The sequence below is a fragment of the Ovis canadensis genome, chromosome 8 (genome assembly GCF_042477335.2).
Source record: "Ovis canadensis isolate MfBH-ARS-UI-01 breed Bighorn chromosome 8, ARS-UI_OviCan_v2, whole genome shotgun sequence".
Taxonomy (NCBI): domain Eukaryota; kingdom Metazoa; phylum Chordata; class Mammalia; order Artiodactyla; family Bovidae; genus Ovis; species Ovis canadensis.
In genome coordinates, this window is record NC_091252.1 from 90,545,009 (window position 1) to 91,698,441 (window position 1,153,433).

The 1,153,433-nt window shown below is 41.1% G+C and overlaps 6 protein-coding genes, 1 long non-coding RNA gene, 2 other non-coding genes and 4 pseudogenes across 15 annotated transcripts; 7 read left to right on the plus strand and 6 right to left on the minus strand.

Moving 5' to 3' along the window:
- Positions 1-564: 564 nt before the first annotated feature.
- LOC138445010 (uncharacterized) lies at positions 565-55,878 on the minus strand. Of its 2 annotated transcripts, XM_069598771.1 has the most exons (4): positions 55,711-55,878; positions 29,925-30,048; positions 5,934-6,296; positions 565-2,235 (listed from the first exon to the last, which is right to left on the minus strand). In XM_069598771.1, the coding sequence occupies exons 1-4, from the start codon at positions 55,826-55,828 to the stop codon at positions 2,214-2,216; spliced, it is 627 nt and encodes a 208-aa protein (XP_069454872.1). In that variant the 5' UTR covers positions 55,829-55,878; the 3' UTR covers positions 565-2,213. The 2 variants fall into 2 exon arrangements, 1 of the variants encoding a protein (XP_069454872.1); XR_011258706.1 differs by lacking the exon at positions 5,934-6,296 and having other exon boundaries at positions 55,711-55,842.
- LOC138445127 (nucleophosmin pseudogene) lies at positions 43,394-44,416 on the plus strand (annotated as a pseudogene).
- Positions 51,917-52,720, minus strand: LOC138445128 (small ribosomal subunit protein eS6 pseudogene; annotated as a pseudogene).
- A 22,297-nt stretch (positions 55,879-78,175) lies between the features above and the next one.
- On the plus strand, positions 78,176-78,340 carry LOC138931582 (mitochondrial import receptor subunit TOM5 homolog; annotated as a pseudogene).
- Positions 78,341-88,478: 10,138 nt separating this feature from the next.
- LOC138445011 (uncharacterized) lies at positions 88,479-102,256 on the minus strand. The gene is made up of 3 exons (XR_011258707.1): positions 101,929-102,256; positions 99,207-99,337; positions 88,479-89,601 (listed from the first exon to the last, which is right to left on the minus strand). It is a non-coding gene; the product is annotated as an uncharacterized lncRNA (long non-coding RNA).
- Positions 102,257-115,905: 13,649 nt separating this feature from the next.
- Positions 115,906-121,385, plus strand: LOC138444693 (BRCA2 and CDKN1A-interacting protein pseudogene; annotated as a pseudogene).
- A 10,598-nt stretch (positions 121,386-131,983) lies between these two features.
- On the plus strand, positions 131,984-352,799 carry SCAF8 (SR-related CTD associated factor 8). 5 transcript variants are annotated; one of them, XM_069598778.1, is made up of 24 exons: positions 131,984-134,036; positions 134,338-134,471; positions 175,796-175,879; positions 181,554-181,598; positions 185,184-185,345; positions 186,570-186,723; positions 187,610-187,740; positions 190,618-190,794; positions 192,407-192,486; positions 194,113-194,230; positions 201,101-201,232; positions 201,494-201,606; positions 202,964-203,157; positions 205,236-205,336; positions 208,077-208,190; positions 209,849-210,005; positions 211,866-211,999; positions 213,789-213,933; positions 215,901-215,969; positions 219,046-219,264; positions 220,487-221,945; positions 327,571-327,652; positions 345,914-346,106; positions 349,520-352,799. In XM_069598778.1, the coding sequence occupies exons 1-21, from the start codon at positions 133,904-133,906 to the stop codon at positions 221,929-221,931; spliced, it is 4,041 nt and encodes a 1,346-aa protein (XP_069454879.1). In that variant the 5' UTR covers positions 131,984-133,903; the 3' UTR covers positions 221,932-221,945; positions 327,571-327,652; positions 345,914-346,106; positions 349,520-352,799. The 5 variants fall into 5 exon arrangements, with proteins under 5 accessions (XP_069454879.1, XP_069454876.1, XP_069454875.1 ...); XM_069598775.1 differs by adding an exon at positions 140,012-140,075 and having other exon boundaries at positions 133,876-134,471; XM_069598774.1 differs by lacking the exons at positions 327,571-327,652; positions 345,914-346,106; positions 349,520-352,799 and adding exons at positions 140,012-140,075; positions 285,114-286,238 and having other exon boundaries at positions 133,876-134,471.
- A 1,689-nt stretch (positions 352,800-354,488) lies between these two features.
- Positions 354,489-595,786, plus strand: TIAM2 (TIAM Rac1 associated GEF 2). The gene is made up of 30 exons (XM_069598772.1): positions 354,489-354,575; positions 446,236-446,329; positions 474,146-474,256; positions 475,588-476,733; positions 482,286-482,721; positions 485,789-485,961; positions 486,960-487,184; positions 500,648-500,833; positions 501,922-502,068; positions 511,361-511,432; positions 520,490-520,651; positions 522,074-522,178; positions 522,382-522,460; positions 525,138-525,230; positions 525,793-526,056; positions 546,769-546,872; positions 574,845-575,024; positions 576,920-576,988; positions 577,920-578,045; positions 579,072-579,180; positions 582,502-582,681; positions 584,572-584,690; positions 585,635-585,743; positions 586,337-586,395; positions 586,958-587,063; positions 588,005-588,092; positions 588,451-588,605; positions 589,867-591,484; positions 591,846-591,962; positions 595,408-595,786. Exons 4-28 carry the CDS (start codon positions 475,594-475,596, stop codon positions 590,460-590,462), a joined length of 5,082 nt encoding a protein of 1,693 aa, XP_069454873.1. The 5' UTR covers positions 354,489-354,575; positions 446,236-446,329; positions 474,146-474,256; positions 475,588-475,593; the 3' UTR covers positions 590,463-591,484; positions 591,846-591,962; positions 595,408-595,786.
- On the minus strand, positions 506,648-506,719 carry TRNAS-GGA (transfer RNA serine (anticodon GGA)). Its single transcript has one exon. It is a non-coding gene; the product is annotated as a tRNA-Ser (tRNA).
- TFB1M (transcription factor B1, mitochondrial) lies at positions 589,326-650,910 on the minus strand. Of its 2 annotated transcripts, none has more exons than XM_069598779.1 (7): positions 650,707-650,910; positions 647,400-647,551; positions 632,045-632,153; positions 630,625-630,776; positions 622,559-622,678; positions 594,214-594,341; positions 589,326-591,306 (listed from the first exon to the last, which is right to left on the minus strand). In XM_069598779.1, exons 1-7 carry the CDS (start codon positions 650,837-650,839, stop codon positions 591,096-591,098), a joined length of 1,005 nt encoding a protein of 334 aa, XP_069454880.1. In that variant the 5' UTR covers positions 650,840-650,910; the 3' UTR covers positions 589,326-591,095. The 2 variants fall into 2 exon arrangements, with proteins under 2 accessions (XP_069454880.1, XP_069454881.1); XM_069598780.1 differs by having other exon boundaries at positions 647,400-648,214; positions 650,707-650,902.
- On the plus strand, positions 602,050-609,600 carry CLDN20 (claudin 20). Its single transcript, XM_069598782.1, has 2 exons — positions 602,050-604,175; positions 607,328-609,600. The coding sequence occupies exon 2, from the start codon at positions 607,424-607,426 to the stop codon at positions 608,081-608,083; it is 660 nt and encodes a 219-aa protein (XP_069454883.1). The 5' UTR covers positions 602,050-604,175; positions 607,328-607,423; the 3' UTR covers positions 608,084-609,600.
- Positions 650,911-717,043: 66,133 nt separating the features above from the next.
- On the minus strand, positions 717,044-782,917 carry NOX3 (NADPH oxidase 3). The gene is made up of 13 exons (XM_069598918.1): positions 782,870-782,917; positions 782,141-782,236; positions 781,914-782,024; positions 780,817-780,901; positions 771,710-771,855; positions 769,034-769,215; positions 763,591-763,714; positions 758,065-758,157; positions 755,490-755,743; positions 748,728-748,890; positions 733,866-734,012; positions 728,721-728,845; positions 717,044-717,170 (listed from the first exon to the last, which is right to left on the minus strand). Exons 1-13 carry the CDS (start codon positions 782,915-782,917, stop codon positions 717,044-717,046), a joined length of 1,701 nt encoding a protein of 566 aa, XP_069455019.1.
- Positions 782,918-793,345: 10,428 nt separating this feature from the next.
- Positions 793,346-793,418, plus strand: TRNAE-UUC (transfer RNA glutamic acid (anticodon UUC)). The gene has a single exon. It is a non-coding gene; the product is annotated as a tRNA-Glu (tRNA).
- The last annotated feature ends 360,015 nt before the right edge of the window (positions 793,419-1,153,433 follow it).

Consider the following 1,153,433-nt stretch of genomic DNA (forward strand, 5'->3'; position numbering starts at 1 on the left):
GCTGCCATCTACCACCCCTGGCAGGTACTTAGAGTTCAACGTTCTCTGGTCTGAGTCATTTACAACTTGTCCATTTGCAGTTCAGTTTCCAAAACCAGTTAGAATCATTTACTGTTACCTCTTTTCGTCTTTCTATTTGGTTTTACACTTTAAATTTTTTTTCTTTACTATTATTTTAGTGGGGTTTTGAAAAAAAGCAGAGATGAAAACATGTATTCATCTTCTATGTTGAAGCAGAATTCACAGGGTTATAATCACATACAGAAGATTGTCCATGCACTGCTAAATGAGTATGGGGTTTCTTCTGGGGGGGATGAAATATTCTCAGATTGATTGTGGTTATGGTTGCACAACTCTGTAAACATACTAAAAACCACTGAATTTTATACTGTAAACAAGTGAATTGTATGGTATTTAAATTATATATCTATAAAGTCATTACAGTTAAAAAAAAAAAAAAAAGAAGGAAAGACTTCCTGTGTAGCTAACGTCCTCAGTAACGACAAGAAGCAAAGCTGCATACACCACGTTCAAACATGGCTCATGGACGAGCGAACGGATTAGTGAATCTATAAGAAAAGTTTAATGCTAAACCTTTTCTAAAATCCATTGTAATTCCTAAGGAAAGCACAATAAGGCATCTCTATATTTTGTGACTGTAATACAAGACGAAAACCTGGGTTTGAAAATACGAGCTCAAACAACAAATGAAATCAGGTGATTCAACAATAAATTCAATTCATCGATTTAAAAGATATCAAACTGAGGGTGCTTGAGTGGGTTCACTTTAGCTGCCTGTGTCTTAAACAGCTGTCAAAATAGCATTTGGGAGTGGGTACTTTTTCTGATAAACGTTATTGAATGATATTTTTAGAACTTTCTATATATGCCAGCAGTTAGGTTTGTGAGGGGAAGCATCTTGTAATCTGAGGACATGTCAAAACCAGAAGGCAAGTTCATTTCATATTTCTGCATCAGTTAAATTGTTGCCAGGAAGTAGATGAGCGTCCAGGAAAATTTCAATCAGGTACCAGAAACCTACAGGGATAGCTTTGGGTTTCAGTAACCATTTTGTGGATACAATGAAGGGAAATGGCCCAATAGAAGAATAACATCTGGAGTGGTCTGAATGCATGACTCTAGACCTGGTCAGTTTAAATGTCACCAGAAGGATGATAGTATCATTTTAAAATACGTTTCTATTGAAGTGCCAAATGGGGTTGGACACAGTATTATTCTATGTGGCATGGAACATTTGCTCTCCTAACATCCTGGAAAGTGATATTTACTTTTTGGTTTGTGTTTTTATGACTGGCTGATACTATGTTCTTTGTGGGCCAAACCTCATCTCCCAAGAAACAAAACAGGATCCCCCAAACCCAGCACTAAACAGGCCAGCTGGCCCTGAGTCTAGTGGAAATGAACTGAGAGAGGCTCACAAGACCTGGCTTCCAGCCGGTGGCATATTCACCACAGATGTGAGCTTACCGTGGTCATAAGGTCTCTGACCTTGAGTCTCCTCCTTTGTTAAACATGTTGGAATCCAGGGTAAGGTCAAGGAGCCACAGAATAAGGTCTGCACATGTGATCTGTCAACAACACAGTGTTAGAAGTGTGAGTTATCATTTTAGGTGGACAGGAATATGGTATGTAGGAGAAAAAAAGATGGGGTGAGAAACAGTGGGACCTGCCCAATAAGAAAAATCTCACCTCTAATCCAAACAATTTTAAGGTAAAAGGGATACTTGGACATATTTCTTGGGAAAATTCTTGATGCCTGATTGCTTTTAAATGTCTATTGGCCCTGATTCTCTCACACCACTTCAGACACACACATACAGAGGTTCCCCAAATGCAGGGGCCTCATGTTGTTGTTCAGCTGCCAAGTCTTATCCAACTCATTGTGACCCATGGACTGCAGCACACCAGGCTTCCCTGTCCATCACCAGCTCCCGGAGTCTGCCCAAGTTCATGTCCATTGAATCAGAGATACCATCCAACCATCTCATCCTCTGTCGCCCCCTTCTCCTCCTGCCCTCAATCTTTCCCAGCATTAGCGGCTTTTCCAATGAGTCAGCTCTTCGCCATCAGGTGGCCAAAGTTTTGGAGCTTCAGCTTCAGCATCAGTCCTTCCAATGAGTATTCAAGGTTGATTTCCTTTAAGATTGACTGGTTTGATCTCCTTGCTGAGAGAAGGTTCTCAAGATTCTTCTTTAAAAGATGGTAACAATGACCCTATATGCGAGACAGCAAAAGAGATACAGATGTAAAAAACAGACTTTTGGACTCCATGGGAGAAGGCAAGGGTGGGATGATTTGAGAGAATAGCATTGAAACATATATATTATCATATGTGAAATAGATCACCAGTCCAGGTTCGATGCATGAGACAGGGTGCTCGGGGCTGGTGTACTGGGATGACCCTAAGGGATGGGATACGGAGGGAGGTGGGAGGGGGGTTCAGAATGGGGAACATATGTACACCCATGGCTGATTCATGTGAATGTATGGCAAAAACCACCACAATATTGTAAAGTAATTAGCCTCCAATTAAATTAAATTTTTTAAAAAAGAGTCTTCTTTAGCACCACAGTTTGAAGTTTGCCAGATAGTCCACACAAAAACCCTAATCTTTACAGATGATTTGATGATGGCTGCAACAAGCAAGTCAACTTACAGAAAATGCTGTAGGATGTTATTTTATTTGCCAAGTTCTGAACAGCCTGACACTATCCACACTGTATATCCTCTGAGGAACTAAGGGGATTCTTGTTTGCTGAGAGTTTAGGTACCTCAGTCATGTGAGAAAGGGCTTCTTGAGTCAACAGGTGTGGTGGGCAGGATATCAAGGGAGGGGGCTTCCCAAGCCTAGGGCTCATGGTTACTGAGTTTTGGATTAGGCTCATGGTGACTGATTTTGAAGTCTGCAGAAACACAGAAAATGTTTGCTCTATTGATTATAATCATAGTCAACCAAGAACCATATTTAATTTGTATTTAATAACTAAAACCTAATACCTTCAACAGTAGGAGAACTGTTTCATTGATTGAACTGGCCCCTTGATAATATCCATTAGGAAATAGGAGAAATAATGGCATCATTGTATTCTGTATTTGGTGCAGGAGTCATGGATGAGTCAGTCACACTATAGATGGTTCATGGAATACAGGTGATCAGGGGGACCCCCCCCCCAGAGGCCCCTTGATTTAGAGCACCGGTGCCCTCCTGGGAGAATCAGGCAGCCTGAGTGCAATGTTGGTGCAGGGGGGATGGGAGAGAAGGCGATCAGAAGAAGGAGACAAAATCGCATCATAAAATATTAATAATAATATTAGAGATATTAACAATTTTTATTGATAAATGTCATAATAATATTAATAACATATACTGATTTGTTATTAACAACAAGTAGAAGTTGACTTAGTGGCTAAGACTCCACACTCCCAGTGCAGGGAGCCTGGGTTCAATCCCTGGTCGGGGAATGAGATCCCATAGGCTGCAACTGAGACCCAGAGCAGCCAAATAAATAAACATGTGTGTGTTCTTCAAAGAGTTTAGAAAGGAATTACATTTTAAAAAAATTAAAGATAACAAATGAGCTGTCTGGATACTGACTCTAGTCCTTCACTATTAAAGCTCAGTCTCCCACTGCCTTCTTTGCCACCTTCCCACGATTGCTACCTTTAACTTGAACAAGACTTCTACAAGATAAAAATGTCAGGAACAGGGACATGGGATTTCTCACCCGGTGTTATTTGGGAGGTTCCTTTAACCCTCTTTGGAATATTATAGGACTGTCTAGAAAAAGACCGTGTGGACTCACATCCCATCTTCCTCATTTCCACTTATTCTTCAGATACTCATGAGCAAGTCACTTAACTCACTCAAGCTTCATTTTCTTCATCTATAAACAGGAGTCTGCACATTATAATGCTCATCTTAGAGGGGTGTGTGTGTGTGTGTGTGTGTGTGTACATTAAATGACATATAACCTATTAGACAAGTACTCAGTACATGTTAAGAGTTATTATTGTCCTTTTTTTTTTTGAGTTATTATTGTTCTTGCCTTTACTAATGGGCTTTGTATTAAGGGATTATTTTTTCAGGAAAAAAAAAATCAGAGTGTTCAGGGAGAGTTATGGTTTTCAAATTTAAAGACAAGTATCTTATTTGAGGGCTTATTAGCCTATTTAGAGCCTCCCCGGTGGCTCAGATGGTAAAGAATCTGCCTGCAATACTGGAAACTCAGGTTCGATCCCTGTGTCAGGAAGATACCCTGGGGGAAGACATAGCAACCCACTCCAGTATTTTTGCATGGAGAATCCCATGGACAGAGGAGTCTGGTGCGCTACAGTCCATGGGGTTGAAAAGAGTTGGACATGACGGAGAGAGATCTAATACTTTCACTTTCATCCTATTTAAAAAGGCGGGGAATTCAACATGAGCTTTGTCAAGAGAGCTCTGTATCTCAGACAATCAGCTTCTTGTTCACTGTTAAGTTCAGTAAAAGTACGCAAAGTCCTTAGAGACCTGATAATAATTAAGAATTTTCACAGGCTTCTTCCTAAAGCTCCCTTTAATGACTGACTCAATATTTGGGTGGTCTTTCAACTGGCTGCTTTTGTTGTTTTAAATCTTCTCTAGTTCTCAGTCTGGAATAAATGGGGGAAATTTCTAAATCAGAACATTCCTTACACCAGTTGTCCTTCTTTCCTATTCTGATTTCAATAGTGAGATGTTATTAATCTAGACAAACCTTCTAGCAACTGAATGCTGTTTCAAAATCTGCTTATTTATATTTTTCCTGGAACCTTCTGCAGCACGCTGCGTTTCGTAGGAAACATCTGTCTTCAGGGCTTTTATCACCAAGAGGCAGTTTAGCACAGGGCATGGTGGACCTGGGTGCAGGCAGATAACTCCCCCGCAGGGACCAACCCGCACACGTGTCCAGGGGCATCCACAGCCGTACCCTCAAGGCAGCACTGGTGCTCAGTGAGCACTGGTGCTCATGGGCTGAGAACACACCAGGGTGTGGTCCAAGGGGAAATGACCCCAGAGACTCCAGAAAAGTGTCTCTTAGTGATAAGAGACCAGCCTGTTGCTAGGAAGGAGTCCTCAGTATTTCCACGATGTGGTAACATTGGGTACTCTTCTTGAAATGAGCTTGGGTCCTTTGAGGGATGTGTGCTTTGGAAAATTCTGACTAATCAGACTATTGACTTTCCACTGAGATTTCTCATTTTGGTGGGACTCCTGTGTAAGAAATATGATTAAAATCTTGTCTTGTTCTGAGCTTTGTTTGCTTAGACCTGACCTTCACATATTGGACCAACAAATGAAATCCACAATTTTTTAAGACCTTTAGTACCTTACAGAGGCCAAGGATTCAAGAGAAAAGGAAGAGTACAAAGACTACTCTTCCTATATTCAGAAGGCTGCTGCTGCTGCTAAGTCACTTCAGTCGTGTCCGACTCTGTGTGACCCCATAGACGGCAGCCCACCAGGCTCCCCAGTCCCTGAGATTCTCCAGGCAAGAACACTGGAGTGGGTTGCCATTTCCTTCTCCAGTGCATGAAGGTGAAGAGTGAAAGTGAAGTCGCTCCGTCATCTCCGACTCTTCGCGACCCCATGGACTGCAGCCTACCAGGCTCCTCCGTCCATGGGATTTTCCAGGCAAGAGTACTGGAGTGGGGTGCCATCGCCTTCTCTGTATTCAGAAGGCAAACCTTCTCAAATGGAGACCGATACTCATCAGATATTTTTTTATGTCTATAGATGTTGTTAGTTTTTAATTGAATTGACTGATTAAAATTTCGCACTGTGATTGCCCTACACCCCTGAGAATCTGGAGCAGTATTTGATAAAATAAAAAAATTAAATGAGCCTCTGCAGTTCTTTTTTTTTTTTTGACACACCACGTGGTACACCGTACCTTAGTCCCCTGACTCGAACCCGCAGTGCCTGCAGCAGAAGCAGAGTCCAAACCAATGAACCTCCAGGGAAGTCCTCGAGCCTCTTCACTTCCAAAATGCTGTTACCAGCAGCGGCCTGTTGGAGCTGGCCCCACCACTGTCTCTTCCCCACGCCACATTCTATGCATCCCATCAGAAGCTTGAAATCAACCTTGGCGGAAGTAGTTCTGCCATGGAAATATGTATTATGCTGCAAATCAAGGCTTCCTGTTTCTCCAGACAGCTGGCTATTAACATTTAGAGGCACATCCCTGGTTGTAGGCCTTCTCTGTAAAGCTGATGCCACGGGAAGCATGTCAACCGCAGTGAGGCTGTGGAAACAGCTGAAACAAAGTTGTGTAAGATGTCAAGGATCACTTAGGACGTGGGAATCACCCTCTGCAATATCCAAGCTGCCTACTGAACAACAACCACCAGAGTGAGGGTTGGGTTATTTCTTCCCGTTCTATGTATGTGTGTATAAGGGTTTGTTTTGTTTTGTTTTTAAAAGCCTAAGCCTTGTCTTTTTTTTTTTAATACAGAGAATCTGGCAGGAATTTTATTTTTTTACTTATTTACTTATTTATTTGGCTGCATCAGGTCTTAGCTGTGGCACCTGGGATCTTTCCTTGTTGTGCTCATATTCTCTAGTTGCAGCCCACAGGCTCAGAGCATGCAGGCTTAATTAGTTGTAGCACACGGGCTTAGTTGCTCCATGACATGTGGATCTTGGTTCCCTGAACAAGGATTAAACCCACCTCCCGTGCATTGCAGGGCAGATTCTTAACCACTGAACCACTGGAGAAGTCCCAATCCTTGTCCTTTTACAGTTTTTCTTATTTGATTTCACATCTTGAATTTAGCTCATTTTTCAAGATACTTCAGTATTTTATTTGGCTCGTTATTCTGTGAGGCAACTTGTTAATCAGCCTAAGTTGAAGCATTTGGTACCTATAAAACCCAGTGTAAACAAACAAGATTGCTAATATTCATGCAAATTTGACAGAGTCACTTCTGAATCACTGACACAAGTATTGAAGAGGACCGTGCCTTGGTTTGGGTTTTCCTGATGCAAAGATTTGAGGGCAAATAGTTTAAAAGATGACCCAAGGATGCTCCATGGGGTCACAAAGCATCAGACATGATTGAGAGACTGAGCAACAAGGACGCCAGAGTAAGGAAGGCAGAGGGAACGCCGTGAAGAGGGCTTCCTGAGCTCCTCCCCGCTGTGGACGCAGCCCTGCTGGAGACTCGGAGCAGCTCTGGAGAAGGTATTAGCTGTCCCTCTCAAGAAGGGCACCCTGGCACTTACCCCTGACTCCCTTCCTGGGGCTGGAGGGTTGCCTCTGGGCCATAACTCTCCAGTACTTCCAGGCTGTGAGGCAACTCCCCACAGTTTCTGAGAAAGCCTGATGCAGAGAAACAGGGGACTCAGCCTGCAGGTGAAGTGAACCAGAGTCCACGTGCACAGGAATTCCGCTCCCCCCACCCCACCCCCACCACAGCTATAGGCGGAGCTGGGCAGAAGGCTTGTGGCACAGCATACCAGCAGTGTCTGCTGCTGATGGGATTGAAGGAGGCGTTGGTGAATTCAGTAAATCTTAATTAAAAAATTAATTAATTCAATAAATCTTAATTTAATGAATTTAGTTAAATTATTTATTCATTGATTAGTGATGGTTTTGTCACTCAGCTGTGTCCAACTCTCTGTGACCCCGTAGACTGTAGCCTACCAGACTCCTCTGTTCATGGGATTTCCTAGGCAAGAATACTGGAGTGTGTTGCCGTTTCTTTTTCCAGTCTTTCTTTCCCAACCCAGGGATTGAACCCAGGCCTCCTGCATTGCAGTTGTATTAATTGATTAGATCATCAAATATTTACTCAGCACCTACTATCTCCAGCACCGTTTTAAGGACTACAGATGCAGCAGGAAATAAAATAAGTCCCTCCCAGTGGTAAGCGTAGCAACTGAGTGAAGGAAGACAGACTTTTTTTGTAAGTAATAATATAACATTATATCAGTCAGGGATTTGTGCTAGGAAAAACAATTTTTAATTAAAAAAAGCAAAGGATTCAGAGCTGATGGACTTGGGGTAGGGGCAGGGAGTGTCATTTTAGAAAGAGTGGTCAGGGAGGGCTCTTGAATAAGGGACATTTGAGCCGAATCTTGCATGAGATGAGAGGGGTATGCAAGCCCAGTGTGGTGGAAGGTGGCTTTCCAGGCAGAAGGAACAGTCGGCACAAATGCCTGGAGTCAGGACTGGTGTGTTAAAGAACCAGCGACCATTAAGTACAAGATTCAGGGCCAAACAAAAGAAAGATGCTCCCTGCTCATATAGAGCCTAGAGTCTATTGGGGGAAAGTGAAAGTCACTCAGTCCTGTCCAACTCTTTGTGACCCCCATGGACTATACAGTCCGTGGAATTCTCCAGGCCAGAATATTGAAGTGGGTAGCTGTTTCCTTCTTTGGGGGATCTTCCCAACCCAGGGATCGAACCCAGGTCTCCCACATTGCAGGTGAATTTTTTACCAGCTAAGCCATATTGGGGGAGGCTGCCATTAACTTAAGAACAATGACACAGATGAAATCAAATTTATACATTGTGGTCAAGACATAATCAGACTTGTGTTTTTGAATGATTACTCTGGCTACTGAAAGGAGGTCTGAAGGGAGTCAGAACATGGAGTCCGTCTACCATTTGATACTGTTCATGGTATTTGTGTTTCCTTCTCACTATCAATATTATCTGGACTAACTCTGGGTGTTTAGTGAAATTCATGACAATCTGCTTCATAGTATGCTTTCTAGAAACAGGTTGGTTTGGAAAATTTAAAACCACCTGTATCCTATCGTCCAGCCCTGCACAGAGAAACTGAAAGGAATCTGAGCTTAAACTCAAAGATAGTAATGATTTCCAATGCCATGCCAAAGAGTAACTAAAGATTCAAGATCCAGGATGATATAGTGAAAAGAATGTACTCTTGGATTTAAACCTACCTAGATTTCAATTCCAGGTCTAATAATTACTATGTAGATTTAAACAAATTGTTGTACCCTCTAAGCCTCATGGGTAAAAGGGAGATAGTAATGCCTACTCTGGAACATTATGGGCATTAAATCAGATCATGTGTATAAAACATCTGATTGACAATAGAGTCTGGAAATGGATTATTATTATTGTATTGATGGAAGCATTGCGATTTGTATACTTTTTTTAATCTAAATCAAAAAAAAGTATTAACATAGCACACACAGAATTGAAGTTTAGCAAACAAATAAACTAAAAGGAGCTTGTAAGTAGATCTGACAAACCAGTTTAGTCCAATTAGCCTAAGACACATATTTACTATTCATGGGAAACCGCTGGGGGGTAGTGAGGAAGGGCTAACAGTAGGAAGTAAAAGTCAATAGCATGTTTATGACTTCTGGAAAAGCGCTTCTTTCCAGATCTCTTGTTTGAGGACAGCTCGACTGACGATGAAACCCAGATGTTGAAGCCCCAGACCTAGGAGTAAGATTCTACAAGGTCCAGTCCCCAAAAGGGAAATAAATGCCTTTTGATGATCCAGCAAGAAATTCTTGTTAGCACAGGAACACATGCCTGCCATCTGTTAAGGGAGGCTGTCATCACGTCCCTGCCTCCCACACAGCGAGCAGGGCCATAATCATCTTTTACTGGCCAGCTGAGATCACAGGAGTAAGCATGCCCTCTTAGCCCCAGGACTGGCACCACCCTGCAAGGTAAGGAATTCACAGGGGTGTCTGGATCTCCTTTAGGTTGACCAGTTTGCGGTAGCTACAAGGGACTGCCTCCAACCCAGAGATGGAGGTCAGTCCTGGGCAGAAGCTCCCACAGTAATGAAGGAAGCTGGGTACCACATGCACCTACTTCTCTGTCTCTTGGGCATTGCTTAATCACATTTAGATTAGACCATAAGCAATGACTATAGATCCAAAAGGGACATGAAAACTGTGTTTTTTCAGTTTCAATACTCTGAAAATATTGAGAGCAAAAGTTTATGGTTGTTTGATCAGAAACAGCAGCAAAACATTACATTCAGATGTACTGGCCAGCAGGCTACAGATTCTTTCAGACCCTGGAGTCTTTCAAGAGGCCCCCTACCCTACTCATCATCACTGACCACAACAGCAATGCATACATGTATGGTGTGTGTAGGCACATGTGCTTACACACACTGTGGCTTACAACTCATTCTGACATACATTTCATTATAATCCTTATATCAACTCATGAGCAAAGTTGTTATTGTCCTCATTTTAGGGTTGGAGTCATTGCGCCTCAGAAAACAATTAATTGGTTTTCCCCCAGGACCCATATGAAATAGATCTTGGGTCAGGCATTTGAACCTTGGGCTTCTAACAACAAGTTTCCTTTTTGTAGCTATACATTCCATAGAGTTGCAGATCCCATATTTCCCATCAACAGCCCCACGGTGGTATTGCAGCTACTTCACTGCCTGGAACATTGGATCTATAATCATTGCTTACTGTCTAGTCTAAGTGTGATTAAGTACGATGCCCAAGAGACAGTGAAGTAGGTGCGTGTGGTACCCAGTTTTCCTTAGGGTGGGGGAGGGGGACAACGTGCATTTTACACAAGACCACATCAGAGAGTAAACCAGAGAATCAGTTCAAACAAGCCAAGCAGTCATCAATCCACAATTCAAGTTTGCCAGATCTAAGAAACTGTGTTCTGAAAGTGGGATCCCAGCCAAACCAGTAATTCTTCAAAAACCAAGGTGATCCGGGGCAACTGGGTTCTGTGAGAGAGGAGGCTTCTTCCTCTTTCAGGAAAGCATCTTGTGGGTTGAGCAAGATTATTTGATAATCTCTTTGAATCTATTAATATATTTGAAGCAAACATCAAAACTGGATTGGACGCTCTGGTCTTCGGCTTTGGTTATGCACTTCTTCGGAGCCGTGATTTTTTAAACATGGAATCTTTTTCAAAGATTTGGAAAGAAGCTTTTACTTCCATTTTGTAAACTCTAAAATCCTCATAACCTGTTTTACTAGTTAATAGGAAGCATGTGATGTAGAAATTCTGTCTTTAAATTTGAGGAATATGTGGGACTTCTTTGGGGGTCCATTGGTTAAGAATTTACCTTGCCATGCAGGAGATTCAGGTTTGATCCCTGGTTGGGGAACTAAGATCCCACATGCCACAGGGCAACTAAGCCTGCACAGTGCAACTAGAGAAGAAACCAGCATGCCACAATGAAGAGCTCTTGAGCCGCAATGAAGACCCAGCACAGGCAAAAAACAAAAGCAAAAAAAGACACAGATTGTTGATTAAAAATAGCAAGACCTAACTACAGTGCTGTCTATGAGAAAAGCACTTTAAATGCTAAAAAAAAAAAAAAAAAAAAAAAACCTGCCAATGCAGGGGACACTGGTTTGATTCCTGGTCTGATAAGATCCCACATACACCCAGGAGCAACTAAACCCATGTGCCTCAGGTGGCTCAGTGGTAAAGAATCTGCCTGCTAATGCAGGAGACATAAGAGACACCGGTGCAATCCCTGGGTCAGGAGGATCCCCTGGAGAAGAAAACGGCAACCCTTTCTGGTATTCTTGCCTGGGAAATCTCTTGGGCAGAGGAACCTGGTGGGCTACAGTCCATGGGGTGACAGAGTTGGACATGACTTAGCGACTGAACAACATAAAGGTGGAATTATACAGTATTTGTGACTGGTTTATTTCACTTAGCATAATGTTCTCCAGGTTGATCCTTGCTGTCTCATATGTCAGGATTTCTTCCTTCTTTCCTTTTAGATTTTCTTGCAGTGACTTATAAATCATAGTTCCGGTCTACTGTGGAATTGTTGCTTAGTTGCCAACTTAACACTGTTTCAACTCCCTTGTTTTCTACACTTGTTCTAATGTGAACTCATTGAAAGTTTTCTTGAAGTTCATTAGAAAACTTACTAAGATATATTCATTTGTACTCATGTACACATCATTGGGAGAGCTTTCTTTCTATAAAGAAAGATTTCTATTTATCCTACCAAAATGTCCCATATTTGTACAGTAAGTTCAGTGTTTCTAGATTGTATCTATTATAGGTGCTAGACAAATTAATGATGAAACTTTTAACAATCATAGCCTGCAATTTGTCATCTGATATTTATTTGAATGGGATGATTTTAGTATGGGTACATTTGAAGATGAAGAATAGACATTTTCTTTTTCTGCTTACAAAACTCAAAGATTAAGAAACAATTGAAAGTGTAATGGTAATAGCATAAAAGAAGCATTATTTGAACTACAGTACTTTTTAGAATGAGGAAGATTTTTCATCAGGATATAAATTCTCTAAAGGCAGGAACCCCATTCATTCAACAGAGATTTCTTGAGAGCCATTTCATGACAGACCCATTTAATTGCTTGGAGTAAAATAATTTAATTCTAAAACTATAACTTTCATTTTTATCTAGTCTAATGGTTTGCCTTTTTTTTTTTTATGACCTTACACCTCTTTCCTCAAAGGAAAGCTCACATAGAACTCCAATAAATCCAGTAGGTGTAAGTAAAACTGCTTCATTTGAGCAGGTACTATAGGATCCCAGAGCCCCAGATCCTTGTGCCTACTGCCCCCATCCCATGCAGAGGTCTCTAATAAGAGTACCCACAGTCACATCAAGGCTTTATAGTGCACAATTTGAAAACCATTGATCTACTTATCCCCTAGTTTACAGATAAGGAACTGAGAACTAAAGAGACAGAGGCCAAGAGAGTCAGCTAGCCAAGGCCAAACAGCAGATGAGTAATGAACACACCTGGAAAACAGTCTCTGATGACAGAGACTCATGGGATCACAGATGTAGCAGATCCCGGGTCTAAAGGGTTTACAGCTTCAAACCTGACCAAAAGGAATCTAAGTTATATATAAGAAAGCAAGAATTTTTTTAATTAAAAAAATGAGCTATTTTATATTTTGTATGGAATATCTGGTTACTCACTCTCATTTACAGATTTTTGTCATATTCATCAATTAGAACATCTAATAAAAATGTGTCCAGCAAAGAGGTTTGTAAGAACTGAGTTTTAAAAAAACAAAGCTGGTATTTCATCTTGAAATATGACTTATTGGTAGTTAAATGTAACATTTCTGTTTGGTTTCAGAGAAAATATACCAGATTTGTGGATTATAAGGATAGTTGGACATGTTTCCTATTTGGAGGTGTATAAAATTTTATCAAAATGTAAAAGTAATGAAAAAATTTTTTTGTAGGATATAATTAGAAATTTACTTTAAAATCATTACCATGTGCTGAAACTTGCTCTGCGTAGTAAACTTTTAGTAAAATTTATATTATGCAGGCACGTGAGCTAGAATTGCAATTATATGTAATCGACTTTGCCAATGTAACTGAAATGCGTAGCCTTACTGTATAATTTACAAATCTGTACACAATTAGTTCTGTGTGATCTTTTTGATCTCTTTTTACAATGCTATACTACTCTAAGTTATGTGAAATCCAAGTGCCTATTACTAAGGTCATTTGTAGCTTAGTACATGTCTCTGCCACCCTTAATAAATCCATCTCTTTGCCATTCTGGCTCTTGGTTCGACTGATTACACAATAGCTCTAAGAGAGCCAAACTGGTTCTCTGTTTAGAAGAAATTATGTTCATCATAATTATCTGCACTTTTATGTAATCCTCAACAACCACCACTATCAAACAAAGCATTGATTAAATATTTCTCTGTATGTTTCCTAAAGAAAAGCTTTACAAGTGCATATTTACTGCCTTCCAGAAAGTAATACCTTAAATGGAATATATGTTAATAATCTGCCTGAACTTGTCGATACTAGCCAAAACTTTAATGCCTCTAATTTACACTCAGACTACTTGAAATTTTAAACAACAATTCCAGAAAACCAAAAGCTTTTTGGTCATGTGTGTATATCACAGGGAAGGGACTTCCAACTCTCCTGTAAAAGTTGATGTTATAACAATGTAAAAGGATTAAATGATTAGAACTTCAATTTCTTTACCTTAGCCATACCCTGTTCAGTGGTTTCAGTTCCTCTGAGTATGGCCATTTTTGCATGGAGCCATTTAGGACTGGCCGGCTTGTTGTTCTTGTTCAGTCACTAGGTCACGTCCTACTGTTTTTGACCCCATAGACTGTAGCATGCCAGACTTCCCTGTCCTTCACTATCTCCTGAAGTTTACTCAAACTCATGTCCATTGAGCCAGTGATGCCATCCAACCATCTCATCCTCTGTCGCCCACTTCTCCTCCTACCCTCAATTTTCCCCAGGATCAGGGGCTTTTCCAATGAGTTGGCTCCTTGGATCAGATGGCCAAAGTATTGGAACTTCAGTTTTAGCATCAGTCTTTCCAATGAATATTCAGGACTAATTTCCTTTAGGATTGACTGATTTGATCTCCTTGAAGTCCAAGGGACTCTCAAGAGTCTTCTCCAGCACCACAATTTAAAAGCATCAATTCTTCAAAACTCAGTCTTCTTTATGGTCCAACTCTCACATCCATACACAACTACTGGAAAAACCATAACTTTAACTAGACAGAACTTTGTTGGCAAAGTGATGTCTCTGCTTTTTAATATGCTGTTATAGCTTTTCTTCCAAGGAGCAAGCGTCTTTTAATTTCATGACTGCAGTCACTGTTCAGTGATTTTAGAGTGCAAGAAAATAGTCTGTCACTGTTTCCATTTTTTCCGCATCTATTTGCCATGAGGTGATGGGACTGGATGCCATGACCTTAGTTTTTTGAATGTTGAGCTTTAAGCCAGCTTTTTCACTCTTGTCTTTCACCTTCATCAAGAGACTCTTTAGTCCCTCTTTGCTTTCTGCCATTAGGATGGCCCTGCAATAAACCTTTCCCTGCTTCAAACTCCCACGTTTCAGTGTGTCCTCACTGTATGTCAGGCACATGAACTTGGGTTTGGTAACAATCAGACTGCTTAACCTTGTCCTCTGCAATCAGAAGTCAGGTTAGACTACCCTGCTGCTGCTGCTGCTGCTAAGTCGCTTCAGTCGTGTCCGACTCTGTGAGACCCCATAGATGGCAGCCCACCAGGCTCCCCCATCCATGGGATTTTCCAGGCAAGAGTACTGGAGTGGGGTGTCATTGCCTGCTTTCTGCTAACCTTCTAGTATCATTAATTTAGGAAACATATTATACAAACTTCAAGTCCTGATTCTCACCTTTTGGAATAATTTTTTTTTAACCTTACCATTTGAACACATAATAACCGCTAAGATTTTGGAAAGTTTAAAAACTAAATATATTTGAACTAATGATTAGTTTCTAATCATTTCTCCTCCAGTCTTTTCAAACCCCTGCTACTTGGGGTAACGTACTTCTTCAAAAATAAAGATGCTGTCCAACAATGTTCAGTGGTTTCTCAGACAAAAAGCATACTGGAAAAATAAACCTTGCACTCTCATTAATAGCAGTTTGGAAGTAACACTTCCTATTCATTATATTACCACCATGTTCCTTTAAAATGTGCAGTTAAATATGTGTTATTTCTCAGTTCCAAGAAAAAATGGAAACTGACATGAAATAAACTAATAGCTAAAAATGAATCCAATATTGTGGGGTCAACAAAGCCTGTGTTATTTTGATCTGATGATAGCACCACTGCACTTAAATTCTATGCATCTGCTTCTATCAAATATGTTCACATATTTACTCGGAGGAAATGAGAAAGCAAAGCTGGCTCAAGAGCAGTTAAAGTAAACAGCATTGCACCTACTCTCGGCGGGAATCGTTTGCACACCTGTCTTTCCTGGAAATGTTTCAACTGGTTGTTTTCTCAGGTTCATGTACAATTTTATTAGGTTTTGGAAACACCTACTCGGGGTCAACTGTGCCAGCCATTAGAAAGACAGACAGACAGAAAACATTCTATACTAGATTCAGTTTTCTAGAGGCTTGTTCAGTATACATCAGACACAAATATAAAACCTTATAACTGTTACTGAATCCAAGCTCATACTGCTCCCCACATGATCAACACACCAGTAGATCAAGAGACAAGTTGTTGGGGCAAGAAACAGTTCCTTTATTCCGAAAGCCAGCAGACAGAGAAGATGATGAACTAGTGTCCCAAAGAACCATATTCCCTGAGTTAGAATTTAGGCTTGTTTTTCACTAAAAGGGTAGGAGGTGTGGACAGTTGCTGCAAGCATCTTGGTGCTGGTATTCTTTGCTCTTGCAGCTGTCCGCATTGGTCTGGTCACAATGTTTGTATAAACCTCCAGCAAGGTGGAGTTATTCCCTGTTCTGCAACTTAATCTCTGTATAAATGGGAAAGTGTTATACCTTTAAAAGTCAGAACCTTGAGAATGGGCTTTCCTGGATATTTCAGGCTATAGACCACATTCTTAACCTGTAGGAAAAACAATAGAATATAAAGGTCAGAGTAAAAAGAAACAGATTCAATATGGAGTCAGATTTGTTTTTCTCTATATAGAACTATAAGATAAGACAACACATAGGAATAGAGAGTTGCATGCATGTTAAGGAAGCAGAGAAAAGGAATCCTAAAGTAACTAAGGGAGAATTAAGGAGAAGAATTAGGAAGGGCTTCCTGGAAACAGTGACCACTGAATGTTTAAAGAGGAGGAATGAAGTAGAAGAAAAGACATTCTCTAAAAAAGAACATAGCAACAAAAAGGACTGAGAGATGTTCAAAGTCTCTAAAGAGCTGTTCAAAGTCTCTAAAATCTTCTATGTGGAACACAGGGTACTACAAGATGTTTAACATTGCTAGAATTTGAAGTGTGAGTCAAGCAAGGATTGAGAGATGAAGCTAGCGAGATAAGCAAGACTAAAGTCATACACAGCCTTGCGCACCACCTTGTTTGGAAAAGGCTACATGTTAGGAAAAGCTGTTCAATACAATGTAATAAAAACTAATTATCATGGACTCATGAAAGCTTATCCAAGACACAGTCTGTCATTTTAATACCCAGGCAGGATATTAAATATATTTTCATATTGAAAATCTTTGTAACTCTCATCTCTGTGATGTTGCCATCTACTCTTTCATTTCCAAATTCTAGCTACTTAGAGCAGCTGGCATTAGGCAATGGCAACTTTAAGAGTGTAGGGAAAGGAAGTACAAGCTATTTTAAAAGAAAATTGTAATTAAAAAATCAATAAAAGAAATAACCAAAAGAGTCCACTTAAATTTTGCTTTCTGAATTGCAAAGATCATGGTAGATTTAGGAAGCTTAATTGAAGGAAAGTCCTATTTGTCCTAACCAATTTTTTCTTCAAATATGGGAGGCTGAATATGTTGCCTTTGTGCAAGGATTTGCTTATATATAGCTGTGATGTTTCTCAGGTCAAAGGAATAAGGAAAGATTCACCCTAAGCTCTTACAAGGAGTAATCAATCCCTGTCACCAGTAGCTGACTTGGTCCTTGAAATCTCTAAGTAATCCCTGCCTTCCTTTCCTCACCTCCACTGCCCACTTCTTTCTCCAGCTCCAAGTAAAGCAAGTCCACCAGATGGACTGAGATCTAGCCGCCTTGGTCTGTATGCACATTGCTTTACTCCCCAGCACACAGAAAGGATGACCTGGGCTCATCAATTTCTACTTTTAGAAAGTCAAAGAGTCTTCTAGGAGGGTGACCAGGAACAGTCCTAGTTTATTTCTCTGCGGTCAGCATAGATACCAATCAATAGTGGCTTTTTTAACTCTCAATATTGTCTCTGGATAATAAATTACATGGTTACCCTGCTTCAATCAATTTCTGTAGGCGCTCAGCCTCTGCTTCTGAGCTTCTCTCTCATTTATTCCACACAACAGCTGATAGGATGAAATTCCACGAATTCTTGTGAAACATAATTTGAGCAGTGCCTTTTCTGGAGAAGGAAATGGCAACCCACTCCAGTACTCTTGCCTAGAAAATTCCATGGACGGAGAAGCCTGGTGTCTATGGAGTCACAAAGAGTCAGACACGACTGAGCGACTTCACTTTCACTTTAGATTTATGGTCAAAAGCTTGATCTATAATTCACACATTCCAAGAACCTTCAGATCAATTGATAGAATTATGTTTAATAAACATAAATCCTTGCTGCAGTTCACTGAAAAATAAATGGGTAATTTTTTTCAAACATAAGGAAGGCCTATCTCCTGTGTTAGGCAGAGATGATCAAGAAAGCCTAAGCAAAGAGTTTAGAGAAAGCAGACCCAAGAGGAGGCCTTTCGAAGCGCCGCTCATAAGGAAATGGCATTTGGTCGTAGTGTAGGTCTTCTGATCTGGTGATCACCTGTGAGCTGAGTGGGCAGCTTTTTCAAAATAATGTTTTCCATATGCTCTCTGGTCATTTGGAAGAGCTTCGTCAGCAGAGTTTCTGATCCTTTGGCTTCCTCTCCCTAACTTTTTACACAATCTTTTCATAAACTGGTGTTTCATTCGTTTCATTTTTTATAAACAACCTTGTTGAGCTATAATTGAGATAGAACAGACTGCATGTGCTTAAATCATATGATTTAATTAGTTTTGAGGTATGTTTGCTCCTATCAGGATGATGAACATCCTCATTGCCCCCCCAAAGTATCCTCCCACTCCTCGGTAATTCCTCCCACCACCCCTCCCACACCCCAACTTGCATCCCCAGGCATCGCTTAAAAACTAAAAGCAATAAGCCAGACTTCACCATTTTTCCTGTAACTATGGGAGCCTGGGAGCCCTTTCAATTTGGCTTCTTAGGACTGAACTACAAGAATCTTCAAAGTCTCCTTAAGAGACTTTGGCTTGAAAACAAAACAAAAGAAACAAACAAAAAATTTTTTAAAACTGATTCTTCACAAATACTCTTTTAATTGCTTTATCTAAACCTTCTGACGTTCTAAGGCTTTTTGCTAATCCATGTTCAATTTACACAACAATCTGCTTAGTTGTCTGGCATGCTTCACCTTCAAAAACAAATAAAATACAAGAAAATTCCAAGGAAGCGAAAAACGAAAAACGTATCTGGCCCGTTTAGCAAGCGTCAGTGGGGGAAAAGTATTTGCTTTAGCTTAAAGCCATTAAAAGCATTCTTTCCTATGGAAAAGGGAATGCCAGGAACAGCTAGACACTCAAACGGTCCAAGTTTTTGTTAAAAAGTGAGAGATGGCACTGGTAAAGGAAATACCCACTCAGACAATAGCAATAAGCCAGACTTCGCCATTTTTCCAGTAACTATGGGAGCCTGGGAGCCCTTTCACTTTGGCTTCTTAGGACTGAACTACAACTGTCTTTACAGTCTCCTCAAGCTCCAAATTTTAGTGTGTGTGGCCTATTCAGGAGTATTTTTGTCCCAAAAGGGCTCAGTTGGCTCAGATTTACCCTGAATGGGAAGAAGTATCCAGTGCTCTCCTACCCGGTTCCCCCTCATAGAGTCTCTGTCTTCTGTTACAGTACAGCTCTTCCAGAATGCTGACTGATTGAAACAGAAAATGAATCTATTAAAAATTTTTAAGTATTAGCTGAAGGGATGGAGAACTATGTTATAGAAGTGATCCCAGGAGAAAACATTCCGCCCAGGGCAGCGCATGACACGGTCTCTTGCAGCAACCACTGAGTCACAGAGAGAACCTCGGATCCCAAGGTCTCCGTAACTGTGCCACCAGATCCTGGTTCAGTTTCCTAGTCCGGTGTCTCACAGCTTTTTCATGCCACGGCCCTACAGAAAATTGTATTTTTACGGTGCCTGGGGTACAACGAGGATGCTGTAGCCAGAGGTGACATGTCCAGGAGCTTTGACACTTCCAAGGACTGAGGAACTACCTCAGGCTTCCTATGACCTCTTCACAATCTATCGCTTTGCCACAGCATGGTGGTTGAGAAGCTCTGCTCTAGGTAGATGCGTCTGCTTGGTTGAGCATAGGTCATATTCCCTAGGTGAAAAGGAGTCTGGGAAAGTGAGTGTCAACTGTCGTCTTTTACTTCTGTAATAAAGGGCAGTTTCTCACAAACTGAGGAATTCCTCTAATAGATGCAAGCGGTGAAGGGGTGGTCAGGGATGGGACATGTTGCCCAAAACCTATTCGTGTACACATAGCTATTTCAGTGGACCCTGCCTTGACCAATGGTGCCATTTGGCAGGGGGCACCCTACTTGGGCTTAGAGACATGACTTCAAGAGGGTTTAATACCTCATGATCACGAGATCTGGCTGCCTCCCTGGAGCTACTCAAAATAGCCACCCTGGATTTAGTGAGCCCTTTCCTTCAAGGTTATAATGCCAAGCGGCAGACTATAAAGGAAATGCCCCCATGGACCCAGGTTCTGGAGCCCTTGCTTTAGAGAGTCCTGTTCTGGCCTGTCTCTAGCCACACCCCTTCTGTTCAGACACAGGAGTGCACACACACACACACAAGACAAAGACAAACAAAAACATTTGATTTCACCTGAGCACCCTTGAATATGTCCAACACGAAGCCCAGAGAAACTTAACTGGAAGTCTCTGCGGTTCAAAGTTGCCTTTCAAGATTCCATTCATACAAAGCAATGTTCCCAATGTCTGCCATCCAAGTTCCACATTCATTCCACATGGAATGCACCCTGAGGACATTTGGCCCAGTGACCTTCGCTCATAGGATGATGGGTCACCACCTTCCAACCCTGACTTTCCTTGAAACACCATCTATTTCCTCTACACTGAGATCCTGGCACAGAACACCCCCTGTCACCCAGACGAGATCCCACCCCCACACATGCCACGGAAAAGAATGGAGTCCGGTCTTAGTATGGTTCCTCGAAGAATGGCTGCATCACACACCAGGCATCGTGCCATCAGCTCCTTCTCGAAGAACTGCCTGCTACACCCATTCCTCACACTGCACTCTGTCCTGCTTTAAGTACTCTAACTATATTTCTTTCGGCCACACTGCGCAACTTGTGGGATCTTACTTACCTGACCAGAGATTGAACCGGGACCCTCAGCAGTGAGAGCATACAGTCCTAACCACTGGACCACCAGGGAATTCCCACAGTCCTCAACTTTCAACTTTTCAAATGTATCCTATTTCCACCCTTTGATTTAACACCGAGTGCTGCCCTTCTGGGCTTCCCAGCTGGCACAGTTGGTAAAGAATCCCCTTGCAGGAGATGCAAGAGACACAGGTTTGATCCCTGGATCAGGAGATCCTTGGAGTAGGAAATGGCAATCTACTCCAGTATTCTTGCCTCAGTCCTCAGGGTCACAGCGACTACACACACACACTATCCTTCTGGATACATCATTGGCATCTCAATATTTAAAATCAGAGTTCATACCAGCTACTCTTCTCTGACCACCCTCTACAGACCCCCTGATCAATAGCAACGCTCTTCCATCCCTCCCCGGTGGAAGCGTATTTCTCCAGTGTAACCCAGACCAGGAGGCAGGTACCAACCACCAGCCTTCACTCTTCCCTAGGCACAAAACTGATCATTTGTCTAAAACAGGAAAATCATTCCTGCAAAACTATAGAGAATCAAAACCCTCTGAGTCACAGCTGTGCTGAACACTTTTCATACCAAACTTTAAAAAATCCCATTAGACACATAGCTTACACAAATTCACCTTTCAAATATAAGCTGTCACAATGAAGTTCACAGAAACAACAGTCCAGGGAAAATGTCATTATCTGCAGCTGAAGGTCTTAATCTGACTGGCGATGAGTGAAATTATCCACAAAGAGTAATTCTCCAGAGAAGGCCTCTAGTGACCTGAGTTAAGCAGCCAAAGAGTCATTTTTCCCCCCCTGGTAGAGAAGCTAAACCTAAAAAGTCCAATCATTGATGATGAAGGGCATGGCTCTTCTGAGCGATACCCAAAGGGATTCAAGGTTTATAGAGTTAAACAAACTGCCCCCCAGGATCATCATTTCTCTGCTTTTCAACTGAAGTCTTCTGAAAGCTGCCAGTCATTCTTATCTAGGAACTCAAATTCTCCTGTAACACAAAGGCCACCTGAAAGCCATGGAGGCTTTGGCCAGATCGATAAAACTGAAGCTCTTTGATGTTATCCAGAGGCGGGCACCTCCTCGCCCTTCCGGCTTTGTTCGCACCACCAACCTTGCTTGCGGTTTCGCCCCTCCTCTCCTCCTGTTGAAACCCCAGCTCTTCTTCAAGGCCCAGCTCAGATTCCACACTATTCGGCAGTGATTTTCTCACAGCTGTGGGTTCTGATAGGGCTCGCCGTCCCCTGCCGCTAATTTGGTATCTTTCCTGGATCATGTTATGTTGCTGACTTTCAATGAAGTCAAATTTCTCCTTCCATTTCATTTCTTTCGAACTCTGGTATCTCTTGGCAGTCAGCCCTCTTTGTTCAGTGATATCAAGATAATTAGTGCTTCATAAACTAATTTTGCTGTATATATCATGTATATGTGGAACTTAAAACATGATACAAATGAACTTATCTGTGAAACAGAAAGAGACTCACAGGCATGGAGAATTGACTTGTGGTTGCCAGGGGGAAGGGGTTGCAGGAGAGGGGTGGATGGGGAGTTTGAGATTAGCAGGTGCAAACCGTTATATGTAGGATAGATAAACTACAAGGTCCTATTATATAGCACAGGGGACTATATTCAATATCTTGTTATATATCCTGATAGAAAAGAATATGAAAAAGAATACGTACATATACAACTGAATCACTTTGCTGTACACCAGAAACTGACAGTACATTGTAAATCAGCTCTATTTCAGTTTTTAAAAATTCATTTTGATTGATTGGAATAGAGTATTAACAACCTATAGGCTGATTTCTAAATATATCAAATTTTTATCAGGATTATTATAAAGTTTCGGGACAAGGATATAAGCTGATGAGCTTCAAAGCAGTACAAGAGCCTCAAGCATCAAAGAAAGATTTAATTCTCTACGATCAATAGAGCGTATAGACATAAAGCAGAAATGGATACAGGCATTTGAGAAAGATTTTGAGAAATAAGATTTGAAATAAATTGGTTTGTTCAAATCTTACCCTTGGGTTTGGAAGGGCCTCATAATATGTTGGTCAGTTAGAACATCCTCAATCCTGGGTCTGGCTGAACTGGGACAGGAATTAAGCCAAAGCAGTCTGAGCAGGTGTAGACGGACGAAAGCTCTAACTGTGGTCCACAAGAACCCAGGGTCTGAACACCAAGTTCAAGTTTCAAGATTAATCCAGAGAATGGAAAAGCAGGAGGAGGAAAGAATGTCATGTATTAAATAGTTTAAGGCAACTGTTTCAAAATTATAGCTGTTAACCAGCTGTAAAATTCTGCTGAACCTCTCTATTATGGTGCCTGGCGCCATGTCTTGGCAATAGAAGTGGACAATTGGTGTAACTGTACAAGACTGGGCCATGATTCTTAAGTGTTAACACTCAAAGAAGCAGAAAACTGTCTTTACTGGTCCTCTTTTCTCCCCATCTGTGAGTATATTCCATCATTCATGTATTTCCTATGCAGCCAGAACTCTCTTTTTCCTTGGTGTATCTCCAGAGTACAGTTTAGTGCCTAGAACGTAGGAGACCCTCAGTTATAATATATTTAGCTCCAACCCTAAACTTAGCTGCTTTGTTCACAGTTGTATGTTCAGCACCTGAAACAGTGCCTGACTCATAGTAGACTTGATAAATATTCCTTGAATGAATGAGAATGAATGAATTGGTGAATGAATGCTTGCCCGTGTGCCAGACCTCCTCTAGGATGGGGAACACATGATTTTTCTCTAGTAGGTTAAAGGAATTCAATAATTGTCATATATCTTATGGATTAGATGGATATATCATTAAATAGAGGTGAATGTGAAATAACCACTGAGTCATCTAAGACCAAATGCCCCCAGATGATCTAGGTCTAGTGTTATAAACAATTAAAGAAAAGACTATGCAGTCATCAGCTCACAGCAGACATTCACAGTCAACAATACTCTTTAATATACCGGACAATCAAATTTTAGTCACAGAAAGGCTGGGCTAGTCGTCACAGCTCACTCTCACAATATTAATGAGAACCAAACACTTCTCAGTAACAAACAGATGCCATGAGTCAGGTTGATAACCAGCCCCCACCCAAGGACCTCCAGATTAACTCTAAAAACACTTACACTTCTCTTCACATCTGTATCACTGGTGAAAATTAACTTCCAATCCAGTTTATCCCTTGACATAGACAACAGCCATTAACCTCACCTTCAGCACACGTGTGTGCACATATGCTCATGCACACATTCACACATGTGTGCACACACACACACCAGTGTATCCCCTGAAGGCAGTCAAGTAGTGCTTCTCTGAAAAAACAGCAGCTTAAGGGCTACTGAATTAAGATCTACCAGTTACTTACTTACTTATTAACTCATTCCCTTTTCTTTCTTCATTCATTAAACCATTATTGAGTCCCTTCTCTTGTCAAGTATATTTCTAGATAGTGGAGCATATTCTAAGATAAAATTAAGATACATTCCTTCTCTTCAAGGAGACTGCAATCAATTGGGAGAAAGAGACAATCAAAAACTCACTGTGGAGTGGGATCTGTGATCACACAGAGGACAGGAACCCACTTTTCCGGAGGGCATGCGCTGTGGGAGGCGCTTTTCTGAGGGTATATCATTCATTCTTACAACAATCTAATGAGGCAGGTATTATTACATTCATTTTCCAAGTTTCAAAAAGGAAACTTTGAAGAGTATTTGTTCATAGTCACACAGACACCAGGATTCAGAACCAGGATAATAGAACCAGGATTCTAATTTAGTTGTATTTGACTCAAAATCTGATACCTGGAGTACTGGGGCATGGCCTCACTGAGCAGATGAAGCTTTAATCAAACATTGAAAGATGAAAATTCATTCACCGGGAAGGACTTGTGATTTGGCGAGGGGACAGTCCAATGTAGAAACTGCATGTCTGGGACCTCCAAGGAGGAGGACTAGTTACGGTCCAGCAAATAGACAAAGGATCAGGTAAAAGATTGCACTTCATCTGGGTCACCTCCATACAGGAGGAAGGAACCTTCCTGGTTCCTTATGGAGGTTATTATTCTGGACCAAATATACCATCTCATCCTGCATAACGAATCTGAATTTGCAAGCTCATGAGCATGGCTAGCCCAAGGAATTCTGTTACCCTCCCTTCGCTGTCAGCTTAGATATGTTTATTTTTCATCACTACCTCTAACTCATTAACCTCACTGGGAGGAATTCAAGCTCATCAAAGGAGCATTACCAATATTTACGTCAGTTTTGAAACTTAATTTCTCAGCGTGAAGGAGGAAACAATACTGCTGTGGAATGTTTTCATTTCATGAGCACAGAATTTCTAAAATTGTTTCTCATTTGGGCTGTGGTTATAGAGATCGCCCTGTTTTCCCAAACAATAAACACTTCCTCGGACTTCTTGAATAAGAAGATAAACAATAATGAGTCTAACAAATTTCATTGTAATGATCCATATTTTAAAACTCATTGTAGACAGTATGTAATACATCCTAGGTGAAATAAGATCGATGAGGAACAGTCCAGTTCCACCCTATCCCCATCCCAGAGGCTGGTCCATCTCCAGCTACTTTCCACTTACAGTTTGGGTGTTGATGGAGCCTGCAATGGCCTGTATCATTCCTGCACTTTTATTCAGCCATCTCTCTTCACAGACTGTAAGCCCCCTGAGGGCAGGGTCTTCCCCCTGTTACCACCAGCATCTGTCATAATGCCTGATACACAGTAGGATCCTGGAATTTTTTAATATTTATTTACTTGGCAGGACCAGCTCTTAGTTGTGGCATCATCGATCTTTGTTGTGGCATGCAGGATCTTTCAATCGCTGCATACAGAATCTTGAGTTATAGCATGCAAACTCGAGTTGTGCCGTGTGGGCTCTCGTTCCCTGACCAAGCATCGAACCTGGGTCCCCTGTTCTGACAGTATGGAGTCAGCCACTGGACTACCAGGGAAGTGAGTCCCAGATCCTGTAATTTTTTTTGTTAAATGATTCAGTAACTTATCCCCAAGTATCTCTTCTACCATTTGCTGGTGTTTGACAAAAAGTTATGTTAGTAACACATCGGAAGAATCCTATATAGTAATTAATTTAGGTCAACCTCCGAGAGGAAAAAGTCAGTTTTGATTAAGGGAGAATGAAAGAGAAACATTCTTGAACAAACTGTTAAGACATGACTACGCCTGATTTCCATCTCCCTCTGCTTTTTACCACATCATGAATAACACAGTCCTTTGTCTCTGACCCTGGAGTTTCATGTCTTCTGCCGTTTACCTACAAAACTGTGACAGGCTAACTTACTAACTTGTGGGAGGGATAACACCTCAGACCCATCATAGTTCTTAACGCTAGTTGGGAGCAGAGGCAGAAGGAGATGGCCGATACTCAATGAAGTGAATGATCGTACTGATTGCCTTAGTGACCTTTGTATTTAATTTTTTTGTAAATTAATTTATTGATTTTAATCGAAGGTTAATTACTTTACAATATTGTGGTGGTTTTTGCCATACATTGACATGAATCAACCATGGGCGTACATGTGTCCCACATTCTGAAGCCCCTCCTACTTCCCTCCCCATCCCATCCCTCAGGGTCGTCCCAGTGCACCAGCCCTGAACAGCCTGTCTCATGCATCGAACCTGGACTGGTGATCTATTTCACATATGGTAATATACATGTTTCAACAGTATTCTCTCAAATCATCCTACTCTCGCCTTCTCCCACAGAGTCCGAAAGTCTGTTCTTTACATCTGTGTCTCTTTTGCTGTCTCACATATAGGGTCATCATTACCATCTTTCTAAATTCCATATATATGCGTTAATATACTATATTGGTGTTTTTCTTTCTGGCTTACTTCACTCTGTATAATATGGCCTTGGCATTTTAAACAGGGGCTAGCTGAAGAGAGATCATTCTTATTAACCTTAAAAAAAAAAAAGTCAAATAATGAAATTGCTATCGGGCTTCCCTGGTGGCTCAGCGGTAAAGAACCTACCTGCCAATGCAGGAGAATGTGGGTTCAATCCCTGGGTCCAAAAGATCCCCTGGAAAAGGAAATGGCAACCCACTCCAGTATTGTGCCTGGGAAATCCTGCGGACAGAGGAGTATGGTGGGGTACAGACCATGGAATTGCAAAAGTGTTGGCACAACTTAGCAACTAAAGAACAAGTGTACATTAGGTAGGTAGATGGCAGAAACTCTCCAGTGGCCTCCTCCTTTCTGGAGGAAGAGGGTTGTTTGAGCATCCCTCGGGTGTAGGCATAACCTCATGCAGACTGAATAGACTAGTTGTCATATAAGTCACCTAACCCTGAGCTGGATGTCTACCCACTGCTCACCTACCCTATCTGGAGAGAATCCACGCCCTGCCTCGAAGGCGAGGCCCTTAGCTTCAGTCTTCCTCCTGCAGCTGCCTGGCTCAGAGCCTAGAGGCTGCAGGACAGAAAAACAAAGCCGAGGAAGTCCTGTGCTTTCTGCGTCGCCTTTCTGGGTCCCACAGCCACTGCTAAACGGCAAAATAGTGCTCCTTCCAGCCTCTCTCCCTTCCCCACACGTGTCCCTCCCTGCTTCAGCCAGAGCCGGGCAGGTAGGGCTGCAGAGTGGTGCTCCCTCCCCCAGCCCCTGCCTCCTGCTAAATCCCTCATCTGGGCCAGTTTGAATTGCAGTTGCTTTCCCATCTCTGTTTCCTTACCAAGTTGTTAGCTCTTAAGGACTCCATTTTACTTACTTCTTCCAAGTAAAGCTTAGTACAGCATTTCGCTTGGGCAAGGCACTCTGTGACATGGACTGCATCACCTCAGATCTGGTCTTTACTGCTTTGGATCTGTGGCCATGCTGCACAGCTTGTGGGATTTTAGTTCCCCGACTGGGGATCGAACCGTGCTCCCTCCCCCCTGCCCCGCCCCGCTCCTACAACACACACACACACCCAGTAGCGAAAACACAGGAGTCCTAACCACTGGACCACCAGGGAATTCCCAAGCTAGTTTACCATGACAACTACTGAGTTTACAGGAATAAACCTTCCGAGAAAACACTGGAAAGAACATCCATAATAGCATTTGCAAGAAATGCATTAGCAGACATTCATCAGAGAAAAGAGAGGCTACAGCTGTCCGGAAAAGCCTGAAGAAGTCTGTGAAGGGCTGGATTGGAAGAAAGTTACTTTGCCTTTTCCCTAAAATGAAGCCAAGAGCCAACTGGCACTTGACAGTGAGACCTCCCAGACGCCTCCTTCCTTTCGGCTGAAGAGGAGCCGTCTAAGAAGCCAGTCTTAAATGTTTGTGTTTATTTTTCTCGCAGATCTAAACTCTGCTTTTTGTCCTCTAGTTTTATCAGCTTTTCTCACTTCTGTCTTGTGTTTCTTTTTGCCAACAGAGGTAATGGTGAGGAAGCGTCCACATGAATCTTGCCTTGACTTCCCAATACCATCTTAATCTGGTATTGCAATAGCTTCCAAATTCCTTTGCTTCATTTTTATTCCATGCTACTTCTTCCATAGGTAGTGGTTTCTATTACAGCCATAAATCAGTCATTTGCAGATGGTCTGGCACCTTTTTCTTCATCATAAAATACCTTACACTAACAAGGTTAACATCATCCACTTGCTATTTTCACTGGGTGTATATATTTTAGCTCTGAGTCATAAGACAATAATATAGCCAGCAAAAGACACATTCCCTATAGCAGATGACAAAGAAGATTTTCAATGCAGATTTCATTGGGTTGAGCCAGCCCACTGCAGATACTAACAATCCCCTTTGGTAGACTATTTGAAGCCTATTTCTATGATTTTGAACCTGGAAAAAAATGGTAGAGTTAATCATTTTCTACCATTGAATTTTCCAAAAGAGGACACTGGGACTTGAATGTAAAATTTCCTGCCTGATGCTCGCAGCAAGGAAATGTCAGGAAAAAAAAAAAAAAAATATATATATATATATATATATATATATATATATATATATATATATATTTGGCTGCATTGGGTCTTGTTTGCAGCACATGGGATCTCTAGTTGTAACACACAGGCTTAATTGCCCCACAGCAAGTGGGATCTTAGTTCCCAGACCAGGGATGGAAATTGCGTCCCCTGCATTGGAAGGCAGATTCTTGACCACTGGACCACCAGGGAAGTCCTCTCTCCATTTATAAACAAGTTGTTTCTGAGAAAACCAAAATGTTTTTCAACAAAAATGTGTTATGAATGCTTTGCATTTAACAGGACTTCAATAAATATCATTTTACTGAGTGCATGTTTCATGATTAACATTTTAAAAAAATCACTGGTGATAAATCACTAAATGGAGAAGAGAAAAACCTTTTGCAGAAAAATTCCAAGTAATTTATATAGAAATTCTGTCCCCAAAGAGGTGGAGCATAACTTCCTATTGCTTGAGTATGGGCTGCTCAAAAGTGACTTCCCTCCAAAGAGGACAACGGGGAAAGGCAGAGAGGAAACTAACAAATATGACCTCAGCCAGGATATCAAGGTCAACACTGACCACAGTGAGAAGTCAGGTTGGTAGCAGGTACCTTGGATTTGATGTCATGAAAAGGATACTTCCTGTCTGTGCACTTCCTTCCCAAAAAACAACCCCCCGTCTAACCATGAGAAAAACATTAGATAAATCCCGATTGAAATCCCTTCTACAAAGCACCACCCTAATACTTCTCCAAACTCTCTCAAACTGGGAAAATCCGAGAAACTGTCACAGCCAAGAAGAGTCTAAGAGGCATGACGAATCAGCGCCATGTGTTCTTCGGATAGAGTCCTGGGACAGAACAAAGGCATTAGGTAGGGAGCTCCTTGGTGGTCTGGTGGTTTGGATTTGGTGCCTTTGCTGCCAGGGTCTGGGTTCCATCCCCTAGCATCACATCACCACCACCTCAACAGAATTAACATTGTTTGGTCTTGCCTCTGCCCCCTATTATCTCCCTGATCACGACGAGTTGTATTTTTCACGTGTTTATCTTTGTTTTCTGTATTACCCTGTGAGCTGCTCTTGAAGGCGGGAGCTTGGTATCACCCATCTCCGTCTCCCCTCCACTGTCATCTCTAGCTCCATCTTCATCTCTTCCACCTCCTGCAGAGCTGCTAAGGCCCAGTAAGTGCCTGTTGAATGGAATGGAACCAAACTGTAATTAATCCCAGGTCAGATGACATGTTTTTCTAATAGCCCCAGTTTTAGCAAATTTTAATGTTCTGAGGATGGACATATGATGAGAAAAAGACTAAAGACATTTAGCTCCTAGCTTGATGAACAAAGTGGGTAATCGGGCTGAACAATGCTATTTAATACAAACCTCAAAATATCTACAAATAATGAGATTAATGCCTTTATATATTTCATAAGGTAAATAGATGCAAAAGTCAGTCTTAATATTTTATAAATGACTAAATCTGTACCTACTACAAACATGCTTATGTGTGAATATAATAGAGCCTAGTTATTGCAAGAATTCATTCATTCATTCAACAGAGTATTTTTTTTAATGTAATAAGAAAAGCATTGTCTAGGTCTGAGGTACTGCAAGAATGCCTTAAGACCTGCCTGGTCTCTGGTCTAAGGAACTCACATTCAAGGGTAGGTGAATCCAAACATCTACCTGGTTATCACTCAAGTCAGACTGTGATCAGTAACAAATAAAGATGTGATAACAATATACTCTGGAAACTCAGATTCTGGAGTAGGTCTTTTTTAAAATCTTGGTAATAATTGAAGATTCTTATCTGGTTTGATTTTTTTTTATTGAGGAGAACACTTAACATACAATCTACCCTCTTAACCAGGTTTTATGTGTACAATACAATCTTATTGACCAGAGGTACAATGTTCTTTAGAAGTTGTTCATCTTGCTTAACTGAAAAGTTCTGCCTATTGATTAGTAATCCCCCTTGCCCCCTCTCTGATCAGTCCCTGGTAACCACCATTCCATTGTTTGATTCTATAAATATGACTGTTTTAGTTAACTCATGGAAGTGAAATCATACAGTGTTTATCTTTCTGTGATTGGCCTATTTCATTTAGCAAATGTTCTCAAGATTTATTCATGTTGTCACATATTACAAAATTTTCTTTTTTAAAGCTGAATAAGATTCCATTGTATTTATAACACATTTTCTTTTTTAATATAAATTTATTTATTTTAATTGGAGGCTAATTACTTTACAATATTGTAGTGCTTTTGCCATACATTGACATAATCTGCCACTGGTATACATGTGTTCCCCATCCAGAACCCCCCTCCCACCTCCCTCCTCATCCCATCCCTCAGGGTCATCCCAGTGCACCAGCCCCAAGCACCCTGTCTCATGCATCGAACCTGGACTGGCGATCCATTTCACATATGATAATATACATGTTTCAATGCCATTCTCCCAAATCATCCCACCCTCGCCCTCTCCCACAGAGTCCAAAGGACTGTTCTATATATCTGTCTCTTTTGCTGTCTCACATACAGGGTTATCATTACCATCTTTCTAAATTCCATGGATATGTGTTAGTATACTGTATTGGTGTTTTTCTTTCTGGCTTACTTCACTCCGTATAATAGACTCCAGTTTCATCCACCTCATTAGAACTGATTCAAATGTATTCTTTTAATGGCTGAGTAATACTCCATTGTGTATATGTACCACAGCTTTCTTATCCATTCATCTGCTGAATGACATCTAGGTTGCTTCCATGTCCTGGCCATTATAAACAGTGCTGTGATGAACATTGGGGTACACATATAACACATTTTCTTTATCCATTCATCTGTCAATGGACGTTTAGGTTGTGTCCACATCTTGGCTATTGTGAATAGTGCTGCAATGAACTTGAGAGCTGTTCGTTTTTAGGAGGACTAGAAGAGCTTTCATTTTTATGAAAATAGTTCATTGACTAGGAGGATATTAAGAAAATATACCCAGTGAATTGTCATCATCAGCCATCTTTGGCTCTGGATGCTTCAGGTGTAGGTGGTGTGGTGTACAGTAGGAGATGGAACTAGAAAGGAAGGTTTGGTCCAGATTGTGGCAATATTTCAATGCTACTATACGGTATCATTCTGTTAATAAGTAAATAAATAAAGCCATTGTAACTTTCTAAGTTCAAGTCAACTAGCAAGCCTGTGTCTCAGAAAGAAGACTGCTGTTTGTACGGAGGATGATCAGGGTAGGGACAAGTCTAGAGAAGCATGAGAAGTAAAGACATTCTTTGAGGCCAGTAATTCTCACACTAATGACCTCAAGACCCCTGTACTGTCTTAAAAACTATTGGAGACCCCAAAGAGCTTTCCTTTATGAGAGTTGTATGTATCTAAATACTATTGTGCTATAAATTTAAGAGAATTCTTAAATGCAAGAATACAAGCACTCATTCTGTTAGCCATCATAAACATGATATCATCATAGTTCCTGTAACTTCTGAAAAGCTCCACTTTCTACTCCTCAAAAAAGGAGAGTGAAAGAAGATATTAATATTTCGTAATTGCAATGAAAGTATTTTGATCTCACAGCTCTTACGCAGGAGTTTTGGGGACCCCAGGGATCTTGAGAACCTACTTTGAGAACCCAAGGCACAGAGAGCATGGATGAATAGAGCACAGACAGATAACATTTCAGAGGTGGACCCAGTGGGACTTGGGGACAGGTTGAATTTGTGGTGGGGTTGAGTAAGGTGGGTTTGGGAGCAAATGAAGGAGAGAAAAAACCCTAGAACTTTTACTTGGAATATTGCATCGAAGTTGAGTCTCCCCATCCCCTTCACATTTAACAATTAATGGATAAACTACAATAAATAAAATTTTTTAATGCACACATGCTTACATAATACTTTAATTTTTAAAAATCTTTCTCTTGAGATTCTTAAGCAAGCTTGTGACATAGACCCATGAGAGTCTATTAATTTCTTCCTCCTACTGATGACATAGTACCAAGTACAGTAAAGACTAACAAGTAAGATGAATGAATGGGTGTTGACTAAACTAACTGAGTCTATTAAATAATTTTCTTAGTCCTCAGATGAAAAGCATAAAAGTGCAAATGTTCAATCTTAAACAATGACTCACTTTTTAAAAATTTATTGAAGTTATTTTCATAAGGGGACAGCCTTCAACACTGCCAGTCCAAGAACAATAGTAATAAACCAACTTAAAGAAACACCCATCACTTAACTGTGCTTTTCTTTAAGTAGGGCATGTTCATTTAATTAGCTTTAATTTAAAGCCCAATTAATGAAGTTTCAACATAGAACAACAGGATAAAAATCAACTTTTTATTTCCCAAATTACTGAGTCAGTCTCTGACGATTCTGACTGAACCTGAACTCATGTTTTAAAATATAATATTTTAAATTGAAGTACAGTTGATTACAATGTGGCATTGGTTTCAAGTATACAGCAAAATGATTTGGTTATACATATATCCATATATGGGCTTCCCTGGTGGCTCAGATGGTGAAGAATCTACCTGCAATGCAGGTTCGATCCCTGGGTTGTGAAGATCCCCAGGAAGAGACATGGCAACCCACTCCAGTATTCTTGCCTGGGGAACCCCATGGACAGAGGAACCTGGCAGACTATAGTCCATGAGGTTGAAACGAGTCAGGCACGACTGAGCGACTAACCACAGCACAGCATATGCATGTATATATCTATATTTTTTTGTCTATTCTTTTTCCATTACAGTTTATCACAGTTTATCACAGTTCCCTGTACTATTACAATAAATTTAAAATAAAATTTTTACCAGAATTTTTACGAAGCCCATTTTCAGCTAATCCTCCCCATATTCAGTTCCCCACCCCTCTTTTAGCCTATTAGCCTCAATAAGTGTGTTTGGTTTGGTATTTGACTCAATCAGCCACTTTAATCCATTTCTTTCTGTCCTCCAACTATAGTGTTCCAACAAACCCAGATATACTCCCAGAATCCCGTGCTGTCTTGTGATGTGGTATAGTAATTAACATGTTTTTAAAATTCGGAAAATTTTTTGCTCAGAACGTGTAGAGCCATTATGAGACCTTAGGTCACATACATCTGAGTCCTCCTCCAGCTGTCCATGGACCCTGCCATGGACACAGACCCCCGTGTCCTGGGGGTCTCGTCACCCTGTGACCAGCTTGTTCGAAGCACGCTTCCGTGCCTTTCCTCGTGCTGCTTCCTTCCTCTCGTTGGCTTTTCCCTCCCCCTTATTCCTTTCCTTCAAGGCACAGTTCAATTGCTCCTTCCTCTGGAAAGCCTTTTCCAGTCCTGCTGGCCTGGTCTAATCACTCACTTCCCCACAGTCCTTCTCTGGCAGTTTCACTGTCCTTTACCACATGACTCATTGGGCTGTGGGCTGCTTTTATCCATAACATCCTCTGTATAATCAGCTCTTCCAAACTGTTGTTTGGATGGCATTGGACACCCAGCAAGGATAAGAGGAGATAAACGCAAACCTCGTGACTCAGCACATGCGTGGGAGTTTCCCCAAGCCCCTAGTCTGTATTTGATCTCTTTCCTTGTCTATAAGTAAAAGCATTCGCTGGGAGTCCCCTGTATGTTATTATAGACATATACATGTATCTTTGACTACAAGGCATGCAGGATTTTAGCTCCCCTCCCCGGGATCCAACCCATGTCCCCTGCAGTGGAAGCACACAGTCCTAACTTCTGGACTGCCAGGGAATTCTCATGTCATTATATGGTAAGAATTCTCGTCATTAAATGATTAAATTTCCAATTCTCCTTCTCAGAGAGAAGATAAGATACTTTTAACTGGAGGGAAAACAGATTAGATGAGATCCAGAACGAATGGGCTAAACATTGCCCTCCAAAACCTGGTTTGGCATTGCTCTCACCTTCTGTCTAAACTGTCCTGTACTTTGTTCTGTGAATGAACTTAGGAGGTCTATTACTGACCCCCAAAAACACAGCTCGTCTGAACTCATCGCGGAGCTTAAATTACTCCCCTAATCTGAACTGCTGTTTCATCATTCCTTCACTTCTCCCTTCAAGATCAAGTTCATATGATTTTCCCTCCAAACTTCCTTGATTAGAATCAGAAAATGTTAACAATTCTACTTCTATTGCTCACACTCTTATTTTTTTGGCCACTCAGCACAGCAAGTAGGATCTTAGTTCCCCAGCAGGGATGAAATCTGAGCCCTTTGCAGTGGGAGCTGGGAGTCTTAACCACTGGACTGAAGTCCAAATTACTCACACTCTTTATTATTATTATTATTTATTTTCAAATTGAAGGATAACTGCTTTACAGAATTGTGTTGGTTTCTGCCAAACATTAACATGAATAAGCCATAGGTATACATATGTCCCCTCCTTCATGAACCTCCCTCCCCATCCCACTCCTCTAGGTTGTTATAGAGCCCCTATAAATACAGAATTGTATAATTCTGACAGCAAATTCCCATTGGCTATTTTACATGTGGTAATGTATGTTTCCATGTTACTCTCCCAGCTCACACTCTTGACTGACGAATGGGAGACTGAGTCCAATTAGGTGACGTGACTCACCTAATAGTACACAACTGCCTTGGAATCGAAGTCTCTGGATTTATAATCCTCTTCACCATTCCCACCTCAATCATTTCTCACCTTGTTCTTTTCTCAGCAGCTCTATCTGGTAGTTTCTTTTTATGTGGGATAAATACTTGCATTTCCCGCAAGCTGGTACAATTCTGGATTGGGGGGGGGGGTCAATGTGATGCCAGCTCTATCAGGCTCTATCAGACTCTAAGTATCAAACCTTGGGCAATTTCCTCATCAGTAAAGTATAACTAAACGTGAGTGGGGCCCAGTATGGTGTCAGGACATTGGAGCAGCCATCCAAAGATCAACACCTACCAGAACCTGCAGTGGAAATGAGGGCCAGTCCCTCATGATGGAGGTCCTGGAGGTGCAGACCATAACCCTGTGGTCCCCTTTTGGTTCTAAACAGTTCCTTAACTCTGAGACCCAGGGTAATGTCTACTAATGCAAAATCCCAGCTTGTTTTCAAGAAGGGAAGTGTTTATGCTGCCTCTGCATAAGTCATCAGGAAAAACAACAGATAGCCTTCCAAGGATGTAGTCCAGAACATAAAAATAAAAAACTTTAGCTCTCTGCCAAAGTGACTTTGAAATATTCTTGAAGAGTCCAAAACGCTAAAGCCTGACCTCATGGTCAAGGGTGTCAACCTCCCAACACAGCTCTTTTGGTTCTTTTACCCTGACCAAGGGCCACACTTCCTTCTTTTTTTTTTTTTTTTTTGGAGGAATTCCATTTATTGTGGATGCATTTTCACAATATATATTTATTGCAGCGATCAATTATCAGTGAAAAATATTGTGTTTATAAAATTTTTAGGAATGGCAGATTCACAGAACATGCTAGTCACCTTGCAGGTTTATCTCTTAAAAAGATAACAAAGAGAATTGTAATCAAACAAGTAAACAAGGAATTTCTTTCACGCTTCCTTCTTGACCGGATATGACATCCTGTAACCCTCGCCTCTCGGTCCCCGTGTGTGGAATTCAACTTTTTATGATTTTCAAGCAGAGCTAAGCACAAATGGTGCTTGCTGAACCCTGTGCTGCAGTATGTCATATGTCTACTTTTTTTAAAAAAAGTTAATCCTTTTTATTAAAAAAGTAGAAAAAGAAACTTTAAGTGCTTCATGTTTTATGTGTTCAGGCTGGTTCAGAGAAGGAAGAGACGAAATGACAGTCTCTTTGTTTAAATACCTTGCATACTCCAAATTGTACCATTAAGTGTGTATTTTATTTTGGCATTTAATGAAATAAATTATTTTTTTAAAGGCATTCCTTTTAGTTTTTAATAAAATGGTGTCAAATGTTGTTTTTAATTCCAGCTATTGGTCACTTCCCTAAAGAGTTACAAAAGCAGTTTAGGAGATGGTGGACAATTTGATCAGGGCTTACCAGGTGGTTCAGTGGTAAAGAATCTGCCTGCTTGTGAAGGAGACACAGGAGACACGGGTTCAATCCCTGGATAGGGAAGATCCCCTGGAGAAGGAAATGACAACCCACTCCAGTATGCTTGCCTGGAGAAATCTCATGGATAGAGGAGCCTGGTAGACAACAGTCCATGGGGTCACAAAGAATCAGACATGACTAAGCGACTAACACAATGAGGGACATTGATATAATTATATATGCCTTTATCCTAGAGGAGGAAATGGCAACATAGTCCAGTATTCTTGCCTAAAGAAACCCTATGGACAGAGGAGCCTGACCGGTTACAATCCATGGGGTCACAAAGACTGAGCATGCATATACAAGCACTTACGCTGCTGCTGCTGCTAAGTCGCTTCAGTCGTGTCCGACTCTGTGCTACCCCATAGACGGCAGCCCACCAGGCTCCCCCGTCCCTGGGATTCTCAAGGCAGGAACACAGGAGCGGGTTGCCATTTCCTTCTCCAATGCGTGAAAGTGAAGTCGCTCCGTCGTGGCCAACCCTCAGCGACCCCATGGACTGCAGCCTTCCAGACTCCTCTGTCCATGGGATTTTCCAGGCAAGAGTACTGGAGTGGGGTGCCATTGCCTTCTCTGACATGCACTTATAGTTCACATGTAAATTTATGTAATTCAGTTAAAGGATTTCATAAAAATTTTATAAAACTGATAGTTGATTGAATCCTAAATTTTTAAAAAATTTACAATGATCATAAAAAGCAATTAACTTACTAACCCACTTAGGCAGGTATGACAAAATCCAAAATGTTGTTTAGATTCACAGCAAGAACCAATGCTCCAAAGCAAAGAATTGAGGACCAAATGCAACTCTAATACCTGGCTCACACGGTGGATGTTTCATATACACTTAACAACTGAAGACTTTTCTTTGCCTAAATTTACTTGATTGAAAGTTATGCCCAATTCAAGAATGAAAGTGACTGAAAACTGAATGTTTTTTAAAAATATTCTTGAGACTTATGAAATTTTTTGGATCCCAGAACACACACTTAACATGTAAGGGTAACTGTATCCCTCAGGCAATAGAAGAAAGGGAGTTGGGGCCACACTCTGATGTTCAGCTAGCCATTGCAGATTCCAATGTGATCCCAACTCCAGTTCCTGCCCAGAGGAAAGGATGGACCCTGTCTGGTCCCAGGAGAATCCTTTGTATGTCTAACAGCACATTGAGAACAGGGCTAACCACTATACAAAATCATTTTTGAAATCCACAAAAATGTATCACCTTTTTTTAAGAGAAAATTTTGGTTTTGTTTTTAATTTATTTTCATGTATTTATTTATTTGGCTGCACTAGGTCTTATTGCAGCATGGGGGATCCTTAGTTGTGGCATGTAAACTCTTCATTGTGGCATGTGGGTCTAGTTCCCTGACCCGGGAGTGAACTCTGGCCCCTTGCATTGGGAGCTTGGAGTCTTAGCCACTGGACCACCAGGGAAGTCCCAAAAGTGTATCAACATTTTATAACTGAACTCTTTGAAATCTTAGTTGATAGATTAATAAAATGAAACAAGGAAGAGAAAGAAAATGCTGACATGCTGGTCAATTATTCAAATAGAAACTATGTTTTATTCATAGGTAAGTTGGAATTTCCCCTTTTTTCAGGAGAATTATTTTATAGCATGATCTTGATCCAAAATAATTGCATATAAATAGGAGTTTAGGATAGAAAAACAAATTATATCCTTACCCACTGTAGATTTAGAGTCATAATGCTAAAAACCAAAGGAAAATCTATTATGTAATTTTCCATGAAGAATGCAAGCAAATGACAGAAATTTCATTTACTCCAAGGAAATGCCAACCCACTCCAGTATTCTTGCCTAGGAAATCCTGTGAACAGAGGGGTTGGCAGACTACAGTCCATAGAGTCACAAGAGGCAGACATGACTTAGTGACTAAACCACCACCACCACCACGAGTTCTAAAGATAAAACAAGCGATATTTTAAAATATGTAGTTATAACTTAAACATCTGAAGAGACTGTGTATGCTTGCAGGAGTCAATCCAGGAAAATATATCCTTTTTCCCAGTGAGGTTGCCATTATTTAAGCAATTTAGACAGCTTCTTTTAGAATTACCTCTGCAGACTACAGCATATTCTCCGAAAAGTTTTCAGTGATGATAAATCTTTGCCTTTGGAGGTTGGATTTGACCTTCAAAAGCAAGCAGCACCTATTTTCAGACAACCCTGAGGAAAACTGAGTAACAGGCAATCACAGATGTGTGGTAATTTACAAGAACATTCAATGCAGAGGAGAAGTTAAAAGAAAGGTGCTCACTATACTCTTACCTTCTAGATCCTGGCCCTGCTGTCTATCTCTGCATGTCTCCATGGTATTTTTTTCCCAGATGGATGTTAAAATCTGTTGAGTTTTCTGTATAGCCCTAAAGTTCACATCTCAGGACATAAATCAAACCATAGAATATGCTAATACCATGCTCAGCAGAAATCTTTCCATGATACTAGCTGGGAGTTTGACTCCTTGAAGCCAATGTGCTAGTCAATTCCATCACTGTAAATCTTTATGGGACCAGGATGTGTGCTAAAAGTACAGACCCAAGGTTGAAATCCCTGTTCCAATACTTGATATAAAGGCCAATTGCTTAACCTCTCTGGGCTTCCACTTCAGTTAGTCCAGTTGCTCAGTTGGGTCCAATTCTTTGCAACCCCATGGACTACAGTGCTTGGACAGGCTTCCCTGTCCATCACCATGGACAGGAATTTGCTCCTGGAATTTGCTCAAACTCATGTCCATCGAATCAGTGATGCCATCCAACCATCTTATCCTCTGTTGCCCCCTTCTCCTCCTGCCTTTAATCTTTCCCAGTATCAGGATCTTTTCACATGAGTCAGTTCTTTGCATCTGGTAGCCAAAGTATTGGAGCTTCAGCTTCAGCATCAGTCCTTCCAATGAATATTCAGGACTGATTTCCTTTAAGATTGACTGGTTTGACCTCCTTGCGGTCCACTTAATCCTCTGTTAAATGGAGTTAATAATTGTACTTCCCCTATGTTTTTCTTCTACCGTGAAAGCCATAGCTTTTCTTGTGAAGATTAAGTGACTTAATATTGCTCAAATGCATACAACAGTGCCTGCTGCAAAGTCAACTCTAAATATTTGTTGTTGTTTAGTTGTGTCCGACTCTTTTGCGACCCCATGGATTGTAGCCTGCCAGGCTCCTCTGTCCATGAGATTTCCCAAGCAAGAATACCAAAGTGGGGTGCCATTTAAATATTAGTTATCATTATTTATGTGATGGCTGTAATAGGCAAAGAATGAGAAGCTAGCCTTCAAAAACAAAACAGAAAAACCAACCCTTTTTTGACTCAAACACTATATACTCTTAGTCCAAGTCAGAGGACCTTAAGAGGATCAGAAGTATATAGGGAATGACAGGCCTCTGAATATACAGGACACAGACAGCTGTTGAGAGGGAGGAACATTAGATGCCATGAAACTAGCTTGCAGTGTAATTTTCAATTCAGTTCAGTTGCTCAGTCGTGACCGACTCTTTGCGACCCCATGGATTGCAGCACACCAGGCTTCACTGTCCATCACCAACACCCAGAGTTTACTCAACCTCATGTCCATTGAGTTGGTGATGCCATCCAACCATCTCATCCTCTGCTATCCCCTTCTCCTCCTGCTTTCAGTCTTTCCCAGCATCAGGGTCTTTTCAAATGAGTCAGCTCTTTGCTCAGGTGGCCAAAGTATTGGAGTTTCGGCTCAACATCAGTCCTTCCAATCAACATTCAGGACTGATTTCCTTTAGGAGGGACTGGTTGGATCTCCTTGCAATCCAAGGGACTCTCAAGAGTCTTCTCCAACACCACAGTTCAAAAACATCAATTCTTTGGAGCTCAAGCTTTCTTTATAGTCCAACTCTCACATCCAGACATGACCACTGGAAAAACCATAACCCTGACTAGACAAGAGAAGACTCTACACATGGACGTCACCAGATGGTCAACACAGAAATCAGATTGATTATATTCTTTGCAGCCAAAGATGGAGAAGCTCTATACAGTCAGCAAAAACAAGACTGGGAGCCGACTGTGGCTCAGATCATGAACTCCTTATTGCCAAATTCAGACTTAAATTTAAGAAAGTGGGGAAAACCGCTAGACCATTCAGGTATGACCTAAATCAAATCCCTAACAATTATACAGTGGAAGTGAGAAACAGATTTAAGGAACTAGATCTGATAGACAGAGTGCCTGATGAACTATGGATGGAGGTTCATGACATTGTACAGGAGACAGGAATCAAGACCATCCCCAAGGAAAAGAAATGCAAAAAGACAAAAAAGCTGTCTGAGGAGGCCTTACAAATAGCTGTGAAAAGAAGAGAAGCCAAAAGTAAAGGAGAAAAGGAAAGATATACCCATTTGAATGCAGAGTTCCAAATAATAGCAAGGAGAGATAAGAAAGCCTTCCTCAGTGATCAGTGCAAAGAAATAGAGGAAAACAATAGAATGGGAAAGACTAGAGATCTCTTAAAGAAAATTAGAGATACCAAGGGAACATTTCATGCAAAGATGGGCTCAATAAAGGACAGAAATTGTATGGACCTAACAGAAGCAGAAGATATTAAGAAGAGGTTGCAAGAAAACACAGAAGAACTGTACAAAAAAGATCTTCACGACCCAGATAATCACAATGGTATGATCACTCACCTAGAGCCAAATATCCTGAAATGTGAAGTCCAGAGGGCCTTAGGAAGCATTACTACAAACAAAGCTAGTGGAGGTGATGGAACTCCAGTTGAGCTATTTCAAATACTAAAAGATGATGCTGTGAAAGTACTGCACTCAGTATGCCAGCAAATTTGGAAAACTCATCAGTGGCCACAGGACTGGAAAAGGTCAGTTTTCATTCCAATCCCAAAGAAAGGAAATGCCAAGGAATGCTCAAACTACTGCACAAGTGTAATTTTAGTAACCTCTAAAGATACATCATTACCACCATTATCAGAAAGTGTGGGTCATGGGACTTTCCTGGTGGTCCAGTGGCTAAGAATCTGCCTGGCAATGCAGGGAACTCTGGTTCAATCCCTAGTCAGGGAACTAAGATCTCACATGCTGCCAAGCAACTAAGCCCAATGACTGCAACTCAAGAGTCCATGTTCACAACAGAAAGATCCCCCAAGTTGCAGTGAAGATCCTGTGTGCTGCAACTAAGACTCGAAGCAGCCAAATAAACAAATAAAAATAAATGGGTAAACATTTTCACTTTTAAAAAAAGGAAGCATTGGTCATTACACTGTATTTTACTGAATATAAGATGCCACAGATGGAAATAAGCATCTCTGTGTCAGAAATACTAATATGAAAAACTGTGTACCTCAGAATCAGTGAAGAAATAACCAAGGTTCAGAAGAGGATATTCTGCCTGCCAGCTTCACAGATTCTTCCCCATTCTAGGTGGAACCCCAGCCCCGCAAAGGGAACCTTTCTGTGGGTACAGTTGCAAAAGTCAGGACTGAGCTCTGACTTCAGCGGTGGGAAGGGGGAGGCCCTCAAGGGAAGGCTATGTTTTACACGAGGTGAAAAAAATTGCAGAAGAAAGTGGAAATTTTTGAATGAGCATAAATGGTTCCTACTTCCGGTGTTAAAATCTACGCAAGTAGATTCTGAAATTCAGATCTAAATTTCCACCTGTGGAAAGAGTACGTTGTTCCAGTCAGACGTGACACAGCCAGCTGAGAGGGAAACTGTTTCAAACTTCTCAAGCTTCTCTTCCATGTTGCCCTTCGGGTTTCTGGTAGCTCCAGGTTTCACGGCAACCAGGATTACTCTTCCCCGGGCGGGCTGGTCTTCATCTAACAGCACCACAGCCCAGAGACCTGGTCAGTAGCATTAAATGAATGCAAATGTGTCAGGAGTCCCAAAGACTCAGATCCCCTTTGTAACCAACTCTTTCTATTCTGATTCAACAAATATTAATCAAAGTGTCTGGACCACATGCAGGGTATTGTTTTAAAGATGGAGCCAGGTGCACAGTATTTGATCCTAAGGGACAAGAAAGTGATTTAAATTTGGCATCCACCTGGAACTTCACTCTGTGCATGAATGAAGGGAATGTGAACAGGGAGGGGAGGTATTGAGGGGAGGGGGGGGCGGGAGAGGTTGACATCTGTAAACCGTCCAATTTTCCTAGTGTCTTACCCCTAAAAAGAACTTCACAGAAGTGTAAGGAAGCTTGCCTTCTGGTAATCCTTTGTGAAAGTGTTGGTCACTCAGCCGTTTTCTACCCTTTTTGACCCCACGAACTGTAGCCCTCCAGGCTCCTTTGTCCATGAAATTCTCCATGCAAGAATAGTGGAGTGGGTAGCCATTCCCTTCCTTGTAATCCATCACAAATTTGTAAAAAACTGAAAAAATGGTTCCAAATTTCTTTGCATCTCATTCTCCACTACCGTCACAAGCCTATGACTGTCTCATTTTAAAATACATACCACATTCCCTATATAAGAATGTGACTTTTGGCTTTCCCTGGTGTGATTCCGTCCTGCGCGGCTGCTGGTTCGAATAGTAGTCGTTTAATTCCGTCCGGCTTCTCTCCCACATAAGTGCGTGCCGCCAACCCATGGAGGATTCAATGGACATGGACATGAGCACCTTGAGGCCCCAGAACTATCTTGTTGGTTGTGAACTAAAGGCTGACAGAGATTATCACTTCAAGGTGGATAATGATGAAAATGAGCACCAGTTATCTTTAAGAACGGTCAGTTTAGGGGCTGGAGCAAAGGATGAGTTACACATTGTTGAAGCAGAGGCGATGAATTATGAAGGCAGTCCAGTTAAAGTAACACTGGCGACTTTGAAGATGTCTGTACAGCCAACGGTTTCTCTTGGGGGCTTTGAAATTACACCACCTGTGGTCTTACGGTTGAAGTGTGGTTCAGGGCCTGTGCATATCAGTGGACAGCACTTAGTAGCTGTGGAGAAAGATGCAGAGACAGAAGAAGAGGAGGAGGAGGAGGTGAAACTCCTAAGTATATCTGGAAAGCGTTCTGCCCCTGGAAGTGGTAGCAAGTTTCCCCAGAAAAAAGTAAAGCTTGCTGCTGATGAAGATGAAGATGATGGCGACGATGACGATGACAATGATGATGAAGAAGATGATGATGATGACGATTTTGATGAGGAAGTTGAAGAAAAAGCTCCAGTAAAGAAAGTAAGTAAGTCTGTACGAGATACTCCAGCCAAAAATGCACAAAAATCAAACCAAAATGGAAAAGACTCAAAACCGTCAACACCAAGATCAAAAGGTCAAGAATCCTTCAAGAAACAGGAAAAAACACCTAAAACACCAAAAGGATCTAGCTCTGTAGAAGACATTAAAGCAAAAATGCAAGCAAGTATAGAAAAAGGTGGTTCCCTTCCCAAAGTGGAAGCCAAGTTTATCAATTATGTGAAGAACTGTTTCCGGATGACTGACCAGGAGGCTATTCAAGATCTCTGGCAGTGGAGGAAGTCTCTTTAAAAAAATAGTTTAAACAGTTTGTTAAAAATTTTCCATCTTAATTCATTTCTGTAACAGTTGATATCTGGCTGTCCTTTTTATAATGCAGAGTGAGAACTTTCCCTACCGTGTCTGATAAACGTTGTCCACATTCCATTGCCAAGACTGTGTTGTCCAAAATGCCTGTTTAGTTTTTAAAGATGGAACCCCACCCTTTGCTTGGTTTTTAAGTATGTATGGAATGTTATGATAGGAATAGTAGTAGTGGTGGTCAGACAGATGGGAATGGTGGGGAGACAAATATACATGTGAAATAAACTCAGTATTTTAATAAATAAATAAAAAAAAGAATGTGACTTTTGAATCCATTTCCCCAGCTGGTTTGGAGGCATTTTGGGCATACAGTTTAATCTTCTGAGCAAGTCTCTGAGTGAACCTACTGCTATTTTGTAGACAAATGGAGTATCATTCAAGGTTGATTCATTTCTTAGTATGACAACTAGAAGACGATCAGCAGCATAATTTATCATCATTATGGTAGAATGATAATTTATCATCATTATAAAATTAGGGTAGAAAAAAGGTAACTTATTTTACCCATTGAAAAATACTTCTTTGTAAACTCCATACATACATACAATGGAATATTACTCAGCCATGAAAAAGAACACTTTTGAATCAGTTCTAATGAAGTGGATGAACCTAGAGCCTACTATTCAGAGTGAAGTAAGTCAGAAAGAGAAAAACAAATATCATATATTAGCACATATATATGGAATCTAGAAAGATGGTACTGACAAAATTATTTTCAGGGCAGCAATGGAGACATAGACATAGAGAACAGACTTATGGACATGGGGGCTGGGGGAAGAAGGAGAGGGCGGGATGCATGGAGAAAGTAAGGAAATATATATCACCATATGTAATTAGATAGCCAATGGGAATTTGCTGTAGGACTCAAACCAGGGCTCAGGAACAACCTGGGGGGGAAGGTGGGGAGGGAGGGGGAACAGAGGTTTAAGAGGAAGGAGACATATGTATACCTATGGTTGATTCATGTTGATGTTTGGCAGAGACCAACACAATACTGTAAAGAAATTATCCTTCAATTAAAAATAAAAAAATTTAAAAACAGAAAAATAGCTTCTTTATAAAACTGTGAATTCTTTGAATTAACAGTTATGTTTCCGTACTTACGTAGTTATTAAATAATAGTATTTCTCGTTCAGTTCAGTTCAGTTGCTCAGTTGTGTCAGACTCTTTTTGACCCCATGGACTGCAGCACACCAGGCTTTCCTGTCCATCACCAACTCCCAAAGCTTACTCAGACTCATGTCCATTGAGTCAGCGATGCCACCCAACTATCTCATCCTCTGTCATCTCCTTCTCCTCCTGCCTTCAATCTTTTCCAGCATCAGGGGCTTTTCCAGGGAGTCAATTCTTCACATCAGGTGGCCAAAGTATTGGAGTTTCACTTTCAGCATCAGTCCTTTCAATGAATATTCAGGACTGATCTCCTTTAGGATGGACTGGTTGGATCTCCTTGCAGTACAAGGGACCCTCAAGAGTCTCCTCCAACACTTCAGTTCAAAAGCATCAATTCTTCGGCGCTCAGCCTTCTTCACAGTTCAACTCTCACATCCATACACGACCACTGGAAAAACCATAGCCTGGACTGCTGCTGCTGCTTCGTTGCTTCAGTCGTGTCTGACTCTGTGGGACCCCATAGACGGCAGCCCACTAGGCTCCTCTGTCCCCGGGATTCTCCAGGCAAGAATACTGGAGTGTGTTGCCATTTCCTTCTCTAATGCATACATGCATGCTAAGTCACTTCAGTTGTGTCCAACTCTGCGTGTCCGTAGGAACAGCAGCCCACCAGGCTCCTCTGTCCACAGGATTCTCTAGGCAAGATTACTGAAGTGGGTTGCCATCTCCTTCTCCAGTAGCCTTGACTAGATGGACCTTTGTTGACAAAGTAATGTCTCTGCTTTTTAATATGCTGTCTAGGTTGGCCATAGCTTTTCTTGCAAGGAGTAAGCGTCTTTTAATTTCATGGCTGCTGTCACCATCTGCAGTGATTTTGGAGCCCAAAAAAATAAACTCTCTCACTGTTTCCATTGCTTCCCCATCTATTTGCCATGAAGTGATGGGAACGGATGCCATGATCATCATTTTATGAATGTTGAGTTTTAAACCAGCTTTTTCACTGTCCTCTTTCACTTTCATCAAAAGGCTCTTTAGTTCTTCTTCACTTTCTGTCATAAGGGTGGTGTCATCTGAATACCTGAGGTTATTGATATTTCTCCTGGAAATCTTAATTCCAGCTTGTGCTTCATCCAGCCCAGCATTTTGCATGAGGTACTCTGTATATAAGTTAAATAAGCAGGGTGAAAGCACACAGTCTTGCTCTTACCCTATTACAAATAATTTTAAATTGTTTAATGTCTTCCATTTATGAACTGGATCTAATGTTACTTCAATTAGATCACTGAACATCTGGGACTTGGAGATCTGATATTTATACAGAAATTTTTAGAAAGTAAGATTGGTGTTTATTGCATCAGGAATTGGCAGGCGTCTATCAGGAGACTGTCTCAGATAGTCATTACCCAACTCAAATTTTCCTTGATTTTTTCCCCATCTTATGTATTTTTAAAAGACAACTGTACAAAAAAATAGAAATGAATATGCTTGGTTAAATTGTCTCTAGTCTCTTTTTTTTCTATAACTAACCCGTCGATGTCATTGTTAAAAGTTTTTGTTTCACGTTTTCCTCATTGGCAAACTGAGTAGTAACATATTCAGAGCCTGCCAGCTCTAATTTTTTTATTATCTCTCAAGTTTACTGACCTCATGGCAAAGAATTTGAAGTCTTCTCTACCACCCCCACACTTCCTGGGGGTGTTTTTCTGGTATTTTTCTGATATGCTGAGTGCTAGGGTTTATGCCATTATGGCTATGTATCTAAAAGATGGAAATGATAAAACGCATGACATCATGTAAACTATGTAATTTTGACTTTTAAGTTTTCCTTCAGTATAAATCCTGGCCCAGGCTGCCAAGAGGTCTGACAAAGGTCAGCCTGGTTTTACTCTAAGTGGGTGAAACCGGAATTCCTTGGCCTTATAAATTCCTTTGGTCTCCACAAACATCTCCTCTTTTCTAACATCAAGTTCATATTCCATGTTTACTCAAATGTGTTTGGCCCACTAATACCTCTTTTAATGAGAATGCAGTTCTCTGCCAGAAGTCCCATTTGGATCATTTACTTTTCCTTTGTTGATCATATCAAGCATCATTACAAATAATAATACTGTAATCACATAGTTCTTTCCAGGAAATGTCATCTTGCTGATGGCATCTAAGACTGGATATTATTAAAATCTGCTTTGTTTTTTCATCCTGACTGCACTGCACTTTAACACCCTTTGAAGAGAGACGACGTGGAGAGATTTTTCTGGCTTGCGATCAGCGTTTCAGGTTGGTGGTCAGATGAAAGCTCTGTTAGAGTTCTTTCCAAGGATTTGTCGTGCACACTCAGATTTCTTGTTCTATGTTGACTCAACCTTTTTTACAAAATACCTCTATAAAAACAGGTCACAGAAGCAGTTCAGAATTAAACAGAATTTTTTCATTCTTTTAAAAAATTTTGGAACATGCATAATCCAAATAAGTTTATTATCTCTTAATGACAAATTAAAGCAAAATATGCCAAACTTCATGCAAAAATCTCCATTCTGAAATAAAAGCACTTGCCTCAATCTTATGTTTGAAGAGTCTCCTGAATGAAAGAGTGAAACAGAGCCAGTTTCGATGAACCATACAAAATCTGTCCAAAGCAGTATTTGTTTCCAACAGAACTTTGTGGAGCACCCTTGTAAATCACTTCTCCAAAAAATGGCAAGAAGTGCTTCTTTGGCAGTAGGTAGACAGCAAGAAAAAAAGAGTCTTGGGGGATAAAAAGCACGTATAATCTTAATGTCAGAATCTATTTGGCTATAATCACAGAATAATCAATCAAAAATGACAAACAATATAAGAATTTCTGTTTCATTTAAACAGAAGTCTGTTAAAGGATTGCTAGCACTGCTTAACCACATCAGAGCCCTGAGTCAACAACATCTGTTGAGTTCATTCATTCTTTCATCCAACATGCCTTTCGGTATTCTCTTGGCCTTCTAGGCACCAGATCATGGGCCAAGAAAAGGTGACACCTGGTGCCCTGGACCAGTACCTTGCAGGACTCTGGGGCTGATACAAACAGAAAGCAAGGTAAGTTCTTCACAGTTTCAAAGATAACTCCCTCTTCATCAGGAAAAGGCTCATATAAATGAAACCAAAGTAAAACAGTTTGACATAGTACTCAGACATTCATCCGATTGTCACAGACAATATCCATCTAGGTATGGGTTCTAACAAACTCAAGGCAGAAGGATTTTCCAGAAGATTATTGAGTGGCTCACAAAACTGACTGGAGGTTTGGAGGACTACATTTGGAAAACAGGACAAAACCAAAGGAATCCACAACTGAGGTCAAGTGAAAAGAACTGCTTGGTTGCCAAGCCACCAGAGGACTCCAGGTACAAGACACAACCACTGTCAGATGAATTCTAAGTTGTCTGTTTGGTTGCCTTGTTGGCCCCTTCACAGTAAGAGTTCACGTCTACTGTGAGTTTACATTCTGTGAAGTCTGTTCTAAGCAAGTTAACACTATCTCATTTAATTGTCCTGATAACACCTGGAAGAAAATAATTGTCCCATTTTATAGGTGAAAACTAAGATCATGGCATCCAGTTCCATCACATCATGACAATGGAAACAGTGAGAAACTTTATTTTCTTGGGCTCCAAAATTACAGCAGATGGTGACTGTAGCCACCAAATTAAAAGATGGTTGCTTGCCGGGGGCCAGCGTGAGGAACTCCGCCCATGGCAAAGTTCACGAGGAAGGAGGCTTGGCATACGCAAAGGTGTGATCAAGCCTCAGGAAACCCCCTGTTCCTGAGCATCTACCCCAAAACCAGAGTCTGTTTTATGCTCTCACCTACACCTCTGACTTTACAGGGGGCTCTCCCCCACAACCGTTTCTTTCGGAGAAAGAGTAAACGTGCAGCTCCAAGGCAATAAAAATTCCTGGGCGTGACAAGAGTGTTTCAGCTTATGGACTCCTCTGAAGGTTATCTACCCGCCTGTATAGGTTCGTCCCGCCACATGTGATTGTTTACAGCCTCCCAACCTGAGAGGCAGGAGATGTTTTAGACTTACTAAAGGCAAATTCTTTTGGGGAGTTGGAAATTATTAGTATAGTGGGTTGGTTAGGAATTATATTGGTGAAGGGTTTTTCATTTGTTGTGTCAATAATTGCTTCTAATTCCCTGCTCTGGGTGGAACAAGGATGTCTCAGGTCAAACCTCTCTGCTTACAGACTAGCTTGTGTGACAGGATTATCCATACTCCAGCCACTAGCACATGATTGTTTACTACCCATTAACCATAAACAGCACAGAGAGTTTTGGAGTATTTTGAGAGTCTTAATTAGCATAGGGCTTTTTCTTCTTCTTGAGTCAATGATTGCCACCAGGCCTCCATATCCTTAGGCACCTGGGAATATATTAATCAATGTATTTGGAATATAGAAAAGGAAATATCGTAGTTTTTTGATGTTAGCAATACTAGACTTTTTGAGTTAATGAATTTTCTCTTTTGTTATAGATCACTGTACTTTGTCATGAATCACTGTGTCCTTGCTATGTGAAAATGTAACTTTATCACTGTCTTAAGACTAAATAGATCTTAAGGGGAACATTGGTGAAAGGATTTTCATTTGTTGGGCTGATGTTTGCTGCTAAATCTCCATGCTCCCTGCCCTTACAATGAATATAACTAGCATATAGGAGAAATAAGCATTAACCTTTAAGCATATAGGAGAAATAAGTATTAACCTTTAAGATTAATCATGTTAACCTTGGGTTAAATAGATTCCTTTCTTGATTGTAACTCACTACACCCTCACCCTATAGGAATGTAACTTTATTTGGAGTGTGGTGCCTGGTTTAAGAAAAAACACCCTTGGAAAAATAAGTTTTTTGGTTATCAGAAAGAAAGGATCATAAAATGTCAGCGGGTCTCATGGCCAGAAGATGATGTAATATTCCTAAGACCTTTCTTTTACATTTATGTGAAGCACCTGATTTTGATAAAGATCAGGACTGCTGGCCCCCACGTAACTCTGTATTCATCCCTATATGTAACAAAAGGTATATAAGCAAACCCAAAAATAAAGAAATCAGATCAGTTTCCGGAAAGACTGATTCCCCCATGTCGTTCTTTCTTGCTCCCTGTTTTTCTGGCTGAATTCCCATCTGGAGCATGGATGCTATTTCACATAATCCAAGTTATTCAGCCCCTTTTCTCCACTAATCTTCCTACTACACTATCCGTTTCTAATCTCTCTATATATCTGTGATTAAATATGTATTTTTCCAAGGACGCTGATGCCGTCCCCACCTTCGAATCACCCTGGATCCACCGGGGCTGGACCCCGGCAGCTCCTTGGAAGAAAAGCTATGACCAACCTAGACAGCATACTAAAAAGCAGAGACATTACCAACAAACGTCTGTCTAGTTAAAGCTATGGTTTTTCCAGTAGTCACATATGGATGTGAGAGTTAGACCATAAAGAAAGCTGAGTGCTGAAGAATTGATGCTTTTGAACTGTGGTGTTGGAGAAGACTCTTGAGAGACTCTTGGACTGCAAGGAGATCAAACCAGTCAATCCAAGGAAATGAGTCCTGAATATTCATTGGAAGGACTGATGACGAAGTTGAAACTCCAATCCTTTGGCCACCTGATGCCAAGAGCTGACTCATTGGAAAAGACCCTGATGCTGGGCAAGATTGAAAGCAGGAGGAGAAGGGGACGACAGAAGATGAGAAGGTTGGGTGGCATCACTGACTCAATGGACATGAGTTTGAGCAAGCTCCTGGAGTTGGTGATATACTGAGAAACCTGGTCTGCTACAGTCCACAGGGTCATGAAGAGCCTGACACAACTGAGTGACTGAGCTGACTGACTGCCAGGTGAAGCTACTGAGACTCACAGAGGCTGGGCACCTTGCCTAAGATCCTCAAACCCAGGCAGGCCAACTATACCACTTCATCTGTCTCTCAAAGTCTAAACAGCAACCTCCAAATTCCTGAGCCAGCGGCCTCTATCCTAACTGCCAGAAGTCAGGAGAAGCACATACATGAACTTTTTGGCTTCCTAAACTTACACATGGCTGATTGTTGATTTTCCAACATGTGGAGGGAGGTCAAATGCTGACAGGGAAAGTTTTACAAACACCACTCCAAAGACTACAGAGAGAAACATAAAAAGCAAAATAAGTGAAACATCCAAACTTGGGAAGAAATGTCCTGATTATTCTCAGATTGTAATTTTCTATGTTTAGCTATATTCTGCATGCTTCTTTCTGCCTAAGAATACCTCAATATTTTGTTATGTTTATGGAAAAACAAATTGAAGTCATGTATGACACTCTTCCTTTTGGCTCTCTTTTTTTTTTTTTTTGGTGTCTGGTCTGCTTTATTTGTCACTCTCAGAACACCTCATTTTTGACTGGACTCAGACTTGGAAGTAGAAGCTCTCAGGGAGGACAGCCTCCGTCTCTTGGCGATCTGCTCCTGCCGTTTTTCTTCGGCCTCCTTCATTCTCTTGGCCAAAAGTTTAGCATATTCTGCAGCCTCTTATTTATTTTTCTTAGTACACTGTTTCTTCAGAGCAATACACCGGCATTTGTGTTGCAGAACTCGTGGAGTCACGAGACGCTGAATCTTGGGTGCTTTAGTCCTAGGTTTCTTACCGTCTTTGTTTAGGGGCTTTCGCACAACATATTGGAGGACATCATCTTCTTTAGAGAGACTGAAAAGTTTGTGGATTCTGCTAGCTCTTTTGGAACCCAGGCAACGAGGCACTGTAGTATCAGTGAGTCCAGGAATATCCTTCTCCCCTTTTTTCACGATGACCAAATTGAGAACACTCAGATTGACATCCACAATGCAACCCCGCACAGATTTGCACTTTCTCTCTCCAGTCCTCCTTGGTCTGTAACAGGAACGCCCCTTACTCAGAAGCAGGTGAACTCGGCCATGGGTCAAGACACCCTGCTTCATGGGGAAACCCTGCTTATCATTCCCGCCACTGATTTGGACCACATAACCCTTCCATTCTTCACCCAGAGCATCAGCAGCAACTTCTGTGGCCATACGCTTCTCGTAGAAGGTACGAAGTTTTCGTTCATCGTCCACTTCAATGAGCTTCTGGCAGCCAGTGGCCAGGAAAGAGATGTTCAGCTTCATTCTGAAGTGACCAACAGCCTCCGAGGAGCCACGAAAAAGAGCTTGGCTCTCTTTAAATTATGCCAAGATAATTCTGGTAAAAATAGCTATCTAATTTGACTATTCAAATCAATGGAGATAAAAGTGTCCTTATTCCATCTTACTTCTCAAATATCTGAATGATTTTCAAGAAATCATATATGCAAGCATGAGCTCAGAGATGATCTTATTAAACACAAAAGAAAGAACAATGACCAAAACCAAAGAAGCTTATACGTTTATTCTCCTGTATATGTTTGGCTCTGGAGTGGAAGGAAAGAATGACCATTTTATGGAGGCAAAGTTAAACCAGCCAAGTTAAAGTCATATTTTCTAAGAGACAGAGTTAAATAGCTGTGACCAGAACTTGCTTTTGTCTCTCTGCTTAGAATTTTCCCCTGAATCTATGGACTGTTTCAGTTTATATTCTAATACTAGCACAGAAATGACCCAAACTGTCAGTGTTCACACAGATCAACCCTATTTGTTCCCAAATATAGAGAAAAAGAAATTGTGTTATTCCCAAATTACTGGTTGAATTTTTGTAACCAACATACAACATATAGGATATTGATGTGTTTTGATAGAAGAGATAGGGAATGCAAGAGATATCAAGGGAAATTTTAAACTCTTTAGAAAAACGGAGCCCTATTCCAAATCACAAGGACAGAATTTCAAAGAAAATGTTGTCTTCTTGGACAAAATTATATACATAGGTATCCAAAGTATATGTGTGCTAAGTCACTTCAGTCGTGTTCAGCTCTTTGCGACTCCATTGACTGTAGCCAACCAGGCTCCTCTGTCCATGGGATTCTCCAGGTAAGAATACTGGAGTGGGTTGTTATGTCCTCCTCCAGGGGATCTTCCTGACCCAGGGATCAAACCCAAGTCTCCTGTTGCTCCTGCACTGCTGCTGGATTCTTTACCACTGAGGCACAAGGGAAGCTCCATCCTAAGTATATAAGTACTCAGTATTCTGCTTACAAAAGAAAGTCTGCTTGGCAAAAATTCCAAATGTAAACTTACAAGGACATGTGCCACAGAAGCTGGCTTAGCTAAGTTAGGAACACAATTCAGAAAGAATTCTGCTTCATATTTTCCTTTTCCACATTTTGCAGACAATGTATCCTCAATTTCCTGAAATGTCATTACTCTCCACTTCATTAATAACAGATAAAGAACAAGTTTGAAATCAGTGACAAATAGTCTTCATTTGATTTTTTTTAAAAACCCATAGTTACCTTTAAAGGTTGTTTTGATTTTAAGCTGAGAGCCAGTGACTTTTTCGAGAAGTTTCCTGTTTTCTTTTTAGAAGAAAAACAGCCAGCATGAATGATAAGAATTTGTGGCAAATTCTAAACATCAAGCCTTTTGCATTTAAATATTTCCACAGATTTTAGTTCTCACCACAGGACTCTTGGCCTTCAAAACTTCAATTCTTTTTATAATTCCACAAATATGAATTTCCCTGAATCTGCTTCTTGAGAGATTTCCAATAGCCAAAATGGGCAATTGACTTTATTGTTTTTCTAATCACATGGACAGTTAGGACAAAGGAATTTCATTCATATCTGACTGTTCCTAGTATTTATTTTTCATTTAGAAGGATAGGTATTCTGGAAGGAAGTTTTTAGTGACTGGGAGAGACACAATGTTATTTCTATTTAAACTGACGTTCACTAAGAAAATTCCTACCGAGTTTAACCTGACAAGGATGTATTCTGAAAAGCCATGGTTACCTTCCATGAAGTAAAACTCAAAAGGTCAAAAATGTACTCAGAAAAACTCTAGTTTTTTTAAATAATTATAATCATTCATAAACGTAATCTCTTTGTAATTTAACAGGAAGCACTTTCTGAGGAAATACGTTCCATGAACTTATTCACATAGAAAAATCATTTTTGTTTGTCCTAAAATGACACAGTTGAGCTTTTCAAACAGCCCCTAAATCTTTCTAATATTTGAAAACTTATTTCAAGTAATTTATTCACAAGGCAATACATTTTACCCTCTCTTAGGAATATTGATGAATTAAATGATTTTTATCTTCTCTCCCTATTTTCTGTATTTTTACACATTCCTATAAACCAATGGGCTGCTCTGGTGTCTCAGTGGTAAAGAATCCATGTGCCAACAAGGATGACGCGGGTTCAATCCCTGGGTTGGGAAGATCCCCTGGAGGAGGAAATGCCAACCTACTCCAGTATTCTTGCCTGGAGAATTCCATGGACAGAGGAGCCTAGTGGGCTACAGTCCATGGGATCACAAAAGAGTCAGACATGACTTAGCAACTAAAAAAATACCAAATAAATCCATCCATACTTTGTTTTAAGCCTAAAAGCTAGTAATATGAAGTCTGTAGACCTGTTATCTGATCTGATTGATCCTTGATTTCTTTCTTTCTTTTTTTATTTTTAATTTGACTGTGCCACTTGGAATCTTATTTCCCTGACCAGGGATCAAACCCACAGCTACTGCATTTGAAGCACAGAGTCCAGGGAAGTCCCCATCCTTGATTTCTTAATCAGTGAAATGAAAAGATTGGCTAGAGCCATTTCCTTCTCCAGGGGATCTTCCCAACTCAGGGATCGAACCCGGGTCTCCTGCATTCCAGGCAGACACTTTAACCTCTAAGCCACCAGGGAAGCCCTCTAAAGTAACTTACAATGGCTAAACTAAAGTTTCAGTGAAAGCTCAAACTTATTCACAATGAGATCTATTTCAGTCCTACATTGACTTGAAAAACCAACCAACCAACAAACAAAAAAACCGCACAATGTTAAGAGCTATAAGTTGAGTCTATTCAGTGTCTTACGGAGGACTACAGCCCAGGAGACAGCCTCTCAGAGAGCTTGGAGAAACTGTTCCAAAGAGGTAAGTGTAAGAGTCAGCATATGTGTGATTTTGGAGAAGCGGGTACATGCAATCAAGCACACATCTAACAGGTTCCTGCCAGTCACAAGTGACAGATACCTTTGTTCTTGCTGTTCAGTCGCTCAGTCGTGTCGACTCTGTGCAGCCCCATAGACTGCAGCACACCAGGCCTCCCTGTCTTTCCTGGGTATGGGAAGATGCAAGAAACCAGGTTCATGAACCATGTCTCACGAAAATATGTAACTTTTTGAAGGCCTGTTCTGCCGGTTTTCCCAGAGTACAGAGTGCCTCATTCCTGATCTCTGTCCTGAATTCCTTTCAGGGTGTGTTGAAGGTCAGCGACTGCTCTAGCTAATGACTTAATTCTTGTAGAACTAGGTGGCAGCAGTGACCTTCTTTAGCTAGCACACTGGCACAAAACCAGCAAACCCCAATCAAGGTCACTTGGGTAGACACAAATCCAAAATGTTTTACTTAATTGAATTATCCATTTTTACTTCAAATTCATTAATTTTGTTCAGTGAAACTTAGCAAAATGATAGAGAACGTTAACAATTTTTCTTCTGTCTTTGGCCCTGAAATCTGTATATTGAAATTTACTATCTTTCCATGGTGGTATCCTTTCAATGCCCCCATTTAGTCAAAGCTGAAAGTTGCTGAAACTTTCTGATGATCTGGCTTACAAAATGACCTCTTTCATATGGAAAACATCCTAAATACATGAATTAGAATTACTTTATCCAATATGTTAAACACTGAGTCTTTTGCAAGAAATATTTATTTTGAGAAGTGCAGTTAAGTTCAACCTCAAATGATGCAAATTACATTTTTCCCACCATAATATTAAGATATTTTTAAGGATATAATGGAAAACAATGTTTATATGGTTTGCAGTCTACTAGGTAGTGCTTTCAATATTTCATAACCTTCAAGGGCACACTGATCTAGTTCTTACTAGATTCAAGATTTTTCCTTCTAAAAGACATTGTTGGTTCTATAAACATCACTTATATGATAACTAAATTCATGACAGTGCGCATATCAACAGCAAAGTAATCATCTGATACGGCAGCAAATTTAAGTTAAGATCTCACAAATTATACCAAAATAAATTTCATGTGGATCAAAGAATTAAATGTAACTGAAGAGAGAAAAAATCTTAAAACACAGCAAAGGTCTTTTAAAATATGACTCAAATATAGAAACCAGTGAAGAGTTGCTAATTTTGGCTACATGAAAGTAATATTAATCTGGAAAATAATTGCAATTCTTGTCACTGACAAAGAGCTCATTTTCCTAATATATAAAGATATCCCAGAATCAATAAGAAAAAAACAAAACAATAGAAAAATAGGTTAAAAACGTTCCCAGATAGATCACAGAAAGAAAAATATAAATAGCTTTTCAGCATAGGGAAAGGTAGGCTATCTCACTTGAAATAAAGGAAATGCTAATTCAGCTTTTGCTGTTGTTCACTCGCTAAGCCATGTCCAACTCCTCTCAACCCCAAGGTCTGCAGCACACCAGGCTCCGCTGTCCTTCCCTATCTCCCAGAGTCTGCTCAAACTCATGTCCATTGAGTTGGTGATGCTATCCAACCATCCCATCTTCTGTCGCCCCCTTCTCCTACTGCCCTCAATCTTTCCCAGCATCAAGGTCTTTTCCAAGGAGTCAGCTCTTTGCATGAGGTGGCCAAAGTATTGGAGCTTCAGCTTCACCATCAGTCCTTCCAACGAATATTCAGGGTTGATTCCCTTTAGGATTGACTTTTTTGATCTCCTGTCTGTTGGGAGCCAGCATGAGGAACTCCGCCCATGGCAAAGGTCATGAGGAAGGAGGCTTGGCATATGCAAAGGCGTGATCAAGCCTCAGGAAACCCCCTGTTCCAGAGCATCTACCTCCAAAACCAGAGTACTTTACAGGCAGCTCTCCCCCATAACCATTTCTCACAGAGAAGGAGTTAACTTGCAGCTCCAGTTAACAAAAATTCCTGAGCGTGACAAGAATGTTTCAACTTAAGAACTCTGAAGGTTCTCTGGCCTGCCTGATCAGGTTCATCAGGCCACATGTGATTGTTTACAGCCTCCCAACCTTGAGAGGCAGAGATGTTTTAAAACTTTCTAAATACAGACTCTTTTGAGAAGATTAGAAGATCATTAGTATAGTATTAGTGGGTTGATTAGGAAGGTTGGTGAAGGGTTTTTTCATTTGTCCTGCCAATAATCACTGCTAACTCCCTGCCCTGGGTGTGACAAGGATGTCTCAGGTCAAACCTCTCTGCTGACAGACTAGCTTGTGTGACAACCTCTCAATCATAAACAGCACAAAGAGTTTGGAGTATTAGCGTAGGGCTTTTTTCATTGATGAGTCAATGATTGCCATCAGGCCTCCATATCCTTAGGCACCTGGGAATATATTAATCAATGTATTTGGAATATAGAAAAGGAAATATCGTAGTTTTTTGATGTTAGCAATACTAGACTTTTTGAGTTAATGAATTTTCTCTTTTGTTATAGATCACTGTACTTTGTTATAAATCACTATAAATCACTATGCTATGTAACAATGTAACTTTATCACTATCTTAAAACAAAATAGATCTTAAGGGGAACATTGGTGAGCGGTTTACATTTGTTGAGCCAATATTTGCTGCTAAATCTCCATATTCCTGCCCTTATAATGAATATAACTAGCATATAAGAGAAATAAGTATTAACCTTTAAGATCAATCATGTTAAACCTTAGGTTAAGTAAATTCCTTTCTTGATTGTAATTCACTACACTCTCACCCTATAGGAATGCAACTTTATTTGGAGGGTGGCGCCTGATTTAAGAAAATATCACCCCTGGAAAAATAAGTTTTCTCGTTAACTGACTGGTATCAGAATGGGCCATAAAATGTCAGCAGACCTCATGGCCAGGAGATGATGAAACTCATAAGATCTTTGTATAATTTTATATGAAGCACCTGATTGTGACAAGGGTCAGGTCTGCTGACCCCCGCGTGACTCTGTATTCATCCCTATGTATAACAAAAAGGTATATAAACAAACCTGAAAAATAAAGAAATCGGATCAGTTTCTGGAAAGACTGATTCCCCCATGTCTTTTCTTTCTTGCTCCCCGCTTTCCTGGCTGAATTCCCATCTGAAATGTGGGTACTCACCAAGCCTGCTAATTCTGCCTGGGCTTCTGAGATCAGACCGGGGAGGCCTCAGTGCCTCCTCTCCTTCAGGAGAATGGAAAACGCCTGTGGCCTACGTAGGTGGTGATTAGTATTCCACGTAAACCAGTTATTCAGTCTCTTTTCTCCATTAATTCTCCTACTACACTATCTGTTTCTAATCTCCCTCTATATCTGTAATTAAATAAGTTTTTTCCAGGACGCCAATTCCGTCCCCACCTTCGAATTACCCTGGATCCACCAGGGCTGGACCCCAGCACCTGTCCAAGGGACTCTCAAGGTCTTCTCCAGCACCACAGTTCGAAAATATCAATTCTCTGGCAGTCAACCTTCTTTATGGTCCAAATCTCACATCCATACATGACTACTGGAAAAACCATAGTTTTGACTATATGGACCTTTCTTGTGAAAGTGATGTCTGCTTTTTAATATGCTGCCTAGGTTTATTATAGTTTTCCTTCCAAAGAACAAGCATCTTCCAATTTCATGCTTGCAGAAATCATCCACAGTGATTTTGGACCCCAAGAAAACAAAATCTGCCACTATTTCTCCACTTTCTCCCCTTCTATTGGCCATGAAGTGATAGGACTGGATGCTATGATATTAGTGTTTTGTGTTTTTGTTTTTGTTTTTTAGTAAAAAAGGATTTTTATTTATTTTATTTATTTATTTACTTATTTTATTTATTTATTTATTGGAGGCTAATTACTTTACAATATTGTATTGGTTTTGCCATACATTGACATGAATCTGCCACCAGTGCACATGTGTTCCCCATCCTGAATCCCCCTCCATGTTGAGTTTCAAGCCAGCTTTTTCACTCTCCTCTTTCACCTTCATCAAGAGGCTCTCTAGTTCCTCTTCATTTTCTGCCATAAAAGTGATGTCATCTCATGACCCTCTACATAGAAAACCCTAAAGACACCACCAGAAAATTACTAGAGCTAATCAATGAATACAGTAAAGTTGCAGGATATAAAATTAATACACAGAAATCTCTTGCATCCCTATACACTAACAATGAGAAAACAGAGAAATTAAGGAAGCAATTCCATTCACCATTACAAGGAAAAGAATAAAATACTTAGGAATAAATCTACCTAAAGAAACAACGAGTCAGACACTACTGAGCAAATTCACTCATTCACTCACTCAAAGAAACAGAAGACTCATATATAAAAAACTATAAAACACTGGTGAAAGAAATCAAAGATGACACAAATAGATGGAGAAATATACCATGTTCATGGATCAGAAGAATCAATATAGTGAAAATGAGTATACTACTTAAAGCAATCTATAGATTCAATACAATCCCTATCAAGCTACCAAAGGTATTTTTCACAGAACTAGAACAAATTAATTCACAATACGTATGGAAATACAAAAAACCTTGAATAGCCAAAGCAATCTTGAGAAAGAAGAATGGAACTGGAGGAATCAACCCGCCTGACTTCAGACTATACTACAAAGCTACAGTCATCAAGAGAATATGGTACTAGTTCAAAGACAGAAATATAGATCAATGGAACAAAACAGAAAGCCCAGAGATAAACCCATGCACCTATGGACACCTTATCTTTGACAAAGGAGGCAAAAATATACAATGGAGGAAAGGCAATCTCTTTAACAAGTGGTGCTGGGGAAACTGGTCAACCACCTGTAAAAGAATGAAACTAGAACACTTTCTAACACCATACACAAAAATAAACTCTAAATGGATTAAAGCTCTAAATGTAAGACCAGAAACTATAAAACTCCTAGAGGAAAACATAGGCAAAATACTCTCTGACATAAATCACAGCAGGATCCTCTATGACCCACCTTCCAGAGTAATGGAAATAAAAGCAAAAATAAATAAATGGGACCTAATTAAACTTAAAAGCTTTTGCACAACATGGGAAACTAAAAACAAGGTGAAAAGACAGCCTTCAGAATGGGAGGAAATAATAGCAAATGAAGCAACTGACAAAGAATTAATCTCAAAAATATATAAGCAGCTCATGCAGCTCAATACCAGAAAAATAGAAGACCCAATCAAAAAATGGGCCAAAGAACTAAACAGACATTTGTCCAAAGAAGACATACAGATGGCTAACAAACAGGAGAAAAGATGCTCAATATTATCAGAGCAATGCAAATCAAAACCACAATGAGGTACCATCTCATGCTGGTCAGAAAGACTGCTATCAAAAATTCTACAAACAATAAATTCTGGAGAGGGTGTGGAGAAAAGGGAATACTCTCACACTGTTGGTGGGAGTGCAAACTAGTACAACCACTATGGAGATCAGTGTGAAGATTCCTTTAAAAACTGGAAATAGAACTGCCATAAGACCCAGCAATACCACTGCTGGGCATACACCAAGGAAACCAGTATTGAAAGAGATACATGTACCCCAATTTTCATTGTAGCACTGTTTACAATAGCCAGGACGTGGAAAGCAACCTAGATGTCCATCGGCAGACAAATGGATAAGAAATGCTATGCTATGCTAAGTCACTTCAGTCATGTCCGACTCTGTGTGACCCCATAGACGGCAGCCCATCAGGTTCCCCCGTCCCTGGGACTCTCCAGGGAAGAACACTGGAGTGGGTTGCCATTTCCTTCTCCAGTGCATGAAAGTGAAAAGTGAAAGTGAATTCGCTCAGTCATGTCTGACCCTCAGCGACCCCATGGACTGCAGCCTACCAGGCTCCTCCATCCATGGGATTTTCCAGGCAAGAGTACTGGAGTGGGGTGCCATTGCCTTCTCCAATAGCTATGGTACATATACACAATGGAATATTACTCAGCTGTTAAAAAGAATCAGTTCTAACAAGGTGGATGAAACTGGAGCCTATTATACAGAGTGAAATAAGTCAGAAAGAAAAACACCAATACAGTATATTAACACATATATATGGAATTTAGAAAAATGGTAACGATGACCTTATATGTGAGACAGCAAAAGAGACACAAAGAACAGACTTTCAGACTCTATGGGATGATTTGAGAGAATAGCCTTGAAACATGTATATTACCATATGTGAAATAGATCACCAGTCCAAGTTCGATGCATGAAACAGGGCACTCAAAGCCAGTGCACTGGGACCACCCTGAGGGATGGGATGGGGAGGCAGGTGGGAGGGGATTCAGGATGGGGGGCACATGTACACCCGTGGCTGATTCACGTCAATGTTGGCAAAAATCACTACAATGTTGTAAAGAAATTAGCCTCCAATTAAAATAAATTAATTTTTTTCAAGTGATGTCATCTGCATAAATAAGGGTGTCAATATTTCTCCCAGCCAACTTGATCCCAGCCTGTGATTCATTCAGCACAGCATTTCTCATGATGTACTCTGCATATAAGTTAAATAAGCAGAGTGAAAATATACAACCCTGTTGTACTCCTTTCCTAATTTTTACCTGTCCATTGTTCCATGTCCAATTTGACTTATTGCCTCTTGACCCAAATACAGGTTTCTCGGGAGGCATGTAAGGTGATCTGGTACTCCCATATCTTTAAGAATTTTCCACAGTTTGTTGTGATCCACACAGTCAAAGGCTTTAGTGTAGTCAATGAAGCAGAAGTAGATGTTTTTCTGGAATTCCTTTGCTCTCTCCATGAGCCAATGAATATTGGCAGCTTGATCTCTGGTTCCTTTGCCTCTTCAAAACTCAGTTTGTACATCTGAAAGTTCTCAGTTCATGTACTGCTGAAGTCTAGCTTGAAGGATTTTGAGCATTATCTTGCTAGCATGTGAAATGAAAGCAGTTGTACAGTAGTTTGAACATTGTTTAGCATTGCCCTTCTTTGGATTGAATTTGAAAAAAAAACTGACTTTTTTTCCAGTCCTGCGGTTACTACTGAGTTTTCCAAATTTGCTGACATATTGAGTGTAGCTATTTAAGCATCATTTTTAGGGTTTTAAGTAGCTCAGCTGGAATTCCATCACCTCTACTAGTTTTGTTTATAGTAATGCTTCCTAAGGCCCACTTGACTTCACATCCCAGGATGTCTGGCTCTAAGTGAGCGATTATACCATTGTGGTAATCTCAGTCATTAAGACCTTTCCTACATAGCTCTGTATATTCTTGTGACCTCTTCTTAATATCTTCTGCTTCTATTAGGTCTTTCCCTTTCTGTCCCTTATTGTGCCCATGCTTGCTTGAAATGTTCCCTTGATATCTCAGTTTTTCTGGAAAGATCTCTAGTTTTTCCCATTCTATTGTTTTCCTCTATTTCTTTTTTTTTATGAGTATCATTGATTTCTTTAATGCATGTCAATAATGATGAAGAACCATTTTACTTTTCCCTGTTTAGACTTCCAACCTTTCATTTTCTTAATTTTTTTTTTTTTTTGAAGTAAGCCAGAAGGAAAAACACCTCTATTTCTTTGCATTGTTCATTTAAGAAAGCTTTCTAATCTCTCCTTGCTATTCTCTGGAACTCTGCATTCAGTTGGGTATATTGTTCCCTTTCTCCTTTGTCTTTCACTTCTCTTCTTCACTCAGCGATTTGTAAAGCCTCCTCAGATAACCACTTTGCCTTCTTGCTATTCCATTTCTTGGAGGGGGTTTTTGCCCACAGTAGTAAATAAAATGGTCATCAGAATTAAATTCTCCCATTCCCATCCATTTTTAGTTCAGTGATTCCTAAGATATGGATGTTCATTCTTGCTGTCTTCTCTTTGACCATGTCCAGTTTACCTTGATTCATGGACCTAACATTCCAAGTTCCTTTGCAACATTGTCCGTTACAGAACTGGACTTTACTTTCACACCAGACACATTCATAACTGAGCGTCATGTCTGTTGTGGCCCAGGTGCTTCTTTCTTTCTGGAAAGTGAAAGTGTTAATCGCTCAGTCGAGTCTGACTCTTTGTAACCCTATGGACTATAGCCCGCCAGGCTCCTCTGCCATGTAATTCTCCAGACAGGAATACTGGAGTGGGGTACCATTCCCTTCTCCAGGGGATCTTCCCAACACAGGGATCGAACCCATGTCTCCTGCATTGCAGGTGGACTCTTTACTGTCTGGAGTTATTTGTTATTACCTTCCATCCTTCCCCAGTAGCGTCGGAGAAGGCAATGGCAACCCACTCCAGTACTCTTGCCTGGAAAATCCCATGGACAGGGGAGGCCTGGTGGACTGCAGTCCATGGGGTCGCGGAGTCAGACATGACTGAGTGACTTCCCTTTCACTTTTCACTTTCATGCATTGGAGAAGGAAATGGCAACCCACTCCAGTGTTCTTGCCTGGAGAATCCCAGGGACAGAGAAGCCTGGTGGGCTGCCATCTATGGGGTCACACAGAGTCGGACACGACTGAAGTGACTTAGCAGCAGCAGCTTCCCCAGTAGCATATTGGAAACTTTCTGACCTGGGGGAGTTCATCTTCTGGTATCAAGTCTTTTTGCCTTCTCATATTCTTCACAGGGTTCTCCCAGGAAGAACACTGGAGTGGGTTGCCAATTCCTGCTCCAATGGATCGAGTTGTGTCAGAACTTTTCACTATGACCTGTCCATCTTGGGTGACCCTGCCTGCCATGACTCATAGCTTCATTGCATGACTCAAAATGAGTTATGCAAGCTCCTTCACCACAACAAGGCTGTGATCCATGAAGGGCAATTCTAATTTTAGTGAGATATTTTTTCCAATCTTGTCAGATTTGTCAAGATGAAAATTTTAATGATTTGGTGTGTTAGTGCATACTTGGACAATAGTGACTTAGTTGTACTTGATGTTTCCATGGAAGGAATTTAGTAGTGACTACTAATATTTAAAATATGCATACTCTTTAACCTAGCCAGTTAGACACACACACTCTACATATATATTCACACCTCTGTAAGATGATATATTTTAGGCTATTTATTAATTACAGAAAGATATTAAGGCAGGCATGCCATAAAAGTCAATCAAGGGTTGGTTGATTTTAGGGAATTTCTTGGCTGTCCAGTGGTTAGCACTCTGCACTCTCACTGCTGAGGGCTTGGATTCAATCCCAGGGGACTAAAGTCCCTCAAGCATGTGGGATCTTAGTTTACTGACCAGGGATTGAACTCATGCCCCCTGCAGTGGAATGGTCAAGTCTTAACCACTAGATCACCAGGGAAGTCCTGAGAGTTGGCTGATTCAAAAAATTTGACACTCCCTGTGTTAGAATGGAATGCTTAAAGAGTTATTTAGAGGAAGGATGAGGAAGCTCCTTATATTCTGATGTGAGCAAAAAATCAAGATGTATTTTCAGATTAAAAAAAGCAAAGTGCAGAATATCTTTTGGGTGAAAATGAAGATGGGGGAACCGTACATGTAATTATTTGAATATGCAGTTTATCATTGGAAGGACATCCAAGAAAATGCTAATATACTCCTCTGAAGAAGGGAACTGCGTGGGTGGGGAACAACGTAAGGTGAAACTTTCCCAAAGTTGGAGACCAGCTGAGTACTTATTGCTTGTATGGTAGTGAAACCACACAACTCAAATGGGACTTGAATCCATGACCCAGGACTCCAACCCTGCCAGAACCCAGGTTGGGACTTGAACTGTCTTCTAATTGAGATCACACACCTGGTGTCAGGATGTAATGAAGCTTGGGTTCTTTATGTCTCATCATAGAGAGAATTCAGTCAGAGATTGAAATAGATAGATTAAAAAAATGATAGATAAAAAGTAGATTTGTTTAGAGGGAAACACTCTCCACAGACTGACTGTGTGCCATCTCAGAACATAAGAGGCCTCAAAATATGGCATGGTTAGTTTTTATGGGCTGAGTAATTTCATAGGCTAATGAAATTAACCTTCCACATATGAAAGTGAAAATGAAAGTTGCTCAGTCATGTCCAAATCTTTGTGACCCCATGGACTATACAGTCCATGGAATTCTCCAGGCCAGAATATTGGAGTGGATAGCCTTTCCCTTCTCCAGGAGATTTTCCCAACCCAGGGATCGAACCCAGGTCTCCCACATTGCAGGCAGATTCTTTACCAGCTGAGCTATCAGGGAAGACATGTATGTATCTATGTGGGTTACAACAACTACTAATACTTAAAATAGTGGGAATTGGTGATTTATTTCTTTTCTTCTTTCTTTCCTTTTCTTCCTTCTTTCCTTTTTTTCCTGGCCTACTTCTGCTGCTTTCTCCTCCTGCTCTTGTTCTCCCTTCTCATCCTCCATCTCCTTTTTCTCTTCCCTTCCCCCAAATGGGGCTTTTCCCATTCATATTTCATGACCATGGGATTTTCAAGCACTTTATGAGAGGCAAGTACATCCCAGCCTCCAGTGATCTTGCCAGCACTTTCCAGGGAATAGAATGAGGTCTTTATTTTTCCTATGTTTTGAGTACATACTTATCCAATGGTCATGAGATCATTCTTATGTACCTAAAACATTGGATATGGCCAACTGCTATACATACACACACACACACACACACACACACACACACATACACATATATATATGTGGGCTTCCCAGGTGGCTCAGGGGTAAAGAATCCAACTGCCAATGCAAGAGATATCAGTTTGATCCCTGAGCTGGGAAGGTCCCCTGGAGGAGGAAATGTCAATCTACTCCAGTGTCCTTGCCTGGAAAATCCCATGGACAGAGGAGCTTGGCAGGCTACAGTCTCTGGAATCACACAACTGAGTGACTGAGCCTGCACACACATACAAATACACAGTGAAAACAAATTCATTAAACAGCAAGTATTAGGAAGTGTTCATATTTAATAACATCAAAATTATATCCACAGCAAACAAAAGTACAAGAGAAGTTTCTGTCTCTCCCACCCTTGTTCTCTCTCTCTCTCCTTCTGATAAGCTATCGTGAGTGAGAAATTTAATTAAAACAAGTGTATTTTGTACATGGAAGAGAAAGTAACACATTTAAAACTTCACCACTGGCTCTGACTCAGCAGGTTAGAAGAACCAAACTTCTGGGTTGTAGTCACTTTTCTCATCATAATATTTCTTCCATCTTCCCACATCAATTCTGAATTGAAAATTCCTAATAACTGTCCAAGTCTCTCCAACAGACACACACACACATACACAGCTTGCTTCCTACTCTGGAAGTCTTTCTGTGCCCTTGGCTGGAAAGAAGGCAATCAAAGCGTTTCCTTGAATAGTGGAAGCCAAGATAAATCTACTTATTCTGAGAAACAATAGAATTTCCACTGGGACCAAACTCCACAGAGCTGATTAGCATTTCTTTCATGCTAATGAAAGTATTTGGCTTAGATGTCAGGTCAGGGGTTAGTAGAGGTGAGTCCATTAGCCATTATATCAAATAAGAACATTCACATTCAGCTTCCCTGGTGGCTCAGATGGTGAAGAATCCATCTGCAATATGGGAGACTCAGGTTCGATCCCTGGGTTGGGAAGATCCCCTGTAGGAGGGCATGGCAACCCACTCCAGTATTCTTGCCTGGAGAATCCCCATGGACAGAGGAGCCTCACAGGCTACATGCAGTCCACGGGGCCACAAAGAGTCAGGCATGACTGAGCGACTAAGCACACACATAATTCACATTCAACTAACTTGTGTTTTATTTCTTCAAATGCCCTTTCTCATTCTTAATGATCAGTATTATCTTATCTTGGGCCATATTTTTTGTTTAGTTCTTTCATTTTTCCAGTTTGACACTAAGAGGCTTAATCTAGGACAATCAAGAAACCAGACCACCCACCAACAGCCAACTGGTAATAGTTTGTTGTATTTTATGTTGTGTGCTTTAATCCATCTTTAGGAGAATTTATATTCTGTTAATGAAAAGACTGAAGTTTCTTGCTGTCTTTTCTATTCAACATGTAATCTAAGTGGACTGGAATAGGAATCTAAGAAAATACCAGAAGATGTAATCTGTTCTTGGGGGTGGGGGGAGAGGAGGTTAGATAACTAACTTTGTTTATGCATCCTGTACCAGGTAATTAAAGCTTTTATCTTCTTTCCCATGAAGATGGTACTTCAAACAGAACCAAGCGAAGTTTATCTGGGTTTGCTGTTCTTGTGGGTTCTGTGAGTTTCAGAATTATATCACATTTTCTGCATTTATATTTTTTCATCTTGAGTGTCTGTTCATTATTGCTCCCCTGGCCATCTAACCACAAGTACTCAACCTTAATATCAAACCTCTGATGCCAGCAGTTACCAGTGCTTCATTTGATCCTTCTTCATTCTCTTTTAAGACATTTATTTCCCATCCCCTTCTACCCTGGATTCATCTCTTGCCCAGGTCTCACATTCCTGACTTCAAAACCTGACCTCCTTATCTTCTGCTGACTTGCTTCACCTTTTTAACCAACCTCCAAATTCCTGTCTGGGTTTATAGACCTGTGCTTTCCTTTGATCTTTTGAACTCTACACATTTCCTTCATTTTTGGCATCCATCGTTACCTCCTGTGAGATTCCCCTCGGGCAACTCTCATCCTTGGGCAATCAGGGAATCAGGAAATACCCATCTCAGGAACTTGTTTTGAAAGGGGCAGTCTATACTCACCTTTACACTGAAGTCTGTGTTCACTGAGACCCAGTATAAACATCATGTTCATTATTGTATCTCCAGCATCCTATACAATGTTGCACCTATTAGATTCTCAACCAAAAATTTATCCACTGAATGAATTTCAGACATAACAACGAAAGCTCTTTCTGCCATTTGCTCACAGAGTTAAGCCTATGATTCTAATTTGTTAAGATTCAGGTTACTGTCCCTGACATTTATTTTTCTGTTTTGTGAACATTGGGTGGCACAAAATCAAACACAGTGGATTCCATGGATTCAACTAGACCTCATTAAATGAAATTCCATCAAGAAAACTGTCTGATGGAAATCATGACACTCCTCTGAGGCTGCAATAAACTTCTAAGATTCTCAAACTAAGAGCAAGTAAGAAAATAAGAAAAGGCTCAGAATATTGGCTTAAAGATAATCAAAAATATTTAAAATAAGATTCATAATTTATCTGGGATGCTGTGAGAAGGCCTATTATTTTCTTTCCCTAAAGGCTCTATTTTCTTAAACCAGCTTTCATAAGTTTCTAAACTATGGCACCAAACATTCCTTGTCTGAGACAAGGATGTATAAGAAAATATATTGCTATGGAAAGAATTTTTATGATCCTTTCAGGAATGACTTGTCAAAGCAGCATCAGTTCAGTACAGTTCGGTCGCTCAGTCATGTCCGTCTCTTTGCGACCCCATGAATCACAGCACGCCAGGCCTCCCTGTCCATCACCAACTCCCCGAGTTTACTCAAACTCATGTCCATCAAGTCAGTGATGCCATCCAGCCATCTCATCCTGGGTCATCCCCTTCTCCTCCTGCCCACAATCCCTCCCAGCATCAGAGTCTTTTCCAATGAGTCAACTCTTCTCATGAGGTGGCCAAAGCTTTAGCATCATTCCCTCCAAAGAAATCCCAGGGTTGATCTCCTTCAGAATGGACTAGTTGGATCTCCTTGCAGTCCAAGGGACTCTCAAGAGTCTTCTCCAACACCACAGTTCAAAAGCATCAATTCTTTGGTGCTCAGCTTTCTTCACAGTCCAACTCTCACATCCATACATGACCACAGGAAAAACTATAGCCTTGACCTTTGTTGGCAAAGTAATGTCTCTGCTTTTGAATATACTATCTAGGTTGGTCATAACTTTCCTTCCAAGGAGTAAGTGTCTTTTAATTTCATGGCTGCAATCACCATCTGCAGCAATTTTGGAGCCCAAAAAAATAAATTCTGACACTATTTCCACCGTTTCCCCATCTATTTCCCATGAAGTGATGGGACCAGATGCCACAATCTTAGTTTCCTGAATGTTGAGCTTTAGGCCAACTTTTTCACTCTCCTCTTTCACTTTCATCAAGAGGCTCTTTAGTTCTTCTTCACTTTCTGACATAAGGGTGGTGTTGTCTGCATATCTGAGGTTATTGATATTTCTCCCGGCAATCTTGATTCCAGCTTGTGCTTCTTCCAGCCCAGTGTTTCTCATGATGTACTCTGCATAGAAGTTAAAAAAGCAGGGTGGCAATATACAGCCTTGACATACTCCTTTTCCCATCTGGAACCAGTCTGTTGTTCCATGTCCAGTTCTAACTGTTGCTTCCTGACCTGCATATAGGTTTCTCAAGAGGCTGGTCAGGTGGTCTGGTATTCCCATCTCCTTCAGAATTTTCCACAGTTTATTGTGATCCACACAGTCAAATGCTTTGGCATAATCAATAAAGCAGAAATAGACGTTTTTCTGGAACTCTCTTGCTTTTTCAATAATCCAGTGGATGCTGGCAATTTGATCTCTGGTTCCCCTGCCTTTCCTAAAACTGGCTTGAACATCAGGAAGTTCACGATTCACGTATTGCTGAAGCCTGGCTTAGAGAGTTTTGAGCATTACTTTACTAGCGTGTGAGATGAGTGCAATTGTGCGGTAGTTTGAGCATTCTTTGGTATTGCTTTTCTTTGGGATTGGAATGAAAACTGACCTTTTCCAGTCCTGTGGCCACTGATGAGTTTTAGAGAGATGAGTGCAATTGTGCGGTAGTTTGAGCATTCTTTGGTATTGCTTTTCTTTGGGATTGGAATGAAAACTGACCTTTTCCAGTCCTGTGGCCACTGATGAGTTTTCCAATTTGCTGGCATATTGAGTGCAGCACTTTCACAGTATCAACTTTTAGGATTTGAAATAGCTCAACTGGAATTCCATCACCTCCACTAGCTTTGTTCGTAGTGATGCTTTCTAAGGCCCACTTTACTTCACATTCCAGGATGTCTGGTTCTAGGTGAGTGATCACCTAGATCACCTAGTTCTTCTGTGTATTCTTGCCACCTCTTCTTAATATCTTCTGCTTCTGTTAGGTCCATACCATTTCTGTCCTTTATCGAGCCCATCTTTGCATGAAATGTTCCCTGGATATCTCTAATTTTCTTGAAGAGATCTCGTCTTTCCCATTCTGTTGTTTTCCTCTATTTCTTTGCATTGATCGCTGAGGAAGGCTTTCTTATCTCTCCTTGCTATTCTTTGGAACTCTGCATTCAGATGCTTATCTTTCCTTTTCTCCTTTACCTTTGGCTTCTCTTCTTTTCACAGCTATTTGTAAGACCTCCCCAGACAGCCATTTTGCTTTTTTGCATTTCTTTTTCTTGGAGATGGTCTTGATCCCTGTCTCCTGTACAATGTCATGAAGAACCTCCGTCCATAGTTCATCAGGCACTCTGCCTATCAGATCTAGTCCCTTAAATTTATTTCTCACTTCCACTGTATAATCATAAGGGATTTGATTTAGGTCATACCTGAATGGTCTAGTGGTTTTCCCTACTTTCTTCAATTTAAGTCTGAATTTGGCAATAAGGAGCTCATGATCTGAGCCACAGTCAGCTCCCAGTCTTGTTTTTGCTGACTATATGGAGCTTCTCCATCTTTGGCTGCAAAGAATATAATCAATCTGATTTCAGTGTTGACCATCTGGCAATGTCCATATGTAGAGTCTCCTCTTGTGTTGTTGGAAGAGAATGTTTGCTATGACCAGTGCGTTCTCTTGGCAAAACTCTATTAGTCTTTGCCCTGCTTCATTCCGTACTCCAAGGCCAAATTTGCCTGTTACTCCAGGTGTTTCTTGACTTTCTGCTTCTACAAAATTTACAGAGAAAAATATGTGGAAAAGTTTAAAATTGATATGTAAAATATATATACAGTTAAGTGCACATATATCATACAGGTTGATGAATTTTTAATTTGTATACACCCATGTGACTACATCAACCACAGAAAATTCTAGGGCATTCCCGCGACTGCAAAAGACTCCCTCGGGCCCTTTCTCTGAAGCGTCTGTGTGCTCAGTTGTGCCCGACTCTTAGCAACCCCATGTACTATAGCCCACCAGGTTCCTCTGTCCATGGAATTCTCCAGGCAAGAATACTGGAGAGGGTGGCTATTTCCTTCTCCAAGGGATCTTCCTGACCCAGGGATCGAACCCATGTCTCTTGCATTGCAGGCAGATTCTTTAGCACTGGTGCCTCCTGGGAAGCCCCGTTCTCTGAGGAATGTTTCTCAAGACATTGAGTGGGCATTCTACTGAATGAACTTTAGGCGATTTTCAACTTTCTTCTCTACACCGTTCTGTTGCTAGGGTTTTCTGTATTAGTATTACCTATATAATCAGAAAAATAACAACATCATTTTCCTTGTTGACTTTGGAGCAGCAGAACTACTAAGGAACCAATCTCAAGGAAAGAGAATTGAGGCAGCCCGGTTCCTGATACTGGCATTTACCTATCTTTCATTATTTAACTATTATTTTTGTGCTTTTTTTATATGTTTTTATTTTAATTTTTTGCAATCTGAAACATTACGCTTCATTTACAGTTATTACAAATCATTGGCTTTAGTCCCTATGTTGTATGATACATCCTTATAACCTTATACTCAGTAGTTTGTACCTTCCACCCCTCAACTCCTTTATTGTCCCCACTGATAACCATAGTCTGTTTTCTATATCTGTGAGTCTGCTTCTTCTTTCAGTATTCACTAATTTGTTTTATTTTTAGATTATACGTATAAGTGACATCAGCTTTCCAGGTGGCACTAATGGTAAAGAGTCCACTTGTCAATGCAGGAGACGCAAGATTTGTGGATTCAATCCCTGGGTCAGGAAGACTCCCTGGAGTAGGAAATGGCACCCCACTACAGAATTCTTGCTTGGAAAATCCCATGGACAGAGGAGCCTGGTGAGCTACAGTCCACAGGGTCACAAAGAATCAGATATGACCAAGCAACAGAGCACAAGATCACAAAAATAAGTGATATCATACAGTATTTCTTTGCATACTTCTTGCATTCCTTTTCTGATCTCTCCTTAAAACTTAGCAAAGCTTTCTTTTTATTCTAACAATCTAATCTGTTCAGCTGTTCAGGGCCATAGTGCCCTGGTTTCTGAGCCTCACAGGAAGAACAACACACTCCTGGACCCTGTGTGATGCTACAGACTGAATGTTTGTGTTTTCCAAAATTCATGTGTTAACTTCTAGCTCCCGATGTGATGGTTAGGGTTAGGTATTTGGAAGGGGGAGCTTTGGAAGGTTGATTAGGTCCTGTGGGCAGAGCCCCCATGAGGGGGATTAGTGCCCTTTAACAGAGAACCCCAAAAATTGTCTTGCCCTTTGCACCATGTGACAGGACAGCCCTTACCAGACATCAAATCTACTGGACACTTGACCTTGGACTTCCCAGCCTCCAAAACTGTAAAAAATAAATTCATGTTCTTTATAAGCTACCCAGTTTGCTATTTCATTATAACAGCCTGAACACACCAAGAAAGTGACCATTTGAAATCAAGGTAGAATGAGCCCAGTCAAGAAAGAGACAGAGTCAGAGAAAAACGATCAAATTATAAGATCAATTACTGTGTGTGTGTTAACAGCTCAGTCATGTCTGACTCTTTGTGACCCCATGGACTGTAGCCCGCCAGGTTCCAGGGTCCATGGGATTCTCCAGGCAAGAATACTGAAGTGTGTAGCCATGCCCTTCCAGGGGATCTTCCCAACCCAGGGATCAAACTCTGGTCTCATGCATTGCAGGTGGATTCTTTACCATCTGAGCCACCAGGGAAGCCAGATTTATTACTGACAAAAGCATATTGAAGGAGACAGCCTGGACCCATAATCACAATCAACTTCCTGGTGCCTATGGCCATGAGTTCAGCTTATACTCCCACAAGCCCACCCTCTGCAGAGCCAGCACCATCTTAAGGAAGGGCTCCATCAGAAGAGAGATAATGCCAACAGCTTCAGGACCCACGGCTCTGAGAGAGACAGGGAACCAAGGCACTGAGGACTCAGAGTTCTCTTCCAGTCTCATCAAGCAGATAAGTCGTCAAGTGCAGGTGGATGATGGAAGAGCAGGTTCCTTCTAAGAAACTAGAGGAGAAGTTCTCCTTTATGGAAACAAAGATTTGGCCATATGGTCCCCTCAGCTCTCTGAATAAGTGATTGACTGAATGATCCTTAAGGATGCCATCAGTTGAGATTCTGTGATTCCCAAGGAGAGAAACGTAGTCTTCCTTTTCTATCTTTCACCACATACATGCTCAGCCACTCAGTTGTGTCTGACTCTTTGTAACTCTGGGGACTGGAACCGCCCCCCTCCCGCCCCCGTCTCCTATGTCCATGGGATTCTCCAGACAAGAATGCTGGAGTGGGTTGCCATTTCCTCATCCAGGGGAACTTCCCAATCCAGGGATCTAACCAGCATCTCCTGCATTGGCAGGCAGATTCTTTACCGGCAAGCCACTGAGGAAGCCATCTTTCACTACAGGCTTTCTAGAGCAAGTTTTTCTGTTTACTTGGCTGTGTTGGGTCTTAGTTGCAGCCTGTTGGATTTCCGTTGTGTCATGCAGTGTCTTTTCCTGCAGCACACAGACTCTAGTTGTGACATGGGGGTTCCAGAGCACATGGCTTCAGTAGCTGGGATGTGCGGGCTTATTTGTTCCAAGGTACATGGCATCTTCATTTCCTGACCAGGGATCAAACCCACATCCCCTGCATTGCAAGGTGGATTCTTGACTACTGGACCACAGGGAAGTTCCTTAAGCAAGTGTATAAACAAGCAAACAAGCAGTTTCAGGGAGTTAAAAAGAAACATTCAAGAACTTGTGGAGTCTTGTATTCGGAGCACATCTTCAGTCATGCACATGGTTGAAAGCCATCTGCATCTGAGAATACCTACATTATTGAAAAGACAAAACAGAGAGCAACTGGTTTACCACGAACTGACCCTCTCTGTGTCTGAACTTCCAAACTCACCTTAATCTCATCGTCACAGCCTGAAATGACGAGTCCCTGGAGTGTCTCTGTCAAGTGCAGTTGGCAGTAGATTAAATGCTGAGGCTGAAAATCCCACCAAGCCTGTTTTTGTAACCCAGGAAACACATTCAAACAATTCCGGACCCATTTCCGGAAAGGATTTTCTCAACTTTCCAGCTACTCTGCTAACTTAAAATTGGAACCAGCCTTCATCTGGAGAGTGTGAGGACCCTGAAAAGGAAACAATTCTTTTCTTCAAGTAAAAAACTACAGGGTAGGGTGAGAAAGGGAAAAGGTCACAAGATAATGACTTGCTTCCCCTTCAAAGATTCCTCAAAAAGACTCCAAAGTCGAAGTGTTAGTTGCTCAGTTGTGTCTGACTCTTTTCGACCCCAAGAACAGTAGACCACCAAGCTCCTCTGTCCATGAGGTTTCCCAGGCAAGAATACTGGAGTGGGTTGCCATTTCCTTTTCCACGGAATTTTCCCCACCCAGGGATCGAACCCAGGTCTCTTGCATTGCAGACTGATTCTTTACCACCTGAGCCACCAGGGAAGCCTCCCCCAAAACACTCCATGCATTTACTTATTTTGTAAGTTCACTTCATTTCACTGAAGTGTAGCATGCCTGTAAGAAATTTCATAAGCCATGAGAGGTTGTTGCATGTTTTAGAATGAACGCCTGTGTATAACCAGCCCCAGATCAAGATCTAGAGCATCATCAACACTGCCAAAACTTCCCATGCCCTCTCCTGTCCATTACCATCCCCAAAAGGACCGCTACTCTGGCTTCTAACGCCATACAGTAATTTTGCCTAATTCTGAGCTTTGTGTAGTGGAATCAGACAGTATGTACTCCGCATTGCTCTATGTTACATTTGAGAGATTCAGTCATGTAGTTACCTGGAGTAATAATAGTAGTTCCTTCATCCTCATTGCTGTAGTTATAAATAAATAATATTTACTTTATTATTACAGCTTATTTATTTATTCTACTGCTGCTGGACATTTGGATGGCTCCAGTTTGGAGCTATTCTGAATAGTGCTACTCTGTGGATTCTAGCATATGTCTCTTGATGAGTATTGGTACACATTTCTGTTGGATTTATTCCAAGGAGTCAGGCATAGATTTCTCAGAAAGACTCCATACCTGTTTCTATACTTATTTAATAAGTTAACTTTATTTCACTGAAGTATAGCATACATGTAGGAAAGTTCACAAGCCTTGAGAGTTTGTTGCATGTTTTAGAATGAATGCTCACTAAGCTTGTGGCAGCTTGTTACAGCAACAATTGGAAGCTCATGTAATAACCTTTTCATGTATTTACTGTGTGAGTGAAAGTCTCACAGTCGTGTCCAACCCTTTGCAATCCCATGGACTGTAGGCCAACAGGTTCCTCTGTCCTTGTAATTCTCCAGGCAAGAATCTGGAGTGGGTAGCCATTTCCTTCTCCTGGGGATCTTCCCAACCCAGGGATCAAAACTGGGTCTCCTGTATTGCAGGCAGATTCTTTTGTGCCACTAGGGAAGCCCCATATGTATACCTTTTTTGGCCATGTGGATACGCTTTTTTATGAAATGGCTATCTGGTTAAGTCCTTTGTCTATTTTTTAAAATTGTTTGTTCTGATTTGTGGGAATTCCTTATATATTCTGCATTCAAGACCTTTGTAAACTACAATATTTATCATGCTTTCTCTCACTTCATGGCTTATGTCTTTTATTTGTTGCTAGGTTTTGGTGAAACAAAATTTCCAATTTTAATCATGTCCAACGTATCTATCCTTTTCTTTTTGGTTACTGCTTTGGGGGAATTTTCAAGAACACTTTGCCTCTAAGCTCCTGATGACATTTTTCAAGTTGTCTTCTATAAGCGTTATCATTTTGACCTGTCTGGAATTGATATTTGGATATCACATAAAGAAGGGGTCCAAATCTACTTTTTTCCATTTGGATAACCAAATGATCCAGCATCATTTACTAAAAATTCCTTCTTTTCCTCACTGTATCATGGTGACACCTTTGTCATATATCAGGTGTGTGTGTAGATCTATTTCTGAACTTATTTTCCCATTCTATTGTTCTATTTACTCATCTTTGCACCTGTTCAGGAAAGATTTAACAAAGCAGGCCTGAGGATGCTATTCTTTGAGAGGCCAGCATATAAGGCTGGTCGTTGGCTGGAGTGTGGGAACTTAGATTTGGGGAGAGTTCCTATCACTCCCAGAACAAAGGAGTGCCTCACTGTGTCAAAAATGTTTGTATGAACAATATGGTTTTTGTTATCTCTGTTTGTTTGTTTGGCTCCTTCTGATCCTGCATGTGGCTCACAGGATCTTTCGCTGTGGTTCACGGGCCTCTCTCTAGTTGTGGAGCATGAGCTCAGTAGCTCCAGCACACAGGCTTAGTTACCCCACTGTATGTGGGATCTTAGTCCCCCGATCAGGAATCGAACCCCCCATGCCCTGCATTGGAAGGTAGGTTGTAAGCCACTGGACCACCAGGGAAGTCTTCAAACAATATGGCTTATACTGAACCGTTCTAGGTGTTTGGAACTTGGGTGTACACTTGGCAGAATATGCATACATGACAAGCCCCCAATAAAACCCTGGGCAGTGGATCTTTGAAGGCTTCTGTGCAAGACGACATCTCACACGTGTTGTCATCCTTTGCTGGGGGACTTAAATGTGACTCCACTGGGAGAAGACTTCTGGAAGCTTGCCCTGACTTCCTCTAGATTTCATCTCATGTGCCTTTTCCCACATCTGATTTTGTTTATATCCTTTCACTGTAATAAACCATACCCATGGGTCCAACTCTCTGCTGAGTTGTGTGTATGTCCCCTATAAATCTTCAAACCTCAGGATGGTCTTGGGGACCCTTGATGCAGTGCTAACAACTACAGCTTTACAGTCATGATATCTAGTAACATAAGTTTGTCAAATTTGTTTTTCCCTATGGTCTTGGCTATCTTTCACCCTTTGAATTTTTATATAAATTTAAAGATCAACTCAAAGTCCACAAAATTAAATGTGCAGTGATTTTTTAAATTGGGATTTTATTTGACCTACAAATCTACTAGGGAGAATTGATATTTCTGCCATATTGAGTCATTTATGTGATACAGTTACATCTTCTTTCATTTCCTCCAATTTTCTAAACAGCATTTTGTAGTTACATTTTTTTTTTTTAGGTAAAAAGGTTTTGTGCATCATTTATCAGATTTGTTATTATGAATTTGGTGGTCTTGATGCTAATAAATCATATTTTTAATGTCTATGCTTTTTTGCTTGTATTATAGAAATACATTGTATTACAGAATACATTGTATTATTATACATTGTATTTATAGAAATACAATGATTTTTATAATTGACTTTATATCCAGCAGCTTAAATAAATTCATGCATTAATTCTAATAGTTTAACCATAGAGCCTTTATCTGCTGTGTAAATATCCATGCCACCCATGGATAACAGGAGTTGTGTTTCTTCCTTTCCAATCATTGTTATGGACTGAATTATGTCCTTCCAAAATTCACATGCTGAGGAGGCCACTGAGAAGAATAGAGGGGGTCTGCTGGAAGCCGTGTGGCAGAACTGGGATGTTCTGGACGGAGGGCCTTTCACCCAAGCTGGACCCCGAGGAGATGAAATGAAAGATGCGCAAGGATGTGATCTCGTCCAGATGCAAATTCCTCACCTGTGTGGCCCTGCTGCAAGTCACTCCTGTTATTGGACAGCGTGTGAAGAGTGGGCATCACGGGTAAATGCATGATGCAAAGAGCCTGGCTACAGTCTCTGCTCCTATCTGTGAATGAATGGGCCCAGAAGGAGGTAAGAGACTATTTGAACGGATATAAAACTTCTATTTGTTAAGAACAAGTTTGGCTCTGGTAACTGAACTTTACAACTAAAAGATAAAACAATTTGGGAAGTGTCAAGAGTCATTTTATGGTCAAGGTACTCCATCATGGCTGTGATACTCAGCCTCTGTGGAAGCTGGTGCAATCATACATGATGTCAAACTCCATTTTCTAGCAAGTATTAATCATAACGGAGTGATATCTGCAATGGCACTGTCTTGTGAGTCACTTCTGTGTGCTTTTTCACTTCTGTCTGGAGCATATTTGTTGAAGAGTTCCTTTCCATTAGTTATGTTTTATGGCAGCCAGTGCCCAACCATGTCATTTAAGCACAAAATCATTTGTCTATATTTAATAAATGTACCAACTAAGAAAAATAGGGCTTTTGTTTTTCTTAACCCACTTTTTGCTGCAAACCAACCATCACTGGTGAGACTACTATAATCTTGTGATTATTACAAACTGCAGTAAATTGAGTTTGTCTTGTTTTGGACTGGAAAAAAAATTTTTTTATAAGCTGAAATCCTAACCACAAATACCTCAGAATGTGACTATATTTGGAGACAGGGCCTTTCAAGAGATAATTAAGTTAAAATGAGTAGTGCTGGAGAAGATTCTTGATAGTCCCTTGGACAGCAAGGAGATCAACCAGCCAATCCAAATGAAATCAACTCTGAATATTCACTGGAAGGACTGATGCTAGAAGCTGAAGCTCCAATACTTTGGCCACCTGATGCGAAGAGCCAACTTGTTGGAAAAGACCCTGATGCTGGGAAAGACTGAGGGCAGGAGGAGAAGCGGGTGACAGAGGATGAGATGGTTGAATGGCATCACTGACCCAAGGGACATGAGTTTGAACAAACTCAGGGAGACAGTGAAGGACAGAGAAGCCTGGCATGTTGCAGTCCATAGGGTGACAAAGAGTTGGACACAAGTTAGCTATTGAACAACAACAAAAGGGTGGACCCTTATTCTGAATGACTACTTATTAGAAGAGCTTAGAATACATGTAGAGAGGAAAAATTATGTGGAGACAGGGAGAAGATGGATGTCTACAAGCCAACTCTGCAAACACCTTGATCTTAGACTTCTAACCTCCATAAAAGCCACCCATGGAAAGCAAATAAGCACATTGTGCTGTAATACAATAGTTTTAAGTGAATGTATTAGGTTGTGAAATCATCACCACAATCTAGTTTTAGAACATTTCCATCACCCTAACAAGTTCCCTGGTGCCTGTTGACAGTCAAACCCCACTCCCACACCCAGTCTCAGGTAACCGCTAATTGTCAAACCTATAGATTCTCCTCTTTTGAACATTTTATATAAGTGGAATCATGCAATACATAGCCTTTGGCATCTTACCTTTTTAACTTAGCATAACGTTTTTTGATATAATGTTCCTCAGTGCTATATGTGTTGTTTTCTAGTCACCAGGTCATGTCCGGCTCTTTGTTACCCCATGGACTGTAGCCCGCCAGGCTCCTCTGTCCATGGGATTTCCCAGATAAGAATACTGAAGTGGATTGCCATTTCCTTCTCCAGGGGATCTTCCCGAGCCAGGGATCAAACCCAAGTTTCCTGCATTGGCAGTCAAATTTTTTACCACTGAGTCATCAAGGAAGTCCCCCTATACCAGGTAACAGTAGTTTATTCCTTTTTATTACTGAATTGCCTTTCATTGTATGGATATATTAAATTTCCAGCAGGCACATGGAAAGATGCTTCACATCACTAATCATCAAAGAAATTAAAATCAAACGAGTTATCACTTCACATTTGTCAGAATGACTATCATCAAAAAGACCACAAATAACAAATGTTAGAGAGGATGTGGAGAAAAGGAACCCTTATATACTGTTGGTAAGAATGTAAATTGGTATAGTCACTGCGGAAAACAGTATGGTGATTCCTCAAAAAACTGAAAGTAGAATTACCATCAGTTCAGTTCAGTTCATTTCAGTCACTCAGTCGTGTCCGATCTCTGCGACCCCATGAATCGCAGCATGCCAGACCTCCCTGTCCATCACCAACTCCCGGAGTTCACCCAAACTCACATCCATCGAGTCAGTGATGCCATCCAGCCATCTCATCCTCGGTAGTCCCCTTCTCCTCCTGCCCTCAATCCCTCCCAGCATCAGAATCTTTTCCAATTTGAGTCAACTCTTTGCATGAGGTGGCCAAAGTATTGGAGTTTCAGCTTTACCATCAGTCCTTCCAAAGAACACCCAGGACTGATCTCCTTTAGAATGGACTGGTTGGATCTCCTTGCAGCCCAAGGGACTCTCAAGAGTCTTCTCCAACACCATAGTTCAAAAGCATCAATTCTTTGGCGCTCAGCCTTCTTCACAGTCCAACTCTCACATCCATAAACAACCACTGGAAAAACCATAGCCTTGACTAGACGGACCTTAGTCGGCAAAGTAAAGTCTCTGGCTTTTCAATATGCTATCTGTGTTGGTCATAACTTTCCCTCCAAGGAGTAAGCGTCTTTTAATTTCATGGCTGCAATCACCATCTGCAGTGATTTTGGAGCTCCAAAAAATAAAGTCTGACACTGTTTCCACTGTTTCCCCATCTATTTCCCATGAAGTGAATTACCATATGATCCAGCAATTCCACTCCAGGTTATATATCCAGAGAAAATGGAAACATGAATTCTAAAAGATACATGCGTCCCAGTGTGTATGGCAGCACTATTTACAATAGCCAAGAAATGGAAGCCGCCTAAGTGTCCACCAGCAGGTGAATGGATAAAGATTTGATATATAGATATAGACGTACTGGAATACTATTCAGCCCTAAGAAAGAATGAAATTTTGCCATTTGCAACATGGATGGACTTGGAGGGTGTTAAGTGTAATCAGATGGAGAAAGACAAACACTACGTGATATCAGTTATATGCGGAATCTTTAAAAAAAAATCTAATGAATATAACAAAAAAGAAATAGACTCAGAGATATAGAGAACAAACCAATGGTTATCAGCAGGGCAAGAGAAGGGTGAGGGACAACACAGGGATGGGGATTCAGAGGCACAAACACTATGCATAAAATAAACAAGCCACAAGGATATATTATATACAGCACAGGGATCATAGCCAATATTGTATGATAACCGTAAATGAAATATAACTTTAAAAACTATGACTCAGTATTATTATATACCTGAAACCCTTATATAATATTGTGCATCAGCTAATACCTCAACTGAAAAAACACTATATTACCATTCAGTGTAAGTGCACATTTGCTTACAGTGGGTGACTTTATACCTCAATAATACTGTAAGAAGAATAATACAATAATACTGAAGAAGGCTGAGCACCGAAGAATTGATGCTTTTGAACTGTGGTGTTGGAGAAGACTCTTGAGAGTCGCTTGGACTGCAAGGAGATCCAACCAGTCCATTCTGAAGGAGATCAACCCTGGGATTTCTTTGGAAGGAATGATGATAAAACTGAAGCTCCAGTACTTTGGCCACCTCATGCGAAGAGTTGACTCATTGGAAAAGACTCTGATGCTGGGAGGGATTGGGGGCAGGAGAAGAAGGGGACGACCGAGGATGAGATGGCTGGATGGCATCACAGACTCGATGGATGTGGGTCTGAGTGAACTCCGGGAGATGGTGATGGACAGGGAGGCCTGGCGTGCTGCGATTCATGGGATCACAAAGAGTCGGACACGACTGAGCGACTGAACTGAACTGAATACTGTAAGAAAAATAACCAACACAGGATTAGAGGTAGGGACATACAGTTAAAATAAGGTAGATGATGGGTAATGGTGTTTCATTATGCTATTCCTTCTACTTTTAAGTATGTCTGAAATTTTTATAAGTTAAAGCATTAATAAGGGTAATGAGAGATTAAACTAAAATTTCTTTATAAAGACATACTTTATTAAATACTTAATATAGCTCAATTGTTATACCTATATTTACTTTTCAAGCCATTCCATTAAATGTGGGAATATTTAAGAGAAACTTGGCCAAGGAGATGCAAATGACCAACATGTTAGCCAGATCTGTATTTATACGTTGCATCCAACATCCTTAACTGACTTCATAGAACTCAAAAATCATGTCAAGAAACCATGAAGCTTAAAAAGACTTAGAGAAGTCACCATATGGCCTCTGTTTCTTAGAAAGTTTCACACAATAACGTTATCTTTTTAAGTATTCAGAGATGCACATAGAAGAGCTATTCAAGATCCTTTTGGTATTTTATTAATTGTTGTTATTGTTGTTTAGTCACTAAATCACATCAGACTCTTTGTGACCCCATGGCCTGTAGCCCACCAGGCTCCTCTGTCCATGGAATTCTCCAGGCAAGAATACTGAAGTGGGTTGCCCTTTCCTCCTCTAGGGGATCTTCCCAACCCAGGGATTGAATCTGTGTCTCCTCCATTGGCAGGCGGATTCTTTACCACTGAGCCACCAAGGAAGCATTTTATTAGTAGGTCAACACCATCCAGCCGTGTTAATAAATACCTTGCTTTAATCTACTGACAGCCAAGTCAACAGGACTAAGTTGTGCACCCATTATATGCCTGGCTTTCAACAAAGAGAAGAGGCTCATACAGGAAAATTACTGAGAAATTAAACACATGTATTATTAGAGAGTTTTTTAGAGACTTTTTTCTGAAGGTATTATGATACTGGATTGGCTCATGGGGCGAATGTACCTGAACCAGTGGTTGATAAGTGGAGAAAGGGATTTATTTTATTTATCTGAAGGGTTTGTCCTGGAATAGTTGGCAGTAAGATAGCACCATCTGTTGGAAAGATGCTATGTCAATCATCAGTTAAGCATTTTTGATACATGAAAAAAATGTTTGTCTTTCCAAAGTGCTTGATAAAGAACTATATTAGGATTAGAAGCCACAAGTTCAGTGGAACAAGAAATAAATTGCGTTTATATATCACATCCCCCATGGAAACAGTCTACTTGTGTAAGCTGGGCTGTTAAACATACACAAAATATAAATACATATTAATTTTATACATAAATAATTATATATAATTCATGTATTGTTTATATATAATATACAAAGTCTTCATTAATTGTTGTAGCCTTGTAGATCTCTTTGAAAGTTACCACCTTTACTTCCTCCCACTTCTTTAAACTCTTAAACAATTCCACTTGTCACACAGAATCTGTTCCCCTGACTTCTCAGAAATTTCTGATTTAGATAATTCCTACAAACCATGACCAGATTTGAAGGGACTCAATATTATTTTGCACAGTATATTAAAACCCTCTTTGCAAAACAAACAAATTAAAACATAAATAGACACTTCCATTGCAATACCAGTTGTTAGGAAAGATGATATATTTATTTTGTATTTTGAACAAAATTCCTGGGCTATTACAATGCATCAACATCTAAATACCAGAGTACCTGATCTTCCCACTTGAGTTCCGTAAGTAAAAGAAGGAAAGAAAATGCATTATCACTAGTCACAATGATCTAGAAGTCCATCTTCTAGATCCAAATTCTCTCCTCAATCTTTCAAGGTCCCTGAAAACTCAGTGCTTCTAAACTCACTTTCTATGATAAAGATAGATAAATCTTGGGTAGTTCCAACCGGAAAGTTCTCCAGTCATTTTCTGAATGATATTAACTATTATGCAAAAAAAACCTAGTAGCTTCTGTCCTTCAAATTCATGATTCCTAAGCTTATAATTAGTTTTTATAGGAAATGTTGTAGATGAGTCAAAGTACATTTTCTACAAAAAGTTCAGGCATCTTTCATATCGTAGAAACACTGTATGAAATCTTACAGAGACTATTTATAGTTTCTGGATCCAATTTGCTAACCATTCTCTAACTGCTTGCAGTTGTGAGCTTTCAGATGCTTGTAGATTCCTCTGCGCACTTATCCACTTGATCCAGCTTAGGAAAAACCAGCTTGAAAGGGTCAAGGAAGAGTTGTCACGGGGTGTAATTTAGCATGATCTAAAAATGGAGAGCTGGGGTGGGGTGTCTTGTGATAATAGGAAAGACACAAAAATGAATGTAGAGTAACCAACTCTTGCAAGAAAATCCTAACTCTAATCAGCGATGCCAACGATCTAGAGCATAGAGCGTTCTCCCTTTGCTTGACAGATATTCCTACTCAGTAAGAACTGAGCCTTAATCTGACCTGAGAATCCAGTTCAACAAGTGCTAAAGAACTGGTGTGTCCAAAGTGGACAGACAAGGTGGTTTTTAATGGGGGAGGAAGAAAATATCAGATTGCTTATTTCTAGTTTTAATTTCTATTTTGCAAATGATTTTCAGTTTATGCAATAGGTAGTGTATGTGTTTAGTTGCTCAGTTGTGTCTGATTCTTTGCCCACCAGGGTCCTCTGTCCATGGAATTCTCCAGGCAAGAATATTGGAGTGGGTTGCCATTCCCCTCTCCCAGAGCTCTTCCCAACCCAAGGATCAAACCCCTCTACATTGCAGGCAGATTCTTTACCATCTGAGTAACCACGGAATAATTAAATATATATTGCCATTTCTTACTCCAGGGGATCTTCCTGACTCAGGGATTGAACCCATGTCTCTTGAGTCTCCTGCATTGACAGGCAGATTCTTTCCAACTGCACCGCCTGGGAAGCCTATAGGGATGTGAAAGTAAGTAAGTTATATGTTTTACCAATAGAAGTAAGAAATCAAAGAAGTTTCGAGTCTGCTATTTTCAGGTGCCATAACCAATAAATTGAAATATTTATAGAAGAAAAATCTAGTTGCCATCACTACTCTAGAATCTCCCTAATATACTACCGTATGTTCTACACACAAAACAAACAAACAAACAAAAAATATGGCTTACTACTTTACTTCCTGATTTATAAAGAGCTTCCTTTCCCCTAAGCTCATGACCAACATGTAACAGCTATGTTAAAATTCCGTTTTTCTCCCAACCTTGAACCACACTTCTCATTTAGTTCCTATAGCTATGAACAAGCATCTTGGAATAGTTCATTTTTCAGATAGTTGTATCCTCAACATCACTAGGAAAACAGATGTGATTTACCAGGGTCACATCTGTTTATCTGTGGAGTGTGATAGCCATTGGCGCTATTTACCAGTATTTCCAGTTCTCTGCCTTCTGGGCACAGGGCAGGACTGGACTTTCTGTTCTCGGCAAGGGTGGAGCCACACCACTGATCTGGCCAGTGGACTATGAGCAATGTCACTTTTCTAGAGCACTTGACTTTCAGTGTGAGATTTCCTGCGTTCTCTCTTTACCCTTCCCCCGCCCGCCCCCACTGTCACAGTGAGCTTCTCCATCAGCGTGAATATTTAAAGGACCACTGGAAGCAAAGTCCCTCCGCCAACCTACTAGAACATGAAACATGGGTGAGAAAGAAACCTTTGCTGTTTTCAGCCACTGAGATTCAGGGGTTGATTGTTACCAGAGCATGAGCTGGTCTGCCCCCATGACAGCCTCAGAGATACCTGAAATTCCACTCAAAACCCAACAAGCCATAACTCAAAGTTTTGGTTAATAAGCTATTGTATATTACAAGAGATCTAGTCTTAATGTAAAAACTACAGGAGGTTCTTTATCAATAAATCCCCAAAGAGACAAGTGGGTCCTACCTCTTCCTGTGGTTTGAAGGGAATGTCTCCCTTTCAAATTGCAAACGGGAGTCTTTGGTAGCAGGTGCCAGGTTGGTCAGCTCAGAGAGCAGAAAAGCAGGAAACTGTCCTGTTTGACCCCAACTTGGAATTTTCAACCTTGAGACCTCATGTCTCAAGGTGAGAGCAGATAAAATTTGCAGAATTTGCAGAACTGGTTTTTCTTCCTCATTTTTCCTTGATGATTAAAAGAGAATTAATCTGATGAAATCAATTCCTCCCCCCAAAGCCCATCTCTATTTCACAGGGGATTAATGTCTAAACACACTCTTGGAAGTCCCTTGGACGGCAAGGAGGTCAAATCAGTCAATCCTGAAGGAAATCAGTCCTGAATAATTGAAAGGACTGATGCTGAAGCTGAAGCTCCAGTATTTTGGCCACCTGATGCAAAGAGCTGACTCACTGGAAAAGACCCTGATGCTGGGAAAGATTAAAGGCAGGAGGAGAAGGGGCTGACAGAGGATGAGACGGTTAGATGGCATCACTGACTCAATGGGCATGAGTTTGAGCAAACTCCAGGAGATAGTGAAGGACAGGGAAGTCTGTTGTGCTGCAGTCCATGGGGTTGCAAAGAGTTGGACATGACTGAGTAAGTGAACAACAGATATTGTTATGTGGACTTTTCTGGTGGCTCAGCAGTAAAGAATCCACCAGCCAATGCAGGGACATGAGTTTGGTCTCTGGGTCAGGAAGTTCTCCTGGAGAAGGAAATGGCAACCCACTCCAGTACTCTTGCCTGGAGAATTCCATGGACAGAGGAGCCTGGTGGGTTGCAAAGCCACAAGGTTGCAAAGAGTCAGACATGGCTTAGAGACTAAACAACAATGCATATTCTCACAGTCTTTTATTTTCATCCTAGGTCACTATGGTTTTTTTTCACCCCAGGAGAAGAGGAAAGAAGAGATCTGTGCTAGGCTTTTCCCCAGTCTCACTTAGACATAGGCGGTAGAACGGCACGGTGGGTGAGGACTGAGGTCAGCGCCTACATGTTCGGGTCATAGCTCTGTCACTAAACAGCTGTGTGGGCTCAGAAGCTCACATGTGTCCGACTCTTTGCGACCCCAGGGACTACACCCTGCCAGGCCCTTCTGTCCATAGGATTCTCCAGGCAAGAACACTGGAGTGGGTTGTCATTTCCTTCTCCAGGAGATCTTCCCAACCCAGAGATCAAACCCACATCACTTATGCCTCCAGCATTGGCAGGTGTATTTTTTACTACAAGCACCACCTGGGAAGCCCAACCAGCTATATGACTGCTGAAGTTTCTCAACCTCTATCAGACCATCAAAAGCCACTCTTAAAAATATCTTTGCCTCGCTTTGAGACTTGTCAGTTTCTAAAGAGACTTTATATCTGAAAACAAACAGTTGAGCTACATTATTGAAAGGATCATTTGTTTGTGTATATTTACTTTGTATCAACACAGATTTACCATCTTCTCTTAACATTTTAAGTGAAACTGTTTCTGACACTGCCCTATGGTTGCTAATGCTGTATTTCTCCTTTCTAACTCTTCTCATTTCTGTCTACAGGGCCAGACACTCTCCTAAGCAGGAGAGGTCAGGTCAAGGCAAAATGGAAAGCTTCAAGCTCTCGGCTCCCACCATCTCCCTCTTCTTCTGGGCGCCTTCCTCTGTGCTCTGCTGTGCTTAGTCACTTCAGTTTGTCTGACTCTTTGAGACCCCATGGACTGAAGCCCACCAGGCTCCTCCGTCCATGGAATTCTCCAGGGAAGAATACTGGACTGGGTTGCCATGCCCTCCTCCAGGGAATCTTCCCATCCCAGGGATCGAACCCAGGTCTCCCACATTGCAGATGGATTCTTTATTGTCTGAGCCACTGGGGAAGCCAAAGAATACTGGAGTGGGTAGCCTACCCCTTCTCCAGGGGATCTTCCTGACCCAGGAATCAAACCAGGGTCTCCCAGTTTGATTCATTGCACACTGATTCTTTACCAGCTGAGCTACTAGGGAAGCCTTCCTTTGCTTTGGTTGTTTCAGGTGCATACAGTCATCTGAAGTTTTTCCTGTCTGTCCATTGTCCTTACACCTTGGGATGTGACTTTCTGTATTTACCCACCTGCCGGTCAGTTGACCTGACAGAATCATGTGTGTTAATGAAGGCTCTCCTGCCTCCAGGGTGGCATTCTGCCCCCATCTGCCTCACTAACAAGAAAAGCAATTCTGTGGTTCAGGTTTGGGAGCAGATGGAAGGGCAGAACAGTATTTGGAAAAAGGAGAATTTGAATCACATTCTTCAAATCACTGTGTTCACAGCCCATAAACAGGGGACACTGGCTAAGCCAGTTTGAGACATGAGCTGGAAGCCTGGGCCAGACCCAGGAAACAGGCAGGCATCAAGCTCTGTACCAGTCACTCCTGGAAACAGAAAGAATAACCCCAGCGACTCCGAGAAAGCAAAGGAAAATAGTGTTTCTTGTTTCTTTCTGTAAGGGATGGAAAATGTATCTTCAGTGTCTGCCTGCCAAAGGAAACTTCTGGAGTTTACGCTGCTGGCCTTGAGCAGCAAAATGTCAAAGGAGTTGAAGGGGATGTGCTTGTTTGATCTTTAAATGATCACCGCGGGCTGGTTAAGAATTCCTGGTTTTGTGATTCGGTGTCCTGTTATCATCTGTTTTGCTTTTAACGACGTGGAAAACGTGCCATTTTCAGGGAGGAGGGTCTGGATAATAGGGAGGTTCATGGAAAAGAAATCAAAACAAGATTGGAAACTCCCCGAATGTTCAAGCATCTCAAAGCACATGACTGCAGACGCAGCAGCAGCTGAGGAATCAAGGCAGCCTTTCCCATGAATCATGTATTTCTTTGTGATCACAACAGCGCTTCCTGTCCGAGTCAACAGTGCATTCAGGGTGGAGTTCACAAGAAAATCTGTCTTAGTCACGAAATATCAATCTTCAACTCTTTAATACAGCCAGGCAACATCCCTGGAAGAATATTGTGTCCAGAGTTTGCCAAAAAGGTTTTTGAAGAAGTCTTGAATCTTATGTCCAGTACAGAAGGAGTTACAAAGTTATTAATAATTCAAGGCACGTCCCCTGCCCGGAAAGAGCTGTTGGAGGCCTTCTGGGAAGGGTGGCCCTACTGAGAACTGCGACGGGAGGATGAAGCTGAGAACCACAGCGGAAGGCATTGGACCTGACGCGGTTTCAATAGCCCCCATTGAACCATCAGTCTCTCCGGAGCCAGACCCGCTGAGCGCATCCACTCTGCCTGCCGGTCCTCTGGTTTGCTTTCTCAGCAGACAAGGGCAGGACAGTTCAGCTGTCACTACAAAGGGCCGGTCTCACAAGCATTTGCCTGCCTGGATGACAAAGCAGAAGCTGGAGGGCTCCCTGCCCAAAACACCGCCCCCTCACCTATTACAGCATCTGAGATGCTATGGAGAGTTCTTCCGGTGGGCAGTGTGATGAAACAGAAAGAGCTTGGACTCCAATTTCAAGCAGACTTGAGCTCAAGCCTCAGCGCTCCTGCACACTGTAGACGTTTAGCAGGCCACTTCTGTGAACCCTGAGGATAATGTATGCGAGAACGGTGAGACAAGAGGGACTTAAAATATGCTATTTCCCTTCCTATCTTTTCTGAAGCTAGTAGGGTAAACACGCCAGAGCTGAGTGACATCCTAAGCTCTTATGCTGTGGCAAATTGGAAGTTCCTATAGGGAAATTAATTACTACCTTCAGCTGTTATCCACATATTGGTACTCTAACCACTCAAGGATGTAATACCTTTGGCAAAGATTTCTCTCTTGCGGCTTTTTCCCCCTTATTGTCATAATCTTCTCACTTCATTAGACCATCCTAGAGACCAAAGATTATCTCTTCTTCATTTTTGTATTCCTGACACATGGCATAGAAGGTGCTCAATACGTCTGCTGGATGAATGAATACATGTATGGAAAGGATTTCTAGGGAAAAGAGTCAAAGGGAGGCAGTATTAGTTAAAGGAGAAAGGAACCCAAGACTCAGAAGAGGAAGGTAAGAAAGTCCCCAAATAAAACCTTTTTTTTTTTCTTGCCTAATCTAAACTTTTATCCAGAATAAGAACTGTTGCTGCTCACCATGTAAAACAGCCAGGACATGGAAGCAACCTAGATGTCCATTGCCAGATGAATGGATAAGGAAGTTGTGGTGCATATACACAGGGGAATGTTACTCAGCTCTAAGAAGGAAGGCATTTGAGTCTGTTCTAATGAGCTGGAGGAACCTAGAGCCTGTTATCCAGAGCAAAGTAGGCAGAAAGAAAAAGACAAATACTGTATATTAACACATATATATGGAATTTAGAAAGATGGTACTGACGATCCTACATGCAGGGCAGTGAAGGAGACACCGGCATAAAGAACAGACTTGGACTCTGGGAGAAGGAAAGGGTGGGATGATTTGAGAGAATAGCATTGTAACATATACATTACCATATGTAAAATAGATAGCCAGTGCGAGTTCGATATATGACGCAGGGCACCCAAAGCTGGTGCTCTGTGACAACCTGAAGGGATGGGGGGGTGGGGTTCAGGATGGAGAGACACATGTATGCCTATGTCAGAGTCATGTTGATGTATGGCAAAACCATCACACTATTGTAAAGTAGTTATCCTCCAATTAAAAATGTTTAAAAATTGCTGCTGCTGCTTTAGAGAGTAGCTACATCACTCCTCCAACTCCCCTCCCGCTACTAACCCCAACAAACCCCTGCAGGGTCACAGGTGCTGCTAAGGGTGATGATGATACTGTGGAACTGGGCTAGGAAACCACCTTTTCTTAAAATGACTTTGGCAATTTTTGCAACTATTTTGCTGCTGATTTTAGGAAGGCTTTTAAGCCACACCTGCTTTCAATTATCTTGACTACACCAAGTACAGAACAGGTAGGACTTATAATACAAATCCAGGCTTCTGGGATGAGTGCCTGAAGGGGGCATGCAGCCTATCTCTCAGGCTTCATGAGCTTTCCCACTGCCCCAATGCATCAGTGCAGGCTGACCTGTGCCCTATGTTGAGTGCCAAGGCCTCGTTTTATTTCTGATGGTACCTGCCGCAGTCAGACATTACATCCCAAAACAAAATTTAAAACAAAGCTTCCCACCCATCATCAGAATGATCTTTATCTCCACCTGAGTCACAGATCAATGTGGTCATATTTTAAACATGGCTACCTCGTGGACATGCCCTGCATGCAGGAACTGGAACTCTGACTGCCCTCTCTGACCACCACTTCACTTTAAAACTCAAGTGCTGGGAGGCAGGATGGAATAGACTATGCGATGGAATCAGTACCCCTAAAGTCCAGGGACTTGAAAGCCCCAGAAGTTTATTTCTTACTCACGACATACTCTGATGCAGGTTGCATGGCTCTCTCTCAAAGGGTGAATCAAGAACATACATATTCTATGGGACTTCCCATGTGGTCCAGTGGTTAAGAATCCATCTGCCAAATCAGGGGCTGCAGGTTCAGTCCCTGGTCCAGGAAGATTCCACATGCCGAGGGGCAACTAAGTCCAGCACCACAACTACTGAAGCCCAGGTGCCTACAGCCTGTGAGCCTAGCTCCCGCTTGCTGCAACTAGAGAAAGCCTGAACAACAAACACCCAGTGCAGCCAAAAGTAAATACATAAATATTTTAAGAAGAACATGTATATTCTCTACAAATTAGTGGTTTCAAGCTATCTCTTATTGATGCTTTTACAAACAATCCTGCATTTTCCAGAAGGGGAAGGGGGCAATAGGGAGGAAGAAGAGAATGGAAGCCAGATATCTCTGGGTAATTTTTATAAGTGGCCTTTACTAAAAGTCTATGAAGAAAAAAAATCCTATAAAAATGACCAGTCTCAACGATGGAGTTAGGTTTGCTAACTAGGAAGAAGGCAGATGAACAATGGGTGAGTGAATATATTTGTGATTCAATGTTTAAAGTCTTCATGGGAAGTTCGTCTAGCGATGACACTAGGCAGCAGTTTGGACCTAGCAATGCAGTGAATGAAAAATTCAGCGCACCTTCCATCCTCAAGCTTCAGTGAAGAGTGAGCAAGACTTCATGGAGGTCCACGCCCTACCTCGTGTGGCTCAGTGGCCGTTAGCAATAAAGGGTTTTATTTATAATGAGAAAGAGTTGAAATATGGAAGGAAATGATAGAATGACAGGATTTCCTGTCAAGTGTATGCACAAAGCAATAATACACAAGGTGCCTTTACAAACAGCTCCAGTAAGTTTTACATAAACGCCTGACATGACCTTCCGTGCGTCTGAGTTACTTCAGTTACAGTAACATCAGAGACAGAGGCCAAAGCATTTACTCTAAATTTAAATTTACCGTAGATTCAAATGATGTCCTAGTAATGGGAATCAGTATATGAAAATCAATGCATACTTCATGTTTAGACACACACAGGGGGGAAAGAATACCAATGCCCTGATCTCATTTTCTTTTAAAATGTTACACTCAAGGAGCACCAGCAGACTGGTGCTCAGCAAACTGTGGACTTCATTAAGCAATTAAGAAATGCAAGTTGACAAATCAGCATTCCTAAATCGTCTGGGAATGACTTCACTGAGGTTTCCCAAATAATTAACAAGTCCAACACTTTTTCCTTAAGAGCCAAGAACTTTGCAGTATTAAAGAATCATTTCATTAGTTGATTTTAAGATTCTCGGACGTCTCATTTATAAACATTTGTCTGTACAACTTTTTTTGGTTCAGCTGCTAAGTCATGTCCGACTCTTTTTTCACGTGTAAAGCATTTTACATTTAAATTATTTAACTTTTAGAAATAAAGGGGAGACAATCTCATTCCAGTTTCTTCCTTTATATTACTTTAGTCAACTGATCGCTATCAAAGAAAGCAATTTCCTAAAACATTTTATTCTACTTCCAGATGACTTTCCAGTACTTTATCTGGAATAGATATCTTGATGTTGCCTCAGCACCCACATAGGAGTGACTGGAAGGCAAGACATTGATGAAAGGGGACAGGTGAGAGTAAGGAGAAGGGTAAGGCTTAGGGTCTTGCTGTATCAGAATAACATGAATCGCTATTCAAAATGCATGTCCGGGGCTCACTCTCCGAGGTTCTAGTTCACTACAAAGAGCGTGATGGGCACACATTTCTTTGCCACACGGACTGTCCGAGCACTCGTGCCGCGTCTGGGGGTCACCTCCTTCCGGTGTGCAGAAGTAGCCAGCATTGCGCATGCCTCCGCCAACGTCACTCCTGGCCCCGCCTCTTTCCTCCCCACGTTTTCTATGCACCTACATTTTCTTATTTATTTTCAGTTGATCTTGATAAATGATGTGCATCTTTATAAGGAGACTTGAATTCCTTTCATTATGTGGATAATTTTAAAGTAAGTGAATAAATAATAATGCTGCCGGGCACGCTTTTCCCTAGGCAGAGTTTCTATTCGGTATTACAATTGTCTTTTCCATGACCGTTTGGCTCACTACAGAATTCCACCCTTGTGGTTGCCTCCTCACACCCTCAACCCTGTTCCCCGCAGAGCACCGCAGAGCACCTCAGACTCTTCATTTATACTCAGAATAAACTTAAATCAGCATACCACCCCTCCCACGGGTATTTGCTTTTTCTCCAATTGCAAACTAAGATGTACTACCCCGAATGGATTTTAGATATTGAGGCAATGGGAGAAAATAGAGAAAACCAAAAGGTGTCTTCTCAAGATTGCAAAATAATTTCACCCACACAGGATTATTTTTGCTTGTGACTTTTTAAAAAGATCTTTCTGATGTGGACCCTTTGTAAAGTATTTGTTGAATTTGTTACAATGTTGCTTCAGTTGATATTCTAGCTTTTGGGCCCAAAGGCATATGGGATCTTAGTTCCCCAACCAGGGATTAAACTCTCAACCCCTGCACTGGAAGGTGAAGTCTTAGCCACTGGACCACCAGGAAAGTCCCACTTGTGATAGTTTAAAGAAAAATGCATTGTCAGGTGGGTTCTGTACCACTTAAGCCATATACCCCCTGTGTAATTCCAGCTGGACACCTCGGGAACATAATGACAATATCTGAGGACCTACAGGGCAGGCGTCCAGTCCTAGCCCTCTCCAATGACTAATCACTTCGTGGCGTTTTATCACTGCCCACCCAATCACCATAGGCATTAATCCAAGCCATCCTTGTGACTGCACATTCACTCACAACAACTGGACTTCCTGTGATAGCCAGAACCACCCGATTCATAGCGCTAGGATATCTCCGTCTCCATGGAGTCTCCGTCTAGATGGTATGAGGTGACAAGCACAGGTGTGAATCCCCCCTTTTGTAGAATGGCTCCCCCATTCTTGTGATGAGTCATCTGTCCTCCACTTATTCCTGCCAAAGAGATTGCTAAGAGATTATTTTACCACAGAATGATAGAAACTACAGGGACTGTTGTGTTGAAGAAGACTCTTGAGAGTCCCTTGGATTGCAAGGCGATCCAACCAGACCATCCTAAAGATCAGTCCTGAGTGTTCATTGGAAGGACTCATGTTGAAGCTGTAACTCCAATACTTTGGCCACCTGATGCTGACTCATTTGAAAAGACCCTGATGCAGGGAGGGATTGGGGGCAGGAAGAGAAGGGGATGACAGAGGATGAGATGGTTGGATGGCATCACTGACTCAATGGACATGAGTTTGGGTGAACTCCTGGAGATGGTGATGGACAGGGAGGCCTGGCGTGCTGCGGTCCATGGGGTCGCAAAGAGTTGGACATGACTGAGCAACTAAACTGAACAGGGATTGTATTTATTCTTGTAATAAAAATGCTGACAGTTGTTGAGATTTTTACTTCCTATCAGGCAATTTTCTCATCTCTGTGATGTAGGTACAATTGTTCACATTTTAAGCCTGGGAAACTAAGTCACAGGAAAGTTAAATAACCTGCTCCTCAGGGCAAAAAATTTAGGAAGTGACAAATCCTGTGTTTTAACCCTGGCTCTGACTCCAGAGCCTTTGCTCCAAACGACTAAATTATGTAATTTTCAGTATAAAACAACACATGAACGCAAAACAGTAAATCCGTAAAACAGGCTACAGTCATTAAAATTTAATTCTGGTACATCTCTTCACAGGGAAAATAACTGAACATCACTGATGAATTTGAATATGCTCAGTACTTACACTCTCACCTTTCTTCCTTCTAATTGCACGTTGTCCTAATGGTATTCTGAACCTTTACACATTCAATTGCAAAGAACATTTCCAAGGCTTTTTCGCTAGAGGTCACTCTCCTGTGGAGTATGGTTGTCTTATTCAGTGTATCCAGCAGGTGTCACCAGAGTCCCACAGATCCTGAGGTTGCTTTTTTTCCACCAACTACACTGATACTAAAGCATCTCACTTCTGTCCAGAGACGTTATGCTGTTTATGCTTTCAATAAAGTTTGAAATAGAACACAGTACTTGGTTGCCAAGATGTCTGTCTGTGTTAGTTGTTCAGTCCTGTCCGACTCTGAAATCCCACAGACTGTAGCCCACCAGGCTCCTCTGTCCATTTGATTCTCCAGGAAAGAATACTGGAGTGGGTTGCCATTTCCTTCTCCAGGGGATCTTCCTAACCCAGGGATAGAACCCAGGTCTCTTGCATTGCAGGCAGATTCTTTACCATCTGAGCAATAGTCTACCCCAAACTCAAACACAACTCATTTATCTTCTGGCAACACAAAACAAAATAGGATATCTTGTTTGCAATCACAAGGTAATGGAGGGAAAGATAAGAAGGTTAATGGATAGGAATGACAGCTCAGACTGGGTTCAAGGTTGTTTTCTCAATAGTTTTCACCAAAAACTACACTACACTTCAGATCACAGACACAAATGAGCGCTTCCAACATTTTCATTGTTCTCTCAATAAGATGCTCCCAAGTGTCAGCTTGGGCTGCTGTAACCAAACACCATAGGCTTAACAACAGAATTTATTTCTCAGGGTTCTGGATACCAGGAAATTCAAGATCAAGTTGCCAGCCAATTTAGTTCCTGGTAAGGACTTGTCCTGGCTTGTACACAGCTGCCTTCTTGATGCATTCTCACCCAGGAGAGAGAGGAAGCAAGCCCTCTGAAAGCTCTTCTTACTAGGGCACCAATCCTGTCCTGAGGGTCCTGCCCTCATCTTTGTTGTTCAGTCACCCAGTCATGTCTGACTCTTTGCAACCCCATGGACTGCAGCACGCCAGGCTTCCCTATCCATCACCATCTCCCAGAGTTTACTCAAACTCACATCCATCGAGTCGGTGATGCCATCTAACCATCTCATCCTCTGTCGTCCCCTTCTCTTCCTGCCTTCAATCTTTCCCAGCATCAGGGTCTTTTCCAATGAGTCGGCTCTTCACATCAGGTGGCCAAAGGACTGGAACTTCAGCTTCAGCATCAGTCCTTGCAATGAATATTCAGGGTTGAATTCCTTTAGGATTGACTGGTTTGATCTTGCTGTGCAAGGGACTCTCAGTAGCCTTAGATATGTCATTAAACTTTGTCCTGATTTGTTTGATCATTCATAAATGGAAGTTACAGTATATTCATCCTATTAGGTTATTGGAAGAATAAAATGATATAAAATATGAAAAAAGAATAATGCCTGGCATAAAGCAGCCCTCAATAAATGTTAAGTTGTATTAGCTCACCTATTAGGTTAATTGGCCTTCACCATATATTATTAATAGAATCACCTGGGGAACTTTCGAAAAAAAAATACTGATGCCCAGACTCCACTCAAGACATATTTTTTTAAAAAGATTTTAAACGTAGCAGCTCAGGTATTGATATGCTTTGGCCTCTCCAAGTAAGCAGCATGCCCTAGGTCTGGGAATCATTGCATTATATTGTTACCATTGACAACAGAAAGTACTCATCTTTGCATCTCCATCACTTGGGTTAACATTGCACATATGAAAGAAATCAATAATGTTTGTTGAACTGAACTAATATGAGAAGATCCAGAAGGACATCATGTCAAAATATATCCTCAAGGCACCTCCCAAGACCTAGAAATGGTTTTAGATGTCACTATTTCCCAAGGCCACACCTATGTACCCAGGAGTGGAAGGTTTACCAGAGTACATTTAAGGACATTCAGGGAATAACGAAGGGAGGGAAACACTGATCAGGTGCAAAGTTTTCCATACCAAAAATTTCACACCAAACCCAGAATTCACACTGATGGAACGCTAACAATTGTAAGGCTAAGTTAAACCCTCATTTGGAGGGCTTCAGCATAGTAAAGATACTGTCCAGTCTCCAGAACTATTCACTAGTCGTTTCCTGATTCTTCCAGCAGGATTGGCTGTACTCCGAACAAGCAAAACGTACTATACTTGGGTGCAGGATGGCTGATAAAACTTACTAGCTCAACAGAAAAATGCTGAACTATCGAAGATTAAGGAAAGATAAAGGACATGGATTTTAGGAGCTGAAAACAAAATAACCCAGAGTTTTCCCTCAAGAATTTAAATGCTGTTAAGTCTATTGAGGGAATAACAGAATTTTTATACTACTTCACAAAGGGTAGATGCTGGGAATCATGCAAACTGGAAAGATAAAGGCTCAGACTGCTGAAATCAGGAGCTATTATGAGGTCCTCTTCTTTCTTGTGTGTCTGCTTTGCAATGGTTATTGTAACCACAAAGGAGACAGCATTTTGAATCACTTTGTTGTTTTTGAGTGTTCTTTCACCTGACTATCCCCAATTCAATAGAGCTCAGTTTTAGTATTACAGAATTTTGCTAAAGATTTTCTTGGAGTCAATCAAAAAGCATTTATTAAGTACCTATATACTCGAAGCACTGTACTAGATACTTCAGAGATTGGATTACATACATGATACAAGCTCTCAAGTGTTTCATAATATCAATAATTCAACTACAAAATGGTTCAACTAACGACTCAGAGCTTGAACAGACTGTGATAATACATTTAGCACTTTGTGCTTACATGGCAATTTCTTTGCCTTTACGCTGAGGGAATTTCAGAGTGTCTCAAACCAAGTACCACTTATTATAAGCCTGAAAATGTATCTCAGTGGGAACACCAAAGACCATACACTTTTTTCCCCTCACCTGAAAGCTCTATTAACAGCTGGCCATGGATATGCCAACCGAGTGAGTAAATCAGATGACTACACATGAACTGAGTGAAAGATTATTCCTAATAAACTGATGGAGAGCTATCACATTATCGTCTGCAGTGAAATAAACATCCAAGCTCTTTCACTCCTAACTCTGAGGCCTGTACCACCTTCTTGCCCCGCTGCAAACCTCTTCATTATCTTTATATGATCACCAGCCAGAGGCAGAAATCCAGTCTTCCCTTCTAGAAAGTGAAAAGTATCAAGTGAAACTCTGGATGCTGTCACTGTTTGGCATCTTTTTGTTTTCCTCCTAAGTCTCTAAATGTAAGAGGCTGGAATCTGGGGACCTCAGATGGCACGATTTCTGTTTTGTCATTACGGGGAAGAATTTCAGAGTAAGGAAGAGGGAACGAACAATACAATTACTTGGCAATGAATCATTTTATTGAAATCTAAATCACGCTCATTGGGCGTTGCTGTCCTAACTTCCTTCACTAATTTAAAGCGTGCAGGAATCCCACGTCTACTATCTCCTAGCAACCTGTGGGTTCTTTGCTCTGCCTCAGGTTTAAATTGTAACTTAAATCATGGCTAATCAGCTCACCAATCTGGGGATGTGGGTGTATTCAAACTTGGTCGGGTTGATCCTTCCTGTGGCCATGACCTAGACTTTAATATAAACCATATATTCTCCTTTTAATCATCTGAGAGCACATCAAGTGGGCTCAGATCCACCTCCTCATTGTTGGAATCCCTTACATAATTGTTTTTGCCTTCTCCCGTTTCTAACCTAAATCGTATCTGCCTCTCCTTTTTCCTCTGATTTTCTTATGAGCTATGAATCAATTGTAATTTACAAATGAAACTTTAAATACATTTGCATCTACTTGTGACTACATATAATAATCAAGTCACAGAAGATAGCAAAAAAAAAAAAAAGCACGTTTAGGCAAAACCAATACAATATTGTAAAGTAATTAACCTGCAATTAAAATAAATAAATTTATTAAAAAATAAAAGTTCACTCCTAAAAAACAAAAAGCACATTTACTTACAAGAGTAATCTTTAAACATACACAGGGACTTTCCTGGCAGTCCAATAGTTAAGACTCTGCACTGCTGGTTCACAAGGCACAGGTTAGATCCTAGTAGGGGAATTAAGATGCCACAATCCACCCTGCTCCATCTAAAAAAATAAGTAAATTTTAAAAATTTAAATACATACACACACACACACACACACACACACATGCAGTAGTGGGGAAAAGAATCTGTCTTTTCAATAAATTATGCTGGGTCAGTTAGGCAACTAACAATAAAAGTTTTCCATACCTCACACCATTCACAAAAATTAATTCCAGGTGGATTATAGATCTAACTATGGAATATAAAGCAATAAAGTTACTAGAAGATAGCAGAGGAAAAGATTCATTACCTTGGGAGAGAAAAATCTTTCTTAAACAGGATACAGAAAACACTTTCAACTGAAAAAAGTGATAGAAAAATTATACTGCATTAACTTTCTGCTTTTCTTTCGTTAAAACTTTTTAAGAAACTTTTTAAAAGATTTTTTTCATGTGGATCATTTTTTAAAGTCTTTATTGACTTTGCTACAATATTGCTTCTGATTTATGTTTGGGTTTTTTGGCCATGAGGTATGTAGGATCTTAGCTCCTTCACCTTGAACCCATGCCCCCTGAATTGGAAGCACAGTCTTCTCTGGACCAACAGGCAAGGCCCAATAGAATTCTGTATTTGCGATGCAAAATACACTAGCTGCATAATAGAAATGAAAATAATCTCTTTAGTCTCAATGCTCTGAAAGTTCACAGCGCTGCGTTTGCATGTTGGTTTTCAAATTCGTTTTGCTGGGCGCTCCAACGACCCCTTTAAGTCTGAAGACGTACACTTTCACTCTGGGAAGCTCTCCTTCTCTCGTCCCTGTTGTTTCTATCTCTCATTTCAGGTCCATCTTGAACGTCCCGTACAAGTTGTGGACCACAAGCTGCACAATGACAGACAACTCGCCTGTTGTTGGACCTGCTGCAATGGTTCTCTCACCCTTACCTCATTTTTTCCATATGGTTTTACTCAACTTCCTGAGATTTCTCTTCAGCTTCACCCACCCCCAAACTCACCCTCAGGTATTCCATAGCATTTTTGTTAAGAAAATCTTTCTTCTTATCTGATTTTCCCTTTTTTAGGGTATCTTTCCCTTGTGTTACAAACCTAGAATTTTAAAGAGATTAGTCATTAGAGAAAAATAAAATCATGTTCTCTTATGTTTCCTGTGTCATTGGTTTCGTCTCAGATCAATTTTCCTGCTTGCTATCTTGTTCTTCTTAATTCATTTTCATGATCTTCAGTCATCGTATTTAAGACTGGAGAATCAGAAAAGCTGATGGGATGTTCTGAATCTATGGCTGAGTCTGTCAACTGGCAGGTGTTGCTTTAAGAAGATGGACAGGAAGGAAGCCCATGTTCCAGAATGCCAAAGGTGCCCTGATTTTGCCCAGACATTTCTTCTCCTACAGATTGTGTCCACTTTATTTAATGTCTTCAGAAAAAAAAAAAAGAAGAAGAAGAAGACCCTCCATTATTCCTCACGTTACTTTCGCTGCTTTTAGCATCCCCTACCGTGCATGGTGGGGTTTCCCTGGTGGCTCAGTTGGTAAAGAGTCTGCCTGCAATGCAGGATATCCAGGTTTGATTCCTGGGTTGGGAAAATCCCCTGGAGAAAGGAACGGCAACCCACTCCAGTATTTTTGCCTGGAGAATCCCATGGACAGAGGAGCCTGGTGGGCTACAGTCCATGTGGTCGCAAAGAGTCAGACACAACTAAGTGACTAACACACACACACACTGTGCGTGGTGTCTGCAAATTTTGAGCGTCTGCAACATTCAGCATGGCCAGCAGGCCCTCTTTTGACAGCAATGTACATTGTTTCTAGGCAATGGGCCACCTATTCTATATTATCAGCTGTTGTTTCACCTGTTTTTCATCTTACCTAATAGGTTAAAATCCTTGTCATCTTTCCTCTCCTTTGCTGTGATGATTTTACACATTTTTTTCATTATTACAAGTTTTCATTGGGATGTAAGAAAGAAAAGTTAAAAGGCATGAGCTCAGCTCATCTACTTGAAACCAGAAATCTTAAAATTAATTTGACTATTAAAAGGAAATTTGTACCCCAAACTATACTACATTATTTGCACATAATTAAGGTAACATGTTGGAACTTCCTAATTTATAACCCATCATGGAATGAGCACAAACAAATAGAATCTAAGCTTTTTCTGATTTTAGAGAAGATGTAGAGAAGAATACCAGGAAATGAAAGTAGTGCCTGAAGAAGAGGAATCCACGAAGACACTGGGGAACTGCTCAGAAAATCAGGGCTGGAAAGACAGGCAAACTGTCAAACAGCTCTCCTTAGGTTTGGCCTCACTGGTTTTCAATCCTATAATGACACCACACCCAGGAAAAATATTTTTATATGATTTTGGAAGTTTCTTTTTTTAATATGGAAAATATTATAGAGGTTCTTGGTTACAAGGCCACTTATGGATCACCATTGGTTTCTAATTTCCATTCGTTCACAATCTATTTATTGATGACCTCTTACTGTTGGACAAGTGCAACTAACTGCTCTAGATACCAAAAAGAGCAAGGCCATTAAAAACCAAAAAACAAACAAATTCCCCCCTCACATTCTAGACCTACAACTGTTTTACAGTCTTATGGTAAAATGGAGAGATTAAAATAGACACATTTACCTCAAGACACGCCATGAGACCATGGAAGAGGAAGCTCCGAAGTTTATCTTGAGATAAGGAAATAATTGTGGGCAACCCAGGTGGCTCCAAAGAAGCCAGTGGCACCCCACTCCAGTGCTCTTGCCTGGAAAATCCCACGGACGGAGGAGCCTGGTGGGCTGCAGTCCATGGGGTGGCTAAGAGTCGGACACGACTGAGCGACTTCACTTTCACTTTTCACTTTCATGCATTGGAGAAGAAAATGACAACCCACTCCAGTGTTCTTGCCTGGAGAATCCCAGGGACGGGGGAGCCTGGCGCACTGCCGTCTATGGGGTCGCACAGAGTCAGACACGACTGAAGCGACTTAGCAGCAGCAGCAGCAGGTGGCTCAGTAATAAAGAATCCACCTGCTTATGCTGAAACTGCAAGAGACACGGATTCAATCCCTGGGTTGGAAAGATCCCCTTAGAGAAGGAAATGGCAACCCACTGCAGTATTCTTCCCTGGAAAATTCCATGGACAGAGAAGCCTGGCGGGCGAGAGTCCATGTGGCTGCGAAGAGTTGGACACGACTGGGTGACTGAGCACACACATGCACACACAAGGAAATAATTGTAGAGGCCATAATATTCCAGCCTAGACTCGGAAGAGCAGGAATCTGCAACTTGTGAGCTGGGACGGGCATACCAAACAGCGCTGGAGAAACACGATGTGTTGGTGAGCATGTTACGCTTGCAGACTTATAAGCGGTTTGCTATTTCTGGAGCATGCAGTGTAACGAGAATAATTCTATTTGGCACTACATATAGCAAATGCAAATTAGTGGGATATGGACCGTTGCTATCACAAAAGTGTTTATAAAGTAGGTTGTTATCAAGTGTATAAAAATACTTTGCAAATAGTACAGAAACCCTGGCATTTCCTCCTAAGCCAAACTCATATTTCAGCTTCTTTAAAATCTCCTTAGGTTATCTCTTAGTTTCCTCTATTAATAGCAAATCATCTGGCACAAAAACAGAAATACAGACCAATGGAACAAGATAGAAAGTCTGAAGATACATCCACTCACCTATGGACACCTTATCTTTGACAAAGGAGACAAAAATATACAATGGAGAAAAGACAGTCTCTCAACAAGCTGTGCTGGGTCAACTGGTCAACTATGTGTAAAAGAATGAAATTCGAAACTTCCTAACACCATACACAAAAATAAACTCAAAATGGATTAAAGACCTAAACGTAAGACCAGAAACTATTAAACTCTTAGAGGAAAACATAGCAGGACACTCTCTGACATAAATCACAGCAAGATCTTCTATAGCCCACCTACTAGAATAAAGGAAATAAAAACAAAAATAAACAAATGGGATCTAATTAAACTTAAAAACTTCACACAACGAAGGAAATCATAAGCAAGGTGAAAAGACAATCCTCAGAATGGGAGAAAATAATAGCAAATCAAACAACTGACAAAGAATTAATCTCCAAAATATACAAGGAGCTCATGTAGCTCCATACCAGAAAAACAACCAATCAAAAAGTGGACAGAAGGCCTAAACAGACATTTATGCAAAGAAGACATAATAAACACATGAAAAGATGCTTAAAATTGCTCATTACTAGAGAAATGCAAAGAAAAACTACAGTGAGGTATCATCTTACACCAGTAGAATGGGCATCATTAAAAAAATCTACAAACGTCATGTGCGGAGAAAAGGGTCCCATCTTACACTCTGGGTGGGAATGCAAGATACATGTACCCCAATGTTCATCGCAGCACTATTTATGATAGCTAGGACATGGAAGCAACCTAGATGCCCACCAGCAGATGAATGGATAAAGAAATGGTGGTACATATGCAAAATGGAATATTACTCAGCTATAAAAAGGAACACACTTGAGTCGCTTCTAATGAGGTGGATGAGCCCAGAATCTATCATACAGAGTGAAGTAAATCAGAAAGAGAAAGACAAATATCGTATATTAACACATATGCATAGAATCTAAAAGGATAGAACTGATGACCCTATGTGCAGGGCAGCAAAAAAGATAGAGACATAAAGAATAGACTTTTGGACACAGTGGGAGACGGAGAGGGTGGGATGACTTGAGAGAACAGCATTGAAACATAGACATTACCATATGTGAAATAGATAGCCAGTGGGAGTTAGACGTATGACTCAGGGAGCCCAAAGCTGATGCTCTGTTACAATCTGGAAGGATGGGGTGGGGAGGGAGGTGGGAGGGGGGTTCAGGAGGGAGGCGTCACATGTATGCCTGTGGCCAATTCATGTTTACATACGGCAAAGACCATCACAATATTGTAAAATAATTATCCTCCAGTTAATATAAATAAATAAAGGTTTTTTTTAAATAGCAAATCATATTGGTCAGGTTTTCTTCTCTCCTAGAAATGCAGTTTTCTCCTTAAGAAATTCATTGAAGCTAAAACTAACTTCTTATACACCCATCCTTTATCACACAGTCAGGGATGTGCACCCATAAAACTTTGTAAACAGCTATTTACTGTGTCATTTTCATCAGATCAAAGGCACATAGAGTAGTTGAACACTTAATTCTATTTCAAGCTGGCAAATAGGAGTTATATGTACCTTTCACATCTTACGAAAGCAGAGGCAACTTCTATTTTCTCGTTTTATACAGGGAACACATGAATTATGAGGATCAACAAATTCACAAAAAGACACCCGATAGTAAAGACTTTCAAAATAAAATGAAGTAACGGTACAACTCAAACTGAAGAAGACGCTTAAACCAAGGTTCCAGTCACTAAACTTTTTCTTTAAATATCAAAACTGATAATGTATTTTAAGACGTTTGACTCCAGTTTCAAAGGCCTCACTTTTCCATTTCACATTTCTGGCTTACTCAAGTACTCATGGAGGATTTTTTTTAAATTTATTCTTGAATTTGTTCTAACATCGTGTTTAAATATAGAATCTCTGGTGAGTAAGCATTTCACCACAGTTTACTCCTAAATAAGCCCATATGCCCTTTTGCATTTTTAACATTGACTCTGTATATATTTCGATTCTTTTCTTATCTAAATAAAAAGGAATGGTTTAAGCTAGAAAGTGTTCTTCACAATACTTTTATTAGTGACCAATGTTGCAAATCACATTAAAAATTTTTTTTTGTTTTGTATTGGGGTACAGCTGATTAACAAACAATGTTATGACAGTTTCAGGTGAATAGCAAAGGGACTCAGCCATACAAAGACAGGTATTCATTCTCCCCCAAACTCCCCTCCCATCCAGGCTGCCATGTAATATTGAGCAGAGTTCCATATGCTGTACAGTAGGTCTTTGTTGGTTATCCATTTTAAATGTAGCAGTGTGTACATGTCCATCCCAAACTTCCTAACTATCCCTTCCCCCCTTCCCACCCCCACCCCTTTCCCAACTATATATTCGTTCTCTAAATCCATGAGTCTCTTCCTACCTTGTAAGTAAGTCCAGAAAATCACAATTTAAAAAAACACTTGCCTTGGCAAAATTTTTACCAGATGATGCATTCAAATAACAGGAACTGGTAAATCATCTATTATCAGCATAATGTTCAGCATGGAAGAGTAAAAAGAATGAACATAAATATAATCCCTATGCATTAAGAGTGGGCTTCCCGGGTAGTTCAGCTGATAAAGAATTCGCCTGCAATGCTGGAGACCTGGGTTCGATTCCTGGGTCAGGAAGTTCCCCTGGAGAAGGGATAGGCTACCCACTCCAGTGGATATTCTTGGGCTTCCCTGGTGGCTCAGACGGTAAAGAATCAGCCTGAAATGTGGGAGACCTGGGTTCGATCCCTGGATTGGGAAAATCCCCTGGAGGAGGGCATGGCAACCCACTCCAGTATTCTTGCCTGGAGAATTCCATGGACAGAGGAGCCTGGCGGGCTGCAGCCCACGGGGTTGCTAAGAGTGAGACCCGACTGAGGAACTAAGCATGCACGTACATCTTCCCGAGGAGACAGACAGGTCACAATAAAAGGCTATCAATGATTCCATGACAAAGGAAAGTGTGATATGTAGGTTTCCTAAACTTTCCAGTCAAAGTATCTCCCAGAGGAAATTTCCAGACTCCTCCTCTGGAGAGCTTATTGATTAGGTCTCGGGAAGAGTCAAGGCGTCTGCATTTACAAGAGCCAGATATTGATGATTATTAGGATAAAAGCAAAAGCAAAGCAAGCTGCTATGCCCAGAGAGTATTTCATGAAGACAATAAGCACCCCACAGAAGCTAACAGGATGGAGAAGCTTTAACTAGGTTTGAGAGGTGGGACAGGGTGTGTATGTTTGCACGCACGTGTATTTTAAGAAGTGTGCTAAATAACATGGTTGGCTGGGGCAAGAGAGCTCATTTATTTTAGAAGTAACAATAATTAAAACCGGATTTTATTCAGGCCTAGAAAATTTTTACTTTGAGTCAATAGATAATGCAAGGGTATTTGAGCAGAGGAATGACATGATGAAATCAGCTTTTTAGCGATATTAATGCAACAGGGGCATTTAGGATAGGTTCCTGGTGACAGCCATGAGACCTAGCCATTCATTTCCGCAGTAAGTATACATCGAACAACCAAATGATGTGAAATGCCCTGGGCTTAGGGGGGAGAGTGCACAGCTGTAGGCCCCAACGGCCAGAACTACAGCACCAATTCTGTGAATTCTCTACGTTTAATCTTTTTTTGTTACTAAAATTTCCTCTTGTCGCCTAACCATCCTAACGGCTTTCACTTCTGTATTTATGCTAATTTGCCTAGCTATTTGGAGTGGCTGCATTTGCAATTAAAATGTTTTATGTGGTTGTTAGAAAACTACTCTGGAAGTGAGATGAAAAACAATGTTGTCCTATCCAAAATACACTTCAAAGACTCTGAGGAAAAAAATAATTAAATCCCTATTGATAGGTAGCCAGATCTTGAAATACAGAGAATAGGTAAGGAAACTGGTTTAATGCTAATGCATTTATCAGAGCAAAGAGGAATCAATCAGTATTTATAATCATGACTACTGAAAAAGATTTAAGTTTATAAGCCTGGTGAATCTCCTGGTGATTGGAGACTTAGTCTCTGGGATGGAGCTTAGTAAACATCAGGTATCTCACGCAGAACTTTTGAACTCAGTAAGAAGAGGCACCGTCAGATACCAAAGTATTATTTGTGTAATGAGTTACTGTATCACACATGCCAACCTGTAAGAAATAGCAAATTTCTTCATTTTCTTTCAGTCAACTTAAATCTCATCCTGAAAATCCCATCCCCACCCCATTAAATGATGGGAAATTTAATCTGAATTATCTTGCCTGGTCAGACTCAGAAGGTATTTATTTTCATTGGAGTATAACTGCTTTACGATGTTGGATTAGATTCTTCTGTACAGTGAAAAGAATCAGCTATATGTGTACCCATATGCCCTCCCTCCTGGACCTCCCTCTCACCTCACCCCTCCATCCCGCCCACCTGGGTCGTCACGGAGCACAGGATTGAGCCCCCTGTGCTACTGAGCAGCTTCCCACTAGGTATCAGTTTTAGACACGGTAGTTTATTTATGTCAAACCTAATCTCCCAATTTATCCCACCCTATCCTTCCTTCTCTGTCCACAGGTCCATACTTTATGTCCGCCTATCTATTCACGCCCTGAAACTAGGTTCATCTGCACCATTTTTCTAGATTTCCACACATATGCATTAATATGTGACGTGCGTTTGTGCTCACTCAGTTGTGTCCAGCTCTTTGCAACCCCATGAACTATATACCCCGCCAGGCTCCTCTATCTAGGGGATTATCCAGGGCAAGAATATTGGAGTGGGTTGCCATTTCTTCCTCCAAGGGACCTTCCTGACCCAGGGATCAAACCCACGTCTCCTGCATCTCTTGCGTTGGCAGGCAGATTCTTTACCACTGAGCCATCTGGGAGGCCTAAGCTGTGGTACATATGTGCAATAGAATATTTCTCAACCATAAAAAGGAACAAAATTGGGTCATTTGTACAGATGGACCTAGAATTTGTCATACAGACTGAAGTCAGAAAGAAAACAAAGATGGTGTATTAACAATTGTATGTCAGAAGGTATTAAAATCATGTATATATATGCAACAGAGGTCGCAAATTGGTACCCACTGGCTTGGATTTAGTTCACTGGTGTGTTCTGTTGGCCTTTGAAGCATATATAAATAAATAAATAAAATTTGTAGATACTAAAATGTTTCTAAGTATCAATAGTTGCAACAATTAATACAGGAAGTACTCATGTAAAATTTGTGTTTGGGGCTTCTCTTACAGAATCATAAGATCTGGCAATATTTACAAACAGTTTTTAGCCACAACTGCCCAGAGGTGGAAAAACCCTCTCTCTCTTACAAAGGGTATTTTTTTTTTAATCGCCACAAACCCAGCCTTCATTAGCTCATCCACAGTGCCTCAGTCATTTTGTTTTACCTCCTGACCCTTATAGGCATTAGATTTTTGCCACTGTGGCCTAGTGGGATTTGGGGGAGAAATGTGACCTGTGTTCCTTGACTATGTAAGCCAACTACACACATGTTTAAGGTGCTCTGAAAACAGGACCCTAATACATGAGAATTGTTTTTGAAATCTTTATGTTGTTAAACCACTGAGGCCAGCATGAGAAATGCCAGAATTGTATTGGGTCTTCCAATGTCCATTCTACAGTTTAGGATTTTTTTTTAATTAAATAGAGAAGGGACATATCAATGGTTTTTCAGCACTAGGACAGTAAAAAATCATGACAAGGACCCTAAGTTGGGATTCAGGAAATTTTCTTGCCCCAAGATTCTAAGCTATGTTGAATCAGAAATTATAGCCTAAAAAAAAAAAAAAAAAGAAAAGAAATTATAGCCTATATAGTTGAAATCACTTGGAGTCCTTTGCCAGAGATCACAGGTAAAATTAGTCCTGTGCCATTAACTCCCATATTCAGTGGTACGGGTATAAGAATACCCAAGGGTTGGTGGGGAGAAGCTCTTAATTTTGTTCTTCATTAATTGGGGTCAACATGAAATATATATGAAACACCAAAAGCTATGCCTGATCCCTTTGATCTTAGTCTGTAGTCATATCTTCCCTCATATACTAGTAAGATTTAAAGTTGCTTTTTGCTTCATGCCCAGACAAAGCACACTTCAGGGCACAATAATGAGTGGTAAGAACTGAAACAAGCTAAAATATGCAAAAATAGAAAACTTAAATTCACTATAAAACAAAACACATATTAAAGATTGCTCTCAAAATGAGATTAGCTAATATTAAAAGTAATTTTTTATTACTTTTATTTATTTTATTATTAAATGTATCTGAATTAATTTAGGATTGTATTAAAACAAGAAGAAAAGAAGGAAAGAGGGAGGAAGAGAAGACTGAACAACTTATCCTGAAACTGCTTGCCAAAAACTGAAAGGGATTCAAAAGATTTTTGTTTCATGATTGATGTTGACCATTATAGAAGTATTGATTAAGGATGGCTTTTGAAAAAAAAAAAAGGGTCAATAATGGTCAGAGAAGGCGGGAGGACTAGGGGATGAAGAGGATGAGATGGTTGGATGGCATCACTGACGTGATGGACATGAGTTTGAGTAAGCTCTGAAGTTGGTGGTGGACAGGGAAGCCTGGTGTGCTGTAGTTCACGGGGTCACAAAGAGTCGGACACGACTGAGCAACTGAACTGAGCTGAACTGAATGGTCAGAGACCTAAAAAAAGTATTATGGATACATTTAAAAGAGCAAGTAACCTTCATCAGTAAGTTTTAAGTATCTTTGGAAAATTTATAAAATGTTCTATCTTAAACCATGAAGAGCCCCTATGGTATAGGCCAATCTCCCAGTTCCAGAAATGATGGCAAACTCACTCAGCTCTAAAGGCAAATGGAGCATTAAGGTTAATGGTATAACCAAGAAGCAATTTCTAATGTCCTAAGAGATATGTAGCAATAATTGGTTGGAGAAGGAAATGGCAACCCGCTCCAGTATTCTTGCCTAGAGAATCCTGGGGACGGAGGAGCCTGGAGGGCTGCTGTCCATAGGGTTGCACAGAGTCGGACACGACTGAAGCGACTTAGCATGCATGCATGCATTGGAGAAGGAAATGGCAACCCACTCCAGTATGCTTGCCTGGAGAATCCCAGGGAGAGAGGAGCCTGGTGGGCTGCTGTCCATGGAGTCGCACAGAGTCAGACACGACTGAAGTGACTTAGCAGCAGCAATAGTAGCAGCAATAACTGGTAAAATTACAGGGGAAGATTGATAAATTGATAAATGTAGCTGAGATTTTAACAGATCTCAGAAATTTAATAATAAAGCATAAGAAAAGTAAGTGAAGACACAGATTCTTTAACATGATTAATAATATCACATAAATAGTTATATAACCAACCAGCAAACAAAACTTCTTTTGGAGCACACAGGAAACTTGGACCAAGTTCTGCAGAACTATCTTCAGCAGATCTTTACCTACATCTCACTGACAGACAGGTGTCCGATGGCCACTCCTTAGCTGTACAAAGCTTAAAAGCAGGCACTGGGATTTACCAGCCTCTATTTGATGCAGTGGTGAGGAATCCACCTGCCAGTGCAGGAGATGCAAGAGATGAAGGTTTGATCCCTGGGTTGAGAAGATCCCCAGGAGCAGGAAATGACAACACACTCCACTATTCTGGAAAATTCCATGGACCGAGGTGGTTGCTGGGCTAGAGACCATGGGGTAGCAGAGTCAGACACGACTTAGCATACATGTGCGCACACACACACACACATTGGAAAGGCAGGTGGGAATGGAAACGTATCAGCCAAACTTCAATGTCTGTCCTACCCTGACTTGAATGATCAAGAGTAACTGGATCTAAAAACTCACGTCCTAAGTGTTCACACGCAGAATTTCGAAGGCATTGCCTGCTAGCATCCAATCCATCTGATAGAAATTTTATATACGTCTCTTTCAAACTCCTTAGTAGTTGTCCTACTTTTTACTCTCTGGAAGCTTTTAGGATCTTTATAGTTACTTATTTTCTAGCATTCTGAAATTGCGTGTGAATGTGTCTAGAAGTGAGCCTTTTAAAAATTCATCCTACTCAGTAATGAACCCTTTTAATCTGATGACTTGAATGCCTTTCCAATCCTAGAAGGTTTCTTCTATTATTTCTTTGACACATATTATCCATTTTCTCTTCCTGCCACTTTAATTAGTAGCATATGTTGGCTCTCCCAGATTGTCTTTCTGTCCTCTCTTTTTAATTCTTCATTCATTTGGCTGCATTAGGTCTTAGCTGCACACACGGGATCTTTCCTTGCAGCACAGTGGCTTTCCAGCTGTGGCGCTCGGGTTCCAGAGCACACCGGCTTTAGTAGTTGCGGCTCGTGGGCTCAGTTGCTCCACAGCATGTAGGACCGTAGTTGCCTGACCAGGGATCAGACCTGCGTCCCTTGCAAAGTGGATTCTTAACCACTGGATCACCAGGGAAGTCCCTCTCTTTCTTGTTTCATAATTTTGGACTCTCTCTCATTTTTTAAAACTTCTGAATCTATGGCCTTTCTACTCAAAGTGTGTTCATGGCCCAGCAGCGTCGGCTTCACCTGGGAGCTTGTTAGAAATGTAGAGCTTCGTGTCTCACCTCAAAACTACCGAATTAGACTCTGCTAATAAGATCCCCGGGTGATTCTTATGCACATTAGTCCTTGAGAGGTACATGGGATAATTTTCAACTTTTATCTTCTAGTTCTGTTGAAATATTTTTATTGTCACATTCCTATTATTAGTTAATAGTAGCCCTTTCCTATAGTGTTTCTTTTTCAAAGCCTTCAGTTTTGTTTTATCTATATAATATTTTCTGAGACTAATTATTTTATTTCAAGCCCTTTTTTGTTTCTTGAATTATCTATTTCCTCTGGGATTAATTTTTTCTTGTGTATCTTGATCTAGCTCATTCATGTTTTTTCCCCCTGATAAATCTGTTGATCTTTGTTAGTTCCTTTATTGTTATTGTCATTTACAATGTCAGTAAGTCGTATCCAACTCTTTGCGACCTCATGGACAGTAGCCCACCAGGCTCCTCTGTCCATGGGATTTTCTAGGCAAGAATACTGGAGCGGGTTGCCATTTATTCTCCAGAGTATCTTCCTGACCCAGAGATCAAACCTGCGTCTCCTGCATTGGCAGGTAGATTCTTGACCACTGAGCCACCAGGGAAGCCCTAGTTCCCTTATATTTAAGGATAAAAGAGGTGATGGATTATTTCATCTCACGGTGTGAATTTCTCCTTCTACTGCCTCCTGTTAAGCCTCTTTCCCTAAATGGGAACCTGTTATGTGTTGGGGAGACATTTAGCGTGGATGCTGTACTTCTTCTTTAGGGAGTCCAACCCAGTACTCATAGTGGAAAACATAGCCTTCAAACAGTTTAACATCCTTAGGCATCAGGATTTTTTTTTCTTTTAGTGATGCAGCCTCCCCACTCTGCTTTCCTATTCTCTGATTCACAGATTCTGACTGGTCTCCTAACTACACAGCTACCCCACCTGAGAGGCTTCCCTGGTGGCTCAGCGGTAAAGAATCCCCCTTATGATGCAGGAGCTGCAGTTTCGATTCCTGGGTTGGGAAGATCCCCTGGAGGAGGGCATGGCAACCCACTCCAGTATTCTTGCCTGGAGAATCCCACAGACAGAGGAGCCTGGGGCTACAGTCCATAGGGTCACAAAGAGTCGGAATCGACTGAAACAACTGAAACAACTCAGCTCACACCCCAAAACTGAACTGCAGTTTGAGCTTCAGCTCCCCCATTACATTAAGACGCTTCCGTCTCCTTTGGCCTTCCAGATTTGTTTGAAATTTCTTATCTGCTGATAAATCCCCTCACCATTTCCCCTCTTACAGTGTTTACATGACTTTTTACAATTTCATAGCGAAATATCAGTGGAGTCTCTGAAGGAACACGAGGCGATTGCTTGTGCTCAGTCCATTATCTTGAGGCAGAGGTCTTCAGAGCACTTTGTGGTACTGTGCAGTATTGCAGTCATAAAAGGGAGGGCTTTAGCTGTAGGCTTAAAGCCATGGTACCCACCATGGAGTTGTACTTAAAGATGATTTCTGAAAAGAGTACTACAGCATTTAGAAGGAATGTCAAGCATCCCACGATGCTTTTGTAGACAAGATGATGTGACGTGGGTGGATCTGTATTCAGTGAAGTAATCAGAAAAGGCTGAAACAAGGGCTGAGAGAGGGCTTTAAAGCTAAAGAGCAGACTGCTTAGTAATCAGACTTTTTTATATCATTATTGACATAATGACATTGAGAATGCACTGATTACATCCTTAGATAAGGTAAATGTAGAAGGCTAATAGATTTGACAGAATGACAGTCAAAAAGGTAGTAGGTTGAAATGATGGGCTTAATCCAGGAGAAAAAAGTTTAATATAGACAAATGTAATGGCTGGAACTTGGCCCAGGAAACCAACCGCACAGGAGTACAGTTTAAGAGCAACAAATGCAATGTTATACAGAGGCTATAAATAGCAAATGGGATTTTAAGTCCGAAAGGAAGTATAATAGAGGCCTTCATAGGTCTGGTCTTCTCTGAGGCAGGCCATCCTTAATTGTAGTACTGTGTTGGGAGCCACTGTTGAGGAGGAAAACCACCCTCTGGAGCTGATCTGAGGACAAGGGTTTGGCTGGCGAGATGATCATATGAAGAACGAGTGAAAAAGTGTGGCCGTTTTTTTTTTTAAAAAAAAAACATTCTTTGAAGGATTATATTGTGGGAGAGGAATAAAATCTATGTAGTGTGACTTTGGATACAAGCCTGAGACAAATGGGTGAAAGCTTTTATGGCAGCATATTTGGGCTCAGTTTGAGATAGAATTTATAGTAAACAGAGCTGAAATCAACTGGACAATGAATCGGACTTCTCTATCACTGGCACTGTATGATCCTTGTCAAAAATTCACGTAGAGGCCAAGCATTGGTGTATGCTTATTCTTTTCAACTCTGAGATTTTACGAAGAATGAAAGGAAATACAGGAGGAGGAGGAGGAGGAGGAAAGGAAATACAGGTTTGATGCTTTATTGAGTTAGAAATGAAAAAAAGTCAGCTTAACTATATCTGGACAATGAATCAGTACTTTACAAATTACGGCCTTGTTTTCAGAGAGGCCTAGGATTTCTCAGATCCCTTGGAAGGAAAGAAGGAATATAAAATGGTGATTAATCAGATTTGCTATTCTGGTATACCAAAAATGAAAAAGGCTTGGGCTTCCAATGGAGCAGTTATCTTAACTGTTCTCTAAAATTTCCCCACTTTATGTGAATTAAAATTTTTTTTTATTATTTCATTTTTCTTTGTCTGTGTCCCACAGCATGTGGGACCCTAGTTCCCCAAGCAGAGATCAAAGCCATGACCCTCACATGGGAAGCATGGAGTCTTAACCACTGGACTGCTAGGGAAATCCCCACCTTCTGTCAATTTTAATTACTCGCTCCAGGCATGTATTTAACATCATAAATTACCAAGAATTATATGAGTATTACAAAGGTCAAGTTCCTTTTATGATTGATGTTGAAGTTTAATAAGAGAATCTTTAACCATTGTTATATTCTTGGTTATATGATAACTTCTAGGGATAGAAAAATGTTCAGGTTTGTAAGAGTATTAATAACTAAGTTCTTTAATTCATTCAAATAATTAATGACCTCTTCACAGATTTATAGTGTGAAGGATAATCTCTAAAAAGCTAGTTTTACAGTACATTTTACAAAATAACTCTAATGGGCTGGTTTAAAAGACTCGAGAAAGGTCACAGTCCCTCGCCCCCTTCTGTCCTTACTTCTCTCCTTATCTGGCGGGGATTGCATGGTCACTGTTACCATATTCGCAAACACTTCATCCTCTGTTTTCTTGTCCTTCTGTTGCCTTGTGATTCTTTCTTGGTTAAATCACAACCCTGAATAAGTCCACCTCTTGCCTCCTCTGAGCCTCTGCCCACGTGGTTGAATGTGGCTGAGAACTGAGCACAATTCTTACTGTGAATTCACAGTCACTAGTTTAGTCAAGGCTATGGTTTTTTCAGTGCATGGATGTGAGAGTTGGACTGTGAAGAAGGCTGAGCACCGAAGAATTGATGCTTTTGAACTGTGGTGTTGGAGAAGACTCTTGAGAGTCCCTTAGACTGCAAGGAGATCCAACCAGTCCATTCTGAAGGAGATCAGTCCTGGGATTTCTTTGGAAGGAATGATGCTAAAGCTGAAACTCCAGTACTTTGGCCACCTCGTGCGAAGAGCTGACTCATTGGAAAAGACTTTGATGCTGGGAGAGATTGGGGGCAGGAGGAGAAGGGGACGACCGAGGATGAGATGGCTGGATGGCATCACTGACTCGATGGACATGAATCTGAGTGAACTCCAGGAGATGGTGATGGACAGGGAGGCCTGCGATTCATGGGGTCGCAAAGAGCTGGACACAACTGAGTGACTGACCTGAACTGAGTCTTGAATAGGCCCTTCATGCCACCTGCTAGAAATACCACGGTCCCCTTCTCCTCTTTGTATTCATTCATTTTTGGCTGTGCTGGGTCTCTGTTGCTACAAGTGGACTTGTCTCTAGTTGCAGAGACCAGGGGCTCCTCTTGAGTTGCGGTGCAAGGGCTACTGTTTGTGGTGGCTTCTCTTGTTGTGGAGCCCAGACTCTAGAGCTAAGGGCTTCAGTTGTGGTGCACAGTATAAGTTGCTCCTCAGCATGTGGGATCTTCCTGGACCAGGGATCGAACCTGTGTCCCCTGCATTTGCAAGGCAGATTCTTAACCACTGGACCACCAGCGACATCCTTCCCTTTTCCTCTTAACACTGCCTTCCAGATCCTCATTCTGCACAGCTTTCTATTTCACTAAGAAAACAGGAGACTGTCTACCCCAGGCTACCGCTCCATCTACCCATCAAACCTCATCTCGGCAGGACACTCTGCCTTGTCTCCTGTGACTATGGGTGAGCTGTTTGTGCTCCTAGCTGAGACCAATCCCTGAGGGCCTTTGAACTTGCCACTCCCTCTATCTGGAACATGAACTCCTGTCCTCACTTTATTAGAGTCTATACTAAAATATCATCAGGAGGCTTGCCTGGTGGCCCAGTGGCTAAGACTTCACGTTCCCAATGTAGGCAGCCTGGTTCTGACCCCTGGTCAGGGAACTAGATCCCACATGCTGCAATTAAGAGTTCACATACCGCAACTAAAGATCCCGCATGCGGCAATGAAGAGTGAAGGTCCCATGTCCCATGTAACTAAGACCCCGCATGGCCAAATTAATTAATTAATTAGAAAAATATCAGTAAGTCTCTCCTATTTAGAATAGCAGCCTCCATCCCCACCTTCTGGTCTCCTTCTCTGACTTATTTAGCGCTTATCATCAAAAAATATATGTCTATCTTATTTTGATTATTATCTATCTCTACACAGAAGACTAAATTTCAAAAGGATGTCAATTCATTTTGAACTTATTTGTGAATTTAATCAGATCCCAATAAAAACATCTATGGATATGCATGAGAGTAGGTAAATGATTTCCAGTTTCATATATAAAAAGAATCAAGAAATAAGACAGTAAATCTTTTCAACAGAAGAGCAATAAGGTGGAACCAACATACCATATAATGATATATAAAAGCCTAAAATATTAGAATAGTATTATGCTGTTCAGTAGCCAAGTCGTGTCCAACTCTTTGCTATCCCATGGACTGTAGCCGGCCAGGCTCTTCTGTCCATGGGATTCTCTGGGCAAGAATACTGAAGTGGGTTGCCAGTCCCTTCTCCAGGGGATCTTCCCAACCCAGGGATCAAACCCAGGTCTCCAGCATTGCAGGCAGATTCTTTACCATCTGAGCCACCAGAGAAGTCCATAGGCACACATACATATGTAATAAATCTGTAGGGGGGAAATAGCAAGGACACAGTCAATACTCATTAACTGAGTGGTTACTCGATGGATGTAGGGTGAGTGTTTGGGATGGAGGTTTCGGGATTTGGAATGGGCATAAACAGAAAGTGCATACCAGAATAAATAGCAGGCCTGAGATGCTATCCTTAGAAAGACCTGCCTGCAAGTTTGACCTTGGCTGGTGTCTGGGATGTTAGATTTCATCTTGAGGGGAGGGGTTCCCACCATTGCCTGATAAGAGTGGCTCACTGTGCCTAGACAATATGGTTTATCCCAGACACTTGCTTTCCATCCAGAAGTCTTGAATTTTGGTTTTCAATATATGCCAGGCAGAGGGAGCCTGCATGTCCAGTTCCCAGGGAACACTCTTGGCGCCGAGTCTCTAATGAGCTTCCCTGGCAGGCAACATTTTATGTGTGTTGCCACAACTCATTGTTGGAAGAGTTAATCACATCTGTAAGACTCCCCTGCGAGTGGACTCTTAGAAGCTTGCAACTGGCTTCCTTGTGCCTTTTCCCTTTGCTGATTTTGTTTTGTATCCTTGCTCAATCACTCAGTCATGTCCAATCCTTTGTGACCCCATGGACTGCAGCCTACCAAGCTCCTCTGTCCATGGGAATTCCCAGGCAAGAATACTGGAGCAGATTGCCATTTCCTCCTCCAGAGGATCTTCCTGACCCAGAGATCAAACCCACGTCTGTTGCATCTCCTGCAGTTGCACGTGGGTTCTTTACTCTCACTTTACCACTAGCGTTACCTGGGAAGCCCCTTACACTGTAATAAATCATACTGTGAAAATGACCACATTCTGAGTGTGAGTTCTCCTAGCTAATACCAAAGCTAGGGTTGATTTTAGAAATCTCTTTCAGTGAGGGTTACACAGGTGTTCTTTCAGAAAACTCTTTAATATATTATAAATATTGTAATGTGAAAGGGTTAGTCGATTAGTTGTGTCTTGACTCTTTGCAACTTCATGACCTGTAGCCCATCAGGCTCTTCTGTCCATGGAATTCTCCAGGCAAGAATACTGGAGTGGGTAGCGATTCCCTTCTCCAGGAGATCTTCCCAACCCAGGGATCGCACCCTGGTCCCCTGGGTGTCAGGCAGATTCTTTACCATCTGAGCCCCCAGAGAAGCCATAAGTAATGTATGTATTTGCCGATTAATCAAAAGAAAACTAAAAGAAGACATATAGGAGTTATCCAAATAAGGAATAAATGTAATTGTGCAGAAAGCATTTCAGTAAAATGAAATAGCATGGCATTATCTAGAATCAAACCATAGAATATCTCATTCAAGGAGCTGAAATTATAGACAGAGTAATCAGAGGAAATGGTAAAACTGGAGAAGTAACCAGAAGTAGCCGTCGCTGTGACTTCCATGAAATGATCTTCCCGGTTCTCCCCAATCCCATCCTCCCTCCATGTACTGTTCCATCTCCTCCTAATTTTTATCTATTTTTAATATTGAGGTATGTTTCCTCTCATATGGATCCCCCTTTTTTCCACTGCTATTTCTTGGAAAGACGATAAATTACCTTGGTATCTTTGTTGAAAATGAATGAACTGGACTTCCCTGGTAGCACAGTGAATATGAATCTGCCTGCCAATGCAGGAGACACAGGTTCAATCCCTGATCCAGGGAGATCCCACATGCTGCAGAGCAACTGAGGCCCAGCACCATAACTACTAAGCCCGAGCTCTAGAACCCACAGGCCGCAACTACTGAAGCCCTGGTGCCCTGGAGCGTGTGCCCCGCAGCAAGAGAAGCCACCTCAATGAGAAGCCCTGGTCACCGCAACTAGAAAAAAGCCCACGCAGCAATGAAGACCTGGAACAGCCAAAAATAAATAAAGAAATAATTCTAAAAAAAAGAATAAACTGTATATGTATGGGAATATGTATATATGACATCTATTTCCAAATTTTCTAATCCCTTCTAGTGAAATATTGATATATAGATTCATACCACACTACCACATTGCCTTGAAGCTGTAGCTTTATAATAATAATTATTTATTTATTTATTTTGGCCACACCAGATGACTTGTGGGATCTTAGTTCCCCAAGCAGGGATTGAACCTGGCCACAGCAGTGAAAGTTCCAAGGCCTAACCACTCTCAGGGAAATACCCTTCCTCTTTTTTTTAGATCATGTAGTAGCAATCTTTCCAATTTTCCTTAAAATTGTTGTAGTATTCTAAATCCTTTTCATCTCCATATAATATTTGGAATCAGCCTGTCTATTTCTAGGGAAAAAAGACCCTGCTTTTTTTTAGAGAAGTGCATTGAACATTTAAAACATTTTGAGAACTGATATCTTAACAATACTGCCTTCACTCCTTGAATGTGGTTATCACTCTTGGATTATAATTCAATAGTATTTTATTTTGTGTAAACTGTTCCTGCTTTGGTATTGGGAACTCTCTCAGTTGGTTCCTGTTTCTTTGATACCATCATCGTGTGTACATGTGGGTGTGTATTTGTGTGTCTATAGTTCTTCCCAACTTTTCAGTAAGGTTTCTCTGCTCTAGTTGATGAGAATTCAGTATCTCCTAGTTCTGTGAATTATTCAGCTTTGAGCTCCCAAGTGCTTTGCTTTGCCTGACCTTGCAGTGTTTTCTCTAGACACATGTTGCTTTGCATTCAGCCAAAACTCAAGGTGATCTTTATGATGAATTTCTGGAGCCCTTTCTGCACATAGCTCTCTCCTCTCGAGTATCCCGCCCTCCAAACTCCAGCCGCCTTTTGAAAATCTGAACTCCGTCTCAACTCAGTAAGACTCTCATGCTGTTGGGGCTCCTCATCCCCGCATTGTGGTTCAGAAAGAGCCACCAGGAAGAAACTAGAGGTATCATTGGGATAACTATTTAAAAAAGATTTTTAAAATATATTTATTTATTTGGCTGTGCCGGGTCTTAGATGCAGCAGTTGGGATTTTATCTCTGTTGCAGCATGCAGGACCTAGTTCCCTGACCAAGGATTGAACCCAGGACCCCTGCCTTGGGAGCAGTGTCTTACGCACTGGACCATCAGGGAAGTCCAGGATAACATTTTTATTATCCTTCTCTATTGCCCAATGTCTGAAAACAAGTGTTGCTTATATTTTGTATATCCTTTAGTTGTTCCTATAAAAAGCCAAGTGTGGTCCCAATATTCCATTACAGCAGGAAGCACAACCCTCTACTGTTTGGGTTGCTATTTTACATGGTATATATTTCTGTAACTTATTAGTTGCTAATATAATCCACATATGCACATATAGAAATGCAATTGACTTAAACTATTATTAATTCTATAACTTATCTGGAGATGTTTTTAAAGTTTTCCATTCAGATAGTTATGTTAAAAAAAAAACTTTTTGTTTTTCTTTTCAGTTCTTAGAATTCTTATGTCTTTATCTTGCTGTGTTGGTTTGGGCTCCTGGGATAATACAGGACAACTGGTAATAACGGGCATCCATTCCTATTCCTGGTTTTAAAAGGAATGATTAATATTAGCTTTAGCTACTGTTTTTAGATCCTGATTAAAATACAAGTTAAGGGTCCCAGCCGAAGTGTCGTGCTGTGAGCCGCATGCCCCCGGCTCTAGGCAAGGAGGAACAGGAGGATAGAGTGGAGGAAGAGGACGAAGACGACAATGACGAAGAAGAGGATGAAGAGGACGAGGTGGTCAATGAGGAAGTGAAAATTGAATTTGAAGCTTATTCTATCTCAGATAACGATTACGATGGAATTAAGAAGTTACTACAGCAGCTTTTTCTAAAAGCCCCTGTGGACACTGCAGAACTCACAGATCTCTTGATTCAACAGAACCACATCGGGAGTGTGATCAAGCAAACGGATGTTTCAGAAGACAGTGATGATGATGTGGATGAAGATGAGATTTTTGGTTTCATAAGTCTTTTAAATTTAACTGAAAGAAAGGGTACCCCTTGCGCTGAGCAAATTAAGGAGTTGATTCTGCGCCTCTGTGAGAAGGATTGTGAGAAGAGCATGGTTGAGGAGCTGGACAGGCTTTTCAATGACACCGCCAGGCCTGCGGGCTTTCTGCCGAGTGAGAGGTTCATTAACGTTCCTCCACAGATCGCTCTGCCCATGCACCAGCAGCTTCAGAAAGAACGAGCAGAGGCACACAGAACTAACAAGCCGTGTGGGAAGTGTCACTTCTGCCTTCTGAGTAGCAGGACGTTTGTGGAAGCAGGAAAAAGCAATTCCAGAAAGAAACGGAGCAACCAAAAGAGAGAGGAGTTAATGTTTGCAAACGCGGAAGAATAATTTTTCTACGAGAAGGCAATCCTGAAGTTCAACTACTCAGTGCAGGAGGAGAGCGACACGTGTCTGGGAGGCCGATGGTCCTTTGATGATGTACCAACGAAGCCCCTGCGAACTGTGATGTTAATTCCAGGCGACAAAATGAATGAAATCATGGAAAAACTGAAAGAACATCTGTCTGTCTAACCCATCTCCCATGGACCGTGGTGGGCTGGCTTCTGCACAGTTGCCAGAAGACTTGCTGGAGGCTTATTGAAAAACTCATGACTTTATTCAGATGGAGGCCCTCTACAAAAAGTAGGGTTCTGTCACCCGTGTCTGTGACACATTTACAAAATATCTTTGCTTTTTTAAAATTTTGGTCAAATTAAGAATGGTTGATTAAGAACTTTTCCAGTAAGAAGAAAAACCATGGGGTAGTAATTTAAAGAACTCAGTAAAAACTTCTATTTTTAGTTTTTAAATAAAAAAATAAAAATAAAATAAAATACAAGTTAAGGAAGTTGTCTTTTATAATTCCTTTGTGGTTTGTTTTGCGGTATGCTGAAAAAAGTGTCCCCTCCCCCCCAAGTTATATTTACTTCCTAATTGCTGGACCATGTGAATATCATCTGACACAGCAAGAGTGAAAATTAATTTATATGGCAAAAGATGTGATTAAGGATCTTGACTGGAATTTATCTTGAATTATCAGTGTTGGCCCTAAAAGCGATCACATGTATCCTTAAAAGAAAGAGGGAGAGGGCAATTTTACATACAGACACAGGTCCATGTGAAGACACATGCTGAGGTCAGAATGATGTCACCATCAGTGAAAAAACACCATCAATGACAAAAGTTGTGAGGCAAGAACCAACCCTCCTCAAGAACCTGAGTGGAGCCTGACCCTACTGATGCTTAGGTCTTTTATTTACAGCCTTCAGAACTGTGAGAGAATTATTGCTTTAAGCCATGAAATTCAGGGTAATTTGTTATAGGAGCCATTGGAATCTAATCCTGCTTTTATTTAATTGTGATATTGAGTCACGGGCTTCCTAGGTGGCACTAGTGGTATAGAATCTGCCTGCCAGGAGATGTAAGAGACGTGGGTTGGGAAGATTCCCCTGGGGTAGGAAATGGCAACTCACTCCATTATTTTTGCCTGGAGGATCCCATGGACAGAGGAGCCTGGTGGGCTACAGTCCATAGGGTTGCAAAGAACGGGATATGACTGAAGCAACAGCACATTCAACTACCTTAAAGGTATTTTTTTTTCAAATCCACTGAAACAAGCATATAGCTTTTCTCTTTTAATCTCTTAAAATGTGAATTACACTAATGAGATTCTCTGATGTTAAACCAACCCTCCATTTCTACAATAAACCCAACTGGTTCATGATATATCAATATATGTGCATGCATGCATGTTTCATTTGTCTTTTCTGCTGATTCTCATTCATGGTCTATAATTTTCAAATGTTGCCCCTAGAGTCTCTAGCTAGAAGAAACATAGCCTTGTTCAGTTCAGTCACTTAGTTGTATCGGACTTTGCGACTCCATGGACTGTAGCACCCAGGTTTCCCTGTCCATCACCAACTCCTGAAGCTTGCTCAAACTCATGTCCATCGAGTTAATAACACTCGCTGTAGACCCATCGACTCCTGACCTCTGGAACCACAAGACAATAAATTTGTGTTGTTAGAGCCTCGACCAAGTTTGCAGTAACTTGTCACAGCAGCAACGGGAAACAATACACTCATTTGCCTTATGAATTCATTTGACGGATTTCCTTGAGGCCTTAGAGGAAGGACCAGCCTTTCAGAGAGGACTTGTGTTTAATTCTCCTAGTTGTTTCGGGGCACTACTAGCCTGGGAATGCTTCAAACTACATTAAGGGCTTAAGGTAATGTGTTTTGAGCAGCAAGTCCATGTAAAGGCTAGGCTATGTTATACTTTTCACTGTTTTTTCTCTCTTTTTTTTGGCTGCACCATATGGCACTCAGGATCTTAGTTCCCCAACCAGGGATGGAACCCGTGCCCACTGTATGGAAAGCGTGGAGTCTCAACCACTGGACCACCAGGGAAGTCTCTCCCCTCTCTTTTCGCTGTTAGACAAGGAAAAATTTCTCAGAGTCCCTGGGTGGAGAGAGAGATGTGAGTTTACTTCTGATTCACCCTAACCTGAGTTATCCCAGGTGGCTCAGATAGTAAAGCATCTGCCTGCAATGCGGGAGACCCGGGTTCAATCCCTGGGTTGGGATGATCCCGTGGAGAAGGAAATGGCTAACCCACTCCAGTACTCATGCCTGGAAAATTCCATGGATGGAGAAGACTGGTGGGCTACAGTCCATGGGGTCCACAAAGAGTCGGATCGACTGAGCAACTTCACTTTCACTTTCTTTTCACCCTAATTCTGAGTTGTCACTCTCTGTGGGTCCAGCTCAGTGTAGTGAGACCCTCCTAAGACTCAACTTGGGGGCCACCAGGCTTTGATTTCTGTCCCTTGTACCCCAGAAGGCTGTCAAAATCCAAAGTTCAAGTTTGCCCAGAATAGAAAATGCACCCAAGGCAAAAGCAATTTTAAGGTTCTCTCTGGTTCTCACTTTCTTTAAGCCTTGTCCTGTTTTCAGTGCTTTCAGAGTTTTTCTTACTTATCTTTCTTTTAACCAGCATTCACTGTGGTTTTTAGTAATGAGGCTGATCTGAATAACCTAGTCCAAAATATTCCTGGACACCTGTTACAACTTTGTTTCTTCTGAGTCTGTCAATTCCAACATGTACACTTTTGGCTGGTCTGATTTTGCTGTCTTGTATTTCTGTTGGCTCCCACTCCTGATGTTTTGTTTTCCCGTTCATTTGTTTGTTCATTTAATTATAATCTCATTTTAAAAGACTTTATTAAATTTGTTACAATATTGCTTCTATTTTATATTTTGGTTTTATTTTTTTGGCGACAAGTTATGTGGGATCTTAGCTTCCCAACCAGGGATCAAAGCTGCAATCCCTGCACTGGAAGGCGAAATCTGGGCCACTGGACCATCAGAGAAGTCCCTGTACTATTATCCTCAGTAAACCTTTATTTGTCAAACTTCTTTGAAGGTTACATTGATGTCACTTTCCCCCAGAAAAAAAAGGATTGCCCTTGTGTTTTCAGTTGCCTGGAGGCAGGCCAACACAGTTCCAATTTAAAACAATTCCTTTGCTTGAGGTTTTTCACATTACCCAGGTATTATGAGTTAGACCACAAACATGCAAGAAGTTTGACTTGTGGTTATACATTCTCAGGGGAATTTTTTTCCTCTCTTCACTCAGTTCCTGTTGATACAGATACAGGAATGTCTGTGCTTTTCCCTCTTCCCTATAACTTTGTACAGTTATCAAAAGCAAAGCTTAGTGACAATAGAGACTGGCAGAGTCCTACCATTACAGTGCTCATTTGTTTTCTAACTACAATGGTGTGAAACTAGAAATTAATTACATAAAGAAAACTGGAAAATTCATAAGTATGTGGAGATTAAACAACATGCTACTGAACAACCAATGGGTCACTATGTTTTATGTCTGAAACATATAATATTGTACATCAACTATTTCACAATTTATATATATATACATGCAAAGAATACCTAAAAAATAAAAAGAAGGAAATCCTGCTATTTCCAACAACATGGATGAACTTGGGGGGACACTATGAAGTGAAATAACCTAGACATAGAAACAGATATTATGCAATCTTACTTATCTGTGGAATTTTAAGTTAAACTCACAGTAACAGAGAGTATGGTTATTACCAAAGGCTGAGGGTTGGGGGATAGGGGAGATAGTGATCAAAGGATACAAACTTTTAGTTACAAAAATGAATAGGTTCTGGAGATAGCATGATGACTGTAGTTAATAATAGTGTAATGTATACTTGAAATTTGCTGAGAGTAAATCTCAGGTGTTTCCATTTCCCCAAAAACGTGGTTACCGTGGGAAGTGATGGATATGTTAATTAGCTTGATTGTGGTATGCATTTCACAATGTACATCTAAACCACCTTGAAACTTTCAGTTCAGTTCAGTTCAGTTCAGTTGCTCAGTCGTGTCCGACTCTTTCCGACCCCATGAATCGCAGCACGCCAAGCCTCCCTGTCCATCACCATCTCCAGGAGTTCACTCAGACTCACGTCCATCGAGTCAGTGATGCCATCCAGCCATCTCATCCTCGGTCGTCCCCTTCTCCTCCTGCCCTCAATCCCTCCCAGCATCAGAGTCTTTTCCAATGAGTCAACTCTTTGCATGAGGTGGCCAAAGTACTGGAGTTTCAGCTTTAGCATCATTCCTTCCAAAGAAATCCCAGGGCTCATCTCCTTCAGAATGGACTGGTTGGATCTCCTTGCAGTCCAAGGGACTCTCAACAGTCTTCTCCAACACCACAGTTCAAAAGCATCAATTCTTTGGCGCTCAGCCTTCTTCACAATCCAACTCTCACATCCATACATGACCACAGGAAAAACCATAGCCTTGACTAGACGGACCTTAGTTGACAAAGTAATGTCTCTGCTTTTGAATATACTATGTAGGTTGGTCATAACTTTTCTTCCAAGGAGTAAGCATCTTTTAATTTCATGGCTGCAGTCACCATCTGCAGTGATTTTGGAGCCCCAAAAAATAAAAGTCTGCCACTGTTTCCCCATCTATTTCCCATGAAGTGATGGGACCAGATGCCATGGTCTTCATTTTCTGAATGTTGAGCTTTAAGCCAACTTTTTCGCTTTCCTCTTTCACTTTCATCAAGAGGCTTTTTAGCTCCTCTTCACTTTCTGCCATAAGGGTGGTGTCATCTGCATTTAAATATATATAATTTTGTCAATCATGTCTCAAGCTGGGGTGCAGGAGAGACCTTATTTCCACATACAGCCACACTCTGAAGTACTGGGGGTTAGGTCTTCACATATGGATTTTGGGGAAACATAATGTAGTGTATACCACCACCCAAAATTGATTTTTAAAAACTGTCTTGAAGGGCTTCCCCTGTGGCTCTGCCTGCCAATGCAGGAGACATGGGTTTAATCTTTGATCCTTGAAGATCCTACATGCTTGCTGAACAACTAAGTCCACGTGCTACAACTACTGAGTCTGCTCGCCTGGGAACCTCAACTACTGAACATCCACACTGCAGCTATTGACGCCTGCTCACCTGGAGCCCATGCTCTGCAGCAAGAGAAGCTGCCACAGTGAGAAGCCCACAGACTGCAACCAGAGGAGCCCCACCGCTTGCGGCTGCAGAAAAGCCCGAGCGGCAGTGAAGACTCAGCACAGCCAAGAGAAACTGAAAACATTTTAAGTGTCTTGAAATTTTTGGATTTAGATTAAAATCTATACAAATTAATATATAAGGAATTAAGTCAAATCTTCAGAAAGCCATGGTTTTGCTTATTATAGGCTTTGAATTTAGCCAAAAGATATTAGCATAAAAACAAGAGGTTTATCAGAGAGATGTTTGCAGTGTTTATTCAATACGGTGTAGGAAAAAGGAAAACTGACGCTGGGGTATAAATCAGGGGGAAGGATATAAAAGTTCTAGTCACTAAAATTTTCTTTTTTACAACTTAATAATTCAAAGCAACTGTCAGATTATTAGTTTTCTAGGTACCTTGGTGTAGAAGACTTTGCCCTGAATAGCTGACATGAGAATTCTAGTCACTTGAATGAGATAAATGATACAGCAAATTTACACACTTGCATTCTGGGGGGCATATGTCAGTGTCTTGTGTTTGGTTGTTGTTGGTTTGTCCATGAGGCTCTGATCTAATCTGGATGAATTAAATTGGGTTACTAATCCATCAACATATGAGGAATACAATGGTCACAAGATATTGTCACCATGTGAAGCATTATTTGGACAGCCACTTGTCATAATGCCTTCAATTTATAACAGCTATTTGTACTAGGAAGTTAAACTGAGTCTAGGAATGTAAGGAAATGCCTTCTGGGTGATATAACCTCTTTCATTACACTCTGAGTCTTCTCTCATTCTATTGCAACAAAATAATTTGGTCTCCTTTTCACTGATCTGAAATGAATGAAAATTCCTATAGTCAGAAAATTCCTGTCATTTCACAATAGCTGCATAAATTAAGGCATGCAAAACAGCTTCTTCTCACCAGCAAATTGAAGTAGTGTCCATTTGGAAAGTCTGGGGAAACACTGAAGGTTGTGTATGTGGCTTGGGCAAATATATTGGGTCAGGAGTGTGTGTAAGAAGTAAGAAAAGATTCATCGTGAATGAGGAAAAGACATGGATCTGTTGGTTTACTCATTGAGGAGCAAATGTTATACTTAAATCAATACTCAAACTACAAAGCCTGAAAATCTAAAGGTTTTTTTTTTTTTTTAATCGTTGACCACTATTACTGACAATCTGTGATGCTTTACCTTTAGCTGTTTGAAGAACCACTTCTTTAACGGACAATAAAACACACCTGCCAAAATCAAAGTTTCTAAAAGTAAAACTGGTAGAAGTAAAATAGTTACTGTGTATTTCCTTTAACATGTTGTGGTTCTTTCAGGAAATATACTTGGTTTCAGTATCGAGTTTGGTGAGTTATTTTGGGTCCATTTAAAATAATAAGATTGGGAATTCCCGGTGGTCCAGTGGTTAGGACTTCATGCTTTCACTGTGTGGGTCTGGGTTCAATCCCTGGTTGGGAATTCGATTCCACAAAATGCATGGCACGGCCAAAAAGAATAAAATAAAAATAAAATGTATGTGTGTGTTAGTCTCTCAGTCATTTCTGGCTCTTTGTGACCCCATGGACTGTAGCCCACCAGGGTCCTCTGTCCACGGGATTTCCATTTCCTTCTCCAGAGGATCGTCCAAACCCAGGGATCGAACCCAGCTCTCCTGCATTGCAGACAGATTCTTTACTGTCTGAGCCACCAAGGAAGCCCAAAAGATACAAATTACTGAATTACTGAAACCGGGCAAAAATATTTTTTAAAAAACCTTTGCAAACTCAGCACCCTAATATAACTATTTTTGTATCATTTTCAATCTTTGCATATATATTCTTAAAACTAAATTAGCGATTTGATTCACACTCCTTTGTATTTAATAACATATGTATTTAATATATGCATTTACCCTTTCCTATATTTCTAATCTTTTTCTAACCATTAAAATATTTTAAAAATTGTAATTAAATATCAATAACCTCAGATATGCAGATGACACCACCCTAATAGCAGAAAGTGAAGAGGAACTAAAGAGCCTCTTGATGAAAGTGAAAGAGGAGAGTGAAAAAGCTGGCTTAAAGCTCAACATTCAGAAAACTAAGATCATGGCATCTGGTCCCATCACTTCATGGGAAATAGATGGGGAAACAGTGGCAGACTTTATTTTGGGGGGCTCCAAAATCACTGCAGATGGTGGCTGCAGCCATGAAATTAAAAGACGCTTACTCCTTGGAACCTAGGAGTCCTTGACCAATCTAGATAGCATATTCAAAAGCAGAGACATTACTTTGCCAACAAAGGTCCGTCTAGTCAAGGCTATGTGAGAGTTGGACTGTGAAGAAAGCTGAGCGCCATAGAATTGATGCTTTTGAACTGTGGTGTTGGAGAAGACTCTCGAGAGTCTCTTGGACTGCAGGGAGATCCAACCAGTCTATTCTAAAGGAGGTCAGTCTTGGGTGTTCATTGCAAGGACTGATGCTGAAGCTGAAGCTCCAATACTGTGGCCACCTCATGCGAAGAGTTGACTCATTGGAAAAGACTCTGATGCTGGGAGGGATTGGGGACAGGAAGAGAAGGGGATGACAGAGGATGAGATGGCTGGATGGCATCACTGACTCAATGGACATGAGTTTGGGTGAACTCCAGGAGTTGGTGATGGACAGGGAGGCCTGGCGTGCTGCGATTCATGGGGTCGCAAAGAGTTGGACGTGACTGAGCAACTGAACTGAGCTGAACACAGTATTTACCATTTTAACTATTTTTAAGTGTACGGTCCTGTAAAACTAAATATAAATACTACATACTCTTGTGCAACCATCATCACCATTCATTTACAGAACTTTATCATCTTCCCGAAATGAATTCTATGCCCATCAAACACTAACTCCCCATCTCTCCTCCCCCGGCAACCACCGTTCTATTTTCTGCCTTCATGAATGTGACTATTCTAGGCACCCCATGTAAATGGAATCATACAATATTCACCTTTAAGTGAAATAAGCCAGAGGCAAATATTGTATGATTGCAACTTATATGGGGTACCGAGAATAGTCTTCAAGTTTCATTCGTGTTGTAGTATACATCAATATTCATTCCATGTTAAGGCTTAGTGATGTAGTATTGTATGCATATACCCTAGTCTGCTTTGTTTGTATAAATGCATATACTTACATAAATGTATCTGTCAGTAATGGCTTTCCTGGTGGCTCAGTGGTAAAGAATCCACCTGCCAATGCAGGAGACTTGGGTTTGATCCCTGGGTTGGGAAGATCCCCTGGAGATGGAAATGCCAACACACTCCAGTATTCTTGCTTGACAAATCCCATGAAGAGAGGAGACTGGTGGGCTATAGTCATGGTGTTGCAGAAGAGTCAGACACGACTTAGCAACTAAACAATATCTGTCAATGGACACTTGGGCGTTGCCACCTTTTTCAGTTCTTTTTGGATGAATACCATTAGCGGAATAGCTGGAGCATAGGCCAATTCTATTAAAATTTTGAGGAACCATCCTATTGTTTCTCATAGTCTAATCATTTTATTGGCTGTATAATATTCCATTTTGTTTCTATGCCCTAATACTAAACCACTCCAGAAGTGCTTCCTGAGGAATCTCAAGTTTTCATTTTCTCTGTTGGATGGAAATTAGTTCTGGCTTAGACAATGCTGCAGATTTTTTTGCCCCAGTTTAAAAATAACTCATATACATACATTATTACTGAAACAGAGCAGGACCCTATGGTTCTTGCCCCCACCCCCCAGTGTCCTCTGCTTGTCTTTCGTCTGTGGAAACTTTAGTCAAAGAATATGTTTGATCAGAGAAATGAGAACATGCAAAACAAAACCAAAAAACAGAATAACTGTCAAAGACCAAGTAATAATAACAGTCATTTTTCAGTCGCTCAGTCATGTCCAACTCTTTGCGACTCCATGGACTGCAACACGCCAGGCCTCCCTGTCCATCACCAACTCCCAGAGTTCACTCAGACTCACTTCCCTTGAGTTGGTGATGCCATCCAACCATCTCATCCTCTGTCGTCCCCTTCTCCTCCCACCTTCAATCTTTCCCAGCATCAGGGTCTTTTAGCATAGTCAAAGACCTTTAGTTCCTTCTCAAGGGCTATCAATAATATTCTGAGCCATATCCAGTGAGCTCTCTTAAAAGCGATCCCCGTCCCCACCCTGCAGGGGTGAAGAAGTTAACTACATGATGATGATCAGACTGTACCTGAGACATAAGCTGCCACAGTTTCAAGAACTGGCCTCAAAGACGTGGAAACAAACTGACCCTTGAACTGAAGAATTAACTGTACAATCAAGATGAGGCTGTTCAGACCATCAGTGATCAACGTTAAGATGACTGTCAGAGCTGACTGTGCTGTTTCTGCATGTAGCCCACCCCAACCCCGGCCTGAAAAGCTCTTGCGCAACTGATCGTCAGTGGAGAGAGCTGGCCTTTGAACAAATGTCTGCCCTCCCTACTGGTTCGGTATCTGAAATAAAGTGAATCTTTCTTTCTACCAGCCTGGCCTGCTTATTGGCTTTTCAGTAGCAGGCAGCTGCCCCCCACCTTCTGGTAACATCACCTCTGATAGCTGATAACTGTTTTTGCTTACTGCCACCTCAAAATGACTCCCCTTCTCAAGGACATGCCCCATTGATGGGAGTAAATCTTGTCTAGCTTGATTTCTGCTTTCCCATGTGGGGGCCGCTAGCATATATTTAAACTTGAGTCAATTAGAGTGAAATAAAATTAAAAACTCATTTTCTCAGTTGTGCCTGACGTCTTTCAAGTGCGTAACAGTCTCAAGGAGCTTGTGCTACTGAATTGGGCATCACAGATACAGAGCATTTCCACAGTCTCAGAAAGCTCTATGGTGAGTGCTGCTCCAGACTGTTTTTGACTCTGACCACTTTGTTACAGCTGAATTAGAGCCTATGAGTTACTCCCCCAAATGATTAAATCCTAGGAGAAAGGCCAATAATAAACATATTCAGAAGAGAGCACCACAAACTCTGGAATGTGAGTTTCAAAATTCACCATTGGGAATATCTCTTCCAGTGGCTGGACTACCCCTGCCGGCTGTTTCCCACGTCAAGTCTTCATAATATGAATTCTTGGTCTTAAATTTGTTACTGATGGTCACCTAATCCAGGCTGGGTCAATCCAGTTCCTTACTTTTCCCCTAAGATAATTTGGAACTGGGAGAGATTGTCAGCCAGGTGGTCCTGTAGCTGTTTATAACTATAAATTTAGGAGAAACAGTCATATCTCACTATGTAAAACTGAGCTGGATATAGCAATGGAAAGAAAGCTCAAGCAGGTAGGCGGAGATTAAATCGCTTTGGGCTTTCTAAATTCTGGGTTCAGGTTCCTTCCTTACGCCCATCAGCATCCATAACTTTGCATTACAGGAGAAAAGTCTGCATCCTAACAGTAAATTCTTTAATGCTTAAGCTAGCTCCAATTAGCTTATTATCTGGGACTCAAGAGTCCTAATGTACATGCATACATAAACCACACATACAACACAGAGGTGTGCATAGTTGTACACAAACTTTGCATTAAGTCATCACACCGGGCTCCCAGACTAATTTTCCTTTTCCTTTTAACCTCCTTCCCACTAAAAATGTGCTTAGGTTGTCCTCTGCTTTCTTTTTTAATTCTTTTCCTTCCCTTGATCAAAATATGCCTTCTACAATTCTAGCTATGGAAGCTTTAGGAAATCAAGTCCTGTACTACTGTTAACAATGGATTTAAATCTTTTTTTTTTTTAATGTAATTTTTCAGCTTGTATAGTACCTTAATCTCTCAGGCCTAAGTAATTCAGTCAACATTCATCAATCGATAATCAACTGAATTGATAATCCCACATAGGCCAGAGCAGCAAATGGTGAGTGTTAGGATCCCACAGGACCAGAACTGAGTGGGTACCTCCCCAAGTCCCAGCATGCTACTGCAGATTAACTGATGGAGGAAAGAGGATGAGGAGTCAGCTGGGAAAGAACAGAGCAACAAAACCCCAGAGGGCAAAGGCACACCCCGAGTCCTCCATAGGAAAGCACTCAGTGTGGTCAGGGAACAAACAAGACCAGAGTGGCCGGAGTAAAGCGCAGAGGGGGAAAAGCAGTGTGAGCTGATAGGTGGGGCCTTTAGGCCAAGGTAACCGGATAAGATAAAACCTGAAGTGCAATGGGAAAGTCTTAAAAAAGATTTGAAAAAGGAAGTGAACTGATCTGTGTCTTAAAAAAGAATTACCCATTCTGGCTAGTCCGGAGAAGGAGGGATAGGGACCAGTTTAGGAGGCTACTGCAATTGTTGGCAAGAGATCACAACGGCTTAGCCTATGAGGATGGGAGGCAAAAAGATCTGAGATTTTTCAAGATGGAATATAAGCTCTTCTGGTTTTCCATTTTACCTTCTAAGTAGCCAGCGGCCATATTAAAGTTGTCAGTGGAGAAGACTCATAAAAACTACTAGGCCCTACCACGTCAAGAAGGGTCTGTCTTCCTGTTTCACAGGGCTCTGGGCTGAGCTCTTACCTTGGTTCCAATAATCCTATAGAGAAAAATCCCGCAGTCATCTATCTCCCTTTCCTTTGAAGAGCAGCAACTGCTGAAAAACGACTCCCAGCAAAACGACAGTGGTGTTTGGGGTTCACTGATAACACACCTAACTTTCCACTTAAATGCTCGCTTTTAATTTGGTATCGGTTATCTCACATTGCACATTGCATCAAGTGACAGAGGAGGCATTTTGCTAGCAGCATCTCCTACTTCATCTAGAAAAAACTGTATTCACCATCTGATTCTCTGCAACCTCGGGCAAAATTCCTTTAGAATAATCAATCGTTTATAGAGGACGGGTGCCCTTTCGCCTATGCAGATCTCGTGCGTTCTGGGCACCGCTTCCCGCCGCGCAAATGAACTCATTGTCTGCACCACGCCAGTCCCCCCCGGATTTTATGCAGCGTGCATTTCCTGCACCGAGAAGCTGGCTGCAGGCGTGCTTCCCTCGTTCCCCTGCCCCCGCCCGAATCTCAAGCTTTTGTTTCTAAAGGTTTTCTCCCGACGCTATTAAAAATGCTTGCGCACATCGTTCCCAAATAAGTGACCAACTAGGAAGTTTTCTGGCTGTTAACCTCGAGGCCAACGTCCAGTAAAGTTTTGAAAAAAAATCAACTAAACCTCGTGTAAAGAGGCCAGTCCCTATGGAAACAACGGAAACGCGGATATTATAGCCTAAACTTGCCGGGAGGGGGGTGGGGGCGGGATTTGGGTTTTTCTTAAGATCAACGCTTTGCAGTGGCCCCCTCCCCCCGCAGGGCTCTCCAAGGGGCTGCAGCCCGGATTCCCGCAGCGGCGAGGAGGTGGTGTGTGGAGGGGACCGGGCGGGGGTTGGGGTGGGTAGAGCTGAGCCCGGCCTCCCGGCGGCGACGCTCTGGCCCGCCCGCGCGCGCGCACGCTCGATGGTTCCGCGCGACGGCCCGGACTCGCGCGGTCCCGACGCCAGGGGGCGCGCTGGCCGGCGCCGCGGATCCCCGAGCTGCGCGGCCCGACTCGCGTCCGCCATATTGGATGCCGCAGCCGCCGCTGCCAGCGCTTCCTCCTCCGTCTTCGCGGCGCGCCGCTGGTTCCTACGGGCCCCGAGCGGCGGGGAGGCGAAACAGGAGCCCGCCGGAGGAAAGAGGAAGGAGGGGGTGGAGAGAAGTCGGGGACCGGGGCTGGAGGGTGGAAGCCCGAGACCGAGCGGGGCGGAGAAGAGAAGGCGCCGCGGCCCGGCCCCTCCCCCCCGCCCGCCGCCGCCGACCCGCCCCGGCAGCGCCTCTGTTCCCCTGCCCGGCGCTCCGCCCGCCCTAGCGGCCATGCCGGGGCCTCGCCGCCCCTAAGGGAGAGCCCTTCCCCTCCAGTGCTTGCCTCGCCTTTCCCCTCGGCCCGGGGGGTCGCAGCGGCCCGGCCCCCCACCCCCAGTCCCCGCCGCCGTCGGCGCGCCCGCCCCCTCACGCCCCCCCCACCCTCCTCGCGGCGCCGCCGCCGCCCCCGTCTCGCTCTCCCCACCCAGTGCGGTGGCCGCCGCCTCTTCCGCCGCCGGGCTCCGGGCCTCCGCACCGACAACATGGAGGCTGTGAAAACCTTCAATAGCGAGGTTGGTATTGCAGTCTTCGCCTCTCCTCCCCCCGACCCGCTCCTGCCCACGCTCCCCACCCCGACCTCCGACCCCCGACCCGGGACAAGGCCCGCCGCGGGAGGGCTGGGCACGGGCCCGCAGGGCTTTCTCCAGGGTGGGGCGAGCGGCGGCCTGGCCGTGCCCGTGGGGGAGGGGTGTTGCTCCGTCCCGGCGCCCCTCCCCCGATCCCGGGGTGGTGGTGGGGGCGGGGGAGGTTCCGGTGTCTCCAGCACCTACTCCCGAGTGGCTGCGGGGGTGGAGGGGGAGGCTACCGGTTGGGCCCTCCCCCGGAGGCTCCCGACAGGTCTCTCTGCGGGTCAGTTCCGCCGAGGCCTGGCCCGCCCACCTCTTTTCCTGGGCCTGCGGGATTTTTAACTTGGAGGCCAGGCATCCCCGCTTCAGGCCTTCCCCCGGTCCTTAACGAGGCAGGCATTGATAGGGGTGGTAGGGTTTGGAAGTGCTGGAAAAGCACCTCCTGGGATGATCATCTGTGGTCACATTGCAAGCAGTGTTTGTTTATAACCGAGATATCGTTGGCTAGGTAACCTGCCAACCGGGGACTTAAGCTTAAGGGGGATGGTTGGTTGGGAAGCGAGGTTATTCTGCAAATTTTTCCTGTCCTTACCTCCCCCCCAACCCTCCTCACCGCCAACTCTTCTCACCATCACGACATAAAGCAGGAGAGCTGTGCATGCCGAGAGGAAAGATGCGGGAGAGGCATTTCCCATGGGCTCCTTCACGTGTCATACATAAGGCTAGATTTTAAATAAGCAGCTGTTTGGTGTTCACTATTTGATTGAGCTTACTAGTCTGAAGGGAGACACGTTTCGATAAAAATAGTCGTGTCCGACTCTGATCCCATGGGCTGCCAGGCTCCTCTGTCCAGTTAAGATTACTGGAATAGATAGTTACTTCCTTTTCCAGGGATCTCCCCCCCCACGCCCCCCCCCCCCCCCCCCCCCACGCCCAGGGATCAAACCCGGGTCTCCTGCATTGCAGGCAGCTTCTTTACTGTCTAGCCACCAGGGAAGCCCTAAAATATTTTAAAACCTTTTAAACACTCTAATATGAATAGGCTTAATTATATTAAACAAACATTTAACAAGTAGATGTCTGCACAGCTTATCCGTACTTGTATGCCTTAGATACAAATATTTTAATATGATGTTAATTAGATTTGCATCAATTTTAAGAACTTTTCATGTGGAGGCACTGATAACTCTGTTCAATATAGTCTAATAGTGATAGCCTAAACAATTTTTCTTTTCTTCTTCCCTGCTCCCTCCCTCCCTTCTATCCATCCCTCCTTCTTTGGAGAATTAGCATTTGAGAAACTTAGAAGAGGCTAAAAGTTAGATCTAACAGTCATGTGAATTAGACTTTCCGTATTAAAGCAGATAGCGGTGACAGTTATATGAAAAAAAGCCTTTTTTTGGGAAAGGATTTTCATTTGAATACAAGGCTTTTTTTACTGCTTTTTGATACAGATTTGAGTGTAAACTTCAGAATCTTTTCCATTTTATTTATGAATTTATAGCTGATAATTTGTGTCAGATTATAAAATCTGCTTTCACTCCTTGTCCTTAAAATCTGAAATAAAAAATAAGGATACTATATGTTCCAATTCATTGTTGATAATTTCACAACTCTGCAGGGGAGGGGGAAAAAGTCTGTGTAGCTTTTCTGTTTGCTACATGTAGTGTTACAGCACTAAGTAGTGGTCTTCATTTAAATTATGTATAAAAAAGGTTTCTCCTATTTCCTTCCAATTATTTGATTTACCCTAGACCTTTTTGATGGGTATCTCCTGTTTATTTTGGGGGTTCCTAATACGTACCCTGCATTCCCAGCCCTCCCTGCCATGTGATAGATACGAACAAGTGGTCAGTACACTGTGGTTGATCACAATGGAGCAAGGAGGAGTAGAAATGTTACAGTTGGTTTTTTAAATTTCACTATTGACATTAAGGATAAGGAGCCTAATATTTACATGGCTAGCTTGATGTTTCAGCTCTTTTCTCATCTCATCTACACAAGAACTTGAGATTTGTAGTGGTATTCCCACTGTAGTTTATGTAACACTGTCTCCTTTCCCTTTATTTTTTTTTTCCCCTTATATATTTTCAAAGAACTTAAACCATCTTTTACTCCCTTGTTTACTAGTATTATGCTTACACTTCTGGAAATGGGGTTGGTGCACAGCATAGTTATAGAATTGAGGAAGAGAAATACATTTTGAACAAGATTGAGAAGAATGTACTTTTTAAGAGGGTTTAAACTCAAAAATCTGTTTTGAAAAAACAGATAAAAATTATCTAATTTTTTTTCCTGATTTTTGAAAAAAAGTTTCTGTGAATATCTGTGCTTGCTAGTATAGTAAAAATTTGTTGTTGAAAGTTAAGTATATAGTGGGAAATAGTTCAATAATATTTTTCCATTAAATCATATGTTATGAAGTGCAAAAATAAAAAAGGAATCTGAATTACAGGATTAGGAGTCAAGGATGTTTTAAGAATGTTTCCTTAAAATTAATTTGGCTTTTAAAGGCATTTATCCTTGGGCTGAGCCCAACAAAACTTTCTCTGGCAAATTTAAAGTTATCTTTGAAGCATTGAATTGTCAAATGCCACGTACTTTATAAGGCAACACAATTTAGCTGTAAGCATAATGTTCAAAATATGAAATGCTTAGCTTTTATGACTTGCTTAAAAAACAAGCGAACATTGGCTTAAAAACAGAAATGTGCCAGGGATTTTTAAAGTTAAGAACATAGGTCTTTACTCTGAAAATTGTGGATAAGGTTCGGTCTGAAAATCTGACCTTCTGCATAAGGCTAGGAAGCAGTCATGATTGGCGTGTCCTCCTGCCTGCCAGCCTTCCCTCCCTTTTTGTCAGAGGGGCTTTATGGCCTCCTCACTGCACTTTCACATTCACTGTCGGAGGATCTTTCTTTGTGTGTGGTAAATTCCTCTTAATTATCATCAGGTAAATGAGATTGAGGCTCAGGAATTGATATTTAAGTGCCCTCTGTGCTGGTTTTGTGGGAAAACTTTAATTTCCAGTTAAGCATCATCATGATGAAAGTTTAATCCCATGACCACTAATGTCAGTTCTGAAATGATGAAAGAATATTGTCCAGGTTGATATATAGGATTCCCTAAGGGTCAGTGCTTGACCGGAGCAGTTAATTCCAGAAGATTTTACAAGGTATTGTAGTTGCTGCTGCTCAGAGATGGTGGCATTTACTTGTTATGATCTTTTAGAGCCCTCACCTCCGTTGGAAGGGTCTCCTGTTCCTCTGTTTAAATCTGTATATTCACGTTAGGACCACAGTTGATTACCGGAATGCAGCAATTTTACGTGAGTTGCATATCTGTACTCAGCCCTTAAGAATGCTTCTATATGGAGGTCATTATGGTAGTTTTTTTTTTTTTTTTTAAGAAGGAAAATACAAACGCAGTTCATAACCCTTTTCTTAGAAAATTATAACTTATTGGCAAAGGCACTTTAGTAATATAGGAACTCTTAATATGTGGAAAATATAAGAATTCTTATATTAAGAATGTAAGAATCTGTTACGCTTGTGCCTGTAAAATTATTGCAGATTTATTTTTGGCTTTACCTTCGTTCTTAAATTCTTTACTCATCTGTAGGATATCTGAATTATTAGTGTCTTTTGTTCTTAGGGTCCTTTAGTTAGTCGGATAGCTCACCCTTTTAAACTGTTTAAGAATGTAGACTTCTCCAGAGTCACTTTCACACCCAGTGTATTTTCCTCTTCTCTGCCTTGTCTTTGCACCAGTAGCGAAATCCCTTCTTTGTTTTATTCCATTTCCAAGTTTGTTATCGAGGGTGTTCATTTGCCTTTCTAGAGGACTGATAATCTTAGCACCAATATCTAGTAGTAGGCATGGGATGGTAGAGGACAGTGGGAAAGGTAGTGGGAATAATAAAAGCATGTGAAATTTGATTTTATATTTTCCCCTTGCAGTTCAGGAAGCTATAGAAGATTGCCTTTTTCTTTGATTTTCGTGTATCAGGGAATGTCTCTGTCTCTTGTGTTTTAACTTTCCAGGGGGAGTTTTGGTTAATTGTTTAACAATTAGGAGATTTTTTTTGGTTTCTACTTTGTGAAAATCTCTTAAAGATGTAGCAGTCCTAGTGTTAGAAAGAAAGGAAGACTTCACTGCCCTCTCCCTGCCCCAGGGTTTAGGTTAGGGATTCTCAGCCTGGGTTTTGTTCATGTTTTCGGCTGGATAATTGTTTGCTGTGAGGAGCTGCCTAGTGCATTGCAGGATGTTTAGCAGCAGCCCTGGTCTCTACCCACTAGATTCCCTTGTTGTAACAACCAGAAATGTCTCCAGATATTACCAGATGTCCCTTGGGGGCCAAAATCGACCATGGTTGAGAATCACTGATTTAGATCCCCTGTTAAACTGTCTTGAAACGTGTTTTTCCTTCTAATGATGACTGCGGTTTTAAGTAATTAGAAGTAATTTTCCCCACCAGATTATAAATTCTATGAGGACAATGACCACATAACTTCATTACTTCATATCCTTGGTACATAGCATAATGCCTTGGTATATGCCTAAATAAAGATTTCTCAAATGCATGGATTGATGATATAGTAGGTAGCTGAATGACTTGGACCAAGGCAGTTAACATTTTTGAACATTTGGTTTTCTCCGGTGTAAAATAAATGATTTGAGATTTTTAGGTTTCCTATTAGTTGCAAGATTTACTGACTATGAAATTAATACTTTAGAGGACTTAGTAGGTATAAGCATTGTTTTGAGGGTCATTTTATGGAATTGTAGGTTTATAGTAGTTTAGATGGAAAATTTAAAATAAAAACTCTGCTTATGATTCTTCTTACTAAGGGGAGCACAGGGAGGGGACTATTTCATTGTAAGTTCCAGTTAGGCTGAATCAGTCCTGAGTTTTATATTGTAATTATGCTATTTTCAAGCCCTTTATGCTTTGTTTTTTCATTTTAAAACAACATATGTTAAAAGTTTTTTTAATGAATAAAGTTAGAGTACAAGCATAACTGAGGTTGATAATGATTTGGGGGACTGTATGATTTAAGAGCGTTTTAGTCCTTTTCAGGATTAAGTATAAAATTTTTTGGCAACGTTGAAATTCATGAGATATATAGTTCAGTCATTTTTATTTTAGGCTAGCATCGAGTTTGTTACAGTTATTTTGATTGGCATTTAGGGGACATTAGTATTCCCCAGTCTTCTAAATAGTCATATTTTATGATCAGTTGCTCCTCTTTATTTAGAATTATAGTTGGCATAGAATTAGTGCTGATACTGCTGCTTGTACATGAAATTTTAGATATTTCTTTCTAGGGCCAGTTTTCCTGTTACTGGACAACTGCTAACTCGTAATGGTATGAGAGAATGTAATCAACCTTGACCTTGAACACTGGCTGGGCTCCTGAACTCTTCAGTGAGCTCATGTTATCTGGTTTTGTTTTCTCAACATCTTTCTCTACTCCTTTCTCTCAGGATTGTGCCTCTCTACTCCTGCTTGTACAGACTGCTTTCCAGCAGCATGGACACAAGAAGCATAGTAAGATGATTATAACCCACATAAGGCAGGCCCTTTGGAAAATAATTAGGTTTAAATTGGTAGTGAAATGATGTCTTGATTGTATGGGAAGTGCTTGGGAAGCAGAATGAAGTTGTCACTTAGAATATATTGGTAAGCTTAAAGCAAACATGTAGGGAGCGAGTTGAATTTCTTCACAAAAAATAGGTGAAGTGAAAAAAAAGTTGTACTTGCTAGTGAGCATCAATCATATCTAAACTCTTGTGCATTTACTTGCATTCTGCTCCACGTAATTTTTTGTAAAAGAAATATTACTTATGTGAGATGGGTAAATTGCTAATTTCTGAATTTGATGGTTGGAAATGAAGTACATCTTATATTTTGAGGAAGTTCTTCAAACTATAAGATGGTTACAGATCACTGGCAGATACTCTATAGTATTGCAGACACAAGACTAAGTCAAATTTTGGATTTTCTAATTATAGAGGAGCAGATTTTGTTAGAGATACTATTATAAGACATAAATGCCCGTGAGAAATGTTACTTACCATGGCTTCTGATTCCTTGTCTGAATTAGTTCTCTTAAGGTTGGTGGTAAACACGATGCGTTTGGTCTCTCTGATTTTGATTTTATGCATTTATTTCATCTTTCTATTTCTGCTGTACCAGTTTCTGATACACCTTGTTTTAAACTCAAGGAAGAGTATGTAAATATGCTGTCTACTGTAGGTCAGGAGATACATTAGGAACTTTGACATTGCTGTATTTAGTCAGAATGGGGAATAGAGATGATTTGTTCATGTTTTTAAAAAGAGTTTATGGCTTTTAATTCAATGTATGTTAAGTTCATTAACATTCTGCAGTTTAGTATAATTTGTAGAGGCTGACTTGAAAGACCTAGGATTTGATTCATTTTTTTATTCATTTAACCAGTACTTAATACTTACTGTTTACCAGGCACTTTTCTATCTGCTAGGGTACAGTTGTAAACAAGACAGGCAAAAAGCCCACGTCTTGGACCTTATGCACTTATAATCCTTTCTCCTTCACCTCATCAGCTTTGAGCGCAGTGCCCTTGCTGCAGAGCTAGTGCGGCTGCGCAGGCGTTACTGACTCCGGGCTTGCTGCTTTGCTAGGGCCTGGGTGGCTGCAGCACTTCTCTCTAAGCTCAGTTCTGCCTGGTCCACTCTCAACATTCACTTTTACAGAGTCCAGGTTGCTTGTCTACTGTTCAAAATAATGATTGAGGGAGTAGACTTCTTAAACATGAATGTGATCTGACCTTTGCAACAGTGGGGAAGTAAGATAAGCGACAGTGTTTCATTTTGTACTAATTTGCCTATCCTATTAGATCTCCACTTGGTATTTTGGAATCATAACTGTTTTTAGAAAATATTGCTTTAGGGATATTTTCTTTTGTCATGATGTATTAGTCTCTGTGCAAATATTAAATAATTTTAAGTGGTGATCAAACCCTTATGAATTTGGAAGGATTGATTATTATTTCTAAAACAAACTTTTCCTTGATTTAATTAAGTACATGAAAAAAATTTGGTGTCTCTTTCTCTTATGAACACTGTTTTCTGAATTTGATTTGATTCCTTGGGGCTCATTTGAGTAGCTTGTGAGTGCAGGGTGACAGTTTGGATTATGTATTTTATGATTTTGGAAACTTGGGAAATGATATAATGGTCTTTTTATTTTGGGTCACAGTATCTAAAAGATTGACCAGTACCCTTGAAACTAATACAAGTTTTATGTCAACTGTATCTTATTTTTTTTTTTAAAGGTTGATGCCTTGGTTAATTACTTTCTTTAGTAATGTCTTGATACTGTAAAGTTTTATGGTTTAAAAAAGGTAAAGTTATTTGAATTTATTGAAATGGTAAAAAAAAAAAAATTTTGGATAAGTTAAAATTTTTCCAAACCAAAACACATAGCAAATGCCTAGTTTCTAAAACAGCTGCTTGCTGTGATTAAAAAAAAAATGTCTGGCTTGGGTAATTTTAAAGTACTTTTTATTCACCAAACATTTAAAAAAGTGAACCACTTTATAATATATGGTGTTTTATATGTACTTGTTTTCCCCAGCCATTATTATGTTTCAGTGGATCTTAGGATAAACTTGTGAGAAAGGTAGGATAGTTGCTGTCCTCATTTCCCAAACAGGGAATCTGAGGCCTGCCAGTGTGACTTTACCAAGGAAGTGCTGCTTGTGTTAGAGCTGAGACTGGAAGGACTGGGTCTCACTCAGCTCTTGGTTGAGATGTAAAGGACAGCCAGCTGTGTACAGGGGAGCCATCACTCAATTTTTCACAATTCTTTTTGCTGGTATGATGTCCAAATATAAATTAACAGTTCTTCCCCGCTTTTTAAACTTTATTTGTACAACTTCAGATTTACAGAAGAGTTGCAAGAATGATAAAGAATTTTTATATACACTTGGTCCTGATTTCACCAGCTAGTACATGTAATCATATTTGCTTTCTTATTCTCTTTGCAGTGCACATAAATGACTTGTAAATCTTGTTTCTGAACGTTTGGAGAGTAAATTGCAATTAATGCCTTTTATTTCTAAATATTAACTATTTTCTGAAAACAATCACAGTACAGGTATCAAAATCAGGAAGCTGATGCAGTTGTCTGCAGACCTCCTTCAGATTTCACTAATTGTATTAGTTAAGTCTTGAGTAGAAAGGAAATCTAAATCACATCACACTTGTCTCTCTGGTGTCCTTTAATCTGGAGCAGTTGGTTATTACTTTGTCTTTTATGACCTTTGATGATTGATGAGAATAGAATAGGCCAGTTATTTTTAGAATTCCCTCAATATGGAATTGTCTTCTGATGCTTCGTGATTAGTTTCAGGTTAGGCATTTTTGGCAGGAGTAATCCAAAAAATACTGTCCTCAAGAAGCACACGATGTGTATCCCATTAATAAGGATGTTAACTTTTTTCTGGAAGGTTTTTCTGTTGTAAAATGTCTTTTTTCCTTTTGTAACAAATACTTCTTTTAAAAATGGATTTATTTATTTTTGGCCATGCTGCACAGCTTACAGGATCTTATTTCCCTGACCAGGGATTGAACCTGTGCTCCCTGCAGTGGAAATGTGGAGTCCTAACCACTGAACTGTTAGGGAATTACCTGCAACAAATATCTTATGGGAAGTCATTTTTGAAACTATACAAATAGCTTGTTACTCATCAAACTTTCACCCTTTATTTTTTTAAGCATCCAGTTCTTGCGTGAATCGGTACTCAGATGGTCATTTTCTGAGTCTATTAATAGTTTTATCGGCCTCCCACAACAGCTTTTCCTTCTCCCCATTTGTGTATATATATGCATGTATGATACATGTATGTATGCATATGCATGTATATATGAATTCAAAGATTATTTTTTATTCATTGGGGCCTTTTGATGTCAGAGCTCCTTCAAGCTGGCTCCTGCGTCTTCAACATGTGCTCATCAGGTTTTGGGTGTTCACTTTCTTGTGTAATAAAATATTCCCACCCCAACTCTAGAACCAGCCATTTCTCTGAGGAACCTTAGTTTCTTTTGGTGGTTATTGAGCTAGAAATTGTGTATTTGTCTGGACATGCTTTTATATATACATTATATCAATATACAAGCAAATTTTTTTGTCCATCTGCCTCTTTAAAGTGCCGTGAATTCATCCTGTCTCCAGTAACAGTCCAACACTGTTCACTGGTTCATTCTAGTCTTCCTCCTTTGCAAATTTGTAGTTCCTTTCTCTGTAGTAAGAAAACACTAGTTTCTGTTGTCCACAATATATCTATGTATTTGATCAATCCTAAAATACACAGAAAGTAGTTTCAGAGTTGCTAACCCATGTATCTCAAAACAAGCCTATTAAGTAGAATTGAGTATTTGTTTGTTCATCTTTTTTAGCCCGAGGGTATAGAGTCAAAATGCTGCGTTCAAAGTTGCTTGGTTAGTTTTTTCCCTCCTAATGTAGTCTTGCTATTCCTTTGAAATATAATTTAGCTTCTTTTTTTTTCTTTTTCTGTTTGTATTCCATTTTGTTTTTTTCTCCATCCATTTTTATGTTTTAGTATGTAAAATATTAAATGTAAATCAACTATAATCCTTCTTTACTTATTAGCTTTGGCATTATAACCATTTATGCTCTGGTTAAAAAAAAAACAGCCATTTCCTTGGTATTCTTCAAATAAGCTAAAATTTAGAGATTTAGACAGTGGAGGTCTTAAGTAAAAGATGTTTCTAGTAACACAGATTTTCAGTTCATAGGTGAAAGTAAGTTAAAGCTTTCATTCTCTCTCTCTCTTTTTTTTTTTTTTTTTTTAAATTTTTGGCTGTACTGCCTGACCTGCAGAATCTTAGCTCCCTAACCAGGGTTTGAACCCTTGCTCCCTGCAGGGGAAGCATAGAATCTTAATCACTGGACTGTCAGGAAAGTCCCAACTTTGGTTTTCTTTTGAATGAAATCTCAATTCACAGGGTCAGTAGACTTTCTGTAGAGGGTCAGATGGTAAAAATTAGGTTTAATGGGCTACTTAAGGTCTCTTTTTCATAATCTTGGTTTTTTCACAATTCTTTTAAAATGTAAACCAATCTTGGCCTGAGGGCCTACAGAAATGGGCCATGGGCCATACTTTTTATGACCCTGCTTTAATCTGAAACCTGAGAACTTGGTTAATAGTGTGCTATTTGCAAATCAGAATTATAATTGAGCTTTATAAGCCTTATTTTAACATCAAAAACAGAAACAAAATATTTTTAAAAGCTGCCTTAGTGAAAATATTTATTCAACATGGTTTATTGAATATCTGCCACCATGTACACATGTGCAGACACTTACTCTAGGCTTTAGAGATCTAAGTGTACAAAACAGACCCCCCAAAAAAAAAGCCTCCGCCCTCGTGGAATTTGTACTAAGTTTTTATGTGTGGGTGTGTACTGGAAATGCATGTTTCTTATTTTTCTGCACGTAGTGACATTGAGCAACTAAATTTTTTTTCATATTAACTGCAGAGTGAGCATTCTTTCTTGAAAACGTGACAAAAAATGCAGCCAGGGGGGCAAACTTGAAAAGCTTCGTTTGTTTCTTCCGATCTCCCATTTATGCCACTTTTCATTTTGTAGCTACACTGACTCATTAAAGAAAGAGAAGAGAAACCTCATTAACTGGGCACAGACCACAGGCCTCATTTAGCGATAAGGACACATGTATTCTCCTTGGCTCAGTGGTAAAGAATCTGTCTGCCAGTGCAGGAGATGCAGGTTCAGTCCCTGGGTCAGGAAGATCCCCTGGAGGAAGAAATGGCAACCCACTCCAGTGTTCTTGCCTGGGAAATGCTATGGACGGAGGAGCCTCGTGGACTACAGTCCTTGGGACTGCAGAGTTGGACGTGACTGAGCATTCATGCAAACATGTGCGATGGACTCTTAAGGAAACACTGTTTAAAAGTATTACCCACAGTTGAGGGACTCTATGAAAGTAGTGGGCTTGTGTAGTTTTCTTGAAATAGGGAGGAAGTTTCCTGTTAATGCTAATGTGCATTTACCTAATAAAATCTTAAAAACTATATGCAGGTTATTTATCTTGTGCCTGGCTAAATGTCAACCCCTTTGAATAAAAATCACCAAAGTGAGTTTTTCTCCATATTGCATGTTAGTTGCTGAAATGACTTCTTTCTCTGAGTAGTTTTTCTATAAGCATTTAACAAGCCAGCAAGTGCCCTCCACCTTTTAAATGCTTTATTGAGGTTTTTTGCGTTAGTCACTCAGTCATGTCCAACTCTTTGCAACAACATGCATTGGGGCCCTGCCAGGCTCCTCGGTCTGTGGGATTTTCCAGGCAAGAATACTGGAGTGGGTTGCCATTTCCTTCTCCAGGGGATCTTTCAGACTTCAGGACCTAATCTGGGTCTCCCACATTGCAGGCAGGCTCTTTACTCTCTGAGCCACTAGGGAAGATTATTGAGCTATGGTAGTGACTGCTTTTGTAAGGATCCTTAGCATATTTGGCTTTTTTTTTTTTTAATATGCCAAGAAAAGTGATTTATATTTATATTTTTATAACAGTTCCTCTTATTGGGCAGGGGTTTCCCAATTCATGTTCTTGTTCTTGTTCTCTCAGAGCACTCAGAACCTCTCATAGAGATCTATCTCTGCTTTGGTAGTTCAGATAGTTCAGTCGCTGAGTCGTGTCCGACTCCTTGTGACTCCATGGACTGCAGCACGCAAGGCCTCTCTGTCTATCACCAACTCCTGGAGTTTACTCATACTCATGCCCATCTCATCCTCTGTCGTCCCCTTCTCTCGCCTTCAATCTTTCCCAGCATCAGGGTCTTTTCAAGTGAGTCAGCTCTTCACATCAGGTGGACAAAGTATTGGAACTTCAGCTTCAATGTCAGTCCTTTCAATGAACAATCAGGACTGATTTCCTTTAGGATGGACTCGTTGGATCTCCTTGCAGTCCAAGGGACTCTCAAGAGTCTTCTCCAACACCACAGTTCAGAAGCATCAATTCTTCGGCACTCAGCTTTCTCTATAGTCCATCTCTCACATCCATACATGACTGCTGGAAAAACCATAGCCTTAGCTAGATGGACCTTTGTTGGTAAAGTAATGTCTCTGCTTTTTAATATGCTATCTAGGTTGGTCATAACTTTCCTTTCTAGGAGTAAGCATCTTTTAATTTCATGGCTGCAGTCACCATCTGCAGTGATTTTGGAGCCCCCCAAAATAGTCTGGCACTGTTTCCACTGTTTCTCCATCTATTTCCCATGAAGTGATGGGAACGGATTCCGTGATCTTTGTTTCAGCCAACTTTTTCACTCTCCTCTTTCACATTCATCAAGAGGCTCTTTAGTTCTTCTTCACTTTCTGCCATAACGGTGGTGTCATCTGCATATCTGAGGTTATTGTTATTTCTCCTGGCAATCTTGATTCCAGCTTGTGCTTCATCCAGCCCAGCATTTCTTGTGATGTACTCTACATGTGAGTTGAATAAGCATGATGACAATATACAGCCTTGATGTAGTCCTTTTCCCATTTGGAACCAGACTGTTGTTCCATGTCCAGTTCTAACTGTTGCTTCCTGGCCTGCATACAGATTTCTCAAGAGGCAGGTCAGGTGGTCTGGTATTCACATCTCTTTCAGAATTTCCACAGTTTATTGTGATCCACACAGTCAAAGGCTTTGGCATAGTCAATAAAGCAGAAATAGATGTTTTTCTGGAACTCTTGCTTTTTCCATGATCCAGTGGATGTTGGCAATTTGATCTCTGGTTCCTCTGCCTTTTCTAAAATCAGCTTGAACATCAGGGAGTTCATGGTACGTATTGCTGAAGCCTGGCTTAGAGAGTTTTGAGCATTACTTTACGAGCGTGTGAGATGAGTACAATTGTCCGGTAGTTTGAACATTCTTTGACATTGCCTTTCTTTGGGATTGGAATGAAAACTGCCCTTTTCCAGTCCTGTGGCCACTGATGAGTTTTCGAAATTTGCTGGCATATTGAGTGCAGCACTTTCACAGCATCATCTTTCAGGATTTGAAATAGCTCAACTGGAATTCCATCACCTCCACTAGTTTTGTTCATAGTGATGCTTCTTAAGGCCCACTTGACTTCACATTCCAGGATATGTGGCTCTAGATGAGTGATCACACCATCGTGATTATCTGGGTCATGAAGATCTTTTTTGTACAGTTCTTCTGTGTATTCTTGCCACCTCTTCTTAATATCTTCTGCTTCTGCTTCTGTTAGGTCCATACCATTTCTGTCCTTTAATGATCCCGTCTTTGCATGAGATGTTCCCTTGGTATCTCTGATTTTCTTGAAGAGATCTCCAGTCATTCCCATTCTGTTGTTTTCTTCTATTTCTTTGCACTGATCACTGAGGAATACTTCAGTATTCCTGCCTTGAGAACCCCATGAACAGTACGAAAAGGCTGTGGTAGTGATTACAAGAAAAAGGGTTGTGACCAACTTAGCTGAAGAGAATTAATATCCTAAAGAAGTTGCCCTAGAGGAGGCTATCACTACCACAATTTTGTTGCTAGTATAAAATTTCCCAATCAGTACTTCCGTTGATTTGATCCTTTGCAAAATCAAAGGATTAGCTGTCTCAGACCTCTTAGAGCTGTTAAGCAGGAAGTAATTCCAAATAATTCTGTGAGTGGTTACTTTGTTTTGCTAGACTGGAGGAGAAAGGGGCGACAGTATGAGATGGTTGGATGGCATCATCGATTGAATGGCCATGAGTTTGAGTAAACTCCAGGAGATCATGAAGGACAGGGAATCGTGGCATGCTGCAGTCCATGGGGTTGCAGAGAGTTGGACATGACTGAGCGACAGAACAACAGGATTATCGGACTATTTTTTCATTCTATTTTAATTATAATGCAGTTTTCAAATTGCTAGAATACAGTAATAACCCATGAAGGTTCTAATGTAACAGCAACTAGTGGTTGGAAGGAATACTAGAAAGTAGTTGCTGGTCCTTTGAGCTTTGTTATTTATGCGTATTTGCCATCTATCAGGCACTGGAGAGTGGTTACCAGGTTAATTACATCTTTTTTCTCAGCTCATATTTTAAAAGGGTTGGGGTTGTGAATCGATTATCACAAAGAGTAAAGATAATATGATATGAATCCTATGATGCAAAGAGTAGTGGTGTAGGCATTTGTAGTATGTGTTTACTATTCTCTGTATATAATCTTGTACAGAGTATGAGACATGTATAAGGCAAAGGCAGAAGATCTTTTTCAGGGAAATGGATAAGGATCTTCAAATGAAGGGTCTTTGTATATACGATGCCCAAGATTTCCTTTTTAATCAAGAGAATGGAGATTCTAAAGTGTTTTAAGGAAGAGTGTGGTGCCAGGGCTTTGAGTTATAGGGTAGATAAGATGATGTGGTCCAGTTACAATTATGGTAAATCAGGAGGAGCACATCATTTGAGGAGGAAGGTAGTTTGGCAGGATGGGTCAGATGAGGGGGCCTTTTTCTACCTAGAATAAAAGAGTTGGTGGGGGGAGAATTGAAATCACCCATATATCTCAACCACCCAAAGACCACTGGTTTGTTGAATACAATAGTAGTTCCATGCATCTGGACAATTTTATGTCATCAGGATGGAGATGGATATAGGTCAAGTACTTAAAGAAGAGGCTAGAGGTGGAGATTAGGGGGAGATAATGAAGAGAAAAAGGCTTAAGGCAAAAAGTTGGAGAATCTTTTAGTCAGTTTTTGTTTGTTTTTTAGGCTTGACCTTTTATATCATCTTGTGTTTGTGAATATAAGGACATCTTAAAGCAACTCTGCTTGGAATTTGCTTGATTTTAAATTCTGTTTATCCAAGCATCTGGTTCTTATATATAATTAAAAGTTAAGTAGTGAATTGTATGAATTAGAAGTAAAGATTTAAATTCTGTTCAGTGAAATTTTATTAGACTTCCTTAACATTGAGCCTGCTTATATCATCTAGTATTTCATTAGCTCCTCTTGGTTATGTAGTTTTAAAATTTTAACCGTGTCTACAATAGCCAATTTATTGTGAGCATGGAATTGTGAATTTAAATGCTATATTATTAGAAATAGAACCTAGTAAACTGAAGTTATTTTTCTATTTGTATGTGTGTGTGTATACATTTTGTTTTCTCCCATGGAGAATCATTTCTGTTCTCTTTGATTTTTAAAAATTAATTATATTTATTTTTGGCTGTGCTGGGTCTTCGTTGCTATGCACAGGCTTTCTCTAGTTGAAGCGAGTGGAGGCTACTACTCTTCCTTTCACTGCACAGGCTTCTCATTGTGGTGACTTCTCCTTTTGTGGAGTGTGGGCTCTAGGGCACATGAGCTTCAGTATTTGCAGTGTGGGCTCTTTCCGGGCTCGGTAATTGTGTTGCGTGGATTTGGTTGCTCGACAACATGTGGAATCTTCCTGGGTCAGGGATAGAGCCCACATCCCCTGCACTGGTAGGTCTTATCAGCTGCACCACTGGAAAAGTCCTGTTGTCTTTGATTTTAGAATGATGTAGCTAGAGACCCTTGGCTTCCCAGGTGGCAAAGTGGTAAAGAATTTGCCTGCCAATGCAGGAGACAGGTTCGATCCCTGGATCGGGAAGATCCCCTGGAGGAGGAAATGACAATCCCCTCCAGTATTCTTGTCTGGAAAATTCCATGGATCGAGAAGCTTGGTGGGATACAGTCCACGGGGCTGCAGAGAGTCAGACGGGACTGAACACAGTGCCCAGCAGAGACCCTGACACTCATGTTACACATTTGTAGTTATCAGTTCTATGATTGGGTTCCTGGTTTACTTCCTTGTTAGTGCTTCAACTTGATTTCCAGAAATTACAAGTTTTAGACCGGAAACACTTGTGATAGTTTATCATTTAATAGATGGGTGAAGAATCAAGACCCAAAGATGATGAAATTTGTTGAGTCACAGCTTATGAGAGGCATATAGTTAGCAACCAAATTAGAAGTTTCTGCTCTCTGTCTTGGTTCATTGTTTTCACTTTTTTAGTATAACTGTTTGAGTGAGATTTTTCTGTATGTTGTAGGTGGAGGCGGAATGGGAATTGGTGATTTGTAGTAAATTATTATCACATTATGCTGAACTTGGATCAGAATGAGAAACAAACTCCTGGGCTGCTGCTTTCCTGCTCATAGAACAAGATGCCATAGGAAACCTGCATTCCTTGGCAAAGACGTATTATACAACAACACACAGTACGCCCTCTGCAGAAAAGTGAAGGAAAAAAAACCCTTTGAGTAACATACCTTGTACCTTTCTTGTAGGAGAAGGATACAGTTATTCTGTAAGCCTGTATTGGTAGCATGTTTATGATTTTAATAATGGTGACTACTCTGTAACTTCTTTCTTTAATTTTTCACAGACTACTGTTTAGAAAACTCCTAGTACAGGTATTTTAAAGCACGACAACGCTACAAAATTAATAATAGCTGTTTTCAAAGTAGAGTCAGACAGGACTGAAGCAACTCAGCCTAGCAAGAAAACTGCCTTTTTTTTTTTTTTTTTTTTTAAAGAAACTCATCTGGGAACATTTAGTGTCATTGTGGATGTCTTTGCGGCCCTGGAAAGTATTTTAATATTGTAATACTTTGATAGTGGATAAAAGTTTTGGAAAATATGAGCTATAAAGAGCTAGATTATATTCAACATATTTTCCAAGTTGGAGAAATACTTGAACAAAACTTTTGAATGTCAGACGCTAACAAAATACAGACATGATGTATTTTGGACCAGTGTTGTTATTGGTCTTCTTTTATAAGGATTTCAGTGTTGTACTAAATCCAGCAAGACTTTTAAGAGAATCAATTTTTAAGTAGTTAATAGTATAATTTTGCACCAGATTGTATTTGAAGTATGTATGTCACATATATACATGTATACATTTACCTTTATACACACACACACATACATACATAGATGCCTGTAGGAAATTCTGATAAGTAGCCTGTCAGCCTTTAGCAGTGTTTATTTCTTAGGAGAGAAGTAGGTGGATAGGGTGCAGTGAATGAGAGTTTTCAGTGTTTGGAATTTTTCACATTCCACATTTATTGCCATTTAGTTTTGTAATATTGCCTTCAAACCCCAAATATCATGTGTCTTAGCTTTGGTGAGAAAGATGGAGTTGGTCTGTGATAATGTTAATTGAATTAAATCTTTTAGAGAAAGTGAGCTTCCTTGTTAAGCATTGGAAGAGTTAAAACTTAGCTGTTATTTGATCAGTAGACATATAAGCTTCATAATGTGTTGTCTTCAAATCTTCTTGGTTATCAGTTAGGTTGATATTGTTACGTGGTTGTCTCCACAGTTGTCGACCATCAACTCCGTGACTCAGTTGTGTATATGTAGTTGGTTGCTACCTGGTGGACTTTGCTTTATTTTGGAAACTGAAGGTTCGGTTAGCCAGAATAATTGGGTTTGAGACATGCTTTTGAAGCTTAATACCGGTTTGAATTTAGTTAGGTCAGTTACCATAAGTTTATATATCTATAAAGTGACAAAATGAGAATAATAAATACTAATCTTACTGGGCCATTCTGAAGCTAAAAGTGATACAGTACATATGATCGTGCCTAAGAGTTGACAGCATGCCATAGAAGTGAAAAGTAATTATCCTCCTCTTTATTACGCTCCTGCCTGTCTCTGTCTCTCTTTTTTAGTCTTTGTATTTGTTGCTCATATTTCTGAAATGATTTTATTCTAAGGCCTAGTATGCTTTTGATCTACTTATTCTTTTCTGATATTTAGTTTTCACTATTTATTCTTCATCGCTTCAACTCATAGCTCTTTAGGAAAGACTGTTTTTTGCTTTTCTCTGAATTCTTATGGAATTCAGTCCCATATCTTCTGAGTACTCTGTGTACATAAAATGATATTTTTATCCCCCAATCTAAACTTGTCTTTCTTCTAAAACTTACTTTTAGATCTCCTCTTTATGTTAGTAGTAAAATGTGTTCCTGACACTCAGACCTGAAAACTTGGATTTTTCATAGATGCCTCTCTTTGATTTGTATCTTTTCAGTTGTGAAATTCTATGACTTATTTTTAAAAATACATTTTCTATCCTTCCCTTCCTTTTTATTCTTAGTACGAATACTTCAGTCCGGGTTCTCATTGCTCTCTGCTTGGTTTAATTGGTTTTTAATGTATTATTCTTTGTTCTCTTCAGTTCATACAGTAGAAGTACATTTTTTTAGATTACTAAATTAATCTTATCAAACAACTTTCAATCACCTTGTATGCTGAGAAACCTTCCAGGTTCCTTTGCTTTCAAGTGTGCAGATTTTGTTTTCTTAATATGTATATTTTACTGAAGTCTAGTTGATTTAGTGTTTCAAGTGCACAGCAAGGTGATTCAGTTATTCAAATACACATACATTATTTTTAAAATTATTTTCCATCATAGGTTATTATAAGATATTGACTATATTTCCCTGTTTTACACAGTAAACCTTTGTTGCTTGTTGCATATCTGTTTTTTAATTTAAAAATCTAGCATTCTACTCAGTCAAATAAGAAGAAGCAAAATGTCATAATTTTTTTAGTTAGGCAAAAATTCATGTTTTCTAAAATACATATATTACACAGATTTATATGCCCGTATCGGAGAAGGCGATGGCACCCCACTCCGGTACTCTTGCCTGAAAATCCCACAGACGGAGGAGCCTGGTAGGCTGCAGTCCATGGGGTCACGAAGAGTCGGACACGACTGAGTGACTTCACTTTCACTTTTTGCTTTCACGCGTTGGAGAAGGAAATGGCAACCCACTGCAGTGTTCTTGCCTGGAGAATCCCAGGGATGGTGAAGCCTGGTGGGCTGCCGTCTATGGGGTCGCACAGAGTTGGACACGACTGAAGCACCTTAGCAGCAGCAGCATATATCCGTATACAAAAGCTTTTCTACTACACTTGATAAAGGCTTGAGAAAGAACATCAAAAAAGGAGGAGTTGGAAAAATTGGAAAACTTAATGAAATGGGAACACTGAGTATGAAATAGAAAAAGTGAAACAAAATAGTAAAAGTAAAAGATCATCATACAGTCTAGTTGTTTTTAAACATGGCTGCGCATTGGAAACGTCTGGAGCTCCGGAGAAAGCAATACCCGGGCATTTGTATTTTTCAACACGTTTCAAGATAATTCTGGTGTGCATCTGGATTTTAAAAAGTGATTTACAGGTTTTTCTAGTAAATCATATTTTTTGTGATAATAGAGTTCTATAATTTTTCTATTGACCAGTCATGATAGAATAGTTTTAAGTAATAGTTACATAATCACAATAGTAAAAGATTTATCAGTTTTAAAAGTTTATCAGTTTTCACAATCAAGAGCCAGACAAAAAAGAAAAGATAATTACAATTACAAGCCATAATGGGAACATGATTAACAGTGTAAAATAATTACATACAGTTTGAGGGGGGGTCAAGCAGAGTGATGTGATAAGTGGAAGAGCTTGTGCTGTGCTTAGATGCTCAGTGATGTCTTACTCTTTGCGACTCCACGGACTGTAGCTCGCCAGGCTCCTCCTCCAGGCAAAAATACTGGGGTGGGTTGCCATGCCTTCCTCCAGGGGATCTTCCCAACCCAGGGATCAAACCTAGATCTCCCACATTGCAGTCAGATTCTTTCTACCGTCTGAGCCACCAGGGAAGCCTGTGGAAAGCGCATACGTGCATATTTTTCATCCACCCAGCCAGTCTACATCTGCTGGTTGGTGCATTTAATCCATTTACCTGTAATTATCGATTTGTTGCTGTTGTTGTTCAGTCACTCAGTCATGTTCTTCTCTTTGCGACCCCATGGACTGCAGCATGCCAGCCTTCCCTGTTCTTTACCATCTCCCAGAACTTGCTAAAACTCATATGCTTTGAGTTGGTGATGCCATCCAACCATCTCATCCTGTCGTCCCCTTCTCCTCCTACCTTTACTCTTTCCTGGTGTCAGGATCTTTTCCAGTGAATTGGCTCTTGGCATCAGGTGGCCAAAGTATTGGAGCTTCGGCCTCAGCCTCAACATCCGTTCTTTCAATGAATATTCAGGACTGATTTCATTTAGGATTGACTGGTTTGATCTCCTTTCAGTCCAATGAACTCTCAAGAGTCTTCTCCAACACCACAATTCAAAAGCATCAATCTCAACTTTCTTTATGGTCCAACTCTCACATCCATACATAGTTACAGGAAGAACCACAGGTTTGACTAGATGGATTTTGTCTGCAAAGTAATGTCCCTGCTTCTTAATATGCTGTCTAGGTTGGCCATAGCTTTTCTTTCAAGAAGCAAGCGTCTTTCATTTCGTGGCTGGAGTCGCCATCTGTAATGATGTTGGAGCCCAAGAAAATAAAAGTCTGTCACTGTTTCCTTTTTTTCCCATCTCTTTGTCATGAAGTGATGGGACCGATGCCATGATCTTAGTGTTTTGAATGTTGAGTTTTGAGCCAGCTTTTTCACTTTCACCATAATTAAGAGGCTTTTTAGTTCCTCTTGGTTTTCTGCCAGAAGGGTGGTGCCATCTGCATATCTGAGATTATTGATATTTCTCCCAGCAAGCTTGATTCCAGCTTGTGCTTCATCCAGCATAATAAGGATGCTGGATGAATCTTCATTCCAGCCTCTGCATATAAGTTAAATAAGCAGTGTGACAATATACAATCTTGATGTATTCCTTTCCCAATTTTGAACTGTATTATTAACATATATCCTATTTTCTTAATTGTTTTGGGTTTGTTTAGGTAGGTCTTTTCCTTCTCTTGGTTTTCTACCTAGAGAAGTTGAAGTTCCTTCAGCTTTGTTGTAAATCTGGTTTGGTGGTGCTGAATTCTCTTAAATTTTCCTTGTCTGGAAAGCTTTTGATTTTTCCATCAAATCTGAAGGAAAGTTGATGGGTAGAGTATTCTTGGTTTTAGGTTATTTCCTTCCATCACTTTAAGTATTTTATGTCATTCCCTTCTGGCAAAGAAATCAGCTGATAGCCTGAGTGAAGTTTCCTTGTGAAACCATTTACCAGGGATTGGGACTTGAACCCATGTGCTGGAACTCGAACCCAGCCCAAACCCAGTTTGGGACTCAAACCCACGTGGCTGGGACTTGAACCCAGCCAAAACCCACAGTACTTGGTTTCAGGACCTAATGAAGCTCAGGTTCTTAATGTCTCACCACAGAAACAATTAAGTGAGAGAAAGTGAAAGGTGAGAACTGGATTTTTTCAGATTAAGAGAGAAGCTCACTCTACAGACAGTGTGGGCCATCTCAGAGGGTGGCCACAAAATGTGGCCTGGTTAGTTTTTATAGGGTGAATAATTTCATACTAATGAGTGGGAGGATTATTCCAACTGTTTTTGGGAAGGGGTGGAGATTTCCAGGATTTGGGCCACTGCCCACTCCTTGGTCTTTTAACAGCGCCTTGGAACTGTCATGGTACCTCTGGGTGTGTCATTTCACTTGCTGAATTGAGGATCAAGGTCTGGTTTTGTCTGCTGTCTTCAGCTAAGTCACGTCTGACTCTTTGTGATCCCATGGACTGCAACGCCCCATGCTTCCCTGTCCTTCACTATCTCCCAGAGCTTGCTCAAACTCATGTCCATCGAGTCAGTGATGCCATCCAGCCATCGCATCCTCTGTTGCCCCCTTCTCCTCCTGCCTTCAGTCTTTCCCAGCATCAGGGTCTTTTCCAGTGAGGCAGTTCTTTGCATCAGGAGGCCGAAGGCTTGGAGCTTCAGTCTGCCGCCTTGGGCCCATTTGATGCTCACAGTCAGTTTCTGTTGTGTCCTTGGACTGTGTCATTCTTTGAAAAGTTGTGCTCTGCCCCTTTCCCTTTTGTTACACTTGCACGTTATTTGTCATTTTCCCCTTGTTGCTTTTAATATTTTATCTCTGTCTTTAATTTTTGTCAGTTTGATTACTGTGTATCTTGGTGTGTTCCTCTTTTGGTTTATCCTTCTCTGGAGACTCTGCTTCCTGGATTTGGTTCACTATTTCCTTTCCCATATTAGGAAAGTTTTCAGCTGTTAGTTTTTCAAATGTTTTCTCAGGTCCTTTCTCTCTTTTCTTTCGCTACTGCCAAGTCGCTTCAGTCATGTCCGACTCTGTGCGACCCCATAGATGACAGCCCACCAGGCTCCCCCGTCCCTGGGATTCTCCAGGCAAGAACACTGGAGTGGGTTGCCATTTCCTTCTCCAGTGCATCAAAGTGAAAAGTGAAAGTGAAGTTGCTCAGTCATGTCCAACTCTTAGCGACCCCATGGACTGTAGCCCACCAGGCTCCTCCATCCATGGGATTTTCCAGGCAAGAGTACTGGAGTGGGGTGCCATTGCCTTCTCTTTCTGGGACCCCTATAATGCAAATATTGGTGTGTTTAATGTTATCCTACATGTCTCTTAGGCTGTCTTCATTTCTTTTCACTCTTTTTTCTATATTCTGTTCTGTGGCAATGATTTCTACCATTCTGTCCTCCAGGTCATTTATCTGTTCTTCTGCCTCAGTTATTCTGCTATTGATTCCTTCTAGTGTATTATTTGTCTTTATTATTCATCTCTATTTGGTTCTTTAATTCTCGTAGGTCTTTGGCGAACATTTCTTGCATCTTCTCAATCTTTGCCTCCATTCTTTTTCTGAGACCCAGAATTATCTTCACTATCATTATCCTGAATTCTTTTTCTGGAAGTTTGCCTGTCTCCATTTCATTTTGTTGTTTTTTTCCGGGGTTTTATCTTGTTCCTTCATCTGGAACATAACTTTCTGCTTTTTCATCGTGATTAACTTTCTGTAATACAGTTTTTGTTTTAGCATCTGTGAGGCTGTGCAGATTCTTCTGTCTGCCTTCTGATGGATGAGGCTAAGAAGCTTGTGTAAGCTTGTTGACTGGAGGGACTGGCAATGGGAAAAACTATTTTTTGCTCTGGTGGGCAGGGCCTTGCTCAGTAAAACTTAAATCCAGTTATCTGCTGATGGGTTGGGCTGCACTCCCTCCCTGGTAGTTGTTTGGCCCAAGGTGACCCAGACTGTGTGGCAGCTGCTGCTGACCCATGTCTCCACAGGAGGCCCTCCAGCACCGCAGGTAGTTTTGGTTCAGTCTCCTGTGGGTACACTGCTCCTTTCCTCTGGGTCTTGGTGCAGGCACAGTTTTGTTTGTGGCCTTCAAGACTGGAGTTTGTTTTCTCCAGTCCTCTGCAAGTCCTATAATCAAGTCCCGCTGGCCTTCAAGGTCAGATTCCCTGGGGATTCCCAGTCCCTTTTTTGAATCCCCAGGCCTGGGAGACTGGGATTCAGAAGCTTCAGAACAATGCCGGAACTTCTATATTATTGTTCTCCAGTTGGTGGGGGACCCACCCAGCAGGTATGGGGTCTGATTTTATCGTGGTGTGCTCCTCCTACCATCTCACTGCTGTTTCTTCTTTGTCTTTGGACCTGGGGTATCTTTGGTGGTTTCCCATGTCGTCCTGTTGGTGGTCGTTCAGCAGCTGATTGGAATTCTGGTGCTCGGAGGAGATGAGCGCACGTCCTTCTACTCCGCCATCTCGAATCAGAACTTGTACAGATCTTTAACTGTGGATTCAAGGTGTCCACTGAAAAGAGCACAATTTGAGAGTTGTGAGTTAAGTTTATTTGGGGCAAAATGATTGATTGCAGCCAGGGAGGCAGCGCATCAGATAGCTCTGAGAGACTGCTCCAAAGAGGCAGTGGGAGGAAGGTCAATACATGAGGTTTTGGTGAAGGTGGAGTTCAGTACCATTAAGCACTCATTTGACAAAAGGTTTTCTGCTAGTTCCAGAGGATCCGATGTTACTGTGAAGGGGTTTAGTGCTTTTCTAGGTATGAGGGGCCGAAAGGATTGAGATTATAATGTTCCTAGAAACTACAGACACAGTCATCACTCTGCCCTGAACTCCCTCGGGGTGTTGAAGGTCAGCAGCTGCAGCAGCACAGGGTTCAGTCTCTGCAGAGGCAGACGGCAAGTACCCTTGCTTAGTTGTTGGCAGTGTAATTGGTAAGTGCCGATTTGTAGCCGACAAAGGCTTTTTATAAGACCCTTATAAGTAAGTTATTTACATGTAAATATACTTATCATATTGGAGAAGGCAATGGCACCCCGCTCCAGTACTCTTGCCTGGAAAATCCCATGGACGGACGAGCCCGGCGGGCTACAGCCCATGGGGTCCCACAGAGTCAGACACGACTGAGCGACTTCACTTTCACTTTTCACTTTCATGCATTGGAGAAGGAAATGGCAACCCACTCCAGTGTTCTTGCCTAGAGAATCCCAGGGACAGAGGAGCCTGGTAGGCTGCCATCTGTGGGGTCTCAGAGTTGGACATGACTGAAGCGACTTAGTAGCAGTAGCAGCAGCAGCATACTTATCAATTCAGTTCAGTCGCTCAGTCGTGTCCGACTCTTTGCAACCCCATGAATCGCAGCATGCCAGGCCTCCCTGTCCATCATCAACTCCTGGAGTTCACTCAGACTCATGTCCATATTTGCAAATGCTGTGAAATGGGAAGATTTACTATATGCAAAGCTATGAGGTATATATTCCCATCCTTGTGTCTTATTTTTGGCACTTAGTGATCCTCCAGTAGGAAAGCACGCAGTCTGTTTAGATTTTAATGCATTCCCATTAGAAAATAGCCACTGCTTTAGTCCTTTGTGAACATTACTGCTTGTCAGGAGAGGTTTGTTGATGAATATGCTGTACATATTCGTCAGACCATGTAGAAGCAGAATCATTGCTGTCACAGGCATGTGCTCTTTTCCAGTCAGTCCATTTCACTTCCATTTTCTTTATCAAACCTTTTGTTGTTTCTAACTACATTTCATTTGTCTGAATGCCCTTCCCAGTAGCATTTTTTTTTTTTGGCACTGAATTATATTCCCGGTGTTCTTGTTTTCATGAGGCAAAGTCTTAAGGTTCTCATGGTTCCCCCAGTTTCTAAACACTATTTCGGTAAGTTACTCTTTTTAAAAATGCCTGTGGGAACATGAGAGGGGAGAAGACAAAGGTGCTCAGGCACTCATTGTTGACCTTACACAACTTTTTAATATACACATTTCAAATTAGTGTCTCCAAAAAATTACCTGTGAGTGAGACACGACTGAGCAGCTGAACATCACCACCACATTTCAGAGACCTTTGAAGTCATTAGTTAATCATCAGAGTTGACAGTGGTAAATCTCAGATACCGAGAGTCTATTTGTTGTTGTTCAGTCACTCAGTCGTGTCCGACTCTTTGAGGCCCCATGGATTGCAGCACGCCAGGCTTCCCTGTCTTTTCACTGTCTTCTGGAGTCTGTTCAAACTCATGCCTGTTGAGTCGATGATGCCATCCAACCATCTCATCCTCTGTCGCCCCCTTCTCCTCCTGCCCTCAATCTTTCCCAGCATCAGGGTCTTTTCCATTGAGTCAGCTCTTGGCACAAGGTCGCCAGAGTATTGGAGTTTCAGCTTCAGCATCAGCCCTTCCAGTGAATATTCAGGACTGATTTCCTTCAGGATTGACTGGTTTGATCTCCCTGCTGTCCAGCTGTCCGAGAGACCCTTCTAGAGTCTTCTCCAGCCACCAGTTTGAAACCACAAGTTCTTCAGTTCAGTGTACAGCCTTTTTTATTGTCCAGCTTATTCATCCATACATGAATACTGGAAAAACCATAGCTTTGACTAGACGGACATTTGTAGGTGAAGTAATGTCTCTACTTTTTAATATGCTGTCTAGGTTTGTCGTAGCTTTTCTTCCAAGGAGGAAGCGTCTTTTAATTTCATGGCTGCAGTCACCATCTACAGTTATTTTGGAGCCCAAGGAAATAAAGTCTGTTACTGTTTCCATTGTTTCTTCATCTACTTGCCAAGAAGTGATGGGACCGGATGCTATAATCTTAGTTTTTTAAATGTTGAGTTTTAAGCCAGCTTTTTCACTCTTCTCTTTCACCTTCATCAAGAAGCTCTTTAATTCCTCTTTGCTTTCTGCCATAAGGATGGTGCTGTATAATACTACAGCAATTTTGTGTATATTACCCTCCCTTTCCACTTCAGTAAATTACATAGTTGGGGTGAAGGTCTTCATGTTACCTTTTATCCCCTGAAGAGCTTAATGTATTGTGCATATCTACAGTAGCTTATCAGTGGATATTGATTTAAGTAACTGATTAGCTTTGACCTGTTAATTGGTTCAGTTTGGCTTCGTATTTCTCAGTTCTTTGTTTTAGTTGGTTTTACCTGGAAAATAAAACTTAGTGATCTGAGAAAGGTTATTTTGTGAGTGCTTATGATTAACTCTCAAAGTAAATTTGAAAATAAGTATACAAGGGTGATTATGATACATCAGTCATAAATTATGTTGGAGATTGTTTCAGAGACATTCTGCTTCTTTGAAATAATTATTTCCATGGATACTGGCATAGGGTTGTAGATACAGGGTTGCAAAGATTATTAAAAGTAAAGTTTGGGGGCATGGCAAGTTAAGAAACGTACATCATCAGTCTGGCCTTGGCATTCTGCTCCTTTGAGCAAAATAGGTCTATTGCATTCAGGTGCATTTAGATATGAAGAAGCTGGATAAATTTATTTTTCTAGCTGGAATTTGTTTACATGATTATCTTTAGAACCTAGTAAGCTAATTTATCATTTAAATCAGTTTGTATTTGATGTGTGCAAGGAACTATTTCAGACATTGCAGAGGATATAAAGAAAGACTGATGTTGGTAACTGTTTATTGAGAATTTGTAGTATGTAATGTCATTGTTTTCTGAAGTGGATGGATGAATGGAGATATTGGGAAGTGGACCAAACAGGAAACAGATTATGGGCAAAACAATTTTACATTGTGATTAAGCTGCCATGAAGAGCGTAAGCAGGGTGTATAGCAGTTACAGGAGGAGAAGGATCTGTGTCACATATATACATACATACACTGGTGGCAGGGTATGGTTTTATTTTATTTACTTTTTAGGGTATGATTTTAGATACGAAAATTTCTCCCATCCCCATTCTTCTGATTACAACTAAAAAAAACAACAGTGAATTTTATACTTAAGTCTTTTGCATCTTTAGATCCTTGCTAATCTTTTAAAAAGGAAACAAAACAAAGATTGCCCTTTAAGCCTATCTTTTGGCAAGCTGAATTATCCAGAGGGAAGTTAATCATGTTTTATTTTCTGTATAATTAATTTTAGTATTACTTTCTACCTACAAGTGTGAGCTAGAGCAGTGCTTCTCAAAAATTTTTTTTACTGCAGCCCAGTGTAAGAGATATAGTTTGTATCATGAGCCAGTAGTTACATATGTAAATATATAACAGGGGAAAAAATCTCATCAGGGATTAGTCATTGTGCTTTATTATTTTCCATTTTGTTCTGTTTTGTTTGAATTGGGCTAGAATTACCTTGAGAAGCTTTTCATTTAGTAGGTTAAATTATAATTTGAAGGAAAGTAAAAGATGAAGAAAGATTTATTCTATGGTGGAAGGAATGGTGTGAAATGGAAAAAGAAATGTGTGATCAGACTTTAATTTAAAAAATTGTCTTTGCCTAGTAAATGATATTCAGTTTTTAGACATTTTTCTGAACATTTTTCCTGGTCTTGTTTTTGTACTTCTTTTATTTATGAAGTTGCAATTATAGAAAGTCACTAGTAAAATTTTATAGCTCTTGGATACAGTGATATGCTATCATTTTCCTCAAGATATTGTGTTTTTCAGTTCTGGCATTTTCATTTGGTTCTTTTTTGTAGTTTCTCATTCTGTGCTGAAAATATTGCATTTATAGGAAGAGTTTTCTCCTTTACCTTATTTATAATGATTATAACTTCTTTAAAGTTCTTAGTGATAACTGCAACAGAAGCATTATCTTGTTGTTAGCATCTGTTGGTTATTTTTTTCTCTTGATCAGTGTGGACAGATTTTCTGGGAGAGCAGGTGAGTGAGTGAGTGAGTGAGAGCGAGACAGAGAGTGTGTGTGTGTTTTGCTGTGTCAAATAAATTTGGCTAATATACTGGATATTTTCAATATTGTGGTACTTTATTCTCTGAAAAATGTTGATTTTTATTTAGCAGACATTTAGTTTGGTTTGATTCAGGACGCAAGTTCTGTCTTGCCTTTTTCAGTTCAGTTCAGTTCAGTCCCTCAGTCATATCCGACTCTGCGACCCCATGGACTGCAGCACACCAGGCCTCCCTGTCCATCACCAACTCCCGGAGTTCACTCAAACTCATGTCCATTGAGTCGGTGATGCCATCCAACCATCTCATCCTGTCGTCCCCTTCTCTCACCTTCAATCTTTCCCAACATCAGGGTCTTTTCAGATGAGTCAGCTCTTTGCATCAGGTGGCCAAAGTATTGGAGTTTCAGCTTTAACATCAGTCCTTCCAATGAGCATTCAGGACTGATTTCCTTTAGGACGGACTGGTTGCATCTCCTTGCAGTCCCAAAGAACTCGCAAGAGTCTTCTCCAACACCACAGTTCAGAAGCATCAATTCTTCTGTGCTCAGCTTTCTTTATAGTCCAGCTCTCACATCCATACATGACTACTGGAAAATCCATAGCCTTGACTAGACGGACCTTTTTTTGGCAAAGTAATGTCTCTGCTTTTTATATGCTGTCTAGGTTGGTCATAACTTTCCTTCTCAAGGAGTAAGTGTCTTTTAATTTCATGGCTGAAATCACCATCTGCAGTGATTTTGGAGCCCCCCAAAATAAAGTCAGCCATTGTTTTCCCCATCTATTTGCCATGAAGTGATGGGACCGGATGCCATCATCTTAGTTTTCTGAATGTTGAGCTTTAAGCAAACTTCTTCACTTTCCTGTTCCACTTTCTCCTCTTTCACTTTCATCAAGAGGTTCTTTAGTTCTTCTTCACTTTTTGCCATAAGGCTGATGTCATCTGCATATCTGAGGTTATTGATATTTCTCCCGGCAATCTTGATTCCAGCTTGTGCTTCATCCAGCCCAGCATTTCTCATGATGTACTCTGCATATAAGTTAAATAAGCAGGGTGACAATATACAGCCTTGACGTATTCCTTTCCTGATTTGGAACCAGTCTGTTGTTCCCCGTCCGGTTCTAACTGTTGCTTCCTGACTTGCGTACAGGTTTCTCAAGAGGCAGGTCAGGTGGTCTGGTATTCCCATCTCTTTCAGAATTTTCTACAGTTTATTGTGATCCACACAATCAAAGGCTTTGACATAGCCAATAAAGCAGAAATAGATGTTTTTCTGGAACTTTGTTGCTTTTTCAGTGATCTAATGTCAGTTCAGTTTTCACAGCATTTCTTTTGCTGTTTGGATGTGCTCAGCATTTGTGCCACTCAGTTGTCTAGGTCCTGGGTAATGGTTTACATAGGTATTAGTTCTCTGCATTTCGGATGAGTCCAGGACTTCAGTTGGCACACATATTCAGGGGCTCCCCTTCTCTAGTTCTCTCTGGGATTCCCATCTCTCTCCAGACCCCAGTGTATCCTTTTCCCTGTTCTCTGGCCAGAAAGTTAGCCTTCAGAGAGAAGTGGCAAGAAAAATAAAATGGTGTTTTTTGGGTAGTAGGGGCCTTTTTTCTTATCTGGAGATGGCTTTTCTCTTGGGTTTTTGGTGCTGAAGTGGCAAAACAGTGGCTGACCTTTAACCCCTAGCAGGGCCTGGGAAGATCAGGGGGAGCATGAGTTTTTCTTCCCTCACCCCAGCCTCCCCCCTAGTAGCAGGGAAGATTCCTTTTACCTCGTCTTGTGGGTGGCTGAAGGGGGTTTTCCCTTGTGCCTTTGATTGTAGTATGGGCTTCCCTGATGGCTCAGAGGGTAAAGCGTCTGCCTACAGTGCGGGAGACCTGGGTTTGATCCCTGGATTGGGAAGATCCTGTGGAGAAGCAATGGCAGTCCACTCCAGTACTTTTGCCTGGAACATCCCATGGATGGAGGAGCCTGGTAGGCTACAGTCCACGGGGTCGCAAAGAGTCGGACATGACTGAGCGACTTCACTTTTTGATTGAAGTATTGGCTGCACCATTTGATAACGCCAGCTCTGGGATCAAAGCCAGAGACAACAGAGGAACAGTAAACACTGAAATTTACTTCCGCATCGACACGCAGCTCCCTGCTCGCTGTAACTGGTCACTATTCAGGTTAACTCCGGTCGGTCTGGTGTTCCCTTTTTCAGAGTTCTCAAGTAGCTAGTTACTTTTTTATATTAGTCTATAGGGTTTACTTGTGACAGCGAGGGAGAGACGCCACAGTTGCTTCCTCCGCTTTGATTAACTCCTGTGCACTTTTTTAACTTAAATTTTTTGTTTTGTATTGGAGTATAGCCAATTGACAGGATTGTGATAGTTTCAGGTAACAGTGGAGGACTCAGCCATACATATACATGTACCCATGCTCCCCCAAACTCCCCTCCCATCCAGGCTGCCACAGAACATTGAGCAGAGTTCCGTGCACTATACGGTAGGTCCTTGTTGGTTATCCATTTTAAACATAGGAGTGTATATATATGTTCAGTGGGCTTCCCTGGTGGCTCAGTGGTAAAGAATCCACCTGCAATGCAAGAGACCTGGGTTCGATTCCTGGGTCAGGAAGATCCCCTGGAGGAGGAAATGGCAACCCACTCTAGTATTCTTGCCTGGGAAATCCCACGGACAGAGAGGAGTCTGGAGGAGCCTACAGTTCTTGGGGTCGCAAAAGAGTCAGAGGTGGCTTAGCAACTAAATAACATGTCCATTATAAACTCCCTAACCATCCCTTCCTCACCCCCCACCCCGCCACTGCAAACCATAAGTTCCTTCTCTAAGTCTGTGAGTCTTTTTCTGTTTGTAAGTTCGTTTGTATCATTTCTTTTTAGATTCCACATAAAAGGGATGTCATAGGTTATTTCTCCTTCTCTTTTTTTTTAAGAGTATTTTTTAACCCCATTTATTCCAGGCACTGGGAAAGGTTGTATAGATTTGAATGTTGAATGAAAGGACCATGCAAATAAGTTCTTGTAGCCTGTATTTAGTTTTTTAAAGGATAACCTTTTGGGGGAGAGTTGATAGTTTTTCTTTGTTACTAATGCAGTGTTAAGTGTTCCTTTTGGACAGTATTCAGAACTGTAATATTAACCTTAGATGTCTGTCACGCTTGAGAAATAGGATATTCTGCTTAATAATAAGCTAATTATGTATGTGAAACTGCTTGTAGCTGATAGTTAAAGATAATTATTATGAAGGATATAAACATTTGTGTTTGTTACAGTACTCTTGTTGGCACCTTGAGATATATATATATATATATAAATAAATCAAATTCTGCCCCCGCCCGCCTGCCACCGTTTTTTAAACTAGAGGATTTCTCCTTCTCTGTCCAAAAGCTTGGTATATAGATTTGATCTTATTGGACAGATTTTTGCATAATTCAGATTTAAAATTTTTTAAATAGATGTTTCCTTTTTAAAATATCTTATAATTTAAAAGGATTCTGGTTTTGATATTCTAAGATGTACAATACTCTTCACCATATCGCATTGTTACCTTCATTTTTTACTTAACTGTACTCTACAAGGTGTGTCTGTCTGTTTATTATAACATTGTCCATCTCCAGAAGCAGCCCATCAGTTCGTGAGAAGGGACTATATACTTGCTCTATTGGACCCATAGTGCCAGGCATTAATTGAGTATCTTTGGAATGAGTAATGAATTGTTGGATCATGGGTGATTTGCATATTTTGCCGTCTACATGCTTTTTTTGCATTTTTCAGTTTTTCCATACTAAAATATTTTTATAACCAGAAAAAAAGTTATAAGACTTTTTTTTTTTAAAGATTATTTTTTATGTTCTCTCACTGGTTTTTAGATGTCACATTTCAGGTTTTGTGCTTTGGTGTTTACAATTATTTAGTGCCCTTTTTTTGTTTTTGTTTTTGTCCCTTTAAGATGCATTTGAAACTCTGTTCTGAAGTTGTTATAGCGTGTTAATGTTAGTCGCTCAGTCTTGTCCGACTCTTTGCAACCCCATGGACTGTAGCCCAACAGTCTTCTCTGTCTATGGACTTATCCAGCCAGGAATACTGGGGTGGGTAACCATTCCCTTCTCCAGGGGACCTTCTGTACTCTGGGATCAAACCTGGGTCTCCTATACTGCAGGAGGATTCTTTATCATTTGAACCACCAGGGAAGTTTTCATACTGTCACAGTATTCAGTATAAAATTAGGAGTGCTGCCTTGGTTAAAAGCCTGATGTGATGGTCCTCACAGAATCTCTGTGATATGTCTTTTACTTAGCCTTTGCTCTTGAAAATGTTCTGATTGCTCAAGAATATTGCTACTCCAGTAGAAATTAACCCAAGTTTTGGAGAGTTTTGTTTTGCTTTTTACAGAGATATGCTTCCAGAACCTCAGGAAAAAATCAGTATTGTTCATGTTATTCTTTCAGAATATGATTTTCTTAATGTTGAATCTGCTACTGTTAGTCTAATGCTAGTGTTCCCTCGTCACATGTTGTTACGTCCTGTGTGTCTGATTTCATGTGTCACTTTCTTACATGCTTCTAGTATCAAACATTTTTATGTTGTGTTCCAAACCAAAATTAATATGGAAGATTGTGCCATATAAAGAAAGGAGACCTTATGTATTAGGGAGTGAGAAATTTTGGATATAGAGAATATATAATTTTTGATTTGTTGAGGCAGAATTTGTAATGAAGTGTATTTGTTTTCAAGTATTAAAGTTGGTGAATATTATGCTCTTTAAAATGACTATCAGTGAAACTAGACTGTTAACTCAGCTTTTTATTCCTATATGCAGAATACTGAGTTTCTATTTTTTTAAGTTATTTAGGAAAAGGCAGAGAAGTTTTTTATTTTGAAGCTATAGTTTCTACTTTGAATTATAAAAATGATTTTTTTTGCAAAAATATTTATGTAAAGTAAAAAGTCTGTGCAGTTAAGTTAGAAAAATAAAGATAAATCATTCACAGCTTTCTTCTGCTTTCTTCATTTTCTTTTGCTGTGTAACACATGGCCACAAATTTAGCTTGAGGCTTAAAGCACCATGTGTTTATTTCACAATTTCCATGGATCAGAACCAGGTTAGCTGGATCCTCTGCTTATGGTCTCAGCAGGTGAGGTCAATGCGTCAGCAAGGTTGTGCTCTCATTTAAGATTTGTGATCTCCTCTCCCCTGGTTCATTCATATTGTTCGCTGAATATGGTTTCTTACCGTTGTAAACGGGTTGAGGCCTCATTTTATTTGCTGGGTGGGGATAGGGGAATCTCTCTGAGTTCCTGGCAGGCACCCTTGGGTCCTGGGTGTCATGTAGCCTTCTCATGTGTGTATTCACATGGCCGTAACAGGGGGCTAGTTCTCTGCTGTCTGTTGTGTGCATGTGCTAAGTCGCTTCAGTTGTGCCGGACTGTGTGTGACTCTGTAGCCTGTCAGGCTTCTCTGTCCACGGGATTCTCCAGGCAAGAATACTGGAGTGGGTTGCCATGCCCTCCTCCAGGGGATCTGCCTGACCCAGGGATTAAACGTGTGTCCCTTATGTCTCCCGGAGCGGCAGGTGGGTTCCTTACCTCCAGTGCCGCCTAGGACGCCCAGGAGGCTCCTCTTGGGAGGACAGTAGCTCTGCTGGATGAGGCTTCACTCTCAAGGCCACGTGCACGTGTGCTTGCGCGCTCGCTGAGTCGTGTTTGACTCTCTGCGACCCCGTGGACCGTACCCCACCAGGCTCCTCTGTCCACGGGATTCCCAGAGAAGGAGACGGGAGTGAGTTGCTGTTTCCTTCTCCAGGAGTTCTTCCCAACCCAGGGATCGAACCTGCATCTCCTGCACTGGCAGGCGAATTCTGTACCACTGCATTGCCTGGGAAGCCCACATCTCCATCAAGGCTGTTTCCAGATACAGTTGACTTTAACAACATAGGTTTGAACTGTGAGGGTTCACTTACATGTGGAAATTTTTCAGTAGTAAATAGTACAGTACTACGCACCCTGTGCTTGATTGAACCCATAGATGTAGGACCTTAGGTAGGAAGGACTGACTGTAAGTTGTGTGTGGATGTTTGACCATGTGGAAGGTCATCATCCGTAACTCTTGCATTGTTCAGTGGTCACTACACAGTCACATTAGGGGTTGGGACTTCAACATACGAGTTTTGGGGGACAGATACACTGTGGAAGGCCAGGATTGGCAAGTGGAATTAGAACAGGATTGTATTAAAATATAATTGTTATATTTTTTTCAGAATAATGTATGCATGTAAGTTTTTTTTAAGTACAAAAGAGATTTTATTGGAATCTCTTCCTTCTCACCCTATGCTGGATCTCCAAACAACTTCAGTTCTTCTGATAATGTTCATATCACTAAACAATAATTTTGTATGTGTTTCTTTAATGTTCAGTTTTAGACATTATTTATTGACCTTTTGCAACAGTGGATGAGGTGTTGGTTGATTGTGCTGCTCGTGCTCTCTGAGTACCTTGATTTTGATGGATGAGACTCTGGATTTTTGCAGGGCAAGCTATTTCCTTCTTTGGCTGTATCTTGTGTGTATTGTGGCTTGTGGTTTTCCCATCAGTCCTCTTATCACATTCCATTTTCTGGAAGTAGATGACATCTTAACCTTTTCCCCTTCCCATTTTACTTTTTATATAGTTTTAAACACGTGTAATAAATTATTCCTTTTTTGCCCTGCCAGTAAGGGGAAGAAAAGGAAAAAGTGGTCACCATGCTATCTTGGATCGAAAGTACCAGAATTGCGTCGGTTCCAGGAACTTTTGTGATTTCTGATTTCTAAGGCCATTTGAAGGATCCTGACTAGTACCCTCAAGGCCTAACAGACTGTTGTTGGGAAGAATGAATTGGGTTGACTAATATCTTAGGTTCACACTTAAGTTTAATTCCTATTAGACCTAGAATCAGCAGTCTTGAAGCATAAGAGTAACCTGTAAATGAGGAAGATTTCACTGTAATTTGCTGGTTCTCTTGTATTTTTTATGTCATAAGTTTTTTGTTGCACTCTTTTCAGGGTCATAGTAGAATTCATTTACAATTGCTTAAATTGGAAAGGCACTAAACTTTTTGTAGTGAAGCGTTTGCTTGAAATAGCAAGCACTAAGTACAACTTTTTGTTGAATTTTGGGTAGTGAGCATTACTCAGTACATAGATGAGGGAGTGCCTGAATACACTTTGCAGGACATGAGATTGTTGTGTTTATTCAAAGGTAAACAAGCGAACGAAATTGTGTTTGTAAGATTAAGAAATAAAATTGCCCCAAATTGGTGTTGACTTGCTTTTGTAAAAAAGTTACATTGGAAAACACCCTGCCCATTCATATACAAATTGTTGGGGACACTTTCTGACTTGTAGGGCTGAGAGAAAGTGTTTGGGTTTGGTTGTAGACCACCGCAATAAAGCGAATATCACAATAAAGCGAGTCACGTGAATTTTCTGCTTTCCCAGTGCAGATAAAAGTTATATTTACACTACACTGTAGTCTAGTAAGTGTGCAGTAGCATTCAGTCTAAAATGTGGACACACCTTAATTTTACAACTTCATTGCCTGAAAATGCTAACCATCATCTTGTAATCTTTTTGCTGGTGGAGGGTCTTGGCTCAGTGCTCATGGCTTCAGACTGATCAGGGTGGTGGTTGCTGAAGGTTGGGGTGGCTGTGGCAGTTTCCTAAAATAAGAAAACAGTGAAGTTTGGTGCATAGGTCGATTCTTCCTTTTACAAACAATTTCTCTGTAGCATGCAATACTGTTTGGTAGCATTTTTCCATAGTAGAAATTCTTTCAGAATCAGAGTTAGTCTTCTCAAATCCTGTCTTATCAACTACATTTATGTAATATTCTGTTTGTTGTCATTTCAACAATCTTCACAGCATCTTCACCAGGATAGAATTCTGTTTGAGAAATTCTGTCCTCTTTTTGCTTATCCGAAAGGGGCAACTCCTCATCCATTAAAATTTATCATGAGGTGCAGCAGTGTAGTCACATCTTCGTGCCTCACTTCTAATTCTAGCTCTCTTGCCATTTCCACCACATCTACAGTTAGCTTCCTCCATGAAGTCTTGAACCCCTCAAAGTCAGATACCATGAGGGTTGAAATCAACTTCTTTCAGACCCCTGATAACATTGCTATGTTGACCCCTCCTGTGAATCATGAGTGTTCTCAGTGGCACCAAGAACAGTGAATCCTTTCCAGTAGCTGTTCAGTTTACTTTGCCTAGAACCACTAGAGGAATCACTATCTGTTGCAGCTATAACCTTACTAAATATATTTCTTGTTAAGACCTGAAAGTTGAAATGAATCCTTGATCTGTGAGCTACAGGATGGATGTTGCCTTAGCAGTCATGCAAACACTAATCTCCATCAGAGCTCTGGCTTGATCAGGTGTGTTGTTGATGAGCAATAATGTCTTGAAAGGATTTTTTTCCTGAGCAGTAGATCTCAACAATGGATTTAAAATATTTTCAGTCAGCCATGTTGTAAATAGATGTCCTTTCATCCAAGTTTGTTGTTCCAGTGAGAGAGCCCGGGCATAGCAGATTGAGCGTGACCCTTCAAGGCGGTAGACTTTTCACATGGGAGACGAGGACTGGCTTCTGCTAGTCATTGGCTGCATTGGCCCCTTACAAGAGTGTCAGCCTGTCTTTTGAAACTTTGAAGGCAGGCATTGATTTCTCCTCGTTAGCTGTGAAAGTCTACTGACTTCTTCCAGCTTAAGGCTGTTTTGTTCACGATGAAAATCTATTGTGTGTGGAGGTGCCTGCATTAATTACTGGCGCTAGATCGTCTGTGTAAGTTGCAGCATCTTCCCCATCAGCATTCGGTGTGTCGCTTGCACTTCTGTGTTGCCGAGATGACTTCTTTCGTTAAATCTCATGAATCAGCTCTGCCAGTTTCACACTTCTGCAGCCTCCTCACCTCGCAGCCTTCAGAGAATTGAGCGGAGTAGAAACTTGCTCTGTCTTTGGCTTTCCGGAACGTGGCAGCTGGTTTACTCTTCTCTCCAGACACTAAGACTTTCTCTGTATCCGCAGTAAGGTCTCTTTGCTGGCTCATCATTTGTGTGTTCATTGGAATCGCACTTAATGTCCTTCAAGAACTTTTCCTTTGCATTTACAGCTTAACTGGTGCAGGAGGCTTATCAGCATGCCTTCTTCACTAACTCACCCAGAGTTGCTGCAACCTTCAGTGTGTCTGCAAAACACAGTGAAGTGAAAGATGCCTGTTGTGTGATAGCAGCTGTGTAGCCTTCAAAGCCTAAAATGCATGCTGTGCTGAACCCTGGCCTAATCAGTAGTGGACAACTTTAAAAGTCTTTGTTAGAAATAAGCTTTTTGGTGGGGTAGCCAGCCAGCAGCTAAGAAACTGTTTAGGTTAAAGATTCCTCAGGCCTTGATTAAAGTCATTAGAAACTGATTTGATTTGAAGTTATTTTCAGATCTAAAAATACTCATTTCATATGGTGCCTACAAGTGATAAAGTAGAAAATTTAAGTGTTACTGATTCTTCAGTGTACCTGAAGGGAGTTGGAAAAACAAAAGAATGCCTGAATTGGACTGAAAACCCAGGCTGCTGTTTAATATCTTTCCTGTGAATCAATAAGTCTTAAGTAGCCAAAGGAAGGGCAATACTGGGATGTTGTTAAATTTGAGTAAAGGCATTCTGTGAAGAATTAGATGACATGATCGATGCCTCTTCTCTGGTGATTAGATTTTAAGAAGTGAGATTTTAGACAATCTTGTTGGATAGTTAGTTGAAAGCATATGTATTAAGTGAACCTTTGAAAAGTACTTTCTAATTGCTTAGTATTTCTCTAAGTAGTACTTTAAGTTTCTGCAGTAGGTACATTTTTTAAAAGAGCTTCTCTGATAAGAGCTGACTTTTGACACTGTTGAAATGTTTTGTAAGTCTAAATTACATTTCCCCTACCTCGTTCTTCCCACCACCACCCCCACCAGTGCCTCCCTCCCCCCAAAAAAGAAGAAAGAAGCTTTTGATCTGCTAGAATATGGGCTAGTGCTTGATCAAAACTTTAGGGTGATTGAAACCACACAAAATGAAGTGAATTGTCAGCTCTGGGAAGACACTGAGGTGTCTTCATTCTCCTAGTGATATAAATTAGTATGGAATGTCCCTTCAGGAACCTGAGTGAGTTTGATGCACACTTGAATATTGTTCATTTAAATGGAAAATGCCTACCAAAGAGAATTTGAATAATGTCTAACCCTGTTGAGTGATTTACGTGTGTTTTAAAGCTTTATATGCAATGTTTCTGTGAAATGAATATTACTTCTATTTTGTAAATGGGAAAAGTAAGGTTCAGAGGTTTGGCAGCTTGTAACAGAGTTGGAATTCAAATTCAGGTGTTTCTGTGCAAAGCTTGTACAATCCTATGTCTTATATGTATTTGTCCACTTAAATTTATTAACAAATTCTTCTTCTCTATCAGACACTGAGGATAAAGAGTGGATAAAGGGAAACAAAGATGCAAGCAAAAAAGGCAGAGTTTCTGTTCTTAGAGCTTTTTTTCTAGTAGAGTAGTAGTAACAGGAGTGTTAGTTGCTCAGTCGTGTCTTGACTCTTTGCGACCCCATGGATTGCAAACTGCCAGGCTCCTGACTGTCCATGGAATTCTCCAGGCAAGAATACTGGAGTGGGTTGCCATTTCCTTCTCCAGGGGATCTTCCCAACCCAGGGATTCAATAAACCCAGGTCTCCTGCATTGCAGGTGGATTCTTTACCCCTTAGGAGAGGGCGGGTCTGGATCTCAGATGGGCTACAGTCTGTACCTGCCAACAACTTCTGGGAAATTGAACTTTGCTTTACAAAGCTTGCTGTAGATACTGCAGAATGGGTTCATGTTATTTTGCTCCTGGTGAGTTGACTTGCATGCAGTTAGATTTTATAAAACAGACAAGTAGAAATTGAGGCCACGAGCATATTAAAATTTGGTGTGAGTTTAACAGAGGAGGTTTCTTAAAGGATCTGATGAGATTGTGACCCTGGTTAGGGTTACATCAACAAGTGGAGACCTCTGTGGGAACTTAAAGGGAAAGATGTTTATATTTCTACCAGGGTTCATTTCAGCTTGGACAGTTGTTGGGGTACAGTTCACCTCTTACTGCTTAAACTGCTTTAAAGGAACTTACATCCTTTGTCTCATGATTGTCAGTCTTTGTCATCCTTTGAAACAGTACTTTTAAAAATCAGATATTTGTTACATAATCATACAAGTGTCACATTACTGTGATGAATGTTTCAAAGGTGAATGACAGTACAGTGAGGGTATAAAGGAGTTCTGATTGGGCACATGGAGGGAAGGCTTTCCTCAGTAGGAAAACGAGTGGGGAGAGCCTGGTGCTATACCAAATAGAGGAAGGCTCTGCGGTTTAGGGAACTGAAAAAAGACCATTGTGCCTAGTGCAGAGAGCTGGGGAAGGGCACACGGCAGGAGATGAGACAGAAATTAGACCAGGCACAGGCGTTGTTTTTGTAGATTTTTGTTTCTGTAGTGAGTGGAAAATCGTTGAACTTTTTAAGGTGGTAGAGGAAATGGGTGGGTATCAGTCACCTGATCAGATCAGTTTTTGAGAAGATAGGCATGCCATCTCCATGTGAGAGCCGAAGGCAATTTGGACTTTGGTCATGGTGGTGCTTGGAGGAAGAAGAGACAAATATGGGGAAGACTGGGTAAAAATCAGTAGAATTCAATGATAAATAGGTTATAAGGGGTGCTGGAGCAAATACATCAGAGGACTACCTCGTTGGTTAACCAGCTAAAGCTGTTTTGAGTTGCTTTCATAGTCTGTTCCGTTTTTTTTTGTTGTTTTTTTTTTTTTTGCCTGCACTGGGTCTTTATGGCGAGGGCTTTTCTCTTGCTTGGCGAGGGGGGCTGCTCTGGTTGCAGTGTGCAGGCTGCTCATTGCTGTGGCTTCTCTTGTTGGGGAGCACAAGGGCTTCTGCAGCCTGGGCTCATGGGCTCCGTCGTTGTGGGTCCTGGGCTTCTAGAACTCAGGCTCAGTGGCTGTGGCAGACGGATTTAGTTGCTGGGCGGCATGTCAGATCTTCCAGACCAGGGATTGAACCTGCGTCTCCTGCTTTGGCAGGCAGATTGTCTACCACTGAGCCACCAGGGAAGCCCTGTTCAAGTTGTTTATTCAGGATCATGATGGCCAAAGCTTGGTCTCTCGACTTCTAGGTAATTGTGGTTAAATTCCTAGCATTACCTAGGACCCACTTTTCATCCGGATTTGTTTAAGCCTAGTTGTCTTCTGCTTAATTCCCCTACCTTGTCTTTTCTCTCTAAGCAGTATTATCCTTTGTTGATATGAGAAACTTTAAAACAAATTTTGGGGGGAACGGTGGGATTGTTGCTAAACATTAGGTCCCGACTTCTGAAAGCAGTTATATGGAGACATCCTTCACATACCACACAGTTAACCAATTGAAAGTGTGTAATTCAGTGGTTTTTGGTATGGTGGTGCAGTCTTCACCTCAGTCCATTTTCGAATATTTTCATCACCTGAAAAAGAAATGGTATACTTGTAATTATCACTCCTCATTTCTCCCCAACTGGCCCAGCTGTGGACAGTCCCCAGTAGATTTCTTTTTCTGGACATTTCATATAAATGCGTTTCTATAACGTGCTCTTTTAAATGTGACTTGCTTGTTTTCGAGGTTCATCTGTGCTCTAGCATGCATCAGTACCTCATTCCATTTTCATGGTTAATATTTCATTAATTCGGTAGAACACATTTTGTTTATTCATTCCTCATCTGATGGACATTTAGCTGGTTTCCAATTTTAATGAATTTTTTTATGAGTAATGCTGCCGTGACTGTGTATAACTTTTTATGGTAACATACATTTTCACATCTGTTGGGTATATACCTGGGAGTGGAATTGTTGGCTCATACTGCATATTATTATGTTTAATTTTTTGAAGAACTGTCAAACTGTTTTCCAAAGCTGCTATACCATTTTGCAATCCATTAGGGATATGTCAGGGTTCCAATTTCTCTACATTCTTGCTAACACTTGTCTGTCTTCTTTGATTATAAGCAAGTAAGTGTAAAGTGATAATCTCATAGTGGTTTTGATTTGATTTACTTGATGGCTAATGATGCTGAACTTGACTTTTAAAAGAAAAGCGGAACTTTAATTTCACTGAGGATGTAAAAATAGAAATGTTTTGTATTTCATGTAATTGCATAGAGACCATTAGTTTTACTGTGTTTAAAATTTGTTCTTTTTCATCAGTTGTATTCCCTGAATGACTACAAGCCACCCATTTCTAAAGCGAAAATGACCCAAATTACTAAGGCAGCCATCAAAGCTATAAAGGTGAGTAACACTTTTTACTCTTCTGTTTTCAAAAGGAAATACTCCACTAATATTTCAGAGGAGGGATAATTTTTACAGATTATATATTTTCTTCATCTTTACAAAGTTAGTACATGTTCCAAAATTTGAAAACCCAAAAATTAAAATCTGTCACCTACAAACCCTCCCAACTAGAGATAAACACTTAATATTTTCATAAATATTCTTACATAAACTTTGAAGCAGTCATTTTCTCTTTTCATAGGTAAGAATTTGGATACAGGCATATTGTGGAGAATGTGTTTAACACTGTTATTTGTCACACTGACTTTATAGAATCTTGAAATACTAGTTAAGAAAAGTTTTCTAAGTAAAAATTAATGTGTTGGTTTTTTTTATCTTATTGATTATACTATAGATTTGAAAATAGACCTTTATGGAAAATAATTGGATTACACTGTACACAGGACATTTAAACTCTGGGAAGAGGCCACAGGTATTTAGCTGTTACTCTGACACAGTGGTTTTGAACCTGTGTTGACATATGGATACTGCTACTGCTTTGTCACTTCAGTCATGTCAGACTGTGCAACCCCATAGACGGCAGCCCACCAGGCTCTACCGTCCCTGGGGTTCTCCAGGCAAGAACACTGGAGTGGGTTGCGATTTACTTCTCCAGTGCATGAAAGTGAAAAGTGAAAATGAAGTTGCTCAGTCGTGTCTTAGCGACCCCATGGACCGCAGCCTACCAGGCTTCTCCCTCCATGGGATTTTCCAGGCAAGAGTACTGGAGTGGGTTGGCTTGCCTTCTCCATGACTTATGGATACTTGTGAAAATCTCAGAAGATTGGACTGTCCAGAGAAATACACACATGTACAAAATTTTGCCTCAGAAGGTTGAACTGTTTCTAGAGAAATACACATATGTACAAAATTATCAATAAAATTTCTTGGCTTTGGGGACCTTCTGAAGCTCAGCCATAGACCCTTCTCCAAAATGTCCTTATCCCCAAAGCTAAGACTCCCTGTTCTAGTCCAGTTGTTAAAATTGAGTATGAGTGAGTGGTTATTTTTAATTAAGTAGATCTGCTGTAGGTTCTCAGTGATACGTTTTTCTGCTCGGAGTAAGAACATCAGCCATAACCAGAGGCACCATTATTTAAATAAGTTATCTTTATTTTTTTGTTTCTGTTTGTGTTTTTGGCCTCACTGAGGAGCCTTTGGAATTTTAGTTCCTCAACCAGGGATCCAGCCCTGGGCTCCCAGCAGTGAAAGCGCTAAGTCCTACCCACTGAACTGCCAGGGAATTCCCTGGATAACTTATCTTTGAATAATAGCATTATCTGTTAGATTTAACAGATGATTCTTCATAGAGAGTCTCTATTGGGAGAAAACTTAGATAGTTGATTTTGCAGCATTCTAACGGCCAAATACCTGAACGGTCTAGTGGTTTTCCCTACTTTCTTCAATTTAAGTCTGAGTTTGGCAATAAGGAGCTCATGATCTGAGCCACAGTCAGCTCCTAGTCTTGTTTTTGCTGACTGTATAGAGCTTCTGCATCTTTGGCTGCAAAGAATATAATCAATCTGATTTCGGTGTTGACTATCTGGTGATGTCCATGTGTAGAGTCTTCTCTTGTGCTGTTGGATGAGGGTGTTTGCTATGACCAGTGCCTTCTCTTGGCAAAACTCTATTAGCCTTTGCCCTGGTTCATTCCGTATTCCAAGGCCAAGTTTGCCTGTTACTCCAGGTGTTTCTTGACTTCCTACTTTCAAATCCCTTATGATTATACAGTGGAAGTGAGAAATAGATTTAAGGGACTAGATCTGATAGATAGAGTGCCTGATGAACTGTCGACTGAGGTTTGTGACATTGTACAGGAGACAGGGATCAAGACCATCCCTGTGGAAAAGAAATGTAAAAAAGCAAAATGGCTGCCTGGGGAGGCCTTACAAATAGCTGTGAAAAGAAGAGAAGCGAAAAGGAAAGATATAAGCATCTGAATGCAGAGTTCCAAAGAATAGCAAGAAAGCCTTCCTCAGTGATCAATGCAAAGAAATAGAGGAAAACAACAGAATGGGAAAGACTAGAGATCTCTTCAAGAAAATCAGAGATCCCAAGGGAACAGTTCATGCAAAGATGGGCTCGATAAAGGACGGAAATGGTATGGACCTAACAGAAGCAGAAGATATTAAGAAGAGGTGGCAAGAATACACAGAAAAACTATACAAAAAAGATCCTCACAACCAAGATAATCATGATGGTGTGATCACTCATCTAGAGCCAGACATCCTGGAATGTGAAGTCAAGTGGGCCCTAGAAAGCATCACTACGAACAAAGCTAGTGGAGGTAATGAAATTCCAGCTGAGCTATTTCAAATCCTGAAAGATGATGCTGTGAAAGTGCTGCAGTCAGTATGCCAGCAAATTTGGAAAACTCAGCAGTGGCCACAGGACTGGAAAAGGTCCTTTTTCATTCCAATCCCAAAGAAAGGCAATGCCAAAGAATGCTCAAACTACCGTACAATTGCACTCATCTCACACACTAGTAAAAGTAATGCTCAAAATTCTCCAAGCCAGGCTTCAGCAGTACGTGAACTGTAAACTTCCAGATGTTCAAGCTGGTTTTAGAAAAGGGAACCAGAGATCAAATTGCCAACATCCGCTGGATCATGGAAAGAGCAAGCAAGTTCCAGAAAAACATCTATTTCTGCTTTCTTGACTATGCCAAAGCCTTTGACTGTGTGGATCACAATAAACTGTGGAAAATTCTGAAAGAGATGGGAATACTAGACCACCTGACCACCTGAAGAAAGCTGAGCGCCGAAGAATTGATGCTTTTGAACTGTGGTGTTGGAGAAGACTCTTGAGAGTCCCTTGGACTGCAAGGAGGTCCTGCTAGTCCATTCTAAAGGAGATCAGCCCTGGGATTTCTTTGGACGGAATGATGCTAAAGCTGAAACTCCAGTACTTTGGCCACCTCATGTGAAGAGCTGACTCTTTGGAAAAGAGTGATGCTGGAAGGGATTGGGGGCAGGAGGAGAAGGGGATGGCAGAGGATGAGATGGCTGGATGGCATCACTAACTCGATGGATGTGAGTTTGAGTGAACTCCAGGAGATGGTGATGAACAGGGAGGCCTGGCATGCTGCGATTCATGGGGTCGCAAAGAGTCGGACACGACTGAGTGACTGATTTGATCTGAACGGCCAAATCTTAGTTTTCATACTTATAATCAATGTCTAAATAGCATTAGAGTTCAAATCTCTGTATTTACGTGTAGAATATGAAAGAGAAGGACATGAGCAGTGAACACATTTAACCTAGAGAATTTTCTTCAAAGAAGTGATTTTTCAGTGACTCTGATGAATAATAGCTTCTTGTGCTTTCTTTTTGTTCTCCATCATTGTGGTCTGATTTCTATGATCGTGATCCTGAGATTGTGCAGCATACATATTATCATTTTTGTTCTATGGAATGGTTGATGCATTTTAATAAAAGCTTTTGCTGGACAGAATAGTTTTTAATTGAAGACCTTTAAGGAATAGGTATTAACATTGTTTACATTTTTCAGATGTTGGAATGGTCTATGAAAATTAATTTGCAACAGAATGAAAATAGCTAGATTTAAATTTTTCTCTCAGTCAAGAGAGAAAACATAGTTTACAGTTGAAGCATGGTTTACTGTACTATTTTGATTTACTGGTACTTGGTTTTTTAATTTTGAAAAAATAAAAGCATGTTGCAAAATACAGTGAGCAAATACAAAGCCGCTTAGAATTTCCAGGTATTAGCATCTTGGCCAGTACGTTTGGTTAGTTCTCTACATGTACACACAGACACACATACACACTTTGTCAGGTTTTTTTGACTGAGTCATTTGAGAATTCATTTCAGAATTCATTTAGAATAGCACATAATCCCTAAATACTAGAATTTTAATGTCCTAAAGCAAAGAGATTTCATAGATCAGCAAAATACATCCCATGCAAGAAATTTTACTTTGATGCAACATTATTATCTAATATAATCTACACTTTGATTTATCACTTGTCTGAATGCTAACTTTAGTAGCTAATCCCTGCATTTGTTCATTTTCGGGATCCAGTCAAGGTCCTGTCATATATTTGTCCTCTTACCCAGCCTTTTGCTTTGTTTCCGTTTTGTTTCTCATTGACATTTTTGAAGAGTTTAGATCAGCTGTTTTGCAGTGCTGTGTTACTTTAAACTGCATTTGATGCATATATACGGTTGATATTTGAACTGCTTTTTCAGTCAAATGATACTGTGTTTCATATTAAGGTAAGTCATCGGCTTTTTGTCAGTGTTAAGAGATGATTATTGTGATGGGTGTTTGTTACCATTGCGCACTGTCAACGAAACCTCTGATAACCTGTTATGGAAAAAGGCCTCTGTGAATTGAAAATCTTTGAATTAACATTTAGTAAGCTAACATTTAGTTTTGATCTGAATTACAAATCATACGTAAAGTAACTAGAAGTAAGAAGCTCTGGCAAGATGTTTTCTAGAATAATTATTATTTAATAAAAACCACTCAGTGTGTAAATGGTATTTTATATATTGATTTAAAATATTTAGTTATTTATAAAGTGCCTGATAACTTTTAAGTAGTTGTTTCAGCGAGGTTTTTTTTTTTTTTTTTTTTTCTTAAATAACTTAAACTGTTGAGTAGACTATTACTTTGCAGTAAGGAAACTTTATTGTAGATTTTGATTTGGTGAATATGATTAATGAAGGTTTCCTATATTTTTTACTTTATAAATGTTGGATTTCATGCTGCAGTTGAATGGTCTTGTGTCCCAGTGTCCCTTAAAAGAATAAATTATGGGATCACAAATATAAAACAAAGCACAATTGAGGCTAGTTTTTTAAACAGAAATATGTTGATTATGCAATTGCCATTGAGCTATTAGGTACAAATTCCAGGTAGTTTTTGTTTAACCTATCATTTTTATTTTATTCATTTTTAAGTTTATTCATAGTGTTGTTTTATAAAACTTAAATGTAGAGGGTTTTCTCATAATTGATAAAAGCTCATTTCTGATTTTTAATCCATGTGCTCCCTTCTCTTCTGCTGAATTCATTTTGGCTGATCCATTCGAACATTGTACATCTCTATATTTTGTTCTATATACATGCTAGTTTCATTTTCTAGGAGAAGCAGAAGATAATGAAGTTGAAAACAACTCCCTTGCATACATTTGTTAATGTTCTTTATTTTCAGTTATTTGCTTTTTTCGTGGCAACCCACTCCAGTATTCTTGCCTGGAGGATCCCAGGGATGGGGGAGCCTGCTGGGCTGCCTCAGTGGGGTCGCATAGAGTCAGATACGACTGACTCTACTTAGCAGCAACAGCAGTACTAACTTAATTTAGCCAATAAAATGTTACTGTTGGAGATCTTTACTTTTCCTTCCAGGAAGGAAGAATGTACATCTACCAGTGGCCTACCACCATATTTGGCATGTAACACACTGGATATATTGACCATATACCTACTTCAGGAACCTTTACTGACTTTAGCTAGTGCTCATGTTTATGTTTGTTTATGTTGCATTTGTCTCGGAATTCATGATTAAAATTCATTGCTTTGTTGATAAACCTTTGAAGCTTTGTTAAACTGTATATTTAGCAAGAAAGTTCTAATCAAACATTTAAAACCTTTTTTCCTTTTAGTTCTATAAACATGTGGTACAGAGTGTTGAGAAATTCATTCAGAAAGTAAGTATATAGTTTTCCCTGTATATGCTAAACGTTCTGTAACTGTAGACTAACACCCCGTGCTATTCTCTTTTCAAATACCCAATTTTAAATTGTTTTGATGACTGTTTAAAAGTGATTCCATTTGTTTTAATTTCTAATTAAGAAATAAAATGAAACTGCCTTTCAAATAATTCTAAAAACGAAAGCTTTCAGGTAGATGTGTTTGTTAATTTGCATTTCCATAGTGAGCATCTGTTCTGTGAAGAAAATATTTCAGTATGATTTTTTTAATGAAATTTTAGATTCATTTCTTTTTATATAGCCTTTAAAGAAATCCTCCTTATTCATTTCAAGCTTAATGCCTAGAGAGCAGTCCTCCTTGTAGATAAGATGTAGTAAAATGTAGTAAAAATGCTAGCCACTTTTTTTCTGCTGATTCATTTTGTCTCATCCATTAGGGCAGTTACGCATCTCTACATCTTATTATTAGACCTAAAGTTCCATTTTCCAGGGTAAGCAGAGGGAGACGAAGTTGAAAACAGCTGTTTTTGCATACATTTAGTAATTTTTTTGGTAACCAGAGCCCAAGGTGACTAGGTTATATTTCTTTGCTCCTTTGTGATCAGTGCCTTATCTGTGCTGCTCTTTTTGGGCAGGAGTACCATGACACTTACAATTTGTAAAATGATACTGTAGGACTCTGTCATTGAATTGAGGTTTGGTATTCTGCCCTTTGTTCACTTGCCTAGATGTGAGCAGAACCAGTTTGAGAATCAGAGGTAAATAATCAAAGGTAAATCAAAGGACATAAATTGCAGTATGTTTCTTGAGTGAAAATAGTTGACTGGAGGGGAGGGTGCGTGGATTAAAATAGTATTACTGCATCTCCAAACTATCTGGATAATCTTGAATAAATCAGTTAACTTTTATTTGATTCAGCTTTTTTCTCCTCTTAACATCTTGTTTTCTCAAAACTTAAAGTATTAGTAAAACATATTTTGAGATGAACAGCTAGTAAATTGAAGCTTAAGGTATGGGTTAAAATAACAGGTATGCTGTATGTTTAAGGTAAATCTAACTGTAAGATAGAAATGTTGGTGGTTAGAAAATTTCATTGTTATAAAACTTCAAAAAGGTTCAAATGTCTAAACAGTGTGTCTTGAACTTTCTTTTGTGCATAAGAAACTTGCACAAATTACCTAGGGATCTTGTTGAAATGCAGGTTCTGATTTCCTGAAGGTGGGTCATTTAGACTCTGGTAAAACCAAAGCAGATCAGGCTCTGGTTAAGTTTCTCCTGAGAGTTGTTCAGTCTCTCATTGGTATCTGACTCTTTGCAACCCTATGTGACTGCAGCACGCCAGGCTTCTCTGAGAGTAGACCTTGTTAAGCCGTGAATTCTCTGGCTCTCTTGGAAAGGTTCCTTTTCCTCTCCTTCTGTTGGAAGCAAGCAGTATTCACTTTCAGAATTCGTTTGGTATCAGATATAACTGTGTCCTGAGATAGCCCTCTTTTCTTACACGCTACTGTCAGCATCATTTAGTGCTTTGTAAGTACAGCCACAGTTAATGCAAAGTATAAAAAAAAAGATTGCTCATGATATTGGAGGCTTAGGAATTCTTGTGTTTTTGCTACTGATAGAACTTGAAGAAACAGTTGAAAGACATTTCAGATTTTTTTAGTCTTAATTCTTCTTTCAAGTTTTTAGTTGGTAATGTAACCAAGTTTACCAAATACTGTTATTTTAAAGCTTTTCTACAACATTTAAATCATACATAACTTTTTTTTTTTTGCCATTTTATGTGGCAGGCACATAAAAATACCTAGTGTGATCAGTGAAGGAAATTCCATAGTGTAACATCATAATATGGTGTTTCTAAAGGTTATTGTGAAAGAAGTGTTCATCTTTATAGCTTAATACTAAAACCCCTAACACTTTTGAAGCTTTGGAATCTTCACAGTAGGGAAGAAAGGCCCATTTGTTGTGGTGTGTAGTCATGATTCTTATGTACTGTGCGTTTATAATCAAGAATTTTTGTTATAAATCAAAGAAGAAGGTGTATTTTTTTTAACTCACTACACTAATTGCTTTTATTATTCACCACTCAGTATTTAAAAACTCTTACCAGCAACTTAGCAATTTTATTTAGCCTTACTCTCAAGATAATCATTTCTATAAAATAATACATTAAATATGAGACTACTTTGTCTATTTTTCCAGCATTGAGGAATAGATGACTTTTAACAAAGAAATGTCTTGGCTTTTCATTAAATTTAAACAATTTTTTAAATGGATGTATTATTTGCCTGGCTAGGTAGATAATTATTTGCATGTACGGTAGTCAAAGGAAAATAAGTCATATATGAACTGAGGAACAAATATGCTAGATTGGGGGGGGAACATCAGTGAAAACTATTTCAGACTTCTAAAACAATAACTTTCAACAGAGCAGACAGTGTTGAAACCTAAAACTTTAATGTCCACACATCAGCATTACTGCCCTTTTATTAAATATTTCAAGTACTAAACAGCCAGAACTTTGCAATACTTATAAATTGGTGCTGTCGGTCTCTTCATTTTCTTAATAATGACCTTAAGAAGAAGGGGTTTGAAGGAACAAATTATGGATCATCTAGTCTTTTTGCAGAATGAAGTCACTCATTGTCTTGACTGAAAATACTGTTTAGAAACATGTATCTGTGTGTTGGAGGTGGATTGAAGATCCTTTACTCACTGGTCCTTGGGTCTGAGACATTTCCCAAGAAGGCAGTTTTGATTTAGTGCTCTATAGGATTTCTGTGAAATGGCTCTGGTGAAATGCTTACCTAATTACACTTAAAATTTGAACCTGCTTCTAGCAGCCATAATTTCATTTTAATTAGTATGTATTTGGGAGGCAGGTTTTCTCATGCTTCTGGATATGGGAAAATTGAAGCAGTAAACTTGCTGGTGAAGGGTTCTTCATTGTGCTTAGGAAGGTCCCAGGAGACTCATATTCTTCAGATTAGAAGAAGGATAAGAAACACTGATCAGCGAAGCAGCTAAAACATGTTTTCATAGGACAGATTTTTAGAATCATAATGGTAGTGTCTTACCTTTCATATAGATTTGCATTTGAGAAAAGTTTTAAAACTTCAGGCTCACTGTGTTTAGAATGTTGTAATTTGCTGTTTGATTCCTTCTTTCGTTAGTATAGAGATCCCTTTGCTGTGTGTTTTTTGGATGAAGTCTAAGGCTTGTTGGCAGTACTTTTTTACCAGAGCTTTTCTTTCTTGAATTCACTGCTTGAATTAAAAAATCATTAAACTATATATATATATATATATATATATCCACACCTTTTGTTTTTTGTTGTTCAAGCCAGTTACACAGGGCTATTTTGAAACTTAGGTGATTGGCAGTTGAACTAAATATGTAGAGTAACCAAAGTAGATTCTTTCAAATGCCATTCCAGAGACATGGTATGGAATGGTCAACCTCTGCATGTTCATCACCTCAGCGTGAGCAGTGTGTTTGTGTTTTTATAGATTTCTGGTGACATTTGTCTGTTGAGAATTTTAACCTTCTCATTTGCTTCCTTTCCCACTCTTCTTTTTTCATCAGTGTAAACCAGAATATAAGGTACCTGGACTTTATGTTATTGACTCTATTGTACGACAATCTCGACATCAGTTTGGTCAAGAAAAGGATGTGTTTGCACCCAGATTTAGTAATAACATCATTAGCACTTTCCAGAATTTATACCGTTGCCCTGGAGATGACAAGGTATGCTGCCTTTTTTTTAAGTTGGGGTAGTCATTACCTTTTTGGTCTTAATAAGACTTTCCATTATCGTAATTTATCATTTTATATTATCCTTTATTTGTTATCCTTTGCGCTGTCCATGTTTCTTTTTGTTATTAGACTTTTCTTAAACAGAATGAAAGATATAGTTGGTTTTGCTACTTTTTAATTTATTAAAGCCATTGGTGTTAAAGAAACTGGCTCTAATAAGCATTTGTAATTATTCTAAAATCTTATTTATTTATATGTACAACCAATTCATAATTTTGGTCATTTGACATGAGCTGATACTTACCTATTTAGTTGTCTGTGGAAAATGAATTTACCAAGTAATTAGTAGACAATAACTGCATATCAGAATTCCTTTGTTATGGAAGTGTTTTCTTAGTGCTGGAAACTGGGATAGTAGAAGGTTACATTTCTTGGATGCTGACTTCGAAATTTAGTGTCCTTATTCTGACAGACTTGATTGCAGTGTTGATTTTGTAGGAAAAGTAAGAACAGGTGAAGACTTACTCTAAAGAAGAGGAACCAGACTTAAAAGCTTACCACAAATCTTTTACCTCCTCTCAAGTACAACAAGATTAGGTAGTTTTTATTTTTCATAACTGTTATACAGTCTAGAATCAGGAAAAAGTCTTGTTATACTGGATAGATATGGAGAGAATGTATTATTGTGTCATTAGTTGTAAACTGTTCTTGGGTCTGCCTCTAGAGTCAGATTTTTTTTTCTTCTAACTAATCTTGGTACGTTGATGATTCTTTGCAGGCAGAAAGAATGCTTCCAGTTTTAATGTGATCCATCGTAATTGAGTCTTAAATACCTTAGAACTCCACCTAAAATAACTCATTTGAGATTTTATATAAACATTTTTGATGTAACTTAGACACTTTGATTTAGGAATTTCACTAGTTTGGACTTGGATTTATGTCCATTACAATGAATAAGTCAGTCTTGAATTTGTAGACTTCATAATAAGAATATTTGTCATTTATAATAAAGATTAGTATATAGGGATTTTTTGATAATCACAGTCAGAAAGATTATACTGATACAGTAATCTCAGTGCCTGAACTCCATTAAGTGTCCAAGAAGTATTTTAATCCATCCTTCCTGTCCATGGCCTGAGGAGCCTCTATGATATGACTGTTCTAAAGTTTTGAAAGCAAAAAAATAAAAATAATCATTTTTCTTTTTTCCTCTAGAGTAAAATAGTGAGAGTGTTAAACTTATGGCAGAAGAATAATGTATTTAAGAGTGAGATTATTCAGCCTCTTCTGGATATGGCAGCAGGGATTCCGCCTCCAGTTGTCACACCTGTTCTGGCCAGTACTACTGCTGCTATGAGCAATACTCCAGGTATGTTGCTTTGAGAGAGACTTTCTGAGTGTTCTACTCATGCATTTCAGGTGATTATTCATATATGAAATAATAATTTGACAGTGCAGGAGAATTTGTTTTGCTTTAGGTGAATGAAAGGAACTCTTAATTTGAAGGAACAATAAAATTAGAAATTATATGTGTTTCATTCTTTTCAAAAAAATTTAAAAGCTAAGCGTTTAATGTTCCTAGAAACATACATAATCAGCTTGGGAAGTTGGTATGTCAGTTAAATTTTTCCTGATTTAGACTGTAATCTTTTAAACTTGCATATATATCAACTTGATATTCATAGTGAGCTAAGTGTACTTAATATATAAAGAGAACCCTGTAAAAATTTATTTAATGGATCCAAGAATGAGTAATAATCTGAAAATCATGGAGGTTTTTTTGAGTTATTTAAATGAGATTTGAATTTTTTTTTTAACCATAGTCTAAGAATTACATTTGTTATCATTTTGATATATGTTTATTTTGGGGTATGTACATAGACATTTTGGAACAATAATAATTTTATGTATACTTTTATAATATTTTGTCATCAGAGATTGAATATTTCTTTATATCATTGAATTTTCTTCTTTAGTAAGGTATTTAATGATTTCCGAGTATTGTAGGCTCCTTTAAATGGTAGCTTAGTTAATTGAGAATAAGTATGAAAAGCTCTTTCTGGTCATTTTTGTTGTTGCCATTTTGTTTTGTTTAATGAACCTAATTATGTAATGGTTTTTAAAGATGAAGACAGTAAAATTATGTAAATTAGTACATATTTTATAAAAGTGACAGAACAAATCTCTCTAATTTTCCACATCTTATTTATTCACTTACATATTTATTGGGGATGGGTTTGATGTCTTTCTAAAAGGAACTCCTGTGACACCTGTTACTCCAGCCAACGTGGTTCAAGGTTTACCTGATCCGTGGGTGTCTCAGATAACAAATACAGATACACTTGCAGCAGTAGCTCAGATCTTACAGAGTCCTCAAGGCCAGCAGGTGAGCAGCCTTTTTTGTTACATCAACATGATTTAGAACTCATTGTTTTCCTAATGAATGCATTGTTTCATTATGTACCACCTAAAGAGTGTTTTTTTTTAATGTTTTTTTTTTAAATGACCACACTACATACAATACTTTGTAACTTGCTTTTTTAAATTTAATAATGTATTATGTCTGTTTTTATCATTGAAGATTATTTTACAAATAATTCATTCTACACCAAAATAATTGATTTAGCACATAGTTTTGCCAAGCATTATTAGGTGCTATTGTTAATCCAGTAATGAGACTGGGAAGCCTTCTGCCTTGGGGAAGATATCTTTCTGTCTTAGGGGAGACAGACAATAAAGAAGTACCAAACATTATTTAGATAGATATATATGACTTAAAGGGACTTCCCAGGTGGTGCTAGCAGTAAGGAACCTGCCTGCCTGCAATGCAGGAGATGTAATGAGATATGGGTTCAATCCCCGGGTTGGGAAGATCCCCTGGAATAGGAAATGCAGCCCACTCCAGTGTTCTTGCCTGGAGAATCACATGGACAGAGGAGCCTGGCAGGCTACAGTCCATAGGGTTGCACAGAGTTGGACACTGCTGAAGCAACTTAGCGCATATGACTTAAAACAGGGCAGATCTTTAGAGTGACTAGGTTTGGAAGAAGGGGTCAGAGTTAGGGTAGCCAAGAGAAAGCATCTTTGACAAAGTGACATTTGAAGAACCTGTTAGGGCAGATATGAGATTGTCTTTCCTTAGCATCTCTGTGGTTTTTGTTTGTTTGTTTTTAAGTTTATCCTTTAAAACCAGATTAATTGTGATCTATACAGTAAAACTCCCCGAGCTGTCCTTCCCACAGGTTCACACATTTCAGCCTCCTGTCTTTGTTTAAATGCCAGCTCAGTAAGGCCTTCAGACAGCTATTTAAAACCGGAATTGCTGCCTTTCATCTGCTCTGCTCCCTTTCTTTGTCACCTGCCTTCTTTTCTTCCTTAGCACCTAATATCTCATGTAACTTCCTCATTTGCTTCATTCACTGTCTCTTTCCATTGTAATGTATACTGTATAAGGACAAGGAGTTTCTGTTTTGCTCACTGCTGTATTTTCAGTGTCTAGGTTATAGCAGATATTCAGTATATTTTGTGAAACGAATGACTGATGTATAGAGGCATAACAATGTTGGGGTATAGAGAAGATATCTTAGAATTGAGTTTTCTAGAAGATAAGATAGTCTACGTATGTTACGAGTCATGACATTGAAGTGGTAAACCTAAGTGTGGGACCTGGGCTGAGAAGTGAAGGATTCATGTACTAAGCAGTGAGGAGTTGCCAGAGACTTTTATGTTGAAGTCACATGATCTGAAGAGTAGTTGAATGGATGGGAAAAAAGAGAATCTAGAGATAAGGAGTATATTTGTTGGTAACAGTGATAATAGAAAGACAGTAATATGTGAAAAATAGTACAGTTGTGGACTCTTTAAAATGACAACCTTTAAAAAAATGGAACCAGTTCATTTATTTAGCCTTAGATTGGATCACGTTTCTACATTTTTGGGACAGTTGTGAAATCAAATTGAGTATTAGATTAAATTATAGAATTTACTAGCTTTCTGTGATTATGATATTTTGAAAAGAACTCATAAAAGCAAATCTAATTTTTTAAAAGGTATTTGTTGAAAAGTACTTTTGGCAGGAGAGTCAGTATTCCAGAAGAATAGTGCAAAGAGTCTAGGAGACACAGTAATCTGAGATGTGAAGTCAGAGTAGAGAAGAAGTAGAACGCTGCAGCCTTTGAACCTGGGTGACGGAAAGGCTAACACTGCTGTGGGGCGTGGTGGGGGGGAGATGCAGGTGTCAGAAGGAGCGTTTAGAAGGTGTGAAGATGTTTCCTTCCTTCCTTCTTTCCTCCCTATAAGACTCCCTTCTTTTAGTCATCCATCCTGTCTGGTGTGGAGCTTCTTCACTGCAGAAGTTCAGCTATCATATATTTTTGTACTTTGTTTCCTGTCACATTAGTGGTTTGCAGTAAATGTTCATTGATAGGTGAAGATTGGTTTGTTTTCCAGTGTTCCTTTTTGGGGATAGGCATGGAATTGTTTCACTTACTGTCATCATGCATATTTTTATCTTCTCTCACTGTAAATTTAACTTTACTTAAAGAATACAAATGTCTTGTTTAGCAGTAGCTTTGCTATTTTTCTATTCCAAACTGATAATTTTCAGATTTAACTTCGGTTTACATCTAAAGTAGAAAAGTAATTACTTCTGGGATGTATGTAGGGCTTACTTAACTGAAATATCTTTAGGATTTCATTATTATTTCTATTTTTTAAGAGAGAAGGTGAATACGGGGGGACAGGGGTTGCTTGCAACTCTTGATGACACTATTCATCTTTAATTTCCTTAGTTTCAGATTGCTTCAAGGGAAAGATTCCTTATTTTCTTTCCTCCTTTCAGGAATGTGTTGTCAGATGGTAAATTTAAATGATAGCAAAAGCAGTTGTTGTAGGTACTTGCCCTTCTGCATCAATTGAGCTCGTTGAAGAAGGGAATAGAAAGCTTAGTGAGAGAAGTTAGTTTGCTTGTGATGGGTTTTTATTTTGTTGTTTGTCATGGTATGGTCATTTTATTTTGTTTAAAGTTCCTTGACTTCCCAGAAGTAAAGACAAACCTATTTAGAACTGTTACATATGGCACACACACGCAAATCTTATTTTAAAAATGAATTGTTCTTTTTTGAGTCAATACGTATTTTTTCTTGGTCTCTAGACTGTAGAATGATAAATTTTATTGACTAAAAGTTTAGATGAGCGCTCTTATGGGTAAAACCCAACACCTGTTTGTAACAATTTTCTTTTCTCTCCCCGCACACCCCTGCAGCTTCAGCAGTTAATACAGACTTTACAGATACAGCAGCAGAAGCCTCAGCCCTCCATCCTGCAAGCCCTGGATGCTGGTCTTGTCGTCCAGCTGCAGGCTCTTACAGCACAGCTTACAGCAGCAGCTGCAGCAGCCAACACCCTCAATCCCCTAGAACAGGGGGTGTCTTTTAACAAGGTAGAAATTAGGATAACAGATCTGTTCTGTATGAAGAACTGAATTTTCTGTACTATCATGTAGATTGCAATTATGTAAATTACATTTTACTGTAGAACTGTTTTATGTTTTAACATCCATTGTAGTCTATAAGGGTTTTCCTGGTGGCTTAGACGGTAAAGAACCCACCTGAAATGTGAGAGCCCTAGGTTCCATCCCTGGGGGTTGAGAAAATCTCCTGGAGAAGGAAATAGCAACCCTCTCCAGTATTCTTACCTGGAGAATCCCCATGGGCAGAGGAGCCTGGCAGGGTACAGTCCATGGGGTTTTAAGAGTCAGTCAGACACGACTGAGCAACTAAACACAGCACTGTGTAAGGGGCTTCCCAGATGGCGGTAGTGGTAAAGAACCTGCCTGCCAGTGCAGGTGACATACAAGATGCGGGTTCATTCCCTGAATTGGGAAGATCCCTGGAGGAGGGCATGGCAACCACTCTCAACCATTCTTGCCTGGAGGAGGGCATGGCAACCACTCTCAACCATTCTTGCCTGGAGAATCCCATGGATAGAGGAGCCTGGCGGGCTACAGTCCATAGGGTTGCAAAGAGTCAGACGTGACTTCAGCGACTTAGCACACGCAGATGTACTGTTATTGAGTAAATATTACTTAATAACTTAACAGTTACTAAGTAAATATTACTGTTTATTAAATACATTTTACAAAAGATTCAAATTTCTGAAAGAAATTTTAAGTAATTTTATAAATCCACTTGAAGCCAGTAAAATTGTATATTCACTATTGAGACAAATGATTTTTGAGCTCATTTTTATGCAGTTACAAATAAATTAATTATAGTGTCTAGCCTGTAATTTTAACCTGCTAAAATTGTAAAGTATGTGAAAGTTCGAAGGAAAGCTTCCTTACAAGTTGTTACAATACTATAATATGATAAATTGAGATATAACTGTATTTTCAAAGTTGAAAATCTTGGATGTTTAACTTGTGTGACATCCTCAGTATTCTTGGTGATTATCAGAATATTATCCCTTGGAAATGTTATCTATATTCTTTTTATTTCTGCTGTTATTTTCATAGAAATATAAATATTGATTTATTAGATTATATTACTTAGATTTGTTTAGCCTACAACTTTCAAAAAGCCTTTAAATTGATCATTTAAAAGACGGTGGAACATTCTGAGAGAACTGTACTGGTAATAGATCTGTTGATTATAGTTCTATAGATTATAGTTCTAGATTTTTTTTTTAAATAAAACTTTTTGACTCTTGACAAGCCACTCAAATATTTAAATCCTAATCTTCTCTTCTATAAAGTATTGGTAATTATCCTATGTGTCATGATTGTTCTGCTTCATAAGACAACGTCTGTCAGAATTCTTTGAAGAGAAGTAAAGGTCCACGCAAAATGTTTTTTATAGTATAACAATAAACAATAAAATTACATGAAATAAATAGTATGTAACAAATTATATGAAAGAAATTACATTTTAAATGATAGAGATAATTTAATGGAATGTCATTGATCTTCAGAATAGCATTTGTAACTTGTATTTGTGTAAAGTGCTTTTAAATTTGTCTCTTTCTCTCCCTCTTTTTTTTTTCCCTCCACTTAGAAGTTGATGGATAGGTTTGATTTTGGGGAAGATTCTGAGCATAGTGAAGAACCCAAAAAGGAAATTCCAGCTTCTCAACTGTAAGAGTTGTTATGTTTTTCTTCATAAACCATAAATTTTTTCTGTTATCTTTATAAACATGGCCATCTGAACTACTCAGTATACTTTGAGCATAGTTTCTGGCTCTTGGGCTCTCACATAAGAAGACGGAGGAGTTGCTGCTTGTTGCCTCCCTATATTGTTTTGACTCTATGAACTTTGCAGATAGTTTGGATATATAAAAATTCTTTACTGGAAAATTGATAGGTGTTGATAAATTTGGTTGCAATATTTGCTGTTGATATATTAAGCTTTAGGTTATTTAGCTCAGTTGAAATAGTAGGAGAAAGAAGTTTGCTTATAGTGTCCATGGCTGCTTCTGGGAAGTATATAGTAAATTCTGGGAATGTATCAGATTAATTAGAAGTAAGGAACAGGTTGTAGGGATTTTGTTTGTTAAAGAAATAGATTGTGAGTTTTTATTTAAATCAGTGATTCCCCTTCTTCCTTACCCCAAACAGTTGTGCAGAGCCTTGGATTCTGTGAGGGTTCAGGAGAGGACCAGTGGGAAAGAGGATGTTGGAGAGGAAGGTGGAAGGTGGGAGAATAGGAAAGGGATGATGAGTGGGGAAAGCCTCTGGATGTCTTATTTCAGCAGTTACTAGTTTTCTATATTGTGATAATATATTAAAATATATAATATATAAAAATGTATTTATATGCTTATGATAAAGAGATTCTATTTGAAAAATTAAGAACTAGTGTTTTAGACTACAAAGCATTTGAGATCATGTAGATCAGTGTCCTGAGCAATGTAAGAATCTCCTGTAACAGTCCTGATAGGTTTTTTATCTGTTGTTTTAATGCCTCCTATGACATAGAGTTAAGTAGTTGTTAATATGGTTTGATCTTTTGTTACTGAATCCTATGGGATTTGCTTTCTACACACCAATCCATTTTGCTTTCTGAAGCAAGGAAGCAAATTTGCTCCATAATCTATTGAGACATAGCCATTCAGTATTTGAAGATAGGTATCATTCTTCCCCTTAGGTTTATTTGCTCCAGATGAAGTATACTTTTTTCCAACTGTTTCAAGACTTCTCACCATCCTGATTGCCCCTTTGGGGATGCCCTCTTTTTTGTTCATGTCTTACCTTGTGGCACCCAGAATTCCAGGTGTATTCATTCCAGGTGTGAATTTCCCAGAATACAGTTAAATTATTATTTCCTCTTATCTAAACATTCTTTCTGTTAACGTGCCTAATAATGTGAAAGTAGATTATTTTTTTTAAGTGTATGATCAGTTTTGATTATAGATTGTACATATACTGATTGATGGAACATTTTTCCCATTATGTCACAGTTTATAAGTGTTTCATTAAGATTTTCTTAAAATGCTCTAATGTAAAAAACTACTACTTTATACACAGTAATAGCAGAGTATGTCTAACATATAATCCCATCTGTTGAAACTATTGAAGTATATTTCTTATTTCAACATATTAAAGTTCTGAGTTACTCTATTTTCTGTATTAATATTAAAAGTAAACACTGTAATAGAGTATATTCCATTTGTTGACATTTTGGGGGTGTTTTTGAATATTCTTTTACTTTCATATTATCTTTATTGGATTTTAAAATATATTTACACTTGGTTTTCCTTGTAGTTCTCATGTTTCGGAATCTGTGAACAATTCCATCTTTCATCAGATAGCAGAACAACTGCAGCAGCAAAATCTTGAACATCTCAGACAGCAGCTCCTGGAACAGCAACAGCCTCAAAAGGTTTATAACCCCATCTTGTGGTCTTTATTGTTACGGCTGTCTACAGTCTGTCACTTGGTGATTTTTCTTCAGCTGGTTGTTACTCGGAAGATGAGTCTTTTCAGGACCTTTACAGTTTTTGTTTGTTCTGGTTTTTTTTTTTTTTTTTTTTTTTGGTAATCTCAAAATGTGTTAGGGCAGCTTATGTATCTGTTGAGAAATTATAAAAACTATTTTCAGTATCCTGGAAGGAATTAGAGGACAGAAGACATGGTGTTTCAGTATTACAGTGTGAAACTTTTCTTTCCTCTCACTTCCCTGTTAAGCATGGTGATTTTGCTATTGTTGATGACGATGATGACAAAGTAGGTTGCTATCTTTAATTAGACTTTTGGTAGGTGGCAAGAGCTTCATTAGCCATGATTACAACTAATGCTTTTCAGGTAGTTTTTTTACAGTTCAGTTCTATCTTTCATTTGATCCTTTTCTTTAAAAAGGTATAGTTTCTTTGACCACATCTTTTATATGCTGAGATATAGGTATTTTGAGTCTCATTTACACTGTAGGAAATTGAAGCTTAGTGAAATGAAGCATCCACTGTTAAAGTGCACTGCCAGTATGAAATACCTTCCATCTTAAGACTCACCATTATTTTATATATACCCAAGAATTTTTAAATACTTCTAAAGTATATGTAGGCTTCCCAGGTTGCACAGTGGTAAAGAGTCCACCTGCCAATGCAGGAGACACAAGAAATGGAGGTTCAATCTCTGAGTCAGAAAGATTCATTGCTCCGGAATTCTTGCCTGGAAAATTCCATGGACAGAGAATCCTGGCAAGCTACAGTCCATGGGGTTGCAGAGAGTCGAACGGAACTGAGCAAATGGACACGCACACACAAATTACATTCTGTGTAGTTTAAAGAATCTTCTAAATTTCAGGCATGATGAAATGTAAAGTTGTACCGTAGAATGGATACAATATGTCAAATTATTGTGAAGCTAAGGTTAAATCCATTGCAAAGCGTGATTTTGCTCTGTTTGAGAAATAGTTATGGATGTAAAACTGTTTACATTATGAGTTTCTGAGAATCTCACACTTCTTCTAGTCAAATCTTTTGGCGATAATGAATTTAATACAATACCACAAATGTTAAAGTATGAGCGTTGTCAGACGGATGATACATGCAGAGAAGAACAGAGAAGCATTTTGCCTCAAGTAAGCTCTTCTCTAGTAGAGTATGTATATCTGTATGATTACAAGGCAGAATACTGGTTTTTGTAACAGACGTATAAGTGAAGGACTATGGGAATATGGAAGAGGGAAGATTACTTTAGTTTCGATAGCAAACCTTAGACACTGTTAGGGTCTGACATTGTCCTTTCAGTGCAAATGGTAATGGATTTTGTTGATATCTGTATGTTGGAACTTGTACCTGGAATCATGAGAATGAAATTCCATACCTTGTTTTGAAGAAATAATTCTGATAGAAGTAGGTACATTATTTTATGTCAGGAAAATAAAATTTATCTGCTTGAGAATTTAGGAACTTGAGGACAAAGGAGAGTAAAAAACATTTGAATATTATTTTAAAACACAAGTTGTGATTCAAGAAAAGGAAACAGATTGTCAGTGATACAAGAAACTTCAGAGCTGTTACAGAGCCAAGAGGTGGTAGTAATGGAAGTTTATCTAAGCAGATTTACTCACCTATAAATGTGACACTTTTGAATTTCCTTAGTTCTAACTTCATTTCAGAAGTTTTAACAGAAACAATAAAATGAAAGTTTAACAGAAAAAGAAAAAAAAAGAATTCTGGTCTTAGTTGATTGCTTTATATATCATCTCCACAATTTTAGAAGGTATAGTAATAGAATCTCTTTGAAAGGAGTAAATGTCCTTAAAAGCTTCCTAGTTCAAAAATGGCAGTGAAGAAAAAAAGCAACTTTTCTTAGGCATAAGATGAATAGTGTTTAAAACCTATCACAAATTTAAAATTGAAGAGTAAACATCAACAGAGTAACAGTTAAATTCAATCAGTTGTGTAATTGGCTCTACCAAACCAGTTACGTTTTTAAGATGCGGTGTTTTTATTTAAATATGTTTCTATTTAAGATGGGGTGGGATATGCAGGAAAACTAAGTGTTTGTATTTGCCGCTAAGCTCAGTGTGGCGACCTAACGTTATCACAGTCTTGGAGTGAAGAGGATACTGGGGTAGCTAGTGGCGCTCTGTTTCTCACAGCCCTGACCACACTTGTAAGGGTTTGAGGCCTTTTGTCTAATGATGGAAAGCTGGTGGAAAACGGGAGAACTTTCTGAAAATGGTTGAATCATGAGGAACTAACAATCATGTCATAAAAGGAATGATTTCTCTTGTCTTGAGTAAGTTGGAGTTGTGCTTTTGATAACTGTTTTATCAGATATCCAAGAGTCAGATAACTCAGAATGAAATGCTCATGATGAAAGTGATGACTGATAAAAGAACTTTAACCAAAGTGTTAGAAATAAAAAGATTAGAAAATATTCAGCCAATTAATAAGAAAGAGCTATCAGTGGGATATCAGCAAGATGTAACTTACTTTGCTTCAGTAGTTTTTTATTATTATTTGGTCGTTAAGTTGTCCAACACTTTGCGACCCCATGGTCTGCAGCACACCAGGCTTCCCTATCCTTCACTGTCTCCTGGAGTTTGCTCAGATTCATGTCAGTTGAGTCACTGATGTTATCTAACCATCTTATCCTCTGTCGCCTGCTTCTCCTCTTGCCCTCAGTCTTTCCCAGCATCAGGGTCTTTTCCAATGAGTTGAGTGTTTGCATCAGGTGGCCATAGTATTGGAGCTTTAGCTTCAGCATCAGTCCTTCCAGTTAATATTCAGGGTTGATTTCCTTTAGGATTGACTATCCAAGGGACTTTCAAGAGTCTTCTCCAGCACCACAGTTGGAAAGCATCCATTCTTCGGCTCTCTGCTTTCTTTATGGTCCAGCTGTCACATCCATACATGACTACTGGAAAAAGCACAGCTTTAATTACGCGGACCTTTGCCAGCCAAGTGATGTGTCTGTCCTTTAATACGCTACCTAGGTTTGTCATAGTGTTTCCTCCAGGGAGCAAGTGTCTTAATTTTGTGGCTACAGTCACCATCTGCACTGATTTTGGAGCCCTGGAAAATAAAAATCTGTCACTGTTTCTACTTTTTCTCCCATCTATTTGCCATAGTGATGGGACCAGATACTATGATCTTAGTTTTTTGAATGTTGAATTTTAATCCAGCTTTTTCACTCTGTTCTTTGACCCTCATCAAGAACCTCTTTAGCTCCTCTTCACTTTCTGTCATAAGTGTGGTATCATCTATCTGCATATCTGAGGTTATTGATATTTCTCCCAGAAATCTTGATTCCAGTTTGTGCTTCATCCAGCATTTTGCATGATGTACTCTGCATATAAGTTAAATAAGCAGGGTGACAATATACCGCCTTGATGTACTCCTTGTTCAATTTTGAAGAAGTTCGGTGTTCCATGTCTGGTTCTAAGTTGTTGCTTTTTGACCTGCGTACAGGCTTCCCAGGAGACAGATAAGGTGGTCTAGTAGTCCCATCTCTCTAAGAATTTTCCACAGTTTCTTGTGATCTACATAGTCAAAAGCTTTAGCATAGTCAGTGAGGAAGACGTAAATGTTTGTTTGCTTTTTCTGTGATCCAATTCTTATTTATACCTGCTTGAAGTATAATGCAGTACTCTTGGTGATGCAGTAAAACTGAAGGAAGGTCTATTTCACGGTTGAATCCCGCTTCTCAACAATTCCTTACTTTTTAAATTATTATTTTAGGGTTTTTTTCACAGTTGGGAATAATTGATGAGTAATAGTGGAATAATTCTTTAGGATGATGAAATAGCAAAATGTTTCAATATATAGGAGAAAAACACCTCTAAGGTCCCATGACATAGCTTAGACCTTAGATGTAGTTAAGGGTCCAGTTGACCTAATGCTAATTGTAAGATCATAAAATAAATGGTGGTTGAATTTTATTGTAATTTTAAAATATAGTTTTATTTTTTGGCTGTCCTGGGGCTTCCTTGCTGCTTGGACTTTTCTCTAGTTGGGATGAGCCAGCTTCTCATTGCAGCGGCTTCCCTTGTTGTGGAGCAGAGGCTCTAGGACACGTGAGCTTCAGTAGTTGCAGCACATGGGCTCAGAAGTTGCGACTCCCCCGGCTCTAGAAGACAGGCTAAATAGCTGTGGCGCACGGGCTTAGTTGCTCTGTGGCGTGTGGAATCTTCTAGATCAGGGATCTAACCTGTGTCTCCTGCATTGGCAGGTGGATTCTTACCACTGAGCCACCTCGGAAGCCCTTGTAGTTGAATTTTAAAAGTAAATTTTCTCTTTGTCTTCATAAGATTTCGAAGAAAAAATAGAGTCATGAACCGCAGCTTTTTCAAATAGGTAAAACTGCCCACAGAGAACCTCAGAATCTAACATTGGTTGCAGTGGATTCTGCTGGTTATATCAAGCAGATTATTACACAGATAATCAGAGGTGAAAGACAGAGGTGGGGTGGATGGTGGATGGGATGCTCCAGGTGGGTGGTGAGCTAAGAAATACATGATGTGAAGGGTGTAGCCGTACCGAATTAAGGCCAAACAGCAAGGCTCAGGGTAAAATGGAATATTATCTTGCTGTGTTGTTAAGAATTTTATTTTTGTTGTACCACTTTGAAGGCTGGGACTGTGCTTAAAGCACACTTTGATTTGTTCTCCAAAGTATACTAATTTACCAACTTTTGGTCAATTGTGTGGAATAAAGCAGGCATTTAATTAACAAGTTTTTTAGCTTTAATTTATTTCTAAACCTTGAAAATGTTACTTGTCTTTGGGGAGCCTGTTCCTTCATAAATTAATACATTGGAATGGTTCTTTTATGCTTTTTTTGACTCAGTTTTTCTACTGCTTACTTTTCTTTCAGTTTAAATGTTGTTAGAATAAGAGTAATAAAAAAATTTTTTTATTGAGATATAATTGATATAACATTGTATGAGTTTAAGGTGTACAGCATACTGATTTGATATGATTATATATTGAGATACAATTACCTCTATTGTTAGCTAACACCTCTCTCATGTCAAATAATTCTTTTTTGTGGTGAGAACAATTAAGATTTAGTCTCTTAGCAACTTTGAAATTTATAATATTGTATTCTCTATAATCACTGTACTGTATTCCTTTTACACACAGAGACAAATTCATAGCGAGAGTAGCTTTGTTCTTAGTAATAGGTTTGTAGGAAGGAAACAGAAGTTTGAGTTACCCTTTTCTGTTAATTATTATGATATTCAATAGTTCTAGTTCTTGTGTACTACCAGGGACTCTTTTTATTTATCTTGAACACCTGTGAGATCATGTTTTAGGATGTTTAATTAAGGAGTCTTTTTTTCATAATAATCAATTTCTCAGTTTTAGTTAACATCATCAGTCAGTTCAGGTCAGTCGCTCAGTTGTGTCTGACTCTTTGCAGCCCCATGAATTGCAGCTCACCAGGCCTCCCTGTCCATCACCAACTCCTGGAGTTCACTCAAACTCATGTCCATCGAGGCGGTGATGCCATCCAGCCATCTCATCCTCTGTCGTCCCCTTTTCCTCCTGCCTCCAATCCCTCCTAGCATCAGAGTCTTTTCCAGTGAGTCAGCTCTTCGCATGAGGTGTCCAAAGTATTGGAGTTTCAGCTTTAGCATCAGTCCTTCCAAAGAACACCCAGGACTGGTCTCCTTTAGGATAGACTGGTTGGATCTCCTTGCAGTCCAAGGGACTCTCAAGAGTCTTCTCCAACACCACAGTTCAAAAGCATCAATTCTTCGGCACTCAGCCTTTTTCACAGTCCAACTCTCACATCCATACATGACTACTGGAAAAACCATAGCCTTGATTAGACGGACCTTTGTTGCCAAAGTAAATGTCTCTGCTTTTTAATATGCTGTCTAGGTTGGTCATAGCTTTCCTTCCAAGGAGTAAGCGTCTTTTAATTTCATGGCTGCAGTCACCATGTGCAGTGATTTGGGAGCCCCCCAAAATAAAGTCTGACACTGTTTCCCCATCTATTCCCCATGAAGTGATGGGACCAGATGCCATGATCTTAGTTTTCTGAATGTTGAGCTTTAAGCCAACCTTTTCACTCTCCTCTTTCACTTTCATCAAGGGGCTCTTTAGCTCTTCTTCACTTTCTGCCATATATAATTTATTTTATGATCATAGTATTATGCAGTTGCTAAGCAAATTCACACTGATTAGCAGCATATAAGCAGAGTCCCTGTATCCAGTTGCTGTAATTGTCGCAGGTTTGGGGGGAGATTTAAATTTGGTTTTTTCCTATAGTTAGGCTTCATTGCCTAACTTTGTTTAGTCTTTCTGAAATGTTTTACATATCTGAGTACCTCCTAATACTGTTTTGTGAATTCATAGAGGTGGAGGTTGAAAAAGATCCAAGTTCTAAACTGATTTTACTGGATCAGTGATTTTGATATTCAGGTTTGAGCTTTGCTTTTGCTTGTGTATATATAGTGGGTGACTTAGTTCTTTATATATCATTCATGATACGGTCCCTTTATCCGTGATAGTTTGTCTTTCCCACAATGAAAAATTTTGTTTGGAGACTTTGTTAATCTTATCAGTCTCTTCTAGTGTTACCGTATCCCCCTTTATGGAGGTATTCTCTGCTTTCAAGTAAACTTGGATTTATAAAAAAGTGCCATTTTAGATTGATCATTAAAGATGTAACAGAATTCTTTTGGTATTGGGTTTCTTTTTAAAAATTTGATTGTGATGTTTGCATGTAAATTTTCATTTATAATATTATTCATTACTTCCCAATGCTTGGGTGTTTGTGTACATTCTCAACAGGCAACTCCTCAGGATAGTCAAGAAGGAACATTTGGGTCAGAACATTCTGCATCACCGTCACAAGGGAGCAGTCAGCAGCATTTCCTTGAACCTGAAGCAAATTTGGATGATTCCATAGATATTCAGCAACAGGTAAAAAGTAAATGTTTTCCTGGGTGATAAAGTTCTAAAATTGATTTCAGAAAAAAGTCTTAAAATATGGTAATATTGTTTATTTTATGTAAAATAATATAAACGTAAATGTTTTTTCCTCCACGTTAAGCTGTGCATTGTAACCGTTTTACTAGTAGGCATTAATGTTACTATGGTGAATATTGTGGAATGCAGAAATAGTCAGTAAACACTGAATCTCAACCAGGCCTTTTGTTTGCTTGTGTTCTTTTGACTTTCAAGGATATGGATATAGATGAAGTGCAAGATGCAGTGGAAGAGGAGATCTTTGAACAGGAAGCAAAGAAAGTGGCTGTTCGTTCAAGATCAAGAACACACTCCCGATCTCGTTCAAGGTTCTGTAGTAGTATTTAAAAATAGCCGTGTGCAGACTTTTAAAATGTTGGCTTTTTATTTATTTTTTTTGCATCCTTTGTTTCTTTGCGTTAAGGTAAAAGAAACTTTCTCTCAATATGTTTGAGAGAAAAGGAAATGTTACTCTCAGTATGTTTGAGAATAACATCTTGTCTCATGAGAAAGTAACTCAGAACTTCAAAAACAGAAAATATTTGTTTTGTTTTTAGTTGGACATGTCTGTGGCATTTTATTTGAATTATTTACATGAGTCACAGCAATATCGTGAGACTTGGATTTGGGGTTATATATGGTTTCAGTTAATAATATTATGATGATAGTCAGCTTAGGACACAATTGTCCCTGAACAACAGTTAAATCACCTAATAGAGGAATAGTATTAGAAATGCCATTGTGTTTTTTTGCATTCTGTTTCATCTCATAATACCAAAAATGATTATGAAAATCAAACTATAAAAATTGTTTTTATTAACAGTAAGCATATCGGACTCTCAAAAACATATCCTAGAAATGGTTTTCTCTGTGGGCTTAGCCATGTTAAGGCTCATTAATGTACATGCTCAATCAAGTTTGAGTTAAAGTACATTATTCTTAACCTGGTCAATTTTCTTGTTTTTGTTTTGAACTGTCTTAAATATATGTTGTCTTTGCTATAAACTGTCTTAAAACTTAATCTGTAACATTTTTATGCTGTGTTTTCGGCACACGAATGCCCCAGGAAGTCTGAACAGTAAATGCTGGAAGAGGGACAGTATCTTTGATGGTTTTTTCAGTCATTTCTTGGGTGTTTTAAGAATTTCCTTGCAAGTGAGAGCTTGTCAGTTCATCTTTCTCTAAACTGACTTCTCTCCAGGAAATTACAGTGCTAGTCCTGAAAACATCTTTGTCTTAGCAAATTCTTTGTCTTTTCAACACATGAGTATTTTGAATAGAGTTCAGTGGCATATGATTAATAGGAAAAATAACACAGTATTTTAGTATCACATTATATTGTAAAGTCAAGGTGAAAACCTATAAACAGAATTGTTTAGTGGTCTGCTGTTGAAAACACCGTTTCCTAATTTTAAGAATGCACATGTTTGTCACCTAAAGAATCTGTTTTCTTTCATCCCTGTTCTTGACTCTTGTTTGTAAATTAGACACTATGAGAAAGTGAGACCCTAACTAGACTCTCTTTCTCTTCTTCCTTGTATCACCCAGACTCAATAAGAATCGTTGCAGACAAACATCTGTGTCTAATGTAGACCTAAGCAGTATAGCAGTATAGAGATTTAAGTGCGTGTTTGATACTTTAACATTGTCATTAGTAAAATAAGGGTGTTTTGTTGTTGTTGTTAGATCACCAAGAAAACGAAGGTCTAGGTCACGATCTGGTTCTCGAAAGCGTAAGCACAGAAAGCGATCACGCTCCCGCTCTAGAGAAAGAAAAAGGAAATCATCACGTTCATACTCGAGTGAAAGGAGAGCTAGAGAAAGGGAGAAAGAGCGACAGAAGAAGGGATTACCTCCAATCAGGTCTAAAACACTGAGTGGTAAGTGATGTACTTTATAAGCTTTGGTTTCAGTAACGTTGAGAAAATAGTTACCGGTATTAATACACAATCTCTCAACCTGATTTTTCAGACTGAGAAGTTGAAAACTGGTTTGGTTTTTATAATGTAATAGAGGAGAAAGATAAGTAATAGGTTTCTATTCAAATACTAATGTCATTGAGAGTTGATTTTTTTTTGATACTAGTTAAAAAATATGACTTGACTAATGATTTACATAGTAGAATAGACCTTGTATCTCTAATATTTCACTGACACCGTGATTTCCATGTGTAGTATCCTAACCAGTTTTGAACACCAGGTGTATAGGAATAATTATTATGGGAAGCATGCCAATTTAAAGCTAATTATAAACTTGATCAGTACGGAAAGAGAGAGTTCTGTTGTGAAAACTTTCCCTCCTTTATAGTTAATCTATAATGTGTGATTAGACCAAATTTGGTAGTAGTAGGGGTTTGTTTGGGGAGAAACCTCCAGGAGAATTGACTTGACAGGCATGTGAAGTATAGGAAAATAAGTCATACTTAGTGTGGGATTCTTCATAAACGGTTCTTAGTACCCACTATGACTTTTAGGGTGAACGAACAGGTTGCAGATGGGTGAAGTACATAAAATGGAGCAAATTATCATTCTTTGCCAAGAGCTGAACGCTGATCAGGTTATCTAATTTCTGAAGATCTCCAAATAAATTCTTTCTGCCATGGAGATAGATGGGTAACTGGTACAGCTTATATTGCTGAAGCACCCTGGAAACCCAGGCATGTAATTAAAGGTGACAGCATCTTCTTACTATATTTTAGCAATCTGAACCAGCCTTGGCTGTCTTTCCAGAATCTTACCTGATTGTGAGAACCAGTAGTAAATGATTAATAATGTTGGTGCTCCTAACCCTGATTCAGACACGGGGGTTGGGATCAGGAGCTGAGGAATGAGATAACTGTAGAAGCTAGCCAGCAAAGGTAGGAAACAGATTTGCTCTGAGGGCCTCCAGAAGGAGTGTAACTTGCTGACTGATTTTAGACCACCAGAGATGTAGAAGACTACCTTTCTGCGTTTTAAGGTACTAATTTTGTGGTGTTTTGTTACAGTGCAAAAGAAAACTAATGCATTGCCCTTTGAGACTTTGGTTGAATGAACAGGTGAACTGAATGAGACCCAGAACAAACAGCAGGGAGAGAACAGTCTCCAGGGATCTGTTAACTGAATGATTCCCGAAGCTCTCATAGGTCTGGAAGACATTCACGTTCTGACCAGCCAGAGTAGAGAGGCCTGATTGAAATCCACATTTGGTAGATATCTTGCAATGGTCATATTTTAATGTAGGGCTGAATTAGCTGTAGAGTAAAACAGTAACCCAAAAGCTGGAGACTTTTTTTTTAAATAACATTGACACGAATCCAAATATAATAAAACTCTGCAAATATATCAGCTGTAGGTATTTTTAAAGTAAGTGTTTTCAGGGAAAGGAGCTGTTTCTGAAGGCATAAACAGTGCAGCCAAAAATAGGCCAGATGTGTCTCTGGTGCTTCCGGCTTTTAGTATCCCTGAGGCTTTCATGGTAACAAGTTGAGTTCTGCATCAGCCTTTTCCCTTTTTTTTAATCTAATTATTCTTTTCTTAAGGGTAAGATACTGCTTTCAGATTTAACTGTTCATTCCATCACAGAAAGATACTTAAAAGGTTCCCAAATAGGATTGCAGTGAACAGTGATTTTGAAACTTTGTTGCACATTAGAATCACCTACAGAATTTTTAAACTACCCCAGTTCCCGATTTTCTGTACCACGTATCTTGGATTGTCTTTAGTGCGTCTCAGATATCCACCAGTGTGTGCTGTCAAGCTTGAGAATATGTGATAATAATGCAAGATGTTGTCTTGGCATAGATGTGAGTGGGTACCTGGCATTTTAGTTGATTTTAAACATAACAAATAAAAATATCAGTTAATAAGTATTTATGCTATCTTATTTTAATTTATTACTGTTACTAGTGCTTTTCCTTAGCTACTTGAAGAAGGTAACTTACCTGTGATTTAGGTCGTTGTCTCTTGTGTCTTGGCAGTATGCAGTACTACTCTGTGGGTTGGTCAGGTGGACAAGAAGGCAACACAGCAAGATTTAACCAACCTGTTTGAAGAGTTTGGACAGATTGAGTCCATTAATGTAAGTATCAATTCTTAAATATAATAGTGTAAGGTTTGGAAAAAATACAGGGAGTTTTCAGTCCCTTTGTATCTGCCCTTAATCACATTTTTGTGAGGATTATTTGACTCTGATCATTTTTGTGTTTATTCTCCTGATATCTTCTTAATTAATTTTTCTTTTTTTAATGGAATTCTTACAAAATATTTTTAGGGGGCTTACTGCAGTATGGCAGTACTTGATTGCTAAAAACATCAAATGAGTTAGCAGGAACCATATGTATGCTGTTGCTGTTAAGTCGCTTCAGTCATGTCTGAGTCTGCAACCCCATAGACGGCAGCCCACCAGGCTCTGCCATCCCTCGGATTCTCCAGGCAAGAACACTGGAGTGAGGTGCCATTGCCTTCTCCAGTGCATGAAAGTGAAAAGTGAAAGTGAAGTCGCTCAGTCATGTCTGACTCTAGCGTCCCCATGGACTGCAGCCTTCCAAGGCTCCTCCGTCCATGGGATTTTCCAAGCAAGAGTACTGGAGTGGGGTGCCACTGCCTTCTCTGAACCATATGTATAATCTGGTTTAATTCTTTTTTTCCCCTTTTTAATGAAAATGGAGAAACTGAGTTAGAATTCACCTGAGCATGTCGGTGATGGTGGAGACACAGCTGGACGGGAGGTCCCAGTCTTCTGCCAGCCTCCTTCCTCCCCTTCCCCACCTCGCCCTCTCAGAGCAAACCCCGAGGCAAGAAAACCTGTGCGGCCTGAGCACAGTTCCCTCACGCCTCAGTGTGATTCTTTCCCTGCACCCAGTCCCCTTCTTGGAATATTTTCTTCTTCCTGAGGGGCCAGTGTTTCTCCTTGGAGCTAAAACTAAGCCATGATATGTTTTGTAGTCATTTGTTTGAGGAGTCTTTAACCCTGGTTTTATTCACTGTTACTATCCTTTAATGTCTTTTGGACATTTTTCATCATTATTTACCAGGAAATTGACTGGTTTTTCCTTTCTAGTCTTAGAGTCCTTATAGTCTCAACATTCTTTATATGGCCAAATTTGACTTTTTGGTATTAGTGACAGCAGTGTTTATTTAAATTGAATTTGACCATTTTGTATTTTACTTTCAATGGAGTGTGACCTCATTGGAGCCTCACAGGAAGCTGGTTAATAAGTAATTCGTATAGTGTTACTTTACCAGGGAGGAACCTAAATGATTTGACTGAGTTACATGGATAGTAAATAACTGATTAATTAATAAATAATAGATAATTGGTTGAGTGTTTCAACTTAGGTGTTTCAGATTCCTCTTTTTATACCATAAAAGTGTTGAAGGCTTTTCTTTTTGTCTTTTTAAATTTCACCTGTCAGAATTTAAGTAATCTTTCAGAGTTTGTAATCATGTAACCTCTGAAATTTTTTTCTGATTTTGCACTATATTTAAACTAATGGTTCTCAGCTCTAGCTGCATATCAGACATGGGCTGACATTTGAAAAAACATGGATGCCCATGATCATTATCTTTAGATTCTTATCAAAGTGCCATAATTACACAGGTGAATTTGATGCAAAACCAGGAATCACTGCTCTGAACAGATCTTGTATCCAAGTAGCGTCTTGTATTTCACACTGCGTATGCCATGTCTAGTCTTTCTTGTACAACAGTCATTTGGACATCAGTGTGTCTCCCTCTTTTTCTGTCTTACCTTATAATAGTGTATTATTTACAAGTAATGGGCATTAAGTTATTTTGTGAAGTGAAGTGTACTAAATAGCTAGTGATAAAATCCAGGATTTGAAAAACTGATGGAAGACTTAATAAACCTTTCAGTTAGTTGGGGGGGAATTTGAAGACTGAGAAGAGTCCATTCGATTTAGAATTTAGTAGGTCATTGGCTCGAAGAAAATATTTTTGGTGGTTTGGGGAGGGTTTGGATCTACATTGCGAAAGATGAATTATGTAAGGGGTTAGATAAGCTTCTCTTTTGAGAAGTTTGGAATTAAGAGTTGATAGCTTGAGATATTAGCAAGACTGGGGGAAAGATTATTTTCACAGCTAAAGCTTATGTAATGACTACTAAGAAAGTGGTAGAAGACCTTGTAAGTTCTTCATGAAGTGAAATACTCCGTGTATTTTTCTGAATTAATACATTAAAGATAATTTTATGATTTGGTAGTTTATAGAGTAGTTAAATGCTACAAAAATTGAGATCCTTATGCTGAGGCTATCTTCCTATTCATACTAAAACCTTTGTCTGGAAGTAGTTGGGCAAAGTTAAGTTTTATAAAATTGAAAAGCTTTCATTTTATTATTTGTTGTAGATTTTGGACTTTATATTAAGGATAAAATATTTCAGCCAAACAAAAATCCTTCTCACAATACCCACATAACATTTGGAAAATTATAAATACTACTGTAAATAAATTCCATGCTTCAAATATGTTGGCCATCCAGTACTACATTCTGTTTATCTGGTGGTATTATATACATGTCTTGCATTATTTTAATAGTTCATCATTGTGTAGTGAAACGGATTGACATGTGATATATTTAAGATTTCATGTATATCAGGCTTAGAATGAGTCCCAGCTAACTTCTGAACTTTTTCTTTAAGTAATTGTATATGAATTGTATCAATAAACAGCCAGAGGAAGAAAGGGGGAAAATGATTCAGTATTATCAGTAATCAATGTCCTGTTCTATTCAAACCATAAAATGCTAGAAATGACTTGCCCTCCTTATACCATTTCTAAAGGAAAAAATTTTTTTAACAGATGATTCCTCCCAGAGGCTGTGCTTATGTCTGCATGGTTCATCGACAAGATGCATTTCGAGCTCTTCAGAAACTTAGTTCCGGGTCATATAAAATTGGATCCAAGGTCATTAAGGTGAGATTGGGGGATGCATGCTCTTGTTTTATTGGATCCTTAGAATCTTGTTTCCTGTATTGAATCCTTTTTTAGCGTTATGGGTAAACCTTGACAGAAATTTATTATTTCAGTATTATTAAAGTATTGAATTAGCTTGAGGTTAAACAATAACCAAACAAAACCTTATTCAAGCAGTTCTTTGAAATCGTACCCGCACAGTACTCTTCAGTCAACCAGGACCCCATTTTATGAGCAGAACATTATCAAGCTTGTCTTTTATTCATTTCTTCCCAGTGCCTCCTAATCCTAACCCATAATTATACTATTGATGTCTCCTTTTTAATATCTTGTAATTCACATTTTATTTCTACTATTTTGAAGATAATTTATTTTATCAATTTCTGTAACTGAATTAATAAATTTAAAATTACTTTCAAAGGAGTTAATAACACCCATGCTTTGTCCTTTTATGGCAGAGAGTTTCTCTATGTAAGCTGAAGTGTCAGTGGTCTCTTCTCTCATGGAGTACCAAGATTTTGTTTAGCTAATTATCTAAGTATCTAATTGCTTGATTATAAGATTTTATCTAAATAATTATATCTAATTAAGTTGAGGTTTTTATGGTGAAAAGTAGATTTGGATTATATTGAGGAATGTATTGTTTTAAGATCATACTAAGAAGTGGCAGAAAGTGAAGAGGAACTAAAAAGCCTCTTGGTGAAAGTGGAAGAGGAGAGTGAAAAAGTTGGCTTAAAGCTCAACATTCAGAAAACTAAGATCATGGCGTCTGGTCCCATCACTTCATGGGAAATAGATGGGGAAACAGTGTCAGACTTTATTTTGGGGGGCTCCCAAATCACTGCACATGGTGACTGCAGCCATGAAATTAAAAGACGCTTCCTCCTTGGAAGGAAAGTTATGACCAACCTAGATAGCATATTAAAAAGCAGAGATACTACTTTGCCAACAAAGGTCCGTCTAGCCAAGGCTATGGTTTTTCCAGTAGTTATGTATGGATGTGAGAGTTGGACTGTGAAAAAGGCTGAGTGCCGAAGAATTGATGGTTTTGAACTGTGGTGTTGGAGAAGACTCTTGAGAGTCCCTTGGCCTGCAAGGAGATCCAACCAGTCCATTCTGAAGGAGATCAGTCCTGGGTGTTCATTGTAAGGACTGATGCTGAAGCTGAAACTCCAGTACTTTGGCCACCTCATGCGAAGAGTTGACTCATTGGCAAAGACTCTGATGCTGGGAGGGACTGGGGGCAGGAGGAGAAGGGGATGACAGAGGATGAGATGGCTGGATGGCATCACTGACTCGATGGACATGAGTTTGAGTAAATTCCAGGAGTTGGTGATGGACAGGGAAGCCTGGTGTGCTGTGGTTTGTGGGGTCGCAAAGAGTTGGACACGACTGAGCAACTGAAGTAAAGTAGTGGAAATAGACCCCATATTACAGACACCATCGCTGTCTAATGCAGGTTTCATTTTACAGACAAAATCAGGAAATACATGGGAAAAAATTCCTTGATTATTGTTATTCCAGCAGTGATTTTTGTCCAGCTGATTTTTGAAACTAATTTTATTTGTATTTACATCATTAGTTTATAATTTTGTATGTTTTAGCTTTTTTAATTTTTAAATAGTATAAATGAACCCTTTTTTTTCCTTCTCTTACAGATTGCTTGGGCTTTAAACAAAGGTGTGAAAACAGAATACAAACAATTCTGGGATGTGGATCTTGGAGTTACGTATATACCGTGGGAAAAAGTTAAAGTGGATGACTTGGAAGGTTTTGCAGAAGGAGGCATGATTGATCAGGAAACTGTAAATACTGGTAAGAACCCTACAGGGAGTTTTACTGTTTAAAAAGTATGCTGAAAGGGTTGTAACTGCTAAACATTTTGCATGATGGGGTGAATTGTGTTTCCTGGATTTTTTCCCCCTTGCACACAAGAGGGGAAAAAAATGAACCATTACCCTGTTCAATATATATGCTTACTGGGATCTATTCATAAGTGTCAGAGTGTAGTGTTCTACAACTCTGAAGGTAGCATTTCTTATATATGCCTTTTTCTAAAGTTTCAGTCTTTGAGAGAATTGTCAATATGGAGGGATCTTTAGACTATTTTATTTACTTAAGTTTAAATGAGAACTGAGGATTTAGGATGGTGTTTCTCTAAAAAAAAACTTCCTAGATTATAATATTTTGATTAGTATCTGTGTTGAGAATGGCGGGAATAGAACCTTGGTTTAGAGAGCTGTAGTTGAGATTCATGGAGCTCTAGGAAACTTTTAACCAAGTGATAATCTGACCTGTTCTTTTAAAAATCTGTCTGTTTGTTTTAAAAAATTCACAGGATAATGGATACTTGGGAAAGAATTGGAATATGACAGACCTCATTTCTTGGCATCTTAGCTCCTTTACTAAAGTTAGCTTAATTTTCAGAGTGGTTTTGTTCTCTGGCCAGTGCACATGTTTTCAAACACTTTTTTCAGTTGTTGTATTTTTGCCATTTCCTTCTCTCTCTGACTTGGATGGCTGTTCTTCGAGAACATTTACTCATTCAAAGCATATTTCAGTTCCTGCTGTGTGCCAGGCATAATTTTAGGAACTGTGACTATAGCAGTGAGATAGACATAAACCCTTCCTCTCAGAGTGCACACTGAAGTACAGGGATGGACAGCGGGCCTTGGGCCAAGTCTTACTGCTGCCTGTTCTGTAGATGAAGTTTTATTGGAACATAGCCATGGTCAGTTGTGTTTACCTATTGTATATGACTTTAAAATTCGACAACAGTTGAGTCATTGTAATGGAGAACACAGGCCCACGCTGTCTAGAATACTTACAGTAAGAAGTGTTTGCCAACCCATGTTCTAGTGGGGGGGAAATGGATAATAAACAAAGTAATCAAACTTAATAGTATTTCACTGTTGGTAAGGCCTAAGAAAAAACAGAGCAAGGGGATAGGCAGCATGATTATGGTGCTTCTGCAGTTTTAAGTGGTTGAAGAGGGTCTAGTGGAGCAAGTGATTTTCAGAGGGCTGAGATGTGCAGCTTTCTGGGATAGAGTGGTTCGTGCAGAGAGAATGCAAAGTCTATTAAATGGTCACAAGAGCAGAATGGCTTGAGTATAGTGAGAAGTGAGTAGTAGGAAATGAAGTCAGAGAGGCAGAGTGGAAAGGTCATGTGCAGTCTTACTAGTCATTTTGGTAACTTTGATGGGTGTACTCTAAGGGAGATGAAGAACCTTTAGAGGACCCGTTGGACCTTCTTTGTTCTGCTTTTGAATTTTTCAGTATTTTCAGGGAGATTTTTCTATATTGAGTTAAGGCTTTCCTTGTTGGGCTCCCCTTGTACCTTGTGACAAAATGTAGAATAAAGTTAGCTCCTCTTATATCAGGCAGCCTTGGAGATAAGTCTCTTATGTCCCTTTTATGTGTTTTCTCTAGACTGAATATTTTAGTATCTTTGGTTTGCGCCTCATGTTGTTTTGAACTCCTTAGTATCCTAATCAGAATTATCTCAGCATAACCAAATAGAGTTTGTCCACAACACCTAGAGTTGTGGACACTTCTGGAAAATGAGCCGTGGTACAGGAAGAACCATTCGGACCTGGAGTAAATGTATTCATAGTAATAGAAAATGAAAAATTGCATCCACTCAGAGGAAGTCAATTTCAAATATTTTGTTTAGAATGGGAAACGGTGAAAAGCTCAGAACCTGTTAAAGAGACGGTCCAGACAACTCAGAGCCCACCTCCAGCTGAAAAGGAGACAGTGGTCACAACCCAGGCAGAGGTTTTCCCTCCACCTGTTGCTATGTTACAGGTTAGTGCTGGGTGTTTTTTTTTTTTTTAAACTGTTCGATGTGTCATTTTACATTTCTGTTTTCACTCATTTTTATTTTATAAAACTTGGGGAGAAATTGTGCAAAATAGATTAACATTAAATATAAGTATTTTGAAAATTTTCATTTAGGTAAGATGTAATTCATATTTAAATGTTTATTTACTGAACAAATGTGTTGAAGGCCTGCTCTGTGACATTCACTGTTCTCGTCACCTGGGATGGGGAGACCTCAGGGGAAGAGAACACGCCTAAATCCCTGCCCTTCTGGAGCAGTTCTCATCATGAGAGACAGAAACTAGGAAATCAGTGAGTTTCTAAGATGCTGTGCAAGGGAGAAGGGAGTACACAGCTGCGACGCCAGGAGCGCCTCAGTAGGAGTTTACAATGTAAAACAGGGTAGACTTTATTCAGGATGACATTTGAGCACCACTTAAAGTTGCTGAGGCAGTTAATCATGTGGCTGTCTCAAGAAAGCTTTGGAGGCAGAGGGAACAACCAGTGCAAAGGCCACAGCTGGGGACATTATGGGTGTGTTCCAGGAAAAACAAATGAGCAAGAACAGTGAGTGAGAGGCAGCTTAGTGAAAGTGAGACTTCTTGGAGGACTTTGGTTTCACTCTCAGATGGGGGACCCCTTATTTTGAAGAAAGAAGTGGCTTCATCTGGCTTTAAAGGATTGCACTGGCAACTGCTTTGAGAATAGAATAGTAGGCACTGATAAAAGCAGAGACAAGTTAAAAGACAACTGCAGCAATTCAGACAAGATGATGGTGGCTTGGACGAGACTGATGGCAGTGAAGTCAACAAGCAGCTGACAGGTACTAGGTGTATTGTCATGGAATGACCAGTGCACATGATTGGATTTGAGGTGTGAGAAAGAACAGAGGCAAGGTTTTTGGTCTGAGAAATTGGAAAGATGGAGTTACCATTACCTGAGAATGTGAGACTGTGGAAGTGTGGTTTTGGGAAGGACAGAGGGAGTTCAGTTTTGTGCATGTGAAAGTTTGAACTCTTTCTGGACAACAAAATTGAGGTGTTGAATAGACCGTTTATATAATGTGAACTTCAGAAGAAAGGTGAGCTTCCCTGATGGCTCAGCTGGTAAAGAATCAATGCGGGAGACCTGGGTTTGATCCCTGGGTTGGGATGATCCCCTGGAGAAGGGAATGGCAACCCACTCCAGTATTCTGGCCTGGAGAATTCCATGGACTGTATAGTCCATGGGGTCGCAAAGGGTCAGACATGACTGAGAGACTCACTTTTCTTCAGGAGAGAAATACAGCCAGCCATGCCAAAATGCAGATAAATATTTGGGAATTATTGTACCTACTATGAGTAAAAGAATTTATGATTAGGAGTAGAAAGCAAGTTAATGAGAAATGCAGCCATTTTAAAGCTGGTAGTAAGTGACGTGCTTCCTAATGGTGATTAGATTGCATAACATAGTTAGGTGTTACAAACTTAGTGGGAGATGGCAGTTTAAAATTGAGCATGATATTCACTGTTGAAGGAGGTGCCCATATTTTTGCATCACCTGAATATAAGATAGATTTCACAATCTCCACATACACTCTGTTGAAAAATACTGTCTTCTACTTCAGGTAGGTTCACTTGTAAGAATACAGAAAGGAAGAAAATAAAGCAACTTAATACGATAATGTTCGTTACCTTCCTGTGAAACAGAAATCATTTACCTTTGGTTGTCCTAAGATGTAATTGTTGCAGATGGATAACATGGTGCATGGACTTTTCTATTTTCTACCCCCAAGATTCCAGTAGCTCCAGCAGTGCCTGCGGTTAATTTAGTACCACCAACATTTCCTGTGTCAATGCCAGTTCCTCCTCCCGGCTTCAGTCCAATCCCTCCACCTCCTTTTCTCCGAGCAAGTTTCAACCCTTCACAACCACCGCCTGGTAAGAATTCATCTTGTATTTGAACTCTGTTGAGAATTCTGTCATTTAAATTGTTCTCTTTCGAAGTTTAAATGCTATAAGAGCAGTGAGTCTCAAACCAGAGCTTACATCCAAATCACCTGTAGGGTGTGTTGAAGCACAGATTGCTGGGCCCAGCCACCTTCTGAATCAGTGGAACTGAAATGGGGCAGGACAGTTGCATTTCTAACAAGTTCCCAGCTGATGCTTGTTGTTCACAGACCACACTTTTAAGAAGCATTTGACAGAGAAAAGAAATGAATCTTTTAAAATCAAATACTTAAAAATAATTTAACATTTATGTTGAAGTTTTTTATATAGAAGTCTACAGTTATCACCCATTTATCAGAAAGTGTGCATCAAATATATATAGATTGAAAAAAGTGAAAGTGTTAGTTGCTCAGTCGTGGCAACTGCGACCCCGTGGATTCTAGCCTGCCAGGCTCCTCAGTCCATGGAATTCTCCAGGCAAGTATACTGGAGTGGGTTGCCATTCCCTTCTCCAGGGGATCTTCCCTACCCAGATATTGAACCTAGGTCTCCTGCATTGCAGGCAGATTCTTTACCATCTGAGCCACTCTGGATCTAATAATATGTAGATTAGCCATCCTAAAAATTATTAGATTTCCAGTTTGACATTAGAAATCAAAGTATGTCTTAAAGTGCTAATTGAATTTATAGTAATTCTTTTGACCTAATTAATTATTGGTAAACATAAAGGCCCTTAAATCATTGTTTCCATGTAAAAAACTATGGATTACTTAACCTATATCAATTAAATGTAATGAATTGCTTATATGTAAGAGATATAGAGAGCTTAGAGCTTTTTATTATTAGATCATGGGAGGTTTAGAAGAATAAGGGATCAAATGATACATGTTGTTTTTCAAAATTGTTTTTTTTAACTTTATGAATTCTTTGTGTTTTATGAAAAGAATGACTGAATTGATTTCTGTAATTTAAACCCTTAGCCATTGTTGAATACGGTTCCTAAAAACTGGAAACAAAACCAAAAATTAAACTCATTGTCTGTTGTAATTTGTCATGTAATGTAAAATTTTTAAATTATAGTTTAATGTATAATTTGAAGTTGATGATTTTAGTAAGAACTGTAACTTTTTATATTTTAAATATTAGAGAATTACTCATAAAATATCTTCTGTGTTTGTCATTGAAAATTAAACTTTTCTCAGAAGATTTCTTTTCTCAGAAGAAATACATGGTATTTCAAAAACCATACACACGTTTGCATTCGTTTGTTGAAAATCATGTTTTTTCCCCATTATTTTTAGCCACTTTTTCTAATGGAATTTAATGGTAGCTCTGTATTTTAAAAATACAGAGAAGCAGGTTTATAGTTGGATCATGTGATACTTAAAATCATGAAACTGCCAATAGTAAATCTATTTATTTTTTATCTATCTTATTTTTATTAAGGTTTGTTTCAGTGTTCAAAACAAACTATAGTAAGGCAAAATTAATGCAAATATTGTGGTCTGGTGGATAAACAGAATATATATATATATCAGAAATAGAGTAGCATATTTTATAGGTGACATTATTGCATATAATATTACCAGCAGCTTGAATACAATGCTTAACTCCCCATGCAGTCATCAAACTAACATGGAAACAGGCTGCCTGGCTTGAATTAATGTTTGATTTTTCAGTATCATAGAGCGTGCCACAGGATTTAGACGAATGAGTAAATAAATAGTATGTGTTTATGACAGGGATCTCTGTGCTTTTATTTTTTAGCCTACTAAGTGTCAAATAAGGTTATATATATATAAATAATTATTTAAATGGAAAATATATTCATAAATATGAGGTTGTGGTAATGATTATATAATGAATGTAGAATCTCATTTATAGCTGTTTAAATCTTTGATTTAAAAGAAAGTAACTTTCTTGTTCTTTTATTGTTGGTCTTTTTTTTCCCCACGCAGGTTTCATGCCTCCTCCAGTTCCACCCCCTGTTGTACCACCACCTACTATCCCGCCAGTAGTACCAACATGTGAGTTTCTACATTAAAAATTGTGTTGATTCTCATTCCTGTGAATTATTGTTAATTTTTTTATTCTGAAAGTTGTCAGACAGTTGCATTTTTTTGGTATTTTGGGTTAAATGATTTCTGACAAATCAGCAGTATTGTATGACAGTCCATATTCAGATTTGCTCTATTGGATCAAAATTTTTTTATAATTGTTTATTTTAATCAAAACTTCTCATATCTTTGTTTTGTTTTGTTTTATGTATAAAATGTCTTAATCTGGAGCAGCTCCACCCACATTCCCTTTTTAAAAAATCCTTCATGTCTTTGACTTTTTGCAAAGTAAGTTCATTTCTGTGTGCGTGTGTGTTAGGTTGCTTTAGTCGTGTCCGACTCTGTTCAACCCTGTGAACGGTAGCCCACCAGGCTCCTCTGTCCAAGGGGTTCTCCAGGCAACAGCACTGGAGCAGGTGCCCTGCCCTGTTCCGGGGCCCTTCCTGACCCAGGGGTTGAGCCCCACCTCTTACATCTCCACACTGGCAGGCAGATTGTTTACCGCCAGCCGCACCTCGGAATCCCTCACTTCACTATATAGGATCCCAAATGATGGGTTTGGGTTTTTTGCTTCTTCGTGGCATCGAATTTGTTTTTTTGTCTTCTTGAACCTCCTGCAGATAGAAAGTTTTTAGCACCATAGGCTTGTTTAGAACATGCTTCAGCTTTTTTGGTAAGAAAACCTAGCAAGTGGGGTTCTGTGGACTGATATTACCTCACATCAAGAGCCATGCACGCAGTGCCTTCTTGTTCACTTTTAATGATATCAGAATGGGTCAGTGCGTTCAGATGGTGGGACCTGGTCATTAACAGTCCCTTCCACATTGTCGTCTGATGCTTTCATCCTTTATTATTATTGCCAGCATCTACCTTTTACTAGTTGCAAAGTGATCTTCCAAGTTTTATGATCCCTTCCACATTTCTTAGCAAAAATTTGTTCTGTAAATTATATTTCATTACCTTGAAGGACAGGAGACCCAGGGTAGATGTTAAATTCTTTACTACAAGTGCCATCTTTCAGAGTAATGAATTCTATTATCCGTGATACCCAGTGGCTGAAGGTAGAGGAGAATTTCTCTTATTTCTTCTCTACTCCCTTCCCTCTACATTTTTCCCCTTCGTTTTTAGTAATGTGTATGGATTAATGGATTTATGCTTTCAAATAGTTAAATTCACTTTTCTTTTTGAAGTTCAATTTGTTCATCTTTGTACAGTGAGACCTTTCATGTTACTGCTCTGTCCTTTTGGGATGACTGTTATCAGTTTTTGAGAGCTTCTTAGCTTTTTGCCATAATATTGGACCAAAGGACTTTATTGTAAAGAGAATATATGTGATACAGAGCCTACCTTTTGATTTTGTAACTCATTTTTCTTATATTTTTAAACTCCTTTTTCTCCTGGTGCTGTTAGACAACATGAGGATCCTTTTTATGTTACTGTTGGTTAATTAGGAAGAACTGTTCATTTTTTTCTGAAAATTAGAAAAATGTTCAGAAGCCATTTCTGAATTCACTGTTTACAGTATCCTACTTACTTAAGAGCCCATCTCCCAATTTTACTTCTCCTTATTTTAATTATTTTGGAAAATCTGGGATCAATTAAAGGAAAAAATAGAAATACCATTGTATGCCAGATATTCACTTGATTGTTCACACTGTCTCATTTAGTTCTCACAATTCCCATATGGGATCTCAGGTCATTTTATTCCTGTTTTACAGCTTTGTTCTGTGTTAACGGTTTGTCTAGGTAGTCTGGAGTTAAATGTGAGGATAAAACACTTTTTAGAATCCCAGAGTACATGACTAGATAGTGTTGTGACATAAATTTGACTAGAATTTCTAATTGTTCAATTGTGGTTTTAATATTCCTCTAGCTTAGTTTTTAACATACGTGACATAGACAGGGCATGTCTACCCATTCTTTAAAACAAAATCTTTGCACCTTTTTATTTGTAGTTCTAATCTGATGAGTTTCTAACCTCATTTGACAAAAAGTAGTGAATGTAAAAGATCCTGGTACTTAGAATTTCTAGAGAATTGGGCAGGTTTTCACTCTCATTTGTTGGTCTTTGTGTTTACACCAATCATTTCTGTACATTTAGATAGTCGTGTACTGGCATCCTTGAAAAGTTACTCGGTTTTGTTTTCATTGATTCACTTTTGGCTGTGCTGGGTCTTCTTCATTACTGAATGAGCTTTTCTCTAGTTGTGGCAATACTCTCTGGTTACGGTAGGTGGACTTCTCATTGAAGCGGCATCTCTTGTTGCAGAGCACAGGCTCAAATAGCTGTGGTGCACAGACTCAGTTGCTCCATGACATGTGGGGTCTTCCTGGATCAGGGATTGAACCAGCGTCTTCTACGTTGGCGGGTGGATTCTTTACCATTGAGCCATGAGGGAAGCCCCATCTTTGAAAAATTATGATTTTAAGTGTGGGTCCTTATTTTACTATACTTGTCTCTACTAAATATTTCTAAAAATTGTTTCACCCTATTTTTTTAAAAGAGGTTTCTAAGTATAATTTAGCCTCTTCATGATATCTCATTTATCATTTTGAGTATCAGTTGCTATATTTATAATGTGCTGGGTAATACAGTTCAGTTCAGTCACTTAGTCATGTCCAACTCTTTGCAGTCCCACGGACTGCAGTGCGCCAGGTTTCCCTGTCCATCGCCAGCTCCCACAGCTTCCTCAAACTCCTGTCCATCGAGTTGGTGATGCCATCCAACCATCTCATCCTCTGTTGTCCCCTTCTCCTGCCTTCAATCTTTCCCGGCATCAGGGTCGTTTCCAATGATACAGAGATGCCATTAAATGAAACACTCAGGCTCCCAGAGGTTAGTTTTCATCATAAATGAAATAAAGGGACCAGAAGAGAATTCACTTATGACATGTCAACTGAGCAGTCTCACCAGATAATTGGGAGAAGAGGCAAGGAGGTGATTTAAAACTTCAAGACCAGTGTTGGTCATGCTTAATATTTTAACTTGGCACGTTAATTGATTAGCTAATTAAATCTGAACTGTATATTCTCCTTCTTTAAACAGCTTTAGTGCAGCCGCCATTATCTATGACTCCAGAAACTGTGAAAGATGTTGGATTTGGTAGCCTTGTTTTACCAGGTGGTTCTATTGCCAGCAGTCTTGCTACTGCCACTCTGCCAGCTGGAAATGTTTTTAATCCTCCAACAAAACAAGCAGAGCCTGAAGAAAAAGTACCTCATCTTATTGATCACCAGATTTCTTCTGCAGAAAACACCAGATCAGGTAAAAAAAAAAAAAAAAAGTAAAAAGAAATTCCCAGAAAGACATAGTTAAATCATAAGTACTAGTTCTCTGTATTCGTGTTTAATTCTGAGGTGTCATGCATATGTAACCAGTGCATGGATATTGCAGCTTTTAAAAAAAGATCACTGTCTCCTAAAATTTACATTAAAAACAAATTTGGCATTCTATTCAGGATAGTATATACTTTGACACCTTTTCTTTAAGACTTCTCCCTTTTTTTGGCCTATTGGGACTTTTTAAATGTGTTGTTATTAGAATAAGATTGCACAAAATATGTATACCAACAGAAAGATTAAAACAAACCAATATAAGGTAGAGCTTCTACCAGATATTCAGCTAGGTCTAGAAGATAAGTGTGTTGTTTGAAAGCGGCAAGTGTTTTTTTTTGTTTTTTGTTTTTGTTTTTTTTAATTGACACTACTGTTGGAAATGCTTTTGTTAAATAAAGGTGGAGGATCGGTATAAAACCTGACATTTTAGTTTAACTTAAAAAGATTTCATGTAAAGATTTTAGGTAAGAGCTCCACTTTGTTTTCATATTTAAATTTTACTATGTGTGATATTTATAATTTTAGCTTTAATTTTTATTTAATAGCTGGTGTACCTTGGTTCTTGGGGAGATACAAGTAGCTGACTACTGGAAATTATAGCTTAATAATTATAAATAAAGTAAGTCCTCTGTATACAAATGAGTTCTGTTCTGAGAGCACATTCATAAGTCCAACAAAAGTTAGCCTAGGTACCCAACCAATACCATTGGCTATATAGTACTGTACTGTAATAGGTTTATAATACTTTGCACACAAATAATACATAAAAAATAAACACTGAAAATGTTTTTAATCTTACAGTACAGTACCGTGAAAAGTACAGTAGTGCAGCATAACAGCTGGCCTACAGGGGCTGGCTTGAGTGAACAGGCAAGAAGTGTTACTACCTAGAGGAGGGAGAAGAGATGGGGGAGAGTGGGCTAGTGCTGCCCTCTGTATGCAGCACTGGGAGGTGAAGTACACAGAGGGGGCACATGCAGGTGACCGTGCTAGACACGTGAATGAGCTTAGTGACTGGGCACGCGAACACACGTTGACAGCTTTGAAAGTTCACAGCTTGAAGGTTCGTATGTAGGGCACTGAACTGTATGGTGTGTTTCTTTTTCACACCAGGGTGATTGATTATGTTGTTTTTTTCCTTTCCATTTTAGTGATTCCAAATGATATTTCGAGTGGCCCTGCTATTTTAGGACAGCCGCCAAATGTGACAAGCAATTCTGGAATTCTGGGAGTCCAAAGACCAAACGTATCCAGTAATAATGAAATTCTTGGAGTCCGGCCATCTAACGTTTCCAGTAGTTCTGGGATGATTGGACCCCAGCCACCGAATATTCTAAATAACTCTGGAATTTTGGGATTACAGCCACCAAATGTGTCAAATAGTTCTGGACTTCTGGGAGTGCTCCCCCCAAATATGCCTAATAATTCCGGACTTCTCGGAGTACAGCCACCTGGTGTCCCAAGTACTTCTGGGCTTTTGGGAACACAGCCACCAGCTGGGCCTCAAAACTTACCCCCTTTAAATCTTCCTAATCAAAGGATGCCTGCAATGCCAATGTTAGACATTCGTCCAGGACTGATACCACAGACACCTGGACCACGATTCCCGTTAATACAGCCTGGAATTCCACCCCAGCGGGGACTCCCGCCCCCAGCAGTACTTGATTCAGCTCTGCATCCACCACCCCGTGGTCCTTTTCCTCCAGGAGATATTTTTAGTCCACCTGAAAGACCTTTTCTAGTTCCTGGAAGACAAAATGTAGACAATGTTCCTAACCCAGAAAAAAGGATACCACTTGGGAATGAGAACATTCAGCAGGAAGGGGACAGAGATTACCGGTTTCCTCCCATCGAACCCAGGGAAGCCATCAGACCTCCCCCGGTGGATGTTAGGGATGTGGTTGGACGACCTGTTGATCCACGAGAAGGTCCTGGAAGGCCTCCGTTAGACGCTAGAGATCATTTTGGAAGACCTCCCGTAGATATCAGGGAGAATCTCGTGAGGCCAGGCATAGATCATCTTGGCCGAAGAGACCACTTTGGCTTTAATCCAGAGAAGCCCTGGGGGCACAGAGATTTTGATGAGCGAGAGCATCGAGTTCTACCTGTCTATGGCGGTCCGAAAGGCTTACATGAGGAAAGAGGTAGATTTCGGTCTGGAAACTACCGGTTTGATCCTCGAAGTGGTCCTTGGAACAGAGGATTCGGACAAGAAGTTCACAGAGATTTTGATGACCGCAGAAGACCCTGGGAGAGGCAGAGGGACAGGGATGACAGAGATTTTGATTTCTGCAGAGAAATGAATGGGAGTCGTCTTGGACGAGATAGAATTCAAAACACCTGGATCCCCCCTCCTCATGCTCGGGTTTTTGAGATTTTTGAAGGGGCCACTCCTCAACGAAAAGGTGATAACGTGCCTCAGGTTAATGGTGAAAATACTGAGAGACATGCCCAGCCACCGCCTTTACCAGCGCAGAGTGATCCTGAACTGTATGAAAAACTGGCATCCTCAAGTGAAATAAACAAGAAGAGTGACACAGTTGCTGATATAGAGAGTGAACCAGTGGTAGAAAGCACAGAAACTGAGGGGACATAATCATCACTCAGTAGGTAAAAGATACATTTTGTAAAGTTGTCATCTCTCTGTAATAGATTAATGGCTGACTGGACCATAGTTGTTCACTTTTGTCTGCCAGAATTAAGTTAATCTGATGTTCATGTTCACCTTTCTCTTAAAATAATTGTACAACTGACTTGTATAGACATTGTTCTTAATATGAACATGGTAGGTAAACATTTTTTTATTTTTCTGATAAAATATAAATGTTGCCCCCTGATTCTTTTAACTTCAAGGAAACGAATAACAGCTTGTCAGAGACTTCCTATGGAAGAAAGAATTTTTTTTAGATACTACCATTAGGTTGGATATGGTAATAGATATATTTCAGAATAGCAAGTGATGGTATATCTTATCCATATCTTTAGGCTGCTGCAGAATTTTAAGGTAATAGACAAAGCTGTGATATTTTATGCAAAGACTGGCTCTAAATATTTGAGGAGCACAATACAGAGATTTTAAAAAGTGATTTTGTAAAATCTACACTCTGGTCTCTGTTTCTCCAAAGTAAGTGTTTGTGATTTGTTCCTCATACTGCAGTGAGTTCAAAAGAAAAAAAGAAAACAACATCAATATTAAAGTACGTTTCAATGTTGGGTGAACTTTGTTTTTAGATGCCAATAAAACTTCTTTGTTTGATAACAGTGTTCTAGGAATTGTATTTTTTTAACCTACAAATTCTTAAAACCATGGATCATTGGCAGCATGTGCTTAGTTGTTGCAGAAGTTTTCTATTACTCTTAGTAACAAAAAGAACCATGTGTGGAAAAAGCATGTACTTTGATCTGAAAAATCATGCAGTCTCATTAGTATATGTGTAATACCTGTGCATATTTATTGTGTAAGTCATATGTAGATTTTTCTGTTTCTCTGTATGTCTGTCTCACGCACATACAGAGAAAAATAGAAAGTTGATAGTTCAGATAATAAAATATTCTTTAAAACTAGGTAGAAAACTAGAGAAACTTGGCTAATTGACATTGCTCATAGTTACAGCTCCTAGCCTCTATGATGGTAAAATAAGAAATATTGTAAAGAGATACACTGACAGTATGGCAGTTCTTTTTTAGTACAGTTAAGCATGAAGTCAGATTTAGCGTGGAGCCAAATTTCACGTAAATGCTTGCATTGCTTTCTTTCACATTATATTTGGTATTCTGCATAGATAGTGCTTGTACTTACTGATACTTACTAGTCAGTTGCCTAAAGTGAATTCCTTAATTGCACAAAATGTAGAGTTGTGGGTGTTGATGGATTTAAAAACATTAATTTGTATTCCAGAACCAGTGTGTCCATCATGGGTTTTGTAGGCTCTGGGTGACACTGTTGCAGATTAGCCTCCAAGGTAAACCCGAGTAGCAGAAAAATTGGGGATTAGTTTCCTGTTATATTTATTATTATTTGCTTTTGCATTTCATTTATTTGCTGATTGTTTCTCCTTTGGGTTTTACATATATACACACATATATAAAACCATTGGTGTTTTATTTTTTTGTTTCTAATGAAGGCTTTCCTTTGGTCCCGTGAATAGTCATTTGTTTCCTCTTCTGATAATTCATCATTGGTTCCATTTAAAATTCTTCAGTTATGCTTGTCAAGCTTCCCCCAGAAATGATAGCCATACACCAGCCATTTAAAATTGGGTGGTTTTGCTTACCTCTTGTGATCTAGAGATCTTTAAGGTTCCTTGCCAGAAATATTCTTTATTCTTACATGTTCTGAAATAGAAATAGTATGTTATTTATTTGGGTTTTTTTTTTTTTTTGAAAAGTAGATGAGAATGGAAATCTGATGTTTATTTCTAAGGTCATTGAATTCAGTCCAGTAATTTGAGTTGGTTGCATATCATTTCCTTGGGGTAATGGGGAAAACTGTGACACTGGTACAAAGTTTTAATGTTCTGGAAAGATTTGTCTTGCCCTTAAGGAAATTATACTAACTGGAATTTCTTTCAAACTATTCAGTACTTTAGTTGCATTTTTCATTATTAAAATTGACATTCACTTGTATTAAGTAGCCACAAAAAAAGTGAGACTTTGCAGTGAATTTTGATCTCAAGCTTTTTATCACCCTTGGGCTTTCATGTGCAAACTTGAAAACAGAATGTGTATAAGTATTGCCCTAGCTTGAGATTCTGATGGTGGAAGTTTGCTGATCGGCTGTCAGTACTATATCCTCGAGACCCATCTTCAAAGTGTGCGACACTCTTAAAACAGCTGAAAAACATTAATGTGTAGTTATGCTCACTTTATCTTTTATTGTTGTGCAATGTTTGAGTGAAAGGATATTATTCATCCTGATACCAAATTTCCAAAACTGATACTTTGATTATTTTTTTTTTTTTAGATGATGGAGAAAAAAGTTAATTGTCCTACTTTGCTAAGTTTGACTTAAGACCTATCACATTTCTGACCTTTTTGGTCACAGTACTGCTGTCACTAGAATGCTAGCAATTCAGAATGTGCAAGGAGTAACCTAAATATTCCAGTAAAATAGTTTGAACTGCTGCAGGCAGTAATTACATCAGACATGAGATCACAGTTTTTATTTGTGATAGAGAATGATAACGGCTTCCTGTGGTGTTAGTAGATTGCAACATTAATAGATATTCATCTTTAAATTTTTTTTTGTCTTTAAACATTTCATTGAACATTGGCTTCTGTTAGCATGAATGCATATACTGCACTGTGATCATCTCTATTGTAGATAGAAACTACTTTTAAAGCAGGGTAGTCTTTATAGCATATCATCAGTGAAATGTTACTTTAATTTTATTTCATTGTATAGGGAGGACAGAATACTAGGAAAGCATTGTAAGATGGAATAGTATAAAATTGCTTGCTTAAAACTCTGGAAATCACTTCCTATAATATTTAATTAATACAGTTATTATTTAAGCTATACGTTCTTACCAGGACAGTTTCCTTTGTTCTGATAATTTAGTTGCTTCCACAGATTTGTTGGCCATTTTTCACTCAAACAAAATACAGCTTTATGGAGTGACACATTTGGGATTGTTTTGGCAATGGGGCAGTTTTGTTACATTTAAAAAGAATAAGTTGCCTCTTTTAGTTTGAAAAAGTGTTTTTTAAGTAAACGTTAGTTCATCAGATCTAAGGTGCCATTAATTGTAAGATGTACCATTCAAAAATTTAAAAATGCTTCCAGTATGACATGTCAGTGACTATAAGATGCATTCGTAATTCAGGAATGTCAAAATGTAAAACGGGTCTTAGAATCAAAGAAATATGGTATTTCTTTGGTATGTGTATATATGGAATATATAAGTGTGTATATATATATCTATTCCATATATATATATTCCCTTATTAATGATTTAGGAAAATTTTTGACTTTTTGTCATTGTATATATTTTAGATGGGCACAACATTTAGTGAAGAAAAATTAACATTCAATTAAAAATAACTGTTATACCTTATGTGCCTTCATCATTATTATTGGGTGCTATGTTTATAAAATGTTTTAAGGGCTTTTAACTCTTTCAAAGAAAAGCATTAACATATTACTCTTTAAATGTAGGAGAGGAGAGCAAGTGTATGTTCATTTTTAAGATAGGCAAATTAAAATTATGTAAGCAATCTTAAATACTACAGTGTGGCAGAGAATTATAAATGTTTCCTTAATTGATGATGCTGTGGTTTTATAGGAAACATTTTAAACCATAAGTAGGCTCTAAATAATTTAGAAAAAGTCAGGTTACTCCATTTTTTAATGGGAGATTTAAAAATAAGATACCTTGATGCAAACTTTCTGAAACTAGAATTTAAAATTAATGGCCCAGATTGTTTTCTTTGGGGGCATACTTTAAAGAGAGGGCATGGGTATTGAAAGCTATTTGAAATGCACTTTCTCTCAGGTTTCTTAGGAAATGTGTGACAAATTCACCTGTGGAGCTCTTTGAAAATATGGGGTTGAGGGGTGGTCACTGCAGACTTATTAATGCAGAATCTCCTGGGGAGATAGATATTTATACACATACACAAAGACACACACACACCTTCCATGTATTACCACTTTAGATATGTTAAAATCTGTAAATATTTAATGTACCATACACTTGAGATTTTTAAGGTTTTTTTTTTAATAAAATAGTGATACAGAGTTTTTACTATTTCAATAAAGTAATGTATCACTTAATGTATCACTTAAAGTATCACTTAATTGTGGTAATTGGTATTGGCGGATGAATAAAAAAGTCCATCATCACAGATGTTTTACGTTCAAGTTAATCTAAAAATGAATTATTATAGCAAGAAAGGGATGGAAGGAAGTACATAGGAGATGGTTTCATAAAAGTATTTTGACTCAACTGAAACCTTGTTATAGGATACCTCTATATACCATGTAATTAAATGCTTTGATTATAGAAAGTGCCCCTTTGGAACAAAACTGCAAGTCTTACCAGGGATTAGGAGAAAGGTTTCTAGTAGGACTACTTAGATGTGGGTTGCACATCAGAAGCTAATGTGATCAGTGCTTTGTTTCGGCATGAGCTTTGCTCATTTTTCTTCCTTCTGCTTCATTCTCTTTGACCAGGAGGCTCCTTGCCTCATATGGACACTTAGAATCACTCTGCCTTGTTCTGGTCAAAATGCAGAACAAATATTCCAAGTAATTTATAAAAAATACATGTAGGGTGTCAAAGAGGGTGAAATGGTGCTAATGGGCTAACTTTATTTTTTTTTAGGGGGGCTAACTGTAGATTGTATGAGAACCATTAGATGCTTCAGGCAGTAGGATGACCTACTGTCTGAGAAGCTGAGAACCCAGTAGGTGGTAGAGTGCGCACTTGGAACTTGTGACCTTGGGCCCTTAGTTTAGTGAGAATAGAGGAGTTCGTTTCATGAGCATATTGAACTTACACAGCAGTGGCAGCATGTAGAACTTGGTTGGCCTGTGATGTCTGTCCTTGCTATCACTCTTTCGTCTTATTTTTTCTGCCTTTCTCAGAATTCGCATCCTTCTCATAGCACCTCCCATCCTCCTTTTTAACCCATCATTCCAAGCAGAGACCATCAGTTTGGATTTGTCTGTTGAAAGCAGTTTGCTGCTCCTTTGCTTAGTGATTTCTAAGGTCGTTTCCAGCATTTAAATACCTTGAGTCATTAAGTTTTGTCTTCTGTAAAAGACCAGCTGAGGAAGCAGGCTGGACAGAGAGAAAGGCTAATAATATTGGAATACTTTGAAGAGAACACAATTCTTACTACCTTTGGGTTTTTGTAACTGGCTTTAACATTTCTAGATGTCTGTCTTTGGCCAAGTGATTGCATCTCTCTCTCAGCATCATTTCTTAACAGCTAGCCTGCAGGCTGTCTTGGGTTTTTTTTTTTTTTTTCCCAGTTGATAGTATTAGCTAATATTTAATAGACATACACCATGTGAGAAGAACCGGGGTGATTTTATTAGCGTCATAATGTAATCCTCAGTGACAGTCCTATGAGGTATATAAAGTGCCAGACACATGCGGCAGAGGCTCACCAACTATTAGTTCCTCTTCTCTTTAGAAAAGGCAAATAAATTTGGTGCAGAAGAATGTTAACTTGAACAGCCCTACCAGGCTTATCCTTCAATACGGAAAGGCTGCAGGGAAACACTCAGCTGGTGTTTTCATTGTTCCAGTGTCTGTGGCACTTTATTCTCTTCCAGTGGCTGAATGTCCACTTCAGCTTCGTTTGCTTAGATTCTGCTTTCAGGATTTGTTTTTTTCCTGAAGTGGCACCACAGCATAATATTGTTAACTTTTAAGTAACTTGCTACTCCAGAGGCAGGTTTGTATTGCATTGATATTTAAGATTTCTTTTTGAAAGGACCTTTTCCCGCAAATTAAATAAAATTTCAGAACTCTTTTATTCTTGAAAATGTTTTAATACATGTAAAGCAGAACCAGTGATAGGTTGCAAATTTATATTTTAGGTTGTGGCTTTGGCAGCTTCTTTCTGAACTGTGCCAGTTATACACTGTGTATTTAGCCAAAACTTAGTACTCAGTTTTCTTGTGTATAAAACTCCTATATTAGGAATATTTTGTGACTTGAAATAAATGAAATAGGTAAAGTTAGCATTACACATATATAGTAAGCATTCAGTGTTAGTCTTTTATTCACTTGAATTCACGTAGTCTAGAGGTTAGCTGTTGTCTTTGGTAGCAGTGGATAATTTGCAGTTATTTTACTTTCTTAGAATATATAACCTGATTCTAGGTTTTCTTCAAGTCACTAAATCATTTAGATTCTTTTGAGGTTTAACCCACAGCATGTCATGGTGCTGGTCTTTGGTGACTTTTCCACAGTCTTGGCACATATGATTCTAAACATTGCAACCATATTACTGCCTGATGCACACATCAGGGGAACGTGCTTACCATATCTGTGAATTAGTCTTCTGTTTCTACTAATCTTGCCAAAGTTAATTACCATTTTGCTTATGTTATTATTTGAAATAAAAAGTTCTTGCTTTTGAACAATTGATTTTTAGTGACATGAGTCTTGTGTTTATTCCTGAAGTCGAGTCAGTTTGCACATTAGTAAGGATATTAGTAAAATCAGAAGACTTGTACTAAAAAATAAAATAATCTTTGAAAGTATGAAAGATAACTTATGTAAGAATTGTTCTTTCCTTCTCTGGTGATTGAAACTGCTTTGAGTTTTTTAGATAGGCGAGGATAGCATTTACCATCTTATAAAACTCTGAGATAATCACATCACATAGCACTGGTCATACCCACAGTAAAGATTTAGAGATTTCTAAGTAGTGAAGGAGAAGGGGACGACAGAGGATGAGATGGCTGGATGGCATCGCTGACTCGATGGACGTGAGTCTGAGTGAACTCTGGGAGTTGGTGATGGACAGGGAGGCCTGGCATGCTGTGATTCATGGGGTCGCAAAGAGTCTGACACGACTGAGCGACTGAACTGAACTGAAGTAGTGAAGCTATTGGGGCTTCATGTAGGAAAGTGTTTTTTTTGTAGAATGTATTTAACAATATATGAATTAAAGCCTTTTTTATTTTTTTTAAATCATATTACTTTATGCATTGTTAGCCAAATAGTCTGTTGACCATATGTTAAAACTCCTTCTCATTACAGGGAGAAGGGTTTGAGAGTGGAGAGAGAAAAATTTTAGCCTCTGTGTCATGGACATTCTGAATCATTTATCTTCAGAAACATACCATTCTGTAGGAGCCATTTCCCTTCTTTACAAATAAGCAAACTGAAGTCCACAGTCACACAGCTTTTGATTTGTACAGGTATTTGAACTCAGGTTTTTGCTGACCAGGCAAAGCTGTGCTTTACTTTAAAAGATACTCTTGGACGTGTGCTGAGTCACTTTAGTTGTGTCCAACTCTTCACGATGCTATGGACTGTAGCCCCCCAGGCTCCTCTGTCCATGAGATTCTCCAGGCAAGAATACTGGAGTGGGTTGCCATGCCCTCCTCCGGAGGACCTTACCGACCCAGGGATCAAACCAACGTTACGTCAGCTGCATTGCAGGTGGATTCTTTAGCACTAGCGCCACAGATTTTAATTTTAACACATGGTCTGTATAATTCATAGAGCTGCTGTAACAACATACCAAAAAGTAAGTGACTTAGAACAACAGAAATGAAATCTCTTACAGTTCTAGAGGCTAAAGTCTGAAATCTAGCTGTTGGCAGCGCCGTGCTTTCTCTGAACACTCTAGAGGAGAGCCTCTCTTGTCTCTTCCAAATTGCGGAAGTTCTCAGCAGTCCTCGTTATTCTCAGCTTGCAGACGCATCACTTCAGTCTCTGCCTCTGTCGTCAAGTTGCTGTCTTCGATCACGTGTCTTCATATCACCTTGCTGTTATGTCTGTCTGTAAATTTTCTTCTTAAATTAGATACTGGTTATATTGGATTAGGGGCCCACCCTACTGCAGCATGACCTCTTCTTAACTAATGATATATATAATGACTCTGTTTCCAAATGAGGTCCCATTCTGAGGTACTGGAAGTTGGAACTTATACATTTTTGGAGGACACATTTCGTTAACAGCCTATGACTGAATTCTGTAACTATTTAAGATCTAAGTAAATAGATGTTGGTGGCTCAGACGGTAAAGTATCTTCCTGCAACGCAGGAAACCCAGGTTCGACCCCTGGGTTGGGAAGATCCCCTGGAGAAGGGAATGCTACCCACTCCAGTTTTCTTGCCTGGAGAATTCCATGGACAGAGGAGCCTGGCAGGCTATAGTCCTTGACGTCCCAAAGAGTTGGGAAATGACTGAGCGACTGACACATCCACTTTCAAATAGACATTGAATACTTTAAAACATACTTACGGAAAATGGTCATATTTTAGAGTGATGAAACACATCTTTATGGAATTTCATTGTTAATATGATAGACACATTGTTAAATATGATAGCCTAGCTTTTTAGGTGAATTTGTAATACCCATAATTTTATGTTTTTTAGTCATATTTGAACTAACAAAGAAAATCCAATAATATTAACATTATATAGCAAAGCATCTCCTGCAATTTTTTCTTGCACTTAAAATGATTCATGGCTGACTTTTAAATATGAAGTTTCTTTAGACTTTATTAAATATAGCTCACTGAAAATATGCAGTGTGTTTTCTTTTTTATAGTATGTTAGCATTTTTTGTTTTGTCCAGATTTTCTGTTAAGTAATAATGACTGTCATTTTGCTATTTCAGTGGCTTGTTAGAAATAGCTTTCTCATTTACCAAATAAGTTAACAATTTGATATTTTCATTTAGTAGTATAACCTTAATATATTTCTCTTTTTTTTTTCATACAGTTATTCAGCAAAATCTTTGAAAAACAGCTTTGTAGCTGACTGAATCCAAGTTGTCTGAATATATAGGTCTTTACTAAATAGGTCTTTTAACAGTGTTCCCTGTGACTTGTGGAAACTTGAATGGGCAATTCTCCTGATTTTCATTTGAAGAGCCCCAAAGCACTTAGAACAAACACTGCCTGGCTTGTAGAGTACATTGGTGTTGGCTGTTGTTATAATTGTTCAAAATGGCTGAGACTTTGTGCATGTTAAGTTGCTTCAGTCATGTCTGACTCTGCAGCCCTATGGACTGTAGCCTGCCAGGCTCCTCTGTCCGTGGGATTCTTCATTACAAGAATACTGGAGTGGGTTGCCATTTCCTCCTCCAGGGGATCCGCTCAACCCAGGGAATCAAATCTGTCTCTTACCTCTCCTGCTTTGGAAAGCAGGATCTTTACCACTAGCGCCACCTGAGAAGCCCAGTAGAGACTCTGGGGGCATGCAAATCAGTGGTGTATATTAATTGCAGATAATTAAGGGATAATTTATGCAGATTTTATATTACAACCCCATATCAGGGAGGGTATGGATGAAGTTACAAGTTCTTGTAGTTTTAACGCTCCAGAGTTTTCCTGCCTCTAAAGCTTACTTAGTTATTCGAGCTGTATTTGTATTTCTGGGCCAGTCTTGAAACACAGAAAGTCTGATTCGCTAGGCCAGTGGCAAGCCTGCTGGCCCACCTGACTTACCAGTCAGGAAGGGATGGCAGTGATCTAAGAACAGTTAGAAAGCTTCCTTTCTTTGGTTGTTCGGTTGCTAAGTTCATGTGTGGCTCTGTGACCCCACAGACTGCAGTACACTAGGCCTCTCCGCCCTTCCCTATCTCCCAGAGTTTGCCCAAATTCATGTCCGTTGAGTAGGTGATGCTGTCTAACCATCTCATCCTCTGCTGCCCTCTTCTTTTGCCTTGAGTCTTTCCCAGCATCAAAGTCTGTTCCAGTGAGTCAACTCTTTGCATCAGGTGGCCAAAGTAATGGAGCTTCATTTTCAGCATCTTTTGTTGATTGTCTAAATATGGGAAGGAATGCAGAGACCAGTGAGAAACAAATAGGCTAGAGTAGCTTGGGGTAAGGTCCTCTTTGCCCATCAATACACACAACAGTATCTTCGAGCTATTCAGCAGATACTGAAACCCCTTCCAGGTGGGAGAAGTTAACAATGGTATGCTACCCACAAGCATGTAGAGCCCAGGCCAGTTGGACCTATGTCCAGATAATAACAATTCAGTGGCTAAAAAGTGTTCCTAATTTTCTTACTCAATGAAGTAGAAACTCAAGTTTTAAGAGTAGATATTTCTTCATGAGACTTGAAAAAGGCTGATTAAGGTGAAAAAAAAATTTACACTTTTCCCATGAATGTATTCATACTAAAAAAAGTGTTGAGAATTCCTTGGCTGTCCAGTGGTTAAGACTGTGCTTTCACTGCTGAGGGCAAGGGTTCAATCCCTGGTTGGACAAGTAAGATCCCACAAGCCACACCATTCAGCCATTCGACCAAAAAAAAAAGTTGTTAATTGCAGAAATAAACGAGTTAACTTTTTAAAAATTGTGTCTGACTCAATCCATTATACAGGGAAACCACATTTAGAAAAATGATTTGAAAACATTTCTATTAGACCTCTGTATAATACTGAGAATTTGAAAAACATGTTTAGAGTTATTTTATCCCAAATGAAGTCTGTCAAATAAAATTTGAGATCTCAGATTATCTATTTGAGAGAAAGAAGTGAGGTTATTTTGTGCATTCATAGCAACCAGTTTAGGAAGACACAGTAGGGATCTTGGTTTCATTGGAAATCATGAAATGCCACCATAGCCATAGTTACCTGTACTTCCAAATGTAAAGCAGTAATTTAATTTCTCATCAGAGCTTTTAAAAAAAAAAAAGCTAGACTCTTAAGAGGATAATGTAAAATTTAATTGTTACCTTGATATAGAAAGCTTAACTTGGAATGCAGCAACCCCTTCATCTGCGTTACAGCTGCACTCTTTCTTTGCCACACGCTACACACATACAGATCTAGGGCTCAAAGAGGTGTAAGGACAAAGTGTAATGGTCACCAGGTTCACAGGTCAAAGCCTTGTAATTTGAGCTGTGTGTTAAATGCTCTTCAGAACATGACGTTTATACTCTGAGCAAATAGAATCAGTAGTGTACGTTTTAATTAATGGTAGATGAAGAGTGATTTCTAAACTAGTATCAATGTTCAAAGGGCCAGAGAAGGGCTTCCTTCACACCAGTATTTTTCATTTAACTGATAGTAAAAGTAGGGTATGTGGGAATGTTTATGGATGAAGCAAGAATTCTGATTGATGGGGGATTCGGCTGAGAAGCTATGGGAATAAAGGCACTGACTAGCCTTTGGATCTCATGAACCTCCAGGTGTGATTATTCTAACTCTCCAAGGACTGTAGAGTAGGGTATGGCCTTGACTGTTTCTAAAGCACTAAATATCAGATGGAAATGATTTTAAGAGTATATGGTGGTGGTTTAGTCGCCAAGTCCTGTCTGACTCTTGTGATCCCGTGGACTGTAGCCTGTCAGCCTCCTCTTGTCTATGGGATTCTCCAGATAAGAATACTGGAGTGGGTTGCCATTTACTTCTCCAATTAAGAGTATGCTGCTGCTACTGCTAAGTCACTTCAGTCGTGTCCGACCCTGTGCGACCCCATAGACGGCAGCCCACCAGGCTCCCCCATCCCTGGGATTCTCCAGGCAAGAACACTGGAGTGGCTTGCCATTGCCTTCTCCAATGCGTGAAAGTGAAGTTGCTCAGTTGTGTCCCACCCTCCGCAACCCCATGGACTGCAGCCTACCAGGCTCCTCCGTCCATTGGATTTTCCAGGCAAGAGTACTGGAGTGGGGTGCCATTGGAAGTAGTATAACCAGGTCTTGAAAACAGTCAGGACATCTAAGTCGAGAGAGTTGAATAAGGCTGACATTTTGTGATGAGTTATTAAACCCTTTCAAGCTGTGAGTTTCTAAATTTCTACAAAGGAATACTTTGCTACTTTTCCCTTTGTTCCTAAAAGTTTAGGTAGCTCTGTATTCCTTTTTGTAGCTCTAGTGGTTGGTGGTCTGGTGGAAAAAGAAAGTGAGTTATTGACTTCTTACTCCTTGTTGGGATTGTTGTCAGATACCTACTTTGGCACCTTAAACAAAGCACGTCTTCTGGCTGGACGTGGTGGAGCCAAGTTGATTTTTAACAGTCATTTTTTTTTCCACTGCTGAATGAATAGTCTTACTTTGCTTTTGTTTCTGTCTTGACTGTTTACAGTTTTAACATTGGGAAATGGTTTCTAATAATCTAATACAGCTTACAGTCTTAACACACATAAATATATGCACATGCATATGTGTATGTATCAGACACCTTCTCAAAGAACCTTTTTTAGCAAGCCTCCTTGTAGATTTTCTTTCCTTTCAGGAATCAAAACCAGTCTCTCTCTTTCTGCTTTGAGTCTCACATCTGCTTATCAAACTTATAGTTCCTAGGAATTAGATCTTTAAAGCTGGATACATCCTCATCAGCTTTAACCCAGTCTTGAAAAAAAAAGACTCCTTTAATTGCCCCAAGAAGAGGAAATTAATACGTGTGTGTGTGTGTGTGTGTGTGTGTGTGTGTGCGCGCGCGCATGCGTGCTTAGTCGCTCAGTCGTGTCCAACCCTTTGGGATCCGGTGGACTGTAGCCCATCAGGCTCCTCTGTCCATAGGATTTTACTCAATACTACATGTATTCTCAGAACAAGAGTGAACAAGAGAACTACCTTTAATTTTTAAAGCAGTAATATTTCTGATAGCTGGCTTAAGAACAAAAAGCAATAACTTTAAATGATTTTTGAGTTAATGATTCATCTTCTGGTTTATTATAACTTAATCAGTTCAGTTCAGTCGCTCGGTTGTGTCCGACTCTGCGACCCCATGAACTGCAGCACGTCAGGCCTCCCTGTCCATCACCAACTCCTGGAGTTCACTGAAACTCAAGTCCATCGAGTTGGTGATGCCATCCAGCCATCTCATCCATCCTCTGTCCCCTTCTCCTCCTGCCCCCAATCCCTCCTCGCATCAGAGTCTTTTCCAGTGAGTCAGCTCTTTGCACAAGGTGGCCAAAGTATTGGAGTTTCCACTTTAGCATCAGTCCTTCCAAAGAACACCCAGGACTGATCTCCTTTAGAATGGACTGGTTGGATCTCCTTGCAGTCCAAGGGACTCTCTGAGTGAGTGAGTGAAGTCGCTCAGTCGTGTCCAACTCTTTGCGGACACGACTAAAATTATCAGCACTGTCCACCGCTCTCTGTACCATCAGTACTGTGGTTCACTTTGTGGATTTTCTCCAGCTTCTTTGGATTCGCTGGTTCCAAATAATGCCAAAAGTTAATTGAGACCAAACGACTTCAGAGAGAAGACAGAGGAGTGAGAGGAATACAGCAGTGGGCACGCACGTGCCCCTTCTTGGCCTTCTGATTTGTTTGGTATTCATTGTTCTGCCAAAAAGAAACCTTTTATTTTTCTTCTTTGTGCATTTTTTGAAGGCTATTCTATGGCTGTTCTTTAGGATGTTGTAACTTGGGAACCACCATTCTGAACTCTTTTTTATCAACCTGATAAATTCAAAGTAAAATACATGATTTCATTGAGCCATTGGTGCATAGCATGGATTGATAGGAATAAGGACAGTATGTTTGACTCATCATGTATTCAGAGTTAGCATTTGAAACCCAAGCAGTAGACCTCTTGGGGTGATGATAAACATGCAAAAACCCCAGACATGTATGTGGTTTTAGAATCTAGCCCAGGAAAGAGAACTTTACAGGTGCTCCTGCACACAGACTGATGTACACCCTTTGCATGCTGAGTCGCTTCAGTTGTCTGTGACTCTGCAACCATGGGGACTGTAGCCCGCCAGGCTCCGCTGTCCATGGGATTCTCCAGGCAAGAATACTGGAGTGGGGTGCCATGCCCTCCTCCAGGGGATCTTCCCCACCCAGGGATTGAAGACGCATCTCTTGTGTCTCCTGCGTTGGCAGGCGGGTTCTTTACCACCACCACGCCCTGGGACCCTCTTTAACATTACAACTTATCCTAGTAGATGAGAATTGGTAGTGTTTTCAGTGGTTCTTTCCACACCCCTCTGCTGTAAGCATTTTACAATCTGGAATTCACTTCTGTTAATTTTGATTGATTGCTGAGGACTTAGCAGCCTTCTTGCTTCTTGCTTTCTTGTATTCTTCTGATCTTAAAGCTTTCATTGTTAATTAAAAATCTGTGAGGCCCGCAGGAGCAGGACTTGACGTATTTTAGGGTGCCTTTTTCCTATAACTTGCACAATAGAAAGAACTCTGAGTCTGGGGAAAGTTAGTGTTGTAATCCTCATCAGTGACAGAACTTGGTACCCTGCCCTGTATTGGTGCTCTGATCTAATCTAGAGCAAGGTTAAAAAGTATGGAAGGTGTACCAGCATTTTCTTTCTTTCCTCAAAAGACACACATTTTTTACAGGTACGACTATGACAGATACCGTTAATCTATCCAGGGAGTCTTTCCTGCTAAGCCATGAGTTTTCCAGCTCTCTCAGCAGCCACTACTAGTCATGGTTATTAGCGTTAGAACTGAAACCACTTCGCTGTGGCACTGAAATATTTTAACTTTGAAAACTATGTGCCTAACTGGAATAGTTACCCCAGGGTCCTCTCAGTTTGCCGTGTGCAATTTTTAGTTCTTAAGGTGACATTGCATGATGTTATTTTCTATTGATTAACACTGTTCAGATATTACTCTGTTTGGTGCCTCATTTGAGATACAGTCACATCTTGTATCATTTAGTCAATTAGCTGTTCTGTTCCTGAATTTTAAGTAGCTTACAACAAAAATAATACTTAGATAAGATTATTGACTCTCTTGAATCTTAAAGTGTATAGTGAAGTTTTATCTGCTTAATGTTCCTCCTGAAATAATTATTGATACAGTAGCTTGCAGCAATAAATAGATGATAAGGGTTGTTGTTTCATCAATAGCTGAGTTGTGAGCCAGGTATTGAAACCCTTAGATTTGTTAAATATAATTGAATTATTTATATCTAGGCTTTTTTTTTAACTGTACTTACATTGCCGTTCTCAATTCTTAACACCTCTCAGCATGTTTCCAGATGATGTGCACTTTTCATTTGTATTTGGAGAAATAAAAATATAATCTGACAGCTTTAGAGATAACCCTGATTGCTGTATGAACATGTTTGCCTCCAGTAAATTTTTTTGCTCACTTGGCTGTAGGCTTATGTACCATTTGTAGTCAGGTTTTGGGTGAAGTGCATGGGCTTTTCCATATGTTAACGCCCATTATCAGAGCTTATCATACAGAGACCTCAGATGTGCAGAAGGTGAAAGTGTTGGTCGCTCAGTCGTGTCCAGCTCTTTGCAATCCCATGGGCTGTAGCCCGCCAGGCTTCTCTGTCCATGGAATCTCCAGGCAAGAGCACTGAAGTGGGTTGCCATGCTGGGCTCCCTGATCTGTTTACCTTTCCCTGGCCCCCTATCTGATGTCTGCCATAAACACCATGTGTTTTAGCAATTTGATGTAATCTACAGTTCCTCGAGAGCGCTTTACAGCTTGTCTTGCTGTTCCTTCTGCCTGAGTAGGAATGCTCATCTTCTCCACTCTGCAGACTCCTTTTTATCTCCAAGTCTCTGTACAAGGGCCACAGCTTCAGTCTTTTCTGCTTCCCCTGGGAAAGTAGCCCTTCTCTTCCGTAAGAGCTGAGATCAGATCTTATTTATCCTCCTAGTGAATTGCCGCCTCATAATACACATTCAGTAAAAACTTTGTTGAAAGAATAAGTGAACATTGAAAAGAAGTTAGAGTCAAAAAAAAAAAAATCATCACTGAAATCTGTAGTGAAATCAGTTCTCAGCTATACAAAGCCTTAGACCTGCAACTGCAGTAACACTCTTGGAAGCTTGATAGAAACTCAGAATCCCTACTGACCAGCAGGTTCCCTCCCAGACCTGCTTACTCATCACTTCCTCAGGTGATCTGTAGTAATTGTAAAATTTAAGAAATAGGATTCTAGGTCATTTTTTCCCCAACATATGTGAGATTTCCTATGTTCAAATGGAATATATATATATACATATACATACACATATATGTATGTGTGTGCACGCTCAATCATGTCCGACTCTTTGGGATACCATGGGCTGTATCCCACCAGGCTCCTTTGTCCATGGAATTCTCCAGGCAAGAATACTGGAATGAATTGCCATTCCCATCTCCAGGGGATCTTCCTGACCCAGGATTCCCGGATCTCCTGCATTGGAGGCAGATTCTTTACCATCTGAGCCACCAGGAAAGACTATATATATATAAATCTTGGGATGAGGGTGGGCCTATGGATCTATGGATTTGGATCAATTCCTGGATTACTTTCGGCCCTTTCTGATTGGGGAGGGGTAGGTCCCAAAGTTTATCTTGGCCTCACTTTACCTTGTAGATACTGGCAATGTGCCCCATAAGGAATGGATGTAATAAACTATGAAAGGCTTAAAAAAGAAAAGTCATTGGTAAATGAGATGAAAAGATTGAAAACTATCAAGGCTTTATTATTTAAATGTTACTATAAGCAGTGTGACTCTGTTCTAAGATAAGCATACAAAGGTGAATGGTGTTAAATAACACAGTTTTTGTGTAATAGGATTTCAGTTGTATTAAATTTTTTATAGCATGATTTCCAAAAGTTTGGGGAAATCTGATAGTTTTGAATAATGGTTCTAAAAAGAAACACCATGAAGTCTCAAAGCTAGATGTCTTGACCAGACATCTAAATTTCCGAGTTTCTTTGCCAGATTCTTTGAAACTGTTTTCAAAACTTTACATGCTGAGATTTAAATTTGATTCTATTCAGAGCCCTCATCTGTGGATTTGAAGGAGGCTGTCTAAAATTTTTAGAAGTCAAGTGTAGATTTCTTTGGAAGTTCATTTTCCCTCATTGTCCTCCTCCTTCATTATAAATAACCCCAGTCTGTCTCACTTTTTTAAAGTTTCCAGAATATTAGTGATGTGGCCCCCTTTTATGGCATGTTGCCTCTCGTTCAACATCTGCACTGTCCAGCAAGGGAGTGCTTAGTCATATGTGGCTATTTAAATTACTAAAAATTTTTAAATTCTGGCCAGTCACACCACCTACACTTAAAAATGTCCAGTAACCACATGTGGTTGTGGCTCCCAATTGGACAGCCAGAAAGTTCTGTTTTGTAGCACTATTCTAAAAAATGGTGATTGCTGATCATAGTGGACCCAAAAAGTTGGCTCTTTACCTGAGCAATTTTTTTTTATTCAAAATACTCTTCTCTCTACTGTATTATTTAAAAAAAAAGAAGAATAACACCTATTACCTTTGGTTATTTTCCATTAAAGAGTTATATGCTTGAACAATTTTAAGGTTTTATTTCCTTGAAGTTTTAAAAGAAAATTTTTAGACATCTTTCAAATGCTATTTCTGATAACAGACAACAACGTTGCATTAAATTAAATATATGCAGTATTCATTTAGAGTTTTCATACTGCAACTAGGGCTTTCCAGGTGGTGCTAGTGGTAGAGAATCTGCCTGCCAGTGTAGGAGGTGCTGCAGACGTGAGTTCGATTCCTGGGTCTGGAATATCCTCTGGAGAAGGAAATGGCAACCCACTCTAGTATTCTTGTCTGGGGAATCCCATGGACAGAGGAGCCTGGCAGGCTGCAGTCCATGGCGTCGCAAAGATTTGGACACAACTGAGCATGCACACATGTACCCTTTCCTTTATTATTATGGCGGACACATCAACAGATCTGCTGTGATTTTGAATAAACCAGCCAAAATAACAAAAAGGGCTAAAAAGCTTCTCACTGACTGCTTCTGGCAAATTTACAGTGAATAGAAGTAGTCAGTTAAACAAACATTCCAGATTGATCTGCCAAGAATCAACCCATAAATCATCCCAGAAATTTCCACATGAGTGCTTATAAGGCTCTTCCCTTTTTTAAAAAAGTTCTGGAGCCCCCAAAATGATATTTGCTGACTTGTTTCTAAAAAAACAAATTGGATTTATAGATATGTAAATAAATGCCGAGTTCATGTTCATAGTATGAAATCGATTATTACTATCGTTGCCCCATTCTGTCTACTGTATAATTCCTGATATGAAGCCATATTCTCTAGAATATGGAGAGAGAGCAACTGTAAGTAGTAAATGTAGTTGTAGGACTTATTCTGAGAGATTGGGAATCAGATAAGAATTGAAGAGAAAGTAAATAATCCCCTGTCCCCTGTTGTTTAGTCGATAAGTCATGTCCAACTTCTTTGTGACCCCATGGACTGTAGCCCGCCAGGCTTCTCTGTCCATGGGATTTTCCAGGCAAAAATACTGAAGTGGGTTTGCTGTTTTCCTTCTCCAGGGGATCTTCCCCAACCCAGGGATGGAACCCTTGTCTCCTGCATTGGCAGGCAGATTCTTTACTGTCTGAGCCACCAGGGAAGCCCCTTAATGCTTTTGAAAACAGCTTGAATGAAGATCATTGGCTGTATTTTTAAAACATGGCAAAATTTAGAAGGTTATGACTTTTACCCATGATAGCGGACAGAGGTGGCAGTTTTTTTAAAAAAATACATGTGTAGCTGACCCTTGAACAAAAAAAAGGGGTTTCCATACAGTCAAAGGTTTGTGTGTAACCTGTAATAGGCTCCCCGTGTTTGCAGTTCCACACTGGTGGATTCAACCAACTTCAGATCACATAGTACTGTAGTTATCTATTATTGCAAGAAATCTGTGTATAAATAGACCCGCGCCGTTCAAGGGTCAACTCTAGTTGCTTCCATATAAAAAATTTGTATATAATTCTCATAGTGTTTATACTTTCTACATCTCCACAGAAGTGCAGTAAACTAGAGTTCAAAGAGAGTCAAGAAGGGCAAGTTATTTCATCTCTCAATCTAAGTTCTTTTATGTAAAACAGCCAATTAGTTGAATGCCAATTGAATCTGCCGTGGGTGTTTACTTTGAGGTCCTAAAACGTAATGCTTGGTACTAATACAGGCTACAATATGGTTGAATCTGGAAAATACCCCATGAGTGCTCAATTGCTCAGTTGTGTCTGACTCTCTGTGACCCCACGGACTATAGCCCACCGGGCTCCTCTCCATGGGATTTTCCCAGGCAAGAATACTGGAGTGGGTTGCCATTTCCTCCTCCAGGGGATCTTCCCAGCCCAGGGATATTACTGTGTCTCTTGCATTTCCTGCATTGGCAGGCGATTCTTTACCACCGAGCCAGCTGGGAAACCCCTTAGAAAATATTATGCTTAAGTAAAAGAAGTCAGATGCAAAAGACCACACAGTGTATTATTTATTCATGTGAAGTGGCCAGAGCAGGCTAATCAGTAGAAACAGAAAGTGGATTAGTAGTTACTGGTGGCTGAGGGGGAATGGAGGGTGACTACAGGTGGGTTCTAGTTTATTTTTGGAATGATGAAAATGTTCTAAAATTAGATAATGGTGATGGTTGCACAGCTTTGTGAATATGCTTCAGAGTACTGAATTGCCCACTTAAAAGGGTGAGCTTTATAGTCTGTGAATTATACCTCAGTAAGAAAACAAAAATCTGAAATGCATGTAAAGCTCATTAGCAGGACCTGAAACAGTAAACTCTCTAAAGAGTACCTGCTACTGTTACTAGGAACCATTTGTGAATTTGAAGAAAATGCAGGAAATCTAGCAGGTATAACACTTAGCATTTTATTTTACTCCTGAAACATTTATAGGTGACTTAACCATTCAGTGGTGTATTTTAATTTTTTTGGTCAGCAGTAATAGTATGTATAATGTGAAGAAGGTTTTTGCTAACACTAGATTCCAATTTCAGATGTTGTAACAATAGGAAAAAATTCCACATTTTACTATTATTATTTCAATAGTTTTCTTAGTATAAAAATAAATGTCATTAAAATGGTAAAATTTAATATTCTGTGTATTTTACCACAATTCAAAAGATGATAAATACCAAGCCTAATAATGATTTTTTATCCTTAGATAGTCTCCACTTGCCATGTTTATAGACCTATTCTTTTTATTAATTCAAAAAAAGATAATCATAGAGATAAAAATCTTTAATGATGACAGATGGTATGTATCCTCAGTTTTGAAACTGTAAAACCAAAATCATTAACAGCTAACATCTCATGATTATGTGTGCCAGGTACTGAATAGGGTACACAGGAAGTAAACTCCTTACTTAAATTCATCTCAAAATATTAGTATGATTAAAAAGAGCCAGTGCTTTTGGTTTTGGGTGGGGTGAGGAGGGCGCGCATAATGCCTTAACTTCTCATATTAGTTGTAGTGTCAGCGTCAGTAACTTTTACAAGTAGAAAACTCTGACTTTCAGAGGAGAAGTATAAAACTTCATGAAATGCCAGAAATGGGGAAAAATCATTTTTGTTTTACAACTCACCTAAGAGGGAATTGAGGACAAAGACAGTTGACTGAGTGAAGCTGTAGTGCCTACAAATAGTGCTTGAAATAGTTACTCAGATATTTGTGTGATGATTTGCAGGTATTCCTTTAGGTATAATTTTATCATAAATAAAAACATGAAGTTGTGGTAGCTATTATCCTTTCGATTATATTACTAGCATTTTGTTTGAGTGGGAGTTGAGCAAGTTGGGTTGGAGATAGTGAGAAATTCTTTCCGGGTTACTGCATTGAAGGGACTTGGAAAGTTATTAGGGGACGGAAGGGTGTGGAACTCTACAGAGCAGCTGTAGTAGGTGCTTCACTATTTGGTGAAGGTGTTTGACATGCTGCAGCTTCAGAAAAGGGAAGCGGTGGAGGCTGAAGTCACGGTAGTCAACTGTTCAGAGGTTGATAAGACGTAGGATCACCCCATGAGTCAGGTGACTTATGGTTGGGTTGCTTAAGTGAGACTAGGTTACATAGAATCTTTAGCTTCAGCAGCTGAGAGGTTCATATTTCATCACTTAGGTTGTGGGGAACCACTTAGCATAGGTTCTCAAACTGAAAAATGTTTTGATGAAGTGTTTCAGGAGAGGTTGATTTCGGTAGTTGCGTAGCGAAGGTGAATGGTAGTGGACAGACCTGAAGAGTCACTCTGCAGCGCCTAGTGTGGGTGGTGGTCACTTCTTTGTGACACAGAAATCTGGTCCCAGCAGAATTTTAAGTGGGTTGTCACCTTTCTTTGTTTCACTTTTTCCTTTCATGACAATTTGCTATTATTCATTAAGTTGGTAATTAAAAAATTTACTTTTGTTAAGTGAATGTTTTAAACAGAGCTTTCTTTGTCAAATTTTCATTGGACAAGGCTAATAAAATGGTAGGGAATTCATACATTTGGACAGGGCTCACTGCTCAATGGAGTCACAGTAAAGAAGGGACCACATGTCACTTTTTAAGGTCAGTGTTTCTCAAAATGTGGACCAAGGGTAACCTGAATTAGAATACCACAAGGCTTATTCAAAATGCAAACCAGCTCCTCCCAAGACCTAGAGGAGCTAAAAGCTTTGGGAACAGGTAGAGGGAACCTGCCTTTTTAACCAGCAATCCAGGTATACTAAAGGCATAACTAAATTTTGAGAACCACAGATTAAAGAATTGTTACTTTTTATGGAATTATTCTAGCAGGTAGTCATCTTAGATTTCATTTCCTTCAGATCAGTTTCTGTCTTACTTGAACACTTCTCAGTAGACCAGGTTATGTGTGGCATGTTTCTCTCAGCTGGAAGCTAAAGGAACATTAAATAATCTAATCTGGGGGACACAGTTTTGCAGTTTTTCCTAGAGTATAAGCAAGTTTTTGTTGCGTAGTAAAGCTAACAGTTCCCCCTTGGAAGGAGTGACTGCTAGCGACGTAAGCAGCCTGTCTGGTGTTGCTGGTGTCTGGTTTGTCAAAGCTCGTTAAATCAAATTCCTTTTCTATAATAATGTCAGTGTTACCAGTGTTTGGAGTTGAATGATTCCTATTCTACCTGTTAGACTGTTTATTTCAAAAGTGAAAAAGCAAAAGTGTTAGTGTCTTAGTTGGGTCCAACTCTTTGTGATCCCATGGACTGTAGCCCACCAGGGTCCTCTGTCCATGAGATTCTCCTGGCAAAAATACTAGAGTGGGTACTATTCCCTTCTCCAGGGTATCTTCCCTACCCAGAGATTGAACTCATTCTCTGTAATTATTAGGTTCCAACTTAGAGTGTGTTACAGTAACCACTGAATATGTATTCTTCAGTTCAGTTGCTCAGTTGTGTCCAACTCTTTGCGACCCCATGAATCGCAGCACGCCAGGCCTCTCTGTCCATCACCAAGTCCTGGAGTTCACCCAAACTCATGTGCATCGAGTCGGTGATGCCATCCAGCCATCTCATCCTCAGTCGTCCCCTTCTCCTCCTGCCCCCAATCCCTCCCAGCATCAGAGTCTTTTCCAATGAGTCAACTCTTCGCATGAGGTGGCCAAAGTATTGGAGTTTCAGCTTTAGCATTAGTCCTTCCAATGAACATCCAAGACTGGTCTCCTTTAGGATGGACTGGTTGGATCTCCTTGCAGTCCAAGGGACCCTCAAGAGTCTTCTCCAGCACCATAGTTCAAAAGCATCAATTCTTTGGCACTAAGCTTTCTTCACAGTCCAACTCTCACATCCATACGTGACCACTGGAAAAACCATAGCCTTGACTAGACAGACCTTTGTTGGCAAAGTAATATCTCTGCTCTTTAATATACTGTCTAGGTTGGTCATAACTTTCCTTCCAAGGAGTAAGTGTCTTTTAATTTCATGGCTGCAATCACCATCTGCAGTGATTTTGGAGCCCCCAAATATAAAGTCTGACACTGTTTCCACTGTTTCCCCATCTATTTCCCATGAAGTGATGGGACCAGATGCCATGATCTTCGTTTTCTGAATGTTGAGCTTTAAGCCAAGTTTTTCAGTCTCCTCTTTCACTTTCATCAAGAGGCTTTTTAGTTCCTCTTCACTTTCTGCCATAAGGGTGGTGTCATCTGCATATCTGAGGTTATTGATATTTCTCCCGGTAACCTTGATTCCAGCTTGGGCTTCCTCCAGCCCAGCGTTTCTCATGATGTACTCTGCAGAGAAGTTAAATAAGCAGGGTGACAGTATACAGCCTTGACATACTCCTTGTCCTATTTGGAACCAGTCTGTTGTCCCATGTCCAGTTCTAATTGTTGCTTCTTGACCTGCATATAAGTTTCTCAAGAGGCAGGTCAGGTAGTCTGGTATTCCTCTCTCTTTCAGAATTTTCCACAGTTTCTTGTGATCCACACAGTCAAAGGCTCTGGCATAGTCAATATGTATTCTTAAATTCTAGTAATTTAAATTGCCAGAGTTGGGAAGAAAAAAAAAGGTTAAAGCAGGAATTCCAAAACATTGCCTCAGAAGTTACAGGAGTAACTGAAATTAGCTTGCTGTTTGCTGGTAAAAATTTCAACAGTTGACCTTTTTTATTGCACCTGGCTCCTCTTTACCCTTATTGAGCTCCGTTTACTATAAGTATGAATAAATCTAAACTATTATCATTTTATTACTTGACTGGAAAGCAAATTAAACACTACTTAAGAAATACTACTAAGATAAATGGATTTCTTTATGTTCATTTTTAGGTGGGTTTAGGTTTGGAACCAGAAATGTTTGTTTGTTCCCCATGAATGTAACACATAGCATGTTATTTTCCATTTTGGTTTCTGATAACATTGAAACTAAAAGATCTCTTTCTAATGTGTCCAGGCTGATAGTTATCCTTGTACTGGAACCTCTTATTTATAGTGTGAGAAGGAAGGAAGCAATTTATTTACTTATATTCTAATTAACCTGCGAAGTCTGAGAGCAGTATTTTAAGAAGATAGGTATATCTTCTTAAATATAGCAATCATGTGCTTTGCATTTTGGGTGGATCAGTTGTCATCTAAGATGCAAGCGTGCGTCCTGTCTTGTTTCCTGAGGGAAGCATCTTCACAAGGCAGATTTGTCCCGGACTGCCCCCACCCCCACCCAAACACACACCTTTCTTCTCTGTGTCTCCTATAATAATTTTTAATTTGGATTGTTTTCTGCTAGCTAAAAATATGTTCTTAAAAGTAGGAAAAGGGGTTTTGTAGTTAAGTGTTTTGGAAGTCTGTCATAATGCCCATTCATTCAAACTTGATAGTAGAGACTTACACTGTTGTAGTTTGCAGCTTAGTTGTGTATTTAAATGAAGAGTAGGAAGCTAACCAGGTCCATGAAGGTGAGTGTGAGAGCTTCCGCATTAAAGGGCTAATCAGTCAGTTTCCCTCGAGAAGGGAATGGCAACCCAGTCCAGTAGTCTTGCCTGGAGAGTCCCATGGACAGAGGAGCCTGGCGGGCTACACCCCATGGGATCGCAAATTGTTGAACACAACTGAGCAACTGACACACACAGTCAGTTTCAACCAGAAGGAAGGCTTTTGAAATTCCAATCAGTTGTCAAAAAAAAAGTGCTCAAGACACAGTGTTGCTGCTGCTAAGTCGCTTCAGTTGTGTCTGCCTCTGTGCGATCCCATAGATGGCAGCCCACCAGGCTCCCCCGTCCCTGGGATTCTCCAGGCAAGAATACTGCAGTGGGTTGCATGTCCTTCTCCAATGCATGAAAGTGAAAAGGGAAAGTGAAGTCACCTAGTTGTGTCCGACTCTTAGCAACCCCATGGACTGCAGCCTACACAGGGTTACTATACAGTTTAAAAAAAAAAAAAAAATATATATATATATAAAATCGCTATAGCAAAAATTAATTTTCAGTTTTTCCAAAGATCTTTTGATTTTTAAATCTGCTGTGAGGTTACGTTGTACTATTAGTTATTAAGATAGAGGAACTATTCCCTGCTCAGAAATGAAGATGTCTCCATTTCAATTTGGTGCTAGAGCAAGAGAGCTCTTAGCTGAATATAAAATATTTTAAACTCTTTAAAAGATAAATCTTCATTTCTTCAGGACTGTCAGGTCATTTGACTGTTTATATGGCGCTGGTATACCCCTTTGGGTCATACCATCGTTTCTAATTTAAAGTTGTTTTTTTTTTTAATTTGAGAGGACTTAGTTTGGAGAGTTATTAACATTCCTCTCATTTTGTAAGCTTCAGCAGAATTTTGTCATTGCCAGATGAACTGATGTTGAATTTTGACTCTAATAAATACTCATGAGGAGCAGATTTTTTAATCATTCGGTGATAAGCTTTGCCAGAAGTTGAAGAATGTTACTGCTTTAGTCTCCAGAAATGATAAATCTAAAGTGGGCAAGTGAACTGACTGTCAAAATCAGAGCCACAAAAACACCTGCACTGTAAACTTACTCTCATGCTGACAGAATTGACTGTTTTTTAAGGTCAGTAAGGACTCAGTGGCAGGTTTGCTTTTGCTTCCATTGCGCGCGTGATTTTCGTACAGCTTCTAAGGGGCATGCACGCACATACACAGGGACACTGAGAATTTACTGTTAAATACATAGTTAGCCTCAGGTGATGTAAAATCAGTGAAGTTTGCCTTTTCCTAGCTTTCTCTTTTTTTTGCTTTCCTCTATTGATTTTTAAATTAATCTAACCCTGAACCTTTCAAGAATTAAAAAAAAAGAAGTTACTCTTCACGCCCCCCCTCCCCCCCAGTGACTTGTCAGTGTCGCAAGCACATCTTTATACAGAGCAAGTCTCCCTTGGCTAAGATGAATGACTAATGAATGATCAGCAGCTCACAAGTTCAGACTGCAGTTGCTGGTGATCAACAGACCTGCTTCATTCTCTCTCCGTGCACAGACAAGGGAGCATAAAGTATCCTGTAGCCACAAGTCTACCCAAGTTTTGTTTTCTTCCTCCTGGTTGCTTTCTCCGTTTAATCTCTACCTATTGTGTGTGTGCGCTAAGTCGTGTCTGACTCTTTGCGACCCCATGGATGGTAGCCCACCAGGCTCCTCTATCCACTTTGTTTTCTTCCTCCTGGTTGCTTTCTCCGTTTAATCTCTACCTATTGTGTGTGTGCGCTAAGTCGTGTCTGACTCTTTGTGTCCCCATGGACGGTAGCCCACCAGGCTCCTCTATCCATGGGATTTTCCAGGCAAGAATACTGGAGTGAGTTGCATTTCCTCCTCAGAGGGATCTTGCTGACCCAGGAATCAAACCTGCGTTTCCTGTATCTGCTGCATTGAAGGCAGATTCTCTACATGTTGAGCCATCAGGGAAGCTCAAATCTCTACCTGTACTTAGTTAGTAAATTAAAAATTTATATTGTGAAATTTCATACTAGGTAACATTGTTGCTTTTGTTGTTGCTTGTTTGTTTTGTTTTGTTTTGTTTTTTTTTCCTTCCTACAGTATTTTCAAAAAGCAAAGGAGGAAATGATCTCTCAGTTATGGCATCTTGGAGCCTTCAAATTTGACATACATTTAAAAGCAGTGTTTGGTGTTTCTGAATTGTGGTCGTTTTCAAAACCATTTTTACTGCCTTCTTAGTCCCCGTAGAGAATTCTGTCCCAGAGGTAGAATTTGTCACGGAATTTATCGCAAGGAATTATGCAAATTCTTCATGCTGTGTTGTTGTGTTGTTTACGGTTCTGAAGTGTTTGCAGCAAAAGCTTCCTCAGGGTGAGGAGTATGGAGCACTGCTCACAACTAATTCTTGGAGTGTTAACATTTGGAGCAAGATGTTGAATAAAGCAAACAAACAAGAAAAACTTGTGAGGATAACTGTGGAAATAGGAAATATTTTATAAACCATTATAACCAGGTGGCTCAGAGGTCAAAGTGTCTGCCTGCAATGTGGGAGACCTGGGTTCGATCCCTGAGTAAGGAAGATCCCCTGGAGAAGGAAATGGCAACCCATTCCAGTACTCTTGCCTGGACAATTCCATGGACGGAGGAGGCTGGTGGGCTACAGTCCACGGGGTCGCAAAGAGTCGGACATAACACTCCCACACTCAGTAACTCTCATGTAAAGGTTTATTTCCTTTTAGGAATACTGGTACATTACCCAATTGGGTTATTGGATTTTTTTGTTTTTGGTTTTGGTTTTTAATTTGACATTAGTTTACATAGATGAATGAATTTATCAGAATATTCATTTGACAAAAAAGTTATGTATTATATGTCGTTTTTTTTTTTATTGTTGTGAAGATCTCTCACACTCCTGTTTTCACACAGTTCCTCACAGAACTGTGGTTGGGCTTTTGTCATTCAAAATAGTATTTATTTTATTATTTTTTTCTATTTTTTGAATACTGCATCTTTATCATGAAAAATTCAACAAGTACTAAAGCATGTGAAATGGAAAATGCAAAATTAGTCAGCTAGCCAGTTGTACGTATCTTTCCAGACACTTCAGGGCAGGAAAGCATATCATTCTCTTGAACACATCCTTAATACTCCAGTTTAGCTACCTGCAATTTAATTAACCAGTCTTCTGAGGAACGCTGCAGCCATCTCCTGTTTTCCTGTTAGTCTCAGCAGAGTTTTAAATGACCTTTCAGTCCTTTACTGAGGAATATTTCAGTCGTTTCCTGTATCTCTCTTTTACACACGGTTTTGGTAGAGTTTTAAATGACTGTATTGCTTTTGGGGACATACTATTTTAGAGTACTGTAAAGACTGGAGTATTTACACAGAATTTTGTGACGTAGTGTTTACGATTTTGAAAACCATGAATTCTTTCCGTGAATTAGAGCTACCTTTTAGGAAACTGCTTTCTGTAGTGTCATTTGCTATCCTGATATGAGTTAGCATTGTCCTGTAGGCGGAGAGCGGAGACTCTGACAGACTCACGATGGGTTTTCACTTCCCGCTTAGTCTTTCTCTACTAAAAATGACGTGTCTGTTCAGTCTGTAATTTCAGGCGTCCATTCAGTATTTGATTCCAGGGCATATTTTCTGGGTATGATTGGTTGAATAGGAGGAGAATTACATGGTAGGAATTGCTTGAACAACTGTGTATGTGGACAGATGTTGGTCCAGAAGCGTAATTTCCCCAATCTAATCTCCCCAAAAAGAGAGGCTGCAGCAGCAGCCTTTTCAAGTGGCTGCAGGTACTGCTGTATGTGGTGGGGCTGTGGAGTTCCACAAAAGTCTTAGATAGCTTTTGAGGGTAAACTTCATATTTAAAGACCAAATTATTTAAAATATGTCTTTATAATTGTAAGTAGCAATGCTGTTTTCCTACTGACTGCTAGTTCCTTAAAGCAAGAATAGTGCCGTGAGTGCGTTAGTCCCCCAGTTGTGTCCGACTGTTTGTAACCCCATGGACTATAGCCCACCAAGCCCCTCTGTCCATGGAATTCTCCAGGAAAGAATACTGGAGTGGGTTGTTGTTCCTTTCTCCAGTGGATCTTCCCGACCCAGGGATCAAACCAGGGTCTCCTGCATTGCAGGCAGAGTCTTGACCATCTGAGCCACCAGGAAGCCCAAATAGCGCCATATTCACCTTGTTATTCTTGATTGTGCCTTACATGGGGCACAACAAATACTGCTGATCAGTTAATAGGTTCAGTTCAGTTCAGTTGCTCAGTCGTGTCCGACTCTGCAACCCCATGAATCGCAGCATGCCAGGCCTCCCTGTCCATCATCACCATCTCCCGAAGTTCACTCAGACTCACGTCTATCGAGTCGGTGATGCCATCCAGCCATCTCATCCTCTGTCGTCCCCTTTTCCTCCTGCCCCCAATCCCTCCCAGCTTCAGAGTCTTTTCCAACGAGTCAGCTCTTCGCATGAGGTGGCTAAAGTACTGGAGTTTCAGCCTTAGCATCATTCCTTCCAAAGAACACCCAGGGCTGATCTTTAGAATGGACTGGTTGGATCTCCTTGCAGTCCAAGGGACTCTCAAGAGTCTTCTCCAACACCACAAGTAGAAATAATGAAAAGGAAGTATAGTATAGAAATATTTAAATCCTAGTTATCCAAGTTAAATAGAAATGTCTTCATTTTTCCTAACCCATTCATTACTCTTATTTAAGCAATAAATAACATTTCTTGAAAAACAACTCTCCATTTAATCTGTGTATATGTTTTGTGTAAAACCCAACTTACTCACCAGCTCTCAACTGTTTTTATTATGCTTGGTTAAAAAGAAAGAATATGAGCAAGATTAGAAAAATTGTATTTCCCTGTCATTGGAATAAAATTTGGTTTGCAAATTCATCACTGAAAAGTAGCATTTTGAATTTTTTCCTGCTTCATTTCCTGCATTGGAAATTTATGGAAATGAAGTTTCAAGGAAATTGTGTCAGCCTACAAGAATTAAAAGTATTCATATTGGTTTTTTTTTTAAGTCGTACTTTTCTACGAAGTTGTGTACAGTATTTCCATCATAATTGCATATGTGTGCCTGTTACATAACAAAGCATATTAAGGCTGCCTTTAAGGAAATGGCAACCCACTCCAGTGTTCTTGCCTGGAGAATCCCAGAGACAGGGGAGCCTGGTGGGCTGCCGTCTCTGGGGTCGCACAGAGTCGGACACGACTGCAGTGACTTAGCAGCTAAGGTCAAGTACAATTGACCCTGGAACAACATGGAGCTTAGGATTGCCTATCTTCCCCATGTGTAACTTTCAGTTGCTTCTAGTTGGCCGAGGCTCCGTATCTAAGATTCAGTCAACCTTAGATTGTGCAGTTCTATAGTATTTACTCTTGAAAAGAATGTGTGCAGATTCCATGTATTAACTGAACCTGTCCAGTTCAAACCCGTATCGTTCAAGGATCAACTGTATTATTTGACATTTTTTTCACATGTAGTAAAATTTTATCATTGGAAGTTTTTATAAACTTAATAAGCCTGATCTATAACTAATTTTATTTCTGATAATCCTTGAGGCTTAAAAGAAAAAAAAAAAGCTTTAAGTTTTATTTCGGAAACAACAAAGCAAAATAGTCATGGGAATGTGAGCCACATAATATTTGACAGCTGAAAGTTTCAATTTCTTATCCTATAATTGGTGCCTTTGATAACTTTTGGGTTTATTAGCGGTATTTCAAAGAAGTTTTGGTTTTTTTTTAAGAGCTTTGATATCATGACACTTAGTTGTATTGCTATCACCAGCAGGGTTAATTTTTTAATGAAAATACTGTTTAGTTCTTTCCATTCTGTGATATTGTATATGTGGTCTGTTTTAATTGGAATGTTTAATACTAATAGAGGAGGAGATTTCTTTTTTTAATTAAAAATTTAAAAGGTTCCCAAAGAATAAGTATTCTTAATTGTGCCTCTGAAAATTTACGCAGAAAATTGCCTTTCAAGATTCCACGCAGAAAATTGCCTTTCAAGATTCCACGTTCATACCAGTAGAGGCCGCTGTGCACCCATGAAAGGAGACCCAGGGCTCCGTTCTGGTGATGAGCTGGTCGTCTTAGAACTAGGATTTATCAGTTGGTATTTCTGGGAACCTAAGCACATTCGTCCTTTCCCTTTAAAGTCACTTGCCTGTTATCTACGAGATGGTCCCTCGTCTTCCCCATAAAGGGAGCATATCCTCATGGTGTTAGCGGAGTCCTGACACACCTTCCTATCAGGTGCTTAGGTACAGCGTCCACTAAAGCACTGGAAAGTATGATTTCACAAAATCATGAAACCTCTGAGTTTAAAGGAACTTTAGTATTCATCAGATGCAGCATCTATTTTAACATTGAATTTGCCAGTTGAAGATAGTCTCAAAAAACAGTTATTTTCGGCTACAGTCATCTGCTAGTTAGTAGTATGGAATTTTACTTATTAAAACTGCTTGTACCTTTACACCATTATGATGTTCTTATTACATAGTGTTTCATTCCCTGTAAATAATATAAACAGACTATTTCATAGGGGAATATTATTCTTAATGTTACCTCCACAGGTGTGTCTGCTCATTGTAACAGAGGAGAATTAAAGATTTTAAAACAACAACAACAAAAAAAAACCAGTTATCAGACAGAGAACACCTTTAACCTGTATACTGATCCAAGTCACTGTGAAGGTGGTCATAGCAGGTGGTACGGAGTCTTGTGAAAGGAGCAAGTGGGTGGGAATCAAGGATCACTTTGTAGACCTGTGTGACGAGGCCTCAGTTTATAGGATGTGAGAATACTGCTCTAGATGCTTTTACAGGTTCCTTTAGCGCTAACATTCTAGTCGTTTGTGGTCAGTCTCTATTGCAGAGCATCCTGGAGGGTGATCACCTTTCCTGACTTTGCCACTTGCCAGTTCTTAGGTTATCGTGTAGTTACCTTCGCCGCCCCTCAGCTTCCTCATCTGTAAAGTGGGCTTCTTTTGACAGCACTTGTAGTATGTAGTTATTAGGTTAATCAGTGTAAAGTACTTGGAATAGTAAGGACCTCGAGCATAGTAAATGCTAAAGCGCTCAGTTTTTCTTCCGAGAACCCATGCTGTAATATGATAACTGAATTCTTGGACCTTACTCTGTTCTTAACTGCTCCCTGAGAATCAAAATAAGAATTTATTCTGTTTTCTCTAATTGAAAGTGACAGTCACTCCGTCATGTCCAACACTTTGGGACCCCATGTACTAAACAGCCCATGGAATTCTCCAGGCAAGAATACTGGAGTGAGTAGCCTTTCCCTTCTCCAGGGGATCTTCCCAACCCAGGTTGACCCGCACTGTAGGCAGATTCTTTACCAGCTGAGCCACAAGGGAAACCCAAGTATACAGGAGTGGGTAGCCTGTCCCTTCTCCAGGGGATCTTCCGAACCCAGGTCAACCCGCATTGTAGGCAGATTCTTTACCAGCTGAGCCACAAGGGAGACCCAAGTATACAGGAGTGGGTAGCCTGTCCCTTCTCCAGGGGATCTTCCGAACCCAGGGTTAGGGTCGAACCAGGGTCTCCTGCATTGTAGGTGGATTCTTTACCAACTGAGCTTTAACCCTCAGTTAATGGCATCTATATCAAGGAACTAGCCATCTATATAATTTTTAATGATTTAAGCTTTCTCCTTTTTTTTTTTCCTTTGAAGTTGTTCTCATTAATTCAATGATTTTCTTTCTTTTGATCCAGTATTTTGCTCTGGAATTTTTCTTGTGGTGTATGTAGTCACATTTCAGTTGCTGTTTTAATGATTCAGAGCTTCACTTTTTAAATATTTAAATGTCCTTATTTCCTGAAAATCATAAGACACAAGTTTCCTTTAAACAGAATTTCTCTGTAACATTCAAATGTTTACAGAATGTTTTTGTCAAAATCCATTATGTTGTTTATGAAGCATTTGTATTCAATCAATTTATTAAAAATTGTAGAACTGTGATCTGACCATTCATCTGTTCAGATAAATCTCTCTATTAACTTTCCAGTTCTTATATAATAAAAATATATACCCATACATCAGTTCTGAGTGAGGAAACCAGTGCCTGGCACATAAATAAATAGATTTTTACAGGTATAGATTTTTGATCTTGAAAGGTGAGACCAGTAAATCTGGCACTACTGTAGGGGAGGAGCGGAAGGAATTCCCTCGGGTGGATAGAAGGTCATAACTAGACTTTCCCCATTGACCCAAGAACCATCTATGTTTCTGAGCTTCCCAGGTGGCTTAATGGTAAAGAATTCTCCTGTCAGTACAGGAGATGCAGGAGACAGGGATTCAGACCCTAAATCGGAAAGATCCCCTGGAGAAAGAAATGGCAACCCACTCCAGTATGCCTGCCTGGAGAATTCCATGGACGGAGAAGCTAGAGGGCTACAGTCCACAGGGTTGCAACGACTTGGACACCACTGAATACGCGCACACACACACAAATCAGCCGCTGGAGAAGGAGGCAGCCTTCTCTCCTTACGTTTCTCCCAGTGATATTGGCATCTGTTATGTGTGATGAACCCAGCATGTTGAATTAATTTAATGGTAGGAGACAGAGGGAACTTTTACCTGAAGATAATATGCTCTATTTTGTTCAGTGAGTTACAAGCCTTTTCTTTTTTTAAGTAAAAATAATCATTCTTTTTTTTTTTAACATTTTCATGCATGAGTTTACTCCATAAGACTATTATAGATAAAATTTCAGTTTCCTAATTTCTGTTAGTATTCCAGAATGACATGGTGTCAAGGTTTGTTTTGTCAACTGTTCTTTTGTGGAAACTCAAGAAATAGCCAAGAATACTATTTAGGTCACTTTTCATTATTATTATTTTTTTCCTCACCATACTCTTTTCCTTCTATCCAGACCTTCTAGTCATGTAAAAGTTCAGCTCAGGAATTTTAAATTAGGGCATCAAGACGATGCACAGGTGAAGAACATAATTCTGGAGCCAACTTCTCCTTTTCCTCAGGTTATGTGACACTGAGCAGATTACTCAGTTGCTCCCCTTCCTCATCTGTGTCAGGGTTAAGGACGGCACTTCACAGGGCGCGTGGCTTTTAGGGTGGGACTGGCACCTGGTGCCTCCGTGCAGCTCTTATTTTCATTGTTGTCCAGATCCTAGAGAAAAGGATTTTTTTATTTTTCTTTTTTTGAGAAAAACATTTTAAGACTGCAGACATTAGGAGTACCAAGCCCTCTTCGCTCATATTCATTCTTAAGAGAAAGTTTCCTGTAAAATATATGGAAATGAAATGGGGCAGGGGTATGTTTAAGTCTCCCTCGCTTTGTCACAGGGTTTTGCTTTCAGACCATATATTTTTACAAGACGTGTGTGTGATAACGTGCTGGATATGAGATAAGGCCAGTAAAAGCTCTAGCCTCTGCCATTTTGTCTTATTTATTCAAAAGTGGATAGCATGATTGTTCATAAAGATGTAGGAAAGAAGGGAGGTTAAAAGGCAGTCATTCAAGAAATAACTCAGCACCCAGAGCTCAGTGGGCCTAGCGGTAAGAATACTCCTTGAGAGTATTACTGGAAGTTCATGCACTTATTTTTACTCTGCCTGCAAAGGCAGAGGTGGAGACCCGTGTCTGCAGAGGGAAGGGAGGGTGCTGTGTGCAGAGGGAAGCCACATGGCCTTCAGAGAACTGGCTCTAGGGAGACAGGTGATGGGGAAGGAAATGATGAGCCAGAGCGTCCCCTGCACCCACAGGGAACCTGGAGTCTGAAGCTGCCTGCAGGTGACACGCCGCTCGGCTGCAGTGAAAGGTTCCGACAGGCTCCGTGGGAACCTGGCTTTCCTTTAGTGCAGTGGAGCTTGTCTTGCAGGCTGTGACGATGCAGCGTGTGGAGGGACAAATTCCGTTTGAGATTCCTAAAACAAACGGACCTTGGGACCTAGCAATTTCACGGGTCATAGATCAGAGAAAATTAGAGACCATCTAGTCTGTGAATGAGCATTTGGGTATGTGAAATTGAAGAGAACAGGAGGGAGTTGGGAAAGCATGTTTAACCTGCTTTGTGTCCTAATGCAAAAGTCTTCAAATACTCTCGACTGAGGGAAGGTCTGTAGAATCTGATCATGTGCCAAGGATTGGGGTGGGCTTGGGATGACAGCTGTGTCTCTGCCGTGGTTTCTCATCCACAAAGGAGAGTGCAGGCACCAGGTGTTTAGAATGAGCATCCAATGACATCCCACTCAGAATTCCTTGGAAGCTTGGGGAAACTTAGAAAAACTTTCGTATATGAACGATGCTGTTTGTTGCCCTGCTAGAAACCATCTTCTCAAGTCTCTGGGAATTGAAGATAAAGGCTCCCCTTAGTTGAATTAAGAGAAAAGAGGCAGTAGAAATAGAGTTGCCAGGTTTTGCAAATAAAAATACAGGAAGCTCTATTGAAATTTGAAATTCAGGTAAACAGTGAATGATTTTTTTTTAGTATAGGTGTGGTATGTCTAAAATTCAAACTTAACTGGGCATCCTGTGTTTTTTGTTGCATCCCTAATTAATTAGGTATGTAGAATCACAGCAGAGCCAAGAGCCTGACTGCAAGCTTGATGTCCTAGTATATGTGGGGATTTCACTGGTAGTCTTGGTCTCCTTGGATTTTTCAAGATTCCTAGAAATAATGTCTTACTTCCTTTCTTCTTCCTCCTTCCTCCTCGTCCCCAGATGGGGAGTGTTGGGATGAGCGCCTTCATCGCATTATTAAGCCATGTGTGCTTGTGAGTGTTACAATAGAACGTGCTGTGTGCTAAGTCACTTCAGTTGTGTCCACCTGTTTGTGACCCCATGGACTGTAGCCCTCCAGGTTCCTCTGTCCATGAGATTCCCCAGGCAAGAATACTGGAGTGGGTTGCCCTGCCCTCCTCCAGGGCATCTTCCTGACCCAGGGATCGAACCCGCATCTCTTATGTCTCCTGTGTTGGCAGGCAGGTTATTTATCACTAATAGGAATGATTTTCCTATAGTGAAAACCTGCTATTCTAGACCTTTTACATAAACGATTTATTCTGTGAGAATATTATTTCACTTTGCAGACCAAACAAGCAATTCAGCCCAAGTTACGCAACTAATTTGGGCAGAAGTTGGGTTCTAAACCCAGCGGCGTGTGAGGATAAATCCTGCGTCCTTCACATCCTCTCTGTGTCCTTTGGGTCAGAATGATTCATAGCCAGATCTGGGCCAGAAAATCGCCAAGAGCTCTTTCTGGTTTCCTCCGCTGTCTGTCGTGTGAGTTCCTCTTCAGAACCTCGTCCTGTGTGCTCAGAGTCCACGCTCTGTCATCTGTGTTTCCACGTTTAGACTTGGTTCACTCCGTCTGCCTAAAATAGCATTTTATCTTGCTAATTAAAAGAGCACACTTTGATCCCCGCAGGGAATGTTTGGGTTCTGTCCTCACATGTGTAGAGACCAGCGTGAGATAAATGAATTCATAGCAGGTATCGTATGTGAAAACCTGGAGAGAGGCATACAGGGGCCTGCAGTGTCCCGGGGGTCTGTGGTCAGCATTTTATCCATTTTTTCGCTCTACACAGCTGCTAAATGAGTTCCATCCAGTTAAAGAATGGAAATCCACTGTTGAAAAATATTTTATCAGTCAAATTCCGTTTTAAGTTATTTTTATTTTCTTTCAGCTCTCACACACAGCCCCCCTTCTCCGTCTGATTTCACTTCTGCCATGTTCTGGGCGACAGAGATTTTAGAAGCACGACAGTTGGTCGACTATGAAATGTAGTCTATTTGTATCCATTATCGTTGATTTAAGTGAGACAAACTAATGTTCTATTCATTTACGTGATCAGTACCTGCCCAGTGAGTTGTTCTAATCTAGCAAAGTTTCCATTTTTCCAGTGAATAAAGATTACGTTTTGACCTAAGTGAATGTACAGGAGATTTTAGTTACAGGAATAAAACTCACTTGCAGCCTGACCAGCTTCCACTTTGTGGGCCCACTTTTCCCTGAATAGCTTGAATCTTACGTGTGTGCTGTGTCCTGTAAAGACTTGTCTTTGTCATCATTCGCAATTTTTAACCCACTTTTGACTGCTGAGTGTGACGTTTGGGGAATTGCTTTCATAATTGCTTTTGGGTTTTTTATAAGCCTGTTAACCACATCTTTTATATATTTTAAGTTGAAGGCATTTGCATTCAAATTTTTTAAACTAAGAAATGGAGTGAATAAACATTGATAAAAAGGATCCAGTTTTGTTAAGTATATTTCAGTAACACTTTAGGCTAAGGGACATGGAAAGTACTCAAATTCACTGAATTCATACAGTACTCCAGTAGAAACTCAAAATGTAACCATCAATAGCTGTAAATTGGAATTCGTTTTAGTTTTGAAATCTAGTTAAAACATTTAAGTTAGGATATATGTTCGATATCACTTTTGCAGAACCCTTTTTTTTTTAAAACGGAGAGAAGGAAAGAGTGGCTTGATTACTTTGCCAGGCAAAGGGGAAACACACAATAGGCTAGCAGAACCTATTTATATGTGGATTCTTAAGTAGAATTATGTGAAGTAATGATCATTCATGTGACAGAAATGATAAGGAGAGAGATTTTGCAAAATATTGACAGTGGAACAAGGTAGGAATCCCACCACACGAGTATGTTGGTAATTGTTGGTCACAGTGTTTGTCACAGTCAGAGGTGTTTGCCCATAATCACTTTGCTGGGTCATGTCTGTCTACTGATTATTTGTTAGATAATTTCCACTGATTACTGTGTTATCAATCTGGGAAATTATGGAGCCAGCTTTTTTGAGTTTGGTGTTATTGATACCCTTGAGCTGATTTTATTTAATCATATGATACTACTGGTATGCAGCTTTTTATCTCTGGTACTTAGCAAAATGCCAGGCCATGCCTAGCACTCGGTAAATATTTGTTGAGTTGAAATTAAGTTGCCTGGCTGGGGTGTTCATGTTTATTATTTTTAACAGGGAAATAGAAAATATCCTTTATTTGTTTCACTTTTCATCTTCCCCTTATTGTTAAGGAATATCGAAACGGAAAATTTGAGGTTCTAAAATGTTTTAGTGAACAACCAAGACAGGTAACATTTTTCAAAATAGTACAAATAACAATTATTTGTATTTTTAAAATGAAATATTATTTTATTTTTCTCAAAAAGCATTTAAATATACTCACCTCTTCGTATGTGTTGTTGCTTAGTTGCTAAGTCAAGTCCAATTCTTCTGCGACCCCATGGATTGTAGGGGTCCCCACTAGGCTTCTATGTCTATGGGATTTTCTGGGCAAGAATACTAGAGTGGGTTGCCATTTCCTCCTCCAGGGGATCTTCCAGACCCAGGAATCGAACCCAAGTCTCCTGCATTGACAGGTGGATTCTTTACCACTGAGCCACCAGGGAAGCCCAATGAACATATATATACACTGCTATGTTTAAATGGATAACCAACAAGGACCTACCGTATAGTGCACGGAACTCTGCCCAATGTTCTGTGGCAGCCTGGATGGGAGGGGAGTTTGGGGGAATGTGGGTACATGCATATGTATGGCTGAGTCCCTCCGCTGTTCACCTGAAACTATCACAATACTGTCAATTGGCTATACTCCAATACAAAATAAAAAGTTTAAGTTAAAAAAGTGCACAGGAGTTAGTCAAAACGGAGTAAGCAACTGTGGCGTCTCTCCCCCACTGTCACAAGTAAACCCTACGGACTAATATAAAAAACCCTACGGACTACTAGCTACATGAGAACTCTGAAAAAGGGAACACCAGACCAACTGGAGTTAACCTGAATAGTGATCAGTTGGAGAAGGCAATGGCACCCCACTCTAGTACTCTTGCCTGGAAAATCCCATGGATGGAGGAGCCCGGTGGGCTGCAGTCCACGGGGTCGCAGAGTGGGACACGACTGAGTGACTTTACTTTCACTTTTCACTTTGATGCATTGGAGAAGGAAATGGCAACCCACTCCAGTGTTCTTGCCTGGAGAATCCCAGGGGCGGGGGAGCCTGGTGGGTTGCCGTCTACAGGGTCGCGCAGAGTCGGACACGACTGAAGTGACTTAGCAGCAGCAGCAGCAGCAGCAGTGAACAGTTCCAGCGGGGCAGGGAGCTGCGTGTGGATGTTACAGTAAATTTCACAGTGTTGAGTGTTCCTCTGTTGTCTCTGGACTTTGATCCTCTGGAGGAGAAAATGGCAGATGGATTCTTACCACTGAGCCAGTAGGGGAGCCCCTCTTCATATATATATATACACGTTTGTTTTCATCAGTATCTTTTGCATTGTTTACCCATTTTTTTTTTCTGGTTTCCCAAAACACATACGTTAAATTGCTCTAGGTAGTTTTATATAGTATAATGATAAATATTATGCTCAGAAGGCAAAACTTCTGTCATTAAAAGTTTGCTCTTGTATATAAACTATATCTCAGATTTTAAAAACTTGCTCTTTAAAGCAAGAATCATAGAATAGCATTAGCTTCATATTTGAACATTCCTTCAAGTGGAATTTTTGGACCCTGTAACGGTTAACATCTCTATTCTGTCACTGGGCCCCTAAGTCACACCCTGTGACCAGTGACATAACAGTAAAAGTTTATGACTAACAATTGGCTTCGTTCATCCAAATATTAGCTAAAAGTCATCTCACAGACTTGCCTACTGTATTCCACTTGTTTCACTGTATGTTTTAAATAGGAGAAATCCCATTTTTAAAAAATGTAAATAAATGAGTAAAAAAATAAGTAAAAATTTGAGGCATAACGAGTTTTTGCTAGAATTTTTTTTTCTCCTAAGAGTTATGCCTGTAAAACAAAAGTGAAAGTGAAGTCGCTCAGTCGTGTCCGACTCTTTGTGACCCCATAGACTGTAGTCTACCAGGCTCCTCCATCCATGGAATTTTCCAGGCAAGAATACTGGAGTGGGTTGCCATTTTCTTCTCCAAGAGATCTTCCCAACCCAGGGATTGAACCCCGGTCTCTAGCATTGTAAAACAAAGTAACTGACTAAAAGAATAGGCCCACTGAGTATAAGCAGAAAAGCATTTTAGAAAATGTGTTTCTGCTCAGAAGTTTTACATAGTAACTAACTATGTTGAGTCCAGTTCTCCTGACTTGGCTGTTAATCTTCCTAATAATTTAACTTCAATGAGGGGATTGTAGAGGGAAGTTTTGGGCTAAAAGGTTCTGGCATAGGTATCTTACCTGATTACTGAGAAAAGTATAAGGTTCTGTGGGGAAAATGTTGTAACTGAATTCTCTAAAAAATATTCTATACTTGCAGTCAAATGCATTGTTTCTTCTTATGCCGTCTTGTAGCAATTGCCTTAGAATCTGCCAGTCTTCCCATCTTGTAACAGTTTTGCTCTGATGGAATCCTTGTCACCTTTTACTTTGCGTCAAAATTGCTCTAGCCCAAGATCCACAGTTGGGATTCGTTTGGCCAAGCAGAGATTCTCTGCCCCCTTACTTAGTGTGACTGTATGCCTGGTTTGCCCCAGAGAACCTCAGTTCGTGCCTGCTGTCCCAGTGTATTACTGATGCTACTTTTCACTTTTCCTTGGACAATAAATTCTAAATTCATCATGCTTCTAACTGTGATCTTGAGTGAATACAATGCATTCATCACAAGTCACACAGCAGCACGTGAATTCTGAAAGATTTACAAAGGGGAGTGGGACTTGTCAGAATCTGGCCCTTTAATCTTCCATGTCTGAAATGGAAGGAATAGCCACTTTGAGATGTGTTTGAGGAGGATTGATGCTAGATGGCTGAGGCCCCAGACTGGCTTCTAATCTTGAGTTAAATGTTGCTGTCGCCAAATGGTTGAGTCCCTGCTGTGTGCCCAGTGCCACGGGGAGTCTTGGGAATATGACAGAGACCTGGCTTATCCTCAAGGAACTGCCAGGAATTGCCCTCTTAGGTCCTGTCCAGCTCATGTAAACAGGTCACTACAGAACTCCACTTTCCTTTTGTAAACCACAGATGTAGGCTGTATGTGTGTAGTCTGCAGACTTTGTGATATTCCAGCCTCGTGGCCTCAGCATGCTCTTTTATTGGCTCAGACATGCAGTGTGGAGCTTCTGTGTGAAGAAACCGCTGTAGGAACTCGGGATCCCTGGGTCAGTTCTGCACCTGCAGCGCCTGAACTTGGGGTACTAATATAGCAGTTCCTTCAGAGAGACGGTCAGAACGTCCCTGGTGAGAAACCCTGAGAATGAAACCAACTGATGATTTTACTTCCAGAACCATTTAAATCGAGTTCAGTTCAGTTCAGTTGCTCAGTCAGGTCCGACTCTTTGTGACCCCATGAACTGCAGCACTCCAGGCCTCTGTGTCCAACTTCCGGAGTCCACCCAAACCCATGTCCATCAAGTCGATGATGCCATCCAACCATCTCATCCTCTGTCGTCCCCTTCTCCTCCTGCCCTCAATCTTTCCCAGCATCAGGGTCTTTTCCAGTGAGTCAGCTGTTTGCATCAGGTGGCCAAGGTATTGGAGTTTCAGCCTCAACATCAGTCCTTCCAATGAACACCCAGGATTGATCTCCTTTTGGATGGACTAGTTGAATTTCCTTGCAGTCCAAGGGACCCTCAAGAGTCTTCTCCAACACCGCAGTTCAAAAGCATCAATTCTTCGGCGCTCAGCTTTCTTTATAGTCCAACTCTCACATCCATACATGACCACCGGAAAAACCATAGCCTTGACTAGACGGACCTTTGTTGGCAAAGTAATGTCTCTGCTTTTTAATATGCTGTCTAGCTTGGTCATAACTTTCCTTCCAAGGATTAAGCGTCTTTTAATTTCATGGCTGCAGTCACCATCTACAGTGATTTTGGAGCTCAGAAAAATAAAGTCAGCCACTGTTTCCACTGTTTCCCCATCTATCTGCCATGAAGTGATGGGACCAGATGCCATGATCTTCATTTTCTGAATGTTGAGCTTTAAGCCAACTTTTTCACTCTTCTCTTTCACTTTCATCAAGAGGCTTTTGAGTTCCTCTTCACTTTCTGACGTAAGGGTGGTGTCATCTGCATATCTGAGGTTATGGATATTTCTCCCAGCAATCTTGATTCCAGCTTATGCTTCTTCCAGCCCAGCATTTCTCATGATGTTCTCTGCATATAAGTTAAATAAGCAGGGTGACAATATACAGCCTCGACAGACTCCTTTTCCTATTTGGAACCAGTCCATGTCCAGTTCCAACTGTTGCTTCCTGACCTGCATACAGGTTTCTCAAGAGGCAGGTCAGGTGGTCTGGTATTCCCATCTCTTTCAGATTTTTCCACAGTTTATTGTGATCCACACAGTCAAAAGGCTTTGGCATAGTCAATAAAGCAGAAATAGATGTTTTTCTGGAACTCTCTCTTTTTGATGATCCATCAGATGTTGGCAATTTGATCTCTGGTTCCTCTGCCTTTTCTTAAATCGAGTACTTCTAAAAAAGTCCTGAATAAGTCTCTTATGCAGTACCTTCCACTGTTCCTAAACCCAACCACTGAAAACCAGGAAGTGAGGCATAGGGGCCCCTGAGTGGCCCAGGCTCTTGTGACGAGGTCTGTTTTGGAGGATTACATAGACCTCGAAGGGCTAGGCTGGCACGTGTGGTTTGGGCAGGCAGTCAAGGTGGGTGTGGTCAGCCAAGTCTTCGTTTAGGGGGCATCAGGCCTCCTACAAGTTGGGTGTGTGTTTGTAGGCAGATTGAAGGGAAGGGCCCGCAGGTCTAGACCAGCTGTGGTCTGCTTGAGTGCAGACAGCTTGCCTATGAAGCCCTTGTGTGGCGTCAGGGAGTAAATTCAGGTTCATATCTCATTCACGGCTATAAGAATCTCCATCCTCTGGATCTCTGGTCCACAGTGATTACAGAGGTGAGGCTGACAGGTGTCCTGGTAGATGAGGAAATTCCGCCCTAGTCCAGCAATGAGACCAGCCTCTGGTGTAGAGCTGACAGCAGCAGGCAGTGGCAGCTGGTAGCTCTACATCATGAGATAAGGCAGAAAACACTGAGTGAAGAGCAAAAACCAGCCAAAGGTCATGCCCTGTATCCAAATATGCCACTGCAGACTGAGTCGAATTTATGTTCCATGTGCAATTATAGTTCTGGAAAAATACCTTGTGTGAAATATCTCATTTCTCAACACTGTAGATAACAGATTTAGTGTTTATTGTAGGCAAGTCATCTGTTTTCCCTCTAAGTTCTTATGTCTGAACACAACCATAAATTCACATTTAATCTGAAGTCTGGGGTTCGGGGGTATTGTTTTTGGTTGTTATTTCAGTTTTTTCTGGTTGATTTTCAAGGGACCAGCTCTCGTTTTTTTTTTTTTTTTCTTCTTTTTTTAGCCATATGAGGGGTGCAGCTATGGCCTTGAATTTTTCTTGCGTATTGCTGCTGCTAAGTCGCTTCAGTCATGTCCGACTCTGTGTGACCCCAGAGACAGCAGCCCACCAGGCTCCTCTGTCCCTGGGATTCTCCAGGCAATAACACTGGAGTGGGTTGCCATTTCCTTCTCCAATGCATCAAAGTGAAAAGTGAAAGTGAAGTCGCTCAGTCGTGCCCAACTCTTAGCGACCCCATGGACTGCAGCCTACCAGGCTCCTCCGTCCATGGGATTTTCCAGGCACGAGTACTGGAGTGGGTTGCCATTGCCTTCTCCATAGAACACTGAGGATCATTCTTTTTCCTCTCATCCCCAAATGGCTTTCTGAATGTACGCTGCTTTGTCGTTTTCATTTAAAAACACATTGAAGTTCTTCCAGTGTAATGAAGAAAGTTTTCATTGTTGAATAAAAACAGTAGCAAGCCTGCTTTTACTTGAAACTAAGTGCAAAGGTTGCCCTGTGTAAAACTTGCAGGATATGTCATTTTAAAAGCAAGGCAGATTTTGAGTATTGATCTGATTTGAAGCCAGTATCTCGCATAAGCAGCGCTGAGACAACGGGGAAGACTCGTGGCTTCTCCAAGCCCAGTTCCCATGTGTGGAACAGTTGTGCTGGTGATGGTGCCTTCCTCGGGGAGCCCTTTGGGAATTGTAGGACATAATATATGCCAAGTCTTAGCGCAGTGCCTGGCATGTTCTTGAGTGCTCATGACTTAGTCTTGTATTTAGATGTTTCTTTCGAAGGCTCCTATAAGCTTTGTTGTGGTTCGGTTGCTAAGCCCGTGACTGACTCTTGGACCGCCCTGTCGACTGCAGCACGCCAGGCTTCTCTGTCCTCCAGTATCTCCCAGAGTTTGCTCAAATTCAAATATAGACTTTAAAAATCCCTTTAAATAGCAGGCAGTGTGTGCCTGCAGGAATCCACCGCTGTTGCCAAGTCACGAGCTGACTCTGACTTGAGGAAGGACAGGAAGTAGAGCATCACTGTGATGCCTTTGGACATGGGGATCTGGGCCACAGGGAAAGCCGTGAGATATTCGGGAGAGTTCAGTGGATGACAAGGAAAATGTACATTTGATTACCTGCTCAAGGAAGAGCTTGGTTTTTCCTCTGAAGGATGAAAAACACTGAAGCAAACTTGAGTTTTCCCTAGAAAAATAACTTCTGACCTTCAGCAATTCTGTCTGGACGCAATCGTTACCCACCCCCAACCCGACTCCCGCCTCCGCCATACACACACTTAGGTCTTACATAGCTCTCTAACAGTTATTTGGGTGGATATTTCATTTTTCATTTTATGGCAGCCTTAGAGTGTGTATGCGTACGTTGTACGTATTTCTGTCTGAGGCGCCAACAGAAGGCATCTTGTATTTATTGGATTTGATGGTTCTTCAAGAATCTAAATGGGAAATGGGTGTGGGTTGCATGCTGACTTGTTTCCAAAGTCCACATAGCTCTGGTCCCTGGAGCAGGCTCTTAGGGATCAGCACCGCCCACCCTTAGTGGGGAGAGCCCTGGGCAGAAAGCAGTTTATTAAAGACACGTTTTTGGAAAGCCCTGAACATTCCTTATATTCCCCAAGGAAATTCTATTCAGAATGGCCACTCTTCATTACACTTAGTTGAAAATATTCATCGCCTATCATCATAAGTGCTCAATTAGGTTGAATATTTATGTGCATTAAAACTTAGCCTTGACTCTATTTATCCGGTGTAAAGGGAGCACTGAGTAAACATCCCTCGCTTCCACTCGACTGTGGAAAGGAAACACTGGTAGCACTGTGCACGTTAGTGTTTGGGGGTGGGAAAGTCTGTCTCTTCTGCTCACGTGGTGTTGCACTTCCCTTGTGGAGTGCAAACACGGGGCCGGGTGGAGCAGGGAGCAAGGTCCCCCTGGAGGTAGGAACCCAGGGCAGGTGATGTGGGTGGAGCCGGGAGAGTATCGGGGAGGACTGCCGCTGGAAGGCGGTCCCCCTCACAGGAAAGGCGGGAACCGTGGGGTGAGGACCGACCGGAAGTGGATACAGGTGTCCATCAGGAGGTTATTGGGAGCCCGCGGGACAGTAAGCCTTGAGGGCAGGGCTGGAAGAGTCAGTGGAATACAGGCTATGGATGTGTTCAGCGTCAGCCAAGAGACTTAGATGTGGCAGTGTCGGCTTTCTGTTCTAGCGGGAAGGAGCCATTCCGCGAAAGGTTGGTGGTGAACTGACAGAATTGTCATTACTCCACCTGCTTGTCAAGTGGTAGTACTTTTTAGCCGTATGCCTCTAGTTTGGGGAAAGGAGTTAGTGTATAATTCTAATTAGTAGTTTCCTGCCGGGCAGAGGTGGGAAGGTGGTCCGGTAACGGGGATAGAGGGGAAAGGCATCGGAAGGTCAGGGTTTGAATCCTGGCTCTGACAACCTGCCTTACGCTGGATCCACACCCGAGACTGTTCTCCACGAGCCCGCCTTCACACCTGCCTCATGCTGCATCCGCACCCGAGACTGTTCTCCTCCACGGGGCCGCCTTCACACCTGCCTTGGAAAAGCATGAGGCTCACAGGAGGCCTTGTGCTGGAGACCGCCGGCCTCCGCTCTGCTGGTGTTCCATCAGTGATGTCGCCTGTGGTGAGACCATCATCACCCAGGTTCTTCCATGTGGCCAGCATGTCAGCATTAACCCTGTGCTTTGTCTGATTGGTGTCACAAGGACAGAGCGAGTGTCTGTGGCTGTAGAGCTTAGGGAGGCTTCCGTCATGGCCAGCTGAAGCAGGCAGAGAGCATCCTCAGTGTTAAGGACTTTGTCCGACACCATTCACTCAGCACATAGACACTGAGTAGCCACCTCACACTGCAGCGTTTCAGCAGACACGTGTGCTCCTGTAATGGTAAAAAGGCACATCCGCACTTGGAGTTCAGAAACAGTGAAGGAGACCTCACATCTGTTCTGTGCTGCTGTGGGTGGTGTTAGAGAGCAGCTTCACCTGCAGCAAAACTGACCAAAATGGTTAACGGTTTTTAGCTGCCTATGTATATCTGGGCTCCTACAATACCAGTGTCACGCTGAGAGCTGCAGGCATGTGACTGTCCCGAAGACCACCTGGCCGGCCAGTGACCTACCAAATCTGCCCTCCCCACCTCTCCCTGAAGCCACAGTGCTGTCCACCGTGGCCTGGATCAGCATGTAAGAGATACTGTTCACTTCCTGCTTTTTCTTTCCAAGAGGCTAATAACACACGCCGTGCTTCCCATTTCCTCCGTCTTTCACTGCTGGAACTTGTGCTGATTGTAGTCGTAGGCTCTTGTGTATACGCACATTCTCTTTATCTTCCTCTCTGTGTTCTCTTTCCCATCCAAGGAAAGCAAAGAACATCCTGCTCAGACTTCTAGGCATTCCCCCAAATAATTATTGAGACCTCATGCATGGCAATATACTGGCTTCAAAGTTGATACGAGGTTGAGTAAGACCTTAGTCCCATATCCGCAAAATGGATAGCCCCATGGAGCTGATGATTTCTAACCCAGAAGCTCTAGGGCAAGGTAGAAAGCCAGTGCCAGAGTGTGAGACTTTTTTCCCTCATATTTTCAGTTTTCAAATGAAAAAACAAAACGGCATTAGTACAAACTTTCAGATGTTCTATGTTATTGTAGGAAAAGGAAAAGTTGTTAACTATAAAGAATGAGTACGTGTTAGTCATCAGTTTGGCTTTAGGCTTTGTTTACTTACTTATTCACCCAACAGATATCTGGGCAGCCAGGCCCTGTCGTCCTTTTAGAAGCTCTGAATGTAGTAGTGACAGGAGGCAGGAAAGGACAGAAACCAAATATGTACCCTGTGCGTCTCATGTGACTTCACGGGATCCGGGTCTGATGGCTAAGAGGGGTTTATCTGAAAGGGGTCGTGAGGACCGTTCACCTCAGGAGTTTTGACGAGGGTAGGGGCTGCGATTTTACAGACAGATGGGTGGCTGGGGACAAGGAAACCAGCCTCTGAAAACCATGTGAGCCGCTTTAGGAGGGTGAATGTTTGTAAAGTCTGATTCCAAGTTTGCCATGGGCAGAACGCAAGGGAAATTGCGTAATTCTGAAAAAGGGAATGATGTAAATATAATGTGATGTGGTTTTAAGTGTTTTTATGACTTTATCCAGTAGGTTAGGAAAGATTAAAGGCAGGTTTACCTATTATAGAGTCTCAGTTAAGCTTTTTTAGAAATGCAGATGAAACATTTTACAAGACATTCTGCTTATTAACCTTTTAGATATGAAAGATTTATAAAAGGCAAAAACTACAGTGATGCTTCGTATAACCAAATCCCAGAAAAATCTTGGCTCTGGTTCTAAAAATCTTGAAATAAAAATGTTTTCTGGAACATTAATTGGAAGACAGCTTGCTATCACCAAATTGTTAGTCTGCGGTAGAAACTCAAAACCGCGAACAGATGCCCCCCACAGATTTTTTAAATATGGAATTATTTCAGCCAGCTGCCAAACCATTGATCTATATAGCTTTCTTAAGCTATGAAATATGCGTCTAAATCTCCATAACTGTTCAACTGAGAAAAAGGCTTCCTCTTTATACTGTAAACATCTGATTCCCAAACGGCCTCGCCTTCACTAGAATTAAGCTGTTGAAATTAACTCAGAAGTTTATCTAAAAATAACTTAGATTAAATTCAAGTTTTAAAAACTAGAACTTAGGTTCTAGTCCTTGACTCTGTCAGTAACTGTGTATGTCCCCTTGTATAGATTTCTCAGCACATCTACAAAATTTCCAGATTCCTCTAAGTCCTTGTTTCTGGTTTGTGTACTTGTGATCAGTATAATGCGCCTATAATCAATATATGTTGTGGACTGCTGCTGCTGCTAAGCCGCTTCAGTCATGTCCGACTCTGTGTGACCCCAGAGACAGCAGCCCACGTGGCTCCCCCGTCCCTGGGATTCTCCAGGCAAGAACCCTGGAGTGGGTTCCCATGTCCTTCTCCAGTGCATCAAAGTGAAAAGTGAAAGGGAAGTCGCTCAGTTGTGTCTGACTCTTAGCAACTCCATGGACTGCAGCCTACCAGGCTCCTGTGTCCATGGGATTTTCCAGGCAAGAGTACTGGAGTGGGGTAACTCCCACGAATTTGCAATAGTTAGTTAATGAAGTTACTAGGGCGGGGGAGCTCAGGTCCACTCTCTACCCATCTGGGTTAGTCCTCCTTGCTCCCATGTAGACATTGAAAAGGGTGGGGGAAGTAAACAGAAGGCTTTTGCGAGTTAGACTCCACTTCTCGACACACTTGCCAGTGAGCTCAGAGTGGGAGCTCCAAGGAAGCCAGCAACAGAGCCTCACTGGACCAGGGGTGGTGGAGAGCGAAGCCCTGGCCTCTGCAGCAGGAGAATGTGGTTCAGGCTGAGATATGTGATCACCCTGGGCGGAGTCTTCCTGCCCCACACAAATCTCACCGCGTCTGAAGTTTTAAATTCAGTTCTGGTTTCCACGCATTGAGGGACACATTTTGAATGTGTCCCTTGCAGAATGACCCAGATTCGAGGGGCAGGGTTTATGTCAGATGAGAGTTAATGGGCTTGTCCTGGAGAACATTTCGTTGGTTGTATGGCCACTGGCTTATGCGAAGCACAGTTTGAGGGTTGACTACCCCTTGGCACAAACCTGGGTTTCCTGCCCTTGGAGATGTCCAAGAAGAAGCAGAAACGTCAGGAGATAGGCCCAGCCACTGGGGAGGCTGCTGGACACAGGCCACTTTCAGAGACTTTACACAATTTGGGGGTCCAAGTGGATGTCCGTCTGATGACATGTAAGACCCTCATAGGCTTGAGAGTCTGTGCTTCTGGTTCTTTCATACTTTGCTATAGTTGTGTGTGCCCATTTCGAATTGTTGCTGTCAAACCTGTGCTGTTTGAGATTGTCTCCTCCTTGTTAGGAGTATGGCTCAAAGCTGAAAAGTCTGGGTTGTCTTGTATGAAAAGGACATCAGTTTCAACCTGGTGCATTTCACGAGACCTCTTATTATCCTTCAGGGCAGTGGAACTCGACTGAAAGTCAGAGGGAGGCGCAGTGACCCTGCAGGGCCTCATTATCTGTGCTTCTCAGCGCCAGAGAGCGGAGCAGTGCTTACAGCGTAAAGGGAGCTGCGGTTCTCCCTTGATTCTTAAGCAAGTTGTTAAGAAGAGATGTGTTCATATATTTTGAATTTTTTTTTAAATGATTTATTGTAAATGTAAAAGGAAGACCTTCCTTAGAACTTTGGGTGCAAGCCAGAAGCCCAGTGTCGTTAACTCTGATGGCCAGGTTCCTAGTTCTGGACTCTGCTATGTGTCCCTGTCATTTTGAACAGGGGAGGGATTCCAAAGCCATGGGAGCCTTGTCTCCAGCGTGTTCCCAGGTGGAGACAGCAACCCGCCAGTTGCTCCGATGCAGAGTGTTGGTCCCCTTAGCGACCTTCTTCCTGGTTACACATTCTTCCCCACCCAAAATGGTTTTCCTGGTCGCAGATGCATTTTTAAAATTTTTATTTTCAGTACATTAAATTTACTCATAAAAACATTCTAAAACTGTACAAGTTTTCCTTTTTAACAAAGTGTAATAAAACATAAAAACCCAAAGTGTAAGAAGACATAAACCAGCAGGGCATAAAACTATCACCTTGCTAGTTTTACACACTGATAACAGATGTACTTTCTTAACGCAGTCTGTCATCAAGGTTAACTGTTGACTTCCCCCAAATACTCTGTAGATGCTCAGTTCAGTTCAGTTGCTCAGTCGTGTCCGACTCTTTGCGACTCCGTGAATCGCAGCACACCAGGCCTCCCTGTCCATCACCAACTCCCGGAGTTCCTTAAACAGGGGAGGCGCTGTCTCCATAACGTGGGGTGCTGGGTTCAGATGCTGTAGATTTGCCCCAAAGGCTCTTGCTTTTCTGCACCAAGTGGCTGCAGAGTGCTTTGCTCTGGGAATGTCAGGTGATCATGTCTCTGTCTTCCTCCCCTGCTGCTGCCACACACCCTCTCTCTCACTTTTCCACACTCCACATCCTCTCTAAAACACACATTCCTCTCTGTCCTGATTTAGAGATGGCCAGAGGAGCATCCTGTATGAAACAATGCCCATCCCTAGGCTCCGCGACGCTTTCTTCTTATCCCGCTTGCTTTAACAGCACGCGTCTGTTCACTTGTCCCTTCAGTTCTTCTTGGGGACTTCCCTGGTGGTCCAGTGGCTAAAACTCCCCGCTCCCAGTGCAGGGGGCCTAGGTCCGATCCCTGGTCCGGGAACTGGATCCTACACGCTGCAACTAAAGATCCAGAGTGCAGCAGATAAGATCTGGTGCAGCCAAATAAATATAAGTGTTTCTTTTTTTTTTTTTATCACCCTCTGGATATGCAAGCTCCCTGAAGAGAGAGGCTGTGCTTTATTCACCGCCTCATCTCCAGTTCCTAGAGCATCCAAGGCACGTGGGACACTCGCAGTAATTCTCTGAGGGAGACAAAGGAGAGAACTTTTAAGGGGATTATTCTCACCATCCTCACAGACATGCAGCGATAGGGAGCCCACCTTGCTGTGGGCCTGAAACAACCTGTTATGTCAGCTCAGTGTCTCTGAGGTCCCCACCCTCACTTCAGTCCCTGGTAGGATGCTAGATAAGACACAGGATGCCCAGTGAAACTGAATTTGGGGTATACACGAGATTTTAGTATGAATACATCCTGTGAAATATTGCGGATGTACGTATACTGAACACTACTTCTTGTGTATTTTCATTTGCTCCGTTTAACAACCCTACCCCCTCACTCCCTGATATGTATTGATTTGCCATAAGTCAGGCTGTTTCCGTATTCTTTACAGTTTTCCTAAAAGGAATCGTCTCTAGTGTCAGCTTGCCCCTGGTGATGGAGCACCGATGACGGAGCTGTGATTCATTCAGAACCCTTCTTTGACTGAAATATGCATGAAGAGTGATACTCATGTATGCAACCCACTCCCACCTTCTCTCCGCCCCCCACTCTAAAAATCTTACTGAATATAAATGATAAGGACTGTTAGTAGGCATAACTTTGAGTCCTTTCTGATTTATTGTTTAAAACAAGTAACTTGCAGATTTGGACTTAATTATTGTAACTCCAGCTAAGAAATGACATAGATACCTCTCTTAGTTGACTACAGATTTACTGTGAGGTTAAGGATGAGTGGGCTAGAATTTCATGTTAAAAAAGAAGATTGAGGAGTTTATTTTCTTTGAAAGGAAAAAAAAAATCTTGGACTCAAAGAGGACCTTTCTGAAGAGTGAGAGATGGCTCAGTAAAAGCCCTTCTAAGTGCTAGGATGGATGTCCTTGATACTGAGTTGACAGCTTACTTTTTACATGTAACAAGACAAAATAGAGGACTCCATCAAACCCCACTGGCAGGGCCATTGAAGTAGCTGAATGAAAAGCTTTTTGAAAACACAGAGGGCCACATAAATGAGAAACAATAATATCTTTTCTCAGTTTATAGTTTCCACCAAATGTTCACTTGTTACTTAGCTGTAAAATTTGCCTGAGTAATTTAAGAAACAGCAGAGATTTATCAGCGGCCTGAGGCACAGTTGAAATAAACCAAAAACAAAGAATATGCCTTAGTGCCCATTGGGATAGTTTTTAAATGTAATTTAAAGTAGTTTTTCAGAATGTAATTGAGTATTGATGTGAATTTAAAAAAAAAATAAGAAAAACCTCTAATATACTACCACAAACTATCAAAATGTCGCTCAGCTTCATTTCTTCTTCTAAAGAGATAAGTGGACAGACATATTTATTTGGGTCCTTTAAGTATCTATCATTAGCACTGTTTTTGTAATTCATTTATCTTTGGCTATGCTGGGTCTCCATTGCTACATGGGGCTTTCTCTAGTTGCAGCAAGCAGGGGGTACTCTTTGTTGCGGTGACTTCTGTTGTTGCAGAGCACAGACTAGGGCTCACCGGCTTCAGTAGTTGCGGTGCATGGGCTCGGTTGCTCCGAGGCATGTGGGGTCTTCCCAGATGCGGAATCAAACCTGTGTCTCCTGCCCTGGCAAGCGGATTCTTCACCACTGAGCCACCAGGGAAGCCCCTATCGTTAGCAATGTTGAGATCCCTGAAGCGTGGTTACTTTGAGTATAAGGCAAATGAAATTGGCATTGTGAACGCCCGTTGTGTTACCTGGGACGTCCTGGTTTTACGTCCTTGTCCCGTGTCATGACCCTGTTCTGATGTGTTGGTGTAAGTCTAGCTACTTAGAGTGACATCCTGTTAAGCATCCTCAGAGACGTTCCAAGGAGTGAATTACAGAAATTTTTTTTTAAAAAATCGAAATTTGTCCTAGTTCCAGAAAGAAGGAAAGCCAGTAATTTTGACAAAATTTTTGGCAAGCAAATCTTCTCCAAATGATTGGCTCACATGTGCTTCACTGGCATCACAAACCCAACCGTGGGTCATCAGTGCAGAGAAAGGCTTTATCAGGCTGGGATCATCTGACAGCCCGGCAGAAGTTCCTGGCACTTGACCTGTACTTAAAGCATTAGCTACCACACAGTCCCTTGTTGGGTTGAAATGCAGTTCCCTATGGAGGAAACATCCCAGGGAAGAGACTGGACTCATTAAGGGTGGGCTCCACCTCACCGTAGCAACATGAGCTGAGGAGCTGATGGTCTTTAGGAGCTGACGGTCTCTAGGAGCTGATCGTTAGGTCCATGGCAGCTGCTGGAGGTCAAGAGAAGGACCACGGTCCAGCCCCCACCTGACACCTGACATATGCCTGTGTGCTCAGCGTATCTGACTTTTGCGACCCCATGGACTGTAGCCCTTGAGGCTCCTCTGTCCGTGGGATCTCCCAGGCAAAGCGGGTTGCCCTTTCCTTCTCCAGGGGATCCTCCCAACCTAGGGATCGAACCTGTGTCTCTTGTGTCTCCTGCGTTGGCAGGTGGGTTCTTTACCACCAAGCCACCTGGGAAGCCTGGGCCCTGGGCGCAGGTGACACAGACCCGCATTTCCTCCCCTCCTCACTGCCGTGGGAAGGGTTTCCAAACCCAGCTTGGCTCCCTTGCCAGGGTTTACGAAGGCTTGCCAAGTTCAAGCAGTCATTGAAGGAAAAGAATAACTAATTCGGGCAAGGTTGTTCCAAAGAGGCAGGAATATTTTCTCAGAAATTGCCAGAGAGGATGCAGGTGTTTAGATGTGTGTGTTTTGTGGCAAGTCGTTTGAAAATAAGTAGTAATTTCTTTTGAAGATGTAACGAGACAACTGAATTGCAATCTCATGAAATTGGCCGTCTCAAAATGGACATCATTTTCTTGTTGTGTAATACTTTCTTATAAATAGTCAATAGTCAGGACTCTGCTCAGATTGTCCTGGGACCCGTTAGAGTTTGGTTTTTAGTTCTCCTGTCTCCCAGCCGAGCCACTTAGGCGAAGAACACTGAGCCCTATCCTAACTTTCAATCAGGTTTACTCTGCTTTGTATCCATCATTGTCAACAGGGCTGGCTAAGTGCCGTTGTTCCTTGGGGGCCACAAGAGTTCATTTACTTTCATAGTTCCTTTACCCATCGCATACAAATGATAAATGTACCTACAACTTGGAAGTTTTCAGTGACTGCTTTCTCAGTGTATGTGTGATTGGGGGAAAGGAGGGTGATGCTTAAAGAGAAAGAGGTGATTTAGGATCAGCTTGTGTAAACCCTGATATTTGTATTATGACTAACACTGGATGGAAGAGGTTATTTCATCTTGAATTATTATTTGTAGTGCAGATCAAGCTTTCCTTCAACACCCATTATAATTGCAGGGAGGGATCCGTTCCCAGGGCAACATTTCAGTTTCCCAAAATGTGATACTTGATGTTGACAAGAATCTGGCTCTTCAAAGATCTTAAGAAATCTCGAAGGGCCTTAGACATCAATCAGGAAGATGGCCCCTGAGTTGATAGGAAGTGGGGTTCACTGTAGGGAGTTTCTTTCCAGGGAGTTCTCATGTGGATCCAGAAGAGGTGGTATCTGGAGCACCCCTCATTTAGCTTGACTCATTGGTAGTGCTTAAAATCATTTCAGCACAAGGCTTTCCACACAAAAGCTGTATACGTTAGGTCTGTGTCTTTGCAGACTCTGTCCATGGGGCAGAGGTCTGCAGGGTCCCCCTCGGGGATGGGGAAAATCTGAGTTCTCTTCAGTTTTCTACTGGTACTGGTTCCCACTAGTCCATCTCACTCGACGGACTCTCATGGAGATGAGTTACAGGCTAAACGTGTCTGGTTTTGACTGTTCCAGGCAGACTTATAGCCTGTTATAATCTGTTGTTTTGCTAAGACACAGGTGTGAGCAGCCTTGACCGCAAGGCAGGTGGGTGGCCATGTGCCTCAGGTGGTGAGTAGGCTCTGGGGACTGCAGTCACTGTTTCCCCGTTCAGCGTTTATCTACTTGTCACTGTATACCTGCCTTAGGGGTAAATTATATACGATCATGAGACTTGTAATTTGGGGGCTTTGCCGAAATGGGCCATCACCAATGTCTGAGGTCTTCTGTGAAAAGGCCCAGGACTCTGGACAACTGGATGGAGTGTAGATGCCATGGGTCCCATATTGTGAGACGTGTCCTGAGAGTGTCCATGTCACACCCCCTGATGAGCACACGAGGGGTCTCTGGTGGGGTACACGTCAGCTCTCAAGCACTGCAGGCCAAGGGATGTCCTTATCCCAGATCTTGGACTCCTGAGTATGATTATGGAAAGCCGTGCAGCTTTCAAAAACAATCACGTCCCTTCTCGTGTGCTTTCAGATCTGCCCAGGCCAACACAAACGCTCCTGAGACCATGCTGTGTTTGTAGACAAAGAATGTTTATTAGTGGCTCATTATCTTGGGTCATGTTTGAAAATCTCTGTGAGCTTGTTAAAATAAGACACTGTGCCTTCCTGAAAACTGCTATTCTGTTACAAACAAACCAAAAAAACCGACATGCAGTTCAAGTGTCGTGTTTCTCCCTAGCCTCAGAATCATGACTTGAGACACTGAGGGGACCCCAGGCCCAGGATGGTGTGGATTGGGTGTGGACTAGCTGGTGGGGGTCTCAGTGGGTCCTCTCTGCTCTGGGGGTTGAAGTGTAATGTGACCCACTTGGTTGCCTTTCCTGCCTCCTCTGTGGAGCTGGCTGTGGAGCCCCACTTCCTGTCTTAATCATTTTAAGAGCTCGTGAGAGAGATTGAAATGAAAACAGACGGATGTAACTGAGATAACCTATCAAAATAGGCATGAAAGCAGTTTCTAGTTGTTGTTTAGTTGTGTCCGACTCCTTGTGACCCCAAGGACTGTAGCCCACCAAGCACCTCTGTCCATGGGATTCTCCAGGCAAGAATACTGGAGTGGGTAGCTATTTCCTTCTCCAGGAGGATTTCCCAACCCAGGGATCAAACCCCTTATCTCCTGCATTGGCAGGTGAATTCTTCACTGCTGAGCCACCAGGGAAGCCCCAGTTTCTAGTTGCGTGCGTGCATGCTAAGTCGCTTCAGTCATGTCTGACTCATTGCAACCCTGTGGACTACAGCCCACCAGGTTCTTCCATCCATCGGATTCTCCAGGCAAGAATACTGGAGTGGGTTGCCATGCCCTCCTGCAGGCGAGTTTCTAGTTATGCCCCTCCAAATGCACATGAGGAGTAAAATCTTTTCTTCTTTCTTTAATTTTATTTCACTTTTCCTGGTGATGCTTTGAAACAGCCAGTTCCTGATTTTAAATGTTGATTCTGGGTAAGGAGATAAAGCATATAGAAAGTGAAGTGAAGTCACTCAGTCATGTCTGACTCTGTGCAACCCCATGGACTGCAGCCTATCAGGCTCCTCCGTCCGTGGGATTTTCCAGGCAAGAGTGCTGGAGTGGGTAGCCATTGCCTTCTCCAGATAAAGCATATGCATGCATGCAAAGTAAAGACCTCAAGGAGGGCAGCTGAGCCCACTCAGAGGGTCAGCCTGTGTAGGAGGCCAGGTGGGGTCCCGGGCGTGCTTTTTTCAGCTGCCTCTCTCCTTCAGCCTTGGGGCTGGGAGTTGGGTGTTCCTGTCCTGAAATCTCCATGGCCACCTTTCCTGGGTTCGTATGTTCTGGCATCCAAGGAAAGTGAGGGGCTCATCATGTCGTTGACTAAGTCACGTCAATTCGCTTCCACTAATCCAGTTTGCAAATTAAAACAAAGAAGAAAAGCATCTGCTCAACTGGGTGGCCATCTAGTCTGTCCAATTGTCAGACAGCTGAGGGCACCAGATTGAATTTACCTCAAGCAAACTGGATATGTGAAACTTGAAAATTTCTACAATGGATGATTGTTCACTTTTCAAAAGTTCCTTTGCCCTATAAAAGATGAACAGGAGGATTTCTTTGAACAGCAGCTTCTTCCGGTACTCTAAAAATAAGATGTAATTAAGGTCCCATCTTTCTGGAGCATACGTTATACATAAAGCTGGCATATTGGTTAAAAAATGTTGAAAGTCTTTTAAAATTAACTTTTTCAATTAGTAAAATTTTTTATCTGATGGGTTCAATTTTACTATTAGATATATACATGTCAATAGTTTTTGCTCTGGACTGGGGGAAGGGAAGAATACATCCTACTAGTTTGACGATGAAAAAGTTAACAATGAGGGCGGTTGCATCATGTGACCTGCCGCTCATTAATCTCACAGTATCTCTTCTTGGGGGAAAAAATGTCAAAACCTTTTAACCTTTAAGCCAGCAGGAGCGATGTGTTGAGCAAGCTGTTGTGTAAAATTCATAAGCATTTAGCATCAGCCCCCAGCCTACGGGCTTCCAAGCAGTTGAGCTGATTCCACTGGCAACGGAATGAATGTCATAGGATGGTTTTATATAAGTTGTCTAGAATGATTAAAGGTTTAGCTGGTAGACATTATGCTTCCAGGATGACTGTGTGGACTTCTTTCCCTTATGTTCATGCAGCCCTTCATTCAGTGTTGAACGTCCATTGAGAAGCCCCGAGCCGAGGAGTCGAGATTTAACAGCAGCAAAGATAGGCCTTGGCCCCGCTCACCCGGAGCCCACACACCCTGCAGTGCATGAGTACCTTTGATGGACCTCTCTTTTCCTCTTTCTCCTTCCTCTGCTTGTTGTCTTTCCTACCCGCTGTCCCAAAGCTCAGGGGGTCAAAGCACAGACTTGTCACATGTGAGTTGTTAACAGAATTTGTTTTTCTTTTTCTTGTAGCTCAGCAAGGGCATCAGCTTTGACTTGAAATGTATAGAAGTCTTGATTCCTTGTTGCTTTTAATTAATTTTTACTGGAGTATAGTAGCTTTACAGTGTTGTATTCGTTTTTGCCGGACAGCTAAGTGAAGTAGTATACGTGCCGATTCCTTGTTGGCTTGTGGTGATTCTCTGGGTAGGAGTGGCCCACGGAGAGAGAAAGGTGTGGTGGGGAGAACATTGGGAGGTGGAGGAAAAAGGAGGCTAATTAACAGTTTGGCTGATGGGAGCAGGTGGAGAAGGGAAAGGTCCTGACTTTGTCATGGCCAGAGTAGCGCAGAGCATGTGCTAGAACCACTGCTGCCTCCACGAGCAAGGCGAAAGGGAGCAGGCCTCTTTCATTCACTTTTTCATTCAATCACAGAGGTGCTCATAGTGCAGACAAGGAGGGAGAAGACGATGATTAGACCAAGGCTCTGCCAGGGTTGTGGACCTGAGGGCCTCGGCCGATGGAGAACCTTCCAGGGAGGCAGCCGTCAGGTAGAGTGTTTGCGATGGCTGCCTAAGCACCATCAGGTGGAGAAGAGTGAAGAGCATGCCACACAGAGGGGATGGCAGACGGCAGCCTGGTTCCCAGCGCCTGAGCATCGGCGAACATCTCTGCTCTCTACTTGTGTCCCCGCGGTTCCCTGAGAACGTGGCTGGCAGAAGGGAGACTCCCTGCCCTTCCTGCCTCCTCTGCGATGGACATTTCCAATGCAGTCCCACATGCCCTCCCCACGGTTAGCCTGGCTGGTGGGCAGGCATCTCCATTTTACAGTTGAAACTCTCAGTAGCTAAGGAACTTGCCCAAGGATTGCATATTCAGTGGAGAGCAGCTTCAGAGCTTCCAGGCCAAGTGTCAGGTTCCAAAGGGCACACTTTACACCAGAATTCTGAGCCGCCTTGCCATAAATGAGCTCCCTGGAGGGTTCTGCCAGACCCTGGGCCTGGGGACCCTGTGCCTCCCACCCGCCAGCTCCCAGGAAGTTGGATCTCAGCACTGTTTACAACAGCTCAGTCCATCTGTAATGGTGCAGAAGTCTCTGTTATATTTGGATCATTCAAAAGTCTGTGTTATATTTGAGTCATCCATGCCAAGTGGCCCAGTTTTTCAGGATTTAGAATCTGAGAGACTTGATTTAAATGAATGACAGACATTGTGGGGTACACAGGGTATGGAAGGACAGGAAATCTGAGCATTGTCTGGATTCCCAGCCTTTGTGTGCCCATGGGCCAGTGTGAAACCCCTGCACTTCAGATTTCTAATGTTCAAGAATGTTGTGCCCTGCCTTTCCCAGGGTCTGTTTTAGCGCTAATATATGATCCTTCTTTCCATCACATTGGAATTAAGAAGCTTCTTTGGGGAATCCAAAAAATTTGTATGCATGGAACATGTGTGGGCATGACACATGAAGCAAAACGTGATCTCAGTTTAAGAGAGGAGCCCTGCATATCCCCCGCCGTAGGAATGAACTTCTCTAATAGGAAGTCGTTTTATTTATCTTTTATTTTAATTATTCTTATGCTTGGTTCTTGGGAAGCCCCGACTTCATACTGTTCTAACCGAGTAGAACATGTGCAGCTCCACACATTTTTAGTAGGTTTTTAACTACAGAACAATAAAACATTTAGCAAATTATGTTAGAACATGTCTGCACACACTGCTCCTTTTAGATCTGTGCCAGCCATCCTGCTCCCATATGGGCTGACCAAGTGGATCAGCTGGACGAGGCAGATGGGGGCCTGGCATCCCTGAATAACTCTGGCACCTTCCCTTCGGCGTGGCAGGGCAGGCTAGCTGAGGCCTGGATCTGAGAGTCTTTTCAAAGGGCCTGGTTTTCTTGGTATTGCTCCATCGCCTCCTTATTTAGCCCACTGGTGGTTAAGCCATGAGCATCAGTGCCAGGACAGCACTTCCTGGGTAGGTTTTCTGTCCCCTGGTTTCACAATCACGTGCCTCCTCCTCTTGGGGAGAACAGCAGACAGGACGGTGGATTCCAGTGCGCCAGCTTGGCTGATCACTGAGCTGCTCTGATGAGAGCTTTACTGGGGGAAGAAATGAAGGTCTCAGAGCCTCTGTTATAGATGCTGTTTCTCAACTATAGTTTATGGAGAAGTGACTTGTTGCTGTTAATAGGTCATTTGGAATCCTGTGTGCTAAGTCACTTCAGTCGTGTCCAATTCTTGTAATCCTATAGGCTGCAGCCCGCCAGGCTCCTCTGTCCATGAGATTCTCTAGGCAAGAACACTGGATTGGGTTGCCATTTCCTTCTCCAGGGGATCTTCCCGACCCGGGGATCCAACTGGCATCTCTTAAAGTCTCCCTCATTGGCAGGTGGGTTCTTCACCACTAGCAGCACAGATCACATTTACTTAAGGAGGGAAAAATGGGAAATAGAACAGAAGCCTCGACACTAAAGTTGACCTAATTCCTGTTTCTCTGTGCCATTGGCCCACCTGTGGTCATTCCTGCTTGTCCTTCCCCCCACCCGACCATCATTCTGCGGCCCTGCATTCATGGAAGCTTGGCCCCTAGTTCCAGAGCCGGGGTTCCATGAGTAAGAAAGGGCGTGGCTGCTTTGGGAGCCCTGGGCCTCCCTGCAGGGCTGGTCCCTTGGCAGCCTCATGACCCACGGGCCCTGGTACCGGGTGGCCATTCACTGTGTGGAGCTCAGGTATGTGGGGGATGCAGCCTGAGGTATGAGTGGAAAGGCAGGTAATTGGGGGCAGCGCCCACGTAACTTGAAAGTCAGTCTCAGCCACTATGTAGCTGTGTCATCTTTGCGAGGTTATTTTACCTCCTTGAACCTCATTTACTAGTATGCATCATGGCATTAATGAGTTTGCCAAGCTGTTTGCACAGATTGAGACCTGGACTCACATAGGCAAGACCTCATTTGCCTCTGTGAGTGACCTGGAACCCATGGACCCCCAGTGAGTTCCTGCTGGGTGAGGGTGGCCTCCCAGTCAGCTCATCTTCATTGTGCCCGGTTTATAAAAGACTGCATTTCAAAATTAAGGACAGTTGCAGCAAATACGTCATTTATGCCAGCTTGAGCTACAGAAGCTCAGATGGTAAAGAATCTGCCTGCAGTGAAGGAGACCCTGGTTCGATCCCTGGATTGGGAAGATCCCCTGGAGGAGGAAATGGCAACCCACTCCAGTACTCTTGCCTGGAGAATCCCATGGACAGAGGACCCTGATGGGCTACAGTCCGTGGAGTCACAAAGAGTTGGACACGACTGAGTGGCTAACACCACTAGGACTTTTACAGTGACTTTCCAGGTATAACTTACACCTCCAGGTACTGCTGTCTCTCAGTTTACTAAAAAATAAAAAATCTTTGCACCATATTCTCATTGAAAACTATGGTGCTTAGCCTCCTACTCTATGAAGTTATAGCCAAGTGTTAAGGGCGATCATGCAGCCCACTGATAACTGTAAAGAGTGATCCCCGAACGAGCAAGAATGCACTTCACAGAAACTCTCTATTTAAGGAGTTTGGAGTAAGCCCTCCTGCCCACAGTGTCTCTTGGTGGTTGGTCTCTGGAGTGGCCGTTGTCTGTCGATGTGACTAGGTTTTAGATGCAGGAGCTCGTTTTGGATTCAACACGTAAAGATGGGGCTGCATCACATGCGTAGACACTTCTGCCCAGTGGTCCAGCGGGCACTGCAGCGGTGTGGCCGGGAAATGAGCGGGAACTGGGGAACACAGATGCCAAGGCTCTGAGTTCTGGCTCTGCTGTTTGCTGGCTGCTTTGTAAACACTAGGCAATGCACTTCTCCCAACCAGCTGCTTTGTGGAGGCGCTTAGATCTAGTTTGTAGGGTGTTGTTTATGAGACAGTCTATGAGGCGTAATTGTAGGAGCAGAAGAGATGAATGATAGTAAGTAGTGCATCCATCGATATCAGCGTTACCAGCCAGAGGCGGCACGGGGAGGAGAAAGGGCTGGTCCTCCTTCTACCCAGTGACTTGGTGACTCACATACCCATGTTAAGCCAAGCAGGTCCCTGGACCTCAAACCGTAGCCACCTCTTGTGTCCGCAGGGCTCCCCACCATGTGGAGCGGCTTTGAAAGCTACAGCGCTCTCCAGACGTGAGCTCCGTGGCCATCGTCTGGTCTCTGTACTCTTCGTTGATGTTTCCCTTTTCATCTCCACCTTCACCAGCGGATGGATCAGGTTACAGGCTCTTGCAGTGATTCTATCAGACTCTTAGGATCTATGCTAACATATCCCAGAAATCCACCATCGTGAAAATACTTGCCAGAACACTATAATAAATTTCACTCACTGTTTGTTTACTTCAAGTTCGTTTGTTAAGACAGAAATATTTATTTATCTTACTTGGCAACAAAGAAACCCAGAAATTTAGTCTGTGTAGATGTATGTGTGTGTGTTAGTAGGTCATTCTCATGGGTCCACACTGGACGATGTGAGGAATTTTGTGTCTTTTTCCCTTTTGCTCCCCATTGTGGGCCTCTGTGCCTTTTATTCTCCAAATGCTGATTTGCTCCGGACAACAACCCTATGTGTTACAATCTGGCAAATCTTACCCAGATTTAAGAACATGGCGCTGTCCCTTTAGAACTTGTAGCTTATTTTCATTGTCATTTTTCTTTCTTGAGTAGCTTTTAAGTCAATGTTTGAAGGATAAACTCATTAGCAAAATACTTGGAATAATCCAATAGATGATATCTCGATGCCAGTTTTGTGTGAATCATTCACACATTTCACAAAGTTGTATCTCCCTTTATGCCAAAGCCACAGTAGAAAGATGAAAAAAAAATTATTGAGCTATTTTTTGTCATGCATATAATGCCATGATACTGTAATATATTTATATACGTATGTATGTATAATGTAATAATGACATACTATAATAGTATAAAATGATATAAACAGTTGTTTCAGCATCATCTAAGTTTTATCAGCCACAGAGACACAAAGATCAAGTCAAAATCGCTAAATACAGTTTTTCAATTACTGAAGCTTTTCATTTTGTTACTAATAGTCCTAAATTTCCAAATATTGAACCTAATTTCTGGTTGAACCTAGGACAGCTATGAAACTTTCCACACAGTAAACTTTCCAGCCCCAATTCACTGTTGTTTTAACAAGGAGTGGTAAGGTGATTTGCATGGTGGTTAAACGCATCAGTTTTAGGGTCAGACTTTCTGTGTTGGGGTCCCATGTCTGCTCACTAGTGTGGATATCTTTGCAAACTTATTTGGCATATTTACTTAACGAGTCCAATTAGTTGGATTTTAGGTTAGGTACTATGCTTCTGAGCTTCCCCGGTGGCTCAGTGTAAAGAACCTGCCTGCCAATGTAGGAGACACAGGAGAAAATCCCTGGGTTGGAAAGATCCCAGTCCAGTATTGTATTCTTTTTTTTCTTTTTAATATTTATTTATTTAGCTGCTTCAAGTCTTAGAGATGGCACTTAGGCTTAATTGCCCTGCAGCATGTGGAACCTTCCTAGAACAGGGATTGAAACTGCATTCCCCACATTGCAAGGATTCCCCACCACTGGGCCACCAGGGGAGTCCCTCTCCAGTATTCTTGCTGGGAAATCCCATGGACAGAGGAGCCTGGCAGGTTACAGTCCATGGGGCCACCGAGAGTCAGACAAGACTGAGCAACTGCAACAATAACAACTGTGCTCTTACAGAATGCATCCATGTTGTTATATTTATTAATGTGTTTTTCAGCTTTTACATAGCTGTTTCTTAATTTAAGAAAACCAATAGGTACACACACACACACACACACAAAGATACTTCTTAGATTTTAAGACACTAAAAGATGTGGAAATGTATATTTCCAGAATTTTACATCCCTCACATCACCATTTAGGAAGATTTTAATTGACTGCAGATGTTAACATATATGTTGAAAAATTCCCTGGTAGTTCATTGGGTTCTCATCAGCAATCTAAACCAAGATGGTAGGTACCCCAGGCATAGATATTTTGAAGCCTACCCATTGCCCAAAGACTGAAATGGTTCTACCTGGTTCTGCTGTTTAAGGACCTGTGAGGGCAAGACTACATGGACCCACTAAAAGTTAGGTGGTGGCTTTCTTCTTAGACTTCATCCACTGAAGTCCTCTTAGTCTACGTGTGATGAAACTAAGGCCCGGCAAGTTCAGGTGACATTGTTAGTTACTGGCAGAATCACGTCTGGAGCTTGGGCATACTGACCTCCGAGACAGGGGTCTCTCCTAAACCATTCCCCCACGTGGAGAGAGCTGAACACCCTGGTTCTTCTTGCTCCACTGGAGAAAGACGTGGCATTTTAGAGCACAGAAATTCATCAAACATTGAAACATTTGCTGTTTTATTCACTCCATCTCTTCTTTAGGAATTATCTTGGAAAAAAAATAGAAAAAGTTATTCCATTGACCAGTGATGACCAGTTATTGTTCCTTTTGTCAACAGGCAAGATGATGAATGAAGTCCTGGCAGCTTCCAGTGTCCCAGGCCTTGTAGACATAAATGAGACGTGCTTCAAAGTTCCAATGTGCACCACATCGGATCTTGTTTAAGGAAGCGTTAAAAGGAACCCACCGTTACCTATTGAAGGCTCTGTGCTCTCAGACATTGTTTCTGATTGAATCCAGAGGTTGCAAGCATGCCTCCCTGTATTACCTGTTGGAGCAGGTTTAATTTTATAAATTTTAAACACAAACTCTATGAGTTTCTAGTCCATAATTGTTCTTTTTGAGGATCCACTCAGATGAACAGTATTGCATCTGTAAGAAATATGCACTTCCACAGGACCAGAATTTTTTTTGTTTTTCGGAATATAAATGGCAACAAACTCCAGCTGTAGCATCATCCTGAACCAGTGATGAGAAGGACAGATTGCAAGGAAACTGTTCAGGGAGAAAATGTCATGTTGTGTTGGAACTACAGATTACTGGAACCATAGCTGTAGTAAACTAAGGCTTTTTTGCTTAAACACAACGTGCAAAAACTGTGGTTCTTGACTGGTGGCTTTCATCCATCGTTATTAGTCATCTCCTTGGACACGCAAACGTTGAACGTCTTCAGTTTTTATTAAAAAGGAAAAGAGATGCAGCTTTGAGAAAATCCAGGTTCAATGTAGTCTTCCGGGTATCTCAGCCCAACTTTTGTGTCCTGATCTTACGAACAGCAGGTACCTGTTGGTAGGGGAGAAGCCTAGGGAGAGAGGAAGGAAGGGCATCATCCCATTGTATCGTAAACATACTTTATAAGTACGTTTTTTAATCACTTCTTATTCAGGCAGAGATTATAAAAGTTTGTTGCAAATATTCAGATCAGGTTCTGGGTTTTGGAAATTATCAGAGTTCACAATACCTGCAAGGGGTGGGGGGTTGAAAAAAACCCACAAACTTGAAATATGAACACTCTTTACACTTAAAAGAATATTTTTATCATTCTTTTATTTGTTTTGGCTCTGTCACAAATTAAAGTGCTTGGAATGCTGTATCTGTGGTCTCTTGACATTTAATCAATGAGAACCTAACACTTTCACAGTATGCTGTCACTTTGGACATTCATAATAAAAATTGAAACGGATTTTGGTTGGTAGTCGTTTATTTTGCTTTGTAGCTTAGCGCATCTTTCATGGTTCGTCTCTGCCTATCGTCCAAGCGCTTTGTGTGGCCGTATACCTTGACATAGATATACACATAGTTAAGGCCTTTCAGTCTTCATCAAATCACTGTTGTTTTCTGTATGTTAACAATCACTCTCTCTTTGTTGAAAGGCTGGGATATTTTTGAATGCTAAGGGCTTTCAGATTATTATGCTTTCTACAATACAGAGTAAAAATAATTCTTGAGGACTCTTAGCTTTCTGCAGTTTCTGATTATACCACATTTTCTATTAAATGCATTATAATATATTTTGATATTTTCTGTTAAATACGTAGATAACTGGAGAAGGCTGTGGGCAATCCAGCTATGGGCTTTTCAGTCACATCTTTTTGGTTTGGCTCTACCCCATGTGTTGTGTGCTAGAGTATATTTTTATGTATTCCATAATATTATAGTAAGAAATTAAGAAACTCCAATGAAACCCAAACACGTGAGCCTGTGTAGAAGACTTAGACCTTGCTTGGCACTTTTACGGCATTTGATATGGAAATAAGAAGAAAAGATCCCTTTCCTTTTTTTCTTTTGTAACTAAACTTGCAATTGGCAGATACGCCATTCATCTATCTCCCGCCTACTATCATTCCCCCAAAAAGGAACAGCATGGATTGGGAGATAAACGTGGACATTCTAGTGCATAATTGAGCGAATGATGTTGGAACTCTTCAATTAGGGGAAGGGAAACCTAACAGGAGATTCTGGGTTCTTTTCAGTGGGTGGGTGGCAGGAGAAAGAGTGGAATAGTGAACCAACTTAAAAATAGGATCATTCCTTTAGACTGAGTTTTGTACAGTGTTCACATTTAGCTGGAGGTGATTTCTGTGATCAGGCGTCCATCCAGGACCCAGCTGTTAGACGAGTCATCTTTTCTAAAGTCCCAAGGCACCGTAATAAGGTCAGAGGTTGATGCTTTTGTTCCATAGATGAATTCCTTTTCCGAAGCCTCTACTACCCTCTCTCTCTTCTGAGCATCTGGACCTGCATCTCTCTTTGTGAATCAGCGTGAATATTTACCAGTCCACACTGCATCCCTACCTTCAGTCAGCGGCAAAGGGAAGCTTTCAAAAGTCACTATTCTCTAGGGACCGAAGACATTTTGAGCTGATTTTAAAGACACTATTAGGTGACTTTGACAAACTGAAGCTATTCTGTATTTACAGTTAGAAAGAATCCTTGATGTGGGTTGTTTTATCAGTAGATGGTGGCTTGTCATATGAATTCTAATACTGAGATCTCATTCAAATGAGACGGGTGGTCTTAAGCAATGTCTTTGTGGTTAATAAATTCTTCAGAAAGGGGGGAAAAAAACCTAAGCGTCTGTTTCAGAATGGTTCCCTGCATAGGAATTACACATAGATGATTATTTATTTTCAAACCAATCTGTGTTTTAAATGATTGAAGAACACAAGTAGTTAAGAAAGCAGTTGAGTTTGATGCTTTAGAAGAAAGCCTCTTTCTGGTCATTTTCAGTGATTTTTCCTAAATCTGCTATTTCTGCATCTATTTGTTAAAATTGGGGAATATTCCACCCTATTGTGGATGGCATCAAATCACATCATTTTCACGGCTGGAGTTTCTCTCGGGGGACTGCTTCTCTATGACCAGGAGAGGACCCTGGTGCAGTCCTGGGCATATTTATTGTTTCATAGATTCTCACTGCACCTTCTAGTGTCTAGAAATGTTATGTTTACTTCCTTTATTTCTTCTGAGGTATACATCTCTTTCAAACATTTTTAAAAATACTATAGCAAATGAGTCTACCCGTGGGCTATCAGGAAGTAAAATGAGGGACTTCCCTAAAGGTCCAGTGATTAGGACTCTGAGCTTTCACTTCAAGGGCTCAGGTTCAATCCCTGGTTAGAGAACTAGACCCTCCAAACTGCACAGGGCACTCAAAGAAAAGAAAATGAAGTTCATTTTCACATTCCGGTGTTACTGCAAAAACAAATTATGTATTTTTTAATCCAAACAGATACAAATCAAATATAAACAGTTTAGGAAAGAAACTTGTAAACTAGAAAATATATATCCATTTAATTATCTAAACTCTTCACATACAGGCCTAAGTATAATAGTATATTTTCTAAAAAGATAATATGAATACAAATTTTTAAATCCACTGTACGATCCACAATCTAGAAGTAAATGTGGCTGAGTCTAACAGCTTGTGTGGCTGGGAAAGAAACTGATACGCCTTTTAGAATTTTGCTTGGATAATCATGGGTGGGAAGATTATTACTGAGTAGAAGCAATTGCCATTCCAAAGATTTTTTAAAAATTGTGTGAAGACTGAGCCGAATTCTTATTTTATATCATCTTAAAGGATCCTTCCTAAAGAGTTGCATTAATATTTAAATTCCCCCACAAAACATCAAGCAAATGAAAAACCACAGCAAACAAGACAGTCCGTGGTGGGCACCTCCCTCCTTCCCACCACATCATTCCTGTCCTTCCATCACAGACAGGAAAAAGAAACAGGCTAAGAAGGAAGAGGAAGTCATTTTACCAGAATATGTCTATGTTACCAAGTTTCGCGGTGCCTGTGTAGGCGTAAGCATGTGTGCACACTTCATGGGCCTGGAGGCCAGTGCAGAGAGAACTAGATTCACGTAGACCACAGAGAAGCTAAACTTGCCAAGAGGAGGCCTGGCCGGGCAAGTTCAGGAGGCCCTGGGCAATGAGGAGACAAGCTAATGTCCTGCCACGAGAGCTGGTGGGGAAATGTCTCCCCGGAAAGTGACCAGCAGCTCCAGAGATGGAGGCCCTCACTTGTGTGCTTCGGCCAGACTGCAGCTGAAGCCCTACCTCCTGTACGCTGTCTGACTCCAACTAAGTTGGCTTTTTACTAGAATGTTATATGTGTGTGCGTGCTTAGTTGCTCAGTCATGCTCAACTCTTTTGCAACCCATGAACGGTAGCCCACCACGTTCTTTTGTCCCAGGGATTTCCCAGGCAAGAATACTGGAGCGGGTTGCTATTCCCTTCTCCAGGGGATCTTCCTGACCCAGAGATCGAACCTGCATCTCCTGTGTTGGCAGGCAGATAGATTCGTTACCACTGAGCCACCTGGGAAGCCCAGAATGTTATACACTTGTCTCCAAATACAAATACTCCTTTGTGATCCAATGTGTATTTTTTCAGTGCTCACAGAACCGGTTAGTGATCAGAGGTGAAGAGATGAATGAAAATGACGCTTCTGTCCATCACTCAGATCTGCCAGTTAGCCAGGCAGGCAGCTGTGCATTGTCTATTAAACAGAAGCTGAATGAAAAAGAGGCCCATGTGGGTGGGTTTTAGCCAAGAGTTTCCCTAAAAATGATCACTTTTTTTTTTGTCAGCTCAACTTTGCACTGAAGAAGAAAGAAAACAGTTCTTACAATTTATCTTTTGCTGTTTTCTAGCCAGTGATAAGCTTATTGTTTATTTGGCTTTGAGAATTTGGGGTTTATATTTGCATATAACAGTGAGCCATGCCTAGTCAGAAATATAGTGTTTCTAAGGGCTTACCTGATTTCTGTGGCCTGGCAGCAAAGTTTGAGGTTTTGGTTTGAGATTGAGATTTCACAAATAGGTTCTCCAGCCGGAGACTCCTCACAACAGATCCTAAACACGATCATTGTTTTTCAAAATCCCTAAACTTTAGCAAAGAAAAGTGCCACCATCCACGGATGCGGTCATTAAATCTGACCCATGAAGTGGCAAGTTTCAGCTGTCAGTAGACGGAGTGAAAAACGACTCTCAGTGACTTTGGCTTTACAAAGTGACAGAACTGACTATACAAAATGACCTTGAGAAACTATAAATAGAACACAAGAAGCTATTTCTACATGCAAATTCAGAGTTTCTTGAGAGATCTCTCTTATTTCCAAAATATGTATATTTAATTAAAGGAGGACAGACTATAATGAGAGGGTTAGGAATACGTGGAGTTATTCTTCACCCACATCTTCCCTGGAGGGGGTTTGATTTCCCTGGGCCATCTGAGCGGTACACAAACAACACGCCTGGCTTTCCCGGGTCCTTGTCACAGTCAACAGACACATGGAAGTAAGTTGACTCAAAGTTCTGTCTAGTGAGAGCATGCTTACGAAGATGTTATTATTAAATACAAAAGAGGAAAACAAAACCAATAGAAAATCAGTGAATTGTGGATGCCATCCATCATTAGCTCACGTCCTTATCCGAGGCGGAAAAGTGAAAGTGTTAGTCACTCAGTCATTTCCGACTCTATGCGACCCCAGGGACTATAGCCCACCAGGCGCTCTCTGCCCACCCCTTCTCTATTTGCAGTCCGACTAAAATTCCTCAGGATGCTTAACTGGGCCATCAAAATTTTCAAACTGAGGTTCTGCAAGATGATATCACAATAAGCTCTCATTTCCTAGCATAGTAGGGGTATTGATGCTTTTCCAATGAACTTCCTGTTTTTAAGGAATTTGAATGTATTTCTTAAGTGTGCTGTGCTTAGCTGCTCAGTCATGTCCAACTCTTTGTGACCCCACAGACTATAGCCTGCCAGGCCTCTCTGTCCTTGGGGATTCTCCATCCAAGAATACTGGAGTGGGTTGCCATGCCCTCCTCCAGGGGATCTTACTGACTCAGGGATGGAACTCAGGTCTCCTTCACACAAATGCCCTACTGGCTATAACCCTACTGTCTTTGCTGTTGCAAATGGCCAGCAGAGGGCTCACCTTACCAGTGCTGCAAGCCACAGAGCCTGGTATACAGCCTCTAACATAAATAGAAAATACCAAGCAATCACTCTCCTAAAAGCAAAAAGGAACCCCCCTTTAAAAGAAGAGTTTTACTTAGTGCATTTTTGTTCAACCCTTACACATGGAGTCACTAAACACCAGCATCCCATAGGAGTTAGCTGTGCTTGCATTAAGAAAGCTTCTCCTCACATCGAATCTCTTCCTTTGCCTGCAGAGAAGATTGTGTGTGTCCTTATTTTGTGTCTCCTCAGCTACCTTCAGTTCAGTCTTCAGTTTGCTCCGTCTTAGTCATTGCTTGATTTTCACATAGCTTATTTGGCACCTGTACTGGCAGCCGAAGGTGCCCCCAGGTGCTAACACGGCGGTTCCCAAACGTGTCTGCACTTTACAATCACCTGGGGAGCTTAAAAAAATTAGCTGAGCATTCCCGAGCCATTCCCGAGGTCTGATTTGTAGGGTGTGCCCTGGGCACTGGGAGTTTTAAGAAAGATCCCCAGGGGTTCCTACTGTGCATACACGTTTGGGAACTGCTGGGCTACAGGGAAGGAAGGAAAGGATTGGTGAGCCAGAGCCTGAATCCGAGCCCTGACTCCTGTCTGTTGTGCGAGTTGGGGTAAGTTACCTAACCTCACCCAGCCCTGACTTCCTTGTCTGCAGAGTGGAGATAATCATGCTGGTGATTTTCTCATCTGTGTAGTGAAAATATCATGTACATTACACAATCAGTGACAACGAGTGTGATGTGTTTGGCACAGGAAATAGTAGCTGGCGTCATCTCTCCCATGGGTAAAATAACGTTTAGTCCATTTCAAAGACAATGACACGCCCTGTGGATGATTAAGTGAGGTTGGCTTAATGAAAGTGAAATTAGGTAGGGTGACAGGCTCGCTGCCCTCACACTTGCCTTTGTTTTTTAACCCCCCACCCCCAATTGAATTGTTCATCTGTTGCTAGCTTGTTGGAAAGAATGATACAACGTTATACTCGGAGATAAGGCCATTGTGTTCGTCTGTTTTCCCAGGATGGGGTGAGTCTCCCTAGAGTTTTGTGACTAGGATCTGCGCAGCAGATCAATCCGAGAAAAACTGGGAAGTGAATGTGTTTGGAAAGGCCAGCTGGACTCCCTGGGTTGGGTGGGCACATTCACTGATTAGAGCCGGCCCCGACGTGGTGGGACGTAAGGGGGTGGGTCTGTCATTATGTGCCCACACCGTGCCTGTCAGCTCCTTGGTCCTCAGCGAGTTAGATTCTAACCCCTGATTGTAATTTTTAATCTAAGAACTCTCTCTTCCACTCCTTCAATATTTATTCACTTCTTTTTTGTTTTGCCTTCATCTCAAGAAAACAAAAATTCACTAAGAAAAGATCATGTGAATGTATGGCAAAAACCAATATAATATTGTAAACTAATTAGCCTCCAATTAAAACAAATAAATTAATTTACACAAAAAAGAAAAGAACCACAAACACAATGCCTATTGAGATGAACTGGTTCCTGCACGCAGACCCCTAGGGCCGGGATGGGGGTGGGGAGAGAAAGTCTGTCTTATTTTGCCAGGTGGCCCTTGGGAGGTGGTCTTTGTGGAGGGAAGGGGAGATGAGTGGTGTGCATTCCCCCGAGATAAAAATCAGAGGAAGATAGAATGTCAGAGCCCAAAGGAGCCTGAACAGCCATCTGAACCCCAGGGGTCCCTAACTGGGAGCAGTCTGAAAGTATACACGGCATCATAGGCAGATAGAAATGTGTCTTTGATGGGGGCCATGGCTTTTCAGCAGATTTGCAAAGAGCTTGGTAACCCTCCAGTGTGAACCAATTTTACTAATAGGGGAACGGAAACAAAGGAAGCTGTTCAAAGCCCCCAGGCTGTCTCAGTGGGCACAGAACGCAGGTGGCCACGCTTCTCCCCCAGCTCTGCTCCCAGGTTTCACAGCAGGTTTTAAGCATCATCGGGCAGGTGTGCATGTGAGGAGGGGAATGTTTTAGCCACAGGTTCTGCTTGCTCCCCATTTAGTACAGCCCGAGCCAGTGCCAACGTGATACACAATGGGGTTCCCACTTTCTTGTAACCAGGGACGTTGTGTCCCAAAGGCACTTAAGAAGTCAGGGCTGTTGGAGCTGCTGAAAACCCCTGTTGTTTTAACCTGCTGGGGAGATTCGGTCTGGCTCAGAGTTTTAGCAGGAATCAGGCCTAAAGGAATTCAGCCCACAAATTGGGGGAAGTAGGTGTCTTAGTCTGTCCGGCTCCTATGGATAAAATAATACCATCAACTAGGGGATTCTAAACAACAGAAATGTATTTCTAACCGTTCAGGAGGCTGGGGAGTCCAAGATCAAGGTGGTGGCAAGTTTGATGTCTGATCAGGGTCGTCATCTCGCTGAGCCCTCATGTGGGAAAAGGGAGAAGGCAGCTCTCTGGGGTTTCTTGTTCATTTGTAAGGGCCCCACGCTCACAACCCCATCACCTCCCAAAGGGCCTCCATCACAATGGGGGTTAGGTTTGATTGCTTAAATGCCAGTATCATTTTAATAGACATAAAGGTGAATTTATTTTTTAAATTATTTTTAATTGGAAGATGTGTGTGAGTCACTCAGTCGTGTCCAGCTCTTTGCAACCCCATGGACTGTAGTCCGTCTGGCTCTCCTGTCCATGGAATTCTCCAGGCAAGAATACTGGAGGGGGTTGCCATTCCCTTCTCCAGGGGATTTTTCTGACCCAGGGATCAAACCTGCGTCTTCTTTATTGCAGGCAGATTCTTTACCGCCTGAGCTACCAGGGAAGCCCCAGTTGGAAGATCATTGCTTTATAGTATTATGTTGGTTTCTGCCATACATCAGCATGGCTCAACCATAGGTATACATATGTCTCCTCCCTCTAAAACCTCCCTCCTGCCTCCCACCCCATCCCACCCCTCCAGGTTGTCACAGAGCACCGGGTTTGAGCTCCCTGCGTCATACAGCAAATTCCCACCAGCTATTAATATATTAACATATAATTGATGTAATATAAAAGTATATATGATAATATCTGTTTTGCATATGGTAATGTATATGTTTCAGTGCTACTCTCTCAATTCGTCCCACCCTCTCCTTCCCCCACTCATATATTAATGCATTTATATGATATCTAGAAAGATGGCACTGATGAGCCTGTCTGCAGGGGGTTAGGTCTTTAATTTATGAATTTGGGGGGGATCCAAACAAGTGGTCAATCACAATAGGCAAAGGCCTACAAGAAAAGGGTGTTTTGGGTTTCCCTTTTCTTTCTTTCGTGTAGTTTCACTTTCACGAGGGCTCCTTAGTCACATAGGTTTGGCAGGATAGAGTAGTCTGACAACTCTGTGGGGTTCTGTTAGACCAGATACCAGCAGGACCACCCGATTATAGTAAGACTGTGGTTAGAGAGAAAATGTGAGCACACAGTCAGTGCTCCCTTCTTGTGGTTGGAGCTGTAGGTGGGAGGATTTCATGGGATCCAGAGAGTGCCTTGTGGGAAAGGCTTTGAGGGGACCCTGTGCCCCCAGGGGAGAGTACAGCCTGCTGCTGCTGCTGCTGCTGCTGCTAAGTTGCTTCAGTCGTGTCCGACTGTGTGCGACCCCACAGACAGCAGCCCACCAGGCTCCTCTGTCCCTGGGATTCTCCAGGCAAGAACACTGGAGTGGGTTGCCATTTCCTTCTCCAATGCATGAAAGTGAAAGTGAAGTCGCTTAGTTGTGTCCGACTCTTAACAACCCCATGGACTGCGGCCCACCAGGCTCCTCCGTCCATGATGTTTTCCAGGAGTACAGCCTAGTGGTCAGCCATGCAGGCTCCAAAGTCGATTTTGCGCAGGTTGTGAATCCCAGCTCTAACATGCACTCGTGTTTAACCTCATCTTCCTGTGGGCCTTCGCCTCCCGCCTGTCAGATGGGGACAACTGTGCCTCCTGAACAGGACTATTTAGAGGACAAAATGGGAAAATGATTGAAAGTGGATTCTCGGTCTGACAGATCCCATCTGTTCTGTTGAATGTATTCTGCATTGTAAGATTATATTGTCACTTTCAAATTATCTTGAAAATGAATACTTCTAACTACACTAGGAAGGAATCAGGTCTGATCATTCAAGTTCTAAGTTGATGATGAAAATAGGAGAGTCTTGAATGACCGCCTCCTATCTACCTCTTATATCAGCTGCTGTGTCATATGATTGACCTCAAGCTTCTTTTTCTTTCTTTTTCATATATTTATTTATTTGGCTACACTGGTTCTTAGAGGCAGCATGTGGGATCTAGTTCCCCAATCAGGGATCAAACCCAAGGCCCCTGCATTGGGAGCATGGAGTCTTAGCCGCTGGACCACCAGGGAGGTCCCTCAAACTTTTCCTGATTTGTTTTTTATTTTCTCAAGTCAGGAAGGAATACGTGCTCGATATAAATGATTCTAGCCAGCGTAGTTTATAGAGACAAAGATGACTAGTCCATAGTTTTCTAAAACAGCTACTCATAAACTTTCTAGGTAGACTGGTCTGGCCCAGCCCTCCTTGTGGAAAAGCCTAGAAAATATCCTTGATGTGCATGGTTTTTACACTTGCCTCCTGACCTAGCCGCATATCATGGTTTCCTTGTGACACGTGTTTGAGGAGTTTTGCACTCCAGGAAATAGTATATCGACAGGATTACTTCCTGCTTTAGTACGTGTCCTAGCCGCTCCAGCTGTGTTGAGCACAGGAAGTGGACTTTGATGGGAAAGGAAGACCCGTGCCCCGGTCGAGATGTGGAAGGAAGGAGCAGGGAGATGCAGAAAGCTCTGGGGCACAGAGAGTCCTCATGGAGGCAGAGAAGTTGGTGTTAGGTCATTGGAGATAGTAGGAGCCGACTGGGAGTGTGGTGATGAGGACCGAGGCCAGGCTGCCCCCAGAGAGGGCTGGGCTGCTCCTATCATGACCTGAGTTTTGTGCAGATACAGAAGGGAGCCCCACTGCCTTGAAGATACACAGCACAGTGAGAGGAAACAGAGCTGGATTTCAGTCCTTGCTCACCCTGGCACAGGTGCTCTTGTGCAGTGTGCAACGTGAGCAGCTGTGCTCAGCAGCCCCAGGAGAGATGCAAGAGTTCAATCATTTCTGCCCCCCCACTGCCCTGAGCCAGGAAGAACAAGGGTAACCCTGAGGATCAGGATCCTGTTCGCCTAGGCCGAGGTTGTGGAGGGGATGTGGGAGGGTGGAGAAGGTGCTGGAAAGACGGAGAGGTTGTGGATCTTCCTGTCCAGAATCCGGAGAGCATCCCCTTCAAGCTTCTCCAGGGCTCTGTGGACATTCACAGCCTCTGTCCCCACCTTCTCAGCTGCCCTCGCACATTCTTCGTGCGTCCAGGCCCTCCCCCTCTCCTCATTCGAAATCCCCTCACTCCCTGCGCCCTGGGATCTTGACCTTGGCTGTGAACAGCCACAGAGTGACCTACCACGGGTGAGGGTGGGAGAGGCTTGTCTAGAGCCCAGCAGAGGGGAACACCGGTCTCAGCTTCCTGGTGCCCAGCCTCGTGCTGGGGGCCCTCTGGGATGTGACGAGTAAATGAAGACAAGGAGCAGAGTTTGGGTCCCCACCCCACCCAGAGCAGCCTTCTCAGCATCTTGTTTGGGGTACACCAGCTGTCAGCTTCCCGGGCTGCGTCTGTCTTTGATGCCTGCCTCCTCTTTTGTCTGTGTCATCTCCCGTCTCTTATGAGGACACTAGTCTTTAGATTTAAAGCCCACCCAGATAATCCAGGATGATCCTATCTAGAAACCCTTAGCTTCCCTACAGCTGCAAAAACCCTTTCTGAAAATAAGGTCCCATTCAAGGGTTTCAGAGATTAGGACGTGGATGTGTCTTTGGGGAGCTACCATTCAACCCACAGCAACCATGATCCCAAGCCTGCCTTTGGTCCTAATGTATTTCTTGCATTTTCCTTAGGTCGGCCACTGCCTTGACCCCTGCACTGGGTAGAATATGAAATATTCTAGAATATCACTTGAACAGTGCTAGGACACATTGACTGTGGAATAGGATTCCATAGAAGGGGAGGGTCTAAGCTCAGGCCCAAGAAGTTGGTTTAAGGAAAACCTTAAATCTGTTGTTTTCCACACTGGTTCCTAATCCAGACAACCTTTGTCTCTTACCTGAGTTACTACAGTACCTTCCTAACAGGCTTCCTGCCTCCAGATTCACCTTCTTCAATTTCCTTCCACACCACCATCAAAGTAGTGATCCTTCCAAAATGTATGTCTGACTGTGCAAACCCACACACATCACACACGAAGACAACCTGCATGCCCGTTCCCATTGCTCTTAAGAATAAAGCCCAGATCCCTGACCTGCCCTGCACTGGCCTCCTTCTGTCCCCCGACCCCAACCCTGAGCTTAAGCTGCACTGATGTTCCCCGGCCTGCGAAGGTTCTGTACCCCGGGCACCGTGTTGAGGCTTGGAGGCTCATATTTTTGTTTTGAAGGCTCTCAGCTTGTTTCCTATCAAACATTAAAATACACCCACGTGCCACATTGAAAATTTTAGAGTGCAAAAAAAAATATTTTAAAGGTTTTCATATTTCAAGTAATTTTGGAATGATTGGATTCTGAGTGACTCCTTCGAGTGCATCGAATTTCTCAGTCGTCTTCCAGCTGCTAGGGGAGTCTGATCAAGTGAGAGCATCTAAACCTGCACGTCGTTTTCCAGATACAATTGAAGATTTATGACTACTAGGCCCTAAGGCAGTTGACAGAGTGCTTTGTTTCATTTGCATTTTATTAAACAGAAACGTCAACTGTGCAGTTTTCCTCGCATATTTGGGGGGACAGTATATTTTTTCAGGCCTCACCCCTTTCTCTAACCCTGGCCTGGCCAACTTCTGCTCCATCTTCAGATCTCGCCTTAAATGTTACTCCTCCACAGGGAGCCTTCCTGACCCTCCTTCTGGGTCAGTTCCCCTGTCCCATCATCTCATAGCATGGAGTCACTTTCCTGCAGAGCACACCTCAGACTTTAATTTCAGGACTATCTGTGTGATCTGCTCTTCAGAGTGTCTTTCTAGCACCAGACAGACGGTGAGTGCCATGGGTCAAAGGTCATGGCTGGCCTGTCCCCATCCCACCTGGCACCTACTTCGAATGGTGGCGACTCAAAAAAATTGTTAGCAGTCTGCTCCTTACGTGCCCAAATTGTCTGACCACACTCTGAGCATTCCTCTCGCCCTTTTGTTACATTAGAAGAGAATCTGACGTTATTCATTACCCTCTGGGGTGACTTAAAATTCATTACCCTCTGGGGTGACTGTGTGTGTGCGCTCAGTCGCTCAGTCGACTCTGTGACCCCATGGACTGTGGCCCTCCAGGCTCCTCTGTCCATGGGATTCTCCAGGCAAGAATAGTGGAGCAGGTTGCCATGCTCTCCTCCAGGGGATCTTCCTGCGTGTCTTAACAAGGGATCAAATCCACACTGGCAAGCAGGTTCTTCACCCCTAGCGCCACCTGGGAAGCCCCTAAAGGCACGCAGCTTGAAAGTTCAAACCAGGGAGATGTGTGATCTAGAGATTTATTCAGTCTCAACTGTCAGAACATGGACACTTCCGCAGAGATAGCACACGTCCCTGGCCATGGCAGATTTGTCACCATCAGCCTGTACCCCAAGCTCGGGGCTGGCTGTCTTACAGAATTCTCCTTCATCCCCATCAGTCGTCTCCTGTGAGCAGTCCCGAGAGGCAGGGCATGGAAGGGACGTGCCCTCTACATAGTGACTTGTGAGGCATGAGCTGTGTGCTGTCTAGGGAGGACTTAGCTCTGGACCTGGAGCACAGTGAGCCTGTAGACCTTTGCGGCTGTCGGTGCCCTGGGGCAGTCCATACTGAGCGCGCGTGAATGTCGGTTTAGTCAGGGAGTGCCTGATACTTAGTCCCAAACACACTGACATCACTTGGTACCTTGGCCTCTGTGTGGCCCAAATACATACCAAGAGCCTTGGAAAGCCAGTAGAACTTTCCATTTGTAATCTGGAATCTAACCCTGTAAGACATGGTTCAATCATCAGCCAAACTGACTGCTCATTTTGACTGTTTCTAGAAAAAAAGCCAGGCTGTAAGTGATATTATGTAACCATGTCATCTCACTGAACGTTGAGAGTTCCACTGAGCGCATCTTCCTGGGGTCCTTCCAGGCCCAGCATGCTGGTCCGCCCCTTACAGCAACTGCTTCCACACGTTCTCTGCCTCTCACTTATCAAGTTCCTACTAAGAGCTCCACTTGCCGTGTAAGAGAATAAAACACTGAAAGAAGCAAATGATTGCTTGTTTAGTCAGGGTTTGTAAGTTTAGATAGTCAAATTTATATAGCCTGGTGATGGAAAGTTCTTTTTTGTTTTTTAGTATTAAAAAGGCTCTATATTATGGTGGGGCTATGTAAATAGTCTTTAAAACTACGGCCCGATTAATCTTACAAGTGTTAGTTACAGATCAAGCAGTGGAAACTGTATAAATGGAAAAATAAACAAACAAAAATCTCCCCGCATGTTCCCCTGGAGAGAGTGATCTTGTTTTGGAGATGTTGGGAAGAGCAGCAGAGAGCTTCTGAAGGCAGGATGAGGTCAGTGATTGAATGTTGTTGCGCAGTCCCTCAGTTGCGTCCAACTCTTTGCGACCCCATGGACTGCAGCACACCAGGCCTCCCTGTCCATCACCAACTCCTGGAGTTTACTCAAACTCATGTCCATTGAGTCGGTGATGCCATCCAACCCATCTCATCCTCTGTTGTCCCTTTCTCCTCCTGCCTTCAATCTTTCCCAGCATCAGGGTCTTTACCAATGAGTCAGTTCTTCCCATCAGGTGGCCAAAGTATATGAGTTTCAGCACCAGTCCTTCCAGTGAATGTTCAGTGATTGGACAGAGGAAAAAGAAGCATTGTGCTGCAGAGGAGAGTGATTATCCTGAAGGCAGAGGACAGGGTAGAGGTGGGGTTAGGGACGAGCTGGCCTCTAAGCTGAGCTTTGGCTTGCAGGTAGGGGTGGAATGGGATTATGAGGTAAGGAAACCCAACAGTAAAGACAGTGAGTAGCTCTTGGGTGGAGGGTGGAGTCTGTGCACGGATGTGTTTAATGAGAGCCGATGGTCTGAACCTGGAGGGTTGGGAACGCTGCACCAGGCAACCCCACATCTGCTATCTTTGCCTGTAGGGCACATTTTGTTCATCTTAAGGTTCCAACAAATGTATTCCCTTGTTTAATAAGTCACATCTGATATAGACCAGGCGCTGTCTAGACAATGTCCAGAACAAAGTCCCTGATTTCATAGCTCTTTTAATCTAGTAAAAGGAGATGGGCGACATTAATATAACGTCTTGGGTGGTTACACAGAGATGAATTGGGGTAAGGAGGGCAGAACAGAAAGTGGGGGGCATGGCCAACACTTTGCGTGTAGTGGTCAAAAGGACGTAGGAAGCAAGCTATGGTTGACTAGCTGAAAAAAATTAATGAGAAAATTGGTTAAGTCAGATATTTGACACAATTGAGTCAGTTTCCATGGCTTACGGGTTTCTTTTCCCATTGCCGCAAGAATATCTTAACTACATCACTGAGAGTTCAGCTTTGGAAGAAGGGGAATAGTTATGGCTTATGTGCATTTCTGGGAAGTCTGTTGCTGTCCTGGGTGTTTGTCTGTAAGTTGTAAGAGTTCTAGCTTTGGAGTCACCCAGACCCCCTGGAGGAGGAAATAGCAACCCACTCCAGTATTCTTGCCTGGAGAATCCCATGGACAGAGGAGCCTAGAGGGCCACAGTCCATAGGGTCACAAAGAGTCGGACATGACTGAAGGGACGAATGCAGACATGGTCTCAATTCCGTCTCTGCCACTGACTAGCTCTGCGACCAGGGACATGTGATTTAACCTTCATGAGCCTGTTTCTCTAACATGGAGATAAACAAGATCCATACATACAAAGCACTCAGCTATGATAAAAGCTGTTTCCAATAAATGTTGGTCAGTAACCACAGCAGCAGCTGTCCAGTGAGGGTAGTGCCCAAAGCAGGGGTCGCCCTGGATGTGTTTGTGTCCAGCAGTTACTTATATCCCCGTGGTTGATCTCTGGCCCCTTTCCTTGAGCAGCCGGGGGTCCTGATGAGGATAAAATATGAGCCTGACCTTTGTATTCCAACAATGCTCTTGACACACAGTCAAAGCTAAATAGCTATTTGATGGAGAAGTGAATTATTGACTATAATTTAACCAAGCTGCTGCTGCTGCTAAGTCACTTCAGTCATGTCCGACTCTGTGCAACCCTATGGACAGCAGCCCTCTAGGCCCCTCTGTCCACAGGATTCTCTAGGCAAGGATGCTGGAGTGGGTTGCCATTTCCTTCTCCAAGAAAGGTCCACACTGGAAAAAGTTATCTAGTAGGGAAAAATGTCTTATCAAAATCTCAGTAAATGAATTTCTTTTTTATCAACTCTGTTTCCCTAAATTTTTCATCATTGCTTCTAAATGGTTTTTCATCATTGCTTTCAAATGATTTTTTATCATTGCTTTCAAATGAGTAGCATTTTTGAATGTTACTCTCTTAATGTAATGAGAGTAACATTAAAAAGAAATAAGAATTAAGGATAACCAATTTTTTGCTGGGAATGATTGAAAGGCAGGAGGAGAAGGGGATGACAGAGGATGAGATGGGCAGATGGCATCACTGACTCAGTGATGAGTTTGAGTAAGCTCTGGGAGTTGGTCATGGACAGGGAGGCCTGGTGTGCTGCAGTCCATGGGGCTGCAAAGAGTCGGACACAACTGAGTGACTGAACTGAACTGAGCTCTGGATTTTACTGGTAAGAAAAAGAGCTGACATTTCATCTAAGCATTCTGGTGGCTGGTTCACAAGCAGGCACTGTTTCTCCCACTGCATGTCAGAGTCTTGTCACAGCCCTGGTAACACATGGTTGAGAGTTGTATCCGACTCTTTGAGACGCTATGGACTTGCACTGTAGCTTGCCAGGCTCCTCTGTCCATGGGATTCTCCAGGCAAGGATACCGTGGGTTGCCATTCCCTTCACCCAGGGGATCTTTCTGACCCAGGGATCGAACCTGGGTCAGACCCTGCAATGCAGGAGACCTGCAGATTCTTTATAGTCTGCGCTATCTTAAGGGGAGAGTGAAAACCTTGCTTTTAGTCAACATCAAAAAAATTTTTTTTCTAATTTTTTTTTGATTTCACGTTTTCATCCACTCATCCCAGTGCATAGAGAAATGTTTAGGAAGTAGCAGGTGGGCAGACCGAGGAGGATGGATATAAGCGGCCCTCGCTCAGAATCTTGGAGCGGTCGGGGCTGGTTGTGTGAGCCGCAGCCAGGCTGGGTGGAGTTTTCTTTTCACAGTCACTGGACTGTCATGCATTGGCCTCCTGTCAACTTTGATTTAGGAAGTTCCACCATCTTTAGAGAATCAGCATGTTACATTCCAGTAACAGAATGTAGATAAAGACGCATAGCGATTCAGTGTTAGTATTTTATGAAGCCAAAGCGCTGGAGAGGTCACCAAAGCAAAATCCACCCTCCTCCATCCTCATCCATATCATCCCCAGTGTTCCGGGGACACTGAGTAAGGCACGCTCGTCAGATTCATGAGGACCTTGACTCAGCGAGACCCTTCAGAAGACCTCAATAAAAATCCAGATGACCTCTACTAGCTTATGAAATGTTCACCCGGAATGAAATTCTGCAGCATAAATGCCAGGTGGTTGATCACATTGAAACCATTCCCCACCCTCTCCACCATGCCCCGAAGGAAAGGACGGGCAAGTGGCCGGCCAGAGGGGACTGTGGGACCCCTTGGGGTGGCTGACCCTGATAGAGATCAGCCTCCTGCAATCATAGGCTCAGGATGGAGGTCCCCAGGGTCGGGGTCTTCCAGTGAAAGAATGCATCCACCTCCCCTCCCACCCCTCACACATACCCAGCTAGTGACACACACAAGGAACAGCTCTTGTTTGTGGAGTAACTTCTGTGTGCCAGGCTCCACCCCAAGCCCTTTAGATACGTTTTCTCCCTTAATTCACACAGCTCATCTAGCAAATATTCTCTCTTGTGTGTGACAGCATTTAGAAAGATAAGGTAACTCACCCATGTTTGCCTCCCTACCTATCTACCTGCTCCCCCCACCCACCAGGATCGCCCAGACAGACCGAGAAAACTAAGCGGAGGTGTCATTTCCCTGCTCAAAGCCCCAGTAGACCAGGATCCGGGTGGAGGGGAGCAGGGCTTTCATGCACTCGGGCGAGTTCCCAGCCAGGATTAACCTACTTCCTCTCCTGAGATTCTTCAGCCATATATTTCAGCAACCTGGTAAAGAAAATGAAGAATGTGCTATTGGTTAAAAAAAATAAGAAAGTTCAAGCCCCATGAATCATAGGAAGCTCTTTATCATTCTGGGGCCTCCTATTTCAGGATTGCTGGTAACTCATCTCTTGAAGCGGCCTTGAGCAGACAGAAACGTAGCCCAGGAATTCCACCTTCAGCTTTAGACACAGCAGTTCTTGAGGGCATTGCTCAGGGAGGTGGGAACAGGAAGCCAAGGTCTCCAGTGGGATGTCTGATCTCCTTCCTCTGGCAGGAAGGCTACCGGGGGAATGTTTCACTAACACCAAGCGAGCTGAAAAGTGGAGAGTTAAATGAGTTACTGGGGGGAGCAGGGAAGGGGCAGGACAAAATTCAAGTACCCAACAGGTGGATTATTCACCCTTTGTGTGTGTGTGTGTGTGTGTGTGTGTGAGTGTGTTAGTTGCTCAGTCGTGTCCGACTCTTTGTGACCCCATGGAGTGTAGCCCGCCAGGGTCCTCTGTTCATGGAATTCTCCAGGCTCTTGCACTGGAGTGGATTGTCATTTCCTCTTCCAGGGGATTATCCGGATCCAGGAATCGATCCCTGGTCTCCTGTATTGGCAGGTAGATTCTTCACTGTCTGAACCATCAGGGAACTCCGTTCAACCTTTAACAAATACTTATCAAGGCCCTGGGATACAGTCGTGAACAAACAAGCACGCTTCTCGCATAGGACGTAGGTTCTGATGCATGAGCGATGTGCGTGGTCTGCACGTTCTAAGACAGAAAGCCATGAACAAGTGGCTAAGATCATTTCAGTTGTACAAGTGCAATGTTGAAAGTCAGAGTTGAGGGAGAGAGTTCAGGGGGCAGGGTGAGAGGGAGGATAAAGTACTGACAATCACTTCAGCTGCCCTTCGAGGAAAAGATGGAAGAGTGCCCAGCGTGTTGGCTGGGAGACCAGCCCCAAGGCTCTCCCTGAGGTCAGGGAGACTGCAGGAAGATGAGAAAAGGAGAAATGAGAGAAGGGGGTAGTCTGTATTTTTAGAGACAGCCTCAGTAGTACTTCTTAGTGGGCGGGGGATGACAGTGTGTGGTGGGGGTAGGGGGGCAGACGTCTATCTGTCTGCATAGACATGGTGCCCTTTTTCTAGATGGGAAAAGCAGCCATCTAAGCAAAGGGGCCCTGGGGTGGCCGTATGGGGTCTTGGAGAGCCAGGGGGATGAAAAGCTGGGGAGCACTGAGGGGCCACTGGTCAGGGGTGATGTTCATGAAAAGCAGGGGTGGGAGTTCGTGGGAGGGTTATTCAAATGTGGTAAGTTAGATAAGGCCATCAGCATAGTGCTGGGAGCATCGTGATGACTTATTTCACTAGGAACAGGCCGGGTCCCTTGCAGAAGCCAGGAGAGGACAGGGGCGAGGCGGCAGGGTCGTGTGTACCAAGGGTTGATATTAGGGCTCAGCAGTGCTTGTCTTCTTAACCAGAAATTGAGGGTAATTCTATTTACTGGTTTCACAGGAGCTGAGCTGCAATCATGGAAAGCTAATGTTTTAAAAAACAGAACTTGAGGTTTCCTGAGGGATGCTTTTAAACTCAGTCCGTTTGAACACATGCTCATGTGTCGGCTCAGATGGTAAAGGGTCTGCCTGCAGTGCAGGAGACCTGGGTTCGATCCCCGGGTTGGGAAGATCTCCTGGAGGAGGAAATGGCAACCCACTCCAGTATTCTTGCCTGGAAAAATCCCATGGCCGGAAGGGCCTGGCAGGCTACAGTCCCTGGAGTCGCAAAGAGTCGAACACAACTGAGCACCTTCACTTTCACGTGTCCACACACACTCTCTCACCCCTTCTCATGAGACCACGCACATCTCCACGAGGTTCACTAACCATCCTAATGAAAACGGCTCAAAGCGGCCGTGACCTCGCAGAAACAAGAGCCAGAGCCACCAGCTTTAAGGTGTGTGTCCCTGATTTTAAAAGCTGCCCGCTTATCACCTTCCTGTCTCAGTTTTCCCTCGAGGACCAATCAAGGCCTGAAAAGATGTCACAGCGGGGAAGTTGGGAAATGCGATGCGTGGCTTCTGTTGTCGCTTAGGGGGAACTTCCCAGACCTTCCTGGGTCCCAGGAGGCAGGTGGGAAAGTGCACAGCCTGCCCCCAGTCCCAGCCCATCCTTCACCAGGCAGGAAGCCCAGTCTGCCCCTGGTCCCTGCTCCCCAGGACCCCTCGAGCCAGGGTAGGGTAGAGGCATTGGTGCCTGCTCTGTAGAGAGGGATACCAGGGGAGTCAGGGTGCCCACATGGGCCCCATCTGGTGCTGCCGGAAGGTTCTGAGCATCTTCCTTGTACACCTGGTCCCCAAGTGAAGACTGCCACTTGGAGGCACTTTGCAAGGCCAGCCGGGCGGCTTAAAAAGAGGTTTCACAAAACCCAACCGGCGAGGAGGGTTTTCCAGATGTTCTTAGGATAGGACGTCATGTTCTTTCCCATCCAGTTAATGGCAAAGGGGAAAAAGTAAATCCACATCCCCCGGGGGCCAAGGACACGGCAGTGATCATCACAGGCATTGAAACAGGTTGTTTTATCACAGAACTCCTGGGTTACCATAGAAACGTGCCAACTCGGTACCATATTCTGTCATGTAGCTTTGATTAATTACACAAATCATGGTTTGTACTGTGTCAAACCACCTGACTCTCCGACTGCCCCTGCCCTTGGTCTTGAAATAAAATCGAGGTTCTACTTGAGTGTTCCGTGCTTGTCCTAGGGCTCACGGTGCCCTGACTGCCCCTGTCTGCACTGCTGAGCTGTGGCCCTGAGCCCCCCAATGAGGGGGTCTGTCCTGTGGGGACAAGGAGGCCAGGCTGCTTACAGATTTGTGTCTGTACTGTCCCCTGGACCTCCCTGACTCCTAACTCAGGGATCTTGTTTTCTCCCTCAGGCTTTCTCCAGCAATAATGTTTCCCCCACGTGCTCTGTTTACTCTGTTGGAAATGGAGATCATTACCTCCAGATCTTTTCCTTCTCGTTTTCCTGAGACTGTTCAGATCTTATGGACGTTCTTGCCAGCTTCCCAGCTTTGTTTGCTTTTGGAATATATATGGGCAGAGGAGGAGACCAAAAACAGAAAAATAAACAAAAATAAATAGGAAACCGATGAGTAAGTTCCCAGGAGTATTTCATTGGCGGCTACATTTGCAGAAGAGTATGCATGACCTCTGTTCTGATGCCAGGTTGGGAGGTGGAGGGAGTGAGAGGAGCTTCAGAGATTGCAGATAGAGTCTGCTCCTTCTCCATCTCCAGCATCATGTCAGGAAGTTCCCTGCAGCCTCAGGAGGAGATACAGCGCAATGCCCTTGTCAATCAATAGGTTTAGTTGAACCATGAAAATCAGGCAAGTGACTTAACTGACTCTTCCACTGAACTGACTGTCTAAGAATCTTATGTATACTGCCTTAAAGAAATTCAGTCATTATTGTTTGAATTCAGCAGATCATGCCCCAAATGATTAAAAAAACCTAGGAAAAATACTTTTTTTCTTAGCTAAAATAGGAAAGGCACAATAACCAGGAATGCAAGAAGCATCCTGGTGAGTTTTTAATGGTATCCTGCCCTTCATCTGAGGGTCTTATAAACATGGATAACAGGGATGCTCAGCACCCATGCCTTTCCTGTGCACTGCGCCCTGTGCTAAGGGCCCTCCTGCTGCCCCCTGCTTCATTCCCTTCACACCTCCCGGGGTAGATTCTTTCCTCACCCTCATTTTGCAGATGGCTTGTTGTTGCTGTTCAGTCACCAAGTCCTGTCCGACTCTTTGTGATCCTGTGAGCTGCAGCACTCGCAGACCCTTCACTATCTCCCAGAGTTCACTCAAACTCATGTCCGTTGAGTCAGTGATGCCATCCAACCATCCTGTCCTCTGTCGCCCCCTTCTCCTTTTGCCCACAGTCTTTCCCAGCATCAGGGTCTTTTCTAATGATTCTGCTCTTCGCATCAGAAGGCCAAAGTATTGGAGCTTCAGTTTCAGCATCAATCCTTCCAATTCAGGGTTGATTTCCTTTAGGACTGACTGGTTTGATCTCCTTGCCTCTCAAGAGTCTTCTCCAGTACCACACAGATGGCTTTAAAAACTTCCCCCAGACTCACAGCTGCTGAGTAGCCGAGTCAGTCTCTGTACCCTGGTCTCTCTGACTCAGCAGACGCACCCAAATCCACACCCAGCACCCCTCTCTCTGGAGAAAGCTTTCCTTTCCGCAAGATAAGGAATAATATCTAAAACCAACAACTAAAACCAGAACTCTGGAACCATGTTTATCTTTCTGAATGCTAGTGTATTTTATATTTAGGGCATGCATTTAGTAAGGCACGGTGTTTATTTTTCTGCCAGAGATTATATGGTCTTTTAGGAGATAGAATTACCTATAATAAGATATTTGCTTCCATAATTTAGCTGACATATCTTCTGGATTAATTTTATTAGCTCCTGAAGCTGAAACTGCCACCAATTCATACAAAGGCAAAGTTTTCAACATCTTTATCAAGGCGACCTCAAGAGGGCGCTCCTAGCAAGCCTTTGATTTATTGTTTTCCCAGGCCTGAAGCTTGATTTTTAAAACATATCTTCAGAGAATGGATTGCAATCCTGTATAAACAGAGAGAAAATTCATGGAAGAGACTCAAAAAACACAAAACATGAGTTCAGGAGTTAGAATTTCTCGGTTGGTGGCAATGAAGATCCAGAGATTTAAATTTTATAAAAATTGTATCAAGAGAAATTAAAAACTTCCACAATCTTTCAGAATGTAGAATCATAGCACTAGAAGGGATCTAAGAAAACGGAGAATTGTCTTTCCCTGTTGATAAAGACTTGGAGGTGATGAGATGGTGGGGGCAGAATTCTCAACCCTCGTCAGCAACGGATAATGTAGTTTCATGTACTGACATGATATCCTGAGTCAGAGGGCATCAGGGCATTTTAAAAATATGTATTTTCTTATTTATTTGTCTCTGCTGGGTCTTAGTTGTAGCATGCGGGATCTAATTCCCTGACTAGAAATCGAACCAGAACCCCCTGGATTGGGAGTGTAGAATCTTAGCCACTGTACCACAGGGGAAATCCCATCAGGGCATTTGGTTTTATTCTCTATAAAGTTGTATTAGCACTTCCAAAGAAAACATAGTGAGGCATAGTTAAAAGACAAAGTAAATGAGAATGGAAATCTAAAAAAAAAATTTAATTATTCCAGAAAAAAAAAATAAAGGAGGGGTAGTGGAATTAAAAAAAAAAAAACACACACACACACACACCCAGATGGGACCAACAGGAAATAAATCAGAGTAGCAGACTTTAATCCTGTCACGTCAGTTATCAGTAGTAAATGTGACTGGTCTAAATGCTCTAATTTAAAGGCAGAGCTTATTAAACTGGAGAAAAGAAAGACCCAAGGATGTGCTGCCTTTAGGAATATAAGTAGATCAAAAGTGAAAAGATGGGGTTAGTATGTCTTACAAGCAGTATGCTTTAGAAATCTGGAGCGGCCATATTAATATAAGATAGAATAGATTTAAGGATGATGGATATTGCCTGAGATAAACGGGTGGATTCTCCAGGAACACATAACGATCATACGTCTATAAACATCTAGTCATAGAGCTTAAGATATATGAAACAAATATTGATAGAATTTAAGGCAGTAGTAGACATATCTGCAATTACAGCCTTAGCATCTCTCTCAGTAATTGATAGAAGAATTCAACAAAAAAGCATTTCCATTCATCTAGATTGGCCGTCCACCAGGGACTGAGCTGGTGTCAGCTGATGGGTGCTCTGCTCACGATAGGTTTTTATTTAATTTTCTCAGCTAATGAAGAAGCAGCTGTTTCCGCACCCTCTGCTGCCCAGAGGACGTCTCGAGATGGATTGTAATTGCTGTGAGTGTGAACCTGAGGTCTTTACCTTGGCAAGTGGGCTCCCGAGGATTTCCTCATCACTCGTACGCTGGAGAGCAACCCTATAGTCTAGACAGGATGTGTTTCTCGTGAACAGAGTAAACTACTTCTGCCCGAATAAGGCGAGGCCCCTTTTCTCTAAGGAGCATTTTGTAACTGCTCCAATACCAGGCTATCAGGGAAGCGGGCACCATCAAGGGTCCTCGTGTTCCATGTTTGATTATGCTGATGAGTTTGGCATTGGAGTTTTACCTCGACAGCTAAGTGACACTTAAAAGCTCATTTATTATCTTTCAGCCACTTCAAGCCCAGACTGTGTTGTGTTGGGAGCTGCTTAATAGGATTATTGCAAGACAAGGAGCAGTCTTGCTCTCAGGGCTCCAGGCCGATCCCTGTCTCACCCTATCACTTACCAATTTTCAGCCTAGCTGTCTCCTAAGAAGAGAAAATTTCAATTTCCTGCAGTGATCGGAACTAACAGTTTTCCCAGCGGGCAGAAAAAAAAATGGATTGAAAACTGTGGATATGCAGTCAGGATAATACAGAGGAGTTATTTAGGTTAAAGCATCTTGTGTTCCTGGATCACTTAAGATATGTGTAGTTGTAAGTACTAGATTCCCTGGACTGGTCTGAAAGTAATTCTTATTTCGAATTTAAGTTTCTTGAGTTCAACTTAAGTTTTATTTCCTTATTTTCTAAATTAAGGGGAGTTAGCTTCCCTGATCAGAGAAGGCAATGGCAACCCACTCTAGTACTCTTGCCTGGAAAATCCCGTGGTCGGAGGAGCCTGGTAGGCTGCGTTCTATGGGGTCGCTAAGAGTCCAACACAACTGAGTGACTTCACTTTCACTTTCCACTTTCATGCATTGGAGAAGGAAATGGCAACCCACTCCAGTGTTCTTGCCTGGAGAATCTCAGGGACGAGGGAGCCTGCTGGGCTGCCGTCTATGGGGTCGCACAGAGTCGGACACGACTGAAGTGACTTAGCAGCAACAGCAGCAGCAGCTTCCTGATGGCTTAGACAGTAAAGAATCTGCTTGCCAATACAGGAGACCAGGGGTCGATTTCTGGGTCAGGAAGATCCCCTGGAGAAGGGCAGGGCAACCCACTCCAGTATTCTTGCCTGGAGAATCCCCATGGACAGAAGAGCCTGGTGAGCTACAGTTCATAGGGTCAGAAAGAGTTGGACACAACTGAGCAACTAACACACAGAGAATAGATCGGTCATCCAACTCTATGGTGGCAATAAGTGCGTTCAACCTTAAGTTGAACTAAGAAGCCAAATGAAAGTACACATGTGTGGTGGTAGGCAGAAAATATCCTAGATCAAAATTGTGTCAGAAAAATGGTTCAGATGAACCTGTTTACAGGGCGAGAATAGAGACTCAGACATAGAGAGTGAATATGTAGACACTGAGCGGGAAGGGGAGGGTGGGACGAATTGGGAGAGTAGCATTGACCTGTGTACATTATTACCATGTGTAAAAGTGGGCAGCTGCTGTATAGGGCATGGACCTCAGCTCAGTGCTCTGGGATGACCTAGAGGGGCGGGAGGGGGTGGAGGTGGAAGGGAGGACCAAGAGGAAGGGGATATGTGTGTATACATAGAGCTGATTCCCTTCGTTGTACGGCAGAAACCAACGCAACACTGTAAAGCAGTTAGAGTCCAATAAATAAAAACTAATTTTGTTGGGCAAAGGAAAGTAGCCCTGAAATGTGTTCAATGAATAGGGAACTGGTTTCCAATGGGTTTTCATCTATAGACCAATAACACGTTATGTACAGTCTCACCCAGAGCAGGAAAAAAAGTCAGAAAGACATTAGGGATTAATCCATGGAAAAGAGATAAGACTGAGTATTCAGCCTAGTCTATGAATCATTCAATCCCTTAGCCCTGAGACGCTTGGGTTCCCAAGTCAGTTCTTTTATTTTTAGAATCGAGATTGTGGTGAATGCAATATGCGTTTCTTTTGTACAGTACGTTTTGCAGGCATTGTTCCTTCTGTCTGGTTTCCTCTGATGGCTTAGTAACTCTACCTGATGCCAAAGAAAGCCTTTTGAGTGCTCCTTCAGTCCTGGTTGGTCCCGGTGGTGGGTCCCCAAATAGAAAATGGCATTTTTTTTCCATTTTGTCTTTAGTGAAAGAAACCGAACATGAGAGAAAGGCTTTTCACTCCAGTCTCTTAAAAGGCTCTACCATTTCCCCCTAACTTTTATTGTCGTTTAGATAAAAGGGGGTAGGATGGAGTGGTTAATGGTATTGTTTCAGAAACATTCTGACAAATCATCTAAACTAGTTACTTTTCTTCTACTGGTTTAATTGCATCTTCCAAAGAAGAGTAAGACATTTGGAGTCCATTTATTTTTATGTAATAGATGTAGGAAAGGGGAAAAAGGTGACAAACTCCTTCTGCTTTTTCCTTTGAGCATTTTAATGGAGAAAGAGCACAGGACTTGAGTCAAGTAGGTCACCAGTTGTTAATTTAATCCAGTGCCCTTGGGCATGCAATTCCCTTCTGAGTCTGTCTCCTTGTCTCTAGATGGGATGGTGTGGGATGTACACGGGAGAGGCTGATACAGTGAGAGGCCTCATGGATGGTCAGACAAGCCTGATTTACAAGTTTTCATTATAATCTGTCCACTTAGTTATCCCTTCTCCTTGCTGATTTTTCTTTGCCCTAATTTCAGGCCATTATCAGAGAAGGCAATGGTACCCCACTCCAGTACTCTTGCCTGGAAAATTCCATGGACAGAGGAGCCTGGTGGGCTGCAGTCCATGGGGTCCCTAAGAGTCGGACACGACCGAGCGACTTCACTTTCCCTTTTCACTTTCATGCATTGGAGAAGGAAATGGCAACCCACTCCAGTGTTCTTGCCTGGAGAATCCCAGGGACCGGGGAGCCTGGTGGACTGCAGTCTATGGGGTTGCATAGAGTCGGACACAACTGAGGCCACTTAGCAGCAGCAGCAGCAGCAGCAGCAGGCCGTTATTCCTACTATGCTACGTCCTACTTTGCTTTCCTTTATTTACTTTGGCAGATCAGCTATTGTGTTTTTCACTATTTATCACGTAACCAAGCTTCATTTGACTTTATCATCATTTAAAAAATTGAAGTATAGATAGTTGATTTGCAATACTATATAAGTTTCAGGCCCAAAACATAGTGATTCACAATTTTTAAGGGTTATATTCCGTTTATAGTTACTATAAAACATTGGCTGTATTCCCTATGCTGTATCATACATCCTTGTAGCTTATTCATTTTATACATAGTAGTTTGTACCTCCTAACCCCCTGTCCGTATCTGTCCCCTCCCTTCCCTCTCGCTACTAGTAACCACTGGCTTGTTCTTTATGTCTGTGAGTCTATTTTGTTATATTCATTAGCTTGTTTTACTTCTCAGATTCTGCATATAAGGGATATTATTTCTTATTTGTCTGTCTCTGTCTTAATTTGCTTCATACAATGTGCTCCAAATCCATCCATGTTGTTGCAGATGGTAAAGTGTCATCCTTTTTTGTGACTGAGTAATATCCCATTGTGTGTGTGTGTGTGTGTGTGTGTGTGTGTGTGTGTACACCGCAGCCTCTTTATTGAGTCATCTGTTGATGGACACTTAGGTTGCTTCAGTATCTTGGCCACTGTAAATAATGCTGCTGTGAACATTGAGGGGTGCATATATCTTTCAAGTTAACGTCTTAGTGTCACCAAGCTTTAAATGTGAAATTTTTGTCTCCAAAACTGTCTTTAAATATTTCACAATAGCCTTCTGATCACCTTCCTGTTTTAAGGGATGAATTCTTAGGACTTCCCTGGCCGTCCAGTAACTGAGACTCCATGCTTCCACGACAGGGGTCTGGGTTCAATCCCTGGTATAGGAACCAAGATTCTGCAAGCCACATAGAGCAGCTCCCCCTCCCCCACCAGCAAAAGGATATATTCTCCAGATTTATTCTGCAGTTTTCTAATCTTAACATTCTGTGGGTTTGCATTTGGTACTGAGAACCCAGGATTTGGTCTCTGGTTAGGGCTTCCCTGGTGACTCAGACGGTAAAGCATGTGCCTGCAATGTGGGAGACTCGGGTTCGATCCCTGGGTTGGGAAGATCCCCTGGAGAAGGAAATGGCAACCCACTCCAGTATTCTTGCCTGGAAGATCCCATGGACAGAGGAGCCTGGTAGGCTACAGTTCATGGGATCACAGAGTCAGACATGACTGAGCAGTCAACTTCACTATACTTTCCTTTGGGAACTTAACTAACTAATGACTTAAGGACATTTCTTACCCCTCCTTTTCCTGGCGGCCCTGGGTACCTCTGACTTCACCCTGGTTTAGCGGGACTTCTGCCTCCAGCAACAAACTAACACTCACTGGATTCCAAAGCTCCTTTTTTTTCTCTTCTCGCCCCAGCTGAAGATCTCTTTTCAAAGGACGTTAACACCTGATTTGTTGTAAGACATTCTGGAAAGCAGTCTTATCCGACACTGCTCTTACACTCTAGTGTTTGAGGGTTGGTGACCTGATTCTTCTTTTGAGGCCCTGTCTCATTGATGTAATTCTAAAACAATTTTAAACCCACAGATTAAGAACATGTGTTTCTTCATGTCACATGTTAAGAGAGACTTTAATTCATTCTGAAATCTATATTGAAGACTGTCTTAAAGCAAAATTGCAACTTTACAGCTATATTAACTACAAATTACATGGAGTCTGAGTATAGTGATCCAGAGACTCAAAGCCAACTAGAATTCTTCTTTGACAAAGGCCTCAAAGCTTTTCATTGTTGTACAGGAGGGTAGGTGGAGTGGGCCATGTGATAAGGTGGAAAGATATGTTTTCCTTCTCTGGTCTCAGTCTCAGGATGTCTGGAATGTTCTTCAAAGGTGGATCTGTCAGCATGACATTTGCTGGCTCCTTCTTGAATCCCTTTATATTTTATCTACTATCTCTCGGGACACAAGTTTCATATTTTTATTATCTACAGTAACACAGTACTTCCTCTTTTTGTCCTAAAATGACCTCTTTCAAGCTTTAAGGTGTGCCCTCTGCCTTTAGGATTGGGAAGCAATGATTCCATCTGCATTTTCTCCCTTCAGTTCCACCCGATCCTGGAGGCTTTGATGGTATCTGCTGAGCCTTTGTTGTCAAGACAGAGAAAGCTAATTTGGGTTCAGAAAACAGAACAGTTTCAAAGGAGCCCACCTCCAGGAGCCAAACCATTTTTGAGCCAGGGTTCAGTGGTCCTCACTGTTGAAATGCAGGAGCACATTGTGGTGACCGTCGGCAAAGGGTTAAGCATCACAGACAGTCTTCGTAGAAGCAGAAAACAGGACCGATCCAAAACATATAATGTATACTCCAAAATAAGCCAGGCTCGCCCCTCTTAATGGGATCACTGCAGACATGCCAAATGCTACAGCTAGTCAATTGTATACATATGGTAAAACTTTTCATACCATTCAGCGTTTGCCGCAATATGATTTTAATTACGTGCAGATTGGGTAGCTGGAAGAAAGCACTGGAACTGAATAAAGTTAAACACAAGCCCTTTTATAAATGGCCCCGGTTTAGGTTAGAACGTATGCAAACGACCGCCGGGACGGTAGGAGGAGTGTGTGGTCTGGGACGGTCTTTGGGGACAGGACGTGACTCTTCTCCAAGCTGGGGACCCGGTTCATCTGCAAGGAGAGAATTTACGGAACGGTGATTATACTCCTTTTGAAGCAGGGACTTAACGCTAATGCTTGTGCCTTGTTACATTCTTCCTGCCCCGGGACAGGGTTTGTCTCTGCAAAAAGAAATTGCTGTCTGGGCAAACATCACCTTCAACTTGAAAGACTCTGGGGTTGGATATGGCAGAGATCAGTAGTTTTGAAACTTTTTTTTCCTTCTTTCCTAATGGTACTTTCATGGGCTGTGTTCTTTGTTTCTCTGAAGTCAATTTGACATAGCAAATTCAAAAGGGGTGCTGTTTACCTCATTCAGGAAAAGAAACAGGGGGCAAATTTTGCTCGAGCCAGGCCTTGGCTGTGCAGAGGAGAAAACCACGGGGTTTGGAATGTGCTTTCCTCAAACTTGAACAGCCTAGCTTTGGTTTTCCTCAGAACTTACCAGAAGAGCTTGGACTTACTGAATATCTTTTGGGTAAGCCGCTCTGAATCCCAGCTTCTCTTTTCTGAAATGAAGATACACCCTGTGCACCCCCCGCCTCACCCCACCCTGCAAAACCAACTTACTGAGGTTTCAGGACCCAAATCCTGGCCCCTCACAGACCCTGTCCACAGGGCTGCTGGCCATCCCTGAGGAGAGCAGATGGAGTTAGTGTAACAGGGCTAAAAATGACACCTGACTTTCTGGGAGCCTCTGGGGTGATATCAGACCATTCCAAGAACGGGCAAACCCGTATTCTGTGTCTTTGCTGGTGAGATGGGAGAACCAGGAATTGAACCTGTTACAAGACTGGGGGCCCCCTTCAAGGGCCCAAGAGTGGGCTTTTGTCTAACACTAGGAAATGGATTGTCTGAGGAGACACATGTGCTGACAGAGCAAAAGGCTTTATTGGGAAGGGGCACTGGGCGGAGAGAAGCGGGGTAAGGGAACCCCGGAGAACTGCTCTGCCGCGCGGCTCGCTGTCTCAGGTGTAATGGTGACGGGGTTAGTTTTCAGGTTGTCTCTGGCCAGTCATCTGCTTGATCTGTTTGGTCTTCGGGTCCTTCCTGGTGGTGCAGACCTTGTTCAGCCAAGATGGATTCCAGCGCAAAGGATGCTGGGACGTTGGTAGGACAATACTATGGGCTGGCATCTCCCCCCGCTCTTGGCTCCGCCTGAATTCTCCTGGTTAGTTTTCAGTGGCAACACCTTGTTCCTTATCGGGACGTCCTGTTGTGAGACAACTCGTGCGTGGGGGTATCATTGTGCCTGGCCAAGGCAAGCGGTTTTGGTCAGTGATTCCCTAACAAACCTATTATAGGAGCAGGGTGAGGCCTGGATCAGGCATGGAAAGGTCTTCTCCTGTAATATCCATGAAGAAGGAGGCAGAATGAAGGGAACCCCCAGGTCATGGGAGAGGGGGATGGACTTCGGGATCCCTATTATTCGAGAGGAAACCACACCCCCCAGCACTGCTTTCGGCCTTGCGAGCAGCAGCGATTTCCATGTGCTCCCAGCCCCTGGGCTGATCAGAATGGTAGCCACGGCAGCCATGGGAAAAGGCTGTGTCATGCTTCAGCCCCTTCTCTTTGTATCTGTGAATATTTGTGTACAGACACTAATCTGTAGACATACACACTCGAGTTCTAGTTTTCTACTCTTTGGGCTTTGGTTCAGTAACTTTTCTTGGGAAAGTCACTGATTTTAGCCTAGAGGGAGTTGTGAGCTAATTAATTAATTAGCTAATTAAAGTTCTTTGGTAATAACTATCTGCGAATTGAAATGTCTCACTCCGGGGAGAAAAGGCAGGACTACCCAGTGAATGAGACTTGACCTCTAGACTGTGAATTTCTTGAGGGCACCTTTCACATCTTACCCTCTTCTGTGGGATAAATGAAGACCAAGTGAATGACTCTAAAATTAATTAATTTCACTTCGTTGAAATGGATTTTGTTAATGGACCGCTTAATAATGCGTTCAGATATACAGAAACGACATCTGTAGTATGAGTACGGTCATATAAGTTAGTTTCTCCACATTTAGGAAGAAAGGGGAGAGGGAAGAAGGAAGGTCATTTGTACTTAATTTCAAATACTGATTCCTCATTTCTTCTTTGATGTTTACTTCAGTGGCCTTAAAATATTGGATCCCCAGATAAAGTTTACTGCATCTGGAAGTCACTTCCATTCTTAGTTACCAAAATCAGAGGAAGCATATATGCTAGGGTTAGCTGCAGGGGATCTTTACTGCTCTCGGCAGCCCAAAGAATCAACCTTATTCCTAGAGGGATGCAGTCCTTTCCCCGTTGCTACCCCATTCCATCCCCTGTTGAGACCAGAGCCCTTGGTGGCCTTGGATGAGCTCAACCACAAAGAAACCATCCCCCGTCCCCCACACTAGGAAGTGGACGAGCTCATAGGAGTGGGACAGGGGCTTGGGCAACACAGAGCGGATGACCTCTTTAGGTGGAGTCTGGCTCAGGCCCTTCATTCTGGGGGCTGATATTCTCTGGCAGACCCTTTGCCACTCTGCATTTAGTTCCAAATCTATTTGTGTGCCCAGTGGTAGAGGAGGAGCTAGAAAAGCCACAACTCCTTGAAATATAGGGGCTGCCATCAATGTAGTAGGAAGCACAGACATTTAAATGATGATTGCAGCTTATACAATGTAATACTTTGCTAGAGTTGAGTTATAAACTAAGAAGAGACAGCCCTAAAGAAAACCCTAACAGTTATGCCTAGGAGTATCAGGGAAGGCTTTATGGAGGGCATGTTGGGCAGGGTCTTGAAGGATGAATAGGGGTTCACTTGGTAGAGACTCAGTGAGGGCATTCCAAGCTCTGCAGCTAAAGATATGCAGGTATCAAAAACGTGGCGTATTTCTAAACAAAAAGTTCAACGTGGTCAAAATACAGGAAAAATGGGTGAGTGGGAATTCACTGGATATGAGACTGTTGCACCAGATTGGGATCAAATTGCCATCACAATGGTTGATTATAATTATATATATGTCTGTATCTCCTGCCCAGGTGTCTGTGCTCGGAGATCAGGGATTAGGTTTTACTGACTTTCACAAGGTTGGGTACTTCTGTGCTGAAATGACTGTAGATTTACTGACTTTCTTCAGTCTTCCTGAATCTGACAGTGTTTTTAAAAGGTCCCCATGAATTTTCATTGAATGGATATTGGATGATATTGGAAGTTATTTTAGCCTAAGCTGAGGAGCTGGTCATATATCACAGTAATTTGTTTAGACTCTACCTCTTGGGGATATAGAGCCATTAAACAAGAATGATCCAAATCTATCTGTGTTTGACGAAGTAATTCTGACTATAATGTGACAGACTCATTGAGAGAGACTGGATGTTGGAAGGCCAGTTATAAAACTACTGTAATGATCTGTAAGAAATATTAGAAGGTTTGGGTGGGTGGAAACTTGAGAGATATTTATAAGGTAGCATCGACAGCTAACCCCAATTTTTGGTGACCAGTGGAAAGGGAGGGGGGAAAATTGAAGATCGCTGTTGACTTAAGACAAACTAAATCTGACTTTCAAGTGGATTTATACTCAAACCTGAAAAGGAAAGGAATATCGTAATACTTGGGCACTAAATGTAATTAGCTTATTGATATCGGTTTAGAATAATGAAATTAAGAGTTGACTAACCAATAAGATTTACGTAGACACTGGAGAGAAGGAACTAATTTATATAGTATGTGTAATATACATATTGGTTTTGTAACATACATAAGATGCAAATACACAAGTGAAGAGTGTGTTCTGATGTCGTAAATATAATCAGGGCTGCCATGTGTGGTCTCACAGGTTGTGTACTGCACAAATCAAGGAAGCAGCACCAATAATAGCAGTAGGTCACCCTGCAGAGCTACTGTCATGTCCGTCTTGGCCTTCAACTCAACAGATTCAGAGACTATTTTTAGCCGCAAACGAAGAAGTTTAAGATGGAAATCTGATAGACTTGCAAGGTTGCATCATCTGATGGAGGCCCTTCTAGAGCTGGGTCATTAGTTAGTTAGATGTGTGTTAAATGAGAGAAGTTTTTCTCCTTTTAAAGGACTTAAGCTATGTTCTTATCTTGCCTTCTGACAGCAGTGGGAAAATCCAGCTGTTCATGTGTGGTGATGTTTTAAAGCCTCCTCGTTTGTGATATGTCCCACTTCATGGTGCTCAGTGTTTCTGAATCTTGTTCATAATGAATGATGCAGCGTGACACGTGGATTCAGCCTTTAGAAGGGATAAGCTCATGGAAGCAGATGAAGAAAGTACAGTCCTTTATATTCTTTCACAACAGTCCAGTGTTGCTTTAAAATTGGTGTGGATTTTGCTCACATGCTTCAGGGGAAATAGCTTCCAACGGTGACAGACCAGACTGTAGGTTAGGCTTGTCTCCTCTGTGACCTGGCTTGCCGTGGCTGGGGTTTCTAAACCATCACAGCGGTTCTCAGCGGCCAAGACTCAGTTTGGGGGAAGTGGGAGGCTCTGCAGAACATGTCAAAGAAGAGCATCCTCATACAGGTCAGACCGCCTAGGGCTTCCGGAAAGCAGCCCAGACGACCGTGTCGTACACAATCTCCAGATGCTCGGGCCCTTGGGACCCAGTTGTCAAACTGAGTTCTAGACCGGGGCCTGGGCAAGCTCAGGTAGGGTGTACAGCGGTGCCTGCTTGCCCACAACTTATTCATCTAATGGAAACATGTCAGGCTGCCTCCTCCAGGGCCCGGCATTTATTTTAAAGAACGTTAGAAAGGAAGCAGATCGCTTCCCATCTTCCTCCCTCTTTGGGCGTGTTTATTGTGATTGGAAATCATTCTCGGCCACGTGGTTGTGGCTTTCACCCCACTCTTTGTGCTCCTAGGTGAAACAGCCCTCTGTGCAAATAAACAGAAAAGGGTGAGGGATTTTATTCAGCGACAGAAAAAGGAGTGAAGTGAGAGCCTGGAGAATGGGAGGGGAGGTCCGCAAGCTCGTGTCCTCTGCAGTGAGCATTTTCCTTGCTCGCGGAGCCAGGCCGGCGGGCAAGGTAGAGGCCCTGGCAAGGAGCCCAGCCCCAGGTGTTCTGCAGGAAACCGGACTGCCGACCCAAGATGGTTGTTTGCTAGAACTTACTTGGAGCTTATCTTGACTATTCCTGTTGAGGGTGGGGGGGATTTGGAGCTGCTCTCAACTTGATTAAAACCTGAAAGCAAGAAATAAAGCTGAAGAATTTGTGCAGTTTTGGATCATGTATATTTTAAAATTTTGTTCCAAAGCTCATAAAACCTCCAGCTGTTGGCACAACTGATGAGACTTATTTGCCATCACAATCATTTTGAACACATTCCTTTTTTATATATATCTTTTAAAACATTGTATTTGTTTATTTTTGGCACTGGGTCCCTGTTGCTGCGTGCAGGGTTTCTCTGGTGGCAGTGAATGGGGACTGCTCCCTAGTTGCGGTGAGCAGGCTTCTCCCTGCAGGAGCTTCTTGTGTTGTTGAGCTCAAGCTCCAGGGTGCACGGGCTTCAGGAGCCGCAGCTCTCGGACTTAGCTGCCCCTTGGCATGTGGAATCTTCCCGGACCAGGGATTGAACGCATGTCCCCTGCATTGGCAGGCAGATTCTAAACCACTGGACCACCAGGAAGTCCCTGGACACATTCTTAGAAGGAGGCACAAAGAACCTAAGACCACTCAGTGACTGACACAGCACACACTGCACCAGAGCCCCTCAAAACTCGGCCTTTTGTGTCTGAGGGACTATAGGCTTAAATTTTCATTCTTCTTGTCCTACTAGACCTGGAAAAGACTGTTTATTGTTAGTTAGTTCCCTATTTCAAGCCAATGCACGCTTCATGAAAATCACTTTAAAAAGAAAAAGAAACAGACTTCCACAGATACAGAAAGCCAGCACAAGACAAGTGGATGGTTTAATGAATTACTGAAGTAAAAAACTTGACTCCTGCCCCCTGCAGTCCCATCTCAGACCCTCTTCTCCCCCAGGAACAACCTCTCTTCTGAATTTCTGTGGTGACTGCTTTCCTGTGTCTAACTTTATTTTTTTAATTAAATGCTCTTTCTTTGTTGCTTTTGGTGCCCAACACTATATGAAGCTCCTCAACCCAACAAGTCAGCCCCTTCATCACTCTTAGTTAAGGCAGCCATGGGCTGGGAGGAGGCAACATTCAGTAAGCCATCTTCTACCCAACCTTCTTTCTGGAACCATTCTCTATAGGCCCCTTCATAGTTCTGAGCCCCTTTGTATCTAAGGTTCCAGGTCAACTGCATGGCCTGTAAGCCCTGCCTGCCCATCCTACAGAAGAAAATGAGAATCTTGTCTTCCGGCTTTGGCTTCTCAGAGGAGTACAAAGCCTTGAGCGCAGCTGGCTCCATCTGCTGGGCACTTTCCAACCCTGACCACCTCCACTGAGAGTGCTCTATGCGCTCCGAAGGCCGCATGTTGACCTAGACTGGATCGCAGGTCTCCCCTGCCGGTACCTCCAGCCATGGTGCGCACTGCAAATGTGAGTTTCAGGAACGTGGCCCTGGCCTGCCCCCTGGGAGCAGGCTGTGTGTTTAACTTTTAAAAATTATTTTATATAAAATTATTATATAAAATATGTATTATATAAAATTTTATATTAAAATTATTTATATAAATAAATTTTTTTTTGCTGCTCTGGGTCTTCTTGCTGCACACGAGCTTTCTTTAGTTGGAGCAAGAAGGGGCTACTCTCTAGCTGCAGTGTTTGGGCTTCTCACTGTGGTGGCTTCTCTTACTTAGGAGCACAAGCTCTAGAGTGCAGGTTTCAGTAAGTTGGGGCACACGTGCTTAGTTGCTCCATGGTATGTGGGATATTCCCATACCAGGGATTGAACCCATGTATCCTGCATTGGCAGGCAGATTCTTAACCCCTGGACCACCAGGGAAGTCCCTGTGTTATCACTCAATTGTGCATCTCTAGATTCAAAAATTTGATCTTGCCTGTTTCAGTTCAGTTCAGTTGCTCAGTTGTGTCCGACTCTTTGCAACCCCATGGACTGCAACATGCCAGGCTTCCCTGTCCATCACCAACTCCTGGAAACTACTCAAACTCATGTCCATTGTGACAGTGATACCATCCAACCATCTCATCCTCCGTCGGCCCCTTCTCCCTCTGCCTTCATCTTTCCCATCATCAGAGTCTTTTCCAGTGAGTCAGCTCTTTGCGTCTGGTGGCCAAAATGTTGGAGCTTCAGCTTCAGCATCAGTCCTTTCAATGAATATTCAGGACTGATTTCCTTTAGGATAGATGGTTTGGATCACTTTGCAGTCCAAGGGACTCTCAAGAGTCTTCTCCAACACCACAGTTCAAAAACATCAGTTCTTTGGCACTCAGCTTTCTTTATGGTCCAACTCTCACATCCATATATGACTACCGGAAAAACCATACCTTTGATTACATGGACCTTTTTTGGTAAAGTAATGTCTCTGCTTTTTAATATGCTATCTAGGTTGGTCATAGCTTTTCTTCCAAGGAGCAAGCGTCTTTTAATTTCATGACTGCAGTCACCATCTGCAGTGATTTTGGAGCCCAAAAACTAAAGTCTGACACTGTTCCATTGTTTCCCCATTTATTTGCCATGAAGTGATGGGACCGGATGCCATGATCTTAGTTTTCTGAATGTTGAGTTTTAAGCCAACTTTTTCACTCTCCTCTTTCACTCTCTTGAAGAGGCTCTTTAGGTCATCTTCACTTTCTGCCATAAGGATGGTGTCATCTGCATATCTGAGGTTATTGATATTTCTTCCGGCAATCTTGATCCCAGCTTGTGCTTCATCCAGCCCGGCATTTCTCATGATGTACTCTGCATGTAAGTTAAATAAGCAGGGTAACAATATATAGCCTTGATGTACTCCTTTCCTGATTTGGAACCAGTTTGTTGTCCCATGTCCAACAGTTCTAACTGTTGCTTCCTGACCTGCATACAGATTTCTCAGGAGGCAGGTCCAGTAGTCTGGTATTCCCATCCCTTTCAGAATTTTCCACAGTTGTTGTAATCCACATAGTCAAAGGCTTTGGTGTAGTCAATAAAGCAAAACTAGATATTTTTCTGGAAGTCTTTGGCTTTTCTGATGATCCAGTTGATGTTGGCAATTTGATCTCTGGTTCCTTTGCCTTTTCTAAATCCAAAAATTTGATCTTGCCTGTTTAGAAATATTTAAAGTACCTTTTAATTCTTTTAAAAACTGCAGATGTTTCCTTTAACTCCTTACAATTTATCTATTGAATGACCTTTAAGTAGGACTTTAAAGTATTTAAGCCAAATTCTACTAGCAACACATTCAATTACCTTGTGTAAGCTATGATTTTGAGATTTGTGTGTTTTTTTGCAAACACAGTGGTAATACCTAATTTTAATTGAAATGTGGTAAAACCTAAAAACAGACATAATTTAAAATGCTAAGAAGCCAGAAAGTTGCATTTGAATCTATATAGCGGTTGAAAGGTTGAGGTTATCTGGCTAATGTACAAGGGGAGCTTTTCATTCTCTCATACCATTGATCTTGTGATGTGTGCTTATATACAGGATTCCAGGTGGTGCTAGTGGTAACAATAGCACCTGCCAATGCAGGAGACATAAGAAAAGCAGGTTTGATCCCTGCGTCAGGAAGATCCCCTGGAGGACAGCATGGCAACCCACTCTAGTATTTTTGCCTGGAGAATCACATGGACAGAGGAGCCTGGTGGGCTGCAGTCCAGTGAGTCGCAAAGAGTCGGACACAACTGAAGCGACTTAGCATGCATGCATGTGCTTATATAGTCATTACGTCACACAGCGAAAGTGAAAGTCACTCAGTTGTGTCCAACTCTTTGCAACCCCATGGACTGTCCATGGAATTCTCCAGGCCAGAATACTGGAGTGGGTAGCCTTTCCCTACTCCAGGGGATCTTCCCAACCCAGGGATCGAACCCAGGTCTCCCGCATTGCAGACGGATTCTTTACCAGCTGAGCCACCAGGGAAGCCCCACGTCACATATGATTATCTCTATTCTAGGCAAAGAATAGAAAAACAGCTATGGCTGTGTAAGAAAAGCCCCGAACCAAAATCACGAGCAAGCTTGGAAGTTAAAGTGCGAGGGCTCTGGTGTGATGGGATCTGCCTTTCTCTTCTCGTTCTGCCACCATGGAATGCTGGCACGGCCACAGTTCTGCACCTGACTCTCACAGTCCATCCATACTTTTGTTATGAAAAATGATTATTTATTAAACTCTCTACCTTATTATTAATCTTGATTCTGGAATCTTGTTTCTGGAAAATGTTAGTTAAATCTGAGTCTTTGGTGTAAAAAATAAAAAGGTGTGGAAAAAACACGTACTCTCGGGGTTCATCAAATATAATTTCATTTACTTGCGGGTACTAATATTTTGCATTTTTACCTGATAATAGTTTATTAGCTTTGGTAATAATAACTAAAATGGCGAATACTTGCAGACTAACTTTTAGTTCATGAGATGCTCTTTCTCATGAACTATCTGTGTTTTTATAGAATAAAACCATCCCACACAAAGTATCTCTTCTGCTTTCATCGTCTGCTAGTGTTCTCTGCTCAGCCGGTAGTGAAGAGAAACTTATTAAAGTCATAGGTGTTGAGTGAAAAAACATAAATTATAAACATCTAGTCATTATCTTTCTATACATTTCTGGAGCTGTTTATTTTGTATAGTAGCCAATTCTTAAAATCATCACATAAGTCTGTACCGTGAAAAATATGGGTTAAATAATGGATAATTAATCTTGACATAATCTCATGGTATTGCTTCTTAAAAATATATATATATGTAAAAACCATATGGCACCAGGATGACACCGAGAGAACTGCCGTCCTGAGCTGTCTTATTGCATAGTCACTTAAACCCACATGAGAGAGCTTTACAATGAGTCACTCAGGTTCCTCTACAGGAAGATCATTTTTCTCTTGCCTTGAGTCTGTACTCAGATACCATGTGGCCATCTGGTGGACTGCCACAAATCCTGGACCTGTAAGCATGGTATCTACGATACATCTGAAGGAAACTGCATTAAAAGGAAAGAAAATTGAGTCACTGTTTTATCCTGATCAGAAAGGTCACAGTAACCTGTCGTCCCAAAGGAGGCACTATTCTTGAGAAGATTACAGTGGGATGGTGGGGGTTAAGAGACCTCCCAGCAGTTCCCACAGTTCTAGCAATTCAGGCTAGGTTTGGGTTCCATTTCCTTGAGGTTTAATCCCCTCTTCTGCCTCTGTTGGTGTTATTGGGCCTTTTGTGTCTCCATGGGTGCCATCTTCTTTCCCAGACTATGCAAGAGGGGGACCCCACTCTGATTTCCTCTCTAGTCCTGGAAAATTCACACCAGCCCTTCTCAAGCTCTTCCTAGCTCTGAGCATTAGCTGTGCGCATCCCATCCTTAAGAGATGTGTCTTTCATGAGGAACCAAAATTGTCCCCAGCTTACTCTGGCACTAAGTGAAAATTAATCTGCGGGCAGACACTTCCTCTTGTTCACACTTACCATTCTGTATAGCCTTCTAATAGAGCACTTGTCACTTTGCTCTAGAACTTGAGAGCTTTCACATTTCCTCTCACCATCACCTGCAAAAGAAAATGTATTTTCCGTTGCAAACCAGCACACAAAGATGTGTGTCTATGTATATGATTGATACAGAGATAGAGACATATATCCGTGCGAGTTGCCTTACCTTGACTGCACGCTCTCTGATATCTTCCATTCTGTGCTATTCTCTTCTATGCTGTTTGTTTTTGTCTGTGCTGGGTCTTTGTTGCTGTGTGTGGGCTTTCTCTGGTTGTAACGAGTGGGCGCTACTCTTCATTGTGGTGTTCGGGCTTCTCTTGTTAGCACAGACTCGAGAGTGTGGGCTCTGCAGGTGTGGTATACAGACTTCGTTGCTCCTCTGCACGTGGGATCTTCCCCGACCAGGGATCGAATCTGGGTCCCCTGCATTGGCCGGCTGATTCTTAACCACTGGACCCCCAGGGAAGCCCCTATCTATGTATTCTGAGTGCTGATCAAGACCCATTAAACTGGTTTCATGATTCTGTCTGTTTGGGTCACACGTTGCTGTTGGAACCACATAGTTCTGGTTAATGTGCCTGACACCCCCGGCCCCATCCCTGCCAGACTCCGACCTCCCTGTGGGTAGAAGGCGAAGCTTGTCCCTTTCTCCTTTGCATACTGAGCATCCACCTTGGTGCCTGGCAGGTAGCAGATGCTCAGGTTAATATTAGTTGCACCAAAGAGCTCAGCCTCATTTGTAAAATCTGTGAAATGGAGAGGTGCCCAGGCATACCTGGGGGGCAGTTGTGAGAACAGAATGAGAGCATATATTTAAAGCACGGAACACAGGGCCTCGTACCAACAGACGCTCAGTTAACACTTGCTTCTCTCTGACTTTCTAGAACTGGCTCTCTCTTTAACGGACTACCGGAACTGTGCTGCACTTTAAGTATAATGAGATGTTTGAATTCCTTTAGCCTAAGGCCTTCAGCCACTTGGGCATGCTGAGATTTTCCAAGATGCCATGAAGCCAGGGACAGATAGCCTTCAGGGAGCACAGTTTCTTTTGGGGTTTAGCACAGGCCAGGCCTTGGCTGGAAATAGGGAACAGTCACAGGGGTGAGTTGGTTTTGCCATCCCCTGTGCGTGCGTACTCAGTCGCTTCAGTCATGTCCAACTCTTTGCGACCCCATGGACTGTAGCCCCCCCCACCCCCCCACCCCCGCCAAGGCTCCTCTGTCCATTGAATTCTCCAAGCAAGAATACTGGAGTGGGTTGCACTGCCCTCCTTCAGGGGATTTTCCCAACCCAGGAATCAAACCCGCATCTCTTATGTCTCCTGCATTGGCAGGTGGGTCCTTTAACACTAATGCCACCTGGGAATCCCTTGCTATATCCTAGTGGGACTCATTTCTTCATAAAGAGTGGGACGAGCTCATTATTAGAGCTTTGTGGCAAAAATGAAAATGACTTCCACATTTAAAAAGACTATGCGTTTAAAATCAACGTGAAATTTAGAGTATTTTGTAACTCAGAGGTCTTTATAAGAACTATTATATTAGAAAGACTATGCCTAAATAATGTCTGATGTAGCCGAAAGAGCTCTGATGGAAGAACTTCTGGTTTGATCCGCAGTAACTGGCCACTCGATTGTGAGTGGGACAGCCTCTCTGGATCTTATTTCTTCATCTATGAAAGGAGACCCTGCTCCATTCCCAAAATCCTCTGATTACAAATATGGGCTTTCAAATCCATTTTACATTCACTGGGTCATATTAATCAACAGGGAGATAACATTTCCCTTTTCTCAGCTGCAGAGTCTGAATCAGATACAGTGCCTGCAACCTTTTCTCTCAATAATTGTTGCTTGCCACTCTCAGAAATGCCGAATGCTGCTTAGCTGACCTGATCACCAAAATGAAGTCAGATCATCTGTTATCTTCAGAGATAGAACTTCAAAAATCGGGCTTTTGTATGCATCACTACAGTAATAGTTTGTTCTAAATTGTACGTTACTTGGCCCATGAGATGTAACCTCTTCATTTAATGTGTTGTGAATTGATCATTCACACATGAGTAATGTAATGAGCCACTTGCTGTTTTCTTCTAGGACAGAATGACTCGGAAGATAATGGAGCTTCGAAGTCTAGCAGGATATGAAGTCTTTCCTCTTCTGGTTTAAATTTAAGAAGGTCAGTAGTGAGTTTCTTTTGCTACCAGCTGGTACTTGCCCATCTTCCCCAGTTCTTAACAAGCAGGCTTTCCTGAAGGTAGCAGGGCGGTTAGGAAGGCCTTTGCTGCATTGGTATGGAAGTCAGGATTTTTTCAGATATCTAGAAGTAAAATGCTTAGTGTGGAGAAGTTAATGTGGCAGCGAAGTTCTGTGCCACCAGCTCCCTAATATAGAGCTTCTCTTTTGTTTCTTCGCAATACTACCCTCCCAGGTACTCCCCACCAAGGCTCTGATGCAAACGAAAATCAGATAATAAGTGACTCAGCTTGAAAGGTTAAGCTCCTCACCAGAAATGTCAAAAAGGACTCCATTACCTTTGTTGTTTTCAAAATGAACAGAGTCAGCTTCCACAGGGCACCAGGATGGTGGCACGTTACTTCTTATGTAAAGAAAAAAAGGAGCTGGTGTCAGAAGCGGTCTTTTTCTGACTCATTTGCTCTCCATTTTTTGCTCCTGTTTGGCTGATTATGTTAACCTTCTGCTCAGTCTCCATGCCCTATCTAATTTTGCCACTTTCCACCTAAAATTAAATGCATGTCGAACCCTGTCACTGCTCTGAGCAGCTCTCTGATTAAACTCAGCCCCCTGCCTGGCTTCCAAGGTTCTGTGGCCTGATATCCACCCCCATCCTCCTCTCGCGATGCCCCTTGCTCATTCCTAGACCTGTTGGGTCCCTCTTTGCTCTTGGCTGTTCTCTGTCTGATATTATCTCCAGCCTCCTCCTCCCCTGACTGCATTGCAAGACAGGGATCAGCCCCTCTGGGCAGCCTTTCCGGGACCCCCACCCCCACCTCCATAGTGGGCAGCAGGCCTCTCCATGATCCCTTGGTCTCTGCACACACATCTCCATACCTACACTCACCACTTCATGTCCATTTAACAGTTTTACTTTTAAGTCATTTTTGCTGAAAATTCAGGGACTCTCCAGCGAGATCAGATTTCTGAAAGATGTACAAAAACATAGAAAGAGAAGGATGAATAACCAAGGGTGAACGTGAGAAGAGATTTAGGACAGCAGAAGCCTTAAATGAGCTTTGACTTGCAAAGATGCAAAAGCTGGTATTCATAGAAAAGACTTTTAAAACTATTTCTAGCCAAAATAAGAGAGAATAGGGAATAACAAGTGTCAGGCTGGAGAAACTGAGCATGAGCAGGCCACTATTTTTGTAGATATCACAGGGGGCATTTTAATGAGCAAAAGGGGCGGGACCCCTCCAGCCCTGAGAGGTTGATTCTATAAAACAGGTCAGTGATTCTGTAAAAACAGATGTTGAAATTCTGCATGAGGTCCACACACATCCCAGGACTTGAGCTAGTAAGATAATTCTAGAGTTGGAAAGACAGCCTGCTGAAGAGTTATCAATAATTATTGCTTTCACCTAAAATGCTTAAAGCAGCTTTTAGAGTTAGTGAATTTATTCCCAGGACATGGTTTACACTCTGAGATGATCTGATTCATCAAGTGTGCACCATCGTTAGTGATAATGCTCTGCACTCAAACAGCCCCTTTCACCTGTGGATCCCAAAGACTTTTGTAAGCATTACTTAGTTCTCACATGTAACTCTGAATCCACCTGCACACTTGTGAAGTGGTTGTAAACAGTGTTACGACCTGGACAAAGCCAGATCACTGTGATGGCATCTCCCGGGTGTCCAGTTGTTGCTGGCGGCTGAGATACCTGAATGAACTCCAACCTCCTCCCGCCATTGATGTCAGATGTTCTGACATTCAACTATCAAATAAGGTACAAAATTTGCAGGAAATTTCTTGACTTCTAATCAGCATTTGAGTTTGAGAATGGTATATCCCATCTGGCTTTGTCTTGTGTTCTGTCCCCTTACACAAACTCACACACAAAGGCAGAGCTGTGTGGAAGGTTCTGGGACAACAAGACTGACCACTTTACTGTTGACTTACCATCTGCCCTGCCCCCCACCCCATGGTCCACCCGCTCCAGATCCAGTTAACACTTAACACCATTTAACTAGTTACAGGGAATTCCTCTGGGGTTGGAGATGAAGGGAAAAGCTTACCTCCCACCCCCTGTGGTTCTGACTGTGACACATTTTAATAGTTAAAAGCTAAAGAAAACCTGATGCCTTCATTTCCTCTCCATCTGTCCCTTCTTAACCCCCTACAGTCTAGCTTGCATCCTCTCCCCTCTTCTGAAGTCACTTTTTAAAAAGTCTTCAATGACCTCCTCGTGGAATTCCACAAGGCATTTCTGGGGGTCGTTCCACTTGACCTCCCTGGTAATGCTACCCACCCTGCCCTCCTCCGAAGTCTCTTTTCTCTTGACCTCTGTGGCCCTGAGATCCCCACTTTCCTTTCCTCTCTCTGGCCATTTCTCTTTCCTATTCGGAGGAAATCCGTCATTCCTGTGGTCCCTGAGCATCTCTGAACCTCCTGTAGAATAACCCTTATCTCCCATGGGATAGAGACAGGGCTACCCCCTCCCAGACTGGAAAACCCAGAGACCACATTCTTTCCTCTTTTCCTCTGGTTTTCTATATCCAGTGGCTCCCAGAGGTCCTACTTTTCCTCTGAAGTAGCTCTTAGCACTCACTGCCTTCTTGGTTGGGCCTCAGCACCCAGAGCCTGGTCGCCCAGACTCTTTTAATCCTGTGCATTAACAAGATATGTTTGTACAATTCCCTCTTCCAGTTTTTGATGGTTTCCGTATTACGTGCTGGACTGGGTGGCTTAAGGAGTAGAATTTTATCTTCTCACAGTTCTGGAGGCCAGAAGTCCAAGATGGAGGTGCCATCAGTGTGGGTTTCTGATGAGACTCTTCTGTCTTGTAGAGGGCCACTTCCCTGTGTCCTCACATGGCCTCTTTGTGTTTGCAGAGAGAGGCAGAGAGAGACAAAGACAGACAGAGAGAGAGCAGAGAGAGAGAAAGACAGAGAGAGGGAGGCCTGGTGTCTCTTCTTCTCTTTTTCTTTCTTCTATCAAAATCAGGGTGAACACTTATGACCCTATTTAATCTTTATTACCTCCTTAAGGCCCCATATCCAACTACAAGTCACATTGGCGCTTAGAACCTCGACATACAAATTTGGGGGTGATGCACAAGTCAGTCTGTAGTAGATATATTTTCTATTCAACTGGTATGTTTATTTAAAATATATAAAATATACTCCAAAAAAAGATGAGAATTTAAAAAGCAAGTACAAATATGAACTCTGCTGTTTTCTCCCCATATCCCAGGGCATCACCTCAGTGTGCCTGGGGTACACTCCGCCTGTTCAAAACCGCAGACCTGGGCAATGTCGGCAGTGTCCTGCCGGCTCAGTCCACGCTAGGCTTTCACATCGGCTTCCCCTCTGGCTCAGCCTCCCTATCAGCCTTTGTGAAACACTGGTTCCTTCTTCCCCCACTCTCTGTGAGAACAGTGGTACCCTGGGTTGCCCAGGAGAGGCCAGGCCACTGCCAGCATGAACCTCAGGGTCCTCCCCGTCCCAACACGACGTCTGCTTCAAGCCGTTCCTCTCACCACCTCCCTTGGAACGCGCTCCCTGCTCCTCTGCAGGTCGGGGCCTCCAGCTCACATCCTCACCACACTCCCCGTTCACTCCCACCTGTTCGTCTCTCCCTCCCTGCAGCTCCCTCCCATCCTCTGGTTCAGGGGCCCCTGCAGCTCAGCAGTGTTACTTCTGCATTCACTGGCGCCATCTTTCCTCCTCAAATGGATTACAGGCGCCAAGAGCTCTTGGAGGCTTCTTCTTGCAGGCTGCTTCTTCGTTTTACGTCCTCCGCTGAGCACAGCCTCTGAGCCTGTCCTCTGTCGCTGCAGTGCTTCTCTGTCCTCTTTCCAGGGGTGGTGGTTGGGCAGAGACCACCGTGCAGGCCTTGGAAGCAGCGACGCCATCTGACTTACTGATCACGGGTGTGTTTGTGGCCCAGATGTGTTTGGGGCAGACAGCTTCATACGATTGAGTTCCTAAACCTACTCCAGCTCAGCTTCTTGCCAATGGTATTTCCCAGAACTTAGTAATATAGTCTCCTAAAAATTTAATAGAAGAGAAGTTGGCTGCTTATTGAAAAGCAGACTCTTGACTGTCGACTCAGATTACCTTAAATTAATGTTGACGAATGCAAGATTTATTAAGAAAGCATCCCTCTGTTTAGTGCCCAGTGGGGTTCAGGATGTGCGTGTAAATCATTCAGATAACAATTTTCCTGGGTTGAGCACTTGGCATTCGCCCACCACAAGTCACCTATAAATAGTGCACCTATTCACAGATGGCAGAGCTGGGATGCTGGCAGTGAACACTCAGGAAAAGAATGGCTTTGAACTCTGGAAAGGCAGCAAGCCTGGAGCTGTTTCCAGATCTTGAATCCCCCTTTAAAACTCACCAGCTCATGCTGACCTGAGAATTTCAAACCAGTGCACTAAAGTGAAGATACCATCTCACTTCCTGAAGTTTATCTTTATGGCCCTGTGGCTGCGGTCCAGTTTCCAGATACGTGTTCGGGGGCCATGCCATTACTGGGGTGAACGGCCTTGGAGACCTGTTAGCTGAAACTCACTCTTCTCTGTGCCGTGAATATGTGCTGGCTGCAAATTGGTTTCCTGATCCCCTTGTGGGTCCGATTGCCCTGCAAATTGAATTGTTTAAGGTGTAAACTATGTGTTTTTTCCCCTCATCTACAAGGTGAACTTGGCAGACTCAGTGTGTGTCATAATTGTGTTCAGAGTCCACAAGTCATTGCATAGTGTGTGTTTCAACTATGAGGTTGTTCAGGGTCCTGAACCAGGATTATCTCTCCAGCCTCTTTGAGTGATAATTGGTTGCTAAGGATGCTAACTGGCGCTGTGGGTGACACCCACTTAATCTGCAGAGACCATGCAGGTAACCTTCAGGCCACGTTGCTCAGATTAAAGTGTGGTTGTGGCTCTCCTCTAACGGTTCATTGTTGGATTTTCCTCTTGGTTCCTTTTTACTTTTGCATAAGAGCTACCTGTGTCTATGATGTGGAAAGCAAAGGTCTGAGTTGGAGAGAGAGACGGACCTGGGAGAGGCTAGTGCTGGCCATAGGAATGCCTGCTTCATGAATATTTCTTTGAGATTTTTGAGCCTTTTCTTTTCACAAGAGACCCACAGAGAGGGATTTCCCTGACGATCCAGTTGTTAGGACTCTGCTTTTCCATGGTTGAGGGCTCCAGGTTCAATCCTAGGTTGGGGAGCTAAGATTCTGCATACTGTGCGGTGAGGCCAAAAACCATTTTTTTCTTTCAAATAAAAATTAGGAAATAAAAAGAGAGACCTGCAGAGAAAGAAGGAGGGCACGGGAGGGGAGAGAGGAAGGGAAAGATCAAGAAAAGAAGAAAGAAAAAGCATGAAAGGAAAAGGAAGAAGGGAGAAAGAAAGCAGTCTCCCTGTGGGTCCCATGTGGTTTTGTGAACCCGCCTCTCTGAGCAGAGTTTAACTCGGGACACAGCCTCCCCTCACAGCCTCCCTCCACTGTGGCTGCTGGCAGGGGCCGCGGGGACATCACAGATGGCACCGGGGAAGGATGTGAGGGCCGGCCTTCTCCCTTCCCCGGGCCCTGGGCTGAGGCCTGTGTGGGGAATACCCACGTGGGTTGCCAAGTCAAGCATTTTCATGGCCTGAGTCACACAGACAAGAGTTTTACTCTGTGAACACAAACCAGGCGAATGAAGAACCAAACTCCGATCCCAGAAGGCAGGGCAATGATCATTAAGTGCCATTCTGTGCGCTCAGGGTAACTGTCCACACCGTTCTTTGCTGGTTCTGTTCTGGACAAGGGCAACGCGCGCTTCCAAGGCCTTGTCAAGCATCAGGCCCCGTCATTGCTTTCTTTCAACCCGGCTTTGAAGCCGGACGGTGCAAACCAGGATGGAGTTTGGAAAGTCTGTGTTCATCGCTGGGGTTTAATTAAAATACACTGAGCCTTGCAAAAACTAGTGGTTTGGAGTAATGGAAACTTTAGGGAATCAGAAACAGAGAGTGATCCCTGGAAGAAAGGTCTGATTTTCTCCTCAAGCCTTGGGTTTCTTGCCATCCATTTCCTCCCAGACTTGTAGTTGACGCCTTCTTAAACATATGAATTATTTTTCTTTCTTTTTTTTTTAAACATGTGAATAGTTTTTGAAAAATTTATTTTTAAATTGGAGTATAATTGCTTTACTTGTGTGCGTGCTAAGTCACTTTAGTCATGTCTGACTCTTTGCGACCCTGTGGACCGTAGCCCAGCAGGCTCCTCTGTCCATGGGATTCTCCAGGCAAGAATACTGGAGTGGTCGCCACGCCCTCCTTCAGGGATCTTCCCAGCCCAGGGATGGAAGCCGAGTTTCTTATGTCTCCTGCATTGGCGGGTGGGGTTTTCGCCACTAACACCACCTGGGAAGCCCCATAATTGCTTTACAATATTGTGCTTGTTTCTGCTGTTCAACAGTGTGAATCAGCCGTATGATACATTATATCCCCTTCCTCTTGATGAATTATTTTTCTAGTAAGAGACTAACCAATTGTATTATCACAAGTAATCACTTATATAGAAGAATTATCCAAATATTCATACTATTTCATATTCCCCTTCTGTTGGATTGATTTATAAATACATATTTATCACATACCTATTATGTGCAGAGCAAGTGAGAGGTGCAAGGGGTACAATTGTGAGCACCGCTGGACCAGCCTGGCCTCTTTCCTTGTGGAGCTCCTTACATCTTTCGGTGCCTCTTGGTCTTTCTATGTTAAGAGCGTGGCATTTAGCTTGGTCTTGAGAAGTGAACCTGACATTCACAAAGTGTCAGTTAGTTAAGAAAAAGAAATGACTTTGAATACAGACCTTGTCACCAACATACAGTTGTATATAACTAAATATATATCTCTAATAGTGATGACCTAGCAGTATTCTTCAAAGCACGATTTACACATGTTTCTCCCACATATCAAACTTCATTTCAGCAGCTCTGTAAATCCGTCAGAGGGGGGATTTCCTTGGCTGTTGCTGAGAGGCGGGTCTTGACTGACCTCAGGCTCTTGAGAACAGTGCTTCTCAAAGTACTTTTTTGCATCCAAGTCACATGGATGTGTTTGATAAAATTCAGATTCTTTATCCTCACTCCAGATCCACAGAATTAGACTCTCAGGAGTTCAGGATCAGAAAGATGCATTTTTTTTTAATTTTAATTTTTTTTTAACGCCGAAAACATTTTGCATTGGGGTATAGCTAATTAACGATGTTATAGTTTCAAGTGAACAGCGAAGGACTCAGCCATACATATACATGTATCCTTTCTCCCCCAAACTCCTGCTGCTATCCAGTTGGCACATAACATTGAGCAGACAGAGTTCCATGTGCTGTACAATAGGTCTTTGTTGGTTATCCATTTTAAATATAGCAGTGTGTACATGCCCTTCCCAAACTCCCTATCTAGCCCTTCCCCCTGGCAACCGTTAAGTTCGTTCTCTAAGTCTGTGAGTTTTAGAAAGATCCATTTCTAACAGGCACTCCCCCAGTCATTTTTGTGCAAAGTAAAATTTTAAGAACATTATTTTTCTAGCATTCTTGTCAAAATCAACGTAAAAACAATCAGTGGAATGGTCAAACCAAAGAAACTCAATCCAATATTTGGGGGTGGGGAGCTGATATCAGGCAGGTCTGTGATAAGTTTATTTAGCATCATATAGCACCTCCCCCCAAAGGAATAAATAATAAAATGATGCTCCTTACATTTAGCTGGCTGTGCCTATGACCTTAGTCAAGTCATTTGATTTCTTACTTTCCTCATCTGCAAAATGAGAAGCTGGTCTTCATGATCTTTAAGCACATTTTTTTTTCTTCTTTTTTATTAATATCAACAAACTAAGTAGATACCTGAAGCTGACACTCCAATACTTTGGCCACCTGATGTAAAGAAATGACTCACTGGAAAAGACTCTGATGCTGGAAAAGATTGCAGGCAGGAGGAGAAGGGGACGACAGAGGATGAGATGGTTGAATGGCATCACTGACTCAATGGACATGAGTTTGAGCAAGCTCTGGGAGTTGCTGATGGACAAGAAGGCCTGGTGTGCTGCAGTCCGTGGGGTCACAAAGAGTTGGACATGACTGAGTGACTGAGCAACAACAACAAAATAGGTACCTGCAGTGGCGCCAGTACTTCTACCCTTTCCTGTCCATGCAACCCTCCCATGTGTGATGCAAATACTGGTCACCAGGAGATTAAAGGCAGAGACAACAAGATTAGCATAGCAGAAACAGGTTAACTAAGTTATACATTCAGACTCCAATTTTAATTGTTTTCTCTTGTCTTCCTTCTTCTACTGAATAATATTCTTTTTTCTGCTGTTATATAGTGATTGAGTTCATCATCTTTAAGTCATTCATCCACTTATGTAACACTTAAGGAGCATCCAGTGTATTCCAGGACAAGGCTGTACGTTGAGCACGTGGACATGAACAGTCTGACCTCATATAGTTTTCCCTCTACTAAAATCAGTACATTTGAACCCAAATAGTTCACTGATACCTTTTCAATTCTAAGTTCCTTCTCCTGAAAGGACAATGTAGAAAAATGTTAAAAACATAATGACCAAAAAACAAAAAAAGACAAGGGTTTTTTTCTTTTTTTTTGAGCTATATCTAATTACTTACTTTTGAAACCTAAATTTTTGAAAGACAAACCCTATACAGTCATATATTACTTTTGTCCACTTGAGTAAACAAACATAACCCATAGTTGTATCATTGTATATGGTGTCCCATCCTCTATAATGACGTTCCCTGGGAAGAAGGGAAGACAGGTGGGTTCTTTAAGGTTTTTGAATCTTTAGTGACAGAGATGCTTATGCTCATTTTATGTTAATAACACCTCCTATATAACAGATGCTGATTTGCTTTCTATTTTTGTTAACTTTCAGAGAATGGCAATAAATCTTTAGAGGATGATAGATGAAGAACCTTCCTTTAAAAAGAATATTTCAAACTAATTTCCCCCTAACTATATTGGAAGGCTTTTAATGATAAAATTCATGAAAGGGTCACTGAAGTGAAGTGAAAGTTGCTCAGTCATGTCCGACCCTTTGCAGCCCAACGGACTGCAGCCTGCCAGGCTCCTCTGTCCATGCAGTGCTACATGGACATGGGGAGTGGGTCATTGGATTTCAGAAATTCTCCTCACTCCGTAGGTATGATTTAAATGTTTAAATTAAGAGTTGGTCGCTCAGTCGTGTCTGACTCTTCACAACCCCGTGGACTGTAGCCCACCAGGCTCCTCCATCCATGGGATTTTCCAGGCAAGAGTACTGGAGTGGGTAGCCCTCTCCTTCTCCAGAGGATCTTCCGAACCCAGGGATCAGACCTGTGTCACCTGCCTTACAGGCAGATTCTTTACCCTCTGAGCTACCAGTGAAGCCCTTCAACTAAGAGGGTACCTGGATTTATGAGCTTCTACCTGCATCTTGGATTTAAGGGGAAAAGGGTATTTGCATTTATCTTTGTGATCTATTTTATATTCAGGAGAGGACTCTGTCATGAGGTTGCTTTCCTCAACTATTGGCCATTTCACACACTTTGAAGAGATTTCAAAAGAATGTATCTTATTCAAGTAGAGTTGATTGACAGTATTGCATTATGAACAGATTTTTAATTAAGGTTCATAGGTGAGTCACCATAAAAATGATGTGAATTTTCTCCCCCCTCCTGCCCCTGGAGAAGCCACTGAAGGGCGCTTCCCTTGTCTCGTGTGAAGAGGCCACGAGTGTCGTAAGGCCCTCTCCCCTGACCTTGGGTCTGAGAGGGGCCTTCTCCACTGTTCCTCCTCCTCAGTTTGGAAAGATCCTTCTTGACTTCCTCATCTCTGAGACGCTCACCCGTCTTTATTGTTTTTTTCAAGCAGGCAGGGTTTATTAAGCAAGCAGCCTGCAGCCCACCCTCGAGACATGAGAGCAGATGAAGCCCAGTAGGACTGGGCTCATCTGGGTTTTTTAATGTATAGTTTGATTTATTACTTTCTTTTATTTTTGGTTGTCTGGGGCCTTTGTTGCCGTGTGGGCTTTTTCTCTAGTTGCAGCATGAGGGCTTCTCACTGCGGCAACTTCCCTTGCTGGGGAGCGCGGGCTCCAGGGCACACAGGCTTCAGTGGGCTCAGGGGTTGCGGCTCACGGGCTCTAGAGCACAGCCTCATCACACAGTTGTGCTGCACGTGGCTTGGTTACCCCACTGCATGTGGGGCCTTCCTGGATCAGGGATTAAACCTGTGTCTCCTGCACTGGCAGGCGCATCCTTTACCACTCAGCCACCAGAGAAGCGCCCTGCTCTCATCTGTCCTGAGCACTAAATGAAAACAATCGGAAGAATTGTTTTGACTTCTTTGTTTGCATCAAATCGCACCCCAAGACCTTGCGGGGAGAGTTTGAGGTGTGCTAAACTGCACATCCTAAAGGAGATCAGTCCTGGGTGTTCATTGGAAGGACTGATGTTGAAGCTGAAGCTCCAGTACTTTGGCCACCTGATGCAAAGAGCTGACTCTTTGGAAAAGACCCTGATGCTGGGAAAGATTGAGGGCCGGAGGAGAAGGGGATGACAGAGGATGAGATGGTTGGATGGCATCACCGACCCAATGGACATGAGTTTGAGTGGACTCTGGGAGTTGGTGATGGACAGGGAGGCCTGGCGTGCTGCGGTTCATGGGGTCGCAAGGAGTCGGACACAACTGAGCGACTGAACTGAACTGAACTGAAACCGCACATGTGACTGTGAGACGGAGGGGCAAGTCTCCTATAGCATTTTCCCCAGAAGGTCGGCAGAAACCTGAACTCATGGCAGCTTCAGGAGACAAGCTGTTGTGTCTCGGAGGAAGAAACAGCACAGCTTTCAGCCTCTCTGGGCCTTAAGATGCTGGGTGGGCGGCATCCAGGCCCACGGTGCTCCTGGCGCCCAGTATCACACTTGCTTCCTGCCTCTGATCTCAGGCCTTTCAGAAAGCTTTCTTTAAAATGGAAATCCTGAGTGGTCTTTTCTGATGCTTTCTTCCTTTGTGGTAAAGAGCTAATTTCATATACTTGAGGAAGCTTTTCCCAAAGGGACTAAAAGTGGGCTGCTGGAGAAAGGATCAAAGCACATGTGTGGGAGACAGGTGAGCATTTAGGTGCTGGAAGACTGTGAACACTTCACGCTCCACAGAGAAGGTTGGGGGCCCCGGCTCCCAGCCCTGTGCAGGGCGCCTCTCAAAAGCTGGGGTGGGCCAGCTTCTTTGTACATTGAAAATCACCTCCTGGTCTCCTCCGTAGTACAGTGGATAGTATAGCGCAGGGGACACAATTCGACCTCTGGTCTGGGAAGATCCCCCCTGCCCAGGCCACAGAGCAGCTAAGCCCGTGCACCCCAGCTCCTGAGCCTGGACACCTGAGAACCCGTGCTCCACAACAAGCATGGCTGCAGGTGCTGGGACCCTTCTAGCACCCCACTGCCCCAGGACTGCGGCCCCACCACAGCGGCACCCAGCTGTGCCATGTCTCCTTGCCAGGGAGTCAGGGTGGTGTGCCGACAGCCTTGTGTCTGGAAGCCGTCAGTCACTTGATTGTGACAAGTTCTTTTCTTTTTAAAATTTTCTGTGTTTATTTATACTGGAGTACCATTGATTCACAATGTGGTGTTAGTTTCAGGAGTCCAGCACCATGATTCAGCTATACATTTATATGTATATGTACCTATAGTTTCTCTATTCTTTTCCATTATAGTTTATTGTTAGTTGCTCAGTTTTGCCTGATTCTTTGTGACCTCATGGACCGTAGCCCAGCAGGCTCCTCTGTCCATGAAATTCTCCAGGCAAGAATACTGGACTGGGTTGCCATGCCCTCCTCCAGGGGATCTTCCCAACCCAGGGATCAAACCCAGGTTTCCTGCACTGCAGGCAGATTCTTTACTATCTGAACCATCAGGGAAGCCCATGATAGTTTATTACAAGAGAGAAAATATAATCCCCTTTGTTAGACAATAAATCCTTGTGGTATATCTATTTTATGTGCATTTATTAATCCCTACACGTAGTCTAACCCTCCTCTCCTTCCTCTTCCGTAACCATCAGTTTCTTTTCTCTATCTGTGAGTCTCTTTCTGGGTTGTAAATAAGTTTATTTGTGTCATAAAAAAAAAAGTTTTTATTTATGTATTTGGCTACATCTGGTCTTAGTTGCTGCATGTGGGATCTTTGTTGCGGCATGTGGAATCTAGCTCCCTGACCAGGGACCAAATCCTGGCCCCCCCTGCATTGAGAGCTCAGAGTCGTAGCCACTGGACCCCAAGGGAAGTCCCTGTATCATTTTTTTAGATTTCACAATTAAGTGATTTGATATGATATTTGTCTTTCTCTCTCTGACATACTGCACCTAGTATGATAATCTCTAGGTCCATTCATGTTGCTGCAAATGGCATTATTTCATTCTTTTTTTTTTTAATAGCTGAGTAGTATTCTACTGCGTGTATATATCACAGCTTCTTTATCCATTCCTCGGTTGATGGACACTTAGGTTATTTCCATGGAGTATAACAAGTTCTTATATTAAAAATATTCAGCTAACCTGGAAATTGTGGAAAATTCTTAAATAGATGGGAATACCAGACCACCTTACCTTCCTCCTGAGAAATCTGTATGCAGGTCAAGAAGCAACAATTAGAACTGCACATGGAACAACAGACTGGTCCCAAATTGGGAAAGGAGTACATCAAGGCTGCATATTGTCACCCTGCTTATTTAACTTATATGCAGAGTGCATCATGAGAAATGCTAGGCTGGATGAAGCATAAGCTGGAATCAAGATTGTCAGGAGAAATATCAATAACCTCAGATATGCAGGTGACACTACCTTTATGGCAGAAAGTGAAGAGGAACTAAAGAGCCTCTTGATGAAAGTGAAAGGAGAGTGAAAAAGTTGGCTTAAAACTCAACATTCAGAAAACTAAGATCATGGCATCTGGTCCAATCACTTCATGGGAAATAGATGGGGAAACAATGGAAACAGTGAGAGAGTTTATTTTCTTGGGCTCCAAAATCACTGCAGATGGTGACTGCAGCCATGATGTTAAAAGACGCTTGCTCCTTGGAAGAAAAGCTATGACAAACCTAGACAGCATATCAAAATACAGAGACATTACTTTACCAACAAAGGCCCATCTAGTTAAAGCTATGGTTTTTCCAGTAGTCATGTATGGATGTGGGAGTTAGACCATAAAGAAAGCTGAGCACCAAAGAATTGATGCTTTTGAACTGTGGTGTTGGAAAAGACTCTTGAGAGTCCCTTGGACTGCAAGGAGATCCCAAAGGAAATCAATCCTGAATATTCATTGGCAGGACTGATGCTGAAGCTAAAACTCCAATACTTTGGGCACCTGATGGGAAGAACTCATTGGAAAAGACCCTGATGCAGGGAAAGATTGAAGGTGGGAGGAGAAGGGGATGACACAGGATGAGATGGTTGGATGGCATCACTGATGTGATGGAAATGAGTTTGAGTAAACTCCGGGAATTGGTGATGGACAGGGAAGCCTGGCGTGTTACAGTCCATGGGGTCACAAAGAGTCAGACATGACTGAACTGACTGACCTAATTAACGCAAGCGAAGTCTGGAGCTGAGCTCAACTAGGTAGAGTGATTTGAGTGATCAACTTGAGCAGACCTTGCCTGAAGGCAAATATTACCTAGTCGAATTATTAGACCTAAAAAGCAATTCCAATCTTAATAAAGTTTATATCCCATTTAACACAAAGATGAAATGTACTAGGAGTGATAGCTCTAAATTTCAATGTCAGGAGTCTATTTGAGAAATGTTTGTTTTAATGATATTTTTATTACAATTGCATAAATACAGAAAAATGCACTGAACATATGTTACAGTTTTGTGGGTTTACTCAAATAAACACACCTGTGTAACCACGGTCCTCTTTAAGAAACAGAACATAACCATAATATTTCCCTCCCTGCTGCCCTCCCCCCACCCCCCACCCTCACCCCCGACATAGTCACCACAAGTAACCGCTAGCCAGCCAATGCAGGAGACACAGGTTCAATCCCTGGGTCAGGAAGATCCCTTCGAGGAGGAAATGGCAACCCACTCTAGCATTCTTGCCTGGAGAATCTGGTGGACTACAGTTCACGGGGTCACACAGATTCGGACATGACTGAGTGGCTGAGCCATACACACACATTTCTGAACTTTGTATAAATGGAACCACATAGTACCTAATAATTTATTTCTGGTGTGTTTCTCACAACGGTATGCTTGTAAGATTCTGGTAGGAATTGATTCCCTTACTGTGCTGTATAGTAATAATTATAGTAATTCCATGATATGAATATGCTATTCTTGATGTAGCCTTTCTACTGTGGAAGGACATTGAGTTGTTTCTCCTTTGGGCTATTTCAGATAATGATTCTAGAAACATTTTTATACCAGTGGTGTGCACTTTTAAGTGCACGTCCATTGAGTGTATACACTGGGGAAGAATTGTTGGGTCATGGCATCTATTCAGTTTTTGTGGTTACTGTTAAAAAGTTTTTCCAAAGTGACTGTATGAATTTACACCCCCACGGGCAATTTATGAGAGTCATACATATCCTTGCCAACACGATGTTGTCGTCTTTTTTGTTTTAGCCATTTGGAGGGTACATGGTGGAGTCTGTTTTGTGGTCTTATATATTATTTATTATTATTTCCCTGATGACTGAGGTGTAGCATCTTTTCTAAATGTTTATTAGCTTTTGGAACATCTTCTTTCATATAGTAACACTTCAATCTTTTGCCTATTTTTAAATTGCAATGAGGGGTTTTTTTTGAATTGATTCCTCAGAGTTTATCTGGGTGCCAGACCTTTATGGGGTCCATAATTACAGATACCTTCTTTCTGACTGTTTTGGCAGTCAAAATATTGATTGGGAAACACCTCAAAGGGAAGAGGAATTCAAGCGCTGGGCTCCTCTCTCCAGAATCCCCTTTTCTCAGGGATTTTGGTTTAAGACTTCAGTGTCTGGGCAGCTCTTTGATGACTCCCAAGCATATGAGTGTGTGCGCATAAAGTTTCATCTGGATTTCCTGCTAGCTTGTTTTTTTCTTTTGGCATCAGAAGGGTTGGTCTAGTCTAAGCCATTCCTTTATATTCCAAAGCCTAAGTCAAGGATGAGACTGTTGATTTGGGGGCAGTTCCGAGGGAAACTGTAGAATGAGAAGCATGTCTGGTGTCCTGGGGACCAGCCCCAAGCACTGGGCAGAGACAGCCTTTCCTGGGCTGGGATGAAGGGAGGATGGGTGGTGCTGGGTGGGGTTCTGCCCTCTGACCCTTGGGCCTTGTCCCTGGAGACAGGGATAAGAGCTTGGGGATCTCAAAGTGTGTCCCTCCGGTTCAGCCCACAGAAACTTTTGGAAGCCCCCTGCCAGTGAGTGGAACAGTGAACCGAAAATAAATAAATGAAGGCCAGTGCTAGACTGACAGTCAGAGGGCAGCTCTTCAGTCCCACGCGCCCCAGAGGTTCCAAGCGTGGTGGGGAACGAAGGGGGAACCTTCCCAAACCTGTCTGTTCCTCTTTGTGTCTGTAAGGCTTAGAGCCAGGCTGAAAACAGCCCTGCAGACAGGAGGAGTCCTCCCAGTTGAGAGGAGGACACAGCCTGTGGAGTCCTAACTATGCGGGCCCAGGCTGGAACCCGGGATGGCAGCATCTGGAACAAAGACCAAGTCCACACCTAGGTCCCGGCAAGAGGGACCTGCGGAAGACTGGGCCAGTGTGCCTCACCCGGGCGGGCTCTGACCTGCTTCTCACCTGGCCCGACCCACGCCCAGCCTCCTCCAGAGAGAAGAAGAAAAGGGATCAGAATGTGCAAAACTCTGAAACAGACAAAATATGGGAAAGTTTTTTAAACTGGAAGGGACTACATTTCTTGGGAGGGGTGAGATTTCCTTTTCCATGACTGTTCTGGATTGAATCACATCTCCTCAAAAGATATGTTGAAGGGCTGGTACCTACGAATATGCCCTTATTGGAAAGAGAGTCTTTGTAGAGGTAGTCAAGCTGAGATGAGGTCATTAGAGGCGGCCCTAATCTAATACGCTTCCCTGGTGGCTCAGGTTAAAGCGTCTGCCTGCAATATGGGAGACCCGGGTTTGATCCTTGGGTCAGGAAGATCCCCTGGAGAAGGAAATGGCAATCCACTCCAGTATTCTTGCCTGGAGAATCCCATGGATGGAGAAGCCTAGTAGGTTACAGTCCACGGGGTCACAAAGAGTCAGACACGACTGAGCGACTTCACCTTACCTTAATCCAGTATGACTGATGTCTGTTTAAGAAGAGGAGAAGAGGGGGAGTTCTCTGGTGGTCCAGGGGTTTGGACTCCGGGTTTCCACTGCAGAGGACACAAGTTCCATCCCTGCATGCTGTGCTTAGTCACTCAGTTGTATCTGACTCTCTGCAGCCCCATGGACTGTAGCCTGCCAGGCTCCTTTGTCCATGAAATTTTCCAGGCAAGAACACTGGAGTGGGTTGCCATTTCCTACTCCAGGGGATCTTCCTGACCCAGGAATCGAACATGTGTCTCCTGCATTAGAAGGTGGACTCTTTACCACTCACTGAGCCACCTGGGAAGCCTGAATACGGTGGGGCCAAAAAAAAAAAAATACAGGGACCCAATAAGAGATGCCACATGACGACAGAGGCAGAGATGGGAGAGATGTATCTGCAAGCCAAGCAACTCTGAGGATTTCTGGAAACACCAGAAGCTACCAGTGTGAAAAAAATTCTCCCCTTGAGCCTTCACACAGGACCGGCCCTGTGGACACTCATTTCAGGCTTCTGGCCTCTAGAACTATGAGACGATAAGTTTCTATTGTTTAAAGCCACCCAGTGTGTGGACATTTTCCCAGGGCAGCCCTCGGGAATGAACACAACCGCAAACTCGAAATGGGGGCTGGTAAACCAAGTTGAGTCCAATTATGGAAACGGAAAGACATTAGATTTCTGTACATGTCTTCACATTTTATATGTAAGTCAGGCATTGAGCTCATATTATATTCCTTTCAAGATTACCTTTCATGTTCCCTTTACATCTGGGCGGCTCTCATCTGCTTCTCTCCATGTGGGAATTCCCTGAGTTCATATTGCATCAATTGCCTTCTGTGAAAGTGAAAGTCACTCAGTCATGGGCGTCTCTTTGCGACCCCATGGACTACACAGTCCATGGAATTCTCCAGGCTAGAATACTGGAGTGGGTAGCCTTTGCCTTCTCCAGGGGATCTTCCCAACCCAGGGATCAAACCCAGGTCTCCCACATTGCAGGCGGATTCTTTACCAGCTGAGCCACCAGGGAGGCCCAAGCTCAGTACATCAGTACAGGAGGCAACTGCCAGAAAGCTTTTGCTTTCCTGGTTCTTGTTTCATTAAGCTAGCCTGAACTGGCTTGAGTCAGAATTCACAGCAACTGAGGAAACAGATACAGTTTACTACCAAGTGTACTTTGCAGTTAAAAACAGCTCAGGTCTAGGTCTCACCAGGAAAGGAATTAGTGACAGCTACGGTGTTTGCTCATATAAATGTGTACCATCAGGGTGGACCTGTTGGGGGCATTGAAGAGCTCCAGGGAGGTCTCCTCAGTCAGATTGCCTCCTTGCTTCTACGAGTGTCTGAGATCCATCGGGTAGCATCATTCCTCTGCTTCTCGAAGGCATCGTTAGGTTTACAATTAAAGTACAAATATCTCCCGAGAAAGTTCACAGCTTAGGTTCTTAGCAACAGACAACCGTTGTTGATTGTGTGATTTCTGTCCTGGGGTTGGGAAGAGATGAGGATGGAACGAGGAAGGCTATGGCCCACTTCCAGTGTGCCCAAGGACAAGGTCACTGTAATCATCAAGAGCCAGTATTCAGTGAGCATTCATGCCATGGTTGGTGGTTCAGTAGCTAAGTCATGTCCGACTCCTGCGACCCCATGGACTGTAGCCTGCCAGACTCCTCTGTCTATGGGATTCTCCAGGCAAGATACTGGAGTGGGCTGCCATTTCCTTCTCCAGGGGATCTTCCCAACCCAGGAATCGAACCCCGGTCTCCTGCGCCGCAGGCAGATTCTTTACCGACTGAGCTATGAGGGAAGCCTCATGCATGTCATAATAATGACGATTAGAAAGCACGAACTACATTTTCAAAGCAGAAAGGAGTTCATGAATACTCATAGACTTACGGCTTGTTCTTTGGCTTGCTTTCGCAGGAGCTGGTAGACAGATAAGCCAACAGCAGGTCTCCACCACTGCCTGTCAGTCACTGCTGTGTTCACCTTGCCCTCGGGATGGTGCTGGGGAGACACACAAGTCCCTCTAGTACTTCCTCAGGACGGCGTGTTTCTCATTACCTCATCACAGTGAAAAGAAGATGGATTTCTCAACCACTTCCTCCTGCAGGAGGTAAATCTGGCATGTCCTTGGGTTTCTGCACGAGCTGGTAGCCACGAGAACACTGCTGGTTAACAAGAGTTGTCAGGACTGGGTTCCTTTCTCAGTTAAATTCCAGGTCCATGTAGGACTCTGCACAAATTGATGCTATCCGGAAATGGTACTTGAAGCAAGAAATTGTCGAAACCAGGTGACAAATTAAGTCCCTCTATTTCAAACCATCCAAAATTGCTTTATAGGGACCTCCCTAGTGGTCCTGTGGCTAAGACTCCACGCTCCCAATGCAGGGGACTCGGGTTCAATCCCTGGTCAGGGAACTAGATCCCACATGCCACAGCTAAGACCCAGCATAGCCAAATAAGTAAAAAATAAATATTTTTGAAAACTTGCTCTATAAATTCTCTCATGGGCCTGGGGGCTGGGAGTGTATATTCAGATGATAAAGACATCTGTGAGGCAGGAGGAAAAACCCAGTCAGCTCCTGCACCAGCTTCTGCTGCTTCTCCTGTTCCAGAGGCTGCTTGTTCAAAACAAGCTGTCTGTTTTTATTAGGGAATTCCACAAGAGAAAGTGTGTTTGCCGAGACTCTCATTCCAATGACGTGAAATAATAATAGAATATGTAAACAGAGTTCCCGTCCCTTCTTGGGAGAGGGGGAAGGAAGGTGGGAGTGAGCAAGGTGTTCCAGAAGCATGCAGAGTAGACAACAACAAAGTTTTTTTTTTCTTTCTTTTTTCTCCTTTAAAAAAAAAGGTAAAATAGGAATGTTTTTAAAACTTTTAACGCAATAGCAGGGAAAAGACTTCATTAATCCTGTAACTTTGGGGAACCATTGCCGATGGTGATGGTAGTTTTAAAATCTAGAAGAGAACACTGCAATGCCAAAATGATTAAAAAAAAAATTCTTTTTTATGGAGCTGTTTTCTTTACAGTATAAAGATACAGACCTAACTTGTTATAGAAAGGTTATACATAGTCCTATCAAAAACTGTATCTGATTTAAAAGCCTGGCGTGTGGATTTTAAAGCTTATGGCTTATTTAACCTTTCTAATGAGAAAGTTTGGGTGAGAAACCAAACAGTTGCCATGAAGTCAGGGTATTATTGTCCAAATTAAATAATGAAGATTTACTAATTTATGTATCTGTTAATTTAATAAGTATTTATGTAATGTGCTAGACAAAAGGCAGATTTTTTTCTGCATGACATAATTTCCTCATTCTGTTACTAAAGCTTGTAAATTTCTTTTAAAAAATGCGCTGGAATGAAGCTGTTTGAAAGAATCAAATTGTCTATATGTATTGACATGCCCATATGTTTATTTCATATATATGTAAGTATGCAATGTATAGGATCCATTTGATAAACATTTACTATAGTTGTTATAGGATACCCTAAGACTTTCTTTTTCTTCCTTTTGAGATATATTGGACCAAGGAGAAGTTGGCAAACATGTAAATCTGAGCTCAAGGTCAGACTTTAGCTCATTTAATGCCCTAGCTTTGAAACGGAAACCCACAAATTATATATCATCGTCAAATAGTAACTTTTAGTAACATAACAGTTAATGTGATTTATTCTCACTACTCACAGGCATGGGCTTCCCAGGCTCAAGTGGTAAAGAACCCACCTGTCAGTGCAGGAGACCTGGGTTTGATCCCTGAGTCAGGAAGATCCCCTGGAGAAGGGAATGGCAACCCACTCCAGTATTCTTGCCTGGGAAATGTCATGGACAGAGGAGCCTGGCGTGCTACAGTCCATGGGGTTGCAAAAGTGTCGGATATGACGTAGTGAGTAAACGACAAACACCCTCACCACACCTGTATACCGAAATGGATTTCACAGCTCCACTTACGAGGAGAAAGCTGCTGGTTCTAACATAATGGTGGAAATCCATTCTCTACATAGTTTAAGGTCAAAACTCACTTCCCATGTGAAGATCTTGTCCATAATACCAGATGGCTCCATCCCAACAACCCTCAACTTCAGACGTGGCTTCAATTGTCTTAGCCCGTGAATGGAAGTTGACCTGTTTTTCCTCTCTTCCAACTCACTTAGAACTGTGACATCCAAACTCCAAACCCCGAATACTTTCAATAATAATAATAAGCAGCACTTATATAACAGAAAGTTACGAAGACTGTGCTGTTGAGGGGCAAATGGAAATGACCCAACATAATGAACAGGGCTGGGAGGAAGTACAAGGAATTCAGGAAGAGTCCAACTAGAGATCCTGCGACGAAGTCCAAGAACAAGTTTAATGGGACGAGGGAATTGAAAACATGGAACTTAGGGCCATAAAGGGGAACTTGAGAGAAAAGGCTTGCTCTTGTTTTATACGTCTTGCGTTTCATGGAAAGTTCATGGGTTCAGCAAACACATTTCCTCCGCTGAGGGCTCCGGTGAAAATAAAGGCTGGAGACATAGCCAGCTGTTGCACAAGAGTCGACTGGACCTCTTTAAGGTATATAAGCATTAAAATTGATATTTTATGTTGATTCAGAAAATACTTTTACATTTTCAGATATGCTTATCAGATTTCCTAAGTTATGGAAAATGAAACAAACTTACAATAACATGAGTTTTATCAACGTAGAACAATCAGGGAATTCCCTGGTGGTCCAGTGGTTACAGCTCCATCCTTCCACTGCAGATGGCATTGGTTTGATCCCTGGTAAGGGAACTAAGATCCTGCATGCTGCACCACTGGGCCAAGAGAACAAAACAACAACATCAACAAAAACAGTCAATATCACAGGCATTTTTTTTTTTTCAAGGGTGTGTCTTTTGAGGGTGAAGTCCAAGATTTAAAGTCTTTCACTGGTCTTGGAGGTTGTCCACATGTAAGTTACACAGAAGCCAGACCAGGACGTTGGTAACTTGGGCTGAATCGCTCAAAGCTCACTCACAAATGCAGGAGTAGCGTGCTTTCCAGGGAGCACCGAGGACCTCTGTCTCCTCTTTGGAGATGGGGGGAGACGCTTTCCATCTCAGGGCTAGAGCAGAGACAATGTCAGCCCTAGCCAAGACAGATTCTCTGCAGGATTAAATGTGTTTTTTTAGACCTGGAATCTTGAGCAACCTTCTAAATAAGCATAGACCTTTTATAATGGGGTAGTAATCTTACCTTTTGTTTTTTAACAAAGTAATCTTACCATTTTTTTTCTTTCAAGAATAAATTAGTTCTAATAAATTAGACCAGTGAAAGACTTTTATAGTTACTTGTCAGTGGGAAGGAAAAAACGGGTCAGATGAATGCAAGAGAAAGAAAAGTCCTTCACCGTGTGAGCGGGTGTGCAGCCCCACCCCACTACACATCAGACACACATGCAACTGGTTTGCAGGCAGGGCAGGGTGGATCCAGGTTATCAGAGTATACACAGCTTTGGGGAATTGTAATCAGGCCTAATGCCTCCTTTCTTTCAGGAGCTGGAAAAGTGCTGTGAAGTGGCTCGTGCAAGCTCCTGGAATGGCTGAAAGAAACTATTTGCATTGGGCCAGTAATCTTCAGAAAGCAAAGCTGCAGCCTCCCTTGAAAAGGCTACCCGACCCCCCACCCCAGGCCCCCCTCTCCCCGCCCAAACCCGACCCCCGCCCCGGGAAATCTCGACTTTTCCAAAGTTAGCCTGACCTGCTGGCAACACTGCCTGCAGTGCCGGGAGACGCTGGGCTGGCGTGAGTGTGGTCTTTGTTTACTGGATCCTGGGGCGCTGGGAGGGAGGTGCATGGAGCCTGTTAATTCAGGGCATGAAGTAATAGTAAAGCTCTTAGAGGAAGTAACCATCACTCGAATCCTCCTTCTCACCCACAGAGAGGCCGTAAAAGTGAATTTGAGCTCCGTGGAGATAGGTATGAAATGCAGCCATTCTTGAGTGGTATTACCATTGTGTGTGTGTCTAATGTCATTTCTGTAACCAGCGGGGCCCAGGCTGAGGCGGAGAGTTTACTTGGCAAAAAAGACTCTCTTCCCTTAGGTTCTGGGAAAGAGAGAAAAGAGAACAAAAAAAACCACAACTTCCAAAACACACAGAAAAGTTCCAAACAACTAGAAAGGTGTTTTAAGAAAACTCTGACATAGAACAGGGGAAGGATGACTTGTTTGTTAGAGCCTTTGACTCAATATCCTGCTACCAGAAAGTCCAACAAAAGATTCTGGCAACAAATTTCAATTCTGCGAACATTGCTAGACACCCTTTAGGTGCCAGAAAACATACAAAATCACTGGGGGTAAAAAGATGAATTGGGTTGATCCCTTCAAGAAAATTAGGTTTGAGTAATTTAAGTATGAAAAAAAAGTCTGTAAAAGAATAGGACAGAACAGTTTTCTTTTTCCTAGGGAGTGGGGTTATAGCTAATATTATTTTTAACTTTCTAGTAAATACTTGGATGCTATAACTGAAGCATCTTGGTGGCGATGATGTGAGTGGACAGTGAGAACACTGGGGCTTGCCTTTTTTTAAAAAAACCCAGGCTGTTCTGGTCTTTGCGGGGATTCAGTTTGAATATATCTGCGGGAATCCCAAAGATATATTCAAACTGAATCCCCGCAAAGATTTGCTTTAATTGGGCCTTTGGTATTTCTAAAGGGAAGTGATCTTGCTTATCAAAGATGATAACTTCCTGATGATCTCCCAGGCCCCTGGCTCTTTCCCCTCAGCTTTCTTTGCTGATTGCACTCTATCTCACGAGAGTCCTGTCTCTGTGCCATCTTGCCCTCTGTGCAGTCAGCAGAGTCTCAGCCAGGCCCTGGGTTAGACCTTCTTTCTCCCAGCCAGTTAGTTCTCTGCCTTCGTCTCCAGGTCCAAACTGTTCTGAACACTGGTCTCATATATTCTCCACATGCCCTTCCCAGATAGAGCCTCCAGTTTCTTCTCCACCCCCTGCCCCACCCTCCACCCTCCAGCTACACTGGTGCTTAAAACCTTCAGAAGGTTCTCATTGTTCTAAGGATAAAATCCAAAATTCTTAACATGCCTACAGGAGCATGCGTGACTGGCTCTTCTGTGGCCTCCTCTCTGGTTCTTCTGTCCTTTCTCCCTCCCTTTCCGACGGGCTCAGCTCTGTCCCACCTCAGGGCTTCAAATTAACTGCTCCCTTCACCTGCATTCATGGAGCCAACTTCAGTCATCCCTTAGAGCTGGATTAACTCATTATTCTATGCTCTGCCTCTTAGCAGAAACACAAAAAGCAGTGTTTGTAGAAGGATTTATTTGCTATGCATCTCCCTCACATTGTAACGATGACATTGATTATATACCCACGACCTGCTACGGGGCCAAGTGCTGAGTAAATTCTCCATAAATGGATTAAAAGTCTCCATAAATGGATTAATAAGTGAGCAAGTTTTAGTCCTGGAGGGTAAAATTTCTCTCCCTAACGACTCGAATGCTCACCTTTACTACAGACAGAGCTTCGTCTCTGCAGATTGATTATTTTTTTTACTGAATGGAGTGGGACTAAGATTGAGGCCTCTCTCACTAGGCACTGATAGCCTTGCAGCCTGGATTCTGCTGGGGGTCCTGTTGGGGGGTTTGGGCCCAGGAGAGAGATGCTCTGGATGGTTTCACATCTTTGGGATCATTAGTTGGTTTCAGCTCTTTTATTTTCCCCTTCTGCAATTGCCTTTCTGTTGCCCCAAGATGTCTGTTCAGTTTTGGTGACCCTCTCAATGTGGTCACAGCTGTGGTGTGAGAAGCTGGGCCAGGAAGCTGGCCTCCCCCTTGTAAAGCTGTAGGAGAAAGTGCTGAGCCAACTTGCAGCGGAGGGAGTGGGAGTCAGGAACAAAACGGCAGGCGGAGGGGAGAAAGGGCAGTAAGGTGAGATTCGGAGAGGTAACAGTGGCCACCGGAACGTGCAGGCATGTTTGGGGAAGGGAAACCAGACAATGCCTGGACTTTGCTGAGGTTATATAGTGTGCCCGTCACTGTCAGCTCCAAATTCACCCTTTTCGCCTTCTTTTTAAAAAGGGGTCTGGGCCTTTTGCGTAGCTTACTTTGCCAGCTGGTTTGTGGTTTAGCATTATCAGTGCAGGGCGTCGGGGATATCTTGTGAGAGGGCACAACTCTGCCTGCTGGTTGCTGTGACCTCTCTTGACTGGTTCCTGCAATACCAGGGTTCTGCAGTGCCAGGTGGCATCCAGTGACCACCGGCTCCTTCTGGCACCTCTTTTGGGTAGTTTTTGCAGGGAAGTGCTTTTCCATAAGACACTTCCTTTTGAACAGTTTCCCCACACCCAAGGGGGTCAATATTCAGTAAGTTTTAGGGGGTGAATTTCCAGCAAGTTCCACTGGCATGAGACCACAGTGATTTTCTTGCACTTGGTGAGCCAGAGCCACCTTCTCCCCAACAGGGTCTGGTCTCAGGCTGGGAAAGAGGAAGGCTCTATCACAGTCCCATGGGTTGTGGCTGCCTAAGAAAATATTTATATGTGCTGTCCCTATTCTCTTCTGAGTTCTCTTTACTTCTAACTAGTCAACCCTTCATTGCTCCAAGTCCTGTCATATAGTTAATAATTTGGTTTTCCTATTATGTATTAGCCTGCATGGGACCTTTTGTTGTGGCATGCGAATGCTTCGTTTGGCATGTGGGATCTAGTTCCCTGACGGGGGATCGAACCTGGGCCCCCTGCATTGAGAACACCGAGTCTTAGCCACTGGGCCACCATAGAAGTCCCATTAATTCTTTATATTAAACTTTTACTGCTTAATTACTGTGTGGTTTCTCTTTCCTGATTAGACCCAGACTGGAACACATAGGTTGGGGCTCAGACTCTGATTATCCTGGGAAGGTGTCTTTTGAAGGGGGGTTGGGCGGGGGGAGTTGGAGACATTTGGGTTACATGTACTTTCCCAAGTCTGCAATAATCAGAAAAAAAAATTTTTTTTGGAAGAAGTGTGAAAAAACACAACATAAGAAGCCGGGGTGAAAAGCATGTAAAGATCCCAGGGTGGTAGCTCTGCGCTAAAGTGATGCTTGAGTTGGGACCTGGAGAGTGAGTGGCATGGGAGATGTTTCCCCAGGCAGAGTTACGTGAGCAGGACCAGGGAGGGTCTATGCAGGGAAGACCTGTGGCAGCTGAAAATGGAGAGCCAGGTGTGTCTGAGAGCAGCAAATCCTTGGGACCTCATTTAAAAGTTGTAGCTGTGTGTGGGGAGTTTGCTTCCACGTGTCTCTTAGCCTGGTGCCAGCTGGCAGAAGCTTCCTTGAAGATCTCGGACCCTCTCCAGCTTTCTGGAGTTTACCTGAGGAAGGGCCCTGGCTGGTGTCCCCTGAAATTCATGTCTGGGTTTGTGCACAAGGCCACACTTCTTGTCTGCCTGCTCCCAGCTAACGACTGGTAGAGACACGGGTGCTAAGGCAGGTGGGTGCCAAGGAGAACTGGTCCCCCTGGGACGGGTCTCTTTGGACGTAGGACTCGCCCACAATCTTCCGGAGGCTGCCAGGAGGTCAGGTCGGTTGCTTCTGTCTCCTTAACTGGGGACAGACTCGCAGGACGCCTGCCCCTCCAGGACCCCTTCACATTTCATCCCACCGCCATCTCCCCTAAGAAGATCCTTCCGTATCTACCCTGCCTTGGTGCTTGCTTTTTGAGGGACCCACACTATCACACGGACTCTATCTTCCCCCTTCCTTCTCTCTCCGGGAGAGCCTTTGTTAAAGGCAGAGACACCGATCATGGCAACGCAGCCTTCATTCCTGGTTCTCCCCAGCGTCCTACCCCCTCTTCATCACCCAGGCCCTCTGGATTCCTCAGGTTTCTCCATAAACTCTACAGCTTTCGCCTGGAAGGTCTGAATTCTCCTGAACCCCCCTCCCCTCCTGTCTCCTCCCTCTCGCTCTTTTGGGACGCTTAGGAGACTAGCAGTCTCTCCTGTCTGCGCGGGGCTTCAGATACCGCCTGCTCCTGCCCTCAGCGGTACCCACGTTATTACCTTCCCTCTCTTGGCTCTATGGGGAAGGAACTGTATCTTAACGCTTCGCATCCTCGATGGCAGACAGAGCACAGAGTTCACAGGAAGGCTCTTACTCAAAGCTCGCGGAGTTCTCGCTGTTGATTAGTTGGGGACGTCCTAGAAGGCGATCGCCGGGTACGGGGGCGGGAGTGGGTGAGGGAGGGTCGGGGGGCTGGTTTGTGGGCGCGGCTGCGGATGCGCGCCGGCCTGGGGTGGAGGTGGGGGCTTTTGGTGGTGGGGGGAGTGGAGGATGGGAGATGGTGGGGGGTGGGCTGGGCTGGGCGGCGGGGGCGGGGAGGAGGCGGGCCCAGCGGCCCGGGAGGAAGGTGCGGCTCCTCTCGCCGCCAAAGGCGCTGAGCGCGGGGCGAGGGGCAGTCGTGGCCGCCGGAGGCTGAGCGCCCGCGCGTGGACGAAGTGACCCCGGCAACTTCTCCAACTCGGCCGGCGCCGCTCCGCGCGCACCCGGGACCCCGGGGGAACGGCCGTGTCGCCGATCGGGGGCCCGGGCGCGTGTCGGGCTCTCCACCCAGGTAAAGGGGGCGATGGGGAGGGGTGGGGTGGGGGCGAGTCCAGCCCATCCGGGGCTCGGGGCCCCCCGCCTCGGCTTTGTTCCCCGCGCCCTCCTGCGCCTGCCCTGGGCAGGGAGCCCAGGGTGGCGGCTGCGGTCGCCCAGCCGGCGGTGCCCCGAGCACCGGGAGCGGCGCCCTGGCGCGCCCCGGACCCGCGCAGGCTGGCGGCGCGGAGGAAACGCTTTCCCGACCCCCGCGGTAGGGCGTCGGGGCCTCTGGGGTGAGGCGGCCCAGCGCCCGGAAGGTCCTGGTAGAGCGGCCCCCGGCGCCCGCGGCTCGGATCTCCGAACTCAGGGTCCCCCGAGCCCGGGGGCCGCCGGGCGGAAGGGCTGGAGTCCCGCCGCCGCGCCCCCGCCCGGCTCCGCTCCGAGGGGCCCAGGTGCCAAGTTTCTGGGAAAACCGACACGTCGTGTCGCAAACGGATCATATTTACCAAAAACAGTTTGGAAAGAAAAGAGGCCATTCTTCCAACAATTGACGGCCGGGCAGCCACCGCAAAGGTGAGGGGGGAACGATTGCACCAAGGTCGTTTCTCTTTAAGACACGGTGAAACTTAATATGTTGAGCTTCCCTGTGCTTCTTAACTTTTTTAAAATAGCAAAGTGGGGTAACTTTGCTTAACTGGGGGAGGGGAGTCGGCTTGGTCCTGAAGATCATTCCCTTCGCGTTGCCTCTGCGGAGGCCCCGGGAGAGGCTGCCTGCTGACAGTTGTAATCTTCGCAGCCTTGGGTCGCGATAAGACCTTTACTCACCACGTGGCCAAGGTCTTGGGGTTCTCTTCTCATGCTTATTCATCCCTTCTACCTCCCCTTCCTCAAAGGCCGCTGACAAAATTATTTTAACCGACAGCACCTGGTTATCTCCAATCCTCTAGATAGAGTTAAGCTGGAGGGTGGCTAATAAGTCCTTAAGTTTTCCTAGTCTTACAGGTGCAGACCATATGCTATAAATATTTCAGCTCTAGGCTCTCAATAAAATTTCAATTTCTGGTCTTATCATTTGAGCATAGCCAATAGATCTTGTGTACATACACACTTACAAAACACTGTCTGGTGTTCTTTGAGGCTTTTTATGTTCTGAAAATGTAGTATTAAGATTGGTGCAGTTCTAAAAGCAGACTTCTTTTCCATTGACTTTTACCTGTTCAGTTTATAGGATGAAACTTCTTGCTTTGGAATCAGAGTCCCTAATTACCTTGTGATTGGTGAACGTTAAAAACAGGGCAAGGTATAATCGAAGAGTTTATCATGTACAGTGGCAAAAGGAGCCCCTAATGGTGTCAGAATCCATTTCAGCACCTTAATTTGCCTATGTATAAGATGCTTCATCATCTGGCCCCTGCCTGCCTCTGCAGCTTCCTGTCCTGACTCTCCCCCAAGTCTCTCCCTAGCCCCTTACACACACAATCTCTCCGTCTCTCTTCCCTTACACCCACACACAGACTCATCAGACGCCTTCCAAGTCTCTCCCTACCCCCTTACACACATACACACACACATCTCTCCCTCCCTCTCCCCTTACACCCACACACAGACTCATCAGACGCCTTCCAAGTTGTCATTTCCAGACCACTGTCTGGAATGAATGAGCATTCTGTTTGTACTGCTCTCACTCCATTCATCCATCTGTTGATTACCCACACGTCCGTCATGTGTCAGTCACATCCCTTCTCCAGCAGGCTCTCCTCCCTCCTTACTGCTGGGCGGTTAAGCTCTTTCTTCTCTAGTAGTCGGTATCTCTATTGGAACGGTTTGTTTTTTGTAACGCCTCTGGCCATGCGTGTGTGCATGCACGTTAGTTGCTCAGTTGTGTCTGACTCTTTGCAGCCTCATTAACTGTAGCCTCCCAGGCTCCTCTGTCCATGGAATTCTCCAGGCAAGAATACTGGAGTGGGTTGCCATTTCCTACTCTAGGGGTCTTCCTGACCCAGGGATCGAACCCAGGTCTCTTGCATTGTAGGCAGATTCTTTACCGTCTGAGCCACTAGGGAAGCGACCTTGTAAAATTGTGTGAGTTCTTCACTGTACAAGGTCATCCTGTCTAATGGGCAAGTGGAGGCTGAAATCCAGTTTGCACTCCACTTCCCAAGCCCCTGGTGCCGGCCTCTCCACTGGAAGGAACCGCTTTCTCTAATTTACCTGAAGGTCCAGGGTGGGCTAACTTTGGCCCTGCTTCACCCTCTCTCTGCTACTAGACTCAGCAGCCACCACGGAGACTGACCGGCCAGGAGCTCAGTTAGTCTCCTTAAATGAGAGAAAAGAACGCATCTCTACAGACATCTAGGAAGTGGGAGTTTGGGGGCAGATTTCTCATATAAGTCAGGATATAGGAATGGGCTTTAGTTTGCTCTTATGTCTGGCTGTTCAAGTGATTCTTAGACGTCTTCTCCTTGACTACAGGGGAGAATCTGGGGGAATGAATTCACAGGTGGGCATCAAAGATGTGTGCCAACATGTGGTGGGCCTCCTCAGCTGACTGCCTTTCAAGGCACTAAGTATCCATCTAATCATGATGTGCCGAGAGAGAGTTCGGGACTCTTAAAAGTAAGGCCATAAAGAGCTTGGCTCACACGAACATGTGTTATAGTACATTGGATGAAGTGCCATGCTGTACATAAGCGTTAAAGTCATCTTAAAGTGACATATCACAGAATTGAAAGAAGGAAGAAAAAAGGCTTTGAATCAGATTTATTTAAATTCTCCAAATGAGATCAGCATTTAGGGTTGCAATTTACATGTGAAAAAATGGAGTTTGTATGTGGGGCAGTTTGCAAACTCAGTTGGCTGTAAGATTCTTAAAAATGCTCCAAATTTGTATGTTGTTAAAAACTTCTAACCATTTGTGGGCAATCTGGAGATATTTTTCAAGCTAAAGTCAATACGTGGATCATCTCACCAACATTCATAAAATTGTATAAAATCATATACCATTACGTATCAAAAGAACTTGATAATCATATAGAATCCTGGAATCTCTAGAATTCATTGCATAGAACTTTAAAGATAATATGAAAAAAAAAAAAGATAATATGGACCAGTTTCCCCATTTTATAGGTAAGGAAAGTTAGTACTAGGAACCTGTCCCAGGTCATAGAGCTCAGCTAGGGGTGCAGCCAAGACAGGAGCTCAGATTTTCTGGCTCTTAGTTCATTGCTTTATTGATTCAAGTGCTCTTTGTATTTGAGCTTCTATATCTTCCAGTATTGGCTTCAGTTGGGAAATCTTAAAGGCATAGACTAATTATAATATCTCAGGGAAAGGGAGGATTCCCATCCCCAAACACAATGCCTTGTTGAAGTAGTCAGGTGATAAATGTTTGCTGGATGATGAATGGACGAGCTAGTTGAAAGCTTTCTTATTTAAAGTAATTATTTGATATAGCACAGACTGAAGTCCTTTGGAATCCATTATAGTGGAATTTGGCCCACGTGTTTGTGTTTCTTAAATTCAGTAACAGTGTTGGATAAACTTGATGGAGGAGATGGGTAGGAATTGCTTTCTATAAAAGAAGCCAGAACTCCTGACCCAAGAGGCATCAGTAGAAAAAGTAAGGGTTTGGAATCAGTAGATCTGTCCACCAACTAGCCTTCTTTCTGATAACCTTGAACATCACCAACCTCAGTTTCTTTCCGGAACCTCCTGAGTCTCAGAGTTGGTAGCAGGGGCAAGTGAGCTCACACATATGAAAGCACTTTGCAAGCTTTAGAACACTGAGGAGTAAGAAGAGTTAGAATCGATGGCAGAAGGTGCTTCCCAGGCACTGTGCTGAGCTCTCTCTGTCCATCACCCAGTTTATTCCCCCGAGTAGAACAGCAAGGCTCTTGTGGAATGAGGAGGAAACGAAGCCTGAGCAGCTATCCTACTACTCTTCACATGGGGTAAGTATTTGGTGACCCCTGAAATGCTTCCCAGGTGGCGGTAGTGATAAAGCCTGTCCGTGTGGGAGATACAAGAGATGTGAGTTCAGTCCCTGAGTTGGGAAGATCCCCTGGAGGAGGGCATGGCAACCCCACCCAGTATTCTTGCCCAGAGACCCATGGAAAGAGGAGCCTGGTGGGCTACAGTCACTGGGGTTGCAGAGAGTCAGAAACGACTAAGAGACTTAGCACTGATGCACACAGTAATGGTTACTTTGGGTTTAGGATTCCCTGGTGGCTCAGACAGTCAAGAATCTGCCTACAATGCAGAAGACCTGGGTTCAGTCCCTGGGTCAGGAAGATCCCCTGGAGAAGGGAATGGTGACCCAACCCAGTATTCTTGCCTGGAAAATTCCCTGGACAGAGGAGCCTGGCAGGCTAGAGTTCGTGGGGGTCGCAAAGAGCTGAACATGACTGAGCAACTAATACAAGCACAAAATGTATTGAGTATTCTTAGTCTCTGAAGGTCAATAAGAGAACTGCACATAGGAAAGAAAGGCAAATGATGTAAAAGCAAGTGTGGCGAGTGGATTTAAGAAAACCAGACCGGCAGAAAAATGATCAGGCGTAATTGGGCATATGGTCACAGGCAGTGTGAATAAGGTGGTGGAAACACACAGAGTCCTGAGATTTGAAGGGGGTGGGATGGACTTGGCAGGTAAGAGTGCAGGGGGCAGTGCATTCGGCTAAGAACCATCACAGACCTCACATCACAGCTTCAGCAATGCAGGAGGAGAAGGTTGGGGGCCTGCAGGGGACCCCTCACCCAGGTTCACACAGGAAGTCACACCGCTGAGATTTGAGCCTGGCTGGCCCACTGTGTGCTCCTTCCTCTTGCCCACCCTCTCTCAACTGTTCACGTGCCTGTAATTGTAAAGGAATCGAGGATTTTTAATAAAAACAGTGTAGAATCTGAAAGCTTTTATGAGTTCAGAATTTTAAGAAAGAACAAAAAGTACCCTATCTGAAGCCCTCCCAACAGACTGAGGCCAGGAGACGCAGGCTGGTGCCTGAGAAGGTTCCTTGCCAGGAGCGACTAATGTATTTCCTATCTTGGACTTGGTCTGGTCTGGGATCCAGCCCACTCCCCTCCCAGCGTCCTGGCCAGCTGGAAATGGGTCTGCTTTGTTTCCAGTTAGGAGGTTTGCAGATTGAGGAACAGAATCTGGGCTGCAGCTTTCCTTGTGTTGTCAGTGGTGTTGGGTTACAAGGTTTCTTTTAAACCCACTGGTTACATTCTGAGCGTGTCACTTGGACATGGTTCTTCAAGAGTTCCCACTACTAAGTGACTTTTTGCATTGGGAATAGGGTGAGAAACTAGAATTTGGGATTTTGGCATCCATAGTTTGGGAAATGGCATAGTAAATAAGCTTGGAAAGCTTCTCAAACTGGTAAAAGTTAAGGATTTCTAAAATCCTTTAAAGGGTCTTTATAGGGATGAATTTTTGTGCAATATTTTGTTGTTTTTAAAATTCAGAATAGCTTTTTGTCTTGTGAAAAGTGTTCGCTGTGTTAGGATTTTCATCTACAAGGAAGGTGACAGCAGTGCTTTATTCATAGACGATTATTTGGAGAGTTGAGAAATTAATCAAGTCATTAACATAGGGTGCTTAGAACCCTGCCTGCCAGGATGTGAGTTCAGGAAGCATTAGTCCTTCCTTCCCTGTGGATGGGATCGGCTTTATCAAATCATGTAAAACAAGGATGGTGAGCATGGAGCTGTGAGTTGGGCTGCAAAGTGGAGTTCACGGTCCACTCGTTTTCCATTGGTCCTCTCTCTGTCCTTCCCTCGGATGGTTCTTCCCTGTTTGGCCAACTCTTCTCATCATTCATTGAGACTCAGCAGAGCCTTTTCTCGGAGCATGACGTACTCTGTCTTGTGCTTCCAGGCACTTTGTCTGTATGTGGTCTGCATCAGTTGAGGCGTTCATTGTGGGATATTTAGTTGTGGGTGACTTCTCCATCACATGGGGAGGGTTGACTTTCTTTTTGTACCTCTTCCAGGGCCAACGTGGTGCCTTTAAAGGCTGTTCTTAAATGGTGGTTGATAGAATGCATTAAGTGCCAATTAAAATTGTTCTCCTATTTCTTCATGTTTGAGATTGTTCCGTGATTATGAAGTTGAATGATCCTTTGCCAAGTATTTGACTCTTTAAGTGGACTTTATCAATAGTAAAGTGCTAAAAAATAGTTTTCTGCGTCTTAAGTGTGGAATAGTAACAACATCATTATACTGTGTATTAATCTAGACTCTGGTCTGGAGTACACTTTCTACTCATTTTGCAGCTTGGCTAAACATTGGAGGACCTTGGATTCTTCAAGGAGAAAATAAAATTGTTCTTTAATGATTGCCAGTGTCTTCTATCAGCTGAGGTGTCAAATTCCTCTCATGAACTTTCCTCTTCAGGAGAAAGTGCTAGGATGATGGTTGATAGAATAATAGTCATATTTACCCTTACCACTATGGATAACCATGAGACTGGTTTGAAATGGATTTTACTGTGCTCTCAGAAGAGAGCGTTTATACATATAAACAGAAACCAAGGAGGATCATATCTGGAATACGCTGAAATGAATTAAATTATCAAGTGTGTTGGTGGCATTTGAACTTGTGGGATCAGTACCTACCATATGAAGGCATGAAACCTTGGTGAATGTTAGCCAAACTGGAAACCGAAATATTTACTCATTAAACAGGTCCATTTTGAACTTTCCCTCTGGAAGATCCTAATCATTCTATGGAACTAGAGTCATCGGTTGTAATTCTCCCTTCATGACTGTCTGTTGAACTTCTCATTGGGAAGTGCACTGCATGTCATGTGGGGAAATAACTTCATTGTACATAAGATGTGGAAGATGAGAAATACCACAGAATGGATGCATTCATTATATATACTTCCAACCCCTGAGAGCAGCTCACTTAAAAAGAAAAAGTGTCTTCTGTATCAGAATTCTGTTCTTGTAACTAGAGAGCACCGGTCTCCTCCAGGCCCCAGGCTCACCTCTCATGTCATCCTTCTGAGGCTCTCCCTGGTCTCTTCCTAACACCTCCTCTTTTCTTCAAATGTTACCGCTCTGTCCTCACCATTTTTGGAATTCATCTTCCAAATGGCTGTGTTGCCAAACAGTGGTTGTATGTGTATCTGCATCCTTAATCCCTTTTCAGTTGGAGTCCTTATTAATAATGTAAAAGCAATCAACCCATAAGGTTTACTTTTTGAATTGTTCTGGAATGATTTTTATCAATGCCTTCCCTTTTTTCCATTTTGATAAGCAACAAGGAATTAACTGTTTAAAAGATACTTGTATGTGTTTGTTTAAATCATTCTTGGTATTGTCCAGTCAGAGGTAATAATCATGCTACATTAAAAACAAAAATAAAAACTGGAGTTCTGGGCTTTGGATAGATTTAAGAGCTCTGCCTTTTTGGGTAGTTTTGCCAAAAATAGCTGTGTGATCTTGAACAAAACAGGACATTCTCTTTGGGTTTCTGTTTCCTAATTTGCAACTTTGGTGGCCAGAGAAGTCACATTGGACTAAATGATTTTTTCAGATCCTTTCAAGCTACAAAACTCAATGATTCTGTGCCGTGATAGGATATAAACAGAAAAAAAGTATAAAAATTTTAAAATAGTACTTATATTATGCTGTTATGTTCACTAGCATTTGAGCCTTTCTAGATGACAGGTAACCATCACCCAGCAAGAGTAAGGAAGGCAGGATCTGTGAACCTGTTGGGTCTTGGTACATCCAGAATGTGTAATTAGACATTGCTAGGAGGTAATTACCTGTGATCTTGGGGGCTGTGGATAATATGGATTTCAAAGCTTCTGGAATTGAGTGGAGGGGAATTCAGTGCTGAACTTGAAGAATGAATGTAAGATAAACAGAGATCAGTGCTGTAAGGGAGGCATTGAAGAAAAAGGTATGGAGAGCAGGGCAGGCATAGAATGTATGTAAATGAAATTGCCGTGTAGAATATATGAAGCACAGAATACCCATGTAGAATATAAGCAGAGTAGCCATGTAGAATATACGTGAGCAAAGCATCCATATAGAATGTATGTAGCACAGAGTGGCCGTACACCATATATATAAACAGAATAGGCGTGTCGAATCGATGCAGAACAAAGTAGCCAGTTAGAACATATGTGGAACAAAATAGCAGCATAGAATAGATATAAACAGAGTAGCCGTGTAGAATAGATACCGCACGAAGTCCCCAGGTATAATATGCATAGAAGGTATATACGTTGGGTCAAGGTAAAGCTGTATGAGAATGTTGATAAATGGTGGCACTGCTGAGTCTTAGCAGGACAGACTGTGACGAGAAGCCAGAAGAGACTTTGGAGAGAACAGTCAAGTCTTGTTACCGCCTCTTCCAGATGGAGAAAGACAGTGATAGGAGTTCTCAAGCTTGAATTTGTATAAATACCCGTTTGGGAGTGCAGGTTCCTGAAAGTCACTCTGAGATGATGTTTCTGGAGACTGGAGGTTCAGTTTCTGAAGCACATCGAGCTGTGCTGGTGGCTCTTTGATTCTCCCTCGACAAACTCTGCTTTTCAGGGGAGACTTGTACCCTTAGGACAGTTGACTTGGAAAGGGAGCGTGGAGAGCTGAACCCAGGTCTTCTTTGCCTACATCTTTCTGCTGCAGGATTCTCATATGACATGACTTGTATAAGGCTCTGCGTACGTAAGCATGTTGGTTAATTTTTGCTGAGGTTGGGCAACAGATTTGGAGATTACCCACAGAGAAATGCAGTACAGTTTTACGTATTTCAGATTGCTGCACGACGTGTGGTTTGCCGGGCACTGTGGTGGCTCATCGGTAAAGGACCTGCCTGCCAGTGTAGGAGTTGCAGGTTCGATCCCTGCGTCAGGAAGATGATCCCCTGGAGGAGGAAATGGCAACCTACTCCAGTATTCTTGCCTGAAAAATCCCATGTAAAGGAGGAGCCTGGCATCCATAGGGTTGCAAAAGAGTTGGACATGACGTTACTAAACAAAGGAAACAAATTTTTAGAAAGGAACTCAAGGCCTCTAAAGAAAAAATATATTAATTATAAGCATATTGATAGTAAGTGTGTTAATTATAAGATATTAATAATGAAAGGTAGTAGGGAAAATTTCAGTCTACTAGACCCATCTAAATATTTTGTAATAACTATGAACAAGGAAGCATTTTTGCCTTTTCAGTAAGCCATTTTCTAAGAAGTACTAATAGGCAGTGTTTTGCTTAGTTCCATTTCAGTTTTCTATGTAATTGGAATTTCTAGATGACCTGTCTTTAGAAATTTCAAGATGTCACTAAATCCAACTGTAGTAAGTTCTACCTTGGCCGTTAGTCTATGTGAGGAAATTGAGTCCAGAAGGATGTCAGTATTACCGGAGTTTTGGTGTGTGTTGAGAGGAGAATGTCATTGCAATATGGCATTTTCTGAAAAGCTATCTGTCACAGAAGCTAAATTTTGATGGCTTGATAAATCTCGTTAGAAAATTCACTAAAACTTGAATGATATATACCGAGCTGGCAGCCAGCACTTGAATTTTCAGCAAATCAGTTAATGAGTAGTTCTGAAAATAGATGGGCACATTCATGTTTTATTGTCAACATTAAATAACAACCCGTACAATTTTCCTGTTATCTAAAGAAAAACCTTTAAACATTTATGTGCAAAGTCGCTTTAGTCATGTCTGACTTTCTGCGACCCCTTGGACTGTAGCCCACCAGGGTCCTCTGTCCATGGGATTCTTCAGGCAAGAATACTGGAGTGGGTTGCCATTTCCTTCTCCATTAAACATTTATAGAGTGCATTACAATTTCTTGAATAATTTCAAAATGTAAAAGTACATTTATATTTGTGTGGAATAGAAGAGATGACAAAATTTAAAAGAATATGTAAATGGTAGTGATACAGACATGAGGATTATAGTTACATATGCGTATTTAGAATGTTGGTCCCATATCACAAATCGTGCTCTATTCCTTTAATAGTTGTTATACATCAGTAAGCATTCTAGAACAGAATAACCTTTAGAAATCTAATCCAACCCATGTTTCAGAAGAGAAACTTGATGTTTTGGAAAAGTTAAATGACCTGCTTTAATTCCCCATCATAAGAAGTGAATGGCAAGCAGAGCAAGGTCCACCTCCCAGATTCTTTAGACCTTTTTCTCTGTGCTTAAAAATTAGAAGGACCTACTAGGAAGACGGCATCAAAAAGCCAGGAAATGTTTTAGATTTTCCACGAGAAAGGAAACTAAACCTCTGAATTTTTGGAATTAGTAAAGGCAATAACAGCTTCTTAGCTTGTGTATTCTGTTGCAGTTGTTCAGCTGTTAATCCGTGTCCCACTGTTTGCGACCTCATGGGCTGCAGCATGCCAGGCTTCCCTGTCCTGCACTATTTCCCTCAGTTTGCTCAAATTCTTGTCCATTGAGGCAGTGATGCTATCTAACCATCTCATCCTCTGTTGCCCTCTTCTCCTTTTGCCTTCAGTCTTTGCCTGCATCAGGGTCTTCTTCAAAGAGTTGCTTCTTCACATCAGGTGGCCAGAGTACTGGAGCTTCAGTTTCAGCACCAGTCCTTCCAGTGAACATTCAGGGTTGATTTTCCTTTAGCATTGACTGGTTTGATTTCCTTACAGTCCAAGAGACTCCCAAGAGTCTTCTCCAGTACCACAGTTTGAAAGCATCAATTCGTTGGTGCCCAGGCTTTTTTATGGTCCAACTCACATCCATGCATGACCACTGGAAGAACCATAGGTTTGACCATATGGACCTTTGCTGGCAAAATGGTATCTCTGCTTTTTATTACACTGTCTATGTTTGTCATAGCTTTCCTCCCAAGGAGCAAGCGTCTTTTAATTTCATGGTTGCAGTCACCATCCATGGTGATTTTGGAGCCCAAGAAAAGAAAATCTGTCACTGCTTCTATTTTTTCCCCATTTATTTGCCATTATATGATGGAACTGAATGCCATATTAGTTTTTGAATGTTGCATTTTCAGCCAGCATTTTCTTTCTCTTCTTTCACCCTCCTCATGAGACTCTTCAGTTCCTCTTCACTGATTGCATTGGAGTGGTATCATCTGCATATCTGAGATTGTTGATATTTCTCCTGACAATCTAGAGCCTACTCGAAGGAATGTACAACTTTACATTGTACATGGAGAGGACAGCCTACAACTCAAGCTTATTTTGTGGGTTACAGCAGATTGTGTCATCTGCACAAAGATAAATGGGCCTTTTCCTAATGAAGTGTGAGTGGGAGATTTGAGGGTAGTACTATATACATTATTTGAGTTGAAAGGAATCTTAGCTTACTCCTTTATTTTCTGTCAGAGGGAAACATAGCTTTGTCCTGACCTGTTATAAATAGTGAAGTGAATCTTGCTCAGTCATGTCTGACTCTTTGCAACCTCATGGACTATGAAATTTTCCAGGCTAGAATACTGGAGTGGGTAGCTGTTCCCTTCTCTTAGGGGATCTTCCCAAGCCAGGGATCAAACCCGGGTCTCCCGCATTGCGTGTGGATTCTTTACCAGCTGAGCCCCCAGGGAAGCCCATTTTATGAATGACTATGATGTTTTTGTTAATAATTGTTTTAAAATGAAATAACATCTTTCAAGTCTATCAACTTGTATTATAAGCAAAATAATTATAAAGCACATGTCCATGAAGTTCAAAATACTTTTTGGTTTTGATTATAGCCAAACTAATGGAAGAGGTTAGTAATGTGTCTATAAAGATGGTAGTTTGGGGCCTATGACTGATTTTCTGTTGGAAGACAGTGGGCCATGCTCCCAGACACACCCTCAATTGCAAGGGCAGCCTTGCGATGACAGCATCCAAGAAAAGAAAAAGTGAAAGTGAAACTCGCTCAGTCGTGTCTGACTCTTTGCGACCCTATGGACTATACAGTCCATGGAATTCTCCAGGCCAGAATACTGGAGTGGGTAGTCTTTCCCTTCTCCAGGGGATCTTCCCAACCCAGGGATCGAACCCAGGTCTCCCGCATTGCAGGTGGATTCTTTACCAGCTGAGCCACAAGGGAAGCCCAAGAAAAGAAAACTTACTGTTTCTTTTTTAATAAATTTATCTCCCGGTGTAAGCACTGTCCGTTTCTGGTCAGTTTAATCATTTATTTCTGCCTCTGCTGGGTCTTCATTGCTGCAGGCGGGTTTTCTCTAGCTGTGGTGTGCAGGCTTCTCACGGAGTGCCTTCTCTCGTTGCATAGCATGGACTCTGAGTGCGGGCTTCGGTTAGTTGTAGCGCATGGGCTTAGTTGCCCGGTGACATGTGGAATCTTCTAGAGCATGGATTGAACTTGTGTCCTGTATATTGGCGGGCATCAGATTCTTCACCTCTGGACCACCAAGGAAGTCCAAAACTTACCGTTTGGTCAAATAGAAAGCATGCTTAAATTGTGTTCTGAAGTCTGATTTTCAAATCTGTGTCTTTACTGAATTTGTATGTAAGCTTTGGCGAGTATAGCCAGGTTTATGTGAACAGGTAGGACCTTGGGTGAAGTGGGAGTAGGGAGATGCTGCTAAGAGATGAAGAAGGCTCTACATATTACAGCATCATTATTGCAGGCGTATGTGTGTGTAGGTCACTCATGTCTACTCTTTGCGACCCCATGGACTGTAGCCCGCCAGGCTTCTCTGTCTATGGAATTCTCCAAGCAAGAATACTGGAGTGGATTGCCATTCCCTTCTCCAGAGGATCTTCCTGACTCAGAGATCAAGCTCCAGTTTCCTGCACTGCAGGCAGATTCTTTACCATGTGAACTACAGGGAAGTCCTTCATTATTGCAAGGTATCCTGTTAATCCAAATAAATGAACAGAGGAGGTGGCAATGTCTATGTTCTTTTTTTAGCCAATCACACTATTCATATTATTCAAGAAATTAGCCAAAAAGCCCCTTCTCCCTCATGGACCACCCCTGTCCCCACCCTGCAAGCCTCCCCGCATTAGTGCATCCTTACTTTTCATGATGAAGGCTCATCTAGTGAGTGCTTGGTAGGGACTAGTTGAAAAGATTTTATGTTCTAAAGGAAAACCAAGTAGCAGGTTCAATAGGTTGATTCTCACAGTGTCTCAGTTTTTGATGTTGAAGCTTCATGTAGTTTCTTATTTGGGATCCTTGAAAATTGTTAAAATAGCATTAAATTGTGGAGAAGGCAATGGCACCCCACTCCAGTACTCTTGCCTGGAAAATCCCATGGACGGAGGCGCCTGGAAGGCTGAAGTCCGTGGGGTCGCTAGGAGTCGGACACAACTGAGCAACTTCACTTTCCCTTTTCACTTTCACGCATTGGAGAAGGAAATGGCAACCCACTCCAATGTTCTTGCCTGGAGAATCCCAGGGACGGGGGAGGCTGGTGGGCTGCCATCTCTGGGGTCGCACAGAGTCGGACACGACTGAAGCGACTTAGCAGCAGCAGCAGCAGCATTAAATAGAGATGTGGCTTATAGTTGACAGCTAGCTAGCATGGCGCCTCTTCCCTGGTTTGTCGAAGGTCAGCGAGTTCACCCGTGGAGATGGCTGACCTGTGCCATGAACTATACAGAGAACGAGGTGAAATCAATTATCAAAGGCTGGGGACTCTGCACTGGGAGCTCATCTTAATCACTGGACCGTCAGGGAAGTCCTATGAGCAATAGTCTTATTCCTGCTGCTTTGGAGGAATCCAAACCAGGTTTTCCTGGAAAGAGCTGTCTCATAGTTTAATAATCTTCCTATGTTTGTTCACTTTGTCTCTTTAGCCCTCTTTTCAGTGGATATTGGTTACTGACAGCCCAGGGTACCATGATCCTGGTTTTCTGGAAATAAGTTTCCTGGTACTGCTCCATCCTTTTAAGGTTTAATTTCTGAAATACTGGTAAATCCTGCCTTCTTGAATTATTCGTTGAAAGCATTAAAACTTTTATTTGACTCTGGATGTGTGTTGTCTTATAGTGAGAAAAGAAAATGTATAGACTACACTAGCAGTGAGTAAATACTCTCTCATAGCATCCTGACTTTTTCAATGGGTGACTCTCCAGTTAGATTCAGCATTTCTGGGGCAGTGGCTGAATGTTTATTGCAGTAAAGATGTTGGACTAGAATAAGAAGAGGAAGAGAATAATCGAAAAATACTGGGACTGCTCCAGGGTTCTCAAACTTTCGGGCATCAATATAACGGGGAGGGCTTGTTAAAACACAGATTGCTCAGTACCCCCTCGTGGTTGCTGGTTCAGTAGATCTGGGATCAGCCGGAGGATTTTCATTTCTAAGAAGTTCTCAGGGGATGATGCTTCTGTTGATCCTGGACCAGATTTGGAGAACAGCTGCCTTGGAGGTTCAGTGCATGGGGATGTAGCTCTGTGGATACCAGTCTGCTTCTCAGGAGCTCTGTTTTCCTATATCTGAGAAATGGTACAATATTTGTGGCTTTCAAATATTTGAAACTAAAGGAGTCTTTTGTTCCAAACTACATATTGTGTGAAATTCCAAAATGCAAAAGAGAGAAACTGGAATTATTTTTCTGACAGCAGCGGTAGAGAATAAAAGGATTTGTGTATTTTGTGTATCTTTGGAGTGGAGAGGAGGGACAACCCTGGGCTCTCTCTGAAGAACCTAAAACAGTGATAAATCCAATGGAAGAGATGATTTCTAAGGCTTCTGGCATTTGTCATTTTCCCTTTGATTCTGCATGCTCTTGAAACTGGAGACTGTTACCTAAATAGTTGAACAAATCTGATCCACAGACTTAACTGTAAGGTTTTGCCTGTAAGAGACTATGTTTAGTCTATATAAATAGGAATTGAGTCTGTATAAATAGGAATTTATATTGGCACTCAATTCTCATGGCTATATATATATATATATATGAACAGTTCATTTCAGGCAAGAAATGGGGAAATTCTAATCAGAAAGGAAATGGGTGGAGGGTCAGGGGACATGTCTTCCTGCCTTTGGTTTCAGCAGGTGTGTGTAATTGAGTTGAAAGGCTGTTCTGGTAAGCCTGGTGGTCAAGCCTAAAATTGGATTTCCTAACTTTTACTGGAATCTTTCCTGGAAAATAGATAAAAAGGAGAATAGCAGTACCAACTTTTTAATAAAAGAATGAAACATCTCAGACATCACAAATGTCCAGAGAAGATGTCTGCCTATTGCTCTTGGTTTGTTTTGTCAGCCACTTTATGGAAGCCCTGAAACCAGCCTTAAGTGAAATTATTAATTAGTCTAAACTTGACTTTGGTACTCAATGAGTCCCTGTTCTGGGTTTCTTCAAACCTTTATTTTCTTTCTTCTTTGGCTCATCCTCCTTATAAGAAAAGGTCTAAATATTAATAAAAAGAAGCAAAATGTCCATAAGTATGGAACAATATCTGTGGTTTATTAATTGAGAAATCCAGGTGCAGACACTGTAGAAGTGCTCAGCCTTCTGAAAGAAGGTGTTTTTCAGACAATGAATCACTGTTAGTGACCTCCGTTTAGTGGTTGATTTATTTTTAATTCTAGTGATAGACTTAAAAAGATTCCAATACCTTTCTGACTTTTTTTTTCTTTACTGAGACCCATATTCAGACACACATGAGATGGAATAACATAGCATAACATGGAATAGAAAGTATCTAAATATATTACATGTAGTAAGGATATCGTTTCTTGAAACTTTTGAGTTTAATACAGACCTGTGTATACATACACACTTTAGATGTATGTAGGATATGTATGCAATATCATATGATATAGATAGGTAGAAAGATAAGAATATATATGTTATATATATTGACATTTGATGTTGAAGTCGCTGAGTCATGTCCGACTCTGTGACCCCATGGACTGTAGCCTACCAGGCTCTTCCGTCCATGGAATTCTCCAGGCTAGAGTATATCGTATTAGTTAAGGCTTCCCTGGTGGCTCAGAGGTTAAAGCTTCTGCCCGCAATGCGGGAGACCTGGGTTCAATCCCTGGGTCGGGAAGATCCCCTGGAGAAGGAAATGGCAACCCACTCCAATATTCTTGCCTGGAGAATCCCATGGACGGAGGAGCTTGGTGGGCTACAGTCCACAGGGTCACAAAGAGTTGGACACGACTGAGCGACTTCACAAACTTCTTCAGAAAGACAAAATCAATAGGAGATGTATATATGCAGAAAGAGTTTGTAGGAAGGAAATGGCTCATGTGATTATGGAGGCCAGCAAATCCAAAATCTCAATGTGGGCAGACAGCCTGGAGACTCTGGAGGGGTGATGGTTCAAAGTCTGAAGGCAGTCTCCTGGAGAATTCCCTCTTCATCTGACTGGTCTTTCTGTTCTCGTCAAGTCCTCAACTGATTGGATGAGGCCCACCCATATTATGGCAAGCAGTTTGTTTTATTCACGGTTCACTGATTTAAATGTTAGTCTCATTCCCAAACACCTTCCAGGTTGGCAAAATTAACCATCACGTAGTAAGGCAAAATGTCTTACTTATCGAAGTTATACACACATCTATGTGTGTGTGTGTATGGATATCTATAAACACAGTCACACGCACCCCACACAGGTGTGTGTGTGTGTGCACACACAAGTATATCCATTCTAGGGATCTCTCTCTTCCTGTCTGTTGATATTCCTAGAAAGGTTGGTAGGTAAATAAGGTAGATACAGATGGATGAATGGCTAGCTAGCTAGATACCCCTAGAATATCTCTGAAGCAAAGGTTCTGAGTCTGGGGAGGAGTCTTTTTCATCACCTGGGGAGTTTTTCTATAATGAGTATGTTTGTACTGCTACCTCTTCCTGCTTCTCCTTTAAGAATAAATTCTAAAAATGGTGGAGGGGAGGGAATATGGGAAACAGCAAACTGTTTTTGAAAAAGTTTGGACTGAAGCAAAGAAAAGACTGGTGCTCTGAAAGTGGATTTCTAGGCATCAGTAATCAGCTGGGAGGTGATGAGCTCTTGGGGGCTCTGGGCTGAGGTCCCTGAGATCTCAGGAGCTTGTATAGGCAGGCCAGGGTACCTGACGCTCCTGCTGATGTTTGCTTTGCTCTTCACCGTTTAGAAACAAGTGCCGCTTTACCGACCCTCCACACTTGACCAACACGTTAGTGTTCCCACAAAGTGACTGAAAATACAGTTGACCCTTGAGGAGCATGGGTTTGAATTGCACAGGTCCATTTCTCTGCAGATTGTTTTTCAGTCCTCGTGTACTGCGGTACTACACTCTCCACGGTTGGTTGACTCTGTGGATGTGGAATCACAGGCGGAGGGCTGACTGTAAGTTACACAGGAAGTTTGACTCTGTTGGGTTTGGTACCCTTCACCCTCACACTGTTCAAGGCTTAACTGTGTATGTGATGATAATGCCTAAGGTTTCTGTAAGCCTGTGCTTACTTTTAGGTGACCCACGACTCCCCTTAAAATTTTACTATTGTGTTACTGTAACAAATCTTGTGAAATGCTATAGACACACCCTTTGAATCCCACACAGGTGATTGGCTTTGTTCTGGGGTCTGTGGGATCTGGGAGATATGGTTATATACATAAATCGACAGGTTTTTCATTTTCTTAAGTCTGGGAAGAAGGTTAAAAAATTAATTTGGGAGCAGTTCTTTCCGGGTCGGGTTTCTGTTGGGACAGCACTTCATGACACCCTTAGATACTGCACGAACCACTCGATCTGTAAGACACGGCTGTCGATAAGGGATGAGAGTGTCCTTGTGCAACTGACATTTGTTAGGAAACCTTTTGGACAGGTGATAGTTTAGTCTGTGCTCTCTCCCTTGATCATGGATAAAACTGATGCATTCTGAGTGTCAACTTGAAATTCAGAGGAACCAGATAGAGATTGTATGACTTTTCAGATGTTCTTATAGTAAAATGACTGGGTATGAAATATTTATTTTGAAAAATGTAGATGGTCGTCAGTCACTCCCAGGACTGGACAGAAATGGCCTATCTTCAGAGCAAACTTCCTTGGGTCACTTGATCTATCTTTCTCCTCAAAGGTGTGTCTGACGGTGGTTTGCCGAGTGTATTGATGAGTATATTATTTAAACATGTGCCATGCATAAGCTTTGTTCCTTTGGGATCACCCTCGGTTTTTAATACCTTATCTGGCTCTCAGAAATCCATTTAATTATAAGCTATTTTGATATTTGGCCAAGTCACTAAAACCAGTGAACTCTCCTTGGGGAGACAGTAAATTTTTGATGGGCATACCAGTAAAAATGGAATTCTTCTGCAAACAGACACTTCTTCAAGATTAGTCTCATAAATTCGTGGAGAAACTGGCAGGCTTGTGATATTTTCAGAGACGTTCTGGTGGGTACCAAATGGTGCATAGCTACTGTGTGCTTGGGAAATGTTAACAAGAGGCTCAGCTTTTCTGAGTGTGTGTTTTGGCTTTTTAAGATAACTTCTATGCAGGAAGAACCTTCTTTTAAAACCAAATGTAGACTCTGGACTTTCTCCAAGAGGGATATTGTAAATATATCAAAGCTGATACTGTACTGAATTTCTTTATACAAAGAAAAAAAAGGAGTGGTTAATAAATAATATATAGTGCTTGGATAAAGCCTGCAAATTCAAAGAGATCATCTTTTCTTCTGGGCAGTTTATTGCAAACATGTTATGTTTAAGTCCTGTTTCTTCCTCCCCACATCTCCCCCCACCCCAATTTTATCCTGTTCAGTTTACACTGTACAGATTTTCACCTGGCGCCTCACTTCTTACCATGTTCTTTACTCTGAGAGTTCACTGATGAAGAGGAAGTTCACAGAACAGGAAGAAAAGGATAATTCTGTTTTGATCTTTCCCCTCTTTGAGGTTTACACTGAATATAGACCTAAGACACACACACACACATTTTTTCTGCCCTTATGTTAGGTGAGTATGAAGTGATGTGAAATGAAAGTCTCTCAGTCATGTCCGATTATTTGCGACCCCACAGACTGTAGCCTGCCAGGTTCCTCTGTCCATGGAATTCTCCAGGTGACAATACTGGAGTGGGTAGCTGTTCCCTTTTTCCAGGGGATCTTCCCAACCCAGGGATCTAACTCAGGTCTCCTGGCTTGCAGGAGGATTCTTTACCATCTGAGTCACCAGGGAAGCCCATGCTAGGTTAGTGGGGGATGTTAAAAACAAAAGCATACTCATCAACCAAAGCCTTCTAAGTCGTGATTCTATAATATGATATGCACAATGATATTTCACAGAATTCACCACAGGTCAGTTTGCAAAGCTGTCATAGAAATATATACAACCCCCACCCCCCAAACTTTAAAGAGCTTCCCTGGTGGCTCAGATAGTAGAGAATCTGCATGCAATGCAGGAGACCCAGGTTTGATCCCTGGATCGGGAAGATCCCCTGGAAGAGGGCATGGCAGCCCATTCCAATATTCTTGCCCGGAGAATCTCGTGGACAGAGGAGCCTGTTGGGCTGCAGTCCATGGGGTTGCAGAGTTGGATGCGACTGAGCAACTAACACACACACCCCCTACCTTAAAATCTCACACCACAACACTGGAGTCCCTGATCTACTCAAATGTTAAAATAACAGGAGAGACCTCTGAATGAGTTCTGATTCAGGTAGATGGTGAGGGGTGAGGTAAGCTCCCTGCCCAGCTTCTCCCACCAGGTGAGTGTGGACAGCCCTCTAGGGCTTCTGAGTTGCACTCAGCCTTGGTGCGCTCCCCGTTTCGTGCTGGTGGCCCCAGGCTTTCTCTGTGCATAAGATGCCTCTCCCATTCCCCTAGTGCAGCTGGGGTTTGCAGGTCAGCAGATGGTTAAGATGGTTTTGAAATGGCTAGGTGGCTGGCATTCTAGAGAGGCTCTGAGGAGCTTCAGTTCTGTTTCTGTGCAGAAAAAATTCGGCAAGAGACAAAATGAGAGGTAAAAAGTGACTTATAGCATAGGACACTTGTGAGGCTTATTAGTGGACGTGCGTGAGAGTGCTGCTCTCTGAGAACTTAGGCTACAGTTTTATCTTTTGAATACCAATTAAACATCCATCCAGGAGACATAAGAGATTTCAGTCCGATCCCTGGTTGGGAAGATCCCCTGGAGGAGGGCATGGCAACCCACTCCAGTATTCTTGCCTGGAGAATCCTGTGGACAGAGGAGCCTGGTGGCCTGTGGTCCACAGGGTTGCAAGAGTTGGACACTACTGAAGTGACTTAGCGCACACGCAGGCATGGCAGAATCATAGATATTTTGAAACTACCATCGATCAGAAAGGACAGTGTCTTTGGATTAGTTTTTCCTTAATATATATATTTTATTGACGTATAGTTGACTTACGGGCTTCCCTAGTAGCTCAACTGGTATAGAATCCACCTGCAAGGCAGGAGACCCTGGTTCGATCCCTGGAGTCGGAAAGTGCCCCTGGCGAAGGAAGAGGCAACCCACTCCGGGATTCTTGCCTGGAGAATCCTCATGAACAGAGGAGCCAGGCGAGCTGCAGTCCACGGGTTGGTACAGAGTTGGACATGACTGAGCGACTCAACACAGCATAGTTGACTTAGAGTGTTTCAGGGGCACAGCAAGGTGATTCAGTTGAAAAAAAAAAAAAAAAGGTTTTCTAATCAAAGGAAAAGTGAGGAGGGGCAAAGAGACCACCATCTTCTGCGTTCTTGAACAGACATCATGCTTCATCATCCGTTCCTCTTCCTCCATGTGGGGCTGCGGAGTTTGTGTCCCTACGTGGTCAAGCTGGGATTGTCATAGTGCAGTAAAAATGAGCCAAAGGGGGGTAACATATGCTAAAAATGGTAAGTCATCTCGGGTTTTAGTATAATGCCACCTTTCCTTATATTTTTGTGTTCAGTGTGTGCAGAGAAGCGTGTCCTAGAAACCATTCATTCACTGAGCTCACTGGGCAGGTGTGGGTTTCATGGCATCATTGCTTTCTTGTTGGGGGGCACGTCTCATACTTCTGTTGCATGATTTTGTGATTAAGAAAACCTGCTTTCTTGAGTGACCATTAATTCACAGGGGTCTCCCATACTTTTTACTTAGGATCCCCTAGTGGGGTTAGCTATTTAATCACTTACTTTGTTCCTTTGCTCTGCACCGGCGAAGGTGTGTGTGCGCCATAGGTAAGCCACAAAGCAGGTCCTAAAAAAAAACCTCTACAAATTCCCCACTGGCACAGAGTTTTCTCTCTTTTGCTTTAGAATGTGTGCCCTAGAGAGCTCTGTTCTGCACATGGCATGCCGTGAGAGGTGGGAGGAGCTAAGGGAAGAGAAGAAAGCCCTGGTTGCTAACATTTCCTGCATCTCTTGTGTTGAGCACTGTGCTCAGGCTTTTAAAAATTCATGCTCCCCACGACTATGTGGAAAGGCTATTGGAAATCCATACTGTAGAGGTGAAGAAGGCATAGAGCTGGGAGTGGGTCCCAGTCTGCCTGGCTTCATACCTTTCCTCCTGGTTCGTTCTTAGGAAGGGGGCAGGGTGAGCGCACATGTGCGTTTTACAAGCCATATGGAATTCTGAAGCGCCGCTCGGCTCTGACAGCTGTTTAAATTATCTGGGACACTGCATCCAACATTAGCATGTATGATTGATTGTTGACAGTTCCCATCAGAAGAGGCTGGAGTCCTGGTGGCTAGAGCAGTGCTCACAGCATCTTTCCAAAGTGCTATAAGTGTAATTGAAACTTGGATTCTAGTCATTTTCGCTGGGCTGGAAAACACTGAAGATACTGTTAGGCAGACCTTTTTTTTTTTTTTTTTTAACAACTTAGGTGGAGCAGATCATTATTCTCTTCGCTTTGACACAAAGAATGTGGGGATCTTTTTTTCATGTGCCAGAGCTCGGGAAATCCATTTTCACTAATCTCATGCTCTTCATATTCCATTTGTATTGACTTTTTTGCCCTTGAAAATTTGTTTCATCATCTCTTATCTCATTTCCTAAATGTATTAATATGTTTCATCTCTCCTCAGTATTTGTACTCTCTGAGGTCACTGAGCTTATCTCTCTGTTTTTTAAAAATCTTTCCTCAATTATTCAGGACAAAATTTAACTCATAAGCATTATTAAGTAGTCATTTTCATTGTTTTTGAAATGGCTAGTTTAAACGTGAATTATTGTACCAAATACTTTGAGTTTTGTCTCTTCAAGTTTCATTTAGTAAGTTTTATTTAGTTCACTCTAGTGAATTTTTTTATACTATAGTATTATAATAGAACTCTGCTCTCTTGCTGAGTTTGATTGCCAGCTGTTTATGAATATCAGATTCACGAAAGTCTATCATGAGACAGATGTGATTGTAAAACGATTCTGTGGTGTTAGGATAAATGTAGGATGCTCTTGACATGGTGGATAGTTTTCCTGTTCTGTCTTTGAAGTAAAAGTCGCTCAGTCGTGTCCAACTCTTTGTGACCCCATGGACTGTAGCCTGCCAGGCTCCACTGTCCATGGAATTCTCCAGGCAAGAATCCTGGAGTGGGTAGCCATTCCCTTCTCCAGGCGATCTTCCCAACCCAGGGATTGAACTCTCCCACTTTGCAGGCAGATTCTTTAATGTTTGAACCACCAGAGAAGGCCTCTTCTGTCTTTAGGTTTGGGCATTTTGGAGTGTGCACATACATCTTATTATAGCTTATGTTTCATTTACTTAGTTTCCTTTCCTAATTATTTCCTCTTTAAAGCTGAGAGAGAGAGACATTTCCTTGGCAGTGCCAGGGCAGCAGAGGGAATTCCAGTAAGCATCTGTTGACTGTTTCTGTCCCTTCTCCACAAATTCTTCTCCTATCAGAAAAAGATCTCCCTCGAGGCTACCAGACTTTGCTCCTGTTGAGTTTGGAGTGTAAGGGGTTGTCAGCAGAAAGGCTGGACAGTAGATTGGAACAGAGCTTAGAAGATCGTGAGAGTGTGGTAAGGTTGAGTTCAACTTAGTGAGCAGCTGGGGAGGTGTTGGCAGGGTCAGGGACCCCTGCTGGAACTGGGGTCCTAATGATCTGAGGAGAGACTGTACCCACTGAATAAGTGAACAGAGAGCTGCCCAAACTGGGCACCTGCCTGGACATGGGGGCGAAGTGTCAGAGAGTAAACTATGATGTCCAGGTCTAGGTACCTGTGATGAAGATGGTGTTGCTAAGAGCATGGGGAGACGGGATGGGGGGAAAGTTGCGAGCAAGTCAAGGAGAGTTTGGAGATGGTCTTCGTGATTTTTGAAACTTTTGAGTTTTGAGGTGTCAGTAGGCACTGTGTCCCTGAACAGTTAGAAATATCCTCTGAAGAGTCAGAAATCTGGAGCTCCAGAGAGACATCTTGGTTGGGTTTGTCAATCTGGATTCAGCTTCTAGAAATAATGGCTAAACCCTGTACAAGAATTGAGGTTGTCAGGCAAGCACATGTGAAAAGAGAGGAGAAAATGACGGGGATGCAGCCTTGTTTGGGGTTTAATTTTTGGAGGGAAAAAGACTAGGAGACAGAGGTAGCTCAGAAACGCCGTCAGAGAGGGGAGTTAATTTCCCAAACGCCATGGGGCAGGATAGGTGGTGAGGGAGAGTTTCTCAACTTTATGTATAGTAGATCGCCAGACTGGCACACAGTTTTGAGGTGACACTATCTCTTGCTGGCAGACGTGCTGGGGAAAGGCAGTGTTCCAGCGTGGCGAGTGGGAAAGGCCACTATGGAAAGAGTCTGGCAGAGTCTCTTAAAAAGTAAAATGCACACAGCCTTTGACCCAGCAATGCTTCCCCCGGGACTCCATCCCATAGAAGTAAAAGCAGCTGTATGTAATTTGTTTGTACAAGAATATTTATTACAGCATTGTTTGTAGTGGCAAAGAGCTGGAAACTAAGTGGGTGCTTTCAACAAGGGGTAGTTGGATAAAATGTGGCGCTTCCATGCCTTGGGTTTCTGTACTACTCAGAAGGATTCCCACGAGAAAAGAAGAGGCCAGGCACCATGTATAATAGGATCCTGGTTGTGTCGGTTATAAAATGCTTTAAAAAATCGTGTATATATGTCAACGCTGCTTGGGAAGAGAGAAGTTGATACTATGGGTGGTGGTGGTGGTGATCAGTTGCTCACTTGTGTCCAGCTCTTTGCAACCCCATGGACTACAGGGTGCCAGGCTTCCCTGTCCTTCACTCTCTCTCACAGTTTGCTCATGTTGTGTCCATTGAGTCGATGATGCCATCCAACCATCTCATCCTCTGTTGCCCCCTTGTCCTCCTGCCCTCAGTCTTTCCCAGCATCAGGTTCTTTTCCAGTGAGTCAGTTCTTTGCATCAAGTGGCCAGAGTATTGGAGCTTCAGCATCAGTCCTTCCAATGAATGTTCAGGACTGATTTCCTTTAGGATTGACTGGTTTGATTTCTTTGCTGTCCAAGGGACTCCCAAGAGTCTTCTCCAGCACAGTTCAAAAGCATCAATTCTTTGGTGCTCAGCCATCTTTATGGTCCAACTCTCACATCCATAGAGGACTACTGGAAAAAGCATAGCTTTGACTAGACGGACCCTTGTTGGCAAAGTAATGTCTCTGCTTTTTAATATGCTGTCTAGGTTTGTCATACCTTTTCTTCCAAGGAGCAAGTGTCTTTTAATTTCATGGCTGCAGTTGTCATCCACAGTGATTTTGGAACCCAAGAAGATTAAGTCTGTCACTGTTTCCATTTTCTCCTTGTCACTTTGCCATAAAGTGATGGGACCGGAATCCATGCCACCTGGAGGTGGGTGGGAAGAAAATAAAGAACAGGACTGCTTACAGAATACCTAGGATGAAACATCATGAAACGTCACTTGTGTGTATGTATAGACAGATAGGGGAAGGATGGTCACCAGAATGTTATAGGTGAGTATCTCAGGGTGTGGAGTTTTTTTTTTTTTTTTTTTACTTTTTTTCCCTATAATTTCTTCATGTTAGCTGCAACTCAATGAATAAAAGCCATTGAATTTAGAGTTTAGAACTCGCTGGAAACTTTTCTGAGAATAACTGGGAGTGGAAGCCCCATTTCTTGCTGTGAAAAGTAGTGACAAAGTAGGGATAGTACGAGTGTGATTTTTTTAAAAAGAAATTTTGAAGGGGAAAAAATCTTTGGTGGCAAAAAAGAAAAATGGCAGCTTGAGAGGGTGTCAGTGCTGAGAGAGGCTAGTCCAGTGCAGGGGAAATCCAGGCGAGTTTGGAAGCAGGTGCAGTGGAAATGGAGGGGCCGAACTGAAGATGCCCTTGGGCGCAGACAGCGGTTCATCCGGGCCAGGAACATAGGCGGGTGGCTAGGGGGCAGTGAGGATGAGGCTTCTGGGGCTGACTGGCAGGCAGGACCAGGTGAAGTGAGAGCTTTGGAGGAAGGAAGTTGAGGGAAAGGGTTTTTAAAATACAGGAGATGGGGTTATTGGCTGAGCATCAGAAGCTTTTAGGGTGGTTTTAGATATTTTGATAGATGCAGAAGTTTAAAACAGCCTCTGTAGGAGATGCTAGAAAATTCATAACATGTCAAGAAAAAGAGTGGAAAGCTACCGGGGGTCTGTAGTAAAGTTAGAGAACTGGATCCCCAGGTAGTGCCCTCCCCGACCTCCAATGCAGTCTTAAGGCAGTCTGCAGGGGCTCCGGCGAGTCCCAGGAGCAGGGGTTAAATGTGTTTTAAAAAGCAGAGACATCACTTTGCTGACAAAAGTCCATATAGTCAAAGCTATGATTTTTCCAGTTGTCTTGTATGGATGTGAGTTGGACCATAAAAAAGGCTAAGCACCGAAGAATGGATGCTTTCGAATTGTGATGCTGGAGAAGAGTCTTTTGAGTGTCTGGGACTGCAAGGAGATCAAACCAGTCAATATGAAAGGAAATCAACCCTGACTATTCATCGGATGCTGAAGCTCCAATACTTTGGCCACCTGATGGGAAGAGCCAACTCATTGGAAAAGACCTTGATGCTGGGATAGATTGAGGGCAAGAGGAGAAGGGGGTGGCAGAGGATGAGATGGTTGGGTGGCATCACTGACTCATTGGGATGCGTTTGAACAAACTCCGGGAGACAGTGGAGGACAGAGGAGCCTGGCATGCTACAGTCTATGGGGTCACGAAGAGTCGTACACAACTTAGCGATTGAACAGCAAAACAACAAGGAAAATTAAGGGGCCAAAGGACTTCCGGTTTGTAATGACATCATCATGGGAATGACTGGGAATGAATGGTGTCCAAGTGATAGAGAAGAGGTGGTCAGCAGGGCCCCTTAGTAAGGGGCTGAAGGGGAGAGACCTTGTAAGGAGGGTTGGGGAGGGGAATCCCGAGAATCTGAGGTCTTGGGTGTGGGGTAGTAGCTTCAGTGTTCGGTACAAGACTTGACGTCATGTCCTCTGTTCTAGAACATCACCATCTTCTTTCACTCCTGGACAGATAGAGTTCAAACCCTGCCTGACTGTTTAAGCCCTGTCTTTAGGATTTCTCCTGAAGTCCTTGCTTTGACGTCATTGGTCTAGTCACCGCCTTCCAAAAACAAACAAAACCCCAAACCCACTCCTGGGTGATTTGCTTCTAGGCATTTGTGACTTTTTGCATGTGGCTGTTGAGCCCTGGTTATGTGGCCAGTGCATCCAAGCTATGCTGTTAAGTGCAAAATCCACACCCACCGAGTTTTGAGACCTTTGCACAAACAAACCCAAATACAAGCTCATTAATCATTTTTATGTTGTTTTCATGTTACCATGACAATAATGTGGGTATATTGGATTCCAATACATTATTTAAACTAATCTCATCTGTATCTTGCTTTACCAAAGTAGTCACTGGAAGAACTGTCAGTCACTGGAAGAATTCAGTTCAGTTCAGTCGCTCAGTCGTGTCCGACTCTTTGCGACACCATGAATCGCAGCACGCCAGGCCTCCCTGTCCATCACGAACTCTCGGAGTTCACTCAGACTCACGTCCATCAAGTCCGTGATGCCATCCAGCCATCTCATCCTCTGTGGTCCCCTTCTCATCCTGCCCCCAATCCCTCCAAGCATCAGAGTCTTTTCCAATGAGTCAACTCTTCACATGAGGTGGCCAAAGTACTGGAGTTTCAGCTTTAGCATCATTCTTTCCAAAGAAATCCCAGGGCTGATCTCCTTCAGAACGGACTGGTCGGATGTCCTTGCGGTCCAAGGGACTCTCAAGAGTCTTTTCCAACACCACAGTTCAAAAGCATCAATTCTTCGGCGCTCAGCCTTCTTCACAGTCCAACTCTCACATCCGTACATGACCACAGGAAAAACCATAGCCTTGACTAGACGGACCTTAGTCGGCAAAGTAATGTCTCTGCTTTTCAATATACTATCTAGGTTGGTCATAACTTTTCTTCCAAGGAGTAAGCATCTTTTAATTTCATGGCTGCGATCACCATCTGCAGTGATTTTGGAGCCCCCCAAAATAAAGTCTGACACTGTTTCCCCATCTATTTCCCATGAAGTGATGGGACCGGATGCCATGATCTTCGTTTTCTGAATGTTGAGCTTTAAGCCAAGTTTTTCACTCTCCTCTTTCACTTTCATCAAGAGGCTTTTTAGCTCCTCTTCACTTTCTGCCATAAGGGTGGTGTCATCTGCATATCTGAGGTGATTGATATTTCTCCCAGCAATCTTGATTCCAGCTTGTGTTTCTTCCAGTCCAGCGTTTCTCATGATGTACTCTGCATATAAGTTAAATAAGCAGGGTGACAGTATGCAGCCTTGACGTACTCCGTTTCCTATTTGGAACCAGTCTGTTGTTCCATGTCCAGTTCTAACTATTGCTTCCTGACCTGCATACAGATTTCTCAAGAGGCAGGTTAGGTGGTCTGGTATTCCCATCTCTCTCAGAATTTTCCACAGTTGATTGTCATCCACACAGTCAAAGGCTTTGGCATAGTCAGTAAAGCAGAAATAGATGTTTTTCTGGAACTCTCTTGCTTTTTCCATGATCCAGTAACTGGAAGAGTTACTTACACATATCAGTTCAGTTCAGTCGGTCAGTCGTGTCCAACTCTTTGCGACCCCATGGGCTGCAGCACGCCAGGCTTCCCTGTCCAGCACCAACTCCCAGAGCCTGTTTGAACTCATGTCCATTGAGTCGGTGATGCCATCCAACCGTCTCATCCTCTGTCATCCCCTTCTCCTCCTGCCTTTAATCTTTCCTAGCATCAGGGTCTTTTCAAATGAGTCAGTTCTTCGCATCAAGTGGCCAAAGTATTGGAGTTTCAGCTTCAGCATCAGTCCTTCCAATGAACATTCAGGACTGATTTCCTTTAGGATGAACTGGTTGGATCTCCTTGCAGTCCCAGGGACTCTCAAGAGTCTTCTCCAACACCACAGTTCAAAAGCATCAGTTCTTCGATGCTTAGCTTTCTTTATAGTCCAACTCTCACGTCCATACATGACTGCTGGGAAAACCACAGCCTTGACTAGACCATTGTTTGCAAAGTAATATGCTCTGCTTTTTAATATGTTGTCTAGGTTGGTCATAACTTTTCTTCCAAGGAGCAACTGTCTTTTAATTTCATTGCTGCAGTCAACATTTGCAGTGATTTTGGAGCCCCCCAAAAATAAAGTCTGAAACTGTTTCCATTGTTTCCCCATCTATTTGCCATAAAGTAATGAGACCAGATGCCATGATCTATCTTAGTTTTCTGAACGTTGAGTTTTAAGCCAAGTTTTCCACTCTCCTCTTTCACTAAGAGGCTCTTTAGTTGTTCTTCTCTTTCTGCCATAAGGGTGGTGTCATCTGTGTATCTGAGATTATTGATGTTTTTCCTGGCAATCTTGATTCTAGCTTGTGCTTCATCCAGTCCAGCGTTTCTCATGATATACTCTGCATAGCTGACATCTACATAGCTGACTTACATGCATGGATGACATTTTATTTCCATGAGTCACCCAGCTCTAGACATGGGTGGGTGGGGTTACCCTGAAAAGTGAATATGAACGTGAAGTCACTCAGTCATGTCCGATTCTTTGTGACCCCATGGACTGTAGCCTACCAGCTGCTCCATCCGTGGGATTTTCCAGGCAAGAATACTGGAGTGGGTTGCCATTTCCTTCTCCAGGAGATCTTCCTTGACCCAGGGATTGAACCTGGGTCTCCTATATTGTGGGCAGACGCTTTACCGTCTGAGCCACCGGGGAAGTCCTAGGGTTACCCTAGATTGAGGGTTTCCTCGTTGTCATCCACTTCTCCATATCTTCATGTCTCAAGGGCAACTTCAGCCTCCTTTCTCATCTGTGACACTTAATGTCTTAGCTCTTATCACTTATTTATAGCTTAGGTTGGGAATGTCCCAGGTTTCCAGTTTTGTATCTTTATTTGAAATCTGCTTGCAAGCATCTCTTATCTCGTTTCCTAGAAGATAAGATTGATATTGCCTTCACTGGGCAGTAATCCCCTTGCAAGCAGGACTGATGAAATAAGCATGAGTAGTTTAAAATATGAGTAGTTTTTTCTTGCTTCTGGCTATGTTTCCATTTTGGGGCTCTGTCCCTGTAAGGAGCTCAAAGTTTTGTTGAATGAGTAAATAGATAACACATCTGCATTTCCACCAGTCTTAACAAAATACACTTGTTAAATCCAAATGAGTCAGCCCTCTGTTTTCCATTTCTTAGGCATCACTGACTTTCAGATAGACCTGTGATTGAATCTAGAATGGTCATTCTTGCTCTCTGACCATCACAAGTTGTTGAATTCTCTGTGGCTTTGCATCCTTTGTACTTGAGGCACTGATATTTAGCTCATAGAGTGGCTTTGAGAAAAGACCAAACGCTGTGCCATGTAAATGCTTAGTGGTGCCCAGTCCCTGTTATGGGAAAGCTTATTTGGAATGTTGACATTGTGAGTGAAAGCTGTTGGTGAATTCACATGGACTTTCTCCTCTTGAGCTGGTACAACTTATCTGTGGTGCCATGCACCATCTCTTGGCTATGTTCTGATGGTGTTTTTGTTTGACTGCTTTGTGATAATTCTGACTAGTGGCAATGGTTGAGGATCCCTCTGTCTCTTCCAGAAACACATGTTGCTGCTACTGTTAAGTCACTTCAGTCGTGTCCGACTCTGTCCGACCCCATGGATGACAGCCCACCAGGCTCTCCCGTCCCTGGAATTCTCCAGGCATGTTAATAGCATCCAAACTAGTTGATGGCTGAGTAAAGACCTGCTGACTGAGTAATGAATGGATTGCTTTAAGGGAGAATGTGTGTCCAGGTGATTTTTTTTTTTTTTAAAGAAAAACTAAGTCCTTATAAATGATTTGTTGAATGAATGAAAGTGAAAAGTCAAGTCGCTCAGTCATGTCCAGCTCTTTGTGACCCCATGGACTGTAGCCTACCAGGCTTCTCTGTCCATGGGATTTTCCAGACAAGAGTACCGGAGTGTGGGTTGCCATTTCCTTCTCCAGGGATCTTCCCGACCCAGGGATCAAACATGGTTCTCCCACATTGCAAGCAGATGCTTTATCCTCTGAGCCACCAGGGAAGACCGAATGAATGAGAAAATGAGAAAACAAGTGATTTAAATAAAATTGAAAATTAAGTAAGCAAAAGTAAATGGAAAATGATGAAATGAGAGTCCTTCCTGGGGAGAAGGTTGAAAATGATGGAGGTGGACTGCCTTGGATATGCCATGGGGCTCCAGAGGTACTTTTTCTCCCCAAATGTGGCTTTCTCTGATATTTGGAAAGAACACTAGACTGATAGTTTGTTGGCCTGACTTCTTGCCTTGAGCTTCCTGGCCAGCTGTGGAATCTTGGGGAGGTGACTTAACCTTTCTGAGCCCCTGCTTCCTCGATTGCAGAGCAGGGCAGGCAATTTAGAAAAGTCAGCAAAGTGGACGGTCAGACATGGCTGGGAGTCAGCCTGGGTCCTCCTTACTGGCCGCGCCGCCGCCCAGCTGAGCAGCCTGGCTCCAGTCCCTCAACTCCTTCTTCACTTTGGGACTGAAAGAGTGTGTCCTGTTCCTGCCTGAAGAAGCCCATGGAAGTCCACTGCAGATCACTGGTTGATGGGTAAGTTGTTGACTTGAGGACAATAAGATCCATGTATATGTCTCACAACATTATTAGCTGGCTCTGGGGGTTCAGATGGTAAAGAATCTGCCTGCAGCATAGGAGACCTGGGTTTGATCACTGGGTTGGGAAGATATCCTGGAGAAGGGAATGGCAACTGACTCCACTATTCTTACCTGGAGAATTCCATGGACAGAGGAACCTGGTGGGCTATAAGTCCAAGGGGTCACAAAGAGTTGGACATGACTGAGCGACTAACACTTTTCTTTCTAGTCCAATATAAAATAAAATGTTTCCAAAAAAAAAGGCAAAGAAAGCAGGAGAAACATAGGTATTAAGAAAGAAAAAGAAAGTGAAGTTGCTCAGTCATGTCCGACTCTTTGTGACCCCGTGGACTGTAGCCTCTCAGGCTTTTCTGTCCATGGGATTTTCCAAGCAAGGGTACTGGAGTGGAGTGCTATTGCCTTCTCCAGGGGATCTTTCCAACCCAGGGATTGAACACGGGTCTTCTGCTTTGCAGGCAGAAGCTTTGCCATCTGAGCCACCAAGAAAGCCCATAGGTATTAACCTATGCTTTTTATTTTCTAGTTATGTTTATCATCTAAGAATATATTTAAACAATTTCTACCAAAAAAAAAAAAGACTGAACAGAGTTGGGCATGCCGTGTGATGCATGTGCCTGGCCAGTTCTTAAAGAGCTCATTGACCTTGTCTCTGGAATCTTTAATGCTGAGGAGAGACATAAACAACCAGGAAGCCTGAGCTGAGTTAGTACAGCTCTCCCTCGCAGGGAAAACTGCCTGGGGCTGCCTTGCAGAAGCAATACGATGTCTTTTGTTGTCAAATTCCGTGAGTTATGAGAAGTTAAAGCTTACTCTGATGGTAGAGTATGGTTGCTGCTTAAGTATAAGCTCCCCTCAGTGACCTTGGAACTGAGCTGGTTTTTTCAGGCCTTACTGGGCTTAGTTGTGTCATGTTCTGGGTTTGGTTTTGGCTCTGCAGCTGTGGATATGTATAAAGTGAATTCATTTCCATATCCATCTTAGGTTTCTTCATTTCTGGCTTCTGTTTTGAAGGAGTGGTTTTGCAAACAAAGGGATTGAGAGAGAAAAAGGAATCCAGTTTTTGCTCCTCGCCCCCCCCACCCCCAGCATATAAATTTATTTTGAGATCTGCATTCTTTTCCCCTTTGTTCAAGATGTCTGAATTTGACTTGGATTTACTTGCAGCTACTGCAGGAAATGGACTTTGGAGGAAAATCTGAGCCTGAGGGTGGATCTCAGCTAGAGATGCTGTCTGTACCTGGCACCTGGCACCCTTTAAGACAAATCTTAGCCTGGAATGAGGTCCGAGGTGCCACACTCTGCCAAGATGCAGAGTGTTGAGGGGTCAGTGTTAGGGACCTTTATGATTTAGAGTAAAAGAATTCTTAGGAAAATTTGCAGTTGAGTGAGAATTATCTTTCCATCATAAGCCTGTGTTCTTTTCAGCTACTTCCGTCCAAGACTGCCTGGTCGGTTCTTGGGCTCATGTGCGGGTAGAAATGGTGCCATGTCTGTGTGTCCTCTGTTGCTCTTGCAGAGTGATGTGTTGGGCGACCTCCCAGCTTGAAAGCAACTAGAAGTGAATGGTCATAAGCAGCCAAGCAAAGATGAAGAGATATTCGAAGTCAATAAAGGCAGGTGTTGGAGAGGGAAATGACAGCTCACTCCAGTATTCCTGCCTGGAGAATCCCACGGACAGAGGAGCCTGGTGGGCTACAGTCCACGGGGTGGCAAAGAGTCAGACACGACTGAGTGGCTAGCACACAGCACAAAGGCAGGTGTTACCCATCAGTCTTTGGAGGCCTTCTTTTGTGGGGAAAGTTCTTGTTTTGCTATATACTTGGCAGTAGTGAGATTCGGCCAGCCTTCCTGGAGGCAGAGCTCCTTGTGAACGTGAATAGTTTTGTGCTTTTGTTCATCACACCTAAAAGTCCTAAGTGAAGCCTGAGACTGTCCTGCTCCATAAACCACTTCCTGAGATGCAGACTGTTGGATTGTGTGGTAATTTCTCTGGTTCTCACTTATCTTCATCTGAGAAGTGAAAGGATAGGAGAAAGTATTTCCAGGACTCTTCATCATCAGCACCATCCTCATCTTGTTGATTTGTAGGAGTCTGCGATGCCATCATCTCAGTCCTGCCAGGAGGACATGAGCTTGGAGAGGGTGAGGAATTCAGCAGTGGGGCTGGGGTTTGACCCAGGCTAATTCCAGAGCACGTGTTCTTTGTACCACGCCAAGCTTTTGTTTCCTCCGTAGCTCAGCTGGTAAAGAATCCGCCTGCAATGCAGGACACCCTAGTTTGATTCCTGGGTTGGAAAGTTCCCCTGGAGAAGGGATAGGATACCCACTCCAGTATTTTGGGGCTTCCCTGGTGGCTCAGACGGTAAAGAATCTGCCTGCAATGTGGGAGATCTGGGTTCGATCCCTGGGTTGGGAAGCTCCCCTGGAGGAGGGCATGGCAACCCACTCCAGTATTCTTGCCTGGAGAATCCCATGGTCAGAGAAGCCTGTTGGCCTACAGTCCATGGGATTGCAAAGAGTCGGATGTGACTGAATTGATTTAGCATGTACATGGGCTTTTGTGACCTTCAACTACGTGGTTCTGGGGAGATAACTTATTACTGTTTTCCTTTACTATGAGGTAAGTGAAGAATGAAAAGTGAATTCTATATCTGTTTTCTGAGAATTGATAGACATCTAGAATAACTGCCTTTCTCACTGTTAGATTTAGGTTCCAATATCTGAACCAGAGAAGATAAGAGCTCACAGACATAAAACAACATGATATGATTTTTAATCTCAGATTTTTCAGACCACAAGTTTCTTGGAAGAGACTGTACATTTTTTTTTTTTTGAGAGTATCGTAAAAGCTGGGTTTAGGAATTGTCTTTAGGTGGCAGATGGACATGTTATGTTTGATCACTTTAATATTTTTGCTTTATAGGAAAAGAATCCTATCCCTAAATTGCTGTTATATTTAGGTCTTCAGGGGTGGGATCTTACGAATTTGCTATTATAGTAGACCGAAATCTATATATAAGGGCATTCAAATTAAATGTGGTGTAAATCCATGCCTTTAAAAAAAGAAAGCAATTACTATGTTGGAAAGCCAAGCTATAAAAAGTAAGTGAAATCATAGGAGAGCCAAGACAGGATTTCATTTTACCAAGCCAGTGGCCCTGACTTTCTTTTCCCTCTGAGTCCTGCAGGAACAGAGTGGAGAATACAAATGTTTCGGAATTAGGATCTTAGACCTTTATAGGTGGTCGAACTTTGGAGGGCTTCCTTGTTGGCCCTCACCCTGCCGATTAAGATGGATCTGGCAGGATGAAGGGCTCAGATACTCAGCTTGTACTTTGTTAAATGTCATTTTAGTTATCGAGCATCCCATAGAAACTGTTTTTTCTTTAAAAAGGCTATTTTTTTATTTAATGTGTCTCAAACACATTATAACACTTTTTTGTCAAATTAAAATTAATTTCCTGGACACTGTACGCATCTTTAGCCACTGGAGCTAGGTTCGTACCAGCGCGTTTTACCGACATTTAATAGTCTATTTTCAGTGTAAGTACACAGATGCACATGGCCCCTTGCTCTTGCCTGCTGCCACCCCCACCCCCAAAGGAAAAAAGGGAGGGAAAAGAAAGACTTGGGGCGCCTTCTGGAAAGTACTTGGACCTTTTGCTGTTGGGTGGTTTGGAAGGCAGCCTCTCTGGCAGTTGTGAGAACGAAGGACATTGAGCATTAACTGGTCTGTACATTCTCAGTGATCCCGTCTCAGAATATAACCGGCTTCTTTTATAGGACTTTCTTCCACAGAGGCGCCTCGCAGCCCTGTTAGAGCTCTGATAACAATAGGTTGGATTTCCACCTGGGAACATAAAATAGCTCATATCCAGCATTTTGCTTTGTCCTCTGATGGTGTTCCATGGCCTTGGCTGGGTACTGGATAAAAAAGAGCCTCTAACGAGGGGAATACTTAAGACCGGGGGATGCCATTACATCACAAAAGTCTTTCCCTTGGGGACATGTTCCACATTTCAGATAATAAAAACCTTTATTTATTCAAAATGCAGATGATCTTGGCATCCTTTCTGACCTGCTTTCCCCAGGCTCTTCCCAAGGTTCCCATTAAGGGCCATCATCCTTTTGTGATGGAAATTGATTATTTCTCACCATTCTCTGCCCCCACCCGCCCCCCTTGCCTCCTCTCACCCTCCCTGCCCGCCCCCCCGCCCCCACCACCTCCTCTCTGGAGTAGAATATGACTTTTCCTTGCAGAATTCACTGTGGTTAACTGTCACACTCGGAAGGGAACAGACGAGTGCTGAGAGAGTACTGGAAGTGTTTTTGTAACAAAGAGGCTGCCTGCTGGAGGCGGAGGCGTACAGGAAGGGCTGGTAGGCTTCACAGGACTGACTCAGCTGTGACTCAGATGGCAGCCTGTGTGGCCCCTTGGCCCCGGTGCCAGTCTCTGCCAGTGGAGAGGCACGATCTTGGCTGCTCCCGTGAGAGCCTAAAGGTTAAAATGGACAACTGTGAGGCTGGCTTGGTTTAAGTGTGGACTCATCTCTACATTTGGACTTTCCTGGTGGCTTAGATGGTAAGAGCATCTGCCTGCAATGCGGGAGACCCGGGTTTGATCCCTGGGTCGGGAAGATCCCCCTGGAGAAGGCAATGGCAACCCACTCCAGAACTCTTGCTTGCAAAATCCCATGGACAGAGGAGCTTGGTGTAGGCTACAGTCCATTGGATCCCAAAGAGTTGGACATGACTGAGCGACTTCACTTTTTCACTTTCTAATAAGCTTACATGCACCTTTGGTACCATTTGTATTTTGGGAAAGACCAGTGTGCTGCTGGTTTTCACAAGTGAAACTATTTAATTCAGTAGAGAGCTGGGAAGAAAACAATTTGGTTGTTCAAACATTGGTTGTGTTAGCGCCCATCTTTTCTCTGTTGCCTTGAAATGCCACCTCATGTTTCTGAGTCTCCATACAAGTTTGTATCTATTTCTGGACTTTGAATGTTCCTGTTTGGTAGCAAGCTATTAAGATTACGGTAAATTTATATCAGTGCAATATTGTGCTGTCTGATAGGGCCAATATTCTCATGTTGTTTTTTTTTTTTCTCAAAATATTTTTCTGGGCTATTCTTTACAAAATTAGTCATCCAGATGAACTTTAGGATGAACTTTTAAAAATCTATTTGTGATTGCCCTGCATATATCGTAATTTCAGAGTTTGAGCTCTTGTGATTTGAATCTTCCTACCAAGACTGTCAGAATTTTTCAGGTCTTCTGTGTGCCCTTTAGTAAAAATTTAATAGGTTTTTATTATAGATATTCTCACTAATTTCCAATTGTTTAGTAATTTTTGCTGGTGATGGAAAAAGGATTTTTCCCCTCACTTTTTTTTTTTAAAACACCTAATGACTTTTTTATTAGGTATTATTGTTTTAAATGAATGAAAGTGAAAGTCATTCAGTCATGTCTGACTCTTTGTGACCCCATGGACTATATAGTTCATGGAATTCTCCAGGCCAGAATACTGGAGTGAGTGAGTAGCCTTTCCCTTCTCCAGGGGATGTTTCCAAGCCAGGGATTGAACGCAAGTCTCCTGCAATGCAGGTGGATTCTTTACCAGCTGAGCCACAGTAATTTCTAAATCTCTTCAACTTTAAATTCCAAGAAGGTAAATAGCAAGACACAGAAACTCCTTGGGGCCTCCGTTAATGACAAGGCCCTGGAGTTTGGGACCCTCTTTGCCTTTTAAGTGGTTATTACTCACATGCAGAAGCCTACTCATTTTGTCTGTTCACCTTATGGTCCTCTTATTGAACTTGCTTAATAATTGCAACACATTTTCATCTGACTATCTTTGATTTTCTAGACTAGCATATCATCCATTAAAGTAGGAATAATAATTATTCCTCATTTCCCTGGTGGCTCAGGCGATAGTCTGCCTCCAATGCAGAAGGCCTGGGTTTGATCCCTGGGTTGGGAAGATCCCCTGGAGAAGGAAATAGCAACCCGCTCTAGTATTCTTGCTTGGAAAAATCACATGGATGGAGGAACTTGGTGGGCTACAGTCCATGGGGTCTCAGAGTCAAACATGACTGAGCAACTCATTTCTCAGTGGTTGCTTTAGGGTTCAGGAAAGGAATTGGTAGCTTTTCTTTTTCTATACTCAGAAACTGGATGTAGTATAAAGGTTTGCTGCTCTTTGAGAGTTTCATCCTTATTGCCCATTAGAAGCAAATGGGGTCAAAGTGATTTTTGTATTAATTTATAATAACTTTCTAAAGTTAGAGCTTGAGAAAAGGAGAGCAATGGGCTGGTAGCTGGAGAGGGATGATAAAAGATTGGGGATGGGATATGAGGCCGGTTCTGATCCAGAGGGAGAAGCTGATAAAACTGTTTCTAAGGAGCCTTTGGGAGACTGGTTATAATAAGCAAGTAGAGAGATGGTCCAGACATAAGACCCACCCCTCACCAGATCATCACCCTCTCCCCCAGTTCCCACTCCTCACACCCCCCCCCCCCCCCCCCGGTCTATCCCAAACTCTTTCTGGCCCTCGAACTTCTTTGAATATCATTTCACATAGAGGAGGAAATCCACAACATCTACTTTATTCCTCAGTTGCTCACAGCCAACTTGAGATGAATCTTACGGTGTTTTTCTTAGACAGCAAGAAAGAACACAAGGGTGTGAAAGTTAAAACTGAACCTTCTGTAGGTAAGAACTTGATTTTTCAAGTCTTGTGGTGACTGCTCAGATTTTGTTACTCTGACCCCTGAAGGTTCAGGTGGAGCAGGAGTGCTAAGGCTCTGACCCTGGCCAGCGTGAGAAGGATTTAGGTGATGATCTCTGCTTTTGTCCTGCCTGCGTGCCCCAGGTCTCCGGGTACTGTCTGTCTGTTGCTCAGAGGCTGTCGGTGGAGGCGCTGGGCGCCACTGGGAAAGCTTGCCATGATTTCATCTGATTCAGCACGTGCTTGTGGAAAAATCTGTTAGCTAACTTGCCCTCACTTCTGTGGAATAATGCTCATTTGTAAGTCTTGGAAGAAAGCTATGTTTCTATAAGGGGGGAACGTTAGATTTTGGATTCCACTATTCACAATGAGTGTTTTTGTTAAGTGTGGCGTTGAGTTTCGGGCTCAACCAGGGAGAGTCCAAACTTCCAAATAATGAGATCAATCCTCTCATTTCAGTTTTTGGATCAAGATCCGTGCTGTCTCTTGTTAAAAGACCTGGGAAATAAGTCATCTCTGGCCTGGTCATGATGTGCAGTAGACTGCCATAGGATTTAAAATCTGAGAATGCTTTCGTGGTTTTGGTAAAGTGAGTTCCCATGAGGGTTTTGTCCTCCCCGATTGTTGTGATTTCTTTCTCATATGTGGCTAAGAGTTTTATTTATTTAGCTACTTCTAAGGTCCTTTTTTTTTTTTTTTTGAAAGATAATTGCTTTACAATGTTGTGTTGGTTTCTGCCTGGACAAAGTGAATAAGCCATAGGTATACAAATGTCCCCTCCCTCTTAAACTTTCCCTCCTACCCCCTACCCAAGAGTTTTCAGGAAATGTCAAACCATTGTATTCACAGGATACCTTCTTCTTACGTATTCAACCCTTTGGCTGCTGCTGCTGCTAAGTCGTGTCCGACTCTGTGTGACCCCATAGACGGCAGCCCACCAGGCTCCCCCGTCCCTGGGATTCTCCAGGCAAGAACACTGGAGTGGGTCGCCATTTCCTTCTCCAATGCATGAAAGTGAAGTCGCTCAGTAGTGTCTGACTTTTAGTGACCCCATGGACTGCAGCCCACCAGGCTTCCCCATCCCTGGGATTCTCCAGGCAAGAACACTGGAGTGCGTTGCCATTTCCTTCTCCAATGCATGACAGTGAAAAGGGAAAGGGAAGTCGCTCAGTCGTGCCCAACTCTTAGCGACCCCATGGACTGCAGCCTACCAGGCTCCCCCATCCATGGGATTTTCCAGGTGAGAGTACTGGAGTGGGGTGCCATTGGCAGCGTGCTGGAAATTCTAGTGTGAAAATGCACATTCATAAATACTTCCTGTTGTTAACTAAGTTAGCTGATTAAAGGTGGTACTTGATTGTTCTGTTGATTTCTTTGTTTTTACATCTGCGTGTGTTAGGTATATGTTAGAATTAGTCAAGGCAAATCCAACTGCATCTTTGTAAATGATCTAATCACGGCTGCTGATATGTTGAATCATTTTTTCTTACAATTTATCTCCAATTTTTAATTTGTTGTCTCAAGTTACAAAAGAGTTTGTTTTTGAAAATAAAGAGATGGTTCATCTGGATATGATTGTGACTCTCTAGCCTTTTAAAAGTAAGAAACTGCATAGCATATATTTAAATAAAAAGAACTAAATGTTTCAGATTTCTGTGTCATAGACTTAAAAATTAAGACACAATATTATTTATTTGAATTCTCTCATTCACTTTTCTTTTGGTGGAGTTGAGAGAAGGAAAGTTCCTAGGAGTAAATATCAATACATATTTATTAATAATGTTAGTGATCTATGAAAATTTATTTTAATTCCTATTTTAAAAGTATATGGGGGAGATCAGGGGTTATATTAATTCAGGTAGAAAATTCACTGCTCTTGTAAATCCTGGAGATGACAGAGTCTCTCAGTTCAGTTCAGTCGCTCAGTCGTGTCCGACTCTTTGCGATCCCATGAATCGCAGCACGCCAGGCCTCCCTGTCCATCACCAACTCCCGGAGTTCACTCAGACTCACGTCTATCAAGTGATGCCATCCAGCCATCTCATCCTCTGTCGTCCCCTTCTCCTGCCCCCAATACCCCCCAGCATCAGAATCTTTTCCAATGAGTCAACTCTTCACATGAGGTGGCCAAAGTACTGGACTTTCAGCTTTAGCATCATTCCTTCCAAAGAAATCCCAGGACTGATCTCCTTCAGAATGGACTGGTTGGATCTCCTTGCAGTTCAAGGGACTCTCAAGAGTCTTCTCCAACACCGCAGTTCAAAAGCATCAATTCTTCAGCGCTCAGCCTTCTTCACAGTCCAACGCTCACATCCATACATGACCACTGGAAAAGCCATAGCCTTGACTAGATGGACCTTAGTCGGCAAAGTAATGTCTCTACTTTTGAATATGCTATATAGTTGGTCATAACTTTTCTTCCAAGGAGTAAGCGTCTTTTAATTTCATGGCTGCAGTCACCATCTGCAGTGATTTTGGAGTCCCCCAAAATAAAGTCTGACACTGTTTTCCACTGTTTCCCCGTCTATTTCCCATGAAGTGATGGGACCAGATGCCATGATCTTCATTTTCTGAATGTTGAGCTTTAAGCCAACTTTTTCACTCTCCTCTTTCACTTTCATCAAGAGGCTTTTTAGCTCCTCTTCACTTTCTGCCATAAGAGTGGTGTAATCTGCATTTCTGAGGTTATGGATATTTCTCCCAGCAATCTTGATTCCAGCCTGTATTTCTTCCAGTCCAGCATTTCTCATGATGTACTCTGCATAGAATTTAAATAAGCAGGGTGACAATATACAACCTTGACGTACTCCTTTTTCTATTTGGAGCCAGCCTGTTGTTCCATGTCCAGTTCTAACTGTTGCTTCCTGACCTAAATACAGATTTCTCAAGAGGCAGGTCAGGTGGTCTGGTATTCCCATCTCTCTCAGAATTTTCCACAGTTTATTGTGATCTGCACCGTCAAAGGCTTTGGCATAGTCAAGAAAGCAGAAATAGATGTTTTTCTGGAACTCTCTTACTTTTTCGAAGATCCAGCGGATGTTGGCAATTTGATCTCTGGTTCCTCTGCCTTTTCTAAAACCAGCTTGAACATCTGGAAGTTCACGGTTCACGTATTGCTGAAGCCTGGCTTGGAGAATTTTGAGCATTACTTTACTAGCATGTGAGATGAGTGCAATTGTGCGGTAGTTTGAGCATTCTTTGGCATTGCTTTTCTTTGGGATTGGAATGAAACCTGACCTTTTCCAGTCCTGTGGCCCCTGCTGAGTTTTCCAAATTTGCTGGCATATTGAGTACAGCACTTTCACAGCATCATCTTTCAGGATTTGAAATAGCTCAACTGGAATGCCATCACCTCCACTAGCTTTGTTTGTAGTGATGCTTTCTAGGGCCCACTTGACTTCACATTCCAGGATGTGTGGCTCTAGATGAGTGATCACACTATCGTGATTATCTGGGTTGTGAAGATCTTTTTTGTACAGTTCTTCTGTGTATTCTTGCCACCTCTTAATATCTTCTGCTTCTGTTAGGTCCATACCATTTCTGTCCTTTATCGAGCCATCTTTGCATGAAATGTTCCCTTGGTATCTCTAATTTTCTTGAAGAGATCTCTAGTCTTTCCCATTGTGTTCTTTTCCTCTATTTCTTTGCATTGATCACTGAAGAAGGCTTTTTTTTATCTCTTCTTGCTATTCTTTGGAACTCTGCATTCAGATGCTTATATCTTTCCTTTTCTCCTTTGCTTTTCGCTTCTCTTCTTTTCACAGCTATTTGTAAGGCTTCCCCAGACAGCCATTTTGCTTTTTTGCATTTGTTTTCCATGGGGATGGTCTTGATCCCTATCTCCTGTACAATGTCACAAACCTCATTCCATAGTTCATCAGGCACTCTATCTATCAGAGTATATTTTATAGAATATGAAATATATTTTATAGCCATAGAAGATCCATGCGGTGGGGGGAAATGTGTGATTCAGTGAAGTTATGCTAATGTTAGAAAGGAAGTTATGTTCAGGTAGAACAATCTAACCCATTTTGCCAAAATGTTTCCCAGTTCCGTGTGTTTTCTCCTTGTAAGCATGTGTCTTAAACCTGTGTGAACCTTCTTTTCTGTGGACAGGAATTAAAGCTTGGAAAGATTACACTGTGGTCCTTTCTCTTTCTTCACCACCCACTCACCATGTGGTCCATCAAATGGACCACTCAGTGGGTTGCCATCAGAAAAACACAGATGCTGACAGTAATCTATGTCATGAGTGGCGTTAGTCATTAAATCTTTGTTTACACACAAATGACATAAAATGGAGTATTGAGGCATTAGCCAAAATAATTTAGGGAGAATTCTTTGAGCATGAGAATTTTTTTCCTTCATCTCTGCATTTCTTTATCTCTTTGGGATACAGGAGATTTTAATCTTTGTTATATATGGACTAAAGTAATTTTTGACATATAAGAGAATCACTTCCCCTAAAATTTTCTGTCTTTGCATTTAAGAAAGCTATGTGTTATGTCGTTTGAAGTTCCAGGACTCTAGTTTATTTGCTGTTCCTCTTTGGGTTGGTCATGTTAGCTGTCTTGCAGGTGTGGCTGTTACATTGTATCTTAAACACACATTTGGTCAAGCCAGTTTTGATTTTACCTTGTTCCCAGGCCTTTTAGTTCCCTTACTGGGAATAGGCTAGTACAGCTGGGTCCCATTTTGAGAATACGTGTATTCACTGCCACACTGGTGGCCTCAGGCCCTCTGGCACTGCCTAAGCCCTACTTGAATGCAGCCCCAGGAAACCAAATATTGTGTTGTTGGCACTGTACCACTTCTGTGATCTTTCAGGAATTGTGGCTAAGTTTTCTAATACTACTAATTCCCTCAGGGCAACTGGCTTCTCTCTTCCAGGCAACAGTTAAAAAGATAAAATGTAGCCTTATGTTTCTGAGCAACCTTATCTGTGGCCTCTAGTATCTGTGGCTTAAAATACCCATTTTATTGTGCGAGACTCCCTAATGGTGTAATTTCCGTAGCCCCTTGGTTCTAAAATCCAAACTAGAAGCCCAGCAAGTGCTTCAAGTTTAAAGATAACAAGTTAAAGGGAAGAAAGCCTTAGCTTCTTATTCAAAACTGTGCCAGATATGAGTTATACTCACAACAAGAAATTTTTTGCTGAAGGTTGTTCCCATGTCTCTTTCTCAGAGCAGCTCTGTCTACTTCTTTGAATACTCTTGTCTCTTTTCTGCTCCTTTTTTGTCTTTTATTTATTTTATTTTTGAGTGTGCCGGGTGTTCATTTCATGCAGGTTTCTCTCTAGTTGCAGTGAGGGGGTGCTGCTCTCCAGGAGGGCTTCTCATTGCGGTGGCCCCTCTTGTTGAGAGCATGGGCAAGGTTTCAACAGTTGCAGCTCCGGGGCTCTAGAGCACCAGCTCGATAGTTGTGGCACACGGGCTTAGATGCTCTGTGGCATGTTGGGTCTTCCCAGATCAGGGATTGAACCCGTGTCTCCTGCATTGGCAGGAGGATTCTTTACCACTAAACCACCAGGGGAAGCCACCTCTTTTCTTCTCCTTGAAGCGTCTTCTGCCATTGACTTCAGGGTCAGACCCTTTCTCCTGGCTGTCTTCTGTTTTCGCTCTTCATTCCTTTCCTGCTGCCTTCAGTTTCTCCTTCCAATTCTCACTGTCAAATTGATGTTCTCTGTAGGAACACTGGATCTTCTTCAGTGAATAATCGTGTTTTTGCCAAACTTCACCCACCATTTATGCATGTCATTACTGCCCGGTTAATACACCTCTAGTTAGACTTCTCTTCTGGGTTCAGTGATTCTAGTTTCCAGCTGGATATCATTATTTGAATGTTTGCTACACTGCTACGCTTCCCTGGTGGCTCAGACAGTAAAAAATCTGCCGGCAATGTGGGAGACCTGTGTTCGATCCCTGGGTCAGGAACATCCCTTGGAGAAGGGAATGGCTACCCACTCCAGTGTTCTTATCTGGAGAATTCCATGAATAGAGGCTATAGTCGATGAGGTCGCAAAGAGTCAAACACGACTGAGCAACTAACACGTTCACTTTTCACTTTCTTTTACACTCCTACAACTCTGTGTAAGGGAAAAAAAGCCTTTTTTTCTTTTAGAGTTCTTTCTTTCATGGAGCTTCTGCTTCAGAGTGTAATGGAGTCTGAGAGTCCCATGTTTGAATTCTGGCTAGGTTAGTTAACCAATATTTCCTCCCTTATCATATTGGCTAGCACCTCCAAGAGGATAATGTTGCCTTGTTCCTGTTCTTGGGTAGAAAGCATTTAGTTTTCACCATTAAGTGTGATGTTATCTGTAAATGTTTTTGTATATGCTCTTCATTATGAAGACTTCTAAAAAATAAATTTAAAAACATTTTTATTAGCTAATTATGAATCAATATTTTAAATATTTAGAGAATCTCCACTGACAATAACAAAGCCAAAATCCGCTGTAAGGAAATTTAAGGAAGTTTAAAATTGTATTTTAGGGAAACTGGCAGGGGTCAAAGAAACTGTCACCGATGAAGGAAAAAAGATCAAATATGGTTTGGAAGAAATGAGCCTATAATAGTAGGTGCTAATTCTTCATTTGCTGAATGGGTGTGCAAATGATGCAAATTTAATTTGGCTAACATTTTATTCTTGGCATCAAATCTTTCTGCTCATGATTTAAATAAATCAGGAGAGAGAATAATTTTGGAATGTTGCAAAGACTGTGTTATTCCTCTGTGCATGTATAAAGAGCATCACTGGAATTGTAATATCTGAGAAATTTGGAGTTTAGCTCCCTTTTTTCATTATTAGGAAAATTAAACCAGATTTAGACCCAAAAGAGGCCTCTGGAACAGCCTGAATGTTCTTCTCTTCATCAGAATCATATGTTAAAACGTGAAGCTTGTTAATACAAATGACCATTCAGTGGACCGTGGTTAATTCTGGGACAAGGTCATATACACAGACCTTGCTTGATTGGTGTAGGTGACCTTTGGAAGGCTATGATGGTAACAAGAATGTACTTCGTAAAAATAAGAACATTTTTGTAGTTAGAATTGTAATTTTCCTAGAACTTGGAGCTTATGTTCAGTGTTAAATTGTTGATTATTATTATTATTTGTTTTTGTAGATTTATCTGGGCAGGTGAAAGAAAGAATAACTGTCTACAGAGTGTGCATTAGTTAGGTCTTTTAGGTGGAAAGTTAAGGGAGATGATTAATTAGAATTTTAAAGATGCTCTAGAGTATACTACGTACTCAGCAAACTTTTGTTAACACAATGCTGAATGAAAAAAAAGTGTTGGTGGGTGGGGAGGAAAAGACTTGTGTTGAAATATATAATTCTGTCCTTTTTTTTTCCCCCCCACCAAAAATGAGTTGGTCCCTGTTAGCTCTAAAATTCTTTTGAGTTCTGAAATAAATTATTAGTTGTTCAGGGCTTTATTCCAAGAGTTTTGCTTTCATCCTTAAGCAAGACTTCGCTATAACTCCATTCCTTCTTCACCTAATTGTTATCTATAATTTTTCTCCATTCACTGTTTGTTGTAAATATTGCTCACTTTTCTCATGTCTAAAACGGGGGCAATAAGACACATACCTCAAATATCGTGAGCCTTAAATGATGAGCTTGGCACTATATGTGGCATATATTGGGTCCTAAGTAAACTGAATATTAACCATCTTTGCTTTCCCCTTAGTCAAATAACTGCAATTATCTTTTTCCAGTGATTAAAACTATCATTTCTCTGGGTCTCTATTGTCCTAAAAAATATTTAAGCCCGCTCTTGTTACCCACAGCTAAATACTCTTTTCCCCTGATATGGTAGGTCGGCATGGAGGAATAGTTTTCTCTGTGTTCTTCAGGATTTGTTTCCGAGTCCTTACTTCTGTATCCGTTACGGTTCTGCGTCTTTATCTGAAGCTGTGGTTGGCTGGGTCTTTGTTGTCTATCCTGTTTTCTGTGATACCTAGCCGGCCCAAAGGAATTCTTTGTTTTTCCATTTTTACTTTTAGGAACAAAAGAGGCAGTCTTTTTCTCCAGCCATAAGAGAAAAGAGAAGCTTGGTTTGGAGAGTGTGCTCTCTTGCTGAATTATTAAGGAAAGGGCACATGGAAAACTTTTTCTTCAAGTGTAACGGGCACACATCGTACTGGGGAGCTTGGTGCATTTTCCTAAAGTGAACATGCCCGTGTAGTAGGGATCCTAGCAAGTTTCAGAGAAGTCTCGAACTGCTCTGAGCTGCATTAAGCCTTTTTGCCCTCCTCATCCTTCTGACTACCCACCTGTTGTGAGAAGCATTTCAGCCCCCTGATGCCCTCTGACCCGCCATCTGCCAGCTGGTTCTGTGTGGACCGGGTTTTGCCTGCCCTGCCCTCTCTCCTTTGTCCCTAAGATGAGAAGTTTGGCGTTTAAGAGACAGGCTCTTTGTTCTTATTGCCGCCTGCCTTTGAGTAGATGGCAGAAAGAGGGAGAGAACGCTGTGTTTCCACTTGGCCTTAAACAGTCTTCCCTTGTGGCCAACTGGAGACGTGATGCACAGGCAGGGACAATGCTGAGTGAAACCCTGGCTGACTGCCTGCTTCCTTTGCTTTCTTCTCTGTTCAGTACAGCATTGACGATGAGTCACATGGCAGTGGGAAAGTCAGAAGCTAGTGTGGAAAAAAAACAAACCACGTGATTTTTATGAGTAAGACTAAAAAAGCCTAAACTTAGACGTTAGAAATGTAGAGTAAATGGAAGTGTTATGAATGGTGGGAGGAGGGTTATATGGTCTCTAAGTGCAGAGGTCAGAAGGAAGTGGACTAAGGGAAGAGGGATATAGGTTATATTATGAGGAACTTCCTGAGAGGGGCTCTGAGATGTTGGAATGAGGAGTCACTGAGATTTTTTTTAGCACTCTCCTGGATGGATGGGGCTGTGTGTCTATATCAGGCACCAGCAAAGGCTGGAGTTGACCTTCTGATCTTCATTCTTTCATTTTTAGCTGGTTTCCTAAATATGATTACAGATACCAGTACTTTTTTTTTTTAACTGCCATTCATTTAATGAGAAGAAATGGATTATTCAGGCATTCTGATATGGATTGCAGATCTTTCAAAAGTGCTATGCTAAATATTTTCAGACTAAGGTATGAGTGTACATCCTAGCTTCCCTACTTAGCAGTTGCAGGACTTCAAAAAGAGGATTGTTGAGAATACTTAGATATTATTTATGAAGGACTTTATAAATTGCATATTTGCTGTATGCTACAATGGGCTCTTAGACTTCCGGGAGAATTTCCATGTGAGTGTTGACCTCACATCTTCTCTGCCTTCTCTTTGATTTCCAGACCTCCTTGTCGCTAGTGTCGCTTGGGGCACTGGAGGAGAAGGATCTTATTTATATTCTCCTGTTTGTTCTAGTTTTCAGAGCTCCCCCCTCCCGCCCTTCCCGAAGGTAGTGAAGGTGGGGAGGTGCGGGGAGGTTTTGCATTATTGGAAAGTAAAGTCGGTTTTGAGAAAGTATAGGTTTAGAGAAGAAGGAGAGGGGGAAAACAAAGCTGGGAAACATAAACGGGCTGCCAGGATTGGGTAGGTATTGGGTGCATCAATAAAATCGATTTCAAATTTAACGTATATGTGTACATCATGTTCCGTGACTACTTAAAAATGTACCAGTGGTTCTTCCATCCATTCCTCTGTGTGAGCTGCGTTTTTCACAGCAGCAGAGCTTAGGGAAAGGCAGTTGCAAGTAGCTTCCTGGAAGGTGTTGAAGATAAAAATTTGGTCTGTTTTCTCTAAATGTAAGTAATGAGAAGAAATGTAAGCCTTTTTGATTTGACTCATTACTTTTGTTAAATTAAGTTTGTATGTTGCATTTAGGGAAAGACCATGGATTCTCCACCTGCCTTGGTGCAGGGTAGTGGGTCAGGCTGCACCAAACATCTCCCTGACCCCCTTACAAACTCTTACCCCCTGACCCCCTTACAAATGGTGAGCAAGGCCCCCAGGCTCTCTGTGTCAGCCTAGCCAGGGCCCTGCCTTAGGCCCGGCCAGCTGCATGCTCGTCTCTGCCGCCAGGGCACTGACTCAGGAGCTGGATGGCCAGCTGCTGCTCCTGTGATCCTGACTCACTTGCTGCTGTGAGTTGGGGATGGCGGCGTGTGGTGGCGGGTGCCCACCTCGGTCTGCCTTCAGGAGGCCTGACCCTGGTGATGCCGGGCCTTCTTCAGCGGTTTGTCCCCGGGCCGCCTAGGTTGTGATCTTGGTCTCAACGCCAGAACAGGCTGCTCTGCCTTGGCTAGATGATCAGATCTGTTTTCAGTGACCTTATCATATTTTGTGTCCCAAAGTGTGGCCTATCGGAAGTCAGTTTTGTTTTCGTTGTTGGTGTAGACAACATAAATGTTTTCTCTCTGTTCTGGAGGCTGAAATTCTAAGATCAAGGAGCTGGCGGGGCCGGCTTCAACTGAGGCTTTCCCTGGTTTTCTCCATCCTCACGTGGTCCTCCCGCTGTATGGGTGCAGCCTGGTGTGTGTCTGTGTACCCTGATCTCTTCTCTCTCTTCTTCTTTTTTTCCTTTGAATCAACTTTTATTAAATTCAGTTCTTTGTTTGCAACATTCACACAACATAACTTAACTATTCAGTTCCGCAAGATAAAGAGTAATTCAAAGTCAGAAATGTAAATTTGCACACTGAAAGAAATATAAGCCTTGTATTTTGATAATTTTTAAAAGGGCAACTATTGTTGTTGTTGTTCAGTTGCCAAGTCCTGTCCCACTATTTGTGATCCCATGGACTGCAGGACGCCAGACTTCCCTGTCCTTCACCATCTCCCAGAGTTTGCTCAAACTCATGTTCGTTGAATCAGTGATACCATCCAACCATCTCATCGTCTATCGTCCCCTTCTCCTTTCTTCAATCTTTCCCAGCATCAGGATCTCTTCTAATGAGCTGGCTTCTTGCATTAGGTGGCCAAAGTATTGCAGTTCAACATCAGTCATTCCAATGAATATTCAGGACTGCTTTCCTTTAGGATGGACTCGTTTGATCCCTTTGCAGTCCCAGGGGCTCTCAAGAGTCTTCTCCAACACCATGATTCAAAAGCTTCCAGTTCTTTGGTGCTCAGCCTTCTTTATGATCCAATTCTCACATCCGTTCATGACTACTGGGAAAACCATAGCCCTGACTATTCAGACCTTTGTTGGCAAAGTGATGTCCCTGCTTTTTAATACACTACACTTGTCATAGTTTTTCTTCCAAGGAGCAGGGGTCTGATAATTTCATTACTGCAGTCACCATCCTCGGTGGTTTGGCAGCCCAGGAAAATAAAGTCTGTCACTGTTTCTATTGCTTTCCCATCTATTTGCCATGAAGTGATGGGACCAGTTGCTGCGATCTTCGTTTTCTGAATGTTGAGTTTTAAGCCAGCTTTTTCACTCTCCTCTTTCACTTTCATCAAGAGGCTCTTTAGTTCCTCTTCACTTCCTGCCATTAGTGTGGTACTGTCTGCATATCTGAGGTTGTTGATATTTCTCCTGGCAATCTTGATTCCAGCCTGTGCGTCATCCAGCTGGCATTTCACATGATCTACTCTGCATATAAGTTAAATATGCAGAATGATAGTGTACAGTCTTGACATATTCCTTTCCCAATTTGGAACCAGTCTGGTTCCATGCCTGGTTCTAACTGTTGCTTCCTGACCTGCATCTGGGTTTCTCAAGAGGTAGGTCAGGTGGTCTGTTCCCATATCTTAAAGAATTTTCCACAGTTTCATTCACACAGTCAAAGGCTATTGGGTAGTCAATGAAGCAGAAGTAGATGTTTTTCTGGAATAATTCTCTTTCTTTTTCTATGATTGTTTTTCCATTGCTATGTAGCAAATGGCTAGTTATTTTCACAGTTTCTGTGAGTCTGGCATCGTAGCCCAGGGTCTCTGGGAGGCTTTTGCTCAAGTCTGTTGGCCAGAGATGCTGCCATCTCAGAGTTCAGCTGGGAGAGGACCCATTTCCAAGTTTACTTCATGGTTGATGGCAATTAGAGTCATACTTTAAATGATGTAGGAAGTCTGTCTCTATTTAGAGATCTTGATATGAAGTGGAGACTTCTTTTGTGTAAATCTACAGTTTGATATTGGAACTTGCTCAAAGATGGCTGTACTTTAAAAGAAAACACACACACAATTTTATTGAGGTATACTTTGTTGTTGTTGAGTCACTAAGTTGTGGACTTTTGCAAACCTGTGGACTATAGACTGCCATGCTCGTATTTCCAAGAAATTTTCCAGGCCAGGCAAGAATACTGGAGTGAGTTGCCATTTCCTTCTCCAAGGAGTCTTCCTGACCCAGGGATCGACCCCCCCATCTCCTGCTTGGCAAGTGGATTCTTTACCACAGAACCTCTAGGCTTTGAAATGTATGGGTATACTTAAAAAAAGATGATTTTAATTCTGATCTTACTGAAGCCAATGAAAAGAAAAAACTGCTCCCAGCTACTTACTCTCATGTAATTACAGCCTTCATTATACCATAGCATTCTTTACCTGAATAGAATGTCTTGATTCCTAAGTACCTTATTTTTGCCCTGTTAAGTTTTGAAAAAATTGACTCATTTTGATAGGTAGAATTTAGAGCATGGATTTTCAAACTGTGCTTCTCTGGAAAGAAGGTGGCACTCATACAGGACCAGGCTGTGTCTCCCTCCTTTCCTTACGTGCTCATTGCACAAGCTTCAGTTTCACATACTGTCATAGTGTACATTTACAGCTTCCACTTACAAAGATATATATTTATAGGGTTATATAATCTACTACATATATAACATACATAATCTCTTATAATATGTAAAACTTTAATTATGTATAGACTACATATAATCCTCTGTTACATATTACATATATGTAGTAGAAGTATAGTTAGTTGCTCCTTCATGTCCAACTCTTTGTGACCCCATGGACTGGAGCCTGCCAGGCTCCTCTGTCCATGGAGGACAAGCATACTGGAGTGGGTTGCTAGTCCCTTCTCCAGGGCATCTTCTCAACCCAGGGACTGAACTTTGGTCTCCTGCAGTGCAGGCAGATTCTTTATGGTTTGAACCACTGCTGCTGCTGCTGCTAAGTCACTTCAGTCGTGTCCGATCCTGTGCGACCCCATAGACGACAGCCCACCAGGCTCCCCCGTCCCTGGGATTCTCCAGGCAAGAACACTGCAGTGGGTTGCCATTTCCTTCTCCAATGCATGAAAGTGAAAAGTGAAAGTGAAGTCGCTCAGTTGTGTCCGACTCTTAGCGACCCCATGGACTGCAGCCTACCAGGCTCCTGCATCCATGGGAGTTTCCAGGCAAGAGTACTGGAGTGGGGTGCCATTGCCTTCTCCATTGAACCACTGGGAAAACCTTATTTTACATATATTATTTTCTAAAATTATCTGGAAAAGAAATGCAAGAAAGCAAAATGGCTGTCTGGGGAGGCCTTACAAATAGCTGTGAAAAGAAGAGAGGGGAAAAGCAAAGGAGAAAAGGAAAGATATAAGCATCTGAATGCAGAGTTCCAAAGAATAGCAAGAAGAGATAAGAAAGCCTCCCTCGGCGATCAATGCAAAGAAATAGAGGAAAAGAACACAATGGGAAAGACTAGAGATCTCTTCAAGAAAGTTAGAGATACCAAGGGAACATTTTATGCAAAGATGGGCTCGATAAAGGACAGAAATGGTATGGACCTAACAGAAGCAGAAGATATTAAGAGGTGGCAAAAATACACAGAAGAACTGTACAAAAAAGATCTTCACGACCCAGATAATCACGATGGTGTGACCACTCACCTAGAGCCAGACATCCTGGAATGTGAAGTCAAGTGGGCCTGAGAAAGCATCACTATAAACAAAGCTAGTGGAGGTGATGGCATTCCAGTTGAGCTATTACATATCGTGAAAGATGATGCTGTGAAAGTGCTGTACTCAATATGCCAGCAAATTTGGAAAACTTAGCAGTGGCCACAGGACTGGAAAAGGTCAGTTTTCATTCCAGTCCCAAAGAAACGCAATGCCAAAGAATGAATGTTCAAACTACCGCACAATTGCATTCATCTCACATACTAGTAAAGTAATGCTCAAAATTCTCCAAGCTAGGCTTCAGCAATACGTGAACCGTGAACTTCCAGATGTTCAAGCTGGTTTTAGAAGAGGCAGAGGAACCAGAGATCAAATTGCCAACATCCGCTGGATCATGGAAAAAGCAAGAGAGTTCCAGAAAAACATCTATTTCTGCTTTACTGACTATGCCAAAGCCTTTGACTGTGTGGATCACAATAAACTGTGGAAAATTCTGAGAGAGATGGGAATACCAGACCACCTGACCTGCCTCTTGAGAAACCTGTATGCAGGTCAGGAAGCAACAGTTGAAACTGGACATGGAACAACAGACTGGTTCCAAATAGGAAAAGGAGTACGTCAAGGCTGTATATTGTCACTCTGCTTATTTAACTTATATGCAGAGTACATCATGAGAAACGCTGGGCTGGAAGAAGCACAAGCTGGAATCAACATTGCTGGGAGAAATATCCATAACCTCAGATATGCAGATGACACCACCCTTATGGCAGAAAGTGAAGAGGAGCTAAAAAGCCTCTTGATGAAAGTGAAAGAGGAGAGTGAAAAAGTTGGCTTAAAGCTCAACATTCAGAAAACGAAGATCACGGCATCTGGTCCCATCACTTCATGGGAAATAGATGGGGAAACAGTGGAAACAGTGTCAGACTTTATATTTTGGGGCTCCAAAATCACTGCAGATGGTGACTGCAGCCATGAAATTAAAAGATGCTTACTCCTTGGAAGGAAAGTTATGACCAACCTAGATAGCATATTGAAAAGCAGAGACATTACTTTGCCAACAAAGGTCCATCTAGTCAAGGCTATGGTTTTTCCAGTAGTCATGTATGGATGTGTGAGTTGGACTGTGAAGAAGGCTTAGCGCTGAAGAATTGATGCTTTTGAACTGTGGTGTTGGAAAAGACTCTTGAGAGTCCCTTGAACTGCAAGGAGATCCAACCAATCCATTCTAAAGGAAATCAGTCCTTGGTGTTCTTTGGAAGGAATGATGCTGAAGCTGAAACTCGAGTACTTTGGCCACCTGATGTGAAGAGTTGACTCATTGGAAAAGACTCTGATGCTTGGAGGGACTCGGGGCAGGAGGAAAAGGAGACAACAGAGGATGAGATGGCTGGATGGCATCACCGACTCAATGGACATGAGTTTGAGTGAACTCCGGGAGTTGGTGATGGACCGGGAGGCCTGGCGTGCTGCAATTCATGGGGTCGCAAAGAGTAAGACACGACTGAGTGACTGAATTGAACTGAACAATTATCTAAATAAAATATATAATCTATTATCTAGTTCTCCTATATATGATGTGTGATGTATAATATGTGATATAAAGTCTATTATGTATAATCGTTTACTACAGATAATATCAATATATGTATAATATTCCTGTCTGAAATATAAGCTGATAGGAAGCAGATGTCATAAATCACTCTCAAACCCTGTAGCACCCAGAACAGTAAGGTTTTTTTCTCAGCAAATACTTAGAAGGTTGATTGCAGCTGATTTGGGTATGAACACTGTTTCTCAGCTATAAGCAATTGGGAAATTGGATGCAGGTTCTTCTGGGCTTAGTGATGCCCAAAGGCAGCCAGGCCACAGTGCACCCCGGGTCACCCCATCTACGATTCAGGGGTACTGCTCACATTTGCTTCTCCTGACCCCCCTGACCCACACAGAAGGATTAGAGAGCATGAAGTGGGCATAAGGTGACCAGAAGGTTCTTGTCTGTTTTGTCACCTCCTGGGCTGATCCTGGAGGTGAGGACCTCCTGCTGGGCTGCGTGCGGCGGCCTGCTCTTCACTAAATGTGCCTCTGTCCGTGGACTGTGATGAGACTGGAACAGAGCACCGTTACTGGTATTTCTGTAGGTTGTGTAGTTACTGTCCCTTGATGAAAAAGCCTTGATTTTGATGCCTGAGCTGTCTTGCTTTATTACAATTTCCCTTCTGTTTTCTGGAAAACCCTTCATGATGCTGCTTCTGAGTGGGTCTAATGGTCATTTCTTGGCTTTTTGTCTGTGAGCCCAGGTGGAGGTTGTCCAGGCTGTGCATGGAGCTTAGGACAGTGCAGTTCATTAGAGAAAGGCTTGGGAAGAATGAGATGAAGAGTTGTAGACAGCTATAGTAGCTGATGTCTTAGTTTGGGCTGTGACCAAAATGCCATAACTGGGTGACCTAAACATTTATTTCATAAAGCTCCAAAGGCCTGAAAGTTCAAAGCACCAGCAGATTCCAAGTCTGGTGAGAGCCTGCATGCCGGTCCATGGACAGCTGTCTCCTCCCTGTCCTCATGTGAGGGTGAGAGTTCTCTGGACCTTTATAAGTGTACTAATTCCATTTGTAAGGGCTCCATCCTCATCACCTATCCACATGTCAAAGGCCTGGCTTTCTAATACCATCATCTTGGGGTTAGGATTTCAACATATGAGTTGGGGGGGGCCCTCAAACATTCATTCATAAATTTGCCCTCGTCCCTTCCCCAAAGTTATGTCCTTCTTGTCTGCATCATATACTCATTCATCCCAACAGATCCTGAGATTTTCATTCTTTCCAGCATCAGCTTTAAAGTCTAAGTCCAAAATCTCATCTAAACAGCATGTAAATCAGATATGAGTGAGACTCATGTGCCATTCTATGCAGAGGCAAATTCCTCTTCAGCTGTGAGTCTGTGAAACCAAACGAATTATGTGCTTTTCAGACATAATGGTGGCACAGGCAAAGGGTAGACATTCCTGTTCTAAAGGAGAAATAGGAAAGAAGAAAAGGGTAACAAGTCTATGTCATCATGTCATAACATTTCAACCTTAAGGCTGGGGAGCAATCCTCTTTGATGCTCTGCCTCCCAGGTCTGGCTTGGCACATTGGCTCTGCAGTGGCTGTCTGTTGGGGCCCTTCTCTTGGGATTCTCTGCCCCCGAGGTTGCTCTCTGCTGGGGCCCTCAGGCTTTCCTGGGCTGAGATGGCTGCCCCGTGGCTCCAGACAGCCCTGTCCCTTGATATATAGCTGGAGGCATATATAGTGTGCAAGAGCGCTCAGTCATGTCCGACTCTTTGTGACCCCATGGACTGTAGCCCATCAGGGTCCTCTGTCCATGGGATTTCCCAGGCCAGAATACTGGAGTGGGCTGCCGTTTCATCTTCCAGGGGATCTTCCCCACACAGGGATTGAATTCATGCCTTTTGTATCTCCTGCATTGGCAGGTGAATTCTTTACCATTGCATCACCTAGGAAGCCCCCATAGGTGGAGGAGACCATGTTTTCCTCTCCCACCCTGGGCCCCTGCCCTAAGGACCTGCACTCATCACAGGTCCTGGTGATCTCTGGATTGTCTTTGAGATTGTGCTTCCACTGTCTTGATAGGGTCAATACTAGAATCTCCTTATCAAAGGGTGGCTTGACCGTCCCTCAGTGTTCTCACTTTTTGCACTATAGATAGACTGAGAGGCTTTGTTTGTGCCCTCCAAGAATCGGTTTCCCCCAGTCCTGTGGAAGTTCTGTAATCAAATCCTGCTGTCCTTCAGAGTCATATTCCCTTGGGATTCCTAGTCCTTTTGCCAAATCCTCAGGATTGGAAGTCTGATGTGGGGCCTGGAATGTTTGCAACAGTGTGAGAACTCGTCTGGTATTCTTGTTCCTCAGTTTGTGGGCCGCCCACCTGGCGGGTATGGGATTTGATTTTAATGTGATCTTGCCCTTCCTGCCACCTCACTGTGGCTTCTGCTTTGTCCTTGGATGTGGGGTATCTTTTTCTTGGTGGGTTCCAACATGTTGATGGTTTTTCAGCAGCTAGTTGCGATTTTGGTGTTCTCGCAGGAGAAGATGAGTGCATGTCCTTCCCTGATGGTCCAGGGGCTAAGATTCTGCCAGTACAGAAAGCCCAGGTTTTGATCACTGGTTAGGAAACTAGATCTCATATGCTGCAATGAGAATTTGCATGGCACAACCAAAAAAGGATTCTACATGCTGAAACTAAGACCCGGTGCAGTCAAATAAATGAATAATAAATAAAAGAAAATACATTGGTAGGAGGAGAATTTTCCAAATCTCCTAAGTCCTTCTTCCTTTTGCTTAACGATTCCATGGTAAACATTTTACTGTAAACCATCAGGAGCAGTCAAGATGTACCTTCAATCATTTACTTAGAAATCACTCCAGCTAAAAGTCCAATTTTGTTGCTCCCAAAGTCAAACACAAAACACTGAAACAGGAGCACAGTTTATCCAAGTTGTTCGTCATTTTATGATAAAGATTGTCTTTTCCTCATCTCTGTCTGAGACCACATCAGAATGCCTTTTACTGTTCATATTTCTACCAGCATTCTGTTTGTGATAACTTAAGTAGTCCCTGGGAAGATGGAATCTTTCTGTCTTGGTCTTGAGGAGTGGCAGCGGGAGGGTGGGGGAGGGAGGCAAGAATGCTGAAGTGGTTTGCCATTCCCTCCTCCAGGAAAGATTGAAGACAAAAGGAAAAGAGGGTGGCAGAGGATGAGATGGTTAGATAGCATCACCACTCAGTGGACGTGGATTTGAGCCAATTCCAGGAGAGTGTGCAGGACAGAGAAACCTGCTGAGCTGCAGTCCATGGGGTCACAAAGAGTGAAACACGACCTAGTGACTGAGCAACAACTGTACAGAGGACTCAAGGATGGGCAAATGGCCATTAAACACATAAAGAGATCCTCAGCATCACAGGTTACTAGGGAAATGCAAATCAGAACCACAGTGAGATACCTCTTCACACCCATCAGGATAATATTACCAAAAAGAATCCCCCCAAACCAAAAACAGAAAGCCACAAAAGCATAAGTGTTGGCGAAGATGTGGAGAATTTTGTATCTTTGTACACTGTTGCTGGACTTCCCTGGTGGCTCAGATGGTAAAGCATCTGTCTGAAATGCGGGAGACCTGGGTTCGATCCCTGGTTTGGAAAGATTCCCTGGAGAAGGCAATGGCAACCCACTCTGGTACTCTTGCCTGGTAAATCCCATGGATGGAGGAGCTTGGTGCAGACTACTGTCCGTGGGGTTGCAGAGTCGGGCACGACTGAGCGACTTCACTTTCTTTCACTTTCACACTGTTGCTGGGCACATAAACGATGCAGTTGCTATAGAGCAGCATTACTGTGGAGTAGAGTTACTATCTAATCCAGCAACTCCATTTTTCAGTATATACTCAAAAGACTTGAAAGCAGGGCTTCAGACAAGTATTTGTGTGCCCACATTCATAGCAGTGTTATTCACAACAGCTGAAAGGTAGAAGCACCAACTGTCCACGGGCAGATACATGAATTAACAACATGTGTATACAGACAATGAAGTTTTATTCCACCTTGAAGAAGAAATTTCTGCCGTTTGCTACAAGATGAGTGCACCCGAAGACGTTATGCTCAGTGAATTGAGCCAGTCACAAGGCGGATACTGTTTAATTTCACACACTTACATGTCTGTGCTCTGTGCATGCTAAGTTGCCCAGTTGTGTTCAACTTTTTGCAACCCCATGGACTGTAGCCAGCTGAGCTCCTCTGTCCACGGCATTCTCCAGCCAAGAATACTGGCTGTTGGATTCTACCACTGCGCCACCTGGGAAGCCCCATGAGGTACCTTAAGTTGTCAGATTCATAGAGACAGAAAGTATTGGGTTGGCCCAAAAAGTTTGTAAGGTGAAGTGAGTTCTGCTATGTATGATTTACCACCATTTAAAAAATTCATGGGAAAAAAAGCCATGTCCCCTTGTACACTGTTTACCACGGGGAGTTAAACTGACAAATACCGAGTTTTCAATTGAAGAATAATGTTCTGGTCAGTTCTATGAGAATGTTGAGATCACCAGAATTTTGTTTTCATCCGCTTTAGCAATAATCAAGTCTCCCTCTTTTCTCTCCTGCCTCCCTGTCTGAGAAATAAGGCTGTCCTGGAGGTCTTGCCTGGGCCGTGTCTGGAAGGGGAAGTCCGACAGCCGTAGCGGAGTCCTGAGTAGTGTGCTGCTAAATGGCAACCCACTGCAGTGTTCTTGCCTGGAGAATCCCAGGGACGGGGGAGCCTGGTGGTTTGCCGTCTATTGTCTATGGGGTCGCACAGAGTCGGACAGGACTGAAGTGACTTAGCAGCTGACATTTGCAGAAGCTGTTGGGTAACGAGGTGAACACTGAAGAGGGGAGGGGTTGTCGGTCTGGGAGAATCCAGGTTTTGTTGGATGTCGGGCTTATACAATTTGGGGTTCTCCTTAAAAAAGAAGATGAAAAGATCTTTCTTCCAAAACTTGTACAAGAGTACTTGTAAACGTGTTGGGGCCTGCCCCAAGGTTTTAGAAGGAGCCCTGAAGCTTAAGCATCGTTAATTTAATGGAACTTGTCTTTGTTGAGGAATAGAGTAGGGAGTGTCCAGAGCGAACCGCTCACCGCCTCTGACCTTTGTCCTTAGAAGCAAAAAGATTTGGCCAAACGTGTCATATCCAGAAGCCGGACAAGTAATTAGAAAGCCCCTAGGGATGGAAAACGGTTTATTCCATTTAAACTCACTCTGGTCCGCATTTACTTTAACCATCTTCCCAGATGACCGTTTCTACTGTAATTTAGCATGACAAAGTGACCTTTGACCAAAATCAATTAACTTTTAATTTCTCGCCTAGACTGTTGCCTGATAAAATTTTAGAAGCACTTTCTGAGGAATTGGATAAAATTTCCATGATAATTTGACCTTGAGGTCTTGTGTCAAAAAAGATGCATACTCTTCTTTGGCTAATTACTTTCTCATCTTTCCGCCCACTCTGATTAGTCTTCATATCTATTTCAGACTTAGATAAATACTTCATCAATCAGAGATTAGAAGAATCTCATTACCTCTGGGAATTCCTCAGTGCCACTCAGGCCTTTAATGAAGCTGTTAGGAGCCTTTGTCATTGAAAGCAGGGCTTAAGTGACCAGATGGACTTCTTGGAAGCAACTTGTACAAATGTCAGGCAAGAAGAGATTTAATGAGGCTTAACACATGCAGCAGAAGGGAGAGTGGGTCCTGAGTTTCTTCTTGTTGAGTTGTATCACCTTCAGTAGTAGCGTAATGTCTTCTTTTTGTAGGAGAAATGAAACTTTCAGAAGTAAAATGATACGAGTTTATTCCATATCAAGAAAGTGAAAATAAAGCAAAAAATCGCAGCATGCTTCACACTTTCTTTTGTGGCAGGACGCATTATCCTGAGGGAGCACAGACCTTGTACTGCCAGGGTGAGGGCAGCCGCCAGTCAGGCTTCTCAGCTTGGCCAGATCCCTGATTTTCTGATGTAGACTTCAGGGTCCAGATTGCTCATTGTCCAAATGCCAGTTGGGCACTGGGATGGATTTGCCAGATTCATTTTCACTTCTTAGACAAAGCTGGAATTTGAATATGAAATTAAAGGTGAAAAATAAGGTCTCTAAATCAATCAAACCCCATTATCATTCGAGTGGGGCTTTTATTACTGTTTCCGGCCTTTTGGATAATAGAAAACTGTTCGTAAAAAAAAATCGTCCCTCCCCTTCCCCAGAGACTTCGGGGAAACTTTATAAAACTTCATGTTAGTGGTGAATCGCAGGCTGCTTTGCTTTATTTTGGTCTCTGAAAAGATGAGAGGAGGAGGAGCTCCAAATCTGTTGAGAATAGCCGTCCTTTCCGTGGATTTGAACGTAGCCAGATTATTTTTGGCTTTATCCTGGTATTCCAAAGAAAAGGGTGTGGTTGAAAAAAATGATATTGAGAATTTATAAAACAGAGGAATTTTGTATTGTTCTGAGTTTTTGGTTTTTTTTTTTTTTTTGGTTGTGCCTCGTGGTTTAGGGGAATCTTAGCTCCCTGACCAAAGATTAAACCTGGGCTCTTGGCAATGAAAGCACAGAGTCCTAACCACTGGACCACCAGGGAATTAATTCCCTATTCTGAGTTTTAGTGTGATCAGTGAAAAAAGGAATAATTTTTTAAAAGAATGCCAGCTAAAATATAGTTTGCATGTTCATTGCACAGCTTCGGTCATGACTGTTTCCATATGCGTGCCTAAAATGTATAGGCCTCATTACTACCAAATAGTTGGTTTGTAGGCATTCTCTCATCTAAATGGTGCTGAAAACTCAGCTCCCTTGTGCACTGGTGCCTAATCAAATAGTGGAGTTTTTGAGCGAAGTAGAAAAGGATAGCTTTATTATTTTGCCAAGCAAAGGGGGCCACAGTGGGCTGTCCCCTCAAAACCACGTTGTCCTTCCTTGGAGAAGACAGCAAGAAGTTTTATGGTAATTGTTCAAAGAGAGGGCAGTCAGCTGGTGGACATTCTTCTGCTGGGTTGGTGATGAGGTAAAGTCAGAGTCAGCATCGTCAACCTTCAGGTCCAACTGGTCTGGGGTCTCCATGCTTGTGGGCAGCATACCATCATTAAGTTAATCATTAACGTCTCCCACCTGGAGGGGGTTTCAGCATTTGCAAAACAGCTCAAAGATAAAGGCTGTTCTTGACTGTTTCACCCTCTTCTCACATTCCCTCCCGTCTCTAATTAACTGTTTGAATCTGCCCGTTGGAATCCAGGAAAGGTCATGGAGGCTGACTGAAGGCTGTTCCCTATGATCAAAGAAATGAGGGACACTGGAAGGCTTTGTCCCCAGGAGCCCCAGAGGCCCCCCGCATGGTATCATAAATTCTTGTAACCCTTCGGTGAAAGTAAGAACAATAAGGTTGGTTTTAAAATTAACTTCTTCACACTTTTCCCTTCTTCATCTGAGACAGATCCATATTGCCTGTGTGATGTTAGTTCCAATTAGGGCAGTTTGGAAACTTTATTTTTAGTGTGAGAGGAAAAAAAAAGTGGCTTGCTTTGAAATAAATTAACAAATAGACCCAGTTGAAACAGTTTTGTATGGGAAATTCGTTCCCTCACCCTGGCAGATTGGCCAGAAGCCAGCATTTACAGCTTTATTCTGTTTCTTTCCTTTTTTTCCCCTAACTTTTTATCTACAGCGTTTGTTCATTGAGAGAGAGGAAAACCTTTTCCTGTGGTTCCCCCACCCGTCCTGTTTCAGGCGGTTGCCCGGCCCCCATGCCCTCCAGGGCTTGGTCCACTTGGCACTTGGGCCTCTCAGCTCTTTTATTAGCAATTGCCTCCTTAGCAGGGTTGAATGCAGGCAGGATCCCACTGGTCATCCTGTGTTAGTGGGGAACTTAAGGATGTGGGACTTCCCTGGTGGCTCAGACGGTAAAGAATCTGTCTGCAGTGCAGGAGACCCGGCTTCCATCCCTGAACTGGGAAGATCCCCTGGAGGAGGGCATGGCAACCCCCTCCAGTATTCTTGCCTGGAGAATCCCACGGTCACAGGAGCCTGGTGGGCTACAGTCCATGGGATCACAAAGAGTCGGACATGGCTAAGACTTAACGATGTCTCTGACGTTTTTAGCTCACTCATCCCGTAGTTACATTAAACACTCGTGACTGTATTAGGGTTCTTCCCCTGCATGATTTTATTTCCATCTCATAACATTATGGAGGAAGCATTGTCATCTACACGATCAGATGAGGAAGGCGTGACTCTGGCAAGAGAGAGACCTACCCAGAGTCACGTGGACAAGAAGGGGCGGAAAGTGGGTTTAACAGCAGGTTCTGCTGACTGCTCTCCCCACACCCTCTGCTGCCTTCATAGAGCTGGAGGGGCTTTTAGAGACCTTCTTGTCCAGGGGTCTCAGCACTGGCAGCACAAGAGAGCCACCTGGAGAATTTAAAATGAAGACACCATTGGGCTCGTCCCTGGCAGGCTAGATGGAGTCTCTGGAGGGGGATCTCAAAGTGGGCGGGGTGGGGGGGGTGGCTCCCGGGGTGACTGTGCTATGCAGGTCTCGCTGCTGTAGTCCAGCTCCCTCAGCTTTCAAAGGAGCCTGAAGCCCAGCAATTTCTCCTTGCTCTAGTCTGCAAAGAGGGAGGGCTCTTTGCCCTGTCTGTAGTCTAGAACTGCAAGGGAGACGGGCCTGGAGAATGCGAGTGCGAGGAATTGGCTCACACATTGTTCTCCAGGGTTTCCGCTCTTCTCAGAGCTTCCGCTGGGAACCCCGTGCCTCTCTGGGATGAGGGGTGGATGTGTGGACTCTGACTCTGCAGGACAGTCCCCTCTTCTGTGTGGCAGTACCCCCACCCCCCACCCCCAAGCAGCCCTGCCTCCATTGCCACTGGCATTTGGATTTGTTACCATGGCTTATTCTTGTTGGAAATGCAACATGAGCTAGCGATGGCTCTCAGACTTTAGGGGGTCTATGAGATGCATCTCGAGAGAGATTTTCTGGTCAGACTTGTGAAGACGTGGGGTGAGCAGGGGAGATGGGGAGATGGTGGGGATGCGGAGCTCCCGATGGGTCTGGGGTCGGGATACCCAGGTTCTCTCCTTTGTCGGCCATCCGCCTCCTCCCCGTGCTGTTCGTCCTGCTCAGGGTTCCTTGTCCCAGGTTCGCCCAGGAGGCAGCAGGCAGTGGCTGTCCAGCCCCCAAAGGTCTTTCTGTGCCCCCTCCAGCCTGAGCTGAGTGAGGACGAGAAGTCCCAGCCACCTCACCTCATCCTGCTCCTCCTCTTCTGTCTTTTCAGCCCGGCCCCTGAGGCCCAGTGATTGAAAACACACGGGATAAAGGGAGTGGACGGTGAAGGAAAGCACTTTGCCTTGTGAGGCAGAGAGGAGAGGGGTGTCAGCATACAGACGCTCTTGGCACCTTCTCGTTCAAGCAGCGAGGGAAACAGAAGCGACCGACAGATGAACACTGTTAAGTACAAACCCAGTGCTAGCAGATGAGTCACACAGTACTGGACGGGAGACATGGGCATTAGGCGGGCTAAGCCAGGAGACACTGGCATTAGGCGGGCTAAGCCGGGAGACGTGGGCATTAGGTGGGCTAAGCCGGGAGATGTGGGCATTAGGTGGGCTAAGCCAGCATGCTTGAAACATTCTCACTGGGGGGACTTCCTTGGTGGTCCAGTGATTAAGAATCCACCTTGCAGAGCAGAGGACACAGGTTTGATCCCTGGTCAGGGAACTAAGATCCCACGTGTGGAGAAGCAACTAAGCCCGGTGCCGCAATGAAAGAGTCCATGCTCTGCAACTGAGGTCCTAAGTCCCCCAACTGAGACCCGCGACACAGCCAAAAAAAAAAAAAAAAAAAAAATTCTGATTTTTGTGGTTTGCTGCTGTCCGTCGTGATGAGAGAGATTGTTGGAGCAGATCACGCACAGAGACAAAAAGAGCAAATGAATGAACAAGGCTGCGAGGAAAAAGTGGGACCCAGACCGGAGGAGGAGAAGTAGGAGAAGGGAGGATGTGAGCACAGATGAGTTTGGGATAAGGGAGTCAGAAAACAGCAGCGAGAGGCGGGCTCAGAGGTGGGAACCAGAGCCACAAGGGAGCCTGGAAGGCCCACACGTCTCTGGGAAGGTAGCAAGAGGGCTGTGGGAGACTTTGGCTGTATTGCTCCAGAGTATTTTTACAAGGTGATATAAATGGTGCAACAAACAAATTGGGGCGTGCTTGAACAGAAAGCGCTCTTGAAATGCTCCACCCACTCATTGAGAGAGCCCCCCCGCGCCTTGTTTGAGCTCCAGACACACCTGTGAACTCCAAACGGGAGTTTATCACCTTTTATCACCTTGACCTCGGAGACCCTGGCCTTGGAGGCCAGGGGTGCTTTTCTGCCCGGGGAACCCAGAGAGAGGTTTCCAGGGTGGAGTCTGGGAAGGCAGTGTGTTTTCAGGTAGTTCATTTCATACCTAGGTTTTGTCCAACTCTTAGAAAAGAAATCAAAAAGATAATGGGAAATGGCCTTGTTTAGTCTGTGTTTTCCTGATTTACACCTGCTTTAGTTGCCAAGCTTGCTCATTAGCGACGAGTCATTAGTGCTGTAATTACTGTTAGATTTGTCTGTAGCTGGAAAGTTAGTCTGACTTGACTTGCAGCTGAGTCTTGGCATGTCTGTTGTGTTGGCAGCAGCTAACCTTGTTCCGAGTGTAGGTTTTAACCGCCTGTTCTAACCTTCAGTTTTATAATTGGTGTACTGATCAGAATAGTTCTCATTTGAAGCAATAACTGTCCTTAAAAAACAACACGAATTTAAAAAATCTGGTATAAACGTATGTTTGGAGAGGAAATTTGGAAGATTGATTTCCGGACAAACAAGATACTTTCATTTCAATTTTTTTCTTAAATTACCAAAAAGTCTGGTTTGTCAGAAAATTATGTGGTAGTTGTAGGAAAATATTTGTTTTAAATATATATCATGATAAGAGAAATGACGCTGTGATGAGTGTTCGATTCAGGTAAAAGCTAAGTCGTTTTTCGAACTGTGGCGTTGAAGACTCTTGAGAGTCCCTTGGACTGCAAGGAGATCCAACCAGTCAATCTTAAAGGAAATCAGTCCTGAATATTCACTGGAAGGACTGATGCTGAAGCTGAAACTCCAGTACTTTGGCCACCTGATTCAAAGAACCGACTCAATTGGAAAAGACCCTGTTGCTGGGAAAGATTGAAGGCTGGAGGAGAAGGGGGCGGCAGAGGATGAGATGGTTAGATGGCATCACCAGTGTGATGGACGTGAGTTTGAGCAAGCTCTGGGAGTTGGTGATGGACAGGGAAGCCTGGTGTGCTGCAGTCCATGGGGTCGCATAGAGTTGGACACGACTGAGTGACTGAACTAAAGCTGCTTTTGGTAGTTTTAGTAATTTTATACTTTCTCAACATACTGCTTCCTTCTCTGTAACTGAAGCAAATGGTCTCCAGTAGAGAATAAGAAAACTGGGGATTTTGGATTCAAAGATACAGTCTGGACAGAAGACCCCAGCGAGGGTACAGATATATAACCAGGAGGGAGAGCTGTCTAGAGGCTCAGTGCCCCCCGGAGGAGACCCCATTGGGACCCCTCTACTGGGCCTGGTGAGGACCACATGTTATGTGCTGGCTTGCTATTTTTCATCTTTTTACCAATTCAAGTTAAGTTTCATTCTCCACATTTATTTTACTTAGGGAAGGAAAGCATCTCAGGAACTTGCCCAAGGGCAGAAATGCACTATTAGTAACCAGTAAGCCAGGAAGGAGTCCCCCTGGTTCCAAAGCACAAGTTCTTTCTACTAAAGCATTGTTTCCTGGATGTCTCCTGGCAAGATGTTCTTGGCCTAGAATGCCCTCTTTTCAGTGATGGGTCTTTTCTATCAGATGTTTTCTGAAATCTTACCTCTTTCAACGACTTTAGCAAAACGATTTGAAATGAGGTGGCAGTTTCCCCCCTACGGTTCTATTTAAAGGTGTAGTTCTCGCAGCTTATTTAGCAGTTGCCGCCGTGGAAAGTGGATTTACTTTTTTAACTTGTTACCTGTGGGTCACATGGGAGGAAGGAGAGATAGGTGGGAAGAGGCGTGTGGGGAAAATTAGTGCTCCTGTACATGAAAAACTAAGGTGTTCACAGATGCAGGATGTGGTTTAAACCCCTCGGTCTATTGTAGTGACTTTACTTGTACCATTAAAGATAATACTGGTGACTGATTTTTGCTGCAAGACAACATTTCACATTAACATGCCATTTGCAGTGATACACAAGCTACTCGATCTATCGATTAGTCATAGACAGAACTTTTACATGTTCTATTCCTGACTCCGCTTAACAAATATTAAATTTTTGAAGGATTATGGAATTGACTGTGTGATATGCAACATGGGAATATCTCTATTCTCCATGATCTGCCTAGCCACAAATTCTATGACAAAAGTCAATCTCAGGAAAATAGTCTGTAAGTTCCGTTAAATGAAGGACTATGTTTGTTGGCTCTTATAAATTTAGTATCTGTCAGTGTAGAGTTGAGACTATCTTGGTATTATTACTTCAAATTCATTTCAATCTTCTGTACCTTTTATGGTATAATGAAAATGGGTTGTTACCATGACTTGGGCATCCGAAGTACTGAAACTTTTAGAAAGTTCAGTTGATAAGAATACAATATATTTATCAAGATAACTACTCTGAAGCTTACATACAAAGAGGGAGAGAGAACACAAACATGGTAAAATGATGATACTTGGAGAAACTGGGTATCTGGGTGAGGGGTGTGTGGGAGTTCTTTAACTATCTTACAACTTGTTTTTTTTTTTGGCCGTGCTGTGTGGCATGCAGGATCTTAGTTCTCCAATCAAGGATCAAAACTCTTAATATGCATATCTGAGAAAAATAATTGTGTAAGGAGACAGAAAATTTTGGGTTGATAATGAAGGAACCCATTAGAGAGAAAATGCTAGAGAATTGAGCTTGTATGGCCGTAAAAGCCGATCAAAATGAACTGTGTGCTTCCAGTGTCTATATTTCACCAACTGTTGAGTCAGACAATCCTTTGGATTTTTCCTGTGTGCCCTGCCTAGTTCTGATGGAGCTCCATGTTACTGCTTTCCTGGGTCCGGGGACTTCTGAGATTTTGTTCATACCTGCCTTTCCCTATACCTTAGTCCTGCCCTTTCCTGAAAATTTTCATGACTCTTCAGGTTCTTTGCACTTTAATGACAGTGTCAAGATGCCATCCCCTCACCTCTTGATCGGCTTTCGTTTTCTTTTAATAAACTTTTTGTTATAGGATGGTTTTAGATTTACAGAATTATTGCAAAGATGGTATAGAGAGTTCCTGTATACCCCACACCCATTTTCAACACCTTTCACTATTATGGTGTATTTTTTTAAAATAACTAATGGAACTATTGATACATTACTAACACCACTCTCCCTACTCAGAATTTCTGTTTTTCCCTAATGTCCTTTTTCTGTTTTAGGATCCCACACAGGATACCACTGTACATTTTGGTCATCACGTCTCATTAGCCTCCTCTTAGCTGTGAGTTTTTCTGAATTGGCTCGTTTTCAATGGCCTTGACAGTTTTGAGGAGTACTAGTCAGATGTTTTATAAAATGTTTTTAATTTTCTGATTAGACTGGGTTCATGTGTTTTGGGGAAGAAGATTACAGAGATAAGAGGTCATAATTATCACATACTATTGTACATACTATCAATATGACTTTTCACTGTTCGTTAACCTTGACCTTCTGGCTTGCTTTGGTATTTGGCAGGTTTCTCCACTGGAAAGTTACTTCTTTTCCCTCTCTCTTTGCAAACTATACTTTTTGGAAAAAAGTCATTTTACATAGCCTTGCCTTAAAGTGTGGGAGTTATGCTCCACTTCTTTGGGATCAAAGGATCTACATAAATTCTTTTAATTCTGCATGGGAGAGTTTCTGTTTTCTTACATTTACTTATTCATTCAATCATTTATATCAGTATGGATTCATGTATATTTATTTCATGCTTTAGGTTATAATCCAATACTACTTTATTTTGTTGCTTAAATTGTTCCAGATGTGGCCGTTGGAAATGCTTTTAGTGGGTTTTTATATCCCTATGACACACCCTCATCATGGTGAATTTTCCTTGTACCAGATCTAGAATCACCAACTCCCAGAGCTTGCTCAAACTCATGTCCATCGAGTCTGTGATGCCATCCAGCCATCTCATTCTCTGTTGTCCCCTTCTCTTTCTGCCCTCAATCTTTCCCAACATCAGGGTCTTTTGCAATGAGTCAGTTCTTTGCATCAGGTGGCCAAAGTCTTGAAGTTTCAATGAATATTCAGGACTGATTTCCTTTAGGATTGACTGGTTGATCTCCTTGCAGTCCACAGGACTTTCTAGAGTCTTCTCCAACATCACAGTTCAAAAGCATCGATTCTTCAGTGCTCAGCTTTCTTTGTGGTCCAACTCACATCTATACATGACTACTGGAAAAACTATCACTTAGAAAATAATTAAATATATTCTAATTAATAAATAATAATGTAGAAAAAAATCACCTACTAGGCACTATACAGATCACTGAAATAAAAGTCTAGGTCATTGACATTGATAAAAGTGACAGCAGTTGATATTGTTACTGAAAACATACTATATGCAAGCACTAAGCTAATCACCTTATGTATACTATTTCATTAAGTCCTCAAACAATTTATTGTCCTAGTTCTATTTTACCAATGTGCACAACCACTCCAATAGTTTTGCCCAGAGAATGGCTAACCACTGCAGTATTTTTGCCTGGAGAGAATCCATGGACAGATGATTCTAGATGGTTACAGTCCATGGAGTTGCAAATAGTTGGACACAACTGAGCGATTTTTGTTTCCAAGTCTAGACTCTCTTTGCTCGCCCCAAAATGGGCCAGTGAATCCGAGAGACAATGTGCTGAGTCAAGGAAGAGACGTTATTCGGGGAGTTGGCTGACTGAGAAGATGATGGCAGGCTAACACCTCAAAACAACCATCTTCTCAAGGTCTGGATGCCAGGTTCTTTTATAGATCAGAGATAGGGGGCAGGGGAGGTGAGGAAGCAAAGGCCATTACTCTTGCAAACGTCTCCTAGAATGGCAAGCCTCAGGCAGAGGGTGTGTTAATTTCTTCCTGCCTTCTACAGTGGACAGGGTTCTGAACAAAGGCAGTGTAGTTTAACAGTCAGGCAGAGGGGCGGGATTCTCTGAGGCTGGCCCTTCTGTATGATTATAGTAGCAAAAGCAACGAAAAGCAAGTCAAACAGTTCCAACATGGAGTCAGAACTGGCTTCTGCACTGCAACACTTTTACTCACTCACACACTCACATCCAAACTGGAGAGGAAGAAGATATTTTAGGCAGCCATGCTCTGAGATTAACATTGATACAGTACTATAATTAAACAAGAGACATTTTCCCACTAATACTTGATTTCTGTTCCAAGATCCAGTTCATGACTGTGCCTTCCATTCAGTTGTCATGTCTCTTAGTGTTCCCCAGTCTATGACTATTTCTTGGTTTTTCCTTTTTTTTTTTTTAATGACCTTGACATTTTTGGTGAGTAATGATCAAGAATCTCATGCAACCTCCCTCTCTTTGTGTTGGCCTGATATTTTTTCATGTTCAACTGAGGTCATGGATTTTGGGCAGAATAGCATAAAGGTGATGATGTTCCCTTTTCTTTGCATCATTTTAGGGACACATGGTGTCAATGTGATTTATACTTTGATCACTTGTTTAAAGTCATGTCAGCCAGCTTTCTCCATAGTGTAATAATTATCTTTTCCTTTCTGTATTCTGTTAGAAGCAAGTAATCATGTCCAGCTCCTGTCAAGGGGAGGGGATTTAGCTCCACCTTCTGGAGGGAGGAGTATCAATTAACTTGTAGTCATATCTGAAAATTAGCACAGTGTTTAATAAATTTGGGCTGATGTACTTTGAGGCATTGAAAATCCCTGTTTCTCTATAGCTTCACTAACTGCCCACTGCTTTTAGTATTTATCTACCCTGAGCCGTATGAATGTGCAGTTTTATTGATGATTTTTCATATTCCTCATTCTTGAAGTTCCTTCTCTGTTTGGTTATTCAGTTACTATGTCAGTATGGACTCATAGTCATTTACTTTATTCTTTGGGTTGTAACTGAATACTATCATTATGCACATTGTTCCAGATATGGTGACTGAGAACTCTCTCAGCGTGCCTCCTGTTCCCTTTTGGCGTTCTGGCACTATAGGATATGCCAGGCTCATCTGCAGTGTTCCCTCCTCCAGCTCAGAATTAGCCTTTAGTTGAGAATGGCATTTAGAAACCAAGACCTGGGTACTGAGTGTGCTCATTGCTAGGGAGTGTCACTACTTTTCTTGGGCACTCTCAAATGAACAGAGCTAGGAAATAATTGTTTATATACCAATCCATATAGATATCTGTATTTCTTTCTCCATCTTAAACATGAGTTCATACTGATATCACAGAATCTACACACATGTCTATATTTGTTTTTATAGCTATTTGCCTGTTTATGTACATCTATAATCCAGAAATACAAGGTTCGTTTTATTCTTTTCCCTTTCCTTCTTCCTAGTTTCTTTTTTTAGACAGTGAAAATCCTGGCTTCCGTTCTTCACAGTTTATTTATGAATCTGTCCAGTCCTAGTTTATGGATAGTTGCAGAATTGCCAACTGGTTCTCCTGAGAGCAACAGATTTACCAGTTACAATACAGTGTTTAGTGTTTATGTACTTGAAAAAAAATCTCGCATTTGGCTTATAGTGTCAGGTGGAATACTAGGCTCCAAAGTTACTTAGGTCAGCTCCTTTCCCCTACTCACTGCAGTGAGGTGGTGTCACCCACTGACTCCTTTCTTAGAGTCTTCAAGTCATCCTGAGATCCACTGATATGCTGGTCGATTTTTTGAAAATATTGCATACAAGTTTATTTCACTCTTTGTGGTGTAGTTGTGTGTATGTATTTGAAAGTCGCTCAGTTGAGTTATGTCCAGCTCTGTGACGCCATGGACTGTAGCCTGCCAGGCTCCTCTGTCCATGGAATTCTCCAGGTCAGAATTCTGGTGTGGGTTGCCATTCCCTTCTGCAGGGGATCTTTTCAACCCAGGGACTGAACCTGGGTCTCCTGCATTGGAGGCAGATTCTTTACCATCTGAACCACCAGGGAAGCCTGGTGCAGTTGTATGCGTTCTGACAAATGCATGGGATCATGTGTCCACCACCCTAGTGTCATAATGAATGGTTCCATCATCCTGAAACTTTGTGTGGTCCCCTACTCCTTCCAGAATTCTCCTTCCAGAATTTTGTGTTTTCTTGAGTGTCATATAAACGGGGCTATAAAATACACAGCTCTTTTCTTGGAGAGGGTCTGGCTTCTTTAACCACTGTTGAATTTTCCAAATTTGCTGGCATGTTGAATGCAGCACTTTAACAGCATCATCTTTTAGGATTTGAAATAGCTTAGCTGGAATTCCGTCACTTCCACTCACTTTGTTTGTAGTTAGTAATGCTTCTGAAAGCCCTCTTGACTTCACACTCCAAGATGTTCAGGTCTAGGCAAGTGACAACACTATCGTGATTGTCTGGGTCATTAAGACTTTTTTGTATAGTTCTGTGTATTCTTGCTGCTTAATCTCTTCTGCTTCTGTTAGGTCCTTATCATTTCTATCCTTTATTGTGCTCATCCTTGCATGAAACGTTCCCTTGATATCTCCAGTTTTGTTGAAGAGATCTCTAGTCTTTTCTATTGCTTTCCTCTCCTTTGCATTGTTCATTTAAGAAGGTCTGCTTATCTCTGCTCCATACTCTCTGAAACTCTGCTTTCGATTGGGTATATCTTGCCTTTTCTCCTTTGCCTTTCACTTCTCTTTTTTCCTCAGCTATTTGTAAAGCCTCCTCAGACAACCACTTTGTGTTCGTTTCTTTTTCTTTGGGATGGCTTTGGTCACCATATAAAGGGGGTTATATGGCAGATGTGTGTTTAGCTTTATAAGAAACTGTGAAACTGTTCCAAACTGGCCATCACTTTGTATCCCTACGGCTCCATATCCTCACCAGCTTTTGTGTTATCAGTTAGTTTTACTTTTTGAAAATTTTAGCCGCTTTCCTAGTATACAGTAATATCTCCTGGTGGCTTTAATTTGCATTTCCTGAATGACTAATAGTGAGCCTCTCTTCATGTTCTTATTTGCCATCTATGTATCTTCTTTGGTGAGTTGTCTGTTAAAGTCTTTTTCTCATTTAAAAAAACTGGGTTGTTTATTTTAGTGTTTGGTTTTGACAACTTTTTGTACATATTTTGGAGACAAGTACTTTATTGGATATGTGATCTTCAAATATTTTCTTCCACTCTGAGATTTGTAACTATTTTTTTTTCTTAAGAAAATAACTGGTTCAGATTTAGTGGCAAGGCAGCATAATTTAATAAAGGGTAATGATTCAAGACTTAGAAATGTAGTAACAGGCTCTCTGCAACAAATTTAAGTGATACTTTGAATACTTTTTTTTTCTGCAGTCAACTAAAAAGCATTGTTTTAGCAGTTGATCATATTGTGGTTGACCTGTTTTCTGTTTGCTTATACCACAGTTTTAATGTGATCCCAAGGATGGAGGGAGCGTGTGGGTGTGTGTGTGCATATGTGTATGAAGGGGAACAATCGTATGTACATTTCTTGAAATATATCTTGATCTGAATGATAGTTACATGAGTGTATACATATGTAAAATTTGTGGAGAGGTGCACTTAAGATTTGTGCCCTTTGTTGCATGCTTGTTATAACTGAATAAAAAATAAACAGTGTAGATGTGGATATGATGTGGAGAGGTCTTGGGTAAAGGGATAAGTGAAAGACAAAATCATGTAGAAACGGTGGATAAATACAAACAGCAAAAATATTTATCTGGAATACCGCACAACTGTCCTTGGAAGATAGATGCTTAGAAGGAAAATAATAGACTGGCCTCATGCATAAAGGCTAGATATCCTACAGGTTGGAAAATGGATTGTTTTCTTTGATACTGTGAATAAGTAGCTTAGTGTCCTGGTTGTAGGATTTTAATAATGATGTACAAATTTGCCTGTATATTTTTAAAAATACTTCTGTGTTGTGCCATTTTGGTAATTCCTAAGAGTTCCTTAGCCAGTGTGAGAATATTGATGACGTTAGTGAGTGTTAGGATCACATAACGTGAGATAAAATACCGTAGTTTTAAGAACTAAACCTGAAACTTGTCTAGCTTTTACAGCCTTAAGACATGAAAATCACATAATTCAGAGAAAAGCGTATCGTCTCATGAACACTGCTAAAACATTAAACCCAAAGTTTATGTATCTGGCTTGCCTGTGCTCTAATTGTGAATTGTGACTATATTTTGGGCTGGGATTTGAAGAGCTGACCTCCTCAGAACTTTCCATTTGGCTTGGAACCAAATGTAGTATAAGAGCTGGCAGACACCACAGAGAAGCTCTGGTTCTGGAATTTTATTACTGAGTCGGGAGACTTTATTTCTTTGTTTCTCAATGGGGGCAAACTGCTTTTGAGTAACTCCAGGTGGAGGCTTGACAGGGTTTGAACATTAAAGCTGAGTCCCATAATTATACTTCATGGCCGGTGTAATTAATAACTTGTGTGTGAGCATATTGAAAGTAAACAAAACATTCTTCTTTTAGGTTCCTTATTTCTCCCAAGTCTCGTTTCTATCATGGTGAAGATAAACATCTCATCTTCTTTCCCTTCTCCATCTTACACCCCTTACTTCATCGCCTCTAACTCCTTTTCCTCCAACCCTCCCCTCTCCAGAGCCTAGTTCAGTTCATTTCAGGCACTCAGCCGTGTCTGACTCTTTGAGACCCCATGGACCACAGCACTACAGGCCTCCTTGCCCATCACCAACTCCCTGAGCCTACTCAAACTCATGTCCATTGCGTCGGTGATGCCATCCAACCATCTCATCCTCTGTCGTCCCCTTCTCCTCCTGCCTTCGGACTGGCAAAATTAATTTTGTTCAGACACACAATTAAACCATTTCTTTCTAATTCTTCTTATATTGCAACAATGCAAATTCTGCTACTACACATAACCCTGTGCAAATAATTGTCTATTTCCTTTCTCTTACACTTTTGTGACCTTCTTATTTTCAAGGTAGAATAACCTCTTTTTTTTTTTTTTTAATAATGCAAAAGCAGAACTTCCCTTTGACGCATTCAAGTGCAAATTTATATTTGAAGTCAAATAATGATCTAGTGCGAAGGAGGAACAGCTTCTTTCTTGGCATGGTGACTCTGGCTTGAAATCTGGGCAGGAGCAGGCGCTAAGCGGATTTGGCAGCTGGTCAGGCAGCTAATTTGTGTTTATAACCTGGCCCCCTAAGGCCAACCCTGTATGGGTGATGTGGAGGCAAGTTACTGGATGTGTGTCTGACAGTCCTGCTGCTGTCCTTTAGAAGGGGAACATTGAACTTTGGAAACCCCAGCTGCTCTCTGAAGGGGTTCCAGAGTATTGAGCTATCTCGTGCCATCCATCGTGGGTTCTGGGCTCTTCCCCCTTGGGCCCTTGGGAGGAGGTTGCCTCCCCACAACCTCCACCCCCGCCATCACTTTCAGCCTCACCGTGAAGATGCCACTGTTTCTAGTTCTGAGCTTCTCTGTCAGGCTCCTGTTTACATCACATTTTGTTGGTATTTGTTGTTCATTGGTCACATCACATCAAACATGAGACTGTGAAGGCCTCGAGCATGGGCAGAAATCAAAGCTGTGCGGTGCGCCTAGGCCCTGCCAGAGCCTGGAGGTTTTCTTCCCCGCGACGCCACCGTGTGCACCTGTGCGGACTTACAGAGGGGACCCACCAGGGATGCTCTGGGTGGACGGGCTTCAATATTTGATGGGACTGCTGCATATTTCTGGTGTGTCTTTCCTGTTTGGCCCTGGGTTTCCTTTAGTTTTTATCCTTTGTAATAGACTTTGATTTCAGAAATGGGAAGCAAGCCCAGATTATAACAATAGACTCAGAAAAAAATATTTGGTGAAATTCTTCTTTGCATACCTTCCTGAGGCCTAATGGTTACGCTGAAGTAGAACGTTTTTTTGGTTAGTTCTTTACCAGTATTTCCATTTATGATCTTTCCACCCTGCTGGAGCTGCAGAGTTCTCAGAAAAGGACCCACACTGTGTCTTGGGATGCAGCTGCCACACCATACGACTCCAGTTAGCCGGGCCAGTGGAAAACCCAGCTGGACTGTGGGAACTCACTTGAGGGTCTAGACTTGGCACAGAGGTTAGTTTCTGCCTTGTTCACGGGCAGCAGTGTGACATCTTGATGTTGAAGTTCTCATTGTCAGCTGTCCTTAGAGACCTCTGGCTATCCCACAGCGGGGATTTTAAAGCTCCCAGGCTCTTGCCTGGGGGGGTACCCTGTTGTCCAGTGTTGACCTTGGTAACTCACCCTCCTTCCCTGTTCCACCCTCCCTACTCCGTCTGATTCCTTCTTCCGAGTGACCTCCATGATGACCCAGCTTTACCCAGGTCCTTCTCTTAGGCTCTGTTTCAGAAACACCAAACTAAGATAGTGGCAAGACTTGTTAGTCCCTGCCTTCCTTTGAGTTCAGAGTGAAGTACAAGAGCAATACCTTGATTAGTCATACATTGATTAATCATGTAAGTAAAAATATACTATCTCAACTGTAGAACGTTCTTTGAGGGACAAAGTAATTTGTCGCAAGGTGGGCCTGACCTAGCCTTGAGGATCAAGAAAGGCAGTAATTAGGCTGGGTGTGGAGTTGGGAATAGGAAAGATCCCTCCACTTCAAGGAAAGGAGTGGGGTGTGCAAAGGCCCTGAGGTAGGAGGCAGTGTGGCTGTAGTGTAAGGAGTGAGGACAGTGAGGCTGACGAGGGGGTGAGGGTCACTCTTGTAAGACTTTGCAGATCCTAATGGGGATCTTGGTTTTCATCCAAGAGCAGGGGGAAGACTCCAAAGGGGTTTTAAAGGTAGATTCAGGGAAGCCAGTGGGGAGGCTGTTGCATTAGCCTAGGAGAGAGTGATGGTGTTGTGGACTGAATGGCAGCAGAGGAGATGGAGGGAGGTGGAAGGAAAATACTGAGGAGGGAAAATACTGAGGAGGAGCCATCAGCAGGCCTTGGAGGGGAGCAGTGGGTGAAGGAGTATTGAGCTCTGATTGCCTGCTGGAAGTGGCAGGTAGACTTTCTGGAGCTTGGAAGATAGGTCTGTGTTGGGTGCTTAATATACACTGACCATATAATCATCTCAGCCCTGAGGTAGGAGATCTCAGTCCTGATTAAGAAAGTGGGGGAGGCAAGATGTGAATCCAGGACCGCCCTTCCTTGGAGAGCACTGTTCTCTTCTTCTGACTTTGCAGTTGCAAGCTACTCTAGTTTGGTTCCATTTTCCCCTTTAGGAAATTTTATGAGCGAGAAGACTCTGCCTACTATCTTACCATCCTTTATAGCTGCTTTATAGCTATTCGTAAACATTATAGCCTGATTTTCTATTGTTTGATTCAAGTTCAGAGAAGAACTAGAGCTCCATTCAGTTCAGTTCAGTTGCTCAGTGGTGTCTAACTCTTTGAGACCCCCATGGACTGTAGCACCCCAGGCTTCCCTGTCCATCACCAACTCCTGGAAACTACTCAAACTCATGTCCATGGAGTCGGTGATGCCATCCAACCATCTCATCCTCTGTCATCCCCTTCTCTTCCTGCCTTCAATCTTTCCCAGCATCAGGGTCTTTTCCAGTGAGTTAGCTCTTCGCATCAGGTTGCCAAAGGACTGGAGTTGCAGCTTCAGCATCAGTCCTTCCAATGAATATTCAGATCTGATTTCCTTTAGCATTGACTGGTTGGATCTCCTTGCAGTCCAAGGGACTCTCAAGAGTCTTCTCCAACACCACAGTTCAAAAGCATCAGTTCTTCAGTAGTCAGCTTTCTTGATAGTCCAACTCTCACATCCATACATGACTACTGGAAAAACCATAGCTTTGACTAGACGGACCTTTGTTGGCAAAGTAATGTCTCTGCTTTTGAATATGCTATCTAGGTTGGTCATAACTTTTCTTCCAAGAAGCGTCTTTTAATTTCATGGCTGCAGTCACCATCTGCAGTGATTTTGGAGCCCAAGAAAATAAAGTCTCTCACTGTTTCCATTTTTCCCCCATCTATTTGCCATGAAATGATGAGACTAGATGTCATCATCCTAGTTTTCTGAATATTGAATTTTAAGCCAACTTTTTCACTCTCCTTTTTTACTTTCCAAGAGGCTCTTTAGTTCCTCTTCACTTCCTGCCATAAGGGTGGTGTCATCTGCATATCTGAGGTGATTGAGATTTCTTCCGGCAATCTTGATTCCAGCTTGAGCTTCATTCAGTCCAGCGTTTCTCATGATGTACTCTGCATATAAATTAAATAAGCAGGGTGACAGTATACAGCCTTGATGTACTCCTTTCCCGATTTGGAACCATGTTGTTCCATGTCCAGTTCTAACTGTTGCTTTTTGACCTCAATACAGATTTCTCAGGAGGCAGGTCAGATGGTCTGTTATACCCATCTCTTTCAGAATTTTCCACAGTTGATTGTGATCCACACAGTCAAAGGCTTTGGCATAGTCAATAAAGCAGAAGTAGATGCTCCATTCACTGGAAGATAATAATGGCACAGTTTGGGGGAAATGGTTATCAAAGATTCTGTAAATTAGCATATATTTGCTTATAATCTTTGTAACCACCTGTGCCTGTTTGAAGTTTAGACACTAGAAAATAAATGTACATAACAAAGAATTACATTGTAAAAGCATAGAAAGAGATTGGCCTGTGTAGTTGTACACAGTAATTTTAGTATAGAAGAGACACCCTGTTTTACATTAATCTTGTGTATAGCAGCTAAAATATATTAGAAAAATAAAACAAGTGCAGATGATTTGTTTTGTTATCGCTTCCTACTATGATTTAAGTAAAGAAAATCGAAACAACAGAGACACTGAAGAAACTGTCTTGTTTTTTAACTGCCCTGTGAGTTTCGCCACCAGTGTGTTGTCTGGAGTTTGCTGTTTGGATGGTTCTTTCTTAACTTGAAATTTGGCTTACTGTAGTGCTTTAAAAAAAAAAAAAAGGCCTATACCATGTAGTCAGTATTCATTGAAATGTGTTTCTGGTAAGCATATTCTTCCTGACTTGAAGGCAGTGCCTCGGGAATTTCTTTAAGATGACTTAAACAGGGAAATGATAAATAACAAAGGGCAAAAGGTCTTAAAAACACTAGGGCAAATTGATTGTCTTACTCTTTTAAAGGGAAATTTATGTTGGGATGATGATGTCCTGAGGTGGGGGGTGGAGACTCAGTTCCCAAGAAAGCACCTTTATTTATGTGTCTTCACTGTGAGCTTTGTGGTTCAGCTTGGCCTTTGAAACATATAAGAAATATTTTCTGAACGTGAGTTTATGTGCTATAGAAATGAATTGGGATGCCCTGGCTTTTCAGACAACTTTGGGGCATATTTGCATGGAATCTTCAAAAAGATGGGGAGACCCTTGAGTCAGAAATAACTGGATTTATGGATGATAGGAAGAAAGTGGAGGCAGCATTTCAGAATGGATTTATACCTTAGGAGAGCTATCTGCTGGAACTTGACTGTTAATTAGTTTGTTTATTCAGCAAATACTCTGTGTTCATGTCACTTTTTTTTGAAGTAAGTCAGAATCCATGATTCTTTTTACATTTTAAAATTTATTTACTTTTGGCTGTGCTGGGTCTTCCTTGCTGGCTTTCTCTAGTTGTAGTGAGTGGGGGCTACTTTTCATTGTGGGGCTTGGGCTTCTGGTGGCTTCCCTTGTTGCAGAGCACAGACTCTTGGCACATGTTGCAGCGTGTGGGCTCAGTAGATGTGGTGGACGGGCTTAGTTGCCCTGCGGCATGTGGGATCTTCCCAGACACGGGGTTGAACCCATGACCCTTGCATTGGCAGGAGGATTCTTATCCACTGGCCCCCCAGGGAACCCCTCATGTAGTGTTTACCATGCCCTGTGTTAGGGGATGCTGTGGTAAGAACAGACAGCTCAGAGTTTGTGCCCTAGTAGAACAGATAGGCATATGAGCAAAGAATTTGTGGAGTGTGATAGGTGCTTAAACAGAGATTTGTACAATAGGCAGTGATGCGTCTGAAAGGAAAGATGTATTAGCCCTTGGCAGTGATGTTAGGGAAGACATCTCAGAACCACATAGGCTGATTTTGAGAATGAGAAATGTGCCAAACAGTCACAAGAGAGGGGAACACTCTGGTTGCAGGAAAGGCGCTTTAGGCGTGGAGAATATAGGATGTCATGGGCCCTGAGGAGTCTGCATTGGCGACTGGCAGGACAGAAGCTGGAAGCAGCAGTTGAGTTTCGTGTGCCCAAAGAAGTTTGGGGTTTTAAATTGTAATGGATGAGGCGTCACAGAATCTGATTTGTGCTTTAGAGTTTTCTTCTGACTAAAGGAGAAGAGATTTGTGGATGCAGGGGGCCTGAAGTGTTCCTGTGGGAAATAGGAGGGTCATCTGGAGTATGTGCGAATGCAGAATATCAGAGAGGAAACACACATGGAAGAGACACCGAGGAAGCAAAGGGCTTACTGACACCTGCGCGTGCAAACTGAGGGCCTGGCAAGACTAGGGTAGCTGATGGGTTGCATCTGGTGAGACTGGTCTGCTGGAAGGGCTGTTATCTCGGCTTGGGCATCCAGAACCAGGTAACTTGGGTGCAGTGCAGGGCTGGAGTAATGAATTACTTTTGCCTGGGTCATCCTGAGTTTGAAACAGCACATCCAGTAGGTCCCTCAGTGTGTCTCCATTTAAGCTGGAGAAGGAGACTAGGTGTTGATCCGTGAGAGTGGAAGCCATGATATCATCAGAAAGAATATCAGAGGTGACGAGATGAAGACTCAGCCTAGGACTGAGGAACATCCAGGGAGGTGGGTGGAGGTGAAAGAGCTCAAGAAAGAGGCAGAGAATTGAAATTGAGCAGGAGAGTCAAAGAATATAGCAGAGGGTGGAGGGTCCTGAAGTTGTCAACAGTGTTTCTCACAGATTCCGTGGTAAGTGAACAAAATCCATATTCCCTATTAGGAAATAAACCTTTTTGATACCACTCATAAGGTGATATTTGTTAGGCCTAAAATGTGTCACTAAAGTTTAAAAATTAAAGGACTTTAGAAAGACCTTTGCATTATTATCCGTTTTTAGTTCTACATGGTCCTTTTCCTATTTCCGATTGGCTCCTTTATAGAAGGGCCTGAAACTATAGCCAGGCCCCATTGTGTAACTGTGATAGTATACAAATGTTTCCATTCCAGTTTGGCTTCTGTAGGCCCTCTGTGTACTTAAGCTGGATTCCCAAGAGCAAGAGGGTGAGGCTCAAGGTCACACCCAGTGTGGCACCCGAGGGAAAATTTGAATTGAAGGGTCGCTGGTCTCTGCCTGGTAGTGAGCAGCCCTACCTCCCGATGATTAAAAGTCCATCATAATTTCCACCTCAAAGGTAACCTTTTCCCACCTGCATTCAACACCCTTGGCAGAATTCTGAATCTCCCCGCAGGGCATGCGTGGGAGTGCTTCCCAGCAAATACTCATCAGCACCTTTCATCTCCAGAGATGAAAGATTTTCAGACACCAGTAATCCCTGCCAAGTCCTTTGGGGCTGATAGGTAGAAAACGCAAAGTGATTTTGGACAGAGGAAGAGACTTATGGGTGTTTTTCCCAAAGCAACTTGCTAGTTGATCCACCTAGAACCAAAATACTTATTTGGCTGTCTGAAAGAAGGCCCACTGCAGGTGCCATCCTGTATTGAGGAAGCCATCAAGATACCAGGTCCTATGCAGATCTTATTCCTTCATGCCCCATCAGCAACTGATACTATTATTGACACTGATGTGGATAGAAGGGTTCTAAGTGGAAGACAATGCCTAAAGATAAACTAAGTCCTGAGCTCCTCTCTATAACAGTTAATTTACTTATACAGTTAGTCTTTTGTAAAATAGTTAATGTACCATGACTGTATAACATCTGGAAAAGGTTTAAGCATATCTGACTCAGCAGACATGAGTTTGAGCAAACTCCGGGAGATGGTGAAGAACAGGGAAGCCTGGCTGCAGTCTATGGGACTGCAAAGAGTTGGACATGACTTAGCGACTGAACAAAAAAAAAAAAATCTTAAAAGTTGAGTCTGTAGATATGTTTAATATTTTTTTTCAAAGTATTACCAATACATCTTTTTAGAATTTTTACATTTTTATTGAAATATAGTCGATTTACAATGTTGTGTTTCAGATGTACATAAATGATTCAGTTATATATATATATATATATACACACATATCTATTTTTAAAATTCTTTCCCATTATAGGTTATTACCAGATATTGAGTGTAGTTCCCCTGTGCTACACAGTAGGCTCTTGGTATGATACACCTTTTCTTGTATGTTAAGTGTTTCTGAAGGGACTAAGGAGTTGGTAATAGGAAGCCCGGCATACTGCAGTCCATGGGGTGGCAAAGAGTTTGGACATGACTGAGTGACTGAACTGAAGGGACTAAGATTGTTATCTTAAACTGTGATTGATGTACTTTTCTGTCTTGAGGACTGATCCCAGGGCTGGTTAAAATGTTACTAGAATCTTAGAGGATTGTCAGTAGAGCTGGAGATGGATCCCCAGTGTTCGTCTCATGAGCAGGGGCTTGGGGAGTTGGAGGATGGAGTGGGCATCTGGTAAGATGACAGAGATGCTTTGGATCTCAGCAGTCTAGACAGGGATGCTAGAACAGCTGCAGTTCTGGATGCGGATGGCAGGCTGCCAGCAGGATATGGAGCAGAACACACAGGATCGGGGATGTGATTCCAGCTCCTCCCAGATTGCTCTCTGCTCCTACTGTGGGGAGGGAAGGAGTGGAAGGTTAGTAAGGTAAGACTGAGTTGATAAAGAACCTTCTGGCTCATTCATACAGAAGATTTTCAAGAGCAAGCTTAGTGCATTAGAAATATTTTTGAATGATGTCAAGGCCTGTTACAGCGAAAAGATGAGTGGTAAGCTAAATAGAATATTGGCTTTTTTGTGTCACTACATTAGAACTAAAAAAAAAAAATCCAGCAATCAGCTGTTGAAGAAAACCCTCATCTTTGTCTTTTTATTTTTGTTTCCTTGGGAGTTGAGACTATAATGACTCTACCTCTTTCCTTTCCTAGTGGCAGTTGGAGTCCCTAGGGTTTCACGTGCAGTGAGAACAAGACTTGATAAACGAATTTAGCATAAAATGCTGGTGGAGGAGAGAATACAGAGATTAGTGGGGCCAGGACAGGCAGGACACCTGCGGCATTGGAAGTGAGGTGGAGAGCAAGGCTGGGCGGCAGCCAGCAGTTCAGGTTCCAGCCAGCAGGAGGTATGTTTTAAAAAATTTATTCTGGACTGTGCCAAGCCTGTGTTGCTTTGTGTGGTCTCTCTCTAGTTGCAGTGAGCACTCTAGTTGCGGTGCTCAGCTTTCTCTTTGTGGTGGCGTTTCCTGGTGTGGAGCCCAGGCTCCAAAGCTTGGGCTCAGTAGTTGTGACACAAGGGCTTACTCGCCATGAGGCACGTGGGATCTTCCTGGACCAGGAATTGAACCCGTGTCCCTTGCGTTGGCAGGCAGATTCTTAGCCACTGGACCACCAAGGAAGTCTTGGAAGGAGTTATTCATAGTAGTTGGGTTGAGGTCTGAGGCCTGGGCAGTGAAGTTCCTGTGGGTGGTCTAAGAGGTAGAAGGGGAATGGAACATTCATTATGGGCCCTGAAACTTTGATTCAAATTATATTCCTAGACTGTGTCCCTGTAAATGTGTTTCACATGGTGAAAACCCATAAATGTGTATGTCATCATCCTCTGCCCAACCCTCCCCACGTATAGCCCTCTTCAGATTGACATTTTGGTTGTTCATCCACATGAAAAGAACAGGTAATAAAATACCTGTGGGAAATAATGTTGCTGATTCCATGCTGAAGTAATTAAAATTAAATGTCTGCAGTACCTCCAGTCTAAGGAAATGCTGTGATTATGGTTGTTTAGGGATGTACAGATAGTTTAGAGCCGGTAACTGTAATTTGATGCTAATTGGACTCTGATTTGGTCCTGGGAGAGAAGGTGGAGCTTGATTGCTGGATGGTTGGCCATAAGAAGGGCAAAATTAGGAGAATAGCGTAGCTACGTCCTCAGTCACACCCACCTGCTGAGAATTTGAAATTCATATCCTTTCCCCAAATTCTTTTTATCTTGCATATTCAGAATTCACATTTAATAAATTTGCCATAATTTATGCTCATTTCTCAACAATCCCCATAGTTTTTTGTACATTGGGCCCGAAGGACCACAAGGTGATTATTCTACAAACTCCAAATGTGTGCTGAGCCTCTTTCGTGGTGATAGGTAATTATTTCCAAACAAGAGATACCCTGTAGGGCTCAGTCTTGCGCTAAACTCAGACACAGACCTACAATTACCTGCCTGTTCAGAGGCTGCCTTGCTGGTCTGGGGTTGGAGAAGGCCTCTGTGCCCTAATTATTTACTCTTGATTTTAGAATATTGCGAAAATAGTTTCAGAATATTACTGTTGATACTGAAACACCATAATCACCAAGTCAAATTGTGCCAGTTTCTTAATTGACATTTTCCTTTTGATTTTTAATTTACCCATGTACTCAGTTCCTGGAGAGACACTTCTTTTTAAATGTTTTACAGTATTTGTTAGTAACAGACGTTGAGGCCTGGCCTTGGTATTCCTGAGTCATCTCGTTAGCCTTGCGCTTGGTAAAAATAATTCAAAGTTTTTTTTATTCACGCTGCTCCCTTGGACAAGTCTACATTTCTTTCTGTATCCTAGAAACTGGGACAAGAAGAACTAACATCTAGTATTTAACATTTATTGACTTGGACTAAGCCCTGTGTCAGGTAATTGAAAGATATACTTTCTTATTTTGCTTTCGCAACAGTCCTGGGAGGTGGGCGTCATCACCTCCATCTTGCATGGAGGGGAATCATGTGTGGAGAGGTCAATAAATGACCCCAAGTCGGGGGTTACGGAGGGGTTTGTTCCTGACTCCTCACCACATGCTCCAGCCTTCTTGTGAATGAACGCTCTTGTATTTGACAAGCACTTCAGGATTTCCCTGTGAGCCTTCATCCTCACTTGCTTCAGTTACTGCTCATTCCGTGCTGGTGGATGGTGCTGGGCTAGTGCTGGTGGGTTGCTGGCTTGTGACCAGCTGCTGTCTCATGACTAAAGGGCAGGTGGCAGCCTGGACTTGGAGGAGCTCCCTGCTCGCCTGCTTCTCTGTCTACCTTCACTCCGTGCTATGCTTCATCACACTAGATGCTTCTCTGTGTCTTGTGTCTCCGGCCTCCGGGTCTCTCTGTCCTTCATCTGTGCTGCCCTCCTTATGACAGCGTAGGGCCTCCCTGGTTCCACGTCCAAGTCAGACAGTCCTTCAAGTCCGGGTACCTAGGAAAGGCTGTCTTGCTGTACGCAGCCTGGCATCATGTCCTTCTCGTCCGAGCTGCTCCCCAGTGGTGTCCAACGATGCTCTGGGGGGTGTCACCCCTGGGTGGTCTGGGTGTCACCACCTGCTCTCATCTGGGGATGCAGGGTCTGCTGTTATCATTGTAGACAGATGCTCTGCAACCTCCAAACATTTTTTAAAAGGTCTGTAGTTTGTTCTGTTGTAGAGGTTAATGTTTTTGATGTTTTAATTTTGGTTTTGTTCTGTTTTAGGCGCACTTGTTTGCTTCTCCTTTTAAGCTGGGCTCCAACTCTACCCTCCTCTAGTTTGGCCTGCTGATCTGAGTGGCGTTGCTGCTAAGAATGCCCGTTTTGGATAGATTTAGTGGATTTTGGTTTTCTTCGGTGATTTTTCTTTTACTTTTTAAATCAAGGGAAGTTTCTGGCATTCTTCACAGTGTCGTCTTGCTTCCATCCCAGATGGGCAGGTAATCCTGTCTCTTTATGTGATGCACGGGGGTCTTTGCTGTCTTTTCTCCCGTACTAACTCTAGGCCCTTGGATGGGTGGTGCTGGGTCTGATTCATCTTGGTTCATTCATGGCACCCTGAATCACACTTTGCGGCTATTGGGACTTGACTGTTACTGAAGCTGAATGAGTTCTTTGTCAGCTACAGTCGGTCCAGCCACAGTCATCCAGATGGCCTCCGCTCCACACTGTGTTAAGTTCCTTTTGTGCGAGGTGATTGCCTGTCTCAGTTTTCTGCAGACACCTAGGGTTGTGTCATAAATGAGGTGTGAGCCCACCCTGATGCTGAATGTAATTTGTGATGCACAGATGCCGTGGTTTTAGAAGTGATTAGGGCTTCCCTGATAGCTCAGTTGGTAAAGAATCCGCCTGCAATGTGGGAGACCTGGGTTCGATCCCTGGGTTGGGAAGATCCCCTAGAGAAGGGAAAGACTATCCTCTCCAGTATTCTGGCCTGGAGAATTCCATGGACAGTCCATGAGGTCACAAAGAGTTGGACACGACTGAGCAACTTTTTCATTTTAAGGGCCTGTTACCTTGCGGTTATCTCTTGAAGAAAGTCACTCTCCACGTGACCATCAGTCAACTGGATGAGGGTCATCTCTTTGTCTAGAAGCCAAAATCCAGTGGTGGCTCTAAGACACCGATGCTAAATCAATTTCTGTTGCCTTAGCAACGAGTGGGCTGGGATGCTTGGTAGTGTCTTCTCATGAGCCACTCCTGTGGGCTTCCATAGCATCTGCCCCTCTGGACCATAATCGTCTCCACACTGAGTGGTGGCTGATGGCCTGTTTGTTCACAGGCTGGTGAGACTATCTGTAGGCTTTTGATCACCACCGTACTCCCGACACTTAGCGTGGTACCTCGAACACAAGTGCTGTTCATCAGATACTTCCTGCATTGAATTAACTTAATAAAGGTCCTGCACGTAGGCATTCAAGGTATAATGTGCCAACTTTTGCATCCTTGAATTTTGTCCCTGGAGACATGAACTTTGTGGGAGTCCCGGGGAACACTTCTAACCAGGGGCCAGACTGGCTGACAGGGCCACCACCCTGGGGAACACAGTGACCCCAGAGGGATATGCCTGTCCTTCTAGCTGCTTTTTGGTTTTGTTTGTTTGTTTTTGGTGTTTCGCATGAGCTGTTTCATAAATAACAAGGGACTTGCGGTGACTTGGTCCATGGTAAGCGTAAACGCTGTGCTCCATGGGTACAGAAGTCTGCCACTTGAGGAAGGCTGACTGAAACTTCCTGTTTTCATTGTAGTCGGCCATCCCTTTGTCAGGAGGATGGGTTCTCTAACGAGCTATAGCCTCCCGGGCGGCGGTGCCTGCTTCTTTTGTTAAGGGCGGCATTCGATTGCATGGGTTCTCTGTGTGGGAACAGTGTGTCGGAGTCAGTGTGAGAAACTGGTGAAAGCGGTCACTTAGTGAAGGCCTCCAGCACACCCCTCCTCCCGCCGTGGAGTGGGAGTCACAAAGGGGTCTGTTCATTATGGCTTGGATGTCTCTGTGGGCCCAAGAGACACAGGTCAGAAATAATTCCCCTGTGGACGGAGATACTGGTGGGCCTGGTCAGGTACGGACCTGGGTCACACGACTTGTTCACGGAGACCGCAGTTCCCTTCATTCCAGGACCCTTTCTGCCTCCTGGAAAACCTCCCATGTGCTGTATTGTTTTAGCACAAACACCAGGCAGAGACTGATTCGATAAGCTGCCTCGCTGATAGATAGCAAGGCTAAAGGAAACCCAGAAACTTGCAGATGGGCTTGTAGTCAGAGAGATGGTGGTTACAAAGGGGATTTAATTTGAAGAAGGTATGAGTTTTGGAGAGAAATTTTTCAGCGGGGGACTTCCCTAGTGGTCTAGTGGTTACGAATCCACCTGCCAATGCAGGGGCCACAGGTTTGATCAGTAGCCTGGAAAGATCCCACATGCTGTGGAGCAATGAAGCCCGTGTGCCACAGCTGTTGAGCCCACGCTCCACAACAAGAGAAGCTGCCGCAGTGCAACAAGAGAGTAGGTCCCAGTCACTGCGACTAGAGAAAGATCTCATGCAGCAATGAAGACCCAACGCAGCCAAACATAAATGGATAAAATTATATATGTAATAAATATAAATATGCATGCTGCTGCTAAGTCGCTTCAGTCGTGTCCGACTCTGTGCGACCCTATAGATGGCAGCCCACCAGGCTCCTCAGTTCCTGGGATTCTCCAGGCAAGAATACTGGAGTGGGTTGCTATCTCCTTCTCCAAACATAAATATATAAAGGAAATTTCTCAGCAGGAAATGCACTCTTCTTACCGAGCTGGGCAGCAGGCAGCCTATTTTCAGGGCATGGTGAAGTAGTCATTTATCTCTCTCTTCCCTAGCGCTTTCTCCTTGACCTGGTTGGCCCAGCAGTGAAAGTTTTATAAACACTGGGCCCTGTGCACTTAGGCCAGGGCTGACCACAGGCTTCTAGATTGATGAATGCTGTAGCCATTCTTTAGATGTGGGCCCCTACCTTTTTTTTTTTAACTGATATAGCTGAAGGTTCCTGGTGGGCTGCAGTCCATAGGGTCTCTAAGAGTCAGACATGACTGAGTGACTTCGCTTTCACTTTTCACTTTCATGCATTGGAGAAGGAAATGGCAACCCACTCCAGTGTTCTCACCTGGAGAATCCCAGGGATGGGAGAGTCTGGTGGGCTGCCGTCTATGGGGTCGTACAGAGTTGGATACAACTGAAGTGACTTAGCAGCAGCAGCAGCAGCTGAAGGTTCAACTACATTCAGCTTCTAGGGAAGGCATGGGGCCAGCTTTTCATCATAAAACTCAAGAGAGAAAAGTGTAAGCCATATTCATTTAAATTAAAATGATGTCATGGTGGCAAGCAGGCAGCTCAGAGGCTCTAGGATGGTAGGATTTCATGCTGAAAGAGCGTGAGTGGATCTGCTGATGGACAGTTCTGTCCACATAGGCTGCCCGCGTGTGGTCATCGGTAATAAGCATACTATGTGTAACTAATCATATAGAAGCACTAGAGTTTTATGGTAGGTGTGATCTACCCAGCAGTGCCTAGAATCACACAGACTGCACACACAGCACCTCTCAGACCTTTCTGGAGTTGCAGGAGATTGCGATACCTGTCCCATTGTTGACTCATCTGAAAACATGGCACTCACAGGCAGCTGAATCCAGTCTACACTGTTGAGAGCTTATCCACTTATCGAAGGTGGTTGAGGTCCACCCACAGTTCAACGTGAACTGTTCGTGCAGCCCTGGAATTAGTACAGAAAGGGAAAAAGTTCAGGCGGGATACCCTGGGATCGAAGGAAGAGCACTTTGGTGACCACTGGTTTGTCACTGTGAGAAAACCAGTGTCATCCGTTCTAGGACCAGAACTGAGGCAGTTGTTTGGTGATCTGAGCTCTCATCCAAGTTCCTTCCCATGCTCTGAGTGACAGGTCTGATTTATCCTTTCTGGGGCTCTCTTTCTTCATCTGCAAAGTGAACAGAGTTTAAACTGATGTACTCTAAACTTAAGTATCCTATAATCCTGCCTTAAGTAATTTCAATCCAAAATGGTTAGTAATTATATTAATTAAGATATTCAGAGAAACAACCAACAGGCTTCATTTACTCTTTGTGTGTTTAGTCGCTCAGTCGTGTCTGATTCTTTGCGACCCCATGGACTATAGCCCACCAGGCTTCTCTGTCCGTGGGATTTTTCAGGCAAGAATACTGAAGCAGGTTGCCATTTCATTCTCTGGGGGATCTTCCTGACGCAGGGATTGAATCTGTGTCTCTTGAGGAGTGAAAAATCTGATCAAGAGATTTGAAGTTCTGTACTTCTGTTCCTCAGTCTGTCCGGATGTTACCAGATCACAGACTCTGGGCTCAGGGTTTCGACTCTGGGAGAAGGGCTGCTTTATTTGGAGCACTTTAATCTCTCTGGTTGTCTTACTGTGACTGGTGCAGGCCTGTAGGATTTGGTTTCAGCGTGTCCTTCTATAAGTGATGAATATTGTTACTACTGTGACAATGTTAATGATTCTCATGCTGACACCACCAGTGGATGCTAGAATTTGCAGTGTGATTTTCGAGCCTGCTGCTGCTCTGATGAAACACCCCATCTCTCTCTCATATAGATATATATATATCATATATATGATATATATATGTATATATCAGTTCATTTCAGTCGCTCAGTCACGTCCAACTCTTTGAAACCCCATAGACTGTCCATCACCAACTCCCGGAGCTTGCTTAAACTCATGTCCGTAGAGTCGGTGATGCCATCCAACCATCTCATCCTCTGTCATCTGCTTCTCCTCTTGCCTTCAGTCTTTCCCAGTATCAGGGTCTTTTCCAGTGGGTCAGTTCTTCGCATCAGGTGGCCAAAGTGTTGGAGTTTCAGCTTCAACATCAGTCCTTCCAATGAACACTCAGGACTGATCTCCTTTAGGATGGACTGATTGGATTTCCTTGCAGTCCAAGGGACTCTCAAGGGTCTTCTCCAACACCACAGTTCAAAAGCATCAATTCTTGGGCGCTCAGCTTTCTTTATAGTCCAACTCTCACATCCATAAGTGTGTATATATGTATGTATATATATACACACACACACCCCTTTCTGTCAATTTTAAGGAATTGTTTCACCTGATTGGGAGAGTTGGCAAGTCTGAAATGCACAGGGCAGGCCAACTGTCTGGAATTTTAGGCAAAAATTGATGTTGCAGCCATGAGTCCAAAATTTAGCATGACGGGAGCCCGGAAACCCAGGCAGGGTTTTCATGTTGCAGTTTGGAGGCAAAATTCCTTCTTCAGGAAACCCCTGTCTTTGCTTTAATACATTCAACTGATTGGCTGAGGCCCTCCCACCTTATAGAGGATAATCTGCTTTACTCAAAGTCTATTGATTTCTGTGTTGATTCCACCTAAAAAATGACCTTTACAGCAACATCTAGACTGATATTTGAACACACATCTGGGTACCATAGCCTAGTTGAGCTGACCCATACTGTTAACTATTACGGTAGTCAAGCTGTAAACTTTTTATTTGTAATCTAAGTCATGGTGTTGGACTGGAAAAGAACGCTAGTCTGAAATTAAATCATGTTGTCTTAGTATAATGTGTCAATTCTTGCATTGAACCATTCGTTGGGTGTTATTAAGCACCCGTGTGTAAGGCACTGTGCTTTACAGCAGGAAAACAAAAGACGAGCCCTTTACTTTCAAAGCAGTCAGCATCTACTCCAGAGGACAGACAAATGAAAAAAGAAATGATTGCAATGTGGTTGTTTATATTAGAGCAGTGAGGTGAAGTGGGGGATGGTCTTGGCGGGAGAAAGGTTGATCAGGGAAGGCTCCATGGAAGAGGAGACACTTAAACTCGATCTTGAGGGGTAATTTGGAGTTCTCCAGGGAGACATTCCCAGCAGGACACAATGTATACAAAGGTGTAGGCAATAAAAGACCATCACCCTCATGAAATGGCAAAATATTCAGAACGTTTGGAGACTTCTGTCACATAGGAGGTGCTTGAGACTCAATATCTGTTGTTATCATCGAAAAAAGGTGTGGCAGGTGTTATATTTTATAGTTTCCTGGTTAGGAAATAACCATCAGTATCAGGCCATCAGTAAGGTATGATGATTCTTGGCCTTTAAGAATTGTCAGTATAATGTATTTAGATGGAGTCTATCAAAACTTGCTTAATTTTCCATTCTGTCTAAAAATATTTTCTTGTCCATACTGGATTACAAAGAGAATTAGAAGTTTATGTCTCTTTAGGATTTATCTTATAAGGTAGGGATTCTAGACCAAGTCCATATTTTATTTAGGTTTCTAAGATTTTTCTCTGAACCAATGATGTCACCTTGAGCGAATCAGTCTACTTCTTCAAGCTTTAAATTCTTCTCCCTAGAGAAGGGAGTTGGGCTATTTTTTAAAGGTCCACCATAGGCTATTCTATGATCTCTAAAAAGAAATCGTTATCTCCACTGTGTCTGGTTATACAGGCATATTTCTGCAGCATAAATCATTGATAACCACACCTTTCTCAATAGTTACTGGTTACAATGAAAGTATTACCACTTTGAGTATTACACATTTTTCAACCACTTTATTAAGTATTTTCTCTGTGCGTATGTAGAATAACCCTGCAAAGCAGATATTATTTCCATTTTATGGTTGAAGAAAACAGAGGCTCAGACAACTTTAATAATGTCACTCAGGTGGTCATGGGGAAGCTAGGGGTTGAACTCTGACCCTTTGGCACCAAAGTCTGCATTCTTTATCAAGGATTGTGAACTGTGAGCCATGGTATACAGTTGTTACCATAAGATAGTGTCTTGTATATATAGCAGGGGTGAAATAATGTTTTGCAAAAAGACAAGTCTCCACCTGAAACTTACACAATGCTGTAAATCAACTATAGGTCATTAAAAAAAAAAGTCTCATTCTCTGAAAGCCATCTGTGTAACATTTTAAATGGTGGAAGAAAAGAGAGGTACTTTTTGGTATGTTGACCAACAGGGCCATGAGTTCTAATGTCACCGTGCAGCATATCAAACATGGGAAGAAAATACTATTTCCATTATAGGAGAAGATCCGGAAGCCGCCTGCTGAATAAGTAACGAAACACTGATCCTTTGACTCCATGCCCTTGCATGCAGCTTCTGCCCACAGTCCATGATAATTCCTCTCGACACCTGCTGCTTCTTGGGGTCTTGGCTGGTCCTTCTGTCTGGGGGATCATTTCACTAACTTTGAAACAGCATTTAGGTCTCAACTTAGTTGCCATCTTGAAGGGCCATTTCTTGGCCTTCCAGTTTACGTTAGACACTTGTCCCTCACAAGCTCATCATCCTGTTTCATGTCTCTGTTACCCTAGGATATTTTTCCTTGTTTAGTTACCTGTTTGTTTGACTGCTTCCTCCCATCTGAATAAAGCTCAGTGAGAGCAGAGACTTTCACTCTTCTTTATTGCTCTAGCCTCAGCATGTGGAGTAGCGGCCTGCATCCATCCAACCATCTCCCCTCGCTTCTCTTCCTCCCTCCTTCCTTCCCCACTTTTTCCCTCTGTCTGTATATCTGTCTATAAAATGGTTTGGCTTTATAGTTATAGGATGAACTTCTCCAATTAGAATGTGGGAAGACCCTCACATTTCCTTTATAGTTAACCACTTAATAGCTGGGGCTTCCCTGGTGGCTCAGTGGTAAAGAATCAAGAATCTGCCTGAAATGCAGGAGACATGGGTTCGATCCCTGGGTTGGGAAGATTCCCTGGAGGAGGGCATAGCAACCCACTCCAGTATTGCTTGGAGAATCTCATGGACAGAGAAGCCTGGCGGGCTACAGGTCATAGGGTCACAGAGAGCTGGACACAACTGAAGCAACGGAGCACACACACACAATACTTGTTTTTTTCTTAGATGCTCCCTTTTTGTATTAAGCCCAAGATAGGGCAGAATGCTGAGAAATTGAGCTTTAGTTACAAAACTCTGATTTTTTGAAAACTTGTTTCTCAACACCTATTTTGTTTTGCTTTGTTTATCTTGCCAGGGTTCTGTGCCTGAATTACAAAGACAGCTCTTCAGCCAGCTCATTCCAGATGAATGAATGATTATGTGAAGTGTGGTCTACACTTCCTCTGGGGGTAAGTTCGAGGCCCTTGTATGTCTCAAAAGTGATAAGGTCCGGTGGTGTTTATGTGCCTGTTTCCCATGTCGCTCTGTTAACTGCTCTTTGTGTGCAGACCTGAGCGGGGAAAGGTGGTGTGGATTCCTTTAGTGGCTGGTGGCCAAGATTTCTGCAGGCAGCGGGCACCAAATCTGAGTGGCTTTTTACAAATGCCCCTTAATTTTGATGTGCTGGCTGATCCTGTCTCTGTGGAAAAGCATATGTGCATCTTTGCTGGGAGTTTAGGTAGAGAAGGTGAAGTCAGGTGAACTCCAAACCAACTAGGACCTCCTGCTGAAGAACAGATTGAGCATGCTAAGTAGCCTCAGTCATGTCCGACTCTTTGCAATACTATAGGCTGTAGCCCACCAGACTCCTCTGTCCATGGGATTCTCCAGGCAAGAATACTGAGTGGGTTGCCATGCCTTCCCAACCGAGGGATCAAACCCGTGTCTCTTACCTCTCCTGCACTGGCAGGCGGGTTCTTTACCACTAGGGCCACCCCTAGGCGGGTTCTTTACCACTAGTCTACGCTGAGAGCAGACTAGAGAGTATCATTTCTCGTGGCAGTTGTAAGATCGGGACAGCTCAGGGTGCTTGGGCACTAGGAAGCCACCGAGGAGAAGTCAGGTCTCACCCCCGGTGTTGAGGCTGTTTTTGTTCTGACTGGTGCATCTTACTAGTTGGTGTATTGGTTGTTGCAGGGTAAATGTTACAGCGAGAAATCTGAGCAGTTCCCAAAGCACTGTTTGGAATGATGGCAGGTAGTTCCTTGGAAAGGTGTGCAGTGTCTGCAGTTCATGCTTGTTTTGCTAAAACACACACACAGGGAAAGCTCCCCACGCTGAAGTCTGTCTCATCTCTCCTGGGCCCCTTTGTGCCTTGTGGGTCTCAACTCAGGGTGCTGCCTCCAGAGACTGTCCCCGAGCAGCCAATATGTGGTAGCCACCCAGCCACCTGCTAAACTATTACTTTTTTATTTACTTTTATATTTGTTGAAATGTTTTTTAAATTGAAGGGGGCTTCACAGGTGGCTCAGTGGTAAAGAATCCGCCTGCCAAAGCAGGAGACACGGGTTCGATCTGTGGGTCAGGATGTGTATGAACATACTTAATCACCATCACTCCATGAGAAAAATGTTTTTCTTATTCCCATCTTACAGAAGAAACTGACCCAGGAAAGATCAAAGGCAGGATTCAAAAACTCAGGCAGTGTCACTCCCCCAAAATTTAAACTTTAGGCTTTTCAAACAGGTGTCTTTCAGTCCTGGCATTTGAACTTCGTGGAAACATAAGTGAAACACCTCTCCAAGGCTAAGTGCATATTCCTTCTGAGTATTGTAATATAGATGACACAAAGGCTAGTCAATATAAAGGTTATCAGCTGCTATTAAAATGTGTACCTTTAATGTGTGCTATATTTGTAAATAAACCCAGAAATGTGAGAAAACTTCCTGCTTGCAGGGAACATAGTGTAGAACGTGATAATTCTGCAAAGGAACATTTCACATTTTTAAAACAATAAGAAGCAAACTGAATCTTCAAAATCTGCTCCAGAGCACAAATTTCTCACCGCGTGACACTGACTGTGCCTCTGGTGTCCAAGGCAACTTGGTCGTGCAGACGGAAGCCCCTCAAGACCTGGGATTTAGCCTTCCCAAGTCAGGGAGTTGGGACTGCTGCTTATGTGCAATTGTCCCCTTCGTGGTTTATCATTTACATCCAAGGTTGCAAAGTTGGGGGGCTTCTGGCTGGTTCTGGGCTGTGGGTAAGCTCTGGTTGGCCTGCAAAATATGTCCCTGACAAGTATTTTCAGGTTATGTAAGTTAGTTGCCTACCTGTAAAAAGTGGAAAAATTTACATGAAAGCAGCATTTTCAGTGTTTCTTGAAAAGGAGTTTCGGCTGGCACATCCCCAGGCTTCTGCATTCCCATGGCAGTGCTGAGCTGGCCCTTCGGGGTGGCTTGTCATGGGCCAGATGGCCACGGTCCCCACCGCTGTGCACAGTCTCGAGGCACTGAGTGTCAACTGCCATTTTTCCTTGACTTAAGTAGTTTTATTTCTGGTAGAATTGGGAGAAAAGTGAAGAAAAGTTGCGATCTACCTCTGTATCCGTAATGGAAAAATAGATGTTTCTGGAGAGTTCCTTTTTTTTTTGGCCACGCCTTGGAACACGTGGGATCTTAGTTCCCCAATCAGAGATCGAACCCGTGCCCTCTGAGTTGGAAGTGAAGTCTTAACCATTGGATGGCCAGGGAAGTTCCTAGAGCTTCTTATTTTAAGGAAAACAGAACGCAGCATTTGTGTGTGTGTGCTGAAGGATACTTGCACACATTTCATTTGCTGACAAATGGTTTCTGTCTCTTAAGAATGTAGCACCCAGACTTGCTTCATTCATAGGTTTCAGACAGCTCTGTTATGAGACTGATCCCTCCTCTGGACGGTAAAAATTTCCTTCTACATTCAGACACCATTCCTTTGCTTCATTTTAGGTCCGTCCTTTCAGCAGCAAATTCTCCCTCACCTTCCTTGAGCTCGGTTCTTGGGCCTCCTGGCTCGGCAGACTGGGAACAATCTATGCATGCGTGGGGACTCGGGAAGTAGGTTCCATCCTGCCTTCGCCACTGGAGCCCCAACGTTTCCCAGACTTCGTGGCACCAGAGAGGGCCTGTGGCCTCTTTTGCTCTGAGTGGGGTGACACAGACTGAAGCCTTTAGGACTCTCTTCCATGTGCGTTTGATTTTTAGCGAAAAACATAAGCTGGTGTTGCCCATCTGTTCTGTTTTACAAGGTGGCTCTGGCTTCATCGTGCAGACGGTCTAAAAGGAGGGAGAGAGCCGGGAAGGACCGTGAACCCTGACTGCTGCTGCTTGTAGGGTGATTGGGTAGAAGGGGGGTGTAGAATGTGTGTGTGGATAATGATGGAAGGCTGAACTTAATTAGTGGAAGTTTTAGGATGACTCATCTGAAGTCCGGGGAAGGAGTTCTCATCTATCAATTGGTGACTTACCAGTGGAATGTGCTCCCTAATAGAGCTGGGAACTTCCCATCACTCCGTGTATTTAGGGAGAAGGGAGGGGTCCATCTATCAGGATTCTGGAGATGGTTCTCAAATTGGATGAGGGACCAGGCTTGATAAATGGATGACCCACAGGGTCTCTTCAAAAACTCAGATTCAATTATTCTGAGTTAAACTGATTAGGAACCTTTCAGCTTAAAACAGTTTCACTTTAGTCCACAAAAAGAAAATATTGTAAGTGGAGTAAGAGACAGAATTTAACACTTCTTAATTACATTGAGTTCTGGGCAGATTACTTGTATTTTCTTAACTTCCAACATAACCCTTCAAAAATGTTGTAAACAGATGTGTCTAGTGGTTAGTATTTATAAGACAGGATTTTACAAGCACAGTTCCTATTAGTAAATGATTTTTCTCTACTAAAATTTTTTATTTTAATAATACCTTATCTGAAACTCATTTTGTAGTTTTATTTCCATTGGTAGCATGATTTTTAATACACATTTTGTCATTCATATAAAATATTACCTGTTACTTGGTATAAAGTGTTCTCTATTTCGTTTCAAAATTTAGGATTTGGGGGAATTCCCTGGCAGTCCAATGGTTAGGACTCTATGCTGTCACTGCCGAGGGTCTGGGTTCAATTCCTGGTCAGAGAACTAAGGTCCAGCAAGCTGAGCACTGCAACCAAAAGAGAAAAAAAAAAAAAAAAAGATTTAACTCCCCAAATTTAGAATTTTATACATTGTCAATAATTGTTAAACGTCAAAGTGTATTTAATTTGGATATGGGGACTTAGAGAAAAAAGGTTCTTTAAAGGAAAGCTTTTTTAAAGAATTTGCTCTAAATCTTAATTTTTATGTCACTTAATATTTGCTTATTCTTAAAGTAATTAACTGCTCATTTGGTTAAATTTTTAGGGCTTAATTGTTATGAAATGTAAGGTACTACTTGGACTTCATAAATATTTACACTGTAAAATCTTTCATTTTCATGACAACTATCTCCATTAATTTTATTTTTTTGCACATTTGATGCCTTCAAAACACTTAGAAAAAGATTGTATTATGAAATTTAGATGTGCTATGGTTTTAAAGCAACTACATACCATGTTAATATTGTATCGTGAATTATCTTAACATTGACTGTAGATTTTGTAGGCACCTCCAGTTTGCTTTTGAAAAACTTAAGTCATTTTTGCTCTCTATTTTGTCCTCATTTTGTAAATACTAAGTTTTTCATTGATTTACAGGAACACTGTTTTCTTCTTAATCCACATTTGTGAAGTTGTGGTTTTAAAGCAACACTTTACCATGCTAGCATTGCATTTTGAATTGTCTTAGAGTTGACTGTTGACTTGAAAGGTGCATGACTGTGGGCTGTTCACGCATCTCTGTGAGGCTAAGGCAGCCTGGAATGTGCAATGCTACAGGAGAACAGCTGGACGATTTCAAGTAGGCTCCCTCTGGGAGATGTGTTTGGTGGGCATTGATAATGTGTGAATGGCTTATTTTAAATGGGTTTTAGAGTCTTCTGACACAAATACATAGACTGCACTGGATGCTCTTTTTTAAAAAAAGTTTTTATTTTTATTTTGTCTGTTTGTTTATTTATTGGCTGTACTGTGCAGCTTACAGGATCTTAGTTCCCTGACCTGGGCTTGAACCCTGGGCCCTCAGCAGTGAAAGCGTGGAGTCTTAACCACTGGACTGCTGGGGAATTTCCAAATGCTCTTTTCTTTGCGTGTTCACCACCACTGCCATCATCAACATCACTCCACTCACTCACTCATTCATTCACTGACTCAATGGATATTTATTGATTTATTGGGTATTCACCATGTGCCAGGTACTTTTTAAAGTGCTAGACATAACAGTAGACACTTAACAAGATCTCTGCTCTGCATTCTTGGGAAGGTCTTGTGTTACACAATCTGCATGTATTATTTCACTTAATCCTGACGACAGCCCTGTGAGGTAGGTAGTATTATCTCCCTTTCACAGATTGAGAAGCTGAAAAGTGATGAGTCAAATGTCACACCACAGGGTCTGAGGTCAAGGAAGAGGGACCCTAATGTCTGGGGCCTGAGCTGTTTTGCTGGCCCCTGGGAGCAGTGACTAGGTGGCAAAGGAATTCCATGTGTCATTTGTGTGGGTTTCCAGTGTCACACGTGGGAGGTAAAACTTTCAAACTGTGGGAGTTTGGATATGAAGGCCAGCCACGAGTCTCTGGGCTAATTCAGTTGCATTTGGTTTTAGAAACAGACTTGTTAAGATTTTTCCCTTTGGATGAAATGGGGAGGAAGGCCACCTCAGGTAATATTTATTTGGAGTTTAGGGTTTTCACATGAATATTTTGCATGTTTCCTTTTCTTCTAGTGTGGCTTTCATCTAGGACATTTTTGCAAAGGCATCGCTCAATCCCGTATCTTTTCAGCCCGTGTTATTTGAAATCCTGCTTTTCCATCACGATGCGGCAGCAGACTAAAAGCTTCTTTAGCACGTTATGTATTGTGGATCTTTTCCTCATCTGTGTTATTTCCTCAAAGGTGGATGTTTATATTTGTGAGAGATTATTCTGTCTTTTTGGAGAAGGCAATGGTACCCCGCTCCAGTACTATCTCCTGGAAAATCCCATGGACAGAGGAGCCTGGTAGGCTGCAGTCCATGCAGTCGCTGAGGGTCGGACACAACTGAGCGACTTTACTTTCACTTTTCACTTTCATGCATTGGAGAAGGAAATGGTGACCCACTCCAGTGTTCTTGCCTGGAGAATCCCAGGGACAGGGGAGCCTGGTGGGCTGCCGTCTATGGGGGTGCACAGATTCGGACACGACTGAAGCAACTTAGCAGCAGGAGCATTCTATCTTTTGGGATCCTGTTTGGGTAAAAGTAATTCATGTTTTTAGTCTTTATTATTACTACTATGTGTGTGTGTGTGTATACACGTGTGTGCATAGTCATGTCTGACTCTTTAGGACACTAAGGACTGTAGCCCACCAGGCTCCTCTGTCCATCGAACTTTCCAGTCAAGAATACTGGAGTGGGTTGCCACAAGCCCATGTCTCTTAAGGCTCCTGCATTGACAGGCAGATTCTCCATCAACTGCACCTCCCGGGAAGGCAGTATGTGTGTGTGTGTGTATGGTTTTTTTTTTTTAACCAGATGAAGCCCTTAGAATTGACTATAGATTATTAATACAAAATGATGCTTGATAGAATATTCTTTCTGTGTCATTGTGTGTTTGATGTCAGAAGTGAAGAATATGGTAGGAATTGAGTGTCTTGATTTTTAAGCGGAGAAGTTATTTCTGAGAGTTCATATTCCTTTTTTTTTGTTCCTGACTTTCTTTTTTTGTTATTATTATTATTTTAATTTATTGGGAGTGTAGATACAATGTTGTGTTAACTGCTGTCACAGAACAAAGTGAATCAGTCATATGTATTCACGTATCCCCTCTCTCCTGGTTTGCCCCTGTCCCAACAGACTCCTTTTAAAATTGTATTCTTAATGTCAGTTTTTCTGTAACTGCTTTAGATTAACTACTTATATCTTTTTATATTTTTATTCTAGATAGACATTATTATCCACCCCATTTTATGGTGAGGGTAATGGGATTTCAGTTCAGTTCAGTCACTAAGGAGTGTCCGACTCTTTGTGACCCCATGAACCGCAGCACGCCAGACCATCACCAACTCCCGGAGTCCACCCAAACTCAGGTCCATTGAGTCAGTGATGCCATCCAACCATCTCATCCTCTGTTGTCCCCTTCTTCTCCTGCCTTCGATCTTTCCTAGCATCAGGGTCTTTAGAAGGCTTCTAAGTCACTAGGAGATGAATTTCTAACTCATGTCCCCTGTGAAATCTGAGATATTTCCACTACATTTTGTTTATTAAACATTTCTTATTAACTGAAAGTTTATTCCCTTTTACCAATCTCTCCTATTTCTCCTTCCTCCATCCTGGCAACCATTTTTCTACTTTGTGAGTGTATTTGTGTCACTTCCTTCTAACCTTTTATTAAGAATATCTGCGAAAATACAGAAAAGTTCAAAGAATTATATAGTGAATAGTAGACCTAGACAGCATATTAAAAAGCAGAAACATAGAGACATTACTTTGCCGACAAAGGTCCATCTAGTCAATTTTCCAGTAGTTATGTATGGATGTGAGAGTTGCACCATAAAGAAAGCTGAGCACTGAAAATTGGATGCTTTTGAGCTGTGGTGTTAGAGAAGACTCTTGAGAGTCCCGTGGACTGCAAGGAGATCCAACCAGTCCATCCTAAAGGAAATCAGTCCTGAATATTCATTGGAATATTCATTCTCCTCATGCGGAGAGCTGACTCACTGGAAAAGACCCTGATGCTGGGAAGGATTGAAGGCAGGAGGAGAAGGGGACGACAGAGGATGAGATGGTTGGATGGTATCACCAATTCGATGGACGTGAGTTTGAGCAAGCTCTGGGAGTTGGCAATGGACAGGGAGGCCTGGCGTGCTATAGTCCATGGGGTCGCAAAGAGTCGGACACGACTGAGCGACTGAACTGAATAGACCCATAACTTGAATTCTACTCTGTAATGGTTAAAATTTTGCTATACTTGCTTTTGCGTGTGTCATTTTGCATTGTGTGTTTGAGGACAGAATATTTCTTTAGTAATTCACATAATGCTCAGATCTTTGCCAAGGAATTCAGTTTTAATGACTATTAATGTATATTTCCTGTTATAATATTATGTCAGAATGAAGCATTAGAAAGATAAAGTCTAGGTTTTATGATGTGGAAATAATGCTGGGTCTTGTAATTTCAGGATGAAGTACTAAACTGAGAGTATTTTGCTGTAGTTGGATGAAGTCTAAAGAACTTGAAAAATCTAATGTAGTTTGAAACCCCAAGTGACTATAAATTCATAGAACTAAAGTTACTTGGGTGACCTCAGTGATAAAAAATGGAATCAGACAATGCAAACCCATTGGAAGTGTCTGAGGAATGTTGGAGATAAGTCAGTCTTTTGGACAGTTCTGACTTAGAGTGATCTATGTGTATACAGTATATCAGAAGGTCAGAACTGTCTTAAGAATAATCGTTAGGATACAAAAATACTTCCTTGCAATTAATTGTTCTTCTGATATGTTTTCCACCCTCAGAAACATATTCGTTCTGATATAATTCCCTTTCCTTTGTATCAAGGAGTAGCTGTTCTGTCTCAGGGTTGTTTGGAAGAAGCATGCTTGCTTTCTGTTGGCTGATACTTTATTTTTTGGGTAACAGAAATGATGGCACTGGACCTAAAGGAATAGGAGCTCAGTGACTTAGACTGCATCCTCTCTTCTTTTGTATTTACCTAGACTTTTTTTTTTTTTTTTAATACAGACACAGGTCAAATGAACATTTTGGGAATTCCCATGTTTTCTGTTATATGACTTGGCTTCCGTGGCAACCTTCTGACTTCAGTCCCAGGGCTTGTGGTTACTTGGGTGGCAGGTCTTGGCTCTGCAGTGGTGTGGCCTTAAGCAAGTCACTTGAAGCCTCGTTTCTGATGAGGGGCTTGGAGACGGGAATTTTTTATTCTTCTTTCTCCACCAGCACTAAAAATCCCTTGGTTCTGTGTTCACTAATACAGATTTTTGTGGAGGATAGATGGCTTTTTATAACTACTGGGCTAATGATGTTTTGTGATGGCTCTTATTATGTGTCAACTAAGGTTAGAAAGTGTATCTTCAAATGTAGATGAACTACTTGGAAACTGTGTAGAAACAAAATTCAGTGTGTGTGAGTGTGTACCTGAGTGTGTTGATGTATGTATGTGTACATAAATGCTCATTTTTTAATGCAAGATAAGGAATTAAAAGCTTGTGTGTCTAAAGCAGCATCTTGTCTTTAGTATCACTTAAAAATCTTGTCTGTTGCATGTATGGATCCACTCATATTTTTTTTAAACAGGTCTTTAAAAAATTTTTTTTGCTTTTAAAAAATATTTATTTGGCTGTACTGGGTCTTAGTTGTGGCACGCGGGGTATTTAATCTTTCGTTGTGACATGTACGATCTTATATGCAACTTGTAGGATCTGGTTCCCCAATCAGGGATCGAACTGGGGCCTCCTATTTGGGATGGTAGAGTCTTAGCCACTGGGTCACCGGTGAAGTCCTTTATTCACATTTTTTATGAGAAGTGCTTTCTAAAAAAAACTGTTGTCATGTGTTTGTCCAGAATAACTGGGAAACCTCTGCTTAAACTGTTTTCTTCTATGGACTATAATTTCAAAAACTGAAACTTAAAATGGAAAATCTTACTGCAGAGATGGAATCTTATTCTCTCATTCAGCACCCCCTCCCCAATACCTCACCTTATCTTTTGGGGATTCTTGAAATGAGGGGTCTTCTTCAAAAGTTACAGCAAGACTTCAAAACCTGTGAACCTCTGGTGTATCACTTTTTTTTTAAGGGCAGGTAAATGCATTTTTTTTTTTTTTTGGAGAAAATAGCCACCTTTTGGAATAACAGGGACTTCTAGTGTAAGGCTCTGTAGTTTTCAGCTCTTTGGAAAACGAAGTAACTCCAGCAAGGCACAGAGAGTGCACACCCTCTATTTTGCAAATCACAAAATGATTCTGAACGGCTGCTCTTGAGGCAGGGTTTTTATGGCCGACATTCCAGCTGTGGTTTTGGAGACAGAATGTTTACTACCGCTCAAACACCAGGATGGTAGGTGTGTATTCTTCCTGCCAAGGGGCTTAAAAAAGCAGCTGAGGCACCCTTCGAGTGAGTAAACCTTTATTCAGCAAACTGGGGAGCCGCGTTCCTATGGAACTTTGGTGGTAATTCTGGAATGCGGAGCCCACAGCAGCGCAGTCATGGGCGAGTCCGGCGGCTCCAGGCCTGATGGCAGGCTGTTCTGGCTAATCGCTGCCGGCAGCCCATGGAAAACCACTTTCTGGTTAAGCCTGCATCATACTCTTCCCCCAATGGAAAAAATTGAACATGATGAGGGTGTGTAGCTAGCAGACAAAAATACATCCAGCATTGCACAGGATCTGTTTTTAGCTCTTAACGGCCGAGCATTTGAAGTGTTAGCACGTTGTTTCTTGCCTTACCATGGGCAGAAAGAAGAGGGAGTCTGTGGATGTATAGAGAGACCCTAATTAAAAGAGCCTGAGAAGCACTGGTTACATCCAGAGTTCTGGCAAAGGTAAGGCTATAAATGTTCATTTCCCCGCTTTTGCAGTTGAGGCTTCATTTTATGCAGTGAGAGATCAGCGTTTCTCGAAATATTCCTTTTTATTTCATTGGGTGCTGACTTTTGTTTCACAAGATTTTGTACTTGAGCGGCCCACGTTGGGGGGCACAAGGGAATAGTCTCTTTCAAGCTGGAGTGTGAGGATGCTTTCACTTACCTATTGGTGATTGATGGCAGTTTCCTCATCCTGTTTTACTACTGAACTCTCCCAAAGTGGATGGGTATATGCTGTAGGGATTTCTTTTTTCTGCTACATCAAGGAAGTTCCATTTCTCAGTCTGGTCGTGTTAAAGCATTAATGGCCATGACCTTATCTTTACCAGTTGCTTCTCTGAGGGCCCGGAAAGAAATGAAAATGTGCAGAGAGATTATATTTTACAGTTTCCTGGTTATTACATAATTTTATCAGGCCTTACTTTGGAGCTGAGTAAGCTCTTTCGTTAAAGAATTTCTTTTCGAACTTGTAATGGGATGTTCACTCTTTTTTCATGTTTATCCTTAACTTTTCCTCAAACTTTCTGAAAAAGAAATAGAATCCCTTGTAATCTGTGTGTGTGTTGGGAGGGGAACCTTATTGTAAGTAGAAGACTGATTCATGTCATAATCCCTCCAAGGTGGCTCATTCATTGGGCATTTGTCTGAGCCCTGAATTTATCAGCAGCGCTAGAGGGATGGATTCGGCTGAGTACTTCTCTCAGCTTTACGTTAATTTGGGCAAGTGTGTAATTCTCAGAAAATTGGTAGGTGGAGAGACAGAAATAGGAAGCTTTATTGAAGTCACTGTAAACTTAGAAGGTTATTTATAGAATTTCTGAAAAGTCAGTGTGCTACAGAAGAGCTACTGGAGTTTTCCCTAACACGTTTTCAGCATTTCACCATGGTCCTCCGTCCGTCACACTCGGGAATTCTAAAGTTTTATACTTTCAGTAGAGTGAGGCTATGAGTTATTTCAGGGCGGGTGATGTGTGGGCCTCTTCAGTGGGTGTCTTCCTTTATAGAGAAGTGTTTTGGGGCTGGAGGAATGTGAGTGTTGCCCAAGTAGGTTAGAATTAATAGGGATGTTGGTAGAAACGTAATAATGAAGGTTTTATTTATTACGCTTCCTTTGCATGTAGAAAGTGAAGCTTTGACAAGAGCAGGGAAGGAAGAAGCCCCAGCTGCCTTCTTGTGTAGTCACATTAACACTTGTCAGCCCCTTGATTTTCACCAGAGCTTGTAGACAGAAGCTGAAGTCTGTTGAAGAGCCTTCTGACTCTAATCCATACCGACGTGGTGTTTTGAAGGCAAGCAGATAACACCTTCCTTTGGGTACTTTGAGTGCAGAGGGAGTGACTCGCAAAGCCTTCCTCTTACCCCAGGCCTGGTCTGGGAGGCTTGGAAGTGCAAGATAAGGGCTGGGCTCCTTGCCAAGAGATTATCCTTCCGAAGTGGTCCTTCACTTAACCACTAAGTAGAATAGATGATGCTGTCTTGGTGGTCCAAGATTGTGTTTGAGAAGAGCCATGTTGCCCTTTCCCAGAAATCTGATGTTGGTGCAGGGTCCCTACAGCCTCTTCCTACAACAGCTATTGAATGGATGTGGAAACAATAGAGAAACTCACGCTCCTTAAATATCTGGTGGGGCACTTTTCTGTGTCTGTCTGGGTGCCTCCAGATTTAGCCCACTTTGTAAGATTAATTTACATAGGGAAAATAAATCTGACCTGAGATTCCTTAGCTCAACTGTGAGATTAAAGAAAAGGCATTTTCTTTTGATGGAACATTCAGAACATTTTTGGACACATTAAATTGGAAAAACAATTTCTATTAAGCCCTTGACAATTTACTTATCGGTTGCTCTGGGTCCTTGCTGCTGTGTGCAGGCGTAATCTCGTTGCGGCGAGTGGGGACTGCTCTTCACTCTGGTGCGTGGGCTTCTCATTTTGGTGACTTCTTTTGTTGCGGAGCACAGGCTCGGTAGCTGTGGTGCACGGGCTTAGGTGCTCGTGCCATGTGGAATCTTCCTGGTGAGTGAGTGAGTGAAGTCGCTCAGTCGTGTCCGACTCTTTGCAACCCCATGGACTGCAGCCTACCATGCTCCTCTGTCCACGGCATTTTCCAGGGCAGGCGTACTGGAGTGGGGTGCCATTGCCTTCTCCAGAGGATCTTCCCGACCAGGGATCAAATCCATGCCCCCTCCATTGGCAAGTGGATTCTTATTCTCTGTACTACCTGAGATATCCTGGTTGTGTTTTTTAGTTTCTAGTGGTAATTTGTGTTTGTCCTTTGAAATTGTGTACCTTAAATAAAGGCCAAAGTAAAAATGACTTTACTAGAAAGACATAAAAAAAAAAAAGGATTAAGATATGGAATCAGAGAAATAGCAATAATATAAGAGGCAGGGAAAATAAATAAAGTAGATAAACCTGAATTTTTGACTCTTGAAAGGTACTAAACATTGTACTTACAGTAGTTTGGATTTTAGTGATGGTGTGTTGAGTGTCTTTTGATTATTCAGTTCCATGTTAGATGGACTCCCAAATGCTAGGAGGTGTTAATGTCAGTGTCTCAAGGACTATATCTCAGACTCTATTGTTAGCTATTTATAGTCTGTGGTATTGTGGAACTGAAAAGGACCTTAGGCAGTTTTTCAAGTGGGAAAGCTGAAAACCTACAAAACTGAAGCGGCTTGTCCAGTTACTGAGATGGTTAGTTGCTGAGCTGAGATGCAATACCAGTTGTCTTGTTGATCTTTCTCTATACTACCTGCTTATTTAATTGGGAAGACTTTGGCTCATCCTAGTGGTGCAGTGGTAAAGAATCCACCTGCCAAGGCAGGAGATACAAGAGACAATGATTCAATCCCTGGGTTGGGAAAATCCCCTGGAGGAGGAAATGGCAATCTGCTCCAGTATTCTTGCCTGAAAAATCCCATGGACAGAGGAACCTGGTGGCCTATAGTCCATGGAGTCGCAAGGGTGAGACGTGACTGAGCATGCAGCAGGCACACATTCATAGCTCGTCTTGATGTCTTTATAAAGACATGATACATACACGTATGTACACATACACGTATCCATCTGTTTTCCCCTTCACTTCCTTCCTGTCTCTCTCTGACTTCCATACCTATTTACTTACCTGCTTACCAAACCAGACAAGCTTAAAGCTATAGTCAGAGACAAGACAAAGACTTGTTTTTCTTGGATCCTAATAAAGTTCAGAGCCATACACTCAGTCAGTGGTCCTCATTCCCATTAACTATTGCCAGAGAGTTTTTGGTGCCCATGTATTAACCTGTGTGATAAGGCAGCTTTGGCTAGACTTCACCTGTCAGTCTGTTCCTGTTTTGGCCTTAGATTAAGATGTTTTTTTTCCATGATCCCATTCTGGTATGAGACTGCCGTTTTCCTTAGTTCTGGGCCTGACAAGAGAGGCCCTGGAAGGGAAGAGAAGACAGCAGATGGACACTCGCTTTGGTGCCAAGGTAATGTAAGGCCATTTCGGAAAAATAAACTTTACGTGTGAAGTGATAGACTAGGTTATCATTTCATTCTAGGAAAGGGATGTGGTAAGTGCTACAGATAGTGTCAGGAAGAAGTCGGTCCAGGGCGTTCCCAAACCTTAAAGATAGGTTTGGAAATCCTGGGTATCTTTAGGACAACACTGGAAAGTGATAATGGTCCCCATCCTGTTTTTGTGCTTGACCGTGACACATCTCTCATTGCAGAATTGTTAGAGTAGGATTGCTGAGATGTAAAGAGCTCAAGAGATATGTGGAGTGTAGGAGAAGGAAATGGCAACCCACTCCAGTGAATCCCGGGGATGGGGAAGCCTGGTAGGCTTCCGTCTATGGGGTTGCACAGAGTCGGACACGACTGAAGTGACTTAGCAACAGCAGCAGCAGCAGCAGCAGGGGCTGGGAAGGACAAAAGTTAAAACTCCATATCATTCGAACCACGGAAGAGAAACTGAGTGGATAGACTCATTTTCAAGTCATGTGTGGCCACTTGTGGAAGGTGGAGTGACAAGTGAAAAGAGGCATTGTTCACAGACAGTCATAAGCCAGGAAAATCCATGATATCAAGAGGTCATAGCAAGTAAAGAACTCCATGGAAGCAGACACACGTTCACAGAACACACACACACTGTCACATACGTGTATCTGCATATATATTCTGTTGACGGTTGATAGGATGGTCACAAATGGATCAAAAGTTAAGTACAAAACAGGAAACCTCCAAACTCAGAAGTAACTGCAGCCTGGCGAAAACCTTCATGATAAATCGTCAGAGTTCCTTACTAGAGTTGATGCCTTTTTGTCCTGGTGCCTTATCTCACGTGTATGTTATCAGTGGTTCTTGATGCTTTCCTGAAGTCTCTCTAATAGTGGAGGGTCATGGCTCCGGGGTCTGTTTCCCTTCTGGTGCCTGAGCAGCCCTGGGAGGAAGACTCCTTCCCCTTTGGCTGATGAAGGACCATGCAGGTCTCCCCTCTCTCCTGCCACAGCTGATTCTCTGCAGTCACCCCCATTCACGTGCTGGGATTTCTCCTGAAGACAGGCAGACACACACCCACTCACCTACCCACCTACCCACGCTCTTTTGGATTCCTAGCAACCATGGGATTCTCTGCTCTTCATGGTAGAACTCCTGGCCAAGTTGTCTCTATTCACCATCTTCAGTTTCATGGACCTCATCTTCAGACTCATGTCAACCCAGCTTTCTCCACCTGGACCTGCTCAGGTCAGGTTCCCTGAGAGCCTCCATGTTGCTAACTTCAGAAGGGCTCTGTTCTCAGTCCTTTTTCCGTGCACCATTAAATGCTCACAGTCTCCTCCCTAAAAAGCCTTTTTTCAATGGGGCTTTGTGGGCAACATATTTTCTTGGTTTCCTTTTTTTTTTTTTTAATTTTTATTGGTGAACAATTGCTTTACAGTATTGTGCTGGTTTCTGCCACGTATCAACATGAATCAGCCACTGGCATGCATATGTCCCCTCCCTCTGGAACCTCCCTCCCATCTCCCACCCCACCCCACCCCACCAGGTTGTCCCAGAGCCCTGGTTTGAGTTCCCTGAGTCGTGCAGCAAATTCCCACTGGCTGTCTGTCTTACACACGGTAATGTGTGTGTTTCCATGATTCTCTCTCAATTCGTCCCACCTTCTCCTTGGTTTCCTTTTAATTCGATTCACTGACTGCTCCCCCTGTTGCTCCTGATTTCTTGGCCTTTTGGTCCTGGGCCTCTTTGGTGTCTTCTCTTCCCTTGGTTTACTTATTCCCTCGGGAAGTTCATCCACTGTGTTTATCAGGCATCCTCATGTGGGTGAGAGCAGGTTTGCACCCAGGCCCATCTCTTCCTAGAACTCTGGTCTCCTAAAGCCCAGTGCCCACTCAGCATTGGCACTTGAATGTCCAGTGGGCATCTCCCACCCGAGACATGCAGAACCCACCTGTTCGTCTCCCTTCCAAGGGAGGGAGGGACTGTCTTCCCCATTCTCCTGGGAGCTTAGACTGAAGATCAGATCGTGGTGTCGTTTTTGACCATACTGCTCACTCCCATCCACCTGGGCCTCCCATTGGCTCTCCTTTCACCTGTCTCTAGACTCCCCACCGGAGTCTGACCCTCATCACCTCTCACTGGCAAGACCCTCCCTGCCCTATAGGCCCCGGCTTCCCCCTTGCTGCCCGCAGTCCAGATCAGCCTCTTGAAATATACCCCATGAGGAGGCACGTCTATTCACAGACCTCTATTAGAGACTTTCCATCTCAATGTGGAAGCCAGAGTCCTTACAGTGTCCCTTAGGGCTGGACCCTGTGGCTCCTTGACCCCTATCTGACCCCTCCTGCTCCAGCCATGCTGGCCTGCTGCGTGTCCTTCACTCTGGGCATTTGCACCTGTCTTCTGTTTCCGCAAAATCACTGCAGATGGTGACTGCAGCCATGAAATTAAAAGATGCTTGCTCCTTGGAAGGAAAGTTATAACCAACTTAGACAGCATATTAAAAAGCAGAGACATTACTTTACCAACAAAGGTCCATCTAGTCAAGGCTATGGTTTTTCCAGTAGTCATGTATGGATGTGAGAGTTGGACTATAAAGAAAGCTGACTGCTGAAGAATTGATGCTTTTGAACTGTGGTGTTGGAGAAGACTCTTGAGAGTCCCTTGGACTGCAAGGAGATCCAACCAGTCCATTCTAAAGGAGATCAGTCCTGGGTATTCATTGGAGGGACTGATGTTGAAGCTGAAACTCCAATACTGTGGCCACCTCATGCGGAGAGCTGACTCATTTGAAAAGACCCTAATGCTGGGAAAGATTGAGGGCAGGAGGAGAAGGGGATGACAGAGGATGAGATGGTTGGATGGCATCATTGACACAATGGACATGGGTTTGGGTGGACTCCGGGAGCTGATGATGGACAGGGAGGCCTGGCGTGCTGCGGTTCATGGGGTTGCCAAGAGTCGGACACGAATGAGCGACTGAACTGAACTTCTGTTTCCAGTGTTCTTTCTTTCCCCAGAATCTGCACAGTCTCCCCCTCCTACAAGTCCTCGCTTAATGTCACTGCCATGAGGTCTTCTCTGCTCCCCTTTCTGAATCTGTAGCTCCCCTCCCTTCACGTTACCTGGTTCCCCCCTCACCCTTTATTTTTTTGCTCTGAAGGAGGAAATGACAACCCACTCCAGTGTTCTTGCCTGGAGAATCCCATGGATAGAGGAACCTGGCAGGCTAGAGTCCATGGGGCCACAAAGAGTTGGACGTGACTGAGTGTCTGAGCACGCACTTACCTTATAATTTATTTATTGTCAGGGTTTATTGTTTAGTCTCCCCACTATAATATAAGCTCCATAAAAGGGATTTTTCTTGGGGGAGGAGGTGTATTTATTGCTATATTCCAGGGCGTAGAACAGTTCTAGCACAGACTAGGTGCTCAGGAAACATTGATTACATTATTTAGTGGAAATGTATCCTACTACCTGATGATGTAACTAAAGCACCTAAGTATGCTAAATACCGTGGAACCCCTATATTTTATCTCAGAATGTAAATGTCATATTTTACCTAATGATCTATGTTTCTTTATTATGGCAGCAGTGTTCAGATTACTTAGCATTGGATGAAGTGGAAACTTCAGGAAGATTCCCCCTTGGCTATTCTGCTCACCGCTCCCCTAACCCCGCCACCCAGCCAACATGCATACATTGTCTTGGTTGTCATGTCCCACCCCCACAGGCTTCAGGAGGCATATTCTAAGTTTATAATTGATATTTAGAATAATGACCGTGCAGCTTACACTATCAAGAAAACAAAATTCTCATTTGTGAAGTGTTCTCAGTAGGCAGTAGCATAGAAGTACATTTGAACCTTCCAGCTCCTTAGTTAACATTTCAGTTCTTCATTTCATTCTCATGTCCCGATCCCCAACTGCGGAAGCCTCTGCTGCCTGGAGAAAGGGTACCCATGCGTGCATGCTAAGTCACTTCAGTCGTGTCTGACTCTATGCGACCCCTAGATGGCAGCCCACCAGGCTCCTCTGTCCCTGGGATTCTCCAGGCAAGAATACTGAAATGGGTTGCCATTTCCTTCTCCATAGGGAAAGGTATTTATGAAAGGGACATGAGTCACAACCATTCTTCTTATAAGAGGAGCCTGAAAGTTAAGTTGGACATTTTAAAAAAAGATATGGAGGGACTTCCCTGGTGGTCCAGTGGTTAAGACTCCATGCCCTCAAGGCAGGGGGCCCGGGTTTGATCCTACACGTTGCAACTAAGAGCCGGCACAGCTAAATCAATAATAAGTAAATATTAAAAGATATAGGATATTTTCAGATTTCAGAAGTACAGGAAAATTTGAAATTATATTGGTAGAAATACATCTATGCGACCCCATGGACTATAGCCCCCCAGGCTCCTCTGTCTATGGAATTCTCCAGGCAAGAATACTAGAGTGGGTCGCCATGCCCTCCTCTAGGGGATCTTCCCTACCCAGGGACTGAACCCAGGTCTCCCGCGTTGCAGGTGGATTCTTTACCATCTGAGCCACCAGGGAAGCAACAAAAGTGAAATCCAGAATTTCCTACCTTTGGATTCTTACCTTTGCTCCTTAGGGATCTTGGTCAAAGTATTTAACCCGTGGAGGCTAACACTCCCTTTCCTGTAAATCAAGGATGCTATGTCAGCTGTTGGGGCTCTTGTGCACACAGCAGCTCAGGACATATCAAACTCTCCCCCTTCTGTCTGCACGCCCATCTCCTTGAGGTGACAAACATTCTCAATTCCTGTAAATTATAAAAGGTAAGCTATCAGTGCTAATGCTAGTCCTTTTTTCCCTCCCCTGAAAGTTTCTGTAACGTTACTAGCTAAAATCTTACCAGGTTTGTTTTGAATAATACATGTTTTATGGAAAAGTTCAGCAGTGATTGGTTTAATTTAACTTCAGGCCCGAGAACAACTTATATTGTGGCTTTCAGATAAAGACTTAAGAGAAATGAATGCTTCAATCAGGCTGTAAGCCGGATGGGAGTAAAATAGTTACACATTTATGAGGGTGAGAAAGCCCCCGTTTAAATGAGGGGAAAGCCGTGTGGTTTAAGCCTGTTCATTTTTTTAACTTAAATGGAACAGTAATATAATGAAGAAATACTTTGCCGAGAGTAACCTGGTAGAATCACCAAGGTATATTTTGGTCACAGAACATGAGTGAGGTTCAGGAGCGCGATGCCTGCTTCTGATTTACGGAAACGCGTGCCGCACAGACAAGTCTGGAGTCAGAGAGGCTGTGTGTTTACCGCCTGCGGTTCTGATGCCTGCTCTTCTGTTTTCATCTTGGTGTGAATCTTGGGAGGTGCCTGCCCGTGTCTGAACTCGATGGTTGTAGAATGGCTTGTGTTCCTTACAGTTAAAACAGAGAAGTTGTTTAAAAGTCATGCGAACCACTTTGAATCCCATATTCATAAAAATTCCAAGATAGGGTTATTGAAAAGTCGTGTTAACCATTTTGAGTCTTGAGCATCTTCGTTTTCGGCTGTCACCAAAGCAGTACTGGGTCTGCAGAGATCAGGCTGCTGGCTAACTTTTGGATGAGACGTGTACACTTGGGAGACAAATGCAGAGTGGAATTCAACATTTGGTACTAAAAAAGAAAAAGAGAAATATCCATGCTACTGTGCTAGAAAGAGCATGGATGGAAATGTGTGAGATGCATTTTGATAATTTCTGAAGGAAAAATAAGAAAAAAGGTTTATCTTTAGCTGGATTATTTAGACTATATTATTATAGTCTATATAATATGTAGACTATATTATTTTAAGCTATATTAGTTCTGTAAATTTTTATGGAAAAAGTGATTAAAAAAAAAACCAAACCCTGAAATATTTTCAGTTTCTGTGATGGCTCAGATGTAGCTGGGCCTCTCAATTCACTGACATTCCAGAAACATACCAGTAATATTTGTGGGACTGTTGGGCTCACCACATCTCCGGAAACTCAATGCCGTTAATGTTATTGGGAACTTGCTTATTGATTCTACAAATGTTCTCATGTTAATTTTTGCATCCCCTTCCTACACAAGCTAATAAGGCTTCTGGGGAAGGGTTCAGATCATAAGTCGCTGTTATTTCTCTCCAGTGCCCAGTACATGGGGGGCTTGGGGGAATGTATAGGTGTGTCTGCAAAAATTCACGCTGAACTGGTGAGTGGAACTCTTCTTTTACTTCAGTTCCCCAAGTTTCCGTCAACACTAAGAACATTTTCTTATTTTGCCAACTCTGCCTCCCACACGAATCTTTGAGCTATTGCTTGCTAGGGACACCTTCCGAGGTGGTGTCCCAAAGTGTCCCTAGGAGATGGCTCACGTGGGATGCTTCTGGGGACAGGGTGGGGGGAGGGCATGAAGGTGAAGCTGATGGGCAGTGACCAGCAAGATTTTGCCCAGCCTCCTCACTCTCATCCCACCTCCTCCTCTTGCCTCTTCCTCCTCATCTCTCTCAACATTGTCCCTGACACTTGTGCCCAGGCCTTGCTGCCCTGTCGCCTTTCCTGAACAGGCTGGGGGCTTTTTCCTCTCAGTCCACTTGTTGATTCGCTCACTTGCGGATTCAGTAGGTAGCCCTGGAGTGCCCGTGCCCTTTCCTATTCCTTGGATTGTCCTTCTCTCTCTTCGTCCAGCAGAATCCCACATATCCTCTAGACCCAGTTCTTCATCTGACTCTCTTAATGGGGTCATTTTTAACTTTCACAGGAAGGATTTGAATGCCCAGTGGTTTGTCTTAATTTGTAGCCTGGAGAAAGGTGAAGGCCTCCCGTGTGGCACATCCTTGATGGAGAGTCCTTTTCTCTCTTGATCTTCTTTTCTCAGGCTGAAGTGTTTCCCTTGGGTGATGATTTGTTGGATGCTTCGAGACTCTCTAGACCTAGATTGCTATTGGATCTTATTAGAATGGATGTGTCATTCTGATGAAATTACCACTTGGCAGTTTTATGAATCATTGTTTTTGAGCTCTTTTTTTGACCATTACTCAAGGAGATATAAATTTAATTCACAACCCAGTATATAGGCAAACAGAAGCATGCAAAAAAATTTAGTGTTATGGGACAATTTTTACCCTTATTGGAATGTAATCCTCTCTCTTTCTCTTTTTTTTTTTCCATATTCCCTGCTCCATTTCCATTCTATTCATTTACAAATATTGGTATCAAATCATTGCATGAATGTCTTGACCCAACAATGGGTCATGAACCCTTGGACAAACACTTCTGTTAGCAATGCTGCAGATGTTAATTTCTTTTTTTTTTTATAAAAACAGGTGTAAGTGCTGAGACACTGCTTCTGATAAATTGGCTTACTAAGGTGATGAACTGTGCAAAAAGCTGGGCTGTTGTCTCTGTGGAATTTATTGCTTTTCCTTTACTGAATACCAGCCATGCTTGTCTTCTGAGGTCCTATTCCGGGCATCCCTTGCTGCAGATTGGTTTGTCTTTTCATCTGTTAATATGCATTTGGAAGGAGTCCTGTAGAATTGAAATAGACCCAGTGGGACTCCACAATGGATGCTTAGCTTTCGAGGCCTTAGGAGCAGTCCTCATTCTGCCCACTTTTTAAGGATTACTCTCCCCAAGCACTATTCCTATGGAGATCAGATGTTCCTTTCGCCTGCATCTTCATATAGATTAGGGTCAAGTTTTCTTAAGATTAGAAATGAGTTCCTTCAGGTCCTGTTACCCCTGCATTCGGAGTGCAGCTCATGGACCAAAGAGGGTGGAAGCAAATTTGGGCCATATTGACAGAGTTTGTTAAGATTAGGTCCTTAGTTTCAGTGCTGTGGTTTTAGATGTTTAGGCATATTTGTTCTTCAGTTTCCATGTTTTTAATGAGACAGGCAATAAAATTTTAAGGCAGGGTTTCTTAACCTCAACAGCAATGATGTATCAGTTCAGTTCAGTTGCTCAGTTGTGTCTGACTCTTTGCGATCCCATGAATCGCAGCACGCCAGGCCTCCCTGTCCATCACCAACTCCCGGAGTTCACTCAGACTCACATCCATTGAGTCCGTGATGCCATCCAGCCATCTCATCCTCTGTTGTCCCCTTCTCCTCCTGCCCCCAATCCCTCCCAGCATCAGAATCTTTTCCAGTGAGTCAACTCTTCACATGAGGTGGCCAAACTACTGGAGTTTCAGCTTTAGCATCATTCCTTCCAAAGAAATCCCAGGACTGATCTCCTTCAGAACGGACTGGTTGGATCTCCTTGCAGTCCAAGGGACTCTCGAGTCTTCTCCAACACCACAGTTCAAAAGCTTCAATTCTTTAGCGCTCAGCTTTCTTCACAGTCCAACTCTCACATCCATACATGACCACTGGAAAAACCATAGCCTTGACTAGACGGACCTTTGTTGGCAAAGTAATGTCTCTGCTTTTCAATATGCTATCTAAGTTGGTCATAACTTTTCTTCCAAGGAGTAAGTGTCTTTTAATTTCATGGCTGCGATCACCATCTGCAGTGATTTTGGAGCCCCCCAAAATAGTCTGACACTGTTTCCACTCTTTCCCCATCTATTTCCCATGAAGTGATGGGACCAGATGCCATGATCTTCATTTTCTGAATGTTGAGCTTTAAGCCAACCTTTTCACTCTCTACTTTCACTTGAGCCAACTAATTCTTTATTATGGAAATTGTCCTGTACATTGTAAGATGTTTAGTAGCATCTCTGAACACTGCCCGCTAGACGCCAGTGCCCCAGTATGACAACCAAAGATGTGTTTCAAGATTGCCAAATGTCCCCTGGGGACCAGAGTCACAGTGGTTGAGATCAGCTGGGTAAACATGATGCCAATTGTTCACTGAGCACTTAGGTTATTTTCTTACATTTTCTAATATGTAATACAGGTACATGACTTGTGTCATTGTCTTTTTTGACATTTGACACATCTGACAAATTAGTTTTATGTGCTGTAACTATTGGGGAATTGATCAAAATCAGATAAATACTGACTGGAAGTTGAAAAATTCCAAGTTTTTGTATGTGTGTGTATATATTTATACATATATCTATACAATGTATTAATAGTTAACAAAATGTTTGAAACAGCAGGCTGTTATAATATTGATATTATAATGCACCAAGTTAAATTTATAACTAAAAATTAATAATAGTACTGTATATTAGTGTTTGCTTTTCACAGTTTTTTTGGGTGGTTTCACATGTATTTCTACATTCGATTCTCGACTCGCGGCGTAGGTAGGACAGCTATTTTTATCCTTAAGTTGCAGATGGGGAGAATGAAATGCAGAAACCACAAGTAATTCACCCTGAAACTCACATGCTGTTTAAGAACTTGGAGCAGGGCTTAAACTCAAGTTCTGCGACACAAACCAGTCTGGGATTCTGAGGCTTGTCTCCTTAATGATTGAAGTTCCCCCTGCCGCCACAGCCTCCCACCCCTAAATAAAGGGAACTAAGTAGATATTGTTAGGGTTAATGGTGCGTTCTTATCTTTTATTTTTCCAGCTCTTATCAGTATCTGAAATGTTTGCCTTGTCCAGTGATGGGGTTCCTCTTTCATTATAAAAATCTTTCTGAAATTATGTGGGAAGCCTTGTTGATATCTCATGGTTGGTAGAACTTGAGCTCCCCTTAACTGCCTCGCCCAGCCATAAATCTGGCTTTTGTGCAGAGTCCCCACGCCTCTGTTCTGCTTGCTACATCAGTCAGCCCCCAGCCCTCCTCACAGCACCATCTGGTCCGCTGGGGTCGCCCTTGACTTCCCTGTGGTCGCTCCATCTGGGCAGTCTGTGCTGGCGGAGACAAAGCAGCGCTGGAGGACTTCAGTTCCCTTTGCTCTAAACTCTATACTGTATGAAAGTGGAGACATTGGCATTTTTGATGCATCAGTTTGAGACCAAGCTCAAGGCAAGTGAAGAAAAGGTAAAGCTTGAATTTCCTCCTAAAAGATGATTTACTGTGAGATTCAGTAGGTCACAGGGTTGCTGGGTTTCTGAGGACATACTTGTGAAATTCCTCCACATTGCTGGGTGTTTCTGGGGTGGTAATGGATTGTGATTTTAAAAAGTTAGTTTAAATTAGGTGTTTGGGGTTAATATATATGCACTATTATATATAAAATAGATAATCAACAAGGTACTGAATGGCAGAGGGAATTATACTCAATATTTTGTAATAACCTATAAGGGAAAAGAATCTGAAAAAGAATATACGTGTATCATGTGTATACATATGCATGTATGTATTCGTGTATATATACATGAATTGTATATATATGAATCATATGTGAATCGTGTATATGTATATATGAATCACATGTACTTTGCTGTATACCTGAAACTCACACAACATTGTAAATCAATTATATTTGAAGTAAAAAAAAAAAAAATGAAAAAGTTCCATTCTTATTTGTGATTTTTAGCTTAAAAAGCTACATAGTACATTCATAAGGTTGGGGATTGGAAGGGAATGCAGGCCACAAAATACAAAGGCTTTTTTTTCAGGTTCAGGAGATTGTGATCAATTTTTTAAAATCCCAATATTTTATGATAATTATAAAAAAATTGTGGAAATAAATGTATACACAGCATAGGATATTTGTGAAGTACACACAGCCTTAGTACCATTTTTCATTTATTCCTAAGTAACTTCACTTACAATTTCTCCTGGCCAGCTGTGGGCCTTGTGGTATGTTAGTATACCTGATATGTATTTCTGCAGATTATGTACCCAATGTGCATGTTTTTATCTACAGGGGGCTTTTAACTATTTCTTTTCCTTTTAAAAAAATTTCACAGGAAATCTATCATTTTGATATTGTCAGCCTGCTTTCTATCAATAAATTTTTTTTTAACTTGAATACTATAAAATGCTTTTAGTAAAGGATTTCAGAAACTCAGGGTTGGAGAGAATCTGACCTATTTATTCTATTGCCTTCAGACAAAAGTCCCAGCTGAAATTTGACAGATAAATACTGTTCAATTTGCCAAACTCCTCAGAGACAGTTCTAAAGTTTTCCTCAGAGATTACCCTTCCCTGTCAATAAATTCCTTGTAAATATTAGATAAATTCTTCTTGCCACAGTTGAGGGCTGTTTTCTTTCTGCAGGAGTGATTGGCCGGGGCTGTTGAACAGCTGGTCAGCATCACCCACCTGTCACAGTGCACGTCATATCTGCCTTTGGGCTTTTCTCTAGGCAGGACTGTGTTCATTCTTGAGACATGGCCTCATGGGTTTATACATCAGTCTTTCAGCCAGTTCCTGTTAGGATGATTCCTGCTTATAGTCTGTGCCCAAATCAGCCTTCTAACATGTGAAGCTGCTTTCATTCAACAGGTATCAATTAAATGCTTTTGTGAGCTCAAGATGCAGACCTTAGCAGATTGAACCTTGGAAAGGACAGGGTCTGGGGCTGTGTGTTTTGAAATAGGACATGAAATTTTAAATTAAGATATTTAACTTTACAAGGAGTCAGACAAGGTGAGGTTACAATCTGCCGCAGGGGCATAAGCTTCCAAGCCCAAGCCATTTTGCACCTTTGAACCCCTCCTCCCCAAAGCCCACCATCTTTGTGTGTCCTCGAGTGGCCGACACAGTGGGCCCCTCTCCCAGTGGCAGCTTTGTGCCCATGGGTTGAGGGGCTTGAGTGGCGCTATGTGTACGCATCTTCGGGCATGTGACCCTCTGATCCAAAAGGCCTGACAAAGAGTTGCTGGGAGACTTTCACCTGTGGGTCATCACCAGACCTTGGTCTTGAGGAAAGTAAGCAAGCACAAAGGCTCACTCCCTTCAGCTTGTGGTGGGGGTGGCAGCTGGGAGCTTCTCTGGCCACTTTTAGCTTCTACTAAAATGTAGCTGAGAAAAGACAACTCAGGTGTTCACCTTTCAAAAGGTAGGGTGCTGCTATTCCGGCGCCCATGTCACATGTGTCATGGGTAACTCACTCAGTGGCTCTTCTGCCTTTTAGATGTTCGGGAGAGCTGCCTATGGAAAGATGTGATCGGTAGTGGGCTGGGTACCACTTCAGACCTCATTGGTTAGAGATGCTGGCTTCAGTCTTTATAGACTCATATGAGTGGTTAGATTTCCTGCTGATGCCTAAGTGGGAAATCTTTTTGACTTTTTTTTTTTTTAATTTAAATTGTGTGTGTGTGTATCATCCTAGATAGGCTTGTGTCTTTGGCTTTATTGGGGATACTTATGTCTTGTACCAGTACTTTGTGAATTTTAAAAGTCACCATCAAACCGTCCAAAGAAGCTATACAAGTGGCTAACAAGCCATGAAAAGATGTTCAACATCACTAATCATCAGGGAAGTGTAAGTCAAAGCCACAGTAAGATATCATCTCATAGTATAGGATGGCCACTATATTAAAAGAAAAAGCAAAAACAAATAGGAAATCAAAAGTGTTCATGAGGATGCAGAGAAAAATTAGAACCTATACTCTACTGGAGAAGGCAATGGCAACCCACTCCAGTACTCTTACCTAGAAAATCCCATGGACGGAGAAGCCTGGTAGGCTGCAGACCATGGGGTCGCTAAGAGTCGGGCACAACTAAGCGACTTCACTTCTTTCACTTTTCACTTTCATGCACTGCATAAGGAAATGGCAACCCACTCCAGTGTTCTTGCCTGGAGAATCCCAGGCACAGAGGAGCCTAGTGGGCTGCCGTCTATGGGGTCACACAGAGATGGACACAACTGAAGCGACTTAGCAGCAGCAGCATACTCTACTGACGGGAGTATAAAATGGTGCGGCTGCTATGGGAAACAGTATGGTGGGTCCTCAAAGAAATGAACAATGGAAGAATCATATGATCAAGGAATTCCACCTCTGAGTATACACCCCAAAGAATTGCAGGCAGGGTCTCAAAGAGATACATGTATACCTGTGTTCATAGCATCATTATTCACAATAGACAAGAGGTGGAAAGCAGTTTCTAAGTGTCTATTTACAGATAAATGAATAAATAGAATGTGAGTAATGGAATATTATGCAGCCTTAAAAAGGTAGGAAATTTTGCCACATGCTACAACACAGAGGAGCCTTGAAGACATTATGCTAAAAGAAAGAAGCCAGTGACAAATGTCAAACCCTGTATGATTGCACTTGCATGGTGTACCTAGAGCAGTCAAATTCGTTAGAGAGGCAGAAAAGAGAATGGTTGTTACCAGCGGCTGGGGAGATGGAGGCAAGAGTGAGGTGAGGAGTTTAATGCAGGAGGTTTAGTTTTGCAAGATGAAAAGAGTTCGGGAGACAAATTGCATAACACTTCACACTACTGTCTGACCACTTAAAACTGGTTCAGATGGTAAATGTTATGTGCATTGTACTGCAATTACAAATATAGTTTTTTGTTTTTTTTTTTTAAAGAGGAAAAAGGTCACTATTAAGCCCTCACTGCTTTGCTCTGTCTGCAGAGAAAATAAAGGCTTTGTGTCCGGGCTGTGAACACAGCCAGATGGCAGCACCCCCATCTTCCCCTCAAAGGTGGGCTTCCGGCCTCTGGCCTCTTGCAGCGAGGCCCACGCATGTGCTGGAGAAAACCTTTTTCATCTCATCTCTGGGGCCGGCATCTCTGACACACGTTATTTTAGCCAAGGGCTATTTCTCTGTGATTCTACATTTTGGGTTTTGTTTTTGCTGCTTCATCAGCTGGGGAACAGTGACCTGTTGTTGCCGTGCCGGGACGCTGCTCCTGTGATCTTGCCAGGGCGGCGGGTCTGGGAGTTGTTTTCCGAGCGGTGGTGACAGACGAGCTGTGAGCTGTGACTCGGCAGCACGCTCACCTGCTCTCCCCCGAAACAAAGGCATGCGTTTTGCCTGAGGACAGAGTGAAAGGCCTTTCGCAAGGTCGGCGGGGGCGGTCCTGGCTTCCTTCACATCTTCCAAACAACCCTGATGAATCACGCAGCTCACAGACATGCCGTTTATTATTTTCACAGCGATTCTGGACACCCATTGTTTCTCCACGTAATTTACATTAAGCCTTCCTTTTGACTTTTGTGGGGACAAGGTGTAAAACGCTTGACAGACTTTTCTCCTGTTTCTGTTTTTTTCAGGATCATTTCATGGACCCACTGCCCAGACTTACTAACCACGCTGCCTTGCTCCTGGGACCCTGTCAAGTCGACTGACCATTAATCTCCCTCAGTGCACAAACTAGACTGCAGGTGAGTCCGACCTGTGGGAGCTGTGGTTCGTGTCCAGTGCCATGGCTATATTAGTAAAGGTTTAATTATTTGTTCCCATTATTTGTGTTTTAAACTAGGTTTGATCATTGTTTCCAAAGAAATGTCAGCCCTTTTGACTTTTGTGGCTGTACATTCTTACATATGAAAGAACGGAAATTAAAAACCAACTTCATATATTAGAAGTAGGTAACCCACTCCAGTATTCTTGCCTGGAGAATCCCATGGACAGAGGAGGCTGGCAGGCTATAGTCCATGAGGTCGCAAGGGTCAGACACAGCTGAGTGACTAAACCTAACCTCACATATTAGAAACGTAACTGGAAGCATCGTTTCTGACTTGCCTCAAACAGTGCTACATTGGTTAGAATTAAAAAAAACAAAAACTGAGGGGGTGGGGTGGTTTGGATCTTCCCCTGGAATTCGGCTTAACTAACAGACTCTTTAAACAAATTGGAGTTTTAAAGGAAATTGAAAGAATGTTAAGTTTTGTTTTGTTTTTTTTTTGGATGCTCACATTCTTTTTTTTTTTTAATTAAAAATTTTTTAAAAATTTCTTTCTAGGATGCTCACATTCTGACAAGTCAGCTTCAGACTTTTCTCTTTTATCAGGTTCTAAAGTGAGGACCCTTACAGTCTTTGGAAAAGCACGAGAGATTAGTTTCATTAAAATGTTTTTTTGTCCCAAAGGAGAGCTTTTATTTTCCTCCCCCTGTTTTTCATCTCAGCCTAGTTTTTGAGAACTTTCAGTCTTTATCCTTAAGTGTGTTATTTTGTGTGATATATGAAAGCTCCAACATAGTGTGGTACCCGGAGTCATACTACAGACGTGGTCATTTTTCCACAGTAACCACCTATATGGGTGTGCAAGATGAGCTCTTTCAGTCTTTTATGTATAAAGGAAAGATGTCTCTGTGGTCACTGAAAAGTCAGTGTATTTCAGTGACAGAGTAAAGGGATTTTCTCATTTTGCTCTTTAATATCATTGATTCAAAACCTCCCAACACCCAGCCTATAGGAGGTCTCTGTCTTAAGCTGACTGCTATGCCTGTTCAGTTCCTGAGTTAACATCAGACAACAGATAATGTGCTTAAACTCACTCGCACAGGAGTGTGCAGTGCTGTCTACTTGGCTGATGACCTGCAATGCAGAAGGAGAACCAACTCATGCTTGTCCCTACGTCTCTGAGTTGTGTCAGGCCCAGAAAGAGGTTGCTTGGCTCCTCTGCCACCTGAACATAGCTTGTAGAAAGTTCTGTCTAGTGGAATGTAGTTTAGGTCGTGACTCTTACTGACACTGCTGTTCTTAATTCAGGTGACGATGGGAAACTCCGAGAGTCAGTACACCCTACAAGGACCTAAAAATCATAGCAATACTATTACTGGTGCTAAACAAAAGCCTTGCTCCCTGAAAATCCGTGGCCTTCATGCCAAGGATGACAAGTCATTGCACGGATGGGGTCATGGCAGCAGCGGAGCAGGGTACAAGTCCAGGTCGTTGGCCCGAAGCTGCCTTTCTCACTTTAAGAGCAATCAGCCTTACGCATCCCGACCAGGGGGCCCCACGTGCAAAGCCTCCAAAGGCAGTGCCTACGCCAAGCATAGGACAGGTGCCGCAGGGTCAGATTTCCAGGGCACCGATGCCGCTTTCTCACCCGAGAATGGCTTCCACTATGTTGGACGCCCGCCCGAGGAGAACCACTCGGCCTCGAGGGACTGCCGCAACGGGCATCTTCTCAACTGCTACGGCGGGAACGAAAGCATCGCGTCCACCCCGCCGGGCGAGGACCGCAAGAGCCCCCGGGTGCTCATCAAGACGCTGGGCAAGCTGGACGGCTGCCTGCGGGTAGAGTTCCACAGCGGCGCCGCGCCCCCGGGGGCTTCCCCCTCCGGCGGCCCGGTGCAGCTGCTGCGCTACTCGGCCGGTTCCCCACCCAGCCCGCGCGCCTCCCCGGCCGCCGCCGCGCGCCCCCGCTCCAGCAAGGGCAGCTCGCTCAGCTCTGAGTCCTCCTGGTACGACTCGCCCTGGGGCCCGGCCGGCGAGGTCAGCGAGGCCGAGGGCTCCTTCGCCGCACCCGACACGCCCGAGCCCGGCCTCCACGCTGGCTTCCCGACCAGGGATGCTCCAAAGCCTTTCAGCCAAAGCGCCTCCCTCTCATCCCTCCGGGACCCCTACCCCAACGCCTCCCTGGGGAGCCTGGCCCCCGCGGCCCTGCGGCTTTCCGATGACTACATGGGCACCCGCGCCAGCCTCAGTGCCCGCGTGTCCTTCGCCTCAGACATGGACGTGCCGGCCCGCGTGGAGCGCGGGGAGCCCGGGCAGTTCGCGTCCTTCACCCTCCCTTGCCGCAAGTCCAGGGCCCTGGGCGAGGAGTCCTCCAAGAAGGACACCCTGAAAGCCAGGATGCGCCGCATCAGCGACTGGACGGGAAGCCTCTCGAGAAAGAAGAGGAGACTCCAGGTGAGTCAGGCTGGAGTGCCGGGAGAGATGCTCTTCAATTGGTTTTCTATCTGCAAAACGGGGAGGCTAGCAGAAGGTACTGCAGAGAGCATCCTGAGACTTAGATGAGCTGCTGAGAGTGGTTAGCCTAAGACTTGGCACTTCTTGTTTTTGGGTGTATGTGTGTGTATCTGTGTGTGTGTGGAGGGGGGAGTGTGTGTGTGGGTGCATTTTCACTCTGAACCCTCCACTTCCGTCATTCCCATTCTGTCCAATCTTGCACCTCCTGGATTCTGGAGTAAAATCCACAGGCCACATCTAAAAACCTAGCCAAACTGTTCTTAGAAAGAACAGCCTAAGGGAGGCTCCCCAGTGACCTGGTTATCTGAGTGCTCAGCTAAAACTCATTCTCAAAGCCTAGAACGAAAGGAGGAGAGAGAAGCTGTTGTCGTTTTGGGATGAGTAGCCTTCCTGAGCTCGATATTACTTTAGGGAAATTAAAATTCCTATTGTTCATTTAGTACATTGGGAAAAAAAATGTGTATAATCTTACCACCTCCTCATGGGGACAGCTAACAGTGTTGAAAACATCTTGACCTGAGCACATGGAATTGCAAAAATATGATGTTGATAAAACAAGAATCATGATGGTGACACTAATACTTGTAATGGGCATATAAAGTTTGAATGGGGGAAACAAAATGACTTCAGTGCCAGCAAGGAAAGTAATAGTTTTCCCTCTTCGGTAATGAGAGGCAGTTGCTAGGTTTTTAAATTGTTCTTTTGTTTGTTTTTGGTTTTTTGCTTTTAATTATTTACAGAAGGGAGAAAGTATATTATATATATATATTTTAACTCACCTTAAGTCATATTGTTGAAGGAAATTTGAGTGACTTTAGGAATTTGTTGAAGGAAATTTAAGTGACTTTAGGAATTTGTCTCTAGTAGAGTTGCATTTTGACCATCTGAGATAGATACAGAATATAAAAGTTTACAGAGTTTTAGGGGTAGAAAACAATACAGCTTCCCTGAGCAGATTGTTTCAGATCTATAAAATTTACCATTAGTTACTTCCTTCCTAGGCACAAAGTCCAAGCCCCCTGCCCCAGTATTTTACTTTGTCCCTTCTTCCTCTCAGGAGGAGACTGAGAATAGATGATCGGTGTCCTGTTACAGAACTCTTCATATCCCTGAATGCAATAATCTGTTTCCTCCTGACTCATTACTTGTTCAGGTCAAACCATTAAGTAGTAAAGATTTCTTTGACCTTTCTCTCAGCTGTCAAGTAAGCTTGACAACTGACAGCAATCAAACGTAAAGGCAAAGATAGCTCCTACTTTCTGGGGACCTGTAGTCCCACACAGACAACTTTCTCCTCTTCTTGTTGCAAATGTTGTGTTGTCGACTTGTGTTCAGCACTCATCTCCCGGGACCCCTGAGCTTGTTCCTCCACATCTCTTATTTGCATAGAGGATGGTTCTGTTCTGTGTGTGTGGCCTGGCTTATACCAGGTCAGTTCCCATTCAGTTCTAAAGCAGACCCTTTGCCACTGTGGACTGACCCCATTCCATCCTATGCAGACCCTTGCTGTCAGCCAACCCTGGGAAGTGAACCTCCTTCAAGTCTGGGTCATCCAAGACTTAACTGGATGATTTGTAAGTCCATGGAGTTAAGAACAGAATGGTTACAAAATCAAAGGACTTCCTGAATCTGAAAGAACTTCCCCTCATTTGGGCTTCCCAGGTGGCACTAGTGGTAAAGAATCCGCCTGCCAGTGTTGGAGATGCAGGTTTGATTCCTGGGTCAGGAAGATCCCCTGGAGGAGGAATGGCAACCCACTCCAGTATCCACAGACAGAGGAGCCTGCTGGGCTACAGCCCACAGGGTTGCAAAGAATCGATCTGGCATGCACACACACCCTCTCATTTTAAAATGAAGAAACTAATGTTAAAGGAGTTTGACGATTTATGGCTAGTTAGTGGAGAAGCGGGGGCCAAAGCCATTTCTGCTAGAGCTCAGATGTGCGTCTTTTCCACTTGGCTGCATGGTACTCTTGGGAACCGCTAGTAATTTCGGGAGGGTTATTGAACATTAAGATAACAAATTATCTTGGATTTTTAAAAAGTGGCAGCTTTTTGCATTCTGCTTGTGTCAGATTTTGATAATTTATACAGGTGAACAAAATGTTGGTAGGTGTGCCACTTCCACTGGCCTTGGCTTTGTTTTTCTTCTTCCTCTCTTTAAATTTTCTGGTTGGGTTTTGTTTTTGGCCATATGGTGTAGCTGTGGGATCTCAGTTCCCTGACCAGGGATTGAGCCTGGGCCACTGGGGAACTCCTGCCTTTGTTTTTCTTTTATAATTGAAGGTGAAGACAAAGTTTGGGTCTTTAAAAATGCAGTCAGGGTATAGGAGCAGCAAAGTTTGTGACAGTGTACCATAGTTAAGGTACCAAATGCTTATTCTCTGTCACAGACTTCTCTATGCCAGTACAGCTAAGACTCAGAAGGTCTTCTCATGATGGGTAGACATATTTGTTTTGACTTATTAAAAAAAAGTGATGTGAAAAGAGCGATCCTTTCTTTAGAGGGTTTTCAACCACTCTGGGGAGTTACAGCCTGAAAGCAAATTCATCAGTGAAGATACTTAGTAGCCGAAAAAGGATATTCAAGCATAGAGGGTGGGGGGATGGGTGTGCAGGAGGGGACTGTGTGTTTGAAGCTGGTGAACGATTTGAGGTGATGTAGCTGTTCTGAGACGGGTCCTTGGTAAACTTTCCATCCTGTAAATCAGGTGGGCCAGGTTATACCGAGGCAACAAAAAGCCCTCAGTTCTCCGAGGTTGAGCACAAATGAGCCTGTCTTTCTCAAGCTGCGACTCTGGTCTGCATTGATCCCCTCTGGGCCCCCAGGTCCATGGAGCAGTTTCCCTCCGGGACACCCCAAGCCTCCGGGACAGAGGGAGCAGAAAGCTATTGATGGTTTCTGAAGCGCCCACTCAGAAGCCACGCCTTTCACATCTGTTCGCGTTTATTGGTCAAAGCGGGTCACGGGACCACTTTCAAGGGAGGGGCGTTGGGAGCAGGGAATGGTCTTGCCAGGGACCCTAGGGGTGAACCCTGATCACGGCTGCAGAGTTCCTTAAAGAGAAACTCTTTAAGGACACAGAGACCCCGGCTTTCTGACCCTCTTCATTTTAGACTCTCACTGTCCCGTGAGGGTCCCGCAGTCCCAGGGAATTTCTGCAGAGGACCAGTGGCCATTACTATGAAAAGAAAGACAGGGGCATGTGAAGAATGACACGGTGAATTGGGTGCTTTTTCCCATAAAGTGAGGAATGGTGATAAGAGTTTTCTTTTAGCTCCCAAGGAATTTAGTGATGTCTCTTGAGTTCCTCTTCACTCTGCTGCAATACTATAGTGTCATCAAGTTATGCTACCTGTCATTTATGATTATCTGATGCAGATAGAAATGGAAATTAGACTTCTTTATGTACATGACTAACATAGCACCTTAGTGTCACACACACCACACAGTGATCAGGAAATCCAGCCGAGACTATTCAGGGGCCTGCCTTTCTCCTGTATTCCTTCCTTCCTTCCTGTTAACCTGAAAATGAGTCACTAGCTATTAGGATTCTAGATAGAAAGCTTTACACATTTGTCACAGACCAGGGAAATTCATATCTGTGTATATGAGTCAGTTATAAATGCTAAAATATGTGATCTTTTCTCCATTTTTCAAGGAGGAAAATTTGTCTTTTGCAATGGTTGAACATTTAAAAGTTAGCATTATGACTTAAGTCTACCTCTTATGAGAACCAATGTCAAGAGGGGTGACAAGTTACACTTCGTTTTGACACTTCATGCTTTTCTCTGGCAGGCTTTCTGCTGGGTTTGAAACACCCCATCACAACTCTTGCTGGCTATCAGAAGCAATCCCAGTGTCCTGGGGCTATGAGTCAGAGTCCTATTCATAGCTGAAATAATGTCAATATGAGATAAATGAGAAATATTCCTTCATCTCCTAGGAACGTATGAAGAGCAACACAGTGACAGTTGCGACGGGGGGGGGGGGTGGGCAGGGAACAACCCTTAAACTATTTTGAAAGTTTCCTGTCCAAGTGACTCACCATAGCTGGCTTATTTGCTCTGCTCTTGCATAAGCATCAGGGTATAAATAAATCTGACTATGGGATATCGTATAAACACAGTGGAAGATAATATTTTCATTAGTAATAGCTATGTTGGGGGCTCAGTTGTTTGTAGCCCTTGGGTATTTAGAAGCACTTGTCTAATTGATGATTTTCCTAAAAAAGATAGCAGGTAATTGCTACTTGATTTCCAGATGAAATTTCAGGAAAGAAAACCCCTCCAAACAGGGGAATATTCACTGTAAGGTCTTTAGTCAATGGTCCTTGACCCCATTTTCCCTCCTTTTTATTTTAATGGAGAAGGAAATCTAATTGAAAATTCACTAGCCTCTGAGTTAGAGTGTGTTAAGAGTCTCTGCAGAATTACCTTAACCTAAGCTGTAAATTTGAAATGTCAGAGTCTTTTAAGTCATAAATCAAGCTTCCTTTCTTTATTTTTAAAAAGATTTGTTTGTTTATTTTTGGCTACATCGGGTCTTAGTTGCTGCACTCAGGATCTTGGTTACATGCAGGACCTTTCATGGTGGGCTCCTCTTCAGCTGAGGCACGTGGAATCTCTAGCTGTGGCTCATGGGCTTAGTTGCCTCTTGACATGTGGGCTTCCCAGGTGGTGCTAGTGGTAAAGAACCCACCTGCCAATGCAGGGCACATAAGAAAAGCAGATTTGATCCCTGGGTCAGGAAGATCCCCTGGAGGAGGGCATGGCAATCCACTCCAGTATTCTTGCTTGGGGAATCCCATAGACAGAGGAGCCTGGTAGACTATGGTCCATAGAGTCACAAAGAGTTGGACATGACTGAGGTAACTTAGCATGCACGTATGGGATCTTAGTTCCCCGGCCAGGGATTGAACCTGCATCCCTTGCACTGGAAGGGAGATTCTTAACCATTGGACCACCAGGGAAGTCCTCCTGAGCTCACTCTCATTTTTTGATGCCAAGTGTAAGTTAGATTTAGGATGTGTGCATGTTAAGTTGCTTCAGTTGTGACCAACTCTTTGCCACCCTGTGGACTGTAGCCCACCGGGCTCCTCTAAGGGATTCTCCAGGTGAGAATATTGGAGTGGGTTGCCATTTCCTCCTCCAAGGGATCTTCCCAACCCAGGAATCAAGCCTGTGTTTCTTATGTTTCCTGGCAGGCGGGTTCTTTACCACTAGTGCCACCTGGATTTAGCCCTAGATTTAGGATGCTCAGGGATGGTTGGTTTACACTTTTTAAGCATTGACTCCCCTCCCTATACACTGGTTCGGGCAGTACTGTCTCTATGATTCTTTCTGGTTTGCAGACTTGCTGCATTAAAAAAAAGACTCTTGCTTTGCAGCATTTCTATTAGCAAGCCACACTATCACATGGACGCTGTGCTGGGGAAGAGGTGCTTTGGCTATACGTAACTTCTGATGGGTGGTCATCTTCGTTGCTCACAGGAGCCGAGGTCCAAGGAGGGCAGTGACTACTTTGACAGCCGTTCGGATGGGCTGAACGTGGACACGCAGGGGCCCCCCCAGGGGTCTGTGTCCCTGTGGTCAGGGGGCTCCACTCAGATCCTGTCCCATAGAAGCGAATCTGCTCATGCGATCGGCAGCGACCCCCTCCAGCAGAACATTTACGAGAATTTCATGCGAGAGCTGGAAATGAGCAGGACCAACACGGAGAACCTTGAGACGTCCACAGAAACGGCTGAGTCCAGCAGCGAGTCGCTCAGCTCTTTGGAGCAATTGGACCTGCTCTTTGAGAAGGAGCAAGGGGTGGTGCGCAAAGCTGGGTGGCTCTTCTTCAAACCCCTCGTCACTCTGCAGAAGGAAAGGAAGCTGGAACTGGTGGCCCGGAGGAAATGGAAGCAGTATTGGGTGACACTTAAAGGTACGTGGTCTTCACCACCCAGGGGGTCCCAGGAGTTCTTTCCTCTGCTCTCCTCTTTCCTAGGAAATGTGAGCAAGTCCAGGCTGGACTGAAGTTCATGTGCAGGCATCTGATCTAGAACCTTCCAGCCTGCTTTCCTAAAATATCTTCTCAAACCTGTATAATATGTTCATTTAACAGTCGTATGCATCCTTCATTCTATTGAGTGATAATTGAAGGTAACAACTATTGCTTATTATTTTATAGGGGTTTCTGTACTACTCTTTTAATACTTGTCCTGCATTTGGGGGATGGGAGGGGAGCCCCGGATAAGTAACCAGGTGTAGTTGAGTTATTTGGAACGTTGAGCATGGATTGTGCACATGTTCAGAACCCCAGAGAGGCAGTCCTCCCCAGCTTGTACAGTGAAGAATTTCATCCGCGTCATTTGGTTTGTGTCACTCCACATTGATGAGCTAAGAGGAAATAGGAGAAAGCCTTTGTTTTGTGAGGATGATAAAAGTTTTTCACAAGCCTTACCATTTAAAAATTATAATTGCCTCTCACATTGTGGATGGATAGATTATTTGAAGTGATCTGAGGCTCTGAGTCAGGATCGTGTTGATTTATACAGATGTGAACACCGAGCAACCCCATAGCCCCAGGCATTTCTGCACAGCTGTCCTGAGACTCTTTGTCAGAGGAACCTGGTGTGGTTCCTCATTAGCAGCTGGCACCCTTCCTTGTCACAGGAGAAGGCAGAAATGGGGGGCATGCTGCACAGAGTGCAGGTGAAAGGCCCAGAGCTATCTGTAGTGCTCCCCATATTTAGAAATTGTGAGCTTTGGGGAGCTGACATCAATTCATTACCCAGCACCCTCTGGGAAAGGGACACGGAGATGCCATCTCATCACTAGGTAACAACTTCCCCCAGCAAACTGGAGGTTTTATGCAAGCCGAGACTCGGCATCCCTCACAGGTGCAGCCCTCTTTTCCAGTTCTCGATTGGATCCTCGTGATACCTTGTGGCTGAGGAAGGCAAAGGGCAACCCCCTGGGGGAGGCGGGGTCTTCTGCGGAAGGACGGAAGAGATTTGGAAAGCTGGAATAATGGATTGGATCCAGCGAGATAACATTTTTAAGGGATAAGTTGATGCTTTTCAGGTTTAATGATCAAAGAACTACCCAAGTGCGCGAGAGGGTGATGTGGCTCTAGAGCATGTCAGACACTTTTCTTCAACGTGAAGTTTGTTTACTAAAATGGATGCTTTGAAACGCTGAAAGCAGGACACTTTCCCTGCCTGCCTTGTGGCTTTGAAACCCCCAGCGCAGACCCATGATGGTGGTGGTTTGGCGAGGGGGGAGGGGCGGTGTGCGTCTGTGTGTCCATATCCTGCTTCGAGAAGCACAGCCATTGGTGACACCAAGGGGCTGTAGAGCTGTGCTATATGGAAGATAGCAACGATTTAGCAACATTTAACCTGGAGGACTGAGAACTGGGGTGACAGTGAGTATAGCAGTCTACGGGAAGAGACACTGAGTTTATTCTGGTTTATCAGAGGTTGGGACAGGACTGAGAGGTAGAACACAAGCTGATGGTGAATTAGTGTAAAAAATACACGAAGGGAAAAACCAGAAATCTAGTGCTTTCCAGAGTTTGTGCTCCCGGAGATGTTTGTAGTGCCAGGTGGTTGGAGGCCCCTGGGGGAGGTGCGGGTAGGTGTCACTTAAGGTTGAAAGAGGACATCTCTAGAACACTGTCTCCCATCCTGGCAGCTGCCCAGGGAGCCTCTGGCTGCTGGCTTCCGGGGCACGGATGGTCCTGACTTGTCTCTGACCGTTGTAAGATCCACGGGCCTGCCTGGACCCTTGCTTGTTAAGCATTTGAAGCCCCGTGGATAAAGGATGCTCTCTAGGTGACAGTGTTATAAAGCACACATCGCTTTGTTTCCTTTGCAGCCCAGGCTTGGCATGAGGATTCCCCCCCCACCCCCCCTCCCCAGCATAACCTATCCCATGTGGTTTTCTATGCCTCTGGGAATTCAGTATGTTGAGTTCAGCTTTCTTGGCTTAGAATCCAAGCTGTAATATTTGAGCTTAACTGTTTGGTTTAATTGTAGTTAAAAGCATATATATATATATATATACACACACACGCACACTCACACACATACATTTAAGCAGAGTTTTAAAATTATCTTTGAAGTATCTATGTAAATAAAGTTGAAGCAGTGCTTTTAAGAGAGCAGCTATCAGCCAACCGTCTGGTTGCCCACCTACATTGAATGTATAGGTATGCTAAGGGCACACATGTTTTTTAGGGTTTGGAGGATGTAATAAAACTTTAACAAGGGTGATTCTGCTTTCCAGCTGTCTTTTCCAATGAGTGGATTTACGTGTGGTTTGCAGGGGACTTCCAGGGCAGAATGTTGGCAGGGGGGATAAACTGTCCCTCAGAACACACAATAGGTGGGGTGCTAGGGCTGGCAGCATCTTGGTATCTGCCCGAAATGACTTTTTCTTCCTCTAGATAGAATGATTCAAGCCCCGGCCACTGGGAGCTCAGTGTTAAGGGAACTATTGGAAAGAACTTGGACTGGGGTGGAGCTGGCACCGCTACCCTAGTCCTCAGGTGCCCGGGTCATGGGATGTTTTATGTGCAGCGATAGCATCAATCAGACGTTTCCTGATGGAAAGATGGGAGGGTTATTTGTAAGTACATCAGTGGCTGGAACAAGGCACTGGCTCAGGCCTGCCAGGCCATAAAGGTCATGCCCCTTCCCCTTGTTCTAAGAGGCTCTCTGCATTTGGATGTGTGTTGATTGTGGGAGGAGAGATTGCTCAGTGCCCTGCTCAGAGTACTCAAGAGATCAGAGAGTACCAGGGAGGGAGAAAGCACTGCCTCAGGGATGCCGTTCCTGGGGGCAGAGCTGGGGTCGTGCCCTTTTTTTCCTCCTGATTTCTATGCTGTGCTGGGTTCCATTGTAACCTTGTGTGACCATGTTTCCCTTTTATCCCTTCTCGTTCCTTTCCTACATGGATCCTCAGGACCTGTGACAGGGGCCGTACTGTGCTCTTCTCTTTCACAGGATGCACGCTGCTGTTTTACGAGACCTACGGGAAGAATTCCATGGATCAGAGCAGTGCCCCCCGCTGTGCCCTGTTTGCAGAAGACAGCATAGTGCAGTCTGTCCCGGAACATCCCAAGAAGGAAAATGTTTTCTGCCTCAGCAACTCCTTCGGGGATGTCTACCTGTTCCAGGTACTGCTGAGCTTTCTAAATGGAGGGTGGAGGCGAGATCTTACGTCTTGTTAGGACGAGAAGGATCCAAACTAAGAGGCATGACGTAGCAATAGAATCAAGTAAAAGCTGTTAAACTTTGGATTAAAGTTTAAGCACCAGAACTGGCCTCTGCTGACTGCCAGGCACCGTGGGGCTGTCACCATTCAGTTGTTCACCCAGCAAGCATTTCTTGGGTGCCTGTGTGCCTGCACGTGTGCTAAGTCGATTTAGTCGTGTCTGCCTCTTTGAGACCCCATGGGCTGTATCCCGCCAGGCTCCTCTGTCCATGGGATTCTCCAGACAAGAATACTGGAGTGGGTTGCCATGCCCTCCTCCAGGGGATCTTCCTGACCTAGGGATCAAACCTGTGTCTCTCATGTCTCCTTCATTGGCAGGCAGGTTCTTTACCACTAGTGCCATCTGGGAAGCCCCGTATTTCCAGTATTCCACTCAAATTCTCAGTATTTACAGACAACTATTTTAATATTATTGTGTCCTCCTGGAAATGTTCTTTTATTATAATTTTTCATAATTGAGTCCATACCATGGATGTAATTTCATATCCAGGTTTCAAAATGTATAGCATTTTGCTCCTAATATTTCCTCATCTTATTAAAATTATGAAGGTACCTGCTCTTTTAGAGAGCGACGAGATGTACACTGCGTGAATATACCCTGTTTTTTCTTTTTTTGTATCTCTGTTACTCTCTTGCTGCATGAACAGCTTGATTCTGGTTTGTCTTCCCGTCATATCTGGGGCCATGTGACACCCTTGATGCTCTCTCAGGCCCTCTGGAGTCACAGAAGCCTGCAGATCTGTGTTGAGTGTGTTTTTTAAACTTAAAGAGTTTTTATGAAGTGGAGGTATTTGGGGGTTTTACATATCCAAGCCCAGGCTGCCACGTGGGAGAACACTTTCATGGAGAAACAGTTCAAATCTCTTCCCCCTCCCTACCCCTCGCCCTGTCTGTGTTTAGGCCACCAGCCAGACAGACCTGGAGAACTGGGTCACTGCCATCCACTCGGCCTGCGCATCGCTCTTTGCAAAGAAACACGGCAAAGAGGACACAGTCCGGCTGCTGAAGAACCAGACCAGAAACCTCCTCCAGAAGATCGACATGGACAGCAAGATGAAGAAGATGGCAGAGTTACAGCTGTCCGTGGTGAGCGACCCAAAGAACAGGAAGGCCATAGAGAACCAGGTACAGATTCTCTATGAGTGTCTCCTCCCGTTACTCACCTCCCTTGCAGCAAACTCGGATCGGGGAGCTGGTTCTTACACCTATGGCGGAAATAGTTTCTGTGGTCTCTTGGTTCAAGTAATTAAATGGGTGCACTTTTGTCATATGGGAAATAAAATCTGCTTTGGTGGCTGTATACGGATAGTGGAACATTTTATGACCAAATCTTGTTTCCTCGTATTGAGGAGCTCCTGTTTGCCTAGCTGATTCTGTGAATATTGTCACTTGGAACAAAATTTGTATTTTAAAACTACTGGATTCTAATATGTATTAGGTATGATTCTAATACAGAGAATGGCTTCAAAAACAGTTTGGTTGTTGTTCAGTTGCTATGTCGTGTCTGATTCTTTGTGACCTCACGACCTGCAACACATAAGCTTTCTTGTCCATCACTATCTCCCGGAGTTTGCCCAAACTCATGTCCATTGAATGTGTTGGTGATGCTATCCAACCATCTCATCCTCTGTCACCCCCTTTTCCTCCTGCCCTCAATTTTTCCCAGCATCAGGGTCTTTTCCAGTGAGTCGGCTCTTTGTATCAGGTGGCCAAAGTCAGTATCAGTCCTTCTGATGAATATTCAGGGTTGATTTCCTTTAGGATCGACTGGTTTGATGTCCTTGCTCTCCAAGGGACTCTCAAGGGTCTTCTCCAATATCACAGTGTGAAAGCACTGGTTCTTTGGTGCTCAGCCTTCAGTGGTTTTGTATAACATAGCTATTCCTGTATCTGTGGGTTTGGGGGAAAAATACTATTTTTTGGCTTGTTTTTTCTGACAGATGAGGTGCTAAAGAAAATGCTTTCTTTGGCCTGTTTCCACATTCATCTAGTAATTAAGCAGCTACTTTCTATGCTGCTTGCATTTTACAGGGTGGGAAGCAGCTTAGTGTCAGTCTTCTTTTCCTCAGACAACCTGAACACTTAAGTGTCAGTGAAATTTCTAGCACCCATCTCTTCAGTCAGGTTCCCTGGGAAACAGACTGAGATAGAGATTTGCATGTGAGGAGTTTTATTAGGAATGCTCTCAGGAGTAAGGGAGTGAAGTGAAGTCGCTCAGTCGTGTCCGACTCTTTGCGACCCCGGGAACTGTGGCCTACCATCCTCCTCTGTCCATGGGATTCTCCAGGCAAGAATACTGGAGTGGGTTGCCATTTCCTGCTCCAGTGGATCTTCCCGACCCAGGGATCAAACACTGGGTCTCCCGCATTGCAGGCAGACGCTTTACCCTCTGAGCAATCAGGGAATTAAGGAGAGACTCTGGTTCTGAATTGTGCAGAGCTGGTTCCACAGGGGGCTTAGCAGCTGGGATGGCAATTCAGAGTTGCTTGCTTCTAGTGGGGCATGCCATGTCAACTGATCAAGGTAGCTGCCTTCAGTGGGGGCAGATTCCCAAAGAGAGACCTATTTGTGAGCCAAGGGCAGCTGAGGGGAAGAATGCCTTTGTCTTCAAAGGGGAATCAGGTGGTGCCCAGCAGTATCCACTACAGTCCCCTTCAAAACCAGTGTCCGATGACTTGGGAACTTGAAGAGGGATAGGCTGAAGATGGATTGGCGTGTGCCTGAATCTTTCGTCCTTTTCACTTTGTAAATTATTATAGAGAGACTAGGTTCTTTAAAAAAAAATGCCATGGCAACACAACAATTTAGATTCCCCATAGAAATAATTTTGTCTGCAGCATTTGACTTAAATCACAAATAGTCTTCTATTTGTGTCTGAATATTTAACCTTGCTTAGAATTTTTTTTTCTGTCTGCATATACATGAAGAACTTAGAATGTGTGGTAAGAAATTCCTGGCTGTAAATAAGAAATGGATGAAAGGCTTGCATTCAAACGATATATTTGTGACACACTAAGAATTTGGAATCTATCGATTGGCAATAGTAAAATAACCACGTAATTCCTATCTCCTGCCCCCTCATCAGGTGTTTCTAAATGATGGTGCCGTTGAATGGATTTCCTGGTGATACCTGGATCTGTCTTTGCTTCTCTTTTTCTGACATCTTGTGTTGTCTTTCTCCCTACCCAATTCTTCCCTCTCACTATTTGTCCATCTTTAGGTATTGACATACCTAATAGATGCCTATAGCTTCAACAAATAAAAATAATTTTAAAATACAGATCCCGTTTCTAAGAAATGTATCATTTAGTTAGTAAGCAGGCCTCATAAGCATGAAACTAATGAATATTCTAGAATGATGTAAATTAGGGCATAGTCATCACATGCTGCGAGGGATCAGGGGTTGAGCTTGTGCTGTGATTTTGAGGAGGTGGAGGAAACTTCCTGGAAGAATAGGGCCTTAAAAAATTGGCAAGAGATGTGTAAGTATGAAAGCTAAACCCTATTGGGAAGAGAGTGTGGCACACGGTAGGACAGTTTGGTGGTATAGTTGACCCTTGAGTAACACAAGGGTTATGGGCTCTGACCCTCTGGCAGTCGAAAATCCACATATAACTTATAGTTGGCCCTCTGTTTTCAACTAACCACAGTCATATAGTACTGTAGTATTTACTTAAAATCTGTGTATAAGTGGAGTTCAAATCCTTATTGTTCAAGGGTCACATGTAGGAGTAACAGAGTGGTGGCTTGGGTCTCCTGAGCACACGGGAGCCGAGATGTGGGCTGGAAAGGGATGAAGAGATGGAGGTTTGGTGGGGCAGGGACTGGTGTAGCTTTTTCAGGGTCTGTGAGATAACACTGGGATGTAAGCCTCTAGACCTAAGGGAGGAACATGGGTTTTTACATTGTGATGAAAGCATGATGAATGCATCCTCTTTGGAAGATTAATCTGGCAGTGGCTTGGATAGGAGTCAGAATGACCCTGCTCTGCATGTGCACCTATGAAGGTCTTGACCAGAATAGCAAGACAGAAGTGTAACAATTTATATGGAAGATGTTCCTCCAAATGCATCATTTTCGATAATTTTATAGAATATTACGAATAGTTTCCTATGCATCTGAATTGAAATGTTCCTCAAACAGAAGATTTATTTATAGTGTGGCATGTGGGATCTTAGTTCCCCAGTCATGGATTGAACCTGTGCCCCTTGCAGAGGAAAGTCTTAACCCTTGGATGGTCAAGGAAGTTCCAAAATATGCTCTTTATTTAACGAGTGACAGCTAGCAAACTACAAACTAGAACATATTGATAGTTTTGCCCAGGAACTGAAAAGGAAGTTGAAGCTGCCAAGGAGAACGGTGGGAGTGGAAGGTTTTAGGGGTTTTGACAAGGCCGCATCTGCGAGGGACAGACACATCTTTGCCCTTGGCCGCCTCCTCCCCAGAGCCTGGCCCGGCCCATGTCTGGGAAGAGTCTGGCCCTGGGGCAGGCCCTGACCTCCCAGCTTTCTGTCTGGGGCAGGCAGGGATGTGATGCTGTGTCCCAATTCACACGACAAGTGAAAAAGCCTGAGAAGGAGGAGAAAGGTTTTCTTCACACCATGTCTCCCTCGTGGTCCTGAATTTCCAGGATCCAAAAGCCACGATAGTCTGTCTGTCATCAGAGATGCAGCTCGTGGGCTCAAGTGCCCCAATTAAACTCTCATGCTGATTGTAGTGGGAGAAGGTATGGTTTTAACTGGCTCGGTAACATTTAAAGCCATACTTTAGTCTCCTGGACACCCAACTTAGAGTTTTCAGGTCCTTATGTGTTGTCAAATGTTTAGGTCCAGGGAGAGGAAAGGGAAATTGGGCAACATTGAGCTGGTCCTGGCGTTTTTTTTTGTTTTTTGGCCTCTTGTTTTCTTTCTCTGTTTGTGGCCACAAGAAGTCCAAGCAAACTTTTTTTTTTTTTTAATTTAAATTTTCGTTAACTTTTAAATTTTTCATTAATTAAAACTAAATTTTCATTAATTTTTTTCATTGTTGGTAAATGCTTCATTTATGATGTCAGATAAATGCTTCATTTATGATGTTTTTTTCTTGGGAGAGGGGAATTACTTTCATATGCCCCCCTACACAGATCCAAGGGTCTCTGGTAGTTGGATAGCCCAGAGAGGAACTCTTTTAAAGAATTATGGTAATTATAACTTGTGACCCATGTGCATTCTTTGGCAGAATCATTGCATGAGTATTTAAAGCACTGTGCTAATACTACTGATTTTTCATTTTGGTTTTCCCTTCTCCCACCCCCCTCCCCCTTGCTCTCACCCTTTCCCCCACACCCTTCCCTTGATCCCTTCCCCTGCACACAGTCACCTTCTCATATTATGCTACTGAATTTCTGGTAAGAAACAATTGGGTTGATCTTTAGGCATTCCACCTGAAAATATTCTCCTTAGCAGACCCACAGTTTTTAAGGTTGTAATTTATTCATGTTTTCCCAGAGGGCTTTGCAGCAGGTAACGTGAGCTACATTTGCTGTGCCCACTGTTCTTAACTCACTTGCTAGATGGTTGTGAAAAAAACTATTTTTCTCTATACTTGCAGGCACAGAGTATGAAGCATTAATCGGGGGGAAGCAGGCACGTGCTTAGGATTACTTTTATGAGATGGTTTTGGACTAGAGAATGTTCTATGACATATAAAGGCAAAAGTATTTACAAATCCAGTCAATAAGAACACGATCTCCTAAATATCCCAGAAGTATATAGTTTTCTCTAAAATGCCTTTTAAGAACTTCTTTAAAAGAGCAGTGGTTTATCCAGTTACCATTGAAAACTCTCAACCTCACTCTATTTTATTTTACATACAAGGAAATAATTTATTTACGCAGCACTTTTCCCTGGAGATCCAAAGAACCCCAGATCTAGTCAACTTGTCACCTAATGAGAGCTGGACTGAGAATGTACGTCACATCATGTGAGATAAAGTCTCTGAACAGGTTTTCTTTGAAGAGCTTTGGTTGGAGGAGCTCCTTGTCAATTCTCTTTTCAGATAAAGTCACTATTGCAGTAATAACAGCCGAGTTTCAAGCCGTCATGTGGGGACATGCTTGGCTTAAAAGAGACCATCATGTGCTCTTGTCCGCAGGCCTTTTGGTGACTCTTTGGGGCGGGATGACGCCACTTGCATTTGGGCACGTCCAACTGGGAGCAGACTGTCCACAAGGCAGTTCCTTTTGAAGTTCTGAGGGAGGAGGAGCTGTAAATTAGGTCCAGTTAGTACTTGATTTTCCTTTCCATTTATTATTTTAAACAAGTGAATAAAACCTCCCCACCCTTAGGCGATCTTGGCCTCCTCCCGGATGGCTCCCTCTCCCGATCCTGACTCTATCTGGGCCTTTCTCACCTCCTGGGGTCAGTTAGGAGCAGGGAGGTGATAACCCTGGAAGGAGCAAACTGTCAGCTGGTGGGTTTGGGACTGCACTGGGTTTTGTGAACCATGGGCTTTGTTTTCAATATTTCCTTAGTTTTTTTATTTAAAAATATTGATTTATTTATGGCTGGGCTGGGTCTTCATTGCTGTGCAGTCTTTGCTCTGGTTGCAGAGCAGGGCCCACTCTCTAGTTGTGGTGCGAGGCCTTCTCATTGTGGTGCCTTCTCTTGTTGTAGAGCACGTGGGCTCAGTAGTCGCTGCTCACGGGCTCTAGAGCACAGGCTCAGTAGTTGTGGCACACGGGCTTAGTTGCTCTGCAACGTGTGGTATCTTCCCGGACCAGGGATTGAACCTATGTCTCCTGTATCGGCAGGGAGACTTTTCACCACTAAGCCACTAGGCAAGCCCTTGCATAAAGTTTTAAAATCAAAAAAGAGGATGGATTGAGCTCAGACCACTGGAAACGGCAGTGAAGGGAACAAAAGGAACAAAACCTTGAGGAAAATATGATCTAGGGGGTGTAGCGTGGAAGCAATACGGGGAACAAAGCATTGGAGTGTGTTTGTGAAGGGGGTCTGAGGGAGACAAGGCCAGATTACCAGGGGCTAGGCAGCACAAGGCATCCTGCAGCAGGCTGGAGGGGTGGCACATAGAAGAAGCTCTGCGGACGGAAAGTTAACATCCAGTTAGTTCAGACGCTGGGCCAGGTGAGCGTGCAAACTGGGATTTTGAAGAAGACGCTGTCTTTGCCCTCAGGGTGCTCCTAGTCAAGCAGGGTGATAGACAGCTAAGCACATAATTTTGACATAATAGAATGAATTCAGAGCAGATGATATTCCAGAGTGTTATGAAAGACACATATGGAGTTCAGCCTCCTATGTAGTCAGGGAGGACTTCCTGGAGGAGCGATGCCTGAATTGCCTCTCAAAGAATAAGGAGTTAATCAGGAGAGGAATAGCAAAGGAAATTCCAGGCCAGGGGTTGGCGTGAGCCAAGGCAGAGTGCTCTGAAATGATGCGGTCATCCTGGCAGTTTGAATTTTCAGCACATGCTGGGTAGGTGGTGAGAGGTGAGGTGTAGCAGAACTGTCTTCTCTCTTCTCTCTAAGGCTGCAGAGGCTGCTGGTTTTGCCCTTCCTCAGGTGCTTGGGCCACACAAGGCCAGAGTGGTTTGCATCTAACAGGAGAATCTGACCATCAGATTCCCGGGATTAAAAATTGTGCAGTAGTTCCCTGTTGCTTACAAGATAAAGTCCCTGATGACATCTCTCCTCCTTGACCTTTAGCTGCAACATCGAACTTCCTGTGGGTTCTACTTCTTTCTTTGGATTTTCCCTCAGGCAGAGAGGACCCACGTGGACCACATGGCTACTTGCAGACTGCCCCGTCCCCTCCCCTATCATTGGACTCATCCCTGCTTGACAGTGATGAAGGGTTTAGCTCCTCCAAGGAGCTGCCCTTGACCGCCCTCCCCACCCCTCCATCAGGGACCCTACTATGCTCCGATAATTTTCAGGGTTGCTCTTTGTCTCACACACTGTTCTGTAATTATCCCTTTGAGCATAAGGTCGCTCCTAGAATAAAATAAGAGCTCCTAAGGGATGAGTAACTGCCCGTCCCCCACCATCTGTTTCCCTGGTACTTGGTTCCAGATAGATCGTGGACACCCCTGTGTCTCCTTTCCTCTTCCCTGGGCTGGTCCCCACCCCAGCCCCTCACCAGCTCCTGGCTCCTTTGCTTCGGGCTTCGCTCTTTGATTCACCAGTGAGCATCTCCTTTCATGTCTCACTCTTCATCCTCATGGTTTCCAAGGCTACCGCTCAGGACTCCTCAGGCCGGGATCCTGTGTGAGTCTACAGTCACTCCACATGGTCAGGGTGTCTGTATCACCCATCTGATGGTGAGTGTGTACAGGGTGTCTGTATCACCCATCTGATGGTGAGTGTGTAGACGCTGGGACAGATGAAGGAAACGGTCCAGTGTCATCACATGGTGTCAAGTGTCCGAGCTTGAACACAGATCTGCGCTTCTAATGGGATCCAGCCTCGCAAAAAGATTTGTGAATCCGATTGCGCTTTGCTGGCTAAGGAGCCAGCTGATGCACAGTTTTGTGGCAAGTAGAAATTAATCTTTAATTTGCTTATTTTCTTAACTTGAATGTTTCAGCTGGATATGATGGGAAATATATTTATTATGAATGCATTTGGCAAGTGAGTTTGATGGCATGTGAATATCTGAAAGGGAAAAATAAAACATAACCAATGTTCTAAACCAGTAGCTGGTTGCTCTACCTACCAGTTAACTCCAGTGTTTTCTGTGTTACTAGCTGGGTTCTTCTGTGGAGGTCGGTTTTAGTGCTTGGAAAATATTGTATGGGAGTTTTTCAACTCACTGCCAAAAAAGGAAAAATGAATTATCTTTTAGGACCAACTTAGAAAGGGACAAATGACCGAATACTGTGATCAGATGGCTAAACGGTAGAAAATATTTTTCTAGGAGTGTCGGGTGTGGCAGGAATGTACTTGTCATCTTTTTAATGCATCACTTATTCATCTGTTATTTTTAGCATTAGCCTTCATCTCCTTTCCCTCCCACTTTCTAGAGTGGACCATAGCCTTTCTGAGCTCATTAAATAAACATAGATACATTAGCCATAAAGAGGAAATTTTTGCATTGTGTTTGTGTCAGTGCTTAATAATGGGAGTTTTCCTCAATCTTTTATTAATAATTTTTTAAAAATGAAAGGTAAAACTTCCTTTGCATTCATATTAATTTTGGGTTTTGTGCTAAGAAATGAAAGCTCAAGCTACATAGCAGTTGAGTTTTAATTTTCATGTCCAGATGAAATTTAAAAACGTCTAGGCACAATAGAATGTAGAAAGAAGGGGGAAACTGTCTTGGTTTAAGGGAACTGATTTGGGGCATTTTCAATTTTGATCGTATTAGGAAAAAAATCTCTAGAAATTCCCTGATAAATGTAAGATTGGTATTAGTGTTTTCATAATGATGAAACTTTCTGAGGTAGCATGTATGATAGATACAAAACTGTCTTCTGTTTCTTTCATTTAAAAAGAATGTATCTTTATCTCATCGTTTGAGGGATAAAGGGATAAAGAACATGTTTTCCTTTTAGTTAATGTTACTTTAAATTTGGACCAAACTTGAATATCAAGGCTGGTAGGAAATTGAGAGGCAAGATGTTTGCCCAAATGAGAGAGCAGATAGTCTTACAGCTTCTGTGTAGAACACCTGAGGATTTGTGGGGAGAAACATAGTTGATGATTAGATGAAAATTTAAATGAAAGTTGCACAGTAATTACTAGACAGTGCACACCACCAGCCTTATGAGCAGGAAGACCTGGGCTCAGGGGCTGTGTTCTAAGTGCTCTATGGAAGCCTGTTCCCACGTGCTGTTCCCATTAGGATCAGCTTTAGGCCTTGGCCAGCCTGGAAGGGCAGCTTATTGTGTGACCCTGGTCAAGTCACCTCCTTCCTGAGCCTCAGTGTCCTCTGCTGAGGAATGCCTGTGTCCACTGGCATTCCCGGTATTACAAGATCTGTATTAGCTCATGGGTCTGGTGTTTGCACTTCTCTCTTCTCTCCAATTAACCCAAGCACTTGAATCCATGTCCTCACCAGACTTTTACCTGCATATTCTCCCATGTCCTTCTCTACAACTGCGGTGAGCCTATGGAAAGAAAAATCACTGTTACTTCTCCAGGCTCAGATCCTCATTTAACCTCTCTGATTCTGTCCATAAAGAACCATGACCTTTAAAACAAGATAAATATTGTCCTTACTCATGCACTAGATGTGTGACTAATGATGGCTTACTCTGCCACAGAGCACTTCGGGAATGAAGGTCGTGTTAGTCAGGGTTTTCCAGAGAAACAGGACCAATACGATGTGCAAAAAATACATTCATAAAGAGAGTCATTATAAGGAATTGGCTCCTGTGAGTACAGAGATGGGCAGGTCCCAAGATCTGCAGTGAGTCAGCCAGCTGCAGACCTAGGAGAGTGGACAGGGTGGTTCGCATCTGAAGCCGGGCAGGCCTGAGACCCAGGATGAGCCAGTGTTTCAGTTCTAGTCATCAAAAGCCAGGAAAGGAGCTGGCACCCCAGTTTGGAGGCCCATCACAGAAGAGGGATTCTGCCTTGCTTGGGGAGGGTCAGACCTTTTGTTCTAGCCAGGCCTTCAACTGATTGGACGAGGCCCACCCACATGAGGGAGGGCAGTCTGCTTTACTCAGTCTATCCACTTAAGTGTTAAACTCATCCCTGAACTCTCTCAGAGAAAAACTAAGATTAGTGCTTGACCACACATCTGGGCACCTTGTGGCCCAGTCAAGTTGATGCATAGAATTAACCATTACTACCAAGTTTAGGTTAAAAATGCTCTCTATAACATGCAGTGTTGATTGAGATACTAGTTCTCTTGAAACATAGTCACATATATTAACGAAATTCTTGATCTTTGTAGGATCTGCTTCGGGCTCTTGGAGTCTCCCAGCCCCTTCTTTCTTTCAACAAACCTAAGCATCAGAATCCATATTCCTCCTGTGAACTTACCTGCATTTTGTCCCAGGGTTTTGAGCAGAGAAGTCTGAGTGTGCTAAAGATTACAAAATGTTTCTGACAGAATTTGGAGATTCCCTGTGTATTGTTTAGGACAGAGCTGTCTTTTCTTGCCAGTGATGCTTTGATGTGTGGTTATTTAAATACATTCAGTGATGCTTTTTAAAAAAAGCTTTGTAAACTGCAGAAGTCAGTGATAATATGAGATTGTCATCTTCCCTGATCTATAGTGTTTGACCTGGACCTGGGTTTTATTTTATTTGCTATTTTGTCTTTTTGTTCCTCTGTGGATGCTATGGGCTTCTGTATTGTCTGGTACCCAATAACTCACTGGTTTATTTTCCTTTCATATCTCCACTCTCTCTAGAACCCCTAAGAAGTATCTCATCAGCTGTTTCACATGGAGTTATAAATGAGAGATAGGCTTGAATACATTACCCAACCTAGTATCTGCATGTTATTAAAAGACAAAAGAATGTGTCTACAATTGCAGATTTTCAGGTATTAGCTTGTAAAGATATTTGTGAGAACTGGGGGTGTAGTTTTTGCTGGGTATTATAGTTTTCAGTCGGTGTAGTTTGTGGTTACATAATAGCCATCCATTACTGCTGGAATCTAGAATTCTCTAATATGGTAAGACTACAGAGAGATTTGCTGTTCAATTTGATCTGCCATGTTAGTCTGAAACAGTGGTCCTCACTCAGGCTGGGTACCAGAATTGCTAGAGATGCTTTTAAATTAAATGTCTGCTTTTCTGGGCCTCATACCTAATGAGTAGGCTCATCAAGTAAAAACCTGGGCATTTTTGGTTTTAAAAGCCATTAGGTCATACTGGTATTGATTCAAGGCTGATGTCAGTGGGCTATTACATCACTAGCAAGGTCATACAGTGTTGTCAGTGAAGTTAGATTAGAGATTGAGATTTTCCAGTGCACTCTGGGAGATTCTGTTGTTTTGCTGACAAACAAGGATAAATCAACAAATTACTTGTTTAGATCTTGTAGCCATAATATTTTTTTCCTGTATAAAGCTGTGCAGTGATCTTCCTAAGAAATGGATACAGAGAACTTCAGTTCAGTCGCTCAGTTGTGTCCAACTCTTTGCGACCCCGTGAATTGCAGCACACCAGGCCTCCCTGTCCATCACCAACTCCCGGAGTTCACTCAAACTCATGTCCATCGAGTCCGTGATGCCATCCACCCATCTCATCCTCTGTCGTCCCCTTTTCCTCCTGCCCCCAACCCCTCCCAGTGTCAGAGTCTTTTCCAATGAGTCAACTCTTCGCATGAGGTGGCCAAAGTATTGGAGTTTCAGCTTTAGCATCATTCCGTCCAAAGAACACCCAGGACTGATCTCGTTTAGAATGAACTGGTTGGATATCCTTGCAGTCCAGGGGACTCTCCAATACCACAGTTCAAAAGCATCAATTCTCCGGTGCTCAGCTTTCTTCACAGTCCAACTCTCACATCCATACATGACCACTGGAAAAACCATAGCCTTGACTAGATGGACCTTTGTTGGCAAAGTAACGTCTCTGCTTCTGAATATGCTGTCTAGGTTGGTTGTAACTTTCCTTGCAAGGAGTAAGCGTCTTTTAGACGGACCCTAAAGAGCACCCAGAATTTGTTCTGCCTTTTCTCTGGAGATGGAGGCAAACAGTGTTCCTTTTCAGAGATCCTTCAAAATACCATTTATTCAGGGTCAGGGATTGACCTGGAAAGTGTACTGTGAAAGGTTAGGATCTGTTTGGGTGCAGAGCTTGGCAAAACTGGAAATGCAGTTGCTGCAAATGAAATGACACAGCTCTCATAGGAAATCGTTGTTAAGGCTTCACTACAGACCTTCCCTTGAATTTCGAGATTCCTCTGAACACTCTTTGAAGCCCAACTTCTTATTCTGTTCTGAATCTCTGTGTTGGCAACTTCCTAGAGCCTTTCTTTGCCTATTCATTTATGTTTAAGTGAAGGTAATGCTTACATATAACATACTTTGACATCCTTGGAACAAGGGAGAGTGGCCCCCCAGAGTTTGCATTTCTTTATCAATTTATGAATTCAGTTTTGAAGAATACATGAAAGTTTTATATTGTAAATAATTATATGTGTCTTTAAACATTTTTTAAAATTTATTTTTGGCTGTGCTGAGTTGTCACTGATGCACGGGTTTGTTTGTTTGCTTTTCCCTCTCTAGTTGTGGAGAGCAAGGGCAACTCTCTAGTTGGGATACATGAGCTTCTCATTGTGGTGACTTCTCTTGTTGCACAGCATAGATTGCAAGGTGTGCGGGCTTTAGTAGTCATTCCCAGGCTCAACAGTTGTGGCACATGGGTTTTTGCTGCTCCGAGGCATGTGGGATCTTTCTGGATCAGGGATTGAACCTGTGTCTCCTGAACTGGCAGGCAAATTCTTTACCACTGAGCCGCCAGGGAAGCCCTGTGTGTTAGTCACTCAGTCATGTCTGACTCTTTGCAACCCCATGGACTGTAGCCCACCAGGCTCCTCTGTCCATGGAGATTTTCCAGGCAAGAATACTGGAGTGGGTTCCCATTCCCTCCTCCAGGAGATCTTCATGACCCAGGGGTTGAACCCAAGTCTCCCGCATTGCAGGCAGTCTCTTTACCAACTGAGCCACCCGGGGAAGACCTTGGCCCAGTTATATGCCACTATATATCTCTATATACTGCAACTTCTTTATCCATTCCTCTGTTGATGGACATTTAAGTTGCTTCTATGTCTTGGCTATTGTGAACAGTGCTGCACTGAATATTAGGGTGCATGTATCTTTTGGAACTGTGCTTTCCTTGGGAAGAAAATACAAAAAAGAGATGATGTATGCATATATGTGGGTGATTCACTTTGCTGTACAGCAGAATCTAACACAACATGAAGCAACTACGGAGTGAAGTGTTAATCACTCACTTGTGTCTGACTCTGCGACCCTACGGACTGTAGCTCGCCAGGCTCCTCTGTCCCTGGGATTCTCCAGACAAGAATACGGGAGTGGGTTGCCACTTCCTCCTCCAGGGAAGCCCTATAAGTGTCTTAATAAAGACGTATAAATGGTGATTCTTCCCCAGTATACTTAAAGTAGGAGTAAAAGCTCTGTTTGTCCTTATGCCTGAAGTTCATCTGCTCTTTCTTGTTTCACGAGTCATTCTGAGAATGTACAGAAATGTGCAATCACTGCCTCCATTGATCCCGCATCTCTTTGTGTGCAATTCAGTTAATCTGGTTTAAGATCAGAGACTGTGAATGTAAACGTAGCAAAGTAAAGTAACTGACTTACAGTTGGCCATCCTGCCTTAAGCCAGCATGGTTTTCAGCGCTGGAGTTCTCCAAAGGTCATGCCATGGCACCATATTGGGACCACTGGTTTGGTTTTGTCTTTGGCTATCCTGATGTAGAACAGTGCTGCCTGATCCCATTGGTTTTGGTGGGAGGGCTTGAGATGGGGCAAGCAGGGAAGGCTCATTTGAGCCATGCAACACCATCTAAATGATTTTTTCCTTAAAGTTTGTGAAAGGAGTCACATTTTCAATTAGACCTGTGAAAACACCTCATTTTTATTTAAATTAATCCTATTCTTGCTTAAACAGATCCAGCAGTGGGAGCAGAACCTGGAGAAGTTTCACATGGATCTGTTCAGGATGCGCTGCTATCTGGCCAGCCTGCAGGGCGGGGAGTTGCCGAACCCCAAGAGCCTCCTTGCTGCCGCCAGCCGCCCCTCCAAGCTGGCCCTGGGCCGGCTGGGCATCTTGTCAGTTTCCTCTTTCCACGCTCTGGTAAGTTTCCAAGGAAAGGCGGTTCAGCAGCATGCAGGGAGCACTGTGGAAGCTCACCTTTCTCCAGCTGGTTGACACTCGGCTCTGCTGCGACTTAACCCAGTAACTGACCAGGGCCACCCAGGGACCCGGTGCTGGGGGAGGGAGGGTTGGCATCCTGCTGTTGAGTGTCAGCTTCTCTGCTGCTCGTTCTTGGAATCCAGCTTCCCAGGTGGTGCAATGGGAAGAATCTGCCTGTAAAACAGGAGACACAGGAAATGTGGGTTCAATCCCTGGGTTGCGAAGATCCCTTGGAGAAGGAAATGGCAACCCACTCCAGTATTCTTGCCTGGGAAATCCCGTGGACAGACGACCCAGGGCTAAAGTCCATGGGGTAACAAAGAGTCAGACATGACTGAGCATGCAAGCAAGTACCCAGCTACTAAGTACTCCCATCTGCATCTGCCCTTCTGTCTGTTCCACCTTGTACAGTCAGGAAGGTGGAATCCCTGAGGAGTAGGGACAGTGGTGTGAAGAATCGAAGGGCTGATTGAAGGTGCTTAGATCTGTTCTGCCGAGAGTTCCACTGGGTTTTCTGAGATCGTTTCTGCGTGGGTGGCTTCCGTGGATAGCATTGGCTCAGTCTGGGGTCTGAAGGTGGTTCTGCAAACCCTACTGCCCACCCTGGAGAGATGTGACTGTGGGAGCTAGACTTACATTATCTAGATAAGAGATCTCTGGTGAATGTGCCTCTGTTATGTTAGACTTGGAGTAACTCTGGGGACTGGTCAGAACACCTGGCTGCTCAGATGGTAGAAAAGCTGCCTGGAGCGAGGGAGACCTGGGTTGGATCTCTGGGTCAGGAAGATCCCCTGGAGGAGGAAATGGCAACCCACTCCAGTATTCTTGCCTAGACAATTCCATGGCCAGAGGAACCTGGCGGGCTACAGTCCATGGGGTAGCCCATGGACTACCCATGGTGGGCTACCCATGGTAGCCCATGGTAGCTGCAAAGAGCAGCTGAGCAACTAACATTTATAGCAAGCAGGGCTTATTCCTGTTAGGACATAACGCACTTTATGATGTTTCTAAACTGTGTTTTAAATCAGGTATGTTCTAGAGATGACTCTGCCCTTCGGAAAAGAACTCTCTCACTGACTCAGCGGGGAAGACACAAGAAGGGGTTGTTTTCTTCATTAAAAGGCCTGGACACACTTGCTAGAAAAGGGAAGGAGAAAAGACCGTCTATAACTCAGGTGAGTTGCTCGGCATGGGAGGGACAGTAGACCAAGCGGGAAATCCATGATATGCTGTGAATCATAAATGTTCACCAGCCTTCAGAATGAGATCAAAGTTGCTTCAAAGGGATGCAGTCTCCGCATTAACTTTTTTTCCCCAAAAGAAAACACTCAAGTTGCTCACTCTCTTTTTGGCACTCCCAAAGAGGTATTCACACCTTACATCTGCAGCACATGGGAACGCAAAGGTAAGACTCATCAGAAAAGCATCTGCAATCGTCATTGCCTTTCGGAGTAATTGTCATAGATTTTCTGTTATAACCAACATGTAAGGTTAATAATAGAATAACAGCAGCTGAATTCTGTTGATAGTGCCAGACCCTTTGCTAATTTCATCTGTATGACACGAAGTAGGCATTGTGTCATCACTTATTACAGATGAGAAGCCAGAGACAGGGAGAGGTGAAGTCACTTCCTTTCCTTGTTCCTGAGGCAGCTGAGAGTCAAGGCTGAGTCTTGGTCTACCTGGATCCTACAACACTGGACCATTGTTGCTACCTGTTATCCTAGAAAGAGGATGAGTGGCTATTTAAACATGCCAAGTAAAAATAGCCTGAGCACGTATTGTTGAAAGGTGGCCCATGGATAGTGAATTGTTTTTGGAACGTTTTGATTACTCATGTCTGAAATATTTCCTAATGCTGCTAATACAGTATGTGATGATAATGTTTTATGTTGCTGAGTGGTATGTTTTAGGATTATTATTTTTTGTAAGACTATTGGAAAGATAAATGATCACAAAATGAGCTGGTCATTTAAGTGAATGGGGAAAATGGGATGAAGTCCAAGGAAGTTCTTGTTTTTATTTCTGACAGATAGCTGTTATTCTGAATATGCTGGCAGAGAAGGTCACATTTTGTGAACTTTATTTTCTAATTTTATATGGATATACACATTTAACTTATGAAACAGGTGAATAGCAGGGAGAGAATCAGCTTCTGTGACCTATCTATAACCCTAAAGCAATAAAGGCGGAAGTAGTAGGAAGTGGATTGGTTAATTGAAAGATAGCAAAAATACATGCAACCCTTTACTAGGGCACTGTTTTTGTATGCTCACAATCAGCAATGATATGTTGAAAATTTGTGATTCTGTTTGTACTTCAATTGTGAAATTAATCGTTTGTTGGTTATAAATGAAAACATTTCTTCATTATAGATTATGGTTAACTATACACCATTGGCTAATGCTGGGCTCATCTTTTTGAATTCAGCTTCTGTGAAGTTTAAATAATGTCTTTGAGGCAAATTCTCATTAAAATCAAGATAGCAAATTCTATATAATTAAATGACAACAATAAATATCTTGGTAATTTGCTTATAAAACGTTGACATTTAGCTAATATGATATAAGCTTAATATGGTCTTTACTCCATCATATATGGTAAATGTCCTTAATGTAAAATTTTATGAGAAGCAAAAGCCTTTGTGTGAACATTTTTGTTTTAAAAAGATATGAAGCTAATGGTAGTGTTGGTATTTATATAACTCCAGGATGTCTGGCTCTAGGTGAGTGATCATACCATCGTGGTTATTTGGGTCAGTAAGACTTTTTGTACAGGTTTTCTGTGTAATTCTTGCCATCTCTGCTTAATATCTGTTTCTATTAGGTCCATACCATTTCTGACCTTTATTGTGCCCATCTTTGCGTGAAATGTTCCCTTGGCATCTATAATTTTCTTGAAGAAATATCTAGTCTTTCCCATTCTGTTGTTTTCCTGTATTTCTTTGCATTGTTCACTTAACCTATTAAAACAATTTATTGTAATTGGAGGATAATTACTATATTGTGATGGTTTTTGCCATACGTTGATATGAATCAGCCATGGGTGCAAATGTGTCCCCTGCCCTGAATCTGCTCCCACCTGCCTCCGCACCTCATCCCTCTGGGTTGTCCCAGAGCACAGGCTTTGAGTGCCCTGCTTCATGCACTGAGCTTGCACTGGTCATCTGTTTTATATATGGTAATGTACATGTTTCAGAGTTAGTCTCTCAAATCTTTCTTATCTCTCCTTGCTGTTCTTTGGAACTCTGCATTCAGATGGGTATATCTTTCCTTTTCACTTCTCTTCTTTTCAAAGCTATTTGTAAGGCCTCCTCAGACAATCATTCTATGATTTTGCATTTCTTCTTCTTGGGGATGGTTTTGATCACTGCCTCCTGTGCAGTGTTAGGAAATGTACAATGTAAAGTCAAGTGGGCCTCAGGAAGCATTACTACAAACAAAGCTAGTGGAGGTAATGGAATTACAGCTGAGTTATTTCAAATCCTAAAAGATGATGCTGTTAAGAGCTGTGCTCAATATGCCAGCAAATTTGGAAATTCAGCAATGGCCACAGGACTGGAAAAGAACAGTTTTCATTCCAATTCCAAAGAAGGGCAATGCCAAAGAATGTTCAAACTACCACAACAATTGCATTATTTCACATGCTAGAAAGGTCATGCTTAAAATTCTCCAAGCCAGGCTTCAGTAGTACACGAACCGAGAACTTCCAGACATAAAAACTGGATTTAGAAAAGGCAGAGGAACCAGAGATCAAATTGCCAACATCTGTGGGATCATAGGAAAAGCAAGGGAATTTCAGGAGAACATCTACTTCTGCTTCATTGACTGCGCTAAAGCCTTTGACTATGTGGATCACAACAGACTCTGGAAAACTCTTTAAAGAGATGGGAATACCAGACCACCTTACCTGCCTCTTGAGAAACCTGTATGTAGGTCAAGAAGCAACAGTTAGAACTGGACATGGAACAATGAACTGGTTCCAAATTGGGAAAGGAGTATGTCAAGACTATATTGTCACCCTGCTTATTTAACTTAAATGCAGAGTACATTATGTGAAATGCAAAACTGGATGAAGCACAAGCTGGAAACAAGATTGCTGGGAGAAATATCAATAACCTGAGACATCCCCGTGACACCATCCTTACGGCAGAAAGTAAAGAGGAACTAAAGAGCCTCTTGAAGGTGAAAGAGGAGAGTGAAAAAACTGGCTTAAAACTCAACATTCAAATACTTAAATCATGGCAACTGGCCCTATCACTGCATGGCAAATAGATGAGGAAACAGTGGAAACGACGACGGACTTTATTTTTTGGGCTCCAAAATCACTGCATATGGTGACTGCAGCCATGAAATTAAAAGACACTTGCTCCTTGGAAGAAAAGCTCTGACAAAGCTACACAACATATTAAAAAGCTGACAACGGTTTGTATAGTCAAAGCTATGGTTTTTCTAGTAGTCACATATGGATGTGAGAGTGGGACAATAAAGGAGGCCAAGCACTGAAGAATTGATGTTTTTGAACTGTGGTTTTGGAGAAGACTCTTGAGAGTCCCTTGGACTGCAAGGAGATCAAACCAGTCAATCCTAAAGGAAACCAATCCTGCATAATCATTGGGAGTACTGATGCTGAAGCTGAAGTTTCAATACTTGGCCACCATGCAAAGAGCTGACTCATTGGAAAAGACCCTGATGCTGGGAAAGATTGAGGGCAGGAGGAGAAGGGGACGACAGAGGATGAGACGGTTGGATGACATCACTGACTCAATGGACATGAATTTGAGCAAGCTCTGGGAATTGGCAGATAGTGATGGACAAGAGCCTGGCGTGCTGCAGTTTATTGCAAAGAGTTGGGCATGAACTGAGCGACTGAAGAATGAATTTATATAACATTCTAAATGCAGTGAATATTGTGTGTGCTAATTTGCTTCAGTTGTGTCCTACTATTTGCAACCCTATGGACTGTAGCCTGTTAGGCTCCTCTGTCTATAGGACTCTCCAGGTAAGAATACTAGAGTGGGTTGCCATGCCCCTCTCCAGGGAATCTTTCTGACCCAGGGATCAAAGTGAGCCTCGTATGTCTCCTGCCTTGGCAGACATGTTCTTTCCCACTAGTACTGCCTGGGCTGAGGGTTGATGTACTAGGTACCAGTTCAGTTCAGTTTAGTCGCTCAGTCGTGTCCAACTGTTTGCAACCCCATGAGTCGAAGCACGCCAGGCCTCCCTGTCCATCACCAACTCCCGGAGTTCACTCAAACTCACGTCCATCGAGTCAGTGATGCCATCCAGCCATCTCATCCTCTGTCGTCCCCTTCTCCTCCTGCCCCCAATCCTGCCCAGCATCTGAGTCTTTTCCAATGAGTCAACTCTTCGCATGAGGTGCCCAAACTACTGGAGTTTCAGCCTTAGGATCATTCCTTCCAGGACTGATCTCCTTTAGAATGGACTGGTTGGATCTCCTTGCAGTCAAGGGACTCTCAAGAGTCTTCTCCAACACCACAGTTCAAAAGCATCAATTCTTCGGTGCTCAGCTTTCTTCACAGTCCAACTCTCACATCCATACATGACCAGTGGAAAAACCATAGCCTTGACTAGACGGACCTTTGTTGGCAAAGTAAGTGAAGTGAAGTGAATTCGCTCAATCGTGTCTGACTCTTTGCGACCCCATGGACTGTAGCCCACCAGGCTCCTCCTTCCATGGGATTCTCCAGGCAAGAGTACTAGAGTGGGTTGCCATTTCCTTCTCCAGGGGATCTTCCCGACCCAGGGATCAAACCTGGGTCTCCTGCATTCCAGGCAGACGCTTTAACCTCTGAGCCACCAGGGAAAAGTAATGTCTCTGCTTTTCAATATGCTCTCTAGGTTGGTCATAACTTTTCTTCCACGGAGTAAGTGTCTTTTAATTTCATGGCTGCAGTCACCATCTGCAGTGATTTTGGAGCCCAAAAATATAAAGTCTGACACTGTTTCCACTGTTTCTCCATCTATTTCCCATGAAGTTATGGGGCCAGATGCCGTGATCTTCGTTTTCTGAATGTTGAGCTTTAAGCCAACATTTTCGCTCTCCTCTTTCAGTTTCATCAAGAGGCTTTTTAGCTCCTCTTCACTTTCTGCCATAAGGGTGGTGTCATCTGCATATCTGAGGTGATTGAGATATCTCCTGGCAATCTTGATTCCAGCTTGTGCTTCTTCCAGCTCAGCGTTTCTCATGATGTACTCTGCATATAAGTTAAATAAGCAGAGTGACAATATACAGCCTTGACGTACTCCTTTTCCTATTTGGAACTAGTCTGTTGTTCCATGTCCAGTTCTAACTGTTGCTTCCTGACCTGCATATAGGTTTCTCAAGAGGCAGTCTGGTGGTCTGGTATTCCCATCTCTTTCAGAATTTTCCACAGTTTATTGTGATCTATACAGTCAAAGGCTTTGGCATAGTCAATAAAGCAGAAATAGATGTTTTTCTGGAACTTTCTTCCTTTTACCATGATCCAGCGGATGTTGGCAATTTGATCTCTAGTTCCTCTGCCTTTTCTAAAACCAGCTTCAACATCTGGAAGTTCACTGTTCACATATTGCTGAAGCCTGGCTTGGAGAATTTTGAGCATTACTTTACTAGCGTGTGAGATGAGTGCAATTGTGCAGTAGTTTGAGCATTCTTTGGCATTGCCTTTCTTTGGGATTGGAATGAAAACTGACCTTTTCCAGTCCTGTGGCCACTGCTGAGCTTTCGAAATTTGCTGGCATAATGAGTGCAGCACTTTCACAGAATCATGTTTCAGGATTTGAAATAGCTCAACTATAATTCCATTACCTCCCCTAGCTTTGTTCATAGTGATGCTTTCTAAGGCCCACCTGACTTCACATTCCAGGATGTCTGGCTCTATGTGAATGATCACACCATCGTGATTATCTTGGTTGTGAAGATTTTTTTTTATACAGTTCTTCTGTGTATTCTTGCCACCTCTTCTTAATATCTTCTGCTTCTGTTAGGTCCATACCGTTTCTGTCCTTTATCGAGCCCATCTTTGCATGAAATGTTCCCTTGGTATCTCTAATTTTCTTGAAGAGCTTTCTAGTCTTTCCCATTCTGTTCTTTTCCTCTATTTCTTTGCATTGATCTCTGAGGGCTTTCTTATCTCTCCCTGCTAGTCTTTGGAACTCTGCATTCAGATGCTTATATCTTTCCTTTTCTCCTTTGCTTTTCACTTCTCTTCTTTTCACAGTTATTTGTAAGGCCTCCCCAGACAGCCATTTTGCTTTTTTGCATTTCTTTTCCATGGGGATGGTCTTGATCCCAGTCTCCTGTACCATGTCACGAACCTCATTCCATAGTTCATCAGGCACTCTATGTATCATATCTAGTCCCTTAAATCTATTTCTCACTTCCACTGTATAATCATAATTATCATAATCATTTGATTTAGGTCATACCTGAATGGTCTAGTGTTTTTCCCTACTTTCTTTTTTTAAAATTTTTATTTTTACTTTATTTTACTTTACAATACTGTATTGGTTTTGCCATACATGAATCCGCCATGGGTGTACATGAGTTCCCAATTCTGAACCCCCCTCCCACCTCCCACCCTGTATCATCTCTCTGGATCATCCCCGTGCACCAGCCCCAAGCATCCTGTATCCTGTATCGAACATAGACTGGCGATTCATTTCTTACATGAGAGTATACATGTTTCAATGCCATTCTCCCACATCATCCCACCCTCTCCCTCTCCCTCAGAGTCCAAAAGTCTGTTCTATACATCTGTGTCTCTTTTGCTGTCTCGCATACAGGGTTATCGTGACCATCTTTCTAAATTCCATATATATGTGTCAGTATACTGTGTTTGTGTTTTTCTTTCTGGCTTACTTCACTCTGTATAATCAGCTCCAGTTTCATCCATCTCATTAGAACTGATTCAAATGTATTCTTTTTAATGGCTGAGTAATACTCCATTGTGTATATGTACCACATCTTTCTTATCCATTCATCTGCTGATGAACATAGGTTGTTTCCATGTCCTGGCTATTATAAACAGTGCTGCAATGAACATTGGGGTACATGTATCTCTTTCAATTCTGGTTTCCTCGGTGTGTATGCCCAGCAGTGGGATTGCTGGGTCATATGGCAATTCTATTTGCAATTTTTTAATGAATCTCTACACCGTTCTCCACAGTGGCTGTACTAGTTTGCATTCCCACCAACAATGTAAGAGGTTTCCCTTTTCTCCACACCCTCTCCAGCATTTATTGCTTGTAGACTTTTGGATCGCAGCCGTTCTGACTGGTGTGAAATGGTACCTCATTGTGGTCTTGATTTGCATTTCTGTAATAATGAGTGATGTTGAGCATCTTTTCATGTGTTTGTTAGCCATCCGTATGTCTTCTTTGGAGAAATGTCTATTTAGTTCTTTGGCCCATTTTTTTTCATTGGGTCGTTTATTTTTCTGGAATTGAGCTGCATAAGTTGCTTGTATATTTTTGAGATTAGTTGTTTGTCAGTTGCTTCATTTGCTATTATTTTCTCCCATGGACAACGTGGAAGAAATGGACAAATTCTTAGAAAAGTACAACTTTCCAAAACTGAACCAGGAAGAAATAGAAAATCTTAACAGACCCATCACAAGCATGGAAATTGAAACCTACTTGCTTCAATTTAAGTCTGAATTTGATAATAAGGAGTTCATGATCTGAGCCACAGTCAGCTCCCAGTCTTGTTTTTGCTGACTGTATAGAGCTGCTCCATCTTTGGCTGCAAAGAATATAATCAATCTAATTTTGGTGTTGACCATGTGGTTGATGTCCATGTGTAGAGTCTTCTCTTGTGTTGTGGGAAGAGGGTGTTTGCTATGACCAGTGCATTTTCTTGGCAAAACTCTATTAGTCTTTGCCCTGCTTCATTCCGTATTCTAAGGCCAAATTTGCCTGTTACCCCATGTGTTTCTTGACTTCCTACTTTTGCATTCCAGTCCCCTATAATGAAAAGGACATCTTTTTTGGGTGTTAGTTCTAGAAGGTCTTGTAGGTCTTCATAGAACCATTCAACTTCAGCTTCAGTGTTACTGGTTGGGACATAGGCTTGGATTACTGTGATGTTGAATGGTTTCTCTTGGAAACGAACTGAGATCATTCTGTTGTTTTTGAGATTGCATCCAAGTACTGCATTTTGGACTCTTTTGTTGACCATGATGGCTACTCCATTTCTTCTAAGGGATTCCTGCCCACAGTAGTAGATATAATGGTCATCTGAGTTTAATTCACCCATTCCAGTCCATTTTATTTCGCTGATTCCCAGAATGTTGACGTTCACTCTTGCCATCTCCTGTTTGACCACTTCCAATTTGCCTTGGTTCACTGACCTAACATTCCAGGTTCCTATGCAATATTGCTCTTTATAGCATCGGACCTTGCTTCTATCACCAGTCACATCCACAGCTGGGTATTGTTTTTGCTTTGGCTCCATCCCTTCATTCTTTCTGGAGTTATTTCTCCACTGATCTCCAGTAGTATATTGGGTTGGGCACCTACCGACCTGGGGAGTTCTTCTTTCAGTATCCTATCATTTTGCCTTTTCATACTGTCCATGGGATTCTCAAGGCAAGAATACTGAAGCGGTTTGCCATTCCCTTCTCCAGTGGACCACATTCTGTCAGACCTCTCCACCATGACCCGCTTGTCTAGGGTGGCCCCACACGGCATATCTTAGTTTCATTGAGTTAGAGAAGGCTGTGGTCCATGTGATCAGATTGACTAGTTTTCTGTGATTATGGCTTCAGTGTGTCTGCCCTCTGATGCCCTCTCACAACACCTACCATCTTACTTGGGTTTCTCTTACCTTGGACGTGGGGTATCTCTTCATGGCTTCTCCAGCAAAGTGCAGCCACTGCTCCTTACATTGGACGAGGGGTATCTCCTCACCGCCACCCCTCCTGACCTTGAATGTGGAGTAGCTCCACGTTCTACTAGTACTAGGCATATAAATGTTTAAATGGCCTATTCTTTAATGTTTAGTATTCTACTATAAAATCTAGAAGATAAAAATTGGAAAAAGAAATTATTCCCAGTTCCTCTTCCCAGACACAACTACTTTTAATATTTAGCTTTATATCTTCCTAATATTTTTTCTATGCACATTTAAAAAATAGTGATAAACTTGATTTCGGTGGCTTTGCCAACTCTGATTTGTGCATCTTCAGAAATGTGTACTTCTTGCTAAAAGCAACATCAAGAAGATCTAGGATGACCTGAATAATATATGTCCTAGAAAAGTAAGATATGTAGCCATATGGGAAGGAAAAGAAAGCAACTTCAAGTTAAAACTTCAGATGTAGTAGAGTCGTAAATAGTACACATTGTGATAGGAAGAGCTTGTCAAATGTTATGGAACTTAAATTTTTAAATACTGAGAAAGTAACTGCCAAACGAATATTGCAGAGACACCTCATTAGTCTTTTTTTCTCCTGCTGTCTATCAGATATTCGATTCCAGTGGCAGCCATGGATTTTCCGGAACTCAGCTACCTCAAAGCTCCAATAACTCCAGTGAGGTAAGTGTGGTTGTAGATGGCAGCTGTCTTATTTTCCTGGGATGACAGAAATGCCAAGTTAAGTGGGGGCATGCTTAATCTTTACCTGAACCTATTGCAAATAATCTTTACCTGAATCTGTTGAAAATAAATTTGGAACTCAAATGGTGCTGAGTAGGTAAAAGGTGTTTTCAGAATGCCAGTTATCTTTGAAGGTATCTTAAACTCATTATAACTCCATCTTCAAAGTGATATCAGTCAGGTCAGTCACTCAGTCATGTCAACTCTTTCAACCCCATGGACTGCAACATGCCAGGTTTCCCTGTCCGTCACCATCTCCTGGAACCTACTCAAACTCATGTCCATTGAGTCAGTGATGGCCATCCAACCATCTCATCCTCTGTCATCCCCTTCTCCTCCCGCCTTCAGTCTTTCCCAGCATCAGGGTCTTTTCAGATAAGTCATTTCTTTGCATCAGGTGGCCAAACTATTGGTGTTTCAGCTTCAGCATTAGTCCTTCGAATGAATATAGCTAGACTGAAGTCAAAATAGCAACTTTCATTTATTTATCCCTATTTCTTGGGTAGTACTTACTGTCATTAGAGAGTTTAGTGGATCCAAACTTGCGTTTTACTCTCAGATTGTCAGGGGTCTTCACATACAGTGCTTCACGCTGTTAATCAGCAGCCTTTGGTGCCTTCAGTAGAGCTGAGCACAGAGGCTCCATCTAGTCCCCAGGACAGTTTCTGACTAAGCAAAGCCTCAGAACCATTGCTGGAAGGAATTCTGGGGTGGGTGAAGGTGGTCTGAGTGAGCTCATGCTTCTTCTTTGTGTCTTTTTCAAATCCACACCTTCCAATTAAAGCTGTCTTTTGTGTTACTGTTTCTCTTATCTTCTTCCTCACTAAATCATTGTATCTTGGGGTTTTATGTCCAATAACCCTCTAAACTCTTTGTTGAGGTTCCAACCTGATTTTAAGGGCTTAGACACAATTTAATGTGCTTTTACAAAAGTAGGCAATATTACATAACAAATTAATTGGGGTGATTCAGTGAATTGGCGATAGTTTTAAAGATCTGAGGAATGGCAGAGTGTTTAGACCCTGTGATGGGTCTGGAGGGAGGTAAATGAGGAAATTTCTGGTGATCTTAAAATATACGCCATAGACAGCCCCCTCTTCTGCCTCCATGGGAAGTGGACCCAACTGTGGGTAGTGAGCAGGGGCTCAGTTCCATGGTTATTGTTGAACCACCCCTCATAGTTAAGCCCTGCCCAAGGTGTCCTGAGATGGGGTAGAGAACCTCTGCTCAAAACCCTGCCCTCACCTCCCATACTCACAGTGCAGGGGCTGCCAGAGGGCAGGTCAAGTGAGCTAGGGTGGCTCTTCCAGGAGGCCAGGTCACAGGCACTGCTCCTGGCTGGTCTCCTTTTGCCGCGTGTGTGCTAAGTCGCGTCAGTCATGTCTGACTTTTTGTGACCCTATGGACTGTAGCCCGCCAGGCTCCTCTGTCCATGGAATTCTCCAGGCAAGAATACTGGAGTGGGTTGCCATGCCCTCTTCTGGGGGATCGTCCTGACCCAGGGATCGAACCTGCAATCTCTTATGTCTCCTGCATTGGCAGATGGGTTCTTTTCCACTAGCGCCACCTGATTTGACTGAGTGGAACTCTGAGGAAGCCACATCCAAACCATCCTCTTTATAGATCATACCATCAAAATGGTAGATTTTTCATAGTAAATGATTTCCAGTCTCTGCCCTATTATTTCTGTATACACTCAGAGCTTTTTTTTTTTCAAAATCCGGATCAAATTACACAGTCTACGACAGATTTTACTTGATTAAAAAAATTGTTTGCAAGAAGTTGGACCTGACTTAGCGACTAAACAGCAACAGCAGAAAATTATATCATTGTTATTTATTTGCTTCTTATTATCTTTTACTGTTAGTCATCCCACCAAGTATACATGTCATATCTCCCAGACAAGTTTATAACTAGGACCCTTGATTATGTGTTGGGCTTCCCTGGTGGCTCAGCTGGTAAAGAATCCACCTGCAATGTGGGAGACCTGGGTTTGATTCCTGAGTTGGGAAGATCCCCTGGAGAAGGGAAAGGCTACCTACTCCAGTATTCCGTCCTGGAGAATTGCAAAGAGTCGGACACAACTGAGCTGCTTTCACTTTCACTTTTGATTATGTGTATATTCTTAACCTATGACTCACTGCTAAGGATATAGTATTGCTTAATAAATTTGTTTATTACTTGTCTGTATTAGATGTAGCCCTTTAATGGTTGAGAAGAACTGTTTGATCTGCAATAAAAGCCACATGGTTTTAAGGTCATATATCTTTCAGCATTGTGATAATTTAAATTTCCTACTTTGAGAGTTTAGAAATTGTATTATCAAAACACTTTCTATTAACAGAACTTACATTGAACACTGAAAATAAATTTTGCTAGTCATTAATGATCAGAATTAAGCTTATTGCTTATTTAAATTGGGTTCAAATGACCAAATCATCTTCTTGTGATTTAATTAACAAGCCCCATTGGTGCTATAACCAGGGAGAGGAAAGTATTATTGCATTTGCTATTATTTTTTTTAAAGCATATATATTTAAACATTTATCCCTATTTGTTTTAACTAAACATTGCTTCTGGATAGCAACAGTGAAGAAATTCCTTTGACATGGAGGGCTATTTTAATGGCGTGTCCATCATTTCTGTCCTGTAGTACTCAGATAACTAGGTTTAAATTGAGTAGCAGAGAGAATGAAGGGTATTTGATTTTTTTTTATGTCTCTGGGACTTAAGATTCTGCCTGTAGCTGGTTGAATAATTAATATTTCATTCCACTCATTTTTTTTTGTTTTTCTGCTAATCTTTCTTGGAGAATATTTATAACTTGCACAAACCATCTATTTGTAAATGGTGTGTTATGTCCATAAGCATAACACAGAAAGGCAGTCATTCCTGAGTGCTGGGAGGGAGGAGGGGTCACGGGTATTTAAAAATATTCCATTCTAATCGGTGCATCGTGTAACAGTCCAACAGTGAGTCACCCTAATTTGAAATCTGTTAATGTTGGAATCCAGCCAGTCTTATTTGAGTGGTTTTTTTAAAGGACACTTTGGCCCGCCAAAAAAGTGAAAGCTTTTCATAGGGTACTTCTTGGTGAGTAATAATACGTCTCAGTCAGAGTTTGAAGGGATGTGTTTGTTATGGAGATAGTGACAACAAATCCCCCGCTGAGGCTCTGGAAGGGAGCTACCCCAGAAGCATCATTGCAGATACCCTGGCGCCCTGGGCCTTGGCTCTTGCCCCTGGAAAATTGGCTTGGGGTGTCCCAACTTTCTGTGGCAGCGAGTGAATGAAATATTGTCACACTAGTCCTTCGTTCCAAACTGGGGGGGAAAAATGCTAACTTTTGTTTTTAATGGAAACTATGAATGAAACCACTTACTCTTGACCATCACTCTGGTCTGTTTAAATAGAACATTTAGTCTGGAACCCTGCACAACAGTCGGACGCGCACAGATGGATGGTACATAGATAGGTCTTTGTTTCCCTTTCATATCAACTGATTTTGGGCATCCACCCAAGAAGGAAATGAACACCTCCTCCTCTGTGACATTTTGCTGCTGTTAAGACAGCCAAGAGCACGGAACGCCTTTTGTGTTCTTCCCTCATCTCACTTGCTAATAGACCTTCCTTTTATCAGCAACTGTGGTGTGGGCCCGTTTTGTGACGGCTGGATTGTGATTTTGCCACTCACTTCCCTTCAGAGATCCAAGTAGTAATTACGAGCCATTTGATCCAAAAGCATCTGCTGTGAGAGCTCACGGAGTTTCAATTTTCTCTCCTTGAGGCACACTGAGCAGAAGTAATTTGACATGTGCTTTCAAGGCCATTAATGTGATGGTAATAAGAAATGCTTCTGTAGAAGCTGCCCTACCTGGAGGGCGGAAGTGATTTGCACACCTTAACGGAAGTGGCCGTGGCTGCAGTTCAATGATGTTACCGTTTGGTGGATGGCCACTCAGCACCAGGACACATGGTGGTCTGGGCACCAGTAGTCACCACGGTTCCCTTGGGTTTTGGAGCAAGGGCTGATTCTCATGTGGTTTTTTACAGTGGCCACTGTTGAATTACGGTGGTCAAGCCTTTGTTCAGTCGTGTCTGACTCTTTGCAACCCCATGGACTGCAGCCTAGCCTGCCAGGCCTCTGTCACTGACCATCTCCCAAAGTTTGCCCAAGTTCATGTCCATTGCATCAGTGATGCTATCCAGCCTCATCCTCTATCGCCCCCTTCTCCTCCTGCCTTCAATATTTCACAGCATCAGGGACTTCTCCAGTGAGTCAGTTCTTCTCATCAGGTGCTCCAAAGTATTGGAGCTTCAGCTTCAGCATCAGTCCTTCCGATGAGTGTTCAGAGTTGATTTCCCTTAAGATTGACTGGTTTGATCTCCTTGCTGTCCAAGGGACTTTCAGGAGTCTTCTCCAGCACCACAGTTCGAAGGCATCAATTCTTTGGTGCTCCATCTTCTTTACCATCCAACTCTCACAACCATACATGACCACTGGGAAGTCCATAGCCTTGACCTTTTTCAGCAGAATAATGTCTCTGCTTATCAGCACAGTGTCGAGGTTTATCATAGCTTTCGTGTCTAGAAGCAGTCTTCTGATTTTAGGGCTGCAGTCACGGTGATCAAATCCACGGTGATTTGACTTGACTTGATTTACTGGTCAAGCCTGCTGCTGCTACTGCTAAGTCACTTCAGTCGTGTCCGACTCTCTGTGACCCCATAGATGGCAGCCCACCAGGCTTCCCCGTCTGTATGGCGTAATTCCATAATCCACACCGAACTTCAAAAGCGATCTTTTACATTGCTGATGGCCCTTTACAGTTTATGTAGTCCCTTCAAATGCCCTTTCTCATGCCAGTCTCCTGGTTTCTCTCTGGGACTGGTGTACTTCAGCCCCTTGTAAAGGTGAAGAAATTGAAGCCCAGAGACATGAGCTAACCAGCCCTGAGAGGGCTGGGATTTGACCAAGATTATCTGTTTATTGTATTTTTGCTGGTTTGATTTTCTCCTCCAAGACTGGAAACCTTGAACCAGCCGACTGGAAGCTAATTTTGTAGGGAGGGAGGGATGGAGTGGGTGAAGGGGTATGTGATAGTCTTGAACAGGGGTAGCCAGCCAAGGACTTCTGGGTGGAGGTTTAAAAGATTAACGTAGCATCTTTAAGGATAGGCAGAGAAAAGGGTTTTCCAGATACATCAACTTGCTGGGTTTATTTTCATGATTCTCTATTCCTTTTATGAAAAAGAAGGTGAGAGAATATCTTATCTGATTCACTGATAATGAAGCATGTGATTTCAGTGTGGATAACACTGACCCTTAAAAGGATCAATCCAGTGTGTTTTTTTTTTTCCCCCAAGTAGGCAAATCTTCCAACAGCCCAGGAGATGTATAAGCAGCAGTTAGTCTTTTCTTTCTCTGGTTCTAATCAATGAATCACTTCTACATGCTTGATACTCCTTTTGAATAGCCATATTTCACCTTTTTTTAATTGCTTAAACTTCTAGGCTGTGTGTGTGTTATGCATAGGAAAAAAAATTACACGTAAATTTTCACTCTAGGATCTCTTGAGAGAATCTGACCCTTCCTTAGCCTTGCTGTTGATAGACCTCTTCTCGATCATTCAGTTGACCTTAGGTCAGCAGTGTAGACTCAGGAAATGTTTCCTCAGAGCACAACTAGGCACAAAACCTTGTTTAATTGAATACAATATGAATGTTTCTTTTGTCCTTCATCGCATCTTCTCATTTGCCTGCATAGTTATCTCTAGCTTAGAACTTCTCTATAGTAATCCTCTTTTAGTTTTTCTTCTTAAAACTTTAGGGAAGATTAAGTACTTAACACTGTGGAAATAGATTCTGCATAAGATAATGAAAATGGGCAGCTCTTAGCCTACAAGCCCATACGTGACTGAATTTCTCATTGCATCCAGTTCAACACCCATGGATTAGGTGAGTTCTGGGTGCAGGGACACACTGTGTGAGGGGCGGAAGGACACACACTGTGTCGGGGGCGGAAGGACACACTGTGGGGGGGGCGGAAGGACACACACTGTGTGTGGGGGGCGGAAGGACACACTGTGTGTGGGGGGGGCGGAAGGACACACACTGTGTGTGGGGGGGGCGGAAGGACACACTGTGTGGGGGGGCGGAAGGACACACTGTGTGGGGGGGCGGAAGGACACACACTGTGTGGGGGGGCGGAAGGACACACTGTGTGGGGGGGCGGAAGGACACACACTGTGTGGGGGGGCGGAAGGACACACACTGTGTGGGGGGGCGGAAGGACACACACTGTGTGGGGGGGCGGAAGGACACACACTGGGGGGGCGGAAGGACACACACTGTGTGGGGGGGCGGAAGGACACACTCTGTGAGGGGGCGGAAGGACACACTCTGTGAGGGGGCGGAAGGACACACTCTGTGAGGGGCGGAAGGATATACACTGAAGGGCGGAAGGATATACACTGTGAAAAGCTCAAGATATATTGTGTGAAGGGCGGAAGGAGACTGAGAATGAGAAAGACAGCGCCTCTGCTGTCATTCATTCATCTCAGCACCTGGGGGACCTGAGAACAGCCCTGCAATGACTATCAAGCGGGCTGGGCTTCACTGCAGGGACATCAGAGTGTAGACACATCTAACTGAGTGGAATTGGGGTTGGGGGTTGGAGGGGGCAGGGGAGACTTACGAAGAAAGAGGGTAGCACTTGAAACAAGGTTGAAAGGTATGTGTGAATTCAGTACAGGAGCTCTGGGGAGGGTAAAGCAGGAGAAAGCAGCAGAGATGACGGGGTCTGGAGGCAGGAGAGTGCTCGTGTGGGGAGTCGGGGGAGCCGGAACATGGCGTGCCTAGTGGAGTAAACCAAAGGAGTCAGATAGCTTGCCCGTGTCCCTTTTGCCAGAGGTGACTAACTGCCAGGCTGATGTTTCTAGAGTGGTGGTGGGAGCCCAGGCTCACACTGGGTGCCAGGGTGCAAATTCCCCAGAGTACGACAGTCGCAGCTCGCTGTGGGAGCTGGGGGCAAGTTTCTAGAATTTTCTGAGCTCCCATCTTTTCACTGTTAGAGTCAGGACAGCGCCTGCCTCAGGGGGCTGTGAGTGGTGAGTGAACTGGCAAGGAGTCGTGAGGTCTCTCTGGGATAAGGGGAGGGTAGTTGTGGATTTGTGTTCCCCGTGTCCCTCCCCGGGCTTGTCCATCCTCCGTCAGGTTGCCTGGCTCTGCTCTGAAAGTACAGCCCTGAATTGCTTTGCAGCAGCAGTCAGGATGGTCTGACGTCCCCTTGTCCTGGCTCTGTGGTTTCTTACTCCACAGTGACCTCTGCCGGGGTTTTGGTTTGATTCTGAGCAAGCCTTGTTTGAGAGGCGGGGCCTGTGCCTTTAAGCCCGTACCTGGTTGTTGCTGATGCCCCTGGCTGAAATTGCTGCTCAGGTGGACAGACGTGCCTGAGGCTTAACCTGAGAAGAAAATGGGACCCACGTGACATGGGACCCTGCAGGGGACACTGGGGTCCTTGCTCCTTGCCTGAGTCCTTGGCTCCGGTCATCTGCTTCTCTCTGTCTCGCTCGCTTTTTCTTTGGCAAGTGTGGTTCATGCGCATTCTGGGCTGTGACCATCTTTCCAGGAAAAGGTACAGGAAATGACAGAGCCAGAAATGTCACTTCAAAGATGAGTACCACATTTAAAAAAACAACACAGGAAAATCGATTCTTCCCTTTGCCTAAACCTGTTTTGTTTTTTTTTTTTAATACTGTACATATTCTTCTATTTTAATCCTATTGGTATAGGGGAATCTTGGAGAAGGGCATGGCAACCCACTTCAGTAATCTTACCTGGAGAATCCCATGGACAGAGGAGCCAGGTGGGCTGTAGTCCATGGGGTTGTGAAGAGTCAGACATGACTGAAGCGACTTAGCACATAGGGGAATCTTGTGTGTGTGTATGCGTGTTTTTTAAATGCATGAAATTCAAAGTAAAAAACCTGTCAGTGACAACTCTCACATAAGATGGGTGGGGTATACGTGATATATTGATGATGAGTCTGTATGTAACATTTTCTGGTGTGTGAGGTGTTTTCATATATATGATCTCTTTTGTTCACAAAATTTGTGTTATTGATTGGTAAACTTAAGCAGTTGTGTTGTATTAATAACATTCCTGTTTACAAAATAGGAGGTGAGGTTGAACACAGGAAATCTCCTGCCCTACTGCTTAAGTGGTGTGACTTGAACCTCAGTCTTCTGATTTCAAATCCTTAAGTCTTGTCTTTACCACCAGACTAATATGAGAGCCTAACCAGAAGGGAACATTACTGAGTTGCTTAATATTTAATGTTAACTATTTTTATTTATAAATCATAGAAGAACATATTAGCATGAGGTCATGGAGTTACTGTGAGGGTGAAGTTTAGGAAACAAAGCTTCCTTGAGAAAAGCTTCTGAAACATGGTATGTTTGTGGATGATTTCTGAACGAGTGTCTAGCTGAAGATGGAAAAGCACTTAGTCCAGGATTGCTGGTAATTTTTAAAAACAAGTAGAAAGAAGAGAAACATGCTTGGATTAAGTTAAGTGCAGTTCATGGTTAGTATGCAGGCAGGCGTCAGAGGCCATGGCCGAGAATGTATCTGAAATTCACTGGGATCATGGCTTAGACATAGACTTCATGGAGTTCCTGGTCATCTGGACAATTCTAGAGCAGTAAGAGTGGATACTGAGCAGCCCTTCTTTGGTTGCATTGTGCTAACTTGGGCTAAGAGGCAAAGTGGCTAGAACATGGGAGGAGGAATTGATTGACTCCAATCAGCCTCCCAAGGACATCAGCTGCATGTTGGTTAGACAAACAAGGAAACTTCAGGCTTGTCTGCCCTAGGGGGTCATGGGAAGCCCTAGATGTGAGGAGTGCAAAAGTGCTAACTCTAAATTCACGGGGCATTTTCCCATGGCTTCCCTCATTTGCTTGTCAAGCCCACTCTTTCTTTTGTGACCCCAAAACAGGTGGATGACCTGCTACACTTTTACGGGTCAGCAGTGGATGGTGGTCCCCGAGACGGCACGTGGGAGAGCCAAGTTGATGTTCACTTTCAGGATCATCAAGCTGTGACTGTGATGATCAAGCCGGAAACCAGAGTAGAAGATATTCTGACTCTGGCCTGCAAGGTAGTGGATTTTGCTGTAGAAATATACTTCTGAATGGGAATAATCATTAATGTTGCCCTCCTTTGCCTGCTTAATTTGTGTGGTGTTTAAGACCTCACTTTCTACAGGAAGGAACAATATGTTATGTTAATTAACATATTCATTATAGTATTCTCTTTCTCCATGGTTTAGAGGAATAAGTTGAGTCACAGCCCAGTGCCTTCATGAAGAACTTGAGCTGTTTTACTGAAATTCTGTATATATACCTTTATATCTGGGATAATTATGAAGTCTCTTTTGTTATTTAAGGTACTTATAGATGGTATTCTGTGAGAAAGTGGCATAAACTTTGCAGTGGTTTGATTTGATGCTAGTTTTATCAAGTTTCTCTGGATTAAATGAGTCACTCAATACCATTCACAGGTGCTTCATGGAGATTGTTATGAGATGGTGTTTTATTCATTTTCCAAACTGGGTCTTATTTCTGAAAAGAAAGTTTATGAATATTTACAAGAGAGCCCTCTGACATCCATGAAACCGACTCAGCAGCATCAGATAATATGCTTTCAGACCACCAGATGGCGCAGTAGAGCTGAAATATTTTTAAGTTTTCAGAGAAAATGCTAACATACAAAATGGTTAAAAAAAATGTCGAGTTTGGTAGCTCTTTACCACAAATGCTTATTAGATAATCTTTCATTTTAGTCCTCCTTTTTCACTTTGACTAAACGCCTTAGGATTCCAGATATTTTTATATGCAGCTTATACTGTTAATAAACTTAATTTTCTTTTGCTCCATTATGTCAGGTAATTATTCAGGCAGTCAACAATATTATTCGATAACAATAATATCAAGTTGGTAAATATTCTGATAGAGGAGGTCAGACGTAGTGGGTGAATTAGATCCAGTTAGAACATAGGCTTGAGATAATTTTTCATTGTTGAAAATGTGTCTGAGACAGAATGTGTGGGTGTATGTGTGTGTATATATATGTGTGTGTGTGTATTTATATATATGTTTTCCTTGTGAAAAATGGTTGGAACAGAAAATTCATAATTCTGAAGTCTGCAGAGTATGAGATGGTTGACATTTCACAAATTACTTTAGTAACAGGAAACAATTTAAATTTAGGTACTACCTGTCTATTAAAAGAGAGCAGTTCTGATGCTGAGGAATATTCTGTTATCATATATCAACCACCATAACTGCTTCAAAATACATCTCTTGCTTTTAGTGATAAGTGGTATCATTTAGAGAAAACCTTCTTGAAAATAATTTCCCTTTTTTCTTTTTTGCACACTGAAACTTCAGCTCTTGTATATACTTAAACTCAGCATATTATAGAAGATATTTTTAAAAGAAATTTCCACTTTTATTTTTAGTGAACAATGGTGCATTTAGAAAGAACATTTAACATCTGAATAGCTGTCTTTTTTCCCTAGATGAGGCAGTTGGAACCCAGCCATTATGGCCTACAACTTCGGAAGTTAGTGGACGAGAACGTTGAGTACTGTATTCCTGCACCGTATGAATATATGCAGGAGCAGGTGAGTGTTCTTCAGCTTTGGTAAGGGACCAATCCATGGGCCAAGGAAACCCATCCATGGCCCCTTAATTAAAAAAAAAAAATAGTGTCATTCGGGGGAGAAAATTCTGTTTAAATTGGTGTCTAGTTTGGAAACAATCAAAATAAATTTCCAAGATACTATTACTTTAGATCCTCTGATTCTGTGGGTCTTCCCTTTTGTAGGTTTATGATGAGATAGAAGTCTTTCCACTAAGCGTGTATGATGTGCAGCTGACAAAGACCGGGGGTGTGTCTGACTTCGGTAAGGAGGAGGAGCGTATTCATCAGAGAACCATCTGGTCCATTCTTGCCTGGTTTGCCCCAATATCTTTGGACCTAATCTTCTTTTCTTCCCATTTTCAGAAACTATGACAAGAGATTCTGAGCTTCCTTTCTCTTCCCTCATTCCTGTTAATTTATATTAGCAGACTAAAAAGATATGTATTATTATTGGGGGGAAATGCCAAAACACTTAAGAGGAATGAATGTAAAAACTGAAGGGAAATTTGAAGTGATGGTGATAATAACAACACAATGAAGTTATTGTGTGCTGGGCACAGTTCTTAGCTGATTAACGTATGATTCATGTAACAGTTCTTTCGTCTCCGGGTCTTTGCTCTTAGCACTTCACCTGCCAGAACTGCCCCCCTCATTTCCCCTCCCTTATTCCCTTCTTTCTAAGTGTATAAATCCAACTTGTCCTTCAAGGACTGACTAAAAGTCTCACTTCCTTGAAGAAACCTTACCCATTGCTTTACCTTCAGTTTAATAATTAAGGGTCAGTATTATCCAAATCACTTCATAATATTCAGTTCTTGCATTTCTGTTTATCTGGGTTTAAACTTGGCTCTTTATAAACTGTGCTCATATCTTAAAGTTCCTTCCTGTCTCTTGCTTTGTCTTGTTCCAGAGAAGCCTGATAATTAGATGGTGGTGCTTGTGATTTAGTCCTGAAGTCATATCTGACTCTTGTGATCCATCCCATGGACTGTAGCCTGCCAGTTAATGATCAGTAGATATCTCCATAGAAAGACTATTTCTTGTTAGATATATTGATATAATTATTTCCCTTAAAATGACACAGCCTGATTGTAATATGTTAAAATTTTCCTTTTTATCATTTGTTGGGGTTTTTTGGTAAAATGATGTTCCTTGTTTCTGGCCCCAGATGTTATGTTGGTTTTCCTCTCAAGGCCTCTGAGCATTTTGTCTGTTTCTGTTGGTCTCAGTCTGCTCGCCAAGGTCTCCTTTGCTCAATCTTCTTTGCATTTGAATGACTGATGGGAGATATGAAAAAATACCCTTTGGTGACCATGCTCTCCCAGGCTCTGCGTGAGGCACAGAAGAAATAAGTGACATGCCTTTCTTCCTACTGTCAGAGACCTCCCAGGATTATGGGACCAAGACATGAAAATGTGTATTCCCACCATGGAATCACAGATGAGGGCACTTTTGGAGGATGGAGGGAGGCACATTCAGAGAAGGGCCATCTCACCTGGGTGTCCCAGGTAGTCCTATTTAGGGCAAGCAGTATCCATTCAAGTATTTTTCCACCTGCTCAAAATGCCTAGCCCCATACAGAGCTGTTTCTTAACAAATATTATATTGAAGTGAACTTAATTTATTTTAATAAGACTTTTTAATCTCAATAAAAAAAATTAAATTGTGGCAAAATGCACATAATATAGGGCTTCCCTGGTGGCTCACGTGCTAAACAATCTGCCTGCAATGCAGGAGACCCAGGTTTGATCCCTAGGTTGGGAAGATCCCCAGGGGAAAGGGAATGGCTGGCTACTCATTCACTTCATGGCAAATGAGGAAACAATGGAAACTGTGACAGACTTCGTTTTGGGGAGCTCCAGAATCACTGCAGATGGGGACTGCAGACATGAAATTAAAAGACGCTTGCTCCTTGGAAGAAAAGGTATGACAAACCTATACAGCATATTAAAAAGCAGAGACATCACTTCATTGACAAAGGTCCATCTAGTCAAAGCTATGGTTTTTCCAGCTATGGTTTTTCCAGTAGTCATGTATAGATGTGAGAGTTGGACCCTAAAGAAGGCTGAGCACCGAAGAGTTGATGCTTTCTATCCATGGTGCTGGAGAAGACTGTTGAGAGTTCTTTTGATTGCAAGGAGATCAAACCAGTCAATCCTAAAGGAAGTCAGTCCTGAATATTCATTGAAAGTACTGATGCTGAAGCTCCAATACTTTGGCCACTTGATGCAGAGAGTCTACTCATTGCAGAAGACCCTGACGCTGGGAAAGATTGAAGGCAGGAGGAGAAGGCGTGACAGAGGAGGAGATGGTTGGATGGCATCACTGAGTCTGAGCAAACTCTGGCAGATGGTGAAGGACAGGGAAGCCTGGCATGCTGGAGTCCATGGAGCTGCAGAGTTGGACATGACTTAGTGACTGAAAAACACCACCACATATCATAATTTCCCTTCATAGCAATTGTTAAGACAGGTTAAAATGACAACTCAGCGCCATTAAATACATTCATACTGTTGTGCAACCAATAACACCACCTAGTTCCAGAAATGTCTTTATCTTGCAAAACCGGTACTCTTGTAAAACAGTAACTTCCCATTCTCTTCTCTTCCACAGCCTCTGGCAACCAGCCTTTTATTTTCTGTCTCTTTAAATCTGACTGCTCTAGTACCTCATAGAAGTGGAATCATGTAGTCCTTTGTCTATTGGGGCTGACTTTTTCATGTAGCGTAATGTCCTAAACCTTTAGATCTGATAGACTCTCCCCCTTTTCTTCCCCTCCTAGATATCTGTGCTTTCAAAACAGTTGTCATTTAGACTTTCTACACACCCTAATTATGTATAATGTCGGAAATACGTAGATGGTCAAGTACTTCCACTAAGATGGAAATACTTAGTGTCAGGAACTTAGACTTGTTTTCTCCTTTTATTTCTCTTCCTAGGGTTTGCAGTGACTGCGCAGGTGGATGAACACCAGCATCTCAGCCGCATCTTTATAAGTGATGTCCTCCCTGAAGGCCTGGCGTATGGGGAAGGTCCGTGTGGCAGGCGATATCTCTCTCCTCTCTTAATTCTGTGCAGTGCAGTCTGGCTAGTGAAATTTGCTCATGATCTTGTCAGAAAACAGTTTCTCCTAGAATTTTAAAGAAAGTAATTTTGAATGCAAAGGTGTATGCATGCACACACACACACGTATATGGGTATATAGTGAGAGACTGTGCGTGTATGGTTTTGAGAGACAATATATATACACAGAGTACCTGTGCATATGTTCAGGTAGATGGAGAAAGAGACGGTGAGAGCCAGCCAGGCAGACAGACACACCAAAGGTTATTTCCAGCATGTTGAACATCACTTAGAGGACTAATTAATTTGAGTGACTCTTAAACTATTTCTTCTAATGCTACTCTTGAGAGAGCTGAAATTTGTTATCAGTGGAATCTGATTACTACGGGGTTTGGTGCTATCGTTGAAGGTAGCAACAGAAGAGCCCTTGAGAACACTAAGCGGGTTGAATTTGCAATCGTCTTTCATCTTAAAATATTCCTCTCGGTCATCTCTCTCTCTTCTTCTTCTTGTCCCCTTCCTCCTTCTCAGGGCTGAGAAAGGGCAATGAAATCATGACCTTAAATGGGGAAGCTGTGTCTGATCTTGACCTCAAGCAGATGGAGGCTCTGTTTTCTGAGAAAAGTGTCGGGCTCACTCTGATTGCCAGACCACCGGACACAAAAGCGACTCTGTGTTCTTCCTGGTCAGACAGTGACCTGTTCTCCAGGGACCAGAAGGGTCTGCTGCCCCCTCCTAACCAGTCCCAACTTCTGGAGGAATTCCTGGATCACTTTAAGAAGGATACGGCAAATGGTAAGGTTCTGTTATTTCTACCTTTCTTCGCTGCTGGTATCACCAGATAATATTTTTAGGCTGTGTTTGCTTGCAAACTGAGATTATTTAGCTCTGTTCAAAGAATATTTTCTCATTTCTTAGGGGAAGAACACAGATGCCAAGCAAACTGATTTGATACAGAATTCCATGCGTTTTAGTAATTATAACACTTTTAGTGAAAATAGAAAATAATTGTTTTTGCACAAAGTAATATTCCTTAAAATTACAGTCTTAAAAAATCACCCATGATATTTAGTGTTATAATTACTTGGTTATTCAGGGAGGCAAAAGCATTTTGCAGTCATTTATTGGGTTTTAAGAACAATTGATGCAATTCAGATCTTTACCTGTGTGGTTGAATACTACTTTTTCAGTAAATGGCAAATTTTTCACGTGGGTCATGAATTTTAAAATTTTATAAAGGAGGGCCTGAAAATGAAAAATTGTATGCCAGTTTATTTTTTTAAAGGTGAGATTTCCATTTGAGGCAGTCATTTGAAGGTTTGACTTCCTGGGCCTATTATTGGTGCACATTTCGTATTTTTCAGTTCAGTTCAGTTCAGTCACTCAGTCGTGTCCGACTCTTTGTGACCCCATGAATCGCAGCACACCAGGCCTCCCTGTCTATCACCAACTCCTGGAGTTCACTCAGACTCACATCCATCGAGTCAGTGATGCCATCCAGCCATCTCATCCTCTGTCATCCCTTTCTCCTCCTGCCCCCAATCCCTCCCAGCATCAGAGTCTTTTCGTATTTTTACAGTCTGGTAAATGAGAGACTCCAGCTCACACTGAAAACCCGTGGTCCCTTCTGTACCTGGGAGGGAGCCGGCCAAGCCCCCACAGGCAACTGAGCATGACAAGCACATGGAGTCATTTTTATTCTTAATTACAATCATAACAGATTTCTAATGGAAATCTCTGCATGATCACCAAAAAATGAATAAAAGAACACAGAAGTTGTTAAGATCGATTTAATTATAAAGCAGGTTTATTAGGTCATTTTGGTATTAAAACATCAGATGGTAAGATTTGTGATTCAATAAGGTATATACTGCTTTTTCCTCCTCTCTAGAGATTTCCCTCCAATTTAAAATGCCATTACATTGACTATTGGCATATAAAAGTCAGTGTTGTAAAACCAAAAATATGACGAAACTAATTAATTACCTGGTTATATCAGGGATGCGATTCTAGTCACCCTGGGCTGCTTTACAGGCCTGAGTGTTCCACACAAGACATTGTGTGTCCATTCATTGGATTCATTATTCTTGAGGGATACATTCACTGCCTGTTATATCTCTATGTATTTTACCATAAGAAGAAATCACTGCAGAGTCTATAATACTTTTGGTACTTGCAGGGATGAATTTCTACAGAAAGCAGCAAAAGAGGTCAAATTTGACTCCTTTTTCTCCCCTCCCCTAGCAGTTGAAAATCAAGCAGGTCAGTTAATCTTGTTTTTTTTTCCTTTTTTTTTTTTTCTTTTGGTGCAAGGATACAGCATAAGAAGAGGGCTTGGATATATTAGGTGATCGTTAAGTACCTGTCCTAGCAACCCATTCTTACAGGCTGCAGCTTTATAACTGAGGACACCCATGTCTGTGTGCAGGTGCCTTAGCTCAGACTGTTGTTCAGTTGCTCAGTCATGTCCAACTCTTTGCAGCCCCATGGACTGCAGCACGCCAGGCTTCCCTGTCCTTCACCATCTCCCAGAGTTTACTCAGACTCATGTCCATTGAGTCGGTGATGCCATCCAACCGTCTCATCCTCTGTGACCCTCTGCTTCTCCTGCCCTCATCTTTCCTAGCATCAGGGTCTTTTCCAATGAGTCGGCTTTTCACATCAGGTACCAAAGTACTGAAGCTTCTGCATCAGCATCAGTCCTTCCAATGGGTGTCCAGATATGGCAGTGCTTTTCCACTCTGGTCTTGCCACAGGTGCCCCCGCTGTAGTGTATATCTCTTCTTATCCTTCCTTGGATGGCTTATCACCACCCTGGTTTCCTGGTGAGACTGTGCTCTGTGGGGCTGAGACGGCTTCTCCCCAGGGATCGCTGTCTGTCCCCTCCACTGGTCCACAGTAATGTGCTTGTGTTGGAAACAAAACAGCCACGAGGGACTGCGTTCCCAAAGGCTTGGCAAATGTGGAATTTATGTACTCACCCCCCCCCCAATCAATTTGTGATTTTTTAAGTTGAATTATAGTGGATTTACAATACTGTGTTGGTCTCAGGAGTACAGCAAAGTGACTCAGTTATATACATATATACCTTCTTTTTTATGTTCTTTTCCTTTTTGGTTTATCACAGGATGCTGAGTATAGCTCTCTGAGCTATTTGTTGATTATCCATCCTATGTATGGTAGTTGGGGCATCTGCTAATCCCAAATTCCCAATCCATCCCTCCTCCACCGCCCTTCCCCCTTGGTTTACTGTCTTTTTTGAAGTAGCTGTGTAGCCTGTGAAGGAAGTTAAATGTCTGTGAGTGAATGTCTCCAAGGGAAGCCTGTCTGTTTTGAAGGTTGGGGGAGAAGAAATTAAGCGAGGGGAGGGAGGAAAAAGAGGGAACCTGTTAGCTGAGCCTGACATGAGAAGTGTTTGTGGAAGTGTAAGGTGGGGGTGGTATGGTGATCGGAGTTGGGGTGATGATGGGGTGGAGTGGGGGTGATGGGGGTGGGGGTGGGCTGAGTGGCCAGGTGACAGGTACTCAGGCTTCGTGTCCCACCCTATCTGGGCTTGAGTTTGGGCCTGCCCTTTACCGGTTGTGTGACCTTGGGGGCAGCTCTCAGCCAGGGAGGGGTGGACGTCGGTGGATGACACCCTAGCCTCCCTGTCCCCTGCTGAGACGGTTCTGGGGTGCACCCCACAATTCTTCCAGATACAAGGGCAGTCTGTTTCCCATCTCACATCTTTCACATGCTTTCTGCCTCTCACTGGCTGCTGTCTCTCGCTTGGGCTTCCTGGGATCACCTTCTAGATAAACTTCTGTACCCACAACTTGGCTTGGGCTCTGTGTCTGGGGGAGCTCAAATGAGGACTCCGAACCTGGGTTCCTCATCTGGAGGATGAGGCTTATCTCAGCCCAGGCGGCTGCCGTGAGCTTGAGCCAGTCTGAGTCTCTGCACCTCCAGCCTGGCTCCTTGGGGGCAGGAAGCCTGAACATGGGGGTCTCCCATCCCCTTCCCCCCGTGAGCTCGCTGTCTTGTTACAGGTTACCTTGACTTGCCTTGGTGATGAATTAGGAAACAGTAGTCCCACTTTTTATGCTTAAGTTTTTAAATTACACACATAAAGTAATTTAAATGATTTGAAAAGCAATTTTTCATACAACTTTGAGTGTTACTGAATAGTGGACATTTCAGAGTCTGCCTTTCCCTAAATTTCACTTGCTCCCAGCATTGCCAGAGGCAGCCTGGCACTCAAAGGAAACTCTTTTGTTTCCCCAAGAAACCAGTCTTTAGCTTGTTAATAAAAACCACACACGGGTTCTCTGGAAGGGAAGACCTGCCTTTGTTTTTGTTAATGGAAACTGAAAGAACATCAGAAAGTGGAGGAAGAAGACTCCCTAAGCAACTGTTCTGGGTATATTTTAACTGTCTGGGCTGAATATTCACTGAACCTTTCTGCATACTTAAAATAGGGGAGGCCCTGGAGTAAGCAACATGAGTTCAGAACTTCCTGTCTACTTGTGGTGGGATTCAGGTATCCAGAATCTATGTACTAAATTTAGCTTTAGTCTCTTGATTGGGTTTAAGCTGGGGAAAAAAAAAACCTTCTTTACATATATATATATAGGCTTCCCAAATGGCACTAGTGGTAAAGAACCTGCCTGGCAATGCAGGACACATACAAAACATGGGTTTGATCCCTGGGCTGGGAATATTTCCTTGGAGGAGGGCATGGCAACCCAGTCCAGTATTCTTGCCTGGAGAATCCCATGGACAGAAGAGCCTGGTGGGCTACGGTCCATAGGGTTGCAAAGGTCGGACACGACAGAAGTGACTTAGCACGCATATATACGTGAGACTGTCCCATGAAACTTGGGAAATAGTAGAGTTTCTGTTCAGGTTTCATGCTTTTCTAGAAAAGAAGCATCCTGGTGGCCTTCTTGAGACTCATGATGTGTATAGTGTTTAGGGAAGTGGTTCTCAGACTTCACAGTGTTTAAGACTCACTTGAAGGCCTTGTGGAAATTCAAATTCCTGGGTCCTGTGGCCAGAGAGCCCCCTTCAGGCAGTCTGGGGTAATGCCAGCTTCATCATGGACCAGGGCTTGCTTACACTGCCAAGGCCAGTGCCCTGAAGGAGGTGGTCTGCTCCCCAGCAGTATGAGCCCCTCCTTTCCTGAACCTTTCTGTGCCCAGGTCTTGAGGATTAAATGAAATAAATGTATATAAAATTCCCAACAAATGACTGCACTTGTACCTGTGTATTGGTATTCTCTCATTCAGGGATCCCATGCCCCCAGCCCCGAGCCGGTCCTCAGCGCATTCAGGAGGCAGCAGACTGGCTTGTTAGTTCCCGTTATTGGGTCTCAGCCCACCCATGGGAGACAGTCCCCAATCAGCAGATTGATACACTGAGAACTAGAGAACTTCCATCAGTCACTGGCTTTGCTGTGATATTCTCATGATGCTGTGAAGAGTGGAACGGGCAGGGATACCCCGAGAAGTGTTGGGTGCTCAGTACTAAGTTCCTTTGTATCCTTAGGGTTGAATGACTGTTTGATTCCTGCCTGTAAGGGTTTGAATTTTTGTTCTAGTTATCCACAGTAGAGGGAGAGAGAGAGAGAGAAGAAATGTCTAGAGGCTGTGTTTGACTTGAGCAGTAATATCATCTGGAAAGACTTCTTATACAGAGAATTAGTTTTACCGCTGGAATTCCCCAGATAAGTCACTGTTATTTTTGAGCCAACAAGGCCACCATTGAAGTCATCAGACGTGCCAGCCGTGCTGATACTGGCTTCCTATTATTGCTGTTTTTGATTTATATTGAAAAGTCCCTTTTCCAGTGTATACCATCTTTTGAAACATTTCAATAGCTTTTAAGAGTGTCTCATTGGGCAAAGACTTCCTGAATAAAGTCTTTATGTAAACATTGAACTTGATGTGGCATTCGTGTAGACTCCCTCTATAAACAGCTATTCATTTGGCCTCTTTAGGGTTGGGGTATATTTAACAGGAAACAAAATAGAAAGACCTATGTTCCTGCTTCCATGTAGATAATGTCAACCCAGCCAAGGCTTCTCACAGGATGATGAAGGTAATTGCAGCCTGAGGCTCTTTTTTTAATTCCCCACCCCACTTTGAATCAGTCCCTTTTTAAATTGCTATATAAGTAGTGTAGACTGTCAAGCTACCAGAAGCCACTTAGATGCAAATTTGCTCTTTGGAATGAATTGCCCCTGGGAATGTATGTATCCGTTATACAGCTTTCTACCAAGGGAAGAACTATAGAGCCAGCTCTGATGTGGCAGACCCACTTATTTCCTGTTTATGAGAGTGAGGACGTTTCGGCTTCCATAGACTGGTTTAGGATGACTAATAATGTTGAGCTCAGAAAATGCCCTGTTTGTGTGTGAAAATACTATTACCAAGTCTGTCTGGCTAACACCCCAGATCCCCAGATGTCAAAACATACTCAAGTTTCTAAAGATGGTGAGTGCGTGTAAAAAATTTTTTTTTAAATCTGAGTGGGAAGTACTGATTTTACCAGGACACAGAGAACTTTGGTCTCCGAGTTCATAGTTTGTTCCAATGGTGCTGAAGACAGTTTTCAGTTTCATTAGCAGGAGTGAGCAATGTAGGTTTCTGATAGCAGTAACTAGGGTCCTTGGGTGCTAATCTCCTTGTAAAACCTAGTGTTGTTGGGGAATTTGTTTTCCTTTTCCTGTATTCATTCATTCATTCATTTATTCACTTGTTTACTTAACAAATAAACAATTACGTGAAACATCGCAGGTTTATAACAATGAGTCACACATTATTTTCTACCCTCAAGGAGCTTATAGTTGAGTAGGAAAAGTAAAACACTTGTAGATAATAGTTCACGTTAAAAAAAAAAAGGCTTTTCAATGAAGAGACTTAGAGGTCCAGTTCAGAGGGAGAATTCCAAACACTGATCTTCTGTTAATTTTGAGCAAAGGAGTCCAAAGAGAGAGGTGTGAGGACTGGAGGAAGGTGAGTGTTTGGTCTGAGTGCCAAACTCAGATGGGCCAGATGGGCATTTTGTGGGCCGGGAGGTATGTGGTGGGAGCTGGGAGGGCATTCCATAGAGTTTGTGGCCTGGGACACAGGCCCAGAGCAGAGGCCACAGGCTCTGTGCAAACGGGAAATGACATTGTAAAATCTATTGGGATCAGATTGTATAGAATCCCAAATTCCTGGAATTTATAACAAATATATCATGGCAAGTAAGTGGAGAAAGGAGCAAGTATTGGCCTTACTTTTCCCTGCCTTATAGAAAATACAGAGCATTTGTCTGGTCACTTACAGAGCACCAAAGTGTGGCTTGAAATCCTTCCAGAGTAGATACTCTTCAGCTCAGTTCAGTCGCTCAGTCGTGTCTGACTCTTTGCGACCCCGTGAATCACAGCATGCCAGGCCTCCCTGTCCATCACCAACTCCCGGAGTTCACTCAGACTCAACGTCCATCGAGTCATCCATCCAGCCATCTCATCCTCTGTCATCCCCTTCTCCTCCTGCCCCCAATCTCTCCCATCATCAGAGTCTTTTCCAATGAGTCAACTCTTCACACGAGGTACTGGAGTTTCAGCTTTAGCATCATTCCTTCCAAAGAAATCCCAGGGCTGATCCCCTTCAGAATGAACTGGTTGGATCTCCTTGCAGTCCAAGGGACTTGCAAGAGTCTTCTCCAACACCACAGTTCAAAAGCATCAATTCTTTGTCACTCAGCTTTCTTCACAGTCTAACTCTGACATCCATACATGACCACTGGAAAAACCATAGCCTTGACTAGACGGACCTTAGTCGGCAAAGTAATGTCTCCGCTTTTGAATATGCTATCCAGGTTGCTCATAACTTTTCTTCCAAGGAGTAAGCGTCTTTTAATTTCATGGCTGCAGTGATTTTGGAGCCCCCCAAAATAAAGTCTGACACTGTTTCCACTGTTTCCCGTCTATTTCCCATGAAGTGATGGGGCCAGATGCCATGATCTTTGTTTTCTGAATGTTGAGTTTTAAGCCAACTTTTTCACTCTCCACTTTCACTTTCATCAGGAGGCTTTTTAGTTCCTCTTCCCTTTCTGCCATAAGGGTGGTGTCATCTGCATATCTGAGGTTATTGATATTTCTCCCAGCAATCTTGATTCCAGCTTGTGTTTCTTCCAGTCCAGCGTTTCTCATGATGTACTCTGCATATAAGTTAAAATAAGCAGGGTGACAATACACAGGCTTGACGTACTCCTTTTCCTACTTGGAACCAGTCTGTTGCTCCATGCCCAGTTCTAGCTGCTGCTTCCTGACCTGCACACAGATTTCTCAGGAGGCAGATACTCTTACCTTCTCCATATTGGCTTTATTGTTTCACTCTTAGAGCTTCATTCCTTTGGCTCACGCAATATTGTTTTTAATGATCAGAAGTCCCTTGTAAAATAAAGACTCAAATAAATGTTTTGGGGGGAAAGAAAGAACAAGTGAATTACTGTTGGTGCCTATAAAGACAAAGTACTCCTCAGGACTGTAAAGCCATGTCCACTAATGGTGTGGTCCTCGCAGATCCCCTTTAGAGGCTTGACTAGCCTGGCATCAGGACAGCTGGGGGTGAGGAGGTGCCTGTAGCCGTGAGGATGAGACAATGTTGGAGCTGAGGGAGAAGCTGGTAAATTAAATTTGCCAGCATTTTGAGTAGAACCAGTCCTGTTTTCTCTCTCCTAACATGACATGCAAATTCATTTTTCAGGTTAAAATCTACAGAATTTCTCTAAAGAACAGGACATGTAATTTCTGTTAGATACATCACTTTTAAAATAGCCATTTGAGACGTTGGAATGACTGGATCGAATGCAGTCACCTGTGCCTGTAGAGTGAGCCAGATCTCTGTGAGGTAGTAGTTCTGTGAAGCTGTTAGCTATTATCCAAAAGAGGAAACATATAGCTGGTTACACACGAGGGGAAGAAAGGTCTGACCCTGTGGATGTTACAAGTACTGATTGCCAAATGATGTTTGTCTGCATTTCCAGTTTTGTTCCCCTTCTTTGCGAATGAATTATGTTCCTGACTTAATTCTTCCCTATGAAGGAATGGGACTCAGGAAGAACCAAGTACGGACATCTCGTTTTCAGCTCTCACTTCTAGAGACAGCTCTGTCGTGGCTATATATCTTTAGCTTTTCAGATCTTTAATATATATATGGGCATGCTACGAAATTCCAGCAGGATAAAAAGTTAAACTGAGATAGCTAAGTCCCTCTAAGCTGTATAGAAATGGTAGTTAAGAGCAAGTATACAGACAACCTGGGCTCAGGCCTTTACTCCAGGCTTACCCATTTATTAACTGTATGGATTTGGTTGTGCAAGTCACTTCCGCTATCTATGCTGAGTTTTTAACAATGGTGAAATAGACTAGTCTATGGGCTTGATGAACTAATAGCTGGAAACAGCGAGACCGTGCCTGGCCGTGTCATGTTGACTGTGCCTACATAGTCACGGCCATGTAGCTGTTAGTTAAACAAGCAAAAGAGAAATTTCTCCCACTTTGTCCTTGGGCACCCAGTTTCTCTCCCAAAGGTAATCACTGTCCCTTATGTCTTTCTCATCCTGGCCTGGAGACTCTTAAATGTTGGGGGACATGGTGGGGTGTTTTTCTTCTTGGTTTTTGCTGCATTATCTTCATACTTGTTGGGATAGACAGAATAATAGGCCCCCTTGGGTGGCTCCCACGGTAAAGCATCTGCCCGCAATGCGGGAGACCCGGGTTCGATTCCTGGGTCGGGAAAGTCCCCTGAGAAGGAAATGGCAATCCACTCCAGCATTCTTGCCTGGAAAATCCCATGGACAGAGGAGCTGATAGGCTACAGTCCATGGGGTCACAAAGAGTCGGACGCGACTGAGCGACTTCACTTCACTTTGAAATGTCTACCTCCAGATCCTGGGAATATGGCAAAAGGAGTTTACCTGGCAAAAGGGACTTCAGAGGTGTGATTCAGTTAAGGGTCTGGAGATGGGGGGATTATCCTGGATTCTCTGGATGGGTCTGAAGTCATCACAGGGTCTTTGTAACCCAGCAGGTGGAGAGTCAGAAGTAGAGATATGAGGACATCAGCAGAGGTTGAAGTGATGCGAGCTTGTGAGCCAAGGAATGCAGGAGGCTTCTGGAAGCTGGAAAAGGCCTGGAAACAGACTCTCCCCTTACACCTCCCGGTGGAATACAGCCCTGCTGTGGCCAAGTTTAGTTTCCTGACCTTCAGAACACTAAGATGATGCATTGTGTTTATGTGCCAAGCATTATGTTAAATGGCAGAGAGACAAAAATAAAGAACCACAGTCCCCATGGGGTGGGCAGCTCCAGCCCTCATGCTTGGCCTTGGGCATTATTCTAACTCCTCATCTTCTAATGCGTTTAAAAATGAAGGATTGGATGAGACAGTTTAGCATTTTTTCGTTTTCAAAAATTCAGTTATTTAATATGATTAAAGCACCAAGCTAAACAGTTATAGGAATGTGCATTTATCACACAAGCTTATGAAGCGAAAAAAGCGAAGTAATGGATCAAGCATTCCATTTGGTTTTGCAACAAATCTCATTAAATTACGTCTTTAAATAGAATCAGGTCTTGACTGCTGGAGAGAAGGTGTTTGTTAAGGCTTCGTCATAATAGCAGGCTGTCTCAAATATAAAGATCACCAAGAACCTTAAGAGCACTAATTACCCCTTACATCACCCTATGTAGCAGAGATGTGTTATTAGCGTTTTATTTTCACAGCTGGGTAAGTCAAGGCACAGAGACGCATTAAGTTGCTGGTAACTTGGACAAGGTCACGGTCAGTGACCTTGGGAGAGAACTGTTTTTTCTTGTTTTTTCCCTCCATGTAGGGGAACAGGATTTTAACCACTTCCCTCCCCCACCTTTTAAATACTCCTCTATTAACACACATGGAATAAAACCCAATAATATATCCTGCAGTAAAGCAAATTTAGATGTAACTGGATTGATAACGGCCTTTGCCTCCTTATCTGGGTTCTTATCCAGGGGCTGGGGCTTGCAATTAGGAATTAACTGCCTTGTGATCATTTGGGCTTGTTCAGTGCAAGGAAAGCTCGATGGTTTAGTAATCATCTTACTAATTTTTGTTCTTACACTTTTCTTCCTTCCTTCCTATTTCTCTCCCTTTCTCTCTCTCTTATAATTCACACTGATTTTCATTCACCGTGTAGCAATGCAAGTGTATATTTTGTGTGACACAGTTCTTTGAAACCTACTTATGGTGGCGTTTTCTTGTAACTTCTCTCCTGTAAAATCTGCACTGACATTTTTACCTTTTAAAAAAGTTAAGTATAATTCATATACCATAAAAGTCACCTCTGAAAGTGTACAGATCAGTGATTTTTAATATATTGACAAGGCTCTGCAACTGTCACCACTATCTAATTCCAGAACATTTTCATCACCACGATTAAAAAAAAAAAAAGGAAAGAAAAGAAACTCTTGTGCCCATCAGCAGTCTCCTCCCCTCTCTGCTCCTCCCAGCCCCCGACAATTGCTTCTCTGCTTTCTGTTTCCATGGACTTGCCTGTTCTGCTGTTTCACAGAAATGGAATTGTACCATATGTAGCCTGTTGTGTCTGCCTTTTGTTTAGCGTGATGTTTTCTAGCTTTATCCATGTTGTTGCATGAAGCAGTACTTCATTCATTCATCTTTTTTATGGCTGAATAATGCTCTTTTTTTACCCTCTTTAATCCCGCCATACAGTAGGTGATCTACAGGTTTCCTTTTTCTTACAGCACATCCCCCAGTAGAAACTTGTGAGTAATTTGTTGTTAGGATTCTCCTTCAGGTCTTTAAGTTTGTAAATTATTTATTTGTGGTTGCCCTGGGTCTTTGTTGCTTCGCATGGGCTTTATCTAGTTGCAGCAAGTGGGGACTACTCGCCAGTTGCTCGGGCTTCTCACTGCAGCGGCTTCTCTTGTTGCAGAGCACAAGCTCTATGGCGCTCAGGTTTCAGTAGTTGTAGGGTACGTGGACTTTGTTGCCCCATGGCATGTGGAATCTCCCCAGACTAGAGATCAGACCCGTGTTACCTGCCTTGGCAGGTGACTTCTTAACCACTGGACCACTGGGGAAGTCCTCAGGGTCTTGAATAGAATTCCAGCTAGATAGCTTGTCAGGGTTTTGAACTTATATACTTCTTTATCAAAGTTCTTTAAGTATCAGAAATGCTGGTGTCTGTTACATGCCTCTGAATATGACTGGGACATCTGGGTGGTCCTCTCAGCTCTGCAGGGATCAGGTTCTGGTGGAACAAAAACTCTGGCTGAAGATCCTGTTACTATGGACTTTGTACTTTCCATCAGGGACCTGGATAATGTGCCATGGAAGGGCCCCCACCCCCAGCCATAGCCTCCTGGAACACCAGAGCGTGGGTGCACTTGCTTTCCTTCCCCCTTCTCCAGGAAGGCCTCCGAAGCCACCCCATTGTAATGTAATGCTCATGGAGATGGCCTGCAGCACATGCCTGCCTTGGAAACATCCGCCACAGTCCTGTTCCTGTAAATGTCCTTTCAGACGCTGAGAATATTTATCACAAGATAATTAAATCAAATCATGGCAGCCTGCTATTAAGAAACATTTAGTTCCAGTATTTACTTCTCTCTTGTTTATCGCCAGAGACCTTGCATTGTCAAGAACGTCACCAGTTGGAATGACCTGAGGTCAAGTGCACTTGGAAGATTTGTGAAATTGCATTTTTCTGGATGGCATTTCTGTTATGATAGAATTTCCTTCTCTACAAGCTTAATGATGATATTCAAACTGCTGCCTTGAGTTTCCTTGACACAAGAATAATAACAGGAAATGTAGAGTCCCAGATACCTTCTGAAAAGTAGATTATTTTTTATCTTTGTCAGAAGAACATAAAGTAATAGTGATCTGTTTGTTAATGGTGCAGGTTAGGACTTGACTAGCCTTTGAATGTAGTCAACAAATATAGCTATTTTTTTCTCTCACTGAATAGTCCTTCTGTTTTTTATTTAAATGGTTTGGTTTCATTGTCTTTCACTGATCAATGACAATTAATATTTGCCCGAATGACAGTGCATAGCCAATATCATTAATGAAAGATGTCGCAAACCATTGCATTTTTAAGTAAAAGCATGAGAAAAATGTAGGGAAATCTGAGTTAATTAAAAATGATGAATGGTATGCAAAGCTTGCAAGCTGCAATTAAAAATTGAGAGACGTTAAGCTTTTCTGTGCAAATGAAGTCAGTGCTCAATGTGTGTTGAAAACATTAGTTTAGAATTTTATATGGTGGGTGAAGCTTGGAGAACTGAAAAAATACTGTAATTTTGAATTTACAAAATGCTGTTTCCTTCTACTGGCAGCTTTCATTTACCAAAATCTTTACCTTTTCTTAAAATGGTAAGCACTCATGGTGTTTTAAATAACAAGATACAGGATAAGACGAAGATAAGATGAAGAAATTGGATACTTTCTAAGATTCTTTTCAGATGTAAAATTCATTGATTCTTTATAAGCTGTTCATTTATGAAATTACAGAGTAGAAATTCTGAGAAACTGAATAAATTGAGTAGATTAAGAATATAAGTTATACAAGCTGTATATCTGACAAGATCAAGCACATTATGGGTGGTGTGTCTGTAGACCAAATTGTGTTACCTGAACTTAACTACAGTTGGCCCTTTTTATTTGTAAGTTCTGCATCCTCGGATTTAATCAACCATGGATGGAAAATACTATTCTGTGCTGTAAAGGACTTGAACATCCTTGAATTTGATTTCCTTGAGGGTCCTAGAACTGGCCCCCCTCTGATACTGAGGGATGAATGTAGAGATAAACTTGTTATATGTCAAGGATGTACAACTTTCATGCCACAGGAGATTCTGTGGTTGAAAACTTGATTAAACCATTTATTATTTACTTGTAACTTCTTTGATATTATTTTTAGATTTTTCTTTTCATCATCTTCATAGAAGATTATCGTTCTGTAGTTTTCAACTCAGAGCTAGTCGAAGGGGTAATGATTAATCAAACAAGACATTTTTGATCCCAAGATGAAAATCCCAGTTAAATATTCTACATTATTTATCAGAGTGCTGTCCTTTAAATTGCTCTAGTGTGTGTATGTCCTCTTTCTTAAGGAGATGAGAAGCTAGCATTCCCTTTGCCCTGGCTGTGGACTGTGTGCTTTTCGGTATAGGTGATGTTCTCTGATGTCACTGATCCTCCCAGAGGTGAAGTTGAAGTCCCAGGCATGGAGAGAAGCAGGGGCAATTCTCAGCCATCAAGGTGCTGCCCATCAGTGATATTTTGCAAGCTTATGGGTCTGTTTTTGGTTTTCATATGAACTGGAGGAAGGTGCTTTTTACTGCTTGGGGTCATGGTACGGGATGTCCTGCCTGTTCAGATCAGCCGCTCCCTCTGCAGAGACGAGCTCCTGGACGTTCACATGGTGAGAACCACACGAACCAGGTCCATTTTACAAATGGACACAAAGTATTTCTTCCCCACAGCTATAGGGTACTGTGGGTACTTTGAGTTTTCTAGGAGTGCAACACCTCAGTACATCAAGGGAAGTTTGACCTTTGTTTTGTTCAGAACTTTGTCAAGAGTTTTTGCCCACTTGGAAAAATCAGGTCCATGGGATTCTCCAGGCTAGAATACTGGAACGGTTTGCCATGCCCTCCAGGGGATCTTCCAGACCTGAGGATGGGACCTCTGTCTCTTACATCTCCTGCATTGACAAGTGGGTTCTTTACCACTAGCACCGCCCAGGAAGCCCAAGGTCCCAAATGCCATGGGACAACTAAACCCCCATACCACAGCTAGAGGAATCTAGTTGGCAGTGCCCTACAGGCATTTAAATCTCTACCAAGACATGCTGCCATTGGTCTTGGGTGAAGTGGAGACGTTCCCTGTGAATCTCTGTGGGCAGGCTTCTCACAGCTTCATCACAGCTACTAGAATGGTTGTGTCCAAGCATTTACATATTGAGACATGTATTTAAACAAAATTATGTTACTTTCCATTAATTTTTTTCCCCTGTGGTGGATTTTTTTCCCCCCACTGGGTGGCATGGGGGCTTAGTTGCCCCATGGCATGTGGGACCTTGGGTTTCCCAGGTGTTGCTAGTGGTAAAGAACGCACTTGCCAATGCAGGAGGCAGAAGAGACGCAGATTCCATCACTGGACCAGGAAGATCCCCTGGAGGAGGACATGGCAAACCACTCTAGTATTCTTGCCTGGAGAGTCCCATGGATAGAGAAGCCTGGCGGGCTGCAGTCCATGGGGTCCCAAAGAGCTTGATGCAACTAAAGTGACTTAGCATGCACACACATATGTGGGATCTTCGTTCCCCAAGCAGGGATCGAACCTGCATTCCCTGCGTTGGAAGGAAGATTCTTAACCACTGGACCACCAGGGAATTTCCTTTGTTGTTGTTGTAGTTGTTATTGGCCTTACTGAGTAGCTTCTGGGATCTTAGGCCTGACTGAGAATTGAACCCACACCCTTGGGCAGTGGAAGCACACAGTCCTAACCACTGAGCCACCAGGGAATTACTTATGTTACTATTAAGGCATGTATTATTTTTTTGTGAAATTAGATGTGGGGGTAGCCTATGTTAGAGAATTTTATTTCAATATAGTTAAAGTGTGTATTATCAAAAGAGGGGCTTTGGAGCTTGAGGAATGAGAATCAGTGTATAGTATGCTTTCAAGCACAAAAAGCACAGTTTCGAAATAATTCCCATTCTCATTGCTTATCCTTTCAATCTCCTTCACATCACTCCTCAGCCCACAAACCAAAGCAGAGCTTGTCTTGATGCTATGACTACCATTCTTTCTTTCTTTTTTTTTTTTTTAAGTCTTATTGTATTAAACAGGGGAAAACAAATGTTCTCCTCTCATGTGAGTTTATTTCTGGCCTTGGGATTGATATAATACTGAGTTTTAACTTGATTCCTCTTAGAGTTGCTGTTCCTGAGAATGCAGGTGGCCTGCTCAGACTTTCTGGATCTCTCTTTTCTGGGAACCAGCTGAGGCCTGGGCAGAGCACTTCACCCACCCTCCTACAGCCGGGTGCCGCCGGGTGTCTCTGGGCGCTGCTGACAGCCACCTGAGTGGGTGTCAGAGACTGGGAGGAACTTGTTGCCTGGTTGGGTAAGGAGCAGGCAGCCGGCAAGACCAGGCTGGTGGGGAGGCATCAGTCATATGAGCCGACATCCTGGTTGCTGGCTGAGCAGAGTGAAGGTTCCTGGAGGGAGTAAGCAGCAGGAGAGATTGGCAGGGACCACCCCCCACCCCCCACAAGATCCCCAAGCCCTCCTCCTGGCCCCCGGTGCCACCTGTTTCCTGAGAGTCCCCTTGTGCACATCAGAGTCAGTACCCGGAGAGCCTATTGCTCCTTACGGGCCCAGGGGAAATGAATGGCCAAGCCCACACTCCTGCATATGAACTGTTGAACTCGATTTGGAAGTGATGGAAACGTAAACTTGGAATTCACGTTACAAGCCAAGTGGGCGAAGCGACCTTAACTTTAACATTTATTCTGATGTTTCTGTTTTCTAAAATAATTTGTGTATTGGCTGTGCTGGGTCTTCATTGCCGCACAGTCTCTTCTCTAGTTGCAGCGAGTGGGGGCTACTCTTTAGTGGTGGTGCGCGAGCTTCTCACGGCTGTGTCTTGTCTTGTTGCAGAGCACAGGCTCGAGCGCGTTCAGGCTACAGTAGTTGCAACACATGGGCTCAGTAGTTGTGGTTCTTGGACTCTAGAACAGAGGCTCAGTAGTTGTGGTGCACAAGCTTAGTTGCTCTACGGCGTGTGGAATCTTCCTGGACCAGGGATCAAACCCCTTTCTCCTGCCCTGGCAGGTGGACTCTTCACCATTGAGCCACCAGGGAAGCCCTAATGTTTCTGATTTTAAGTTGATACCCAGGATGTTACTGAACACAGGTTTTTGCCCTTTATTGTAGTTTGGGGTTGCCAGTTACTTGGCTGACTGTGATACCTGTGGGGTCTGTACTGATGCTCAGAACTGGAAGACACTGTGTTTCCAGGGGTCTCACACCTGAAGTCCCATGTTTCCCTCAGTCCCCCACAGACATGATAGTGCAAGAAAGCAGGGGACAGTCAATGCCCGGTATAGCCTGCCCAGGATGTCATTACTCTCCAAAAATGTGTGTTTTTAAGAGGGAGAGATGTCTGAGGCTGGGCTTGTGTGCCACACCTGACATAGTTCCTGGTGTGCTATGAGCATGCAGTGCCCATCTGACCAGGGAATGAATAAATGGAATTCGTGGTCCACATGGAGGAACGGAGCCTAAGACTTGAGACATCTCTGCTCACCGTTGAGCAGAAGCTCATGTCGGCCAATTAGATGTTTAGTCACTAAGTCATGTCTGACTCTGTGACCCCAGGGACTGCAGCATGCCAAGCTTCTCTGTCCTTCACTATTTCCTGGAATTTGCACAAACTCACATCCATTCAGTCAGTCATGCCATCCAATCATCTCATCCTCTCTTGTCCACTTCTCCTCCTGCCTTCAATCTTTCCCAGTATTGGGGTCTTTTCCAGTGGGTCGCCTCCTTCTCATCAGGTGGCCAAAATATTGGAGCTTCAGCATCATTTCTTCCAATGAATAGTCAGGGTTGATTTCCTTTAGGATTGACTGGTTTGATCTCCTTGCTGTCCAAGGGACTCTCAAGAGGTTTCTCCAGCACCAGATGTTAGATATTTTGAATTGCTAGACCTCATACCAAATTATTAATTTCCACAGGGAATAAGGTGAGAAAAACAAGAGTGTATTTACCGGTTATAAATAAATGTCTTGACTTAAATTTGCAGCTTGGTTATTTTTCATTGTTTACAACCGCATTGGCTAAGGACTCTTCTGCAGTGCGTCTGAACATCTGTTCTGCAGTGGCAGAGCCTGGAGTGGGCAGAAAGCATGTGCTTGGTGTTCTGTGATAGGGATCCAGTGGCCCAACACAGTGTCAAGGGGGCAGGACTGCATGGAGGCTCTCCAAGGTGGGGAGCCCATTTTTGGCTGGGAGGGAAAGGATATATTTACTCACTTTAGCAGCTGGTGCTCAGGCCGTGGGCAGAGTGTAAGTGGGGCTATACATAGGCATTTGGCACCCAGGACAGGATGTCAGCGCGGTGCCTGTTTAAAACTGCTTTGTAAATAAGCGTTCGAATTGTACCGGCCTACACTTCTTTTTAGCCAGTTTGCTCTTCTTCCAGAACCTACTTTGTTCTCATTTCTCCTCTAGTCAGAATACCAAGGGCATGCTGCTTTTCTTTACAAACAGGGATGCAGGTTCAGTTGAAATCTGAGGCTCCTGGACCCAGATCCAAGGTGGAGGATACTGTCAAGCTGGGCTTCCTCGTGCTTTGTCACCTCCAGGACAGAGCTGGTGCATTGCTAAGGGGCTGGAGAAGGAGTCAGTCACCCCAGAGATTCTGTGGATCCAGATACCAGTCACCCTCTTGCAATTTGGGCAGCAGAACAGCTCCAAGACTTCCTGTCTTGGTAGACCTGTGTCCTCCTCTTGGATCCCAGGGTCCAGCCTTGGTGGGAACTGGATCCTGTGATGCCTCAGAGAGGATGCCAGCTGCACCCAGGGGCTCCATGCAATTAAGCAGCTCCTTTCTGATTCATAGTAAAACCTTTTGTCCTGGGATGGGCTGGGTTTGGAGAGGAAGGGCATGAAATATGTTCTGTTAGCAGGTAAGCACTTTGCCTTTGTAAGAGATAAAAGGTGGCTCTGGGAGTTTCCAGCATCTAAGTTCCAAAATTTTGTGACTATGTTGAAGAGATGACTCAGAACTCAAACTTGGCACCCGCTTTTGACATCAGCCGTGTTATTTTCTCCAGCATCCATCTGGTGCCTTGGGGCTCCAAGGCTCCTTGTGGCCATGATGTCTCTTGAGATCTTCAGGGGACTTGAGGTCACCTTCATCTTTGTGTCCCCAGAACTTAGTGCATACCTGACACAGAGTAGGTGCTGTAGAAATCGTCATCATGGATAAATGCATTGATTGTGTATCCTGTATTTAATACAACTCTTTGGAAATATTGGAGCTTTGTATTTTTAAGATAAAGGCAGACATAAAGCAAATTTGACTCTGTTGCCTAGGTAATGTACATTTTTATCTCATGGCGTCTGTGACATTGCTCTTGATTCCCTTGTACTTCTCTGTGTCTTCTCTCTAAAGAAAGAGTTCTCCTCCCCTGTGCACAGTGCCTTGGTGGTTCCAGGGTTCTCTCCTTGGTCCTGTTCTTGTCCCACTCTGCACATTCTCCCCGGGGAGCACCATCCATCCCTGTGGTTTCACGGCCAAGTGCATGATGATGGCTCCAAAGCCACCTTCCTGTGCAGACCTTTCTTGCACTACCAGACACCTGGGAGTGTTGCATTGGATGGTCCATGTGCATCTCAGATTCAGCTCTGGCAAAGCCAGTCTTGGGTTGCCCACTCCTGCTCCATCCTGTGCCCATCCATTCTGTCACCTGAGACATGAAAGCCACACTCTGCCTTCATGCCTTCCTTGTCTGCATATCCTTACATGAAATAGGTGTCGAAGAGGAGACCCGTGGAGTTGATCTGCACAGACTCTCTGTGTTCACTTGACTTCTGTGTGTTCATGCTATTCTGCATTCATTTGGATCCTTCTTCCTCGTTCCCTCACTGTTGCTGTGACTTCTGGCCTGTTTTTCTGCCCAAGTCCTGCCTTCCATCAATTCCTCCACCCTTGGGCTACCTTCCCCTCCCCCGCCCCCACTACCCTCCGCTGAAGACTTTACTGAAGTGTCTGCTTTGCTCTGAACGCTGTTAGGGCCCCAGGGAGAACTAACTTCCTCCCAGAGTGGCCCTACTCAGCCCCGTGTGGCTTCTTCTCACGTCATCTCTGGTAGTTTGCTGTGCTTGTGTTTCTGTCTCCCGCCTCCGGTACCAGAAGCACATCCTGAGAGCAGGGACTGCGTCTCATCATCTTTGTATATCCAGCACCTTGCACAGTGCCTGGAAAAGAGCCTGTTGTCAGAAAGTGCATATTGAATGCGTGGATGAAGAGGTGCATTTGTGCCGAATACAGTAGGAGTGTTGCCTGTTTTCTGTTGGTTGGTCTTCCTTACACAGAGGTGCATGTAGCAGCCTCAGTGGTGGAGGACCAGTGGTGCGTCATTGGTCTAGAGTCTGACCTTGCTTCTCATGTGCTCAGCCTGTTGGCGAGTGGACTGTTCTCTGGTGTGGTCTTAGGGGCCTGGAGAGGTGAGTTCGGCATCCCCATCTGTCGTTGCTTCCTGAAATTTGCTTGGGGATGGCTCATGCTTTTGTGATCAGCACTGCATTATGGGGCTAACTTACTCTACAGCCAACAACAATGAAGTGTGGCTTAGACAAATTGTGGTCCTTTTCTGGGTGGGGTCAGGGTGTTGGAAGAAGTAAAAGGAAGAAGAAATAAGAGCTCTAGAATTCTGTAGACCATTAAGACATTTTCTTTAGGTCTCTTGTTGTGTAGTGATTGGTAATACCATCCTGGATCATGGACCAGCATTTCTGTCCATGAGTTCCATCAACCTCCTAGGGCTCCCATAGCTTCTAAAGGTCTACTAGAGACCACTATCCTTGCCCTCCACATGCTGGATGGTTTGCCAGTGTCTGTCCCTGTCTTTTCTGCCTAGATCACCTCAGACAGGTATGAGATTGATGGCTTGTTATAGTTAACTGGAATCAGAAACCATCTGGTTTTGCCTACTTGAGGAGAAAGTCTAAATACAAAACTTAGAATGAAAACCTGTGTGTGGTTTTGATAGAAGCTGGTCGTTTCATCTTTCTTGAGTTTAATTTGAGAACCCCTGGAAAGAACTGTTGAAAATAGTGTACATGTATAAGTACAGATTGGAAAATCACATGCTCTGCTTAACCTTTTATATCATTTCTTAACCTTTCATATTATTTCTTAACCTTAACTCTGGAAGTTAACAAAGTTTGCTGTTCCTCTTGGGACTTTCAGTTTACATTGCAATGGTGGTTGATGCCAGAAAAAGAACAATTATGCTTGCAAATGAGCAGGTTGTGGGTTGTAATAAGAATCTACGGTGCTACATCCCTCGTTTGCCCAGGTATCCTTTACCATCACTTAGCCAAAAATAAAGGGAAGTGACCAACACTTTATATAAAGTATTTAGTGAAGTTTGCACAACAGTCAAGTTTGACAAAACCAGCCAGGCATTTAAGTTATTGTTTTGATTGGTCATTGGCCTTCTTTGACCAAACAGTAAGATGTTGCTGCTCCCATTAGCCAGGGCCCAGGTCTATTTCAGAAGCCCAGCTGTGCGTATGCTAACTACCATATCACTGAGGACCATGATGTCCTGCCTTCTAGGTTTTAATTTTTTCCTTTGCTCTCTTTTTCTATCTGAGCCTTTAAGCTAGTTACTACTATTCTGTGCAGATGGCCAAACTTGCCTGTTTTTGTCACTTTTCATGCAGATTTCAGCAATGTCCCTGATGTCACAACTGGCCTGAAAAGGAGTCAGACTGATGGCACACTGGATCAGGTTTCCCACCGGGAGAAGAAGGAGCAGACATTCAGGGTAAGACTCTGTCCCAGATCTTAAAGAAGGACGTAGCAGGCAAGTGTTAACTCCTGCCTGCATCTGAGGTGGGGGAAAAAAAGATGGAGTTATCCTACCTCTAGGTCCAATGGCCAACACACTTTTTTTTAAGAAAATAGTTTCCTTCTTTATTGAAAGTGAAGTCCTAGTAGGAACCCTTGACTCTGGCCCGACCTCCTGTATGACCTCTGACATGCCACTGAAGAGCAGGGCAAGTGTGGCCATTCATACATTAGGGTGGTTTGGCAAGGAGAATCTGTGTTCAGGTATTCTGAAGGTCACATTAAATTACTAAAATTTTCCTTTACTGCTTTTATTTTGCTGAAGATTATTTTAAGGATGTTGTCTTTTTGTTGTGTTAGAATACACAAAACATACAGTTTCCTGTCGTAGCCGTTTTGAAGTGTATGGCAGTGGCAGTAAGTGCATTCACCGTGTCGTGTAAGCCATCACCATTTCCAGATCTTTTCCATCCTGCCAGGTAGAAACGCTGTACCTCTTAGACAATAACCACCTATTGATCCCACCCACTGATCCCACGGTAACCCCTATTATACTTTCTCATTTGCCTGTTCTGGTTACCACATAGAAGTGTGGTCGTATATTATTTGTCCTTTTGTTTCTTCGTAATGTTTTTGGGATTCCTCCATGTGGTAGCCTGTATCGGAACATTACTCCTTTTATGACTGGTTGATATTCCATTGAATGTGTATACTACGTTTTGTTTATCCACTCGTCTACTGATTGGATCACCCTTAGGCTGTTGTGAGTAATGCTGCAGTGACACTGCCATGCAGATACCTGTTTCAAAGCTTGTTCTCACTTCTTTTGGGTATGCCGCTTGGAGTGGAATTGCTGGGTCATGTGGTAATTCTCTGTTTAGCTTTCTGCGGAACAGTCCAACTGTTGCGCCCAGACCGCTCTGCACCCGCTTCCCATTCCCACCAGCAATGTACGACGGCTCCTATTTTTCCACATTCTCACCAACGCTTGTCACATTCCTTTCCTGCATTTTTAACTGTTCTTAGCTCTCTGGAGAAGGCAGTGGCACCCCACTCCAGTACTCTTGCCTGGCAAATCCCATGGACAGAGGAGCCTGGTAGGCTGCAGTCCATCGGGTTATGAAGAGTCAGACACAACTGACTGACTTCACTTTCACTTTTCACTTTCGTGCGTTGGAGAAGGAAATGACAACCCATTCTAGTGTTCTTGCCTGGAGAATTCCAAGGATGGAGGAGCCTGGTGGGCTGCTGTCTATGGGGTCACACAGAGTCGGACATGACTGAAGCGACTTAGCAGCAGCAGCAGCAACAGTCAGCTCTCCTTTCAGGAATGGTCTGTCTGACATGATGTCTTTTAGTACCGAGTCCAGTTTTAACTGACTTTGAGATTATTCATGTTTTCTCTCTCTCACTTTCATCTTAAATACAAAGCAAGAATGGAGAAAATATAAACCATCACAGGCATTTGAATAAAATGTACAGCCTGGCCACACCCCGTTGGGTTTAAACTAATGCTGCCAGGAGCTGGTCCCTTCATCATGGCCAGTGGCCCAGCCTGGGGTGGCCGGTGGCCTTGGTTGTGGGGCGAGGGATGGGGACGAGCTTGCCAGCTTCAGGGCCGATTCTAGTGGCTGCTGGCACCTGGTCCTTACCTCTCTTCCCTGTTTTGCTTTCTCACCCCCTGAATTCCTCTTCCTACCCCATTCCCTATCCACTTCCTCCAAAATCTCCCTTCTCTTTCTTCCCAATGCTTCATGCAAACCAATTACTCAACTGCTTTCACTGGTCTGGTTATACCCAGGAGGTAGTTTCTTTTACTAAACTGAAGTCATATGGATTTTTAGTCTTTCTGCTCTGTTCCAACTCCGGTTGGTTATTTACTTTTGCGAACCCAATGTTATAGCTCAGATTCGTCGTGTGTGTGTGTGTGTATGACGCAGTGGATCCTAGAGCATCAGATGGATGTGTTTGGCTGCATTGTCTTAAATTTAAAGAAAAATTAATTTATACTTGGCTGTGCTGTGTCACGGTTGCAGCATGTGGGCTTTCTCTAGTTGTGGCGAGTAGGGGCTGCTCTTTATTGTGGTGCGTGGGCTTCTCTGTGCAGTGGCCTCTTGTTGCGGAGCTGGGGCTCGAGGCGCGTGGGCTTAGGTAGTTGCGGCACAGAGGCTCAGTTTTTCCATGGCACGTAGAATCTTCCCAGACCAGGGATCGAACCAGTGTCCCCTGCGTTGGCAGACAGATTCTCATCCATTGTACCTCTGGGGAAATCTCTCTCACATTTTCTAAACAAGGCAAATGCTAAGGAAACCTTCAGGAAGCTAGGCTGTCTAAGATCGTGTGCCTGGGGGCACTGGCACAGAGTGGCAGCTTGGGGTTGGGGGAGAGTCATTAATGCCGTTAGGGATAATGGTTTCCGCTCTGCTATAATCTGAGTTCCATGTTACAGTTCTTAAGGAAATGGTTTTCCAAGTTTTATGTTAAGATTCAGTCAAATAAATCTGCAGAAAGTTACCATGTTGAGGCTATTTCCATTTCTATTACTGAACAGTACTTATCATAACTAAGCAAAGGTTTATAAAATGAACATTGGGGCATCAGTTAAAATTTAGAAGAGGAGTGAAAGATTCAGTTCAGCTTGAAATTGGAGCCCTCTGAGCTCATTTTTATTGCTAAAATGATTAAAGGATAAAGCGAAGGAATGCCAAGGAATACAGAAGAAGGAAATATTAAAAAAGAATATTAGCATGTTAAGCACTTGCTGTCAAATTCCTCTCAAGTCTAGAGCAGTTATCATCTCATCTTTTTCAAATCTGAAGATATCTACCAATAATAATGGATGTCAGTACATTTTTAAAACATTCTAGCAATTGCATTGCAGCTGAGTTTACATAGTCTTTGTTCCTTGGCAGAGAAGAATCTGTGATCATCAGAAGTGATCACTGTGATGGATGGTAGTGAAAAGGAAGTTTTGAACTGAAGAATTAAAAAATAAAATTTCTGTTGCTTTTAGCCACCTAGGAAACAGTGGGTTACATCTGAAAGCAGTGCTTGTCTGTTTCTCAAATGGTGATCTGGGAGTTTGGTGATGTGTGTCCAGTGTGTGATGGCCCTGGCAGTGTCCCCTGGTGCCCACAGGAGGTGGTCACTCCCCAGAGGGGAGACCTCCTTGTTTCCTGGGCTTCCCACACTGGCCCATCAGCCCTCTCGGGGGTCATTAACTTCTGTACAGATAAGACCCTGGTTGAACCTGGGCTGTTGGGGGTATTTTACTCACCGTATACTAGATTTGAGAATAAGGAATAATTTCCCTTGAAAATCAAGCACAGCCTGGCTTGATGAAGCACAGCTGTAAGCAGGGCTTTTGACAGCCCCGCAATTTCTGCAAATGGGTTATAATTGATCGCCTTCTTTCTCCTCAAGGGCGCCTATTACTGTCACGGCTCTTTGTCTGCCCCTGCCACCCTCCCCTGTGTGGGGGCCTCCCCCCCCCCCCCGCCCCAGTATTGTTAGCAATTAGCTCACACTATTAAAACAGTTTGGAGTTTGAAAGGAATAAACAGTTTCTTTGGGGGTGAAGGGGTTGAAGGAGTTTCTGGTTTGTTCTGGGAACTTGAGGTGTGTAAAGCGGTTCCCACAGAAGGGCTGCTGGTGTGGTTTGCTGCCTCTGAGCTGGCTGGGAAGATGTAGCACTGGTGGTTGGTGGTTCTACCATCTCCCTATGTGTCCTGACCTGGCACCTTTCCAGAGCCGGCGGGCTCGGGGCGTGAGGTAGAGATCCACAGCCACCCCCATCCCCTTGGCTGCCTTGGAGGAAGAGCTTGGTGACGCTAGGATGCCCTTGTGAATGTGACTTGAAAGAACAGTTTGGGATTTTTTTTTTCCCCTCCGCCTGGGGATGAGAGTGAGAGAGAACGCTTGTCATACTCACTTCCCAACAGCCGACTGTAGATGGAATCGTTGCTCCCAGAGGGAGCAGATTTCTCTGAACTTTTCCTGTCTGTGTACAGCACGTAAGTAAACTGAGGGATCTGATTCTCAGGGATGTGGATTCCGGATCCAGATGCAGGCGTGCATGGTGCATGGTTTTCTTTTCTCTGTCTTGAAAGTTGATTTTTACTCTGAAATGTTTCAAGGCTGTTAGGCAGAGAAGATAAGCCTTTCTTTCCAGAAGGATCCTGGCAGTAATCTTAAAGCACTCTTTATAGCTCAGGTTAAGAGAATTCTCACATAGTCGTTATTTGGTGGCATTATCAATTTGTCCTGTCTCTTTCCAGGGTTGCATAGGTCTCTAAATGGATGTCTGAAATAATAGTCCTGTCTTTTTGAAATATAAAGATATCAGAAAGAACTAGGGAAATTTTGAATATTTGCTCTGTAAAAGATGTTTGAAAAGAGAGAAGGATAATTTGAAGACAGTAAATAATTTTAGGCTTTGTCAAATTTTCTTGGAGCATTGTGGATACTTGTATTGGGCTTAATGCTGTGAAAGAAAACCCACAAGGGTGAAACCTGTTTTCTACAAGGTAAGCAGCATTTTTACTTTTGTTGTTCATGATTAAATAATTTTTTTCAGCTTTTTAGAAGAATTTTATGTAATCACCTAGGGCAGCTTTGGCAGTGATTATTTTTGCAGTTTGTAGGCGTTGTTTTGGTAGAACAGCGAGCTTTGAGAATCTGGAGACACAGAGCCCTGACAACTGTGTGTTGTACTGTTTGCAATTTAATCGCTTTAGTTTATATTGTGTCCTGTTTCGTTTTTCAAGGTAGAAAAACGGCGATGCACTGATGATTAGGTTTTGGTACCCGGCATGATCTTAACTTGCATTTAATATTTAATGCCTGCTCGCCCATTTAGCTTAACCTTTTGAGTTTCTCACATGATTTGCTTTTAAGAGCTTGCATCTCTAAGAAGCTGAAGGAAAAGGATTCGTGGGTCACATGATTTGTTTTCCAGCATTTTAAATTATATGTCTTCTTTACCTTTCTCTGAGTATCCTGTGTTATTTCAGAATCTCCTGGTTGTAAGATGCTTTGGTTAAAAAGTCAAGTGCAAATAGAACTTATTTATAAATAGTTTTTCCACATGGCTGCTATTCAACAGAGTAATATAATTGTGATCCTTTTTCAGAAACTAAACACACCAATGTCTAAAGGCATGCCATCTGACATAATCCCTGAAGGATGAACAGAGAGAGGTAGCATCTTTGAAGCAAAATGGTCCCTGAGAAATGAATTGGGGTCTAATTAGTGAGACAGTTATCTTTCGCAGAGATTCAGTTCCAGGTAGACAGGCAGTGGTACAATGGAAAGAACTCTTCATTTCATGGTAGGAAACTGGAATCTGTGTCCTGAGCCACCAGGCTTCACCACAGTGTACCTTGGGGCAAGGTACCCAGCCTTTCTAATAAGCCTGTGTGTCTTCATCTCTGTAAGTAAAAATAACAGTAGTCCCAAACCTGTGTTGCAGAAAGGATCATAGATGACTGGAAGCCCAGACATGAGGGATTATTGGGCGAGCAGTCCCCCTCCCCGACTGGTTTGTATATTTACATGTTCTGAATGCTTTTCCATTCTACTCATCTAATGCGAGACGTATCACCGGGCTGCCTCCCAAGTCTTCCTGAAGTTAGTGTCTGTGGTCAAAGCCTGCTGAGCTGTCCCATGAGATAAGAAAGAATGGGAAACCAAGGGCCTTGACCCTTGAGTCCTGTTTGCTCTTTGTCACCTGCATGGAGACAGATCTTGCCCATCTTTAGCTTAATTTTCTTAGGTAGTGTTTTGAATTGATGACCTTTTCTAAAGGGTTGTTCAAGTGACTGAATAAAAATGGTGTATGTTAGGTTTGCCTTTATCCTTAGCAGGAGTGAGCTGTGAGTGTGAGATGCTCAGAGGGTCTCGTAAACCGTTCGCTCTTTGCAAGAGAAGCGTAGCTTCAGGGCAGAGGGAGGCACCGAGAACACTGAGGACTCAGGCTGAGAAGGATCAAAGTTGAGCTGAGTTTCCCATCAGCCCTCAAGCGCATCATTCTGCATTTCTAACACCTGCTTCCTTTTAGCAGGCACTTGGTGGCAAGTTGGTGAACTCGTTTGAAATGACTAGGGTTCATTTTCATTGGCTTCTGCAAGGCTGTTTGATCTCTTTGTAGTTCGTTGGATTTTTTTTTGTGGGGGGAGGATTTCCCATTTTCCTAGCTTCAGGATATTAGCTCCCCACTCTTCTTGGTCTGTCCTTGATCATTCAGGCTGATATGCCTGGGAGATGCCGAGTCTCTGCTGGGAGTGGCTGGAAGGGACATTGCTGACCCCTTTGTGGCCACGGATCATTCATACCCTCTGTCCCACCGGGTTCGATGCCACCCGCAGTGTCAAAGGAGAGAAGGCAAGGAAGAAAGGTAACCAGATCTCAGTGCCGGGGCGATGCTCGGGCACTGGGTATTGCACAGTGATGATGCCCATGAGCTGGGCAGTGTTGTGCCCAGAGCGGGCTGCTGTCTGGCCCAGTCTGGGACAGGAGGGCATGTCCAGTGGGCGAAGAGATCTCACTGGTGGTGGCCTCTCCTTTCCCCTCCCCATGGCCATGGGCTGGGGTCCTCAAAGGGTCCGTGTCAGGAACACATCCCTGGACAGAGCCCCTTGGCCAGTGGCAGTCACTGCTGGCTCATCTGTGGGCCACCTGGAACCAGAGACTCCTTCCAGCTGGGGGATGCCCAACCAGTGCCCAGCGGCCCAAACGCCCTGCTGGGAACCTGGGCCGGGATGGGGGGCCCACCAGATGCTGTGAGCTGGCTGGGGGGTACTTCACGACCCTGGGGCTCTGTGCTCACAAGGGAGGTGAGGCGCCACGTGCAGGCAGCAGGGTGTGTGGGGCCCCTGAAGATGTGGGTCTCAGCTCGGGGAGTCCTGGGGCCACCCCTGCTTTCCTGGTTCCATCTGTGAGTGGGGACCCTGAGCCCCAGCGGAGCTGCAGCTGCAGGGCTCCCCCACTCGCTCCCCCTCATGCCCTGGCATTGTTGAGGGCGCCTCTATGGGTGCTCTGACTCAGTTTCCCTCTGGGCCTCCCTTTGCTCCTCTGCTGTCCCCCATCTTCCCCTTCCTCCCGCCTCTGTCCCCTGCTTTCTTCCTCCCCTCCAGGCTCTCCCATTTCATCCTGTTTTTTTCTTTTTTTTTTTTTTCTGGAAAGAGAGAAAAGGTGTCATGGTGAGGCATCTGTAGTCACACAAGGAAGAGGAGAGAGGAGGGGGCTGGGGTGGCGGTGGCTGAATCACCCGCGGGCGGGCCTGCCAGGCGGATGTGGCTCTGGATCCACTGGCTGACAGGGTGATGACACATGCGGCCTCACATTGCGGGGTGATGACTCACAGGAGAGCGACTTGAAGACCCCCCAGGGCCCAGCCACCCGGGGTTGACCCTGACAACAGAGGCCGCAGGGACGGGCAGCCTGGTCTTAGGCTGATGACCGACCAGCCACCCTGGATTCTGGTCCGGGCGCCTCCTTCCGTCTCCTCCCCTTTGGAACAGCAGGGCCGTGATTTTGCTCCTGTGTTCTCCACAGTGAGATTGCAGAGGGCTGTGTTGGTCCTTCCGAGGCAGACAGAGTAGCCTGCCGGCCACCCCCACCTCGGGAGTGGACAGGGCCCTCAGCCTGCTCCTCGAGGTCTTTCCCTTGATCCTGGCTCCTGGACAAGTCCAGGAGGGCTGCGACAAGTTCCCTGTGTTTGTGCTGGTTGAGGAGGGGCCGTGTGCTTTTGGATATGGTCGTGGGAGAAGTTGTAGCAATTGTTGCCTCCCTGAAGCTCGTCCTCCTTGGTGTTTAGCTACTTTTCTCCATCTTTACTTTCTTTCTCGGCCTCCCAGATTGGACAAGGACTTATGAAGACTTGAGTATAGCTTTGCTGTTTGGAGAGAAGGGAGGGAGTCTGAATTTCTCAGGCCAACCCCTAACCTCCATAAACACCGCTAGTAGGTTCTCAGCGGAAGCCTCCTGGACGTGGGGTGGTCTCACACTGAAGTCCCTTTGTCCTCAGTCCAGTCATCTCATGCCTGCGTCTGTGCAGCTGAGGGGCTGGTCTGTCCGTCTTGGCGGCCCATCCTGGCTCCGGGCGTCTGTAGTCCCTGACACTCATCCTGGTCTGTCTTTCTGTCTAAACATGTGATCTAAAGCGGTCTTCTGCTTGACAGCCTTTTCTTCTTTTGAAGACAGAAAGCTGCTTAAAAGAAAAAGAAATTTTAGAAGAATCCACTTAGACTGAATACTGGGGACTTACGGTCTTGCACACAGTTATTGATGTTATTTAAGGTAATGGTAAGTGAAGGTGGGGGGGTCGTCAGAGACTTTATTCCCGTATCCGCTCTAGGCTTTCCCTCTCTTACTTTGTTTAGGAAATTATTTAGAGCAGACCATTGGAGAATCTGCTGAAAGCTATAGACACTTAGAAAATTGCATCTTAGAAAAATGCATATCATACAGATACGTATGTAAAAAGTCACCCATGATTCCAGGGAGCTCCTTGATCTTACGACATTTATCTGTGGATTCCCTGCTTAGGAACTGATGAACTCTGGGTTTGTGATTCCATTTATTGATTTATTTGGGGTTTTCTCGGCTGCTTGGGCTCTCCTCTAGTTACAGCAAGAGGAGGCTACTCTTCATTGTGGGGCGTGGGCTTCTCACTCCAGTGGCTGCTGTTGCTGTGGAGCACCAGCTCTAGGGTGCTCCGGCTTCACTAGTTGCAGCCCATGGCCTTAATTGTCCCACAGCAAGTGGAGTCTTCCCAGACCAGGGATCGAACCTATGTCTCCTGCATGGCAGCTACCAGGAAGCCCTGAGGCATCTAGCTTGTTGACTTAATACGGTGAACTTTACGGAATCAAACATCAAGTACCTGCAATAAGACAAGCACTGTCTCTGTGTCGTCAAGTGGCACTTGAACTTTGTTTTTATCTTCAAGCCTGATGGGTGGTGTGGGGTTGGCTCTCAGTGCTCTAGTCTTTCAATGTGCTAAGTGACTGAGGCGCATCAGATGAATGACCACCCCTCCCTGGGCGGCACGCATTGCTAGGTTGAGATGAGGAGACCACGTTGATGGTGGTGGGTGGATGCTGCTAGATGCCCACCAGCTGTAACGTTGTGTGCTGGGTGTCGGAGCATTTAAAAAAAGTTTTATTTTCTGTAATTAGTGGGGGAAAAAAGTGACGTTGAGGGGGGACAAGCATGTAAATTTTGATTCCAAAGCAGAATTGTGTGAAACTCATTTTTGTAAAATGAACAGCTGTCTTGAGGGGCTGGGAGGCAGTGGTTTACATGCTGAGTTTGGGGGGGGATCGGGTGGCTCAGCCCGGCCACTTCTGCATCAGGAGGGGAGCCGGTCGCAACTGCTGCGTTCTCCTTCCCTTTCTTTTGAAGGAATAACAGCCGCAGTTGTCATCTAATTTTGACTGGCCACTGTTTGGGCACGGGGGATCTTTATCCATCTTATCTTTAATATATCCCAGGAATGGGGTATCATCACACTGCTTTTTCACCCCTTTACTAAATCTCCTTCACAAAGGTGCTCTCAGCTGTTAGCTCTTGTTGAGAGCTCTGAGCTAGTCCTTTTCTTGTTCTGTGTACGTGGAGATGGTGGTTGGATGAACACTCTGATTGTGCTGGGTCAGGGACAGTGTATTTGAGTCTCAGTGCTTTTTTGTGTCTTTCATCACTCATAGCAGATTTCTCACCTTTTGATAAAAGTCCCAGCCCCACGGTGTCACCTCTTTCACTCTAAAGAAAAAAAAAAAAAGTTCTGAGAAATTGTTTCGAATCATTTGGCAATTTCCCCCATGCTCTCTTCTTCGAGAAGATTTCTTTGCTATGTCCTTGGGGCTGTGCAGCTGAAGGCGTGGAGGTCAGGGGCTGGGGAGGGACTCTGCCCGGGAGCCCTTCACACAAGCATATGTTTGTGTCTTTGGCATCTTCCATCCCAGGTTCCTAACTGCTGCGAACAAAGATGGGATTATTAATTTTGTAAACCAGCCTCCTGCTGTTCTTGATAATAGCATGAGGAACATGGCAGCAGAAAATGTACGTGTCATATAAGATGTTAACGTCAGGGGAAAGGGAATGAAAGATACACAGAAACTCTGTCCTTGACAACTCTTTTGTAAATCTCATGCGTGTTGTTGTTTAGTCTCTAGTTGTGTCTTACTCTTTGTGACCCCGTGGACCTCTGTCCACGAGATTTCCCAGGCAAGTATACTGGAGTGGGTCACCATTTCCTTCTCCAGAGGATCTTCCTGGCCTAGGGATTGAACCTGCTTCTCCTAAACTGGCAGGTGGGTTCTTTAGTACTGAGTCACCAGGGAAGCCCAAATCTCACATTATTTCAAAATGAAAATATATTAAATGTCAAAAAAATATATTTGTCCCTAATAGAGGAGCCAGGAGAAAACTGGAGGTATGTTTTTACAGGGGCCCTCGGTTCTTTCTGTCCTTTCTCCCTCTCGTTCTTTTGTACATCGCCACCTCCTTCCCCCTCTTCTTATTTGTTCAGCCTCCAGTGCCTCCCTCGGTCCCATGACTCACTTTCCTTCACACCCTCAACTCCTTGACCGTCACCTAAGTTGTCTAGTGTTTGCAGAAGACAGATGTCAGATGAGGAAACTCTTTGAGCAGTTGCTTAGCAAGTCCTGGCCTGGCATTGCACAGGCTGGGGGTTTCAGGCCAGCTGCTTAGAAGCCACCAGTGTTGCACAGCTTGAGGAGTCCTGCGGTCTTCTCCTCTCCAGCTGTTTTGAGCTGGCTTTGGAGACTAGAATCCATTTCCTTCTCAGTTCAGCAACCATAAGATAAAGGACAGTCAGATGAGAAGCCTGCCTGTCCCCCTACATGGCCTGGGGTCTCTGGGCATCAGGGTGGGGCCAGGCATCCTTTGCTCGCCTCTTAGTAGCCTCGCAAGATGTTGAATGTCATGATTTTATAGATGATTTTCCAAGATGGAAAGACTGATGTTCCCAGTCATCGCAGGTGAGATTTAAAAAAAATTTTCTATGTCTGAGGCTTAAAAAAAAAGTTTTGTTATTGAAGGATAGTTGATTTACTGTGCTGTGTGAGTTTCAGGTGTACCACAAAGTGAGTCAGTTATACAGAAATGTATATTTACAGTGAATAGTAGTCACGCCATCTCTGTCTTTTGGTTGTGCACGAGTGTCTGTCTGTCTGTACGCCCCTTCCCTGTGTCCTCACCTGTTCTTACCCCTGGGAAGCATGGCTTTGGTTACTTTGTATTTACCAGCTTGTATTTTCTAGTTTGATCAGAATTGCTAAACCATTTGTTAACATGGACATCGTCCAAGTTTATGTGTTATTGCTTCATTTCTGTTACTTAGGGCTAGATTTTTGAGATGAAAGTGTAGCCACTCAGTTGTGTCCGACTCTTTGGGACCACATGGACTCTAGTCCACCAGGCTTCTCTGTCCGTGGAATTCTCTAGGCAGTAATACTGAAGTGGATTGCCGTGCCCATCTCCAGGGGATCTTCCTGACCCAGGGATTGAACCTGGATCTCCTGCACTGCAGGCAGATAACTCTACCATCTGAGCTACAAGGGATTTTAGGGATAGGTTGGTGCTAAAGTCTCAGATAAATGTGTATGAGGTGGGCACTGTTCCATGTGAGATGATTATTTTGAGACCCTGTTAGTAAGCAATCCAGAGTAAAGTAACAGACTGGATGATCACATTGCTAAAATCCAGCAAACAAAATTTAAACTACAAGTAAAAGGCCACACAGGTATGTACCTGTGTGCACTCAAGACAGATGGTTCTATCATTGCTTGTGCCCAATTAAGGTTATCAGGATTTTAACAAATACTTTGATTTTCAGGCAAACGTTAGAACTGAAAATCTAGGCCTTTTTATGCACAAAGGGGATGCAGCAGGTTTCAGACAAATTCTAGCACCTGGACCCTCTCTCCTAAGTCCGTACCCGTGTTCATGAGTGAGTGTGGGGTGTCCTGGTTGATGAAACCTCGTGGAGTTGCTATCATTGGAAGTCAGTGTCAGAAAGCACCGGCCTTCAGGGGAGCGGGGGTATATGGGGAGGGGGGCGGGCTGCCCCCTCCTGAAGCTGCAGTGGGGCCACCTCGGTTTGCTGTGCATCTGTGTCAGCTCTGATGGAGACAGCAAGATTGTCAGTGATGAAGTGGAAATGCCCAGAGAATGTCTTTAGGATTCATAATTTGCACCAAATTCAGGCAGGAAAGTGGTTCCTTCATTCCCCCAAATCAGCTTACGGGCCCGTCTGCCTGTCCCAATTGGGGCAGCCATGGCTCGGTTCCTCCTGGAGAAGCGCCCAGCATGATGAAAGGGGAAAACCAGATAAATAACAGTGCCTTTAAATACAAGAGATTTAAAAGCAGAGCAACTCTCTTTGTTCAGTTGTAGGTATGACATTAGAAATCTGGACACAACTTTTTAGTTCTTTGGCCTAATTTACAAACATGGTTAAGCAGCGTAGATGTGTTATTTTTGATACTGTTTTTGGTTTTGGCTTTTAAAGACTCTGTTTCATAGAGTTATAATGAAATTCCCATAGTTGTTAATGTCAGCAAATTTGAAATCTGTTGCAGAAGAGTTCTTAAGTCCCAGAATTCCGAGTACTAGTATCTGATATTTGCATCTTACTAGTAATTAGTTTGATAATTTGCTGTGTGGTTTTGTACTAGGGGCAGGCCATATGTGAATATTTTTACCTCCCAAAATTATTTCAATAGATAAAATTCATGTTTTAAAATCTGCTACTGTATGATAACCTTAACATTAAAATCATACAGTATAAAAAGTTTTGGTTTTTAGGAAAAAATCTTTAGCAGTATATCGTGAAGGTACAAGTAAGTACAGAGAGAAGACCACTTATATCTAAACAGACAACCTCTTCTCTCCCAGGGCTGGTTTGGTGATTTCTTCCTGAATCGTCAGTGCCTTGGTAGCTGAGAGTTCCTACCCTGGGTATATCTGCATAAAGCAGAGGGTCTAGTAATAGTGAGTTATTTTCACCAGTAAAGCCTAGAGAACTTTTCTCCAGTAATTTGTAACTTTGCTGATCTGAACATACCTTTTCATGTTGGATTTTTCCATTGGAGCTCACTCCTTGTAGAGTTTATGTAGACCCAAAATAAAACCCATCCTTATACGGTTAAAAGATACAGTTTATTTGTAAATAAACAATAAATTTCTTCTCCTTTATTTGCTATTTTTCCTGCTGTCTTTCTTTGGTGTTGGGAGAAACACTGCAGGAAAAAATGGTGCCTTTTTAACAGCAGTAAAGGTCTGAACAGTGTCTGTCTTGTGGATTCCTACAAAAATATTTCCTGAGATAAAGTTATCATATGGCAACAATAACGATATTTAATAAAAGGACTAGTTGGGACATTGGCAGGGTAACCTGAATTAAAACCAGTGAAGTGCATGGAGCTTCCCTTGTGGTCCAGTGGTTAAGAATGGTGGTCCCTTCGACTGCAGGGGTCACTGGTTCGATCCCTGGTCAGGGAATGAAGATTCCACATGCCACATGGTGTGGTTAAAAAAAAAATTTTTTTTTTTAAGATCAGTGAAGGGCAGATTACAAGATGATGGTATTAGTCCTTGCTCTGTGAAGGCCCCCAGCACCCCCACTGCTCCACAGATAAAAGGGGTCTGTAAGAGTGTGGAGGCCCAAGAAGGTAGACCAGGCCAACCAGTTAGAGCTGGCTGAGATGTAACACTATGATAGGAAGCTGATCTAAGATGCCTAGGGAATGTCATCAGGGAACTGTAAGAGCAACTGAATTATAGCTTCCTGACCATCTTAGAACAGCTCCTAGGCCTTGGTCTGCAGCTGGGGAGCAGGTATTGCCCTGCATTTTGTTTTTCTAGGTGAGGCAACCAGGGACCCATGTGGATTCCAACTAGAAATCCACAGAGAGGGCTTGGCTGGGGGACAGTCCAGGCTGGGTAGCTGGGCAAAGCTGTCCTCAGCAGTGAGACACAGCCTGAGCTGTTGAACACCAGTGTGCAGGGTCCCCTTCCAGATTCACCTCTGTCATCCTCAGTCTTCTGTTTATAGTAGAGACTCTGCCTGTCCTGGAAACTAGAGGCTAACAAAGATTTGTCAAGAATTTAGTCTGTCCAGAATTGGATTACAACTAGTGGTGTTATTGACACATTTTCTCTTTAAATACAGTGACAAAGACAGAAAAAAAATCTTAGTACATTTTTGGACTATGTAGCACTTAAAGACCTTTGCTGCAAAAAATGCTCAGTAATATAGTATCAGTGGCCAGGAATAAAGTTAGAGACGCAACTCTTGAGTAGAAATGCTGGGTTTGGAAAAATCATCAGTGAACAAAACCAACTAGAATAATAGTGTTCAATGAAAACACAACCACTAGAGGGAGAGTTACTGTAAATATACAAGTTTAGATGAATTTATGTGATTATCAGAACAAAAGTAGGCTGTGAAAGAAAATAAAGGGAAGAGAATTAAGAGGAAGCTAAGACCTGAGATAAATACCTCTGGTTGGGAAAGTGGGCGAGGGTGGTGTTGATGGATAAGTCACAGGCAAGTGTGTGTTTTCCCCAAAAATGAGTTGAAAGATAGGGGTTGAGAGACTTCTTGAGTTAGACTAACATATTTAGAAAGAATGTTAAATGGTAAAATCATAGAAAGAAGTGAAATATAGGCTTTAATGCCGCAAGTCACGGGAAAAGCAGACTGAATTCTACTCCCATCCATCAAAAAGCCACACAAAAGAAAGCGAAAAGTGTTAAAGAGAATCTGAGTCATTTTTCCAAGCCTGGATCTGAGCCAGGTGAGCACACAGGTCTTGTTTCCTTGGTTTTTGACACAGTTGAAAGCATATTATACAAGACAGTTTATATCTTACGGGAATTAGGGTGCTATTTGGAGTCTCTAGAAAATTGCCATGTAGAAGTCATTTAAAAAATATACATTTTAGTTTACTCACTGAAAAATTTAGAATAAAGTTTGAGAAGATTTTTTCAAGTTTGAATTCAGATCTAATTTCAGAAGAGGAATCTTCCTCATTTGGACTCATCTCTCTATATCAGGGATTGGCAGACTTTTCCCAGCAAAGGCCAGGTAGTAAGTAAGTTAGGCTCTGGCAACCACTGACCTCTGCATCTCAGTGTGGAAGCAGCGATCGACCATAGGCTGATGAAGGAGCAAGGCTGAGTGCTAATAAAATTTTATCCTCAGCAGCAGTGAGCAGGGTGGGTTTGGCCTGAAGGTTTGCTGACCCCTGCATCTGTTTGTTTCAGAGTGAGGTCATGGCAGTCTCTTTGCAGTCAAGCCCCTGACATATGACTTTCATTCCAAGAACATGTTCTTAAATCCAACAGAGTTAGTCTAGGTACTCAACTAACACAGTTGGCTATATAGTACTGGACTATAATAAATGGCAACCCACTCCAGTAGTCTTTCCTGGAGAATCCCATGGACAGAGGAGCCTGGCAGGCTACAGTTCATAAGGTTGCAGAGTCTGACATGACTGAAGTGAAGTAGCACGCACTCTACTATAATAGGCTTATAATACCTTTCACCCAAATCATGAATAAAAAAACAAGCACAAAAAGTAAAGCATTTTTAATCTTACAGCACAGTACTTTGAAAAGTTCAGCAATACAGTACAATGGCTGGTCAGCAGGGGCTGGCATCGAGTGAACAGGCAAGAAGAGTTACTGACTGCTGGAGGGAGAGGAGGTGGGAGATGGTAGAGCTGAAGGATCGTCAGCAATAGGAGACAGAGGGCCAGCTGCAATGTCACTCACAGGGGACGCCGATGGCACAGGCTCTGGTTCCTTGCTGGAAATAGATGCATGTTCGCCTCTTTGAACATCTCAGCTGGGAGGTTAGTACATAGGAGACTTTACCATCTTTGCACTCAGAAGTGAAGGAAAATTTCTGGCCCCAGTGCATCTTCCTTGATGGACAAGTTTAACATATATCAGAAGTAAGCCTTATCTCTCTGGGTGAGAAATGGGAACGAGAGAATGCAGTACTTGGCATATAATCTATTGGATAGGATGAACCGGTTTTTTTTTTTTGGTAAATTACTAGGTTGGCCAAAAAGTCTGTTTAGGCTTTCCAAAATTTTTTGGCCAACCCAATACATAAGCAATATTGAAACACCCAATATTTTATGTGAAAGAAGTGCCTGGTTGTGTCGAAATGCTGCCCTGGCCCTTGAAGTATCCTTGGCTGAGAAAGCGTGCATCTTTTTCGTTCCTGAATTCAGATCAAACTCCAGTTTTAAATAAGGAAACTGAGCAGAAGGCAGGCAGCCGGCCTGTTTCACAAAGGCTCTGGATCGGCAGCTCCCTCCCCAGGGTGGTGACTCTGGCCTGGGAGCCCCATAACCACACGTGGAGCGCTTCCCCACCTCCGGGCCGGGGATTGGACCTGCCTTTCCCGGGGTGTACCACCTGAGGACAGGCCCTTACCGCTGGGTACACACGTGCCATGCAGACACTCTCTGCCTTCTCAAAGGCTGCTCTTCCCTCTGGTCGGCCACTCCCTCTCTCCCTCCGATCTTTGAAGGTGAAGTTCATCTCCTCCTCTGCCCACTTGTTAAAGCGGCTGCCCAGCCTGCTGGCCCTCCATAGCCACCTGGTTTGGTTTTCTCCCAGCTTCCCTGGTGGCTAAGATGGTAAGGAATCTGCCTACCATGATGGAGGTCCAGGTTCGATCCCTGGGATGGGAAGATCCCTTGGAGAAGGGAACGGCTACCCACTCCAGTGTTCTTGCCTGGAGAATCCCATGGACAGAGGAGCCTGGCGGGCTACAGTCCATGGGGGCACAAAAGAGTCAGACACGACTGATCGACCAACACTTTCAACTTTTGGTTTTCTGCAGGGCCCTCCGCCTCTGTCCAGATGCTGTGGGTTCCACTTCTTGTCATCTATCGAGTCCTTGTCACCTCTCTCTGCCCCTCCTCTTGTGTGAAGGTCAAGGTTTTCCTCTCGTGTTCAGGCTTCATCTCCAGCACCTAGAGCTGAACGTGGCATGGAGGAGGAGCTCAGTAAAAAGTTAACAAATAAACCATTTGATTTTTCTGGTCTTCCCTTCAGGGAACTCAAAGGAAGTTTCTCCTCCTGCCTTTGTAAAAATAACAGAACTTAAAAAGTTAAACTCCCTGTGCCTGTTAGAACTCCATGGAGGCCTGGCCTCTGTGGATCCCTTGCCCTCTGCTAAGTATTTTCACAACCTTAAAATGACCTCATGGAATCCTCTCAGTGACCCTGTGAAAACGACCCCTGATTTACAAGTGCACAAAACTGAATCACGGAGGAGTTAATCAGGGCTGGGGATGGCCGTGCCCATGGTGGTCACCCAGGCCTGTGGGTTTAAGGCTCCAGTCTTGGAAGAAGTAACTGTCTCAGAAAGCATAGCTCAGAGCATATGCTGAGGCCCTTGGTGGGAGCTTCTCACTCAGGTAGGTGCGAAGGTGACCCTTTCTGACGCCATCATAGCCCCTCATCTTGCTACCTGTTATAGGATGTGTGCCCAGGAGGTGGCAGGGGTGGCCACGTCAGGACCCTTTACACACGCTCCAAGTGGGTCTCCTCGACAGCATAGGCCCCCACCCCTGGCTCCTGCCACATCTCCCCGAGTGACCTGACTCGGCCATGGGCCACGGCTGGACTGGCCTTCAGTTCCTGGCACCCTCCCCAGCCCCGAACTTCACTTAGCATAGGTAACTTTGTTTCCCTTGAGGTCATCCTGGCTTCCACCGTGGCCTTCCTTGACATTGCTCTGACCAGAGAAGGCAGCCCCATTCTGTTCCCATAGACCCCACGCTGTTGGGTACCAATTACTCTTGACTGATTCACTCCCAGATTGTCTTCTCAGCTGAACTCTGGGTGCCCGGAGTTCAGGGACTGTGTCAGTCTTTGCATCACCGTGTCCTCCTAGAAGTGGAACGCTTTTCAGCCCGTGTCTGCCTTAAATCACTTTTTTAAAGCATCAGGAAAGGATTCCATTAAGACATTTTCTTTAAAAAATTAAACCACTTATAGAAAATGAGAAAATATAGATAAGACAGAAATTAAAATAAGTTGAAATGAGGTGTTAACCACTGAATTTATGACCTGAGTGTGTCGTTAGTCACTCAGTCGTGTGCGACTCTGCGACCCCATGGACTGTAGCCGCCAGGCTCCTCTGTCCATGGGATTCTCCAGGCAAGAGTACTGGAGTGGGTTGCCATTTCCTTCTCCATTATGACCTATATTTTTCCATTAAAAAAATCCACACACGGATGTTTATATGTGGTGCTCCGTTGCTCAGTCATGTCCGATTCTGTGCCCCATGGACGGCGGCCCACAAGGCTCCTCTGTCTGTGGAATTTTCCAGGCAAGAATACTGGAGTGGGTTGCATTGTAGTAGATACACATAAAAGTTACTTTAAAAAATGCAGACTTACCTTCTTCCCTTTCCAGTAAATCATGTCCTCTTTTGGTCTACAGATGTCAGTCCTTCCCGTCACTGGTAACTGCTGCATAGATTTCATTGTGTTTCTTGCACCATCATTTATTTAGGTTAATTCTTTTACTTTTCAATATAAAACAAGAACACTCATCTGACATATTTATGTTTAATTTTATGTTTTTCCTTTCTATTCTGCCTTTGGAAATAGAACTATCTGGTCTAGAAAATAAAGGTTGTGAGCATTTTCTTATCCTTTTTGTATCATTTTGAGAGAAGTATGAAAAAATTGCAGGTCATTTCTCTTGAGTTTTTAATCCAAGGATTGTATCACTGTAAAATGAGTGAGCTGTGCTAAGTCCCTTCAGTCGTGTCTGACTCTTTGGGACCCCATGGACCCTAGCCTGGCAGGCTCCTCTGTCTATGGGATTCTCTAGGCAGGAATACTGGAGTGGGTTGCCATGCCCTCCTCCAGGGGATCTTCCTGATCCAGGGATCGAACCCACGTCACATCTGCTTTGGCAAGCAGGTTCTTTACCATTCATGCCACCTGGGAAGCCCTATAAAGTGAATGATTGTCCCCAAATATAAAAATAATCATTTCACTACACTCTGCCACAGTGCTGAATACAACCCTCTTCCTCCCCTTCCTCTCTCCCGCTCTGCTGAGACCCTCCCTAGGCTAGACTGGACTGGACTGCCCTCTCCCCCAGCCTGTGGGCCCTGCCAGCCACCTCTGAGCATGGAACAGAGTGTAGCCCTGGAATCCTGACCTGGCAGAGGTGGGGTGGCACAGGGTGTCTGTGACTGGACCTGCCCGTGGGGGACCCAGCTCATCTGGGGTCCATCGTCTGACTCTGTCCATCAGCATTGCTTCTGGGTTCCCTCTGCTGAGAGCATTTGGGATTAATGTCAGAGCTTTCTGTAAGTTAGAGACTTCAGTGGATTAAAGCATGAATTGAAAAGTCCTCTGTACTATTTTTAGATTTTTTTTTTTCCACCGAGGGGAGCATTTCTGATCTAACTGATTTGCTGGGCTGGGACAGTTGACTCCCTAGATGCACTCTGAGAGGATTTACTGATGCGACCACCTGTGCTCCAGTGAACCGGGACTTCTGTATGCATGCATTGAGCACGCTCCTCTCAGCCACGCCTTTCCAGACCTGGACTGTCCCCGAGGACCACTGGTGATTTACCCAGGGCTGACAGCTTTTTATTTTTTCCAACATTCTTTCCAGGGACTGTAGAAGAACCTCTGATTCTTCTACTTAGTGTTCTGGTAGGATGAGACTCTCCCTGGAGGAGGGCATGGCAACCCGCTCCAGTATTCTTGCCTGGAAAATCCCATGGACAGAGGAGCCTGGTGGGCTACAGTCTATAGAGTCGTAAAGAGTTGGACACAACTGAAGTGACTTAGCAGGCAGGCAGGATGGGACTCTGTGGGTGTGACCCAGACTAGGATTTAGGTCCACGTCAGTCGCCCAGCATAGAGCTGATCTGTACGGCTGGAGGGAGAGGTGGACGTGGGTGGCAGCTGGGGGTCTGCCAAATTGATCACACTGTGTGTGACCAGTTACCCAAGCAGCATGAGGCGCCCTCCCATTTAGGTGCAGGTGTTGACTGTATCTGTTACTGTTTTCCCCCTGAAGTTAACGTCCTTGACCTCTGAACCAGGCCTTCAAAAGAGAAGCGCTCTGCAAGTGTTGTCATTCACCTTGGAGTACTTCCCTATGAACTATTCCCCAAATTACATAGCACCTTTAGACCTTTTTGCTTTGGCTGGAAGTGTTTTTGGAGTCTAAGTCATAGAAACAGATGCTTTTGACAAATGAGTCTGGGGTACCTGAAGCCTCTAAATGAGGACAGGATTGAAACCTGAGCCCAGAAAGGTGGGGTGGAGCTCAGCTGCTGGCAAGGCACACAGCAGTGAAATTTCATGAAGTAGTCAATCCTAAAGGAAATCAGTCCTGAATATTCTTTAGAAGAACTGATGTGGAAGCTGAAACTCCAATACTTTGGCCACCTGATGTGAAGAGCCAGCTCATTGGAGAAGACCCTGACGCTGGGAAAGATTGAGGGCAGGAGGAGAAGGGGATGATAGAGGATGAGATGGTTGGATGGCATCACCGACTTGATGGACATGAGTTTGTGCAAACTCCGGGAGATAGTGAAGGAAAAGGAAGCCTGGCGTGCTGCAGTCTGTGGGGTCATAAAGGGTCATAAAGAGTCGGACACGACTGACTTAGAACAACAAGATGAAACCACAGGCATCGTCTTGAAATAGTTCTGGAAAGCAATGGCAACCCACTCCAGTACTCTTGCCTGGAAAATCCCAGGGACGGGGGAGCCTCGTGGTCTACCGTCTGTGGCGTCGCATAGAGTCGGACATGACTGAAGCGACTTAGCAGCAGCAGCAGCAATGTGATGTACTTATCCCATCTTAGGTTCCAATACCCACAGGGAAATGGAAAAGCCTCAGATAGTAATGTCTTCAAACAAGAGTAAAGCAGACATCAGAGTGGTTATGCTCCAGGGTTGAGGGGGCGGGGGCAGGAACTGATCTTAACTAATCCAGGTCAGGAGGAGCACTAATGCTTCGGATGAAAAGCATTGAGCTGGATGAAGGTTAAAAAGGGCACCCATCTATGGGGTCGCATAGAGTCGGACACGACTGAAGCAACTTAGCAGCAGCAGCATGGGATTCAAGCTTATTTGAGAAAGAGGCTTGACCCCTGCCTTCCTCCAAAGAGAATCTAGGGGCAGGGCACTTCATTACCTTGAGCAGTTTTATTGCCACACTCAAGAAATGGGGCTCCTCAAAAAAAAAAAAAAAAAAAAAGCACAGAGCTGATCCAGGATAGCAAGTGTCCTTATTCACACAGTGAAGACCCAAAACCAAGGATAACTGTTTTAGCTGTCTCCCCTCCCCAACTTTATCAAGGTATAGTTGACAGTTAAAAATTATATATATGTAAGGTGTACAACTGGATTTGATATGTGATGATTATCACAGCCAAATTAACACACCCATCACCTCACATAGCTGCTCTTTTGTTTTTGTTGCGAACACAGAAGAGCGACTTAATTGAGAGAAGACTCTGATGCTGGGAGGGATTGGGGGCAGGAGGAGAAGGGGACAACAGAGGATGAGATGGCTGGATGGCATCACTGACTCGATGGACATGAGTCTAAGTGAACTCCGGGAGTTGGTGATAGACAGGGAGGCCTGGCGTGCTGCAATTCATGGGGTCGCAAAGAGTCGGACACGACTGAGCAACTGAACTGAACTGACAGGTGTTTCTTATCTATGTATGGGTGTGTGTTAGCACTGTGTTGTGTCCGACTCTTTGTGACCCCATGGACTGTAGCCCACCAGGCTCTTCTGTCCATGAGATTCTCCAGGCAAGAATATTGGAGTGGGTTGCCACTCCCCTTTCTAATTCCTGATTTATGTTTGCTGTTTAGTGCTCAGCCGTGTCTTGACACTTTGTGACCTCATTGTCTGTCCATGGAAATCTCTAGGCAAGAATACTGGAGTGGGTTGCCATTTCCTTCCCAGGGGATCTTCCAGACCCAGGGACTGAGCCCTGGTCTCCCACATTGCAGACAGACTCTTTACCATTTCTTTCAAGCAGGGATCAGCTTACTGAAACCTTAAAAACCGGAAAAGAAATCTTTTGGGGGTCAATATCACTACTTTTTTATACAACGTAGTTTTAGGGGGAACTTTTCATTAAATTTTAAAAGTGAATTCATAAACAGAAGATCAGTGTCATGCTCTCTTATAAAAGGCAAGGCCCCCAATGAACCCAAGGTTCTTAGCATTGATCGCCGTTGTTCAGTTGCTCAGTCGTGTCTGACTGTTTTGCAACCCCATGGTCCATAGCCCTCCAGGCTCCTCTGTCCATGGGATTTCCCAGCCAAGAGTACTGAAGTGGGGTGCCATTTGCTACTCCAGGGGCTCCTCCCAGTCAAGTCTCCTGCATTGGCAGGCAGATTCTTTACCACTGAGCCACCAGGGAAGGTCTTATTGATCACTGTGAACTGGAGAATACAAGTGAAGTGAAGTGAAAGTTGCTCAGTCCTGGCCAACTCTTTGTGACCCCGTGGACTCTAGAGTCCAGGCCACTGGAGTGGGTAGCCTTTCCCTTCTCCAGGGGATCTTTCCATCCCAGGGGTCTAACCCAGGTCTCCCACATTGCAGGCAGCTTCTTTACCAGCTTAGCCACAAGGGAAGCCCAAGAATACTGGAATGGGTAGCCTATCCCTTCTCCAGCAGATCTTCCCAACCCAGGAATCAAATCAGGGTCTCCTGCATTGCAAGCGGATTTTTTACCAACTGAGTTATCAGGGAAGCCCCAGAGAATACTTAAGTGAGTTTCAAAGACCAGTGTTGTTTTTGTTCTGAACAAGCACACACTGTCCAGCTGCTGAATCCCCATGCACACCCAGCCCTGATGTGTGAACATCTGTCTCTACTTTCAAGGCAGAATTCCTAGGGGTGGAGGGGAGCAGGGACCAGCCTACCAGAAATCACAGTTGTGTGCACATGTGGGGGAGCAGAGGCAACCTCCGGGGGGCTGTGGCTGCATCCTGGGCACGCCTGGGGTGTGTTCGGGTTCTCCTGAGGCCGGGAGAGCCCTGACTGCATGGTGGGCAGAGGCCACCAGAGGAGCTATTTTTTTCCCCCATGATCTGCCTGATACTCCTGGAGTGGTCAGCACTGTGCAGACAGCTCCAGAGGATGCGGGTCCTGTGCCATCAAGGTCCTGTCCCCGACCCCACACCCTTTAGCTGTCGTCTCTGTGTGTCATACGGTGAAGACCCAATGCCTGTGAGTTCCGTGAGAACCCCTCACCCTCCTGCATACACCAAGTACTCAACAAACGTGACTTCCCTTTCCTCCTTGGCCTCACTGGCAATTGGAGGGGTCACTTGATGGGTGAGGTGTAATGCTTCTTCTCTTTCATCATTAAGGAGATTGAAGAGAGAAATGTTTTGCCCCCCGATGCTTGGAGGACTCAGGGCAGAGCCAGGGCTAGAACTCGGCTCCTCTCCATCTTGTCTGAGCTTCCTACCTCTATCACCACTTGTACGTGTGAAAATACCCCAACTGGAGTAGTCGCTCTTTCTAGAAACTGTGCATCAATTCACCCAGAATCCTACCTTTTAACATTTTGATTTTATAACTGTTGCTAAGCACAGAGGAAGTGAAATATAACCCACTGGGAGACTCTTTCAGATACAATCTACAAACACAGTTATAGTGATCCTTCCCCCTTTAGTGGCTCAGCCTCCTTTTGATCCCAGAGAATACCCCCAGCCTGCCCCTTGTTGTTCAGTTGCTGAGTTGTGTCTGACTCTTTATGACCCCAAGGACTGCAGCATGCTAGGCTTCCCTGTCCTTCACCATCTCCCAAAGTTTGCTCAAATTCATGTTCATTGAGTCGGTGATGCTATCCAACCATCTCATACTCTGTCGTCCCCTTCTCTTCCTGCCCTCAGTCTTTCCCAGCATCAGAGTCTTTTCAAATGAGTCGGCTCTTCACATCAGGTGGCCAAAGTATTGAAGCTTTAGCATCAGTCCTTCCAATGAAGATTCAGGACTGATTTCCTTTAGGACTGGCTGATTTGATCTCCTTGCTGGCCAAGGGACTCTTAAGAGTCTTCTCCATCACCACAGTTTGAAAGCATCGATTCTTTGGCCCTCAGCCTTCTTGATGGTTCAACTCACATCTGTACATGACTTCCCTAGGTAATACCTGAGGTGACTTTGTAACATTTCATTGTGGTATCTTCAGAAGTACATTTTCTATGAAATTCTCAGCTAACATTCGCTTTTCCAACTTAGAATTACCAGAAGTATTCTTAAAATGAATTCTGATTTTCTAAGATGGCAAGATACTTTATTTTTAAAATCTCGTTATTTTAACACTGCATTGTTAGGTGTGATTTTCGACATCCCAGCAAGGAAAGCTGCAATCTCACCAGCTGCCATTTCACTTATGGTGCATTTTGTCAGATCTTATTTGATACGGTATATGCGAGCTATTAATGTGGATTCTACAGCCCCCAAAACTGTTATTTTTCAGGGTTGCAGAATTGTATTGTTAGAGCTTGTGGTGCAAATAGCAGTATAGAGATTTCAAATAAGTGAACTTGAGAGTCTCAGTATTATCTTGGGCTGTTTAGCTGTTAGTGGAGCCAGACGCAGAACACCAAGGTCACAGGTGTGATCTGTTTCCTCTTATCTGTGAGCTCGGTCCACACACGCTTTACGTGGCCATCCTTCAGTGCAGACCCTTGGGGCAGTGTGATCCTCCCAGGAACTGCAAGCAGAAGGCTCGCTCTACTAATGGGTAGACCAGTAGTTCTCATGCAAGCCACACATCAGCATCACTTGAGGAGCTTTTAAAAAATACTCCTACCTGGGGCCCCAAATATTTGGATTCCTTTGGTCCAGCCATGTGTATTTCCTATGTGCTGTGCTGTGCTAAGTCACTTCAGTCGTGTCCAGCTCTGTGTGACCCTATGGACTTTATAGCCTGCTAGGCTCCTCAGTGCATGGAATTCTCCAGGCAAGAATACTGGAGTGGGTTGCCATTTCTTTTTGAAAACTGCCTTTTGGCTGCATTGCTCTGTTTGGCTTTTGCTGTGTCATTAGGCTTCTAGGGCATGACTGAACAGTTAGGAGTTTCTTCAATAACCTTGAGATCTGATTGTTTCAAACATGATAGGAGACATTTTGAGAGATCAAGTCGCATTCTAATCAATGCCTTAAGACCCACGTCTGTTTTCTTTTTCCTTTAAAATTGATTTTGAATTGGAGGATAATTTCTTTGCAATATTGTGTTGGTGTCTGCCATACAGCAACATGAATCAGCCCTAAGTATACATATGTCTCCACCCTCTTGAATCTCCCTCCCACCCCCCACTCCATCCTACCCTTCTAGGTCATCACAGAGTACCGGACTGGGCTGCCTGTGTTATATAGCAACTTCCCTTCAGCTATCTGTTTTATATATGTTAATGTGTGGGTCTCAATGCTCCTCTCTCAGTTCATCCCACCCTCTCCTTCCCCCGCTGTGCCCACAAGTCTGTTCTCTGTATCTGCATCTCTATTCCTGCCCTGCAAACAGGTTTATGAGTACCGTTTTGCCTGTCTGTTTTCTTGTTCTTTGAAAGTTTACCCTGAATGTGAACATCTTCTGACAGGTGTTGCCAGCAATATGCTTGTGTTACAGTTAAGGACAGAAACAAGGGGTGCTGTGTATCTCCAAGGAGAATCGTTAGTGCTTACACATGCTTGAACTGTTTTAGAAGTAAATTACTTCAGATGTGTCTCTGTGTCTAGTTGGAGGCTTAGTATCTGCCACTTGGTTCATTTAACTTTTGCACCAAGATGCGTGTCAAAATACGAGAGAAGTGATTACTTGAAAGAGGCCAGCAGTCTGGGTGTCCTCCTCATAGACATCTGGGGGGGCCTTGCTTTCACCCCCGTCTTGAGTTGGGCTCTGTACGCTACTGGGCTCTGTCTTCCTTGTGCCTTTGGCTTGTTCTCTGGTTCTCCCTTGGAACATGCTCCTTCCAGGATCATTTACAATCCACTCTTCACTGACGCCTTCCAGACAACCTGTTTCAACGTGGTGCTCTCATTCATTTCACGGATGTCACATTTCTTGTTTGTTCCACACAGGCTTGTGTTGGTTTCCAGTCTGCCATAGGCTGGGCTTCGGCATTTCTTACCTTGGCAAGTCTTATCTTCTCGTGCAGGGCGTGGTTCCTATTTCTTTGGAGACAGAGCAGGTCCTCGGTTGGTTCCCACTGGATTTAGTTGAAAGTCTAGCCAAAAGATCAGTGTTATGTGTCAATGTTGATTGTCTTATTTCCATCATATAAAGACACTGTTTTGGGGGGAGGTGGGTGTAGAATAGGGAAGCAGAGAAGAAGGGAGGGCAGGTGTCCTGCTGTTACTTTGAGCCACTTAAGTGGGTCAGATGACAGTTTTTATAACAAATTGGCCACTGAGGTTGACCTGTATGCTTGTGTGAGTTGTCAGCGTTCTGAAATATCTAAGCAAAGAAAATAAACTCAGTGGGAATCTAGAGGTGCTTCCGACTGGTTCACGTTTTTACCTGAGACAGTGATGGAAATCAGGCATGGAGACATCTAGCTGAAGAAAAGAGAGTTTTAGTTGAGCTGTTAAGAATCAATGGATATTGTAAAGTAAAATAAAGTAAAAATAAAAATTAAAAAAAAAGAATAGATGGATATTGACCATGCGTATTAGGACTAAGCTGCCTTGTTACTCAGTAATAACATCAGTCCCAACAGAGGTGGACTCAACACTGAGCCCTTGGGGGTGATGAGAAAGAAAGGCAGGCTCCTGCCCTTGACTAGTTGCCAGGCTGGCAGGTGGTAAATTGGGCTGGATCTTGTGTGTTGGAGGAATGGAAAGAAAGAGAAGTAAAAAAAGATATTTTGTGTGTAATCTGATGATGCTCCAGGCAGGTGGTGGCATATAGGAAGAGACATATTTGAGACTTTAAACCACTAGCCTCTGGCAGGAATATACAAATGGGTTCTCCCAGAGAAGGCTTTCATGCTGCGCTTAAACCCAAGCAGGAACTTTTATAGAACGCTGTTGATCCTTGCAGACATTCCAGCTCCTCCTTGTCTTTTAAGCTGTGTGATTCTCTTCCCATGTCCTAGACTGAGAAGCCTTTTTTCCCCCATGTCCTGTGTTCGGCATGAGGCTGCTTCCTGCTGAGAACATGCTCAAGGTTCGCTCCTCCCTGAAGGTTCCCATGGACCTCGGCAGGCTTTGCTGTATCGCTTGCTTCCCACCTGTGCCCTCTGGTGGGCTCTGTACCCCATCGGAGTGGGGACCTTATCTTTCCTACATGACCTGACCCCTACTCCCATTCCTAGCAGAGGCAGCAGCTCACACTTTAGCTCCTCACACTGGGACTTGGCTCAAGGCTACATAACTCCAGGGGGGGATTTGTAGGGAGCACTCCAAGCTCCCTGTGATCCAGCCTCCCTGACACTGCTCTCCCTTTCCTGGGTCTCCCAGGGCTGTTTAATGTGGGTGAGCTCCGTTTGGTCAACCATTGAGGGGACAGAGTGGACCGTCTGTCTGCATGGTGCTCTCACAGAGCCTTGACCTTGATTGTAGAGCAGCCTCAAGTGTATTGCAGAGGGTTAGCTCTGTGCTTTATTCTCTAGTCTCAACACTAAAGAAGCATCTGTCACACAGCTTCTGTGAAAGTGGAAGAGTGTCATGGGTAAGTACTGAACAAGTGTAAGTTTGTATCTTCACGACCGGAACCTTGAGTGGTCGCCAGCAGGGTTTGAGATGACTGAAGCTGGATGCCCCCAGTCAATGTCCCATGAGACTCCCAAGAGGGCGCTGGGCAAAGAGAGCCCCCGTGTCCTTGATGGGAGGCTGATAATGATGGAGGACATTCTGTGCCTCTTGTTCCCTCCCAGAGTGCTGAGCAGATCACCGCGCTGTGTAGGAATTGTAACGACACCCAGACCAACGGCATGGAAGGACCAAGGGAGGGTCAGGACCCTCCTCCGAGGCCACTGGCTCGCCACCTCTCTGATGCAGATCGCCTCCGGAAAGTCATCCAGGAGCTCATGGACACAGAGAAGTCCTATGTGAAGGTAACAGGAGATGCCGCCGTGATTCCCTGCTCCCCTCCTGTGATGGCCAGCTGCATGCTGGCAGGGGCTCCTGGCTGTATCTACCCAGGACCCTGCCACTCACCAGGGAGATGCCTGCTCCTGGAAGTGGCAAATTGCTGCCGGAGGGGGCGGGGGGGCGAGAGGGTGGAGGAGCTGAGCGGGCTTGCAGAATTTAGACTCCCCGCTCATTCTGTTACCACGGTAGCTTTCACTATGGAAACAGATGTTCTAGTTTGTCATTTGCAATCTGTGGGAAGGGAGCCTGCTCTGGTTTAGGGAAAGGGGGACGGAGATCACTTTAGGTGATGAGGAACCAGGGAGCAGCGTGTTCACAAGCGGCTGCTGGCATAGGCCCCAGAGGGCAGGCCTCACCGTGCAGGACAGAGCCCCACAGGGGAGGCACCGGGCATCACTTGGGCATCCCCAGCCACCACACAGAGCAGCAGCTGGGCCTTTCACAACCCAGGGAGACCATTTATTTATCTCAGGGGCTCCAGTTAGTAGTTTGGGAAACATTTTACAAAAAATGCGGGTGCCTGGGAAGACAGAGTTCTTTTGCTTGAAGTATTTGCTGGAACGATTTTAAACTCGCTTCCTCGGCCACTTGCTGGCAGCACAGAATCCAGGCTTGGCCTGGCCTCCACCTGCCGGCGCGGCCTTGGGCGGCCCCCTCTGAGCCCCTCATGGGGTCTGAGACAGGGGCATTCTTGTCCCAGGACTCAGTGTCTAACACATTGAGTGGCTTTGGCACATGCGCCAGTGTGCACACACATGCTCTCACCTTTCTGCACAGACATATCTGAGCTTCCGCCACTTATTAACATCACTATCATTTTATCTGAACTTTGCCAGAGCCTCACGCAGGGCCTTTGGGAGAATGAATGAGGCAGCCTGGGAGAACTACCCCTGCACCTTGTGGTCCTGCAGGGGACAAAGGAGAGCGGCAGAGATGGCAGTTTCATGGCCTTTCCCGCCACGTCTCGTCCCGCATCGAACGTGGGGAGATGAAGTGCATGTCCAGGGAGTTGACAGTGGCTGTGCCCGGCAGCTCCCACAAGGTTCTGGAGGCTTCTAACTTTAGCAAGCTCTCCAGAACTGGATTTCTTGATTGTAAGAGGAGTCAGATGTAGTCACCTACTTCTAATACTCTGTGACTCAAAATTCTTCAGAATCAGTGAACAAGAAAAAGAAATCTTTCCCATCACTAAATTATATGCTGGTCTTGGCTTCAAATTATTAAAAACAAAACAAAACTTACCTAAAGAGTTTTGTAAATACCTCAACTCCCACTATTCTGTGCTGTCAGAGCCCAGGTTTAGTGAAGACTCAAAGATGGCCTAGATAGTAAACATTATGATGTTCATCTCTGGAAAATTTTTCTTGCGCTTGAGTTTGGGAGTTTGAAATTCTGATAATGCATGAAGCTGAAGAGCTCCTGAGACCTCGACCTGTCCTCCTCAGCTCAGCTGTCCACACTGCAGCCGTCGCCCAGCTCCCTGAGGCAGAGGAGGAAGCCGGGTTGTCTGGCAGACGTGGCCATGCCTGACAGAAGTTCCTGCCCAAACCTCACTTATCTGCAGGGAAAGGAGTGTTCCTGCTGCAGCAGCTGAAAGATCCTGGCTTTGCCAGTAAAACATTCAAATACACAGAGGAGGTGATCGTGCCATAAAGAAAAATGTAGAATGCAAATGCCGATTGTATTGTGCTGTTAACCTCTTTGAATTAGGTGAGCAAGGAACCACCGCCTTCAGGGCCTAGTTTCTCAACCAGACATAAGTGTCATCGTTCTTAACACCAGTCCGAGATGCGGCCAAAGCGATACTTGGGTGTTTGGGAGACTCACGGGTTAAAGACTGTCATCTTTTGTCTTTTAGGATCTGAGCTGCCTCTTCGACTTATATTTGGAGCCACTTCAGAGTGAGACCTTTCTTACCCAAGATGAGGTAAATAACTTCCTTTACTCAGTCCACCGACCCACAGGTTAGTCTCTGCTTGCCCTTTAGTTCAGGGGTCACCCAACTCCTGGGCCGTGGTGCCAGTACTGGTCCACGGCCTGTTAGGAACTGGGCCACACAGCAGGAGGTGAGCAGCAGGTGAGCGAGTGAAGTTTCATCTGTATTGACAGCCACCTCCCATCGCTTGCATTACCGCCTGAGCTCTGCCTCCTAAATGCCCTCAGTGGGGCATTCGATTCTCGTAGACGTGAGAACCCTACTGTGAACTGTGCGTGTGAGAGATTGAGATCCTTCACTCCTTGTGAGAATCGTCCTGGAACCATCCCCTCCCTTCCACCCCTGGCTGTGCAAAAATTGTCTCCCATGAAATTGATCCCCCAAAAGGTTGGGGACTGTAGTAGACCTCCTAGATTTTATCTAGTGGTCCCAAAGGAACATAGAGACTTAGGGATCTTCAGAGAGACCTAGGCGTGGCCTCCTGCAGAGCTGTTTATGTGCCTTCTGTCCCCTCAGGCACAGTGGCAGGAGTTAAAAACGACTGTGCCCTTTTTGTAGTAGAAGGTGTGACCCAAATTACCTTTTAATATGTGACTTTTTAGTGTTAACTCACAGTTATTCATTCTTTCTTACTGACTTCCATTCCCTCCCAACACTATACCCTACCTCTCAGTTTGAATTCTGAAAACTTGACATCCCCTTAAAAACTTATTCTAGAATTACAAGGACCCGAGACGTATATAACCCTCTGTGTATGAACTCTATCCGTCATGAATATGCTGTCTTCTTTAAAGGATTTACTTCTGTCTCCTTCTTGGTGAATGACTGAATGACTGTGATTCATTTGTGCATCTGGGAGTTCAGAGTGGTGTCTAGATCTTTATCGCTAACACCCTCTTTTCAAATCCTGGTCTTCACTCAGATGGAGTCACTTTTTGGAAGTTTGCCAGAGATGCTTGAATTTCAAAAGGTGTTTCTCGAGACCCTGGAGGATGGGATTTCAGCGTCGTCTGACTTTAACATACTTGAAACCCCCTCGCAGTTCAGAGTAAGTATTTTAGATGTAGGTTTAAAGCAAATATAGGTGGGTACAGTCCAGAGTTCTCCCCTGGAAGAGAAAGCGGTGTCCCTTGACTGTTGAAAAGATAAGTTTGGTGCTGTCATTCCTCTGGCAGATGGCAAAAAAAGGCTCCGCTTCTCCCTCGAGTGAATGGTCTGGGAATCAGGTGTCTGGGCAGCCCGGCTTTTATGGAATCTGCCTGTTGTTGACATGTCCGTGCTCCCTATTCAGCTCTGCCCAAGGCTCTGCAGGGCGATTGCTTCTGAGGCAGGAGCACTTCCTGCATCTGATTCTGCATCTCTGTGGTCGTGTGACCTTGGGAAGAAAGCATAGGTTCTATGGAGCCCTGTCTCCAAGTGGGCATTGGTGACTGGCAAGAGGACTCCCCGGTGACTCAGATGGTGAAGAGTCTGCCTGCGATGCAGGTAGATCAGGTTTGATCCCTGGGTCGGGAAAATCCTCTGGAGGAGGAAATGGCAACCCACTCCAGTATCCTTGCCTGGAAAATTCCATGGACGGATGAGCCTGGAGGGGTATAGTCCATGGGGTCACAAAGAGTCGGACATGACTGAAGCCACTTCATTTTTTTTCCCATGAGGTCCTTCCAGGGAGGGAAAGGTGGAAGGCTGTAGAAAGGGACTAAGGAAATACACAGCGAGCATCATTCTTCCTAAGTAAGGCAGAACTGGCTTTATTAATGAGCCTCTCAGATTATTTATATCCTGCCCTGTCGGATGTATTTTTTTAGATAGAACTTTCTTGTCCTTGACTGCACATTGTGTCAATAGGTTCTGTTGCCAGAAACTTCTCAGTCAGCCTGAAGATCTGCCAGAGGCATGCCTGGGCTGTCGTCCATCAGCCGGGCAAGTGGTGCTCCCTGGCTTCAGTCAATACCTTCCTGAAGCACAGTGCCCTGGTGTCTGAAAGACGAATACTCAAAGCGGTCAGATGCCAGGCCAGAGCCAGCAGACATTGAATGAACCATGTCTGATGTAACTTTGCCTCTCTTTCTAGAAACTGCTGTTTTCCCTCGGAGGCTCTTTCCTTTATTATGCGGACCACTTTAAACTATACAGTGGATTCTGTGCTAATCATATTAAAGTACAGAAGGTTCTAGAGCGAGGTAAGTGGCTCACATTTTATAGCTATACTTTTGAAATTGTTAATTAGAGCAAATTTGTATTCATTAAGGATAAGTGTGATTTTAATGAGGTATGCTCCATTGTTGCCCCTGAAATGAACAAACATCAGAGGGGGAGGTTCCAAACTCATTTCAGTTTTCTGGTAACAGTGGATGTGTGTGCCTGAGAACAGAGATGTCGCTTGGCTATCACTTTGCTGTTAGATCACATCTGCATTCTTTTTTTTACCAATGCTTTTTTTCCTTGCTCTAAAAACTTTTAACCAACCATATAAGCCCCTGGAGGGAGTAGAAAGCAATGTATGATGTTTTCTTTCTTGTTAACCTTTTTCTTAAGCCTGAGGATCTACTGCAAAAAACCACCATGAGATAACTACTACCAAACTCACAGGACATGTGTTAACTAAAATGAAAACCTCTTAAGTGAAGCTGGTTTTTATCACAGCCCCTAGCTTGTCACTGAAGTACCTTTTATCTCTCTGCGTTGTTATCCTCTTATTTTATTTGACTGACTTTAACCGAAGACTGTTACGTTTTTGAAGTCCAAGTAGACAGGGGTAACAAGCCCGTCTCGCTCTCCCCCTTCATGTCAACAGCAAACATTACTCTGTGGAGCTGGAGAGATGCCTGAATTTTGGCCCCTGACTTGCAGTGGGTCAGCGTGGGCCAGACGGTCAGTGCACTGATTCTCCTGGGTTTTCGGTGACCAGCCAGCCAGTCAGCTCAGCCTGGGAAGTCTGTCCAGAGATTTGATGGCCGCAGGGACCTTCTTCATGTGCAGGATATTGGAGGGAGTGTTTGTGTCACAGTCCCCATCACCAAGTCAACAACCCTATGCCCAAGCTATTCCTGTAATAGCTATTGATGAAAATAATAAACAGACAGTAACAGGAATAGGAGAAAGTTTTATTTGAGCCAAACTGAGTAGGGTCTGAAACAGCCAGACACAAGTGAGCACAAGGACCCTAGCCCAGAAGACAGCTTCTCTGATTGCTCTCTCAGGATTTGCTCCAGAGAAGCAGGGCTACCAGCAGAACAAAGAATACCAAACAAGTCAAGAATACATTCCTTCAGGGCTTTAAGAAAACCAGATCGGCACGTACAGAGCTAGTCAGTATGGCCTTGGCACCTGGGAAGGGAGTTTTATCATGGAAGGAGGACCAGCATTGGTGTCCCAGGTTGGGAGGCATTTAATCTTTATTTTTAACACAGATAATCTTTACTTCTGGTCAGTGTACCTTTTCTTTAATAATTAAAGAAGATGCACAATGTCTGTTTGATAATTCACAAACAGGCTGTTGGCATAAAATTCAAGTTAACTCAGGTATAAGCCAGGATGACTTCCCCAGACCTCAGTGCGTAAACATTTCTTTTATTATGCCCCGAACCAGAAATGCTTAAATGTTATTACCAAAAGCTTCTTTCAGTCATCACACAACTCGTTAGGCATGGGATTAGAATTCTCAAACTTGTCTCTCTCAGAAGATAGGTTTCTGTCTTGTTCTTCGGAATTCTCATTTCTGGTGGCAGAGATGAGAGGACACTTTTAAGCTCAAGGTCATGAGCAGCAGTAATTCAGTCTGCATGGAGACCATCAAACAGATACAGGTCCCCAGAGGTCGCTCCCGTTCTGCGGGGGTCCTATAGTGGAAGGCATTTTATGAAAATGTATGTCATCCTAGTTAAGGTCATCTGAACTGTCTCCAGGAAAGGTCACCAGGCTACCTGCATTCTCTCAAGTGTACTTGCAGATCCTGTTTAGGATCTGAACCCACTGAATCTTGAACTCTTAATATAAAATTCCCAGGAGAAAGAAATGATTCCCCCGAGAGGTGAATGCCTCCTTTGGAGTTAAGGTTGCCCTGTGTGCTTCCTCTTGGGAAGATTTGCCACCTGTCTGGAAGCCAGTGAATCAGGGCTGTTTTCCGTGACAGTGGCAAGTGTTTGAGAGGCTTTTGTATTGGAACTTTTTTAGTTGTGTCAACAGGTTAATAGCAGCCAACTACATTTCGAGCCCCTTCTCTCTCTCATCAAATGCTTCCTAATGGCATTGCCATGAAGAATCTGGAGTTTGTGCTTCCATGTGTCTATTTCAGAACCAGGGAATGGTCTCTATGGTATCATGAGGGTGTGGAGGGTTCCTCCAGACACTGACAGTGTTCAGTCATGTCCATGGATGCAGTTCTGCCCTTCAGTTTAAATCCAGAACTTCATAGCATCTTAAAATAGGCTCAAGTTGGAAAATGAAGTCTTAGAGTGCTACCCTCTAGATGAAGTCTTAGAGGTTAACAAGACATAGCCCAAATCTATCTTCTCTGGTTCTTTAAACCAGAAACAACTAATTTCCTCTGAGGAATATCTTCTTGGCAATATAATAAACTAAAAGCATACAGATGGTTTGCTCAGTTCCTTGTCACGGAGATGAACGGTCATCTCACCATCCATGCTGTCTCGTAGCCATATTCAAAATGGTACTGCACCTCCTACAAGTTGTATTTTGCCTTTTGTGTAAAACCCCAAATAAAGGTTTGTCTTCATTCAAATTGGCTGAATTCCAGCAGCTGGTGGACCAGTGCCAGCATGTGGAATCCAAAGCAGCAGCTGAGGTGTCCACAAGCACTCTGAAAACGTTAAATGCACTTGGGCTCATGAGTGTCCTTCATGAAACTGCACAGAGAGGGGGTTTTCCCTGCCCGGGGCGGGTCTGAATCTGGTGGAAGGTTTAGACTGCTCGGAGATGTGGAGGTGGAAGCTGTAATGCTTGTCAACTTATTTTTAAAGGAAAAGGAAAAAAAAAGATCTTGCTTTAAAAATAGCCCTTAAGTGTACAAAATAAGTCTGTCCTAGGTCAGTGGAAAAAAAAAAATACTGGTTTGTTTTGCTCTATGAATCTTGTGAACGGTATGGTTTAGGTTTGGATAGTACTGTTTTGTGGCTTTATGAATTGTTTGGTATAGACGCTGAAAAAGTGAGTTTCGATCTGTGGGTCTGCAGGTGAACGTGCCTTTAAAGTCAGACTCCGCTGCATTTTGACCCCATGTTCTTCTTTGGTCTGGGGCTGGGGCCCTTCTGGCAGCTGAGTAAGCTCCCTTTGTTTGTGGGATTCGTCACTGAGCGGTGACGCGGAATCCTTGTTGACAGCGAGTGTGTGACCCACTGGTGCAGTTGGTTTTTTCCTGGAAGGATGTCAGTAGGAGGGCTGTAGCAGTGGATCATCTTTAATTCCATTAAAACCTAAAGGAAGTGGAATTTACATCATCCTGCTGTGCTCTTCTAAGGGTCTTTTAATCCATCTGCTTGCAGCTAAAACTGATAAAGCCTTTAAGGCTTTTCTGGATGCCCGGAACCCCACCAAGCAGCACTCCTCCACGCTGGAGTCTTACCTCATCAAGCCAGTTCAGAGGGTGCTCAAGTACCCGCTGCTGCTCAAGGAGCTGGTGTCCCTGACGGACCACGAGAGCGAGGAGCACTATCATCTGACGGGTAAGCAGCAGGGCCCAGGGGGACCTGACGGCCGCCACCCCTGGCCTGCGCGCTCCTCTCTTCCTCTGCCTGGTGTCACATTCGGAACATTTCTCAGCATCGTGATTGTTCCCCTTTAGGTACCATTTCGTGTATGCAAACAGCTAGGTATTATGGCCACCCCTGTAGATGGGCACAGCATTTGGGCAAAAATCATCTCACTGGAATAGCCCCCGGGAGGGACGACTCCATTTTCAAAGAACATAATTTAAGCTCAGGGAGTTGAAATAAATTGCTTCGGGTCATGTGTCTAACAAATAGGGCTACCAGGACCTGTGCCCGGGCCTGTTTCCCCACAACTTTTGAGGTTCTGTGTTGTTTGCTGATCCGTTCTGCTGTGTGAGGCTCCACCTTGTGGAGAGCTGTGAGCGGAGACTGAACTCCCAAGGACAGATGCAGCATTACAGCTGACGCCAACGTGTCTTCTTGGTAACCTCAGAAATGTTCTATCAGCCTAAGTTTGTCAAATACACAGGGCCCCTCACTTTGATAGTAGAGTGGAAGGACTGATGCTGAAGCTCCAATCCTTTGGCCACCTGATGAGAAGAGCTGACTCATTGGAAAAGACCCTGATGCTGGGAAAGATTGAAGGCAGGAGGAGAAGGGGGCGACAGAGGATGAGATGGCTGGATGGCATCACCGACTCAACAGACACAAGCTTCATCAAACTGTAGGAGACAGTAAAGGACTGGGAAGCCTAGCGTGCTGCAGTCCATGGGGTTTCAGAGTCTGATACGACTTAGTGACTGAACAGCAATGAGTATCCCTTAAAGAGATGCTGTTTGGAGAGTAAAGGGGATTTGTTCCCCATGTGTCAGAACTAGGAGATCCAGTTAAGCTGCACCTGATAAGCACATGGAGAGGGAAACAAACTTACTAATAAATACTAGTATTACTGAATAGCAAACAGTGCAAAGTGTAAATGAAACGGTTTTTCTGTGACAAGCATATTGTATCATAAGTAATAAGGATAAACTTTTTGGCATGAAAGTTAAAACTTAGAAAGGATACAAATTATGACTAGGATTAAATTGCTGCGTATAATAGTTCACTTTGCACTGAGATGGTCTTTAAAAGGGGTCTGTTAAAAAAAATTGTCTTCTGAAAGTCCCTCTTCTAAAGATGGAATTAAAATCCTGAATCAGAAGAATAAGATATGAAAAATAGTGAGTTTGGAGGTGACTTGAAATTTTGCTTTTTGACCTTGACAAAAATCATCGTCCCTCACATGCCCATGTAGAAAGTTCAAATTAACACCAAACATAAATGCAAACAGTTTCTCTGGAAAGGGGATATTTATGGAGGCTTTTGTAAGTTCTTGTTGAAGAACTGTCATTGATCACTATTCCAGTTAAGTGGTCTGGGAGGAGGGTAAAATTTAAGAGCAGGTATCCTATGGCTAATCGGCCTTGGGTTTAATTCTGGCTCCTCCTTATGTCTGGCAAAAACCCCCCTTTGCACCTGAATTTTCTCATCTGTAAAATGGGAGCAATAATAGGTCCTATTCTGATTGCATTGCTGTGGGGATTAAATGAGATGCCTCATGTAAATCACCTAGGAGAATATGCCAGATAGAAAGTGCTCAATAGGTGGGAGCTGTTACTGTTAGTGATGCTTTTTATTTGTACTCTGCCTCATTTCAAGGAGAATTTGAGGTGGAAGATAGTTTTGCTGTTCTTCATTATAACTAGATTACCATAAGCTATATAAGCCCTACCTGAATGATGCTACTCTTAGTTAAGAACTGTTCTCAAATTCTGGCTTGAATCTTAAGGTTTTTCATTATTGCTGAAGGGTAGGATTTCAAACAAATCAAAACTGTAAAACAAATTATGACTGTGTATTTTGCAGAAGCACTAAAGGCAATGGAGAAAGTAGCCAGCCACATCAATGAGATGCAGAAGATATATGAAGATTATGGGACCGTGTTTGACCAGCTTGTAGCAGAGCAGAGTGGAACAGAGAAGGAGGTCAGTAGGATTTTCGGATTCCGAGAGGCTGAATGCCTGTGACCATGGGTCTGGAGGTGACCTCCAGACCAGGCCACCCAGTTAGGGCCTTCCTACAGGAGAAACTACTTAAAATTTTTCTTTTTTGATCCTAATGCTTATAATAAGCCACACGATTTAGGTGTAAATATATAAAATTGATTGCATTGGTCTAAAGACGTAACCATCTGTTCTGTTAATAAATACTATACCAAAAGAACTAGTACCTAGCTCGTATCCATATCTCTTCCTCCTTTTCCTGTGGAGCGTGAGGTCAAGACAAACCCCAGAGGCTAGACTATAAATGGAGAGCTGGGGCTGTAGGAGGGGAGGGGAGGGGAGGGATCAGCATGTGGAAAGAGAACTGAAAGCTTTTCCTTTTTTTCCCTTTTCTAACCTCAAGTATTGGTGGCTACCTTCTTACTTATAAAAGCAGTTTAAGTGGAATTTGACAATTTCCCTACTTTTCTTCTCTGGCTGGATTACCAAATTTAGCATCTTGAGCTTTAAAAAGTCTACACATAAGGAGCAATGTAGTTTAAGTAGAAAAAAGCAAGAACAGGAAACAGCTGGAATTTTTTTTTAAATTATAGTCAGTTTCAATGTTGGTACCTCTTTTATTAGCAGGCCTTATGTGGTTTCAAAGGCACTTGAGATGAACTTTGACCCTGGGGTGGGAGGAATGTCATCCCACAGGTCACATACAGTGTGTGTGCCTTGGAGCAAAATGCCTTCACCTTTATTTTTCAGTGTGGTGCTTAGCTTATATTTTCAAACCTGCTATTTAGGCCCTGTGTTCATGGGAACCATAAAAATGGAACATACTTGACTTTTAGCCATGACCATATATGTGTGGTTCCCCTCTCTCCTGAGCGACCCCCACCCCTGGATTTCCTTGTCTTCTTGATCTCGTTTTTACCATTTAGGTCACAGAACTTTCAATGGGGGAGCTTCTGATGCACTCTACAGTGTCCTGGTTGAATCCATTTCTGTCTCTAGGAAAAGCCAGAAAGGACCTTGAACTCACAGTATTTGGTTAGTATTCCATTCACAAGAATATAAACTTGAGGGGCTGGCAAGAATGAAGAACTTCCTAAACCCACCAACTCCTGATTTCCAGGACTTAGAGTCACTGCACTAAGGGCTTTGACTTAACGTGGGCCGCTTCCAGCTCTTCAGAAGCCTTGCCCTGCACACACATGACCTTCTTCTCCCTTCTGCTGCTTGGCTTGGTGGATCTGGCCAAGTGTTACAGGAACAGAGCTCCTGGGTCTGTTTTTGAAATCTGTCATCTTAGTTTGCTGCACTCCAAAATGTCTTAATTCCCACCGAGAGCTGGGAGAGGGGGCATAGACTGTGTGTTCTCACTGAGATGAACCCCATGTCCTCAGCTTCTGATAAAACAAGAATTCAGAAAACAAAATGCCAGGATCTCGTTCAAACAATAGCTTTTAAATAAGCAAGTACTTGTGCATGATTCAAATATGAACAGAACGAAGTACTATTTATTCACCCGTGTGTCAGCGTTGTGGAAACTTGAAGAGCTTTGTTCTATTAAAATATTCAGCTTCAATTCAATGTTAGGAGAATTTGTATTAAATAATGACATTTCTTTCTCTTCTCTTTAGTTTTTAAGAGAGCTGTCATATTGGTTTATAAAGAAAACTGCAAACTGAAAAAGAAATTGGTAAGACATGAATTAACTTTGGTTAAAGCTAACTTTGTGAACTGTACCTTCCTGGTACTTAACTGGGAAGCCTGCTAAGGACCAAGGCCTGGCCAACTGATGTGGCTTATTCCTGGGGTAACTGAGCGAATCAGATACTTGGGGTATTTCTTATTCTCCCCATCAAAGATGTTTGTTTGAAAAGATGTAATACCCATTCTGGGGGCCTACCTAGAAAAGCAGTTTTTCTGTCCCTAAAAATGACCCATGTTTGCTCCATACAAGTCAGTCAGACTTTTGGTTTCTTTTTAGAGGTGGTAACATGAGGTCATAGGAGGCTTGCTTGTCATTATTGCTCAGAAGCCTAGGACTTCTGCTCCCCAAACTACAACTCTGCCCTGTCCACATCCCATCGGAGAGCTTCCTCAAAGCTGGGGCTCACCTGACCAATTCCCTTCTGCATTCTGAGCCCCACACAGCGGCAGGTCTGCACCAGGGACAGCACCCAGTTCCTGCCATGTGCACACGTACCCTGGGAGCCAGCTTGCTTTAACCCTGCTCTTGGGGGGCTTTCACCTTACAGCCCTCAAATTCCCGGCCTGTGCACGGCAATGCCGACTTGGATCCGTTTAAGTTCCGCTGGTTGATTCCCATATCTGCGCTTCAAGTTAGACTGGGAAATACAGCAGGTAATTGTTGTGTGTCGTACAAATGCCAGAAAAAAAAAAAAAATCTTCAGGGAATTTTCAAACTATGGAATGAAAAAATAGGAGGAAGGAACCTGGGGATAACTTCTGGTATTTTACAGGCAAGGAAAATGAGGACGAGACATTGTTGTGATGTCTCTTTACAGGCTTTGGAGGAAGTAAATGCTAGAGGATGACTTTTCTTTGCCAAATACTTCTCTTCATTGTTTTCTTATTTTCACTGTTTATGGTTTTCAACATTTTCCTAATATCCTAATATCTAACATTTCTAGTTATTCTAATAATTTTAGGGTAATATCTATCCCTAAAATTTGTTAAAGAAACACAGGTCCACAAATTTTTACAAAAGTTGAAATACCAGAAAATTCCTTAAGATTCAGCAGTATTACAAGTGATACAGAAAAAAATTTTCCATGCAAAATGTTCAGAGATCCTTCTAGAATAACCCTGTTCTGGTGACAGTGCCTCTGGTGATGGAAAAGACCACCAGGCTGAGGCCTGCAGTGACAGTCTGGGTCCCTGTTCAGTTTTTGTGGGAAGTACTCATGTTTCCTGGACCATGATTGAGTGTGGTGCTGGCTGCCTTACCTAAAGTGCCTGAGTACATCCTATTGTTCCTTCCAAGGAATGAGGTTGAAAAATGGGGTCCACTTACCTCTTTCCCAGAGATAGGGCAAAAGCACCAAGGTGGATGGGAAATGTCAGCAGGAAATGTACAAAAAGTAACTAAACATATTTAACTTTTTGTAACTATTGTGGAAGTCATACACAGACTTGGGCCCCAGAAGAAAATGATGAGAGTCAGGATTGGGAATACTGAACTCTTTAAAAAAAGTTACTAGAGTGTGGGTTTCAAGTTTCACCAGTGTCCTTTATCACAGCATCTCTGGCAGAGTTGCAGCCCCTGGCTTCTTTCTACACAGGGACAGAAAATAATTCCTTATGGGAGCTGATCCACACCAAGTCAGAAATAGAAGGACGCCCAGAGACCATCTTTCAGTTGTGCTGCAGGTATTACTGCCTTCCGAAAATGAGAGCCTGTGGAAATGAGACAGAGTTATGTTCTCTTAAAAATAAACCCATTTTTAGTGCCCTCTTGAATTTTGATGACTTCAGGATCACACCCCCACTCTGCAAACTGGCAACTGCGGCTCTAGTAGAATAATACATTGATTAAATATACAGCCAAAGCTTAGTGCCTGCAGGAAGTTCAAGGACGATCAGTTCTCCTTTTGTAAGTGACAAGAGACCGCGGCATGCAGAGGCTGGGCAACTTGCTGTCAGTCTGCCCTCATGCAGCACGGGAGGGCAGCAGACAAGGGGACGCTGGGTGAGAGCAGAAACCACCAGTGTTTTCTCTCCCCTCCAGTGACAACGAAAGCAAAACCAGCATCGTCAAGGTGATTCGAGCTATTCTGAGGGAAAACTTCAGGCGCCACATAAAGTGTGAACTGCCCCTGGAGAAAACATGTAAGGATCGCCTGGTACCCCTTAAGAACCGCGTTCCTGTCTCAGCCAAATTAGGTGAGAATTCGTCTAGCCTTGGGTGTACTCAGGAGAACATGATGACCTTCTCTGTAAGCACGCATGCTCTTAGAACAGGGGAGCCAGTCATCACTTTGTAAATGATCTGCAGTAGCTTTCTAAGCTGTAAACCAGACCCCAACACACAGGACGGAATGAGGTGGTCACTGCCATTCTATTTAAGAAACCTAAAGCATGCCTCTCCCCACTTTATACAGTATAACCACCCCCAACCCCAAATCCTTGTCTCCACTAGCTGACAGTCTACACTTCCTATCTTCTCTCTTCCACTGAGATATACTGGAGTTGAGGGACTTGGTTCTGCTCATTGCCACGTTGGCTTTGCCAACAGTGCAAAGCCTCTAGAGAAGGTCAATACTAAGTAAATAAAGGTCAAAAAATCGAATATACCCACTCTTAGTAAACCCACTGTATAGATAAGCATTCCAAATCCTGCTGCTCTTAAACTTTGTTTTTTAAAACTTTTAGCTTTCTATATAGCTATTTCATTAATACCACTGATCTAGTTTTTAGTCTTGCAAAATGTATCTCTTATTTTTGGTAGTTTGACCTCTTCAGAGTTACCATATATTTTCTATTTTTTCCTCCACTGGCAAAATAAGCTACAGCCATCAAAAATATACTACTGTCAGCAGAAACACAACTGAACTCCCCCTCTTCCTTTCAACCCAAGAGAAAGGAATTAAACACAAATACACGTGTGTGCAACTCAATATTCTTGTTAAATCTCAAAGTTGATGAGAAATCCAACAGACAGTTCTCATGAGAAAACGAGCATTTTTCAATCTTTACCTGAGCAGCAATGGAAATAAACAGGTGGGAAGGTGGGCAGAGAAAGAATGTAATCTTAGTTCTGAAACTACAAAGTACTTTAGTAAAAGAAAGGAAACTAGATTTTATTAGCCACTAACTTTTAAATTTATTCATTAGCAAAATAAGAATCCTAGCCCTTATGACACTTCATCACTTATTCTATCTTAATAATTAAGTTCTGATAACTGATCATCCAAAAATGCCAAATTCCCCAACTTTAAATTTCAACTACACGTAAGTAAAAAAGGTCCATATTTGCAGTATCTACATTTTTTTTTTTTTGGCTCAAGTCCCAGGACAGTTGGTAACTGAAGTGAAATGAAAAAATGTTAATTAAGATGTTAACTCTCATAACCTCCAAAGCCAACATTACACATTCAGAATCAGTTCCTCCGTCATAAGGGAATGTGTGCTTTTCTCATTGCAGCTTCATCCAGGTCCTTAAAAGTCCTTAAGAATTCCTCCAGCAGCGAGTGGCCGGGGGAGCCAGGCAAGGGCAGCTCCCTGGACTCGGACGAGGGCAGCCTGAGCAGCAGCACCCAGAGCAGCGGCTGCCCCCCTGCAGGAAGCAGGCAGGACACCCAGCAGCACCCCCACTCGGGCCTGGCCGACTTCTCCGACAGTCTCATCAAAGAGAGCGACATTCTGAGCGACGAGGAGGAGGACTACCCCCAGGCTCGGAGGCAGGGCAGCCCCACCAAAGACATTGAGATCCAGTTCCAGAGACTGAGGATCTCTGAGGACCCCGACGCTCACCCAGCTGAAGAGCCGCCCGGCAAGGATGGGCAGCCCAAGCTGGTGCGGGGGCACTTCTGTGCCATCAAACGCAAGGCCAACAGCACCAAGCGGGACAGGGGTACCCTGCTGAAGGCGCAGACGCGTCACCAGTCCCTGGACAGTCATCCTGGAAATGCCAACCTTGATCTCAGCTCTGTCCTCGAGCGAGAATTCAGTGTCCAGAGCTTAACGTCGGTTGTCAACGAAGAGTGCTTTTATGAAACAGAGAGCCATGGAAAGTCCTAGCACAGTCCAACCCAGATATGGGTTACATTGCTGGTTTCACTGTTAAACTGGTGGCGAAATGAAAATTGCAGAAACACTATTCATTAGGTTTTGTGCAGGATACATTTTCCCACAAATAGCTGTAAAGACTTAAGTTATTTTAATTTATTGTGGATCAGAAAACTAGCTTAAACTGGTCAGAATTTGTAAATTACTTAGTTTATATTCCTTTTGAGCAGGTATCAAAATTATTTAGAATCCTTAAGACGAATGCATTCTAATTTATGTAGAAAAAAGTGGGGAAGTTGTGATTAATAGCTTTTAAAAGGTCATTTTTTCTCCAATACTTTCTTTCAACTATTAGGTTTCACTTTATTTAAAGCATATTTAAATTATTCTAATGTGGGTTAGGGGTACAATGTGCAGAGACTTCATTTTTGTAAGGTTGTAATAGATGCTGTTTATACTAAACATGTCACATCTATGCAGTATATATATGTATATTAAAGCTTGTACTGTATCTTACTTGATATTTATTCTCTTTACCAAGCTGTAAAAGGGGAGTAAGTCACAGCTGTGAGCACATATGAGAAGTTCAACACCTGGCAGGGTGGCAGCCCCTGAAGTAGCAGCTACAGTCTGCAGCTCTCCTTGTCATCCTCTTTTTTCTGACTTTTGCCTGAGTTCTTCTCTGAAATTGTAAGCAAAGAGGTGTGGGTCTTCATCACACATTTTTCGGTACACATCGCAGAGGCTCTTAAAATGTGAGACAGTGAGTTGGGTAGGTCGGAGAGTCGGGTCCACATCTGCCGACTCTAACAGTTTTCCTGTGCTTTCTAATCGCTGAGCTTCAGGGAATAACATTCTGAAAGGAAGAGGAAAAAAAATCAGATTTCACTTAAATTCTACAAATGATGCTGCTTCCTTCTCCCCTCCTTTGAAAACGGCATGGTTCCGACATTAGGGAGTGGAAGAGGAGCCTCTGCAGTGACCTGCGGGCCCCAAGCCCATGGAGGAGGCTCTGCTTACACCACTGGCAACAGGTATGAACCCCCCACTGAGGGCGGAGCTAATCTGACAATGTGAGAAAAATCTTTAAGGGAAATTTATCATATGCTCAGCTGCATTCTCAGAGAAATACAAGTTTGTGCCTCACATTTTAAATATAAAAACTACATATTATTTCTGGTGCAGTTTTGATTCTCTGTCACTTGAATTTACCAGCCTAAAGTTAGAAAACATGTGAAAATAGAAAGTTATTTTCCTCTTTAACTGAAGCATCCTTAAAATTGACTCAAGTATAAATTGTAAATTTCATCTAACAATCAGATTATTGTTTTAAAGTGAATAGTGAAACTGACTGAAATATTGCAAAGCTACACCTAGATTCTGTTTTCTTCTCAGAGATTCAACAGAACTTGTCTCAAAGGGCTTGGAAGACGGCGTGGCAAGAGGAGACCGAGCTTTCTTACAGGCTGATGGTCTTCTCAACCAGGAACGCCAGGTCCCCACATGTTCAGGGTGAGTTGACTGTGTTCAGCTTCATGGCAAGCAGGGGTCTGATCATAATTTCTGTGATCTGAGACTGCTGTGTGGTGTCACAAGACTTGGTCCATCTCTGCACAGGGGGTGGCATGTGTGCCATGAAAGGAGCTCATTACTTAGCTGGGGGTTGTCTTGGAAACGCTAGGGCCAACTCTGGGCTCAGGCCCGTTCCAGGACTGCTACACTTAGGATGTACTTTCCATGATTTTTTTTTCCCCTCCCTGATCTCCAGCTTGTGTCCGACTTGTGGCAAAGCATCCTGGCGGGGGGGTGGGCGGGGGCGGCGGTACTGCGGCGAACCAGAGGGGTGCCTTCACTCTAATGGTACCAGGATAGCCAGCGGCATCACCAACTAGAGAAGTAGTAACTTCCTGGTGAGCATGAACACTGGCCTAACTAGAGCCAGCCAACGGCAGGCTGAGGATTCTACCTGTCCTGTCAGAGCCTCAAGGGTGGGTCTGTGGATTCCAATGGTTTCAGGAGGCAGCTGTCCAGCTGGGCCTGAAATAATTTCACATGCTAAGGGGACTCTTCACAAAACCAGAACGAGAGAACTGAAATGGAGCTAGCTTTTAGAAAATAGTGCGTGCCAAGTCACTTCAGTCATGTCCGACTCTTTGCAACCCCATGGACTGTAGCCCGCGAGGCTCCTCTGTCCATGGGATTCTCTAGGCAAGAATACTGGAGTGGGCTGCCATGCCCTCCTCCAGGGGATCCTTCTGGCCCAGGCTCGAACCTGTGTCTCTTTACATCTCGTGCACTGGCAGGCAGGTTCTTTACCACTAGCGCCACTGGGAAGCCCTGGAAACTAGTATATGCCTCTAAAGCTAAACTGATGTAAAGAACTACAGTTGACTGTATTAGGTGGATATCTTAAAAACACACATTTGCTTTCCTGCCTTCTTAGACTATGTGGGCCTAGTCACTTGTTTTCCTGTCACTGGCTACCTTGAGGCCTCTCAGGCTCACACACAGGAGCTTTCTGTTAATAAAAACAGATACACACGGATCTCACGGATACTCCAGACGTTGTTCTGGCTACTCAGAAGTTATCTTTGCTTCCTAATTTTAAACATGTCCTTAAAATCTTCAAGATATAGCAGCCTGATGGAAAGAGGGCATTAAAAAACCCACTTAGACAGTGTGTGATAGGAGATACACACATATTTGGTCTCTATCCTAGGTTCCTGAGACAGAGCTTCTAAAATCTTTGGAATTTCCTGAGTAGGGGGTGACAGGAACATCGTTTGTTATTCATAACAAGCCCCTTTTGATCACACCTGAGTTCTGTGCTAACGAGGTGATTCTTGGTGGCCCCTGGAAAGCATGAGGCTAGGGGACTCAATTATGTGACTGAAGGATGCACCACTCGCTGCATGTCTGAGGAAAGAAGAGCTGGAAAACTGAGCTTGATCGCCAGCGGCCAAGGCTTTACTCAGTCCAGCTTGGGTAATGAACTTCATAAAACCCCCAAATAATAGGGTTAGGAGAGCTTCAAGGCTGGTGAACACACGAGGTGCTGGGAGGTAAGAAACCTTGAGAGGGCATCCCACCCCCAAACCACGTGCTGGGCCTCTCCTCCAACTCTGGCAGTTCCCAAGTTACAGCCTTTAAAACCAATACATGAAGGTAAGTGTACTATGAGCCATTCTAGAGATTATTGAGGCTGAAGATGGATGAGATCATGGAAACTGCCAATTTATAGCCAGTCAGAAAATACCAGCAACAGTCTGAGACTCGCCACTAGTGTCTGAAGTGGGGACAGCCTGGTGGCACTGAGCTGAGGGGCTGCGTTAATACCAGGCAGTGAGTTATCAGACTTGAATTAAATTGCATGACACCCAGGTGGTGGTTGGAAAATTAGGGAATTTTCTCGTGTTGGAGAAAACACCACATGTGTAGTGACAGAAGTGTCAAAAGTAACAACAGCTCAGACGGTTTGAGTCCTGAGTGAAATCATGACCTCCCAGTACAGGCTCACTGTAAACTGTGTGATGTCAGTTTTAGTTTGTACTTACGACCAAACAAAACCTCCCAGTGGCATCTGCGGTTAAGACAACGTTTTGCTTTCTCCTCAGTGGCTGTCAAAGTTTGTTCATTGCAGGATCTGAACTAAGGGTAATATTTACAGGCAGTTTGAACAATCATAAAAACATTAGTTCTTAATCTTGGAAGGTGATTGAGGAGTGTGTAAAAAGTGCTACCGAGCAGGAAAAAACATTCTTACCCGAGCCCTCGATGGCAGTATTTCCTTCGGAACTGAAAGGCATTCTGAACCACCTTCTCCACCAGCTTGAAGGGCTGCTCGATCCTGGGCTGGGGCAGTGGGGTGAAGTGCACCACGCCCGAGTCCACCTTCATTGCCAGAAAACACACAGCATTTTACTGCCTGGTGCAGTATATTAAACGGTTTATCCTCGTACAGCGCAGGAGGGTGGATCTCCTCCAGGCATGTAAGATGCACACTCGCCTCTGAGCTGCCGCAGGGACTCCCAGTTGGCTGCATCTGTTCTGTAATGGCAGCCACTAGGCCTGTGCTTAATAGTCACTTAATTTTAGAATGCGGTTCTTACAATGGCCATTTAAGATTAATCCAAGTAATCTTTAAAGTCTGTTAGGCAGGTAACAGCATAACAATATTAAGCTTTTGAATGAGTGAAAAAATAAGCTGCAGCAGCAGTTCCGCAAGTTAGGCTGGACTTCAAAAGCCAGAGATGTGGCAGATGGGCCCCCAAGGGACCACTCAGCCCTAAACTCCCCAGAAAGAACATCAACTAGGACACCACTTCTTTCGGATACAGACACTGATTAATCAGCTGGATCGAATTCATGCTCGTTGTCTGCATGGCCACATAACTTTCTGCTAATAACTTTAAATGTCCCACGAGGCACAGGCAGGAACCAAATGGAATGGAAACCACCAAAAATACTACTGTTTAAGTGTTAAGCTACTACCAGCTGTTGACATTCTTTATCAGAAAATAAAACTTCTCAGGCATATCCCTATTCTAAAAATGGACTTACAGTGGTTCACAAGGATATATTCAAAACAACGCTAGAAAAATACTGAAAGTAAAGACTAGGAGAGGAAATAGTCAAAGCAGCTACGACACACACAAGCCTGACAGAGACGTGGTCTAGGAAGTGGGAAGTCTACTCATAATTTACAAACGCATCAGTCTCTAAGGGATTATTGCTAAACCTGCTTCTTAGAACATCAGAGGCTAAGAAAGTCCAGCAATTTATCAAGTATGGGCCATACCACCACTAGTCAAAAGGAATCCTATGTTTTAAAACTCACAGGGGTTATCACGTTCTCTCGGGAGGACATGCTCCTAAATATCCTTGTGGCTACAAAATTATTCCTTCAAATGGGCCTGTAACATATAAGGATGGGGCAACTTCTGTTGTTTGTTTTCAGGTTGGAGGAAAAGTATTCGCACGTGATATCAGGATGTGTGGATGAGAAAGACCCAAGACAACCAACCTGGATGTGCTTTCAGAGGCGCCAGAGATGTTTCTCCTGCTAGGTGGGGTCTGAGCCGCCTGGAACCACCCTGCTGACCTCCCTGCGCCCCCCCTACCCCCATCCCCATCACTGAGGCTGGCAAATGCTGAGAATGTTCTAAGCTGGAGAGTGAAAGCTGGCAATGGAGAGACTTTGCACCTGAAAATGCTCCCTAAAATGTCCATCTTCAGACTGTTTTAGTGTGATTATATGCCTCGGGTGGAACAGTTATTCTTCCACCGCAGAGTGACTATCTCAATGTTCTTATTAAATTTTAATAGTTTTTTTCAAATTGTGCTGTGTTTCTCCAAGTTCACAAACAAGCACTTCCTTTCCTGTAGGAAACCAAGTGTTTCAGCTAAAAGGCCAGGACTTTCCTTAGAGCTTCTCAAAAACACCACGGAACAGGATCCAGCGCCCAGAGAGGCCTGTGGTCAACACAGAGGAGAGGGGCACGGGAGAGCACATGGGACTGGGGATCGAGTGAACTCAGCTGTTCTAGACCGTTCTCTCGACGCTGCCCACCCCTTTCTACCACCTGCGCTCACTGGCATTCCTGTCCTGACTACTCATTCTGCCAACCCTCTATGACTCAGCCCCTTGAACCCTTTCAATCCAATCCTTCCAAATTAGTTCTGAAAGGATTCTTCCAGTCAGCAGCCTGCCAGTCTCCAGAGAAAATAATTTTTTAGTAAACTGAGATAAAATTAAACCCTACCCAATTAAACCCTACCCAACCCTAAACCCACAAAATATTATCAAAACTCTAATGTTCAAATACTATTACGACCAAAGGGCACGAAAACAGGGATAGATGCATTCTCCTTCCAGGAAGAAACCGCCACTCCTACAATCCTTGGATTTAAAAATGTGGCCTCATCTTTATTTGCCTGATTTTATTCCTTTGAGATATAGCTGGTATTTACAAATACAGGCAGCATCTGTTTTTTAGTTTTTAAAAAGTTTAAAACCCAGTATAAACAGAGCAGCACTCCATATAAACTGTAGCAATAGACTTCTAAAGTTTGAATATAACTTTGATACCCAGTTAAGCTGGCTAATAGTATGTTTCAGATAAAAGGAAATCTCCACTCACAATCAAATACAGTCACTATTTAGCAGAGGATCACAGAAAACTCAGGCAAAAAGGCTCTTCCAGCAACGTGTCCTGCTTCTCTGGGAGACCTACACCACCCTCTTTTCTATACCTGCCTCCAAACACACTTCTCAGAGTCATGCTGTAGGATGGAGCCCATTTTCTGCAGAACCACAGGAAAGCTACTTGGTAACTATGGTAATAGATTCAAAAATGCTTTTTACTTGTAAATGAACGCTTATTTAAAATTACAACCATTAAACTTCCTTGCCTGAGTTTTAAGTCTGTTAAAGGGTTTGATTCCAAAAAAGAAGTCGGCACTTGGGCACTAGAGGTAGCTAAATGCTGCCAGTCCCTTTCCAAACTCAGCCGGCCAGTATACTAAAACGACCTACTGGAATTTCAAATTAGAGCGTTTACGACGTTAGATGTTTGACTCTTCAACCCACCGTAAGGTCAATGCTGCACAAAGTGGAGGTTCTGCTTCTCAACATGAGCAGGCTGGAGGCGGGTGTCCCACTTCCCAGGCCAGCGTGTCTAGGACGTGACTGGTTATGGGCTCAGAGCAGCACTTCGGCCTCATGGGAAATCTGGGGTAAGAAGCTATTACATCTCAGATATTGCCAGCTCAGATCCTGAATCAGCACGGTCCAGGGAACACTGAAGACTGCGCAGCTCTGTTTCTGACTTTGAGATGATCATCCTAACATGTCAAAGAGCTCAATAACTACCCCACGGAGAGGTACAGAAACAGTGCTGGCCATTATCTAAGAAAAGGTCTTCAGCAGCTCCCATGGTGTTCAGGACCATTAAAGGATAAGCCACTGGCGAGGAGGAACGCCTAGGAAGTTACAGTTCACTTAGCCAAGATAGGACCACAACTGGGAGAGGACAGAGGGAATGATGCGAACAAAGGGTGACCTACAGGGAATAATCAGACTCCAGAAACCACACAAGGATTCGACCTTCAAGGCAGGACCGTCTCAGACAGATTCGTGTGGACGGCATGAAGGGCACAGAGATCCTGAGGTAGGAGAGTCACGTTCGGCGTCAGGTGAAATGAGAGTCGGGGGAGCACCCTGGGGATGCTTGGTTCCTCCCTAACCAGTGCTGGCTCACTCCCTCAGGGTTCCCATGCCCATGCCTCCGTCAGAATGCCCTGGCCCTGCGGCTGTACCTTCCCCCGAGAAGGGTAGTGGTCACAGTCACTACTGCCTGTGATATTATAGTCACGCAGTTTATGCCTGTGATATTATAGTCACGCAGTTTGGCGAATGCCTGAGTGTGTTCCCTCTCTTTTCCTTCTTAGAATGATAAAAAAAAAAAAGAACAGATTTTAAACAGGCACAGTGTTTACTCTGGGACCATAAGCATGTAAGAAAAGTGAGACAGCTGAGGGCACGAAATAATAAATCTAAGAGGCAGCCAAAGTGAGGGCAGAGGAGGGAGAGGGTTTTTTACTGGGTATGTTATGTAAACACAAGTATGCATGCAAATTAGGCCTACCAGCAACAACAAGACGTACGAGGGTTTCTTGGTCCCAAGAAAGGGCACAATTGTGGGGAGGCGAACGCTTAATTTTAAACAAATACAAGAGGGACAAGGACGCACAAATACCGGATTAGGATATTCTGTTATCCTTAACTTGGAAGTACCGAATGATCACAGGGAAAACACCTTTCTAAAACCACAACCTTTTCCACAAACCATGACTTCAGTGTTTGTGTAACAACATCCCCTGGAGGCACCTGGGAATGGAGGAGGTCCCTGTTAAGGGCTGGGCTGCGGCCAGGGCCTGACCTCTGGTTTTGTTTCATGGCTCCAGAGAAACTCCAGCACCTCTGAATCAGTCAGCTCCCTGGGGGTGGCTTCAGTCTATACAAAGTGAAGTGAAGTTGCTCAGTCGTGTCCGACTCTTTGTGACCCCATGGACTGTAGCCTACAGGGCTCTTCCCTCCATGGAATTCACCAGGCAAGAGTACTAGAGTGGGTTGCCATTTGCTTCTCCAGGGGATTTTCCCAACTCAGGGATTGAACCCGGGTCTCCTGCATTCCAGGCAGATGCTTTAACCTCTGAGCCACCAGGGAAGCCCCTCAAACTTACCAGTAATTGCTGCTGCTATAGATATCTCCATCACTCTACTGAGGAGATGAATAAATGAACGTGGATGCACTAATTCATGAGTCACAACTGTCAAAGAGGCATGCAAGCTGACTCGTCAGCACATTCCCTCCCTAAGAAAACTACCCAAGGTGCAAGCTCTTATGCTGAGAGGGCCTGCAGAGGCACGGGGCAGGAGCAGGCTCCTGCAGATGCTGCCGCCACGGCCGCTGGTGCTCAGCCCGAGGGCCTGGCCGCTCATGGGCACAGGGCGCCGGATTCCCCCAGCCCCCGTGCTCTCAGCACCCAGACCCGCTCTCCTTGGCGGAGGTGCCCTCTTAACTGTGTTCACGCTGTCCTGCTCTTCCTGTTTCTGACTTGAAAGACTATCTTTGTAAAGACGAATTCCATAGCTACCGGATCTCTTCCTTCACATGCTGATTTTACTAGTTTAACTCACGGAGTCTGGGGGGACCTCCTATGTATGTAACCAGAGGTATAACAATAAATAAAGAGAAATGATGGCAACTGACGTAAGCTCTCTAGTTTGGCAATATCACAAAGTCCACGCGAACCCACCCAGGACGGCAGAGCGTGGGCCAGGACTGAAACACAGGAGACCCAGTGGGCAGAGAGGGAGAAGCACAAGGCAGGCAGGCAGAGGGGGGGAGGAGGAGGGGCGGTGAGCTGAGAGCCAGGCCCGGACGAGGGGCGCTCAGGCCACAACCTGAGACACTACCAGCAAGTGAGGATGTTGTTCAAAAAAAACTCCTGGTTCTCAAAATAACATGCAAAGCAAACAACAAACACAGACTTACAGGGTGATCTCCAGGTGTCACTGCAAAATCCAAAGACTGTCTTAATATTCTAAAATAATGTGATAAAGACACAGAAAGCAAGCCCTCAAGATCCTTTCACATGAAGACATTAAAAGGAGCAACAAAATGTTGGAAAAATAAGGTAGTAAATAACAGAGAAATGGCAGCGTAAGCCACATCAGAAACATGGCTGAATCGCACAGAGCCGCGGAGCCGGGTGGCCTCATTAGACATTCGGGAGCACACGGTAGCCAGAGAACAGTCATCTTCATTTAAACACAGTCCTCACTGTAATCGACTAGTCTACAAACCACCAATTCTAAAGGATCAAGTGTTCAGAGCAGCTTAAAGCATTATTTTAAATAAAATGACCATAAAGGTGGAGGAAAATAAAACACTGATTGTGCTCATAGCTGATACTGTTAATATTCCATGATGGAGTCAAGAAGAGAAACATTCTTTTAGGATTAAGTCAGTCACTTTAAATTTGTGGGACTGGAATAGGTAGACTGTCTTAATCTAAACCTAAATTATTTTTTAAGGTTGAAGAGAAAATAAACGAGAAAAGACACTTAAAAAAAAATTTTCAGAACCTCAACTTTCCATTGGAATTAAGTGGGCAGTATTTTAAACACACTGAGGGCCCCAGGGCTTCTCCAAAGCGGGATGATCTCCTGTGTGGGCAGGAGTGAGACACACAGGTCTGGAGAACCGCCTCCCACAAAGGCTTGGTATCCCTATTTCTTCTCCAACATTCAGTCAAACGACTGATTCTTTAAACAAAAGCTTGTCTGAATGTCCAGAATACTGTCACTGAGAAAAATACACCAAGGGAATCGCATGTCATTTTTTCTTAAAAAACAGATACATGAAAACATTTTAAAGAAAACAATTGGGACTGCTGAGTCACTTGTGGATTTGGCATGAGTGAGAAGCAAATGTTTCTATTTCAGGCTACAGAGGTGTCAGGGTTCATTCGTTTCCAGAGCTTAACCCAGACCACCACAGAAAGGAGCGACTCATTATAATGAGACTTGAAAACACATTCTGTTCTAAATGGACGGGGCAGGGCTGTGTGTACAGAGCTTCAAAAATCACAATATTCCGGGCTTGAATCCCACATTCCTGCTACTTACTCATTTTATGGACCTTACATAACTTCTCAGGAGCTTAGTTTTCTCACCTCTAAAAATGAGATGATTTCTTCTCTCTCATAGACTTGGTTTAAGAATTAAATATCAGGACTTTGCTGGTGGTACAGTGGATGGGAGCCTGCCTGCCAATCCAGGGGACACGGGTTTGATCCCTGGTCTGGGAAAATTCCACATGCCGCTGAGCAACTGGGCTTGTGTTCCACAACTACTGAAACTCATGCACGTAAAGCCCGTGTTTCACATCAAGAGAGGCCAACTCAATGAGAAGCCCCCCCGCTCACTGAAACTAGAGAAAGCCCAAGCAGCAACAAAGACCCAGCGTAGCCAAATATAAAAAAAATTAAATACTATATTGCCTCAGACAGTACTAAAGAGTTGCAAAATTAATAAAATTACACTCTTATTTAAAAATTACACTTTTAACCATGTAAAGGTAATGTATTATTGTTATTTTATATACTAAAAATCAGTTTCTGAACTCATTCAACAAATATCACACCTTGAAAATAAGCCAGGCACCATTCCTGGCACAGCACTGGCAATTACCAAGACAGCAGGAAATCCTTGCCCTTGTGAGGTTTACATTCTAGAGGTCTTAAGCCAGAGTAAGCAGGAGAGGGGCTCAGAGGTGGTAGGTTTCTTGATTTATTTTCAAGTTTTGGAACAAAAGAATTTGTCGACTGAATGGATACTGGGTATTGAAACAAAGGATGCTTTTAAGATCCAGGGATGCGTTTGCTGTTAACAGACACTGGGAAACTGGGGAGAATCGCTGTGGGGAAGATCAGGAGTCCAGTCCTGTTCCTGACAGATCTAAGACGTCTATCAGTGAGTCATGTCGCCAGCTGGGTATACAAAACTTGGGTGTTCAATGGGGAAGGGCTGGGAAGAGAGATGTACTAAGATAAACAAAGATAAGGTTTACCTAGAGAAGCCTCTGGACTTAAAAAGATTTCTCTGTAGTCTCTACATTGGCAGTGGATAATTATGTCAATGAATTACATTTCCCTGAGCTTCCCTGGTGGCTCAGATGGTAAAGCATCTGCCTGCAACGCGGGAGACAGGGGTTCGATCCCTGAATGGGAAAGATCTCCTTGAGAAGGAAATGGCAACCCACTCTAGTACTCTTGCCTGGAGAATCCCATGGACGGAGGAGCCTGGTAGGCTACAGTCCATGGGGTCGCAAAGAGTCGGGCATGACTGAGCGACTTCACTTTCACTTTCTAGCTCCTTTTCCTTGGGCCTCACTGTGCGGCTTGTGGGATCTTAGTTCCCCCACCAGGGATTGAACCGGCCTGGGCCATGTCAGTGAAAGCACCAAATCCTAACCTCTGGACCACCAGGGAAGTCCCTCTGGCTCCTCCTTTATATAAGAAATTCTGCCTTGTGTTAAAGGTCTATAGTTAATGAAAGTTATTTACATTTCAGAGTTTGCCTTTTAAAAACAGGTGGTTAAGGGACCTCCCTGGTGGTCCAGTGGGTAAGATTCTGTGCTTTCTTTCAATGCAGGGGGTGAGGTTTTGATCGCTGGCGAGGGAACTAAGATCCCAAGACACTGAGGTGTGGCTGGGGGTGGGAGAACAGGCAGTTAACACATTATAGGATAAGTGTACTCATCAAGACAGAAAAAAAATCAACAAGTTCTTGAAAACACTCAAGTACAGGGACTTCCCTGGTGGTCCAGTGGTTGAGAATCTGCCTGCAAGTGAAGGGGACGCAGGTCTGATCCCTGACCCGGGAAGGTCCCACATGCTGTGGAGCAACTAAGCCCCAGTGCCACGACCACTGAAGCCTGCCTGCCCTAGAGCCCACATGCTCCACGACAAGAGAAGCCACCGCGGTGAGGGGCCCGAGCGCCACGAAGAAGAGCAGCCCCCACCTGCCACAACTAGAGAAAGCCCAGGCTCAGCAACAAAGACCCACGGCCGCCAAAACTAAATAAATTACTTAAACAAACAAACAAACAAAAGCGTACATTAAAGCACGCTGAAGCCATTTACCCTCAGGCGGCTGTGTGATGCGGGCAGCCCGAGCAGGGAGCAGTCCCCGGCCCCTCCCTCCACCGGCCCCCAGTCAGCCTCAGCACAGGTGAGCGTGCACAGCCACCAACCACACACGGAGCGGAACAAGCCGAGACACTGAAGGCATCTGGTGGGCTCCTGATACGGCAGTGACGGCAACGCTGTGAGGGTCAGCGCCTGAGATTCAGCTCTACTCCTTCCAGCACTCACTCCAGAACTGCTAATATATCTCCATGAAATCAAAGAAGGAAGCTACGTTTATGTATCAGAATTACAACACTATGGCTAAAAACAAATGCACAGACATTCGACTTCAAAGAGGAGAAAACGTATCTTGCTAAATGCCAGACTTAGAGGAGATTAAATCCAACCAACAAAAACTTAGAAAGATCCAGATAACTGAAACATGCATTTTTGTTAGTCACTGCTTTTTAGAGAAATGAGTAACATCTAACATGGCTATTAGCAGTAGTAAAAATTTAAACATCCAACCATACGTAAAATTTTCTTCCGTTCTCATAATGGCTATAAACGCACAGCTTGTAGAATTAAAATTACTGAGATAGAAAACAATGAGAACCCAAAGCAGATGAAGATGAAACGTGTCTGTCTCATTATTCATGGCCTAGCACCTCAGTGTTTCCTTTTGGTTTCATCACATTATTTCGATGTAATTTCTTTACAACATTTTCTAAAATCTATTAAGTTATGCTTTAGAAATCTTTCTCAGTGTAAAGGCTAACAGAAGAAAATTCAGGATACCTACCCCTCACCCTTCCTGAAAAAACACTTGTAGGTTTACTGATCAGATTCTAGTCATCAGCTGGTACTGGATTTTCTTTTTACTTTTATCAAAATATATATATATTTAAACCTGTCTTTTGAATGTTTTAGTCTGAAAGCTACCAATTTTGTGAATCTTGATTTAACACAAGTCAGAAACACCAGAATAAAAAGAAGTCTCACTTAACTATCATTTGCAAAGCACAATCTAGTTAAAAATATTTCAGACCACATTCTTTAATTGGGGACATAAAGTAATAAACTATCTCCCAACATAGATAAAAGTTCAAAAATAAATTATAACCATGGACTAAAACATAGAATTAAAAGAAAATTCTGTGAGCGCCCAAATAATTCCTCCTCTGTACATTGTGACACAAGAGCATTTCCAGCTTTCAGGTTTCGACAAATCCTGTTGTAACAACTACTCCCTCCCTTCCCCGCCTCTCTCGTCTTAATTCTCCCACAGCTCAAAAAATGAGATGGAGAACCTGGTATTTATCTTCCAGCACCATCAGCAGTTTTCACCTCGCAGATTTCTGTGTTGCTCGTTGCTATTTGCAAGTTAACTTGGTGGAGTTTTATCATTAATATTCAGAAGCTGTGAATTGAGCCTCATGTATGTGGTGTCTCTTCATCAGACCTTATTGGGGTTCAACTGAAGACGACTGACAAGAGAGTTAAGATACTGAAGGCTACTGACAAAAGGTATGGAAAATGAGAAGCTTCCATAATGCTTGGGGATCTAAATATACACCTTCAAGTATAACTTGGTTTGAATTATAAGTTGTAAAGCTGTTTTTAAATGCTAGATTTGATATAAATAAATCTTGTCTGGAAAACTGACTTTACATTTTCATGAAATCCAGTTCAGAATTTCTTTGGGAAATAGCTCATGAATTTAACATTTTAGGTTCTGTTCTATATGCAGCAGATTTTGGAAGCATGAGAGTGCTATTTAGAACTAAGTTTTTTACATGTGACCTCTCTGCTTTTGCCTACTTTCACAGTATTTCACCACCACAACCACTGAAACAAAGTATGCCTTTATTCTCTATGAGACAGAAATTTGAGAGAACAGGCCACAAACTGTACCATGCTTACGGCCAGAGACAGAGAGGAAAAAAAAAAAGATTTCACAGCAATAGCTAAGATGCCAGTATATTTTTATGAAAGGAAAAGAGTGACCTTCATTTTGGAGAATGAATTCTAAGTTTTTTATGCAGAGGAAAGCACTTAAAGAGTCCAACATTTACTAGTAAGTGAGCACTGTGCTAACTTAATGCAATGTCATATTGTTTACACTGATTTTGGCCGTCTGTAATTTATCATTGCCAGCACTTGTTAATTAAGATGAACAGGCTGTCTGCAAGTCTGAGTTACACTGTAATTTATAAAATGTATTGGTTAATGGGAAGAAGAGAGTTATAATTGGGAAGCTGAGCACAGACTGATCAACACATAAAGGTTACTCAACCAAAGTGAAAAAAAAAAAAAAAAGAAATGAGATGCTCATAGGGAATGCTAACAGCAGTCTCACTCTGAAAGAATCCCTTAAGCCGAGAGTGATCTGAGAAGGCAGCAATTGAGTGAGCTGGCTGGAGTCTGAAATGTTAAAACTCAAACCTGAAAACAGCTGTTATGAAACCACAAACATGTGCTTTATTTATTTTTCCTAGAAACCTTAACTTTTATTTTGGTCTCAGATATGAAAAGAAATTTGGAAAACAGAGAAAGAATGAACTGTAGGATGGCAGGCAAAGCCGAGGTACTCTGATGCTACTGACTCTAAGAATTCAAAATCTCAGAGAAATCTCCTGAAATGGTAGAATTTACATTTTAAGATTATGAACAAAAATAGAACAATCGAATTCAGACAGCCCAGGATTTAACCTCTTGGGGAATCAATGTTATTATAACTACACTGAACTATACAACTATATTCACGGTAACACAGGCATGGAGTCTCGTTACTGTAGATATTTCACAAAAGCCAGACATGATGGACCTCGGTGAGTCTCTGAAGCTAAGCCATTTGCTCATCTGCCTTACTACTTCCCTCTGGAGTCTCTCTCTCTCGGTGAGAAAGGGAGTGAGGGGTGTTGACCATTAACAGTGGCTTTTGCCCAGATGCAGTGGCACTGTCCCTGCTTCCCATGGGAGGCACATACGAGGGTTTCAGCAGGAATTACTGTGGTAGGTAGAGGCGGACAGGGTGAGGATGCTGAGAGGGGCGGATGCAGGAAGCGGGCACTGCCGATCTACTGCTGAGGCCATCTAGCACCTAAGTGTCCTAATCTGAAACAAGATTATAGAGCTGTGGTTTCCTCCAGCTCTAAGAGCTGATGAAAATGAATGAAATCAGCCTAAGGAAGGAGGAGGGAAAAAAAACGCCCAAATGCCATTAAATATCAATTGTCATATGACGTAAAAATTTTAAAATACTAATAGCAAAGTCAGTTAGAGTTTACTGAGTACCTTCCACGGGTTAGATAACTTCACTACCATATTCCCCTCCATGATACAGACACTATAATCCTCCCACTTTCCAGAAGAGGATATGAGGCATAGAGGGGTTCTGGAAAGCCAAGACTTGCCCCAGGTATTCTGTTAGATTTGGAGCTCATACTGCCTTGTGTGAAACAAACATGAATTATAGAGCCATTCTAATACATCATTCAAAAATTAATTTGGAAACACACAAAGTCAGTATTGCTGTATTTCAGAAACTATTATATTTTCCTCAAAGAAGGCAGTAAATATTGTCAGATTAAGACAGCAAGGGAGGGAGGGAGCAAAGAAAAGGGTGAATTATTTCTGTTACTTTCTGAAAGACAAATGATGTGGTTACTTCTGCTTTGTACTTTCAAGATCCTATGTCACTACTTCTGAATCATTTAGAATAACCGGTTTTGCAGCAGACTTCATTTGGGTCAGGGAACAGTTCTGGTCCCCACTAGAAAGGATCTCAGATTCTTAGAAGCAAAAGACACTGGCTCAATTGTTTCAGTTTTGAGTAACTTATACCTGAAGGGAGGCAATGGCATGCCTTAGGTAAAGATTTTGCAAATTGGAAATCAGAGATGTCATGCTAGTGAGTTTGAGTTCTTTCTACTACTTTCTTCTCCTTTAACAATTCACTTGGGCCATGTGAATGGCAAGGAGAATGTTTAACAGATTTTTAAAACAATCATTTTTCAAATATTGAAAACTTTTCTAATATATATTTATAAATCAATTTTAACAGATGGGTTGAAACTATTCTTCCTTATTACCAACAGAGTATTCTAATTAGAAAAAAAGTTTTTAAAACCTGTAATACTATTAAAATCCTTTATCACCTGTCCTACAGCTGGAATTCAAAGCCTAAATCTCCTAACAAGGTACAGGCCTACCCTAAAGACAGCTTCAGCAGGGTTTAAATTTTAAATAAAACTACTATATATAAAATAACTAACAAGAACCTGCTGTATAGCACAGGGAATGCCACTCAATACCCTGTAATGACTTACAGGGAGCAGAATCCAAAATAGAGCAGACATACGTGTAACTGATCCACTGTGCTGTACAGCAGAAGCTATAACATGGTATAAATTAATTATACTCCAATAAACACTTTTTAAAATGTTGAATCAAGAAACAAAGTGGACATCTCCTTCCTTGACTCCATGCACCAAGCACCACCCGACCAAAATCACTCAGGAAACGGCAGCCCCGGGGGCCTGGAGTGAGCTTCTCTCCTGGGAACCAGTGACTTCGTCCCCTGCGGAGGCCTCGTCAGGCGTGTTCTCAGTTTTCACTGTTCAGGGAAGTCTCTGTTTGTGCTTTCTTTCAGTCCTGATCTTGTCTTCTTTCCCCAGCCTTTTGTTACTTGGTTTTCTACTGTGCAGAAACAGCTACAGTTCTGACCGAGTGCCGTCAGGATTTTCTGGGAGGACAGAGGTCGCAGCGACGTCATGGCCTTGGCGGGTGTCCAGCTCCTGGCTTTCGCCCTGGCCTTATCTGGGGTCTCTGGGGTCCTCGCAGCCACGCTGCTGCCCAACTGGAAGGTGAATATGGATGTGGGCTCCAACATCATCACCGCCATCGAGCGGCTAGAAGGGCTGTGGATGGACTGCATGTGGTACAGCACCGGGATGTTCAGCTGCACCCTGAAGCACTCCGTCCTGGCCCGCCCCAGCCACGAGCAGGCCGCGCGGGCCGCCATGATCCTGGCCTGCATCCTGTCTGCGGTGGGGCTCTGCACTTCCACAGTGGGGATGGAATGCACTCGCTTAGGAGGGGACCCGGAAACCAAGAGGCATGCTTGTTTTGCTGGAGGAGTTTGTTTCCTGTCTGCAGGGACCTCTGGTTTAATACCGACTGTGTGGTACACGAAGGAGATCATAGCAAACTTTCTGGACTTGACGGTTCCACAAAGCAACAAACATGAGCCTGGAGGAGCCGTCTACCTTGGAATCATTTCGGCCGTGCTGCTGGTGGTCTCCGGCATGATCTTCTGCACATCCTGTCTAAAGAAAACGTCAGGAGCTTTGCTCCACCCATGCAAGCAGCCACCCATCTCCACCACACAGCCAGAGGACAGTTTGGCATACAGCCTGAAGGACTATGTGTGAAAACCTGTGATGCGCATGGAATTTTTAGGTGCCTGCTGTGACTTTTGTCTTTAAATACCAGAATTGTGTTTAACTTTCTCTACAAAGAAGGTGAAATACTTTAAAAATGAAGTTTTTCAAAATGCCAAACTTTGTGTATATCTGTTTTACATTATTTTCCCATTATTGTCATGTTTTATATCTAAAGGTTTATAAAAGAAAGAGGTTCTGATTATATTAATAAGGCAATTATTTCACAGCCTTTTCTTCTTAAAGATAAACTGTTGATACATACATCTTACTAACCGGTACTTAACTGGACTTCATAAAAGAACTAAATGGCCAAGTATAAAAAGCACCTTGTCCTGGTGTTCATTCAGGATATCATCTGCTTTTGCCGTCTCTGCCTGACAACCCCACAGTAATTTACTTCTGTTTTCAATTTCCACTGCATGACTGCACCTTACGCATAGAAGATGTCCACTTGTTTCGGAGGTTGCCCAAATCCCAAGTCCCCATCCACTGTGACCTCCCAGTAGAGGGGAACATTTTTTACATTTTAGGAAATATAATCTCCATACAATATGGCGCTCAAAGATTAGGTGGAAATAAAGGAAATTGGTAAATGCTACCACAGCAAAGCAGAATCAAACTAAACCCAAACTGAACTCTCTAGGACTTTTAAAGCACTATGTACAAGCCAAGTGAAAACAAAGAGTCTGTTTAAAATGCTTGCGAACTGCCCTCTTCTGGCTGTTAACAAGAGGACTCTCCAGATGAGGCTCACTTAACCTCTAGCATTTTTGATTTGCCCCTATCATTTAATATCTAACTGATTAGTACTTGAATGCTAAAGGTTACTTTAAAGTTGTCAGTTTTTCTTCTCAAGTTGGGTTCATGTTAAAAATGTTTTTACAAATGAGCTGCTTCAACTAGTTGATGGTTATGAAAATGTTTTAAAGAATAAAGAATGCTTTAAAAGTTAGATTATCTTATATGTCATTCAAATATTTAAAGAAAATAAAAACTGGATTTTCCAATGTGCAAAAGAAACACTGCACAAGGCTGTTTCTAATAATTTATTTAAGCTTAGTTATTGTTCATAACATAACGGTAAAGGGGGAAAGGCTACTTCATTATGCATTAATAACTCAGAAAGTGGGAAGTTATCTTTTATGTGAATAAATAATTTTGAATTGTGCATATGAAGTACAGACTAAAATATTTTACACGTATTTTATTTGGTAGATCATTCTCTCCTGTATCATCATCAAAGAGCTAAAATAAAGATACGATTTCACATGGGAATTAGGAATGCATTTATGTATACATTCCTTTTGAGTGGTCAAAATATCTTCTAAGCAAATGTCATCTGTATTTTTAGCTATATGACTTGAGAATATACTAACTTTATTGACTTTTAAGGATTTCCATCATAGCGTGTAATTTTGCAAAACTTGTTGCATATTTCTGTTTCCCTCCAATAATTTTGTTCATTTCATTGTGTTTTATAAATAGAAAGTATCATCTGCGAAAAAGCAATTTTGTTTTTTCCTTGGATTTATATTTATTGCTTATTTTATTCTTGAGTACATACGAAAGCATAACTAATTAAATTGAATTATAATTAAGCATAATTTAAATGGATTATAATTGTAAATACTTTTTTTTCTATTCAACATTTGTTTTATCTGATTTTTAAGGAGGACAACTCTGGTATTTTTCTAATTATAAAACTGACTTTTAATTTACACATTTTTCTTTTAGACTCATCCACTTCCAAAAACCATTTGAGCCAACTTAAAATTGCTGGCCCAATAAATACAAAAACCAAAAGATAAAGATAGGCTAAAATCACAAAGAAAAGGAAGACAGGATGCTATTAAATAATCGCTATTAAATAATCCTGGTTTACAGTTGTTAAAGCAATTAAATATGAACTTTAGTTTTGAACTTTCCAGGTAACCAGGTCAGAGAAGGCCACATAAGGAATGTGATAGCTTTGTCTAGTGGCAGAAACCAGAGCTGTGGGTGGTACCACACCCCTAACCCTGCTCCCCAAGCTGTTGTGGGTACTGGATGCTAATGGCTCATGGATCAGGGGCTGCCTCTACTGAAGGCCAGGGCGCCACTGCTTCCAGGAGGTGGAGTCAGACCGACTGACAGTGGTACAGCAAGGTGCTCCCCTGTATCTTCTGTGGACTCATCCACTGACTCAGCTTATTTTACCAGAGGTTGTATATTGTCACCCTGCTTATTTAACTTATATGCAGAGTACATCATGAGAAACGCTGGGCTGGAAGAAGCACAGCGGGAATCAAGATTGCCGGGAGAAATATCAATCACCTCAAATATGCAGATGACACCACCCTTGTGGCAGAAAGTGAAGAGGAACTAAAAAGCCTCTTGAAAGTAAAAGAGGAGAGTGAAAAAGTTGGCTTAAAGCTCAACATTCAGAAAACGAAGATCATGGCATCTGGTCCCATCACTTCATGGGAAATAGATGGGGAAACAGTGGAAACAGTGTCAGACTTTTTTTTTTGGGGGGGAGGGCTCCAAAATCACTGCAGATGGTGACTGCAGCCATAAAATTAAAAGACGCTTACTCCTTGGAAGGAAAGTTATGACCAACCTAGATAGCATGTTCAAAAGCAGAGACATTACTTTGCCGACTAAGGTCCATCTAGTCAAGGCTATGGTTTTTCCTGTGGTCATGTATGGATGTGAGAGTTGTACTGTGAAGAAAGCTGAGCGCCGAAGAATCGATGCTTTTGAACTGTGGTGTTGGAGAAGACTCTTGAGAGTCCCCTGGACTGCAAGGGGATCCAACCAATCCATTCTGAAGGAGATCAGCCCTGTGATTTCTTTGGAAGGAATGATGCTAAAGCTGAAGCTCCAGTACTTTGGCCACCTCATGTGAAGAGTTGACTCACTGGAAAAGACTCTGATGCTGGGAGGGACTGGGGGCAAGAAAAGGGGATGACAAAGGATGAGATGGCTGGATGGCATCACTTCTCGTGGACATGAGTCTGTGTGAACTCTGGGAGTTGGTGATGGACAGGGAGGCCTGGCATGCTGCGATTTATGGGGTCGCAAAGAATCGGACACTACTGAGTGACTGAACTGAACCGAGGCCTCAAGAGCTGGGGGCAAGTGCAGCTGAAAGCCTCTAAAATGCTGTTGTTCTCAAAAGTCACGTGTGGATGACCCAAAGTGCTGACCTTTATGTCAGGGGTGTAGCATCTTTAATTCATCTAAGATTGTACTGACACAATTTTATGCTTTCAATCTGTTACTTGCTCCATATACATACTTCTAAAGAGACAAAATAAGATATAAATTATATGTCTTAAAAGTTATAATCCACATTACTTTATTAGGATATTATAGCTTAGTCCATAAATAATTGTTTATAACAGTAAGCCTCTTGATGAAAGTGAAAGAGGACAGTTTTTACTGTCCTAACTTTTTTAAGTTAGCTTAAAACTCAACACTCAGAAAACTAAGATCATGGCATCCAGTCCCATCACTTCATGGCAAACAGATGGGGAAACAGTGACAGACTTTATTTTGGGGGGCTCCAAAATCACTGCAGATGGTGACTGAAGACATGAAATTAAAAGACCTTTGCTCCTTGGAAGAAAGCTATGACCAACCTAGATAGCATATTAAAATGCAGAGGCATTATTTTGCCAACAAAGGGTCGTCTAGTCAAAGCTCAGGCTTTTCCAGTAGTCATGTATGGATGCAAGAGTTGGACTATAAAGACAGCCGACTGCCAAAGAACTGATGCATTTGAACTGTTGTGTTGGAGAAGACTCTTGAAGAGTGCCTTGGACTTCAAATAGATCAAGCCAGTACATCCTAAAGGACATCAGTCCTGAACATTCATTGAAAGGCTGATGCTGAAGGTGAAACTCCAAAACTCTGGCCACCTGAAGCGAAGAACTGACTCACTGGAAAAGACTCTGATGCTGGGAAAGATTGAGGGCAGGAGGAGAAGGGGGCGATGGAGGATGAGGTGGTTGGATGGCATCACCGACTCAATGGACATGAGTTTGAGCAAGCTCCAGGAGTTGGTGACGGACAGGGAGGCCTGGCATGCTGTAGCTTATGGGGTCACAAAGAGTCGAACACGACTGAGCAACTGAACTGATAACAGTGAGATCCACCTTTAACTGTCTCCTTGTGTGAGATACTCCCGTTAGGCATTGCATATTGATTATTTCTATTCCTCACCACAACACTTCAAGGGTGGCATTATTACCCTATTTGATGTATTAAAACTCAGCCTATTAACATGACCAAGTTCTCAAAACTAGGAGCACTCGAATTCCAGGAGGACCAGCTGACTTCAGGTACTTCTAGCTCTTCCACCAGTGTCTCTGTCTCATCAGCCAGAAGGGCCTGCCGCAATTCTCAGATTGTATCTAAGTGACTTTTCTACTACCTTGGAGTATAGGACAGTGATGTGGAAAGGACGTTAAAGCAGCAGATCAATGACCACAATTTATAACAGAAAAAAGGTGACATAAAATTTTGAGGGAATAGCTCATGGCTCAGGATTTCTCACACTTGAGTATGGCAGTCTCTCAGTATCTGTGGGGCACTGGTTCTAGGACCCCCATGGATTCCAAAATCAAAGGACACTCAAGTAAGTCGCTTATACAGTGTGGCCCAGCATTCGCACGAGATCCTACATACATCCTCCCAAATACTCTCAATCATCTCCAGATTACTTATAACACCTAATACAAAGTAAATGGTATGTAAATAGATGACAATAAGTGGCAAATTCAAGCTTTCCTTTTTGGAATGTTCTGGACTTTTTTTTTCTATTTTTAATCTGGGTGTTGACTAAGTCTACCAATGTGGAACCACGGATATGGAGACCGACTACAATATGCAGTCCAGTTGAAAAAAATTACTGTGGAACCCCAGAAATGTATGGACTCTCAGGGGTTTTCAGATGCCAGCTTGAGAGACTTAAACTAATCTTATATTCTCATGGAAGCATTTTTCAACTGTGAATCTGTACTGCAAAAGAAATTCTGTCTTCTACTTGGTAAAATAATGTTATTAACTCAGTGAAAGAAAAATACAAAATTATAAAAAATTCTAACTGCAAATTGTAAGAAAAATTAGAATAGACAAATTAGTCTAATTTTAAGAACCTAAGAGACTGTGTTTTCTGTAAATAGAAAAGAATTTGGGGTTCAAACTTTGGGACTGCGCTAGAGAAGTTAATAAGAAGGAAGAGTCTGGCAAGAGTTGAATAAGCCAGGTGTAGTTGTAATAGGTTTATAGCAGTGAAAGTTCTGTCATTAAAGCTTGATTTTGATTAAGTTAGTTACAGACTGATTATTAGAAGGGTTAACCGATTCTCACAGGAAAAATCCTAAGATGTAGGATTGTACATCTAGGATTGTACATTGTAGGCTGTAAGTAAGCCTTTCTTGTTATATCAAAGGAAATTCTCCAAATCTAATTCTTAGAATTTGATTAAGAACATGCATTGAATTTAGTAAATTTCTTCTGAGCATCTACAGAGAATTAACCTCCCTCTCTCAACTCTTTCAGGAATCTGCCTGCATCTCTATTTTAGCACTGAGCATATTTTGTCTGTGTTGTGCTTGAGACTTTCTCTTCTTGTGTTTAGAAGGATTTAGCCAGCAGGACTGCCATGTACTGTTATTTTTTATCAATTCTGTAAAAACTCTTCCCCTTTCTTATGAAAACGAATTCTTAAAGATTTGCTCAATGTTAACTACCAGTCAAATATTTTCTGGCTTTCCTCAGAGTATTCCTGATTTGCCCTAACATGGTAAAAATACTTCAGAGAAGTAGCAAATTCTTTTACAACTAAAATTTAATCATTTGTTTCCTTTATAATAATCAATTCTCTCCCGCTTGATAAGCATTTTCTTAGGTTACAAATATATCACCTACATGTATTATTTATAACACAATAAAAACTAAGCAAAGAAAATTGCTGTATGCTTAGTTTGCCAAAAAAGCAAATATCCTCAGTGGGAGAAAAAAAATCAAAGACATGGCTAGCTATTTTACAAATAATAATTTCATAAGGCCTTAATCCTGGAGGGAAAGTACTTTTAGTTAACTACATGCGTGTTCAGTCACTCAGTTGTGTCCGACTCTTTGCGACCCCATGGATTGCAGCCTACCAGGTTCCTCTACGGAATTTTCCAGGCAAGAATACTGGAGTGGGTTGCCATTTCCTTCTCCAGGGGATCTTCTCGAGTCAGGGGTCGAACCCATGTCCTCTGCATTGGCAGGTGGATTCTTCACCACTAAGTCATCCGGGAAGCGCTTTAGTAAACTACATGTGGATCTTATCCTTTTAAATAAAAGATAAAGTGGATAATAACTGCCAAACACCATCAATTACTCTCAACTAGGTAACTAAAACAAAGAGAAACCTTCCAGTAAAAATACTCTAACACCCATCCTAAGAAACCTCTGGTAAAAAGCCTGAAGATTCTGGATGACAATGATAACCGCCAATATAAAAGCCTAAAAGTAAAGATCTTGGTTCCCGATATAACTGGGTCTTATACTACTGAAAGTCTTGTATATACACATATATGCTTTATAAGAAGAGAGAAAGCTCTGTGGTGACTTGGTCTTCATTCCAGTGGCCACCTGTTCTAGGACAAAAAATCCCTGAGAGCACCAGTGTGTTAAATCTGATGAGCTAAAAGGTATCTCCAAACATATTCTGTCTAGGATCTAATAGGATCTATTAATTTGGAAGAAGTTATTTACAATGTCTGAAAGCTTGAGATGCTGAAGGAAGGTAATACTGAGTTTGATGAAGAAAAAGATGACAATTAAGTCTGCTATACAAGTGGAAGACGGACTGAATTCCTAAAGGTCCTGGAAAGCTTGGGTAACTGTGACTGACGTGGCAGAGGAGGTGGAAGGTGGCAGCTAAGGCCCTGGAGATGCCTCAGATCAAGGTTCAATATGTACAAACAGGTCGAATGCTACTGGTCAGGGGCTCCATTCTAAGCCTATAACATACACCTACACCTAAATCTAAAAACCACACAATTTTTTACAATATCTACTTACATCAGTGACTGTCAAAGAATCTAAAGGAAGCTGTGCAAGACTTTATACTTGAGTTTCAGCAAAAGAAAACTGCTCCTCACTAGCTGTGAACTCCTGAAGGGAGATGTCTGACTTCTCATTCCTGTCACCACCACCTCTCTGCCTAGCTTAGGGCTTTTCATGCGGCTGGGGCTCAGTGTACCTTCAATGAAGAAATAAGATTTTATAGTACATGTATGTCCTATAGTAATTCATCCAGCAGTGGTTTTGCTAAACTAGACACTGGCTTATTGATTTGTATTTCTGGCAGAGAAGCTTTGTTTCTGTAATTAGCTTTTATTCTTCTGTGATTAGCATATAAGTCAGAGCCTAGTTTAATATCCAACTATTTTTCCATAGATGACTGATCACAAGTAAAGCTGTCAAAACAAAATTTCTCCAAAAAGTGGGGGAAATCATTATAAATAAAAAATATTTGGATTCTGAAAGTGACATCAGCATCTTGGCAGCACGAGTCGTTTCTTTCAGTCCTCTCATTTACAATTCATCCTTCACACCAGACCAACTAGCAGACTTCCTGTGCTGCAGAAAGTAGACAGGATCCTGGAGGGGGCTTTGGGCCCAAAGACGCTGGTGAGCCGACCCTACCCCAGGGACTTGATGGGGGCAGGGGTGGGGGAAGCAAAACTGGAGATTGAAATCCATGGTGGACACGCGGGGCATAGAGAACTTATGGAGGTCAGCCAGACAGAGGGAGAACCAGGGACGCCACTGGAGCAGAACAGAGACCAGCCTGGAGGCGAGGAGGAGGAACTCGAGGAGTCAGTCCCCCTCCCTCCCTGGGACTGAGATTTCATCAGGACAGTGAGAACTTGCCTCACAGAGGAGATGGAAAGAGAAAGGGGCGAGTGGCTGACTGCCTGGCTGTACAGGTTACAACTGGAGGGACTCAATTCTCTCTAGCAGCATCTGGATTTTTGAGGAGAAACCTCTATGACTGAGGCGAGGGGCAGGAAAGGAAAAGAGGCAGACGAGTACAACAGAGGGCAGGGAAGGTACTGTTACCTGTTGTCTGCCTTGGACCCCTGGAAGCATCCCTACTTGAGGGTGTCCTCACTGGGCTGTGAACATGCAAAGCCTCCAGCGCTAAGCCCAAACCTCCCTCCACTCTGCCACCTGCTTTTCCTACAGCACTTTTTTATTTTAAAAACACTCCCCTGCACCACTCCCCACCCAGAGTGTAGCCCCAAAACCAGATCAGACAGAGACACCAAAAACCTGAGCTACAGAGCCACTGTCTGGAAAACAAGGGTTTCTATTACGTTTACCAAAGTAAACAAGTAACTATTACTTTAAAAGCAACGGCAGAGGCGCACTCCAGTCAAACACAATGAAAATCAGGGTAATACGGTATCACAAAAAGAAAATGATAGTTCTCCAGTAACTAAACTCAAAGGCACAGGATATTGTAATATAACTTATAAAGAATTCAAAATAGCTGTTATGATGAAATTCAGTGGGTCACAAGTAAACTCAGCTTTCCCCTGGTGGCTCAGTGGTAAAGAATCTGCCTATAATGCAGGAGAACCAGGTTTGATCCCTGGGTTGGGAAGATGCCCTGGAGAAGGAACCGGCAACCCATTCCAGTATTCTTACCTGGAGAATTTCATGGACAGAGGAGCCTGGCGGGGGGCAGGGGCTGCATCCGATGGGGTTACAACGAGTCAGATACGACTGAGTGACTGACACTTTCACTTTCAAACTCAGAAAGGCAATTTGATGAACTAAAGAGTAAAATTAACGAACAGAACGAATTCTTTACAAAAGAGACTGAAATTTTAAAGAAGAACCAAATTCTGGAGCTGAAAAATTCAATGAATGAGATGAAAAATACATTAGCTTAAGAAATAGGGCAGATCAGACTGAAGAAAGAATTAGCAACTTGAAAGATGAGAATTTAGGAATGACTCACGAGTGAGATAAGATTTTTAAAAAGTGAAGAAACCCTAAGAGAGCTATCAGGTATGAGGAGAAAACCAAATATAAGAATAATTGATCTATGTAGAGGAGAAGAGAGCAGAGGGTATATTTAGAAAAATAATTGCTGACAGCTTCTCAAACCTGGGGAAAGAGCTTAGCATACATGTCCGAGAAGCTAAAAGAACATCCTATCACCTCAATACAAAAGACCTTATCCAAGATACATTATACTGAAACTGTCAAAAATCAATGATAGAGAAAGCATCTTAAAGGCATGGGGTGGGGGCATGGGGAGGAAGGAACCTACAAAGAAACTCTCTCTGGGCTAACAGCAGATTTCTCAGCAGAAGCATTACAGGCCAGGAGAGAGTGGAATGACACACTCAAAGTGTTGAAAGATAAAAATCACCAGCCGATTATCTGTCAAAGTTATCCTTCAAATATGAAGAGGAAATAAAGGCTTTCCCAGCAAACAAAAACTGAGAGAGTTCACACCACGAGATCTCCGTGAAAGAAATGGTGAAAGGAATTCTTCAAACTGAAATAATAATACATTATTTACTGACAATAAAAGAAAAAGTTCACAATACCCTGGAAAAGGTGAAAAATAGTCAGAATTAGAAAACTTTAACCCTATTAGAATGGTATGTTAACCACTTAATTATAGCATAAAGGCTTAAGGAAAGCTATTACAATTTCTCAATGAATTCACAGCACCAAAAGAGATAAATTGTGATAAAGACATATAAGTGGAAGAGTAAAAGGGTAGAATCTTTATAGGCAAATAAAGATAAGGTGATATCAACATAAGAAGAACTATTTCATTTCTGAGATGCTTTTTATGTAAGCCGAATGTGAAACACAAAGCCAAACTCTAGAGTCATGACAGACAGAAAAGGGAAGATTGAGGAAACGACTATGGAAAGCCACCACATTAGAAAGACAGACAGAAACAGAGAGGGAAAAACAAGGGTGAGACAAAATAACCAGAAGGCATAGGAAGAGGCAGTGGTAAATCCTCTGTCAATAATCACTCTAATATAAATGAACCGAATTCACCGATCAAAAGACACACAATGACTAGATGGATTAAAAGCAAAAACAAAAACCCAACATTGCTCATGAAATACAAATCAAAACCACAATGAGGTATCATCTCACACCAGTCAGAATGGCCATCATCAAAAAGTCTACAAACAATAAATGCAGGAGAGGGTGAGGAGAAAAGGGAATCCTCTCACACTGTTGGTGGGAATGCAAACTGATAAAACCACTATGGAGAACAGCATGGAGATTCTTAAACAACTAGGAATAAATAGAACCCAGCAACCCCTCTACTGGGCATATACCCCAAGGAAACCAGAACTGAAGAAGATACCCAATGTTAGATGTCCATCAGCAGATGAATGGATAAGGAAGTTGTGGTACACATACACAATAGAATACTACTCAGCTATGAAAAAGAAATGCATTTGAGTCAGTTCTAATGAGGTGGATGAACCTAGAGCCTATTATGCTGAGTGAAGTCAGGAAGAGAAAGACAAATACCGTATATTAACGTATATATAGGGAATCTAGAAAGCCGGTACCAAAAATCCTATGTACAGGGCAGCTAAGGAGACACAGACATAAAGAACAGTATTTTGGACTCAGTAGGAGAAGGGGAGGGTGGGATGGTTTGAGAAAAAAGAAACACATTATCACAAGTGAAATAGGTAACCAGTGCGAGTTTGACGTATGAAGCAGGGCACCCAAAGCTGGTGCTCCGTGACAACATGGGGGAGAGGGTGGGATGGGGGAAGGAGGGAGGGTTCATGTATAACCACAGCAAATTCACACGGATGCATGGCAAAACCACTGCAGTAAAGGAATTATCTCCAATTTAAAAAAAACCCAACAACTATATGCTACCTACAAGAAGCTCATTTCAACTGTAAAGACACACATAGGCTCAAAGTGTAGGGCTGGAAGTAGAAATCAAAAGAAAAGGGGCTGAGCCATTTGTGTATCAGAAAAAAGAGACTTCAAGCCAAAAACTGGTAAAAAGAGACAAGCAAGGTTGTTACATAATGATAAAAGGGTCAATACATCTTTAAAATACAACAATAGTAAATATATATACACCTAACATTGGAATACTTTAATATATTAAGCAAATACTAAGGAAGAAATAGATAAGGCAGTAAGAGTAACACACTTCAGTATGCCACTGTCAGCAACAGACAGACCATCCAGCCAGAAAATCAACAATGAGATGTTGGAATTAAATCGTACTCTAGAGTAAACGGACTTATAGAACATTCCACACAACAGCAGAGAATACATTCTTCAAATGCACATGGGACATTTTCTAGTATCATGATAAGATCATAAGGCACAAATCTCAGAAAATTAAAGATGGAAATCACACCTATTATCTTTTCTGACCACAATGGTATTGAAAGTAGAAATCAACAAGAGGAAAGCTGGAAAATCTACAAATATGTGGAAACTAAATAACAGACTTCTGAATAACCAATTGGTCAAAGAAGAAGTCAAAAGAAATAAATCTCAAATAATTAATGAAAATACAACATACTGAAAAACTATGGAATGTAGCAAAAGCAGTTCTGAGATGTTTACAGCAATAAATACATATATTAAGAACTTAAAAAATCTCAAACAACCTAACTTTATACCTCAAGAAATCAGAAAAAGAATAAGGTTAGCAGAAGGAAATAAAGATCAGAGTGGAAATAAATGGAGATTAAAAAATGAAAAAAACAAAACCAAAAGCTGGTTCTTTGAAAAATTAAAATTGACAAACCTTTAGCCAGACTAAGAAAAGAGAAGACTCACAATCAGAAATGAAAAAGGAGACATTACAACTGAGACTAAAGAAACACACAGGAACAGAGGAGACAACCATGAACAAATTTTATGCCAACAAATGAGACAACTTAGAGCAAATGGATACGCTCTTAGAAACACACAAACCACCAAGGCTGAATAAGGAAGAAACAGAAAATCTGAACAGACCAATAGCAAGCAGAGGTTGAAGCAATAATCAAAAGCCTCCCAGCACAGAAAACCCCAGGACCAGACGGCTTAACTAAAAAATTCTACCGTTCAAAGAAGAATTAACATCAATCCTTCTCAAACTCTTCTGGAAAAACTGTGGAGGAGGGAATATTTCCAAACTCATTCTATGAAAACAGCAATCACCTGAAAGCAAGGCCAGATAAGGCTACCACAAGAAAACTGTAGACCGATATCCCTAATGAATACAGATGAAAAATTCTCACCAAATATTAGCAAACCAAATTTGAGAACACAAAAGAAGGATTATACACCATGACCAAGTGGGACTCATCCCTGGGATGTAAAGACGATTCAACATATGCAAATCAATAAATGCAACACATGACACATCAATTAAATGAAAGAAAATCATGTGCTGATCTCACTAGATGCAGAAAAGGCAAAATACATCTTCAAGATGAAAACATTTATAGTTAATACCACCATCTGGGTAACACATATAAACCTAGATGTTTGGTCATTCTGTTTAAGGGGAAGAAAAATCAGATTAAGAGTTAACTATCTACTCAAGAAAATTACAGACACCAAGGGAACATTTCATGCAAAGATGGGCTCAATACAGGACAAAAATGGTATGGACCTAACAGAAGCAGAAGATATTAAGAAGAGGTGGCAAGAATACATAGAAGAACTGTACAAAAAAGATCTTCACGAGCCAGATAATCACCATGGTGTGATCACTCACCTAGAGCCAAACATCCTGGAATGTGGATTCAAGTGGGTCTTAGGAAGTATCATTACGAACAAAGCTAGGGGAGGTGATGGAATTCCAGCTGAGCTATTTCAAATCCTGAAAGATGATGCTGTGAAAGTGCTGCACTCAATATGCCAGCAAATTTGGAAAACTCAGCAGTGGCCACAGGACTGGAAAAGGGCAGTTTTCATTTCAATCCCAAAGAAAGGCAATGCCAAAGAATGCTCAAACTACCACACAATTGCACTCATCTCACACACTAGTAAAGTAATGCTCAAAATTCTCCAAGCCAGGCTTCAGCAGTGCGTGAACCGTGAACTTCTAGATGTTCAAACTGGTTTTAGAAAAGGCAGAGGAACCAGAGATCAAATTGCCAACATCCACTGGATCACCGAAAAAGCAACAGAGTTCCAGAAAAACATCTATTTCTGCTTTACTGACTATGCCAAAGCCTTTGACTGTGTGGATCACAACAAACTGTGGAAAATTCTTCAAGAGATGGGAATACCAGACCACCTGACCTGTCTCCTGAGAAATCCGTATGCAGATCAGAAAGCAACAGTTAGAACTGGACATGGAACAACAGACTGGTTCCAAATAGGGAAAGGAGTACACCAAGGCTGTATACTGTCATCCTGCTTATTTAACTTACATGCAGAGTATATCATGAGAAACGCTGGGCTGGAAGAAGCACAAGCTGGAATCAAGATTGCTGGGCAAAATATCAATAACCTCAGATATGCAGATAATACCACCCTTAAGGCAGAAAACAAAGTCCTAAAGAGGCTCTTGAAGAAAGTGAAAGAGGAGAGTGAAAAAGTTTCCTTAAAGCTCAACATTCAGAAAACGAAGATCATGGCATCTGGTCCCATCACTTCATGGCAAATAGATGGGGAAACAGTGTCAGACTTTATTTTTGGGGGCTCCAAAATCACTGCAGATAGTGACTGCAGCCATGAAATCAAAAGAAGTTTACTCCTTGGAAGAAAAGTTATGACCAACCTAGACAGCATATTAAAAAGCAGAGACATTACTTCGCCAACAAAGGTCCGTCTAGTCAAGGCCATGGTTTTTCCAGTGGTCATGTATGGATGTGAGTATTGGACTATAAAGAAAGCTGAGTGCCAAAGACTTGATGCTTTTGAACTACGGTGTTGGCAAAGACTCTTAAGAGTCTCTTGCACTGCAAGGAGATCCAACCAGTCCATCCTAAAGGAAATCAGTCCTGAATATTCACTGGAAGGACTGATGTTGAAGCTGAAACTCCAATACGCTGGCCACCTGATGTGAAGAGCTGACTCATTGGAAAAGACCCTGATGCTGGAAAAGATTGAAGGTGGGAGGAGAAGGGGATGACAGAGGATGACATGATTGGATGGCATCATTGACTCAATGGACATGAGTTTAACTAAACTCTGGGAATTGGTGATGGACAGGGAGGCCTTGTGTGCTGCAGTCCATGGGGTCGCAAAGAGTTAGATGCGACTGACCGACTGAACTGAACTGATCCACCACTGTGATCTTTATGGTTTTAGGAGAGGGAAGGGAAAAGCTATGGTACAGTCTGCATAGAAGATCAGATTCTAGCAATAATTTTCTATGACACATCGTCACACATCCTAGTCCTAGTATACTATATTGTTCAAAACAAATAATCAGAAACTCACCTCTGGTTTGGGGACAAAAGCCTGACCTGGGATTGTCAAGATGTGCTGAACGTCGCAGAGGTACTGGGCCATAATGGAGAGGCGACTTCGCTGTTTGCTTCCAGTAGTAGCTGTAAGTCTCTGCAGAAGGACAAAGAGGAATTTTGGCAAGTAACTCATTCATCATCTACGAACACCAGGTGGATTTTTTTGAGGTAAATTTTAAAAGCATAGGCTATCTAACAGGATATATAGCCAACATGGGGAACATTTTCCTTTGACACTAACTGAGGTACATCTATGAAGTGTGAGTTATACACACAATGCACTTAAAAAAAAAATCAAATTAGAAAATTTCCCTACCACTGGCTATTGGGATTTTCAAAGTAGAAGATACTGTATGGAACAAGTAATCCATAAATACAGATAGGTGAAAACGCCAAGAATAATGAATTCAAGATGCTTTAGTTTTATGAACTACCCCAATGTCTCAATGAACATTTCCAATGGTATGTCCTTAATTTAAATGTAATAAAACTATGAATATTTAGAACTCTTGAATTGGCTGATTTTGAGAACTTTTTTTTTTAAACAAAAAACTTATTTTCTTTTAAGCACCCAAACATTTTTATTTTAAAATTAGGTATGTGTGAATTAACTCATAAATATATACAATTCAACCAACATCCCCAAAGGATTTTTAAAAAGAACTTTAAATTCCATATAAATGTTATATGAAAAAGTAAAGGGCCAAGAATACCCCAGGGCACTTCTGTAGAATGTCAACAATGTGGGGCGAGGGGCTGCTCTGCGGAGGTGACATGGGGGCATTCGCCTTGCCAGATATCAAAATTAAGGCAGTATCATATTGTTAGAGGCACAAATATACCCATGGAACAAAAACCTCAGAGACCCAAGCACATGTGGACTTTCGAAATGTGACAGATGTGATGTAGCAACTGCTAGTGGGAGAAGGATGGATCATTTGGTGACTTTGGTATAAGCAGGAATCTACAAAGAGGACTGTGTAGGCCCATATCTCATATCAACCAAAAATAAATTCCAAGTGAATTAACAGTAAGTGAAAACTGAAATTTTAAAATTGTATAAGTATCTATGACTCCCATGGCAGGGAAGACTTCCTTAACAATGCAAAAGCAGCAGTCACAAAAGACTGATACATATTGTTCCACTTAAATTAACAACTTGTTGTATAATGAAAACACTATGAAGATAGGCCACAGACTGAGAGAAGGTATTTGAAACTCTTAAGGATTAGTGCTCAGAATATAGAAGAAACTCCTATAGATCAATAATCAAAAGATAAACCAACAGAAAATAAGAAGAGAAACACTGTAGCAACCCAAACAAACTATAAACTATGCTCAAGTAGATTACAGATCAGGGATATGCACATTAAAACCAGTTGAGACACAATTTCGTATTTCATGAAATAAAACTTACACAACAGAAAAAGGACTTAACAGGACCTGGTACTGGCGAGTATATGGAGCAATAGGAATTCTCATGTGCTGCTAGTGAGAGGGGACTGGTACAAGCATTTTGGACTATAATCTCGCAATATATAGTAAAGCTAAAGTTGAGTAAACTGCTGTAATCCATCAGGTTTACCTTTATGAATACATTCTAGAGACCTGCCTCACAAGTAGATATTTATAAGGATATTCATTGCAACATTATATGTAGTAACCAAAAAACAAAGATCCATCAATAGGTGAATGAATAATTAAATTGTGGTAATTTTTACAATGGATACTAAATAATATTTACAATGAATAGCAAAGGTTACCAACATAAATCTCCAAATAGAGCAAATAATTGACAGAAGATAGGTACAGTGTGACTGCACTCACAGGGAAACTTTTGAAGATTATTTACCCTTTACTCTCTGTGTGCATGTGTACGTATATCTATCTATATCTGCAGAGCAAGCAAAACATGTTCATGGAATACTGAGTATCAATTTTTAGACAGTTCAATTCACAGGAGGGAAAAAGGGGAGATAGAAGAGGGTTCCAAACATATTTATAATACTTTATTTCTTAAAGATATGAAAAATATGGTATTATGTTGGACAAAGCTGAGTGATGCACAGACTTATTTTTCTAAAATGCATCCTGTTCCTAGAGCTCCCTAGACCTCTTCTGAATGACAGAGTCAACATTACAGACAGCAATGATTACTGGAATAATCCTGGGCCAGGTGTGCCTGTGGTGTGCCTTACTACTCAACAGTCGGAGATGGAGTGATTCTTCAAGTTCTGTTTCACTTAAGAGTGCTATGTATCCACTTCTGCCAGGAGAAAGGAGTATCCTGAACCCATGAGTGTTACCCTCCTATCTCTGGGCTTCCCTGGTGGCCAGTGAGGGAGATGAGGGTTCCATCCCTGGGTTGGGAAGATCCGCTGGAGGAGGGCATGACAAGCCACTCAGTATTCTTCCCTGGGAAATTCCATGGACAGAGGAGTCTGGTGGGCTACAGTCCATGGACACAGACACGGACTCAGTGACTAAACAACAACAATCCCATCTTTGCAGCAAATACACATAGGCTTTGGAGATGAAAACATGTCAATCTTATAACGTAGAAGAAAGCAGCACAAATACCTGTCCCTCATTTATTAAGGAAGAATTCAACCCACAGACCAAAAAGCTCTGCAAAAGACTTCATTAAATGCTAGCCTAAGAGTTCAACATTTGATCCAACCACTCAAACATTTGATGTTTCTTTGATATATTATAGGTAAAGCTGTGAAAATTCAAACTCCATTACAAGATATATTTGAAGAGCAAAAGTTCAGGGAACCAAACAAGGTAATTTTTCAGTAAAAGGAAACCTCTAACCCTCGAGCTTTTAAAAAATTCTGATTGAGTGTAAGAAAAACAAGGGGTCAACGAATTCACAAGAACAGTTTTGGTTTTTTTCTATTCATGTAAAATAATTTTAAGTAGAAAAATTAGACTTACGCTTGAGAAACTGCAGAGCCAAATATCAGGGACAATGAGAACTAGATAACTTATGAAAAGGCCATTCCCTTAACCAGACATGGTCCCCTGGAGATGGTAGATGAAGAGGTTGATGCTGGACCCAGAAAGAAAAGACCACAGATCCAGTCACACAAAGAATCGGAACTTCATGATTTCAGCAGAACACATATGACCTGTGTTCAGGTTCAGCTTTCCCTTCACGACCTTTGGAAGACGTTAAACTACGCCGAGTCTCAGTTTCATCACCTGTAGCATGAGGTTAGATGAGATTCGTTACGCTCTCATTTACTGCTACACAGTCTGATTCTATTTTACGAGCTGCAACTTTCAAGTGTCTACAAGCCCCTTAATATGTATGAGCTGAATTCTTACATTTACACCCTGTCATCTTAGAGAGAGAGGAACAAGACAAACATGCTCGTTTCTGCCCTGTAACTCACAAAGCCAAGCCAAGCAAATATTCTAAGTGCTTTCTGTGGCTAAAATTCAAAATGCAAATATGACAGTGTCAAGAACAAAGAGAGGGAAAATAGGAGAATGCTGCTATATAGTCTTCCACTGAAGCTCTCACTTTCAAAAATGTGAAAATCAGTCAGGGGACCAGTGTTATCTATACTTTTAAAGCATTCCATAAATTATAGACTCAATATAAACTCTTCTCAATATTCAAACTAAAATTTAACTACAATCAACTTTTTGTTAAAGAAAAATAATTGCAAATGGTAAACTGGAAACAACACTATTATTAATAACAAGTGACACTGAGTCATTGAAAATGTTACTCCACCTCTTCAGCCTCTGTTCCTTTGCTCTTTCCCCCCAAAGAATGAGAGTATTTTTGCATTTCTATTGTGCTACTGAAAAGTAGAAATACCATAATAATCATATCAGCTGAGGAAAAGAATCCAAGGACAAATCCAAAAGTTGAGAAAAGCAACAAAGGGAACTATTAGCATGGCCTCAATTCAAACCAACAGAAAAGCACTATTAAGAGTCACAAGGAGATGACTAGGACCTCAGGAAAAAGGCAGGCTGCCGTCTATGGGGTCGCACAGAGTCAGACACGACTGAAGTGACTCAGCGGCAGCGGCGGTGGCAGGAAAAAGACGATGTCATCTTAAGAGTTTCTAACAAACACAAAAGGGTTCTACATTTTTGTGATGGATTTTATGGCCTAATGCTCTAAAACGGAAATTTTCAACTTTGGTGGTTTTGACATTTTGGGCTAGTTAATGCTGAGTAGTTCTTTGCTATGGGGACTGTCCTGAATGATGTCTACCAGCTGCCCTGAACTCTATCCACTAGATGCCAGAAGCAGCCCCAGCTGTGACAACCTAAAGTGTCCCTTGAGTGGGGGATGGGGCAAAACTGCTGTTGAAAACCAGCACCTCTGGAAGGGAACATGGGGAGAGAGGGATGGATGCAAGAAAAAATTTCTTATAATACATTTATAAATTATTTGAAAGGAAGACACTGGAAGAGTTGAACTAAGGTAGTCATCCAGTGTCTACTCTCAAAGCAATTCTGATATTAAGTTGTACTGCTTTATTTTTTACAGAAACAACCATGAAGCTAAAGCACACAAAACAACAGGTTTTATAACCTGGACACGACGCAGTAAGGGACTGTGGTCACTGCCAGAGGGAAAGGAGTGAGCCTCGGGACTGCCCAGCTTACAGCTGCAGCTCAGGGACAGCCAAGCAACAGAGGCCACCAGGGAAGACCTGGCGTTCAGGAGACAGAGGCTGACGTCCTGGGAGGCCGCGGCAGCTAGAATCTGGGGGCAGGCTACTGGAGAAGCGCAGGGAAGACCTGGAGTTCAGGAGACAGAGGCTGATGCTCTGGGAGGCCGCGGCAGCTAGAATCCAGGTAGAATCCGGGGGCAGGCTACTGGAGAAGCAGAACACAGAGCTGGAGAGGTCTTAGGGAAGGAGGTAGAGACAGGAAGGGAGTGAGTGGAGACACACTCCCTTTCAAGTCTTTGGCAGAGCAAGGATCTGGAAGGGGTGTATGAGGTTAACTCCTCAAGGCTAGGGAGGCTGGACAAAGTACCATTGGAAAGCTGTCGGACAAAATGGAGCTCATATAGGGCTGGAAATAGTCTGCATTCCCAACAGCTAAAGTAGAGAGCCCATGAATTACACAGGACACAGGGTGGCTTCCTCAGAAACACCATGGCTTAGTAGTAGGACTTAGCCCCAGATCAAAGGCTGCTTTGGACCCATCATAACAAAGCTTGAAAGGCAAACCTCAAATCAGTTTGCAAGTACCTTAATTTACATGCCAGAACAAAACCCACCACTCAACCCTATACAACAAAATCTGACCCTCAACAACATTGGGGGAAAAAAAAAACAAGCCTCACAATAGGCACTGTTGTAACAAAAATTACCAGGCTTGCAAAGCAGAAAAATGGGACCCAGAACAAAGAGGGTGGGAAACATCAGCTGGTAAAATAGTACAGAAATGACAGAGGTAATGGAATTAGTAGGCAAAGATCTTAAAATAGCTATTACAAATATTATACATATGCATAAGGATGCCAAGAACAGCATAAACATGAGAGAAAGGGAAGATAGAATAAGACTCAAACGGAACTTTTAGAGATAAAAGTACAGAAATGGAAAATACAATTATCAACAGATTAGACACTGCAGAAAAGAGTGGTAAATCAGAGGCTGCAAGCCTTATGACCAGCATTGCCACCCTGAGGTTTATACCCTAGAGTAATCTTGTCTATGTGTACCAGCTGGGATCAACACAAGAATGTTTGTGACTGTTTGTAATAATCAAACACTGAAACTAATGCAGGGACCCCAAACAGGAAAACACACAGATAAGCCTGACAGATCAACAGTCAGCGGATAGTAAATAGCTGTATAAATAAGCTACAGCTATGGACAACGTGAGCAGATCAGGATAAAAAGAATATACACTGTATGAACCCATTTCTATAAAGCTGAAAAATGGACAAAACTGAAATATATTATTATACAGGTAAGAATCTGATAAACTATGTGAAAGTGAAGTCGCTCAGTCGTGTCTGACTCTTTGCAACCCCGTGGACTGTAGCCTACCAGGCTTCTCAGTTCACGGGATTTACCAGGCAAGAGTACTGCAGTGGGTTGCCATTTCTTTCTCCGGGGGATCTTCCTGACCCAGGGATTGAACCCGGTCTCCCGCATTGTAGGCAGACACTTTACCCTCTGAACCTATTATTCCCTACATAGGTTCAGAGGGAATAATAAATTGCAAACTCATGGTATAGATTATCCTGGTAGTAGGTGGGGAACAGGAGATGCAATCAGAAAGAAGAGGGTGTCAGAGATGTTAGTAATCTAATTATTAACTTAACTTTAATTGGATTTAAAGATTTAATGGGATTAAAGACTTTAGTTGGATTAAAGATTTACCGAGCATGACCATGCCCACCAGAGCAATACCCAATTTTCCAAACCATAGCTAGTCCCTCCCATTGGGAAGCTTCCACGAGCCTCTTACCCTCATCCATCAGAAGGCAGACAGAATGAAAACCACAATCACAGAAAGCTTACCAAAATGATCACATGGAACACAGCTTTGTGCAACTTAATAAAACTATGAGCCACTCTGTGTAGGGCCACCCAGATGGCCAGGTCACGGTGGAGAGTTCTGACAAAACGTGGTCCACTGGAGAAGGAAACAGCAAACCACCTTGGCATTCTCGCCTTGAGAACCCCATAAAGAGTATGAAAAGGCAAAAGGTATGGCACTGAAAGAAGAACCCCTAAGGTCAGTAGGTGTCCAATATGCTACTAGAGAAGAGCAGAGAAATAACTCCAGAAGGAATGAAGAGGCTGAGCCAAAGGGGAAACGACGCCCAGCTGTGGATGTGGCTGGTGGTGAAAGCAATATTTGATGCTACAAACGAGAGTACTGCATAGGAACCTGGAATGCTAGGTCCATGAATCAAAGTAAACCAGATATGGTCAAACAGGAGATGGCAAGAGGGAACATCAACATTTTAGGAATCCGTGAACTAAAATGGACGTGAATGGGTGAATTTAACTCAGATGACCATTATATCTATCACTGTGGGCAAGAACCCCTTAGAAGAAATGGAGTAGCCCTCACAGTCAACAAAAGAATCTGAAATGCAGTTCTTGAATGCAGTCTCAAATATGACAGAATGATCTTTCATTTCCTTCATCAGAAGAATCAGAAATGATCCTTCATTTCCAACGCAAACAATTCAATATTATAGTAATCAAGTCTATGCCCCAACTACTAATGCCAAAGAAGCTGAAGGGTTCTATGAAGACCTACAAGATCTAGAACACCAAAAAAAGATGTCATTTTTATCACAGGGGACTAGAATGCAAAAGTAGGAAGTCAAGAGATACCTGGAATAACAGGCAAGTTTGGCCTTGGAGTACAAAATGAAGCAGGGCAAAGGCTAACAATTTTGCCAAGAGAACACACTGGTCACAGCAAATACCCTCTTTCAACAACCTAAGAGACAACGCTATACATGGACATCACTAGATGGTCAATACCACAGTGAAGAGGACGACGGAGGATGAGATGGCTGGATGGCATCACCGATTCAATAGACATGAGTTTGGGCAGACTCCAGATTGTGAAGGACAGGGAAGCCTGGTGTGCTCCAGTCCATGGGGTTGCAAAGAGTCAGATGCAACTGAATAACAACAATTTGACTTGGGTGGTGGGGATTCGGCTGTTCTTCTGATTAAGCCATACACACATAAAGCAGTGAATATACATGACACACTCTTTTATATTCATATGTCATAAAAAAAGAACTGTTTATAGCCTGCAGATTCCCTCCTTAAATCTCTTTGCTTCAAAAACTGCTTTCACTGCTCTGAGGGTTTACTTTTTAGAGACAAACTTGGAACACTCCAGTCATGGGAATGCCTAGCAGGCTTATGTGAGCTGAAGTCTATATATTGAATAATGAGACACCCAACCCCCTTACCTTTCTCAACTCCAAACTGATAATATTCTTTTTCTTTTGTAATTTTTCTTTTCTGGTAATTAGATCTTGTGATAGAACAACCAGAAAAAGTTAAAACTTACCTCTGCCACTTCCTTTTGAAAAGTCAGCATCATCCGGGTTCTACCATATGTGAATGGTCCATTTCTTTGAGAAACATTTTCAAGCCATTTGATAATCAGTGGGGTTGATACACTAAAAGGCAGATTTCCAATAATATGTACATTTGGAGGATCTGGTTGGCATAAGAAAAAACTTGGTATGATTATTTCAGCAATGTATTATGAATACAATTTTAGTTAAGAGTAAAATTAAACTGGGTATTAATAGCATCAAACAAAAGCACACAAAAATATAATGGCTGAGTATTTTTCAGTCCATGTATTCTTCAGAAGCAATGTTTGCTCACAATCAGCTTTGAATTAAAGGGAAAAAACCCCACCTAATTAGTATTCCATTAAAGTCCCCAGGTTTTGGCTTAGGAAAGCATGAAAAAAAATTGGTTTGAGGGAAAAAGATCATTTAGCCTTGGACATGAGGTCAAAGTTCCTGTGGGACACCAGAGAATCTGTCAGATGCCCACAAAGGGGATACAGGCTGGACATGAAGATTGTGTACAATATATATGCGGTAAGTGAAGTCATGGCAGGAGAAACAAGATTTAAGATGTGGGTGGAAAAATAACCACCAGCATAGAGAAAGCTCAAAACAAGGTGAAAGGAAGAACAGGTGGGCCTGGTATCAGGGAAAACAGAAGCAGAGAAATCTTCTAGATGAGAGTAACAGTTTAACACTGGGGAACGCAGAGAAGATTTGCAGCAGGCAGTTAGGTCGGTCATCCCTCTTGTCTGTGACTGGCTGGGCAGGGCAGAAAACTGAAGTGGTCACGGAGAAGAGCCGGTTGGAAGCGGGAGCCGGGCAGAGCCAGCCACTCTGAAGAAGCCTGGTGTGGAGCAGCGAGACTCAAGGGCAGCTGTGGAGGCACGCCCAAATCGCTCCTCCAGCTGCTCTGAGAGGGGTTTATGGGCAAGAAACACTTCTGTGTGTTCCAAGGAGCTGGCACATAGCAGGTACCCAAAAAACTGTCCATGAATGAAGAGTGCCTTGGAAGGTTACTGAATGTAAAAAACAGAGGAAATAAAGTCAAAAGAAAGGTGGGGGTATGGCTTCGTTCACCAAAACACTATTTTCACCATTTGGAAAACACTTTCTAGTTCATTCCATCTTTATAAGGTATCATAAAAATGGCAAGTTTATATGAACAGACCCCAAAACATTTGAAAAATATTAGTATCAGATAAATTTGGATGAAGAGAAAGCAATTTGATTTTTAATTTGGAAGAAAGTGGAAAAGCAGAGAAAATTACAATGCACCTTACCTATTTAATTATCTAATTTTAATATAAGTATATAATAAATATTTATAATGTATGACAAATAATACAAATATTTGTACTAAACAATTACAAAAGAAAATAAGAAAACCAACCCAAAGACACTTACCATCCTCCCACTGTCTTTTGAGACTTTCTGGAAAAGCCCTTTCTATCTTAAATGTCAAGACATCTCCATGGACAATTCTCAGTTTTCCAGGTGCTGCATCAGAAAGCATCTAGTTTACAAAAAGGTCAATAAAATGAGCTCATACACTTTAGAGAACAGTGGAATTAATTTTTTTCCCTGCCAAATCTGTGCATCATAAATCAATATGAAAAGTCAGAGACTAAGAATGATCATTAATGAACTAATAGCATGCTGCGTCCACTGCAACAGACATCCATGGTGTTCGACTTTCAACACATAAGAGTGACTGGGAATGGCGGCAGATAACAGTATAACAATAGCTTATTAACATCACAAATATTGACATAATTTTAACCCTCAGGATGGCTTGTATTTCGGTATAGATTTAGCAAAAACTGAACTCCTGCGTTTTTAAACTGGAGACTAAGTAGTCTTCCAAGGCAATAGAAATAAAAACAAAAATAAACAAGCGGGATCTAATCAAGCTTACAACATTTTGCACAGCAAAGGAAATCATAAACAAAACAAAAATACAACCTATAGAATGGGAGAAAATATTTCCATACAATGCAACTGACAGGACTTAATTTCCAAAATATACAAACAGCTCACACAACTCAACAATAACAAAAAACCCAATCAAAAATGGGCAGAAGAACTAAACAGACATTTCAACAAAGACAAATAGACGGCCAATAGGCACAAGAAAAGATGCTCAATATTGCTAATCATTAGAGAAACACAAAACTACAATGGGTACCACTTCACACTGGTCAGAACAGCCATCATTAAATAACAAGTCCGTAAATAACAAATGCTGGAGAGGCTGTGGAGAAAAGGGAACCCTTCTACATAGTTGGTGGGAATGTTAGTTGGTGCAGTCACTGTGGAAAACAGTATGGAGGTACCTTAGAAAATTAAAAACAGAATTACCAAATGATCCAGCAAACTCACTCCTGGACACATACCCAGACAAAACAGTAATTCAAAAAGATACCTGTATGGTCAGGAAGCAACAGTTAGAATTGGACATGGAACAACAGACTGGTTCCAAATAGGAAAAGGAGTATGTCAAGGCCGTATATTGTCACCCTGCTTATTTAACTTATATGCAGAATACATCATGAGAAACGCTGGGCTAGATGAAGCACAAGCTGGAATCAAGATTGACAGGAGAAATATCAATAACCTCAGATATGCAGATAACACTACCCTTATGGCAGAAAGTGAAGAAGAACTAAAGAGCCTCCTGATGAAAGTGAAAGAGGAGAGTGAAAAAGTTGGCTTAAAGCTCAACATTCAGAAAACTAAGATCATGGCATCCAGTCCTATCACTTCATGGCAAATAGATGGGGAAACAGCAGAAAAAATGGCTGACTTTATTTTTCTGGGCTCCAAAATCACTGCAGATGGTCATTGCAGCCAAGAAATTAAAAGACGGTTACTCCTTGGAAGGAAAGTTATGATCAACCTAGACAGCATATTCAAAAACAGAGACATTACTTTGTCAACAAAGGTTTTTCCAGTGATCATGTATGGATGCGAGAGCTAGACTATAAAGAAAGCTGAGTGCCGAAGAATTGATGCTTATGAACTGTGGTGTTGGAGAAGACTCTTGAGAGTCCCTTGGATTGCAAGGAGATCCAACCAGTCCATCCTAAAGGAGATCAGTCCTGGGTGTTCATTGGAAGGACTGATGTTGAAGCTGAAACTCCAGTACTTTGGCCACCTGATGCGAAGAGCTGACTCATTTGAAAAGACTCTGATGCTGCGTGGGATTGGGGGCAGGAGGAGAAGGGGAAAACAGAGGATGAGATGGTTGGATGGCATCACTGACTCAATGGACATGGGTTTGGGTGGACTCTGGGAGTTGGTGATGGACAGGGAGGCCTGGCGTGCTGCAGTTCATGGGGTCACAAAGAATCAGACATGTGAGCAACTGAACTGAACATGTCCCCTAATGTTTTTAGTGGCATTATTCACAGTACCAAGATGTGAAACAACCTGATGTCCATCAACAAATGAATGGATAAAAATGTGATACATATGTACAATGGAATATCGTTGTTGTTCAGTCACTAAGTCTGACTCTTTGTGATCCCACTGACCGCAGTCTGCAGGCTCCTCTGTCCATTGGGTTCTCCAGGCAAGAATACCAGAGTAGGCTGACATTTCTTTCTCTACAATGGAATATTACTCAGCTATTAAGAAAGAAGGAACAATGCCATTTGCAGTAACATGGATGCAACTAGAGAGGCTGCAGTCCATGGGGTCGCTAAGAGACTGAGTGACTTCCTTTTACTTTTCACATCCATGCTTTGGAGAAGGAAATAGCAACCCACTCCAGTATTCTTCCTGGAGAATCCCAGGGACAGAGGAGCCTGGTGGGCTGCCGTCTATGGGGTTGCACAGAGTCGGACACACTGAAGCGACGCAGCAGCAGCAGCAGCAGCGAAATACATCAGAAACAGAAAGGCAAGTATCATATGATATCATATATACATGGAATCTAAAAAACAACAAAATGAATTTATCTATGAAACAGAAACAGAATCATGGACAAGTCAGAGAACAGACTGCTGGCTGCCAAGGAGGAGGTGGTTCAGGAAGGATCAAGTAGGAGGTTGGGGTTGGCAGATATAAGCTTGTATATATAGGATGAACAAACAAGTTCCTACTATATAGCACTGGAGAAGAAAATGGCAACCCACTCCAGTATTCTTGCCTGGGAAATCCCATGGACAGAGAAGTCTACCAGGCTACAGTTCATGGGGTCACAAAAGAGTCAGACGCGACTTGGTGACCAAACCACCATAAAGCACAGAGACCTATATTCAGTGTTCTATGAAAAACCAGAATGGAAAAGCAGAAATCAAAACAGTAAAAGTCAACTATATGTCAATAAAAATACTGATTAACAAATAGAAACTAAAGACATTATAACGAAATACTGAGAATTAGGAGAAATCATATGAAAGATGACTTTAATTTAACTAAATCTTTATATCTTAAGTACATAACAAGGATTGATTCTACATAGTACCAAGATCTTTAACTAAATCTGCGAGTAGAGTCAACCCAGCAGAAAAGTTATGTGTCACTGCCAAGCTATACGTGGCCCTCTGAGACACTCCTTTGACCAGAGTGCTCCTGAAGTAATTCTGATCCACAGGCACTTTCAACCTAATGAATTATCCTGCATGTTTTAACAAAAGCTACTTCCTGGCCAATTTCTACCTTCCACTCCTTGTTGTCCTTCCTTTCTTCAGTTTTTCTGAGTAAAAAAGAGAAGTACTTCTTTATCTTTTTTCCCCTCCTTCTCATCCACCTTAGCATCACACCTTAAGAATTGCTCTCATAGTACTGAAGTGTTGGCACCTAACTAGAAGGAGCCTTACAGGTAAGCCATCTATAAATGTGCATGTGTTAAGTGCCCCAGATTCAAAACAAAATTTGATTCTTGAAGTCCTTAGTAAAAGAACAACAGCCAGATGCAACGCATGAGCTTCTAAAGTTAATATGCAAGAGAGCAAAATCAATGAAAATAAGCACATCTAAAGAACAGTGTGGGGAAGAGATAGTTAGGGTTTTTGTATCGACATGTACACGCTGCAATATTTAAAGTGGATAACCACAAGGTCCCCCGATGAAAGTGAAAGTGGAGAGTGAAAAAGTTGGCTTAAAGCTCAACATTCAGAAAACGAAGATCATGGCATCTGGTCCCATCACTTCGTGGGAAATAGATGGGGAAATAGCGGAAACAGTGTCAGACTTTATTTTTTTGGGCTCCAAAATCACCGCAGATGGTGAACTGCAGCCATGAAATTAAAAGACGCTTACTCCTTGGAAGAAAAGTTATGACCAACTTAGCATATTGAAAAGCAGAGACATTACTTTGCCAACAAAGGTCTAGTCAAGGCTATGGTTTTTCCAGTGGTCATGTATGGATGTGAGAGTTGGACTGTGAAGAAAGCTGAGCACCGAAGAATTGATGCTTTTGAACTGTGGTGTTGGAGAAGACTCTTGAGAGTCCCTTGGACTGCAAGGAGATCCAACCAGCCCATTCTGAAGGAGATCAGCCCTGGGATTTCTTTGGAAGGAATGATGCTAAAGCTGAAACTCCAGTAGTTTGGCCACTTCATGGGAAGAGTTGACTCACTGGAAAAGACTCTGATGCTGGGAGGGATTGGGGGCAGGAGGAGAAGGGGACAACAGAGGATGAGATGGCTGGATGGCATCACGGACTCGATGGATGCGAGTCTGAGTGAACTCTGGGAGTTGGTGATGGACAGGTAGGCCTGGCGTGCTGCGATTCATGGGGTCGCAAAGTGTCGGACACGACTGAGCGACTGAACTGACTGTACAGCACAAGGAACTCTGCTCAATGTTACTGGCAGCCTGGATGTGAGGGGAAAATGGATACATGTATATATGTATGTATGGCTGAGTCCCTTTGTTATCTACCTGAAACTATTACAACATTGTTATTGGCTATTCTACAATATAAAATAAAAAGTTAAAAAAAAAAAAGGTTACAAAAGGAAGAAAGGAAGAGGTGACCATCTTCCCACATTAAATCTCAGTTCAGGGAACTCAGAGAACTTTGGCTTCAATTCAAGGAACTTTTGCCCTTAGCATCCCCCGGATCTTCTTCTCTAGCTCAAGTAAAGCTGAAATCTCTATCCTAACTCTCCTCTGACTAATTCAGGTGACTAAGGAAGAATGAAAGCACCATCACAAAGCCACGGAGGAGACATGGACCAAGGCGCCTAGCTGTAGCTCACTCACACCTCTGGGTCAACAATGTGCCTTACACACACTTCTTTATAGTGCTGTGTACTACAATCATGTATATACAGGTTTCTTTCCCCTATAACAACAGAGGCCCCTTAAGGGCTCTGTTTCTTATCTACTTTAATATCCCCTGCAGCCGCAATAGTACACAGTAGGTGCTTTATATGTATTTGACAAGTGAATGAATAAGTGAATGATAAAATGGCATTCAGTTTTCTATGAAGCTGGGGAACTCCTCTCCTAGCCTATAATATTTGGGGGCCCCTAAAATTTGAAAGGTTCAGAAACTTGCAAAGATTTATTTCACTGATAAGTCAGTTATACATGTAATGTTGGAGAAACGCATAGCTGAAATGCATATGCTGATCAGAGGCTAAACATTTTAAGTTATGGGAATCATCTAGTTTGATCTGTTTAGCCACAGTAGTTTAGCAAAAATAATTGTGTACCTCTGATATTAATGTACTTATGGATTATTTTAAGTTTCCATGATTTGCTAAAACTTAATCTGATGAGTTCCAGACAAACTTAGAAAATATAATGACTTAGACATAGTACATAAAAAGGGAGATCTCTCTCTATAGGACAGGCTTTTACCATATAAAAATTTTATTTAATGACAGCATTTACCAATGAAGAACATTAAATTTTCTTCTGTAATTATGTTTCACATAATTAAAACAAAACAAATAAGCATACCAAAAACAAAGAGGGAGAATTAAAAGCTTGTTTCACAATGTCAATATATAGAAAGTAATGAAGTAATTAGTAATTAAGGCTAAAATAAAACAATGTAAATTTGGCTCTGTGGCATTAATTTACATGCTCTGATAACTTTAACCATGTTTGAAATATTATCTTCCACCTTTACACACACAGCTACATATCAGGAAACTGGTAAAAATACACATTTACCTTCCTTTCCCAAGTTTAAAGTGCTAGTTTTTTGGGTTCCCCTTCTGGCTTATGTGTCAGTCAATGACACACCAAGTCCTCCTGTTCTTTAAGAGGTCTACTTTTTCCAGGCCAGCTCTGCAGCTCGAGCTTTCCCCTTCCCGCTCCCCACTGCAGAAGCAATGATGCTGCTGTTCACAGCTTTATGTGAAGGCCCTGAGCAATTATGGAGGCCAAAAAATAAAAAAGTGGTACAAACAGAAATGACAGCATAATTATGGACAGCAGCCATTTCAACACCTAATGATAATCAGCAATGACACAGAAAGACCTCGTAACCAACCCCTAACAGAAGAAAATGTCTGCATTATCATAACGGTATTCGGGGAATGACCAAAGGGCGGAACAGATCGCCATTACAGCCCTTCCGGAACAACACTGTGCCTGTTACCCCTCAGAGCTCTGGGAGTGTTGCCTCGTACTGACCGCAGAGGCACCGCTGACAACCTATGCAGGCGCTAAGGCAGCCAGGTGAGTCGTTTACAGACACTCCAATTGTTCTACCATTTTCAATCCTGTGTTTTTCCAAAATGAGTCATAAGCAAGCTTTGAGTAAAAAGCATTCATTAAAAAAGGCTGCAAAAGAAGAAAACCAAACTGTGATAAAGGAAGCATACAAAGTATGTAGATTGTGAGAGCTTTACATTGTACCAATCCCAGAGATGTTAGATCCTGAAGCCAACATACTGAACTGTATCATTTTCACTCAGTGTTGGAAGTAATTACAGCCGGTTTCCAAGAGAGAACATGTGCTTTTCTGGTATTAAGTTCTATAAAGGGTACAAGGAAGAAATAGAGAATGTCTTTGATAAAACTAAGAAAACAAGTACAGAAGTGTTCTTCACAGTCACCTAAAAATCTCTCTCCTCTTACAAGTACTTAGTGAATGCTATCCCACATGTGTGTGTCACGGGGTTGGGGGGGGGCGTGGTGGGTGGTGGTGGTGGAGGGGAAGCTATGGTCTTAACTAGGTAGTTTGCTGGTGATCTAATTTGATGAGGAAGGAATGTGCAATTTCTAGAACCTATGCCCATTTATAAATCCCTTCAGTGCAAAAAACTAACAGCCATTTTATATGTTTTACGCCACCTTCTCATGGTGACTTCCCTGGCGGCTCGGATGGTAAAGCGTCTGCCTACAATGCAGGAGACCCAGGTTCGATCCCTGGGTCGGGTTGATCTCTCCAGGCAATACTCTTGCCTGGAAAATCCCATGGATGGAGGAGTGTGGTAGGCTACCGTCCATGGGCTTGCAAAGAGTCCGACATGACTGAGCGACTTCACTTTCACTTTTTCCTGGTGAGGGGCTCATGACAGCCAACACTGTACAGTGGGCTAAGCAGTAATTACACAGCCCAGTAATATTACCTTCTTTCTAACCTGCCACATACTGACTTTCATACATGGGATTCTCGAGGCAAGAATACTGAAGTGATTTGCCACTCCCTTTACCAGTGGGCCACGTTTTTTAAGAATTCTCCACCATGACCCGTCTGTTTTAGGAGGCCCTGTATGGCATGGCTTATAGCTTCATTGAGTTACACAAGGCTATGATCCATGTGACCATTTTGGTTAGCTTTCTGTGACTGTGGTTTTCATTCTGGAGGTTGTGGGATTGTACTTCTTGCTTCTTCTGTCTGCCCTCTGATGGATGAGGATAGAAGGCTTGTACAAGCTTCCTGAGGGACTGGCTGTGAGGAAAACTGGGTCTTGCTCTGGCAGGCAGGGCCATGCTCGCTGAATCTTTAATTTTCTGCTGATGGGTGGGGCTGTGCACCCTGCCTTTGGAGGCAGTCGAGTTCTAGAGCCTACAAGCTCTATGGTAGGGCTAAAGGTGACCTCCAGAAGGACTTACGCCAATGCGTACCTCCCAGGACGGCTTCTGCCAGTGCTCCTGCTGACCCGGGCCTCCACAGGAGACCCTCACTCACTCACAGGCAGGTCCAGCTCAGTCTCTCACGGGGTCAACTGCTCCTTTCTCCTGGAACCCAGTGTGCACAAGGTTTTGGATGCACCCTCCAAGAGTCTGTTTTCCCTAGTCCTGTGGAAGTTCTATAATCAAATCCCATAGACCTGCAAAGTCAGATTCCCTGGGGAGGCCCATTCCCTCTGCCAGATTCCCAGGTTGGGAAGCCTGATGTGGGGCCTAGAACATTTGCAACAGTCTAAGAACTTCTTTGGTATTATTGTTCTCCAGTTTGTGGGTTGGAGGTTCATAAAAATGTAAGGAGGTTATAACAAAAACCACCCCCCAAAAAAAGAAATGCAAGACAAAAGTGGTTATATGAGATAGCTTTACAAATAGCTGAGAAGAGAAAGGCAAAGGAGAAAGAGAAAGGTATATTCAACTGAATGCAGAGTTCCAGAGAATAACAAGGAGAGATAAGAAAGCCTTCCTCAGCAATCAATGCAAAGAAATAGAGAAAACAACAGAATGGGAAAGACTAGAGATCTCTTCAAGAGAATTGGAGATACCAAGGAATGTTTCACGAAAAGATGGGCACAATGAAGGACAGAAACAGTACGGATCTAACAAAAGCAGAAGATATTAAAGACAAGGAGGCAAGAATACACAGGAGAACTATACAATAAAGGTCTTAATGACCCAGATAACGATGATGGTGTGATCACTTACCTAGAGTCAGACATCCTGGAGTGTGAAGTTAAGTAACCCTTAGGAAGCATTACTACAAACAAAGCTAGTGAAGTGACAGAATTCCAATTGAGCTATTTTAAATCCTAAAAGATGATGCTGTTTAAGTGCTGCACTCAATATGCCAGCAAGTTTGGAAAACTGAGAGGTGGTGCTGGAGAAGGAAACAGCAACCCACTCCAGTCTTACTGCCTGGAAAATCCCATGGAGAGCCGAGCCTGGTGGGCTACAGTCCACCACGGGGATGCAAAGAGTTGCACATGACTAAGAGACTGATCACAGCAGGGGTCACAGGACTGGAAAAGGCCGGCTTTCATTCCAATCCCAATAAGGCAATGCCGAAGAGTGCTCAAACTACCACACAACCACACTCATTTCACATGGCAGCAAGGTCATCCTCAAAATCCTTCAAGCCAGACTTCAACAGTACATGAACCGAGACCTTCCAGATGTACAAGCTTGATTTAGAAAAGGCAGAGGTGCCAGAGATCAAATTGCCAACATCCACTGGATCACAGAGAAAGCAAGGGAATTCCAAAAAAATATCTACTTCTGCTTCACTGACTACACTAAAGCCTTTGACTGTGTGGATCACAAACTGTGGAAAGTTCTTAAAGAGATGGGAATACCAGACCACCTTACCTGCCTCCTGAGAAATCTGTATGCAGGTCAAGAAGCAACAGTTAGAACTGGACAGGGAATAATGGATTGATTCAAAATTAGGAAAGACGTACATCAAAGCTGTCTATTGTCACCCTGCTTATTTACCTTTTATGCAAAGTATATCATGTGAAATGTCAGGTGGATGAATCACAGGCTGGAATTAAGATTGCCTGGAAAGATACGAATAACCTCAGATATGCAAAACCACCCTTACACCAGAAAGCAAAGAGGAACTAAAGAGCCTCTTGATGAAAGTGTAAGAGAAGAATGAAAAAGCTGGCTTAAAACTCAACATTCAAAAAACAAAGATCATGGCATCCAGTCCCATCATTTCATGGCGAACAGATGGGGGAAAAAGAGGAAATGGGCAGATTTTATTTCTTGGGCTCCAAAATGACTGCAGCCGTGAAATTAAAAGATGCTTATTCCTTGGAAGAAAAGCTATGACAAACCTAGAAAGCATATTAAAAAGCAGAGACAACATTTTGCTACAAAGGTCCATATAGTCAAAGCTATGTTATCTTCCAGTTGTCACGTACATATGAGAGAGTTGGACCATAAAGAAGACTGAGCACAGAACTGAATTTTTTTCTAACTACAGTGCTGGAGAAGACTCTTGAGAGTCCTCTGGACAGCAAGGATATCAAACCAGTCAATCCTAAAGGAAATCAAGCCTGAATATTCACTGAAAGACTGATACTGAAGCTCCAATACTTTGGTCATCTGATGCGAAGAGGTGACACTGGAAAAGACCCTGATGCTAGGAAAGATTGGGGGCAGGAGGAGAAGGGGACGACAGAGGATGAGACGGTTGGATGCCATCACCGAGTCATAGACATGAGCTTGGGCAAACTCTGGGAGATAGTGAAGGACAAGGAAGCCTGGAGTGCTGCAGTTCATGGGGTCACAAAGAGTTAGACAACTGAGTGACTAAACAACAAACTATAAGAACAGGTACAGCAGAAACCCACTCAGACTCATCAAGGGATTAGATATTTGATTTAATAAATTTTCTATTTAACCCGGGGTTTTCCTTGGTGGTTCACATGTAAGGAATCTGCCTGCAGTGCAGGAGACCCAGGTTCAATCCCTGTGGGAAGATCCCTTGGAGTAGGTAATGGCAACCCACCCCAGAATTCCTAACTGGAGAACTCCATGAACAGAGGAGCCTGGTGGGCTACAGTCCACTGGTCACTTAGAGTCAGACACGACTGAGCAACTAAGACTTTTTCTATTCAACCAATGTAACTCCTTTAATTGTCAACATTTCTTAAAAATAAACTTACAGGTATAAATTTTTCTAAACTATATTGCACAATTCTCTTCCTAAACTAAGAACAATGAACCCAATTTCAGTCTTTTCTTGATGACTTGGATCACTGTTGACTGTAGAGCAATGGCCTCAATAGCTATAGATCCTTCCCTACTGTGCTTTTGCTTCTTGTAGCTCTTCTGCCACAGTAATAACTGTTACTTCTTGCTGTAGTCAGTGGGTCTGCTTCCAGCATTCTCTGTACTTACTTGCAGTGGACTAGGAGATCACTTTGTCTGTGAATCAGCTTTTGCTAACTGGTTGAGTGTTGTCCATGTTATGATTAACTGTGGTCATAACTGCATCAAGTAAGTTATATGTGTTAAGTATGTAGTCATCACAACAAGAAGTCCTATTTAAAATCTGCTAGAAAGAATTTCAAACATTTACTATCTCGGATTAAAAACAGGTCCTGTTGTTCGGATGACTAGATTACTTTATATCTCCCTTTGCAAGAGGATGGGGAAGGGGAAGAATTATAAGAGCAACCGTTTATTGACTACAGGCAACAGACCAATCTCTTTACATAAATTTCTATCCTTGTAATAACCACAAAAGAAAACTAACATTCCCATGCTGCAGATGAGAAATCGGAAGCTAAAAAAGGTTCAAAGGCAAGCCCAGGGTCACAAAGCTAGTAAGTGCCATACATGATATCTGAAAACCAATCTATTTGATTCTCAGTCCCACAAAGTCTACATTGCCTATCAAGTAGAAATACTCACTGTTTACCTAATAGAATTCCAGAGGCAATACTAACAATACTCAATGCCTTACTATCTCCAAAATTTCATGAAATAAATACCTAAATGGTTAAGAATCCTAGAGCTTCTTACTCTGGTCAAGATGTAATAAAGGAGACAGACCAGTTACACTCTTTCACTTTAAACATGAAATAGCCAAAAAAGCTGAGGCAGTACTCAGATGTTGGACAACAGGCAGTGCAGGAAAACTTGCAGATCCAGGAAGCTCTCACTGGCCCATCAGCAAGAAACATGAAGAAAAGAACACCAAGGCACATCATGATGAAAAGACTCAAAGCCAATGATATAGAAAAAATCGTCAGGTATAAAAAGGGACACATTCAAGTCAGTTCTAATGAGGTGGATGAACCTAGAGCCTATTATACAGAGTGAAGTAAGTCAGAAAGAGAAAAACAAGTATCAGATACTAATGCACATATATGGAATCTAGAAAGACAGTACTGATGAACCTGTTTGCAGGCGGCAAAGGAGACACAGACACAGAGAACACACTTACAGACACAGACGTGGGAAGGAAGGAGAGGGTGAGACGTATGGGGAGAGTAACATGGAAACACGCATCACCGTATGTAAAATACACAGCCAACGGGAATTTGCCGTATGACTGAGGGAGCTCAGACTGGGGCTCTATAACAACCTAGGGAGGTAGGATGGGGAGGGAGGTGCAAGAGGTAGGGGACACATGTATACCTATGGCTGATTCATGCTGATGTTTGACAGAAACCAACATAATAGCAATTATCCTTCAATTACAAATAAAATTATAAAAAAAGAAAAAAAATCATAAAAACAGCCCAAGGAAAAAAACAGAAGCAAAGAATGACAGATTTGTCAGAAACAACAGAAGTAATAAGATAGTAGAGCAACATCTTAAGAGCACTGGAGAAAAACCCCAAAACCTGACAGCATGCTTTTAAACACATTTAAACCATAACAATCCTATGAGCAAACTGAGGCAGAGTGAGAGTTACCTGCCCAGTCATATAAATAGTAAATGGTAGAGCCAGACATCAAACACAGGTCATTTGACGCTAAGACTCTGTTCTTTATTACAAAAATCACACTACAATGCTTTCACGTATTAAACACATTTTCTTACATTAGTGAATAGTGAAGTTGTTCAGTCATGTCCGACTCTTTGCAGCCCCATGGACTGTAGCCTGCCAGGCTCCTCTGACCATAGGATTTTCCAGGCAAGGATACTGGAGCGGGTTGCCATTTCCTTCTCCAGGGGGTCTTCCCGACCCAGGGATCGAACCCAGGTCTCCCGCACTGCAGGCAGTCTCTTTACCATCTGAGCCACCAGGGAAGCCTTTCTTACATTACAACATGCTAATAGTGAAAAACCTGTATGTTATCACTATGTTCTTTCCCTAGGCTGCCTCGTGATAATATTTTAAGAACTTGAATTAAGCTACAAATGACATACTTCCAGGTAGCAGACATTTTATAAATTATTACAATTTCTTTAAAAAGTAATTTTATTAGCTTAGATATCACTAAAATGGAATCCTTAAAATAGACCACTCTTTCTGCCTTTACTCAGTTTTATGATTAATTTAGCACCCCTAAAAGAACATGGTTTTACGTATCGAAACATTCTTTACAAGAAAAAGAAGTCTATTTGATATTTTAGTACCCAACATTTCTTTTTAAGGCAAATTCCTTTCCTGCATATGTGACACTAAAAATTAATTTTACTTCTACAGAAACAGAAGTCAAATATACACTTCCTGCACAGCAAGTTACCTTGAAATCAACCTTCATATTTAGGGAAAAAAAGCACAGAACTTTGATAATTAAGGATACCCAATTATTTGGTTTCACCATTAAGCAACACATTTATTTAATGAGCTAATTAGATATCTACAAAGAGTCAACCTTTCTATCTCCATGTGAAACATTACCAAACACCTGGTATGCGCCAGGCACTCTCAGATGCTGTAGAGATACAGCAGGGAACAAAACAGAAACATCTGCCTTCATGGCACTTACACTGCAGAGGGGTGAAGAAGGGTTAAGCCGCTCAGTGGTGTCTGACTCTTTGCAAGTCTGTGGACTGTAGCCAAACCAGGCTTCTCTGTCCATGGGGTCTTCCAGGCAAGAATTCTGGAGAGGGGAGCCATTCCCTTCTCCAGAGGATCTTTCCTACTCAGGGATCGAACCCTGGTCTCCTGCATTGTCAGGAGGATTCTTTACTGTCTGAGCCACCAGGGAAGACCTCAAAGATGTGAGACTGACAACAAATAAGAACATACAGTGTGTCAGATGATAATAAATCTCATGAGACAAATAAAACAAGGCAGAAGTCAGGCGTGCAGGGATATGGGAGGGGCAGTGAAAAGAGTGTGGCTGTCTGTTGGTATGTCTTTAAAACATCTTTCGTTGAGATCAGAGAGGAGGATATGTTAATTAAGCTGGTGATACGAAATATGATTCACCTGCCTGCCTAATAAGAAAGAATTACACGTAATAGAGGGTGAGATTCAGGGTTAAGACATCCCTTTAAGGGGAAAAGAAGTCAGAAGAGTCTTCTCTATGCCAGCAGACACCCTAGATGTAATGTTATTCAGTTTCTTTTTATCATCTTATGCTCCCACCAAAAATAACACTGTTACAACTTCCACCTCCAACTGATACACCATTCTGGAAAGAAACTGGTTCAGAGCAAAAATCACTATTAAATTCCATATTTAATCAAGGAATATTGCACCATATAATAATCCCCAAATAAAGTTATAAATCTGAAACCAATTCTATCAAGGCTGGCAAAATTAGGTTGACCTAAATATATAATTTTTTAAAGCATAAAGGCTGGATATAGCAAAATAATGAGAAGAAAACTCCCTGGGTTTCTAAAAATATCCAGAGGCATAAACACAAGCTCTAGATTTTCTCAAATTTTCTCAAACTGTTCTGGCAGAAATTAAACATTTATCCATTAATACACATACAAGTTTTAGAATGTACTAATTTTAAACTGATTTGTCCTCCTATATGAAAATAACAATGTAGCTAATTTTATTATTCTGTTGGACTCACTTAATAAATTGCTACTCTTATGAACCAAAGGCTAAGGGCTCTTTTAAAGTTTCAGAATTACAGAGGAATCAAACAAAGGCCCTTAAGCCATTAGGTGTAAGTGCCCCCCATGAAGAATCCCTTTATAAGATCCCTTATATAATCTGTTCCACTGTATTATACTATTTTAAAAATTTAAGTTTCTCCTCATTTTTAAATCCACCTGCCTCCCTCAATTCTTACCTGTTTTAGTTCTCTTCTAGAGAAGACCAAAACAAACTGATCCTCCCCACAGCTTTGGAGAGGCAGCTATGAATCCCCTCACTCAAGGCTTCTCTTCCACTGAAATACAACCAGTTTCTTCAAACACTTCTCATAGGACATCACCTACTGTTTTAAAGATATATTTACCATTTCATTCCAGCTTCCCAGGTGGCTCAGTGGGAAACAAATTGCCTGTCAATGTAGGAGACTCAGGTTTGATCCCTGGGTCAGGAAGATTTCCTGGAGAAGGAAATGGCAACCCACTCCAGTATTCTTGCCTGGGAAATCCCATGGACAGAGCAGCCTAGTCGGTTATAGTCCATGGGGTTGCAAAAAAGTTGGACATGACTTAGTGACTAAAGAACAACAATGATCATTTTATTCAAACCTCATTTTAAACCTGTGGCACAACTTAATTTCTTCACTTAAAAAATCCTTATACAAATGCCTAAGCTTAACAATTACTTTCTGTCAATGAGGCGTGTATCTTCTCTATCTTGTGCTTGTAGCAATGATTTTCTGAATTTAAAGGAGGTTCTCAGAAGCCATGCCAGCAACTGAGACATTGTTAGCATTTCTTAGTTTTACTTAGTTTTGAAGGAATGGGGTACCATGGCATGCACAGCTATTAGTGGCCAAAAAAGTCACACAATTAGCTTGCTTAGCATCAATGCATAAAGCTGGTTTATTAAAGCTGCAGCCAACAATTCATGTGAGGATGGTGGTTAGAAATGCAGATTCCTAGACCACTCCTGGACCACTGTAATCAGAATCTCCGGAATGAAGTCTGGTGAATTGCAGTTTGAGGAGCAAACTGTAGAAGTCTTATTTACCCTGAGGTTTAAGAATTGTGGCCTGAAGATTTAAACTGGGTTTTTACCTCCTAAGTAAGATACTTTCAGCAACTCACCTGTAATCCAGGAATAAATCGACTATCCTTTTCAACCACCAGAAGTTCAGCAACACCGGCATTGAGAATGGATCTTGTGATTCCCCCAGGCCCAGGGCCCACTTCATATACATAAGCATTTGTCAGATTGCCAGCTTTCCTTACAATTTTATCTAGAGAAAAGAAAGTCTGAATCGATTACCTTGGCAAATGTCAACATATGGAATTCAAAATGAAAAATAATCTACACAAATTCTTATCAGCATTACTCAACCAACTAATCTTTTATACGTAGTATTTATCAGATTATTTAACTCAGCCTAAACCAACAGTCTACCATGTAACTGTTGAATTCTACCAGACCCTTAATAAAAATAGGATTACCATGACAAATTTCCTTAACTTAAATAAACATGACAAGGGTTCAATCTCTGGGTTGGGAAGATCCCCTGGAGAAGGCAAGGGCAACCCATGCCAGTATTCTTGCCTGGAGAATCCCATGGACAGTGGAGCCTGGTGGGCTACAGTCCACGGGATTGCAGAGAGTCGGACACGACTGAGCGCACACGCACAAAAGCATGCGCACACAGGGTATTTTCCACCTGTTTCTCTGCCACACCAATCAATATAAGAAGTGATGGAAAAACACAAACCACTTCCCTACAGTTGTTGAATATCAATTATGTGAATAAGCAAGGCGAGCTTCACATTCAGAATTTCCAATGCTGCGAGTTAGAAATTCAGAAGCAGAAAGTGCTGGCAGTATTCACTTTTATCTGCAGACATCTAGCTGGTGGTTAACGTGGCAATGGTACCAAGTTCCTAGCTAATAGGACCTGCAGAAATTGAGATTCTTGGTTATTTTTAGGAAAAAGTTAAATTTAGCAGTGAAGGTTTTTTGAGCTTTGCAAACATGTAAGTTGATATGAGAAAATTAACTTTTTAATCAAAGTTAGCAGACCTTAAGAAAGCACGGAAAAGCACATTACTGAGGATTTATTGCAATCAACCTTCTGGAAAACAAAACAGACTAATCTTATTGCCTGAGATATTAAAATCCAAGCAACTGGGCCTCTTGGGATGGTGGAAATTTAGCCACTGAAAACATACTAGCACTTTACACTATTCACTGATAGTGTACACCCTCATTTTTGCTTGTTACTGATAACCTACCTTTGTAGGCTTAGAGGCAAAAGCAATCTCTCAATTATCCAAGAATAGTTTTCTCTTCAATGGGTGCCAGGAGAAAACGAGCATACACTGACCATGTTACAGGTGTTTAACACGCTTTCTCACAGCAAATCCTTACATTAACCAAGAACTGTGCTGTGTGCGCTGCGCTAAGTCACTTCAGTAGCACCTGATTCTGTGATCCCATGGACTGCAGGCCACCAGGCTCCTCTGATCATGGACTTTTCCAGGCAAGAATACTGGAGTGCATTGCCATTCCCTTCTCCAGGGGATCTTCCCGACCCAGGGATTGAACCCATGTCTCTTATAAAGTCTCCTGATTTGGCAGGCAGGTGCTTTACCAGTAACACCAACTGTGAAGCCCTAACTTAAGAATTACTAGCCCATTTTAACTTCTCTGAACTTTCCAGTTTCTTCATCTATTATTTTGAGTGAGGTTACCTGGAAAACAAATGGACACCAGCTCAGGTATAAGTCCTAAAAGCCAATCCTTTCTCTACTAAAGAGCCTCTCAGAGGGAACAGAGAGGCTGCCTTAAGCACGGGTATTACAGAGTGATTTTAATAGTCTCTCTTTTTTAAATGGAAAGCTACGACAGTATTTAGGACAGTCTTTTCATCTTAAACTTTTCAGAAACATTCAAACACAAATGGATATCAAAGAGCACCGTCAATTCACTATGTCTGGGGTTCCACCTTGCTCTGTTCACACCTGAGCTTCTCACTTCACACAAGTTCCTTATTTGTCTTCATTTTGGTTCCTGTAGAAGAGGGAACAATAGTATCTAGATTCTGGAATTGATTCCTGAAGGTGACTAAAGATTCACATGAGAAACGACATGTGAAGGATTTTTTTTCAATATAAAGATCTCTATTTTCAGTCCTGGGAACGGTGCTTTATATCTAGAATGCAGCTAATGACTACCCGAAATGGCTGGCTCTAGTTACTGTTCAGTCAGTCTGACTCTTTGCCACCCCATGGACTGCAGCAGGCCAGGCTTCCCTATCCATCACCAACTCCCAGAGCCCATTCAAACTCCATTGAGTCGGTGATGCCATCCAACCATCTCACGACTAAAGAATTTTTGAGGTGGATGACCTTTTAATGCTCACGTGGTAGAGCTCTCATCCAATTAAATAAGAAAACTGAAAACAGGTTAAGTTTTTTTTACCGTGTTACCCATCGCTATTGGCCTGCCCACACTGCTACTTTACCTTCACGAAATAAAACCACCCATCCCTGCTGTTGGACTGTACTTCACAACTTTCAAAATGTGATTTACCGACTTAGTTTCTTAAGAGGGGCCAAATAGAATGAAATATCAAAACCTCAGAAATTTTACGTACTCCAACTGTGAACTGCCATATTTCTAATAATCTTTTTCTTGCAGTAAAATCTTTCAGAAAGACCAGCACGAAGAAACGGTGGTAGAGGTTAAACGACTATATACATTTGCAAAATTTATCCAACTGTGCGCTTCAAACAGGTTAATTTTATTGTGTCTAAATTTTACTTCATAAAACGTGACTTAGGGAGTGGGAAAGCAAACTGACTAAAATGTAAGCTCCTTGGGGACAGACTTGGCCTTGTTCATTCACTCTCATATCCCACTTCAGCTCTAGCACAAAGGGGCTGGTTTCATGAGTGTTTATAGAATGACTATCTGCACCGTCTTGGGTGAGATTCAACAAGTAAACGTTTAAATATCGAACGCCATGAAATGGATACTCTTCCGACCTGTTACCGGTAAAGTCCCTGCAAGTTTAACTGCATAAAAAGCCAAACCAGTCAGCACGTGCATGTATTCCTTACTGGTAACACAACAAGATTCTAATTCCACAAGCGCCTTTCAGGAGACGCGAAGCCTTCCAAAGCTAGTGTTTGCTCGGCGTCCACACAGCCTGCCTTCCAAAGCCCACGGCAGATGCCCCTGAACAAACGAGACACTCTACACACCCCCTGGGCGGTGGGGCTCCAGAGTTCTCTCAGGACAAAGCGGCAGAAGGATCTGACCTACGGCCACCGCACACCTCTGTGTCTGAACCGCGTCGCCTGCCCGCAGGGTCACCGCGAAACGCCCCCGACCCCACTCCCCCAGGGACGCGAGGGAGACGCCGGGGAAACACTGATAAGCCACCTGTCAGCCTCAAGTCCAGAAGAAAATTCTGGGATAGCTGCTTCACGGCTTGCAGTCTAAACAACTTAATGATTTCTCGAATCGTGGGCAACGGCGGGAGACGGAAAGTGCCGAGAGTCCTGGAGGAAGCCATGAACCCCGGCCCAGCAGTACAGGTCTCACGCCGGACTTTCCTCCAAGGCTCCTCAAGTGAAGCAGGGGGAGGAGCCTGGGAGAACTATGGCCCACCTCCGAGCTTACCTGATTGGTTAGACGTTCCCCGCCGGAAGCGAAGGACGCGAACAGGAAATCCAGGCGCACACAAAGCGCATGCTCCCCGTCCTGTTAAGTGCGGTGCAGGCTGGGTACCCGCTCCGTGTTTGCACGTGAGGTGGGCCGTGGCCGGAGCGATAGCGGGGCGGGGAGAGGCGGGGCCAGGGCCGGAGCGAGGAGGGACGGACGCAAGGATTGGTGAATGAAGTTCACCTGGTGGAGGATTTTTTTTTTTGCGTTTGACTCCAAAGTGAAAGTCGCTTAGTCGTATCCGACTCTTTGCGACCCCAGGGACTATACAGTCCATGGAATTCTCCAGGCCAGAATACTGGAGTGGGTAGCTGTTCCCTTCTCCAGGGAATCTTCCCAACCCCGGGATCGAACCCAGATCTTCCGCATGGCCGGGGGTGGGGGGGGGGGGGGGATTCCTAACCAGCTGAGCCACAGGGAAGCCCCACCTGGCGGATGGGCGGTCCTAAAAGCGCCTCCGTGGAGCGTTGCGGGATAGCAGGTTGATAACGGCAAAACTGTTGATTGCTAACAATTCTCTTATGGTGGATGTTTTTAGAACCTTAGCACAGCAGGTGTGGCATGGCAGGTTTCTAATTTCTCTTAGCCTTATTGTTATTTTTAAAAAATATGTTAAGTGAACGTAATATTTGCTTTAAAATTGTGGCACTGAGAGAGGTCGTCTGGTGTGTAAATCCAGAACGTAGTTCAAGTGCATGATATTTGGTAAAGCCGCTATCAAAGATGGTCGTTACTGCTATAATTACTTACAGGTGAATGCGGCCCAGGGGGTTAAACGACATCAGCATATATGCTAGAGAGCCAGAATCGAACCCAACTTCTTTCCTTCAAAATGTAGTCAGTGAGAAAAGCCGCTTTGTTTAGCGCTTTAGGCTTTGGGAAGCGTTTTCATGTATATATCAAATACTTGGTTATACCACCTTTCTAAAGATTTTGTTTCCTCCACCCTAAACAGAAGCTAGTAATATTTATCCTATTTTTGAAAGTCTAGACTGCTGACATAGGTGTTCATTCACAGGTTATATGTATTATTTATTCCTCACAACAGTCCTATGTGGCAAGATTATCATCCTTAGTTTGTTGTTTTAGTCGCTGGGGCATGTCTGATTCTTCTGTGACCCCATGGACTGTAAGCCTCCAGGATCCTCTGTCCATGAGATTCCCCAGGCAAGAATACTGGAATGGGTTGACATTTCCTTCTCCAGAGGATCTTCCTGACCCAGGGATCCAACCTACCTCTCCTGTATTGGCAGGTGTATTCTTTGCCACTGAGCCAACCCATCCTTATCCTTACTGTGAAGAAATAGAGGGAGATGAGGTCATTTGACTTAGAAGACTTTAATCTGAGTTCTTTCTTTTCTGAGTTCCAATTTTGGCCACACCCCTCAAGTATTAGATTATTTTAAAGTTAATTAATGTATGTTCCTTTTAATTTTTAAAATGCTATTTAATATATAGATTCTGAATCTTGACTATAAACTTGTTTACCATTTTCATATGACTAACTAAAATACAATTTAGTAAATACATGTCTATAGCTATAAAACCAGAACAAATGATGTGTGATGTTAAATTACTGATCTTAATGCAGACTGGCAGAATTCTTTTATTTAAAGTTCAGCTTACCAAATATTATAGTGTGCCGTGTAATGATTGAATTTTCTCGTGAGTTTTCTGGATCCAAACTACCACCAAATCTTCATTCAGAGTTTTTGCCATTGTGGCTTGCCTTTCTCTTAGAGTAACATGGAAGGTATACTTTAAGTCAGCCTGTAGCTGTTTTCATTAGCTTAGAAACAAAGGTCAAATTACTTGACAGTAATGGCGGCATGTTTCATTGAACACACTAAATCCTTTGACTGTATGGATCACAACAAACTGGAAAATTCTTCAAGAGATGGGAATACCAGACACCTTACCTGTCTCTTGAGAAACTTGTATGCATGGCAAGAAGCAGCAGTGAACCAAACATGGAATGACAGACTGGTTCAAAATTGGGAAAGAAGTATGTCAAGGCTATATATTGTCACTCTGTTAATTTAACTGATGTGCAGAATACATCTTGAGAAATGCTGGGCTGAATGACTCACAATCTGGGATTAAGATTTCTGGGAGAAGCATCAACAACCTCAGATATGCAGATGACACTACTCTGATGGCAGAAAGGGAATAGGAACTAAAGAGCCTCTTGGATGAAGGTGAAAGAGAAAAGTGAAAAAGCTGGCTTAAAACTCAACATTAAAACAACTAAGATCATGGCATCTGGTCCCATCCCTCCGTGGCAAATAGATGGGGGAAAAGTGGAAGCAGTGACAGATTTTATTTTCTCAAGTTCCAAAATCACTAGACAGTAACTGCAGCCAGTACATTAAAAGATGTTTGCTCCCTGAAAGAACAGCTATGACAAAGCTGGACAGCATATTAAAAAGTAGAGACATCACTTTGCTGACAAAGGTCAGTATAGTCAAAGCTATGGTTTTTCCAGTAGTCATGTACAGTGTGAGAATTGTACCATAAAGAAGGCTGCACCATGAAGAATTAATGCTTTCGAATTTGGTGCTGGAGAAGACCCTTGAGAGTCCCTGTACAGCAAAGGGGGAATCAAACCAGTCACCCCTAAAGAAAACCCTGAATATTCACTGAAAGGACTGATGCTGAAGGTGAACCCTGAATATTCTCTGGAAGGACTGATGCTGAAACTGAAGCTCCATTACTTTGGTCACCTGATGTGAAGGCCAACTCATTGGAAGGGACCCTGATGCAGGGAAAATTGAGGGCAAGAGGAGAAGGGGGCAACAGAGGTTGAGATGGTTGGATGGCATGATTGACTCAATGGATATGAAGTTGAGCAAGCTCCAGGAAATAGTAAAGGACTGGGAAGCCTGGAGTGCTGCAGTTCATGGGGTTGCAAAGAGTTGGACACCACCTAGCAACTGGACAATGACAACAATGCTGTCATGAGTATATATATATATATATTTGTGCAGTTAGAAGGAGAGTATTCAGATGCTTCAGAATATGCTCACATGAACTTTTAAAAGATTAAAACCACATAAAAAAAACGCAAAAGCAAAAGCACAGTTACATGGAGAATTGGTGGGTTCTTAAGAACTTGTCTCACATCTAACTACAAGAATTATTGTCTTATGCCATGCTGTCTTCAGTAATCAGTATTTGAGAGTGGATGATCTTTTATTCTCAAAACAGTTACTTCAGTTAATTTTGATTTCAATTCTGTGCTGGAAGTTTACAAAGATATACAATATATACTGCTGCAGTGCTAGCGAGGGCACAGCTGAGTCCTGAACTCCAATCTTCTGACTGCAAGTCTCTCAAGGGAATGGCTACCCACTCCAGTATTCTTGCCTGGAGAATCCCATGGACAGCAGAGCCTACCAGGCTAAAGTCCATAGGGTTGTGACGAGTTGGACATGACTGAAGTGACTTAGCATGCACGCATACATGTGTTAGATAGTTGAACTGAATTTTTAAAATTCCACCTTAAAAGATTCTTCCAAGTTTTTAAAAGTTATTGAGATCTAATTTTTATCACCATAAATATCTGATCCTCGGTCTTTTAATTTTCAGAAAATTATGCATAACTCCCTGCAAAGCCTGTGAAATCAGCAGGGGGTGTTTTAGTAGTGTATTTCACATATTAATGCAAACAGTTTTATCCCTTAAAAGAGAAGTATGCAGTTTCATCAGTTTTGAAGCTTTGAAGTATCTGCTTCATCTAGATATAAATTTTAATATGCTAAAATATTATAATTAATACAGAAATTCCTAGCCCCACCTATCAGTGGAGATGAAGAACTGCAAGTGATTTGTACTAAACTAAAATGCAGAATTCTAAACCTCATAAATCCCAGGATGGTTATATAGGAAAGCTACTTATTATTTTAGTATTTATTTTAATGAAAATGCATAGGTGACTTTATTTGGTATAAGTAATTTAGTGTTTATTTATGGATGAAGTGCTAATTCTAAAAGGTTGTCATTTTACAGTTCCCTGAAAGAGACTTGAAAGCCACAAAGAGCAATATCTTCTCTGCCATGTGGGAATTTTCAGAGAAAATTAAATGTGGCTTGGAATTACCAAACTGAACTTTATAAAATGACTATTATGGTATATAAAGTGCCCTTTTCTGATAGTATTTTATAATTCCATGTAATATGACTCAATGCTCTAGAGAAATATTGAGACATATTTTGCTCTATTTATTTTTTATAGTGACTATTTGATGCCCACTGTTCACAAAAGAATCTAGTGACCTACCTAGAGGGAAGAAGGAAATACATGATAATTCTGAGCAGAGAGACCAAATGCTTATTCTTTGGGGATGGAAGCAAAACGACTCGTGGCAAGCAACACAGGCTAATTGCTTGAGGGAACCATGTACAAGTTACACAATTTAAATATATATATATATTTTATACTATATAATTTATATACATTATATTTGATTATATGATAATATATATGATATATAAATATGTATTTTACATTATTTTTATATATATTACACTCTCTCTATATATAATGTTTATCACCATTCCAGGCAGTGTCTGAGAGCCTGCTGACTCCCTAAAGATCTGTGAATTATTGTCAAGTATCCTAATAAAGAGGTGAGAACAGGCAACCTTCACCACTCAGGATGACTCAGAGTAGGGGGTAGGATTTTTTCCTGCAGAATGAAGCAGATCTTTTCGCAAATGAAGAAAAAGTCAACACATGCTAAAAGCATTGTAAAAATAATTAGCCTCCACCTGCAATGCAGGAGACACAGAAAACGAGGGTTCGATCCCTATGTTGGAAAGATCCCCTGGAGGAGAGCATGGCGACTCACTCCAATATTCTTGCCTGGAGAATCCCATGGACAGAGGAGCCGGGCGGGCTACAGTCCATAGCGTCTCAAAGAGTTGGACATGACTGAAGTGACTGAGCACAACACAGATTATATCAGTAGTTTATTAGTTTAAAACTCTACATCCAATTGAAAAACAAAGGTTAAAAATAAATAAAACTGTGTCTATAAATACCTTTGCATCTAAGTCTTTCCCATGCATTTAAAAATCTCTGGGGGAACAAATTGCTCTGTGAATGGGGAGACTCTTTTCAACAAGTAAATGGATCTCCCTGGGCCTCTTGGTGACAGCCCCCTGTCCCTCCTCAACAAAGGGACTATGAGGTGAACTGGATACTCAATCAAGCCATGTCTATGCCTTCTTTCTCTGTCCCAGGTCCCCTGCCTTGCCCATCTCTAGCCTAAGCCCCAAAGACCAAAGTGGCTCTGCCTGTGGGCACACACCCAACCTGGGATTCGCATTCCTGCCAGTACAGGCTAGTGAGTTGTAACTCATTCACAGCGACAGGCTGCCTGCTCTCTGGTTGAGACGGGCTAGGTGAAGACAGCAGGAAGAAGGATAGGGAGGCCAGTGCAGGGACTTTGGTGCCCTCTCATTTCCCTTGGGGCCCAGCTGGAGCCCCGTGTCTTCAGACTGCTGTTGGACCTGCCATACTCTCCTATCATGCTCCCTCCCTCCCCTAAACTGTCCAGTTGTGGATTATCTGGGTGAGCCCAGTGTGGCCCCAAAGGCCTTTAACAGTGGAAGAGGGAACTGAAAGAAAACCAGAGAGAAAGCAGCATGAGAAGGACTTAGTCGAATGTCGTTAACTTTGAAGATGGAGGAAGAATGGCAAGAGCTGAGGGGGTCAAACCTTCAAGGTGTGGGGAGCCTCTAGGAGATGGAAGGAATGGGGTCCTTCCCTAGAGGCCCTGGAAAGGAACAAAATCCTGGCAACACCTTGATTTTAGGCCCACGCATTTCACCTTTCTGAACTACAGAAGAGGAAGACAAATGTATGTTCTGAGCCAACAAAGGTATGGTAAGTTGTTAACAACACAGAGCCAGAACACCAATAGTTTCTTTAGAACATGAGAATAGTAATAGATAACATAGTGTTACAAAAATTTTTGCAGTATTAAAATATCATATATCATTATACCTCATAAAGTAAGGAGTGTATTGTGTGTGCTTAGTCACTCAGTCATGTCTGTCTCTTTGTGATCCCATGGACTGTAGCCTGCCTGGCTCCTCTGTCTGTGGGATTCTCCAGGCAAGAATATTGGACTGGGTAACCATTCCCTTCTCCGAAGGACCTTCCTGACACAGGGATCAAACCCGGGTTTCCTATATTGCAAGTGGATTCTTTACCATCTGAGCCACCAGGGAAGCCTGAGGTAAGGCATTGATAGAATAATAGACCAAAGATAGTGCTCAACCCTATTGGCATTCATAAATGTTAATACTCTTCCTGTCTGAATACACTTATAAGATTTATATCCAGTTGTATGTAATCAACATACATATTGTTAATACTCTTACGGTGTGTGCATGTGAAGTCACTTCAGTCATGTCTGACTCTTAGTGACCCTATGGACCATAGCCTGCCAGGCTCTTCTGTCCATGGGATTCTTCAAGCAAGAATACTGGAGTAGGTTGCCATTTTCTTCTCCAGGGGATCTTCCTGATCCAGGGATTGAACCCTAGTCTCTTAAGTCTCCTGCATTGGCTGGGGGGTTTATTACCACTAGTGCTACCTAGTTGTAGTACTGAAGTAAAAAAACCCATTAGAATGTAGTTCCCTTATTGTTGTAACATGTAACAAAGTAAGCTCAGAGGATTGCCTGCCCATTTCTTATTCTGTGGTGCTCATGAAAGATGACTTTCCCTTCTGCAGATTTTTATTGAGCTTGGCTGTTGCATATTGACTTTCTATTCTGTCACTTCATTATTTAGAGACATTGACAGTGTTAACATCAGAGGACTGTCTTAAGGCTGGAATTACAAATGTTACACCTGAAAACAAACGTGTCATTTGATCTTACTGTTACCCAGTTTAAAAAAAGATATTCCTTTTAGCCTATTCAGTACTCTGTTGTTCTTTTGGGGGAGGTGAAGGCAAAGAAGGGTGAGTGGTTCTACTTAGGCAAAAAGGTTTAGGTAACAGTTATGTTAAATCAAGTGGTAGTGCAAAACAATATTAAATTATCATTACAGACTGTTATGTTGTGTTTTGAAATGTATACACATAGTATTGTGCTTGAAATCCTATAATTGTAGACTATCTAAAACCAGTTTGCTCATGAGTCTTACAAATGAGAGAGACAGTGGGGAGGAAAATGGGAGTGCTGGCTTAGGGCCATAATAACTACAATTGTTTATTTATGTTGTATTGTGTTCATTATATTACATCGTGTCATTATGTTAACCATACCATATTTTATCACATGGTATCATATCATGCTATAATCTATATATTGTATTTTGAGTCAATAAGCTTTTGTGGTTTCACTCCAGAATCCAATCATGACTATTATTTCTGTTTAAAAAAATGCCTCCCCAATTTTAGTGAATTTATAATCTGCTACAGATTTTCAAACTGAACTCTGCTGTTTCTGTCATTCTTATTCTCTGTGCCTGAATCTGCAACCACTCCATGTTCCTTATACATACTTTTCAAACTTTTTAGGCTTTGAGTCATAGCAAAAATTCATTTTATACTTTAACCCTAGACACACCCCTTCATACACAGATGCTTCTTGGAACCCTTAATATAACTATGTGTGATCCAATCTGTTTTCTAAATTAGACTATTCTTTTTAAACCATTTTTTTCTAAAATAATTGTTGGAATATATTAGTTTCTACTGCTCTGTAATGGATTCTGACCTGCAGGTTTTAACACACTGTCTTATTTTCTTAATGGTCCCTAAGCCTAAAAAGTGGAACAGGCTCCAGTTTCCCAAGGTCTCTGTCAGTTTCCTTTCATTCCCCTGTGATGACTGCCTCTGTAATTTATGTGACCGTTTTCTTTCTATGTTTTGGAAATGTCAGCAGGGTAGGTCACTATCACATATAGTAGATGGTAATTCCTTTCTTGAGTAAATGTATATACTCCTAACTTTACTGTGAAATGTAACGATTCATGACATATCAGAAAGATCATTTACTGTTTTCCCACTCTCTTTACATGCATTGGTTTGGGGAATCTCATGGTTCATACCCATTCCTGGCATATTCAGCAGATGATAGAGCATCTTGCTTCTTTTCCCTTGCAGGATTAAGGCCTGATGTATTACATTCAGGCTTCCCAGGTGGCGCTAGTGGTAAAGAACTTGCCTGCCAATGCCAGCTACATATGAAACACGGGCAGGGAAAATCCCTTGGAGGAGGGCATGGTAACCCACTCCAGTATTCTTGCCTGGAAAACTCCATGGACAGAAGAGCCTGACAGACTACAGTCCATGGGGTCACAAAGAGTCAGACACAACTGAGGGGCTTAGCGTGCATCCATACACGCATTACATTCGTTAGAGGAAACCTTGGTAAGATATGGACGCTTATACAATTTGGGAGGCTCTCTGTAAGAAAAAGAATACAAAATTGGATATGAAAATCATTTGTTGGAATAAGGAAAGAAATTATAAGTCATGACAAATAGCACAAACATCACAACATCTGGAAAAATAATGTTTATTATTAACTCGTTACAAACTGGTTTGATAATTTTCCCCCAGCATTTTGGGGAGCACACTCCTTGGTTGTTTTTTCATATGAGAATATTTTGAGAATATTTTCCACAGAGAGCATAGAAAGATAAATTTAGTATTTCCTCTACTCTGACTGATTAAAATTTGGTTTTTATTTTTGATAGTTTAGAAACATTTCTTTCAGCTTCAAACTCATGATTGGCAATGACACATAAGTTGTTAGGATTGTTGTCAAAGTTGGAAATTCTCTTTTAAGCTTTTTATGTATATGATCTGTATGTTTTTAGGGCACTTCAGGGTTTTTTTGTACAGTGTCTAATTTTAAATACTTCAAATTCATGACACTCATTTCCCAACTTGTCGCAGGCATCCTCATTGTATTGATGTATCATGAGTTTATATTACAGTCATTGATGTCAGTTCAGTTCAGTTCAGTTCAGTCGCTCAGTCGTGTCTGACTCTTTGTGACCCCATGAGTTGCAGCATGCCAGGCCTCCCTGTCCATCACCAACCCCCGGAGTTCACTCAGACTCACATCCATCAAGTCGGTGATGCCATCCAGCCATCTCATCCTCTGTCATCCCCTTTTCCTCCTGTCCCCAATCCCTTCCAGCATCAGAGTCTTTTCCAATAAGTCAACTCTTCACATGAGGTGGCCAAAGTACTGGAGTTTCAGCTTTAGCGTCATTCCTTCCAAAGAACACCCAGGACTGTTCTCCTTTAGAATGGACTGGTTGGATCTCCTTGCAGTCCAAGGGACTCTCAAGAGTTTTCTCCAACACCACAATTCAAAAACATCATTCTTCGGCGCTCAGCTTTCTTCTCAGTCCAACTCTCACATCCATACATGACTACTGGAAAAACCATAGCCTTGACTAGATGGACCTTTGTTGGCAAAGTAATGTCTCCGCTTTTTAATATGCTATCTAGGTTGGTCATAACTTTCCTTCCAAGCAGTAAGCATCTTAATTTCATGGCTGCAGTCACCATCTGCAGTGATTTTGGAGCCCCCCAAAATAAAGTCTGACACTGTTTCCACTGTTTCCCCATCTATTTCCCATGAAGTGATGGGACCAGATGCCACGATCTCAGTTTTCTGAATGTTGAGCTTTAAGCCAACTTTTTCACTCTCCTCTTTCAACTTTCCTCAAGAGGCTTTTTAGTTCCTCTTCACTTTCTGCCATAAGGGTGGTGTCATCTACATATCTGAGGTTATTGATGTCAGTATGTGGTGTCAAATAATCAAGATATTTAATATTTTTCCAATGTATTCGTATGATTCACTTCTCTTTATTAATTAGGTTATCAAATAGTTCATGAACCTGTTCCTTACTTCTACTCAATGTATTTATTCCTCTTAATAAATTATTGCATTTGATATGAATTTTTTGGTTGCAATTCACTTCTTGATATAAGAATAATTTTATTGACTTTATTGCTCCATTTATCACTCTACTGCTTTTCTTTCTTACCCATTATTTTTTAGTCTAAATTTTCTTTTCATTCTTTAAATACATAAATTTAAAGATAGCAGAAAGCATATTCCATATTCACACAAACCAGGAGTCTATAATTTTGCATTTATTTTGCTGAAATGTTCTAAATCATCTTTCCAAAGTTCAACTAAAATGTGTTCCTAGCTCAATTTCCACCTGCGTCAGACTCCCAAAGTGGTCTCTGCCACCAGATGTCACCTGGACAGAAACAGTTGTCTTAACTGTTGTTAAAATGCCCTACTTTTGCAAATTTTACAAAAACATACAACCATATAAGTATATTTCCAGGGACCCCCCCAGGGTCTTGCAAGAGGCTTGTTTAAGTGAAGGCCTGTCACTTTAACTTCCCAAGCTTAATGGTTCATCTGCCCATGTGCAGGAGCGAGGGCCAGGCTGAACCACCTCTGGTGGACGTGCTTATTAGAGGACCACGCTTACTCTAGCACCAAGGCAGAAAGCTGGCTTGGGTACCGTGTCCACATCGTGGCCTGTATCACCTCAAGATCAGACCCTGAGGCAAAGCTCTGGATGCAGGTAGTTTACCTGGGAGGTGATCCCAGGAGACACAGAGGAGGAAAAGGAAACATGCAACGGGAAATGGAGAAAAGTCACTAAATGTGGTTATAGAGTAGTTTAATGCTAGGGCTGCCAAGCCCCAACCTCCCTGAGGACCCATTGAAAAACTTGGTGAAATCCAACTCAGAGTTTTCCCACCAGAAGCTGAGGAGGCACCCCAGAGCCCTAAGAATGGAGAACAGAAGAGGGGGTAGGGAGGGGAAAGCCCAGCATCATAGCTGCAGGAAAACTCAGGAGGGCATGTGACACAGGCTGGGGCAAGAATGCGTAGCACCTGCCGCCTGATGCGAATTTCTCTTCCCCCTGAGAACTGAGGAACTCAGATATTACTCAGAGTGGTGAGCAATCTTCAGTGTTGTGGACCTTTCTATTTTTGTTACAATGACTCTGAAGGTAGATGGAAGGGAATTCAAAGACAATGAGCAGTTATCTCAGTTTACCAAAGAAAGTTCTCTAATCCAGGCAGTCAAACCTTAGAATCAAAACATTCTGAGCTAGAGATAAGTCTTTTCCCTAAGTCAAAAGAGTATAGTTGGAATTTCTAATGACCTTCGCTCAAATTCATCACCTCCTCAATATAAACAAAAGTGGTGAAATATATTTTCTATCTGTTCACAAGGAACAATTCATCCACGAGAATGAAATTTGCCTTTTTCAAAAGGCTTCTCTGGGAGGTAGAACTCAGCGGTGGCTCAGGGGTGGCTCTGAGGTACAGAGATCGCCCGCCAATGTGGGAGACACCGGTTTGGTCCCTGGTCGGGGAAGATTCCACGTGCCTCGGAGCAAACAAGCCCATGTGCACAGCCACTGAGCCTGTGCTCTAGAGCCCGGGAACTGCAGCTACTGAAGTCCACGCACGACAACGAAAGGAACCACCGCAGTGAGAAGCCCCTGCATTGCAACTAGGGAGCAGCCCTGGCTCACCACAGCTGGAGAAAGCCTGCCAAGCAATAAAGACCCAGCACAGTCATAAATAAATAAAATTGTAAGAAAAAAACAGGGCTCCTCTGGTGTAGACTTATTTATTTCAAAGAAGAAAAAATTTCAGTACTTTATTCTCAGATACTGTGGCCACCTCTTAAGACTAGGGTTATAATTTATGGGGGCAAAAAAAAAAATTTCAAATGGGGCTGGTTTAGTAGGAGGATGAATGCCAGGCTACGTGTGATTGAGGCTGGGTTCTTGTACAAATCTGATCAGCTCTCTGAACCTTGAGAAGGCATTTTCTTTCTCTATGTCTCAGTTTCCCCATCTATATGATTTGTTGTTTAGTTGCTAAGTCGTGTCCAATGCTTTTGCGACCCTGTGGACTATAGCCTGCCAGGCTCCTCTGTCCATGGGATTTCCCAGGCAAGAATACTGGAGTGGGTTGCCATTGCCTTCTCCAGGGGATCTTCCTGACCCAGGGACCGAACCCTGGCTCCTGCATTGTCGGGCAGGTTCTTTACCACTGAGCCACCAGGGAAGCCATCTGTCTACATGACAGAGGATTGGATTGGTTGACCCTGAAGTTCAATCCCAGTTTTGAGACATTGTCATTGAAAAAATGCAGACTATAGCATGCTATGAGACATCATGGCCTCGATCAAAGAAATTCATCTTTCTGACCTTCAGTTTTCTCATTTGAAGAGCATAGGAGCTGGATTAGTTATCTTTAAGGACACTTCTGCTGTGTATAATCCAATGAAATAAAAATGTGGGGGGGAAATCTGAAAATGTGCACAGAAGGAAGCCCACCCAGCCTGGCCACTTGGTGGTGATCTTGTTCCACGTTAAGAAAGATTTTCCAGCCTTTTCCACTTGTGCCAAAGTTTGAGTTAACTAAGCATAGTGAAGATAGATTTTCCAAAGGATACTGAAATAAAATCAGGTCAGCAAAGAAAAAAAGAAAAAAACAACCCAGAATTATGGAGGAATGACAATAAACAGCAATGCCAAATAAGGGACATAAAATCTCTATAGTCAAGGCAGTAAAAAACATAGAGGGGGATGTGAGAGTTGTGTTTTGGGTATTATTTAAAGGAATAGAGGGAGCGGAGTACATTGTAAATGTATATAGTTTTTGAAAAACGTGGTTTAAAAGTTAACTCTAACATTTAAAGATTTAACTTGTAAAATAACCCAATACCTTCTAACTGCACCAGAAGATAAGAATCTAAACCTACAAAATCTAAACCAAATAAATGAGCGCTTTATTTCTCCTGTCTAAATCTAAAGGAAACACATAAGGGAGTTGTAATCCTGTTCCAATTTTTAATATAAAAGGAATGAATCGACACGTTTTCAAGCTTTTCCACATTTTATAGGAGAATGTTGTTGTTGTTTAAGTCATGCCTGACTTTTTTGCAACCCCATGACTGTAGCCCTTCAGGCTCCTCTGTCCATGGGATTTCCCAGCAAGAACTGGAGTGGGTTGCCATTTCCTTCTCCAGGGGTCTTTCCCACCCAGGAATTAAACCTGCCTGTCCTGCATTTCAGTCAGATTATTTACACTGAGCTGCCTGGGAAGCCCCATCAGGCTACCTAGCTTACCTTAAAAACCTTGGGGTGATTGCTCTGGGAGTTAATGAACTGGACTGGTATCTGCTGGGCTTCAAGTCAAGGTCCATTTCTGTGGAGATAAATGAGCATCGGTAGGAATGCAGGGAAGGATAAAGGCTTTCTGATCACAGCACTGCCCATCTCTATCTCTAGAAAAGGTTTTATTCAAAAGAAGAACAATCTCCCCAGTAAAGCATCAGTGAACATGAAGGGACTTGTGGAAGAGGGCAACAATGGAGAGATGGAGAAACTTGACTCTTGCCTAAATCCTCCTCCCTCCCAAATAGCGCACATGGTGTCTTGCACTGTAAGCTGAGAGATGTGGGAGGAGGCCCAGCCCTGGCCTGCCATTTTCCACCACTGACCCTTCTGCCTGCCTTCTCCTCTGGTTTTCTCCTTATTCTCCTGGTGAAGTGGACACCAGTTTCTTCTGAAGGCTGAAGCATGGGCCTCGTGACTCTGGTTGCCATGGTGGCTTCTTTTCTCCCCTTTCCTTTGATACATTAGCTATTAGCTTACATAATCCTCTCACAGGAGGATGTCCCTATTCAAAAGAAAAAAAAAAGTTAAATTGCTAAGTAACCTTTAACAATGAATAGCATTCATTATGCATTTGCTTAATGATACAGAAGCATTGTTTGCTCTATTTCAGGTGATAACAGCAGATCAAAGGCATCGAGACCAGAATGTACTTTCGAAGAGCCAGCTGAGACTGTGTGGAAATAATGCTTAGCATTTATGTCGCACTTTAGACTCTCAAAGGATTCTACAATTATTAATTAATTATCCCACACAATAGCTCTAGGAGGAAGGTCAGTGTCATTAGCTCTATTTTACAGATGAAGAATCAGATAGCAGTTAAGTGATTCTCTCTGGCCCCCCCAAACATTTAAAGATCTCATGTCAAAGTAGACTCAGGGGTAGGGAGTGCAGGTAGATTATGAAGCGGCTGAAGGCTAAACATACCAGAGCTGCCCCTGGTGGGGGTTTCGCTTCCTTTGATCTCTCTTTTGGAAACCTTCTGAACAGAATCATGTTCTGGGCTCTTGCACTGCTTCCTCATGGTTCCTCCTGTGTCCTTGTCTTTTCTATTGAGTTTGCCAAAAACATCTTACAGATGTAAAATGCATCCATGTTGTTTTCTATGTAATTTCATTTCCCTTTCATTCATTCATTCATGAACCTTAATCGGGTACTTAATGTAGTTGATACAGGCAGGAATAATGGAAATGGACAACAGCTGACTTTTCAAATGATTCCTGCTTTCAGGCACACACAGTTAGCAGACACTCATTTCTGTTCATAAGGGCCATGGAGACTAAAGATCTTTGATACCTGGTCCTGTCCAAAATCTTTGGGCATGGTGGGAAGGAATCCCCCCAAAAGGGTACATATGTATACATACAAATGATTCACTTTGCTGTACAGTAGAAACTAACACAACATTGTAAAGCAACCATAATAAAGATTTAGAAAAATGAAATGAAATTTAAAAAAAAAAAAACACCTTTGGGCATGGACTAAATACAGTCAGATATTTTGGGTAGGAAACAATTTCAAGGACCTTTGGTGTGGTCCAGATGTCTTATGGACCAAATGTCTTGTGGATGTTTTGCACAGGACCAAAAGTCCTGCAGGGACACACACACACACACACACACACACACACACACACACACACACCCTTTGTGGACAGAGGAAGGACTACTGAGGAGGAGTGGAGAGGCCTGTCTTCTCCATATCACTCTTGTGTCCTTGTCTTTTCTATTAGAGCAGTAGGGCTCCTGAGGGATCCCAAGGGAGAGGAGATATAAATAAGGTGCCCTGAATATTGGTCATTTCACCTTTTTTGCCTTGAGTGAGTGGTGAATGTGTGTGTGTTCAACTGTGTCCAACTCTTTGCAACCCCATGGACTGTAGTCTACCAGGCTCCTCTACCCATGGGATTTTCCAGGCAAACATACTGGAGCGGGAAGCCATTCCCTTCTCCAGGGGCTCTTCATGACTCAGGGATTGAACTCGCGTCTTCTGGGTCTCCTGCATTGGCAGGTAGATTCTTCACCACTGAGCCACTTGGGAAGTCCTTTTTGCCTTAGGCTAGGCCTTCTATGGGCTTCCCTGGTGGCTCAGACGGTAAAGGCTAATCTGATAAGCTCATATTCTGCAGTGTTTTAATTATTTGTGTGAATGACTTCCTTTTTTTGTAGGACTACAAGCAGTTTGAAAATAGAGACCAATTCTTGTCGCTCGAGTTATTGCAGGAAACTGCGCTGAGTGCTTAGTGCTTTACAATGCTGCTTTTACTTAAGTCTCACAATGACTTTTGAGGTAGGTATTGCTATTATCCTTTTTTTTTTTTAACAGTTGAGGAAAGAGACTAAGAAAATTTAAGTAATCTGCTCAAAGTCACATGTTTCTTTCAGTCATTTTAAAGGAATTTAGTGAACTATGCTTTGTGCTAAGCACAAGAATCCAAACGGTGAGCAAAACAGACATGTCCACTCCCTGTTTTTGACTTTCTGTCCACTGGGGAAGGCAGACGTTAATCAACTGGTAACTGTATGTGTGGGTGTGTGCGTGCTAAGTTTCTTCAGCCCTGTCCGACTCTTTGTGACCCCATGGACTATAGGCTGCCAGGCTCCTCTGTCCGTGGGATTCTCCAGGCAAGAATACTGGAGTGGGTTGCCATTTCCTACTCCTCTAGGGGATCTTCCTAACCCAGGGATTGAACCTGCATCTCCTGTGTCTCCTGCATTGACAGGCAGATTCTTTACCACTGAGCCACCTGGGAAGCCCTCCTGTGATAAAGACCATGAAAGACAGACAAAAGGTTGAATGTAGGAGAAACTAGCAGAGGGTAACTGATCTGATCAGCAGCCAATGTGGAGGTAGGGACAGATAAGGGGGAAAGGTCAAGGTCAGGAAAGCACATCTGGAGGCTCTGATGCTTAAGGTGAGTTTTGAAAGGTAAGTGGGTGTTAACGAGGCCAAAGTGAACAGCTCATGCAAAGGCTTTCACGTGGGAGGGGTTGAGAACCTCTGAGAATCTGAACCAGGTCTGCTGAGTAGAAAAGGGTAGGCGTGTCAAGCAGGGAAGTTGACTGGGGAGGGAGGCGGGACCTGACCTTGGATGACCTTGAAGCCTAGGGTAGAATTTGATGAACAACAGATAGTTGAGGAACAATAGATATTCCAAGGTTGTAAGTAAATACCTGATTTTGATGAGATGAAAATAGGGAGAATAAATTGAAGAGGAGTCAGAATATAAAAAGGGAGACTGGAGAAGAGGGGCTTACAGTAACTGGTGCGAGATGATGGTGAGACCAGGGTGACCGTGGTCGAGATGGTGAGGAAACAGGCTAGTTTGTGAGATATTTGGAAAATAACTCCATGGCTCTTAGGGTGGTTGGGAAGAGGTGGGGTGGTGAGGGAAAGACTGATTCCCGCGGTCCTGGCTTGGACAAGTGAATGCCTGGAGAGGGATACTGGAGGGGACCAAGGGTTTGGCGGGTAGTTCTCAAGTAAGCGGCAGAGGCAGAATTGGAATCTAATCTGCTTCTCATCAAGCTGTGCTCTTTCCCCACACCAAGCATGCATTTTTGGAGATCCAGAGTTTAACTGCACTTCTTTCTGGCTTGTTCCTCGTGGTCAGCTTCCATTGCCACTGCTGTCACCTTCTAGAAGAACACACTTCACCTTTGTGGTCCAGTTGGTGACATCAGTGAAAGAAGTGTCTAGTCAGGCAGGAACCCACAGGAGGCCCTTTTCAAGGAGGGGAGACCTGCAACTTCCCAAACCCTGCAGTTCAGCAGTTAGGCAGGAAGGCTCTGTCTCAAAGTGTTAGAATTTGACTCTTGCCTTCATAACTTGCTATCTCTGACACTGAGCAAATTATTTAAGATTTCTAAGCCTCTCTTCCCTATTTCCTCATGTGTGAAGAGGGAAAAATAATAGTATCTTCTCCATCATAGTGCTGGAGGAATCAGGGCTGCTGCTAACTGACAGGGCATCTTGGCATAAATTAGAGAAAGCTTTCCATTCTCAAGTAAAACATCTTTTTGAAGTTAGTATGTTATATATTTCTCATTAATTACAGTGATGCAAACATAAAATAATTGTGAATAAATAATAGAAATGAAATTATTAAACATAATACATGATTTGAATTTTTAATCACAATAATTAGAAAATTAAATTTAAAAATAAGAGATAGGTAACAAGCCCCAAATTTTAATAACAGTTAATTATGAAATTTCCATAGCAACAAATAAACAAGTGCTATAATGTAATTAGCAGATCATTACGTAGTAATCTCTAATTTATGTCAATTTAGTACTTACTTTGTATATTATTAATGCTAAATTAATATTAGTTACTGCCTAGTTATTTGTATCATAATGAAAGTGCCTGTATATTTAAAATAGGAACTCTGCAATCCCACTTGGTAGGAAAAACATGGCAGAGTACATGAACTACAGTGTATTGCTATTGATAGAAATATTTTTTTTTAGGATGTATTTTGTCAGTTTTTTTTTTTTCTTCTTTATTTTTAACTGAACGATAACTGCTTTACAGAATTTTGTGGTTTTCTGTCATATACCAACAAGAATCGGTCATAGGTACACCCATGTCCCCTCCCTCCCAAATCTCCCTTCCCTCTCCCTCCCCATTCCACCGTTCTAGATTGTCACAGACCCCCTCTTTGAGTTCTCTGAGTCATACAGCAATTCCCATTGGCTGTCTATTTTATGTGTGGTATTGTAAATTTCCATGTTACTCTCTCCATACGTGATGCTGATAGAGATTTTTTTTAAAATGTTAAGATTCTAATCAGTTCTTCAGTGAGAAAAGCAACTTCTTATTTAGAAATACAGGTTATTTTGAATGTTGTTATATTATCAAGATATTATAATAATCAAACATTTTTATTTCATAAGTCCAATCAGAAAGGGATAATATACCAATCTTATTGAAGAAAGACTTTTTATAGTCATCTGCCACAAAACTCATTCATCTCTGAAGTTAACAAAGTTATAATAAAAGTACAAAAAAAAATTTTCAGAGTAATAAGATGGCTATGATGTGATAGTCTCCTTGAATGTGCCACTTTTGTGCAGTGTGCAACCGAAACCACACAGGCAGTGGTTTGGGGCAGGCTTGCAAGAGATGATTTTAGGAAGTTTTTAGCATTCATGGGAACTATCCTACACAGAGCAGTCAGTGTTAGTTTTAAATTTTTAGTTATTTAACCTACCTAGTAGTTGAAGTGCTGTGGGATTAAAATCCTCTTGCCCAAGTCTTAGTTCTCTTTATGACTAGGGAGTGAGTGAGTGAAAGTCGCTCAGTCATGTCCAATTCTTTGCGACCCCATGGACTATACAGTTCATGGAATTCTCTAGGCCAGAATAGTGTTTTGGGTAGCCTTTCCCTTCTCCAGGAGCTCTTCCCAACCCAGCGATTGAACCCAGGTCTCCCACATTGCAGGCAGATTCTTTACCAGCTTAGCCACAAGGGAAGCCCAAGAATACTGGAGTCGGTAGCCTATCCCTTCTTCAGGAGATCTTCCTGACTCAGGAATTGAACCAGGGTTTCCTGCATTACAGGCAGATTCTTTACCAACTGAGCTATTCGGGAAGCCCTTTGACTAGTAGTGAATGCATATCATCAGTTTGGATATTGCCGTTTAAAGAGTGATGCTCAACTAAATTTCATAGAAATCTGCTCAGTTGACTCCATCTCTTCCCTGCACCAGCACTGCGTTTCAGCAGTTTAACTGTAGTTATGGAATGTGTGGGCTTTGTTACCAGTTACTTGCTTGGACTCAGATTCACTGCAGAGAAAAATTCACATTGTGGTTTGTTTCAACATTCTGCTTTAGTTCTCCTAATGGCAGCAGGCTGGGAAAGGAACCCCAATGCTGACTGCTAGAATATAAATAACCCGTGGCCCTAGTGGGTATTCTATATATACAAGGATAGTCAAGGGAAAGAAGTGGGAATTCTTTAATGCTCAGAGGTAAGTATATTTAAAGAAAACATAAAAATAGAGCCTTGTGATGTGATTTAAAATGATTTAGGAGAAAAAAGGAGCCAAAGGTATCGGAGAGATTTTTAGATAGAGAAGATTTAGCTAAAACGCTTCCATTATGATCAGGAGACTATGAAAACGTGAAGGAAAGGAAGCAGCAGGAAGTGATGTGGGGAAGGTCAGGGGCACGGGTTTGGGAAGCAGTGCAGCAGATAAAGATGAAAACTGAAAGCTGAAATTTAAGGTTGAAGGCGTGAGAATGAGGTGAAAGCAGAGAAACAAGTTGAAGTCAATCATGACATTTCTACCCACTGAGGTGAGTGGTGTGGATCCGGGTGCTCCTGCAGGATGTTGAAAGAAAGAGAACTAGTTGAAGAGAGACAAAGTTCCTCCATTCTGGTTTTATTTGCTTTATTTTTAAAAAGCTACTTTGTTTTAAAGACAGTGTCAGTATTTTCAAAGGTCTTTGTATTTTTAAAGAAAAATATAGCAATTCAAAGCATCGATAGTTATATGGGGTTAATTACAGGCATATTTACAAGAAAGATAGACTTAAGAGAGAAAACAGTAGACCCAAAGTGAAGCAATAGGAAGAATCTTTTAAGAAAAGTAAGAGGTGATTGCTGTAACGAGTAACAAAACTGCTAGAGAGAAGGAGAGAGAGAGAGAGAGACTGGGAAACAATGAGAAGCCTAAACTCTGAGAAAGTGAAATCACCAATAATAGGAACATTTTTTATATTGTATATATGGATTTCCATACTTGTGTATCTGTCTATATTGGTAAAATCAAGAATGATTAAGTCAGGTAAGGGCAAACATTTTCCTGCAAAGTAGTAAATATTCTGTCACCTAAAAATATTTTATGCTTTGTGTGCCATAAAGTATCTGTTGTAACTACTCAACTGCCATTGTAGATGAAAAGCAGTCCTGGAAATATGTCAATGGCTAAGGGTGTCTATGTTCCCAATAAAACCTTATTCACAAAAACAGATGCTGGACTGGATTTGGCCTGTGAGTTATAGTGTGTTGATACCTGATCTAAGGAGTTTAATCCCCTCACTTCCAGATGAGATTTGGAAATGCAGAACATTTTGGGAAGCTACCCCAAGCATCACAACTCAGTAGTAGGGAGTTCAAATGGGACATAAGAAGGGCTCCAAAATCACTGCAGCTGGTGACTGCAGCCATGAAACTAAAAGACGCTTACTCCTTGGAAGAAAAGTTATGACCAACCTAGATAGCATATTGAAAAGCAGAGACATTACTTTGCCAACTAAGGTCCATCTAGTCAAGGCTATGGTTTTTCCAGTGGTCATGTATGGATGTGAGAGTTGGACTGTGAAGAAAGCTGAGCACCGAAGAATTGATGCTTTTGAACTGTGGTGTTGGAGAAGACTCCTGAGAGTCCCTTGGACTGCAAGGAGATCCAACCAGTCCATTCTGAAGGAGATCAGCCCTAGGATTTCTTTGGAGGGAATGATGCTGAAGCTGAAACTCCAGTACTTTGGCCACCTCATGTGAAGAGTTGACTCACTGGAAAAGACTCTGATGCTGGGAGGGATTGGAGGCAGGAGGAGAAGGGGACGACAGAGGATGAGATGGCTGGATGGCATCACTGACTCGATGGACGTGAGTCTGAGTGAACTCTGGGAGTTGGTGATGGACAGGGAGGCCTGGTGTGCTGTGAATCTTGGGGTTGCAAAGAGTCGGACACAACTGAGCGACTGAAGTGAACTGAACTGAATTTTGAAGAGATCCTAATCTTTTAAAGCAAAACAATACTCAATTGAACTGAAATCAGGGCTCTCAGACATGTTTCAGTACTTTGCTCTGGATGGTTGAAGCTTCTAAGTAGCTCCGGTGTCTTACTCTTGAAGCAAAATCTTCCCAGTTTAATTATTTTGGACAGATCCTCTTTCTAAGATCTATTAATATAGATCTTAATATAGCCACACCTTTAAAAACAGCATATAATTAGCCTTAAAAGAAGATTAAAGTTTGCCATTTAAAACCAATTTTAGAGATAAGAAGCCCATTCCCTGGTGGCTCAGTGATAATCTGCCTGTCAATGCAGGAGACACTGGTTCAATCCCTGGTCTGGGAAGATCCTACCTGCCTTGAAGCCACTAGGCCCGTGTGCCACAACTATTGAGCCTGTGCTCTAGAGCCCAAGGTCCACAACTACTGAAGCCTTCACACCCTAGAGCCCGTGCTCTGCAACAAGAGAATCCACCACATTGAGAAGCCCTCACGTTGCAACTGGAGAAGGCAATAGCACCCCACTCCAGCACTCTTGCCTGGAAAATCCCATGGACAGAGGAGCCTGTAGGCTGTAGTCCATGGGGTCGCTAAGAGTCAGACACGACTGAGCGACTTCACTTTCACTTTCATGCATTGGAGAAGAAAATGGCAACCCACTCCAGTGTTCTTGCCTGGAGAATCCCAGGGACAGGGGAGCCTGGTGGGCTGCCATCTATGGGGTAGCACAGAGTCAGACACAACTGAAGCGACTTAGCAGCAGTAGCAGCAGCAGATTGCAACTAGAGAGTAGCCCTCAGTCTTGGCAGCTAGAAAAAAGTCTGTGCAGCAATGAAGACCCAGCACAGTCAAAAGTAAAAGTAAAATAAATAAATAAATAAAAATGTTATTAAAAAAAAAAAAGAATAAGAATCCCGTTAGATACCCTCTAACAAAGTGCCCTTGTGGCTCAGCTGGTAAAGAATTCGCTGGCAATGTGGGAGACCTGGGTTCAATCCCTGGGTTGGGAAGATTCCTTGTAGAAGGGAACGGCTACCCACTCCAGTATTCTGGCCTGGAGAATTCCATGGACTGTATAGTCCATGGGGTCGCAAAGAGTCTGACACGACTGAGTGAATTTCACTTTCACTTTCAACCAAGTGCCCTCATGAACTGTTGGGACTCAGAATCCTGCTTAACCCATTCGGGTCTCTGTTTACTCATTCAAGGGTGTCTCCCTCTTCCCAGAAGTCAGCAGGTCCCTGTCTGTGACAGTGCCTGAGTCCAGCAGCATCCCATTTCCCCCCTGTTCTTGGTAACCAAGATAATCAGATGATGAACTGGTCAGAATTGAGGTTCCTTCCTATGAGACTCTGTTCTTCCTTTCTTCTTTCTGAAGATCTTCCCCTAGCTGCTAGCCTAGCAGAAAGTAGAAACCTCATTCCTGGGTTTAGTTTTAGCACTCAAAATCTGACCTTGGTCCTCAGGTCCCTGCTCTGATGAGTGTTCCCCGAGCCCTGGCTTCCTCCCACCACACATGTCTGGTCTGTATCCCTAATTGCTTTCTGCAGCTCTTGTTAAGCTCTGTTCCTCTCCATTGGGATTGGGGATTGCTTTGAATTTTACCTATTTTTCCCAGACTTACCTTCTTGACTTTTGCTGTCTTTATCCTCATCGTTTCTTATTATCCCTCCTGAACAATCCCTGTAGCCCAAATACAGAGCAGTTGCTTGCTGGAAATATTGGGGAGCAAAGCTCTGACATAAGGACTCTTCCATTGCCTGACTTAGAGTCTGAGCACTACATTTGACCTTAGGACTGACTGGACATTTGATTCGAATATCAGCCACAAGTTCATTAAGTGCCCTGGTGATTGTGATTCGGTGTGTGTGCGTGTGTTAGTCACAGTCATGTCCTACCATTTTGGACCACATGAGCTGCAGCCCACTAGGCTCCTTTGTCCATAGAATCTTCCAGGCAATAACACTGGAATGGGTAGCCATTCCCTTCTCCAAGGGATTTTCCTGACCCAGGGATAGAACCTAGTTCTCCTGCACTGTGGGCTTCCCTGATAGCTCAGTTGGTAAAGGAGACCCTGGTTCAATTCTTGGGTCGGGATGATCTCCTTGAGAAGGGGTAGGCTACCTATTCCAGCATTCTTGGGCTTCCCTTGCGGCTGGTAAAGAATCTGCCTGCAATGTGGGAGACCTGGGTTCGATCCCTGGGTTGGGAAGATCCCCTGGAGAAAGGAAAGGCTACCCTCTCCAGTATTCTGGCCTGGAGAATTCATGGACCGACTGGGTAGTCCATGGGGTCACAAAGTCAGACAGGACTGAGTGACTTTCACTTTCACTCCTGCATTGCAGGCAGATTCTTTACCGTCTGAGCCATCAGGGAAGCTCTTATGTGACCGTTGGCCCCGCTCAACCCTGCCCTTCTAGGCTGAATCTGTATGCTTCATCTGTCAGCTGCAGGTAGCCTCTTGCCTCTCGGGGGAGGCGCAACAGCTATTACAGGGAGCAAATAAACTCTAAGAGAAGGACCGAGGAACTCGCACACGTAAGGACATGGCTTTGTGCCCTCATGTTTCCAGGGTGGCTGTAGGCTCCAGTTTGCCTAGGGTCATCCCAGTTTATGTTTGCTGTCCTGTCATCACTATTAACAAGGCCCCATGCACTGTCATGATTTGGACAAAATCTTATATGTTCACCCTTCATTTCTCATCTGAAAAATATGGATAATATTGCCAAGCTTTTCTTTCTTGCAGTGTTGTTAAGAATAACCAAATGAGATTATATTTATGAAGGTATTTCAAAATGATTTAAAGAAAATCCTCTGTGGCAACTTGAGGTGGTGGTATTATTTTTTGTTATCATCTGTTTTGGCTCTAATAGACTTATTAGTTCAATTTCATTTTCTTGGATATGTTTTAGATTGTTCAGGTCATGAAACAAGTTATCTTCTGATTAGAAAGGTGTTATTACATATACAGTTCCATTAACAGTAAAAAAAAAATCTCATTTTTTCAAGTTAACACTTCATTTAAAAATACAATTGATTTTTTACAAAATAGAAACATGCTAGTGCTATAAAGTTCCCCCACTATTCATGTTGGGCTCTGATTAAAAAAGATATAGAAACAGAACTTTAAGCAAAAGATAAGCAATAAAGCACTCTTTACTGCAATAATACAAATAAGAAAAAAAACCTCCACAGAATACCTAATGCTGTATATATTCTGTATGTGTGTGTATTTTTGGCTCAACTTGAGATATATAAACTTGATAAGTCTGCATTTGCCAGCATCTGGTGGCTCAGATGGTAAAGAATCCACCTGCAATGCAGGAGACCTGGCTTCAATCCCTGGGTTGGGAAGATTCCCTAGGAGGAGGGCATGGCAACCCACTCCTTGTCTGGAGAATCCCCATGGACAGAGGAGCCTGGTGGGCTACAGTCTATGGGGTTGCAAAGAGTCAGACACAACTGAGCAACTAAGCCCAGCACATTAGTACCGAAATAAATACATACTTCTAAGCAAGAAAGGACAAAATTTGGGGTTAAGTAACCAATAAAATGGTGACTCAGATTCTAAACACCTGAGAGTGGACTGTCTTTTAAGTATTGACATTACTTCTCTTAGTTAAAACAGGCCAACAACCCACCTGTAATTAAACTCTGGCCTGATTATGCTGTTCTAAGTGTTGCCTCTGGTGCAATAATGTGTTTTCTCAAATGGGATTGTTCTTCTATTGCTGTTGATTCCTAAATGACCTGATATTTCCTAAATAGGGAGAAAATGTGCTTATTTAAATGAAATAATCCTTTCTTTCATAGTCCAATAGTATCATTTGGCATGTGATCTATTTTGGGGCTTCTGGTGATACCTCCAGGCAATGAAGGAGTTAATGTTCCTCAGAGGGACACTGTGGGTTCCTTCAAAGGGAGGAAAGCATTTATGGATTTCACAGGAGAATCCTTGTTTGCTCCATTAGCGTCTTTTGTCCTGACTGCTCACAGCAATTTTGTTTGAAAGTGGAGAAATGTCATCTGTACTAGAATGCTTCTGAAGTTGAAAACTGGTTACCTGTATGTTCTGCTTGACAGGTGGCATTAAATTTTTTTTAAATATGAAACTTCATACAGAAATATAGAATTTTAGCTTCTTAAGAAATGGAATACTTCATGTCAATGAGTTGGCTGCAAGCTGAGTAGTAAGAAGCTGTTCTAATGCTGCCCTCAGTGGATGCCTGGCATATTTGACAACCCCCTCTCCTCTTAGACTTCGATTTTTGAAGTCTTAATCTACATCTTCATTTATTAAACAAAGTATAAAGACTTCAGTTGAGTTCAGTTTAGTTGCTCAGTCATGTCCGACTCTTTGCGACCCCATGGACTGCAGCACGCCAGGCCTCCCTGTCCATCGCCAACTCTCGGAGTTTACTCAAACTCATGTCCATTGAGTTGGTGATGCCATCCAACCATCTCATCCTCTGTCGTCCCCTTCTCCTCCCGCCTTCAATATTTCCCACCATCATGGTCTTTTCCAAGGAGTCAGTTCTTTGCATCAGGTGGCCAAAGTATTGGAGTTTCAGCTTCAGCATTAGCCTTTCCAATGAATATTCAGGACTGATTTCCTTTAGGATGGACTGGTTGGATCTCCTTGCAGTCCAAGGGACCCTCAAAAGTCTTCTCCAATACCACAGTTCAAAAGCATCAATTCTTCAGTGCTCAGCTTTCTTTATAGTCCAACATTCACATCCATACCTGACTACTGGAAAAACCATAGCTTTGACTAGATGGACCTTTGTTGGCAATGTAATGTCTCTGCTTTTTAATATGCTATCTAGGTTGGTCATAACTTTTCTTCCAAGGACCGAGTGTCTTTGAATCTCATGGCTGTAGTCAGCATCTGCAGTGATTTTGGAGTCCCCCAAAATAAAGTCTGTCACTGTTTCTGCTGTCTCCCCATCTATTTACCATGAAGTGATGGGACCAGATGCCATGATCTTAGTTTTCTGAATGTTGAGCCTCAAGCCAACTTTTTCACTCTCGTCTTTCATTTTCATCAAGAGGCTCTTTAGTTCTTCGCTTTCTGCCATAAGGGTTTCATGCAAAACTTTATTCAAGGAACTGAGTCAATATGTGTATGGTTCTTTACCCAAAGCTTCTTGTGGAATTCCTGAGATGCTCAGTGGAAGGCATTCCATGGACACATGAGATGGGGTGTGTTACCTATTTCTGTCTTTGAAATTCCTAATGCATTTTTGTTGTTTTTCAGTTGCCAAATCGTGTCTGACTCTTTGTGACCCCATGGAATGCAGCGTGCCAGGCTTCCCTGTCCCTCATCATCTCCCAGAATTCACCAAAGTTCATGTCCATTGAATTGGCAATGCCATCCAACCATCTCATCCTCCTGCTGTCCTCTTCTTTGCCTTCAATATTTTCATAATGCATATTGGCATATAAAAGGCTCTGAAAAGGCTTTCAGTAGAGAAACTTGTTGAATATTGCTTAACCATTGTTTATTTACTAAAAAAGATATATTTAAAGTAAAAACTAGGCTTCCCTCATGGTTCAGTGGTTAAGAATCTGGGGACACAGGATTCTTGTGCAATGCTGGGGACACAAATTCAACCCCTGGTCAGGGAAGATCCCACATCCCAAGCAACTAAGTCCTTGGACAACAATAAAGACCCAGCACAGTCAAAAATAATTAAAAATAAATTACTTTCTTTAAAAACAGTAAGAGCTATTACTTCCACAAGGCTGATTCTGGGGAACACACTTTAAAAAAGAGTGATCTGTAGCTTGGCTTATAAATTGAAGGCTGTTAACATTTACATATTAATAAGTGTAGGGAATAAATTAGAAACTTGGGAAAGTCTCTAGTAAAAATATTCAAAGGGGGAAAAATAACTGAATTAAAGACTATTTGTAACCTGAAATAAGGCTCATAAGATATAAAGACTCATGCCTTTTTTTCATAAAACACTAATATTGGGTGTACTTTTTCCTTCTCTTTTTAAAACTTACCATTTGTATAGAGAATTTTTAAAAATTCAGTCAATGTGGCAAGTAGGAAGAGTAAATAAATGTGAACTATTTTGAGGACTGATCCATTAATACATTCATGTATTTGTTTAGCAAAACCGATTCTTGTAGGTTTTACCTCCTGAATGTCTCCAGAATGCACACACTTTTCTCTAACTCACTGATACCCTTATAGCAGCTACTCCCGTCACCTGGTTCAGGTCAACAGATCTGAAAGGTCTCCTCACTCTAATTCACTGTACACAGGACGAGCTATTAAAAATGTGAATCTGGAAAACTGAATGGCTTATAGTTGTTTTTGAAGATCAAACTTCTTAGGAGGTCTGCAAAGACACACATACGTTGGGTCCAGCTCCCTCCAGCCTCTGATAATTCAACCCTCTCACTCTTTTTCCATGTCACACTCTCTCAAGCCTTTCCGTTCTTCAATGTGCACTCTCTCTCTTGCCCCAGGGCCTTTGCACATGTTTTTATTTGCCTATAACTTTCTCCTCTCCCTCTTGTCCTTCCCTCCCAAATTCTGCTGGGTTGGGAAGATCCCCTGAAAGGGAAATGGCAGCTCATGTTTTTGCCTGGGAAATCCCATGGATAGAGGAGCCTGGTGGGCTACAGTCTATGGGGTCGCAAAAGAGCTGGACACTACTTAGCGACTAAACAACAACAATGATGTCCATTTACTAAACTCTCAGCTCAAATAGTGCTTCTTTCTTGACCCATCACCTCAGTCCTACGATTATGTGATTCCCCTGTTTCATCCTTTCATGTAGCACCTTCTACAGCTATCAGGTTTTGTAATTCATGCTTTTTATGATTATTTAATCAACACTTGTCACCTTTTGTTTACTAGTTTCCTAGCGCCTGGCAAAATGAGAAACATTCAGTAAATATAAATGAACAGATATGTGACAGAAGATAGAATTTTCATGCTTATTGGCAAAAGAAGTGGAAGAATCTACCTTTTGGAGATTTAAAAATAAGCCAGGATTGTTTATAAGCTGGAACATTAATCCATATATTTTGACATAACCTTTTTTTTTCTTTTCTTTCTGCTGGTGGAGGGGAGGGAGGTAGGATGAAACTAATGCAGCAGCAAAGAAAAACAATTTTTTTTTTCTGGTGAAATAAGTAATGGTTTTCTGGATGGATAATTCTACACACAGAAAATGATTGATTAAAACTTCCTGCAAGCTTGGGCTATGCAAATAAAGCAGGTGTCTATGTATATGCCAGGCTTGAACGCAGTCTTCAATTATATTTTGGAAAAATTGCTCTGGTTGAGCTTTGAATCATACTTCCACATCTGTCGGTATGTTCTAGTCACTACCCAAACAGGAAGCAGAAAAGACATGGCCAACTAGGCCAAAAATGATAAAATAATATAAATAAATATAGTTTGGCTTCCCAGTATGGGGTGACTATTCCAACTTACTTATTTCTGTTTCATTGAAAAAAAAAATGATAGAATGATCATGAAGGCATAAGTACTGCCTAACAAATCCCTTGGCGCTTGGTGTCACCATAAATACGTGTTACATTAGTGAAAGAATGAGTGAATGAGTGAATTTCACCAGGGAAAGCGATCTGAGGACCTTTTCCTACGATCTGTGGCCCTTTTCCCTCAATCCTATGGTGATTTTCTATAACCAAAATTGCTTTTGAGAGTTAGCTCCTCACTTACAACCTTCTAATACACCAGGGTTTCTTTGAAAAACACTTTAGGCTGAGTGCCAAAGAATTGATGGTTTCGAACTGTGGTGCTGGAGAAGACTCTTGAGAGTCCCTTGGACTGCAAAGAGATCAAACCAGTCAGTTCTAAAGGAAATCAGTCCTGAATATTCACTGGAAAGACTGAACCTAAAGCTCCAATACTTTGGCCACCTAATTTGAAGAGCTGACTCTTTGGAAAAGACGCTGATGCTGGGAAAGATTGAAGGCAGCAGGAGAAGGGGGCGACAGAAAATGAGACAGTTGGATGGCATCACCGACTCGATGAACATGAGTTTGAGTAAACTCCTGGAGATGGTGAAGGACGGGGCAGCCTGGTGTGCTGCAGTCCCTGGGATAGCAAAGAGTCAGACACGACTGGGTGACTGAGAGACAGCAAAAGATTGCCCTAAGGAGCTCTTAACAGTTGATGAGAAAGGATCCACTTTGTTGCATGGTATGTTTTACTTTTCAGGTAGGTCAGTGCATCAGTGTTTCTGGTCCATTTCAGCCTAACTGCATTCCATTTGCAGAATCACTTGTTTATGATCATCTTCTGATCTTTTATCCTCATAGGTCTCATTAAAAGTCTCCTCAAATCACTGAAGAGTGATTTCTAGCAATGGATTCAACAGCAAAAATTCATTCCGACTCTTGGACACGTTATTGCCTAGTTCCGCTTTATCTTATACAGCAAAACAACAACAAAAACCCAGTTTGACCATTTAAATAGGAATTGATGAAAAGAGCCAGTGCTTAAGATGGATTCACAGATAGCTGACAGTGTTTTTCAAAATTTATTTCTTTCATTGTAGATAACATTTTCCAAATGACATATTTATTAAGCACCTTTGATGATTACCAAGATTCCTTCCAATTACAAGAACATTCTATTATTCTGTTCTTATATAAACCATCTTCACTTATGATTCTGTGACCCTGATTTGTATGTGAATCTGAACTCAAACTCCACTCGATTGAAGAGAATAATAATATCCATTTCCAGTAGCACAAGCTTAGAAAATGAGTCATACTACATAAATTAAATAATTGTATTCACTTTAGAAACTAATATTTTCACACTTTAACGTTAGGATAGTAACAGTATACCACTAGCTCTCTCAACAACTGGAATTCTTCAGATCTGAAGGAAGCAGATATGAAAGGAAATCCTTTATTCTCAAACAAAGAAACTTGATAGTATACACGACACCTTCAATAATTAACTCCATTAGTATGAACAACTCTTTAAAGTCCTATTTAACATATTTCCCAATTTAATATTATATATTTTTAAAAGGACAAGTCTATGGTACTTATCTGATGGATTTCTTGGCCATTTAAAATGAAGATAGACTGTACATGTGCGTGTGTGCCAAGTTGCTTCAGTCATGTCCAACTCTGTGTGACCCTATGGACTGGAGCCCTTCAGGCTCCCCTGTCCATGGGATTCTCCAGGCAAGAAGACTGGATTGGGTTGCCGTGCCTTTCTCTAGGGCATCTTCCCAACTCAGGGATTGAACCCGCATTTCTTACAGCTCCTGCGTTAGAATGTGGATTCTTTACCACTAGCGCCACCTGGGAATCCCTCAAAGACAGCTTGCTGCTGCTAAGTCACTTCAGTCGTGTCTGACTCTGTGCGACCCCATAGACGGCAGCCCACCAGGCTCCCCTGTCCCTGGGATTCTCCAGGCAAGAACACTGGAGTGGGTTGCCATTTCCTTCTCCAATTATGCCATAATTTTATTTGTTTATTTATATTTTTATTATTTATTTATTTATTTACTTTACAATACTGTATTGGTTTGGCCATACATTGACATGAATCCACCATAGGTGTGCATGAGTTCCCAACGCTGAACCCCCCTCCCAGCACCCTCCCCATTTTTCACTTTTTTTTTTTTTTTGGCTGCACTGTGTGGCATATGAGGTTTTAGTTCCAAGACCAGGGATTAAACCTGCACCCCCTGCTTTGGAAGCTCAGAGTCTTAACCGCTGGACTGCCAGGGAAGTCCAACCATGTCATAATTTTAAATACATTTATTTAAAAATGCTATACTTAATATAGCATTGAAAATCTCTGGGCTGACATAAAAAACATATTTGTCTAGTTCTGATTTGCTCTTCTGAAGCCTGGCCATACTTCTTGGCCTTGCTTTTCTGGCTCTCAAGTGAATGATGAAAAATTCCCCAGGTCTTAGGATTACTTCTTGCAATACAAACTCGATTTGTAACTATCCTTTGCAGTTGTATAATTTCAACTTTGAGACTGATACGCATCATTTTAAATTATTGCCTAGTGTCTAGGTTTATTTCTAGGTTTATCACAATATTTGCCTTATAAAGGGTAACCCTTAAAGGAAAAAAAAGCCTTTAAATTTAGTAGTAGGCTTTGTTAGATAGGAAGTAGGTTTTATTATGAAAACAGTTTAAATGAATGGAGTTTTGGGGTCCTCATTCAAAAGGCCACTGAAGTGGCATTAGAATTCTACTTTAAATGTGATTGTGTGTGCACATGCGTCTGTGTTTTCCATTCCCTAGTCTAATGTCTTCAAGCCCTATTTGTTTTTTTTTCAAAATTTAAAACCCAACTAATGTCTTACTCTTTCAAAGACATTCTGAGTGAAGCTAAATTGTCTCCATCTACAGTGCTTCTGAAATCTCTCTCATTCAGGTGTCATAAGATGTTATGATTTAACTCTTCTTATCAGGAAGCAACAGTTAGAACCGGATATGGAACAACAGATTGGTTCCAAAGAGGAAAAGGAGTACGTCAAGGCTGTATATTGTCACCCTGCTTATTTAACTTATATGCAGAGTACATCATGAGAAACGCTGGACTGGATGAAGCACAAGCTGGAATCAGGAGTGCTGGGAGAAATATCAATAACCTCAGATATGCAGATGACACACCACCTTTATGGCAGAAAGTGAAGAACTAAAGAGCCTCTTGATGAAAGTGAAAGAGGGGAGTGAAAAAGTTGGCTTAAATCTCAACATTCAGAAAACGAAGATCATGGCATCTGGTCCCATCACTTCATGGCAAATAGATGGGGAAACAGTGGCTGACTTTATTTTGGGGGGCTCCAAAATCACTGCAGATTCTGATTGCAGCCATGAAATTAAAAGACGCTTGCTCCTTGGAAGAAAATTATGACCAACTTAGACAGCATATTAAAAAGTGGAGACATTACTTTGCCAACAAAGGTCCATCTAGTCAAGGCTATGGTTTTTCCAGTAGTAATGTATGGATGTGAGATTTGGACTTAAAGAAAGCTGAATGCCAAAGAATTGATGCTTTGAACTGAAGTGTTGAAGAAGACTCTTGAGAGTCTTTTGGACAGCAAGGAGATCCAACCAGTCCATCCTAAAGGAGATCAGTCCTAGGTGTTCTTTGGAAGGACTGATGCTGAAGCTGAAACTCCATTACTTTGGCCACCTGATGCAAAGAGCTGACTCATTTGAAAAGACTCTGATGCTGGGAAAGATTGAGGGCAGGAGGAGAAGGGGATGATGGAGGATGAGATGGTTGGATGGCATCACTGACTTGATGAACATGAGTTTGGGTAAACTTTGGGAGTTGGTGATGGACAGGGAGGCCTGGTGTGCTGCGGTTCATGGGGTCGCAAAGAGTCAGACACGACTGAGCAACTGAAGTGAACTGAATTGAACTGATCTCATGATCTATATTGTTCTCTTTTTCTGGCATCATTAAAATAACCACTAGACTTCTCAAAGTTGATGTTAATGAAAGATAATCATTGCCTCACTCAACTGGCCAGGGTTAAAATGAGCTATTCTAGAAATGCTTTGCAAAGTTAAAAACCTTTACCATTTCCCTTTTCCCCTGCTAATGGGAAATAGGCCTAGTATGACCCCCTGATGAGTAGACTGTGGATCACAGGCATCTTGTCATTTTTGCTGGCAGGACAAAGGAGGAAGAGGAGTTTCCACATTAGGGTGGGACAGACATTCAGGAGCAGAGAATTTTTTTTTGTCATCAGAAACCATAGACACATAGGAAACTCCTGAAGCTCCATAGGTTCATCCATCCATCCATTCATTTATTCATTCAGTTCATTCATTCATCCCACAGAGACTTTTGGAATGCCTTCTCTGTGTCAGTGATGGGATAAAAGACTGATTTGTGTGCCCTGGAGCTTTTATTTCAGGTTAACTACTCTTGTTTTCCGATTTGTCTTGCTTCCTCTTTAAAGGGTCTCTCTGTTCTCTCTACCTGTGTTTGCCAGGTTCAAAGTGATTTCAATACATGCTTTTTATTGAGGATGATGTTTGCAAAGGGCTTTTAACATAATTTAGCTGTTGAAAATTTCTTATATAAGAGTCTCTCTTTTGCCAAAATCTTTTGTCTCCTTCCCTCCTTGGTCTCTTCTTTAATATCATTTAATTTCTTATACGACTGTTTGTCATTCCTTTTCTTATCTCCCTATCCTCTTGAATTCATTTTCTTCCTTGGCTAACTAAATAAAAATGCTTGGAAGATTTTTTTTACCCCCATTTAAGAAAAATCTCTTTTATCTCTACATGACATGTTCCCTTTCTGATAGCTCTTTCATTTTAGTGCTTTTTTCTTTTGCCTTTTGTTTGGCATTGCTTTTTATTCCTGTGCTCAGTAAAGTCAGTTTTTTTTACACGTTCTTCCATTTCTTTTCAAGTTGGGCCTGTATCTGCTCTCAGTTTCTCTTTTTTCTTCTCAATAAATCTCTTTTTCTCTGTCTGATGTCTTCCTCTTTCCTATTCTTATTCCTCCTTCCTCTTTTTCCAAATTTTCCAGTATACCTTCATCTTTTTATTTTCCTCGATTATTTCCTTCTTTCTTTTTTTCAGTTCTTTCTAAGGCAAGAACAATTTGGAAACTTTTGTTTTCTTTTTTTTTTACACTATTATCAGGAAAGGGTACACATTTCCAGCCTGCCTCTCCAAGCACAGCAACAACACAGGGGAAATGATGGGTTTGAGAACCTGCTTTCCCCAGTCCTGCAGTCAGAGCATCACAGAGCTGAAGAAGCAACCAGGAACCCACACCTCAGCCTTTATGCAAAAGTGCTCTTTCATCTCAAATATTGGAGAAGGAAATGGCAACCCACTCCAGTATTCTTGCCTGGAGAATCCCAGGGACAGGGGAGCCTGGTGGGCTGCCGTCTATGGGGTTGCACAGAGTCGGACACAACTGAAGCGACTTAGCAGCAGCAGCATCTCAAATATAGACAGCTCTTTACTCCTTTCTGAGAAACTACAGTTTAATACCTTTTTCAACTTTCCAAAGTATCTATGGCCTCCTTTTACCCAAGCTGAATGAAGCACGGGGGCCATCTCCATTGGATGAACGGGGTAGCTGAGGCAGAGTGAGGAAGCGTGTGTTTCCTGAGATCTCCCAGTCCTGCAGCAGCTCCCTGGCACCTGGGGATGACCCAGAACGTGCTGTGGTCATAGGCCTTACCCTCTAGATTCCAGGGGGCCTTTTTAGTACTTCTCCCTGCCCCTCCCAGCAAGGCAGGCGGTGTTTGTGGCTCTGCTTCGCCTCCTGCCTGTGTTTCTCTTCCTCTGCATCTTCTGAGAAGGAGGCTAATGATCCAGGTAGTTATCCACCTGTGGATTGGGAGGCATTGCCCTGAGCCTCACTCATCAAATTCCGGTCTGTCATCCTCTCGTCAGAAACACCATAGAACGGATTCCTGACCTTTTGGCTGCAGGGAGGAGATGGGATTCAGAACCACATGTTTTCTAGTCCCTTCTAGAGGGCCGTGTAATTCATTCTTTTCTGCTCTTTAGTCACTCTGTCGTGTCCGACTGGTAATTCTGTGTTGTGTGTGGAAATACCTGTTGTTGAGATTTTAAAAAATGCACATCCCTCTTACTCTTACTAAAATAGAAAATTCCTTTCATATTTTCTTTCCCTGTGTTCACTTTTCCTTTGTTTCACAAATAATCATCCATAACTACATATGCTTGGATGTAGACTGTCGACAGTTCCCAGCCTTTTCTTCCCTAGGTCCTAACCCCTAATAATGCAGATTTCAAGCTAGAATGAGAAGGCCCCATAGATAGGTTCCAGACTGCTTTCACCTTGGAGACTGGATACAGTAATGTAGAGGTAGCAAGGATCTGTTTTTGCCTTTAAAAGGGGGAATATTTGCCAATGATAAATTGTATAGACTATAAAAATGTAATTTTCAGCTCTTAATTGTATCGACTTAGCGTGTTAACACTGGTTGTCTCAAGGGAAAACTACATAGGACTGCCTAATGAAGGGGATTTGGCAGCCCAGTATTTTTGTGGCATGATCCTAACGTGGGAAGGAGTGATGAATGTGGTCCTTTGTTTTCAAAAGCCTCACTGGAACTTAAGCAGTGAGTGGTGGAGGAGGTTTTAGAACTCAGGGGTGTTGATCCCTACTCAGGTGCTTCAGACTGAAAAACAGAGTGTTAATTTGTCCTCTCTTTCAACAAACATTGAATGAGTTCTTACTATAGGTCAGCGAGGTAGAAAATGGGAACACACAAGGACATACGAACATACGCAGCTGAGCAGAAAGACAGCCCTGAAACTCAACAGAAAGTGACTCACAGAGGGCGACACCACAGGGCTCTGTGCTCTGCCATGATCAGCAGAGGGGCTGGGAGACCCGCAAACCTTACAGTTACTGCTTTTATTGCCCACTAAGTATCTGTGTGTTATACATGTAAAACGTGCCTATTTCAAGTTTATTGATGTCTGTTAACTTAGGGTATTAAATTTCTCTGTGATCAGCCCAGCTACTACTTTTAAACCTCTTACCCACAGTCATATATTCCTTAGCTTGATGAGCGCTCAGGTAATACTTCTTTGATTAGGTGGTTTGTTCTTCTTTGAGCTGACAATCTCGTCATAAATCCCTACGGAATCTCTGTTGAGATCTGTCCACTTTTCCAGCTTGTGGTCCTTATTAACGTTAACCGAGATTTGAAAGTTGTGGAACATCCCCTACAAATTTAATTAGCATCTTCTCAGTTCACTCATGAGTGTAAAATAGAACCCCACCCAAGGCCAACACTGTGCCCTGCTCTAGTTTGTGCTCACCAGCTGGCTTTGTAAGGAGGCTCAGCTCACCCTAAAGCTCCCTAGAAAGTTTTTCTGAAGTCAAGGACAGCAAATAAAATTATTGTTAATTACATGTTTAATATCCATTATAGATACATTAACTTTTAGTCAAATTTATGGCAAGTTAGAGCTGTATTTTTATGTGATCAATGTACTTAATAGCAGGTTAGGGTTCTTTCATAATCACTGTGCCTGTTCTATTTTTGTCCATTTTATAAGACCTGGGGCCAAATTTTACTATTTCAAATGACTATAAAATTTTATTGTTGTGTCTTTTCCTTTATGACTTATTGTTGGTCATATCTATGATTTATCAGATTTAAGTCCTTGATCAAGAACACAACCCCTAATTACAAACTTGTTTCTAGGGGACAATACAATCTGCTTTACAATTGTATGTTTTGCGATGAAGCTTTTTAAGGAATTCTTTGTGGTGACAGTTTCGGATTTATTACACTTAAAACTGCTTTTAGTTAAAATTCTCACCAAGGGCTTCTGACATAAAAAAATGATCATTACATTAAATAAACCAACCTAACTTCATTTTAAGAGAGATTTGTAAATTATTTTTGTTTCTATGCTTTAAGAACAGGGAGTCTAAAACCTTATTTTGTGTAGGAAATATTGAAGTGTTTTGATTTACTACAATGACCGTTTAAAGGGAAAGGGAACGGAATTATTTTAAAAGGGTGAGAGAGGAAGGAAGTCCAAAGGAAAGAAAGAAGGCTTGCTAAAGGGGGGAAAAATGGAAGGAATGCCTAGACCAGGGAAAGAAAGATTAAGAAAAAGAGGCAGGCAGAGGAGCAGGATGAGGTGAACTAAACACAAGGCCCTGTTGGTCACTGATCCCATCTTCCTTGTCTACTTTGACAAGAAAGTAGGGAACTAGTGATGAAAGTAGTGAAATTTGAACTAGGGATGACCAGGGACTGCTGTGCTCAGACCTTCAGGGACACCTGAGGGTCTGGGTGGAACGACTCAAATCATCCTTCTTTCCAGTGTCACCCGTGGCAGGTGGGTGAGGCTGAGGTGGGACCAGGTTCTCGATCAGTGAGGTTCTTACCTACTTTTCTCTAGCAAGGAAGCCACTGGAAGGATATTTTTTATAGGCACCAAACTCCTAACACTGTAACTTCTGGAAGGCTGTTGGAATCCAGAGTTAGACAGAGATAGTTTCTACAGAGCCAATCCCCTTCATATAGCCTACTGCAAGTCAAACAGCCCCCTTCCACAGACCCTGAGCCCCCAAACATTGAGCAGAAGTCTTCCCAAATTACCCCACAACTGCCCAAGTGAGCATGCTCATTCCTGTGTGAGCTGAGGTCAATCTCAACATAAATAAATACATGCCACTGGTTGTAGAGAATTGCTAATAACTGCCATTGGCATAGCACTAAAATTTTACAAAAATTTTTTAGCTACGTTATCTTATGAATCCCTATAACAACTTTGTAATGGATGCATTATAATTACTATTCCCATTTTACTGATAAATGAATAGGCTCAGATGCTGGGAAAGATTGAGGGCAGGAGGAGAAGGGGATGACGGAGGATGAGATGGTTGGATTGCATCACCAACTCAATGGACATGGGTTTGGGTGGACTCCAGGAGTTGGTGATGGACAGGGAGGCCTGGCACACTGCAGTTCATGGGGTTGCAAAGAGTCGGACATGACTGAGCGACTGAACTGAACTGAATAGGCTCAGAAGGATTTGGAATTAAAGAAAAAACAAATAAACAAAAAAAAAAAGGCTTAAAGAGGTTAAATAACTTGCTTCATACCACACAGCAAGGAAGTAGCAGAGAGACAATAAAACCCTCTGGTTCTAATTCTAGCAATGTTCCTATTACACCTTGAGAAATTTCCACATACATTCAAAATAAATATTTGATAATATGTCACAGCAGAGATGGTGCAAATAGTTCTTTAAAGTGAGAAATACAGGGATTTCATTCTTCCAAAGGTTAATATTGAGTTGGCCAAAAAGTTTGCTCGGGTTTTTCTGTTAAATGTTCCATAAGATGGTTGTTCTACTGGAGACCCCTACAACTTTGTTCTTTTTTCATCTCAAACACACATTCTTTCTTTCACTTTTGTCTCATGAGTGGAGTTCCATACCACTGTCTTCCGCCTTACACTGATAGCTCTGACTTTGCCTGGAGAAGGAAATGGCAACACACTCCAGTGTTCTTGCCTGGAGAATCCCAGGGACGGGGGAGCCTGGTGGGCTGCCGTCTATGGGGTCACACAGAGTCGGACACGCTGAAGTGACTTAGCAGTAGCAGTGTAGAATGAAGAATCATTTATCTGTGATAGCTCTGTACTCCAACTATCCTGAGGATTCACTTGCAGTCTGAGATTGACTTCAGGTCACGAGTAGCTGAGAGCCATGGAGGGGGAAACTGGAGAACCTCCTTCCTAGATCACCAGAGCTACCAGCAGTTAACGTTCTACCATGAACGACTCTACAGGAAAGCCAAAATCAGATTAAATTTATATCCTTAGGTATCCCTCTCTTTTCTATTACATACCTATTTCTATTTCTTCCTGCATTTGGTCTTACTACTGTATTTGTGTCATAAATGAGTATCATTAGAAAAATTGGTTTAGCAAATGTTAGCCTCAACTACATTGATAATATCATTTATAACTGTGATTGAAAAAATGTTTTAGATTTGAGTGACATCAAGTTTTACAACCACTAAGACACATATGTTATAGCCTACCCCGCAGAAAAAGACACCATTAAAATATATTGATAATAATATATTAGCATACATGTTACATATATGTATTATACCAAAATATACCCAATTTATATCCAGAGAAGCTCATTATTCTAACATAAAACACAGGTACTTGGTACTGAGCTCTGACTCTTGTCCTACTGGGATGCAGGAATATCTGGACAGGGACTTCCCTGGTGGTCCAGTGGCTAAGACGCCGTGCTTCAGAAGCAGGGGGCCAGGGTTTGATCCCTCATCAGGGAACTAGATCCCACATGCTGCAACTAAGACCTGGCACAGCAAAAAAAAAAAAAAAAGAATATCTGGATAGTCATTTTTCACTATGATATGTTTGATACCAAGATTAGAAGAGGAAAGACAAAAAGAAAAAAACATTTTTCTTTTTGATGGTGAGTATTTTGGTACATTGGTCTTTAATTTACTATGTGGGTAGATGTATATATCCTCACTGGAAACTCCAGAACTATCTACCTGCCTCTGAGGATTGACAAAGTTGGATACTATTGTGGCCCAAGAGATAACAGGGGTTGAATGCAGGATCTGTGCAATTGCCCTCGATAGATGGTAGGAAAGAGAACTGAAACTTGTGACTTAAGTTACTCAAGGTTTCTGGGGAAGATTGGCAGTGAGCACAGCACAAAAAATGACCTTAGAAGCATCGGACCTTGGAAGGGACAGGGGCAGATTTGGGAAAATGAAAATACAATACAGCAGATGAAACATGCCGAGTCTACCTACATAGTCCAGGAAATCCCAGGTTGCAGGGAGTCAATGTGCATTCAGAAGAGGATCTTCAACTAAGGGCCACATCCAGTGGAAAGAGAAAGAAAGGTAGGAAAATGCAACTCAGCCAATCAGGGCAGATGAACACCCACCTGAAATTCATTTCTCGCGTCTCTGCTTGTATCCTCCAGCAGGCGCGCTCTTCAAAGGGGATTGGAGACACCTGAGAAGAACAAAAAACTATTTAATGCCAGAAACAAATGCTTGGTTCTGAGTAACCAGGTCACCTCAAGACTCAGCCCTCAGCCCTCCACTCCCCCATACACTTCCTGTTTACCCCTATCTGCTCCTTTGCTGAAATACTAATAACTTCAGAGAGTGTGCCTTCTGCCTCACGTGCAGCTCACACCAGGCATGACTCCATGATATTTCCCTTGGATGGCTTCTGCTCATCACAAACTCCACATTGCAAGCTGACTCTGTTCAGTCCTGGCCACACTTCCTCTTCTAGAAATATTTTCCTCTCTTTATTCACAGGATACTGTGCTCCTGGCCACAAAAGCTTATGTCTTCTTTGAGTCATTTTGCTCATTTTCATATCCAGTCAATCTCCAAGTTCTGTCAAGTCTTCCTCAAATAACTTTTTTTTCCTTTTTTTCTCTCCATTTCTACTGTTGATCCCTGCTGACTTGGATTACACTTCAATCTCTTAACAGTTTTCTCTATGACCTTGCTCACTCCATTTTGCCTGACCTATCGATGCCAGAACATTATTCTTTAAACACTTAAAAAGATCGTGTTGAAAAACTTCCAGAGACTATTTTGCCAATGGAATAATGACTGCATAAGACCACACAGTTCATTAGGGACACAGTTTATGGCTAGAGCCCAGGATTTTTTAACCTCAGTTCCAATACAGTTTTTACTAAAGTATATACACTGAGTCCTAAGAATTCCAGCATAGAATGCATTATCTGTCCTATTTTCTCCCAAACTGCTTTAGTTTCTTTGTACTTTGTTTTAATCTGTAATTTGTCTTAATTCTTTTCGGAAGTAGGAGGGATGTTAAAATTTAAGTAAAGCAAAACAAATATTGGTCAAAATAAAAATCCTGTATTCATAGACAGCCAAAACTACATCAAACAGGTGGAACCACCCCTTCTCTTTTTCAGAGACAAGTTATACTGAATTTGGTTTCACAAGTCCATTCCAGATGATTTCTGACTGGGGTTCTCTTTTCATTGACCCCTGCTTCCAGAGAGAGCATCTATTCTGAACACTCAAGCGGGAGCTAGCTCTTGGTGCTGAGCTCTGACTCTTGTCCTACTGGGATTCAAGAATATCTGAATGGTTCAATATCTCAACATTGTAGAAGAATGGAATTCCATCTATCCAGGGAAAGTTGGTTAAAATCCCATCTTAACAAATTTCAAATTGGACTTGGAAACTTCTAACAAAATTATAAATTCTTCACTTGGCTTTAAGAAACCTCCTGCAAGGAGCCTGTAGCAGGGGGATTGGCAAGCAAAAGCAGGGAACTGCAAGGATAAGAGCTCTAGAGCTGGGACCTCACAGACGCTCGGGGAAGATGTTCTCCCTGAATGCTAAAGCCGGCACTGGGCTCAGTCTTCTGAGAGCCAAAGACCTTACATAGCCCATCTTGGGCATAATAGTAGTCTTAACTGTTAGTGGACTTATTTCTTACGCCACTCACTTATAACAAATGAGAAATCAGTTCAATATACAAAGCCCTTATTTGGCAGTTTTCATCTTCAGTGCACTTTCCAAATGTTAACCAATTAATCTGCTTGACAGTGCTCCCCTTAACAGTGGTGCATGTTTTATGTTCATAAGCTCTTTGGTATTTCATTTCTGGGTCTTTTTTTCCTGTCTTCTTCCAAGGCCAAAGTAGTGAGGTTCTTTGCTGATGTGGTGCCTGTTCTCTTTTTACAACCTAGATGCCCTCATGGTGGTGGATGATCAGGTGAGGAGATGAGATGAGGATGTCGGAAGGAGAGAAAGAGGGAAAGAGCCTCACCCCTATGAATAGCAGGAATGCCACCCAGCGAAAGACCCTGCCTTCAGGGAGCCGCTGCCTCTGATGGCACCACCAGGATTTCCCTAGCTCCTGAGTGGTCAACAAGTATTTAGGGAGTGCCTACCATGTGCCAGGCCCCTGTTCTAAGGACTAGGCATAGAGCAGCAAACAAGATCTCAGTCTTTGCCCTCCCAGAGCCCCAGTATGAGAAACTTAGAGATCTACCATGCATATCTCCCTCAGGCAGTTTCATAACTTTGTTTTCTTTTTCTATGGAGTTTCTCAGGGAAATGAACTCCTCACATTTATTTTTCATGGAGTAAACACAACTTAACTAATTCTAAAGCTTTCTTTTGCAAGCCTCAATATCTACTCCCAGCAATTAGTGTCTGAATCTGCACCCTTACCCTCTAGATAACTAGTTCTGGAGATTTTAGGGTTATGAACACTGTTAAGAATCTGATGATAACTATGCATCTAATCAACAGAAGGAACATATATGTATCATAAACATATATAATATATAGATATAGATATAAATGGGTTTCCCTGGTGGCTCCGTGGTAAAGAAGCTGCCCACCAATGCAGGAGACCAGGATTCAATCCTTAGGTCAGAAGATCCCCTGGAGAAGGAAATGGCAACCAACTCCAGTATTCTTGCCAAGAAAATTCCATGGACAGAGGAGTCTCATGGGCTATAGTCTATGGGGTCACAAGGAACTGTATACAACTGAGTGATTGAGCGTGCATGCACATACGTACATACGTACACATATGTGTGTGCCGTGCTAACGCCCATGCACTCCAGGTTAAAGAGCATGATCTAATCCAGCAATATTACTATTTTAAAGATTTCATTTTATTTAGATTTCAGCTGCCACAATTAGATTTTTCACTTTGGAGAATGCCAGTTATAATCATCACTGATTCTCATAGGCAAGTGTCTTCACTTCTCTGACCTTTTAGAGCATTTAAAAAAATGAAGTATGGTTGATTTATAGTACTGTATTAGTTTCAGGTATACAACATAGTGATTCAAAATTTTTATAGACTATATTTCATTTACAATTATTATAAAATAGTGGCTATATTCCTGTGCTGTTCAATACATCATTGTAACTTATTTATTTTATTCATAGTATATACCTCTTAATTCCCTACACCTATCTTGCTTTGATTACTTATTTGAATTATTTTAGCTTTTATTAGGGCAGGACTAAAAATGCACAGAGCACTCTAGCTGTGGATATACTGTTCTTTTTGAGAATATAATATTGGCTTCTGCATCATTTTAAATCTTTTAGTTGAATCTGTACATTGTCTTTAAGGTATAGTCTATAATGATGGCATGCTCCATGTTCTAGACGGTGATTAAAACTGTAGAATCCATCATTTTTTTAGGATAATTGGTCTTACACTCCCCTGAATATATTCTCTTATACTTGCATATAAAGAATTTCATCTGCCAGTTTTCTGCTCCCATATGCAGTCTTGTGAAAATTTCAGTTTCCCCTGCATAAATGGTATAATATTTCATTATTAAAAAGAACTTAGTGTCATGTGCAAACCTGAGAATTTTATTGTGAACAGTCCCTTGTTAACATCTTAGCATTCATTTGTGAGTTGGTACAATTTAAAAAATATTTTTCCTCTCCCTTTTCTCCTTTTTCTGGAGCCAGTGTCAGCTTTCTTCTAAGATAAAACAGTTAATTAAATTCCGTGTTCGGTCCCAAATAATATACGGCAGAATATCAACAGTGGACTTTTCTGGTTAGCTGGATTATGGATGATTTTAATTGAATTCATTTTGCTTCTCTGTTTTCCACATTTTCTACAAAGAATATATATTGCTTTTGTAATTAGAAATATTAAATAGGCAGTTTTTCATGGAATTGTAACCCGCCTGGGCTTACTGAGCATTTAAATAGAGAACATTTACCACATGCTTCCTTCAAAATATTAGGCAGGTGTAGTCTCGCTTTCATAAACGGTCTTGCCTTACTCTGTAGACTGTCTCTTTCTTAAATGCGCAGGGAATTGTATCCTCCGGTCTTTACTCGTAAATGCTTGTCACATTAGCAGCCCGCCGGTCCTCCATTAAATTGACCCATCTACACAAGTTTCAGTGGATCCCAAATTTCACCCTTGAATGTCTTCTAAACTCTTGGGGAGAGCCCATTTATTTCCAGTGATTACTCAAGTTCGGGAAAGAAAATTGTGACAAAATGCATTATTGATTCAGCCACAACATCTAGTGTATTTATTGCTATTTGATTTTGTACTTGTGACTGATCTGCTTCAGAAGTTAATTTAGGAGTGAGACTGTCACTAATGCTTTTCTTTATAAGCTGATTCATTCTTCTATCTCCTTTTCAGACCTGCATGGACTTTTTATATTGTGATCATCAATCAATTGGTCTCATTGATTCTCTTGCTATCTCTCTGGCTCCCCTGTTTGTAACAAGTATTTTAATACCGGGGTTGATTCCTCAGATATGTGCCCTGGTTCTTTTTGAGCTTAAACTTTTTTTTCCGCTATATATTATGCAGATACATTGCGTTTTTTCCTGCAATATATTATGTCACTTATATTTTTCTATTCGGGCACATTCATTTTCTGTATGATGCCTTTAAAACAATGTATTTTTATTTTTAAACTTCGTTTAGATTGCAGGTTATACAGAAATAAGCTGCAGGTTGGATTTGGCCTGAAGTGAAGTCGCTCAGTTATGTCCGACTCTTTGCGACCCCGTGGACTGTAGCCCACCAGGCTCCTCCGTCCATGGGATTTACCAGACAAGAATACTGGAGTGGGTTGCCATGGATTTGGCCTAACAGGCTGTAATCTGCCAAAGTCTGATCTAGATATTTAAGTATTATATTTTCTACCCCCGGTGATTCTATCATATTTCCTTGGTCCATAAATTCCCGCAACTTGTTTTCATTTAAGAGGCCCTAAAATACAAAGTCACATCCCCTCCTGTGTGCCTGCACCATATCCTTCCAAGACAGAGTTTTTGTTTGGCAGCAGGAGGCTATCTGGTTCCTTCTTTGCTAATTACATCATAGCTCTCATTTGCTGTCAACGTATTTCCTTCTGGCATTTGGTCTGATAAGTCTTTATTGTTTATTTGAAACAGTTTTGCATGCTGAATTGATCTTTCACCACTTCTCCCATCCACTAGTTCTTAGATTATACCATCCTTATTTTTCTCAGATATGTTCTCCGCTTCCTCCTTGATGGCTTTATTTGAATCTTGGATAATTCAAGTATGTTTTCAGCCATTTCCCTCTCTATTATTCAATTTTAAACTTTCTGAAATTTGAGAAGTATCCTTAACAGTCTGGTGCTATTTTACCTCAGATAGTAGTAGCCCATTATTTATTTTTATTTTATTTTTTTCTGTGTGGATTCTGACTTTCCAAAAGATATCCTGGTTCTTGGTGAATCTATAAATCTCTTTCTTATACCATTATTTTATCTATATGTTCTGGCTCTGTAAGTCTGCTCTCTTGAAAATTCATCATAGATTCAGGATATTGGACTGAAGCTGTTTGTTTTGTAACTTAATTTGACTCAGGTGTGATTCAAATTGAGTCCCTATAACTATCATTATTAATTACTTATTGTCCCAAGAAATTGCAGCTTGTTTTACGAAGGTCACTGTAAGTGTTAGAGTAGGCATTTTAGTACATGGATCATGGCCAAAACAATCTATTTTTGAGTCAGTGTCTAACCTACTAATGAAACTAGCTTCTGTCCATTCAGTTAGCATTCCTCATCCTGGAGAAGTTTGGTCAGGGCAAGATGACACTGGAAATTTCTTAGGAATTGGATTCTAACTAAAGGTCAACTTCTTTTCTCATTATTTAGATTTTTTATTTGATGTGGTGAAAATAGCTTTGAAATAAGATTCAAGAGACTGGAATTTTTATTCTAGTTACATGAACTTAACTGAGTGAAACCAGTCTGGACCTAAAGTTTCCTCAACTGAAAAATGAATTTGTTGCAGTTGGCTTCCAAGTCTGTCTCCAGCATTCTGAGGCTCTGTAACAAACTGTATATTAGGCATAATGATGTGCCTAAGTGGGATAAGAACTGGCACATAGAGATACAACTTTTAGGACCATGACACTTTCATGTGAAGTAGAATCTGAAGTTTTAATTGTTTAATTCTTTGATGGAAGATTGTTTTCAGTGATTATGAAAATGACTATGTCTGTCAGGACTATAACTTTGAACCTGGAAACTTGAACTTTGAAAATTGCTCCCTTGACTAGGTATGTGATGAATCTGAGGCACTGAACAGCAGAAAGCAGACTCTTCCCAAAATGAGAAATAATTAATTCTTCCAGGACCCAGAATTAATTACAAAATTTTACTACAGTAATATCAGTTTAAAAAATACAGAATTATTAGTTTCTGAACACTAGTTCTAATTATGGTTTCATGATATTCAGCGTATGCTATTTCAGTTCCAGAGTTCAAACTGGTTTTGACTTCTTATTCCCAGAGTCACACTTCATAAGAGAAACAACAATCCATCAGAAAAGATCTCTCTTTCCTCTGGGTCCTCAGACCCAGGATTCTGTTTCTTAATATAAAGCAAGGTGTTTATGTAGAAGAAATAAGACTTGAATTAAGAGAGGTTTCATTTGGTTTTTGCATTTGGTCTCTCTGTTGGAAGAAATGAGATGATTAAGAAATATGATTTCTAGTTTATTTTAATACTAATGTACTTAATAACCCCAAATTCTACCTTTAATAAAAATAGAAAATATAGAATGTTTTCTTAATATGTCTTGTACACTGGACACATTTTGCTGGTAACAGGCAGCCTCTGACATATGTGTGATCTCCATGTACACCAGCAGTGCTACTGAAAATGCACAGTGGGTCTTACTTCGGTTGAGACTTTGTCTGTGATGTTGCATATTGATGTTCATCTTCTGTTGATGGTTTTGCCTCCAGACTCCTGACAGCTTACTTTTGTTCTCTGAGTCCAGCTTTGGTCCCCCTTTTTGGGGTCTACTGTCTATGACCCAGGCCGATACCACATCCAGAGACTGGTGCAGACAAACTGGAGAGTGTTCTGATCTTACAAATTTAACTTTGAACAAAGAAAACATGTTATGACACAGAGGCTTTATCTGAGATGGTGACTGCTAGATGCGAAAGTCAAGTAGAAAGAGGTCGTCTTCTGAATGTAAAATTGCTTGGCTTATGTGCGGGTACAATTGTTGGGTGAATCACTGGGCAAATACCCATTCAAGGCATATATAAGCGATAAGTAGAGGACAGGAAAGAAGCTACTTAAAATAATAAATACGATTTCACCTACAGGAGGGGCCTAGATTAGTCAAATTCATAAAGACAGAAAGTAAAATGGTGGTTGCAAGGGGGTGGGGAAGGGGAGGAAGTGAAGAACTATTTAATGGGGACAGAGTTTCAGTTTTACAAGATGAAAGGGTTCTGGAGATGAATGATAGTGATGGTTGTAGAATAATGTGAATTTACTAATAATCCTGAACTCTACCCTTAAAAGTAGCTAAGATGATACAGTTTTTGTATATCTCACCACAATGAAAAATGTAAATATTAAAAATCATTGTCTTTAGTTTATTTGGCTTTGGGTAGGTGTTTTCTGCTCTTATAAAAATCCATTGTATCAATTCTTTTATCTTATGAACTTGGTGACCTATTCTCCTAGGAAATGGATCTCCTGATAGTTGAAATTATTAGGCAAGGAGAGGTGAGATGGTTACTGGAAGGGTGTCCAGTATGTCATAGACATTTCAACTTCAAGGTTAACTTCAGCATTTCCCCAAACCATAGAAAAAAATTAATTACCAAAGGACTTACTAATTCTAGCATATGGAACTTTGTTCTCTTTCTCTTTTTAATTTGAAATATTAAAATACCTGGGAAAACTAATAGCAATTTCATATTTCATCAGCTTCATTCAGAGTGTTCTCCATCTTAAAATTTCTTATAACTCATATAAAACCCATTTGCCCAGCTCTTTAATTTTGATAGCTATTAATCACCAGTATAATGAGCTTATTTAAAACACATAGAACAGAAATCCCCAATCAACTGTATTTTCTCAAAATTCAGGTATTTCTGGGCATATCTGCATGACTCAGAGTGTAGAACATGTACCTAGTTATTTCAAGGACCAGAGAAGGAACCTGGAAAATTAGAAGCTCAAGTTGTTTGGTCCAGGATGTTGGCATTTGAGGAAGTAAATACATAACACTCCTTTCTCTTCCATCTGGTTTGAAACCAAATAATAAAGTGAAATAAGGAGCTGGAGGAGAAAATAGCAGTTTGGGGAGTGTTTTGTTGTTTTGTTTTTTGTTGCTGGAGAACATGGCTTAGGAGCAGCAATGTGAACTTCCATCCTGAATCTCAGAATCAGACAAACACCCACCCAGTCACAGGGAACGTTGCAGGGTCCCTGTGTAGGCATAAAGCTTTTGTGGCAAGCCTTACATGGGCTTCCCTGGTGGCGCAGAGGTTAAAGCGTCTGCCTGCAGTGTGGGGGACCTAGGTTCAATCCCTGGGTCAGGAAGATCCCCTGGAGAAGGAAATGGCAATCCACACCAGTATTCTTGCCTGGAGAATCCCATGGACGGAGGAGTTTGGTGGGCTACAGTCCATGGGTCGCAAAGAGTTGGACACGACTAAGCGACTTCACTTTCACTTTCACTTAGCACATGGAAGGCATACCACATGTGTTCTCTATCAGCAGAGGTTGTCCATGACTAGTGCCTACTCCCAAGCTTGCCAATCAGATAACACAAGCCTCCTTCTTAGAGAAGAGTGAGTGAGGAAGTAGGGTGTATCCAAACCCACCATTGTCCCTGCAGGGGGAAGATGAAGCTGGGGGAGGAGGCTTCTCTCCTCCAACACTTACCACTGCAGCACAGGGGGGATCATCAGTATCTTCAAAGCTGTTTCTGAACTGAGCCCAGCACTTGCCACACAGACTCTTCTCTGGTCCAGTTTCCAGTGACCAAAATCTAAAAATCGAGCCGAACAAAACAATGTGGGTTATTGAGAACACAGGCCTCAGTAACACTGGCTTTTGTGCTTAGGCAGGAGCTGGTGGCCGCAGTCCACAATGACACCAGCAGTCTGGCCTTTGGGGGCAGCGGCCTTCATAGTAACATTGGCAGACACATCAGTAGCAGTAGTGACAGCTGGAAATAATAAAAAACAATAATCATTGTAAAAGCCAGTATTAATAAGCCTATACTGTGTGCCAGGAATTCTGTGCAACAAGTCACATGCATTGTATCATCCTTTTAAATTCTCTTTTTTATGAAAATTTACATCCTAAAAAGCAGAGAGTCTGAATAAGGATTATGCATAGGCCCATCATCTACATTTTCTATATTTGCATCTGTTTTATTTTGGTGGAAGTAATTTAAGTTACAGATGTCATGACACTACACTCTTAAGCACTTCAGTATGCACCTCCAAAATATAAGGACATTTTCTACATAACTATAACATTATTATCATCCTTGACAATTCCCTAGTATCTAAAACTTGGTGCATATTCAAATTTCCCCAGTTCTTCCCCATAAATATCTTTATAGCTCTTTTGTTTAAATCAGAATTAAACTGTCACATTTACTATGTTTCTTTAAATATCTCTTGCTCTAGAAAAATCCTCCCATTCTCCGTTTCATTTTATTTCTTTATTTTTACAGTTCAACATTGCTTTTCCTTTTTTTCAGCAATCATGACTCTGGCTTGAAGAGACCAGGTCCATTATCTTTAAAATGTCCCGCCTTCCATATGTGTCTATGTGTCTGATTGTTTTCTGTGGTGCCAACTAACCTATTCTCTATGCCCTGTATGGAAAGATCCAATCAGATTTAGGTTAAACATTCTGGCAAGAATACGTCATAGGTGTCGTTGTGTATTTCATTTTAATTACAATAGGTGGTACCTAATTTTTGGTTGGTCCACCGTGAGTGATACTAAAATTTATCACTGGGTTAAGGTGGTAACAATCTGATCTTCCTATGGAGGCATTTATCATCTGAGCCTCACAACTGTGGTCATTTTACAAATTTGACTGGCCTCTGAATGGCAGAATGGGACCCCAGATTCTGCACTTAAATCCCTCTTATTCTGCCTCCTATCAGCCGTGTCTTTAACTCAGGTCAGAGGCATGATCTTTTACAAGTAATACATTGGCACCACAGTGAGCTGGCACAAGAAGAGAGGAAAATGGCTGAGAACTGCTCTGGGTATTCCAGACCCATCTGATAGAAATTTATAAGTGCAAAATCAGAAAAAAAAAATTGTACACTGGAATCAGAAATTTAAAGTTTTTGCTTACATTCTTACTCTTAGGTTATTTTGGCCTGGAAAAACATGGGTAGACAAAACCAAGTGTGCTAATAATAATTACTTTCCTTCCCTTTATGGTATAGATGAAAGAGTGAGTAGGTTATCAGCTACTGTCAGATAAAGGATGCTGGCACAGCCTGCCTCGGGCCATTTGTTAAGTGTTGTTTCCCTATTTGATGGTAAGCCCTCTGAGGTCAGGTTTAGGTGTTTTGTCTTTCAGCAACGATATTTATGTGGAAAGAAGCTGGTCTTTGGAGTCAGACCTAATTCACCTTGAATATGGGCAATTGTCTCGATGTGTTGTGTGACCGCGTGCACATGGTTCCATCTTTGGGTTGAAGTTTCATTGCCAGAAAGATGAGGTAATGATACATGCTTCACAGATTTTGCTATAAAGATCCATTCATTCACTTATTGAACAGATGTTTACTGAGCGTGTTCTATCTGCCAAGCCCAGAACTAGGAAAAGAGGATAGAGTATTGATTATAAGATAAAATCCCTGTTTTTGTGGAAATCTATGGTTGAGATGTGATAACAAGTGAAACATTTAGCATCATCCCATGGTTCTAGCACAGAGTGATGCTCAGAGCTGATTATTTTCTTTGCCTTCCTCTGAGTTGTACTCAATGCCCAGCACTAGCACTGGTCCACACCGTGCAGGGCAAGGGGTGGGCTGGGGGCAGTCAGTCAATTAGGACTTGAATTGACAAGGAAAACATCCAGAGGCTCCTCTATACTGCTGAGAGTGGGACGTGAATTCAAAGGCCTCTACTAGCTCAGTTCTGTAGTCCAAAGCGTAGCTTTGACGTGGAGAAAGTCGTAGAAATAAGGAAATGGAGACTTCCTAATTGAGTGTGTCAGGGAAAGAAGGTAAAATATATATCATCTATGTAAATAAAATGTTAATATAGAGATAAATACACATACTCACAGTCATTCTGGAGAGAGTGGCTAAATTCCTAGAACATTTCCCATTAGACCCTAATAGCTCAGTTGGTCAAGAATCTGCCTACAAAGCAGGAGACCCCAGTTCGATTCCTGGGTCAGGAAGATCCGCTGGAGAAGGGATAGGCTACCCACTCCAGTATTCTTGGGCTTCCCTGTGGCTCAGCTGGTAACAAATCCACCTGCAATATGGGAGACCTGGGTTCGATCCCTGGGTTGGGAAGATCCTCTGGAGAAGGGAAAGGCTATCTACTCCAGTGTTCTGGCCTGGAGAATTCCATGGACTGTATAGTCCACAGGGTTGCAAAGAGTCGCATACGACTGAGGGACTTTTACTTCACTTCACTTCCCATCAGAATCTGGATCATTGCAGCAACTCCTTTGAAATCCACACCTTCTCCCTACAATTCTAATTCTCTCTTTAGAACTGTTTTTCCTGCCCAACTGGACAAGAGTCTCCTTGCAGACAGCATTGCTGTCTTACACATCATTTTGCCCAACTCAGCAGCTGTGGGCATAATTCATGCTCAGGGAGCGCTTAGACCCACGTCATAATACAGGATTAACTATTCCGAGGAGGCCAGGGTCTGGTCAGCATGTCATCTGTTTCAGATGGATATGTGACTTTAACATAAGCCTGCATGGTTCTTTGAGACATTGCATTTTGGCCATTGTTACTATTCCATACCTCCAAGCGTTTTCTGCTAAAGAAGCTGACTGAGCAAACCCATGGAGATATTTTTCATTTCCTTTGATGGAGCATAATGCCTTCGTATATAAACACAATAACACAGTCATCACATATGCACTTACATTATTGTAGCGGCTGTGTACTCAGCAATACTCTCGGCCAGGCAAGGAGCCCAGGCGTTTTATTTTCCATTCTGATCTAAATTATGTTCATAATAAAAGAGTTTTCAATCAAGGTAAATACAATTTCATCCCAGCCTAACATCTACATTCCTGCTCTCTTTCAGTCTCTCTCTCCCCCACTTTTTTTTCCCCTTTAATTCTAGGTCACTCACCCTGCCACGTGGGAGATTCTCCTCTTGTGGGGATAACAGCCTGCCTCCTCAATGAACTATAACAACAGCTCTAAATGCATCTCCTGTAATATACCTCTGTGATTTGCAAAAGTGGGAATAAATCAAAGCCAGGAAGAGATGCCACGTTAAGCCAGAAGCTAAATGTTACATCATGTAGCGCGAGGCTAAGGGAAGAGAGAACCTGCTTTTTCCTGGCAGCACAGTATCTTTGTGCTTGTTACCTCCGCCACAGCCCCATTAAAACAATCATTTGGAATCTGCGGGAAATTGTCACCTCTTTCTTTCCTGCCATGGCAGCTGGTACTGGGGGTTGCAGACAAAGCTCATTCCCTTCAAGGTTCTTAGCACACATGCGAAAAGGAAAATGAAGCTTAATTTGTTAAAAAAAGAAAGAAAAAGTGTCAGCTTACCCTCAGGCTCAGCGCAGGCACCAGGGGAAAGAAAAAAAAAAGCAAAGATAAATGCCTCGAGGTGAACTGGCACCAACTCTAATTCTCCACTCACTCGGCTGCTCTTCTGTATGTATCACATTAATCATGCCGGATGGAGAGACATTTCCAAAACTTAAGCAATTTTCGAACCAAGATGCACCATTAAGGAAAAACACAATAGCATGACTTTTTTGGGGGATGCTTTCTTTGTACCAGCAGTGAATCTCAAAAATGTGCTGCAGATGTTAGTACAAATAATGAATACCTGGGTGGGGATGGGAGGGAGATGCGGGAGGAAATTGACAAATGTAAGAAAAGGAGAGGCAACTGCCCTCCCTTTTCTCTTCCTGTGACCTTCCCCAGGTCACAGGTACTTGGCTGGGGCTTGCCATTCGTTGAGGTCTGCCCTGGTTCTTGGACCAAATCAGACAACAGACGGGCTGACTATTGCAGCTTCCCAGAGCCCTGTGACGTCCCTGGGCTCCCATGTGCTTCACTGCTGAGAGCTGAGCGCCGTTTCAGTTCTCACCACCTTGCCATCCTCAAGTGAGTCCACGCATCTCTGCTTCTGACACCCAATCCTGCAGCCACTGCCCTGGTTGCTAGGTTTGAAGCTCCTGTTGATGACACTTGTCATCCTCAATCCAATTTGCTCCCCATCTGGGTTTTCCACTACCTTGGTCTACGTTCCTTCCGGAGATGTGTCTATCTCTTGGAAGTCTTAATGTCCACTGTTGCCTGACCCATGGCCCTTCTTTGGGCATGACACTTGTCTTCTTGCCCAGCTGCTCTTGCATGTAGACTGAGCCTGCCTTCTAGCCTGCTATCTGCTCTAGTTTTAGAGGTTTGTGCCAGATCTTGTCTCATATTTTCTTTCCATATTGTGTTTTTGCCATACTCTGACCCTTACTTCAAAGTTTCAAGAGAGTAAGTGACTAGAAGCAGAGTGGAAGGTCCTAGAACTCGATGTGACAGTAGCTATGTGACGGTGGCTAAGACAGAGCATTTGGAGAATTAGCAAAGGACATCCTTGTGAACTGGAGGTGTGTCATCTTAAAAATCCAAATCTCACATGACTGAGCAAGTGATCATGTGTGTTGGGAGATGGCAGTGACGGGAGACATTGAGTGTCTGGGTCTCTTTCATTACAGACTTTTGGACATCTTCTACAGTTATTGTTGAGATAAAGCCAGGCTTCCTTGACACAGGCGCAATGATGAATTGAACATGCTTTCCTGGGTTCCAGAAAACCAAGTTTTTTCCAACCCTCACCTTTAATATACGGGACAAGTGTATAAACCCTGAAGAAGCATGAACCTGGGAACCTACTGTCCATCCATTGAGGACGATCCATACATCCCTTGATAACTTGAGGAGTCATCCCTTGCTTAGCAGAGAAAAAAAAATCTACCAAGAAAGTTTTGATATTATAAAATATGTCAAGTGCATGCAAAATTACAGTTTATGTAATACACATTAAAAATCCAATTTAAGAAATAAATATAACCAAGATTATTGAGATCCTTCATTGTTTTCCTATTATCAGAAATAATTAGTGTTCTGAGTTTGGGTGTGTAATTTAATTTCTGTACATTTACATCTATCTGATTATGTGTGTAAATGAGTAAATAATATTGTTTTGTATGTTTTTTAATCTTGTTGAATAGTTCCACACTATATCTATTTTTCAATAACTTTTTTTCCCTCAATATGATTATGAGACTTATTCATGCTCTAATTCTGGCATCGAAAAACTATGCCCCATAGGACAAATCTGGTTGGTGTTTGTTTTTATACACCCCTTGAGATTATACTCCATTTAAAGTTATCACAAAATAATGGATATATTTCCTCTTTCTGAATAATATATCCTTGTTGCTTGCCTATTTTATACATAGTAGTTTGCATCTTTTAATCCCATAACCTTATCTTGTGATCTTGTATTTTTTTAGGTCAAACTCCAACACGAATCTCACAGAACTAAAATCAGGGTGTTGACAAGGCTATGTTCCCTTCTGAAGGCTCTGAGGAGAACCTGTATCCTTGTCTCTCCCAGCTTCTAGGGGAGGCCCACATCCTTTGGCTTGCAGCCCCTTCCTCCTTCAAAGCCATCCATCACATTCCAACTTCCACTTCTTGACTCTGACCTGTCTGTCTCCCTCTTCTACTTTTAAAGTCCCTATGATAAAACGCGGCCTGTCCAGGTAATCTAAGATGATCTTCCCATTTCAAGAGGATCATCTCAAGCCAACCATCATTCCATTCAGAATTTTAATGGCCCTTTGCCAAAACACCTCACAAGTTCCAAGGATTAAGATGTGGACATTTTCAGGGCCTTATCTTACCTACCACAAGTCATCTAGTGAGCTTTTTTCTTTCAGTTATCATATTTTTAAGTTCTGAAATTTGCATTGGGTTCTTTTTGTATCTTTTGTGTCTTTGCTGAGACTATTTATTCTTCCATTTGTTTCAGAGTGATTGCAGTTGCCTGTTGGATCCTTTTGATGATAGCTGCTTTAAAATTCTTGTTAGATAATTCCAACATTTGTGTCATCTCGGTGTTGGCATCTGTTGATTTTCTTTCCTCATTTGAGTTGAGATTTTCCTAGTTCTTCGTATGACAAAAATTTTGGATTGTGTCCTGCACATTTTGAGTATAATGTTATGACACTCTGGTTCTTATTTAGATCTTCTATTTTAGCTGGCAGTTAACAGGTTTAGGTTCAGAACACACAGCCTGGCCCACTTCTGTGGTCTGTGGTTCCAATATCAATTTAGTTTTTAAAGCCTTTGCAATTCTATTCTGGTATGCTTCATGTGTGCAACCTAGAGGCTGATGTGAAACCTGGATAATATTCCTCACCAGAGTTCAAATCTCAAATCATTTGCTGTTGTTTCTGGTTGACCTCTTGGGAATTTGCCCAGGACTTCATACATAGATTTTTTTTTTTTTTAAAGTGAACAGAACCCTATTAGAGAAAGAACCTGATAATTATTTTTAAGGTTTTTTTTTTTTTTTAAATGCGGACCATTTCTAAAGTCTTTATTGAATTTGTTACAATGTTGTTTCTATTGTTTCTATGTTTTTGAGCCATGAGCCATGTGGGATCTTAGCCCCCTGACCAGGAATCAAACTTGTACCTTCTGCATTGGAAGATGAAGTCTTAACCACTGGTCCACCAGGGAAGTCCCTTGTATATAGATTTACAAATCCTTTTCTCCAGCATTCTTAGTTCTATAATACTCCCCTTCCCGCCCCCTTCCCAGACCCTTCCTCTCAACCTTTCCTAGATATTTGTTTAGGACAGGACTAGAATACATGACAAGTCCCCATCACACAGTGTCAAGGTGGAGGTGAGATAGTAGAGAAGGAGCACCCCCATTCATGTTAGTGTTAGAAGGAAGTGGTTGATAGAGTTCTATGATTTTCTTTGTAAAGTTTTCATATATTTTGCTAGGATCATTTGTGGGCACCAGATATTGTTAATTCTATTCCTACACTTCAAACATTTTTAAAAAATTTGAATTTTGAGGTAAATCGGCTTGAGATTTGGAGGAAATGGCACAAGACTGTTGTATAAAAAATGTAACAGTGACGGTCCTTTTCTTAGTTGGCAGATAACTTAGTTAAATCAGTAAATTGAGACTGGATCATTACTGAGCTGTTTTCTTTAAGATCAATCAGGAAGTTTTAAAAGTGTTTGGAATTGATAAAGATTTCTTAAAATAGCTTTTCTTTTGTTCTGTCTGAGGGACAGAACTGACAAAAAACAACTTAGAGATGCAGAATTCTTGTAATAATTGATAGGGAAAACAATTTGAGAATTGAAGAAAAGAAAAAGAAAAGAGAAAAAAATTCAGCATAATAATTACTGATGTGTCTAAGAAAACTTTCTATTATTTGGTAATGAGATTACCTATGTAGATGAAATGCATAACTAGGATGCCAACCATCTCTTGGTGAAGGGAAAGACTAGTTAACCTGATGAGCAGTCCTTTGTGCCTATCTGTGGGTCAGATTTGCTATACAGATTGCCTGAAGTTGGACTACCCATAAGCATTAACTTGGAAATTTCTATTGTGCATATTCAAGGTCACCAAAGCTTGACATATGCTTTAGTGAACTGTTTTTAGGAAAAGGTAGAAGAAATAAGATGATGAAACAGTGGTTTGGGATAGGGATTTGAGGGCACTGGTGAGAAAAAGAGAAGAATTAAAGATGACTCTGATATATTCAGCGTTTTTAGAATAGGCATTTTGGTAGACGGTGGTGACATTCAGTTGTGTCTGACTCTTTGTGACCCCAAGGACTGTAGCATGCCAGGCTTCCCTGTCCATCACCAACTCCCGGAGCTTACTCAAATTCATGTCCATCGAGTCAGTGATTGCCACCCAACCATCTCATCCTCTGTCATCCCCTTCTTTTCCTGCCTTCAATCTTTCCCATTATCAGAGTCTTTTCCAATGAGTCATTTCTTTGAATGAGGTGGCCAAAGTATTGGAATTTCAGCTTCAGCATCAGTCCTTCCAATGAATATTCAGGACTGATTTCCTTTAGGATAGACTGGTTGGATCTCCTTGCAGTCCAAGGGACTCTCAAGAGTCTTCTCCAACACCACTGTTCAAAGCATCCATGCTTTGGTGCTCAGCTTTCTTTATAGTCCAACTCTCACATCCATACATGACTAGTGGCAAAACCATAGCTTTGACTAGATGGACCTTTGTTGGCAAAGTAATGTCTCTGCTTTTTAATAGGCTGTCTAGGTTGGTCATAGCTTTTCTTCCAAGGACCAAGTGTCTTTTAATTTCATGGCTGTAGTCAGCATCTGCAATGATTTTGGAGCCCCCCAAAATAAGGTCTGTTACTGTTTCCATTGTTTCCCCATCTATTTCCCATGAAGTGATGGGACAGGATGCCATGATCTTAGTTTTCGGAATGTTGAGTTTTAAGCCAACTTTTTTACTCTTTCACCTTCATCAAGAGGTTCTTTAGTTCTTCTTCTCTTTCTGCCATAAGGGTGGTGTCATCTGCATATATGAGGTTATTGATATTTCTCCCAGCAATCTTGATTCCAGCTTGTGCTTCATCTGGCCAGGCATTTCACATGATGTACTCTGCCTATAAGTTAAACAAACAGGATGACAGTATACAGCCTTAAAGTACTCATTTCCTGATTTGGAACCAGTCTGTTGTTCCATGTCCAATTCTAACTGTTGCTTCTTGACCTGCATACAGATTTCTCAGCACTGAAACAAAAAAAAAATGGAGGAACAACAGGTTTATGAGGAGAAAAAGAGTCTGGCTGTGGATATGTAAAATTTGAGATGCTTATTATATCCCAGTGGTGGAGTAAGCAGTTGTATATATCAGACTGGAATCCAGAGGAGAAATATATGCTGGAGTTTTAGATCTGGAATTCATTGGTTCAAAACCATGGAAATGTGTGCTATCAGATGGTGTTCAAAATAATGGAAATGCCTGCTACCAGTCAAGAGTAGAGGGTAGACATGAGAAGACAAGAACTGTGGCCAAGTCCTAGGACACCCTGACATTTTCAAGTTGAACAGAGGAGCCTGAGAAGAAAACTAAGGGTCAGTATGACATCAGAGTCAAAAGAAGGGAGGAGTCAACTGTTTTAGTTGCTGCTAACAATAAAAAGGAGTTGAATTTCACATTTTGGAGATACACACTTTGAAAATAGTTATAGTTGTGGAGATAACAATAAATTAAGAGAGACCATTGTGGGCAATCAACCATGGACACTAGATTGATATTGCAATGGACACACAAACATTCATCAATAGACAAAATAAAGGACAAATATCACCTAATAAATTTTTAAAACCAGTAGTGGACAAGAAAAGGCACCGGAACTTCCCTGGTGGTACTGTGGATCAGAATTCCCCTGCCAATGCAGGGGACAAGAGTTTGATCCCTGGTCCAGGAAGATTTCCACATGCTGCGTGTATCACAAATACCGATGCACCACGCTCAGAGCCGGAGAGCCTGAGAGCCCGAGAGTAGCTGCAGCTCCTGAGTCTATGCACTGCTACTAATGAAGCCTGCCTGCTTCCAGCCTGTGCTCTGAAGCAAGAGAAGCCACTGCACACCACAGCCAGAGAGCAGCCCCCACTCGCCACAATTAGAGAAAGCCCACATTCAGCAATGGAGGCCCAGGGCAGTGAAAAATAATCAATAAGCAAAAATTTTTTTTTATACACGTTGACAGTTTATTCAGATTCATAAATAACTCCAAAATCTTAAAAGTAGGAAATAAACATCTGCTCTCATAACCGAACAACTTTAGAGGCCATAAATACACATCCCAGGGTCATCGGCATGAGATTTTTTTCTGGGAAGATGGCTCTATCTGGAAAGTAATATACAAACAAGATAGGAAATGAATGTGGCTTAATTTAGTTGTGTTGCTGCGTTTAACTCACCTGATGGAAGCATATTTATTGTTTAGTGGGTAGCAGAATGGCAGCAAGTTGATCTGTTCTTTTGATTACATTCAGTTCTGTAACCATATAGAAGCTAAGCTAGTAGCCTATGGCTGAATATATCTTCTTCAGATTTAGATCAGCATTGTTATTATTTTAAGATCTATCTATCTCTCTATTTCTCCATCTCTTTCTCTGTTAACTTTCTATCATCTACCTACTCATGTCTACTTTGTGTCACTCTTTTTTAAAAAAAATTTATTTATTTTGATTGAAGGATAATTACTTTACAATACAGTGATGGCTTCTGCTATACATCAACATGAAACGGCCATAGGCATACATGCCACCCTTCCTGAACCGTCCTCCTCTCTCCCTCCCCAGCCCTCCAGGTAGTCGCAGAGTACCTACCAGCTTTGGGTCCCCTGCAGCATACATCAAACTCCCACTGGCTATCTGGTTTACATATGATAATGTCTATGTTTCGATACTATTCTCCCAAATCATCCCACCTTCTTCTTCTCCCACCGAGTCCAAAAGTCTGTTCTTTATGTCTCTGTCTCCTTTGTTGCTCTGCATGCAGGATAGTCAGTATGATCTTTCTAGATTCCAGATATATGCATTATACATGATATTTGTCTTTCTCTTTCTGACATCACTCTGTATAATAGGCCTAGGTTCATTCACCTCATTAGAACTGACTTAAATGCCTTCCTTTTTAAGGCTGAGTAATATTCCATCATGTATAGTACCACAACTTCTTTATCTATTCATCTGCTGATGAACATATCTAGGTTGCTCCCATGTCCTAGCTATTGTAAATAGTGCTTCATTGAACACTGGGGTACAAGTGTCTCTTTCAATTATGATTTCCTCAGGGTATATGCCCAATAGAACGATTGCTGGGTCATAGGAAGCAATACTAGTTTTATTCCTAGTTTTTAAAGGAATCTCCATATTGTTCTCCAGAGTGGTTGTATCAGTTTGCATTCCCACCAAGAGTGTAAGAGGGCTCCCTTTTCTCTACACCCTCTCCAGCATTTATTGTTTGTAGACTCTTTGGCAATGGTCATTCTGACTGATGTGAGATGGTACTGAGAGTTAATTCTTAGGTAGGTTGATAAGGAGTCGGGGGCCCTCAAGGAGGAAGGAGTCCAGGGCTCTCAAGGACGAGAAAGGGACAAACATTTTTTCCCTACATTCCTTCATCTTGGTCACAGAAGACTTTTCTTTAAGCCCAGAGCTAATGATTACACAACAAAACAATGGTCTTGCTCAGTTCAGTTCAGTTCAGTCACTCAGTCATGTCCGACTCTTTGCAACCCCATGAATTGCAGCACACCAGGCCTCCCTGTCCATCAGCAACTCCCAGAGTTTATGCAAACTCATGTCCATTGAGTCGGTGATGCCATCCAGCCATCTCATCCTCTGTCGTCCCCTTCTCCTGTTCCCAATCCCTCCCAGCATCAGAGTCTTTTTAATGAGTCAACTCTTCGCATGAGGTGGCCGAAGTACTGGAGTTTCAGCTTTACCATCAGTCCTTCTAAAGAACACCCAGGGCTGATCTCCTTTAGAATGGACTGATTGGATCCTTGCAGTCCAAGGGACTCTCAAGAGTCTTCTCCAACACCACAGTTCAAAAGCATCAATTCTTCGGCACTCAGCTTTCTTCACAGTCCAACTCTCACATCCATACATGACCACTGGAAAAACCATAGCCTTGACTAGACGGACCTTAGTTGGCAAAGTAATGTCTCTGTTTTTGAACATACTATCTAGGTTGGTCATAACTTTTCTTCCAAGGAGTAAGCGTCTTTTAATTTCATGGCTGCAGTCACCATCTGCAGTGATTTTGGAGCCCAAAAAATAAAGTCTGACACTGTTTCCACTGTTTCCCCATCTATTTCCCATGAAGTGATGGGACCAGATGCCATGATCTTCGTTTTCTGAACATTGAGCTTTAAGCCAACTTTTTCACTCTCCTCTTTCACTTTCATGAAGAGGCATTTTAGTTCTTCACTTTCTGCCATGAGGGTGGTGTCATCTGCATTTCTGAGGTTATTAATATTTCTCCCACCAATCTTGATTCCAGCTTGTGCTTCATCCAGCCCAGCATTTCTCATGATGTACTCTGCATACAAGTTAAGTAAGCAGGGTGACAATATACAGCCTTGATGTACTCCTTTTCCTATTTGGAACCAGTCTGTTGTTCCATGTCCAGTTCTAACTGTTGCTTCCTGACCTGCATATAGGTTTCTCAAAAGGCAGGTCAGGTGGTCTTATATTCCCATCTCTTTCAGAATTTTCCACAGTTTATTGTGATCCACACAATCAAAGGCTTTGGCATAGTCAATAAAGCAGAAATAGATGTTTTTCTGGAACTCTCTTGCTTTTTCCACGATCCAGTGGATGTTGGCAATTTGGTCTCTGGTTCCTCTGCCTTTTCTAAAACCAGCTTGAACATCTGGAAGTTCACAGTTCATGCATTGCTGAAGCCTGGCTTGCAGAATTTTGAGCATTACTTTATTAGCGTGTGAGATGAGTGCAATTGTGTGGTAGTTTGAGCGCTCTTTGGCATTGCCTTTCTTTGGGATTGGAATGAAAACTGCCCTTTTCCAGTCCTGTGGCCACTGCTGAGTTTTCCACACTTGCTGGCATATTGAGTGCAGCACTTTTACAATGGTCTGGCTCAAGGGTATGTTTTTCCTTAATCTCTGTACTAATGATTATAACATTCAGAAAATGAAGATCATGGCATCCGGTCCCATCACTTCATGGGAAATAGATGGGGAAACAGCGGAAACAGTGTCAGACTTTTTTTGGGGGGGGGGCTCTAAAATCACTGCAGATGGTGACTGCAGCCATGAAATTAAAAGATGCTTACTCCTTGGAAGAAAAGTTATGACCAACCTAGATAGTATATTCAAAAGCAGAGACATTACTTTGCCAACTAAGGTCCGTCTAGTCAAGGCTATGGTTTTTCCAGTGGTCATGTATGGATGTGAGAGTTGGACTGTGAAGAATGCTGAGTGCCGAAGAATTGATGCTTTTGAACTGTGGTGTTGGAGAAGACTCTTGAGAATCCCTTGGACTGCAAGGAGATCCAACCAGTCCATTCTGAAGGAGATCAACCCTGGGATTTCTTTGGAAGGACTGATGGTAAAGCTGAAACTCCAGTACTTCGGCCACCTCATGCGAAGAGTTGACTCATTAAAAAGACTCTGATGCTGGGAGGGATTGGGGGCAGGAGGAGAAGGGGACGACAGAGGATGAGATGGCTGGATGGCATCACGGACTCGATGGACTTGAGTCTGAGTGAACTCCGGGAGTTGGTGATGAACAGGGAGGCCTGATGTGCTGCGGTTCATGGGGTTGCAAAGAGTCGGACACGACTGTGCGACTGAACTGAACTGAACTGAATGATTACATGACGACAATGTATCTTGCTTGAGGACATGTTTCTCCTTAATAGGAAAGGCACCTTCTGACTAATCTTGTATTAGGATGTATGTTGTGGGAGTGGGTCTGGTAAAATTATATAAGGCCTTGATAAGACTAGTTGGGGGAGGCATTCTCCATCCCTCTTTTGATGTCTATGTCAGAAGTTTTCTCTGTCCTATTTCACTGGAATAAAATTTTTCCACATAAAAGCTCTGAGTAATCAAGCCTGGTCCCTGATCCGGAAGCTAAATCTTCTTCGGAGATCATGAATCCGACATCATTCACCCTATCAGTACCTCACTGTAATTTTGATTTGCATTTCTCTGATAATGAGCACGGTTAAGCATTTTTTCATGTGTTTATTAGCCAATTGTATGACTTTGGTGAAATGTCTATTTAGGTCTTCTCTCCACTTTTTGATTGGGTTATCTGTTTTTCTGGTATTGAACTGCATGAGCTGCTTATATATTTTAGAAATTAATTCTTTGGCAGTTGTTTCATTTGCTATTATTTTCTCTCATTCTGAAGGCTGTCTTTTCATCTTGCTTATAGTTTCCTTCATTGTACAAAAACTTTTAAGTTTGATTAGGTCCCATTTGCTTGTTTTTGTTTTTATTTCCACTACTCTAGAAGGTGGGTCATAGAGGATCTTGCTGTGATTTATGTCAGAGAGTTTTCTGCCTATGTTTTCCTCTAAGAGTTTTATAGTTTCTGGTCTTACATTTAGGTCTTCAATCCACTTTGAGTTTATTTTTGTATATGGTGTTAGGAAGTGTTCTAATTTCATTCTTTCACACATAGTTGACCAGTTTTTCCAGCACAACTTGCTGAAGAGACTCTCTTTTCTCCACTGTATATTTTTGCTTCCTTTGTCAAAGAAAAGATGTCCACAGGTGTGTGGATTTATCTCTGGGCTTTCTATCTTGTTCCATTGGTCTATATTTCTATTTCTGTGCCAGTACCATACTGTTTTGATCTTTATAGTAAAATAAAATCTAAAAAAAAAAAAAGCACAGAGAGTTCTGAAGCAGAAAGGAGATCAGTGGTTTGACTTGAATTCTACCTTGCTCTACTCCTCTGAGGCTCCATTCTGAGTCATTCTTTTGTTTGAAAATATCTGTTATTTTGCCTTCACTGTTTTTTTTTTTTTGGCCTCCACTTTTGCCCAATAACTTCACTAAGCACAAAAATCTCAATTTATAGTTATGTTCCTTCAGCACATTGAAGATATTACTTCATTATCATTTGGTCTCTACTTTTGCTTCTGAGAATGCAGTTGTCAAATTTATTGTTGTTTATTGAGTAATTTAGTGTTATCTTTCTGGTTACTTTATGATCTTATGTTTTATGATGATGCTTCTGGATGCTGAATTTTCTTTTCTCTTTCTTCTCTTCTCTTTCTTTCTGTTCTGTTCTTCTTTCTCTCTTGTTTTTTCTTTCTATCTTCTCTTTTCCTTTTCACTTTTTTTTGTTTTTGCTTCTTCTTGCTTATATATTCTTCTAGGTAAACTTTAGCATATCTAGTATTTCAAAAAGTTTTAAAGAGAATTAAAACTTTGATTGTAATTTTATTTAATCTATTAATTAATTTAGAACAAATAAATATTTTTGGTATGCTTAATATTCCTATTTAGGAACATGTTATTTCTATCAAATTAAAAATGTCTTTTTGTAAATGTTTGCTAATTATCAAATCACCTTACATAATTCTTGTCAGATAAGTTTATGTTTGCTATATCTTTGTTTCTATTTTAAATAGACAATTTCCTTTTTTGAAAAATCTGTATTTTCTATTTGGTTATTGGTGCATTAAAGAAATCTATTGATTTTTTTTTTGTATTTTCACTATCAAGATAGGTCAGATTCTACATGGTATTTAAAGAAATAACCTAAAGCTCAAAACTAAAAACAGATGCAAACAGGAAAGATTTTTTTTCAAATGCAGCAAAATCTTTTTTTTTCTTTAATTTTTGTATGTTTTGAACGATTTTAGGTTTATAACAAAATTAAAAGAAATCTATAGAGACTGAAACCTATTTTTAATGACAAGTATACTTATTAGAAAGTTGACTAGAGAGTACATTTTATTTACAAATAAACAGGAAAAGAAAAGTAAGAATTGAATATAATCAAGAGAAAATATTTTAATATATTTATTTTCCTGCTAAATGTTAGATAAACATATTTGACTACAGAAATGCCTAGTTGTAAAGGCTAGTCAAATTTAAATGGGGAAATAAATAGACAAAGATTTGGTGTACTAAAATGAATAGAATTTGGATGATATTCTCCAAGGAATAATTAATGATACTAATAAATTACAATGCAGAGTTAGCAGAAATAGTTTTTGAGACATCAGGATATACCTAACTTTCCCCCTAGAATATAGTTAAGTATATACCCTAGAAATTACAGAATCAGCATTAATATTTGAGGATAAAGCAAAACAAATGATCAATTTATAATTTAGAAATACTTGGAAGAACTTAAGTGGCTGCCTAACTTTGTAAAAACAAATCAGGTCAGACCAATTAAATTCTGTTCTATGGCAGAATGGCCACCTACAAAGATAAGAAGGATTTGTAAAACATAATCTTTTAATTTCAATAAATGTTTTTGTTTCATTGTATATGATATCTTATTTTTAAGCTAAGCCAGTATAGGGCGATGCGCCATTCTCAATGCTTAGTTATCTTTAATAGGTTCCCAACTGGGTGCTCATATTAACAGGCAGTAACAAAAATTCATCCTGGAGTCCTTTGGATTTAATAACTTGAATTTAAAGAAAGGAGTCTAAACTTGAACACTGAACAAAAGATTTGAGATAAACTGAGCTAAATACTAGTATTAGTATCTGGTGATAGAATTAAAAACAATACTGACATATTAGAAAGAAAAATTCTAAAAAAAGAATTGATACCAGTAGAGAAAACTATACAATCTGAAGAGTATTTTCTGAACATTTTTGGGATAAAACAGTTGCATGGCATGGAAATACTGGCTCAATAAGAGTATAAAAAAGAAAAAAATTCCAGTATGTTTGTGGGGTAGAAGTTGAGCTGAGGTGTAAGTATCAAGATGATCATAGATCAAAATGTGATAATAACAAAAAGTACTTATTAAAAGAGAGGAAGAAAGAAATGTGGAAGGAAGCAAAGAAAGAGATGCAAACAGAATTTAGTTGTATTGAAAAGCATATGGCATTCAAGCTCTAAAAAAATCACTCTTTTATACACTACTAGTCATGCTTAGATTAGAATGTTACATCTCATTTTAGTCAACACATTTTAAAAGGATGTGAAGAATGAAAATGGATTTGAAGAAGAGCAACAAGAATGATTGAAGGGCTAGGGTATATATCCTTGGATGAAAAGTTAAGAGTTCAGTGTTGTTTGGACTAGAAAAGGGATAGGTAAAGGATGATTTTATTATCATTTTCAAGTAGAGAAAGGATTTTTGTGAAAGATAACCCCCATTGGTGATTTCTCAGATCTATAGAGGATGAAAAAAGCACAAAGGAGCTTAAGTTTAAAGCAGAAAAGATCAGGTTTGGATACAAGGCAGATGTCTCTGCCATCAGGGAGATGAAATTTGAAATGACTTCTAAAGGAGGCTATGAGCCAAGCAGCCATGCCGGTTTCCATTTGGACGTATTAAGCATGAAAACAAGCTTGGGAAAGATGACCTATATCAGGGCTCAGCAAACTACTGCCTACAAGTCAAATCTGGCCCACCACCCATTTTCGGACAACCCATGAGCTAAGAATGTCTTACATTTAAAATTGTTGAGAACAAATCAAAAGAAGAATATTTTATGACAAGAAAATTATATGAAATTTGGTTTCAGTGTCCATAAATAAAGTTTTACTGGAACACAGCCACCTCCATTTGTTAAGATACAGGGGCTGCTTTGGTGCTTGCAACGGCAGAGTTGAGTAGTTGCAACTGAGACCATACGGTCCACAAAATCTAAAATAATTATTATCTGGCACTTTTTGGGAAAAGTTTCCTGACGCTTGACCTATATGATTGTAGCCACTTACACAACACGTGGATTTTTTTTTCCTCCAAAGTCTAGAAGCTTTCTCTGTTGTAATAAAAGTGAACGCCCCTGGGGTCAGCGGATGAATATACGCGGCACATTCTTTGAAGTATCTTTGAGAGAGCTTTGGGTCCACAGAAGAACACGCCAATGTTGCTGCTGCGGTGGAGGTGAGACAAGAAGAGAGCGTGTTACACAGGGCAAGGCCAGCCAGCAGCCAAGACAGAAGGGTACAGTTAGTGAGTAGCCGCGGTTGTGACTTTATGTATTTTTCTCCACCACTTTCTTTTTTCCTTAAAATCTTTTCTCCTACTTTTAGCACCGTGTTCTCACAGGTTCCCAGAATCCTGTTAAGCTCTGTATCACAAGATGCTGTGGGATACTGATAGGTGATGTGAAGAAGGTTGAGGTTGGCAGGCGCCGTGATGACAGATGAAGGCGTTTCGTTATAGAGGTGATATTGGGTGGAATTTTGGTCGTGACCTTGATTAGCCTTCTCTTGGATGGGTGGTTAGAATGTCACCTCCCTGAAAGCAAGAACCTGGTCTGTCTTACTCATCTCTGTAATCCTGGGTAGACAGCCAGTATTTGTTTGCTGAAGAAATGAATAAATGGCTTTGTTCCCTATTATCTGCATGGTCTTGAGAGCAAGACTATGAATCTCAATCTCAACATGAGTTGTACCAAGATTATAGTGACTACGTGGTATGTTTTATCCAAAGCAAAATGAGATAATGCATTCCAAAAGGTTTAAAAAGTGTTAATTATTACTATTTTTCAACTCTGCCTTTTCATAGTTAAGATCATTTATACAAAGGTTCTAGCAACTTTTGCTTATTTCTCCTGTTGGAATTACTTTAATTTTCAAAGAAGGCCAAAAGGAAGAGCTGGAAAGGAAAATCACATTACTGAAAATGAAGTCACCTCAAAGTTCTCCTCCCTAATTATGGCATTTCAGAAAACAGTTGTTGAAGGGATGTTTTTGCATATAATGAATGTCCCAGGGCTGCTCCAATCCCTTAAAAACACAACTGCTGGCTCTTCTTATATATAAATAATGAGTTAGCACCAGGATTCAGGTTGTCTCTGAAAAGTGGGAGCGGCCAGTCTCTACAGGGACTTAAAGAAGACGTGATTTCCCTTATCTTGTATTGCACTATTCCTTGTAACTTTTTTCTAATCTCTGGCACCAGCTTAATTAGTGGGTTCGAGTCTGGGTCAAAAGTTCTCATACTTTGCTAGGCATAAGATTATCTAGACAGATTATTAAAACAGAGTCTCAGGCTCGAATCCAAGGAATGCATTTTTAGCAAGCCTCCCAGGTGCTATTAAAGCACATGGCCCTTTGAGCTATCCTCTGAGAAATACTATCTTAGAAAATTCCTTGAACTTCAGGACCAGCCCTCCACACCACCTTTACCTCCTCATATCGTGTTTGTTGAGAAGCACCTCTATAACCTCATTCTTCTTAGCTTGTGTGTTAACATGGTTCTCTGCCATGTATTGATTCCACATTTAATTATGTGTTCCTGAACAATAATAGCCATGGTAGAAATTGATGGTTCAATTACATTTCAAACTCTAGCTTCAAAGGAACTTATCAAGTGGATTCGTTTGTAAATGACAATATGTTTAAAATGTTTAAGTATTATTTTTAAAGAGATTATTCCTATGGAAAACACTTTTTCAGGAAACGTTTCCCACTGGGAAAAATATGAGTTTATGACTTAATGAAGTAATTTAAAGGTGTTTATGGGCTTCTCTAGTGGCTCAGACAGTAAAGACTCTACTTCCAATGCAGGAGACCTGAATTCGATCCCTGGATTGGGATGATCCCTTGGAGAAAGTGAGACTTCCCTGGTGGCTCAGCTAAAGTTCATGGGGTCTCAAAGAGTCAGACACGACTGAGCAACTAACACACATGGAAATATCAGCCAATGGTTGAGAGCTGTTGATTCATCTCTTCATTGCTGGGCATGTTAATTAGCTTCCCAAAGTCCCCCTTTGGGGACTTTGTCCATGGTGACAGTTCTATACCAAACTCCTAAGTGCCTCTGTGAGGGTTAGATCAGACTTAGCACGTAGTGAGCTGTCAAGAATGGTTAGCTGACATTACAACCTACATTATGTCTGCCTGCTCCACGAAGCTGACCACAGGATGTGACGTTCGCTGTTAACCGAGCAATGATTACAGACTTCCTGCATCAGCACTCTTGCACTAGGATTTTTTTTTTAATCTGAAGTGTTCATCTTTTTTTTTTTTTTTTTTTTTACTTTGTATTGGGGTATAGCTGGCTATAATGTTGTGATAGTTCAGGTGAACAGTGAAGGGGCTCAGCCATACATATACATGTGTCCATTCTCCCCTATCCTCCCCTCCTGCCCAGGCTTGTACTAGGTTTTTGGAGTTCTGCACTGCCGCAGTTTGAATGATAGATGGGTCAGGCAAAAGCCTTCCCCTTGAGGAGTCTGATGCCCAGAGGCAACCTTGCATCTATGTTCAAAGACACTGTTACGGGTGGTGATATTTTTCCATTAGTGTAGGTGTCACTGAAGAGATTGCCCACTGGTCCATTCCCAACAGGCTAAGATTGCCCTTTCGTTTGCAGCCACGTGTGACTGTTCGCAGACCATGAAGATGCTCTTTGATGCTCTGCCTTTAAGATTCCATTTCAAAGGACTCTGATTGCTGGCTGCCAGGTGTACCCCTGGTGTCCCCAGCAGTTCACAGCTACCCTTCCCTTTTTGAAGCTGCGGCTATAACACTGCACAGCTGAGTACACATGTGTCTGTATTTATGTAACTGTCATGGTTATGTAATCTCCAAAAAGTCTCACAAAGGCCCTTCATCGTCTACCTTCCACTAAGGCAGAAAGGCCAGTTGTCCCTTAGCTCTCTATGCATTATGGTCCCCATACATGGCATTCTTTTGTGTCCCTTGCTTCCTTGCCTCGGCGTTTGTGATTTCAAGTATGGACCTTTCTCATCACGAAGCCTCACTGTGAAGCAAGGAGCCAAGAAGCCTCACAAAGTAGAAAAGGCACTGATGTGGCAGCATTTTTTTTCTTCTTTTATGAGGCAACGGACAAGTGCAACAGAACCCTAATGGGGTTGCTAAAGAAAAAAACATTCCTCTATAAAGTTTAATTACCCACGAATGCTCAGAATGAAAAAAAAAAAAGATTCTCTGTAAAAGAAGTATAAAAACACAAGGCATTATTCTTCAGTTTACAGCCTGCAAGTTGCAGGGTTTGCACACACGGGAGGCATTGGATTGGGGACAACATTAGCAGCATTGATCAGTCTGGGCATCTGACTTTGATGGGGAAAGGACAAATTTTACACAAGCTGCAGAGATGGTTAACATTAACAGCATTTTTAGCTCTGATAAACAATACAGAAAATTCTCTTCTTCCCCTCTTATTTGCTAAATGACTATTGTGCTCATTTTTTTGTGGGCTTGATGCAGTTTTCAGAACAGTTCCGTGATGCCATGCATGAAAGGCAGCCAAAATGTCACTTCCCAGGAGGTTTCTGGCCAGCGGATATATGGGAGAGCGAGTGTAATCCCACCACCTTGCTGGCTTCCCAGGTTCTCCCATCTTGAGCCCTGCTCTCTTTAAATTGCATGTTTGTTTTTATGTGTTGGCTCTTATGATTGGTAAGTTATAACCCTATAGGGGCAGACCCTAAACCCCATTTTAAAAAAATCAAATTACTTTATGCCCTGAGTGCACTCTGCAAATAAAATCGATAAACAGAAGCTTCCTGTGGATTTATGGAGGCTTAGAAAGAAGACAATGAGAACTACAAGCTCACTATCAGACAATGAACTCACTATCAGACTTCTAGTTAATCTTTTCTAGAGAATGCTTTTCATTAGAGAAGCCTACAAATAATTCATCTCATAATTACATTTTGCACACCTTCCCTTTTGTAACCTGAGATGATAACTGCGTTGGGCACTTTTTTAAAAAAAACCCGCCTCCCGATTATTTGTAGCAGCCTCCTCTGCTACTTTTTGTTGAGACCTAATTACTCGGGGGGTTGATTAGGGGCTACAGGCATCCCTAACGGTGTTTGCACGTGGCTGACACACTTCCCTAGCTCTTCCCACCAACTCCATCTTCTTTGGTGAGTCAGTGCTCTTGTCCCAGATTCCTCATCCTTCTCATGGTCCGTTCACTAGCTAAAGCTGGTGACTGGACTTGGCTCTGAGGAGCACAAAGTTGCTGCCTTTGAGAGCATCATGGTTACAAATGTGTGTTGTTGTGTTTGCTCAGTCATGTTCAACTCTTTGCAACCCCATGGACTGTAGCCCACCAGGCTTCTCTGTTCATGGAATTCTCCAGGTAAGAATACTGGAGTGGGTTGCCATTTCTTTCTCCAGGAGATCTTCCTGACCCAGGGATCAAACCTGCATTTCTTGGGTCTCCTGCATTGGCAGGCAGATTCTTTACCACTGCGCCACCTGGGAAGCCCCTCATGATTAAAATAGGGGAGAGAAATGAAAGCAGCTGACTTGTAGTACTGGATCCCCATGGCAGAGCTATGTTTCTGCCAATTGGGTTCCCTCCTTCCTCTGACAAAACTTTGAAAACATACACCTCCCACAGAAATACATCACAGAGAAATATCCTAATGTTTTTGCTGTATCACCTGATGCAAAGAGCTGACTCATTTGAAAAGACCGTGATGCTGGGAAAGATTGAGGGCAGGAGGAGAAGGGGACGACAGAGGATGAGATGGTTTGATGGCATCACCGACTCAATGGACATAGGTTTGGGTGAACTCCAGGAGTTGGTGATGGACAGGGAGGCCTGGCATGCTGCGGTTCATGGGGTCACAAAGAGTCGGACACTCCCCAGCAATTGAACTGAACTGAATGCTTCAATAGATAATTCCCCAAAAGAACTGAAGAATAACGATACATTTACCGTGTGTTCACCCACCTCCCTAATCCCACCTACCACAAATGGAGTAATGCCATCAATTTTCAGTGAATCTTCACTTGATCTTAACAGGAGGACTGGATGTCCTCTGATGGAAAGATACTATTTGCATATGCTAACAATGCCCAGTCATAAGTTTATGGTGGCTTTCTTTTTCTCTTGAAGCTATAATTTGTTTTGTGTGGAATTTCTACCAAAGTCTATTTCTTTGAATATTCTGAGCAATTTAGTCATATAAGGAATGTTTAGGATATCCTTTTAGACAGACAGACTTGTGTGCTATAATCAGAATGTTAATTTCTTAAAAATATCATTTAAAAACATTTTGTGCATATGTACACATAAATGAGAATTGGAGGGTGTGCACAGAAGCAAATGTGGCTCCAGGTGGACATATTTACTCAATTTAGTAGAAAGGTATTTTTACATTTCTGAAAACAATGGGTGGTCTAAAATGCATTCATGTAGCATGGATCAGAAGCTCCCAGTGTCGGCATCTTTCTTCACTTTGGGGTTGTCCTGTTCTAACAAATGGTAGTATTCTTCTATTCTTTATTTTTTCTTCCAGAGAAAAGAAACACTTCTACTGAAGCTATGAAAAAATGATCAGATCTTCTAAGTTTTTATCATAATTAATTGCATAAAGTTTTACGCCTACAAGGCATGGTGAAGTTATTAGTAGATAAGTCAAAAGTGGCAAACTATAAATATTATGTGAAAAGTAAGATCAAAGATTGAAGTCTTATGGAATATCATTTTGTTCAATTAATTAAAAACAACAGACCTACCAATACAGAAGGTTGAGCACACACATAATATGTGTTTATCAAAAAGTAGCTAGATGTGATAAAGATATATTTATTTTCATTCTGGCTACCTTCTTGGAAACAATTTCCTGATTTTCTGAATATTTGCCTAAAGCTTGGAATCACAGTACCATCTACAAATAATGATATGTAGCTCCCATTTTTGTATAAGACATGCATTTCTAAAGATGAATAAGACACAGATATCAATGTGTGTATTTAATTAACATTTATATTTTAATTAAGAGGATAATTTCCATTGTTTGTGAGTTTAAAGTAATTTTCTGTGCTTGTCTAACTTAAGCAACGTACAACAATAGTTCCATGCATGTCAGTTTGGCCATGTCAATAAAAGACTTACTTTTTACGTGTCCACTTACTGTTTGTTGATCTTCTTTTAAAATTATACTTGTGCTTTTGTTATACAGCTGATACAATTATGAAAATTAATTGCACATAAAAACAACAGAGTATACTTCCCTATTTTCTACTTTCTGTCTTTGATTTCTTTAAAATTTTTTCTTTCCCTTTCCTTATTTGTATTCATTCTGATGCCCATCAATTTGTTTCTCTATTACTGTTATTTTTGCAATTTTCTGCTTCCTTTATAGCTTGCACTGTTCTCTTTGATCTGCTTCCCTTCAAGCTTTATTTTTGGTGCTGTTTCTCATGTTCTGTAAAAAACATATTTTTGCCCCTCTTTCTATTATTCTTTTGATTTAACTCCTTCTTCTTAGAACAAGCACAGACTCCTGCTTTAAATGAACAGGTAAACGTTTTTAAAAGAGTAAGCCCTAAGAATACTCTGCTTTGCACTGATGAATAGAAATGGTTGAGAGCCTACTTCAAAGACCCTCAAGAACAAAGAAGCTTTTCTGAGGCCATGAACAAATCCACCAATTCTTTCTGGCCCATCTTTGCCAAAAGATATGAGCTAATGACAGGACAGACCTGTCTTCTATGAGTAACCAATGAAGCTTGGGAACAAACATCTCCTTGACATAATCAGGGGGAAAACATACTGTTTATCTCTTTAATAACCATCTTGAGGAAAATTAATGTGACTTTGTTCTTTGTGCAGAACAATAATTGAATTGTGTGTTTTATTTATAACTTGGCAAAGGCCAGGATATTGAAATACTTCTCAATATTAGATTTTCTTGTTTAAAAATTAGATTCTATTGGCATTCTCTTTCTGTGATGTCTTCATTAAAAGCTTCATTAAACATAAATCTTCTTTTACACAGCAGAAAACAAAATTACTTTAAGGAGGTTATTTAAAAAGTCTTTTGGAAGAGTAGTGCTAAGCCTTCTACTGGTGACTTGTCTTTTCCCAGGAATCTGGCATTCCATGTATAAAAGGATAATTGAGCTTTCCTAACCAGTGAATCTGAAAGGAAATCAACCCTAAATATTCACTGGAGGGACTGATGCTAAATCTGAAGCTTCAATACTTTGGCCGCTTGATGTGAAGAGCCAACTCATTGAAAAAGACCATGATGCTGGGAAAGACTGAGAGCAGGAGGAGAAGGGGATGACAGGATGAGATGGATGGCATCACCAACTCAATGGATATGAATCTGAACAAACTCTAGGAGACAGTGAAGGACAGAGAAGCCTGGTAGGCTACAGTCCTTTTGGTGGCAAGGAGTTGGACATGACTTAGTGACTGAACAACAGCAACAACAACAGTAACACATGTCTAATGTTAATTACATTGATAGTTGAAGTTGTATAATACGTTGCAGTGTTAGAGAGTCTAAGGTTGTTACAGATACACTGTTTTTAGAACTGGGACTAGAAAGTATGATATAGAGGCTTGATTCAGTGACATCCAAACCTCGTTTTTTTTTTTTTTGTTTTTTTGTTTTTTTTAAACTCTGGAAGAGATGAAGCCTTCCATTGGGAAGAGAGAGTTCCCATAACTCTTGTGCTGAAAAATTCAACTGGGCTTTAAGTACATGTATATACTATACTTCGATTATGGCTTTTGAAAAGGAATGAACACGTGCGTCACAAGGCAATGAGAAAAGTGACAGCTGTATGATTTTCCCACTTTCAAACTGCTCTCTACTCCTCACTCCCTGCAGAGTCGGACAGACTCAATTCTCAGCACAATGCAATGTGATTTTGGAGGAAGAGTTTGTGCAAATACAGTTCTACCCTCCATCTCTTGGTGCTATGTTTCTGGTTTACACCTTTCTGAGGGAAGGGAGATAATTAAATGGTTTGTTCTGAAAGGTCTTCTTACAGGGCTGTAAACTTCATATGTAGCACAAATAAACAAATACAACATGAAGCATCGATAAGGGACAATCGAAGCTATGGTTTTTCCAGTTGTCATATATGGATGTGAGAATTGGACCATAAAGTTGGAGTACTGAAGAATTGATGCTTTTGAACTTTGGTGTTGGAGAAGACTCTTGAGAGTCCCTTGGACAGCAAGGAGATCAAACCAGTCAATCCTAAAGGAAATCAACTCTGAATATTCATTGGAAGGACTGATGCTGAAGCTGAAGCTCCAATACTTTGCCACCTGATGCGAAGAACCAATTTATTGGAAAAGACCCTGATGCTGGGAAAGATTGAAAGAGAAGTGGGCAGCAAGAGAAGTGGGCAGCAGAGGATGAGATGGTTAGAGAGCATCACTCACTCAATGGACATGAATTTGAGCAAACTCTGGGAGATGGGGAGGACAGAAGAACCTAGTATGCTATAGTCCAAGGAGTCACAGAGAGTCAAACATGATTGAATAACAACAAAAACAGCACAGAAAAGAGCAGTCTTATCTATAAAAGCTTAAAGACAAAGATATGCTTTTGACATGCCCCTGTCAAAAGCCTGCAATGTGGGAACATTAGTCCCATGATAATTAAAAATTGAGTGTAAAACATTTATCAGATGAATAATTTTTTTTCCAAAAGAAGAACATAGCAACCTGATTCATGGCCTCCTGGATCATTCCAGGAACAGTATCTGCAGTCTCAGGGCCTTGGCACATGCTGCCCTTTTGCTTTTTCCCAGTTGCCCACATGGCACACTTGCCAGCTCCTTACCTCCCTCAGGTCTTTCCTCAAAAGTGGAAACTATTCTTTAAACAAAGACAATATTAGGACATGCTGCTTCCAAGACCTGTAGATGATGTGGGTTCAGAACAATGACCGATTTAGACAATATATATACATAACAACAAAATCTTTGTATCAGTGCTTTGTACTTCACCAAGTGTTTCAACATACTATTCATTTTTAAATTATGAAGATAAAAATGTGAATGTATAGAATCATGCATGTTTTACACTGGGCCCCAAAAGCTCAAACAGGCTCCCTGGTTTCTCACACAGTCAGTATCTTCCAGAATCAGAAAACACAGCCTTCACTCTTGTCTTACGGTCCCAGAGCAAATGCTCTTCCTCTTCTATTCTGAAGCTTATCATATAGTAGTCATACTTAAGTTTTTTATTAAAACTCATCTCACACACTAGCAAAATAATGCTCAAAATTCTCCAAGCTAGGCTTCAACAGTATGTGAACCATGAACTTCCAGATGTTTAAGCTGGATTTAGAAAAAGCAGAGGAACCAGAGATCAAATTGCCAACATCTGTTGGATCATTGAAAAAGCAAGAGAGTTCCAGAAAAAGATTTACTTGTGCCTCATTGACTATGCCAAAATCTTTCAGTGTGTGGATCACAGCAAACTGTAAAATTCTTAGAGAGATGGGAATACCAGACCACCTTACCTGCCTCCTGAGAAATCTATATTCAGGTCAAGAAGCAACAGTTAGAACTTGACATGGAACAAGAGACTGGTTCCAAATCAGGAAAGGAGTACCTCAAGGCTGTATATTGTCACCCTTCTTGTTTAACTTATATGCAGAGTACATCATGCGAAATGTCGGGCTGGACAAAGCACAAGCTGGAATCAAGACTGCTAGGAAAAATATCAGTAATCTCAGATACACAGATGACACCACCTTTATGGCAGAAAGTGAAGAAGAATTCAAGAGTCTCTTGATGAAAGTGAAAGAGGATAATGGAAAAGCTGAGACATTACCTTGCCAACAAAAATCCATCTAGTCAAAGCTATGGTTTTTCCAGTAGTCATGTATGGATGTGAGAGTTGGACTATAAAGAAAGCTGAGCAACAAAGAATGGATGCTTTTAAACTGTGGTGTTGGAGGAGATTCTTGAGAGTCCCTTGGACTGCAAGGAGATCAAACCAGTCCATCCTAAAGGAAATCAGTCCTGAATATTCATTGGAAGGACTGATGCTGAAGCTGAAACTCCAATACTTTGGCCACCTGATACAAAGAACTGACTCACTGGAAAAGGACCTGGGAAAAGATGCTGGGAAAGGTTGAAGGCAGAAGGAGAAGAGGACAACAGAGGATGAGATGGTTGAATGGCATCACTGACTGGATGGACAAGTTTGAGCAAGCTCTGGGAGTTGGTGATGGACAGGGATGCCTGGCGTGCTGCAGTCCATGGAGTTGCAGGGAGTCGGACACAACTGAGAGATTGAACTGAACTGAGCTGAACTAATAATTAACAATGATTGCAGCTAACACTGAACTCAAAGCAGTGTTTTAGGCCCTTTAAAATTCACACAGTTAATCCTCACAGAAGCCTAGGAGGTAAACAGTTTTATTATTTGCAGTTTACAGAGAAGGGGATGGTCAGAGCCAAGTTAAATAATCTGTTCAAGGTAAATTGGTATTAATGATGGAGCCAGGATTTACAACCAGGTATTCAGACTCCTAAATTCATGCTTGGTTTTAGAATATTTTTTTCTGCTTTGCAAGATATGCTTTAGGTACAGTTTACAGTTTGGCATAAGTGAATTCTCCAGTTGAGTAATTACAGATCAATTGTGTTTACCCAAGATTTCTTGAAGGCATAGGCAGTTTAAGAAATACCATCTTCTGGACCTAGAGATTATCATACTAGCTGAAGTAAGTCAGAAAGAGAAAGACAAATACCACATGCTAGCATGGTATGTAGAACCTAAAATACGACACAAATGAACATATCTATGAAACAGGAACAATTCACAGAGGCAGAGAACAGATTTCTGGTTGCCAAAGAGTAGGAAGATGGGGAATGGAAGGTTTGCTAGTTTGGGATTAGCAGATGCAAACTAGTATATGTGTAGTATGAATAAACCACAAGGTCCTACTGTATGGTACAGGGAACTATATTTAGTAGCCTGTGATAATCCATGGTGGAAAAGATTATGGAACAGAATATATGTATTACTGAGACACTTTGCTATAAGCAGAAACTAACACAACGTTGTGCATCAACTATACTCCAATAAAAATTAATTTAGAAAATAAATAAAGATAAAGATAATCCCTAAGTTCTTTTTCAGCTCTATTTCTTTTGGCCCACAAATAATCCATCCTAAACATTTAATGCAAAGACATATTAGAGGCTGGTTTGATAAGTAAATAAATAAAAATTAAAAAGGAATGCCATCTTCAATTGAGTTTAAGTATTAAAAATTTTAGGGCTTCCCTGGTAGCTCAGTGGTAAAGAATCCACCTGCAAATGCGGGAGACATGGGTTCGATCCCTGGGTCAGGAAGATCCCCTGGAGAAGGAGATGGCAACCCACTCCAGTATTCTTGCCTGGGAAATCCCACGGACAGAGAGCTACAGTCTAAGGGGTTGCAAAAGTTCCAGACCTGACTTAGCGACTAAACAACAATAATGAAAACTTTCAATGCAGTTGACACTTGTCAGATGTTGTAAGATGGTCATGCATAGGTTTGTGGTTCCTGAAATATCCCACGATTACTTTTTCTAAGGTCAATGTTTAACCTCTAAACAAGAGGCCCACTGCTGTGGATTAACTGATTTGTGCTCAAGAGCTGCTTTCCATTCCCGCAGTGATGGAGACTGTGTCTCTCCTGGAGGCTCCCAAGAGGCAGAGGAGAGAGAGCTGCTCACCTGGGGTGACTGAAGGCGACCTGCTGGAACTCATGATTCCAGTTGGGTCTTCCATAGAAGGTTTTCTGCCTTAATCCTGTAATCACATCAGCATTTTCATCCCAATGTAAAGCTATGTGAAAAGCCTAAAGTAAAAATTGTGGTATCAGATGGGTGTTCAGAGGGAAAAAAAAAAAATCTCTAATAAATAAGGATGAAGTAATTATGCTCATTTGCAGATTTAACACACAATTTTTTTAAAATGGGAAATTCTTTGTATTCCACCTGAGCACTATTGAAACAAAGTGCCTTCTATGTGGTTGACATGCAGAAACGTGAGCCTAGAAAGATTTTTCTTGACAGGATGCAGGTAATATAGTGAAAAGAGGTAAGGGAAAGCAGACACTAAGCTAATTTTTTCCTGCCAAATTTCTCAAAAACTAATTTCTAGCTCTGCACCTGTTTGCTGCTGCTTACTGCTAAGTCACTTCAGTCATGTCCGACTCTGTGTGACCCCATAGACGGCAGCCCACCAGGCTCCCCTGTCCCTGGGATTCTCCAGGCAAGAACACTGGAGTGGGTTGCCATTTCCTTCTCCAATGCAGGAAAGTGAAAAGTGAAAGTAAAGTCGCTCAGTCGTATCCGACTCCTTGTGACCCCATAGACTGTAGCCCACCAGGCTCCTCCGTCCATGGGATTTTCCAGGCAAGAGTACTGGAGTGGGGTGCCATTGCCTTCTCCCTGCCCCTGTTTACTTCACAGTAAACCTTAGGGATCTGAGAAGGGCCCTGACAGATTCAAGTGATAGAAAATGCCTAGAGTGAAGCTGGATTTTACAGTTAGATCTGCCTTTTGGAGTGAAACGATCTGTGTTCAAGTTCAAATGCTAGGAGGATGTTGAGTCTCTGTGGCCAACGGTTTGCCTTTGAATTGCACAAAAGCACCCAGGCATCAGGTAGTTGATAAGTAAGAGCCTGGGGCATAGCCATGCCTAGTGATGAGTTTATACGTTGCTATCATCTGTTTCAGCCCATGCTGAACTCTGATAGGTAGGAAGGGTTCTTGCTTCTTAACTCCTGAGATCTGTGTTTGCTCTGCTCAGGCCCCTCCAAAACTCTTGAGCTCACGAGTTTTACCCTTGGGTACTTCATTGGTTCAATTCCTCTGACCAGTTCGAGTAGCAGCACTGATGGAGACTTTGGTGGAGTCACAGAAATCCAGGCTGCAGGGAGGTGCCATTAGGCAAGTCTGAGCTCAGGTAGCAGGGCTACTATAAGAACTGAGCTTGGGAAGAGGACTTCAGGCAAGAGAGGGAAAACTGGCAAACATCAGGCAGTGCCTGCTTCTTAGGCAGGTTTATCAAGACGGAGAGTAAAGCATAAAATACAAGACAAGAGTTCAAGGCTAAGAACAGAAGTGATAGTTGAGGACTGAGACTTGGAAACAAGCAGAAGCCCCGTTATTAGAACTGGAACTCAAGGTCAGAGTTGTATCGGCCTCCAGATTAGAATGGAATTTTTGTGTCCCCACAGCCCTTTTGCTGAGGAAACTGGTTCCAGCAGTGGGTGGAAGAAGCCAGGGACAGTCGATTCCCATTTTGACTAAGTGCCAAATCTAATGAACAACTCGGGCCTTATTCTTCTTGGCTTCTCTACCATGTGGCCAAGCACTGCTTCCTGATTCTATTTTCATTACAAAATCCTAGTCCTTCTACTTCTCTCTGGTTCTTGTTCTGATTCAAGAAACAGTAATTGTTATTTTGTTATCCTATTCCCCTGACTCCATATGGGAAGACTGCCTTCCCAGTCTCTAGCTCAGCTCTCTGAATCTCTTGCAGACCACTACTCCCCAAAGAACTTCCATTTTCACAACCCAATTAGCATCAGCTACATAAGCGAATCAAACTTTCTCTCCCAAACTATCATCTTCCTACCTGAGCAGAGGACTGCATCTTAAACTCCCCAAACATATTTCTGGGTAGAATTCTTCCTGTACCTTCAAATTGGCCATCCCAGCTAAAAATGAATTATTACACTTTCCAAATAATTTGTGATGTCAAGTTACTTCCACCTACAATCGTTAAGTGATTGCCCTAGGCAGGCAGAAGGTTATGAATCTGAGTACAAAGAAGAAAGAGAGAAGGTCTCCGTTCTGTGAGGAACTGGTCATTGGAGGAAGGGACAGACCATGTGCACAATTGTGCTTAGTCATTTCAGTAGTGTCCGACTCTCTGTGACCCCATGGGGTGTAGCTGCAGGCTCCTCTGTCCAGGGGGATTCTCCAGGTTAGGATATGGGAGTGGGTTGCCATGCCCTTCTCCAGGGGATCTTCCCAACCCAGGGATGGAAGCCAGGTATCCCGCATTGCAGGCGGATTCTTTACCAGCTGAGCCCCCAGGGAAGCCCATGTGCACGAATACTCTGATCTGAACCATCCATAGTGAACTGGAGACCTAAGTTACCCTCAAGCAATTTTAACTAAGAGAACTGGGGAAGGCCTTTGTGGGAACTGGGCTTTAAAGGATGATTCCATGCAGCAGGCAGCGGGAGAGACCGACAGGGGGCGCTAGTGATGAAGAATCCACCTGCCAATGCAGGAGACTCAAGAGACCTGGGTTCGATCCCTGACGGGGGAAGATCCCCTGGAGAAGGGAATGGCAACCCACTGCAGTATTCTTGCCTGGAGAATCCCATGGACAGAGGAGCCTGGCAGGCTATAGTCCCTGGGGTCTCAAAGAGTCAGACATGACTGAGGCGCTTTAACATTGCATTGAAGGGAAAGGAAAGAGTGTGAGGGGAGATGGAAGCAAGAAAGTCCTCAGTGTGATTGGAGAACACACACTGTTTGGTGGCTCTGGGGCCAGTGGTAAATGACAGGAATTGTATAGAACAAGGAGGTTGCTGTCAGGTCAGGGTCAGGGGGTGCCCAGAGGTATTTGCTAAGTTTGGGTATTGTTCAATAGGAAAAAGAGTTTTTTTTTTCATTTCCGGCCTCAATACTCTCCAGCTACCAATCACTGGTGTTCAACATTTGGAATTATATTTGCTCCATATTTCTCTTCCCATGTTCAATTAATCTCCAAACACTGTTGATTTGCCCTTCATAATACCTTTTCCATCTGTCCCTTCTGTTCTTGTCATTCTGCCACTTTGAGGTTGTTGAATTCAGTTTAACAATTGGCTGTTTCTAAAACAGCCTCTTGATTCCTGACTGACAGCATGTACCAATTATTTTGTCCTGAAATTTAAGCATCTCGAGAATTTCCAACATGTCATGGCAAAAATTTAAGAATGTGTCGATTTTAATTTACTATTTTCAGAAGAAAAGTATCTTTTACAGTGTACTTTTGGAAGTGGCAGGGATGGGATGGGGCAGAGCTGTGTTGTCACAGAATCAAACAGAGCCTGCATCTTGCACCTTCAAATGACTGGGATTGCCTAGGTAGACACTCAAAATCAATCCACCGTAAAAGCAAAAGAGCAAGCACCAGACCAGAAAGCAGAAGACAAAGGCTGTGTTTGCACTTTGCCAAATGGATCACTAGTCAAAAATCCCACTTGAAAGAAAAGTGTTTTTCTGGAAAATATAATTTACACTATTTAATTCATGAAGGTGTTTCGAGTCTAGTTCCCGAGAAATCTCTATTTCAAAGAACCCCAGAGGAATAAATATTTAAGGCTGACTGCAAATAAGACCCTAAAAAAACATTTAGCAACTGAATCTCATGCAAAATCTTAGTCACTTTCAGAAACACAGAGTCAAATTACAGTGATATTCTATAGGGCCAAAGTGCGTGTGTGTGTGTGTGTGTGTGTGTGTGTGTATGTGTGAAAGAGAGAGAGAGAGAAAGACTCAGGAGTGCGCTCATTTGTAAATTTAGTGACTGATGCAAATCTCTGGCTCAAACGTGCTTTCCTTAAATATCTACAGTAACTTTCACAGAAGTGCTGATTAGGACATAAATGTCATAGCCTCGTAATCACTTCATCACTTCATTGTTAGCTTCCACATTAGAGAAGTTTCAGTGTTAATAGTATTGAATGACAACTGCTACATTTTAAATGTTTTCTAACTTCCCTCATAGCTCAGTTGGTAAAGAATCTGCCTGCAATACAGAAGACCTGGGTTGGGAAGATCCTCTGGAAAAGGAAATGGCAACCCACTCCAGTATTCTCACCTGGAGAATCCCCCGGACAGAGGAGCCTGGCAGGCTATAGTCCATGGGATCGCAAGAGTTGGACACGACTTAGAGACTAAACCACAACTACAGTAATCACTTCATCGCTTCATTGTTAGCTTCCACATTAGAGAAGTTAGAAAACATTTAAAATGTATCGGTTGTCAGTCAATACTATTAGCGCTGACACACTACCATAGCGCAATATTTTGATATATAGTACATTAATTTTGGTAAACCTAACTATAATGTGGCGTACCCACTCCAGTGTTCTTGCCTGGAGAATCCCAGGGACAGAGGAGCCTGGTGGGCTGCCGTCTCTGGGGTTGCACAGAGTTGGACACAACTGAAGCGACTTAGCAGCAGCAGCAGCAGCAGCAGGAGCAGCAATACATATTAATGGACAAGACAGACCACCTGTTCTAACGGAAGATCATTTTGATCTTAGGTGTATAAACATGCATGCAAGCAATTTCCAAGAATGCCTTAAGAAAAATAAATCTCTAGATAAATCATATATTCATATTTATTTTCTGTAGGAACAATTATTTTTTGTAGGAAACTCACAAGTTTTACAATACAAAATGCTGAATGTCAACATCTGCGAATTTTTTCTGTTTGAACAGCTCAAAGCATAGAATTAGAACCAATTGAGAGCTCAGGACAACAGAGCTAATCCACAACGTCTGCTTGACAATACTACATTTCAAAGGCAATTTCCAATGACGTAATTTTTCTTGAGTTTCCAAACTTGGAATCTTCTCACCTTGATCAAGTTCTTTTCCAATCTCCTTTTCTGTTCCTTTTATTGCTATAATGTGAATAGCTCTACTCTGGCTTTATTTTATTCTCCTCTTTTCTTTTAAAGAACATAAAAACAATACTTTCAGGCTACCTGATAATCGTAGAGCTCACTACTGAAATTATTCCTCTTTGCTCTATCATAACACAAATTAGATAATATTGCCCATTCTGAATCTTGTCAATACCTGGTTTTCATCCCAGCCAGTAAGGAATATATGATAACTCAGAAAGTGAGCTTGCCCTTGCTCACTCATCTTTGTTTCCAGTGAGAGTAAGAGGTCAGCAAACCACTCAAAGGCTCCTGGATCTCTGCAAATCCAATAGAAGTACACCTGTCAAGAGAGAGGGCAAGAAAGCAGATTGGTCTATCTTTTCATGATATGCCAATAATCGCAGACTACTTAGCCTCCATTAAATTATTTGAGCCCAAATGGGTACTTCTACAAAATAACATGCTTCTCTCTGCCAGTGAACAGTCACACTGTGATTTCTTTAGAGAACACTCACCTTGTGTTTGAAAAGGCCCAGAATGAATTCAGAGTGAGGAGCCTGTGGGTTGTTGCCAGTTTCTCTGGATGAGGATCAATTTACCCCATTCCTGGGTGTGCTGTGTCTGAACGAGGTTAATAATCATAACTAGCTGTGCCTTTCACTGCTTCCTAAAGGGGGATAAACCATTAGACCAATCCTATTCATCTTTACTTATGGTCTAAGTTCTGGATCTGGACCTTCTTCTCCAGAAACCTGAAGACTTGTTCACTAACTGACTTCACCAGTCATGACCTCTAGAGGGTGAAGATAATGGTAACTGCAGAATCAACCTTGCAGACCAGAAGTTTGCTCTCAACCAGACATATTAGCGTCCAAGGAGGCTGGTGCGTGGCGGCGGTGGTCTTGTGTCATCTGCTATAATGAAATGATGTTGAAGAACATTTCTTTCTTTCTTTAACTCTGTGTTTAGCAAAGGGCACGTGACAGGTAGCAGTTTGGGTTTGCTAAAACCAAGGCTCAGCTTTGTACTTTGGGTTTCAGATAATTATATCTAGAAGAAACCATAGGAGATAGGTCTATTAATTCTCCTATTTTTCTCACATTCCTACTCACTACTGCCTACTGCTCTTTGTTGCACGCCCTCCCCAAAGAGATGCTGCTCAACAAGATAGAGGAGAGGGCCAGCCTGACCTCCACCAGGAAATATCGCCTCCAATAGCCAGTGTTCTCGCCCTGCACCCCCTCCCCCCGCCTGCCCCACCAGCCTGCATCTCACCATCATCACATTATGAAACTTCCAGATGAGATTTAATTAGCAGATCATATTCATGAGGAAAAGAAAAATCACAGAATGTGTTTGAAGGCTAAGCATCTTGCCTATTCTCTCCAGGTTTGTGCAGGAATTTATTAAATTAATAGTCAAGAACAAAAGCTTAGAGCCTCCCTATTTGTTGGACAGTTGCTGCTTGGAAGGGCACTTGGAATCTTAACCTCAGGACAAAAAATAGCTCCTAGGTGTGTTCCCCACTCCCAGCCCAAGACGAGCTTCTCCTCAGTTTTGTCTCAGTCCATGGGCCCCTCTGGTGATCGTGTTCATCTACCAATGCCTACCCTATGTCAAGAGTGTTCTTGGCACTGGAAGGAAGAGCAGACAAAAGAGCCAATAATTCCCTTTCCTCATGGAGCCTGCATTTTAGAGGGAGGAAAAATGATGGTGATAAGTGAATAAGTGAACTATACGCCACACCAGAGGGTGATCGGTCCTACGGAGAAACGAAGACAGGCTGGAATGTCCTGCAGGATTAAGTCAAGGAAAGGGGACATTTGAGCCCAACCACGGAGAAAGTTGAAGGGTTGGGAGAGGAACGGAGTACAGAGGTCCAGGGCAGGAGCTCTCGGGTGGGCGGGGGTGAGGGTAAAGTGAGGTTGCTGAAGGCAGCAAGAGGTGAGGTCTGAGGGGGAAGGCAGGAGGTGCAGACGGGGGGCTGTAGGGCCATCTTGACTTGTACTCTGAGTGACGGGGGGCAGACACCGCAGGCCGCTCAGCGGGGGGAACGACATCATCTGAGGAAGGACCCTGGGGAAGGACCACTCTGGCGGCATCCTGAGGATGGACTGGGGGGTGTATGGGGGAGAGGGAGCAGAAGGAAGGAAGAATGGAGGCCGGGAAGCTGACTTTATGTCCTATGAGGGTGATACTGCTATCCTCTTTCCACTTTGTGAGGTGTCTCATTTAAATTATTATTTCCAAATCTCAGCCCCCAGCCTTTGACTCACTGGGCTCCCCCTGGAAATGAAAACCTTGACTGAATTTAATGCCATTCTCATCTATGATCCTTCTCCTCCCTGCCCCTGGTAGGTTGTTTTATCTGAGAACATTAATGGTGGCATTTGGTATAAAACAAACATCATTGACTTATTTTCTACTATTTTCACTTTTTAAGAAACATGTTAAAAATATACTCATCTAGGAAATAAACAAAAGTATTAAAAAAAAAAGAACTTCTCATTTCAAATCCAGTTCCAATCACCCTTACTTGAAAAACAGTCACATCTCAGCTTCCTCCACTTACTGACCCTTATTCTTTCAAAGAGAAATCATTCCTGTCCTTGCTTTCTTGTGGCTTAGCTGTGTGTCAGTGTTCTGAGGGTTTGCCAAGCCTTTTATACTTTTTTGCTTCCTTGTAATGGCTTTGTGTGTTTTTCCCTCTGTAATTGACTCATCGGTGACACTGGGCGGCTTTGGTGCAGGAGGCAATGGAAGGGCACTGAATGGGCCCAGGAGAAGTGCTTCAGGCAGAAAAAGGGAGAAAACGGACTTTGAACGGAGGCAAAGCGTATTTACTTTGCCTCCCTTTCATCTTTCTAATGTTGAGGGACGCTCGCTGTGAAGGGACAAACGGTCCCACCTCTGCATTTCCTCCCGTAGGAAGGGTCTGGTCAACGCTAGAACAAATGTCCTAAACAATAGGCTGCACGTCTGTGATCTGTGCTTCCCAACCCTCACCCCGCCCCAGTCTCCAAAAATAAAACCACCCTAAAATCGGTTACCTGAATAAAGCATGGCTTTCAGGATTCTGTAGTGAATTAACAGAGGCCTAAAATACCTCAGGTAACTTTAAAAGGTTTTGTTGCACAGAAAGTCGTCCTCAGTAAAATGATGAAAGTTCTGAACTTTTGTAGTAATGAAGTTCTTTCTTTTATAGGACTCAGCCCACACATTTCTGCAGACCTAACGGATACCCAGATGTGATAGGGGACAGCTCCAGGATGGTGTCACGGAGTTGGGGAACTCTGTGCGCATGTGGCCTGCCACAGGCCTTTGCTTTCACTTTGTTCCCGGCATGAGCCACCAGACAAACTCTGTCGCAGCCAATCTTGGGGTGCCTGGGTCCCAGCTCCAGCCCACCCCTAGCTTCCCTGCAGCCTGGGCTTCTCTTTAAGAGTGTTTGAACCAGGTCATCTGGACCCAGTGGGAAATGGCCCTGCGCTATTTTTGGATACACAATTCTAGAAAATGTATTAAGGAAAGCTACTTGTCTGTTTTACTACCAGAGCTCCAGACTCTTCCATCAGAGGTTCTCGTGCCATGGCCTCGTTAGTTACTCACAGACACAGAACACGGCAGAGGACACACCCTCAAATACAACCTTTAGACCCAAATCGATTTCCTGAGGGTGGAATGGGGCTAAAAATGATCTATCTATGACCCAGGGTTCCTCCAAGAAAGGAAATTGCACATGAGGGTGCAGGTTGAAGAAGTAGTGCAACACGGTAGCTAAACATTGTGAACCAGGGAGTCCTGCAACCTGTCCTCGTTTCCTGACTTCACTACCTTGAAGCTGTGTAACTGGGAGCAGCGTATGTAATTTGAGCCTAGATGATCGCATACGAAAAACAAACTCAAAAACAAACAAAAACACTGAACAATAACTCACAGATTATTTTGAAGATGAAAGGGTAGGTTTCACGGAAGCATTCAGCTCTAAGACTAATGGATACAGTAAGTGCTTTGCCATGGGAGATGTGAGCTGAGATACTGCCGCCATCTCAGTGGCATTTGGCAGAGCTTATAGAATGAATACCACATGATGGTATTAGAGAGTAAAGGGGTCATCTGCCTTACTTAGGGGTCTGTGTCCCCACCATCACTCCTGAATTATAAAGATGGTGGTCATCCACAGGAGGTGAAACCAAATTTTATCTCCAGCACCAGCCTCCAAACCTCAGCAGTGCCCATAATCGTGCAGTTCTGAAAGAGGAACCCATTCACTAGTGAAAGGTACCTCAAGCTGCATGTGCTCAACACACAGAAAGGTGATTGATAGGGTGCTGGGTTGACCTCCTCCCCCAGGAGGCCAGGGGAATTGCACCGTGAACTTGCCTCCTCCTGGGCAGCACCCTATGTTTCCCACTGTTGTGGACTGAATGTCTCTCTCCCAAATTCATGTGTTGAAAGCTTAACACCCAATGTGATAATTGTGTGGCCCTTAAGAGATGGCTAGATTTAGATGAGGTCAGGAGGGTGGGCCCCCGTGATGGGATTAGTGCCCTTATACGAGGAGGAAGAGACCTGAGCTCCCTCTCTCTGTCATGTGAGGACATAGTAAGAAGGTGGTCATCTGCAAGCCAGGAAGAGTCCTCCCAGAACCCCAGCATCCTGGGCTCCGATTTCAGACTTTCAGCAAAATCCCGATCATCCTGGACTTTGATTTCAGGCTCCCAGCCTCTAGACCTATGAGAAATGTTTGTCGTTTTAAGCCACTTAGCCTTGGTATTTTGTTATAATAATCTGAGCTAACATTCCACACTTCATGAAATATTAACAGAACTGGTAGAAGCTCCAACCGAGGAGGGTGATGGAGACTTTCCTTGGAGGGACTCATGACTGTTTTCCAAAAAGAGAACCATTGTCTCTGAAAAGATAAAGACTGAGACTGATATTTAGAAAACATAATGCCTCCTCAATAAATGGTAACTATTATTGTCCTGGTTTTTTATTTTGTGGTTTCTTTCGCCAAGGTCATCCTGGATGAAGACAATAGCAAACAGATTTTGAAGCAACTCTTTCTTATCGAGAAGCTTCCCTAACGTGGCTTCCACATCAAGTTTTAAAGAAGTAAAATTATAAGACTATTTTTCCCATTATCCATTATAAGACTAAGACCAGCCTTTGTTAATCATGTTAGCTCTTGAAAGTGAAAGTGTTAGTTGCTCGGTTGTGTCCAACTCTGTGACTTCATGAACTGTAGCCCACCAGGCTGCTCTGTCTATGGGATTTTTCCAGGAAAGAATACTAGAGTGGGTAATCATTCCCTTCTCCAGGGGCTCTTCCTGACCCAGGGATCAGACCCAGGTCTCCCGCACTGCAGGCAGATTCTTTACCATCTGAGCCAACAGGGAAGCCCATAAGAGGTTTTCTGAAAGCCATTACTGTTATTGTTAACTGTTTCATGTCTATGCTGCTGCTTTGCCTTGTGAATGGGGACTGAACTTCATTGTGCCTCAGTTTGTTCTCATTATAGTTAATAATACTTGTTAGACAACCAGAATGTTCATTAATACTAGAATGATTAAATCACTTGTGAGATAGTCATACTACAGAATTCACTGAAGGCACTAAATAAAATAAAATCAATAAATAGGCATTGACACTTGAAGGAGCTCCAGGCCATGTTAGAATGGAAAACAAAAACATAAATGCACATCTTTCTCTCTCTCCTTCCTTCCCCAGCCCCGCATCCCTATTGTAATACTATACAAAATAAACATATGTGTGTAGGTGTGTGTGTGTTCACAAATGTGCAGGAAAGGAATGAAATAAACGGTGCTTGACTGTTTCAGATGAGAACCCTGGAGAGTCAAGTGGTGGTAGTGGTTAGTTTGGGAAGGAAGGTGACTAAAGGGAGATTTTTGTTTTTTTTCAAATTGCTAAACCAATTTATTTTTAAGCAGAAATGAGTTTTTTAAAAACCAGCTAAATGAAGATGATGTGTTTCATCTCAGGTTCCCAGAACAGTGTAGTTTCCTCTCTTTAAAGCCATACTCACATTCGTTTTTTTTTAAAAATTCAAGTGTCATTGATTTACAATGTTGTGTTAATTTCTGCTGTATAGTGCAAAGTGATTCAGATATATATATATATGTATATATATACCCCTGGAGAAGGAAATAGCAACCCACTCCAGTATTCCAGTATTCTTGCCTGGAGAATCCCATGGACAGAGGAGCCTAACAGGCTATAGTTCATGGGGTCAACAAAGAACTGGACATGACTGAGCAACTAACACACACACACACACACGTACACACACACACATGTACACACACACACATGTACACACACGTATATATTCTTTTTTTGATTCTTTTCCATTATGGTTTATCTAAGGATAATGATTGAATATAGTTCTCCATGCTATATAATGGGACCTTGTTTTTTTATCCATTCTATATGTAATGGTTTACATCTACTAACCTCTCAAATCCCAGTCCAGTCCAGCTCTCCCCCAGCTTCCTTGGCAACCACTGATCTGTTCTGAAGGGGGAGTTTTTTTTTTTTTTTAAGGGAGATTTTTGAGTGAGTATTTTATTTGAATCTTTTACAGGAACCCTGAAGTCATGTATAGCTTGTGTGATTAATAAACCAAGATATTAAAAATATTAATACTGGTCACTTCCGCCACAGGGCAACGGAGAGGCCTTCTGGGGAACTGCACTCTTTTGAAGCCGCCTAGTGAAAGATGAGAAGCACGTGTGTCTCCTGGAGGTGCAAGCTGGCTTCGTGCTCCCTGGTTCAATTTATCAGAACACTCAGCGGTTCTCAGAGATGATCAATTCCAGGAGTAGCCAGAGCACCAGGGTGAGGGAAAGTGAAAGTAAATAATTTCTCAAGCTAAACAGATTAAATTAAATGCATTTTTCATTCATTAGAAAAGGGAGCAGGCCCTCCTTTGTTTTATTAATATATTTAAGGAGAGTATGGATTTTTGCCTTTCTTGGCCTCTTTGCCTTGTTCCCAGTGGCCCATGCTGTCTTTTTATTTGAATTATCTGTTTATTATATTAGGTTAAGAACCCAAAGGCCATTTTGCATGGGACACACTATAAATACCCATTATCACGGTTATGTATTATTGAGCTGATGAAGGAAGACAATTTATGAAGAGATTAGATTATCTCAGTTTTTCTAGAATCTATTTTATTATCATGTGAAGATTACATATGCTCTTAAGAAAATGAACCACATCCTTCCGTTGGCCATCCTCTCGTTCTGACTGCACGGCTGTGATACCAGAACCAAATGTGGAGGCCAATGCGTTTATGTCAGCACTTGCCCCCTCCCTCCTGTTTGTACACACCTATTCCATTCATCATTTTGACAGTTTGTACAAGCAAACTGTCCTAATTTTTTTCAAGAGCTCTTTTCACAAATTGAGTGTGATGTAGAATTAATCATCCCAGTTGGGCATGAGTTGGGGTGCGTCTACTGCCAAGGGGCATTTTTACCCTCAGCTTCCTCCATATTGTATCACAGAGACTTCCTAGCCGCTTAGACCCCCTTCCCTCATTCCCTCATCCTAAAGGAGCACTGCGTTCTCATCTGCCCTCAACTAAGTGAAGTTGGCTCTTACTGTCGGGTTGAAAATATTCCTTTAATATATTACAACTTGTACCCATTTTCTTCACAGCAGAGCATCATTATATTTATTGCTATTTTGCTTCCTTGGGAAGTCTCCTCCTAACCACTTCTCTCTCTTCCTCTGCCCGTTCTCCCCACTATTTTTTAATAAAAAACACAGCTCGAAAGAAATTTGAAAAATGCCAGCTTCAAACAAAAAGTGCTGCTTATGACCAAAGAAGAAGCAGGAGTTCCATTGGCTATTCTCTCACATTTTACTTAGAAATGTTCTGGAATAGCGTGTCAGAGGAGAAGGATAAAGAGATGCAGCTTGCAATGGTCACAACTAAAATAGCGTTGGTGCAAATTTTTGACTATAGACTTGCAACAATAAGGCTTGTATGTAAAAAAAGTCTGCTTTTATGCCAACTGGTGTTTTACACAAAAAGAAGAAAATCCCCACCAATCACGTTTAACTATTTAAGCTTAAAATTTCAGCTTTACATCTCTGTGCTGTTTTTTCCCCTTTCCTTGTTGCAAAACAGAACGCTGAAAACTATGGCCCAGATCTGTAATTGTGAAGATGTAGCTAGATAAGAATGCACTGCTTTGCTCTGCTGCACTCAAAAAATTATAGAGATGCTGACAGTTTAGTGGAAGGAGTAGTATTTATATCTCAAAGGCATGTGGGTGGCCCTGATGAATATTAGTTATATAAGCCTAATGATAGCTGTATTCCGACAAACACAGCATTGCTTTAAAACAGAGAAATTTCCTAAACTTTTCTCAAGCGTGCAGATTTTGAGGAAGTAGATCTCAAGTGTTATTTTCAGTTTAAACTTTCAATAGCATGAAGCCTCACTTCTTTCCTAAAAGAGCTTTGAAATCAGCAGCACAATCTCCTATCCTGATCCAGTAGCTAGCCAGGTGGGGAATTCGGACCAGTCACTTGCCGCTCTAAGTATTGTCAAATACCAAGCTGAGAGGTTGAACCCTTCAGTTGCATTTGGCTTCTTTTCTCTCATATACTACAACCTCTAGGATGATTTTCAGCTGAGGCTTATCCAATATTACCCTCAACTTTTATAAGTCATGAAACAATTGTGTTTTATTTCCAATTCCATGGTTTCTATTTTTTGGACTAGGGATCAAAGTTCTTGTTTTATGGTTTCGTGATCATTCCCTTGCCTTCCCACTGAAACAGCCTTAAGAAAACCCATAAACAGGGCCCATGAATAATAATGGAATGGTGGGAGAGGAGACAGTATTAAGATTTTGTGGGTTCCTATAAGGACTTTAAGATTCTGTGGAATCTTAGAAGAATTTTTTCTATTTATGATAAAATAATTGGAATGCATTATTTTAATTATAAAGTTACTAAACATTTTGTTTAAATAAAAAAAATTATTCTCAGTAACCTAAAATTTTACAGAGAATTGTGAAGAAGCCATTTTTAAATTTTTGGGGGCATGTAGACACTTATTTACTTACTGGTTTATTTAAAATTTATAGTGTGTGTGCATGTATAAATATATATATGTGTATATATTTATATATACATATATACACACATATTTAATTATAAAGATATCCAGAGTTAACACACTCAAGGACTTCAGAATCTCTTAAAGGAAATAAGGTAATTTGTGAACCTTAATACAAAAAAGAAAGATAAATGATATAAAAGGGGAGCACACGGGTAATGGATGTTGAGAAAAGGGTCTGGCATTATGAATCTGATATGAGGAGAGGGGTTCAGTTCAGTTCAGTTCAGTTCAGTTCAGTCGCTCAGTTGTGTCCGACTCTTTGCGACCCCATGAACTGCAGCACGCCAGGCCTCCCTGTCCATCACCAACTCCCCGAGTTCACTCAGATTCACGTCCGTTGGGTCAGTGATGCCATCCAGCCATCTCATCCTCTGTCGCCCCTTCTCCTGCCCCCAATCCCTCCCAGCATCAGAGTCTTTTCCAATGAGTCAACTCTTCACATGAGGTGGCCAAAGTACTGAAGTTTCAGCGTTAGCATCATTCCTCCCAAAGAAATCCCAGGGCTGATCTCCTTCGGAGTGGATTGGTTGGATCTCCTTTCAGTCCAAGGGACTCTCAAGAGTCTTCTCCAACACCACAGTTCAAAAGCATCAATTCTTCGGCGCTCAGCCTTCTTCACAGTCCAACTCTCACATCCATACATGACCACTGGAAAAACCATAGCCTTGACTAGATGGACCTTAGTCAGCAAAGTAATGTCTCTGCTTTTCAATATGCTATCTAGGTTGGTCATAACTTTTCTTCCAAGGAGTAAGCGTCTTTTAATTTCATGGCTGCAATCACCATCTGCAGTGATTTGGGAGCCCCCCAAAATAAAGTCTGACACTGTTTCCCTATCTATTTCCCATGAAGTGATGGGACCGGATGCCATGATCTTTGTTTTCTGAATGTTGAGCTTTAAGCCGACTGTTTTCACTCTCCTCTTTCACTTTCATCAAGAGGTTCTTTAGTTCCTCTTCACTTTCTGCCATAAAGGTGATGTCATCTGCATATCTGAGGTTATTGATATTTCTCCCGGCAATCTTGATCCCAGCTTGTGTTTCTTCCAGTCCAGCATTTCTCATGATGTACTCTGCATAGAAGTTAAATAAGCAGGGTGACAATATACAGCCTTGACATACTTTTCATGTCAGTATGAGTGGGCTTGGCACGTAGTTGCTGTTGTTCAGTTGCTCAGTCATGTCCGACTCTTTGTGACTCCATGGACTGGAGCACAACAGGCCTCATTGTCTTTCACTATCTCCCAGAGCTTGCTCAAACTCATGTTCATTGATTTGGTGATGCCATCCAATCATCTTATCCTCTGCAGTCCCCTTCTCCTCTTGCCTTCAGTCTTTCCCAGGATCAGGGTCTTTTCTAATGAGTCAGCTCTGCATCAGGTGGCCAAGGTATTGGAATTTCAGCTTCAGCATCAGTCCTTCCAATCAATATTCAGAGTTGATTCCCTTTAGGATTGACTAGTTTGATATCTTTGCAGTCCAAGGAACTCTTAAAAGTCTTATCCAACACCACAGTTTAAAAGCATCAATTCTTTGGCACCCAGCCTTCTTTATGGTCCAACTCTCACATTATACGTAACTATTGGAAAAACCATAGCTTTGCCTATGGCACATAGTAGATGTTGAATAAATACTCATTGAGTGAATAAGTGAATGAAAGTGAGAAATACAATCCCATCACATTCTGCATGTGAAGCATAATATGACCTTTAGTGTGATGAGAACAATGAAGCAATGAGCCTTCTGGATAAATCGGTTTGACTTGGTAGACAGTAAGAGCAAAGGGTTTACAGAGACAGAAATCAACATAAACAATAACAGAGCTTTGCAGTGGGCTTCACATGTGTAAACAGTATCTGTTTTGCTTGCTTTATGCTCTAGACTGAGTGTTTGTGTCCCCTCCCCCAAATTCAAATGTTGAAACCTACCCCCCCCTCCCCATTTGGAAGTGAGGACTTTGGGAGGTGATTAGGTCAGAAGGGTGGAGCCCTCTTGAATGACATTAGTGCCCATCAGTGTCCAAGAAACTCCCTTGCCCACTTCTGCAGTGGGAAGTTAGAGCTAGAAGATAACCTTTCATAAACCAGGAACTGGGCTTTCATCAGGCAATGTGTTAACTTTGGACTTCCCAGCCTCCAGAACTGTGAGAAATACATTTTTGTTGCTTAAAGCCACCCCACCCATGGCATTTTGTTATAGCAGCTCAAACAGAGCAAGACACTTAGTTAAGCTTAACTGTGGTATAAAGAAAAGAAGATGGGATTTGTTAATAGCTTAAGAAGAACCGGGATTCAAACTCTCATTCTGTTATTGACTAGCTTTCTGTGCTTCTGCTTTCTCATTGGTAATCTGAGGACACTACTCATCTGAAAGAGGCATTATAATTTTCTCATCTGTAAAATGGAATGAAAGTGTAAGTCCCTTAAAAAGATGATGTGAGATAGTATGTGGAAATGTGTTACTCCTTGCCTTCTAGAAGTAAGAGATTGTTGAATCTAGGCTATTAGTATTAGTAGTCATACTAGTAATCTAGTAACGACAAATCTAGACAGCATATTAAAAAGCAGAGATGTTACATTGTCAACAAAGTTCTGTATAGTCAAAGCTATGTTTTTTTCCAGTAGTTATGTGTGGGGCTTCCCTTGCGGCTCAGCTGGTAAAGAATCCGCCTGCAATGTGGGAGACCTGGGTTTGATCCCTGGGTTGGGAAGATCCCTGGAGAAGGTAAAGGCTTCCCACTGCAGTATTCTGGCCTGGAGAATTCCATGGACTATAGGGATCGCAAAAAGTCAGACATGACTGAGTGACTTTCACTTTCACATATGGCTGTGAAATTTGGACCATAAAGAAGGCTGAGTACTAAAGAACTGATGCTTTTGAACTGTGGTTTTGGAGAAGACTCTTGAGAGTCCCTTGGACTGCAAGGAGATCAAACCAGTCAATCCTAAGGGAAATCAACTCTAAATATTCACTGGCAGGACTGATGCTGAAGCTGAAGTTCTAATACTTTGGCCACCTGATGAGAAGACTTGACTCACTGGAAAAGACCTTAATGCTGGGAAAGATTGAGGGCAGGAGGAGAAAGGGATGACAAAGGATAAGATGGTTGTGTGGCATCACTGATTCACTGGACATGAATTTGAGTAAACTCTGGGAGATAGTGAAGGACAGGGAAGCCTGGCATGCTGCAGTCCATGGGGTCCCAATAAGTCGGACACAACTGAGTGACTGAAATGAACTAGTAATATTTTTATATGTCTGGCAGATATGGTACACATTTACTATAATCTTATAGCTATTTACAGGCTTCCCTGGTAGCTCAGCTGGTAAAGAATCAGCCTACAATGCAGGAGATCCCAGTTTGATTCTTGGGTCAGGAAGATCCACTGGAGAAGGGGTAGGCTACCCCACTCCAGTATTCTTGTGCTTCCCTGGTGTCTCAAACAGTAAAGAATCCACCTACCATGCAGGAGACCTGGATTCAATCCCTGGGTTGGGAAGATCCCCTGGGGAAGGGAACTGCTGTACACGCCAGTATTCTTGCCTGTAGAATTCCATGGACAGAGGAGCCTTCTGGGCTACAGTCCATGGGGTCGCAAATAGCTGGATGTGACTGAGTGGCTTTCACTTTCTTTTTTATACACATTTACAATGAAATATTTCTACATCATTTATTTGTCTTATTTGTTATTAAAACTATCTGGTTGAATATATAATCTTATTTCTCTGTTGTGTGGATCAAGAAACAGCTCAGAGAGGTGAACTGATCCACTGATGCTTCTGGTGAGGGTGGAATCAAGCTGAGGTAGATTCTCTGGCCAGGAATTCCACAGTCTTCCTACAATACAGCAGCTGGCAGTCATGTTTACCATGTACTGCCTATGTCAAACCAGAGAGCCAGATGAACCTGAGTTTGAATGCTGGTATATTATCTTTCATTAGCAGTGTGTTTTCAGGAAAGTGACTGTAGTCTCTTCAAAGCTTCCGAGTCCTTTGGAAAACAGAGATTATGCTACCTACTTTCTAAGGTTGCTGGGACGATTATAAAAATAGAATGAGAAAGCATTTGTCAAGTGCCTGTCACTTGGAAACTCATGAAATGGGGGCTTATTTTACTCTAACTTCTTAGTTGAGAATTTGCCACCTCTAGATATCTTCCAGTCTGGCTTTGCCCCAGTGCTTCAGAGTGCCATTTCTTTCTCTTTTTAAAATTTTAATTGGAGGCTAATTACTTTACAATATTGTGGTGGTTTTGCCATACATTCACATGAATCAGCCATGGGTGTATGTATGTTCCCCATCCTGACCCTTGCTCCCACCTCCCTCCCCATCCCATCTCTCAGGGTCATCCCAGTGCACCAGCCCTGAACACCCTGTCTCATGTATCAAACCTGGACTGGTGATCTATTTCACATATGATAATATACATCTTTCAATGCTATTCTCGCAAATCATCCCGCACTCGCCTTCTCCCACAGAGTCCTAAAGTTTGTTCTTTGCATCTGTGTCTCTTTTCCTGTCTCGCATATAAGGTCATCATCACCATCTTTCTAAGTTCCATATATATGCATTAATATACTGTATTGGTGATTTTCTTTCTGACTTACTTCACTCTGTATAATAGGCTCCAGTTTCATCCACCTCATTATAACTGATTCACTTGCATTCTTTTTAATAGCTGAGTAATATTCCATTGTGTATATGTACCACAGCTTTCTTATCCATTCGTCTGCTGATGGACATCTAGGTTGCTTGCATGTCCTGGCTATTATAAACAGTGCTGGGATGAACATTGGGGTACACGTGTCTCTTTCAGTTCTGGTTTCCTCGGTGTGTATGCCCAGCAGTGGGATTGCTGGGTCGTATGGCAGTTCTATTTCCAGTTTTTAAAGGAATCTCCACACTGTTCTCCATAGTGAGGGTGCCATTTCTTAAAGACGGGAAGTGAAGAAAATTTCCATGGCTAAATATGCTTGAGAAGGGTGGGTGAAACAAAACTGAATGATGTTCTTTTCTACAGAACTTATTTAATAGGCGAATAGAAGATGTGACTCGTCTAAAGCGGGATTTATTATAGCATTTCTGGAATCATTTGACTACAAAATTCTCTTCAGTGGACCCCATTATATGAAGACATGGAGACATGCTGACCTAATCAAGCATCTTCCTTGGATGGAAGAGGAAACTACAGTCAAAGTGTCAACCAGAGAAGTGGCAGGATAAGGACCAAAACCAGGTTCATCAGGCATCCTGGGTCCTCTGGTGTTGATACCATTCAACTTGAGATCTCTTTCTCTTGCTGCTCTAGTGTCTGTTGCTAACCCTAAGAGGATTCAGATAAGGAATGGAAAAAGGGACGATGGGAACTATGGAGGAAGCTAGCCTGAGAACATTCAAGAAATGACAAAAGAGAGACTTGGAGTTGGATGACAACAACAAGCAAGCAGACAAATGAATCCCAACTGTGGCATTTTTGCTTCTCAATTAAGACTCTGAGTCTACGAGATGAAGATATTGAATCATACTCTTAAACCATAGTAACAAGCTCAAGAGTCAAAGCCTGCCTGTTAATATTACTCACTGCAGCCCAGTCACATAGCCATTTGCAGCCTGTCCATATTTTACTGACGTGAGCAATTACATGTCCTGTAACGGCAATGAAGCAATAAAATTTATGTCTTGTCATCTTTAACAAGATTAGACATAACCCTTCTCATAAATGTAATACTGAACGGAGATTTTTAAGAACATAAGTATAGTTAAGGATCCTTGAGTTTATCCCTCATAGTTAATTAAAACCCTCCCCAGGAATCAGTAGATGATAGATAGAAGGATGTTGAACTGAACTTTTGAATTCATGGAAGGGTGAGCTGATGATTTTTTTCCATACCTTGTTCAGCTTGCACTGGGTTTGTGCCTCACAGCATTGGTACCAGATAGATTTCAGAAGAGCTGCAAAGGGAGTGACCCCTATTCCCGCAGCAATGCACATGCTTACTGGATAGTGAAATACATCAGTCAGTGCCGCTCCGAACGGCCCATCCACCGCCAGCCTGCAATCACAAAGTGCACGGTTTGACTTTCAGAACACTCTACCCTTAAAAACAAAACCATCCTAAACCAGTGCTTTGAATAGGATGTGTTGGCGTAAGTGTGCGGGGAGGTTAGCTCTGTGCTAGAGAATGCCCTGTTTGAACACACAGAGTGTAGAGATACGGTGGCCAGCCTCACAGCACAGCTCTTTTTACAGTTCTCAGAAGCTTGTTTTGCATCATGAAGACTGATAAAAAGATGCCTTTTCTTTTTCCTTTTCCCTCCCCAGCTGCCATCAGGGGAAAAACAGAAGTATCAAGGTGGTTTAGAAGGCTTATCTCTCCTTTTGCTAATGTAATTCCCCCCTGTTTTTATTTATTCCATCCCACTTCTTAGTATGTTTATATAATTTTAGTCTAATAGAAGCTATTCATTTGGAATAAATATAATTTTGGAATAATTTGTCAGTTATGTTGAATTTCTAAAACTCATTATTTTAGATTATGCGAACTTAAAAATCTGTGATAATCAGGCCAGGGGCAGGCAGTCTTTGAGTAGGCAATTTTTTTCTTTGTAAGAATAATGCATACTCATTGCATAAATATAATTGTCTTTGTGTGTGCTTGGTTGCTCAGTTTTGTCCAACTCTTTGTGACCCCATGGACTGTAGCCCACCAGGCTCTTCTGTCCATGGGATTCTCCAGGTAAGAATACTGGACTGGGCAGCCATTCCCTTCTCCTGGGGATCTTCCTGATCCAGGGATCAAATCCACATTTCTTGCACTGCAGACAGATTCTTTACCATCTGAGCAATTAGGGAGCTAGTAATTATCTTTAATAGGGTCCTAAATGGACTGACACCCCCTAGATTCTGCTTCATCTCTCATGACCAGTTCTCCACACTGGTTTTTCTTTTGTTTCTTAGGGAACACAGGACCCTCTTTGGCCATGGGGCCTCTGCCCGTGATAATCCAACTAATCACTTGGAAAACTCTGCCCCAAGTTCTCCTCTATTTTCTTATATAGTTCACGGTTATCCTTCCCTAATACCTCAGTAATCATTTCCCTGGGGAAGTCTCCATGGATTTCTGAGACTAGGTTAAATTCTGTCTTAGATGATTTATAACACCATGTATCTATCCCCTGGTTCTGTGGTGACCTATAAGACCTTCTAGAACTAACACCCAAAAAAGATGTCCTTTTCATCATAGGGGAATGGAATGCAAAAGTAGGAAGTCAAGAAACACCTGGAGTAACAGGAAAGTTTGGCCTTGGAGTACAGAGTGAAGCAGGGCAAAGGTTATCAGAGTTTTGCCAAGAGAATGAATTGGTCATAGCAAACACCCTCTTCCAACAATACAAGAGATGACTCTACCCATGGACATCACCAGATGGCCAACACCGAAATCATATTGATTATATCCTTTGCAGCCAAAGATGGAGAAGCTCTATACAGTCATCAAAAACAAGATCCGGAGCTGACTGTGGCTCAGATCATGAACTCCTTATTGCCAAATTCAGACTTAAATTGAAGAAAGTAAGGAAAACCACTAGACCATGCAGGTATAACCTAAATCAAATCCCTTACAATTTTACAGTGGAAGTGACAGATAGATTCAAGGGATTAGATCTTATAGACAGAGTGCCTGGAGAACTATGGATGGAGGTTCATGACATGGTACAGGAGACAGGGATCAAGACCATCCCCAAGACAAAGAAATGCAAAAAGGCAAAATGGTTGTCTGAGGAGGCCTTACAAATAGCTGAGAAAAGAAGAGACACTAAAAGAAGGCAAAGGAGAAAAGAAAAGATATATCCATCTGAATTCAGAGTTGTGAAGAATAGCAAGGAGAGATAAAAACAGACTTCCTCAGTGATCAATGCAAAGAAATAGAGGAAAACAATAGAACAGGAAAGACTAGAGATCTCTTCAAGAAAATTAAGATACCAAGGGAACAGTTCATGCAAAGATGGGCACAATAAAAGACAGAAATGGTCTGGACCTAACAGAAGCAGCAGAGATTAAGGAGAGGTGGCAAAAATACACAGAAGAACTATACAAAAAAGGTCTTAATGACCCAGATAACCACAATGGTGTGATCACTCACCTAGTGAGTCAGACATCTTGGAATGTGAAGTCAAGTGGGCCTTAGGAAGCATCATTATGAGCAAAGCTAGTGGAGGTTATGGAATTCCAACTGAGCTATTTCAAATTCTAAAAGATGATGCTGTGAAAGTGCTGTACTCAATATGCCAGCAAATTTGGAAAACTCAGCAGTGGTCACAGGACTGGGAAAAGGTCAGTTTTCATTCCAATCCCAAAGAGAGGCAATGCCAAAAAATGTTCAAACTACCGCACAGTTGCACTCATCTCACACGCTAGCAAAGTAATGCTCAAAATTCTCCAGGTTAGGCTTCAACAGTATGTGAACCATGAATTTCCAGATGTTCAAGCTGGATTTAGAAAAGGCAGAGGAATCAGAGGTCAAATTGCCAGCATCTGTTGGATCATTGAAAAAGTAAGAGAGTTCCAGAAAATCATCTACTTCTGCTTTATTGACTATGCTAAAGCCTTTGACTGTGTGGATCACAATAAACTGTGGAAAATTCTTTAAGAGATGGGAATACCAGGCCTGAGAAATCTGTATTCAGGTCAAGAAGCAACAGTTAGAACTGGACATGGAACAACAGACTGGTTTCAAATCAGGAAAGGAAAATGTCAAGGCTATATATTGTCACTTTGCTGATTTAACATATGCAGAGCACACCATGCGAAATGTTGGGCCGGATGAAGCACAAGTTGGAATCAAGATTGCCAGGAGAAATATCATTAACTCAGATATGAGATGACACCACCCTTATGGCAGAAAGCAAAGAGGAACCAAAGAGCCTTTTGATGAAAGTTAAAGAGGATAGTGAAAAAGCTGGCTTAAAACTCAGTATTCAAAAATGAAGATCATGGCATCTGGTCCCATCACTTCATGGCAAATAGATGGGGAAACAATGGAAACAGTGACAGATTTTATTTTCTTGGGCTCCAAAATCACTGCAGATGGTGACTGCAGCCATGAAATTAAAAGACGCTTGCTTCTTACAAGAAAAGCTATGACCAACCTAGACAGCATATTAAAAGCAGAGACATTACTTTGCCAACAAAGGTCCATCTAATCAACACTATGGTTTTTCCAGTAGTCATGTTTGACAGTTGGACCATAAAGAAAGCTGAGGGCTGAAGAATTGGTGCATTTGAACTGTGGTGTTGGAGAAGATTCTTGAGAATCCCTTGGACTGCAAGGAGATCAAATCGGTCCATCCTGAAGGAAATCAGTCCTGAATATTCATTGGAAGGACTGATGCTAAAGCTGAAGCTCCAGTACTTTGCCCACCTGATGCGAATGACTGATGCACTAGAAAACACGCTGATGCTGGGAAAGATTGCAGGCAGGAGGAGAAGTGCATGACAGAGTGTGAGACGGTTGGATGCATCACTGACTCGATGGACATGAATTTGAGCAAATTCCGGGGGTTGTTAATAGACAGGGTAACCTGGTGTGCTGTAGTCCGTGGCATCGTGAATAGTTGGACATAACTGAGTGACTGAACTGAACTGATCTCTCCTCTGCAGTCCTCATTGTTCCTGTAATTTCATAGCTGTTTTGGGTGGTGTGTGTGTGTGTGTGTGTGTGTTTGTGTTTGCGGCACCACGCAGCATGTGGGGTCTTTGTTCCCTACGTGTGTGTGCTCAGTCGTGTCTGACTCTGTGACCCTATGGACTGTAGCCCTCCAGGCGCCTCTGTCTGTAGGATTTCCTAGGCAAGAATAGTGAAGTGGGTTGCCATTTCCTCCTCCAGGGGATCTTCCTGACTCAGGGATTGAACCCGCGTCTCCTGTGTCTCCTGCATTGGCAGGCGGGTTTGGTGTGTGCATCACTTGATTTGCAGCTGTTTGGTCACTAGACTGTAAGTTCTGAGGAGGGAGGGGCCGTATCTGTCTTTGCCCACCACTGCAAGCCAGCACCTTACAAAGGGTGGATTGTTCAATAACAATTTGTTGAATAGATTGTGAATGTTTAAAATATGTCAATCAACAGAATAACCTCAACTATTCCAAAAGCACACATTTACATATGAACAAAGATATGCTAATTAAAAAGCTTCTAAGTTATTCATAACCATTCCCTAAGGAGTGTCTATTGAAGGCACGCGGGGTTGGCCCATTTGGGCTTACTATCTGTTCATGAAAGTTCAATTGGGTTTATTTTAAAAATATTCCATATACCAAACCTACTAATAATTCAAATTAACTCTCCTCAAATTAATATTAATTAATAAGGCTTTTATTACATATTGATGTATGGAAATAGAAGAATAAAAATAAAAGGGCCTTAATCAGAAAGGGTTTGTATCTTAGCCCATGGTAGATTCTTTTATAAATAATTAGATAAAGGGAATTGAGAGAGAGAGAAAAACAGAAACTTCCCACAACTAAAATGTCTTATGGTTATTTTTATACTTCATGGTATTTGGGATTTATTTGACACTGATGATTAAAGATAACAATTAAACCCAAAGAAGAATTGCGTCATAATTCATAGAAATGCACAATAAACACATTTCTACATAAAACTGAGCATCTAATCTGGAGCAGCAGGAGGGAATACTAGATCCCATCTCCCTGCTGATACAGTGATCCTTACTTCACACCCCTGTTTGCTGATCACTTTCCCACGTGAAATTGCAGAGCCCCGGGTTCCATCAAGGGGCTGATCTAGTTTTCCGTCCTGTCTCACTGGGATCTGCCTTCTGACAACTCATGGGCTTTTACCTTTCTGAGAAACACAAACCAGATCTTTTCCCTTCCTGCCTCTCTAGCCTTTAACTAGCTGAATCTAGCCATCATGACACTCTGATGGTTCTTTTTGTGAACCAAAACACCTCCATCTCTCAACGCTGAACTGGCTGCCTTTGCACAGATTCTTGTTTATCAAGTTCACTAAGGTACTTCCTGTCTGATGTAGATCCAGTTTCTGATAACATATCTTAGAAACAAGTTCCCTCTCCAGCAGTCACATCACACTGTCAGCACTGCCCATCCACCTTCGGTCTTGTCTCTGAACCCAAGACCTTTTTTCATCTACATTGTCCTCTCTTTCTCATCAGCACGTTCTCTGTCATCTCTGTGGTAGATGACCTTTCTTATTTTGCTAATAGCAAGAGTAGCTAACTTTTTATTTTTTCTATTATGCATTATGCAAAGAGCATCATACTGACTATCATATTTAATCCTAAACAGAACCTATGTTCTATAATTATCATTTTCATCTTACAGAGGAGGAAACTGAGGCAGGTGTTACATATATCCTCCAAGATCACATGCAAAATTAGGCTTTGAACCCAGGTTGTCAAATGCTGAGGCTCTTGGCTTTGGGTTGTAGATATAAATTGCTGAGAATTCTAGTACCAATATTGAGAAATTCCTCCCTTTTACCTCAGAAGCCAAAGTCTTTTTTTCATTTATTTATTTTTATGGAAGTATAGGTGATTTATATTGTTTCAGGTGTACAGCAAAGTGATTCTGTGATCCATACATGTGTTAGTGTTAGTGATTTAGTCACGTCCAACTCCGCAATCTCGTCGACCGCAGCCCACCAGGCTCCTCTGTCCATGGGATTCTCCAGGCAAGAATACTGGAGTGGGTTGCCATTTCCTCCTCCAGGGATCTTGCCCACCCAAGGACTGAACTCTGGTCTCCCTCATTGTAGGCAGATTCTGCACCATCTGAGCCACCTATCTATTGTTTTTCAGATTCTTTTCCATTATAGTTTATTGCAAGGTACTGACTATAGTTCCCTGTGCTACACAGCAGACCCTTGTTATCTTTTTTATATACAGTAGTGTGTATCTGTTAATGTGAAAATTTTTAAAAAGAGCTCTTGTTCTCTTTTTCCTGAGTTTAGAGGAAAAGGTTTCTTCCTCTTCACGAGGCTTTGCTTCTCCTCTTGGACTCCTTAGTCACTGCTTGTCTCAGAGATTCCTGGGGCTGTTAATCCTTTCTGTGCCCAAAGCAGTGAAAAAGTATGGTTTTCTCAAATTTCTTCACAATATTTATCCCAACATTTTTTGTCTGTGTCCCTGTTTTTCTGGAGCCCTAAACACAGACTTTGAGTTCTTATTGGGTAATCCTGTAGCAAGAGTGGGAACCAATTTTAAGCCATTGATTATTAAAAGGAACCAAGGCGTGGTGACTACACTAAACTTCTGTTGCATGCTGAGGCTTTTCTAAATAGGGTGTTGTTTTGGATTGACTTGTCCAACAACAGACTATGACAGCAAAAAGTGCACAGCACTGCGTTAGGCATCACAAGTGGCTTGTAATTCGCCAAAGTGATGTTTTAGACCCGGGAAAGCAAAATGTTTCTTGTTCCTGGATCATGACCTGCCTTTATTGATCATTTGATTTTTAAAGAAATGTGCTTGTTCATACTCAAATTTAAAAAATGATTTCAAATTTACCATCTAGAATGAGGATACTGCAGAAGCTCTCAGCATGTTGATACCCTAAAGGACCTTGCTTTTTATAATATGGTAACTTATACATAAAAAGAGAAATGGGCTCCCACCTTGGCAGGCTCCAGGGCTCTTTCAGGGGCTGTCCTTCTACTCCAAAGGCCTTACACAGAGCTTCTGTCCAGTCTCCCACTGCCCGGATGTGGACACTGAAGAAGTCCTCCTGGGGAGCGGAGGTGAGGGTGAAGGGGTGCCACTCCAGTGTGGATATGGATGGGCACTGGATCAACACATACTGCCCTGGTGCCATTTTAAAGTCACGCTTTTTCATGCAAAGTTCTAGCACTCCAGATGGATGGCTTACCACCTAAATCACAGCAAGAGAGTCATTGGTTCTTTCACTTAGGTTAAATAATAAGACAATGGCCTTCATCCCATCAAAGCTTTCTCAATTTTTATATCAACTCTTTTAAGGTGTAATTGACATAGACCATTAATTATGAGTTTCCAAGGATCATTGCCACAACTTTTATGTCTGAGTTGGCAACTTCAGCCAGAATGACATTAATCTTCTTCAGGGGCTAGGCCAGAAATTTGTGCAGCTGCATCGGGCCAAAGTGGTGTCTAGCACATGACTTTTTGTCTCAGTGACCATGTTTTCGGTAGCACAGTTAATTTCAGGCCGGTTAATTTAAGAGAATATAAGCTAGCATTTCATCCATAGCACTTAATTAGCCTTAAAGTTATTGAAATAGCCACAGAATTAACTTCATGTTGTTTTAAAATGTAGGTCTAGTTTGTTACCATTTTCAGTGACGTGTGTATTTTCTTTATCCTTTGTGAACTAACCCTGGTATTTCTTCATTCTAAGTATGAAACAATCTTCAAACTCTGAAATGTTTTGTTGGTTTGGTTTGCTGTTATTCAAACCTTGTCCGATCTCCTACTTAGGCTTTGAGTTTTAGATATAAGAAAGCATGATGCAAAAGCTATTGCTTTTTAAAGTGCTCTATAACTTTAGACAAAGAATTAATTTTCCTCCTTAGACATACCTCTTTTTTCCAGGCTCCCATGTCTTCTTTTTTGACAGAAGTCATATGCGAGCAAAATCTAGTGTCTGGATCCTCTGACAGTATTTTTCCATTCAGAAGAGAATTTTACAGCATTTTAATCATTAGTTTCTCCTCTCCCTACTGATCTCCTTCTGAGTCAGCTGTTAAATGGTCTCCCTAGTAACAGCTTGAGTAGATTTCCAGAAGTTTTATGGTCTGGCTTTTGATACAGCTTGATATTCTTTGGTGCTTAACTTAAAAACAGCAACACAGAAGCAGCTTAAAACAGAAATACGAAGCAATTTCTGTGCATCTGCTTTCATGAAGACAGTTAAAGAGATAGAGTATTCTGTTAATATTGTATTAGCAAAGCTGCATGGGTTTGGTTAGCAGAGAATTTCTTCTAAGACATTGAAACCTCTGAGGGGAGAGTTTGGGGTAAATTTTCAGTCTCCCAGGCATGTGTTCATTTTTCTTCATTCATTCATTTAGTCAACAACTGTTTTTTGAATGTATATTCTATTCCAGACTTACTCTAGGATGGGGATATAGCATAGAATATGAGGCCCAAAAAAGTCCTCACTCTCAAGTAGTATATATCTTAGCTAGGGTAGGAAAGATTTTATTTTATTGAAAATAATAACATAAGAAATGTATTTGGAGATGACACATGCTATGAAGAAAGTAAAACAAGACACTAAGTTGCAGAATGACACAGGAGTTCTACTCTTATTAATCAAAAGCAGAGTTATTATTACACTACTATTATTGCCTGGGCTTTCCTGGTGGCTCAGATGGTAAAGAACCTGCCTGCAATGTAAGAGACACAGGTTCCATCCCCGGGTTGGGAAGGAAATCGAGGAGGAAATGGCAATCCACTCCGGTATTCTTACCTGGAGAATTCTGTGGACAGAGGAGTCTAGCGGGCTGTAGTCCTTGGTGTCTCAGAGTCAGACATGACTGAGCAACTAATGCTTTCACACTTCCACTTTTACTGCTTGGGCATGTATTTTTGATCTATCTGCTGAGACCTTCCTCCAGCTCAAGGCAAAAATTGGGGAGCAGTGACGAGATATGTCGAGATTGGAAAATACTACCTTCTTGCCTTCATTCACTAGGGCAGGGCCCCTTCCTCTGCATTTTGAACTTCCCCCCAGTGCCCTTTCTCCATCTAAACCGGAGGGCAACTGTTCCCCCATCTTCTGTTCAGCAGTTCCAAATGTGAGCGTGTGTACTTGAAAATATATATACATTATTTTTGTGTTTGCAACGTCCATGTTTTTACGTGATGGAGGAAGAGATTATACTCTAAGGCACTGTGATCCATGTAAAGCATACTCAGCCCTCCTGCCTTTTCCCCTAGAGGACACCAAAATAAAGGGAAATACAGATGATTCCAGGGCTGTAGCATAACCTTTATCAGAATTCTGTGTACCAGTCGGGAGCCCTGATCCCTGTCTTCAGTAAAATTAGTCTCACTAAAAGATGCACAGGATACAAGCAATTATTAGAACAGAAGATGAGCCTCTAAATTACAGACGGTTCTGCAATAAAAATGGCAAATTAAAAACTTGGGCCAATAAAAAATTTTCATCTACACTCAGGTTTTTATTCAGACATAAACCTACATGCATACCTTGGTAATGATAACTTCTTGTTGGAATCGCCAGAACCTAATTATTCTTTCACACGCATACAAGACCATGGGGCCTAAAACCCATTTCCAAGCCTGCAGAGAGCGGCAAAGAGAGAGGAAAAGGAAATGAAAATAGAATCCAAATATTTTCAATTTGAACCAATCAATATATAATGCGATGGGGTTTAGACATTTTCCTTTAACTTTGGGCCAGTTATCAACAACAAAGATGTCTCCTTGTATTAAATACTATAACATTCAATTATGCCTTGAAGTCTACAAGCTTATTTAAGATTGTATTGGTTTTTATGCTTACTTGATCAATGATGCCTTTATGTAATTAGAAATAATTGAATTTGCAAAGAAATAGAAAGTAGATTGATGTTTATGTTATATATGATAGGGTCATAAATGCTCCCAAACTCAACCAAAGTCAAAGGCTTACAAACTACATTACTGAGTCAACACAGGACATGACAAATTCAATAAAAAACATTTCAAATAGTAATTTTGGGGGCCAAGAATGCATCATAACTTTGCAAGTCTGCCTAAAACAACTCACACTCTCACACATGCATGCACCCATGTACTCACACACCCACATACACACTGTCACACACATGGGCATAGTCAGTGTTATCTGAAATAAAACAAAGTTAGTTTCTCAGTGTTGTAAATCTAGATTAACAGAATCAGAACAAAAGCCTCAATACTTGTCTGGAGAATTGTGACAGGGAACATTTCCATTCTGTGTTAGCCTTTTCTGAGGATAATCTGCCTTACTGAGCTTCAGTTTACTGGCTACCCTTGTCCCCGGGGTTGGGTTACAACATAAGGTGTCAGCTTCCTTAAAAGGGAAGGAATGGGAACTTAAAATTTTTGAAGATTTAATCTTCAAATTTAATCAAACAACCTGCTGAGGCATATGATATTCTCTTTATTTTGCAGAAGAGGGGACTGTGGCTCAACAAGATGACACAAATTGTCCAGGGTCACAAAGGTGATAAACAAGGTTCACAGTGAAGATATGAACTCAGATGGCCTTGACTACCCAGCCTATGCTCTTCCCATGTAATCATGCTTCTTTCTGTTCAATGAAGAACAGACACTTGCTTCACATTAGAGACTCATTAATTCATTGAATTTTAGGATGATCAAGGTTCTTGGAAATCTAGCCTAGTTCTTCTTTTAAAGAAGAAAAAGCAGCATTCCAAGAATTGGTATAAATTGTCAGAGAGCCAGGAGCCAGGAGTAGAACCCAAGCCTTCTCCTAATTCCCCTCAGTTTCCTCCTTGGAATTCTAAATCCACTGGACCTTACTCTTAGAATCCTATCTTAGTAGCAAGAAAGGCGTCCCTTTCTCCTGAACACAGATATTCACTAAACCTTCACTGACCGACTCATCGTCTTCCTTGTTCATTACTCCCCTGCTTATTATCCTTCTCTGTCTTGTCTGTCTGTTGGTGGGTCACAAGCCCTTCAGCATTATTTTTGTTCTTGTTATCTTCCTTGTTTCTTCGAAGCTCTTTTGTTTATTTCTAGGTCTGTTTGCATGGGGCCTTTTCTCACCGACCTCAACCTTCTGTGCCTTTTCCCTGGGAGCCTCTTGTTTGCCTGATAAAGGCTCCATTTATGGAGGCAACACAAAGCAATTTGACCCACTTATTCTTTTCTGCCTCAGTGGGATTCAGCAATGTGTTCAGAATAGCCGAGAGAATAAAACCTTTTGTCCACCTATACTGGGGGTGAGGTGGGCATGATGATCAGAGCAAGGGGAAAAGGCAGGAAGGGATAGACATGAAGGATGGGGTTGGACCAAAGCAGTGAGTCCTTAGGTCTCTTATGCTTGAATGAACCAGAAAGTATTTTGAGAATAGGCTTGGGTATTTACAGAAAGGATAGCAAGGATGCAATTCTTTCTGTATGAACGTAGAGAGAGATTTGCAAAAAGCACTCCCATAGTCTCTATGTATTTTTTACAAATAATCTTCCACACCCATTTTAGAAAGTTTGAGACATCACACACTTCATTTTGTTGGTGTCAAGTCAATCATGGTCTCTGCTTTTTCCATGTTGATAAAATGGAATGGATTATTTTTCTTTGTACGGTCAGTCAGGAAGGTGAATATAAGCTATTAATCCTCACCTCTATCTCTGTCTAGTATATAAATTGCTCCAGGAGGAGAAAGGCTAGTTTAGTTATACTGTGATATTCTTGGAGCCCCTGGAAATTAGAGATGGAGGAGAAGATGGCCAGAGATGAATATTCAAAGGTATATTTCCCAACAGGGATGACCAGGATAGGCAAGAGCGAGTGAAAACAAGAAGGGACAGCCCAGAGCAGGAGGGACATGTGACAAGGTGAGTCTTGGAATGGGTCTCAGAAGACCTGTGTTCTGGTCTTGGTATTACCCTCCCTTATTCTATGTCTTTAGGAATATCTCGGGTCCTTTTACGCTCAACTTTTCTGCCTTATAAAATGGGAGAGATGAAGCAAGTTATTATTTGTGTTCCTTCCAAGCTCTTAAATGTTTCAACTTTGCTCAGAGAGGTGAATACAATGTTGGGGGCATATACTTGTGGACAACAGCAGAGAGCTGGCAAAATGGGGAGTAGGAAAAGGCCAGAGGTTCAAAATGAATACTGAAAGAGCATAGAGGTGAAAGTTCATGGCCAGAGCATGAGAAGCTCTGGCTCCTTGATGTGATTTTGCTTGGAATGCCCTCTGTGACCATAGGTAAGAAATGAAAACTCCTTGGATCTCAATTTTTCCATCTAATAAATAAAGGGCCAGGACTATTTAGTATCTAAGTTTCTTTAATGTTAAGAGACTCTGTGGATTTTTAGCGTTATATTTTCTTCTCTAAAAAATACTGAAAAAGTCACGGTACAGTGAGTATTTTATGGTAGAAATAAAACCATGTTGATTTAAAAGCTGCAGTAATGAAACTTGTTTCTTCCACTTTCACTCCTGGTTTTTCATTCCTACCAGAAAATAAGAACATGCTGGCTTTGATTTTATTTTATGTGTGTGTTTATGAATGGCCTCTTTTTCGAGACAATAGGATTTCCAGGGGGTGGGAACCACGTCCCTGAATCTTGCATCTAACGTAATGCCAAGTATATAACAGCTACTTGGCAAGAGTTTGCTGAATTAACTCTACCTCAGCTAAAGCTTCTCCCTATACTGTCGACATCATTCCTTAGTAATTAAAAAGTGCTAGACATTATTATTATTATTTGTTAAAGCTGAAGTTAAATGAAATAGGCTAAGGAAGACCAGGTATGTTTTGAGATGGATGGCATGAGGAATTCTGGAGTCCTGCAGCATGTGTCTGTGAGTTTGGGAAGAAAGGGAGACAAGTAGGGGAAAAGGGGGCTGCAAAATAATAATATAATTGATTCCTTTGAGCAGTTCAGTTTGTAGAGGTGATGCATGCAGCCGTATCAGCTTTGGGAGGAGTGGGAGCGTAGGTGCACCCCTAAAGGTGAACTGAGAAATATTCTATTGAGAAAAGCACCATGAAAATGCACTGAGTCAAGAGAGGCAGAGAGGACGCCACAGAGGCCTGCGAAGGCAGGCAAGGTGTGGGGCAGTGAGGCGCAGGAACCCTTCCTTGTCCTTGGGATGCCTTTTGGATTCGGTGTCCCTCAGACAACAGAAAGAATATTGTACAGCTCAGCCAAGCGGTAATTGCACAGCCCACACACGCTTCGAATCAGGATCCATTAAAAATAATGGGAAAGAGTGACAACACGAGTTTGGGTGTGCAAGGAGGTATAGCAGGGGAGAGTGAACAGAGAGGTGGGTACGTTCCCCCCTTCTCATGATAATTAATGTCAGCAAATGCTGCTGGGAGCAGGCTCTAGTCTGTATTCATGAGGTGTGGGAGAGTATTGATTTTTTTATGGAGACACTGTAGCTGAACATTTGAGAGAGGCATTCATTTTCCTCATTAATATGCAGGCTGGGTAGTGGCTCCCGATAGTTGAGTTTAAGACAGAGACAATCTATACTGGCCATTAAAAGAACCACAGTCTAATGGGCACATCTATTCCACTTCTTTTGGTTTTAAACATTTCTCCTAGCAGTTTCCATCCTTAAAATCCAGTGCTTAATTTAACAGAGTTGAGGATTTTTGAAAAAGTCAATCATTATATTCTTCATATGCTGATGACTTAATTTCCTGAATCCTCATCATTTATGTACTATTATTCCATTTTAAAATATCTTTTGGCTTCCCAGGTGGCTCAGGGGTGAAGAATCTGCCTGCTAATTCAGGAGATTCAAGGGATGCGGGTTCAATCCCTGGGTGGGGAAGATCCCCTGGAGAAGGGAATAACAACCCACTCCAGTGTTCTTGCTTGGGAAATCCCATAGACAGAGGAGCCTGGTGGCTATAGCCCATGGAGTCGCAAAAGAGTCAGACACGACCGAGCACAACCGTGCACTTTTTTGTCCCTTGTGTCCTCCTCGTTTTAATCTGCTGGCTTCACTCACTTTCTTTTACGCATTAGCCAGCTGTCCCAAGGTTTGCACTGTTCTGAGACATATGAGGAGACGGAAGAAAATTGTTATTTCTATTTATCTATGCCATCAACTGGGAGAAGGAAATGGCATCCCACTCCAGTATTCTTCCCTAGAGAATCCCATGGACAGAGGAGCCTGGTGGGCTGCTGTCCACGGGGTCACAGAGTGGGACACGACTGAAGCAACTTAGCATGCATGCATGCATTGGAGAAGGAAATGGTGACCCACTCCAGTATTCTTGCTTGGAGAATCCCAGGGACAGAGGAGCCTGGTGGGCTGCCGTCTATGGGGTCACACAGAGTTGGACACGACTGAAGCGACTTAGCAGCAGCAGCAGCAGCAGCAGCAGCAGCAGCATGTCATCAACTGTCATCCTGACAGGATACCCAGGAAATCTTACTTTGGAGATTTTGTGGACACTATTATCTACTCTAATTAAGTCTATTTTGGTCTAATATTGTCATTATTTCAGGAATAGAAGCTTAATTAGAAGAGGAAGTAAATGTATGTACTTTCAATTTCTTTCTGTCTCGTAAGTTGTGCAAAGAAAGAAGGCAAGCTTGCAAAGGTGGCCTGATTTTCACTTGGGCGCTGCCTGACATTCATTGAGAAGGGATGCTCTTAGTCCTCAGGATGGAGTGGGCAGTCGCCCAGGGCATCAGGGAGCCGAATGTGCAGAGAGCAGAGGGTGGCGAGCCCACCGTTTTCTGACTCCTCCAGAGACAGGGCTGTGTGTGCAGGGCTCTGAATCTCACGCTCTCATACATCCATATTTAAACGTAAGTGGAAGAACACGTTTCAAAACGAAAGAGTGCTTTTGGCAGGGGATTTCTCTTGAAATTATCCATAACTCGAGTCCTCCATTAGCACTCTTAATAAAGAGTTGGCTTTGTCTCGTGGTGACATGGGCTGTTCTTTTTTTCAAGCATGTAAAAGCTCTAGCTATTTTAACTGTGGTGACAGCTATTTTTAAAAGCTCCTGGGCTCATTCTTACCGAAGGTTCCTTGCCAGAAAATTGAGGCACGGGGCACTGGGCCTGCCACTCCTCCAGGTGGTCTCTGCAGAAGGTGATGTTGTGCAGCAGGAGACTCTCGGGGGTTTGGCCTCGAACAATCCGCCTGTTATTAAAATAATAATAATAATAAAGCTCTCAGATTTGAAAGTGATTTTGTGCCTTGTGATTGCCACGGATACAGAGACTATGATGGACTCTACAATAACACTTTCACTGTCTTACAATCTGGGCTGGGGTGCATTTCCTTGAGCTTCTTTAAAAATAGGAATTTAAGAAGCTTCAAGTAACTTTGAAGAGCCCAGAAAAGAAGTGCCCCTCGGTGGTATCCTGTGTTAAATTGAAAGTGTCTACATTAGAGAATTCATAATGAAGGAAATTGTTTGAACACATCCTTTTGTCGACTGTTGAATCTAATTAGGTTACATCTTGTCCTGATTGCTGATTTGGGCTAATTGGCTAACTGTACTATTCGGGTCTTTTGCAAATTTATTGAACTTCTTCCCTTCCTGGTTTGTTTTTGAGCACCTTCAAGTTGTCAAATGAAGAAGTCACTTGAATAATGGTATGTGTCCCCCCAGGGACCCAGAGCAGGCTTAGTATTTGATGGGGTCCAAATAGGTCAATGTAAAATGTGCCTTTTAAGATGATATCGTTGAATTGGAGAGTGAAAAAAGAAGCTGGCCTTCATGAATCACTGGATCAAGAGTCCTGTGATCCTGCTATATTAGATTTCCTACAGATGCGGTAGCAACTGACCCAGGACAATTTGCTTCGGGGCCAATTCCTTCCTTTATCTACTGGTGCACAGGCTGTGACGCATGGGGTACTGAGGTCATACAACCTAGGCGTTGCTCACTTCCTAGGTGTTTATGAGTAAAATACATGGGTTTATGTTTTGAGGAACATGGTCCTTGCAGAGAAAGCTTAGCATCACACTAAGCTTTAAAAGTGTGTGCTTAGCATCACACTAGGCTCCTCAGGTCCTGGGTAGCCTGTGGAGTAACATATCCCCTTTTGCCTGGGAGGAGGGCGCAGCAATGCTCTTGGAAGTGGCCTGGAGAACTGCCATCCTGGCCTTTGTCCTAGTCTGTTTTATGGAAGTCATCCAAACTTGATAACATCCCTTTGAGTTAGATGAGCAAAACTATCTGTGAATCTCCCATGAGCAAACGATGCCCAGACGTTGGAAGAGTGAATAAAATACAGAAGCCAGAAGAAAAGAATCTGTAAATTTTAACACCTTCCTTCTCAGGCCTCAGACAATTCAGCTTGTATCCCAAGGGACCTCAGAACATTTCTCAAATGCAGTAAGCATCTTTTTAAAAAATTTTAAACTTTTTATGTCTTCATCTATGCCATCCCATAATAAGAAGATTAGTGGGCTTTAACACATTGCAATAATCCTACTTTACTTGGCATTTTTGTATAGAATTTGCAAATTACTTTTTGCTGTAAACAGTAGCTGTAGAATACTTCAAGCTGAGAAGATTAAATGAGGCCCTTATCCCAAAATAAGCCTTTCAACTAAGTTAAAATGACTAAAAAAAAAAAATTTCATCTTGTGAAATGTTATTTGGGTATTAAAAAATATCTCCAGTGAAACACTGCCCGTTGAAATCCTCTTGTGCTCCTACAATGCACCACGGAGTGAATGCCGAGGAGGAAGGATCAGGGCGATGCATGCATAATTTTTGTGAAGAGGTCTTCTAGACGCATGTGAATTGTGAAGAGCTCTCAAGTGAACTCCAGGGGTTAACACTCTGGCATCAGCAGAAGAACTCAGAGAGAAAGGAAGGCCTGACAGCCTTTGGGGTGGAAGGCTTGGGGACTACATACCACCCACCCCATCCCCCAAATACAAACAGTCAGGGTGAAGGATGACACATTCAGGAGAGTCAAGTGCAGCTGTTTTAAAGTTAAAAGAGGCTAGAAAGCCTTTAGCCAAGCAGCAGCATCAACGTGCACATTGACTGACTAGGTTTCTAAAGACTAGCCGAGGGATGGGCCAGTTGGTTTAGGGTTAAATATGCTGCCAGGGGCAATTTTTCCTTCTGTGTTTGTGTGTTGGACAAACTAATGGATGATGGGGAAGCTCTTAACCGGGCAGAGCCAGTGCAAGGCACATAGAAACCCCTTGCAAGAAGGGGAGGCTAAGATTGGGGGTGCATCTAGGATGGGGTGGGAGGTTGGAGGAGGCAGCTGACTTGCTGGGAGGTGCAAACTGAGAAGAACTGCCAGAGGATCCCACACGGCAGCCACAGTCACCACGAGGTGTGTGACCTTTTCGGCACGCCATCCAGTCTCCGTCACCTTGTGCTTGTCCTTCCAGACCTGGGCAGAAACAGAGCCCACCTCTGAGACCAGCCCCCTGCACTCAGCAGCTGCTAGGGTGGGAGAATGGGTGCAGGACAGAGTATCCAGCGAGTGTGGGTAACAGAAAAGGAGCTTCTGGCAAACTATGCAGGGCTTTGCAATATCACCAGTCACATTCTCCAAGTGTGGAGGAATGTTTTATTCATGTAAGTAGAGACTGATCTCCAGGGCTTGTTACCACTAAAGGGTGGGTTGTCTGAAAGCCAGTGTCTTGCATCTGACTCTGTCATTTACTTGTCCTTGGATTTTGAGTGACTCACTTAACTCTGAGCATCTATTTCCTCCTTATGAAATGGGAAGACCAGCACCATCTTCATTGGACAGGACTGTTGTTAGGGTCACATTGACTATATGCATATATGAATGTGCTTTAAAATTTTAACATGGGAAAAAACATCAATTTAGGAAATAATTAATATGGGACAAACTAGTTTGTTGTTGTTGTTCAGTCATGTTTGACTCCTTGAGACCCTGTGGACTACAGCACTCCATGCTTTCCTACCCATCACCATCTCCCAGAGTTGCTCTAATGCATGTCCATTGAGTCAGTGACACCATCCAAAATCTCATCCTCTGTCGCCCCCTTCTCCTCCTGCCTTCCATCTTTCCCAGCATCACGGTCTTCATCAATGCATCGTTTTTTTTTTTTCATACAAGGTGGCCAAAGTATTGGAGCTTCAGTTTCAGCAGCAGTCCTTCCAATGAATATTCAGGACTGATTTCTTTTAGGATTGACTGATTTGATCTCCATATAGTCCAAAGGACTCTCAAGAGTCTTCTCCAACACCACAGTTCAAAAGCATCAATTCTTAGCCTTCTTTATGGTCCAGCTATCACATCCACACATGACTACTGTAAAAACAATAGTCTTGATTATATGGACCTTTGTTGGCAAAGTAATGTCTCTGCTTTTTAATATGCTATCTAGGTTTGTCACAGCTTTTCTTCCAAGGAGCAAGTGTCTTTTAATTTCATGGTTGCAGTCACCATCTGCAGTGATTTTGGAGCCCAAGAAAATAAAGTCTGACACTGTTTCCACTTTTTCCCCATCTATTTGCCATGAAGTGATGGGACCGGATAACATGATCTTAGTTTTTTGAGTGTTAAGTTTTAAGCCAGCCTTTTTACCCTTCTCTTTCACTTTCATCAAAAGGCTCTTTAGTTCTTCTTCACTTTCTGCCATAAGGATGGTGTCATCTGCATATCTGAGGTTATTGATATTTCTCCTGACAATCTTGATTCCAGCTTATGCTTCATCTAGTCTGGCATTTCGCATGATGTACTCTGCATAGAAGTTAAATAAGCATAGTGACAATATATAGCCTTGATGTACTCCTTTCCCAATTTGGAACTGGTCTGTTGTTCCATGTCCGGTTCTAACTGTTGCTTCTTGACCTGCACACAGATTTCTCAGGAAGCAGTTAAGGTGGTCTGGTATTCCCATCTCTTTCAGAATTTTCCACAGTTTATTGTGATCCACACAGTCAAAGGCTTTAGCATTCTCAATGAAGTAGAAGTTGATGTTTTTCTGAAATTCTCTTGATTTTTCTGTGATCCAGCGGATGTTGCTAATTTGATCTTTGATTCCTGTGCCTTTTCTAAATCCAGCTTGCACATTTGAAAGCTCTTGGTTCACATACTGTTGAAGCCTGGCCTGGAGGATTTTGAGCATTACTTTACTAGCGTGTGAAATGAGTGCAATTGTGTAGTAGTTTGAATATTTTTTGGCATTGCCCTTCTTTGGAATTGGAGTGAAAACTGACCTTTTCCAGTCCTGTGGCCACTGCTGAGTTTTCCAAGCATGCTGGCATATTGAGTGCAGCACTTTCACAGCATCATCTTTTAGGATTTGAAATAGCTCAACTGGAATTCCATCACCTCCACTAGCTTTGTTCTTGGTGATGCTTCCTAAGGTCCTCTTGACTTTGCACTCCAGGATATCTGGCTCTAGGTGAGTGATCAACCATCATGATTATCCAGGTCATTAAGATATATTTTTTATAGTTCTATGTATTCTTGCCACCTCTTCTTAATTTCTGCTGCTTCTGTTAGGTCCACACCATTTCTAACCTTTATTGTGCCATCTTTGCATGAAATGTTCCCTTGGTATCTTTAATTTTCTTGAAGAGATTTCCAGTATTTCCCATTCTATTATTTTCCTCTATTTCTTTGCACTGATCACTGAGGAGCGCTTTCTTATCTCTCCTTGCTATTCTTTGGAACTCTGCATTCAGATTATATCATATCTTTCCTTTTCTCCTTTGCCTTTTGCTTCTCTTCTTTTCTCAGCTTTTTGTACAGATACTCAGACAAACATTTTGCCTTTTTGCGTTTATTTTTCTTGGGGATGGTTTTGATCACTGCCTCCTGCACCATTTTGGTAACATGTAAAGACTTAAAAACATTATCTTTGAAGGTCCTATATTTCAGATGATGCTACTCTAGCTTCCTGATGAAGGAATTAAGAGTATCAGGTGGGTGTTGAATGCCAGAACAGCATTTTATGGCATATTTGAGCAAAAAGGAATCCTAGATACCAGATGGGGAAACTGAGGTTCAAAAAATTGAAATGGCTTGCAAGTGGTCACTCTGGTGACAAGTGGCACAGCCTAGATCAGGTTGGTCATCTCACACTCTGTCCCTCCACCACACGGGGTTTCCTAATGGATTATTTTAGTCCAGCAAAAGTAAAATCTGAGTATCAAAAATATATATCCCAAGGATTCCCATATAAATTGGATTGTGGAAATAGATTCTAAATAAAATATAGATCTATTGTTATCCAGCATTCATTAAAATTCTCATATATCAGTCAAGATTCCCCAACAGAATTGGTTAGAAAAAATGAAGTCCCTAACCATCTATATTGCTTTTTTTTTTCAGCATAACTAAAAAATACACTATGTTTGGCACAGTGAATTTGCTTTTTCATACGTTCTCTGTGTCCATCTGTCCTGCATGTCATGCTCCTCCATCCAAGAGAATTTCTAAGACTATTCTGAGATTCACAGAGATAAAATCTTACTCACTGAGTGTCATAAGGACTCACCCTGCTCCGTGGATAGCCAGACCAATAAAGAAGATGATGAAAACATGGTGCGTGTACCAGAACAATTCATAGGACACCTGCCGGATGAATTCGGTGGAAGAGGTCATGATCAAGATCAAAGCCAGAGAGATCAATAGGCCAGTAATGCCCGCGATTGTAGTTAGCAACTCAGTGATTGTGTTCTAAAAGAAACAAACACCATCACATTAATGTTTCAGTTCTATTTTTCCATTTTAGGATCAACATTTGAGAATCCAAACAGGGAGCAATTCAAAATGTACCAGTCAGAAGCACGCTAACCTTGGGAAGGGTCCCCATACACTTCTAACAGGGGACTTCCTTATCCTTTCCTCTGCCCCCTGAGGGTGGAATTCACTATGCTCAACTTTTGTCCAATGTCATTTTGTTAACTACTTTTCCCCCCATCTGTATAAATCAGCCAGCATGCCAAAGTTGATGATGTTGAATTATAATTAGGACAATATATGAAAATGCATTTTAGGATACAATACTGCAAAAAAAAAAAACAAAACCCACACCGAGTTTCAAGGTTTTAATTTTTAAAATAAAAATGAGACTCACCATGCTTAATTGCATCTTAACATTAATAAACACTTTTCTGGAGAGGTCCCTCAGGGGCGTCCCTAATAAAGCAGCTGCACACTCTGTTCCCCTGGCAGTTATTCCTTGCTCTCGATTTTTAATTGGAAGGACCATGACTTGCATTTCTTTCATGCCACCTCAAGAGGCTTGGAATATGGCTTTCTAAATCCTAGGTGATCAATAAAGATACAGCTATTCCTGTCAGATAGACCCTGCCACAAGGCCAGAATTCTGACCTGTTAGTGTAGAGGAAGGTTAAACAGCTTTTCAGAATATGAATCTTAAAACATTTTGTTTTATTGGGAGTTTCCCATATTCTGGTCAAGTCATTAGTATTCACATACTGTGTTGTTATCTTTGAGACAACCATGAGCTCCATAAATGCACACTGTATTTTTTGTCAGTAAAATCTCATTGATTTGGGCCGCTTTGAGATCTTGAGGTAATTTAAACAGGGATTTCTATGTTGTTTACTTTTTCCTTTGTGGAGCAAACAGTGGAAATAAAATTGAAAGGGTTATGTCTAAAACATTTAAAAGACTTTTTTTTTTCCCAGTGTACTCAGGCATTTTAGAAATCCATTGATATCACATGGTGTGCTAATTTCAAATCATTCTTCTTTGCTTATTAAAGCAAATCCCCACTTCCCTCTTCTTGTGACATATTTATAGACTGGTTTGAGTTGCAAGGGATCATCTAAAACAATTCCTCTGTGTCTCATTAGAAATGCTCTATAATGTACATGTTGTGTTATGGGTATCCATCTTTCTCTAAATATCCTAGATTAGAAGGTTTCTTGACCTTAATTAGTATTTACATAGTATATTGCCTTTAAAATTTTGAAATAGCCATATGGGGAGTAGCTTAATCATGTTTAACTTGCTTCAAATTACTTTAAAAGTATTTGTAATAAATATGATTTATTGTATAGTCTCTTCAAAATCTCGAGATTTATTCTTGGTTATGTATCACAACAGATTTCCCAGAGCCTTAATGGGGGACAGAGTTAACCGCAGTAGGTGCCCAGATAAATCCTGCAGCTCCAATAAGGACACCAAAGGCATTCCACTCCCATAGGCTTAGGGCCTCTGCAGCTTCTAATTACTGTCAGCTAAGAAAATGTAGCTCTACTAGGTCAGTGGCCTGATTTTCAATATCACTGTAGGATAATTGGAAGACATGACTCGGAAGAATTTCCCCAGAAAGAGACTTTGAATATTGCTTCTTCAAGTAAGGCTAAATGGGCAAAAGGGTCACTTAAAGAGATGGCCCAGACAGTATTGGAGGAATTTCCATTTTGGAGAGTATTGTCTTAGGTTCTTCTTGGACAATACAGATTTTTGATCTTGGTCAATATGCAGGATACATTTTCCAATATGATAGGCAGTACATGGCAAAAGTTTAGATCAACCAGGAAAACAGAGGTGGGGGGTGAATTAAAGGAGAGAAATGTCTTTTCAGGAGGATTTCTGTGGCTACACATTGGGTTTTCTTTTTGTTTCTTACATGTACACACAACTAATTAGCATTAATGATGTCACTGGCCATGCAGGTCTCATTATGGAATTTACTGCTCTGTCCAGCATCAGATTTGGCAAACTAGCCAGTCATGTGTGTGCCAAAAATGACACAGGAAAAGCAATCCAGAAAACAATTTGCAAACTGAGAATAAAGACATCCAATTCATCGTCCCTGAATTTAGATGGCACTTCACATTCTTTATGATTCTAATATTGGCAAAAAATATCTAATCATGAGCTACTTTGAAAACTTAAGGTAAGGTTTAATAGGTTATTTCATTCCTTGTTTAGGTGTATTTATTTCTTTATTTTTTGCTATAAACTAATTAAGTGGCATCAATTTTTCTTGCTCATAACCTCTCAGCAATGATGATGGCAGAAGAAAAGAACTTCCTTTAAAAGGTGAAACTGATGTTAGCATTTGGCAGAAACTGGCTCTCTAGCTTTTTAAAAAATTTTCAAAAGCTTTTGAAATACAGGATTCCTTATAAAGGGATCAGAAAAGGAAGGATTTAGGGGATGAGAAACGATGTGACATGCAAGAAGAACTCACTGTGTGGAAGGTCCGGATGGGATTGAGGTAGGTCTCATTTGGGGTGTCACCAAGTCTGGCAAGCGCAGCCACCAGTCCCTCTGCCTCTGGCGACTGGCTCCAGTGGTAGTGTTCCAGGTTAAACAAATGCGCCACGATGTGGATGGCTGCGGGCGGGACGGCACGAACAGGCACCATGTTAATTTCTTCCTTTGCTGTTACTTCCCTCGTGCTCAGACGGCAAGGTGTCTGGCTGCAATGCGGGAGACCTGGATTCAGTCCCTGGAAGGAAATGGGAAGGTCCCCTGGAGAAGGAAATGGTAACCCACGCTAGTACTCTTGCCTGGAAAATTCCACGGATGGAGGAGCCTGGTGGGCTACAGTCCATGGGGTTGCAAAGAGTCGGACACGACTGAGTGGCTTCACTCACTCATGGGCAGGGGATGACATGGAACAGGCACCATGTTAATTTCTTCCTTTGAGGTTACTCAAAAACTCAATTCTATCTGGTCAAGTTTCTCTGTGCTGGTTTTTGTAACCTCCAAGGAAGAGTAATTTGTGCATCTTTCCTAGTGTCTTGAATGAAATGAACTGAATACTTTTGAAGATACTGTATGATTCAGCACATTCTTTTTTTTTTTTAATTTGGCTGTGCAACCCATCACCATATTCATTTTAACTATATTAAGGCATAAAGTAAATTTCAACTCACCATAATTTAATTATAAATGTATAATCATTCTGGACATAGTATAGATATTATGATATACAAGCTAATTATATATATATTCCACCTTATACATATATATAAGAAGATACACATAGACACACATCTCTTCTTTCCCAAGAAATCAGAAAGTATTTTTCTAGAATACTATATATCAAACACACTTATATATATGCATATAACATATGATATAGATATGAGAAGAGACAGTGGTGTTTTTGTTCTCTTTCAGACATTATATTTTTTATTCTTACTGTATACATTTTAGTGAACATATATATATACACATACACATACACACATATACTTATATGTATTATTCCAAGTGGACCAAAATAAATATTTATGAAACTAAAACTCTTAATATATTCTTAAGAAGAAAATTTAGTTTTATGATTCTGGGAATTGGTGATGTCTAAATTCCAAGTGAAGAGAACAAGCTCAGATCACAGCATCATCTGGCCTAAGGAGTGTATGCCCAGTGCTACTTTCTTATCTTCTGAAATCTATGGGGATGCCAGCAGCCCCAACATTCAGACAAGAATATCCTGAGGCTCTTCCTGCCAATGGGAGCCCTGCTGGGTGGCCAGATGATACTCACCATTGAGATCAGATTCAAATGTGAAATGATAACTCATTACCCAGAGGATAGATAATTTCCCAGTTGACATCTTTTTTTTTTTTTTCCCCTGCCTCCACAGTGAAAAGTTGCAGAGGTTTCTGCTATTCTAAGTCTCCACAGTTGTGGGTGAATTCTGGGGTCAACTATGGTTGTACACTGTGAGTTGAGGTGTGGTTGTTGTTTAGTGGCTCAGTCGTGTCCGACTCTTTGTGATCCCATGGACTGTAGCCCACTAGGCTCCTCTCTCCATGGAATTTCCCAGGCAAGAATACTGGAGTGGGTGAGGGGAGTGAGGGAAAAGGAAACAGCATGAGGTTCTGTGAAGTCGGAGGCATTTGGTTCTAGTAGCAGATATATTTAGAAATGTCATCTCCTATTTGTCCTCTTCTCTCTGGCTCTGAGTTCTGAGCCATTCCCTTTTTTGCCCTGCAAAGCGGTCTTCCTGTTTTAAGACTTGTTTTTGAATTGTTTTAAACAATTCAAAAGTTGTTTTCTCAAGCATTCTTCAGTTCCACAGGCATGGATGATGCCTTGATGACATTTCCCCAGATATTATGGTTCTGATGATCTTTTCCCTGCATTGTTTGATGGATCTTGGCCCCTCAAGACTTGATCATCTTGAAATCTCAACACCTGTCACTGGCTTAGCACCAGCCTGTCTTTAGTAAGGGCTTCCCTGACGGTTCAGTGGTAAAGAACATGCCTGCCAATAGGGGAGACAGAGGAGACTTGGGTTCAGTCCCTGGGTGAGGAAGAGCCCCTGGAGAAGGGCATGGCAACCCACTCCAGTATTCTTACCTGCAGAATCCCATGGACAGAGGAGCCTGATGGGCTACAGTCCACGGAGTAACAAAGAGTCAGACACGACTGAAGCAGCTGAGCATGCATGTGCTTAGTGATGATTTGCAGAGTGAGGTTACAGAAGGGAGAAAGGTCCAGACACACAATCTACGTACAGCATTGTTAGAGTAGCATTTTCTCTGCTAATATGTATTTTTGCATTTTTTTCTACAGCCTTTAAGTTGGAAATAAATCCAAATGTACTTTTGGTTGAAGCTTTTACTTAAGAATGCAAAGCACGTGACAGTGTTTCTGAGCCTATGATGTTGACTAACTCCTTATGGATTTAGTGAGGTAAGCACCCAAGAGGTAGTGTCTTTCCTTAAATGTTTTTCTTGTCAACATATGCAGCCATGTCTCTGAAGGGGCTGCCTTGTGTGGTCCCAGCATCCATGGAGCTAGAAAAGCTTACCTGGCAGCAGTCTCTTGCACTATGTTGTATATAAAAAGGAAACTATTTTCTTAGTTCAACATAAACATTGTCTAGTATTTTTTAATAGCTGTTTTCTGAACAATTATCTTAAAGTTTTGAAGAACAAGTAATCTTTTCCCTAGCTAACAAATATTGAATACTTATTGTACTCCAAATGCTGTTATAAATTCTTTAGGCATATGATCTCATGTAATCCTCAAATATTAGTCTTATTTCCATTTTACAGATAAGTGTTTAATAAATTAAGAGACCTGTAGTCCACTGATGGAAACAATAGGGTAAAACTCTGCCTATGCCAGAGCCTGATCTATTGACCTTTAAGTTATACTGCTTCTTTTCTCTAATCAATAATTGCTATACTTTACTGAAGATGAATTTCTCCTAAGGGCTTAGCTAGACTCTTTGAATAGCTCACTTGGTGTCTCTAATCTAGAGTCAAAGAGCTCCTAAGACTGATGACTGATCATTATCTTTGGAGTCTTCTTTGTAGGTGGGTGTGAATCCTCTGTCTGCATTTTATCCCTCACCCTCACGCCTCTGCTCATGCCTCTCTTCCATTCTCCCTCTGCGGACGAAAGCACACCAGAGAGAGAGGAGTTATTCCCATTTTACAGAAACAGACACTGAGCTTCAGGCCCCAAATTAAGTGATGTATTTACCATTAAATAACCTACATTTGATGGTCAGAAAAGGAACACAGGGCAAAATCTAGGTCTTTTATAGTCTACATTCTATAGCTTCTTTCTCCCATGTAATGAGCTGTTGGTCACAATCTACTTTCTATCAGGTTGATTTCCACATGAACATTTGGCACTGATAAACTCAATTTAAGCACATTTATTGAATGAGCAAAGATATTGAGCTCTTTATCTATTCCTATTGCCAGGTTTCCCATAACAAGTCTGAAGAAATTAATGAGGTAGAGTATGAAAACCCAAGATGCTTTTCACAATGTAGCTCTTTAGGGAATGTATTGAAAGCTATTCTTTCCATTTTTTTTCTAAGTACTTTAAAATTGGCATCTTAAATGTTTCATTTCTCCAGCTATCTTCATGTTGTTTTATTTTCAGGTGGTACAGTGGTAAAGAATCCACCCGCCAATGCAGGAAATGCAAGAGACACAGGTTTGAACCCTGCAGAAGGAAATGGCAACCCACTCCAGTATTCTTGCCTGGAATATGCCATGGACAGAGTAGCCTGGGGGGCTACAGTACACATGGTCATAAAGTGTCAGACACGATTGAGCACAGCACAGCAGCGGTGGTGCCTGTGCGCACGCTCAGTTCCTCAGTCATGACTGACTCTTTGCGGCCCCAAGGACTGTAGCCCGCCAGGCTCCTCTGTCCATGGGGTTTTCCAGGCTAGAATTCTGGAGCCAGTTGCAATTTCTCCAGGGGATCTTCCTGACCCAGGGATTGAACCTGCATCTCCTGCGTCTTCTGCATTGGCAGGTGGATCCTTTACCACTGAGCCACCTGGGGATCCATTTTCTCTTAGATTGTACCCTGATTTTATTGTGATCTTGCCTTGGAACCAAAGGTATTCCAGCTACCAAATCCAGGGTTGCTGGGACTTGATAGACATCAGGGGAGAGATGGATTGTGTTCTTTTTCAGACATTATATTTTCTATTCTTCCATTTATATGTTTTAGTTATTTTAATATGAATAGCTGTGCTATCTATGTTTACAGTGACCATTGCTTCAAGTATATGATAAAATAGTGACACACTTTTATTTTTTCTTTCTTAGTCATCAAAATCATGTTACTAGATTTGGGATGAGCACGTGGGAGAGAAACTGCTGAAGAGGATATGTCTCAGTCACTTAACTTCTTTTAGTCCCTGTTTTCTCATCTGTAAAAGGGGTGGGTTGAACTAAACCATGATATCTAGGCTCCCTTCCAGCTGTCTGGCTCCTATGTCTCCATTTGAAGTTAATTGGGAACATTTGTCATCTGAAAGGGAGCTGCAGTCCAATATGAGCAAACATGAAATTTACCATTTTAAAACATTTTAAAAATCAACACTGTCTTAAAGGACCTTCTTCAGTCTTATGGCAAATCCAGTGTCACCAGGTACACGGGTTCTCTCCTCATGGTGTCTCAGAGGACCTTCTACTGATCACTTGGCAGATCTCAAGGTACACATTTGCAGAACCCACTTGAGTTCCATGCTAAAAAATGCTATGGCTCAGTCTTTCCACTATTTTTTCTTACCAAAATATTTTTTACAGTTAAAAAAGCTGCAATCTTGGACACACTACAAATGCACATTTAATTGCTGTGTGAACTTTGGAGTTCAAATAAGGAGCTTTTATTGAAGAGTGAACAAAAAAAAATTCATAAAGGCTACAATTAGAGCCAGTTGCCCTGAGAAAGTTCCTTTTTTTCTCCCTTCTTTCCTTCTTTTTCTTTTTCAGGAGATCAAAGGGAGCATAATTGAGGGAGAATCTTGGAAGTGTGGTCAGTTCTATGCTATCTCTCTGCCTGCTTCTCAGTGATAACAGTCATTTTGGAGTTAGCCACCTCCTAATTAAGCAGCCTTTAGAAAGAAGGACCCAGGGACAAATTCTGGCTGTGTTTCTTGCAGCCAGAATTTGGCCCCAAACTTTCAAATTTGTGGTCTTATTTCTGCAAGAATATACATATTCTCTGGCACTCTGTGCATGCCAATCATTTGAAAATCACATTAAATTGTGTGAGGCAAGACAGGGGAGACGCCTACTTGGAACTCTCCATGCCTCAAGCAGAATTAGATCAGTAGCCATCCCTTTGGGATCAGGTCTGAAAGCATTTGGGCCTTCAGGATTGTTCTCTGTGGTGGGGCCTCCAAATCATTTTTTCTCAGCATCCCGATTCTGAGGTCACTTCTCTCAACCTGTCTCTATTGTGTTTCTTGGGGTTTACAAACTAATCAACGCATCAGGAGCTGCCTGTGAGTCATTATCCACGCCTGGAACCTAGCAGATGCCAACTGCGGGGACAGACAGAGCTGCCAGGGTCACAATTCACAGCCCCTTGGAAGGAAGCTCGGGCTTAAAGTACTACTATTCAATTGGAAGGGTCTTCAAGGTCTACTGTGGGCCAGAGTCCAGAAAGATCTGCATTAAAGAGAACAGAGAGGCTGCAAAACTATGATTTTTATACCAGGGAGGTTATGGGGCTCTGAAAATGATTTATTAGTGGTTGAAGAAGGCTCCGGCAGCTCTTATCATAGGCAAGCAAGCAGGAAGGCAGGAAGCCAAAAGAAGAGTTCCTGTCACTGCATTTTCGGTGATGCCCTTGATTATAGATACCATTGTTTGCCTCTTCCCTCCTCCTCCCCAGCCTGCTTTCACCAGGCTCTAATTACCTCCTTTAATGATTTGACCAATTAAAGCCTGCAGTTCAACTTATAGGGGAACGGATGAGAAATTAGAGGCTGGCACGCAAACTTCGACGTGGATGCACTTCCAAGGTTACACACCTCTATTAAGCCGGTCGGCTATTTGAAAAGCAGCATAATGGGCGATGCTAATAAAGCAAGCACAGGGACATTTTCAGCATTTCCCAAGTGAATACACCAGAAGGACAAAATGTGAAAAGCAAAGGTATATCTATGAAACCAGGGCTTAGCATTTTTCTCCCCCTAAAAGCACAGTTGCCAGCCGCGTTTCTTCGTCAATGTGAAATGTAATAATTGCTTTGTCAGGGTTTGGGAGAAGCAGAGCGCTCTCTCTCCACCCTCCTGCCTCTGCCTGGAATGGAAACAACTGCGGGGCTGCTGGTTGCCATGGCGGTGGGAGATGAGGAGCCTCTGCTCTCAAAAGCAGTCAGACCCTGCTGGCACAGCCCTGGGAGACATTTGGGAGCCTGGCAAACAGTGGGGATTCAAGGAGAAGAGGGCCAGGAAGAAGACTTGATTCTCTCCAGGGATTTGTGAGGGAAAGCAGGAGAACAGGCATCCTGCTTTGTCTTGTCATAGCAGAATGTGAATTGATTATTGTGGATGACTGGCGTCATTTTGAGTCTCTTTGCTGCCCACACACTATCTTTCATCCACCCCAAAATGCTCCCGGTTCCCTGGCAACTCCTGAACGCTTACATCTAGCACCCTGTCCCAAGAAATCCCGTGATTTATCTCTTTTTTTCCTGCTGGCCAACTGTCCTACTCATCCTCAGGTTTGACCAGATTTGTTGAGGTCGTGTGCTGCGACCAGGAGAGGGAAGAGGCATAAGGCACAGCCTCACATTTTAAGGTGATCAGAATCTGAGAAATTGTATTGTGTGGTAGGAGAGGTGCCCGGGGCCCAGAGATAAGGAAGCCCAACAGCCCAGATCTGGCAGCTCAGGGGGAAGCTGGCTAAGCATGGAGCCCTGGGTATGGTGACAATTTATCCAGTGAAGAAGGAGAGGGCAAGCATTTCAGAGAGAGGGAATAGCAAGGGCAAATGCACAGCCTGCTCAGGGACCACCAGTAGCTAGGAAAAAGCAAGCGGGTGTGGTGAGAGATGAGCTGGTGCAGAGTGGGCAGGACTTGGTGATGGGAGCCTGCCCGCCAGGCTACACTTGATCTGATTCTCTTTGCAGCGGCAGCAGTAAATGACTTGAAGTCTGTAGATTTCCAAGAGGTCCACTTCTGACAGCTAGTCTGCACATCTCTTAAGAATGGATAGACTGCTTTATTGTTTTTTTTTTTTTTTAATTCCATGGATTAGGACATAAGGAACTTATCTGAGATCACACAACCCATCAGTAGCAGGGGTATAAAATAACTTGGTCATCTGCTTCTAGTCAACTGCTGTCCTTGTGAATTATGCTCCATCCTGAAACCATTACTGACTATACCAGTTTCAGGAGGTTATACATAGTTCCTATTATGGTATCTCGGGTACAGAAGGCAGATATTCAACATGCATCACTGATATATATATATACTCTTGATATATGATTCTGCATGAAGAAATATACATACTCAAAGGTTTAAGGAGAAAAAATCATTGCATAACACATATTTTCATTATTCTTTGATTCCTTTTCTGACATGTTTTGAGGCTCTGGGTTTTTTGGTTCCTTCTCTCTATTATATCTTTATAACTTTCTCTTAGAGTCCAATTCTGCCTTAAAGCTATTGCAGAATGAGCGGTCTTCCTGCCATTGTAGTGTGTTTTATCTCCTCTTTAAAAACAGAATTAAACGTTCTTAGGCTTTAAAGGAAGCCTAGAGTTTCCTTGAATTCCTTCTCTGAAGCACTTTCCAAGATGCAATCTGGATTCCCCTAGAACAGCTCCCCCAACAGGGAACTCAGCCCTCTCAGGGGACCCTCATTCTAATTTTAGATAATTTTCAAGGTCTGGCAAAGGCTTCCATTTCTGAGCTTAAATCTGCTTCCCTGAGTCTTCATTCCTTCCTGCATTTACTCATTCATCACAGGTTATTGGCATCTACATAGACTCTGCACCACGGCAGGCCTCGGAACACAAAGAGGAATGAGCCCTGCTCTTTGTCCTCCAAACTTTCTCTGTTTTCTCTAGAACATGCTGTAGATTTACCCTTAATTCTTAACAAACGCAGAAGAACTTTTCCAAACATTTCCTGGGTTGGCTTAATCTGACGTTGAAGACAGCCAGTAGGGAGCTCTCCCTACTTGTCTCAGCACACACCCAAAATTGTGCTAATTGGCACTGGGGCACCGTCTGTCATGTCTTGTTGCTTAATTAAATCTACATTTGTTTTGAATGTTCTTTTTATTCTGCTATTTTTTTATGCATGAGAGGATAAAAACAAAAGAGAAAAACATTTTATAGTTAAATTAGTTTGAGGAAAACAGTCCTGAATCATAACTCTTTATTGTTCAGATAGCCTTTTATTTCAATATCTTTGTTGTCCAACAAAACCACAAGCCAGTTGGTTGTTGCCCCTCTTCATTTCTTCCTGACCAGAGTTTAACCTTGACCTTGGATGCTAATTTCTAGCGCTTTTATCTTGAACTCTCTTGTTTTCTAATTCAAGAAATGGTGATAACAATTTATATGGCTATAAAGCTTCAGATCTTTTCAAGATCTTTTTATATCCACTAGCTCAGTGCTGTTCAAAACCTTGTTCACATGATCTTGCTTTTCTTCTTTTTATTGTCCATGATACCACTTGATAGTCATTTTCCCATGACTGAATGGGATTTTGAGTATAGGTTAGTTTTATTTCTGATGTGAATTATATTGAATAACAAAGTGTTTATTTTTCAAGTGGGTCTTTACCACGGTGTTATCAACAAGCTTAATTATTCAGAAATGAAAATGAAGTTTCATACACTTTTCCTTGACAAATTGAAGGCTTGGTAAAGAAGAGAAGGCATGAATGTAAATTAGAAACTTAAAAATCCATTTGTCTAAGGTTTGCATGGTCAGATGGAAGGCAAAGATTCCTTTCACCTAAGGGTGACTCTTTGGCAGGGAGGGAATAAACAAAACTATTAAGTGAACGTGCAGTATTATAAAATTAATCAGACAATTAATAATAAGCACTTACTTGCATTAATGACTATTCCGTAGGCAACCAGTTTGTGGAATTTGAGGTTTTTGTCTAATTGCCTCCTCCATGGTCCTCTGAAGCACTAGAGTAGCAAAAATTAGAAAGTCTTATTCAGGGAAAATCAAAGCAATAACAGTATCATGAGAGTCAAGAGGGCAAGACTCAGGCTCTGCCTCTAAATTACTAACGGTGGGCCTACCTGAGTCAAAAAATGAGTGGCCATTAATTAGTCAAACAAGCAAAATCAAATGGCTATTACTAGCTTTGCTGAAATTCCAACTCAATAAAAGTGATTGAGTTAGTAGTTCCTCGGCTAAAAGTCAAAACTCTAGAATAAACCTGCTAAGAATCATGCATTGGCTAATTTAGAAAATGAAGATGATAGCCATCATCCTCAGTGATGTGGTTTAAGTGGTCTACAAATTTTTCCTTATTACACAAAGAAAGGCTCTATATTCATCTACATCTAAATATTCATAAAATTATGAAGATGATTATATGATAAATTATTTAGTCTAGAAGGGTTATTGAGGTCTCATTTTTCTGTACAGAGCATTATTCTGTTTGGCAGGAAACACAGGTAAGTACTCAACGCAGTGAAATCTACATAATTAGGAAATGCCCCATTGTGTCTGCTAGGGGTTAAAATTTACATACTAAAATCTATGTACACTAATTGTGTTTTCCTGGGCTGAAAACTCAGAGAGACGCTTCTTTAGTGGCATTTGACTCATCTACGTATCTATTTCCTTTTAATCAGAAATGGTAATAGTTCAAGCTGTTATAATGCTTCCATCTTCATGAGTCAGGTCAATCTTATTAGCCTTTCTTTTCCGATGAAGCAGATGCATCAGGGGAAGGTTGAGCAATGAGTCCAATGTCATATAAGGTGTCAATGGCAAAAGGAAAACACAAATCAAATGTACCAATTTCTGATTTTCAGTTTTAGCCATTTTGTCCTCTCTACAAAGAAGCCCATGTCAATCTAAACAAGATTATTGGGGATTTCGTAGTGAAGTACATCTTTGTTTTCAATAGCACTTATATTAATAGATCATAACAACGGAAATTATTTCAAATAACTTAGTACTTACAGTACTTGTCCCTCTCATGAATGAAATCAGGTTTCGACTGACGGGTAATAGAATTAGCATGCAGTTAAAATTCAGGCCCACAGCAGATGCACGAGCCCAAGCCAGTGTCGACTGTCCATATATAAAGACATAAGAAAGAGATACAGTGAAACAGGGAAGCTGGGGGAAATAGAATGCGTTTTGTTTCTTGAAATGATAATTAATGCATAGTACCCAAATCTACTTACACCCAGAATAACTCGCGTATAAAGGAAAGACTCTTCCTCTTCGTACCAATAGAATGTATCAATAAACAGATATAAATTCACTCCCAGCCATGAGAGCTAGAGCAGAATGGAAAAAAGGGCCAATCAATACTGTCTTCAACCTTTCCTTCTTCTCAAAATCATTTGGGGTTCTTGGGGTCTTTTTTTAAAAGTGAAATGAAAAGCTTTTCAATATCAATCAGAATCATTCCATTTACTTATTTCTTATAGGTTAGTTTTGTAACAGTTATTATCATGATAAGAAATTGTTAACTTTATTAAAAAAGGTTTGAAATACATAGGGGTATACTTTAAGGAATTTAATGAAAAGTACAGAACCCTCCTAATCAACATTGCTATAATGTTTTAAGTCAATGATGTCAAGAAGGAGGAAATCTTTAAAAATCAACTCAGAAAATACTTTAGAAAAATTCCAATGTCATAGTCTAATTCAAACACTTCCTTTGATTTACAGAAACATTCATATGTGATGCAAATGAAAACCACTTGACTTTAAAAATAATGATTTGCATGATTCTGCAAGAGTAAATTAAGATTTACCAAGGTGTATCTACTGAATGTTTTCTAACAAGTTTTAGTCTTTTAAGCAGGGCAATACTTCACTTTACTTAGTATTCCTATACAAGTTATCTGAAGAATCAAGGTATGCAATGTATATGTTTAGAGCTGAATATCAAAAATGATACTTACTACTAATACGATGGAGAGACTCTCATTCAAAACCCAGCATCCCATCATGACAGCCTTGGTCGTTTGCGATTAGCAAATTATTTCTTTCATTCAGCTCAGCCTGAATGTTGTGTCCTTAGCAAGGGCTTTTTTTGCTATGGTATTTTATCTTTTTGTCTTAGGAAGCACCTACTGGGAGCAGCTCTCGAGGAATTTCTAATTAAAGACTTCTTGCCAAAGGCACATCTCCAAGTTGACACGCCTCATGACCTGGGTGAAAACAAGGCAAGTCTCTGTCTAATGATTCCTTTCTTCAAAGATTTCACAAGAAAAGAAAGCTCGTTTTATTAAATTAGCCTGATGTACTTTATACCCCATTCATTTTCTACATGATTGCAGTCAGGATGATAATAAGTCCTTATGTAAATTTGAAAAATAACCCAACCGCTGAAGGCTGGATACAGCAAAACATTTTAATAGAGTTTTTGCCACTTTGTTCATTTTAGTTTCCTCATTTCCTTTCTTCCTCTTCGGAAAAAGCTTTTTATAGAAAACATAGAATGATGGGTAAATAAATATAAGTTAATCTTTCAGAAGATGATGAAGAAAACCAGAGAAGAATCTTTAAAAAAAAAAAACCACACAGATGGAGGAACTTTCATAAACTTAAAATGTGGATGGGACTTCCCTGGTGGTCCAGAGGTTAAGACTCCATGCTTCCAATGCAGGGGACCCAGTTTTGATTCCTGGTTCAGGGAACTAGATGCTGCATGCCACAACTAAAACGTGATGCAGCCAAATAAGTAAATATTTTAAAAATCTGTAACTATAAAGAATGAAGGAGGCAGTTTTGCGGGATTGCAGAATAAATTGTATTTTCCACCCCCAATCCCACTTGGTGTACCCATGAGGTCAGTGAGAATATTCTTTCATACTTTAGTGATCCAAGGAGTGGCTCTGTCCGGGCCTGGTCCATTCTCTGATATTGTGTAAGTTACAGTTATTAAATGGGGCTTCCCAGGAGGTGCGGCGGTAAAGAATCTGCCTGCCAATGCAGGAGATGCAAGAGACAGGGGTTCGATCCTTTGGTTGGGAAGATCCTCTGGAGTAGGAAATGGCAATCCATTCCAGTATTCTTGTCTGGAAAATTCCATGGACAGAGGATCCTGAAGGGCTATAGTGTTTGGGGTTGCAAAGACTCAGACACAACTCAGCGACTGAGCACAGACACATAGTTATTAAATACAGTGACTATGACTGCTCTGCTTTTGAGTATGCTGTCTAGGTTGGTCATAACTTTCCTTCCAAGGAGTAAGCGTCTTTTAATTTCATGGCTGCAATCACCATCTGCAGTGATTTTGGAGCCCCCCAAAATAAAGTCTGACACTGTTTCCACTGTTTCCCCATCTATTTTCCATGAAGTGATGGGACCAGATGCCATGATCTTGGTTTTCTGAATGTTGAGCTTTAAGCCAACTTTTTCCACTCTCCTCTTTCACTTTCATCAAGAGGCTTTTTAGTTCCTCTTCACTTTCTGCCATAAGGGTGGTGTCATCTGCATATCCGAGGTTATTGATATTTCTCCTGGCAATCTTGATTCCAGCTTGTGCTTCTTCCAGTCCAGCATTTCTCATGATGTACTCTGCATATAAGTTAAATAAGCAGGGTGACAGTATACAGCCTTGATGTACTCCTTCTCCTATTTGGAACCAGTCTGTTGTTCCATGTCCAGTTCTAACTGTTGCTTCTTGACCTGCATATAGGTTTCTCAAGAGGCAGGTCAGGTGGTCTGGTTTTCCCATCTCTTTCAGAATTTTCCACAGTTTATTGTGATCCACATAATCAAAGGCTTTGGCATAGTCAATAAAGCAGAAATAGATGTTTTTCTGGAACTCTTTTGCTTTTTCTATGATCCAGCAAATGTTGGCAATTTGGTTCCTCTGCCTTTTCTAAAACCAACTTGAACATCTGGAAGTTCACTGTTCACGTACTGCTGAAGCCTGGCTTGGAGAATTTTGAGCATTACTTTACTAGAGTGTGAGATGAGTGCAATTGTGCGGTAGTTTGAGCATTCTAATATATAAAATACAGGTATTTTGGCAGCATTAACCCGAGGTAAGAGAGCAGTTAGTGAAATATCCTCAGTAGCTTTTTTAACAGTGAGACATATAAAGATGTAAAGTCTTCATATTCATTTCTTTAAGCCAATAATCTTCCATGATGAAATGATTTGTTATTTCCGAAGTGTTTAGGATTTACATATCTTAGAGGCATTATTCAGTTGGGTTATAAAAATTAATTCAGAAAGACTACCTCCAGAATTTTATACTATCTTATCTATTTTAGATTCAGTGAGTGTGAGACAGAGCTGGAGTTTTCTAGCCTTCTGTATTCTCCACACGGTGTTACAAATGAGGGGCATATATTGCTGAATAGTAATGTGTGGTCACATTTTTGTTGTTGTTAATTGCCTAGACTATTTCTAGTGCTACAATAAAAATAAAATTTAAAGATTTAGGTTTAAAAACAACACAGCATCTTTGCATGTTCCATTCTTATTTCTAAAATGTTTGTTCCTCATCTTGAGCAGGCAAAGACACTATGTGTTAAATCTATTATTCTTTCATAGCGTAAAAGATGGTTCATAGTTGTGTTATAAAAGTATAAATCATGACAGCTTCTGCATTTTTCTCTACAGATTTTATTTTTGTAGAACTTACCATGTTTAGTTTACTCATATTAAAAAATATGTGACTCTCAAATTACATTCAGTTTATTCAGAGCTCAGCACTATTGTACAGTTGATGGACATGCTTTTTCTTCTCAAATTCTCTATATTCATATATAAGAATAATCTGTTGACACCACTGGTTGGTTTACAATATTGGAATCAGATTTTATAAAACACAAAGTATCGTATCTTATATTACACACACACAAGTTCAACTCAGTCCAGCCTCTGCACTCCCCAGAAGTCCTCAGTTTTGATAAATATCATATTGTGATTTCTCTCTTTATTTTTAATATATCTGGGGAAATTCGAGGATGCCTATTCAGCCCCCAGTGGCTGCCCTTGTTTTTATTGCAGTGAAGAAATTTGTACAGATCAGGATTTAAATCAAAGCAATCTGAATCATTTCCTAAGAATTCAGGTCAACTGAATGGAGTTGCATCTAAGGAGAGGAAATTGTACAAAATTTACTAAAATGATATGAATGCTCAGCACTCAATCTAGCTTCATCTAATTGCTCTTTGTTGGTAATAAGTTGTGCTTATTTCATTTCTCAGGATTTTCTCAGAAAAAAATGAAGCGAAATTTGTTCTGTGTGTTTCTAAGGCAGATATAGTCCTTCTAATTAAATGGATACACCCATTGGTTCTTCCAGCTCACCACAAAAGATATGGATTTTTTCCCCTTGTAAAGATGACCAGTAACAGACTTTCTGTAGTGGAGAAAGTAGGAGGGAAACCAAACAGATATGTTTACAAAGGCAGGTTAATTGTGTGTGTATAAAACAGAAACTCCATACTACCCACACTACATTTCTGGACTGGATTTACTCCATTATATTTTTTGTTCCTTTTCATTTCTTAGTTGAACAGTTGACCCAACAAAAAAACACTTTGATACTCAAGGGCAAGATTGATCATCCAGTAGCTTTTTTGCTGCTGCATACTAAAATCTAAGTTCCCTGTAGCCATAGCAGAGTTCACAGTGCATAAAAATAGCATTGCCAAATCTTCTAAGCATTAGACATGTTTTTACCCCTTTTCCTAAAAGCAAAAGTGAAAAGAGATGAAAAAAGTAAATTAAAAAGTACAGACACATATAGTATCAGATCTTTATATAGTTATTTTGAGGAGCATTTGTTGTAAAAATTATGAAACTCTGTTAGATACATCATATGTTGAATGAATTCATTTTTTAAGGAAAAAGTAGAACAAAAGAAAAGAGTTCAGAAAGGCCATGCATTGAAATATATCTGATTTTTAAAATGAAATAAAATTAAATATATCACCAACATCTTACCATTTGCTGAATTAAGTATATTGTATTTTTGTTTTAGGAAAGGTTGTGCTCTCTTAATATTGTATAAAAATAGCTTACTTCACAAACGTAGATTGGCATTAGTCAGTTCAAACCTTTTTTCCCCACTTAGGCATAATTTATTTATCCAAGTTTCCCAATTTCAAATGAACACTAACTGAGACCACAGCACTGATCACATGATACTTGGCTCAGAGGGTGTTAGAGTTTGGATTCCACTATTTAGAAGCTTACAGTGTAGCAGGGAAGTGGCAGGACATGTGTAGCAATAAAACAATCATTTAAAGGTGAGTACATCCTGGAATGGCAGAGATTGTCCACCTGGGGGCCACTGAAGCACAAAGAGATCTCGATAAAGGATTTACTGTAGGGAGGATGCTCTCTACATGGGGATCAAGCTGACTTTTGTCAAAAATGACATGGCATGAAGAAGAAAAGGAGGAAAATAAGTTTGAATTTCTGTGTCTCTCAAAGGGTCAATTGAATGAGCTCCCAAAACATCAAACAGCAAGGAAAATGACTCCTGCTTCCAATCTCCTTCCTGCAGTCACCTCTGATTCGGTCTGCTAAGCCCAGAGGGCTTTTGCTTTGTTTGGCGTCCATTTTCCTGCCTTCATCTTTCTCATTGCTCATGTAAGTTTGCAGCACGTTTCATCTTTACATTTATTGAGTCCCCTACAATCTTTTTGAGAGTCATTTAGAAAGCTACTTCTTATAGGGCACCGATGCTGATAGCCTCAGGACCACAGTTCAAAAGTGAGCAGAGAGACTAACTCATCATTTCTTATCCCCAAACTAAGTGGCACATTTCAAAGTCTCCTGTTTTGCCAATTTTAACTTTTTGGTTTAGGAGTCTGGTGAAAGTCAGAATTATCATACTTTTTATATTTTCTATCATGCCCAGCATACACTGAAACATAATAAATATTAAATAACAGACACAGAACTGCATTCATTTCTCTGCTTCTTAAAACATAAGACAGTTCTATACAAATCCGTACACAGATACATTTGCAGGATTTTCGAGCAGTGTTTTCCCTTAAAGTTTAAAACTGAGAGGAAAGTTTTCCTGTCTAGGTCGTGAATTATTTAACTTCTGGGTTTAGGAAAATTTAAAGTTTAAGAAGGCTAGTCTGGAAATCCCTTCTTTGCATATCCAAGCTGTTCATCTCTCAAAAGTCAAAGTGGATGCCAGAATTCCATAGATTTCATTTTTCAAGATGAACATTCATATTTGAACATATTTCAAAGCAGATGGTTTACAGTTCATGTATTTGTTGCTGTTTTCCTGCCACAACAACTAAATATTGAAGACACATATTTGTGATGAGGAGAGCATTTCCAAACCGTCTCTCCCGCTGCTCTTTCACACTGCGTGCTCTAATCCCTTGTGTGCTGCAGGGAAAGGCTCTGAGGAATGAAGCAGTGAATTACATCCATTTGATTTAATAGACAGTGGAGGGGTGCAATAACATAAAACAAGCTTCCTAAAAATAAATACTTTATTTTTTGTAGCAGTCATGAATTTCCTGGTAGCAAATAAGAAAGCAAATGAACACGTATTGAAATATTCTGTTTTCATGATCCATTTAGATGAACTGGAAAGTTTACTTTTAAGCCCTCTACTACCTTATAAGGCAGTTTGCCAAACTGTGGGACTGTTTGATCACAGTTCAAGAAAGAAGAGGAAAATCAAATGAAGGTTTAGTTTTTTTTTTTTTTTTTTAAGTAAAGCCATCAGATAAGAAAGTATCAGCTGGAGAAAGCATTATACCTTTGTACTGAAGGATGCCGATGTCCCTCAACAGGTTCACTGATATCTCTCTTCTAGGATGAAATGATGTGCTGCTCATTTGTCATCTCATTTGCAATTTGCTATTATCCTACTCAACTATCAGTGTTTGCATTATTACAACTCTGAAGAATCATTTTGTTGACAAAGGGTTCAGTTAGGAATTGGGACCAAAATAATACAAGCTTTTGAAAAATGGAAAATAGAAGAAAGAATTGTAAGCGCAGAAAAAAGTAGGTGCGCTTGCTACTTTAACAAAATTTCTGTGAATATTCAATAACCATTAAATAAGAAACTGGCAAAAAGGGGCAAACCTGTCCACAGTTATCACCATAACCATCATCCAGCAACACAGGCCGTGCTCACACAAGAAGACTTAGGGATACTTGTTTAGTTGATGGTTTGTAGAGCTTCATACTAAGAATCGAAACTGCCGAGATTCATCTGGAGGCTAGCCCCACTACCAGGACCCCGCAGCAGCTGTGGTCAGGTCCTGTGGCCTTTCTGGGGGCCAGCCGTGCCCACCAGCATGCCATAGGAGCCATGGCTGAGCCCTGCAGCAGGCCCAGGTGCCAGCCTTGCCTAGGCATCATCAAAAATATAAAGTGTGATGGAGGGGAAGTAAAAAGATAAAGCTATGGAACTTAATTTTTTTTTAAGTTTGTAAAAATGGCAGTAAATACCTACATATCAACAATTATGTAAGAAGTACATAACTAAATTTGGCAATTAAAAACAGAATGGCTGAATAGAGTTTTCCAAAACGATCAGTCTATATGCTGTCTACAAGAGACTCACTTTAGAAAGAAGAACAGACAGACAGGAAGTGAGGGGATAGAAAGAGGTATTTCATGCAAAAGGTAATGAAAAGAGAGCTGGAGTAGTTTCATATTAGACAAAGCAGACTTCCAGACAAAGGCTGTAATAAAAGACAAAAAAGAGCATTACATAATGACAAAGGGGTCAATCTAGCAAGAAGATATAACAGTTGAAATGTATATGCATCCAACAGATGAGTACCAAGAAATATAAAACAAATATTAATGGACTTAAAGGGAAAAAATTGAAAGCAATACAACAACGGTAGGGTACTGTAATATCCCACTTACAACAATGGATAGGTCATCCAGACAGAAAATCAATAAGAAAACATTGGACTTAAATACCACATTAGAGCAGATGAATTTATAATAGATTTATGTAGAACATTCCATCCAAAAGCAGAAGAATATACATTCTTGAATTCATATGGAATGTTCTACAGGATAGATAACACATTAGTTCACAAAACAAGTCTCAGAAAATTCAAGAAGACTGAAATCATATCAAACATCTTTTCTTGTTACAATGGCATGAAACCAGAAATGGATCACAAGAAAAATATAGGAAGAGCCACAAAAATACAGAAACTAGATAATGTGCTACTGAAAAACCACTGGGTCATCAAAGAAGGATTTTACAAATACTTTGAGACAAATGAAAACAGAAACACAAAATACCAAAAACTATGAGATGCAGCAAAAATGCTTCTAAGAAGGTAGCTAATAGCAGTATCAGCCTACCTCAAGAAATAGGAAAAATCCTAAATAAGAAATTTCACTTTATACCAAGAGGAAGTAGAAAACAAAGAACAAATGAAACCCCAAATTAGTGTAAGGAAGGAAATACGATCAGAGTGAAATAGAGACTGAAAAAGCAATAGGAAAGATCAATGAAACTAACAGCTTGTTCTTTGAAAAAATAAATGAAATTGAAAAACCTTTAGCTAGACTAAGAAAAAAAAGAGAGAAGACTTAAATAAATAAAATAAGAAATGAAAGAATAGATATTATGACAGAACCCACCTAAGTAGAAAAGATCATAAGAGACTATAAGAACAATTATACACCAACAAATTGTATAGCAAATAAAAGAAATGGCTTAGTTCCTAGAGATATACACTCTCCCCAGACTGTATCAAGAAGAAACAGAAAATTTGAATAGACAGTTACTAGTAAGGAGATTGAAACAGCAATCAAAGATGTCCCAAGGAAGAAAAGCCCAGGGCCAAATAACTTCATTGGCAAATTCTACAAAATATTTGAAGTTTAATACCTATCCTTATCAAACTCTTCCAAAATGTTGAAGAGGGGAGAAAACTTTCAGACACATTTTACAAAATCAACATTACCCTGATACCAAAACCAGATGAGGATGTTATGAAAGAAGAAATTACAGGCCAATACCACTGCAGATGATGACTGCAGCTGTGAAATTAAAAGGTGCTTGCTCCATGAAAAAAAAGCTATGACCAGCCTAGACAGCATATTTAAAAGCAGAGATGTTACTTTGCCAACAGAGGTCCGTCTAGTCAAAACTGTGGTTTTTCCAGTAGTCATGTATGGATGTGAGAGTTGGACTATAAAGCTGAATGCTGAAGAATTGATGCTTTTTTGACCTGTGGTATTAGAGAAGACTCTTGAAAGTCTCTTGGATTGCAAGGAGATCAAACCAGTCAATCCTAAAGAAAATCAGTCCTAAATATTCGTTGGAAGGACTGATGCTGAAGCTGAAGTTCCAATACTTTGGCCACCTGATGCAGAGCTGACTCATTAGAAAAGACCCTGATGCTGGGACAGATTGAAGGCAGGAGAAGAAGGGGACGACAGAGGATGAGATGGTTGGATGGCATCACTGACTCGTTGGGCATGAGTTTGAGCAAGCTTTAAGAGTTGGTGATAGACAGGGAAGCCTGGCACGTTGCAGTCCATGGAGTTGCAAAGAGTCGGACATGACTGAGTGACTGAACTGAACTGTTTCTTGATATACATGCAAAAATCTTCAACAAAATATTAGCAAATCAGATCCAACAATACAGTAAGAAAACTATACACTATGAAATCCTGACATTAGTGACAACATGGATAAAAGTTACAGATATTTGGCTAAGTCAAGTAAGTAAGACAGAGAAAGACAAATACTGTGATTGCATTCATACATGGAATCTAAAAATAAATGAGCAAACAAAATGGAACAAAAACAGATACAGAGAACAGATTCGTGGTTATCAGAGGCAAAGGGTGCTGGGGGCAAGCTAATGGGTGGAGGGAGTCAGCTGTGAGGTAACTAAACTGTGGTGGCGATCATTTTGTAGTGCATACAGATATTTTATCATATTTCACAACCAAAATTCATGTACTCAAAATATTGCTTAACATCCTAATACTCAAGAACTGAGGGGACTCATAGGGATCAAACAGAGCAATATTCTCATTTTATGAAGGAGAAAACAGAAACCAGGAGCTTAAGTGACTAATTTAAAGTAATATTGCAGGTTAGTAGAAAAACAGAACTAGAGTTCAGGTGTTCAAGCCCACTGGTTATTCCATTACATCACTTATTACACTTAGGTTTTTGCATCTTTCCAGTCTATGGTATAGAAAGGTGAAAGAATTAGCAAAAAGCTTCAAAGAGTTCATTGCAAGAGCCTGGATCCTAGACAATGCAGCCTGGAAATGCTAATGCTGCTACTGCTAAGTTGCTTCAGTCGTGTCCGACTCTGTGCGACCCCATAGACGGTAGCCCACCAGGCTCCGCCGTCCCTGGGATTCTCCAGGCAAGAACACCGGAGTGGTTGCTATTTCCTTTTCCAGTGCATGAAAGTGAAAAGTGAAAGTGAAATCGCTCAGTCCTGTCTGACTCTTCGCGACCCCATGGACTGCAGCCCACCAGGCTCCTCCGTCCATGGAATTTTCCAGGCAAGAGTACTGCAGTGGGGTGCCATCACCTTCTCCGGCTTAATGGCTTGGTTGTGTCCAGCTCTCTGTGACACAATGGACGGTGATCCAATGGTCTGTGGCCTGCCAGGCTCCCATGTCCGAGGGATTTCCCAAGGAGTAATATTGGAGTGGGGTGTCACTTCCCACTCCAGGGGGTCTTCCCAACCCAGATATCTGGGAAGCCTGGAAGTACTAATAGGGAAGGTGTATTTACTCTCCAAAAGCCCCGAGAATGGATATTTCCAGAGACCTCCCCAGGTGCCAGGCATTTCATACACTATGATACTTAATCCTGCAGACATATGAAGGTGGTAAAGGCATTCTTTCTGGAAAAGGAGGAGGCAACGAGACTCAGAAAACATCCTAAGGTCTCCTAGTTGGTAAACATGGCTGAGCTGCACATTCCCAACCCCAGTCCTGTGATCTACCTTGGATCTATGTTACCTTGGAGACAAATGCACAGATGCATTTCCTAAACCACTGATGAAAACTTCCCCTATGTGCATGGATGCTTCTGTCTGATTGGTGTCCAGAGCTAGATGCATTTTGCAATGGTCTGCCTAATTGAACCAATAAAGAAAAAAAAATTATTTGGAATAACCACAGCCATTAAGCTGTGTTTTGGACACATGGAAGGATGGGGTCAGTCATCTAGTGCTCCTCTGACCCACCTCACTGATAACATAGCTCTTGAGAGAGTGTGAATTTCATGTCAAAGTTTAAGAGTTTATACTTAAAGCCTAAATTTTCCTGGGAAGAGTACAACCAAACAGGACAATATCCTAAAGTGCTTTGTTACTTGTAGGTAATTTAAAAATTAAAAGAATTTTTTTTCCATTGTGATATTTTTAGCAATACTTTTGGTCATGTAGAAAAAACAAGATAGTTGCTCAGGGACTTCCCTGATGGTCCAGTGGTTAAGACTCTGTGCTTTCACTGCAGGGGGCACAGGTTTGATCCCTGGTCAGGGAACTAAGGTTCCACAGGCCGTGTGGGGTGGCCAAATAAAAATAATTGCTCAGAATCCGTGTCAGAGTGCTTTTTGAAAGATGGATCTTCAGTAAGAACAATGAACTCTTCAGAGTATGTTGAAAGGCAGTAGTATACGGGTCCCTTGCCACTTTTGATGTCTGGCTCTCCTCCTTTCTCCACGGCCTCAGTCATCCCAGCTGATTTTACTGTCAACTGAAGTTGCAGGTGCCACAAGGCTACAGCCTCTACTATAACTATTCCATTTTTCAATTTAAAGTCCCTTCCAGGAGGTAAGACCAATGGATCCTGCTGCTGCTGCTAAGTCTCTTCAGTCATGTCTGACTCTGTGTGACCCCCTAGAGGGCAGCCCACCAGGCTCTCCCGTCCCTGGGATTCTCCAGGCAAGAACAGTATCCTGACTGCACATCATTTGATTGATTGATGCTAGTTGTGAATAAATCCATCTTTCCTTTGTACTTTATCCTTTTTATAACCCAACTCCAATTTTCCCTCCTTACCCCATCCTGTGTTAGCAGTACAAACTTTCAGATACCTTCCTGCTATTTCCCCAGGTGGAGCTACCTCAGCCATAGATATTTCATCTGTAATTAATATTTACATAATTTGCAAGTGCTTTTCTTGGTATGATATTATTGTCTTAAGAAAGAGGATTTGTTGTCAAGGTGACCAAGAAGGTGCAAAGTACAATATGGATTTTCTTACACTCTGACTGTTTAGAAGGTTTTGTCAGATGACTGCAAAATTCCCAATGGTGGCTTGACAGCATCTGAATTTTCTGCCTCTTCACATTGCTTATGTAGGCCCTGACCACCTATCCATTTCCCCTAAAGTTTACTAACACAGTAGTTTTTCCAACCAACCTTGATTCTACCTCCATTAAATTCAATCTCCTCACTGGTCACACTCAGCAATCATCTCATACATTCCAGGCTCCAAAGAGTACAAAGGAAAACTGGAGGAAGGAAAAACGGAGGAGATTAGAGGTAAGGCTCAAGGGGTAAGAAGTTTTTTTTGCAAAACTAAAGCCACACTGTTCCTGATTATTTTTAGACCATACAGAGTTTTGAGGATGGGCAAGAAGTAGAGAAATAGAGCTTTTAAAAGGTGCTGAAAGGAAAAAGAATAGATATTGTGATGTAGAGGCACCAGGGCTGTCTTTAAATATTTCATCATTCTCCTCCTGTATATTCTTCCATTTATCCCTTATCTGATAAGTTATCGTGTGCTGAGTCCCAGGAGTGCTGGGTCCTCGGTGCCAAGAGGAATAAGAAGTGAGCTGATTTCAAAAAACTACAGTGCAGCAAACCAGCTGTCAGTTCATGTCATTTGATTCTGGCTCTGACTCTTAATCTGCCCCCTCTTCATTCCAGGTCCCTCACTACATGCCTTTACTATATTTTACTTGCATTTTTGCAACATTTTGCTTCCACCCCAGTGCTGCAGCCAAAGTAGCTACTTTTCTAAAGCAGACAGAACAAGTCCTAACTCTGCTTATATGTCTGAAATGACCCCCCCTAAGAAGCTGGTCCCCAGCTCCCCCTCCAGCTTTGCCTCTTTCCATGTCTCAGTATACCCCCATGATCCAGCCACACCTGACTCCACCAGCATATCTGTATGATTTTGTTTGTGCTTTCTGGAATGTTCTTCTTTCTCTTTTATGTCTGGTGTTAATCAGAACTCTTCAGAGAAACAGAACCAATAGAATACTCACACACACACCAGCTATTTATTTATTTTAAGGAACTGTCTCACACAATTACGGGAGCTGGCAAGTTTTCAATTGTGCTGTAGGCTGAAAAGTCAGGAGAGGGTTGTAGTCTGGAGTCAGGGGAGCAGACTGAACACCCAGGCAGGGTTTCTTATTTTTTACACAGCAGTCTTGAGGAGAATTTATTCTATTTTGGGAAACCTCAGCCTTTGCTCTCAATACTTTCAGCTGATTGGATGAAGCCCACCCACATTGTGGAGGGTAATCTGCTTTACTCGAAGTCTACTGATTTAAATGTCGCTGCTGCTGCTAAGTTGCTTCAGTCCTGTCCGACTCTGTGCGACTCCGTAGACGGCAGCCCACTAGACTCCCCCGTCCCTGGGATTCTCCAGGCAAGAATACTGGAGTGGGTTGCCATTTCCTTCTCCCAGGCGTGAAAGTGAAAAGGGAAAGTGAAGTCGCTCAGTTGTGCCCAACTCTTCGCGAGCCCATGGACTGCAGCCTACCAGGCTCCTCCGTCTATGGGATCTTCAGGGCAAGAGTACTGGAGTGGGTTGCCATTGCCTTCTCCGTGATTTAAATGTTAAGTACATCTTAAAAAATACCTTCATAGCACCATGTAGACTGGAGTTTGACCAGCTTTGTCACAGCTTAGTGAATTTTAACCATTACGTAAAATGACACATAAAATTAACCATCACATGCCTCAAACCTTCACCTCTTTAAAATAAGACCTCTGATGGAAGCTTTCTTACCCTGGCATAGTTTAGCCAGGTTTGAAGTGAAGTCACTCAGTCGTGTCCGACTCTTTGCCACCCCATAGACTGCAACCTGCCAGGCTCCTCTGTCCATGGGATTTTCTAGGCAATAGTACTGGAGTGGATTGCCATTTCCTTCTCCAGGGGATTTTCCCAACCCAGGGCTCGAACCCCGGTCTTCCACATTGTAGGCGGAGGCTTTACCGTCTGAGCCACCAGGGAAGTCCAGCCTGGGGCTAAACGGAGTTGTAGATCAGGGATCAGTATTGGCACTAGGGGGCAGCAATCTGTTCATTTTCCCAGCTAAGGAGGAGTGGTTCTCCAAGGAACCACTTTACCTTCTGACCTGAGCCTTAAACAGTGAACTGAAATTCAACAGGAAGAAAGAGATATAAGAGTTTTCTAGGCAAGGGGAGCAGCCAGTTCAAAGACAGAATCACAAAATCACACAGCTGTGAGGGAACAGCAAGCAAGTATTGGGGTGGAAACTAGAGAGCTAGGCCAGACCCAGATCACAGAGGGGCTTTGTTAATTTCCTGGGCCTGCTGTAACCACCTACCACAAGTTGGAAGTTTAAACCACAAAAAGTTGTCCTACACTGCTGGTGGCTGACACCTTTCTCCCTCCTTAGCTTGGAGCTGCGTAATTCCAGCCTCAGCCTCCACCTTCACTCGGCCTTCTCCTCTCTGTGTCTTTGTCTCCTCCTTTTCTGTCTCCTGTGAGGACAGCCCATCCTCATATTTAAAAGGCCCATCCTATCCAGGATAATCTCATCTCAGATGTGTGTGCATGCTCAGTCGCTCAGCCTTGTGTACTCTTTTGTGACTGCATGTACTGTAGCTCTCAGGTTCCTCTGTCCATGGCGTTCTCCTGACAAGAAAACTGGAGCGGGTTGCTATTTCCTCCTCCAGGATATCTTCCCAAGCCAGGGATCGAACCCACCTCTCCTGCATAGGCAGGCGGACTCTTTACTGATGAGTCACCTGGGAAGCCCCAATCTCATCTCAGATACTTCCCTTTATTATGCCAGCAAGACCCTTATTCCAAATGAAGTCACATTCTGACATTCCAGGTGGACCTATCCTTTGGGGAGACACAATTTAATTCACTACAGCCTTGTGGGAAAAGTGATAGATGTGGATCTGAGCCTGCATTCAAGGACCACAGATTCAGGTTCCAGGTGGCTAACCTCAGTGAGCGAGGGCCCAAGGTGCCTGCTGTGACCAGCCTCATCTGAGAGGAGCAGCCGCTGCTCAGCTCTTGAAGGAACGTGGGCCAACACTGTCACATCGCTTCAAGTTTTGAAGAAAGCTCAGACTTCTAGAATTTTACCTAAAATCTCATTTCAAAATTTGGAAACAAGTTGAAGTGAAAACAAAACCAAGACTGACATCACAGTATGAGCCCAAGAAATGAGTCTGTTACCTGGGGATGGCCCATGGATGCTGGGTTTAGAAGGGTCGCTGTAATAGATGATTAGCCCTGTAAAAGTGGGAAACGCAGGGTTCAGAGTGCAGGGCCCAGGTTGCTTCACGAGAAGACAATCTTGGTGTCAGAGTGGAGGATGGATCAGAGGGACTGAGCCTCAAAGCCAGAAGGCACAGTAGGAGGTCACTACGGTAGGCCAGGAGAGGCTACCAGAAAAGGCAATGGCACCCCACTCCAGTACTCTTGCCTGGAAAATTCCATGGATGGAGGAGCCTGGTAGGCTGCAGTCCATGGGATCGCTAGGAGTTGGACACAACTGAGTGACTTCACTTTCACGCATTGGAGAAGGAAATGGCAACCCACTCCAGTGTCCTTGCCTAGAGAATCCCAGGGACGGGGGAGCCTGGTGGGCTGCTGTCTATGGGGTCGCACAGAGTTGGACACGACTGAAACAACTTAGCAGCAGCACCAGCAGCAGGAGAGGCTACATTCAGTTAACTCAAGGATTGGCAGTCTAAATGCACCACTGGGGCCCTATGAACGCTTACTGAATGATCCAGGAATTAGCTGGCACTTAAAATAACTACGATGTATGAAATAGTAAAACCCAAGGAGACAAAAATGTTTTCCTAGAGAGTTAAAATATCAAAGAACTCTTTTTTCTCTTTTTTAAGAAATAGATCTATCGACAACCATTCTGCTTTCATTTTCAAATGAAAAATATAACTGCACACACAACTAATTAAATTAATATAGCTTATTATGACAAAAATAATTTTCTTTTAACTTTGTGGACAGCACCACATTTTATATTAAGCTGCTAATACTCATAACTATATGATTTCAAAATCAGCCAAGCTTGAAAAATTATTGTCTCTGACATACTCCATGATCAAAGCAACCCCAATTATAATATTATATTAACCAAGCTAAAAAATAGGATTACAATTTCTAACCTTTCTGAATGGTAATTAGTCATCTAACTATGTATCCACATTTATTTGATATATTTGCATAGTTAATTAATTATGATTTATTTAAAAGTATTCCATTTGTAAAACTTTGCTCTCCTTAGCCTACAAATCAAATTGTCAAGGGATAAATTTAATTTTAAAATATCTTTTAAAAATCATGTTAAGATATGTTTAAGTCATAGGAAAAGAAAGTGCTAAAAACATGTGATTCTTTCTCTTTTGAAAAGTTACACTTTTAAGAAGAGATGGGGGCTGATTTTGAGGAAGTTAATAACTTAAATGCAAATGAATTCTCCTTCAGAACAATTGAGTAAATGATGAACTAGAAAATATAGTGTCCCTAAACAGTGCTGGATGTACACCCAAAAAGAAAGCTTTCAAATCTATAGGATTTATTAGGCTGTAGTACATCAGTGCATGAGTTAAATTACATGATCTCGAACACTCAGAGAGATGCATCCCCACTGAGTCACTCAAGGTGAATCAAGGTCAAACTATTGCAGAGCATAGATTAAAAGGTTAAAAACCATTTAAAATGAGTACCACAAATTAAAATGGATGTGTACCTACATGAACTTAACCAACCAGGTGAAAAATTCAATTATTCAGTTGTTTATAAATATCAAAATATCTGGATGAAGAAAGCTTCCAGATTTGACCTGGATTTTCTGGACTGTGTGAATGTATCTGTACAAGTTTAATTTCTGGGACTTCTGATCAAGGCTGTGGCATCCACAGATGCAGAGAACTCCAGGACTGCTTATAATGGACAGAAATTGTCACCAAAACTACTACTAAATATTAACAAAGAAATTTACGATAAAAATAGAAAACTTCAGGTAGCAAAATGAAGTGGCACAGTAAGCAAAGAAGTAGTGGTGGGACGCAGGTTCCAGTGTGGAAACTCACCTCAGGACCTACAGGTCAGGAAAGATGCTCCACACACACCCAAAAGATGATCCAGGCTCCCTTCCTGAAGGAAGAAGCTGTGACATCACTATTCTGTCAATAAGAACTGAAAGATCTTTGCTTGTAATCCTGGAAGACCAATTCATACCTTACTGTGGGAGGAAACAATTGCCTTGAGAGTGGAACCCTGAATTTGTGCTGAAAGGCAATAAAACATGGAGCCACGAATTAATGTAAAAACAGTTCATAAACAGTGACACTTTTAGGATCTTGGCAGAGACGCTGAAAAATGTTCCATGCAAAGTAGAACTCAAATTTTGGGTTTCCCTTAAGACTGAGAGATAACCTTTCATAGGAAAATTTCTCATACAGTCAAGGTTTTGTACAAAGGAAGAAAATCCATAGACATTAAATTAGATAGTTACCATCTCAATTATTAGGAATAAAGGAGCAATAGCTACATAAAGAGAAATTATTCCAGCTTATTTTTAAAAGTAATTGAACTACATCTGAGGTATTATCTGTAAAGACTAAAAGAACTAAAATATACTTTAAGTGGTAATATTACTGTAAGACTGTTGTGTCCACTGAAGGATAAAGAAAGTGAATATTTATACTTGAGTCATTGAGAACCAAGGTTTTCAATGTGGGAAAAAATGATACAGATATGAGCTCAATGAGGCCAAGTAGAAACTCTATAATTATGGATTTAAACTAGAAATAGTTCAAATATATAAAGTTCAGTATAAAGTCTTGATAGATTTATCTACTTCTTGTCCAGTCACCAAGTCATGTCCAACTCTTTGGGACCCCATGAGCTGCAGCACACCAGGCTTTTCTGTCCTTCACTGTCTCCTAGAATTTGCTCACACTCAGGTCCATTGAGTCAGTGATGCCACCCAACCATCTCATCTTCTGCTTCCCCGTTCTTCTCTTGCCCTCAGTTTTTCGCAGCATCAGGATCTTTTCCAATGAGTCAGTTCTTCACTATGTTAGTAAAAAAAAAAAAAAAAGAAAAGAAAAGAAAAGAAAAAAACCAGAACACACACACACCAAAAAACAAAAACAGTTGTGAGGGTGGGAAGGGTCCAAATAGCAATGGGCAATGAACATCTCTTGGTTCAGGTTGTGGTTTCTAAATACCATTCAAATACCAAACAAAGAAGCCACAAATCCATGGATAAGTACTTAAGTTCTGGAACAGGAAGTTTATAAGAGCCTGGACTACCTTGTCATACCTGAAATCAAGGGAATTATCAAAGACTCTAAGTTACATGTCAAAGTGACTTAAAAGCCGAATTGAGAAAGTTCCCACAGGTCAGAGATGGGACCCTTTGAAGACCAAGAAAGACCACAGCATATCAAATGTATCTAAATGCGAGAGTTCGTGAAGGTATTAAAAGGAAGCACTTCCTTTGTCATCTTTTGAAGCGGTTGGGGCACCAACTCATTTGAAAACTCTTAAATAAAAGAAAAAAGTCAAATATTTTTACATTCTTATCCTTTCTGTTTGAACTGTACCTGGGGTAACCAAATAATTGATGAAGAAAATTTCTCTCTCTAGGAGGATTGGTTTCAAGCTTATGAATACAAAAGGAATAATAATATTAAAACAGTCATTTCAAAATTCAACTTGAGTGAATTTAGGCAATTTTAGGACTTCCCAGGTGGTGCTAGTGGTAAAGACCCTCCTGCAAAAGCAGGAGACATAAGAGACACGGGTTCAGGAAGATCCCCTGGAGAAGGATATGGCAACCTACTCCAGCATCCCTGCCTGGAGAATTCCATGGACAGAGGAGCCTAGTGGGCTAGAGTGTCACAAAGAGTTGGACAAAACTGAAATGACTTAACACATAGCACAGGCAATTTTTATCACTAACTGATAACATCAAAAAAAGAAAATCAACCAGGCATTATGAATCTCTTCATGGTATATAACATTATGAAGTATTTTTGCCAAACAAAGTAATGAATATGATCAGGTTTCTAGGTCTAACTACCAGTTTTCAGGAAATAGTGGGTATATAGGAGAGTACTTAAAATAGTAAATAATTGCATGAATTAATAAAAGATAAGTAAAACAACATAATAAAGATAAAACTGAAGCAGTGAACCCAACAACAGTTTAAAAAAGGAAACAGGAATAGTATGAATAACTAAAATTTAAAGAATCACAGAATAGTATGACTGACTAAAATAGATAAACATATGACTTTCAAGAAAAATATACATTGGTGCAATGTACTCAAGGAGAGACAGAAGACTGAGTAGAAAAATAATTATTAAAGAAATGGATTAAAAGTCAAAATCCTACCCTGTCCTTTCCCAGGGCAGTGATAAGACAAATGCCTGAGAAGTTTTAGAAGAAAGTGTTATGGAAACTTTACAGATGCTCTCTCTTTTATAAAAGCAGTTTTATGCTAGTATAATCTTGATAATCAAACAACAAAATCAACTCAATCTTGCTTTGAAATGATGTAAACATACTAAGTAAAATATTAGAAAATTGACAATATGGGTTATAGAAAAAATTGTTAGAACCAACTATGGTTTATTTAAGGAATTCAAGAATTGTTTTAAAAAAGATTAGACATCTCTAAATATTATTCACTGTATTAATAAATTCAGATTAAAGCCAATATAACTGTTCAATGATTAGAGAAAAATTATTCTATAAAAGTCAATATTCCTTTATGATGAAAGCTCTTATTAAGCTACAAACATGAAATAGAGTTCTTAAGCTAAAGGAGGGCATCTAAGAAAAAGTTATAATGATCCTCACACTTACATAACTTAAAAGAATTTTCATTAATGTGCTTTATAAAACAAGGATGCTCATTATAGTCATCCAACCTTGTTCTCATGGAACTAACCAACAAGATAATAAGAGAAATAGGGACATCCCTGGAGGTCCAGTGGTTAAAACTCCAGGCTTCCACAGCAGGGGCATGGGTTTGATATCTGGTCAGGGAACATGCCATTCAGCACTGCCACCCAAAATAATAATAATAATAAATAAATAGATAAACAAATTCTTATTTAAAAAGGTAATAAGGAAATAAACTGCAATTTACAGAACTGTAAAGAAGAAGGCAGACTGCCGATGATGATCTACATGTGTGATCCAAGAGAACCAACTGACAGAATATTATAGCTATTAATACTAAAAGATTTTAGGAACGTTAGTATATAAAAATTAACACAGAGAATTCATAGATTTTCTATTTCTAAAATATAATCGATTTTAAAATCCTATTCACAGTGGCAATAAAATTTGTGAGGTAGCCAGGAACAAATTTAGCAAAAGATATGTTAGACTGTTATGGAGAAATTTTACTCTGTTGCAGAACATTGAAATAGGATTACAGTAATAAATATATCATTTTCATGAATGAGAAGACTCACAATAATGAAGATACCATTTCCCTACCAAATAAATTTTGAAATTCAATGTAGTTAGAATTAAAATCCCATCACTAAGTTTTTAGAGTTTGTGAAGAAGATTCAAAGCTTAAAATGGAAGAAAAAAAAAATTGAAAACAAGTGAAGTGAAGTGAAAGTCACTCAGTCATGTCTGATTCTTTGCAACTATAGAGTCCATGGAATTCGAAAACTATCTAAGATAATTCTAAAAACAAAATTAAACAATGGTAATAGGCACAAACAAAGAAAAGATAACTATTCTATAAGATACCAAGATAATATAAAGCTTAATTTAAAATATGGTGTAATATAAAGCAATATAAAATGATATGCTTTTTGAATAAGAAAAAAATTGTTGAATAGTACAGAATATAAAGTCTAGTGGCAGATTTGTCTTATGTGGGAACTTATGTGAAAGGTGATATTACAACTCAGTGGGCAGAAAATAGACTGTTAATATGTGATAAGGCGATAAATGGCTCTCAGTATGGAAAAAATAGACTCCCTTTCTCACCATATAACATATAAATGAATTCTGTGTGGATTAAATGCCTAAAAGTGAAAACCAAAAATGTGAAACTATTAGAAGAAAATACAGGTGGTAGTTTTATCAACTGAGAATAAAAAAAAAGGATGTCTTAACCAAGGAGATTTATACATTTGGCCACATCACAATTAAAGCTCTAATTAATGCAGTAATAAACGCAAACCTGTAGTTAAAGGTATTTGAAAACTGAAAAAACTAACAAATATTAATGATATATTATATATATTATTTTATTGTTTATATTTATCATTATACATCATATATTAATTATATATAATATATATTATATCTACTACTGCGGGCAGGAATCCCTTAGAAGAAATGGAGTAGCCATCATGGTCGACAAAAGGGTCGGAAATGCAGTACTTGGATGCAATCTAAAAATGACAGAATGATCTCTGTTCAATTCCAAGGCAAACCATTCAATATCACAGTAATCCAAGCCTATGCCCCAACCAGTAACGCTGAAGAAGCTGAAGTTGAATGGTTCTATGAAGACCTCCAAGACTTTGTAGAACTAACACCCAAAAAAGATGTCCTTTTCATTATAGGGGACTGGAATGCAAAAGTAGGAAGTCAAGAAACACCAGGAGTAATGGGCAAATTTGGCCTTGGAATATGGAATGAAGCAGGGCAAAGGCTAGTAGAATTTTGCTATGACACACTGGTCATAGCAAACACCCTCTTCCAACAACACAAGAGAAGACTCTACATGTGGACATCACCAGACGGTCAACACCGAAATCAGATTGATTATATTCTTTGCAGCCCAAGATGGAGAAGCTCTGTACAGTCATCAAAAACAAGACCGGGAACTGACTGTGGCAAAGATCATGAGCTCCTTACTGCCAAATTCAGACTGAAATTGAAGAAAGTAGGGAAAACCACTAAACCATTCAGGTATGACCTAAATCAAATCCCTTATGATTTTACAGTGGAAGTGAGAAATAGCTTTAAGGGACTAGATCGGATAGAGTGCCTGATGAGCTACGGACTGAGGTTCATGACATTGTACAGGAGACAAGGATCAAGACCATCCCCATGGAAAAGAAATGCAAAAAAGCAAAATGGCTGTCTGAGGAAGCCTTACAAACAGCTGTGAAAAGAAGAGAAGCGAAAAGCAAAGGAGAAAAGGAAAGATATAAGCATCTGAATGCAGAGTTCCAAAGAATAGCAAGAAGAGATAAGACAACCTTCCTCAGTGATCAGTGCAACGAAATAGAGGAAAACAACAGAATGGGAAAGACTAGAGAGCTCTTTAAGAAATTTAAACATACCAAGGGAACATTTCATGCAAAGATGGGCTCGATAAAGGACAGAAATGGTATGGACCTAACAGAAGCAGAAGATATTAAGCAGAGGTGGAAAGAAAACACAGAAGAATTGTACAGAAAAGATCTTCACGACCAAGATAATCATGATGGTGTGATCACTCATCTAGAGCCAGATATTCTGGAATGTGAAGTCAAGTGGGCCTTAGAAAGCATCACTATGAACAAAGCTAGTGGAGGTGATGGAATTCCAGTTGAGCTATTTCAAACCCTGAAAGATGATGCTGTGAAAATGCTGCACTCAATATGCCAGCAAATTTGGAAAACTCAGCAGTGGCCACAGGATTGGAAAAGGTCAGTTTCATTCCAATCCCAAAGAAAGGCAATGCCAAAGAATGCTCAAACTACCGCATGATTGCACTCATCTCACATGCTAGTAAAGTAATGCTCAAAATTCTCCAAGCCAGGCTTCAGCAATGTGTGAACCGTGAACTCCCAGATGTTCAAGCTGGTTTTAGAAAAGGCAGAGGAACCAGAGATCAAATTACCAACATCCGCTGGATCGTGGAAAAAGCAAGAGAGTTCCAGAAAAACATCTATTTCTGCTTTCTTGACTATGCCAAAACCTTTGACTGTGTGGATCATAACAAACTGTGGAAAATTCTGAGAGATGGGCATACCAGACCACCTGACCTGCCTCTTGAGAAACTTATATGCAGTTGTCAGGAAGCAACAGTTCGAACTGGACATGGAACAACAGACTGGTTCCAAATAGGAAAAGGAGAACATCAAGGCTGTATATTGTCACCCTGCTTATTTAACTTATATGCAGAGCACATCATGAGAAACGCTGGACTGGAAGAAACACAAGCTGGAATCAAGATTGCTGGGAGAAATATTAATAACCTCAAATATGCAGGTGACACCACCCTTATGGCAGAAAGTGAAGAGGAACTAAAAACCTCTTGATGAAAGTGAAAGAGGAGAGTGAAAAAGTTTCCTTAAAGCTCAACATTCAGAAAACCAAGATCATGGCATCTGGTCCCATCACTTCATAGGAAATAGATGGGGAAACAGTGGAAACAGTGTCAGACTTAATTTTTGGGGGCTCCAAAATCACTGCAGATGGTGACTGTAGCCATGAAATTGAAAGACGCTTACTTCTTGGAAGAAAAGTTATGACCAACCTAGATAGCATATTGAAAAGCAGAGACATTACCTTGCCAAAAAATGGTCTGTCTAGTCAAGGCTAGAATGCGAGAGTTGGACTGTGAAGAAAGCTGAGCGCCGAAGAATTGATGCTTTTGAACTGTGGTGTTGGAGAAGACTCTTGAGAGTCCCTTGGACTGCAAGGAGATCCAACTAGTCCGTTCTAAAGGAGATCAGCCCTGGGTGTTCTTTGGAAGGAATGATGCTAAACTGAAACTCCAGTACTTTGGCCACCTCATGCAAAGAGTTGTCTCATTGGAAAAGACTCTGATGCTGGGAGGGATTGGGGGCAGGAGGAAAAGGGGATGACAGGATGAGATGGCTGGATGGCATCACTGACTCAATGGATGTGAGTTTGAGTGAACTCCAGGAGATGGTAATGGACATGGAGGCCTGGCGTGCTGCGATTCATGGGGTCGCAAAGAGTCGGACATGACTGAGTGACTGAATTGAACTGAACTGAACTGAATATATGTATTATATATAATAGTGGCTTCCCTGGTGGCTCAGATTGTAAAGCATCTGCCTGCAATGCAGGAGACCCGGGTTCAATTCTTGAGTTCGGAAGGTACCCTGGAGAAGGAAATGGCAACCCACTCCAGTACTCTTGCCTAGAAAATCCCATGGACAGGTGAACCTGTAGGTTACAGTCCATGGGGTCTCAAAGAGTTGGACATGACTGAGCAACTTCACTTTCCTTAATGATATATAATTAATATCTGTAATATAAGGAAGATAGGAAATTCTAGAAATCCATAAGAAAGAGACAGAAAACTCTCTAGAAAACTAAACACATGAAATTGGACAGCTATGAGAAGAGGAAATTAAATTGGTTAAAACACCAATAAAAGGAAATCTAGCTTTATTAATAATTGGAGAAATACAAACTGAAGAAACAAAGTACCCTTTCTGGCTCATTTGATTGGCAAAAATTAAAATGCCAGAGTCTATTGAGTTGGCATTAAGGAAAAGGAACTCCTCCAAACTGATAATTGTGAAAACCACCCCGGAAAGCCATTGAGTAGTATGTCGTCCTCTAGAATATGTTTACACTATACCTAGCAACTCTGCTAGGTACCTGCCTTAAAGAAACTCTCAGACATGTATCTGAGAAGATATGTACAAGAAGTTTGTTGCAGCTTTTTTTTTTTTTTTAAAAAAAGGATTAAAATATACACTATCTCATGTCTACAACTAGGAGAATGTATGTTGCTGCTGCTAAGTCACGTCAGTCGTGTCCGACTCTGTGCGACCCCATAGATGGCAGCCCACCAGGCTCCTCTGTCCCGGGGATTCTCCAGGCAAGAATACTGGAGTGGGTTTTCCGTTTCCTTCTCCAATGCATCCGTGCATGCTAAGATGCTTCAGTGGTGTCCGACTCTATGCGACCCTATGGACAGCAGCCCACCAGGCTCCTCTGTTGACAGGATTCTCCAGGCAAGAACACTGGAGTGGGTTGCCAATTCCTCCTCCAAGAGAACATATAAAAGGCATTTAATTCTGAACTATGTTTCCCATTATAATTCTGGGTTTTATCTTTATGATTCTTAATCAAATTCATCTCTTGCCCCGTGTTTTGTCATTGACTTGGGGTACAAAATTTTGTGATCTCCCCATCCTCAATGATTTTCTGTGATTGCATTTCTATATGTTTTTATGGATCCTTGACTAGGGAAAAAAATGGACCAGATATTTAAAATAACAAAGCTTGGTTTTGGAGGATGGCCCTCAATAACAAATGAAGACTCAGGAGAAAGAAGAAATTTATGAGGTGAATGGAAGAGGATGGGACTGAAGAAGGCTTTGGGATGGTGAGTGACTGGGAGTTCATGGGATCTGGAGAATATGAAGGGGGGTGTGAATCAGTTTGAAAACCAGAGGCTGTATCCTTCCAGTACTAAGTTCTAGGTCAAATTTTCTGGCTGAAATTAAAAAAAAAATGATTGAGCAAATATTTTATTAAAAATGTTATCTTCATTAAAAATATTTTTATAAGCATAAACAACCTTTTTAATACAGTCTTGTTGTTGACTTTGGGGCATGGATGGTATGAGACTATCTTCTTCTTTTATGATTATATGTTAATTACATATTCTGATTACATTACACAGCAATTACATATTCCCTTGCTTCAGCCTTTCCAAAGGCAGTGTTTTAGACGATCTTGAAGTAGTCTTTCATAAATTATCACTTAATAAAAGAAAAGAAGCGTAGCCAATTATAATTAAGTGTTCAAGAGCTAACATTTTTTTTTCTTTGTGAAAATAAGTGCTGGGAAATTTGTGCAGCCTAGTGTTCTGAGAGACTAAAAAACCTGATAGCAACTGAAAAACGACATTGTTAAATAAATGAGGTGCAAAATTTGATTTACCTAATATTGTTACAGTCTGGTGGGGAAAATCCACAATATTCTTCATCCTGTCACTTACAAATTAAAAAAGTATCTGTTGTTTACTTAGTCCCTAAAATGCTGTGGCTGTTGGCACAATTGTAGATACTGGGGTTGACCCAAGCGGTTCCATGTTGGGGAACATGTGAATACTGCACGCATGAACACACATGCTAACATATTTATGTCTACATTTTGAGGACAGGTGTGATTTGTGTGTGTGGGTGCCATGACATGAATATTAGTTACAATTACAATAAGTTACAGTTTAAGGTGGCTGGTGATACTCTTCTGCTCACCTCTCTCGAATAATTTACAAACTTTCACTTATGTGCAAATTTAGGACTCTCTATCATGCAGATCATTTAGGAGAAAATTTTAAACTTTTGGTAATTGCTCTACTAAATCATTATTTAGGTTTATGTCATTGCATCCATTCAGTTTTGGGTCACTTAGGAAGGTAGAATAGAAGTGCCATTCAGGTTCAAGTTTAGTTTAAGCAAAATTAATTATCTGTCTAGTGGTTTATCTGGATTGTGTTGGACCTGTTAATTAAATTTCAGCAGTATAGAGTTAGCCAAGTAAATGATGGAGGGATAATTTTGGAAACTGACAATATGGTATTCCTGAATATTCTAGTAGAACCCTCAGTAGATTTAGTGTTGTTAGTCTCAAGTTTTCACTTCTGGTTTTTAGCTTTTGTCTATATAGTCACAGAAATGAATTATTTGATTATTCTGTGATGCCAGCCACTGTGCTTTTGTGCAGACTTTCTGGGTGGCTCAGAGGGTAAAGCGTCTGCCTGCAACGTGGGAGACCCAGGTTCAATCCCTAGGTTGAGAAGATCCCCTGGAGAAGGAAATGGCAACCCACTCCAGTATCCTTGCCTGGAAAATCCCATGGACAGAGAAGCCTGGTAGGCTACAGTCCATGGGGTCACAAAGAATCGGACACGACTGAGCGACTTCACTTGGTTACTTGGTTGAGCAGGTTAGGCAAACAGGGTACCGGATTCAACAGGCTGAGTTCCTGTGAATCCTGGCTCTGCTCTCCCCAGCTGGATAACATTGGCTAAAATTCCAACCTTCCTGCGCCTCAGTTTCCACACCCACACAATGGGATGATCATCACACTCATAAGGTGATTCCAATGATATATTAAGATAGTATATGTCAATTCCTGGGCACTGTGCAGTGTAAATGCATAAAACATAATAGTTAGTGTTACTCCAAGTCCCTGCCGTGTAACAGGATTTTCTGCCCACGTCTTTCATGAGATAGCCAGGTGGCTTGTAACTGGTTTTTTGCTTGTTGCCCACTTAAACCTGGCTGCAAATCTGAATCACTTTTGAAGCTTTAAAACAATATCAGTGTCATATCTATTTCAAAATCCTTTGGATAAGAATTTTGGCGCTTGGCCTGGGTGTCATTTTTTCTTAAATTCTCTTGAAGTGATTCTAAATAGGAGCCAGGGTTGAAAGCCACTGACCAATGAAGTCTTTCTGAAAAGAAAATTCAACTTCTGGCTGAGTGGAGATGCAGGAGAGGGAATAGAGGGATTTATCACTTTCATTTTTACCAAGAAGCACCTAGAAATATAGCCCATGACCCTGCTTCCATTTTCTCACTTGCCATTTCCTTTTGTAGCTGCTGTGGTTAGGTTTCCACCCTCGCCAGGGCACACATTACTGTTGGCTTTCTCCTTGCAGGGTCTGCTTACTTATGTGGTCGACAACTTCTTCCTTCCTTGCATCTTCCTCCTTGTCTTTAATATCAGTCTTGTCTGTTCCCATTCAATTTCTCCTGATTTGTATTTCTAATTTCCTTCATGGACTCTCCTTCCTTTGTCTGTCCTATCAATACCAGGTGCTGAGAATCCCAAAGGTTTTATTCTTGACTCCTTTTCCCTCCTCAAGCTTCATGTTCTTCATCAGCAATCTCAACCATGCCCATGGTTTCACCATAATGGTGATGAACTCCAACCCATTTCTGATCCAGAACTTTGTTCTGAGCTCAAGACGTTGAATTACCAAGTTTGTTGTTGTTTTTGTGACATGTGAAGAATAGTTCCTAGCACATAGGATGGACTTACTTATTTTTAAAATTGAATTAACCTACCAATGAATGGCCTATAAGGTTAGTACCAGACTAAGAGATTGGGATTTCATCCTGGATGCAATGAGAAATCACTGGAAATTTTTATAAACTCAAAATGGATTAAAGATCTAAATGTAAGACCAGAAACTATAAAACTCCTAGAGGAGAACATAGGCAAAACACTCTCTGACATAAATCACAGCAGGATCCTCTATGACCCACCTCCCAGAATACTGGAAATAAAAGCAAAAATAAACAAATGGGATCTAATTAAAATTAAAAGCTTCTGCACAACAAAGGAAAATATAAGCAAGGTGAAAAGACAGCCTTCTGAATGGGAGAAAATAATAGCAAATGAAGCAACTGACAAACAACTAATCTCAAAAATATACAAGCAACTTATGAAGCTCAATTCCAGAAAAATAAACGACCCAATCAAAAAATGGGCCAAAGAACTAAGTAGACATTTCTCCAAAGAAGACATACGGATGGCTAACAAACACATGAAAAGATGCTCAACATCACTCATTATTAGAGAAATGCAAATCAAAACCACAATGAGGTACCACTTCACACCAGTCAGAATGGCTGCGATCCAAAAATCTGCAAGCAATAAATGCTGGAGAGGGTGTGGAGAAAAGGGAACCCTCCTACACTGTTGGTGGGAATGCAAACTAGTACAGCCACTTTGGAGAACAGTGTGGAGATTCCTTAAAAAATTGCAAATAGAACTACCTTATGACCCAGCAATCCCACTGCTGGGCATACACACCGAGGAAACCAGAATGGAAAGAGACACATGTACCCCAATGTTCATCGCAGCACTGTTTATAATAGCCAGGACATGGAAACAACCTAGATGTCCATCAGCAGATGAATGGATAAGAAAGCTGTGGTACCTGTACACAATGGAGTATTACTCAGCCATTAAAAAGAATTCATTTGAGTCAGTTCTGGTGAGATGGATGAAACTGGAGCCGATTATACAGAGTGAAGTAAGCCAGAAAGAAAAACACCAATACAGTATACTAACACATATATATGGAATTTAGAAAGAGGGCAATGACGACCCTGTATGCAAGACAGCAAAAAAGACAGAGATGTGTATAACGGACTTTTGGACTCAGAGGGAGAGGGAGAGGGTGGGATGATTTGGGAGAATGGCATTGTAACATGTATACTATCATGTAAGAATCGAATCGCCAGTCTATGTCCGATGCAGGATACAGCATGCTTGCAGCTGGTGCACGGTGATGATCCAGAGAGATGTTATGGGGAGGGAGGTGGGAGGGGGGTTCATGTTTGGGAACGCATGTACACCGGTGGTGGATTTAAAAAAAAAAAAGTTAACATTCAGAAAAAAAAAATAAATAAAAAGAAAAAAAAATGAAAAAAAAAGAAAATGGATCATATATACTTTGCTTTCAAAAAAAAAAAAAAAGAAATCACTGGAAATTTTTAAAGCAGCAAACTGAAATGATGATATATAGTTTTTTGGGGAAAGATTCACTCTAGCCATATTTCAAGAGGTGGAAAACGGAGGAGACAGATCATAAAAAAGATGAGATAAGAAGATGGCAAAACTGATATTCATTGAGTTGATACAGTGTGCCAGGTAAACAGTACTGAGCTATATACTTTACATGTATTATCTTATTTGATGCGTATACTAGCCTTGAAACAGGTTTTATTGTCCTGTTTACTTCTCTAATAGGAAAACTGGGGATTAGAGAGGGATTTAATACTTTGCATGGCAGCATTAAGTAAGTTACATTGGAGCATGAATCCAAGAAAAATATTGTATAGCTGGGAACTAAGGTTTTGGAGATGGAAGTGAAAGGGAGAACACATATTCAAATGGGAACAGAATCTGGTGCCATTAACTAAGGGCTGATATGGGAGAGGAGGATGGTTGTTCATCTCTATGTTGCCATCTTGAGCATATCCATTGGTCTCGGTAGACTGACGGACTCAAAGCTTCCATCCCATTAAATTATCTGCTCCTAGACAGATCTCATCATTTCATATAAATTTGCATTTGGCATTTTTGGATTTACTATCCCCTGCTTTCACTTTGATGTGATCAATTCTTTCCTCTATTTATTCAAGTAATAAATATCATGCCTACACTTCAAGATTGGTATCTCAAGTTTTGCCTCTTTCATGTCACTTAAAAATTAATTTTAGCCCAAACAAAATCTCTATTCCTTAGAGTATATTCAGTTCAGTTCAGTCACTCAGTCGTGTCCGACTCTTTGCGACCCCATGAATCGCAGCACGCCAGGCCTCCATGTCCATCACCAACTCCCGGAGTTCACTCAGACTCATGTCCATCGAATCTGTGATGCCATCCAGCCATCTCATCCTCTGTTGTCCCCTTTTCCTCCTTCCCCGAATCCCTCCCAGCATCAGAGTCTTTTCCAATGAGTCAACTCTTCGCATGAGGTGGCCAAAGTACTGGAGTTTCAGCTTTAGCATCATTCCTTCCAAAGAACACCCAGGACTGATCTCCTTTAAAACGGACTGGTTGGATCTCCTTGCAGTCCAAGGGACTCTCAAGAGTCTTCTCCAACACCACAGTTCAAAAGCATTAATTCTTCAGTGCTCAGCTTTAGAGTATATTACCTGCCTCCAAAAATTTAGGCAGTGATCATGGGTGGTAGAACCAAATGTTTAAGTGTATGAATTTAGGAGTGAGAAAGACCATTGATTCAAATTAACTGCTGATGACTCTGGCAAATTATTTAACTGTTTTGGGCTGAGCTTTCTTAGCTATAAAACGAGTATTTCAATGGCATGAATATAAAGTACTGTGTGTGTATAAATTACAGTGAACATTAAATAAAGTAATGCATGTATAGTTCTTGGCCCCTTGACCAACACATAGTAAGCACTTAATAAATACTGGCTAATATTGCCTTTATCATTAAATGCTTATATTTATCTCTATGTTCTCCCAGTGTTCTGTTTTACACTTGCATGCTCTGGCTTCCCAGGAACAATGTAATTATCTCAAGGGCAGAAAAGTGTTCAACACATCTGGCAAATTACTAAATACTCAATAAATGCTGAATGAATGTATGATTGCACAACTTCTTTTGCTTTTCTTTCAGTGTTTAGCATAATATCAGACCATACTAAATACTTCGTAAACACTATTAGAGTATTTTAAAATTACTATTCAAAAGCAATGAATAGTATGATCTTAATTAAATAGAAATCCATGTACACTGTAACCAGAGGAATTTTCCCTAAGTTTCATAGTAGCAGAACATTATGCTGATGTCTTTTCTTGGTATCACTTGTATCTGTGTGAATGTCTTCGTCGAGAAATTCACATTTTCTTCATATATGTATCATTGCTGGGACTACAAGGGTGGAGCCTGTTAGTTTATGAAGAGGATACAGCAGAATCCGCTCCTGTCTCCTCTCTCCCTTCCTTCTTTCTCCCCTCCCTCCTGCTCTCCCTCCCTTCCATAACTCTTTTCCTCTCTCCCTCTTTTCTTCCTTTCTTCATTCCTCAAATGGATATCACATGCCTACTGTTTTTAAGGTATGTGCCAGCATTGAAAATCCAAAGAGGAATATGAAGATTCAAAGAGGAAGAAGACTCAGTTATCATCTCAAGGAGCTTATAATTAGGCAGAGGGGGAAATTGACAGTAAATAGACAGTGCAGACCAATAAGAGGAAAACAGGGTTATGCGGCAAGCCTGAGGATCGCAAACTTAAGGTTCATTACACCATTTTCTGTCGTCTTAGATGTATCCAAGACACAACTGAGCATATTATGTGAATGTGAAAACACATCATTGTGATCCTCGGTCTAGAAGATATAGTGCAAAATTAGGCTAGAGCATCTTTTTGGATATTATGTATTTGATTTCATTGATATATAGGACACAATTACTTGAAACACATGTCCACAAAAGTCCGTAAATCAAGTGACCTTTCAATAAATAACAAAGGTGAAAGTTTACTGTCGTCACATGAATCACCTCATTACCAATATTTTAGATTTTTGAAGTAAAATAATGCCATCAGTTAATTAAGCCATCCTTTGGTTTTTAATACCAATGTTTCATAGGTAGGACTCCAAAGTATTTCCAGATGTCATTCTTTACTTCGTAACTGCATTGATATAAATAGTTCTCTTCACAAGAGGGGTGACTGTGGGTGGTGACATTAGTCACTCCGACATTAACTTAAAGCATAGCACAAATGGATAAATATAGAGGTAGCAAGACAAAAGTTACAAAATGTATAACATTTCATTTGTATGTTACAGTTCATGGTCTACCATATTTGATATTTTAATTTGTGACATTAAGCAAATGTCCCCATAAATTCATAAATATGTTTCATAGTGTTATTGCTGGGGAATACTCACAATGTATCTGACTTGTTACCAATGAACAGCTACATATGTCTTGTGTTGTCATCCATGTGACAAGCTACAAACTTGGTATCACTACAGTAGCCATTTATGGGGAATAAAATAATTATGCCTCTGTTGTAAATCACAAGAAGATTTCTCGTTGGAACCATAGGCTATTAATAAGAGTTGCACTCATTACAGATTTATCAGGTTTGCATTTCTGCTGTGAGTTGGCATTTATATATTTCTAAATTCATTTGCATAAGAAATTGAGAGCAAGTGATGAGTCTAATGGAAGAAGAGCTTTCAAATCTTGTGAAGTTGTTTCTCTTGTGAAGATAGACTGGTCCTAAATCTTGCCCAAGTCAGGTTCTTAATGAGTTTCCCTTGGACTCCTTCTGTGCAAAGGCTCTGGAACAAGATTGCCAGGATCTGAACCTTGACCTATCTCTGGATAGCAATAAGATTAAATATATATATATATGTAAATATATATTTGAGCAGAGAAGTGTTTATTGTAGTGCCAAGCAAGGGTAACAGGGGGCTCTTGCTCAAACTCCCTGAATTCCCCAGCAATATGATCTTGATCAAGTTCTCTTTGGCCTTCTCTTTCTTCAGCTGCATACTGGGATAATAAATACTATCCACCTTGTAGCTTTGTGCTGAAAATTAAATGGGGGAAAAAATGGCCCTTTACAAGGGCCTGGCACACGATAGGTGCTCCATAAATTTTAACTACTGGCACACCATAGGTGCTCAATTTATTTTAAATATACATATATTTTAATTTTAAAAACTGAGATATAACTGATACATAACATTAGATTAGTTTTAGGTATACAACCTAATGGTTTATTGTATGTATTTATTGTGGAATGTTTTCCACAATAATTTTAGTAAACATTCATAATCAGACAAGAGTTAGAATTTTTTTCTCATGATAAGAACTTTCCGGACTCACTCCCTTAGCAAGTTTCAAATATACAATGCAATATTGGTAGCTATCATCACCACGCTATACCCGGCACCCTCAGGACGTCATATAGCTGGGAGTTTGTACCTTTGACCACCTTCACCGATTTTGCCCGATCCTGACCCTTCCTCTGGCAATCTCTAATCTGTTCTCTGTGTCTAGGAATTCAATTTTTGTAAGGTTCCACATGTAAGTGAGATTATGCAAGGATTTGTCTTTGTCTGCCTGACCTATTTCGCACAGCATAATGTTTCAAGAGCCACTCCTAATGCTGTCACAAATGGCAGAGTTTTCTTCTTTTTATGGCTGAATATATACGTATACATACTACATTCTCTGTCCATTTATCTGTCAGTGGACACTGAGGTTGTTTCCATGTCTTGGCTATTATAAATTAGGTTGCAATTAACATGGAAGTGCAGATACCTCTTTGAGACAATGATCTTTTTTCCTTTTGATAAATACCCAGAAGTTGAATTATTGGACCACATGGTAGTTCTATTTTCAGTTTTTGGAGGAATCTCCATACTATTTTTCATAGTGATGCACCAATTTACATTTCCACTAACAGTGCAACATTATAATCTTTAACAGTGATATAAATACAATGATTAGATTTGATCTCTTGATGCTCATTCTGGTAGTCTTAATCACATCCTTAAGTTTAAAATGAAAATTTATTTGTCTAATAGAGTAATTTGATCGTATAGAGGTGAAAGCTCTGATTAGTTTTATAAAAATGTCTCAAGGGATGGCAAGTAATTTCATACACACACAACAGCTTTGATTTTCGATGATCATATAGACACGAGATGGTCTGGTGGAAAGGATATTGTTGTAGAAGACAGTTCTGCATCTTTATGTAGTCTCTTCCTTCAAACAGCTTTGTGATAATCCACTTACCCACTCAGCTATGTCCAGTATAAAAGAAGGGTGCTAGACTAGTTTATCTTTCATGGTTCCTTTAGTCTCTGATGTCTTGTGAACTAAGAAATGTGTTAGAAAATCCAGGTAGATTTGCAGTTGTAGAAAGCCCCTATTTGTGGAAGTTTTCTTTTCTACGGTGGTGTAATGGTGTATTTGCACTAACTGGTTTTTGTCCACACATTCGCAGCATTACTTATTTCAGGGGAGTTAAGAAAATCCTTCATACCAGAAATAGTCAAAATTAGAGCCTACTTAAAACAATTAAATAACAGTTCTGTGTTTTGCCATTGCGTTTATATTTAGGATAAAATAGCTACATAATCTATATAATAATTTGAAACTAACGATGGTTGAATCACCTAATACTCCTTGATATCAATGCAGATTAATTTGAAATTTAACTCCATTTGTTGGAGCTCAAGCATCTCCAGGCACTAGTATTAGATCTCCTCCAGGAAATAATTTAAAAACATTCTGACATCAAATCCTTCTTCACTTTGGGGACAACATCTCAAAGTACAAGAATTTTTCATATTGGATCATAAATCTACTCCATAGGAATTTGATCTCCTTAGATTCTAGCTTTTGCTGTGTGCTTCTAAAAACAATTATACTAATAAAAAAATGTCTAAGCAGGGGACGAACTGAAGTAGCAAGTACATTAGATGTCAAAACAGGATTTTTTTCTTGTCAAAGAGGGAGACACCTCTCTGGCATTCACCATTATAAAACACAAGATTAATGCAGTTCTCAATAAGAAGGCTAAGTGCATAAACTAAAGAGCACAGCCATTATCCATCTCAATGGATATGCCTCCCACTTATGAATCCCAAGAATACATAAAAAATACATGATGTTATTAGGTGGTAGAAGCTGGCAATATATTGTCCATAACTTATTTATATAAGGCTGTCCTGAGAAGCAGTGTTTAACTCTGCTGGCTGGGCAGATAGGAGTTGGGACTTGAGCAGCTGTTTACTGAGAGTCAGAGGGGAGCTGACTAGCTCTCCTTGAAAACAGATACAATGCGAGCCATCTTAACACTTCTGTCCTTATCTTCTGGACCAGTTCTCAGTTTTCTTTTAAGCTTCTATTGATCTCACAAAACAAGGGTCCTCTTACTTTGTCTAAATGTTGCTCTCAGTTGCTTATCTCATTAGTGGATTTATTATACTAATAAATGCCACTTAAATTAGGCTGCAGCCAATCACGGAGTTATTTCAAGGGAGGACCACTGTCTCAGCTAATGTGGTTTGTGGCCTGGTTTGTGTTTCCGTGGGACTAGGATGGATTGGATCTCTCCAGTCAGGGGTCTCTAGAGAGGGAATCTCTTAGCAATAGCTTGTACAGTTATGTAGGGAGGTCCACTGGCCTCAATATGAAGTTTAATAGAAACAAATTTCAGCCATAGGAAGGGAACTCTTGAATCTGGATGTTCAGAGATTCTGGGCCCCTGACAGACAGAAAGCCATGGCCACTTGTGGGAGGTGAATTCATGCGATTGTTGGGACAATTCATGGTGACAGCCTCCGTTGTCTGTGTCTACGTTCTGAAGACTGTCTCCGTGATGACCTCTCAAGTTTGTCTAGAGGAAACCACTTTCACCCTTTTTTTTCCCCAAAGAGAAGTTGTATTCCTTTCAAAGTAAAGATTTTAATCAAATAGTGAATTGAATTTCTATTTAAGTAATCAAAACAATGAGTGAGTGAGGCCAAAATTGTGTTTATAAAAATTGCTGTGTTTCTCTGGAGAACCAGACTCAGAGCTGACTCTCAGTATTCATCCCTCTTTCGGTGGAGACTCAAAGAGTTCCTCATCAGGACTTAAGAGGCTGTCATTGAACTTGAACCAAGCAAATGCTCTCCCAATATATTTGGTAGAGATGGCACACGTCATTTAAGGTCATCAACTTATAGGGAAGTTAGATCATCTTTTTGCCTGGGATACTACACAATTGATTTCTCAAAGGTCACCAATGAACTCCTTCAAGTGAACTGAATTTAAAATGTAGTTTAACCTTAAAGCACATTGCAGTTCAATGGTCTAAATCGGAGATTGACAACTAAAATTCTGAACCCTGCTTTTCTGGTATATTGGTGACAGGAGTGACTTCATGGATGCCCAGTATTAGCAATGGGCTGAAAACTCTTGTTCCTGGTCATATGTTCTTTCCTTGTACATGATGTAGGATATATTTATATACATGTAAATAAGTCTAGAGAATTTTAAGGTTATTGGATTTCATAACTTAGGGTAACGTATTCTAATCAGCTAATTAGAATATGGTTTCCCTGCTGAGTTTGGTTGCACTAGGGTAGGCAATCTTAACCAAGAGTATGCAGATGAAGCATCTATTTATGAATCCATGGGTGCAGACCCCATCCAGAGAAATTCTAATTTAGACTTAGGACACTGGAAAGTATCTATATATTTTATTTTTAATTTATTTTATTGAAGTATAGTTGAACTGCAGTGTTTTTATTAATTTTTGTTGTACAGCAAAGTAATTCAGCTACATTAATATATATATGTATATCCACATTCTTTCTCATATTTTTTCTATTCTGGTTTATCACAGGATATTGGATCTAGCTCCCTGTGCTACACAGTAGGATCTTGTCGTTTCTTCATCCTATATATAATAGTTAGTATCTGTGAATCCCAGACTCCCAAATGATCTCCCTCTACCCAGCAACCACAAGTCTGTTCTCTGTGTCTGTGAGGCTCTTTCTGGTTAGTTCATTTGTGTTGTAATTTAGATTCCACATATGAGTGATACCATATGGTATCTGTCTTTCTCTTTCTGATTTACTTCAGTTCAGTTCAGTTCAGTTCAGTCGCTCAGTTGTGCCCGACTCTTTGCGACCCCATGAATCGCAGCACGCCAGGCCTCCCTGTCCATCACCAACTCCCGGAGTTCACTCAAACTTACGTCCATTGAGTTGGTGATGCCATCCAGCCATCTCATCCTCTGTCATCCCCTATTCCTCCTTCTCCCAGTCCCTCCCAGCATCAGAGTCTTTTCCAATGAGTCAACTCTTCACAGGAGGTGGCCAAAGTACTGGAGTTTCAGCTTTAGCATCATTCCTTCCAAAGAATACCCAGGACTGATCTCCTTCAGAATGGACTGGTTGGATCTCCTTGCAGTCCAAGGGACTCTCGAGAGTCTTCTCCAACACCACAGTTCAAAAGCATCGATTCTTCGGCATTCAGCTTTCTTCAGAGTCCAACTCTCACATCCATACATGACCACTGGAAAAACCATAGTCTTGACTTAGTATCATAATATCTAAGTTCATCCATATTGCTGCCATGTCATTCTTTTTTAATTGCATTTAATTGCATTTCATTCTTCATTCATGGCATTATTTCATTTCTTTTTAATGACTAAGTAGTATGGAAAGTATATTTTTGACCACATTCCTTGGTGATTAAAAAACAAACAATAGAACCACACACACAGATAAGTACATATGTATATAAACTTATGCATACACTTGAGTAGGTATCTTTCACCTAACAATATACTGTGGAAGTCATACAGTATCAATACACATTGTCAGTTTATTCTTTTTGATGGTTGCTCTGACTCATTAACCTGAGGCACATTTTAAGTGCTAGTTTCTTTACTTCTTTGTGCCTCAATTTCTTTTTTATAATCGGTAAAGTGAGAGTAAATAGCACCTGCCCTACAATGTTGTGAGGATTAAATGTGTTAATATACATAAAAGCCTTAGAAGTATATCTGGAAGCTAAGAGGCATGATAAAGGAGTTTAATATTATCATCACTATTATTTTTAACCACAATCTGACAGTATTCTTAAGACATATTTAAATGTCTAAAGAGAGTTTGTTGTGTTTTCCCATAATGGCAATTGTGTAAGTATCAGATAACTTTTCCCAAACTTTTGTATGAGGTTCCATTTCAAAGTTAATTTTAAATGGACTAAGAGATGAATTAAGTGGACAATGGGAGGATTACAAATCCCCTAGGAGGCAGGAGACCTTGATTCTCATTTCAATCTGCTGCTGCAAGTGTGCGACTTTGGACAAGTCAGAGAGAAATCTTGGGATTGAAGTTCTTCACGGAGAAAATGAAGGTGTTGGAAGAAGTGATCTCCAAGGTTTCAACAGCTTTAACTGTGACTTGGTGTCGTGGAAACAAAGAGAAGTGTAAAGTTTTCCCCAGACTGTAAGCTCTGAAGGAAGGTAGCTCAGTGCTTTATCCAGAGTGAAAGTCACAATACTTTGAACTTTGCTCAGAGTAGATGTTCAAAAAATTCTGTTGAAAAAACTGTTTAATAAAGGTTAACCAAAATGCAAAATGAATATCAGATACAAAATGAGTCTTCATATCCTTTTCTTCTTTCTTAAAAAAATTTTTTTGGGAACTTCTCAGGTGGTGTTGGTGGTAAAGAATCTGCCTGCCAATGCAGGAGACATGAGAGATGAGAGTTTGACGCCTGGGTCGGGATGAGTCCCCTGGAGGCAGGCATGGCAGCCCACTCCAGTATTCTTGCTTGGAGAATTGCAAGGACGAGGTGCCTGGCGGACTCCAGTGCGCAGGTCTCAGAGAGTCAGACATGACTGGAGAGACTGAGCAAGCAGTGCTCCCTGCATATGACAACGGGATCACTTTGCTGCACATCTGAAACATTATAAATCAACTACACTTCAATTTTAAAAAAGAATTTATTTCTACTTATTTTTTTAACTGATTATCCGAGTTCCTCTGTAGGAGTCTCTCTAGAAATTTGACTGAAATGCCTATCTTATCTTTCAACAGCAGAAAAAGAAAATTGAATCTATTTCATTTTATTCTTGGCACATCAATGCATATCTGTTTCTATTACCACATTAAAATAGCCTAAGTGAACCACTGACAGTTGTGAAATGCTCTGTCTAGAATACTTTGTTAAACTAAAGGAATGGAACCTCTCATGAAAAAATGCCATGCGTACTTAGGGTGTACAGAGAGCACATCTGAAAACCAGGACTCCTCTTAGGAAAGAGATTTAAATGTAGTAACAAAGGACCCACAGACTGTTAATCAGAGTGATCCTTTTCACGTGATGAATGAGGATGCGTTTTTATAAAGCCACACAATTGGGTGCAGTTGCGTTATACTTTCATAACATTAGGATTTGTCACTGATTGGAGAAGAGCCCAAAGATGTTGGAGGGTAAGAAACGGGCCCCTTGAAACCATTAGCCTTACTTTCTTTGATGATTCGCAGTCACTTCTTCCAAAGATTCTGAGGCATGTGTGCTTCTTTGTACTTAGAAGTCTCAGAAATAGAATTAATTTTTTCATACTGTGGTATGGATTTTTAAAATGCCAAGTTTCATTTAATTAAACAATGGAACTAAACCATACTTCTTAATCAGAAATATTGTGGGGGGCAAAGTTTGGAAAGCCAATAAATTATAATAAATAATGGTGAGTTTTAATATAAAACTCACAGAAAGATGCAACAGGTCAACCAATCTATGAACCTCTGGAGGGTAACAAGACAGTAAACTTGACATTGCACGGTATTTGACATACTGTGGTATTTGACATACAGTGAATCATTATTTACATTTTATCCAAAAACATTTACCTGAGAAAAGGTCATGACGTTAAATTTGGAGACATTTACAGCAATTGCCAAATGTTTACTATCTGCATGAATGTCATGCTTCCCAGTCAAAAGCAGGTTGATGTGTTAAATGTCAATTATTTCAACTTGTTTGATGGTAGCACAGATTGCCAAGCAACATAAAAGGGGGTTTAATAAATATTATATACGCTGCTAACCATTCATCTTGCCTAGCAGGGGCTGGCGTTTTGCATATAGAGGATTTATGACCAGCAACAGCTCAGGACATTAAAACTCAATTATTTCAGCCCTGGATGGTGGCACCGTCATTAGCTTTTGGAAGCTATATCTTGTCTCTTCTGTTTCTGCTGTCGCTTTTGCGAAGGGATCTGGGAGAATGGAATTATTTCAGGAAATAGCCCTTCGATGTTTTCTTTGTGTTTTTCCTGTCCTTTCCAGAATTAGCAGCAAAGGAAGATTACCTAGAGTTATGTTGGTGGGAAAATTGAGCTATTCCATTTTTCTCACTGATTACAAGAAACAGTGGTATTCTGCAGCGACTCTAAGAACTTTAAGACTAGAGCACAGAAGTGTTAAAGGGAATGAAGGGCATTGATGGAATACAATGTTGTGACAGAGCCAAGCAAAGAATGAAACGTAAAAGAGTTTACAGGATGGTTTAACAGTACTAAAACTATGTGAGCAAGTGATGAGCTTGTTCATTTTCTTCTAATAGTTATATATATACGTATAACAGGGGATTTAGTGAGTCAACCCCAAAAATGCCTTGGATCTAGCGCCTGAGGTCAAGATTCTAAAACACTGGTCTTAAATCAGTCATAAAATCCTACTGGTCATAAATCCTCTAAAATGAACACGTGTATGTACCATTTGCATATCTAGTTTGTATTTCTTTTTCATTGGAATCTGAGTTTACGAATAAGCTTGAGTTACTAGCTTAAGCTTGATGCCGTCTGATAAGCACCAAATGCCACTGGACTCAAACACAGAACTAGGTGCTGGTGTAAGACGTTAGTATAAGTAGGTAGGAAGATGATAAAATCATGCAAGTTGGGTTGTATGTAAGTACCACAAAAAAGTAATAAAGCCAATTCCCTGAGAGTTTAGAAGGAAGTGTTAGGAGCAGTATAAAAGAAGCCTTGACAGAAGCATTAGTGTTTGACTCTGAAGGGCAGGAGAATATATTTCTTTGGAAACAAGTGTGTGAAGTCACTCAGTCGTGTCCGACTCTTTGCGACCCCATGGACTGTAGCCCACCAGGCTCCTCCCTCCATGGGATTCTCCAGGCAAGACTACTGGAGTGGGTTGCCATTTCCTTCCCCAGGGGATCTTCCCTACCCAGGGATCGAACCCGGGTCTCCAGCATTCCAGGCAGATGCTTTAACCTCTGAGCCACAGTAGCAAAGGGCATTTCAGGCAGAAAGGACATCAAGGGCTGGTGTGAAAGTGTCTGTGTATCTGAAAGTTAAAATGTTAGTCACTCAGTCATCTCTGACTCTTTGTGATCCCATGGACTTTGTAGCCCATCAGCCTCCTCTGTCCATGGAATTCTCCAGGCAAGATTACTGGAATGGGTTGCTATTCCCTTCTCCAGGGGAATCTTCCCAACCCAGGGATTGAACCCGGGTCTCCTGCATTATAGGCATATTCTTTACCTCCTGAGCCACCATGAACGGTAGGTCCAATGATGAATTCTGCCTAAGTCAGAGGATTTGTGAAGGGAATGTGGGACATCAGCCCAGAAAAGCAGGAGAAGCCTGACTCATGAAGAATCCATAAGACCTGGTTAGAGTTTGACTTTTATTCTGGAAGCAAATGGAACCTCTGGGTTTCTTTGAGGTGAAAGCTGACCTGGCAAAGATTAATATAGAAGGGTCAGGAGAATGCAAATGCCTTCATGGGAGGCACAAAAGAAGGTGAGGAGAGGGTTTTGAATCGGGAAGGACAGGGAGACATACTGGTGTATTTAAGTGCCATGCTGGCAAAGGTAACCGCAGGATGCTTCCTTCCTGGGAGACCTTTAACTTTTCATCAGTCAGAGTCCTGCTGAACTAATGGGTATCTTGGTCCACAGAATGAAGGGATTTCTAGGAATGAGGGTAGAGATACAGTCAAGACTTTCTTCCCTTGAATATATGAGTAATCAGAGGAGAATGCTTATGGTAAGCTTCTTACTCTCCAGATGTAAATGCAATTCAGCTGAGCTGATTTACAGCTTATGCCAGAAGTGTTGAGTCATCTCCCCACACAAATAACAAGCAATTCTTTCAAAGTTGCAATGGAGGTTTATTCCAGAATCTGAAGCACATTACTATTACTCTCCAGCACTGAGCCCTAGGCTAGACAAATGGTTTACATCTAAAAGGATCAAAATTCCTGTGTACGGTGTTAGAAAGTGATCTAGTTTCATTCTTTTACAAGTGGTTGACCAGTTTTCCCAGCACCACTTGTTAAAGAGATTGTCTTTACTCCATTGTATATTCTTGCCTCCTTTGTCAAAGATAAGGTGTCCATATGTGTGTGGATTTATCTCTGGGCTTTCTATTTTGTTCCATTGATCTATATGTCTGTCTTTGTGCCAGTACCATACTGTCTTGATGACTGTGGCTTTGTAGTAGAGCCTGAAGTCAGGCAAGTTGATTCCTCCAGTTCCATTCTTCTTTCTCAAGATTGCTTTGGCTATTCGAGGTTTTTTGTATTTCCATACAAATCTTGAAATTATTTGTTCTAGTTCTGTGAAAAATGTGGCTGGTAGCTTGATAGGGATTGCATTGAATTTGTAAATTGCTTTGGGTAGAATACTCATTTTCACTATATTGATTCTTCCGATCCATGAACATGGTATATTTCTCCATCTATTAGTGTCCTCTTTGATTTCTTTCATCAGTGTTTTATAGTTTTCTATATATAGGTCTTTAGTTTCTTTAGGTAGATATATTCCTAAGTATTTTATTCTTTTCGTTGCAATGGTGAATGGAATTGTTTCCTTAATTTCTTTTTCTACTTTCTCATTATTCGTGTATAGGAATGCAAGGGATTTCTGTGTGTTGATTTTATATCCTGCAACTTTACTATATTCATTGATTAGCTCTAGTAATTTTCTGGTGGAGTCTTTAGGGTTTTCCATGTAGAGGATCATGTCATCTGCAAAGAGTGAGAGTTTTACTTCTTCTTTTCCAATTTGGATTCCTTTTATTTCTTTTTCTGCTCTGATTGCTGCAAACTAGTACAGCCACTATGGAGAACAGTGTGGAGATTCCTTAAAAAATTGCAAATAGAACTACCTTATGACCCAGCAATCCCACTGCTGGGCATACACACCGAGGAAACCAGAATTGAAAGAGACACATGTACCCCAATGTTCATCGCAGCACTGTTTATAATAGCCAGGACATGGAAACAACCTAGATGTCCATCAGCAGATGAATGGATAAGAAAGCTGTGGTACATATACACAATGGAGTATTACTCAGCCATTAAAAAGAATTCATTTGAATCAGTTCTGATGAGATGGATGAAACTGGAGCCAATTATACAGAGTGAAGTAAGTCAGAAAGAAAAACACCAATACAGTATACTAACACATATATATGGAATTTAGGAAGATGGCAATGACGACCCTGTATGCAAGACAGGGAAAGAGACACAGATGTGTATAACGGACTTTTGGACTCAGAGGGAGAGGGAGAGGGTGGGATGATTTGGGAGAATGACATTCTAACATGTATACTATCATGTGAATTGAATCGCCAGTCTGTGTCTGACGCGGGATGCAGCATGCTTGGGGCTGGTGCATGGGGATGACCCAGAAAGATGTTATGGGGAGGGAGGTGGGAGGGGGGTTCATGTTTGGGAATGCATGTAAGAATTAAAGATTTTAAAATTTAAAAAATAAAAAACTAAAATTAAAAAAAAAAAATAAAAGGATCAAAATTCCTTCCCAAAGCTCAGGATCTCACCCTTTCAAACTATCAGGTCATCTGATATTTCCCACATCCTGTACTTGTTTGTGATAAATATTGGTGTTCTCAGGCTTCCAGGTGGCTCAGGAGGTAAAGAATCTGCCTGCCAATGCAAGAGACACAGGAGACACGGGTTCAATCCCTGGTTCAGGAAGATCAAATCTCCCTGGAGAAGGATGTGGCAACTCACTTCAGTATTCTTGCCTAGGAAATCCCATGGACAGAGGAACCTGGTGGGCTATAGTCCACGGGATCTCAAAGAATTGGACACTACTGAATGACTGAGCATGCCTGACTTGGTGGTCTCTTATAAACTGATGTTATCAGAAGAGGCTAATTCATTCTGTCGTATTGACTTGTTAGTTCATATTCACATGTTAGATTTTTAACCATCTAGTAAAGACTTAAGGAGAATATAGGTAAATGATGGGGAAAATGTAAAGGAAGGGCTCTCCAGGGAGAACATGCAGGACACACTGACCAAAGCAAGGCACAGGGAAGATGGAAATTCAGGAAGAGGCACTTGGATGCTTTCTTTGTGTTTTTTTCCCGTGATAAATAAATAGATAAGCGAGTTGCTTACTTCATAGTTAGGACTTCCCTGATGGCTCAGAGGGTAAAGCGTCTGTCTACAATGCAGGAGACCCGGGTTCGATCCCTGGATTGGGAAGATCCGCTGGAGAAGGAAATGGCAATCCACTCCAGTACTATTGCCTGGAAAATCCCATGGACAGAGGAGCCTGGTAGGCTACAGTCCACAGGGTCGCAAAGAGTTGGACACGACTGAGGGATGTTCCTTCACCCTTACGTCACAGTTAAATTTAATGTATGTCCTCTTACCTGACCTTAGCTAGAGACTTAGGGATATTCAATGAGCTTGAAATTTGTTTTCAATACTTGACTGGCTGCATGTGTGAAGAGTAGATTTCTGTTTATTGCCAAGAACATAGACAATAGTTGGAAGCTATAATTTTTTTCTCCCCACCAGAACAATAACAACAAAAGAACAAAAAATACATCTCCTCTGGGCAAAGGAAAAGTTACTTCACAAGGTACTAAATTACATGAGGGCTGAGTAGCCATTGGGGGTATTCTTATTGGTCTTCTGGGAGAATGGGATTTAGATATTAATTAGGTGGCCAGACTAAGGATGATCTTTAAAATTCCTTCCAACTTTGCAATCTTCCGCCAGAAAAGTGCTGGGGACGATAAAGAGATCATATTAAGCATTTAATCCTGAAAAAGGTGGCTAAAATAACTCACTATGCTTTATATGTCTTAGCTAAGTGATAAATTGGAGAGATGCAATAACTCTTGACTGCCATCTGAAGGGTAAGAAGAAGGGTAGGATTATATATAGTGCCAAGAGGAAGTGTAACAAGAAATAATACTGTGAAATTTACTAAAGGAAACTGGAGGATCTGAATTAGAAACATTTTTTCAAATTAGAGCTTCAAAATCTAATGTGTTTTGGCACCATCTCCCAAGGGCAGCCACAGAAGCCCCTTTGAAGAGCTGTGCACAGCCCTGGTTGGAACGATTTAAGCATCATGCCCTTTAGAAAATAAAAAGCCTTTTCTGGAGGACAGGGAGGGGGAAGGACTGTACAATTTCTTTTCAACACAAAGTATTCTGTGATGTGATGATTTCTCCTTAGGTTTATCCCCCACAGACCATTTCTTCTGTCAACAGGCTGCAGGCAGACCCAGGTTTCCTTGTGTCTGACATATGTGGGCTGCATATTAAGGAACAGTGGTACGGAACACCTGAGACGGTCTGCAAACCTGCTCGCCTGTGGTCATGGGAGCAGCTACCTCTTGGGATAGCTTTCTGCCATCCATCCTTTTGGAAAATGGTTTGGGAAGCCCAGACGGCTCTGTCTAACTAAAGTCCCTCACCTTTCTCCTGAGCTAGCAGTTCAGACATTTTGCCTGGGCACCATCAGCCTAGCAGAGGTGGGGGGATGGGAAACACACCATTTCCCATCCTGGTTGGGGTTTGTACTGCCTAAACATTCCTGAATATTGTAGTCTATTTACCTTACTGATTTTCTTCCCTCTCTCCTAGGATTGAATTTTCTCGTAAGTCCTTGGGCGACTACCAAGGACTTACCCTACCCTACCCTCCATCCTTACCTTTCTTTTCTCAATCGGAAATGCCACACTTTCTTTTCATTAAAATAAGTCAGTTCAGTTCAGTTCAGTCAGTCAGTCACGTGTGACTCTTTGCGACCCCATGGACTGCAGCATGCCAGGCTTCTCTGTCCATCACCAACTCCTGGAGCTTGCTCAAACTCATGGCCATTGAGTCGGTGATGCCATCCAACCATCTCATCCTCTGTTGTCCCCTTCTCCTCCCACCTTCAATCTTTCCCAGTATCAGGGTCTTTTCACATGAGTCCGTTCTTCACATCTTCAGCTTCAGCATCAGTCCTTCCAATGAATATTCAGGACTGATTTCCCTTTGGATGGACTGATTGGATCTTCTTGCTGTCCAAGGGACTCTCAAGAGTCTTCTCCAACACCACAGTTCAAAAGCATCAATTCTTCAGTGCTCAGCCTCCTTCACAGTCCAACTCTCACATCCATACATGACCACAGGAAAAACCACAGCCTTGACTAGACGTACCTTAGTCGGCAAAGTAATGTCTCTGCTTTTTAATATGCTGTCTAGGTTGGTCACAATTTTTCTTCCAAGGAGTAAGCGTCTTTTAATTTCATGGCTGCAGTCACCATCTGCAGTGATTTTGGATCCCCAAAATAATGTCTCTCACTGTTTTCACTGTTTTCCCATCTATTTGCCATGAAGTAATGGGACCAGATGCCATGATCTTCGTTTTCTGAATGTTGAGCTTTAAGCCAAATTTTTCACTCTCCTCTTTCACTTTCATCAAGAGGCTTCTTAGTTCCTCTTCACTTTTCGCCATTAGGGTGGTGTCATCTGCATATCTGAGGTGATTGATATTTCTCCCGGCAATTTTGATTCCAGCTTGTGCGTCATCCAGCCCAGCATTTCTCATGATATATTCCGCATACAAGTTAAATAAGCAGTGTGACAGTATATAGCTTTGACGTACTCCTTTCCCAGTTTGGGACCAGTCTGTTATTCCACGTCCAGTTCTAACTGTTGCTTCTTGACCTGCATACAGATTTCTCAGAAGGCAGTCAGGTGGTCTGGTATTACCATCTCTTTAAGAATTTTCCGCAGTTTGTTGTAATCAAAGGTTTTGGGATAGTCAATAAAGCAGAAGTAGATGTTTTTCTGGAACTCTCCTGCTTTTTCAATGATCCAACGGATGTTGACAATTTGATCTCTGGTTCCTCTGCCTTTTCTAAAACCAGCTTGAACATCTGGAAGTTCACAGTTCATGTACTGTTGAAGCCTGGCTTGGAGAATTTTGGGCATTACTTTGTTAGCATGTGAGATGAGTGCAATTGTGTGGTAGTCTGAGCATTCTCTGACATTGCCTTTCTTTGGGATTGGAACAAAAACTGCTCTTTTCCAGTCCTGTGGCCACTGCTGAATTATCCAAATTTGCTGGCATATTGAATGCAGCACTCTTACAGCATCATCTTTTAGGATTTGAAATAGCTCAACTGGAATTCCATCACTAATGCTAGCTATGTTCATAGTGATGCTCCGTAAGGCCCACTTGACTTTGCATTCCAGAATGTCTGTTTTTAGGTGAGTGATCACACCATCATGGTTATCTGGGTCGTAAAGATCTTTTTTGTACAGTTCATCTGTGTATTCTTGCCACCTCTTCTTAATATCTTCTGCTTCTGTTAGGTCCATACCATTTCTGTCCTTTATTGAGCCCATCTTTGCATGAAATGTTCCCTTGGTATCTCTAATTTTCTTGAAGAGCTCTCTAGTCTTTCCCATTCTATTGTTTTCCTCTATTTCTTTGCATTGATCACTGAGGAAGGCTTTCTTATCTCTTCTTGCTATTCTTTGGAACTCTGCATTCAAATGGATATTTCTTTCCTTTTCTCCTTTGCCTTTCATTTCTTTTCTTTTCTCAGCTATTTGTAAGGCCTCCTCAGACAGCCATTTTGACTTTTTGCATTTCTTTTTCTTGAGGATGGTCTTGCCTCCTGTGCAATGCCCCGAACCTCCGCCTATAGTTCTTCAGGCACTCTGTCTATCAGATCTAATCCCTTGAATCTATTGTCGCTTCCACTGTATAGTCGTAAAGGATTTGATTTAGGTCATACCTGAATGGTCAGTACTCTGTGTAAAACAGATAGCTAGTGCAAATTTGATGTATAACACAGGGAGCTCAGCCTGGTGCTCTGTGACAACCTAGAGGGTTGGGATGGGGTGTGTGTGGGGGGTGCTGGAAGGGAAGTTCAAGAGGGAGGGGATATATACATATATATATATATATATATATTTATGGTTGAAATTGATGTTGTATAGCAGAAACCCAGAATATTGTAAAGCAATTATTCTCCAATTAAAGATTTAAAATAATAATAATAATAAGGGTGAATTTCCATAAGATGTTTAAACAGTAGAGAAGAGTATTTTCACTTATGTCAGGGGTGATAGGGAAATCTTAGGGCTTCCCTGGTGGTTCAGTGGGTAAAGAATCCGCCTACAATGCAGGAGACACAGGAGATGCAGGCTATGTCCCTAAGTCGGGAAGATCCCTAGGAGAAGAAAATGGCAACCCCCTCCAGTATTCTTGCCTGGAGAATCTCATGGACAGAGGAGCCTGGTGGGTTGCAATCCACAGGGTTGCAAAGAGTCGGATATGACAAGACTGAGCAACAGAAGCAGAGGAACTCATAACAAGCTACACACTAGATATAAGTAATTCTTACGGATCTATTAAAATGTTTTTGTTTCCCAAGAATAAATAAATAAATAAAATAACTAGGTACTAACTTGGAATATCTGAGTAATATCAGGAACAAATAACCCCAAGTCTTTGTTAGAGCTGTAGGGTTTTTCTGGCTATATAACCTAGTCGTAAAATATTTAACAAAATCACTGAAACACTTTAAATCTCAGTTTCTTCATTTGCACACTGAGGATGATCTATTTTCCTCAGAGACTACTATGAGGATCAAAAGTGATAACATATATATATGTATATCTTGGTGACAATGTTCTATGTTAATGTTCCTGTTAACTAACAGTAAAATGGGCTTCCCTAGTAGCTCAAATGGTAAAGAATCTGACTGCAGTGCAGGAGACCTGGGTTTGATCCCTGGGTCAGTAAGATCCCCTGGAAAAGGGAATGACAACCCACTCCATTATTCTTGCCTGGAAAATTCCATGGACAGACCATGGAGTCACAAAGACACAACTGAGCAACTAAAATAAAAAAAAGAAACAGTAAAATAGAAAAATCTTTCTTCCATCCATTGGGTATACAAAGACCTCTTCTAGTATAGCTATGTGTTCTAACAAGATTTAAGTTCTGAAAGAGGGAAAGAATATTAATTACACACGCTTTAAACCTATAAAAGTCTTCAGATGGCTATGAGCATGCTTAATGGCTAGAGAAACAAGAAAGAAGCTGGGAGATTTGTTCTGTTCCTTAGTAAACTAGAAGAAGAAATCCAGATTCTACACAGCTGGCCACAGAAAGGGAAATGGACAGTACAGGTCCATAGACAGGTGAACAAGAAGAAAAGGAAAAATATAGGGGCTAGTTTTACACGTAAGCATCTCTGGGTTTTCTCTGAGAGAAGTTATCATGGGTTAATTGTATTCAAATTCACATGTTAACACCTTAACCCCTAGCACCTCAGACTGTGACAATTTGGAGACAGAGTCTTTAAATGTTTAAATTAAACTGAGGTCATTAGTGTAGGCTCTAATCTAATATGGCTCAGTGGTAAAGAATCCGCCTGCCAATGTCAAAAAAATAGGAGATGTGGATTCACTCCCTGTGTCAGGAAGATCCCCAGCCACTCCAGTATTCCTCCCTGGAAAATTCCATGGACAGAGGAGCCTGGCAGGCTATAGTCCATGGGGTCACAGAGTCAGACGTGACTGAAGGACTGAGCACAGTCTAATATGACTGGTATTTTTATAAGAGGGAACTTGGACACAGACTCATAGAGAAAATCATATAAAGACATGGGGAGAAGACAGTTATCTATCTACAAGTCAAAGAGAGAGATCTTGGAAGTCAACTCTGTTGACGCATTTGGTGTGGGACGTCTAATCTCCTGCATTGTGAGAAAATAAATTTTTATTGTTTAAGTCTCCCAGTCTGCGGCAACAGCCCTAGCAAAGTAATCCAGAAGTCTTGGAACGTTATAGCTCCCCATTCCCTGGCTGCATGAACCCTGTTCCACTCTCAGGAGTCAGTCATTACTGAAGGTATGGAATCAGCAGTCTGTCTTCTTCTTGGTCAGCTGAATGCCTGAAGGAAGTGTGCTTCTCATACTTTAGGCTGTAATAATGGAAAAGATTTCTCTTTGAACTAGCACCCTCTGCCCATGTTGTTTAGTCCTACAAGTCTATAAGGACAGCACTGTGCTCTAGGTACATCATGATAGACCAGGAGTTGACTATGTACAGCTTTCTGCCCCAGTCTGGTCTGCTGCCTGTTTTTATAAACAAAGTTTTGTTGGAACACAGGCACACTAATTTGTTTATGTATTGTCTGTGACTGCTTTTGCTACAATGGTGGGATGGAGTAGTTGTAACAGAGGACAGATAGCCTGCAAAGTCTGACATATTTGATACTTGATCTTTTAGGAAAAAAAAAAATGTTGACCACTGCTGTTGACTGAAGGGGCTTCTTGTGCCTAAGTCCCTGGCCATTATGGATGTCTGGGTTTCTGGAGGTAGGAAAAAGGTGTATAAGCCGCAGAATTTGCTAAACAGCCAAAGATCATTTGTAAGTCAGGCACTGCATATTTTGCCTCCAGCAACCACTCCTTGGGTGACTTTCTCCAGTAACTTTTGACATGTTCTCTTCATTTCCATGTTCATGATCATTTGCTCATTCAGCTCAAACAATATACAATAAATTAATTTTCAGTAAAAGTTATTGATTCAACACTTACAAATTAACTTCCTAGGGAGTATCTTATACTTTAACCAGGTACTGTGGGAGATTCAGAGTCAATAGAAAACAGAATTCACAGCTTTGAAGAACTTTTGTGCATGATTCAAACTGCTTGGTCAGTAGGCACAGTGATAGTTAACTTATGGGACTGATTGTAAAAACAAGTTAAAGAAAGGAATGCAAAACATGTGACTGCAAACCGCGAAACAGAAGGCTTAACATTGTTAAAATGGCAATACTTCCCCAGTGGATTTACTGATTGAACACAATTTCTATCAAAATTCTAGCTGCTTTTTTGTGTGTTTGTAGAAACTGATAAGGTGATTCTAAAATCTATGGGATCTCAAAGGGGCCAGAAGAACAAAATATATCTTGAAAAAGAAAAAGTAATAGGGCTCACATTTCCGAATTTTGAATCTTACTACAGAGCTACAGTAATCATAGCACTGTGGCACTTGGAAATAAAAATAAACATATAGATCAATAAAATATAATTCAGGGTTAAGAAATAAACCAATACATTTATGGTGAATTGATTTTTGACAAATTTCAAGACAATTCAACAGGGAAAGAAATAGTATTTTCAACAAACAATACCATCAAAAAAATGAAAAGACAACCCACAGAATGGGAGAAAATATTTCAAAATCACATATCTTATAAAATATTTGTATCTAGAATATATTAAGAACTGTTACAACTCAATAATAGAAAAGATAGCCCAATTGATATATGGATACAGTATTAGAATAGACAGTTAACAAATAAGATACAATAAATGGCTAATTATCACAGGAAATGAGGATCAACATAATAGTTAATTGTGAAAATACAAATTAAAATCACCATGAAATATTATTAAGCATCAACTAGTATGGCTATAAGAAAGAAGATAATTACAAGTATGGGAGGATGTGTAGGATATTGCTGGTGGGAATGTGACACTGTTCTGTTACTTTGGGAAACAGTTTGGTGAGTCCTCAAATGTTTATCATACCATATGGTCCATTATTCCCAGTATATATCTAAGAGATCACAATAAACTGTGGAAAATTCTGAAAGAGATGGGAATACCAGACCACCTAACCTGCCTCTTGAGAAATCTGCATGCAGGTCAGGAAGCAACACTTAGAACTGGACATGGAACAACAGACAGGTTTCAAATAGCAAAAGGAGTACGTCAAGGCTGTATATTTTCACCCTGCTTATTTAACTTCCATGCAGAGTACATTATGAGAAACGCTGGACTGGAAGAAACACAAGCTGAATCAAGGTTGCTGGGAGAAATATCGATAACCTCAAATATGCAGGTGACACCACCCTTATGGCAGAAAGTGAAGAGGAGCTAAGAAGCCTCTTGATGAAAGTGAAAGAGGAGAGCGAAAAAGTTGGCTTAAAGCTCAACATTCAGAAAACGAAGATCATGGCATCCGGTCCCATCTCTTCATGGGAAATAGATGGGGAAACAGTGGAAACAGTGTCAGACTTTATTTTTTGGGGCTCCAAAATCACTGCAGATGGTGACTGCAGCCATGAAATTAAAAGACGCTTACTCCTTGGAAGAAAAGTTATGACCAACCTAGATAGTATATTGAAAAGCAGAGACATTACTTTGCCGACTAAGGTCCAGCTAGTCAAGGCTATGGTTTTTCCAGTGGTCATGTATGGATGTGAGAGTTGGACTGTGAAGAAGGCTGAGCGCCAAAGAATTAATGCTTTTGAACTGTGGTGTTGGAGAAGACTCTTGAGAGTCCCTTGGACTGCAAGGAGATCCAAACAGTCCATTCTGAAGGAGATCAGCCCTGGGATTTCTTTGGAAGGAATGATGCTAAAGCTGAAACTCCAGCACTTTGGCCACCTCATGCGAAGAGTTGACTCATTGGAAAAGACTCTGATGCTGGGAGGGATTGGGGGCAGGAGGAGAAGGGGACGACCGAGGATGAGATGGCTGGATGGCATCATGGACTCGATGGATGTGAGTCTGAGTGAACTCCAGGAGATGGTGATGGACAGGGAGGCCTGGCGTGCTGCGATTCATGGGGTTGCAAAGAGTCAGACATGACTGAGCGACTGAAATGAACTGATCTAAGAGAAATGAAAATATACATCCACACAAAAACTTGTGAGATGAATGATTATAGAGGCATTATTCATGATTATGACCAAAGAGTGGAAATAACCCAAATGTCCATCAACTGATAAATGGATAAATAACATGTGATATATTCATAGAGTGGAATATTATTCAGCCATAAAAAGGAATGGTAAATTGATACATACTTCAGTATGTATGAACTTGAAACATTATGCTAAGTGAAAAAAATCATAAAAGATATGATTCCATATATTTATCAAATATCCAAGATGTATAATCAGTTGCTTCAGTTGGGTTTGACTCTTTGTGACCCCATAGACTGTAGCTAACCAAGTTCCTCTGTCCATGGGATTATACAAGCAAGGATACTGGAGTGGGTTGCCATTTCCTTCTCCAGGGGGATCTTACTGACCCAGGGGTCAAACCCATGTCTCCTGTGGCTCCTACACTGCAGGCGGGATCTTTATTGCTGAGCCACCTGGAGAGCCCAACAACTCTCCCAGATAAGCAAATCTATCGATACAGAAAGCAGATCAATGGTTGCCAGTGGCTGGGGAAAGGAAGAATGCTGAAAAGACTTTTGATGGATTTCTTTCTGGACTGATAGAAATGTTCTAAGCAAATTATGAGTGATGGTTGTACAACTCTGAGTACACAAAAACCATTTGAAAAACTCTTTAAATGGGTGATTTGGAGTATGTGAATTATAACTCTATAATTTTGTTAAAATATGAGAAAGGAAGAATCAGACAGTGGTAGGTATTTAATAAATATCGATTGAAAGATTTTTCAAGAAGAAGCAGACTTCAACAGCTGGGTTATGTGTGATAATAAATGTTCCAAAAAATGCTGTGTCAATGAGTTGTCATAGGACCATGGGAAATTCCCCTTGTTGGAGGACTTTTTCAAATCAGGGAAGTTTTAATCCACTTGAGATGATATTGTCCTTCTTAAAAAAGAGGATATATTACATGATATTTAGTCCTTAAGCTCTGCTTTGAGTTTGCCCTTTACAGATGTCTGGGTACAATTTAAAAATAAATGTTGACTCATTAATAAATATTTCCCCTCAATATTTCTGATACTTCTTTATTGGGGACCATACACTGTAAAGTGAGATACCATGTATTCTTATGATCAGAATGAAATTTCTCCTGGTAAGAGTTCAATGCTTCCTACCATGTTCTACTGTGCAGGACATTTTCTACAGCGGTACCAGCATCTTTTGTATTATAGTTTTGTTGTTGATATCAGAAGACAGAAAATAGACTGTTCTGTTTCTGAGGCTTATTTTTGAAAAGAGGCAATTGGTAAATTGTTATTATTAGCCAATGTACCTTAATATTAAATGAAAGGTTAGAGAGAAGCCGTGTGAAGTGTTAAGACCTTGTTAATGATCCTAAAAAGCATTCCCTCCCCAGGAGCACTGACACAGAGTTACCAAATAAATAATTGTGATCTTTGCAAACCACTCACTGTATCCCAGAGAGATCCCGCCTCTCTTTTCAGTTCTTTAGTGCTAATCTTGTGTTGTTAATAAAGATAACTTTCTGTGAGTTAACTAATGGTCAGTTATATTACGATCTCCCCAAAGCACAGGCTACAACACTCCAATTCTACTGTTTAGATTGTTAAAGGATTTTATTCTCAGAGAAAAGTTAGCTTCCCTAGTTCAAAGACAGTTTTAGAAGGATTAGGTCATTTACTGGGCAAGATGCAAATACTTACCTATGTGCTTCACTAACCTACAGTGACCTCATGTGCAGATGCCTAAAAGAGTAACTCAAAGGGAGCTTTCCAATCTTCATTGTCACTGTGGTCACAGTGTAAGAGTTAAACAAATTCAGGAGAGAAATATTTATTTAAACTCTCTGAGAATGATATTGTTATTCTCTTTTGTTACTGAATAATTGAAAAGGTATCAAATAGCAAAGTTTCAATTATTCATCGAGTTATTTCATTTACTAGATAAATGTCCGTAGGCAAATAGATGACACTGGAATTAAAAACTGGCAACATCTCCATAGGTTTGCTTATCGGATCATCGCTGCTTGAATCCTCAAATAGAAAAGCTTCAAATTGTCCATCGGAGTTTTAGAGGGAGTTTAGTGTTACATTACTTTCTATTTCTGTCATAACAAATTACCACAAATTGAGCACTTAAAAATAATACCCGCTTATTATCACACAGTTCTAGAGATCAAAATTTCTCAGTATAGATTAGCTGAGCTGAGTCTTCTGCTTAAAGGATCTTAAGGCAGAGATCAACATGATGGCAGAGTCATACTCCTTTCTGAAGGTTCTGGGGGTGAATCCACTTCTAAGCTCATGCCAGTCGTTGGCTGAATTCAGTTCCATGTGGTTACAGGACTGAGGTCTCCATTCTTTTGCTGACGGTCGGCAAAGGTCTTTGCCCCCAGCTGGTCTTTTCTCCTAGAGGCTGCCCACATTCCTGCTGTTATGCCCCTCCAACAACAAATAGTCGAGTCCCTCTCATGCTTCAAACCTCCCTGACTTTTCTACTATTGTATCTTTCCTGTCTCTAGCTAGAAAAATAATCTGTCCACTTTCAGGGACTTTAGTGATTAGACTGGTTCACTCAAACAATCCAGAATAACTCCTCATTTTTCAAGTTTGTAACCTTGACTGTATCTGAAAGGTTTCTTTTGCCAGGTATTGCAACTTATTTTTAAAGGTTTGGAGGATGAAGGCATAGATATTTATGGGATTATTATTCTGCCTATCACAGTATTGGATAATAAGACCCAGAATTTCATCATCCAAAACTTTGGAGGTTTTGGTCCTAAAAGAATAAAATGGACAAAATGATATAGGAACAACTTGTTAGATGCTAACCATGCATGTAGACAGCAGGATATTATTTCTCTCATTCTAGAGCATTGATTTTCCTGTAATGTTCTGCTTTGAAGCTTGTCCTTATCCCAAGGCACCTACCCTTCAAACCCTTTCTTTCATTCTAGGATTGCAAGCATGAAGTATGTATTCTGATCATGACAGGGCAACCAAAATAAGATGTACTAGAATTTACACATGGAACTATTTTAGCTTTTTTTTTTCAGACCTATAAAATAAACTTGTCTTGATTCTTCTAGCTTCCTATCTTCCTTTTCTGTTTGTAAACCATAAACTGTGCAGAAGTACAGCTGGACCATGAAAACAAAATCACTATGTCCTGAAATTCTGCCTCTATCATATTCATTCTGACTTTGTCATTGTGTCTTACATTGACCATCTCTGGGAACCAATGCTATATATTTGGTTCTTGATAAGCCTTCTTACTACTCCATCTTGTGTTCTTCAATCTTCCGCTGACATCTTTAAACTTTTATTGCTGTTATATGGAAAGATATTCACCTGAGAGTGTTACCTCAGTGTAAATGTTAAAGCTGCAAGAACTATGAAAAGTCTGAGCCTTTATCCTATTTGCAAGCTAATAAGTTACTGTCAGAGTTTCATGGATGCTTACTGAAGGTACGAGACACTTGGGTCAGAGGCAAAGGATATTATTACTCATGGCACCGCAGGAAGCATGAGCTTCATGTTCACAGTTTTTTTTGCACCAGGAAGCCCATTCATGATGTGGAATAGCCCAGGTGGACAATCCAGTGCAGTGGGTTCATCTCATGGCTGAGAAGCTTGGAGTGTTTAAATGAAGCTCAGGGACAAAACTTTTAAAGGAATCACTCTTTTGAGGGGAACTGCTAATAAACCTGCCCAACACTTGTCCAGAGTCCTGTACCCCAGAGGGAGACCCTGTATCTTCCAAGACTGTTTGCTAGATGGTTGTCCTTCAAAAGATAGTTCTGAAAAAACTGTCAGTGCCTCTGGTCATAAGACAGCAGAAATGGGAAAGACCCATGGAGAATTGTCTTCTAACAACTGATTCGTGTTTAAAAACTGGCCCTTTGCAGATAAGTGGCTGTGCCTATCTAATATAAAGCAGACTGGCTTTGCCGAAGTTTAGAAAATGTTAGAGCCATTCATAATAAGGTGGCTCAGACAGTAAAGCGTCTGCCTATAATGTGGTACACCTGGGTTTGATCCCTGGGTCGGGAAGATCCCCTGGAGAAGGAAATGGCAACCCACTCCAGTATTCTTGCCTGGAAAAATCCCATGGATGGAGGAGCTTGTTTGGCTAATGTCCATGGGGTCGCAAAGAGTTGGACACAACTGAGCGACTTCACTTCTTCACTTCATATACATACAAATAGCTGAGAAAAGAAGAGAAGCTAAAAGGCAAAGGAGAAAAGGAAAGATATACCCATCTGAATGCAGAGTTCCAGAGAATAGCAAGGAGAGATAAGAAACCATTCCTCAGTGATCAATGCAAAGAAATAGAAGAAAACAACAGAATGGGTAAGACTAGAGATCTCTTCAAGAAAATTGGAGATCCAAGGGAACATTTCATGCAAAGATGGGCACAATAAAGGAAATAAATGGTATGGGCCTAACAGAAGCAGAAGGTATTAAGAAGAGGGCAAGAATACGCAGAAGAACGATACAAAAAAGATCTTTATGACCCAGATAACCATGATGGTGTGATCACTCACCTGAAAACAGACATCCTGGAACGTGAAGTCAAGTGGGCCTTACGGAGCACCACAACAAACTAAGCTAGTATAGGTGATGGAATTCCAGTTGAGCTATTTCAAATCCTAAAAGATGATGCTGTGAAAGTGCTGTGCTCAATATCCCAGCAAATCTGGAAAACTCAGCAGTGGCCACAGGACTGGATAAGGGTAGTTTTCATTCCAATCCCTAAGAAAGGCAATGCCAAAGAATGTTCAAACTACCGCACAATTGCACTCATCTCACATGCTAACAAAGTAATGCTCAAAATTCTCCAAGCCAGGCTTCAACAGTACACGAATCATGAACCTCCAGATGTTCAAGCTGGATTTAGAAAAGACAGAGAAACCAGAGATCAAATTGCCAACATCCACTGGATCATCGAAAAAGTGAGAAAGTTCCAGAAAAATATCTACTTCTGCCTTATTGACTATGCCAAAACCTTTGACTGTGTGGATCACAACAAACTGTTGAAAATTCTTCAAGATATGGGAATACCAGACCACCTGACCTGCCTCCTGAGAAATCTGTATGAAGATTAAGAACCAATAGTTAGAACCAGATGTGGAACAATAGACTGGTTCCAAATTGGAAAAGGAGTATGTCAAGGCTGCATATTATCACCCTGCTTATTTAACTCATATGCAGAGTACATCATATGAAATGTTGGGTGGGCTGGATGAAGCACAAGCTGGAGTTGCTGGGAGAAATATCAATAACCTAAGATATGTAATGACATCACCCTAATGGCAGAAAGCGAAGAACTAAAGAGCCTCTTGATAAAAGTGAAAGATGAAAGTGAAAAAGTCGGCTTAAAACTCAACATTCTGAAAATGAAGATCATGGCATCCAGTCCCATCACTTCATGGAAACAGTGAGAGACTTTATTTTTGGGGGCTCCAAAATCACTGCAGATGGTGACTGCAGTCATGAAATTAAAAGACGCTAGCTCCTTGGAAGAAAAGTTATGACCAACCTAGACAGCATATTATAAAGCAGAGACATTACTTTGCCAACAAAGATCCGTCTAGTCAAGGCTATGGTTTTTCCAGTAGTCATGTATGGATGTGAGAGTTGAACTATAAAGAAAGCTGAGCACTGAAGAATTGATGCTTTTGAACTGTGGTGTTGGAGAAGACTCGTGAGAGTCCCCTGGACTGCAAGGCGATCAACCAGTCCATCCTAAAGGAAGAGTCCTGAATACTCATTGAAAGGACTGATGCTGAGGCTGAAACTCCAATACTTTGGCCACCTGATGTGAAGAACTGACTCATTTGAAAAGACCCTGATGCTGGGAAAGATTGAGGGCAGGAGGAGAAGGGGATGACAGAGGATGAGATGGTTGGATGACATCACAGACTCGATGGACATGAGTGTGAGTAAACTCTGGGAGTTGGTGATGGACAGGGAAGACTGGCATACTTCTTTCCGTGGGGTCGCAAAGAGTCAGACATGACTGAGTGACTAAACTGAACTGATACATACATTTTATAAATTATTTACTTATTGAAAATTGCATGAATATATACATGTGTACAAATAAATACTTTCCAAGAGACTGTTAAAAAACAAGAAATAAGTAATTATTTATTTCTGAAATTTATGAAGAAGAACTAATAAGACAACATACCTATTAAAAGACTAAGTGAGATGCAGCTTAGAGAACTGTGCTCTCACATGTGTAAGAGTTTCTCTGGGAAAGTAAGTACCATTTAGGTCATCATTCCCAAAGTTTGTTTTTCAGATATGAACTCCAGAAGCTGATCCTGGATCAAAGATTTCATGGTCAGATACGTGTAACTTTCTCCAGTAAGAATCCCCATGCAGATTAGCATATTAAAGGTTCTCAGATACCTTGATACGAGAAAGTATTTGTTTTATTTTGTTTAATTCAATATTATTGAGCTTGGTTTGATAATGAACTCATGGTGTGTGTGTGTGTGTGTGTGTGTGTGTGTGTGTCTGTGTATGTATGTATGTGTTTGTCCAAGACAAACCTTCTGCAGAGCATGCTCAAGGTGTTGCCAATTTAAAGTGATTAAGATTTACCAGGTTCTCTTTTCTCATTCAGCATAGGCTATTTAAAATCTGGAAGCATACCTTTGAATTTGATTTATTCTGCACATTGCACATTCAAACACTACATTTTTATTGAGCTTGATTATCTGGAAATGTCATTAACTTATTTTCAGTGTCCTTCTGCTTTCTCTGATCTATTTATAAGGTCAGTCCCTGAAGTCTAATTTTCATATTGATGAGGAAAAGTGCTTAATGCTACAGGATTGATTACAATGAATTTGAAAGACAAGTAGAGGAAAGCTATTCCCATCAATGAATTTGTTTTTCAAATTTTTACAAAATAGTCTAGGAGTGAAACTGCAAAAGGGTAAACATGAGGGTATCCCAACGCTATTTTCATTATAATTATATGTGAAAAGTAAAACTTACTGATTTTAAAAATTAGAATGCTCTAAATGAAGTGAATTCAAATGAAGTACTAAAAGTAGTAAATATTGGGATTTAAGTAGATCCATCAAACCACTTAATAAATCACAATGAAGGTAAACATCCAATATGTCTATTATGGCTGATCCCCTTTGCTGTGAAGCAAAACCTAGCACAGTATTATAAATCAACTATATTCTGATAGAAATTAATTATAAAAGAGATAAGCACTCAGGTTTGTTCTTTGCACTTCTAAAATATATCTTAAAAACCATTAGTTATTATAAAGTCCTCTAATTTTAATATAAATAGATTTGTACCACTTGAAACTCTTTTGACATAGTTAATCTCAGTTTTAAATAGCTTTGTTTTCCCCCTTTTCAATACAAGATAAAACACACACCAGGACATACAATAATAGGAAAAAGACAGCAATATCATTTCATATAGAATAAGGATGCCTTCTTTTTATTATATTTCCTTCTGCATTTTTAAAGAATAAGCTTTATTGATGAATAATTAAGCAGTGAATTTAATCAATTTTGATGTATAATTTTGATGAATGTTTACCGCTATGTAAATATCACCACAATCAAAATATAAAGCATTTGTATCCTCCCTAAAGTCCTCCTGTGACCTTTGCATTCTGTCTCTCCTTGGCTCTAGATTCTGGAAACTTCTGATTTTTCAATAACATGATGTTTGTCTTTGTCATACAGCATGTAGTTCTCTATGTCTGACTTCTTTCAGTTGCATTATTCATTTAAGAATCATCATTCAATTCTAGCAGTATTTCTTTTCATGACTGAGTAATAGTGCCCTGCAGAGACATTATTTTACCAGCAAAGGTCTGTCTAGTCAAAGCTTTGGTTTTTCCAGTAGTCATGTCTGGATGTGAGAGTTTGACTATAAAGAAAGCTGAGTATTGAAGAATTGATGCTTTTGAACTATGGTGTTGGAGAAGACTCATGAGAGTCCCTTGGATTGCAGGGAGATCCAACCAGTCCATCCTAAAGGAAATCAGTCCTGAATATTCATTGAAAGGACTGATGCTGAGGCTGACGCTCCAATACTTTGGCCACGATGTGAAGAACTGACTCATTTGAAAAGACCCTGATGCTGGGAAAGATTGAAGGCAGGAGGAGAAGGGGTTGACAGAGGATGAGATGGTTGGATGACATCACTGACTCGATGGACATGAGTTTGAGTAAACTCCAGGAGTTGGTGATGGACAGGGAGGCCTGGTGTGCTGCAGTCCATGGGGTCACAAAGAGTCGGACACGGCTGAGTGACTGAACTTAAGTTAGTAGTGCCCTGTACAGTTATACCACTGGTTCATTCATTCTTTACTTGCGGCGCATTTGGTTTGCTTACAGTTTGGAGCTATTATAAATAAAACTGCTATGAACCTTCAGATACAGTTTTGTATGATATGTATTTTCATTTATCTTAAATGAATATGTAGGAGTGGGATTTCTGGATAGTTTGGTAAAAGAACTTTTAGCATTTGTAAGAAGCTGCCAAACTGTTTTGCATAGTGGCTATATCATTTTATTCATACACTGAAGCAATGTATGAAAGTTTAGTTAATTCACAGCCTCTACAACATTTGGTTGGGTCAGTCTTTAGTATTAGCCAAGATAATGGGCATTAGTAGCATTTGTACTTCTTTAGTGACTGATGAGGTTGATTATCTATTTCTGTGCTTATTTGCCATTTGTATATTTTCTTTCAGAACGTGTTCTGCCCAGTCTTTAATGGACTATCTTCTTTTCAAATTAGGAGTCATTTTGATATTCTGGGTACAAGTCCTTTATCAGATATACGATTCGAAAATATTTCCTTCAAGTGTGGTTTACCTTCTTTACAGTGTATTTTGTAGTGTTTTTTGTAGATATTTTTTTTTATCACATTGAGCAACTTCTTTTCTTTTCATAGTTCATTAACTGTTTTTGTTATGAGTTCTCTTTCCATGTCTATTGAGATAATCAGATAGTTTTTCTTTTTTAATGTCTTAATATGATAAATTACATTATTTTTTTCAGTTTTTATCTTATACTGGAGAATAGCTGATTAACAATGTAGTGTTAGTTTCAGGTGTACAGCAGAGTGATTCAGTTATCCATACGCATGAATGTATTCTTTTTCAAATTCTTTCTCCACACAGGTCATTACAGAGTATTGAGGAGGATTCCCTGTGCTATACAGTAGGTCCTTGTTCATTTACTTTAAATATAGTAGTGTGTACATTACATTGACTACTTTTATTTAAATTTATTTATTTTTTATGGAAGGATAATTGCTTTACAGACTTTCGTTGTTTTCTGTCAAACCTCAGCATGAATCAGCCATGGATATACATACATCCCCTCCCTTTTGAACTTCCATCCCATCTCCCTTCCCACCCCACCCCTCTAGGTTGATACAGAGCCCCTGTTTGAATTTCCTGAGCTATATGCAAATTCCTATTGGCTATATATTGTACATATCGTAATGTAAGTTTCCATGTTTCTCTCTCCATACATCTCACCCTCTTCTCCCCTCTCCCCATGTCCATAAGTCTATTCTCTATGTCTGTTTCTCCATTGCTGCCCTGTAAATAAACTCTTCAGTACCTGTTTTCTAGATTACATATATATGTGTTAGAATACGATATTTATCTTTCTCTTTCTGACTTACTTCACTCTGTATAATAGGTTCTAGCCTCATTAGAACTGACTCAAATCATTCCTTTTTATGGCTTAGTAATATTCCATTGTATATATGTACCACAACTATTTTATCCACTCATCTGTCTATGGACATCTAAGTTGCTTCCGTGTTCTAGCTATTGTAAATAGTGCTGCAGTGAACAATGAGATACATGTGCCTTTTTCAACTTTGGTTTCCTGAGGGTATATGCCTAGGAGTGGGATTGCTGGGTCATATGATGGTTTTATTCCTAGTTTTTTACATTGACTTTTGAATGTCGCATTCCTGAAACAAATCCCACTTGGTCATGGTATGTTGTCTTTTTATATATGGCTGGCTTTGTTTTGCTAATATTTTGTTAAAAATTTTTATATCTATGTTTGTGAAAGATCTTCAACTGTAGTTTTCTTTTTCTTGTAATGCTTTTTGTCTTGTTTTGGAACCATAATATTGTTTCTGTGTAGCTCCATCTTCTCCAATACTCTGTCCTGTAGATTTTAGACAATCTGGCTTAGACAATCAAACTCCAAACCTGATCTTTTCAATTCAGTGAGAACTTCGGCCTCGTTTTGTTTTCTTCCTCGCTGTTTTTGGTCCTGGAATCTGTCCCCAGGCAGTAAACAAAGACAATTTTAAGATTTACTTCATTTTCTCCTTCTCTTAGGAACCACTGACCTATAATGTCAGTTGTCCTCTCTTTGGAAACATTCATTTCATATACATTGTCTGGTTTTCTGGTTGTGGATAGTTGTGGATAACAGGCAGCAATTTTCATAGCAGTTAATCCTTCGTGAGTGAAATCTTCATCCTGCTTTCCTTACTCAGTAGATATAGAAGTTGTCCACATAAAATTTCACAGCTATTTTGTATGTGAGTGAATGAAGTTGACCTTAGAAATAGTCCCCACTGTGGAAGAATGACTTCCATCTTCTCTTCCTAAATTTCATTCTCCAAACCATAATCCTTTCTCATGAAAGAATTTTCTATTGAGTTGAATTTGCATTTTTTAGCTGGAGTTGCTTAGGAAATAGAAAAAAGTTTCCTGAAATGTTATTAATCTGTTCTTCACTAGGTTGATTTTGGTATCTTCAAGGAATTTCAATGCTATATTCTTGCCAATTTTGAAGGAGACTTTAAAGCTTTTTTTCCTGCATTAACAAAGTATGGTTACAAATTTTAAAAAACGCTCACATGGTCCTTTATTGGGGCTGGAGAATACATGGAATACATTGGAAACATGAAAAGGGATAAATTGACTAATTATCAAAATCACCCATGTATAAAAACAACTTACTCTCTTCCTTGGCCTTGAAAATGAACCTGGGACACATTTTGTGAAGAAAAAGAAGGGACAATCCAAATAGGAACAGGAACAGGAAGATCACAGCTGGAGAAATCTAGGACAGGCAGGATATGTATCTTCTGTGATAGAGCGTTTGTCATCCTCCGCAGGAGTCGGAAGTTGACGTCATGGGGCCTGTAGGGAGGGGTGGGGAGTTTCCAGTCTTCTTATGCTGCTGCGTCTCAGTCCTTTGTGCAAACTTCTAGGTGCTTCTTCTCAGGTATGGCAGACAGAAGGCTCAGAATGGAATTCTCTTTTCTTTTCAGAGAGGAGATCTCATTGATGGGAGAATTGTGGATTTCGTCAGTGACAATGCAACCCAACCTGTTGGAAGACAGCATTTTTTTTCTAGAAAAATAACCAACCAGCATCATCAGAGTCTTGCCTAGAAGAGTGCAAGCAGGCTTTTCAAAGGGGCTTCCACACTGCTTGCACTTTGTAAATCAACATTTGTAGTTTGGCTTGAGGAAAAAGCTACTAAAACAGGCTCACTGGAAAAGCTCTTCTGAAACTCTCCCTTTTCACAGTCATTTCAAGAATGAAGCCTAATGATTTTGGCATCAAGGATATTCCATTATTTTCATATTATACTTCAAGAAAAAAGAGTAAATATGCTAATTTTTCTGTATAAGTGAAAGGCACCCAGTCGTGTCCGACTCTGCAACCCCATGGACTTTTCACTGTATGGAATTCTCCAGGCCAGAATACTGGAGTGGGTAGCCTTTCCCTTCTCCAGGGGATTTTCCCAACCCAGGGATTGAACCCAGGTCTCCTGCATTGCTGGCAGATTCTTTACCAGCTGAGCCACAAGGGATAAACTATCCATATTTTTGCATCTCATAGAGATGTGCTTAGACTGCCCTTTGCATTGTTGTGTAGAGCAGCTACAGCTACACAGCTTCCTTGCTAAAACCTTCTGTTTTGGCTTTCTCATCTGTCACTGGAGGACCCAAAGGTCCTATGAACTGCTGCCAAGGGGTTGGTTGGTTACACTTCATGGGGCCTCAGATGAAAATGTCAGTCATTAGACATAGAAAACTGACATAGTCAAATGCCCGGTCACTTCAGTTTAGCCAGTAAACACAAGCTATGTGATCTTCTAGGTGACATGCTGTTATTGCTTGAGGCTGGGGACACAAAGATGAATAATATAAAAGTCCTATTCTTATGCGCTCATTCACATGATATTCAAATTAATATCAATACAGTGGGTTATGTGCCAAGATCAAGGTCAAGAGAACTGCAGGAGCAACAAGGAGAGGTGTGGTCTCATGGAGCAAGGAGACGCCCAGCTCAAGACGCTCCAGAATCTTCACGCAAGTAATGCTTACATTGTGTGACGTAACTACATTGGAGGTAAAGGTCTAAAATTCAGTAGAATGAATCATCTCTCTTTGCAATTCTCCAGCACAGGAAGTGGGATGTTCAGAGAAGGCTTGCAGTCATGGATTTGCCGGAGTAGTACTGTAACTGTTGTTGCTGCTGCTGCTGCTAAATCGCTTCAGTCGTGTCCGACTCTGTGCGACTGCATAGATGGTTGGTTAGTTGCTAAGTCGTGTCCAACTCTTTCGTGACCCTAACATACGGTAGCCTGCCAGGTTCCTCTGTCCATGGGTTTTCCCAGGCAAGAACACTGGAGTGGGTTGCCTTTCCTACTCTGGGGGATTTTTCCCAACCCAGGGATTGAACCTGCATCTCCTGTGTTGGCAGGCAGATTCTTTACCACTGAGTCACCTAGGCTACCGCTGTAACTGTAAGTAGAGTAAAAGGTTTTAGACAACGTCAGTTTCACTGGAAAGTCTCTGAAGGCTACTGGACCAGATCTTTGTAAACCAAGACTTTGAAAAGAATTATAACCATATTCTTCTTTTAAAGTTAACACACTACTACTGCTCATTTGATTGTACTACACATATATTTAAATACTTTTTCTTGACATTTGTACCAATCATTTCATTTCTGAATTTCATTGCAACTGATTATATCAAGATTTTTTGTGAGAACAAACATTTTTCTTCTGATAAAAGTGTCTATAAGGTTTTACCCAGTAATAAATTAAGTTTGAGCAGTCACATTTATAAGTGACCCTCCTCAAGGCTTGAGACCTATAGCTATTTTTCATTTTTCTGAGAAAGTGCTTGGAATCCCATGCACTGGGGTTCCATGCCTTCTTACCTCTGCATGGTTGGTGCTCTAGCTAGGGAGTGAGTCTAGATGACTTTCCTAAATCTGAATATTGCTTTGTTTTTCTCTACCTGCTTATAATATTCAAGGTGACTCTTTGGAGCAATTGAAGATATCATTTATGTTTGATTTTCAGATATAACACTATTCTATAGAAAACTTTATAAGGTATGTTGAAGTGAAAGTGAAACGAAAGTGTTAGTCATTCAGCCATGTCCGACTCTTTGCGACCACATGAACTGTAGCCCACCAGGCTCCTCTGTCCATCTTCCTGACCCATTGGCAGGCAGACTCTCCACCTTCTGAGCCACCAGGGAAGACCCAATATGCATCTGTAACAATGTCCAAACATCGAAAATGGTGCATGATTTTGGTGTTCCTCCTCTTTCAAGTGCCTACAAGGTTGATTGGGAACAATTCACCCTACATGTGAATTTTGACATTCCCACAGATGCTCTGCTAACCTGTAGTATTGCATTATGGAAATCAAATGTGCCAGCTAGCAGTCACTTGCATCTTCCCAAAGTTAATGCCTGTAGTAGGAGCTGCTTTGCTGTTAGAGATGGGACCAGACTCCACAAACCAGTGTCTAATCTATCTTGCAGTTAAGTTTATAGCAACAAGATGGTACTGCCTAGCTTGATATGCTAAATGCCTTGCATAGGTGGTGTTACAGTTCTACTCTAAATAAAGCAATCAATCAATATTTCTTCTCTGCTTACATTCCAATCTTCAGAACTGCTTGTTACGCTAGCTAGATGGATTTACTTAGAGCAGTGAAAGACATTCAGCAAGTCCATCCAATTTCTTGATTTATTTGCTATTGATGCATAAAATAAGCTTGTCTGTGAAATAGCCAGGTTGAAATTGCTGTTCTCATGCATTTTCATTGTTATTATTTGGCTAGACTGACTCTTGAGGGTCAAATTAAAACTCATTCATCCAGAGCTACATGAGTGACAATAGATAGCTTCTTAAGTTAAAATAAGTACTAGTACTGTATTTGAATAAAACTGTTGAAGAATCACAGTTAGGATCTGAATTTACCAAATATTCTAAAAGCTAAAAAGAAAGTATTTATATGAACTATTCGTTTTAGAAATTTGCTTGGAATTTAACATCTAGATTTAAGTGTAAAAGAAATAAGCCATAAATCTAAGAACTCAGCAGCACATGTAGAATTTTCTAGCACCAATGATAATAATAACCGTGATATGTATATTTTGTATTGCCTTTTAGTTGATAGAAGATTTTCACAGGTATCATGTCTTCTGATATCATATCTCAAGATATTTAAAAATTAACTATTATCAACTTGTTTGTAGACTGGGTAACTTAAAAAGTTTTAGAGACAGACAGCTATTATTTAGAAACATTTTGAGTCCCATCTGCCTTTCCAATTTTTAATAATGCAAAATTCTTTAGAAAAACATCATAGATCTTTTTTTTTTTTACAGAAATTTTTTTTTTTGGCTGAAAGAAACCGTATTTAGTCAAAACTTCTTCCAAAATAGATGTTTTAAGATTTTGACTCCTAGCACTTAAAAAGCATATTTCCTATTGTGTAGAGTTTAGAAACAATTCTAGTTTAAGGCCTTTATTTGGAGAAGGAAATGGCAACCCACTCCAGTATTCTTCCTGGGAGAATTCCATGGACAGAGGAATCTGGAGGCTACAATTCATGGGGTTGCAAAAGAATTGGACAGGAGTGAGTGACTAACACCCACACACAAGGCCTTTATTGTTTGCATGAGTAAATTAAGACTTACAAAGTTAAGTGACTTGCTCAAGGTCACACATTTAGTTTCAACCTCTTAGTCTCCTATTTGTTTTCAAAACAGTAAATCTCCTTAAATAGCGCCATAGTTTCTAAACAGGATTTTATAGTGCACAGCAAGTCTTAAGAGGTAAAACATGCTATGCTAAATATTCCATGTAAATCATGACTTCCTTTCTCCAATGGTGACTCTTGTTTTCCTTCTCTTCTATTTCTCTCTTCTTCTCTCTATAATCTTTTGCATCACTGAGCAATTTGTTATGCTGGTTGCACTGTTCAGTTTCCTTAAAACAAGGAAAGTATTTCAGGAGTCAGCTGAATTAAGCTTTGTATGTATTTTTTCAAAAGTTGGTACAGAACTTTAGATTTTCATAATAACCCCGTTGAATTAGAAGTGATTTTATTATGCACAGCTCTTCCCAAATTTTCCAGACTTGGGTTCCCCAGGTTTGCCTATGTCCTTCACATATGCCACCTAGTGCTGGCAGAAAGGGAATAATACACTGACTTAAAGAAATTTGGGTCTTCAAAATACTTATATATGCTTTGCATCCACTAGTTTAAGGCATTTTGTTCTTCTAGGTTTAAACAATCTGATCCATAAGAGTTGAAATCTCAACAGCCTCCTCTCTTTTGGTGCTCAAAGTTAAATATGGCATAAGACGAGTACTGTCACTGAAAATAAATTGCAGCATTAGGTAAGGAGGTTTGGTGTCCCTCATTGGGAGCTGAATGCAAGACTGCTTTCTTGCCTTCAAGGAAACTGACCGGATCCCAAGAAGCTTAAACTGACTAGTAAATGGTAGCACAGGATCTGGTCTTGTTTTTCTGTTAGGTATGCATCGGCCAAAAGTAGTTTGTCCAAGATAATAATGATGATTTTTCAATTATATCATGAGTTTTCAATTAAATAATGATTTTTCAACTAAATAGGTCATTTGATTATTTTAAAAAATACCCTTTTCATCTCAATGTGCTGAATAATGCACCTTAGTTATCCACAGGAATCAAATGAACTTCACTTAATGGTAAGGTACGTACAATTCTAATATGATGACTGTTACATTAATTTCTTAATTTCTTCACCTACAAATGTGCCACCTCTAAGGCCACCAGCCAGAAGAGACAGGTGACAAGGATAGCCAATGGGGTCCACACCACTGACTACTCTTTGGAAGTCTTTCTTGTCATTTCTTCCTTTTAATCTAAACATTCTTCCTGGACCCTCAAATACTATTTCTTTCCTAGGTCTGAATAATGCTTGACAAGAGTATTTTCTTGTAGGTATTTTTTTTATTTTAAGAATTTAAATTTAATTTAAGAATTTGGATACTATTATATTTTATCTAGAAAAAGTTCTTTTTGTTTAAGAGTTTTGATCAGGAACTATTCTACACATTCTGTTTCCTTTGGCAATAAAATTAAGTCTGGAGTGAAAGAACCTACAGCATATCTATTTGTCAATGTAACGTACTGAGTAGCACACTTTAAACTTTTAAGCATGTACATTTTAAAAAGATTTACCTATAAATAGCTAATGGGGAAAATCTTAATGTATGAAAGCTCTGAGTCATCTATCTCACCCACCACCTCTGTCACAAGAGAGGGAATAGAATTTGTCATCAGGGTTCAGCTGGTGGGCCATTTTCTTCCTGAATTTGAAAATGGTTGTATGTGTACTGCAAACATGGTATACATACATTAAATAGCTTGCATCTAAGGAACATAATTTGTTTGTTATAGCTTAGAAATAATACTTAAGTAATTAAAATAATAAATGAGGATTGCCACTGAAAAATTTTGAGAACTCTAGATCCATCATTTTGGGTCCAGCCTTTTCACACTGTCTTTCTACAAGTGGACACAAGTGTCCTAGACCAAGGTATAAGTCATGCTTCTGTCACCTAATGATCAGATAAAATCTCCCTTCTTTGAGATGAAAATGAAATAAACTTGAACAACCACACATGCCTGTAAAAGTGGGTGAGGGTGGGAGGGCAGGGGGACTTAAATTTTTATGGGCAAGTTTGATCTCTTTTGCCTTGGCTGAGCTATTATTCATTCATTAGCTCACGGCTATTCCCACATCTCTGTCCTGCTGTTGACGCAAAGAGGGAACATGCGTTCTTTCCCATGATTCTCTATCAATTCTAGAGCAATGTTAATACAGATTAAGCACATAATTTAGGACTTTTACTAGTGGTTTTTGGTTTGCCTTGGTGGAATCCGTCATTTCACTACTATAATAAATAACATAACATTTTTATTAACCAAAGTTATTTTCTTCAGCTTATTTTTACGTAAACTTAAAAATAACTAACTAGTGCATGTGTTAATTTTTTTTAAGCACATGGAAGGGTAGACAGTGAAATAGATTCTCATACTAGACCCCCAATTACCCTCATCAGAAATACTGTTAATGATTTGTGTAGTCTTCTGTGACATTTTTTATACATATATAAGCTTATGTATGTATCTCAATTCATTTTTATAAATAAAATAGTATGTCTTCTTTTTTCATCCTTTTTCTTTCAACCTACCTATGCCATTGAATTTGAAGTAAATTTCCTATGAGCAGCATGTAGTTAAATTGTTTAAAGCAATTCAGTTTGCCAATTTCTGCTTTCCAGTTGGCATATTTGAACCATTTACAATATGTTAACCTTAACTCTAACAATTATTTGTTTTCTGTTTATTTCCAGTTTCTCGTTCTTCTGGTTTTTTTTTTTTTTCCCTCCCTCTTGACTTCCTGTTGGTTACTTGAAAGTGTTTTAAAGATTCCACCTTGATGTAGTTTTAGTATTTTTGAGTAATTCGCTTTGCATAGTTTTCTTGGCTGCTCTGGGTATGACAATATACATACTTTATCACTGACTACTGTGTCAGCATTTTGCTGCTTCCAGCTAAGTGTGGAAACTTTACTTCCATTAACCCTTTACCTTCTCCACTTTAAATACTGTCTTAAGTACAAGATGGTGTTATAATTTTAATTTTAGTCACAGCACATATTTTGGAAAACTCATGTGGAGAAGGCACTTACAATATGCTGTGTTGTATTGCTTTTTCTCGATGTATTTTCCTTCCCTCTTCATGGCATGAAAGCTTTCCTTTTCACTTCATTTCTGTTCTAAGAACTTCCCTTTGCTATTCTTTAAGGTCAGCCATGGGCCTCTAACAGGTCTTGAAGGTGTGGAAGGAATGTCACATGGCATGTCACCTGTCTTGAGTCTCTGGGTGAGACAGTGAAGTCTCTGGCTAATGGAGACAGCGAAGGCTGCCTGGGGGCAAGTGCTTATGGTGGAATCCACTTTGTGGGTGTCCAGCATCCCACAAGTGGTGTCTCTGAGTGGAAGAGGGGAGTCCCAGGACTATCAAGGAAGGAGAATGTTTCCCCAGGTAACCTGTTTTCAATGGGGCTTTGATCCATCCCTTGTGGATTACCTGGACACCTTCTGTTGTTAGTTTTGGGGGTTGGGAAGTGCCAACCAGATGGCCTTCTGTTGGGCGAGAGATTGTAAGATGCCCAGACATAGTGCTGTTTCTTCCGTCCTTGTTGTTCGGATGCTCAGTCCTATCTATTTGCAGCCCCACGGACTGTAGCACGCCAGGCTTCCCTGTCCTTCACCATCTCCTGGGGTTTGCTCAAACTCATGTCCACTGAGTCAATGATGCCATCCAAACATTTCATCCTCTGTTACCCCTTTCTCTTTGGTTGTGGGCTCCTTAAATCAGTTTACCTTCCTCCTTCCTCCTTTGAGAGTTCTCTTTGATTTTCTCCCACACTATTTCCAGTGTTTATTGTAATCCTCCAGAGGGAGAAGTCAGAGATGAGTATATACCAGTTAACTTGTTTGAACAGAAGTCCCTCTTGTTAGCTTTTTAGGATTGGTAGGTTCATAGACATGTTTAAGCCACCACAGACCAAGGGCTTTCTCACTGGCCATGGTTGCCCCAGATAGCCCCTGGACTCTTGATTTCCCTACTCCATCCCTATCTTGCTTCCATTCTCATCCAGGTTTTCCAGTGAATTACAGATTTCCAATTATGCAGATAACTCTACTCTCTCCTGTACCTCTGCTTTAAGTCCTTTTGTCTATCTCACACCCATCAATGGGCTCAGTTGAACAAACGAGCCTTCTACTCTTTTGAGAAGAGACTCAGGGCAAGGGATAGACCCCGTCACAGTAGGCTTTGTCCTTTGAAGTCACTCACTGTTTTAAATAACATCTCCAATCACCCCATGTGGTTAACACTTATGTAGATGGAACATTTTTGCTTCACCTTTTGACCAAAGCTTGTGATCTCCTTAAAGGTTGAAATTATGTCTCTAGCACCAAGCAGAGTGCTGAGCGCAGAGAGGGTCTGTAATAAATGTGTGTTAAGTGTAGGAAGAAAAGGCAGGCTCTTAGAGTCTTTCTTCCATGGTGCGAATAGGTTCAGCATGATGATAAAAGGTCTGGAGGGACTCTGCAAGGTCAATTAGTCCATCTTTCTGCTTCTGCCCAAGAGCACATATCAGATAACTAGGTAGCCAGCCTGATTTTAAGTACTTTAAAAGAAAAGACAACTATAGTTTCCTCTTGTAATCCTTGCAGTGTTTAATAACTCTCATTGTCAGCCAGATTTTCTTTCCATCTAGCCTAAGTCTCCCCAGCTGTGTTCTGAAACCCTAGCAGGTAACAGCTGTGAGTGATAATTACAGTACTGCATATTCAGTGAGGCCAAAAATGGGCTCATGGCTGAACCTTTTCTGCCCTGTTTGTGCTGTGCTATGCTAAGTCACTTCAGTCGTGTCCCATTCTTTGTGACCCCATGGACCACAGCCCACCAGGCTCCTCGGTCCATGGGATTCTCCAGGCAAGGATACTGGAGTGGGTTGCCATTTTTGTCCTCCAGGGGATCTTCTGACCCAGGGATGGAACCATATCTCTTGCATCTCCTGCATTGGCAGGTAAGTTCTTTACCACTAGAGCCACCTGGGAAACCCTTCTGCCATGTTTATTTCCATGTTTACTATGCTGACAGCTTCCCTGGTGGCTCAGAGGTTAAAGCGTCTGCCTCCAATGCGGGAGACCCAGGTTAGATCCCTAGGTCGGGAAGATCCCCTGGAGAAGGAAATGGCAACCCACTCCAGTATTCTTGCCTGGAGAATCCCATGGACTGAGGAGCCTGGTGGGCTGCAGTCCATGGGGTCACAAAGAGTTGGACATGACTGAGTGACTTTACTTACTTACTTACTGGCTGAGCAGAGATATGCACATAAAAGCCACAGTCATCAAGACAGTATGGTACTGGCACAAAGACAGACATATAGATCAATGGAACAAAATAGAAAGCCCAGAGATAAATCCACACACATATGGACACCTTATCTTTGACAAAGGAGGCAAGAATATACAATGGAGTAAAGACAATCTCTTTAACAAGTGGTGCTGGGAAAACTGGTCAACCACTTGTAAAAGAATGAAACTAGATCACTTTCTAACACCGTACACAAAAATAAACTCAAAATGGATTAAAGATCTAAATGTAAGATCAGAAACTATAAAACTCCTAGAGGAGAATATAGGCAAAACACTCTCAGACATAAATCACAGCAGGATCCTCTATGATCCACCTCCCAGAATTCTGGAAATAAAAGCAAAAATAAACAAATGGGATCTAATTAAAATTAAAAGCTTCTGCACAACAAAGGAAAATATAAGCAAGGTGAAAAGACAGCCTTCTGAGTGGGAGAAAATAATAGCAAATGAAGCAACTGACAAACAACTAATCTCAAAAATATACAAGCAACTTATGCAGCTCAACTCCAGAAAAATAAACGACCCAATCAAAAAATGGGCCAAAGAACTAAATAGACATTTCTCCAAAGAAGACATACGGATGGCTAACAAACACATGAAAAGATGCTCAACATCACTCATTATTAGAGAAATGCAAATCAAAACCACAATGAGGTACCACTTCACACCAGTCAGAATGGCTGCGATCCAAAAATCTGCCAGCAATAAATGCTGGAGAGGGTGTGGAGAAAAGGGAACCCTCCTACACTGTTGGTGGGAATGCAAACTAGTACAGCCACTATGGAGAACAGTGTGGAGATTCCTTAAAAAATTGCAAATAGAACTCCCTTATGACCCAGCAATCCCACTGCTGGGCATACACACCGAGGAAACCAGAATGGAAAGAGACACATGTACCCCAATGTTCATCGCAGCACTGTTTATAATAGCCAGGACATGGAAACAACCTAGATGTCCATCAGCAGATGAATGGATAAGAAAGCTGTGGTACATATACACAATGGAGTATTACTCAGCCGTTAAAAAGAATTCATTTGAATCAGTTCTGATGAGATGGATGAAACTGGAGCCAATTATACAGAGTGAAGTAAGTCAGAAAGAAAAACACCAATACAGTATACTAACACATATATATGGAATTTAGGAAGATGGCAATGACGACCCTGTATGCAAGTCAGGAAAAAAGACACAGATGTGTATAACGGACTTTTGGTCTCAGAGGGAGAGGGAGAGGGTGGGATGATTTGGGAGAATGGGAATTCTAACATGTATACTATCATGTAAGAATTGAATCGCCAGTCCATGTCTGACGTAGGGTGCAGCATGCTTGGGGCTGGTGCATGGGGATGACCCAGAGAGATGTTGTGGGGAGGGAGGTGGGAGGGGGGGTCATGTTTGGGAACGCATGTAAGAATTAAAGATTTTAAAATTAAAAAAAAATAAAAAAATAAAAAAAAATAAAAAATTTAAAAAAAAGAAACAAAAAAAAATTTGCTTAGAAAGATTTTTCTATAAAATTATTATCAAAGGATATTATTATTAGTAAGGGATAAAACTAATAAGAAATCAAGGAAATGGGCTGTGTTTTTCATAAAGTGAATTTTAAGGTCATTTTAGTGCTGAACTATACTAACTTTAAATGTATTTATGCTTTTGCTCAGTAGTCTTTTTGTCTTTCTCATATTAATTTCCCAATTATTTCAGAGGAAAGCTCATTATATTCCTATAGCCCCATTCCACTTACTCCTTTCAGTGGTAAAGAATTTGCCTGTTAATGCAGCAGCCACAGGTTTGATCCCTGAATGGGGAAGAACCCTTGGAGAAGGAAATGCCACTCTACTCCAGCATTATTGCCTGGGAAATCCCAAGGACAGAGGAGCTTGGCAGGCTATGTTCCATAGGATCACAAAGAGTTGGACATGACTTAGAGACTAAACAACACCAACAAATGTCATTTATATTAACTCTGATTAAGCTGCTGCTAAGTCGCTTCAGTCATGTCCGACTCTGTGCGACCCCATAGATGGCAGCCCACCAGGCTCCCCCGTCCCTGGGATTCTCCAGGCAAGAACATTGGAGTGGGTTGCCATTTCCTTCTCCAATGCATGAAAGTAAAAAGTGAAAGTGAAGTTGCTCAGTTGTGTCCAACTCTTAGCGACCCCATGGACTGCAGCCTACCAGGCTCCTCCGTCCATGGATTTTCGCTATATACTCAAAATAAAATAATGACCAACCGCTTGTGAAATCCAGTGACCTCTTGCCCGTGCTCATACTTTTGTGTTTTCTTGACTATTTAATGCCGTTTGGCACCTCTACCCCTTTCCCTAGTCATTCTCGTGTCTTTGGCTTCTGTACTAATGCATTTGACTGTGACCACTCCTCTTATTAGCCTTTCATGGCTCTTTTTTCTTCCCATTCCTAAGTATACAATTTTCCTGAAGTTAAGTCCTTAGCTCTTTCTTTCTTTATACTTTCTTCCATAACACATTCCTTAGGCCCTCAATGTGCCCCGCCTATTTCACTCCAATACACATAGGGTTCCACCTATTACAATGTCCTACTCACCCACTGAGCATGCGCTTCAATATTTGAGCAAGTCACATTGATCTTAACATCTCTTAAAGAATAAGTCATTTTTTTTTCTCCTCGGTATTCAATTTGAAGTGTCATAGCCAAAATCATTTTGTCTAGAGCTATGATGACATAAGGCCCATAAATTATGCTTTGTTATTTGAACAAGGAAGTCAGACCTTGAAAGTGCCAAATTCAAAGGTCTATGAGTCTTCTTTGTACTGTAGATGGATGAATTTGCTGTTTTCTGATACACTCAAATCTACTCCAACTTATATTTCTGATCAGTTGATTAGGAAAATAACTCTTTGACTTTGCTTCCTTCTGGAACCCAGCCTGACTCCAGTCAATGGCTTCAGGAAGCCCCTCATATTAGAGAAAATTCAAAGGGCCCAGAAGCACATGAAAAGATGCTCAATAGCATTATTTATCATGAGAATGCCATAAAACCAAAGGATTAGGATTTTCCTTGTGGTTGAGTGGTTAAGAATCTGCCTGCCAATGCAGGAGACATAGGTTTGATCCCTGGCTCAGAAAGATTCCACATGCTGTGGAGCAAATAAGCCCATGTGCCACAACTACCGAGCCTGCATGCTGTAGCTACTGAAATTCCATGTGTACTAGAGCCCGTGTTCCACAATAAAAGAAGCCACTGTAATTAGAAGTGTGTGCATCACAGCGTACCTCAAGTAGAGAAAAGCCTATGCAAAGCAACAAAGTTTCAGCATAGCCAAAAATAAATAAAATTATTTATATATATACATGATTATGTGTATATATATGTCTATATGTATATATATTTGATCATATATATATATTTATAGCTTAGTCTAGGGTTGTTACTGTGAATCTTAAAGTATCACAGTAACAACCCCAGACTAAGCATCAGTGATTCATGCTTGCAGCAGAAAGGAAGCTTGAACTATAATGCACTAAGAAAATAGTGATTTCTTCCCATAATGCAATCATGGTGTTTCAATGAGTGAACAGTGATTCAAGGGCCTACTAAAGTCACTTTTTGCCTTGACCTAATTTGTGTGGATGGCTTCTTTCCCATTTGGGGGAAATAGGCCTTCTGTCAGCGTGTTTGAAAACATTGTTACTTGAAGTGTAATCTGTGGGCCTGCAGCATCAGCACCACCTGGGACTTGTTAAAAATGCAGAATTTGTCCCAATCCTGGTCCACTGAAAAAAAAACTTGCATTAAAAAAAAAACCCTCCAGTGATATGTGGGCACTTTCAGTTTTAAAAACATTCTCAGGCCTTATGTCCATTTTTTCTAAATTTCACTTATTGATACTTCAATCTAGTAACCTTCCTTCCTTCCTTACATTTTCTTTTTTTCTTTCTTTCTGTGTTTTTGAGAGAACCTTACCCAATCACATATGTTTAGTTGAGTTCAGGGCTTCTTGGTCACACTGAGTAGAGTTAATAACAGTCAGGTCATGTTTAAATGATCTGAATGCAAACCAGTGAGAAACTGTTTCTAATTCCTGATTGACTAATTTGGTAAGCCAGCTCTGAGTGTGTTCTCTTTTTCTCTCATTTTCTCTCTCTCTATCACACACACACACATACTGCCAATAGGCACATGAAAGTCCGGTTTTCTGGTCCCAAGTAGAGAGCTAGTTAAACATTACATGTCTGAGACACTCTTATTTGACACAGTAATTTTAGGGGCCTGAATGTCAAGACTAGAAATGGTTCTAATAAAATTCTATTTCTAGATTACCTGGTTTAGGAAAATTGTTTCTCCATACACCATTGTTCTTGCAGTGATATCTTATCCAGCAAGAGATATGTTTGATCAAATACACAACTACAGCTCAACTTACTGAAGTAAAACTCAAAGATAAGTCTTGAGATAAGTCTTGAGATAACTCAAAGATAAGTCTTGTTTCCACCTTCCTCAGTGGCTCAGTGGTAAAGAATCTATTTGCCAAGGCAGGAGAGGCAGGTTTGATCCCTGGGTCAGGAAGATCCCCTGGAGGAGGAAAGGACTACCCACTCCAATCTTCTTGCCTGGAGAATCCCGTGGACAGAGAAGCATGGTGGGCTACAGTCCATGGGGTCTCAAAAGACTTGGATATGACTTAGTGAATAAACAATAATAAAACAAAGTTGTTTATATAGAAGGAGCAAAATGTCATTGATAATTAACTATGAAGCATATCCTTTTTTGTCTACATCTGTGAGAAGAACATCTTAGGTGAAATTTGAAGCACTAACAGTGCTCAAGCCTTGCTCCTGTCCACATCCTAAGGCCCTGAGCTTGTACCTTGAGCTGGAGGCTGAACTGAAGTAAGGTTTCTCTTCTAGGGGATAAGTTAAAAATAATTCACTGTGTTCAGGCCCAGCAGTCTTTAGGGAGAGACATCTGTACTGACTGTAGATTCAAACATCACAGAGGAAGTGACCCTTCCATCATCAGGGATTGACTGCTTTTCTGACTGCACTTCAAGACCTTGGTTAGAAGTCATAGAAGGTTTCTAAAAAATGATCCGGACATTTAATCAGAATCTGGGGATACTGTATGGAAATTCTTTCAATATGACTATTTCATTTATTCCTTTGCTCATTTATGTATTTATTAAGTAATTATTAAGGGCCTCTTATCTTTTTGGCATTATTCTACATACTAAGTTTATAGCAGTGATCAAAACAGACAAAGATACCTGCCATCTATGGTGTAATAACTTTCTAGTAGGAAGTCATTGGAGGTGTGACAGGATTTAGCTTATAGCCTAAGAACATCCCTCTGGCTGATCTGTTGAAAATAGATTTATAATGTGTTTATTGAGTAGAATGGACTGATGAACCACCACAGACAGCAATATGAGACTTTCTCCATGAACATCAAGTCTATGAGTATAGATTCTCAGATCCTATTTGCTTAAGATACTAGGACAACTTACTCATGAAAACCTTTTTGATTTAATACATATGTTAAAGATAAAAGACAAGGAAATTCTTCTCCAGAAAACATTATTTAAATCTTATTTTGGGTGGCAAACTCCTCTTCATGCAGGGTAGCTTCAGGTTGAATATCTGGGATACACTACTATACAATACTATAAAAACTTACAAGTATAGTGACATTGAAGATCTCCTGACACTATCAGGCTTTTATTAAAAATTTTGGTTTTGATCTCTCCATACATTAACTTGCATGAGAAATGGATTTGGGGATTAAAGAAAAAGAAGCTAGCATTTGTTGATAGCATATTATGTGCCAGACACTTTACGTACATCCTTTCATTCAATCCTCATGTCAACAATGTACAGTGCAGTAGATATTATTATTCCCAATTCAAGAATGTGGGCAATGAGCTCACTGCTGCTGCTGCTAAGTCGCTTCAGTCATGTCCGACTGTGTGCAGCCGCATAGATGGCAGCTCACCAGGCTCTGCCGTCCCTGGGATTCTCTAGACAAGAACACTGGAGTGGGTTGCCATTTCCTTCTCCAATACATGAAAGTGAAAAGTGAAAGTGAAGTCGCTCAGCCATGCCCGACTCTTAGCGACCCCATGGACTGCAGCCTACCAGGCTCCTCCGTCAATGGGATTTTCTAGGCAAGAGTACTGGAGTGGGGTGCCATCGCCTTCTCCGAATGAGCTCACAGTGGTTAAGAATTTTCCCACTACCCACACCTTGATAGTGGCAGGAGCAGGATTGGGACGCCCAAGATGTCTTCTTCTGATCAAATTATACTACATCATTGAAGGTTACCACGTCAACAAAGACAACTACTGTATAGTGGGAATACTGCTATTTGATTACTCACCATCATTAAATCATTTCAAACTAATTAAGTGTATAGATTTAGGACTGTTGGAATCTTTAAAATTCTGTGATTCAGGGTATCTAAACAGCCTCCATCTTGAATTGCTTGCTATCCCATATTCCCATCAAGAGACTGGCTGGCACAGTTACTATTTGATAGGGCAACATAGCAGTTGGCCATTCGGATGGCCAGTAACAAAAGAAAAGGCCAGGTGTTGACAAAGCTATTGTTGTTGTTGTTCAGCTGCTCAGTTGTATCTGCCTCTTTGCGACCCCATGGACTGCAGCACACCAGGCTTCCCTGTCCATCACCATCTTTCGGAGCTTGCTCAAACTCATGTCCGTTGAGTTGGTGATGCCATCCAACCACCTCATCCTCTGTCGTCCCCTTCTCCTCCTGCCTTCAATCTTTCCCAGCATCAGGGTCTTTTCTAATGAGTTGGCTATTTGCATCAGGTGGCCAAAGGATTGGAGCTTTAGCTTCAGCATCAGTTCTTCCAATGAATATTCAGGATTGATTTCCTTTAGGATTGACAAGGCTATAGGAGTATTGAAACCCTTGTGCACCATTTGTGGGAATGTAAATGTTGCATCCATTATGGAAAATAGTATGGAGGCTCCTCAGAAAAATTAAAAATAGAAATACCAAATGACCCAGCAATCCCACTTCTGGGTATATTTATTCAAAACAATTCAAAGCAAGATTTTAGGGAGATATTTGCATTCTCAAGTCCATTGGGGTATTATTCACAATAGCCAAGAGGTAAAAGCAACTCAAATGTCCATTAATAGATAAATGGGTTAAGGAAATATAGTATACACATATACTTAAAATGAAAGAGGAGAGTGAAAAAGCTGGCTTAAAACTCAACATTCAAATAACTAAGATCATGGCATCCAGTCCCATCACTTCATGGCAAATAGATGAGGAAACAATGGAAACAGTGACAGACTTGACTTTACTTTCTTGGGCTCCAAAATCACTGCAGATGGTGACTGCAGCCAGGAAATTAAAAGATGCTTGCTTCTTGGCAGAAAAGCTATGACCACCCTAGACAGTATATTAAAAAGCAGAGACATTACTTTGCCTACAAAAGTCCATCTAGTCAAAGCTATGGTTTTTTCCAGTAGCCATGTATGGATGTGAGAGTTGGACTATAAAGAAAGCTGAGCACTGAAGAATTGATACTTTTGAACTGTGGTGTTGGAGAAGACTCTTGAGAGTCCCTTGGACTGCATGGAGATCCAACCAGTCCATCCTAAAGGAAATCAGTCCTGAATAGTCATTGGAAGAACTGCTACTGAAGCTGAAGCTCCAATACTTTGGCTACCTGATGTAAAGAACTGACTCATTGAAAAAGACTCTGTTGCTGGGCAAGACTGAAGGCAGGAGGAGAAGGGGATGACAGAGGATGAATAGTTGGATGGCATCACCAATTCGATGGACATAAGTTTGAGCAAGCCCCAGGAACTATGATAGACAGAGAGGCCTGGCATGCTGCAGTCCATAGGGTCACAAAGAGTTGGACACGACTGAGTGACTGAACTGAACCGAAGCATATACATACAATGGAATATTATTCAGTCTTAAAAAAGAAGAAAATCCTGTCATTCTCTACAACATAAATGAATCTTGAGGATTTATGCTAAATGAAACAAGCCAGTCACAAAAGGAAAAATGCTATGTGATTCCACTCTTCTGAAGAATCTAAACTAGTCAAAATCATAGAAACAGAAAGTTGAAAGGTGGTTACCAAAGATCAGGGGCAGGAAGGAGCGGGGATTAGTATTCAATCAGTAGAGAGTTTCAGTTTTGAAAATTTAAAAAATTCTAGAGTTCTGTTTCACAAAAGTGTGAATCATTTAATACCACTAAACTGTACACTTAAATAGTTAAGGAGGTAAATTTACTGTTATGTATGTGTGTTTTTTTAACCACAATGTAAAGTATCAAGGAAAAACTCATCTACCAAAGTATTTAATCAACAGTACAGTTTGAAAATCTAAGACAAGCACTAATAGTGTTTTCCTATCTCAGTTTACCATGACTCTTGGATAAATAACATTTGCTGGTTGTTTCTTTTCACAGATACAAAACATCGATTGTATGGTCTCTGGTTTAAAAGACTAATATTTAAGGATATATTTGAACTTACTCTTTTTATTGTAACATGATTTTCTTGTGGAATTGATGGCATCTTAATTTGCAGAATAAAAAGAAATTAGGTACTTACCATTAAAAAAGAAATGGTCATTCATTCTTCCGTATTCTCTAAGATCTACCCTTGAATCCAGTTAAGTCACTGAAATGCTACATGCCTGGCACATATTAGTGTTCAACTTTCTGCAGTAGTTATTTGATAAATTTCCAATACATAAACGTGTTTTTCACCTTTTTCCAGGGTCAAGCTAAGAAATGACTTTACGACAGGTACTTCTCCATCATTTATAAAATTATTATTGCATATAATGTTCATTATATAATAATTATGTACCTCATAAAACAAACCTCAAAAAAAAAACCCTCTGATTTTTCCTAAATGGTATATAGTTGTCTACTCTTTGCAATATTATTCTTCATTTAGTATAAAATGGGAATGCTAACATTTATTCTGTTTTCTTTTTTGCTTAACTTTCTATAAGTTCAGAGTATATGTTATATACAATTTAGGAATGATTTGGCCAGATTTCTGATATAATTAACACTGCTGCTGTTGCTGCTAAGTCGCTTCAGTCATGTCCGACTCTGTCCGACCCTATAGACGGCAGCCCACCAGACTCCGCCATCCCTGGAATTCTCCAGACAAGAACACTGGAGTGGGTTGCCATTTCCTTCTCCAATGCATGAGAGTGAAAAGTGAAAGTGAAGTCACTCAGTCGTGTCTGACTCTTAGTGACCCCATGGACTGCAGCCTACCAGGCTCCTGCGTCCATGGGATTTTCCAGGCAAGAGTACTGGAGTGGGGTGCCATTGCCTTCATCACTATTAGCCATTATATTTTTACTTTGTGTTTTATCGTGAATGAACTTGAACCTTGTTATGTGTTTAACCAAATAAAATTTCTGGACTTGTAGACCTTATTCACAAGGTCGAGCAAGCCTCTAAAACTGTCACTGGGAGGCTTTCACTCATGTGAGGTTGCCCATTGAAGCATTTCTCAAATGCGTAAAAACTGTCCTTAAATGCAGAAGGAATGAATAAGAACTCCTGAAGGGGTTTGGGAGTGTATCTCTAATAGGGCACAACAGGCACGATATTCCTTTGCAGCTTCATGCTTTATCTCGTTCATAACAGGTCTGCATTTTTAAAGATGAGAGGATAATTTTAAAATCACTTACTAGTCAAAGTCCTTAACTTTCCTTCCTCACATCTTTGAATAAAATTAATACTCAAGGTGAATGTACTGTCTTTTATCCTGTGACTTTGAAACCCCTTGAATTCCTAAAACCGCGTATGATACAAGAGATAAATTAAGAGCTGAAAGTAAACTTCCGTATAACCTTTCTCAATCTTTCCTTTTCCATGGAACAAAAGTTAGGTACAGGAAAGTTTAACCAAGATGACCCAGGACAGAACTTGTTTCTGGAGTCCTGTCTGTTTTGTTACTCATCTCATTCTTTGGTCCTGTCTCCTAATGAATCACATAAGGAGGTTGGAGCAGATGATCCCCAGGTTTCTTTTCAGTTCCGTTATTTCATTTCTGTGTTTCTGAAACCAGGACCATGTTGGACTTCAATAATATAAGTTTAAAAAATAATGGATGACAATGAATGCTCTGAAGATGTCCAAAATTTTATACTGTGAACACTTGGTCCAGCTGCGTATATTTCACAAGATATTAATGTTCCTGTGTGAAAATTCACATTTTCATTTCAACATTCTGTCATTTCTATTTCCACTTCAGAATGTATGTGTCATAGCAAAAGACACTGATAGAGTATATGATTTCTATATACCAGGTCCTGGAAATATATCCAGGTCTCTACTATCCTTCAGGCAGTGCTATCAGATAGAGAGCTTCATGTGTTGATGAGAATGCTCAGTATGGCTCTGTGCAGTGTTGCAAGCCATTAGCCTCGAGTGGCTATTGAAGAACTGAATTTTGAGTTTTAACTTTAGTTAATTAAAATTTAAGTTACACGTATGGCTACTGATGACTGAACTGCCCAATCTCAGAATCTTATCACAGAAGAAAAACACAGAAGCCCAAGGAATGAGGGGATCAACTTTCAAACCAGAGATGCAACTAAGATGTAGGTAAGTGAAGATCTTTTATTGCAGGGCTTTCAGAAATATAATCACTGTTAACCACATGAAAACTATCTCTCATGAGAGGAAAACTTTTTATCTTTTTCTTAAAGAAAAGACAATTAAATGATTGTTGTAAAATCAACTTCCCTAAAAAGAGAGAGGAAAAAAAAAAAAAAATCAAGTGAGCACTACTGCCATCTTGTGGATTCTGGATGCTGGGACAGTTTAGATTCTGAGAACATGCGCTCTCTGAGGAGCTGAGTTATGCGATTGAGGCAGTGTTCACAAGAAACTTGAAGTTGCACCTTTTGAATGGGTTTGAGGTGAATTCTAGTCACTGGGCATCAAAGAATACCTGCATGACACAAATCAATTTTAGAAAAACTTTTAGCCTTGAAAGACTGATAGAGTTTGGGTAACTATCTAAATTCAGTAACTGAGTCTTAAAAAAAAATTGTTGACTCTTATTTTGCTTCATTTCTACAATAAGCCATTAAAAAAATTACCCAGTGTCCTCCTTTACTTCTTCAAATATCCAGGAAAAGGAGATACAATCACGTAGTTAGTTTTCAGGATTGTTGAATCAAAATAAAAATATATCTGTGTATGTTTCTGTTTTAAATTTCTAAAAATGTGTCTGATTGTCATCCATGCTCTATTTACTTACCCAAACACACACACGTGCACACGTAACCTTGCAGTGATTCATTTTCCTTTCTCTCATTCCATATTCTTTGCATTAAAAGAATTTTAGGAACCTTTAAGGCAGGAATTCTGTCCTTGGTAACGTGGTGTTGGTCAAATATTGCTTATAATTTGCATTTATTAACTGATTTATTTCCTGGATCTCCTTTTACTAAGGCTCTCACAGATCTTCCCTTGGTACAAATGAGAATATGGGTATTGCTCTTATTCTAGACAGTGCTTATCTCACAGAGTAAAGATAATAAAATAAAAATGGTCTTGTGCTTCATCTAAATTATTTCATCTGATTGATGACTGTCATTTAAAACTTTATTGCTACTTCTGTCTTGGGTATTCCTTTGGAAATGGTGTATGGATTCATTACATATTCTAATATATTGTCTATAGTTTATAAGATAAAGTCAAGCATGTATCTGCTGATAATTTTTAAGTTGACCTGTCTTTATACTTAGAAATGTCTCTTAGTAGTAGGCTTCCCTGGTGGCTCAGATGGTAAAGACTCTCCTGCAATGCAGGATCCCTGGGTCAGGAAGATCCCCTGGAGAAGGAGATGGCAACCCACTCCAGTAATCTTGGCTGGAGAATTCCATGGACAGAGGAGCCTGGCAGGCTACATGGGGTTGCAAAGAGTCAGGCATGACTGAGCAACTGTCACTCACTGCACATATGATGGGGATGAGGAGAAATAATCCTGAATGTATAACTATGACAGGAATGGGAAAGAATACAGGTGAATTTGCATACTTTATTCATTTTCATTCGGTTCTGGAATGGGGCTGATGTTTGGCATCGGAGACATCTTTTTAAATAAAGTAGCAAAAATTAGCTTAATTTTTTTTTTTAATTTGACAGTATCAAATTGACATATTCTATAAACTTGAATTCAAAGGGGAGGGGAAAAGAGGGAAAGGAAGAAATTAAAATAGATGGAAAACCTTGAATTGAGAATTCTGGAAATTTGATTGAGGAAATAGTAATCATGTACATTAATATTTACATGAGGCAGAGACTGAAGAGAAGAGGGTAGGGAACATGGGCACATCAGGACCTCAGGCATCAGAGGATCATTTGTCTCCAAAAGAAGGACTTTTTGACGTCATAAAGTGGAACAGGGAGACTATATTCTGTTCCGGCTTCCCTGGTAGCTCAGTTGGTAAAGAATCTGCCTGCAGTTCAGGAGACCTCGGTTTGATCCCTGGGCCAGGAAGATTCCTTGGAGAAGGAAATGACAAACCACTCCAGTATCCTTGCCTGAAAAATCCCATTGGAGAGAGGAGCCTGGTGGGCTGCAGTCCATGGGATCGCACAGAGTTGGGCACGAGTGAGCGACTAATACTTTCTATTCTGTTCTGTAGAAAGAAGTAACAGGATTTTTAATCTATCACAATGAACAAAAAGTACAGTGTGTGCTGTGTGTTGGCGTCAGTCACTCGGTTGTGTCTGACTCGCTCAGTCGCTCTTTGTGTGACCTGGACTGAGCCCAGGTCTCCTGTACTGGAGGCAGATTCTTTACCATCTGAGCCATCAGGGACACATACAATGTGCTGTAAAAGATGCAAATACCGAGACTGTGGCAGCAGGCCCAGTAGAGCCAGATTAGGTCATTTCAACCAACTGGTGGAATCTGTAATGATTCCACTAGTAGCTCCAGCTCTAATAATAGACCCGGGCATTTCAGTAAGTGGATAAGAGTTTCCTGAATCACTGACTTAAAAAGAGAAAGGAAGGCTTACCTTTCAGTGGAATAGGTAAAAACAGGAGAACACACAGGTACTGAAGGAACTGAGAAATCAGAGACAAATCAAGTATGATTCCCAAGGAATAGAAAAGACAGCACTATCAAAGCTATTAAAGCTGAAAAATAATAAAAATGAACATATGAAAACCAGGAGCACTTCAGATGAAAGAAGACAGGGCTTCCCTTGCCTAATTTCCATTTTCAACAATAGATTTATTGACCAAATGTAGGTCAAAGAAGTAACAGTAGCAGATTTTGAAGATTTATACATCAGGAACTTCAGAGGAACATAACATCCTGGGAGATGTTCATGAAAGAGGATTCAAATGTTAGGATTCACACATTCAATTTTCTTTCTGCTGGAATTTAAGTAAAATTTTTTAAGGGCATTAAGGAAAAGTTATGTCACATAAATTTAAAGGGAAAACAAACAAAATTAATATGTCTCTTTCTGGCATTATAGCAGATGAGATAATCTGGAAACTCACCTGCAGCTAAATCTAGAAATGCAGGATGAAATATAACAAAAATTCTTGAAATTTAAAGACAGGCCATAAAGGGAGCAAGATATCGGAACCAAAAAGGAAGAGGGAAATGAGAGCCACTGTTGTGAGTGTGTGAGCTGAAACTGTACAACTCTGGAGTATTTGATTTTGATAGAAATACTCATATAAAGAGAAATTGGGGCTTAGCAAGGAAGACAGGAGGAATTGATACAGCTTACAGCTTCATAAAGCCAAGATTCTCAAAGGGCTACATACTCAGTGAAAAGGAATCTTAGAAAATTTCTGCATATCAGCTGGGGAAAATGACAAAAATAATTGGGTGTCTCAGCCTCGATTCAGGGAATTGATAAGCACAGATACACCCTCAGCATAATTTGAGGGCTAAATTTATGTGGTCAGAATTGTCTGGAAATTTTTAAACTGAGAATAACATAAAATTATCCTAGGCTATTGATAGCTCTGGGGTTCCTAGTAGAGAAAAAATTTCACTAGGAATAATTTTATAACCAAGATCATAAGAGGTTTCCTAATAAAAACCCCATCTTCCAAATAACAGGCTTATAATACAATATTTCAAATCTCAAGATCAAAATTCAGCATATATATTATAAAATAAAGAAATTAAGCATCAAAAATTTCAGATAACATGATTTCAGTGTGACCTATAATATAAAATAAATATGTTTGATGTGCATAAATACTGATTCTGCTAGAAAAGTGAACTAATGTTATGTCATGCATGTTTAGTTGTGCCTGACTCTTTGCAACCCCTCCAGGCTCCTCTGTCCATGGTATTCTCCAGGCAAGAATACTGGAATGGGTTGCCATTTTCTCATCCAGGAGATCTTCCTGATGCAGGGATCAAAACTGGATCTCCTGTCTCCTGCACTGGCAGCAGACTCTTTACCACTGAGCCACCAAGGACACTAATAGATTTTCATAAAATTAAAAATATAGCCTTCAAAATGAAAAATCTAGTAGACAGGTTAAACAACTGAACATAGAATTAGGGAACCATAAGATATATTTGAAGGAATTGTGCAATTTTGATTATGAAGAAACAGAGAGGAAAATATGAGAAGAAGTTAAGAGACATGGAGAACAGAATGACAAGGTTCAACATAGTAAATAGCAGATGCATTAAGAGGAACTATGAAGATGTAGAAAAGGTGATATTTAAAGGTACCACGTAAAGGATTTTCCAGAACTTTTAAAAGACGTGAATTTTCATTCTTTTAAAATTTCATTGAAGTATGATTGCCTTGCAGTGTTGTTTGTAATTTCTCAGTTCAGTTCAGTTGCTCAGTCATGTCCGCCTCTTTGTGACCCCATGGACTGCAGCATGCCAGGCTTCCATGTCTATTACCAATCTCTGGAGCTTTGTCCATCTCATGTCCATCGAGTTGATGATACCATCCAACCATTTCATCCTCTGTCATCCCCTTCTCCTCCTCCTGCTTTCACTCTTTCCCAGCATCAGGGGCTTTTCCAATGAGTCAGTTCTTTGCATCAGGTGGCCAAAGTATTGGAGCTTCAGCATCAGTCCTTCCAATGAATATTCAGGACTGAGTATTCCCCTCCTCTTTGTCAACCACAAGTGTGTTCTCTCTGTCTGTGAGTCTGTTTTTCTTTCATAGATACATTCATTTGTGTCATATTTTAGATTTCACATTTAGGTAACATCACATGGTATTTGTCTTTCTCTTTCTGACTTACTTAGCTTATAATGATAATCTCTAAATCCATCCATGTTGTAAATGGCATTATTTCATTCTTTTTTTTATGGCAGAGTAATATTCCATTGTCTATATATGCCACAGCTTCTTTATCCATTCATCTGTCGATGGACATTTAGATTTTTTCCTTGTCTTGGCTATTGTAAATACTGCTGCAATGAACATATGGGTGCATGTATCTTTTTGAATTATAGCTTTCTCTGGGTATATGCCCAGGAGTGAGATTGCTAGATCATGCAATAACTTTATTTTTAGTTTTTTGAGGAAACTTCATACTGTTTTCCACAGTACTTTCACTAATTTACAAATCTACCAACAATGTATGAGGGTTCTCTTTTTTCTACGCTCTCCAGTGTTTATTATTTATGGACTTCTTAATGATGGCCACTCTGACTGGCATGAGGTGGTACTTCATTGTTGTTTTGATTTGCATTTCTCTAATAATTAGCTATGATGAGCATCTTTTCATGAGTCTATTGACCATTTGTGGGCTTCCCTGGTGGCTCAGGGGTAAAGAATCTGCCTGCCAATGCAGGAGACAATGCAGGTTTGATCCCTGGGTCAGAAAGATCCACTGGAGAAAGAAATAACAACCCACTCCAGTATTCTTGCCTGGGAAATCCTATGGGCAGAAAAATCTGGCAGTCTACAGTCTATGGGATTGCAAAGTTGGACATGACTTAGTGACTAAACAACAATTGACCATATATAGAAAGACATGAATTCTTAGATTCAGTGAGCACAATTAATTCATAGTAGGGTAAAGAAAATTTCATATCTAAAAGTGAAAAACAGAGCACCAAAAAATAATTGCTACCAATTAATAATTAGGTTGTCTGCACACTTCCCAACTGCGACAAAAGCAAGCAGGAAACAAGCAAATAAGATCTGAAAGAGTTTTGAGAAATAATCTTCAACTAGATTTCTATACCTAAAACAACTATGATTTAAGCATGGGAGATAAATAAGAGCATTTTCAGACAAAATATATTGAGAGAGTTTACCAATTATGACATGATACAGAAAGAACTATCAAAGAATGAAGTACAGGAAGAAGAATTGTGAACTTACAGGATACAAGAAGAATTGATTATCCAGCAAAATGCAAATGTAGGAAATCTAAATATGATGGTGATGATGTCATTGATAATGATGATGGTGACAACTGATTTAGAGGATATAAACACAAACTTTAAAATGCAGAGTGAAAACGCTTTAAGATAAAAGGCATAGGATTAGCATTAAAGCTTTCTCTAGGGTCTTATATTGTTTGTGAAGAGTGTAGGGCAAACTGATTAACTTTAGACTTTATTATGTTTATTTAACACTTAATATTGAACTAAAAAGCCTCTTAATGAAAATGAAAGAGGAGAGTGAAAAAGTTGGCTTAAAGCTCAACATTCAGAAAATGAAGATCATGGCATCTGGGCCCATCACTTCATGGGAAATAGATGGGGAAACAGTGGAAATAGTGTCAGACTTTATTTTGGGGGGCTCCAAAATCACTGAAGATGGTGATTACAGCTATGAAATTAAAACACTTTTCCTTGGAAGGAAAGTTATAACCAACCTAGATAACATATTGAAAAGCAGAGACATTACTTTACCAACAATGGTCCGTCTAGTCAAGGTGATGGTTTTCCCAGTGGTCATGTATGGATGTGAGAGTTGGACTATAAAGAAAGCTGAGCACTGAAGAATTGATGCTTTTGAACAGTGGTGTTGGAGAAGACTCTTGAGAGTCCCTTGGACTGCAAGGAGATCCAACCAGTCCATCTCAAAGAATATCAGTCCTGGGTGTTCATCAGAAGGACTGATGTTGAAGCTGAAACTCCAATACTTTGGCCACCTCATGCAAAGAGTTGACTCATTGGAAAAGACTGATGCTGGGAGGGATTGGGGGCAGGAGAAGGGGACAACAGAGGATGAGATGGCTGGATGGCATCACTGACTCGATGGACATGAGTTTGAGTGAACTCTGGGAGTTGGTGATGGACAGGGAGGCCTGGCGTGCTGTGATTCATGGGGTCACAAAGAGTTGGACACGACTGAGCAACTGAACTGAACTGATTGTCTATATTAAAATTTAAAGGTCTAACAACAAAGAAAAATATGATGCAAGAAAATATAGTGTATTAAATATACATACACATTATATTTCTTTTATATTCTCTTATACTTGCCTAAAATAACCATTTTTACCTAAAAAATAAAATCTACTTCTATAATAAAGAAGATTGATATCACAGAAAAGTAAAGACATGAGGAATATGCTCCATTTGTTTATGCAGTCATTATTTTATTACTTTATTTTTTTCTACTTAGGATTGTTTCTTAAAACTGGGAATGTTTCCTTATATAGCCAAAATAACATTATCATATATTGCAAATTTTTCAATATCTCTTTATATTCATACAAAAAATCCTTGAGTCGATATTTCTTCCTAAATAGAATCCAGTGTTGTCTCTCTTTATGAAGGCATAATGTTCCTTTGGTATCAAAGAGATGTTCAGCTCCTCACTAACATTTACTTAATGTTAACAACAATTGATAATCTTTTCCTGAATCAATTAAGGCTGTAAAGTGATGATTCTCTATCTTTCTTCTAAATATATTACCTGGCATTTTCTATAAAGTGGACCTTTTTAATATTTTATTTGTTTCATCAATTGAGAATATTTGGTTACCCTAAAAAGACAGAGTAAATAGTTTCTGCCCTTTAGTTAACATTTTTCAAAGTAAGGAATTACTTTAAGAGTGGCCTCAATTGACCACAAATGATTTTTTTGGCTTTCTCTTTTTTTAGTATCATTATAAACAGATGGATTTCCATAAATGCCAAGTGGTTCAATCAATTACAATCATTATATTTTCATTCTCTAATTGACATAATTCTGGCCATAGAAGAGCTCCATTAGGTCGGCTCCTGTGTCCTTTTGACATACCCCATTAATCTTGAAAATGTTCTTGCTTTTTGGCAGGACAAGATATTCCAGGCTTGTGTAGTACCTTCTTTACTCAGATCTGTACTCAGTCATTTCTTCAAGGGCCCTTGTTTCTTTTAGTCATGAATTATATTAAAGATGAGAATCTGAGCAATAATTCATTATTGGTGTGACAACTATCCTTCTAGGCCATTGGAGTGAACAATATGATGCAGTCAGCAACCTTATTTTACCTTTTCACCTTCTAGTCCCCTTTTCTCTTTTTTCCCCTCCTTTGTTGTGCTACTTCTGCACTGTTAAATAAAAGTTATGTTCTTTGTCTACCAATATTCTCTACTATATCAGTGATCATAGTAAATGTAAATAGACAAAAATTGCCAGTTAGAATGAGGAGAATCTCTCAAAAAGTCACAGACCCACTAATTACAAGCAATATATCTAAAACAGAATTACAAAGAATGAGAGCAGAGGTGATTAAAAAACACATGCAGGGAAAACACTAACCATGAAAAAGGCACAGTGGCTGTGTTAATATCATAACAACCTAGAATTTAAGGCGAAATTTTTATTAGGAATAATGAGGACTGTTACATAATACAAGAGGGATAAATCTTGTACAAACCATAACAACTCTGCAATTGTACATATATAGTTACATAGCTTCAAATTTCATAATGTAAAATTGTTAGCGCTATGTATCTGGAATGTTTTTACGTGTAAAGCAAAAGCTTAATATAGCCCTAGAAGTTGAAACAAAACAGCGGGCAAGCTTCTTGTCTAGTGGATATATATGGAACCTTGAAGTCCAAAGTTGTAGGATGTATTTCCAAGAATACATGGAGTAAGCACAAAACTATCACTCACTGGGATGCAAAATAGTATCGTCCAAACCAAAGAGCCGATATAGGGTCCACATTCTCTGACCAATAAAGTTGGGACTCAGAATGAAAATGACAAGATAATAAAATGTGTTTTTCTAAATAACTCAAAAACAAAAAATTAATGAAAATTTTACATATCAAAACTTGTGGGATGTAATTCAGTTAGCTCTCAGAAGGACAGGTACGACCTCTAAATATGTCTTTAGAAAGACTGAAAATTAAAGAACCAAGCAGGCAACTCAAGAAGTTAGACAAAGAAACAGCAGGGTATGTGCAAAGAAAGCGGAAGGAAAAAATAAAGTCCCCAAATTAATTAATTTAATTAATAAATTAAATTCAGAAAACTAAGTTTAATGAATAGCACTGATAGAGGTAAAAGCCCTTCCTTTAAAAAGAAGAACATCGTAGAAAACCCTGTGGGATTAAAGACCTAAATGTAAGACTGATGCTGTAAAACTCTTAGAGGAAAACATAGGCACAACACTCTGACATAAATCACAGCAATATTTTTCTAGATCCATCTCTTTGAGTAATGGAAACAAAAGTGAAAATTAACAAATGAGACCTAATTAAACTTGAAAGGTTTTGCAGAGCAAAGGAAATCATAGAACAGAAAGACCGCCTAGGAGATGGGAGACAATATTTGCCAGTGATGCAACTGACAAGGAAATCATATATATAAACCACTCATACAACTCAATATCAAAGAAACAAACAGCCCAATTGAAAAAGTGGGCAGAAGACCTAAACAGATACTTCTCCAAAGAAGACATATCAATGGTCAACAGGCATATGAAAAAATGCTCAGCATTACTAATTATTAGAGAAATGCAAATCAAAACTACCATGAGGTATCACTTCACACCAGTCAGAATGCTAAGTACTAAGTCGCCACAGCTGTGTCCAACTCTTTGCAAGTTGGACCAACCCTGTGGACTATAGCTCACCAGGCTCCTCTGTCCATGGTATTCTCCAGGCATGAATACTGGAGTGGGTTGCCGTGCCTTTCCCCATCAGTCAGAATAGCCATCATCAGAAAGTATTCAACAAATGCTAGAGAGAGTGTAGAGAAAAGGGAGTCCTCCTACATGGTAGGAACATAAACTAGTATAGCCACCATGGAGAACACTATGAAGGTTCCTCCAAAAACTAAAAATAGAGTTGCCATATGATCCAGCAATCTCTTTCCTGGGCATATGTCCAGAAAAAAGGAAAACTCTGATTTCAAAAGATACATACATCCCAATGTTCATAACAGCACTATTTACAATCGGCAAGGCATGGAAGCAGCCTAAATGCTGAAAGACTGAGGAATGGATAAAGATGTATATGTACACAATGAGTATTACTCAGCCATTAAAAAGAATGAAATAATGCCATTTTCAGCAACATGGATGGATCTAGATATTATCATGCTAAATGAAGTAAGACAGAGACAAATACAATGTATCTCTTACATGTGTATTCATAAAAAAATTATACAGATGAAGTTATTTACAAAACAGAAATAGAATCACAGGCAAAGAAAGCGAACTTACAGCTACCAAAGAGGAAAAGGCATGGGGGATAAATTAGTTTGGGATTGGTAGATACACATTTCTGTTGTTGTTTAGTCACTAAGTTGTGTCCAACTCTTTCGCAACCCCATGGACTGTAGCCCACCTGGCTCTTCTGTCCATAGGATTTCTCAGGCAAGAATATTGGAGTGGGTTGCCATTTCCTTGTCCAGGGGGATCTTCCTGACTCAGGTATCAATCCTGCGGCTCCTTTGCCACTGAGCCACCAGAAAAGCCCCCAGATACACATTACTGTATATAAAATAGACAAATAAGGATGGACTATATAGCACAGGGAACTATATTAAATATTTTATAATATCCTCTAATGAAAAAGAATATGAAAAATATAGATATATACATGTTTATGTGAATATATTACAGGAATCACTTTGCTGTACACCTGAAACTAATGCGGTTTTCTAAATTAACTGTATCTCAATTGGAAAAAAAGAAAGAAAACTTTCCTGGTAAGGCTGATCAAGAGAAAGAAAAAAGAAGAAAAAAACAAAAAATATTAGGAATGACAAAGGGCATGTGACCAGAGCTTCCATAGAAGATAATCCCCGTGTATCTTGCTTCCAAGCTGTGTTTTCCATGAGCACAGAGTGCTTATGCAGTGCAAAATGGGCACTGCAACAATATTTGCTGAGCAATTATTAAATATATGGACCAAGCAAATGTCCTTGACAGTTGTGACATCTTAATCACTAATTAATGGAGAAAGTAATTTATTAGTTTTTTGTTTTCATGACAAGGGGCAGCTGAGAGGGAGAGAAGTTTTCTAAGGAATGTGTGGTGATTTAGGGGAAACTTAGGATAGGACTGAGGGAGAAATAGGGCAATGAAGTCATAAGTCCAAATATAAGTCAATCCCTGCATTCCTGTAAGTTAATGAGCACTCACAGGCTTTGGGGGGATTTCACCCTAAAGTTGAATGTTAAGGAGTTTTCAGAGGTTTGATCACACTTTTAAGGTAGTAGGCTCACAGTTTAACTTTTAAAAATTAAATTCACAACAAAGAGAGACATTTTAAATGACATAGTTCTACGTGAACACAGAGGTAAAAATCCTCCACAGGACTAGGTGCTCAGTACACTGTATCCAGCAAAGGTTTCCAGAGGGGAAACCCTGCCAATGAATACATGCAACTTCAAATAAATTATTATTGAAGGATATTCCCTAAGGACATTTTTTTTTCTTTCCCTAATTATTTGAAGTGTTGTCAAGTTCCAGCAAAAAGAACATGAAAGGGAAACACTGAATAAGACACACAGTATACATATTTATAACACTTCTAAAAATATATACTCATTTTGGACTCTGACATATTAATACTCAATGCCTCCTTTATCGTTTATTTCTGGGAACAAATGTGATATTAAATGAGTATTGATTTGAATATGATTCTATTCTTCATTGCAAATTTTGTGTAATCAAACCTTGTATGATTGTTCTCTGAGGAGACTGGGCCTTACCTCAGTCTGATGAAGACAAATCTGGATACATGTTTTTGTCAAGTGGTCAGATAGTTAAACCTCAATGTGAAAAATTCCCTCTTTTAATTGTTAGGTTCAGGAGATAGTATAGGATAGGAAGAAGGATGCAGGTTTCAAACTATTAACAGAAAAAAAAAAGACTTCAGTCATTAAAAGCATTTCTTCTCTTGATGTTCTGACATTAATTGTCAAGTCATTGGCTCCTGGTGTTGTAGGCATAAGAACTGAGAAAAGCAAAGTTATTGTTGCTCTCAACTCTCTCATAAGATTTTTGGTTGTGGAATTAGGTGGTGGGAGGGCCACAAGTGAAGGCCAACAATTAACATTTCACAGACTTTCTTTCAGTTAACTAAAATTTGCATCTTGCACAAATTAATTGGACTTTTATAACAGATGGAGCCAGATCTAGGGTCAGCAGAAAGAAAGTTTTCAGTTGATTGATGAGACTTGATGAAAATTTCTTACCTCCTTTAAAGAATACAAGAATTTTACAGAGATAATTCAAGTCCATCCATGAGCACAGGCATCAGGGTGAAAATATATTAGGACCAATTCAGTGTCTGTTTTGAATCAGCCCAGCTAACACTTTTCCGATAGGAAGGGATTTTTTTTTTTCTTTTTCTCTCAATTGTGTTGGCTAAGTGACAGCACTGTGGAGGTGGACTTCTCTCAGTGTCTCACTAAGCATAGCTGGGTGCATCGTACCGTTTGCAGACAGATATTTCAGCTTTGTGAGATAAGAATCTCAAAGTGGCATCTGTGAATAGACTCCATGATCTCTGTTAAAAATCATTACACCCAACCAACCACCACATGAGGTAGTGTAAAAATCTTGTCATTGTCTGTTGTTTGAATGAGTTAAACTTGTATAAAATTTTGTTAGAAAGTATCTTAGGCAATCTAGCTATTTCTTTTTAAGAGATGCAATTATATATATATATATATGACTCAAAGAAAACAACTTTACATGCTTCTCAAAGATTGAAAAGATTGAAGGTAGATGCGATTTCAGACACCTGTAGAGATATTTTTCTGACATACCTACTCAGTTTGTTGTCCTTTGGTGACCTGCATTGTGGGCTGCAACTCACAGCAGTGGTTGAATATACATTTGTCATTGAAGGGACTAAAAAATCCCCAACGTGTTCCTGGCCTGGGTGTAATAAAGCAGACAGCTGAACTCGAACTGATTGAAATGCTGTCTAGCCTACAGCTACAGGCAAAGTTAAGGACACGGGCATGGCAATGCTTATAAATTGACTTAGCTATTACCACTGGCTCCATGGAGTGTCCACCATCCTTGTATGTGACTTCCTGAACTTGAGGTTATCCTGAGAAAGATCTTCACCAGGAAGAGCTTAAGAGTCCAAAAGATCTTCCCCAAATCAGCAGCATAAATTGTGCATTTACACACGTTCTGAGTATGTGTTTGTGTGTGTGTGTGCACGTACATACACACAATGACGTAGTGACTATGGAAAATGAACATCCAAGGGCAAAAAATGAATAATGATAGTTCTTTGTATTGACTCATTTAATAGAAGCTTCAAGTTCCAGTGTGTGGGAGGCATTTGCAATCCAGAATAAGCGATAAATGTCTGTATATGCATCTGAGAATGGAAATTAGGCTCTGCCAGAAACACCATGAAGAGCATCAGTTTCTCATCTGTAAAAGTGCACAGGATATGCTAGCAATCTCTCCAAAGCCATCTGTACTGACTCTCTCATGACAGGGCATCACCCTGAGAAACAAGCAAGGGAGCTGCTGTTATTGATTTCCAAGTCTGGATCGCAGTGCATGGGGTTTGAAGTCCAGTGTCATTTATAGCTGTGACCATGAAGCAATGTGATTAGATGCCAGCTTGATTTCAGAAATCCTCATAGATCTGCCTCCCAGCCCTGTAAGGACAACTCTCTATCAGTCCAAGTCCCTTGTATTTATATTCATGTAAAAGAGGCACAAGCAATGAAATAAGGGATGAATAGGAAGACACGGGCCCAGGCAGTGTCCTGCTCCTATCGGTCCTAAGTTGAAAAGAGAGGGAAGGTCTGTTGAAAACAGGACAGGAAAGATAAATTAGTAAATAATGAACCATAGTGCTCAGCTGGTTAATTTAAGACACTTTTCACGGTATCTTATTGGATCGCGAGCAAGTCGCCCTTGTCCTTGTCTAAGAGAATCACATAAGGACTGAGAGCATGACTAGTGTCCGAGGAGAGACACGAGACCGAGGCTTAGGCAGAGGAAAAGGGAAGGTCTCAGCCTCATAAGATAAAGTGTGTGCGCTGGTGGTCAGACTTCTCATGGAGTGTATATTTCAAGTCTAAACTAGTATTCTAGCACATTTCATAAGCCTAAATGACAACTGGGGAAGAGAATTAGAAACCAGATAAAAGTCATACAGCATCCTCACTTGAAATACGGTTACTGAAGATGTTTTCAAATAAGAATTCCCCTCCCCTACCCCAGGGGCCACTGACCCTTTTCTCCTTACCTCTTCCTTAAATCAGAAGAAGAGAGGGTGCAGGGATTTTTTTTTTTACAACATTAAACATTGTTTATTTCTATAGTTGCCTCTCTAATTAGTCATTTGCACAGTTTACATGCAAATAAACTAACGATACAGGTTTATGTGTGAACCGCTTGTACTTGTCCCTGAAAGTGATTACAGCTAATTTTGGTAAATAATTTATATTGCACTTGGAGGCATAAAATGAATTTACAAATGAGAAAAAATTAAAACAATTGTTTCACACCCTCTGACATTTCTTCTCATCTTGAATCTGAAGGTTTTTATCTCCCTGGTTGGCCTTAATTATCCTCGTGTTGCAGTAATTCTTTTAGAAGTGATTATCAGAAAATCATCTTCTTGCTTTTCATCATATTGATGACACTGAAAATAGTTTTTACTATTATACTTTTATAGGCTACATTATTACAGTTGGTCTTGAAAATATCTTATTATTGTGCATGCAACTTGGCAATTGAATTTAACTTTAGTAAGGATAATTCCCCCCCTCTGCCCCCGCCTTGCTCATCCAGTTTATTGAGAAATAATTGGCATAGAGGACTCTAAGTTTAAGGTGTGCTGCACAATGATTTGACTTGTACCATGAAATGATACAATGAAATGATACATTGGCACCCCATTCCAGTACTCTTGCCTGGAAAATCCCATAGACAGAGGAGCCTGGTAGGCTGCAGTCCATGGGATCGCTAGGAGTCGGACATGACTGAGCAACTTCACTTTCACTTTTCACTTTGATGCATTGGAGAAGGAAATGGCAACCCACTCCAGTATTCTTGCCTGGAGGATCCCAGGGACGAGGGAGCCTGGTGGGCTGCCATCTATGGGGTCGTACAGAGTCAGACACGACTGAAGCAACTTAGCAGCAGCAGCAGTATGAAATGGTTACTGCAAAAGGTTTAGTGAACATTCACCATCTCATATAAACAAAAAAGTTAAAGAAATAGAAAAAAGATACTTTTTTTCCCTATGATAAGAACTCTTAGAATCTGCTCTCCTAAAAGCTTTCATATACAATGCACAGCAGTGTTAATTATATTCATTACCTTGTACATTACATTACCTTGAACATTACATTCCTAGTACTTACTTACCTTTTAACTGAAAGGTTGTACCCTTTTGCTAGTTTCATCCAATTCCCCTCTACCCACTCCCTGCCTCTGGTAACCACACATCTGATCTCTTTTTCTGTGTTTGTTTGCTTTTGAAGTATAATTGACCTACAATGCTGTGTTAGTTTCTGGTATACAATAGTGATTTGATATTTCTATTTCAAAATGATCACCTAGGTTTTGCTCTTGGACTCTTTTTATTTTTATTTACTTCTTTCGTTTTGGCTGTCTTGGGTCTTTGTTGCTGCAAATGGGCTTTCTCTGTCTGCGGCGAGCAGGGGCTACTCTCTGGCTGTGGTGCACAGGCGTTTTCACTGTTGTCTGTGGTGGCTTCTCTCTTGCTGCAGAGCACAGGTTCTAGGCACGTGGGCTTCAGTAGCTGTGGGGCACAGGCTCAGTTGCCCCATGGCATGTGGCATCTTCTTGGCTCAGGGATTGAATCCACGTTCCCTGCACCGGCAGGCAAATTCTTAGTCACTGGACCTCCAGGGAAGACTTAGTGCTTGGATTTTTAACATAGAGATCCAAACACAGGCTTTACTTTCATGAAAAATGATTGATTAATTAATGATCCAACAACTATTAGAGAATGTCTGTTATGTACTAAGTCTAAGCAAGTTCTTGGAGATATATATATGGTTAAGAGCCCTACTTTTAGGGACCTCAAAAGCTAGAGGAAAAGTCAACATGTTAACAAACACTTCATATATGATTACATGCCAGCTGTAACAGAGTTCATCATAAGAGGTACTGGCAGTGGAGAGGAAAATTAAGCATACTGCTAAGAAGACTGACTAGGGCAACACTCTGGAACCAGTCTCCTGGGATCTGAATCTTAACTCTGCCCTTTGCTAGCTGTCTGACAGATCTGCTTATAAATGAGGCACAACACCAGCACACAACATATAGAGCTATTGCAAGGAAAAAGTGAGATGATATTTGAAAAGCAGGATAAGAAATCATGAAGCACTGATAATAACATGTGCTTTGAAAGTGTCTGTTTAATTAATTCTGCTAGAGTTGGAAGTTAGGCACAGAGATCTTCACAGAGGTGATGTATTAATTGACTCTTGAGGAATGGGTGGGGATTTGTCATTGTAGATAAGGGGGCTGATCAGATGGGCAGCTTTTGAGGGTGCCATTCTACATGGGGTGCTAAAACATCACTTGAGAATTAAAAGATGGTGCAATTGTATTTATTGGAGCTCCTCCCAGGGAGAGCACTGATTGTAGTCGTAAGGAATGAGATGAAAAGACGGTTGGAGTAGAGGAGGAGACTCCCAAGGGCTACGCTTATATTACAGCAGATGGTCACTAAGTGGCTTCCTGGGAGATGGGTCTGCTTAATTGCTTGATGGTTATTAGGACAAGCTCTTACCCCACAATGCTTTCAGTCTTTTCTCTAGATTACTATTAATTTGACACAGTGCCTCTTGCTAACTCGCCTTGAAACGATGTTATATGGTTCTTCTATGGCAGGGATGCATAAGGGTGGGGCAAGAAACCTCCCAAGAGTAGCAGGCAGTGATGATGGGAGAACAGATGGGACCACAGTGTGAAGGGCCTCAGACATATGCTAAGAGTCTGGACTTAATTCTTGAGGCAGTGAGTAGCCATTGATGGAATATAAGCTGGGGATGATATAAACAGATTCAAATTTTAGTAAGATGGCTCTGGTTACAAGGGGAGACAAGGAAATACTACGGGAGGCATTGGAAACCATCCAGGAGCTAGAGGATGAGCATCTGAAATAAGTGGGTCATTGTGGATGGAAAGGGATTAGACTCTAAAATAAAGAGAGGACAGCAGCTATAGACCTTGGTGGCCAAAGAGATGCAGAAGTGGTTATTTTATTATTGTTATTACTATTTGCATATTTATTGTAAAAAATAAAAGATTCCTAAGCATGTTACAGAGTCCTGCCAAATCAAATTTGGGTATATGAATTGGAATCAGGAGCAGCTACCACCATGTCAGAGCAGCCAGGGCACTTGGGTGTTCTGAGGGATGCACATTTCCTGAAAGAATTCAAATCAATGATGGACTATTGTCATTGAGAAATGTAGTTAATTATAAAGGTAATTATTAATAAATGATATGTGTGTGCTTTCAAAGAAGAAATAATCAATGCAACCTCCTTCAGCACAAAAGATGTCAATGTACAAACACAAAAGAATGTAATACAAAACTTTGTTCTTTTTTTTTTTTTGCTTCAGTTATGTTAGTTTCCTTCAGAATTTTATTTATGTCTGTCACTCTCTATGACTGTTAGTGAGTTCTCTTGTCACCTTCTCTGAAAGGAGTTTGACAGAAGTCTACATATCCTTTGAACTTTAAAACCCTTGGCTTTACAGTAGCTTAATTAAGGATTCTTTAGCTTAACTAGGTTATATATATATCTTTGTTCAATCCTAATTGGGCTCTGAGCCAGTCTCTTAGCATTTCTTGACTAACATTTCTGACTTTTTTTTTTATTGCCACTTCATTATAATTTCTCCCAGCCTTCCTTTCTTATCCTAAAAGAAGAAGGAATTCTGCCTTCAATAGATTTCATGCAGGAAAGCCTGGAACTTCTTTATCACATAAACTACATAATCCTGCACGCAACAGAGATTTTTATTAAACTCAAAACACTTATAGAAAACATGCATAATGTCATGATTAGAGCAATGAAATAATGGCAGGCCTAAAACCCAGTATGTGTAGAGGACTTCTTTGTAGAGGTTTTTCAGTGCTCAGAGGACCAACATGGTGGTGCCACCTGGCTCAGGCTGTGAGTGAAGAGCCCACACTTTTTAAACTGCTGCTCTTCAAGAAAGAATCTCACAGGGCAAACTTGCAAAGATAGAAACACTGCTTCAAGCATTCCCTGCGTTTCAGTAGATCACAGGAAAATCATCCTCTCACATATTGAAAGCAATAACTTTCATTTAAAAAAAAAGATACAGAGGAAAGGCTAATAATGTTTATTCTGTGCACGTGCTTAGTTGCTCAGTCATGTCTGACTCTGCGATCCCATGGACTGTAGCCCACCCAGCTCCTCGGTCCATGGGATTCTCTAGGCAAGAATACTGGAGTGGGTTGCCATGCCTTCCTCCAGGGGAGCTTCCTGACCCAGGAATCAAACTCAGATCTCCATCACTGCAAGCACATTCTTTACCATCGGGCCACCAGGGAAGCCGTAATAATGTTTACTGACCAGCGCTTATTGTGTGTGATGTACTTCCCTACTGTGTGTAATGTGTAATTCCCATGGCGAATCTGTAAGGTGGATGCTGTTCTTCCTACTTTACAGTTGAGGAAACTGCGGTTTCCAAGGGGTTAATGCACTCGAAATCATACGTTGGTAAGCAATAGAATCTGGGTTCAATCCTTTGACATGATGCAGAAGCCCTGTTCCTTCTACTGGCCCATCCTGTGTTTTTAATTGAATTTTGCTTTGATTTTTTAAAATTTAGTTTCTAAATATTAAATATTTAATATGTCAATATTAACCACACATACATTTTCAGCATGTGATTATGGGGAATATTCACATTTTAATGACTCCTCTCCTTAAAAAGTTTATTTATAAGTTGATTGTATGAGACTTGAAGCAGGTTTTGCAAAGTAAATGGGATACAAAAATGGGGTTAGATTCCAAGACTAACCCCCTGCTAATCTCTAGCCTGGTATCCTAAAATTAAGGGACCAGTTGGGATAGTAATTAAACCCACTCCAGTACCCTTGCCTGGAAAATTCCGTGGGCTACAATCCACGGGGTCGCAAAGAGTCGGACACGACTGAGAGACTTCACTTTCACTTTAAAGAGAACTAGAAAAAAAAAAGTGCTCTGGTTCTGACAGAAGAGGAGTATTTAAGAAAGGACAAAGATGGAAGAGAGCGTCCCCTGCCCCAGGTTGGGTTTCCAGCCTTGTTGGGGAAGGTATGATTGTAGCCGATGGGTGGTGTGGAAATTCACTGGATTGCCCCGGCCAGAGCTGATCCAGTCCCTGGGAAACCAGGAAGCGATCTTGTGAGAGTGTAGAGAATCCCTGTGGGCTACAGTCCACAGGTTGCAAAGAGTCGGGTACAACTGAAGTGACTTAGCATGAATGCACAGGCAGCTCAAGGGCGCTGTGAGTCTGGGATGTGAGTGAGCTGCAGATGGTGGTGGGTATACAGAAGGGTCAGAGTGCTATCGCGGGCTCCAGCCAACAGTCTGTGGTGACTGCGCTGGGATGACTGGAGGAAGGTGGTCCCTGGACTCAGGCCAGGGACGTGGTGTCATCAAAGGATTGACTGTGAGTAGTGAGATAGAATAGCCCTGGATGTCTCACACAGACCCACAACACTGTTGAAGCAACCACAATAGTAAGAATAATAAAGAGCACACAGAACCAGGACAGAGAGCCACTTCTTTCAATATCCCTTTTACTGACAAAGCATCACAACATGCTCACTGCGAAAGGAGAAATGCTGACAGTCTAGCTGATAGTGAGGCGTGAATCCGGACCTCTGAGGCAATAAATTGATAGGTGGCCCCTTTCTAATCAGGGGAGGACATTCTTGTTCTCAACCCATCAACTGGGTTGGCCAAAAAGTTCTTCTGAGTTTTTTCCATAGCATCTCAATTTCCTCCTTATCCATGTATACAGTCAACTTTTTCCTCAGTGAAAAGCCAATGAAGAAAAAGCAAATAAATTTAAATAATTTTTACTAATTGTAAATGGCTGATTATATATCATCATCCCCAAATGTGTCAGGTTTTTTTCTCTTTCTTTTTTCTTTTTTTACTGCTATGTTGCCAGCACAGCACCTGGCATTTGGTAGGTTTCAATCATTGTGCATTGAATGAATGAGTCCTAGAAATATTTACATGTGTAAAGAAGAGGTATTAACAAATACTGATAATTGTTAAGTGGTAGAAATTTAGATAGTGAAAATGAGTGAAGTGAGAAAGGATGTATTGTAGGACATATAGCATTGGTAAGGAGTGATTTTTGGACAAGTAAGTAAATGATCTGTTTCATTCATAGCTGGAGGATGGGCACTGGGTAAATGTCCTACCTATAGCCTCCTCCCTTCTTCAGTTTTGAAATTACAGATTCACTAGACCCTCTAAATAGTTTCATTAAGTGTTTCTAAATAGAGAGAGGAGATAGATGGAGCCTCTGCACTTGGGGTTGTAAGCAGGAGCAGTAGGAATTATTTTCTTGATTAGGATTAATTTTAATTGGAGAATTGTCCTCATTAGCAGAAATGAACAAGTGTTTTATTGAAGATGTGTGAAAAATCTAGTTCATATTGATAGTTTTTGCTTTTTTTTCTCCTTGTCACTTAAAAGTGATTTAACTTTTGTTATTGCCAAGGGAATCAGCAAGCCTCAGATGTATCATCTATTTAAGTGTCTGTCTATTTATTAATTTATTTATGATACTCCACCTTTTTCAAAGAGTGATTTAAAGCAGACATAATTAAACCACATAAAAGATTAATTAAAAGTCCAGAAAGAAGGATTAGGAACACATAAAAGAAGGGGAAAAAAATCTATAACCCAAATTAGAATAATATGGTTACTGTGGAGAATGAAATTGTAGGGTGCTATATATTGGATGCCTAAACTACTTGTTTAGTTAGAAAAATAATTGATTTGAGATCTAAATATCCAGAATCAGCCTCTCACTTTGCCATATGCTAGCTCAATGGCCTTGGCAATCTCTTTCTAGAGTCTCAATTTTTTCATCAGTAAAACAAAGGTAGTATTGATGTTACTACGATGATTATGAGTTTTCATATGTGTACATGTTTTGCAAAGACACTTACACATCTGAAATGTTACTATGAGAGAAACAATAGCCATATGCTCACCATATTAAATATGTGAGTAATAAAATTGGCATTAATCAGGGAGAGATTTGGGGCATCCTTGGTGATTCAGCAGTATAGAATCCATCTGCCAATGCTGGAGACACAGGTTCAATCCCTGGGCCAGGAAGATCACCTGGAGAAGAGAATGGCAACCCGCTCCAGTATTACTGCCTGGGAATTCTGTCTGGGGTCTCATCTCTTCTTTCTCCTCGTGGCCTCCCTGTGTGGTTACAGCAACACTTGTGCTCAAGGCTCAGGGCCTCTGTCTGGGATTCCTACCTGCCCGCCAAATATCCGACTAAGATGGTTCCTTTGGCATGTCTCACAGGCAGCTCAGATCCAACATTTATCAAACTCATTATTTGAATCTTCAAACTTCCCCTCCAACAAAACTGACCTCAGTAGTAAAATCCAGCATCTGGGGCCTTATTCTTGACATTCCCCTGTTCCTCACTTGTCCCTCATTTCCAGTCAATTATCAAGTTTTATTCATTTTATTCTCTCCCCTGAACATTCAGTCTCCTCTCTGCATTCTCACTCCTGCTACCACAGTTCGAGTCACCATCACTCTTCACCTTGATTATGTTTACTAGGTCATCAAACTACAACTCTAGGCTTCCTCATTCCTGTCCAGTATTCAGCCCAGAGGATTATTCTAAAACCCAGATCTGGTTCTCCTATCCATCCTTCAGTCTCAGTATGGAAGTCACTTGTTTCGAAAAGACTTGTCTGTTTGCCTGTGGATTAGATATGAAAAGTGCGATTCATTAATGGGAAGTATTTTTAAAAAACATTAAAATGGATCCTACCTAAAAAAGGAATGTGCTAAAGCCCTCTTTAGGTGTCAGACTTGTTGAAAATACAAACAGAACTTATATCAGAGTTAGTGAAAGTTATTAAATATCCTACAAAATAAACATTCTTGAAACCACAGAGGAATCATACTGCTTTTCTAGCTCTGAATTCTAATTCCATCTCCACCTCTTTAAGCCCATCTTAAACTTTCACTATTTCTACATAGAACCATCAAATCACTTGCCACCATCACTGAGGAGAATCTCTTGACCACTGGTAAATTGTTACCAGATTATTCTGTCTTCTTCCTCCTTGCTTGCTTTCAGTGTGCAGTAGTTTTTTTTTTTAAAGTTATTTTACACGGTATGATAAATCTCTATTTCAGGCCTGAAGCCTTGATTACATCTCTCAGTTCTTATCTCTCAGTTCTTTCCAACTCTTTCGGGGAGTCCCACTGTCTTCTGCATCAAATATAGTCTTCTAATAATAGCCTTGAAAGTTTTCCATCACACAGGCTCCTTCTCCTGGCCAGCTCTTATAGAGTTGTAAATCAGCTGTGGCAGTCTACCTCTCCACAGCTCTCCTTCTCTTCTAAGTCCCCAAAATACAAAAAACAGCCTTAAATCAGCAGTGCTAGCATTAATCTCTATCAGAATCATTTGTGGGGTTTACCTACTTAAAGAAACTTCTTCCTATTGAACATTTTTCTTTTGCAATCTACAGTAATATTCTCCAACACCTTAACAATACCCTTAATGCATTACAGAATCATATTTATTTGAATACACTCTTCATGTTGGTCATATTTTCCTGCCTTAGAAAATCCTTTAGAATAGGAATAATTTCTCTGTCTATTTCTACATACTGTGTAATCCTAAGTGCTTAGAAATGGCACTATTTGCTCCATGGGGCTTCAGTAAATATTTGCTGATTTAGTGATTAATCTATGTGTTTGTAACTGATTGAGGATTGTATGTGGGAAGAAGGAGATATCAAGATTCTTCTCTAAGTGCTATTTGTTGTTTAGGAATGGAGTGCAAATATAATTGAATTTGTGTTATAAAGATTTTGAATATATTCACATCCTTGGAAGCTACATCTCATAAAACCTAAGAAAAGGGAATTTAGACATAAATTAGTATTAAGAAATAAATGTCAGTTATGACTGATTATACCCATTTGAAATATTTAAAGAGTATCTTTATATATTAGAAATACAAAGAAATATTTGGAACTTTTTCATCATCGGTCACACTAATTTTTAATACAAAGAGGGACTTTATGATATTGGTCACATGATGGCCTTTGAAAATTGTAAACGATTTGGGGCCAATTCTGATAAAACTTTTTGAAACAATCACCCTGAGCTACTCACTTATGATGCTTTGTAGAAATTTAATGGCTTTCATCATTTCAGTTTTTCTGAAATTTCAAAAATTCAGAATTTCTAGTCACTCTATAAAGACATATTGTGGTGGGTAGAATTCTGATGTCCACTCCAGATTCCCACCTCTGGCTTTTCAATCAAACAGTAAGTAGGTGCTCTTGTGAAGGCACTTTCCAATGGAATTAAGGTCACCTGTTAGCTGATCTCGGAGAAGGCAATGGCACCCCACTCCAGTACTCTTGCCTGGAAAATCCCATGGACAGAGGAGCCTGGTAGGCTGCAGTCCATGGGGTTGCTAAGAGTTGGGCATGACTAAGCAACTTCACTTTCACTTTTCACTTTCCTGCATTGGAGAAGGCAATGGCACCCCACTCCAGTGTTCTTGCCTGGAGAATCCCAGGGATGCGGAAGCCTGCTGGGCTGCCGTCTATGGGGTTGCACAGAGTTGGACATGACTGAAGCGACTTAGCAGCAGCAGCAGCAGTTAGCTGATCTTAAGAGAATTGTTCCAGGGAGGCCCAATGTAATCATGTGAACCTTTAAAAATAGAAAAAGGAGGAAGAAGAGAGAGTAAGCCAGAGAGAGATAAAGCAGAGGAGGAATTCAGAGAGATTCTAAGCATGTGAAGAATTCTACTCACTGTTTTTGCTTTTGAGGTGTAGGGGTTTAAAGGTAAAGTATGGAGAAGGCCTCTAGTGACTTCTCACTCAGAGTGAGAGGAGGCTCAGAGTGGCTTCTAGCTCACTGCCAGCAAGGAAACCAGGTACAACCCCAAGGAACTGCATTCTGCTCACCTTCAGAATCAGCACAGAAGGTTATTTTTTCCAGAGCATCCCAATAAGAGACTAGCCAGGCAACACTTTGATTTTGGCCTTGTGAAATCTGAGGTAGAGAAATCAGCCATGCCAACCCAGACATCTAACTTCATAACTATGAGACAATAGATGGTTGTTAATTTAAGCTGCTAAATTTGTAGTAACTTGTTAGAGCAGCAGTAGAATACTAACATGCATATCAAAGACAAACAAAGATTATTGTACTATTTCCTGATTGTAGGAGAAATTTTAACTTATTTTGGATGGGGCTCTTCCAGGAATCATCCTAAAATTCACAGTGCTCTATGGGTGACTGCTTTAAAGTTTGCTTCAAAACACTGTGATAGAGCAAAACATGGCTTATAATTCAAGATTTCCCTGGGCCTCCCTGGAGAATACAGGCTCCATTCTCTTAAGATCAGCTGATATATGATCTTAATTTCATTGGAAAGTGCCTTCACAATAGCACCTACTTACTGTTTGATTGAATATCCAGAGAATCTTGAGTGGACATCTTCAGAATTACACCTACCATAATATGTCTTTAGTGGGTAACTGGAAATTTTTGAAAAACTGTAGTGATAAAAGCCATTGCTGCTGCTGCCGCTGCTAAGTTGCTTCAGTTGTGTCCAACTCTGTGCGATCCCATAGACCGCAGCCCACCAGGCTCCCCCATCCTTGGGGTTCTCCAGGCAAGAACACTGGAGTGGGTTGCCATTTCCTTCTCCAATGCATGAAAGTGAAAAGTGAAAGTCAAGTTGCTCAGTTGTATCCGACTCTTAGCGACCCCATGGACTGCAGCCTACCAGGCTCCTCCACCCACGGGATTTTCCAGGCAAGAGTACTGGAGTGGGGTGCCATTGCCTTCTCCGGATAAAGGCCATTAAATTTCTATAAAGCCTAACAAATGAGTAGCTCAGAGTGATTATTTCATTTAGAAAGATTTGTGCAAATTAAACCTGATAAGACCTTATTTTGATGGAAGTTGCCCCTGTAGAACATTATTTGTAATGCACTATTTATGGTGGTATTCAAATTCTACCTCAGCAGTAAAATGACCATGGGTTACATATTTATGTGATAGGATCTGAAAAAGAGTCAAATGGAATTTTCCTATCCTGAGAAAAACATTATTTTCGTTAGCTTGTCTGAAAATTTAACCTTTAGAAATCAGGTAATAGAGTTGTTTCAGTGTTACCTTAAAGAAGTAATATTTCATCAAAATGCCTTTGTAGAGCTTGTCATAGTTTGTTGCTGTTCTTCAGTCACTAAGTTGGTCTGATTCCTTGTCTACATGTCTGACCCCGTGAACTACAGCACACCAGGCTTCCCTGTCCTTCACTATCTGGCATTTGCTCAAACTCACATCCACTGGGTCAGTGATGCTGTCTAACCATTTCATCCTCTGTTGTCCCCTTCTCCTCCCACCTTCAATCTTTCCCAGCATCAGGGTCTTTTCCAATGAGTCAGCTCTTCAAATCAGGTGGCCAAAGTATGGAGCTTCAGCTTCAGCATCAGTCCTTCCAATGAATATTCAGGGTTGATTTCCTTTGGGATTGATTGGTTTGATTTCCTTGTTGTCATAGTTTACAAAGCACTTTTACATATATTACCTAATTACCTCATTATGGCAATTTTATGAGATGCATGGGGTGAGTGGGGTAGATAATTTTTTCCTCACAGCACTTTTTAACCTCCATCTTGTTACCAGCACCTTTATTTCCTTAAGATGAATTGCCTTCTTCCCTGCTGGCTGCTCTGGGTTAGGACCCTGAATCAGGTATGTGGCTCTCTACCAGCCAAGTAGGCATGAGATACCTTCGTGTCCCCACATGATATTTCTTCCTTTCTGGAATATACTGATTGAAAGCAGTTGATACTCATGCTAATGAAGGCACAGACCTGCCACTCTGCTGTACCCAGAGATGGAGCTGCCCTGGGGTGCTCAGCTCCAGCCCCCAGGGGCTTCCTTCAGTCTTCTGGCTTTCTAGCTTGGATCTTCAGATCCAAAGATCTTTGAGCTTTTTTTTTTTAAGATTTTTTTTTCAACGTGGACCATTTTTGAAGTCTTTATTGAATTTGTTACAATATTGCTTCTGTTTCATGTTTTGTTTTTTTGGTGGGATCTCAGCTCCCTAACTAGGGATTGAACCCTCACCCCCTGCACTGGGAGGTGAAGTATTCACCTTGGGCCACCAGAAAAGTCCCCTGTGAGCTCTTAGTATCCTTTCAATAATTCCCTTTTGCTCAGCATATCCAGAGCTGGTCAAACTGCCCTTGTCTTGTATGTCGTGTTCCCCCTACCTTACAATGATTTTGAAGGCTATTCAGTGTTATATAAAGAGCACTAGACTGGAAGTTAGAAGATCCAGACTCTAGCACTGACTTTCCATTTAATTAGCTACAGATGAAGCTGTTTCTGGGGCGGGGGAACCACCCAAAACTACCCAAAATGCTAAAAATTAGGCTAAAATACCTTCTCAGTTTCTTACAGGCTGAGATAATCAGGCTGTTGGGAGCACTAAAAGCAAGGAAAAGAAATTCTGCTAAATTAAACCCAACAAACATTTATTTAAGACCAATTTAAAAAACATTTAGAAAGAGGAGATAGGAAGAGAGAAAGACTTTGGAAGAAAACAGGGTACACTGTTTAGCTCTGGAACAAAAGGACTTCTGACCCTGGGGTTTGCAAAATGGGTGCTAAGCTATAGGATTAACATGGCAAGTCTTCTCAGTGGCCCTTCATAACAATTTCCAGGGAGACAATTTCTGAGTACTTGTCTATTTCTAATTAGACAATTTCTATTTATATTAAACTCGATGCAAGTTTCATAATATAAAATTTGAATATATTTGAAAATAAAATATGTTTCAAAGATAATTTATTATTGTGACTAAATCTTAGAATGTTACTGTAGGTGTCCTGGCTGTCTATTACTGAACACACCAGTGGGAGAGTTTGAAAATTACTAAACATGGAAAACAAAGGAGAAAGTTAATTATCAAATGTCTGTGGGCATGGCTTAGGCAACATTGGCTATCTGCCCAGTTTAAGAAGGAAGGAGAATGCATTAAGTAGAAGAAAAGAATAAATGGTTAAATACAGTTCTGATTGTCAGAAAGGAGTAGAAGTACATGCCATAAATATATTCAAATCATCTTAGCACCAAGTGTCATCTAAGTGTTTTTCTGCTGCTTTGGACTTCTTATCTTTCATTTTTGACATCACTGAATGTTTTGTTTTTGAATAAAAAATTTAGTTTCCTTTTGTATTAGTAAGAAATACATACTCAGGGAGCAATTAATTGTTGAAAGAAGTTATTTCTCCTCCACTTTTCCAGTTTTGCCCTCAATGAGAAGATGGTCATTATTTGGCTATGTGGGATTTCGGTTATCCTTGTTTCTGAACTCTTTATTCTAATTGTTTGACAGTTGATTTTATAAGATTTTTATATCATTGTCAAATGTGATATTTGTCAATTGTCATATTTGTCAATTTGTCAATTGTCATATTTGTTCTTCCCTTCTGATGTTTCTGTCTTTTTAGTTTTTTTTCTCTTGTAGAAACTTCAGTGTAAGTAATTGCTGGGCACAGGTATAGTCTTTTCTTTAGCTGGAATCTTAATGTTTTGTGATATAGCATATTTATGGTAGGAAAAGTACTGATTTGAGAAGTTGTCTCTATTTTTCCTTGATTTAGAAAACATTAAAAAAGATGGGAAATTTCTGTTGCTTAAAAATTTGTTAGAATTCTACCATAAAGCTATCCACACCTAGTAGTTCCAGTGGTCATATGTTTATCTGTGGTTTTAATTCCTTCTATAGAGATGGTCTATGCCAGATTTTATTCTTGGAGCTATTTTTGAGAAACTTCTTACTTTAAGTTGCTTACAAATTTGTTAATATTCATTTGTTCTTATAAAAAATCTTCACATAGTTTCCCTTTTCATTCTCAATTTTCTTTCTTTGTGCTTTTGAAAAAAAAAAGTATTGTGCTTACTCGTTTTTTTTTTAAACATTTTTTATAACTTTTTATTGGAGGAAAATGCCAAACATATACAAATGTAGAAAAAATGGTTACTAATCCAACATATCTATCATTCAGGTTCAACAATTATCAACATAGGCCATCTTTTTTCATTCATACCTCTATCCAGATCCCCTTACCATGCCCCCCAGATTATTTTAAGCAAATTCTAGACATCACATCAGGTCAAATATTAATATTTATATAAATATTTCAGTTTATATTTCTAAACAATATTTACATTGAAAAGTACATAGCAACAATACTGTTACACCTAAATATTGATGTAAGAATTTATTACTGTCAGATATTAATAATGTTCATGTTTGCATATTATCTCAAATGCATGTGTACACACATACTTCTTTTTTAAATTTAAATTTATTTATTTTAATTGGAGGCTAATTACTTTACAATATTGTATTGGTTTTGCCATACATCAACATGAATCCACCACAGGTGTACACATGTTCCCCATGCTGAACCCCCGTCCCACCTCCCTCCCCATACCATCCCTCTGGGTCATCCCAGTGCACCAGCGCCAAGCATCCTGTATCCTGCATCGAACCTTGACTGGCAATTCATTTCTGATATAATATTATACAGGTTTCAATGCCATTCTCCCCAATCATTCCACCCTCTCCCTCTCCCACAGAGTCCAAAAGACTGTTCTATATATCTGTGTCTCTTTTGCTGTCTCACATACAGGGTTATCATTACCATCTTTCTAAATTCCATATATATGCGTTAGTATACTGTATTGGTGTTACTCTGTATAATAGGCTCCAGTTTCATCCACCTCATTAGAACTGATTCAAATGTATTCTTTTTAATGGCTGAGTAATACTCTATTGTGTATATGTACCACAGCTTTCTTATCCATTCATCTGCTGATGGACATCTAGGTTGCTTCCATGTCCTGGCTATTATAAACAGTGCTGCGATGAACATTGGGGTACACGTGTCTCTTTCAGTTCTGGTTTCCTCGGTGTGTATGCCCAGCAGTGGGATTACTGGGTCATAAGGCAGTTCTACTTCCAGTTTTTAAAGGAATCTCCACACTGTTCTCCATAGTGGCTGTACTAGTTTGCATTGCCACCAACAGTGTAAGAGGGTTCCCTTTTCTCCACACCCTCTCCAGTATTTATTGCTTGTAGACTTTTGGATCACAGCCATTCTGACTGGTGTGAAATGGTACCTCATTGTGGTTTTGATTTGCATTTCTCTGATAATGACTGATGTTGAGCATCTTTTCATGTGTTTGTTAGCCATCTGTATGTCTTCTTTGGAGAAATGTCTATTTAGTTCTTTGGCCCATTTTTTGATTGGGTCGTTTATTTTTCTGGAATTGAGCTGCAGGAGTGGCTTGTATATTTTTGAGATTAGTTGTTTGTCAGTTGCTTCATTTGCAATTATTTTCTCCCATTCTGAAGGCTGCCTTTTCACCTTGCTTATAGTTTCCTTTGTTGTGCAGAAGCTTTTAATTATAATTAGGTCCCATTTATTTATTTTTGCTTTAATTCCAATATTCTGGGGGGTGAGTCGTAGAGGATCCTGCTGTGATGTATGTCGGAGAGTGTTTTGCCTATGTTCTCCTCTAGGAGTTTTATAGTTTCTGGTCTTACATTTAGATCTTTAATCCATTTTGAGTTTATTTTTGTGTGTGGTGTTAGAAAGTGTTCTAGTTTCATTCTTTTACAAGTGGTTGACCAGTTTTCCCAGCACCACTTGTTAAAGAGATTGTCTTTAATCCATTGTATATTCTTGCTTCCTTTGTCAAAGATAAGGTGTCCATAGGTGCATGGATTTATCTCTGGGCTTTCTGTTTTGTTCCATTGATCTATATTTCTACTTTGTGCCAATACCATACTGTCTTGATGACTGTGGCTTTGTAGTAGAGCCTGAAGTCAGGCAGGTTGATTCCTCCAGTTCCATTCTTCTTTCTCAAGATTGCTTTGACTATTTGAGTTTTACTGTATTTCCATCAAATTGTGAAATTATTTGTTCTAGCTCTGTGAAAAATACCGTTGGTAGCTTGATAGGGATTGCATTGAATCTATAGATTGCTTTGGGTAGTATACTCATTTTCACTATATTGATTCTTCCAATCCATGAACATGGTATATTTCTCCATCTATTAGTGTCCTCTTTGATTTCTTTCACCAGTGTTTTATAGTTTTCTATATATAGGTCTTTAGTTTCTTTAGGTAGATATATTCCTAAGTATTTTATTCTTTTCGTTACAATGGTGAATGGAATTGTTTCCTTAATTTCTCTTTCTGTTTTCTCATTATTAGTGTATAGGAATGCAAGTGATTTCTGTGTGTTGATTTTATATCCTGCAATTTTACTGTATTCATTGATTAGCTCTAGTAATTTTCTGGTGGAGTCTTTAGGGTTTTCTAAGTAGAGGATCATGTCATCTGCAAACAGTGAGAGTTTTACTTCTTCTTTTCCAATTTGGATTCCTTTTATTTCTTTTTCTACTCTGATTGCTGTGGCCAAAACTTCCAAAACTGTGTTGAATAGTAGTGGTGAAAGTGGGCACCCTTGTCTTGTTCCTGACTTTAGGGGAAATGTGTTCAACTTTTCACCATTGAGGATAATGTCTGCTGTGGGTTTGTCATATATAGCTTTTATTATGTTGAGGTATGTTCCTTCTATTCCTGCTTTCTGGAGAGTTTTTTTTTTTTTTAATCGTAAATGGATGTTGAATTTTGTCAAAGGCATTCTCTGCATCTGTTGAGATAATCATATGGTTTTTATTTTTCAATTTGTTAAAGTGGTGAATTACATTGATTGATTTGCAGATATTGAAGAATCCTTGCATCCCTGGGATTAAGCCCACTTGGTCATGGTATATGATCTTTTAAATGTGTTGCTGGATTCTGATTGCTAGAATTTTGTTAAGGATTTTTGCAATTATGTTCATCAGTGATATTGGCCTGTAGTTTTCTTTTTTGTGGCATCTTTGTCAGGTTTTGGTATTAGGGTGATGGTGGCCTCATAGAATGAGTTTGGAAATTTACCTTCCTCTGCAATTTTCTGGAAGAGTTTGAGTAGGATAGGTGTTAGCTCTTCTCTAAATTTTTGGTAGAATTCAGCTGTGAAGCCATCTGGACCTGGGCTTTTGTTTGCTGGAAGATTTCTGATTACAGTTTCAATTTCTGTGCTTGTGATGGGTCTGTTAAGATTTTCTATTTCTTCCTGGTTCGGTTTTGGAAGTTGTACTTTTCTAAGAATTTGTCCATTTCTTCCACGTTGTCCATTTTATTGGCATATAATTGCTGATAGTAGTCTCTTATGATCCTTTGTATTTCTGTGTTGTCTGTTGTGATCTCTCCATTTTCATTTCTAATTTTATTGATTTGATTTTTTTCCCTTTGTTTCTTTATGAGTTTGTCAATTTTATTTATCCTCTCAAAGAACCAGCTTTTGGCTTTGTTGATTTTTGCTACAGTCTCTTTTGTTTCTTTTGCATTTATTTCTGCCCTAATTTTTAAGATTTCTTTCCTTCTACTAACCCTGGGGTTCTTCATTTCTTCCTTTTCTAGTTGCTTTAGGTGTAGAGTTATGTTATTTATTTGACTTTTTTCTTGTTTCTTGAGGTATGCCTGTATTGCTATGAACTTTCCCCCTTAGCACTGCTTTTACAGTGTCCCACAGGTTTGGGTTGTTGTGTTTTCATTTTCATTCATTTCTATGCATATTTTGATTTCTTTTTTATTTCTTCTGTGATTTGTTGGTTATTCAGCAGCGTGTTGTTCAGCCTCCATATGTTGGAATTTTTAATAGTTTTTCTCCTGTAATTGAGATCTAATCCTACCACATTGTGGTCAGAAAAGATGCTTGGAATGATTTCAATTTTTTTTGAATTTACCAAGGCTAGATTTATGGCTCAGGATGCGATCTAACCTGGAGAAGGTTCCCTGTGCACTTGAGAAAAAGGCGAAATTCATTGTTTTGGGGTGAAATGTCCTATAGATATCAATTAGGTCTAACTGGTCTATTGTATTGTTTAAAGTTTGTGTTTCCTTGTTAATTTAGTTGATATATCCATAGGTGTGAATGGGGTATTAAAGTCTCCCACTATTATTGTGTTATTGTTAATTTCCCCTTTCATACTTGTTAGCATTTGTCTTACATATTGTGGTGCTCCTATGTTGGGTGCATATATATTTCTAATTGTTATATCTTCTTCTTGGATTGATCCTTTGATCATTATGTAGTGTCCTTCTTTGTCTCTTTTCACAGCCTTTGTTTTAAAGTCTATTTTATCTGATATGACTATTGCTACTCCTGCTTTATTTTGGTCTCTATTTGCATGAAATATCTTTTTCCAGCCCTTCACTTTCAGTCTGTATGTGTCCCCTGTTTTGAGGTGGGTCTCTTGTAGACAACATATATAGGGGTCTTGTTTTTGTATCCATTCAGCCAGTCTTTGTCTTTTGGTTGAGGCATTCAACCCATTTATGTTTAAGGTAATTATTGATAAGTATGATCCCATTGCCATTTACTTTATTGTTTGGGGTTTGAGTTTATACACCCTTTTTGTGTTTCCTGTCTAGAGAATATCCTTTAGCATTTGTTGGAGAGCTGGTTTGGTGGTGCTGAATTATCTCAGCTTTTGCTTGTCTGTAAAGCTTTTGATTGCTCCCTTATATTTGAATGAGATCCTTGCTGGGTATAGTAATCTGGGCTGTAGGTTATTTTCTTTCATCATTTTAAGTATGTCTTGTCATTCCCTCCTGGCCTGAAGAGTTTCTATTGAAAGACCAGCTGTTATCCTTATGGGAATCCCCTTGTGTGTTATTTGTTGTTTTTCCATTGCTGCTTTTAATATTTGTTCTTTGTGTTTGATCTTTGTTAATTTGATTAATATGTGTCTTGGGGTGTTTCACCTTGGGTTTATCCTGTTTGGGACTCTCTGTGTTTCTTGGACTTGGGTGATTATTTCCTTCCCCATTTTAGGAAAGTTTTCAACTATTATCTCCTCAAGTATTTTCTCATGGTCTTTCTTTTTGTCTTCTTCTTCTGGGACTCCTATGATTCGAGTGTTGGGGCATTTAATATTGTTCTGGAGGTCTCTGAGATTGTCCTCATTTCTTTTAATTCATTTTTCTTTTTTCTTCTTTGATTCATTTATTTCTACCATTTTATCTTCTACTTCACTAATCCTATCTTCTGCCTCTATTATTCTACTATTTGTTGCCTCCAGAGTGTTTTTGATCTCATTTATTGCATTATTCATTATATATTGACTCTTTTTAATTTCTTCTACGTCCTTGTTAAACCTTTCTTGCATCTTCTCAATCCTTGTCTGCAGGCTGTTTATCTGTGATTCCATTTTGATTTCAAGATCTTGGATCATTTTCACTATCATTATTTGGAATTCTTTATCAGGTATATTCCCTATCTTTTCCTCTTTTGTTTGGTTTAGTGGGCATTTATCCTGTTCCTTTACCTGCTGGGTATTCCCCACACTGCCCACAACAACACCAGAGCAAGTCCTAGATATATTTTTACTATTTTTACAATCATTCTGTCTCTTCACCTTGTTTATATTGCTGCGTTTGGGATGGCCTTTCTGTATTCTGGCAGTTTGTGGAGTTCTCTTTATTGTGGAGTTTCCTCACTGTGGGTGAGGTTGTATGGGTGGCTTGTTAAGGTTTCTTGGTTAGGGAAGCTTGTGTTGGTGTTCTGGTGGGTGGAGCTGGATTTCTTCTCTCTGGAGTGCAATGATGTGTCCAGTAATGAGTTATGAGATTTCAATGGGTTTGGAGTAACTTTGGGCAGCCTGTATATTGAAGCTCGGGGCTGTGTTCCTGTGTTGCTGGAGAATTTTCATGGTATGTCTTGCTCTGGAACTTGTTGGCCCTTGGGTGGTGCTTGGTTTCAGTGTAGGTATGGAGGCATTTGATGAGCTCCTATTGATTAATGTTGCCTGGAGTCAGGAGTTCTCTGGTGTTCTCAGGATTTGGACTTAAGCCTCCTGCTTCTGGTTTTCAGTGTTATTTTTTACAGTAGTCTCAAAGCTTCTCCTTCTATACAGCACCATTGATAAAACATCTAGGTTAAAGATGAAAAGTTTCTCCACAGTGAGGGACACCCAGAGAGGTTCACAGAGTTACATGGAGAAGAGAAGAGGGAGGAGGGAGTTAGAGGTGACCCGAATGAGATGAGGTGGAATCAAAAGAGGAGAGAGCAAGCTAGCCAGTAATCACTTCCTTATGTGCGCTCCACAGTCTGGATCACTCAGAGATGTTCATGGAGTTATACAGAGAAGAGAAGAGGGAGGAAGGAGACAGAGGTGGCCAGGAGGATAAAAGGGGGGAATCAAAAGGAGCGAGACAGATCCAGCCAGTAATCAGTTCCCTAAGTGTTCTCCACTGTCTGGAACACAGAGATTCACAGAGTTGGGTAGAGAAGAGAAGGGGGTGGGAGGAGACAGAGGCCACCTGGGGGAGAAAAAGGAGAGTCCAAAGGGGGAGAGAGCAGTCAAGCCAGTAATCTCACTCCCAAGTAAAAATGGGTACTGAAGATTGGGTTCTTAAAGGTACAAAATTGATAACAAATATCAAAAAGCAAAGATTAAAAATCTAGAGTAGAGGTTGGATTTTCAAAAATACAATATTAAAGAAAAGAAGGAAAAAGTCACAAAAATTATTAAAAAAAAAATATATATGTGAAGTTTGCTATAAAAAATAGGGTCTTCTTTTTCAAAGTAATAGTAGGTTATAAAAATGAAAATTAAAGGAGTAATAAATGACTTAAAATTAAAAAAAAAAGAATGATTGTAAAAATAGTAAAAATATATCTAGGACTTTCTCTGGTGTTGTTGTGGGCAGTGTGGGGTCAGTTTATTTTCGGATAGTTCCTTGGTCCGGCTTATATTTCTCAAGATCTATAGGCCCCTTCCTATGTAGTCAGTGCTAACGACAGGGTTTTAATCTATCTGTCACTTCCAAGGCAGTTCTCTCTGTTTTAGCTTCTGTTTGCCCGTCTCTTCAGTGTCTGATTTCTGCCTTGAGACAAGGTGGGTGGTGGTAGACACTTTTTTAGGCTCACTTGTTCAGTCATGCTGTGGGGAGGGAGGGACTCTGCAAACAAATGACACTGGCGTCTGTGGGGAGTGCTTGCAGTGTCTCAGCCACACTTGCCCCTGCTCACGGCGCATGTGCCCTCCCTGCCCACAGTGCTCAGGCTCTATGTTGCTCCGCTGGGAACCATCAGAGGCCGGTCCTGGGCTGCATGCGGACCAGGTCTAAGCCGCTCAGGTTCAGGCACTCAGGTAGTCCTCAGAGGCACAGACTCGGTTGGGCCTGCCTTTTGTGCCCTTCCCAGGTCTGAGCAGCTCAGGTGATGAGGTGTTTGGCAAGCGTGGTGGCTGCGACTTACCGCCTCCTTGATCCCTGCCGCTCGATTTTCTGGGTATACAACTGGCACACCTTCTCAGGCGGATGTTGACTGTCCAAAACCCCAAGAAGTCTTACTTAGCAAAGAAACCTGCTTGCAGTTTGGTAGATAATGTCTCTCTGGGGCTGCGATTGCCCCCTTCTAGCTCTGGCTGCCTGTCACTGGAGGGGGGATCGTCTGCAGCTGGCTAGTTCTGTTCAGTCCTTTGTTCTGTGCCCGGGCCTGGCCGTGGTAGCTATCCCACAGTCTGGTTTGCTAGCCCAAGTTAGTTTGCTCAGATTTCCCTCAGGGCATTCAGGCCCGGTCCTTACTCTAAGCAATGCAGCCCGCGCCTCCCTGCCCAGCCCCCGCTTGCTAGTGGCCGGTGCAGGTGTCTGTGCTGCTTCTCCACTGGGGGAGTTACCCTTGGGCTCCCAATCTGTGGGATTCAATTATTTATTTATTTTTCCTCCTTGTTATGTTGCCCTCTGTGCTTCCAAGGCTCGCCACAGACTCGGCAGTAAGAGTGTTTCCTGGTGTTCGGAAACTTCTCTCTTTTTAAGACTCCCTTTCCGGGACAGAGCTCCATCCCTACCTCTTTTGTCTCTTTCTTTGTCTTTTATATTTTTTTCCTTGGAGAAGGAAATGGCAAACCACTCCAGTGTTCTTGCCTGGAGAATCCCGGGGAGACGGAGCATGGTGGGGTGCCGTCTATGGGGTCGCACAGAGTCGGACACGACTAAAGTGACTTAGCAGTATATTTTTTCCTACCTCCTTTTGAAGACAAGGGGCTGCTTTCCTGGGTGCCTGATGTCCTCTGCTGGCATTCAGAAGTTGTTTTATGGAATTTACTCAGCGTTTAAATACTCTTTTGATGAATTTGTGGGGGAGAAAGTGGTCTCCCCGCCCTATTCCTCCACCATGTTAGGACCACCCTTCCACACACACTTCTTGAATTAGGATTCAAATAAATTTATTGCAATTGTTTGAATATATGTTAAATCTTTAATCTACAGATTCTCTCTCTCTTCCTTTTCTTTTTCTGCAGCTTGTTCATTAAACAACTTACACGATTTGTCTGATAGAGTTTCTTACATTTTAAATTTTGCTGACTATGTTCTCATTTCATATTTCTCTGTCCCTTTAAACCCTGTGAGTTGTAGTAAGACCTACAAGCTTGATCAGACTCAGTTTTTTAATTCATTAAGTTTTGGCAAGCCTATTTCAGAGTGTGTGTTCTTCCATCAGTACTGGCTCATCTCTTTTTAAAAATTTATTTACTTATAATTGAAAGATAACTACAATAGTTTGTTGGTTTCTGCCGTACATCAGCATGGACCTTCTCTTTACGTGATGTTATCAGTTACTGATCACAGTTGGTGATTCCTGTATAATCTAATTCCCATAGGCTCTGAGGTTATATCCTAAAGGACAAGCAGAATAAATATTTGATGCTTCCTCTTTGTTTAGTAGTTTTCAAAATAATGAATTTGTAACTGTGATTAATGAGTTTTTAAAAATATCATTATAAGTTCATAGATTTAAACATATTTGTGTTTCAATTGATTGCAGTTGTTATTATTGATGTTCCAGTTGACCCATCTTTAACCAGAGGGAGCTTAACCAGGTGGGATTCTACATCTTCACATGACCCTGGTACATGTCCTCATCTTACAAATTTTCTGCCCCTTACTTGGAATCAGCCACTTGTTCAGGAAATCCTGGTTCTTTTTAGTGAGAAACACACATAAGGATCACAGTCTTGGTGGTAGGGATGTTCTCAGGTACTGCGTTGGTGATTATTTCCAGGGTCCTCCAGTGTTCTTGCCTGGAGAATCCCAGGGAAGGGGGAGCCTGGTGGGCTGCCATCTATGGGGTCGCACAGAGTCGGAGATGACTGAAGTGACTTAGCAGTAGCAGTTAGTGGCAAGAACTAGAAAATGTTTTTTAAAATAAATAAATTTATATTAAATAAAATAAGCCTAAATTTGAGTAAATTCAAAATAAATAAATAAATTAATCATGAGTTTATAATGATACTTTGAAGTTAAAATTTAAATACTTACTTGTTTTCAAAATCAAAACTCAAAAAAGAGATTAAAGGAGAAAAAAGTCAGTCTATAGCTACATTCCTTATAATCATTATTTATCCTTAATTTTGGCTTCCCAGGTGGCTCAGTGGTAAGAATCCACCTGCCAATGCAGGAGATGCAGGTTTGATCCCTGGGTCAGGAAGATCGACTGGAGAAGGAAATGGCAACCCATTCTAGTATTCATGTCTGGGAAATCCCAGGGACAGAAGATCCTGGCAGGCTACAGTCTTTGAGGTTGCAGAAGAGTTGGACACAACTTAATGACTAAACACAATAAGCATTAATTTTACAGATTTTAACAGATATTATCAAAGTCTGATGTTTTCCATAGAAGTGATTTGGCTTTTTTGCCTGGATACCCAGACAGGTGTGTTTGTTTGTTTTTTTCCTTCTGGTTTTCTGCCTGTGTGTCTTTCTGATTGTTTTGCTAGAATGTCTTGATGTTGGTCATCTGGGCCAATCTTCAAAGACATGTGGTGGCTCTTTAAAATACAGCTTTAAGTCATCTTTTGTTTTGGAAAACTTTTCTTGAATTAGTTTTACTGTTAGTTTTGGTCTTTGGGGACTCTTATTATATGTATGTTAGCTTTTCTTTACCCATAGCCCAAATCCATCCATTTCTTTCAAGTCCTATTTATCGCTCTCATAATATCTTTTAGGTTTAAAGAATTTCCTCTTTTCCATCTCTTTTTCTTAAGACATCTATTATGTTTACTAGCTCATATATTCTTTCTAGTTTTTTCTTCACTTATGATATGACTTAAAGAAATTAAAAAAAATTCTTTCATGATTTATGTCACCTTTTTATAACACTATTTCCTCAATATCCTCACTGGTGAATTTTTTTCTAATTTGGATTTATATTGTTCTTTCATAGCATCTGACATAGCTTGTGCTAACATATGAGGCTCCAGTTTTATCTGTAGGACTTGCCTTTGACATGTTTGCATTGCTTATAAAGGTATTATTCTGTTCCCTTTCTTCCTTTTGCTTATAGAAACTTTCTATGGCATTTGACTGATTCTACTGATTCTTTTCTGTTCCTCATTTATTATATAACATAGATATGCTTTTCCTTATAGAAGGGAGATGTGGATGTGAGCAAGAAAAAATTTTTATATATATTTTTAAGCTTCACAGCTCTGGAAATCTTCTTTAAAAAATGGTGAGAAAAATTGCCTCATGTTTTCTGAGCTCTGCTTTCACTGCTTTCCTTCCCAGCTTTTTATGGACCTTCACTTTTTGTTTGTTTGTTTGTTTTTGAATATGCTTGTCTGGCTCAATTTGGATTCTACTCCCAGCAATTTTTCTTCAGCATAAGGCTTCATCTTGAAATGGAGCTAAAGTCTAAATGGTTCCACAACGTGAGACCTCTGGCTTCATAGTTCTTCGCACACACTTGTGAGGTAGATAGATCCTGCAGATGGCCTCTGATTCCTACTGCTGTTCGCAGGTTGCCACGTGAAGCTTTTACAGTGAGTGCGTCCCGGCTTTGGGGAACTGTAAGACCCCGGTGGTGCGTCCGCTGCTTCCTTCTGCACAGATGCACTTGCAGTCTCTCGCTGCCAGTGTTTTGTCTTTGTCACTAGTAGTTAGGGATTCATCGGTTAACTTATTACCCAGCTTTATACATTTTAGGTTTTGTTCTGTTTTCATGGTGGTTTTTGGAGATCAAAAGACAAAGTTTCTCCCAATATCATATCTTCCATCCAGTTCTGAGCTTTATTGATCAATTTTATTTTTTTTCTATATCATACATTTTTGTCTTTAATAATTCATTCACACACACTTAATCACTTATCTGGTATAGATCCCTGGATCCCAAGTTATAAGAGTCTGGAGATACTATTTCTTTGTCTTCTTACATTGCTGATAGGAAAACATTTGTATCTGATTTCAAAAATTGTCTTTCTTACAACATTTAAGATTTTTCTGTCCATTCATAATAACCCAAAATTCAGTAATGATACACCTAGGGTATGTGTGTGCCTGTGTGTTCTCAGATTCTACTCAAGACTAGAGGAACTGCTTTAATCTAAGGATTTTTTTTTTTTCTTCTGTAACTGGGGAACTATTCTCCATTATTTCTTAGAATTTTTATCCTCCATTCTTTCTATTTTTCTCTTCCAGATATCGTATGTGTCAGAACTTCTGCGCCTTTCTCCTTGTCCCTTGCCTCATACTTTATAATATAATTTTAACCTTTAATCCTTTTATTTGACATTCTGAAATAAATTTTTCACCCCTGTCTTTCAACTCAATTGTTTTTCTTTTTAACTGATTTTTGAAACTATTGAACTTAATTGAATTTTCTTTTCTTAAAAAGAAATTTGATTTATTTTACTTGATTTTTTAAAAATAAAATAAAAATAAACAGTCTCACAAATGAGAGGCTCTTAAATGTAGCTCATATTACATGTAGAATCTAATGGAGTTTTACATGTGGAAAAAGCTATCTACTGAGATCAAGGTTACACAGAACATTTCCAGCCACCCCAGAAGGCTCCTTATGTCCTTCATAGTAAATTATTCTTAATCTCTGTACATAAATGCAGTTCTGACTTTGCCTCATCTTAAACATCATGTAAATGGAATCAAATAGCACATAATCTGTGTTTGGTTTATTATGCACAACATTACGTTTCTGAAATCCATCTATGTTTTGGCATGTAGCAGTAGCTTAATATTTTATTTGCTGAACTTATTATCGGTGAACATCATGGACATTTGGATTACTTAATATTTCCAGATTTTTACTTTAATGAATAAAGATGCTATGAAGATTCTCATGCAGACTTTTGTTTAATGTTCTTGGTTCTTTGTGTGTCTTTGGTTTCTCTCTCAGAACTGAAGGAAATAAACAAATATTCTGAAAATGTTACAAAATTTCATTATGTACCTTTAGTGTGAACTTCTTTTTTCTTTATATTGGAAAGATATTTCAGTTGTGCAGGAAAACTTCTTTAGCACTTTTTACCCACCTGCATTTTTCTCTATTTATTTCTAGAATGTCTACTGATAAAGGTTTTGGATTCATTGACATGATCATCTAATTTTGAGTTTTTCTAGTTTATTATCTACATATGTCTTTTTGTTTTCCTTTATGGCAGATTTCCAAAACCTTATTTTTATCTTACTGTTGAAATTTATTTTCAGTGTATTTTCAATCTCCAAGTGCGTTTTTTTGTTGTTTTCTTCCATTTCTTAGAGAAATGTGGGAAACAGGGATTAAGTTCTACTGTAACTTAGAATTTCACTTAGTCCTTCTGTTTTGCTCTTCATTCTTCAACATCATTCTTTGCCATGTGTGGTATATGGGAGTCTGTTTCCATCTGAGTTTGTTTAACTGAATTTTAGTGGCTTCTGTTCCTTTGTGCCCATGTATAGTGGAAAGAGGCTGTCTCTGAATGTGCAGAATGAGGGGATACTTAAGAATCTTATTATTTAGTCACTCGTTTGTGTCTGACTTTTTGAAACTCCATGGACTGTAGCCCACAAGGCTCCTCTGTCCATGGGATTTCCCTGGCAAGGATATTGGAGTGGATTGCCATTTCCTACTCCAGGGGATCTTCCTGACCCAGGTATTGAACCCTCGTCTCCCACGTCTCCTGCATTGCTGGTAGTTTCTTTATCATGGCACCACCTGGGAAGCCCACTTAGGAGTCCAACTATACCATATGTACTCTTTTAACTAGAATCCCAGGCTTATCAGACAGGCATCATCTCTACCCTGTTCAGTTCTCAGCTCTTCCACTCCCTGAACTTTTCAGGTTCCTGTGGGGTATATTAACACCTTTCTCATTGATATTCCAGTTTGTAAGCTCTTGGGTTATAGATTCTTAGACTTTACTAAGTCATCTACTTTTTGTCTTCCAAATGATAGCTTTATTTACTGTTTTGTCTTCTCTTATTCTCTTGGTTCTTATAGTTTTATAACTTTTTATACCTTTAGCTGTCATTTTGTTGAGTTTCTCTGAGGGAGAAGAGATGGAAGTATGTGGTCCCAGACATAATTCAAAATATGTGTCTGTATTTTTCTAGCCTATGATCAATTGCTTTGATATCATCAGTTTTTCTGTCTTTAAATTTATTTTTGTGAATTTATATGTTATATTATTTTGTGGTTTCTTGTAAATCTTTTTGGTTGGTAGCTATATTTGAAGTAAGATTTTACATTCAGAGTAAAGGGCTTGATTGTGAGAACTTGAACTAGGAAATGATGATCTCTGATAATCAACATGTACTTACTAAATACAACTTCTATCCAATCAAGTTTATTTTATTCTTTTGACAGTGCAATGCCTATGTCAAAATTTTCTGTTTCTGACAAAACTGTAGCATTCTTTTTATTATAAATATTGAAACCAAGAATTGAGAACTTGTTAATTTTAATTTTGAATTCTATGCATTTAGCACAAAAATTATTTTGAATCAGATGAGCAGAATAGTTCTTACTATTGTGGAGAGAAGAGTGCATTCTTGCACATGGAACATTTATACCTCACGAACACAAATAGATCAGGACCCATTTATGTTAGAGACTTTGCAATAAATATATTCCTACAGAGTTGAGTTTTGTCATAATCAATTGATGATTAGAGAAAACTCTCAGTGGAAGACAATAGGGTGGCCATTCATTAAAACAACTCACAGTAATATGTCTTCTTAAGAAATCACAAAAAGCCTGAAAATGTTTCTTTTTCATTCTTTCCATGTAAATGACCTCTTATTGTTTGAGAATTACGGTTGAATCTCTAGAGATTTCAAAGAAAATGTTGAAAAGCTATTCTGAATGACTAGTGGACTGAATACCTGAGTGAACTTGTGCAAACCACATAAAATTTGACAATCATGGAATTTCCTGATATGCAAAGGAGTTGGATAGTGTTTGATAACTATAACAAACTTACCTCTTAGTTTTGTAGAGTTTTTTTTTTCTAAATTTTAATTGTTATGAAATAAACTTTAGAATTATCTTTGCCCAAATTTATGCAACCAAATTAATGCCAGTAAAATGTTTCAAAGAGACTAGGTTATATGTATCTTTTCAAATTCTTTTTTTCTTTCCTGTTATGAAAAATTCATAGTTCTCTTACAAAACAACTTGGGAGAAAACTCTAGTTATGGTGCATTTATGAGGCTTTTAAAAAATTAGTTTATTAGCTGTTTTATAACTCATAACTTTTCATGTAGATAGGCCTGGTTTATATTTTTAGGACATGGAATTAGTTACTTTAAATTTAAGCCTTGGGTTCTCATCTGAAAAATTGGAAGGTTTGTGGTTGAAATGAAATACTGTAAGCAAATTATTTAGCTCAGTATTTAGAACTCAGTGATGTTATTATTTCTCTAGTTATTATAACTTTATAAGACCTAATAAAGCTTGGAAATATATGTTGCTAGTAGAATGAGAACAGCACTCTGCTCCTAATGAAGAAAATGAGAAGTAATACTTAGAAATATGGAATGATTAAATCAGAATACTTTGGGAATTCTGGGAAGTTTTACAAACTATTCAATTTTAGGAGTAAAATGGGTTAAGACAAGTTTCATGTCATTATACAGATTTTATTAGCTCCCAATATACAGAATATTATAAAATTACCAATGTAAAATTATTTTATACCATTCATTATTTACTTTTCAGGAACATTAAAAACATATACAAGTATCTTGCAGTTTTATTATCTAATGGATATTTAAATAGATTAACAAATTATGGTCTGATAGATAACATGAGGTAATTGCTAGAAAAAAATTGTTTTATGAGACATAAAATTTTGAGCCTAGAATTTATTAAGCAGGTTTATTTTCACTTGTTCTTATATACTTCTTTCATCAGGTTACTGACAAGTCACTCTCTTTCAACTATGTTGCCTCTGGTTGCAAATAACAGGAAACCTGAGTGAAAACAAAAAGCAGAAATTCTTTCCTTACGTAAGGAATCCTGATAGTAGAGTGGTTCCAGGATCTGTGAATTTTTTCTTTAGATCTATCAACATCCCAGCGATGTTTAGGCCAAGAAGGGGTGAGTCCTGTGTTAGGCATTTCTTTCTTTTTTTTTTAAATTGGAATATGCTTGCTTTATAATGTGTTAGTTTCTTCTGTACAGCAAAGTGAATCAACCACGTGTATACATATATTCCTTCCCTCTTGAACCTCCCTCCCATGCCCCCACCCCACCCGTCTAGGTCATCACAGAACAATGTGCTGAGCTCCCTGCACTATACGGCAGGTTCCTGCTATCTGGTTTTCAAATGGTGGTGTATATATGTCGGTTCCACTCTCTCAATTTGTCCCACCCTCTCCTTCCTCCACCGTGTTCACAGGTCTGTTCTGTGAGTCTGTGCCTCTATTTCTGCCCTCCAAATGGGCTCATCAATACCATTTTACTAGATTCCATATATATCAGGTGATATTCACTTTTCTCTTTTTAACTTCATTCTGTATGACAGGCTCTGGGTTTATCTACATCACTACATTTCTTTGTTAACCACTTGTTCAGGAGCATTGGTCCTGGCACATGCTCATACCTTTGTCTAAACTAGTCAGGAACAAAGAAATATAATTACAGTGGTGGACTTACCATTATTTCTTGCCTGAGTCTTGAGAGTGGCCCATGAAATGCAAGAGTACCAGATACATGAACAAAACAAGCTTCGTTGAGATGAAGACGGGGATAACTAGGATTCTGCCATAGGACTGTGGAAATACTTAGAAGTGAACCTTGGTTGTCTGATTCTTAAATTGTTTCTAGTTTCCAGATCAGAGTCTTCTCCTGGTCCCTTTATTTCTTAAGGTGCCTGGACTCCTTTCCCTCATATCCTTGATTTCTCTCTCCTCCTCTCTCCACTCCTTCTCCACCATCCCTTCCCAGAAGCAAAAGTAATCTGTTTTCATGTAAAATAGCTTACCCATAATGCCTTGTTTGCTTGGTATTTTCCAATAGGGTCTTACTTTTTCCTTTTAGAAATTCATCAAGATGTATTCCCAAACAAAAACAGAATGTTTCTTAAAAGAGTACTCAGTGTGAGTTGGTATAGTAATTCACTTTTCTCATTCTTTACACAGTGGATTAACATAAGAATAGAATGAGAAATTTCATTTAAAAATTTTATTAGAAATCTTTATAACTGTAGTACTTAGAATTCTCTGTATAAATAGTACCATATACTGGATGTATGTATGAGAATTGGCTCATATGGTTACAGAGGCTGGGAAGTTCCAAGATCTACAGGGTGAGGTGCCCACTGGGAACCTGGGCGGTGGAGGCTGATGATGTCAGGTCCAGTCTGAGTCTGAAGGCCTGAGAACAGGAGAGCTGATGACGTAGTTTTGGTCCCAAGGCCAGTAGCCTTGAGACACAGGAAGAGCTCATGTTTCAGTTCCAGTCCGACGGCAAGAAGAATCTCATGTCCTAGTTTGAAGGCTGTCAGGAATGTCAAGAAGAATATTTCTCTTTTTTTAACTTTCGGAGTGGGAGGTTAACCTTTTTGTTCAATTCAGCTCTTTAATTAAATGAGGCTTATACAGCAGTAGGGAGGACAATGTGCTTTACTCTCTACTGACTTTAATGTGAATCTCACATCATGTTTGACCAAATATCTGCATACTCTATGGTCCAGTACAATAACCATCACAACAATAACCTATTGGTTGTAAGAATTCAGAGGCCTGAAAGAAAAATGAAGGACTATTCTAATCTTCTTACCTTGAATGTCACTGTCCAAGGAGCAGGCATGTCATGGTTAAGGTTAATCTTGAGTCATGGTTAATGTTTCTAGTACTGTGGGAAGCCAGCCTATCCAAATTCTACTTTTCTTTCAGTCATCTTCTCCCAGAAATGCCTTCTCTGACTTTCTGGATAAAGTCAGTCTCCTACATATTCTAACAGCTTCACATAGTAGTTGTAATGTAGTGTTAGTCACTCAGCCCTGTCTGACTTTTTGCAACCAGGCTCTTCTGTTCATGGAATTCTCCAGGCAATATACTGGAGTGGGTAGCCATTCCCTTCTCCAGGATATCTTTCTGAGTCAGGAATCAAACATAGGTCTCCTGCATTGCAGGCAGATTCTTTGCCATCTGGGTCACCAGGGAAACCCCAACCATATCACATATATATCCTTTATTCTATAAAGCTTTCATCTATTTTTAATCAAATAATCACAAAAAAAATGATGAAAAAGATTTCTCCTGGTATATTTAACATTGCAATTTCAATGCTGGGAATATCTGGTGCATATTAAACATGCATGGATGCCTGCATGCTAAATCGCTCAGTTGTGTCTGACTCTTTGGGACCCTATGGACCATAACCTGCCAGGCTCCTCTGTCCATGGAGTTCTCTAGGAAGAATAGTTGCCATGCCTTCCTCCACGGGATCTTCCTGACCCAAGGATGGAACCCACATTTTTTGCATCTCCTGCATTGGGAGGTAGATTCTTTACCACTAGCACCACCTGGGAAGCTCCAAACACTGCATAGGTATCTGCTAAATAAATAAATAAGTAAAACAAAGAGTTGTCTGAGGTAGCAGACACTATGTAGTGTCTATCTAAGAAACCAGTGGTGAGTCCAAACTGGTATCTTCTGATTGGGAAAAAAAAGTTATCCATGGAAACTATAAGATTAAACAGAAGTATTACCAAGGAGAAGTTAAGTGATGTTGCTTCCATATCACATATGAGGGTTGGTAGAATATTTAGATGGAGATGGATGTGCAGCCAGCAGTTGGTCATGAAGAATTTGAGTAATGAAGGCAGAGAGATGGATTGGAGGAGGTTTGTGGTCATCTAGGAGAGACTGGAGGAAGATCTGTATAGGAGCTAGGAAGAAATGTCTATATTAAGAGGTGGGCTGCCATCTCTGGGGTTGCACAGAGTCAGACACGACTGAAGTGACTTAGCAGCAGTAGCAGTAGCAGGCGAGGTGCAAGTGAAAATAGCAAGTGTGACCGCTTCATTTGAATATGATGGTAAATAAACAGAAACTGAAAGACTGTGTGAAAACCAAAGGCATCTCCTTGAAGAAGGAAGAAATTTTTAGATAGAAAAGGTGAATATGTCAGTCCATGGAAAGGAAAAGTGAAAATGTTAGTCACTTAGTCATGTCCAACTCTTTGCAACCCCATGGACTATAGCCTGCCAGGCTCCTCTGTCCATGGGATTCTCGAGGCAAGAATATTGGAGTGGGTTTCCATGCCCTTCTCCAGGGAACCTTCCTGACTCAGGGATCGAAATGGGGTCTCCCGCATTGCAGGCAGATTCTTCACTGTCTGAGCCACCTGGGAAGCCCCCATGTAAGGGAAGGATGCAATAAATCAAAGCTAAACATAGTTCTTACAAGTAAAGTATTTTGATGTATTAAGAATTTTGCTTTTTCAGGCCTTGTTTGTGTTTTATGAAAGATGAGAATACCTGAACAAGTCTCCTTTTCATCTCAGCTGCCTTCTTTGTAACAAATCAACTATGTCAGTTCAGCTTGTAAAATGGTTTTCCCTCTTGCCCAGAATCGATGACCTTGAGATAATTTCAATTGATATTTTCTTTAACCTCATGTTGTTTGTGGTAGTAAGATTATTCTGTGTTCATTCTCAAACTAATTTCCTTTTTCATAAATTCTTGGAACTAAAAAATATCATAGGAAGGGTGGCAAGACAAGTCACCGTGCTCAAGGAGGGAGATTTCTCAGAGCTCTGGCCACTTCCCGTGTTTTCTGCCATTCTACCGTGGTCCACCCTTTGCTCTGACGCTGGTGGCATTCCTCCATTACTATGCTCTTTCCAATCTTCTGACCCAATTCAGAGTGACCATTGTGTTAACCAACCAAGATCTTTGATCAAGAGAGACACTAAGGAGTTGTCGCTTTAATGTATTAATAGTTCTTTTTCTCCTAAGAAATTTGTGGAATAAAGAGATGATTTTGGAACTTGTGCCCTTGTAACCTCAAGACCTAAATTCGGCAAGTTCTAACCTGTCCAGTACACGGCGTTCTCTGATCTCCTCTCTAGATGTAAGGTGATTGGTTTTCCCTTTTCTTTCTCCTCCATGTTTCTCACTGTAAATAAAATTCCTTTTGCCTTTCTTTCTGAACCATTGATTTAAGTCCTTCACGAAATTTTAACTTAAAACCATTCCTGGGGGTATTCAGTGAATGGCCTTTGAAGTAGTTTGGTAATTCTGAATTTTGTGGGAGTAGATTTTATTCAAATAAAAATGCTTTGCTGTTCTTTTATTGTGCTTTTGAAAAAAGTTATTAGACTTAAAATGCAATGGATCCATGCAATAGCCTGCCTAAGGCCTGAATTTTCTTCACTTGGTCTTTTCTAAAGTGAATTACAGGAATGAGTGCTGTGTTAGCCTCTTCTTTGGTGTGCCGGTAGGGAAGGCAGTTTTTGGAACTCTTCTGATTTTTGTTATATGTTAAGATACAGGCAAAATAAAGCTTTGGGGGAGTATTAAATGTTTCAAATATGAACACTTAAACAACAAAACACCACAAAATCATAAATAAATTGCAAGAAAGTCAGTCTCCTGGAGAAGAAATTTGGCTCTAAAGTTGTTGGTGGGAGCAAGGGAGAAGTGAACAAACCTATGTGCCTTATGCTCCAGAAGCTTTTTTTTCTCCTTACAATATGTGTAGGGTATGCCACACAACATGGATGTAAGGCTGTCCCAGTGCCACTTACAATCGAGGCCTCCTTGATTCTCAGCAATTATGTTGGCGTCCTATGTTTTACCCATTTTAGTATTTGCTTTTATTCTTATGACCTGAGCTGATTTTATTATAACTGTATCCCTTTGTTATTATAATATTTGTATATTAAAATTGCTAGTTGTATGACTTTTCTGTAACAGGTATCAAAAGCAATTTTAATTATTGTTATACAAATATTTCCTGAACAACTTCTCAGAGCCTTATTCATAATTTTTTAAGATTAGAGTGACCAGGAAATGCTGGACCAGGAAAACATACCAGGTCCATATCACACCAAAAAGCTTATCAGCTCAGTTCAGTTCAGTTGCTCAGTTGTGTCCAACTCTTTGAGACCCCATGAATCGCAGCACACCAGGCCTCCTTGTTCATCACCAACTCCCGGAGTTCACTCAGACTCACGTCCATCGAGTCCGTGATGCCATCCAGCCGTCTCATCCTCTGTCGTCACCTTCTCCTCCTGCCCCCAATCCCTCCCAGCATCAGAATCTTTGTGTATATTTATATAGTGAAGAGAAATCTATGGATATGTATTAACATGCAGAATAAAATATAGACTGATAGTGACTTTGGTAGGAAAGCAACTAGTTAGTTTAAGATAACAAAATTTTCTCTAGTTTAATATTAACCAGGAAAAAATATGATAGGTTTCATTTCTGGTATCTCACATTGTGTTGATGTGAAGAATTAGATGCAAGTAAGAATGAAAAGTTAGCTAGTTATATTAGTGCTATGGGGAGAATTGTGCCCCCCAGAAAAGAAAGCCTGGAGTCCTAACCTCCAGTACCTCAGAATGGGGCCTTAATTGGAGATAGTCTTTATAGGGGTAATCAAGTCAGGTGCTGCTAGTGGTAAAGAATCCGCCTGCCAACACAGGAGATGTAAGAGACGCAAGTTCGATCCCTGGGTTGGAAATGTGAGTTTCCCCTAAGAGGAGGAAATGGCAACCCACTCCGGTATTGCCTGGAAAATCCCATGGACAGAGGAGCCCGGTGGGCTACAGTCCACGGGGTGGCAAAGTGTCAGACACGACTGAGCGACACAGCACACACGTTTAAAATGAGGGCATGACAGTGGGCCCTAACCCAGTAAGATCGGTGTTCTTATGAAAGGAAAAACTTTGGCTACAAACACACAGTCTTTGTGTGGCACTGTGAGGCTCAGAATTCACTTGAAAACTGGAGTTCAGGGAACTTCCAGAAGCTAGGAGACATGCCTAGAACACACCCTTCCTTAGGTTCTTCAGAGGAAGCCTGGCTCTGCTGTACCTTGATCTCAGACTTCTTGCTTCCAGAACTATAAGAAAACAGGTTTGTTGTTAAGCCACTCAGTTGTGGGACTTTGTTACTGCAGTCCTGCAAACCCATACAGTTAGGGTGGGTAACATCAGATAGCATAATATGTAACCCTGCAAATTTCATGCATAGGTGCAGTAGAAATGTGTTTCTTGTTCATGCAGATGTTCATGACTTTGACTGTAGGACAGCCTTCCACACAGACGTTAAATGGCCCTGCTTCTTCCTATGCTAAGGCCTCATGGTTCCCAGAACCCTGAGTCTTTTGCTGATTCCTCTGTAGTGGGCTAATCTAAAGAATCCACCTGCCAGTGTAGGAGACATAAAGAGACTTGGGTTTGAATCTTTGGTCAGGAAGAGCCCCTGGAGTAGGGCATGGAAACCCACTCCAGTATTCTTGACTGGAGAATTCCTTGGAAGAGGAGCCTGGAGGGCTATAGTCCATAGCATTGTAAAGAGTTGGACCTGACTGAAGCAATTTAGCTCGCCCCCACTGTATCCAAACAACTGAGGTGGGAATGGAGGAGTATAGGAGGGAGAAAGGTTATATTTCATCTAGAACAGAAGAACATGATCCTATGAGTTTACCTTGGAGCTCAGAAATGTATTAGTAATTCAATAACATTATCAACAAACAATGTTGAGATGTTTTAAAGCACTTGAAGTGCTTTACATGTAACAGCATATTTACTACTGTAAGTAGTTGATACTATTATTAACTTCATTTATAATGAAGAAACACCAATGTCCTTATGAGTATTTACAGAGTCCTCAGTCATGCCTGCCTGTGATCATCATTCAAATAAAGTGAATGAATTCAGCCTTGGGAATAGCAGCCAGAATACCATCTCATGGGGAAGATGACATTTGAAGACCCTCAGGAGAGAAGGAGGGGGCACAAGACAGAACCTTTGTTCACAGCCACGCTTTGCCTCAAAACACTTCAGCAGCCCAGCGATTTGTTTTTAGAGTTTCCGCCTTTCCTTTTACCCTCCTCTTTTTCTCTCCTTGTCATTTCCAATTTTTATTGAAGTTCCCAAAGCCTTTCTTCTCCTGCCCTCCACCATCTGAAAAAGCAAAAATCTCCTCTGTGCTATTTTGTGAAATTCATCCTTATTTGGTCTATTAACCCCTTCGAGTAATTGTACATCTAGGTCTTTCTAATTTAGAAATAGATTTGGCTGCAGATAAGAATAACCCTCCTCAGGGAAGCTCCTATCTTCTTTAAGTTTCTTTGATTTCTCTTTTGCTATAAAGACTGGAGGTAGGCACTTAGGGCTGCTTTGAAGGCTCTACTCCATGAAAACCTCAGGCAGCCCGGTTCCTTTTCTCTCATTCCTCTGCTGTGTGTGGCCATTTCCGAGGGCATGTCCTGTGCCAGACAGCCACTCTGTGCCCAGCTGTCACATATGCATCCCAGCCAGCAGCAAAGAGGCAAGGGGAGAGGAGGACAAACCTCTATTTCAGGACCTTCCTGTAGTTACCCACTTCACATGTAATCATATTGTCCAGAACTTGGTCAACTGGCCATTCCTAAAGCGAGCCCCCCAGCTAAAAACTAGGGATTCCATTATAGCAGGAAAATGAAGGGAATCAAGTAGATCAGTTCAGTTCAGTTCAGTCGCTCAGTCGTGTCTGACTCTTTGCGACCCCAGGAATCGCAGCACGCCAGGCCTCCCTGTCCATCACCATCTCCCGGAGTTCACTCAGATTCACGTCCATCGAGTCCGTGATGCCATCCAGCCATCTCATCCTCTGTCGTCCCCTTTTCCTTCTGCCCCCAATCCCTCCCAGCATCAGAGTCTTTTCCAATGAGTCAACTCTTCGCATGAGGTGGCCAAAGTACTGGAGTTTCAGCTTCAGCATCATTCCCTCCAAAGAAATCCCAGGGCTGATCTTCAGAATGGACTGGTTGGATCTCCTTGCAGTCCAAGGGACTCTCAAGAGTCTTCTCCAACACCACAGTTCAAAAGCATTAGTTCTTCAGCGCTCAGCTTTCTTCACAGTCCAATCAAGTAGATATTGGGGGATAAATAGCTGTCTCTGCCGCATGCTTAAAAATTCTAACTGTGGAATAAAAATGTATTGTTCTGCTAAAGAAATTTCAGGCATCGCTTTGGAAGAGCGCACTGTCTGTAAGTTGCCTTATGCTTGACTCCGACTGATGGCTGCACTTAAGGTGGAACTTAGGCTTCATCTTCTCAGGCTGTGGAGGTTTACGTTTAAGTTAATAAGACCAATAGGTTTTTCTTTCTTTCTCTTTACTTTTAAGTACTGTTTGTTGTTGCTGTTTAGTCCCTAAGTCATGTCTGACTCTTTGTGACCCCATGGACTGCAGCCCATCAGGCTCCTCTGTCCGTGAGATTTCCCAGGCAAGAATATTAGAGTGAGTTGCTGTTTCCTTCTCCAGGGGATCCTCCCAACCCAGGAATCCAAACTGTGTCTCCTGCGTTGGCAGGCAGATTCTTTATTCTCTACTACTGAGCCACCAGGGATGCCCAACATTAAGTACTCTTACTTTCCTGCAAAGATTCTCAGGTTTGCAGATGTAAGGGTCTTTCCTATTCGTCTTTTGCAAGCCTGTACCACTACCTCCATCCTACATAAGCCCACCTCCCCTCACTGCCCAGGAAGACTGGTGCTTGAAAGGCATTTCCATTATTCCTGTAGTGCAGTGTTTACTTAGGTTAGAAAGTCAAATGAAAACATCTAACCCTTACCTGGGAGGTCCATGGTGGCAGTTAGAAGTGGGAAAGCAGCTCACAAGCTTAGGTCCACAATGATAGCTTCTATGTCATGCTCGCTGTCACAATATTTTCATTACTTTATTCCCCATCTTTATGCTTTTTTTCTGCTCTCTTCATTAATAAGATTTATATATCACCCTAGGTGTGAGTAATATGCACTGAGGACTTAATTAGCATATCAATATAAGGTAATTTGTCTGACCAGTGAATACTGAATCTTAGCTGATATGGAAATGAGAAATGTTTATTTATTTATTTCTTTGCCTTTTCCGGAAGAATACAAATTAAAATAAATTTCAAGTTGCTTGATCCTTGGCCACTGTTTTCTCTGGAGACCCATTGTCTTTATTAGCATGAGTTATAACATTTGTATATGTGTATTTGGTTTATACAAATTATTCTATATATCTGTGAAGCAAAAGGAAAAAAAAATAAATTCTCTTAAAAGACACAAAGGGAGACAATTCACTATTGAAAATTGTGTTTCATTACAGGATTTTGATACATCTAATTGTCTGGTTGTGAGTATAAAATAGGTCATTTATAAAATAGGCCAAAATAATGCCCACAGAAGGTGAAGAGGGAGGAGAATGTTTTCAGTTTAATAAAGTTAACATCTGGACACTAAATAGAAGTGCTGTTTTTAGCAGGGATTTCTTTCTTTTTTTTTTCTTGCAGGAAAATGATGCCAAGTTTTTAAGCTCTGCTACACTCACACTGACGATTCTAATTGCAAAATGAGTCATGGTTGCATTGCTCCTGTTGGATATATAAACTGAATGGACCTTCTGAGTAAATGCTGAGCCAAAACTATAAACCACTGATGTGAGTGTTTTAACCAGTGGCTTTATTTTGTTTGCATAATTGAACAAAAATAGAATATATCCCTTTAATGACAATTTGTTTTGGTTATTTCATCAGACTCTTTAATATATATTTTTGTTATCTCAGTTATACTGGATTCTTTTTGTTCAGATGAGGTAGATAATAGGTATTTTCGAACATGAGTAATTTGCATGCAATAAACTGCATATATATATATATATATATATATATAATTTTTAATTATGCGAGTTCCGGTTGCTCCCTCTATCTGCCTTTACTATGTGTTGTCAGACTTTTAGCTTTAGAGAGTATTGTATTTTGATTTGAATTTATATTTTCCTGAACTGATAACTAATAATACTGAATATCTTTTCATGTGTTTCTTGACTATTCCTGTATTGCCTTTAGGGGCATGTCTTATTTTTTCTTCATTTAAAAAAAACTAGGCTGATTAATTTATTACTGAATGTAAGTGTTCTATGTTCTACAAGTTTTCTAAATAGTTTCTCCGATACTGTGGCTTGACTGTTTGATGGTATCATTTATCTGAAGATCAAAAGCTTTTAATTTTGATGAGGTTGAATTTTCAAAAAATCTTTTATGGAATTCATGACCTAAGAAATTTTTACCTATCCAAAGGTCACAAAGATCTTCTCCCAAGTTTCTTGTAGAAGTTTCATATTAGGTTTTAGATTTAGGTCTATGACCTATGTTAAATTGATTTTTATGTATCATGGGAAGTAAAGTTCAATTGCTAATTGTAAAGATATGGGTCCAGTCATTCAAGTGCCATTGAATGAAAAGACTCTCCTTTCTCCATTGAATTTCTTTGGCAATTTTAACAAAAATTAGTTGACTATACATGTGGATATACTTTTGCATTCTTTATTGAATTTTATTATCTGTTTATATGTTTACTGATTCTAAGCTGTCTTGATTATTACAGCAAAAAGTTTTTTTTATAGTAGTAAGTCTTCCAACTTTGTTCTTCTTTTAAATAATGTCCTAGGCTATACTAGGACATTATTACTATATAATTCTTTTATTGTCATATATATTTAAAAAATTGGTTGAACAACTACTACAAAATGAAGCATTAATTAAAACTGTGTTAAAGTCATAGATCAGTTTTCTTATAACTAACATCTTAATGATATTGGATTTTCTAACCATCAGTTCAGTTCAGTCGCTCAGTTGTGTCTGACTCTTTGAGAGCTCATGGACTGCAGCATGCAAGGCTTCCCTGTTCATCAGCAACTCCCAGAGCTTGCTCAAACTCATGTCCATCGAGTTGGTGATGATATCCAATCCTTTCATCCTCTGTCGTCCCCTGCTTCTCCTGCCTTCCATGTCTCCCACCAGCTCGGTCTTTTCCAATGAGTCAGTTCTTGGCATCAAGTGGCCAAAGTATTGGAGTTTCAGCTTCAGCATCAGTCCTTCCAATGATTTTTCAGGACTGATTTCTTTCAGGATTGACTGGTTTGATCTCCATACTGTCCAAGGGACTCTCACAAGTCTTCTCCAACACCACAGTTCAAAAGCATCAATTCTTCGGTGCTCAGCTTTCCTTATGGTTCAACTCTGACATCCACGCATGACTACTGGATAGCTTTGACACATAGCTTTGACTAGATGGACCTTTGTCGGTAAACTAATGTCTTGGCTTTTTAATATGCTGCCTAGGTTGATCATAACTTTTCTTCCAAAGAGCAAGGGTCTTTTAATTTCATGGCTACAGTCACCATCTGTTGTTGATTTTGGAGCCCAAGAAAATAAAGTCTGTCACTGTTTCCCCATCTATTTGCCATGAAGTGATGGGACCAAATGCCACTATCTTCATTTTTTGAATATTGAGTTTTAAGCCAAGGTGATCTGGTATTCTTATCTTTTGAAGAATTTTCCACAGTTTGTTGTGATCCACAGAGTAAAAGGCTTTAGCATACACAATAAAGAAGTAGATGGTCTTCTGGAATTCCGTTGCTTTTTCGATGATCCAAGGGATGTTGGCAATTTGATCTCTGGTTCCTCTGCCTTTTCTAAATCCAGCTTGACTATCTGGAAGTTCTTGGTTCACGAACTGTTGAAGCCTGGCCTGGAGGATTTTGAGCATTACTTTGCTAGTGTGTGAGGTGAGTGCAATTGTGTGGTAGTTTGAGCATTCTTTTGCATTGCCTTTCCCTGGGATTGGAATGAAAACTGACCTTTTCCAGTCCTGTGGCTACTGCTGAGTTTTCCAAATTTGCTGGCATTTTGAGTGCAGCACTTTCACAGCATCATCTTTTAGGATTTGAAATAGCTCAAATGGAATTCCATCACTTCCATTATCTTTGTTTGCAGTGATGCTTCCTAAGACCCATTTGACTTCTCACTCCATGGTGTCTAATCCGTGAACATGTTCTATTAATCCACTTAGGTGTACAAGAGATTTGTAGATTCACTGAGATTTTTGCAAACAAACAGTTTTATTTTTCCCTTCTGATTGAGATGCCTTATATTTCGTTTTTTTTGCCTACTACAATAGCTAAGACTTCAATTATAAAGTTAATTAGAAGTGGTGAAAATAGCAGTCTTGCCTTAATGATTTTAGGGGAAAATGTTTCAATATTTTCCCATTAATTATGATATTAGTGATGTATTTTTAAGTCAGATTGATGAAAATCTTTCTATTTCCAGTTTGCTAAAAATTTTAATTGTGAATGTGTTGAATTCTATCAGCTACTTTTTTTGCATCTACTGAAATTATTTGAGGTTTCTCTTTTGTTATTTCAATAGACTAAATTACATTTAAAATGTTCAACCAGCCTTGAATTCCTGTGATAAAGCATACTTAGTAGCAATGTATTACATATATAGATTCTATTTGCTAATATTTTGCAAAGGATTTTTACATCTGAGTTTTATAAAATTTAGGGTTTAGAGACCAGAAAATAGCCCAATTTGTCAATATTTCTTCCCTTTTTTTAACAATAGATAAGGTGAGTATAATGTTTTTTCTTGAATGTCTGATAGAGTTCACCAGCAAAACTATTCTATTGTCATTGCTGAATTTTTTAAAATAATAAATTCAATTTCTTAATTGATATAGGGATATTAAATTTTCCTGTTTTGTTTTTGTCATTCTGGAATGGCATTTTTCAAGGCATTTATCCTTTTAATCTAAGTTGTCAGACATTGAAAAATTCCTTATTTAGTATTAGTAAGATCTAAATTGATTTTTTTAAATTTCTGATATTAGTAATTAGATTCTCTCTTTTTGAACTGCATTTTCATATTCAAAATATATCTCTTATTGGAAATATTTTCTGGTGGGTGGTGATTTTGCTTTTGAATCCACTGTGACAATCTCTGACTTGTAATTAGAGTGTTTGCATTATTGCCATTTAATATAATTATTTATATGCTTAGATGGTATTTTCCATTTAATTTTTTCTGTTTATATCCTTTGCTTTTATTGTTTTTGTGTTCCCCCTTTTCTTTCTTAAAATTTTGTACATTAGACTTTTTTAGTTTTTTAAAACATAAACTTTTTATGTTTTAGATTTCCTTTTTATATATCAACTTATATATTGTTATACCTCTTTGACATACTATCTATATATTTTTACAGTTAAAAAAATTTTTTTTTGGAGGAAACAGTACAATACATAGTCTTTCTCAGATTACTTGGAGTTAGTATTGCATCATTTAATGTAAAATTAAGAAGCTTGCAATTATATAGATCTCTTCAATATATATACAATGACAATGTTTGTAAGTGGTAAAATATTACTACAGCAAACATTGAAAACATCACAAAACAATGCTTTAATTTTTATTTTAAAAAGCCATAAGTATTTTGTGGAAATTGAGAGAAAACAGTCAGATATTTACCATTTCCAATGCTTCTATTTTTTTCCCCTAAAGATCAAATTTTTCTCTGCAAACCTTTCTTTTAGCCTAAAGTAATGCATGAAGTTATTTCTTAATCGTGAGATCTGCTGTTGAAATATTTGGTTGGCTTTTATATTAAAATTCTTTTTCTTCACCTTCATTTCTAAGGATATTTTTCACTTGGCATAGAATTTTGCATTGAAAACTTATTTAAAAATTTCAGTGCTTTAAATATATTGTTCTGCTGTCTCTAGTTTCCATGGTTTCTAATGAGAAATTTCTGATTATTTGCACTGTGGTTCCACTGTAAGCATTGCATCTTTTCTTCTTCTGACTAATTTCGAGTCTCTTTCCTTACCTTTGGTGTTTTGCAGTTTGAACTTTGATATAAATAGGCATTTTTTCTTTGAATTTTCCTTTTCGGGGAATTTTCTGACCTTCTTTGAATATATAAATTTAAAACATTCACGTAACTTGGGAGGTGTTTGGACATTTTAAATTTAAACATCTTTTTTCCTGCCCTATTTTCCTTTCTTTTCTTCTGAGGTAGAACTGGTATCTAGAGCAACTCTCCCCAGCTGCTTGTGGTGAACAGAAGAGGCCAATGAAACAAATTTCTTTTGTTGCAGCATTCCACGTAGGGTGGGTTGTGTCAGAGGGTCTCACGTGGGGTAGTATGAGGGGTGCCCTATCTCTGGGCCTCCTAGGTGGCTCTAGTGGTAAAGAACCTGCCTGCCAATGCAGGCAACATAAGAGTTGTGGGTTTAATCCCTGGGTCAGGAAGATCCCTCAGAGGAGAGCACAGGAACCCACCCCAGTATTTTGACCTGGAGAATCCTGTGGACAGAGGAGCCTGGCAAACTACAGTCCATGTGGTCGCAAAGAGTGGGACATGACCCAAGTGGCTTAGACACACTCATTGTCTTATTCTGCATTGATCTCATCTTTACATTGTCCAGGTATAAGTTCCAGAAATAAAGGAAAATGTGGAAAACTTTAAGAGAATTTAGAATAACCTATGACAACTGAAAAATACAGAAAAAGAAGGTACTGCTTACAAGGCAGAAGCATGGGCTGTTTAGCCTGGACAGAGACTAGTCCCTGAAGGAAAGGAAACAATTCAGGCTGTCCCAGAGGATGGGGTCCAGGTGTGATCTCAGGCTTCTTTAAAGGTGGCAACTAAATGGTGTGCTGGAAGGATTTTTTCATGTTATGTGCATCCATCCCTGGACTCGATCATGAAAAGATCTTGTAAACAAAATTCTTTTACTAAGAATTGAAAAATAGGACAGTTTTCTATGGGTCTAGAATAGTTTATATACAGTCCCTACAGAGGATGTAGGTGCTGACTCTTTTGATCTCTCAAGGTCCCTTTCAACCCTATCATTCTATAATTCTATAATTAATTAGTGAATGAGAGGATCATTTAATTAGTGTTACAATTAAATCTGCCTGAGGAATGCTTATATCCCTGGCCTTCCTGAAAAAGCTGTAGATGTGGTTTCCTTGAAAAGACTCTTTTGGGAAGTAGTTAGAGGTAGTCTTGCTGAGTTATCAAAGAATCGCCTGCCTTTTGGCATCACTGAAAGACCATTTTGTTTATCATAGGACAATGCTTGATAGAAAATTAGTAATCATCTACAATAGCATGACAAGAGATCAACTGCTTTGCTTTTGGCAAGAGCTAATGATTTTCTTTTTGCCAGACAAGCATAATGCATGATTTTGCCTTTCACTTTTCACACACACACACAAAAATTGCATACATTTCTGCAAGACTGAGCCATAGTATTAAAGAAAAGCTAAGAATCATCTAAAACAATAGCTTAGCATAAAAAAAAAAGATTGGATATAACTCAGCACAACAAAAAATACTAGACCTGCCTCATTGCACTGAATTTCTGCAGAGCATAAAACTTTCATCAGAAAACAAAACAGTGGAAATAATAAATGGATACTATAAATTAAAACGGGTGCAATTATAAGGAGGCATCCCACCAAGAATTCTTTGTACAGTGTGTTCTTGTTGCATTAAAAGATCTCTTTCTTGTTTTGCAAAACAAATTTTACTCTCCAAATTAAGGAAAACATTTTTGATGTGCATGGTTATAATGGGCTCTTGAATGAAGACTCTAAGTCTTCTGCAAAATAGAGAATCTGAATATTCCTAACATGACACAACCTAATACAATAAAGCTGAATTTCTCATATTATACAAAGCTCTCTTTTTCTCCATTCAAATGATTTCCCAGTGATGGACTTAAATCCAGACTCATTATAACATTTATATTATTCCTATTATTATTGTGGTTAGAAAGTATAGTTGTACTTCATGAAAAAGAAGGACATAATAGCCATTGTTAAAAAGAACTCAGAGCGGTGTGGAGCAGCTTTTTTAGCTCTCTAAAGATAAAAGTGTCAGTTCATTTAATCTAAATACATTTGGATGCCTTTTGGCTGTTACTTTTAACCCATGCTGAGTTATTCTAATTTTCATGGATGATTAATATGGCACACCTTCTTCCAATGATGAAAACTGAACTTTTCTAAGTAAAGTTCTCTGCTAAATTATTCATCCACATGCAAATTTGTTTGAGAAACTCTCCTGAGAAATAGAACCATTCTTTTACAATCAGTTTATAAAAAAAGGAGTAAGTAAGCATACTGAACATTTCATATTATCAGTTTCTGTTTTCCAATCTGAATTTTCTATTGACTCAGTTGGAATGTGAATACAAAAACATCTCCCTTCTACTTACAAAGTAATTATCTGGTATTTGTGGTGGATAATTAAATGATGACTTTACGTTTTCATCCATAAGTTGGAGTGCTGACTCATTCGGGCTTGCATGTTATGTGATCTTTAAAATTAAATGACTCTGTGGTGCCAGGCCAAGAGCCCTGTAACACACATATTTCTGGATCATCAGCTGCTGTTGTAGCTGCTCCATTTCAGTCACCCTTTATTGACTTACTAGCAATGTTAGGTTTGCCATTGATTCAAAAGGAAAAACCAGGAAGAACGCAAAGACCAAGAAGAGAATAGTTTCAGTATGGATCTTTATTATTTGCTAAGTATTCCTCTCAAACCTAGCCTTCACCATAAACTACTGTATGGTGGTAATTTGCCTGGTGCTATTTTATATTTGAAAGAATTAGTTAAAATAATTCTAATTTTTGTTCTATATTTGGAACAATAAGAACTTAGTTACTTGGAAACCCAATATAAATTTCTGCAACCCATAGTGACTTTTTTTTTTTAGAAATAAAGAGCAAGAAAAGTGAATGAAAGTATTTCTAAAAACATTATATAGAGTGTACTACAGGGAAAATGGGGATTCTCTGCTGGCTCAGATGGTAAGGGATTGGCCTTAAATGCCAGAGACCTGGGGTTGTATCCTGGGTTGGGAAGATCCCCTGGAGAAGGGAATGACTACCCACTCCAGAATTCTTGCCTGGAGAACTCCGTGGACAGAGGAGCTGGCAGGCTACAGTCCATGTAGTCACAGGGTCAGACACAACTGCGTGACTCCCACTTTCACTTTTCCTTCACTTTCATGGGGAAAGTTGGTATTCAGGTTAATTTTGTCTCTTTTGCTTTTATACAAATTTGTTCATGACATAGCCAAACTGGACATATATTGCCTCATTTTTCTGGTGACTTTCATGCCTACCTTGTTAGGTCCTGGCATACAGTTGGTGGTTGTAAGGTGAGTTCCCACCCAAAAGAAGGTGAGGTGTCTATACTTGCCCTGTCTGTAACTCCAGAGTTAGCTTGAGAGGTGAATAGATGGACTATCAGCCTTGGGAGAAATAAAATCTGCTCTTCTTTGTAAAATGTTGGGAACCTTGTCTTAAGTTTTGTACAAGGAGCTATAATAAAACGACGACCTTGAGATACTGTAAGATGGCTGTAACATTTTTGCATTTCACAAGGGAATGTCCTTTTTTAAAGCAGAACATAAAGACTTTTAGAGGTTGTATTAGTTTGAGTTTCATCAAACGCAGATCCTGAAAGAAAGCTTTGAGGAGTGGATAGTTTGTAAGATGATCCCAAAAGTACTGTTTTGTGGTGAAGAAGTGAAGCAGGGCTGGAATGAAAGGCAATCAAATATATTTTAGGGAGAACACCATGGCCAAGGGCAGTGGGGGCTTTAGTGCAGTGGCTGCTGCTGCTGGTGCTAAGTCACATCAGTCATGTCCGACTTTTTGCGACCCCGTGGACTGTAGCTTGCCAGGGCTCCTCTGTCCATGAGATTCTCCAGGCAACAATACTGGAGTAGGTTGCCATTTCCTCCTCCAGGGTGTCTGCCCAACCCAGGATCAAACCCGTGTCTCTTACATTTCCTGTACTGTCAGGAAGGTTCTTTACCCATGGGAAAACTTGCAAAAACTGTAGAACCCACTTCAGAATTTTCCTGTGGTTGGATGAGGAAGCTGGAAGGTTTATCCACCAATTCCTACCTCTCTTTGTTTGAGGCTTACCTCTGTGGTGTTAATGTCTTGATATTCCTGGACCCTCTCGGGTGTGATCTGAGTACACTCTGTTGCCAGCACAATCATTCTGGGAAACAGATGCTTGGAGCCATGGTGTATAAAAGAACTGTGAGCAGGTCGGTGCTGGCTTGGGGCAAAGGGAGGCAGATAGAGCACCCACAGGTGTGTATTGCTCTCTATTAAGGAGAGGGGCTTTCCAGATGGCTCACTGGTAAAGAATCCACCTGTCAATGAAGGAGACATGTATTCAATCCCTGGGTCGGGAAGATCTTCTGGAGAAGGAAATGGCATCCCACTACAATATTCTTGCCTGGGAAATCACATGGTCAGAGCAGCCTGGTGGGCTACAGTTCATGCAGTTGCAAAGAGTCAGGCATGACTTAGCAACTAAACAACAGCAATAAAAGGAGAGAGAACACCTGGGAAGTCAGCATCCTATACACCCGCTGTACAGATTAGGGCTTAGCCAAGAAGACAGAACTGCTGTGTGTTGAATGGAACGAGGCACTGGTGGCATGCGGATATACTCAAACCTGCCACCACTTCCAGCCGCTACAGCAAAGGGACCCACAGAAGAAGCTGGTGCTCTTTGCCAAAGAACAATACACAAATCTGGCCCCAAACTAGAGAAGCTAAAGGAGGAGATGCAGAGGCTGTTCAGGAACTGTGGGCACAACTGCTGGATCCCACCAAGGATGTAGCCAGGAGATAGCAGCCACATGCATGCAAGGCAGCCACGTGCATGCAAGGCAGCCACGCCTGGTGCTCCGTGTCAACCTTCAGTAGAAAGTAGCTAGTTTATGCTTACTTCTGACTTCCAAATCTCACCAAAATTTCTCTTGTGGTCACTTCTTACCCCAAACAATAAACAGAGGGGATTTCTTAGCATTCCACCAAGTTCACAGGCTGCAAAGTCACCGCACCCATGTTCTATGAGTTACATTCTCTATCAGGAAAGGTAAGGGAAATGGACACAAACATTCATAAAATTGAGGGGACAAACAAACTTGCTCACTCCTGATTTTTTTTTTAAGCTCTAAAATTTTAAAGTTTTTAGAAGTCTAGAGAAACCTGACTGAAATAATCCTCTGAATTAATCTTTATTTTAACAAAGAAGAGTATTTAATTTCTCATGGAGAAGGCAGTGGCACCCCACTCTAGTACTCTTGCCTGGAAAATCCCATGGATGGAGGGGAGGAACCTGGTGGGCTGCAGTCCATGGGGTTGCTGAGAGTCGGGCACGACTGAGCGACTTCACTTTCACTTTTCACTTTCACGCATTGGAGAAGGAAATGGCAACCCACTCCAGTGTTCTTGCCTGGAGAATCCCAGGGACAGAGGAGCCTAGTGGGCTGCCATCTATGGGGTCACACAGAGTCGGACATGACTGAAGCGACTTAGCAGCAGCAGCATGGTGTTGGATCATCAAGGTTTTATTTGATTAGGTGTAGTATGTGTGGAGGGCAAGTGGATGTCTATTTGTGTGCTTCATCAAGGCATGAACTTCGTATTTCCCTTGAATTTCCCACCTACCTGCCCCCAAATCAGACACTCTCATTATGGGTGAGCTTGAACTAGTCACCACAGAAAGTAAATGGAGTTTTAGGAATCCTGTTGGCCCTTTTTGGGTACTGGTTCATTTTCTAATCTATTACTGTTGTGCTTTTAATGATTTTTTTATAAGTTGACCATAATTTAAGTGATGGTCTAAAGATGTTCTTGGTTAAAAAAAAAATCTTTATTTTTTGAATTGGCCATGAGAACATCAATGAACTCAGAGAAAATGCATGGTTTTCTTCTAACTCAGGCTGGAAAAGCACTGTGAAATTCTTGTGCCCACAAGAAACCTGAAGGTGAGGCATAGTTATTTTGGACTCTTTAATATTAGATTAACAGAGGACCTGGGGGAGTAATGAAAGCGGCTGAAGGTAAGGTGTAAATCATAGTGGAAAGGTGATGGTACAATGCGGACAGAGGGCAGAGGGAAAAGCTCAGGATAAGAAGAGTGGACACAGAGCCTGGTATGCTGCAGTCCATGTTGTTGCAAAGAGTTATACACAACTTAGTGACTAAGCAACGATATTGGAGCTGGCTTGAACTTGCTTATATGAGCTGACTGTGGGCAACTTTTCCAAACCTCAGTTTAGTGATAGCACATTGGTAACTCAGAAGCATCCATGGTGAGAGTCTCTGTACTACAGAATTTTTATCTATTTATTTTTAATTGGAGGATAATTACTTTAAAATATTGTGTTAGTTTCTGCCATACCTCAACATGAATCAGCCATAAGTATACATATGTCCCCTGTCCTGAACCTCCCTCTGTACTACAGAATTCGGAAGGCACTGCAAGCCAGGGCTTCCTCCACTCCTTGCCCTGACCAGCCTGAGAGATGATGGTTAAACTTTTACCAGCACATGACTGGCTAAGCATTTATGAAGTTACCTGGTTTTCTTTCTTTCATATTTTGGGCATGACTTTCCATGTACTGGGTGTTGAATGGGAGTTGATGATGCTCTCTCATTCCAAGATCTGAATTCAGGCTTTCTGCAGCCGTCCCTTCTGCACCGTTATTTGTTCTACGTCCTGCGCACAGCCACAGCTAGGTGCGATGCTCGGCAGCCGGGTGATGACCAACACGGCTCTGGTCTTCCCGGGGTTTACATCTCCAGAGGGTCTCAGCCTTTCTACTCTTGACGTTTTGGACCAGATGGTTTTCCGTTGTGGAATATTTAGCAGCATTGCTGGCCTCTATCCACTAGGTGTCAGTAACTATTTCCCCCACTTGTGAAAAATAAAAAATGCCCCCATGCTGGGAAATCAACCCTGAATATTCATTGGAAGGACTGATGCTGAAGCTGAAATTCCAGTACTTTGGCCACCTGATGTGAAAAGCCAACTCATTGGAAAAGACCCTGATGCTGGGAAAGATTGAAGGCAGGAGGAGAAGAGGGCGACAGAGGATGGGATGGTTAGACAGCATCACTGACCCAGTGGATGTGAGTTTGAGCAAATGCCAGACAGTGAAGGACAGGGAAGACTGGCATGCTGCAGTCCATGCATGGGGTCACAAAGAATCAGCCATGACTTAGCAACTGAACAAATAAAATGCCAAGTGTACCCTGGGGCACAGAGTCACCCTGGTTGAGCATCCCTATGAGAAACAGCTGTAAGGTAAGAGAATCTAGATGTATGTGAGATGTTGGAACTGGACTAGATACAATTGTCATCGCTGTCTTACAGATGGAGAAACTGAGCCACTCCGAGTAAGAAGTCACCCATGTAAAACACGTTAAGTAGTCAAAGTAGGATTATACCTCATGTCTTCTTGACTTCACAAATAATTCTTAAACTGGACACACAGGGAAAAAGCTGGCTAGGTAACTAGAAATGATACAAACGTAGAAAAAAAATGTTAATTGTCAAGAACAGCAACATAGATTTTAGGAAAGAGATTTTAAATATTTATTAAAAATATGGGTAGTTATATTATGGTGAGAAGCCATCTATAAGTAAATAAAGCTCAAGTTTTCTAGAAATAAAATTCTAACAAGGATTGCCCAGGTGGTGGAGTAGATAAGAATCTGCCTGCCAATGCAGGGGACACGGGTTTGATCCCTGGTCTGGGATGATTCCTCAGGCCACAGAGAAGCTAAGCCTGTGCCTCCAGAGCCTGTGCTCCGCGATAAGCAAAGCCCCTGCTTGCAGCAACTAGAGAGAACACTCACGCAGCAATGGAGATCCAGTGCAGCCATAAATAAATAAATAAAATGCCAACAATATAATTGCAAAGGATTTTGATGAAAAGGGAAGGGGAATCCTTAGAACTTCCTGTGGCTCTGTAACTCCTTAGGGGTTTCCTGACGAGCTCACCCTGGATGAGGCACACCTAAGGCATGAAGGGAGGTGATCCTGAATCATGAGGAATGACACCCATTTTTAAAACTGATTTCAGGAGGTGACGCTCAATAATTGGTTTATTCCCCAGAATATTGTTTTGCTTTTGAAAGTGAAAGTCAGTCATGTCCGACTCTACAGACTCACGGACTGTAGCCCGCCAGACTCCTTTGTCCATGGGATTCTCCAGGCAAGAGTACAGCAGTGGGTAGCCTTTCCCTTCTCCAGGGGATCTTTCTGACCCAGGGATCAAAGCCAGGTCTCCTGCATTGCAGCAGATTCTTTACTGTTTGAGCCACCAGGGAAGCCATGAGTTTTGCTTTATCTCATGCTAAAATAAATTTTGTATTACTGTTCTGTACACATTTTATAAAGAATATGTTACTTGTTGTCATAGAACTTTCTAAGTATTAACATTTAAATTAAATTTTTTTTAATTAAAAAATCTTTTTCCCACTGCGCCATGCGGTTTGTGGGGTCCTAATTCCCCAACCAGACACTGAAATTGTGTTCCCTGCAGTGAAAGTATGGAGTCCTAACCGTTGGACCACAGGGGAATAGACTGAGACTTGCAAAAAAAAAAAAAGCCAGATAAAACAAAAGACTCTTTAAAGCTACATTTGGAGCAAGAGAGAAACAGAGAGGCCCTCTGCCTGGAGCAGATGGTATGATGCTAACAGATGATGCACAGAAAGCACAGTCCTTCAGCTTCAGTTCTGCTCAGCCTGTTCCATCAAGGAAAATCCTGTTCCAATGGGGAAGACACTTGAGAACAAATATTTTGAAAGAAATCAAAGCCTAAGAAATTGAAGAAGTCATCAAGCACCTGTTTTAAATGTATTAAAATTCAGTTTCATCTTTGTTCATTCATTCATCAGATGTTAACACATTTATACACTAGACCGAGCAATGAGAAATGGTCATTCTCAGTTCCTGCATTTTAGTGGAAATAAGCAAATGAAATTCACTGGAATATCTTCTACATCTGGTGTTCCATGTATCATGTTAGGGTCATGTATAGGATTCAGTGGGGGCTCTCCCTGGGAAAGGTGATGGGTAGGGATGGAAAAGGATGCTGCTGATATAGGACAATGACTGCTCATGGGCCAAAAATTACATCATGGACTCCTAAGGGACTTTGCCTGTGTGACGACACAACTGCTGCTGGCACGTTTTGCAAAACCATGGTGACCAGAAGTAGTTCTGGAAGACTGAAGATGAATAAAAACTTGATTTTTAAAAATAGGGTCATGCAGAAGAACGGCTCCTCCTGTTCACATCTTAACTGTCTGACTCACACATTTGGTACACTTTGTACCAGGCACTTACAAAGTAAAAGAAAGGCCTATTTCACACGTGGGTTTGTTCAGGAAGACAGAAGAGGTCCCAGTGATACCTCTCCTCCTCCTCCCACATGTGGATCTGGTTGGGATGTTTGTTTCTAGGTTCAGATTTTCTTTCTTTCTGGGAAGAATCGCCTTATGACACTTAATGATTCTGGTGGGATATACTTGGAGGATTGTAGGCTAGGTGATCAGGCCCACCACCTGTGGCCAAGTAGGGCACCAGTAGGGTACCAGCTGTGGGGCCCCACAAGCGGAATGATTAGGTGCAGGGACACTCAGCTGGTAGAACAATTGAAATTAATGTTTGTAGATGTATTTCCACTTCCAAGCAGGGAGTCTCTAGTGAAGTAAAACAGGACTCTTGCATTCTGTTTCAGCAGCACTATTTTGGCATTGAAATGCAGTGGCCAATATTACAGAGGATAAATAACGAGGAGAGATAGATTGTAAGTTGAATGAGAGAGTCAAAATTAAACAACTGCCAGCTTGCAATGAAAGACCAGAACATAGAATGTGAAATTTATCGCAAGTTGAATATAAGGCTCTGAATTTTGTTTGGAAAAAAAAATCAATTTTGAGTATAGGCTAGAAAAAACAAAGCAATTTATGTATAATATAAGAAGGCTTGTAAAGTTTAATTAATCATGAGCTCAATATTAACCAGTAATGCAATGTGGCTGCTGAGAAAACAAAGGTGAGATTTTTTTCCCTTGAAATTTTTCTGTCTTGATGATTTGCAAATTAAAAAACTAAGAAATGCTTATTTAAAAAAGTGAAATCAAAATAAAATTCTAAAAGAATGTAAAAAGGAAATGCTAATCCTCCCCTTGTTTCTGGTTCTTGGCCCCCTCACGACAAAGATTATCCTCCCAGAAATGTCAACAGTGATGAGGTGAGGAAACCCCTCATCATATTAGCATATTCAGAGTATTTCTCTGCATACCCTGGGTGTTGGAAATTACTCCCAGGTACATTTTTCATGCCAGAGTTTCTCCTTCTATAAAATGGGAATAGAAGTAGTACCTACTTTGAGAGTTGTTCTGAAAATTAGATTAAGTAAAATATGTACAGTGTTAAAGACAGTCTAGCAGAGTTCTGTGCAAAGCAAGACTTTAGTCAAAATCCGTAGCCAAGGAAGGCACTGAAAGAATGTTCTGCCTTGGGGGAAAAGGATGGAATTTTTACAGGACTTGAGCAAGGAGAGGTCAGTAGAAGTTCAGCTAGTTTTGGGAGTAGGTGCTGAAAAAAGGCTCCTCCTCAGAGGAGGAGTTGATCTTCTGGACTAGCAGTTGGCTGAGCAATTCAGGTTTTATCAAGAGGAAGGGGAAGGAAGAGATGAGGCGCTAAGGCCACTGGAGGGCTGGATGGAAATTAGTCAGTCCTTTGTGTGCCTGCTAAGCCGCTTCAGTCATGTCTGACTCTTCTGCGACCCTATGGACGTAGCCCACCAGGCTCTTCTGTCCATGGGACTCTCCAGGCAAGACTACTGGAGTGGGTTACCATGCCGTCTTACGGTCTTACATTGGCAGGTACAATGTGCTCAAAAATGTTGTAGATGTCATTCTGATCTCCTGATACCCTAGACTGATTCTCTGTAAAGCATCTCACCTCTGGGAGCCACTTGGAAACAAGCCAGAAGGTCTCCATGCCCTTGGGGCTCACAAGGATCTAGCAATTGAATTACGCCCTTCTGAGGAGGGCATGGCTCCCCTTGGACACTCCATCACCCTTTTGTGGAAATAAACCAAGACCACCTAAATGAGAAAAGCAAAGGCTATCAATTCAGAGCTTGCTATGTATGGGAGTTCCAAACTCACCATCGCTTGAGTTTTGGCAGGGACCCAGCGACAGCATGGGGGTGGGATGGCTGGGGTATGCCCTGATGGAAGTTGTGGGCACAGGGATGCTGGGGGTGACTGACTAGGCGCAGCGGGTACATGTGATGAGCTAAGGGTGTGAATTTAACTTTCCATAATCGATCCTAAGTTGGAAGTGGAGAAAAAATTAGGGAGGCTCTTGGTTATCAATTAAGACCTGGCTATTTGGGGCCATTAGGTAATAGATGTTTTTGTTTGGCTTCCTGGATTGCTACTAAAGATGGTTACATGGCTTTCTGAAAGTCTGACTTAGAGCAGACTGGCTTCTTGGGTGATTTATTATAGATAAGGGGTTGGTTTCCCGAGTAGGTTGTGGATCAAAGTTCTATTTTCATATATCTATTTCTATATAGAATCCAAACTTTGTCCATTTATACCTTCAGATTCAGACTCTAACTTTGTTTTTCCTCTCATTATCTCTTCCTTTCTAAGCTCTAGTTATTTTATCTGGTAATTGATTGAGTATTCATTCAGGTTTACTGTTTCAAAAATAAATTTTATGATATAAAGGGCTAAGGAGTTTGCTGCTCATTCTTGATTCTTAACATTCAGAAGCTAAGAGTTCTTATTCTGTCTTCCTAGGGACAATGACAAGGGCTTCCCAGGTAGCTCAGATGGTAAAGAATCTGCCTGCAATGCAAGAGACCTGGGTTCAATCCCTAGGTTGAGAAGATCCCCTGGAGAAAGGAATGGCTACCCAATCCAATGTTCTTGCCTGGATAATACCACGGACAGAGTAGCCTGGTGGGCTATAGTCCATGGAGTCACGAGAGTTGGACATGACTGAGAGACTATTTATTGACATATGGTCAATGAGAAGGAATTGATAAAGGACAACATGTGAAAGGGAAATAAAGAGCTAAACAGTCCATAGCAAACACATATGACATAAGGCTTACTATATTTGCATTATGTAATACCAAGTTCCTCTCCATAGAACTTCCAAACAAATCAAGCATGATTGAAAGAATTGTTGAAGAACAAGATTTTAGAACCAGGATATTGGGTCTAGAATGCTGCTGCTGCTGTGGCTGCTAGGTTGCTTCAGTCGTGTCTGACTCTCTGCAACCCCATAGATGGCAGCCCACCAGGCTCCACTATCCCTGGGATTCTCCAGGCAAGAACACTGGAGTGGGTCTCCATTTCTTTCTCCAGTGCATGAAAGTGAAAAGTGAAAGTGAAGTTTCTCAGTCATGTCTGACTCTTCACGACCCCATGGACTGCAGCCTACCAGGCTCTTCTGTCCATGGGATTTTCCAGGTATTTGGTATTTGCTATAGGTCTCTGAGTGCATATGTTGATGAAGGCTACTGTCTGGATGCTAAAACTGAAAGGTAGTTCAAATGAGTTCCTTGAACTCACATGCACCCTCTGTAATTTCTCATCAGGGTGATTAGTCTACAGCTAATTTCTACTTGCAATTCTCACAGGGCACTGGCATTTTCATTTCAGTATCAAGTTCATTTTTTTGTAATGCAAGTGCTGGAGCATGGTTATAGCATATTTTCTTGACCATTACTGAATAAAATACAGATTGCCAAATAAATGAGTGCTCCAATAAGTTGGAACTTTAGTCATGTTTATTCCATTTGATTTTGAATTAAGCAATATTTCCTAAAATATTTAGAAACTAACTTTTGGATGGTGCAAATGATAACTTTTAAAGATAAGGATATTAATATTATAGAAGTACATGATAAAAATAAACCATGGAGAGTAGCTTTTCTAGTATTCTTATCATGCTGGCACTAATGAAAGATTTTTGCAATAAATACGTTTTGCATATGGCATTTAAAGCAGTTGATTAAAGGAAAGGACAGATTGAAGGTGAGCCAGAGCAGAGATAAGATTGGTATTTGGTATAGTCTCTCTTTTCTCTTTATGATTGCATTAGTGAGCTATTGATGGACAGTGGCTCATGAAGCCTTCTTGTAACCTGCTGGGATGCTTACAGTTAAATGGTTGCTAAGTTCTGTTTCCTTGGTCCTAATGTCTCTTCTTGAATAGCTTGGGGTGTATAAGAGGTGTTTTTATTGGTTTGTATGAGTGCAGTTGCTTTCAGAAGACTTATAATTTGACTAAAGGGGGCATCTGTGAAAAAGATATGGTCAGGTATGTCCCGCTGAACAGAATTCTAATATACCTTCGGTAGAGGCACATTATGCTTTTATTTCTGACTATACATTGAATTATTTACACCTTCAAGGCAGCTGATTGAACTGTAGCATCAGTCAATTAGCAAATCAAAAATTTATATGATTCCAATTTAGCATGGAGTCCTTCTCTCTCTCCTTTTTTCTTTTTAGATTTTCACCCTGACAGTGACAAATTACTCCTCTGCTGGCTGAGATTGGAAATTAAAAGCATTTAGAGTTGCTCATGCATTTATGCTAATGAGAACTTCTGATATGATTTGCATGCAAAAGAGGACAATCTGAAAGCTCATCAGTTTTTCAGGCTTCTGCATTTTGATGTAGCAGAATTTTTTTTTTTCTTCTGTTTTTCTGCGGAGGAAAATTTTTTCTCCAGGAAACAATACAGAATGTGAACAAAAAGAGTTCTTTTAAGTCAGAAAGTTCTCCTTCATTTTTTTACCCTCCAGATTCTTGTCAAATCGTTTGCTTGCTCCTTCAGAACTGCAGCCCACATTCATTAGCATTTTAGATGTTTATCAAAGGAAGGATCCAGTATCTGCCACACAAGATTATAGCTCTGCTTCATTTTCAATTCAGCAAGGGGAAAAAAAAAGAAGACCTGAGGACAGACAGGAAGAGGGACACGCACCCTGACAATCTTTTTCTTACATCCATCCGAATTAATCCCATTTAGAGAAAATTTGATTAATCACCAACGGTGGCAGTTTTACCTTTCATAGATGGCACTGACAAATTTTAAGCCGAGACGTAGTATAAAAGTCCTATGCTGATATTTGTATAAAAGAGAGCAACATTAAAAATGAATACAGAAAAGTGGATGGGAAGTGGAGTGGGGAAGAAACGTACTATCCAAAATTTTTGAAAGGGATTTCATTATGTCTATAGATATGCAATTATTAAACCATTAAGATGACAAGGGCGCGGGGGATTGAGAGAATGGGAAATGCTTCTTTTTAATTTTTATTTTTCTTAGAAATGACTACCTCTCTTGGGATTCTTCTAATTTGGTGAAAGTTAAATGCCATCTTATCAGAATGTCATTGATACTGTGGGAATTTTATTTTGCCAAAATAAGCCTGCTTTGTTAATTGATTTCAACTGTTATCACTGGAGGGTTTCATTTATATTTAACACAGTGCATTTAACTATTTTGTGCCAACTATGTGGATGGCAATGTATGGTACTCCATAAATATACTGTCCACCCAAACAGAGGTATTGGGTGGGGTGGGGGGGTTCTTCTGCTTTAAAGACATATGATTTTCTTATTTACCTAAGATGTTTGAGGGGTGATTAGCACTGGAGTTTAATGATAGAACTATGGCTTTTTATTTGTCTGCTTACATCTGGTGTCCTTAAGCTGTTTTAATATAGAAAAACATGTGCAATTCAATCTGAAGGCATTGCCTGGTCTTTGTAATTCATTCAGATCACTTTCTACTTCACCTGTTGGGCTTGTGCCACTCCCTACCCTTACCCTCACCCCAATACCTCTTTCAGGAGCTTGGACTTGGGTACTTCATCTGACTTGACTGAAAATGTCTATTTCCAGGAATTCAGTGTCCCTGGATTTCTCCAAGCATAACGGACACCCAGATCAGGCATTTCATTTTGGGTACCACCTAATATTGACTGGCTGGCACTTTAACTTCAGGTGAAAGACTCCTAGCTCTGGGTCCTCCAGATTTTTCCTACTATAACTAATTGACTGGCTGGGTCAACTAATAGTTTAGCTGGCCCACTTACTTAAGGGGATTGAACCCAAAGGGGTTTTCTGTTTGGGGTTTGGAAGTGGCATAGGTGGAATTGTGCCCTCCCCCCCAACACACAATTTGTATGTTGAAGCTTTAAGTTTCTTTAAGAGTGAATTTAGAAATAGGGCTTATATGGAGATAATACAGTTTAAATGAGGTTATAAGGATGGGGCCCTGGTCCAAAAGGATTAGTATACTTACAAAAAGGGACACCTGAGTACTTACACCCACTATTCTCATTCCTCTCCTCTCTTTTCTCTCCTCTCCCTCCCCCTTCCTCCTGCTATCCCACCTCCCTCTGCCCCAACCCCACCAAATGAGGACACAGCAAGGAGGCAGCTGTCTGCAAGCCAGGAAGAGCCTCTCACTAGGAACTGAGTCAGCTAACATCTTGATCTTAGACTTCCCAGCCTCCAGAGCTGTAAGAAAATACACTTCTATTATTTAAGCCACTCAGTCTATGACATCTTGTTATGGAAGCAGAAACAGACTAATAATACAGGGAGAAGAGATAAGAAATATATTATTTCTAGACTTGGAACTTAATTCTTTATTGTGATTTATCTTATGCTTTCTGACTATGGTCTAACATGACTGATCTTATGAAACAAACTTTTGATCTATTATCTTCCATGATCATTTAATTAAGTTATCATCTTTGTATGAAATTATATAAATGGATATGCAATGGCATAAAATTCTGTTCACTGTAGATAGATGTATGTACAATATAAAGTAATCATTGAGCAGAGTTTTAGCAGTAAGATTACTTATAGAATCTATCAGATATCTGTATACCCTCCCACCTATTCAGCACACAGGGAGGGAAGTCTTTTCTGCACAGATATAATAAGCCAATTTGTCATCTTGGAGGAGAGTTACATAATCTTATGCTCGGAAGTTGTATGTCTTCATTCAACAGCTAAAAGGCAAGAACAAGCCAGAATCAGCTGTTACTACATGAAAGCTGAAGACTAAAGCTTAAGTTTTAAGACATTATATTTAAAAAGACTGAGAATTCTCTATAGTCAGAATGTCAGCCATACTATAAAATTATATTGAAATTTTCCTGGTGGAATTCCTGATTTCCTGTTTTGTAGGCTATCTATACAAGGGAAACGACTGACATCTTTTTATTTAAGCAAGGTGAATTGTTTTCCTTGCAAACTTTCTAAGAAAAATGAAATGACATTTTGGTGCTAACCTCTTGGTCTTGGTCGATTCATTTATCTTTTGATGGCTAGAGAAGTATTAACTCCAGACACTGTGAAGCTGCAATACAGCTGGGATAGAAGGGGTGACAGCCAAGAGGGGAGGAAGTGGCGGCAAGTCTGGGCAGCCCTGTGGCTGAAACAAGCTCCTCGCCTATCACAAGGTACAGGAGCCCTGAATTACTTTTCCTACCTGACTTTGCCCTTGTCAGTCAAGAACTGTGTTTTTAGTATATTACTGGTATAATTATTTCCTCTTCTGTCTCATTAGATTTTTTAATTCTTTTTTTTATTATCTATTTGTTTTTCATTACAAATGATCTCCAGTTCTTTCAAGGGATGTCAGTAAATCTGACAATCACTAACATTTATTGAAAGCATACTGAGTGCTCAGCGTTTTAACTGCTAAATGTTGACATGTGTTGCAGTTCTATGAAGAAGATAGTATTTCACAGTTGGAGGAGCAGCTGTAGACTTAGAAAGGATTCTCAGTTTGCCCAAGGCTCAGAGTTTCTGTACGTGACATAGCCAGGACTAACACCTGGGCTCATTTGTCTCTGAAGTTGGCAGTGATATTAGTGGTAGAAGATTGCTACCTGGAATTCCTCAGATAGTATCTCCTGAAGTTTTCATTGAAAATACCCAGCTTTACAAAGAGATAAAGAAACTATCTCCTTGGAGAGGCCAGCTTGCTGGATTCCATCCACTGCATATAAATGCGCAAGTAGTGTTTTACTTCTACACACTGAGTTACGGTTACTTGGCTGTTCCTTTTCAGTGATTATTACAAAGAAAAGTTTACAGATTAACGATGCAGATCATGTTCCTTGGCCTTTCCCTTATCAGTATAGATCTCCAGCCTGAGTCAAGACAGTCCTCTAGCACCTCACCGATGTCACCTCATGGAAAATGCCTCTTGCGTAGCAAAAGTGCCATCCATCTTCCATTCTAATGGATCCTCCTACAATATAATAGCATAAGCTCATATTTACCGTAAGCCATTGTCTGTGTCCAGCTGATCATTCATTTACTGAAGGCTTTTGAATGTGCTTATGCAAGAGAAAGCAGGCAGACAATACTCCCTATTTCTTTCGAACACGTGCTTTCATGGGCACAATTCTTACTTTGACAAATTACAATGATGGTTTTGCCAGATGGAATATGGACTCCCCAAGGAAATGTGAGGACTCTGCAAAGGCAGCAAAACTTGTTCTACTTGAAACTGGAGGTGATAGTCAGAAGTCAAATAGAGGTTGTACCAACAACCATTTTCACTTATAAAGCCCACTTTACAAAGGAGTCCCAAGACACAGTGCATTTAGACTTTTTAAAATGTCAGTGGTTAAGGACAACAGAGAGCAGCAGCAAACATAACCTTTAGTGTAGCCCTGAATGCTGACAGGGAGGAAGAGGTTGTGTGCTTTTTATAGGAAGCGCGTTACACGCATTTAAACCCACCATTGTTCCAAATGTGAAACTTCAATCAGATGCCAGTTTGAGTTTTGTGCTATTGTGTGATGATGGGATGTGATCCTAAGTCAGAGCTTCCAAGCATTTTGCTACATGAAATAAAAGTGCTTCAAGGCAGGTCTACTTTGTAGAGACTAAGACTTATGGCCAATCATTGTTCTTTTAAAACAAAATACAGCATAAGCATTTTATACTCTATTTCTAAGATTTAAGCATGCATTTCTTTATCAAAGAGATTGTTGTGCTTTTCCATTCCAAACTAATGGTGCTGATAATTAACAATGCCCATGTGGCTGTCAAGGGGCTTTCCTGTAATGTGTATGTATAAAATAAAAATCTGCCTTTTATAGACATAATAGTACAGTACATTGAAGATCAATGGTGTTACATTCTATAATTTCAGATGCATAATCTACTTTATGGTTTCTTTAAGAAAAAGCTGCCATTTTCTAAACAATGCAACCCATAAAATATGGCAGTTGATTAAATAAAATTTTATATATTTATATAAATTATAAATCTATAATTTTATATATTTTTATTCAACTGACTGCTCCTACTGATACTAAGTCACTGTAGGGTACAAACATTTTCTCTGTGTACTTTTCTAATCTCCCAAAGGTTGAAATGAAGAAATAGCTGACAAATTAAGTAGAGATCAACAAGTAGTTTAAGTAAATTTCATTGCTTCATATTATCAATCCCTTCACAAATATTACTCCCTCCTCCCCTTTTTGTTGTCATGATGGGTGAATGAAGAAATCAGATACTTTTGCAGTGAATTTTTCAACTTTGATAATTTATTTTATAGGATTTCCTTTGATTTATCGTTATGATTCAAATTTTAGTCTCTAAAATTATGAAATTGGATTCATTTTATCTCTAACCATAAATCAGAAATAACTGACAATAGTTTCTAAATTACTCCAAGTCCATCATGAATCTGACTCTTGAAACATGAACATTCTTTTCATGGATTATAGATCTTCAAATTTTATCATAAAGTACATAAAATTTAGTGATGGGAAAGGTTTGCTGTGTTCTATATTTCAAGTCCGACATGCCGCATCATTTCTTTGGTCGAAGACCTGATAGAGCAGAAATTAATATTTTATCGTTTTCTCTCAGATGGCTGGGGACTCTGCTCTTAGGCTTGCAAGTGTGCAAGTTGGCTACAGGAGTGTCATGCTATAACTCTGATTTGGATATTCTTTACCTTGAAGCTCACGTTGAAAGAATGTGGGCTATTTGGTGTATGTTTCCATAGAAATGGCAGAAGCCCAATAGAGAAACTATATGTATAATCTCAGCAAGCCAAATGGCTAATCCCAAGTCATGGGGTAGGAAAGTATATATTGCCTTTCACGAGACCACGGCAAATATGTGGATCATGCTAGTACAAGGGAGTGACAGTTGTGGCCATTTGATCCATTTCTGCTTAAACCAGCTATAGTGGATTTTGTTACATACATGTAGTAATATCACAGACCTCAATGAGGTGCACAATATTACTGATATTATCTTATAAAAGAAGATGCTGTGGTAGAGAGGAATCAGTTACTTGCCTAAAGTCATATGGCTAATAAATATAAGAGCTACATGGATTCAAATCATGTAGTCTGGATACAGAATCCTGAATATCCTCCTGTATGGATGACGGCCAGCTTGACACAACAGTTTCTGTCATGAGTATTATACAAAAACAAAAGATTAGTAACAATGTTAATAAAACTGCTTCATTGTCACTAAAACTAGGAGGTAGAATATTACATTACATTGTACTGTGCTATATTGTGATATAATATAGTATATGAAAATGCACAAAGTTTACCAAAAGTAATCAAAATTAGTACAGAAATCACAAGAGTGAAGAGGTTCTGAACTCATGTTAAAAAAGTAAAATTGAGATGATTCAATGATGGCAGACCTCAAGAAAAATTAGGAAAAAAGTAATAAGCCAGTATCACCTACATACAACAAAAGCTGGACAACCTACTATGAACCACAAAGAGATGGAGCAGAGGTGTATGAGGGGAGAAAGGTCAAAGAATAATGAGATGGCAGCTCTAAGAAAATACTGGCATTAAGCTGGGTCTAGATTTATAAAATGGAGATGTCATAGCGTCGATTCACAGATGCCTGTGGGATGTAGGTGGGCAGGGACAGCGCAACTTGCCCTTGAGGAACACTCATTAGAAAAGGTTGCTCTGGCCAGATTAAAAGGCTGAGATTTTGCTACTCAATAAAAAACTTTTAAGGGAGGGGGGCTAAAAAATATTAAATAATCACAAAGCAGAAGCACAACTTAAAGAAAAGATGGTGAGGAAATAGGGAGAGTTGAAACATGACCTGGCAGATCTTAGAAAAAATGCAATAGAATAAAAAGTCCTGATAGAGATACAGACAGGAAATGGTGAGAGGCCCAAAGGAGAACATACAGGGTAGTAGGTACAGACAAAGATCTAAAGGCTTGACCAAGAATAGTGACCAAAATAAAATGGAAAATTATGAAAAGATTAGGGAGAACACTCAAAATGTAGTATAAGGCAAAGAAAGGGCAATATATACACAATTGGAGTCTGGAAAAGGAAAGAACAATGGAGTGGAACAAATATTTAAAGATGTAAACAGATTTTAAAAAGTGTCTCTCTACATATATATTTATAGTCACTGCATGCCGAAGGAAAGAACACCAGACTAATCAATACTGAGATGCAGTCTAACAAAGTTTTGATGTTTAAAGAAGGAAAGAAGCCTCTGTACAGCCAGATCATAGGGGAAGGTATTATAATCCCTGGTTTCAGACTTTTCTATAGTAACATTTGATTCTAGACTTGAGAAAAAGTACATTATCATGAAAATATATTATAATATCTCAGTCATTATTAGAAAAAGGAATAAAATAGAATGTCTAGAAATAGACACCAAATACAAAGTGAATGTAAGAAATAAGACAAAATGGTATCACAAACCAATGGGAACAAATAGATTCTTCAACATAACATGTTGTGACCTCTGAGTGGTCACCTGAAAAAATAAAATAAAAACTATATAGTTTTCAGTAGGATAAATTTTAAATAAATTAAAAGTGTGAGAAAACGTGCAATAAGTCCTCAACAAGAAAGTGAAAAAGTCTTTCTAATCATAACTTTTAATTCAGAAGCTGTAATAGAAAAGACTGATAAAACTGCATAAAAATAAATGTTGTACATGGTTAAAAGGAATATAAGTAAAATCAAAGGACATTCAATGATCAACAGGGAAAACATATTTTCAACTTATATAATAGATAAAGAGTATATATAAAAACCTCTCATTAGTCAATAGAAAAAGAAAATATATAGAAGACAGTTTACAAAAAATCTTATCAACATATGACAAGAAGTCAGTCTCAGCCTTAGTAAAGAAATCCAAATCAAATTTTATTAAAATTTATTTTTCCCCTACTGGAGAAAAATATTTAAGTTGGATAACTTACTGCTGAGACTAAGGAAGCTGACACTCATTACTGGTGAGAGTACTGATTCATACTACAGCAGAAGGCACACATACCACCTTATAATATTTGCAATTTTATCCTTTTTTTCTTCTTCAGACTTCATTTCTGAGTATGGAATTTACTTTTATTTCATCGTCATCAAATATTAAATTTTGTGGAGCTCTTCTTCAGTCTCCATTAAGATTATCATGCTGCTACTGCTAAGTCGCTTCAGCCGTGTCCGACTCTGTGTGACCCCATAGACCCCACCGGGCTGCCCTGTCCCTGGGATTCTCCAGGCAAGAACCCTGGAGTGGGTTGCCATGTCCTTCTCCAATGCATGAAAGTGAAAAGTGAAAGTGAAGTTGCTCAGTCGTGTCCGACTCTTCACGACCCCATGGATGGCAGCCCACCAGGCTCCTCTGTCCGTGGGATTTTCCAGGCAAGAGTACTGGAATGGGGTGCCATTGCCTTCTCTGAGATCGTCATGACCTATGCTCAATTAACAAATGTTGGTAGGAATCAACTGATTAAATCATTCTCTTCGTATCTGTCAGGGAAGCGTCAGAAAAATTCATGTTATTCCCGGTCATTCAAAAGTATGAACTGAACTTCAGGAACTAGTTACAAAGATATTGGGAGAGCTGAAAGAGGCGGCTAGGGATGGTGGAGAGTGTAGGGGATGCAATATTTGGAATCTCCACCATCCTATCCCTGGGGCTGGAGAAACAGAGGGAGATCCTGTTCTGAGGACACAGGATCCTGTTGCTCAGAAGAGGAACAGCAACTGCTTGAGATGTCATCAGAGTGGTGGTTTGGAGATGGTTGTTCAGTAGCTAAGTTGTGTCTGACTCTTTGCGACACCATGAATGAGACTGAAGCATGCCAGGCTCCTCTGTCCTCCACTATCTGGTTGGAGAACTAGCCATACATTCTTCTGCCCTCCAGTTTTCTGCCAATAACTTCCATGCAGCAAACCTAACCAGAAGCCAATACAACGTGAAATCAAGGAAATGGAGTTTGCATGGTTTAGAACCCTTTCCAACAGCTGAATGGGAAAAGGTAGGGACGCTTCTGAACGTAGTGAAAGTGAAGTTGCTCAGTCGTGTCCAACTCTTCGTGTCTCCATGGACTGCAGCCTACCGGGCTCCTCAGTCCATGGAATTTTCCAGGCAAGATTACTGGAGTGGGGTGCCATTGCCTTCTCCAGGGGATCTTCCCGACCTCTGCCAAACCTTTGTTATATCCCCTTTCTTACCCCCATTGTTTCCCTTTTTGTTGTTGTTGTTCAGCTGTTAAGTCATGTCCGACTGATTGCAACCCCATGGACCACAGCACATCAAGCTACCCTGTCCTGTTTCCTTTTTTAAACCTGGACATTTATTCTTTTATTTCTGATTAGATTTCCCAGAGTTGGCATTGTATTGTTACTTTGAAGCTAGTTTTTTTAAAATAAGTCTGCTGTTCACTTTTTGCCTTTCCCTGTAATTTTCTCCTTTTATGGTTATTTAGTTCTTTTGAATTTAAATGATTGTTCATTTTCTATCACCCTGGGTTGAATGTTTCTTTCATTTATTATCAGTAAATTTAATTTTGTCAATTTAATATGCATTAAAACTTCATTTTTCTCTGAATACTGCTTAGTCAATATCCTATGAATAGGTAAAATTTTTATTTCATTTCTTTCTAAATAAAAAATCTAGTTTTCTTCTCTTTATAATGTAAAATTTTAAAGTTAAGTTTTGAAATGTTTACATGCTTGGGAAGTAGTGAAATGGTATTATTATCTAATGATCACAATAAAGATTAAGTGTGAATAGATTCGAAATTTGTCTTATTTTCATTTTTAGTTTTTTAAAGAAATGAAATAGTAAATAAAGCCCAATCTCACCAGTTATTCTCACTTTTCTCTTGCTAATGGGATAGATGTGTATCATTTTATGTATTTTTAATAATTTTATGTATCAAAAATCAATATGTAGTGATTTTTATGCTAAAACTTCCAAACTTTTCTCATATACTAAACATTATTGTACATAGTTTTTTCACTTACTATTTTACGTTTATCATAGGTGTTGATATTCATGTATCTAGTTTGTTCATCTAAGTTTCCAAATGGTGCTTAGTTGTATAAGTAAGCCATTGAATGTTTTACTACAAGACTGTTTGTTTCTAAATTTGGTTTTACAAATGGTGTGACAATAACAATCCTTTTGCCTGTTTTCTTTTGCAGATATTCACTCTAAGATAGCTATTTAGAAATAACACTGCTTGATAATAAGATATTTCTAAATGAAGCTACACCAATATTGCTAAATTTTCTTCAAGAAAGTTTTATCAGTTTACACTTCCACTAGCAACTCCCACTGTCTTACACTCTCACCAGCATTTGATGTTGTCACTTTAAATTGTGATAATGTAGTTTTAATTTCTATCCAGATTTCTAGCTCTGTAGGTTGCTTGTTAATATCCTTTGTTAATTTTCCTGTAGGATCTTTGTATTTTTCTTATTGATTTGTAGGTATTCTTTTATCCTCTATATTCAAATGCTTTACAAGTTATATTGGTTACAAATATCTTTTCTCATAAATGACTTCCCACTGGTATCTGTTACAATGTCAAGGTTTTACTTTCAGTGAAGTCCTATTTAATGAAATTTTCTTCATTAGATATGATTTTTGTGTCTTAATTAAAAAATCATTTCCTACTTTAATGCCAGCAAACTATGCTGAATGTTTCATAGTATTACTTTTTATTAAAAGTATTTATTATTAAAGGGTGTGCTTATTAAAAATACAAGGGAAACTTAGGCTTTAATCCTTCTGAGCTAAAATTTAGTATATGGTGTGAGGCACAGATTTTGTCCTTTTCTGTATGAAAAATTTCTTCACTGACATTTACTGAATGTGTCTGTCTCCACTGATGTATGCCTTCTCTGTCACATATGAAAGATGTCATTTATATGTGGATTGGTTTCTATGCTGTTTTCTGTGCCAATATTTGTACATCTTTGTACTTGTATTTGAGTGCAGAGTCTGTCTTTGTACCAATTTCTCCCTGTTTTAATTACTATATTTTTATAGTAGGTTTTGACATATAGTATGGAAAATCCTCTTTCTTTGTTCTTGAAAATTGTCCTGGATATTCATCACCTTTTTTTTTTTTGGTATAAATTTTAGGATTATTCAAATCCTGAAAGATGATGCTGTGAAAGTGCTACACTCAATATGCTAGCAAATGTGGAAAACTCAGCAGTGGTCACAGGACTGGAAAAGGTCAGTTTTCATTCCAATCTCAAAGAAAGGCAATGCCAAAGAAAACAATTGCACTCATCTCACATGCTAGTAAAGTAATGCTCAAAATTCTCCAAGCCAGGCTTCAGCAATACATGAACTGTGAACTTCCAGATGTTCAAGCTGGTTTTAGAAAAGGCAGAGGAACCAGAGATCAAATTGCCAACATCCGCTGGATCACAGAAAAAGCAAGAGAGTTCCAGAAAAATATCTATTTCTGCTTTATTGACTATGCCAAAGCCCTCGACTGTGTGGATCATAATACACTGTGGAAAATTCTGAAAGAGATGGGAATACCAGACCACCTGACCTGCCTCTTGAGAAACCTATATGCAGGTCAGGAAGCAACAGTTAGAACTGGACATGGAACAACAGACTGGTTCCAAATAGGAAAAGGAATATGTCAAGGCTATAATTGTTACCCTGCTTATTTAACTTCTATGCAGAGTACATCATGAGAAACGCTGGGCTGGAAGAAGCACAAGCTGGAATCAAGATTACCAGGAGAAATATCAATAACCTCAGATATGCAGATGACACCACCCTTATGGCAGAAAGTGAAGAGGAACTAAAAAGCCTCTTGATGAAAGTGAAGTGGAGAGTGAAAAAGTTGGCTTAAAGCTCAACATTCAGAAAATGAAGATCATGGCATCTGGTCCCATCACTTCATGGGAAATAGATGGGGAAACAGTGGAAACAGTGTCAGACTTTATTTTTTTGGGCTCCCAAATCACTGCAGATGACTGCAGCCATGAAATTAAAAGACGCTTACTCCTTGGAAGGAAAGTTATGACCAACCTAGACAGCATAGTGAAAAACAGAGACATTACTTTGCCAACAAAGGTCCATCTAGTCAAGCCTATGGTTTTTCCAGTGGTCATTTATGGATGTGAGAGTTGGACTGTGAAGAAGGCTGAGCGCCAAAGAATTGATGCTTTTGAACTGTGGTGTTGGAGAAGACTCTTGAGAGTCCCTTGGACTGTAAGGAGATCCAACCAGTCCGTTCTGAAAGAGATCAGCCCTGGGATTTCTTTGGAGGGAATGGTGCTAAAGGTGAAACTCCAGTACTTTGGCCACCTCATGTGAAGAGTTGACTCATTGGAAAAGACTCTGATGCTGGGAGGGATTGAGGGCAGGAGGAGAAGGGGACGACAGAGGATGAGATGGCTGGATGGCATCACTGACTTGATAGATGGGAGTCTGAGTGAACTCTGGGAGTTGGTGATGGACAGGGAAGCCTGGTGTGCTGTGATTCATGGGGTTGCAAAGAGTCAGACACGAATGAGCGACTGAACTGAACTGAATTGAATGAATTTTTATGACAAATATTAGAGTTTTGATTGGAATTCATTTAATTTATAGGTTAATGTTGGGAGAATTTTACAATCAATGCTTCCTATATGTTTCTTTCTATTTTGTACTGTATGACTTTCAAGAGAGTTTCATAACTTTCCCTATGAAGTCCTTGTTTTTTTTTCTATTTATTCCTAAATATGTTATTGTTGTTGTATATGCTATCTATTAGGAAATTACAGTTTTAACTATGACTATGGGAAAGAAAGGAGAAGGCAATGGCACCCCACTCCAGTACTCTTGCCTGGAAAAATACCATGGACGGAGGAGCCTGGTAGGCTACAGTCCATGGGGTCGCTAAGACTCTGACACAACTGAGTGACTTCACTTTCACTTTTCACTTTCATGCTTTAGAGAAGGTAATGGCAACCCACTCCAGTGTTCTTGCCTGGAGAATCCCAGGGACAGCGGAGCCTGGTCGGCTGCTGTCTATGGGGTCACACAGAGTCGGACCTGACTGAAGTGACTTAGCAGCAGCAGCAGCATGGGAAAGAAGAGAGCTAAATAAGCCAATTGAGAAGGAAATACAGAGTGAAACAAGATGAGATCTTTTCAAGTAAGATGACTAAAGAACTGTTGCTATGTCTAAATTAGGAGAGGGATGAAAAGACATACTTGCCAGCATATATTTGACTCCATATGACCAAAGCCTAATTAGAGACCTGGTATACCTCATGCGTATCTAGAAGGACAGTTGATATCTGTCTCCTCATCTGAAGCTTGCTGGTCTGAGTGTTTGGAGCAATAGCAGTAACTAAAATGAGGAACACCATCGCCAACCCATGGCAGTAATATTGACATTTATAATATAGTAGCAATGGCTCTGTTTGGCTAGAGATTGACTTTTGTGTGGACCATAATGGCCTTGGGCATCAAATCTCAAAGCCAAATTCCATACTAAAGTACTCAGCTCCTACAGAAAATGAGGTGGCTTAGTGGAAATATTTGGGGAAGAGGGAACAAAATTTTGATAGTCTTGATATGACATATTGAACTGTCTCTCAGATGCATAGGAAGTACCTGAGCTGCTGTCATTCAAAGGAATTTGACAAACTTGGTTTCATGCTCCTTTCTTCCAATTTAAAGTAAAATCCCTATATTTTACACAGTTGACTCAGGCTTTATTGATATTCTTTTTGATGCAACATTATTCCACTGTAACATACCTACAAAATTACAAAACTGAAAGTAGTCAAGTAACTGCAGCACAACTGACTATGAAATGAAGAATATTCTGATGCCCAATAAATCAAGCTCATTCACACACACACACACACATAACACACTCACACCCCCTCTCCCATATACATTCAAATCAGCCTTTCTTTTAAAAAAATACTCAAAAGTTTTAATATTCTATCAAAGAGTCCTTTAGAAAGTCATTTTATGAATATTTATGGGAAATATTTGCCAGTTTATCAGTATTTTTTAGATTACCAGTTCCCAGAGGGCTAAAAATTCATATTTCTTATGGTATGGAAATCCACATCATACCTAATGTAGTGTAATGTATGAAGTAGCTTCTTAGTGCCACTTGCTTCTCAAAGTCCATAATCAGTAAAGAAAGCTCTACCCTTTCTAAAAAGCTTCCCATAGTTGTAGTTTTATGTTGCATTTTGGCCTCCTGCTTATTCTATATCAGGCAACAGACAGAATGAAATACAAGATTGGAATGAACCCATTGCTGATCTTGGAAAACTTGAAACAAAATTGTTAAACCAAAAGCAAAATTCCAAAGAACTGCAGGTGCCTCCATCATCAAAAGATTTGCATAATTTAATTTCCCTACCTTAACAAATGCCATGGTCATGTTTGTGATATAGATTTTTTTTCTCCAAAGAAGTGTTTGGGAAACTCCATAATGCAGATAACACCCAATGAGTGAGGAGGTGAACATCAGTCTAGAGCAGGCAATGGGATGAGGAAGATATTTTAAGCAAAACAAACAAACAAACAAACAAAAATTGCATAAGCAGTTACAGAGAGCAAGGAGACAAAGAAAAAGAATGGAGGAGAAAGTGTCATTGCCTAATAAAAGCTCAGTAAATAGACACTGATGAAGAGAAGCTGGGTGTATACCAGCAACCACAGTCAGATTCAGAGAAAGAGAACAACTATTGTTATTCAAATATCAAACTGATGTTCTTGATTTGAAAATTTATTTATTTTAAAATTTACATTCAGTAAAATTCATTCTTTGTGATATGGCTCTCCTCAATTTCAACATATGTCAATAGCATCTACCGATCACTCTAGTCACCTAACAAAAATCAGCAATGAATGAACACACACACACACACACACACACACACACACACACACACTCTGCAACCTTCACAAAATGTCATGAAATTTTCTGGCCCCTACACACAAAAGACCAGAACATTCACTGAGAAAAGGACAATAGTGATCTTGTTAACATTCTAGTGATCTCCAAGGGCATAGTAAGATTGTCCTGCCCCAGAGACCTTTCCTATTGTCCTAGTGACAGCAGTTTATCTGCCTGCAGTGTGGAAACTCTGCACCCAGCTTCACTGGAATCATTGTTTTCATGACTTACACTTAAAGGTTTTCTGGGACAACTTGTCACTAAGATTTGTACCACTGGGATAAATATTAGTTAGTTAAAATTCTCTACCTTTTTTGATGAACTCTCTTATCACGAAAGAATAGCCTGGAAAAAGGTTATTTCCAAAAGCTTTTGAGGGAGTTTTTGCAATAATATTGGATTGAAAACTGGCATCATGTCATTATTTTTTATATAACTCTGCACAGTCATAAGCAAAAATATTGTGATGGCCTCATCAGAAATTCCACAGTTAAATTATTTCCAGATAAATAATGTAAAAGATGACAAACTCCCTTTTCATCCAGGAGAATATGTTCTTCCTAGAGACAGGATTAAAAGACTGCAAGGTATAAAGGAAAATTCTATCCATTTATACTCAGAATAAGGCTCTTACACACCATAGAACATACAAATGAAAAAGAAAGATGCTTCACTAGTATTTATCCACCTTGATACAGATAAAATGAGAGCTTTACATTACTTGAAATGGTATGAAAATGAAAGTTGCTCAGTCATACTGACTGTTTGTGATCCCATGGACCGTAGCCTTCCAGGCTCCTCTGCCCATGGGATTCTCGAGGCAAGAATATTGGAGTTGGTAGCTATTCCCTTTTCCAGAGGATCTTCCTGACCCAGGGGTAGAACCCAGGTCTCATGCATTGCAGGATTTGTTACTGTCTGAGTCACCAGCAAAGCCCTTGAAATGGTATACATATTGGTATTTCATTCCCTTCTAACACCAAGACACAATAAAGTAGAGTGTGGGCGGGATTTCTTATAGCAATTAATACAGAAATGGACTATTTTTCCAGAATACTGGTAAGATACTGCTCTTACCTATGTGGTACTGAAAACATGCTAGCTGGGTCCATAATATTAAATGATTTCAACAGCATCACTATTTGAGTTTGAGATGTGGTCTTCTGCCAGGTGCCCCTTAGAAGTTTTTTAAAGAGATACATTATTTTCATTTTCCAAATAATGTTTTAATTTGACTTCTTAGTATATACAATGCTATTTCCTACTCTTCCCTACTGGCTCTCAAATCTTAAAATTCAGTTGGGATCACCTAAGGGCATGAGGTCTGTCTTCCAGGTCTCCACACCTTATAGGGATAAGAAGAGTCACTTATGGCAGCATATCCAGGAAGGTTATATTTGTTTGTTTGTTTCTAAATGAAACTTTCAATTTTCCTGGTAAAGGCCTCTACCTATTCCTTCTTTGTAATACCACCACCAACTTGAATTTGCATGGCAAGAAGCTGATTTTCCCTGTATTGGGAAAAAGAGGCTCAAACGGTCTGGATTCAACAGCTGTTAAACATGTATATTAGAATTAGACCTGAGTGAAGATTGTTGTGCGAGCCAACATTTTTTCATACAGCTCTAATGAGCCCCGATTGTACTGGTAAGGCTTGACCTCTAAAACTCTCAAGTTTGCCATGATGGAGGAGACATATAGGAAATTGTGAATTCCAGTTAACACTCCTAAAAACTGTAAGAGATTTAGCGCCAGCTAAATCTGAGAAAACGACTAGAGAATTCTGTGATTGTACTGTCTTGTATCATATGATGTCTCAGAGATGGCTTTGGGGAATGCATTTAATCCATCTTTTGTCCTTCCTTATAGGAACAGGGTCTGTGCTAAGATTCTGGTTGCTAGCTTTCTTGAGGGACCAATAGAGTTATGTTATACTTTGTATGCATCAATACATGCTAAGTGTTATACCAAAATAATTGAACACATGATTAATAGCTCCTAAATATATACTGAGCACAGGGTGGTAGTTTTCAAGAGAGTGTCTATTCTTCATTGAGAATTGAGTTTAGGGAGGACATCACTGAACACAGTCTGGGGACTATACTCTCTGTTAATGAATGCTTGATTTTCTATTCAAATTTCCTCTGCTGCTTTAGAAATTTTATCTTTATTCACATGAAAATGTCTGTTTGTGACTGGCAAGATATCCTTTGTCTCTCTCAGACAGAATGTCACCAACATCATCAGATATATTGCTAGCTCCATGAGGTTAGTTTTGTCTAAAGCACATCTGCTGGATCATCAAAAAAGCAAGAGAGTTCCAGAAAAACATCTATTTCTGCTTTATTGACTAAACCAAAGCCTTTGACTGTGTGGATCACAAGAAACTGTGGAAAATTCTGAAAGAGATGGGAATACCAGACCACCTGACCTGCCTCTTAAGAAACCTGTATGCAAGTCAGGAAGCAACAGTTAGAACTGGACATGGAACAGCCGACTGGTTCCACACAGGAAAAGGAGTACATCAAGGCTATATATTGTCACCCCGCTTATTTAACTTATATGCAGAGTATATCATGAGAAATGCTGGGCTGGAGGAAGCACAAACTGGAATCAAGATTGCCAGGAGAAATATCAAAAACCTCAGATATGCAGATGACACCACCCTTATGGCAGAAAGTGAAGAAGAACTAAAGAGCCTCTTGATGAAAGTGAAAGTGAAATTGCTCAGTTGCGTTTGACTCTTATATAGGCTGTAGTCTGTAGACTGTAACCAGGCTCCTTCCATGGGATTTTCCAGGCAAGAACACTGGAGTGGGTTGCCATTTCCTTCTCCAGGAGATCTTCCTGAGCCAGGGATTGAACCCAGGTCTCCAGCATTGTAGGCAGACGCTTTACCATCTGAAACAGAGAAGAGTGAAAAAGTTGGCTTAAAGCTCAACATTCAGAAAACTAAGATCATGGCATCCAGTCCCATCCCTTCGTGGCAAATAAATGGGGAAACAGTGGAAACAGTGGCTGACTTTATTTTTCTGGGATCCAAAATCACTGCAGATGGTGATTACAGCCATGAAATTAAAAGACGCTTGCTCCTTGGAAGGAAAGTTATGACCAATCTAGACCGCAGGTTAAAAAGCAGAGACATTACTTTGCCAACAAAGGTCCATCTAGTCAAGGCTATGGCTTTTCCAGTGGTCATGTATGGATGTGAGAGTTGGACTATGAAGAAATCTGAGCGCCGAAGAATTGATGCTTTTGAACTGTGGTGTTGGAGAAGACTCTTGAGAGTCCCTTGGACTGCAAGGAGATCCAACCAGTTCATCCTAAAGGAGATGAGTCCTGGGTGTTCATTGGAAGGACTGATGTTAAAGCTGAAACTCCAATACTTTGGTCACCTGATGTGAAGAGCTGACTTCTTTGAAAAGACCCTGATGCTGGGAAGGATTGAGGTCAGGAAGAGAAGGGGATGACAGAGGATGAGGTGATTGGATGACAGCACTGACTCAATGGACATGGGTTTGGGTGGACTCCAGGAGTTGGTGATGGACAGGGAAGCCTGGCGTGCTGTGGTTCATGGGGTCGCAAAGAGTCAGACACGACTGAGCGACTGAACTGAACTGAAAGCACATAGACTGATGAGTAAATGAATGAAGGAATTAATGCTTAAATTTCTTATAAGTATTATCAGGTTTCAAACTAAATCTACTTTTCTTGGTAGATGAGCATCTGATGAGAATTGAGGGAAAGGCCAAAAAGTTCTCCAGAAACCACTGAAATTACTCCCAGGCCACAGTGGGCTTATTTGACTTGCAGGATGTTTTTGTTTTTAAAATGAACATTTGGGATTCAGACGTGGACTTGGCACATGAGTGTGAAGTCCTGGTTCTAGGCAAGGGTCACTATTTCTCTTTTCTATTCTTTTTCAAAGAAAGATATTACTGATTAAGTTCTTTCAAAGACCAGTTTTGACTTATGAGTTGCACTCAAGGTTCTATAATTCGGGACTCCACATGGATGTGGCAATCTCATAACCATTTCAGGGAATATGCAGGAAGATGAAGATACGTTTGATTTGGTTTAATGTAGAAAGTTAGAAAAGATAGCAGTTTAATTAAGGAGGTGAAACTATTCATCTGTCAACAAAGATTGGAGAAAATCCTAACCCTATTGGAACTCATTACATAATACTATAATACTCGAAGAAGGCTTTCAAAATTTTTTTCCCATTCAATCCAATTAGCAGATTAACTAGCAATCTCCATTGATTGAAAATGCAAAAATTAATGGACTTTTATAAGGATTCCACACTAAATGTAGAATTATTGAAGAGCGTTACCAGTGGCTTAGCGTTAGCTTTTTTCCTGAAGCATCCCTGAAGGCATCTAAGAAAAAATTTAAAATGCCTATATTTCTTTTAAAGGTAAGATGCACTATATTTCTTTTAAAGGTAAGATGCACTATTCAGTAAAAATACCCCAGCGGGACATTTCTGCCTAAGGCCGAGATTAGAAGATTTCATGTTCAAACCCCGTCAAAGGCCACTGACAGCAAGACCCCAAACTGCAAGTTAACATTAAAACTACTGTAAACACAGAGCTAAGAATTAGCAGTTTGAAGAATAACAAAAATTATATGGCTGGAGTAACTGAAGAACAAGAACATCATCATAAGGGTATCAGACTAAGAATCCAGAAACATGAATTATATCCACATTTGACTGAAGGAAAGCCACTCTGTCTGAGTGGAAAGTGTGTTTTGCCCTAAATTCTATGATTCAGTGAAGCCACTAACAGAAAGACAAGCCTGTTTAGACATCCCTGGTAGCTCAGCTGGTTAAGAACCTGTCTGCAAGGCAGGAGACCCCAGTTCAATTCCTGGGTCAGGAAGATCCCCTGGAGAAGGGATAGGCTACCCACTCCAGTATTCTTGGGCTTCCCTGGTGGCTCAGCTGGTAAAGAATCTGCCTTCATTGTGGGAGACCTTGGATCGATCCCTAGGTTGGGAAGATCCCCTGGAGAAGGGAACGGCTATCCACTCTAGTATTCTGGCCTGGAGAATTCCATGGACTACACAGTCCATGGGGTCATAAAGAGTCAGGCATGACAGAGCCATTTTCAGTTTCACAGTCATTTTCAGTGGCGAAGGTAGAGGACCGCCGTGGGAGACTGAGAGTAGTGGTAATTAGTTAGGGCTCCCCAGGGAAACAGAATCAGTTTCTATAGCTACCTCTACTTCTGTATATCAATTAATCAATAGGGAAAAAAAGATTTTAGGGAACTGGCTCATGTGGTTATGGGGGCTGGCAATTCTAAAATACGTAGGGCATATTTTAGAGTCGCTCAGTTGCGTCCCACTCTTTGTGACCCCATGAACTGTAGTCTGCCAGGCTCCTCTGTTCATGGGATTTTCCAGGCAAGAACAGAAAAGTGGGCTGCCACTTCCTTCTCCAAGGGCAGCTGAAAGGCTGGAAAGTCAGGTAAGAGTTGATGTTGGAGTCTAGAATCCAACTTCCTTCTTCAGGAAGCTCTGATCTTTGCTCTTAAAGTCTTTAGCTGATTGGATGAGCCCACTCACATTATCAAGGGCAATCCCCTTTACTTAGTCTACTGCTTTAAATGGTAATTACATTACAACAAATACCTTCTTAGCAATGTCAAGGGCTTCCCTGGTAGCTCAGATGGTAAAGCGTCTGCCTACCATGCAGGAGACCCGGGTGCGATCCCTGGGTCAGGAAGATCCCCTGGAGAAGGAAATGCAACCCACTCCAGTATTCTTGCCTGGAGAATCTCATGGATGGAGGAGGCTGGTGGGCTATAGTCCATGGGGTCACGCAGTAGGACACGACTAAGCAATTTCACTTCACTTCACTTCTTCAACCTAGATTTGACCAAATATCTGGACACTATAGCTTAGTTATATTAACAGATAAAATTCTAGAGTTTTGCCAGAAGGCTATTTTAATAGACAATTCTGGTGAATTCAACCCCAGGCTATAGTCTCATCCTCACTCTAAGAGATTTACAAACCTGATTTTATCGACATCTTGAGAGGCATATGCCTTTCAAGATAAGACCCATAGTAACAAAGCTCATAAAACTGATAGTCAAGTGGGAATGCCAGCTTGTGAACTTGAAGTACACCTGTCATGGGAGTTGAACACTTGCATTGGAATGACCAGCACATCCTCTTTGGGTAGGCACATCTACTTAAGAGACCAAATTGAAACAAATTTAGCTTAGTGAACAAGAAATCAGGACAAAGAATTAGGTAATTTAAATGTTTAACAGCGCAAGGTTAAGACAGGTTGACACAGGGTTTCACAGTAGGAATATTATCACCAGGGAGGTTAGCATTTTGCTAGGTGTGTGTTTTGGCCAAGAACCCCCTTTCTTGGATGGGGACAAAGGGACAAGGAGAATTACCGCTTCCCATACTTTGCTCTGATCTTTGCCTTCCACATTTTAGATTATGATCTATTAATAAAGCTGCTGGAAGATGAATATATATTTTAAAACAATTTCTATAAATAGCAGAATATGACACGATCTAAGAAGCCCAGGTTGGGGGTCTGATGATTTGGTTTATTTTCTCTCAGACAGGCTGAAAACACTTTTCTAGACTTGCATCACAGATACTTCCTTTTTCGATTGAAACCTTGTTAAATATGTTAGTATATTTATCATGCTAAATTAAGTTTTACAGGTCTTGTATTCATTCTAGTTCTTTAAGATGACTACTTATTTTCTTCAGATGTATTTATCTTCAAGAGTGAGTATTCTGTATTACAGTTTTAGTGCTGGCATAATTTACCAATGATACTTAATCTTTATCAGAGAATAGAGGAGGGAATAAATGTTCAATTTCAACTCTAAATTTAAAGTCAAGTTTAGAATCTAAAGAACAGATATTGAACATGGCTGTTGGATAGGACTTGGCTCAGAATGCTGTTACTACTGCTCTCATCTGTAAGATGAAGCTAATAAACTTAAACCATGGGATTATTTTGAGGATTAAGATGAGATAATGTAGACAAAACAACCAATACTGTCATAAAGGAGGTGATTCATAATCAATCATGGTCAGAAATTGAATTTTCTCATTCACCTCCTTCCTTGCCTTGGAATTTGCATGTATTTGAAGACGGACAGTAACGGGAGATATTTATCTTTCATCCAGAGTCAAGATGCTACTACTTGGCAGAGCTGGAGCTGAAGCTCATAAGAAGAGTTATGAGACCCCCACCCCTCAGTTCTTATAAATTCTAGACAAATTGGCAATGAGCAAATAGATGATACTCTCTAGTCATGCTCTGAGATAAGGTATATCTGAGCAGTTGATGACAAAGCTGAGCAGGCCTAGGTCTGAAATAGATGACGAATCTAATGAAGAATATTGAAACAGATGACTAAAGATGAAGGATGTCATAAAATAAAGCAATCGCTCTCCAACATAGAAGGGGACAAGGAGAATTACTGCTTCCCATACTTTGCTCTGATCTTTGCCTTCCACATTTTAGGTTATGAACTATTAATAAAGCTGCTGAAAGATGAATATATATTTTAAAGTAATTTCTATAAATGGCAGAATATGACATGATCTAAGAAGCCCAGGTTGGCAGTCTGATGATTTGGCTTATGTTCTGATTTAGGCAAGTATTAGCTGTCCAACCTTTGGCACTTACTTGAATGCCTTAAACTTCAGTTTCCCCATGTTAATAACTCCCTTTAGGGTTGTACTGAGAATTAAATAATTAGAAAGGTCTTTTGTAAGGTGCTATTCAAATGTTCATCATTCAGATATTCAAGTATCAGTTATTACCATAATTAAATAACTTTGTAATTGAAAAATTTTATGTACAATATTCATTACATTTCTGTAGTACCTGTCATATGGGATCATAAATTCCTCATGAAGCTGAATAATACATGTGTTTTATACACAATATATTTTAAAAAATTGATTTTAAAAGATTTGTGGTTACCCGAAATGCAAGTTACCTTAATTTGAGAGGCATCATCATATTTCATATTTAAGGGTACAAATATTTGTACACAAGTTTTATAGTTAAGTATTTAATGTGTTTAGATGATGTGAGGTCCAAAATCACAAGGAACAAGATTTCACTGTAAACAAAGGGACAATGAGGAGTTAGCATGTTAGATGTAATCTCTTAATTGACCTGGAAACTGGTTTCTATTTTCAGTTCTTAGCTGGAAGGGAAATGTGGGTAGACCATAACTGAAGATGTATTAATAGTTATGGTATCTACCAAAAGCACAAATTTTTGGAGCAGAGCAATCGTCATGTTACAGGCAGAGGGCTGAGGAAGCACATGGTGATGTCTGAAGGAAAATCAGAGCAACAGGTTCTGCATCCCAGTCTTTCTGGTTATGTTCTCTTTGTAATTCTCTCTTCTGCCCCAAATTTGTTCTTAAAAAGGCTTTCACCCTGTAGGAATCAACTCACATTCTGCCCTCAGTGTCCCTCATCTGGGTTTTTATGACGTATATTGTGTGACATTCCTACTCCATCTTTTTATTTTTTTCTGATGGTACCCCACAGCCTGTGAAATTCTAGTTCCCAAACCAGGGATCAGACCCCCCCACAGTGAGAGCACTGAGTCCTAACCACCGGACTGCCAGGGAATTCTATGCCACCTTGTGTCATAATTAAAATTATTTGTGTATATAGACTTTTACAGCTTGTAAAGTACTTACACAAACATCATCTTCAGTGATGGTCAAAACTAACCCATAAAGAAGGTATGTATCCTTTTGGTTCTTGTTGGACTGAAGAGGAGACACCTTTCATTCAGGGAGGCTCAGAGTTGGAACTGAAGCTCCAGAGGCAGAACCTTGGTCTTCTGCCCCAGTTTGGGTCATCTCCAAATGAGATGATCATCTCAGAGATTCGAAATCTCATTTCAGAGATCATCTCTAAGATCGAATCTTAGAAATGTGATTATCTCTAAGTGCCTGCCTTCTTACTCTCACCATCACCACTGAGTGTGATTAATCTGAGGATGAAAGTGTGTCTGAACAGTTTCCCCCCTCTCCTCTGCCTCATGCTTTCTGAACTGGACACCGCTGGACTCCCACCCAGATCCCTGGACTAATTCCCATTTGCTTCCAACAAGCCCCTGTGAATGCTCTTCTTCTTTCTTATTTGCAGTTGCCTAGAGTTACTGCGGAGAAGGCAATGGCACCCCACTCCAGTACTCTTGCCTGGAAAATCCCATGGATGGAGGGGCCTGGTAGGCTGCAGTCCATGGGGTTGCTAAGAGTTGGACACGACTGAGCGACTTCACTTTCACTTTTCACTTTCATACATTGGAGAAGGAAATGGCAACCCACTCCAGTGTTCTTGCCTAGAGAATCCCAGGGCCAGGGGAGCCTGGTGGGCTGCCGTCTATGGGGTCGCACAGAGTCAGACACAACTGAAGCGACTTAGCAGCAGCAGAGTTACTACACAAGCTTTGCCCCAAGGAAGAAGGCAAGGAGAAGTGCCAGGGAGTTTAAGTCCCTTGAGGGTAACTGACGATACTCTTGCTTCAGATTGGGGTGACTCTTTACCTTCCAGAGTCCTGTTTTTGAAGAGTCAGGCTGCATCTACCTGCTCTGAGACTCCTGGAGATGTGTGTCTGCTTGCTCCTCCCTATTCCTGTCCCCTCAACCTCTCACTTGTTGTTGTTCAGTAGCTAAGTCTTGACCAACTCTTTGCTACCCCATGGACTAGAGCATTCCAGGCTTCCCTGTCCTCCAGTATCTCCCAGAGTTTGCTCAAATTCATGTCCATTGAGTTGGTGATGCTCTTGAACCATTTCATCCTCTGCTGCCCCTTCCTCCTTCTGCCTTCAGTCTTTCCCAGCATCGGAGTATTTTCCAATGAGTCAGTTCTTCACATTAGGTGGCCAAAAAGTTGGAACTTCAGCTTCAGCATCAGTCCTTTCAATGAATAGTCAGTGTTGATTTCCTTTATTGACTTGTTTGATCTCCTTGCAGTCCAAGGGACCCTCAAGAGTCTTCTCTAGCACCACAATTCAAAAGCATCAATTATTGGGCCCTCAGCCAACTCTCACATCCATCCATGGCTATCGGAAAAAGGATAACTTTGACCATACAGACATTTCACTATTGTTTTATTTTTCTGGGAGCATTTTCTTAATACATCATTTGCATATGAATTTTCTTCTGAGAAACTGACCTTCCCCACCCCCAGACTTAAAACATCTGACCCAGACTCCTTCCCCACCCTCAGACCTAGCATAACATGTTCAACACAGTAGACATAAATGTTAAAGGGATAAAAATTGGCCGTGAACCAACCTTACAGCAGATAACCAAGAAACTGATGTATATGATCATCAGCATTGTGTAGAGAACATTAGTGTGGGCCTGCCTTCTATTTATTTATTATCCTATTCATAAAAATAAGCATTACCCCTTTTTAACCAGTTACAAGAGGATGATTCCATTTTTAACTAAGGGTATTTGTTACCTCAGAGTTATTTTTTCTCCCCCATAGGATAAATAGTAAAAATACGTTAGATTTGTCAGAGCCACTAAGATTGATTACGGCATTTAATTATTATATGATTTTTATAGATAATATGCAAAAATATTGCATATAATATTTTTAACTTTAAGTAGCAATGTCTATTGTTGTCGAAGTAGAAGACAGTTTTTCCCCCAAGGTAAAAGCTTTGTTTTGTTATCAGTTTCCCAAGTGATCTAGATGTATAGGAAAAGGCCCATAAATAATGGAAAGGACATTTTCTAATATCATTTAGTTTTTCCAAGAAATTTCATTTTCTATTTGAGTAAAAAGACAAACACATGCACACACACAGGTGGGCGCATACGCAGCTCAGAATGTGTTAAAGGATATGTTTTCCCAGCTCTATGTGCTATATGCTTAAATGTCTACAAAGCAGAATCTTCTCAATACATCTTCAGCCTCCTCAACCATCTAAGAGGTCTCTGTTTTCCCAAGATTTCTGCATGTGGCTCTTGTGGCATGTGGTGTGTCTTCCCTGGAACTGTGAATGTTCTCAACCAGTTTTATCCTTAAAGATAGTCTGATACATATTCACAGCCATCACCGCATTTTTAAAAGCCCTGTGAACATCAGAATTACTCATAAACCTTTATAACTCAGTAAATTTAATTTTCCTGATCAAAAGAAATAACACTCTTTCAGAAAAGGGCTTTCCAGGAGATGCAGTGGTAAAGAAACTGCCTGACAAGTCAGGAGACATAAGAGACGCGGATTTGATCCCTGGCTCAGGAAGATCCCCTGGAGGAAAAAATGGCAACCTACTCCAATATTCTTGCTTGGAAAATCCCATGGACAGAGGAGCCTGGTGGGATACAGTCCATAGAGTCTCAAACAGTCGGATACGACTGAAGTGACCAAGCACAGCTAAACCCCGCTTGGATCAAGATGCGAGTTTGATCCCTGAGTTGGGAAAATACCCTGGAGCAGGGCATGGCAACCCACTCCAGTATTCCTGCCTGGAGAATCCCATGGACATAGGAGCCTGGTGGGTTACAGTCCATGGGTCGCAAAGAGTCAGACATGACTTATTGAATAAACAAGCCTATTATGATAGATATTTCCTTTCATCATCCACATTTAAGTATTGAATAATTGTTTTTCAGTTATATATTGTTGCAAAATAGTTTGGAATCTGACTTTTCTGATTTAATGTTTCAGTAGAACTTGCCATTGCTTTATTCTACAAATTTATGACTTTTACATGTTATCCGTTATTCCATCACATTGCAATATCATAATTTATTTAATCCTCCTCATATTTTTGGACTTTTGCATTGTTTTCAATAATTTATGCTTGTAAATAATACTGTAATAAATATAATACTGTAATAAATATTCTTATACATGTAAATACAATCTTAGAAGTAAATGAATATAACCCCAGAAATATATTAGTTTTAGAAAGTTTGTACCAATTTATGTTCTCATAAATAGCGAGGGAACGATTGCACAATCCCCCTAGCCAACCATAGGCAGTTTCATTAAAAAGAAAGCAAGCACTTCAATTTCACAGATGAAAAGTGCTACCTCATTATTTGTTTTAATTCACATTTAATTTATTTTTATTATTATTATTATTTTTAAATTTGCATTTTAGAAGAGTGATAAAAATGAATTATTTTCACCTTTTCTAAGGGCAGTTTAGAGTTTTCCTTAGTTATTTTTATGGTTCAATATGGTAAAGATATTACAACTTTGTTATACATTGATACATTACAAATGTTTTTATTATGTATATTTTACTTAAAACTGCGTATAACATATGTACAGTTTAAAGAAAAGTAACTCAATGAATGCCCATGATTCCTAAACTCAACCTTAAGAAACAGAAAGTCACTCATTCATTTGGGCCCTGTTTATATTTCTTTCTCATCACTTTCCCCTCTCCCCACTTCAAAGGTAACCATTAACTCGAAATTTGTATGAGTTTTTCCTTTGCTGTTTATATTTTAGAAATATTTGCATACTGACCATAGTATTTTTTACTTTTGCATTTGCACTTTATATGCAAGCAATAATACTGTGAGTGTGTGCTGGACTGTGGTTTGCTGTTTATTTAATAATGCACTTTTTTTTGAGATTAAACCATGCTAATGTATGAAGCCATAGTTCATTCACTTTCATTATTTTATGTTATTTCATTGACACATATTTGTAATATTTAACATTGTTATATTCTTATAAACAATGATGTGAATACATGCTATCCCAGGATTTTTCATCTGGTCAGAAATATCAGTGATTTTTCTAGGGATATAACAAACATGGAATTTATGGAGCTTCATAGGTGCTCAAGCACAGTTTTATTTGGTTTTATCAATTGCTTTTCAAACTAATTGTCCCAATTTATATTCCTTTCCAAAAATACAAAAATAAATTGGGGCTTCCTAGGTGGTGCTCGGAGAAGGCAATGGTACCCCACTCCAGTACTCTTGCCTGGAAAATCCCATGGTCAGAGGAGCCTGGTGGGCTGCAGTACATGGGGTCGCTAAGAGTCGGACACGACAGAGCGACTTCACTTTCACTTTTCACTTTCATGCATGGGAGAAGGAAATGGCACCCCACTCCAGTGTTTTTGCCTGGAGAATCCCAGGGACGGGGAAGCCTGGTGGGCTGCCGTCTATGGGGTCGCACAGAGTCGGACACAACTGAAGCGACTTAGCAGCAGCAGCAGCAGCAGGTGGTGCTAGTGGTGAAGAACCTGACTGCCAGTGCAGGAGACACAGGCGATGTGGGTTCCATCCCTGGGTGGGGAAGAGCCCCTGGAGGATACCATGGCAACCCACGCCAGTATTCTTGCCTGGAGAATCCCATGGACAGAGGAGCCTGGTGACTGATATTATTTTGCTGCTACTATAACTTTTGTCACTTTTAGATGTCCTTTTCTGTTGCTTCTGTCTATTGATCTTGCTTCTAGCAAACTTACTCAGTTTTCTTATTAATCCTATTATGGGGGTTATTTAGAGGCTTTTCATGGGAAATCATACTGTCTACAAATGATACTTTCAATTTTTCAGAACTGCTCTTAAATCAAATTTTTGTGTTCTGTTTAAAACATATACTTGGGTACAAGGTCAAATCTCCAAAACAAGAAAGTTTTGGAGAAATCACTATCTTTCTTCTGTTCATTTATATGGCTTTCAATTTATTTTTAAGAATCCCTCTTACATTCTTAGATAAATAACAAACTAAACTCATTTTCAACACTTTAAAAAAAAATAGAAATCCAAGATACCACTCTACAGTCACCCAGAGATGCTGCTCAATTTGTTAGACAGCTGTGCCACATTCCATTGTGTGTATGGTGGAATTTAACTGGCTTTCTGTGAGTAGATATTTGAATTCTTTTTTCTGTTAATTAATTTTTAAATAAATAGCTTTGTGTAAAACCTTTAACATGTTTATAAATGTATCTTTGAGGGCTGCCTCTTAAAGAAGGGTTGCTGGATCAAGGAACATGCGCGTGTAAGATTTTGTTTGCTGTGGCCAAATTCCTTTCCACAGGTTCATGTTATTTTGCATCCTTACCAGCAATATCTGAGGTCAGCCTCTCCAACAGAGTATCGTGTCAAACATTCAGGTTTTGCTACTCTGATATATGAGCAATAGTATCTCAAGGTAACTGTAAGGCTTTTGCATTGAGTAACAGTTTAAGTATATTTCTCTGTCTCTGAAATTATGTTGTTTCATGAAAATATTTCTAGAGGAGGTTTTCCTTTTAATCATTTTGTTTGTGTTTCTTTGAGGTTTCTGAATTTGAGGGTTGCAGTCTTTTACCTATCTTGGAATACACTTGACCACTTATATCTCCTTGAATTTTCTCTTTTCATTATTTTATTTACTTTTTCCTCATGGAAAGAATAGAGTCTTTGATTTTTTTTTTATTCTATTCAGGTTGCATCAGCTGTTCTCAGCGCTTTGACTCTGTGCTCCATTCTAGATATTCTTCATCTAAGTCATCAATTCTCCTATCATCTGAAATTAAAGTGCTATTTAATTTATTCATTGAGTTTCTAATTTCAATAATCATTTTTTTGTATTCTTAGACATTCTCTTTGTTTCTTTATAATGTCTTTCTAGTCAAGTTTGGTGGCTTCTTCTTCCTTCACTGTCAAGCCCCTCTTTTATTTCTCCAAATGTGTTAATCTTCTCATGTTTGTTTCTGGTAATTCCAATTTCATCTCTCTGTGTGGATCTGATTCTGTAGGATGTTTTTCTCTTGATTTTAAATCATGATTCTTTGTTTCTTTATTTATCTTTTTGGTTTTGAGATGATGGTCCCTAATACTCTTGCCTGGAAAATCCCATGGATGGAGGAGCCTGAAAGGCTGCAGTTCATGGGGTCTCTGAGGGTTGGACATGACTGAGTGACTTTACTTTCACTTTTCACTTTCATGCACTGGAGAAGGAAATGGCAACCCACTCCAGTGTTCCTGCCTGGAGAATCCCAGGGACGGGGGAGCCTGGTGGGTTGCCGTCTGTGGGGTCGCACAGAGTCGGACACGACTGAAGCGACTTAGCAGCAGCAGTAGCAGCAGGAGGAACTTATCTGTAGAACATTTTGAAAGTTGAATTTAATGGGTGGGGCACTAGAAATGATTTACATTTACTTTGTCTGGTACATGGACACCACTTGAAAATCAATTTTTTGATTTTGATTTTTCAGGCCACAAAGGTAGTATGACTTCTATCCCCGGACACAGCTTATAGTTAGGAATTCTTGGGGACATGCATTCTTTCTTTTTCCTCTATCCTGAGCTAAGGGTGAAACTGGCAAGGCTACTTCTAAGGTTGGTCTTTCCCCCTGGTTCAGCCACTGAACTTCGCAGAAGTGCGATTAATACAGGTTCTAGCCCCGACATCATACTCAACTTGGCCCCCAGGCTTTGTCTCTTGCCCTTACGCTAATGTGACCTTTTCAAATCCAAACTCTAGGCCGTCAGGGATTGGCAGATTTCTTAGGGCATCTCCAGACATAGGAGGTGTTTTTCTTACTCATCATTTCTGGTTTCTGATTGCTAATTTTACTTTATTATAGCTTAAACTTGATTTCAAAGAGCACTTTTCAAAGTTTCCTTTTGTATCATGTGTACAAAAAAGTACACAAATTATAAGTGTTCAGCATACTGCAGCTTTACAACGTGAACACATCCTCATCAGTATAGGCCGTTCCCTGGTATCCAAAGACTCTCTTCCTACCTCCTTCCGGTGCCCCCAACATGTGACACAGCAATGAGCAGAAGTGACTACAATGGTCCACAACCACTGATAATCTCATTGACAACGTTAAAGAGGCCCCGGGTAGGAGAAAAATGGCTGCATCATTCCGTTTAAGCAAAAGTCAAAACCAGATGAACTAAAAGAGGTACTTACTTCTGGAAGCCAGCTCCTGGTGTTACAGTTTGAGACACCAAGGTTTTCAATTTTTCATAACAAAATCTACTAATTTTTCTACCTGTGTTATTTGTCCCATTTTCTTTTGAGCAAGATAGTTGTGTCTCTAAATGTCTTCTAGGCTTTTTATTATAAATAAATTTTCTAATATTTTAGTTTAGTTTTTTCAGTTGTTTCAGAATAATGTATTTATAGGTTGCATTATAATTTCTACTTTATTATTCATTTCAACATCAATATATTACTCTCCTTATTCCTGTCCTATTTTGATGATTACAGCTTTATGTTATATAGGTTTTAAAGTATCTTAAGGCATATTCCCCATTTTTCTATGCTGAATCTTGGTCAGCTGGAAAATGTTTTTAGGTATCTTTTTTCCTAGAGGGACAAATGAGTGGTATATTTTATGAGCCATATGTATGTAAAATATATTTCCATTGCTTTCACATATGAGCACATACACAAAATTAAAACTTTGACTGGGCATAGCATTCTTGAGTCTACATATTTTTCTTTTGATGAACTATAATTATTCTTCCCCTAAAATGTAGTATTGCAGAGATGATTGAATATTATGCTTAATTTTAGATCATTTATATATAATGTGTAGCCCTTCTGAATTTTATCTAACGGCTGAATAGGATATTCAGTGGAATATTCTTCCACTTTTTTCTTCTAATCAAACGTTTTTTTCAGTTTGCCTTCAGGATTTGGATTCAGTGATTCTATCCTGAGTAGAGTGAATTTTTTCAGTCAATGTGTAAATATGCTTATAGGGCTAATGAAAAATATTTTAATTATATTTTTGAATTTCTCTTCTATTCTAATTATTCTGTACTCCTCAGAAACAACTCCAATTCTAAAATTTAACTTTGACCCTATCCAATTTTGTGTATTAATTTTTCAATTACCTTTTCTTTCCTTGGTCTGGTTTTTTTGTTTTTTGCCTCTGTTTCAAATCTAGGAGAGTTTCAGAACTTATTCAACATCACTAATTCAGTATTTCATAGACTGATCTTTCTATTTAATGCCTTTAATTTGAATATAAACACTGTAAATCTTACAATAATATGCTCAATAATAATGTGAATTTTCATATAACAATCGACTCTTCTTCAGAATAAGCAAATTGCCAATCAGGAGCAGTTAAAGATATTATCTTCTTGGGATGACAGGAAGACAAGGCCAACAAAGAAACACTGGGTTTCTTGGGAAGCATGGAAGAAGAAATGGTACCTTGTTTTCAGGATTATTTCAGTTTAATTTTGCTGAATTGGGCAGTTAAGAAAGTATCACCCTCCTAGGAAACTCCTGGAATTGCTGCCAGTGTTCTTGGAAACAGCCAACTGCAGAGCCAAGAACGATCTCTATTAACATCTGGTGAAATAGACAGGCTTCACTAGGTGGTACCAATCAGTAGTGAACAGCAGCATCAATTTGGGTTGTGCAGTTTAATCTTGCCATAACATAATTCTGCACTGTATGCAATTAAATTTGAGGGATATTAAACCCACTCCGGTATTCTCACCTGGAAAATCTCACAGATAGAGGAGTCTGGTAGGCTATAGTCTATGGGATGGGAAAAGAGTTGGACACTGCTTAGCGACTAAACAACAATAACAGCAACAACTTTATCCCTACTCGTCATTTAGTTTCAAGAAAACCTCCTTAGCTCATCCTTCTTTGTTTACATCATGATCTCCCCCATTTTTAGGGGCTTTTAGGTTCTTTTATATTCCTGCATTTCTCTAAAATCTGGACAGAAGAAATCTAGGCAAACCCACACCATATTGGATATTCTTCTCACAGAGTTCCTCCTAGTTCTTTATTCCTCTGCCACTTTCCCCGTTCATATACTTTAAGATCTAAATAACCTAACCCATAATAACTCATAATTTACTCCCCTCTATGACCTCTACTTACTCTGTTTTATCTCAGAGTAGCTGAAGGACATAGATAGTCGTGACTGGGTTGGAAGGAAGCCTCAAAAGTACAGAAATCTAAAAGTTCACACCATACAGTTGATAAACAGCTACTCTTTTATTGATACAAGTTGATCGCAATTAAAGCTTTTGAATAGGAAAAATAATAGTCTCCTGAAGATAAAGTGTACCAAAAATCAATATTTTAATTTCTGGTTATAGCATTGTGCACAGCATCAACGAAGTCAGCAGTGCAGGAAAATGGTATTTTTCTAATGGAAATCTGACCTTAAAAAGAACAACTGCTATTGCAATTTGAAGGACATTGAAATTTCCCCCTTGGCATGGATTCTCATCCAGCTCAAATCCATGCCATTTCTCTACACCCTCTGGAATTTGCCTGTCTTCCCTGTGAAGTCTTGCTTCTCCTTTTTCACGAGGGCTGTAGTCTTTGTGGATATCATGACAAGTATGGCTCCCCTTTGAACTGAGGTTTGTGAATGAGTCTGCACCATAAATACTTCTAAAGAGGAGCCAACAGATCAAAGTCAACACTTGCCAAGAACCAAGTCTGTGACAGATACTGGCTAAAAACTCATTATTCTATTTAATTTTTATACCCACATAATGAGAAAGGAATTATTCTTAGGCTCATTTGACACATTAGAGAATTAGAACAGACAGTTCACTTCTCCAAGATGACACAACTAGTAAATGGCACCAGCAAGCCTCAAACCCACCTCTACCTGATATTTGAGCCCAAGGTCAATGCCATATTCTCCTAAGACCATCTCCAACCTTGTTGGAGTGGGGCTAATTTGTGGGAGAAAATGTCTAGGCACCAAGTGAAAAGAAATTTCTTACAATAATGCACCTGGAATGACATTGCTGAACCTCATTTGTAATTAATTGCATTGGTTGGGGATCTACTCAAATATATGCTGATGAACTTCCATCGTCAAATAAAAGAAAATATTTATAAGCATATCACATCTGAACATATAATAAAACATCATATTTTCTACATATTAGAAAATGTAGAAAGATAAGGATCAGTCACTAAGTCCTGTCTCTTTGTGACCCCATGAACTGTAGCTTCCCTGTCCTTCACTATCTCCCAGATTTTGCTCAAACTCATGTCCATTGAGTCAGTGATGCTCTCCAATGATGTCATCCTCAATCTCTCCTTTCTCCTCCTGTCTTCAGTCTTTCCCAGCATCAGGGTCTTTTCCAAAGAGTAGGCTCTTCTCCTCAAGTGGCCAAAATATTGGAATTTCAGCTTCAGCATCAGTCCTTCCAATGAATATTCAGGACTGATTTCTTTTAGGATTGGATGGTTTGATCTCCTTGCTGTCCAAGGGCCTCTCAAGAGTCTACTCCTGCATCACAATTTGAAAGCATCAGTTCTTCAGTGCTCAGTCTCTTTTATGGTCCAACTCTCACATCTGTACATGACTACTGGGAAAAACACAGCTTTGACTATATGGAACTTTGTTGGCAAAGTGATGTCTCTGCTTTTTAATATGCTGTCTAGGTTTGTCATAACTTTCCTTCCAAGAAGCAAGCATCTTTTAATTTCATGGCTGTGGGCAGTATCGACAGTGATTTTGAAGCCCAAGAAAATAAAATCTGTCAGTGTTTCCAATTTTTCCCCATCTAGTTGCCATGAAGTTATGGTACTAGATCCCATGATCTTCTTTTTTGAATGTTGAGTTTTGAGCTAGCTTCTTCACTTTCCTCTTTTACCCTCATGAAGATGCCATCTAGCTTCTCTTTGCTTTCCACCACTAGAGTGGTATCATTCTCTCTGACTAATGGCAAATGATATATTTGTCATACTTTGATATCAGAAAGGAGAGAACAAGTGGTAAAGTTGTTAAGTTTTGTGTGATATTCCCTTTAAATGAGAAAATATATCTATTTCCTAAAACTTAGCTTAAATACATTTTATATGTAATCTTGTAGCCTTATAATTACAAGGAAATGGCACCCCACTCCAGTATTCTTGCCTGGAGAATCCTGTGGATGGAGGAGCCTGGTGGGCTGCTGTCCATGGGGTCACACAGAGTTGGACACTACTGAAGTGACTTAGCAACCTTATAATTAAATTTAATAGGAGTTAAGAGGAATTACAGAGAGACTATGTGGGAAGTGAGGAAAGAAAGCTGCAAGTTTTCTCAGAAATAAGTGCATGGCTGAGATGTAAAGGCTACATACAAAAGCTGGTTTCAGTGCTCACTCTGTGTCTTCTCTCTCCTGATCTCCACCCAGGGTGTCCCTGATCTTTTAGGGAGTCCCTTGACATGGTGGGTTCTCTGGTGGCTCAGATGGTAAAGAATCTGCCTGCAATGCAGGAGACCTGGGTTTGATCCCTGGGTTGGGAAGATCCTTAGAGGAGGAAATGTCAACCCACTCCAGTATTCTTGCCTGGAGAATCCCATGGACAGAGGATCTTGGTGGGCTACAGTCCTTGGGGTCACAAAGAGTCAGACATGATTGAGCAACTAACACTTCACATGATAGAGACCTGAGAGAAAGCAGGGAATACTGTGGAGTGATTTACCAAGAGGAGAAAGAACCCAAAGAAGATCTGCTTAGGAAAACTGTTTCAAGATCTACACTTCTTCTATTAAAATCCCTGAGTCCTCACACCTTGTTGTCCTGAAATCCTAGTGACACACATCAGACCCACACTTTCTTGCAAGTGAGGAGCTGAGCTGGAAAATGGGGCAAAACACGGCCAAGTGGGACAGAACAGAACTCCCTCTGGAGGACAGCATGTGGTTAATACAAAAACAAGGACCTGGGCATCTGAGGGTCAGCAGCATGAGGGGCAAACATTTTGTCTTTCTTCATGTGATGAAACGTAGGTCACTGACCAGTTTTCTTAACCCAGCCCCATTTGTCTTATTGTCATTGGAAATTCCTCTAGATTCTGGCAATAGGTTTTGCTTCGGGTTTGATGCTGTGTGAATCCACAGACTTTCAGCGCAGAAGTCAGAGAAAGTTCCTAGACAGGTGTCTTTTTTTCGCTTCAAAGAGTAAACTTTGTAGATGAATAAATAAATGGATGAGAAATTCTTAGGAAAACACTTTTAACTTCCATACCTAAAGCCCATCTCTAATAGGATATATTGAATTTATTAGTATCCAATAAGAACAGCAAGTGATCCATTTGAAGTCACATTAGATTATTTGTGTTTCTCAAAATAAACACTCTTTATTAGGTACTTTATGTAGAAATAGAAACTTCAAGTTGTGAGTGTGTGTGTGTGTGTGTGTGTGTGTGTGGTTGTGGTTGTTCTTGGAGCCTCTAACTCTGGGGCTCATAATAAACGATTCTATTCTCCTTCCATAATTTGGTCAGTTCAGTCGCGTTGGCCTCCCTCTACAATATTTTTGCTGATGATTTTTTTTTCAATTTCTTATTACTCTACAGATTTCAACTCCTGAAATTTTATACCTGAAGCCTTGCTATGAAATATTCAAAAGATGCTATATTTCATACTGCTGAATAAGCAGTTTGTTTATTCTGCCTTGGCAAGTATGCTGCATAACATTGTCTCTAGGAAAGGAGTTTATGTGGGATGATTAAAAATTCCATTTTCATAACCTGTCTCTGATAGACGGCCCATCCAGCCCTAATATTTGTAGAAAACTATTAAACTGTAGATTATAAAAATACATTTCAGCAAGTGGCTTTCATTTTCATTTTACTCAGATGATGACTTTTAGGCAAGAGAGAACTTCCCCATTACCCTTCAGAATGACTCTTTATATATTTATCTTTTCTGATTTTCTTCTTTTATCAGACAGGAAGGACAAATATTTCTCCTTTTCGAAGCTAACCGCTCTATCTGTGGCCTGAGTCCATCACTCACTATCTCTTCTGAGCCCTAACACTCTTATTCATTTTCCTTCTAATATTGTAATCTCTCTTTTTCCACTGCTTGTTTCTTCTCCTTCTTCAAATATACACTGGCCTTTATTTATTAATAGAATTTTTTTTTCATTTGACTCTTCCATTTTACTTCAGCCAGTCCAAAGAAGCTATTTTAGCTTTTGTTTGAACCATCAAATTCTGACCTTAATCCTATGCAATTTAGTCTAACCTTTCTGATAATATTGAATATGCAGTCGAGTTTACCAATAACCTCCTAGTTGCCAATTCTAATATTTTTCTCATTCCTCTCTTTCTTTGCTATTGGCAACTATTGACCAATCCTTCTTAAACTCTCTACCCTTGAATTTCATATTACTTTACATTGATTTTCTTCTCAATTCTTAGTCTGCTTATTTTCTTGTCCCTTTTCCTTTTCTGACTCCTTTCTGACCCCTTATACCATTAATTTCTTAGCACTAATATCACTGCCTTTTTCTCTTCTTCAAGTTCTTTCCTGAGAGATTTCACCCATTTATAGGGCTTCCTTCTTTTTTTTTTTTACCACTCACCCACTATTCTGGGTATCAATACAGATATGTATTTACAATATCTCCTGATCCCCAATCCAAATTTGCTTCTTCTTGTTGAATTGTTTTACCGAAAGGACCAGTTTTTACTCTCAAAGCAAATCAAAAACAGAAAACAGAATAGCCAAGTGAACCAACACCCAAGGCAGCATAAAATTTAAAAAACCAAATTAAACGATTCCCCCTCAAATTCTACAGAACTTATTACCCTTCCTTCAAAACGAGCAATGAGCCTCCATGCTTAGGTTAACTTATTTTTGATTTGTTGCCTATAATTCCTTCAGGTTTTTTAGCTTAATGGAGGTGGTTCTTTATGGCTCCTCCCCCCTCCTCTGTCCTCCCCTCCCCCTCCCTTCCCCTCCCCCTTCTTTCCCCTCCTCTCCTCCCCCGCTCCCTTCCTCCCCCTCCCCTCTTCCTGCTCTGCTCAAACAGCCTCTGAGGCCCATATGAAGGCAGGGTCAGCATGGACTAGAAGTCAGACTGGGCAGGGTAGAGGTCTCCTAACCAACACTTTGGGTGTGATGGCCATCACATGATTGATCAGGGACAGTTTATGATTCCTGAGGTCCAGTGTGAGAGGCAGACTCAGGGCTTCTTGGTTCAAAAATTATGAAGAATTTTAGGTGGCAGCAGAAGAGCATTAAACCAAATGTGGGCTCCATCAAAGCACGGCACCCTGCGTGGCTTCCTGTGACAAGCCTGTGATGCCAGCCTTGCTGTTCACCTCCCTGAGTGGCAGAACCCCTGTCAGTGAAATGCAGAGGTTGACTGACATGATCTCTAAGGTGACATCCTATTTATCTCTAAAATTCAGTCCTTCTAAGCCGCCTTCCTCTGCAACAACTCCTGGATCCCTGCCTTGATTCCTTTCCCATCTTGCCAGTTACAGCAATGCTCAACCATGTGTGGGTAATTGCTTTTTTACCTATCTCCAATCTTTCTTCAATCCATTTTACTTAGATTTTTAGCACCAAACATTATTCCTAAATTAAAGGCTCAAGTTCAGACTTGACTTAGGCATCCATATTGCTGTCCAACGTTATAAGATCACTGTATTGCTTGCCTAGGGCTGCCGTAACAAAATCCCACAAATGTGTTTTCTCACAACTCCAGAGGCTACAACATCCAAGATCAAGAGCAAAGTGTCAGTAGGGTCGGTTTCCACTAAAGCCACTCGCTCTCTTTGGTTTCCAGTTGGGTACCTTCTCACTATGTCCTCACATGGTCTTTTCTCTGTGTTCACACATCCCTGGTGTCTCTCTCTGATCCTATAAGGACAGAAGTCATATTGGATTAAGGCTCCACCCTTTTTAAATTTAATAACCTGCCTCTTGAGAAACCTATATGCAGGTCAGGAAGCAACAGTTAGAACTGGACATGGAACAACAGACTGGTTCCAAATAGGAAAAGGAGTATGTCAAGGCTGTTGATTGTCACCTTGCTTATTTAACTCATATGCAGAGTACATCATAAGAAATGCTGGGCTGGAAGAAGCACAAGCTGGAATCAAGATTACCAGGAGAAATATCAATAACCTCAGATATGCAGATGACACCACCCTTATGGCAGAAAGTGAAGAGGAACTAAAAAGCCTCTTGATGAAAGTGAAAGAGGAGAGTGAAAAAGTTGGTTTAAAGCTCAACATTCAGAAAATGAAGATCATGGCATCTGGTCCCATCACTTCATGGGAAATAGATGGGGAAACAGTGGAAACAGTGTCAGACTTTATTTTTGGGGCTCCAAAATCACTGCAGATGGTGACTGCAGCCATGAAATTAAAAGACGCTTACTCCTTGGAAGAAAAGTTATGACCAACCTAGATAGCATGTTCAAAAGCAGAGATATTACTTTGCCAACAAAAGTCCATCTAGTATGGTTTTTCCAGTAGTCATGTATGGATGTGAGAGTTGGACTGTGAAGAAAGCTGAGCGCCAAAGAATTGATGCTTTTGAGTTGTGGTGTTGGAGAAGACTCTTGAGAGTCCCTTGGACTGCAAGGAGATCCAACCAGTCCATTCTAAAGGAGATCAGTCCTGGGTATTCTTTGGAAGGACTGATGCTAAAGCTGAAACTCCAGTACTTTGGCCACCTGATGCAAAGAGTTGACACACTGGAAAAGACTGATGCTGGGAGGGATTGAGGGTAGGAGGAAAAGGGGATGACAGAAGATGAGATGGCTGGATGGCATCACAGACTCGATGGACGTGAGTCTGAGTGAACTCCCGGTATTGGTGATGGACAGGGAGGCCTGGCGTGCTGCAACTCATGGGGTCACAAAGAGTCGGACACGACTGAGCAACTGAACTGAAGTGAACTCTTTAAATTGATTGAATTTTTGGCCATGCCACAGGGCATGTGGGAGCTTTGTTTGCTGACCATGGATCAAACCTGTGCTTCTAGCATTGGAAGCATGGAATCTTAACTACTGGACCACTAGGGAAGTCCTAGGGTCCCACCCTTACATCCTCCTTTAACCTTAACCCAAGGGACAGTAGTGGTAAAGAACATGATTTAAAATGCAGGAGACCTAAGAGACATGGGTTTGGGAAAATCCTCTGGAGGAGGGCATTGGCAACCCACTTCAGAATTCTTGCTTAGAGAATTCGATGGACAAAAGGAGCCTGGTGGGCTACGGTCCATAGAGTCACAAAGAGACGGACAGGACTGAGCGAATAACACTTTCACTTTCAGTGTCTCAATACCATCACACTGGAGCTAGGGTGTCACCATATGAGTTTTGGGAGAGGCAATTCAGTGCTTAACATGCGCTCTTCATTTACATGATTCTAAGGGTATTGAGAGAAGCTCTGTGCAACCCCGACATATTGACAACGTCACGGGGACCCTGAAATGTGAACGAGAGAGTGAGGGCTCCCTTCTGTCAGGTGGGCAGCTCTCTGATCAGGTTCATGGGTCCCCTGTGTCTCTGCTTCTGTTGTGCCCCATGGATAAAGCCAGCTTGATTTTCCCTTTCCATGACCTCTCCCTTCACCTCTGGTTTGCTGTATCACCTTCCCTTCCTTAAGCGTCACCTCAGTAGACCTTTGCCATGTCTTATGCTTGACTGTGATCTCCCTTTCCTCTGAATCTCAAAGCCTTTTAAGGTCCTTCCCACTCTTTTAAGATCTTGTGTCCTCCTCTAACTTCAACCTTATATACCTCGCAGTCCCAATGAGCACCTAGCTTCTCTAAGGAAGAGACTGTGTCCTCTATCAGCGTTTCTCAAATTCAACATGCATAAACTCTCCCTGGGTTTCCCAAGTGGCTCAGTGGTAAAGAACCTGCCTGCAAAAATGAAAGAGATGCAAGGAGATGGGTTGGATACCAGGAAGATCCCCTGGAGAAGGGCCTGGCAACCCACTCCAGTATTCTGGCCTGGAGAATCCTATGGACAGAGGAGCCTGGTGGGCTACAGTCCATGGAGTCACAGAGAGCCGGACATAACTTAGCACCTGAGCAAGCAAGCTCTCCCTGGGGATCTTGTCGGTAGCCGATTCTGAGTCAGTAGCTGGTGGGACCTAGGATCCTGCATTTCTAACAAACTCCCTGGTGATGCTGGTGCTGCTGTTCCATGGGTTTCATTTGAGCAGCCGAGGAAAAGGTTCCCCTTTCTCACTCTCCTTTTCCTTACAAACAAGCAGCATGCAGATATTTTCATAATGGATTATACTCTATTGATTAACTTCCTCTTAACCTTCATGTTTTAATTCCATTTAGACCCAGGATGCTGGGCAGTGTGGAAAGCTGTGATCTCTGGAGTTAAAGTCTAGGAAAGGTAACATTTACTTAGACATTTATGTGGCTCTGTGTTCTTTCTTAGGGGACCACAGGGTAAAGTGAATAATGAAGCAGCAATTCCAATCAGTTAAAGTTCAATTTCCCTCCACCACATAAAAGTTTGTAGGCCTCTATTTCCAAGAGGAGGCTAAACATACACTGCAGTGGGTTGGGTAGAGCAAGGGTGGAACACACTGCGTTTATTCTTTGAACATGCAGTACATTTACTTCATGTGAAATTATTTATCTCTTAGCATTTACTTTATTCTGGAGGAAAAATATAAATGTCCTTAGGGGATTTCGTTTTGTGAAGCCTATTCTTTTACTCTTGTCCTTCTCACTTTTGACATAAAATAACTTTTGATGCATTAAATTCTAATGAATAAGAACACATTTTAAAGGCCTTTCTTTGTGTTTTATTCAGTAGCTGACTTTAGTTGCCTACAAAATGCTTTCTAAATTCAGTTTCTTATCATGGGTTCCATCCAGAATAAAATATATACGGCCCCTGGAGCACACAGCTGTTTATGTACCAGGCCAGTATGTCTCAGGGAGAGGTCTGCACGATGCATAGGCTATAATTTAAAAAATAAAAATAAAATCCCAACTCCACATCAAGTATTTAGAGCTGCTCAGTGGGAAGAAAAGACAGAAAAGGAGAAAGGAAGGCTGCTTATTAATTAGCTCCTTTTGCCTTGAACATTGCTATGCTGTTTTTAAATCATCTATTTTCACATACAGTGTTTCAGAACATATTCTGGCATGTTTTAAAGTCAAATGGAAGATAGAGGGTCTGCAAGATGCAGACATTTCTAAAAAATTAAATTCTTTTATCAGTAACACTTTCTGAGAGCTGTGTCTAAGTTACCACCTTTTCAAAGAATGCAGAGGGTGGGGTGGGGCAGAACAACCTACAAGTCTTTGTTCAGAAAGGAGATGCCTTCTAGGCATGCTGCCCTCAGGGAATTCCTAGAGGTGGAATTTTCAGAGTGCCTTTAGCAAAGTGCTAAACTTGTGATAAGCCAGAAACCTGGAGCAGTCCTTAGGACTGCTGTCTGCCATCTTGACAGCCCTTCCAATCAGTTCAGTTCAGTCACTCAGTCGTGTCCGACTCTTTGCGACCCCATGAATCACAGCACACCAGGCCTCCTTGTCCATCACCAACTCCTGGAGTTCACTCAAACTCACGTCCATCGAGTCAGTGATGCCATCCAGCCATCTCATCCTCTGTCATCCCCTTCTCCTCCTGCCCTCAACCCCTCCCAGCATCAGGGTCTTTTCCAATGAGTCAACTCTTCGAATGAGGTGGCCAAAGTATTGGAGTTTCAGCTTTAACATCAGTCCTTCCAATAAACACCCAGGATTGATCTCCTTTAGGATGGACTGGTTGGATCTCCTTGCAGTCCAAGGGACTCTCAAGAGTCTTCTCCAACATCACCGTTCAAAAGCATCAATTCTTTGGCGCTCAGCTTTCTTCATAGCCCAACTCTCACATCCATACATGACTACTGGAAAAACCATAACCTTGACTAGATGGACCTTGGTTAGTAAAGTAATATCTCTGCTTTTTAATATGCTATCTAGGTTGGTCATAACTTTCCTTCCAAGGAGTAAGCGTCTTTTAATTTCATGGCTGCAACCACCATCTCCAGTGATTTTGGAGCCCCCCAAAATAAAGTCTGACACTGTTTCCACTGTTTCCCCATCTATTTCCCATGAAGTGATGGGGCCAGATGCCATGATCTTCATTTTCTGAATGTTGAGCTTAAACCAACTTTTTCACTCTCCTCTTTCACTTTCATCAAGAGGCTTTTTAGTTCCTCTTCACTTTCTACCATAAGGGTGGTGTCATCTGCATATCTGAGCTTATTGATATTTCTCCCAGCAATCTTGATTCCAGCTTGTGCTTCTTCCAGCCCAGCATTTCTTATGATGTACTCTGCATATAAGTTAAATAAACAAGGTGACAATAGATAGCCTTGACGTACTCCTTTTCCTATTTGGAACCAGTCTGTTGTTCCATGTCCAGTTCGAACTGTTGCTTCCTGACCTGCATATAGGTTTCTCAAGAGGCAGGTCATTAAATTAAAAAAGGGTGGAGCCTTAATCCAATATGATTCATGGGGTCACAAAGAGTCGGACATGACTGAGCAACCAAAGTGAACTGAACTGAAAGTGTCCTTCGGGCATGATGTTATACAGGATGACACAAGTCTTCTTCAGGTTTGTTATTAGTCTCTTGTACTATATTTTCACCAATTTCAAATGTCTTGAGGGCTCAGCTCTCAGCGTACGAAATGCTGGTTTAGAAACCTGATGATTGATTGATTGCTTCATCCAACCATGGGCCTATTCTTTCATCCATCCATCTGTCAAATGTTTATTGAGCCCTTACTCTATGACAAAGTCATGCATCGTACTTATACTCAGGAGACTCACAGATAAGGGAAGAAGATGGACCAATAAGATGAGGGCTATGGTTTAGTGTAACAGGAAGGGAGAGAAAATAGCTCACAGGGAGCTGGAGCCTCCTGAAGAGAGACTCCTAAATCAGTGCAAGCACAGTGCCCCCATTTCCAGGGGATATCGTGCACATTGCCGAGTGAGTGAATGACTCATCCTCATTCCTGAGGATGTTCAGTGCACACTCTACTCAGTGCAGAGGGAAACTGGGCTTGCAGGAGAAGTTGGTATTTGCCATACCCCCAGAGAGGTCAGTATTGAGCAAAGAAGACTGTCGGTGAGCTGTACATTGGATTTTGGGTTGATGGTAGGACAAATAAAGATCAGCAAGGTGTGGGCTTCCCTGGTGGCTCAGTGGTAAAGAATTCGCCTGCAATGCAGGAGATGCTGGAGACATGGGTTTGATCTCTGGGTAGGAAGGATTCCCTGGAGGAGGGCATGGCAATCCACTCCAGTATTCTTGCCTGGAGAATTCTATGGGCAGAGGAGCCTGGTGGGCTACAGTCCATAGGATCACAAAGAGTCAAACATGACTGAAGTGACTGAAGGAGAAAGAGAAGGGGATGGCAGAGGATGAGATGGTTAGATAGCATCACTGACTCAATGGACAGATATTTGAGCAAACTCTGTGAGATGGGGAAAGACAGGGAAGGCTGGCATGCTGCAGTCCGCGGGGTCACAAAGAGTCAGACACCACTTGGCAATCTGTGAAGCAGATTCTGTGGGGTCTGTCAGACAGGCCAAAGGCATTTAAACTTCATCACTGTCGTGGAAAAATATCTGACAGATGTTCAGCAGGGGAGAGCCTCATCACTGGTGTGACACGGAGCTCGGGGGAAGGTGTTGCGTCCTTAGTGTCATTGGAGGAGGCTTCAAAGTAACCCCAGTACTGTGCTGCCCATTCCTGGTCCCAGGAGAGCACAGGATAAGGGGTGGACCCGGAGAGGGAAACCCGACCTCTCTTCTGACACTTCACAGTTTTGCTTGCGGCTGGTCCCTGTTGGTCTCCTGAGTGGCTTTTAGTGATGTTTATAGCCTGTGAAGTTGGAAGTTCCTCAAAGGAGTCCAGGAGAGTTCTCTTGCCAGCTGTCGGGTCTCTTGCTGTGTCCTTAAGCATTCTGGCATAAAACTCTGACCTAAACCAGCCTCACCATCAGAGGGTAGCTTTGCTGCATGTCTCTAGGAAGCTCACCTTGCTTAGTAGCTTCAAGAGTCCAAAAGACTGATGATATAAAATGTTACTGCAGGACTGGTGAATACAAAGAGAGGTCTCAGTGATTTTCCTGGGCTTCAGCACATGTGGAAAGCAGCAGAGCTGTAGCCAGGCTCCTATAAGACTGTAAGAAAGAGCTTACATCATCCTAATGTGAACCACCCTGGTGCTGGGAACGCCCAGTCCTACCTCCTAACAATCATCTCCAGTGAAAGAGAAATATCACCTAGGATCAGTACGCACTTCACTGGTGATTTTCAAACCATGGTCAGGGTACCTTTTAAAATACAGATTCATGGTCCTTGTCCCTAAGCTGCTGGACCAGAATATCTGTTGGGAAGCCTGCAGATCTGCATTTTAACAAGCTCTGCTGCCTCCGTGACTTTTATGAAAATTTGAGAACTACTACATGGACTGTTCTTATGTATGCTGATATGTAGTTATCTGTCAAAATATCTAGAAATATTTAAACATTTAAAAGTTACAGGCAAAAAAAAAAAAAGACTAATTTTCAGCTATAATTCCCTGATGATTGAATCAGCAGATCCAATGCCACAGGACATGTCTCCCCAAACACCGCAGTTTATTGTTAGCTGTGTTTCAGAGCAAGCATCCAGCCGCAAAGAAATGATAGAAGTTAGTTTAAAACATAAAAGTTAATGTGTAGAAACTAGGGATTTATTAGCAAAAATACTCTCTAAGGCCTACAACATTGAGATTCAGATGCTATACATTTCAGAGATTTAGCTTACTAGGAAATGCCAGTATAGCATATACCATATCCTTAATATATAGTCTCTTTTGCCATGGTAGGTAACACAGTCACAAGTTATAGGGATTAGGGCGTGGAAAACTTTGTGAGGCTATTAGTGCATCTACCACAGTCCTCCACTCTGCCTTGGAAGAGTCACATGCACCCCAAATGCAAAATGCATTCACTTTACCCCAAGCTCCTGAAAGTTTCAACCCATTACAGGATCAACACAAGATCAAAAATCTCATCTAAATATCATCTTGAAAGTGAAAGTGTGAAAGAAAGTGTTAGTTGCTCGGTCATGTGCGACTCTTTGTGACCCCATGGACTGTAGCCTGTCAGGCTTCTCTGTCCATGGGATTCTCCAGGCAAGGATGCTGGAGTGGGTCCCCATTCCCTTCTCCAGGGGATTTTCCTGATCCAAGGATCCAACCTGAGTCTCCTGCATTGCAGGCAGATTCTTTACCATCTGAGCCACCAGGGAAGGACAGAAGTCCCAAATCTCATCATTTATCAAAATTCACTGTAGGTAAGGTTCTAGGTGCAATCCATTCTGTGACACAATTCCTCTCTATCTGTGAACCTGTGAAATGAAAAAAGAAAGTTTTCTGCCCCCAAAATACAATGTTGGAGTGGGCATAGGATAATAATTAGACATTCTGGTTCAATGAAGGAGAAAATGGAAAGAAATTCAAGTCACTGGCCCCACACAATTTAGAGATCCAACTGGGCAAACTTCATGAGATTTCAAAGTTGGGAATAATCCTCTGGAGTTCAGGACAGCTCTGTGGAATCATGACTCTGCCCTCTGGGTTCTCAGCTCTCCCCTCAGAGGCATGAATGTTGGTTAATTTTCTCCTATATATGTATTTTCCCTGGTGGCTCAGACGGTAAAGTGTCTGCCTACAATGTGGGAGACCCAGGTTCGATCCCTGGGTCGGGAAGATCTTCTGGAGAAGGAAATGGCAACCCACTCCAGTACTCTTGCCTGGAAAATTCCATGGATGGAGGAGCATGGTGGGCTACAGTCCATCCCGCAAAGAGTTGGACACGACTGAGCGACTTCACTTTCACTTCCTTTCATGTATTTTCAAAATTTCATTTGGGTATTTACTTCTAAATTCATCCCAATGTGGCTGGAAAACATGCAGATAGATATTTCTCTATTATTGCTTTCCTTGTGTCAATGAGATATTTTTCTATGTACCATTTTAATCTCTTGTTTCTTTTACTATATTGTCTTCAGTTGTTTTCTAAATTGTTATTCAGGGGATTACAATTAACCTTTTAATTTAAAACAATCTATTATAATTTGGCTTGACATGAGCTTTCTTTGAACAGCATACAGAAACTTTGTTCTCATCCCTCCCCCTTGCTTTATACCCTTATCATCATAAGGATTACCCTTTGTACATTGCATTTGGATCAACACAGTTTTGGGATTACTGTTTTATCCAGGTGTCTTTTAAATCAGATAGATGGGAAGCATTAGGAACAAAAATACATTGTTACTGCCTTTAGACTCACTATGCAGTTACTTCTTGGGCGCCCTCCATTTCTTCGTGTGGATTCTAGTTACTCTCCAGTGATTTCTTCCATTTCACCTTGAAGGGCTGTATTTCTTGTGTTTGTCTGCTAATGATGGATTCTCCATTTTTATTCACTTGAAAGTATTTTAGTTTCTTCTTCACTTTTAACAGACAGTGTTGCTTGAGTAACAGCACTCTGAACATTTCCTCGCCACTGCATTCTGGCCACCACTCTTTTGATGAGACATCTCTTGTTTGTGATGGACCTTTTCCCTCTTGCTGATTTCAAGATTCTTTGTTTCTTGACAATTTGAGAGGTACAAGCATGGATCTCTTTCAGTTTATCCTGCTTTGTGTATTTTGAGATCTTCAGATGTTCAGATTAAAATTTTTCATCAAATTTAAGAAGCTATTGGTCTTTATTTCTTCAAATATTCTTTTTGCTTTTTTTCCCCCTCTCTCTGCTTATGGGGCTCTCATTCATTACCCATGTAATTGGTATGTTTGATATTATCTCACAGGTCTCTGAGACTCTGTTCATTTTTAAATTAATTTTTCCTTTAATTGCTCAAACTGTATGATCTCAATTGAAATATGGTCAAATTGGCTATTTTTTTATTCTGACATTTCAAACCTGCAGCTGACACCTTTGGTGATTTTTTTCTGCTATTGTAATTTTTAACTCCAGAATTTCTATTTGGTTACTTCTATAATTTCTATATGTTTAATGATACCTCTGTTTGGTAAGACAGAATTCTCACATCTTAAAAGGATTTTTAACACATGTATTCCTTTAATTCTTTAATTATACTTTACATAGCTGATTTAATAAGTCATTTTTTAGTTTGTTCAACATCTGGACTTCCTCAGGGACATTTTTTACTGATTGCTTTTTTTCTGTTTATGTGCCATATTTTCCTGTTTCTTTGCATATTTTGTAACTTTTTGTTGAGATTTGAATATTTTAGATAATATAACGGTGCGCATGTGCATGTGTGTGTGTTGTCGCTCAGCTGTGTCCAGCTATTTGCAACCTCATGGGCTGTACCTGGCCAGGCTCCTCTGCCCATGGAATTTTCTAGGTAAGAATACTGGAGTCGGTTGCCATTCTTTCCAGGGGGCTCTTCCTGACCCAGGGATCGAATTGGCATCTCCCACAACTCCTGTCTTGGCAGGCAGATTCTTTTACCATAGAGCTACCTGGGAAGACTTTTACTATAATATATATAATATATATATATAATAATATATATACATATGTATAATTACACATTATATATTGCATCTCTTATAATTGTATATAATTACTTGATGAAAATGGAAGAGGAGAGTGAAAAAGCTGGCTTAAAGCTTAACATTCAGAAAACGAAGATCATGGCATCCAGTCCCATCACTTCATGGGAAATAGATGGGGAAATAGTGGAAACAGTGGCTGACTTTATTTTTGGGGGCTCCAAAATCACTGCAGATGGTGATTACAACCATGAAATTAAAAGACGCTTACTCCTTGGAAGGAAAGTTATGACCAACCTAGATAGCATATTGAAAAGCAGATACATTACTTTGCCAACATAGGTCTGTCTAGTCAAGGCTATGGTTTTTCCAGTGGTCATGTATGAATGTGAGAGTTGGACTGTGAAGAAAGCTGAGTGCCGAAGAATTGATGTTTTTGAACAGTGGTGTTGGAGAAGACTCTTGAGAGTCCCTTGGACTGCAAGGAGATCCAACCAGTCCATCTTGAAGAAGATCAGTCTTGGCTGTTCATTGGAAGGACTGATGCTAAAGCTGAAACTCCAATACTTTGGCCACCTCATGTGAAGAGTTGACTCATTGGAAAAGACCCTGATGCTGGGAGGGATTGGGGGCAGGAGGAGAAGGGGACGACGGAGGATGAGATGGCTGGATGGCATCACCGACTTGATGGACATGAGTTTGTGTGAACTCGGGGAGTTGGTGATGGACAGGGAGGCCTGGCGTGCTGTGATTCATGGGGTCGCAAAGAGTCAGACATGACTGAGCGACTGAACTGAACTGAACTGATATGATGTGAAATATGCATTATATATAATACTATGTATAATATGTATATGTATATAATAAAATGATAAGTTTGAAACTCTAGTCTATTCCCCATTCCACAAGGTTTTTCTTTTGTTGTTATTGTTTATTTGTTGAATGACTGTTTCTTTGTTCTGTGACCTTCCTGGGCTAATTCTTTATGATCTGTATTCTTTGTCATTTGTGGCCACTAATGTCTCTGCTTGTGTATCCTGTTGTTGTTGTTCAGTGGCCTAGTCGTGTCTGACTCTTTGTGACCCCATGGACTGCAGCACACCAGGCCTCTCTGTCTCTTACCATCTTCTGGAGTTTGCTCAAGTTCATGTCCATTGCATCGGTGATGCCATCCAGCCATCTCATCCTCTAAAGCCCTCTTCTCCTTCTGCCCCCAGTCCTTCCCAGCATCAGAGACTTTTTCAATGAGTCCGCTGTTTGCTGCTGGTGACCAAAATACTGGAGCTTCTGTGGTCAGCTAGTGAACAGACCCAGTAAGTCTTCCAGGCTTTGCGGAGTGGTCCTTTGTGTGTGCTGAATGCACTTGCCGGCAGTTGCCAACTCTTCCTCACCTTCTATTTCCCCCTGTTTGCCCAGAGCTTCATGATCAGTCAAAAATGAGAGATCAGGAAACTCCCAGGTCTTCTCTGCGTATATGCACAGGGAAGGACTTCTAGATTTCTAGGAACATGCTGGAAGTTTTAAAAGCTCTCTCTGAGCTTCTTACTCCCCAGTTTCTTTTAAATGTTTTAGTAAGCTTCTTGTTAGCTCCAAGTGGAATCACTGCCTTGGGCAGTTGTGATGTTAAACAATTGCTCCTGATTGTTTTCAGCAAGTGTTTGCACAGAGTGATCTCTGACCCACTCTGCTGCTGCTAAGTCGCTTCAGTTGTGTCTGACTCTGTGCGACCCCATAGACGGCAGCCCACCAAGCTCCCCCCGTTCCTGGGATTCTCCAGGCAAGAACACTAGGGTGGGTTGCCATTCCTTCTCCAATGCATGAAAGTGAAAAGTGAAAGTGAGGTTGCTCAGTCACGTCCTACTCTTAGCGACCCCATGGGCTGCAGCCTACCAGGCTCCTCCGTCCATGGGATTTTCCAGGCAAGAGTACTGGAATCGGGTGCCATCACCTTCTCCGCTGACCCACTCAGCTTCACCCAAAAGCTGCAAGGTTGCTGACTTTCACAGCTACTGTGGTTGTGAGCCTGTTTGCTTTTCAAGGCTGCTCCAGAGCTACGGAGGTGGGAATGGGGAGAGGCCAAGATGAAACAGCACACCACCTGTGGGCAGTTCTTAGGAAGATTCAGCTGCTTTTCTTGAATAATTCTCCTTAGATTGTTGTGAGTCAAATTTAATTTGGTTTATTTCTAGAGTTCTAAATGTTGCTTTAATGGAGGAGTGGGTTTTCAGAGGTCATTAATCTTATCATTCCAGAAGTGCTTCTCTTTCTGCCTGATTAAATTTTACTCATTTAGGACAGGGGCTGGCTGTCAATTCTGTTAGGATATCTATGTGCTCTTAAGATTTGAGTGTCTCCCAGATCTTCCAATGTACCTTGTGCTTTTCACAGACATTTTTCAATTGCCTATTTCTCATCTGTCTCTTTCATAAACTTCTAAATGCAAAGATCATGTTCTTCTTACTTCTTTATGCTCACCGCTTAGAAAAGTGCCTGGCACATGGACCCTGCTGCTGCTGCTGCTGCTGCTAAGTTGCTTCAGTTGTGTCCAACTCTGTGCGACCCCATAGACAGCAGCCGACCAGGCTCCGCCGTCCCTGGGATTCTCCAGGCAAGAACACTGGAGTGGGTTGCCATTTTCTTCTCCAATGCCTGAAAGTGAAAAGTGAAAGTGAAGTCACTGAGTGGTGTCCAACTCTTAGCGACCCCATGGACTGCAGCCTACCAGGCTCCTCTGTCCATGGGATTTTCCAGGCAAGAGTACTGGAGTGGGGCGCCATTGCCTTCTACTATGGACCCTGCTAACTATTGTAAATAAGTGACTCTATCTGACCTACTTTTAAAACACATAAGTTTAAACAACCAATAGCCAACAGATATAATTTTGCTTGTTTCATTCAAAAGTTTTAATTCTTTCAGTAATTTGTTTTGGGCATATTTGGTATTTTTACAGAGTGAAAATGTCCTTAAGAATAGATGGATATTTGCCCCATATTTTCAGATAATAAAAAATTCACTTAACCCTAAAGATTTTCCATTTTTTCTTCCTTCTATTCTCTCCTCTATGTCCATCTTGACATAAGAATTACCAAGATCGGATATCAAAGGAGAAAGTAACGTAAGGATAGTCTTAGGAGTACATGTGGAAGAGAAAAAGAATAATCATACTTTTTTTCCTTGGTGATGAAGAGGTGGTGTTTATAGGCTGATTACATGAATATGTTTCATGATTTTTTTTTTTTAATTCTAGCACCAGCAGCAGGGTTCCTTCAGCAGAAATCCTTGATTGAGGAGTTAAGGCAATGAGAAATAAGTGTGACTGCTAATTAGACACTTCGAATGAGCTGAGTGGGAAAACGAGCCATATAGAACAGCAGGGATTGCCTATACACTTTTGATATCTGACAAACTAAATTTTAAGACTAGAGGAAATAGACATACTGCTATTCTCTCTGGACAGTTTTTATTTGGGAGACTTGTCAAATTCAATGAACATATTGGATAAATCAAGTGAAAAATGAATCACCCAAAAAGTACCCAACTCTTTAATGTACTTTCCAAAAAAGTATTGATGAAATATCTGGCTGTTGAGTCTGGTGTGTCTAGTATATTCTACTATGTTATATGTAACAAATTCATAAACTAACAACATTGACATTTTGATTAGCTGCTCTCTTTTCCTTTCATGCTTTTCTTTGTCGCTTAAACAGTAGCTGACTATTAACAGCCGAAGAACACAGAGACATATTCTGTACAGCATAATACAATCACTTAGAATGCAGGGTGTGACTGATCTTTGTTCTGTATTACTCTGCCACAACCTTGGCAAGCCTGCATGAGTACCTGATGCAGTTGAACTTTCTCCTTTTGTTACATGGTCTCAACACAAGAACATTAGTAATCAAGTCAAACGCTAAAAGGTAAACAAACATATATATTCTCTCTGCAAGTCATGCATCCAGAAAATAACAGGTACAAGTTGAGGAGAAGCATACCACAAGCACACGCAGTAAGCCTGAAACGAAGGTTTCAAATACAGGGTGTCAAACATTTCCTAAGACTCAAAAGGGCAGTCATTTCTTCAGATCTTTAAACATCTGCCTGATGAATCCTCAGATGCTTTCACTTTTCTTTTGTGTTTGTCTTTTTTCAGTGTGTTACCAAAAGGTTTAGGATGTTAGTTATATTGGCAGAATCTTAAGAAACAGCAATTGACCCCTTTTTATTTGACACGCAAATTAAAAATAACAATTATAACAACTTTCTCTTACAATGTAACTCTGATTTATAGGGTTTGACTTTCAGGCCAGTTTATATAATCACATTAGGTGATTTATTTCTAAATTACCTTCTTTGTTGTCTTCTTTTGCTCTAAGTAATTTATCTGCTTGTTGAGTGACACATCTCTTCTTGGTCTAGTCGCGTCATTGTTCAGACTTGCTCCAGATTTTGTATTGGGTCCAGACATATTTCCTGAAAACACTGAAAAATGCAAATTTAGTTGTAAAGCTTCCCAATTCTTAGACATGAGGGGCAACAAATTATCATTTCAAATAAATCTCAGTTCAATTTTCAACCCAGTGGAACAAGGTTTCCTTGTGTTCCAGTGATGGCTTGGCATGCTAGATGAACAAAAGTAACAGGAAAATCTAGGGAGGAGAAATCCGGCTCTTTTGTTCACAAGGACAAATGAAGGTTTTGTTTCCATGTGTTCTAGCACAGCTGTCAAGTTCAGAACATGTGCCTTGACTAACCATTTGCAAAAGAAAGGCTTAGCCAAAGCAACACCGTCTTCATTGTTAGAGGCTTCCAGTTTCACGTTCTTCTTCCCCGTGTGAATGCGCCTTTCCGCCACAGTCCGGAACTGCTCTTCCAGCTGTGTCGCCTTCTCGGGGTAGTGATGGCTGTGCAGCACAGGACGTGGTATTGACCCACGTGATCTGGAAGTCACAAAATGCTGAGCCAGCAGCAAACTGAGAGCCACTGACTTGACTTCCAGAGACCTGTTTTATGAAATCATGAGGTGGACCCATGAAGGCTAATCAAACTTTTGCTGAGCACTCTGGTTGTGATTGATATTGATTCCAATCAGAAGTTAGCTGCTGCTAAGTCGCTTCAGTCGTGTCCGACTCTGCACGACCACATAGACGGCAGCCCACCAGGCTCCCCCATCTCTGGGATTCTCCAGGCAAGAACACTGGAGCAGGTTGCCATTGCCTTCTCCAATGCATGAAAGTGAAAAGTGAAAGTGAAGTCGCTCAGTTGTGTCCGACTCTTCGCGACCCCATGGACTGAAGCCTACCTCTTATTAAAAGGTAATCCATTAATCAAAAATTTTCCCAAGGTGCAGAAGCTGTTAACACCTTCCAAGCAGTGACACTTCGTTCATAAAGATGACCCTCAAACTTTAGGTTTGCGGACTTCCCTGGTGGTCCAGGGGTTAGGACTCTGTGCTTCCACTACAGGGGGCATGACAGAGATCCCACATGCCCTAAGGCAGAACATTCCTACCCTGAAGTCATTCTCCTGAAAAACATCTTCCAGGCACCATGTGACCTTCTAAAAAGACTTTCCAAAGAAAGAATTCATCACTCAGAATTTAATTTGCTTTTTATAATATGGGTTCCAATTTTCACAGCACATTGTTATCTATTTAATAAAAACTGGGGCATGTGTATTGTCTTCATTAAGAATTAAAAATGAGGTTTCGATGTTTTACTTAATGTTATCTTCAAAAGTTGCAAGCATTAATATCCTACAGTTTCTAATTTTCTCATGAGTTTATTAAATAAAAGGCTTATACATGTAAATGACTCAATTTTCATAACCATCAAATACTTTAGGTGATCAGAGCTTCTGATCTTATAAACAAACTATGTTTACTATAACTTTTTAACAATTATCTCTTTTGAAAATATTGGAATTTAAAAACTGAGGCTTTCTAATTTCAGAATAGGGGTCAGTTCAGTTCAGTCACTCAGTTGTGTCCGACTCTTTGCGACTCCATGAATCGCAGCACGCCAGGCCTCCCTGTCCATTACCAACTCCCGGAGTTCACTCAGACTCACGTCCATCGAGTCTGTGATGCCATCCAGCCATCTCATCCTCTGTCGTCCCCTACTCCTCCTGCCCCCAATCCCTCCCAGCATCTGAGTCTTTTCCAATGAGTCAACTCTTCCCATGAGGTGGCCAAAGTATTGGAGTTTCAGCTTTAGCATCATTCCTTCCAAAGAAATCCCAGGGCTGATCTCCTTTAGAATGGACTGGTTGGACCTCCTTGCAGTCCAAGGGACTCTTAAGAGTCTTCTCCCCGCAGTTCAAAAGCATCAATTCTTCGGTGCTCAGCCTTCTTCACAGTCCAACTCTCACATCCATATATGACCACTGGAAAAACCATAGCTTTGACTAGATGGACCTTTGTTGGCAAAGTATTGTCTCTGCTTTTCAATATGCTATCTAGTTTGGTCATAACTTTTCTTCCAAGGAGTAAGCGTCTTTTAATTTCATGGCTGCAGTCACCATCTGCAGTGATTTTGGAGCCCCCAAAAATAAAGTCAGCCACTGTTTCCACTGTTTCCCCATCTATTTCCCATGAAGTGATGGGACCAGATGCCATGATCTTCTTTTTCTGAATGTTGAGCTTTAAGCCAACTTTTTCACTCTCCACTTTCACTTTCATCAAGAGGCTTTTTAGTTCCTCTTTACTTTCAGAGTTTACATATCTCTCTTATCAACCTAATTCCAGTGCAAGACATGAAGTCTAGAAGATAAAAATAATTCAGAGTGTGAATGGAGTTAGATAAAATGGAAGACTGCTCTAGCCCTCAGGTAGTCCAAGACAAACAACAACTTTAGACAAAGAATGCTTCATCTATAAATTTTGAAATCTTAAGCAGGGGAGAATTTTTTGAGGATGAAACACATATGAAATTAAATAGAGTTGGAGGTGCCCTAGGATATTTGGTGGGTGGGCAGGATGGGGTTCTTGTCCTATGTGCAGACTTCTTTATCTTTCTCACCCCCATGCCCTTCTCTCTTTTGCCCTGCTTGCCTTCTCTCTCCCCCTGTCTTGATCTCTCTCCACAGTGTGGCGTGCCTTTGCTGTGAAGAAAGTGAAGTGCTGAATATGTAATCAGTACAAGTCAGCCACTTTGTGTAATTACATGAAAACTGGACTGGAAGTAAGATGAATGGTTCTTAGTTCCACCTCTGAGGCTTACAAACTGGGTGATCTCCTAAAGGTCACTCAACCTCTCGGAACTTCAGTTCTCCCTGAGACTAGATCTACTAAGCAGTATTGTTGTGAAGCATGAATCAAATAATAGAGGTTGGAGTGTTTCATAAACCATAAATGAGCCTTGTCCAAATAGCTGCAATAATAATGCAGCTATTAATATACTTATATTTTATTACTATGTTCTATTTTGCATTTAAGTTTTGCCCTGTATTATAATTGCTTTCACAGTTTTCATACCCCTCCTATCAGAATGCTCAGATTTCTTGGGGGAAATCACTGCTTCCTATTTATCACACAGAAACACACACACACACCACTTAGCACTATGAGTTAAGGTGGTGTAGAGCAATGACTTTTTAAATAGAAGTAACTGTATCTAAAAACAACAAAACAAATCCAGGTCCTGATGGCTTTTGTATAGTCAAACTGTATCTTCAGAGAGAAGGCTAAACCATTCCAAAGGTTGGATTGGGAGCCCCAGCTGAAGAGTGGCTCGCAGTCCCGGCTTCATTCTCCCCCACGATTCCTGTCTACTCGGTCAGTTAATTTCAGCTTCTCCTACCCTCCTAGAACAGCCTGGTGATGTCCAAGCGTGCCAACATTTCTGGTGTATCCATATCTGGGTCCTCTTCTAGCCAAGGCTGATAAAACTTGCACAGTACTAAGCACGCAGCAGACTTGATTTCTGTCCCTTTTTAAGTTCTATACATTACACTCTGCTCATGCCATTAAAAAAAAAAACAAAAAACAAGAAAGTCACTATTCTGATACTTTTGGAAATGAATTCACTCTTATTTTGTTCCACACAGCAAAACATATACTTTCTATTTCTTGTGACTGATTTACTAGATTATTATCTGTCTGCAGGCATTCTGATTTTCAAAATTGTAATTTCCATGAACACTTTCAAAGACAAAGGAAATCGAGGGAAGAAATTCCGCTGCTGCTTTTGACCTGGGTTACCATAACAGAATGAATATATGCTACTGAAGCTTGAAACACCTCAGCTTTGAGCACTCATAAAATTCCAATCTCACAGGGTGTAGCAAGTTATGTGCGCCGAGCAGTCAAGGGGTTAAGCAAGCTTTCTGTTTTATGGGACCTTAAATCCTAAGCGATGCTCTGTGTTGCACATTACGGTAGCAGCCATGAAAGGATATATATAACTTTTTTTTTTTTTTAATTCTTCACATCACTTGAGTAAGATTTTGAAAGCTTGGTAACATCCCAGGAGCAAGAAAAGCATAAAAGCATTCACCAGACACAGAAGGCAGAGTCGATGCGTTAAGATTAGTCACTACTTTGGAAAATATATGTGCATGCACACACACACGCATGCACAAACGAAACAATTTCAGAAAGGTTTTAGGCTTGCTTTTATACATAAGAAAAAGTGAACTCTAGAACACTTGAAAGAATTTTTTTAAATGCCAAGGTTTCTCTGTAACCTAGGAACATAAACACGAAAATACCTGCTTAAGTTGTATTTCTAAAAATACAACACGGCCATCGTTTCTTGGTTCATATTCCTTTTTATTATGAAATGTTCATATGGTGTAGCTTTAAAATAAAGTCTCCAATTTCAAACATTGATAAATTCCTGAAAGTCTTACATTCTTTAAGTGTTATGGATATTAGTTTTTATTTCTTATCCTTTATCATTCATATTAAGATATCATTGTTGAAGGAATAATCTATGGAAAATACTTTCATATTCTACATTTGAATGCATTCATTTTATGGACTGAAAGATTCTAATAAGATACAAGTGTAAGGAGATGAAATTCATACGGATGTTTACGCACAATTCAGTGCCTCTTTTCTTTCGTAAAGGGAAATCAATAACCTACTATGTAGAAATACTTAGGAAATAATAAGAATAGCAAAAACCCTCCATCTTATAAGACAGCATATACACATATGACAAATATACATGTTCAGCCTTTCTTCATAATTAGAAACAGTTTTAAATTAGACCCAGGGCTAACGAAAAAATTCTTTGGTGTTGGTGGCTCTGTGTTAGATATAACTGAAGCAAACTATTTTAATTAAGTGATTCTAATTAGGCAGAGAAAGTACAAGAACAACATTGTTTCAAATTTAAGCTGGTGAAAAGTGAGTGCAAAAATAACAGGGCTGTAAAATACAGGTGATAGCACACAGCTTTAGGACTGCTGCTGCTGCTGCTGCTGCTGCTGCTGCTGCTGCTGCTGCTGCTGCTGCTGCTGAGCCGCTTCCGTCGCGTCCCACTCTGTGTGACCCCAGAGACTGCAGCCCACCAGGCTCCCCCATCCCTGGGATTCTCCAGGCAAGAACACTGGAGTGGGTTGCCATTTCCTTCTCCAATGCATGAAAGTGAAAAGTGAAAGTGAAGTCGCTCAGTTGTGTCCGACTCTTTGTGACCCCACGGACTGCAGTCCACCAGGCTTCTTCATCCATGGGATTTTCCAGGCAAGAGTACTGGAGTGGGGTGCCGTCTTCTTCTCCTTTAGGACTGTTATGAGGGATAAACTACGAGTTGCAAATTATTGATAGCATAAAGCAAGCACTTGATAAAGTGGTCTGTTCTGAAGGAGATCAGCCCTGGGATTTCTTTGGAAGGAATGATGCTAAAGCTGAAACTCCAGTACTTTGGCCACCTCATGCGAAGAGTTGACTCATTGGAAAAGACTCAGATGCTGGGAGGGATTGGGGGCAGGAGGAGAAGGGGACGACAGAGGATGAGATGGCTGGATGGCATCACGGACTCGATGGACGTGAGTCTGAGTGAACTCTGGGAGTTGGTGATGGACAGGGAGGCGTGGCGTGCTGCAGTTCATGCGGTTGCAAAGAGTCGGACATGACTGAGCGACTGAACTGAACTGAACCATTGATTTACTTATTGACAAAATGAGGATAATCTCTCTCTCATGGGTTTTAGTAGGATTGACTTCCCTGGTGGCTCAGATGGTAAAGCATCTGTCTATAATGCAGGAGACCTGGGTTCGGGCCCTGGGTTGGGAAGATCCCCTGGAGAGGGAAATGGCAATCCACTCCAGTACTATTGCCTGGAAGATCCCATGGACAGAGGAACCTGGTAGGCTACAATCTATGGGGTCGCAAAGAGTTGGACGCGACTGAGTGACTTCACTTTCACTTCAGTGATATGAGTGATATGTTTTTCCTGCATTTACTTAAATATGATTTTTCACCTTTAATTTATTGATATTAATGTGATGAATTACACTAATCAATAGATTTACCCATATTAACCCAAACCTTCATTCCTAGTATAAAGTCAGTTTGAGTATGTTGAATTACCTTTTTATGCATTGGTAGATATGTTTTGCTTGTATTTTGCTTAGAATCTTTACAGCTCTATATATGAGTTAATTTAGCTTTTGGTTTTCTTTCTCATATTGTATGCTTTCTTGCTATTTAATTAAAAATATTGGGGAGTTTCTATTGTTGTTTATTATATGGAAGTTTATTGAAACCTAGAATGACTTGCTTCTTAATTATATTGTAGATGAATTTTAACTATTCAACTTGTTATTTGATATTTTAAGATTTTTTTTCATTCTTCTTGAGACAGTGTTGCTAGATTAATAACATTGTTAATGATCTCCTTTCAATAGCATTTGCCTTGTATAAGTTTTTCATCCTTATATTTTCAACTTTTCTGTGTCTTAATGTTTTGAATGTTTATCTTATAAACAGGATACAGTTGGAGAGCCATGTATATGTTTATATATACATCTATTTCTACAATTTCTTGTGTCTAACAACCAAACTCTCATTATGCTGATTATTAGTGCTGTATTTGTATTTATTTCTAGAACGCTATTTCGTGTTTTCAGTTAAGTGAATATTGCTCAGTCGTGTCTGACTCTTTGCGATCCCATGGACTATACAGTCCATGGAATTCTTCAGGCCAGAATACTGGAGTGGGTAGCTGTTCCTTTCTCCAGGGGATCTTCCCAACCCAGGAATCAAACCGGGGTCTCCTGCATTGCAGGCAGATTCTTTTACCAGCTGAGCTACCAGGGAAGCTCCTATTTTGTGCTTTACCATTGTCTTTTTCTTTCTTTTCTTTTTCCATTCGTGATTGGTTGAATTTCTTACAATCGATCATATTACTCTTGTTTCAATTTCTATATGTCATAATTACTCTTAAAATTTTTATAACTCATAGCTATGCTAACAAAATCTAAACTTAATCAGAATATGTTTACCTGTCCCTGGAGTAATACATGAAGTTTACATTGCTTTAACTTTCCCACCTCACCTATACTGTATTTAGTTTCACATTAGACAGCTATGTATTGTGTTTGTAACTTCACAAATTAGACATTTCATATAAATGCATATATATTCGAATTCATATACATGTTTACCAACCTGCTTTCCATTCTTTTGTATATCACATCATCCTTCTGAAATCTTTTCCCTACTTCCTTTAGAAGTTTCTGTAGAGAATGCTATTACTTTGTTGTTTAAACTTGTTTTTATTTCAACCTTGCTCTTTAAGGGAAGCTTTGCAATCTAAGTTGACTTTATTTTTCTGTTATAATTTGATGGAATCCTATTGCCTTTTGGTTTCCATTGTTTCTGTTTAGAAAAATAATCTTTGCCATTATTTTACATGCCATCTATTCTTTTTTACTACTCTTCAGAATTTTTTGCCTTTTGTCTTCTTCCACTTTATTTTAATATAACCAGATTTATTTTTATTTATCCTGCTTGATAGTTATTGAGCTTGAAGAATAACACATTTAGCCTTTTATCAATTATACAAGATTCTCAGCTATTTTTCTTTGAATATTGCCTTTCTTTATCTCTGTCTCTTTTTTTTGAATCTGAGGATACATTTTAGACCTCCTCATTCTTTATGAGTCTTATTCTCTCATCCCTGTTTTCCGTCTGGATTGTCTATGCCACAATATGTTAAATCATTCCTTCAGCTCCATCTTCCAGCTCACTAGCTATCTTTTCAGCAGGATCTAGAATAGTTTAAAAATTAGTAGGTGCTTTAATTTCAACTTTTATATCTTCAAAATTAAAAAGTATATATAAATTGTACTTTGTATTATCCTATTTTAATGTTATTTTTCATTTATAGTATAATATTTCCACCTTATTATATTATTTTTATTAATATTTTATTTCTCAAAATGTTATGTGGCTAGTTTTCAGATCTTTTTGGTTAAATTTATGACTTCTTCTTTTGTCACATTTCAAATTCTGTCTTATATGTATTAAAGCATATTATATCTGTTTTATGTTCTGTGTCTGATAATTCCAATATCTGACATCTCTTCATATTTTAATATACTGTTGAGTTTCTCCTGACTCTTGGTTATATGCCTTTGTCTTTCATGCGTGCTGTAGTTTCTAAAATAATACACTGTTTTCATTAGGATTTTATTTATGGGAACTATTTGAAGCTTGACTGGAGAAGACGTTACTTCCAACAGGCTTTGTGTTTGTATTTTCAAGGCGTCTGGGGCAACATCAGCTCTGGGCATCTTCAGCTACTTTTAAGCTCCAGGTTTTTATCTCATTAACCAGTTCAAGTTGGTTAACACCTTTTGGAGCAAGGGACCAACTTGGCGGTGAAGAGATTTGGGGGAGGGGACTGTTGGCTCTTTCTCCAAACCCTAGTTATGCTTTATTCAAATAGTTTCTAAAAGCATTGGAATTTGAAATCTTTTTTTTTTTTTTTTACTGCAACAGTTATAATTTTATCCAGAAATTTTCCATCATTTTCTTTTATTTTTCTTTCTTACCACTCCCATTATTACCCTGTACCCTAAGATGCAGGTTATCTTATCATGATATCCACACAATATCCTATCTTATAGGATAGATAATATCCCATTATTTTATACAATATCCTATCACATCAGGATATTGTAGAAAAGCATCTGGCAGGGTGTTTAGGGCTACCTTCCTTAGTCATCCATGGGAAAGCTCCTTCATCATCCCAGACTGTGAGGCACTCTCTCCTCTTCCAGTGCCAGGACCACGGATCCCTCTTCCCACACTGATGCCCTTCCTCCAGCTCTTTTGGGCCAAATACACACATTCTTTCTTTACATCTGCCAACAACTGCAAGTGTCTATAGTCAGGGACCATGCCTTTCTAGCTGTATATCCTTCATCATCTTTACAACACTGGATAAAGTAAGTATTTAGGGAAAACGTGTTGATTGATTGGTGGTTCCTCTCCGCCAAGCTTTGGGTCATGCTGTGAATGTGCCTCATCTTGCATGGTTCCTTATTTGACTTGCTAACTTGACCTTTCTTCCAGCAGGTAGCCTGTGCTTCTTCCCTGTTCCCAATTCCTGTTTTTCTAACCCTCTTCTACTGTGTTTTCAATTTCATCCCTTTCAGAACAACAAGGTCTTTGGGACAGCAAGTATTTCTGTCATAAATATCCATGAAATTTGACATAGTGACTTAGTGACTGAATAACAGCAACAAAGTATTTTCTTTCTTTCTTTTCTTCTCAGGCCTCTGGCTCTGCCTTGTTGTTGTTCAGTTGCTTAGTTGTGTCTGACTCTTTGCAACTCCATGAACTGCAACAAGCCAAGCTTCCCTGTCCTTCACCATCTTCTGGAGCTTGCTCAAACTCATGTCCATTGAATCGGTGATGCCATCCAACCATCTCATTTTCTGTCGTCCCCTTCTCCTCCTGCTTTCAGTGTTTCCCAGCATCAAGGTCTTTTCTAATGAGCCGGTTCTTTGCATCAAGTGGCCAAAGTATTGGAGTTTCAGCTTCAGCATCAGTCCTTCCAATGAATATTCAGAACTGATTTCCTTTAGGATTGACTGGTTTGATCTCCTTGCAGTCCAAGGGACTCTCAAGAGTCTTCTCCAATACCCCAGTTCAAAAGCATCAATTCTTTGGAGCTCAGCTTTCTTCATGATCCAACTCTCACATCCATACGTGACTACTGGAAAAACCATAGCCTTGACTAGATGGACCTTTGTTGGCAAAGTAATGTCTCTGCTTTTTAATATTCTATCTAGGTTTGTCAGAGCTTTTCTTCTAAGATAAATGTCTTTTAATTTCATGACAGCTGTTGCCATCTGCAGTGATTTTCGAGCCCCCCAAAATACAATCTGTCACTGTTTCCATTGTTTCCCCATCTATTTGCCATGAAGTGATGGGACTGGATGCCATGATCTTAGTTTTTTGAATGTTGAGTTTTAAGCCAACTTTTTCACTCTCTTCTGTCACTTTGATCCAGGGGCTCTTCAATTCCTTTTTGCTTTCTGCCATAAGGGTGGTGTCATCTACATATCTGAGGTTATTGATATTTCTCTTGGTGATCTTGATTCCAGCTTGTGCTTCATCCAGCCTGGCATTTTGTATGATGTGCTCTGCATATAAGTGAAATAAGCCAGGTGACAACATACAGCCTGGATGTACTCCTTTCTCAATTTTGAACCAGTCCATTGTTCCTTGTCCCATTCTAACTGTTGTTTTTTGACCTGCATTCAGGTTTCTCAGGAGTCAGGTTGGGTGGTCTGGTACTCCCATCTCTTTAAGAATTTTCCACAGTTTGTTGTGATCCACACAGTCAAAGGCTTTGGTGTAGTCAATGAAGCAGAAGTGGATGCTTTTCTGGAAGCTACCTCTCAGTTTTCCTAGGTTGTGTCTTGTCCATATGAAGTCCTGTTGTTGCTTTTTCCCTACGTTAACTTACTTCTGGCTAGGACTTTGAATCTTCCTTGATAGCTTGCTTTGTATCTCAATATCCATCTATTGTCTGAATTTGCTTGTTTCTGTGATTCATGGAGCATTCATATGGGTTGTTACTTATCAAAGACCACTTATCACCAATCTGGTTACTAAAAGTTTTAGAACAGTTAAGGAAAGGAAATAAAGTTGCAATAGTTACAATAATTGTAGACAGATAACTCTTATCTCTGCTTTTTTCTCTTGAGTTGACAGAGTCAATATTCCAGTGCTTGGTCAACAGATATGAATGCATCTGGTAACTGGTGTTATGAATGTTTTAAAGGTATGGCTGTAACTAGGAACATCAATTTTTAGGGAATATATATTTCCCTAAATATATATTCAAATATATATAGATTCAAATAATGCCCACCATCTCCATAAGCCTTATACATCTCCACAATGTTAGCTCATTTTATTTGCCTAAGTTGTTTGAGGAATACAATAAACTGTATAATGTAAGAAAAGTTATAATAGTGCCACCAAAATTGATTTTCATGTATTGTCAGGATTAGCCAGGAAGTCATCAAAATCATATTTTAATCCTCAAATCTCTAAAAAATGCCATGCAACATAATTTTCACCTCTTCTCAGATTGGAGGGATTTCTGGAAGCACCATCTATGAATTCTTAATATTTAACAGAGTGGGGTCAGGGCCGTTGTGGTTATTCAGTCACCAAGTCATGTCTGACTCTTTTTCGACTCCATAGACTATAGCCCACCAGGTTCCTCTGTCTATGGGATTTCCCAGGCAAGAATACTGAAGGAAGAATATTTCCTTTTCCAGGGGATCTTCCTGAGCCAGGGATCAAGCTCACGTCTCCTGCTTGGCGGCAGATTCTTTACCAATGAGCCACTAGGAAAGCTCAGGATCAGCGCAGTGGGAGTAAACATTGGCAGAAATATACTTTCTACAGATGGAATTTGGCAGGATTGGAGCACAATCAATATGAAACCTCCAATCTCATGTTTATTATTACACAGAAAACACAATAACAAACTTTTTTAGCAGCAAAGAAACATATTAAAATCAATATTAAGCACAAGCATGCATAGGTCCAAAGAAGACACCAGATGAAAACCCTGTGGAGATCAATAAGTACAAAAAATTTCACGTATTTGCTTTGTGAGACTGCAGCTAAATGAAGAAGTTCATATGCTTGACACTGACAATGTGCAAGATTCTCTAATTAAAAATGTCCAGTTTTGTGTACCTGTTATGCTGTTGGGCTTGTACCAAACTCTCTCTGCCCATTATTGGCATTTGCTCATGCTGGAGACTCAGATACACCTAGTTAGTATGACTTGTGTTACTTTCAGCCTGCATGTAGAAACAGAACAAGGTGTGAACTGGCAATGGTGAAAGCTTTGAAAGACAGAATACAGAGGGCGGTGGGCTTGGGTGTATATCTTTACGGGTGACATTTCAAATGTGTCACTCAGGGGGAAAAGTAGAGAAACATAATTTTATTTTTATGTTTACAGAATTTATTTCTCCCCTGAATAATAGAATTAATACTTTTTTTTTCCTCAATATTTTTCAGACTTGTTACCTAGTCTCCACATCTCTTAACCAGAAGTAGCCTTATGTATCTGATAACAAATTCAGCCTAGGTGCATTTATTTGGGGTTGAGTCTCCACCAGAGAACAACTTTGCATTGAGTTATGTTTGCGCATTTCAACAAAGTTTTGTCTATCACCACACGGAGCACTTCCAACACCTCTTTGCATGATGATTAGGCTCCCAAGGCAGGCACTCCATCAGAACAGGGACCTCTCCTCTGCTTTGTTGCTTTAGCAAAATGTTAAAGTCATGCTGACAACTTCTCTATATAATTAACCATCTTTCTAGAGGCTGCAGTGATGCATCTGTACCACTTATTAGCCAGAAGATCAAGACAGGCCATTCAACCTCAATGACTTTGTTTCCTAATTTGTGAGATGTATATAATACCTGAACTGCATATCTCACAGGCTGTAACAATCAAATAAAACAATAGGTATTAAAGTACTTTTGAAAACTTCTATACACTATACAAATGTATGGCGTCATTCAGTATGGACCCTGCAGTATGAAATTCCATGGGTAAGACTGCAGTGTTTGTAGTAGAGGTAGTAAGGCAAAATGTGCATCAAAATCCAGGTCCTATTCGGGGGCTGCAGAACCACAGTGAGTTACATCAAGCTCCAAGGTAGACAGTCATCCAGGGTGCGTTTTATCAGTGTTAGATCCTCTTTGTTCTTTTAGTGTCTTTTTTGGGTCCTTGACCTCATGTACCTGAAAAATGTCCTCACGAGGAGTGTTTAAAAAGATGCTGTGGCCCTTTGACTCTCAGCATTGCTTGATGAGTGAATCTGGACGAACCACTTTAATCTAGCCAGAGATAAATGTAATATCATTTAAATATGCACAATTAGAAAAAATTGTTAAACACATTTTCGAATCATGTTGAAATATATTCATAATTTGACAAGGATGTGTGAATCTAGGTTCTGATGTTCAGAAGTATAAATAAAGCAATTTGCAGCCCACATTGTAAAAACTAGAGCTTTGCACACACCCCTCCCCACCCCCACCCCCACTGGAAAACTGTCCTTTGTCTTTCACCATCACTGTAATTAACAAGTTCCTATTCATTAAACAATGAAACAGACAATTAAATAGTAATAATAGTACTTTAATTACGAAGGTATTGTTATCCGCATAGAATGTGGGAAGGGAGAATACTTTAGCTGCTTTAAAATGTCTGCTTGTCTGCTTTTTATTGAAGAAGAAAGTGTTCATATTTTCAGAGCCTCTAACAGACAAAGGGTAGAATCTATAGCCTCATAAGACCATTTCTGATAAACAGAAGTTTCATTTATTAATAGAGTAAGCATTGATTAAGACATGTGAATGCTTAATAAGCATCCTTGGTATTCTTTCAAGAGGCATCTCTAGCAGTCCTAAGAATCATCGTCAAATATTTTTAGATACAAGGATGCATGATTAAGATGAAATCTGGTACACAATGACTTTCAGAGTTTGTTAAGCACCGCGATGCTGGGGTTAAATCCAATTTAAACTATACTTTCACTTGCATTCTCTTTTCTCTTTTGGGTTGACAGTGATTTTAAGAATAGGTATTTTATGTTGCTAGACAGTAGAATAAATTATCCTATCTCCTGTTATACGAAAGCAAGGTGAGTCTCCACAATATGTTTTGTCCTTAAAATTAGTAACAATTTCCTACTTTGGGGATTTTTATTTCTCAGGAAAGAGCTTCAGAGAGAAACAATTTTCTCATTTATCACAGTCACCTTTCATCCTGTAAAATCTTAGGACATGGACAGGTTTGGTAATTAGAAAAGAGTGCTTCCTTCCTGTTTCATAATTAAATATAAACTTGCATTTAATAAATGTTATGTATTCACTTACGACCAGGGTGATATTGTATGACTATTGTATCTAGATCTGAGTCTATGCTTTGCTACTTAGAAGCTCTGTGTGTGTTATTTGCTCACCTCTGAACCTCTGTTGAGTCATCTGAAAATGTAATGTAGAGTTACATTATAGGCTATGATGATTAAATGATCATTATATATAAAACACTTAGCTTGGAGCCAGGCTTAGTGAATATTTAAATACCTCACTTTTCATTATTATTGTATATTTCTCAACCTTTAGGCATACCTCTAGGGACAATGAACCATAGAAACTCTCTAGAAAATATAAAAAAAATCAGCTATTCTGTTTTGTGGGGATTTTTTTCCTGAAATCAGTTGCACTTTGGCTCTTTAATTCTCCTGAAACCCACCTACACTGTTGGTGGGATGTAAATTGGTGCAGTCACTATAGTGAACCATATGGAAGTTGCTTTAAAAACTAAAAATAGAGTTATCTGATCTAGTGATTCTGCTTCTGTGCATATATTCAGAGAAAACTACAGTTCAAAAGATGCATGCAAACCAATGTTCATAGCAACACTATTTACAATAGCCAAGACTCAGGAGCAGCCTGAATGCCCGTAGATAGATGAATGGAGAAAGAAGATATGGTACATATATACATAATGAAATATTACCAGCTATAAAAAGAATGAAATAATACCATTTGCAGCAACATGGATGGACCTAGAGATTTTCATACTAAGTGAAGTAAGGGAAAGACAAATATCATATGATATTACTTATATATGGAATCTTAAAAAGAAATGATAGCTATGAATGTATTTGCAAAACAGAAATAGACTCACAGACAGAAGGGGAAAGTAAGGTGGGATAAATTAGGAGTTTGGATATAACATACGCACACTAGTACATACAGAATAAACTACAAAGACCTACTGTGTGGCACAGGGAACTGTATTCAACATCTTGTAATAACCTATAATGGAAAAGACTCTAAAAAGAAATGTGTGTGTGTGTTAGTTGCTCAGTCGTGTCCAACTCTTTGTGACCCCACAGACTGTAGCCCGCCAGGCTCCTCTGTCCATGGAATTCTCTAGGCAAGAATACTGGAGTGGATTGCCATAATATTCTCCAGAGGATTTTCCCAACCCAGGGATTGAACCCTGGTCTCTTGCATTGCAGGCAGATTCTTTATTGTTTTTTTTTTTTTATTGTTTGAGCTACAGGGAAGTGCAGATTCTTTATTGTTTGAGCTACAGGGAAGTCCTAAAAAAAGAAATAGTTATATTTATATTTATAAATTTGCTGTACATCTGAAACTAACACAACATTGTAAAGCAATTGTATATCAATAATTTCTTTTTCTAAAAAGAAATACGACATGAAGAAACTAAATCCTCATGAAAACAATGGCATTTTCTCCACACAATCTAAACAGTCTCCAAGGGACTTATCAGGCTCTTCCTCGTCGTCTCAGAAATGACGGTACACCCAGCTGTCCTGACTCCTGTTCTTCTTATATCCCAAACACAGTATTCCTTCTTTTCTAAACTGAAGAGCTTTTAACTCTTTCCAGCTAGACATCAAAAGGCCAATTAAGGCTAAGGTCTTAAAAGTCTAAGCATTCCAGATTTCCTCGGGAGTTCCTGCTGACAGCAGTGTCATTCTTTTCAGACTCCTTGTCTTTACTGATCAGCAGGCAGCTAATGGCAGGATATAAATGGGAAGATAGCTAAAAACTTGGACAATGGGATAGTCAATGTAAACCCAAATATCAGAAAATTCTAACTTGGTTGTGCCTGACAATGTCCATCAAGATTCCCCCATTGGACCCGAGAAACACATTGATCTTTAAAGTGCCACACAATCATTGGAAGCTCAACAATTGACTTGCAACCTTCCAAGGAAGACCTATTTCGATCAATTTAATCGTCAATTTTTGGCCAAGGTCATATTGTATTTCATTAATTTACTGTCTAGTATCTTCCTTCGTTAATTAGGGAGCTCATGAAATCAGAAAGACTTACTACCTTACCTTTAGTCACACAATACTCCTGAGTGATTTTCAATGTTCTCTATCCACAGCTTATTCAATTTTATTTTCAACTTATATTTCACAGGTCATATAAACACTGTTTTGTATTGGTTATAATCACACTGTTTTTTCTGTTCATTAGATCAAAATTTTTTGAGTTTTTTGAGTAACTACTTGAAGGCCATTTTCAGGTGAGATTTCACCACGAATAAAACATAGGCCTGCCCTCAGTTGCTTGAATCTCTAGGTTTCCATTTCCTTCTCCAGGGGATCTTCTGGACCCAGGAATTGAACCCGGGTCTCCTGAATAACCAGTGGATTCCTGCATGGCAGGCTGATTCTTTACTGACTGAGCTATGAGGGAAGCACCCCCAGTCCGTGAAGTGAAGACATATTATCTTTTAAGAAAGATGGAATAAAAATAGAAGGTGGCTTAGACAGTAAGGAATCTGTCTGCAATGCAGGAGACCCAGGTTTGATCCCTGGGTTAGGAAGATCTCCTGGAGAGTGGAATGGCTACCCACTCCAGTATTCTTGCCTGGAGCATTCCATTGACAGGGGGAGCCTGATGCGGTCCAGTCCATAATACAGTCCATGGGGTCTCAAAAAGTTAGACATGACTGAGCAATTGGCATTTTCAAACATAGCCAGATTGTGTGGCACATGCCTTCTATGTATTACCTTATTTAATCCCCTAATTTTTTTTTTTTTCAACACTATAGAGGTTTATTTCTTTTTTTTTTTTTTGTATATATAAAATCTTTTTTTTTTTTTTTTTTTTTGCTAGGCAGGACTATCCTCATTTGACGGGTAGGAAAACTGAGGTAAGAGATGCTAAATAACTTGTCTAGGGTCCTACTCCTGATGAATGACAGGAATGAGATTGATGTTTACAGGTTAGCAAACAGAAGGCAAGAGAGGTTAATTGAGTCAAGACTGGGACTCAGTCATAGACAACAGTAAATGGGCTTAGCTACGTTCCAATAAAATTAAATTTATGGACACTGACAATTGAATTTCATATAATTTTCATGAATCACAAAATATTATTCTTGTTTTGATTTTTCCCCAACCATTTAAAAATAGAAAATCTCTTCTTTGCTCCCAAGGAGTACAAATAAAACGGTGGGCTGAGTTTGACCCACGCGTTGCAGACCTCCAGAAGTAATAGGTGGGGAATAAAATAGAAATCCATCAAGCCATAGAGGTTTGCAGGCTTACACCCTGACTACTGAGTCTTTATCTGGTCATTTGTGCTGAGCAGATTTTGTCTGATGCCTTCTCCTTGAGCCTTCAACAGTAAATTTGCTTAATTGCAAACACTGCTCAGTTGGAACTTGGCGGGGGAGAGGGGTGTCTCCCCAGACATAAACTGATCAGCTCTGTTTTCTCACTTCACTCAGCATATTTTCCTCTCCTTTTTGTTATTCTGTGGTGAGTCCTGACCCCATATTTCAAGGCTTTGCTCTGGAGACCTAAGCTCCATTTTAGCTCTGGTTCTGTGTCAGAATCAGTCTGCTTATTGAGGATAATACAGTCTACGTTCCCCCATAGTAATGAACTTCCAACATGACAGTAAAAAAAGATCCTCACTCTCTTCTCATTCTTTACTGAAAATCACTATTTCAGCTTGTGCTCTTGTTTGAAAACTAAGTCTAAGAATTTGGGGATGTTCTGGCTTTTACCTCCCATTCACTTCTTTGTGCAATTACAGTTTTATTTTTTTGAAATGCCAATTCTTGGGACCAAAGTTCCTCTCATACACACATATTCAAGCCCAAAGAAACTCTTCATTTTTAAACATGTGCTTTCCTTGGCTTATGGTTTTCTAAAGGTTAACTTATTTTTTTTTCCTCCCTACTTCCAGCAATGTAATTCTTCCTAGCTTTACTAATTTGGAATAGATTATGTTTATCAGAAAAGACCGTGACTGAGAAAGAAATCAGATTCCTTGGTTAATTGGAAGAATATTTGGCAGGGGTAGAAGCTACATTTTACCTTCTCAGTATTTATCCAGTTCTTCAATATCTTCAAACTGGACCATGCATTTTGAAAAGTTCACAAAGGCTTTTGAAGGGCAAGGTCAACCATAATCCATGTGCGTGAGAAACTAGGCACATGGATTATGACTGTGTTGGAAGATCCAGTCTTTCTTTTCAGGCTTACTCTCTCCACTGGTGGAGAAGGAAATGGCAACCCACTCCAGTGTTCTTGCCTGGAGAATCCCAGGGACGGGGGTGCCTGGTGGGCTGCCATCTATGGGGTCGCACACAGTCATACATGACTGAAGTGACTTAGCAGCAGCAGCTCTCCACTGGAGTCATCTTCCAGGAGATTTCCTTTTCCCATCCCTTTCTGAATGCAGGACGTTGATATCCAGCTATAGAGACAAATAAACAGTGACTAGCTGGTAGATGTAGATGGAATTGGCATATCCTTTGCTGGAAAATAGTAAACAAAGGACAGAATGCCTCAGGTTGCCTCATTGGCTACTAGATTACACCTTTTCTCAAATTATCTCTTTGTCTTTCTTAACTCAAAAGGAGGACTTGTATTAATCTCATTATTGGTAAATAACATCAAGGTGATGACATAGGCCATTTAGGAAACAAAGAAATCCAAAGAGAAATTTCTTACTAAACGGTTTCAAATCATTGCTTTGAAAAGTGGATATGGATACATTAATAATATGAGTATACTCTCATGTAATGAGCACAAGTTTTGTACCAGGCCCTGTACTGATCCTTCACTGACATGGTTTATTTTACCCCCACTCTTTGTATGAATTACTATTATCCTTTTACAAAGATGGAGAAACTGAGCCCCAAGGAAGGTGATATACCTGGCTAGGATTTGAAGCAGGTATGACAGGGGTTCCCAAATGTCACATTAGACTACAAGGGCCATTTATATTAATAACCTTGACTTCATACTGAATTCTTTTTTTTTTTTTTTTTTAGCTCTGTGACATCTGTAAACATTCACGCAGTTGTAACTGGAAGAGAAAAACAGTTTTGTCCCACAAGGATACACAGTAAAGCCAAATGGATGCTACCAAGCACCTTGCCAGTTAGAATAGCTACATTTGGGAACAGGACCAGGGTAGGCCTAGAAGTGTCATTATTCCTGCAAGTGAATAGAATCATCCCTGAATGAAAGGTTACAGGTCTGTGGGATTACACAGAAGGCACCCTGGTCACCTAGAAAAGAGTAAACTCTTACTACCAGGGAACATTTAGATAAGAGAGGAACAGACTCCAACATTTAACAGGACAGAAGATGACGTGTTGCATACAATTTTCAAAGTGGGATTTTCCCATACACAATTTATCCCTGTAATTAAAGAGCCTAACTTAAAAAATAATACAGAGGCAACACATAATGGTGTGATTTCTTGTCACAAAAACGAATTATTACCTTGATAATGCACTACTATATTTTACAGTGTGGCAAAATGCAGTGGTTTCACCCACTGCATGATAAATATGATCTAATTATCTTCCTCCCAATTCCCTCCTTCTTCACTTGTTTTACTTGTTAGGTAAAAATCCAGTTGTCAGTGGTGGGTGGGGATCTGGGATCTCTCCATCAGCAACTGTGCAGTAAGGACAAAATTCAGAAAGGTCCCTTGGCTTTGTCCCACTGGGTAAGCAAAGCGAAGGCCATCTGCCATCCTGTGCTTCAGTATGAATGGGTATGTCGCAGAAGGTCTCCAGGGGGGCTATGTTTGTGTGTGCATGCGTTTCATCACAAATCCCTCCAGTCCGCTGCAGAGGAAAGCGAGGGGCCTACTGTTATGGGGGTACTTTAGCCATAAATGACCATTATATTTCTGAGCAGCCCCTCAATTCCCCTTGCTTTCCTCCTGGTTACAGCACCATAATTCTCGGCCGGGAAGGGAGTGTAAATAGCTCTCCCGCCGCTGATGCCACTTAGCGGGCTGCAAATTGATGTGGATGGCTCTTTAGCTTTGGAGACTGCGTGTTTCACCTTCACAGCGCGCATGCTTTCATTGGCCTGGGGCTTCAGCGCCTGAGATAAATCCTTAACTAGAGCGTGGCTCTCTGCACTGCAACACATCAGAACCAGTGGACGGAAATCTCAAACATTTTGGAAATTTACACCTTGTCACTCTCCGAGGGCAATGATTTTAAGAAATTATGCCTTCTCTACCTACCTTTGCATAATAAGTCTAAAAATCCGGCACCATCTCTAACTCCAGCTGAAGCGCTGAAGGTCAGAGAGGTTAAGACAAGCCCAAGCTTTGTGCCTGTTTCTTATTATTATGCTAATCATATGCATGGTCTTTCTGCACTTTCACAGTCATTTTCATGACCCCCCAAAATACATCAGTGTTTCAGGTAATGTTAATATTTAAAACGGTGGCAAATGACTGAAAATTTCAAGTAAAGACTCACATTTTGCCCTTAGCTTGTGATGTCTGGGAGAATGGAGGAAAGATAGGACCTAAAGTGTGGTTTTTGCTTTCTATTAACTCTTACTTGTTTTTTGTTTTGTTTTTTTCCCCTGGCTTTGGAGTTCATACTGTAAAATTCTTAATGACCTGCTTTTCTACTGTGAGCTATCTCATGATTTTGCTGGATGGTTGAAAATTAATTTTAGGGCATATATTAATATATTTTCTATGAAATTATCTTGGGATTCTGAGAGTAGCTTTCTCCACGAAGAGTTTGCTGGTTTTGTGAGAGTTTCCAGACCAATCCTGATTTTTCCACTCGATATTCCCTGGATGAAAACATTCCAACTAATGCAACCCCTTCTCACCTCTTTTGTTGTGTAATACATTCACTATTTTTAATTTTCTTTGCTAAAGTCTGCAGATTAATTTCACTAAACAATTTTAATTAAGCCTGGTGCTATCCTGGCATTTAGTACATGAAAAGCATAAGAAAAGGAGGAGTCATGTAGACAACAAAGGGTAATAGCATGTAACATCTGCAACAGCTACATTCATTTCTGAGATGAAAAGTCATCCCAAAATGCTGCTCTGGAGCACAGAGTGGTTAGTTTAGGCACGTTGGAGGGCGGGTCACTGGAGACCTTCTTGGAAGAGGGCCAGTGACTGTGGGTGTGGAAGATGAGCAAAACCACCCTGGTGGAGAACAGAGAAGTGCTTTGCCAGCATAAGGAAGGGAATGAACAAAGTCACGGATGACCCAGGTGGTAACTGGAGAGAAGGGAGGAGCCTGAAGAACTGAGGCAGGTTGCACTGTAGGGTATTTTAAGAAATAAGGTTAGTCAGAGGGTGTGGGAACCATTTGAGAAAAGTTTTCAGTGATTCACCATGAGCTTTAGAAACACAAAATAAGTCTCATCAGTATATGTTTTCTTCTAACTATCCCTTAAATGCTGTAGCTCTCATTATCCATATCAGTATAGAACTGAGGCAGGTTGCACTGTAGGGTATTTTAAGAAATGAGGTTAGTCAGAGGGTGTGGGAACCATTTGAGAAAAGTTTTGAGTGATTCACCAAGAGCTTTAGAAACATAGAGTAAGTCTCATCAGTATATGTTTTTTTTCTAACTATCCCTCAAATGCTGCAGCTCTAATTATGCATATCAGGGATGGTATCACTTACACTATAATATCCAGGTAGTGTGCCTCACGTCTCCCAAAGGAAGAGAATGTTCTATAGTGTGTTTTTTCCCTGTTCTCCACTTACCCCTGGACTGTGCCGAGTATACACTCTTCCTTCAGCAGGTAGTTGTTTACAAGAATTGAAAATGACTGTTGGGCTACCGCCCAGTGGTCCTGCAGGTGACCCTAAGGCACTCAAGGGCAACGAGAGTGCAGGGCTGCCATGAGACCACAGGACCAAGGGTGGTCTGAGTACCTCCACACAGCAAGCTAGGCACTCAGGGGCTGGCCTCCCCTTTCCTCCCAGCCCCACCTTCCCCTGCTGCCCCATTGCACGGGCTCCCCTCTGATGGTACCACCCTGCCAGTGCTCCCCTGAGCACCATCATATCTATGATGTCCTGCCATATCTTGTCATGGTTTGCTCATTCCCTTCCACCCACCATGACATCATCTGTGTATGCACTGGGCTAATCCTTACTCAGTGCCAGTCCCCAGAGTTATCATGTCTCCTCAAATTCTGATGGGCCAGGTGCTCTGAGACCTGTAGCATCTCCAGTACTCCTCCCATGGGAAGATTTCCTTTTAATAAATTCCATTTATTTTCAAGTGTTCATCCTGCTCCTTCACTGTGAAAGTCTCATGGGCTAGACCAGGCCTGGGGTGAGGCAAGTGAGGCAGTATCCTTGGGTTCAATGTTTAAGGGCCTCAAAACCCCAAAGAAGGGAAGCCCTGGTGGCTCAGTGGTAAAGAATCCACCTGCAATGCAGGAGGTGCATGAGAGAGATGCAGGTTTGATCCCTGGGTGGGGAAGGTCCTCTGGAGAAGGAAACAGCAACCCACTCCAGTATTCTTGTCTGGAAAATCCCATGGACATAGGAGCCTGGTGATCTATAGTCCACGGGGGTCTCAAAAAGAGTCAGACGCAACTTACACAATTTAACAACCAAACAAATCAAAAGGAAGAATAGTTTAGTGTAATATTTAAAAAATTAAAAATAAATGCAAAAAATTATGATGAGCATTTAAAATGTTATGATACCAACATTTTAAAAGAGATGCGAGGTCTGCATTACTGAATGTTTCTTTTGCCTCAGACTCCAATATGACTTGGTAAAACCCTGTTACTGGTTCTGTCTTTATTGAAAAAGCAGATGTTTTGTTCATCGTTGATTTTTGCATGAATTTTTATGTTTAAAAATTATTGCATTCAACTCTGACTTGTCTTGATTATAAGAGGGTTTTGGTAGCCCCTTAAGTTGTGTGCCCAAGGATAGTTCCTCTCTTGCTTCATCCAGAGTCAGTGTGGTACAGGTACAAGGTCTTACCCTCTTTGATACGTAAAACTTGGCCCAAGGCCTTCCCTGAGATAGCTGTTTATTAAGTGCTATTTCATCTCCTTTCAGATTCAGTTTAGCATGAACTCCAGAAACCAGGCATGTGAATTTTACTCTAAGCCTCAGACTTGTTATCAACATGCCCAATTCTATATATACACCGTGGAATATTAGTCATGGAAAAGAATAAAATAATGCCATTTGTAGGAACATGGATGGACCTAGAGATTATCATACTAATTGAAGTCAGACAGAGAAAGATGAACACCATATGATGTCACTTAGGTGTAGAATCTAAAAAGAATTATAAAGTGAACTTACTTACAAACCAGAAATAGACTCACAGATATAGAAAACAAACTTATAGTTACCATAGAGAATAGGGAAAGTGGGGGAAGAGGGAAATTAGTAGTTTGGGATTAAAATATACACACTACTATATAAAATGGATAAACCACAAGGACCTGCTGTTTGCACAGGGAACTATATTCAATATCATATAACAACTTATAATGGAAAATAATCTGAAAAGGAATATATACATACTTTGCTATATACCTGAAGCTAACAAAACATTGTAAATTAACTATACTTCAATTTAAAATGGTAAAAAAAAAAGTTCCAATTTAATGTCTTCCTCTAATATATACTCAGAGGCTGACAGAACTGTTTATTATCTAAAGTAAAGCTGAACCCCTAGGCCTGCTCTTCAGGCTGATTCTGAGGAACTGACACTTATTTAAGGATGTATCCAAATCCATCAATTTCCTTTCAGGTATGCATTAAGCACCTACTCTATGCCAGGGATTTCGCTGGACATTATTCCTGTTCCCATGAAGCTTATTAAAATCTGGAAGGGGAGTCAATGAGTGAACCAATGATGCAGGAAATCACAGAAATATGCACAATATAAAGAAGGAATCCAGATGAGTGAATGATCATAACATAAATAAAACTCTTTCCCCCACTTGCTTTTTATTCCAATGGCCAAAGATCATAAAATAAAGATAAGTTTTCTTTCCTACTTGTCCATTGAAAATTGTTACTTTGGGTGAAAAGATACTTGCAAGGCTGCATTTATGATATACAGCTCCTTTCACCCTAAGTCAAAGCATTTAGAGATCAATTTTCACAGCACTAGTAGAAGACAAGGGATATATATCTGTTAGTTGCCCTGAATTTTACTTCTGACAGTGATTGAAATGGCTAAGACCACCTCTGCCCCCACACAGCCCCGCTCAACATCAGTTACCTGCAAAATGACTGCAGATGATCAGAGCAAAGAGCAGCTCCAGGAATGCCAACAGCTAGTCAGTGTGGCATCTGTCTCACTGGGATGAGGTTTGGATCATATTTTGTTAGCATACGCATGAGACTGTCAGAAAGGAGAAAAGGAAAAGGGGTACAAAGAATTAAACACATACTAACTATTTCATTTTTCATGTATGCCTCACTCTTTGCTTGAGTCCAGGGCCTTCATTTTCCGTTCAGTTCAAGAATTAAGCACCTACTATGACCTTGCACTGTTTCATAGATGCTGCAGATATAAAGGTACATTACACACAGTCTTTGCCCTAAAGGAGTTTCCCATAGTATCAAGGGAGAGAGTGAGAAGGAAACACTCATAATCATGGAGACTCAGGGTACATGTGTTCATGTGTCTTGTGTAGCCTGGTCCATTCACACAGTGGGCTTCAGGGTCAGGCCACCTATGTGGCCTCAAGTGAGTTACTTAAATTTTTATACTTCAGTTTCCTCTCCTCTAAAATGGGAAGACTATTTCTTTGAATGAGTTAACATGTGTAAAGTACTTAGAACAGTGCTTAGTGTATATTAGTGTTAGTCGCTCAGTCATGCCCGACTCTTTGCGACCCCATGGACTGCAGTCCACCAGGCTCCTCTGTCCATGAGATTTTCCAGGCAAGGATACTGGAGTGGATTGCCATTTCGTAGAACAGTGCTTAGCACGTAATAAAACTTCAATAAATATTAACTATAATGAGAGGTTTGTATGTAGATTTCAGTGGGAGCATAAAATAGAGTCATTTTTCCCAGATTGGATAGAGTTCCTGGAGAAGATGAAAGAATCTGAAGAATTCAAGGGTTTTATCCAAAGGAGAAAGAAGAGAAGAGATGCTCAGAGGAGGCAGCCAGACAAAATGGAAGGAGGTGGTGAGGGAGGGCGCTGGTAGGATGCACTTCACTTTCTAGAGTCTGAAGGAGTGCAGACCTGCCACCACCAGAACCTCAAGTCTGAGGAGCGTAGGGACAGGAAACAAGACCAAAAATGGGGGCAGAAGCCAGGTCATGAAGGACAATATTGTCACCGAGGATTTAATTCTGCAAATCATTAAGAACCTTTGAAGGGTTTGCCTGGTGAATTAAAGTTTCAGATTGGCTACTTGGTGGGCTCCGTGAGAAGTGGAAGATCAAGGGAAAAGGGACTCTTGTAATGATCCAAATGAGAGAGGACACATTTGCAGTAGAAATGCAGAGCACGCATCAGTTGTAATTCGCTTGTCATTCAGGCAAAAATATTTAGTGAGTGTCTGCTTTGTGCCATACCCTCTGGGTATAGAGGAGAAGTTAAGACCAACACCGTGTTTATTCTTGTGAAGTTCACAATACAACAGTGGGAAAAGCTAGTATCTAAATAATTTGAGAGTGTGACATTGTGACTGGGGGAAGATTAAGCATGTATCTGTTTATACAGGTAAAAATTTAAGCCATATGGTTTAGTTCAGTTCAGTTCAGTTGCTCAGTCTTGTCCGACTCTTTGCAACCCCATGGACTGCAGCATGCCAGGCCTCCCTGTCCATCGGCAACTCCTGGAGTTTACTCAGACTCATGTCCATTGAGTCGGTGATGCCATCCAACCAACTCATCCCCTGTCGTCCCCTTCTCCTGCCTTCAATCTTTCCCAGCATCAGGGTCTTTTCAAATGAGTCGGTTCTTCGCATCAGGTGGCCAAAGTATTGGAATTTCAGCTTTAGCATCAGTCCTTCCAATGAATATTTAGGACTGATTTCCTTTAGGATGGACTAGTTGGATCTCCTTGCCGTCCAAGGGACTCTCAACAATCTTCTCCAACACTACAGTTCAAAAGCATCAGTTCTTTGGTGCTCAGCTTTCTTTATAGTCCAACTCTCACATCCATACTTGACTACTGGAAAAACCATAGCTTTGACTAGATGGACCTTTGTTGGCAAAGAAATGGCTCTGCTTTTGAATATGCTATCTAGGTTGGTCATAACTTTTTTTCTAAGGAGCAAGTGATAAGGATAAGGATAAGGAGCAAGCCATAATGTTAGGGTACGTGAAACAGGTGAAGAGCAACAGACGAAAGACGGTTTTAAAATGTGAAAAGCTGAAGAGAAATTCTTCAAGAAAGATAAGAATGAGTGGTCAGAAGGATGTCTCAGAAGCAAAATGCTGAGCTAAGATGCATCACTGAGGTCCTATAATTTAGGAATAAGAAAGGTTCATATTTGTCACAGTGGTCCAAGGTGTTGGGAGGATAGAAGTCAACTTGTAGCTGAAGGTTAAAGTGATGAGGAGGCAGAAGAAGAGGGGGAAAGCTCTCAGAGGCTGGCGGGGCCAGATGGAACAAGTTTCTTGTTTTGTTTTCATCTTTCTGGAAACTACTCCATTGTGTTGATGGGCAGAGGCAAGGGAACCAAAGTGAGCAAACAGCATGGCTGTGTGGCTGACTGACAGAAAAGATCAAATTAGCTGAGCCAAGGAAGTCAGGCAAACTCCAGGCTACAGTGCTGAGTCATCCATGTGCCGGTAGACATCACCCGGAAGGCAGCAAGTCTTCAACATACGTGGAGAATCTCTGTATACCCCTGGCCGTGTACTTAATAAATGCTGTAAATAAACAAAATAGCACCATGCACTTAATTCTGTATTATTTGATTTGGCAACCCATGGATTATCACTTCTGGGTTATTTATCTGGTCTGCCACTTTAATACAGAAGAATTAAATAACTTTAACACAGAAAAAACGTTGGCTTCATTGAAGTTTTAGCACAATTGTTCATTTGGGACAAGTGCTCCCACAAATCTCCTACTTAATTCCTAATTAATTCCCTTTCCACAGCTCCACATCTTTGTTATTGAAATGATCATCTTGGGACACTGCCAATTCACTTCTTCTAAGAAAAATCATTTCTAGAAATTCATTAGCAGGTTTAGTTCAAAAATAAAAACTAAGATTAATCTGCTGTCTAAAGGAAGGCTAGATCAGGGGACATACAGGACTGTTTGGTGGGTGAGGCCAATGCTTGGGCTCATGGGCTGGATAACTAGGCTTCTTTTCCAAATCAAATTCACCTTCACTATTTTCTTATTGCATTTGTCAAACACATTCAGGGTACCTTTTTTGAAAATTGTTACTTTAGTCTCAAATTAAGTAGCTTCAATCAGCTTTCTCCTTCTGTCCACAATATCTAAGCAATACCAAATGTGGGGAAGAGCATTTTAATTAGCCATAATTATTAAGGCAGCAGGTGGCTTTTAATGAGATCTTAAAACAGAACTGTTTCTTCTATGTCCAATCAAAATCCACACTTTGCTGCATTGACAGAAAACAGTGAACTGTTTTTCTCAGTTCTGGGGAGATAAATCAATAAGGACTCTGATGATTCTAAAACTTGAAGTTTCTGATTGAACTTGGCTTTTTTGTTTTGTTTTGTTTTATGTGATGGTGAGATATTATTTTTAGGAAATGAACAATAACTACACTGGCCTCAAATTAAAAGAAATTCATGCAAATTATTCCAAACCTAGTGTGAACAATTAATTCTGAACTACAACTAAAAGCTCTATTTTTTCAGTTCTCAAGCAGTTTTATGGAGAGAAACTTGAAAATCTGTGAAAATGCATGCACTTATTCAGCATGTAAGAGAGTTCTAGCAATCAGGACTTTTAACAATTTAGCTGAGCACAGAGCTGTTATTACCTTTTTAAACCCAAATAGATCTGTCAGTTTTTTGTTTGTGTGTGTGCGCGTTATTTTGTTTTTGCATAAAGCTCAGAAAGTTCAGAAAAACTTCTCAGAAGCTGCATTCTTTCTGTTTCTGAAAAGTTTGTTGGTTTAGAAATAAACAGAAACAAGGAATTCCACCAGAGAAGTACTCCTGTTGTAAATGACTGTTTTCTTAAACTTCACCATCATAACATCTATAAATGGGTGGGAATAAATAGATGGTCATTTTGTGCAAATAGAGAATCGCTTTTTTATAGTGCCAAAATATTAAGAGCTTTTGCTTGGTGGAATCTGGGTATTTTACTTCGTTCACTTCCTACATCTTGCTTGCAGACAGAATTAAAAGATTTACAGAATGACGTGATCTAGAGTTATATGCTTCCAAAGTAGTACCATAAATGAGATTTAACCTCTTTAACATAATGGTCTTACTTTGCCCACTCCTTTATCAACACCCCCCAACACTGAAGATCATTGCTCAATTGCTGATTTAACTTGCTACATAAAGAAAATGCCACAAGTAGGTGGCATGTTGGGCCCGCTGATAATTCATGTTCATTTAAGTTCTGGGATTTAAGGAAATCAGTAGCATCTCATTGAACACCCGGAAGTGGGGACTTTGCAATCCTCAAATCAATTCCAACAGTGTATGCCAAATGAGCGATTGAACTCACCTTGTACTCAAATTCCTTGAATCCAAAGAATTTGACAAATTGCTTTTTCTTGTCTTATCACAGAATCTATTGGAACCCATTTCCATCTAGTAAAAAAATCAACAGAGAAAGCACTCATAGGAACCAGTGTCAAGAACAAATGTTAGGGGCTCTGGAAAGGGCATCAGTGGATCCTGAGCATGAAGTAGGTTTTGGAGGTGGGGACAGTATAGAGGAGGCATGCCTTTGGCATCTAGACAATTTGGACCTAACTCTAAGGGCACTGGAAGCCTGCTGGTGTATTTAAAGCAGAAAAATGAAATAAGCCATAATGTATTTGAGAATAAACTTGACAGAACAAAACTGAAAACAAGGAAATAATGGAGCAGAGCAGGGAGAGCTGCAGGGGACGGGAGCTGTGCAGGGATGGCGGGAACATGAAAATCAAGCCAAATCAGTAACGGAGTGCCGAGGAGTGGGGGACGCAGTGACATCTAAGATGACTTGAGCAGCTCCGTGGACAGTGACATCCAATCTCTTTATCCAGAGCGCAGTGAAAGCCTACAGCAAAAGCAGAATTTTGTTACACTGAAAGAGACACAAACAATCTCAGAACAATAAGTTCTTAAAGTATATGGAACCGTGCCCAACTTATATGGTGTCCCCTGTGGAGACGTGGTGGGTGGTCAGGAAAATTCTGATATTCTCTCTATGTTCAGTTCATTTGTTTCCCATTGGGTATTGTCAGTTTTTCTATCACATATCTCTTCCTTTTTCTTTCTTTTGTGTCTTAACTTATGTCTGCTTTCCTGAACAAGTCTTTAGCACGCAGTAGAAAGTTTATTAAACAAATTGATGCACAAGTACCTCACATATTAAGATGAAAATTTTCTTTCTGATATTGCACATTCTAAATACTTACATCACACCTCACTTGTTGGGCAGTGATTTAAGAAAAACTGCTAGTTCTTTCTGTGATGTAGGCACCATTTCTTTCCTTCTATAACTCTTGTACCTGGTATCACAATCAGGATGAGAAACTTAAGACATTTCAGTAATAAGCAAATATAAAGATTTTAAACGATGTGATTCTCCATAAGTATAATTTTAATAAAAAACATTACCAATAAATACCAGTTCTCATTTTGCTATGATTATTTAAAAAAGAATTGAAGAATATTAGCTCACTTTATTTGAATGTGATGGGAAATATAATTTCTAATGTTGCGAGTGATATTATTAACATTTAAAACAAAAGTTATAGTCTTTAAAAAATATATTATTATTATAAATCTGTTTCATTTTTAACATATCTAGGAATCAGTATCATAATCTGTCCATTTCCCCTGATTTCATAATGAAAGTATTTTAGAAGACAGCATTTTCTTGGCATAATTTACTGAAAACTATTAGAACCAAACAAGACATAACTGTATGTCTGCTGTGTCTGTCATTGTTATTATCTGACTTACATTGGAAAGAAATGGAAGGATATAAGAATTACACGTCTTTTTCATAACCATTCATTTAATCTCTCATCTGCTCATTTATTCTTTCATTTTTTTCAGGAAATAGTTATCAAGTGTCCACTATGTGTGGACATTCCTGGCCACCCAACAACTAACAGCCACCCTTCTAAGAGCCACCTGATTTCTTTGGGGGACATTACCTTCCCTTTGCTGTTTGAAACATTGGTTGGGTGGTAGATCAAAGTATCCTATTTTTCTGTTTTTCTTATACCTATGTATCACAATCAGGATGAAAAGGTGACTTAAGACATTTTGGTAATAAGGAAATAGAAAATTATTAAAGACGTGATTCTCCATAAGTATAATTAAAATAATAGCATTATCAATAAATGCCAGTTCTCATTTTACCATCTTTATTTTAAAAAGAAAGGAAGAATATTAGCACACTGCAAAAGCTGAAAGGCTCCATGGAGGATCGTTTCTTCATGTTTCTCCTTTCAATATCCTGAAAAATCCAATATGCTCACATGTGCCCTAACCTTGGCCACTTACATGCTCTTTCCTGGAATGATAAACTTTGAGGAGAGTAACATATCAACAGAAATTTGGTTGCAACAGGTCCCTTCATTCTAGTGTTGGTGACAGGGGTGAAAAAAGAATAGACAGTCTTTCATATTTCCTGTCTCTGAAACCTCCAGGGCTTTCTTGTTTTGTGCTTATTAGCAAGCCTGTTCTCTCTGCTTTCTCTTTTGTCCTTTCTGCTAGTACAGTATTTTTCCAGTGACTTCATTTCTTCCCTTGAGTTAGCCAAAATTCATTTCTGATGCTTGCAGTCCAGGCATCCATTTTAATGAAGACACAGAGCCTAAATCTGGGGAGATTACAGTCCAGTAAGCACACGCTAGATCTTAGATCGGAATACTTTTGAATGACAGAGGCCATCATGTCCTTTTCAGCATTCCATATTTTTAGCTGCCAGCACTCTAGACTTGTCAGAAATTACAAGTCCACACAGTTCCCACTTACTCACTACACAGTAGGAGCCAGCAGTGTATCTCTGAGCTGCTCTGACACTTAAGGGGAGTAGACTTCTCACAGATAAAACATGAGCCTAGGATGGTTTCATCCATATAGCCATGGTCAGGATTAGATAGCACTAAAACAACCTACATCTCCTTAAGCTCTAAGTAATTGGTGGCAGATGTAATCTGCTACCACAAAGACTGAATCTAACCACTCAACAAATTAGTGTGCAGATGAATTTAATTTTCTTATCCAAAAAAAGCCTTTTTTACATTATTTTTGGCATTTGATTCTGTTAAAAGATAACTAAGTCAGAGGAACCAAAGCGTTTGATTCAGTTTAATGAGAGATACATTTATTAGAGTCTATAGCTGCATTGCCTTGAGGAGGTGAAGAAGAGTAAGTTGAACGTTTTTCTAAATGGGTATAACTGGGCTACTTCTCATGCAGACTCTGCACTCAAGTTGAAAGAGATTTTTGCACAAATGCCAATAATGGTTTTAAATAATATAAATACTTGCTTGAAGATGGCTACTAATGCCCTCTTTGGAACTATTGTGGTCTATCAGGTCAATAATATTCATTTAAAAAAACTCTTCGAAAGTGTTTCATACAATAGTCCCTGAAGATAATGAAAGGGCCATTATGGTCTCCCAAGTCAATAATCTATGTTTTTAACACTCCAAAATTCATTTCCTTTCCAATGTCAGTGCCTGTTTAAACTATTTCAATTTATTATTATTAAGAAGAGGAGTTGTAATAGATTTGAATTTTGCTATTTGTTATACTGTTCTCAGGTTATTTCTCCTGATGCATTACGCTAGATCATTACCCATACTTTAGGTGGCGCTACCGGTGAAGAACCTGCCTGCCAATGCAGGGAGATATAAGAGACGTGGGTTCGATCCCTGGGTCAGGAAGATTCCCTGGAGGAGGGCACTGCAACCCACTACAGTGTTCTTGCCTGGAGAATGCCAAGGACACAGGAGCCTGGTAGGCTACAGTCCATAGGGTCTCAGAGTTGGACACAACTGAAGTGACTTACACACACACACACACACACACACACACACACACACACACACACACACACACACAGAGTGGATGATGGCAAAATCTTGTGTTGGAGTGAAGCAAGAGTAAACATTTGTGGGAAAAAATATAAAACAACCCAGAAAAAAATTGGACAAACACAAGTTTGTGTGTTCAATTGGCCAGATTGTTGCAGATAATTTCAAGTTTTCTGGAAATTTTTTTTTAAACTTAGCTTTAGAAATGGTTATGTCAGAGATGTTAAATCTGGCCAAACAACACAAGCATGACCAATGGGCTCAAAATAGCCTGTTTTGAGCTATAATTTCACATTTACTTGATTTGTGAGAGTAAAAAACACTTTAATGTTTAAAATATAGACATTTTAAATATAGTTGATATATTTAGCACCTGACAATTGAGACTAAAATTGCTTATACTTTTATAGAAATTCTGCCAAGGTTTTAAGGACTAAATTGTTAAATTTATTCTGGAGGGAAGCACCGACAATTTGAACAAGGTTACATTTATTTTTTAAGCATCTTGTTTGTATGTATGTATGCAGGATTTAAAGTGTTGGTATTCTGTAATTTAACTGTATGATTTTATGCCGACTGCACTTTGGATGCTTGTGAAAATGAGATGCCTGTTCTCCTTGCTTCTCTGATGAACAAAATTTCAATATGTATTTTGTTCCCCTTCCCCTCTATTGTGGTTTTATTTTTAAAAAAACAAACAAACAAACAAAAATACTTTTAGCTTAATGATTTCACTTTGGTTTCTTTGGCCAGGTGGAAAGAAGCTCACATTTCTGCCTAAGCCCTGTTATTTGAATCTGACAAGGTTTACAATTTCAATTAAGCTGGATTTTCTCATCTGCTGGCTGCAGTGAGATCTTAAGACCAGGGCAGCCCTCGGGAGTGGTGAGAGCTCACACAGCTAGGTAATGAGATAGGATGGATGGATCCTGGATGCTGGATCCTCAAGTGACCTGAATCTATAGCATGAGGGGAAAAGATGCAGCTGTGGGGGTGCTGGGTGTCCTGCTTTCCTAGGAAGATTCATGTTCTTTGAGCTGAGCACAGAAGCCATTAGTTGTGGCTGGGTCAGGGCCTTTAATTCACCAAGATCAACCATGTTAGGAAAATAATGCCCACTGAAACTTTCAAGCCCAGAACAAATTCAGAATTCATAACCCCCAAGCCCTGGTTAGTACCACTCCACATATCTTACAAGATCTGTGTCTGAGTTTAGCAAGACCAATCACAGAAATTAGACCTGTTGGTACAATTTATTCATTCACCACACAAAGACTTATTGAGGCCTGATCATGTGCCATGATCTAAGAGTATGGGAAAAAATGGGGAGCGAAGACTGGCCCTACCCCTTGCCTTCCTGGAGCATCATGAGAGAGATTCTTATCAAAGTATCTTAGAAAGGTAGAAGCACATGAAGGAGACATAGTAGATAAGAAATGTGGACGTGGTCAGTGGAGGCTGCCCTAGAAAATGAAGAGTTCGACTGAGAACTGAAGCATTATTCAAAGTTAAAAATAGTAATAGTAGTGCTAATGCTAATATTTCTAGTGATAATATTTTCTCAAGTTTATTATATGTTTTGGGTATAACAATTCATTTAATCTTTACAGCAATGTGGAAGGCAGATATTGAGGCTAGCATTGTTTAACAGAAGGGGAAACTGAGGCACACAGAGGTTAAGTAACTTCCCCAAGGCCACAAAGCTCATAAAGGGGGAAGTGGTATTTGAATCAGCACAGGCTAGCTCCAGCGTTCTTGCTCTTCATCATTACATGTGGCGCTTCTGAGCAAATACAATCTGGAATTGTAGGTCCTTTACCACTAGAAGATAATTATAGTAGAGAATACTTATAAAATACTTTCTGTTTGCAAGACACCACTCTAAAGCTTCTGATTCTGTTAACTCATTTAATCCTTGAAACAATACTCCCAGCTAGGTTCTGTATTACAGGCTACTGCGCTAAGTCACTTCAGTTGTGTCTGACTCCTTGCAACCCCATGGACCATAGCCAGCCAGGCTCCTCTGTCCATGGGATTCTCCAGGCAAGAACACTGGAATGGGTTGCCATGTCCTCCTCCACAGGATCTTCCCAACCCAAGGATCAAATCTGTGTCCCTAATGTCTACCCACATTGGGAGGCAGGCTCTTTACAATTACCACCTCCTGGCAAGCCCCTATGACTATTGTACCAGTGAGGAAACCGTGAAGCTCCTCCAGAGTTCTTGCTCTGAGTCTCTTTGCTATGCAGCTTTGCATTAAGTAAGTAGCAGATGGAGGTGCAGGACCTTTCCAGCCAAGCCATGGAGAATACCAGCTGTATCCTCATGGACAACAGATGTCCTGGAGTTCTATTCATAAGCATCTGGAGAGATGGCCTAGACGATGGACTAGGGTCTACTGAAAAATTTGCTTTAGTGTTGTAGATATTTATATAATCTCATCGTGAGTAATAGGAATTTGTGATAAAGAAGAGGTTATGGACCATAGGCATGGATCAAAATTGTAACTCTATAAATAAACCAGCCTGTTGAGTAAATGTGTTAGCAGTAAACGTATGTATTAAACCAAAGGTGATCCACTGACTGCAATAATCTAATATCTCTGAATCTGAAAAAGGTTTTTAAAATAATTCTCTGAAAAATCAAATGATTTTTAAAATGTTTGGCTTTTTGCATATCTCAAGACATTTACTAATGAATTTAGTGGACATATGCTAGTACTGTATTAATCGAGAGCATTAGTTGCAGGTATGATGGCCATTTGGTTTTTTTAAAATTAAACCTGAAATTTGAGAATGTAAAACAGAAATGCTTTTTAATGTTAGTAATTAATAGTTAATATTTGTGTTTACAAGTTCATATTGCTGTACACAATTTCAAAACAAGTTCCCAGATATAAAACATTTAATACCATATTTTCTTCTAATACTTAATCAGTTCAGTTCAGTCGCTCACTCGTGTCTGACTTTTTGTGACCCCATGAACTGCAGCATGCCAGCCCTCCTTGTCCATCACCAACTCCCGGAGTCCACCCAAACCCATTCCCATTGAGTCGGTGATGCCATCCAACCATCTCATCCTCTGTTGTCTCCTTCTCCTCCTGCCTTCAATCTTTCCCAGCATCAGGGTCTTTCAAATGAGTCAGCTCTTTGCATCAGGTGGCCAAAGGATTGGAGTTTCAGCTTCAACATCAGTCCCTCCAATGAACACCCAGGATTGATCTCCTTAAGGATGGACTGGTAGGATCTCCTTGCAGTCCAAGGGACTCTCAAAAGTCTTCTCCAACACCACAGTTCAAAAGCATCAATTCTTTGGCACTCAGCGTTCTTTATAGTCCAACTCTCACATCCATACATGACTACTGGAAAAAACATAGCCTTGACTATATGGACCTTTGTTGGCAAAGTAATGTCTCTGCTTATTAACATGCTGTCTAGGTTGGTCATAACTTTCCTTCCAAGGAGCAAGCGTCTTTTAATTTTATGGCTGCAATCACCATCTGCAGTGATTTTGGAGCCCAGAAAAATAAAGTCAGCCACTGTGTCCAATGTTTCCCCATCTATTTGCCATGAAGTGATGGGACCGGATGTCAGGATCTTCGTTTTCTGAATGTTGAGCTTTAAGCCAACTTTTTCACTCTTCTCTTCCACTTTCATCAAGAGGCTTTTCAGTTCTTCACTTTCTGCCATAAGGGTTGTGCCATCTGCATATCTGAGATTATTGATATTTCTCCTGGCAATCTTGATTCCATCTTGTGCTTCCTCCAGCCCAGCATTTCTCATCTAATACTTAATACCTATGCTTTTAAAAAAAGTTTATGTTAAAAAGAAAATACTACAATTGAGTTAAAGCTTGGTTCTTTGTCTCTGAACTGATATTCAGAGAGAACACGATGGTGGCCAAAAGTCACTATATGACATCAGCAGGGTCAGCATAAGTGAGAAAAACTGGATATCGCCCAGAGCTTAAATGGAGCCTCATTTGCCACAGTCAGTCTAGATTGGTCTTCACACACCTAAGAATGAGAAGTTCTAGTTCCAGTGATTTAAATTAATTATTCATAATCCATTCCATTAAACCTTTGAGTAAAAGCTGGTTCTTACCTCCTGTCAGGCCAACAGAGTCACGAAATAGAAAACTGTTTTCTCTGAGTTCAAACCTCGGGTTGGTGTGAATCGGTTTATGAGTGTCCTCGTCATGTAGGAAGAAAACTCACATCTCTCTCTATTAATCTATGATCAGGGCTGGGCCTGGGGAGCACCCAGATCCACCCAGAGCCACAGATCCACTTATTTGGGGGTGACCCTAGACCTCTAAGTACCCCTGAGGGTGAAGAGCAGTGAGTTTCTGCACAAACCAATATTCAGCTCTATCTATAGAAAATCAAATTGAGATTTTTGTAGTGAAATTCCTTACTGCAGTGATTATTTTATTCTTGTGTGCATGCTAAGTTACTTCAGTTGTGTCTGACTCCTTGTGACGCTATGGGCTGTAGCCCGCCAGGCTCCTCTGTCCATGGGATTCTCTAGGCAAGAATACTGGAGTGGGTTGCCATTTTCTCCTCCAGGGGATCTTCCTGACCCAGGGATTGAACCCATGTCCCTTATGTCTCCTGCATTGGCAGGTGCATTTTTTTTTTTTTTTTTTACCACTAGCACCATTTGCAAAGCATTATTCAGAAGAATAGGAAAATCAAGAAGTTGGGAAAATCTGATTACAGACACACATACAAGGGCATGTCTGGGGTCCCATGAGACACACATTACATTCTCTCTATATATTTAAATCTAGAAATGTGTTCCCACACAGCTGATAGGCATGTTCTTATTAATAAAAGACTTCTAACAATTCTCTAAGATTTCTGAAGGAATTTCAGCCCCCTACTTTTTTTAATAGTGGTTTTTGCCATACATCAACATGAATCAGCCACAGGCGCACGTGTATTCCCCATCCAGAACCCCCCTCCCACCTCCCTCCCCATCCCATCCCTCAGGATCATCCCAGTGCACCAGCTCTGAGCATCCTGTCTCATGCATCGAACCTGGACCGGTGATCTGCTTCACATATGATAATATACATGTTTCAGCGCTACCCACTCAAATCATCCCACCCTCGCCCTCTCCCAAAGAGTCCAAAAGACTGTTCTATACATCTATGTCTCTTTTGCTGTCTCGCATATAGGGTCATCGTTACCATCTTTCTAAATTCCATATATGCGCGTTAGTATACTGTATTGGTGTTTTTCTTTCTGACTTACTTCACTCTGTATAATCGGCTCCAGTTTCACCCACCTCATTAGAACTGATTCAAATGCATTCTTTCTAATGTCAGTCCTTTTGTTATAAGAATGTCATGGTTCCAGGTCCAAAATCCCAGGTTTGTTGTCCCTTGATCTTGGGCCCTCACAGGTCACAGGCAGCCCCTGGTACACATTTCAAGAATAACTGCAAATATATTTGAATTTGACACTGGTTAGTTTTCCCGCAGAGAAATGAAGAAGCACAGAGATGAAGACAACTCACGGAGAAAGGCAATTTTTTAACATGTGCATTAGTAGGAAGCCTCGTCAATATTTTCTTGATGAATAGCATGTAAATTGATTTTCCCCATCATTGTTAAGTTATTTCTAGCTTTTAAAAATCATTTTAAAACCAACTGCAAAAAAGTTATAAAGACCTGTCTTCTTTTGGTCTTATCGGCTAGAATTTATGAAGCCATCTCCTTCTTCCTCTAACTGACTGATCTCAGAAATTCACAGACCTTTACTTAAACCATGTGAAAATAAAAACCAAGCACAGTATTTCTATCACTGGGGTCATCTTTCTTTCTATTTCTTTCCCTCTATTTGATCATGGACAATGAGATATATAGATGTATAGAGACGTGTACATTTGCCTCTCCACAGATAAAGTTCTCACTAATATATTGTCCATCATTCATCATGACAACTTTGATTTTCTCCAGGCTGATTTTCTCCATCTCATTTCTTTCTCTCATGTCAACTCTGAAGGCTTCTGCCCAGACTACCAATTTTGTCCTCTTCTTTTTAAAAATCAGTTCTGACAAAAGGCTGTGGCTTTCTGTAAAGCTGACCTTTTTTGAGGGAGTCTTTATTCTTCATAACACTAAGGACTGCCCATTTATATTTGGGTGGGGAAGGGATAAATTTTATTCAATAGAATTGCCTCTTCCATTAAGAGAAGAAAAACATATCTCCTTCCCCTCCCTCTCAAATTTTATTACAGAAACATTTTAACCTAGGTCATGGGTAGACCGTTGAATCACTCTAAGCCACACTTTTGCCAAAAGAATTCATGGCATTTACTGAGTCAGTGATTCCTATTTTTACTCAATATTCTGAAAATTAAGGGCCAGAAGAAGAGCATTGAGCTTTATTTTGTAATAATGATACCAGGCTTGTTTATGAGGGTCATTTTGAATTACATATTCTTTTATGCTCATAAATCAGAGGGGAATAAGAACCACTGTCAACTCATCAACTTTTTTAATTCTATGAAGCAAATCTCTCTGGAAAAATGAATATTAATAATTAGACAATATCCAATTAGGGGCCATAGGCCAGAACTAAGCCCTCAGCTCAAAAATCCACAAAGCACATGTGATAGTAGAAACTTAAGTTAACAAACCCTATTAACATAAAATTAATGATAATAGTATAATGTGGGGGATTTCAGCCCCCTCCAACTAAGCTATTGACATAATTTTTTTTTCTTTTTCTCAGGATTTTTTTTTTAACATAAAACTAGTATTGCCCTTTGAAACAAACATATAAGCTTTTTACATCAGTTTAACTGCTGGTTTGATTATTTCTTAAATAGGAGCATTTCTTCTCAACTTGAGAACACACTGTATTTTTTCTTTATTTGAACTGAGAAATTACGTTTCCAACAATTGAAAGGGGAATTTTGTCATTCCTGATTGATACAGAGGTACCAGATGTTTCATAATAACTTGGAATTTTATTAGTATGTTGAATTGCTAAAGATTCATTGTCTCAGTAGTCATCTTTCCATGGTAGTTATGAACTCCGTTTTACTGAGAAGGCAAAGAGGGCTCTGACTAGTTAAATGACTTGCAGAGGGTCACCAGTAGACACCAGTTGAATGAAATCTGGGGGCAGAATGAATCCTGAGGTGACATGGTCACGCCCGTGCTCATCGCCTCCTTAACTTCACCTTTTGTCACCTACCCAGGAATCTGATGGGACTTCCCATGGCTTTTGCCCCTCATCCTGACACATGGCTTGGCCAATGGGAAGGAAAACATAATACAAGGCAAGAGAAGTAATGGAAATGAAGTCTGTTTCCTTCAATCCACGTCAATGTTCCCTTTGGATCTAGTCTAGAGATTTTCTTCACTCTTTTATAATAAAATAACATATTTTCATATCACTCTCCTTCATCTTGTTGAAAACGTAAAACATCAGGGACAGATCTGAAAAACACGTATCTGTCTTTCTTATATACATAAAGCTGAAAACTCACTCTCCATGCATCAGTTTTCACAGACAAATAAAATCTACCAAATGCTACTGGGGAGGAAGGTATTCATTCAGCTTCTGAACAATAAAAGAAAAAGGGCTCCAAATATATTAAGTCCTAAATTATACAGCACCCACAAGCAGACACAGGCAAGAATAATCTACAAACTGTTCCCTTTATGTATAATTCAGTACACAGATGCTTTTTATCTCACTAAATCAGAATTCAATAAAAAGTGCTAAATCTTCATTATTAACCAAATCCCCTTAACTCCACATTAAATACTGATGCTACTTTTCACTTCCACAATTTAGAAACTATTTTCATAGATATGTACTAAGTATGCGTGATTTTTTTTTTTTCTGTAAAGTTTCTTGAAATCAAATTTGTATGGAATGTGAGTGCCATACTTGTAGTCTGGCTCTTTTTATAATGAGGATATCTGTTCATTTGGTTGTCAAAGGTCCTTAACAACCTCAAACCAGAGACCAAAAGAGGGAAGAAATAGTTTTATCTTTTATCCTTTCCATCCATATTCCCATGAAGTTTTAAAAACAATGTTGAGTTTAGCTAATACAAAAATTCAACTTCAATAGTTTTTCAAGTATAGATTTAAAACAACAAAGAAATCAGTTTTAGCCCATCAGATTGACAAAGCTTATGACGAATGATAATGCCCTGTGTGAGTTAGGTTCTGTAGAAATGGGCATAATTATACACAGCTGGTGGAATTTTAGAATTTGTACAGCATGTCTGCAGAGCAATGCAGCAACATCTGTCAAGATATATTAAAATGCACCTAGCTTCTGATCCAGAAACACCATTAGCTTCTGATCCAGAAATGCCACTTCTAGGAATTCTTAAGGAAAGTATCAGAGATGTGTATAAAGACATTTGTTCAGAGACTTTTCTTGTGCAATTATTTATAGTAAGGAAACTTACAAAAATATCCAATAATTGTATTAGTTAAGCAAATTGTAGTATATCTGTATCAAATTAAAATCATGTTGTACAAGAGTGTTGGGCATAAGATGTTCGCTATCTTTATACAGCATTTTCAATTGAAAGAAGGAGTCCTTTGAACAGTACACAGTATGATGCTGTGTAACTCCATTCTGGAAAATAAGTACACCAAAATGTTATGATGATTTTATCTGTGTGCATGCTAAGTTGCTTCAGTCCTGTCCGACTCTTCGCTACTGTTAAGAACCATAGCCACCAGGCTCCTTTGTCTGTGGGGATTCTCCAGGCAAAAAGTACTGGAGTGGGTTGCTATGCCCTCCTCCAGGGAATCTTCCCAACCCAGGGACTGAACCTGCAGCTCCTATGTCTCCTGCATTGGCAGGCTGGCCCTTACCACTAGTGCCACCTGGGAAGCAGATTTCAAATGAATTCGTTTTTATTTCTTTACTTCTCCTCTTTCTCTCCTTTTTTTTGGATTCATTTTTTGTAATTTTCTGTATTGTAAGGAAATTTGAAATAAAATAACCAATTCCATTGGGTATCTACAATGCAAAAGATGCATTGTTTATAGCACTCTTTTACATGTTATCTGATTATTAGCCTTTAATTGGCTTTCAGTTATTTCACAACTCAATTATTGTGAATGACTGACAGAAATTTTAAAACAAATTTTCTTGAGGCATAAAAATAATTTTGTACAGTGAAGGTTCAATTTTCATCCCTTCTATCTGTGGGTAAGACAAATTTGATATTCATTCATAAATTAATTTCAATATTCCTCTAGATAAATTTGTGCTTCTTTAACCTGTCCTCTGAACTGGTTTAACATCTTTCCTGGTTCTCCTATTTAATTAATCGGTTAGATAACATATCTGACAATACCTGTTCATTTTATATTTGTATGAGAATCATGATTTTTACCTTTTTGGAAAATTACCCTTTGGCATAGATTTCCTACTTTGAAAAACTGAGCATGTATTTTTTTATTAGAACAACAAGGTAATAGTCAATGTAATTTAAAAGTGTGGTTTGTGCTATATCATCCACGATTACAATGTTGACTTATTACTCTTATAAGACATCTCACATTAAAATTTATTAATATCTCTTCAAATCAACAACATTTATTGCATGGATAGTTTTTTCAGATCACTATACTAAATTGGAGAGCATATGAAGATGAATCAGACTATGGCCATAATGTTCAGTATCCTTAATATCTACTATTTTTATGCTAAATAGCAAAACAGCTTCTACTTCTTATTTAATATCTTAAAATATCAACTCTTTCAGTATCAACTGTTTCAATATCTACTCAAAATGGCTTTGGCCATTTGGGCTTAATCTCTGCATGACAGAAATAATATAATGTTGAGAAGCACAGAGGCTATGCAGACACAGTGGCTGTTGATTTACAGAATCAACACCAGCAGATTCCTGTAATCTTACATATTCAAAAATTGCTATTTGCCTTTAGAATCTGGCCATTAAACATGACTGAGTCCCTCATAGTTCAGTCAGTAAAGAATCTGCCTGCAATGCAGGAGACGGAGGTTTGACCCCTGGATCAGGAAGATCCCCTGGACAAGGAAATGGCAACCCACTCCAGTATTCTAGCCTGGAGAATCCCAGGGACAGAGGAATCTTGTGGGCTACAGCCCATGGGGTCTGAAAGACTTGACAAGACTTAGCGACTAACCCACCACCACCGTATAATGAAGCAAAGAGTTACATATGGCAACAATAAAAAAGAATAAAATGTATGATTTGGGGTAAGGGAGGCAATTCAACTGAGGTTAAGCATGAAATATATTACACAATAGGTTGGAGAAAATATTGGTTCTGGTCACCCTAGAATCTGTTTCAATAATACACGGTCTTTTGTGTGCATAAAATGAATCTTTACAGTTTTTTCTTGGTCAAAGTCCATAACATAGGATGAGGACAAATATGGATGAAAACATTGCTGATGGGTGTTTGGGAGACCTGCTCCTCCCCTTGGAGACAGGGAGTGGGGTGGATTAACATGGAAGATTTCCTGAACAGGAAGGAAACATCAGGAAGATGAAGGGCTCTTTTGCTTTCTCAGGATGACTGGCTGGACTCCACAGAGCTCTAGAGAGCTTTAGGGTCTGCTCTATGTGGTAAGTGCTGCTTCCCTTCCTCAGTCATAGCCAGTCCAATGCAGATTGCTACCATCTGATTCCCAGCACCATGCATCCCATTCTAAGCACACAGGCAAGAATCCAACAAGATATCATCGTGTAATTGAGTTAACAGAACACATCATTGTAGAACTATCATGGTGTCCTAGACAGTATTCATCACAGATGGGGTCATGATATTGGCATATCATTAGGTTAGTTAATCTCTATAGTTCGCTTTTCCAGAAACCTTAATTTAACTCTTAAGTTAACCCTTAAGTTCATCTTCTACAGAACCCATGGACTGTAGCCCACCAGGCTCCCTTATCCATGGGATTGTCCAGGCAAAAATACTGGACTGGATTGTCATTTCCTTCTCCAGGTGATCTTCCCAACCCAGGGATTGAACCCAGGTCTCCTGCACTGCAGGCAGATGCTTTACTGTTTGAGCCACTTGGGAAGCCACTAAGTAAACTGTCTCTGATTGATCCTGCAGGATCTAGAAGCGAACAATTGACACTCCAGTATTCCTATCATTGTATTTAGTGTCCCAGATTCAATCCAGTTGGTTTAGAGCATAAATGCTGCAAAGAAGCTACCCTTCCACTGGAATCACCTTTGGTTTTGATACTGGATCACAATGTAGCTCTTACTCTTTGCTAACATCGGGTAGAAAGAGATTTCTTTTAAATTCCCCAGCTTCAGCAGCAAGCAGATATGAAATGTATTCCACGGCAGGCAGAAAGCCATCATCAAGATTTCCAGAAGCTCCTCTCAGTACTGCTTGACCATCTTGAAGTCCTCCCCCATAAGACGTGGAGTCCTCCACCATGAGATGTGAAGACATGCTAACTTTTAATTTAAATTTTTAGACCGGGTCTTCTACTTTGTTTTTCTCCCTTGCTGATCAATTAAACTCTCTGCTTAGCATTTCTTACTGAATCTGAATTGTGGCATTTTGGTTACCTCTTTTTATTCATTCTCTGTGTTATGTTTTAACATTTTCTTTTCTAGCATTTTCAAATTAAAATTCTATTTCAGAGTTAAAACTTGACTAACTTTTGATGTTTATAGTTTTTCCTATGAAAAATAATATTTTTAATCTATAGAAAGCCTGAAAAACCTTGAGAGAGTAGAAAAGAGAAGAAAACTCTGCATTTCTTAACCGCAATTAACATTTCTAGGTATGTTCTTATCAGCTTTCCTCTGAAAGTTATATTATTTAAAATGTTTTTCTCTAACATTGCTGTGTAGAGATTTGTATTACAAAAGTAGAGCAAAACAAGTCAAATTTACTGTTTCTTAACTGGTTCTCCAGATCTGTGATTATTCTGCCCTCTTCTGCATTCATTACATATACATCCAACAAAGACCCATGAAAGAAAAGGAATACTGAAAAAAATTGGAAACAACATTTAAAGTTTATATATGGCTAGAGGTTTTCATCGGATGAAGGCAATGGCAACCACTCCAGTACTCTTGCCTGGAAAATCCCATGGACAGAGGAGCCTGGTGGGCTGCAGTCCATGGGGTCGCTAAGAGTCGGGCACGACTGAGAGACTTCACTTTCACTTTTCACTTTCATGCTTTGGAGAAGGAAATGGCAACCCACTCCAGTGTTCTTGCCTGGAGAATCCCAGGGACGGGGGAGCCTGGTGGGCTGCCGTCTATGGGGTCGCACAGAGTCGGACACGACTGAAGGGGCTCAGCAGCAGCAGCAGCAGAGGTTTTCATTATGTTTGCTTGTTAGCTTGTTATTTTCTGGCCCAGGATGGAGGGTGTTCTTATTTGTCCATTTCTTTAAATATCCCAAGGAGATGAAATTAGAGCTGAGTAATATCTGAAATTCTAAGTGATCTGAATTTCTTATAAAAATTTTAATTTGAAAATTACATGCACATTACCCAATAATCAAAACCACGAGGAAATATCTATTTATCTATCTATACATACAGTAAAGCAAATTCTAAACAGAACACCATGTATCACCCATCTACTCAGAAACAATCAATGTCATACGTTCAATATATTTATGTGTTCAATCCATAAATATTTATTGGAAAATGTACTTAATGCCAGACTATCTTCTAGGTATGGTGGTAAATAAGAGAAAAATTCTCTCTTACAAAAAACTTACAGTCTGATGGAGAGAAACAGACTTGAAACAGAAAACAAATTATGAGCAAATTAATTTTACCTTGTAGTTAGGTTGCTGTGAAGATAATAAGCAGAGTATACAAAAAAAAAAAGGATTTCTGCTTATCCATCTATCTATATCTGGGAGAATTTTCTGTTTCATAACTACTTTGAAATTCTTGTTCTTCCATTTAGGAAATTATGTTCTTTTCTTTAGGGAGAAGTAGAGGTCAGTTTCAGAAATCTTACACTTGATGGGCAATGTCAATCAAAGCAGTTTTCATCTTCATTCCTTGTCTGTCCAGAAGGGACACAAGGTCATTCTCTCTTAATCTCTGACCCACAGAGGGATTTGAGGGTTCCATGTACCTCCTAAAATAGTGTGCAAACTTTTATACTTGCAGTTTCTAGGGGTGTGGTCTAGACATCTTTTTAATCTAACATTCTATGCACCATTGCCGCAGGAACATTCTGACAATATCAGGATGCATCAATATTTATTCTAACATCACATCTGGTACATTTGGATCAGCTCAGGTTTGGAGCAGTGTTTTAGAGTTCTAGCATATTTTGCTCCTAGTTCTCTTGGACATCTGCATCTCTCCTCTGCAGTGGGGTCTTCCCATCTCTGCGTATTTTTATTTCTGCTCTTGTAGGATGGCTTTTCTTCTGTAGTTGCTGCGCGTATGAATCAAGAATCACATACACACAAATTCTAAGTTCTGATGAATTCAAAAAAGCCGAACTAAAAATGGCTACACCATCATATGCTGTGGTCTAGAATATAATAATTTTAATTACTGATCACAAACCAAATGAAGTATGTGTATGTTGAAAGCTAAGAAAATGAGAAGCAGCTGCCTTAAATCCTTACACGAACAGAGTTTGTGTAAACAAACAAACAAACAAACAACAAACAAACAGTGATGAAAGTGGCCTTCTTTTCAGGGTACTGCTGCAGACCCTTTTGAATTCCTTTATGCACACGTTGTTTTTTTTTTTTTTCATTCTGAAAAATAAATGAAATCATCTCCTTGTAATTCATTCTTCCCAATGGAAAATGCACTCTATGGTAACTGTACTTATGTATGCAGAATTTTATACCTCATTGACATTCTCAAAATGAGATCTCCAGCAGGAAAACTCTCCAGTACATGACAAGGAATTTTAAAGCACCTTCCTACTGACATGTCTTACACACTGAAACTAACACTGCGTGTGAAGAAAAAGAGTTTGTGTTTCTTCCTTGCCATTTCATGCATGCCCACTCATTGGTTTTTCTAATAGTGAGTGTTGGCATCAATTCCCCTTTCCTCAAATTAAAAAGAAGCGAGTTCCAGATTTTAGATGAAGAAAACCCATTGGTGCATGGAAGAAAAGCCTTATGATCTTAAGCTGGAAGCCTGCTGACTAGTTAGACACTCTACCCCATTATGTTAGTAACTATTATTCTGTGCACGGACAGGCAAAGTCATCCTGTAATCTATGTGCATATCAAAATTCTGTATGTTGATTCACATTTAAAACCCATTTTAAATGCTCACTTGCCCAAGCTCAGTGAGGGCAGGTATCTGGTCCAGCTTGTTTACTATTGAGTTCCCAGTATTAGCACAGTGCCTGGCATCTACAGAGAACTTACAAGTACTTATTTGAATGAATAAATAAATGAATGGATAAATAAATGAAAAAAATAATAAAGATCATTGCTGTTACTCTGCCACTATGTTGTATCTGATTCTTCTGTAACCTAAGGAACTGCAGCCCACCAGACTCCTCAGTCCATGGGATTTCGCAGGCAAGAATATTGGAATGGATTGCCATTTTATTTTCCAGGGGATCTTCCCAAACCAGGATATGAACCTGCGTATCCTTCTTTGACAGGCTGATGGAAAGTCCATGCCCCAATAATAAAGATATAGGAGATACTTCCAGGTAAGGCTTTCAATGACCTCTTCAATTTCTGTATTATATGAATGTGTATTTTTAAAATATCAAGGTCTTGAAACTTACTTGTGTACTTTAGTAATTGGAGAACTCTTTTTTTCTCACCTCAGTTTTGTCAATCAGTTCAGTCAGTTCAGTCACTCAGTCATGTCAGACTCTTTATGACCCTATAGACTGCAGCAGGCCAGGCTTCCCTGTCCATCACCAACTCCTGGAGCTTACTCAAACTCATGTTCATCCATTCGGTGATGCCATCCAACCATCTCATCCTCTGTCATCCCCTTCTCCTCCCACCTTCAATCTTTCCCAGCATCAGGGTCTTTTCCAATAAGTCAGCTCTTTGCATCAGGTAGCCAAAATATTGGAATTTCAGCTTCAGCATCAGTCCTTCCAATGAATATTCAGGGTTGATTTCCTTTAGGATTGACTGGTTGGATCACTGTGAAGTCCAAGGGACTCTCAAGAGTCTTCTCTAACACCACAGTTCAAAAGCATCAATTCTTCAGTGCTCAGCCTTCTTCATAGTCCAACTCTCATATCCATACATGAAAAACCATAGCTTTGACTAGATGGACCTTTGTTGGCAAAGTAATGTCTCTGTATTTTAGTATGCTGTCTAGGTTGGTCATAGCTTTTCTTTCAAGGAACAAGTGTCTTTTAATTCCATGGCTGCAGTCACCATCTGCTGTGATTTTGGAACCCAAGAAAATAAAGTCTGTCACTGTTTCCATTGTTTCCCCATCTATTTCCCATGAAGTGATGGGACCGGATGCCATGATGTTAGTTTTCTGAATGTCTAGCTTTAAGCCAACTTTTTACTCTCCACTTTCAACTTCATCAAGAGGCTCTTTTGTTCCTCTTCACTTTCTGCCACAAGGGTGGTGTCATCTGCGTGTCTGAGGTTATTGATATTTCTCCCAGCAATCTTGATTCCAGTTTGTGCTTCATCCAGCCCAGCATTTATCATGATTTACTCTGCATATAAATTAAATAAGCAGGGTAAAAATATACAGCCTTGACATACTCTTTTCCCAATTTGGAACCAGTCTGTTGTTTCATGTCCAATTCTAACTGTTGCTTCTTGACCTCCATACAGATTTCTCAAGAGGCAGGTCTAGTGGTCTGGTATTCCCATCCCTTTAAAAATTTTCCACAGTTTTCTGTGATCCACACAGTCAAAGTCTTTGGCATAGTCAATAAAGCAGAAGTAGATATTTTTCTGGAACTCTTTTGCTTTTTTGATGATCCAGTGGATGTTGGCTATTTGATCTCTGGTTCCTCTGTCTTTTCTAAATCCAGCTTGAACATCTGGAAGTTCTTGTTTCATGTACTGTTGAAGACTGGCTTGGAGAATTTAAGCATTACTTTGCTAATGTGTGAGATGAGCAATTGTGCGATAGTATGAACATTCTTTGGCATTGCCTTTCTTTGGGATTGAAATGAAAACTAACCTTTTCCAGTCCTGTGGCCACTACTGAGTTTTCCAAATTTGCTGGCATATTGAGTGCAGCACTTTCACAGCATCAACATTTAAGATTTGGAATAGATCAACTGGAATTCCATCACCTCCACTAGCTTTGTTCATAGTGATGCTTCCTAAGGCCCACTTGACTTCACATTCTAGGATGTCTGGCTCTAGGTGAGTGATCACACCATTGCAGTTATCTGGATCATGAAGATCATTTTTGTATAGTTCTTCTGTGTATTCTTGCCACCACTTCTTAATATCTTCTGCTTCTGTTAGGTCCATACCATTTCTGTCCTTTATTGTGCCCGTCTTTGCATGAAATGTTCCCCTGGTATCTACTTTTCTTGAAGAGATCTCTAGTCTTTCCCATTCTATTGTTTTCCTCTATTTCTTTGCACTGATCACTGAGAAAGGCTTTCTTATCTCTCCTTGCTATTCTTTGTAACTCTGCATTCAAAGGGATATATCTTTCCTTTTCTACTTTGCCTTTCACTTCTCTTCTTTTCTCAGCTATTTTTAAGGCCTCCTCAGACAACCATTTTGCCATTTTGCATTTCTTTTTCTTGGGGATCGTCTTGATCACTGCCTCCTGTACAATGTCAGAAACCTCTACCATAGTTCTTCAGGCACTCTATCAGATCCAATTCCTTGAATCTATTTCTCACTTCCACTGTATAATCATAAGAGATTTGATTTAGGTCATACCTGAATGGTATAATGGTTTTATTACTTTCTTCAATTTAAGTATTCATTTTTCACTTAGATAAGGAATGACTGGGAAATGTTAAAGCTTCTAGCTGCTGACCATGCCTGACATCACAGGGTGGTGTTGGTAAGCAGAGTGCAGTCTGTACAATCACCCTGGAAGCTCATAAGCTATATTGCAGCATGATTTAAGGGTGATTGAGGATTCCAGAATCAGGAAGGGACAAGGATCTGGGGAAACTTATCTTTTTCTGGAGCCAACCATCAGAAGCCAATGCATTTGTCCAAAGAAAGTTAGGGAGCTCAGGCTTGATTGGACAAGAATAGAAATCAGTGACATAAACTAGATGTTGCAGCCAGAATGCTGGCAGTCAAAATTAAGCAGGTGCTGGCTATGTGATTTAAGGCCTAGGGCTTGGAGAGGATGCTACAAGATGAAGTCTGACTTTATAGCAAGACATCAATCCCAGAGCATTCGTTTTGACCTGGCTGAGTATGACACCATCTAGGGGCAGGCTTCCATTTAGCAAGGGGGCAGATAGGTACCATGCAGAAATTTAAGATCTGTCTACCTTAGCTCTGTGATGCTAGCCTAAGTTCAGATGGCACAGTTAAGTTCATACTTCACATGGAGGTGCTGTGGGTTTCAACCTGCTTCCTGCTCAATTCTAGAAGGCTCAGGAACCAGGAATGGATCTCCAACAGGGGAAATGCACTGGGCACTACAGCTATGGTTTGAGAAAGGAAAGGGCTGAAAAAGTCAATTCATCAAGAAGTTAGCACTGAGTCTTTTCTTTTTAATTTTTAAAAAATAAAAAATAAAAATTCTTTTTACCACATGGCGTGTATGATTTTAGTTCCTTGACTAGGGATTGAACCTGCAGCCTCTGCAGTCAAAACACAGAATCTTAACCACTGGACCAACAGGGAAGTCCTAGTTGGGTCTTGTTTCCCAGAATTCCCTTCCATTTGTAACACATATTTCTAACTCTAAATATGTGTCAACATGTCAATTTGCAGCCCAGTGCTATCCGTCCCACAAGACATGTTTCTAATCCCGGTTTAGTGTCAGGTAGGAGCTTCTCAAGGAAAAAGGACAAATACATCTGGACTTAGAAGAGGCTTTTTTCAAAATGATTATTGCAAGGGGAAGAGAGGGACTATTACAAATAGGGTGAGGACTGAGACCTAATGGGACCTAATGGTCTGCAAGTATGTCAGAAGTTCAGCAAAAAGAGCTTTCTTTGTTGTTGTTATTTTATTTTTTTTTTAATTTTTATTTTTACTTTATTTTACTTTACAATACTGTATTGGTTTTGCCATACATTGACTTGAATCCACCACGGGTGTTGTTGTTATTTTATAGAGAGGTGTAGACAAAGCTAGAGAGAACTGAATGTGAGAAATGGGATACATGAAAGGGTGGCATAACCGGATAGAAGATCAGAGAAGTTTTACCCCAAGGCCAGCTTGTTCTCAGTTGAGGTTGGGCTAAAGTTCAGTTACCTGGGGAAGGAGAGACATTTACCTAAAGTTTGGTCAATAAATATTTTGTTTAGAATAATTAACAGTTCAGCTCATCGTTAGGTAAAGAAAGAATTTTGAGTGTCTGTGTCTAACCTCTAGCTATCTGCTACCTAGTTGCTACTTATCCTGACCTTCAGGAGTCCTTACATCTCAGGTCTTCACCATTCTAGTTTTCCAATGAAAAGGGGACAAAGGATGGTTTCCCTGAAGTTACTGCTGAAAGGTTTACTTATTAGCTTACTCCCTGGGCACCTAGTCATCTAGACCCGCTGGTAAACTGCTGAGCTTATATGAATTTATAAAATGCCCTTTCTACTGCATACATTTTCCATCAGTGAAATCCACTTATTGGGCTCAATACATTGAAGGAATTAAAAATTTTCATACCACGAACACTCCATTTCTGGATAACTGACTGCATGTCTTCTTGCTTCATGTGAGTACAAGGGCTTGACTCCACCAAGGTCATAAAAATTATCCTTATAGTGATCTAATGATGGATAAGAGAAAGGATGTGCTATTTCTGTGTAAATGAAACCATCCGGTAGTTCACTTTTTCCTGAATATATTTAAAAAATAAAGATCCATAGGGTGCCAGGCCATTGGCCTGGGAGGCAAGAAGGGCTAGCTCTAATCCAAATACACTGTTCTGATTAAAAAACCACATTTTTATTCATATAAAGTATTTATTAAGGTATTGGATTTTATAAACTGTTTGGTCCCGGAGTCTTTATTTTAAAAAGGTTATTCTGAATGCATTACCAAGTATCCTGTGGAATATTTCACATAAAAGGAAGCAGAAATGTATAACTGTAAACAGGCTAATTGTATGCAGATATAAATTATGGATGTTGGTCTTATGAAAAAGCATTGCTGACTTGCAGGGGTCTTACTCAGCAGCTCTGCGTCTTGTCTAAGGGGATATTTAGTATGGCTGTGATGTGCAGAATTTAAAACAAAACTTTAAATTCTGGAGAATAAAATATAGCCCAATTGAGCTAAGACCACACCGTTGGGAAAATGAGGTCTTTCGTTTATTTTATTGCTGTTGACGTTGACGTTCATTGGGTCTGTTATGCTCTACATGTTCTTGTCTCCAGATGCTGTGCAAAAGCGAAGGTCTGGTAAGGGCGTTTTACAGTTAAGCAATGCTTCTTGATGGTCCACTGCAGTAACTCTGTCTCCTGGTTTTCATCACTGAAGCGGGCACGTGGACCTCACAAGTAAAGTTAAGAAAGGGAGACCTTTGGAGTCTCCAGTGACATAGGTTACTCAAGCTTCTTTCTTCCCCCATCCACAAAACAAGTGCAGATACGAAACTTACAAAACACATCAAGTTGAAATGTGCAGACAGAAAGAACTATGACATGACTATACCCCTTCTGGTGGATAATATTCCAGAAAACCACCAATTTTTATCTAAGCTATACCAACAAGTTTCACCTTGAATTAAAGACACTGCCCCATCGCATTCTAAAGCACTGAGAAAATATGGGAAATGAACAGTTTCATACCTGTAAAATAATTGACCTAATAGTTTATGATACACGACACAAAATATTGCAGAGGTTTATGTGGACAGCATAAACCTTCAGTGGACACGTAACGTAAATGCTTCACAGTAAATAACTGACAAGCACAGGCTGACTCGCCAGCCATCAGCTGCCTACTTGCTAGTCCAGGGAAAAAGTTAGGACCAGAAATATGAGCAAAGAACTTTTATTCTTATTTTAAATCATGAGTAGTACATTTGGTATTTAAAATCAATACGAGTTTCTCGGATACACAAAAACAGAATATGTCAAAATAATTTATAATTTGGCCTAAAGAAATCAGCCTAGGTATTAACTCTCTGAAAGGAAAGAAGCATTGTATGGCAGAGTGTCTCCGTGTGATACACTCAAAACTCAAAATCTACAGCTGTGCACTGGGTCTGCTCTTTCCCCTGGGTCATAATGTTCGTCAGGAAGTCACATCTCAAGAACTTGTTTTGCTCTGTGGCTCAGACTATAGACCAGACTATCTGGAAGATATTTGGGCTCAGTCTTTCAGTTTTGTAAACACTTGCTCTCTCTCCCTATTGCTTCTCTTTACCCCACCCCATTTTAAGGGCTCCTCACAGTGAATCTCCCTTCTCAGCAACTTCAAATTCTCTTGTTGTTTCGTGACCCCATGGACTATGTAGGCTCCTCTGTCCCTGGCACTTCCGAGGCAAGAATACGCGAGTGGGTTGCCATTCCCTTCTCCAGGGGATCGTCCCACCCAGGGACTGAACCTAGGTCTCCTGCCTTACAGGTGGATTCTTTACTTCTGATCTACCAGGGAAGCCAGTTCAAATCCACCTAGCTGGGATATAATGCCCAGAGCATGTTCAGCCAATTTAGTGGGTTAAGCAATTTGAATAAACTAGTTTGTTTCAAAGAGTTAACAAAAAGTGCCTCTCTAAACCAACATGTTGAATATTTAGATTTCCTTTAGGAGCTTCAAAAATGTCCTTTGAGCTAGCACTGTGAGATCATCTATTTGGTGAATATTCAATGAATGCTAATTACAAGCCAAAACATTATGAAAATATTCTCTGAATAGCTCAGCAAATTAGGCGCAAGCCCACTTTTAAGATGATAGGACCTTCTTGGTGGCGGGAGACTAAGACTTCCAGTGGCTAACACTTCACGCTCCCAATACAGGGAGCCAGGGTTCGATCCCTGGTTAGGGAACTAGATCCCACGTGCCCCAAAGAAAAGATCCCATGTATTACAACTAAGATCCAATGCAGACAAATAGATAAATGAATATTGTTTTAAAAGATAAAAGAAATTAGGGTCAGAGATCAAAGATTTGTGGCTGCTTCATGCTGCCTTTTATCATTCTTCTTGGATGTTGAATTTACAAAGCTCAGTTAAAGGCAGCCTAGCAGATGATTTGGTTAATTGAAGATGTGTGCACAGCCAAATTTCCTTCCGGTCTGAGGCTTGATAATCCGGTTTGATCATCTCTGTTGCCTCAGTTTTCCACATAATCATCAAAGAGACTCTTCCCTTAGGGCTGGGTAGGCTCGGCTTTGTTTGAAGTTTTGGCCACTGTATGCTGCTATTCTGTTCACAGCAAATAGAATGACTCCTCAAAGTGTTGTTATATTTTAGGTTGTTCTGTCGCTACATCTTTCAGTTGCTCAGCTAAGTTGTTCAGTCCAACCCTTTGTGACCCCTGGACTGCAGCATGGCTCCTCCGTCCTTAATATATTCGGTCCACATATTTAAAATCTTCAGTTCAGTTCAGTTGCTCAGTCGTGTCTGACTCTTTGTGACCCCATGGACTGCAGCGAGCCAGGCTTCCCTGTCCATCACAACCTCCAGAGCTTGCTCAAACTCATGTCCATTGAATCAGTGATGCCATCCAACCATCTCATCCTCTGTCATCCCCTTCTCCTCCTGCCTTCAATCTTTCCCAGCATCAGAGTCTTTTCCAATGAGTCAGTTCTTCGCATCATTTAAAACTTTATGTCATAGTATTTATTCAATACTCACCAGTTCAGTACTAACAAAGGTTCCTGAAAGTGTTGAAAGATGGAGTGACTTTTTGTTGAGCTGTTCAGGGCTATTTCCTCCACCCATCCTAACTGGCCCAGTAAGAGCCTCCCTAAGGTAAGCATTTCCTCTATTGGAAAATAAGACTGATGAGTAAATGATGAATTTTAAGACACAACTAAACCCCTACTTGGTTAGACAAATTATCTCAGTTCAGACAAGTGGGCTCATTTACTATAATCCAAAGTTTAAAATACATTTTTTACTACTACTAAGATAGCCCTGTAAATATAACCAAAAATGCCTGCTAATAAAGATTATTGTATCTGAAAATTATTGCTATAATAACTAGAACTCTCAATAAAATTTCCAAGAAACTTGATGCTTTTCTCCCAGGAGAGAAATTATACTTGTGTATAAAAACTTTTTGATGTTGTAAAAATACTCTAAGAGGATTCTGGAAGGTACTTCTAGTGGGGCATGAAAGAACTGAATTATCAAAGGGAACCCCAGAAAAGTGGGGGCAATTCATATGAACTCGGAAAGACTTAATGAGCTCATCTCTGACCTTTCCTCTACCTAGAGTCCGCAAATCAGCTAAGAGCAGGAGTCATTTCAGGCTGAAACTTGGCCTTTGGTAGGCAGCCATAAAAGCGTAGGGGACCTTTGATCCAGGAAAAGATGAAGAGCTATTTCTGGCTATTGGAGGTGCTCAAGTAATGCATACCTCCCTCAGGCAAGCAACCCTGAACTCAAGGTTCCCTGGGCCCAGGTATGAGCTCAGACTACCAAGTGGCAAAGGAACTTTTATCAAAGCGTCAGCCACAGCATTCCTATTCCTCGTGTGACTGAGTTCTCAAATTGAGTTTGGACCATGAAATTGGACTGTGTTTCATCATCAAATAGATTAAATATGGTAATTTGGGGATGAAACCCATTCCTTTTTTTTTTTCCAGATATTCTGTGGTTATTGGTTTCATCTTGAAATCAGAAGACGTGATTGCTCATATTTAGATGTCAAAACCACCTGATTCCATCATCCTCATTTCCAGAGTCAGGGTGAGTCAAAATTTCAGATTCTAATAATGAATTATGAGCACTTGACCCACCATTCAGTTCAGTTCAGTTCAGTCGCTCAGTCATGTCTGATTCTGTGCGACCCCATGAACCGCAGCACGGCAGGCCTCCCTATCCACCACCAACTCCTGGAGTCCACCCAAACCCACGTCCATTGAGTCGATGATGCCATCCAACCATCTCATCCTCGGTCGTCCCCTTTTCCCCTGCCTGCAATCTTTCCCAGCATCAGAGTCTTTTCCAATGAGTCAGCTCTTCGCTTGACGTGGCCAAAGTATTGGAGTTTCAGCTTCAACATCAGTCCTTCCAATGAATATTCAGGACTGATTTCCTTTAGGATGGACTGGTTGTATCTCCTTGCAGTCCAAGGGACTCTCAAGAGTCTTCTCCAACACCACAGTTCAAAAAGATCAATTCTTTGGCACTCAGCTTTCTTTATAGTCTAACTCTCACATCCATACATGACTACTGGAAAAAAACATAGCCTTAACTAGACCCACCCATACCCACATATAAATCCACTCCCAACCACACACGTATTTACATGTATTTTATATATACATATAAATATAAAATACATATAAATAATATATAAAATAATATATATAATATATATATATCATGCAATGTAGTAACTCACATTCAAATGATAAATAAATTTAACAATAAGCTAAATTAAAAGAGGGAATTTTGTTGAAAAAAATCAGTACTTCTGTGCTTGGTCAAGAACCCAATAAAGATAGTTATAAAATTAAGATCAGAAGTCAACAGACTCAAAAATGCAAAACATATTTTTGCATGAAAATGATGAGAAAAGAAGGCTTTGTTTGTCTTGTGAAGAATATCTGTCTGTGCAGTAGGGTTGAGGGACACTATTTGGGATCAGTTTTTCCACTGCATGAACAAGGAAGCTTAGAGAGTGTGTGAATTCATGGTTTCTGTTGATTTAAGTGATTTGTGTTTAATTTATTCATCAGTGAGTACTGAATAAATACATATGAAACAAAAATTTTTAAATATGTGTGCATAATATATAAAAATGTTGATAACTCATCCTAACATTCATAGCCTCAAAAGCTAGAATGTATCACTCAGAATTCAAAGATTTCAATCCTTCTGCTACTATGTCACCAACTTGGACAGAGAGAAAATACAAAAGAGTACTTGTGAACTGACTTGACCTATTTCAGGAGTTGTAGCACAAACCACCCTCTTTTAAAAAAAAAAAAAAATTTGAAGTAGAGATGACTTACAATACTATATTCATTTCAGGTATACAGTAAAGAGACTCAGTTATACACACATGTAATATATACATATATATTAGATTATTTTCCACTATAGGTTATTACAGAATGTTGAATGTGCTATAGAGTAAACCTTTGGTGTGTATCTGTTTTCTGTAGTTTGTATCTGTTAAACCCATACCCCTAGTTTATCCCTTCTGCCTTCCCTTTTCCCTTTGGTAGCTTTGTTTTCTATGTCTGTGAGTCTGTTTCTGTTTTGTATATCGATTTGTTTGTACTATTTTTTTAGAGTCCATAAATAAGTGATATCATATAATATTTGTCTTCCTCTGTTTGACTTAGGCACAATCATCTCTAGGCCCATCCATGTTGCTGCAAATGGCATTGTTTCATTCTATGTTATGGCTGCGGCTCAGACTACTCTTAATAACTAACCATATTTGTTCTTAAACTAAGTCTCTCTGATATGTTTTTCCTACACATTTATTGCCACAATCCTATTTGATATTTTTTTTTAGCTACAAAAGTGTTCGCTAATCTTTATAGGGATTTGATTTAGGTCATACCTGAATGGTCTAGTGGTTTTCCCTACTTTCTAAAATCTAAGTCTGAATTTGGTAATAAGGAGTTCATGATCTGAGCCACAGTCAGCTCCTGGTCTTGTTTTTGTTGACTGTATAGAGCTTCTCCATTTTTGGCTGCAAAGAATATAATCAATCTGATTTTGGAGTTGACCATCTGGTGGTGTCCATGTGCAGAGTCTTCTCTTGTGTTGTTGGAAAAGGGTGTTTGCTATGAGCAGTGCATTTTCTTGCCAAAACTCTATTAGGGCAAAACTCTTTGCCCTGCTTCATTCTGCATTCCAAGGCCAAATTTGCCTGTTACTCCAGGTGTTTCTTGACTTCCTACTTTTGCATTCCAGTCCCCTATAATGAAAAGGACATCTTTTTTCGGTGTTAGTTCTAAAAGGTCTTGTAGGTCTTCATAAAACCGTTCAGCTTCAGCTTCTTCAGCATTACTGGTTGGGGCATAGACTTGGATAACTGTGATATTGAATGGTTTGCCTTGGAAGCGAACAGAGATCATTCTGTCATTTTTGAGATTGCATCCAAGTACTGCATTTCGGACTCTTTTGTTGACCATGATGGCTACTCCATTTCTTCTGAGGGATTCCTGCCCACAGTAGTAGATATAATGGTCATCTGAGTTAAATTCACCCATTCCAGTCCATTTTAGTTCGCTGATTCCTAGAATGTCGATGTTCACCCTTGTCATCTCTTGTTTGACCACTTCCAATTTGCCTTGATTCATGGACCTGACATTCCAGGTTCCTATGCAATATTGCTCTTTAAAGCATCGGATCTTGCTTCTATCACCAGTCACATCCACAGCTGGGTATTGTTTTTGCTTTGGCTCCATCCCTTCATTCTTTCTGTAGTTATTTCTCCTGATCTCCAGTAGCATATTGGGCACCTAATGACCTGGGGAGTTCCTCTTTTGGTATCCTATCATACTGCCGTTTCACACTGTTCATGGGGTTCTCAAGGCAAGAATACTGAAGTGGCTTGCCATTCCCTTCTCCAGTGGACCACGTTCTGTCAGATCTCTCCACCATGACCTGCCCGTCTTGGGTTGCCCCATGGGCATGGCTTGGTTTCATTGAGTTAGACAAGGCTGTGGTCCTAGTGTGATTAGATTGGCTAGTTTATTGTGAGTATGGTTTCAGTGTGTCTGCCCTCTGATGCCCTCTTGCAACACCTACCATCTTACTTGGGTTTCTCTTACCTTAGATGGGGAAACAGTGGAAACAGTGTCAGACTTTATTTTTTGGGGCTCCCAAATCACTGCAGATGGTGACTGCAGCCGTGAGATTAAAAGATGCTTACTCCTTGGAAGAAAAGTTATGACAAACCTAGATAGCATATTCAAAAGCAGAGATATTACTTTGCCGACTAAGGTCCGGCTAGTCAAGGCTATGGTTTTTCCAGTGGTCATGTATGGATGTGAGAGTTGGACTGTGAAGAAGGCTGAGCGCCGAAGAATTGATGCTTTTGAACTGTGGTGTTGGAGAAGACTCTTGAGAGTCCCTTGGACTGCAAGGAGATCCAACCAGTCCATTCTGAAGGAGATCAACCCTGGGATTTCTCTGGAAGAAATGATACTAAAGCTGAAACTCCAGTACTTTGGCCACCTCATGAGAAGAGTTGACTCATTGGAAAAAACTCTGATGCTGGGAGGAATTGGGGGCAGGAGGAGAAGGAGATGACAGAGGATGAGATGGCTGGATGGCATCACGGACTCGATGGACGTGAGTCTGAGTGAACTCCGGGAGATGGTGATGAACAGGGAGGCCCGGCATGCTGTGATTCATGGGGTTGCTAAGAGTTGGACACGACTGAGCAACTGAACTGAACTGAACTGAATCTTTATAGGAATGTTCCTAGAGTTCTTCACCCTCTAAAAGTATTGATACAAGGAGAAATCAGATGCTATGACTAGGAAATGTGACAAATAGCTGGAATTTCAACTCCAGAGTATAGCAACGACAATTTTAAGATTAATGCTCCTGTGTGTGCATGCTAAGTCCCTTCAGTCATGCTCAACTCTTTGTGAACCCATGGACTATAGTCTGCCAGGCTCCTCTGTCCATGGGGTTCTGTAGGCAAGAATACCAGAGTGGGTTGCCATGCCCTTCTCTAGGGTATCTTTCTGACCCAAGGATTGAACCTGCATCTCTTATGTCTCCCACATTGTCAAGTGGGTACTTTACCACTAGTGTCACCTGGGAAGCCCCAATTAATGCTTTTACACCTCATTATTCCAATCTCCACCTCCTCTTCTTGAGAATGGGAACAGAGGGGTGTGAAGAAAAATATAGACTCTACTTAGGATATTCTTTCTTTCACAATTAGCCAACTTTAGATAATGATTTTTTTTACCATATTATCAATAAACACAAAGAATTTGGTTGTGATTAGATCAAATACCAGTCTACCCATGTGACTCCATGCTGCTGTACAACTTTTTTCTCATCCCTTGATCTCTTCACTCGTAATGTTATTATGTAAGCTTCTGTTTAATTTAGCCAGTCTAAAGCAAAGCCAACAAAAAGTGAACTGCAACAACACTTTCTACTTACCTATTATTTTATAGTTCATAAAGCATTTGGAGAATGTTTATACATTTGTTATCACCATAAGTTTGCAAAGTGGGTAAGATGAACTTTACAGATTAGAAAAATCAGAGAGGTGAGTGATTTGTCCAAGGTCACAATGCGCAAACTGTGGGAAGAGTGTGCATGGGGTCCAGCACAGTGATAGAGGAAGTCACTACATAAATAATTGCATCTTCTTGAGCATTAAACTTACTCAATTATGGTTTGTTCGTCTCCCACTTCCTTCCTTCCTCCCTCCATCTTTCCTTTCTTCTTTTCCTTCATTCTTTCCATCCTTCCTTTCTCTCAAAAAATATTAATGAGGATTTACAGTGTCCCAGATACTTCTCCAGATATTGAAGGCATGATGAAGAATAGGAAAACAAAACAAAACCAAACCAAACCAGACTAGCCTAGGGTATACTGTGGAATCAAGCAGAGCTCTCAATCAGAAAACAAAAGTTTATTCCTTGTTCATGAACGTCTGATGAGGTTGGAGGGCCTCCTCCCTGTGACCAAGAAATCAGGAAAAAGTAACATTCAGACAGTCATGATGGCAGGGGAAGATGGGGATAGAGGAGGCATCCTAACTCTTAACTATTTAATCCAGGAATGTCACCGGTTGCTACTGCTCACAGTCCACTGGTCAGACTAGCCCTCTGTCCATCACCTAACTGAAAGGGAGGCTGGTGGGCACACTCTGTGCCACAGCCCTGTCCTCCTGAAGCTTTCAGTCTGTGAGAGGGGGAGATGCAGATAATTAACAGGTGAGCAAATAAATAATTGCAAACTGCCCAAACAGTGATCTGGTACAAAAAAAGAAAATAAACCTTAACAGACAATAATCGAGTCCAGATAAAAACTGGGAGGTCAAGAAAGTCTTCTTTGGGACTGCAGCCTTGTGAGAGGGGATTAGCGGAAATGTGCGTAGACTCCTGACCCATAGAAACTGTGATATTACACATCTGACTTGTTTTAAGCCACTAAGTGATGATTTGTTACACATCAATATAAAATGAATAAAATATTACATTTTCTTATAATCTATTAACAGCCATTTTACATCATATTTTCTTTTATCATGGAATCTTTCATTTGATTTCCTCTGTAGTATTTGTGCTAAAAGTTGACTACATAATAAAGAAAAAATTTTAAAGTATGTAAATATCCTTTCTTTATATATGCTTTAAAATATTCTTTATTATATACTCAAATTGTAACAAAAATATTAAAGAGGAAGTGAAATGAAAGAATTCATGATTTAAAAAAAAACTCATGTAGAGAGTGGAATGAAATGAGAGAGAAGAATGGAAACATACACATTATTATATCCAAAATAGATAGGCAGTGGAAAATTGCTATATGATGCAGGGAGCTCAACCCAGTACTCTGTGACAACCTGGAGGGGTAGGATGGGTAGGAGGTGGGAGGAAGGTGTAAGAGGGAGGAGACATATGTATACCTATGGCTGATTCATGTTGATGTGTGGCAGAGACCAGCACAATATTGTAAAGCAACTATCCTCCAGTTTAAGAAAATTTTTTAAAAATATGTAAAGTACAGAAAGTAAAAATTCAAATAGCTCCCAATTTAAGAGATCGTCTTCACGAGCCCCTAGAGAGCCCCTAGATGCATCTTGACAACCTTCTCATCTGCCAAGAGTAAATAATGTCTGGGATTTTTTGTCCATCACTCCTTTGCTTGTCTTTGTACATTTGCCACACGCGTGTGCTTCCCTTAAACAAGGTGCCATTGTGTTTTGCATCCCTTTGCACTTGTATGGATGAAGCATACTGAAAGTGCTCTGAAAATGGCTTTCCAAGTTCAACATTACGTTTTGAGCAAGAATATCACAGTGACATGTGTCATCTTACTCCGTTATTTTTTTCCGTTGCTGGAGAGTATTTTTTCTCGTGCGTCAATGGACATTTGGGTTATTTGTTTCCAGGTTTTACTTTTCTATCATTATAAATTTTGCCAGAATGTACCTTCTTGTCCATGCCTGCAAGTAGAAGAACTAGATCATAAGTTTTGCACATTTCCAACTTTCCAAGAAAATGTCAAATTATTTCCTGAAGTGATTGTATCAAATTACACTCCAGCCATTTGTATGTGAGGTCGACAGCTATTCTGCTTTCTTGCTGAAATTTGTTACTATTAAATGTCTAATTCTTGCCAACCAAGTGGGTGTGAAATGCTAACCCTTTGGTATCGATTTATTTATTTTTGGCAGTTCTGGGTCTTCATTACTGCATGAGGGCTTTCTCTAGTTGCGGAGAGTGAGCTTCTCCTTGCGGTGGTTATTCTTGTTGCAGGGGCTTCCCTGATAGATCAGTTGGTAAAGAATCCACCTGCAATGCAGAAGACCCCGGTTCGATTCCTGGGTTGGGAAGGTCCGCTGGAGAAGGACTAGGCTACCTACTTCAGTATTCTTGGGCTTCCCTTGTGGCTCAGCTGGTAAAGAATCCGCCTGCAATGAAGGAGACCTGGGTGTGATCCCTGGATTGGGAAGATGCCCTGGAGAAGGGAAAGGCTACCCACTCCAGTATTCTGGCCTGGAGAATTCCATGGACTGGATAGTCCATGGAGTCACAAAGATTTGGACACAACCGAGCGACTTTCACTTTTCCTCTTGTTGCGGATCACTGGCTCTGAGGAGCACAGGGCTCAGTAGTGTGGTACACAGACTGAGCTGGCCCACAGCAGGTGGCATCTCTCCAGACCAGGAATCAAACCCAGGTCTCCTGCATTGGCTGGCAGATTCTTAAATACTAGACCACCAGGGAAGTCCTAACCCTTTGGCTTTATTTGACATTTTTATGATACATAACGCTTTTGAGAGTTGGACTATAAAGAAAGCTGAGTGCTGAAGAATTGATGCTTTTGAACTGTTCTGTTGGAGAAGACTCTTGAGAGTCCCTTGGACTGCAAAGAGACCCAACCAGTCCATCCTAAAGGAGATCAGTCCTGGGTGTTCATTGGTAGGACTGATGTTGAAGCTGAAACTCCAATACTTTGGCCACCTGATGCGAAGACCTCATTGGAAAAGACCCTGATGCTGGGAAAGATTGAGGGCAGGAGGAGAAGGGGACGACAGAGGATGTGATGGCATCACTGACTCAATGGACATGGGTTTGGGTGGACTCCGGGAGCTGGTGATGGATAGGGAGGTCTGGCGTGCTGCGGTTCATGGGGTCACAAAGAGTTGAACACGACTGAGTGACTGAACTGAACTGAATGCTACTGAGCATCTTTTCAGGTGCTTCTGGGCCGTTTGTATTTCCTCTACTGTGAGGGCCCCCTCAGTAACTGACTGAATCACTCAGGGTTCCAGAAAGAAGCAAATGGCACAGCCGTCCTGGGAATTCAAGGAAAATTTAATGAAAGTCTGATTTACAAATATGTCGGCAGGACCCCAAAGCAGGTGACAGGGCTGGTACTAGTTACTCTCTTAGGCCTGAAGGTGGGAAGGGAGGAATCGATCAGAGATAGGAAGGTGACCTTCTGTGGGGGGGGTGCGGGGCTCTGGTGGCCCAGGTGGAAAGAGGTGTGTGTGTGTGTGTGTGTGTGTGTGTGTGTGTCTGTGCGCGTGTGTGTGGTTGGAGATAATCTCGCTGATCTGAATCTCTTCCTTCCTCTCATCTCCTGCCAGGGCTGACATGTTTGAGCCCCACAGTGAGAATGGGAGGCCGAGAGCCTATTGCCATAGTCACACAGGCCCAGGGCAGGGATAAGGAGGTAGAGAAGGGCCCGAGAGGAGCAGCGTGGAGACTCCAGTCAATATACCATTTCCCTACCGAACTCGTTGAGCTTGTCTCTGTGATTTGTAGGTGTTTCACATATGCAGACGATACTTTAGCCTCTGCTTGGCTTATTGTGTGAGAATCTCACTGCTTTACAAATACCCATTTCACATTTCGTGTGAAGTTTCTCTTTGCACTGAGTCAAAAATTCACCTTCCTGAATCCTCTCATGACCTCTTTATTTCCTCAGAGCTCTTCCTCCCTTTTTTGGCACCCATATCAAATCAATGGTCCCCATGGAGTTCAGAGCTCACTAACCACTACTGCCCACCCCTGTGTCACAAGAATTGCTATCAAAACAGGACACCTCCATCCTATTCATACACAAATGACTTGTAAACCTAAATTCGCACTGTATAATTTTACCTGCTCTATTTTATCTTGTTTGAGTCAAATCTTAGGCGTGCCCTCCTATTCAAAACTGTGTGAATTTAATTCTTTCCTTAAACATAGTACTCTCCTTTCCTGGCCTTGAGTCACCTACAATCTTTATTAAAGTGAATATGGATTAAAGTCACATTCAAGCTTGGCTTAAAATGTGATATTGTACAGATTTCTTATCTTTTCCAAGATTCATCTTCTCATTAATATAAAAGCATTTATAGCTGTCTTGTAGGGCTGCTGCTGCTGCTGCTGCTGCTAAGTTGCTTCAGTCATGTCCGACTCTGTGTGGCCCCATAGACAGCAGCCCACCAGGCTCCACCGTCCCTGGGATTCTCCAGGCAAGAACACTGGAATGGGTTGCCATTTCCTTCTCCAATGCATGAAAGTGAAAAGTGAAAGTGAAGTCACTGAGTCGTGTCCAACTCTCAGCGACCCCATGGACTGCAGCCCACCAGGCTCCTCCATCCATGGGATTCTCCAGGCAAGAGTACTAGAGTGGGGTGCCAATGTCTTCTCCCTTGTAGGGCTATCGTTCATTAATTTCAAAAGATTTAAGTTTGGAGAGAATTAATTGAGATAACGTGTGAAAACAGCCTAACAATAGAAACTCTGTAGTGTCACAGAGGCAGCGTCTAAACCATCTGATATGCTTGTCTGCTGTGTCTTATGAACGTGAGACATTTACTCCTTAGCCTTCATCTGCCTAAAGTGATACCGAGATTTGTTACTGTTTAAAGGCAAAGAGGAAAGCCAGTCAAATGAAGATTCTGTGGCCAGACGGTCATTTTACCAGTCGTTTTGCCTTGAGGAAACGATTTGTTCTCCACATTCCTTTTTCTCGTTGTGTAGGAAGACTCAGTCCACAGCCTTCTCCTGTAGTATAGGAGAGAGACCTTGTGCACCAATGGACTTAACTGGAATTAGACGAGAGATGTGACCCAAGAAAAGTACAAAAAGCCTGCCTGCTTTCCAGCCCTAGCGTTTAGGAGGAGACGTGACGAACAGCACAGTAGTTCAGACGCATGGTGCCTGGGTTTCCTCTCAGAGCTCTGGCCCAGAGGGAAGGAGTTGGTTTAAAGAGAACGTGCTCAGTTGTGATAGACCCTCTGTGGCCCCAGCTCCTTAACCCATTACATTTTCCAGGCAAGAATACTGGAGTGGGGTGCCAGTTCCTACTTCAGGGGATCTTCCTGATCCAGGGATCGAGCCCGCATCTCTTACATCTCCTGCATTGGCAGGTGGGTTCTTTACCTGTAGCGCCACCTGGGAAGCCCAGACGGCACAGGGTCTCACCTTTCTTCTCATCTGGATGCTGAGAGGAGGGAGGTTAAAGTGAGCGTTGCCAACCCCAACGTGGATCAGAGTTGCAGAAATGTAGCTTTGTGTATTCAGGCAAATGAAGGCATTTATACTCAGCATCTCCTCCTTGTCCCTTCTTCTGGATGGGCCTGGACACGACCCAGACGTTAGGCTGAGAGTCTGGCTGTGGAGTTCCTCCTTGGGGGTTGCCAGAGCCGAGGCCCACATAGTGGCTGCCATTCAGGCTCCAGAACAGACCACCCAGGCTGGGAGTGAATGGGTGGCCAGATGGCCCTGAGCTGATCAGAAGTCACTTCAGCTTCATACTTAAACTCCCAATATCAGTCCAGAGAAGACAGAAGTCACCTCTCCTGAGGAATCAATACTATTCTGTTGCCATGGCAGTGCGAAAGCTCTCCACACCTTCTACATTCAGAGTTTAAGGAGAGAAGGGGGAGGGACTGTTTCAAAGTGGAAGAGCATTTCCTTGAAAAGAATCTGCTGATATGAACATGACAGACTAGGTTCAAACAGGATGGTCCCTCCACTCACCAGGGCATGGAAGCTCATAAGAGAACAGCTACAAATAAGAGAAACATTTTATCTTTATACAATCGTGGTGTAGTTTTTTTTTTTTCTTTTATCCCTATACAGTAGATATTTAGTAAATGTTAATTTCCACATTTCTGTCTTTCTTCATGAGCAAACTAGGAAAAAAAAAAAATGTTGAACAGACCTGGCCTAAATGCAAAATGGTAGATTTTTTCTTAAGTGTGGATGACATGTTCACCCTTAATATTTTTCACTTTTACCTCTTATTTTCAATTTGCTTCTCCTTTATCTTGTTACCTTATTTAGGCAGGAAACACAACGCAATGTGGCTTAACCATCAGAAACAAAAATTTAATTTTTGGATTCTAGGGATTTATTTCAGATACAGTTGGATCTAGATGTATAGCATAAACATGCTCGGTATTTACTAATTCTGTCTTTTAGCTTTACTTTAGTTCTAGGAGCCTCAGGCCCAGACTGGCTGTCTCCACATGGTGACCTCTAGCAGTTCTAGGTCAATCATATTCTATCAGCTTGAAGGCCAGTAGAAAAAATATGTTTTTATGCCAACAACTAAGAAACTGTCCTAGAAATGAGTTTTGTTGCATGTCTGGGGTCACTTGCCCACCCCTGACATGATCGCTCTGGTTAGTGGAATGGCAGGCCTTTGCTTGGCCAAGTCTGGGTCAAGGGTCCACCCCTGGAGGCAAAGGGTCAAGGCAGCTTCACCTGAACTGCATGGACTTGAGATGAGAGAGGACGGTTTCTGAAGGAAGATCAGTGTGCTGTTATGAGTAGAGGGGACTGGATGGAGACCAGGGAGACCTTGCGAATGTCCACCATCCAGTTTCAACACCATTCTTCAGTCCATATCTCACTGTCTGTGATTTTGAAAGGTTTTCCACAAAAAGTTTCCCTTTAAACGTTTCCAAAAGAAGGTCCTCATGGACCTTTCCTTCAGAAAGTTTTCCCCAGAAGGTTCTCCTCAGAAGATTCCTTTAAGGTTGTTTGAAGGTTTCCTATAGAAGGTTCCCCTACATGTTTCCCTCAGAAGGTTCTCCTTAGAAATTCCTCTTGGAAGCTTCCCCTCCGAAGATTTCTTCAGAAATTTCCCTTAGTAGTTTCCATCAGAAGTTCCCCTAAGATGTTTCCCTTGAAAAGTTCCCTACAGAAGTTTTCCCTTAGAAGATTCCCTTAGAAGGTTACCCTTGGAGAGTTCCTCTAGGAATATTCCTCTCAGAAGGTTTCCTACAGAAGGACTTCCTTGAAAGTTTCCCCTCAGTGGTTGTACAATTATATCTGGCACTTCCTTACATAGCTTGCAGTATATGAGCCCTGAGCTTCTCATATTCTAGACTGTAGGAAGGTCGCCCTCCTCCTTGACTAAACATTCCATGGTAGAAGTGGTAAAGCAGAGCAGTGAGGTCCCAGGGAGCACCCCTTAGTCATCCAGGCCAGAAGAATGAACCATAGGCTGCCAACAGCAGATACCACAATCAGATCCTCCTTACCTCGTGCTTTCTGGGCTCTTCATCGAGGGCTGACCTCCCCAGTATATGTACTTGCTGCTGCTGCTGCTACTAAGTCGCTTCAGTCATGTCTGACTCTGTGCGACCCCACAGAAGGCGGCCCACCAGGGTCCCCCGTCCCTGGGATTCTCCAGGCAAGAACACTGGAGTGGGTTGCCATTTCCTTATTTCACCTTTTTTAGATGAAAAACATTCCTGACTAAAGAGAAAGCCTAGTATTGAACGAATAAAGAAATATCAGCATGAAAGAAGCGAATTATGTGTTGAATCCATCTGCCCTCCCGCTTTATTGACACCATCATGTCTACCTGAGCAGTGGAGGCAGTCATTGGCTGGGCTGCCAAGAACATTTCTAAAAGACATCTTTGTAAAATGCTTTTTTCCCCATTAAAAAACCCAGCCCCCTTTTGGACTGAGGGTTCCTGTGTTTATTTATAGGATTTAATGGAGGCCTGTGGAATGAGTACTGAGTGCATCAGAAATGATGAGGCCTGAGAACAAGACACTGCAACCTGACCCCAGTCAGCACATCCCTGTAAGACTCAGTGCCCTCATTATCAAACACGCAAGTGGACTGGAAGATCTTGTAGGTCCCTCAGCAATAAAATACCGTATTTCTGAGGCTCTGGCACTCCTACCTTCTAGCTCTTCTGAGCAATCACTGTGAACCTGCCCTGGTGTCTGGACCGCCTCTTATTATTCTCCTCAGCTTGTCGCATCACAGCCTCACCTTCTAAGAGGCGAGAAAGAGAAGGCAGTCATGATGGGCAGTGTCTGCTGGGCCCTGGCCTTGTGCTGCTGCAGCACGGCGTTACCCTCTTTTCCAATTTCACAGACACCGCAATCAGACCCCAGTGGGCTGAGGCAAGAACAAGACCTTCTGCAATCAAGGCGGAGCACAGATCGAGAATAAGAACACTGTGCAAATCACCAAAATGTTCAAGAATCCCCTCTTCGGGCTAACATGGGTGTCAGTTGCTTCTCTGTCATTCACAGCTTTAGCCTTGCTCCACGCTTCCCGCCTCCAAGATTGAACCTGTGAAAATACCCAATCAGAGAATCAACCCCACTTCCTGACCCTAGCCTTTCTAGAGCGAACTCCTGCTTCTCTGAACCTTAAAACCACCTAACACAAGCCTCAGTCCTAAAGAGATCATCTCTAAATGCCCCCCGCCCCCAGCTCCCCATGGTGTCTGTATATAAGCCCAACTTTGACTATAGATGTGCTCTGAGTGGTCTTTGCTTGGTGGGTTTGACAGGGGTTTCCAGCTTCCTTACATCATTTCCCACGTTTGTCACTGAGTTTGCTATCACAGCCTCCTTTCTTTGGAAGCACATATTCAGAATGCCAGCACAGGTGTTTGACAGCGTTCCATTTTCTTTCCCTTTATTCAGGAACTACACAGTGACTGGTCACTTTGTCACCAGGCCTTAGGTTCCCTCCACATAATTAACTGGTTTTTCTTACTTGAACTGCTGCTGCTGCTGTTAAGTCGCTTCATTCGTGTCCGACTCTGTGCGACCCCATAGACGGCAGCCCACCAGGCTCCCACGTCCCTGGGATTCTCCAGGCAAGAACACTGGAGTGGGCTGCCACTTCCTTCTCCAATGCATGAAAGTGAAAAGTGCAAGTGAAGTCGCTCAGTCGTGTCTGACTCTTAGTGACCCCATGGACTGAAGCCTACCAGGCTTCTCCCTTGATGGGACTTTCCAGGCAAGAGTACTGGAGTGGGGTGCCATTGCCTTACTTGAACAGTATCACTCAAAAGTGGTATCTCTCCTTAGTTTTGTCATCTTTCACCTCTAGCCTCCACATAAGGACATATGAGGTGTATTAATGCATGCCAGTGCTCAGATTTCACCCTCAGAATTTCTGGTTTAAGTGGCCTTGGTGGGGAATCAGTCATCACTATTATTTTTACACTTGCCAAATGATTCTGACATGCAGACGTTGTGGCCAATCACTGTTCTAAGAAAGGAAATTGTCACTATGATGTCATATCCCTCATAAGTCAATGATGTCAGGTACCGTATCGCTTCTCTTTCTCTCGTGTTTTCAGCCTCCCATCCTGAGCCAAGACTCTCCACATCCAGATGCAGATCTCTAATCCCTAAGGCAGCTTGTCCCTCTGCCTCCCCACTGGCTACTTTGGGGTTGGGAACTTTCCCCTCAAATACCCATATTGGGACTTTGACTCAAATTCAAAGTTCCTCCTTTGGTCCCACAGATGGGACTAAAGACCTGTCTCTTTGAAAGGTTTCCATTTCTTGAACTTTAGGCCAGTGCTAGGATTCTTGATCTCTAGAGTGAACTCACTACTCTAGTTTTAATGTGTTCATCCCTCCTCCCCATCTTTAAAATCCACAATTGTTTGGGTCCCTGTATTAAGGACTTTCTGGAACAGCAACTCAAGAATGCTGAAATGTGGGAACCCACCTCTTGATTGCTCAGCTCAACCCCAGGAGCCGCCTGGGCTTCCTGCAGCCCACTGCCTCCCAGGGATTCACATGGTGGTAAAGTGCAGAGGAAGGTTCACCTTAGGTTCCAGTTTACTGGGGACAGCCTAGTTTATGCCTACTTCCCAGCAAGATTATTAAACACCTCCTTCCATGATCCAGAGTGTCTTGGTTTGGATGACAGTTTCCCCCTCACTGCAGGGCCAGGAAATTGCAGCCTCGATTCAACAGTGACACAGTGAGTTTCCCAGCAGTTGTTCCCTAGCCCAGCTCCCCCATCACCAGGATATTTTGTCTCTTGCATGTATTGTTAAAAAAAAAAAAAGAAGAAGCTCTGTCTCCTTTTTCAACATAACTCATGATTACCTGCCTAGATTTTCAGCCTGTTTAGGGCAAAATGATGTTTTCTGCTTCTGTGTGTGTTCAGTCTGGTCAGCAGTGCAGTGCAAGACCTGCAACCAATGACTAAAGAATACATGCACCCCAAGGGCAGTTTCTCAAAATTCAGTAACTGCAGCATTCCAGCTGTCTTCTGTGGTGTGAAACCTCTCCTGATCTCTAGTCTCCATCTCCTCTTCCGCTGTTACTCTACATCTCTGCTTCCTCTTCTACTGTTACTCGACTCTCCACGTTAGAGTTCAGCATCATTTTCAGCAAGTCTCACTTCTTCTCATAGCTCAAGTTGGTTAGTACTTATTTCAGCCTGCAAATTTTTTTTTTTCAGATTTTCTTTCACACTGGCCCTCTTTGACCTTCAGCTTTTAACTTAATTAACTAAGTCTAACCAGTGTGGGACATTGGATGATCAAGTTTTAGCTCACTTCTTTTCCACACATTATTATATATTTTTAGATTTTTATTATGATTTTTTTACTCTAATGAGTAGCCTGTTATATGCCTTCACGTTTTTACCGTCTGATGAATCCTTTGTGCTGCCCTGCTACAGTGGCTGGCTTATATCAGACAAAATAGTTTGTTATTAATGTAACTTTTTTTGCTTCTCTGTGAGTTGCTGGGGTGATTCACTGCTGGATAAAGTGCTACATTGGCAGACTTTTCTTTCATTTTATGGCAGGTTCTTCCTCCATGTTTGCTTCGGATGGCCTACAACATATTCATAACATATGAATATTTGGCTACATTCCTTTCTGCCTCAAACATTGTCACCAAACATGACAGAATGACAGAGCTTGCCTGGGATACTAAAAGCAGAGAAGCAATATTAGCATTAAGAGATAATAATATTATTTACTCAGCATCATCATTTGAAGATGCATGTGGTTAACACAGTAATCTCAAGGGTTTAAAGGCACAATGACAGAATATGTAATGTTTGTTAACAGACAAAGATAAATGATAATTTAGTGGTTGGAATGCGGGGTAGAACACAATCAATTTGGATTAGATGCACAGTACCAAATTGAATACCTTTTATTTCTGCATAATGTTGGATTATGAATCAGATTTTTATTTATAACACTAGGCTATAGAAGTGATTGAAATTTTGAGTTGTTCTAAAATTACTATTAACAGAAGTACAACAGGTTTTCATATTTGAAAGAAAACTAGATTACTTAAAGGTAACTATTTAATCATAGTTTTCAGAAATGTAGGCAGTCGACGAATGTATTTTCATCTGGGGATCATGTTTTACAATGTCAGAGGGAGAGGCGCCCTACATCATACTGGAACTATGACAATTCACTTTGTATATATGGATAAAGGAAGCTGAAATGGGCTGAACACTGCCTAGCCAAAAGGAAAGCATATCAGAATTCACATGATTGTAGAAGACAGTTTGTATTAGCTAGGTCTAACTTGGAAAGAGAAGATTTTGAAATATTCAGTGATAATGATATTTGGCATAAGCCAGAAAGCAATAAAACTTTCCTCAGGCTACCCAGGAGGAACTTGAGGATTTGAGGGCTATTCATGAACATGTTTAGCAGGTGAGTATTGTATCAGGTGTGAACCATCAGTTTAGAAAGAAGACTGGCCCATGGAGCTGATGTATCTGATCTCCAGGGGAGCTGAGGACCTTGAATTAAGTATGTTTTTATAAACTAAATATTTTAAGATTTTTATGGAAAGTAATATTTATGTCCTTGTGACATATTTTTCTCTACTATTTTCACTTGATATATTCTATCGTACTGGTATCTGAGAATACCTATTAATACTGAAACATTATTTAAAGCAAGTGTATATGGAACATCAAACAATTACTCACCACCACTATCCTCTCTCTGTTATAATTATTGAAAGCATTTGCACATGATGAATTTCAAAGTGCAGTTCAAAGGGAGTGAAATGACTTCAAGGAATATGTTTTTAAAGGAATATCTACAGAGACTGAAAAAAAAATTAAGTGTATCCATTAAAGAAACCCCGCCCTTACACAAAAAAAGGGATTTATATCATTGCAAAGGCTATAAATAGTATTGCTTACTAAAGGATCTTCTTCTTTAAAATTTCTTTTATTAAAAGAAATACATGAACCATAAAATAGGTCGGGACATTATAAAAACATTTAAACTCATATTATAAATTTTTTTCTTATTATTTAACTACTAACTTTTTATTTTAAACATTTGGTTAATTTTAATAACATGAAATTCCAATAAGGTAAAATGTAGTTTTAATAATAAGCATTTCTATTTTAGCATCTTCTATACTTTCTGTCAAATTAATTTTATTAAACAATTTCCTGGCTAATAAATACCTTGTTTAATAATCTCAAAATTCACTGTGTTATTGTTTAAGCAATTCTTTAGTGTCCAGGAAATTGTTCCTATTCATCCAATTTTTAGAAGCAAAACTTCCAATGTATACTTTGCCTGTTGCTGCTGCTGCTGCTAAGTCACTTCAGTTGTGTCCGACTCTGTGCGACCCCATAGACAGCAGTCCACCAGGCTCCCCTGTCCCTGAGATTTTTCAGGCAAGAACACTGGAGTGGATTGCCATTTCTTTCTCCAATGCATGAAAGTGAAAAGTGAAAATGAAATCGCTCAGTCGTATCCAACTCTTAGCGACCCCATGGACTGCAGCCCACCAGACTCCTCCGTCCATGGGATTTTCCAGGCAAGAGTACTGGAATGGGGTGCCATTGCCTTCTCCGACAGTTTGCCTGTGTTACAGCAATTTCTTAAGGATTTGTTGTGAAGTAACTAACATTTGATCTGGCCTATTGGTTATCATTTCTTCCACTAATCTTGTCTCATAGCTGACCATTTATTCTTCCTTCCAATGCCCCACTCCTTCACTCAAAGTTTTCTTTACATGAACTTTCTTATGTTCAGTGAATCTGAGATAGTTCTAATACTCCCCAGATTCAATTATATTCTATAAATATTCGGTCTTTCTTTCCTTCTCTCTCTGAAATTTCTTAATTATTACGTATTTGAAGTATTCAACCTCTCTCATCCACTTTATATTATAATCATACTTCTCCATCAGTAAGACTTTTTCAACTCTCTTTTACATACGTAGTATCTTTGCTTTATAAGATACTATGCTTACATGTCATGGGGAAAGATAGAGCACTAAATGCTTTGCCAAATATGAAAAAAGATATAAACAGGATGGTGGACACGAGGAAAGGAGAAAGATTTGAGCTTTTTGGTTTTTTTTAATACCTACAACTACCCATTTTGGACACAAATGATTATTCTCATACAATAGGTATTTTTGGAAGACTCAGAAGGTAAAAGGGCTTGCTAAAGTCACTAAACTAATAAACAGCAGCCCAGAGAGATAAAATTTTCTAAAATATGGCCTCCCTTGTCTCCTTCTTCAGTGCATCATCTTTTTAAAAGCACATTGTAGCTCAATTACATTTAGCTCCAAAGGTCATATAATAGGTTGAAATTTGATTGCCTTTGAGGTAAGGTCAGATACCTTTCAAAGGACAAGCTGTATGCTGGCAGGATATCAAACAGTTATCATGTTTTGACCGGCTCTATGTGTAACCCTGAATTCCAAGATAATTCTGACAGAAAAAGCTGAAACACGGTCCTGATAGAAGCCCCTCCATATGCCTGATTTTATGTGAGAATGGCATGGAAAGTCCTAGCGTTCACAACTTAAGATAACTGGTAGGGAATTTCGGGTGTTTTAGATTTCAAGAAGCTACCAAAAAATCCTTGTGGCTCCTTTGAGACTGGCTTAGCACAAATTACTATCAGAAATTATTTAATGGTCTTCTTATATATGAATCTAAATCCCCAAACATTAATAAATTTTGCCACATTAAAAGAACAAAATCTTCATGCTAAGAAAAATAATGTCAAAGGCAAATGAAAAACTATTAAAACCAATGCATTTCATATAAAAGTAAAGTATTAAATCCTTAACGTGCAAATAGTGTTAGTTGCTGAGTTGTGTCTGACTCTTTGCAACCCCATGGACTGTAGCCAGGCAGGCCCCTCTGTCCATGCAGTTCTCCAGGCAAGAAAACTGGGGTGAAAAATACCACATCTACACAGATCAGAGTAAAAGACCAAAAAATTTCTTTAAAACACCTAAAGGGAAGCTAAAAAAGAGTCAGACATGACTCTTGACTAAGCAACAGCAACAATATCAAAGTAGACTTTAAGGAAAGATCGTTAGTAGAGACAAAGGGAGATACTTAATGATAATAAGATAGTTAATTTACCAAGAAGTTATAGCAATCTCAGGTCTGGATGAATGTGCAATGCCCGTATAAAAAAGTCACAAAATATATAGAGCAAAAATTTACAGGATTAAAGGAGAACCAAACCAATTCCTCATCACAGGTGGAATTTTCTAACATGTTTCTTTGAGTAAATAGTAAACTAAGCATATGAAAAATATTTTAAACTGACAAATGCATTCTTTTCAAAAGCCAGAGAGTTGAAACCATATGAGAACAGGAGAAACCGTGACTCAGCCACATGGAACTACTTGAGTCTCCTTTACATGCCAGATTTTCACATTTTCACTTTTCTTTCTCTATTACTTGAATGCCATACTCTTCTTCAACTGGTGAATTCTTGCTGATTTTTAAAGTGTCAGTTTAAATACAATTTCCCTTGTTATTTCCCTCGTCTGGCTTTTTACGGAATCTGGATTATATTATGGCACGTGTTGCTTTACAACAGAGGATTAATGTAGACCTCACCCATGCGATCTTTGAAGGAAGGCACTGTGGCTTGCAGGTAGATACACATAGCCCAATTCTCGATATTTAGCAGATACTTTCCAAGTGTTTATTGAATCATTTGTTAGATCACAAATGTCTCCCATTTTACATCTATTTTGAAAGCAAACATCCCCTTCAAAAAATGTTTCATACGTAGCCTTGTTTAAAGTATTTTAGACTGTCAACATATACCAACAGCTACCTTTATAGAATTTTTAGAAATGTTTAGAACACGGAGGCACTGTAAGTCACTGAAGTATATGGGAAATCCCTGGGTATAAACTCCAAAGTTAAGGCCTGAAGACCAGTTTATATGGAAAGTGAAGGATGAATAATTAGAAAATCAGTTAACTGAAAGTTTCTATTATCAAGGGTTAATATTTAAATAAGGCCTCCTCCTTTATGCAAAAAGCAATTAATTAGGATTGAAGCTGCTTGAGATCTGAAACAGTGATGTGAAATGTGCCATAGTTTGCCAACTGCCCTCTATGCAACTTGGTCTTTACAATTTCAGCCCATGGAGAGAAGAATTCTCCTTTCTGGTCTACTCTTTCAGGAGGAGTATTCCAGGCCATTACTAGCAGCTGTTGCTGCTGCTGCTGAGCTGCTTCAGTCGTGGCTGACTCTGTGCAACCCCATAGACGTCAGCACACCAGGCTCCCCCGTCCCTGGGATTCTCTAGGCAAGAATACAGGCAGCAAATGAGCTATTTAGCTCTGAGAAGATGATGGTAGTTCTGTCTTCATTGGGAATATTCAAGGGAAACAAAACAAATGAAACAACACCTTTATTTTTATACACGACCTCATTTGTGATTATTAAGTGTTCTTCCCACTATATCCCTAAGTTAGTACATTATCAGGTTGTAGTTTGTGTTCAATAAATATTTGACTGAATAAATGAGGAAATGGATTTCTCACTTTGAATTACTATTAATAATCTTGATTCTAAACCATGAAAATGGAAAGGTGTTTTCCAAACAAAACAAAACAAAAAAGTTATAATCTCTTTAAATGAAACATGAACTTTTGTTTCCAATTTTGCTTTTAAATCCCTTTCATTTTATTTAGTCTGAATTTGGAACATGACAAACTTTCAAAGCCAAATCTTTACTCACCCCAAAGTGGCTGGCCTTTTAAAATCTGATGATTTGGTACAACTTTTCTTCTTTCAGACATCTGAGTCTTTCCATAGCCTCTCCTTTCTCTAGAAGTTTCTTCAGCACAACTATTTCTTAATAGCCTGACACTTCTGTATCAATCATAGTCATAAATCTCCATTAAAATTTTATTCTTTTTTGTGAAGAGCTTGTCTTTCCTTCCTTGTCTATCATTAAAATTTTAAATATCCAAAGGAAGACTGGTTAATTTTTCAAAACTAAAAAAATCTAAGAAGTAGAAAACATGGACTTTAATTTGGTTTATTTTCCTAAGACTTGTGACATTCAATCCCAATTACAAAATGAAAAGCTTTTTCACAACTTATACTGTCCAGACACAAAGGTGTAATCTTTTCATAAAATAAATAGAGAATTAATTTTCTTGATTGGCGTGTAAACATTAGTCTACATTTCTTTTTGTGCTGCGGGAGATATTCCAAGCTATTTGTCTTTTCAAGCTTTGCAAATGTAAAGTACATTAATGTAGGTTACCTTAGTCTATTACAAATTCACCTCACTATCTATTAACATATCTCAACTCTAACTCAATGACACTTCTACTTGTATTATTCAGTTTTCATTATCCCATAATCCAGGGCTCTCTCACGAGAGGGGATAAAACACAACTACTAGGTCCAGACTCAGGGATGTCCGTCATTTGGGATGTGGATTAGATCATCAAGTTATTTCAGCAGGCTAAGCCAACCGCCACTCGATCAGGCATGAGGTTCCCACCAGCGCGCATTCTGGCTGGAATCCGTGAATAAAACTTTCTTTGTGTTTCCAGTTGCCTCTAGCACCAACTTCAATTAACTTTCCAAGGTACTGTGCATCTGTAGTTAGTCAATAAACTGGCCGTCTATGTCTTCTCCTGTATATCTTCATTCAAATGAGGCTTTACAAAACTCTGTTTCCCCAAAGAGGGATCATACTGAGCTGAAGACAAAATGTTTCACTTTTTATCAACCTCAGGTCAAAACATCTGTCAAAATCAAATGTCTTTCTTCTACCCTTTCTCCTTATTATGGATTCCAGCAAGAAATATAGTAGATGAAGCCACAGAATAAACTTGGTAGCCTAGAAAGTTTTAGAGTTTTAAAGCCATCTCAATGTCAGAGCCAAAAACAATGGATCATGAGTTTGAGTTACTGGGGTTTACCAGGGCACTTAGTAAAGTGTCAAAAAGTGGGAAAAACCTAATTGTCCAGCAATTGGGGATGAGTTAAACAGATCATAATGCGTCTATTCACTGATGATAACACTGATGATAAAAAAATTGTACTTACTGACTTGAAAAGCAAATGAGAGAATATTTTGTTTGCTGTGTGTATATAAAATATCAAGGGAAATTGTTAGTGGTGATTATTTCTAAGTTAGGTAATTTTAAGTAACTTTATTTTTTAATTTTATTTTTCTGCATTATTAGTTTTTATCTTTCATTAAAAGTGAACACACAGACTTCTGCTTCCAACCATGATGGAGTTGGAAAAATGGGGACCAGAATTACTCTCCCACTCCAAATAGCTGAAAAACTAAACTATGTTTAATATGAAACAGTTGTTTCAGACATTGAACAACAGGCAGTTCAGGGTAGTAATCCTTGAGAGGGGGAAAACATGTGAAGCTAGTTTGGCAAAGTCTCAGCTAACTGCCTGGAGTGGATTTCTAGACTGAAGTAGGGGGAAGCAGAACCCCAACTGAGGCTATACCTTTGTGTTGAGGAGGCTAAGCTGAGAATTTGGCTAGAGGTAGCAGGGTATCAAGACAAGAGAGTGGCACAGACAGCAAGCTCCAGAGGCCAGCAGGATATTTTTCTGGTGTTTTCAGCTAGGTACTAGTAAACACACGTTATAAGGAAACTACTGGAAGCCAGGAAAAAAACACCACAAGCAAAGAGGAAAATCACACCAACAGATGGAGATTGTTCTTGTTCCCAACAACCATAGTGGGAACATTTCATAATGAACAGATACTGATCTTAGTGGGCTTCCCAGGTGGCACAGTGGTAAAGAATCTACCTGCCAAGTAGGAGATACACGTTCAATCCCTGGGTTAGGGAGACCCCCTGGAGAAGGGGATGGCAACCCGCTCCAGTATTTTTGCCTGGAGAATCCCATGGACAGAGGAGACTGGTGGGCTACAGTCCATGGGTTGCAAAAAGTTGGAAAAGACTGATGCAACTAAACAACAACGGGTCTTAGTACTCAGAAGGTTATTGTCTCAATTGTGAGGCCAGATTAACCCTATTTTAAACACTATGCCTATCCCACCTATAAAAATATAAAATAAATATTCAGAAAGATCGATCTGTTTCTAGGTAACCACATTCTAAAACAAAGCTCCAAAGTATTTAAAATAATTCAATATTCAGTAGAGTAAATCACGATGTCTAGCATCTCTGCAGAAATGACAAGGTTATCAAAGAAGCAGAAAAAATAAAAGATATATAATGAGGATAATATTCAATTATTAGAAAAGACACAGAAAGGAAAAACACTGTAGGATTAGTTCAGTTCAGTCTCTCAGTCGTGTCTGATTCTTTGTGACCCCATATACTACAGCATGCCAAGCTTCCCTGTCCATCACCAACACCCAGAGCTAGCTCAAACTCATGTCCATTGAATCAGTGATGTTATCCAACCATCTCATCCTCTGTCGACTCCTTCTCCTCCTGCCCCCAATCCCTCTCAGCATCAGGATCTTTTCCAATGAGTCAGTTCTTCACATCAGGTGGCCAAAGATTTGGAGCTTCAGCTTCAGCATCAGCCCTTCCAATGAATATTCAGGACTGATTTCCTTTAGAATAGACTGGTTGGATCACCTTGCAGTCCAAGAGACCCTCGAGAGTCTTCTCCAACACCACAGTTTAAAAGCATCAATTCTTTGGCCCTCAGCCTTCTTTATAGTCCAACTCTCACACCCATACATGACTACTGGAAAAACCATAGCTTTGAGTAGATGGACTTTTGTCAGCAAAGTAATGTCTCTACTTTTTAAAATGCTGTCTAGGTTTGTCATAGCTTTTCTTCCAAGGAACAAGCATCTTTTAATTTCATGGCTGCAGTCACCATCTGCAGTGGTTTTTGGAGCCCAATAAAATAAAGTCTGTCACTGTTTCCACTGTTTCCCCATCTATTTGCCATGAAGTGATGGGACCGGATCTTAGTGTTTTGAATGTTGAGCTGTAAGCCAGCTTATTCACTGTCCTCTTTCACTTTCATGAGGATTAGTAGCTAAAGACAGTTTTTAAAATTGGAAATGTATTTGATAACATTCACAAAAATAGAGGAAAACAAAGGTTAGGGAGAAATGTAAGATATAAAGAGGTCCAAATAGAACTTCTACAGTAGAAAATACAATGTCTGAGATGAAAAAGGACTTTCCAGGTGGCACTAGTTGTAAAGAACCTGCCTGCCAATGCACGAGGCATAAGACACATGGGTTTGATCCCTGGGTCAGGAAGACCCCTGGAGTAGGAAATGGCAACTCACTCCAATATTCTTGCCTAGAGAATCCCATGGACAGATAAGCCTGGCAGGCTACAGTCCACGGAGCTGCAAAGAGTTGGACACACTGAAGCAACTTAGCTTGCACACAATACATTGGATAAGGTTAACAACTAACAGCAATGATAAAATGGAATCACTGAAGCTAAAATGGAATCATTGAAGATAAAATGGAATCATTTGAAAGGAGGCAGCAAAAAAAAGAGTGGGGGGACAAAGAATTGATAGAAATAATAGCAACTGTAGGGAAAATGATGGATTAATACTCAAAACATTCACGGTAACTTTATACACCTCAATTAAAATGTGTGCTAAATTGCTTCAGTTGTGTCTGACTCTTTGCAACTCTATGGACTGCAGCCCACCAGGCTCATCTGTCCGTGGGATTCTCCAGGCAAGAATACTGGAGTGGGTTGCCGTAGCCTCCTCCAGGGGACCTTCCCCACCCAGGGATCAAGCCCATGTCTCTTGTGTCTCTTGCATTGGCAGGCAGGTTCTTTACCACCAGCCCACCTGGGAAGCTCAGTTAAAAATAAACGACCCAATCAAAAAATGGGCCAAAGAACTAAATAGACATTTCTCCAAAGAAGACATACGGATGGCTAACAAACACCTGAAAAGACGCTCAACATCACTCATTATCAGAGAAATGCAAATCAAAACCACAGTGAGGTACCATTTCACACCAGTCAGAATGGCTGTGATCCAAAAGTCTACAAGCAATAAGTGCTGGAGAGGCTGTGGAGAAAAGGGAACCCTCTTACACTGTTGGTGGGAATGCAAACTAGTACAGCCACTATGGAGAACAGTGTGGAGATTCCTTAAAAAACTGGAAATAGAACTGCCTTATGACCCAGCAATCCCACTGCTGGGCATACACACGGAGGAAACCAGAATTGAAAGAGACACGTGTACCCCAATGTTCATCGCAGGACTGTTTATAATAGCCAGGACATGGAAGCAACCTAGATGTCCATCAGCAGATGAAGTATTACTCAGACATTAAAAAGAATACATTTGAATCAGTTCTAATGAGGTGGATGAAACTGGAGCCTATTATACAGAGTGAAGTAAGCCAGAAAGAAAAACACCAATACAGTATACTGCAAAATTGCACTCATCTCACACGCTAGTAAAGTAATGCTCAAAATTCTCCAAGCCAGGCTTCAGCAATACGTGAACCGTGAACTCCCAGATATTCAAGCTGGTTTTAGAAAAGGCAGAGGAACCAGAGATCAAATTGCCAACATGCACTGGATCATCAAAAAAGGAAGAGAGTTCCAGAAAATCATCTATTTCTGCTTTCTTGACCATGCCAAAGCCTCTGACTGTGTGGATCACAATAACCTGTGGAAAATTCAAGAGATGGGAATACCAGACAACCTGACTTGCCTCTTGAGAAATCTATATGCAGGTCAGGAAGCAACAGTTAGGACTAGACATGGAACAACAGACTGGTTCCAAATAGGAAAAGGAGTATGTCAAGGCTGCATATTGTCACCCTGCTTATTTAACTTATATGCAGAGTACATGATGAGAAATGCTGGGCTGGAAGAAGCACAAGCTGGAATCAAGATTGCCGGGAGAAATATCAATAACCTCAGATATGCAGATGACACCACCCTTATGGCAGAAAGTGAAGAGGAACTCAAAAGCCTCTTGATGAAAGCGAAAGAGGAGAGTGAAAAAGCTGGCTTAAAGTTCAACATTCAGAAAATGAAGATCATGGCATCTGGTCTCATCACTTCATAGGAAATAGATGGAGAAACAGTGGAAACAGTGTCAGACTTTATTTTTTGAGCTCCACAATCACTGTGGATGGTGACTGCAGCCATAAAATTAAAAGACGTTTACTCCTTGGAAGAAAAGTTGTGACCAACCTAGATAGCATATTAAGAGCAGAGACATTACTTTGCCAACAAAGGTCTGTCTAGTCAAGGCTATGGTTTTTCCAGTGGTCATGTATGGAGGTGAGAGTTGGACTGTGAAGAAAGCTGAGTGCCAAAGAATTGATGCTTTTGAACTGTGGTGTTGGAGAAGACTCTTGAGAGTCCTTGGACTGCAAGGAGATCCAACCAGTCCATTCTGAAGGAGATCAGTCCTGGGATTTCTTTGGAAGGAATGATGCTGAAGCTGAAGCTCCAATACTTTGGCCACCTCATGCGAAGAGTTGACTCATTGGAAAAGACTGATGCTGGGAGGGATTGGGGGCAGGAAGAGAAGGAGACGACAGAGGATGAGATGGCTGGATGGCATCACTGACTCAATGGATGTGAGTCTGAGTGTACTCCAGGAGTTGGTGATAGACAGGGAGGCTTGGCGTGCTGCGATTCATGGGATCACAAAGAGATGGACATGACTGAACGACTGAACTGAACTGAAAGCATATATATGGAATTTAGAAAGATGGTAATGATAACCCTGTATGCGAGACAGCAAAAGAGACACAGATGTATAGAACAGCGTTTGGACTCTGTGGGAGAGGGAGAGGGTGGGATGATTTGGGAGAATGGCATTGAAATATGTATAATATCATATAGGAAATGAATCACGAGTCCAGGTTCAATGCATGATACTGGATGCTTGGGGCTGGTGCACTGGGACGACCCAGAGGGATGGTATGGGGAGGGGGGAGGGAGGAGGGAGGGGGTTCAGGATGGGGAACACATGTATACCTGTGGCAGGTTCATGTTGATGTATGGCAAAACCAATACAATATTGTAAAGTAATTAGCCTCCAATTAAAATAAATAAATTTATATATAAAAAAGAAATAAAGATGATCAGTTTGGATTTTTAAAAGCATGCCTGTAAGACATCCATTTTAATTATAAAGAAATAAGTTAAAAGCAAATGTATAGAAGTTGATACAGCATACTAATTTTACTTGAAAAGAAAACAGCTAGATTAACTATATAAATATCAGGCAAAGTAAATTTCAGCGCAATGAGTACTATCAAAAGTAAAGAAGATCATTTCATGCTGGCAAAGGTCCTCAAAAAGAGCAAAAGCAGCATGGAGTTCCATTCATCAGTCCTAGCTTTGAAAATGGAGTGTAGCCACATGTCAAGGAATCTGGCAAGCAGATTGTAGTTCAGAGCAGCCTGTGGCTCACAGTCAGCAAGGAAATGGGGACCTCACTCCTCATTCCAACTACATTCCTACATTACAACCTCAAGGACCTGAATTGTGCAGCCCTGGGGGAGCTTGGAGGAGGAAGCTTAATTCCATATGAGGATGTAGGCTAGATGGCATCTTAATTTTGACTGTGAGAATCTGAGAAGTGAATCCAGTTTCACTGGCCTGGACTTCTGGCCTACAAGACTAAACTGTGTTCTTCTAAGCCACTAAGTTTGCAGACATTTGTTATGCTGCAGAAGAAAATTAGTATGCTGACTGCTACACATGGCTGCAGAGACGCAGGACATCTAGAACTCTCATACACTGCTGGTATATTCTCCTGCATTGGCAGGCAGGTTCTTGACCACTAACTTGAATAACTACTAGTTTGTGAGTAGTTATACAAACTTGCTGCTGCTAAGTCGCTTCAGTCATGTCCGACTCTTGTGCGACCCCATAGACAGCAGCCCACGAGGCTCCCCCATCCCTGGGATTCTCCAGGCAAGAACACTGGAGTGTGTTGCCATTGCCTTCTCCAATGCGTGAAAGTGAATTCGCTCAGTCGTGTCCGACTCTCTGCGACCCCATGGACTGCAGCCCACCAGGCTCCTCTGTCCCTGGGATTTTCCAGGCAAGAGTACTGGAGTGGGGTGCCATCGCCTTCTCCATATACAATACAAGCTGAGACAAGTAATATAAGACAAGTTTTAAGATACTTTTCTGTAAAATTGTTTCGTAGGATGAGATGATATTTAAGGATCTTTCCTATGACTTTGCAAGAACATCAGCTACCTTTCGCTGTATGCTTATTAAATACGAAGCACTGTCCTCAGTTTACATCTTGAGATGTAAATTTATGACTTTTCCAAGATTACAGTGTAAGTGGGGGATCCCGGATCAAACTGTTCTGACTGACTCTACAGTCTGCGCTTTTAGTCAATCTGCTCTCCATCTATAAATGCAGTTGTTTGACCAGTGTTCCCTTCCTAGTAACCTTCCGAGCAGCTTCACTTTGATTTATTCTGTTGTTCTTTAGTTGCTAAGTTGTATTTGACTCTTTTGCGACCCCATGAACTATAGCCCATCAAGCTACACTGTCTGTGGGATTTCTCAGGCAAGAATACTGGAGTCGGTTGCCATTTCCTTCTCCAGGGGATATTCCTGACCCAAGGGTCAAACTCACATCTCCTTGGCAGGCGGATTCTTTACCACTGAGCTACCTGAGAAGCCTCAGTCTATTCTGTTACCTATCATTTGACCTATCCAGTCCCCTTCTATTTGCCATCTTTTCTAAGAATTTAACATCCACTGTAGGTAATTTGTCATGTGACTTGTGGAATTCAGCCGCTCAGCTCTTATTAATGTTAATGCGAGTCATAGAGCAGAACTCTGACCATTGTGCTGAGGATTTATACTGATTCAGTTTCATCACTAACATAACAGCTCACAAATTACAAGAGTTTAATATAATTCTGAACCTTACTCTTTATTTTCTATTATTGCCTTTTCACTCAAGAAGAAAAATGGAGGAAGAAAATCATCATATATAGGAGAATGCACAACTTCTCCCCTTATGGAATTTAACTTCACTTAAAAGACGAGGTGATATATATCCCCAAAGAGACTTCTAGAAGGCATCAGTGAGAAGCTTTCTCTGTCTTACGTGTGCATATATTTCTCAAGAGACAGCATATATGTATTATAGATAATCAAATTAGGAATACCATGCTAATTAATTAATTAATTAATTGAGCTCATGAAAGAGAAGAAAATAGGCTCATCAGAAAATTTCACCACTGCAAATCAGCCCTGAACCCTCTTCCTGTCTTAAGTGGGCATATAGCTGCTGAATTTTTAAGAGCCTGGAGAGTGAGCTGATTAGCAATAATCTGCTTGGCTTTAGAGCAACACTCATTCTTTATTCACATCAGGGCTTACACTCTTTTAAAATGGGCCCCAAATAAGGATTTCAGCAGATCTCTAGAAGAATCTATTGCCAAACACATTCCACAGAAGCAACACAGGCTGTGAAACCAGGTAGATCTGACTGCACCCCCTCCTTGCCCTTGCTTCCCACAGCCCCCCTGCCTATGTCTGGCCTTTCTTCTATCTGGCATGATTCTCTAGTTCACTTCTTAGAAACAGGAGACTACAGGAACTCAGGAGCAGCTGACAAGGCATGCCTTGCTCCCTTTGTTCCTTTCATTCTAAGCTGCTCTTGCAATGAGGAGTCTCAGGCATTTGCTGGCGGATGTCTCTGGTCTATTGTTGAGTGTTCCACTTGCCCTGAGCTATCTCATATTAGGTACTCAAAGCAAGCCATGTTGGAAAGACTTTACAAAGAGAAAACACATTTATTTTGATTTTATTGTTTTTTAAATTTGGAAAGCATATTTTTCTTGACTTCTAAAAACAGCTTCATCAAGGTATAGTTGACATACAATAAAGTACATACTTTACACAGATACATAAAGTGTATGTATAGGAGGTGTTGATATATACAATATATATAGATGGTGACACTATCATCACAAAAAAGGACTTCCCTGGTGGCTCAGATGGTAAAGCGTCTGTCTACAATGTGGGAGACCCGGGTTCGATCCCTGGGTTGGGGAGATCCCCTGGAGAAGGAAATGGCAATCCACTCCAGGACCAATGCCTGGAAAATCCCATGGACAGAGGAGCCTGGTAGGCTACAGTCCATGGGGTCGCAAAGAGTCGGACACGACTGAGCAACTTCACTTCACTTCATCATCACAATTTAGATAACGAACATCTCTGCCATCTATAGCAACAAAACACGTTTGTAACTTTATTTTTCCCTTTTACATTCTGATGGTAAAGCGTCTGCCTGCAATGCAGGAGACCCAGGTTTGATCCCTGGGTTGGGAAGATCCCCTGGAGAAGGAAATGGCAACCCACTCCATGGAAAATCCCACAGACAGAGGATCCTGGTAGTCTACAGTCCATGGGGTCGCAAAGGGTCGGACACGACTGAGTGACTTCACTTTCTTTCTTTCTTTCTTTACATTCTGTTCCCAACCCACCTTCTTAGTCTTGTCAGCTGTGTGATAGGACTCCTACCCTGGATAGCTGCAAGGCCAGCTTACCCCACAAACGTGTTATAAATCAGGTTTTAGTGTTAAAAATTGGCAGGCTTCATATAACAATCCAGATTTCCACTTTTTGCTTTTAAAATTCAAGCTCTGGAAATTTTTTGGGGGGATCAGCTGTTCAGATTGCAGACGCATGGTCGTCAGCCTCTCGTATTCTTCTGCTCCTTCAGTCCCCATGAGGCTTGCTTTACATGTTGATATTGTTTGTCTGTCCTTTGAATTTACCACTCCTGCCACTCAGTTTGTCTCCTTTTGTCTTAACACAGGCACCCAACACTGGCTTATTTTTCAATCCAGTTCTCTTTTTAAAAGCATTTTGTGAATGCTGACTCTGTTCAAAAACTCTATAACCACTTGGAAAATCAAGAAATGAATAATATCTAGTCTGTCTCCTTGAGAATCCCACAATGCAGTGGCAGCAACTGAAAAACACATGAACATTTTGGGTAATGAAAACAGCTCAAATAAAAACTCAGAGATTGGGACGTCAGCCAGGGTATTCATAGCACAGTTAAATATACTATTCCTGCCTTAAACATAGTTTTTGTGGAGCTGGGCATTAGGAAGTTAAATATGACATTGTAGAAAGTTTAAATATCAGAACTGAGGAGTTTGGGTTTGTATTGCATAGAGGCAATGTGATCAGTTTCTTAGTTGTGTCCAGCTCTTTGAAACCACATGGACTGCAACCCACCAGGCCCCTCTGTCCATGGGATTCTCCAGGCAAGAATACTGTAGTAGGTTGCCATTTCCTTCTCCACAACTCCTGTGTCTTTTGCATTGGCAGGGGGATTCTTTATGACTGGGCCACCTGGGAAGATCACAGGGAGCCAATAAATATTGTAAAGTAAGGACTCAAACTGGTAAGGAATGTTTGGACATCCACTGTGTGTCAGGGTACCAACTCAGCATTTACACATAGAATTTTAATGTTACTACACATTTTGGCTTCTCAAGCAGATATTTGCCAAAGATAGTTTAAATTAGTAACAGGAAAGGAGAACAGGGTGGCAGAGGATGAGATGTTTAGATAGCATCATAGATTCAATGGACATGAATGTGAGCAAACTCCAGGAGATAGTGAAGGACAAGGAATCTTGGTGTGCTGCAGTCCATGAAGTCTCAAAAAGTTGGACTTTGTGACTGAATAAAAATGACTAAACACCCATGGAAAATGAGCCATCACTGCAACCCAGAAATGTGTGTCCCCAAGGGTGATTTTGTAGCATGTTTGGGATGTAGTACTGAGCACATTTTATTTTTTGAACAAATTTTGTTACATGTGTTTTGACATTGCATAAATAGCAACTCTGACCTGGTGACCACTGGACCACTGAAGATATAGACTATGATACTTACTATTCCAGTGTATCAGGTTGTATTTAAAAGCCAAGCCTGTGAATCAGTAGATAGTGAGAGAAGCAGGGCTAAGATCCACAGGGTGACTGCATTTAGACTTTTTTTCCTGTCTTCTTCACCACTCTGATGGATGATAATTTTCCTTTTTCCCTGCAGATAATAAATTTACACTTTCTTCTATCAGTGTGTAAATGTTTCCAGAGTATTTTTTTCTCAGACAAGCCTTGATAAAATGATCCTTTGGAGAAAGGTGATAGCATGCTCTGCCCTGGCCCTTCAAGGTTGTACCTTTGGGACTGGGTTCTGCCCTACTCACAATACAAGGCAGAGATCAAGCCTTGAGACTCTCTTACCAAGCCAGGCATTCCTCACATAGCCAGAGAGCCCAAGGTCATAGTCGATGACCCAGAGGGGAAGCAGATGGCAGAATTCCTGCTGAGGGAACTCTGGGATGGGTCAGGAAGTCAAACAGCATAGCAGCCTGATGTCGCATGCAGATCGAGATACTGGGCAGGCTGATTTGCCATTCTGCTTCTGGTAAGAAGTCAGTGAAGGCATCTTGACCAAGGTTCTAAAGAATCTTCCTGGGCACAACCTCTCCAAGAGCAGCCAGGCCAAGTCTTCGAAGCTAACGCTGTCCAGATGGACCTGCGCATGCTCATTTTGTCCTTGTGTTCTGAGGCTGAGATGGGAATATGTGAAGCTGGGGACGGCAAAGGGATGGGAACTCAAGTATGACACTGTAGGAGGTTTAAATACCAGATCTGAGGGGTTTGGATTTTTATTGCGTATAGGTAGTAGGGAACCATTAAATATTGTAGAGTGAGGGTCCACCTCCCCCTACCTCTCACCCTGTGGATGTTTCCTGGCACTAAGCTATTTCACTTTGAATTAAAGGGCATTTTTTGACATAGTTTTAGATGGATACCTATTAAGTAGGGGGTCAGTTTTAAGTCCTTGACTGGGTCATGTCACTGTGTGATGGTGCAGTGGTAGAGAACCAGAAGCAACAGCAGCAGACAAAGAATCAAGACATTTTGAGAAGATTTAAAGAGAGCTCTGCTTTCCCAACAGTTGCCCTTCTCTGGTCCCCGCAACTGACAAGGAGAGTGTCATGAGTTTTCAGTGGAGAGGTTCCCGCATGGATACATCGGTGATCTCACTCTGCAGGAAAGAAATTTCAATAAAAAAACTGTTAAGGAGAACCCCTAGCTGGAAAAGTTAAAAGACTTAGGAACATAATTTTATAGCTGAAGAAACTATGAGCTGAACCTGCTCACAATGATAATTTGAGGTTTAATTAATTAATGACTAAGGCACTTTGGAAACACAAAGGACTATATAAATGCTAAATATTATTAAATGTTAATAGCCATGTTCTCAAATAACACTGATATTAATTTAAATTCCTAAACCTTATTATCAGAACAAAATGCATGCTAATGAGGCTTTCCTAATAAATATTTTGTTTATGATGTATTTGGAGTGGTATTACTTATCTTGCTAGAGCAAGTATAAATTACTGCACATGGCAAACGGGTTGCTGCCTTTTCTTCATGATAATTAAAATGGAAATGTAGAGAAACATAATGAATACATTAGGCAAAAAAGTTATGTTAGAACCATCCAGCTTCACTTTATGACCCAGCCAGTGATTTCATTTCTTCTTCAAGTAGTGGTTTTGGTATCTAGTTTGTCCCCCTTTGCCTTCTTAGACTCTCTTAACAGAACTTGATGAAATGTATTCAAATTTTAAAGAAATTGGATGAAGATCAAAATTTTCAAATAATTTTCTGAAGGTCTCGTGCCAGCCTTTGAGATCACCGCAGATATCCCAGCTGGTTGCCATCAAGCTTGGAGACTCCATGTTACTACTGCTTCTTGCCCGAGACAACTGACAGGTCACTATCATCGTTACACAGATGGGAGGTGGGCTCCCTTGTTTGGCATTTCATGTATTGACTGGGTTATAACACTAGAGCTTGCTTCTTGGGCCATTGACTCATTTGTGCCTTACATGCGTTTTTCAAACTGCTGTGGCCACTTCTGTAAAGGATATAGTTGGCTTAGTTGGAACTCTCTTGAAGTTTGGAAGTCTGAAATTACACACAATCTGGGAACATAGGAAACAGAAAAGTTTTCGTTTAATCCTCTCCTTAATAGTAGTGTGCTCTACTGTAAGTGCTTTATTTAATTCAATCCTCATGAAAACTCTGTAAAGCAGGTAATAATATTATCCCATTTTAGAAAAGCCTAGTATACACATTTATCTAGCGAGATAGCTCTCTAAGGAGTTTTAAAAGCTTAATTTTGAAAATAAATACATATTTACATTCTTTAGCTTTGGTTTAGAACTATTCACTTAGAATTTACAGTAATATAGCTTTATTATTGCATAAAGGAGTTTTACAAATTAAGGATAGTAAACCTTCCCTGTTATTTTGGGGTAAATAATTTCCTAATTTTTCCTCTGAATTTTAAAATTTTGAAAATGTTAACGTTAAAAAACATGTTTACTCACATCTGATATTTTCCATAATGATCTCTTCCATTGTTGTTGAATTTAGAAAATCTTTCCCCAACCAAAAATCAACAAGATATTCACAAGTAAGTTTTTTTCTAGCTCTTTAATGATTTGAAATTGCTTAAAGATTTTTTTCTCTTGTTTTTACATTTAACCCATTAATTTACCTGAAGTTTATTATGATATATAATGTATGGCCGAGCTCCAAATAGATCTTATCTCTTCAAAGGATTAACCATTATTTCTAGAGTTTTTGTAAAGCATGATTAGCACTTGGAGAAGAAATTGGGCCCAGCTGTGTACTAATAACTGTGTGAAGTATCTCTCTGCTGCATTTAACCAACACATTTCTGCAACACAGAATAGATCATACTCAAACAAAGTCATGCTCTAAGTGGCTGCCCAGCTTGGGATGTTTGGCCTGAATCCTCAGGCCGGGCGGAACCATGTTCTCAAGTCATTAGCTCTGATGTCTGAATCCCTTGGGTGTAAACAGCAGAAATGGCTGCCCTAAACAACCAGGAACCTTGGCTTTGTTGATGTTCCCATCATTTTCTTTCAAAGGCCAAGATTTAAAGTCACATATAGAGACAGAGAGCTGGGGAAATTCTCCAGACAATATGTCAGCAATACATCCACCCAGGAGGGGCTGCAGGATAGGTGATCTTTTGTGTCAAATGCCACTTTGTGAAGCTATAATATTGGCTATAGTTTAGTCATACAGAAAATGGAATTGTGTTGCCTAATTGATATTTTTTCCGAAACAGTGGCAATTTTCAAGTTTCTAGATAATTGCTTGCTGTTGAACTTAAGCAGAAAAACTGCTGATTTCTGGAATTATTACTCAGAGGAGATGAAAAAGGAATTAATGTGCGTTATTCGGGCATCTAGTAACATTGATAACAGCTAACATGCTCTGAAGCTCACTAGTGTAAGTGTGTGTACTGCACATTTTATTGTATTTTACCATTCAACCTTCACAATAAATCTATAAAGTAGTGACTATTAGCGCCTGAAATAATTTATCATCATTTTACAGATAGCTACCTATGAATTGGAGGACTGGGGATTTGAACTTGATTCCAGAGTCTATGCTGTCACTATATTGTCTATTTAAATTGCATATAATAAGTAATTAATAAGATCTTAATAAATGAATACATTAATTATTGAGGAAGTGTGTAAAATAACATCAGTTATAAATTTTTTAAAGCCAGAAGATTACTATAACTACCATAGAAGAATTTACTCATTTAATACAATATACAAAATCTGTTTCAACAAGTTTAAAAAGTAAAAATATTGTACTGTTTAATAAAAATACATCTTTGGCTGATAAGATAATTGAATAAACAATAAGTAAACTTCCCAGAATAGACAATATGCAATATGCAATTGTCATAGCTTAATAACATCAATTCTGAAGAAAATAATTCAATTCAATCGGCTCACTTATAGATTTTTTTTTAATGTATATTATGAAAAACTACAAGACAGTGAAGCAACTGTGACTATCCTGATGAATGGCCAGCAAAATTTAGCTCCTCAAAGCAGTTGATCATTTTTGTTGGATTTTCTCTTATTACATTTATGTACATATTAAAAGAAGCAAAGGATGCCTAAGAAAAATAAAAACCAAGAAATCTTCATGGAAGTGGATTATTTATAACCATTCAAATATAGGTGGAAAACTAATCAAAAACTAGATGACTTATAATCTTAAAGAAAAACATAAAGTTCTACATAATATCAATATTTTGGAGTTTTATTTGCAAAATATGATATGTAAATAATAATTATGTAAGCAAATAATTAATAAATTACTTTTCACATAATCATAGAAAAATTATCCAAAGAAAAGGATGCAAAATTTTGATACAATGTCACTACAAGCTTTTAACTTCAAATATTTTAAAAGCGTGTAGATTTCTCATTAGAAATACAACTTTAAAAACTAAAACATGAAAAAGGGAAATAAGGAGTCATTATTCTATTCTTTATTGTTGGTCTAAACTTATAAATGGAGATTCAGGGATCAAGGATTAGAAAATAAAGAACATACATAAATCTGCTAAGGTCCCTAGCATAGTAGGTGATGATAGACATAGAGATATAGACACAGGAAAAATATTAAAGATTGAAAGCATCATGATAAATAATGACAAGTAATCTCAAAAGGATGGTGATCAGTTAGCGATGCCATCATCTGACTATCAAGAAAGTAAGTCACAGCATCCTGATTGAAGTCTTTAAGCAGGGCATAAGCAAAGAGTTTTTCCATATTAGGCTAGTATTTTTCTGCAAATACAGCTCATTGAAGAAGTCACAACACTTTAAAGAGGCTACATGGAAAGAAAGGTAAATAATGTGTCTAAGGCAATTGTCATGTTTTAAAATCTTGGGCAGATTCTTCTTTGTGCTTTTTTCTGTATTACCAAAAATGCGTGTAGTGAAAATGTGGTTTTGGTAACTTATTTTTAAAAAGTTTGCCCTTTCATATAAATTGTTAATCTTTTACCTTTCTATAAAGAAAATTACATAGGTGAACCCATAGTTTAAAGTTTAAAAAATTCCTAACCCTAGTCTTTCTAATCAATTATATGTATTCTATTCATTCAAAACTTTCTGCTAAGAGTAGGTTCAGTGTGCCAGATTCGTTTGTCCTCTTGGGGCAGAAAGTCCCATAAGACAAAAATCCAGCTACACAGGAATTCTGAGTTTACTTGGGGAGATGGACATAAAGTAATCAGAAAAGAGCAAATGAAATATAAAGAAAAATTCAACATTGAAATTAACTGTAGCAAAAAATTAAAAAGAGTATGGACAATTCCTTTTGGGTGGCTGAGGGAAGAAAATGCAGTGGAGAAACTCAAGCTGGACAGAAATGAGGTGCCAGTCACTGGTGGAGCAGGGGCGAGAGATTCCCAAGAGCTGGAACATCACCCTGAACCCTGCAGGAGGGGCAGACAGCGGACATGGAAGAAAACAGAAGAGCCAGACACTGAAGCCACGCATTTAGGTGAAATCAATCACAGAGGGTATCTGGGGCACTAAGGCCACAGAGCTGAGAATGGAAATGTTGAGAACATACGTTTGTATGTTAAGTAGAGAAAGACGAATAGCGAATATAGGAGACCCCAGAGCAATTTTCCAAGACGTACCATTTTTCAAGAATTTCTCTATGGCTTTAGATCAGGGATTAGACAACTGTGGACTATGGGCCATATCCAGCTTGTCAACTGTTAAGTTTAAAAAACAGTTTTGTTGGAAGCCAGCCACATTCATTCATTTGCATATTGTCTACGGCACTTTCATGCTGCAAGGGCAGAGCTGAGCTGTTGTGTAGTTGTGATAGAAACCGTGTGACCTACAAAGTCTCAAATATTTATAGCATTTTACAGAAAGCTGGCTGATTCCAACTTTAGACATGACACAATCACTATTTTTTTCCTTAAATATCAGCTATACAAAGAGTGGAGAGGACAACTTTAAGATCTTATCTGTATCTGTTGATCTTTGCAGCCATTAGGAGAACGGAACTCTGATGGCTATACAATAAGTTCATCAATTCCATGGTAGACTGGAAACAAAAACCAGGGGAAAAAAAACAAAAGCACAAGATATTTTATCAAGATGGATGGTGACCTCACTAAATCAATGTCCCATTACATGGAGAATTAAACATAATCTTATCTTTGGTTGGGTGGCATTCACTCAGTTTTGGACAACTATACTTAAAGATGTTAAAACATGGAGGGTGGCTATATGAAGACACTGAATGTCTTAGGGAACATCAGAATAAGAGACTGAGAACATTTTTAAAATGCCTATATATAAAAATCAGGGAATTGAAAAATCTAGTTGCAAAGTTAATATACATGTGTGCAAAGGCACAAGACAAGGAACTGATGAGCAGATTGAAGGTGGTTGCTGTGTGCAAGGGTTAGCAACCACCTTCAATCTCTTCCGGCTTCTGGTCAGGTTGGCAGCTAAATGCTCCAGTAAATTCTCCCAGTCCTCTTCTCCACCATGGTCCCAGGCTTCCATGTAATGCATTTTGACAATTAGGGACTAGAGCTTTTTTTTTTAAAATCATGAATGTTGTTAGAAGAAACTATGATTTTTCCTTGTCACTGACAAAATACCTAAAATTTCCTGTTTAAAATATCTAAAAGTATTTGGAACAACATTTGAGAAACAAAATAATATATCTTCTGGGAAAGACACAAAAAAACTCAAGAGAATTCAATGAGCTGGCCTTGAACTTTCAGCCCTTCCTTTCCCACATCTGCTATGAATATCTATGCTTAGAAGCTGGTGCTTATTGGTTGGGAAGAAGGAATACTAATAAATTCATTCTACTGAAAGCTTTATATAATCACATCACCTATCACACCATAAAGGAATAAGTAGAAGGTTTCTTACTATTTCTTCTTGACAAGGCTGGCTATAGAATTTTTGAGATTTGGTGCAAAATGAAAATGTAGGGCCTCTTGTTCAAAATAGAAAAATACCACTAAAGGTACTGATATATACTGCTTCTTTCTTTCTTCCATGATCTGTCTCTCCTTTTATCATGGTGTTTTTGTTGTTTAATGCTTTTCTAAATAAAGAAAAATTAAAATTTTAAATCATTATCATGTACTGTTTATCTTTACTTTGTATATTACCAGTTTAACATGTAAAAATAAATGCATTTAATTAGTATGCAGAATCACCAACATTACAAAAATAGTACATGCATATGTATTTTATTCTTATCAGAACAGTGGAAATTCTGCACAAAACTAAAGCAACTGGTTTCATTTTCCCTTTTTTATATGTGCACATTCTAATAACATTCTGGTTTCAGCTTAATGGTGAATAAGGAAGGACTGAAAAGGAAGGGAACTCTGGATTTGCACTATCTTTTCTTGTCCTCTGACATCTCCATATGTGGTTGGCTCATAGGGAATTAACATGTGTAATAATATGATAAGAGTTCCTGGGTCACTAGAGACAACCGCCACATTCTTTCTGCATTTGAAGCAATCGCTGGTTCACATGAGGGACCCTCAGGATGGTCGGCATTGCCACTCAGTCAAGGCCATCACCCCTGGCCGTCCTCCCAAGGAGTCTCACACACCTCCCGCTGATCGTGAATCCGCTGAAATTCTGTGCTCTGGGAGCCGTGAGTGCTCTATGTCAACAGCAGGCATGCCTGTCATAGCATGTGTCCCCTGCTCATGCCCATGCTGTATTGTCCCATCAGACCTCACAAAACACAAGTTCCAAGGTACAATTATGAAGAATTTTGGAACAGTGATAGCATCACCTTAATCCACATGGAGTCCTTCTAAGTGAGGGCCCTGTGCGATTGTTTAGGACACATGTCCAGAGAAGCCAGCTGTGGCTCAGGTTTCAATGAGAATCCAACTCAGACCGGCCAGTGTCCTGTCATCTCCAGAGCCACTGGCAGCAGTTAGGAGCCAATGATGCCTCGACTTCAGATCAATTCTCAGTCGTTGGCTCCGTGTCCACCTTCTCCACATCCTGCGCCAGGCAGCATAGGACACAGCCTCCCACGGTCTCATAGCTGGCTCACTGCTCAGTCCTTGCAGCTCTTTCAGAGACACCAAACAGTCCTTTCTAAATGTGATTTGTTTCCGGCTCAAGTGGCTCTGATGAGGCTGAGACTGGATCTGTCAAGAATCAGCTAGAGGATTTTGGTCCTTAGGCACTCAGTTCCTCCAAAGAGAGATCCAGCCCCATGCCTGCCCCAGCAGCCAAGCAGAGCAGAAGGGTACTTTGTCACTCCTGTCCCAGCTGGCTCTCATCCTACCAGGACGTTGTGTTGCTCTTGTAAACTCATCCTTGCTCAGGCAGGCACAAGGATTCAGCACTCACACCCACCTCCGCTTTGTGGTCCCCTGGCCCTGTACTGGGCTTCTCAGGTGGCCCTTCAGTTCAATTGCTCAGTTGTTCCTGACTCTTTGTGACCCCAGGACTGTAGCACGCCAGGCCTCCCTGTCCATCACCAACATTCAGAGTTTTCTCAAACTTATGTCCATTGCGTTGGTGATGCCATCCAATCATCTCATCCTCTGTCATCCCTTTCTCCTCTCGCCTTCAATCTTTCCCAGCATCAGGATCTTTTCCAATGAGTCAGTTCTTTGCATCAGGTGGCCAAAGTATTGGGGTTTCAGCTTCAATATCACTCCTTTCAATGAACACCCAGGACTGATCTCTTTTAGGTTTGACTGATCGGATCTCTGTGCAGTCCAGGGGACTCTCAAGAGTCTTTTCCAATACCACAGTTCAAAAGCATCAATTCTTCAGCACTCAGCTTTCTTTATAGTCCAACTCTCACATCCATACATGACTTCTGGAAAAACCATAGTTTTGACTAGATGGACCTTTGCTGGCAAAGTAATGTCTCTGCTTTTTAATATGCTGTCTAGGTTGGTAATAACTTTTCTTCCAAGGAGCAAGCATCTTTTAATTTCATGGCTGCAGTCACCATCTGCAGTGATTTTTGTGGCCCTAGTGGTTGAGAACAGAGAAGGCGATGGCACCCCACTCTGGTACTCTTGCCTGGAAAATCCCATGGACAGAGGAGCCTGGTGGGCTGCAGTCCATGGGGTCGAGAAGAGTCAGACATGACTGAGCGACTTCACTTTCACTTTTTATTTTCATGCATTGGAGAAGGAAATGGCAACCCACTCCAGTGTTCTTGCCTGGAGAATCCCAGGGACGGGGAAGCCTGGTGGACTGCGGTCTCTGGGGTCACACAGAGTCAGACACGATTGAAGCGACTTAGCTTAGTGGTTGAGAAAGTGAAAGTGAAAGTCACTCAGTCATGTCTGACTCTTTGCCACCCCACTGACTTTAGCCCACCAGGCTCCTCTGTCCGTGGAATTCTCCAGGTCAGTATACTGGAGTGGGTAGCCGTTGCCTTCTCCAAGTGATCTTTCCTACCCAGGGATTGAACCCAGATTTCCCACATTGCAGGTGGATTCTTTGCTATCTGAGCCATCAGAGAAACCCACCTACCAATGCAGGAGACGTAAGAGACACCAGTTCAATTCCTGGGTTAGGAAGATCCCTTGGAGTCCTGTAGTGAAATAACGTGAGTACGTAGGTCCTGGAGTCTCCCACAAACAGCCACGTGTGGTTCATTAGGTACCTCACAGTCTTCGGGGCTTCCTGGATGGTTCAGTGGTAAAGAATCCACCTGCCAATGCAGAAGACAGAGGAGATGTGTGTTTGATCTCTGGGTCGGAAAGATCCCCTGGAGGAGGAAATGGCAATCCACTCCCATGTTTTTGCTTGAAAAATCCTATGCATAAAGGAGCCTTGTGGGCTACAGTCCGTGGGGTCTCAAAGAGTTGGGAACAACTGAACAGAGGCCTTGAGCCTCCTCTGAGCTTATAACATCTTATCTCCTGGGTTCTAAGTGTCTAGGATTTATCCACATTGTCACTTTATTCTTATAGGGGACCAGAATGTGCCATCTCAAATATGCCACTTTGGCATAAGGATTATTTTGAATTGGAGGCAAATGGAAATCAGTAGATGCAGCTGTAACTGAGCAGGACCCTATGGAGCCTTCCCCCATATCCTCTGCCTTAGTGCCTCTCTGAAGTACCTAGGTAACAGTACTTGATGCACATTTCTTGAATCGTTTGGCAGATGCACCTCCCCCCTACCAAATGGAAGATGTTAACTACTTAATGACCATGAGCACAAAGGCCCAGGCCTGGTGGAGCCTAAAAAATGATGTTAACTCCTGTGACACCACACGGCAAACTCACCATCATCCAATTAGAGCCTTGAGCTGATCACTCACCTGAGTCACATGTGTTATAAAAGTGCTTTGCAAAACCTTTCAGGGGGCTTAAGGCTTTTCAAGACCTAAGCCACCTCCCCTTGCTTGATCCTGAAATAGACCTTTCTTTGCTCCAAACTCCAACATTTCAGTTTGTTTGGCCTTGCTGTGTGTTGGGTATTGGAACACAGAGCGATGCCTTCCTGGAGCATCCTCTATCTGCCTAAGAAGCAGAAACTTGTGAAAAATGGAGATTGCCATCAACCTCCTCTCTGGGGAAACTGTATGGCCATGTGAAGAACGCAAAAGAGAGCTGACACTGAGATGGACCTGCACAAACCAACCTCGCTCCCTTTGTTTCCCCCGGATTTACCTTCTCACAGTTTGCCATCCTTGGAAGCCTAGAGCTCGTTTCCTTTGTCTTGTCACTTCTCTACGAATTTATTATTTGGAAATGCTATATAATCCCAAATCCTGATCGCCGCTTTGAGTTATCATCATGAGGTTTCCCCACATCGGATGATGTGTTCCACAAACATTAATAAACCGTCTTGTACTAACCTGTCATTTGTCAGTCTAATGTTGTAAGGCTCCAGCTGGAGAACCTAAGAGAACAGAGGAAAAATAACCCTTTTCTTCCCCTAAACTGGCTTCCAAATTGCCTAGCCTAGTGCTTTTCAATCACTCCAGTACTTTTGCCTGGAAAATCCCGTGGGAGGAGTCTGGTAGGCTGAAGTCCATGGGGTTGCTTAGAGTCAGACATGACTAAGCGGCTTCACTTTCGCTTTTCACTTTCATGCATTGGAGAAGGAATGGCAACCCACTCCAGTGTTCTTGCCTGGAGAATCCCAGGGACGGGGGAGGCTGGTGGGCTGCCGTCTATGGGGTCGCACAGAGTCAGACACGACTGAAGTGACTTAGCAGCAGCAGCAGCAGCAGTGCCTTTCAATCACTCCTCTCGTGTGTGTGTGTGTGTGTGTGTGTGTGTGTGTGTGTGTGTGTGATTGCCAGAGCATAAAACAGCAAAACAGGGTCTTCACTCTGAAACATTGCTGGAATGATCAAACACTTGTTCTGATAACCTTAAATCCATCTTCCATGAGTTTCTTCCTTAAGTCTTACACAGCATTCATCCACTTTGCAATTCACATGCTTTTCCCTGAAGATCCTCTTGTGATGGTGAAGCGAACTGAGGGCAATGCTAGAAGCAGCTGCCTGATGAAACTGCTTTGAAGTCTCAAGTTTTAATCTTACAAAAATTCATGTGAATTTTGCATTCTATCCATAAATAATCCAAATTTGTTTTTTTATAGAGACCTGCTTTAATTAACCCTGTTAAATTACTTTGACTTTCCTTTCAAACTTTTTGGAGAAGGCAATGGCACCCCACTCCAGTAATCTTGCCTGGAAAATCCCATGGACAGAGGAGCCTGGTAGGCTGCAGTCCATGCGGTCGCCAAGAGTTGGACACGACTGAGCTACTTCACTTTCACTTTTCACTTTCATACATTGGAGAAGGAAATGGCAGCCCACTCCAGTGTTCTTGCTTGGAGAATCCCAGGGATGGGGGAGCCTGGTGGGCTGCCGTCTATGGGGTCACACAGAGTCAGACACGACTGAAGTGACTTAGCAGTAGCAGTAGCAGTCAAACTTTTTAGGAAAGTTGATCCTCAAAGTAGGTAATTACTCTGTGGCTTGATGTGTGTGCATGCATGCTGTCGCCTCAGTCATATCTGACTCTTAGCAGCTCTATGGACTTGTAGCTTACCAGGCTCCTCTGACCATGGGAGTCTCCAGATAAGAATACTGGAGTGGGTTGCCATGCCCTCCTCCAGAGGATCTTTCAGACCCAAGGATCAAACCCACATCTCTTATGTCCCCTGCATTGGCAGGCAGGTTTTTTACTGCAAGCACCACCTGGGAAGCCCCTTGGCTTGACATAGCACACCTCAAATTTGTGAACTGTGGATGCACTTTATGCATTCAATTTTTGATTTGTTTACCAAATATTAATTGAACACTGACTTTATAAAGGTAACATGCTGGGCACTGAGGATGCTGGAGTAAACAAATACAGATTCTTTCCCTGGCCTCCCAAAGCACAGGGTCTAGCATCATCCAAGGTGGGGGCCTGAGGCATGGCTAGGACTATTTCACTCAAGTCACAAAATATGGTACCATTTTGTATTTTCCATAACTGATGCTCATATAAAGCAAGAAGACAGGTCTTCTGAAACCACTTGTTCAGAGGTCTTTCCAATCCTTAGTATTGACCCTACCACTCTTCCAATAAAATATGTCTTCATGGGTGTGGCTGGGGGGTGGGGAGCAAGAGTGAAGAAAATAAAACGTAGAACATTTACTGCTCTGACCAGAGTTTCAATGTGGATTCATGAGTACAAATGAACTCCTTCTCTGGTCAGCTGAACCGAGTTTAATAGCTACGAAATAATTCAGTGCTGACAGGACGAGCCAAATGACCTTGTTCCTTGTATTCCATTTCTGGATTTTTATGAGACTTTTCCACCTCACTGGAGAGTCGTCTTACTCAATCAATTTTACATATTTGGTTTGGATCACTTTCGTTAGGTAGATTAAGATCCGAGTGTGCTTTTGTGTTTTTAACTTTATTAATTGCCTGATCGACTTCCATTTCAAAGAGGCTCAGTGATGTGCCTCCAGCTTGCACCTGTGCTTCTTTGAAAGCTGCTTCTCTGTCGTTTTCCTTTTCATTGATTAACCCTGCACTTGCCATGCAAATTATACACATTTTGCACTTTAGCAAGTAAATCACATTTACATTTGAATTCCATTAGAAACTTCCATGCGTGATTGAACTTGTTTATGTCCCTCCTTTCTGATCGAATGTGTCGTATCTAAAATCCGTCCCTGACTCAATGGTCCAGCAAAGGAGCCTTATCCTTGCAAAATAATTTCAGAATAATTCAAAATACTAAAAATCTGGCTTAAAACTCAACATTAAAAAAACTAAGATCATGGCATTTTGCCCCATCACTTCATGGTAAAATAGATGGGGAAAAAGTGAAAGCAGTGGCAAATTTTCTTTTCTTGGGCTCCAAAATCACTGCAGACGGTGACTGCAGCCATGAGATTAAAAGATGATTACTCCTTGGAAGGAAAGTTATGACAAATCTAGACAATGTATTAAAAAGCAGAGACATCTTGGCAGAGACAAGCAGAGACAAAAGTTGGCAAAAGTCCATAAAGAAGGCTGAGCATCGAAGAACTGATGCTTTTAAACTGTGGTGTTGAAGAAGACTCTTGAGAGTCCCTTGGACTGCAAGCAGACCCAACCAGACCATCCTAAAGGAGATCAGTCCTGGGTGTTCATTGGTAGGACTGATGTTGAAGCTGAAACTCCAATACTTTGGCCACCTGATACGAAGACCTCATTGGAAAAAGACCCTGGTGCTGGGAAAGATTGAGGACAGGAAGAGAAGAGGGTGACGGAGGATAAGATGGTTGGATATCATCACCAACTCAATGCACATGAGTTTGAGCAACCTCCAGATACTGAAGGACAAGAAAGCCTGGCATACTGCCATCCATGGGTCATAAAGAGTCGGACATGACTGAGTGACTGAACAATAACAACAATTCAAAATAGGGAAAGAATGGGGGAGAAGTGTCAAAAACTCAGACTCTTTTCATTTTAAGAGCAAATGAATTCTTAGAATTGATAAAGGTTTAATTAAGCATTTAGAAATAATCACCAGTAACCAATAAGAAAATAATATATGCAAAAACCATTTGTATATTTCCAGTTCTTGTAACTGAAGTAGAGATGTTAACACTTAAAAATTACATACCTTTGAAGGGCAAAACAGAACAATCGAATAGTTTCAGATGGATCTGGATAATCAGTAGGTCCATGTTGTCAATAAGATTTGGCCTCAGTCTTACATCAAATAAAGTAATATTCTCTGATTTCTATATGTGTGTGCTTAGTCTCTCAGTTGTGTCAAACTCTTTGCTACCCCATGGACTGTAGCCTGCCAGGTTCCTCTGTCTATGGAGATTCTCCAGGCAAGAATGCTGGAGTGAGTTGCCATGCCCTCCTCCAGGGGATCTTCTCTCCTGCAGGCATCTCTTTTTAAGCAGATAACAAAGGATGAAATTAAGTGAAAATGGACAAATTCTTTCTGGGGAATTATAAATGATATTGTATGAATAAACAATCCATCTTTCATTTTGGTATAATATCACTATGTATATTAAATATATTTTTAATATTCTAAAATAGCACATAATTAAGAATTAATTGATTTACCAAAGCATTTAAAATTTTTATATTCTCTTACCAAAGAAATACCAATTACTTTGGAAATCTCTCCTTACAATAATGACTGTTCATTTGAGAAGAAAATCAAAGAACATTGAAAACATAGTTGGCATCAGATGATAATTTGAACTTTCTCTAACTCCAGTTACATAAGGCTAAATGCTTATTATTTCTCATGTCCTATCTCTAATCTCAAATTCTCAACAAATGAATTCAACACATGATATCTTAAAAATGACCCAAACTACCCTTTTCCAATCTGAAACTGAAATTTTAATACTTTGGCTGCCTGATGGCTACTCTGATCAAACTGTTAGCCCCCAAACACCTCCACATTTCTGCCTTCATGTTGTGGCTTCTGTATTTCCAACTGCCTACAGAAGATTCCCCAGGATCTATGCCTAACTATCCTTCAACCTACCCTTCTATTTCTCAACACCATCACCAGCTTCTTTGTGACGTTGTCCTTGAAAGTTTTTTACCTCCCATCTTTGAAACACCATATTTGGAATATTCTAAAGTGCAATATTAACAAAATGTATAAACACATGGGTTTTGGAGTCAAGGGCTTCCCTTATTATATTATATATAATATATATTATAATTATAACTCTTATAATATATGTATTATATATATTCCCTCAGTTGGTAAAGAACCCACCTGCAATGCAAGAGATCCCAGTTTGATCCCTGGGTCAGGAAGATCCACTGACTAAAGGATAGGCTACCAGCTCCAGTATTCTAGGGCCTCCCTTATGACTCAGCTGGTAAAGAATATGCCCATAATGCAGGAGACCTGGGTTCGATCCCTGGGTTGGGAAGTCACCCTGGAGAAGGAAATGGCTACCCACTCTAGTATTCTGGCCTGGAGAATTCCATGGACAGTGTAGTTCATGGGGTTGCAAATAGCTGGACAGGACTAAGCAACTTCCACTTTGGAGTCAAACTCAGATTTTCTTTGTCACTGCACATTGGCTGTATTTCCTTGGAAAACTACCTGACCTCTAAGAGTCCAAGTTTTCATCTGTAGGATAGGAACAACAGTATACCTCTTCCTATGGTGAGGGTCAAATGGGGCAACTTATGTGGAACTTCTGGCCCAGTGTCAGTGCAATAGGAAAGACTCAAGATTCGTAGCTGTTCTTAAGTTATCACTATGCCTCACGTGTCATCCATGACAAATTGTTTTACTTGGGAGAGGACAAGTCTGTTTCCTTAACTAGATGGTTATCATAAGCAAAGTCTTATGTTTCATTACTTTTATCCACCAAAATGTCTAATACAATGTTATGGCACTTAATAAAAATTTAAGTGATAATTTCTTCTGTGACTACTTTAAATGGCTATTCATAAAAGAGAAAGAAAAGGGAAAAAGAAACCCAGACATTATTTCTCACACGTGTGTTTGTGTGTGTGTGTGGCAACTTCTGTAATGGAAACTCAGCTAATTATAAAGATTGGTCATTTTCACCAATAAACAAGATGGAATTAAAAGTGCCAATACTTTTAGACGATTACTGGTTAAAAATAGCTCAAAACAATGTTTCCTAATAATAAATCCTTAACAATTTAATCTAGTCAGTGATATTTAGCTCTGTATCAAGTTTTCAAGCTTTTTTTAGCTTTAGAAAAATTATAATTTCTGAGTAACTAAAACTTGAGAAATAAAAGACATCTTGCTAGCATAATTTGTAAAGCATTCAGTGGTTAAAATAAGAAAAATTAGCCTTTGAGTGAAACTTAAAACACATTTGTCAAAAGCTAGCAGCCAAAACACAGGAAAGCAATTTATCCAAAATTAGATTGCTCTGAAATCCTAAGGTTAATGGAATCAAGAGAGGGAAAAGGTGGTGAGATAATTTGGCATCGTTAAAACCTTCAGTGTAGATGGGAAATAATCTAAGTTAACTACATGAACATTAACTCATGTCTTAAAATGCTCCAAACAATTGGGAGCTGTTAGAAGTAGAGTGTAGAGTGATTTTTGTATCTGTCTTTTAGAAGGATAATGTGAAGCCCATTGAAATACTTTTCTAGTAAAGGTGTTTTTAGCTTACAAATAACGACTGAAAATCCAAGTCTACAAGAGAACATGAGTTAATCCTAATACGAATGCAAGTCCAATTTGCAGAATTACTTGAAAAAAGTTAGTTTTTTATTTGAGTCCCTGAAATGTATCTCTGAGTACTATTTAGGACTTTAGGAGTGACAGAAGGAAATGATGAAGAAATAAAACTAGGGCATTTGGCCATAAATCAGTCTCATAAAAATTGCATCAGTTACTTATATTAATAGCATTCATCATTTTATTTATACTAATACATTCATTCATTCGTTTCATATTCAAATGTTTAAATGTGTCCTAAGAGGTATTACTATTACAGCAACTACAATAACAGCTAAATGGAATCATGAATTCCGCTTTCCTTACATGGAAATGAATTTATGGATTAATGTTTGATGTTCCCTTGGGATGTACTTAGTATTTAATATTTTTGAGTCAAATAATCCTGTTAGAGTATATTTTCTCCCCTGGAACTCCTAAGAAACTAGAAAAGTGTAAATTAAATATACCAGTATCCAAAGATATAGCACTCATATTTTTTGAAAAGAGTAATATTGTTTGTTAGAGATCTTGTTTGGTCATTTATAAATGGTCACCTTTGTAAAGCGAGAAATAGCCTTGTTTAAAAAACCACTGACATTGTTGTTCTATTGTCACATGCTGGTAATTGAAAATGTGTTTCTGTCAGTTCTAGCTAAGATGGAATGTAATTCCGTCTAAGATCTTGATCTAAAATTGGTAGCAAGAAAGCCAAAGAGGAAAAGCAAGAAGTCTTTACTTGTTCTTTGCACGAGTAATTTTGCACTGCCCTTTCTGATAATGTGAGTTATTATTCTTACTGACTCTTGGAAGGCAGCAATGCGCTTCTTTTTTTAAATTTTTTTTACAGCTCTCAGCTCTGTTTTACTCAATTGATATGGAAGTGGGTCTCTGCCTGGCTTTGGAACACACATTTGTAATGTTTATTTTAAAATAAAATCCAGATTGCTTTGTTAGAACAAGCATCTATACACAGTAAATAGCTAAATCCTTGCCACAGTCTTCTCAGGTTCACTTTTTTTTTTTTTTTTCTGCAAGACCATAGATTTGTTCTAGAACACGTGTAACCTTACAACCTAAAGTCTAACAATGATTACAGGGAATTAGTCTTCATCTCAAAATCATGGCTTCAGAATAACTCAGACTGTTACCAGCCTCGACTGGATAACTACCCAAATCTGGTGTTTCAGAATGATCACACCCTGAAATGCTTATGTGTATTTCAAGGAACGCAAACAGAATTTTAATTACACTTGTAACACTGCCTGAGGTAATCATATCACAGAAAATACTGAAGAGCTGTTCTGAAATTCCTTTTTTTTTTTTTTTTCTATTTGAGGGAATACAGAGGACAGCCAGAAATGAGTAAAATTCTTTCTCAACCATCAGAGAATTTGAAAAATAAACAAACTGATTTGGAAGAGAATATACTCTCTCATCGTTTAAGGAGTCACTTGGAATTGGGATGAATTTATGAGGTCACATAAGTAAATCTTTGCACGAGAGCAACAATTCTATCTTTATGATTCTGGGTAGAGGTCACCCTGACTCTGTTTAAACATTTCTAGAAACTGGGAGTTTCCTATTTAGCAAAGCAGTACAATCCAACCCTTTTATAAAGAATTTTAAATGTTCAAGATGGAAGCAAAAAACTTCACCTCCCCTAGAACTTTTTATTGTTCTTCATTCTGTCCTGTGGAGTTAACAGAGTAAATCTAATTAACTCCTGTTTCACACGACAGTCTTTCAAATATTTGAAGATACCTACCATGACCAGTGTTTGTGGTGCAGTGGTTCAACGCTGTTCATTTTATTTCTTTTGATTTCCTGCACACTGCAGGGATCCAGGCATGGGGTTACCTCCCCCCTCCTTTGTCTTTTTAACCACAATGGAGGTGTCTTTTAAAAAGCTTACTCTTCTGTTGCCTTTGTATAAGCCCTTCGCTAAATATCACGCCCACTTTAAGCCCTTCAACATATATGATATTTTATATTTAAATATATACAGACTTTGATGTTTAAAGTGTGTCATCATGAGCCATATAAGCAATTGGACTTTTAAATGGAAAAGCTAGCTTGATGATACCATGTATGAAACAAGTACACTTACAGTGTAGGTTAAAAGCTAGAATCTTAAATGCCATAGTTTGTTGACATTTAAAAACTGGTTCTTGTGGCATACGGCTGTTGGAAATATAAATCTGAAGCTGAACTATCACATGTTCAACTTCTTCAAGGTAATATGATAAATAAGAAGCCGTGCTTATCTGCATACTCATTTATCTAGCTGTTAGTATAAGGAAGCCAGGTGGATATACATGTAGGTGGATGTCAGATCTGCAGTATGTCATTCTCAAAAATACAAATAAACATATAGTGTGTGTTTGGAAAGGTTTCTTCGTAAATTTATTTGCTGAGGCATTTTGACATCAACCTGGCTAAATGAATCATCTGAGCCCACAGGTATGCTTCTGAAACCCGACACCCCTCTGCTCTAAGGATCTAAGGGAAAAGAGGGCAGGCAGGGGAGGGGGGCAGCAGTGGTTTGAACTGGGAAAGGTAAAGAGAAAACTTTCTAAATTTTCAATTGTGACAGGTGGGTGGGCATTCATCAAACTAATTGATGAATGCATCTCACTGTATATAAACCAGACTTTGACTGAAAAATAAAATCTTAAAAACCAAATAAAAATTAAAGGAAACTTTCTGAGACCACCTAAGAGCATCAGGACATGGCTTTGCTTTCCTTGCAAATGAATCTTCATAAGTTGGTTTTTCAGAAGTTAATATCTGAAGACTGAAATACTCACGACTGGAGGTACCTGGGAAAGAAGAAACTTTAATTTATTAGAGCCCTTCCACACATTCAGAGGATGAAACTTGATTTTGTGGCTGCAGTGGTGCATAAATCCCATAAAGCCAGTCAGCCATTGGCTAATGTTCTGAAATCCCTAAAGCATCAGTTAGAGCCCAAGAAAGAAGTCCCATTTAACTGGGCATCTAAGATGCTTTACTGATAAAGCAGGACCAACAGCTCTGTCTGAAGCATTGCAGCATAGAATTCCCTGAAACTAATGGGATCACCATACTTTTATTAGCCTTTCTTACAAAGTGTCCATTTAATGAAGCTCTGGCTAGGAATTAACTTTTTTTCCCCTTTGGTGCCCAAAGAACTTCTAACTAGTTAAGGTCACTCCTTTTTAAAAGCATTTTCCTCACTACCCCTCAAATGCATCAACAGAGCAGAGATCTCAATTTCTTGAGTCAATAAAATGCTGCAAGTCCCAAAAGGGAGAGCTTGATAAACAATGCATGAAGAACACAGAAATATGCAGAACCCAGAGTTTCCTGGACCCACTGTAAATACAGTCTCGTAAAGATTAATGATTAAAGCAAATGTTCTGTCAGATGAGACAGGAAGAGGAAGGACAACCATTCTCTTCTATATAAAATTGTCACACACGAAAATCCTATGGATGGCACCTACATCCATAATTTTCTCTTTCTTAAGTGATACTGAAAAAACGGACTCAAAACATACTAATATTTAGTATTTTCCAAGTTACCTCCATCCAAATTTTAGAGACTAGAATGTTAATATGAATCTAGAATCATCACAAGAATATGGCTTGCAGCTAAATGTATTACTCTTATGTGGTATCTGCCTTCACTGGGGAGCCATGGTTGAGGAAATTAAGAAATATTGTTGATCATTAAAGTATGGATTTAAGTGCACAAAATAGAGAAATATATGACAAGATCCTTATTTCAAAGATACTGTCTGTTTAGGAGATTAACGTACACAATCAATATTGAAATGATAATGAGATGCACATAGGTGCTAAATAATCTGGTATAAAATGTAGGTGTAGAGAAAGTAAATTCTAAGAGAGGTGTCAGTAAGGATGAAGGAGACCATCTATCCAGATAGCTTTGGGGATTGCAATGAAGGGATGGGGCTTCTCAGTGCTGAAGAATGGAGGGCGATGTGAATGTTTTAAAGACAAAATGTTGGAGGGTCTTCAATGCCATGGGTCTTACCTGATGTGAGAATTAACAGATGACTTGGGAAGATTGCCAAGTAGGGAAAAAATAGGACGACAGTAGGTGGAGAAGGCAAAGCAGAGTAGAACAAGTCCTACATTTAAATCCCAATATCTGGGTAGAGCTTGATGTTTGCATGTCAGCATCAAGCAAAGTGAATGAAGGATGTCGATGACTATGTTGTTCAGCCCCTAAGTCATGTCTGACCTTCGAAATCCCAGGGACTGGAGTGCACCTGGCTTCCCTGTCCTTCACCATCGCCTGGAGCTTGCTCAAATTCATGTCCATTGAGTCGGTGATGCCACCCAACCATTTCATCCTCTAATGCCCCCTTCTCCTCTTGCCCTCAATCTTTCCCACATCAGAGTCTTTTCGAATGAACTGGCTCTTTGTATCAGGTGCCCAGAGTTTAGGAGCTTCAGCTTTCACATCAGTCCTTTCAATGAGTATTCAGGGTTGTTTTCCTTTAGGATTGACTGATTGGATCTCCTTACAGTCCACGTGACTCTTGAGTCTTCTCTAGCACCACAGTTCAAAAGCATCAGTTCTTCAGTACTCAGCTTTCTTTGTGGTCTCTCACATCTGTACGTGACTAGTGGAAAAACCATAGTTTTGACTAGACGGACCTTTGTCAGCAAAGTGATGTCTCTGCTTTTAAATACTCTGTCTAGGTTTGTCATGGCCTTTCTTCTAAGGAGAAGGTGTCTTTTAATTTCATAGCTGCAGTCACCATCCACAGTGGTTTTGGAACCTAAAAAAAGTAAAACCTGTCACTGCTTCCTCTTTTTCCTCGTCTATTTACCATCAAGTGATGGGGACGGATGCCGTGATCTTAGTTTTTCAAATGTTGAGTTTTAAGCCAGTTTTTTCACTCTTCTATTTTACCCTTATCAAGAGAAGACTATAAATTATTAAGAATACATCAGGTGGTGATGTTTTAATATCACTTTGGGAATAGTATTGTGCCTGCCCTTAGTTGCTCAGTCATGTCTGACTCTTTGCTACACCGTGGACTGTAGCCCACCAGGCTCCTCAGTCTGTGGGATTTTTCGGGCAAGAATTCAGGAGTGGGATGCCGTTTCCTTCTTCAGGGAATAGTGTTGGCAGGAATTAAAAGGGTCCAGAGGCAGCTGAGCATTTGTGAATGAGGGAATGAGGAGCTGGTCAAATTGATTCATGATTCAAGGTGGAACTGAGGACTTAAATATAGGAACTGAAAGCATTTAATTCTGCATATTCCAACATCTGGTTTCTATCTAATAAGGTAAGTATCTTTCCTGCTCTATTAGTTTCAAAATATACTTTAGGTCATAAACTTGTAACTGCAGTAGCTGGTATTTTCTGTAAAAATCCAATTTGTCATAATTTGCTCAATTATTGTCTAGTGAAACATCATACAACTAACATTCCAAAATGTTCACTGATGACAATTGTGACTATGTCCTACAAAAACATATATTCTAGCAATGTTCTTATAATTAAAACTAGCTAAAAAGTGGTTTAGCCACCAAATAGCAATTAGTTAACAATGCTCTAGTTTCATTATTTTAATTTGAGGAAGAAAAGTGAGAGAATTTTCAAATGGGAAGGCATGAAGCATATTCTAAGGCTTTTCTACTTGACCAGACAAGAGAATGGAGATTATGATGATATATCCTTATAAAAAGAAAAAGAACATTTTATCCTTGAAGGAAAACTAGCAAAGACTACTTAAACAAGAAATTAAGGAAAAAAAAAATCAAGGCTTCTTTCAAATCCATATAAACTGCGGCAAGACTGATAGTTATGAACATAATTTGATGGCTTCTGTATATTTGCACATGTGCTGTCAGTGGCAAAAAAAATCAGGTGTGTACATTTTTTTCTTTATTTCAGAGAACCCTATAAGTTTAAGACTGGCAAAGTCTGTCACACAAGCTTGCAATAGCAGTAAGTGATAAGAACATGAGAAAAGGAAGGCCTTCCTGTAAAAAGTGCCTTAGAAATTTCTCATTGCACAAAACTGATAAAAACCCAACATGCACAGGATGCCAAGAATGCCAAGGGCTGAAATGAGATTGCTCCCCAAACAGAATGATATCTGGGGGAGTCAGCTTGTATCGAAGGATGCAGTAGGGTGAACAAGCAGGATAACAGGAAAGTGTACTTAGTGGGAAAAAAAAAGACACACAGAGAACAAATATCTCAGAGCTTTCAGCAGTGGAGCCGGCTCCCAGAGAAATGCTGAGATGCAAACCAATTAGAAGGGTTCCTCGCTAAGGCTCAGCTTTTCTCTTCAAGGACATTTCCAATCATCTGCTCTATACTTCTTGGTGCTTATTCGTATGCCAACCATGTGAATTGAATTGTGTCCCCCAAAAGACATGTTAAAGTTCTAACTGCTGGTAACTGGGAATGTGAGCTTATTTGGAAATAATCTCTGATGATGCAATTAATATAGAAGGAAAGATCAAGTCCTACTGAAATAGGAAGGCCCTTAATCCAATATGACTGTGGTCTTCATAAGAAGAAACAGACACACAGAGAGACATAGAGAGACTCCCACGTGATGATGAAGGCAGAGATTATAGTGATGAGGCAATAAGCCAAGGGATGTCAAGGATTTCTGGACTATCATGAAGCTAAGAAGAAGGCAGGGAACAGATGCTTCCCTAGAAACTTCAGAGATCATGACCTACAGACACATTGGCTTTAGACTTTTGGCCTCCAGACCTGTGAGAGAACACATTTCTGTTGTCAGTGGCTTTTTGTTACAACAGCCTTAAGAAACTAATACATCAACCACGATTGATTATTAATTGTTTTTTGTGTCTTTTTTTCTTTTAAATGAGATGGTAGACTCCATGAAGCCCAGGTCCTTATACTACATGCTTTTCATTCATCCCAAAACCCCAAGTGCCTAGCTCACTTTTACAATAGAAACCAAGCCCTTAATTGGAATCGCAGTTGCTATCAGTGTTCAAGAGCACAAAGTTAAGCCTACTGAACAGGTGGCAAATGGGTGCTAAAACCTGTTGCCTGCTAATTGCCAAATGGATGAAGCCTCTGGAGTGTATTTGTTGTAAAGCAAATCACTGTATATTTTATTTCATAATTGTTTTCTAATGATTTCTATGTTGCCTGTTTCCCTAAAATATTTTACTTGAGGGACACAGCTAACAAGCATGAAAATGGGACAACAAAATGGAAAACATTGGAGAAAAAAGAAGGATAAGGAAAGGTCTACTTTCAACCATGAGTTAATTATTACAATTGAGGGCTAAATACTGCTCTGGGGTTACTGGCAGCCGAGGAAAGAATGGTTTTAAGGTAGGTGGTGGAGAAAAGGGAAAACATGAAAAGTAAAATTTTCTCTTAACCTAAAACTAGAGTAAGTCCCCTACATTCAAAAAAGAGTGCATATGTAAGTTCAATTTGTTCGAAAGTCCAACAAAGTTAGCCTAGGGACCCCAGTAACACGATCAGCTATATAGTGCTGTACTGTGATAGGCTTGTAATACTTTTCACACAAATGATACATAACAAACAACACAAAAATAAAGAAAACAGTTTTAATCTTATAGTACACACGTTGGAAAATACAGTAGTGCCATGCAACAGCTGGTATATAGGGGTTACTGGCATCAAGTGAACAGGAAAGAAAAGTTACTGCCTGGAGAGGGGGAAAAGGGAGGAGAGAGTAGGGCTGAAGGACTGTCAGCAAAGGAGATGGAGGGTCAGCTGCAATTTCACTCATGCCTGGTGTTGATGAAATGCACGTTAGCATCTTTCAAAGTTCACAAAGTGAAAGCTCATACATAAGGGACTTACTGAATTAGAATTTTTTTTAAAGAATTCTCAATGTGACCTTTTATGTGAACTCAATACATATTCAAAAACGAAGTTGTTAGTTTCTTTGATAACTATTTTGCAGAAGACGTTGACATTCATTTTGTGAATGAACATTTTCTATGTAACTCCTGAAAGAACATGGGGGATCTTTATAAGCTTAGTCATTCCTTCATCTCACCAGAATTTTAAAATTTTAAAATATGTGAGGTGTTATCAGATTAGGAAAGTGAAAATGAAAGTGAAAGTCACTCAGTCGTGTCTGACTCTTTGTGACCCCATGGGCTACACAGTCCAGGGAATTCTCCAGGCCAGAATACTGGAGTGGGGAGCCTTTCCCTCCTCCAGGGGATCTTCCCAACCCAGGGATCAAACCCAGGCCTCCCGCATTGCAGGTGAATTCTTTACCAGCTGAGCCACAAGGGCAGCTCCTTGTTGTCAGGTTGCTGCGATCTAAATGCAGTCCTCGTCCTTAAAGAACCCTTAGGGAGAAGACAACTCATATAATAGATATTATAATAAAACATAGTAGGTACAATAAACAACAACAAAAACCAATAACCAACAAGGTCCTACTGTACCATAGAGGGAACTCTGCTCAATATTACATGGAACCTGGATGGGAGGGGAGTTTGGGGAAGCATGGATACATGTATATGTATGGCTGAGTCCCTTTACAGTCTACCTAAAACTATCACAACATCGTTAATCAGCTATACTCCAATAGAATATACAAAGTTAGAAAAAAAACATGCTAGGTACAGTAACAATGAGAATACTGAGTTCCACTGAACATGCAAAATAGCCCAGGACATATAGGAAGATGCGATTTAAGATACCGTTCAATAGGAGCTAAAATTCCAAAGTCCAGTTCTTCCTGGTAAGCTGGTAGTACTGAGGTGGATCTAGAGAACAAAGCAAAGGTTGAAAATTAACGATCTATGAGTCATATCTGACCAGTGGACATGTTTTATTTTACTCACACAATTTAGCATCTTTTGGTACATTTACGCATTATTTTAAAATTAGATATCTGACTTCTTTAAAAACCAGAAGACCTTGTCTACACAGCAGGTCTAGGTTTAAAAAAGCACTGTGTTGGACAGTCTTGAGCAATCAAGAATCTTCAATCAACTCATGGAATTTGTGGAGCAGATTCATATAATCAGTAGCTTCTGTAATGAACTCCAAGCATTAACACTCTAGCTTTTCTAAAGTAACTTATGTTTGTAGATTGGAGACGTGCACATAACACAGTTGTCATTCTGTTGTAAAAATTGAAGCTATGCTTTTATTAGTGCCTCTGTGGAATGTCAAGTTACCATCAACCAAACTGAACTGCAGGGATACCTGGAAAAGATGCATATGTTGCTTTTCCCTCAAAGGAGAAGTTCAGTCTGCAAGTGCTCCAAACTCCAGAGCTATATAGTGCCTAATAATGTTAATGTTTATTGTTAATGTCAAGTGGCTTTCAGATCACAAAGAACGGTAATGACAAAAGTCACTATTTTCTGAGTGTTTAATAATGTCAGGCATTGTGTTTCAGGCTTTATCTACCTTTTCTCATTTAATCATCTCAACAAATGTACATAGTCTAAATTATTTTCATTCTACCAACAAAGAACCTGAGGCTTAGCTAGAGACTCAGTAACTTTACCAAGGTCAGAGGGCTGGTAAATGGTGAAGCTGGAGTTCAAATCTAGGTCTGTCTGACACCAAAATCTGGACTCTTAAATCCTGAACTGTATGCTATCTTCAAAATCAAATATCACCATACGTATATGCATATATACAGACATACATACCTGTATACACAAACACCTACAGAAAATACCATGTGCACTCAATATTTTAACAGTTTTGACAGATACATCCTGTCTGAAATAGTTTTCAGAATTATGTATTTGATGAGTATTGTGTTTTTTTTTTTTAATTTTTAGTTTTTTATTTTTTAAATTTTAAAATCTTTAATTCTTACATGCATTCCCAAACATGAACCCCCCTCCCACCTCCCTCCCCTGAACATCTTTCTGGGTCATCCCCATGCACCAGCCCCAAACATGCTGCATCCTGCGTCAGACATAGACTGGCGATTCAATTCACATGATGAGTATTGTGAAGCAAATGGAGTTACCACATTCCATTTTCAAAGAGCTTGGTAATCTGGAGAATCATAAGTCAAAGGGGAAAGGTCAAATGGTGGAGGAGATAATATTGAGAAAACTGGTTTATTATATTGAAAATAATAAAATACCTAAGATTAAATGCAGATCCAAGTAATAATGAGACCACTGCTGCTAAGTCGATTCAGTCATGTCCGACTCTGTGCGACCCCATAGACGGCAGCTCATCAGGCTCCCCGTCCATGGGATTCTCCAGGCCGAGAATACTGGAGTGGGTAGCCATTTCCTTCTCCAATGCATAAAAATGAAAAGTGAAAGTGAAGTCCCTCAGTCGTGCCCGACTCTTAGCGACCCCATGGATTGCAGCCTACCAGGCTCCTCTGTCCATGGGATTTTCCAGGCAAGAGTACTGGAGTGGAGTGCCACACTTAGCATCTATTTTATAGGCTAAAATTAGAAAGCTTGAGAAAGCCAAGTGTTGATGAGGACGTGGAAATAAAGCAGATATTGTCAGCTTTTTCTGCATATTGGAATCACCCTCCCCCACCCCAGAGATTCTGATTTAATTAATATGGGCTGGGGGGGATTGGGGGCAGGGGGAGAAGGGGACGACAGAGGATGAGATGGCCGGATGGCATCACTGACTTGATAGACTTGAGTCTGAGTGAACTCCGGGAGCTGGTGATGGACAGGGAGGCCTGGCCTGCTGCGATTCATGGGGTTGCAAAGAGTCGGACACGACTGAGCGACTGAACTGACCTGAACAGCTTAGGTGGCTGAACTTCAAAATCCCCCTCTCATATGATTAGAGCCGGAGTGGCTGAGTACCACTGGGATTGAAAACCTGTCATGGGCTGCTGACGCCTGGGTACCAGTCTGGATAACAATTAGCTCTACTTACATTATAGACACACAAACCGCATGATCCAGAAACCCTATTCCTGGAACACCCGTCCCAGAGAAGGTTGCAGAACAGCTTAGGGGACACGCACACAGTGGTGTCCATCCTGGTGCGGCTATAGGACTGCAAATAATCTGTATGCCTATTGTAGAGGTGAATGAATAGCCAAGCGACACAGCAAGCAGGGTCTGGCAGACAGGGAGATGCTTGGGTGTGATGCAGACGTGCCAGATGGTGTCTAAAGCCACAGGATTTAAGGAGACCACTTTGAGCTAGAATGTACACCCATGAGAGAGGCAAAGGCTCAACCTTAGCTATTCCTACATTTCAGGAGAAGGCACAAAGAAGAGGCCAACAGAAGACAAAAAAATGGAGGGGCTGGTGAAGAGGAAGCAGAGGGAGACTGTGGGGTCAAGGGAGCAGGAAGCCTGAACGAGCAGGGAGTGGTCCACAGCAAGACTCTGGCAGTGAACGTCGCTCAGTCGTGTCCGACTCTTTGTGATCCCATGGAGTATACAGTCCCTGGAATTCTTCTGGCCAGAATACTGGAATGGGTAGCCTTTCCCTTCTCTAGGAAATCTTCCCAACTCAGGGATCGAACCCAGGTCTCCCGCATTGCAGCAGATTCTTTACCAGCTGAGCCACAAGGGGAGCCACAAGACTCTGGCAAGTTGCAGGTTATCCTCTGTGACCTAGATAAGGGCCATTTTGTGGGGGGAAACAAAGCACAAAATAAAATGCACGGGAGAGACTGGGAGCTAGGGAAGAGAAGGTAGTGACTTGGTTGACCCTTCTGTGGAATGTTGTTAGGAAACTTAAAGAGAAACAGGATGGTCTCTAACTGGTACAGGACCACAGGGAACAAGATGAAGCTTGTTTTAAAAGATGTTTGAGACATGATTGACAGTGCCGGGGAAGGAAGTATAAAGGTGATTTGATGGTGCTGCCAGAGAGGAAAGAAGCAAGGTTCTTGAGAAGTTGCATGGGGATAGATTCCCCATGCATGTCTCCGGGACAACTTCGTAGCTGTTGGTGCACATTGGTTGGTGGAATGGGAGACGAAAGGAGTCACTATTTGTTTCTCTTTTCTCTGTGAATGTGAGATACAGCCATCGGCCAAAAGTGGGAGGTACAAAGAATGTTGGAGATTTGGTAAGGGATAATGTGTGGTAGCTCAGCTGGTAAAGAATCAGCCTGCAATGCAGGAGACTCTGGTTTGATTCCTGGGTTGGGAAGATCCCCTGGAGAAGGGAAAGGCTACACACTCCAGTATTTTGGCCTGGAGAATTCCTTGGACTGTATAGTCCATGGGGTCCCAAAGAGTCAGACAGGACTGAGTGACTTTCACTTTTACCTCTTTTATGAAAGAAATATTGTGGTTGACTGTATCATTCCTGCCGTGACTGAAGTCATGGTCCACATGCTATTCTCCTAAGGCTCTTCTTAGCTGTTTCAGGTTCAAAACCATAGCCTTGACTAGACAGACCTTTGTTGGCAAAGTAATGTCTGCTTTTTAATATGCTATCTAGTTTAATATGCTGTCTAGGACTACAAATGTTTCAGTATTTGTAGTCCTTACCACCTTGTGTTGTAGTTATATTTATTTGTCCCCCAGGATCCCTCATACTGGACTTGCCTGGTGGCTCAGAGGGTAACGCATCTGCCTTCAATGCCAGAGACCAGGGTCCAATGCGTGGGTCGGGAAGATCTCCTGGTTAAGGGAATGGTGACCTGCTCCAGTGTTCTTGCCTGGAAAATCCAATGGACGGAGGAGCCTGGTAGGCTATGGTCCATGGGGTCACAAAGAGTTGGACACGACAGAGCGATTTCACTTTCATTTTCCCTCTTACTACTTCCTCAGCCAGAAACTGGGTTCAGAATTAGAACACAGAGTACAGCTCAGTGTCCTCTCCAGATAATTTTTTCTTTTTTTTTACTCAGTATCAGCTCAGTTCAGTCACTCAGTCATGTCTGACTCTTTGCGACCCCATGAACCACAGCACATCAGGCTTCTGGAGTCCACACAAACCCATGTCCATTGAGTTGGTGATGCCATCCAACCATCTCATCCTCTGTTGTCCCCTTCTCCTCCTGCCCTCAATCTTTCCCAGCATCAGGGTCTTTTCAAATGAGTCAGCTCTTCACATCAGGTGGAAAAAGTATTGGAGTTTCAGCTTCAACATCAGTCCTTTCAATGGACACCCAGGACTGATCTCCTTTAGTATGGACTGGTTGGATCTCCTCGCAGTCCAGAGGACTCTCAAGAGTCTCCTCCAACACCACAGTTCAAAAGCATCAATTCATCGGCACTCAGCTTTTTTTATAGTCCAACTCTCACATCCATACATGACCACTGGAAAAACCATTGCCTTGACTAGACAGACCTTTGTTGGCAAAGTAATGTCTCTGCTTTTTAATATGCTAATTAGGTTGGTCATAACTTTCCTTCCAAGGAGCAAGCGTCTTTTAATTCCATGGCTGCAATCACCATCTGCAGTGATTTGGAGCCCAGAAAAATAAAGTCAGCCATTGTTTCCACTGTTTCCCCATCTATCTGCCATGAAGTGATGGGACCAGATGCCATGATCTTTGTTTTCTGAATGTTGAGCTTTAAGCTAACTTTTTCACTCTCCTCTTTCACTTTCATCAAGAGGCTTTTTAGCTCCTCTTCACTTTCTACCATAAGGGTGGTGTCATCTGCATATCTGAGGTTATCAGTATTTCTCCTGGCAATCTTGATTCCAGCTTGTGCTTCCTCCAGCCCAGCGTTTCTCATGATGTACTCTGCATATAAGTTAAATAAGCAGGGTGACAATATACAGCCTTGATGCACTCCTTTTCCTATTTGGAACCAGTCTGTTATTCCATGTCCGGTTCTAACAGTTGCTTCCTGACCTGCATATAGGTTTCTCAAGAGGCAGATTAGGTGGTCTGGTATTCCCATCTCTTTCAGAATTTTCCACAGTTTCTTGTGATCCACACAGTCAAAGGCTTTCGTATAGTCAAGAAAGTAGAAATAGATATTTTTCTGGAACTCTCTTGCTTTTTCGATGATCCAGTAGATGTTGGCAATTTGATCCCTGGTTCTTATGCCTTTTCTAAAACCAGCTTGAATATCTGGAAGTTTACAGTTCATGTATTGCTGAAGCCTGGCCTGGAGAATTTTGAGCATTACTTTACTAGCATGTGAGATGAGTGCAATTGTGCAGTAGTTTGAGCATTCTTTGGCATTGCCTTTCTTTGGGATTGAAATGAAAACTGACATTTTCCAGTCCTGTGGCCATTGCTGAATTTTCCAAATTTGTTGGCATATTGAGTGCAGCACTTTCACAGCATCATCTTTTAGGATTTGACGTAGCTCAAGTGGAATTCCATCACCTCCACTAGCTTTGTTCATAGTGATGCTTCCTAAGGCCCACTTGACTTCACATTCCAGGATGTCTGGCTCTAGATGAGTGATCACACCATCGTGATTATCTGGGTCATGAAGATCTTTTTTGTACAGTTTTTCTGTGTATTCTTGCCACTCTTAATATCTTCTGCTTCTGTTAGGTCCAGACCATTTCTGTCCTTTATTGAGCCCATTTTTGCATGAAATGTTCCCTTGGTATCTCTAACTTTCTTGAAGAGATCTCTAGTCTTTCTCATTCTGTTGTTTTCCTCTATTTCTTTGTATAGATCGCTGAGGAAGGCTTTTTTATCTCTCCTTGCTATTCTTTGGAACTCTGCATCCAAATGGATATATCTTTCCTTTTTCCCTTTGCTTTTCACTTCCCTTCTTTTCACAGCTATTTGTAAGGCCTCCCCAGAGAGCCATTTTGCTTTTTTTGCATTTCTTTTTCTTGGGGATCCTCTTGATTCCTGTCTCCTGTACAATGTCACTTACCTCCATCCTTAGTTTATCAGGCACTCTACTCAGTATTTTCCCCATATATTTTGTTTCTTCCCTCCCCCCAATCCACTCCCATCAACTTTTGCCACTATTTTTGCCACACCTGTGGGATCTTATTTCCATTACTAGGAATACAACCGGTGGGATCTTAGACTAGGAATAGAACCTAGGCCCTTAGCCGGAAAATTGCTGAGTCCTAGCCAGTGAACCACCCTGGAATTCCTTCTCCACAGATATTTTGAATGAGCTCTTGTTACACATGTATGGAAAGGTCCTCCATTAACAGAGATGATACCTGCTTCAGGTAGACTTTCAGACACAAATGATTCTTTTCAACCAAGTCTAAAAGTCTCTGCTCAAGGATGGAAGTAAATACAAGCTAATTATTAAATGATCAATAATACTGTCATCTAAATTAAAGATTTAAGTATAATTCCTTGTTAAAACAATCCCACAAGTTGTTTTAAAATAATTGTAGCAATACTTGCATATAAACATATATTTACCTTTAACATTCAGCAAGTTAGTCATAGAGAAATTACTTACAAGGATGAAATAGTCCCAGTTCAGACTTTGTAGGGATAAAGTCTTAGCAAAGCCAGCACCTCTTAGCACTTAAGTCAGTGAGATAATGCTTAGAGTGAAATCAGTTCAGATATACATTACTTTATTCTAGACCTCTGTGGATTCCATATACTCTTGATAGACTGCATTTTTTTCCCCAAGCTATATCCATATTTGGAGAAATAAATTATTATACTTTTCAACTACTCCTTTAACAACTGCAATCAGTGTAGGTAGCTGACACTTAGATGCCCTTAAAATTACTTTGTCTGAATGTTGTCTGTGAAACCATAGCTATATGCATGAAAAAAATTTTTAAGCTGGTTCTGTCATAAAAATTCTCTTTAGGTCCCACTCTTTTCACACCAGGAAAAATTTTTTTTTTAGCTATTAAAAATATGTCCCAATCACTTTCTAGATTAGAAGAAAAAATAAAACATTTGTCTTTTGGGGTTTAGAATTGTATGTTTATATTTTAAAAGATCCAACTTAAGTATAGGCTTCTTTCTCTCCTCCTCTTCTTTCTTTCCTTCCTCCATATCTTTCTTTCATTAATCAAGGGTCTACTATGCACCAGAAACTGGGGATATAAAAACAAAATACATGAAACTGACACTTCATGGGGAGAGAAATATACACCAGTGAATAAAACACAGAGTAATATGTGTCACAAGAGAGAAATAGATAAAGTTTTCCAAGAGAACAGCAGGTGAAGGAATTCACAATTTCTAAATTAAGGTTAAAGAGCTGAAAAAGTCTTCAGGGAGAAAGTGACATCTGTGTTGGACCAGCTGACAAATATGTAGAAGACTAGATTAAGGTAATTGATGTCAGTTTAATGAATCCTAAGGGAAATTTTGATGGGATACAGTTGATTATTTAAAAGTCTGTTAATTCCTAAATATGTGATGTTTTTGAAAATATTTTATTGTTATTAATTTCTAATACAATTCCACTATGGTTAGAGATTTGGAAATTTATTAAAACTTACTTAATGGCCCAGCATTACTCCTTGGAAGAAAAGTTGTGACCAACCTAGATAGTATATTCAAAAGCAGAGACATTACTTTGCTGACTAAGGTCCCTCTAGTCAAGGCTATGGTTTTTCCTGCGGTCATGTATGGATGTGAGAGTTGGACTGTGAAGAAGGCTGAGCACCGAAGAACTGATGCGTTTGAACTGTGGTGTTGGAGAAGACTCTTGAGAGTCCCTTGGACTGCAAGGAGATCCAACCAGTCCATTCTGAAGGAGATCCGTCCTGGGATTTCTTTGGAAGGAATGATGCTAAAGCTCCAGTACTTTGGCCACCCCATGTGAAGAGTTGACTCACTGGAAAAGACTCTGATGCTGGGAGGGATTGGGGGCAGGAGGAGAAGGGACGACCCAGGATGAGATGGCTGGATGGCATCACCGACTCGATGGACTGAGTCTGAGTGAACTCCGGGAGATGGTGATGGACAGGGAGGCCTGGCGTGCTGCGATTCATGGGGTCGCAAAGAGTTGGACACGACTGAGCAACTGAACTGAGCTGAACTGAACTGAATGGCCCAGCATATGGTCTATTTTGGTGAAAGTATATGCTCACTTGTAAATGATACATAGTATGAAGTTGTTGAATGTATTGTTCTATATGCAATCTAAAAATGTCAAATATATAGAAACAGAGAGAAGGACAGTGGTTACCAGGGGCAAGGAGGTGGGAAAATGTGGAGACCAAAGGGTACAAGGCTGCAGTTATGTAAGATTATTACCTGTAGAAATTTAAAGTACAGCGTTATGACTATAGCTAATAGTACTGCATTGAATACTGGAAATTTGCTAAGTCGATTTCAGGTGTTCTCATCACACACACACACACACATACACACACACACGGTAAGTATGTGAAGTGATATGTTGATTCATTTGACTGTATTAATCATTTCAATATATATATATGCATATATGTACATCAAATCATCATGTTGTATGCCTTAAATATATGCAATTTTATTTAAAAAATAAAAACAAAATTAAAGAAAAGGTTTAGGGAAAAAAATCAATTAAGTCATTGTGGTTGACAGTGAATATTTTCAGGTCTTTAAATTCATTCTTGATACTTTTTCTCATTTATCAATTGCTCACACAGGTGTTATTTAAAATCTTCATCCATGATTTTTATTTATTTCTTCCTTTAATTATCTGGAAAATTTTGCCTCCTGTATTTTGAAGCTTTGTTATTGCACATATGCTTATAATTGTTATATCTTCCAGAGGAATTTATCCTTTTGTCATTTCAGAATATCTCTCTTACCTCTGATAATACTCTCTGTCTTGAAATTTATTTTATCTCACATTCATATGCTCATGGAATAATTCTCATGCTTAGTGTTTGCATAATGTGTATTTTCACCCTTTTACTTTCAAGCTATTTGTATCTTTATATTTAAAGTGTATCTGTTATAGGCAGCATATGGTGGAGTATTGCTCTTCCATTCTGTTAATCTCTGACATTTAAGGGCTTAGTCATTTAACATTTACTATATGTTTGGATTTATGTCTAACGTTTTGCTGTTGTTTTTGGTTTCCATCCACTTTTTGTTCCTCTTTTCTTCTTTTCTGGATATCTTTGGTGTTAAATAATTATTTTAAAACTTAAATTTGTCTATTAGCTTTTTATAACACTATACCTCTTTGCATGATTTTTAGCAATTGCAATAGAGATTACAATAATCTTTTAAAATTTTAACAGGATTTTAGAATCAACATTGTATTACTTAATGCCCAATGATGTAAGCCTATCTTTCACATAATCTTTTTTGCTGTGTTTGACTTATTTATTACATTAATGTATATTATAAATACAATTAAGTGTTTTTTAAGTAACCTACAATTTTAAAGATATTGAGAAGAAATTTTTCTTTAATATTTACCATATTTTTATCATTATTTTTATTTTTTCTGAAAATGTAACTTTCCTTCATTTCACTTAAACCTGAACAACTTCCTTTTACAATTGGTTGTAGTACAGGTCTGATGATAATGAATTCTCTTAACCCTGATTTACATGCAAATTTCTCTATGTTTAAATTTATGACAGATATTTTTGCTGTGCATAGAATTTGGGGTTTTGGTTTCCTCTCTACTCCATCTACCACCTTGAAGATATTTTTCCACTGTGCTTTGACTTTCTTTAATGAGAAGACTATTGATTCCTATTTTTTTTTTCTATATTATTGTTTTTCTGGCAACAAATTTTTGTTTTCAAGTTTTTCCCTTTATCTTGATTTTCAGCAGTTTGACGTGTCTAAGATATAATGTAGCTCTTTGTATTTATGCACCTAGTTAGCTTGAGATTCACTCAGCTTCTTGAATTTGTAATTTATGTCTTTCATCATATTTAGAAAATTATGGCTATTATTTTTTCTAAGATTCACTCATTTTCTCTCCTCTGTTTCTGGGATTTCGATCATTCTTTGATATTAATCAACAGGTACTGAAGGTCTGTTAATTTTTTTCTTTTTCTTTTCCTATTGTTAGAAAATTTCTATTGATGTATCTCCAAGCTCACTGATTTCTTTCTCCATCACCAATGCATCATTTTTTAAATTGTATTTTCAGTTCTTGAACTTACATTTAAGTCTTTTTCAAATGTCTTTATTGAGGTACAGTTTAATCACTTCATGGGAAATAGATGGGGAAACAGTGGAAACAGTGTCAGACTTTATTTTGGGGGGCTCCAAAATCACTGCAGATGGTGACCGCAGCCATGAAATTAAAAGACACTTATTCCTTGGAAGGAAAGTTATGACCAACCTAGATAGCATTTTGAAAAGCGGAGACATTACTTTGCCGACAAAGGTCCATCTAGTCAAGGCTATGGTTTTTCCTGTGGTCATGTATGGATATGAGAGTTGGACTGTGAAGAAAGCTGAGCGCTGAAGAATTGATGCTTTTGAACTGTGGTGTTGGAGAAGACTCTTGAAAGTCCCTTGGACTGCAAGGAGATCCAACCAGTCCATTCTGAAGGAGATCAGCCCTGGGATTTCTTTGGAAGGAATGATGGTAAAGCTGAATCTCCAGTACTCTGGCCACCTCATGCGAAGAGTTGACTCATTGGAAAAGACTCTGATGCTGGGAGGGATTGGGGGCAGGAGGAAAAGGGGGCAACAGAGGATGAGATGGCTGGATGGCATCACCGACTCGATGGACGTGAGTTTGAGTGAACTCCGGGAGTTGGTGATGGACAGGGAGGCCTGGCTTGCTGTGGTTCATGGGGTCGCAAAGAGTCAGACACGACTGAGTGACTGAACTGAACTTAATGAACTGAACTTACACCTAATAGAAGTCATTCTTTTTAACTATACAAGGTAACTCTACAAGCTAAGGGACTTCTCTTTTGGCTCAGCTGGTAGGGTTCTATCCCTGGGTGGAAGATCTCCTGGAGAAGGGAAAGGCTACCCACTCCAGTATTCTGGCCTGGAGAATTCCATGGACTGTATAGTCCATGGGGTCACAAAGAGTCGCACACAGCTGAGTGAATTTCACTTTCACTTTCATACAAGGTAATGAATTTTAATAAGTTTACAGAGTTATGCAACTATCATTACAAATTAACTTCATAACATTTTCATCCCCAAAGCAACCCGATTTTTTCCATTCTTCTAGATGTTTGTTCCCTTCTTCTAGAAATATATTCACATGCCAGTATCTTACCCTCTTAATTGTAGTAAGTCTTCCAAGTTTGTTTTTCTTTTTTCATTCTTTTCAATAGTTAAAACAGTTTCTATCCCTCTGTTAAGAGTTTTTACTTGTTTATCATAGCTATATTTATATATGTTCCTAATAATTGTAATAGTTGCTTTATAACTCCTACCTGTAATTCCAGAATCTCAGGGTTTATCTCCACAATTACCTCTTCTCCTGAGACGTGGTCATCTTTTCCATTTTTTCATGTTGACTGATCTCCTATGGTCTGGGCATTGTTCATGCTGCATTGTAAAAACCCTGAGTTCTTTTATATCCTTCAATTTTATCATCCAAATAAATGTAGAAATGATGATAGAAGTAGAAATTCCCTCTTTGAATCTCCTAATAAATAATTGATTCAGGTACCAATCATCAATGGAGAAAATATCTATTATAGTAGGATTTGTTGTTGTTTTAGTCACTAAGTCATGTCTGATTCTTTTGTGATCCCATGGATTATAGCCCATCAGTTTCCTCTGTCCATGGGATTTTTTTCAGACAAGAATACTGGAGTGGGTTGCCATTTCCTTCTCCAGGAGATCTTCCTGACCCGGGGATCAAACCCACATCTCTTGTGTCTCCTGCATTGGCAGGTGGTTCCTTTACTTCTGAGTCACCTGGGAAGCCCAGTAGGATAGTTGCATAGGATCTATATACAGAGTCACAGATAACTTGCTAATTACAAAGTGAAAAATGTAGTTTACCGAAATAATCTTAATCCCTAACTCAAATGATCAAACGATTGCTGTATCTAGGTTGTGGGTGTATTAGTGCTCACTGTATTATTTTCTCAACTTTATATTCAAAATTTTTAATAATAAACTATTAAAGGAAAGATGTCTTTTCAGCACTTGCTCACCCAAGAGCTATTTGACTTCTAGGTAAGAACTGATCCCAACACACTTTTGCTGATTTGACTGCTACCAAGGCTTTGTTATTTCCTTTTCATTTGGAATTAATGCAAGGCAATTTCCATAGCAGCATCTGCCTGTATCTTTATCCAGATAAGATAGCAGATGTAGAAAAAAAAAAAATGAGACTAGGAGAAAGATGCTTCTACTGTCTTTAGAGTCTTTCATCATAGTTGATAGACCTGATCTGATTGCCCAGATGTGGATCTAAGCATCCTGTCTTGCTGCTGGTGCATCTTTGACCTGACAGTGCAGAGTTCAAGCCTATGCTGACCCAAGGGCATGCAGCATTATTCCAACTCAGCATTTTGAAGAGAGCTCCTTTTGAGGGTATTCTGTCACTGATTCCATCTTTCTATTGCCCAGGAAGGTCCTCCCTGCACCACCTCCATCCTTTTATCTCTGAAATAAAAGCTGTTGAATAGTTCAATCAGCTTCATTAGGTGGCTGGTGTCAAGTGCTATTATAATCTCTGATGTGATTTGATGATATTCCATCACTTTGTTATTTTCCAGCTCCTAATTGCACCCTATACTTTTGACATCTCTATTGGACTGATGTTAATGTCAAGTTGTCCTGATTCATGTAGTCTATTGAAATCTGGTACTGAGGCAGCTGAAAAAAATGAATCGATTGAGGACTTTTTGAAGTGCTTTGCCTACAATCCTTTTTTTTTTTTTTTTTTTACTTCTGTAGCACCTAGAAGTAGCTTTATTTTTGAGAAAAGAATAAAGGCTTATGAGTTTGAAATTTCTCATGATGTTAAAAGTGCACTAACTAATGTTCAAATTAAAAAGGGAAAAAGCTTGAGAAGTAGTACGATAATACAGTAAGTTTTGAACAAGTTAAAATAACTCAAAAATTTTTACACATGCACATACCCACATCCTGAAGATGCAAAGAAGTTCAAAAAAGAAAGTAAAATTTTACCATAAATAACTACCCCCTCATTTGTTACCTTATTGTTGTACAATTTCAGATACCTTTTTGCATACAAATATCTATTTTTTTATAAAGAAAATGCAGTAAGACAACAGACATTTATTTTATAACCTGCTTTATGTACATTATATACCACTGGCTTTTTTCCTGACAGCAAATATAAATGTTTATGATTTTTGCGGCCTTGTAGTGTTCCACTCTTCAGTAATTAAGCTGATTCCCTACTTCTGAACATTTGTCTTATTTGAAAAAAATTTCCTTGAGGTCATCATGTGTCCAAAACCCCACTATTACCCATGTAAGCCAAGCCCCCTAGCAGTCATATCTGTAGCCTTACTTTGTAAAACTCTAGCCTATTGCCTCCCAATTTGAGAAACTTGAATAATAATGGGAAGTGGTCCTTATTATCCATAGATTCTTGGGATTCTTACTATGGTTGTAATTGTTGGGAATCTATAAGAGAGGGATGTGGCAATCATCTATTTCCCAATCTCACTTCCTTACAGAACATTTTAAGGACATAATGTTCCATGGAAAGCACTTTAAGACACAGTGTTCTGATCCCATGCAATCACTGACTTTGATCTATTTCTACTGGGGTATTTTGCTATCAATTTAAGGTCAGGCTTCTTTTTCCCCAAGAGATTTAGAATTTTTATATTCATTAACTAATTAAAAAGTTCAAGTTCAGTTAAGGAGACATTTATTGAGTATCTACTACATGCCAGGCATTGTGTAAAGATAAAGATACCCATAAAAGCCAAGTCAATGAGCTCCTTTATCACTGCACCCAAAGAATAATGAATAATTTTAGTGGACATTTATTGCTTTGCTGTCCCAATTCTGGCCAATCCAAAAGTCATCCATCTAGGCAGAGACTCTCTTTGAGCCAATCACATGTAATCTGAGGCTGTCCTCATTGCTAGGAAAGAAGTATCCACTCTTTCCTGTGGATTTGAACTTGGGAGAAGCTGGTTATGGGGCTGCTGGCAGCTGTTTCTGTCACAAGTCAAGGTCTGAAGGTCAAGTCAAATGAATAAATGTTAAGCCAAAAGACAGAGCACAGGTCCCCATAAGCTGGATCTGACTTTTCTTGATCCACCTGAGGTTTAGTTGTGCTCAGCCACTTCAGTCGTGTCCAACTCTTTGTGACCCTCTGGACTGTAACCCAGCAGGCTCCTCTGTCCATGGGATCCTCCAAGCAAGAATACTGGAGTGGGTTGCCATGCCCTCCTCCAGGGGATCTTCCCAACCCAGGGATCAAACCTGCCTCTCTTATCTCTTCTGCATTGGCAGGTGGGATCGTTACCACTAGGGCTGCCTGGGAAGCATGAGACAATTTGGGTTGGATTTTCTGTGACTTATATCCAAAAGGTTCCTCACTAATACAGCATTGTGTTTCTTCCCTTGTGGAGAATCACTCAAAATACATTAGGAACTTTTGTTGGCTGAGGATGAATACAATTTGATATAAAATGAATTCCTTTTTGATGATTTAGAAAAACATAGAGTGAATTCTAAAAATTGTCTTTTAACTAAACCTTTGATCTCAGCTTGTTTTCTTATGACTGACCTATTTTTCCTAAAAGTAGAAGCACAGTGAACCATGACTAACTGAAGGTTTACTTTTAATTGATCAAGGGCTCCTTATCTATAACCATCCCAGCAAATTATCAAATAACCTAGATAAGTTTAGTTATAGCGTCTCTGAAATGGAGGTAATTATTGTTACTTGGGCTTCCCCACTGGCTCAGTGGTAAAGAATCTCCTGCCAATGCAGGAGATGCAGGAGGCATGGGTTTGATCCCTGGGTTGACAAGAATCTCTGGAGGAGGAAATGCCAACCCACTCCAGTATTCTTTCTTGGAAAACCCCATGGACAGGGCAGCCTGGTGGGTTACAGTCCCTGAAGTTGAAGAGACTCAGACAGGACTGAGGGACTAACATGCATTTTTACTTAATCTCATCTACAGATCCTATCTTTAATCTCATCTAAACTTCCTGCTCTAGTCATAGATCTCTGGGCTCTTTTTTCCCAACGTTTAAACCCAGTATCTCTAGTAACAACATACCGTCCATTTAGGCTTAGACTGACCGTTTACAGACAGATTATAAGAATAAAAAATGGTAAGTTGTTGTATTTGTCATCTCAGGTGATATTGGCCTACAAGTTTTAATGGTCTTATTAAAATAGCTGTGATAAACATATAATTGTATTTTGAGTCTATAATGCTAACTAGATAGGTCAAATTATGCCATCCTTGTAGGTATAATAAACAAGCTGGACTATGCCTCCTGATGTTGAAGACGTCTCTCCAAGAATGTGCCAGAAGAAGACCCAGAATGCAAAGCACCTTTTCCATTATTTTATCTAGGCCATAATATTTGTCTTCAAGAGGTAAAGATTTTAAATAGAATAAATAAAAGTTCTCCCACTCCATGACCATTTATCCTTTTCCTTTCTTGATTCATGAGGAAAACATGCTGAATTTCATGCAAGGACAAACTATCTCTGAGCCATTACATTCACAAAGTCATCTTGATTTGATTGCCCAGAGTAGAAAAACATGTTTTAATCTCTTTGCTCCACTCACCAAGTTGCAGAAAAAAAATCCTATAGGTTTGTTGTCTGAATCTGACTATTTTCACAATAACCTAAATATACTTTACAAGAGAGTTCCAGAAAAACGTCTACTTCTGCTTTATTGGATACGCCAAAGCCTTTGACTGTGTGGATCACAATAAACTGTGGACAATTCTGAAAGAGATGGGAATACCAGACCACCTGACGTGCCTCCTGAGAAATCTGTATGCAGGTCAGGAAGGAACAGTTAGAACAGAACATGGAACAATAGACTGATTCCAAATAGGAAAAGGAGTACGTCAAGGCTGTATATTGTCACCCTGCTTATTTAACTTCTATGCAGAGTACATCATGAGAAATGCTGGAGTGGAGGAAGCACAAGCTGGAATCAAGATTGCTGGGAGAAATATCAATCACCTCATATACACAGATGACACCACCCTTATAGCAGAAAGCAAGGAAGAAATAAAGAGCCTCTTGATGAAAGTGAAAGAGGAAAGTGAAAAAGTTGGCTTAAAACTCAACATTCAGAAAACTAAGATCACGGCATCTGGTCCCATCACGTCATGGCAAATAGATGGGGAAACAGTGACAGACTATTTTGGGGGCTCCAAAATCACTGCAGATAGTGACTGCCACCATGAAATTAGAAGATGCTTGCTCCTTGGAAGAAAAGCTATGATCAACCTAGACAGTACATTAGAAAGCAGAGACATTACTTTGCCAACAAAGATCTGTCTCGTCAAAGCTATGGTTTTTCCAGTAGTCATGTATGGATGTGAGAGCTGGACTATAAAGAAAGCTGAGCACTGAAGAACTGATACTTTTGAACTGTGGTGTTGGAGAAGACTCTTGAGGGTCCCTTGGACTGCAAGGAGATCCAATCAGTCACTCTTAAAGGAAATCAGTCCTGAATATTTATTGGAAGGACTGGTGCTGAAGCTGAAACTACAATACTATGGCTACCTGATGTGAAAAACTGATTCATTTGAAAAATCCTTGATGCTGGGAAAGATTGAAGGTGGGAGGAGAAGGGTACGACAGAGGATGAGATGGTTGGATGGCATCACCGATTCAATGGACATGAGTTTGAATAAACTCCAGGAGTTGGTGATGGACAGGGAGGCTTGGCATGCTGCAGGGGGTTGCAAAGAGTCGGACAGGACTGAGTGACTGAACTGAACTTTACTTGCTCAGTTACTCTATGAGATTCAGATACCGGAATTATCCACCACTGCAATTATGTGGCCAGTGGCATCTCTGGCACAATAAGGAAATAAAAATTAGTTTCTTGATGGACTATTCCTCTAAGACAGAATTTCCCAAAGTCTACTCTACAAAAGGTTATCCTTTTAGTTTGAACAAGAGTCAAGGGGAACAGCCACATCTATAAGGTAGAGGACAAAATGTAATGCCAGTGCAGCAAATGGAATATAGAAATACAAAAGGAGATGTTCAGTTGCCACTTAGGAAATTTTAACATTATCTTTTTTTTTTCTTTTAAAAAATTGACAGAGCACTATTGAGCCTGATGAGAAACTGTGGCTTTCTTCTTCCATTAAAGTTATATTTGGGGACAGAGTTGGATATGGTGTGATTTCAAAAGGTTGTAGAAACATGATCCTCATCAACATTGGGAGGCTGGTTTTTCCAACAGTGTTGTTACTATTTCGATTTTGTTAACATAAAAACTTGTGCCTCGTACGCGTGGGTTGAAATTCTTTGGGCAAGAAGAGTGTACGTTTGTGAATGTGATGTTGTCTGTTTATTTAAAACATATTGAGGTAATGTTACACATTTACACTGTTAAGAATGAATATTTTAATTTGTTCATTTGCAATGTTTGAGATACTAGTCACTGAAATTAACAAGCTGATAAAGAGCAGAACTAATACACAATAGGTCCAGCCACTAACAAATCTGAATTAATACTGATCAGTTCAATCGATACAGGGGAACCGGAAATTAAATTGTATTAGCAAATGCCTATTTGGATTGGTTTATACATGAGTGGATTTCTCTGGAATTCATCAATATCTTGTTTCTCATGCAAATCATCAGCTTATTTTCAGTGTCAGTCCTTAGACCACTTAAGAGATGGGAGCGGCCTGGTGGATCACACAGTATGTGGCTGGGCAAGCAATTAGAAGAAGCTGTCTCCTCATTCCAGAAGGGAAACACTTCAAGCCCTCATCATGCTTCATGAGCCGTTGCACCTACTATGGTAAAGATGCTGGTATCAGAGTTCTAGTGGAATAATTTCAGGTACGTGCTTGATTGGCTCTAATTCAATAAGCCTACTCAGTCATTTGGTTGCTTGACCCTAGACAGATGACTTTACAGTGTATTGGGAAAATGTAAACACAGTTGTGCTTTCAAAAGTAAATAACGTTGCAGAGAAGCTCTTCTTTAAGTTTCAATTTATACCACTTCCCCCACTAAGCATTAACAAGATCTCTGTTACCCTTGGGCTTAAAACCTCCTGCTTCAGGTACGGATAAGACATTTCTTAGGGAAACTGCTATCTTTAGCATAGTTATTGAGACAAATTCATGTTGTACTCATAAAAGCATGAATTTGTCATTATAATATGTGAACATACAAACTTTTCTTTTTATTCCTTTTTAAAATTGAAATATAGTTAATTTGCAATCTTGAATTATTTTCTGGTATTCAACAATTGTTATACATATATATATATATTCTTTTCATGTCATTTTGCATTATAGTTTATTATAAGATATTGAATATAGTTTCCTGAATATAGATTCCTATGGTAGGATCTTGTTGTTGATTTATTTTATATACAATAGTTTTATTGTATATAAACTATACAACATTGACCATGCAAACTTTTCAACGTGGACAAGTCACTTGACTTGAACTTTAGGTTTCTTGTGGGCAGTATTAGGATAGTAGTAACACCCTTTCAGGTTTTATATGGGTCAAATTAAATCATGCCCTTGAAACTTCTTTGTGAGCTGGGAATAAGTTGGGAATTTTTATTATCATCAAAGAACTGTAACTTGCTTATCACTCATAGGCATTCACATAGTGCATGTCTCAAGAAAAACTAAGTTGCTGAAAATCAACTAATACAATACTAAAATTATATTTAAGTTTAATCCTCAAGATCTCAAATATCTGAAATACATTATTAAATTGCATTCTATAGAAGAAAGAAAAAGCAGGAGGATGTTGGTAAGGTGTGAAATGTAGCATTGAATCCCTTTCTACATCTCAGTAATGAAATAGTTGCAGAATACAGGGAAGGCAAATGGGAGGAGTTTTCTAGCTGTGAACACATTTCTGGAGAAGGCACAAAGTGCCCAGAAGTTACAGTTTTATGAAAGTATAATTATTTAAAACTTTGTTATAGTTGAAAAACTGCCATATTTTTAGGCTACTCCTCTGGCATTAAACCTATTTCCTCTTTCCTCCCCATACAAAAGAAGACATTTAGTGATTTTTAAGAGGTTCCCCTGGATGAAATCTTCTGTACAATACTTGCTTAATGAGCTGATTAACAACTGTTACTGAGAATTAATGAATCAAATCACAGTGGTAATCACCATATTGCAAATCACTGTGTTGTATTAGGTTATGATGGAGCCATACATTTTACAGTGATGGCTCTTTTGTATAATGAAGGTATCTGAACAGATTGCATCCCAGGTCTCATTGAAGGAACTCCAATAATGTTTTGGATATAGGAAAGCCTTTTGGAATTCCCTAAACAGTAAGCAACAGAAAAACTCTATTAGGAGAATATTATTCCATTAAGTACAAAAAGCATTTTGATTTTAGATAATTATTCAGAGTGCTTTTGAAACCAATTTTAGTCTTTATATATTTATCCTTATCCAAACACATAGAAATCTTGCCATCTGATTAGGCATCTGCTTTTACATGGTTTGCAGTGGAATGGCAAATAAAACATAAATGGCTACTGCAAAGGGATTTTAGTTTTGACAATTTGCTGCCTTGCCAGATAGTTTTTCAGTTCAGCATCTTTAATAATTTTTTTTTTGCATTTAAGAGTTCTCAAAAATCTCTTAATGTTGAGTTTTTAATCCCATTAGAGAATGCTTTAATAATGAATAGTAATCTCAAAAGGTATTATAAACATAATGGAGAGATAACTATGACTATTACCTAAGCAGCAAATAATGTGTAATCGTGTGCTCATATTGAAATTAAAAGCATAACCAACTGATTTCTGTGTAGAGGATTTTCTAAATATTTAGTTAAAAACAGAACTTACATAAGTTTCAACAGCCTTATGTAAGTTTCAACATTTCTTCTTTGTAGTAAAGCCTTATGGATTAATCATTTAAGAAAGCAATTCAAAATGACATGCTATCACATTGGGCAAAAATAGCTGATTCATTTAAAATATCTTTCCTTAATTAATATGCCCAACTAGGCTTACAGGTTAAAGAAAATACAAAGGAAACTTCTCAGATTCAGAATATTTTAAACAAATTCAGCATTTATAATTTATTCTAGTAAACACATAAGATTATATAATACAAATTGCAAAAAAGGCTGAATACCAGCTTGGATTTCCTGGGAAAGATCCAGATACAAATTTTCCAGTTAAAGGTCAATTTATTTCAGTTGGCTGAAAGTCCCATGTACCCAGATTTTTAAACAACTGTATTTTTAAATTTTATACAGACATTACTTCCAAAAAGATTTCTATCCTCTATTATTATTCAGTTTAATGTATTTTGAATATATACTAGTTTTTCTTCAAATTTACCCCAAAGCAAATTCACTTATAAATCAAATTAACCTGCTCACTGTCTTTTAAACACACTATGGAAATTCCTTTGGAGTGTAGAAAGTGAGCATGACTCTGGGGCAACATTAACTGGGTTCAAATGCCACCTCTGTCAAATCCCAGCTGTGTGACCCGAGGCAAGTTACTTAGCCTCTCTATGCCTCCTTTCTTCATTTATAAAGAATTAGTATCTATCTCAATAAACTGTATGTAGATGAAATAAGCCAGTACAGACTTAGTGCTTGAGCACATCCAGCCCAAGTATTCCATAAGCATCAGCTATTTAATGTAACAGGAGGAATGAGAAGTTAATATAGGGCTTGTTGCACTATTTCTAATTCTCACAAGAAGTCTGTAATCTAGGAAGTATTCCATTTTACTGATACAATAACTGAGTTTCACTAAAGAAAAAAATTTAAGAGTATAATTGATATTCTTTGTTGTTTGGGCTTCCCTGGTTATTCAGAAGGTAAAGAATCTGCCTGCAATGCAGGAGACCTGGGTTTGATCTCTGGGTTGGGAAGATCCCTGCAGGAGGGCATGGAAACCCACTCCAGTAGTCTTGCCTGGAGAATCCTCATGGACAGAGGAGCCTGGTGGGCTACAGTCCATGGGGTCACAAAGAGTTGGACACACCTGAGCAACTAAGCACATAAAATCTGTCACTGCTTCCACTTCTGCTGTTGCTTAGTTGCTAACTCATTTCCAACTCTTTTGCAACCCTATCGACTATAGCCCACCAGGCTCTTCTGTTCATGGGATTTCCCAAGCAAGAATATTAAAGTGGGTTGCCATTTCCTTCTCCAGGGGTTCTTCTTGACCCTGGGATCAAGCCTGCATTGGCAAGCGGGTTCTTTACCATTGAGCCACCAGGGATGCCCACTGATATGCTTAGGAGACCATAAAACAGAAGCGAGTAAAGTGCTTGATCAAAACTAAAGAAAGGAGAAGAATACAGAGAAAGAAGCAAAGAACAGACGAAGAGAAAAATTACAAGCATGATATATATTAATCCAACTATCCCGACAATCACTTTAAATGTGAATGGCTTAAATACACTACCTAGGGACTTCCCTGTGGTCCAGTATCCAAGACTCCACACTCCCAAGCAGGGAGGCTGGGTTCAGTCCTGGGTCAGAAACTAGATGCCACATACCACAACTAAAATTCCCCCATGCCACAACAAAGATTGAAGATTCCGAATGCTATAACTAAGACCTGGTGCAGCCAAATAAATCAGTATTTTACAAACCCACAATTATCATTTTTACAAATAAATAAATACACTAACTAAAGGAGAGAGACTGTTAGAAAGCCGATTGAAAAAATAAGATCCAACTATACGTCTTCAACAGGAAACCGGTTTCTCAGACATGCCTTTACTTTGACGGTTTTGAGAAGTACTGATGAGATAGCTTGTAGAGTGTCTCTCCTTTCAGATTTATCTTTTGTTTTTCTCATAATGTGATGGGTTGATGAGCTTTAAAGAGAACCAAAGAAGTGAAGTGGCGTTTCCATCACTGGTGTGGCTGTGCACTGATTGGTAATCCTCATAATTATGAGATTGTGAGTCAGTTAGTCTCAAAGGAAGACCTGAGAATCTGCATTTTGGCAAGTGGTTCAAGTGATTCTCATGATCAGAAAAGTTGGGGAAACCCTGTACTAAAAACAGGCTTTGGTAAGAGAATATTTCTTGCTAGATCAGAACACACTTGCTTTCTTGGCGGTCACCCGATAGAGGTGGGCTGCTGGCTCCCCCATCCTCTCTAGACTCACTTCGCCGCCACGGTTACTGGCCACAGCGTGTTCAGGTGACAGCAGGCACGTAGCTGTCCTGAAATCGTCCACACTGCCCCTGACACATCCACAGCAGCTCATGATGTATCCTGTGCTGTTTCATTTTCTTTCCATGTCTTTTCTCAATCTCACTAGATCTTCCCCTACTACGTCCACATGACTAGGGACCCGGGCCTCTCCTACTTTCTTTCATCTGGCTGCTGTGAATGGGGTTATACAGTCTGGGGCCCAATTTATCATATGTAGCTTGAAATACAACACTTGTGCTTCATTGTCAGTGTTTTCTTTTTCATTGAAGAGCTATATTGTTTCAGTTCTACCACTTGGCCTTTCTTACAGGATGCCTACAGGACTTAACCAACCATTTTTTCCCCCTTGTTTCTAGAGAAATATCTTCTTGAATTTCCAATAGATTTACAAGTAAACTTTGAAACACAGTCCTGTTCTAAACTAGGAACTCGCTGCATTTACCAATCTAAATCTGTGTGGAGAGAAAGAGCAGGAAGTAAATAATACGGTCCAATCATCAATAAAGCATAAGAGTAGCGGACCCTGAGCCTCTTGAATCCACCCATATGAGTACTGTGGTGAGGGGGGAACCAGGAGAAAGTCTCTCAAGGACACAGGGAGGCAATCTGGAGGTGGCTGCGTAGCTGTCATTAACTGGGAGGCAGCAAAGCTGATAGGAGGCGCTGGCACCCAGCCGTCAGCCATAGGGTGGTTTGGTTTCCACAATAAACCTCATGCTGATTATGCAGCAAGCCTGAGGAACCAGGAGTGGCTGGGAGTGGCAGCAGCCCTTAACTGAAGGCTGATAATGCTTGAATCAGTGTGAGAGGTGCTGGGTCACCCAGCAATAATCTTTTCAGAAACCATTCTAAATGTAGGAAGAAATAACACCAGCCACTCTCTGGCTTCTCAGTCTAAGAGATGACTTTATGCACAGTGATTTCAACATGGAAAAAAAAAAAAAAGGTAATTTAGGATCCACTGCCCCTTTTGTAGCTATGCAAGTTATAAATTATAGGGTTACAAAGTGGAGCCGTTTTTGAGCTCAGTGGGTCTGGTTCTTTGTGTGTATATTTATCCAATTGTCTGGTTCACTTAAGTTTGTAACTACAGGGTCTTGCTCTGGGTTTTAGAAATGAATAGCTCTAAAAAGTCAAAGCAACAATCAATTCTTTAAAACCCAGATTTGTCCTGCTTGGAGTCACATAAGGATAGCACCATGATTATCCAAAACAATACTAACCTGGAGAAGAGATGTTGTTAACTCTTGATGGCAACACAAATTGTGATTTTGCTGTATGCTTTGTGTTTCTCCCAGTCAGCAAAGACCTGCTCCAGGAGACATTGATCTTCTAGCCCTTGTTTAAAAGTGAGGTGGCTGTGGTACATTTTGGGTGACAAGTAGATAAAGACTATGAATTCCCTTTGAGAATAAATTAAAAAATAGCTCATCTGAACTTTCACTTGTTTCGCTCACAATAAGAGGAAGTTAATGTGAAAAAATCATCTTTCCTGCTCAGGCAGTATAATGGCTCACAAAGCCTAAAACCTGCTTTTTATCAGATCTTAATAATTTTTAAGCCACTAAAAGAATCATAGATCTTATTTTTTTCTTTATATCTCCCTCAGTCTAAAAATCATTGCTGCAAACTTCCAAGAAGAGACCATACAAGATTTGTCACTGGTACTCAGCTTGATATTTACAATCAAGCCCCACACCATCCAAATTCCTGAACATCTGTTTCATCTTTTTAATTGTGAATTTCAAACTACTAACATAAATTCGAGCTAACTTTTACAGATTGCATCTGCAGAATGCTTGCAAATCTGGACTGCAATAAAACAAGAATATTAAATAAAAAGCAGTTTGATTTTGATCATCCTTTGGCCTTGCAATATAGCCAGCCAGTTGGGTTACTTGCTTGCTTGTGGCCTTACATGTTCATTGGGTACTTGCTTTGTGCCAGGAGTTTACCAGTCTTGAAATCATCTAAGAGAGAACAGACACATTCCGTCTTTTCTCATAGGCCATGCACTGGTGATAAGAGGGAAACAAGCCAGCATTTGTGGTGCCATCTGTTGGATTCTTTGATAAGGTGAGTTCAGGATGTTCTAGAAATAGAGAGCAAGGGCACCACTGTCTGCTGGTCAGGGAAGGTCTTCCAGGCCCAATATCTGAGGGAACTAACAACAGTTCCCAGACTGCAGGTGTCCTAAACTCAACAGCAAGGAAAACCATTCCTTTAGTTGCTAACTTTTAAAAATTCCTATTGAAAAAAATAAGATGAAGATTATAGGGAGACCTCTTTGTCCTATTTTTGCAAGTTCTTAAGAATCTATATTTCCCCCACAAAAGTTAAAAAAAAGCAAATAGCACAAAAATGTAACACTTTAGGGAATCTTGGGAAACCACTTGTCCAGGTCTGACTTTGTGGATGTGTGACCTCTGTAGTTACACAGGGTCTCTGTCAGAAGTATCCCACAATAAAAAATTCAGAAAGGGTTAACACTAGGCGTTCAAAGGTGCACAATATTTTTTGGAGAAGGAAATGGCACCCCACTCCAGTACTCTTGACTGGAAAATCCCATGGACTGAGGAGCCTGGTAGGCTACAGTCCATGGGATCGCAAAGAGTTGGACACAACTGAGCAACTTCACTTTCACTTTCAATTATTTTTGCCTACTTTAGTTGCGTCTAGGGCTGGCTCTGTCAATACAGAAATATCTTAAAAAATAGACTGGGAGAAACTATATATTGTTCCTCATAATGATATCCGTGGCTTGTTTTTGTAATATGTCTTTCACTTTTATAAATGCATGAAATGTTATATGATAATTGGGTTGTTAATTAGCCAGTAATAACTTTAATCTATTGCCATAATTATGTCCATAAACCTTCTTATGTATTTTGTTTATTGTGAAATGCTTACTGTGAACTTAGAAGTTTCCTTTTGGAACTGAAAGTGATTTTGCAGGAAAAGGAGATGCTTGGCAGATGTGGAAGGATGATGAGAAGAGAGGAAGGTGAGGGAGAAGAAGAAAAAAGCAATAAGGAGGGAGATGAAGTGGAAGACAAGGTGGTTAAAGACAGCTTCTCAGTGGAGGTGGCATTTGAGCAGAGATTTCTGTGAGGTGAGGAAGCAAGGTCCAAGTCCCTGAGAAGAGAAGACCAGAGAGGCTGATGTGCCTTGAGCACACTGGACACGTGGGAGGATGGTGAGAAATGAGGTCACAGGGGTATCGCAAGAGACCTGGTGGACTCAAATCAATCCAATTATTCTAATTTGAGAGCTGAAACATAGTGTTGTAGTTAAGGGATTTTGAATTATTAGCTCTAGTAAGCTAAAAAAAAGTCAGGTCCTAATGGCTGGCACCAGTAAATGTCATCTTCTAAAAAAAAAAAAGTGTATTTGTGGATGTTATCAAGGACCTTAAGATGGAGGGACTCTTGTGGATTATCTAGGTGGACCCAAAATGCCATCACAAGTGCTCTTGTTAGAAAGGAAGAGGGCGATTTCCCACTCACAGAAGAGGAGGAAGCAATGTGGCCAGGGAGGCAAAGACTGTAGCAATGAAGTCACAATCCAAGGATCACGGGTAACCCCAGAAACCGGGAGGGGCAAGAGGGCTCTCCCCTGGGGGTGCCACCGGGGGGGAGCACTGCTCTGTAGACTCTGATTTCAAGTCAGTGACACTGATTTTGAACTTCTGGTTTCCAGAACTGTGAGAGAACAAAGTTTTGTTGTTTTAAGCCACTAAACTGTCGGTAATTTGTTACAGCAGCCGTAGGACACTAATACATCAGCCTATGGTTATAATATTTAAGGACATGTGCTAGAGGAGGTGACAAGGAATGAGGGCAGAGAGAGAAGAGGTCAGGAGGTGAGCTCTGGGACCTCCAGGGCCTAGAAAGAAGGGAGGAAGAACTGAGATGAATGGGCAAGGCCATATGTATGTGACATCATACATGTGAATGGGAAAAGGGTCAAACAGAACTGAATCACCAACACAGAGGTGATCACAAAATCTTAATTATCCTAAGAATTTGCAGGGTTCTTAGGAAATGTGAAGACTTTTCACAGATTATGGAAGATGAAATGTAATCTATCCCAAGTATATCTTAAAAGACAGGTCATTCTAGCTAACATTTGAGTGATGTGGGTGGTGACTGATTTCTTTTTGTAACATGCGTGCATGTCTATGTATAAATGCATTTAATACAAACATTCGTATCAAGTTTGAAAAAAAGCATAAGGAAAATGATTCATTATACTTTGATTCTATTTCAAGAATTAATCAAGAGTCTACAGAATATGTTTTAAAATATTGAGTTTAGGGCATAGCTTGAAATGGGAATTAGCATGATGTTATCCATCTGACAGGCTGTGAATGTCATCATCTGATTCATGATCGAATAGACAGTAGTCTCTAGCGAATTTAATCTTCCCCACAAAAATATGAGTGTTTTTGCTTGAGTCGATGGAGGCTTCTTTAAACTTGGATGATGCATCATGTCATTTTCAGTAATTTGGGTTGATATTTTCTTTGAGCAAAGCAAAATTAAATGATGAAATAAGCAGTCCTCATATAAAAGAATGTGCTTAGGAACAAAATACCATGAATAAAAGTTAAATGAAAAGAAATCCTCCATATAAAAGTCCAGTTACTTCTCCTGAAGTAAAAGGGATGGGCTTATTGGTGTTTTGGGTGTGTCCATATGAGAAAAATTGAATTTATTCCTTGCCGTAATCAGTAGTTTGTTACACCATACACTCATACAGATTCATGGTACCAAAAAGTCTGATCGAAATAGAGACACCACGAGAGATATCCTGCTGGATCTGTGTAGCAATTTCAAATTATTGTTTTTTTCCCTTTCTCTTCCTTTCCTCCATCCCCACGCCTTTCTTTTGTTTCTTTCTCTAAAAAGATCCTGTTATCACAGACAAATGAGGCAAGTCAATAACATCCACCCAAACAGACAGGATATATATTGAGCCAATTCAAAGCTGGGTGAACAGCAGCTGTGGTCTTGCCTGTGAAATTAGTTCAGAGGTGGCTTCTGTGCAGTGAAGCATCAGAACTCTTTCATTTACACTTTCCTATAAACACTGAAAAATGTGGACTTATGTAAAAACCCATTTGCCATGATTTTAACATTTAAGTCTATGGGTATATATGTGCAAGAGAGGAAAAACAAGAGAAAAGGAAAGAGAAGATACCTTTCAATCTATTCTAAAGATTTTTAAGGCAGGCAGCAATGAAACAGATTGACCTTTTATTACTTCTGAATTGAGGACAGCTTCCTCCCTTTAAAGCTTCAATTATATTGCAGGTTTTTATGATTTTTGGAAGATGCCATGGTAACTTAGGCACTGAACCCAAACCAGGCTGTTTGATGTGTTGAACTGCGTATCATAAACCTCTGCAGTTTCACCAATCTGGCACTGGAAAGTACCCAATTACAGTGCTCTTAGCTCAGTTTTCCAAATGCAATTAGAACACACATCATAAAGAAAATGCTAGTTCAGATGAGAAGAAAAATAATAAAAGAAGTATATGTAAATTCTAGATTAATTCGCTTGAAATGTTTTCATTTAAATTCTGAAGAAAATCTTCAAAATTGTGTCAGATACTAAACCATTTATAAATCTATTGGTACTGTTTGCATTTCAGGAAGGATTTAGTAGTCTAAAATTAAGCTTTGCTGTTGTTTGTGGAAAATTGTTTCATGACATGAAAAAGTGTTCATAATTAAGTTGGAGTGAAAAACAGATTATAAAAACAGTAGATATTAGGTAAACTCAGTTTTATTTATATATACTTGTATGCAAATATATACATTCATATATACTAAAAGAGCAGAAATATAAAGGGTTAAATAATTATCTGCAAATATTGGAATCACCAACGGTTTTTTCTATACTTTTGTGTTTTCCTCTATTTTATAATGTGGCATTTTATCTGGGTATAGGAAGTCTAAAACACACACACACAACAACAACTCATTTTAAAGGAAAATAATTTCAAGTTCCAACAATATCAGAAAAATGTTCTAGTACTACTTACCATTTTACAAAGGCTATAAAATTGAAAAATGTATATGAAACAATTGTTTGCTGGAAAATTGAGGTTGTGAACATTGAAAGAAAGGAAACACATAAGGTATGCTCAATATTAACTTCTACTTTCTGACTAGGAACTTTGAACATCCAACACTGTCACCTGAAGCCCAAACAGAGAGCAATGACCTCTCTGGGTGGAGCAAACAGAGACTGGAACTGAAGTAGATGAGGTGGTTTGTTGAGAAACTAGGTCCCAGAGACAAGAAAACTGTATAGAGAAGAAACACTAGAAAACTGCATGGGGTCCCTTGAATCTTTGGCCAGATACTAAACTAAGCATGCGTGGAATGATGAGGTCTAGTAGAGAAGAGCTACTTGGAGGCTACAGCCCGCGTGGAGGGTGAGATCTCAAAAAGGCTGTCTCTTATGAAGAAGGCTATGGTAGTCCTAGATACAATAATCAAAGCCTCAGATCAGAACTCAACAGAATAAAGCATGCCAGAACAAAGAACAGCATTCCTTAAAGAAAGACAACCTAAAACTCAGTGTATAATGCAAATAATATTGAGCATATAAACTAAAATTCCTAGACATACATAAGGAGCAAAGAAAAAGATATACATGTTGCATAAGCAAATAGCAAATCCAAATCAATAGATTAAAACTACAGCAAATGAAGTGTTAGCATTTCAAAATAGCATTAAATGGTAATTGTATTGGATGGATTTAGCAGCAAGCTGAACGCCAGTGAAAAAAGATAAAAAATTTGAAAACAGGTATATCAGTATAGATCTGGTAGAGGCAACACAGTGATTTAAACGGGGGAAGATATACATGAGAATTAAGCTATGATGGAAGATCATAAAATGTAAAATAATCTATGGGACTAATAAAGGGTAGACAAGCACAAACTTGGAAGAGTTCCCTCCTGAGAACTGAGGTTCAGACCTTGATGATTGCAGCCTACTGAATGGTAGAGGAATTGGCTGAATTTTGCAGGCCAATGCGGATCAACAGTCACCAAGCAATCATGAAATTACTGTAGTATAGGTAAGCCACAGATGATGAGCAAGTGTTCAGAGCAAGCGGGTCTGCACTGGGAGGGCTATGAGAGGCACACCTTTAGGGAATAAATGAGTTGCAACCAGTAAGATGGTACACAGAGAGTTGGGGTGCTGATGAAGATGAGGGGTTAATGTGTAGTGTCTGCAAAAAGAAGATAAACATCCAGGATGACGGGGTAAAAAGGGAGGCACACAGAAGGAGACAGGTTGTTGCTGCATTTGGAAATCTTAGAGCATGTTGGGAGGGCTATGGGAAGGTGATTATCAGGCTGGAGAGAGATATGGGTTAAATCTCTGGATTGGGAAGATACCCTGGACGAGGGCATGGCATGGCAATGCATTTCAGTATTCTTGTTCGGAGAATCCTGTGAACAGAGGAGCCTGGCAGGCTACAGTCCATAGGGTCACACAGAGTCAGACACGACTGAAACGACTCATCATGCACATATTTTCATATATATAAACTTCTATGTATATAAACTTTCATTTATAAGATAAATAAGTACTAGAGATGTAATGTTCAGCAGGTGGATAGTTAACACTGCTGTATGGTATATAGAAAAGTTGTTAAGAGGACATCCCTGGTGGTCCAGTGGCTATGACACTGTGCTCCCAATTCAGGGGGGCCCAAGTTCAATCCCTGGTTAGGGAACTAAGTCCCATATTCCACAGCTGAGCTCCCATGCCACAACCTGGAGCTGTCAAATAAACAAAAGTATTTATTTGAAAAAAGAAAAGTTGTTAAGAGAATAATCTGAAAAATTCTCATCAGAAGGAGAAAATTATTTTTGTTTTCTTATTGTATTTATATGAGAAGATGGATGTTAGTTGAACTAACTGTGGTAGTCATTTCACAATGCATGTAAATCAAACCATCAAGCTGTGTGCCTTAAACTTATATGGTGATATATATCAATTATTTTTCAATAAAAGTTGAAAAAAAAGAATAATGGTTCATTTAATGTCAGCAGCAATGAAGGCTAGAAGGAAATGTTTAAAGAGCAGGAAAAAATACTGTCAATGAGAATTCCATATGCAGCAAAAATATTTTTCAAAAACTGAAAATGAAATAAGGATTCCATCAGATAGACAAAAGTTAAGTGAATTAATAACAGGCAGACCAGCACTATGAGACATGTTGAAGAAAAATTTCAGGCCAAAAGCATATGATGCTAAATTGAAGCCCAGAACTATAAAAATAAAATTTAAAAACATCAGGAAATGGTAACTATCATAATAAATATAAAATAACTTTTAATTATTTTTATTTTGTCATATCTTTGTGACCTCTAATTATCAAAATAGAAACAATAACAATATATTATAGGATTTGTAATGTATGTAGAAATAAAACATTAATACATGTGATAAGAACACACCAGAGGGCAGTGGCATTCACTAAAGTTACAGTATAAGGTCCTTACATAGGAATGAAGGAAATGTCTTACGTAAAAGGTGAAGAAATATATTATTTGAAAATAGAGCAGGTAAGTTAAAGTTGCATATTGTAATTTCCAGAAGTTATTCAGTTCAGTTCAGTCGCTCAGTTGTGTCCAACTCTTTGTGATCCCATGAACTGCAGCACTCCAGGCCTCCCTGTCCATCACCAACTCCCGGAGTCCACCCAAACTCATGACCATTGAGTCAGTGATGCCATCCCACTATCTAATTCTCTGACGTCCCCTTCTCTTCCTGCTCTCAATCTTTCCCAGCATCAGGGTCTTTTCAAATGAGTCAGCTCTTCGCATCAGGTGGCCAAAGTATTGGAGTTTCAGCTTCAACATCAATCCCTCCAATGAACATCCAGGACTGATCTCCTTATGGATGGACTGGTAGGATCTCCTTGCAGTCCAAGGGACTCTGAAGAGTCTTCTCCAACACCACAGTTCAAAAGCATCAATTCTTCAGCGCTCAGCTTTCTTTATACTCCAACTCTCACATCCATACATGACTACTAGAAAAACCATAGCCTTGACTAGATGGACCTCTGTTAAAATGATTAAAAAAAAAAAAAAAAAAGAAAAAGCTAAAGCTAAAAAGCCAAAAGATGATGAATTCAATAATAAAATTATATGAATTATTCCAAAAAAGGTAGGAAAGGAGCAACAAAAACAAAGAACAGATGGAATAAGTGAAAAACAAATAGCAGGATGGAGGACTTAAAACATGAATATGTCAACAATTACATTAAATGTAAATGTAATAAACACACCAATATAAAGTCACAGATAATAAGATTGTATAAAAAGTGCAAAACCCAAATGCATGCTGTAATTCATCGTAATATGGGTACAAAAGTGCTGAAAAAAATATGAGGATACTAAGCTCAATTATATGAAAAAGACAATACATCATTATCTATTGATATTCCTCTCAGGAAAGAAATGCTACTTTAACTTTCAAAAATCAATTTATGTCCCTCACCATATAAACAGAATAAAAAAATGTGAACTAATCATATCATCTTAGATGACAAAGAAGCATTTTGATAATATTTAATGCACTGGGCTGCCGTCTATGGGGTCGTACAGACACGACTGAAGCAACTTAGCAGCAGCAGCAGCAGCGCACATTCATAATAAGAAACAAATAAACAGCACCTCTTACCACACTGGAACAGAAGGGAACTTCCTCATCCTGATTCTAAAATCTATGGAAAACTTACAGCTGACATCATACATATTTCAAACATTGAATGCTTTCCCTGAGACTGGGAACAACACATGGATGAACCTTCTCACCAATTCTCTTCAACATTGAACTGGACTAAACTGCTCAGGCATAAAATAAATAAATAAATAAAATTTATATTAATTTATATATCTCTGTTCACACACCATCTGATTGTGTGAGGACAAAATCCTAAGAAATGTGCAAAGCAATTACTCGCAGTAAGGAATGAATTGAATAGGATATAGCATAAAGGCAAATTCTAATGATTTTCTATAGAACAGTTAATAAAGAATTAGGCAACGAAATAAAGAATGCCATTTAAAATAGAATAAAAATATAAAAGAAATAAAAATACGTTTAATGTGACATATGCAATACGTCTATAAAATTTACCAAAACTAATGCTGAAAATTAAAGAGATATAAATATGTCAAAAGATATTCCATGTTCATAAAAAAGAAAATTCAATGTTAACAAGATGCTTTGCAATTTGATTTGTAGATTCAACACAATCCCAACCTAATTTCACAAGATCTTTTGGGCAGAAAATAAAAATTTAATTCTAAAAACTAGTATGGAAATGCAATCAAGAATAGTCGAAGCTATGCTGAAGAAGAATAGCAAGGTTGTATAAATTACACTACCTAATTTCAAAGCCTGCTATGAAATGACAGTATCTGGAGAGTGTGAGCCTGATGGGTGGATAGAAAAATCAATTATTGGATCAAACTTGTGTCTAAAGTAGTCATAGAGGAACATTTAATTTTTGACTAAGGGACAAATGCAATTTAATAGAAACAAACTTTTTCAGCAAATGGTGCTGGAGAAAGTAGATACTAATGTTCAAAAATAAAAAGAATTTCAGTTAGTACCTCATTCCCTGTACAAAATGTAATTCTAAATAAAGTTCGAGAATGTAAAAACTTTCCAAAGGAAAACATCAAGGCATTTGTTTTGCAAACTATGGTTAGGCAATAACTTCTCTGAGAGAACAGGTAAAACAATTCATAAAAGGAAAAAATGGTAAGGTGAGTAAGAATTCGCCACAATTAAAAGCTATTATCACAAGACACTGTTAAGAATAATGAACTAAATCACAACAAAATGTTTGACTGTGACTAAATTTGCAGAGAATATATCTTTAAAAGGATGTATATCCAGAAAATATGAAAACTTTAATAGCTCAATAATAAAGAAACAAAAGCATCATTAAAATGGGCAAAATATTTAAAGAGACATTTCAAGGAGAAAGAAACACAAATGGCTGGTAAACACATACAAATGTGATGAAAATTTCTAGTTTTCAGAGAAATGCAAATTAAAACCACAACCAGATACCATTACAAACTCATTACAATGACTAAAACTAAAAGACTACATGTTGGCAAGGATGTAGAATTGGAACTCTGCTACACTGATGGTAAGAAGTATAATGCTATGATTGTTTTGGAAAACGTGTTGATCATTTCTCACAAAGAGAAAAATACATGTACACTATGATCCAGCAGTCTACTCCCAGATATTTTCTCAAAAGAAATGAAAATAAACATCTATAAAAATTCTTGTCCAATAATATTCATAGATGCTTTTTTCTTAATAGTCCAAAACCCCAAAGTTTACCAACAGAAGGAAAGATAAAAATGTGTGATGGTCATAGAATAGAATGCTAATTATTAAAAAAAAAAAAGGAATGAACTACTGATGTATACAATAACATGGATGATTCTCAAAAATATTATGCTGAGCCAAAGAAACCAGACACAAAAACTGTACATACTGTGTGATTCCATTCATATTAATCCAACCAGCAAAATTAACACAGTGGAAAAATTCAGAAAAGTGATTGCTTCTAAGAGAGCAGGATTGATTCAGATGGGGCATGAGACAATTTTATGAGGAGCTGAATGCTTTCTGTATTATTTACATAGGTGTATGCATGCTGCTGCTGCTGCTAAGTCACTTCAGTCGTGTCCAACTCTGTGTGACCCCATAGACGGCAGCCCACCAGGCTCCCCCATCCCTGGGATTCTCCAGGCAAGAACACTGGAGTGGGTTGCCATTTCCTTCTCCAATGCATGAAAGTGAAAAGGGAAAGGGAAGTTGCTCAGTTGTGTCCGACTCTTCGCGACCCCATGGACTGCAGCCCACCAGGCTCCTCCATCCATGGGATTTTCCAGGCAAGAGTACTGGAGTGGGGTGCCATCGCCTTGGAAAGCAAACTGCATTATTCTCATCTTTGTGCATTTCGCTTTATGTTGGTATGTATGCTACCTTTTAAAAAAGAACTGTAAAAAACTGAATTCTCATTAGTAGATTTCTATTTCATTATATTATGGGTTAGCAATTCCAAAACTACTTTTTGCATTTTCTAGAAGGAAATGGCAACCCACTCCAATGTTCAGGGATGGGGGAGCCTGGTGGGCTGCCATCTATGGGGTTGCACAGAGCCGGACACGACTGAAGTGACTTAGCAGCAGCAGCAGACTTGAACAAATGAGTGCATATATTAAAAATAATGAGAGACAGATTTCCCATCATAGGAGTACAGACTTTTAAATATGAAAGTATAGAATGTGTCCAGTGGTGTTGAGTTGGGACTGGAAGTATCAGTATAAACACAAGATTTTAAAGAGCTGATTATAGGTAAATGTATGTGTATGTGCCTGGATGTGTATGAATTTCCTAAATTGCAGGCATTTCATAAATCCTTCTACTGAGAGGACCTGGAAGCAAATATTTGCCCATGGCAATGAGCATACCTAATGCTAAGATATTGGTTTCCAAATATTATCCTCTTCTACAAAGGACCAGGGCTCCTTGAGTGAAACGTGATGTCCAAGGATGGAGCAGGAAAAGTCTGCGACATTTCTGGAACTTCTTTTGTGCCACAGAGTTAAGAAGGGGTTCAAAGAATTTCCAATCTGGAACAAATTAAAAATTGAAATAATGATAGTAATGGGTTATAGTCTACATGATAAAAAAATCCATTCTGACACAAATAATAAATGAACAAATATAGAAGCTAACAAGCAGGGCAAAGGAAGCCTCTTCCTTACAGCAGAATGCCAATTTATAAATATCAAAAGAGTGATACATTTGGAGAATCATCAATTCATGCTAAAATTATTAAGTATTTATGAAGAAGGGAATATTTATATTGCCTGAAGGTGTCTCCCCACAAATTATTTATTATTTACCAAAAGAAAATAGTACCTTTACAGGGTAGAAACCTGTCAATTACCACTTTAACCAAACAGTATAAATTACCTTTACCAATACTGGAACAAATTGACATCATAATGTATCCTCATATTATTCACTGAGAAGGGCACAACATTTCATGGGTATTCCTGGCAAAAAAACACATAATTATAATCTACTAATGAGGAAACCGAAGAAGGCAATGGCACCCCACTCCAGTACTCTTGCCTGGAAAATCCCATGGACGGAGGTGCCTGGTAGGCTGCAGTCCATGGGATCACTAAGAGTCGGACATGACTGAGCGACTTCACTTTCACTTTCCAGTTTCATGCATTGGAGAAGAAAAAGGCAACCCACTCCAGTGTTCTTGCCTGGAGAATCCCAGGGACGGGGGAGCCTGGTGGGCCGCCATCTATGGGGTCGCATAGAGTCGGACACGACTGAAGCGACTTAGCATCAGCAGCAATGAGGAAACATCAGACAAACACATTGAGATATATAATTCTATATAATATTATATATAATATTTGGATGATAGTCTTCAAAAAGTTAAAGTCAAGACAGAGGCTGAGGAATTGAGGACAGAGTCTGTCCATATTGAGGAGGCTTTAGATGTACAACTAAACACAATACATGCTTCTCAATAAGATCCTGGACTGAGAACTGTGCTCATATAATGTGTAATGTGTAAATAAGGGTGTATGTATGTTTATATATATACACGTGCATATATGTGTGTGTGTGTGTGTATAAAACCACAAAAGATAATGCTAGAATGATTGGCATATGTATCGTAGCTTATAAAAATGCATTGTATCAGTATTAAATTTCCTGATTTTGATAATTATACTTTTGTCATAATTTTTTATTGAAGTATAGTTGATTTACAATGTTGTCTTAATTACTGTTATACAGAAAATTGATTCAGTCATACATACATATACATTCTTTTTAAAAAAAATTATTTTCCATTATGGCTTATCACAGGATATTGAACATACTTCTCTGTGCCGTAACATACTGTTGTTATATAAGAGAAATGTCCTTTTCCTTCAGTTCAGTTCAGTTCAGTCGCTCAGTTGTGTCTGACTCTTTGTGACCCCATGAACCGCAGCACGCCAGGACTCCCTGTCCATCACCAACTCCCAGAGTCTACCCAAACCCATGTCCGTTGAATCAGTGATGCCATCCAACCATCTCATCCATCCCTTTCTGCTCCCGCTGTCAATCTTTCCCAGCATCAGTCTTCTCAAACGAGTCAGCTCTTCGCAGAAATCAGTATTAAAAGACTGGGTGGGATGAGTAAAAAAATCCTTCTATTTTCAATTTCAAATGGAGAGAAGGAAGGAGCAGGGGAAAAGGAGGGAGAGAAAAAGGGGAGGGAGAAAGAGAGAGGAAAATAGAGCAGATCATACAGGGCTGTAAAATTTGGGTCAAGGTTATATAGGGGTTCCATGTATTATTCTTACAACTTTCTTATAAGTTTGAAATTATAGGAAATTTAAATATTAAAGAAAATGGGAAAAATCCTTCGATAGAGGTTTCACGAAGGATTCATATGAATATGGAGATTTGTTTCAAACTGCTGGGATGTTTGATGGGGTTTGTAGCAGTGCAGGCAGGTAAGGGTACCACAAGGAAGCTGTACAATGGATTTCAGGGATATGCAAGGTTGTAGACCACCTAGGCAGTGCTCAGCATCTCCTAGAGAAGCCACAAAAAGATTGTGGCTCCATGTCCTGATACCTGTGCATCTTCTGGAGCAATGTTCAGTTCAGTTTAGTTCAGTCACTCAGTCGCGTCCCACTCTTTGTGACCCCATGAATCACAGCAAGCCAGGCCTCCCTGTCCATCACCAACTCCCGAGTTCACTCAGACTCATGTCCATCGAGTTGGTGATGCCATCTAGCCATCTCATCCTCTGTTGTCCCCTTCTCCTCCTGCCCCCAATCCCTCCCAGCATCAGGGTCTTTTCCTATGAGTCAACTCTTCCCATGAGGTGGCCAAAGTACTGGGGCTTCAGCTTCAGCATCAGTCCTTCCAATGAACACCCAGGACTGATCTCCTTTGGGATGGACTGGTTGAATCTCCTTGCAGTCCAAGGGACTCTCAAGAGTCTTCTCCAACACCACAGTTTTCATTCCAATCCCAAAGAAAGGCAATGCCAAAGAATGCTCAAACTACCGCACAATTGCACTCATCTCACATGCTAGTAAAGTAATGCTCAAAATTCTCCAAGCCAGGCTTCAGCAATACCTGAACTGCGAACTTCCAGATATTCAAGCTGGTTTTAGGAAAGGCAGAGGAACCAGAGATCAAATTGCCAACATCCACTGGATCATCGAAAAAGCAAGAGAGTTCCAGAAAAACATCCATTTCTGCTTTCTTGACTATGCCAAAGCCTTTGACTATGTGGATCACAAGAAACTGTGGAAAATTCTGAAAGAGATGGGAATACCAGACCACCTGACCTGCCTCTTGAGAAACCTATATGTAGGTCAGGAAGCAACTGTTAGAACTGGACATGGAACAACAGACTGGTTCCAAATAGGAAAAGGAGTGCATCAAGGCTGTATATTGTCACCCTGCTTATTTAACTTCTATGCAGAGTACATCATGAGAAACGCTGGGCTGGAGGAAGCACAAGCTGGAATCAAGATTGCTGGGAGAAATATCAATCATCTCAGATATGCAGATGACACCACCCTTATGGCAGAAAGTGAAGAGGAACTCAAAAGCCTCTAGATGAAAGTGAAAGAGGAGAGTGAAAAAGTTGGCTTAAAGCTCAACATTCAGAAAACGAAGATCATGGCATCTGGTCCCATCATTTTATGGGAAATAGATGGGGAAACAGTGGAAACAGAGTCAAACTTTATTTCTGGGGGGCTCCAAAATCACTACAGATGGTGATTGCAGCCATAAAATTAAAAGATGCTTACTCCTTGGAAGGAAAGCTATGACCAACCTAGATAGCATATTGAAAAGCAGAGATATTACTTTGCCACCGAAGTCCATCTAGTCAAGGCTATGGTTTTTCCAGTGGTCATGTATGGATGTGAGAGTTGGAATGTGAAGAAAGCTGAGCGCTGAAGAATTGATGCTTTTGAACTGTGGAGCAATATTAGCAGGAATAGCAATTACTGGAAATTGTATCAATCTCTTGCTTATACAGAGCAGAAATTTTTACTCAGTTAAAACCAATTAAATCAGAAACATGAAAAAGAAAAGGTTGCTCTACAACTTAGACTAATTGGAAGGCAAAAGCATTGCTCTTGAAAAGTTAAACCATATTAAAGAGATATGGTGTTCTTGAACCATCTTTAGAAGAGGCTAGATTTTATTAAGAGTCAGCAGGAACAACCAGGTCACACATGAAGAGCTAAGCACAGTTTCAGCTGTATTCTTCACAGGAATTAGATTTTATTTTTTTTAATTTTTTAATTTTTAATTTTTTATTTTTATTGGGGGACAGGCTCATGAGCAAAGAGTTGCACCTGACTTGATGGGTTATGCTTCATGATCTTATTAGCAATATTCTTGTCTGGTATTTTTTATTTTATTTTTTATTATATATTTTTTTAGTTTTTTATTTTTTTAATTTAAAAAAATTAAAGGAGTTAGATTTTAGAAGAGAAAAGAATTGAAAGGAGGAATCTAAATATCAAAACTGGATGAACTGATTTCTCACGTTACAAGAAGGATAAAGTCCTGAGAAAAGAAATGAATATTTATCAAACTACCAGTGGCTTTTGCAAATAGAGCATGCAGTAATCACCATAAAACGCTTGTCCTAAGGGCTGGCCTTTGTCTTGTCTGAGACAAGACTTCACACCTCCTCACTTAGATTCCTTCACTTCTTCCAATTCAAGATCCTTTGTTGTTGGTGGAATCATGGGAACATGTCTTGCTGCTGCTGTTGCTAAGTCGCTTCAGTCGTGTCCGACTCTGTGCGACCCCACAGACGGCAGCCCACCAGGCTCCCCTGTCCCTGGGATTCTCCAGGCAAGAACACTGGAGTGGGTTGCCATTTCCTTCTCCAGTGTCTTGAGATGAGAACCTATTTTTCTTCCTACTCTTATAGGAAACTCTTATGGGCCACCTCCAGAATATTTTCTGCTGAGGGATAGCTCTGACCTACTGCGGTTGTCATTGTTCACTTTCTAAGTCACATCTAACTATTTGAGACCCATGGACTGCAGCACACTAGGCTTCCCTGTCCTTCACTATTCCCCAGAGTTTGCTTAAACTCATGTCCATTGAGTCGGCGATGCCATCCAACCATCTCATCCTCTGTTGTCCCCTTCTCCTCCTGCCTTCAATCTTTTCCAGCATCAAGGTCTTTTCCAATGAGTCGGTTCTTCACATCAGGTGGCCAGAATATTGGAGCTTCAGCTTCAGCATCAGTCCTTCCAATGAATATTCAGTTTATTTCCTTTAGGATTGATTGGTTTGATCTCTTTGCAATCCAAGGGACTCTCAAGAGTTTTCTCCAGCACCACAGTTCAAAAGCATCAATTCTTTGGCGCTCAGCCTTCGTTATGGTCCAACTCTCACATCTCTACATCAGTGGGAACAAAAAAAATTCCCTCTACACCAAGGTGTTCCTGACTCTCCCCTCCCCCATATAGTTTGGCCCCGAACCCAGCAAAATGCAGACAACAGAGAGTAACCTTCAGGGCTGCTCCAGTTTCCAAAAACCTGCTACTGAAGCCAGAAAACTTGAGACATTTGTCTGTTTTTAAAAATAATTTAAAAAAATAATTTAAAATTCTCTCACATTTTTAGCTTAGGGAAATGCTATTACTTGAAATATTTTACTTTTACTCAAATGAAAGCTTGATGGAACTATAACACTTGAGATAAGGGTGCTATAGATAAGTGTATATAAATAAGTTTTAAAGAAAATCATATCAAATGGAAGAGTGAGTAAGGCCGTATGTGATTTTTTTAGGCGTTTTACAGGCAGCATGCAAATGCTGCTCTGGCTAAGCCCAGCGTTGGGATGTGAATGGAGAGGAAGTGACTCTGGCATGTGACTCCTATCAGTCCTTGGTGTTTGGTACTGGCGGGTGTTCCTCTTGCTCCACGTGATCGCTACCTGGAATTAGCGCTCCTGTTTGCTTGCTGGGCAGATTCCACATATATGGTCCATTTGTGATTCATTTACAAACACTTGTCAACTGAGATTTGAATCCTGTGGTGCTGGATCTGAGGAATGAAAAAGGACAGAGCAGCAGAGCTAAGTCACTCATGTGAAGGGGTCTCAGCTACTTATTCATAGGACGGAAGAGAGTAGTCACTACAGTCGGCATTTCTGCGTGTGTTTCATAGTATAATTTAGATTCACTTCACAGATCGTTTTATTTATATTTGATTTCCCCCCAAAGTTTGTCATAAATTCAAACGGAATATCAACCCATATGTAAATTTTGGGGGGAGGAGAACATGAATCATGTTAGTTTCCGCATTTAATTCATTTGTCCATTTAAATGGGTTAAATTAAAAATCCAAGAAAATCTAGCACTTAATAAGCAGAAAGTCTATTATTACCAAAAAAAAAAAAAAAAGGAGGGGAAGGGTATGATTTAAATAAGAGCCTCTACAAGAAAAAGAAATACTCCATGAGTACAGTTGTTTAGTTCTTAGGATTGTTAAGTTTTCCCCCTGGTTCTGAGTTGGAGGTTAGGAGAGCAACAATTCTGAATAAGAAAGAGCTTAGAAAGGATATTGGAATATGTGAGGAAAGAATCCTGGGAGGTGGAAAGCGGCAGATGGTTGGGAATACAATGGAGAGGATAATTTCCTGAGACAGCCTTCAGGTGGCGCTATAATCCCTTCGGAACTCAGTTCCTGTCCAGTTGGTAGTGGCTCTGAGCTGGAGGAGAGTGTGAGAATAAGAAAGGAATAGGTATGGTTAGAAGAGGGGAAAGGTAAGAAGTATTCCTTTGGTAGGAGATATTAAACAAATCGTCTGAAACTTGGGGGAGTGTCTCTAAACAGAAACTTCCCAAGAGAGAGAAAGTTTCTATAAACTGTATTGCTAAAATCATCTTTTTCTGATTAAAACAAAATCCTTTGAGCTTTTGGAAAGCAAATTCTGATGTTGTTTTTCTGATCTTTCATGTGCTTGATCTGGTGGATAGAGATCTGTGAGCAAAATAATGTACAATTGAATTTATAAGCTGACGCATATAAGTGAACCTCTCTCTGGCCAGAATTGTGTGCAAGCCAATATTAAAACAAATTAACATGTAACTGCATGAACAGATTCTTATTTCTCTATTGTTTTGCTGCCTTTTTTCCTGTCCTGAAAGGAGGGATGGATCAGCCATTTTCAAAATCCATTTCCAGAGAGATCATGACAATTACCTATCTGGTCGGTCTGTGTCATTAAGTATAAATGAGTCTGTGATGAGAAAAGTCAAACCTCCATTTTATTAGTCTTAGTCTTAATTTTAGTTTTTTATTTTTAGATACCTAATTTGCTTTCACATTTGATACCTTAGAGAAAAAAGCAAAGTCAACCGCTGATCTCTTGGTTTTCCCTGCAGCGACTGTAATTGGACACTCTTTTATAGCAGTGGTGCAACTGTTCACACGGATATCGCAAAGCAATGAAGGCTGCTAGATTAAAGAGAAATCTTTTAATATATTTGTGATTAACTGGCAACTATAATAAGAAATTGCAGGGGAACAGAAATAAACAGAAAAGGTTAACAAGGTAGGACACAGGATGATTGTTTGCTCAGGAGGAAGAAAGGCAAAACAACACTCAGGCTATCCAACTGACATCAACCTGCATGATAAATAAGTAATATTTAAAAGAATTTCCGCCCTCAGATTTATATATTTTGTGCTCTTCCAGCCCCGACCTTTGTCGGGGCCACAAATCTGATGCTAAAGAGCAAGTCTATGAATTATGGAAAATAAGAGATGATTTGAAGGGTGTGTGTTAGAAAAGATGAAACTGTGCTCTCTTTATCTCTGTTGAGGACACAAAGTTCTCCCTTAGTGTCTTATTGTTCTTAGAGCTTTGAGGAGATATATTTTAATTATCTTGACAACTTTGTTTACTCACTTACCATCCAAAAGATTGCCCAAAGGACTGTCCAAAAGAACGTTATTCTGCCTAAAGGATAGCAGAACTAATTGTTAGAATAAAAACTATTGTCATTGTATCTATCGTGGTTGTCATAAGCTAACATTTAGCTTTGTATCTTTGAGAGTCTATGCCGGATACGTGACAGTCTAAAACAACAATGTGTTGGCCTGTTTCCAAAGGTGTCTGTCAGAAGGCTGAGCACCTGGAGGATGACATCCTTGACCAGAGTTTCACATCAGCAAGTGACGAGCAATTGACCATGACTCTAGAATCTGAGTGACAGCCAGCCAGTGATTCCTGGGAGCTGATTTCAATCATGTTAAGAAAAAAGTAAAGTAAGATATAGCCAAACTTACAAAAAGGGGAATAAAAGACCTGAAAACAAGAAAATTATTCAGACAAATAAAACAGATATTAATTTTGTGAAACACAAGCCTTTAAACAACCCCACAACCCACCTAAAAGAAGTTAATTACTCCTACTTTTTAGGAAGGTAAGTACGTAAAGAAAGTGGAAAGTGAACCTTCTTAAGCTGAACCCTTTGTTTCCTTAACTATAATAACAGTCTCCCTTTTTTTAGCATTTAATGGGCCAAGTTTTGTACACATGATCCTTTTTTAAGTTAACTAATGATTTTTCACCTTTATTAAGGTATAATAGGCAAATAAAATTATAAGATATTTAAAACATGTGTGTTAGTTGCTCAGTCTGACTCTTTGTGATGCATGAACTGTAGCCCCTGAGACTCCTCTGTCCATGGAATTATCCAGGCAAGAATACTGGAATGGGTTGCCCTACCCTCCTCCAGGGGATCATCCCAAGCCTGGGATCGAACTCAAATCTCTGTACTTTGGGTAGAGTCTAACTGTCATATCCATCATCTCACATATTTACAGATTTCTTTTCTATTTAATGATACTGTGTAGAATTTCTCTCTCTGCCTGGTTTTTTCAGCTAGCCAAATACCCTCCAGTTTCTTCGATATTGTCCCAAATGACAGGAGCTCTTTTTCACACAAGGCTGAGTAATATGTGCATCTGTATTATATTTTCTTTAGCCATTTCTCTGTGGATGGGCACTTAGGTTGCGTCCATACCTTGCCTTTTGTGAATAAAGCTGCATTGAATGTGGGAGCCCAGATATCTTTTCAAAAGGATAACTGTGTTTTCATTCCCTTTGGCTATAAACCCAGAAGTCAGATTGCTGGGTCATATCGTCGTTCTGTCTTTAATTTCTCAAGGAGACTCCATACTGTTTTCCATCGTATTTATACCAGCTTACAAGTTACATTCCCACCAACAGTGCACAAGGGTTTCCTTTTCTCCAGATCCTTGCTAGCAATTGTTGTTTCTTGACTTTTTGATAGTAGACATCCTAACAGATGTGAAGTGGTACCTCATTGTGATACGTGTGAATGTTCAGTCCCTCAGTCATGTCCAACTCTTTGTGACCCTCTGGTCTATAGCCCATCAGGTCCCCCTGTCCATGGAATTTTCCAAGAAAGAATACTGGAGTGGGTTGCCATTCCCTTTTCAGGGGATCTTCCTGACCCAGGGATGGAATCCGGGTCTCCTGCATTGCAGGAAGATTTTTACTGTCTGAGCCCAGATAAGGAAACTGCATCACAGAGAATTGAAGCCACTTTCTTAAAGTCAATTAGATAAAATTAGTGTTCACATTTAGGCCAAAACCAGAATCCACAATCAATGTGGTCTTTTTGCCTTATTTTCCCAGATAGCTTAGTCTCATACGATGGGCCCCTACCCCTCTTTTTCTGGCAGGCAGCCAACCACGGTGCCATTCAGGAAGACCGGCTTTTTAGCATCCCAGGACTGTTTTCCTTTCCAGAATGATCCTAGCAGTTGCCATCTTTTGTCACTGCAAGTTGGTCACTGTTTATTCTCTTTCTTTGATCTCTTTACCTGAGACTTCTGTTATCAACGTATTCAGAAGGAAATGACAACCCACTCCTGTATTATTGCCTGGAGAGTTCCATGGACAGAGGAGCCTGGTGAGCTAAAGTCCATGGGGTTGCAAAGAGTTGGACACGACCGAGTGACTAACACACAAGATTAGCTGGTTTTCAAATCCTCTCTGCATCTGATGTTTATTATGTCTGTGATGCCTCATTGCCTCAGGCCCTCAGTGGGTAGAAAATACCCCTCTTGACTGCAAAGATGCATGGATTTACACTCCTCAATCGCATGGCACTTGAAATGACCTGCCCATTTCTGTGACCTTTGAAACATGGCTCCATTAGATTTGTGTTGGGGCCAGGCTTTGATTATGTACCTTGCAAAAGTAAAAATCTATAATTAGACCAAAATAAAACCTGGGGGTTTCTAAGTCTCTGTAGAGAAAACCACAAATCTATTCACTTGTTCCACTTAATTTTGACTCAGCCAGTAATATTTATAGAGCGGCCATTAGGCTCACAAAACTGTCTACTAGGAGCTTGAATCATGATACCTAATAAAAACGGGTTTCAAATACTCTAAGATCTACGAGAACAATCAGGGGACTTAAAAACATTAAGGATGGTTTATTAGAACAACAATAAACAATGTTTGGAGGATACTGAGAATTGCTCTTCTGTATATTAACATCAAGGTCTTATAGCATAGCCCAAATAATCAATATAAATTACATTATATCAAACTTTCTTTTTTGCTTGCATAATTATGAATTACTTGGCAACACATAAATCAGAAATACTCCCATTTGGGCACAAACTGAGAAACTGCAGGACAGACAGACTCAGCAAAGATCCCTGGGCTTTAGTTCCAAATTTGTGACCAAGTGGTCTTTTGGTTCACTTAGATTTCAGTGTTTCTACTCTAGCACTGAGTCAAGATTTTTTTTTTTTTGACTCTGGCCCTTGTAAACAAAAGATTGGGATCTAAGATAACAATACAAGAAAAATATTTTAGTGTTTTCCACTCACTTCTATCACTATGTTGTATATGCTAAGGTATGACTCAATTTGGTCCTTGGCATGACTCCACCAAAGGATTGGTAAATATACACAATCACGATGTCCAGAAGCAATTTCTATATTTCTGGTCTTCCTCACCCTCTCTTTGGATGATATAGCCAAATTGGTCATTGTCTGTCTTACGGTAAAGATTCCAAAATGAACAGCATAACATTAACGGGCTTCAACTACTAAATGGGGTTCATAAATATCATTCAAACTGTTTAGTTATGTTATGACCAAACTTATGCTCAAAAAAATGAAAAGACCTGCTCACAGAGACAAAGGTACTGCATTCCTGTATTAGGTTTTAAGTTCAGTCCCTGTGTTTCTGAAGTTCATAGTGTTCCATTCATTAAATCAAATGCTTCAGGGTAGTCTAGTGAATTTTAAAAACATTGTTACATTTGGGCTTTTTAAAAAATGGTACTAAACAGTACGGGAACTTGAGCAACTTGATTTATTTCACTCAATATTATATTTCTAAGAACCTCCAAGGTTGTTGCCTAGAGCTATTACTCCTGTTTAAAATTCCACTGAATGCATATTCCACAATTTCACATTCTTATATTCTTGCCATTGTTTTTTCCCCCTGTTGTTGCTAGTGAAGGAACAATGATTCTAGAACATTCTTATAAGTATCTAAAGCATGTGTGCAAGTGTTATTCTACATCACATACTTAGGAAAGAAATTACTGGATCAAAAAGTATTCATTGACATAAATTTAAAAAGGATAACACCAAGTTGCTTTCCCAAATGGCCACAGTGACGTACACTCATACCAGCTGTGTAGGAGCACTCCAGATGTCCAACATCCCTGCCAACATGGTATTTTTAAGACCTCTTAATTTTCTGTGGTGGTAGATGTCTTCTCCTGTGAAATGCCCACTCATATCATTGGCCTATTTTTCTATTGGGATGTTTTTTTATTCCATAATGTTTTAAAAGGAATTCTTTATATATTGGGGCACAAATTCTTGAATATTGTGCTGGAGAATATCTTTTCCTGCTGTGGCTTGTCTCACGTTCTTGTTCTTACAGATGTGTGTGGCATTGCCCTATGTTCATGACAACTTCTCCATCTTATCTCTTATTTTCCTCTTTGACGGTATAGCTCAAGGACATATTGTCATTAACTACCTGGTTTGCAGAGGCCAGGCTCAGTGTGTTTAGGATGCTACCATTGCCTCTATATCAACTCACATGATAGCCTATTCTCTGATCTCATCTTTCTTTGGTCCTCTCTGTCCCATGAGCTTCCCTAAGCAATGTGACCTCAGACAGTCCAGTCACCTTCTCTGACATATATATATATATATATATATATGTGTGTGTGTGTGTGTGTGTGTGTAAGTGTAAGCTACACTAAGCAATATGGCCTCAGACAGTCTGGTCACCTTCTCTGACACATAGATAATATCAATATACATATAGAGATATGTATATAGATATATCTATATTATATACATATATATATAATATATATGTATAAAGTCTTGCTGATGACTCAAAAACAAAATGAAACTTTCCTTCTAAGAAACAAGATGGCTGAAGTCAATAAGCAAAAGCTGCTTCAAACCCCAAACTGCTGCCTTCCTTGACAAAATGTGCTCTTCAGCACTTTTACATCATTTAGCTTCTCACTGCCTCATTGCATGCGAGTTACATTTGTGCCTGAGCTCGTTTGCCTTCGTTTCTGTACATACTTATTCTGCTGCTTGAATGTCCTTGGAGTTAGTTCATTTCAAAATCTCTGAGTTCCTGGCTTATATCAGTATGACTCACCTCACACATAAGACCTGAGAAAGCACCGCGGGTAGTTAAGCACTTAATCGATGCTTCTTCCCAGAGATGAAAGACACTGAAATATTATCAGCATTGGGTTTTCATAGGTTTCAAAAGTTCTTTAAAAGTGAAAGGGTTAGTTGCTCAGTAGCATCTGACTCTTTGTGACCCCATGGACCTTAGCCCACCAGGCTCTCTGTCCATGGAATTCTCCAGGAAAGAAAGCTGGAGTGGGTAGCTATTCCCTTCTCCAGGGGATCTTCCTGACCCAGGGATTGAACACATGTCTCCAGCATTGCAGGCAGATTCTTTACTGTCTGAGACACTGAGGAAGCCCCCAAAGTCCTTTATGCACTACAAATAAGAGGAAGCCAATAATTAGGTCAAAAGAAATACTAGCCTTTTATAGGACCATGGTCAAACAAAAAAACCTGCATGCTCTCTGCCAATCTGCAATTTGCTATTACTCAACAGGGCTTCCCTGGTGGCTCAGCAGGTAAGGAGTCTGCCCGTAACGCAGAAGACACAGGAGACAAGGGTTCGATCTCTGGGTTGGGAAGATCCCCTGGAGGAGAAAATGGCTGCCACTCTAGTATTCTTGCCTTGAGAATCCCATGTACAGAGAAGCCTGATGGGCTACAGTCTATGGGGTCACAAAGAGTCAGATATGACTAAGCATATCTGCAGAACTTCAGAACAGGAATTTAACTACTAACGAAGTCAATGTTAGCTGCAGGTCCAAGACTCCAAGCTGAGGCCTTTATGATTCTTTAGTCTCCCAGTGGGACCATTCTGACTGCAGATGCCAGGTGACCTGCAGCCATGTTGGGTGGCTCTTCCTGTACATCCCTGACAATCTGTCACGTGCTCTGGGTTGTACCACTGGAGGTGGCACCTGCAGAGGTGAAAGGGATGGGAGGCTAAGAGAGGAGGATGCTTCTATTCTCTGGTCTTGGTGTGCGAAGAGACATGAAAGGGAAACGCTGGTAGTGGGGTTCCACCATATCTTGAGAAAGGAAAAGGTGAGTTTGTAAAGGCTCAGGTCTGCCCCACTCTCCTGATATTATCTTCGTTAAAGTTTTAGAGATGCATTTTTGGAAGCAATATCAAAATTCTGGCGAAAGAATTAGCCCTGAAAGTCGGATAACTGGATGTCAATTACAGGCTCCCCTCCAAAGGAGGGGTGAGGAGGGAGGAGGTAGCTGGATAGAGAGACACAGGAGGATGGAATCAGGAAGGGAAAGAAGGAGGAAACGAAGGAGGGAGGGAAAGAGACAAAGCAAGGAAGGGAGGAAGGAAGAGAGGAGACAAAGAACAATTCTCTCATCACGAATGCACGTGGATGCCTGGAACTGCAATTCTGCTTAATCCCTTTCGCTAGAGGTCCTGACTCATTTAAGAAAGAAAATGTCACATGCCGGTTGATTGAATAACTCTTTGCATTATTGTCTGTCATTTATAAGTTAATATGACAGAGGAATCAACCAGACCATTTGGGTAGAGGACCGAGAAAGGATTGGGGGCACCCAGCAGCTGAAAGGTGAGCAGAGGCGGGACAAAATGACTCAGGCAGACGGCACCGAAGCCTCACCCTCCTTTCACACGGTGGCCACGTGCTGCAGTCCGAGCGTCCCAGGGCTCACTGTCCACCTCCTCCTTCTCTAGGGCTGCCCCTGCCACCAAAGCAGCCACAAGACGGTGGCCGCCTTGCTTCTCCTTGTCCTTAACACCTCTCTTCGCCCTACACACAGCTCATGCCCATAGATGCCCTGAGCACTCTAGAGGTGGGCAGTGTATAACCTTTGGGGTTTGATGGACCTGGGTTTGCATGAAAACTCTGCCAAGTCCTAGTTATTAAGATCTCAGATTACTATGCATACAAAGTGTTTAGCACACTGTTTGACCCATAGAAAGACCCTAGAAAAGTTTACTGAGTAAATCTTAGTATATTTGTATAATGCAGAAGTGAAAAATTAAATAAAAAGAGTGATTTAAAGAGGACTTTGTTTTCAGTTTCCTGAACTGGTTGCTATCTTGGGATCTGTGATCTCTCTAGGTCACTAGATTATTCTGAGCCTGAATTTTATTTTTTCCTCTGTTGGCCTTCTCCAGTTCCTCACATATAAGGTAAAGGGATTTTCCTCTAGAGGTCTAGTACACCTCTGACTCCATTGCTCAATAAAACAGAAATGGATGTTTTTCTGGAACTCTCTTGCTTTTTCGATGATCCAGCAGATGTTGGCAATTTGACATGTGTTTGTCACCTGTTAAATTAGCAGACATTTAAAAAATAGCAACACTCGTGTCACTAGTAAATGATAAAAAATTATCTCTTTACCCTGTTACAGTACAATCTTTCTGGAATTCAGTGTTGAACTATTTATCACAAAGCTTAAAAATGTGCATATGCTTTGACCCAACAATTCTACATCCAGAAATGTATTTTAAAGAAGTAATTAATGGCACACAAAGATTTAGCTACAAGATTGTTATTTATACCAGCAAAATTTGGAAATGGCTAAATGTCTAACTATAAGCAATTTGTTAAATAAAAAATAGTATAGTCTTAATGAAATACCAATTAGGCATAAACTGTACTGCTAATGACTATTTATTATCAAAAATACTCATAATAAGTTAGTGTAAAGACAGTTTATGAGATAGCATATACAATATAATTCCACATAGAAATCTAGATAGGCCTATATAAAAGATTCCCTTGACTTGTAATTACAAAATTAAACTTGGTCATATCTGGTTTTCGTCATTTTCACCTTTTTTGCTATTTTCTCATGTTTTCCACAATGACCATAAATTGCTTTTATAATGAAATAATAAATCATATTAATTATATATTTACCTTTTCAGTTCAGTTCAGTCGCTCAGTCCTGTCCGACTCTTTGCGACCCCATGAATCGCAGCACGCCACGCCTCCCTGTCCATCACCAACTCCCGGAGTTCACTCAGACTCGTGTTCATCGAGCCCGTGATGCCATCCAGCCATCTCATCCTCGGTCGTCCCCTTCTCCTCCTGCCCCCAATTCCTCCCAGCATCAAAGTCTTTTCCAATGAGTCAACTCTTCACACGAGGTGGCCAAAGTACTGGAGTTTCAGCTTTAGCATCATTCCTTCCAAAGAAATCCCAGGGCTGATCTCCTTCAGAATGGACTGGTTGGATCTCCTTGCAGTCCCAGGGACTCTCAAGAGTCTTCTCCAGCACCACAGTTCAAAAGTATCAATTCTTTGGCACTCAGCCTTCTTCACAGTCCAACTCTCACATCCATACATGACCACAGGAAAAACCATAGCCTTGACTAGACGGACCTTAGTCGGCAAAGTAATGTCTCTGCTTTTGAATATGCTATCTAGGTTTACCTTTTAGTTTTAATAAATGTAGAGTTTCAGAGAGTTGTGTGTGTGTGTATGTGTGTATGTTTGTATCTGAACTGTGTTCTTTGCCAAGCCAGACTTTCTTATGCTATCATTAGCATGGCTAAATTAATCAGATTTTAAGCTCCTTAAGGGCAGGGTTTACATCTTTTCTTTATTCTTTATAGTATCTTGTATTCCTCTGGCTGCTTAATAAAAACTCACTGCTCTGAATTGAGTCAAGTGTAATTTCAATTCCTATTCTCATTAAATGTCCTCTATAAATCAATTTAAACAGTTCTAGTAATCAGAGTATCCCCCAAGGTTCTGTTTTTATGTTAGCTACTTTCTCACCATTTCTGATACTTGGGGACTGAGCCTCATACACTTGAGCCATGAGTAGAAGTGGGAAGATATTTATTTTGCTTTGCTCCAGGGTGACTGAACTAAGTAACAGGAAGGTGGATTCAGCTCATCTAAACAAGAACTTTCTGATAATTGAAGATGAGCATCAATAGGAAATGGCTGTATAATGAGTTTATAAACTCCCTTTCCCTAGAGATATGCAAGCCAAAAAGAGAAACAGACCTTGCACATGGGGCCAACACTGAGCTACAGTTTGATCTGGGTGGCTTTTGACAGTTTTCCCAAATCTAAACATGCCTCACCTGCTATGAAACCAAGGGCCAGGGTGAGAGGAAGGGTACCTATGACTATTCTGTTTGGCTCAATGCTGCATGTGGCTTATCCCTGGATTCCAGATGCAGGAACACTTTCCCAAGCATCTCTCCATCCCTTTCCTGAGCATCTATCCATTTTGCTGTGTACCTGTATAGAACACTTCTCTTCCTGCCTTCAGCATCTGAGATGAACATGCTGCTGCTGCTGCTAAGTCGCTTCAGTCGTGTCCAACTCTGTGAGACCGCAGAGAC

Bases quoted from the DNA above. Each gene is read 5' to 3' on its own strand.
- LOC138445010 (XM_069598771.1), bottom strand. From the start codon at position 55,828: ATGAACCTGGTTTCTTGCATCTTCCCATACCCAGGAAAGACAGGGAGG. The intron at 30,049-55,710 runs GTATCTGTCACT...TCCATTCAACAG, and splicing joins ACTGAACAGCAAGAACAAAG to GCACTTACTGGGCCTTAGCA. The intron at 2,236-5,933 runs GTACGGTGTACC...TCTCGCATATAG, and splicing joins GTTCGAGTCAGGGGACTAAG to GGTCATTGTTACCATCTTTT.
- SCAF8 (XM_069598778.1), top strand. From the start codon at position 133,904: ATGCCGCAGCCGCCGCTGCCAGCGCTTCCTCCTCCGTCTTCGCGGCGC. The intron at 187,741-190,617 runs GTGAGCAGCCTT...ACACCCCTGCAG, and splicing joins AGAGTCCTCAAGGCCAGCAG to CTTCAGCAGTTAATACAGAC. The intron at 203,158-205,235 runs GTAAGTGATGTA...GTGTCTTGGCAG, and splicing joins CAGGTCTAAAACACTGAGTG to TATGCAGTACTACTCTGTGG.
- TIAM2 (XM_069598772.1), top strand. From the start codon at position 475,594: ATGGGAAACTCCGAGAGTCAGTACACCCTACAAGGACCTAAAAATCAT. The intron at 476,734-482,285 runs GTGAGTCAGGCT...CGTTGCTCACAG, and splicing joins GAAAGAAGAGGAGACTCCAG to GAGCCGAGGTCCAAGGAGGG. The intron at 588,093-588,450 runs GTATTACTGCCT...TCTCCCCTCCAG, and splicing joins ATCTTTCAGTTGTGCTGCAG to TGACAACGAAAGCAAAACCA.
- CLDN20 (XM_069598782.1), top strand. From the start codon at position 607,424: ATGGCCTTGGCGGGTGTCCAGCTCCTGGCTTTCGCCCTGGCCTTATCT.
- TFB1M (XM_069598779.1), bottom strand. From the start codon at position 650,839: ATGGCTTCCTCCAGGACTCTCGGCACTTTCCGTCTCCCGCCGTTGCCC. The intron at 647,552-650,706 runs GTGGCTTATCAG...TCTTTTCTCTAG, and splicing joins TCTGGACTTGAGGCTGACAG to ATAAAATTGTAAGGAAAGCT. The intron at 594,342-622,558 runs GTGAGTTTCTGA...CTGGCAATGAAG, and splicing joins CTTTTGTCCCCAAACCAGAG to GTGGACTCGGGCGTGGTGCA.
- NOX3 (XM_069598918.1), bottom strand. From the start codon at position 782,917: ATGATGGGATGCTGGGTTTTGAATGAGAGTCTCTCCATCGTATTAGTA. The intron at 780,902-781,913 runs GTAAGTACTAAG...TTGCTACTCTAG, and splicing joins TCATGAGAGGGACAAGTACT to TGCTTCAGAGGACCATGGAG. The intron at 769,216-771,709 runs GTGAGTTCTTCT...TGTTTCTTTTAG, and splicing joins CCATCCGGACCTTCCACACA to AACACAATCACTGAGTTGCT.